The following is a 1,020,848-nucleotide window of genomic DNA, read 5'->3' on the forward strand; positions in this document are numbered from 1 at the left end:
CTCAAACTTGGATCCTCCTGTTTTAATCTCCAAAGTAGATGGGATTACAGGCCTGTGCCAGTGCATCTGGCTAATTATGTTTTTATTTTATATTAAAAAAAAGGTTGCATTATTCTATGCCACCAGTTGTATAGATTGAAATAAAAAGAATTTAACCTGGACATATTCCTAATAAATATAGAAAAGGCAAACTGGCATGAATGTACCAAGGATTTAAGAGATCCCCTTGGTATACCTGTAATCCCAGTTATTCCAGAGGCTGAGGTAGGAAGATCTCAATTTCAGGGCCAGTCTGGGTAATTTAGTGAGACCCTGATTCAGAATTTTAAAAAAGACTAGATATAGCTCAGTGGTATAGCATTTGCCTAGCATGCATAAAACTCTGGGTTCAATCCCCAGTACTACAAAAACAGTGATTCTCTGGTTATTAATATCTGAAACATGTATTTATGGACTTTTTTTTTTTTTTTTTTCTTGTGCTGTACTGGGGATTGAACCCAGGAGTGCTCTACCATTGAGCTATATCCTCAGCCATTTTTATTTTTATTTTTTAAAAATTTGAGACACTGTCTCTATGTTGCTCAGGCAGTCCTGGAATTTGTAGTAAGTACTCCTGCCTCAGCCTTAGAATAGCTGGAATTAGGGCCTTGCTCAACTATGCCCTATTTATAGATATTCATTAGAGCTGGGAGACAGACAGAAGGATGGTTAGAGGTAAACAGATTGAAATTAGGTAGTAAATGCAAGTAGACTGATAAATTAACAAAAAAATTGGTATAAATAGCATTTCAAACTGGGCACTGTGGCACATAACCTGTAATCCCAGCAGCTGGGAGATTGAGGCTGGAGGATAGCAAATTCAAGGCTAGGGTCAGCAGTTTAGTGAGGCCCTAAGCAATTTTGAAAGACTCTGTCTCAAAATAAAAAATGCTGGGGATGCGCTCAGTGGTTTAGCGCCCCTGGATTCAAAACCTGGTACCAAGGTGGGCGGGGAGTGGGGGGGCGACCCAGCATACCTTTAGGTTTAAATGAGCAACAATATGAGTTAAAAAAAATTATCTATCTGGGAGATGGATTTCTTGCTTCTTCAAGAAAGCTGTAAGCCTAAATAAAAAATCAGGCTCTGTAAAGAATCAAGTTTGAGGAAGTTTAATCCCCTTGCTCCACATCTTGTGCTGCAACGTAGTAGGCAAGTGCTCTACCACCTAACTAAGCCCTAGTCTCAGGCTTAGATTTCAAATAGGAATTTATCGTTTTGTTATCAGTCTTTTTTTTTAACTAGACTTTGGACTTTGTCATTTTATAAAACGGAATTTCCAGGGTCAGGTCTTAAAGCACTGCTCTGTTACCAAACATTGCTTAAATATTTCCACTTGCAAGGAGCAAGAGCCCAGGCAAAGGAGGAGATTAGTTTCTTTAGTTCAGACGTTTTGATCAAAGTTATAGAAAAATTTCAAACAAAACATTGATGAACCAATATTTATTAAGCCACCCCTATTTATGCATTAAGTGAACATAAGAAAAACATTCCAGTGACAGTAAATATAGTAGGACAAACATTGGGAATTGATTCAAGAGAAAATATCTCAATGATTCTTTTAAAGACGTTTGTTTTCTTTAATAGAACTTTAAACCTGACTAGTAGATGGCCAGAGAAAGTTCTAAAAGGACAGGAACAAGGGGTGGGGGTATACAGCGTTGTGTAAATTTGTTACAATGCTTTAGAAAGATCTCTACATAGCCAGGCGTGGAGGTGCACGCCTGTAATCCCAGCGGGTCAGGAAGCTGAGGCGAGAGGATCCCAAGTTCGAGGCCAGCCTGAGATGTAGCTCAATAACACGGCGCTCCTGGGTTCAATCCCGAGTACAAAAGAAAAAAAGACCACTTCCTAAAAATTACAATTAGGGTCATACCTAAGAAAAGGTACTGGGAGGCTGAGGTGTAAGGATTTACGAATGGTTTTCAGAGAGGCTCTTAGTAAAGAGAAACGGCTCTTGGACCTGAGGCTGAGGGCCCTCGCCCGCTTCTTAGACGTCTCGGGAGTGGGCGTGCCACGCTTTCGCCCGCAGGCAGACGTATCTTCCCCCGCACGCCTTGCGGGCTGCGGACTGCAGTTCCCGGCGTGCCCCTCGCCGCTGAGCTCCGGCGGGCGCAGGCGCGCTGCGCGCCGTGTCGCGGCTGCAGGGGCGGGGCTTCAGGAGCCCGTGGGACGGTGCCGCCCTCCTACTGTTCCCCTGGCTTCTCCGGACGGTTAACCTCGAATGAGGAACGAGCGGGGAAGGAAAAGGAGGGCTGCGGCGGCGCGGGCACAGCCCGCCGGGCCCGGGGCGGAAGGCGGCGAGGTCACGTAACGGCCGTGCTGGCGTCTGGCCGGGGAGGGGGCGCCCTATCAGCAGCCCGAGCTCTCCTGAGCTCCGCGGCTCCGAAACAGTTACCGGCTAGTAAACAACAGCTGCGCGCGCACTCGCATCAGCTGGCGCCGGATCCCGCACCTGCGACCTCCTGCTGCTCAGCCTCGCCGCCCCCTCCTGCCCAGTCAGGGCCACACTGCATGGCCGTCTCGTCTGCTAGAACCCAAGGAAGACCGGGCTGACGTGCGCCGGGGCCGGGGAGAAAGCGTTTCCCGGCAAAGGGTTGCGCGTCTTGTCACGCAGGAGAGACCCAGCGAGCTGACCGTGGGCTCAGCGGACTAGCAACCATCTGCCACGACCCCGAGCTGCTGTCCGAGGTGTCCTGATCCGTTTGCCTCCTCCTCCAGATCCCAGGGACCTCTTTGCAGGAGAAGAGCGGGCGCGCCACCCCCGCAACCTCTTGGAGGCAGGAATCTGCTCTGCCCTGCATCTTCTTCTCTCACCCTTCTCTCCTCATTCTCCTCCATACAATAGTGTGGGTTATTTTTCCCGTTATGCATGCGCACCTCTTTCACCAGACCCAAGTGGATTATCGACCTCAAAAACATCGGGTGGCTCTTCACACACCACCTCCCAGCCAGACCTGTGGGGTATTCACCTGATACACAACAGGTGGCCGGGTGCACACCTTTTCGCAATCTGATCCACGCTATATAGTCGCCTGATTAGGGTGGGCCTGCACGCACTTTGCTCAGCTAGAACTGTGGGACACTCACCAGATAAAAGACTAACTAGCTTGAGAGGAACCCAGGGTTGAGGGGTAGGGGAGGCCTCACTTGCTGCTGAAAGACCATGGCACAGAGCCCTCAGCTCTGAACCAGATGAAGTAGCTAGGTAGCTAGCTCTTCATTCTGAAGGAGCAAAGTTATACAAGATTGTTTTTATGTTTTTGTTTCTCAAAAATATTTTTCAGCAGTTGGTAGTGCACTTTCTAAGCTCGAATTCTGCGTTCGATTCTTATTTGGGGCTTTTGTAGGATGTGAATCAAGGTAATTTTTTTTTAAGTTTTCTTTTTTCTTTTTTTCTTTGCAATCAAAAGTAGCTAGCGTGGGAGGAAGATTTTTGCGAGGTTTTCCCTTATTCTTTGTTAAAAGGGAAAAGAAAAATGCATCCTCCAGAAACCACCACCAAGATGGCTTCAGTTCGGTTCATGGTGACACCAACAAAGATTGATGACATTCCAGGTTTGTCAGATACCAGTCCGGATCTCAGCTCTCGGTCTAGTTCCCGAGTAAGATTTAGCTCCCGGGAGAGTGTGCCCGAAACAAGCCGTAGTGAGCCCATGAGTGAGATGTCTGGGGCCACCACTTCACTGGCAACTGTTGCCCTGGATCCTGCCAGTGATCGGACTTCTAACCCCCAGGATGTTACTGAGGGTAAGTAGAAACTCAGAGAACAGGGTATTTTTATTATGGGGTTATCTATGCAGGATGACCATCTACTGGGAGGGCATTTTCCAATTTTACAGTAATCATTAGGACCCAGTGATGGCTTTTCTTTTTGTGATGCTTATGGCCCTTTGGTAATGGGTCAATGCGATAGTAATTTGTTAGGTGGGAAGGTGTGTGGCAAGAAAGTAAATGCATATTTTGATATCCTCATTTTTGTCTCCTTGGAATTGAAATGGTGAAAACGAATTGTTTTTAACAAAAGAATCCTAAGTGTAAAATTTAGTGAATTGGATGTATGCTTTCTTACCAGCATTGAGGCTTTAACTCTTAAAATTGCTTTTTTTAAAGGTTTTTTTGTTTTGTGTTTTTTTAGATGTTGACAGATGTTTATTTTATTCATTTATTTATATGTGGTGCTGAGAATCGAACCCTGTGCCTCACACATGCTAGACAAGTGCTCTACCACTGAGCCACAACTCCAGCCCTTAAAATTGCTTTTAAGGTCAATTACAAGGAGTAGTTATTGATCATATCTTAGTGGTTTTCCTTCAAAGACTTAATTTGTGCATCACAAAATTCCTTTTTTTAAATTTGTACAGTTGATCCAAGTAGCTAAGGTCACTCAGGGCAGTGGTGAGAATATCTAATGCCCTATCACTGTCAAATGAAGTTCTAATGAGGCTTTTAGATTCCCACTTAAAAAAGTCACTTTGTGCTTGAGATGAAATGTCCTGAGTGCTGTATTGAGTCTTCGTAGTCAGAAAGTAGCACACAATCTATTTCTAGCTCATATTGGCCATTGCAAAATTTTAACTTAAACCAGTCTATCAGCTAACTTAGAAATTTTCATTAGATTTAGTGGGAAGAGGTGATGGAATGCAGTGATCATAACATTTTTCAAATTTCAAAGTAAAAAAGTTGAAAACTGCTACTCTGTTATTATGTTCAGTTTTATGTTGTATTCTAACATAATCTTCCTAGTAATAAAATTTTCTCTTAAGAATCAAAGACTGGACAAGTGAGGTGTTCCACGTCGGTAATCCCAACAGCTCTGGAGGCAGAAGCAGGAGGATTCAAAGCTAGCCTCAGCAATTTAGCGAGGCCTTCAGCAAATTAGGGAGACCCTTTCTCAAAATGAAAAACAAAATGGGCTGGGGATGTGACTCAGTGGTTAAGTGTTGCTGAGTTCAATCTCTGGTACCCACCCCCACCCCCTTGAAAAAAAAGAAAAAGGATATTCTACTCAAATTTGGAAACCATGCCTTCGGCTACTAACTTATGAAAGTGAGGTGACATACCAATTTTCCGGCGTCAGAAAATATGATTCCTCCTAACCTAAAGAGTTCAGGAAACCAGAATGAGTTTAGTTCCTTAATTCTGTGTGTTTTTAATTTCTCAAAATAAGGTAAATTTGGTAAAGCTTATAGTTCTACAATTCACTCATTCTTGAATAATCATTTCTTCTTTTTGAAAATACTGCAGGTTGATTCCTAGACTTAACTGTCTTCAACTTACACTGTTTTATGTACACTGTGTTAAAATTGTATTATGGAATAAAAATTAAATTATCATTTTCTCTGTCTCTCCAAATAATTCTAAATTGTAGTTTTAGTTTTTGTCCATCATACCAGGATAAACAGACCAGGTAAAGAATATACCAGTGTTAACTTTTTATATCATAATTATCATTAGGTAATTTATGGTTGAATGTTGTTAGACTTGTAATTTACATGTTATAGAATTGTATTTTTACTATTTTCTAAAAAGTGGACTTTTTCAGTAATATGTTAGACATGCAGAACAGGATACTTGTCCAGGTTCCAGTTATCTTACCTTTAAGCATTCCTTACAGTCTGGAACAATTTAGTTTTACTCTCCAGGGGTAAAACTGGGGACATGTCTAAGTGAAATCTATGTTGTTTACATGAGCACAGAAGTTAAAGTTTAGCTCTTTATATAACACATTTCTTACTTAAATTTCAATGCTCTTTGGTATCCAGATGAAAGGGAAATTAGCAACCCTACTTTAGATAGCATTTTCCCCTATTCTTGGGAATCTAGCTTCCTAGTTCCTCAATGACCTGCTTTTTCATTTTATTCTTTCTATATTTTAAAAAATTACCAGGATAACTATCCTGTGATGTATTTTCCCTACCATTAGAGGTAACTGGTTGGAAATATAATTATTTCCACCTGTTTATGTTTATTTTTAGTTCAATATGGACCAATAACTATTTATTTTTATATGGTGGTGAGGATCAAACCCAGTACCTCACATGTGCTAGGCAAGCACTCTACCACTAAGCTACAATCTCAGCCCTGCCTGGTTAGATTTAGATGTAGATCTTCAGAGGATGCTGTGGTGGAGAGAATTGAGGACCTGATGTTAATCCCTATTTGTCTCTGGACTGGATTTGGTATAGGAAAACAGCTACTTCCTTTTGTACAATTTGCTCTGTCCTTAAGCTCAGTATTTTTTAAAGACGTGTTTGCTATTTTATTTATAATTTGTGATTTTTATGGCCCTTTCTGCATTCTTTGATGGTTGTGACATTGATATGATTCTCTTTTCACGTGGGTCCCATGCCTTCTGTCTTTCTTCCTGAAAAGGAACTTCATACCTGGAATTTCTTTTTCTTTGTCTTGTCTTTTTTTCTTTCCTCTTTTTTTGGATGGTGCTCAATTGAACTAAGGGCCTTGTGCATTCTAGGCAAGTGCTCTGCCACTATGCCAAGTTTGTTTTCTCATCATACTTATGCCTTTTACTTACATATACTCAAATACAGGGTGACACATAAAATTTTAAAAACTTATTTTACATTTTAATTTCTCTATTCTTGTCCTTCTGAGTAGATAATCAGAATATTTATAGTTTTTCTTTCATTTTGGCAAGTTTCCATTAGAGTTTATAGAACTATTCAATTGATATAATCAGGAATCTTGCTGCAGTACTGCATTAGCTTGTACATAAAGAATGCCTTAGAGATGCACAAAAAACTGTTGAGAGTGGATTCTTTTAGGAAAAGAGTTATGAAAATAGGGTAGAAAGTGGGAATTTTCCTTTACCTAAACAATTCAGAAAGGCATGTACAATTTGTGTGTGTGTGTGTGTGTGTGTGTGTGTGTGTGTGTGTGTGTGTGTAAACACCAGGGATTGAACCTTGGTGCACTTAACCACTGAATCATATCACCAGTCCTTTCTTTGTTTTTTTTTTTTTTTTTTTTTTTTTTTTCTTTTTAATTTTGAGACAGGGTCTCACTAAATTGCTTAGGGCTTCCCTAAGTTGCCGAAGCTGACTTTGAATTTAGCCTCCTGCCACAGCCTCCCAAGTTGTTGGGTTTACAGACCTGTGCCACCACACCCAGCTCAATTTTTTGTTTGTTTTGGTACCAGAGATTGAACCTGTGGGTGCTTAACCACTGAACCACATCTGTAGCCCTTTTTATTTTTTGTTTTTGAGACAGGGTCTCACTAAGTTACTAAAGCTGGCTTCAAATCTGTGATCCTCCTGCTTCAGCCTCCTAAGCCTTAGGAATTCCAGGTGTGCACCACTGTGCCCAGCCTGGCTCAATTTTTATAGCCTTATCACCTTTATAATAGGTGTTTTTTTGTTTTGTTTTGTTTTTACAAAAGATATAGCAAGGTGGAGATGATGATCTAGACTCTAATTCTAGTCAAACCCAATTTTAATAAAGGAGAAAATTAAGACTTCCTGAGATGGTTATTTGAAGATTACATGGTCAGTAGCAAAGTGAAAGTTGAAGTGCTGGCCTCCTGACTCTGTATGTGTGTGTTTTGCTGGGAATGGATCCCAGCACCTCATGCATGCTAGGCAAACACTCTACCACTAAGCTACACCTGCAGCCCCAAGGCCTCCTGACTTACATGCCGTGCCCATTCGTAAATTATTTTGCCTCTCTCGAGTGATAAACTTTTTACATTTGCTTAATAATCATTTGGTTAACTTAAATTATTGTTAAAGTAATAATACTAAAGAGCAGATAACATTTTATAATCTTACAAAGGCCCTAATTCAATAAATTCTCCCTGAGCTTCTGATATGTGTGAGGCACTCTGGTGTGAATTATAGGAAATATGCAGGTAATCACAGTTTCTGCCTTGGGGAGCTCATAACGTAGTGGCAAAAATGACTGGAACACTCTATTCCTTCCCTAAACATTTACTGAGTATCTGTGGGTCAGGCACTGTTATGGGTGTTAAGTGTGCAGGACTGAGAATCCATTATCTGTTCTAAGGAAAGTTACTATCTAATAGAAAAAGCAGACACATTTTTTTATAATTGCTAGATAAATACAACAATAGAAATATGCAAAAATACAACAAATGAAAATGAACTGAGATAAAGTAGAGGACTTGATGAGGTAAAGTTATGGTGAAAAATATAGAAAGATTAAATACTGTGGTCACAGGGTTGAATATTAGAGTGAACAGTGTGAGGTAGGGCATTTCCCATGTTAACATGATCTAATAAGCAGACTTGGGAGTAGGGTCCTGAAATAGAAAAAAAGTAAAAGCCACTTGAATCTGGAGATCTAAATCCACCACCTTTGCAGATGGCTCTTACCAAGTTTTTATTGAGGAGTGTTACAGATGCAGAAATACTTCTGTAAGTCCCTTCTTTAAGGAATCACCTTGTCTCTGAGACTTTTTCTGATTGAATACCATTCCCAAATAGAAGAGATTGGGTCTTAGTGTCCCCATATCCATTATCCACACTATTACTGTAGTACCTATATCACTTAACTTTGTTATTATTTACAGATTCTTTCTCAACCAAACTTTAAGGTTCTTGAGGACAGGGACACAGAGTTATTGGCACCTAATATAATGTGTAATACCCTACATGGTTTGTATTCAGTAAATGTTGAGTTTCCAAACAAAAAAGAGACAAATACACTGTGATAAAGGCAAATTAAAGATGTGTATGACACAGAGTAGATGTTTCATCAGACTATACAGAACTAATCTAGAGAGCTTTTTATTGGAATAATCTACTTTTATTTTTTTGATGCAGGATCTCACTAGTTGATGAGGCTGGCCTCAAATTTGTGATCTTCCTATCTCAGCCTCCTGAGTAGCTGGGATTATAGAAGTGCACCACTACACCTGCCTTCTAGAGAGCTTTTTTTTAAAAAAAAAAAAACCCTCTACCCTGGTGCCATCCCCAGAGATTCTGATTTACTTTCATCAGTGTTTTTAATCTCTTAGATGAATCAAATACGAAGTCAGTGCTGTCCACAGTTTAGAAGGGAAGAGGGATCAATGCTACATGCATAGGAAAAACTTTCCCAGCTGAGCTGGGCTTTGAAGGTGAACAAATATTCCCCATTTGGTTAGGTTAGAGCAGGCTTTTCCCTAAACGTCAGTAGGTCTTACAGAATATCTGCCCTCGGAGCTATGACATTACACATGGAAGTTTAGTCTGTTCCGTTGTTCTACCTATCTATAAGGTTATCATGCTAACGTAGAATGTTTGACTAAGAAACTTGGAAAACTATGTATTTTACTTTCCCTAACAATATGGTCTCAGCCGGGCACAATGCCCTACACCTATAATCCTAGCAGCTGGGGAGGCTGAGGCAGAAGGATCGAGAATTAAAGCCAGACTCGGCAGAAGCAAGGTGCTAAGCAACCTCTGAATAAAATACAGAATAGGGCTGGGGATGTGGCTCAGTGGTCAAGTGCCCCCAAGTTCAATCCCTGGTACCCCCACCCACCAAAAAAAAAAAAAAAAAAAAAAAAATCTCAAAGTATCAAGCACTTTTTTAAAATATACTTTTCAAATGAACTTCTAAGTTTTTGGGTTTTTTGCCCCAAACCTAAATAAGTGAATATTTTGTATTGCCAGTCACTGGTGACTACTACCCTTCTCTTAAACATACTTTATGCTATTCATGTTTTGTTTTGGCTTTCTAATAACATTGTGTAAGGTATGAAGTTTTATAAAAACACATTTATTTGGTACCATAGCTTACCCAATAGCATCCTCTGATTTAAAAATAAGGGGAGGGGGAACTTTTCAATATCACTTGTCTAAAACATTTTGGTTATATTCCACAACTTTTTTCTTACTCTTCTCCACACTTGACAGCCAGTGATTACACTTTTTTATTTTTACAAAGATTTTGCAATTGTAATTATTGGTACATATTAATTATACAAATCAAGAGATTTCCTTGTGACATGTCCATACTGCATATAACATGCATATGCCTCTTTTTGGCTTGAAGAATGTCTTTCCTTGCTGGGCACAGTGGTGCATGCCTGTAATCCTAAGATTTGTAAGTGTGAGAGGCAGGAGGATTCCAAGTCTGAAGCCAATCTCAACAACTTGGGGAGACCCTGTCTCAAAATAAGAAGGGCTAGGGATGTAGCTCAGTGATAAAGTGCCTCTGAGTTCAATCCCAGTACTACAAAAAAATAAAAATAAAAATGTCCTTTTTTTGGGGAGTGGATACCTGGGATTGAACCAAAGGGCACTTAACCACTGAGCCACATCTCCAGCCCTTTGTATTTTTTGGAGACAGGATCTCACTAAAATGCTTAGAGCCTCACTAAATTGCTGAATCTGGCCTCAAACTTGTGATCTTCCTGCCTCAGCCTCCTGAGCTGAGGATTATAGGTGCGTGCCACCACGTCTGGCAAGAATGTTCTTAATACGTTGATCCCATCCCAGGAAGCCAACAGAGTTCTCAAGACGGCCCACAGGGAGAGGATGGACAGATTGTAATAGATGAATTGACTGATTATGGAGTTAATTTGGGTACAGCTTCCCCTCCTAAAAAAAAAATTATAATATACTAATACTACTTTATACCTCAAGAAGCAATCAACCAAATGGGAAATTTTATTAAATAACTAGATTCTTCAACAAATAAATGGTGTGGGGTGTAAGATGTGATGAGAAGGGAGAGAATACTATTAGAGATAATAAGAGGTCTATCAACCAAATGCAATGTGTGGATTTGGTTTGGATCCTGGTGTGAATAGAACAACTTTAAATAGACATTTTTGAATTAGAGAAGTGTGAACATGTATGTGGTATTAAATAATAGTAAGGGATTATTCATTTTCTTAGGTTTATGACATTGTGGTAATGTAAAGCCCTCACCTGTAGAGATAAGTGTTTACATGTGAAATAAAATAGTCTCCAGCTGCCCCTCCTTTGGCTCCCTCACTCCCCACCATCTCAAAAAATTAAAAAAAAAAAAAATGTTGAGAGATAGACAAAATAAGATGAGCAAATGGTCATAATATGTTAAACTGAAATAAAAGCTTTTGTTTGAAAATGTCTGTAATAAAAAACTTTAAGGCCAGATATGGTAGTATACACCTGTAATCCCAGCCACACTAGAGGCTGAGGCTTGGAATTGCTAAATTGCTGAGACTGGCTTTGAATTTACCATCCTCTGGAACCACTAGGATTTCAGGCATGCACCACCATGCCTGGCTGCAAAGGGGAATGCTTCTAATGCTGAAGTTTAAGCCAACTTGTCCTGATCTATGAGGACAATATTATGCTGTAAACTTTTGCATCATGTCTGTTTCTCCTTTTGCCCTTTGTGCCTAATAAATAATCTCTGGACTGCCAAGAACCTCAAGCTCTGAGACTCAAAGCTCACTGCTTCACTGGAAAAGGGCAAGCTGAATTTGTCTTCCCTACCCTTGCCCTTTTGGCCCATTGCCTTTGTGCACAGCTGTATCTGGTGGGCTTGTTTGAGAAAAATGCAAATTATATGTGTTTTATGTCTTTGGTGATTTGTGTTTCTTACAGAAGGTGTGAAAGTTTGGAAAACTATATTGTAGGAATTGTGAAAGCATTTTGTGAATGTTAAAAATATTATTTTAATGACATTTTATAAATCATATGTAAATAGAAAAACAAGAACACATTCTCTATTAAAACTTTTATGATTAAGCCAGGCGCAGTGGTACATACTTGTAATCCCAGTAGCTCAGGAGGCTAAGGCAGGAGGATCACAGGTTCAAAGCCAGCCTCAGCAACACCCTAACCAACTCAGCAAAATGCTGTCTCTAAATAAAATCCAAAAAAACAGGCTGAGGATGTAGCTCAGTGATTAACCAACCCTAGGTTCAATCCTTGGCACCAAAAAGACATAACAAAAACAAAAAAACTGATTAGTACTTAGGTGTGTTTTGTGGAATCTCAGCAATTACATTTGAAGGTATGAGCACAAAACTGTAAAATGTACAGCATGTACAGGCACATAAACAGCACTAACTTAACTGCATAACTTCAGTGCATAACTGCAGAATTTCAGTGGTTGATTAAAAAATATTTTCATATTTGCTCAGCTCTAAGGTGTACATTTGTTATATTTTAACATTTCTCTTATTCAGGTGCATTTTACTTTTTTTTTTTTTTTTTTTTTTTAATGTGGCCAACATGCTAAGGAAGCACTGTACTACCACTGAGACATCCCCAGACCCACATTTTACTTTTGAAGAACTTATTTTTTATTTATTATGGAGGCAAGGTGGCACTAGGTTTGAGCCCAGGGACACTACCACTGAACTACCCAGCTTTTTTCTTTTTCTTTTTTTTTTTTTGAGACAGGATATTGCTAAATTGCCCAGGCTGGCTGAAATTTGTGATCATCCTGCTTCAGCCTCCTGAGTTGCTAGGCTTAAAAGAATGTGCCATCACACCCAGCTGAAAGATTTTAAGCTATTCTTGAATTAGTGGTAGAACCTACCACTAATAGGATTTCAGAATCAAGTCTATAATGTAAATAAATTAGTCTGAGGAGCTATGTAAAACCTGAAGTTTTTGTTATCTTAGATGTCTTAACTGAAAAAAATGTAAGAATAGAAGCCTTTTTCTTCTCAAATTTGCAACTTTTGTAATTAAAAAGTACAGAAAGAAAACAAAAGATATATTATGAAATGATAAGTATGTTTAGGTTTTAATCCTAATTTTAGCCCTTACTCCCTCCCCCCTTATTTAAATATTCTTGTCATTTTAGCCCAGAGGTAGCTGGGTTTCAGTCTTCAGTTTCCTTGTTAAATTAATCAGTGGCAGCTTTTGGGTTTGCATTTTTATTACGGCATTGATAATCCTGGTTACTGTGTTTTTTTGTCATTTTGGGTTTTTGTTTTGTTTTTTTCGTGTGGAGATTGAACCCAGAAGCACTCTACCACTGAGCTAAGTCTTCAGCCCTTTTTGTTTTTTATTTTGAGACAGGGTCTCACTGAGTTGCATAGGTCCTTGCTAAATTGCTGAGGCTGGCCTCAAACTTGCAATCCTCTTGCCTTACAGCCTCTAGAGTCCACAAAGTCCCTGGGATTACATGTGTGTACCACTGCCTTTAGCTCCTTGTTTTTAATGGCCTCGAGAAATTCAGCTGATAGCATTCATATCACTTGGTAAATTAATCAGTGGCAGTTTTTTTGGTAAGTTTTGGTAAATACCTTTAATTTTTGGCTAAGTGGTACTTTTGTTTCTCCCATTTTGACAGTCAGGTGTATTTTCACTTTGTGGTAAGGCTACTCATTATTTGTATTACTAGTTTATGAAAAAGAGAGAAAACACTAACAAGTAAAAACTTTTTTTTTTTTTTGGTACTGCAGACTGAACCCAGGGGCAATTAACCACTGTGCTACATCCCCAGCCCTTTTTAATTTTTTTTTTTGTGTGTGTGTGTGTGTGTGTGCTGGGGATCGAACCCAGGGCCTTGTGCTTGCAAGGCAAGCACTCTACCAACTGAACTATCTCCCCAGCCCTTACATTTTTTAAAATGTTGAGATAGGTCCTCACAAAGTTATTGAAGCTGGCCTTGGACATGAGGTCCTCCTGCATCAGCTGGACTGGCACTGGGATTATAGGTGTACACCGCCGTGCCCAACTAATAAGTAAAAACTCAAATGGGTCTGTACATTTTCACTTTGAGGGGCTATGAGAAATTGAATCCAATTAAAATTTACCTTTATTGTATTTTGAGATCATTTGCATTAACCATATTTAAACTCTTGCGGTGCTGGGGATTGAAGCTAGCGCTTCACACATGTTAGGCAAGCATTGCACCTCTGAGCTACACTCCGAGTTCCTGTGTGTGTGTTTTTTTTTTTTTTTTTCCTCAGCCAGAAATAATATTTTCACAACTGGCTATTTATACTGTAGGAAGCATTCAAAAGATTATGCTGGGTTGATTAATTTTTTTTCTAGTTTAGCAGTGTGCTACATTCCAAATAAAAATTTTAAGAATCAATAGGAAATTTTTTTTAAAAACCCTATTAGAGAAAGTTTTTTTCCAATCTTGAAAAATCATCAATTTTGATACTTGTCCATTTAAAGGCAAGTCAGTATGTTATTTTGTTTGTTTTTGCAGTGCTGTGTTACACCTGGGGCCTCACGTATACTAGGCAAGTGGTTTGCCACCAAGCTACAACCCCAGCCCTACAAGTCATTATTTTCCATGCAAAGTTGAAATTTTTCTGTCCAGAAGAAAACTGAGTCAACAGTTCAGTAACCTGTCTAAGGATTTGAGCCTAGGCAAGTGTGATTCTAATAGTATATTTTTGTCTTAGTGGTTAGTCCTATTGAACTCATTTACTCAACTGCAGTTGTATAGTAGAGAAGCAGCATTAAAATAAATGCAATTTTTATACTCTGTGGACATGGTTGCTATTATTTTGTCTGGCATTAGGGAAAATTTTTAAATAAAAGATAGTGACATGTTCCCTGGTTAACTTTGGTCCTTTGTTTCTCAAAAGAAATCTTGCTAAAGATGTATATTTCATTATCATTTACACAAATGATGTGCAAATACCTAGGGTGGAGTATTAGTGCTGAGTTACAAGAACAACTTGTAATTCGTGATTTAGTTACATTGGTCCTAAAGTTAATGAAGAGGGATGTTTTGGCCCAAATCTCAGAAAATCTTTTTTTTTTTCCTCTTTTTATTTCTTTGCTTATAAGATATTTTACTTATAGTCCTGATTTTATATACTTCTCCATTTAAAAAAATATTCTGGTACCTTTAAAATTTAATTCCATGTTTATTTTTAAAATGAATGCTATTACATTCTAAACATATTAACAAAAATTTGACATCAGATCCTTTTTTTTTTTTTTTTTTTTTTTTTTTCTTGGTACCAGGGACTGAACCCTGAGTTGTTAACCACTAAGCCACATCCCCAGAACTTTTTTTTATTTCGAGACAGGGTCTTAATAAGTTGCTAAGGCTGGCTTCAAACTTGCCATCCTCCTGCTTCAGCCTCCCAAGCCACTGGTATTACAGTCTTGCGCCACCATGCTTGGCTTTAACATCATACAGGATATTCTTAAGAATGAACAGAATGATATTTGCCACAATCATATTTTCTAAATACATGTAGCTTTTATTTTCAGGTGTTTTGTTTATGAAAGAAGTTTTCTTGCATCATGAGTTCATTTTTAGCATGAATGGTTCTCAGATAATTTTTAAAAATTGTTTTAGCTATAGATGGACACAATACCTTTATTTTATTTATTTATTTATTTTCATGTGGTGCTGAGGATCAAACCCAGTGCCTCACACATGCTAGGCAAGTGCTCTACCACTGAGCTACATTCACAGCCCCACTTACTGGGTAATTTTTAATAACCATTTCGGCAATAAGATTATATGGTTCTAGACAGGTACAGGTGTGCATGCCTATAATCCTAGTGAGTCAGAAGACTGAGGCAGGAGGATTCCAAGTTTGAGGCCAGGCTCAAGGCCCTAAGCAATTTAGTGAGACCATGTGCCAAAAAATAAAGAGACCTGGGGATATAGCTCAGTGGTAAAATGTCCCTGGGTTCAATGGACAGTACCAAAAAAATAAAAACAAGATTATATGGTTCTAGATTATTTTTTAACTTTCAGTTGTATGGTAATACTCAGTTTCCAAGAACTAAGAGAAAAAATTACATAGGATTTGGTCTGAACCTGAGTGATTTCTCAGGATAAAGAATAACAATGTATTAAAATTTAATAGAGTTGGGCATGGTGGCCCAGTGTCTCTAGAGACTGGAGCAGGAGGATCACAAGTTCAAAGCCAAATTTAACAATTTAGTGAGACCCTGAGAAATTTAGGGAGACCCTGTCTCAAAATAAAAACTAGAAAAGGCTGGGGACATGGTTTAGTGACTGTGTCCCTGTGTTCAATCCCTAGTACAAAAAAGAAAAATGTGAGAATTCTTATATTGAAAATAAATTTCCACTGACTGCCTTGTTTCAGTTTTTTTTCTTTACTCCATCTAACTTGTCTTTATTTTTAATTAAATGGGTTGAATAAAACAAAACACTGGTTATCATAAGTTTATTGAAACTAATTAGCAAAATAAATATGTATACTATTTCATCTAATATATTAAACACTGCGAGTAATAGCCCTTTTGCCCTGTTCTGGCCTTTATACCTTAGTATTTTAAAACACCATTTAACCAGGTGTGGTGGACCACTCCAGTAATCCCAGATACTCAGGAAAAGAGGATCACAGGTTCAAGACCAGCCTGGGCAACTTAGCAAGACCCTGTCTTAAGATAAAAAGAGTTGAGCATGTAGCTCGGTGATAGTGTCACTGGGACAATCCCCAGCACTGCTAAAATAATAATAATAATAATAATAATAACCATACATTTTTTAGTGGCAGCGTAAATATTTTAAACCTGTACAATGACTCATTTCACACAACGTTCAAGACTTTAAACTCAAAGTGCAAGAAAAGATTTGTGCAACTCCCTAACTTTTATGTGAAATGGAATTAGACCGTGAAGTGACTTTCTTTATACTGAGGCCTGAAGATCTTTAGGTTTCAAAGAATTTCATTTTTTAAAAATATTTATTTAATACCTTTTATTTTTATGTGGTGCTGAGGATCGAACCCAGAACCTCACACATGCTTGGTGAGCACTCTACTGCTGGGCCACAACCCCAGCCCCAAGAATTTCATTTTTATAGTATTTTTCCCAACATTTTATTATGGAAGTTTTCAAATGTGCAGAAAATTTGAAAGAATTGTTCTGTGAATTCATTAATCTTTAACTGCTATCTACTTAATTAACATCTTTTGTGTTTTGTCCTGTATTCCTTCATTAATCTATTTTTGAAGGATTTCAAAGTAAATTTGGAGACATTGGGATATTTTACTACTAACCACTGCATTATGCACAAGAATGTTAAGTGATTTATAATGCATAATGTGATTAAGATTCATTGATGTTGACTTTTTCTGTAGTTCTTGGTTTGTTAAGTAATATTAGTCCATTGTCTGAATATACTATAGTTGTTTATCCTATTGATAGAGACCTAGGCTGTTATCTTTTTGGGCTTTTTTTTTTTTTTTTTTTTTTTTTTTTGGGCTTTTATGAAGTTGCTATATAAATATTTGTTTGAATGTTTTTGGTAGACTTGCTTTTATTTCTCTTGATTAAAAATACCAAGAGGAAGAGCTGGGTCATAGGGGTAGGTATATTTTTTAGATTTATTTAAAAAAAGGACAGGGAGCTGGGGTTGAGGCTTGGTAGAAGAGTGCCCACCTAGCAGGCATGAGACCCTGGGTTTGATCCTTGGCACCACATAAAAATAAAATAAAGGTATTGTGTCCACCTACAACTAAATATATATATATATATATATAGAGAGAGAGAGAGAGAGAGAGAATTTTTTTAAAAAAGGATTTTTTCCAAATGGTTCTGCCATTTTATCCTCCACATAATGTTTGCACATCTTTGTCAGTAGTCTTTATAATGTAGGTTTTAATTTGTATTTCCTTGATGGTCAATGATGTTGAGCATTTTTTCAAGTGCTTATAAGCCATTTGTATCTCTTCCTTTACTAATGGTCAATTTAAAATCATTACCCATTTTATGTTACCTTTTTATAATTGTAGGGGATTTTTGTATGTATGGATTATGTGTATTTTACATGCAAGTCCTTTGTCAGATTTATGTTTTGTGAATATTTTCTCCCAGTCTATGACTTGCTCATTCATTTTCATAATGGTGTCAGTTTGTTGCATTCTTTTCAACATTTTATAGAACTTTAAACATAAAGTTTATAGTGAACACTCATACACCCACCACCCAGTTCTATCTTTATACTTATGTTTTGGTACTGGGGATTGAACCTAGGGATGCTCTATCATTTGGCTGCATCCCCAGCCCATTTTAAATTTTAAGACAGGGTCTGGCTAAGTTGCTGAGGCTGTCCTTGAACTTGAGGTACTCCCACCTAAGCCTCCTGAGTCACTGGGATTATAGGCCTGCACCACTGAGCCTGGCTGATCGTTAACATTTTATTGTATTTGTCCTTTCACATATCTGTCCATCTGTCCTATTAAATGTATTTCAATGTAAATTGTAGGTATCCATTCACTTCCTCCAGATACTTCTAAATGCATGTTATTAATTAGAACTCAATTTGCTTGCAGCTTGTTTTCTTTTGAGGTAAACTTATGCCATGGAATGCAAAAATTCTAAGTGAATAGTGACTGAGTTTGACAAATGCATGTACCTGTGAAACCCTAAAACCTCAAAATTTTGAATTTACTTACTATCACTCCAGAAGGTTCTCTCATGTCTGGTTCCAGTTAAACTCTATTTCCAAACCCCCAGAAGCAACCATTGTCCTGATTTTTTGCATCATAGGTTACTTTTGCTGGTTCTAAAACCTCATACCTGTGGATTCATATATGATTTACTTTTGGTTGAAGCTTTCATTTAGCATAATTTGTTTGAGATTCATCCCTGTGGTTACATGTGTCAATAGTTCATTCCTTTTTACTGCTCAGTAGTAATCCTTTGTTTGACTGTATCACTCTTTGTTTATTCTCTCATGGATGTACAACTGGGTTGTTTCTAGTTTTGGGGATGTGATATGAACTTTTTTCCTTGTTTTATCTGATATGAACATTTTTGTACAAGTCTTTTTGTGAGAATGTATTTTCATTTTTAGAAGTAAATAATTAGAAGTGGAATTGCTAAGTTGTAGGGAAAAGTGCCAGATTCTTTTCTATAATGGTTTTTCAGGTTCACACCCCCCAACAACATTAAATAGTTCATTTTGTTTCATATTCTTGCCACATTTGATAGTGTTAGCCTTATTAATTTTTAGTGGTCTTGGTTGTATAGTGGTATCTTATCATGACAGAGTATTGTACTTAAAATATCTATTTCTTACATCCTGCCTAGTTACTCCCCAATCATATTATACACACTTCAGCTTTTTCTGTACTACTCCCCACCCCCAGCTTTTTCTACGTTACTTTAACTTTGCTTTCAATTTTCTATGCCCTTGCTCTTTTATCTAATAGTTCACAGTAAGAGAGAACTATTATAAAATTGCTGACCATTGTGGTACCCAACCATCAAGTTGGTAAATAAATTATTAATATAATAAATTAACAGAAATTTGTCATATCCTAGTTGTTTAGCTTGAGAATTTTTTTTTTTAAGAAAGGAAGGGTGACAGGATAATATTTGTATATAGGCTTATATACATAAGCCATACACAGATTTATGAACACAGGTCTTTGTTTTCTTTCAAATATAGAAGATTAGTCACAGTTTGATCCTCCTTAATATAAAATAAATATGAAAGGCAAAATCAACTGGAAATATCTGTTGGTAGAAAGTATTAACAAACTGGAACCCAGAATGTACTATTGAAATCATCTACAGTTTGGTTGTTCTTTAAGTTCCTTCAAATAAATTAATAGGTTAGCTGAATTGTAAATATGGAAAAATCACCAAAGGGCACTACTCAATCCTCACTTAATTTCTTTCCAAGATAGAAATAGTTACCTCTTTACCATATAATAGTAATTCTACAGTGGTTGCATGTTAGAACCATCTGAAGGAGTTTTGAAAGTCTTTCATCTAGGCTGTCTCCAAAACAGTTAAGTTAGAAAATCTGAGAAGGCATTACCAGTTGTCTGCTTCTTGTTTGTGATAATGAGAAATGAACCCAGGGCTTCCTACGTGCTAAGCAATAATTTTACCACAAAGCTACATCCCAGCCCTTTTTTAAATTCTTATTTTGAGAAGGAGCTTACTAAATTGCACAGGCTGACCTCAAATTTAAGATCTTCCTGCCTCAGCCTCCTGAGTAGCTGAGCTTACAGGTATCAACATACCTAGCACTAGGCATCAGTTCTTCGTTTTTCCCTTTGGTACTAGGGATTGTACCTAGAGTCACTCTACTACTGTGCTACATCCCAGTTTTATTTTTGAGACAGGGTCTTGCTTGGTTTCGGAGGCTGGCCTCAAATTTGTGATCCTCCTGCCTCAGTCACTCAAGTCTCTGGGATCACAGGCATGCACCACCACACCCAGCTCAGCATTAGTATTTTTTTAAAAGCTCCCCAGGTGATTCCAGTGGTCAGCCAAGATTACAAATCAGTGCTATTAGGAATATAGGAAATAAAATTTAGGTGAGTGTATATGCATTCTATGTTGCCTACCACAAGGGCATTGGAGATTTTGAAGTTGGGCTTCACCATTTACAAGCTCTGTGACTTTGGGCAAGTTCCTTGACTAAATAAATGTTTTTGCCATGATTAAATGAAATCATGGTGTAAAGTTTCTACTGTAATACAGAACACAAAGTAGGTCTTTGACAACTGTTGGATTCTTTCTCTCTCAGAAGTGGTGTATCTTTGAGGATTACAAACCATCATTTCTTCTCTGTTAAATAAATTCAGTACAGCCTTACATGTCAGATGGAAGGCATTCCTAACAAAGCCTTTATGTTACATCATCAACATGGAAATTAACACAGGGCTCAATTTAATTGATCTCCCTGGCTGAGTAGAGAGGTTGGCCTCATAGTCTGTAATTAAAGTCATCAACTGAAAACTTGATACAGTTACCTAGTAAACTAGATCCAGGAGTTAAGTATGTTATTTTAGGTGTATGCTGAAGGAGCTGTATACCTCTTACTCAGAGGGATTTCCTTGAATTTTTTTTTTTAAACCTATTTAAGCTTCCAGTACATAACAAAAAGTTCTGAACTCTTCCCTTTAAATATAGTTTGCTCTTTTTAAAAAAATATAGTTTGCTCTTTTAAAAAAAATTTTTTTTAGTTGTCAGTGGACCTTTATTTATTTGTATGAAGTGCTGAGAATTGAACCCAATGCCTCACACATGCTAGGCAAGCACTCCACCACTGAGCCATAACTCCAGCACTAGTCTGCTCTTTTAAACAAATTTGTACTTTAGGAAAGTTAATTTCTCTCCTTGGATGTATACATTGCAGCATCTAGAACAATGTATTGTATAAAATATGTAGGTGTCATTAAATATTTACTAAATGAATGTTTCCCCTGAAGAAAAAAAATTATTTGTATGACTTTTTTCCATGTGCTTTGAAATGAAGCAACAACAAAAGCCTAACAAATAGTTCCATCTTTTGTTTTCTAAGTCGATATAGTTCCATTCTATCTTTAAAGAGGATTGTTTGTGAAATGAACTGTTCCCTAATCTTTCTCTTGTGAAATATGAGGGTAGAGGTTGAAATCCTTATGTGCACTTGTCCTTATGGCAGTGCTTTAAGTGAAGGAAGGAGTGCCGGTAGCACACAGTTGACAGCAGTTCATGAATTCTGCAGTCTCCAGCTTTTGGCGGCAACCTTAACAGTTCTTGGGGTTCTTCAGGTTAATAACAATACGCAAGGGGTGGAGTGCTTAATCCTTCTAAGTGAATGATAAACACTGAGGAAGGCGTGTCTTCCTGGAGCCCCACTCCCTTGCTGCTGCAGGTCACGTGAGCACAAAGTACTTCCTGATTCCCAGCCACTGTCTCCCGTAGGCGGTGATCAGAGTGAAAGGAGGAAAGCTCAGGCAGGCAGGGAGCGGACTGGAAGGAAGTTAAAGTACAGAAAGAACGAAGCATTTCTAACTGTAACGATGCCACACTTTACTGTGACTAAAGTAGAAGACCCAGAGGAGGGGGCAACGGCTTCAGTCTCCAAAGAGCCCAGTTTAACAGAAATAAAAGCCCGGATTCGGGATTCAGATGATCCAGGTGAGTCCTCATTGGGAGTTTTTGGAACCTCTGGAGATCTTGTTTGAAAAATTGTCACTAAGATATCAAAATTAAAATGCCCTCTTAACGGATGGAGAAAAAGTGTTGTGGTTGAAGTGTTTTTCACTCAATTGTTTCACTCCCTTGTATATCTGATAACTTCTTTTACTTTTTTCACACACTGGTTTGTTTTTACCCACAATGAGTTCTGTGTTCCTTACAAACAGGTGAAATTGAATCGTGAAGAGTTTTCAACCAAACGGGAGCAGTAAAAGTCAATGTATAATTCACTTTTTACTTACACAGTGTAGATTATATCCAGAAAAGACTCTAAACCAACTCATGAATGACAAATGTAACAGTTTATATGATATTACATAAAGAGGGAGCATGGTTCACTAATTTTGTACTGTGGACTTTGTGACTTCTCTGGTTAGAATTTTGCCTCAGTTTACCAGATAAACAGTAATTCAGTAGTGAATGCTCTTAAGAAATTTTTAATGAAAGAAAGTACAATAGATGGTCATTATGGTGACTAGCATAGCATCAGGTTTAATACAGTTATTTGATGAAGGTACTTACCCCTATTATTTTCTCTAAATGGTAACAGTTATACTTTGTAGGGGAATTTTGGTTTTGGATTTTTAAACATGCAATTAAAATTTCAAGTTAATATTATGGTATCAAATATAGCCATAGTTTGAAGCCTCTTATTTTTTAAATCAGTAAATTGTCAGCAACTTCTCTAGTATGTGAATAAAGCCTAAGGGAATCTGACAAACTTTCCTTTAATCCTGTGATTCCATGATTCTAACTTTTCAGTAGCAAGTAACACATTGCAGTTCCTTGCTGTAAACAGCTGTTCATTATATGTTTCTTACCAAGTTTTAGAGAATTTTAAAGAATCTTTAATTTACTCGAGATGGTGATTATTAAGAAAAATATTCCTTTTATATACATTTTTTTTCCTGCTAGTGAGAGAGTTTATTAGGAGAAGATAAAAATGTTTTATGTAAATTCTTTGTCCACTAGGTTATTTTCATTTTGCTGAATAGTCAGGGTGATAAGGAACTGAAAACAAGTTTAACCTACTTTGAACTCGAACCTGATTCTCTGCAACTTCAACTCAAAGAAGTTAGATTATTCTCTCTCCGGCCTACATATATTTGAAGCTGAACTTTCTTAATTGCTTAGATTTTAATCCCTTTAGAACTTTGTCTTTATTGTCATCTTCATTAATTTCACAAAATGCAAAATTCTATTTCCTTTCTTCACCCCTTCTACTCTTCTATTTTCGTTTTTACTAGTCCCATTGTTTGGAGAAAATTTTCTTTAGAACAGAGCTTTAATCTAACAACCACCTAGGAAAGCCATAAAAGTTTTGATAGTACCCAACTTTATAAGAAAGTGACATTATTAGGCTTAATTTATTTTCTTCCATAGTAATTGCTTTGAACAAGAAATAAGTCACAGATATAATCTAACTTGAATTTAATACGAATTTTCATATGTTGTTTTCCATAACAGCCCCAGAAAATCTCCACTTGAATAAAAACTATTGTTTGGCAAGTGAACAACTGCTAGGACTATATTGTCTAAATTATCTTAATTGTAGGGTTAAATTAGAAGGAAGGTGAGGGGGGAAAATCTAAAAGTTGTTTCTTCCTTTTTCAACCTAGGAATAAAGGGTCAGGGTTTTTTGTTTTGTTTTTTTGGCCCCTTGTTCTCCAGAGTTTTAAAAAAAAAAAAAAAAAATCCTACCTTCATTGTGGTTTTGTTGCAAATACTTCTAACACTGGCCAGTTATATAACCAGTAGTTTTATTTTGTTTTCCTTTGTTTTTCCTTCTCTGTGGAGAGAAAAATACATATAATAACATAAATGGAACATATTTAGAAAGCATATCATCCTTTTAAATGTTTTAAAATATATTTATTTGAACTAGAGTAGTGAATAATTTTAGATGAAATAGAAATACAAATATAGAGGTAATCTAATTTTTTAAACTATATAATTCTTGCCATGCAAACTACTATAGAATGTCAATATAGTAGAACTCTGCTTCATTGGGTTTTAAAAGAAAAAGGAGAAACTCGGATTTCCAAAACATTTCTTACTTTCTCTCCCCCCATTCTGTTTTCTCAGCAACCTATCCACAGACATAGTATTTACCACATACGTATTCTAGTGTCTCTTTACTTGTCTCTGTCCCCGCAGCAGACTGGTTATAAGCTCCTTGAGGACAGAGACCTTATAATATCAATTTTGTATCTCCAGGTCCTTAGCAACATAGTAAGCAATTCAGAGGTAGACATGCTCTTTGCCTTTTTTATTCACCATATGTGGTGTCAGCTGTTTGTACTCTTTTCCTAAGGCTACAAAGATGTAAGAAATTTCAAGTTCCCCATCAAAGGCAGCAGAATGGCATTGGAGTCAGGGACCTGGCTGTGAATCCCAGTCATACTAATTATTACTAATTAGTAGTAGTGATAATTTGTAATAATTAGTACTTGAGTGACTTTCAGCAAGCTATTTAACAACTTCTTTCCTCATTGATAAAACCAAGGTAATAACAGTACCTACTTTACAAAGTGGTCATAATGAGGATTGCATGGGATATTATGTATGTGTGTATCACATGTATGATCCAGCACTCAAAAAATAAGAACTACCTGTTATTTATACAATGTGATTAGTGGTTCATTAAGAAAAAGAAACAGGTTTGCAGATGATGGAGACGGGATCCTGGAACAGTTGTCTCAGAGGAGGGGACACCACTGATTTTGAAGATCTGGAAGAGAAGATGACAGATAATAGGAACAATTTGAAGATATTCAGGAAGGCTGAAGCACTGTGGGGAACAAATTTTTAGGGTGGTTAGCACATTGGTGGTTGTTTGTTGTTGTAATTGTTATTGTTTTGGGGTACTAGGGGTTGAACCCAGGGCCTTGTACATACTAGGCAGATACCACTGAGCTACATCCCAAGTCCTAGATAGTACATTGGGCATGTGGTAAAGAGGTGAGGGAAGGTAGATTGAGGCTATTTAGTGAAGGGTTCTCAATTTTATCTTCTCCAAACTCAGTAGAATTGCAGGTGGTTATTGCCTTTTTAGAGATTTAAAAACTGAGACTGCTGGCGGTAGTAAGTGACTTGCCTCAGACAAACTCCTAGCATTTTGTTGTTGTTTTGTTTTAGCATGAATCTTTTTTTTTAACTTTTTTTTTTTTAATTCATGTCTTTATTTTCAGTTATTACTTACCAGTAAGAGAAAGTTAGGGGCAGGGGCTATAGCTCAGTGGTAGATAACTTGCTTAGCATGTGTGAGGCACTAGGTTTGATCCTCAGCACCACAGAAATACAAACAAAATAAAGGTATTGTGTCCATCTACAATTAAAAAATTATTTTAAAAAAAGGTTCACAGTTTTAACCCACAAAGTGAACTAGGAGGCAAATTCACATCCATCAGATAAAACTAGTGGACCAATTTTTTCAAGTTTAGGCCATCTTAAAAGCTTGTTGCATACCAGATACTGCTGTGTGTTCTCTAGTAACATTGGACAACAAGAAGTTGAACTTGTGTTTTTTGATTGCTGGTGATTTCTATAGTATGTTGGAAATTAAGAAGTTTATAAACATGTTCAGAAATGAGTTAGATCCTTGAAAGTCTAAACACACCGATTTAAGAGTGTATAAGTTGCAATTTCAAAAGGGGTCCATAATCCATATGGACTACATTAATTCTTGCCAGGTATGTTTGTAAATATAAAATTGTATTAGATGTTAGCACCAGTGCAGAACATGCTCAGCATCATAAAATTCAAAACACCAACACAATTTTATTTATCATTAAAAAACAATTATTAGGAGACTGAAGCAGGTGGATCAGAAGTTGAAGGCCAGCCTTGGCAATTTAGCAAGATGCTGTCTCAAAAAATAAAAAGCACTGGGAATGTAGCTCAGCAGTAGAGCACCATTGGGTATTATCCCAGCACAAAAAAAGAGAGAGAGAGAAAATTTCTGTATATCTTAATGTGCAAGGGCCATAAAATTTGGTGTCATCAAAACTCATTTTTAATAGGACCAATAGAACAGTTTTATTGTTTATTGAATTACTTAATCAGGTATGAATGCTACACTCATTCTTTTATTAAATTACTAAGTTTGTTTAAGTATTTTTATGAAGTAATTGCTCCAGATCTTCTCCCTGTTCCTCAATCTTGTTGGCCTAGCATGGTGGCGCTTGCCTGTGATCCCAGCAGCTTGGGAGGCTGTGGTAGAAAGATCAAGTTCACAGCCAGCCTCAGCAATTTAGGGAGGCCCTAAGCAATTTAGCAAGACCCTGTCTCAAAATAAAACATAAAAAGGACAGGGATCTGAATCGGTGGGTAAACACTCCTGGGTTCAATCCCTGGTACCAAAAAGCAACAACAAAAAAATCTTTTAGTGTCTGTGGATTAGGCAGATTTGGACTGCTGGATTGCCTTCACTGGGCATAGATTGGAAGATTTCCCTTTTCCCTTTGCATAGGGTTCTTTTTAATTTTTTCTCTTTTCCTTTTCAGTACAAGGTATTGAACCCAAGGTAACCACTGAGCCATATCCCCAGCCCTTTTTATTTTGAGACAGCATTTCCCTAGGTTGCTGGCATCCTCACTAAATTGCCGAAGCCGGCTTCGAACCTATGATCCTCCTGCCTTAGCCTCCTGAGCTGCTGGGATTACAGGCACGCCCCACAAAACCCAGCCCAAAACTAGAGTTCTGAGGACATTTTCAGAAATGAACCTATAGCAACAAAAGGAGGAATCTATATTGGTATTGAATGGCAGCTACAAACATTGACTTACCAGCAATACAAACAGTATGAGTGCATATTGTGAGAGCAATTTGTCAAATGAAGTAATGAAGTTCAAATGTATTATTAACTCAGGATGTTAAACTGTTAGCTAAATGTTAGTTCTGCTCATTACCCATGAAATCTTACATTCTAAAAAGGGTATTTGACTACCTTCTTTTATTGACTAACATTAGAATAGGTTTAGATAGACAACTAAAGAGATAGTTCTCTGTGTGGATATAAATATTTTTTATAGTGAAGATTTAAAAACCTTTTATAGCCTGGCATGCTAGGAAATGCCTGTAGTCACAACTTCTCAGGAGGCTGAAGCAGGAGGATTACTTGGGCCCAGGTGTTCCAAAGCCAGCCTGGGCAATATAGAAGGACCCCATCTTAAAAAATTAAAAATAAAAACCTTTTTTGTTTGTTTGTTTTGGTGCCAGGTATTAAACCCAGGGGCACTCACTGAGCCACATCCCCAGCTTTTTTTTTTTTTTTTTAATTTAGATATGGGGTCCCACTGAGTTGCTTAGGGCCTGCTAGTTTCTGAGACTGACTTTGAACTCGTGATCCTCCTGTCTCAGTGTGCCACCCCACCCAGCTGTTTGTTCTTTTAATTATGCAGGCCTTCTCACAGTCCATCTAACAGAAGCGTATATCTTCGTGTTTTAAAATCTGAGTCAAAGTTTATTCTTAAACCTGGCTGAGTGAGGCATATTTTTCTGTCTCCCTTTCCACACCCAGTAGTCCAGCATTGCCAGAAAGACTTAACATCTCCCCAAATATCCCAGTTCCTTTCACCATGATTTTTACTGTATCTAAGACCTTAATACAGGAATGCAGAATTGAGTCTGTTTCCTTTCAGTTCTTTTTTGTTGGGGTGGGGGTGGGTTCTAAGGATTGAACCCAGGGGCAGTTTACTCCACTGAGTTACATCTTCGACCCTTTCTATTTTTTCTTTTGAGACAGGGTCTAAATTGCTTAGATCCTTGCTAAATTGCTGAGACTGGCCTTGCACTTGGGATCCTCCTATCTCAACCTCCTAGTCTCTGGAATTACAGGCGTGTGCATGCCCAGCTCCTTTCAGTTCTTTACATGTTAAAACTGTGTATATTGTAACCCTTATTTGTCATATATTCTGACAATCTTCAACATTTTCACTCTCTATTTCAACACTATCTTCACCAATTAGAATTTCTCCCAGAAATTTTCTCACTTAGCATACCAACGCTGTGTGTAGGAGATGCTACTTTTGCCCCACCAAGAGATTTGCCAGACTGAAATGGACTGAATTCTATAAAAACTTCTTTAAAAATATGCACACAAACTGGGTGTGGTGGTACATGCCTATAATCCCAGCAATTTGGGAGACTGAGTAGAAGGATCCAAAGTTCAAGGCCAGCCTCAGTAATTTAGCAAGGCCCTAAGCAATTTAGTGAGACCCTGTCTAAAAATAAAAAGGACTGGGGATGTAGCTCAATGGTAGAGGGACCCTGGTTCAATTCTCAGTACCAAAAACAAAACAAATCCCCTCATATACTATACATATTGCTTAATTGTTAGTTATTTTTATTTTCTATACTCTATTTAGGAGTATAAAATATATAAAGTATAATATTAGCATACTGTAAAATATTGGAAAGATTTTCAGATTTCAGTTTGGACATATGGCATGAGTTAAGAAATTGATTATTAACTGGTAAACTCTGAGGAATGTAGCATTTCTTGCTTTTGCCAGCTTGAAAAAGGAAGCAGTTTTACATGAACATGTAATCAACTTTATAGTAATAATACTAGCTATCATTGGTTTTTTTGTTTGTTTTTGTTTCTTTTTTTTTTGGGTTTTGTTTGTTTGTTTGTTTTGGTACCAGGATTGAGCCCAGGAGCACTTACCCACTGAGACACATCCCAGCCCTTTTTTTTTTTTTTATTTAGAGACAGGGTTTGCTGAATTGCTTAGACCTCACTAAGTTGCAAAGGCTATCTATGAATTTGTGATCTTCCTGCCTCACCCTCCCAAGCTGCTGCTGGGAGTACAGGCATGTGCCATCACACCCGGTTAGCTACCATGGTTGAGCATGGTAACCAGCAGAGCCAGTGTTCAAAGTAGACACTTACCAAATATTGGCTCACATAATCCTCACAATCACCAGGACAGGAAACCATTATCGCCATATTGGAGATTAAGAAAATAAATTGCCAGTAGCAGAGTTGGGATTCAAAGTAAGATCTAAAGCTTTTTTTCTTTTTACCATACCGTATGGCCCCTCTGCTTTAAATATACACATAATTTTTTTTATGTTTCCTGCAACTATGATGCTGTCTTACTAATTTTTATTCTATTTCTTTGTCATAGTAGATTTCTGTTTTTTATTTATTTGCGGTGCTGGGGATTGAACCCAAGGCCCTGTGCTTGTGAGGCAAGCACTCTACCAACTGAGCTATAGCCCCAGCCCTCATAATAGATTTCTTAAAGTTTACTTCTTTATTTTATTTTTTCAAGGGTTGGATTGTTTTTTAAATTTAGTATAGAATATTTCTAAATGTAGAATAATCTTTCAAATAATGCTAAAAATTGAGAAATTTGAGCAGGCAAGGAACTTGTCTTAATTTAGCTTAATCTGACAAATCAAACTTTAGAAGCCTTCCATTCCTCACATTTCCAGGAAAATGCCTATTTATCAGTGATATAGAAATAGGAGATTTACCTGAGCATGGTGGCACACGCCTATAATCCCAGTGACTCTGGAGACTGAGGTAGAAGAATCGCCAATTCAAAGCCAGCCTCAGCAACTTAGTCCCTAAGCAACTTAGTGAGACCTTGCCTAAAAAGAGAAAATTAAAAAAGGGCTAGGGATATGGCTCAGTGGCTAAGCACCCCTGAGTGCAATTCCTGGTACCAGCAGCGAGGGAGGCAGGGACACTTAACAGACTTAAAAATGGCGTTAGTGAAATAATTAAGTTTAATATAACTTAAGAATATATATTCTCCACTAAAGGTATGCAAGATGTATTTCTTTTAATGTATTAGAAAATTGTATTTCATGTGGATTTTATTACTTAGAATGAAGTTAGATAAAGAAGTCTTTTTAGAGAACATTATTAATACAGTTAGAACATGGACATGGCACATACTGAATATGGTACATAATAACATAATTTTTTTTTCTGTACTAAGGATTAAACCCAGAGTCTCATGCATGCTAGACAAGTGCTCTACCAATGAGGTACATCCCCAGCCCCATAAGTGATTTTAATCTATTCTAAAACACTATATGATAAAGTAGATCTCATTTCCTTTCTTGTGTTCTTCCCACCATAACATGTAACCTTTTGTGACAGAAGGATTCTGATGCTTGTGTTAGAAATGGTGAATCTGTAGTAAGAGTCCTTCTCAAAAGTTCTCTCAATTTTTTTTCACACCTCAGTGTCCTCATCCGAACTCTTGTGCTTTCATTCCCTGCCTAATGTGTGTAATGTGCCATTACACACATCCACACTTAACATCATGACCTGAAGACCAGGTTTGTATTTCTTCCAAGATGATTTGTCTAATATTCTTCTCCAGCTTTGATTTTATTCCATTCGTCAGTATATATTAACCCTCAAATATTCTTTGTAGTGTGCCCTAAATTTGTAATCATGTTTTAATTCTATTTTTATCTCTTCAACTATATTGTTAATTATATGAATGTGTGAGGCATGGTATTTCAGTATTTTTTAGAAAATTATTATGTTTGGACTTCACAGAGAATCTTTAAACTTTTTACTTAGCCAGGTGTGGTAATATGTGCCTATTAACCCACCTACTCAGGAGGTGAGGCAGGAGGATCACTTAAGCCCAGGATTTCAAGGCCATCCTGGGCAATATAGTGAGATCCTGTCTCACTGTTTGCCAAGATTTTTTTTTTTTTAAAGTGGATATTTATTTATTTATTTATATGCAGTGCTGAGAATCAAACCCAGTGTATCATGCATGCTAGGCAAGTGCAACCCCAGCTCTGTTTCACAAGATTTGAATGTTTTGGGGTTGTTTGTAAACTGGACTTAATTTTCAGAGAGAGAGTTCTAGAAAGGTGACTACTTGAATGTTTTGCTATTCCTCAATTCCTAATTCCAGTTTTTATCTTCCTCTTTTGAGCAAAAAGCCTCCTGTACCTAATGAAATGGGTAAAAGTGGTATCTTGGGCTCTGTCAGAGAGAGATAGCACAGGAATCATTCCTAAAGAGCTGGACAAGAACCTGGAGTGCCTCAGGGTGAGGCTAAGAATGGCAGATCTGGGAAGGAGCTTGGCTTGGTGAAGATCCATGAACTCCTGGAGAGAGAAAGGGAAATAGGCAGAGTATTGAGACCTTCTTATCCCTAAAGTTGGAAGAGATAAGGAAACCCAGGAGCAGGGAGGCTTCCAACTGACCCTCCACCTGGCTGGTGACTTACCTACTGCAACACTGCCTGCCCACAAAAAGGAGACTGCTTTGCCTTTGATTTCTTTTTTTGTTACTATTTTGAAACAGGGTCTCTCCATGTTGCCCAGGCTGGCCTCAAACTCATGATCCTTCTGTATCAGCTTTCTAAAAATCCAGGATTATATACATGTGCCAGTGTAACCAGCTTTTTGTTTTCTTGAGACAGCAATCACTTGCAGTCCTCCAGCAAACAAACCTAAGCTCTTATGAGATGACAAAGAAAAACCACCCAGCCAGGCAACAACCCAGTCGGGCAATCAAAAAGAGAAAAATTGCTTAGAATAAACACTTTGATGGACCAGTTAAATAGAAATGCAGCAGCACACAGTAACTTGAACATGAAAATAATAATGGGAGTATTTAAGGAGATTAAAGTGAAGTATAAAAGACTTTATAGAACAAAAACTTGATTTTCTAGCTACTTTTTACTACCTGACTTGATCCATGCACACACACTTAAGAAAAAAAATCTCAGTAAAGTTCATGCTTGTATAGTTTTATCAGAATGGATTCTACTGTCTTGTATAACTAAGAACAGATAAAAAATTTTTAAATTAAGATCTCCATTAGAATGTAAGCATCAATAGAGCAGGACTTATATACAGTGCTAATGTCTGTCAACACCTAATGCTCAGAATGCTGTCTTGCACATAGTAGGCACCTGATACAAAACTACTGAATAAAAGAATGAATGTAATCATTATTGGTCTGGAAGATCAAGTAGAAGAATTGTTCCAGTTCAGAACACTTAAAAGTGGAAAATATAAATCCCAAAAGAAGAGAAAAGAACAAATGAAGGAAAAATCAGTAATTAAAGAAATAGAAAAAAAAAATTCCTGGGTAAAAGACTCCACGATGCAGAATGAAATCCCAGGGAGGATAAGTGATGAAAAATACACATCTAGGGATATCCTAATAAAATTTTTGAGCTCCAAGGATTCATCACGGAGGCTTTAAGATAGCACAGGTTATGCCTATAAATTATCAGACTAGCATCAGAATTCTAATCCACAATACTAGAAAGTAGGAAACAGCAAAGTAGTATTTACAGACTGTTACATTAGTGGTAGATCTTTCTATACCTCCTACTGTTTCTTTCCACCTCTTCCTGCCTCAACTCCAGTATTTTTTCCCCTATGCCAACAGTTCCACCGCCTCCTGCACTACAGTGGAGCCCTGCTGCAGGAGATGGGCTTGAGTAAACTGAGTAAGAACCATGACTTGGTCCTCGTGCACTCCATCTACTTGGCTACTATTGTCTGGTCATCTTTTCCTTAAAATAAGTCAGATGGACAAGAGGAAAAATGGCTAAAAAAAATTCTCATAAACTTCTTCAGAACTTTTATGTCATATTTTTTATTCCCATAGGCTGGTTTGGCTCTGAATTATCACTATTCTACCCTGATTACTTTTTCTTCCTTTCAGTGTGTGGATTTGTTGGGGAAAATAGGAATAACATTGCATTCATAGTTCTTCCAGTGATATTTTCCTGTTTCCTTCAATGACTATTCTCTAGTATTTCCAGCCCGTGGTCTCAGCTTCTGTCTATATTTTAGGAAAATTCAGCCTCCTATCTTTAATTGTTTTAATGATGACTTTGCAGTCTTTATTTCCATCATTAACCTTTTACTGAACTAATCCTGAATTTCTATTTCTCTGGATATTTTTCTTCAAAATAATTTCACTGTGAATCAGTTTAAAAGCATGTTAAACATAAAATACATGAAGCTTTGCATTACAAAAAGTTATAATTGTCAGCAATATTAAGGCAAAGTCTTGCTTCAAAGCACATGTAATGAGCAGATATACCCTCTCTCCAGCATATTTTCAATTCCAAGTTTTCTCTCCATGACCTCTTATTCTTTTTAACTTTTTATTTTTTTGGTACCAAGGATTGAACACAGGGGCACTTAACCACTGAGCTACATCCCCATTCCTTTTGCTTCTTACCAGGATCAATTGCATGTTCATCATAAATTATTGATACCTCGGTTGGATATGTAGCTCAGTGGTAGAGTTCTTGCCTGGCATGCATGAGGCCCTGAGTTCAGCTCAGTATTGACCCAAAAAAAGGGAAATCAACTTAATGGCCAATGATTTCCAGGCATAAAATTTGGTTTTGTGTTTGCTTTGGAATCACTACTCAATGAGTTTCCATGCCTCCTGGCTCCTTGGCAATGAGGCTTGGTTGACTGCTGATATCTGTAACAATAAGGAAATAATCTTGAAAAGGGAGGAGCATCTTTGAAGAGGCATCATCACAAAAGGAGCTCCTGTTACATTTGGTACTGCAGGAAACCAGTTATCAGGGCTCTAGTAGTATGGGGAAATCTTCAATACAGAAGTAGTAATTGTAGTTATAGTTGTTTTTGAGGAAGAAAATGGTTTGTTTTGTGGTCCAGGGAAGCACATGAATTATGACTATAGTAGTAGCTGTCAGCACACTAGCTTTATTCCCTCCTAATTCATCTGCTTACAAGAAGCAACTGAAGAGTCACAGGGTGTTGAATCCCTTGAAATAACGTCTTACAGGAAATTCCGCCAACTGGCCAGAGAAGGAAGATCAACACTGGTCTCTATGACTTATTTGCATTTTCTTCTATAATTGAATAGCTCAGCTATTCTTGTGGAAAATCTTTGTCTAAACAGTGGAGGTGAATAAAAGGAACCTTAAATCCCAGTTTCCAAATGTGGTGCATTCAGGAGTTTCATCATTCATATTGATTTCTGAGGAGTCAGTCCATAATCAGCTGACTTCAAGGCAGAAGCATCATGGTGGAAGGGTTTAGGTGAAGAAAGCTGCTCAGCTCATGTCATCCAGGAACCAGAGAACTGTTTTTTACTTCTTTATTGACCTGCTCCCTTGATATATTACAATATTTGATTTTTTCTATCCCCTCTTTCTCTCATTTTTAATTGTCTCACTAATTGTTGCTCATTTAGTTTCCCATATAGTTATCAAAACTCCTTTCTAGTCTCCAAACTACTGTGCTAGTCTATTTTCACTTCTTGTCTGGCTTTTAAACCCATTCATTATAGTAATTACCAGAGGAATTTTTCTCAAATGTAAATCTCTTCCCTATCATTTCTTCCTCATTTAAAACTCTATAATATCTCCCCTTTGTCTACAAAGTTTGTACTTCATGATCTAGAGCATCCTAATTTAATAGCTTCCTTGTCTGTTATTTATTATTATTTATCTATTTTTGCAGTACTAGAGATCAAACCCAGGGCTTTGCACATACTGGGCAAGTGCTCAACCACTGAGTTGTATCCCAGCTTTTTTTTTTTTTTAAAACTGGTAATTGAACCCAGGGGTGCTTTACCACTGAACTATATCCCCAGTCCTTTTTATTTAGGACCTGTCTTAATTGCTAAGGCTGGCCTCAAACTTACAGTGCTCCTGTTTCAGTCTCCCAAGTCACCCCATGCATGCTTACCCTGCTGCAGTCTCACTTGGATGTCCAGGTTTAGCCTCAATCCTCTATCTCAGCCTCCCAAGTAGCTGGGATTACAGATATGTGTAACACCACACCTGGCTTCTATTATTCTTTTATACATATAGCATATCAGATTTAACAAATGTACTCAAATGTTTCTATGGTTCATCATACCTGTTTTATCTTTCTGAAATGTTCTTTCCTTTAGTTACCTAGTAAGTGCTTCCTCCTTTTAAGATGAGCTCAAAATCACTTCTTCCTTAATAATTTCTGTGATCGCTCCAAGGACTGTAACACAATGTAGGCACTCCCATACCTCTCTGCCTATACCTCTGATATAGTACTTTAATCACCCAGCTAATCACTTGTCATACCAATATGTGCTGGAAACCCCTTCAGGATAGCTACTCTGCTCTGTTCATCTTTGTGTATCCCCAACACCTTGCACATAAACTCACACCTATAGGTGCTTAGTAAATATTTATGGATTAATTAAAAAATAATACAAGGCAGCATGTATCTAGCTGTTCAGAGGAAGATTAAACTTGTTAGAAAGTTGAACCTTATAGAAAGAAGCACAGGTTGAGTCTTTGAAGAAAGTAGAACTCAGGTAAGTAGAAAGGAAGGAGAAGGAAAATTTTAGTAAAAGATATGTGGGTCTTACCATCAAGGCTCACAGAATATTCTAGGGAGTATGGGGCAGAGGTTTCATTACTGAGAACCTCAGATGATGTTAGAGCTGAGTAAACTGGTGCTAGATTGTAAAGGGACTTGAATACCAGGATAAGGTTTTGGAGTTCCTTCTATAAACCAAGGGATCCAAATAAGTAAGCCAGGATGTATTTACAGATGTCTAAGCCGTTAGCCTTTACTGTCACCACCACCACCATTTCTTTTCTGAGAATTCAAAGTGGGAATAGAGGTAGAGCCTGCCAAGGCAGTCCTCCTTTCCTTTATGCCCCACGTATGATCAGGTATGTAGATGTAAACAAGTCCAAATTATTTTATTTCCCCGAAATGGTTGGAAACTCTTGGCACTGTCATTTGGAAACCTTCGAAAGTATTTTGTTTTTTGAAGCTGTGAAGCAACCTGATAAAGGTAGAATTTGGGGATTATTAATATGGGTCATTAATTGAAGTACTTTAATGGTCCAAGTTGGAAAGAATGAGAGTCTAAATGATGGAAGTGTGGTGGGAAAGAAGAGATTGGTATAGAAGTATAGTAAAGTCACACTTGACTGGATTTGGTGACTAAATGTGGAGGATGAGGGAGAGGGAAGAATCAAGTCAGTATATATGCTGACTGTCTCATTTTGTCAGCAACTACTCTTTTCTTCTACTTTATTACCAATTAGGTTTATTAAATCCTATTATCTCTAGGACATTCTCATTACTTGTGTCCTAATTTTAGTCCATCTGACTAGATTGTTTTTCCTCCATTTCCCCAATCCATTCTTCTGTTTTTTGGTGAACTAATCATCCTTCAGAATTTAGCTCAGTTATCCACTTGATGCCATTCCATCTGACTACTGTTTTGTTTTTCTTTCATGAAAAGTATTTTTACTTACACTCTAATAATCATTTTATCGTTTCATAATTTGTGTATTCGGGGGACAGTGCCTAAAATTGAACCCAGGGCACATTACCATTGAGCTATAACCCCAACTCTTTTATTTTTTTTTCTTTTTTTGAGACAGAGTCTCACTAAGTTATCCAGGGTGGCCTCAAATTTGCAATCCTCCTGCCTCAGTTTACTGAGTCACTGGGATTACAGGAATGTACCTGGAAGTTTGTGTATTGTTTTGCTCTCCAAACTTCTTGAGAACAAGGGACTGCTTTTTTGTTATCCATACTACCTAGCATGTATTTGACATATATACACATTCAGAGAAGTGGTTGAATTAATAGTAACAGTTAACAGGCACCTATAGTCCTAGTTACTTGGGAGGCCACGGCAGGAGAAGAACCACTTGCACTCAGTTCAAGACCAGACTGGGCAACATAGGGAATCCCATCTAAAAATAATAACATCTATTACTATTATTACTAGCCTAGAGACTAGAGACCATTTTAGAAATGCTGTTAACATGTGAGCAAATTATAGTGATCTGAACATGAGTATGCCTGCGTAATCTACAGTTCATTTCATTTTGCATAATGCATTCATATTTCTTTTCCTGAAACACTGCTTCCATTTTTAGACTTCTGCTTAGAGAATTTCACTTGTTTTCCAGCTTCTTTAGTTTTCTGTTTGGTGTCCTAGATGTGTCATGTTTATTCCTTCTTTCTGGTTTTGAGTACTCCATGCTTATTAAAGTTTTTAAAAGCCCTACTTAAAGTTCACATTTCTCAGTCCATGTCATTCTCCTTTGGACCTTTGCTCCTCCTCCTGCAAAGGAAGTGGTCAAAGACCATGGATGATACCTGGCTCTGCCTCTGTTCCCTTATCCTCATCAGCTGCACTACCTTAACCATATTATTTCTGCTTTCTCTGAACTTGTTTTTTCAAGAATACAGGAATAAATTCTTCCTCACAGGGTTGCTGTGCAGATTTGATATGATGATAGTAGGAATTTTTTTTCTAAATTCATCCATTTTAGAGACTACCTTTATAATCTTCCATTTTTATAGATGATTTTTGCATTTTATTTAATATTTTCTGTAATTAAGTCACTTCCATGGTTTTCTTTTTTTTAATTTATTTTTATTGTAAACAAATGGGATACATGTTGTTTCTGTTTGTACATGGAGTAACAGCATACCATTTGCATATTCATAAATTTACATAGAGTAATGATGTTTGATTCATTCCATTATTTTTCCTACCCCCACCCCTCCCACCTCTCTTTTCCCTCTATACAGTCCCTCCTTCCTCCATTCTTGTCCCACTCGCACCCCCCATTAAGTGTCATCATCTGCTTATCAGTGAGATCATTCCTCTTTTGGATTTTTGAGATTGGTTTATCTCACTTAACATGATATTCTCCAATTTCATCCATTTGCCTGCAAATGCCATAATTTTATTATTCTTTATAGCTGAGTAATATTCCATTGTATATACATACCACAGTTTCTTTATCCATTCATCAATTGAAGGGCATCTAGGTTGGTTCCATGGTCTGGCTATTGTGAATTGAGCCGCTATGAACATTGATGTGGCTGTGTCTCTGTAGTGTGCTGATTTTAAGTCCTTTGGGTATAGGCCGAGGAGTGGGATAGCTGGGTCAAATGGTACGTCCATTCCAAGTTTTCTAAGGAATCTCCACACTGCTTTCCAGAGTGGCTGTACTAATTTGCAGTCCCACCAGCAATGTATGAGTGTACCTTTTTCCACACATCCTCGCCAACACCTATTGTTGCTTGTGTTCTTGATAATCGCCATTCTAATTGGGGTGAGATGGAATCTTAGGGTAGTTTTGATTTGCATTTCTCTTATTACTAGAGATGTTGAACATTTTTCCATATATCTGTTGATTGCTTGTACATCTTCTGTGAAGCGTCTGTTCACATCCTTAGCCAATTTGTTGATTGGGTTATTTGTATTCTTGGTGTAGAGTTTTTTGAGTTCTTTATATATTCTGGAAATTAGGGCTCTATCTGAAGTATGAGTGGCAAAGATATTCTCCCACTCTGTAGGCTCTCTCTTCACATTGCTGATAGTTTCCTTTGCTGAGAGAAAGCTATTTAGTTTGAATCTATCCCAGTTATTGATTCTTGCTTTTATTTCTTGTGCTATGGGAGTCCTGTTAAGGAAGTCTGATCCTAAGCCAACACGTAAAGATTTGGACCTACTTCTATAAGATGCAGGGTCTCTGGTCTGATTTCAAGGTTCTTGATCCATTGTGAATTGAGTTTTGTGCAGGGTGAGAGATAGGGGTTTAGTTTCATTCTGTTGCATATGGATTTCCAGTTTTCCCAGCACCATTTGTTGAAGAGGCTATCTTTTCTCCATTGCATATTTTTGGCGCCTTTGTCTAGTATTAGAAAATTGTATTTATTTGGGTTTGTGTCCGTGTCCTCTATTCTGTACCATTGATCTACCTGTCTATTTTGGTGCCAATACCATGCCGTTTTTGTTACTATTGTTTTGTAGTATAGTTGAAGTTCTGGTATTGCAATACCCCCAGTTTCATTCTTCCTGCTAAGGATTGCTTTCGCTATTCTGGGTTTCTTATTCTTCCAGATGAATTTCAAGATTGCTTGCTCTATTTCTGTGAGGTACGTCATTGGGATTTTAATTGGGATTGCATTGAATCTGTAGAGCACTTTTGGTAGTATGGCCATTTTGACAATATTAATTCTGCCTATCCAAGAACATGGGAGATCTTTCCATCTTCTAAGGTCTTCCCCAATTTCTTTCTTCACTGTTTTGTAGTTTCATTGTAGAGATCTTTTACCTCTTTGGTTAGATTGATACCCAAGTATTTTATCTTTTTGGAGGCTATTGCAAATGGAGTTGTTTTCCTCATTTCCCTTTCAGCTGTTTCATCGCTTGCATATAAAAATGATGTAGATTTATGCGTGTTGATTTTATAGCCTGCTATTTTGCTGAATTCATTGATGAGGTCTAGAAGTTTTCTGGAGGAGTTTTTTGGATCCTCTAAATATAGAATCATGTCATCCGCAAATAGTGACAGCTTAAGTTCCTCTTTTCCTATTCGTATCCCTTTAATTTCTTTAGTCTGCCTAATTGCTCTGGCTAGAGTTTTGAGGACAATGTTGAAAAGAAGTGGTGAAAGAGGACATCCCTGTCTTGTTCACGTTTTTAAAGGGAATGGTTTCAGTTTTTCTCCATTAAGAATGATGTTGGCCATGGGCTTAGCATAAATAGCTTTTACAATGTTGAGGTATGTTCCTACTATCCCTATTTTTTCTAGTGTTTTCAGCATGCAGGGGTGTTGTATATTGACAAATGCTTTTTCTGAGTCAATTGAAATAACCATATGATTCTTATCCTTAAGCCTATTGACATGATGGATTACGTTGATTGATTTACGGATGTTAAACCATCCTTGCATTCCAAGAATGAACCACACTTGATCGTGGTGCACAATTTTCTTAATATGTTTTTGGATACTGTTTGCCAATATTTTGTTAAGGATCTTAGCATCTATATTCCTCAAGGATATTGGTCTAAATTTTTCTTTCCTTGATGTGTCTTTTCCTGGTTTGGGTATGAGGGTGATATTAGCTTCATAGAATGAGTTCGGTAGGGTACCCTCTTTTTCTATTTCCTGGAATACTTTGAGAAGTATTGGAATGAGATCTTCCTTGAAGGTCTTCTAGAACTCGACTGAATATCTGTCTGGTCCTGGGCTTTTCTTGGATGGTAGATTTTTAATGGCTTCTTCTATTTCATTGCTTGATATTGATCTGTTTTAAATCATATATGTCCTCCTGGTTCAGTTTGGGAGGAGCATATGTCTCTAGAAATTTGCCAATGTCTTCGGTACTTTCTATTTTGTTGGAATACAGATTTTCAAAGTAGCTTCTCATTATGTTATGTATCTCAGTGGTGTCTGTTGTGATATTTCCTTTTGCATCATGCATTTTAGTAATTTGAGTCTTCTCTCTCCTTCTCTTTGTTAGTGTGGCTAAGTGTTTATCTTATTTACTTTCTCAACCAATTTTTTGTTATGTCAATTTTTTGAATAGTTTCTTTTGTTTCAATTTCATTGATTTCAGCTCTGATTTTAATTATTTCCTGTCTTATACTACTTTTGCTGTTATTCTGTTCTTCTTTTTCTAGGGATTTGAGCTGTAATGTTAGGTCATTTAATTGTTGACTTTTCATTCTGTTCTGGAATGCGCTCCATGCAATGAATTTTCCTCTTAGTACCACTTTCATAGTGTCCCAGAGATTTTGATATGTTGTATCATCATTCTCATTGACCTCTAAGAATTTTTTAATCTCCTCCCTGATGTTTTTTGTTATCCATGTTTCATTCAATAGCATATTATTTAGTCTCCAAGTGTTGGAGTAATTTCCTTTTTTTACTTTGTCATTGATTTCTACTCTCAGTCCATTATGATCTGATAGAACACAAGGCAGTATCTCTATCTCTTTGCATTTCCTAAGGGCTGATTTGTGGCATAACATATGGTCTATTTTTGAGAAGGTTCCATGTGCTGCTGAGAAGAAAGTGTATCCGCTTGTTGATGGATGGAATATTCTATATATGTCTATTGAGTCTAGGTTATTGATTGTGTTATTGAGTTGTATGGTTTCTTTGGTTGGATTTTGTTTGGAAGATCTATCTAGTGGTGACAGCAGTGCGTTAAAGTCGCCCAGAATTATTGTGTTGTGGTCTATGTGATTCTTGAAATTGAGAAGGATTTGTTTGATGTACAGGGATGCACCATTGTTTGGGGCATAAATATTTACTGTCATTATGTCTTCCTGATTTATGATTCCCTTAAGCAGTATGAAATGTCCTTCTTTATCCCTTCTGACTAACTTTGGCTTGAAGTCCACTTTATCTGATATAAGGATGGAAACCCCCGCTTTTTTACTGGGTCCATGTGCGTGGTAGGTTTTTTCCCATCCTTTCACCTTTAGTGAAAGGATGTCTTTTTCTATGAGATGAGTCTCTTGCAGGCAGCATATTGTTGGGTCTTTCTTTTTAATCCATTCTGCCAGTCTATATCTTTTGATCGATGAGTTTAGGCCATTAACGTTCAGGGTTATTATGGAGAAATGATTTGTATTCCCAGTCATTTGGCTTATTTTTGGTTTTTAAGTTGGCTTGGTTTCTCCTTTGAGTGCTTTGTCTCTAAGGTAGTTCCTCCCTTTGCTGACTTCCATTGTTGTTTTTCATTTCCTCCATATGGAATATTTTGTTGAGAACATTCTGTAGTGCAGGCTTTCTATTTGTAAATTCTTTTAACTTTTGTTTATCATGGAAGGATTTTATTTCATCTTCAAATCTGAAGGTTAGTTTTGCTGGGTATAGGATTCTTGGTTGGCAACCATGTTCTTTCAGAGCTTGAAATATGTTGGTCTAGGCCCTTCTAGCTTTTAGAGTCTGGGTTGAGAAGTCGGCTGCTATCCGAATTGGTCTCCCCCTATATGTAATCTGATGCTTTTCTCTCGCGGCCTTCAAAATCCTATCTTTATTTTGAATGTTAGGCATTTTCATCATAATATGCCTTGGTGTGGATCTGTTGTGATTCTGTGCATTTGGTGTTCTGTAAGCCTCTTGTATTTGATTTTCCATTTCATTCTTCAGGTTTGGGAAATTTTCTGTTATTATTTCATTGAATAGGCTGTTCATTCCTTTGGTTTGTATCTCTGTGCCTTCCTCAATCCCAATAATTCTTAAATTTGGTCTTTTCATGATGTCCCATAGTTCTTGGAGATTCTGTTCATGATTTCTTAGCATCTTCTCTGTTTGGGCGACTTTATTTTCAAGATTAAATATCTTGTCTTCTTTGTCTGAGGTTCTGTCTTCCAAGTGGTCTAGTCTGTTGGTGATGCTTTCCATTGAGTTTTTTATTTGGTTTATTTTTTCCTTCATTTCAAGGATTTCCGTTTTTTTTTTTTTTTTTTTTTTTTTTTTTTGAGAATCTCTAGCTCTTTTTTGAAATGATCTTTTACTTCCTGCAGGTGCTCTTTCAGCTTATTGGTATTATCATTCATTGCCTGCATTTGCTCTCTTATCTCATCCTTTGCTTCGCGAATCATCTTAATCATGTATAATCTGAAGTCCTTTTCTGACATTTCTTCTAACATACTATCATTGGATTCTATTACTATAGAATCTAGATTTGTTTGGATCATTTTCTTCCCTTGTTTTTTCATGTTGTTCATGTATCTTCCCCTCTAGCGCTGCAGATCTGGGGTATTGCAGATTTTCCCCTATAGGCTTATAGTGGCCCTATAGGTTTCCAAAACCCTTTCTTTAAGGGGAGATCAATATTAGCAGTGCCCAAACCAGACACTATGCAATCCTAGACCAAATAGCCCCTATGGGGACAATACCATCATGTAAATAAGGGAGAAAGCGACTCTGAGGGAACAGGTAAACAGAAGGAAAAGAAAGCAAGAAGCGTAAAGAAATAAAAACTTAAATATTTTTTTAAAAAAGGAGAAAAAAGAAAATCTACTGTATAATAGTCATATTGTAATGAAACCTCCCAGTGTTCAGTAGCCTGATGCATGAGAGGTACCTGAGAATGAGCTTCAAGCCTCCAGCAGGCGTCGCAGGATGGGATTTGCCCCACCCGAAGATCGGAGCTATGGCTTCCAGGATTATCCAAGATGGCTGCTCTGGCTTCCAAATGTGTTGGCAAATGGGGAGCTGCAGCTCAGGGATTACGTGGTCAGCTGGAGGTCCCGGAGACAGGATGCAGTTGGTCCGGCAGGGGTCCTGGAGGTCCAGTGTGTTTGGTGTGGTTGTGGGATCCTGGAGGCCGGGTGCAATCAGTCGGTCTTGGGTCCCAGTGATAGGGCACAGTCAGTTGGTCTGGGGGTCCTGGTGGCAGGGAGCAGTCAGTTGATGTGAGGACCCCAGAGGCAGGGAGTGATCGGTGGGGCTGAGGGATCCTGGAGACGTGGTTCAGTCAGTCCGGCCAGGGGTTCAACAGGACCTGGCTGTTGTCTCAAAATGGCGGCAGCCACGTGTAATCAAACCTGCAGGTACTGTGACAGTGAACTTCCAGGCAGCAGCAGGCAGCTGGTTCTCCACTGGCAGTCTGCGGTCAACCTGCTGGCAGCTGTTGGACGATTGGGAGGTGAACCTCGAGTGTTGGGTGATGGATAGCGGTAACGCAGGCGATCAACAGGCGAGAGGCAGGCAAATGGCGGATGATAGACGCCTGACGGTGAGCTATCTGCTCTCAAAAAAGGCGTCAATATGCTGGCAGACGGCAGGTGATCACAGCAGACAAATGGGGTAAAGAGCAGGAGATCAATAAGCAGCAAAAACTGCCTCACCGAGAAACAGATATCCTCTGCTCGAATCCGGCGTTGGGGAGCAACAAGGAACGCAGCCTCCCTCTAGACTGCCATCCAGGATTTCCTTATTTATTCTCATGGTTTTCTTTAAAAAGGAAACTTTGTCACAAAGTAAAATATTCCCTACAACTGCCAAAAAATGAAATTCAAATTAAAGAGGTTACAAATAATTTTTGTAAAGAGCTTCAACTTTCTGATAACTGGATTAATGTCAGGATAGGGGTGCAAAGGTGGAATCACATCCTGAAACCTGAAGTCACAGTTAAAACTTATTGAGATATTTAGTATAAAATGAATTTAACAAGCACTATTTATGAAGTTAAGCTTATAATATTTATGAATCTTTGTATTCTTATAGATATAACCAACATGTTAAGATAACACAAGTAGTTGAGTTGCTAAAGTTTTTTTTTTTTTTCCAAACACTGAAACAGACGCGCATACTTACTGTTATAGATGGATGTTCTTTGTGTCTTCCTAATTTTCTCTATCCTTTCATCCTGACTCCTTGTTGGATTTCATAACCACAGAAATTGCCCTTTATTTACCATGTCCTGTGTTGGGGGCTGTCTTACCTGAGTAGGTGACGTTTCTGAACTAGAACAGGCAGTTTCAATGGAAATTAAGAAAAGTGGTATAATATCTTACATTTAATAACATTCTACAATTCTAAAAATGTTTTCACACATCATTTGATTCTCATGATAACCCTGGGACTGTGTAGACTATAGTCACTGTATCTCTAGATAGCTACTTTGATAGCTACTTTTATTTTAACAATTTCTTAACTGCCTTGTGGTGATGTGCTTCACCTGTTTTTTCATCTTTGAATAATTAAGTTACCTACATTCCTAATATTTATCATTGTACCCAAATTTTATGAACAGCCAGCATAATGTAATAGATGAGTTAGAATCCAGTTTCAAACCAGTCTTTGAAATTTACATTCAGTACATCTTGGCCAAACCATTGAGCCTAACTTCACTTTGGCTTCTTTATACATTTCCTGTCTGCACAGTCCCAGGGTTATCATGAGAATCAAATGATGTGTGAAAACATTTTTAAAACTGTAGAACATTATTAAATGTAAGATATTATTACCACTTTTCTTAGTTTCCATTGAATTTGACTCTTCATCTAGATTAACATCATTTTTTGTTTTCTTTTTTTTTGAGACGGGGCCTCTCTATGTTGCCCAGGCTGTTCTGGAACCCCAGCGCTCAAGTGATCCTCCTGCCTCAGGTTCCCATGTAACTGGCACTATGGGCAAGCTATCGCCATACCTGGCCAGGAAATACCTTCTTCCCCCGCCTTTTCACATTTTTTTATTAGTGCATTTTAGTTGTATCTAATGATGGAATTTGTTGTTACTTATTCATACATGCACACAATATAACAAAATAATTGACCAATATCACTCCCCACCTCCCACCTCATTTCCTTTTCTCTGTTGATCTCCTTTTGATTTTCATGAGATCCCCATGCCCACCCCCAGACTTTTGAGAATCAAACTGTTATCACATGGCTGTATAATTTTAAGTCAGTGTGCCAAGGATTCAACCACATTACTTTAATATATTCTTTTGTATTTTTATAGTATAAAACATTAAGAGTTCCAGAAAATATGGCATTACCTGAATGCTAATTTTATCATGATTACTTGCAGCACTGCAATTTTTATTTCTAATGAGGATGATTCTATGGCTTACTTCAGTTTTTTTTTTTTTTTTTAATACTTACCATTTAATGAGTATCTACCATCTCATTCTGTGGCATAGTATTATTGTGCCACAATAAATAGTAAAGCCTGACTCTTTTCAGGGGCTAATGCTTCTAATGAAGTCAAGGTTCATTACCATTACAAAATTCTCAGGGCCCCTAAGAATTATACTAAATCTATCCTACCTGTGCTATCTAGATGTAACAACAAAGCCTGAATGACAGCATATCTATTTCCAGCTTGGTTTACTGAGTATTTTAAGCCCATTATTGAGAATTGCTCAGAAAAAGTTTCTTTTCAAAATATTACTGCTCATTGACAATATGCCTGATATTGTCAGAACCTAAGGGTTCTGATGGACAATGAAAGAAAGTTGTTTTCATGCCTGCTTAACACTACGTCCATTCTGAAATCCATAGATGGAGTAACTTTGACTTTGAAATCTTTCTAAGAAATATATTTCCTGAGTCTTTCTAAGAAATATATTTTGCTGTAGATAGAGCTTCTTCTGATAGGTCTGGCAAAGTAAATTGAAAACCTTCTGGAAAGGATTCACCGTTCTAGGTGTCATTAAGAAATTCTGATTCATATGAGGCCAAAATATCAGCAGTAGCAGGAGTTTGGAAGTAGTTGATTCTTGTGTTTGATTTTGGGCGATTTAAGACTTCAGTAAGGAATTAATTGCAGATGTGGTGAATGGAAATAGCAGGAGACAAGAATTAGAATTAGAATCAGAGAAAGTGACTGAATTGCTACAACCTCATGATAAAATGTTAATGGATGAGAAGTCGCTTTTTATGGATGAGCAAAGAATGGTTTCTTGAAATGATATCTACTTGTGATGCTGTGAACATTGTTGAATTAACAACAAAGAACTTAGAATATTACAAAAGCCTAGTTGATAAAGCAGTGGCAGTGTTTAAGAGGATTGACTACAACTTGAAAAGAATTTCTGCGGATCAAATGCTATCAAACAGCATCTCATGCTATAGAGAGATCTTTCATAAAAGGAAGAATCCATTGTGGCCAACATCATCGTCTTATTTTAAGAAAATCGTGCTAGGTATAGTGACACATACCTATTCTCCCACCTACTCCAGAGACTGAGGTAGAAGGATTGCTAAATTGAGGCCAGCCTTGGCAACTTAGCAAGACCCTGTTTCAAAATAAAAGGTTTGGTGAATGTATCTTAGTGGTAGAGTGCTTACTTAACATGCACAAGGGCCTGGATTAATACCCAGTACTGCCACCAAAAAAGAAAAGAAAAAAATTGCCATAGTCAGCTCCACTTTAAAAAACCACCACCCTGATCTATCAGCAGCCATGAACACTGAGACAAGATCCTCTACCAGCAAAAAGAAGACAACTCCAAAAACCATTAGCATTGTTTTAGTAGTAAACCAATTTTTATTAAGGTATGTATGTTGTTTTTTGGACATAATGCTGTTATACACTTAATAGACTATACTACAGCATAATTTTCATATGTACTGGAAAACCAAAAAATTTGTTTGAGTCACTTTGTTATATTCACTTTATTACTGTTATCTAGAACCAGACCCACACTATCTCTGAGGTGCTGTAGTTATCGGAGTCTCTTGGTAAAACTATAGAATCTGAGGGTCCTCCCATGAAATTAAGTAATTAGCATTAGTTTTATAATCCAGGAATTTGTAGTATAACAAATACTGTATGATTGTTTTGACTTAGACAAATTTGGAAAAAACTGCTTTAATGGAAATAGTACTGAGTGAGGAAATGGAAACGGTGATTTAGGGAGTTAACTTTTAACTCTAGTATCTTGATATTAATTAGTTTGATGTCTCCCAAAATGTGTACCATAAGACTAGTTACACAAGGTATCTGATGCAAAATGAGTTATCTCTTCTGATACATTTAGGAATATGCTTAATGTTATATTCTTTGGGGGGATTAATTAGGCAGCTATTAGCATATTGAAGGGTATGAGAAATTATATGTCACAGAAACCTACTTAACTGTTAAATTGATTGGCCAAGTTTACTTATTGTTTTAGTCCATTTTTTCACTACTGTGATTAAAAGACCTGATAAGAACAATTTTAAGGAGGAAAAGTTTATTTAGGGGGCTCACAGTTTCAGAGTCTTCACTCCACAGACAGATGGTTCCATTCCATGGGGCTCGAGGTGAAGCACATCATCATGGTAGAAGGGTGTGGCAGAGGGAAGTGGCTCACACACAGAAAGCAGAGACACTAAGCTCAGCTCATCAAATATATACTCCAAAGGCACACCCCTAAAGACCCACCTTCTCCAGCCACACCCTACCAGCCTACAGTTACCACCAACTTAATCCCTATGAGGGGATTAATTCACTGTTTGGGTTAAGGCTCTCATAACCCAATCATTTCACCTCTGAAGGTGAACACACTAATATGCAAACCAAAGCACTTAACATACCTATCCCATTTCTCACTAAATCCCTATTAGTATACTAAGGAATATGCACTTATGTGTTAAGCATTATGTACCATACAATATATATAGTTCATGGTTCTGTGCCTACTACAGCATTTATTCTGTCTGTGGTTAACACAAATCATTTATATGGCAGATGGTTTGGACTACACTATAAACACCAGCTAAATATTTTTCTCTTTTTTTTTTTTTTTTTTTTTTTTGCATAGTAGTTAAGTAGTTTGTTTTTGTTTTTTCTAATTGCAGTGCTAGGGATTCAACCCAGGGCCTTGCACTTGTTAGGCAAGTACTCTTCCACTGAGCTACATCCTGAATCCTCTGTATATCCTTTAAAAACCATATTCTTCTTATATTAAAATTTCAGGTAAGGATCTTTTGACTCTGTGGGGTAAGCTAGAAACTTAAAAAACTAATGATTTATAAAAATTTTTCTTTTTATTTGCGTGCTGGGGATCGAACCCAGGGCCTTATGCTTACAAGGCAAGCACTCTACCGACTGAGCCATCTCCCCAGCCCCTATAAAATTTTTTATTCACTGGTTTACATTTCCATCTTATCACTTAATTACTTTGCCTAAAATTACTATTTTTCTATATTTATTTAAACCTAATTAATATTATGTAACTTTTTTGGGTCTATTTGGTTTCACTGCAGTAAGTTCAGAATCTGTTATATGAAGAATATAGGTTTGTTTGTTTTTTTTAAGATTTTACCATATTTCAACTTATTTTCCCACTTAGAAAACCTACAGTGTAGGCAGGCAGAATCTAGTAAATTGGACAGTAGTGTACTGTCAGTTGTTTTTGGTTTCATCTTTAATCATCTTTGCCTAATTGAGTCAAAATGATTTCTTAGGATGATGATGCTTTAGTTTTTTAAAAAGTTGGTCTCTGGAAAATTATAAAAGTACATTAGGATTAGTGATTTCAGGTGTTTGGTACCTTGAAATGACTTGTAGTATGTCTAGATAATATAGCCGGTAGCATAATATTGTAAATGTATTGATGTTTATACACTCGGTCAGTTTCTTACTTGACAGTGACAGTGTTATTTAAATGAAGTTACTGTGTTTAATCAAGACTTCTGTGCTGAATTTGATCTGCGAGATATAGGCTGACCTTTAATTTGCTTCAAATTCTCTATTGTGAATGGTAGGTGAAGAGATTCTCAGAGGAAATTTGGCAAAACTATTCCTGTGGGCAATCTGAGAAAAATAATAAAGGCCTTCAGAAAAACTTCACAAATGTAGTTTTGTAATTGAGTATCACCCACAATCATTTTTCTCTTTATCTGTTCTCCAAGATGCATGACAAGAAACTAAATTAAATCTTTATTCCTTACCATTTATCCAGGATAAATGTATTAAGAAAGTGCCTGTTTATAAAACTACTACTATAAATCCTTATTGTTATAGGAAATATTTTAAGTTTTTTTTTTTTCTGATTGCATCTGTCTACCTGATGTTAATAAAAGGTATATGTTTTTTTCTGTTTATTTTTTATTTTTGGAATTACCATTTTGATTTGTAGGGTATCTGGGGCTTCTGTTTATAACTTGGTTATATTATAGCCTAAATGTAGCTTAGTTTGGGAAGGCTGTCAAAGGGTAAAAATAGATTATCAGCACATGGCTCCTATTACAGGAAATAATTTCATTAAAATAAATGTAATGTCAAGTAATATTTAGGACCACTCCCAGTCTTAAACAAACTTGGGTGTCTTCTTACCAGTGACATAGACAGGAAAAATGCTAAATGGGAGAGTTTGGATAAAGGAATAGAAAGATGGTGCACCATGAACAAGTGGGTTTCATCTCAGGGATGCATAGTTGGTTCAACATAAGGAAATCAATAAACATAATACATCACTAGACTTAAAGACAAGAACCACATAATTTTCTCAAAAGATGCCAAAAAAGCATTTGACAAAATACAGCATCCATTCATATGTAGAACACTGGAAAAACTAGGGACAGAAGGAACATACATTGTAAAAGCTATATATGACAAACCCAAGGCCAACATCATTCTAAATGGACAAAAACTGAAAACATTCCCTCTAAAAACCAGGAACAAGACAGGGATGCCTACTTTCACCACTTGTATTCAACATAGTCCTTGAAACTAGCCAGAGCAATTAGGCAAAAGAAAGAAATGAAAGGGATACAATTAGGAAAATAACTCAAATTATCTGTTTGCCTGACAACATGATTCTGTAGTTAGAAGACCCAAAAAACTCCACCAATAAACTTCTAGAATTCATAAATGAATTCAGCAAAGTAGCAGGATACAGAATCAACACCCATAAATTTAGTTGCATTCCTTTACTTTACAGTGAATCAGCTGAAAGAGAACTAGAAAAACCATCCCATTCTCAGTAGCCCCAATTGTGTTAAGTCATGGCTAGTTATAGTCTAGTGGGTTCTTGAGCTTGTTTACTCCCAGATTTGCCATTTCCACTTTTTAAAAGAATATATATTGAATGATTTTCAGGGTTGTAGAGATTAGTTTTCAAATTACCAAGTAAATATCAAGTAAAGATTGCCCAGAAAGCCTTTAATTATAATAAATGAAAACCAAAACTCAAGTCGAACTTGTAGGGAACTACACAAAGGACTAGTTTCTTCCTAGATGCAGGAGGGTGTTCAAAGGAAGAGCCCTATCTTGACTGGAGAATGTGCATGCATCATGCATGCATAGCTCAGAAGGCAAGCATATTGTATAGAAGGAGTTAATTCTTTCTAATAAAGTCATTTCTTTTTCCTCCCTAAAACCATTCTGTTCTGCCTGAGTTCTGTGTTCACATAATACATTCCACAAATTCCGTATAACTTGTTTTAGGCTGTTGTACTTTAAGAACAACAATAAAAAACTGAATACACTGTCAAGAACCATGAACCACATAGTATCTTAGGCTAGGTTGTAGCTCAGTGTTAGCGCATTTTCCTGTCATGTACATGACCCTACATTCAATCCACAGCACTGCCAAGCGGGGGGTTGGGTACTATGAATGTGTCTGTCAACTCATTAACCCAAGCAATAATTTTATCAATTAAAAATATAAAAATATTAGAGAAAGTTTTCAACATTTTCTGTCCCAGCACATGTAAGAGATACAAAATATTCCCATTAACTGATAACTGGGAATCAAAATCTTGAGAAGGGGGTGTTGGTAGAATTTTAACAGGAAAAATAAATGATACCCCACTCCAGCTTTTCCTCTGGAGTCACTAAGTAAATCTAGGTGATGACCAAAGTTCTTTCATTTCTAAAATTCTGTGATTCTTTTCTCTGCTTTTCTTTGCATCCACCTATACACCTGCCTAGTTTTTACCCCTACCAGAGGATGGGAAGGGAGAGAATCTAATACATCAGCTCACTATAGAATTGTTTTTACTACATAGTCTTATGTGAAAAAACAGCCAATACTTTTTATTGAGATAAGAAGATGAGTTTAAAATAAAAACTGGAAAGTCATGTGTGTTTGGGGAAGTGTCCTATAGTAGAAAATTTGGAATTCCTCTTTTTCAAAACCAAATTAAGGAAGAAAATCCTCTGAGATTATATTTTTAAATGTTCACATAGCATATAAAACTTTAGTTTTAGAAATCTGCCTATCTTATTTCTTGATGAAAGTTTGTAAGGTATACTGTAGTGGACATCAGAACACAGAATTTATTAATTATTCTGATTATTTCTTTTTGTATGCAATGCAAATTTTAATTACGTAATACTTTGCAGTGCTGGGGATCAAGCCCGGGGCCTCACGTGTTAGGCAAGTGCTCTATCACTGAGCTATATCCTCAGCCTTGGGATGCATATTTTAAAGTATTAGATTTAATTAAATTATATATAAAACATATACATGAACCATGGAAAATATTATTTGAATTTTTTGATGTAAAAATATTTACTGTTGATGAAATCACAGGTACTTTAATATAATTTGTTGTTTACATAATTGTAGAAAATATTAAACAATTAGAAGGTAATAAAGATTTAATTTTTCCCTATTGTTCATAGACCCCTAAAGTTTAAAATTATTTGTATTCCTTCAGATACATTCAAGGAAGCCAGATGTAATCCTCAGTTTCTCAAGAGATTTCAGCTTTGAGGAAGGTGGAGCTCAGGGTCTTTTCCATGTTTAGCCCTTATTGCTTTTCAAGTCTTCTAAATAAGCAGGTGGTTGGTTGGTAAGTGGTGATTGTCAATAGCTCTTGCATTAGGAACTCAAGTTTATTGCCACTGGCTTTGTTTCAGATTACTGAAATATTTTTAAAACTAGTTTAAAATTGGAACATACCTTCTAGCAATAATGAATGCTTTATTCATGCCTTGACTTTGAGCTATTATCATAATATATTCTTTAGTCATTAAAGAGAAAATGTAACTCCTTCATAGGCCCTGAATCATCCTTCTATTTTGTGTAAATTTGCAGGGTAAAGTTTATGTGATGATTTTTTAAATTTACTTTTTGATTGTGATAAAATTAAGAAACACAAAATTTACTATTTTGACCACTTTTAAATTTACAGTTTAGTGGCATTAATTACATCAACAGTGTTGTACAGGCATTACTATTTTACTTCCTAAATTTCTCATCATCCCAAACAGCAGCAATAACACTCATTGCATTCTATCCTACTTCTATTAAATACTAATCTTCCTCTGTCTCTATAAATTTGTCTTTCATCAACATTTCATATACATGAAATCATGCAATATTTGTCTTTTTGTGTCTGGCTTACTTCCCTCAGCAAGTTTCATGTGTTAGCATATATCAGAATTCTATTCCTTTTTTTATAGCTGAGTAATATTCCACTCTGTGTTTATGCCACATTTTGTTTATTCATCATCTGTTGGAGGACACTTGGGTTTTTTCTGCCTTTTGATTTATAAAGAATGCTCCTATAAACTTTGTCATACAAGTATCAGAGTTCCTGTTTTCACTTTTTTGCGGGCAACAGGGGCATGTATACATAAAAGTGGAATTACCAGGTCATTTAGTAATGCAGTGTTTAACTTTTTGAGCAACATGATCACTTTTTATAATAGCTCATTCTATTTTTATTATCTTTTCATTAATGTTTAAGTTTTCTATTTTTGTTTCCCTGGTTTCTTCTGTTGCTGAATTTTAAAAAATTATTTCTTTTGATCATTCATTTTTTTCTTTTCTTTTCAATTGTTTGTTTTTCAGACCCGAATCAGAACTCCATCACAGGGGAACACAGCCAGCTGTTAGGTATAGTATTACTATGGGAATTGACTCTCTAAAGTCACCTTTTTACCCATTTGTACTAACAGACATTACTCCCTTCTCAAATTGTTTTTGGTTCCCTCCTTTTCACTTTGCACTCTAGCTTTTTCCCTGCTATTTCTCTTTCCAACTTGGTAAGCTTTAGGAAATGACTTCTGTAATTGATTACTAAAACCAATTTAGTTATATTAAAAAGTAATTTTACACAGTCTATGGTTAAAAAATACTCTAAGCTTAGAACTTCTTTTTTTCCAAGAAATTTTGAAAAGAAAATATAATATTTTGTGATATCTTAGACTTCACAGATATTTTACCCTTTTTATTTTTTTTGGTCTTTTGACCACTTTCATTTTTATTTCTGAAAGTACTTCATAAATAGCATGACCTTAAGTAACCCATAGAAATTAATGTTCCAGTTTCCTATCTGTGAAACAAGTTATGGAAGTTCAAGGATTTGCTTTGTATATTGCTTATTTAAATTTCAGCAAACTTATACTTTGACAAGAATATCACAAAATCTCAAAACTGATAATTTTTTTTATTATTTACACAAGTGGGACACATGTTGTTTCTCTATTTGTACATGGAGTCAAGGCATATTATTTGTGTAATCATAAATTTACATAGGGCAATGTTGTTTGATTCATTGTTATTATTTTTTCCCTTCCCCCAACCCCTCCCACCCCTCTTTTCCCTCTATACAGTCCTTCCTTCCTCCATTCTTACCACCCTCCTTATCCCTAACCCTAACCCTAACGCTAAACCCTCCTACCCCCCATTATATGTCCTCATCCACTTATCAGCGAGATCATTCGTCCTTTATTTCTTTGAGATTGGCTTATCTCACTTAGCATGATATCCTCCAATTTCATCCATTTGCCTGCAAATGCCATAATTTTATCATTCTTCATGGCGGAGTAATATTCCATTGTATATACATGCCACAGTTTCTTTATCCATTCATCAACTGAAGGGCATCTAGGTTGGTTCCACAATCTGCCTATGGTGAATAGAGCAGCTGTGAACATTGATGTGGCTGTATCTCTGTAGTATGCTGATTTTAAGTCCTTTGGGTATAGGCCAAGGAGTGGGATAGCTGGGTCAAATGGTGGTTCCATTCCAAGCTTTCTGAGGAATTTCCATACTGCTTTCCAGAGTGGCTGCACCAATTTGCAACCCCACCAGCAAAGTATGAGTGTACCTTTTTCCACACATCCTCGCCAACACCTATTGTTGCTTGTGTTCTTGATAATCGCCATTCTAATTGGGGTGAGATGAAATCTTAGGGTAGTTTTGATTTGCATTTCTCTTATTACTAGAGATGTTGAACATTCTTCATATATCTGTTGATTGCTTGTACATCTTCTTCTGTGAAGTGTCTGTTCATTTCCTTAGCCCATTTGTTGATTGGATTATTTGTATTCTTGGTGTAGAGCTTTTTGAGTTCTTTATAGATTCTGGAGATTAGTGCTCTATCTGAAGTATGAGTGGCAAAGATTTTCTCCCACTCTGTAGGCTCTCTCTCCACATTACTGATGATTTCCTTTGCTGAGAGAAAGCTTTTTAGTTTGAATCTATCCCAGTTGTTGATTCTTGCTTTTATATCTTGTGCTATGGGAGTCCTGTTAAGGAAGTCTGATCCTAAGCCAACAAGTTGAAGGTTTGGACCTACATTTTCTTCTATAAGATGCAGGGTCTCTGGTCTGATTCCGAGGTCCTTGATCCATTTTGAGTTGAGTTTTGTGCAGGGTGAGAGATAGGGGTTTAATTTCATTCTGTTGCATATGGTTTTCCAATTTTCCCAGCACCATTTGTTGAAGAGGCTATCATTTCTCCATTGCATATTTTTGGCCCCTTTGTCTAGTATGAGAAAATTGTATTTATTTGGGTTTGTGTCCATGTCCTCTATTCTGTACCATTGATCTACCTGTCTATTTTGGTACCAATACCATGCCGTTTTTGTTACTGTTGTTTTGTAGTAGAGTTGAAGATCTGGTATTGCAATACCCCCTGCTTCGTTCTTTCTACTGAGGATTGCTTTAGCTATTCTGGGTTTTTTATTCTTCCAGATGAATTTCATAATTGCTTACTCTATTTCTGTAAGGTACGTCATTGGGATTTTAATTGGAATTGCATTGAATCTGTATAAAACTTTAGGTAGTATGGCCTTTTTGACAATATTAATTCTGCCTATCCAAGAACATGGGAAATCTTTCCATCTTCTAAGGTTTTCTTTAATTTCTTTCTTTAGTGTTCTGTAGTTCTCATTGTAGAGGTCTTTCACCTCTTTTGTGAGATTGATTCCCAAGTATTTTATTTTTTCGATGCTATTGTGAATGGGGTAGTTTTCCCAATTTCTCTTTCTGAAGATTCATCACTTATGTATAAAAATGCATTGGATTTATGAGCATTGATCTTGTAACCTGCTACTTTACTAAATTCACTTATGAGTTCTAAGAGTTTTCTGGTGGAATTTCCAGGTTCCTCTAAGTATATAATCATGTCATCAGCAAACAGGGATAGTTTGAGTTCTTCTTTTCCACTTCGTATCCCTTTAATTTCTTTGGTTTGTCTAATTGCTCTGGCTAGAGTCTCAAGGACGATGTTGAATAGAAGTGGTGAAAGAGGACATCCCTGCCTTGTTCCAGTTTTTAGGGGGAATGCTTTCAGTTTTTCACCATTTAGAATGATATTGGCCATGGGCTTAGCGTAGATGGCCTTTACAATATTAAGGAATGTTCCCACTATCCCTATTTTTTCTAATGTTTTGAACATGAAGGGATGCTGTATTTTATTGAATGCTTTTTCTTCATCTATTGAAATAATCATGTGATTCTTAACTTTTAGTCTGTTGATATGGTGAATGATATTTATTGATTTCCAGATGTTGAACCAACCTTGCATCCCTGGAATAAAACCCACTTGATCGTGGTGCACTATCTTTTTAATATATTTTTGTATGCGATTTGCTAAAATTTTGTTGAGAATTTTTGTGTTGATGTTCAGTAAGGATCTTGGTCTGAAATTTTCTTTCCTCGATGTGTCTCTGTCTGGTTTAGGTATCAGGGTGATATTGGCTTCATAGAATGAGTTTGGGAGGGTTCCCTCCTCTTCTATTTCATGGAATACTTTGAGGAGTATTGGAATGAGCTCTTCTTTAAAGGTTTTGTAGAACTCGGCTGAGAACCCATCTGGTCTCGGACTTTTCTTTGTTGGTAGGCTTTTGATGACCTCTTCTATTTCTTGAATAGAATTGCTTGAAATTGATTTATTTAAGTTGTGTATGTCCTCCTCGTTCAGTTTAGGTAATTCATATGTCTCTAGAAACTTGTTGATGTCTTCAAGGTTTTCTGTTTTGTTGGAGTATAGATTTTCAAAAATAGCTTCTAATTATGTTTTGTATTTCACTCATGTCTGTTGTGATATTTCCTTGTTCATTCTGAATTTTAGTAATTTAAGTTTCTCCCTCTTTCTCTTTGTTAGTGTGGCTAAGGGTCTATCAATTTTGTTTATTTTTTCAAAGAACCAACTATTTATTTTGTAAATTTTTCTGATTGTTTCTTTTGTTTCAATTTCGTTGATTTCGGCTCTGATGTTAACCATTTCCTGTCTTCTACTACTTTTGGTGTTTGTCTGCTCTTCTTTTTCTAGGGCTTTGAGTTGTAGTATTAAGTCATTTATTTGTTGATTTCTACTTCTTTTGTTGAATGCGCCCCAGGAAAAAAATCTTCCTCTAAGTACTGCTTTCATAGTGTCCCAGAGATTTTGATATGATGTGTCTTTGTTCTCGTTTACTTCTAAAATTTTTCTTATTTCCCTCCTGATGTCTTCTGTTATCCATTCATCATATAATAGTGTATTATTTAATCTCCAAGTATTGGAGAAGTTTGTTTTTTATTCTGTCATTTATTTCTAAGTTCAATCCATTATGATCTGATAGAGTACAAGGTAGTATCTCTATCTTCTTGTATTTGCTAACAGTAGCTTTGTGTCATAAAACATGGTCTATTTTAGAGAAGGATCCATGTGCTGCTGAGAAGAAAGCGTGTTCATTCTTTGTTGAATGGTATATTCTATATAAGTCGGTTAAGTCTAAATTGTTGATTGTGTTATTAAGAGCTATGGTTTCTTTATTCAAGTTTTGTTTGGACGATCTATCCAGCAGTGAGAGAGGTGTGTTAAAATCACCTAGTATTATTGTGTTGTGGTCTATTTGATTTCTGGAATTGAGAAGGATTTGTTTGATGTACATGGATGAGCCAATGTTCGGGGCATAGATGTTTATGATTGTTATGTCTTGCTGATATATACTTCCCTTAAGCAGCATGTAATGTCCTTCTTTATCCCTTCTGACTAGTTTTGGCTTGAAGTCCACATCATCTGAAATGAGGATGGATACTCCAGCTTTTTTGCTGTGTCCGTGTGCATGATATGTTTTTCCCCATCCTTTCATCTTTAGTCTATGGGAATCTTTTTCTATGAGATGAGTCTCTTGCAGGCAGCATATTGTTGGATTTTTCTTTTTAATCCAATCTGCCAGTCTATGTCTTTTGATTGATGAGTTGAGGCCATTAACATTCAGGGTTATTATTGTGATATGATTTGTATTCCCAGTCATTTGACTCATTTTTGTTTTTTGACATGATTTGTTTTCCCCTTTATTTGGCTATTCCTTTAGGCTAGTTCCTCCCGTTGCTGATTTGCATCGTTGCTTTTCATCTCTTCCTCATGGAATATTTTGCTGAGAATGTTCTGTAATGCCAGCTTTCTTTTTGTAAATTCCTTTAGCTTTTGTTTATCATGGAAGGATCTTATTTCATCATCAAATCTGAAAGTAAGTTTTGCTGGGTTTAAAATTCTTGGTTGGCATCCGTTTTCTTTCAGGGTTTGGTACATGTTGTTCCAGACCCTTCTAGCTTTTAGGGTCTGGATTGAAAAATCTGCTGATATTCTTATTTGTTTCTCCCTGAATGTAATTTGATTCTTTTCTCTCACGGCCTTTAAAATTCTGTCTTTATTTTGTATGTTAGGTATTTTCATAATAATGTGCCTTGGTGTGGGTCTGTTGTAATTTTGTATATTTGGGGTCCTATAAACCTCTTGTACTTGGTTTTCCATTTCATTCTTCAGATTTGGGAAATTTTCTGATATTATTTCATTGAATAGATTGTTCATTCCTTTGGTTTGTTTCTCTAAGCCTTCCTCAATCCCAATAATTTTTAAATTTGGCCTTTTCATGATATCCCATAATTCTTGTAGATTCTGCTCATGATTTCTTACCATTTTCACTGCTTGGTCAACTTTGTTTTCAAGATTAAATATTTTGTCTTCAGTATTTGAAGTTCTGTCTTCCAGGTGTTCTATCCTATTGGTTATGCTTTCTATGGAGTTTTTAACTTGGTTTATTGTTTCCTTCATTTCAAGGATTTCTGTTTGTTTGTTTTTTCAGTATCTCTAACTCTTTAGTGAAATGACCTCTTGCTTCCCGTATTTGCTCTTTTAACTGTTGATTGGTGCGATCATTTAATGCCTGCATTTGCTCTTTCATCTCCTCCTTCAATGCCTGCATTTACTCTTTCATCTCCTCGTTTGCTTCCCTGATTGTTTTAATTATGTACATTCTGAACTCCCTTTCTGACATTTCTTCTGCTGTGCTGTCATTGGGTTTTATTGATATAGTATATAGGTTTTTTTGGGACATTTTCTTCCCTTGTTTTCTCATATTGGTCAGATGTCAGTGGCACTCTGTGATATTGCAGATTTCCTCTATTGGCTTATAGTGTCCCTCTACATTTCCAGTGTATCACCTCCCAGCCTTTAGTAGCCTGAAGTCTTGGAGGAACTTGATAATGCAGTGCTTCTGAAGAAAGCTGCCCCTAGCCCACTACTGGTTCCAGGGTTTGGAGCTGGCTCTGTGTGGAAAGGCTATCACTGGGGGGCCTGCTCCGAGAAGCTGGCCGTGTGGGAGGAGCCCACCGCCAGAGTGCGCAGGGCTGCCTGGGGAAGATTCTAGCTGCCCTGCCCTACTCTAATAAGCCCCCCATATCCGAGCCTGCCGCCCTGGCTGAGCTTCACCAGGTGGAGGAGACTCGCCCCGTGGCTCTATTTTAGTCCGAGTCTCTCACTGCCTCCCCTTCTTGAATCCTTGGTTCTGGAGCGACTGGAGATGCAGTCACCCTCTAGTCCGCCATCTTGGATCACCCCTGATAAATTTTTAAAATATAAAAACAAGGGCTGGGATTGTGGCTCAGTGGAGTACTCGCCTGGCATGTGTGAGGCACTGGGTTCGATCCTCTGCACCACATAAAAATAAGTAAAATAAAGGTATCATTCCCAGCTACAACTAAAAAAATATTTTAAAAAACACAAGACATTCTAGTTGAGGAATTCAGGCAATAAAAATGTATAAAGAATGCAAAGATCTTTTGAATTCTCTTCTCCCTCTCACCTCACCTCCACTCCCCCAAAGTATGTATTGTTGACAGTTTCTTGGGAATTCTAGAAATTGTTGTAAATTTTGTATGGTATATTTTTTCCTTTTTATATCAGTGGGGTTATATTATTACAGATGGTTCTGTTCTATCATACAGACTGTTTTTCGCTTAATAGTTTTTCTTGGACCTCTTATGTCAGTACCTGAAGATCTGCCTCATTCCTTTGTTTGCAGTGTAATGGTATTCTACTGTGCTCCTTTCCTGTAATTTTACTCAGCCAGTTCAGTCTTCTTGAGTTTTTAGGTCACTTCTAGGTGTGTTATGTTATAAATTATACTGCAGTAAGAATATGATACTTGTATCCTTGTAATCTCATTGCCAGTGTGTTTTTAAGATAAATTCCTAACAATAGAATTACTTAGACAAAGGGTATATATATCCTCAAAAAGATAAGTCACCATAAACTTCCACCAGTAAGGCATATGGAGGAATGCTTGGCTCTCTACTATCTAAAGTTGGTTTTACCAGTCTTAAATTTTTATTTTTACTAATAGGTGAAGCTGACATTTCTAGTTTTTATTTATACTTTAATTATAGGTGAGGTTAAGTACTTTTAATATAGTAACAGTCATTTGTGTATTTGTGTGTGAGTTTTTTGATTTATACATTGCTAAACTTTTAGATGGTTGAATATGTGCAAAGCAGCTGTGGAAAATGTTACCAGAAAGTTCAAAGTAGGGAAAGTACTTGATTTGACTTGTTTGCTTATAGAAGTCTCAGAGTATTAGTTGAAGAAATCAGATACTCCTTTTTGTTGTTTTTATGTTAAGGGCTTAGAAGAGACCTTGAGTTAATAAGAAGAGGTAAAGAGAACTTAACTCCCATTCTTTTGAGTGAGTGTATGTGTTAGAACTGCACCTAACACTCTAGGCACCCAATATATATTTATTAAGTAAATGAAGTAAATACTTTAACATGAACATGGAAATCTGATTACTAGGGTTCTAGCCTTGGGGTATTGGGGATATGAATATTCTCTTTTTGTTTTTGTTTGTAGTTCTGTGAACCAGACTCAGGGCACATGCTAGGCATGTACTCTACCCTGAGCTAGAATTTTAGTCCTTTTATGCTCCTCAAAATTAGTTTTCTCTATGTAAAAATTTCAGTTAAATCAGGAATGTTTAAGATTTTGTTGATTTTGCCAGACCATGAAAAGCACATCTTTTCCCCTAAGCTATTAAATGGCCTCTGTTCCTGATACATACCTGATAAGCAGAAAAGTTAAGAGTCATTTTATCTGACAGAAGGCGGTAGAGACGGAGAAGGTCTTTACTAATGAAATGGACAGGGAGGAATAAATGCAGGAATAGATGCAGCTCCACCATTTCTAAGCTGATCAAAATAATGAAAGATTATTTTTTTGCCTTTTTTAAAAATCATCCAATTGTTTCTCAGAAAAGACATAGGTAGCTTGAATGAAAACCTCCCTGTTCTCAGGGCTGGGTGTGTAGCTCATTGGTAGAGCACTTCCTTAGCATGCACAAGGCCCTGGGTTTGATCCCCAGCACCACAACAAACAAACAAAATCTCAGCTCTCTAAAAACCTTTTCTAGAATAAGTTAGTTTAGTAGGTAGAATATGCTTTGCCTGCTAACTTGAATTTATAATAGAGTTTTTGAGACTTTTCTGCTGAATTGGATTTATATCTTCCAGACCTGCCAAATGCTTTTCTGTCAACAGACTGCAAATATTTTAATGTATTTACTGTTCCCACTGACTCATCAGGTCTCTTGCAAAACTTAGGGTCAGTCTGAGGAAATGTATTGGAGGGTGAAACTGCTATTGTGATGGTGAATCAAACTCTATACTTATAATTTCTGAACTTTGTGTGTGTGTGTGCATATACTTTTCAATTTAAAAAACTTTAGAAAACAAATAAATAGTCCTGGCAGTTTTACAGGAAGTTTTGCCAAACGTTCAAAGAAAAAGAATTCCAGTCTTCTACAGTCTCTGTCAAGGCAAAGAAAACCAAATAAACAGTGTCTGAATCTGTCTGACGCTTTCATAACCTTGATACTCAAACTTAAGATGAGTATGAGTCTTACTTATGAATACATGTAAAATCCTAAGCAAAATATTTGCAGGCTGAATCAAGCGATGTTTTTTTTTTTAATTGCTCCCAAAGCCAAATTGAGGTTTCTGTTGAAAATACATGGTTGACTTAATTTTGAAAATCAGTTGATATACTTTGTTATATTAACAGATTAAAGGAGATATAGAAAAAAATTATTTTTTTTTCACAGTAGTAGGGATCAAACCCAGGGCCTTGTATGTTAGTCAAGCACTGTACCACTGAACCATATCCACAACCCAAAGAAAAAGCTTTTTATTTGAAACAAACCCAATATTAACATTCATTAATTCATAATGATATTTTTAAAATGAAATGGTTGCCATGGGAGTATTGTAGTGAACCAATTCATTATTCTGAGGACTGGTCAGTAAAGTAAATGACGGATCTGTCTGTATCTGTACCACCGGGTAACCAAGTAGTAGATTAAAGGGAATGTCTGTTTGATAATGTTTCAGCTAATAAATGAGGAAAGAATAATAGAATAACACCCTCTTTTATCCCTAATAAATTAATGCATCTATAGATTAATGAACAATTGTTAATATTGCATAAGGAAAGACAACCAGGTGGCATGTACTTCCTGACAGAAGATCATAATGGTATGATTATGTAGTTTTCCTTTTTCCTCCTTAAAAATAATGAATATGATGTGATTAAGCCTGTATACCCAGCTAATGGGTTCTGTTGTAATTAAAATGGGTAATTCCCACAATCAAAGAACCCATTGAACAATATCACATAAGTGCTATCATCAAATCCAACCCATCAGAAACTCTCCAGGATAGTTGGGCACTGTGGTGCATGCCTGGGATCCCAGCTTTGTGGGAGACTAAGATGGGGAAAATTCCAAGTCGAAGACCAGCCTGGGCAACTTAGCAAGACCTTATAAAAAATAAAAATGTTTGGGGATGTGGCTCAGTGGTCGAGTGCCCCTGGGTCCAGTATCCAGTACCATTAAAAAACAAACAAACAAACAAACTCTTCAGGGGCTGGGGTTGTAGCTCAGTGGTAGAGCACTGAGCATGTGTGATGCACTGGGTTTGATTCTCAGCACCACATAAAATGAGTAAAATAAAGGTTCATTGATAACTAAAAAATATTTAAAAAAGAAAAAAACTTCAGTACAAATGACATGATTCTTCAGCAAACTGCAAGGGGCGGGGAGAGACAAAACTATACATATAAGAGATATAACAGCTAACCATAATGTATTCCTTTTACTTGGCAACTGATCCAAACAAACAATAAAATCAAAAATATACAGCATTTGAGAAAGACTTTCATGTTTGTGGAGATGCTTAGTTCAAACCCAAACCTACACCAAGGAAGATCTAGATGTTCTTACTGCTTGCTTCCGGCCAGCAAAGATCATTTGACAAAATCAGGAGACTTAGGGGAGATTTATCGTGGGCCCCAAATATAGAATGTTAATTGACAAAAACAACATTGTAGAAATAACAGTACCACAAAATAAAGTTTTTTAAATGAGCATTTGCTATAATTTTTTTCTGTTTGCAAAAAAATTTAAAATGACTGAGGTATAACTAAGTAATATAATGTATGCTTGGATCAATCCCTAAGCACCAAAAGAAAAGAGAAAAAGAGATAGATAGACAGACAGACAGACATGAAATCTTCAGTAGAACCAGTGGTTCTCTTATCAGTTTTCATTTGAATTCTGCAACAAAACACTAATTCCCCAATAATATCAACATTATTTAGATAGTAAAATGAGAAAAAGAGAAACATAACACTGATCTAATGAGATGTTAAAGTATCATCAAGGCCAGTCTCAGTAGGTAGCCTCCAAAGGATTCTTCTTAGTATCCTGGATGATCCTCTAAGAGCCCTAGGATATGGATTCAGTTCTTGGTTCATGCAGAGTAAAGATTCTTTGTTATTCAGAAACCCTAAAAGTTCCACACCATCTGGTATTCCCTGGGGTGACCAAGACTAAAGAAGGCTATATACTAGGGCTGGGGTGTAGCTCAGTGATAGAGCACTTACTTAACTGTGAGACCCTGGGTTCAATTCGGAGCACCATGTATAAATAAATAAAGGTCCATTGACAACTAAAAAAATGTTTTTAAAAAGCCGCCAGAGGAGAAGAGACAGATATCAGAGGAACGAAAGACAGAATGAATTCTGAGCAGCAATGCAGAAACTACAAAAACCTAAGAGCGCACAGTATTTCTATTGATCTAGAATTGTGATTAGCAAAATAGAATAAGAACAAAATAAAAATAATTGTAGATGTATATCACATTTTCCTTAGCCATCTGTTGATACGCACCTAGGTTGAATCCATAGCTTGGCTGTTGTGAATTGTGCTGCTATAAACATTGATATGGCTATATCCCTATAGTATGCCGATTTTTGATCTTTTGAATATATAATGAGTGGGATTGCTGTAACATATGGTGGGTCCATATGTTTTTTAAGGAATCTCCATTCTGCTTTCCAGGGCAGTTGTACTAATCTCTAATAAAGTCTCTCTCTCTTGAAGACAGATTTATCTGATATTAACAAAACTATACCATTTGGTATTTGTGTGGTGTATCTCAACTTTCAACTTTTACATGTCCTTATATTATGAAACTCCATTATGTATATATACATTTTCTTTATCCATTCATCCACCGACAGACACCTAGGCTGGTTCCATAATTTGTCTGTTGTGAATTGTACTGCTAAATTTGGGTGTACATGTATTGCTATAGTATGCTGCCTAGAATATTTTAAAGAAATTCCTAGACATCATAGGATTTTTACTTACCCCCTTAAAAAAAATACCTGGTGTATATTCAAATTTTTCCATTTCAAAAGTATCTTTTAGCCAGGCATGGTGGTGCATTCCTGTAATCCCAGTGGCTCTGGAGACTGAGACAGGAGAATTGAAAGTTCAAAGCCAGCTTCAGCAAAAGAGAGTTGCTAAACAACTCAGTGAGACCCTGTCTATAAATAAAATACAGAAAAGGGCTGGGGATGTGGCTCAGTAGTTGAGTGTCCCAGGGTTCCATCACCAGTACCAAAAATAAATAAATAAATATATATGTGTGTGTGTGTGTGTGTGTGTGTATTTACATTTGAATTGTTTGAGTCAGGATTCTAAGGTCCACATCTTATAATTGATTGTTAATATCTCAAAATATATGAGAGTTCACTCTTTTGAGTTCATGACATTTATTTGCTGAAGAAATAATATTATTTGCCATGAATTTGCTGATTATATCCTTGTGGTATTTAACATGTTCATCCTGTGTGTGTGTGTGTGTGTGTGTGTGTGTGTGTGTGTGTACACATGCATGCGCGAGAGAACTGGTAGCTAGATGTACAGGCTTAATTAAATTCAATTTCCATCTTTTTCATAAGAATATAGCATAGGTTGTGCAGTGTACCTTTTCATTGTATTACAATAAGACATGTCTTGTCCCACTTTCAGTGGACTCTGGACCACTGTGGTCCACCAGTTATAAGGTTCTGCCTCAGCTCTTTACCAATGATTTTAGCAACCTTTGATGATCCCTGCCTAGATATATTGTTTTCAAAGGGGTTGTAAATTATTCTTTTTTTCTAAGTCTTTTTATTCCATCTATCATAAATTAGCTACAATGTTCCTAAAATGAAAAACTTTTCTTTTAGTTATTTAGTTATCCTGAAACACAGTTGACAAAAGAAAAAGAGAGTAATTACTTGATTCTTTCCTTTTATTGTTTTTCAGAGTTGTGTTGTTTCCTTGACAAATCTGAAAAGGTGATTGATTTTTTTGAAGTATCATTTTGAATATTTCTTGTGTCGCATTTCAGATCATCACATTATTTTATAGTACTCATATTATCTCACTTTTGGCCACTAGGAACTCTTTACTTTTCCATTCTTTCCTGCTAGATTATGTAATTATATAATTTGTACACAATAAAAATAATAAATATTTAATACAAACTTTGCTGTCATGGGCATTCAGTCTTTTTTTTTTCTTCACAGCTGGTCATCAAATTTCTATTGAAAGCCTCTTTTAATATAAAAAAAATGTGGAAGAAGCCCTATACATGATGGCACATGCCTATAATCCCAGCTACAGGAGGCTGAGGCAGGAGGATGACAAGTTTGAGGCCAGCCTAACTAACTTAGCAAGACCCTGTTCTAAATTAAAATTTAGAGAGGGCTGAGGGTGTAGCTCACTTGTAGAGTGATTGCCCATCATGTATAAGGCCCTGAATTCAATACATAGTACCAAAAATAAGCAAATAAAGTAGAAGAGTTTGAACAGAAATAATTCTTGGTTAAATGATCTAATGTAATTGACAAAATGTCAGTCAGTATTGGAGCAGAGAGCTTTTTCTTTGATTACTGACAGCAACAGTGTTATCATAGTCAGCTTTTTTTACTGCTGTGACTAAAAGACCTGACCAGAACAATTGAAGAGGAGGAAAAGTTTATTCTGGGGCTCACAATTTCAAAGATCTCAGTTCATAGATAGCAGGCTCCATTCCTTGGGACTCCAGGTGAGGCTGAACATCATGGTGGGAGAGTGTAACAGAGGGAAGCAGCTCACATGATGATCAGCAAGCAGAGCAAGAGACTTCACTTACCAGATACCAAATATACACCTAAAGGCATGTCCCCAATGACCCACCTTCTCCAGCCAACTTTACCAGCCTCAGTTACCACTCAGCTAATCCCATCAGGGATTACTTCACTGATTGGGTTAAGGTTCTCATAACCCCATCATTTCTTCTCTAAACCTTGCTTTGTCTCACACATGAGCTTTTGGGGGACATATCACATCCAAACCTAAGAAGTGTGTAAAGTATCCCTGTACAGTATTATACACTGAGTAGGTATTAATAAATATGCTTTATTTTTTTTCCCCATCCTGGATATGGGTAACTAGGAATAGATTTATTACAGGCTGGAATCCTAAAAGAATAGTGTCTCCAGAGGTTCTTCGTATTAAGAAAGGGAATGACCCACATTTATTTCTTGAAGATGTGCTTTTAACTCCTTTTGGAAAGAGCCACATTTTCCAAGCAGTACTAGTTTAAATCTGTTACTCTTAGATTAAGTCTGAATATGAAAATGAGTTATATTAATATTCATATTAAATCTGAATATGAAAATGAGTTATATTAATTAACTCAATATAATGAGTTATATTAATAAAGGCAACACACAGTTATTTGGTGCTGATACATCTTCAATACTAATGAGAAACTAACTTGGTTTACCCTTTGTTCTAGATGATGGGCATAAGAAAGCTCGAAATGCTTACCTCAATAATTCCAATTATGAAGAAGGAGATGAATATTTTGATAAAAATTTGGCACTCTTTGAGGTAATACTTTGAAGAAAACTATGGATAGTGACTTAAGAAACAGAAATTTCAAGATAGCCATTTTCTATTCCATTTGGTTTTAAAATAGTACAAATTGGATAATTTAAAAAATGTTAAAATACAGTAGTTATTGTTATAACTTGTCACTGTTAACTTTGTATAATCTAATTATAGTAAGTACCCATTAAATCACATTTCTGTGAAGTAAGGGAGAGGAATGTTAATTTCTCAGTCATATGAAGATGTTGCAATCTAATTTATCAATGATTTAAATGTTTACATTGGAATAATTTTATAAGTATAAAGCAGTGTATTTCTTAACACTATATTTGGGAAAATTGTCATTTATCTTAAAATCAAACAAAAACCACTGTAGGAAGCAGGCTGAAAGATTAAGAGGACCTATATGTGTTTTTTTAAATAACAAATAATTGTGTATTTGGGGGGGTAAAACGTGATATTTTGATTTATTGTGAAGTGTTTTAATTAAGCTAATTAACATGTCCACCTTATATACTTATTTTTTGTAGTACAAACATGGAAATTTTTTAGTAATTTTGAAATATATATTATTATTAACTGCAGTCACCATGCTGTGCAATAGATCTAAAAACATATTCCTTCTGTCTAACTGAAACTTTATACCTTACCCTGTGACTACTTAATCTCCCTCTTCTGCCCTCTGGTAGCCACCATTCTACTTTCTATGAGTTCAGCTTTTTTAGATTCTGCATATAAGTAAGGTCATGTGGTCTTATTTCACTTAACATAATGAAAAGGAACTGTGTGTCTTATCTAAGACAAAATATAACCTAATTATATTTTGACTATATGTCTCATAGGTTAAGGGAAAATGTTTGTGATTGATAGGTTAAGGGAAAATGTTTGTGATTGAACAAAATATTCACCACAGACCTTTGAAGGAAACTGAAAGGAAATACCATTTTTAAAAAAATATTGAGAGATATGATACTTGAATTACTGTCCAATGCCAGACATAGGTGGTGCTAGAATAATTGCCATAGGGCTGGGGATGTAGGTCAGTGGTAGAGCACTAGCCTGGCATGCCCGAGACCCTGGGTTCCATCCCTAGTACTGCAAATAAAGAAATAATAATTGCTATAAATGTTGGTAGCCCCTCCACAAAAGCAGATATTACGGTTAAGGATCATATTACCCATTCTCTTTTCTAGGCTACTCTAGGGGCCACTAATTTTGTTTTCACTATAGTTAAATTACATAGCTACTATAAAGAATAATGAGTTTTCATTTAAGAATGTTATAAACAGGGATAGGTGCAGGCATAGCTCAGTGGTGGAGCTCTTGCCTAGCAAGCATGAGGTCCTGGATTTGATCCCCCAAACCACAAAATAAAATAAAAATTTATAAGCAGAAAACAGCATGGAATTTCTTAAAAAATTAAAAAGAGAACTCCTACATGATCTAGCAATTCCATTTCTGATTATATATCCAAAGGAAATGAAATCATTATCATTATCAAGAGATAGCTACAGGGGCTGGGGATATAGCTCAGTTTGCAGAGTGTTTGCCTGTCAAGCAGAAGGCCCTGGGTTCAATCCTCAGCACCGCAAAAAAAAAAAAAAAAAAAAAAAAAAAAAAAAATCTGCACTCCCTGTTCATTACAGCATTATTCACAGTATTCAAGATATGTAATCAACTTAAGTATTCATAAGTGGACGAATGTATAAAGAAAATGATAAGCACATACAATGGAATACTTACTTTTCAGCCTTAAAAAAAGAAGAAAATCCTGTCATTGGTCACATGGATGAACCTGGAGAACATTATGTTAAATTAAATGAGCCAGGCACAGAAAGACAAATACTACATAATGTCTACTTACATGTCTACATAATGTCTACTTATTCAAATACTACTTATATGTGGAATCTGAAAAAGTCAAACTCCTGGAAGTACAAAACAGAATGGTAGTTACCTCGGGCAGAGATAGGACTGACAGGGAAATGTTAGTTATAGAGTACAAAGTTTCAGTTAGACAGGAGCACTAAGTTTTTCAGATTGGTAATATGACATGACTACAGTAAATATATCTTCAAAAATTGTTCAGAGAATAGATTTTAAATGGTCTTACCACAAGAAAATAATTAATGTTTGAGGCAATGTGTATGTTAAGTAGCTTGATTTAATCATTTTACAGTGTATACACATATTAAAACATAATGTTGCACATAGGTACATAAAATTTTAATTTATCCTTTTAAAAAACAGAATTTTATAAAGATTTAGTGACCTGATTAAGCATTGTTTTTTGTTTTGTTTTATTTTTTGTGGTGCTGGGAACAAAACTCTAGGCCTTGAACATGCAAGGCAAGTACTCCACCTCTGAGCTACATTTTCCAGCTCCTCTGTGATCTTTTAAATATGAGGGGCAAATAGACTCATAAAAAATTTTTCTTAAAATATTTACATGTGAATACTTTCTCATTTACTTTGTAGTTTGCTGGTAGAAAGTTTATTTTGATCCTTATTTTCAGTGTTCTTCACAACTCATTTCTTCAATATTTCTGGCTTTATAGGAAGAAATGGACACCAGACCAAAAGTGTCTTCTCTCCTTAACCGCATGGCCAATTATACTAATCTAACACAAGGAGCAAAGGAACATGAAGAAGCAGAAAACATCACTGAGGGGAAAAAGAAGCCCACCAAGGTGAGGCCTTAGAATAACAAGGATAAATAAAAAGAGCCCTATACATAAGAAAGGGGGATACTCCATGTACAAACAGAAACAACATATATCCCATTTGTTTACAATAAAAAAAAAATTTAAAAAAAGAAAGGGGGAAACATACAGGGCATCACTCTGTGTTCAGTAATTATTTATTAAATGCTTGATATATGACCCAAACTATTCTAGGCACTAGTGTCAGAGCACAGACAACATGTGTGGTGTCCCAGCTGTCATGTAGAGACAATTTTAACTGTTAGCTGTTTTAACCCTGTTTAAAGATGGTATGTTTAAAGTACATTACATATTGTGTTCATAAATGCTTTTAAAAATTCAGTCAAGATTAGAGAGACTAAGACTGGCAAAGGAGCCAGACTGATGGGTTTGCTACTTCAGATAGGCTAGACAGAGAAAGTCCTTCTGACAAGATGATATTTGAACAGAGACTTACTCCACACCCATCTGCCAAAGCCATCTGTCTATAGTGAAGTTGTTGGGGTTTGTAAGTACTAAATATCAGTTTTTCTTAAAATAAGAGACAATATGTATAATTTAGCATTCTAGGCGTTCAGCTCTTTGAAAGGGGTGAAATGATCTTCATTTTCCTATCTATTTCATTTTCTAACTAGTATAATGAATTTATGCCAAGGGCGATGGTGCATGCCTATAATTTCAGCAACTTGGGAGGGTAAGACAGGAGGATTGGGAGTACAAAGCCAGCCTCAACAAAATGAGGCACCAAGCAATTCAGTGAGACTCTGTCTCTAAGTAAAATACACAAAAGGGCTGGGGATGTTTTTCAGTGGTTGGGTGCCCCTGGGTTGAAGCCCCAGTACCCCCCACCAAAAAAAAAAAAAAAAAAAGAATTTATTCCTAATTCTAAAGGATTTCCATGAAGTCTTCATTCTGTTTTTAAATTAAAAAAGAGAAATCTAACAGCACTAAAGAAGAGAAATTTTTAAATTGGTGGGGGCAAAATTCTTGTGTATAATAAACACATGAGAACCTGTGCAAAGTAAAAATGTGTATCTCTAGAAATAATAGAAATATAATGACAGACTTTTCTAGAGATTTATATGTGCCTTTTGAGGATATTACTTAAAAATTTATTATCTCTGCTTTGAAATAAACATGGTCATTAGGAAGTAAGTATTTAATAGAAAAGATTAAAATGTGGCAAATGGCAAAAAAAAAAGAATAAAAACATCTCTTATGGATGACTATATAATATTTTTTCTGTCTTCATCTTCCTTTCCAGACCCCCCAAATGGGTACTTTCATGGGTGTCTACCTCCCATGTCTACAAAACATTTTTGGAGTGATTCTCTTTCTACGCCTTACATGGGTGGTGGGCACAGCCGGAGTTCTTCAGGCATTTGCAATTGTCCTTATCTGCTGCTGCTGTGTAAGTCCCAGACTGGCTCCTGGAGGTCACCTGGAGCACTGCAAGTTCTCAGGAGTATATGCACTTGACCTCTTTGGGAATAAAATAAAGAATACTTGGAAAGACTCCCGAGATCAACAGTGGAGATTATTCTGATATTAAAATTAAAGGATTTTCATTTATTTAGTGACTGTTATTCACTGATGTACTAGAAATTACAAGTCAAGACCTCAAATGGAAGTAGAAGATAAAAGTTCCTATCTTCAAAGAATTCAGAATCCAAATCATTTGAGCTTAATAGCATGAAAGTTTTGACAGAAAATGTTTTAGAAAATTTTATGCACTATTCCAATATGTCTTGGGAAAAATATTGACAGTTATTTGGGGGGTGAGGCATATCTGGGTTTGTTTTGGTTTAGTTTTGAAGTCTCTTCCCTTACTACTTTCCTAGAAATTCAGTTGTTTTTTTCAGGTCTTTTTTTTTTTTTTTTTTTCTTATACTGAGAACATCCTGATCTTCCACTAACTTAAACTCCTGTTTTTATGTATCCCAGCCATACCTGTCAATTTTATTATAGATTTCTACTGTTTTCTTTTATTCCTGTCACCATTCCCTCCCTGTGCATCATGCTCAGCTGAGTGCTATACAAAGCAGGTTAAGTGGGCATAGCCTGTATCATTAATAACTTAATGGTACTACCTTTTTTTTTTTCTTTTCCAATTTCTCAGACTTGAAACTTCAAAACCATATTTTTGACTCCTTGGTTGCCTCTCATGTCTTAATCAGCTACAAAGGTCAATCCACTCTCTTAAATTTCTTACATGCAACCCTTCCTTTTCATTTGCACTACCATCATACTAGTTTTACCTCTCAGCTCGTACAGTAGCCTACAAACCAGTTCCTCTGGCTCCAGGTGCTCCCTCTTTGCAGCCCATTCTACATTTTGCTCCTAGGTAATGTTTTCAAACAGTTGTTAGATGTTCAAAAATTCTTATTAGTTCTCTTTCTTTATTGAATGTCAGTTTTTATCAGTTCTCTTTCTTACTGAATATTGTTCTTGGTATCATAGCTTCAACATAGCTTGGTTACCATAGCTGTAGTCAGGTTCTAAGCTATTTTCCAAGATTTTTTTTCATAGTAAATTTGAATTTACAACGTAGGCTTTGTTTTCTGTTTAACTAGGAGATCCAAGGTGAGATCAGCTGTTCTTAATAGCACCTTATCTGCTGATTACAATGTTAAGAACATTTTAACTGTAGACATCAGAAAATAGTAGTGTGATTAGTGCAATGAGTTGAACTATACCATCTCATTTCCAAACCATTAGGTGTATAGCAACTTCCTCTGTAAAAGTAAAAATAGTTAAATGTTTAATAAGTGCCCTGAGGTCTATAGATAGGAAGATATTATAGAAATTTCAGCGTTTTCCCATAACAATATTCTCCTTTCTCTTTCTCTGCAGACACTGTTGACTGCCATCTCCATGAGTGCCATTGCCACTAATGGAGTGGTGCCAGGTCAGTAAGCCAAGCTCCGATTTCAGAGAGTATTGGTGATTACTGTGTGTTTATGCCATAAAGCCAGAGATGCAAACTTCCAGGGAACAGAATACTGTTTAGACTGCTGTTCTATACTACAACAGAGTTAACAGTCTACATGTTATGGAAAATAATACTGTGTGACTTGAGGATACCTTCTTTAAAATCTTATTTTCTAGACTGCTGCTTTAATTTCAGTCACATTCTTAGCTTCTTCTAGTTAGAATATATTAAGCTATCTCATGCTTGAAGTAAATATTCCCTGATTTCTTCCTAATACTGGCAAAATGTACTTCTTTATGTGGATCATTAGATATGCAATATATCCCACAATAAAGGCTTCATCTTTTACTTCCCAATAGTAAATCTATTTTTTTGTCACATCTAGGATTTTCAAAAGGCTGAGACATTTGAAGCATCATGCATATGTTTACTGTTGTTATTTATAACTTTTTATATTTCTTTTACTAATATTTTCTCTTTCTGTTCACCTTCTATTTTGTCTTTTAGCTGGGGGCTCATACTTTATGATTTCCCGGGCATTGGGTCCCGAGTTCGGCGGGGCTGTTGGCCTCTGCTTTTATCTTGGTACCACATTTGCAGCAGCCATGTATATACTTGGTGCCATTGAAATTTTTCTGGTGAGTAATACCTTAATTGTGATCTACAATGTAGAAAAGATATAGACTTGGACTTATTTTGTTATTCAGTATCAGTGCCTCAAGAGATCAGCTATAGAAAGCCATGAAGTGATTATTAACTCACTTCTTGGTTCTTACCGTGAATAGGAGGCAAAAAAGTTGAGGTATCCTTTGCCTGCCTATTCCTTCCCCTCTACTTGATCACGGCCACTCTGCTGCCTCAATCAAGGAGTTAATGTCTAATTAATTAATTGGCACAGGAGGCAAGACCTATGCCAATGGAGAAATAGTAAAATGAAATGTTTCCATTTCTCTATTCACTGAGACATATTATTTTCTATTTAAAATAATGATAGAAGAAGCAGGGCTCAAAATAATCATTATAATTCTTTTATATATATATATTTTTTTAGGGTTTTAAAAATGTATTTTAATTGCATGAATCACTTGTTGTTTTTTTCCCTTTCATGCTCCAATCAGAGAACTGAATTTGGTGTGATCCTAGAGGGGTGCAAGGCAATAAAAATTGTGTGAGATTGAATTTCCTGCTGTCCTGGTTATAAGGGGTTAGAATTCAAATTTAATTGTGTTAAGTAAAAAGACAGAAATGAATATTTTTGAATATTTGAGCTGGTGGTCTAAAATTTATACTTAGCAAAAACAAAAAAATTTAATCCCCTAATTGATGATACCTTTAACGAATACCTACTGTGCATTGGACATATTTTATGAAATGCAGTTAGTTACCCTCAAAAAGTTATGGACTTATGCCTGGCCGAGGTGGTGCATGCCTGTAATTCCAGCAATTTAGGGGACTGAGGCAGGAGGATCATAAATTCGAGGCCAGCCTCAGCAACTTAGTGAGGCCCTAAGCAACTTAGTGAGACCCTGTATCAAAATAAAAACATAAAAATGACTGGGGATGTGGCTCAGTGGTTAAGCACCCCTCCGTTCAATCCCTGGTACAAAACAGCAACAACAATAAGAAGAATAAAACAAACAAAAATTATGGACTTATCCAATATCACACAGTACATAAATGATAGGGTTGAGATTTTAAACTCAAGTCTCAGAATTTATAAAGCCAGTGTGCTTTCTCACATGACCTTTAACACTCACTGGGCCTGGGGTTTCTTTTATATATTTCTTTGAATAAAAAATTATTAACTTGCTCATTTTTCCCATTTGAAATTGTAATTATTCAAAATAGCAAAGAGGAAAAAAAAAATCAATGATGTCCCATTTCTGTAGGCATTCTAGATCCAAATAAGAATTAGGCTAATTCTCCTGTCATTTTTTTCTTTTTTAGCTTTGCTTTTCCTTTGGGTCTTTTATGTGATTATTTTGAAATGACCTCATTTTCTTTTTTTTTTTTTTTTGCCTACCAGGTATATATTGTCCCCCGGGCTGCTATCTTCCGCAGTGATGATGCACTCAAGGAATCGGCAGCCATGCTAAATAATATGCGTGTCTATGGCACAGCCTTTTTGGTCCTCATGGTATTGGTGGTTTTCATCGGCGTACGCTATGTGAACAAGTTTGCCTCACTTTTCCTGGCCTGTGTCATCGTGTCCATTTTGGCCATCTACGCTGGAGCCATCAAGTCTTCTTTTGCCCCACCACACTTCCCGTATGTCTGTCTTTTGGCCTGCTCATCACTCGGTAGTCATTGACAGTATCTGATGATATGATAATTTAAGCCAGAATTTCATGGAGCCACCCTGAGAGTTCTCTCTGGGCCCAATTATCTACCAGGAAGCCTTCCCAAAGATTATTGACCCTCTTCCTTATGTTCAAGCATAAAACTAGCAGCTGTGATCATCATTCAAATAAATATATTAGGTTTCCTCCCCAATGGCAATGATTGCACATATTTGAACTCTTCATGAAGGACTTTAAAAACAGTGAACCTTAAGGAATTGTTGAAAAATCAACAAAGTCAAAAGAACCCGAAACTCTTACCTAAATTACTAATTAATTGAATTTTTTATCCTTAGAATAAATTCCTGCTAAGAATTTCTAGTCATAAAAGGAGCCAGGCATAGTGGCACTCTCCTGTAATCCCAGCAGCTTGAGATGCTGAGGCAGGAGGATCACAAGTTTGAAGCTGTTTGTAATCTTGTTACAGAGATTGTGTTTGAAAAGTTGTCTGAATGCTCTAGGAATCAAACTCATTAGTTCTATGTTTTTAACCAGATTACAGAAAAACTGCTTTTTTATGTTGGGAATTAAAAAAAAAAAAAAAAACAAAAAAAAACACAGGTCCAGTGAAGTTTATGACTTTTCCCCAGAATAATTAATGGCAGAGCAAGAACATGAACTCTGATCTCCTGACTTTTGTCCAGTATTCCTTCTTTGTCATGCTATATGATGTTAGTAATAAATCCCATCATAAAATTTTGTTCTGTTTATTCAGGGATTATAAAATAGCTAAGTTCTAAAGGCAATATTATTCTGCATCTTACCTTGGGAAATTTCATTTTGCCTCAGGTTATCCTTTGGGGTTTCCCAACCCATCTTTTTTGGTTAATAAGAGCCATAATGCATTGTATTTTCTTTAAAATCCAGCAAAACAAAACAAAAACCTAAATACATAAAACTGAGAAATACATAAAACTGGGAACTGTTGATAGTTGTTGAAGCTGAGTAACAGGTATATGGAAGTGTGTGTGTGTGTGTGTGTGTGTAATCTGCAGATTTTAAAAGTTGCTTTGTTCTACCTAAAAGGTAGTTTAATTATGGGTGTATTATTCCTTTGTTCGCATTTGTTTTTCTGGGTAGAAGGAAAAAAGAAGGAAAGAAAAAATATTTATATTATCTTTAAATATCCTCACTCCCACTGGGCCTCGGATTATGTTCAAAAGCAGTATTCTCTTGGGCCATAGAGGGATGTGCTTTTTAATATTAGCCAAGCTGTCTTCCTCACAACAGTAGCCAGAAGGTTTAATGTTTCCAAGGGGGTGTAAGAACTTAAGACTTTGCTAGGCCAAAAAGGAAAGAAAAAAAAAAAAAATAGGAGCATTTTAAAAATAAGAATGAAAGGACTCCAGGATTCTTTCTGATTTAACAAATGATTTGTAGCATTTTTTGGAAGATGAGTCAGCAGAGTGTCTTCGGCGAGTTCTTGTGTTTGAGTTGTATCACTGTCACTGACCACTTATATGACCTTGGGCAAAATATTGTATCACCCTAAACTTCAGTCCCTCCATCCACAGAACAGAAATACTAATACATTGTGAGATCCCTTTAAGGATTATTTGGCAGCAAATATGAGTCATCATTCACAGTGGTGCTACTGAAGAAATATCAGTTCCTCTCCTACCTATGACAGAAACTTACAGATGAGATTCCCCCCTCCCCTTACTGACCTGTTCCCTTTTTAAAAAATATGTGTGTGTGTGTTTTTCTTGTTGATCTTCTCCCTATTTGTTTTCACATAGGGTCTGCATGCTGGGTAACCGTACCCTTTCATCAAGACATATTGACGTTTGCTCTAAAACCAAGGAGATTAACAATATGACAGTACCATCAAGGTTATGGGGCTTCTTCTGTAACTCAAGTCAGTTTTTCAATGCCACCTGTGATGAATACTTTGTTCACAATAATGTCACTTCAATCCAGGGCATTCCTGGGTTGGCTAGTGGTATAATTACAGGTAAGTTAGTGGGTCGTTAGACACGTTTTTAATTCCTCTCTTAGGAAAATGGACTTTTTCATTTTAAATTCTTTCCTTGTCCATGAAGACACATGGCCATGGTGCCAGTTCCTTCCTTAAGCTCAGCACACAGCTCTTAATTCAATATATTTCTATTTTTCTATTAGAAAAATTATCCAAGCCTCCCTTGCAGAGTGTTTTCTGTTAAAATATACCTCCTTCTGAGAACAGAGCTGAGTAAATTTGTCATAGGGTAAGATTAAACTATTCTGTCTACATTCTCTGTAGTCCGTCTGTGTCTGTCTGTCTCTCTTTGTCTGTCTGTCTGTCTGTGTGTGTCTCTCTCTCTCTCTGTCTCTGTCTATCTCTCCTTGAGACAGAATCTTGCTATGTTGCCCAGGCTGGCTCCAACTTCTAGGCTCAAGTGGTCCTCCTGAATCGGTCTGAGTAGCTGGGGCTATAGGCATATGCCACCATACCCAGCTTTGTGTATTCTTGAAAAATTGCCAGTGTTCCCCTGCAGTGACAGTTAAAATAGAACTACTTTAATGTCATCACATCCACACATGTGTTCTCCTAACTCAGCTAGTCTCAAAACTCTTTTCTTAAGTGACATCTACTTTAAATGTTTGGTTCATAAATTTCTTTTCACATTAAACAAGTTCACTCTAAAGTGTTAGAAATAGTATTGATGACCAAAAAAAAAAAAGAATGGGCTTTGAGAGATGTTCGATTTGTCTGCTTAACTTTTAATTTACTTTAGAAAAATTGCTATATTTGAATTATTGTTATATTTGAATTAAGTGAGAAAGGGCAATATATTTTTATATGTATATTTTATTCTGCAGTTTATTTATATGCTCAAATTGAAGAAACAATCAACCCTTTTAAAAATTTGATAAGATTCTGGGGATATGCAGCTCAGTAATAGAAGTTGCCTAGCATATATAAGATTCTGGGTTCAATTTGTGGCACTACTAAATAAATAAATAAATACTATATGAAAGCCAGGTCTGATTTTAAATATTGTTTGTATAGGAAATTACCTAATTGTATTTGTATTGCTGTTGTTTATATTCTCTTTTTTTCCACACTGCAGAGAATCTTTGGAGTAATTATTTACCCAAGGGAGAGATCATTGAAAAACCCTCAGCCAAATCATCTGATGTCTTGGGAAGTTTAAATCATGAATATGTTCTTGTTGACATCACTACCTCCTTCACACTCCTGGTGGGAATCTTCTTTCCCTCTGTCACAGGTAAGCGGATAGGCTATTTTCTATTTTAAAAGCTGTCAGGCCTACAGAGTAATTTTTTCAAAGGAAACAGAATTATATTTTCAGGATTCCTCAGTTTTGCCTCTAGTCTTTGGTATTAATTAGTATGAATATCAAAGTTTTTAGGAACTCAAGAAATTAACTTGGGTTTTACGTCCCCCTCCCCCAAGGTATCATGGCTGGTTCTAATAGATCTGGAGATTTGAAAGATGCTCAGAAGTCTATTCCCATTGGAACCATCCTTGCCATCCTGACCACGTCCTTTGTCTGTATCCTTTTCATGAGTCTTAGAGGAGCATCCAGTAGAACTAGGGTGTGATCAGTGCTTTTATACTGGTAATAAAATTATCTCCTACCACCTCACTAATTATTAGGTAATATACTTATATGAAAAATTCAAGAATTTTGTAGGGTTAGTATATTTAGCAACTCATTTTATTGATAGGAGAAATAATGCTGAGTGCCTACTTCTTATCTGATGTTAGAGGATAAACAGCAGTTTCCTTGACTCAGTGTGGTAGATTTAAGCAACGTTATCCTTTTTGGTGCATGTATTGAAGGTGTTGTTCTCAGAGACAAGTGAGTAATTTCTTTGTAATAACCATGTGTCTCTTCCATGACATCTGATCATCCAACAGAACTCCAAGACAGTTAGAATCTCAAAAATACAACCAAAGGTATAAATCATGACTAACAATAAGAAACTGTATGTATTGAACTGTGAGTTAAGACCAGTAATAGCACACTTGCCTAACATGTACAAGAACCCTGATTTCTAATCCCCAGTACTAAAAAAAAGAAGAAGGGGCTGGGGTTTGGGCTCAGTGGTAGACGGCTCATTGTAGCATACATGAGGCCCTGGGTTTGATCCTCAGCACCACATAAAAAATAATAATAAAATAAAGGTATTGTGTCTGCCTACAACTAAAACAATTTTTTTTTTTTTTTTTTTTTGCGGTGCTGGGGATTGAACCCAGGGCCCTGTGCTTGTAAGGCAAGCACTTTACCAACTGAGCTATCTCCCCATTCCCAAAACAAAATATTTTTTAAAAAGAATAAGAATACAAAGAAGAAAGAAAAGAAAACATATGTTTACAGTTTCTCAAAAGATTAGTGAATAATAAGGACCAGTATGCTGTTACAAATATGTGTGATATAATGAATATTGCTTTTAAAAAAAAGCATTGAAATTGCTAAAATAAGTACTTCCTTATACACTTTAAAAACTGTTGGGAAATTAGTCCAGAAAAGTAAAGGAGGGTGAGTAAAACAAGACAAAACAACTCTGAAGTATCTCTAGCACCTCCTTTATGAGAGACAAGTATCTGTTTTTGTCATTCTAAATTTTTTTTTAAAAAGCCTTTAACTTTCTCTTTCCTTTTGTGAACACTGCTGTTTGGGTTTTTTTCTCTCTTTCTTCTCTTAAAACAGTGTTTTTGCAAGATAATTCTAGACAAATTTCTTTCCTGAAACTGCTTTTCATGTTTCCCATCTTGGTTATAAAGCCTTGCCTTTCACCCTTCTCTCAAGACAGAAATCTAGGTATCATCCTAGACTTTGCCATTAAGTCCCTCATTCAAGTGATTTCTAAGCCCTGTAAATTTCACCCTTCCACTTTCACGGGTCTCATTATTTCCCCTATTCTCTATTCCCATCACTTTGTATTGGCCTTCAGGATTTTTGGCCTATGTTATTTTAATAATCTCCCTTTTAGTTATACTGCCTTCTAATTAATCTTTCACACTGCTATCAGGATGATTTTTCTAAAGCACAAAATTTGTTCATGTAAACTTCCTTCCTTCAGAGCTTGCCAAGTCCCCTTAAAAGCTACCACTTTGACGGACTAGACTCACTCCTGTAATTCCAGCTGCTTGGGAGGCTGAGGCAGAAGGATCACAAGTTCTAAGCCAGCCTGATCAATTTAGTGAAACCCTGTGTCAAAAAAACTTGACTGGAGATATAGCTGAGGGGTAGAGTGTTTGCTTTGTATGTGTGAGGTCCTGGGTTCAATTCCCAATACTGCCAAAATATTTTAAAAAACAAAACACCACTTCAGTCTGTACCTCTGTACCTCTTTCTGTTCTTACCTCTCACCATTCCTTCATAAGCTCCCTATGCTCCACTCATAAAATGTAGAGTTAAATGTGCCTTATTGTTTCAGATCTCTATCTACACCTTTGTCTAATCTGTTTCCTTTGATTAGAATCAACTATCCAATGATTCTGTAGCGTCTTGACAGCAAAGGAAAAAAGTGTGAAGAGAGAGCCTACAGAAGAGAGAAAATCTTTGTCACCTACAGAATAATTCATCACTCTTATTCAACATAGTACTTGAAACTCTAGCCAGACAAATTAGGCAAGAGAATGAAAATGTAGGGATACAAATAGGAAAAGAAGGGATCAAATTATCACTGTTTGTCAATGGCATGATCCTATACTTAGAAGACCCAAAAACTCCACCAGAAGACTTATAGAATTCATAAATAAATTCAGCAAAGTAGGAGGATACAAGATCAACACCAGTAAATCAGTCACATTCTTTTTTTTTTTTTTTTTTTTTATTGTAAACAAATGGGATACATGTTGCCTCTCTGTTTGTACATGGCGCAAAGGCATACCATTTGTGTAATCATAAATCCACGTGCAGTAATGTTGTTTGATTCATTCTGTTATTTTTTCCCCTTCCCCCCACCCCTCCCACCCCTCTTTACCCTCTATACAGTACTTTCTTCCTCCATACTTGCCCCCCTCCCTAACCCTAACTCTAACCCTAACACTGACCCTTCCCTCCCCCCCATTATGTGTCATCCTCCACTTATTAGCGATATCATTCGTCCCTTGTCTTTTTGAGATTGGCTTATCTCACTTAGCATGATATTCTCCAATTTCATCCATTTGCCTGCAAATGCCATAATTTTGTCATTCTTTATGGCTGAGTAATATTCCATTGTGTATATATACCACAGTTTCTTTATCCACTCGTCAATTGAAGGGCATCTAGGTTGGTTCCATAGTCTGGCTATTGTGAATTGAGCAGCTATGAACATTGATGTGGCTGTATCTCTGTAGTATGCTGATTTTAGATCCTTTGGGTATAGGCCAAGGAGTGGGATAGCTGGGTCAAATGGAGGGTCCATTCCAAGTTTTCTAAGGAATCTCCACACTGCTTTCCAGAGTGGCTGCACTAATTTGCAGCCCCACCAGCAATGTATGAGTGTACCTTTCTCCCCACATCCTCGCCAACACCTGTTGCTTGTATTTTTGATAATCGCCATTCTAATTGGGGTGAGATGGAATCTTAGGGTGGTTTTGATTTGCATTTCTCTTATTACTAGAGATGTTGAACATTTTTTCATATGTTTATTGATTGCTTGTACATCTTCTTCTGTGAAGTGTCTGTTCATTTCCTTAGCCCATTTGTCGATTGGATTATTTGTATTGTTGGTGTAGAGTTTTTTGAGTTCTTTATAGATTCTGGAGATTAGTGCTCTATCTGAAGTATGATTGGCAAAGATATTCTCCCACTCTGTAGGCTCTTTCTTCACATTACTGATAGTTTCCTTTGCTGAGAGAAAGCTTTTTAGTTTGAATCTATCCCAGTTATTGATTCTTGCTTTTATTTCTTGTGCTATGGGAGTCCTGTTGAGGAAGTCTGGTCCTAGGCCGACATGTTGAAGATCGGGACCTACTTTTTCTTCTATAATCTGCAGAGTCTCTGGTCTGATTCCAAGGTCCTTAATCCATTTTGAGTTGAGTTTTGTGCAGGGTGAGAGATATGGGTTTAGTTTCATTCTGTTGCATATGGATTTCCAATTCTCCCAGCACCATTTGTTGAAGAGGCTATCTTTTCTCCATTGCATATTTTTGGCGCCTTTGTCTAGTATTAGAAAGTTGTATTTATTTGGGTTTGTGTCCGTGTCCTCTGTTCTGTACCATTGATCTACCTGTCTATTTTGGTACCAGTACCATGCCGTCTTTGTTACTATTGCTTTGTAATAAAGTTGAAGTTCAGGTATTGCGATACCCCCTGCTTCATTTTTCCTGCGAAGGATTGCTTTAGCTCTTTGGGTTTCTTATTCTTCCAGATGAATTTCATGATTGCTTGCTCTATTTCTGTAAGGTACGTCATTGGGATTTTAATTGGGATTGCATTGAATCTGTATAGCACTTTTGGTAGTATGGCCATTTTGACAATATTAATTCGGCCTATCCAAGAACATGGGAGATCTTTCCATCTTCTAAGGTTTTCTTCGATTTCTTTCTTTAGTGTTCTGTAGTTCTCATTGTAGAGGTCTTTTACCTCTTCTGTGAGATTGATTCCCAAGTATTTTATTTTTTTCGATGCTATGGTGAATGGGGTAGTTTTCATAATTTCTCTTTCTGAAGATTCATCACTTATGTATAAAAATGCATTGGATTTATGAGCATTGATCTTGTAACCTGCCACTTTACTGAATTCACTTATGAGTTCTAACAGTTTTCTGGTGGAATTTCCTGGTTCCTCTAAGTATATAATCATATCATCCGCAAATAGGGATAGTTTGAGTTCTTCTTTTCCTATTCGTATTCCTTTAATTTCCTTGGTCTGTCTAATTGCTCTGGCTAGAGTCTCAAGAACGATATTGAATAGGAATGGTGAAAGAGGGCATCCCTGTCTTGTTCCAGTTTTTAGGGGGAATGCTTTCAGTTTTTCACCGTTTAGAATGATATTAGCCATGGGCTTAGCATAGATGGCCTTTACAATGTTAAGGAATGTTCCCACTATCCCTATTTTTTCTAGTGTTTTGAGCATGAAGGGGTGTTGTATTTTATCAAATGCTTTTTCTGCATCTATTGAAATAATCATGTGATTCTTGACTTTAAGTCTATTGATATGGTGAATTACATTTATTGATTTCCGGATGTTGAACCAACCAGTCACATTCTTATACTCCAATTTCAGCAGATGAATCTGCTGAAAGAGAAATTAAGAAAATGATCCCATTCACAATAACCTAAAAAAAAAAAAAAACCCAAAAACTTGGTAATCAGTCAAACAAAAGATATGAAAGACTTCTACAACGAAAGTTACAGAATACTAAAGAAAGAAATTGAAAAAGACTTTAGAAGATGGAAAGATCTCCCTTGTTCTTGGATAGGCAGAATTAATATTGTCATAATGGCCATACTACCAAAATCACTATATAGATTTAATGCAATATCTACTAAAATTCCAGTGACATTCTTCATAGAAAAAGCTGTCATGAAATTCATTGGTAAAAATAAGAGACCCAGAATAGCCACAAGCATCCTTAGCAAGAAAAGTGAAGTAGCAGGCATCACAATACTAGACCTTAAATTATACAATAGAGCAATAGTATCACAAAGAGTATGGTTTTGGCACCAAAACAGACATGAAAACCAATAGGAAAGAATAGAAGACAGAGCCAAACCCACATAAATACAGTTATCTCATACTAGACAAATGTGCCATAAACATAAGTTAGAGAAAAGATAACCTCTTCAACAAATGGTGCTGGGAAAACTGGAAATCTTTGCCACCTACATCTCAGAGCATTAATCTCCATAATATATAAAGAACTCAAAAAACACCAAAAAAATAATAGTAACTGTTAATGGTAATGGTTTGGATGTGAGGTGTCCCCCAAAAGCTCACGTGACACAATGCAGGAAGGTTCATAGGAGAAATTATTGGTTATAAGAGTCTTAACCCACTCAGCAAATTAATTCCTGATGGGATTAATTGATGTAGGGTATGGCTTGAGGAGATTGGAATTGGGGCATGGCTTTGGGATTTGTATTTTGTATCTGGAGAGTGGAGACACTCTCTCTGCTTCCTGATGATGTGAGCTGCTTCCCTCTGCCACACTCTTCTGCCATGATATTCTGCCTTGCCTAGAGCCCCAAGGAATGGAGCCTGCCTTCTATGGACTAAGACCTCTGAAACTGTAAGCCCTCAAACTTTTCCTCCTTTAAAATTGTTCTGGTCAGATCATTTAGTCACAGCAGCAAAAATACTGACTAAAACAATAAATCAATAAATGGGCAAAAGAACTGAACAGGCACTTCACAGAAAAAGAAATTCAGTCAATCAACAAATATATGAAAAAATGTTCAATATCTGTAGCAATTAGAGAAATGCAAATTAAAACTACACTCAGATTCATCTCACTGTAGTCAAAAGGGCAGTTATCAAGAATAAAAGTAACAATGTAGGCAAGGATGGGGGGGAAGGTAACATTCATTCAGTGTTAGTGGGACTGCAAATTGGTGCAACCACTCTATAAAGTAGTATGGAGATTCCTCAGAAAACTGGGAATGGAATAACCATTCAACCTAGTTATCCCACTCCTGGGTATATACCCAAAGAACTTAAAATCAGCATACTGTAGTGACAAGACCAAATCAATGTAGCAACTCAATTCACAATAGCTAAGCTATCGAACCAACCTAGATGCCCTTCAATAAATGAATGGATAAAGAAAATATGATATGTATACACAATGGAATATTACTTAGCCATAAGAAGAATGAAATTATGGCATTAACTGGTGAATGGATGGAACTGAAGACTATGATGCTAAGTGAAATAAGCCAATCCTAAAAAACCAAAGGCCAAATGTTCTCTCCAATATGCAAATGCTAACACACATTGTGGGGGAGGAGAATAGAAGTTCATTGAATTAGACTAAGGGGAATGAAGAGGGGATGGGACTAGGAAAGACAATAGAATTAATTGGACATAACTTTCCTATGTTCATATGTGACTCCTTGACCAGTGTAACATCACATCATGTACAACCACAAGAATGGAAAGTTACACACCATATATGTATAATATATCAAAATATATCTTCATGTGTATCTAATTTTTTAAAAATCTCTTTAAAAAAATAACAAAAACCCCAGCATGGTAGTGACACCAGAACAGGAAGAACACCAATGGAATAGAATAGAAGACAAACCCCCACATCAATACAATTATACTTGATAAAGCTGCCAAAAACATACATTGGAGAAAAGATAGCCTTTTTCAAAAACAGTTGATGCTGGGAAAACTGGAAAGTCATGTGGAAAAGAATAAAATTTAACCCCTCTCACCCTGCACAAAACTCAAAGTGGATCTAACACCTGGGAATTAAACAGAAACCCTACACCTGCTAGAAGAAAATGTAGGCCCAGAACTCCAACATGTCAGCTCACGAACTGACTTCCTTACCAAGACTCCTAAAACCCAAGAAGTGAAATCAAAAATCAATAAATGGGATGGCATCAAATTAAAAAGATTCAAAGCAAAGAAGACAAGAGTGTGAAGAGTAAGTCAAGAGAATGGGAGAAAATCTTGCCACCTGCTCCCCAGATAGGGCATTAATATCCATGATATATACAAAGAACTCAAACACCAAAAAAGTCCCCAGATAACCCAATCAATAAATGGGCAAAGGAACTAAACAGACATTTCTCAAAAGTCTAGATAAAGGTGCCACAAATATATGGAAAAGTGTTCAACATCTCTGGAAATTAGAACAAGGCAAATAGATTTCATCTCTAGTCAGAATGGCAATCAATTATCAAGTAGACAAAGGGAAATGAAGGGAAAGAATAAGGGACAGGATGGGGGAAAGCAGTGAGATGAATCTGACCTAACTTTCCTATGTGCATATATGAATATTCCACAGTGAATTTTACCATCATGTACATCCACAAAATATTAATTTTTTAAAAAAGCTAAAAGTAAATAACAGAAAGATCAGTAGAGGAAAGGGAAGGGAACAGGGGAAAGGAAAGAAGTATAAGGGACTGAATTAGAACAAATTATATTCCATACTTTTTGTGTGTGGTGTGTGTGTGCGGTGCTGGGGATTGAACCCAGGGCCTTGTGCTTGCGTGGCAAGCACTCTACCAACTGAGCTATCTCCCCAGCCCTCCATGCTTCTATAATGATGTCAAAATGAATGTTATCATCATGTATAACTTAAAAGTATCAAAAAATCAGTTATCCCACCTGGCAGAGTCATACTCATTCCTAAGACAGAGCTAAGTGTCTTCTCTCCTATAAAGTTTTCCATATTCACCCAGACAGAGAACCATGCCTGCCTTTGACCACTATATTTGAACTTAATACATTGTTTTACGTACCATACTATATTGCAGCTACTCATTTCCATATCACTTTCCCTGACAAGATTGAGTTATTTGAGGACAGGAAGTCTAATAGATGCCATATAAATATTGTTGAGAAAAATAAATTATTAGCACTGTATGTGTGTGTAAAATATGTATTATATATTATTATATATGTTATACTATTGTAATAGAAGATGTATGGAGCTTTGTTAAACTATAAAAATTATTGAGAGTGTAAATTTGAATGCCATTTTAAAAAACTGTTGGTCATTATCTCATTAGTTGATTATGTGCATACCTATGACTCAGCATTTCCACTTCTAGGAATACCCAACAAATATCTACACATATGCATCAAGAATCATGCACAAGCTGGGCATGGTGGTGCATGCTTGTAATCCCAGTGACTCAGGAGGCTGAAGCAGGAGGATTGCAAGTTTGAGGGTAGCCTCAGAAATTTAGCAAGATCCTGTCTCAAAACAGAAAACAAAAAGGGCCGAGGATATAACTAATTGATAAAGCACCCTTGGGTTCAATTCCCTAGTACCAAACAAAAAGAATAAAAAAGAAAAACAAAAACAAAAATCATGCGAAGAATTCTTATAGTAATGGTATTTTTAAATACCAAAATCTGGAAATAATCCAGATATCTATAATGAGTAAATTATATATTCAGGCAATAGAAAATAACTGGACTGGGACTGTAGCTCAGTGGTAGAGCACTTGCCTAACATGTGTGAGGCACTGGGTTAGATTCTTAGCACCACATGAAAATAAATAAATAAAGGTATGTGTCCATCTACAACTAAAAATATTTTTAAAAGTAAAATAACCACAAGGATAGGGGGGTAAAAAAGAATTTCCACAATGCTTAGTAAAAAAAAAAAAAAAAAAAAAAAAAGTATATACTGTATTTCATATATAAAATTTAAAAACACATAAAACTACATAACATTAGAAAATGGAATAATGGAGAGGTATTATGTCCCAACTACAACTAAAATATTTTTTCAAAAAACAGAATAATGGGGCAGGGGATATAGCTCAGTTGGTAGAGTGCTTGCCTTGCAAGCACAATGCACTGGGTTCTAATCCCCAGCACCGCAAAAAAAAAAAAAAAAAAAAAAACAGAATAATGGAAAGTGGGGAGGAAGGAAGGACTTGTGATTGGGAATAGAAAGACTTTTGGATGCTGGAAGTGTTCTCTTATTTTACCTATATGGTAGTTTGTGGGTATTTGCTTTGTGGAAATTTATTGAGATATACATTTGGGTTTTATACATTATTTCAAGTGTGTGGTACTTAGTTTTAAAATGTAAATAATTAGAGATTACCATGTCCCACCCATCAAATTTGCAAATTTCAAGTCTTGTGTAGAGTTTGTATGTAAGATTCAAAACATCACATGCATGCAATAAGTATAACCTTTCTGGAAAGCAGTTTGTGATTTTGAAATGATTACATATATTGGTCCCTCCCCTATCTCCACCCACAGTTTTTCCCTCAGGAATCTGCTATAGGGAAAAAGTCTGATACATCAATGTAGTATATTCATTAAAGATGTTAATTAATGTGTATTTTGTATAATAGAAAATCAACACTAGAAGAATGGATTATGTAAACTATGATGCAATATTATTCAAACCACTAAATTTTTATTCATTTTTTTTCATAACACAGTAAAATGCATATGCTTAAAAAGAATACAGAATTAGCTGGGCATGGTGGCTTATGCCTGTAATCCAGGGATTTGGGAAGCTGAAGCAGGAGAATTACAAGTATGAGGACAGCCTCAGCAGCTTAGTGAGGCCTTTAGCAACCTAGTGAGACCCTGTCTCAAGATAAAAAAAAGAACAGGATATACAGCTCAGTGGTAAAAAAGACCCTGGATTTAGTCTCCAGTAAAAAAAAAAAAAAAAAAAAACAGAATTATAGGTGATGTAATATCTCATTGGTGTTTTAAAAACAGTACATAGATTAAAATATACAGAGTATGCACAGTGTTAAGATTATGGATTTCCCGTTTTTTGTTTTGCTATGTAACAATCTCCCCTCAAAAGCAAATATTTTAATAATCCAAAGCTACAACCAAAGCTTATCTTATTTTCTGGCCCTACTAGTATGTGTGTGTGTGATTATATATATGTGTGTGTGTGTGTGTGTGTTTGTGTTTTAATATAGGTCATCAGTGCCTTTGTGGAGCAGGTGGGTAATGTCATATACCCAGGGCCTTGTACATGCTAGGCAAATGCTCTACTTCTGAGCAACCTCCATCAATGTCTTTGGGGTTTGTTTGTTTTGTTTTGTTTTGGGGGGGGGGTTGAACCAGGGCCTCTAGCATGGTAGGTTACCACTCGACCTCTTGAGCTACATCCCCAACCCCTCTTCCCCATCAGTGCCTTTCAATCAAAGCTTTCTACCTTTACATTTCTTGGTATTCATATCTGCCTCAATTTTGATTTTCTAAAACTTAGAAATTGAAAAATATTTGGTGACTATCTTTCTCTGAAAATCTAAAGTTATTTCCAGATTAAATTTCCCTACTGTTTATTTCTTATCTAGGTTTGGGGATGCTGTGAAAGGTAATTTGGTGGTGGGCACATTATCTTGGCCATCCCCGTGGGTGATTGTTATTGGCTCCTTCTTTTCAACATGTGGGGCTGGACTTCAAAGCCTCACAGGTGCCCCAAGGCTGCTTCAGGCTATTGCTAAGGATAACATCATACCATTTCTGAGGGTGAGTGACACTTTCCTATGTCCTCTTATTTTTTCCACATTTTATGAAAAACAGTGTGATATTTGTGGGCTTAGGAATTACTAGATCATCAATATAGAAATATGGGGTTTTAGTACAAGACCCTTTAAATTCTAGTATGAGTTTATATATGATTGCTATAAGGGTGTTTAAAAGATCTTTCAGATGTCAAACTGTCGGTTTAAAAGATAACACTTACCTTTCATATGTCAAATGGTAGGTTACAAGAATCAGGGCACATTGACTGACTATACCTATGACTCATATTTTCCCTGCTATACACAGGTTTTTGGTCACAGCAAAGCCAATGGAGAACCTACCTGGGCTTTACTCCTAACTGCTGCCATTGCAGAGCTGGGGATTCTTATCGCCTCCCTGGATCTTGTGGCCCCAATTCTTTCCATGTAAGAACTAGTTGTTCTCTTCAGTTGTTCTTGCTTAAATGATATATAACACATGATTTCCACTGATCATTTAACAGTAGTGATAGTGACATAGTGGGCTAAATACAAGTTTAACTTCACTTAAATAATAGTATTCCTGAGACCTTTCATGTAAGGCTAACATAAATTACTATGGGTTTTTCTCTACCTATGCAACTTCAGTTTTTTCTTGCTCTTTTTTTTTTTTTTAAAGAGTACCAGGTTCCAGAGAATGTTAGAGAAAAGCACTCTACCACTGAGCTACAATCCCAGCACTTATTATTTTTGTTCTTCCAGGTTTTTTCTTATGTGTTACCTCTTTGTGAACTTGGCATGTGCCTTGCAAACATTACTTCGAACACCCAACTGGCGACCCCGATTCCGCTACTACCACTGGTAAGTCTACTCATTTTCTTCTTCTTCACATTTTGGAGAGGAAACATTTCTAAGCTAGTAGGAGATTCTTTTTTTATTTGTTTATTTTTATGTGGTGCTAAGGATCGGATCCAGTGCCTCACATATGCTAAGCAAGTGCTCTGCCACTGAGCTCCAGCCCTAGCTTGAGATTCTGTGTTCTTGATGCATTTGTTTATCTTGGCCAACCATTCTATAAGTCTATTTTTAACATTCAGTTCTCATGTGAACTCTCACATTTGTATTCAATTTTTTTCCTAAATCACTTTGTAATAATTTGATCACTTTATAATAACCCACTAAGAATAAATATGATAACTAAAATATACATCATTTCCAGACTTTTTCATTCTTCAGGTTAAAACAACCTTTCCGTTGCAATTCTGTTTTCTCATTTCTCTCTTAGCTAAGCACTTAACTTGATCCCTTTTTATTTTGATCTCATGTGTTCTCATCAGTTGTCACTCTCACACTTTCTTCCTTAGGAGAATTTCATTTTGTAGTTAAGAGTGTGGACTGTGGATTCAGGTGATCCAAGTTCATAGCTCAATTATTTCTTCCCTGTATTGGTCAGGGTTCTCTAGAGGAACAGAATCAACAGGAAGTACAATTGTAAAAGGGGATTTATTGGATTGGCTTACACGATCAGAAGCTGGATAGTCCACAATGGCTGTCTGCAGCTGGAGAGCTGGAAGAACCAGCAGCTGCATAGTCCAAGATGCAGAAGCCCCAGAACAAAAAAGATGAATAAAAGTGCTACCCTAGGCCGAGACCAAGGCTTCTGGAAACTCCCTGGAGAATCACTGGCAGAGACTGCTTTGGAAGAGTGAAGAAGCAAGAGTCCAATATCCTCAGATGGGTGAAGCAGAAATCAAGAACCCGTTCAACAAGAGCTGAGCTTGCATCTGCTTCCTTGTTCTTCCAGCTTTTATTCCATCCTGTTGGGCGGTGCTGCCCACACTTACAGAGGATCTCCACTTCAGTTCCTATCCCACATTCCAATCATTTTTAGACATGCTCTCATTGAGACAGCTAGTATCCTCTTAATCATCAGCATCTCTTAATCCAATCAAATTGACAATTCAAATTAACCATTACACTCCTGTTTAACCTTCAGCAGAGCACATAACCATGTAAAATCTCATTTTACTCATTTGTAAAGGGACTGATAAATCTGAAGTGCTTAGTACAGCACTTCAGTGCTATACTTATGTACTGGTACGTAGTAAAGCTCTTAATGAAATGATGCTGCCATTATTGTGGTTAAGCCTCCCCAGTCCTGAAGGAGCCATCCAAGTTTTCTGGCTGGCATCTCATCTTTTTTTTCATAAGCTGAGAGTTATTTGTTTTTTCTTTTAATTTATTTTATTGTAAACAAATGGGATACATGTTGTTTCTGTTTGTACATGAAGTAAAGGCATACCATTTGCGTAATCATACATTTACATAGGGTAATGGTGTTTGATTCATTCTGTTATTTTTTCCTTCCCCCCACCCCTCCCACCCCTCTTTTCCCCCTATACAGTCCCTCCTTCCTCCATTCTTGCCCCCCCTCCCATCCCCCATTATGTGTCATCATCCGCTTATCAGCAATGTTTTTTGTTAACATCTTTAAAATCTTTTTATTTTTAGTTGTAGATGCACACAGTACCTTTATTTTTATTTATTTATGTGGTGCTGAGGATTGAACCCAGTGCTCCACACAAACAAGACAAGCGCTCTACCACTGAGCCACAACTCCAACCCTCACTAAAAGTTTTTAAGTTATGTTCTATATATACCTGTTACTTCATTTCTCTTTACTAGGTTTCCTAATCTGGCTTCACTTACCAATGGTGGGCAGTGATATAATGGACAGAAATTTATATCTTCAACTAACTGTAACAATTCTGATCCTCTTTCTAGCCTTAATTTTAGTTAAAACTTCATTATGAACTATTTTGTGTTGCTATTTTGCTTCTATTTTTTCATCTTTTTTATTAGATCTTAATCTTCTCTAAATAACTCTCCTACTCACGCTTTAAAATTCATCACACGGCTAATATTCATTCTGCACACAGAAGAACTTCAGTAAATATAGTTGTCTATCTAATTTTATTTGATCAAAACAAATATATTACGTAGGGGCTTTGATTCTGTGATAGAACACTTGTCTATCATGCTTGACTCCTCAAGTTTAAAGCTCACCCAGTACTACATACATAATAGATAAATAGATAAATCTTTATGTCAAAGAGGCATAAAAAGCAAGCATTTCATTACTCCCTATCAAATTTCTCTTATGTATTGTAAGGAAACTAATAGCAGATTTTTCTCAGTGGATTTTGAGTTATGTTAATTAAATGTTCATAATATTTTTAGAAATATTCAAATGAAAAAAATCTTTAAAGATTATAGAGTTATTAACATTTCTGACTGTATGTTCAATATCTGCTTTGCCAAATTAGTATTAATTGTCCTCATTATTATAGATGATTATTGTAGGGTTGCTGTAAACTCATGTTTTTACAGCAGTGGGAAGAAATACTCTATTACAACGGTGCTTTGGAGGCTCAGTGTATATCTACCAGCTGTTTGCTGCCAGTTAATGATAGGACAACTATAGAAATTGAGAATAAGGATTTAGAAATTTTATTGCAACTCAACATTGCCGCATGGGCTGGGGGTGTGGCTTAGTAGTAGAGCACTCGCCTAGTATGCTCAAGGGCTTGGGTTCAGTCCCCAGCACCACAACGAAACAAAACAGATCTGCCACAGCATTCCAGGCTTGTGATAAATTTTCTAACAATACATTTTTATTTCATTTTACAAAAGTTCTGTCTATAATGGATTGAAAATTAAAAAATAATAAACCCATACCACAAATAGTTTGAGAAGCATCTTTAGCACAGGCTTCTTTTTTGCTGCTTTGAAAGATACTTGTTTATGTTTTAACTTTCTAGGGCCCTCTCTTTCATGGGAATGAGTATCTGTCTGGCTCTGATGTTCATTTCTTCTTGGTATTATGCCATCGTAGCTATGGTAATAGCTGGTATGATCTACAAGTACATTGAGTACCAAGGGTGAGTGTGGATTTCACCTTGATTACTTCTAAAAGTATCAAGACTGGCTATTGTGATTAGAGTCAACTCAGTGAAAATTAATTAAGGATCCAGGTAACTTCATTTGTCCCTAAATAAATTTTGCGTCCCTGATTCTTTTAACCATTTTACAGATAATAAACTTTTCACTGCAAGAAAGTGTGAATAGATCAATGAAAAGTAACTTAAAGAACATATCCAAATAATAATAGGTACAAAGCACATTATAACACAAATATAAATATTTTTGTTAATCTCTGAAGTCAAGGAATTGTCTGTGAAATGAAAATGTAGTTAGTCCTGAATAATTTTGTAACAACAGACTTCATAACAACTTCCAAAATGATCAATAAACAACATTTTGATTCAGAAGATTACATTGAAGTTTGCTTTCCCACATATTTTCAGAATAATTTAAGGTCTTGGTCTTAATCCAAGACTAATTTCCTAATCCACATTTCTATTTTACATTGTTGCTTTTGAATACACACAGGGACTAAGTGGGTGGTGTTCATTTGCTCCCAGTGGATTCATTATTTTAGTGAAGAAAAATATACAAATCATTAATATAATTTAATCTTCAACGTTTTAATCTTCTACCTTGTGCATTTATTACTTTTAGAATCAGAAAAAAAGAACTTTATTTTTTGAAATTATACTTACTTGGTTTACATCTGTCTCTGCTCTTTTCTCCTTTTTCTTCCAGAGCTGAGAAGGAATGGGGTGATGGTATCCGTGGGCTGTCCCTCAGTGCAGCCCGGTTTGCTTTGCTTCGGCTGGAGGAAGGACCTCCACATACTAAAAACTGGAGGTAAAGAAATCAACAGAGCTTAGTGGTATTTGACACATAGTTAATGCACCCACACAAAAATGTGCTTTATTGATTACAGGATTAGAAAATCATACAGCTCAAGGAATTGATGTAATGAACCTTTTTTTGAACTATCCCAAATCTTTATTGCCTTTTCTTCATGTGATTTGTTATCTAGATTTCTGTCATTTGTTATCTTCTCTTGAAGACCAGTGAATTTGAGATAAGACCAAGAGCATTCAAAATAACTCAGTACCCTCATCCTGTTCCTCTGACTTCTTCCTATTATCAAATTGCATGTTTTATACAGATCTCCTGAATTAAAGGGGTAAATTGTCATTCTTTTTCCCAAATCCAAAATATTTTCTCTCCTTCACCCCCTCACCCAACCTCTTCACAGGCCTCAGTTGCTTGTATTACTGAAACTAGATGAAGACTTACATGTCAAGCATCCTCGTCTCCTCACCTTTGCCTCACAGCTCAAAGCAGGAAAGGGGCTCACTATTGTGGGTTCTGTCATTGTGGGAAACTTCCTGGAGAACTATGGTGAAGCTTTAGCTGCTGAGCAGGTAAGAGTCAAGATTTATTGACTAATAATACTTAGTGTACAGCTTTGTGATGTTTAGTAGTAAAATGTCAGACAAATAAATCAGTTCCTTTCCTGTATGATTCAGGTTTCCCACTTAGTGCTGATTCTTTTTCTTTTCTTTGCAGTACTGGATATTGAACCCAGGGTCTTGCAAAAGTTAGGCAAACACTCTACCCCTGAGCTAAATTCCCATACCTTCTTATTCATTTATTTAGACAGGGTTTCACTAAATTGCCCAGGCTGTCCTCAGCGTTTGCCAGTCCCCTTGCCTCAGACTTCCACATAATTCCAAACTGGGATTACAGGCATGTATCACCATGCTCAGCTAGCACTGGCTTTTGAACAGTCATTGTTTTAGTAGCTTTTCCACTGCTGTGACCAAAATACCTGCCAACAACAATTTTAAGGAAGAAAAATTTATTTGGGGGCTCACAGTTTCAGAGGTCTAAGTCCACAGCAAACCCATTTCTTGGAGCCTGAGTTAGGCAGAATACCATGGCAGAAGAGCGTGGTGGAGGAAAGCAGCTCAGGTCATGGCACCAGGAAACACAGAGAGCTCTGCTTAGCAAGGACAAAATATAAATCCCAAAGGCACGCTCCCAGGTACCCACCTTTTCCAGCTACCCTACCTGCCTACAGTTACCACCAAGATAATCCCTATCAGGGGATTAATGCACTGATTAGGTTAAACCTCTTATAATTCAATTATTTCTAAACTTTCTTGCATTGTCTCACACATGAGCTGTTGGAGGACATCTGATATTGAAACTTAAAACAGATAATAGGTTGAACCAGAAGACAACTATTTATTCTTTCTCCCCATTTAAATCATGAGTAAACTATAGATTATTAACACTAAAAATTATTCCCAAATAGACTCCAAACATTGATCTGATCACCGAGAGAGAAATCATATAATTAAATTCTTTGAATTATAGGAAAGGTTCCTAAATCTTAAGACAAGGGGCAAGTAGCAACTCTTCTTCTACTTTTCCAACTTACGTGCTGTCATGAGCAAGATTCTTTTACTGAACATCAGAGTTCTCCTGAAGAAGGAATTACTTTCCTCTCCAATGCTTATATTTTTCAGTCTTTTTTTTCCCTTTCAGTGCTGGGGATTGAACCCAGGTCTTCACACACGCCAGGCGAGCACCATTGAGCTACATCACTAGCTCTAATATTTATCGTAAATGATAGAACTAATCCTGTTGTTGGCAAAATTTCAATTGCATTTCAGAATTTTTTTCTGGATTTCATTTTAGAATGCTTTGAAACCCTAAAAACTAAAAACTGAGAAACATTGGAATGATGGTCAGAATTCACAAAGAGAGCACAGGTGCAAGTCAAGGTTCTTATCCTACCTACACCACTGACTTAATCTTTGCCTTTGGAAAAATCAGATCCATTTTCTATACCATTATTCCCTTCCCTTTTCCACCAAGGGGGTAAATCAAAGAAACTGTCATCAATAATCACCATTAAAATGTCAAAAAGGATACAAGAATGGGAGAAGCAAAAAGAAAAACTTACCCCAGAAAATCCTAAAGTGAAACTGAATCATCAGATTGAATTTCTGAAAGTGAAGCCCCAGGGCATTACTAGGGCTGAAGAAGGAAAGAGATCTTGTTCACACTAGTGAACTCTTCTTGGTCATTAAGAAAGCAGTTTGAATATTTGCTTTGTGGGGATCCCTATTCTCCAGTTTTTTATGTGTTACAAAGGAAGAAAAGCAGAATACAGGGGGAAAGAATGCTGAAACATGTAGATTACCAGCACTTAAAAAGTGAAAAAGACAAAGGATGATATTTCATTGGAATAACTTTAATTTGGGGGGGACTTTTCTATAGGAGATATAGTCTTATGCAGAGTTTAGAAAGAAATGAGAAGTGTAATATAGAGAAGGAATAATGATTTTAAAGGTCTGAGGAAAAGCAAGTCATTATTAGGGTTTTGTATTTCTTTCAGACCATTAAGCACCTAATGGAGGCAGAGAAGGTAAAAGGATTCTGCCAGCTAGTGGTGGCTGCCAAGCTGAGAGAAGGCATTTCCCACCTTATCCAATCATGTGGCCTCGGGGGCATGAAGCACAACACAGTGGTGATGGGCTGGCCCAATGGTTGGCGCCAAAGTGAAGATGCTCGTGCTTGGAAGACTTTTATTGGTATACAAAACATTTTCCATGCTAACTTAAAGACCCAAATGGGGGATAGATTTAAATCCCTTTTACACCAGCCTTACCCCATAGCCTTCTAAAGTAAGCATCATGAAGCATGGTCTTACAAGCCCACCTAAAACACTACTAATATTAATGACCGGATTTTACCTACCCTCTCCAGCTTTACATTTATGTTCATGAGTTGTTTAGCTCTGTCAAGTCTTAGGCTAGGAATTATGTCCAAAGCTGACATGTTTTCATTCATTCATGATGATGATGATGATGATGATTTGGTGCTGGAGATTGAACCCACGGCCTTGTGCTTGCAAGGCAAGCACTCTACCAACTGAGCTACATCCCCAGCCCCTCTTTCATGATTCTTCGTACTGATATCCTCACAGGAATTGGAAGGATAGTCCTTCGGCATCAAAATTTCCCAACTTCACCTATCCCTCCTCAGAAGTGTAGTAATAAGAATATATCTAGTCAAATAAACCATGATCCTCAATCCAGGTCAATTAGCTTTTCAGATTGTTCTCAGTGAGTTTTGTTACTTAATGGGGTATAACCTCCTACGCATTTGGGCATCTTTTGCTCAAAGAAATGTAATCCTTATTTTCCTGACACAGTGGGAAGCAAAGCAAATCAAGGATTCTTCTGTACTTACCCTGATTCTCTCCTTTTTTCTCCCTAGGAACAGTTAGAGTGACAACTGCTGCCCATCTTGCCCTGCTGGTAGCTAAAAATGTCTCCTTCTTTCCCAGCAATGTGGAACAATTTTCTGAGGGAAACATTGATGTGTGGTGGATTGTGCATGATGGGGGAATGCTCATGCTTTTACCATTTCTACTGAAACAGCACAAGGTATCTTAGGCAAATTTTAAAGTCTTTCTCCCTTCTATCTTAGTTCACTGTACAAATTCTCCTCTGATTATATAATGTTGGGGCTTAAAATCGAAACGTCAGGGATTATTCTTGATTCTTCCATCACCCAGTTTCAAACTTTATGAGAAATAGTTTTCTTTATATTTGATAACAACCTAACTTCAAATATGTCAGAAAATACAGTTTGCCTTGGAAAAAACAGTAATGTGTGAACACATATTAAAAAGAAAAGTCTCTAAAGGAAGTATAAGGGGTGTATGTGTGTCTCATATACATATATGTTCATTCTTTGCTAAGACTAGGTAAACTGAAATTTAAATTAGTCTGGTATCATTAATGTACTATCTGAATAAAGCATCCTCTTAATGTATCACAAGTGAGGATACACTGATATGTGTTTTTTTCCTCACACATCTATCATTTCTGTAGTGCACCCATCATAGCTGGGTGTCCTCTAATCAGTTCTGACACCATATATCAATCAGGAGGTAGCATCATATCCCACATATTGAGGTCTCAGTCCCACACGATGACCCTCCCACTTCTGTTACTAATTATAGGCCCCAGGTTTGGTTTACCTAATGCTTGTGACCAACCTGCTATAAATGGGGGGTTCCCATGACCCCCTCCTTGTGCTAGAGTGGCTTACAGAACTGAAACACTTTTATTATTATACTAACTGAATTACTATAAAGGATATTGTAATCAAAGAATGTAAATGAAGAGATGCATAGGATGACACATGAGGCGAGAGGCTTAAGTTTTCATGCCCTGTCTGGCTTATGCCACTCTCCTAGCTGAATATACCATCATATGTTCAGCTATCCAGAGGGATTTCATAGAGCCTTTATTACATAGGAATGATTGATCAAATCATTGGCTATCGGTGATTGATTTAACCTTTAGCCCCTCTGTCCTCCTCAGTAGTTGGAGTTTGGGGCTGAAAGTTTCAATCCCCTAATCTGTCTTATTCTTTCTGGTAACCTGCCCTTCTTCTGAAGCTACGCAGAGACTGCTAGCTATGAGCCAACTCACTGGCATACAAAAACATACTTAGCACTATGAAGATGCAAAGGATGTTAGAAGTTATATTCTAAGAAATGGGGACAAAGGTCAATTATTTCACAATATCATAAGAGACATATTTTTTGTCAGTTTTTTATTATTAAATGAAGAAGTCCTTAAAACTTTATTTAATGCATTTCTTAATCTTTTGCCCTGATACAATAACATACCAAGCAAGGAATAAATATCCTCATGCTGTAGCAGGGTTGTTCTAAGTCAAAATGCCTCATGTTTTAGAAATAACTTTATTTTGCCTTGCATCTATTTTCCATATACATATGGCATTCTGTCAGGTGTGGCGAAAATGCAGTATACGGATCTTCACAGTAGCTCAACTAGAAGACAACAGTATCCAGATGAAGAAAGACCTGGCCACCTTCCTGTATCACCTGCGCATTGAAGCAGAGGTGGAAGTGGTGGAGATGGTAAGAAAGTAGAATTTGAGAGAGAGGAGACCACCATTTCCCCAACCCCAACTCTATCTTCCTAGAACCTTTTCTGGTTTGGTAAAGTCTTCAGCTGTACATGTGAATTAATCCCCTACTTCAGTAAAATTCTAATTTGTTCACCTAGAGAAGTAGAATACATAAATAATGTATGTTTGGTAGTACTTTTTGTTTTTGCTTTCCTATTTATTTATCATGCAGCCCCTTGTATTTCTGCCAGATTCTTGTCTGCTTAATATATTTAAATTTTTTAATTCATTCTTATATTCACACACTATTAGACTTATGTTTGAAAAATGTAGTCTAGAGTTTGTGTTTTGTGTTTCACGGAAACACATGTAATAGATTCCAGAAAATATTCAAAGCCTTGATTTTATTTAAAACCCCAAAATAATGTGTCTTTGTAGATCACAAACTGAACAGAATAGGGGTGAAAGGTTGATATTGTGATAGCTTTTCTGATTCAAGATATTGAATGGAAATAAAAATGGTCTATCCTTTCTTCTTTGTGCATTTTGCCCGCTGTGTGTGATGTCTCTGACAGCATGACAGTGATATATCAGCTTATACTTATGAGCGCACACTGATGATGGAGCAACGGTCCCAGATGCTCCGGCACATGAGGCTATCCAAAACAGAACGGGACAGGGAGGTGAGACCTTATTACATTGATCTAATCCTGGCTCTGTGAAGTCTCGAAAGAGATGATACTGTGTTCTTTCCATAGGATGACAAATTCTTTCCTTCTCACTGTATCAGTTATCCAGTAAAACCCCATTTTGTTTCAAAATAGTTGAAGCATGAGAGAATATTAGGTAGAATAACTTTGTTGGACCTTCCCAGGCACAGTTGGTAAAAGACCGGAACTCGATGCTACGACTGACCAGCATTGGCTCTGATGAGGATGAAGAGACAGAAACCTATCAGGAGAAAGTGCACATGACTTGGACAAAAGACAAATACATGGCATCCCGGGGACAAAAAGCCAAGTCAATGGAAGGATTCCAGGACCTACTTAACATGCGACCGTAAGTTTCCCTCTCAGAAGCTTATCATGTAAAATAGTGTCCTGGTCAATGGCACAGATGTGACAGCCTGATACATAGGATGGATTCTGTTCTTTTCACCCACATCCAGCCATCTCTGTATTTTTTGCCTATGCATATTAGCCCCCAATTAAACACTGTACACAAGCTAACCATCTTCTTTCCACATAGTTCATTTCCATACTGTTAGCTTACTGACTATGAGAAAACTTGGGATATTAATATAAGGAAATTATTTTATTTTGTCACATTATCCATTGTTAAGCAAAAAACAATTTGGGTCTCAAGTTTTTAAGTTCAGTTGTAACTATTTTCTTTTTGCCTTTTACTGTTTATTTCTCACCCAGGGACCAGTCCAATGTAAGAAGAATGCATACAGCAGTGAAGCTGAATGAGGTTATAGTTAACAAGTCCCATGAAGCAAAGCTAGTTTTGTTGAATATGCCAGGGCCACCCCGAAACCCTGAGGGTGATGAAAACTGTATCCTTTCCAAGATTGGAGCTACCATTTGGGAAAATTTTATTAGCCCATTTCTTAGATAACTAGGAAACCATAAAAATCATTGTCTATGCCCCACTTTTCCCTCTTTGAGGAAGACCTTTGAAGTCTTAGGCAAGGTTTCTTACAAAGTGGTAAAATTGATTAATCTCTTTTCGGGAAGTTGGGAGTACAATACATTCTCTCTCAATCCTAAAGATTTTTTGGTTGAATGCAGTATGATGTCTTATATTAAGTGACCATCCTAGAGACAGAATACCCACCATCTTTTTCCTTTTCAGACTCTAACCATTTTGCAGTCTTTTTCTTTTGGATGGAGTTAGGGGAGAAGCAGTTGAGATGAAGACTCCTTTTAGAAATTAAAAAAAGGGATTTTCCCTAATATTCTCATTCCAGAATTGTTTTAATGGGAACCTTTCAGAATTACAACATAGACTGGCCCATTCCTGCCATTTTGGAAAAGAGGTTTAAAATGGAAAAAAGAACTGGCAGGAAAATCTGACTTAAACAGCTTCACTTAGAAATTACTTGGGTGCTATCTGGATTGTTGGGGTTTTTTTGCATTTTATTTTACCATTTAGAATAACATATTACTATGGACTCCCCAACTTCTTAATAACATTAGAAAATATCTAACAGATTACTTCACAGGGTTAAATTGAATCAAAAGTTCAGACTTAGGAAATATAGAAATTCAAGATCAATTTAGTATGAAGTAAGTAATAAGTGTTTTTAAAATATTCCAGTGAAAAATAGTTGAGCTGGGCTCAGTGGCACACACCTGTAATCCCAGCAGCTTGGGTGGCTGAGGGAGGAGGATTGCAAGTTCAAAGCCAGCCTCAGCAAAAGAGATGTGCTAAGCAACTCAGTGAGACCCTGTCTCTAAATAAAATACAAAATAGGGCTGGGGATGTGGCTCAGTGGTCCACTGCCCCTGAGTTCAATCCCCAGTACCCAAGAAAGAAAAAGTTCAGATATTTCCAATTCTGAGTATATAATTATTAAGAAGCATGCTGTTATCAGATAACAGCAGATAAGAGATACCAGGTTATAAAGTGAATTTTTCTGCCTGTTTGTCTCCTTGACAAGTTCTGAAGACATGGAGTTTCTAGAAGTACTCACCGAGGGACTAGAGCGAGTCCTCCTTGTCCGGGGTGGTGGCAGTGAAGTGATCACCATTTATTCATGATCTGCTCCTGAATGACTCTGCTTGGTCTCTCCTTTTCTAAAAGGCTTCCATCCTCCATGGAAGTGATGGCTTTTTATTACCATACTCACTCAACTAGAGTCCTGTATTCTGTACACATAACACTGAATTTTTGATGAGCTGAGCAAGAATACATATAGATCTGCTCTTGGCTCCCTTATAATGACAGAAGCAGCAGATATTCCCTCAACATCAGAAAAATGGTCAAGTCCCAAAACCATTTCAGTACTAAGACATGATTAACAAGCAAAGCCAATAAATGGTAACCTTTTAGTACTGCTGAAGATAGCAAATTGGTAAAAGGAATGCTAGAAATGCAACTAAAGACAAAAAGCAAGTACATAGCCAACATTAAAAACAAGTCTCAGAAGTCATGGTTCAATGATGACACCACAGGGGTAAGTGCCAGAGACAGCCTCACCTTACTAAAGAATTTGTGGCCAAGTGTATGGGGCCTATTAGCCTTGTGAAAATAACCAGTGGCAAGCCAAGATGGAAACCTTTTTTAGCTAATTTTTTTCAGTGTACCTCCTGTGCTCTAGGACTCTGTTATATTAGGGTACTAATCTACAAAACCTGAAACATGGCAGCAAGCCTCTCCTTCCTCAAAAACAAGATTGTCCCAGAATGTCAGGTTTAAGTATCTGTACTGTGTCAGTGTATATTTCAGCTGTGTGTTTCTCTTAGCTCAAAACCAATTCTGTGGTTGTAACACAGGCAATGTTACCACAGAAAAAAAATTTTAAAGGTAAGAAATTTCTCTTTCAGATTCTCTTTAAATGGCTAAACTAAGGAAATTCTAAGGAGTAGTACTAAGATTTATCAGAATAGTCTCTGGTTATTGTGTGACAAGGGCAAAACACACAAGCTGTTATCTAAGAAATAGTTCATGATGCACGCTGACCAGGTTCTCCTTTCCTTCTTTTTATGTCCCAAGTTACTAGGCCTGGATCAAAAAACCTTAAGGAACAAATACTAGGAAGAGTGGCTAAAGTCATTCTCTGAAAGTTCTGGACTGTCTTTTAAAGAGGGAATTCAGCAATGGAACTGGAAATTCTAGAGCCATACTATTTCCATAGTGCCAAAGTTATCAAGCTGCTGCTCTCTTTACCTACTTAAAATAGCATACAAATTGGCAGTGGTGTGTTTCAAGAAAATTTGCTTTCACTAAGTAACCTATGGCCTCCTCTCTAAAGCCATAGTTAAGACTTGAGACACTTGACTAAATGCCCCCAGTATGAGCATTTCCCCCCTTCTCCTTTTATTCTTCATTCTGACTGTAGAAATTTAGCTCTGAACTATTTTCCAAGCCAACAGTCTTCTGCTCTGTTTTCAGAAAGTTCTAAATGTGCCAAGGAAATACTTTTGCAAATTAGTAAATAAAATATTTTATTTACTAATTTAATGATCATAAAATACCTGGCTTACCAGCATAGGGAAAATTACCTGTGTGACTGAGCAGTAATTTCAAATATGTGAAATCTTCATTTCTTGTACAAGATGGGTATTTAGGAAGCTGCCTTCTTGCCTGTATTCACAGCTGCGTTTAAATTTCACTTTATTAATGATAAATAGTGCCACTGTTCTTTGATTACCCAGTAAGATATAGAATAAGCTCCCAGTCACAGATAATTTTTTTGACCCACAGGGACAGAGAAGAAAATCATTCAGTATGACTTAAGAAATTAAGTCATTTTGATTTGTTCCCTTTGCTCTTCTTTCATACTTCAGGCCCATTCAGGGGTAGCAAAGCAGACAGGATCTTAAGTCTTTTTTTCTGCTCCTTTCTGGGGAAAATAGAAATTGGTTTACAATTCCCCTTGCAACACTCCACTGCTTAATTGAGTATAGTACTAATGGATCAAGTACCCTAGGACATAAGATCTTCAAGACTCAGGACTGTGAAGGTCAGCCTGCCCTGGAATTTCCCAACATTTACATATACTCCTGGCCAAAGTGATATGTGACTTTTTTCCTATATAGGATAAATATGGGCAAAAAATAAGGTAATTTTAGAACTGCTATTTGTGGTTAGAACTCTAAGAATCTTTAAAGGGATGAGGGAATTAGTGACTTGTTAACATTGCCACTACCTAAATCCCTAAAACATAAAATCACTGTTACATGGAAAAATGGTTATTAGGCCAGATTTATACTCATCTGTCTAAAGCATTTCACATCAATGTGTTGCTTATGTTGTCTGTCTACAAAGTGTCTTGTGTCTCTTAATCACTGCAAATAAAGCAATACTGAAAACTTGATGAGAGAATGCACCTTAGGGGAAGGGGCTTTGTGTTTCAAGAGGGAAGACAAAGACGACCTGCTTTTTGAGTTAGATCCAGCTTTTAAGTCTTACTATGACTACCAGGGCAGGTTATAATATACATTCTCCTACTGCTGGCCCTCTGCCTTCCATAGCTATCTTAAAAGCTGAAGTCTGAACTGCAGCGTCTGTTTGACAGGTGCCAGTTTCCTCTTGGCAGGAGGAAGACCACTGCTCTTTATCTTCCATTGCCTCTGATTGTTGTGGCCCCAGGGATTCCACCAATCCTCATTCCCCCTAAACATGTTAAAAATTCTTTATTGTGGGTATTAAAATAACAACTACACTGTAAACATACGTGTTCTTTTTTCTGGTTTATTTTCCTTTTCATCATGTATAATTTGAATCCACTATTTTCTCACATCTTCCACAAGTGTCTCCAACAGAATTTTTATGTTCCAGCTTGTGTTAAATAGAAGTAAAATATTAAGGAAAATAGATTTAAGGGGAATTTGTGAAACTTTTAAAAGTATTGTTCTCAACCATTTAATTTATTGAAAAGAGATGCTGCTATTGCTTTTGATTTAGCAGCAACCATTCTTTTGTTTACACAGAGTTCTGGTTTTATTTGTTTTGCTCTGTACTGCAAACATAAATAAAGTTTTCTACATTATTTTCAGTCAGGGGTTGTGGTTTAGTTTCTTTATAGTAATATGCACACTGTCCTTCTAGGATCTGTCTCCTCACCATGGAGAAGAGAACTTTTTTGGTTCTTTTCAACATGAGTGATTTACAGTGAGTATACTTAATATATATATATATATATATATACACACTTAGGGAGCCACAGGGCTTAAAGAAGGATGTAAATGAAGCCCAAATATATAGGCACCAGGTGCCTCTTCCTCAGGTTCACAAAAGCAATCCTCCACCACTGAACTCCATTCTCTGGAAGAAGACACAATAAACAGGTGAGTGGTAAGTATCAAAATAACTTTCTGAATCAAAATTTTAATCACAAATTCTATTTTACCTTATCACTAAAAAATCTTTTAAAACTCCTAAGCTTTTATTACTTAAGAAATGAACTGTAATACCAATACTCTTAATTCCCTACCATAAAATGAGTCAGCTATTCACTATACAAATGCCCGAAATCTGATTTTTCGTTTGCCTTACCTCAGGGGGCTCAATGAAAGCTAACCAGTCCGATGCATGTGTAGGCAACAGTCCCATAGACTGGCACTTGTAAACAGCCAATGCCAAACCCATTAGGTTCCCAATGAGATAGACCAAACCCTGAAGAAACTTCTGGCTTGAACTCTCTAGCATCTTGAAAGCTGTTGGGGTAACAGAAGCTGTCAAAACCAAAACGAGCCAGGCATGGTGGCACACACGTTAAGAGGATGGCCAGTTCAAAGCCAGCCTCAGCAAAAGCAAGGCGCTAAACAACTCAGTAAGACCCTGTCTAAATAAAATACAAAATAGGGCTGAGGATGTGGCTCAGTGGTCCAGTGTCCCTGAGTTCAATCCCTGGTACCCAAAAAACCCGAATCAAATCAATCATATATGTTAATATAGATAAGTCCAAAATAAGACAACAAATAGGACCACTAAAGGTGAACAGAATATCATGAGCAGCACTGTTTTCCCCTCCATATCACCACTACTACCACCACTACCCTGCATACTTTTTAGTAAAAGAACTATGCCTAAGACTTTTCTTTTTTGGTACCGGGGATTGAACCCAGGAGTGCTTAACCACTGAGCCACATCCCCAGGCTTTTTTAATATTTTATTTAGAAATAGGGTCTTGCTGAGTTGCTAAATGCCTTGCTAATCTGCTGAGGCTGGCTTTACACTCACAATCCTCCTGCCTCAGCCTCCCAAATTAAGACTTCCAACTTTTTTTTTGGCGGTGCTGGGGATCGAACCCAGGGCCTTGTGCTTGCAAGGCAAGCACTCTACCGACTGATCTATCTCCCCAGCCCAAGACTTTCAATTCTTAAAACATAGGGAAGGGTTCATTATTTCAAAAATACTTACTGGCTGAAATGGCCATAAGTGCTTGAATGGGTCGCCAGGCCATCATACACACCATCATAGTAGGAAAGATGGAGATAGTATTTCCTGCCATGTACATGATGAAGAGGTTCATGGGAATCTGTTTGAGGGGACCCAAGGCGATGTCCCAGCAGCGCTAAAACAAACACACACTTATAACCTCTCAATATTCTCAATCCCACACTTACATCACTGACTTTTAAATGAACAGAATTCCTAATTCCCTGCTTCTGACATGGTTGACTCCTCAATTCTACTACCCTTTTCCTTTCTCCATGTTGCCACAGGAAGCTCCCTTCTATTAAAGATATAAAATAGCCTGACCATCTGTTATAGTTTTCCCCATAGAATTTTCAGTCATTTTTTTCTTGCGATTTTGGCTAAAGAAAAGATTTTCCTGCTTTTGTCCTTTAACTTCTGTGTATATGTCACTTTTCCTTTTACAACTAAAGAGATCGACAACTCCACGTGCTGGGAGATTAGCACACCTTAATAACAGGCAGGAGCTGGGTTCATAGCTCAGTGGTACAGCTCTTGCCTAGCACGTGTGAGGCACTGGGTTAAAGCCTCAGCCCCACATAAAAAATAAAGGTATTATGAAAAAAAAATTTTGTTAAAAAAAAAACAGGCAAATCAAGACATAGATGATTTGAATGATGTTAACAAACAATCCAAGTAACCCATATATAACAACATACCCAACTACAGAATTCATATTTTCAAACACATCAGGTAGAAAAACTGGCCACTTGCTGAGCCATGTAAGAAAATCTCAATGTCACAGCACTCAAAGCATACAATGTTCTTTGCCTATAATGCAACTAAGCTAGAAATCAAAAGGTAACTAGAAAATCCCTTATATTTAGACGTTAAAAGTGTACTGTAATCCCTGAATCCAATCAAAATGGAAAATAGAAATGTTAATTGGCAACAAAATGCTGCATTAAAATTTGTATACACGGCTGGGTTTGTGGTTCAGTGGTAGAGCACTTGCCTAGCATGTGTGAGGCACTGGGGTTCAATTCTCAGCACCACATAATAAATGAATAGAATAAAGGTCCATCAACAACTTAAAAAAAAAAAAAAAAAACTTGTACACAGCTAGAGTTGTAATACATTTTTAATCTTAAAATGTATTAGAAGATTTAAGTATCCATTTCAAGAAGCTAGAAAAAGCCAGGTGTGGTGGTGAATATCTGTAATCTCGGGTAACTTGGGAGGCTGGAGGAGGATTACAAGTTCAAAGCCAGCCTCAGGATAGTGAGGCTCTGTCTCAAAAAAATAAGAAGGGCTGGGAATGTAGCTCAGTGGAAAAGCACCCCTGGGTTCAATCCAGTATTTAAAATAAATAAACAAATTAATTAAATAAATAAATAAATAGTTTAAAAAAAAAAAAAAAACACCTATAACCCCAGAGACTCAGAAAGTTGAATCAAGAGGATCACAGGTTCAAAGCCAGCCTCAGCAACTTAGTCTCTAAGCAACATATTGACAACCTATCTCAAAATTTAAAAAAGGGTGGGGGGCAGGTGCTGGGAATGTGGCTCAGTGATTAAGCACCCTTTGGGTTCAAACCCTGGTACCAAAAGAAAGAAAAAGAACAAAGAAACTTAGAAAAAAGACTAAAAAAATGACTTTTTTTTTTTTTTTTTTTTTTTTTTTAAATACTGGGGACTGAATTTGGGTGCTTTACCACTTATCTCCATCCCCAGACCTTTTTATTATTTTGAGACAGGGTTCCACTAAGTTGCTGAGACTGGACTCAAAACTGTGAAGCTCCTATCCCAACCTCTAAAGTCACTGGGATTACATGCACCACTGCACTTGACTAAAGTTACACCAAAAATAACATATTCATATATTTTGGTGTACCAAGATGAAAAATTACAGGATAATGGACTAGAGATGTGACTTGGTGGCAGTGTTTGCTTAGCATGCACAAGGCCCTGGGTTTGATCTCCATTACTGTGTGAAAAAAATAAATAAATACTTATTAAGAAAAAGACTAATAATAGCTCTGTCATTTTCATGTTGTGAAGATCATATCTATATCATGAATGCATGTACAAAGATTGTGTAATAACGAGCAATATTAAGGCTGAGAGAAATGAGAAAAGGAAAAGTGTAAAGCACTGCTCTAGGCACTTAGGATATATCAAAATCTCATACTCATGGAGCTTACAAGATAAGGCTGATGGACAGTAACTATCATATGATATATTCATATCATATATTAATGATATGGAGAAATAGGAAAACAGGATAAGGAGTGCCATAAAGGGTAATCTTCACAAAGACCAAAACATTTGAGAGATGTAAAGGTGATGGGCAAGCAAGTCAGGAAAGGATCTAAAGGAAGACCATTCCAAGAACAGGGAAGAGCAAATACAAAATGGTTACCCTTGTCTTGCCATCTTCAGAGAGCACAAAGGAAACCATTATGACTAAAGTAAAATCAACAATCAATAAAGGGCAAAATGGTAGAAGATGAGGTCAAAGATGTTACAGGGCTTTGATCAATGCAGTTATGTAGAACATAAAGACTTTGTTTTTATGTTAAAAGAATGGGGAGTTATAGGAGGGTTCTGTGTAGAAATGATCTGACTTATATTTTCAAATGATTTTGACTGCTGTGATGAGAATAAACTACTGAGGGCTAGGTAAAAGTAACAAGACCACTTAGAATTCTGCAAAAAGGAATACAAGGAATCTTTTGGAGATGAAAAATACATTCTCTTTTAAGATGGTGATTTCATGGGGGCACACCATTGTTAAAGTTCATCAGATTTTACCCTTTAGAGGTTCCCAGCTGAGCCAATTTCTCTCCTGGGAGACATTTAGTAATGTTGGAAATGTGTAGGGAAGGACACAACTGGCATCTAATGAGTAGAGCAGGGATATTGAACATCTCACAGTGCACAGTACAATCCCCACACAACAAGATGTATTAACCCCCACTTGTCAACAATGCTGAGGTTGATAAACCATGCTTTAGTTGAATGCAGTTCACTCTACATAAACTATACTCTGGAATAATTTATATGCACATACATAGTTTATCATATATCTGATTTTTAAAAAAAGTCTCTTGCAAAAATCTGGGTGAGAGATGGTGGCTAGGACCAGGATGATAAAGGCAAGAAGTAGTAGTAGGCCTGTGATGGTGGTTGAAAGCCTGTTAATCCCAGTGACTAGGCTGGCTGAGGCCAGCTTCAGCAATTTAGGGAGACCATGTCTCAAATTTTTTAAAAAAGGGGGAGAGGGGTGCTGGAGATGTGGCTCAGTGGTTAAGCACCCCTAGATTCAATCCCTGGTGTCAGAAGAAAAAAAAATAGTAGGATTTGGGATCTGTTTTGAAGGTAATATTCTGACAGTTTGGATGTGTGATGTCAGGGAACTAGCATAAAAAAGGATGAATTCAGCTGGAAAGTGTTGCCACCAGCAGATCATTTTGGAACTATTTCCTAATTCCTTACCTTATTGAAAGTCTTTAACTTTTCCAATTATTAAGCACTGTTGGAGCTGTAAACTACTGTAATACTAACTGCATGCAGTTTAGTTCCCATTCATTATAAAGGCTATCTACAGTAAAGTTACTTGGAAGAGGAGGGTGGGTCCTGAATGGCTCAAGGACTAGGGTAACATCTACACCTCTGTACCTTCTCCACCAGGATCCGGTCTGTCTCCTGCACGCTGGTATCAGGTACTTGCTTGTCCAAGTAACCGACAGGGTATAGTGAGTCTCCCTGGCTACTGCCGCGGTCACTTCGGCCCCTAAGGAACCAAACCAAGAGAAAGAAGCTGCAACTTCCCAAACTGTATATCCTACAGTTCTTGTTCTACCAATCATAGTAACAAAGAGCCTCAGATGCACTACCCACATTAAGCCAAGCGCTCGGATGGGCTCGTCAGTCACTTTGCCTATTGGGAAGACTGAAATAAGTATCCTTAGGGAAAAGTAACCTCCACGGTAGAGAAGCTGCTACCTCTCCAGGGGACGTCTGTCTGCCACCCAACCTTTTCAGAGAATGCGCCTCAGGCTGAGGTCCCATTACTCTGGGGCTGTTCTGGGGTGAAGGCTCTAAGGTCAAGCTTGATCCAGGCGCTCACCTGCTGCCTCCTCCAGGCGCGCTCAGCTCAATGGCCCACTTGAACCGCCGACCTCGGTTGGCCACCAAGCCTCCCTGGGCCGTCATGGCAACGACCGCTTCCTAAGGCCGCGAAAGTGGTCACACAGAACCTGACTCCTGTCTCAGGCCCCACTAGCGGCGTAGTCCACCGGCTTCTGACCTCGGCGTCTCACTCGGTAAGCTTACTTCCGGCGCGTGAATGTAGACGTCATTTCCGCCCCAGAAAAAGCTCCCTGGTTGACTGAAGATTAAGTACTTGGATGTAGAAAGTCAGAGGAGAGAAAAGTAGACAAGGTGTACAGCTTCCGGAAGTTTCTCTCCCTTTCTCGATAGACCTGTATGTGTTCTCTGATCTCTGGGGTGCGCTTTATAGGGCAGAAGGAAAGTCCATACCTGCCGCGTTAGGAATTGAAGCCACGAAAAGCTCTTGACCTAAGTTCCTACGTGCTTCTGGGAACACGATATTCAAATCCTGCGCTTAATTCCTCACTCCACCACTAATTGTGTGACCTTGAGCGAGTTGTTTAGCAGATTACAAGTACTGCATGTCCACTGTGTAAGTAACGTTACGAAGTAGATCTGCCTCCGTTTTGCACAAAAGCAAGGTAGTTGGAAAAGTACCTGGGGTACATGGTCTCGGGATTCACGTGGCTTCTTTCTTCCTTTTCCTTTTCCTTTCCATTTCCTTTCCTTTTTTTTTTTTTTTTTTTTTTTTAAACTGGGGATTGAGCTCAGGAGCGCCGTGCCGCTGAGCTACATCCCCAGCCTTTTTTTATTTTGAGAACAAAATCCGAGCCCTTTTTATTTTTTAGAACATGTTTTTATACCAGAATCTCGCTGAGTTTCCCAGGCTGGCCTGGAACTTGTGGTCCTCTTGCCTCAGTCTCCCGAGTAACAGGAATTACAGGCATGGGTCACCATACCGACATTGACATACCAAACACTTATCTCTAATCCCCATGCCCTACACTAAATTACTTGAGAGCAGAAGTTGTATGTTAATTATCTTGAATCCTGGCTTCACCACTTGTCACCTTTGGCAAGTTAGATCCATTGTTTCAACTTCCTCATATGTAAAAATTAAACAATTACATATTTTCAAGGTTTATTGTAAGATCAAATTGTACCTTTCTCATATGCCTGATTTTTTTTCAAGTGTCATTAAATAATATACATCATTATTCCTGGCGAATGGGTTTGTATTCAATTGTGTACCCATGTCATAATTTAACATCTAATTTTTTTTCCTATTTCCCCACCCCTTTTATGACCAGTGTTATGGAACATCCTTATAGTACGTCTTTTCTTCGTTCCTCAGGTTATATTCCAGAGAGTGTGGTTTGCTAGATCAAAGAGTGTACGCATTTTTAAAGAATTTTCATTTAAAATGCCCACTAGTAAAATCGGCATCATTGGCATTCTACCTTCTTTATAGTTTCTTTAATTACCTATTCAAAAATGGTACTATATTTTTTAAAATTTTTATTTCTTTGTAAGTTATTTGATATGACTAGAGTTAGGTGGAAGAGGGTGCAGTGAGAGTGTGATTGGAGGTAAGATTGAAAAGGGTGTTTTTGGCCAACTAAAGAATTTGGACCCTCGAAGATGATGGTGAGATGCAGACACTGAAGATTTTCATCTCTGCTTTGTTTTCCAATTTTACAAATGTAAGTTAAGAGCAGACTGTTTAAAACAGAAATAGAAAAGTCTTTCCCTCTCCAAACCATTCTAAAATGTGTATCCATCTGATCATAGGAAGACCCAGCATGTAGATGTTTTCCCTGTTTCCCTTCTTTTCTGCCTTACCACAGTGTCTCTAATGGACCTTTTAGATTCATCTCAAGCTTCATCAGGGCATTCCTCTCTGTCACTGTCTCTGTCACTGGACATTCCTCTCTGTCCCAGTATATACTGCATAACAGCACTTAACCACTTGGCATTGTTGTTTGTTGACATACCCCACCAAACACTTATCTCTAATCCCCATGCCCTACACTAAATTATTGAGAGCAGAAGTTATATGTTAATTATCTTTGGTTCTGCAGCCTATTGCCTCCAACTTATGAAGACAGTAGTGGCGCCACCCCCACCCCCAGAGGTATACATTCCAAAGCCACCAGTGGCTGCCTGAAATTGCAAATAGTAACAAATTCTATATATACTGTTTTTCCTGTATGTACATACCTAGAACAAATTTGTAAACTAGGCACATTAAATATTAAGAGATTAACAGCAGTAACCAATGATGAAAATAAAAATACAGCACTATACTGTAACAAAATGTGGATGTGGTATCTTCCTCTCTCAAAGTAGCCTTTTAGACCATACTGACCCTTTTATCATGATGTAAGATACCTACCTGATGAGACAGGTAAATGACTAAGCACTTATTATACACTTTTGTCATTTGAAGTGTGACAGCAAAACTAACAAATTCCCTTTTTCCTTCTTCACAATTTTACAGAATATTATTGTAAATCTTTGCAAACTCATAATGTGATTTTTTACTCTTATTAAGCTGAAATTTTTACCTTTTCACCTAAGAAAGCACTTCATGGCTTCTCTTTGGTATATCTAAACTGCCAGCATCACAACTCTTGTACTTTGGGCCATTATTAAGTAAAATAAGGGCTATTTGAACACAAGCACTGTGATAGGAAACAATCAATCTGATAACCAAGAAGGCTACTAAATGACCAATGGCAGGTGGCATTATCAGCATGGATATGTTGGGAGAGGATGATTCAAATCCATCGTAAGATAGAATAGGATGGTGTGAGATTTTATTATGCTTCCCAGAACAGCACACATTCTGGACTTTTCCAGGGCTGAGAATGTAGCTCAGTGTTAGAGCACTTGCCCAGCCTGCTTGAGGCCTTGGATTTGATTCCTAGCAGCACAAAAGAAAAAAAAAAAAAAATAGAATTTTCCATTTAATATTTTCCAGCCATGGTTGAAACAGGTAAGTAGTTGAGTGTGGATAACTCAAAGGAAAACAAAGCTGTGCATAAGGGGGGGACTGCTGAATTGAATAAATATTTAATGATTGTGGGTAAATTAAATTGAAAATAAATTCAGTGGTATAAATATAATGGTATCATAGCATATTCGTATATGCTATAATTACACTTATAAAATAAAACAAAATTAGGCTATACATTAAAAATATTAATACCAAATTAAGTAATGGTTTTCATCCAATGGAATCTTCCTCAGAACACAGTAGGGATAGTTCCTCTATACATACTCAAATTCCTTGAGAGAAAGATGAAAACCTCCCTATAAAGACCTGCTTGTTCTTTTAGAAAGATTATTAGAGGGCTGGGGCTGTACCTCAGTGATGGAGCACTTGCCTCCCATGTATGAGCCACTGGGTTCCATCCTCAGCACCACATAAAAAATAAAGGTACTGTGTCCATCTACAACTAAAAAAATATTTTTTAGAAGATTATTAGATGGGCTGGGGATATAGCTCAGTTGGTAGAGTGCTTGCCTTGTAAGCACAAGGCCCTGGGTTCAATCCCCAGCACTGAAAAAAAAAAAAATAGATTATTAGATAAGTCATTAGAAACAAAGATCTTTGTGAAAATGGAGTTTCGAGTTGAAATTAAACATTTGAGAATTCAATTTTCGTACAGTGTCCTTTGGGAAGAAAAGGAAACTAGTATGAATTACCATAAGCCTGGGAAACCTGGATTCTAAAACTGACTCCAAATGAACTACCAGAATCATTTTGAATTAGGGACTCTTGACCTTAATTTCTTTGTTTATAAAATAAGGAATTTATACTAGATGGTGTCTAAAGGTATATTCCAGTTCTAGAATGTATCATACTTGCTTTTCAAAGCTAACATGTTTTGTCTACTATCCTTTCCATGCATATGTTCTCTTAGAAGAAAAGAGTCAAATGATAGATACAGAGAAGTAATGGGTGTTTAGATCATCTTTTTAAATTGTTCATTCCAGTACTTTTCCTAGTTCTCTACATTATTCAGGTAACACTTTTGGATTTAGAAAGATAAATGTTATTAATTATAACATGCCATAATTCTAAACCTAGAAGCATAGTGGTTCTCTGTTGAGTTTACACATGAGAATCAACTCAAGAGCTTTTTAGAAATATTGGTGCCTGGGCCATACTTCAAAATTCTGATTCTTTTGCTTAGGGCCGGTCCCGGGCATTAGGTGTTTTGTTTTTTCACTGAGGATTGAACCCAGGGGAGTTTTACAACTGAGTTACATTCGTAATCCTTTCTATTTCTTATTTTGAGACAGGGTCTTGCTAAGTTGCTGAGACTAGCCTTAAACTTTTGATCCTCCTGTCTCAGCTTCCCAAGTGGCTGGGATTACAAGTATGTACCACCATGCCTGACTGGGCATCAGTATTTTTTAAAGCTCTCCAGGTGATATTGCTATGCATCAAGGATCTAAAACAGCTCACCTAAAGCATTTTGTTGCTCTAAAATAACCAGGTGCGAATAGTTACAAAAAATAATTCAAGCAAATGGTCAGTTTTTGAGAGCCTCCTTGTGTGTCTCTAACTGAATTAATCATGAATTGGAAGATAATGGGAATATGAAATTAAAATAAATACTAAATTTACTTTATGCCTTTAAGCAAATATGATGTTAATTAAAGGATAAAGCATGATTCCATTGCTCTTATGGATTGCCTTGACTTCCATATTTTGTGCTATTCACACATTTTGTGTTTAGTTTTGTATCCCATCCTGTATGTCTTCCTAGGAATCAAAGAAGCTATTTAATGCCATGTTCCTCTGACAAACTACATTTGGGCTGAAATTTGAACAGTGAAATTTTTTATTCAAAGCACCAGATTTGCAAAAACAGATCCCTTTTGGTTGTGGAGAGAAGACTTTCTTGGTCTATACGGTTTGACATTATCTCTATAAAAATTCTATTTCATTCTTCTTCCTGGTCCGAGTTTGACCATTTGGCTCTAAAATCTCCTGGGCCTATTTGCCCCTTCAATTAAAATGGACTTCCATGGCAAATCCTAAATAGTTAAACTCTGCTATCATTATTGCCTTCTTAAAAAAGACCACCTTAAGTTATTTTATTCGTGATAATTTTTTCTGGCAGTTTAGTAGTGGAATTTTAACAAGAGGAAATTTCCCTCCCATTTATTCTCTTTGTATTTTCAAACTCCTTTAGTGAAAAAAATTGTTAGGTCCTACCTTGTTAGTTACTATTGGGTTGCCATAAAATTTCTATTCATATTACAATTTTTTCTTCAATTTTTGATTTATGAATCTGCAATGTCATAAAATGCCCCTGTCAGTAACAACATGAACTAGTAGTATGGTGCTTGGAGAAGTTGTTGGTTTAGTAATTCCATTCTTCCTTAGCAATTACCTTTTCTTTATTTCAGAAGGGCTGTTGTGCAATTCACATTTTAGCAGGTTCCCATTATAGTATGCTTCCCTCCAGCACTTGCTTAGGAAGCTGGGAAGGTTGCCATTCCCACAGATCCCATTAAAGGATAAGAATGACAACCATAGCGTGAGTCATAATGATATAGTACCCGTGGCCTAACAGGTCTCTCCAAGTTTGGTTACTCTGGATTCATCCATTCATTCTGGGATTAATTTCAGCTATCTTGAAAGTGGGCTAAACTGTCTCTAAATCAAGCATCTGAATGAGCAATCCAGAGTCTTTGGAACAAATTTTTCCTGTGTGCCAGATTAAAAAAAAAAAAACTTCAGTCAGTTCACATATAAAGCATTGCTTTGTAATATTTGTGCCCCCCAAGAGCTCTCATGTTGAAACCCTGATCCCTGGTGTGATGGTGTTTGCAGAGATGGGACCTCTGGGAAGTAAATAGGTTTGGATGAAGTCATAAAGTCAGAGTCCCCACGATAACATTAGTGCCCTTACAAGAGACATCAAAGAACTTTATACCCCACCCACCTCACCCAAAAACCCACCATGTGAGCACACAGTGAGAAAGCAACAATCTGCAAGATATGAAGAGTGCCCTAACTAGGGAACTCAACTAGACAGCACCTTGATCTTAAACCTGCCAGCCTCCAGAACTGTGACAAAATAAGTTTCGGTGGTTTATGCCACTCAGTATTTTGCTGTGCCAGCTCAGGCAGACTAATACAAAGATGAAGTTGAATTCAGAAGAGTTGGAAGAGAACAATAGGTACTTTTTAGTACTTTTTAAAAAGATAGTCACCCCTTTACAAATGTACATAAAAGTAGGGTTATTTAATTTCCTCATTGCATAGACAGGAACACTAAACACTGTCCATTAACTTGTTTTTATCATTTAATCTGTCTTGGATATCTTCCATGTCTATCATGCAGATCTAACTTATTCTTTTTCAAGGCTGCAGTGATAATTTAGTTAATCAGTCCCCAACTGATGAGCCCTTAGGTTGTTCCCATTTTTCACTATTACAAAAAAAAAAAATATTGCTGTGAACATCCTTGAGTACTTGTCAAAAGATTTTGTAGGAGAGTAATACAATTAGAATTGCTTACCACAGAGTTTATACAGTTTAAAATGTTGATAGGTTCAAATGGGCCCTCTAAAATGTACTTATGTATACTTCCAAGGATTGACTAAATGTTTTTGGCTCACCTTCCCAGGTATAGACATGTTAACAGAGCTGCAGATTTATCAGAAACAAACTTTTGAAAAGAATCTTCAACCACTCAACACCCCCTTTCCACTCTCACCATCCCCCCCAAGAAAAATCCCAAACAAAAAATTGCTATTGCCCCCAAACAGGGCATCAGTATTTTGGTAGTGTTTGGAAACAGTCACAGATCTTCTAAACCAGGAGTGAGATATACTCATTTCCACTGCTACCACTTTATCTGATACTGCCATTACTTCCTTCCACAGCCTGCACAGGAAGGTGGGGATTGACTTTGCCAAAGTCAATTATGTGGAATTTTTCAAAGGCTCTGATGCTGAGCAGTAGATATTGTTACTTATGGAACAGATGAACTATTTCTGTCAAGTAGGTCTCTTCTAACATCATCATCTATTAGGCCCAGCATGGATCTAAGCGGATGAGAGTGACATAAATGCAGCACATACTGTGGTTCCTTGAACCTCCAGTCCGAACTTACATATCTAAAGTTCTTGCCACCAACCCTGCCTTCCTCCCCCTAATTTTCCTGAATCCTTTTAAAGTACTGACTTTGTCACTTCCCTGCTCACGGTCTCTGTTGTCTCCCTGCTGCCTCCAAATATTGTTCCTTGATAATTCCAGGTCTTCACAACTTGCCATATACCCACATACATTTTCAGTCTTTGTACCTGCTACTCTCCAAGGCTTCCTGCACACCACTCAGATCGAGTGGGCAGTGGTCCTAGAACTTACTTTACACTTCCCCCTCTCTGTCTGGAACACCAGACCTACCAAAATCCTGTCCAGCTTGTCAGGCCCAGCTCAGAAACCCTCCCTCACCATCCCTTTCCTGATTACTACATAGGACTTTACATTAGAGTTCTTTTTGGTGTTTATGGGTCTGGGATACCTATACATAGCCCCTGAATGATTCTGCATCCCCTTAGAGAGCAGGTGAGAAGTGGGAAAGCTAACTCAGCAGCCTATTCACTCTGAAGGAAGGGATGAGACAGTTCCCCTGGAGACTACCCGATGGGAAGGCCTGTGGTGAACCACCTTTTTGAACACAAGTACTCATATAGGAATTAAAAATATATGTATGGACTGCACTTATTGATTTTTAAATAAAAACTTAAAGTTCATTGAGCCCCAAGGGAAAAAATTTCAACTTTATTGATAGCAAAAGTATCTATGCATTTTCATCACCAAAATGGTAATATTTGTGTATATTTCAAAAGTAGCAATACAAAGGCAGATTTATGCTAAATTATGAGATCTTGAGGCATGGTGGCTGGTGACTAGTAAAACTCAGAACGTGGGTCCGGAAAAGAATCTGCTTGAGATTCTGTTCTAACAAGCTTGGAAATGAAAATATTGAGGTTCTTTTCTAAACTTTAGTCAAGCAGAAACCCTTTTTTAACTGAGTTTCTTCTATATTAACACAGGAGATTCTCTGAGTCATAGGTCTCCGTTATTGTCTTACTATATCTGTGAGTTAAGGATCATGTCTTGCACTCTTCTCATTCTCTTCTAGCGAAGGCCCAGCAATGATATTTTTTTGCATAGTGGGCCATCAAGAAATTCCTGTTTATGATGATGAAGAAAGAGCTTGAGAGAAAGTGACTTCATGTGTTGAATTTTAATTTTCTTTAAAATAACACACCTACTTAGTAGAAGTCATACTCAGGAAATATTCTTTGTAATACACCCCTGGAACTTAGGGCTCTAGCTCCCTTCACCACTCACCCAGCTGGAACTATTAACAGGTGTGGCCCAATACACAGGCATGTGCCTGCTTGTGCTTGGTACAATCTGAAACGCTTTCAAAGGAATTGCTCATGCAAATATTCTAAAAATATGTTCCCACTGCCCTAAAGTACAGCTTCAAATTTTCATCATGACTTAATTTTTTGATTAAATAAGGATCCTGTTACTAGGGAAGAAAAATACATTGTTATAATCACCTAATGACATCTTAACTCTGAATAGTTTATCTGACAGGTTACCCCACCCATTGCTCTGAACTCCCACAGCATTTAGAATATATATTTTTTATGATCGCACTCACTGTAGTGTATGGGAAGATCTCTTTTCCTAATTCTCCAAACCATTGTGATCTGCTTCTGACTATCTCTAGCACCTGGAGATACGTCTGACTGGCACACAGTCAGTGGGCCCTCAAAGTATTGTTGAAACAAATTCACAGTCTTTTCCTTAAGCAAGTCCTGGAGAACTCTAAAAAGAGTGCTTAAAAAAGTGATCCAGAGGATGTACAGTCTGAGAATAAGGAAGAGTTTCTTCAAATGTCCTGCTTGATTGGCTTCACTAGTGGGGAAGAGTACTACCAAGGGAAACTTTTTTTGCCACACTTTGGTTAACCTTGACCATAGGCTTACCTTGAAGCTGGGTAGACTCCAGCTTCAGTAAAATGAAGAGAATTACCCTCATTAATTAAAAGTAGATCAGGGACGGAACCAATCTTAATCTCATATTCTATCATTCCCAACCCAGAGGGACTGAATCTGCTTTCTGAGGCTAGGTCCTGCATCAATATGCATTTTTTGTGTTCTTAAGAGTCTAACAAAGTCTGGCACATAATGGAAACTAAAACATGATGGCTAACAATTATATAGTGCTTACTGTGTGCCAGATACTCCCCTAAGCATTTTATACATGGTAATTCATTTAATACCACAACGACACTAATAATCAGATATGTTATCATTCCAACCTTACAGATGCAGAAACAAAAGCACACAGGAGTTGCTCAAAATCACATAGCTTAAGAGTTCTGTGCAATTTATCCATCCAACCATTCATTCATTCTGCGGCATTGGGATTGGCGCTTTACCACTGAACTACATCCTCAACCCCTTCTTAAATTTTTTTATTTTGAGACAGTATCTCGTTGTTGCTGAGGCTGGCCTCGTATTTGCAACTGTTTCAACCTCCCCAGTCTCTGGGATTGTGGGTGTGCTCCTCTGCGCCTGGCTCAGAGTGCTTTTAAATACCGCCCTAGTGCATTTAAATAGGAGTGAATGACTGTATTTCTCCCTGCACCATATTTTTACAGCATATTGTTTAATCTTGCCTTAGCAGATTGTTGAGGCAAGTCCTCCCCCACTACACAGTCCCTAGACGACAGGATCATTTGTTGACACCCTCGTTCCCATCGCTGTATTACTTGCCGAGCCACAGAGAGGCTTCGATGCACAGCTGTGGCCACCAGGGGGCATCGCGGTCACACGCCCTCCCCCTCCCTCTACTCCTCCGCAACCGGAGAGGGGAGGAGACAGAGATGGGCGGAGCCTGTGTTGGGCGGAGCCCTTGAGACGCCCAAGGGGGGCGCTATCCCGGCGGGCTGCGCGCGCGGCGGCGTTTGAATGGCTTTGAGTGGGGCTCGGCCCTGCAGCTGAGGGACGCTCTAGACTGTCCAGCGGCAGTTTGCCAGCGCCGGCGCTGGGGTGAGGCGCCGCGGTACCATGAGGCGCCGGTAAGTGACGGCTAAGCTGGTGCGGGCCCTCGCGTGCCGCGCTTCTCCAGCTGGCTTGGCTCTGCCGGGGCCCACCTGCAGGCCCCGCGGCGGCCTCGCTCGGCCCGGCCGGACTGGCTGCAGGGTCGCGGGGCGGGGCGGAGCACGGGTCCGGGTGTGGCCGCCGGTTCTCGGTGGAGCACCCCCGGCCGGCGGGGGGTGGAGGAGACTCGGGGCCGCCGGCGCTGAGGCACTCCGGGCTAGGCCCGAGGGGTCCGGTCGGGGAGAGGCGTGGACGGAACCTGCTGTCACTTATTTATCTTCGGGTGGAGTCGACATCTATACCCCGGGGAGCGGGGAGGACAGCACGGGTGTGAGGCGAGCTGATTGAGGACAGGTTTTCTCGACAGTCGCCTAGGCCCGGCCAAGGCATTTCCTTATTTTCTGATGGGTCCTTGGTTCCCAGACAGATGAGCTTTTGTTTCATGGGACAAAATCTTGACATAACCGCATAAGAATTGCTGATTGCAACTCTAAAAACCTCATTGTATTTTCTGAAAAATACTTCTGTAACATTACCTGGGCTTTACTCTATTAAATGAGCTTACTTATGGAGATAACGAATAGTTGATCTGTTTTCTTTTATAAGGTTAATTGAAAATAGAAGTATCTATGCCAGTTTTTTGGAGATTTGGGAAAAAATGAGAAATTCTGTATTAATCACAAGTTTAGCACTTGTAAAAACATGAGAAACTATCTAATAGCTTAAACTTGTGTATAAAATAAGCATACTGGGATATGTGTGTTTGTGTGTGTGAGCGCATGTGTATGTGTTAAACCAGTTTCAGACTGAATCAGCACTTTATACATTGAGGCTTTTACTTGGCTAATAACTGGCAGTGAAATAATGAGTAATATTTATTTTGCATTTTCTATGTACTAAGCATTGTTTTAAGAACTTTGCTTTTGGACTGATAGTGGTATTATCCCCATTTTGACACGAGAAGTAACTTGTACAAAGTTACCCAGGGAATGCAGCTGGAACCCACGCAGGCTAGTCCCAGGCTTTTAACTGTGCTGCTATGCTACCTCCTTTATATGTGACTCTTCATTTATGTCAGCCTTGGAGACGTTTGTGAGAGTTTGTCTTTGTGTACACATGAATTAATTCATATACCATTTAATTGAGTTCTCTGTGTTGACCATACCTGTTTTGTGCCTGAACAAAATATTCATTAAATCACTTAAGGTAAATGAAATTTATAAGGTTCATATGTGTATTGTTGTTTATAGTTTTAATATTTTTGTATCATTTCTCAAGTGTAGAGAAAAGTTAGAAACCTATGTATTCCTGCTTGACCCCATGGTGTGACCCTCTAATCCCAGCTACCTCAGAGGCTGAGGCAGGAGGATTGCAAGTTTTAGGCCAGCCTTGACAATTTAGTGGGTCAGGGATGTGGCTCAGTGACAAAGTGCTTGCTTAGCATGCCCAAGGCCCTGAGTTCAATTCTTAGCCCCATCAAGGGGAAAATTTTAAAAAAACACAATCACTTCATAGGAAATTAGCAGTTTCCTGGGTGTGGTGGTACACACCTGTAATCCCAGCAACTTGGGAGGCTGTGCAGGATGACTGCAAATTTGAGGCCAGCCTCAGCAATTTAGCAAGACCCTGTCTCAAAATAAATTGGGAGGTGTGGTCAGTAATAGGACCATCTGGATTCAATCTCCAGTACTTGAAGAAAAAAAAAAAAAAACAACACTAGTAGTTTATACTTATTTATAACAAAACTTAGTTACCAAATTTTTGATTGCTTCTATGCCCAGCTCTATCAAAGAAATGTTCCAGGCAACAAACCTTTAGAATATGAGATTAAAAGCAAAAATGTACATGATACTATTCATTAGTAAATTGGCTATATGCTGAACTGAACTGAGTAAAGCTCAGCAAAGAGCCAACAATTGAAGGATTTATATAGGATATCGAATGGAAAGGTAGATGGAGTTTAGTGAGATAGCAGGGTATTCAGAGACTTGAAATTGGGAATGAAAATGATTTTTTTCTTGGGAACAGTAAGTAAACAGTGGTGAATTCCTGTTCAGTAAGATTGTGTGAGGAAGATTGAGGAATATTGTATAAGACACACATTTGATGTATATGTGTGTAAGCAAAGAGCAAGGTGTGATTTTTGAAAGTTTTAAAACTTTTGTCTGTTGTTCTCAACTGGTGCATTTTTTCCCTCCAGGGGACATTTGGCACTGTCCCAGTGTGGGAGAGAGAGGATGCTACTGGCAATCTGGCTAGAGGCCAGGAATACTGATAAACATCTTACAATAGGACAGCCCCTCTGTGAGAAATAATTACTCCAAATGTCAGTGGTGCTGAGGTTGAGGAACCCCATTTTGATTGTTTATATGGTCAGCCTCTGCTTGCATGTGCCATAGATAAGCATTAATGATAAATTTCAGGAGCATGAATATGAGTGATAATGTCTCTTTTCATTTGAAATAGACATTTTAAATGAAGAAGTATTAGAACACAATAATTGATTAACTATTAAAAACAATGGAAGGTAAATGTCATTATGGCACCTCCAAGGTTAATTTGTATCTGGGAAGCTAAAAGGAAAATAGAGACACTGAAATAAATTAGAATACTTGTGTTAATTTTTATTTTAGAAATGTAAACTGCAATTCATAGAAACATATAAAGAGATTTTAATGAAGATCCTTGGTGTCTGTCAACTTACATTTTACCTAAACCTCCTAAAATTAGTCTTCTTTTTAACTTTTTTTTAAAATACAAAACTTAGATTTCAGTTCTCTCTTAGCAAGCTTCCCCTTTTCCCCCTTTTTGGAAAGATTTTACAACACTTTTTCCTGTTAAAATACTAAATAAGGCTTTGTTGGTCATGAATCTTCACTTTGAGAGCTTAGAAGACTAATTTGAGTTTTTTAAAAATGTACAGGTTGATACAGTTTTACAAACAAGAGGTGAGTATAACTTATTCCTTTTTCAAGGGAGTAGGAGTTATCTTTAAAAATGCTTGACCAGGGCTAGGGTTGTGGCTCAGTGACACATGTAAGGCACTGGGTTCGATTCTCAGCACCACATAAAAATAAATAAAAATAAAACAAAGGTACTGTATCCATCTACAACTTAAAAAAAAAAATGCTTGACTAGTAACAGAATGTGTCATAACATATGCCAATCAATTACAATGATGTTTTATCAATCATTATACTTGATTGCTATTGTTTGAACGACCCCCCCAACTCATTTAATTGCCATTGTAAGAGTATTAAGATCATGAGTGCTCCACTCTCATGAATTGGTTAATGCTATTATTATGGGAATAGGTTAGTGATTAAATTCTGATGAGTTCTATCCCCCTTTCTGCTGTCTTGCTCACTTTTTCCCTCACATACTCTGTTTTAACCTTGTGTTGCCTTCCACCATGTTATGTTGTAGCAAGAAAGCCCTCACTCCATGGGTCCCTTTGATCTTGGATTTCTTGGCCTCCAAAACAAAAAAAAGTTTCTATACAAATTACCTAATCTTTGGTATTCTGTAATTGCAGCAGAAAATAGACTAAGATATTAATAATATCAGTTAATTTGGTGCTTTCTGGAAAATATACCTTAAGCATAATACAAAAAGTATTTACTAGAAGTGTATACTTTTCAAATTAGATGGGGTATAATTTGACTTTTCTTTACCAGGTCAAATACTGTTCTTATTCTTTCTTGCTCACCTGTACGTATTTTCTCACTAAATGCTTTATATCCTTTTACTTTGGAGAAGTTCATATTAAACTTATCATTCTTATTCTTGAGGCCTGATAAGAGTAGAGATCAAGGGTGTTCTGAAAAATCCCCCTATTTGACTGCTTTCTTGTGTAACCACCTCTCTTTTATTCAGTTTTACACACTGCCTGAAATTCTTTTTGCCATGAACAAGTCACCCAGAAAGTACCATGTATGTATGAGTCATGAGTCCATTCTAGCATCTTCCCTTTTCACCAGCTTTAGGACTTGTGGTTTGATGTTATGGTGGGAAAGGCACTGGTACTTGAAGTCACAGCTCAAAGCCTGGCTCTTCTATTAGTAACTGTGTGTTCTTAAGCAAGTCATTTAATCTCATTCTAAATTGAAATTATCTTCAAGGTCCAGCTGTGAGAATCTATGAAATGGTTACTTTTCAAGGGGAGACCTCTGGAGAATGGGGCAATTGTTAGTCTTTCATGTCTTTCTGTGCATTAATTATAGGTGATTTCTTCTAGAGGCATTTGTACAAGTTCCTCCCATATGATAGGCTCCAAAAGGAATCTTAGAATGGAATTTAAATTCTTTTAGAATATAAGCATCAGGAGGGAAGGGATCTTTGTTTTGTCTACTGATATTTTCCCAGTTCCTAGAATGGTAATTAGCCCATGACATACATTAATATTTATTAAATGAGTGAAGATATGAAGGAATGAGTTGTTGGGGAAAGACAAACTTGCTAGAGTAGCACACAAATGCGCCAAGTACCTTGAAAGAACTTAGATCACAGACCAGCTGGAGTACAACTGAGTCACCCTTAAACAGTATAAAAATGCTGCTTGGTAATAGTAAAGCATCCATCATTCACTTGGTAGCCTTTCAGAACTATTAAGCAATTACTCCCTTGAGTGCTCCTCCTAATCACAAAGTACAGCATTGTCCATCACCAGATCTTACTTCAGAACACACTTGACATTTCAGTTTGCCTTTTACTCTTGTTTGCAAAAGCCTGTGCCCATCTCATTCCTTATACTAGTAATATCATTATCATTAACAGTTTGCCACAAATAAATCTTATATATTGATAAACTGTTGGTCTTTTATCCATGGAGGATTCATGGCTCAACAGTTAAAAACTTGCACTCTTGACTTTTTTGGGGGGCAGGGGGTGGTGTTGCTTGGGTTTAAACCTGGACACCTGACCAGTGAGATACAGTCCCAGTCTTTCGTATTTTTTGTTTTGAGGCAGGATCTTATTAAGTTGCTGAGGCTGACCTCAAACTTGAGATCCTTCTGCCTCAACCTTCTGAGTCTTTGAGATTATAAACGTGCATCACAGTGCCCAGCAACTCTTGGTCATCTTGTTTCAGTCATTCTAATTCCACAATGGAATATAAATAATTTTCAAGAATAGCTTTTCATCATAACTTTTACATTGTATTTAATTGGTGTAGTTCTTAAGTCTCTTATAATACATAGGTTCTTATTTTTTTTCTTGCAGGTGTCTATTAATGAAACTAAATCATGTGTTCAAGGAATTTCCATTTTCACATTTGTCTAGTTACATTCCCATGGTAGTGTTTAACAGGTTCCTTTCTCTTCTGTATTTTAAGATGGTAACTGGTACCAGCTAATTATGTTCAGGTTAGATTTTTTTTTTTTTTTGCAAAAATATTTATTACTAATGCATATTTCCTGTTGTATCATGTCAGGGGGCATATAATGTCTGGCTGTGATGCTAAGATAGATAAGTGGTTTGGTTGTTGTCAACCTGCTGTGTGCATTGAATCCCCTCTGCTTTTGCTTTCCATTCAGGCCCAGATTAGACAACTGTTTCTGGAGAAGAACTATAGATATTGAAATAGGGAAAGCTCTAGATTCCGATTTTTGAGTATACAAGAATTTTACTGTGGTTGCTTAATTAGAGAGTTTTACTTCATTTCTTTTTTTGGCAGGGGTGGGGGGTACCAAGGAATTGAATTCAGGGGCACTCGACAACTGAGCCACATCCTCTGCTCATTTTGTATTTTATTTAGAGACAGGGTCTCACCAAGTTGCTTAGCACCTCGCCATTGCCGAGGCTGGCTTTGAACTCAAGATCCTCCTGCCTCAACCTCCCAAACCACTGGGATTACAGGTGTGCGCCACAGCGCCTGGCAGACATGTTGTTCTTATTCATCTCTTGACAAATAGTAGGTGCTGAATTAATACACTGAAATGAATACATAGCTTTCTTTCTTTTAATAACTTAAAAATGAACCTTAAAATACTAGTACTTTGTGATGATATTCATTTGCTCACTGAAGGGTGTATGTATGTGTTTTTACATTAATAGTTGAATTACTTTTTATGTTGTTTATGTTAAGCCATAGAAATGCAATCCCTGCCCATGAGAAGTTTTTCAGTCTAGTTTGGCAAGAAGAGATACACCTTGGATCCATTAGTACCCAGTCATATCTTAAATTTAGGTCCTCAGTCATTTTGTTGTTTAAGAACTAAATTGTGCCATATTAACTACATACAAAAAGAGGTGGGTAAAGTGAAGAGAACATGAAGACAATAATTAAGAACTGTTTCAGAGCCAGGCAAAATGGCATACACCTATAATTCCAGGGACTTAGGAGGGAGAGACAGGAAGATCACAAATTCAAGGCCAAGCTTAGTAATTTAGTGAGATCCTGTCTCAAAAAGTAAAGAGAAAAGGGCTGGGAATGTAGCTCAATGGTAGAGTCCTGGGGTTCAATTTGTAGTGCTGTTAAAAAAAATAAAAGAGATAGAAATGCTTCAGAGAGGGAGATTTGAAGTAAAAAATGATAAGAGAAGCTTTTATGAATGGGAAAGGCAGGAAAGGAGTATTTCAGGGAGTAGAAACATGTTGTTTCAAGAAAAATGAAACATTAGGAGAGACAGGAAGTTTTAATTGCAAAAGTATAGAAAATGAGATCTAAAGTTAGGAAATTAAGTTTTATGTTCAGGTATACTTATAACAGTTCACAATTTTCCTCCCATTTCCTTTTGTAAAAGGTCTAATGTGTCATTTTCATAGATTTTTGCCATCTTTTTCCTTGATCTCTATGTGATATTCCAGTATTAGTCTTCTGCCAAACTTCGCCTACTGCTTTGAAATCTCTTTGACACTCAAAATATCCTTTCCTCAAGTTTCAACAATTTGGTTGATTTATTTACTCCCATTTCTCTTTACCCTGGTTTCCTCCTCTATTTAGAAAACAAATTCTACTTCAGTATTTGCAGATTTTTTTCGCTGTTTTTGAAGTAAGTCTGGGTAGATATATAAACATTTTTGCTTTCATCAATGAAGAAAGTGAGACTCAGCCATTTCCAAGATTATATAGCATGTATGTGGGAAAGCTGGGAATTCGAACCTGGGTCTCTTTGACCTAAACTTCAAGTTACACCAGACTTTAAGTTTGAATGAGTCTTAATTTTTTTAACCAATTAGTAAGTTGTGATACCTATTAAATAGCACAAATCTTTCCAGAGAGCTGAGAGAGGCAGCAGGAACACCAAGGCCTCTGAGATTAAACTTTTAACTCCCACAATCCTCCAAGTGAGAATACTCACTTCAAGCCCTTGCATACACAGGGCATCCAGTGTATCTCCAGCCTAGTCTGCAGGGCTGACCCAGCCCACACAGCTGAGTAGAGTGCACAAAACCAGTAGGGCTGGTCTTGGTGATTGCCATTAAAAACAAGTATATATTCCAAATATTTTAAGGAATGTTTTGAAACCTCCAGGACTGAGAGGAGAGGAGTGGATGTGGCCCAGGGGAACCATAATCTTTCAGCTCTTGTCAAGCAAGTCCCTAGTGCCCAAGGACCCCAGTAAAAAGCCATGGATACATGCTCTGGACCCAGTTTCTTTAAGTCAGGTTACTGAAGTATCGTTTCTGTGAGTTTTGACATGCACACAGTTGTGAAATCACTACCAGTCAAGATTTAAAATATGTCCCTCTACCTGAAAGCCTCCTCTTATCCCTTTGTAGTCAACTTTTCCCTCCCCCAGGCTATACTTTTGCTATTTCCAGACTATCATACAAATAAAATTGTATAGCATGTATCCCTCTGAGTTGGGCTTCTTTCACTTAGTATGATGCCTTTGAGATCCATTCCTGCATGTGGATCTGTAGTTCCTTTTATTGCTGAGTAGCTGGTTATTTTTATAGAGAAAAATTGATCTTGAAAATTAAACATTTGAACTGTGATGGGATGTCCATGCATTCTAATTTTGCTTGAGATGAACTTGGTTTATGCCTATTGTCCCAGCATAATTTTTAATTTTTAAATTTTTTTTGGTACCAGGGATTGAACACTTAACCACTGAGTACATCCCCAACCCTTTTTAATTTTTATTTTGAGAAGGGGTTTCATTAAGTTGTTTAGGGATTCACTAAGTTGCTGAGGCTGGCTTTGAACTTTGCATTCCTCCTGCCTCAGCTCCTCCTAAACTGCTGGGATTACAGGTATGTGCTACTGCACCCTGCTCCAGCATAATTTTTAATAGTACCTCCTTTCACTCCCAAAAGACTCCTGGTTTGGATGATAAATTATAATTCCAGTCTAAGAATGTAGCAAAATGTGGCTATATTTCACTTACTTTCCATTGTTGTCCAAATTACCTTCCAAAACACTATAATATGTATATTTACATTTTATATAAACATTGTAGCAATACTAACATGTAATCTTTACAACAATATTCTCATTTTTCATTTGAGGAAACAGATTCAGAATAGAATAAATGATCTGCCAAAAATCATGCGCTAGAAACTTTGTGTATTCTAAGATCTATGCAATATCTGTTTATACATTTGGCCCTTAATCTCTCATATTTGTTGGGAGAGAGTATAGTATATTGATTAATAATATAGGTAATGGAGCTTGGGTGCAGTGGTACACACTGTGGCTGGCATATGATATTTTTTTTTTGGTATGTGATGCTGGAGTTTGAACCCAGGGCCTCATGCATGCTAAGGCAGGCACTCTACCACTGAGCGATATCTGCAGCCCTTCATATGGTGTCCAATAGTATGATATTATTATTTAACACTATTGCAGTGAAACTCTCCTTTTCCCCCAAAATAAAACCTTTCACACATTGAAAAAATAGGACTACTTTGTGTTTTCACCTCTAATTAAAAATTAATCATTTTAACCTTCAGTATTTCGTACCCAGTTATAAAAGTCTTTTTAATATATTTAATTTTGAAGAAAGAGTTTACATGCAGCATATCCACAATTATTTGAACAGAGTAAAGCATCCATTAAAATTTGTATAGATGCTTTAAACATACCTTGGAAAAATCTTCAGTAACATTTTTCTACAATTACTAAAGGCAGATGCTGTATATGATGATTTGTAGGAAACAGGAGATGACTGATGGCAGGAAATCAAATAATACAATAATTTGGGCTTGAATCGAGGGGCTATAGTTCTGACAGTGGAAGAGTTTTAGTTAGAATGAATGTATCCATGATATATTTTGAAGGAGGATTTAAGAAGACTTAGTGACTATTAGAAGGCTAGAAAGAGGAACAAAAATAATTCCCAGGATTCTGGTCTAAGAGAATTTTAATGTCATTAATTTCAAATGTGGTAGTCCACATGGACATTGAGGAGACTGAAGCAGTTTTAGACACATTGACTAGAACCTAGCAGTGGCAGGCAGACCAGAAAACCGAGGACAAAGTTAAGGGAGAGACTGGGTTTAGGAGAAATAGCTGAAACCGTGAAATCATACTTCCTCTGTTTTAGTATAAAAAGAGGAATTACTGAAGGAAAAGGAACCCAGAAAATGGTAAATTAGCTTGAAGAGTCAGCTTAGCTGTAGTGTGTGAACTGTCAGGGCAGAGTCATGAAGTGATAAAAGAGCTAACTGATGAGCAGTTATGAGCATCAGAATGAGCAGTCTGTAGAGTTGGCTTGGCTGACCTTGATGAGCATCATCACTGCTATAAAGGCTCCCATATGGCTTTCAGTGATGTTGAAGATGCAACTTTTTCAAATGAGAGGGCAAAATAAAAAGCAAGATTGTAAAGGGTTAAAGACAAATTGGAAGCTAAAACGCACTCATTGTAGAATTTGGCAGGAAAGGAAAACAGATAAAGGGTATAGGAGTTGATAGGGGAAACCTGAGCATGTTTGAAAGCAGATGGGGGGGAATCAGTTCAAAGGGAAAAACTGAAGATTTTTTTTCTTAAAGTGGGAGTAAAGTCTAAGTTGAGGTAAGAAGTCAAGAATTGAGAAAATTAGATGAAGTTGCCCTAATTTTGGAATAGTTAAAATAGATTCTTAGTGTGTTGGTATTTCCACCTTATTTTGATTACTTTCAGAGTTAACACAATTTAGCCACTTTTTTAAAGACAGTGATCTCATTAAAATGTTTATTTTTTCAGATTATAGAAATCATAAGATAATTCATGTTCATTTGTAGAAAGTAGAGAAACTTGTAAATGAATGAAAATCACCTGTAGTCCCACCCACAATAAAGAATAAAGAGTTAACTTGTGTTTGGGAGAGGGACATTAGAGATTGAACCCAGTGCCTCATATATGGTAGGCATGCATTCTACTTCTGAGCTACAGCCTCAGCCCGTGGTTAATGTTTGGATTGAGCTTTCTCCCAATTTTAAGTTAATTAAATGTATTTTAACTGACATAAAAAATACAAAAAATTTAGATGTTAATGAGGTATCATGATGTTGTGATACATGTATCATTGTACAGTGTTGAAATCAGGCTAAGCATACCGGTCTACAAACTCAAACATTTTTTAAAGATTTTTTTTAGTTGTAGATGGACACAATACTTCTATTTATTTATTTTTATGTAGTTCTGAGGATCGAACCCAGTGCCTCACACATGCTAGGCAAGCACTCTACCACTGAGCCATAACCCCAGCCCCATTTATCCTTTTTTTTTTTTTTTTTTTAAACACTGCTGGAGATTGAACCCAGAGCCTTGTGCTTGTGAGACAAGCACTCTGCCAACTGAGCTATATCCACAGCCCTTATTTATCATTTCTTTGCAGTGAAAACATTAAAAATCCTTTCTTCTAGCCTTTTGAGAAGTATAGTATCTTACTGTTATCTATAGTCATCCTCTATGAAAGAGCACACCAGAACTTCTTAACTCTTGTTTAACTGTAACTTAGTACCTATTGGTCACCTTTTTCTCTGTTCTTCCTGCCACCTACTCTTCGCAGCCTCAGATTACCACCATTCTACTATCAACTCCTATGAGATAACTCTTTTATATTTCACATATGAATGAGATCTTGTATTACTTGTCTTTCTGTAATGATCTCCATTTCTATCCATGTTGTGACAAATTATACATTTTCATCCTTTTTATTTATGGTTATATAGTATTCCATTGTGTATATGTACATGTTTTCTTTATCCAGTTACCAACTAATGGACACAGGTTGTTTCCATCTCTTGGTGATTGTGAATAGTGCCACAGTGAATACAGGAATATTTTTGTCATTCATTTGCTTTAGATCTATATACCCAGTAGTGGGATTGCTGGTTTATATGATTGTACTATTTTTTTTTTAATTTTTTTATGGTACTAGGGATAGAACCCAGGACCCTGTACGTGCTAGGCAAGCACTCTACCAATGAGCTACATCCCCAGCCCTTTTTATTTTTATATTCTTGGGGGTACTGGAGATTGAACTCAGGAACATTCTATACTAAGCTATATCTCCAGCCCCCCCCCCCCCCATTTTGAAACAGGTTCTTTCTAAATTGTCCAGACTGGCCTCAACTTTGTGATTATCTTGTCTCAGCCTACAGGTAGCTGGGATTACAGGTATATGCCACCATGCCTGGCCATTCTGTATTGTTGTCTTTTCTCTCTGATGATTATTTCCTTTGCAGAAGCTTTTTAGTTTTATATAATCACATTTATCTATTTTTGCTTTTGTTTCCTTTGCTTTAGAGCTTTTTGAATGGATAGATGTTATCTATATCTTGTTTGAAAAACCTGGATCATACGGTGCATTCAGTATTCTATACTATTTTTATTTATTTATGTTTGTTTATATTCACATGCTGGGGATCAAATCCAAGGCCTACACATGCTAGGCAAGCACCCTACCCCTTAGCTTCATATCCTTTATTTTTATGTTTTGACCCTTCCTCCACTTTTCAAAACATCTTTGAAAATGGTGTTTTTAATGTTCTATTATAGGCACTGATCCCATGTGGATCAGCCTTGGCTTTCTTAAGTCTGTTTTCATCACCTTGTTTTTTAACCTAATCCAGATTTCATTGTTAAATATTACAGCTACCATAGCATTTAGCAAGATTCTGATAGCTGAATTTAAGAGGTAGGAATCTATACCCCAAACCCTAAATATTGTCCCAGAATATCTCATTTTTACCTTCTCTCTCCTCTCCCCTGCACTGAAATTCTTGAGAAAAATGTATGTTCATCTTTCCCTGTCATTTTTTTGTTGGCAGCTGCCTCATGGGGAAATCTCTTGTTGGTCTTTAAGCCCTATAAATCTCCTCATAGGAGATTTGGCTTACCCAAATGAAGTGAGGAAAGGGTGGGAGAAAGCTTATAGCTTGTTTATCTGTCGATTTGTTGTCATTTTCTTAAAAGGTAGTACTCATTTAGCTTGAATAAAGCATTAAAGTTTGATTATTCAGATTAAAAATGCTGATTATACTCTAGTTGAAAATAAATTGTTTCAATTAGCAAAAACAGGTGTGATGGAATGGCATTCCATGCTTTATGCTCTGCCACTAACTGGCTAATATCTTTGGATGAGTTACTTGATATCCTGGGGTTAAATTAAAAAGTTGGTTGAAATGTTAAATTCTTTTTTTTTTTAATTTGAATAATTTATTATTCTAACAAAAGTATAAAGTATGGAAAATTAGTGTATGTGGATCATTTCAGAGAGTAAAGAGTTTTCTGCTAGCAGATTGTAGTTTTTAGCACCTTTGAAAAGAAAGAGAGTTAAGACAAGTGGCAATACAAACTCGTCTACCTATAGAGAACCATTCATCTGACTTCAGGGGTGCAGCTCATGGAACAGTGCAGTCATTTGGTTTATTTGTCTACGTTTTGAGAGTGCTACAAAACATAAGAGAAAGGTGTCCACTGAATTCATGGTTGGTGGGTTAGACGATGGAATAGAAATATTGAGACAAAAAGAAGTCATAGACTGGACAAAGAGGTCAGATAGACAGTCCAAAGGCGCTGATAATGCAGCACATGGTCGTGTTCTCCCAGTGCAGCTCCCATCAGTAGAGCTGTCCCAGAAGCAGGAACTTGCTGTGTGTAACCCAGCTCTGTTCTTTTGCATAATTACACAGGTCACAATATATTTAAATGGTTTTCCCAGCTTGGTGAGTTGGCTTAAAGTTTGTTCTACAATATTTGTGGTCCACTGATTGACTTTACTGTGCTGGTAAGCATTACTACCGATGGCACTCTCTATAGCCTCTTTCACGATGTTGCTCACTTCATTAATAACAAGAGCAGTCTCCTCAGCAGCCTGGTAGTCTTCCATCTTTCCTTCAGCTCGTCACCTCCACTGCCTTGAGTAGAGGGAACTGCCCAAAACTTTAAATTCTGAAACCCCTTTATTTCTTATCTATTTTATTTTATTTTATATTTTATTTTAATTTGTTGGACACAGTGCCTTTATTTTATTTATTTATTTTTACGTGGTACTGAAGATAGAACCCAGTGCCTCACAAGCACTAGGCAAGTGCTCTACCCCTAAGCCACAATCCCAGCCCTCTTATCTATATTTTTTATTATAAGATAATGGTTATAAACTGTCTTCATCCTTAAGGAAGTAACCAGAAATACCTTTGTGATAATAGGAGTGACTGTGATGGTGACTTGAGGAAAATCAGTCTTTAGAGACATAATCATGTTTTACTTTTCAAGAAGAAATCACCTAGTGAAATTACAAAGTTAAATACAGTATAAATAGTATACTGTAGTATATTAATGTTAAAAAGTTAAATTAGCTTGATCCTGAGTTGTAACTTAAGACATTACAGACAAAAATCCAGACGTATTTCATCCTATGTGATGAGTTTTTCTAATTGTGAATATCTAAACATTTAGAGCTGTTTAACCTCTTGATTTGTCTGCCATCAGAACAGATTATATGAATAAATCCCTTTTTATCTTGTAGGCAATAGCTACTATATAAAGAAAATTCCTCCTTTCAGTTCCTTCTGTATGCCACCATTTTTTTTTTCCAAGAGAAATACTGTAATCTTTAAGAAAATACTTAATGTCCAGAATAGCTTTAAGTAAAGTCAGTATGTTGGTCCCTTCACAGTCTCTTAGTCTTTGTTTTTATTTTCTTAGGACCTTATTTCTTTTGTTCTTTTTTCATTAAAAGACCATTCTTTATATTTTCTATAATCACTGTCTCCAACCTTTTTATGCCATTTCAGATTCTTTTTGCTGTATTACCAAATAGAATTTCAGTGGCACACAGAGAACTTTAAACTAGTTTCACCACTAGTAGCACCACAAATATTCTTGGGGAAAAAGGATAATCCCGTATTATTGCCCTTGAAAGGTGCTATGAGATTTCATGAGATATGAATTTACAATGAGGTTTTACCATTAAAATTTTGACAATTTTCTTCCACTTAAAAAAACTTCATTGAAGTATAACATATATTCCATAAAATTAATGTTTTAAATATTAAATTCATTGTGTATTGAACAAATTTTACAGTCATCCCCAATATAGTTTTAGCACATTTCCATCACACCAAAAATAAACCTTTTGCCCTTATGCAGTTATACCTACTCCCCTCCAGCCTAAAAAAACTACTAATCTATTTTTTGTTTATAAACTTTTAATTTTATGGACATTTCATATAAATGGAATCATGTAGTATAAGATGTGCTCTTTTAAAAGTGGCTTCTTTCACTTACCATAACATTCACACATATTACAAAAAGATTAGTTGAGTCAGTTAGTGCCTTTCATTTATTTTCTTCTAATCCCTCTAGTTTCAAAGACTTGTAATATTAAACATATTTATCTTCATTCTTTTGATTTATGTACCTAGATATCTGGCTCATTTTTACTTCATTGAGAGAGCAGAGTTTTGACTCTTAGTTTCATTCCTCAGGAGATCTAGTTTGAATTGAGGACATTTTGGGGGAGGGTGCTAAAATAAGTGATCAAGATTCTTAATTTTAAATTCCCTTTGTCCATCACTGATAGATAGGAAAACCATCAAGTTCATATATTAACCTTGTATCTTGGTAACTTGCTGTTAATCCCTTATAAGTTTCAGGAGTTTTTTTGGTTGATTCTTTGAGGTTTTCTCTGTAGATAATCATATTATCTGTGAACAGAGATAGTCATATTTCTTCCTTCCCAGTCTGTATGCCTTTCTTTCTTTATTGCATTAGCTAGGCCTTCTAATGCACTGTTGAAAAGCTGTGTTGAGAGGGGCATTGTTGCCTTATTCCTAATCCTGGTGGGAAAGCTTCATATATTTTACCATTAAGGATGATGTTCCGATCCCCAGTATTGAAAAAAAAAAAAAAAAAAAAAGGATGATGTTAGTTGTAGGTTTTTTAGGTGTTCTTTATCATGTTGAGGAAGTAACCCTGTTCCTGGCTTTGCCAAGAATTTTTGTTCTAAATGGTTATTGAATTTTGTCAGATAATTTTTTCTACATCTCTTGATGTGATCATGTAATTTTTCTTCTTTAGCCTGTTGAAGCATGATGGATTGCATTAGTTTAGTCGATTTTCTAATGCTGACCAAATCTTCTGTGCCTAGGATAAATCCTACTTGGTAATGATGTACTAAGTCTTTTATACATGGTTGGATTTGATTTGCTAGTACTTTGTTGAGTATTTTTATATCAGTATTCATGAGAAATTAGTAGTTTTCTTACAGTGTCTTTGGTTTTGGTATGGGGGAATTCAGAATGTTTTTAAGTCAGTACATTCATTCTAAGTTTTTCATAATATACATTCAACTAGTAGATTTTATCAGCTGATGTTGATTACAGTTTGCATTACTTTTTTATTTTGTATTTTTTTGATGTACTGGAGCTTGAACTAGAGCTTTGTGCTTAATAGGTAAGTGCTCTATCCCCGAGCCAGGTCCCTAGTGCACCACCCACAACAATACACACAATTTTAAGAAAACTTTTGAGACAGTTCTAAGTTATCCAGGCAGGCCTCAAACTGCAATCCTCCTGCCTTAGCCTCCTGTTGCTGGAATGATAAGTGTGTACCACATGCCCAGCTCACTTTTTTAATTAAACATTTTATTTTGAGATAATTGTAAATTTTCCCTTAATACCTAGCAACCACTGATTCATTTTTTTAACGTTTTTTACTTGTTGACGTACCTTTATTTATTTATTTATTTATTTATTTATTTATTTATTTATATGTGCTGCTGAGATTCATACCCAGTGCCTCACACATGCCAGGCAAACACTCTACCACTCAACCATAACCCTAGTCCTCATTTCTATAATTTCATTGTTTCACAAATGCTGTATGAATGGATTCATGTATTATGTTCTGGGTGAATTCATGTGATATGAATCCATTCTGGGCCAACTTTTTCCATTCAGCATAATTCTCTAGTCATCCAGGTTATTATATGTATCAGTAGTTCATTCTACTTTATTGCTGAGTTATAATTCGTGGTAAATATCTCCCACAATTTGTTTAGCCATTTACTCATCAGAGGAAATCTAGGTTGTTTGAAGTTTTAAACTATTATGAATAAAAGTGCTATAAACATTCATGATGGTATGTATATTTTTTTGTACCAGGGATTGCATCCAAGGACTCTTAACTAAAGAGTCTGCACTAAACCACATCCCTAGCCCTTTTTATGTTTTTATTTAGAGGCAGCATCTCGCTGAGTTGCATAGGATCTTGCTAAATTACTGAGGCTGTCTTTGAACTTGCAATCCTCCTGCCTCAGCCTTCGGAGTTGCTAGATTATAGGCATGTGCCACCATGCCCAGCCATGATGACTTTTTATGTGAAATAAATTTTTATTTCTCTAGGGTAGATTTTCAGAAGTGTGATCGCTGGATCATATAGTAGTTACATTTTTAGTTGGGTTTTTTTGTTTGTTTCATTTTGTTTTGGTTTTGTCAGTTCAGGGGATTGAATCTGTGGATACTCTACTGGAATTATAGGCAAGCACCATATTACCTAGCTACATCTTTAATTTTTTTAAAGAAATAGCCAAAACTGTTTTTACAGACTAGCTATGCCATTTCGTATTTCAACTAGCAACATATGAGCAATCCATTCTCTTTGTATCCTTGTAAGTATTTTGTACTGTCATTATTTTTATTTTATTCTGTTCATCTGATAGTTGTGTAGTATTGTCCGTTTTTTGCATTTATCTAACGGGCTAATGATGTTGAATATGTTTAACTGCCATGCATATATCCTCTTTAGTGAAATATCTTTTTTTCTCCTCCCTCTTTTTAGTAGAAAAAAGTGTGTATTTAGAATTAGCATGCTCTTTTGCCATTTACTAATAGGATGTTTGAAGATTTTATTTTGAGAGTTCTTTATTTATTCAAGATACTAGTCCACTTTTGAATAAGTGGTTTGCAGATGTTTTCTGCGAGTCTGTAGCTTGTCTTTTCACGTATCTTCCTATCATTTTCTCATTTGCCAAGCAAGTTTTTAATTTTTTATGAAATTGAGTTTATCATATTTTTCTTGGATCATGCTTTTGAATTTTTTTAAAGAACAGTTTGCCCCGTCCAAGATTTCAAATACTTTCTTCTGTTTTTTTTTTCCCAAAAGATAGTTTCATCATTTTAAAAAATACTTTTTTTAACTGCATTATTAAGATGTAATTCACTTGCCAAGTGTGGTGGCACATGCCTTTAATCCCAGTGGCTCAGGAAACTGAAGCAGGAGGATTGCAAGTTCAAGGCCAGCCTCAGCAATTTAGTGAGGCCTGTCTCTAAATTAAATATGAAAAAGGACTGGGCATGTGGCTCAGTGGTTAAGCACCCTGGGTTCAATCCCTGGTACCAAAAAAATAAACAGATATAATTTATTTATCATATAGTTTAAACATTTAAATTGCATAGAAAAGCAATTGTATTTTCTGTCTATAGATTTCTCTGTTTAAACCTGTTTTTGCTTCATGCATATTTTACCTGTATTATTTGGTGCATGTAACATTGCTTATGCTTGCTTGATGGATAAGCCCTTTTATCATTCTGTAATGTTTTTCTATGTCTCTGGTAATTCTGTTTTCTCTAATATATTTATTTGCTATTAATATAGTCATTTCTGCTTTTGGAAGTTCACATTTACATATTTTTTCTCCTCCCTTTTACTTTGTTTTTATCACATTTGAAGTGAATTTGTTATAGACATCATACAGTTAAGTTGTTTCTTAATCTTCTTTGACAATCTCTGACTTAACTGGTTTGCTTAGACCATTTACATACATTGTAATTATTGCTATATTAGGGCTTAAAGTCCACCTTTTTTTTTTTTTTTTTTCGTTTTCTGTTGTTTTTTGACTTCTGTTTTCTTTTTCTTCTTTTCCTATGGGTTACTTGAACATCTTATCATTCCATTTTTATTTATCTGTAGGGTTTTTTAGTATACTTCTTGATACAGTTTTCTTTTCTTTCCTTTTCCTTTTTTTTTTTTTTTTTGGATACCTTGAATTGAACCTAGAGTCGCTTAACCACTATGCCCCATCCCTAGTTCTTTTTATTTTTTCTTTCAAGACAGGTCTTCTAAGTAGGTTAGGGCTTCTCTAAGTTGCTGAAACTGGTCTCAAACTTGCAATTCTGTCTCAGCCTGCCAAGTTTTTCTTTTAGTGGAGGCTTTAGATAATACCTTATATGTACATATCTTAATACAATTTACTGGTATTTGTCATTTTACTAGTTTGAGCAAAGTATCCCGTTTTCCTTTCACCACATTGTCTTAAATACTTTCTCTGCATATATTGTGAACCGTATCGTATAATGTTATAAATTCTCCTTCAACCATCAAAAATAATTTGGAAAATGAGGACAAAAGTCTGTTGCATTTATCTGTATTTTCTTTTTTTTTTTTTTTTTGCCATCCCTTCAAGTTTCTTTATTTTTTTTATTTTTTTATTTTTTTTATTTATTGTAAACAAATGGGATACATGTTGTTTCTCTGTACATGGCATAAAGGCATACCATTTGTGTAATCATAAATTTACATAGAGTAATGTTGTTTGATTCATTCTGTTATTTTTTTCCCTTCCCCCCACCCCTCCCACCCCTTTATCTGTATTTTCAATTGCCATTTTCTTTCCATCTCCTTGATGTTCTAAGATTTATTATTTTATCATTTCCTTTGTTTGTTTGTTTGGCTAAAGAGAACTTCTTTAGCCATTCTTTTAAGGTCAATCTGCTGGTGACAAATCATCTTAATTTTCTTTCATCTGAGAGCGTTTGGTTTCTCCTTCATTCCTGAAGAATATTTTCTCTGCCTACAGAATTCTGGATTTTTTCTTTTTTTTTTTTTTTTTTTTTTTCTTTCAGCACTTGAAAAATGTGTACTGCTTTCGTTTGACACTTTCCCAGTTATCTCCATCTTCTCTCTAATGAACATCAGATGGTTATTATAAATCAGTTTCATTTTTGTGAAGACTTCTCTCCCAATCCTAACCTGCTCTGATGTAGACTGGTTGTCCTCTGCTCCTGGTGCACCTCCTTTTTATCTTGGGATCTTCCTTTATGACTGTTCGGGGACGTCAATCCCATCTCTCCTGTTGGATATCCATTTCTTGCCCCCCTCCCCATATTGCTTACTGGGAAGAATTTTTTTTTGAGTGGGGGGTGCTGGGGATCGAACCCAGGGCCTTGTGCTTGCAAGGCAAGCACTCTACCAACTGAGCTATCTCCCCAGCCCCAAGAATTTTTTTTAAACTTTGAATATCTACAGATATCTTCCTTCTGCCCCCAGATTTGATTTGATAATTTAGCTAGATGTAAAATTTTAAGTCGCCTGAGAATTCCAGTCATTGCTCCTTGTCTTTATCATTAATATATGAACAGGTTCGGATTTGAGGGCATATTTTTCGTTCTCTTTATAGATTTTCACTTTCTGTACCTTTTTCTGGTGCTCTGAAATTTGACAAAGATATGCCTTTTTATCCATTATGAGACTTGAAATGTGCCCTTTTTAATCCGGAAATTCATGTCATTCAACCTTGTACAGTTTCCTTTTAAAATTTCTCCCTTGTTTTTTCTCTAGTCTTTATCATATTCCCTTTATCGGGTACCTATAAACCAAACTTCTTATTTCATATTTTTTAGTCTTTTTGCCCTTTGTTCTAGGAGAGCTCCTTAGCTTTCTCTCCAACCTCTATTGAGTTTTTTTCTACTATATTATTCTGTTTTTAATTTCCGCCAATCTTTTTTGTTGTTTTGTTTTTTTCTCATTTCTATTTCATGGATGTTTGTTCATCTTCTCTCTTGAAGATGATTTTAAAGTCAGGTTTATTGGAGTATAATTTATGCAAAATGAAAATTCATCCTTGAATTCACTGTTACAGGGAATGGCACAGACCTGTAATTCCAGCAACTCAGGAGGCTAAAGCAGGAGGATCTTATGTATGAGACCAGCTGAGACAACTTCATGTGACCCTGTCTCAAAATAAAATTTTGAAAAGGGCCTAATTTTCAAAATTTTAAAAAATTTTGAAGTGGTAGAGCAACCCTGGGTTCAATCCCCAGGGCAACCAAAAAAAAAAAAAAAAAAATCAACTTTTTTAGTGTATGGTTCTATTTCTTTTCACAGGTAACCACCACCATAATCAAGATGTAAAACAGTTCTTTGGGAGCTCTAATCACCATAATGCCAATTTTTTAGATGTGGGGTCTGTGTGTGTTCATTGTTCGTTCTTTCATTTCTGTAGGGCTGGTCAGAATTCCAAAAGCCCACTTGCCATGACTGATAGAAAGAAAGTAAAAAGATTCATCATTTAGCATGTAAACTTTTACTTGATTTCTCTGATTCAGAATATGTTCCTTTTGACCATATTTATGCCTGGTGTTTCCCATCCCAAGGACTCTATTTTACATTTCTTTCTTTCTTTTTTTTAAATTTATTTATTTTGATTCATTGTACACAAATGGGGTACAACTATTGTTTCTCTGGTTGTACATGAAGTAGAGGCATACCATTTGTGTAATCATACATTTACATAGGGTAATGGTGTTTGTCTCAATCTGTTATTTTTCCCTCCCCCTACCTCTTTCCTTTATACAATCCATCCTTCCTCCATTCTTGCCTCCCTCCCAACCCCCATTATGTATCATCATCCGCTTATCAGAGAGATCATTCGGCCTTTGTTTTTTGGGGGGATTGGCTTATCTCCCTTAGCATGATAGTCTCCAATTTCATCCATTTGCCTGCAAATGCCATAATTTTATCATTCTTCATGGCGGAATAATATTCCATTGTATATATATGCCACAGTTTCCTTATCCATTCATCAACTGAAGGGCATCTAGGTTGGTTCCACAATCTGGCTATGGTGAATTGAGCAGCTGTGAACATTGATGTGGCTGCATCACTGTAGTATGCTGATTTTAAGTCCTTTGGGTATAGGCCAAGGAGTGGGATAGCTGGGTCAAATGGTGGTTCCATTCCAAGTTTTCTAAGGAATCTCCATACCGCTTTCCAGAGTGGCTGCACTAATTTTTAATCCCACCAGCAATGTATGAGTGTACCTTTTCCCCCACATCCTCGCCAACACCTATTGTTGTTGCTTGTATTCTTGATAATAGCCATTGTAATTGGGGTGAGATGGAATCTCAGGGTAGTTTGATTTGCATTCTCATTACTAGAGATGTTGAACCTTTTTTTATATATCTGTTGATTGCTTGTAAATCTTCTTCTGTGAAGTTTGCTCATTTCCTCAGCCCATTTACTGATTATAGAATAAAATTCCAGTCTCTTACTGAAATGGGGAAAGGAACTAGCTATGAATTAAATATTCATTTGATCTACTTGTTTTAGGTTACCTTTATCCCCACTTCTTGAATAGATATTGCCAGTTCCTAAACCTTTAAGAGATTCTGCTTTCACCTTTTCTCATTGCAGATTTAGAATTTGGATTTCCCAGATCTGTTAAGTCAAGGACCACTTTTGCTTTGCAGTTTATAAAGTGTTGCCTTCATCTCTTCTTCTTTCCTTTGTCCTCAATGGTTTTATGCCTTTAAAAAACCCCTAGTACCATTTTAATGGAGATTTTGGAAAGTATGGAAGTAATCATATGTGTTCAATCCATTATACTTAACAAACATATCCTTGTTTTATTAAAAAAAAAAAAAAAGAGGGGGTGCTGTTATTGTGGACAAAACCCTTTATGGTCTGTCTGCTGCCTATTTCTCTAGCCTCATTTCTCTACCACAACGGGCCCCCAGCCTAAGCCCCAACCACACGTGTCTACTTAAGAGATTGCCAAATAAACCATTTTCCTTTATACCTTTCAGTTCTATGAATGCTATTTTCTCAGTGTGTTGTTTGTCCTCTGTGACTCATTTAAGCTTTGCTAATTGTCCAGGTGCCTTTCTGTCAGAATGCTTAGGCTATTATTGGAATTATTTATTTACTTTAAAAAAAAAAAAAAAAAAACTCAAGGTTTCTTAACCTAGGGATACAGGTGGGAAGGCTGTCCATTATTTAGCTGCAGGATTCCATCTTACAGTACCCTAAAATTATTTGCAAAATTTGATGTGTGTGCATATTTTTAGAAAATATGGAATGTGCATCAGAACCACCCATGGAGTTTTTTGAAAATGCAGTTGCGTTAGACTCTGCTCCAGAGAGACATGCTGAGTAGAGTCTCTAATATTAGGGCTCAATAAGATGTATTTTCAAAAAAACTTCCTAAATGATTCTTTAGAACAGGATCTCAGTATCATCCTGTTAACTCTAGGATCTAGCATATAGTGAATGCTTTTTATTGTATAAAGAAAGAATGAGGGAGGAGTTTATGTTCAGGATATGACCTAAAATAAATTTCCTATGTGAAACCAATGTACAAGTAGGGAAATCACTAATTTTCTTATTTCATAAATGAAGTGATAAAATCTATTTCTACTACCACCTCCACTCTTGGATATTATTAAATAAATAGAAGAGGATTGATTTTTTTTTCCCCCAAAAGAATTGGACAACTTTGGAGAACTGGCTACAAGAATAAAAGAAAAAATTTAAAGATTAGGCATAGGGCAAGTCAGATATATGTTTAGATATACGCAATCTGATTTTGGTTCCTCTGGTTGCATAGGGTTTTTCTTTTTTTATTTTACAGTCATGTTCTAAAATTTTAGGCTTCTATATATTGTGATATCATGAATACCATTGAAATGTATGGACCTGAATTCTGATTTCATTAAAATGCCTAGTGATATGGGAAATGGGAGATTGAATTGTTGCTTTGGCAGAAGCATGCAATACTGTTGCAACTAGTTGTGACTAAAGAATGAGAACGGAGAGTTTAATTTCCTGGCATACCCTGCCTTGTGCTTCCTTTGTGTTTAAGGTTTTAAAAATGTATAAGATAGTCTTCTGTTTCACTCATATCCCTCTTTTACACAGTGTGAAGCTATTGAGGTTTATGTGTTAACAAGAAATGATCAGATTCTTTGTTTTTTTGTATTTTCTGTTGTTTTTCTTTAGGTATTTAAGAGATTATGGCATCTGAAACTCACAATGTTAAAAAACGGAACTTTTATAATATTATTGAGGATCATTCTATTGATCTTCCTAGAAAAAAGATCTCTAATTTCACTAATAAGAACATGAAGGAGGTAAGTCCATGGTTTCTAAGAAATAAGTAGGTCAGTTTAAATTGTCAGGTCTATAGATAGTTCTGGTTAAATTGTTTATATAATGGAAGGGTAATAATTTTGCTTAATGTCCTAGATTTAAGTAGAATTATAGAAGTATAGCCATTACATTCCTAAAGCTCCGAAAAATTTTTGGTTAAGTATACTGTTTTGATATGGCTATAATTCTAATATTTTGATACAAGAGGAAGCTCAGAATCAGACATAATTTTCACTTATGAATACATGACCAGTGTAACTCCATATCATGTACAACCACAAGAATGGGAAGTTATGCTCCATATATGTATAATATGTCCAAATACATTCTACTGTCATGTATAACTATAAAGAACAAATAAAAGGGTGTGGTTGTAGCTCAGTGGCAGAGCACTTGCATGTGTAAGGCACTGAGTTCTATTCTCAACACTGTATATAAATAAATAAATAAATAAAACAAAGGTCCATCAACAACTAAAATATATTTTTTAAGAAAGAACAAACGAAAAAAGAGGAAGCTCAGAATTATTGTTGTTCACCATTACAAAGTTTATTAGAATTGATACAATTTCTTTTAAATCATATTAAACCTCAACTCACATATTAAGCACCCTGTAAGCATCATATGTAACTAGAGATGTGAAAAATAGGCAGATGCTCTGCCACAAATACCTAACTACAATGTTGTGCCTAATTTTTTTTTTTTTTTTTTTTTTTTTGGTGCTGAGGATTGAAACCAGAGGTAGTTTACTACTGAGCCACATCCTGGCCCTTTTTATATTTTCAGACAGGGTCTCTCTAAGTTCCTTATGGCCTTGTTAGGTTGCTGAGGTTGGCTTTGAACTTATGATCCTTCTGCCTCAGCCTCCCAAGTCGCTGGGAATACAGGTGTGCACCACCATACCCAGCTTATGCCTAATGATTGAACTTTAGGACAGAAAAAGCTTTAACCTCAAAATATATCTGTTGAATGCTGGGATTATGGCTCAGTGGTAGAACACTCGCCTAGCACATGGGAAGCACTAGGTTCAATCCTCAGCACTACATAAAAATAAATGAAATACAGGTATTGTGTCCATCTACAACTAAAAACATTTTTAAAAATATATCTGTTGAATTTTAATTTAGTTCACATCAGTCATAAAGTTGACATATAACCCTATTAAAGAATTGAATATGCCACTGTTTACTTTCTTTTTTTCAGGTTAAGAAATCTCCAAAACAGTTGGCTGCTTATATAAATAGGTAAGAACTTTTTTAGTTTGTGTGCAACAGCAATATCAAAAGCTGAGTAAAGATGAAAATATGGGGAAAATAAACACTGTGTTATAATAGTTAACTTCTTATTAACAGCTCCTTTGATCCAGACTCTGCACTAATACATATATCAATATTATCTCTTTTCCTTCTAACAGTCCTATTCAATAAGTACCATTACCCCTAATAGTGAGAAAACTTAAGATCAGACAAGAAAACTGCTTTGTTCAGGGTCAGTCAAAAAGTGGTAAACATGGCATGCTTTCTCAGATCTGCCTAACTCTAAAATCACCTTTCTTACAAAAGCACTGGTTTTTAAAGTGTGATCCAAGAACCTAGGAATTCCTGAAGCCATTTCAGAGAGTTTGTGAGGTCAAAACTCTTTTCATAACAATACTAAAATGTATTTAAATTTATATTTGCTCTCTTGCAAATGCATGGTATTTTTCCAGGGGTGACACGACATTAAAAGATTTGCAAAAACAAAACGTTGCTATTCTGCTTGTTTTTGTTTGTATTGTTGTTTGATCTATAAAATAGTTTTTTTTTTTCTTTCTTAGTTTTTTGGGGCTGGTAAAATATTCTGTTAGTCTGTATGTTGGTCAGCAAAAATACCTGAGATAAAAAAACTTACAAGGTGGAAAGATTTATTTTGGCTTACAGTCTTAGAGGTCATGGTCATTTGGCCCTGTTGCCTTTGGGTTTGTGGCAAAGCAATACATCATGGTAGGGAACATGTGGCAAAAGAAACTGTTTGTCTTATTGTAGCTGGGAAGAGAAAAAGAGACAACTGAAGAGTCCAGGATCACTTTCAAGGGCATTCTCCCAGTGACCTTTCTTCCTTCTATTTGAAAAGATTCTATCTTTTCCCATTAACACCACAGCCTATTGACCAGACCTTTAGCATATGGGCCTCTGGGGCACTTTTAAGATTCATACCATAACAATATGTAATAAGTCTATTAAGTATTTTTAAATGAATTAACAAATATTTTTAAATTTTCCCAGTTTTAGTTGCTAATACAGTAAATATCATATAAAAAAATTTTTAAGCCCTGAAAAATTTTAAGAATGCAAAGCCAACCTATCACCAAAACATTTGAGAACCACAGTATTCCATGAGGTTTGCTCTTTTGTGTTCTATCATACTCAAATTAAATATACTCCTCCTTAATCAAAATAATGTTAAAAATATTCTGACACAGTTTATCACTTTGTTAGAGAAAGAGCAGATATCTCAAAAGAGTTGTGATTTTCTTTTTCCCAAATGGCCTTTTAATATTTCATTTTGAAAGTATCTAGTAATCTTTATTTTCACTTGGTCTTTATTTTTATTATTTTTATTGTCTTCCAGGTAATTTGTAACTTTTTATTTTCCTCTTCAACTAAAAGTTAACAGTTTTTTTTTTAATTCTAACTTCTAATTTTAGTGAATTACAGTCACACATATGGCCTATTAAATCTCTGTTTAAACATTTAAAAGTTTTCATATTTTTTTCACTTAAGAAAATAAATTCTTATTACAGAACAGTTGGACAAGCTGTGAAAAGCCCAGATAAACTACGAAAGGTGATCTATCGCAGAAAGAAAGTTCAACATCCTTTTCCAAATCCTTGTTACAGAAAAAGACAGTCCCCTATAAGTGGGGGCTGTGACATGGCAAATAAAGAAAATGAACTGGCTTGTGCAGGCCACCTGCCTGAAAAATTACGCCATGATAGTCGAACATATTTGGTTAATTCCAGTGACTCTGGTTCTTCACAGACAGAAAGCCCATCATCTAAATACAGTGGGTTTTTTTCTGAGGTAGGTAATTTTTCTAAATCGTTTTTAGCTTTATTCCTGTGACATTATTGGCTATTTTCTTTGCCTTACACTTCTATCAGAATAATTTAGCACCCACTGAATACAGACTTATTTGAGTGAGCATAACTCCCTGAGACAGTTTTATAGATTGAACAAATTTGAATCAATAATTTATTTCATTTCTCTAAATTAGCAATATGTAAGATTCAGTGAAATGCTTGACAGGCTGCTGTAAATATTCAGAATAACAAGTTGGCCAATAGAGATGTAAAGGAAGGGAAACAGACAAATCTTGCCTTAAGAGTGGATCACCAAAGACCATTTACTCTAGGCATATTTTGCTGGTCTCTCAGAATTGCCTAGAGGAAGCTTTATTCAGGCAAACCAGCTAGCTATTCTAATCATAAAATTAATCATAATAAAAGTGCACATACTTACATACTTCAGGATGTTCACTGATACATGGCATTAATAGATGAAAACCAGAATCAATCTAAATAAGCCATGATATATTAAGACTGGAGAATATACTGTTGATTTTTTAAAATGAGGTCAACCTTTGTTTTGATGTTGAAATATGTTCATACAGTATAGGTGAAAAGGCAAGATTAAAAAGTATAGATAAGTTTTTCTTTTAATTTTTTAGAGTATAACCATATGTACCTATTTGTCTAGAATATGGTTTGGAAAGATACATATCAGTCTATTAGCTGTGACTATTTTTGGGGAATGAAACTGGATGTTTTTGTAGGCCAATAGAGAGTATCCAGTTTTTATCTTATTTAGTTCTGTGTTAAACTTTTCACAACAGAATTGTATTGCCTTATTATATAGAAGTAGACACATTTAAATGATACTATATCACTTATCACAGAACCAAGTTTTTGTGGTTTCTTTCTTATACCATTCAGTTTGTAATGTCTAGCCCATGTCTACCTTTTCCTTTTATCCACACTTACAAATTAAGTCCCTAGGTTTGTGAGTCAGCTAAAAATAATTTGTCATATAAATTATTGGATTTTAAAAGAAAAATGGTAGCAAGAAAAAAAAAATGATTTTATATTTGTTCACATCATTTGTTTACTATGTTCAACTGCAGTATTCCTTTTTGAGCTCAGTATAAGGAGTCATCTTTGCATAATTTAAAACTATGTCAGTAGACTGTTTCCATTGAAGAAAATAGTTTAATATCCTGTTTCACTGTGCTTTTAACAAATTAGATTATTGTCTTTCAGGTTTCTCAGGATCATGAAACAATGGCCCAAGTTTTGTTTAGCAGGAATTTAAGATTGAATGTAGCTTTAACTTTCTGGAGAAAGAGAAGTATAAGTGAACTTGTAGCTTATTTGGTGAGGTAAGTATGCTCTTAGTACAAGTAATTTTCAGTGTGATATTAGAAATGCCTGGGGGTTCTTTTGTTTTGTTTTATAAGCTAAAAACTTAAACTTCTATGTTTAGTTTACATAGATACTGTATGGCTTAAATTATATTCATCACCAGTCTAACAGCAACCAGAACACTGAAAACCTTCTGTATATTACCTTCATTTTATTCAAGTCTCTTAAATATTACCTTATTGAGGACTTCCTCAATTGTCTTATTTAAAAATAGTTATTTTGTCACTCCCTATCTTCCTTTCTTGTTTTATTTTTCTCCATAGCATTTATCATCATCAAAATTTTGTATATTCTACTTGTTTGTTTATTGTATACCTCTGGCCCACCCTTACCACCTACACACACTCAGAAACTGGACTGCAAGTCCTATCTTGTTTTCTGCTATATCCCAGTATTTGACTCACCTTAGACACTGGGATTATTTGTTAATGAACTTCTAAAAACCAGTATGAAGATTATAATATGAAATAATATAAGGAAATTGGCTAAGTAATGAACACTATACTTTTTGTACCCCCAGGATAGAAGATCTTGGAGTTGTGGTAGATTGCCTGCCTGTACTCACTAACAGGTAAAATTAGTATTTTTCAGGGAAAAAAAAGTAAAGTAAGCTTAAAGAAGGGTGATTTGTGGCCTGTTTGTATTTTCATAACTTAAGGATTTCTTTTAGTTTACAGGAAGAAAAACAATATATCTCACTTGGCTGCTGTGTAGACTTGTTGCCTCTTGTAAAGTCGTTACTTAAAAGCAAATTTGAAGAGTAAGTTCTGATCTAAATTTCAATTCAGTTTTCTCTTTCAGCATGCTTGATTTTGTTTGTTGTGAGTGCATAAGTAGTGGATTTGGCTCCATGGGCTATACATGGTTTCTATTTTCAAGGAGCTTATAGTAAATTAGGAAAAGAATATGAAATGACTAATGAACAATTATAAAACCATCTATAAACAAGTTACATAAAATACAGTTTGGTGATATACATCATAAAAATAGTGAAATATTTTTAAAAGCAGAAAGGTCAGTGTGTATGTGTGTTGGGGGGATAGTATCTCTTATAAAGACTTCTTGGATGAAAACACTTGAATTTTGTAATACAATGTCATTTCAGATATGTGATAGTTGGTTTAAACTGGCTTCAAGCTGTAATAAAAAGGTGGTGGTCAGAACTATCATCCAAAACAGAAATTATAAGTGATGGGTGAGTATAACTTTAAGAATAAATTTATCCTGGATTCAATCTCCAATACCATAAATAAAAAATAATAATAATTTTTTGCTGAAATTTTCTTCAGAAAAGCAATTTAACTAAACAGGGTGGTAATTTTATCCTATGATCATCAGTATATAATATTCATTCTCTTCATTTTCGAAGGCATATTAAGACACTGTTCATTTCTGAAAATAACACATGGAAATTAAATTCCAGAGCCCAGTAATTCCCTGTGTCCTTCCAGACAGAACCCTTACCCTTCATTTTAGAAAAAACGTAACAGTGGTTTAATCCCTATATCCATTCTATGAATAGGGGAAGAGAATAAGGAATGGAGGAATTCTGCAGGGTTCTTTGGCTATCTAGATATTAACCTGAGAGTCTGATGTTGATTACAATTCTAAAAACTATGTTATAATCATATTTGAGAATTACCTTAGTGTGAAAATGTGTGGGTATATTGACTAAATGAGCCAGACTGTCATGAAGCCACAAAAATCTCCTAACAATCTCCTTAACACCCACAATTTTCTCTATAAGCTCTCAAAATTTCCCATTTCATACCCAAGAACAGGTTCTCCAAATGCTGCAAATGCTTAGTTGTTTTCTTATCTATTTAGACAGCTAAATAACCTTGAATTTCTGTGATTGACATGTCCTATTTTAAATAGTTAACCTGACTTCAAATAATATAGTTTTTCCTGGTAAAAATTGGACATTAAAAATTATGTTCATTGGATTGTGTTCACTATCAAAGTTCATATCCTACTGTTTGTCTCTTCTTTTTTTCCTCCTAGAAATATTCAGATTTTAAAACAACAATTAAGTGGCTTGTGGAAACAAGAAAACCATCTTACTTTGGTTCCAGGATATACTGGTAATATAGCTAAGGTAATTCATATTAAAGCTTAATGTTAAACATTAGAAATAATACTCTTGTACATTTATAAACAAACTCTTCCAATCTTTAGGTAATATAATTTGGTACTATTCTAAGAAGGTCTAAAATCAATCTCATATTTGCAGGTGGCTTAAAGTCCTCTGGATGTGTGAGTGACCTGGGCAGTAAGAATAGGAATTAACCATTGAATATGTTTCAAATATATAACCATAGAAATGCTGTGCCAGACAGCATTTAATAATCTAGTTCCAATCAGAGAGCAATATTTGAAAAGAAGTTAAAAATTCAGATAAAGACAATATCAAACTAGTAATAATGACACTTAGGAAATAAAAGATGAAGAGCACAATTAAATGGTCTTGGAGTATTAATTTTTACTTTGCTTTTTTATCATTCTTTTTGAAAAAGGGAACTGTTTAATTCTCAGTATAAATTTAATACTGATCTTTATTGATTGATTTGTCTCTTAAAGGAAAAGGTACGTTACTATTTTGGATTTCAGTATTTTAACCCCATAAACTGTTGGTAATTTTATTACAGAAGAATTTATTATTAAGAAAGCATTTCCACCCTATTTTTGGACATACTGCTATCATAAGTAAGCATTAACCAAAATTATAAGTGCCACCTTTGGTTTAAGAAAATAGTCTACATAAGAGAATTTATGTCATGGATTCTTCTTGGATACCTTCAAAAACAGAAACAAAATGACATCAAGCAAGTGTGTTATCACAGTGTATGATTTTACTCTAGAATTCTTAACAATGATACTCAAAAAGAAATAAATTTAGTTTTTGTTGTTGTTTTAGATTTTTAGAATATACTTATCTACTTACTCTAGAGAAATCTTGCATTCTAGACCGTATAAGAAATTTGCTTTAAATTTTAATTTTTTACAATAGGAAAAGCTTTATAGTGAACATGGTCTTAAGGTATTATGCTTATTACTGAAGACTATTGAGTGATATATGACCAATGTATTAAAGGCCAATAACAGGCCTTAGGTTAAACCCTCAATTAATTTGTAATTTTTGGGAGGTAGTAAACAGAGAGGCTATCATTAAGCTCTAGCCCTTGAGTTTACATAGCACTGACCAAATTCCTGTCAATGTTAATCATGAAAGCAGAGTGGTCTGAGCATAAGAACCAAAACATTGACTCAGTACTTAGCTGGCATTTCTTGAACACTTGCTGTGTGTCAGTGCCTGTGTTAAACAAGTGCATAGACCAGTCTAGTAAGACTGGTCTTGTACCTTCCACAGGCCACAAACAGAAACTAAGGCAAATCAATCAACAAAAGTGAAGAGAAAATGGGTTGTATATATTTGTATTTACCATGCTGGCTAATGAAATATTTTTGTTTTATCCTCTAAGGACGTAGATGCTTATTTATTACAGTTGCATTGAGAGATTTCATCTACTAAAGAGCAATTGGTTATTCAAAACATCCTGGACTGATTTCCAAAAATAGGTCTCTTCTGAGAACTGTGAACTGTGGAAGAAATTGAAACCATTTTTTTCTTTTAAAAATCCACATAATGAAACCACTAATGAAAACGTAACAATCTGCTTCACATTGAAGTGGAAAAATATCCAAAAGGAGCAGCTTCAACTTCAATGAGGTGAAAGTGCACTACAAAGATTGTTCGCCTTTGCTGCATTCAGGATTTATGTGGTTATCTGGTAATATTGTTTAAGAACTACTGGATCTTAATGCAGTCCTGCATAAGAATATAATTTATACTATGTGAAAAAATAAGGACTTACTACTAGGAACCACAAAGACCAATCATCATTAATTTTTTATTGTGTTTTATAAAAAAACACTTGAATGTGTGCAGCTATTTTCTTATGTTGAATAGACTTTGAAAGTTTAAAACATCGTAGTAAATAATCAATATTAAAAATCTTTTGTCCACACTGAGATACTGTGTATACAAATGCCTTAATTATTAATAAGCCAATGTGTTATGATACCATATCTGTTTTAAAAAAATAAAAAACCTGCCAGGCTTGGTGGTGCATGCCTGTAATCCCCAGCCACTCAGAAGACTGAGGCAGGAGGATCACAAGTTCAAGGCTAGCCTCAGCAATTTAGGGAGACCTTGTCTCAAAATATATAGTAAAAAGGGCTGGAGATAGCTCAAAGATAAAGTACCCTGGGTTAAATACCCAGTACCAAAAAAAGAAATTAAAAAAAAAAATTAAAACAACCATGGTTCTGGCATGATGAAATCATGAAAATAATTAAGTCAGGGGGTTACATTCATGTAGAATGTTATCGTTGAAACATTTTCCATACTATTTTTAAAACTTGAGAATGTTTTTAGAAGCTCTGATTTTTTTTTTGGGGGGGGGGGCAGAATGTTCATGTCATGTATGTATGTGTTATATCTATAAAGAAAAAGGTGAATATGTATTTGTATGAATGTTTAACTGGAAATGTCCATGGAGTTGGCTAATTTATATTCGCTTTTTATTGTATATAGATTTCTAATATTTTTCATTTCTGTATCATGTAAACTTCCTTCATTTGAGTAAATTCACTAAATATTTCTATTTTTTTTTGCTTTTTTAATTCTAATTTTATATGAATTCTAACTATTTACTACATGTTTTGTAGAGTTACTTATACTTTCAAATTGTTTACAATTAATGCTTACCTTGTACTTTAAATTCCAACACTTTACATTACTACCTCCTCTAATGGTTAGTATGACATGCCAGCACACTGTATGCAGTCTTTCTTTTTTAATTCCATTTTTAGTGTCAATGAACCAAATTCTGGAATCTCTTGATATTTCTAAATCTAACCTGTCTTGAAAGTGATTGGGTTTAATACCACTACTGGTGGTTCATACATTTATCTTATCTTTAATAGGCCTAACAGACATCTGAGCAAAGATAAAATTGAATTTCTTTGTAGTAATCTTAAGAATGCAGATCTTTAGCATTTACCTGTTAGTAACTACTGATAAGAATCTCTAGCATCTTCCTTACTGTAAAAAATGTTTGAAAGTTTACCTTACTGAATTCTATTTGTGTGTATAGTTACGCTTCTTATAGCTATGAATCCCTCACAATGAACATCAGTTGTAGTAATTGGCTATTAAGCCTTTAGTTTATAATAATCCCAGATTACTGAATTTTTATGATTTGAGAGATGAGGTTTTTTTTAAGATATGGGAATTGAATCATAAGCCAGCATCATCATCCCTCTGAACCTTAAGATGGTGAAGTACAACCTTTTTGTTCTTTTTCCTTCAGTTATCATCTCATGTAAGAATTTGAACAAGTTAGTGTACTTGGACTATGGTGATAATGAGACTAAGGATATGTCTGATCTTCTTGTAAATTTGTTAACTTCACTCATGCACAAAATGTTTTCATGGCTACAGATTGCACCTTCCTTCAGTGTCCCATCTCACAGGCTCTACTGTTGGTCACAAGGAAGATGGTGTATATAGTTTATCATAAACTCTTGCCCTCAAATGGTAAGATAAATAAAATGATTGGTGTGTGATACTGTAAACTATGAATATTAAGATGAAATATTCAATTTTTTTTTTTTTTTTTTTTTTTTTTTTTGGGGTGCTGGGGATTGAACCCAGGGCCTTGGGCTTACAAGGCAAGCACTCTACTGACTGAGCTATCTCCCCAGCCCCAAGATGAAATATTCAGAATAAGGTATCTTGTAAATTTGAATTGCACAGTGTTAAACAATATTTTTTAAAATCAAATTTCAACAAATCAAACATGAGTAAAAAATAAATAATTCAAACAAATGAGATATAGTAAGAAGTAGTATTATACTTTTAATACTGTATTCTTATGCCTAAATTTAAGATTATTGAAGGCAAATAATACTCCATTACCCAGAACTAGATAACTGCAGAATCTTTAGCTCACAAAGATTATTTAGAAACACACATTCCTAATTTCTCTTCTTAGCCTTGCAGTTTATGTTAGTATTTCTCTCTCCCAATTATTGAGTTTGATAAGCATTAGGTGATTCCTAAGATTCTTGGATAAAAGATGTTAGATAAATAACTATTGTTGACCACTTTTGTTGCTCTTAAGATCTTCTGTGCTACAGCATTTAATTAGAACAGTGTTGATCTCCAGAAAGAGCCAAAGAAAGTGTTCACAAAGTGTTTGGGCTGTTGTATTGACCTAGTTTAGGACAATTGCTATCTGTAGTTGCTCATTTGTTGTTCTGCTGCTAAGCAGTATACAGAACTGAGGAACTACCCAAGGTCTCTATGCTTTTTAGCTTTTCTACTTTAAGTTTTCTATACCTTACTTTGCTAATTTTGCAGGTATAGGGACATATAGTTTATTGAGGTGATAGAGAATTATAATCAAGTAATTTACTTCTTCTAGAGATAAAATGAATGGATTTTGTATTGAGTGATCATGACCAGAATAAGGGATAAAAATTAGGAAAACAGTATTATCTAATGATTTTTTAAATTAACTTTTGTCAATAATTTCAAAGATAATTGGCACTGACTATTTACATGAATCCTGAGATGTGAGTATTTTGATATAAGGATCTAAATCCACTGGGAAGTCATATAAGTATCAGCAATAAACATTAAGGGCTACTGAGGAATTAAATCCTAACACCTCTAAACATATTTAGTACATGTCATGTCCTAATAGTAAACATGGTTGTGTATGTTCAGTGCTCTGTTGCTAACCTTTAAAACAGTATTCCTAAACAGATAATTTCTATATTTTGCAAGTTGATAACATTAATGGATAATTAATCACAGTGATGACTATTAACTATTGAATGCTGATAATAGAAATCATATTTAAGTGCTTAATTACATTAGTCAAGGAGCTTGAGAAAGCAAGATTTGAGTTAATATTTTATCAGTCATTTCCAGTTATCTTTCTTCATATTTAAGAATAAGATGGTAATGCCAAATGACTTTGTTGATTTGATGAAAAAAATCAAAATTATAAGCAACTGACTCAGTTCACCTGGAGTAACCCCATTGGATACATAACTTCTTATTTTTCGAGATTACTTCAGATGGAAATAGTATCATATGTTGGTATTTACTCCTGTAATACTTTCTCTAATTTCTTAATTTCTTTTCTTTTTCTTTTGGTACTAAGGCTTGAACTCAGAATGCTTAACCACTGCGCCACGTCTTCAGCCCCTTTTATATTTTATTTTGAGACAGAATTTCGCTAAGTTGCTTGGGACGTTGCTAACTTGCTGGGGCTAACTTTAAACTTGGCAATCCTCCTGCCTCAGCCTCTTGAGTGACTGGGAATACAGGTGTTCACCACCATGCCAGGCTCTCCCTTAATTTCTAATTCTTCTAGTCACAGAGATTGTCAAATCTGTGACATAACTAATCTTCCCCCTTTTTTATTATGGAATAGGAGTATAAAATAAATAGCTTATCCCTACACACTGCATACTTCTAACTTGTTTGATGAATAGCACCAACTCTAATAATGAAAATAAATGATGCATATTGTATGCCCAGTATTCTGATAACATTTTCCAATGCTGTATTTTAAATAATATTCTATTTAAAATTTTCATCATAAATTTCTCTGAACTGAGTCCTTAACAATATCTTTTAAAACCAAATTTCAATAAAAATTAAGTACAAGTAAAACATACTATATACTATGGTATTTTCCTTTGCATATTAGAATTAGTTATAAAACAAAAAGAGTTGCTGTTTACCAGGTTAACCCACAGATGTCAGTGTGGTTTTCTTCACAAAAATTGCTATTTATTATTGCTTTGATATACAGAGTTATTACTCTTTGAACTAAGAAGTTTTCAGATGGAAGATGCCAAGAGTCCAAGTAAGGATTCAGCCTCCATGTACTTTTGTTTTGATTATTAAGCCTTAAAATATTCTGTATTCTTTAAAAATTTTTTTTAGTTCTAGATGGATCCAATACCTTTATCTTATTTATTTACTTATTTTATGTGGTGCTGAGGATCAAACCCAGTGCCTCACAGGTGCTAGGCAAGCACTCTACCACTGAGCTACCACCACAGCCCCGTAATCTATATTCTTATTAATATTTAAACTGGATTTTTAAAAAATGTTCTGGGCCCGCCCAAGACTGTTATGACACTAGATTTACACCAAAGTTCTAGAAAGAGTTGATCCAAAGTATCTTTTAGGATATTATGTGAGTCCTTGGAATACAGTGAATCACCAGAATTACTTGCTTCCAGAATTATTCTGTTGCATTTATAAACCAAATCAAAGCAACATGGAGCTTGGATTAGAATTAGACCTCACCTTCCAGAAATCATGAGTAAAGTTTACATCCACTTACTTTCTACTTCCATTCAAGAAAGAAAAACTTCATTAGATCTTTGAAACAAACAAGTGAATGAAGACCTACCTCTTCCCCCTCCTTCCCTGTAATACACTTGCCAGTTCCTTTCTGTATAGCTGCAGCTTAGCTTCAACAACAGCAGGAGATGTGAAGGTTGACATCTCTTGTGTGCAAGTTCTAGAACTCATAAGAACTTTCAGAAAGCTTATCTTTTTCCCTTAGCAATCCAAATTATTTTCTCTCTACTTAGGATAAGTAATAGGAAATCAGTAAAGGGGAGAAACAAAATCACTAAAATATTCTCCATTTATTTTCAGTTGAAAATCTCAAGTCTCCTTATGAGTTATTTCAAGTAAAGAAGTTTTAAATGAACCAACAATTTGTATAGTTTGTCAGCATATTGGTGTTTTCTCTTTATGAGAAATGCCTTCCATTTCTAGACTCAGTTCTGTGGTGTAGACCCCTGGTTTTGTGGCCACCTGTCTTGTCTTTTTCCTTTTGAAGGCTTCTTGGCTTATATCTTAGACATTGATGTTCTTCAAATTTCTGTCATAAGGTTCTTTTCTCTTCTCACCATTCTTTCCCTGAAAAACATCATTCATTGCTTTGGCGGCTTTTACCACCTGCATTTATCATTCTCATTTTAGAGGTTGACCAAATAGACATGGATTTTTAAAAATTAAGAAAATATTAAACTGTATGTTTATCATTAAATATGTATGTTGCGCTGAACCTAACTCCTGACTCTAAAATGTTGCTTATTGAAAGCATCCATTGGGATATCTTGTAGACATCCTAAATTCAATACATCCAGAATTAATGTCATTTAACACCTTCATACTCCTTCATCCCGTCTGCTGTCCAGACATAAAAAGTCCTCCTGGGTCCTGGATTTCCATTCTCATTGAATAGCCCTCCTATCCAGTGTCAAGCTGCAAGCCTCTGAATGATCTTTGAAACATTTCTGAATCACTCACCAAATCCAAAAGGATTGGTGCAGCCCCTAATTTTCTCTCATCTTTCTACCTCTTTTTCCCTCCTGTCACTAACCCATCTGTTTTCCTACATTATTGCAGCAGACTTCCTGGTCTCTCTGGTTTGGTCCTGCATCCCTACAGTGTACTCTCCATACATACTGCTCCAGAGTAATTTGTAAAGCATAAATCCTACCATGTCATTCCTTAAGACCTTTTAGGAGAGTCTAAAAAAGCATAGTGTGTTAGTTCATTTTCTGTTTTAACAAAATACCTGAGACCAAGTGTGTGTGTGTGTGTATTCTTATAAATTACACACACACACACACGCATTTTTTGTTTGTTTATTTTATAGTTGCAAAGGTGAGGAATTTCAAGAGCATGGGACAAGCATCTGCTCCACATCTGCTTGGGCCTTCTTGCTCTATTGTAACATAGCAGACTTGATCACATGGTAAGACAGCAAGTATGCTGCCTCCAGTCTTTATTCCTTTGAATAAAACCACTAATGCCATCAGGAGGGACCAGCCCTCATGGGTTTTTTGTTTTGTTTTGTTTTGTTTTTTTGCGGTACTGGGGATCGAACTCAGGGCCTTGTGCTTGCGAGGCGAGCACTCTACCAGCTGAGCGGTCTCCCCAGCCCTGGGGGTTATTTTTAACACATGAAATTTTTGTGTACACATTCAAACCATAGTGTGTGGTTTACATCTTTCCACCAGCCTGAATGAACTTGCTTGAATTTGTGGGAAACATCACACTTCCTCTACAAATGCTTTGTTCATCTGAACAGTATTCCCTTAATCACTTTCTCAATCTTCAGGTCTGTTTCCCTGGAAAGTCTCTGTAGCCTCTGCCATATACTCTCATCAGCCCTCTTTTATTACCACTATGTGCTACTGTTTTGTAATTTCTTAATTGTCTTACCCACTAGACTGATAGCTCCATGAGGACAAAAACCATGTTCTTTGTCACATTCCCAGTACCTAACACAAATAGTTGGCATTTATTCTTTTTGAGTAAAGCAAGGATGTGGGATCTTTGGATATAAATTGTATAATGAAGTAATTTAGAAATTCAGAGGCATTTGTGATAGCATAGGAACTAAAAATGAGTAGATCTAGATCACAGATCCCAAATTTTCTTCTCACTTTGTTCATGCTGCCACAAAATAAAACTTTAGCTAAAGTGTGCTTGTCTAACAGTTGTATATGTTTTTCTGTTGTATGATTTGTTTCTTTTGGTTACTGTGCTGGAAACTGAATTTGTGGCCTTATGCATATTGCACAAATGCTGTACCACTGAGCTACCATCTTCTGTGCCTATTGTATGGTTTCTACAATTTACATGAGATCCATGCAAGTAAGGACAACCTATAAAGTACAAAATTAAGGCATTTTCATGTAATGTGTGAAATGCATAATTTCCTTGCAATTGAGAATACCCTTGGGTATTTTCTACTATTATCAAAAAAATGAGAATCATATGGGAGCACAGCAGTTATTTTTCTTATGTTTCTTTTTAAAGTTAACAAAAGTACTGCATACTTGGGGAAAACACTAGCAAAAAGAAAATGAAACACCTATAATCTACCGAAAGGGAATCACTGTGTCTTGTCTTTTCCAGATTTTCTTCTATGTGTTACGTATATTTGTAATCCAAATGATTTTATAGTCTACATATTGATATTTGGTACATTGTATCCTACTTTTCAAACACTGGAAGAGCTTGAGGGTAACTGGAAAACTTTTTTGCCTGTTAAAACTGTATGTTCTGCCAGGTGTGGTGCTGCATGCATGTAATCCCAACTGCTTGAGAGGCTGAGGCAGGAGAATCACAAGTTCAAAGACAGCCTCAGCAACTTAGCAAGGTACTAAGCAACTTAGTGAGATCTCTCTCTAAATAAAATATTTAAAAGGGTTGGGGGTGTAGCTCAGTGGGTAAGTGCCCCTGGGTTCAATTCCCAGTACCAAAACAAACAAAAAAAGCCATATGTTCTGAGCAGTTACCATTAATTTCTTGGAGAAACTAGAAGAGACCAAAAGTTTCTGAGAATTACTTTTAAAGCAGTCTTAGTATAGGATTCTGTTATCTTTCTTGCTAATTTTTATCTATTTTTTTTTAATATCAGGGAGAGAACTTATAAGGGAAAATAATGCGATTTTTATATTTTGAGAAGTAACATGTAAGGTGATCCTAAGTATTTGGGAGCAGAGTTTCAACTTATATCATGGTCTGTTTCTCAAGCCATCAACAGTTTTCTCAATGAATATCATCAGCTCAGTCTTTATGTATAAAGCTAACAGCATTAAGCAGTACTATGAATATTGAGTCAATATTTAGGATTCAGTCTTGTCTAAAAAAAATCAATTCCCAGTAATCTTGCTCTCTCTTAAAATATTTTCTACAAAGTGTTTATTTAACAAGGTTCTTCTAATTGAACAGTTTTATCCCCTGCCTAAATGGTGTTCATTAGATTCTGTCCTTAATTTTAAAATAATTCTTACATTCTGTCCTGGAGGAAAGTCACTTTATAATAGGAATGAATAAAAATTAGTTAATGATGATTAGTAAGAATTGAGGTAAGTATAGGTAGTAATTATGTATAAATATGTCCACACGTGTGAAGTCTGAATATTATCCTGGATCTGCATAGGTGCTAGTAATTTTTAAGAATCAAAATTGTTTACAATTTTGTTATTTATGAGCTTTTAAAAGAAAAGATAAAATTAATTTGTTAAAAGTAACTTAACTACATAAAAGCATAGCCATTGAAACAAACTAACCTAACATGTTAAGACTTAATCTGCTACTAAAGATTTAGGTTATTGTTTGCTTAGTCTAATAATTTAACTGTTTCTGCTTTGTCAGACTCCATGTAGTGAGTATAGTAAATTCATTCTGAAAATCTTCAAAATATGAAATAGCCCAAGTTTGCTTTAAAAGTTCCTGATAACTTTTAAATGATTTTTAAATTATAAATTATATTTTTATAAAATTCTCTAAATTACAATTGATTTCATCAGTTATTTGAAGACATAAATTTGGAATTAAAGTAAAAGCTCCAGTGATTATAGTAATTGACATGTGCTCCATGTACTCTTCAAGAGAGTAGCTAATGTTTTGGAATAGTGTTACCCCATATATTTTTTCAGATAAGCTGATACAGGAGTTACAGCTTTTGTGTTTAAATGACATTCAAATGTTAATGCAGCTGTTGACTAACGTGATATTTGAGAAACTACATTATATCTTTGAAATCAAATACTTTAATTAAACAATATTTATAAAATATACACAGCTTCCATGAGCTACTTTGTAGCAGCTGGCACCCCCATTTGTCATATCATATGTGATTTGAGTTTCTGCTCTGCTACTTTTATCTCTTAATCAGTCTTTTGTTCCATCTTTTAAGAAAAAAAGCAACAGCTGACTGAACAGTAAAAAAACTTCCTCAAGTATATTCCAGTAATGATCATTAGTAGTGATCTCAGTAGCTTGTAACATTGAGAGTTTTGAAATATGTATGGAACCATTATAAGCCAACTGCTAAAGATAACAAAGAAACTTTAGTTTAGCATTCAACAATTAAGTAGTGACAAGTACAATTGAGTTGCATTTGTTACAACTTATTTATTGAATGTTGAACCAAATATTTCTTTGGTATCTGTTCACTTAATTGTATAATAATTAAGTTGTATGTAAAGAATGGAGACTAAAAATTCAAATAGACTCTGTGGAGTACATTTTTTAAACTAGACTAATTCTAATCTCCTTTTTCCTGTCATTCTGGTTACATAATTCTCTAGTGTTGTAAATTTCTGAAACTTTCTTGGAAAATTAAGAATGTGGTTTTATATCCAAAGGAATGTTTATAGGTATGATTAAAGGTATTCTAAGGTTCTCTATTTCATGCCATTGTTTCTGAAATGCTAGATGTGCCATAGTTCTAAAGCCATAGTTTTGGAAAAGTGTTCAGAAGCCTTATTTCTTACCTATACTTTTAAGAAGATACAGATCTAGGGCTGGGGAGATAGCTCAGTTGGTAGAGTGCTTGCCTTGCAAGCACAAGGCCCTGGGTTCAGTCCCCAGCACCACAAAAAAAAAAAAAAAAGATACAGATCTAAGCAATTGCACACTCAAATGTAAACTGTATTGCACATTTTAAAATCAGTTTTTCTTTATGTAGTGCATTTGCTTTTTATTAAGTGAAAGCTGCAGGAAAGGAAAAAATTATTTGCCCTGGTATTGATAGACCTTTATATCAAAATTCAAGTGATAATTAGATTTAATAGGAATTTTATAAATTGTGGTCATCCCTATTTATTTCTAAGTTACAGATATAAATGGGCTGGTAGTGTGGTAGAGTGCTTGCCAAGCATGTGCAAGGTCCTAGGTTCTATCCTCAGTACAACAAAATATTAGTAAAAATTACAGAATTAATTAGATATGTGATATTCATACTTAACATATTGCATGTTGTCTACATTGTGATGTCTTTTGAGGATAGTGGCATCCAGTGGATCAAGGTATAACTTTCAAGGACATTTCATCTTAAATTCTTTACTTCTACCCTACATATTATGACTTGTAGAACTGATAGCTGCGAGGAAGGTTTCCTCGTGAGAACATGACCAGAAAAATTCTGATTACATCATTTCCAGGTCATGTTTCCTTCTTTTGGCTAAGAATTTCAAAAATTACTAAACACCACTTAGTGTTCTTTGGTATCACACCGAAATAATGACTATCTTGTTTAGCCATTAATTCCTGTATTTCTTTTTTTCTTTTATTTTTTATTTTGTGTGAAGATTAAACCCAGGAGCACTTTACTACTAAGCTACATCCCCAGCAGTATATTTTGTTTGCTTTGATTTTTTTGTTTTTGAAACAGTCTAGCTAAGTTGCTTAGGGCCTTGCCAAATTGCTGAGGCTAGCTTTGAACTTTCAATCCTCCTGCTTCAGCCTCCCGGGTCATTGGGATTACAGGCATGCACCACCACTCCTTGGAAACCAGAGGTGAATGCTCCTTTAAATAAAATAATATAATTGAAATTCAGCTTTTTGCTTAAAATAAACTTGCTTTATTTTTCCTTTTTGATATTTGCATTTTTATTTTCATCCACATACCATATAAAATCTTTGTCCCTATGTAATTTAGATTGTAAATCTGCTAGACTACTTACTATTCAATGTATCTTGAATTATACTGAGTATATGGCTGCTTGGTAAATTTTAGATGTCAGTTTTCCACTTTTTCTTTCCTAAATTTTTGCAGCAACATTTCTTCTAAATTGCTAACTCTTTCTAATAACCAGGAAAAATTCACATTTTAATTATAAATGATATGCAAAAGCATAGTGCATCTTTGAGTTTGTGATATCATTTTTATAGAAAAATACATAAGTTATGTAAAACCATAGTCTTTAAATGTTCCTACTCTTCTCTTCAATACCATTTTAACTGAAATTACCTTACACAGTGAAATTGGCAGGGTACAGTGGTTATGCAATTACTGCAGATTGCATTTCTAACACAAAATGAAGGCCTGAGAAATGCTCCTTTTGTAGGGGTGTGGTCAGCCTAGAAGAAATTAATTCCCTGAATTGACTCTAATGAAATTATTGAACTTTTTTAACTTCAAAAGTCACCTATGTCCTAGGTAATTTGAGTTTTTCCTTTTCTTTTTTGGTGTTGGTGATTGAACCTAGGGCCTCATGCATGATAAACAGATTCTAGAAACCACTGAGTTACACCCTCAGCCTCAAATTTTTCTTTTAAGGATTCAGAAGGAAGTGTTCTTTAATATAAGCAGAGTCACTAATGTTGTGCTAGAAGGAGACAGAGCACTGGTCTAGGCAGGATCAGGGGACCTAAGTTTTAAGCACTTAAAATTGAGGCTCAGAGTGATTATCAGGTGAAATCAGTTTTATTTACCTGGATTATGAGAAATGTGTCTGACTTCACCTCAACATTCCAAAATAATTAGCTCTGTCTATGATAATAAGTCCCCAGTGTACTGTACAACTTCTGCTTTGATAGCACTGTGGAGAATTATCTTGATAAATCTACACCAAATTTGTCTTGACATATTTAGTCAACATTTTATATCAACTGAAACCTTTTTTATATTCCTGGAGACTGGACCAGAAGCAAATCTAAATCCTTAATCCTTAATGGGCTTAAATGCTTTTACTATGGCCTGACCTGCCCCCTTTTTTGTATACTTAAGATATTAAAGATCTCAAATATATAATATTGCTTGATTATAAGCTTTGAATTTCTGTGTTGACAGAAACATTACAACACTTTCTTTGGGTGAGCATTCAATAAATGCATTGCCTTCTAACAAGATTTGCTGAGTCACTTGGTTGAGTTTGTGATCTATTCAACACTTCGGGATTATTTAAACATTATTTGTGTGAAGAACCAAGAAAGCTGTAATTGTGTCCCCATATCACATTTTTGACCCCTGCATTCAAATCTTGATTTTCACTCACAAGCTCTTCCAGAATTTTATACCTGTACCCAAGATGACTTGCTTAAGTCAGCATTGCAATATGAGGTGATTTTCCCTCTCTCCTTTATTTTTCTCCAAAGTTGTTGGCATTTCATTAATGAATATTTTTCTAATTATTAAACATTTGAACATGTTTGTGTAATCATTGCAAATATAAGAGAAAGAAGGTAAGTAAAGAATAAAAGTAGGGTAGTCTTGACAGAATTTCACCTTAGAATACGGTATTCATGCAAGTTTTGTTTTTTCAAAGAGCCTATTTTATTCTCTTGTGTCTAATATTTGTTTAATTTGTGTGAAGCATTAAATCATACTAATGTTTTAATCAGTTTCTACGAAGTGCCAGGTGTTTTGATAACAATCTAAAGTACATCTCACATGTTCATGCCTGTTACATTCTTTTAACCATGGTGCCATATCTTTCCATTTATAGGTGGAGCAGGAAAATTAAAAAATTCCATTTAAAATTGATTTTGCTAAAAATTTAGCAGGAAATCAAAAGTATTCCCTCATGTTTTTTTCCTCAACTGCAGAAGTGATTTAAATCTAAAGCTGTTTTTTACTAGTATTTATTAGATATTTCTTGTTGCACATTCTTTGTATATTTGGAAGGTATAGATTATTTAAATGTAAACATAAAGCAGAGCATCTATAAGCAAAGTATATAGAAAGCCTTTTTCTCATATTTATAAATATGGCACACCATATTAAGAATCACAAAATGAAAATGAGACTGCTAATCTGAAAGTAAAATTAGGATACCAGCTTTCTTCCTAACCTTAATTCCCTAATTTAGAGACTTGCATCTCTCCGCACCCCCAGTAATACTCTTAAAATAAACACAAGTCTAATTTTCCTGTGAAATCTGTTGCCAGAGATAACACATTTCATGAGAGGAAGTCCGAGTTTTGCTAAAGGCTGCCTCCTTTAATTACAGGAAACTTCAGGAAGGGGAATCAATTACATGTTCCATTTTCTAGATCATCCCCTAAAACTGAGTCAGGAGACAACTCTGCAGTTAAATCACCTTCAGATCTCATTATCTTACCCTCGTTTATTTGCACGCAATTTTAGGCCTCATTTTCTTTCTTTTATTTGAAATTTTACTGGAAGCTAAGTATTAGAAATAGAAAAATCAGTCAGGCTTATTCTCTGCCTTCACACAATTTCCAACTTCAGCCTAGTATGTTCAGCTCAATAGTGGAAGGAAATATAGGGCTTTGTGAACTCACAAAGTAGAAAATCCAAACTGTGGGGGGAAAGACCAACGGGAATACATCCACAAGTTGAAAGATGAGTAGGAGCTGAGGAAAGGTAACCCCAGCAAAGTATATACTGTTTGAAGTTTTGTGGTAGAAAGCAAAAGTTACCCCAAAAGGTGACAAGTAATATTTGAGGGTCCATATAATAAAGATTTTTGTGAACTTTATAGTGTTTTGAGTCAGATTGGAGTTGATATGAACTATTTAAGGCTGGCCAATAGCATGCAAGTTTGTATTTCAGACAACTGATTATGAAAGTAATGTGGAAGAAGAATTACAGGATACTCAATGGCAGCAGGAAGGTCTACTAAAGACTTTGAATGGGGCGCCTGAGCATGTAGCTCAGTGGTAGAGCCCCCCTGAGTTAAATCTGCAATACCACAAAAATAAGACTATTGTGGGGTGGGGAACCTGGAAGGTTTAACTCAGTAACAGCACATATGAGACACAGGGTTCAATCCCTAGCACAAAAAAGTGGGGAGAGGGATGACCCAAGCCGCTAGGGGTGAGGCCTTGAGCTACAGCAGTGCCAACATAAGAGGTTAAGGTGGACATTGTAGGAATAAGTGAATGATTAGTGTTCCAGTTACTTATTGCCCTAAAACTTAACTAGCATATCAGCAAGGTTGCAGGATACAAGATGAGCATAGAAAAATTTGTTGCATTTCTCTACAATGGTAATGAGCAAACCAGAAATTAATTTAAGAAAATTATTCCATTTATAATAGCATCAAGAATAAAATATTTAGAAATAAATAAAATATTACTGTGAAAACAACTTGAAAAAAATGAAGACCTATAAAAATGGTCATGTTAAATACCTTGGAGCACTCAAGATGGTAATACTCCCAGAATTGATCTACAGATTCAACATAATCCTTATCAGAATCCCAGGTGACTGCAGAAAATTGAAAAGCTGATCCTAAAATTTGTGCTATAATTTGGATCTTACCACATACCCCTCCCCAAGTTCCCAGGGTGATGCTTTTGGGAGGAGGTGGGACTTCTTAGGGATGGGATCTAGAGGGAAATCTTTAGGTTGTTGGAGACATACCCTTGAGGGGAGTTGTGGAATCCTAACTCTTTTGCTTCCTGTCCTGTGATAGGGTGTGCAGTTTTGCTTCAGCGTGTACTTCTCTGGTGTGCTGCTTTACAACAGGCCCAAAGCAAGAGAAACTGCTTTGGGCCTGGAACCTCCCAAAATGAGCTAAAGTAAACTCTTTAGAGTTGATTATCTCAAGAATTTCTGGTTAACACAACATGGAAATGCAGGGGAACCAAAACAATCTTGCAAAAGGACAAAGTCAGAGGGCTTACACTTCCTGACTTCAAAACTACTCTAAGCCAGGTGTGGCACATGCCTGGAATCCCATCTACTTGGGAGACTGACATAGGATTGAAACTTTGAGGCCAGCTCAGCAATTTAGCAGAGCCTATCTCAAAAAAAAAAAAGTTGGGGGGAGCCAAGGGGTACTGGAGATGTAGAGCTCAATGGTAAAATGTCCCTGGATTCAATCCCCAATAAAAACAATGAAAAAAGGCACTGCAAAACTACAGTCAGGATAATGTGGCCAGAGGCAGTAGTTAGACCTATAATCCCAGCTACTCAGGATGTTGAGGCAGAAGGATCACAAATTTGAGTCCAGCCTGGGAAATTTAGTGAGCAAGACCCTGCCTCAAAAAGGCTGAGGATATAACTTGGTGGTAAAGCACTTGTCTTATAGACTACATGAGGCCCTGGGTTGATCCTCAGTACTACAGTGGGAAGGAGAGGGAGGAAGTTCAGTAGTAGCATAAGAACAGACATATATCAAATAGAATTGGAATTCCTGGGAAGGAGGGAACCCCCACATTTATGATAAGTTGATTTTTTACAATGGTTTAAAAACAACTGGGGTAAGAATAGGCTTTAGAATTGTCTCTGAGACCATAACGTAATCCACATGCAAAAGAATGAATTTGGACTCCACAACCTATACCCCTAAATTAAGTCAGATATGAATTTAAAAGCAAAACCTATAGAACTCTTAGGGGAAAACGTATACATCTCTGTGACCTCGGACTAGTCTGGTTTCTCACATGTGACAACAAAAGAAAAAGATAAATTGGACTTGATTAAAATTAAAAACTTTAGTGCTTCAGAGTTTGTGCTATTAAAAGTGAAAAAACAATAGGGGAAATTGTTCCAAATCATATGTGTAATAAAGGCCTTTAAAAAGTTGTTGCAACTTGATAATACAATGATAACCCAATTAAAATAAGAGCAAAGACTCTTAAATAGTTCTCCAAAGAAGATACACATGACCATTAAGCACATGAAAAGGTACTGAACATTATTAGCAACCAGGGAAATGCAAGTCAAAAGCACAGCGAAGTACCACTTGACATACACCAGAATTGATATCTAAAAAGGCAGATTGTTACAAGTGTTGACAAGGATGTGGAGAAATAGGAATTCTCATACATTGCTGGTAGGAATATAAAATACTGCGGCCACTTTAGAACAGAGTCTAGTAGTTTCTTAAATGGTTGATCTGAGAAATATGAATTAGCAATTCCATTCTCAGGTATACACCCAAGAGAATACCAAGAAAAATTAAAACCTCTCTATACAAAACTTGAACAGGAATGTCCATAACAAGATTATTTACGATAGTCAAAATGTGAAAAACACCCAAATGCCCATCAAGTAATGGATGAGTAAAATGTGAGATATTCATACAATGGAATATTTACCAGAAAAAAAAGACTGAAACATTAATACATGCTACAACATGAATGAAACTTTAAAACATTGTGACAGGTAAAAGAAGCAAGTCACAAAGGACCACAATTGTATGATTTCAGTTATATGAAATGCTCAGAATAGGCAAATCAATAAAGAGATTATTGGTTGCCTGAAGAGTGGAGGGGGATGTGAGAATCTGGGGTAACAGTTAAGGGAGATGGGATTAGGAGGGGTAATGAAAATGTTCCAAAGTTGTGGTGATGGATATGTAACTGAACATAATGAAAACTGTGGAACAGTACACTTTAAATGGGTGAATTGTATTTTATGTGAATTATATCTAAAGCTGTTTTTGTTTTGTTTTTTAAAAACTTGGCATAAAACAATGCCTATTTTCTTATTCTCACAATTTGGGAGACAGAAGTTTGGGTAGAGCAGGGCAAAGAAAGCTCCTCTTCTCGATGACTGGATCCTAAGTGGAAGTAACAGCTGGTTAGAGTTGGACTTAGCTTTGGTCATTTGCAGGAATGTACTAGAACCAGCTTTTACCACCTCTGGGGACAGACAGTTATGTACATCCCACTTTCAGAGTCCTCACTTTGGTAGTTATACTTAGCAGTGGGAGTAATTTACATCACAGATGTGGGAAAATGCTACAAATCAGGCTTTCCTGAGTTGAGTTTTAGAGAGAGGTACAAGGAAAAAAATAGCATCAGAATTATCTCTTAAAGAGAATTTTGTACTTGGTTTTGTTTTACTTTTTTACAGAGGTTTTAAAATAAAGAATGAGCTATTAGCATGCATCTTTTCATGAGAGGTAGCAGGAAAATGAAGACTAGAACATTCTTTTGCTTCAGGAAGGCAACCCTCTACCAACCAGTTTCGTTAGGTTTCCCATGTGACCATAACCTTGTGACCTGCTCTAACAGAAAAGAAATGTAGTTTAGACCAAGATATGCCACAGCATCATGAGAAGCCCAGGATTCTGTCATGTGCTTATCAAGGACACTAATGATAATTTCAGATATTTTAAATGATATTATTTTTGGAAGGAGAGGAGGACAAGAGCATAATTAGGGGCTCTCTAGCAACTCTCTTTTGTTCATTTTGAGGATGAAATTCTTTGAGTTGATCTAATTAGAATTTATTAATACTTGATTTTTTCTCTGTTTCAACACATAAGTGGAAAGATGCATTCTGAATTAATCAAATATTTAAACGTATTGCTGCTAATAGATCGTTATGCACATAAACAAAGAGTTTAAAACTATGTATTTGGGGCTGGGATTGTAGCTCGGTGATAGAGCACTTGCCTGGCATTTGTGGGGCACTGGGTTTGATTCTCAGCACCACATATAAATAAATAAATAATAAAGGTCCATTGACAACTAAAAAAAAATTTTTTTTAAATCTATTGAAAAAGGACCTGGTTACATGTTACATATCCCTGCTGTATCCAAAATTTGTAGACTTTATAAAGAGATACACACATTTTTAAAAAAGTGAAAACAGGTGCCATAAAGCCCATGAGGAGGTATGATTGTATAAGTGTTGTTTCTTTTTTTAATTAGTGCATTATATTTAAACATAATGGTAGGTTTAATTATTATATATTCCTACATGCACATGATATAATTTGGTCAGTACTGTTCCCTAGTCTTTCCTCTTCTATTCCCCTTGTCCTTCCTCCTCCCCCTCCTCTCGTCCTTCCCTCTTATCTCCCTTCAGTTTTCATGAGATCATCTTTGCTGTTTCTGTTTTTCTTTTTGATGGGTGCACTGGATAGGGATTGATGACTTCAGTCTGGAGAAATCTGGGAAAACCTGGTGTCTGCACTGGGACTAGCAATTTCAGACAGTACATATCAAATATCAGATCCATTCAGAAAAAGTCTTTATAAGCTTCCTGTGGAAAGAATCCCTTCATTGTTGTCTTCTAACTGGTATAGTTTTATTACCAATGTACACAAAACTGCTGTGTGCTTCATATTTTATAGTTACTCGGGGATAGGCCTTGAGAGAAAGAAATGAAAGCACCAATGTCTATAGTAGAAACACAATTGCCTAACTCCCTTCAATTTGGTCCAGAAATTGCTCAGATTTAATGACCTGGACTCACTGTTGCTAGTGACCTAATTAGAACTTCCTATCTCCTTAATCTGACCTCAGTAAATTTAGAAAATAACATATAGGCTACATTTTGATGAAACTATTTCACAAGTTGTCTTTGAGGCAGGAGTTTAAAAGAATTACTGTTGTCTCTTATCCTTTGTAACAGACAAACGGAGGAGTCTGTCCAGTGTGGAAGATGATGGTGTCATCTGAACATAATGGTTAAATAACCTACTCACTAGTCCCTTCATGTTCTTGGTTTTGCTTTCCTCTCCAGCTTCATCTCATCTCGACATCACACACACACACACACACACACACACACACACACACACACACACACACACACTAGGTGCCAGCATGCTTTCCAACCAATTAGTCTGACCCACTCTACAACTTCATTGCCAACCTTCACTCTTGATGTTCCCTCTTTTAAGAATACTTCTTCCCTCTGCTTTTTTCCGTTGAACTATCCCTCCACTTCCTCTCAAAATAACTCTTCCAAGCTGGGCACGATGGCACATGCCTGTAATCCCAGCAGCTTTGGTGACTGAGGCAGAAGAATCTCAAGTTCAAAACCAGCCTCAGCAACAGCAAGGCACTAAGCAACTCAGTGAGACCCTGTCTCTAAATAAAATACAAACTAGGGCTGGGGATGTGGCTCAGTGGTCCAGTGCCCCTGAGTTCAATCCCTGATACCCTTCCCCACAAAAGAAAACCTCTTCCTTGGGGCTTCAAATCTTAGTTTATCTTTTATTTCCAATTTTGATTTAAGTCCATCCTTTTCTCCTCCTTTGTGCTCTGAGGGTACCCTGTATACCCTTCATCATGGTACAATGTAATTGATTATATTTTACATATTGTTAGTCTCTTAGCCAAGACTGGTGTCTGTCAAACTCACCTTTGTGTCTCCAGGTCCCAGCTCTGTACAGCCTAAATAAATGTTCATTATAAATTTGTTAAATAAATGATTAAACAAAGAATCAAAGAGCTACTGAATTTTTGTACTAAACCAGAATGTTCAGACAAAAACCACGTGCCTATTCCTATCAGTTATCCATCCTTGCCTGTTTTTATACCAAGAGAAGATTGATTCAGTAATAGAAGTGAAACAAGACCCTGCCGTGGTGTCACTTAACACATTTGAAAACACTGTTACTGCCAACGGGATTTGTTGACTTACATGGATCATTAATTATAAGACTGAATATTTTGTTGCAGAATTAATGTAGCATATTGCTCAATCTGAGAACCAGCACAATATCCTTTACATTTTCATTGCTTGAGAGATATGGACTGATAATTATAATTTCATCCACAGGACCTCCAGCAGCTCATCAGGATCTTTACCAGTAGATCTGGCATGGAAGTCATTGCTGAATAATGTGATAGAACAGCCTGAACAGACTAATGCTGATTGCTGAATACTGTTACCACTCTTCTGTGTGATGTTATGATATATGCCTTCACCACTGGAGAACTATTTTCTCTGATTCTAGAAGGGTGTTCTGGCCTTGGATATAAAATCAATCTCCCAAATCTTGGATTTCCATATCTTGTGACGGCTATATGGCCTAGAATGTGACACAGGTGGCCATTTCAGGCCTTTTCTTTTTTCCTCTCTTTCTGTAAAATGATCTCGCTATATGATTATAGGAGAGTTTATTTCTGAGTAGGCAATGTAAACAAATGAAGAATGGGAGAGTCTGGAGAAAATTAAAATAGATAAAACATTTGATTATAGCATACATAATGGAAACACTTGTGTGTTCCACCCACCCCTGGAGTAAAATATTAGTTGCATACAGCTCATCAAATTGATCCTATTTCTAATCCCACATTAATCATAGCAAGATCACACTGAAATAATCTAGTGACTAGTCACCGTAATAATAATAGAACATCCATTTATGGATTGTTTTGCACTTGCCTATAGCTTATGCCAACTGCTTCATTTACACTATCTCATTTAATTCTTTTAACAACACTATGATATGAATAAGCAATTCTTTTTTCCACATGAGGAAACTGAGGGTTAGCAAGGTGAAGCCACTCAGCCAAGCTGTCATGGTTAATAACTGTCATAGCCAGGATTCAAACTCTGGTTTGTCTCCTGTACTGTTTTTAAGTGTTCAGTAGCAGCAGGATACAAATTTATTAGTGTGAACTTTTAATTTCTGCTCCTGGAAAGTTGCTAATGACTGAGCCATGTAGGAAGCATTGTGCTCAGCTTTCATACTTCATTTTCTTTTTTTTTTTTTTTCACATCAGGGAGTTTATTAAGCAAACAAAGTATCTCCCTGCAGGGTAAGAGATAAAATGAGAGGAAAAGAAAGGGAAAGAGAAAGGGCATGCACAAGAAAGTGTGTGAAAAGCGAGGAGGAGAAAGTAAGCAAGTGTGTAGGAGAGAAAAGCAAGAGAAGCTCATACTTCATTTTCTAAGCGATGTTTTGTTTTGTTTGTTTGTTTGTGTGTGTGTGTGTGTGTGTGTGTGTTGTTTTGTTTTACTGGGGAGTGATCCCAGGGTTCCTTTACCACTGAACTACATCCCCATCCCTTTTTATTTTTATTTTTAATTTGAGAGAGTCTCAACAAATTGACCAGGCTGGCTTCAAATTTGCCATCCTCCTGCCTCTGCATCCCGAGTCTCTGGTATTACAGGCAAGTGCCACCGTGCCTGGCTTCTAAGAATTTTAATAGACTACTTGTTACTTAATGCAAATGCTACTCTCCTAGGTCAACAGCTCTCAAGTTGGTACACATCAGAATGACCTAAGGAGCTTGTAAATATGCACATGCCCAAGGCTCTCACCCAGACCCACTGAGTCAGAATCTCTGTGGGTGGGGACCAGGCATGTGATGTTTAATAAGCTCCCCAGGTGATTCTGATGCACATTCGGAAGTTTGAAAATCACCGAAATCTATCTGTGAATGGTAGGGTTTTATTTTTGTTCTTTTTTTTTTTCTTTATGAGAATGATATTTCTGAGGTCTCCAGATTTACTTATGACCTCACAGAAAGTTTATGAACAGCTAAATCTAATTCCGAACCATCATCCTGTCTAAATTTATAGTACAGTTGTCAAATGGCAAATCTGTGATATGACCTATATTTATTTATTTTGGCAGTACTGGGAATTGAACCCAGGGTGCCAGGGTACTCCATTGATGAGCTACATCCCCAGGCCACTGCCTTTTTTTTTTTTTTTTTTTTAGCTCAGTTGCACAGGCTGCCTTCAAACTTAAAATCCTTCTGCCTCAATCTCCCCAAATAGCTGGGATTGCAGGCATTGCCTTATGGCAGCTGGGCTGTTACAACCTATTTTAATGGAATGATTGTTGCTTCATTTTCTTTTTTTCTGTTAAAGATTGTGTATTGATGATAGCTGGCCCTCTATTTAATACATGTTTAGTCTTTTTTTACTCGGTATGTGAGAAATGATGGTTGTTTTCCTGTAACCACTATTAATAAAATCTCAAGCAGTTGAAAACAACAGCTGTTCAGACTCCAAATAAAGAATCACAAAATCCCAAGATTAAAGTCATAATGCACAACCATGTGTTACTTGAATTCTCTTTACAGCATCTCCACCAAGTGGCTAATTGTCCTCATCCTGTTAGTTACCCCTGCCCAAGCCAGGAACCTTATCTAACCAAAAAGGTTCTTCCTTACAAGATGGTGAAATTTATTTTTCTAGAGCTTCCGTACATTACTCCTATTTCTAACCTCCTTGTCAGAAAGTCTTACTCAAATCAGCCAAAACCTTTGCTCAAGAAAATGACTCCCTGATTGCTTGCTATTTTCTGGAGGTTGGTGGCATGCCGCACTATTTGACAATTGCCTATTCTTGTCCCATGACCATGTGCACATATAATTGATAAAACTAAATTCATGATTCACATCTTTGTATAAATTTCAGTAATTCTATATAATGAGTTTTGTTATGGGATATTTATAGAGAGATGCCCTAATGACAGAAAAAGCAATGTGACTTTACATTCTTTCGAAGTATTCTAAGTGTTCCATTCATATCATTAGAATGATACAATGTTAGCAACCAGATTTAAACTTTAAGAAATTTCTTGATTTCTCTGAGTTGTTCAGAACCTTCTAAAAAGTTCGTAGCTGTTAATAGGCCTCTTCTAAATAAGAAATATATTCTACATCAGATCCTAGTGATTCATGAGCTCCTTTGAAGCTAAAAAGAACATTTGTGTCATCACTACCTAAAAACTTCTGGTACTAACACTCGTTTCTAGGGATATACACTTCCTTTTAACCCGGTTTTCTAATACACCAGAACTTGACCTGGAACCCAAGTTAATGGCAAATGCATCACTAACCAGTATTCTGTCTGAATGTGAACTTTCAAAGCTCTGGATCCAATTAGAGTCAAATGCAGCAACTAAGATAACAAATCAGGTTAATCCCAGGATTAACAAATCAGGAAAATGCCTGTAAGTACTCTGCTTTTTGTACCTTTGGGTGTAAAGTCAACATTAGAAGAAAAGCTGGACAAGTATAGTTACTACTGTGACCATTCAGATAGACCAGTCAGAGCGAGGCTATAATATGCTAGTCACAGGAGGAAACAATATTGTTTATTAGCATAAAAGCATATGCAGTTTCATTATAAGTTATGTCAAGTCAGTGTTTATGAACCCAGGAGAGAGTCCCTTCTGCAATATCCTTTTTCCTGTGGTAGGATGAGAAGTCAGCATACTCCTCTTTATTTCTGCTTATGCTTCCAGAATTTTGTTCCACCATGGATCTTCTTTTCTGAAGTCATGGTAATCTCTTTTTCATCACTTTCAATGTGTCCAAGGTATTTTACTACCATCTCTCTGGCCTCTGGTTCTACCTACTGTTCTACTATCATTGTTTACTTCTTCAGCATTCAAGTTAATTCTGCAGATGTAAAACAAAGTACAGAAAAGGAAACATGTGACTTATTTGTATTTATTTTATAAGAGAAGACTATGAACTTGATAAACATGCTCTGACAACTAAAAACCTTGTGGGAAATTTCATATATAAAATATGTAACATATATAATGTCCCTGCTTTAGCAATAAGTGACTAAATTATTGACATTTGAACTGCAATAGCACATGAATTAAAATCTGTTGTTTGGAAAATATATGGGGAATGCTCTCATGAAACTTTGTAGGCTAACCCCATACAAACTAAAGATAAAGTACATCAACAGAATTTTATATAATTAAGAAAGCAAGAAGAGCAGCAATTAAAAGTCATAACCAACTCACAACAATGTTGCTGATGCAGTGCTTCAGACAGCATCCTGCCTGAAAATTGTAGGAATCTGAACTATCTGCCTCTGCCCATTAACTGTGGGAGCTCGGCAACCTGCCAACTATTGTATGGCTTCCAGCCTTACTTGTGGAATTCTGAATTACTCTTCCATAAACCAAGGACAACTTATCTATGAAGCATAGTAAATGCAGTTCAAAAGACCCAGTATACTTTTAGGGACCCACAAGAATTCTTATTTTAAAATAAGAAGGAAATAACTAAAACTAATGAATATACATATAGTCATTAATCGGTCTATATTGTATTTATCCTTATAACAAGGCAGTCATAAAATATAATTTTGTGTGTGTGTGTGTGTGTGTGTGTGTGTGTAATAAGGGATCTGCAAAGACAAAAATTCCTAGGGCCCCCCACAAAATCATAATGTGACCCTATTGTAAACTCTAATCATCTGCAAATATAGTTCACAGACACCAAATTTTAATGGTCCTTAATAACACAAAATATGGCATTTAGTGCTGCATGAAATTCTATGGAACTGCTTGTCATGTGATCACAAAAACTAAAGAAAAAACTTGTATTTTAGCATGTGGATTAGAGAATCCTCACATTCTGCCTAGAAATAAAGAACCATTCTCTGATGATCACAGGTCTCCTCCCCTCTTACTCAAAGTGTGGCCCAAGAACTAGTAGCCTGAAGGAGCTTATGAGATGTAGAACCTCAGACTCAACCCAAATCTTCCTAATCAGAATGTGTATTTTTACAAAATCCTCATGTGATTCGTACGCATGCAAAAAATGGAAAGGTACTGTCAATTTTAGAAGAATCTATCACTAGGAAAATATTTAAAACTGCTTCAAAAGTGATATGATTGCATTTTTAAAAATCCTTGACCAACAACTCTACCCACAAAGGGACAAATAGTTCCGACTCCACAAGAAGCAGAGAAATCTTATAAGAATTTGGAAAAGACAGACATAAAAAGATAGTAAAAAGGCTATAAAATTCTTAGTAAAAAAGCACAGGGGAAAAGTCTCATGGGTCTAGGATTTAGCAATGATTTCTTGAACATGAAATCAAGAACACAGACAATAAAAATTAAAATAGATAAATTGAACTACATAAAAGTGAAATATTTCTGTGCATAAAAGAACAAGATCAACAAAATAAACAGGCAACCTGCAGAGTGGAAGTAAATAACTTCAAATGATATAACCAATAAGGGGTTAATATCCAAAGTCTATAAAACACTTCTACAACTAAACAACAACAAAAATCTGATTAAAAAATAGGAAAAGGCTGCTACGGTGGTGCACACCTGTAATCCCAGCGGCCTAGGAGGTTGAGGCAGGAGAATCTTGAGTTCAAGGCCAGCCTTAGCCAAAAAAAAAAAAAAAAAAAAAAAAAAAAAGCAAGGTGCTAAGCAACTCAGTGAGACCCTGTCTCTAACTAAAATACAAAATAGGGCTGGGGATGTGGCTTACTGATTGAGTGCCCCTGAGTTTAACCCTGGTACAAAAAAAAAAAAAAAAGGTAAAGGGTTTGAAGAGACATTTCTCCAAAGAAGATAAACAAATGGCCAAGAAGCATATGAAAAGAGGTTCACCAACATAATCATTAAGGAAATGCAAATCAAAATCAAAACCATAATGAGATACTATCTCACACCTTTTTGGATGGCTACTATTAAAAAAATTAAAAGCAAATCAGTAAATAGCAGGTGTTGGTAAGATGTAGAGAAACTGGAACATATGCCCATCAACAGATGAATGTATAAACAGAATGCAGTATACACATTCAATAGAATATTATTCAGCTTTAAAAAGGAAGAAAACTGACATGTGCTACAACACAAATAAACCTTGGGGACATTGTGTTGAGTGAGATAAGCCAGTCACAAAAAGCCACATACTGTACAAATTCACTTATATGAGTCATCTACAGTAGTCAAATTCACAGATACAGAAAGATGGTGTTGTCAGAGGCTGGGGGAGAGGAAATGAGAATTTGTTTAATGAATATAGGATCAGTTTTGCAAGATGAAGTTCTAGAGATTTGTACAACAGTGGGAATATACATAATACTACTGAAATGTACACTGAAAATAGGATAAATCTTATTTTATGTGTATTTTACAGTATTTTTTAAGTGAGTGATTTTGTATTTAGAAACAGATGTGAATATAGGGCTAATGCCTTGTAAGGGCTGGCATGCGAGACAGACAACACAGGGTCTTCCCAGGAAGGGCGTGGGGCTGTCAGTTTGAAGCTGGAGCTCAACCTCTGCACTGTATTTCTCAGGTTCTGTGATCATCCTTTTGCCTAACTCTCTGTGGTATGTCAAACATTCTTATATGCAGCCATAGGTCATTGAAAAGTGTAAGAAGTGTTTAAAATGAATCCCTTCACTTCTTTTTCTTGTAGACCCTAAAAGCACAAAAGATTTTAACATAACTCCTTCCTCTTAGGACTGTGGCTTCTTGGTCCCTATTATTCAAATACAGTAACTAATCATTGCATTTTAGCATTTTACAAACTACTTTAGCTAGAATATCCCAGGATATTTAGAATTTTGGATCATTTACTAGTATCAAAGATGTTTATAGGTTACTTAGCATATTTTCATACTTCCCTCACTTATTTTATTTTTCACCATAAAAAGGGATGAGAATTTAGAATCAAATGAAGAAAATGAAGTATCTACAATGTAATTTATTTCTGCAAGATATTGAGGCAAGTATTTCCAATGTAATTTATTTTTGCAAGATATTGAGGCAAGTTAGAATTTCTCTTGAAACTCTCATGACCCATCCCACTTCAGATGATTTTATGGAGACCCAAACCCAGGGCCCTAGTGAATGACAGACATTTTAAAACATTAAGGAACTGGTTACAGTTTACTTAAGTGAAAAAGATTAGCTAAGCTACTTGAAGTCAATGAGATTTGAAAACCCAAAGGCTAAAAATCACTTAAAATAAATAGCAGGGAAGTTGGTCATGGTGGTGCACATTTTATAATCTCAGCAGCTCTGGAGGCTGAGACAGAAAGATTGAGAGTTCAAAGCCAGCCTCAGCAAAAGCAAGGCACTAAGCAACTATTTCAAAGAATACAAAATAGGGCTGGGGATGTGGCTCAAAAGTCGAGTGTTCCTAAATTCAATCCCCTGTACCAAAAACAAATAAATAGCAGGGAATTTAGGGATTAGCACAGCTGCAGTTTCCTAAGCACCCTGCTAGTGTTACTCCAATTAAAAATAAACAAAACAAAACAAAATTGACTTAAATATAAAAGAGAAGTAACTGAAGGTATGATTGTCATTACTTTGTAGTCATACCTTATCCCCTACTATCTCTTCTGTTTAATGTGTGAAATTTAGTTGGGGAGGCACTGTGTGACACCAGGAGATGCTGACAAGCAGAATCCTGAGACAGAGGCGAAAGACCAAAACCATTCCCACAGCTGCCACTTTAGTGATCATGAAAACTCCAGATAGGAAGGAGAACAAAAAACAAACAAACAAACAAACAAATTATATATTGATAGACCTTATTTTACTCATTTATTTATATGTGGTGCAGAGAATCAAACCCAGTGTCTCACACATGCTAGGCAAGTGCTCTACCACTGAGCAGCAACCCCAGCTCATAGAACTTTAGTTTTTGACTGATTCAAATTTTAAGAGTTCCAAGTAAATTCTATTGTATGTTGTATTTTAGCCATCTTAGCTTCTTCCTTTATTTTTAAAAATAGCTTTATATTTTCCTGACTATAAAAATGTTGCAAAAAATCAGAAATATAAAGAACACTCCTTTTTCCTTCCTTCCCTCCCTCCCTCCCTCCCTCCCTCCCTCCCTCCCTCCCTCCTTCCTTCCTTCCTTCCTTCCTTATTTTTCAGCACTAGAAATTGAACCCCAGGGCCTTGTGCTTGCTAGGCAGGCACTCTACCACTGAACTACACCCCCCCCCCCCCCCATCAAGAACACATTTTAAAGGAGAAGAAATATTACCTGTAAATCCTAGAGTTAAACTCTATTGGCATAATCCAACATTTATAAAAATTCCTAAAGTCAGGGTTTTGAGATTTGCTTCTGTCCTTATCCTTGTTCACCCCCTTGTGGCCATGATGTAAAGTAGCCAAGGGCCAGGCACCAATAAGAGAAAGAAGTGAAGGGACTCATTTTAAACACTATTTACAATAATCAAGGTAAATAGGTCCTCTTGAAATCTATATGGGTCAGGGTTTTGGCAGGAAATATGTGGAATACTTGAAAAGTGTGATTATAAATTATCCCCTCATTAAACTTTCTTTGAAGTAGGGGTGATATTAAGGGGAATTCAAAGAGAAGTCCTGTTGATACTGACTGCCCCTTGGTTAAAAACAACTGGACGCGAGAAGGGAGAGGAAGTGAGTTTTTGCAGTCCTCCAAGAGCCAATCTCCCAGGCTACAAAGCAGGGTTGATATGTAGAGGATGGATCAGGTAGGCAAACAGAGCAAATCTAGCACAAGATCTTTCTAAAATATTTCATTAAAATTAGCTTATTTTATAAAACCTGAGTCCCAGGGCATTATAGAATACCTCCTGTATAATTTGGAATTGAACATCTGTGCAATTTCTGTGGCCTACCTAGAAAACAGCAGAGATAACAGAATTCTACACTATCTAAAAACATTCTTTTTCATCTAATACCTGAAGAAGTATACACATGGCATTTGAAGAGTAAAGCACTAAGTACTTGGGTGTGATTGACACAGATAAGGGAAAAAAGGAAGACATGGGGACACAAACACAGTTGGGTTTGCAACTGGTCCTCTTCTACCTTTTGTCCCACAGAAAAAGTTCACTTCCTGGCTCCTGCCTGGGTTATTAAGACCAACACTGATTACCTATTACAAACTTAATAGGTGTCTAAGACAACAACAAAGAAGGGTTGCCAAGAAGTATATGAAAGAAAAATTAGAAAATTTGGGGTGAAGTCATTTTCATTTCAACATAATTGCAAATTCTTCAATCACATTAGAAAGACTAAATTTTATTTCATACTTTAGATAGTGGTAATGCAGGGAGAGGGTTGTAGCACAGTATGATCTTTCTACTATGGTTCCAAGAACACTTACTCCTGCCCTGGCTGGGTCTGAAACAAGACTGAAGCTGTCTTCAGTCTTAACTCAACATATATCCTGGGGAATGAACACAATGTGCAGAGCCTTGTATTTTTAAAACTGGCATTTGAGACATTACTTTTTGTTGAAAAACGTCCTCATCTGAACACATGACTTTATTCCTTTTTAGTCACTTCCTACTAATCCTACAATACAACTTGGATTTAATTCACTATGTTGCTGAGGATGGATAAAAACCAGGAGGAAGAACTTCTCTAGTGGGTCAGTCATTAATATCAATAAATGTGGGGGAGAGGTCAAAGATGCTATATTAGTTGCAAGGGTTGCCATAACAAAATACCACAGATTGGGTTGCTCAAACAATAGATTTATTTTCTCATACTTCTGAAGGCTAGAAGTCCTAGATGAAGGTATTGGCAAGATTTTTTTTTTCCTCGGGGCCTCCTACTTGGTTTGCAGATGGCTTTTTCTCTGTACATGCACATCTTTTAAGGAAACCAGTTCTATTTGATAAGATTCTCATCTTTATAATTACTTTAAAGACCCCATATCCAAACAGAGGAGGAAGGATTATGGCTTTAACATGAATTTTGGAGGAATACAATTCAGTTCATAACAGATGCATTATCTCAATGGGTACTTAAAGCTGTCTGAGATTAAAAAAAAATATCTTCAATTGCTTGCTTTTCATTCTGGACCATTCTGGACCAGCCCCCCTTTTCCCAAGCTTATGTTTATTTTATGACTTTATTAGAAAATGGGGGATGTAAAATGGACAGCAGAACTCAAAATGCAAAGAACAAGGAAAAACATATTTACACCTTATATTACAAAGACATCATTTCTCTAATGTTCAAGAGTTCCTCCAAATTGTGAAATTGTTTTAATCAGCTTTCTGTTGCTGTGACAAAAAACCAAAACAAAACAAAACAAAAACAAACAAAACACTTGAGAAAAAAACTTAGAGGAGAAAAGATTTATTGTGGCCCACAGCTTCAGAAGTTTCTGTCCATAGTCATTTGACTCCATTGTTTCTGGGCATGTGATGTGACAGAGCATCATGGAGGGAAGGGTAATGGACAAAGCTGTGCACCTCATGGGAGGCAGGAAAAAAGAAAGATTGAGAGAGAGGGAGGGTTGAGGAGGGGGAAAGATATACCCTTCAAGGGTATGGTTTCAGTGACCTACCCCCAATTAGGCCTCACTGCCTAAAGCTTCCACAACCTCCCAATAGCCTATTCAATCATGAATTCATCAATGGATTAATTCCTTGATGTGTTTAGAGCCTTGGGAACCAAGTATTTAACACGTGAGCCATAGGGAGACATTTCAGATCCAAATCTTAACACAAATCAGTAAGAGAAAAAAAAAACAACAATCCAATACAAAATGAACAACAAAAAAATCAAGCAAGTTCTAGAAAAGTAACTAAAATGGCTCTTAAATACTTGATATAACATTCTGCCTCATTTAAAAGAAAAGTACACATTAAAACAGACCTTTTTTTTTTTCATTCCTGGAGATTGAACCCAGAGGCATTTTTTTTTAATCACTGAGCTAAATCCTCAGCCCTTTTTCTTTTTCGAGACAGGATCTTGTTAAATTGTTGAAGGTCTTGTTAAGTAACTGAATTACTCAAACTTGTAATTCTCCTACCTCAGCCTCTCAAGTTACTGGGATTACAGGCATGTGCTACTGTACACAGCTGAGATATTATTTTTAACCCATCCACTTTGCAAAGATAACATTTTATTGCACACTGTCATTCATTAGAATATAAAGGAAAAAGGCATCCTATATATTGCTGGTGAGAATGAGAATTGAAACAATTTCTTGGAGGCAGATTGACAATGTGCATCAAAATTACAAGGCACTAACTTTTGTTTTTTGGGGGATGGGATTGAACCCAGGGGGCACTTAACCACATCCTCTACCCCTTATATATTTTATTTTGAGACAGGTTCTCGCTAAGTTGCTTAGGGCCTCACTAAATTGCTGAGGCTAGCTTTGAACTTGCGATCCTCCTAAGCCACTAGGATTACAGGTGTGTGCCACTGTGCCTGGTCAAGGCGATAACTTTTTGATCTAGTAATTCTAATAGTTATTCTACTAGTACTAATTATAGTGTATATAGTAGTCCTTGTTATGGTCTGGTTCTGGAATGTCCCCCAAAGTCTCATATGCTCAGAGGTGGAGCTTTGGGAAGTGATTAGATCACCAGGGTTCTGACCTCATCAGTGGATTAATCCACTGATGGCTGGATGGACTACTGAGAGTTAGGACCTACTTGGAGGAGATAGGTCACTAAGAGTATTCCCTGGAAAGGTGTATCTTCTCCCTGGACCCTCCCCCCACAACTCTGCTTCCCTGCTACCACGAACTGAGCTGCTTTCCTCCACCATAGCCCCTGCCATGATGTTCTGCTTCATGTCAAGCCCAAAGAAATGGAGCCAGATGACCATGGCTGAATCTTTTGAGGTAGATAGAAGAAATAAAAACAATTAGAAAGGAGACATAAGGGATGAGGAAATAAAAACCTAATTCAGAAATTCCAGGCCTGTTGCTCCTTGTCAGTCTCTTTCCCAGGCCCATTACTCCAGAATTCTTGGGAAATGTGTAAATCTACCTGTGCACTATTAATTAACCCCTCAATAAGTAGATTAAGCAAAGAGAGATACAATCTCTTGATGAATCTATAATTTAGGGAACTTTACAGCACCATCTATTGGTCAGATACTGAAGAACACATCAGCCTAGGTATCCTGAGAATCCCTACATAACTTCCCAAACCCACCACTTACCAAGATTCCTTTAAAAGAAGAGCTGTCATTCTCCCTTGGATGCGTATCCTTGCTTTATCACAAAAGACATCTCTTGCTTGAGATTGTCCACATTCTCCCTGAATGTGTATCTACATTCCTAAATAAACCTCTGTATATGTCTCTGACTGATGTGTGCTGAAATTCTTTTCTATGACATAAGCCAAATAAGTTCTCCCTTTTCTGCAGGAACACATCAAACCCTTCTCCGGAGATATGCCTCCTCCATGACACTCTGAAACTGAGCCCACACAAATCTTCCCTCTTCTAAGTTGTTCTTGTCAGGTATTTTGGTCATAGTGATGAAAAGCTGACTAACATGCCACCTCTTATCTACAGTTGCACTTACCACAGTTTTGGTTGCCTGTGATCAACTGTGTTCTGAAAATATTAATGAGAAAATTCCAGAAATAAACAATTCATAATTTTAAATTGTGTGCCATTCTGAATAGCATGATGAAATTTTTTGCTGTGCTGATCCATCCTACTTGGGACATGAATCATCCCTTTGTCTAGCATATCCACCCTATATATGCTGCCCACCCATCAGTCACTTAGTAACCACTTGGGTTATCAGATCAACTATCACAGTATTGCAGTGTTGGTATTCAAGCAATTCTTATTTTATGTACTAATGGCCCCAAAGCACATAGCGAAATCAGATATATCAAAGATAAGCTGTAGCTGAATGTGGTGATGCATGCCTGTAATACCAGAAACTCAGGAGGCTGAGGCAAGAGGATGGCAAGTTTGAAGTCAGCCTCAGCAACTTAGTGAGGCCCTACGCAACTTAGGGAGACCCTGTCTCAAAGTAAAAAAAATAGAAAGGATTGGGGATGTAACTCAGTGGTAAAGTGACCCTGGGTTCAATCCCTGGTTCCGAAAAAAGAAAAACTGTAAAGTGTTTCTTTTGAATTTCATCTCTGATCTTTATAAGAAGGAAGGTGAGAATAGTTTAATAAAATATTTACAAAGGGAAAGTGGGAGAAAGAGAAAGAAGCCATATTCACATAACTTTTATTATAGTGTATTGTTATTATTGTTCTATTTTATTAGTTATTAATCTCTTATCGTACTTGATTTAAAAATCAAACTTTTTATAGGTGTGTATGTACTGGAAAAAAACATAATCTATACGGGTTCAGTACTATTTGTTGTTTTAGGCATCCATTAGAGGAAGTTTTAGGCACCTGGCAAAAACGTTTATTGCCCTTAATAATCTTCAGCAGAGATTTATGGTAGAGACAGCAATATTTACAGCTAACAAAAACCTTGGTCGAGTTACTGCCTCAAGAAAAAGATAATGGGCTGGGGACGTAGCTCAGTTGGTAAAGTGCTTGCCTCACAAGCACAAGGCCATGGGTTCAAATCCCCAGCACCGCAAAAAAAAAAAAAAAAAAAAGATTGGGGCCGATGAAATCGGAAATGTTGCGATAGCCCCACCAATCAACACTGGCAGCAGCGCCCTCCCCCGCCTCCCATTGTGAACTTGCCCTCCCCCGCCTCCCATTGTGAACTTGGTTAGGCTCCCAGCAAATTGTTCACAATAGAAAGATTGCTGTGAAAATGAAAGGGAAAATTATGATGAAAACCTCATTGAAAGAGCTTTTCAAAAAGGAGCTGATTGCAGGGATCTAGAGCAGATAATTGCATTGTTTCCAGAGACTCAAGATACATATGGAGAAGCTAGATGATCCTGGTTTTATGGACATTTCTAATGTAAATTATATATATTATTTTCTGTTGGCTAGCTCCTGTCATACCACACCTGTGTTTTTTGTTGTTATTTTTTGTCAATATCAACAGAGATTCCCTACAAAGGAATCTTCACTGCTTTGTATGTGCTTGTCCATTTAAGTTCCCAGAGCCTTCTCTGGAACAGTGATTCAGGGTTATCTGAACCCATGCTTCCCAAATTGTAATTCCTAAGACCCCAAATAAAATCCTTTTACTTTTTCAGTTTCTGAGTTTGGAATGACAACAGTGTAATATTGCCAGTTGCTTGTATCTTTTCCTAGTTACTTTCTTTTTTAAATTTTTTTTGACAGTGATAAATATTTTTAAAATTCTTTTCATACATGTATATAGGGTAATAATGTCTGTCTCAATCTATTGTCTTTCCCATCCCCACCACCCCACCTCTCCCTTCACTCCCTTCTGTACAATCCAAAGGTCCTTCATTCTTACTTACCCACTGCCACTAGGATCACCATTCGATTACCAGAGAAAACATTTGGCCTTTGGTTTTGGGGGACTGGCTTATTTCATGTAGCATGATCTTCTCCAGTTCCATTCAATTACCTGCAAATGCCATAGTTTCATTCTTCTTTAAGGCTGAGCAATATTCCATTGTGTATATGCACCACAGTTTCTTTATCCATTCATCTGTTGAAGGGCTTATAGGTTGGTTCCATAGTTTTGCTATTGTGATTGAACTGCTATAAACATTCATGTGGCTGTGTCACTGTAATAAGCTGATTTTAAGTCCTCTGGGTATAAACAAGGAGTGGGATAGCTGGGTCAAATGGTGGGTCCATTCCAAGTTTTCTGAGGAATCTCCATACTGCTTTCCAAAGTGATTGAACCAATCTGTAGTCCCACCAACAATGTATGAGTGTACCTTTTCCCCCACATAATTGACAACACTTATTAATGCTTATATTCTTGATAATTGCCATTCTCACTGGGGTGAGATGAATTCGTACAGTTTTGATTTGCATTTCTGTATTTGCAAGAGATGATGTACATTTTTTCATGTTTGTTCATTGATTGTATTTCTTCTTCTGTGAAGTAGCTGTTCAGTTCCCTAACCCATTTATTGATTGTGTTATTTGTTTTTTTTGTTTTTGTTTTGGTGTTAGGTTTTTTGAGTTCTTTATACAGCTTGGAGATTAGTGCTCTAACTGAGGTGCATGTGGTAAAGATTTTTTTCCCATTCCGTAGGCTGTCTCTTCAAATTATTGTTTCCTTTGCTGAGAAGAAGCTTTTTAGTTTGACTTCATCCCATTTATTGATACTTAATTTTACTTCTTGTGCTTTAGGAGTCTAGTTAAGGAAGTCAGGTCCTAGGACAACATGATGAAGATTTGGACCTACTTTTTCTTCTATTAGGCACATGGTCTCTCTTTTATTGCTTAAATCTTTGATCCACTTTGAGTTGGTTTTCCTGTAGGGTGAGAGGGTTTACTTTCATTTTGTTATATATGACTTTCCAGTTTTTCCAGCACCATTTGTTGAATAGGCTATCTTTTCTCCAATGTATATTTTTGGCACCTTTGTCTAGTGCCAAAACCATAACCATATTTATGTCGGTTTGTCTCTGTGTTTTCCATTTTATACCATTGGTCTACATGTCTATTTTGGTGCCAATACCATGCCCTTTTTGATACTATTGCTCTGTAGTACAATTTAAGGTCTGGTTTTTGTGATGCCTCCTGCTTCACCTTTCTTGCTAAGGATTGCCTTGGCTATTCTGAGTCTTCTATTTTTCCAAATGAATTTCATGATTGCTTTTTCAATTTCTATGAAGAATGTCACTGGGATTTTAATAGGAATTGCATTGAATCTGTATAACACTTTTGGTAGTATGGCCATTTTGACAATATTAATTTTGCCTATTCAAGAGCATTTTCCAGTTACTTTCTATGCGGAGATAGTATCTTCTTTCCTCACAAACCCACGAATGAGCACCTTTTCATCTCATGTATCTTGGGGAGTCCCTTGAATTTTTTTTTAAAACCCTCTCTTTGGACCCGTTTTGCATGACACCGGAGTCTCATTTGTAGACACTGCTTCCGATCGCTGCCCCTCTGGGTCTCATCATCCTTTATTCCTATGGGGCTTCTGTGTCTGCCAGTGCTACACAGACTTCACTACCTTCGCCGCTGTGGGCGGCCTCCTCCAAGGGTGCTAGATACACACCCCTCACAGCGGCTCCCAGCCCGGGCCAGCACTGCTGCCCCGCTGACCGACTGGCGACCCTCTCCCGGCTTGGAGCCCTCAGCCGGGCCGCGTGGGGCGCGCAGTGATGACGACACAGGCCGCCGGCCGCGGCGATGGGGCCGGGAGGCGGGGAGGGCTTCCGGGCTGCCGGGCTGCCGTCCTGACTGCCTAGAGCTGCTGTCATGGCGGTCGCTCTGTGGGGCTTCTTTTTCCTCCTGCTGCTGCTGCTCTCAGGGGATACCCGGAGCTCGGAGGTGCCCGGGACTGCGGCCGAGGGATCGGGAGGGAGTGGGGTCGGCCTCGGAGATCGTTTCAAGATCGAGGGGCGTGCCGTTGTTCCAGGGGTGAAGCCTCAGGACTGGATCTCGGCGGCCCGAGTGCTTGTAGACGGAGAAGAGCACGTCGGCTTCCTTAAGTGAGCATCCTTAGGGTCGCAGGAAAGCCGTTGGGAGGGACGCTGGAGGGGTTCCCGCTAGGAGAGCTCAGTGTCAGAACGGGACGGCGTCGCTGTCGCAGAGTGAAGGGGCAGGTGCCACTAACGCTGAATGCTGGGAGACCGGGGAGGCAGGCGGACGCTGTCCCTCCCCTGCCCGCTACCTCAGCAACGAGGTTGGCAGGCACTCGCACCAAGGCCAGAGCAGGGGGGCCACCTATTTTCAGTCCCATTTTGGCCCTGTTTGGGTTCGATCTCTCTTGGGTCCTGGGGACAGGTGAACCTTTATTTTTCTCTTGCTGGATTCTTTCATTTGCATCTTATTTGGCTTCCCTAAAACCTGGTCGCTCTTTTGCATCCGTTTCAGTCTTCTGTTTGCTTGGTTTTGTGTGGAAAGATGCTGAACAAGTGGGAATTTCCAAAGCCCAAAGGGCTTCCAGGAATGACAGAGACTAGGAGAGTAATGGTACTGCTTCTAAAATTAATAGGCCCTGAAGTCCCTAATCAAAGCATACTTTTTTGGTTGGCCTGGGTTTGGGATTATTGTTCTTTTTACACTTGAATTCGTCGAGGGATTTGCAGTATCACGACTGTTATTTATGTGACAATAGGTTTCTCTAAATTCCTTACACATTTTGTCCCTTCTATTAATAGAAATGTGATTTCTGTTATATTAAAAGAAGGGATGAGTTTGTTAGTACTCTCCTTTGGCAGCTGCCTGCTTTTCGGATGTCTAGGCACAAGTATGCCTTTTTTGTTTGTTTGTTGTAATTGGGAATCAAACCTAGGGCATCAGGCATGGTAGGAAAGTGCTCTACCACCAAGCTACATCCCTAGCCCAAATATGACTTCTTAAATCTTTCCACCATTACTTGTTCATTTGTTTGGAAAATGAAATTGTGAACTGAGAGAAAATATTTAGGAAAGGAAGTGATTCTCTTCTGGGTTTGTAGACTATGGGTGGTATCTGAAGAGCACACAACTTAAATGTGAAGGTCTAAATTTGGTTTGCAGATTTGTTTAGATCAGCCAGGTGCCCTTTTGAGAAATTCAACCTCAGTTTAGTAAATGACAACAAATTTATAACCACTATGTTAATGCTATCTGATGTTAATAATCTGGCACTCGGGCATTCTTTAGATATTTATGGTTTAATGATAAAAATCTTACTAAGATTCAGAAAATTAGCCTTAATTGACAATTTGACTTTTCTTCTGCAGCACAGTTCCTTTGAAAAGCATTTATTTTTATTTTAAAAATAATATTAGTAACATGTTTGTTGAAGAACATGTAAACAAGAAAGTTTCTTTTTGCAAGTTTCAACCAGGGCTAGGGCTGTGGCTCAGTGGTAGAGCGTTTGCCTAGCATGTATGAGGCACTGGGTTGGATCCTGAGCACCACATAAAAATAAATGAAATAAAGGTATAATAAAAAAAAGAAAGTTTCAACCAGACAACAACTCTTTTTTTTTTTTCTTTTTAACGTTTTTGTAGTTGGAGATTCTGTCCAGAATGCCTTTATGTCATTAGTTTGTTTTTATGTGGTGCTAAGGATAGAACTCAGTGCCTCACACATGGTAGGCAAGCACTCTGCCACTGAGCTACAGTCCCAGTACAATGACTTATTTATTTATTTATTTATTTTTTCTTTTTGCAGTGCTGGGGATTGAACCCAGGGCCCGTGCTTTCGAGGCAGGCATTCTATCAACTGAGCTGTCTCCCCAGCTCCAACAACTCTTAATGTCGTATCTTTTAGTTGTTTATAATACTAAAACAATATTTTGTAACGTGCCCTTTTCCCTTACTTTTTTTTTTTTTGGTGGGGGGTACCAGGGATTGAACTCAGGAGCACTCAATTACTGAGCCCATCCTCAGCCCTATTTTATATTTTATTTAGGGACAGGGTCTCACTGAATTGCTTAGTGCCTGGCTGTTGCTGACACTGGCTTTGAACTATCTTCCTGCCTCAGCCTCCCCAGGCTTGTGCCACTGTGCCCAGCTTCACTTAATATTTGTGAAGTTTTTTTTTTTTTTAATATTGTTTTTAGTTGTACATGGACACGATGCCTTTATTTGTTTATTTTTATGTGGTGCTGAGGATTGAACCCAGTGCCCCAGACATGGTAGATAAATGCTCCACCACTGAACTACATCCCCAGCCTTGTGAAGTTTTGGTACCATTTCACTTTTTAACATTTGAATGTAGAAAGGGTGATTGAGAATTAAAAGGAAGAACTTATGGTGAAAAACTTGTTGGCAAAAGGGTAGGTAATTTGTCTTGTCACTGTTATGAAAAACTAGCACACAATTTTGGCTTATATGTATGCTTTTTTGGGAAGTGGTTTGTGACTTAGCTAATGGAGATGAGCTTGGAAAGTTGGAGCTTAACACTGCTCATACCATTTCTTACTATCATCAGTAAGTATATAAGCCATAATTTATTTAACCAGTCCTCTGATTTTGGACATTTAGGCATTTTTCAGGTGTTTGTTTGTTTTGACATAGTGAGATTATGTGCTACACTTTTTTGAACTTTTTATTATAGAAATTTTCAGACATTTACAAAAACAAATAGGATCGCTTTGTGAATTCTTAGATACTCATCAAAGTCTACTGTTTTGTTTCATATCTTCTCTATACCTCATTCTTGAGTATTTTTGTATGGTTCTAAGCATAATATAATTTTACTTGTAAATGCATTACAAGTAAAATTTTACTTGTAAATGCCTCATTTAAAATGAGGCATTATTTTAATATATTATGATAGTGGGGATTTTCTGATAACAGTTGATCCTTTTTGAACCATTTGTGTTCCTGAAACAAATTTCTTTTTTCCTTGGAGTAGTTTTTCATTTTCCAAACAGATTAATTTTGACCTGTAATGAGAAGCTACTAACTTTTGATAGGAGGTTTTCTAAATCAAGTAAGTTTGTAAAAACAAACAAACAAACCAACAAAAAATCAGTAAGGAAAAGATAGGATGTTTTAACTACATAAACATTTTAAATATTTACATATGCAAAAAAGAACTAAAGTAACCAGACAGTAATAAGTGAAACGAATAATACCTAAATACTTTTTATCACTTATAATAAAAAGAAAATTGGCAAAATACAAATTAAAACTGAAGCAGAATGCCATTTTTATCACTAAGAGTTCGTGGGGGGGATTGGCAAATTGGGACCCTATTGTAATAATAATGTATATTTGTAGTTTCCCTTAAGGAAAGACATGACTTTAGAACTCTGCTCCTGTCAACTATCATCTTTACCCACAGAAAGAAAAGAAGTACTTTCTATGTCGGGGTTCTCCACTGTTCTGGAGTGGTTTCAGGTATTTTCAGAATCTGCTCAGTGTTAATTATGGAAGATAAAGTGGAGGACAATTCTTGCCACTCTTGTTTTTTTTCCCAGCTTTTTGTTTAATGTCATGGGGGGGGGGCATTATTTTTGGAATTAACACGATTTGAAACATAAAAAAAAAAAAAACCCCAGTGATCAGAAGTGACTAAATATGATTTTCATTTCTTTCAGGACAGATGGGAGTTTTGTGGTTCATGATATACCTTCTGGATCTTATGTAGTGGAAGTTATTTCTCCAGCTTACAAGTTTGACCCTGTCCGAGTTGATATCACTTCAAAAGGAAAAATGAGGTGAGGATACCTGATTTAATATTTTCCAAAGGTTAGGCTATTGTATATCTTATTGTATATTCCCTTCAGAATTTAAGGGTGAAAATTTCCTTATTTAAGCTACAATAATTCCTTAAAACACTTAAAATATCCATATGTTGTTTTCACCTGAACATTGATAAAATTATGAAGTTAAAATTCTTCCTTTTTTGGCTTAAAATTTATTTTAAAGCTCCTAATATGATTATAGAGAGAAAAGGTAATATTACTTCCTATAGGAGCAAAAAGCACTGTGTTAGTTTTTGAAATGTGATTTTAAAAGATTTAAGTTTTCTAAATTAGAAATAATATTTTCAACTTTTTTTTTTTTTTTTTTTTTTTGCAGGGCAGTGGACTGGGGATTGAACTCAGGGGCACTCGACCACTGAGCCACATCCCCAGCCCTATTTTGTGTTTTTTTTTTTAGAGACAGGGTTTCACTGAGTTGCTTAGTGTCACGTTGTTACTGAGGCTTCTACCCCAGCCTCCCAAGCTGTTGGGATTACAGGCGTGCACCACTGCGCCTCGCTCAACTATTTTTTATTGGAATATTTTGAAAACATTTCTTATTACCTACTTGATACTAAATTGATCTTGAATTTCTACATCTCCTCTTTAGTGTGCCTTGGAAATTTAGTACTTCTAGGGAAAACACTAGGTTACATGATAGAGTTTATCTCAAAGTAAGAATCATGATAAAAGATGAAAGCACAATATTTGAAGCTGGCAGAGTAGGAAAGAATTTCAGAATTCTAAGTAAACAAATATGTGCTTTGAAAGTGAGGTGAAATTAAAAAAAAAACTTTTGTCTACTTGAGGCTGTGAGTATGGAATAGCAAAACCCATTTGAAGTTGGGAATAGTTGTACACATGTCCACAGTCTTCAGATTTAGCCTTCCATAATAAAACGTCTATGTAATTAATTTATTTTTTACTGTCTTATGGCAAAACATCCTTTTGGGTTTAATATAACCAGGCAATAGATGAAGCAGTTTAAAGTGAAAATGTCTCCTGTTTGTGTTCTCACAACATTACTCTATGTTGCCATAATAAAGCACAAGTCATGCAAAAACAAAAAACGTTTTGGGGAAAAAAAAACATTTTTACAACTATAAGTTATACAGTTTACAACTGTAAGTTATAGCTTATTGTTGATCCTTTTTTGTGTGCCAAGCATATTTTAGCCTGATTTGTAGAGACTGAAAATTGAGCTGACATAATAGAAATATGTTCATTTAGTGCCATATTATTTTTGAATTAGTGTTTACTTCGAAAATTTTATCTTCTTTCTTTGCTCTTCTATTTGATATTGCTAGATTTTAGGATATAATATGTAAATCTGTAATAATTAAAATAGAATGAGGCATACATGGAACTATTTATCCTTTATATTACCTGTATTTGTCCATTGATGGATTTGCCATAATTTTTATAACAGCTCCTCTGGAGAGATAAGTAATGTTTTTTTCCCTACTCCTCTGGCATATATAAGTAAACAGATAATTACCAAGAAAATAAATTCTTGTTAACATAAAGCCAATCCTGTGGTGCTACTAATAAGTACATTCTTTAGAAACAAATTACTTTTTTCCTCCTATTTTTGAAGGTTAAGTTTTGGCTAAAGATAAGCTTAAGTTCTGAACATAGTTCTTGCTTTTGACTATTTAGAGCAGAGGCAAAGCTTCAATGGAAGGCATTACCTTGTAAGTATACTTATAAATTCTTTTTTCTTTTTTTGGTACCAGGAATTTAACCCAGGAGTGCTTAACTACCGAGCCATAACTTCAAGCTTCTTTATATTTTATTTTGAGGTAGAATCTTGCTAAGTTGCTTAGGAACTCATTAAATTACTGAGTTTGGATTTGAACTTAAGAACCTCCTACCTCAGCCTCTCGAGATTTTGGGTTTACAGGTGTGCACTACTGCACTTGGCTATAAATATTTTTTTGATGGAATACATGGATTATTTCAAAGTATATTGATTAATATACCTTGGGTATTGACTTTCTCATATATCTTTTTAAAAACATAAGGATTTTTAAATATATATATATATAGGTAAAGTCCTATTATGTTAAATCTCAATTTTTTTTTTGGTAGTGGGGATTAAACCCAAGACACTTTACCACTGAGTTACATCCTCAGCTTTTCTTATTTTTTATTTTGAGATAGGGTCTCATTAAATTGCTGAGGCTGGCCTTGAACTTGCTATCCTCCTGCCTAAGCCTCCCTAGTTGCTGGAATTACAGGCATGGGACACTGTGCCTGGCTTAAATCTCAATCTTAAGGGATTTATGACTTTTTAATATATTTTAGAATTGCATGCTTGAAGATGAGAAGTATGTAGATTACAGTATACTTTATGCTTATTCAAATTTTTTTTTTTTTTTTTGGGGGTGGTAGGATTGAACCCACAGCTTTGTGCTTACAAGGCAAGCACTCTACCAACTGAGCTATCTCCCCAGCCCTTAAATTTTTTAATATCAAAAACACAGTATTGGAGGGAATGAGAATTGTTAAACAAGGGGAGATACTTGCTTACTAAGAACTTCAACATTTAATTTTATTTGTCCTTTTGCTGTCTTAAAAATTTGAATAAAATATTTCTAGTAAATAGCTATATTGTTCTAAATATAAAGTTTTAATTAGCTTTTTTTGCAGTGCTAGGGATTGAACTGGGGCTAATGCTTGTTTTCCCTTTAGCAAAGGATAAAGAGTACTTCCTTTTTGAGCATTTAAGAACTGGTTTTAGGATTCATAATCTCAGATACATTCCCGAGCATTGGATTTCTGAAGAAGAAAAAAAGAAATGAGGCCCTTATCCTTTTAATAATTAGGGGTGAGACAGAGTAGAGAACAAAGTAGGATTCGCATTCATATAAGGGCCTAATATTTTGAGCAGTGTTTTGTAAACATGCACAGTAAATTAGCATCAAATATATATGAAACTTCCTTTCGTGATATTTTAGCTGAATGAAAAACATCTTAGAAATGTTGGACAAAATATGACAAACATTTCCTACACCCCTGGCCCTTTCAAAAATGTTCTATTTTAAGACAGGGTCTTGCTAAATTGCCTAGGCTGGCCTGAAATTTGCAGTCCTTCTGCCTCAGCCCCTGAATTGCTGGGATTATAGGCATGTGCCACTGTGCCCAGCAGACTTTTCCTTTTATTTAAATGTATAGCTGTCTCCAAAGTAAGGAAAATTCCTAGGGGATAAACTATACACCACGTCCCCATCTGAGATTTTTGATGAGGTTCTCTAACCAAAAAGCTTAGCTTTTATTAGCAATGTATAAGTAGGAGGCAAGCCTTGGGCTTACTTGGGTTAGAATTAGATCTAAGTTTTGGTTTCCCTTTAATCTTTATATTAAAACCCAAAAGGCCAGATTCCCATTCTGACCTTGGTATTTGGGTAAAAGTCTCCCATGAAAACTGATAGTAGCAATTCTATCCTCATTAAAATTTGAAGTATGAACTTACTACTTCTCACAAAATCTAGGCACTTCCAAGATGAGAAGCTAACAAAATGGTCCCTGCTTATAATCCCTGGACTACTAGCACAGACAAATGTGTAATCTCTCTGAAAGAAGATGCCCTAATATCTATTTACTTAAGTCTACTTACATTACAGAGTACCCAAGAAAACAGTCTACATTAAATCAGCAAATGAATCACACCTCCAAAAGTTTAAGATGGTAGAATTATTGGGTATATACTATACAATAATTTGAAGTGTATTTGAACTGCTTAAAGAAATAAAAATTTATTGCTGTAAAAAAATGATATACCCAGCTATCTGGCTAGGCATGGTGGTGCACACCTGTAATCTCAGCTGCTCGGGAGGCTAAGGTAGGAGGATCACAAGTTCAAAGCCAGCCTCAGCAATTTAGTGAGGCCTGTTTTTTTGTTTGTTTGTTTGTTTGTTTTTTTTTACATGTTTTTAGATGTTGATAGACCTTTATTTTATTCATTTATTTATATGTGGTGCTGAGAATTGAATCCAGGGCCTCACACATGCTAGACATGCACTCTACCACTGAGCCACAACCCCAGTCCCGAGGCCTGGGTTTTGATTTTATTAGTGCATCTTAGGTGAAAATAAGATGTTTATCAGGGTACTGTTATAGGGCTTTCTTTTTTTTTTTTTTTTTTTTTTTGGTACTGGGGATTGAATCCAGGGACACTTTACCACTGAGCCACATCCCCAGCCCTTTTTATTTTTTATTTTGAGACATTGTCTGGATAAGTTATTGAGACTGGTCTCAAACTTTACATCCTCCTGCCTCAGCCTCTCAGGTCACTGCGATTATAGGCATATGCCACCACACCCAGCTTGTTGTAGGGCGGGTGGGTGGACTTTCTTTCTTTTTTTCTTTTTTTTTTTAAAATAGTTTAATAGTTTTTTAGTTGTAGATGGACATAATACCTCTATTTTATGTACGTATGTCTGTATGTATTTTTGTGGTGCTGGGAATCGAACCCAGTGCCTTACATGTGCTAGGCAGGCATTCTACCGCTGAGCTACAACCCCAGCTCCAGTAGGACTCTCTTGAATCAAGTTTTTGTTGCAAAAGTTGCCTTAGAATTTGGGTGTATCCAGTAATGCACATGTTAGATCATCTAATAAATAAATAAAATCCAGTATTTTTAAATGTGTATAGTAAAATAAATTCATTACTAAATATAATCAAAGGACTTTAGAAGGATTCTAAAAGAAGTCTTGATATAAACAGAAGTTAAGGAACTTACCTAACCACATAGATAGGTAGTGTGACAGCTGCAGCTAGACGATTTGAAGTATAGTGTTTTTCTGTTGACTTTATCCAGTATTTTAGATATGCAGATAAAACTATTTTGTTCAGATTTTCAGAATCAAAAGTTTAGATGCCAGGATGTTTTGGAAGAGTCATTGCTAATATATTTTAAGCAGATCTTTTAACTAGCCATGTTTTTCGTAGAATCACTGCTACTTTTCTCATGTTTCTTTATCAGAGCAAGATATGTGAATTATATCAAAACATCAGAAGTGGTCAGACTGCCCTATCCTCTCCAAATGAAATCTTCAGGTCCACCTTCTTACTTTATTAAAAGGGAGTCATGGGGCTGGACAGACTTTCTTATGAATCCAATGGTATGTATCAAGCTGAAATAAAACATTTTGCTAATCCCTAATTTACTTGTAGGTTTGAAAACTTCAAACCCCTGTGAGGTGGAAAATTGAGGTTAGGTTGTTGGATGAAAGGATTATTGTGAGTAATTTTTGGATTTCAGGAAAACAGTGGCTTTAGGAATAGATAATGAAAAGAATATAGTGAAAATGGCTCCATAGAGTTGACATTGAAATGTACAACAGAAATTGAATAAATACTTATTTATGATGAAATGTAAAATTCAAATAGAGGGTATGCAGCCATATATGGAGATATCCCATCCATCCTACTACTTGCATATTAGTTCACTGATAAACATGCCATCATTTATTAACAGTCCCTGTTGGCACAAATAAGGTTTTCTTTCTCCTTTTTTAACAAGTGTGGTGAACAAATAAGTTATTATCTGGTAATTTAAGTAGTTGGTATTGTCATGAAAATTATGTTATGATGCTAATAGTAAAACACTAAAAGAATATATTCTTTTTGTGGTTGTGGTATTGGGAGTAGTAACCCAGGGGCGCTCTACTTTTGAAATAAATACCCAGCCCTTTTTGTTGTTTTATTTTGAGATAGGGTCTTTGCCAAGACTGGCCTTGAACTTGTGATCCTCCCATTTCAGCCTCCCAAGAAGTTGGAATTATAGACATGTGCCACATCAGACAGTTCAGAATACATTCTTTTAAAACAAATTTTACCTTCTTTTAAAACTGTTTTTGAAAGTTGAATAATTATGTGAGAATTATGTATGTTTTAATCATATTCCTTGCTGATAGCTTTTTAGATCACAAAGGGGGGGACTACTTGGGGATTATACCTCCTTGGAGAGGAATAAATCAGTACCTAGATTCTGTTATCAAAGAAAAAGAGGCAAGAGTGTAGTTTGAATGGGAGGAATCAACAGCAAGTCTCCAAAGCTTACTCATTTTATGTATTCTCATTACTGAAATTCTATAGACGTGTATGCAGTGCTAGAGAATTCTAGGATATTTTTCAAAACTGATCTGCGAAAGTAGTTGTCTAGTACTAGATTGCAGGCTCTAGAGGACGTACATTAATGAAAGAGATGAGGGTTTTCTCCAAGAACCACAGAGTTATCTGGAAAGAGCAATCTGACAGGCCATGGAGATCACCAAACTTAATGCCAGATTGCAGGTTGAAGAAAATCAATAGATAGTTCCATTTGCAAACTACTTTTATTAAGTAATACTGTAAGCCCTGCACAAACATAGGCAAGTGGCACAAGAAAGAAGTGTGATGTCAATAAAGTCCAAATACATAGATAAAATTCTCAATCTTATCAAACTCTACAACATTCAGACAGGTAGCACCTTGCTATCATCAGAATTAGTTCACTAGAATTGATGTGATTGCTGCAAGTTCTGTATACACATTTGAATCTTTAAATTTTACATTATTAAATGCAGTTTTTGTTTCACAAACTGTAAAGTGGGGGAAAGGGAATTTCTAATTTTTTTTTTTCTGTCTTCAGGTTATGATGATGGTTCTTCCATTATTGATATTTGTGCTTCTGCCCAAAGTGGTCAACACAAGTGATCCTGACATGAGACGGGTAAGATGACTGCCCAGCTATGAATTTTTGTTGTATATTCTCATGTTTGGTCTGTTCCATTGTGGCTAGATGGCTTGAGGTTTTTTTCTTTCCTTTATCCTAGTTCCCATGGCAAATTGATCTGAGTTTGTGTAAACATGTATTATGTTCTTGGCATTTAATTAGTTGTTTTCATTGGACGGCATAAATTCCATTGGTTTTGCCTGATGAAGCCTACATCTTTTAGCATAGCTAAAATATGTACTTAGTCTTAGCTGCTTTATATGCCTCACTTGTTAAGTAGTTGAAATGCACAAAAGCCTGGTATACCTAATCCAAATATTTTGTAAAATTATTACTCCTTTAATCTATCTTTACTTAATAAAACTCTCTTCAGAGCACATAGTCAGTTTATGAGTTCAGACAAAAGTCAGGTAGACCAAGGGGGATAAGTAGAATAGTGACTTTTAAATTCTGTAACACAAAACCATACTGGTTTTGCAAAGAGGAAAGGAGTTGCTAAGTAGGATGCTTCAAATTTAGTGTACCATTTTATTTCTTCAAATAATTGGCTTCCATATATAAAATCTTCATTTTTTCTTTAAATAGTTATCCATTTTTGCATCTAAGAAACTCAAATATCTTCTGAGTGCCAAGGTTCTCTATTGTTTTTGGTATACTAATGTATTCATAACCTTATTCATTGTTGAACTAGCTTCTGGATATGGGGTACAAAAATGAATTAAAGTGCATCTCTGTTGTCAACAAATTCAGTTAAATGTAAGAAATAGAATGAATTCATAAAATATTCTCTAGCCATCAGGGGGTTTTGTGGTTTTTCTTTCCTTTTTTAAATGGGAAAATAAAATAGACATAAAACAAAACTATTTCCTCAGGTAGTAGTGATTAAGTTCTATAAAAGGTAAGGTATTCCAGCTGGAATGGCACAAAAAACTTTATGGAAAAAAGAAAGGTTTATATTTCAAAATGTTTTATTGTTGAATTTTGGCATCTTTTCCAAAGATAATATATCCTCTTGGGCAAAAGAGAATATATTCTATCAAATCCTTGTATCTGTTGAGCTTATTAGCTCTCTGTGACATCGGTAGAAGGAAATATCAGTAGTCACATTTCGTTATAAATTCACTCCTTGTTGGGCTGGGGTTGTAGCAAAGTGGTAGAGTGCTAGTCTGTTATGTGTGAGGCACTGGGTTTGATCATTAGCATCATATAATATAAACAAACAAATAAATAAATAAATGTACTATGTCCATCTACAACTAAAAAAAATTTTTTTTAAAAAGTTCACTTTTTGTAAAGTGCTTTGTACATAGTAAATACTATAAAAAGTTGTTGCTCCAAGAGCTTCAGAATCAAATAGATTCAAAAATAGAATGGATGATGTATAGGAGCTCAAGACCTAGTACCATATATATTTAATTTTTTATTATAAGGCTTTTTGATATACTTCACTTAGGTTTACAATTTTTCTTTTTTTTTTTGACCTTAATTGTAAAAGCACCTTTTTCTTTAAAAACTATGAATAAATTCTTTCAAGCTAATATTCTAACATTTCCCCTTTGAAATGGTATATAATGTAGCATTGCTTTTCTTGACTGAACTAAAATAAATTTTAAGTTTACTTTTGGCAAGTTACATGAAATACAGATAAAACAGACATTACATTAATATTACATTAATATCAAGTAGGAATTTGTAATTGTTAGCTCAATAAGGCAGAGGACAAAACCCAAGATAAAAGTGCCAAATTCTTCCCAGTGACTCAGGAGGCTGAGGCAGGAAGATCACAGATTGGAAGCCAGCCTCAGCAAGTTAGTGAGACCCTAAGCAACTTAGCAAGACTCTGCTCAAAATAAAAAATAAAACAGGCTGGGGATGTGGCTCAGTGGTTGAGTGCCCCTGGGTTCCATCCCCAGTACCAAAAAAAAGAAAATTGCCAAGTTTTTAGCTTGTTGTAGCCAATAAATTGTAACACTTGTGTAGCCTGCTTTAGAGTTGTAATTGAGGTCATCAAAACCATGTAAGTATTTATATAATTACAACTAAAACTTAGGAATCAAATCTTGGAAATGCTGCAGTTTATCTTCCAAACTTCCCGTTACCTTGATATGTAGTTGAAGATTGATATTTTGGATGTATGCATCCGGAGAACACGTCAGCTTAAAATATGCATTAAAATAATATGAAGCTGGGGACAGTGGCACATGCCTGTAATACCAGTGACTCAGGAAGCTTAGGCAGGAGAATCACAAGTTTGAAGTCAGCCTCAGAAACTTAATGAGACTCAAGCAACATAGTGAGACCCTGTCTTCAAAATAAAAAATATAAAGGACTGGGGATGTAGCTCAGTGGTAAAGTGCCTTTAGGTTCAACCCCCAGTACCTCAAAACAAAACAAAACAAATAAAAATAAAAATATGAAAACATATTAATCAGAAAACAAAATAAGAAAGGAATATGATCAAATATATCCACTGTCAGAAATAAAGTCCTTTATTAAAACATACACTTAAACCTTAGGCAGGTATTTATTAGACATTTGCCAAGGATCATCATGTTTACTGAAGTAAAGGATATATGGAACATGGTTACTAATAATATTTAGGTAAAGGACTTTTGATTTAAAAAAAAATATTTTTAGCTGTAGATGGACATAATATCTTTATTTTATTTATTTTTTAATGTGTTGCTGAGAATCTAACTCAGTGCCTTGTACATGCTAGGCAAGCGCTCTACCACTGAGCTACAACCCCAGCCCTTTTTTTTTTTTAAACTGGGAATCAAACCTAGGGCTCCACCACAGTGTGGTTAAATACATTGAGTGTAACATTGCATTGTTGCTCAAAAATATTACCTTTTACTTGTTCTACTCCTTTCCTTCTTTCTTAATAGGAAGTGTTAGGAGTTCAATGACTAGAAAGATCCCAGTACCCGCCCCCACCTCCCTCCCTACTAGGGATTGAACCCAGGACTCTCAACTACTGAGCTATATCCCCAATATACCTTTTTATTTTTTATTTCAAGACAGGGTCTCACTAAATTGCCAAAGCTGACTTCAAACTAGAGATCTACCTGCCTCAGCCTCCCCAGTAGCTGGGATTACAGATGCACACCACCACATCCAGCTCCCAGTGCCCTTTTCATACCTTGTGCTTTTGTTCCTTGCAGGAGATGGAGCAGTCAATGAATATGCTGAATTCCAACCATGAGTTGCCTGATGTATCTGAGTTCATGACAAGACTCTTCTCTTCAAAATCATCTGGCAAATCTAGCAGTGGCAGCAGTAAAACAGGCAAAAGTGGGGCTGGCAAAAGGAGGTAGTCAGGTAGTTCACAGCAGGCATTTGCACAAATATAGCAACACTGGGTGGCATCCAAGTCTTGAGGGAAAACCATGTGAAGCAACTACTGTAAACTTGAGTCATCCTGAAAGTTGATCTCTTACAACTGTTGTATTTGTTAACTTTTTAACAGATGTTTTGTACTTGGTACATAAGAAAACCCAACTTTCATCCTTTGTCTGTATGAGGTCAATATTGATGTCACTGAATTAATTGCAGTGTCCTATAGAAAATGACATTAATAAATTATATGAAGTACTATACTTTATGTATATTAAAATAAGTCTTAATCCAGAGATCAAATTATCTTCTGTCATTTTTTTCACTTATTTCTTTTTCCTAACATTTTTATGTGTCTTTTATTATCTGAGACTTGAAATGAACTTGTCTATTTAAAAAGAAGTGGTTGTTATCCTTAGAGTAGCATGCACTATGGTTTTTTTTTTGTGTAGCCATACCTTTCAAAATTCTCAGCTTCCATGTCTTGCCATTTAATATTTCCTTGTATGTGAGGTGGATTCTGTTTCTTATGTAGTTGTAATTTTTATTATCACAATTAGTTCCAGAGTATAGATATATGAATCAGAATCAGAATAGAGTTTAATCATTTTTAAAATTCTGGTTACCATGTGTTGTATTCATTTTACAATTATTTTTGAACCAACTGTGTGCTGTGATCCACAATGGAATACAGAGATGGGTATTATCCAAGCACCTGTCTCAATAGAGCTTATTATGCAGGGAGGGAGGACAAATAATAGAGAATGAATACCTATGGGAAAGAAGTGCAGCAGTAGGAAAGCCTTCCAGTCTAAGAACAGAAAAATCAACCTTATTATAATATTGGTGGCATAGCACTTCATTGACTCTTAGAATTTTTGCAATATAAATTGACTTTCTGATTAGCAATATCTTTTTTTTTCTTTTTATTTTTACAGACTGCAGTTTGATTCATTGTACACAAATGCGGTTAAACTTTTCATTTCTATGGTTGTACACAATGTAGATTCACACCATTCATATAATCATACATGTACATAGAGTAATAATGTCTGTCTCAGTCCACTATCTTTCCTTCCCCCACCCCCTCCCACCCCATTTTCCTCTACACCATCCAAAGTTCCTCCATTCTTCTCTTGCCACCCCCGCCACCCCCTCTCCTTTTGTATCATCATCCACTTATCAGAGAAAACATTAGGCCTTTGGTTTTTTTGGGCTTGGCTTATTTCACTTAGCATGATATTCTCCAACTCCATCCATTTATCAGCAAATTTAGCAGTATCTTTTTATTTCAATAGGTTGTAAAATTTTTACACCTTTTTCTTTTGGGTTATTTTAGTTAAGGAGAAGTGTTGCTTCTAGTAAAGGGCTTCTTTTTCTCCTTTTATCTCCTCTATTGCTTTCTTAAGGTTATTAAATCAAAAAACAGAACAAAAAAGTAGTTTCTTAAAAACTCTATTTTCTCTTTTGTATTAGGTGTCATTGGTCATTTTGAAATGAGGTACATAAGTTTTCTTTTAAAGAAATAGGTTTTGGAAGCTGGGAGTATAATTCAGTGGTCAAGCACATGCTTAGCATGTTGGAGGCCCTGAGTTCAATTCCCTTTTTTTTTTTTTGCCGTGCTGGGGATTGAACCCAGGGCCTTGTGCTTGCAAGGCAAGCACTCTACCAAATGAGTAATCCCCCCAGCCCTAATTCCCAGTTTTTTTAAAGTGCTGATTCAGGACACTTTATTAAATATCTTTATTTGCATTATTTAATGTTACCAAACTGACTGAACTCTGAATGATTGAGTGGGTTAGCTGGTTAATGGTAGAACTAGATCTTTTAAAATAGAATAATTTATTGAAAATAAATGTAAGAATACCAGCCAAATGTCATTCATTTAGCTGGGCTTTCTAATTTTCACTTAAACAGTAAATAAATGAATGTGACATTCTCCTTTGTGATTCAAAGGAAACAGAACATAGTAAGTCTTAGTTGTATGACCAGAAATCCTGTTTTAAACTTTCATAATTTGGATTGTCAAAATTTGCATATGGAATGCCTAAAGACTAAGAACTTTAAAAACACTCCTAAGGAAATTACCATTCACATACCAGCCAAGAAACTATGTAGTTATTTTATATAGATTTTAACAGCTTCTGAATATATGTGCCTCTTATCATATTATAAAAATGGTATTATGTCAATTGTATATGGAGATCTGATCTTTTCATAGAAGCTTCTTCAAATGCTTAGGGTATTTACAGGTATAGAAATGATTGCATATTATTAGGCAGTTGGAGAGAATTCAGTGCAAAGAGCTACTCTTTAGCTACTGACTTGTTTTGTGACTTTGAGCAAGTCACTTGGATCATGTTTTGTTCTTTTTGTATCTCCAACATTAAGTATATAGGTGCAACAATAAATATTTGTTGAATGGGTAAATAAAAGGGGATTCAAGTTTCCTCATGTACAAATTGGAACAAAGTGTTTGGTTTTGTTTGTTTTCCTCTTTAGGGCTTTTGTTGTATTCAGTTTATGTGTATCTCCTTTTAAAAGTGAGTTATGATTTTTTTTATAATTTTTCACATTTACTAAATGATATCTGAATAGTGCAAAACAAATTCTTGCTGCCCACTCTTCCCAGGGTGTTCTGAGTGCCCAGGATGACTTCTCAAAGCCTATTTTTGCAAGTTTCAAATAGTTTTTTAGGGAATGAAACCGAAGGATTCATCCTGGATGTGGTTAGCATTTTGAAAAGATTCGGGATTTTAGCTGGGTGTGGTGGTACACACTTGTAATCCCAGCAACTCGGGAGGCCGAGGTAGCAGGATCACTAGTTCAAAGCCACCTCAGCAACTTAGCAAGGCCCTATCTCAAAAATTTAAAGGACTTTGGATGTGACTCAAGTGGTTAAACGCCCCTGTGTTCAATCCCCAGTACCAAAAAAAGGAAAAGAGAAAAGAAAATTCAGGATTTTACCTGACCTGCTCAGAGTAGTATCTTATGATTTTTCCCTTACGTTTCCTCTGATAGGAGGTAAGAAGCCAACCATATAGCAGTTGCTATACTTTTCAGTAGCTGGAGGGTTTCAAGGACCTGGTGAGGAGTGTCAATAAAGATAAAGGAGAACTTTTAAATTACATAGTCACTATTGGCTAAACAAATGAGTAACCAAACATAGGAGCAATTGGATTACCTGAATGGTGGATCTTGGATCTAAAGAGATGGTGAAAGAAAAAAAAAAATGGAAAGGTTTGAGGTTTTGTGATTCCAGTGACAAGTAGAGGAAAGAAAAAAACATTAATTGTCCATAAAAATGAAACAAAGGTTAATGATTTTGAATAAAACCTATTTACTGTAAGGAGAAAAACCTTAGTGCTTTTATTTAAAAATATTAAGAAATTGGTCAGGATCATGGTCCACTTGTCCCATTATAGAAATTAAAAGCCTAAGATCTCGATTTGATCCTATTTTGATATTTAAACCTATAGAGATTCAGAAAGGCAATTCTGGGAATTTAGGAAGGAAAATTTCCCTTGAAGAATTTCTAGGGTAGGGCTGGGGTATGTTTCAGTTGTAGAGTGCTTGTAGCATGCTCAAGGTTCTGAGTTTGATCCCCAGTAGAAAGAGAGAGAGAGAGAGATTCCAGATTTTCAGGTTAGACACTTAGAGAACATACCCTCATGGGGGGGTGGGGAGAGAGAGATTCCAGATTTTTAGGTTAGATACTTAGAGAACATACTTCTTCCATACCTGAAGGAGCTTGGAATATCATGTCCCCTGTCTTTAGGTTCCTGTATTATTTTCAGGCCAGGAGATAAGTGCCAACATGTACTTGAAGAATACATGGTAACTGTCGTAGCTGAAAAAGCCTTGTCCTGCCAGGTCTCTGTGATGGAGTTAAGGACACTGCATATCTTCTCCGTAGCAGTTCTAAAAGCCTACGAAGTCCTACCCAGAATTGGGTCTATAGTTTGTTCATCTATAAAACAGGAAATTGTTTTTCTTGTTTGGTTATCATTATATGTTAGAGTCTTTTCCCCCAGTACCTCAGAATGTGGCCTCATTTGGAAATAGTGTCCTTAAAGAGGTAATAAAGCTAAAGGGAAGTCTTTATGGTAGACTCTCACCCAAGTGACAGTGTCCTTTTGAAAGGGGGAAATTTGGACAGAGAAAGACGTGCCCAGAGGGAAGATGATGTGAGGAAACACAGGCAGGAGATGGTCATCTAAAATCCAGAGAACACCAGCCAGGGGAGAGGCCTAGGACAAATCCTTCCCGTGTGCCTTCAGAAGGAACAGGGCCTGATGGCACCTTGAGTTCAGATTTCTGACCTCCAGAACTGTGAAAAAGTGTGTTTTATAAGCCACTCAGTTCAAGGAAGCAAATAGCTGTTTTAAAAATAAGATTTTATAAATATCTAAAAAATATATCTGTGGATAGTAATTGGTTCTTCTCAAGAATTCCCCAGGTCAGTAATCCTTGTACAATAAGATGTACGGGGTGCATCTGACAGAGATGGAAAAGGATGATGAGGTAACTTTTTCCTAATCATCTTTTAGTTATGGACAGGAGTTTTCCATGTTACTTGAAGCCTTATGACTTCCGGCTTTCAACAGTTTGAGTGGGTAGATATTTTCTGTGTGAGAATTGCCAATTACTAATAGCCTTAGTAGCTCTGAGAGTTTTTGGAAGTCTGTGTTTGTAAATAGAAAAAAAAAAAAACACAAGGATATCTAGATGCTAAGGTGTTTGGCAGACATATCTCTGGCTGGTAGAATCACTGGTACTTTTTTGTTGTGTGCTTAGTTTTCCAAGCAAATATGTATTATTACATTATAAAATATAGCAAGTATAAAAAAAGGTAGTATCAGGTAGGTTTGTCTATTTATTTATATATTTAGTATTGGGGATTAAGCCCAGGGCCTTGCACATGTTAGGCAAATGCTCTACCTCTGAGCCACACCCCAGCCCTTTTAAAATTTTATTTTGAGAAGGGTCGCACTAAGTTGCTAACCCTGGCCTTGATCTTGTGATCCTTTGCCTGGGATTAGAGGTATGAGCCACGGTGCCTGGCTGGTATTATTTTTTGAGTTAAACACTTTATTTTTTATGACTTTCCTGAATAGGCTGTACCTTCTGTGTACCAACAGACCTGTCAAAGGACTTTCCATCCATGGCAGTCTACTGTATGCTTCTGTAGGGGGACTAGGCTAAGTTTGTATAGCATGATCAATAGCTTCTTGGATTTTGATCAAGAGTGACTGGACTGTGTCTGTCTTTGGATACATGGAGAACTACTAAGAATAAGCACCTGTTCCCTAGCTTGTGATACTGTGGTTAACAGAGTTGAATGTGGACCAGTCTTTGTTGAAGGTGAGGGGCCATTCCTTTACGAGGACCCCAGTACAGATGCATTCATACAAGTAACCTTCTCCAAAAAAATCACCACCAAAGACTGGAAAAAAATGACACTCTTTGGACAACTACTCTTGGGGGAGCATAAGGGCATCCTTTGGGGAATCTAGTAGTAGGAGATTTGTTTCAAGAGTCATGTAAAATAAGAAATTAGGACTTTGGGCAGATAGATTGCCATGCTGACATAGATAAGTGAGGGTGATGGTCAAGTGCAATGAGCAAAACCAGGCTTGGCTTTCTTTGTCCAAGTATAGGTTACAGACACATTTAAGGTTGTACCCCCTCCCCCACAAACATCAACATGTATATTAATTAATGAATTATGAGGGGAAATGAGGGAACGTGCAATTTGGGGAGGATAATGCTGTGTCCTTTTTGAATTTAATGTGAAAGTATAACTGAATCAGTCTCTTTCCTGTTATACCTCGTTGTCTCCAGGGTTGTTCAACTTGTTCTACTTCTTGTTCTCATAGCTCTGAGTAACAGCAGATGCTCCAACAAGCTGCAAACTATGTCTCTTTCTCTAGGACCCACATCTTTAGCTTGATGGAGAGCATGTGGTACCCAACAAAGGGTCTCTTCATAGAAGTACCCATGCCCATGTATGCACAGCTTTTTAAGTTGAGAGATGGGTGTTTTGGAAGTAGCTGTCACCATGTAGGAGTCAACTTTTTGTTTTTCATAGTTGAAAATCAGTAAATATTTTCTTGAACTTTGGAAACCGAAATAAAAGTATATGCAGAATATTTTTATCATGGATGCAATGCCTAAAAATGGCTAAAAGTTTGTTAAAGTAAAAAAGAAACAAAAATTGGAAAAATCAGAGACTGAAAAAAATTGTTACCTATAGGGAAGATAAAAATGGGATGGAAGAAGTAGAAGATGCAGTGACACTTCTTTGAGTGTATCTTTTTGTATACTTTGTAAACATACAAATATTTTACTTATAAAACAAAATTAAATCAAAAAGTATGGGGGGAAACTGTAAAGTTTGATACTACAAAAATTGAATTTAGGTACTCTTAAAAAACAACCATGTTATGAAAGACAAAGCTGAGGACCTCTTCCAGATCTAAACCTGACCTAACTACTAAATGCAATCTGTGGTCTTGAATTAGATCCTTAACTGGAAAAGACATTCTTAAAGTAAAAATTATTTGGGTAACTGGTAAACTTTGAGTATGGACTATAAATTACGTAATAGCAAAGTCAAAGTTCCTGATTTTCATATTTGTATTGTGGAATAACTTTTCTTTCTTTTTCCTCCCCTTCTTCTTTTTCTTTTTCTTTTTTTCTTCTGTAGTACTGGCAATTAAACCCAGGGCCTTACTCAGGCTTGGCAAGCACTCTACGGCAGAGCTACATCATCAGCCCTTTAAAAATTTTATTTTGAGACAGGGTTTTCTTAGTTGTCCAGGCTAGCCTCAGATTTGTGATCCTCCTGCCTCAGCCTTCTGAATAGTTGGGATTACAGGTGTGTGCCACTGCACCTGGTCTGTAAAATAATCTTGTTCTTAAGAAATTTAGAGGTAAAATGGACACGATGTCTGCAACTTACTCTCAAATGGTTGAGAAAAAAAAAAGTGTGTAAATATGTACACACACAGAGAAATACACACACAAATGTGGAAAAATGTTAAGTGCATAATGTAGGTGAGGGATGTAGGAATTATTTGTACTATTTTTGCAGCTTTTTTGCAAGTTCAAAATTATTTCAAAAAAGTTTTTTTTTTTAAAAATGTGTTTCTGTTGTCTTCACTGACACTTCTATTTTTCTTCTCCCTCCCACTCTCAACCTGGGCTTTTGAAAAAGCCCAGAGTTCATATAATCTTGAACTTTATTGGTAAAGTGACATGAGGGAGGTGGAAATTAGTATTATTTATAATGGGAATGAAATGACTGAACAGGAAACATGGCTGTTCCGTTTGGTATAGTCTCTACCTGATAAAGGGCTGTGCTGCAAGGTCTGCCTCACTTCCCTTGTGGAGGGACAGGAAGCGTTTTAGTTACAGACCTCTTGTCATCACTATTTAATCCTAATTTGGTCATTGGTAACTTGGAGGAAAGAACTGGGAATCACAACAGGTAGCAAGAGAGGCACACATCCATATTGTACTTTCATACACCTTCCTTTCTATAAAGTCCACGCCATATGAAGGTGTCGACCCTAACATGGATGAATCTAATGTGCTAACCTGAGACTATTCTCTTAAACACTTTGCATTGAATCACTGTGTGGTTACATGTCTTTAATATCCAGAAGAGTACTAGTACAATACAAATGTTTTGCTGTAATTGCAGTATTTACAGAAGACAACTGGATATTCCAATTCAGAGGTTTAGGTACAGATTTCACAATTACAAAGAGCCAATATCATCTCAAAGGACACTCACCAAAGGAGCAAAGCAGAGGCCAGGAATATTGACAACATGCTTTGTTTAACCAAAAGTTGTACAGAAAACAAAGATTCCATGACAAGCCATCAAATTCATAGCCAAAGAGAAACAAATCACATTGTTAGCAACAAAACAGCATCCAATGGATGGTCAGAGCTATAGGCATAGCTTGGGAGACCATAGGCAGAGCTTGGGAGACCAAGGGCATAGAAGGCCTAAGATTGAAATCAGCTCAAACCCCATTCAAATACCCACTCAGTCCCTTTTGTTTACAGTTGGATCTGTTCATTCTGGGGGACTCCACAAGTGCCTACTTGAGAGAAATCTAGTTTTCCTTAGTAGTTTGGGGCATTTTTTGTCTATGTCAAGGGGCATGGATATTCTGCAAAACTGGTGACCTTCCAAAGTCAGGGTAAAGAATACTGCACCCCTTCCCTGACCCTGTTCTGCATTTTTTTGTTTGTTTGTTTGAATTGGCTTATCTATTATGAACAATGAGTGCCCAATATGAGCTTAAACTGCTATTCCCATGGGGTGATTTTCATTTTTGTCAGGAGCCAAATCTTAAATGGAAAGAATCAACTGTTTATCTAGAGCTGGTGGAGCAGGATTGCTTATGAAGTCTCACCCTGTTGGTATCATGTAGGCCTGGGAGCCTCTGTTCTGAAGAACTGAGCCAATTAGTTAACATTCTCTACTGAATTCTTGGCAGGTGTTAACCTGCCCTTCACAAAGGATCAGCAGCTGTAGTGCTTCCAAGATGTTTCATCCCAGTGTCAAGTCCCTGCAGGGCTGAAAGAGAGGCCTGGGTGGACCAGCCTTGTCCTGCATGAGAGTCTCCCACCCTGAAGCCGCCTTGGCACGTCACCTAGAGGATTACTCTTCAGGGGTAGATGAAAGCTCTCCTTGTACTCAGATATATAACTAACTCCCAGGACAAGTAAGGGAGCTCTTTCTCCCATTTCCTTCGCAAATAAAGCTGAAAAAAAGCTGTCCTATGTTAAGTCAAATGAAGTCTGGAGATTCTCACAGCAGCAGATACAGTCAGCCAGTTAAAGATTGGGCTTCTGACAGGAGTGTCTCATCTCTGAACTCTTCGTGTACTGTCATACTGATTTCTTTGTGGATTTTTCATTAATTTTATGATCTATTTTGTAATTTCAATTTTTTGTACATTGGTTTATTTTCAGAAGCATCAAAGAAGCATCTTGGATTCAGTTTTTTTTTATAGACACTTAGAGATTTCAGTTAAATTGGTTTTTAATGATCCCAATCTTCTAATGTGTGAAACTTCTGTTTTTATGCATTACTATGACCTGTTTTTAAAGAGGAAGCTTTCACTTTTTTGTTTTGTTTTGCTGCTGGGACTCAACCCGAGGCAAGTGCTCTACCACAGAGCAACACCCTTTAGCTGAAAATTTTGTTTTTAAGTTGGCTCCACTGGACCTAAACTGGGCTTTTCTGGGCTTCTCATTTTTGACTGAATTTGTCAAGGAATGAATAAATAAATAATTTCTACATCCCTGTTTGAAGGACCTATGGAAAAAGAAAGCTTGTTTCTTCTGTTTGCCCTAAATAGCACTTGTGCCTGGGGGCAGCATACTGACCTGCCTGTGCCTGGGTGTGAATTGGGAGTCTGGATCAGAGAAATTGGGGACTTTCCAAAGGGCTCTTAGAGAAATTCAAAAGCCCAGAGTGAAAGCAAATGTTTTTCCATTTTACCTCAGTTTTGCTTTGTGAACAAATTAGAAAACAAGCTCTCTGAAAACAGTATAAAAGAACCATGATTAAATATCATGGAGAAGATCTTTACCAGTGAAGGGCTGTCACACTACTAGTCCTCCTACGAACATAGTACAAGTAAATGGCTTCAAATGGGTACAAAATAGAATATACGATATATATTTTCGGTTTTATCTAAAAAAAATCTCACTAGTAAAAATAAAAATAATGACTGTAGAGGCTAAATTATCTTCATTAACAGAATAGGTGCCCCTCTAAAGCACTGGGTATTCCCAGGTCTCAATATCTATCTGGACCTGGATCCCAAGAGATGGATGGTTCTGTGGAGATCAGCATGGTTTCCATGAGTACAGGAATGGGCATGGTCAAGACAGGGAAGAGCAAGACCTTCATTCAGATGTAGGGGCAGGAAAACATACCACAGTACAGATCACATAATAGCTGCATAATAAATACTGATCGGTTTATAACGAAGACATTCTTAGAAGTCAGTTGAATATCACTCTTGTTAATAGAGAATATTGGCATTCTCCTGATCCTCACTGGTACAAGACAACTTCATAGACACATACTGCACAAAACTCTATGACAGGTTTCACAGGGGAGGGCTTCCATCTGGTCCCTGTTGTTTCCCACAGAAAGTGAGACAAATGTTTCGTAGGTCATTGTTTCTTGTGACCTGGGTGTGCTTCCAGTGAAAGGTCACGGGTCTGTCTATATCATTGGTAAACTCCAGTGGTGACAGGCAAGAATCTTTTAGTGTGGCAGCAATTACCTCCTGTAAACCCTTTCTTTTGACAATTTAGAAAAGTATTCAGGGACTCAAAAATGACAGATGACATTTTTAAAATATGCAAACAAGATATGGTCATTATTCTTTTGAGGGAGCTGTGAACTCTTCAGGGTAGTTTGCTGTTCCCCTGCCAGTACAATTTCTCTTCCAGTTTTTTCTTTTTCCATCGGCAGAAGAGCAGTGTCTTAAAGGTCTTCCTGAAGGTTCTGTTGCAGAGGGCGTAGCAGATGGGGTTGATGGTGCTATTGACATAGCACAACCAATAGCCCAAGTGCCACAGAGTGACAGGGACACACTTGTCACAGAAGGTGGACACGAGGACCATGATGTTATATGGGGTCCATGTGATAATGAAGGCCAGGAGAATGGCACTCAAGGTCTGGGCTGCTTTCCTCTCTTTGACCAGGACCATTCTCTTTCGTTTGGTCATTTGATGACTTAGGTTGGAATCAAGGCCTTTTGTTGAAGGGTCCTTGGACATTGGGAAGGAACAGGGCATGATTTTCACCTTGCGACAGCCATTGTTGGCCTCTTGGGTCCCATCAGCTTTTACCACCAATCGGAACTTATAGGCCACACATTTTTGACTCTTGAGTTTATTAGCAGTTGCTGGAGACAGGAAGTATTTTGGGGTGTCATAGTTATTTTTTTCAGTTTGAGCTTTCACAAAAGTTTCCTTGGTTTCTCCAGCACTGAATTCTTCCTTTGGACTTTCCTTCTCCTGACTCTTGTAGCCCACTTGGAAGACAGGGTCAGTGGTGGGCTTCTCCTCATCCTCTGAGGAGGGATAGCTGCTGCAGGTAGTAAGCTGCTCAGCTTTGGTCCAGTCAGTGCTGGGGTCATTGGCTTGGGATGGCTTTCCAGTGGTGGAGGTGCTCCTGCGGGAGGACGACCAGGAGGCCTGGTTCCTTTCCCTCTGTGCCAGAGTAGGTTGAGGGCAGGTAAAGCAGGATCTGAGCAGAGCCCTGTGAGCTGGCTTTCTCTTGGCAGCTTCAGCCACAGAGTCAGAGCCCTGGAGGTCAGCCAGGTCCTTGGTTCGTTTCTCTGTTTCCCGGTAGATTCGGCAGTAGAGGATAGTCATGACAGAAACAGGGATGTAGAAGGCAGCAATGGCAGTGCCAAAAGTGATGGTAGGCTCCGAGAGGAACTGAATCTGGCACTCATCTGGTGGTACTGTCCGCTTCCCAACCAAGTACTGCCAGCAGAGAATGGCTGGGGCCCAGAGGATGAAAGAGATCAGCCAGGCCAAGCCAATCATGATGCCAGCCCTCTTTGGGGTACGCTTGGCCCGATATGTTAGGGGTCTTGTAATGGAAAAGTACCGGTCAAAACTGATCACCAGAAGGTTCATGACAGAAGCATTACTGGCCACGTAGTCCAGTGCAAGCCACAGGTCACAAGCCAGACTCCCAAGAGCCCAGCGTCCCATGAGGATGTAGGTGGTATAGAGGTTCATGGAGAAGACCCCAATGATGAGATCTGCACAGGCTAGACTTAGCAGGTAGTAATTGTTAACTGTCTTGAGCTGACTGTTAATTTTGAAGGAGATGATGACCAAGACGTTGCCCACGATGGTCACTAGGCTGACCACAGCAGTCACAGCTGCAATGGTAACAACTTCCCACAGTCTATGGCGTTCCAAAGGCTGGTGATTTACCAGGGTGCTGTTAACTGTGCTCACATTGTAGTATGATTCACCTTCCATCCTGGTACAAGAATTTGCATTGGGATTAAGTCTTAGGTTCTACCTAGATTTCTTTCTGTTCTATCTCACCTCTTCTTGGCCAGTATCTGGAAGAGAGAGAAACAAATTAGCTCCACTCACTAGCATGACTCTTTGCCAACCATTGTTTATCTTTTCTAAGAGAATATCAAATGTGGTTGCACACACCTTCAGAGAAAGATGATGAAATCTCTAAACTTTTGGTATCATTATTATAAAGGCATTACCATCTTGCATTTTATGATCACAATGCCTAAGTGGTCTCCTTGTGTGCGGACCTGCTGCCCTCTTGTGGCAATTTTTTGATAAAGGACTGAGAAGACTTTGGAGAAGGAAAAGGAGAGAACTGATTATTTGGGATCAAAAAGGAATGTTAAATGACCTTAGATTGCAATGACCTCATACTACAAAACTGCTTTTTTGAGCTCTTAGTGATAAGTTCCTAGATGGTGATGAACTGGAGAAAAAGACAAACTATCTATTCTATAGTTCCAATCTTAATTATTGGAGGTTACTGAGGCACTGTTGTGAGTCAAAAATGGAACTGCAACATTTCTCCCTGCCTGAATGCACAGATTCCACATATAGACCTGATTTACAGCCTAAGGTCTTTGAAATTTGCCCACTCCTGAAGATAATGACCCTTCTTCTATTCTTGACTATTTCTAATGTCGAAAATTGTTTTATCTTTTTTTTTTCCTGATTACATAGTAATACACTCCTCATAAAAGAGTTCAGCCTATGTAAAAATGTAAATGTACAAAAGAAGTCTCCTCTAATTTCACCTTGCTGTTGGGTAATCAGTGCAATCAGTTTACTGTATATTTTGGCAGCTTCCCCCCTATGCATATACCAATACATATTTAGAGGTGCATTTTTAATGTTTACACCCTAAATTTTGTTTGTCATCACAGAGAGTGTCTGAATCCATACATCTAGAGTTATCTTTTTTCATTTCAACAACTGCACATTATTCTATTTAATGGGTGTATTGAATCAATTCCCTATTGACAATTTAAAATTTAAAATTAAAGGAAAAATTTCCCTTTGTGGATCAAAAGTCTATGTACATAGCTGAGCATATTGGCATGTGCCTGAAACCTCAGCAACTCAGGAGACTGAAGCAGGAGGATCCCAAGTTCAAGGGTAGCCTCAGTAACAGCGAGATGGGTCTCAAAATGAAAATAAATCTATGCACATGATAAAGATTTTGATGAGTTCTAAAGGGTAAAAGGTAGAGGATATGTCTGTCCCCAATCCTGATCTCCAACCTCCCAGCTTCCCTTTCCCAGAGTTGACTACTATTTATCTTTCCTTTTAGAGATGTTCCGTGATATATAACAAGTGCTGCTTTAATTACAGAATTCCAAGCCCTTTGGCATGATGATGGTGATGGGAGGAATATCCTTCAGATGACCCTCAGTGCATGCCTTGTGAGTAGCACCTGCTCTGCCAACTGGCCAGTCTAGCTGTAACAGACATAAAGATGACAAATTTGTGAAGGGCTATAGATTTTCTTGGCTTTAAAAAAGTGTGTTCAACTGTAATTTTGAATGTTTCCCTAATATCTCAAATTTGATAAGGAATTGAATTGATACTATCTTGTAATATCAAGAACCAGATTCTCCCAATCATCTGATCTTGTACCTTTTACCATGACCCAAACACACATGCACACAGTCCAGTTTACCTATGAATGTTCCTTTTACCAGTTCCTTTACATTCCTGCTGTTACCACCCTGGTCCAGCCTCCTGCTGCCTTACACCTATAACTGCTTGGTTTTATCAACATCACAAGCAAGTCCCAAGAATGCTGGGTCACTAGGTAGAGACTTCCTAGCACCTGAAAGGGCTAAATAAAGTTACTATACACACTAAAATTTTGTAGGTAAATGCCATTGCAGGCTGTTTTCCAGTTGCAAGAGCTAAGTTGGCTAGTGAGAGAAAGAGCTTATAGAAGTTCCTTTCTTCTTCATTCTTTTCTTCTGTTCTTCCTTTCTCCAATAAATACCTAATGAATGTCTACTACGTGACAGATTCAAATGCTGGTGATGTCATGGAATAAGACAAGACCCTGCATTGAGACACAATTTGGGAATATAAACAGGTAAATAACAGGGGACAGCATGCCACTGGGCACATGTGACCCAGGTGTGTGTGTTGGGGGGTAGAGGCAGGAACTCCCTGAGTGAGAGATCTAAGAGTCTAGGTTGAGACTCAGAAGAATGAAGGGCCATTAGCTAGGCCAAAGGTGAATAAGGGGTGAGGGTGGGAGAAAGAAGGCCTCAGCCCCAATGAGAAGAGCTTGTTCATAAGCCTGAATGTGAAAGAGGAGGAATGGAAAAAAACAGCATAACCAGAGCTTGCAAAGTGAGGATTGAAACTGGAGAGGTAGCAGGGACAGGACAGTCAGGCCTGGCTTGAGAGAAAAGCTCAGTGTCTACCAGCTGTTTCCAGACCTCACCTCTATTTAGATCTATCGCATGTTGGGGAACATGAGTCTGCAGAGAAGTGGTAAAATGATCTGACTGCTTGCTGAATTTTTCTTATCAATTCTTCAAAATAGAAATAAATAATTTTGGGGGAGGATTTATTTTTTCTAATTAAATTTATTAGAAGGTAGTGAGCAATTTATGGAAGAGTCTGGGAATTCTGAATATGCACATACTCCTGTGAATGTGTATGTGTAACTTCTTCTAATTAATTTTATTAGAAGGTAATGGGTATGCCTTCTTTCTCTGTTTTCCCATAAAAAAAAAAAAAAAAAAGAAGAAGAAAACTTGACTATGGAATGCATCTAAGAGAACTATAGTTCTGTAAATTTGAATCTATCTAATGTGATGGTTCATTTTATATGTCAATTTGTCTAGCTGCCGGACCCAGTTGTTTGATTAGATCAATCTAGATGTTATGAAAGCACTTTTCAGATATGATTAACACTGAAATCAGTAGAATTTGAGTAAAGCAGAAGTGGATCCACAATGTGGATGGAATTCACCCAATCACTTCAAGGCCTTAAGGGAAAAGACTGAGGCTTCCAGAAGAGGAAGGATTTCTGCTTCCAGACTGAGAACTCAAGAGGACAACATCAATGCCTGCTGGGTTTCTAGCCTGCTTACTGGCTTCAGAAATGCCAGGCCCTGCTAACGTGAGCATGTGAACTAGTCCCTGCCCCTCCCCATCCTCCACTGGTCAGTTTGGGGATGAGGTTTAATTCCTATAAAATGCAGGGTTGATCTAGTAAGCAGATCTCATCATAGGCTGCTCAGTAAAACCACTCAGGAGCTTTTGAAAAGTATTAATGTCTGGGCCTTATTCCAGGCCTGTTTACTCAGGATCTATTGGGAGAGACTTGGGTATCATTTCACTTTGAATTTCCTTAGGTAATTCTCATGTGCAGTCAAAGGGGAAAACCAGTGATGCCCCAGGTGAAGTTATTAGAGGGCAACACTGGCATCACCTGGGAGCTCTTTAATCCTTACAGCTATAATCAGTGCTTCTCAAAATGTAATGTGTGTATAAATTACCTGGTGGAACTTGTTAAGTTGCAGAAGGATGGGGCTTGCAATTCAGTTTTGAAAAGCCCCGAGTACTCTTGATGCTGTGATCCCCTGAATTACAAGGCTAATAATAATTTCTCAACTTCCTAGAAAAGGGGAACCATAGCTCACAAAGGTGCTGTTAAACTGGAATTTTCTAAAGGAAATGCACAATATCCCCTTCTGAATCCCCTTCTGTCTTCCAAAGTCATTTTTTTCTTTCTATTTGATATTAATAAACCTTTCCAACTTTGCTTACCTGTATTCTTTTCATTTTTGGGAGGAGAATGATTTTTTTTTTTCTGGTTCCTCGATTTCTGGGCCTAAACAGAAAGTGAAATGCCTTTCACAAAGGCATTTGGGACTGAGGTGGGCTCTGATTTCTGAATCAGAAGGACTGATTTCATTACTTGGATCATTTGGTTGAGTGTGAAAACTAAGTTTCAAGCACAAGAGTTTTCCACGAGGTATTTTTCTTTCTTTCTTTCTTCCTTCCTTCCTCCCTGCCTCTCTCCCTCCTTCCTCCCTTCCTTCCCCTCCCTTCCCTTTTCTTCCCCCACCCCCAGACTTTTTTTTTTGTATGGGGACTGAACCCAGGGGCGGTTATCCCCAGCCCCTTTTATATTTTATTTTGAGGCAGGGTCTCACTAAGTTACTTGGGGACTTCCTAAATTGCTGAGGCTGGTCTTGAACTTGCAATCCTCCTGCCTCAGCGCCTCGAGTTGCTGGGATTACAGGTGTACATTCCCATCCTGACTTTCATCATACATTTCTTGAATCATTAAAAAAATTTACTTTTTGAGTAAAAGACTGTGTTTATGGAGAGGTAACTTTTACTTTTGTGATGGGGAAGTTTCAGAAGCAAATGAAATGCAAGTGGGTATCTAGGTGTGGGATCCTGACTCTGACTTGGTTACTCTAGCAGTGAAAGTTCTTACTTTTCACCCACTGTCCAGGGAATGTTTATTTCTAGGGTGACAGCATTAGCAGAGAGAGATAATCATCCCAGGTTTATTTTCCACCACAGAACAGAAGAATCTCAGGACAATAAAAACCTCTGAGTTCCCAATCTTAGCAGTTTGTGTCTTTGTTCTTTGTTGTCAATAAATTACAATAGAAGCAAAACAACATAAAAACCAAAAGGGAAACACTGTGTCCTAAATGAACTCCTTTCCTTGGGGAGTGGCCTTGACTTCTAAGGCTTTGCATAAAGTGAACTTAGGCCTTGATTTTCTGAAATCCCTTTTCTCTGAGAAGCTTTATGCCTCAACCTGTCCTCGCTGTGTTTGTTTCTAGTGACCTGCAGTGAAAAACTTTGTGTGTATAGTCCATTGATATTGGGCCATCAACACAACCAGTTCATGGTGTTATCACGAAGAGTATTGATGAGCTGCTCTTCCTTTACAAGAACAAATCCAGAGCATGTAGATTTAAAACATATGGTTACAATGGGTTAGATATCAGAAAGGATTTCCAATGAGGAAAGTATAAGAAAGGGATGTTCTGGACTTGCTGTTTTTGTTAACTATTTTATTTACTTTTAAATTTATTCTATTGTTTTGATACTAGGGATGGAACTCAGGGGCACTTTACCACTGAGCTATATCCCCAGCCATTTTTATTTCTGATTTTGAGATAGCTGCTGAAGGCCTTGCTAAATTGCTGAGGCTGGCCTCAAACTTGCGATCCTCCTATCTCAACCTCTGAAATTGCTAGGGTTAGAGATGTGTGCTACCACACCAGGCTTGGTGACTATTTTTTTTTTGGAGGGTGCATGGTACCAGGGATTGAATTTAGGAGCACTCTGTTACTGAGCCACATTCTCAGCCCTACTTTGTATTTTATTTAGAGACACAGTCTCACTGAGTGGCTTAGCGTCTCCCTTTTTGCCGAGGCTGGCTTTGAACTTAAGATCCTCCTGACTCGGCCTCCCCAGCATCTGGGATTACAGATGTGTGCCATGGTACTGGGCTGCTTGGTGACTATTTTACAGTAAGATATTTCTAACTCCTTTTGGTTGGTAGAGTAGAAGTGCTGTCCATAGATATGGCAATCAGGAGAAAATAGATATTAGAAATTAGACAATTAGGCAATTAGGAGAAATTAGATATTTCTCAATATCTCTGAAGAGATAGTATCTGGAGCAAGATTATGACATTCTTTTAAAAAGAATTCTCTGCCTTCACCACTGTACTAGATGCTGTAGAGCATATGAAAGAGATACATGATAGACCTCAAACAGAAGGAGTTAGTATTTTTCAGTTCTAAGGAGGAGAATCTAGGAATAATGTTGACCTTGTAGATCAATTGATATGACAAAGAGGTCTGTTACTAAGGACATTAAATGATTGCATTGTTAGTGTAGGACAGGAAAACAGATGAGATTGTTTTACACAAAGGCAAACTAGAGCCATTTAATGCATATCCTGTGTCCCCAGGCCTTAGGCTGACTGCAGAGGTGGGAGGTAGGGAGGTCTGGGAGGGTGGGGGGTGTACCCCTCTGTTGGAAGCAGTCTTGTTATCCAAGATTATAATATTCATTTTAAATATTATCATTTTCTTTATGTGTCTTGTCATGAAGTCTGGAAGTAGAGCCACAACAGATTTATAGGTGAATCCAAATGTCCAGAAGCCTTTTGCTATTCCCCAAGTCTTCCTGACAGAGTGAAGGATAAGGACTATTTATCTTTGAATTCCAAGAATGGCATGTTGCTCTACAAGTAACAAGAAGAAAATGTTTCAAGGAGGATGGAATATCAAGTGTATCATATGAGGCTGATAAATCAAGTTAAGATCAGGACTGGAAACCTGAGGTTGGATTTAGTTACATGAGATCATCATGAATCTTGATACACTGTTTTGGTGAAATGGCAAAGCCTCCTGGAGACTAAAGAGTAGATGGGAGAACTGATAACTCTTTTGATGAGTTTTGTTACAATGGGAGTAGAGAAATGGAGTGAAAACCGGATTAGGATGCAGAGCTGAGTTATTTTACAAAGAAAAAGGTGGAAATAACACATGCTAAAGGGAATTGTCCTTCAGAAGGTTAAAAACTGGCATGTTGGAGAGAGTAGGGAGAGTTGCTGGAGAGATTTCCCTGAGTTGGAGAGCAGGGACAGGACCTGGTGGGGGTAATAAAGGCATTGTTTGTTTTCTAGTGATATTACGAAGATTAAATGAATTTGTGTATGTAGAATAGTGTCAGGTGCAAAATAAATGTTAAATTAATAAATGTTAGCTACCACTCTCCACAAGTCTGTTAAACAGGCATAGTAATACCTTTTCATAGTGTTACTGAATCTTCAACTGACTGCTAAATAAAAGTATCAAGCACATTCACTGTGCTTTAATGGAATTGGCTTAATATGAAAGCCAATGGTCTTTTAATCTCATAATTTTGGGAACTTCTTGAAGTTTATTGTATAGCCATAATTTTTGCTTCTCAGGGGACATCTGGCAATGTCTGGAGGCATTTTTGGTTATTGTAACTGAGAGCAGAAGGGTTGACACTGGTATCTAGTGGGGAGAGACCAGGGATGCTGCTAATCATTCCCACACAGAATAAGCCACCACAAAAATTGTATGCAGCTCTAAATGTGCCAAGGTCATGATTTGCACAAATATTTGATGAGATTAATATGTAGATCTTTGTTTTGGTGGAAGTTTCAGCCAGTGGTATGCTGATAAATTTCACTTTCTTCCATGTCCATTTTGGTATGTTTATCTCCCTCAAGTCATGTAAAAATCAATTACCAATGTGATGTTATTACGTGATGGGCCTTTGAGAGGCTGTTAGGTCATGAGGGTGGGACCTTCATGAATGGGATTAGTGTCCTTACAAAAGAAATCCCAGAGAGCTAGCTGTCAAGTCCAAGATGAAGGCACTCACAGACTTTTGGTGAAGGCCTGCCTTCTTGTCCATAAGCAGTTGCATCCTCACATGGTGGAAGAGAGAAGGTAGGTAGCGCTTGTCTGCTTGTGAAATTAAGACAGCCAATGGCACTCAGGATCAAGATAGTCATCACTATTCTGAGCTCTCAAATTCAATAGTTCCTCCCCTTGAGCACAGAAAATGGGAAAATTGTTTTGGTTTTGGGGTGTGAAGGATGAAGGATTGAACCCAGGGCCTCACACATACTAAGCAAGTGCTTTGCCATTGACCTCACAGCTACTAGCAGTGTGATCTTTAGTTACTTAACATCTGTGTTTTAGATCCCTATCTATAAAATGAGAATAACAACAGTTTACTCATAGGGCTGCTGTGAGGTTCAAACAAAGGAACATACGGAGAGTACTTAGAACAGTGGTGCATATTAAGTGTTTAAATGTTACTTTTTCTTCTTCTGCAGCACAAGGGATCAAACCTAGGCTCTGTGCCTGCTAGATAGTGCTCTTCTACTCAGCTACACCACCCTTTTTATTGTATTTTTGAAACAGGCTCTTCCTAAGTTGCCTGGGCTGGCCGCAACCCCCTGAATATTACAGGTGTGTGCTATTGCCCACTGCCAAGAGTTCACTGTTTTTAAGTCGTTTCTCTCAAATTTACAGTCGTTCAGGAGTTCCCTCAGCCAGGAAAGCTCCCCTGCTCCCACCCACTTATCAAAAAGTCCAAGTCCTTTATCCAACAGACTTTAGCCTAGTTCCCATGAAGGCTTGGGCATACTTCTTTGGCCCTTGACCTTGAATCTCTCATGGCACTCAGCACACTGCAGTGCAATAATCGGTTCATAGGATTATTTTCCTTGTGGGAATGAGCTACTCAGGATAGGGTCTATGGCTTTTTTAAGAATTTGGGACAAAGCATGATGTCTGTGCAGAGCAGATGATTAGAAGCAAAGAACACTGTTAACTGTGTGTGGATTTAAGAAAGGGCCATAAAAGACTGGCAGGAGAAAAAACACTTCTTTTGTTAGGCTGACGTTTTAGCCCTTGTTTTCATTATTTTTCACGTGGTTTCCATAGTACAAAGTTAAAAATGGCTCCCGTGAATCTGTGTAACCAGCTGTTCTCTTTTTCTCTTTGCTGGGCACTGCTCAGTTAGAATGCCAGTTCTATCACTATCTAGCTGTTATCACTATAGGCAAATGTTTACCTTCTCTTTGTTAAGGCATCTGAAAAATAAGGGCTAGGTAGTACCTGCCTCCCAGTATAGCTCACACTGAGCACAAGGGCACTCATAATCATGAGAATTGAGTGTTCATGTGCTCAGTTAGTGTGAGCTCTACGTGGTCATTTCTATAAAAATTCTCTTGACAACCTCCCGGCCCCTTCTATCCTCTACCATATCGCACTGCACTGCTTCCTGCTCCCAGTTGCTGCAGTCCACACTTTCACCTGGGTCACCCACCCGTTTGCTACCGGGTTCAGAAGGGTTTCTGAACCGACTTCGGTATAATTTTAAAATAACATTCATCCTTGAAAATTAGATTAAATAGAGGTAACTCAATGGAAATCCAACACAGTTAACCAACACTTTGGTATATACTTGGTTAGAGTTTCTTATGCAAACACGTTAATTTTTGAATTTTTTTTCTTTTACAAAAATGGGGTCTATTATACAAACGCTTTACGGCGTCTTTTCACTTACTACGTCCCCCAACCCCGAGTCTCTGTGGCCTTGAGGTGGCCCCTGTCCCCCAGGGCAGCTCCCACTGACTCCTCAGCTTCCGCGCGGCGGTGCTCCCGCCCCACCTGCCGGGACCCCGGGCCGCCCCGCCCCCCCGGCCCCGCACCCCGCGTCTCGCCACCGCCGCCGGGGGCCTGTCGCTCGCGGCTGCTCCGTGCGGCCCGTTTCCGGTAGGGCCAGGGCGTCTCCGCAGCGGCCCAGCTCCGGTGCGCTCAGGTCGGCCGGCGGCGGCCAGATGCAGGCGGAGCGAGGAGCTCGGGGCGGCCGCGGGCGGCGGCCCGGGCGTGATCGGCCTGGCGGGGATCGTGACCGCGAACGGGCCGGAGCCGCATCCTCGGTGGCGAGAGGCGGCGGTGGGGACGGAGGCGGCCGCCGGGGTCGCGGCCGGGGTTTCCGCGGAGGCCGCGGCAGCCGAGGAGGAGGCGCCCCGCGAGGCGGCCGCCGGGAGCCGGGAGGCCGCGGCGCCGGGCTCAGCGTGCCGGTAAGAGGCGACGGCTGGTGGGATTCGGCAGCACGCCACCTGGGTTGGTGGGGCCCGGGCCGAGTCGGGAGCGCGGGCGAGCGTGCGGGTGCGCGAGCCGGCAGCGGGGCGCCTGCGCGGGACGCAAGGGAGGCCGTGGCGCGCGGGCGTGCACGTGGCGGCCCTCGGTTCCCCTCTCCGCGGAGCGCGGCGTGGTGGGCTTCCACCCTGGCCCCGGGCCTGGGCCCTGGAGTTCGAGACCCAGGGCGGAGGCTGTGCGTCGGGGCTGCTGGTCTACGGGCGCGTCGAGTCCCTTGCTGTCACTTGCTTAATCCCCGCAGGCGGGGCGTGGCCAGGACTTGGTCTGTAGGCGCCGGGACCCCGGCTGCCTTGTCACCAGGGCACTCCTGGGTTGGGCAGGCGAGGAGTGTGTGGTTTGTTCCCTCCCTGTCCAGTGCCTGGCACTCAGCGGGCGCATGATTAAAAAAAAAAAAAAAAAAAGTCGAATGAAAGAATGCCCCCAATAGACATTTGGGGGTGAGGTCAGATGTCCCTTTTTAAAAATAAGCATAGTCCTGTTAAACACCTATCTGTAATCAGGGGTCACTTGCCTTGTTTTTTTGAATTTTCAGTGTGTGAATGTTCCAGCAGTCAGGTCTGAGTTTTGATATGATCAATGTTAAATTCATAGAGGGAAATTTCTCAGATTGGAGGAGGGAATGATATATACATGAGCAAATTATATCTCAGCTACCGTAGTTAGAATACTGTCTTTTTATGAGCTGTTCTGTTACTTTAATATTTGTAGTGCAAAATTGTGTTTGTATTTTTGAATTCTTATGCACATAGATTAAAAAATTCTTTTTTTGTTTTTGGGTGCTGGGGATCGAACCCAGGGCCTTATGCTTACAAGGCAAGCACTCTACCGACTGAGCTATCTCCCCAGCCCCTAAAAATTCTTTAAAAAAAAATTTATTCAGGCTAAATTTCCTATTACTGAAATTTGCACTTTCTCCCCAATACCCCCACTCCCAGGGACACAACCCAGGGCCCTGCCACATGCTGTACACTGAGCTCTCCCCCTCACCTCAGCTCTATATTTGCAATATCTTAAGGGCAAAGTAGGTAAGATATTTCTAAAGATAGTAGTTGTATACAGACATATAGAGTTGGAAAATTATAAAACTTAAATTTAAGTGTAAAAACTTTAACCTCTTAGGATTAAAGCAGGTAACAAACAAAACCTGTGAGGTAATGAAAAAAAATTTAGGGTCAGCTTACCTGCCAGTTTGAGGAAGGAAATGACAGAAACTAACACCAGCCTAATGCCCACTATTAATCACATTTTGTCCTTATAACAACTATTTTATACCGTACATGTGTATATATAATACAAACATAATATATACATGTAATCTGCATTTTTATGGGTTAACTGATTTGCCTCAGCTTTCATAGGCAATGGGAGAGCTGGGATTTAATCAAGCCCTTGAATCTACTCTTCTCTTTTACATTGTTGTGAACCCCTTGCACATTTACTGAGGACAAAGTACTGTAGATGCATCTGGGCTGTAAGGATCAGGCTTTGGTAGTAATTGTACCTTTGATACTAACTACAGTGTCTGGAACAAGGCATTTATTGATAAATGTGTTTTATTTATTGGGTTCAGTGAGTGAAGGTTCTGCCTTACTCATCGCTGTTGAACTGTATTAAGTAAAACGATGATAAATCATTTAGAAAAGCAATGATAGGACTATTTTTATGTTAATATTGTAACCCATTCTGTTAAAATTTTAGGCTCTTTTCCCTTGTCAGAGTGGTCTTAAAAATTCCATCTTATGCTTCCTTTTAGAATTTTCTCATGTTGTGGTGTGTTGATTAGATGCATCAGTGTATATCTATGCTCAGTACAGTGCCTGGGACATAAAGATAGCTGCAGTTGCCACCATTGTTGCCACATCATCCTGTTTTCAGCTACACTGGATGAAGGGATGTGGGAAAGGTTATTCCTTCATATTGTTTTGGATTGGTGACCTCTAGGTCCCTTACACTTTTCAGATTGATATTTAATCTTTCTAAGAGTACCGTTCTTGGAGCTTAAAGATTAAAGGGCATAAGATTGATCTTCCTGATGCCTCTTTATTCTTGTGTCCCATAGTGTATTTGTAGCTAAAGAGGGATTAGTCAAAATGATCTGAAAAAAAGCAAATCAGATAGAGGTCTAGCCAGCTGCAGAACTCAATACTGTTTATATCCTTTGTTTTCTATGTTGGTTAACTACATGGAATAGAAAACAAAACAGAACAAAACAAAACAACTTTTAGATATGTAATGCTCCAAGGTAACTTAGTTGAGAACTAAGTTGAGTATTGTTAGTCGCTTGCTCTTGAATCATTCCCTCTGTAGATGATATGAGTCTTAAGCTTACTGATTTTGGGTGAGCTTGTCAAAAGATTACTATCTATCTTCATAGAATACTCCCTAGAAACATGATATTGTATTTGATGCAATCATTACCTTAAAAAAGAACCAAGGATTTGTTTAGTATTACATTTATATTTTAAAATGTATTTATTTTTAATTGACACAGATTTATGGGCTACAGGGTGACATTTCAATAACATGTATGCAGTGTGTAATGATCAAATCAGTAATTGACAAATCAGTCACCTTCAGACATACATCATCTCTTTGTTTTGGGAACTGTTAAAAGACTCATCTGGCTATTTGGAAATATTCAATTAATAGATGACAACCATAGTTATCCTACTGTGTTATAGAACATTAGAAGTTATTCCTCAACTGGCTATTTGGAAATATTCAATTAATTCTTTCCATTTTTTTTTTTTGTGTCTTCTTCAATTTATTTTATCGGTGTTGTAAAATTTTCAGTGTAAAGATCATTCACTTTTTTGGTTCAATTTTTTTCCTCTGTATTTTATTTTTGTTTTTGTTGCTACTGTAATTAGGTTTGCTTTTTTTGTCTTCTTTCTTAGTAGTTTTATTATTGGTGTATAAAAATGCTACTGATTTTTGTAGGTTAATTTTGCATTTTGCAGCCTTACTGAATTTATCAGTTCTAACAGGTTTTTTTTTTTTTTGTTTGTTTTTGTTTTTTTTTTTTTGGTGGTATAAAAGATATAATCTACAAACAGGGATAATTTAACTTTCTCCTTTTCTTTTTGGATGTTCTTTATTTTTCTTGTGATCTTGCTCTGGATGAGACTTTCAGTACTGTAAGTGAATACGAGTGGTAAAAGAGGACATTCTTGTCTTGTTCCTAATATTTACCGTTTTGTTGAGCTGTGAGCAGAGAAGAAATCAAGGGATATTAACAGTTTTTGTTTGTCTTTCTCCCTCTCTCCCTCTCTCTCTCTCTCTCTTTCTTTTTTGCTTACTTGCAGTGGGGATTGGACCCAGTATTTCACATTGCTAGGCAAGTGCTCTACCACTCAGTTACAACCTCAACCCTTATTTATTTATTTGTGGTGCTGGGGAATTGAACCCAGGGATTCATGCATGCTAGGCAAGCACTTTACTGCTGATCTATATCCCCAGCCCTATCCAGCTGCACCATCCTGCCATTTTGCTTGAAGACAAGGTTTTGCTAAGTCACCTAAGCTGACCTTCAACTTGTGATCCTCCTGCCTCAGCCTCCTGAGAGCTGGGATTACAGTTGTATGCTTCTCTACCCAGTTTTGAATTTTTATTTTCTTTTTTCCTCTCAGTAGTATAATAGGTATTCACAGTTACCAAGCCATTGGTATGAGATGAGAAAACTGGAGCACAATTAAATAATTCAAAGTTTAGGAGAGGTTGAATAACTCATCTACTGTCATTCAACCAGCAATTTGCTGAGTCTGGATTCAACCCAGGATTTTTGACTCTAGGTCCTGTTCTTTCAATTTCTACTCTAAGATGCTTCTGGCATGACTTTGGGATTTGATTTTTTTTTTTTTTTTTTCCAGTACTGGGGATTGAACCCAGGGACTCTTTACCACTGAGCCATATCCTTAACCCTTTTTTATTTTTCATTTTGAGACAGGGTCTTGCCAAATTGCTTGGGGCCTTGCTAATTTGCTGAGGCTGGTCTTTAACTTGTAACCCTCCTGTCTCAGCCTCCTGAGCCTCTGGGATTACAGATATGTGCCACCACATAGGGCTATGGCTTTAAGATTTGACAAAGTGGCTTAGGGAGGACTTTTGAGTGATTTTTTTTTTTTCATACACCTTTTATTTTTCTTTCTTATGATTCTATATGGTTATAAGGTTTTAAGTTAATACTGCTACCACATTAAGTTTTTTGGTACCACATTATGTAATTGGATGTTCTTAGCAGATCTTTCCTTTCTTGCACCATGTTTAGATGGTAGCTGTTTGTATTCACTTTTTTTCTCTCTGAGACATGATCTCACTATGTTACCCAGGCTGGACTTGAACTCCTGGACTCAAGTGATCTTCCTGCTTCAGTCTATTGAGTAGCTAGAGCTACATGGTCGCATGTATCACCACACATGGTTATATTGAACCCAGAATGTTTTACCACATCCCCAGTTCTTTTATTTTTTATTTTGATTCAGGGTTTCACTAAGTTGCCTAGGCTGGCCTTGAACTTTCAATCCTCCCGCCTCAGTCTCTTGAGTCCCTAGGATTTTAGGTGTGCACCTCTGTGCTTGGCTTATATTCACTTTTTAGTTACTTACAGCCAATAAAAGAAAAAAAAAAAAAAAACAGCTGTTTACAGTGCCTGAGAACAGTAGAAGTTTGGAGGCATTTCTTTTTCTTGCCAAACTTTTTTGCTTTATGAATTATAATATAAACCTCTTGCCTGAGTAGAATCAATTCAAGATGCCTTTGACATTTCCATGTCACTCAGTAAAAGGGAGTTCTTTGAGCCTTGAAGAATAAACGATGTCAAATCAGATACTGGCAGTTTTCTGAAGCACTTGTACCTTCACTGTTGCTAAAAGGAGTGACCTGCATCATGTTGGCCAGCTGGAGATTGAGAGCTTATGAACTCAAGTGACAGCCTTTAGACTGTATTTCCCACTTTTCCAGAAAGCCTGAAGCAGATTTGGTTTGAAACTGAACGTGCTTTAACTGTCCCAACAGAAAACTGCTGTAGACTTGCTCTTGGTAACCCATGGACTTGGCTTTATCCCTGTGGCTGCAAGCCGTTGCTGAGATACTGTTGGAGCATCCTTATTTTTGTTAACTTGTCCTATTGTGAGGTGTGCTTTTCTCACTAATATTTGACTTACATATTAACATTGTATACACAGACAACTGATTCTTGAACTATTTTGCTTGTATTCTGCTGAAACAGTTTTAAAGAAACCATGTATGATGTATTTTTAAGTTTATATGTAACATTTTAAGAAAATCAATGGTTCAGATAGTGTCAAAACAAAATTTCCAGCATATTGTATATATTGACATTTTAAAATTTATAATTTTGGGGAGTGCCAGGGATTGAACTCAGGGGCACTTGATCACTGAGCCACATCCCCAGCCGTATTTTGTATTTTATTTAGACACAGGGACTCACTGAGTTGCTTAGTGCCTTCCTTTTTGCTGAGGCTGGCTTTGAACTCTTGATCTTCCTTTCTCTGTCTCCTGAGCTGCTGGGATTACAGGTGTGTGCCACTGTTACTGGCATATTGACATTTTAAATAGAACTATTTTTATAAGTGGATGGATTCTAAATACCATGGTAATTTGATATTTGCCTTTATCCATTTAAGAATCATAATTGGGCTAGGCATGGTGACGCATGTATGTAATCTCAGTGCTTTGGGAGGCTGAGGCAGGAGGATTGTGAGTTAAGCCAGCTTCAGCAATTTAGTGAGGCCCTAATCAACTTAGTGAGACCCTGTTTCTAAATAAAATATAAAAAGGGGGCTGGGGATGTGGTTCAGTGGTTAAGTGCCACTGTTACCAAAAAAAAAAAAAACATAATTGGGATTACAGAAATGTTACCAAAAATTCATCTCTATTTGAATGATCATGGCTGTGATTCCTCCATTTTTGCATTTAGCTATACCAAGTTACTGTTGCTGAGAGTCTTTGTTAATGGGTGTGTCTTCTGTGATTCATACAGTTACCATATCTAGATATGTATGATCTCTGGTGTGAAATAGTTGCAATTTGGGGAAATTAAACATATTAAGCTTGTTCATTCTTGAAGTCTGATGCAGTGTGAATTTCATTTACATGGTGGATTTGGAATCCAGTGTTCTTTTGTCAATTAAGAATTCATATCCTAGTGAGCAGAACTCATGATATTGAGGACAAGGATATTTTACCACCATTTTTTCCATTTACTGCAAGACTGGTAATAAAATTATATGTCTTTGTTTAATTGTCGGTCTGCTTAAGAATAGTTTTGTACTATTAGAAGGCTTAATTCCTGTTATAGTTTACAAACTTCAAGTCTTTCCAAGGAAGTTAGGATTTTTCCGGAAGCAAAGCTTGATGAAAAAAAATGAGGAGTATTCTAAAGACGAAGCTTGGCTTCCCATTTTCTCTTACTCTTTTTAACCTCCTTCCCATGTATTATGTTTTATTGCGCTTTTCTTTTTTTAAGGTGGCAGTACTGTGATTATGTACAGTTCCCAAATTTTAATGCACTTATTCCCCCGTCTTCTTATGGTCAGTCGAGGGAATCATTGAATTATCAGATGGTCAGAAGATGTTATTTTACAAGCACATACTTTACATACATTGAAAGGAAAAATTAGACAGATGAGTTGGTTTGCTTTTCATTTTTACAATATTCAAGTAGAAAAAGTGGAGGATTATTTGATAGAGTTGGTGGTATTGGAGGTGAGAATTAAGGTTTAGCCTCAGCTGTTTTCTGTTTGGTGTCTTGGGTGATGGGGGTGTGTGGGAGGTGCTTTTGAAGCCTGAGGACCAGTGTGCAGAAGGAGCTCTCTGAAAGCTTAGGAATTGGAGTTTATTATAGACAAACAGCAATTATTATTTCAAAGTAGTAGATAACAAATTTATAGACAAATGAGTATCGAGGTGTAACCGCTTAATGACATACTAAGTATTAAGCTTTTTGTCCATCTCCCTTTCTTTCTCTTCCTTTTTTTTCCCAACCTGTCTTTCCTTCAGAGGAAAGTAATTTTTGTTTTAATGTCTGATAGGTTAGAATCCTACCTTCCAGCTAAGGTAGTTGCTAATTTTAGAATCTTAGAAGAGTTACTAAAGCTTTTGGAATCCCAGTTTACTCACCAGCAAAAGGTGATGAAGGGTGTCTTATACAGTTGTAAAGACTGAATTAGATGAATGCAGTAAAAGTAGTTATTATATTTGTAGTCACTTACATTCTGCTGTCTTTCCTCATGTAGGGTTTTCTCTTACACTGTGTAGGTAAGATGCAAAAGTACACACTAATACATACACATGAGTGAACATGTATGGAATATTTAGACTTTTATTACTTATTGAATCAGATATATCATTTTTCATTTAAAGTTTCCTTAAGTGCCTCAAAACATTATGTCTTCCAGCCTTTGCTGAAGGGATTTCTCTGTGGGTTGGGTATACTTTCAGTGCTCCCATAGGAAATTTACAACTCTACCTTACCTTCACTTCCTGCTTGTGTAGAGCCTTGAGGGTAGCCAGAGGAGAGATAGGGTCTTCTCACATTTTTCCTCACCATGACTACAGTCTTGTACATGTGCATGGCCTTCTAGATTCATTGGAATATGTCAAAGCTCTCCAAAGCCCCGTTGAATATCTTCTTCCCCAACTTCTTCCTCTAAGTTTTTTTTTTTTTTTTTTTTTTTTTTTTTTTTTTTTTTTTTTTAAATCTCATTAGAGTCCCTCTTGATATCACAGCCTTAGGCCACTGTGATTTTAAAACTTTGCTGCTGATTGTTTTTGAAAAAATTCCTGGTGATAGGACTGTTTAAATCAGTGTGCTCAGAGGCTGGGGGAATAAAGACCTGAGAGTTTTTCTCAGAGCTGCCAAAGAGTACAAATAGTGACAGCTTTCTGGGGATGAGCTTTTAGCAAGCTCTTCTGCTCTCTCCAGTGGGTTCAAAGTTGCTGATGTTCATGCTCACCATAGTTGTGAGATTGCTGGTTTTCATAGCTACTGCAGAACTGGTTAGAGTGGGATGGGGATGAAACAAGTTGCTGTTCTTACTGATATTAATCTATTTTTCTTGAAGAAGTGCTCTTTGGCTTGTTATAAGTCTGTGCTTGCTTTCCAGAGTTTGAAAAAGTTGATTTTGAAGAAGTTGATTTTGATGAGCATTGTCAGTGTTCTTTGTGGGAGAGTGAATTTCCAGAGATTTTTATTCTATTGTTTTGGAAGTGCTTCTGTTCTATATTTTGAATTAGCCATCACCACTCTTGGACATTTCTAATTATTAGAAACTTATCCCTTTTTGTTTGGGACGAATTGTATCATCCCTTAGTTCTATTATGTAGACCAGAATTCTAGTCTTGGGAACAACAGAGATTTTTTTTTTTTTTTTAAATATTATTGCACCAAAACACATAATTTAAGATTAACAAAAGGTCCCAGGGTACTTTTCAGTGTATAATATAAAGACTTTTCCCTCTCAAATTGTTGATAAGATTGTATCAAATGCAAAAACTAGTGATGTAGTTATTTAATCAACTGTGATTGTCATTTCATGAACTCTTCATTCCTTTGCAGATTCTGGCACCTGTTTATAAAATATATATACATATTATATATATATAATATGTATATAAACACACACATTTATATGTATATATTTTTTAAAACTGCATCCTGGGTGATATCTACTTGTATGTTATTGTCCTGATCTCTGGTTTCTTCAATTCCAAATTTGTCTCAAGTCTGACCTCTCTTAGAGTGTCACCCTTTGCTATGAAAATTAAGGGTTTATGCTTGTGATTCCAGTGATTCAGGAGAATGAGGCAGGAGGATCACAAGTTCAAGGCCACCCTGGGTGACTTAGTGCAGCCCTGTATCACAATAAAATTTAAAAAGGGCTGGAGATGTAGCATAGTGGTAGTGTATCCTTGTGTTCAATTCCCAGTACTGGGTGAAAAAATCTGTTTCCTTTCCTTCCCTTTATATCAGAGTTTGGAAGTCATAGCCTAAGATTAAAAGTTATATCTGAGCTAAAAGTTTCATCTTTTCTGCTGTTAAATAACAGAAAAATATCAAGAAGAAAATAGAAATTACTATTAATATCATCACCCAGAAATAATCACTGTTCACATTTTTTTTTTTTGCCGTACTGGGGATTGAACTCAGGGCCTTGTGATTGCGAGGCAAGCACTCTACCAGCTGAGCTATCTCCCCAGCCCACTGTTACATTTTGATGTACATTTTTGCCTTATAAAACTGGAAAGATGTCATGAGAATGAAACTAAAAAAAGACAGTACTGTATTGATGTGACAATTATGACATATATATATATGTATGCATTTAAAACTTTGAAAGGATATAGGGATACTTAACAATATATGTTTGGAGTGAGAAAAATAGATTATTTCCCTTTATTCAGATTTTTTTTTTTTTTTTTTTTTTTGTGGTTGTGTATTGCCAGAAACATGGTCTTTCTTGAAAAAAGATTCTACAAATATACTGTGATTTTAAAATAGGGAAGACAGGCAAGACAATGCACACAAAGACTGTAGGGATTATCCCTGGGTGGTGGGTTTCTGTGGTGTCCAACTTTGTAGAGGTACAGAGGGGAGGATGGTCACTTGAGCTTGGCCTCTCCCCCTTCTCTCCTCTCTCTCTCTCCCTCCCCCCCCCTCTCCCCCCCCTCCCCCCCCTCCCTCCCTTCCTTCATGCTCACACCCCCCTGAACTTTAAAGATTAAGTGGTAGGCATGATAATGTCCCTTTGCCCCTAAACAGGTGGGTGTGTATTCCTGAAAGCAAGGAAATCTCATAACCATAGCACAGTGATCAAAACCAGGAAATTAACATTGTTACAATACGGTCATCTAACCTCATAGAGCTTTCACTAGTTGATACGATAATGTCCTTTATTAGGTTCTGAATCTTGAGGCAATGATACAGAAGCAGGGATATTAGAGTACCTTCGCTGTGGCAGTTAGCACACATCTAACTCATCTGTTAGGTTACTTTTAAGTTTGCAGCTGCCTTCTTCTTGCCTGTTTCTAATTCAGCCTGGTTCTCTAGACTTCTTGTCAATCTTATGAGCCACCAGAAATTCTTTTAATAAATTCCTTTTCTGGAGAATCACAAGTGCTGGGACAGGAGTTCCCTGTGTTTCTCCTTTGCTTGCAAAGCAATAAAACATTTTCCTTTTTCTAAAACAAACAAACAAAAAAAAACACAAAAAAAACAGAAAACAAAAAACGAACAACAACAACAAAACCCTTTTCTGCCTCAATTAGTCAGAATTGGTTTCTATAATTTGCAATCTAGTGTATTCCTTTTTCCCCATAATTTTCATACTTCAAAAATCTTGTCTTCACAAGCTTAGCTCAGATGCCACCTTTCTTTGTGAAGCTTCTAGTTTTCCTCAGTAATTTTGTACTTTGTAAATAAAGCACTTATTTTCATTCTGCATTTTATTACAGTTTATCATTTACTTGTATGTCTCCTCCATTAAATATTAGCTACTTGAAAGCCTGTACATGATATAGCATTGCTAGTTTTTGGAAAGAGTTTGGTAAATGTTTGTTGAATGAGAGAGCATTTGGAAGGTACTTTACAAGGTGAGTGGTGAAGCTAGCTTAGTGTCATTTTTGGAGTTCAGGGAGGGAAGTCCTTATGTTTCATTTGCATTTGTTATATTATTTAAAATACACTTTTGGTGATTGAAGTCTCAGTAACTAAAATAACTCTTACTCTCCCAAGGGCCAGATATATACAAGAGCTTTAAATTGCATTGGATTTTATATTTAGATTTAATATTCATAATTTATATGTAAAAAGCCTAAGTCTTAATAGTCTTAATAGTTTCTTAACAATGCAAATAACAGTTCTTTAAAACACCTGAGAATAAAACAAATGATAGTATCTAGAGGTTTTATAGGTATAGAATCCCATCTAATTATTTTGTTCTCTTATTGGTTTTAAACAAATTTGTTTTATTTATCATGCAAGTTTAATTCTTATTTTGACTATATTTTGGATTCCTTACTTTTTTGGGGGGGGGTCAATCAGTAAATACAAAGTTTTTTTGGGGTTGTTATTTGATTATAAAATTCAAATGATATTTGAAATATGGATTCCAATAGAAATTTTAGAACTTACTTTTTCAGTCTTTTCCTTAGGTTTTTCTTATTTAGGAAATTAGTTTGTTAAATTTTGACTAAAATTTATTTATAAATACATGCTGTGTTTTATGTATGGAGTAATGGGGTTAGGTAAATCTTTTCTTTTTAACCTCACAGAGAAGAATGAAATTACACTCTCATTTTAGTAGTGTTCCTTTATGGCTATAAAGCTAGGTCAGGCCTAACCCAGGAGATAGCATAGCATTTCTTGTGTCTCAGTGTTGTTGTTATTAATATTTCAGTTTCTTTTGCCAAATAGAAATTGTAGGTTCTTATTTTTCTTCAAAGAGATGGTGGAAACATAAATTGTGTTTTTTAAAACATTTAAAAATCTATGTTAATTTCCTTAGAGGTAGACTTTCTCATTAAAGTACATGCAGAAGAAACCTTTAAGCTTTGTTTTTCAACAAAGCGTTGATCATTTCCAGTGTGTATTGAGTTTACTTTTCTGTTCTCTTGGTGAGAGATGACAAAATCTGTGAGACAACTGACATCATAATTTAGTTTAGTAATTCTAATTTAGTCCAGTAATTCTAAATCTAACAAATTATGTTACAGATGAAGGTGAACAAATTACCAAGTAAGTAGTCCGCTGTTCTTTGCAACATTGTTTAATACAAGGATTACCTGGAAAGGGAGGAATACTGAGCAGCTCTTAAAGAATGGGGTAGATATGGGAAAATGTCCAACACAGAGGAAAAGAGTTACCTTAGAAAAGTTGTGTAGTATTATTCCAATTTTATATATATGCTTAGAACATTTCTGGAAGACTAGGTAGGAAACAGCGATTACCTTTGTGAAATAAGGCAGGAGGATCATGAGTTGTTCAGAGTAGGCCTTAAAAGAAGTCCTCACATTTAAAATATTGCCAGAACCTACTTGTGAGGGAGGCAGGTTGTGTTAAATGTAGTTTTGCAGATGAAAAAATAATTGTTGGGTGGATTTAGGCCTTTTTAAGGATATAGCCTATTAGTAGGTGGTGGAATTAATACTTGAATTTGAGGTTTCTGATTTCCAGAATGCCATTTAGTTTTTCATTAACAAATGACTGAAACAATTTTTAATTTTTTCCCTCCTGCAACTGTTACTTATGTATGAACTGCTGTTCATGCTTTCCCTTCAAGCATGTGTATCTTTTCTAATATACAGCAAATGGTCAGGCTGTTGGATTGTAGTTCATCCTTTAGGTCTGTTGACTTAAGCTTTTCTGGTGTATTCAGTATGTACCTTAGGTGTAAAACGTGGAGATGCAAATTATTTAAAGTTTCCATCAAATAACTTAGAAATTGAAGTCTGTCCAGTTTTCTAAAATCTAGGGATGTGACTTTACTTTTTTTTTTTTTTTTTTTTTTTTTTCTGTGCTGGGGTTTGAACCCAGGTTCTCATCCCCTATGCAAGTTCCCTACCACTGAGCTACACTCCCAGCCCCAGGGATATGACTTCCCCATATTGTACTACCAAAGCTATACAAGCATTCCTCTCATTCTCAAAGCTTAAATATCAGGGCTTCTAAGCTTTTGCAATATGTGATGTTAAAAAAGCCTGGGAAACTTCCATTTCCTTTTTGCCTTCCTTTCTCAATTTCTGTTTGAGAACAGAAAAGTCTGTAAGTGACTAATTAATTTTAGGATTATGGAATGACATCATTGTGGTTTATTATCAATTAAATCAAAGTTATAGGTTATTTTTGTTTTTTTTTTTACTTGTTAGATTTAGTGTGCTCTATAGGTACACATTTTGGATGTGCAGATTGCTTTAAACTGACTGTGACAAGATCATGCTTCATTTCTCTTCACAAAAGTTCAGAGTAAGGATTTTTTTTTTTTTTTTTTTTTTTTTTTTTTTTTTTTTTTTTTTAGTACTAGGAATTGAATCTGTGGGCACTTAACTACTGAGTCACATTTCCAGACCTTTTAAAAATATTTAGAGATGGGTCTCGCTGAGTTGCTAGGGCCTTGCTAAGTTGCTGAGGCTAGGTTTGAACTCACCATCCTCCTTCCTCCCAAGCCATTGAGATTACAGGTATATGGCAGTGTGCCTGGCCTGATTAAGGATTTTTCTTTCAAAAAATGAATACTAGAGTTGAAAGTGAATGTGTTACGATGGGGTGTGCTCAGAGCAGGGGCCTGAAGAGTGGTTTCTCTGTTTATAACACACCCAATAGGAATCTGGGGCCATTGTGAGGAGGGGCACAAGATGCGTGGCCTTCTTATGAACAAATGCCCTACATGTAGGGGAACAAAAAGGAAAGAAAAAAAAAAAATTCTAAGTGCCTTTTGGCTTACTCAAATAAAGGACAATTGAGATTTTAATTGGAATTGCATTGAATTTGTATAGCACTTTAGGTAGTATGGCCATTTTGACAATATTAATTCTGCCTATCCAAGAACATGGAAGATCTTTCCATCTTCTAAGGTGTTCTTTAATTTCTTTCTTTAGTGTTGTATAGTTCTCATTGTAGAGGTCTTTCACCTCTTTTGTGAGATTGATTCCCAAGTATTTTATTTTTTTCGAGGCTATTGTGAATGGGGTAGTTTTCCTAATTTCTCTTTCTGAAGATTCATCACTAATGTATAAAAATGTGTTGGATTTATGAGCATTGATCTTGTAACCTGCTACTTTACTAAATTCACTTATGAGTTCTAAGAGTTTTCTGGTGGAATTTCTAGGTTCCTCTAAATATATAATCATGTCATCAGCAAACAGGGATAGTTTGAGTTCTTCTTTTCCAGTTCGTATCCCTTTAATTTCTTTGGTTTGTCTAATTGCTCTGGCCAGAGTCTCAAGAATGATGTTAAATAGAAGTGGTGAAAGAGGGCATCCCTGCCTTGTTCCAGTTTTTAGGGGGAATGCTTTCAGTTTTTCACCATTTAGAATGATATTAGAATTTTTGCGTCAATGTTCATTAAGGATATTGGTCTGAAATTTTCTTTCCTTGATGAGTCTCTGTCTGGTTTAGGTATCAGTGTGATATTGGCTTCATAGAATGAGTTTGGGAGGGTTCCCTCCTCTTCTGTTTTATGGAATATTTGAGAAGTATTGGAATGATTACACAAATGGTATGCCTTTACGCCATGTACAAACAGAGAAGCAACATGTATCCCATTTGTTTACAATAAAATAAATTAAAAAAAAAAAAAAGGACAATTGACCTATCTGTCAAATGAAGGTTCAACTCTTAACTCCAAAGCCCTTTCCTAGCTCCAAAATAATCAGCAGAACATATCAGGCAGGGGGCATAGCTGAGTGACAGAGTGCTAGTTTTGCATGCATGAGGCCCCTGGTACCATCTCTAGCGCAGGGCAGCAGGAGAAAAAGAAAATAATGCATATGCTCACAGCTGAGAGGAAACTAGCAACCAAAGCTCAGTTTTATCTGTGAACAGCAGGTGGGGTAAGCAGTCCAATATTTTTCCAAATGGCAGTAACGTTAGTTAATTTCCTGCTTCAGTCATTGATGGATCATGCTCCTGCAAAGCTGAGCATGGGGTGTGTCCTGTGAATGTTTCTCAACCTTTCTAAACACATACCTTCTTTTAAAAAAATGTAGAAATCTTGTTTTTTCTATGGCCAGTAGTGAACATATAAACTTCTCCCCCTAAAATATTCACATAACCAAGCCTCCTTAGCTTCTTAGTTGAGTACATTAATTACACCTATATTTAGCCTATATATAGCCATGACTATGTGTAGTCATGGTCTTAGGTTTAGGGATTATTTTAGGGTTTATAGTGTTTACACTTCTTTCTGACTTAGAAATCTTTGTAATATTTGTGTTATTTTTGTCATCACACCCATTTCACCATAATAGTAGTTAATTGTATTGCTATGGTGAGTTTATTTGAGGAGGTAACCCTAGCTAACAAATATTTTCTAGTTGTGTCCATATCCTTAAGAGATAGGTAGAGTACAGATAGAGTTTGTTCAGAAAAAGTAAAAGACCTAGAGTCTCAATTGCAATGTTGTTTGGAAGTTAATTTTTAGTCTCATTGTTTTATAACTGAAACATTTCATAGTAGTGGGATAAGGGGATTGCTTCTGTAAGGTATGTGGTCTCAGCACATGCATCCTCTAGGGCTGGCACTTTCTCTATCTCTCTGTGTATATATATGTGTGTGTACCCATATATTTATATGCTTTATATATAGTGTGTGTATACATATGTATATATAAACTTTATAGATTTTTAGAATAGTTCTATTTAATGAAAAATTGAGAGACTAGAATAAAGAAATTCCCACATACTCTGCAGCCGGTTTCTCTTAGTATTAGGATCTAACATTAGTGTGCCACAGTTATCACAGTTAATAAACCAACATTGGTACATTATTATTAACAAAAACCTTTTCAGGTTTCTTTAGATTTTGCCTAGTGTCAAGTCTGTTTCAGGATCCCATTCAGGATACCACACCATGGTTACTCATCACATCTCCTTAGGACCCTCCTGGCTGTGACAATTTCTCAGACTTTTAAAATTTTCGATGCCCTTGACAGTTTGAGGAATTCTGGTCAGACCTGGTGTAGGATGCCCCTCTGTCTACATCCTGTCAACATGTTGTTAACTTTGATCACTGACTGAAGTAGTACTTGCCAGGTTTCTCCACCACCAAAGTTCCTTGCTACCTGCCCACTTCCCCACTGCACTCTCTGGAAGGTCACACTGAAGAGCACCCTCCTAGAGGGTGGAGTGCCTGTGTCAATTGTTTAGAATTCTGCATGGGTGATTTTTCTACTCCACTGGCTTACTTACTCAGTTACTTACATTAGTATGGACCCATGGGTGTTTATTTTATACCATGGGCTATACATAATCCAATACTGTATTTTGTTGAGCTGATTATTCCAGTTTTGACCACTGGGAGGAGCTTTTTCATTTGGTTCCTGTATTTCTTTACACTTTCATCACTGTGTATGCCTTTGGGGAAATCAGAGAGGGATAGAGCAAAATAAGATTGTCAAATTCTTTGTAATTGTTGAAGGGGGTTATTGGTACCTGGGGATTCATTGTAATGTGTTTGATTTTTGTAATAAAAATACAAATTAAAAGACTAAATTCTTTCATTTTTTTTTCTCTAACAGAAAAAGAATAATTTAGCATTTGAGAGTATTACTTATGAAATATAGTGTTATTTTAGAAATGGATGAGTTATGCATATTCATCTTTAAATTTGTGATTTGACTTTGTATTGAACCTCAGTCTCTTAGGACTGAGGATGACGTGGATTTAAACATTAGGTTTTGCTGTGAATTTGAAGGTAATACTTTCTTTTTTTTAAAATTGAATGAAGTTCTTTTGGTTGGACTTGAGGGTGAGAAAGATGGTCAGATAAAACCTTGCATTTTTCATGTCTCTAGGTCTGTCTTCCTATTATAGTTAGAATAAAATCCAGAGCAGACACAGTGACTGACCTGTAGTCCCAGCTACTCTGGAGGCTGAGGCAGGGGGTTCACTTGATCTCAGGAGTTTGAGGCCAGTGCAATATAGCAAGACCTTGTCTCTAAAATCAAATCAAATACAATACCACATCCTGAAAGGCTTTTCACTATCTGGTTCCTTCTGGACCTTCATTTCTTTACTCTCTCCTAGTTTAATCCTGTCTATCCATGAGACTGACTGACTTTCTAGTCCTTAAATGTGTCAGGGTTGTTTTTTCCTGAAGATTTGGGCCCTTGCTGCCTGGAGCTTTCTCTGCCTTTCTGTCTCCAGATCTTCCCCTGGCCTGCTTCTGGGTTCACCTGGTTCTTCACTTAGACATTTCCACAGAGGTTGGCCCCTCATTCTCCATCTCTTTACCTATTTTATTTTGATGGCATTGATCACTACTACCTGACATTGTTGTTTTATGTATTTATATCAACATCATATATTTACTTGCTTATTGTTTGACTCCTCCAGCAGCTCATGAGCTCCCTGAGGGCAGGAGTCTACCTTGCTGGCTGCTGTATTTTGTGGCATAGCATAGCCTCTCAGTTATTTGTTTCATGCTTGAGTAGTGGATTTTGTGTTTAAGCAAAGGATTACTTCCAATATTGTAGAAATATTCAAATTGATTTTATAAGGGCAGGCTTTGTACTTTTCTTAATTACAACTAAAAGTAGTGAAGAAGGAGAGGTTTAGCCATGCATCGGAACCCAAATCTAATCTCTGGGCTCCTTTCTCTTTGTAGTTTCCTACTTTGTCAATCGTGAAAAGAGCTAGAATGAGTATCAATGCCAAAGAAAGAGATACCTGTCAGAATTTTGAACACAAGCTTTCTTTGATGCCCTCGACAGCCTGCAGGTGTGTGGATTAGGTCTTCTTAATGGAAATGGGGTGCACCCGGGAAGCACAGGCTGTTGACAGGGAGTGGTTAATACCACCTGGCCTCTATGTCTGGTGTATTTGAAGGACTGACAAGCAATAGAGGTTTACAGAGTGGGTCTAGAATAGGACATTGTTGCAGAAGTTAGTTAGTTTTTTCTTTCTTTCCTTCCATTCTTTCTGTAGGGCCTAAAATAGTGACACCTAGGAGGGGGATAAAAAGAGTATGCTGAATCTCGTGAGTTTATAAGAAACAGTGACCAGGTTTTCTCCACCCAGACATCATGGAGAAGGGCAGGGCTCAGCTCAGATGTATGTGGGCACTTATTATCTGAAGATTTAAGAGAGACGATGCTGCCTCAGTGTCTAAAATTGAGGTCATGGCCAAGATGAAGTTTAGTCTACTGTGGCTCATGTCTGTTGCTGACTGTCCAAAATCCATGGACAAGTTACCCGAGGACTCAAGAAGTAAAGAAAATCTGGCAGATTGGGAAGACGTGGAAGCCTGGAGAAGTGACCTGTATTGGGGAACGGCAGGGTGAGTTTCTTGTAGCTTTTCTTTTCTCTCTGGCCTTGAGCTAAAGGACTTTCTGCAGAGCTGCAGTGGGGATTCAGAGGTAGCTAAAACCCAAGAGAAATTCCAGCTTTCTGGCACAAGACCAGGGATTTGTAGGCAGGAGAGAGTGGAGGGAATGGCATCCTTTGTTGAATCACAGTGCGCAGATACCTTGGAGGGCCAGAGCGACTGGGCCTGTAGGAATCATTTCCTCTTGGCAGGAGAACTGGGAAGGAACCAAAGGTCAGAGTGCAGGAGCATGCCTGTTTTGATTTTTCTTTTTTCTTTCTTGCTTTGCCCCCTGAGTGTGGCTCTCTGAGGGGAACATGGGTAGCTAGAACCCGCAAAGAAGCCCCATCTTTGGGACAGAGAAGTGGAGGAATCCTGGAGAGGAAAGAGCTGGGGAAAGGGCACCTCCTGTGCTGTGTATGAGCTGGCTCAGGCTCCTTTTGGGCTGTGCATATGCAGACCCAGAGCAGCATAGCAAAAGCCTTGAGGACTAGAGTGACATTGGAACTGTCACCTGCTTTGCTGTTTGAGCCTAACAAAATTGATGACCTGACACACAATGGAACAAACAAAACCACAGTGCTCTTTGGACAAAGTGGGCCTGTGTGAGGTCTTTGTAGTCGAAATGGACATACTCCAGAACAGCTGTTTATGAGCAGTTTACAATTCCTGGTAAACTATCTTTATCAGTTCAAAACTGTCTTTAATGGGATCCAGAGACCAAATAACTTAACATTCAGAATATTATTCAAAAGTCTCACTATATACCTAAGAAATGTAACCAACTCTTGAGGCAAGAGGCGATCAATGCCAGCCTCAAGACGACCCAGATATTGGAATTATCAGACAGATATTAAAGCAATTATTATTACATGCTACATGAGTTAAATTGTTTTGAAATGAATGGAGGGATAGTTGCTCTTTTAGAAGAGAAAGTAGGAGAGAACATTTGTGATCTAGGTTAGACAAAGGTTTCTTAAGGAACCAGAAACAAAAGCCAGAAAAGAAAAAAATGGATAAATTTGACTGCATGAAAATTAAAAACTTGTGCTCTGGGAAAGACATTCAGGAGAAAATAAAAGATAAGCCACAGCCTGGGAGAAAATATTTTTAAATCACATATCCAACAAAAGATTGAACCGAGCATCAGCATATTTTTGTACTTAATAATATAAACACCCATTAAAAAATGGAGAATGGGGAGGCTGAGGCAGGAGGATCACAAGTTCAAAGCCAGCTTCAGCAACTTAGCAACTTGGTGAGACCCTGTATAAAAATAAAGGGCTGGGGATGACCAGTGGTAAAGTGCTTCTGAGTTCAATCCCTAATACAATAAATAAATAAATAAATAAATAAATAAATAAATAAATAAATAAATAAATAAATAAATAAAAAAAGTCACCAGAGATATTGGAGGTAAATAAGCACAAGATGCTCATCATCATTTGTTATTAGAGAAAGACAAATTAAGATCACAGGGAGAAACCATTACGGGTCTATTAGAATGGCATAAAACTGATAACACCAAAACCTCAGTTTTTCATCAGGTTAAAGACATATAATGAGGAATCCCACTGTTAGGTATGCATGTGTATACCCAAGAAATGAAAACTTAGATGAGTGTAAATAGTGGCTTTTAAAATAAATGCTCAAAACCAGAAAGAACTAAAAGTGCCTTTAACCAACAGATACATGAACTATGGTACAGCTATACAGTAGAATCATAGTTGGCAATAAAAGGAATGATCTGTTATTCCCATCAGCATAGGTGGATCTGGAATATACTCTGCTATGTAAAAAAAGCGCCAAAAGCTATGTGCTGTGTGATTTCATTTATATGACATTCTGAAAGGGAGAAATGATAGGAATGGTATCCAGTGGTTGTGGCTGGAGGTGGAGGCAGGTTAGTCACAAAGGGTGGCGTGATGGAAATCTGTGGGGAAGGATTTGCGGTGTATCTTGCTCGTGGTGGTTACTTGACTGAATTCATTTGTCTGAATTTGTAGAGCTTTGTTTCTCTATGTGTAAGTTGAACAAAGGAAATGATTACTGAGGTGCCATTTAGTTTTAATTTTTATTCTAAAAGGGTAAGTATTTTAGACCAAGAAGACTGTTTTCGTGTGAAATACCTTGGCATCTCAGTGGTAGGTCTTCAGCCCTCTTCAGGAACAAGAGAGAAGAATGAATATGTTCAGCAGACTTGAAACCTATAACTCTTTTTTAAAAAGCAGTGCTGGTTATCGCAGCATTTGGAAATTGCCAGTCTGAAACAGGACTCTGTTCTTATAGAATATCACTCTTCCTGTGTTTTGAGTGACTTCAGAATCGTTAAATACAAGAGAAGGAAGAGTTTCTCTCTTTTTAAAAAACCTTTAATGCATCAAATTGCTGTAAATAAGGACTGAGAAAGAGTCTCGGGGATTGTGTAGGAGGAAGCAAAGCTTGCTTTACTGGTGATTGTGACATTTTCATTGGGACAGACGCTATCTTTCAGCCTTTTCCCACCCTTTTTATTTGTGAGGGCTAACTTCATGATAACCCATTTAGAACTATCTTGATGATATATCATACTTCAGACGTTTCCTTTTGTTCTCTTGTCAAAATTGTGTAACAGTGTGTTACTCACCAGGAAGGGCTTTTGAATTTCTGGTCAAGTCATTATTGCCCCTCTAGAAAACCCATTGGTGGGGGTCCTATTTTAAGGCAGATGATCTTTTTTGTGCTAATTACATTATAACAAGATACCATGTTTTCTGTCAAATCCACAGTTTGTGTCCTGTTAGGATTTAACTTTGTCAGGTTTGTTACTCTTAAGAGTTCGGATTATGATTTTAAATTCACCGAATTCCTTGTTAGAGGTAAACAGTACAAACAATACTAGAATTCAATTCATATTCTTCCCCAAAGAATATTTGGAGACTTTTTTGTGGGAATCTAGAGAAGATATTAAATGTTTTAAATTTCTATGAAACAGGGAAGAATAATCTCATACTTGGACTAAAGGCAAGGCACATGTAATGTTAGCATTGCTAACTCCAAGGGAGCCTCATCAATACCCGGATATTTGGGCTTACACGGCCCAGTCCTTGGCTTTTGTGTGTACCACATAATCTTGATCCTGGGATTTACATTTTGTCCTTATGGATCAGGAGCTTTGAGAAAATCCACCTTTCTCTAATGCAAGGTAAAAGCTTTCTCCTTCCTTAGGTGTCTCTGCTGCCCTTTCTTTTAATTAAAAATTTCCTTTCCTAATGTTGGAGGAGCTTCCTAAAGGTCACACTTGAAAAGAGCTGCAGAAGGGAAATGCAGATTACAGTATTCTGTCCTGTCATGGGGAAATGGTCTCTTGAATTGCTCTGTCTCTGAAAAGTGCACTTTCTTTTTTCTTATTTCTCTATTTTGGTTAAAGTAAGGGGAGGGAAGGGAGGAGTTTTTGTTGACAGCGACCATGATGTCATTCAGCTGATGGCTGGCGAGCAAGAGAAAGTTCTGTCAGCAGAGTGCCAGCCTAGTGCCTTTCAAAGGTCGTCCACTATGTGGCAAAAGTGGCAAAAGGTTTCAAATATAATGCATGCACTTGTCTTTGTTGCAAACAGCACAATCTTATTACATTTATAAGACATTGGTATTTGAAATCTCTACAGTTTTTGCAGTAGTTGTCTTTGGATTTCTGTAGACTTTAAGGTAAGCACTTACAAGTATTGTAATCACTCAGCTTTCTTCTAGTGTTGATGTTGTAAGTGCTCTAGACAATGAAGGAAATATTCTAATGTAAAATTAGCCAGCCTATGAAAGAAAAAAGATACACATTTTATAGCCTTTATCCATTTCGGAAAAACTGAGAAGGAGAATGAATTCAAAAGAGGAGCTTCAGGTACTGGGTAGCTACAGAAGGTGAAGCATACACAAAATTTTATGATTCAGATAGAATCCATGCACAAGAAAAGACTTCTCAGATGATTGATCTAAAGTTATTCATCCTCACATGGGTCAGTGTGTATACAGATTGTCACCACATAAGGTGACACTTGGAAGAAAGAATTCTGGTAGGTCCATTTTTCTCTAATGTGAAATGGCAAATCAAACATCTTTTCTTGGTTGGGGTTTGAGTTTGGCCCTTGTGACTTGAATCTTGTGAAATTTGACCTCATAGTTAAACTTGCATCCTCTGGTCACAGGAAGGAGGGTAAGACAGTACTTTATTCAGGGGACTGAATGGTATGCTGTGAGGAGCTCTTATAAAGGCACACAAAATGTTTAGCTGCACAACTCTGACTTGGACTGGATGCAATGAAAGCTTAGTGAGAATTGCAGTTCCCTTGGAGTTGTGGTGTGAGGAGGGTGGGTGCCCGGCAAGATGATGGCATTAAGCCTTGATTAACAAGAATAGGTGGAGTGAGGTTTAGATCACACCTGGGTTGTATAGATTCCTTTCTTCATATTTTGCATTTGTCAGCATCTGATTTCTGTTTTAGTTTGCTTTGAGGTATTTTTGCTGTGTCTTCCTACCATTAAGCCATTTCTTTTTTCCTTCTTTTTTTTTTTTTTTTTTTTTTTTTTTTTTTTTTTTTTGCCGTGCTGGGGATCGAACCCAGGGCCTCATGCTTGCAAGGCAAGCACTCTACCAACTGAGCTATCTCCCCAGCCCTAAGCCATTTCTTTATTCTGTGAACCTTGCTATTTTCAGTGATCAAGTTTTGGTTCAGGTTTGTTCACTTGTGTGGTTTGTAAGTTTATGGGGTGGGCACATGACCTGTTTCAGATAGATTTCATCTGTATACATACAATCAGGTATAAGTAAGGTCCTGCCTATCATCCAGGTCATTACTGAAGTTAGACAGGCTACTTAAATGAGGATGAGTTTTGAAGAGAGATGATGTCACTGATGTAAGACAGGTAGTTTCACATTTCAGAATGATTCTTGGCTGGGGATATAGCTTAGTGGTACAGCACTTGCCTAACATGCCTGAGTCCCTAGATGTGATCCCCAGCAGCAAGGGGAAACAGATGATTCTTGGATGGCCAGTCTGTCTTGTAGCATCTCTCCTGACAATTAAAATCTCATTTTTCTCCCTTGATAGTTATGAGGGTTTTTAAAAATAATTTTTTTAGATGTTGATAGACCTCTATTTTTATTCATTCATTTGTATGTGGTGCTGAGAATCAAACCCAGTGCCTCACACATGCAAGTGCTCTATCACTGAGCAGCAACCCCAGCCTAATAGTCATGAGTTTTAAGCAGAACTTTCACAAAAGCTTTAGGTGCTAAGATGTTTTACACAGAGAATTAACTTTTACCAATATTTTGCTCAGTGAATATTCATTTACAAAAGCACTGAATTACATTTTAAGAGATTTTCATTCTGTCTCTACTGATAAGACTTTGGGCAAGTCCTTCTCTGAACCTCATCTCATCTCTGTAGCCTAGGGAGTTAAGCCAGAACAAGGAATGCTCTAAGGAAAGTACTATTGTTTCAATCTAATTTCCGTTTTGCTTCCTTGGGTTTATATGGTGGAACAAACTTGTAAGACCTCAGTAAGAAGAACTATTCTTTAATTATTTATTATTTTGGGTGCTGGGGATTGAACCCAGAGGCCCTTTACCTCTGAGCCACATCCCCAGCCCTTTTTTGTTTTGAGACAGAGCCTCATTAAGTTGCTGAGGGTGGCCTCAAACTTGTGATGCTCCTGCCTCAGCCTCCTGAGTCTCTGGGATTACAGGCATGCACTACTGTGCCTGGCAAGAAGGTCTATTCTAAAAGTAGAGTAGAATATTAGCTAATAGTATAACTTCTATTTTGAGCCATGGAAGAGGCATTTAAAAAAATCAAGAATTCATAGAACCTGTTGTGTGCTTTGGATAAAGTGCAATAGCATACAAATGAACTGTAATAAGACACTGTAATTCTTATTTTGTAAGTTTTTCTAGAATAAATTGTAGCCAAGTAAGAGTTTTCAATGATTTTGGAAATTTAAGTGATTTCAGTAAGCCTGTCATGGTAATTGGCGTCTTACTAGAATTGATAGCTACATGGCAATGTGAATGTTCTGTGAAAAATCCTTCCAAATCTCTAAGAAGAAATGTTTTTTGGAAGCTCCTTAACTATAGTAGATGAGGGTTCCATGCTGTTTAAAATGGCAGGTGATGGTGGTTGTTTTGCTTTGTTCTTTTTGTAGGAGAGGTCTGAGCTTTCAGTTCTAGGTTTTTTGATGAATTGTTAACAGATAAGCTGAGGGGGTGGATTCAGTATAGGGGAGAAGATGCTGGCAAATATTCTCTTGATAAGAGCAGGAGATGATTTAGAAGGCAGTGGGGTTTAGGACTCTGAATGTAAAAGAACGAACCCCCACTTTTTTTTTTTTTTTTTTAAAGAAGGGTGTCTTGCCATGTCGCCCAAGCTGTCCTCAACTCTTGGGCTTAAGTGATCCTCCCTCCTCAGCCTCCTGCGTTGCTGGAACTGTAGGTGTGCACCACAGTGACCGGTTTAGAAACAAACCCTTTGTCTTTCACAAAACAAATACGCTGTTTCAAATTGGAGCCAGTCACCAAAGGAGGTGATTCTGAATATTTACATGGTCTCTTTCCTGTTGCTCCTGTGCTCCAAGTGTCACATCTGTACAAGGACAGACATCTGGGTTTAACAGTAGTGTCATGGGTTTGATGGAGTTTGTTGATTGGGTCAAAAACTCCAGTTAGAAATATTTTAAAAGATTCAGATAGCATTTTGTACCCTGGAAATAAATATCATTGAGATACTTCTGATTGAAGTGTGGTATGAAAGGAAAAGGGGGAAACTTGTAAAAGTAAAGGGACTGCCACATGCCAGGAGTCAAGTAGGATGAAGGAGACAGTTGATTGTACCAGATAGATGGACACCTATCAGAGACTGCCTTAGTGGCTTTTCAGTATATTTTTGGTACTGGGGATTGAACCCAGGAGTGCTTAACTACTGAGCCACATCCATAGCCCTTTGTTTATATTTAGAGACAGGGTTTCTCTAAGTTGCTTAGGGCCGCCTCAAGTTGCTGAGAGGCTGCCTTTGAACTCATGATCCTCCTGCCTCAGCCTCCCAAGTCACTGGGATTACAGGCATGCACCACCACCCCCAATGGCTTGTCAGTATTATCAGAAGTTTATTATAGAATACATTTTTGGAAGTCTGTTGATGTGATTGAAGTGTGCACTTCATTCTGATAAAGAACACAGGAAATCAAAATTTCTGCTGTTTTAGAGTTTTATTCATCTTGTTTTGTGGAGTCGTATAGCACAATAGTTAGTTTTCCATGTGGCCAAATCTGGAAGAAAAGGAGCACAAGTAGGTTTTTTTTTTTTTTTTTGAGGGAGGATAACAAGGATTGATCTCCGGGGCACTCCACCACTGAGCCACATCCCCAGACCTATTTTGTATTTTATTTGGAGACAGGGATTCACTGAGTTGCTTAGTGACTCACTTTTGCTGAGGGTGACTTTGAACTCACCATCTCCTGTCTCAACTTCCTGAGTCGCTGGGATTACAGGAGTGTGCCATTGTGACTGGCATTTCGTTAAGAAGGTGTGTTGGACCCTGTAGTATGACCTGCCCTCAACTTTGGACATAGAGGAGTAGAGGAAAATAAATGAGAAGTTCTATGTAACTCATTTTTTTTCCTAAGAAAAAGAAATAAAAAATCTTATGTACCATCATTTACTTTTTTTTTTTTTTTTGAATTTTACATTACATAGTTCCATTTTTTTAAATAAAGTAACTCTTCCTTCAACCCAGAGGGGTACTTGGATTTATTTTTCTAGGTGGTAGGTATAATGTTAATCTGAAAAGACTGGGCACTCAGGTAAATTTCCCCAGTTGAAATTGGACTTTCATCAGCAAATGGATCTGTCTCAGAACCAGTGTTCCCAATCCTATGGTTGTTTCATTGTAGATTTAGAAGAAATTCAGGATCTGAATAAAATGTCAAATAAGAAAAATAGTTCCAATAAGAAGTGTGGATCTTGTGTTTCATTCATTATAGAGAAGAAATTCAGGGTTTGAAAAAAACTCAAACATGGATCTTCCTTTTTTTCCCTTTAACGGTTATATTATATGATGAAGATTATAGTGGAAAACTGTCCTTAATTCCAAAAAAAAAAACAAAAAACAGTACCATTGTATGGTGTCAAGCATTTCATAAGAAGCATGAAAACTTTATTAATGATTCTTAGTAGAGATAGAATTTTAAACTTATTAGATGAAATTAAGAACAGGTAATATTAGATTAAAAAATTCTTCCTAGTTTTATGTCCTAGTTTTATTTTAGTAACATAATGATTACTGTTCAGATCTGAGGGAATACTGTTGAAGGAAAGTCAGTGTCCAAGGAGCTGGGGATGGAGAGAACTATCTCAGATTCTTGATTCTGCTAACAGATAGTAGTTACTTTTTTATGTCTCATTTTTATCAACCACTTTCAGTCAAAATAACACCTATAAGAAAATAAAAGAATGAGGAGAAGGAAAGGAACAGTGTGCAGTGTGACAACCCTGTGAAGTGTCAGGGAACAACAGTTTTGTGAGCCAGTTACCTTTCCCTCTGCTCAGTTACCTTTCTGAGCAGTACTGAGACTTGACAACTGTTCTTTTTTTTTTTTTTTTTTTTTCCTTAGTCCTTTAAGACTGTGTGTGAGGATTTTAGATAGATAAACAGTGGAATTGTATTAGAAAAAACATTTTGGATGCTTTGTGGAATCTATTATAAAAATGCTGTTATCTTTTTTCCTTATAATCTTTGCATGAGATTTGACTACAGTCTTCTGTTTCTTATCTTCATCTGAAATCAGTTTTCCTAGCTCTTAGAAGGGCGACCTTGTTAGGGCAGCTTTATAGATGTCATGCTCTGGAGCACCTTCTGAAATATATAAAAATAAGGGCCATATCCAACTGAACACTTGTCCCACCTGTATTTGACCCTTCCTTTTCCTTTGTCTGTGTTTTGTTCAATGTGAATTCTCTTGAGGGTGGGGTTTGGCCAGTTAGTTTTCAGGATTCAGAGGGTCCAGGCCTAGCCCCACCTTATATTATGGCTCTTGGAGGTAGACCTGACTTCCTCAGCTGTTGCTCTGGGATGGGCCCACTGAGCTTCAGTGAGTGCCTGCTGTTTACCTTGGGATGCTCATTTCGCTGCCCTTCTGCCCTGCTTGGCTTCCTGTTATGTATATTGCCACTTCCCTTTCAGGGCCTGTGACTTTTGGTGATTTGTTTCTACCCACTCATATTTGGGACTTTGTGGAGAAATTTGTCACCTAGCTTTCTGTGGGTTTTCCCTAGATTTTAAAATTTTGCTATCCTCTTTTCTCTGTATGTTTTTAAGGGGGGACTTTGGGCAGACTAAAGAAATCATGTCACTATTGCTATCATCTTCCCCAAATCCTCAAATATGTTTTTCTATTTTCATATTTTCCCTAGGTTTTGTTTTGAACAACTTTCATTCCTAGGTCAGAAGCCTGGGCTGGGAAAATGAGGATTCCCTGTACTCTGCCTTCCTGTAGGAACTGTAGCTGTTTTCTTTAGCTGGAGCTCAATCCTTTCTTGGCCATGGGCACACACATTCATGGGTCCCTCACCCTGAGATGCCTTCCTCCTCCTGCTTCTACTGGCTCTCCTGAAGACACTCCCATCCACCCCACCTTTACTGATGGGGCTTTTTCATGCACATATAACCTGAATGTCATATAGGAAGCAGCACAGATCACACTATTTATGTTCACCTCTCCACTTTTCCCACAGTACGTGAGTTCTTAAGCCTGGGGATCATGTCTTATTTGTCTTTGTCTCCCCAGGGCCTGAATCTGCCCAGCACTCAGTAACTACTTAGGAAACGCTTGTTGAAGAGTGTTGGCCATAATAGTGCCAGGAACAAAAGCAACCCTTTGGATAGACAAATGGTAAGATAAATGCCACTTAATTCCTTTTCAAGATGCATTTCTTTCTTCAAAAGGAATTATCAAGGTGACCGGTTTTTAGTTTTGAAATTTTTGGTAGGGAGGTAACACTGGTCAAATCCTTAGTTGGCTGAATTTTTGTTAATAGTTACTTAAAAAAAAAAAAAAAAAAAGTTTGCAGGGAATTTAAGAAACTTAAATCAGCAATGATAATGATGAAAAAAAACCTGGAAATAGTTTGGGTGAAGAATAAGACAGACATGGAACCCAAGCATAGCGTAAACTTCTCCTCTGTGATTTCTGTATGTTCTTGCTTGAGGGCAGAGGCTGGACCTGGATCACCTAGACTCATCCCAGATCAATAATTCTCTTATTAATTTTTTTTCCCTCTGACTTGAGGGCTTTGGGAATGTCTTAAAGTTGTCCAGATAAACAACAGCTGTTTAATATCTGTGTCTTTTCTGCAAAGTGGAAGGTGATGACATTAAAACCTGAGTTTCCAAGGAAACCAGACTTGTGCTGGTGGATAAGAAGGAAACCTAACTGAGACAGCCAGGAAATCCAGCATTTCCAGCATTAAACGCATGCAGTGAAATTCCAGGAAGTGTGGAAAAAGGGGTGGGTGCACCTGAAACAGCGCTTACACAGAGGGAAAAGCCAGCACCTTTGACTCTGTTGGGGTGAGGATGTTTTGTGCTGTAATCAAATCAACAAAGCACAACGTTATCATTTCTCTTGGGTTACAGCCACACCAGGAAGCAAATTGTCTTCATATAGGTCTGTTCAGTGCCATTTTACAAGAAAGGTTGTTGGTATTAATCTGCTTTTTGGAATTTTACCTGGGAGTTGGGACTTGTGAGATGGCTTAATTTTGTAGTTTTCAACCCTTTTAAACAAGGATAGCTGCTTTGATGGTGGAATTCCCATTTTCTCTGCTCTCCCATTCTTTTCCATATATTGATGGCAAGGAAGGGCAGCTGCATGTAATTGTCTTGCTAGAGAAACAGTTGAGTTTGAATAATCAAATGTGAACTTCTGCCTTTGTTTCCCTCGTACCTGGAATTAAAGTCATGCACTGTGCCCAGTGATAATTTTTTTGCTATTTAAAAAAGTTAAACATCATAAGTTTCTGCTTAAGGTCCAAATGATAAAAATCATCTTAGATTGGTTGTGGTGGTACAGGCCAGTAATCTCAGCTACTTTGGAGCCTGAGATAGGAGGATATCAAGCTTGAGGCCAGCCTGGGAAATTTAGTGAGACCCTATCTCAAAAGTAAAATGAAAGGGCTGGGAGTGTAGATCATTGGCAGAGTGCTTTCTGGTGAGGCCTAACTTACTGAGCCCTGGGTTCAGGGCCCAGTACCTGGGGTGGGGACTGGGGAATGTCCTTAGCAGAATTATAAAGGGTTGTCAGTGAGGGTATATTTTAAAGCTTAGTAATAAAAATTTGAAGTAGAATAAATAAAAATTTCCAATTCACATTGTAGCATTTTTGGTTTCATGTGTTTGACATCAGTATTTAATTACTGATACTAGGTTTTGGTGACTCCGATGGAGGGTTTCCTTAAATGGGTTCTTTTGCATTTCTTTCCTATCCATTCCCTTCCATGATAATTTACAGTTTGTAAGGAACTCAGAAGGTTGAATGTTGAAGCCTTATTGGTCTTGAAGCAGGCCCTGTGCTCCAGAAGAGCTAACCAGGGACGTCCAAAGATGAGATTCTTGAGTAGAAAAAACCTTCCATGGGATCTGTTGTCTGGTTGTTATGTCTCAGTGATTTTCCACATTCTGTTGTCTTATCTGAGGACTCTTGGTGATAAAGATCATCTTTAAATATTCTCTTGGTGGACTTGCCTTTTTGAAAGAAAAGGTAAGAAGATATTTAATGCATCATGCTGACCCGTTGATGTAAGCAGATTGTAAATTAATGGAAGATATTTTGTAAGTTAAACAGGAAACAGCTTCCGTGAGTGAATCTTTTTACTGGTTCTCTGGTACCTGTGGTTCTTTTGTCTACTTGTTCTATCCATTATTGAAAGGAGGGGGTATTGCAGTTCCCAACTGTGACTGTTGAACTATCCATTTTCCCTTCAACTCTTGTCAGATTGCCTCACATATTGCAGGGGTCTGTTAAGAATATATATTAATATGTTCATAATTGTTAAATTGTTCTGTCCATCTTATTTTTACATAACAGCTTCCTTTGTCTTTTATAACAATGTATGTCTTCAAGTCTATGTTTGATGTTTTTATAGTCACTCTAGCTCTTTTGGTTACTGTTTGCATGGAATAACTTTCATCCTTTCATTTTACTGATATTTTTATCTTTGACTCTTTTTCCTATAGATAGCATATCATCAGATATTGTTTTTTAATCCATCCTACCAATTTTGCCCTCTCAGTTTGAATTCTTTATTCACATTTAATGTTATTGATATAGTTGAAAATTCCATTTTTTTGTTTTCTGTAATTCTCATGTATGTTCTTAATTCATCCTTTACTGCCTTTTTGTACTTAGTGAATTTTTTTTTTTTTTTTTTTTTTTTTTTTTTTTGTAGTGCTGGGGATTGAACCCAGGGCCTTTAAGCACTCTACCAACTGAGCTGTATCACCAGCCCCATAGTGACTATTTTTAATGTAACATTTTAATTAAAGATTTTTTCCCTTTTTTTGAATTTTTTTAGTGATTTCTGTAAGCTTTCCATATATATTTCAAATTATCAAAATCTGTTCATAATTCTACTAACTTAATTCCAGTGATATATAGGAATATTATTGCTATGTAGCTGTTAGCCTGTTCCCTTTCACCCTTTCTATTATATTTGTTACACTGATGTTACAAAACCAGTGTTTTTATATCTATATAAATTTATTTTTATTTTTAGAGACAAGGTCTCACTGAATTGCTTAGGGTCTTGCTAGGTTGCTGAGGCTGGCTTTGATTTTTGATCCTCCTGCCTCAGCCTCCTGAGCCGCTGGGATTATAGGCATGTGGCACTGTGCCTTGCTCACCTGTGTTGTTTTAATTACTACTTTATGGTTTTTCTTTTAAAGAATGAGAGAAGCATATATTATACCTTTTGTTATTTTAGCTATTTGTTTTATTAGCCTATTTATATCCTATTTCTAGTCCTCACATTTCTATTTGAGCTCCCTTATGGAGTCATTTCCTTAGTCTAATATGAATTTGTGCTGTTATTGGCAAAGGGATTTCTGTTTGATGTTGGCCCAGCAATATAGTTACACACTTATTGTTTTATACAATTGCTTTTAAAATCTGTTAAGGGAAGAGAGGGGAAGAAATATGCATTTGTGATCTTTCATGGTTATCTACTACCTTTATTAGCACTTTTTTCCCCCCTCCACATGGATCAGAGTTGCTGTTTGGAATCGATTGTTTTCAGCCTGGCAAATTTAGGTTAGTATATATCATAAAGTAGGTCTGTTACAACTAATTCTTTTTAGTTTAGTTTTTATCTGGAAATCCCTTTGTTTTGCCTTCATTTTTGCAAGATAGCTTTTCTGGATTTAGGTGTCTTGGTTAACAACTGTTTTCTGTCAGCACTTTGAATATGTTACACCATTGCCTGCTGGCCTCTGTTTCTGATGAGAAGTCAGTCATCAGTCTTTTTTGGGGTTGCTTTGTAATGATCAGTCATTTTCTCCTAATAGGTTTTCTTCTTGGTTTGCAGCATTTTAATTCTGTACTTGTGGATCTCGTTGTATTTATCCTACTTGGGTGTTTGTTGAGTTTGGTTATATAGATTAAGATTTTTTCATCAACTTTGGGAAATTTTTAGCCATTACGTTTCAAACTGTTTTTCTGTGTGTTGAATTGTTTCTGTGAAAACTTGTGATACAGTGAATTCCTAATCCCCAGGTTCTGTGAATGTAGCTTTATTTGGAAGTGAGTTCCTACTGGTTTAAGATGGACCCTAGTTCATTATGACTGGTGTCCTTGTTAAGAAGAGTACAAAGTGTGCACACGCACATGGAAGAGCAAATTCCATGTGAAAATAGGTGGAGATTGCAGTGATGGGACTCCAAACCAAGGTAGGCTGGGGATTGCAGGCAGCCTCCAGAAGCTAGCAGTGTCATGGAGCAGGTTCTCCCTTGGACCTTCTAGAAGGAACCAACCTGCCAACATCTGGATTTCAGACTTCAAACCTTCAAAACCATGAAAAAAATTTGTTTTAGACCACCTAGTTTGTGATATTCTGTTATGGAAGCTCTAGGAAATGAATAAAGATTGTGGTACTGGGAGGTGAGGTGCTAATGTAACCAATACCTTTAAAATGTGGAAGTGACTTTGGAATTGTGTAATGGGTAGTGGCCGGAAGAATTTTGAGGTACATGCTATAAGAAGCCTAGATTGCCTTGAAGAGATTGTTGGCAGAAATATGGACATCAAAGGTGATTCGGGGTAGGTCTCAGATAGAAATGAACATATCACTGGACAATGGGGGAAAAAACAAGCCTTGTTAGAAAGTGACAGAGACCTTGGCTGAGTTATGTTCTGCTGTACAGTATTTGTGTGTAGAGGGTTGTTGACTCTCCTGAGAATGAAATAGTTATGTGATTCACTGTTATTGGAAAATTGATAATCTAGTCTTATCTTTTTTTCTTGACTATTGATTTTTAATGCCATTACTTAAGATGACTTAGGAAGTGATAAGACTTTATTTTTTTTGGTACTTGGGATTAAACCTAGGGGCACTTTACCACTAAGCTACTTTCCCCAGTCTTTTTTTTTTTTTTTTAATTTGAGACAGGGTCTCACTAAATTGCTTAGGGTCTTGCTAAATCTCTTAGGCTGGCCTTGAACTTGTGATCCTCCTGATAACCTCCAAAGTCACTGGGATTACAGGCGTACCTCACCATATGTTGCTAAAGGAAGTGGTAAGACAAATTTGTACTCAACTTGCTATGCTGGTAAATAGTTTGATAAAGGAGGTTATAATTATTGATTATAGTGACATTTTATGATTTTTGTGAGTTTAATGGGTTTGAAACTCATTGACTAGATGATTGAATGTAGGCCATAGTTCTTTATGGTGATAGAGTGCTTTCTTCAGTAGGGTTTTAGAGTAGCCTTTTGTTATCTGAAATATATATGGGTAAAAACATTACCTTTTTCACTTCTGAGAAGCAAATTTATAGTTTGGGTTTGGATTGCAGTCTCACAGACTGATCTCCTGTATACATGAGTACACACAGATGCCAGAGTCTGTGTTCTTGTCCTGGCTTTCCTTCCTTGAGTTTTAGTTTGCTGTCAGCTCTGTATAGTCATCCATGGAATGATTTTTCCCATCTCTATTCTGTAGGGTAGTTGAAGTCAAATTGATCCTTGCCTATTAGAAGAACTATGAAACATTAAATTATTCTTTCTGGTTGAGAATATCAATTTGTTCTAAAATGGATTTTTTTTTTTTTGGGTGCCATTGGCTAAGATAATAGCTCAACAGTAATTTGATCATATAATAGATCTCTCCTTTGTTAACCTAATTGAGTTCCTGTTACTTGATGAACACTGCAACCAATGACCTGTGTCCAGCTATGAAATGTTACAGTGAAAATTACCATACTCATTTCAAAATGATGTTAACAAAAAAGCAGTGCCTTTTATATTTAGTTTTCACATTACTTTCTTATTTGCTCTGTCCTTTCTCTCCATTTTGAGGTTTGACATATTTTAATTTTGGACCATAATTTTGCATAATTAGCCAAATATGAAATCTCTAGGAAATTTAATGGTGCACCTTTCTCTAAGTTACATGTATCTTCTAAATTCTATTTTATTACTTATTGCTAATCTCTTATGATGGAGACCTAATGACAACTCTGTGTTTGCATTTGGGTGGGGGTAATGAGATCCTTTAGTGATTCTTCTAATTTGGGGATTAGTGAGTCATTCATCTGCATGAGGTCCAGGCTATTATAAACACTTAGTAAGTATTAAATTATGGTAATGGCAGGGCCATTAATCCTATCTGGGTCTCCTGCCTTCCATTTCATTGCTTATTTCACTGCAGCAGTGGTTCCTAGGGTGTTTCAGATCATAATCTGCTTTCAGATCAAGATAATTATTTTGCCCAGGTGTCCATTTTTGCCATATGTTATAGCTCTGCTTAGAGGTTTTTGAACTAACTGGAGAAACCTCCCTGAGCTTTATTTATCCAGTGGGACAACAAAAGAATATTGGATTTTCCCAGATTAAGTCCTGCCAGTATTTTCGGCTTTAGTTTTATCCCCTAAATTCTCATCAATTATAAAGCCTTTTTTTTTTTTTTTTTTTTTTTTTTTTTAAAGAATGTTCCTGGTACTTGTAATTTATATAGCAGATGTCATTTAATCACATACTTATAATCCACCAGCATCTCTGGTATCAGAATTTTCAGAAATGACAGAAAACTTCTAGGATTCATGCAGTCTTTGCAGATGATGATATAGATTACCATTTTCTTGTTTTGACAGGAGGCTGATAATACTTGAGGGCTGAAAGTGATCTTGAAAAGCCAATTAGTCTATGGTTTCATGAAAGCTTATGAAATTTGAATCAGGGGAGGACAATTGATTAATGTTAAATTTGCTGGGTGAATGGTTAATGGGTAACTAGAAATTTAGAGGGCCAAAATGACACCATACAGTATTTTTTTTCCTTTTCTTTTTTTTTCTGTAATATAATGATTTTTTTAAATTTTAATTAAAAATCATAAATTTACATAGGGCAATGTCGTTTGATTCATTGTTATTTTTTTCCCTTCCCCCCCTCCCCTCCCACCCCTCTTTTCCCTGAATACATTCCTTTCTTCCTCCATTCTTACCACCCTCCTTATCCCTAACCCTAAACCTAACCCTAACCCTAACACTAACCCCTCCTACCCCCCCCCCTTATATGTCCTTATCCGCTTATCAGCGAGATCATTCGTCCTTTAGTTTTTTGAGATTGGCTTATCTCACTTAGCATGATATCCTCCAATTTCATCCATTTGCCTGCAAATGCCATAATTTTGTCATTCCTCATGGTGGAGTAATATTCCATTGTATCCCAATGATGTACCTTACAGAAATAGAGCAAGCAATTATGAAATTCATCTGGAAGAATAAGAAACCCAGAATAGCTAAAGCAATCCTCAGTAGAAAGAGCGAAGCAGGGGGTATTGCAATACCAGATCTTCAACTCTATTACAAAGCAATAGTAACAAAGACGGCATGGTATTGGTACCAAAATAGACAGGTAGATCAATGGTACAGAATAGAGGACACGGACACAAACCCAAATAAATGCAATTTTCTCATACTAGAGAAAGGGGCCAAAATATGCAATGGAGAAAAGATAGCCTCTTCAACAAATGGTGCTGGGAAAACTGGAAAACCATATGCAACAGAATGAAATTAAACCCCTATCTCTCACCCTGCACAAAACTCAACTCAAAATGGATCAAGGACCTTGGAATCAGACCAGAGACCCTGCATCTTATAGAAGAAAAAGTAGGTCCAAACCTTCAACTTGTTGGCTTAGGATCAGACTTCCTTAACAGGACTCCCATAGCACAAGAAATAAAAGCAAGAATCACCACTGGGATAGATTCAAACTAAAAAGCTTTCTCTCAGCAAAGGAAACTATCAGTAATGTGAAGAGAGAGCCTACAGAGTGGGAGAATATCTTTGCCACTCATACTTCAGATAGAGCGCTAATATCCCGAATCTATAAAGAACTCAAAAAACTCTACACCAAGAATACAAATAATCCAATCAATAAATGGGCTAAGGAAATGAACAGGCACTTCACAGAAGAAGATGTACAAGCAATCAACAGATATATGAAAAAATGTTCAACATCTCTAGTAATAAGAGAAATGCAAATCAAAACTACCCTAAGATTTCATCTCACCCCAATTAGAATGACGATTATCAAGAACATAAGCAACAATAGGTGTTGGCGAGGATGTGGGAAAAAGGTACACTCATACATTGCTGGTGAGGTTGCAAACTAGTGCAGCCACTCTGGAAAGCAGTATGGAGATTCATCAGAAAGCTTGGAATGGAACCACCATTTGACCCAGCTATCCCACTCCTTGGGCTATACCCAAAGGACTTAAAATCAGCATACTACAGAGATACAGCCACATCAATGTTCATAGCTGCTCAATTCACTATAGCCAGATTGTGGAACCAACCTAGATGCCCTTCAGTTGATGAATGGATAAAGAAACTGTGGCATGTATGTACAATGGAATATTACTCCGCCATGAGGAATGACAAAATTATGGCATACAGTATTTTCTAGATGGAAGGAAGAAGATATATCTTGTGATGAGTGTGCCAGACTTCATTACCCAAACACTTTGGCCAATCAGTGTTACTTAGGTTGGTGTAGCCATTGTCTGTCATCTGATGTGATGTGGCATAAAGTTCAGAACATCATCTATGATGTGTTTTAGCCTAAAATTATTTAACTAGATTCCATTGAACTTTAGATTTTTAAAAATATATATATATATATTTAGTTGTGAATGGATCTTTTATTTTATTTATTTATATGTGGTACTGAGTATTGAACCCAGGGCCTCACACATGCCAGGCAAGCGCTCTACTACTGAACCACAACTCCAGCCCCTGAGCTTTAGGTTTTTAAAGAGTAGTTTGTAGGTAATATTGGAGATTTTTAAGTCTATTAATAACCACAAAGAAATAGATGGATGGATTTTTCTACACTCTACCTGGCCTTGTGCGTGAATCAATGTCATAAAAATGAGGATTGTACTAGGTCCAGAGACATGGGGACAAGCAATCAGATATAATGTGTAATCGTGAATTGAATACTTGACTGGAAAATAAGCTGTAAAGAATTTTGGGGCATTTGGAAAGTCTGGATGTTATATGAAATTAAATTTATTGACATGGAGGTAAATCATATTGATTTCTAATGAAATCTTGTAACCAAAAAATATATGTAACAGAAAAAGATCTAGAAATGTGCTGTAAGATGTTTTGGTACTCTGGGTGATGGAAATGTGGAGCTTTTTAGTTTTTGCTTCTTTTTTCCTCAAAATTTTCTGTAATGCACTTGTCATGTTTGTGTTTAAAAACAAAACCAAACCTCAAACTTATACTAACCTGTCCTGTACAGATGGTTTGCTTTAATATTTCTCTAGAGGTTTTTACTTAATAAGGATTTCATAATCTTTGGGAAACTTCTTTGAACTGTGCTTTTAGGTTGTATATGCATTTCTCTTTAAAAAATTTAATATTACAGAAAATTTCAAACATGCAAAAGTAGGTAAAAAAATATAGTATAATGTATTTCCATGTGCCCATCATCCTGGTTTGGCAATGATCAACATGTATAGTTTATTTCCTTTGTACCCACCATTCCTCCCACCCACTATTTTGATGCATATTCCAAGTGCTGTATCTTTTCATCCATGGTTTAACACTAAACAAATAATAAAATTAACAGTATATACTTAATGAAATTGAATATCGAGTTCACATCGCCCAAGTTGTCTCAGTGATTATTTTCTGTGGTTAGAGTGCTTGAATCAGAGTATGGATAAGTTCCTGATATCACAACTGCTGTGTCCATTGTCTTCCCTGCCCCGCCTTTGTTTGCTGTGCTGGGATGCAACCCAGAGCCTTGTGTATGCTAGCAAACCTCTACCACTGAGCTGCATCCCCAGCCCATGAAACTCTTTTGATCTGTAGATTTCTGTCCTTTCCCCTACCATTTTTTCCCTTGCAATTTATTTGTCAATGAAACTGGGCCATTTATCTTCAAGGATTTCTCATAATCTGTGTTTTTTTTTTTTTTTTTTTTTTTTTTTTTTTTTTTTTTTTTAACATGTTCTTAACCTTCTGATGCCCAAGACTGGAAACTCCTCTAGAATGTATCTGAACAGGGTTTCCATTTAAAGTTTATAAAACATATTTATGACAAATGTTTGTAAAATCTGTAAATTGAAAGGAAGAGTTACTTTCCATCCTAAGGTCCTTTGAGTTGAAGACTCTTACAGCCTTGATTATTTCAACTAGATGAAACAGCTGTTGAGATAGGACATAGGGATGGGTTTTAGAGGGATCAGTTATACAAATGTTCAGGCCATAACTTGCCATATTTCCTTTTCAGTGCTTACTAAAAAGTTTACCCTGGTATAATGGGGTTTGTTGAAAATGTTATTTAATATCCTCTGACAGTTTGGTTTGTACATTTATTCTTTATTGTGATACCTGTGTATTTTTTTAAAATTATTTTTCTATGAAGGCTACTGAGGTCAAGCTTTCCCGTACCTATTTGTTAATTTGTCTCTAATGATTACAGGTTGAAGATGACAGTGATACAGAAACCTCTAGAGAAGAGAATGACGAACAGGGAAATTATTCTAGAAGAAAGATCATCTCTAACTGGGATCGATATAAAGAGACTGAAAAAGAAGTCAATAATGAAAATGGAGAATCACAGAGGGGAACAGATTTCAGTGTCCTCCTGAGCTCTGCAGGTATGAATTCCCTTTGACTAGTTCTGTGGAAGTTGCATAGGCATTTTTTATTGTTGCTTTTAAAATTGCACTTTTATAACCAGTAATTCATCCTTAGTTCTTTGGATTTTAAGGTAAAGGAGTGTTTCTAATGGTTTGCAAGAGGGAAAAATGATGTGTAAGTGGTTGTCAGGGTTTACATATACTGATGTAGAATGACTAAAATCTCTGAGATGGATAAAATACTTTAAGTGGAAAATGCTGCCCCTTGCCATGGTTAAATTTGGTAGTATCAGGAAAAATAAGTTTTCTCTTTGATTTTAAAGGAATCAGTACTGATATTTATATGAAGCTTTACAGTTTCTAGGATATGTTCTTTTTTCCCTCTTTTGTAGCCTGGAGTATGTGTATTAAGTAGATATGCAAATAATAGATCCCCTGAACATCAGAACGTTCTTTTTTGCTCTGGATCATCTTCTCTATCAATACCATCAATCCATCCCTTTCATGACCAGCTGTTATCAAAGATTCACTCCTATCTGTGAGGCTGAAGAGTAGTAATAGGAAATAGTGGAGGAGGGCTGGGAGCACAGTGGTCACTCACTACTAGGATGTGGCATGACAATTTCAAGGATAAATTGAGGATAAATTAGTGGTTGCCAGGGACTGAGGGTGGAGGTGAATTGGCTATAAAAGGGCAACGTGAAGGACCCTTGTGATGGTGTATAGTTTAGTATCTTAACTGGGTTGGCAGATGCCAAACCTACAAAAGTGATGAAATTGTGTAGAACTTGCATACAAATGAGTATGAGTAATACGTGGGCAATCTGAATAAGATTGGCAGATCATATATCAGTGTGTCTTTATTTTGGTTGTGATATTATACTGTAGTTGTGCAAAATATTAGCATAGGGAGAATTGGGCAAAGGGTACAAGACATCTCTGTATTATTTCATTCCATCAACATGAATAACTGCAATAGAAATACTATTTCCAGGTTAAAATTATTTAAAGGTTGAAAATGTGGGAGAGAAATAAAATGGAAATATTTCATTTTCTTTTGAATTCTTTCTTCCCCACAACTTTGCTGCTTTTGAGTTCTTCCCTTTTTTCCCATATGTTTTCGAATGTCTATACCAGACTAAGAATAATAATTTGCATTCTCTTCCAAGATTAATGGAATAAGTTTCTGAGTAGGAAAGAAGTGGTAGAATATTAAATTGTGAGTCAAAACCATAAGATTGATTCTGGTGTCATTGATAGATGATGCACATAGCAAAGCCCCTTCTGGAGTAGATTTGCAGATGGCATTCAACTCAGTGACCATTCAAGTACTGATAACCTTAAGAAATTTCACCAAATGAGTACTTTGCTTTTGTTACCTGAATTTTGGTCAATTATGGGTTTATAATCTCTTTTATTCAAAGTGGGGAAAGGGGATAGAGGTAAAATGTGGCTGGTTAGTTTCAATTCTTATCAACCATTTGGCTAAAACATCCAGGAGGAGAAAATTGAAGTAATGCAATGAAATCATGCACTATATGTGGATTTAATGCAATCAATCGTATTGTCAGTAGGTGGAGAGTATCTGGCAACAAGATATACTGTGTAAATGTTTGAATGCAATTGAACATTCTAGTATAGCCCAGCAGGCATGTCCTTTGGCTTATGATTTTGGTTGGTTGTTTTAGCATTTTATTTATGTAATTTAAAACTTGGCACATGGTTTGAGTCTATTTTTACTTGTCTAATTTCTTCTCAAATGGCTTGTTTATCTGTGATTATTTTCTTGGGAGATTGAAGTTGCCATATTTTTTGCTGTGTGTTTATTTCTTCTCTCTGCTGCTGATTTATCAACTCTTCACCATAGCATAATCCTAAGAACTGCCATGCTCTTTGTATGTGTAGCAGTACAACTATATTGATTCTCTTTTGAGAAGTAGAGTTCATTCTGTGATCATAAAATATTGGGTATCCTCTAGATAGGTTAACCACAGTCCTTTGAATGCTTGAGACCAGTTGTGTTTCAGATTTTGGAATATTTGCATATACATAATGAGATATCTTGGGTATGAGACCCAAGTCTAAACATGAAATTGATTTGTTTCATATACATCTTACACGAGTAGCTTGATGATGATAATTTTATATAAAATTTATAGTGCACCTGTATTTTGGCTGAAACCTGTCACATGAGGCCAGGTGTGGAATGTTACACTGTGACATTGTGTTGGTATTCCAGAAGTTTTGGATTTTTGGGTTAAGAATGTTCAACTTGTATCTAGAAGAGTGGTGAGGCCAGGGCACCTTGATGTGCTAAGGTTAAAGAAATGAGAAGAAACCAACAAGGGAGACTAAGCATGCGTAATAGAAGGAAAAGTCAGAGTGTAGCATCCTCAGGTGTTTTTGGGAAGAAAGGGATGTGTCAAATACAGCTGATGACAACCAAAAATTGACCATTGAGTTTGTCATAGGTTGCTGCTGATCCTCACAAGTGCAGTTTTGTTGGGCTGGTAGGATGTGTTTTTATTTGAATTTAATAAGGGAATGAGGAAGCTGGGCTGTAGCTCAGTGGCAGAGTGCTTGCCTAGCACATGTGAGGCACTGAGTTCAATCCTTAGCACTACATAAAAATGTAAACAAATAAAGGCATGATGTCCATCTACAACTACAAAAAAAAAAAAAAAAAAAAGGAATGGAAGGAGAGACATTCAAGGAAGGGGGAGTAATGGGTTGATGGGAGAAGCACCTTTTTTTAAAGGTAGAAGAAATAATTACATTTACACATTGATCCAGAAAAAAGAATAGAATAATGTGGGGAGGGAGGGAATTACTGGATCTAGTCTTTACTAGATAGGAGGTTGCACACTGCTAGCATCAGCTGTAGCAGGAAAGGCAGGGTGTATGAACATGGAGGCTGGCAGGTGGATAAAGGTGATGGTGGCTTGAGGATGTTCTCTCCTAATTGCTTTCAGTTTCTTAGTGAAATAGAAAGTGGTGGGAGTGGGGAGGAGATACTAGAAGTGTGAGGAGAGAATAGAAGGAAAGAAATAGCTGCCCATTCAGCAGGGGAGTGAATGAAATAGGAAACTATGGTTTGGTTTCCGAGTAGTAATAGGTTCCGGTATTGATGTAGAACAGGTGTATTTCTCTCCCATTCACATTCTGCTGTGTGCGGTGCAAACAGAGGGATGAGAGTAGGATTTAATCAGGTGATAATTTAACCAAGCAAATGCAGGTAAATGAGAGCTGGAAAAGGGGGTGATTAGAATGAGTGACATTGAATTTAGACTGGGTAAGGAGGGAAGTGAAGGCATGAGAGCAGGTGAGGGCAGTGAAGAGAGATGAATGGACTATGGATTCTTCTGGGTGGAAGGATTATTGCCCTCCAGGGAGTGTGAATTGCAAAAGTGGAAAGTGGTGGTTGTAGAGTAGAGTGTTTGTAGTGATACAGTCTAGCATGGGTGTAACTGGCTCTGAGGGAGTGTGGGGGACCTGGTCATTGCAGGCTTTAATTTGCAATTCCTTAAATGCTGCTATGGTTGAATATTTTTGTGTTTACTATTCTCACTTTTTTTCTTCTCTGAACTGCCTGCTCACATTCTGGGATCATTTGTCTAATTTTTTGACTCATAGATTTAAATTATTCTCAATACTTACCTTTTGATGTTTGTTTGTATTTACAAATATCTTCTGCCACAAATTTTATGTGGATTTTTTTGTGGATAGTTTTAATTTTCATGTAATTGAATCTATCAGTTTTCTCATTGTTTATACTGTTTCATGCCTTGAGAAATCCATCTTTTCACAAAATAGTTGTATTTTCTCCTTAAAGCTTGACTTTTGCTTTGTTTTCTGAAGTGTTAAATTTTATCAGTTAGTACATTCTTTTATAACAATTTTAGATTGGTGGAATGAAGTAGCATAATTTCTATGTATTTTAGCCTTCTAAAGAGTGTGTAACCTTTTGGATGCCCCCCCCCTTTTTTTTCTTAGTATATAATTTATTTACTGAGTACCAAAGTAGCTGAAATTAGAAACAATGTATCATCCTTGAAAATGATGGGTTTTAATAGTGGACATTTGAGTTTGTCTTTGATCTTTCCTTTGACAGTATGGTTTAGTATAAGGAGCCCAGGCCTGTAAGTGAAACGGATCTGGATTTGAATTCTAATCTTGCATGTTTTTGGTCTAACCTTAAGCAGTACTGTGCAGGAAAGCAAGAACAGGAGGCAGTGACAGTGCTTGTTTCGGTGATGCCAACACCGTCCCTCAAATTACCATTGGTTTTAGTTTGACTTAATATGTAAACATGTCGCCTAGATTTAGTGTTGATATGAATTTTTGGTTTATAGAAACTTAATTATGTATATTCAGTAAAGCCAAAGTTTAATTTCTTTTATTCTTAAATTCTAGGTATATACAGCAATGGTATCCAACAGAATTCATATACCTTCATTTTTCTGAGAATTGAAAATCCTTGATATACGACCACTGACTGTTTAGTCTCTATTGAGTATCGGTGTTGCTCTGAGTCCACATGTCTTAAAAGGTTGTTCTTAGGTTACAACATTTACTCCTCCCCCACTGTGGTTGTCTCTACCTGGATTGTTCATCTGTTTTCTCCCTCGTCTCAATGTCTGCCATGTGCCCTGAAGGAAGACCATTGCTGTCACTGTGATGTATAATCCAGATTTGGTTTCTCAGACAAGGGCTCTGTTTTGGACTCTTCTTATTTTTAATTTTGAGATAAGGTCTCACTAAGTTGCCAGGGCTGGTCTTGGATTTGCCATCCTCCCACCTCAGCCTCTTGAGTAGCTCGGATTACGGGTGTGTACCACCATGCCCAGCTCTGGACTATTTTTTATATATTTTCTGCCAAAATTACTGGGCTGTGTATACCCCTTTTGTCCACTTCTCAAATGCCATTTCTAAGACAGACCTTTTGTCAAGAGTACACCTAACAATGTGTGGTTTCCAAATAGGATTTCCATGTAACTACAAGATTTTGAAGACTGGTAATTAAGGAATGAGTTTCTTACACAAACGCAGTTTGTGTTTGCCTATGTTAGCATGTTCACTTTGGAGATAGTTTGCCGTTTTTCAGTAAAGTCAAGGATCTACTACTCTTTACTTCCATACAACATTGGAATACAGCCTGACATTATTGCAAAAATATGGAATACAACCTGCTCCAATTCGGTCCCCAGCACTTCCCCCCTCCTCTCATTCTCCTCCCTCCACACCACTGATTGTTCTTCAATCATTTAAGGTTTATTTTTTATATTAGAGTCCTATGGGTCCACTTGCTGCCAGGACCCACTGTACCACATCCACGCATGGACACACACAAGTTTGGTCAGATTTGTTTCACTGTTCTTCCTTTTTTCTGTCTATTCTTTCTTCTCCTCAATCCCCTTCATCTTCTCTACTGATCTTTCCCCTATTTTGATGAAATTCCCTCTCCCCTTTTTCTTTATTTTTTTTAATTAAAAAATTAACCCCCCCCCCCCCCCCCCCCCCCCCCCCCCCCGTTTGGGGTTAGCTTCTGCATATGAGAAAAAACATTCTATCTTTGACTTTTTGGGACTGACTTATTTCACTTAGCATGATAATCTCTATTTCTATCCGTTTATTGACAAATGTCATAATGTTATTCTTTTTTTTATGGCTAATACTCCATTTGAGTGTTTGTATATAAGTATCACATTTTCTTTATTCATTCATCTATTGAAGGGCACCTGGGTTGGCTCCACAGCTTGGCTAGTATGAATTATGCTGCTATAAACATTGATGTGGCTGCATCACTGCAGTATGCTGATTTTGAATCCTTTGGATATATACCAAGGAGTGGAATAGCTGGGTCATAGGGTGGTTCCATTCCTAGTTTTTTTGAGGAATCTCCATAATGCTTTCCAGAGTGGTTACACTAATTTACAGCCCCACCAATAATGTGAGTGTTCCTTTTTCTCCCCACATCTTCCCCAGTATTTGTTAATTTATATTTTTGATTGCCATTCTAATTGGAGTGAGATGGAATCTGAATATAGGTTTTTTTTGTTTTGTTTTTTTTTCTTTTTCCCTGTGGTGCTGGGGATTGAACCCAGGGCCTTGTGCATGTGAGATAAGCACTCTACCAGCTGAGCTACATCCTCAACCCTGAATGTAGTTTCTTTTTTTAATTTTTTTTAATTTTTTTTTTTAGATGGAGATGGATATAACTTTTTTTTTTTTTTTAAATGTGGTGCTGAGTGCTTACCACTGAGCCACAACCTCAGCCCTGAATGTAGTTCTTATTTCCTTTTCCCTATTTGCTAGAGATGTTGAACATTTTTTCATATATTTGTTGACCATTTGTATTTCTTTTGAGAAGTGTCTTTTCTTTTGCCTATTTATTGATTGGGTTTTTTATTTTTTTGGTGTTAAGTTTTTTGAGTTCTTTGTATATTCTGGGTATTAATAGCCTGTACAAATTAGGAGGATCTAGCACTTCTAACCTTGGAAGATTGCTAGAGAAATTTTAGCACACATATGTGAATGTTTGTGTTGTATTGCTCATGAAAGCCTCAAATGGCAGCAACTCAAATATCCATTAATACTAGAATGAATATACAGATAAGTGGACGAATCTCATGCATAAAATGGAGTAAAAAAATCACTACCCACAGAATCCTCAGTATGATTTTACCTATAGAAAGTCAAAACATGGGGAAAAAGTAAAATGTTATTTAGGGATGCCTTAATGATAAAATGAAAATTGGGGAAATGATTATTGCAAAAATCAGGATTTTTGGCATCTATGGGGAGATTAAGGGTAATAACTGGGGAGGGCCATTTAGCGTGTAGCAGAAGGCAGGTGCTTTTTTTTTTTTTTTTTTTTTTTTTTAAAGTGTTTTTTTAAAAATATTTTTTAGTTGTCAATGGACCTTTATTTTATTTATATGTGGTGCTGAAAATTGAACCTGTCCCTCACACATGCTAGGTAAGCACTCTACTGCTGAGCTATAATCTCATCCTGAGGGCAGGTACTTCTGTGATGTTGGCAGTATTCCATTTCTTGGCCCTGATAATGGTTACTTATGTTTGTTTAACAATTACTTTAAAACTAGTTCATAGGTATTATCCATTAAAATATATTTTTAAGATTCTTCTATAATAAGCTTTCCTTTCTAGTATTCTTCAACTGGTACCATGTACGTGCTGGCTGCTTCAAGTTTCCAGCCATGGGTGGTGGCATATTTGTTTTTAATTTATGGATCTTATGGAGAAGGGAATGGTTTGTTCAAAGCCCTTAGCTGTCTACTCTTTCTGTAAGACTTTCAAACAGATAATCATGCCTCAGCTTTTCTGTTTTGGACAGTGTTCTTACAATTCCCTAATCTCACTTGCCTTCAGGCATAAATAGCAGGTCTTTAAACAATTTTTTCTGCCTAAATGGTGAATTGCTAATTCATGTCATAAGCAGTGTCTGTTCAAGATGCCACGGTTAACCTTAGTTAGGACGATGTTTACTGTGTGAGCAGAATGCACTGGAGCAAGCATAGGGGATACTTGTGCAAGTAAGCTGTTTATTTTTAAGTGGAACAAATAAAAATGATTAGTGTTTGGTTAGTACAGTTACCTATATATTTTCATTTAAAGCAATTAATATAATCCTCAATGTAACTTTATGAAAAGTTAATGTAGATTTAAATTGTAGTGCTATTTAATTTTTACCTCCTATCTGTAGCCTTATGCCAACAGTAAAAGTGGAGGGAAGACAAAGGATGTCACTCTTTTAGCCTGTACCCTTAAACCTTGAACTGTTGCTTCCCATGAAGCAGGAAGACAGTTTTATTTACCTTCATTGATTGGGTTCATTTTTTTCTTTTTAAATCTGACATTTATAAGATGAGACTATATATTAGTACCAACTATATAAATCTTTTTACATCACAAAGGTAATTTAGTGAGGGACTCTTCCCCTTGGTGTATGAATCTTCTGAAATAACATCTATCCATTAAATTTAGTTTGGATAATCTCCCCAAATTTCAATAACAAAACAGTCCTTTCTTTCTTGCAGTTGAATATTGAAGTGGGTCAAATATTTAAAATGTTTTTAGTTGTAGGTGGACATAACACCTTTATTTTGATGTGCTGAGGATGGAACTCAGTACCTCACACGTGCTAGGCAACCGCTCTACCACTGAGCTATCCAGTCCTGAAGTGAGCCAAATTTGATTTTCTTTTAAAAGCTTAAAAGGATAAGGGCAGCTGAACAGGTAGAATTTGTTTGCTTAGCCACAGTCTTAGCACCTTTGTGTTTTCTGTTGTTTGGCTGCCACTGCTTTGTCTGTTTTTACTGTCCAGCTGCTCCATTCCCATCCTGTTCCTCTCTGTCAAATATCATTTTCTTGCCCGGAAACGGTACCTGCCCCTTAGCAGACTCAGTCTGGGCAGTGTTATTTCCTTTTTTCCTTTAAATCTGTGACCTTTTGGTTCCTATTTGTTTAGGGATTCTTGTTGATTTTTCCATGAGTTTTTGCTGCTTTTCCTACCTCTCCTCCTAGTATTTTCACGTTTTCTTTGCTCTTTACTTTGTAAGTTACCATTACCAGCTTCTTTAGCTTTACTTAGTGCTTCTTTAGCCTTTTCTCTTAAATAGAATTATTCCTTCTTTTCTCCTCTAATAGTCTGTCCACTTTATTTCCTTATGCTATAAGTATATATGGATCTTTTCTACAGGTCTGATGATCCAAGTCACCCAACAATTTCAGCAAATACCCAGTTTAGAGATTTCATTTTGGCTCCTTAACACTCCTGTTTTTCTTCTTGCTTAGCTATTAATTTAGCTTTCACTTTTTTTTTTTTTCCTAAAGTAAACTTCCTTGAGAAGTATTAGAAGGGCTGTAGCTACATCAGGGCCTGAGGTTCCTAGAATCTTTTAGCAGATTTAGTACTATCAAACACTGTGAATTCCTTAAATGCTTTGTGTAATGTCTTTCTCAAAATCAAATAATTAACATAGGACTCTCATTAAAATATCCAAGGATGGTATTGTATATAACTAGAATACAAAAATAATGATCATTAACTCTTATTTAGCTTTTTTTGTGGGGTTTGTTGACCTTTTAAAATTTTTCCATCTACAGAGGTGATACAGGAACTTTGAAAGAGGAGTGAAAATCAGAAAAACAGGATCTGTAATGAAAGGTTTATGATGCCAAGTAGAAGTCTGAGAAGTGATTTACTATATCGCTTGTATTCCATGCTATAAAAACAAAGGGGAAAAAATATGATGCAGGGGATTTAGATGAACTGTTCCTGGGCATTTCACACATAGCAGCTAAGGTAGAGTTGGGGAAATCTTTCAAAATGGATTTGGTTTCTTTAACTGAAATCGGTTCAACAATGGTCCTTCCTGATGCCTAGGCACAAGAAAGGTGATTTATGAAGTAGTTTTCTCAGCCCAACTATTCTATTCTCCTGATTTCTTTAAATTTTGCATTTGTAATACCCAGATGCATTAAGTGAGCATAGCTAATATCCTTAGAATTAGACTTAAAATAAGGGATGTGTTTGTAGGTGAAGTCCTGTGGTCATCAGTGACCTATGACACTAAGTAACCTTAGGCTAATAATATGATAGCATTAACAAGAGGACTGGGTCATAGCTCAGTGATAGAGCGCTTCCTTAGCATGTGTGAGGTACTGGGTTCGATCGTTAGCACCACATAAAAATAAAGGCATTGTGTCTGTCTACAACTTAAAAAAATCAAAAAAATATGATAGCAATAACAAATGCTCTATTACCTGATCACCATTCAAGTGCAGGCTCTTTGAGGTGTTTTATAGAGCTGCTTTTTCTATTTTCATTACACTCGAACTTTAACCCAGTAGGGTAGATTTCATTATCTCTATTCTGTACATGTTAAAACTAAGCCTTAGCTATAGTACAACCAGAAAACAATATACAAAGACAGGCAAAGATGTCCTATCAGTAATTACTTTGAATGTTAATGTATTAAATTCTCCAATCAAAAAGCATAGAGTGCCTCAATGGATTTTTTTTTTTTTTTTTAAAGACTCAACTATGCTGCCTGCAAGAAACTCATTTTATCTTAAAGGACACTGAAACAAAAAGTGAAGAAATGGAAAGGGATATTTTATGCAAATGGAAACAAAAAGAGAGCAGAGGTAGCCATACTTATGTCAAACAAAGTAGACTAAGTCAGAAACTATACAGATGGACAAAGCCATTATATGGTGGTAAAGGGGTAAATTCATTAAGAAGACATAATAGTTACAAATATACATGTACCTGACATTGGCGTACCAGAGTATATAAAGCAATTTAAGAGACTGGAAAGATGACATAGGTTTTAACAAGCTAACAGTAGGGGATTTCAATATAGTAGTTTCATATTTTTGTTCTCTCTAGTTGTGGTCAACTGCAGTCTAAAAATATTAAATGGAAATTTGCAGAAATAACCCACAAGTTTTAAATTGTATGCTGTCTGAGTATCTTAATGATATTTTGCACTGTCCTTCTGCCTGGGACATGAGTCATCCTATTGTTCAATGAATCCATGCTGTGTATGCAACCAGCCCATTTGTCACTTAGCCCTCTTGGTTGTGAGATTGTCTATCATGATGTTGTAATGCTTGTATTTGAGTAACCCTTACATAGTAACTTAATGCCACATCACAATGCTTACGTCAATCATCTCTATCTCATTATATGCATTGTATCATCTGACTATCACAAGAATGTATCTATAGTATAAGATATTTTGAGACAGACTGTATTCACCTATTTAATATAATAGGTTATAATTCAATTTTATTACTTTTACACTATGCCTAATTTACAAACTAAATTATATGTATGTATAGGGAAAAAAAGAATATATGGAATATGGTACTGTATGCTGTTTCAGGCATCTACTGGGGACCTTGGTATGTATCCCCATATATAAGAGGGGGATTTCTCTACCTGATTTTCAACATTGGACAGATCATCCATTTTGTTATTGAAAATTAATAACAAAACACTGGGCTTAAACTATACTGTACATTAAATGGACCTAACAGACTGTATAGAACATTGGACCCAACAGCAATAGAATATACACTTTTCTCAAAGTATATGTGGAACGTTTTCCAGGATAGATCATGTTAGGCCATAAAATAAGTCTTAACAAATTTAAAAAGATTGAAGTTTTTTTCTTCTCCAGTGCAATGATATGAAACAAGATCAGTAATGAGGGATCGTGAAACGTTAACAAATGTGTACAAATTAAACAGTATACTTCTGAACAAATATTGGGTCAAAGAAGAAATTCAAGGGGAATTTAAATATCTTGAGACAAATGAAAATACAACATACCAAAACTTACGTGATGCAGCAAAAGCAATTTTAAGAGGGAAGTTTATAGCAATAAACACCTCTATCAAAAAAGAATTCAAACAAGTTAATGTTACCTCTCAAGGAACCAGGAAAAAACCAAATTAAGCTCAAAGGAAACAAAGATCAGAGCAGAAATGAATGAAATGAACTAGGAAAGCAATAGAAAAGATCTACAAAATTTATAGTTTAAGAAATTTCAGCAAATTGACAATCATAGGTAGACTAGAAAAAAGACAAAATAAGAAATGAAAGAGACATTATAACTGTTAATAGAGATGCAAAGAATCATAAGACCATGATTCTATGAGTAATTATATGCTAATAAGTTGAACAAACTAGAAGAAATGTATAAGATGTATAACTTACCAAGACTGAATGATAAAGAAATTGGAAATCTGAATAGACCAATAATGAGAAAGGAGATCAAATTAGTAATTAAGTCTTTCATCAAAAACCCAGGAAGATAGTATTATAGCTAAATTTTACCAATCATTTGAATTCTTCCAGAAAATTCAAGAGGAAGGAATATTTCCAAACTGATTTTACAAGGTCAGTATTACCTGATACCAAAACCAGATGAATAACTACAAGAAAATAGTATTACAAGCCAATATTCCTGATGAATCTGCAGAAATCCTTAATAAAATGCTTGTAATTGTATTCAACAATATAGTTGTTCCTTGTTCCCCGTGGGGAATTAGTTCTACAATCCCTCTTGAATACCAAAATCTGCTCTAATCCCTTATATAATAAAATGGTATAGAATTTGCATATAACCTAAGCATACCTTCCCATATACTTTGTTTTTTTTGCAGTGCTGGAGATTGAACCCAGGGTCTTGCATATGCTAGCCAAGTGCTCTACCCCTGAGTCACATTTCTCTCCCTTTTCCATATACTTTAAATCATTTCTAAATTCCTAGTAAAACCTAGTACAACCTAAGTACTATGTAAACACTTATAATACTGTATTGTTTAGGGAATAATGTGGGAAAAATTTTCTGTTCAGTACAGATACAACTACAGATATTTTTGATTCTGGATGTAGAACTCAGAGCCAACTGTACATTAAAAAGATCTTTCATCAAGATCAAGTGGAATTTATCCCTGGGATGTAAGGTTGGTTCAATGTATGCAAATCAATAAATGTGGTTTGTCATAGTCACAGAATGAAGGACAAAAACCATATGATCATCCAAAGGATGCAGAAAAATCACTTGACAAAATTTGTATTTCATGATTAAAAACTTTCAACAAGTTAGATATAGGAGTTTTTCTCAATACAATTAAGGCTGTATATGGTAATTTCACAGCTAACATGCTCAGTGATTAAATATTAAAGGCTTTTTGTTTAAGATCAGGAAAAAAAAAAAAAAGGATACCCCCTCTTGGCACTTTTCGTTCAACATTTTACTAGAAGTCCTAGTCAGAGCAGTCAGATAAGAAAAAGAAAGGCATCCAAACAGGAAAGGATGAAGTCAAATTGTCTATTTCCTGAGGAAATTCTAAAGATGCCACCAAAAAATCATTAGAACTGATTTTTAAAAATTCACACAAGATAAACTATAAAAATGTTTCTATACCTTGGCAATTTTTAGAAAAATAAATTAAACCCATTTTCAGTAACATTAAAAAATATTGCTGGGTGCAGTGGTGCATGACTATAATCCCAGAAGCTTGAGAGGCAGAGGCAGGAGAATTGTGAGTTCAAAGCCAGCCTCAGCAATTTAGCAAGACCCTGTCTTTAAATAAAAAATAAAAATGAGGATGTTGCCGAGTGGTTAAGCACCTATGTTCAATGCCTGGTACCAACAAAACAACAAAAAGAAACTTGGGTGTAGGTGTAAGCTTAACCACAGCAGTGAAGACTCTGTAGGCAGAAAGCTATAAAATAGAAATATATACCATGTTCATGGATGGTGGAATATTGTTAAGATGTCCATAATACCCAAAGTGATCTGTAGACTCAGTGCAATCCCTATCAGAATTCCAACATCATTTTTCACAGAAAGAGGAAACAATCCTAAAATTCATATGAAACTATGAAAGATTCCAAAACACCAAAGCAATTTTGACCAAAATGCAAAACTGGAGGCATTACCCTACCAGATTTCAAAATATATTTCAAAGTTATAGTAATCAAAACAGCATGTTACTAGCATAAAAACAGACATATCTACCAATGGGTTAGGATAGAAAGCCAGAAATTAAAATATGCACATACAGTGAATTGAATTAAAATATTTTTTGGTGCTGGGGATCAAACTCAGGGCCTCATGTGTGCTAGGCAAGTACTGTACTACTGAGCTATATCCCTATCCCCAGTCAACAGATTTTTTTTTTTTAATTTTAAATTTTTTTGGTTGTAGATGGACACTATACCTTTAGTTTATTTATTTTTATGTAGTGCTGAGAATCAAACTCAGTGCCTCACACATGCTAGGAAAGTGCTCTATCATTGAGCTACAACCCCAGCCCTAGTCGACTGATTTTTGACTAAGGTGCCAAAGACACACAATGAGGAAAGGACAGTCTCTTCGATAAATGGTATTGTGAAAACAGGATATCCACACTTAAAAGAATGAAAATAGACTTATTACACATACAATAATAAAATGAATTAAAAAGTTAAAAGTAAGACTTGAAACTGTAAAACTACTAGAAGAAAACACAGGAGAAAAACTGACTTGATCTAGGTAGAGATTTCTTGCATATGATTCCAAAACATAGGCAGTGAAAACAAAAGTAGACAAATGGAATTGCATCAAAATAAAACTCTTTGCACAGCAGAGAAACTAATTAATAGATTGAAGAGAATCACAGATTGGAGAACACATTTATAAATCGTACATCAATATATATCCAAAATATACATGGAACTCAAACTACTCAGTCACAAGAAAATCCTATTAAAAAGTGTTCAAAGGAATTGAACAAACATTTCTCAAAAGATGACATACAGATGGCCAACAGATATGTGAAAAAATGCTCAAGTACCGTAATCATCAGAGAAATGTGAAATAAAACCACAATGAGATATTCCCTTATTATCTGTTAGACTGTTTTCAAAAAGATAAAAGATACATGTTGGTGGTAATGTGGAGAAGAGGGAACACTGCTGGTGGTGTTGTGAGTTAGTGTAGCTACTGGAAAACAGGGAGACTCTTCAAAAAACAAGACAGAATTACCACATGATCTTGCAGTCCCACTCACTTCTGTGTATATTTGAAATCAATTTGCTGAAGACATGTCTGTACTCCTATGTTCATTGCAGTGTAATTCACCATAGCCAAGTTATGGAAATGACCTGTGTCCCTCATTGGATAAATGATTTAAAAAATATTGTATGTATGCACAATGAAATGCTATTTAGCCTTAACAAAACCAGGAAATTCTATCATTTGAAACAACTTGATGAACCTAGAAGACACATGTTAAGTGAAATAAGTTAGGCACAGAGAGATGAATGCCATATTATCCCACTTATATGTGGAATCTAAGATGCTGAACTCAGTAGAGTGTGGCTACAGGCAGGGAAAGAGATGTTGGCTGATAGGTATAGTTAGTTACATAGGAGGAATGAGTTCTGTGTTGTGTTGCACAGCATGGTTACTATAGTTAATAATGCTTATTTCAAAAGAGGCAAAAGATTTAAAATATTCTCTGCACAAAGAAATGATGAATATTTGAGGTGGTAGATATTCTGATTTGATCATTTCACAGTATATATCAACCTCACATTGTGCCCTACAAATGTATAATAGTTGTTGTCAGTTGAAAGTAGAACTTAAAAAAAGAAACTTTACCTGAGAAATGAAATCAATTTGTTCAAAATTCACATATCTAATAGGTAGCAGAGTGAGGATTCAAATTTAATGTGCCTGGCTTCAAAGTTGCTATTTTTTTTCTACTCGATATTATTCATTAAGATCTACTTATAGGCTGCATCACTGAGACATACATTTTTGGTTTGTTTCTGCAAAAAGTTTTATTGTTTACACCTGGTCCACAGCTTGGGCAAGGATTTGCAGTTGGTTAAGAAGCTGCCTTTGGACAAAAGGCAGAAATTGCGCCAGAAGTCCCGAGGCTTTTGAGTGCAGCTGGGCCTCGGAGATCATGGCACTGGGAGGCCCCTCCTAGTGTATAAGGGTGCCTTTTGAGGAGGCCTTGCCTCGTTCTCTCTGGGCTGGCCTGCAGGAGTTGGTCAGGAGTTCTCCTGGATGTGTTTCACCTCCTTGTCTAGGAAGTGTTTGTTTAGGAAGTCATAAGGATGGTGCTGTGTGTGTGGTCAGAACTCAGGGTGTGCAGATCCAGCAGGACCTGGTTTAAGGGTTTTCTCTGGGGCTAGGACAGCTTTTAGGCACCTGGGATGTGTTCCCACTCATCTTAGGGCAGCTTCTGCATACAGAGCTGGTTTTGAATTTTCAGGCTTGTTGACACTCCTGTTCACCAACTTGTGAAAGAAGCAGGGTGCCTTCTGGGGCCACCCTGTTGCAGTTGAAATAGAAGTCTGGAGAGAGGTGGGAGAAGGCTCACAGACACATTGACTGGACAGGCGACGGCAGCCTCAACCTATGTGGAACAATTGTGGTGCATCTCTGCGTTCATGGTTGGTTGGCGACAAGGTGGTAAACACTCATGTACACGCACATGTTAGCAAATCTGAGAAGAAAAAAGGGTGGGTGAGGAGATGGTCCCAGTGGCTGAGCTAGAGAGGAGGTTAGAGGGTAATTGCATGTTGGGGTTGAGGACATTCCTGGGTCTGCAGGTCTGCTCCACCGGAACACTGCTCAAGCAAGAGACTGTTTGCCTGTTGGCTCTGCGTTTTTTTTTTTTTGTTTTGTTTTTTGTTGTTGTCATTTGCTTAAAAGAAAAAGCATCAATACCATGACCTAATATGTTTATCAGATGAAAAGACTTCAGTTGTGCCCTTTCAAATTGAAAGGTGACATGCTCAAAAAAAGAAACATAAGGAATATGATCTTGTATATTTTTATTACCATTGTCATACTTGAACTGGTATGAAAGGAGTACCCTCACATGATTTGTTGTGAGAATACATTGTTCCCAAAATTTTCAATGACCTACGAATGTAATTGATGCTAATTAAATGTCAATATATACTGCTTAATTTAGTGATGTAGAATATATGTGCATATCCCCAAAAGAGGGAGGATGCCTGGGTCAAAATGTGGGTCTGTTCCAGGTTTCTGAGGAATCTCCACACTGCTTTCCAGAGTGGCTGCACTGATTTGCAACTCCACCAGCGATTTAAAGTTGTGCCTTTTCCCCACATCCACGCCATCATCTGTTGTTGTTTGTGTTCTTGATAATAGCCATTCTAATTGGAGTAAGATGAAATCTTAGAGTTGTTTTAATTTGCATTTCTCTAATTACGAGAGATGTTGAACACTTTTTCATATATTTATTAATTGACTGTATATCTTCTGTATATATACAATGGAATATTATTCAGCCATAGAGAATAATAATATTATGGAATTTGCAGTTAAATGGATGGAGAATTGTTGGGGGCTGTGCCATGTTGGCGGTGCCGGGATGGCGCCTGATCGCATCGGCAGCGAGGAGGTTAATTGACATAAGCACACTCAGGTGATTTTCTTGTCCATGCACACAATGTATGCACATGTGTTCTCGAGCACTAATTGCCTGCTCGGAGCGTCATGCCTAATCTTTGCGTAAGAGGCTTGGCCCTGCTCTCTGCCTCCTGGAGGTGATATAAGCGTAGGCAGAGCGAGACAGACGTAGCAGCCATTAGCAGAAAAACAGCAGAAGAAGACACGCCACAGCAGCCATTAGCAGAAAAATAGCAGCCAGAGGGAAAAACCCGCGGCAGTAGCTAGTAGGGACATACGGAACAGCAGCCATAAGAAAGGAAAAACGCGCGGCAGCGGCGGAAGGCAGATCGCAGAATGGAGAACTGAGAGGCATCACTAGGGCACCTTGGGTGGACGTACCCTTAGTTCACAGGATGCAGGACTTTAAGGTGCAGCACTCCTCTTCCTCTAAGCTCTAAGCAAAGCTTGTCTTTCTCTCAAAGTTTCTCTCTTAAGCAAAGTCTCTTTCTCTCTGATAAGCGGGCTCTCTCTCTCCCCCCTCTCAAAGCAAGTAAACCGCATTTCCTCTATCCTCTATGAACAAGCAAGAAAACAGTGCACTAAAGAGAAAGATAGAAGTGCCTCAGTTTCCACTCCACCACCCATAAGACCTGTGCAAGTTGTTGCTGCAGGCGGTGACAAATATCCACGGATTTTGGAACCACAAAGAGCCAGCGACAGAGAATATCATGCTAAGTGAAATAAACCAATCCCAAAGGGTGACAAGTGGATGATGATATATAATGGAGGTGGAGGTGTGGGGGTGAAAGAAGAATGGAGGAACTTTAGATTACGTAGAGGGAAATGAGAGGGGGAGAGGATGGGAGTATGAAAAATGGTGGAATGAAACAGGCATCATTACCTATTACCCTATGTACATGTATGATTACACAAATGGTATGAATCTACATCATGTACAACCATAGAAATGAAATGATGTACCCCATTTCTATATAATGAATCAAAATGCAGTCTGTAAAAATAAAAAAATTAAAAAAAAAAAAAGGAGGATGCCAGCATCCTGCTATTCATAATCTGGTGAGGTTTTTTTTTTTTTTTTTTTTTTTTTCTGGGCACAGGGATTGAATCCATCGGTGCTTAACTTTCCCCACATTCCCAGCCCTTTTTGAGGCAGAGTCTTGCTAAGTTGCTTAGGGACTTGCTAAGTTTCTGAGGCTGACTTTGAACTTGTGATCCCCCTCAACCTCCCAAGTTGCTGGAATTACAAGTGTGTGCCACTGCACCAGCCAGGTGAGAATTCTTATAAAAATTAAATATATATCTTATCAGTTTACTTGGTACTTGTGAAAGGAACCTGACAGCCTTGTGGTCTTTTTATCCTTAATGAATTGCATCTTATGAATTGCCTTTGAATGGAAATATCTAATCTTTAATAATGGTAGTCCTGGTATTTTAAAATCATGAAGTTTAAAGTAGACAATGTGGTTTTAGTATTTGCCTTAAAATTTTGTAGTTCTAGAGTCTTCTATCTTGTGTTTACATAAAGAGTTTAATTTTTTAATAAAAATTTACAGTTGCATGAGATTATTGTGAATAATACTTTCTTTTTTTGTACTGGAGATTGAACTCAGGGACACTTAGCCACTGAGCCTCATCCCCAGCCCTTTTTAAAATATAAGTTTTATTTAGAGATAGGGTCTTGATTAGTTGCTTAGAACCTGGCTAAGTTGCTGAGGCTAGCTTTGAACTTGTGATCCTCTTGCCTCAGCCTCCCAAGCCACTGAGATTACAGGCATGTGCCACCATTCCTGGCATATGAATAATATTTTTTTATGTATATATTTTTAGTTGGTAATGGACCTTTATTTTATTTGTATGCAGTGCTGAGGATATACCTAGTGCCTTGCATGTGCTAGGCAAACACTCTGCTACTGAGCCACAACCCCAGCCCTTGAATAATCTTGAATAACAGAAATTAACTTAATAGAATTCTAAATTTATTATGATGAATTTCTATCTCTGTGGTGGGAATATTATGATATGAATCATATCTGTCAGAGAGATGGTCAGGCACTGGACTTTGTGGCATGTGGCCATTCAGAGAATTATAGAAACTTTCAGTTGTAGAGATATGAATCCTTAGAGATGATTCTTTTATTGAACATTTCTTCAACTTCTATTATTGGACATTTCCTAGAGATTAAGGGAATGAAGTTTAAAGAGATTAAAGATATTAAATGACTCAGGGTACATGATCACAAAATTAGGAGTCATAGCCTTTGACTTGAAACTTAGAATTTCTAGCTTTAGTCACTTAGCAAATGCTAAGGAGCTAGGTGTATCATACTGGGTGCTGGGGGTGCTGTGTTTACAGCACACTTCCTCCCTGCCTTTGAGAATTTTGTTGGGAGAGTGAGTCTGTCCACCATGAGCTTGAGCTTCCCAGGTGATCTTGCTTGGGTATGTCAAGAAAACAAGTTCTTGACTGCTCTTCGTGGGGTCGTTTTTCACCATCCTGTTTTCAGCAAGCAATTCCAAGAAGTGAGAGATGAGATAACTCTCCCCAAAGCAAACAGCAGGTTTGCGTTCACTTATTGTGAGGGTATGAAGTTCCTTAAGTGCAGTGTTCCCTTTTCTATAACATAATACACAACATTTGCAGATATTCACAATGAATTCTTTGAATTACCCCTCTGGGACTGAGGGGGCATGAGGAACCAGTGAAAATGAACATGGAGTTTGACAACTGCTTTTGCTATGAGTTTTGAAATTCTTTGTCTCTGACCCAGGTGAATCCTGTCTTCTACCAGCATCCAGGAAACAATAACAGGCTAACTTATTAGGTTAAAAATGAAGCAGAATCCAGACCCTGCACAGTCATTGGCAAATATGACTTGTGAGGTGATACTGATGAGGAAAATGACAATAGAGTTCAATGTGACAGGCACAGGGCTATGGGACTACTGAAGAGGATACCCTGTTCAGCTTGGTGTGACAGGGAGGTTTTTCCTCAGTCCATTGCTTGTGAACTAATAATATCAGATCATACATCTATTCAGTGTAGAGCTTTGTATCCTAAGTGTATGGCCCAGTATGTGGTTCATGATTGTAAAGCTTGCTGAATGAATAAACTATTATTTGTGACTGTTGGTATGACTTACTGCATCAAAGCCCCTATGAAATGGGTGCAGTGGCGCGCACCTGTAGTCCTGGCTAATTTGGAAGGCTGAGGCAGGCAAATCACTTGAGGCTAGGAGTTCAAGGCAAGTCTGGACAACATGGTGAAATTCCCATTAAAAAAAAAAAAGTCCATATGTTTGTTATTAATGTTCATTTACTTTTTTAAATCTGAAATTGTGGGAAGATAAGTCTTTAGTGAAAAAACTGACCTAGCAGCCTAGTATAAATCTATTCCAACAGATGAGGAAAGTGATAAGTCTGTAAAGCATCTTGTATGTAGATTAATTTAATACTAAATGACATTAAGGCGCAATTCCTTTTTTTTTTTTTTTGTGGTGCTGAGGATTGAACTCGGTGCCTCATGCTTGCTAGGCAACTGCTCTACCACTGAGCCATAACCCCAGCCCCTCAGTTAACTTTATTTTAAAAACTTTTTACTAATAGTTTTAGATGTTTCAGAGTTGCAAAACTAGTACAGAAAGTTCCTCTAACGTTAATGTTTCATATAATCATGCTACCTTCATCATAACTAAGAAATCAATATTGCTATACAGCTCGTTTGGATTTCTCCAGTTTTTTCCACTGATATGGAAAACTTTTTCCTTTCCAGCTTGGGTTTCCATGTTCCATGTATTCTTCATCCTTAATCTCCTTTAATTTATGCCAGGTCTCAATCTTTTCTGAACTGGACATTTTTGAATAGTGTAAAGGTGTATTATAGAATACCTCTCAATTTGACTTTTTACAATATTCTCATGATCACACTGTGATTCTGGGCAGCAAAATCACCAAGATGATGTGCCTTCTTTCTGGATCATGCCCATAAACACATGATATCTACCTGACTTATCAGTGATGATGTTAACTTTGCTCACTTGATTAACAAGGTATCTGTTAAGTACTGCCACTGTAAGTTTTCTGTTTTTCTTTTTCCATTTTTTTTTTTTTTTTTGTTCACCGTAAGTGAGTCACTAAGTCCCATTCATACTCAAGGGATGGGAATTAAGATTCACTTAATAAAGGATGGGTGTAAAGGAGTTTATGGAAACATTAAAATAATGGTAGTAAATAATATTTGGTGTAAAATACTTTGAGGCTATGCAGATATTTTGTTTCTCCTTAAGGTGCAGGGAACCAGTTCTCTTGGGATGAGGCCAAAAAAATTACCTTGGAGATCAAGCTATAATAACTAAATACTTGACCTTTTGTTTATGCTTTATTGTAGAACTGTGTCATAAATGGTGTTAATGTGGTATGATAGCACACACCTGTAATCCCATCTACTTGGGAGACTGAGGCAGGAGGATTGCAAGTTTGAGGTCAGCCTCACAACTTAGCAAGATCTTGTCTCAAATTATAAAAAGAGACTGGGACTGGGTGTGGTGGTGCTTGCCTGTAATCCTAGTGACTCAGAAGGTTGGGGCAGAAGGATCTTGAGTTTGAAGCCAGCCTCAGTAACTCAGCAAGACCCTAAGCAACTCAGTGAGGCCCTATCTCTAAATAAAATACAAAAAAGGGCTGAGGAGGGCTGAGGATGTGGCTCAGTGGTTGAACACCCTGGGTTCAATCCTCAGTGGAATCCTACCCCGGGGGGGTGGGAACGACTGGGGATGTAGCTTTAGTAAGTGGTCCCAGTACCAAAAAAAAAAAAAAAAAAAAAAGTGCAATTTTCTTTCTTTGACCCTCCTACCATCAATTTCTTCAAAAGGCGGAAGCATTTATATTAACTGAATCAGATTAATGATAATACATTTGTGAATCAAAGTAAAACTTCAATAATTGATTTTTAATTTCTTGTTATCCGTTTCTAGAAGCTTATTTTATCTTTTAGCATTTGTTGACTACTAGTCATATGTATATGTGTGTGTGATTAACTGTATTCCAAGTGAGAGACAGATTGATATATTTATAGGTGTATGATTGATGTGATATATATCAACATATATAGATATATATTGAGAGATAGATTGATATGTGAGAGATACATTGATATGTGATAGAGATCTCTCACTTGGAATGTAGTTATATTTTTGTGTATATATAAATATGTCTAAAATCTATTATTCAGAAAAGCCTGCCTAATATTGCTTCTTAGGCAAGAGATAGTCATGGTGTCCATGCAATTAGGAAGTGCACTAAAGTTTCCAAAAGTTTCTCTGTAGGAGTTGATGGGTGAGAAATAGGCATGTTTCAGGTGACTTTTGGCTGGTCTTCCTTGGAAGTTGGCATAATGCTAAATGTAGTCATTGTTGTCTTGGGATATTGTCCAATTGGGGCTGGTCCAGAGAGATAATGTGGTTAATGTGTTTTTAGATGGACACTGTGAAAAGCTTCATGACAGTTTGATGTATGTCATTAATCATTTGGTCCTTATTGCCATTTTTAGCAATTTCATAATCTAAAATAGATTTTTCTTTAGATTTTTTGGGCTTTGTAATTGAAAGTCAGGAGTAATAGTATTTGATGCAGTGGTAGATATGGGTAAAGATTTAGGCCAGGCATGGTGGGTGGCTCACACCTGTAATCCCAGTGGCTCAGGAGACTGAGGCAGGAGGATCGAGAGTTCAAAGCTGGCCTCAGTAACTCAGAGAAACCGTGTCTCTAAATAAAATATAACAATGGTCTAAGGATGTGGCTCAATGATTAAACGACTTTGGATTCAATCCCTGGTACCAAAGGTGGCGGCGGTGGGGGGAGATTTATAGTAGTTTCTAAATTTTGTGAAATCTTTTTTTTTTTTTTTTTTTTTTAAAAAAAGATTTGAAAGTGGCAGGTTGATAGGAATTCAATCAAATTGAATTTGACCATTGGGATTGAGTTTGGCCTCTTCACCACACACTACTGCTTTGCTCCTGAATAGATTTCAGTAATGAATTATTTTCAGGAACACTTTCACTTATTTTCTCCTTTTCTGCAGAACACTGCATTTCCAATTTTTAGGGTCATTATAGTGCCCTCTGCGGTATGTGCATAGTCGGTAGTGCAGTAATAGGTCCTCTTGGTGTGTTGTATGGAAAACAAATCATTTCAGTGTTTGAAATTTTTTCCTCTCCCCTTTTTTTAGTATCTGCTAAAAACACAAAAATAATGTTGTTTAGTTTTGGTGACTTTTGATCTGATCATGACAGTGGAAACATTACTCTTATTACTGACTACCTGTTTCATTAACATGGGAAAATCTGGATTTATTTAAACTCTGACTTATAGTATTATGACAGAGGTATTCAGGAGCTCTAATATGGAAATGAAGTTTTCTTGACTGCTGATAATTATGAACTCAAGCAAAAAGATAATTATGTGTTACAAGCTGTGTGTGATGAAAGTTAAATAAATTCATCTGCTTCATAATTTTTAGGAAAATGATAAGGCACCTGTATTCTTAATATCTTTCACATTACCTTTGGCTTTCTTGCTTAGATATCTTCCCCTTAGTGATTTTGAGAGAAAATCAAGAGGAGTTTAGGCCAAGATTTGGAGGAGTCTTGGAAAAAGTTGCAATTGTATAACTAGTAGAACATAGCATTTAAAAAACTTGATGATCCCTATTTTAAAATGAGGTATTCATTTGTGAAGTGTTTCTGAATCCAGGGTTGGAATCCTTTTCATAGGAAGCTCTCGTGATACCGTGTTTAGGGTAGACTAGATTTAGCTATATGAGAGCTGTTTTTCCCCGTATGTATTGAAGTCAGAATTGTATTGCAAGTTAGTAATTTTCATACTAAAGAAATGGAATAGGACTCAGGAACTACTTAAGATACTTGTCTGTACTTCTACTTGGGGCAGGAAGTAAGTTTGGGTTCCCTTTGGGTACAAATAATGATCAGAGCATCAAATGAGGGGCAAGTTTGTCTGTAGATCTTGCCTCTTCCTTTTCTGTTGCTCCATTTTCTTTCCTATTTAGACACTTGGTTACCTACTGTAATGCCCAGGGTTTTATGTACCTATCTTTACTTTGCCTACTTTCAGGGCACCTCTCCCAGGAAACCCATATGTGTACGTTTAACATCCCCAGTTTGTGATCATGATGCATGTGGCCATCAGCCCCAAACTGGAGAAATCAGAGGGAGTAATTATTTCCTGGGAAGCAGTACATTTGGAGTGTTGTGTTTGGGACTATACTAGAATGTCCTTATAAATGTAAAGCAACAGGTTCACTGCAGTCACTTTAAAGAAGGCCATCTCAGTGAGATCTTATCAAGCTAAGACAGTCCCAGGGCAATGATTCTTGAAAGGTGTGCTGCTAACAAAAATATATTAAATCTAGTCTGGGAGTGTGCATGTCTGTCAGCTATATAGTGTAATTTCTAAATAAGAATTTGCTGTTCCTAATATTACTTTAAAATAATGTATCTTCAGCTGTACATATTTGATTTCCTTGTACATCTCCGCTGTGCCTGGTTGCTATGAGCCATACTAGTTTACCAAGGGATCATTTTGAAAAATAACATGTATCCATTCTATTTAAGAAAATATCTTAAATCTTTTTATTATTCTTATGCTTTTTTCCCTTTAAATCCAAAATAACTGAAAAAATGAGTTGACTTTTGTTTTGAAACCCATAGAATAGAGAATTAAAAACTTTCAGTACATATTGAAATCATAGCTAGAAAAAGTTAGTGTTCACCTGAACAGTTTCCTTTACTATCAATCTTAGATCTCTTGCATTGCTCCTGCTATTCCAATGACCAACAGTTGACATAAGAAAAATGTACAGCCATATATAGTTGCTTTTTCCTTGATCACTGGAGGTACCTATTGCTTCTCTGCATATGCTCTTTAAGACTCCTGAGGGTGTCAGTTAGGCTGAGAGAGGTTGGTATGCTATAAACCACTGGTATCTTTCCCCTCATTCTTCAGGTATCATACAATATTCATCTCAAAAATAATCTTAGATATCATTTGGTCCAAATCATTTCCCCAGTTTCTGGGGAAACTGCAGCTCATGAAGGTTGTGGTTTAACCTAAGACCTCGTTGTAGATGAACTGTTCAAAGAAGGTTTTCTGTAGGTTCATGGATAGTGCAGTCTCTAAAATGAATGCAGTATACACCCATTTGAATTTTGGTTTTTTCCGCCCCAGAGTTAAGATCTGGAATATTCTCGAGTACGTAGACCTTCCTAAACAGATTCACTCTGGATAAAAAGGAAACCTGGAGTTCTGTATGAGCCCATTGGTTCCAACTATTATCTTTTTTGGTTCATCTTACTCTGCTGCCTCTACTCCTTACTCTTGCCTGGCATGGTCATATATCTGCTTCCTGTGTCCATTTCTTTGTTCTTGTTAGGTTTGTATCTTCAGGGTTCAAATGAGTATTGCTCTCTGGTTTCTGTTTATGATTTACATCCTTATGATGATTCTTAAGTATAGAAACCATGGGAAAGGGAAAAACCCAAGACTGATTTCTGCTTTTTCTCAGACCCCTCAGGGACCAATTTGTACAATGTAATTTTCATTTCTACTTTTTAAGTGTACTTCTTTTCCTTTTCAAACAAATCCCTTGAGAGTCCTCGCATGTCTACAGTGGGTTTGCAAGAGAAAAAATTTTCTTCTTTCTACTTGAATCTCTAAGCTTTTCTGGATTAGTTCATTTGTACTTTTAAGCAGGGATAGTGAATTTTGCAATAGGCCTTTTTAATTTAAATCCAGCTGCTTTAACAGGAAGGACTAACTTGCCCCCAAGATCATATTAGAAACTTAAGTATAATAGAGATTCTGTGATTCTCCATTTGTAGAAGTAGTCAAAGAATTTAAAGTCTCAAAATTCCACAGACATGTGCATGGGGCTGTAATGATAAGAAAAGTATGCTTGGACCATTCTTTCTTTCAAAGCATTCTTGATGGAGGGATAATATATGAGCTGTGCTTAGTAAGGCCGCTGAACTTGGAAGCAACAGCCTGAATCTGAGTAGGTAGTCATAGCCCCTTCATGAGCGAGAATGTGAATGTACAAAATTAGAATTTGTGGTGATGTGCATACTTTATGTGCTTGTGAATGGAGGTAAGGGAGAGTAGGAGGAGGTGATGAGAAGAGGATTTGTTTGAATCTGTCTTTGTCTCATCTTCCACATTTTTGAAATGTTAATCAGATGATCTTCTGTGGTAGCACTATATGAGAAATAATGCCTCTCAAGATGACAGGATGGTAATTCATTCTCAATAGCTATTCTGATATCATCTTTCCTGTCTCAAATTAGAAGCCCAGCCTTTTGTGTTCCCTTTATATGTAGTAGTTATTGTGGGGTTCTGCTTAATTTTTTCCTGAAAAAGATAGTGGGTGAATTTTCTGACTGTCATGAAGACAGTGAAGAGACAGGTACTTTAAAGTTTCCTAAGCTCCTTGGTACCAATCAAAGAACCCAAATTCTTTTTTCTGTATAAGGTATTCATCGTGCCCAAAACTAGTTTGTGCTGTTGTGACCATGAGTTTACGTATCTCTTTTCTGATTAAGAAATCACAGTTGAAAGTTACCCTTTTTCCCCAAGAAATCCTGTAATATTGATTAATTTACTTCTATCCAGAATACATGGCACCACAGGAGGCCAGCTCAGAGGCTGCAGGACAGAGTACAGGGAAAGGGTGGGGGGGGAAGGATAGCCTATGGCTTTGTCTAGGATATTTGTTTCAAAAGTTCAGCTGGGCATCTGAGACAGGCAAGCTATAATGAGTTTAAGAAATTCTTTGTCTTGGTATTTTATTTGCATTTATTGAAAATATTTGTAATGAAGACAGTTGAATAATTATGGCTACAAAAGTTCATTCTGATTTTTTTTTTTGGGGGGGGGGTACCAAAGATTGAACCCAGGGGCGTTTAACCACTGAGCCACATCCCCAACCTTTTTTTAATTTTTAATTTTGGGACAGGGTCTTGCTAAGTTGCTCAGGGCCTTGCTAAGTTGCTGAGTCTAGCTTTGAATTTGGAATCTTCCTGCCTTAGCCCTCCTGAGTTGCTGGGATTACAGGCATGTGTCAGTACCCAGCTCATTCTGACCCTTAAAAACCATAATAAAGAATATAAAGTATAACCAGCACCTCAGATACTTAGAGAATAAAGGTATGTTGCCTAGCTGAATTTTAATTCTTGAATCTATTTTCATTGTCCACTTAGGAGATTGGCTTCAAAATAGGAATCATTTGAGATTTTGGAGTAATAGTTATAAGAATTCCTTGGTGAGTAGAACAGTGCTGGTGAGGATCACTGAATGGAAATGAATAAATTATCTCATAACCAACAGAGGGCTAGGGATGTAGCTCAGAGGTAGAGTGCTTGTGCATGGCCCTGTGTTCAATCCCCAGCCCTGTGCTCACCCCCACAACAACAAACAAAGCAACAATAATTTAAAAAACTGAACCAGCCAAATAAACAGCCCCCCCCCCCAAAAAAAATCCTAAAATCCAAAAAGAAAAACCAGTATGTTACAATATAGTAATTGGAACATTTTTTTGGATGGAAGATTATATTTCCTCTTTTATAGCTCTCTTTACTATATCTTGCTATAATATTAAGTTAAACATGGAAACTCAAGTTTAAATACTTGAGCTCTGGCTCACTTTTAAAGTCAAGTAAATTGTAGAGTTTACAGACCTGGAATCTGTTAAAGACAACTAAAATGTTTGGTGCAATATTATTACATAAAAGAATATTTAAAGGTCTTGCCTATTGCATTTCCAACAATTGAGTTCTCTTGATTTCTCACAATGAATTCTGAGTTCTGTTATGACAAATTTTGTTTCATTTCTGTACCTTACCTCTTGATGGCAAATGATGTAATTTTCTGAGAGTTAGTTTCAGATTTCAACCCAAATTATGGATGTTTAGTCCTTTTTGAAAATCAACTTGTAATTTATTTAAATTCTAGGTCTTGATTGCTTGATCATTGTCGAGGCAACAGAATAATGCGTAACATTACACATGTCTAGGCAACTTTGTTTTGCAACCTGAGTCCTCTTGGGCTAGAAAATATTTTTGCTTTATTGCTTGACATAATTCATACCAGGAATTTTAGTTTGGAGTGTCTGTAGAATCAGAAGCGTGTATTAAAATGGAGAAGTATACTTTTGTGAATCCTCTAGATGGCAGAACAGTTACAACAAATATACCTTAGGTGGTGTGTAGAAAGTGTGGGAGAAAAGTGTAGGAGATGTTCAGAAACAGTGTAGGGCAGATGGGTGAGATGGGGCCTCTGGGCTCTGAGCTTTTTCAGTCCAACCAGGACAAGTCTGCTTTTATGTGCTTCATACCTTGATATTTTGCACAAGATCGTGTTTGAAAGGAAGTAGCATTGCTAAAATATGATTTGATGTCAAAGCTCTAGATCTTGAGTTGTGCACACCAATTAAACCACAGGTTTCTTGGACTCCTGGGCACATTTATCCACAAGCCCCGAGCACCCCTAGAATACAGCTAACTCTACCCTGAGCAACACATGCTTTGGTGTCTCCTCCATGCTGGCCTATTGCAACACTGCTTTTCTCATTTTCTATCAGGGAATGGGCACAGCCTAGACTTTGGCCTTCATTCTTACTTTTTTTTTTTTTTGTGTGTGGTACTGGGGATTGAACCCAGGGCCTTGTGCTTCCAAGGCAAACACTCTACCAACTGAGCTATATCCCCAGCCTCCTTCTTACTTTTAAAGAGATCACTATTGTTGGCATAGGTTTAACTAATAGGGAAACTTGAAGGTCTTCTATTGTGACTCAAACTTAGGAGTTTTTTTTTTTTTTTTCCTTGCTGGGGACTGAACCCAGGGCCTCATGCTAGCAAGGCAAGCGCTCTACCAACTGAACTATATCTCTAGCCCTCCCAGGAGATTTTTTTTTTTTTTTTTTAATTAGAACTTCATAGTTACACATATTGGGTTCATCACCACAAACTCATACATGCGTGGAATCCTGATACCCCCATCCCTCACACTGTTCCTCCCTGTCTTCCTTTACCCTCCCACATTCCTTCCTCTGCTAGACTTCCTTTCACTTGTCTATTTATTTTTGATTGGTTGTTTCTATCTGTGTATAAAGGTGAAGTTCCCTGTGGTGTGCTTATATATGTTTATAACATGAATTTTTAAGAATTCATTCTGCATTGCCTCCCCTTACCCATCCCTCCACTCTGCCTTTTGATCCCCTTTTACCTTACTGATTTTCCCCTTGTTATCCTGTCCCTCCCTCCTCCTTTTCTGTATTTTACTCTAGCTTCTGCACATGAGAGAAAACATTACACCTTTGAGTTTCTGCAGACTTGGGAGATTTAACTTGATACTTAAATAGGTTTCTGGGGTGGAGGGGGCAAAGGAGAATAAATGTAAAGAATCACTTTCCCCACTCATCTTTCAGGAGAAAGCTGAGTATGATATCTTTTCAATTTCTTTTGAAAAATGTTTATCCAAATTCTTATAATCACTTTTTAAAATATCAAGACCAATTTTGATCCTTTTGAACTATTGGTGAGGTTCTCGATTACAACATGCTCCTGTACATGTGATTTCTACATGTCAAGTATAGGAAAAGTGTAAAGAGTAAATTTGCTATCCTGTATTTTCATACCTTATAATATTGTTATCTTTAACATATATGATCTCCATATGTTATTATTTCAGTATGACTGCTTCAAAAGCGCCCCTCCATATTAAGACTTTCTGTGATTGACTTACTTGCCCACTACCATTGAAGTGAAACTGAGGTGTATTTTAGGATCAGTGTTCTGCCTGTTTGAGATTATACTTCAGACTGTGTTAGGATAGATTTTCACAGTCATTCAGCACACCTCTATTAACTATTTCTGAGCTTACTTGAAAATAGACAAATGAAATGTCCATTATTCTTGAGTTCTTTATATAAGGAATGCACAGTTTCACAAACCAGTATGTGAATAGATTTTTAATGCAATCAAAGTATTATAAAAGATTTTTCAAAGCACTAAGGAAGTTTCTAGGCATGAAAGATTGTTCTATAGATATTACCACACGTTATCCCAAAGTTACATGTAGAGGACTGTCCTTGCAACACACATGAAGGAAAAAAACAATTGATGAAACATTAAGTATTAGAGTAGTACCTTGCTACATACTAAACCTGATAGATTTCAGTTGTGCATCAACCAGCCCATGCAGGTTATTGTACCAAGAAAGTTATGTGAACAATGAGATTTTTATTGGGATAACTGAACTGGACATTGTGGCTTTTGCTATTCAAAGAGCATATTATTTAGTGCTACATTTCTAACAGTGATAATAAACAAATGGGAAAGCCCATCTCTTCTGATGACAACTGTGAGACTAAATGACAGATCTCTAAAAGTGATTTCTGATTGGTCTGGATTCTTGAGTTATTTCACTAATATTTCCAGCACCGTGTGAAAAATGGAGGATGTCAGGATCTTCCAACAACTGTTGAATAATGGTGGTTTTAATTACCCAGTACATAGGAGTAGATGAGCAGATAAATGCTCCAAGAATTCTCTAACAAACCATCTTCTTAAGTACACTGTGACTATAGTTAATAAGATCCCAGCTTGTCTTGTAATTGTGTATGTGGTTGTTATAGTTTTATGCACATAATATTAATGTACATTCTGAGTCTAGGAGGCTACTGCAGATACTGGTAGTTTGAATCGGGCTGTTGGATGGTCTGCTTTGTTCTTTGACACTAGCTATGGCTGTGAACAAAGATGATGAAAAGAGGAAAGGTGGTTTCTATAACTGTGTTGCAAGAGGAGCTCTTATTTTTGTTTGCATTGTTGAACTCTACTTCTGACTTTTCCAAATTTTTGTTGAAGAGTTTCATAGAACACAGTAGTTTTGCTAATTAGAGATTCCTCTTTTTTATGAATTCTTGTTTTCTTGGAAGCATGTCAACCAGCCCCCTCCCTGCCCTAGTGTTACATCACTAGTTTATAAGTCACATACTAATTAATATGTTATGGGATCACTTTATAATTGATATTTAGGGATTTCTTTCTCATTATCCCTCCCATTTTGAGTATATTGATAATTTTTTCGATTTCCTGAGTAGCATCAGTGTTTGAACCCAGGGGAGTTCTGCACCTCTTCCTTGGTTCTCTGACATATTCTTTCACTATTGTCTGCTTGCTAACTCGTATTTTCCTCACTCCCATTTTATCCTCATCTGTGAATTTAACATGATGTTTACTCTCTTTTAAATTATTAATGAAATAAACTGTGAAATCGTACTTTTATCTTTAAATAGTTGATACTGAGAAAGTGACAAATGCAATAAAAGCTTCATTCTCTAATTTAGTTCCTGTCATGATCTCTTTGGTGTCTTGGAGACAGGGCTTGAAATGATAGTGCTCACATCTCTTCCCAGCCTGTTCATATTGAAAGGATATAATCATCTGTTTGATATCAGAGCCACTTCACCAGTCAGACTGTGATGTCACAAACCAAAGATTATTCTCTCCCAGCAGGAAAACGCGAGAGAGGAGGTGAATCTTCTTGCTGCACTACTTCCTTATTCAAATTAAGCCACTTCATGAAGAAAATTAGCCATAAGAAGGAACAAGTATAGTGGCTAGTTGAAATGTCTTATTGAATTAAACTTTAAACACTTTTACCACTGGAATGAAATTCTTTCTAAACTTTAAAAATTTGAAAGTCAAAAGAAATATACAAATAAACATAGTATATTTAAAAATATGTAGGGTCAGTCTATTTAATTGTTAATAAAAAATGAATATTAGGTATATTTTCAATTTTATACATGAAATTATGCTGCTTGCATTTTAGACAAAATGCCAAAGTTTTGGTATGTCAACAAAGACACTAAATGAATGTGCTCTGTTTTGACCCATATACCTATTTTCTCATGTGGCAGATAAAAAGCTTTTAACTTTTAGATGATTGTTAATGACCAACATCTAAGGATAAATTGTAATAGATATTACTATAAGGATATAGTGATCAAACATTTACTCTATTTCTATGAAAGAAACCGGTAATACTCAATTGTTACTTTCATATAATATGTAAATACGATGCATTCTAAATTATAGAAACAATTAGCAGTCATTGAATATTTTCCAAGAATGTTCAAAATCTGTTAAATCTACTAATACCAGGGGAAAACCCCCATAAATAAGCCAAATTTTCAGATAGTAGAATGAAATTCTATACCATTTGTACCAATGAGATGCTAAAATTGAAGGATTTTTCAACTTCTTAACACATTATTTATCAGTGGTTAAATATCCAGTTTTTCACCAAAATGAAGAAAATTACTTTAGAATATTTTTTGAAAGCTGTTGCTGAAATTGCAAATATTCATTTTCAGAATGGATTATTATATAGAGAAAAGCCTTCATTTAGGCAGGAGAAAGTGGAGATTCATTGGGACCAATGCTGACAAGAATTAAAGTGGGGTGCTATTGTATCCATTGTTATTGGAGGATGAGCTATGAAGCAGAGTCCCCAACCAGTGGGCATGAGTCTTTGTTTACATCACAATGAGTAAATAAAATCCAGAAAATTCTGGAATATTATTTTATGTTCCCTTTCATTCTATTTATTAGAAACAAATTGAGTACGTGTTCTTTTTGTCCAGGTTTAATAAACTGCCTTTAATTATGATTAGAAATATTGATTGGTTTTTTATTTAAAATGTTGAAGCATGTTAATTTATAAAATATTATTTTATAGATGGAGGAAATAGATTAAAAAAAAAACCCTAAGGGTTCTTGCTCAGGTTTAAAAAATCAATAATTTACTTTTGAAAGTGGTATTGGTACACAAATGAAGTTTCTAAATATCTTTGAAGTAAATTGGTATAGTGTACAATCATTGCTTGTGGGTAGATTGCTGCTTTCCTTTAGTGCTGGAAAATGGCAGGTGAATTCTGTAGTGATTTCAGAAGCAAAGGATTTATGAGATTAAGTCTCCTGTAGACTGTCTTGAAAAGAGTGAAGGGATTATGTATTTCACTGTCTTAATGAAAATTTGAAAAAAGGAATCTAGTGAAATGTAAGAAAAGAATTTCATATTTGATTTTATAAAGTATCACTTCTGATAATTCCCTTACTTTAGAAGATCTCCACAATTAGGTGGAATTTGCTTTTATTGCTTTCTTCATCTATTTTTCTTAAATATATTTTTTATTTTAGATGTTGACATACCTTTATTTTATTCATTTATTTATATGTGGTGCTGAGAATTGAACCCAGTGCCTTACACATGTTAGGCAAGCACTCTACCACTGAGCCACAACCCCAGCCCCCTCCTCATCTCTTCTAAAGAGGTAACAGAAGTATGATTTGTTGTAGGGCTTTTTAATAAGATTACATTATGAATTTCTTTCTTTTGAACTTAAATGAAAATGGTTACATGTGGTTGATTTTTATGTAGGGAATAAAAATATCAGGTGAAGAAGTCTGACATTCCTTTGTTTTTGCCAAGAGTCTGTAGAAGTCTCATCATGGAGTAATTTCTAGGGAATTTTAAAAAGGTATTGTATCCTTTAAAGTTCTTTGATGGCTTCCCTAGTTCTTTGCGTTTTACAGTTTGGACCATTGAACTGAGTTAAAACTTTGAGATTTTAATGTACCAGACATCTTTTTGTTCTGTTGTTAAATCAGAAAATTGTCCTCATTCAGTCTTTTAAGAACACATCCTACTATTTTTAGGGTAAATGAGCCCCATTCTAGTAGTGTGCATTTACTAGACCCTGGTTTTCTTTAGTGTGAATGAATGACATCACGGCTGTTTTTTGTTTTTTTTTTTGTTTTTTTTTTTCCCTAAAAATAAAAATCAATCATTGAGCTTTGTTCTTTTACATTAACAAATACTAAAATGCTTATTAAATTTTTTTGTTTTGTTTTACCAAGTGCCCTGGAAAATAAAGTTCTTTTGATTGTTAAAAAGCATCTGTGAATGATTCTTATGCACCATTCTGGGCTCATCTCAAGCATTTTTTTTCAAGCTTCTAAATACAACAAAATTGGGATTAAAAAAATGAAGACAAAGATGGGATGGATCCAGTGAAAATGGGATTTGGGGGATGTTTTATTATTAGTTATAAGTGACACATTTATACAACGTAAGTAGAAACAAGTATTTACCTTCGAAGACTTAAATCTACATAAAGCTTCAGAGAGAACTGCATGAAATTCAAATCTACTGGCTCATTCATAGCAACAGCAGATATAATTGTAGTAGTCAAGCTATAAATTAATGTCATAAAATCAAACCTTACCTGGCAGTGGTTGGTTTGAAGCTCAGTAATTTGAAATCCAGCTGGAAATAGCAGTTTTTGTACCCGAAATGCCTTCTTCACTCCCTTTGGTGTATTCGTATACCAGTGTGTCTTATTTCTTGCAGTGTCTCTGCCTGTATTCCTGATAATCCTGTAGCATTAGTCAGGACAGCACACGGCAGATGAAGACTTCATTTGAATAGGATTATAGAATTCGAAGGGTGAATTTTGCCTTTATCAGATAATAGCAGTTGATCTGACCACAGTGTTCAGAACTTATTAAAAATTCATTGACTGTTTCAGCAGTGAGAAATCCTGGTTGTTTTTACAGACGTTTTACCCTCTGGAAAAGTTCTGCCGGTCCATATTTCAGAACCACTCGCACTCTCAAATCACATTGCTTTAAAATTAATATCTGTAGAAGCATGGACGTTCTCTTGCACCCTCTTACTTCCCTTGGTTTTCTTCTTACCAACTTTTTTTTTAGTCCATTAGCTGCCTTTCTGCTGAGGGTGAAGGGGTTTCTTCTGTCCTCCTTGTGCTTCTGTAACACATAGTTGTGGTGCACTTGTTTTGAATAGCGAGGGAAAAATCCAAAAGGAAGTACAGCTTTATCATATCTTCGGACAGTGAGCACACTTGGCATGAATGAAGAGCTGATATGAGCTATTGAAACCAGACAGCAAACTGATTCGATGACGCTTTCATACATAACAAACCCATTAATTACTTCTGATGGACAGCAGTATGCCTTGAAAGGAAGGAAGAAAGGAACAGATGATCACATTCGTGTTGATAGGTGCTCTCCGAGCAGCTTGTCACTGAGAAGAGAATCCAGGAAAAGCTGCAGCTTTGAGTGTGATCAGGTAGAATGGGCAAGAGTTATTTTGACAGACAGTTAAATGACGTATTTGGGAGGAAAAAGAGAGCTTGGTGTAGAGAGGTAGCTGTAATAAGCTTCCAAAATGCTTTTGAAAATGTTCATTTCTCCCTGTGAGCCCTTTTGGCTGGGGTTCCCCCCGACCCCCCGCTTCTTTGCTATGCATTATTTGCAGAAATTTTGCTCACTTGTTTACTCATCATATAACTTTCTTCTTAAGGAAAATAAATTTTAAGAAGTACGAGATGGAAAGAGTATATTGAGTTTTAAAGGTTTGTGATTGGGAAAGGCTGTTTTTAAAATGAGAGACACACCTGTTTTTAATTTATCTTTTGGACATGTGCATTTTGTTGCTTTGGAATAAAGTATTATGAGTCATCATTTGGTATAAAATTTTAACAGGGTCTTTACTGCAATTTTTTCTTAGATGAAATTCTGATTAGCTGTATAAAACACAGCTCTAAAATGTCAATTACAGAGTTATACTTCAGTTTTCAAAACTAGCAAGAGTGTCTTTTTCTGCTTGTTCATAGAGTCTTTAGGAGTGTCTCTAGAGACAACAGAATGTTTAAATGCTTGAATTATTATACAATTTTTAATTTACATACAATTCTGAAAGCCAATACATGAATACCTATAAACCCATTACCCAAACTTGATAATTAAGATTTTTTAAAGCAAATATAATTTCACTTCTTCATACTTTAGTATGTTTATATAAAAAAATATGGACACTTTTCCACATGACCACTGTATCATTTTCACACCTAATGGAATGCATAATTCTTGGGGTGACATACTTTCCAGTCCATTTTAAATTCCTTGTATCTCAAATTGTCTTTTTATGTAGGTTTTTTTTTTTTTTTTTAAGAATCTAAAGCATACCTTTTTTATTTGTTAGGCATTAGAAATTTAAACACTGACTTCCATGATCATGTGAAAAATAGATTTTAGTTGTCTTCTGTATACATTTGTAATATGAATACACAACATATCTCATTTGAGTATTTTATGGATCTTTTCCCACTTAATATTGCATGATACCACAAAGTAATGTCAATTTATATGGTAATGATGAGTCACTGATTTGGTTTGTTGCTTTCTATAGGTTTTTTGTGATTTGGTCTGGGGGATGTAGTTTAAGATTCTACTCAAGCTCTTGAGGCTATCTTTTGGGCTGGGCAACTTAATTAAATGCATTCCACAATCAGTTCTCCTTCATGGTTGAAAAAACTACCTTACTTGTTACTTTATCAAATATAGTGGAACACTCCTACAATAAATTTTCCAAGTTTTAAGCCACTTCATTGTTTGAATGTGACATCTGTGAAAATATAAAATAAGAAAAGTAAAAACTCTACCCAATGGGGCCGTTGTGTTCATGTTAACCAATGACTATAACATACTTTTTCTGCTGATATCAAGTTCCATCCCCCATGAATTTCATTTTCCTTATAAGGGTGAACTGCTAGCTCCTGATAATATTTGATTGTGTATCTAACTTTTCCAGCGTGTAAGAACATGAGGTCCTGAAATAACATGTGAGCCATATCTTCCTCTAGTTAAATTCATTCTCATTGAAATTCGTTCTCCTTTCATCTTCTTAACTGGCTAGATGAATAATTGGGAAGGTGAAATATGGGGAGCCATTCAAAGAACATGAATGGAAATTATGTCTTTGTGTGCCCATGTAGGTGCAAAGCCATTACTGAGGACTGTGGTCCCATTTCTATGAAGAGCTATAGAATGTCCTCTCCCAGCATGCCCATAGGTCACAGGTGCTGTCTCTTGGCTATGATTTCTGTCATATGTCATGTTATTGCACAAATGCTTAGTAACTGTGTCACTTTTAAATGTTCTCAAATTATGCCTTGTCTCTTAAATCTTGCTAAACAAGGATGAGTGTGTGTGTAACTTACATACATGCTTATCACTTATTGAAAAAACTTAGTAAATGGTTAGACTATGACCATTATATACAGGTAAGTGGGAAAAGGTGAACCTAAATGCTTCAACTCTAAGTCGTCTCTGTCATTTTTCTCCTTAAGCATTTATAAAGTAATGTCAGTATCAAAAATGTATTTGCAAACATGCAGGTTCTGCTGGAGAACTTCATATGGTTGGAGAAATTGTGGTTATGTAAGGAGCTAGAATAATCAGTGGTAAGTGCACTTGGGCTGTAAGTTCCCACTCTGTTTTGAATCATTATCTCCAGTGACCTGGTTATACACTGAATTAATAGAAAAACATTACTTCAGTTGATGACTTAGAGAATTCTAAAATCAGAAGAGGTGCACCTCAGCCATTGTGACTTTGCTCTTGGTGTCCTGATGATCTTTTTTTTTTTTTTTTTGGGTGCTGGGGATCGAACCCAGGGCCTGTGCTTACAAGGCAAGCACTCCACTGACTGAGCTATCTCCCCAGCCCCCTGATGATCTTTTTTATAGAAACCTACATTTATTTTTTACTTTCTATTGGTCAAACCTTGTGATTTGAAGCAAGGAATTGCCTCTGTGAATAGTATTGTTCTTTGATGCATATGCTAAAGAATGGTTTTCTTTTTATTTATTAATTGTAGTTTTCTTTTTTTGATGTCTCAATTTTCATCTTCTATTTTTGTACCTCCTTTTATTCTCATATTTAGTTTGAATTCTCCCATTTCCACTCTAAAGTTGACTAAACAACTTCAGAAGTTTTCATAGGCTTCATACATTTTTAAATAACTTTATATATAAGAAAAATTATCCCCCACAAAGCTTTTTTCTTGCTATAACATTTGTTCCATACCTAGAAGTATGCTCACAACTGTTTGAGCCTTTGTAAAACTATAACAGCTTTTACAGTAGGAGAAAAAAGTCTCTTCTGTGACAGTTACTTCTTTTTAGGACATTTCAAATATTCATTATCTCACTTGAATGTATTTTTTAGTTACTAAACTAAGGAGAAAAGTTAAATTTTTTAAGAGTGCTGTAAAATCATGTATGCTTTTTCTAAAATATGTTCTTTTGTTCTTGTTAAAGACTTCAAATCTTCGTTGGCTTACGTGGGTCACGCTAGGTAATTTTTTAGTGGCCAATTGAGTCTTTTTTAGTGGCCGATTGGTATAAGACACTGCTCTCAGTTCTTTGGATGTACTGTATACTGCATTTTACTTTTAACAGCTCTGAGGCACAGACTAGAGACTGTTATTTCTATTTTATAAAAGAGAAAACTGAGGAACAGAGAGGTTGTCACTTAAGTTTACTCAGCCAGGAAGATGTTGAACTATAGTATAAATCCAGGCCTGGTGGTTCCAGGGTCCAGTATGATTCCTTACTGGGAATACAGATCACTGAAGTGTGGAACTCCACACTGTGACCTAGAACATAGGTCTAGGCTCCTCTTCAGTATTACCAACATTCTATCAAAATGAGATCTGCAGTTTCTTTAGGATCTCAGATGTCCTATAGGTGACCCTGAGAGTTGGTTGTCTTTGAGAACAGTGAAATGTTTTATTCTTATTTTATTAGAAGGAATGTTTTATTCTCATCTTTCATACTTTGTATTTAGCAAGGAATGTCTTTTTTTTAAACTTCCCCAAATTGTACATTCTATTCTTTTATGGTCTCTCAAACATAAATACGTTTTAAGATGCTAGTCATTTATGTTCAATTCAGTTTTAAAAAAATTCTGTTTTAAAAGATTTATTTTATATATGTTGTACTTGACAACAAAATTATTAGAAAACAATTCTTTTTTTATTTGTTTCAAATTCATGTACTATATTACATTTTTATCTTCTAATTCAAGATTTAAGAAAAACTTCATTTTAAACTTTGTGTATTTCTTCATCATAGAATCTATTTGTTTTCAAGGTCTGGGCCTTCTAACCCATGTTCTGATGTTGGGCCCTTTCCTGTCACCCTTCAGATTTTGACTTCTGGTAAACTGCAGACAACCACTAGAGGTCTCCAAACCACACCTTGAAAAATTGGTTTTCAAACCTTGCCCTGTAAGTGGAATTGATATATTCCAGGGAAGATTGGTTACTAATATTTCTCATTAAAGACTTATTAAATTCTGCTTATGTTCTAGGTTACAGAACTATGCTATGTCCTGGGGTTAAGTTAAAACAAACAAACAAACAAACAAACAAGGTCTGTGTCCTTGATGTCTAGTGGTGCACAGATATTTGAACATGTGGTTTTAGGACAGCGTGTTAGGTTCACCCACATTATATACTTTTAGGGTCCTTGAGATTTCCAGGTTTATTGACGCTATGTTGATGCTCCCTGTAGCTCTTCATCTCCAGAAGGATCACTCCTGCTTTCTTGACAAGCCCTGGTACTGCATCTTCATCAGTCTAGCAAGGTGCCTTTCTCTCTTGTATGTAGGATTATTTGAATGGGCTCTGATTATTTTCTTCTTCTTTTTAATTCCTTCTCAGCAGCTTGAGGCATTTACTCTTTGGGGAAGCACCTTATACAAAATCAAAACAAAGTAAAACCCATTCTTTCCTGTGCCGGTAAACGAGGCAGGCCCCACTGAGGTCTGGGAGCCTCCATTTTGCTTTCTTTTAGAGAAATCTTTAATAAGAAGTACAGGTTCCAGGTGATCTCTTGCCTGATAAGGGTGTTTAAAGAGGGAAACATCTCATGGTAGCACACTTACAGATGTGTTCTGAGTGACCCGTGGAGAGCACAGAGCACAGTGCCTGGCATGCAGGGGACAAATGCTCAATAAATAGCAGCGTTGTTACTATTATTATGGGAACTTAACTTAATATTATTTGTGGAAGGGACTGTAGAGACAGTGTAGTCCAGCCACCCATTTTAAACAAATTTTAGTGCTCTTTTCTTAAATAGGCTGCATAACTGTTGGAGTGTTTTAGGGCTTCCATTTTAGGCTAAAATTTGGGTGTAGTCATTACCAGCTTTACAATACTATTTCACAGCAGTGTTTTATATAGGTAAATATTTTGAACTAATGGTAATTTTCAGTTTTCAAAGAAATTGAGGGTGACATTCAGAAAGCAATGAGCAAAAATATTTCAAGGTAAACATTTAGTAACAATGTAGAAAGCTTGTTCATTGTCAGTCTCTTATCCAAACAGGCTCTGTAGGAAATTCTGAAAACTATACATTAGTGACTTTCTGGATGGTGGATCTAGTTTTGAAAGTATAGAATCCTTGTACGTATACCCAATGGAATACTATTCAGCTATAAAAACAATGAAATCCTGTCATTTGTGGCATTATGAATGGAACTGGAGATCATTATGTTAAGTGAAATAAGCCAGGCACAGAAAGACAAGTGCTGTGTGATTTCACTCATGTGGGGGGTATGAAGAAGTTGGTCTCAGAAGTAGAGAGTAGAATGGTGGTCACCAGAGTCTGGAGGGATGGGGAAAGTTGAATTAATGGGTAACTTAGTTATGGTTAGGTAAGAGCAAGAAACTCTGGTGAACTATTGTATACTGGGGTATCCATAAGTAACAACAATGTGCTGTATATTTCCAAAAACTAGAAGAAAGGATTTTGAAAGTTTTTACTATAAAGAAATGGTAAATGTTTGTAGGGATATATATAGGTTTATTTTAATTTGACCATTATGAATTGTGTACATGTATCAAACATTACATGGTGCCCCAGTGACATATAATTTTAATGTTTTTTATGTATCATTAAAAGTTCTTAAAAAATAGAGTCTTGAAGGTACATGGAAGTTAAAGTCATTAGTCCAGGCTTTGTAGAGCTTGTAAATGACAGAGCTAGGATCCAAACCTCAGTGTTCTGTGCTCTTAATTCCTGTGCCATGATACTGATGAAAAGATGTTAATTATAGCATTAATTATATTTGTGAGCAAGTGCAAATAATCCGTACAACCAACCAATAAGGACTCAGATAAATAAATCAAATGGAATACTACAGACTCAGAATGTGGAATCCTTGAATGCTTATGTGAATAGACAGTCAAGAAAAGGTAGTATGGTATCAGAAATAACCATGGATCAATAGAAATAAGAGGGTTACATTTCAGATTCAAAAAACATTTCAACAAAGTTAATACCTTAGTCTATTTTTAAAAGCCTCAATAAATGGCTAACTATGTAAATAGCCCTAGAAATCATTAAGTGAATAGCCAGCAAGACAACTATAAGAGCAGACATTAGTTCTCAGAATAAGGAGCGTTGGGGATTCTGTGAGTTGGGTTAGATTTCATTTAACACTTTCATATGTTGTTTGAAAGACAAAGGTATGAGAAAAGTTCCAAGAATAGGTAGATAATACATAGAGCTATTAAGAGATAATTTCTAGGGTAGAACTCTCTTAAGTGAGAAATGGAAGATGCATCTTAGTATAGTAATGAATAAATAAGAATAATCTGGATCACATGATATGACATGCAGTAAGATGAGGGGACTTATAGAAAGTTTTTCAAGCAGGGGAATCTCATGATTTCATGTTTTTAAAGGATTGCTTTGAGTGCTTCCTGTTAAGTTAAGCGATTGACAGACCAGTAAGGAAAACAAAATTGACCAAACAGAGAAGATGGTAAGAAATCATGAACAGAATCTACAAGAATTATGAGATATCATGAAAGGGCCAAATTTAAGAATTATTGGGATTGAGGAAGGCTTAGAGAAACAAGCCAAAGGAATGAACAGTCTATTCAATGAAATAATATCAGAAAATTTCTCAAATCTGAAGAATGAAACGGAAAACCAGATATAAGAGGCTTATAGGACTCCAAGTATACAAAATTACAAGAGACCCACACCAAGGCACATTATTATGAAAATACCTAACATACAAAATTAAGACAGAATTTTAAAGGCCGCAAGAGAAAAGAATCAAATTACATTCAGGGAGAAACCAATAAGAATATGAGCAGATTTTTCAATCCAGACCCTAAAAGCTAGAAGGGCCTGGAACAACATTTACCAAGCCCTGAAAGAAAACGGATGCCAACCAAGAATCTTACACCCAGCAAAACTTACTTTCAGATTTGACGATGAAATAAGATCCTTCCATGATAAACAAAAGCTAAAGGAATTTACAAAAAGAAAGCCAGCATTGCAGAACATTCTCAGCAAAATATTCCATGAGGAAGAGATGAAAAACAACGATGCAAATCAGCAACGGGAGGAACTAGCCTAAAGGAATAGCCAAATAAAGGAGAAACCAAATCATGATGGCTTTTTTTAAAAAAATTTTTTTTAGTTGTCAATGGATGTTTATTTTATTTATTTAAATGTGGTACTGAGGATGGAACCCAAGGCCTCACAGTGCCAGGCAAGCGTTCTTCCTCCGAGCCACAACCCCAGCCCTCAATGACGGCTTTTAACCTTGCGTTTTTTCATGTCTCCACCACTTATGTGTAACATGTACCAGTCATGACTTCTCTCCTGGCAAGTATTCCAGGAAAGTAGGAAAGAATTGATAAATCAATCTTCCTGTACGGGGTGCAGTTTGAAAAGCCACTCTAAGGATAAATATGCAGTACTCTGCTTCTTGCCCAAACCTGGTTGAGAATCATTTTAAAATCGTTTGAGTGTTTTTAATTTTTTTCAAATTCTAATTACTTGCACACGACAGTAGAATGCATTTATACATTTTTGATAAATCATGTATAAATGGAGTGTAATTTCTCGTTTTTCTGATTGTACATATTGTAGGATCACATTGGTCATGCAGTCATATGTACATGAGGTAATGTTTGTTTCACTCTACTATCTTTCCTACCTCCATACCCGCTCCCCTCCCTTCACTCTCCTCTACATAATATAAAGTAACTCTATTCTTCCTTATCCACCCCCTTTATTGTGAATTAGCATTCTTATATCAGAGAAAACGTTTGACCTTTGGTTTTTTGGGGTTTGGCTTATTTAACTTAACATGATAGTTTCCAACTCCTTCCATTTAGGAGCAAATGCAATAATTTCATTCTTTAAAGTTGAGTAATATTCCATGTTTTATATATATATATACATATATATATACATATATATATATATATATATGGTGTGTGTGTGTGTGTGTGTATATATATAATATTTTCTTCATCTGTTGAAGGGCACTTAGTTGTGGTTCCATAGTTTAGCTATTGTGAGTTGGGCTGCTATAAACATTGATGTTGCTGTGTCACTGTAGAATGCTGATTTTAAGTCCTTTGGGTATAGACCAAGGAGTGGGATAACTGGGTCAAATGGTAGTTCCATTTCAAGTTTTCTGAGGAATCTCTATACCATTTTCCATAATGGTTGCACCATTTTGCATTCCCACTAGTGTACCTTTTTCCCACATACTTATGACTGGTTTTTGACATGTCATATCTCCTTAATTAAGAATATTTTTTTTCTTGGTGATACTGGTTCATAGGCAGGAAGGTGATGATCAGACATCCCATTTTCTAGATGCAACTATAACAGGAACTTAGGCTACTTTTGCTTAAAGCAGTGACCTTTACTTAGGCCTGCAGATGTCCAGTGAGAAAATAAAAGCAGTATAAACCTTGTCATCTCTGCCTTCATTTTGTATGTGTTTCCTTTATTACTTAAAACTTTGTGAACTTTTCAACCCTGCACATAGGCACGTGTTATGGTTTGGATGTAGAATTTCCCCCCAAAAGCATGAGCTCTATCCTCATCAGTAGATTAACCCATGTTCAGTAATTAGCTGCATGGTGAATGTAAGAGGTGGTGTGTGGCTGGAGGAAGTTGGTCATTGTGGGTGTGACCTTGAACTATATCTGTCCCTGGTCCCTTTCTCCCTTATTGCTCCCTGGCTGCCATGAACTGAGCAACTTTTCCTCTGTAACCCCCTTCACCTCAGCCACAGAGCAATGGAGTCAGTCAGTCATGGACTGAGACCTCTGAAACTATGCACCAAAGTAAAAGTTTCCTCTTCTAAATTGTTCTTGTCAGGTACTTTGGTCACAACAATGAAAAGCTGACTAACACAGTATGTTAATAATTTAAGACATATTCATCTAAAAATGGGTAGTGCAAGGTTTCTTAGCTCTAAATTTACCTAACCTATCTCATGTCTCTTTAAGACTGAGACAGAATTGACAGGGACTTTTGCAGTATCTTGCTCAGACCCCTGGAGTGTCGGCTGAGTCTTTGGTCTTCCTTCTACACCTCTCTGGAAGAGCAAAGCCTTGCAGGCACATCAGCCCTTGGTGAGATGACCCCTCTAAATAGGACAGTCATCCTATGGGAACCAGATGGCCTCCTTCCATGATTACAGGTCTGCTGGATAAACATCCTGAGCATCAAATGGAAATTGCCTCCTCAGGTGATGAGGACTTCTGGAGGCTGCCTCACAGAAGACCACAATCGACCACGCGTGCTTAACTATGCATGCCTCATGTTGCTGCCCCAGCTCTTCCTCTTCTTCAGCTAAAGCTCATGGCAATTCCCTGAAGACAGGCTGAGATGCTGGATCTCACTTTGTCTTCCCAGTGTGAACATTTTGGTTAAGGCTCCTTTCTTGCTTTTCAGCATTATCTTTTCTGTTCGCGTTTTTGCAAGTGACCAGATCTGATTCATTGGAACCCAAGAGCCAGGCCTCTGCCCTGCATCTCTAGTAACAAGAATTCTGAGCATCTGAGGGGTTGGCATTTACCCAAGGATGCAGATCTTGCAACTGGTTAACAGAGGGTGTGTTAGAACACTAGCCCAGGAATTGGAATCATAGCTTATAGTTCCTTCCATGAGATGTACTGTTTACTTCTCAATTTTTTTTAACGGAGATTCTTAAGCATAATAAGAAAGATGATATGTGTTATAAGAAGTATGTTTGACAAGGTAAAATGTTACATTATTTATATATAGATATTTATAATTTGATAAGATTTATGCTTTAGTCTTCAGTTGAGTGAACAGTTTGGCACTGAAAATGCCTGCATTGTTGTAGGCACTGATTTATGAAGGCGACTAAGTGCTGGACTCTGCCCTCCAGCAGCTGAGGTGGAGTAGGGGAGACATGCATATGAGGAACAATATCATTGTCACTGTGATAGCCACTCAAGTGTCTACAGAGTAGCAGGTGAAATGACTCATGCAAAGGAGGAATAGCTAGTATAATGTGGAAAGATCAGGGGTGTGTGCCAAGCCTAAGTTGGTGGCAAGCATTGATTAGGGCTCCCTGAGGAAGAGTGCATTTTATTTTAATGTTTTAAAACCCATTTTAATTTTTTTGTTCCAAAAGGTTAATAAGAGACTTGTTTATTCCTGTGATGAATGTAGTTCTGAGATTATATATAAACATTTTTTTAGTATTTCTAATGGAAGTGGCAACAAAATCAGACATGCAAAGATCCTCTCTCTCTCTCTTAACCCGAGTGTTCTAGTTGCCATAACAACCTGGTTCTGGTTTGCTAGTGTGGTTGAGGTTGTGTCAGCAGTTCCGTTATAAGCTGCAATTTTCAGGGTTTTAAAATTCAACGTCACATTCACAGAATGTGACATATGAAGTCCATGTATCTGTTGATTGTTTTTCCTCCTGATTAGATTTCCAAAATTCTCCCTCTACTCCTATGTTAAAGGACCATACATCTGTTATCTAGGATTGTGCTTTCATTAATTATGAATATTGCTAAAGAAACTTCCATTTCCTATCAAGGTCCCTCGTTTCATAATAAACACATTAAGACTCTGAAGGGTTAAACACCTGGCCTAAGGGCAAATCATTCAACAGGAATTTAGTAGGAGTTACTCTGCAGCATAGATGTTGTTAGAATTCAAGAACATCTTCTGCTTAACTGTCTTTGATCTTGGGTTCTGTCCTATATGGTGTGCCTTTAATTTATTTGGACGTGTTTCTTTGTGTATTTGTGTATATGAGTGTGTCTGTCTGTATATAGCATGATATATATGCTAGCACTCTGTTGTCGAACACTGCATCGTAGAATTTTTTTTCTGTCTGTCCAGCCTCCACTAAATGAGCTTTCCCAGGGCAGACATGATGCTTTTCTTTTGGTAGTTTCTCCAGCATTTGCTGAGAAGTTTTGCTACTGCTTGCTCTCATTCCTCTTCGCCTGGTTTCTGACCTTTGTGGCCTATTCCTAGTCCTTGGACCTAGTGATCTGTTATTACTGTGTTCTAGTTTGACTCAAATCAGAACCTGAGGTGGGGAAAGGGGAGTAGTGGGGATAGGGAAAGGAGGGAGTTCAGGCAGGGGGAGAAACAAATGGAAACACCTGGGGACTTGGTGCCTTGAGGGTAGGGATATGACTGAGGCTCAGGGAGTGCTGAGAGAGGTTCAAGAGGCTTTAAAGGGCCTGAACATAGACTTGTGTTGGACTTCCCGCTAAGGAACTTGAACTTTATCTGGTAGGTAATAAGTACCTATTGAAAGATTATAAACAAAGATGTGATATTCAGAGATTACTTGAAACTACTAGTTCAGGTTCTTGAAGACTGAAATTTGCTTGAAAAAGTACAGTTTAGGTCAATATACATTTTATCTAGTTGAAAAATGTAAGCACAGGGAAGGGAGCAATTCATTCTGCCAAGAGTATGGTGATAGGAACTTTTATTAAAGAAGTGATGTTTCCACTGGATTTTAAAAGGTACCTGTTAAGGAACCCAAGTCCATCTGCTTGCCACACAATAGGCCAATTAAGTCGAGAGACAGGTGAGGCAAGGAAGATAACTTTTATTTGAAAAGTCAACTGACAGAGAAGATGAAGATTTGTCCACCTTGCTCATTGGGGTCAGCAAGGGATTTTTAAAAGGAAGTTTAAGGAACTAGGAACAAAGGGGTGCAAATAAAATCAAGAAGTGTTTTTCTTGGACTGGAACTATGATTTGATCCAGTTATCCCATTCCTCAGCATATACCCAAAGGACTTTAAATCAGCATCCTATAGTGACACTGATACATCAATGTTTGGAGCAGCTCAATTTACAGTCGCTAAACTATGGAGCCAACCTAGGTGCCCTTCAACTGATGAATGGATAAAGAAAATATGGTACTAAATATACACAATGGAATATTACTCAGTCATAAAGAAGAATGAAATTATGGCATTTTCCAGTAAATGGATGGAACTGGAGTCTATTATACTAAGTGAAATAAGCCAATTCCCAAAATCCAAAGGTCAAATATTCTGTGTGGATACTGACTCACCGTAACGGGAAGGGCAGGGCAGGGAGTGGTGGCTCACCAGATTGGACAGGGGGAAATAGGAGGAAGGGATGGGGGGGAATAGGAACAGGAAAGACAGTAGTAGAATGAATGAGGCATGACTTTCCTATGTTCATATATGAATACACAACCAGTATAACACCATGTAGAATCACAAGAATGGGAAGTTATACTCCATGTGTGTATTGATATGTCAAAACACATTCTGTCATGTATAAGTAAAAAAAAAAAAGAATAAAAGTTAAATAAAATGGCACTGTATTTGCATGTAACCTATGCATATCCTCCTGTATATTTTAAATAATCTTTAGATTATTTGTATTAACTAATAAAATTTAAGTGTTGTTTACAAAAATGATTTGCAGTTACCTCTTTCTTGAGAGCTTATTTGGAGGTTCTAGAAGGGGACTGCGGCTACTCGTATACTCTTGACCAAAGAACAGTCCTCCTCTATAGGGGAAGGTCGTCCTCTTTGACCAAGCACACGGCTTTGAGAGGGATGCACGTGGAACAGTGAGGGTGGCAGGGAACACCCACCTAGCCAACCAGATCAACTGAATCAACCGTGGCGATCAATGGGGTGACAGATGTCACAGCCAGATCGCCCTCACATCTGCAATTACTTCTTTCTTATAATGAAGATTTTATAACCCTTTAGCACTGACTACATATTAAAACAGTATATTATTGTAGTTTGTGAATCTTTACATATTTATGAAATTCTCAGTGTCTTAAATGTATAATTTGCATCATATATTTTAATTATCTTGAAATTTTGCACTTATAATTTTTCTTATGTTTTTTTTTATTGTGGAGCTAACAGGAAGCATAATGTAAAGAAATAAAATCTAAATATGAAAATTGTTTTTTAATCACAGGCCACAGGTATATACCATCCAGACTTCCTGAGGGTTCTATAATTCAGTTTGTTATCAGTATAGATGGCCATCTTAACTGTGCATTAGCAGATCATATGCTTCTGCCACCTATGTGCAACAATGCAGGTTGCTTAAAGGCTGTGTTTGTGTCCACTCTGTGTTCTGGATATTACTGGTAAGCCATTAAGTTTTAGCAAGCCTCTATCTTTTATGGCTAACCAACTTTTTCAATATGGAGTGAAGCCTGCTCCATATCTAGGATTATAGTGGACAGGGAAGTGCAACGGATGACATTTTAACCATGAAAAGAGCTTGAGTGGAGAATTGGAGACGAGGACATGCTTGGCATATTAGCAAAATCTTGACTTGGTATAAGGTCTGAGGCGACTGGATATGATGGGCCAAGACCAGGTTGCCAAAGGTTTTTAGTGCCCCACTAAGTCGGGATGGAGAATTTCATGCTCTGGATAGGAGTCATGAACCATGAGCTTTAAAGAAGCAACAAAAAGAGATTGAGAAGACCCATGCATGGAGAAATAGCTTTGTTGATGCAGAGAATGCATTGGGGAAGGAGATATGGATACTGTTTCACTAGATGTGATGAGGAACAGAAGGTGTCGGAACTAGGAAAGTGGACTAGAACGATCAGACATGGAGGGTAGGGATGAAGAGGAGAGGGATGCTTCAGAGGTGAATATACTGAGTGGTGATTGAAGTGTAGAGCAAAGGAGGGGAAGGAGTTTCCTTATTCTTGTTTACCTTGCCATTTATCAAGTTAACTAAAACAAGTGGAAAAGAGAGATTTGAGTTAATGATAGTATTTTAAAAATTGTATCCAAATTTTAAAAATTGAGGTATAACTTACATATAAAATACTCAGATCTTAAGTGAACAGTTCGATAAGCTTTGACAATTTGTACACACCTGTATGCTGACTTCTACAAACAAGTTATAGAATAATGGTTCTTAGTATGTATCAAATTCCTGGATGGCTTGACAAGCCATAGATTGCTACATTCACCTCCAGAGTTTGATTCAGTAGATCTGGGGCAGAGATGGAAAAATTTATATTTCTAACAGTTCACAGGTGCTGCTGGTTTGGGGAATCATATTTTGAAAATTATTGATATAAAAGATCACTATCACTCTGGAAAGGCCCTCTTCTTCCCTTCTGGACCTCTCCTCGGCAACTGTGGTTCAGATTTCTGTCATTATGATTATTTTACCTATATTAATAGGAAACTGCATTCAAGTGGAATTCTATAGTATTCTTTTATGACTGACATTTCTCATATACTATAGTGATTCTGAAATCCACTGATGATGTTGAATGTAGCTTATTCCTTTTTATTCCTGACCGGTATTATATCATGTGACTATAGCACAGTTTATTTATATCAGTTCTTGTATTGACAGACATTTGTTGTAGTTTGTTATGGGTTATTTTAAATAAAACTCCTGAGCACAAGTCTTTATATGCAATGTTTTCATTTTTCTTGAGTAAAAACCTAGGAGTAGACTTGCTGGGTTGTAGTGTAGATTTATACTTAATTTTACAAACAGCCAAATCATTTTTCACAGTGGTTATAATGTAAGTGTCAAATTGTGATTAAATTTTCATTGGCACTAGTGAGATTCCTAGATAATGACTAGACTGAAGGACTTGTCGAATAAGAAAAGTCTGTGGTGGTTGGGGAAGCTTGGCACAATTACCTCTTGGGACATCAGCACGACTTACCAGTGATGCAGCTCTTAGAAATCATAAGAGAATCAAAATCTGTGCCAGCAATAGCTGGCATTAAATAATGTAGTTCACTGTCATTCAGAGAACATTTATTAAGTACTAATTGTGAGCTAGTCACATAAGGGTACATAGTTCTTAATACCATTCCTGAAGAACTCATAAGCAAGATAAATTCTTATAATTTAAGAAGCTATAGTACCTTAAATATAAAATACTGTTAATCCTAGTTTTGTGAATCTCATCTCCCCAGAAATTCTAAGCATCAGGGGATCAAGATATATACAAAAAATAAATGAAATATTCTAGAGCATTTCAAATCATTGGAAAGAAATGATATTGGTCCAAGTGGAATCACCATCTGGGGGGAAAAAGTGGAATTCAAACCTCATACTGTATAACAGGGTGAAGTCTGTGTGTGTATTAAAAGTTTAATGTAAAACAGATGAACCCATGAAAGTATAGAACAAATCACGGACAAACTCTTTTGTAATGTCAGATGGGAAAGGTATTTTAAAATATGGTACGCAATCCAGAAACAAGACTGTTCAACTTTACTCACCAGAACCAAGCTGAAAGACAAATGACTGTGGGCTGGGGGAGGGAGGTATAGGATTGTAATTCGTATCACAGAGAATTAATTTCTAATGTATATCATGAGTTTTAACAACCTTATTAAAAATAGGCAAAGGCTGGGAGTAGACTGTTCATAGAAAATGAAATACAAATGACTCAGAATTGTTGGAAAAATCGCTCAACCTACTCATAAGAAAAATGCAAATTAATTAAACATAAATACATATTTTCAGCTACTGAACTGACAAAGTTTGAGACACCGTGTTGGCAAGGGTAGATCGGGGAAGGAGGGCATTTCAGGTTGCGGGAACACGAGGAACAGAGTGATAGAAGCTGAAACATAAGGCCAGCCATTAGAACAGGGAAGGCAAGGGAAAGTAGGGGCTCTGGAGTTGGCAGTAGCAAGAAGTAACAGCTGGCAAAACAGTGTCAAGGGAGAAGCGGGGAACTAGGCACGTCAGAAGCAATAACTGGAGATGCTAGTCAGGGTGGAGGCAGACAGCCTGACTGGTATCATTAGGTCAAGAAGGTCATTTTATAATGCTTGATCAGGGTCTCCATGAAAGAGTATATCATTCCCAGAAACCATTAGAATAGAATTTTAAATTAAATGAAAATTTAGCCCTTGTAATAAATTGTAAAGTTTTTAGTTATCTCAAATTTAATTTTGGGAGGATATATTTGTAGATGTTGAACAAATGAAATGCATCTCTATTGGTTTTGTTGTTTATTGCTCTTATTAACAACTTTGACGGAGTGTTTGACCTGAATGCTGAGGACAAAAGGGACCAGGCACCCCTATGTCTCCATTTGCTTCTAGGAAATAGGTAGCATAAGTGATGGATTAAGAGAGAGATGAAATACTCAAGTTCAGTTTTGGAAAAGCAACTCTTATGATTAACAGAATGGTGCTTTTATTTTTAATTCCCATTTCTTCTTCACTCTGTTTTTTATCCTTAAAAGAAGGATATTCCTACTTAATTGCTCATTATACTCTCAGAATTGTAAAACTCACAACATTCTTTAAAATGAAGTCATTATCACTTTCTAATTAGGTTAGGGTTGGAGGCAAAGTTTAGATTGGATAACTGCTAGAGAAGCCCTTGGCTCTAGGACATTACCATTCTCTGCTATGCCATAGTTGTAAATGCTGTAAGCCATGGGTTGTGCTTCCGATTTGTACATATTGGGGGCATACAGGGCAGCAAATATTTAATGAGATTCTTATCCACCAACATTCCTAATAAAGAATGTAATGATGTGCTTAAACCAAAAAATATACTTGATTTATATTTTCTTTCTCATTTACAATGTAGTTGCTATATAGATTTTTTTTTTAATGTCTAAGTATATTTCAGTAGTCCAGTTGAGTCACTAAGTCAAAAGCTTAAGCACAAAAGGTAAACCTAACAGAGTATTTGAATACTGACCAGCATAGATCCCTGGTATTTTCTGATAAGTAAGGCTGTAGATTCTGTTAAGTTTTTTTTTTTTTTTTTTTTAAAGTCACTACTGTGAGGCTGAGTAAATAGTGTCCTCTGTGGTGTGTGAGAGGCAGCTTGCTGTTTTGTGTTGAATTCTTGTACAGGCAGAGTTGGGATACCTTGTGCTCATCCAGGGCAAAGCTGTGGAATGAAAACTGTGTGGTACTTTTCAGGGGCTACTTCAGGGACTTTTCTATGTAGAAAATCTCATGTTGGAGAGGTTGACACTGATAACTGTTGGGTATCGTTTATTCTAATTAAGGAGTTGAGTTTGTGGAACTAGAAGCAGATGGAAAAATCTTATTTCTAATACCAGTACTGGGACATTTAAAGATCAGTATGTGCCCTGGAAGTATATGTTTTTGTTTTTTTTTCTTTGTCCTTTTATGGATACGTCATTACCAAGCTTGCTGTTGAGGTATGTGTATGTGTCTTCCTGGTGTCCTATTGTGGGTTCAAATGTGATTTGTTGTGGGTTCAAACAATTTGGCCATTGTTTTCTTGGATTACAAAGTTTCATTTCAGCTCTCTCAGAAAATAGTGTTAAACAAAAGACTGATATATGTTTAATCTATATTTTCCCCTTTATGGTGTTTAGGGAACCAATTTAAAAAGAATTAATACTCTTTCATCATTTCTGAAATTTCATATCTTTTCAGAGATCATTGTAATTTTTGCCATTGAACGTGTACATGTCTGACTCAGAAAGGGGAGAAATACTGAAATGGCAGTAAATGAGCCTTAATTTCACATTTTCCTCTAAGCTCATAAATACTACAGGTGTTACCAATTAGGGACAAGCATCTTTCTAGATGGGCAAATGAGGGCAAATTTAGGAGTTGTCTCCTGGTAGTTCAGGGAAAGGGCTGTGCTCTGCTTATTCTAGCTCCCCCCATCTGTAACCCTGAAGTCTAGAGTGAATTTTTTTCTTTCTAAATATAATAATTAAAAGATTTTTTCTTTTTTTAATTTTAAGAGATGGGATCTCACTATGTTGCCCAGACTGGCCCCAAGCAATCCTCCTGCTTCAGCCTCCCAAGCAGCTGTTGTTACAGGGTATGTCACTTGGACCTGGTATTATCTTCTTTTTTCAATGTGGAAAACAGATCAACTGATTTTGCTAATTGCAAATATCACCTCCACCCCCATTTGTGTGTTGCTGTTTTCTATATGGCCACATTTGTACAGATCTTTTTCTAAAGCCAAGACCAATTTTGATTCTAAAATATCTTTTTTTTGCTGCAGCAGTGTAACCCCTTAATAATCTAGAGATCTTGCTATAGAAATTGAATGGATTTCCGAACTCCAGAGCTTAGTGGGGATGGTGAATTGTGTGTGATATTTAGGAAATTAATGTTCGGCCTGGGTCTTATCGAGCTTTATAGATGGAGTTGAGTGATTTCTCTGAGGAATAGATGCATCTTTTTCAGTCAAGATGTATGTTTTTCTTAACTTCATGTTTATCAAATTTTCCTCCTATGCTGTTAGTCTTTCTTAAACGATTTCTTATAATTATTTTGTGTTCATTAGATGTGTCTCACTGTACTGATAGACATGGTTCTACAACATAGGAAGTAGTCCTTCCCACCATCTTCTGCCTTATTTGTTAGGCTTGTTCTAGGGTGACCCTAGTTGGGTAGGTATTCCCCCACCCCCGTTGGGAGTAGCCAAATAATAAAATTTTCCATATTCCTATTAAGGAGTCTAGAGATACATGTCATGTGGCATGAGGTAGATTTTGCTTGGCAGGTCACCTCGTCTCGTTTGGTAAAAGGAGTACCTTTGAGATCTGATAAACTGTGTACTGTAGAGGTAACTGATGGACTGCAAACACTAATATTTATTTCATTGTTTAAAATTTTCAATTTTAGGAAGTATAGCAAAATTATTTTAATGTTATTTGTATACACATTTAAAAATACAATTTGTATTAACTTTTGGTTACTGATTTCTCACTCATTCTACAAACTTCTGTTGAGCAGCACTGTATGTTTGGGTCCTGTGCTAGAAACTTGGGGGTGTCAGTGGTGGTACAAAGAGGAATGAGAACCAGTTCCTGCCTTTGAGGAACTTCCAGGATAAGCAGATCGCAGCATCTGATAGAGGCACACAGAACGTGTATGAGAACAAAAGGAAGTATACATTCTCCTCAGGGAAACTTGTACGAAGAGGTATTCCTAGAGAGTGTTAATGTTTGATGTGCACAGGAGGAGGCCTGGGAAGAAGTGAGAGTGGAGAAGGGGAAACACTTCTGAAAAGACCAGTGTGGTAGTAGAGGGAAAGGCAATTTCAAGGAGAAAGTGAGCAACAATTTAAAATGCTGCAGAGAAGTGAACTAGGATAAAGATTTTTCTTTTCTTTCTTTATTTTATTTTATATATATTTTTTAAATCTGGGTGTGTGGAACACAGGGTCTTTTGCATGCCAGGCAAGTGCTGTATCACTGAGCACATCACAGCCCAGATAAATATTTTTAAATTAATCAGTTGTTCTGGCATAGGAGCCGCCCTGGTGGAGGCATTTCTAGTGGAGCCATAGGTGCAGAGGCCAGAGTGTAGGGGTTTGAAAGATGAATGAAGAAAATGGGGTGAGTAGATGTAGCTTATTGCTTTAGAAGTTTGCTGGGGAAGATGCAGAGACTTTGTGGGAGACACAAATCCAAAGAAAGAGTGCACATGAATGTTTGAAAGATTTAAAATATCTTAAAGTGCCTCGTGTTTGTTGGTGGTTTTAGAAGCAGCAGCCATAAAAGGTGAGATTGAAGACTAAAGAAAAAGGGATAGCAATCTGTAGATCTAAGTCTGAAAAGGAGAGGATATATAGTAGGAAGAATTAATGCTTCAGGTCATTCTGTTTTGCTTGTATCTCCTTTATTCTGATGGCACCCTGAAGAACAGTTTATGCTCACCCCAAACTGGAAACACAGTAGGCAAAATCAGAGTAATTCCTGATTACCCAAAGGTCTGTTGCTCTATTCAGTGTAAGAAAGGTGAACTCAGGAGTTAGAAACTGTGCATAGAGGTTATAGAATTGTTGGGGTTATGTAGAGAACATATGCTGAAGGAGTTGGATGCAAACCTGCTGTTTGAGAATTTAAAGTTAGGTAGATTGGGAGGAAAACTTTTTTTCTTAAATATGAGGAACCATTTGGGTTCAATGTCTCCCGCCTTCCAGGAGGCAGGAGTGGTGAGTAGTGAGAGCCTGTCAGGATGAAAAGTAGAATTAGTGAAGGGATTCGAAGGCTTATTTAGACTTTCTAGGTCAGGGTATAATGACTTGAAGTCTTAAATTGGCATGTTCCAAGTATTCATTGGTTAGATATTAGAAATACTGTGCAGACTGTTGGGAAGCAAGGGGAGCCTGGGAGACCAAGAAATATTTACCTCCCTCTCACAGGACGCTCCAGAAAGGGCTGGTGAGGGAGAAAGGAAGGTGGTGTAGGCTTTTCAGGGTCTGGCTTTAACTTGGGTCTCCTGCATCTCTCACAAGCTCACCCATCTTAATGTATAGCAAATGACTTGGACTTTCCTGCACCTTTTTCAGGGATTTCTGTGCTTTGACCAGCTGTTTCATCTGCTTTTCCCCTAAATTCTTATCAACCTTCATTTCCTACCCAAGCTTCCGTGAGGCCCCAGGGCAGTTAGTTTTGCCTTTCTTCTGGGTGAAACCTCTCTACCTTGGTTGGACCTGTGTCCTTAAGGACTGATGCTCATTTAGATGCCAGTCTCCCTTACAGCTCTTGGACTCTGGGGGAAGAGGGAGTGCCTTTCATCTTTGAAGTCTGAGCACCTGGCAGAATATTGATAAATGTTTGTTGAAATGAGCCGAACTGGATTATCATGTTTAAAGAGCCTTCAAAAGCTGTGCATTCTTGGGTTCTCGAACTCTTGCTGTGGTGTCCATGAGTGATAGAGTGATGGTTTTTTCCTTTAGATTTTTTGTATCTTTATTTAGATACCTGAATATTTAGATCTTTATTAAAATACTGAACATATTATTAAAAGAAATAGTAGATTGTCATGCCTCCTAGCATCAATGCTAGCTTTAAAATATTGATGCTCTTTTGATATTTAGATATTTAAATTTTTAGGGTCTGGGCATGTAGCTCAGTGGTAGAGAGCATGTGCAAGGTACTGAGTTTCATCTCCAGTCACACCACAAATAAATATGTAAAATTTACTTTAGCAATATACAAAATAAATGGTTTTGATTCTTTATATCAGCTTATTCAGCAACTAGAACAGCTTATATAGGCAATTAAGAAACATCTGAGGGGCTGGGGCTGTAGCTCAGTGGAGCACTTGCCTAGCATGTGTGAGGCACTGGATTCAATCCTTAGCACTGCACAAAAATAAACAAATAAAATAAAGGCATGCTGTCCATCTACAACTACAAAAATATTTTTTACAAAAAGAAACATCTGATATTCTTATGAATGTACTGAATGTTTTTGGAGAGAAATTGTGACCTTTTACATTAACATCTAAATATGTACCCACGCATGTGCACACACACTTCAGTGTGTTTATCCTTGGTTTCAATAGAATTTTTGTCATTCTTGAAAAAGAGAAACTTTAAAATAGAATTGTTCATGTATCTTCTGCTTGAGGAATCCCATTCTGCAGTGTTCTCCATCCATCTAAGCAGAGCTATTATTTTTGTTCTAAACAATTGTTTCCAAGGGAGCCTAAGTGATTAACTCCTCGGTTAAATTGCTTATTTAATTACAAAGCCCTTAAATGCATCTATGTATTACAGATATTTCTATTTTTCTTATCCTTTTCTCAGTCTCTCAAGGATGACTTTCACTTTTCCCCTTCTGCTTTCTGGTTAACCCCTTACTCTTCACTGAATTCAGCCAGCAGGAGTGCCACAGCTGTTTGGCTCTTTCTGTCCTTAGTCCTCAGGCCAGGAGCACTTGTTGTTTTTGCCAATACCATTCTCCACCTGAGGCATATGAGCCAGGATGCTAGTGGCTTCTGTCTGGTTTCTGGGAGCTAGATGGGAAAAGAGGTGGGAGGGGACAGTTTGTCGCCCTGTCTCTTTCTGTTTACAGTGGAGCCCTTTCCACTTCATTCCTCAGCTGTGCCTAGGGTTCCTGAGTCCTGAGTTCGTCTAATTCCATGGTTATAACTTGTCTATACTTTGGGAAATCCTGAAAATCCTGATAAGCAGCCATATCCCATAGCAATCAAAGTTCAGATCAGAAACTCTGGATTTTTAAAGCTCTCTGGATGATTCCAGTGTGTACCTGAGAAGGGGAATCATTGCTCAGACATCCCTGTTGCCCCTACCCCCTCTTTCTGCCCTGTTCCCCATTGAGGACGTGTCTACCTCCAGGTCTGTGGACCTCTGCCCTCTGGTGGAGTACTCTTTCCTGTGAGATGTGCAAGTCTCCCTTCTTTTTTATTTATTTTAATTTTTTTAAGTCTCCCTTCTTCGTTTCATTGCTCTGGGGCAAGAACTGCACCACTCCTATCCCGGCCTGCTCCCCCTTGCTTCACGGCAGTCACCACATTGGAGCCACTTCCACCCACTTGCTTGTGGGAAGGCAGGATCTCGAATTGTTCCCTGGAGATATCTGGGTATCCAGGACTTAACTGGGCACCTAGAATTGCTCAGATTCTCAGCTAAATGAATCTTTCTAGAGAATATTTTCTGCTGGTATTGGACGGACCCTCAGTTGTATTGTGTTGGCAGGAGATCAGGAAGTGGGGTTGTCTAGCTGCTCTAAGATTTTCAACTGGCCTTTTACTTTTCAGCTCTACCTCTATCCACACATTCAGAGACACCTGTGTTCCTGCTCCTAATCTGCTTTTCTGAACTGTCTGAGATCACATGACTAAGCCTGCCAGGTCACTTTCCTTCCTGACTTTGGGTGCTGTCATTGCTTCTATTTGTCCTTACAGATTATACTCTAGAAAACGTGTCTTTGACAGTTATTTGAGAGTTCAGGAAGGAATACAGATAAAGTTTGTATTCCATCTACTCTGTTTTACCAGAAGTTTGAACCTTAATCCCTCCTTCATTCTCCTATAGGTAATTTTTTTTTAAATGTATTCTGAATACCAAGACTGGGCCAGACACTATGAATAAAATATACAATTCCTGATTTCATTGAAGTTAGTAAATGGTGACTTTGGATTATTCTCGTAGTATTTTTGTAAGCATGACATTATTTTAAGATAAAATTTTTCTAATAATGTTTCATGCAGGGGCTACATCATAGAGTCCCCTATGTCATGCCTGAGATCCTGCAGGCTTTGTGAGTCATCAAAGATTTTAAGCAGAGGAATTCCACAATAATTCTTAGAATTTAGAAAGATTAAGTCTGAGTATAAACTAGGATGGATCTGAGGCATATAGGACTAGAGGAAGGGCGACCAGATAGGAGGCTTGTGCAATAATCCAGAAATGATGAAGGCCTAAGAGGAGACACTGAGGGAGGAAAGCAGCTTTCCCCATAATGCCCATTTTATCAGATTCCCGGAAAGTAAAGCTGTTTCTGTGGTAACGTGACTAGCTGATACACCATTGTTCAGGAGGTTGAGCTTGTTCTTGTAGACTAAGTGTCTCTTGTGGTTGCACCCAGAGACAGAATCCTAGGATTTATAGGAAAATTGACATTGCAATATACAAAAAGACTCACCAGAAAGCAGCGTGGGTCATCATTGTTGTTCAAGGATTAGTTCTGTGTGCTGTGATTACAGCCATTGCTCAGAACTGAGTTCATCTGGTCTGATGGATAAAATGTTAGAATTTGCAATAGCAAATTTCTTTATAGTTATCTCACCCATGAATTTTCTGTTTCACTGGGTTGCATATTTCTATTTCACTGGACAGCTTGTTCTCACTCCTGTTGCTATGGAGTCTCTCCCTACTGTTTCAGGCTAATATGTACCTTAAGGATTCTTTATTTATCTGCTTTAATGGAAAGGTATTTCTATAATTTTTATTTAGTTTTTTCTCACACAAGAACTTTTGGTTGAGTGTGTGTGTTTTTGTGTGTTTGTATAAAATTGAATTCCATCTGACATGCAGGTATTATTCTTTGTGCTTACCATTATGCAGACTTTGTCTAGAGAAACTTCAGTCCAAAGAAATCCCACTTTCCCCTACAATTTAGCAGGTAATTGACAAGAACATCAGAATTGTTAGCTTACTGCACACATCAAAGGCTGTTGGCACTGAGCTAGGTGCTGTAGGTTTCTGGTCTGCTCAGGTGCTGCAGGGATCATGTCCTAATTAATCTTAGTGCTTCTCTTCAGTTAGTACAGTGGAGTTGCTTGCTTTATTTAAGTGTTGGTTGAATTGAGTAGGAGAAGTGAGGAAAGTTGAAGACTTTGTTCTTTCAGCCACATTCAGATCTGTGTGGGGTTTTTAGTCAAGTTTCTTGAGTAGGTTTCTACTGTGGGTGGATATATTCAGTAACATCAGTGTTACCTGAAGATTTGGGGCAAATGAAGTAATTAACATTTTTTTTTTTTTTTTCTCCAGTTACTTTTTTATTTTCATATCATTTGACTCTGTTGCATATACCTGATTTTTTGAAAAGGTATTCACTTTTTTTTTTGTTTTTTTTTTTTTTTTTCTTTTTTATTTTATTTGTTTATTTTTTATTGTAAACAAATGGGATACATGTTGTTTCTCTGTTTGTACATGGCACAAAGGCATACCATTTGTGTAATCATAAATTTACATATGGTAATGTTGTTTGATTCATTCTATTATTTTTCCCTTCCCCCCACCCCTCCCACCCTTCTTTTCATTCTAAACAGTCCTTTCTTCCTCCATTCTTGCCCCCCTCCCTAACCCTAACCCTAACCCTAACACTAACTCCTCCCTCCCTCCCCCTTATGTGTCATCATCCACTTATCAGCGAGATCATTTGTCCTTTAGTTTCTTGAGATTGGCTTATCTCACGTAGCATGATGGTCTCCAATTTCATCCATTTGCCTGCAAATGCCATAATTTTATCATTCTTTATGGCTGAGTAAGATTCCATTGTATATATATACCACAGCTTCTTTATCCACTCATCAATTGAAGGGCATCTAGGTTGGTTCCACAGTCTGGCTATTGTGAATTGAGCAGCTATGAACATTGATGTGGCTGTATCTCTGTAGTATGCTGATTTTAAGTCCTTTGGGTATAGGCCAAGGAGTGGGATAGCTGGGTCAAATGGAGGGTCCATTCCGAGTTTTCTAAGGAATCTCCACACTGCTTTCCAGAGTGGCTGCACTAATTTGCAGCCCCACCAGCAATGTAAGAGTGTACCTTTCTCCCCACATCCTCGCCAACACCTGTTGTTGCTTGTATTCTTGATAATCGCCATTCTAATTGGGGTGAGATGGAATCTTAGGGTAGTTTTGATTTGCATTTCTCTTATTACTAGAGATGTTGAACATTTTTCCATATGTTCGTTGATTGCCTGTAGATCTTCTTCTGTGAAGTGTCTATTCATTTCCTTAGCCCATTTGTTGATTGGGTTATTTGTATTCTTCGTGTAGAGGTTTTTGAGTTCTTTATAGATTCTGGAGATTAGCGCTCTATCTGAAGTATGATTGGCAAAGATATTCTCCCACTCTGTAGGCTCTTTCTTCGCATTGCTGATAGTTTCCTTTGCTGAGAGAAAGCTTTTTAGTTTGAATCTATCCCAGTGGTTGATTCTAGCTTTTATTTCTTGTGCTATGGGAGTCCTGTTAAGGAAGTCTGATCCTAGACCAATAAGGTGAAGATTTGGACCTACTTTTTCTTCTATAAGATGCAGGGTCTCTGGTCTGATTCCGAGGTCCTTAATCCATTTTGAGTTTAGTTTCGTGCATGGTGAGAGATATGGGTTTAGTTTCATTCTGTTGCATATGGATTTCCAATTCTCCCAGCACCATTTGTTGAAGAGGCTATCTTTTCTCCATTGCATATTTTTGGCCCCTTTGTCTAGTATGAGAAAATTGTATTTATTTGGGTTTGTGTCCGTGTCCTCTATTCTGTACCATTGATCTACCTTTCTATTTTGGTACCAATACCATGCCGTTTTTGTTACTATTGCTTTGTAGTAGAGTTGAAGATCTGGTATTGCAATACCCCCTGTTTCACTCTTCCTGCTAAGGATTGCTTTAGCTATTCTGGGTTTCTTATTCTTCCAGATGAATTTCATGATTGCTTGCTCTATTTCTGTAAGGTACGTCATTGGGATTTTAATTGGAATTGCATTGAATTTGTATAGCACTTTAGGTAGTATGGCCATTTTGACAATATTAATTCTTCCTATCCAAGAACATGGAAGATCTTTCCATCTTCTAAGGTGTTCTTTAATTTCTTTCTTTAGTGTTCTATAGTTCTCATTGTAGAGGTCTTTCACCTCTTTTGTGAGATTGATTCCCAAGTATTTTATTTTTTTCGAGGCTATAGTGAATGGGGTAGTTTTCCTAATTTCTCTTTCTGAAGATTCATCACTTATGTATAAAAATGCGTTGGATTTATGGGCATTGATCTTGTAACCTGCTACTTTACTGAATTCACTTATGAGTTCTAAGAGTTTTCTGGTGGAATTTCCAGGTTCCTCTAAATATATAATCATGTCATCAGCGAACAGGGATAGTTTGAGTTCTTCTTTTCCAATTCGTATCCCTTTAATTTCTTTGGTTTGTCTAATTGCTCTGGCCAGAGTCTCAAGAACGATGTTGAATAGAAGTGGTGAAAGAGGGCATCCCTGCCTTGTTCCAGTTTTTAGGGGGAATGCTTTCAGTTTTTCACCATTTAGAATGATATTAGCCATGGGCTTAGCATAAATGGCCTTTACAATGTTAAGGAATGTTCCCACTATCCCTATTTTTTCTAGTGTTTTGAGCATGAAGGGGTGCTGTATTTTATCAAATGCTTTTTCTGCATCTATTGAAATAATCATGTGATTCTTGACTTTAAGTCTATTAATATGGTGAATTACGTTTATTGATTTCCTGATGTTGAACCAACCTTGCATACCTGGGATGAAGCCCACTTGATCATGGTGCACTATCTTTTTAATATGTTTTTGTATGCGATTTGCTAAAATTTTGTTGAGAATTTTTGCGTCGATGTTCATTAAGGATATGGGTCTGAAATTTTCTTTCCTTGATGAGTCTCTGTCTGGTTTAGGTATCAGTGTGATATTGGCTTCATAGAATGAGTTTGGGAGGGTTCCCTCCTCTTCTATTTTATGGAATACTTTGAGAAGTATTGGAATGAGCTCTTCTTTAAAGGTTTTGTAGAACTCGGCTGAGAACCCATCTGGTCCCGGACTTTTCTTTGTTGGTAGGCTTTTGATGACTTCTTCTATTTCAGTACTTGAAATTGGTCTATTTAAATTGTTTATGTCCTCCTCGTTCAGTTTAGGCAATTCATATGTCTCTAGAAACCTGTTGATGTCTTCGAAATTTTCTATTTTGTTGGAGTATAGATTTTCAAAATAGCTTCTAATTATGTTTTGTATTTCAATCCTGTCTGTTGTGATATTTCCTTGTTCATTCCGAATTTTAGTGATTTGGGTTTTCTCTCGTCTTCTCTTTGTTAGTGTGGCTAAAGGTTTATCAATTTTGTTTATTTTTTCGAAGAACCAACTATTTATTTTGTCAATTTTTTGTATTGTTTCTTTTGTTTCAATTTGGTTGATTTCAGCTCTGAGTTTAACTATTTCCTGTCTTCTACTACTTTTGGTGCTGTTCTGTTCTTCTTTTTCTAGGGCTTTGAGCTGTAGTTTTAGGTCGTTTATTTGTTGAGTTTTGCTTCTTTTATTAAATGCGCTCCATGAAATAAATTTCCCTCTAAGTACTGCTTTCATAGTGTCCCAGAGATTTTGATATGATGTTTCTTTGTTCTCATTTACCTCTAAGAATTTTTTAATTTCCTTCCTAATATCTTCTGTTATCCATTCATCATATAATAGCATATTGTTTAATCTCCAGATGTTGGAATAGTTTCTGTGTTTTACTCTTTCATTTATTTCTAACTTCAATCCATTATGATCTGATAGAATACATGCTAGTGTCTCTATCTTCTTGTATTTGCTAACATTAGCTTTGTGACATAATATATGGTCTATTTTAGAGAAGGATCCATGTGCTGCTGAGAAGAAAGTGTATTCGCTCTTGGTTGGATGGTATATTCTATAAATGTCCGTTAAGTCTAAATTATTGATTGTGTTATTGAGATCTATGGTTTCTTTGTTCAATTTTTGTCTGGAAGATCTGTCCAGTGGTGAGAGAGGCGTGTTAAAATCACCTAGTATTATTGTGTTATGGTCTATTTGGTTTCTGAAATTGAGAAGGATTTGTTTGACATACATGGATGAGCCACTGTTTGGGGCATAGATGTTTATGATTGTTATATCTTGCTGATTTATGCTTCCCTTAAGCAGTATGAAATGACCTTCTTTATCCCTTCTGACTAACTTTGGCTTGAAGTCCACACTATCGGAAATGAGGATGGATACTCCAGCTTTTTTGCTGAGTCCATGCGCATGATATGTTTTTCCCCATCCTTTCACCTTTAGTCTATGGGTATCTTTTTCTATGAGGTGAGTCTCTTGCAGGCAACATATTGTTGGATCTTTCTTTTTAATCCAATCTGCCAGTCTATGTCTTTTGATTGATGAATTCAGGCCATTAACATTCAGGGTTATTATAGAGATATGATTTGGTTTCCCGGTCATTTGGTTCATTTTTTAAATTCTATTTATTTATTTCTTTGACACAACTTGTTTCCTCCTTTATTTGACAATTCCTTTAGGATAATTCCTCCCTTTGCTGATTTGCTTCTTTGTTTTTCATCTCTTCCTCATGGAATATTTTGCTGAGAATGTTTTGTAATGCTGGCTTTCTTTTTGTAAATTCTTTTAGCTTTTGTTTATCATGGAAGGATTTTATTTCATCGTCAAATTTGAAGGTAAGTTTTGCTGGGTATAAGATTCTTGGTTGGCATCCATTTTCTTTCAGGGCTTGAAAAATGTTGTTCCAGGCCCTTCTAGCTTTTAGGGTCTGGATTGAAAAGTCTGCTGATATCCGTATTGGTTTCCCCCTGAATGTAATTTGGTTCTTTTCTCTCACAGCTTTTAAAATTCTGTCTTTATTTTGTATGTTAGGTATTTTCATTATAATGTGCCTTGGTGTGGGTCTGTTGTAATTTTGTGTATTTGGAGTCCTATAAGCCTCTTGAACTTGATTTTCCATTTCATTCTTCAGATTTGGGAAATTTTCTGATATTATTTCATTGAATAAATTGTTCATTCCTTTGGCTTGTTTCTCTAGGCCTTCCTCAATCCCAATAATTCTTAAATTTGGCCTTTTCATGATATCCCATAGTTCTTGTAGATTCTGTTCATGATTTCTTACCATCTTCTCTGTTTGTTCAACTTTGTTTTCAAGGTTAAATATTTTGTCTTCAATGTCTGAGGTTCTGTCTTCCAGGTGTTCTATCCTATTGGATATGCTTTCTATGGAGTTCTTAATTTGGTTTATTGTTTCTTTCATGTCAAGGATTTCTGTTTGGTTTTTTTTCAATATCTCTAACTCTTTATTGAAATGATCTTTTGCTTCCTGTATTTGCTCTTTTAACTGTCGATTGGTGCGATCATTCAATGCTTGCATTTGCTCTTTCATCTCATCGTTTGCTTCTCTGATCATTTTAATTATGTACATTCTGAACTCCTTTTCTGTCATTTCTTCTGCCATGCTGTCATTGGGTTTTATTGATGTAACATCTAGATTTGTTTGCAGCATTTTCTTTCCTTGTTTTCTCATATTGTTCAGGTATCAGTTGACCGCTGAGATATTGCAGATTTCCTCTATTGACTTGCAATGTCCCTGAAGATTTCTATATATATCCCCCCTTAGCCTTCAGTAGGCTGAAGTCTTGGAGGAAGTTGATAATGCGGAGCTCCACAAGGAAGCTGCCTCTCTAGGAGTGGTGGCCTTCAGGAGGGGTATAATCCCTGCTAGTGGGCAGAGGTGCCTCCACTTGTTGACCAATGGTCATCCAAAGGGGACCTAGGCTGCGGGCTGAGGCAAGGCCTGTTTGGGCCTGAGTTTCTAGTTTTACCCTCCTTGTGGGGAAACCTCACCCGGCAGGGAAGACTCACCCGGTGGGGAGGTCTCGCTGGTCAGTACCCTCCTAGAGGTTCCCCTCAATTACAGCTACCGCCTGGGCTGGGCTGCCTTCCTCTGCAAAGTTCTCAGGGGCCCGGCCCTACCTCCTGGGCCTGGGAGCCTCACCCTTCGCAGATGAATCTCCTTAGGCTGCCCCTCCTCAGAGAATCTGCCCGCAGGCCTGGAACCTTCGCTCCGCCCTAAGCCTGTCTCTGTGCGGCTCTTCCACCCAGAAGCCTCCTAGATCCTGGGACCCTGCTCTGCCCCTAATTGCCTGGCTATGCGGCCCCTCCTCTGAGCAGCCACCTGGGGCCCCGTACAATCTCTCTGAGTCCCAGAGACCCGCCACACGCCTCTTCCTCCAGACAGCTGCCCAGTATTCCGGTGCGGTCACTAGGAGTCCAAGAAACTCACTGCGTGCCTCCACCTCCCACCAACCACCCGTAGCCCTGGGCAATCAATCACTCTGAGTCGAAGTGACCCTCCCCGTTCCTCCTCCTCCTCCAGATAACCCCCCGAGTGTTCAGGAGTGGTCGCTCTGGGTGGCTCTGAATCCACGTGACCCGCTGCACGGGTCCTATGGGCAACCGCCCGGAGCTCTTGGTGCGGCCACTCAAGACCAAGCGACCCACCACGCTTCCTCTCCAGGCAGCCCCCCTGTGTTCAGGCGCTGTCCCTTTAAGTCCAAACAACTCACCACTCGCCTTCTCTTCTGAGCAGCCACCTGGAGCGCCAATGCAGTCACTGCGAGTCCAAAGGACCCGCCGCGCTTCTCCTCCTCCTCCTCCGAGCAGGCCCCGGGGTTCAGAAGTGGTCCGAGTCCAAACAGCCCGCCACGCAGCCTCTCCTCTGGAAACCGCCTGAAGCTCTGGTGTAGTCACCCCGAATCCAAGCGGCCGCGTTCCTCTTCCTCCTCCTCGTCCTCAGGGCAGGCCCCGGGGTTCAGAAGCGTCGTTCTGAGTCCAAACAGCTCGCTGCGGAGTTTCTCTTCTGGCAACCGCCTGTAGCTCTGGTGCAGTCTCTCCGAGTCCAAGTGGCCACGCTCCTCCTCCTCCTCCTCAGGGCAGGCCCCGGTGTCCTGAGTCCACACAGCTCTCCTCGCCACTCCTCCCCTGGGCAGCCGCCGGATCCCCAGTGGTTGCTCCGAGTCCCAGCGCTGTGCCGAGCGGCCTCCTTTTCGGCGCTCCTAGTTGTCCGAGTTCACTGCTCCAGCGGGAGTAATTAACATTTTTAACAGTGGAGGTAAAGGAAAAGTCCTGGGAATTGAGAATGAACAAATGATATGCATTTATGATTATGTCAGAATGCACCCCACTATTATATGTAACTATAGTGCACTAATAATAACATTAAAAATTTCTATTAAAAATATACAACAACCAGGTGCACACACCTGTAATCCCAGTGACTTGGGAGGCTGAGGCAGGAGGATCACATGTTTTCAAAGCTACCCTCAGCAATTTAGTGAGGCCCTAAGCCATTTAGGTGAGTCCCTGTCTCAAAAAATGAAAAGTGCTAGGAATGTGACCCAGTGGTAAAGCTCCTCTGGGTTCAATCCCCAGCATTAAGAGAAGGGGGAAAACCCACAAAATTTACCATGATAACCACTTAAAATGTATAATTTGGCAGTGTTAAGTTCATAACTTTTTCATTTTGCAAATCTAAAACTGTAGTCCGTTGGTGTTACTTCTTTACTACAGGCTTCTTGTTTCTAGTCCATTTCTGGTCTTTTTAAAATCTGATTTGTCTGTTGCTGCAGCTGCTGCTGCTTTATCTACCTGGAGTTTGTGATTCTTGGCCTGGAGAAGAATGGTATTCCGGCACATAGTGTTTGCATATGGGTTTAGCTTTAATGTGATTCTCGAGTTTTTTCAATGGGTTCTTCTTCAGGACTCTGTGATGAGTCTTATGTGGTGCCCTGAGAACTCTTTGGATTTCTGGGCTTTTCAAGATTCTGCTAAGGTCTGTGTTGATCATCTGTGCATAGGGAGGTTAAAGTTACTCTTGAGGGAAGCAGCTTTACACCAAGTGCCATAAAGTTTATCTCACTTCCGAAAAGCACTTTCAGTCCAAATGTGGAAACGCCCCACATGCCCACCAGGAGCAAGTTGCAAAATGTTCAGTTTGCCTTCATTTAGTAGAGTAATTCCAGGAATGTTTCTGAAGGCCTTGATGATACCATTGTCTTCAAATACAGATGATACAGGGCCCCCTGTGCTGGATACAGCAATGGTTTCTCATTTTGCCTTGGACAACTCTCATTTGTTGTGAGGCATAGACCTTTTTGATATCATTCTAGGCTTTAAGTTTCTTAAGAAGCAAAAACAGCCTCCTTGATCTTCTTGTAACCTTCAACTTATCTTCCACCAGGACAGGGAGTTCAGGAACTTCCTCAATTCTATGACCTTTAGACATGACCAGTGCTGGTAAGGCTGAGGCAGCCAAGGCAGAGCAGATGACATATTGCTTTTGAGTTGTGTTCACTCTACAGTGCCAATGATACCATGTTTTGGTTTGTGCAAACTTGCTGCCTCCTGTACACATTTCCAAAGGCACCCTGGCCAAAATGTGGGTCCCACCAGCTTGAACTCTGAGAATTTGAGCCATAGCTTCTGCCAGTACCCCAAGACTCAGCACTGGTCTGATGGCCTGCTAATTCACTGACAGCGTAGGGCTGTCTGTTGTTTTTATACAAGTTGGTATTTTTGCAACTTGGTATGAACAATGATCACAATATCTGGTTGAATTGGAGTCTTGAACACAGCAGGCAGAGTGACATTTTTGCCAGATGATTCCCTCTTTCCAGAGTACACATATACCAGGGATCGAGCACACCCCATGGCTGGGCAAGAGAGGGCCACACTCCTTTGACTCAGCTGCTTTCTTAGGAAAAGGAAGCTATGGAAGGATTTAGATTAAAATCAGGGCCTTCTTGTTTCTGATTTGATATTATTTCCCCAACATTTTGCAACTTTCCATGTGATAACAATAGATATCAAATGGTATCTTTAGAGTTTACCACTTTGGGGGACTTTCTTTGGCATATTCAGCAGTACATTTTATACCACAAATAGCAATAGGTGTTGATTTCTAGTCTGTGCTCATAACTCCTAAAATGGTGCCATTATATACTTAGCCAATTTGTTAATTATAATTGATTATAAAAACTTGGCTAAAAGCTGTTGCCCACATTGAAAATTCAGTAATACTTTGTGTAGAAGTAGAAAAGGAAGATTGAAAGATTTCAAGGCTTTAGTGACTGGGAGAGTGACAGAGTCATTGAAAGAAATGGGTGTTGTGAATCCATATGTAGTAAAATGAACTAAACCCCTATCTCTCATCCTGCACAAAAATCAACTCAAAATGGATCAAGGACCTAGGAATTAGGCAAGAGACTCTATACCAAATAGAGAAAAAAAAAAAAAGTAGGCCCAAATCTTCATCATGTTGACTTAGGACCAGACTTCCTTAACATGACTCCCAGAGTGCAAGAAATGAAAGCAAGAATCAGTAAATGGGGTGGATTCAAACTAAAAAGCTTTTTCTCAGCAAACGAAGGAATCAATAATGTGAAAAGAGAACTTAGAGTGGGAGAAAATCTTTTCCACACTCACTTCAGATAGGGCACTCATCTCCAAAATTTATGAAGAACTTAAGAAATTTACACCAAAAATACAAAGAACCCTATCAATAAATGGCTAAGGAACTGGGCAGACACTTCACAGAAGATGATATATAAGGGATCAACAAATACATGAAAACGTGTTCAGCATCTCTAGTAATTAGAGAAGTGCAAGTCAAAACCACCCTAAGATTTCATCTCACTCCAATTAGAATGGCTATTATCAAGAACACAACACAAGCAATAATAGATGTTGGTGAGGATGTGGGAAAAAAGGCATACTTAAACATTGCTGGTAGAGTTGCAAATTGGTGCAGCCACTCTGGAAAACAGTATGGAGATTCCTCAGAAAACATGGAATGGAACCACCATTTGACCCAGCTATCCCACTCCTTGGTTTATACCCAAAGGACTTAAAATCAGCATACTCCAGTGACTTGGCCATGTCAATGTTTTATAGCTGCTCAATTCACAATAGCTAGATTGTGGAACCAACCTTGATGCCCTTCAATAGATGAATGGATAAAGAAAATGTGATATGTATACACAATGGAGTATTATTCAGTCATAAAGAATAAAGTTATGGCATTTGCAGATAAATGGGTGGAACTGGAGAATATCATGCTAAATGAAATAAGCCAATTGCTAAAAACCAAAGGCCAAATGTTTTCTGTCATAAGTGGATGCTGATACATAACTGGGGGTGGGTGGGTAAGGGGGTAAGGGAAGAATGGAGGAGTGTTAGAGTGTATAGAGAGAAAAGAGGGGAGGGAAGGGGACAGGGAAAGGAAAGATGGTGGAATGAGACAAATATCATTACCCTATGTACATGTATGATTACATGAATGATGTGAATCTCTAGTGTGTACAACCATAAAAATGAAGAGTTGTACCCCATTTGTGTGCAGTGAATCAAAATGCATTCTGTAAAAATTAAAAAAAAAAATTGGTGTTGTGTGTCCGAGGGATGGTTTGATAAGAAAAATGCATTTGTGTTTAGATATCTAGAGTGTAAATTATAATTTTTATTCTGATTATGTAATTGATGTTTGTTGGTTTGTTTTTTGGTACAGGGAATTGAATCCAGGGTGCTTTATCACTAAGCTATATTCCCTGTCCTTTTTATTTTTTATTTTGAGACAGGGTTTCACTGAGTTGCTGAGGTTGGTCTTGAACTTGTCATCTTTCTGCTTTCTTCCTAAATTTGGGGGAGGAAGACACAATTCAGTCAGTAGGAGGATTTAATTTAATTTTTAAGTGTCACTAACCAACTGGTCATAGTGGTACACATCTGTAATCCCTGCTACTAGGGAGGTTGAGGCAGGAAGAGGGCAAGTTCAAGGCCAGCCTGGGCTGCTTTCTGAGACCCTGTCTCAAAAAGGTCTGGAATGTAGCTCATTCCAGGTAGAGTGCTTGCCTAGCATGTACAAGGTCCTGGGTTTAATTCCCAGTACTAAAAATTATAAATGAAAAATAAAGAAAATGTGACTAACCAGTTATTTCAGCATCATTAGTTGAACTGGCCATCTCCCACTGATTAATAACAATAGAAGGTTTGCGTTTGGGTTCTTAATTTCCTTTCACTGCTTTGTGTTAGTTGCACCAATATGAAATTGTCATAATATTAAAATTATGTAATGTCTTAATATCTACAATGTTGACACTTCCAGTTTGTTATTCTTCAAAATTGTCTTGATTATTCTTAGCCCTTCCATGTGAATTTTAGGAGTAGTTTATCAAATAACACCAATACAATGATAAACAACAACAAAAAAATCCACTTATGGGTTTTTGTTTGGATTCACCTTACATTAATAGATTATTTGGGGAGAATTGACTTCTTTCTGGTGTTGAGTTTTCTCGTCCATAGTCATGGCGATTTTTCCATTTATTCAGGTCTTCTGTGTTCTAGAATAATATGTTGTGATTTTTTCTGTGAAGGTCTTCAACATTTTTTATTATGTTCTTAGGTACTTTATAGTTTTGTTGACATAGTGTCATACATAGTATTTTAAAAATCAATTATATTTTCCAGTTGTCAGTGGAACATGCTGATCCAGTCAGTAACTTTAGTGAACTCTCATTGTTGCAGTTTATCTTCAGATTCTTTTGCATATCTTCTGTAGTCAGCTGTGTTGTCTGTTTACAAGGCCAGTTTTGTTTCTCCTTTTCTGCTTATTATTTCCACTTCTGTCTTGGTTTCTTTTGCCTGTGGGATCATGCTGTGTATATTTTGCAACTTTTCTAAGGCAGCAATATTTAGTTGAAGTCTTCCTAGATTAAAACTTGGGAGTATTTATACAAATATACTGTGATGTAGACATTCTTCAGTTGTTATTTTTATTTTTTTTACTATTATAATGATGACTGTGAACACATGTCTTTACACATGTCTTTACATGTGTTCACAAATCTTTACCTACTGGCCAAGCATTTTTGTGTGAGAAAAGTCCTAGAAACTCTTAGTATGCTTCAGATTTGTCCATGCCCTGAAAATCATTTTTATGTCAACCCATGACAGAGTGTTCTTCAATTAAGTGTTTTAAGATTTCCAGTCACTTTGTGTTTTTGTGGTTCAAGATAGAAAACCGAGCCATCAAAATACATGAATGCTATCTACACATTATCATGGGGTCATAGCACTTTGGATCTACCACTTGTGGGAGGAGCCTGAGTGATCGCCTATTTTAGTTCCTTCCTTTCATAGATGAACAAACTAAATATCTTTTCTGAGATTTGAGGTGTACAGATTATTTTCAAAGTAAATAATACTAAAGGCCTCAAACATGCCAGGCAGTGTTGTATGTGCTTTATATATTCTGTTCATATAATTAGAATTTAGGTGGATAACTTCCTCAAGGCTGTATGACAGAAAGAGTCAGAACTTGAATTTGGAACCACTTCTGCCTGTTCTAGAGCCCATGTTGTTCTTCCTAAATTCCTTCCTCTCAGTAATCAGGACATCAGGTAAATACATTGTATTCGGATTGTTTCCATAGTGTGTGGATTTCACAATGTGAAGAGTGAAGCAGAGTTCTCATTGTCACTTAGTCACCCTCCTTAGTGAGGATGTTAGGGTAGGATGAGAGAGGCCACTTGTCTGAGGGACAGCAGTGCAGGGAACCAGCTAACGTTTGTGTTCCTGGGAATGTGGGTCCATAGTTACTAAAAGATGAGTATAAAACAAAACAAAGAAATAACCTGGGGATAAATAACACTGTGTAGTCCCCCATCCCTTACCAAGTCCTTTCTGTTCTTTTGGTTCCTAGATAAAAATTACTTGGACTGTAGTGTCTAAAGATCTTTCTAATCCATGGTGTCTTAATTTCATTAGGTATTTGTGCTAAGCAATAGACTGAGCTTTAACAATGAGAACAGAGGGAGTTCTTTCACCGATTTTTGTACCATGATGGGTTTGTTCCCTCTCATCCTTTTGCTGATGCTGATTTTAATTTAAAATATATTGGAAGGTGAAATCTAAATGTGTTGATCTTGTCTTAATAATTTGTGCCAAATCTTTACTGCAAGTGGAAGTCACCTATTAGCTGACTTGGTGATTTAAGTTCAAATAACAATTTGAGGCTTCATTACTTTCTCTTTGAAATAACTTTTAGAGCCTTTTCTGTCATTGTAAGGGGGTGTGTTTAACATTACAGCCATATAAATATGTTGGCCATACACAGCAGATTTGCACAGTTGTTATTGTGTTTGATCTGTTCTCTGATGAGGGAAGTCATACCTTATAGGTGTCTCAACACGTTTGCATCTTCAGGTTATTTTGGAGGCATAGACATTTGATTTCTCCAGAATAAAGACTTCCCTTTCTCAGCTGACTTTGCTCTGAAAGATGCCATGTTTTGAGTCTGTGTGATTTAGCTTTAGTGAACTTCTTTTTTTCTTTTTCCATTTTTAACTTGTAAGAAGGACAGATGATCTCTCACCGAGACCTTTATCACAACCAGTGTTCATATGTGAATTAGCGATGCTAGAAAGTAAATGAACCATAGGCAACATCTCATCACTTCTGTAAAGATAACTGGGAAGGGGGGAGGATTCTGCAGGGAAAAAAGTCATTTTAATAGACTGAACCCTGCAGTTGAAAAAAAATTCAATTTCCATTCTGTATTTTAGAGTTGCCAGATACACAGCCATTTATTAGAGATAAACGGGATGTTCTTTGTATCCTTGTGATAATAAACTAGCTTCCTCTGTTGCAGCACCCTATCTTTTAATGATTATTGAAATATTGAAGGTTTCTGTTATTGACAACTAAGTAGTTGTGATGTGTCCGGATCTAGGATGAGACAGTTTTTCTAACTCAGTTTATACAGGAACTAGCATAGTCCATCAGAATGAGGAGGGAAAAACAAAAAGAAACTCTACTGGAGAATGGGAAGGGTGTATGTGTGTTGTGGCATTGTTAGGGGCCCGGCCAGCTTCCTTCCTGAGCCTTAACTGGTATGCTCCACAGGGCGAGTGAGGGAGATTCCGTCTACTGCAGTGGAGACTCTCACATTCATTTCTCTGATCTGTACATGAAGCTGGGCAGGTCACTCAGTTCTAACCATCATCCCTCAGAGCTTCACAACCTTGTTCCTGGTTCCAGATGACCAGGAGACTCCACACTGTGCAGATTTAGAGAGCCTGGGTTGTCTTCTGAATGTCTTCCATTCCTTGGTAGTGGTATAGAGTGGCTGTGACTGATAGTGAGTAACCTTTGTGATTTTGGAGCTGCCATGTGTGAGAGGGAACACAGTTCTCTGAGGTTTCCCTTCATCTCAGGCTCTGATTAATCATTCTGTTTTATAGAGGCAATATTTGAGCCAGTGGCTTCCAAACTGTTTCTGAGTAGGATTCAAATAAGATATGGTTTAGCTGGGTGCAATGGTATATGCCTGTAATCCCAGCTGTTTGAGAGACTGAGGCAGAAGGATCACAAGTTCAAAACCAGCCTCAACTTGGCCAAGTCCTAAGCAGCTACGTGAGTCCCTTTCTCAAAAAAAAAAAAAAAAAAGAGGGTGGGGTGGGGCTGGGGATGTGGCTCAGAGGTAAAATACCCTGGGGTTCAATTTCTAGTACCCCCCCAAAAAAAGAAGAAATATAGTCTACATTGCTACCCCTTTCTCATATATATACCAGAAACAATTGATGAAACAAGTCTTGCATTTATTATTTATTGCATGCGTTGCTTTTTGTCGTGGTCTATTTCAAAATGCTGATACCCATTATGTTGATTTAACCAATCACTGCCCTGACAAAACCTATACGAGTCTGAGGCAAGAGGATTGCTAGTTCAAAGCCAGCCTCAGCAACTTGGTAAGGCCATAAGCAACTCAGCAAGACCCTGTCTCTAAATAAAATACAATTAAGAAAAAAGGGGTGGTGGTGGCTGAGGATGTGGCTCAGTAGTTAAGCACCCCTGAGTTCAATCCCTGGTACCCAAAAAATAAAAAACTCTCCGACCTCCAGAGAGCATTTATCATTTTATTTTGCAGTTGCATTTTATTCGTTACAGTTTAACTTCCACACAGGATCACTCTTCCAAAAAAATGTGTACATAGTAATATCAGCATGCATGAGTTGTCCTGGGTACTATGTCTTTTTCCTGACTTGGCACATAGAACTGACAGGATTGCTGTACAGCTTTCCAACGTGTGTGTCCACTGACAGAAGTGGAAGCTGCACATTATTTTGTTGACTTAAAAATGGTGGTTATGAACTTGTCAAATGGGGTATATGTTATTAAGTAGTACATATTAAAAGGGACCAGAGGTTCTTGGAATTTTTTATTCTTCAGATTTCTGTCATTTGTGCCAGCAGTTGTAGCTTGTTTATGGCATCTGATACTACTTTTAGTGGTATGCATCTTGAACTCCTAATACCTTCTAGAGTCTTCAATTTTTACATGCTGGGATCTGTTCAGACTAACTGTATGGGATGCTGGATACTACTTCTTGGTGTGATTTACTACCCTGGAGGTCAGTCTCATCTCTGAATTGAGCCTTTCCAAGTGAGTGTGAAGATGCTGGGTGCTTTATTATTTCTCTGATCCTGTCTCTTTTCTATCATGGGGATTATTTTATTGTGATGGACTGTTTTCTCTGTTACAAATTAGTTGAACTTTTAGCCATGAGAAAAGGATCTTTCTAATCCATTGGATCATGCCTGCTGCTTACTATATGAATTCTAAGGACCAAGCTCTTCATTAAGAAAAAAAAAATGAAATTATATAATTAAAAACTAGTTACTTGGTTTTAAATTTTTAGTTTTAGTTTTTTTTTTTTTTTAAGATGGATGAAACATCTTTATTTTGATGTAGTGCCGAGGATCCAACTCAGTGACTCACATGTGTCAGGCAAGCACTCTACCACTGAGCCACAACTCCAGCCCCTAGTAACTTGGTTTTGCTGTAACAATTTTCATTTTAATGAATTTAATTAAAATATTTAACAGTTTTTCTCTGGCAAATAGAGATTATTAGAGGTCATTTTATTTGGCAGTTAGGAAGTGACTGAAATAACTGCCATATATAAATATCCCTATACATGTACTTACATATTTAAATGTCAGGTTTTGAAAGCTACCTTCTTAAGATGGATAACGGTTTATGATTCAGACTCTAGGTGATTTCTTCTTTGTTTTTATCATGTCTGTCATCATAGTCATTCTGAAAGAAGAAAGAAAAGAACCTACAGGAAGTTGTCACTTCTATTTTTTTCTAAGTAGTGGGAGGATAATGTATGGAATCTAGCCAGAGAAAGAAAGGGAATGTTTAAAAATCATGAAATCATGGTTACCCAGCTATCAGCCCTCAATAATTCTTAAATTATAACATTCTGAATTTCATATTTAATATAATGATATTTTAGGGTTCACAGTGACTCTTCCCATACACTTACAGTTAGTAAGAAAGTTTGTGTAGACTGTTTCACATGGAAGGAAGAGAATACTTAGCCTCAAGCCTTGAAGAGAAGAGTTCTAGTTTTTTTTTTTTTATTGTAAACAAATGGGATACATGTTGTTTGTTTGTACATGGAGTAAAGGCATACCATTTGTGTAATCATAAATTTACATATGGTAATGTTGTTTGATTCATTCTATTATTTTTCCCTTCCCCCCACCCCTCCCACCCTTCTTTTCATTCTAAACAGTCCTTTCTTCCTCCATTCTTGCCCCCCTCCCTAACCCTAACCCTAACCCTAACACTAACTCCTCCCTCCCTCCCCCTTATGTGTCATCATCCACTTATCAGCGAGATCATTTGTCCTTTAGTTTCTTGAGATTGGCTTATCTCACGTAGCATGATGGTCTCCAATTTCATCCATTTGCCTGCAAATGCCATAATTTTATCGTTCTTTATGGCAGAGTAAGATTCCATTGTATATATATACCACAGTTTCTTTATCCACTCATTAATTGAAGGACATCTAGGTTGGTTCCACAATCTGGCTATGGTGAATTGAGCAGCTATGAACATTGATGTGGCTGTATCTCTGTAGTATGCTGATTTTAAGTCCTTTGGGTATAGGCCAAGGAGTGGGATAGCTGGGTCAAATGGTGGTTCCATTCCAAGTTTTCTAAGGAATCTCCACACTACTTTCCAGAGTGGCTGCACTAATTTGCAGCCCCACCAGCAATGTATGAGCGTACCTTTCTCCCCACATCCTCGCCAACACCTGTTGCTTGTATTCTTGATAATCGCCATTCTAATTGGGGTGAGATGGAATCTTAGGGTGGTTTTGATTTGCATTTCTCTTATTACTAGAGATGTTGAACATTTTTCCATATGTTTGTTGATTGCTTGTAGATCTTCTTCTGTGAAGTGCCTGTTCATTTCCTTAGCCCATTTGTTGATTGGATTATTTGCATTCTTGGTGTAGAGTTTTTTGAGTTCTTTATAGATTCTGGAGATTAGTGCTCTATCTGAAGTATGATTGGCAAAGATTTTCTCCCACTCTGTAGGCTCTTTCTTCGCATTGCTGATAGTTTCCTTTGCTGAGAGAAAGCTTTTTAGTTTGAATCTATCCCAGTTATTGATTCTTGCTTTTATTTCTTGTGCTATGGGAGTCCTGTTAAGGAAGTCTGATCCTAGACCAACAAGGTGAAGATTTGGACCTACTTTTTCTTCTATAATCTGCAGGGTCTCTGGTCTGATTCCGAGGTCCTTAATCCATTTTGAGTTTAGTTTCGTGCATGGTGAGAGATATGGGTTTAGTTTCATTCTGTTGCATATGGATTTCCAGTTCTCCCAGCACCATTTGTTGAAGAGGCTATCTTTTCTCCATTGCATATTTTTGGCACCTTTGTCTAGTATTAGAAAGTTGTATTTATTTGGGTTTGTGTCCGTGTCCTCTATTCTGTACCATTGAGCTACCTGTCTATTTTGGTACCAATACCATGCCGTCTTTGTTACTATTGCTTTGTAATAAAGTTGAAGTTCGGGTATTGCGATACCCCCTGCTTCATTTTTCCTGCGAAGGATTGCTTTAGCTATTCTGGGTTTCTTATTCTTCCAGATGAATTTCATGATTGCTTGCTCTATTTCTGTAAGGTATGTCATTGGGATTTTAATTGGAATTGCATTGAATCTGTATAGCACTTTTGGTAGTATGGCCATTTTGACAATATTAATTCTGCCTATCCAAGAACATGGGAGATCTTTCCATCTTCTAAGGTTTTCTTTAATTTCTTTCTTTAGTGTTCTGTAGTTCTCATTGTAGAGGTCTTTCACCTCTTTAGTGAGATTGATTCCCAAGTATTTTATTTTTTTCGATGCTATTGTGAATGGGGTAGTTTTCCTAATTTCTCTTTCTGAGGGTTCATCACTTATGTATAAAAATGCATTGGATTTATGAGCATTGATCTTGTAACCTGCTACTTTACTGAATTCACTTATGAGTTCTAACAGTTTTCTGGTGGAATTTACTGGTTCCTCTAAGTATATAATCATATCATCCGCAAATAGGGATAGTTTGAGTTCTTCTTTTCCTATTCGTATTCCTTTAAATTCTTTGGTCTGTCTAATTGCTCTGGCTAGCGTTTTAAGTACGATGTTGAATAGAAGTGGTGAAAGAGGGCATCCCTGCCTTGTTCCAGTTTTTAGGGGGAATGCTTTCAGTTTTTCACCATTTAGAATGATATTAGCCATGGGCTTAGCATAAATGGCCTTTACAATGTTAAGGAATGTTCCCACTATCCCTATTTTTTCTAGTGTTTTGAGCATGAAGGGGTGCTGTATTTTATCAAATGCTTTTTCTGCATCTATTGAAATAATCATGTGATTCTTGACTTTAAGTCTATTGATATGGTGAATTGCATTTATTGATTTCCGGATGTTGAACCAACCTTGCGTCCCTGGGATAAAACCCACTTGATCATGGTGCACTATCTTTTTAGTATATTTTTGTATGCGATTTGCTAAAATTTTGTTGAGAATTTTTGCGTCAATGTTCATTAATGATATTGGTCTGAAATTTTCTTTCCTCGATGTGTTTCTGTCTGGTTTGGGTATCAGGGTAATACTGGCTTAGAATGAGTTTGGGAGGGTTCCCTCCTCTTCCATTTCATGAAATACTTTGAGAAGTATTGGAATGAGCTCTTCTTTAAAGGTTTTGTAGAACTCGGCTGAGAACCCATCTGGTCCTGGACTTTCTTTTGTTGGTAGGCTTTTGATGACCTCTTCTACTTCATTGCTTGAAATTGGTCTATTTAAATTGTGTATGTCCTCCTCGTTCAATTTAGGCAATTCATATGTCTCTAGAAACCTGTTGATGTCTTTGAAATTTTCTATTTTGTTGGAATATAGATTTTCAAAATAGCTTCTAATTATGTTTTGTATTTCAATCGTGTCTGTTGTGATATTTCCTTGTTCATTCCGAATTTTAGTGATTTGGGTTTTCTCTCATCTTCTCTTTGTTAGAGTGGCTAAGGGTTTAGCAATTTTGTTTATTTTTTCAAAGAACCAAGTATTTATTTTGTCAATTTTTTGTATTGTTTCTTTTGTTTCAATTTCGTTGATTTCAGCTCTGACTTTAACTGTTTCCTGTCTTCTACTACTTTTGGTGCTGTTCTGTTCTTCTTTTTCTAGGGCTTTGAGCTGTAGTGTTAGGTTGTTTATTTGATTTTTACTTCTTTTATTGAATGCGCTCCATGAAATAAATTTTCCTCTAAGTACTGCTTTCATAGTGTCCCAAAGATTTTGATATGATGTTTCTTTGTCCTCATTTCCCTCTAAGAATTTTTTTAATATCCTTCCTAATATCTTCTGTTATCAATTCATCATGTAATAGCATATTGTTTAATCTCCAGGTGTTGGAGTAGCTTCTGTTTTTTACTCTTTCATTTATTTCTAATTTCAGTCCATTATGATCTGATAGAATACAAGGTAGTGTCTCTATCTTCTTGTATTTGCTTACATTACCTTTGTGGCATAATATATGGTCTGTTTTAGAGAAGGATCCATGTGCTGCTGAGAAGAAAATGTATTCGCTCTTGGTTGGATGGTATATTCTATAAATATGTGTTAAGTCTAAATTATTGATTGTGTTATTGAGGTCTATGGTTTCTTTGTTCAATTTTTGTCTGGAAGATCTGTCCAGTGGTGAGAGAGGTGTGTTAAAATCACCTAGTATTATTGTGTTATGGTCTATTTGGTTTCTGAAATTGAGAAGGATTTGTTTGACATACATGATGAGCCACTGTTTGGGGCATAGATGTTTATGATTGTTATGTCTTGCTGATTTATGGTTCCCTTAAGCAATATGTAATGTCGTTCTTTGTCCCTTCTGACTAACTTTGACGTGAAGTCCACAATATCTGAAATGAGGATGGATACCCCAGCTTTTTTGCTGAGTCCATGTGCATGGTATGTTTTTCCCCATCCTTTCACCTTTAGTCTATGGGTATCTCTTTCTATGAGGTGAGTCTCTTGCAGGCAACATATTGTTGGATCTTTCTTTTTGATCCAATTTGCCAGTCTATGTCTTTTGATTGAGTTCAGGCCATTAATATTCAGGGTTATTACTGAGATATGATTTGTATTCCCAGTCATTTGGCTCATTTTATTTATTTATTTATTTTGACACGACTTGGTTCTTTCTTTATTTGACAATTCCTTTAGGATAATTCCTCCCATTGCTGATTTGCTTCTTTGTTTTTCATCTCTTCCTCATGGAATATTTTGCTGAGAATGTTCTGTAGTGCTGGCTTTCTTTTTGTAAATTCTTTTAGCTTTTGTTTATCATGGAAGGATTTTATTTCATCATCAAATTTGAAGGTAAGTTTTGCTGGGTATAAGATTCTTGGTTGGCATCCATTTTCTTTAAGGTTTTGAAAAATGTTCCAGGCCTTTCTAGCTTTTAGGGTCTGGATTGAAAAATCTGCTGATATCCGTATTGGTTTTCCCCTGAATGTAATTTGATTCCTCTCTCTTGCAGCCTTTAAAATTGTGTCTTTATTTTGTATGTTAGGTATTTTCATTATAATGTGCCTTGGTGTCGGTCTGTTGTAATTTTGTATATTTGGAGTCCTATAAGCCTCTTGTACTTGATCTTCCATTTCATTCTTCAGATTTGGGAAATTTTCTGATATTATTTCATTGAATAGATTGTTCATTCCTTTGGTCTGTTTCTCTAAGCCTTCTTCAATCCCAATAATTCTTAAATTTGGCCTTTTCATGATATCCCATAGTTCTTGTAGATTCTGTTCATGATTTCTTACCATCTTCTCTGTTTGGTCCACTTTGTTTTCAAGGTTAAATATTTTGTCTTCAATATCTGAGGTTCTGTCTTCCAGGTGTTCTATCCTATTGGTTATGCTTTCTATGGAGTTCTTAATTTGGTTTATTGTTTCCTTCATTTCAAGGATTTCTGTTTGTTTTTTTTTCAATATCTCTAACTCTTTATTGAAATGATCTTTTGCTTCCTGTATTTGCTCTTTTAACTGTTGATTGGTGCGATCATTCAGTGCCTGCATTTGCTCTTGCATCTCGTCTTTTGCTTCCCTGATCATTTTAATTATATACATTCTGAACTCCCTTTTTGTGTCATTTCTTCTGCCATGCTGTCATTGGGTTTCATTGATGTAACATCTAGATTTGTTTGCAGCATTTTCTTTCCTTGTTTTCTCATATTGTTCAGGTATCAGTTGACCGTTGTGATATTGCAGATTTCCTTTATTGACTTACAATATCCCTGAAGATTTCTAGTATATCCCCTCCTAGCCTTCAGTAGCCTGAAGTCTTGGAGGAAGTTGATAATGCGGTGCTCCACAAGGAAGCTGACTCCCTAGGGGTGGTGGCCTTCCGGTGGGGTATATTCCCTGCTAGTGGGCAGAGGTACCTTCACTTGCTGATGAATGGTCATCCAAAGGGGAAATAGGATGTGGGGTGATGCAAGGCCAGTTTGGGCCTGTGTCTCTGGTTTTACAGTCCTTGTGGGATAACCTCACCCGGCAGGGAGGACTCACTTGGTGGGGAGGTCTCGCTGGTCACTTCCCCTCCTAGAGGTTCCGTTCAATTCACAACTACCACCTGGGCTGGGCAGCCTTCTTCTGCAATGTTCCCAGGGACCCGGATCTACCTCCTGGGCCTGGAAGTCTCGCCCTTCACAGACGAATCTCCTTAGGCTGCCTTTCCTCAGAGAAGCTGCCTGCAGTCCTGGAGCCTTCACTCCGCCCCTCAGTTTGTATGTGTGGCTCTTCCACCAAGAAGCCTCCTAGATCCTGGGACCCTGCTCTGCACCTAATCGCCTGGCTATGTGGCCCCTCCTCTGAGCAGCCACCTGGAGCCCCTTACAGTCGCTCCGAGTCCCAGTGACCCTCCACACGCCTCTTCCTCCGGCAGCCGCCTGGTGTTCCGTGCAGTCGCTGTAAGTCCAAGTGACCCACCGAGTACCTCCTCTTCCACCAGGCAGTCACCCAGAGGTCTGGTGCGTTCGTCATGAGTCCCAGGAACTCACTGTGCACCTCCTCGTCCCGACTGCCACCCGTAGCCCTGGTGGAGTCACTCCGAGCCCAAGCACTCCGCCACGCTCCTCCTCCTCCTCCAGACAACCCCCCTGTGTTTAGGAGCGGTTGCTCTGAGTCCAAACCACTCACCATGCTTCTCCTCCAGATAGCTGCCCGGAGCCCTGGTGTAGCTGCTCCAAGTCCAAGTGACGTGCCGAGCCCGTGCTTCTCCTTCTCCTCTGGGCAGCCCCCTGTGTTCAGGGGTGGTCGCTTTCCGTCCAAACAGCTCACCGCGCACCGCCTCCTTTGGGCAGCCTCCCAGAGCCCGGGTGGGTTGCGCCGAGTTCAAGCGCTGTGCTGAGCGGCCTCCTCTCCAATGCTCCCAGTTGTCCACGTTCACTGCTCCAGCAGGGGGAGGGGTGTCTTCGTCGGGCAAATCTGCTTCACAAAGTTCCCTGCGTTCAGGGACTACTGCCTCATCCGGGATGCCTCCCCAACGGGAGAGACTCACCCAGCTGCTTTGAGTTGGTCCCAAGTCTCTCTATATCTCCTCTTCTTGAGTCCTGAGTCCTGGAGCAACATGAAACGCAGCCACCCTGTAGTCCGCCATCTTGAATCCCTCTGAGTTCTAGGTTTTAATTCATGCCTATCTCTTCATGCTTACGTTCTTTTGTAGAATGCCTCTTTATGTGTACGACCTCATAATTTCTTGGCTTCAACTGAACTTGTAATTAGTATTTAGTTAACCCTCTTCAAGGAATACCAAAATGATTTGTTGTCACAGATGGACTCAGAGCTATGCTTTATTTCTTGTCTTGTGTGACTAAATGTCAAGATGCCTTCAGATCTTTATTCCCCTAATAAAAATTTCCCAAGTTAGGGACATAGTTCTGTGAACTACTAAAAGATTCAGAAACAGTAGATAGAGGGCTGAGAAAGATGGCAGAAGAGGATATATAAAATTATGTGAAGGAATTTGCTAATCAATTCTGTTTTGGAGAATTACCATGTGTTAGAACAATTTCTTAATGTGTTCAACATGCTGGTGCATTGATAAAGACACTGCCATTTCTCAGAAGACTGACTTGCCGTTCTTAAGAAGAAAGGACTGGATGGATTTTTTTTTAAAGCAGTGTTTATACCACATATAACTGAGCATTCTTATATTTCATCAGTCTGTTATCAAACTTTTTTCTTAGTGATTTAATACCTTATGTTTCTATTTGTAGTAAATTAATTTCCCTTCTTAGATATATGAAGATTAAGCTGATCTGCTACTTTATGTATTTAGGGATGCTGTATTTCCCATTTATCACCTGCTGCTAATCTTTAGCAGGAAAATTAAATTGACATTTGTTAAAGGATGTTTTGAATACCTTTGAAAAGGGTAGTAATTAGTCACAGTAATGGCTTTTTTTTTTCATTTTGTGTGTAAATTTAGATTGCTTGCTGAAACAAACTCTAATTTTGTAATGATGATAGAGAATCTTGTTTTAGTTCCATTGTTGGTTTAAACAGTTAAAAATCTGTTGAGTTCTTGAAGCCTGTGTGGATTTAGCAGCCTTAAAAACTTGCCTTCTTTGCCAACATCAGCTGCAGAGCATCTTTCTATTTTCCCTTATCCCAGAGGTTGGCCCAGTCCTATCAGTTGAAAGACTGTAAATATGAAGTGTGGAACCTTACTTAAAATCATCATTCAAAATATGAAGTCAGGATGTTGGCAGTTTGGCTGTAGGCTTCCTGGGTGACCAGGGTTAACATTCCTGTGACTAACAGTTCCCTTAGTTAGTCACCTTAGTGACTAACAGTTGACATGGAGACAAGGTGTGGAAAACAGAATGTGTTGGAGAGCAAACTAAGACTCAGGCGCTAAAGGGATATAATATGGGCACTTTACACGCTGACTGTGGTTCATTATTCTGTTCTCCAATTCCATGGTTCTAAAAGTGCAAATTTTCTATAAGCAGGAAACAATGGGTGTAACTATTGTGGAACTTTTAAAGAATTTTTATTCTACATGGCTGTCGCTTTGAGTTTCTTGAGGCCATTTTGGTTAGCTGAGTACCCTACTAAGAACATCTTAGGTAGTGTCCTGTGGTGGTCACTATCCTTTAATGCTGCATCAGTGAAGGAGAGGAAGGAATTCTTTTTTTTTTCTCCCCCTACTTTTAAAAAAAATTGATGCGTTATAGTTGTATATTTTAATGGGATTTGTTGCTACATATTTGTACAGGCACACAAAATAACATATAATTTGGCCAGTATCTCTCCCCAACACTTCCCCTTTTCCCCCCTCCTTGGTCCCTTTCCTCTACTATTCTCCCTTAAATTTTTAGAAGATCCACTGCTACCTTTTCTTTTTTTCCTCTCTACTTTCCACATATGAGAGAAAACATGTGACCCTTGACCTTCTGAGTTTGACTTATTTCCCTTAACATGATAGTCTCTAGTTCCATCCATTTTCCTGCAATTGCCATGATTTTATTTTTCTTTATGGCTGAAAAAAATTCCATTGTTTATATATACCACATTTTCTTTATCTGTTCATCCATCAGTGAACACCTAGACTGGTAGAAAGGAATAAATTCTGTTTTATTGATTATTATATTGATCTTCATCTGTAGGCAGTTGCCCTTTGAAGATCTGTCTGTACCTATTTTAGGTGCAGGGCCTGTATATTTAAGTCCTTTTGGCCTAGGCTCACTTCTCCAGCATGGTTTTTCTGACTGTTGACATCTATACAAAGTCTCTGGAAGGATGGCCAAGCTCTCCTCATGTATTAGATTCAGGCACAGGTAGCTATCAATATGGCATGCTGTTCACATTCTGGCCCATTCCTGGACACGGGCCCTATTTCCTTCTTTATCCCCCATTCAGTTGGTTCTGGGAAAGCACTCTTCCTGTTAATAGTTCTGTCATTCAACCTCAATCTCCTGTACAATTTATCAGTTCTCATCAGGCTTCTTTGGCTGGAGGTCTGCTCTCTATTATATTCTTAAATTCTTCTGGACCACCTTGCCTACCAACTCTCCAGCCCCATCTGCCTTAGATCTGTAGTTTCACCTTGCTGTCCTGATTTCTGTTGTCAAATTTAGAAATACCTTTCCATTTTCTTTTTTATTATGAACAGCAGATTTCAGAGTTATCGAGTTTTCTTGTTCAGGGACTAATATTTGAATCAACAGCACTCAGGAGCCAGTTTTTTTTTTTTTTTACTTTGTTATAGTGGTTTATCATGAGTTTTATGTGACATTCTGTAATCATAGTACTTTGCTGCATTAGTGAACAAAGGAACTTCATTTTCACAAGGTGTTTCAGAGAACTGAATTGATAGTTTAAAGAGTTTTTCATGGATTAGCTTCTGCTTTTATGTATCTCAGACATGGTTTCTTCTCTATTCCCCACATACTTGATCACTAGGCATGGTAGGACACATAGTAGGCTCTACTCTGTACTTTTGCCAAGTAGGCACAGTGAACAGTGGCAATATTCCTGAATGCTATTTCTATACCAAGATATCTAGCACAACAAAAGCCACGTAAATACATCCCCAGCTCAAACTCCCATTATCCAGCTCTTCCAAAGACCACACCACAGTCACACTATGGCTAGTATAAAGTTGGAGTGGAAAGAAAGAACACTCTTAACAGATTCCAATTAAAATATCATACTTTCGCAAACTCTACAAAAGCATATGATTATATGAATATATTGCTAAGGCCTGAACAAGCGAGGAGCCCTGAAGTTTGTTTTGTTAGTTTTGTATAAACTGCCACTGATCAGGCTTTGTCTTCTATGGTAGAAAACAGATTTGAGTGCCTTATCAAAGTATGGTTAGGAGCAGCACTTTTTAAAGTGTCTTATGTATATGGTTGGCATTAGAGAATTCATTGAAATGAATAACTACCATTATTATTGATGATAATGTCAAACATGTAGTTAGCACTTCCCATGTGCCAGGCACTGTTGGGAACACTTACCTCGTTACGTCATTTAAACCCAAGGACAGCCCTAAGGGTCTGGTACCATTATTTTAAAGAGGAGAAATCAGAGGCACCTTGAGTAGCCACCTCATCAAATAATTGGGGGGATTAAAGCACAGGCATCCATAGCTCCACTTTACCCCATCCAGTCCCTGGGGAAGCCACCAGAGTCCTCACCTGATGCTCATCGTTGGAGAGTGACCTTTGTAGTATATTTACTGTGGATGTCCTTTGCTTTTCCTATTTTGGGAAACCGACAAAGAAAAAAGATCCATTGAAGGGAAGCTAAAATGAAAGAAGTGATCATTAGGCTTCCTGAGAAAATAAGTGCAACAATGACTTAATTATACTGTTTTCTGGATTCTGAGAAATACTTCTGTTCTGCTTTTTAATATTTTTAGTCATTATGTGCTTTACAGATGTATAGACATGATGTAGTATATTTTGTTTCAACTGGTGCTACAAATGGAAATGGTGTCTTGGGAAAACGCATATGAAGGCTTACTGCAAGAACATGGTCTGATGCCTTCATTAACTGAGAAGGAATAATCAGAGAACATAGATTAACCATTACAGGGAGAGTCTGATAAAACTTAGGAAATGCTTTCTTCATGATGATATCAGAAGAGTGCTCTAAAAGGGGATATAGAATTTTAGTCTTTAAAGGTATAAAAATATGATTAAAGCTTTTCATCTCAAATAAGTTTGGGGTTGACTTCTAGCTATGATTCAGAGTTCCTTCTCACTACAAGAGACTTGGCATATAACTAACCTTACTTAATTTAGCTGATGGGATAAAACGTTCTTAAATTATGCATCTCATTCATTGCAGTTTTACTAATTAATGTTCAGTTGTCACCATACTTTTGGGCAGGAGTTACTTTTTTTCGTGTGTGTGTGTGTGTATAGGTTACTGATGAGAAAACCTACAGCCATACACATATTAAGCAAGTGATTTACCACTGAGATACAGCCCTAGCTCTTCTGATTTTATTTTGTGATAGGGCCTTTCTATTTTGCCCAGGTTAGCTTGAACTTGCAAACTTCCTGCCCCAGTCTCCAAAATAGCTGGCAGGCAATACTTTGCCTGCCCAGAATTACTTCTAAGTATCTTGGGCAGTTAACAGCCTTTAATCCATGTGCCTATCTTTTTAACAATTTTTAAAAATTATATTTTGATTCATTGTACACATGTGGGGTACAACTTTTCATTTCTCTGGTTTTACAAGAAGTAGAGTCACACCATTTGTGTAATCATACATGTGCACAGGGTAATATTTGTCTCATTCCATTGACTTTCCTTCCCCCCGCCCCCTCCCCACCCCTCATTTCCTTCTACACAATCCATCCTCCCTCCATTCTTCCCATATCCCCTGCCTCGTTATGTCTGTTATGTATCATCATCCACTTATCAGAGAAAACATTCAGCCTTTGGTTTTTTGGGATTGGCTTATCTCTCAGCATGATCTCCAACTCCATCCATTTACCTGCAAATGCCATAATTTTATTCTTCTTTGTGGCCGAATAATATTCCATCATGTATATATACCACAGTTTCTTTATCCATGTACCTGTCTTTAAAAGCACTGCCTTCAGACTCTCAGGGCTGATGTTAACACTCTGCTGTGCCACATCGCAATGACTTGAGCATGAGAGAAATGATTGGGAGTGAGCAGTTTAATAAAGAATGAATTTCAGTTCTAATTTTGATAGGAATAATTATTTTAAAGCAAAACTTTATAACATAGAGGTATTTATAAATAAGGCAAAATGAGTTCTAATAGTACATTTAGCCAGTTTTATAATATATGTTGCGAACATTATTTATAGTTATAAAATGTTTATGTTTAGTTACAATTCTATATTTAATTCAGACTAGAAACCATGTATTCTGAATTTTTGTTATCTATCTTCCTTCTCCAAATAATGTCAGTAATTATGGGTTCATGATAACAATGAAGTATTCTACCAGAGAAGCAGGAATGTGTTCTGAGGGCTTACACTTATATAACTTCAAAATACTTTGAAAAATTCCATGACCATATTTGATAAAATAGTAAAAGACAGTCACAGGGAAGCATTTAAAAAGGATGGGCTATGATGAGCATAATTAAGGTATGATTTCCTATCAACAGAAATATTGGAATACCCTCATTTGGATATTGAGAGAGTCCCAGAAATACACCAAACTGTGCAGACTGTGTCCTGGGCAATGTAAATGTAAAATATTTTCATCATTGTGGAAAGTTCTGGCCAGTGCTGCTCTAGAATTCTGTTACATCTAATGACCTTTTTAAAAAATTGATTCTTTTTAGTTCTATATGACAGTAGAATCCATTTTGATATAATTATACAAGAATGGAATGTCTTATTCGAATTAGAACCCCAGTCTTGTGTATGTACATGATGTAAGATTCACTGTACTATATTCATATATGTACATGGGAAAGATACATCAGATTCTTTTTACCATCTTTTTCTTTAATTTTCTTTTTAGTTGTAGAGGGACACAATACATTCATTTTATTTATTTTTTATATGGTGCTGAGGATTGAACCCAGTACCTCACATGTGCTAGGCAAGTGCTCTACCACTGAGCTACAATCCCAGCACTGTCTTTCCTTTTTCTATCCCCACTTCATCAGGAGACTTTGTCTAATCCACTGAACTTCTGTTGTCCTCCCACACCCTACCCCCATTTATTGTGGGTTACTTCCACATGTTGTAGAAAACATTTGACCTTTGGTTTTTTGGGATTGGCTTATTTGACTTAGCATGATATTCTTGAGTTCCATTCATTTACTGGCAAATGTCATAAAGTCATTCTTAATGGCTGAGTAATTCTTTTTTTGTGTATATGTATCACATTTTCTTTATCCATTTATCTGTTGAAGGGCTTCTAGGTTAGCTCCACAGCTTAGCTATTATGAATTGTGCTGCTATAAACACTGATGTGACTGGGTCACTGTTTATGCTGATTGGATATATGCCAAGGAGGAGGATAGCTGGGTCAAATGGTAGTTCGATTCCTAGTTTTTTGAGGAATCTCCATACTGCTTTCCAGAGTGGTTGCACCAATTTGGCATCCCACCAGCAATGCATGAGTGTACCCTTTTCCCCAAATCCTTACCAACATTTATTGTTACTTGTATTTTTCATAATTGCTATTCACTGCCTACTAATCATGTACAGGTCTAGAAAATGACCTCGCCTCTTCTTGATGTATATCTGGACATTTTACTGCATTTTCTCACCTATCCCGAGTCTTTTTAAGCCTTTGTCATACTTTCCTGATCATTTTAAAGTTTTTTCCCCTACTTTTTCACCCTGATTCTCTCCTTTTATGCCTTTTTCAGATCCCTTGTTTATCTTCAGTCTCTTCCTTGCTTGCTTTCTTCTGATAGTCTGAACTGTTTCTTTAGCATTAATGTATTAAGTGCTTACATTAGCTTTGATTTCTACTCTTACGAACTCGATATGTACACATGTGCCAGAAAAATTTACTGCATACATTTTTCCAGTTTTCAGTACATTCAGTTTGAATTATCTATAGTCTCCAGTAAAGGAGAACTTTGTAGAGTGAATATGGCTCTAAATATCTAAATATCTTCAGCATGAAACCTGTACTCAGACTTCTCCAACCTTTTCTCCCTTGCTCATTACAGGTATCTGCTACTCTTTCTCAAGTACACTGGGTGCATTCCTGACTCCTCAGTGTTGCATACATTGTCTTCCCTACTTATTAAGGCTCAGTAGGTACTGTCTATTGTTACTGTGCAGCTTTGTGTTGGATGGTTCCAAATTGTGCCCCTGGTCCTTTGAGTGCCCTGCATGCATTAGGCGTTCAGAAAGTAGTAAGTGGAGATAGATATTCTACTTCATGATGGGAAGCTACTCCTTGAAGGCCCATTGCCAGCTTTGAGAAATAGTTTTATTAGACATTGTGTATTATTATTATATGAGAATAAGTATGAGAAAGAAAGACTTATGGATAATGGAATCCATATTCATTTATATGAAGAGGATTGGAAAGGAGTGGGGCTGTCTCAGAGTTGATAAAATGTAGTTATAATTTTGAAGACTTTATTCAGTAATAAAGACTTTATAAAATTCAGAGCATATTAAAGGTGAGAGAAGAGAATGGGTACTATCAGATCATCTAACTCAATGAAATTCTTCTGATTAGTCTTTTCAGAGCCATGTTTCAAAACCACGACTGTTAGGAATAGAGATGTCTATCAACTAGTGATTGGGTGTTATTTTCATATTGACAGTATATGGATTGAAATGGTTAAAAGTAAAATACCATTCTCCCATGAAATCAATAAGTACCAATAAGAAGATAGCTTTCAGTGGTAACGTATTGTGTGAGAAATGCTCTCATTACATAGGTAATGGAAACATAAATTGATAAGAGTATTTAGGGAAAGCATTTTAGCAGTTTTTCCAGACAAAAAGTTTTTTAAAAGTTTGTCTTTTAATGGACACAGTGTGTGTGTGTGTGTGTGTGTGTGTGTGTGTGTGTGTGTATGTGGGGTAAAGCATAATGCCAGTCAATTCATGTGTGTAGTGTGTAACGATCTAATAACTTCTATTCTATCCTTTAGTAACTCTATTTGAAACCTATAATAAAGGCAGAGGATCAGATAAAGAGTTATGTATAGCAAAGTTATTTGCAACATTATTATTTTTTTTATTGTAAACAAATGGGATACATGTTGTTTCTCTGTTTGTACATGGCGTAAAGGCATACCATTTGTGTAATCATAAATTTACATAGAGTAATGTTGTTTGATTCATTCTGTTATTTTTTCCCTTCCCCCCACCCCTCCCACCCCTCCTTACCCTCTAAACAGTACTTCCTTCCTCCATACTTGCCCCCCTCCCTAACCCTAACTCTAACCCTAACACTAACCCTTCCCTCCCCCCCCCCATTATGTGTCACCCTCCACTTATTAGCGATATCATTCATCCTTTGGCTTTTTGAGATTGGCTAATCTCACTTAGCATGATATTCTCCAATTTCATCCATTTGCCTGCAAATGCCATAATTTTATCATTCTTTATGGCTGAGTAATATTCCATTGTATATATATACCACAGTTTCTTTATCCACTCATCAATTGAAGGGCATCTAGGTTGATTCCACAGTCTGGCTATTGTGAATTGAGCAGCTATGAACATTGATGTGGCTGTATCTCTGTAGTATGCTGATTTTAAGTCCTTTGGGTATAGGCCAAGGAGTGGGATAGCTGGGTCAAATGGAGGGTCCATTCCAAGTTTTCTAAGGAATCTCCACACTGCTTTCTAGAGTGGCTGCACTAATTTGCAGCCCCACCAGCAATGTATGAGTGTACCTTTCTCCCCACATCCTCGCCAACACCTGTTGTTGCTCGTATTCTTGATAATCGCCATTCTAATTGGGGTGAGATGGAATCTTAGGGTGGTTTTGATTTGCATTTCTCTTATTACTAGAGATGTTGAACATTTTTCCATATGTTTGTTGATTGCTTGTAGATCTTCTGTGAAGTGTGTATTCATTTCCTTAGCCCATTTGTCGACTGGATTATTTGAATTCTTGGAGTAGAGTTTTTTGAGTTCTTTATAGATTCTGGAGATTAGTGCTCTATCTGAAGTATGATTGGCAAAGATATTCTCCCACTCTGTAGGCTCTTTCTTCGCATTGCTGATAGTTTCCTTTGCTGAGAGAAAGCTTTTTAGTTTGAATCTATCCCAGTGGTTGATTCTAGCTTTTATTTCTTGTGCTATGGGAGTCCTGTTAAGGAAGTCTGATCCTAGACCAACAAGGTGAAGATTTGGACCTACTTTTTCTTCTATAATCTGCAGGGTCTCTGGTCTGATTCCGAGGTCCTTAATCCATTTTGAGTTTAGATTCGTGCCTGGTGAGAGAGATGGGTTTAGTTTCATTCTGTTGCATATGGATTTCCAGTTCTCCCAGCACCGTTTGTTGAAGAGGCTATCTTTTCTCCATTGCATATTTTTGGCACCTTTGTCTAGTATGAGAAAATTGTATTTCTTTGGGTTTGTGTCCGTGTCCTCTATTCTGTACCATTGATCTACCTTTCTATTTTGGTACCAATACCATGCCGTTTTTGTTACTATTGCTTTGTAGTAGAGTTGAAGATCTGGTATTGCAATACCCCCTGCTTCGCTCTTTCTACTGAGGATTGCTTTAGCTATTCTGGGTTTTTATTCAATGAATTTCATAATTGCTTGCTCTATTTCTGTAATGTACGTCATTGGGATTTTAATTGGAATTGAATTGAATCTGTATAGCACTTTAGGTAGTATGGCCATTTTGACAGTATTAATTCTGCCTATCCAAGAACATGGGAGATCTTTCCATCTTCTAAGGTTTTCTTTAATTTCTTTCTTTAGTGTTCTGTAGTTCTCATTGTAGAGGTCTTTCACCTCTTTTGTGAGATTGATTCCCAAGTATTTTATTTTTTTCGAGGCTATTGTGAATGGGGTAGTTTTCCTAATTTCTCTTTCTGAAGATTCATCACTTATGTATAAAAATGCGTTGGATTTATGGGCATTGATCTTGTAACCTGCTACTTTACTGAATTCACTTATGAGTTCTAAGAGTTTTCTGGTGGAATTTCCAGGTTCCTCTAAATATATAATCATGTCATCAGCGAACAGGGATAGTTTGAGTTCTTCTTTTCCAATTCGTTTCCCTTTAATTTCTTTGGTTTGTCTAATTGCTCTGGCCAGAGTCTCAAGAACAATGTTGAATAGAAGTGGTGAAAGAGGGCATCCCTGCCTTGTTCCAGTTTTTAGGGGGAATGCTTTCAGTTTTTCACCATTTAGAATGATATTAGCCATGGGCTTAGCATAAATGGCCTTTACAATGTTAAGGAATGTTCCCACTATCCCTATTTTTTCTAGTGTTTTGAGCATGAAGGGGTGCTGTATTTTATCAAATGCTTTTTCTGCATCTATTGAAATAATCATGTGATTCTTGACTTTAAGTCTATTGATATGGTGAATTGCATTTATTGATTTCCGGATGTTGAACCAACCTGGGATAAAACCCACTTGATCATGGTGCACTATCTTTTTGGTATATTTTTGTATGCGATTTGCTAAAATTTTGTTGAGAATTTTTGCGTCAATGTTCATTAATGATATTGGTCTGAAATTTTCTTTCCTCGATGTGTCTCTGTCTCGTTTGGGTATCAGGGTGATATTGGCTTCATAGAATGCGTTTGGGAGGGTTCCCTCCTCTTCTATTTTATGGAATACTTTGAGAAGTATTGGAATGAGCTCTTCTTTAAAGGTTTTGTAGAACTCGGCTGAGAACCCATCTGGTCCCGGACTTTTCTTTGTTGGTAGGCTTTTGATGACTTCTTCTATTTCAGTACTTGAAATTGGTCTATTTAAATTGTGTATGTCCTCCTCGTTCAGTTTAGGCAATTCATATGTCTCTAGAAACCTGTCGATGTCTTCGAAATTTTCTATTTTGTTGGAGTATAGATTTTCAAAATAGCTTCTAATTATGTTTTGTATTTCAATCGTGTCTGTTGTGGTATTTCCTTGTTCATTCCGAATTTTAGTGATTTGGGTTTTCTCTCGTCTTCTCTTTGTTAGAGTGGCTAAGGGTTTAGCAATTTTGTTTATTTTTTCAAAGAACCAAGTATTTATTTTGTCAATTTTTTGTATTGTTTCTTTTGTTTCAATTCGTTGATTTCAGCTCTGACTTTAACTATTTCCTGTCTTCTACTACTTTTGGTGCTGTTCTGTTCTTCTTTTTCTAGGGCTTTGAGCTGTAGTGTTAGGTCGTTTATTTGTTGAGTTTTACTTCTTTTATTAAATGCGCTCCATGAAATAAATTTCCCTCTAAGTACTGCTTTTATAGTGTCCCAGAGATTTTGATATGATGTTTCTTTGTTCTCATTTACCTCTAAGAATTTTTTAATTTCCTTCCTAATATCTTCTGTTATCCATTCATCATATAATAGCATATTGTTTAATCTCCAGATGTTGGAATAGTTTCTGTGTTTTACTCTTTCATTTATTTCTAACTTCAATCCATTATGATCTGATAGAATACATGCTAGTGTCTCTATTCTTGTATTTGCTAACATTAGCTTTGTGACATAATATATGGTCTATTTTAGAGAAGGATCCATGTGCTGCTGAGAAGAAAGTGTATTCGCTCTTGGTTGGATGGTATATTCTATAAATGTCCGTTAAGTCTAAATTATTGATTGTGTTATTGAGATCTATGGTTTCTTTGTTCAATTTTTGTCTGGAAGATCTGTCCAGTGGTGAGAGAGGTGTGTTAAAATCACCTAGTATTATTGTGTTATGGTCTATTTGTTTTCTGAAATTGAGAAGGATTTGTTTGACATACATGGATGAGCCACTGTTTGGGGCATAGATGTTTATGATTGTTATATCTTGCTGATTTATGCTTCCCTTAAGCAGTATGAAATGACCTTCTTTATCCCTTCTGACTAACTTTGGCTTGAAGTCCGCATTATCGGAAATGAGGATGGATACTCCAGCTTTTTTGCTGAGTCCATGTGCATGGTATGTTTTTCCCCATCCTTTCACCTTTAGTCTATGGGTATCTTTTTCTATGAGGTGAGTCTCTTGCAGGCAACATATTGTTGGATCTTTCTTTTTAATCCAGTCTGCCAGTCTATGTCTTTTGATTGATGAATTCAGGCCATTAACATTCAGGGTTATTATAGAGAAATGATTTGGTTTCCCGGTCATTTGGTTCATTTTTAAAATTTTGTTTATTTATTTGTTTGACACAACTTGTTTCCTCCTTTATTTGACAATTCCTTTAGGATAATTCTTCCCTTTGCTGATTTGCTTCTTTGTTTTTCATCTCTTCCTCATGGAATATTTTGCTGAGAATGTTCTGTAATGCTGGCTTTCTTTTTGTAAATTCTTTTAGCTTTTGTTTATCATGGAAGGATTTTATTTCATCGTCAAATTTGAAGGTAAGTTTTGCTGGGTATAAGATTCTTGGTTGGCATCCATTTTCTTTCAGGGCTTGAAAAATGTTGTTCCAGGCCCTTCTAGCTTTTAGGGTCTGGATTGAAAAATCTGCTGATATCCGTATTGGTTTCCCCCTGAATGTAATTTGGTCCTTTTCTCTCACAGCCTTTAAAATTCTGTCTTTATTTTGTATGTTAGGTATTTTCATTATAATGTGCCTTGGTGTGGGTCTGTTGTAATTTTGTGTATTTGGAGTCCTATAAGCCTCTTGAACTTGATTTTCCATTTCATTCTTCAGATTTGGGAAATTTTCTGATATTATTTCATTGAATAAATTGTTCATTCCTTTGGCTTGTTTCTCTAGGCCTTCCTCAATCCCAATAATTCTTAAATTTGGCCTTTTCATGATATCCCATAGTTCTTGTAGATTCTGTTCATGATTTCTTACCATCTTCTCTGTTTGTTCAACTTTGTTTTCAAGGTTAAATATTTTGTCTTCAATGTCTGAGGTTCTGTCTTCCAGGTGTTCTATCCTATTGGTTATGTTTTCTATGGAGTTCTTAATTTGGTTTATTGTTTCCTTCATGTCAAGGATTTCTGTTTGGTTTTTTTTCAATATCTCTAACTCTTTATTGAAATGATCTTTTGCTTCCTGTATTTGCTCTTTTAATTGTCGATTGGTGCGATCATTCAATGCTTGCATTTGCTCTTTCATCTCATCGTTTGCTTCTCTGATCATTTTAATTATGTACATTCTGAACTCCTTTTCTGTCATTTCTTCTGCCATGCTGTCATTGGGTTTTATTGATGTAACATCTAGATTTGTTTGCAGCATTTTCTTTCCTTGTTTTCTCATATTGTTCAGGTATCAGTGGACCGCTGAGATATTGCAGATTTCCTCTATTGACTTACAATGTCCCTGAAGATTTCTATATATATCCCCCCTTAGCCTTCAGTAGGCTGAAGTCTTGGAGGAAGTTGATAATGCGGTGGTCCACAAGGAAGCTGCCTCTTTAGGAGTGGTGGCCTTCAGGTGGGGTATAATCCCTGCTAGTGGGCAGAGGTGCCTCCACTTGTTGACCAATGGTCATCCAAAGGGGAACTAGGCTGCGGGCTGAGGCAAGGCCTGTTTGGGCCTGTGTCTCTGGTTTTACCGTCCTTGTTGGGAAACCTCACCCGGCAGGGAAGACTCACCCAGTGGGGAGGTCTCGCTGGTCAGTTCCCTTCTAGAGGTTCCCCTCAATTTATAGCTACTGCCTGGGTTGGGCTGCCTTCCTCTGCAAAGTTCCCAGGGGCCCGGCCCTACCTCCTGGGCCTGGGAGCCTCACCCTTCGCAGATGAATCTCCTTAGGCTGCCCCTACTCAGAGAATCTGCCCGCAGTCCTGGAACCTTCGCTCCGCCTCTAAGCCTGTCTCTGTGCGGCTCTTCCACCAAGAAGCCTCCTAGATCCTGGGACCCTGGTCTGCACCTAATTGCCTGGCTATGCGGCCCCTCCTCTGAGCAGCCACCTGGGGCCCCGTAAAATCGCTCTGAGTCCCAGAGACTCGCCACACGCCTCTTCCTCCAGACAGCCGCCCAGTATTCTGGTGCAGTCACTAGGAGTCCAAGGAACTCACTGCGTGCCTCCTCCTCCCACCAACCACCCGTAGCCCGGGGTAATCAATCACTCTGAGTCGAAATGACCCTCTCTGTTCCTCCTTCTCCTCCAGGTAACCCCCAGGGTATTCAGGAGTGGTCACTCTGAGTGGCTCTGAATCCACGTGACCCGCTGCACGCGTCCTCTGGGCAGCCGCCCGGAGTTCTGGCGCGGCCACTCGAGACCAAGCGACCCACCACGCTTCTCCTCCAGGCAACCCCCCTGTGTTCAGGAGCGGTCGCTTTAAGTCCAAACAACTCACCAATCGCCTCCTCCTCTGAGCAGCCGCCTGGAGCTCTAATGCAGTCACTGCGAGTCCACACGACCCTCTGCGCTCCTACTCCTCCTCCTCCTACTCCTCAGGGCAGGCCCCGGTGTTCAGAAGTGGTCTGAGTCCAAACAGCTCGCCGCGCCGCTTCTCCTCTGGCAACCGCCTGTAGCTCTGGTATAGCCACTCCGAATCCAAGTGGCCCCGCTCGTCCTCCTCTTTGTCCTCAGGGCAGGCCCTGGTGTTCAGAAGTGGTCGCTTTAAGTCCAAACAGCTCGCCGTGCGGCTTGTCCTCTGGCAACTGCCTGTAGCTCTGGTATAGTCACTCCAAATCCAAGCGGCCACACTCCTCCTCCTCCTCCTCAGGGCAGGCCCCGGTGTTCTGAGTCCACACAGCTGTCCTCGCCACTCCTCCCTTGGGCAGCCACCAGAGCCCCAGTGGTTGCTCCGAGTCCCAGCGCTGTGCTGAGCAGCCTCCTTTACGACGCTCCCAGTTGTCGGAGTTCACTGCTTCAGCGGGGGGAGGGGCGTCTCGCCGGCAACTCTATTTCACAAGTTCCCTGCGTTCCGGGACCACCGTCCCATCCAGGACGCCTCCCCAATGGGAGAGACTCACCCGGCTGCTTTGAGTTGGTCCCAAGTCTGTCAATTTCTCCTCTTTTGAATCCTGAGTCCTGGAGCAACATGAAATGCAGGCACTCTCTAGGCTGCCATCTTGAAACTCTGGTGTTAAGTTTTTTGAGTTCTTTGTATATCCTGGAGATTAACACTCTATTTGAGGTGCAGGTAGCAAAGATTTTCTCCCACTCTGTGGGCACTCTTTACATTCTTGATTGTTTCCTTTGCTGTGAAGAAGCTTTTTAGTTTGAATCCATCCCATTTGTTGATTCTTGATTTTACTTCTTTTGCTTTAGGAGTCTTGTTGAGAAAGTTGTCCCCTAAGCTGACATGTTGGAGATTTGGGCCTACTTTTCCTTCCAGTAGGTACAGGGTCTCTGATCTAATGCCCAAGTCCTTGATCCACTTTGAGTTGGGTTTTGTGCAGGGTGAGAGATAGGGGTTTAATTTCATTTTGCAACATAATAGATTTCCAGTTTTTCCAGCACCATTTGTTGAAGAAGCTATTTTTTCTCCAGTGTATGTTTATGGCACCTTTGTCTAGTATGAGATAACTGTACTTATGTGGGTGTGTCTCTCTGTCTTCTCTTTTGTATCATCGTCTTCATGTCTGTTTAAGTGCCAATACTATGCTGTTTTTGTTTCTAAAGTTCTTTAGCATAATATAAGGTCTGGTATTGTGATGCCTGCTGCTTCACTTAGGAAGAGAGGTGTTTGAAAATTTTCACTGTAAAGAAATGTTAAATGAGGAGATAGTGATGCTTACCCTGCTTTGAACAATGTATACAAGTATTTAAATATATGGTACCCTATGAACACAATTTATAGGTCACAAAGTTTTTGACATTGAAAATGCATAAGAAGTAGGTGAAGAATTGGGGGCACAGTTATTTCATAGATCAGGAACACCAAGAGTCAGGACAGGGAAGAGAGACACACCCCAGAGGAGAAGTACAGGGGAATAGGACCAGTAGCTGGAGTGTAAAGTGGGTGGGGTCAGATCTATAAGGAAGGCAGGGAGCAGAGAGGGTAGTGTTCTGTGGGGTTCTAAGAATCTTAGACTTTATTTTCTACATACTGTTTAGTGAGTGACAGTTGATTTACCAGTTAGGAAGACACTAATGGAATATATGCAGTATGGCTTAAGAGGTACAAGTTTAAAGGCAGAAAAGAGCAATTAATGTTTGTGGAATGAGAGTGTAAAACACAAGAGGCCCAGGATAGAGAAAAGACTACCCATCAGTAGTGTAATTGATAAAAGTAGGAAAGAAAAACCTATCATGTGTTTTGATACCAGTTTGTTAAAAAGTCCTTCCCCATCCATATGCATAGAAGCGGTGAAAACAATGATGGTAAGGACTTTGTTACGACTATAGCATCACTCATGGTGATTATCTCTAGATATAGGAATTCAGGAACTCGTGCCCTTTTTCTTTGTGTTTTTCAAGTATTTTGCTTTGAATATGAATTACTTTTATAATCAGAAAAGGAATGTGTTCTTTTACGACAAAGGTAAAAGAGAGTATTAGGTATAAGATGTGCATCAGATTTAGGAATGAGACTGCTGTGAAAAGGAATACCAAAAGGTTTTGACAAAAGTGATAGGAGCACGTGAAATAAGGTAGTCACAGACTGACAAATATGGTGTGATTCCACTTACGTGAGGTGTCTAGAGAAGTCAAATTCATAGAAACAGAATGTAGAATGGAGGTGCCAGTGATTGGGCAGACTGGAAATGGGGGACTTATTTAATGAGTGTACAGTTTGAGTTTTCCAAGATGAAAAGGCTCTGGAGATTGGTTGGTTGTACAACAATATGAATATACTTAATGCTGCTGAAATGTATATACTTAAAATACATGAATTAGCCATCTTAAATATTTTATCAGAGTTTTAAAAAATAGGATAGGAGGACCAATCTATATTGCATGGTTAATTACAGTACCCTGTTGCATATGGAAGCAGATACATCATGAATTTAGAGTTAAGGTTTTGCCGGGCCAGTATAGAATAAGGTAAGGGGTGCTAGTGAAGCTGGGCTCATGTGGTTGGCTAGTTCTGAGGTAGTGTGTAAGTAAGGAAGAAATAAGAGGTAGGAAGGGCTTTTACAGAGCATATGCAAGTGTTCCTCAATATCCACTGGGGACTGGTTCTAGAACCCTTCTTGGATACCAGAATCCACTGATGCTCAAATTCCTTATATAAAATAGTATTTACATATAACCTAAGTGCATTCTCCTACGTGCTTTAAACCATCTCTAGATTTCTTTTTACTACTTAATACATCATAAGTGCTCTGTAAATTATTCTCTAGTCATATTAATAGTTTAGGGAGTAATGACAAAGAAAAAATCTGCACATGTTCAAACTAGACAATTTTGTATTATGAATATTTTCAATTCAAGGTGAGTTGAATTTGTGGGCATAGAACTCATAGATATGGTGGGCTAACAGCATATGGGGAAAATGCTAGACATAGGAGATGGTGATCAGATAATAGGAAGTGGAAATCCACATATATACTGTGGAAGTGGTAGTTACCTGTTTTCATTGTGAATTGAATTCTAATGGAGAACACCTTAAAGTTGGTTAGAATTATTTTTATTTGTACTCTGTTACAATTTAGAGAATAAAGCTAGATACCTAGAATGTGCTCAATAAAATTCTTAATCAGTTAAAGAACATGTGCATATCAACTCTCACCTATTTGGAAGTGAGAGAAAATGCCTTTTTTTTGCCCCTTTTCTCCTTCTCTGGCCTTATTCTGAACCACTGATGTATGAGGTGTTTATATATCAATTAAAAATATTTCATTGATATTCCTCTGAGGTTTGGAGAAAAAAACTATTGATGTTGACACCACCCTATTGGATTCTGATTACTTTGGTGTAGGATTTGGGCATTTCTATTTTTAAAGATATTTTTTGTTTTTAATTGACATACAATAGTTGTGTGTATTTCTGGTGTACAGTGTGACATTTCAGTACATGTATACCATGTGTGATGATCAGATTAGGGTAATTGGCATATCTATCACTGCACACATTTACTTTTGTTTGTGTTGGGAACATTCAAAATTCTCTCTCCTAGCTATTTTAAAATATTCAATTGTTGTCAACTTTAGTTATTTTAGTATGCTACACAATTTTTTACTACTTCAATATTTTAGTATCTTATACAGCTGTACCTCTGCATCTGTTAATTATCCTTATCTTCCTGCACCCTCTTCCCAGACTCTGATGTACGCATTAGTATTTTTTATAAACTCCTCAGATGATTCTGATACACATCAAAGTTGCATGACTAAATTTTGTTTAAGGTTAGAATTACCTTATTATATTTGCCTTGGCTATATAACATTTCCATTATCTTTTTTTTTTTTTTTTTTTAAGACATTAAGTTTGAAGTAGCATCTGGTATTTCCTTTCGTTAGGAAAATTTATGTCCGCAAGATATTAGTATAGATCTCTTTCTTAAAAGTACAAACAAAAAGCAGGGTCATGGGCTCTTTATATGTTTAACAAGAAGTCAACAGCGTTAACCTCCATTTAAAAAGATAGATTAAAATTGTTTAGACATTCAAAACCATATAATTTAGAAGAAAATTTTAATTATAAAGTGGTGCTGTAATTTGAGACTGGGAAGACAAAACATGCTTCATTAAATTTTATAAAATGCTGTTTTCCTTGAACAAATTATAGTAATGTTCAACTTATGTTCTCTAAATTATTTAATAGACAAGGTTAAGAAAAGGATTGCTAGATTTATATTATGGGTTTGATTTTGAAAGTATAAAATGGAAGCTAAATGAGCTAAATTTCATGATAATTGTTGTGGTTTGGATATGAGATTCTGGTGTTAAGGCAGAAATATTCAGAGGTGACTTGGTTAGATTATCAGAGCTGTGACTTAATTAGTCCATCCTAGTTTGAATGGACTGACTAGGTGGTAAGTGTAGGAGGTGGGGCATGACTGGAAGAGGGGGGTCTGTTCATCTTTCCTGTGGCTCCTTCATTCCTCTTTCTGCTTCCTGGTCACTATGCAATACTGAACAGCACTCCTCTGCCATACTCTTCCTCTGCGATGTTCTGATTGACGGTGGACCCAGAGCAATGGAGTCAACTGATCATGGACTGAATATCTGAAACTGTGAGCCCAAAATAAACTGTACCTCCTCTGTTTTCTTGTCATGTATTTTGGTCATGATGAAACACTGACTAACACAGTCATCTAAAAGAATCTTCAAGCAGTTTTTAGAAGCTGGCTAATTTTTTCCAGGCCTGCCAATAACAGGGGTGATTTGCTTTTTTAAGATAGATATAAGAATCTACTTTTAAATCAGAGAGCTTAAAATAAAACTACTTATTTCTGCTTTTGTATAATTTTATCATAAAATGAAAGGAACAAAAACACCACACAAAACACATTTATCACCTAATGAATGCAAGTATCCTTAAGTACCACTTGAGTCAAGAAATGAAACTTTGTACCCCAGGACTTCTCTTTATGCCCATCCCAGTCCAGCCCCATCCCTGTCCTTCCTACCGATTATGGTTCTGTTTTCATGGTTCTTCCTGTGTTTTTTTAAAAAAAAGTTTTATCAAAAATGGCTCTTAATACTGTAGCTCATTAAAAAAGTTGATGTGTTTTTAATCTTTTAACTTGTAGCCACTTTGTTTAAAGTCATATATGTAATTTTCTAGTAGCCACATTATAAAAAGAAAAAAAGTAAAATGTTAATGTATTTTATTTAACTAAATATATCCAAAACATCATTTCAACATGTAATCAATGAAAAATTATTGAGGTGTTTCCCCTTCTCTTTTCTTTTGTACCAAAGTTTTGAAATCTGGTATGTATTTTTTCTCACGTTTTTTATTGGTGCATTATAGTTGTACATATTGATGGGATTTGTTGCATGTTCATACATGTACACAATATAACAAGATAGAAGATGGTGGTCAAAGCAGGGGAGGAGAGCAGCAGCGAGTTGCCCCGGCCGCCGCGCTGAGGCTGGCGCCGAAACTTTGCCTCGCCAGGGACGGGTGCGCCCACAGCCCGGCAGCTGCCACCTCCGTGGAGCCACCCTCTGGGCGCCGCCGCATCCCCAGGAAGCGGCCTTTAAAAACCCACACCGGCCTTTTTTGAGAGCAGATTGCTCACTGTCAGGCGTCTATCATTTGCCTGCCTCTCGCCTGTCCATCGCCTGCCTTACTCCTATCCGTCACCCAACGCGTGAGGTTCACCTCCTGATTGTCGGACAACAGTCAGCGAACCGCCAGGAGAGCACCAGCTGCCTGCTGCTGCCTGGAAGTTCACTGTTACAGTACCTGCAGGTTTGATTACACGTGGCTGCTGCCATTTTGAGACAACAGCCAGGCCCCGTAGGACCCCTGGCCAGACTGACTGAGCCCCGTCTCCAGGATCCCTCAGCCCGACTGATCACTCCCTGCCTCTGGGGCCCTCACATCGACTGACTGCTCCCTGCCGCCAGGACCCCCAGACCAACTGACTGCGCCCTATCACCGGGACCCCAGACGGGCTGATTGCAACCGGCCTCCAGGATCCCACAACCACACCAAACACACCGGACCTCCAGGACCCCTGTCTGACCAACCACATCCCGTCTCCAGGGCTTCCAGCTGACCAGGTCCACCCCTGACCTGCAGCTCCCCATTTGCCAACACATTTGGAAGCCAGAGCAGCCATCTTGGATAATCCTGGAAGCCATAGCTCCGATCTTTGGGTGGGGCAAATCTCATCCTGCATCGCCTGCTGGAGGCTTGAAGCTCATTGTCAGGTACCTCTCATGCATCAGGCTACTGAACACTGGGAGGTTACATTAGTATATGACTGTTATACAATAGATTTTCTTTTTTCTCCTTTAAAAAAAAAATTAAGTTTTTATTTCTTTACTTTTCTTGCTTTCTTTTCCTTTTGTTTATCTGTTCCCTCAGAGTCTTTCTCCCTTTTTTGCATACTAACATTCGATTTCTTTTGATTACACTCTCACCCTTTCTATTTTCTAGAACTTCTGTATATTCTTTTCTTATCCCATTAATAGCCACGTTCTACATCCCTCTGCATCCTCTTTGTCCTCCATTAGAAACTGCAGACCTTATTGCAAACCTGTTTGTTTTACTGAAGATAATATGTGAACTCGTTTATTATGACAGTTTTGTTATTGTCCCCATAGGGGCTATTTGGTCTAGGATTGCATAGTGTCTGATTTGGACACTGCTAATATTGATCTCCCCTTAAAGAAAGGGTTTTGGAAACCTATAAGGCCACTCTAAGCCTATAGGGGAGAAATCTACAATACCTCAGATCTGCACTGCTACAGGGGAAGATACATGAACAACATGAAAAAACAAGGGAAGAAAATGATCCAAACAAATCTAGATTCTATAGTAATAGAATCCAATGACAGTATGTTAGAAGAAATGTCAGAAAAGGACTTCAAATTATACATGATTAAGATGATTCGTGAAGCAAAGGATGAGATAAGAGAGCAAATGCAGGCAATGAATGATAATACCAATAAGCTGAAAGAGCACCTGCAGGAAGTAAAAGATCATTTCAACAAAGAGATAGAGATTCTCAAAAAAAAAAAAAAAAAAAACCAAAACCAAATGGAAATTCTTGAAATGAAGGAGACAATAAGCCAAATAAAAAACTCAATGGAAAGCATCACCAACAGACTAGACCACTTGGAGGACAGAACCTCAGACAATGAAGACAAAATATTTAATCTTGAAAATAAAGTCGCCCAAACAGAGAAGATGCTAAGAAATCATGAACAGAATCTCCAAGAACTATGGGACATCATGAAAAGACCAAATTCAAGAATTATTGGGATTGAGGAAGGCACAGAGATACAAACCAAAGGAATGAACAACCTATTCAATGAAATAATATCAGAAAATTTCCCAAACCTTAAGAATGAAATGGAAAATCAAATGGTTTTAAAGATGAAGATATAGGTACTGAATGTTGTTCTTGGGGTGCCCTTGATAGGTGGTCAGAGCTAAGGAATACATGCATGTGTGTCTGTGTGCATTTATGTGTACCGATATACATGCACACGTGTCTCTGAGTCACATCAGTGCTTTCATTTCCTATGCATCCACGCAGCGTTCTTTCTTGCCTTCTATTCCATGTCTGTGTGTGTCTTTTATAATGAGAACCCTGGCACTTGGCAATATCAGCACAGTCACTTATTTGCTCAGTCCTCTAATAACTCATCTAGAATAGTTCCAAAATACAGCCCATTTTCCATTACAAAAAATAAACTGTGCTAGAGTGAGTTTATAATTTATTTGCTATTCTCCCCACAATTCAGAATATATAATCAAACATGTTATTCATATGTTTTTGAATTGGTTCTTTCTCCACCACCCCCTTCAGTGTAGTTGTATATTCATTTGAAATACCCTGGAGTGCGTATGTTTTTAAATTATCACTTTTAGATGTTCTCTTCCTCACCCATCCTTATAGATTAAAAAATATATATATATGTGAATGAATATAACACATGCTTCCATGGTTTTGACTTTTCAAAACCCTATACAACACACCAAGAGAGGGGTTACTCCCTCCTGCAGTCCCACCCCCTTCTCTACTTCCCTCCATTCTTGTAGGTAGTTTCTGTGTTCTGGCTTATCCTTATGTTTTGCTTTATAAACATTAGCATACACATGCCCTTTTATTCCCCCTTTCTTTTGTTTTTGATACCATGTATTGAACCCAGGGACACTTAACCACCACTGAACCACATATCTGGCCCTTTTTAATATTTTATTCTGAGGCAAGGTCTTACTAAGTTACTTAGGTTCTTACTAAACTGCTGAGATTGACTTTGAATTTGTGATCCTCTTGCCTCAACCTCCTGAATCACTGCCCTTCCATCTTATATACTTTAGAAATGTCTAGAATAGGTAAATTGGTAGAGACAGGAAGTGGATTCATGATTGGCTAGGGCAGTTGGGCAAAAATGGAAAGTGACTGCTGATAAGTACAGATTCCTTTCTGGAGTGATGAAAATGTTCTGAAACGGGAATAGTGGTCACACAGTTCTAAGTATCCTAAAAGTCTTTGAATTGTGCACTTAAAAAGTGGATACCCTAAAAAAAAAGTGGGTTCCCTGTATGGTACAGGAATTATACCTCAGTAAAGCTATTTTTAAACACTGGTACATGTACGCTGTGCACTGTTGCGCGCTTAACTGTGTCTCCTAGGAATCAGTTCACAATAGTTCAGAGATAGTTCCTCTTCTTTATGGTGGCATTTTACTGTTGTGTGTGTGTGTGTGTGTGTGTGTGTGTGCAGCAGTTGACTGAGCTCCTTTTTGTGACATTTAGATACTCTTCAGTCTTCAACTACAAACAGTACTCCAATGAATGCAGTATGCATGCACAAATAGATTCATGTTGTTTCCTTCAGGATTAATTCCTAGAAGTGGGACTGCTGGATCCAATGAAAAATGCATATGCAGTTGTGTTAGGTATTATCAGTTTTCCTCCTCAGAGATGGTGGTTTCATTTTGTATTTCTGCCTGCAGTGAATGTGAGTGTCTGCCTCCCCAAAACCTTGCCAGCAAAGTTTATTATCTTGTTGGTCCTTCTTGCCTTGTTCCTGATTTATGGGGAAAGCATTCAGTATAATAAGGCTTTAAAATTTTTACCATTATGATTGCTAGAAAATAGTATTTATTATGACTCTAACTAGCATTTCTCTTTTTGTTAGTCAAGTTGAACATCTTTTCATATTTTCAGGGCGTGTATATATATATTTTTTGCAAATTGTCTTATTTTTTGCCAATTTTTCTAATTTTTGTATATTAGAAGTATTATTATCTGTTATATTTTGGAAGTAGTTTCACATTTGTCTTTTGACTTTGCTTATACAGGAATATTTTATATAGTCATTAAACTTGCCACCCACCAACACCTGGGATAGTTTTTTTTTAATCATAAAAAGCCTTTCTTTGTATTCATGTTAAAAAGAAATCTACATTTTCTTCTAGTATTTGTTGAGTTTCATATTTTACATTTAGATTTCAAACACAATAGTGCAGTGATGATGGGATATAATTTTTCCAACTTGCTATCCAATTGTACAAAACTTGTTAAAAAAATTTTGCCTCAGTGTTTAGAGATGTATTTGTACCATATGTTAAACATGGGACTATTTTCTGGACTTTCTATTCCATTGGCATTCTGTGTATGCATGTGCTGTATACTGTTTTAATCAGACACTTTTAAATGTGTCTTAATATTTTTTGTGGCTCTTCCTTTTCAGTTTATTCTTAGATATTCTTATGTGTTTATTTCTACATTTCAACTTTATAAAGAATGACTAAAAACTATTATAAAGAACTAATTATAATTTCGTGTGAATTTCTGTTCTATTTATACATTAACTTAAGAATATTCTACTCTTCCTATTCCTTAAATGTGAGCACCTGATGTTCCCATAATCCCATTCACTTGCCCCTCCCCAGGAACTCTTTTTGTTAACTTATACACCACGAACCCTACCGTAAGGTGCTGAGGTGGTCAGTTGTCTTTTGAGGAAATTAGAGGAGAACAATTGTCTTTCACATCTGTCCCCTTCCCTATTTACCACTTCCAGCCATGGTCATTGATTTCTATAGAACTGAGTTCTGTATGGGTCCTTTAGTGTTGAGATGTCCTTACCCCAGAGCAAGGGACATAAATCTTTTCATTGTCCACGTCTACTTTTGTGTCCAAGGATAATCTAGAGAGAGGAACTTCTTGCCTTATTCCTGACTTATTCAGTATACTAAGATGACTTATATTCTTGATCATTTGATCATGACTCAGTCAGCTAATTTTTGGTTTTACAATAGGTACATCAACTTTAATACCTGAAAGTGATTTGTGTGAGAGAGCTGCTGGTATTAGTTCTCATCCCAAGCTCACTGTGCTTGCCACTCAGCATGTTGCCAGTCACCCCTACCATGAGGTGTAGGAAATACTGCAAAGTGATTTTAATATTAGATGAAGCAGAACATAATTAGGATTATAAATCTGCTCAAAGTCCCTTATGTTCCATAATACTCTCCATAGTCCCAAATTAATGATGTTTTGGTTGTCTCTGTAATCTTCTTCATTAATAGAACAATTTTAGTGTTGACTACTTGGGAATTAGTACTGTTTGGGACCTATATGTTACCTTTATAAACAATCAGTTTAAAAGTCTCTCAGTGTTTGTTTGAACATAGTCATGGCTGTGGTGTTTCAGTTAGAGCCTCTTTATGTAAAGTAGTTCCTTTGCATTCTTTTTTTTTTTTTTTTCCTACCATGTATTTTACTCAATGATGTCCAAACAGTATTTCCAGTCTGTAACAGTGGGGTTAGTTTTTAGCAAGAAATGTTTATGAATTTCTTGTTAAATGTGGATTTTAGTCACTGGCCTGTAGAAGCTCAGTTTTGTTTTGTTTTGTTTGTTTTTTTCCCAACAGTGAGAATATAGTACACATGAATGTTATAGGATAGTCTCATCCTTAAAAAGAACATGCTAGAACCAAGATGAGAACAACTTACCTTTTCAAATGGGCAGAACTTCAACTCACCTGTCTTCTTTGAGAGGGATTCTTACATGTTGATGGATATCTGTACTTGGTGATGTTTGACCTTGTACTTTTTGCCTTTTTAACGATAACTGTCATTAACATTATAGAGCCTAACTTTGTGCAGACTCTTATTTAGAGGCTCATATTTAGTTTCTTTCTATTTATATTTTATATAATTGTGATTATTCATTTCATACTTTCTCATTATAACATTTCTCCATGTTTAAAGCAACTCTTTATAAACCCAATTTTAATGACCAACATTTCATAGTTGATAATTTTTAATATTAAGCAGACACTACTCTACAGAATAGAATGCCTTAGGATGCTTTCCATGGTGGTCTATTGTCTTTGAAAATGGTGAACAGGGAGAACCTGGAGGAAGCACTAATATTTATGCCTCTTTTAAAGGACCTACATGTGTGCTTTAACTTAAATTTAATAGAACTCTATGAGGCCGGTAGTATTAAATCTTACTTTACAGATGAGAAAGTTAAGAGACATTAATTAACTTTGCCAAGGTCACAAGCTAATGAATTACGAAGCTGAGTTTTAAACACATCTCTTTGACTTCCATTACCTTATTCATACTGCTTCCAAAGCTCCACAGATAATTTATACAATGCAGAGGTTATGTAGGTGATACAAATTTTCCATGAAGCCTGGGGTTCCCTACTTTCCCCTTTATCAAATATGGTTACTATGAGATCCAACATAAGAGTAGTAACTTTGATTTCAGCTCTGCTCTCTTCTCCCCCGCCCCCATCTCTCTCTGAAAAATCTTGTGCATGTTGATGAACACCTCTCTGAATATATAACTAAGAAGCAAAGGAACAGTATAAGTCACTAGCTAGTTGTCAGCCTCCAAGTAACAGGAAGTTTGCAAAGGTGATTCTTATTTGCTATTCCAATTTCCCGTGTAATTTGTAACAAACTAGATTTTTGTGTTTTTTATATTGCCAATTAGACAACTACACAATGACTTTCTAATGCTTAAATAATATATTCTTTTATATTCAGAGCTCTGTATTATTAGCCATTGTGTTTTGGCTTTTTAATGATCTCCAGTTCATGGCTTAGAAATTCTTATTTAACTACCCTTGCCCTGGGAGTGCCTCGCATTTCAAATGCAATTTATTCTATTAACAAAGAGTCCCCAAATTGTTCTTGCTGTAGTGAATAAGATGTATACCTCTTTTATCCAGGTATTGTATTAATTCAAAAAGTCACTTCGAGGAAAAGGTGTAGAGTGCCAAACAGATCTGATCTGATCATTTAAAATGTCTCTCTTCAAGAGGAAAAGGAAACAAAGTGGAACACGGATGAGAACAGCTGGTGGTGCTCTTGATTTTGTTGTGCAGAGTGTAGCTATCTCCCTTGTTTCTCAATGTGTCCAGCTGACCTTTGCTGCCTCAGTGGTACTGTCTGGTCAATGCAACAGGTTTTAACCATGTATTTTGCTTAAACCTTAATACTACTTAGGCACAGAGGTGGTTTTGATACTTGGAGTGAAGAGAAAAGGTAGAGTGCTAGAGTTTGTCCTCATAGAAATAAGGAATATTTATTTAACTTCCATGAATATTTTTGAGAGAACATTTGTGTATGTGTGTTGTGGGGTATTGGGATTTGAACTCAGAGGAGCTCTTCCACTGAGTTACATCCATAGCCCCTTTTTATTTTGAGACAGGGTCTTGCTAAGTTGCCCAGGCTGACCTTTAATTGGCAATCTTGCCTCAGTGTCCTTACTAGCTAGGATTATAGGGGTGCGCAACCACACCCAGCTCAAATGTTTTTAAGGCTTAAAAAATATTCCACATAAATGCAGAGTTGTGTTGTAATTGTATGTACCTGATAGATTACAGTGCTTTTGGTCATTCTAAGTTGTTTGAATTTTAAACATTTGAAAAATGAAATACTTTGAGTTTAACTGGTGGTGTGATGGTGGGGAGAAATGTAGCCGACACCTTCAGTGTCTGACCAACATTCTCTTATTTCTAACACTGAATTACTAATTCCAAGGGACAGTATGGTGAGAGTGCCTACAATTAGGAAGCCTCTGGAAGAAAAAAGACTCTTGCTTTCTTGTTCAGATCTTGAACTAGTAACATGAGTATTTATCCATGTTATGTGATAAATGCTATACATCATACAGTATAACATCACTTTATAATTGCAAATGGACAAATTATTCACATGAGAGTACTTGTGTTTTTTTCCCCCTGCACATTTTACTTTTTGTCTTTTTCTTTGACTTGCAAGTCTTTTACTTAATTTTATTCATCTCTTTAAGGTAGTAGGCAGAAAATGTCTGCTTTGTTCCCTGGTGTGGAAATAAAGTTGTTTTTGCTATGTCTCTTTCTGAGAGACCTAGAGTTCTATAAAATTGCCCACTAAAATAACAAGGCTTAAAAAAGAAACCAGAACTCGAGCCGCCACTCAGAACTCATGTGCAGCCTTGTCACCAACTCTCCATCAAACTCAGGTGCACACACCCCCCTCCCCAAACACAAACCAGACCCCAAAATAACATTTAGGCAGATGATTTGGGTGAGAACCCAGGCAGGAAACCGGGCTGTAATACTAGAGGGGCATCAGCAATGCACAGAACATTATGGTTAACCTCTGAAGCAGCTTCAGAATTCAGTCAAAATCACATATGGCAAGCTGGTCATGCTTCAGATCTCCAGCTTTACCATTCTGGACCCACTTGACTGTAGACCTCTTGCTGGTGTATCTTTTCCCTTGCAGTAGCCTTCTGCATGGATCAAGCCCCAAGCTTCCTGTGTTGTCCATTACCTGGATTATTTGTCTTTTTAAAACATGAATTTATACATAGTAGCAAAAAGGGAGAAATAACCTGGATATCCATTGACAGATAAATGGTTCAGTAAAATGAAACACACACACACACACACACACACACACACACACAGGCACACGCACGCGCATGCGGGAGCGGGGAGTGGGAGAGAGAGAAAGAGAGAAGGGATGTTATTTCACCTTAAAAAGGAGGAAAATTCTGACACATACTACATGCCTGAGGATATTATGCCAAGTGAAATAAGCCAGACACAAAGACAAGTATTATATGACTCCACTTATATAAAGTACTGAGAGGAATCAGATTTCCAGAGACAGAAAGTAGCATGGTGGTTCAGGACCTAGGGGGAGGGGAGATGTGGGTTATTGTTCAATGAATGTAGAATTTCAGTTTTAGAAAATGAAGAATGTTCTGGAAATGGTTGATGGTTGTACTATAGTGTGAATAAATCTAATACCATTGAACCGTACACTTAAGAATGATTAAAATGGTAAGTTGTTATATACATTTTACCACAATGAAAACAAATATGTTCACCTATTAGAAGGAGAGGCATATTCACTGACTTTCCAACATTTATTAGTGTTAGAACAGGAATTTAGGCTATGTTCTACTTGATGATCTACAAAATCATGAATGAAAAGAAACATAAATATGGATTTGGATTGCCTCTCCATATTGGCATCTGAACCAGCTCTGCTAAAGCAGGACAGTATTCCCAATATTGCCAAGGTATGTCCCTGCTCACATAATTCTAGTTCTTTGTTGATACCTTCTAGCCACTAATTTAACTGGGCAACTCTTTCTAGCTGAGGCTTCAAATGATAGAAATGTAGACTATTCTCTGTTCCTGTTCAGATTCTGCTGTTCCCAAGGGCAGCCACCCAAGGCCAGCTGCCATTATGTGCTGTGAGGACTTCAAGGGTATTTCAATGAAAAGTCTAGGATTCAAGGTCAGTTATTTTGCTCAAACTAGATTATACCTTTTAAATGAAACATTGTTTCTTAAAGGATGTTTCTCTCTGCTCCATGCTTTTCACTCACATGAGGAAAAAAAAAAAAAAAAAAAAAAAAAGTTAGGTTGGTTCATGGGGAAGGAAGGAAATGTAACCTTGCTTTTGGTCAGTCCCTTGCAAAATCTTCACAATTCTCATGTAGTTGCTAGTTGCCTCAGAAGCGTGTCTTTCATTCCCCTTCTACTCTCTATTCTGACCCTGTAAACAAGTTATAATTTAGCAGAACACAGGAATCAGAGTAAAGATTGGTTCCCAAAGTCATAATAATCTTTGAAACAATGAAACACTAGAAATGCCTCACTGCACTGTCTTAAACCACAAGCTTTCCAACACCAAGAATAACCTTCATGTGCAAAAAGATTTAAACATAGGAAACAAGGTTAAAAGTGCTAGAAGGAAATCAGAAAATTTTATTATTTCATAATCTTGGGGTAAAGAACTCTGCAAACATGATACAAAATGTGTATAACTATGTAAAAATGGAATGCATCTGTATAGCCAAAAACTACAAGAGTCAAAAGATAAATGATAGTACCAGAAAATTGTTTCACAACAGAAAGATCATTCTGTGTAACTCATAAATAGAATAATACAGTATTTATCTTTTTGTGACTTATTATTTCACTTAACATAATGTTTTTAAGGTTTGAAAATATTAGAAGTAGAATTACCATAGGATTTAGCATTTCTGCTTCTTGGCATATAGCTCAAATAATTGAAAGCAGGGATTTTGACATATTTGTACACCCAGCTTAATAACAGCATCATTCACAGGAGCCAAAAAGGTGAAAGTGACCCACGTGTCCATGGATGACTAAATGGACAATTACATGTAGCATGTATCTATAATGGAATGTTATTCAGTCTTAAAAAGGACGAGGCTCATTTTCTAAAAGACTCTGTAAAACAAGGTGGTTAAGCCAGATATTCTCTAAAGCTTCTCTAGTATCTATGATAATCTGTGATGCCTCAGTGCAGAGGGCTTCTGCCTTCTCCTGGTGCAGATTTCATTCTTTGATGTTCACCTCCCCTGATGTTCCCCACAAACATGGAAGCCAGGAGTTGGGAAACTTAGGCTTGTTAGGTAGCTGAGTAGGTTTAAGCTTGACCTTTTAGTTTGGGGAACAGTATTAACAAAATTAAAGTTGACAACTTAATACATACCTTCATGGATATATGGACAGCAATTCATGTATAGGAGGTGAGGAGAAAATCTGGAAATATAAGAAAGGCAGTCTACTCGAAGAATAGAAAACATGGTGTGTGATGATCTACCAGCCATAAGGAAGGTGCTGCCCTTTCACGGGTGTCTGTGTATTTGGTTGGATTGGGTGGGTGGGAGAAGTGAGTATTACTTACCTTTCCCTTACTGTAAAAGAAAAAAATTCCTGGAGGAGATGAGTTTGGATTTGGTCTTGAGGGATGGACTGTAAGGATAGCTCATAAAAAGTGCAGGGCTATAAAAATTTATACATGTCAGATAGTGGGCTAGGTGTTTATGTTTAGTATCTCTCATCCCAAATATAAAATTATAGAATGAGTGTTCTCTTCATTATTCCAATGAGAACATTTGAAAGCCCAGAGAATTTAAGTAACTTCCCCAAGTTTCACAGCAAGTAAGCAGTGAACAGAATTGACTTTTTTTGATGCCTAAATTATTTAGAAACAAATATAATTAACTAATTTTCAAATAAATTTAGCTGAACTTCATTCACTATAAACAGCAAAACAGCAACAGACACATATCCTCATGTGTATATATATAAAATATAGAATATATTCTCTGTATATATATGCAAGTGTTTGTGTATTATCCCATCTGTTTTTCAGTCTTTTAAAATCAGCGAAGCTCTGTACAATGTGAAGTGCTAATATCACATGTATTTTTCCTGAACATGTCTTCTTACCTGAGAAGGGAGAAATTCCTTTCTGAGAAGGAATTTATTAGAAGTGTATTAGAACTGGATGTGGTGACGCATACCTGTAAACAATTCTGGCTATTCAGGAAACTGAGGCAGGAGGATGACAAGTTCAAGATCAGCTTGGACAAATTAGTGAGACCCTGTCTCAAAATAAAAAGGACCAGGGAGGTATCTCAATGGTACAGTGCTTGCTTGGCATGTGCGAGGCCCTGGGTTCAATCCCCAGCACTGCAAAAAATAAGAATAATAGTGTGTTGGCAGATTACACCCTCTCTGGGAGGGCTTGAGAACCATGTGGGGAAACAGGGGGTCCAGGATGTGACCTCAATTTATATTGCAGAGCTGAAGAGTGAAGACTTCCTGCTGCTGTTGCACTTGTGGGTGCTACAACTTGTACCATCCTCACCAGAACGACTAACAGTGGACACTGCTACTGCTCTTACCCTTTTAGAAACTATAGCTGTTTTGATCTAACGCTAGGAGTATATTCTGCCTCTTATTTTCATCACTAGTTTTTGATTCTACTGGGCATGAGTATTCATGATCAGCATGGTCTCATTTATGTGCATGTCCTGGAGCAAGAGATGCCAAAAAGAAATATCTGTCATTTTCTGCTTTGATGGTACTAGGAGAGTTCTGCTCCATAAGGTGGAAGAACTCTTAAGAATTAGGAAGGGCATTTAGTTCCTAGTGGTCAAAAGAATGATAAATGGCTCAGTAGTTGCCAGTTGCATTAGTAGTTGTGGAGGGTGGGGACAAATTGATCAAATTCTAGCAGAGACTGCTAAAGATTAACACAATTCAAGCAGAAATTAGTTTAAGTAAACTATAAGTTTTATTTTTAAATTCTTTATTGTTTGGATGATATTGTAAATGGGATTGTTTTCTTGATTTCCTTTTCAGCTTTGTTATTGTTTATGTTTATAAATGCCATTTATTTTTGTTAGGTTTCATGTGTATCCTGAAACTTTACTGAATTCGCTTACTAGTTCTAATTGTGTGTGTGGGGGATATCTTTGGGGTTTTATGTCTAGGATCATGTAATTTACAATTAAGGATAATTTACTCCTTTCTGATTTGCTTTTGTTTTTCTTTTTCTTTTCTGCTCTTGCTAGTACTTCTATTTTTATGCTGAATAGAATTTGCGAGTGTGGGCATCCTTGCCTTGTGTTGGATCTTCGTGGGAATGCTTTGAATTGTTCTACTTTGATTATGATATTAGCTGTGGGTTTTTCATAAATGAACTTTATTACATGGGGGAACTTTTCTTCTGTACCTAAACTGTTAAGAGTTTTCATCAAGAAAGGATGCTATACTTCATTAAATGCTTTTTCTGCATCAATTGTGATTACTCTGTTACTGTGGCATAAAACATTGATTAATTTGCTTATATTAAACCAATTTGCATGCCAAATTGTAATTTGATCAAGAAGTAATATTCTTAGTAATATGATCAAGAAGAAAAAAATGAAATAAATTGAATCAAGGAGATGACCTCTACACTGAAAACTACAAAACATTGATGAAAGAAATTGAAGAAAACATGAGTAAATGGAAAGATCCATGTTCACGAATCAAAAGAATTAACATTGTTAAGATACTCATACTATTCAAAGCAATATACAAATTTAACAGCCCCTATCTAAATTGCAGTGGTATTATTCACGAAAATAGAAAAGTATGCTATGATTCAGAGAACCAGAAAAGCCACTGAATAGCCAAAGTAGTATTGAAAATAAAAACAAGTTGGCAGCATCACAATTCTTGATTTAAAACTATATTACAAAGTAGTAGTAATAACAGTATGTACTGATATAAAAACAGAAACATAGACCAGTGAAATAGAGAACCCAGAAATGAATCCAAACACACATGGTCAACTAATTTTCAACAAGGAGAATGTATCCTTGGGAAGGGATAGTCTCAAACAGTGCTGGGAGAACTGAATTTCCACATGCAAAAGCATGCACTTGGACCCTTGTTTTATACACAAAAATCAACTCAATATGGGTGTTAGACCTGGAATCACAAAGCTCTTTAAAGATATGGGAAAAACTCCTTGACACTGGTAATGTTTTAGGGTTTTGTTTGATGTCTCATGAAAAGCTCAGTCTACAACAGCAAGAATAAATGGATGGGACTACAACAAACTTAAAAACTTCTGGACAGCAAAGGAAAAAATCAACAAAATATAAAGGCAACCTATGGATTAGGAAAATATATTTGCAAATCACATATCTGATAGAGTCAATATCCAAAATTTATAATGAACTCTAACAACTCAGTAGAAAAACAATCTTATTTTAAGAAAATGGGCAAAGACCCTGAGGCAATACTTCTCAAAGACATAAAAATGGTCAACAAATATATGAAAGGGTGCTTATTAACATCGCTGATCATCGGGGAAGTGCAAATTCAAACCACAAATCACTTCACACCTATTAGAATGACTATTATCAAAAGGACAAGATAACAAATTGTTAGGGTATAGAGAAGAGGGAACCTTTATGCAGATACTTGTTGGAAAGCAAAATGGGTACATGGTGATGGAGAATAGTTTGGAGGCTCTTAAAGGAATTAGAGATAGGATTACTTTATGACCCAGGAATCATTCTTCTGGATATTTGCCCATATACACTTAAACATACACTTGCCTTTCAAAATCATGTTTTGAAGTGTAGAGTACATTATCTGTAGTTGCCCTACTATGTAGTAGCATAGAACTTCTAACTGTAACTTATCATTAATCAGCCTCTCCACACCTCAGTTACCCCATTTTACTCTCTAACTCCTATACAATTATATGAATGAGATCCCTTGTGAACAGTATATTGAGTGAAAAAGGCAGATTCTGAAGAGTATGTGTCATATACTGTAACTATGAAAACAGATGGAATTCACTCATGTTATTAACATGAGGATTCTATTTTACCCTGGGTGACATAGAAGACTTCTGGGGTGTCAGATGTTCAGTTTCTTGATTGAAGTACTAGATCTGTGAGTGTACCAACTGGATAAACTCAACCTGTGTAATTGTGACATGTTAATCTCAATGTGTATTTCAATAAAAATGGGAACATAGAGATCCTTTTATTTTCCATAGCATGGATGAACCTGGATAACCAGGTATAGAAAGAAAAATATTGTATGAAATCACATGTATATTCCAAAAAAATACAATTTTTAAAGGCTAAATATATGAGGATAGAGAATAAACAGTGGTCATTATGGGCAAGAGAGAAGGAAGAACTGTAGGTCAAAGGGTACCAAGTAGCAGACATACAGGATGAAGAAGTCCAGAGATCTGATTTACAATATGAGGACTGTAATAAACAAAATAGAATCACTTTAGTAATTTTTGTTAAATAAGTAGATTTTTAGCTGCTCTTTAATTACACATACACAAAAACTATGTGAGATGACAGATGTGGTCATATGCTTCACTATAGTAACTATTTTACTTTCCATGTCTGTCCCATAATATGTGGTAAACCCCAAATATATACAATAAAATTTTTTAAAATAATACCAAGCATAATTTGGGTTCAAAGAAAGTAAAGCTATATCAACTAATGAGTGGGAAAAATAATATATAGCATAATCATATGCTGTGGTCTGAATGTTTTTTCTACCCCCTTCCCATTCATATGTTGAAGTCCTAACCTACCAGGTGATGTTATCGGGAGGTAGGGGCTTTGGAGAGGTGATTAGATCACGAGACCAGATAACAGTATAGTGTCTTTATAACCGAGGCCCATAAGAGCTTGTTTGATCCTCCCAGCATGTGAGGATCAAACTATCTTCGAACCAGGAAATGGGCCTTCATCAGACACTGAATCTGTCAGTGCTTTGATTATAGACTTCTCAGCCATTTCTGAGAAAAATATCTGTTATTTATAAGTTACCCAATTTAAGTATTTTGTCATAGGATTGGAATGACTAGAACACCATCCAGTGTATAGCACATACAACATGGATGAACTTTGAAAACATTGTGCTAAGATAGAAGATCGTTTCATTGCTCCATTTGTGTGAAATCTACAGAGTAGGGACATCTAAGAGACTAAATAGATCAATGGTTGCCTAGGACTTGAGGGGTAGGGAGAAAATGGAGAATGACTGCTAATAGATATAGTTTTCCTTTAGGTATGATGAGAATGTTTTGAAACTGATGGTTTGCACAACTCTAATTAAACTAAAACCTATGTGGAATGGTACACGTGAGTTATATTTCAATATAGTTGTTACTAAAAACATAAAAAGGGTCGGAGTGTAGCTCAGTGGTACAGCACTTGCCTAGCATGTGTAGGGCACTGGATTCCATTCCCAGAACCACAGGAAAAACAAAAACAAAAACAAACAAAAAAACCCACCTCCACCTCCCACCTCCACCAAAACCAAACAAAGAACAATTAAGTTGTGATGAATGGATAAAGAAACTGTGGTATATATATATATATATATATATATATATATATATATATATATATATATATATATATAATGGAATATTACTCAGCCATAAAGAATGATAAAATTATGGCATTTGCAGGCAAATGGATGAAATTGGAGGATATCATGCTAAGTGAGATAAGCCAATCTCAAAAAACCAAAGGTCGAATGATCTCGCTGATAAGTGGATGATGACACATAATGGGGGGTGGGAGGGGTTAGTGTTAGGGTTAGGGTTAGGGTTAGGGAGGGGGACAAGAATGAATGGAAGGACTGTATAGAGGGAAAAAAGGGGTGGGAGGGATGGGGGAAGGGAAAAAATAACAGAATGCATCAAACAACATTACCCTATGTAAATTTATGATTACACAAATGGTATGCCTTTACGCCATGTACAAACAGTTGGAAAAAAATGTGAGAATAGGGTTCTCAATTGAGGATGGGAAAGGCACAAATCAGTTATTTTCCCTTAAATTATTTGTATTTGCTTTTGAAATTACAGAGCCATACTCAAGCTTGTACTACTTCCTTTTTTCTATCGCCAATTGAGAAAACCATGTAGAAAAGGTGGGAAAGATGTCTCATGGATACTACTGAGGGGAAAAATGATAAATTAGTTACTGGTAACTAAGTTGACCAAGTATTGCCATTTATGAAATGAACCAGTTAGGAAGAAACATAATTTGGTTTAAACTTGTTACCTGGAGCTAAATGTCAAATTTTAGACCTTAAGGTAATTATTGTGTTGTCAAAAAGAAATACAGCACCAAAATGATACTTTATATGACCTATGTGGCTATTCAATTAGACTTTTTGTATTTAGTTTTTTAAATTGATTGTTGAATCTTTATTCACTTTTCTACACCAAGTAGAAGTGGCTATAATCTCAAATAGTTGAGAACATTTCAGTGCAGTGTGGCTTCGTGGAAGGAGTGACCTTCTAGATACCAAAGGGTTTCAAGGACTCACTTCCAATAGAACAATCATAATTGCCTAGTCCTAGAAAAGAGCTTGGGGAGAAGGGTGGTTTAAATACAAATACCAATGTAGCTGCTAAGACAATACATGCAGTAACTGTGACCTTAGCATCCTCACTGTGAATTTCAGCAGAACTGCTGTCATGTAGATTCTTTGTTCTGTGTCCTTATTTGCAGATGACTTTCTACTTGTGTGTGAAAAATAACCAAACTGTGATCTGAGGTTTAGTTTTTAATCTAAAATCATGAATTGTTCTCTTGAAACACACTTTTTGGAGAGAGGCATTACCTAGGAGAATAGTTTCTCTGTGAGTCAAAAATCTTACTAAATTTTGTATGCCAGCTTGCAAGTTAGCGAGAGAAAAAGGCTTTAGTGAAAGCAATAACTATAAACACTTTTGAAGCAATGTCTCATTTTCAAGAGGGTGCTATCTCTGCGGATGAGTGAAATGGATTCAACACAGTTACAAAGTCTTTAGGGGCCCTCCAACTGTTTACAGTTTTAATATCAGCTGTATCAATTGAGAAAACTCAGCTTGGGCATCAGTAATTGCTATCTGGGTGATGTTACAGTCCCTTGTCACCTTTTATGAACCCTTTCACTATGATACAGAGACAGGGTGAGGAAAGGAGACTGTTTTTACCAATGTTACCCTCACAGTGGCCACCCAGAAGCTACTAAATTAAGAAGAGGCTGTTATTTAGGCATTTCGCTCACCACTTGGTCCTCACCTACCTTTCTAGTATATCATGCGTAGAGTTAATACTTTGATCAGATCAGGCCCATTCCTGGTTACTATTTACTCTTTCTTTCCTTTGTCCAATAACATCACAGCCCTCCCCCACTTTACTACTTGTCCTTCATGTCTCCTGGACCAAATTACACCTTCTTTTTAGGGAATTTTAAGTACAATTTTCAAGTACCATGTAAGACCGTTCTTGACTCTCTTCCGATGACTTTTAAGCCATAGAAAGAAATGTCTTTTTGTGATCTTTGTAATATTTGTGCCCTGTTTCACAGCTATTTGATATTTTTAAGTTCTAAGCCCCCATCCTTGTGAACGTAACATTATTTGGAAACATGGTCTTTGCACGTGGAATGAAGTTAGGATGTGGCATTCAGGATTAGGGAGGGCCCCAGTCCCATGACTGGTGTCCTTAGAAGAGGGAATTTTACACACAAAAATTGATATGGAAAGAGACCCAGAGGGAGGAAGACCATGTGACCATAGAGGCATTGGAGTAGTGCAGACGCCGACCCTAGAATGTCTAGGATTGCTGGCAACACCAGACACCAGAGAGCTGCAGGGAAGGGGTCTGTCTCCCTAGAGCCTTGGTTTCAGACCTCTAACCTTCAGAACCACAAGAATCAATTTCTGTTATTTTAAGCCACTCACTTATGGTACTTTTGAAAGGCAAATTTAGGAAACTAATACAGTGTTTATCTAATCTCCGTTCCTTCCTTGAAATTATGCTGTACACTGGTTAAGAGTTTGGATTGTCTTTTACTCATAATTATCTCCTCATCAATTGGTTCTTCAGCTGTCACTTAAAAAATAAGCTCATGGTTATTGAGGGATAATTGAGGTTAAGTAAAATTGACCCCTTTTAGGCATGTCGTTCCCCCATGTACCTTTGCAGTTCTTTACCAGCAACTATGGATTTTTGGGTTTTGTCACCTCTGAATGTCATGTAAGTGGAATCATATGGCACATAGCCTTCTATACCTGGCTGCTTTCTCATTGCCTAATGCATTAGAGAGTCATCTATATTGTTGCACCTCTCAGTGGTTTGTTCCTTCTTGCTGCTCATTCAGGTAATTTTTATTAAGTGTCATTGTGTGCTTGCTCTGCTGATAAATTACTGCAGAGGCACAATGTCTACCGTCTTAGGATTTATGGATTAAATAGGTTATAATAGAATATCTTTAAGTGCCGTATAGGCATAGGTATAGTGTATTATGGGAGTACAGAGGAACATTTGACTTAGATTTGAAGGATCATTTATGTTTTCCCAAAGAGACTAATGTTTAACTCGAGACTTAAGGATGATTAGGGTTCAAGTGGTGATAGGAGGGGTGGATACAGACTTGTACCAGCTCACGAAGTGATTTTTAAAAGTTAGTAACTTGACAAGCTGATGGTTAAGCCATTGGTGACTTGAAATTGACCATGTGGGCCGTGTGGTTATTGTTAAACACATCAAATGAGAACTTCCCCCTTCCCCTAAGGTTTCCATACATACCCCTGGTGGACAAGCATTATAGCCTGGGGAACTAGTAGAATACAAGACAGCATGGCATTTTAAAAATCTATTTATTTATTTATTTATTTATTTATTTATTTATTTATTTCTATTCTTTTTAAAAAATTTATTTATTTTGATTCATTGTACACAAATGGGGTACAACTGTTGTTTCTCTGGTTGTACACGAAGTAGCGTTGCACCATTTGTGTAATCATGCTGTACATAGGGTAATGATGTTTGTCTCCCCCCACCCCCTCCCCACCCCTCTTTTTCCTCTATACAATCCATCCTTCCTCCATTCTTGCCTCCCTCCCACCCCCCATCATGTATCACCATCCACTTATCAGAGAGATCATTCGGCCTTTAGTTTTGGGGGATTGGCACTGGTTCTGACCCAGTGTGGCATTTTTGAAGAACTAAAATTACGTAGAGTTGAAGTATAGTGTTAGGGAGAAAACTGAGTCCTGGAGGATTAGGTGGGGGCCAGATTGTTTGGGGAGGATGTAAGCCATGTTAACAAGCCTTAATGACTTTTTCTGCTAGTTTTCATTTGATTGATCATTCTCATTGGAGGTCATGTTTTCCTGCTGCTTTGCATGCCAGGTAATTTTTGCTTGCATGTCAGAAGTTGTTTCATGATGTTGGGTTACTTCATTATTTTGTGTTTATATAAATATAACATAGTTTTTGGTCTGAGGTACAGTTAAGTGACTTGTAAATAGTCTGATTTTTTTGGTCTTCATTTCAGTATTCACCCGGTGAGACCACAGAGTGTTCAGTGTAGAGTTAATTATTGCTACTTCAGCAAGACCCTTTTGAGTACTCTACTGGATGCCTCATGAATGATGAGGCTTTCCATTTTGACTGGTGGAGACGAGTGCTATTCCTAGCACTGTTTGAGGACCAGGGACCATTCCTGTTGTCCTTTGGGGTGTTTCCCTCCTGACCTTGGGTGTCTCCTCACGCTTGTACAGTGATTGGAAATCTGTTGGATTCTTGAGGGAAGCCTCTCTAGATCTCCAGAGGTCTGTCTCTGTGAGCTGTGTCTTCTCAGGTATTCTCTCCTGCAGACAATAAGCCTCCTCACCCACCCTGCATATCCAGTTCCATCTCTCACCTCAGGGAGTCTGCTGGACTCTGCCTAGTTCCCTGTATTAGCACAACAGCAGAAAACTTTGATCAAGAAACTGGGCTGACCTTAGTTATCTGGCGTGTGGTGTTTTGAAAGTCATTATTTCTTACATTTTGTTATATATATATATATATATATATATATATATATATATATATATATGTTTGGTAGTTTAATGGAGTAGAATAAACTGTGTCCTTGCTGCTCCATTTGGCCTGAAAATAAGAGTTGTTACACTACTTAAAATCAACATGGTATGATTGAAGAGAGGTTTAAATATGGCCTGGCAGGATCAGATATACAGTTTTAAAACCTCATTTTGATTATAACAGAATGAATTATTCTGCTTTTCTGATGTAATTGCTGGGGACCTAAGGACAGTACATCACAGGTAGGTAAACTAGTTGGGATAAATCTATAATCAGTTAAGAAAATTAGGTGACTGATACCAGGGAATCAATCAATATGGATTGAAAACAGTGTCTACCAGCCATTATCACATGCCCCTAAGAAAAATTGTTGTTTCAAGATCATTCCAAACCCTACCAGGTAACCTGGACTCTTCCTTGTCACTGGAACTATTGCCACACCCAGGCAACAAAAACATCAAGACCCTCACAAGGAGAGCTTGCTCAGGATCCTTTAAAAGGTAATAAAATAATTACAGGGGCAGGAAATTGAAGCAAAAACAGGGGGACTCAGTTTCCTTTAAAAAAGCAGTACACCGTTCTTTCTCAGAGGTGGTCCATGTAGTTCCTGTGCTGTCAGTCAGAAGTCAAAAGGTGGACCTGGGCAGGACTCTGGAAACTTCCCTGGAATCCCCATAAAACTGGAGGGCAAGAGGGACATACTGTCCTTTTCTGAGAGGACCCATTCTCTCCCTTGAAAGTATCCCCCTTTCCCCCTTCCTATTCTTTCAAATAAACTTATGCCTGTTACAAAAATATAACAAACCAATCTACATTTAAACAGTTGTCTGTAAGGTAGAAAATATGAACCGAAGGAAAACAACAATGAAAAACCAATAGGTTAAGCTTCAAAGATAGAAAATCTATTCGAATTCAGGCCTGCTTTTTAAAAAGTATGTAAAAGTACACAAGCTTTGAATTCACAGGGGATGCTCCCAGAGACAGGATCCAAAAACCTGAGTGGATGTGAGAGCTGTGAACAGGAGGGAAGTTCAAGAAGAAAAACCCTTTCAATGAAGGAACATTCTGGGAGTTTGCTATGTTATAGAATCAGAGGATCCAAAACTTGGCCCAACATTTTTACAGATGTCACCTTTTAGTCATACAGATCACACACAATGATAGTATCTGTAGAAAAGCAAATTAGGTAAGAATTATGTGGAAAATGGAGAGCTTCATAAGCAACTAAGTAGATGCATTTATAAAGCATATTGATATAAGTAAAAAGGCATATATTTTTTCATTATATTTGATATGAAAACTTAAAATTGTGACTATAAGTGAAGTTATCGATTTCGGGAAATAGGTGAATTTATTAAAACACCCTTCTCCCTTTAATAGACATTTAAGAAGTAGAATATTAATTCCTCAAGAGCAATAACTGTGTAACCTTCCTAATCTGTAGCTTCTAGTCTCTTAGATAGTAATTGCTTAATACATATTTGTGTAAAAGTAGATGAATGCATTGTAAGTGGAATTGAAAGCAAATGAATGTAGTAACATACAAAAATAGTATTGTGTATATTTTTTCCTTGCACTTAGTGATTCCATTTTGGGGACTATATGTTAAGAATGAAAAATACTCAATTCTTAGCTGAAGGTTGAAATGTGAATTTTACTTCAAAAAGCAGTTTATAGGGAAAGGATATGCATTTGACACATCTGTAGTGTTTTTTTTTGTTGTTGTTGTTTTTTGTTTGTTTTTTTTTAAAGAGGAAAAAAACTCTGTTACCCCAACTGCATGTGTTCTTCAGTTTATTGGCTATTAGTTAGGTTTTGGGTATTACTTGTCAATGCCTTCAGTTTTCTCTTATCAAAAGAGGAGCAAGATGCTGGTAAAGCCTTGGGGCCTCACTATTCTGTGATCCCACCATCCAGGGCGGTTCCTGTTAGAGGTTTGACAGGGCTCCATTTTTTAGGAACTGCTTAAGAGCTGTTTAAAAGGCCTGGTACCAGGGTTGTTCCTTCTTCTCATTCTTTTCTATGGGCGAAAACTTGGGAAGAAACTTGGTATCATCAATGGAACACTGTGACCATTCTCCTTTCTGCCTGATTCTTGGATGTGTTGCACATTTGTTCTGAGCCAGAAGCAGCTGATCGTGTGCAATTTGGGTAAGGAACTTAGTGAGGAACCCATGGAAAGCAAGCCCCTTCTGGCTGTTCCTATAAACGACTCCATGATGACTCAGGTAGATTGTATCTTCCTTGTAGTTCTGATAACAGTTATTATTTGGAAGAAGTACAAAAAGAATAAAACTGAGTTTCTAAAGAATTTATAGTGAGTCATTATGCTTTGCAAATAGTAGTTCAAAAACAGACAATCCTCAGGAAAATACTACTTTCTAATGTAAGCAAGACCAGTGTTTGTATAAATCTCTTCCTATATATTAAAATTTCCCCAGGATGAATTTCTAAAACTTCTTATTAGTGAGGGGAATCCTTTATAGCTGGGTTTTTGGTAACTGTTTAAGGACTCTCCTTTTTTGATGATCATGTTCATAGCTCACCAGCTTATAAATTGGTATTGTTCACTCATCTTGGATAGTGGTAATTATTAGAAATTGCATTTTGAGATCCATCTTTAGTTTCTTTTCCTCTTTCTCCACTTTTGATAGTGGTTCAAGAGAAATTCCAGTTGAAGACCTCTGCCCCTTCCATTCCTTCCTGCTTGTTCTTACTTGAGGTCCTTGATTTCCCAGGAAGTTCTGATTGCAAACATTCTGTGTTTTATATTTCTGCCCATATATTTGGCAAGATTCATGAAAATTACATGTTTCCCCCTTATTTCTCTGACCCCTACCCCTTCATGTCACTACTTACGTTGTGACTACTTACATTCGTGACTACTTACGTTCAAGGCTACTTACGTTGATTTGTTGGTTCATTCCTAGGTTTGCGCATTCATTCACTTGCTCATTCATTCTTCCATGCATAGGTTTGTGTATTATTACATTAAGGACACATTTGTTAACTGCCTGTTCCTTTGCCATGCATCACACTGACCCAGGAATATGTGATAAAGACTGAGGTGTGTGTATAAAGTGCAGAAGTTGACTTGGCTTTGAAGCAGGGTGGCATGAAGCCCCACATAGTTCAGATCACTGCAGGCCTCTGCAACTCCTACAAGCACTGCAAACTACTGAACAAGTAATGTGAGTCACGCCTTTTCCTCAAGGGTATTCCCTCAGTATTGAGAAACAAAAACCCAAATACTATCTGAGATGCACAGGTATCACCAAAGTAAGACCAGCGTGGCACACTGTGAGGGGAACATGGCTTTACATGAAGTTTGATGTTGCAGAACACTGGGTTTGCATCCTTTACTGTGTCCCCACCCCACCGGTGGACAGCACATTTGTTCACACATCATTTCCACAGCCAAGCTTTGTGGACCACCCCTTTCAATGTGAGGTTGTCTGTGTATCTTTGTACACTGAAACAAAGAGCCAGACCTGCTTCGTTGTCTCAAAGGACATGACCTGAGAAGATTAAAAACCAGTTTGCATGTTATTTGCACTGATTTTGACAGGAAGACTAAACAAAACCTTTTAAGATTAAAATTATTCTGCATATCATTTGCCCATTTTAATCAGCTCAGTAGAATAGTGCTTTTTAAAATCAATACTAAAAAATAAAAATCTGTATTGATACAAAAAAAATCTAATGGGATGAGAAAGCAAGTTGGATGCTGATTTTTCTTCTCATGCAGAAATATATTTCACACTCATTGGACTGGAAGGAGAGGGAACAGGCAGAGAAACAAATACTTTTTTACATTGGTATGTTATTGTTTGGATGTGAGGTGTGCCCCTAAAGCTCAAATGTGATACAATGCAAGAATGTTCAGAGAAGAAATGTTTGGGTTGTGAGAGTCTTAAACCCATCAGTGGTTAATCTCCTGATAGGGATTAACTGAGTGGTAACTGATGTGGTAGGGTGTGGCTGGAGGAGGTGGGAATTGGGGGTGTCGCTTTGGGATATATATTTGTTTCTGGCAAGTGGTGCCCTCTCTGCTTCCTTATCATGTGAGCTGCTTCCCTCTGCTACACTTTTCCACCATGATGTTCAGCCTCATCCAGAGCCCCTGGGGAATGGAGCTGGCTATATGTGGATTGAGCCCTGTGAAACCATGAGCCCTTAAATAAACCTTTCCTCCTCTACAATTGTTTTGGTCAGATCTTTTAGTCATAGCAGCAAAAAAGAAAGCTGACTAAAACAGTATGTGAGACTGGCAAACCTCAAGGAACAGTATGAACTTCTTAGTCTAATATTATTTTAGCATTTTCAGCTAAGCTCATAGCATGTCCAAAACAAAGCAGACTTCCCAAACCAACAGTGGGAAGAACTGTTAAAAGATGCAAAACTGCTGGATATTGACAGAAATGATCTTGACATTGGTGGGAAAAGGTCTAATTCTACTGACATAGATGAAAAAGCCATCATCATTTGGATAATGTGGTCTTAGATTTTAAAATTCATGTTATTTAAAGATCTTAACAATTTTTTAATTCATTTTAGTTATATATGAGAGTAGAATGTATTTTGACATATTATACATACATGGAGTATAACTTATTCTAATTAGGATCCGATTCTTGTGGTTTTTCATGATGTGGAGTTACAGTGACCATGTATTCATGTATGAACATAGAAAAGTTGTGTCAGATTCATTCCACTGTTTTTCCTATTCCCCACCCTATCCCTTCTCTTCATTCCCTTTTGTCTAATCCAATAAACTTCTATTCTTCCCTCTGCCCCCATCCCCCCTCCCCCGCCACCTTTATTGTGTGTTAGCATCCACATCTCATTCAGCCTTTGGTTTTTGGAAATTGGCTTATTTCACTTAACATGATAGTCTCCAGTTCTAGCCATTTACTGGCAAATGCCATAATCTCTTTATGGCTAAGTGAGTTTCCATTGTGTATACATACCATGTTTTCTTTATCCATTTATCTGTTGAATGGCACCTAGGTTGTTTCCATAGCTTTTTTATTGTGAATCGAGCCGCTATAAACATTGATGTGACTGTGTCACTGGAATGTGCTGATTTTTAAGTCCTTTGAGTATAAACTGGGGAGTGGGATAATTGGGTCAAATGGTGGTTCTATTCCTAGTTTTCTGAGGAATATCCATACTACTTTCCAGGGTGGTTCACCAATTTTCAATCCCACCAGCAATATATGAGTGAAACTCACTCCCTCCCCCGCCCACATCCTCGCCAGCATTTGTTATTTGTATTCTTGATAATTGCTATTTTGATTGGAGTGAAATGGTATCTGTTTTGTTTTTATTTGCATTTCTCTAATTGCTACAGATGTTGAACATTTTTGCATATATTTGTTGACTATTCGTATTTCTTCTGTGAAGTGCCTATTCATTTTTTTGCCCATTATTGATTGGGGTTTTGTTGTTATTTGTGTTTATATGGTGTTTTTTTGTTTGTTTTGTTTTCTGGTGTTAAGTTTTTTGAGTTCTTTTTTTTTTTTCTTCTTAATAGACCTTTATTTTATTCATTTATTTATATGTGGTGCTGAGAATCGAACCCACATGTGAGGCAAGCGGTCTGCCGCTGAGCCACAACTCCAGCCCCTTGAGTTCTTTATTTGTCCTGGAGATTAATGCTCTGAGTTGCAGGTGGCAAAGATTTTCTTGCATTCTGTAGGCTCTCTCTTCACATTCTTGAATGTTTCCTTGGTTGTGAAGAAACTTTTTAGCGTGATGCCATCCCATTTGTTGATTCTTGTGGTTCCTAAGCCAACATGATGGAAAGTTGGGCCCACATTTTCTTCCAGTAATCAAGGTGCAGGGTCTCTGGTCTAATGCCTAGGTCCTTATTCTATTTTGAGTTGAGTGTTATGCAGGGTGAGAGATAGGGTTTCAATTTCATTCAACATATGGATTTCCAGTTCTTCCAGCACCCCTTGTTGAAGACGCTATCTTTTCTCCAATGGATGTTTATGACTCCTTTGTCCAGTTTGAGAAAACTAATTATGTGGGTATGTCTGTCTTCTGTTCTGTACCATTGGTCAATGAATCTGTTTTGGTGCCAACACCATGCCATTTTTGTTACTGTATCTCTGTAGTATAATTTAAGGTCTGATATCATGATGCCTCCAGCTTTGCTTTTCATGCTAAGGATTGCTTTGGCTATTTTGTAAACTTCATGACTGCTTTTTCTATTTCTATGAACAAGGTCATTGGAATTTTAATAGAAATTGCATTAAAACTGTGTATAGTACTTTTGGTAATATAGGCATTTTGACAATATTAATTCTGCCTATCCAAGAACATGGGATGTCTTTCCATATTCTAAGATCTCCTTCAATTTCCTTCTTTAGTGTTCTCTAGTTTTCATTTTAGAGATCCTTCACCTCTTTTGTTAGATTCCCAAGTATTTTTTTTTTTTTAGGCGATTATGAATGGGATAGTTTTCCTAATTTCTCTTTCAGTTGATTCATCATTGGTGTATAGGAATGCAATTGATTTATAGGTGTTAATTTTATATCCCGCTACTTTGCTGAATTCATTCTTGAGTTTTAGAAGTTTCTGGAGGAGTTTTGGGTCTTCTAAATACAGAATCATGTTGTTGGCAAGTAGGGATAGTTTCAGTTCTTCTTTTGCTAATCATATCCTTTTAATTACTTCCTTTTGCCTGATTGCTCTGGCTAGAGTTTCAAGAACTGTGTTGAATAGAAGTGGTGAAAGTGAACATCCCTGTTTTGTTCCAGGTTTTAGAGGGAATGCTTTCAGTTTGTTGTTTTTTTTTTTTTTTTCATTTAGAATGATGTTGGCTTTGGGTTTGTCATATGTAGCTTTTACAATGTTGAGATATGTTCCTGCTATCCCTAGTTTTTCTGGTTTTCTAAACATGAGTGGATGGTGTATTTTGTCAAACGTTTTTTCTGCATCTGTTGGGATATCGTGTGATTCTTGTCTTTAATCTATTGATGTGATGAGTTACATGTATTGATTTCTGTATGTTGAACCAATCTGGCATCACTGATAGAACCCAACTTAATCATGGTGGACTATCTTTTTAATGTGTTTTTATATGTGATTTGCCAGTATTTTGTGAACAATTTTTGAATCTGTTTTTTAATTATTTTTTTATTTTTACAGACTGCATTTTGATTCATTGTACACAAATAGGGTACAACTTTTCATTTCTATGGTTGTGCACAATGTAGATTCATACCATTCATGTAATCATACATGTACATAGGGTAATGATGCCTGTCTCATTCTACCATTTTTCATACTATGTTGATCATGGATATTGGTCTGAAGTTTTTTTTTTTTCCTTGATGTGTCTTTGTCTGGTTTTGGTATCATGATGATAATTTAGAAGGGGTCCTTCCTTTTTTATTTCATGGAATAATTTGAGGAGGATTGGTGACAGTTCTTCTTTGAAGGTCTGGTAGAACTCAACTGTGAATCCATCTGGTCCTGTGCTTTTCTTTATTGGTAGGCTCTTGATGGTGTCTCCAGTTTCATTGCTTGAAATTGATCTGTTTAAATTTTCTATGTCCTCTTGATTCAATTTGGGTAGTCATATCTATAGAAATTTATCAGTGTCTTCAAGATTTTCTATTTTATTGGAGTATAAATTCTCAACATAGTTTCTGATTATCTTCTGTATTTCAGTAGTGTCCATTGTGATACTGCCTTTTTCATAACATATTTTAGTAATTTGAGTTTTCTCTCTCTTCTTTAGCATGGCTAGGGGTTTATCAATTTTATTTTTTAAAGATCCAACTTTTTGTCAGCTTTTTAAAGATAATATCTTTTCAGTTTCATTGATTTCAGCTCTGATTTTTATTATTTCCTGTCTTCTGATTTTGGTGTTGATTTGTTCTTTTTCTAGGGCTTTGAGATATTATATTATTTATTTGTTGACTTTCTGTTCTTTTAATGAATAAGCTCAATGCAGTGAACTTTCCTCTTAGTACTGCCTTCATAGGGTCCCAGAGATTTTGATATGTTGTATTGCTATTCTCATTTACTGCTGAGTATTTTTTTAATTTCATCTGATCTCTTTTGCTATCAATTGGTCATTCAGTAATGTATTACTTAGTCTCTAGATATTAGATTTTATTATTTATTTTATTTTTAATTTTATTATTTTATTTTTGATATTTTATTGATTTCTAACTTCATTCCATTATGATCTGATAGAAAGCAAGGTATTAGCTTTTTTTTTTTTTTTGTATTTGCTATGAGTTGATATGGCCTAAGATATGCTGTATTTTAGAGAAAGTTCCATGTGCTTCTGAGAAGGAAGTATATTTAGTCATTGATGGATGAAATATTCCATATATATCTGTTAAGTCTAAATTATTGTGTTTTTTATATTGTATAACTTCTTTATTTAATTTTGGTTTAGAGGATCTATCCAGTGTTGAGAGAGGTGTATTATTGTGTTACAGCCTATTTAATTCTTGAAATTGAGAAGGGTTTATTTGATGGACATAGATGCTCCATTGTTTGGGGCATACATGTTTACAGTTTTTGTGTCTTATTGACATATTATTCCCTTAAGTATTATGAAATGCCCTTCTTTGTTCCTTGTGATTAACTTTGGCTTGAAGTCTACTTTATCAGATATGAGGTTAGAAACTCCTCCTTGTTTATGATATCCCTGTGAATGATATGTTTTTTCCCATCCTTTCACCGTCAGTTCATGGATGTCTTTGTCTATGAGGTGAGTCTCTTGGAGAGAGCATATTATTGTATTATTGGGTCTTTTTTTTTTTTTTTTTAAATCCAGTCTGCAAGTCTGTCTTTTGATCGATGCATTTAGACCATTTACATTCAGTGTTATTATTGAGAAATGATTTGTATTCCCTGTCATTTTGATTTATTTCTGGTTTTTGAGTTAGTTTCTCCTTGGATTGACTATTCTTCTAGTGTAGTTTCTCCCTTTGCTGGTTTTCACTTTAATTTTCATTTCTTCTTCAAGAAATATTGAGTATGTTTTGTAGTGTAGTCTTCCTAGTTGTGAATTTTTTAAACTTTTGTTTATCATGAAATATTTTTATTTCATTATCAATTCTGAAGCTTAATTTTTCTGGGCATAGTATGCTTGATTGTCATCCATTTTCTTTCAGAGCTTGGTATATATTATTCCAAGATCTTTTAGCTTTGAGGGTCTAGGCTGAGAAATTAGCTGCGATCTGGATTGGTTTTCCTCAAAATGTGACCTTTTAGTTTTTCTCTGGCAGTCTTTAAAATTCTATCCTTATTCTGTAGGTTAGGCATTTTCATTATAATGTGCATTGGTATGAGTCTGTGGTAATTTTTATATTTGGGGTCCTGTTAGCCTTTATTTGATTTTCCATTTGGTTTGGGAAATTTTCAGATATTATTTCATTGAAAAGATGGTACATTCCTTTGATTTGTATCACTGAACCTTCATCTGTCCCATTAAATCTTTTTTTTTTTTTTTTAGTTGTAGATGAACACAATACCTTTTATTTATTTTTATGTGGTGCTGAGGATCAATCAAGCCCAGTACCTCACACATGCTAGGCAAGCACTCTACCAATGAGGCACAACCCCAGCCTCTATCCCATTAAATCTTAAATTTGGTCTTTTCATGTTATCCCATGTTTCTTAAAAGTACTGTTTCTGGTCTCTTAACATTTTCTCCCCATGGTCTACTTTTTCCCCAAGGATTATATATTTTATCTTCATTGCCTGAAACTGTCTTCCAGTGGTCTAGTCCTACTGGTGATTCTTTCCATTGAATTTTTAGTTTGGTTTATTGATTCCTTCTTTTCAAGAATTTCTGCTTGATTTTTTTTTTCAGAATCTTTATCAATCTTTCACTTCCTGCATTTTCTCTTTGATTTCACTCCTTACATCATCCTTTGCCTTGCAGATCAGTTTAACTACAAACATTCTAAACTCCTTCTCTGACGTTTCTTCCACTGCAGTGTTGGTGGATTCTGTTATTGAAGTATCTTTGTTTTGTTTGGGTCAATTTGTTTCCTTGCCTTTTCATGTTGCTTTTGTGTGTCTACCCATCTAACAGTGTGGGTTTTTACCCGGTAGACTTGGTGTCCCTGAATGTTTCCTGTGCCTCACCATTTAGGAGAGAGAAATAATAACAATAACCAATGCAAACAATATACAGCATTAAACCAAATAGTTCCTGCTATGACATTTACAGTGTTGTCATAATAAATGATGTGATCAGTTATTGCGAACAATAATATAGTAAGTTTGCAAAGGGTTTACAATTTCAAATGGTGAACATGGAGAGAAAAGAAGTGACGTAGAATGTGATTATGAGGGAGGAGAAGAGATAATAGAAGTAAAAAATTAAATGAAAAGTAAAAGAGAACAGTAGAGATTGCCTGTTAGCAGAAGGAGAGAGAGCATCAAGGGAAACAAGAAAAAATAAAGTAAAATTTTAAAAAATAATACAACTAAAAGAAGTCAAAATATTACAAAACATACTAATCAAATGTCCTAGTCCTCAAAATACTGATACATGAAAAATAACTGGCTTCAAAAATGCCAGAAATGAGAAAAATAAATAAATATGTATAAGTGCCCATGAACCATTCAGGTCACACAATTAAACAGAGAAAAGAAAAAGAAAATAAAAATTAAAAAGAAAAAGATCTTGATAAAAAGTTAAAGAATTGTTCCCATTGAAGTTCAGATGATTCTCAGCTTCCCTTCTCAGCAGTGTTAGGTGCTCTTGCCTTGAGTGTGATGCCTGTTCCACCCTCAGGGTAGGTTTTCTGAGGTGAGAGAGGTAATCCTGTTGGTGGAACTCCTGGAGGTGGGGTTTAGGTTTAGGTAGTTTCTAGATTCTTCCTTGAATAGCGATTGGTCTGAAGACTTTATATCAGTGCACCTCCAGGTCCTAGCAGTTGCCAGTCCACACTGGAAAACTGGACATCAGGGATCTCCCCTGCATTCCAGTCATGTGGTGGAGGAGCCAATTGTTCATTCCCCCATCACCTGCAGATCCCACATTTCTGGTCTCTTGGGTTCAGTCGCCAAATTCTATCTCCTGCCCTGCCCTTTTGAATTCCTGGCCAGGTTACTCTCTCCCAGCCAGTCTTGCAAGCCTTTGGATTGAAGGGCAGGGGAGAAGCCAGGTGGGTTTCTACCACCAGTACTCCCCTGTGTTAACCTCTCTCCACAATTGATTTTTCTTCTTGTTACTCCTTTATGCTTTGTCATGCAGTGTGGGTTTGCCAGACCTGTATTTCAGGCCAAACTCAGGTTTGCCAGGAATTGTCTTCCCCAGCTGCTGGCCTCTGTGCTGTGGCTGCAAAATGGTTCCTTCCTCTGTGCTCTGCAGGCAGCTGAGAGAGTTGAAGTTTCTTTTCCACACAAGGATATTGTGTAGCATGCCTTTCAGTTTAGTTGGGCACTGTGTTTGATCTCTGATCTCTCTGTACCCAGACATGTCTCAGCCCTCCTAAAAATGCGGGTTCCCTTAATTCCCTTATCCTTCCACTTTGCTCCCATAGGAACCACTCTGTCTGGTGCTTCTGGTTGTGGCATTGGCTGTGGTGCTGGGGATTTCTTTATTATTTTATTATATCAGACCTCCTGATTCCCTAATTGACTTTGAATATCCAGTATTAAATCCCGGTAATGCTCCCCCCCCTTTTTTTCCCACCCACCTTGCTGAAAAGCTGCCTATCTGCTTTCTTGCTTTCATGCATGGAGTAGCCAGCAAAGTGACCTTCTCTATTCTGCAATCTTGGAAAACCTCATTTAAAGTTTTAATAGTCCAATAGTCTGAGGATGTGCTTTTATCATTTTGTTCATGGAGTGGATTTTGATGTTTTTATCTAGAATTCTGGAAAATTTTCAAAATATAAAGTGATTTTTTTTCTGAAAATACATTTTCAAGTATATGTAAATTAAAAAATAATCTTTGAGTATCTGTAAGAAATACATCATACCCAAATTATGTCAAAAGGAAAAAAGAACTCCAAAAGTATTTTCTATAGATATAATAATTGTATTAAATAGAAATATTAATATGATTTGCATTGAATATAAATATTGTTTTAGATATGGAATATTAATTACTTTGATTATAATTACATCACATGTGCATATTAATACATATTTACAATTACAAACTTTTATTCAGGAGTGTTGTATTTTTCCACTTTTTTTGGTGGGCATCCTATAAGACATTTCTTATTTATAAGAAATTTGTGATTTGATTAAGTTGTATTTTACTACCATATGTGGAAGATAAAGAGAAGGCCCCATTTTATTTCCTCAGTATTTTCTTTTTATTGGTTCTTATACATAACAGTAGAATCCATTTTTGATAAAATTATACAACCATAGGATACACCTTATTCTAATTATGACCCAATTCTTGTGAGTGCATGGTGGTGCATTTCACTTAGGTAATTTCATATGTGTACATAGGAGAATTATATTGGATTTCTTTTACTGTCTTTTCTGTTCCTGTCACCCCACCCTTCTTTTCATTCCCTTTTGTCTAATTTACTGAACTTCTTTTCTTCCCCACCCCCCATTATTATGGTTTAGCTTGCACACATCAGCAAAAGCATTCAATCTCTGGTTTTGGGGATTGGTCTATTTCAGTTAGCATGATAGTCTCCAGATTGATCCATCTACTGGCAAATGTCATAAAGTCTATTCTTTATGGCTGAGTAGTATTACATTGTATACATATACCACATCTTCCTTATCCATTCATCTGTTCATGGGCATCAGGGTTGGTTCCATAGCTTAGCTATTGTGAATCGTGCTGCTGTAATCATAGATGTGACTATGTCACGGTGGTATGCTGATTTTTAACCTTTTGGCCATATGCTGGTTCCACCCTGGTTTTTTGATGAACCTCCATAATGCTCTCCAGAGTGGTTGCACCAATTTTCAGTCACAACAGCAACATATGAACCATCCCTTTTCCCTCACATCCTCTTCAATATTTGTTGTTACTTGTGTTCTTGATAATTACCATTCTTACTGGAGAGAGAGAGAATTTCAGTGTAGTTTTAATTTGCATTTCTCTAATTGCTAGAGCTTTTGAACATTTTTCTCATGTACTTCTTGACCATTCATATTTCTTCCTGTGAGAAGGGCTGCTCTGTTCCTTTGCCCATTTATTGATAAGGTTATTTGTTGTTTGTTGTTAAATTTGAGTTCTTTGTTTGTCTTGAATTTTAACACCTTATCTGAGGAGCAGATGGCAAAGATGTTCTCCCATTCTGCAAGTTCACATTCTTGATTGTTTCCTTTGCTCTGAAGAAGCTTTTTAGTTTGAGTTAGGACTTTCTTGTGCTTTACGAGTCTTGTTTAGGAAGTCAGTTCTTGTGCCAGTATATTGAAGTGTTGGGCCTATCTTTTCTAGTAGGTGCAGGGTTTCTAGTCTAATTCCTAGGTCCTGATCCACTTTGAGTTGAATTTTGTGCAGGGTGAGAGATAGGGGTTCAATTTCATTCTATTACATACGGATTTCCAATTTTCCCAGCACTGTTTGTTGAAGAGGCTGTCTTTTTCCAGTGTGTGTTTTTGGCACCTTTGTCCAGTATAACTGTATTTATGTAGGTTTGTCTGTTTCTTCTATTCTGTTCCGTTGGTGGTCTTGCCTTTTTTGGTGCCAATACCATGCTGTTTTTGTTACTGTAGCTTTGTAGTATAATTTAAAGTCTTGCTAAGGATTGCTTTAACTATTCTGGGTCTCTTATTTTCCAAATGAATTTCATGACTGCCTTTTCTATTTCTATGAAGAATGTCATTGGAGTTTTGATGGTAATTGCATTGAATCTTTGTAGCATTTTTGGTAATATGGTCATTTTGACAATATTAATTCTGCCTATCCAAGAACATGGGGTGTCTTTCCATCTTCTAAGGTCTTTCTCAATTTATTTCTTTAGCGTTATGTACTTTTCATTGTAGAGATCCTTTACCTCTTTCGTTAGATTGATTTCCTAAGTATGTTAGTTTTTTGGAGACTATTGTGAATGGAATGGACTTCCTAATTTCTTTTTCAGCTGATGTATCATTGGAGTATAGGAATGCTATTGATTTATAGGTGTTAATTTTATAACCTGTTACTTTGCTGAATTCGTTCATGAGTTATAGAGGTTTACTGGTGGAGTTTTGGGGGTCTTCTAAATATAGAATCATGTCATTGGCAAACATATAGGTTGAGTTCTTCTTTTCCTGTTTGTATCCCTTTAATTTCTTTCTTTTACCTAATTACCCCAGCTAGATTTTCAAGGACTATGTTGAATAGAAGTGGTGAAAGTGGGCATCCTTGTCTTATTCCTGTTTTTAGAGGGAATGCTTTCAATTTTTCTCCATTTAGAATGATGTTGGCTTTGGGTTTGTCATATGTAGCTTTTACAATGTTGAGCTATGTTCCTACTATCCCTAGTTTTTCTGGTATTCTGAACATGAAGGGATGGTGTATTTTGTCATGCTTTTCTGCATCTATTGGGATAATCATGTGATTCTTGTCTTTAAGTCTATTGATGTGATGAGTTACATGTATTGATTTCTGTATGTTGAACCAACATTGCATCCCTGAGATCAATCCCACTTGATCATGGTGCACTGGTTAGATAATACAATATTATATATTATTATATCTATATAATATATTCTATATTGTATAAATAATATAATTGTACTTAATGTACCATATAATATAATTTTATATATTTATATATTTAATATATACTTTATATATTTTATAATATTACATTATATAGTATATAGACATTTATACAAATGTATTATATATAAATTATATGCATATATAATTGCATATATTGTCTAACATACCTTATAATGCACATAATTTTTATATTATACATACATATATAACATATAATGGCATAATATCCTATATAATATGAAATATTGTATTAGATATGGAATATTAATATTACTTTGATTAAAATTACATCACATATGAATATTAATACACATTTGTAATTATGAAGTTTCTTTTGGGAGTGTTGTATTTTTCTACTTATAACCTTTGTCTTTTCATTACGCCCTCAAATTTTTTTTTTTTTTTTAACAATCACAGGGCATTTGTTTATTGAGGATTAATGTTAACACTTCTAAATCAAGTATTCACTCATAAATTTTCTTTGTCATTGTCTTGTCAATGGACATAATGGAAAATATTGCACAGAACTCAAGCAAGGAAATGATAATTAACAAAATATCTAAGCAACAAGTATATGCTTTACATTTTGAAAATTAATCCCCAAACAAAATAATCTGAAGTGCTTCTGATTCGGAAGTCTTAAAGTGTTATCTCATGTTTTATTTGAGATTTTTTCTTTTTTTTTTCTTTTCTTTTTTTTTTTTTACAAATTGACACTGTACAGAGAGTTCAAATGGCCAGTAAAACTACTGCCTTAAAAGTTGGCTTTAAGTAACAGAGGTATAATTGGAATTCACATCAGAGCTTTCTAAAATGGCAATAGTACAAGCCTATGACTTTTTCTGGTATCCAAAACCTCTTCTGGCTCTCCCTTGGCTAAGGAACAGAAATCTGGAAAGCCTTCTAAAGTTGCCACAATGTCCTAAAATGCTTTGATGAAAGTTGGCATACTGCATTTCCCTTGCTTACCTTGATAACACTGGGCTAAACAGAAAATGAAGAAAATTCAGTCAACAGTAACTTAAACAGTAGTTAGCTCTGGGCCTGGGAGGGAGGTTTGGTAAAGTTGACCATTCAGAATCAGGTTCTTAGAAGAAAAGCAGTTTTCCAAAATTAGACCAAAAAGCCTATATTAAAGAAAAAAATGTCAAGAATGAATTGAACATTGAAGTTTATATGGTTCCTAGAAGACTATAAACAACAGAATGGAAGATGAAACACTACATTTAATTAGAAAGCATTCTCACGGGGCAAGATTATAAGGTTTATAAAGTAATGGTCTGAATTTTTGATCTTCAGATTTTTGTAAGTGATTTATCATGTCATCGTATTAAGCCAATTTGATTAAGTAGGAATAACTTTAGAAATGCCTTGAAAAAGGACAATGAAAAAACCTAGAGACCTCAAAAGTAAACAGTATTTGCAAAGCTTGTCTCCAGACTTAGAATATATGTTATCTATCAATTCCCAATTCCTCTTAAAATAGACTACCTACAGGTTTAACTATCCCATCTTATTCAAGTTTAGCATTATGACAGAAATCTTAAAGGATTGCATTGTTGCTAAATTGTCAATATTTCTCATATGCACCATTTCAACTATACCTCACTTTTTTACTTTCATTATAATATTAAAATAATGAATAAATGTGGTCCTTTAGTTAAGGAAGGTCTACAACCTTATCTTAAGTGAAATATAAAATAAGGTAGTTTTATTAATTTCTTGCTAGAATTGGTTTAAGATTTACCAAATAAGAAAAACAGTAAACTTTACTTTTATCCAGAAATCAGATATATTCTGATTCACTTAGTCTACATAAAACATTTTATCATTTTAGTTTAGTTTATAACATTTTTCTTGGAATAGTACTGTTGTACGTCAGAAAAAACAAATTATGCTTATTGTTTATCTTTGGAAAGAGGCAAAAAATTATGTAGGAAAACTTAAAGTAATTTGATTAACAATTGCCAGTGCTGAAAAGATCATTAAAATTTGGTGAATAATAAATGTGGTTTTGTTATATTTCACCTATTACTGATGAAAAATGGGATGGTAAATTTTCAAGATGGAATATGTTAAAGAACCAGAACCAGAACACTGGTAAAATTTTGTTTGCTTTCTGACACCAACATTTTCTAGGATGAAAACAGTGACATGTAGTTTTACAGAATCTGAAAATTATAAAATAAGAATGGAATTAAAATTCAACTTAAGAAGATAAAAAGTAAAATACAGCTAGGGGGTCCAAATTTCAAATGAAACTTCAAACATAAGTATGGCTGCTGTTTTCTTCCAAACAGTCATTTTTCCATAAAATGTTGGCTGTGTCATAAGGAATCTCCTGTGCTTTCTATCATCTGAGGCCTGCTGAAGTACAACACACTTTCTTTGTAAATTCAAACTCAGCTGAAGTGTCAAGCAAGGCGAGCAGATCTATAGTCACCACGAAGTTGTACGAAGGAGTGAAGTATGTTCTTATCCAGATTAGCGAGTTGTTCTCCTGAGCAGACTTGCTTTAAATTATCTGGGGCAACTACCAGAAGATTGCAAAGTGCATGCAGAGTATCAAAAAGATGTAATACCATTGGAATCTTGAAGTCTTTGGCACACTTTCTATATTCAGCTACATCACAAATTGCTAACATGCCACCCATACAACTGTAGGAATATTGTTGAAGATGCTCATAAATAAGTCGATGAAAACGTACGCCGAGTTCCATTAAAACTGTATCCACATTCTTCCCATCCATGGAATTTTTAATCTTCTCCACTTGTTTTCTCACATATGCACAGACTTTTACACAGGCATTAGTATATTGTATCAAAACATTGTTTTCATCTTCTGGTTTAAAATCTGTTTTCTTTTGTTCTGCTGCCAAGATATGCTTCATTTGTCCAATCATACAATTTAATGTCCTTAGGACCATGGGTTTTAGAGTTAGAGTTCCAGCTCTACCATCATTATCTCTGTGGTCTTGAGCAAATTATTTAAGTCTCCATTTCCTCATCTGTAAAATGGAAATAGTAGTTCCTATCGATGCCAGTATCCAATTTCATCTCCATTTGCTCAATTATTTCTTTTTTCTTCTGAAGGCATTCAGATAACTTAGGAGAAGAGCTTATTAGTGGCATAAGGTGATCATTAAACTGTTTGTCAAAAAGATGAAAAATTGTATTGGCCTGTTGCACAACATCCAAAAAATAGAGATTTGCATTCCTAGAGTCTGAGGATGGAATTCCAGCAAGTCCTGTTTCCAAAGCATAATCAATATGCTAGATACATAAAAATTCCACCAGAATGGTAAAAATTCTAAAGGCATTCCTTGCTAAATCAGAAGGGTCAGAGAGCCTGTGACATCTTTCAAAGGCTTGTTTGGTTTCTTGTAATAGATTAACCACCACTTCTTGGGATAGGAAAGTTTCCCCATGAGTATCAATACTTGGCCCCAGTGGTAAGTTGGTACGTTGTCTAATTCTTTCTTTCAAATCTTGAATACCTCCTGTGCCAATAGATCTCTTTTGATGGTTTTTTGAATCATAATAGCGCTGTAGGATCATAGCACTTCTGCTTTTCAAATATCCAGTCTCCACTTCAATATAGTTCTCCAAATAGGAAATGAAAATGGATTTGATAAGCTTAGACAAGAAAGTCTGTTTATCAGTACCTAAGTTAAACTCCATCAACTTGCTGGAAAGATTGGTGGTTCTTGTATATAGATCATAAAGACTTTTGAGATATTGCTCTGCATCCGATTTCCTACATTCTTCTAGCTAATCTTTCACAAAACTCTGTAGTTTGATTTCAAATACATTTTGAATAAGTTTAGCCAGTACTGTTTCTGGATTACTAAAAATATCTCCAACTTGCTTGTTCACTCCTTGACAAAGTATCGCTGCATCTTCAAATATATCATTTCTCAAGCAGGCACCCTCCTGGCACTGCTTTATATAAACATCAACACAATGGGAATAGCCCTTAAAAGGAAGTAAAACTGCTGCTACTTCCCTCATTCTGGATATTTCACCTCTTCTTTGGGCACTGGTGAACTCCTGGATTAGTTGGCATTCTAAATCATGGTATTTACTTGCAATTTTTGATTTTACTTCTGAAAATCTTTTCAGAATTTGTAAAAACGTCAGATTTCAATTCTCCATCTAGAAACTCATTAAAATATTTCATCAATTTCTGAGCCTCCACTGCCCGTTGTCTAGGCGTGTTTACCCCCTCCAACTGGTCTCCAAGGTGACAGACTTTGGTTGCTACATAGTTAGTATGCTCATCAGTTCCTGGAAATGTTGGAAGGCAACCTGATTGCTTTTCTGGAGCTCTTGCACCTTCTTGGCAAACTCCTTGGCTTCCTTCTGACACTGTTGCTCTAATTTCTCTACTTTTCTTTGAATCCTTTCATCCATTATCTGGAGTTCTTGAATATGATTTACAAATTCTTCTAATAGTCTCTAGGATCAAAAGCTTCAGGTCCACCTCTAGAACCTCCACCCGGGGTTCTCCATACAAGACGTTCAATATACTCATCTGCCACGAAAGGCTCCTCGAACAGCTTGGCCGTCGTGGCCATCCCGGCCGGCTGAGAGGCTCGCCCTGTGCTGGATGCCGTCTCCTCTTCACATGCTGCGCCTCAGCGGCGCCGCGCACAGGTCCCCGCTCGGCTTGCCAGCTCCGGCTCCGAGCCGCCACGGGTTTCCCCAGTCCTCACATAGCCCAGCCGGGGCGAGAGAACGGCCATGAAGCAATGCCGCAGACGCCTGTGAGCTGCCTCCCGGCGCCGCCCGCGCCGCTCCCATTGTCACCGCCTCATACGCCGGAAGTGGAACTCTACGCCCTCAAATTTTATGTTCTAGGAACACCAGACTGTTTGCAGGTTCCCACGATAACTGCATGTTTTCCTTTCTGAATTTTGCTCTGTCCTTGGTTATAATTTCAGTGTTTTGCCTGGATAAATGTACCATCCTTCAAATCAGGCATCACCTCTTCTAGGAATCCTCATCTGCCTTGGCCCCAGCTTAATTTAATTATCTCCCCCACCACATACAGTGTGCCTGTAAATAAGCCTTTGTGCCTGTCATTATATGCTCTGCAATTGCTTACCTCTAATTGTGAACTCACTAAAAGGTGGCCACTAGCTATTCAGTTTTATACTTTTAGTACTTAGTAGAAGGTTCGTATTTTAGTCAACTTTTTCACTGCTGGTGACTGAAAATCTGACCATAACAAACATAGAGGAGGAAACGTTTATTTAAGGACTCATGGTTTCAGAAGTCTCAGTCCACAGACAGCCATTCTCAGGGCTCAAGGTGAGGCATAACAACCTAGCAGAAGAGCGTGCAGAGGGAAGCATCTCACGTGATCAGGAAGCAGAGATTCCACTCACCAGATACAAAATATATACCCCAAAAGCACACCTCCAATTCCCACCTGCTCCAGTAACTTGCCTTCAGTTACCCTTCAATCCCATCAGATGATTAATTCACTGATGGGGTTAAGGCTCTCAAAAGCCAATCATTTCTCCTCTGAGTCCCCTCACACTGTCTCACACATGAGCTTTTGGGGAATATCACTCTCCCAAACCACAACATTCCACCCCTGGCCCCCAAAAGTTCACAAATCACAATGCAAAATACATTTTGTTCATTCCCAAGAGTCCCCATAGTCTCAACAGTTCACGATTGCCCAAAGGTTCAAGTCCAAAGTCTTCCTTGAGACTCAAGGCAATCTTACATTGTGAGCTGATGTAAAATTAAAACCAGTTTCCATTCAGAAAAACAGGGGCATAGAAAGAGGGGACTGGACCAAAGCAAGGCCAAAATCCAACAGGGCAAACAAATAGTAGTTCCACGTTTGGTTTCTAGGGCACATGGCATGGTGATGTTCTGTTCAGCAGGCTTGTGTAGCTCCATTCCTGTGGCCTTGTTGGTTGCAGCCCAAGTGGCTCCTGTTGGCTTGTCTCTCTGCTCGATTCCTGTAGATTTCCTCAGCAAATGCTCCTTGGTACTGGTATTTCTTAATTTTGGCATCTCCACTGCAGCCTCGGCTTTCTTCTCAAATCTCTGCACATCTCCCTCCCAGGAGTGCCTGCAGGGCCTCTGACTCTGCTGCACTTTGCCTGGCCTCCGGAAGCCTCAAAAACCCCTAATTCCAACATCCTGCATTCCTGCAGAACCAGCATCATGTGGTTGATGCCAAGATCTGCTGCCATCTCAGGCAGTTAACATTCAGGGACCCTTTCTGTAATATAGCCTCTGAGTGTCCGGATGAGTGAGCAGGCTGAAAAAACTGCCTAAGCTCCACTGCAAGGATTCCCCAGTGGTCTCCTCTCAAGAGTTTTTCACCTTTACTCTCTTGAGCCTGAGATGGGCGTGGTCTTGCCTGAGATGCCCTCAGCCATGTTTCTTACTATCTCTTAGGAAAGTCTTTACCATTTCGTTAGTGGCAGTAATGTCTTTTACAATTGTAGCTTACTTAGCGTCAGTTTTACTCCTGCCTTTCTTGTCCAAGTTTTTCAAATATTTCTGTTCTGCTTTCTGCTCCTGAATGTCACAATATATTTGGTAAAAGCCACAAGTAATATCCATGCCACTACCTGATTGCTATGCTGCCTAGAAATTTCTTCCACCAGATTAAGAAGTCCCTTGCTTTTAAAATCAGCCTTGAGGCTTTTTCCTCAGGGCGATCCAAGATGGCAGACTAGAGGGTGACTGCATCTCTAGTCGCTCCAGAACCCAGGATTCAAGAAGGGGAGGCATTTAGAGACTCGGACTAAAATAGAGCCAAGGGGTGAGTCTCCCCCACCTGGGGAAGCTCAGCCCGGGCAGCAGGCCCAGATTTGGGCAGCTTATCAGAGTAGGGCAGGGCAGCTAGAGTCTTCCCCAGGCAGCCCTGCGCACTCCTGCGGTGGGATCCTCCCCCACGGCCGGCTTCTTGGATCAGGCCCCCCCAGTGAGAGCCTTTGCACACAGAGCCAGCTACAAGCCCTGGAACCAGTAGCGGGCTAGGGGCAGCTTTCTTCGGAAGCACTGCATTATCAAGTTTCTCCAAGACTTCAGGCTACTGAAGGCTGGGAGGTGAAACACTGGAAATCTACAGGGACACTATAAGCCAATAGAGGAAATCTGCAATATCACAGAGTCCCACTGACGTCTGACCAATATGAGAAAACGGGAAGAAAATGTCCCAAACAAACCTAGATACTATATCAATAAAACCCAATGACAGCACAACAGAAGAAATGTCAGAAAGGGAGTTCAGAATGTACATAATTAAAACAATCAGGGAAGCAAACGAGGAGATGAAAGAGCAAATTCAGGCATTGAAGGAGGAGATGAAAGAGCAAATGCAGGCATTAAATGATCGCACCAATCAACAGTTAAAGGAGCAAATACGGGAAGCAAGAGATCATTTCAATAAAGAATTAGAGATACTGAAAAAAAACAAACAAACAGAAATCCTTGAAATGAAGGAAACAATAAACCAAGTTAAAAACTCCATAGAAAGCATAACCAATAGGATAGAACACCTGGAAGACAGAACCTCAGACATTGAAGACAAAATATTTAACCTTGAAAACAAAGTTGAACAAACAGAGAAGATGGTAAGAAATCATGAACAGAATCAACAAGAATTATGGGATATCATGAAAAGGCCAAATTTAAGAATTATTGGGATTGAGGAAGGCTTAGAGAAACAAACCAAAGGAATGAACAATCTATTCAATGAAATAATATCAGAAAATTTCCCAAATCTGAAGAATGAAATGGAAAACCAAGTACAAGAGGCTTATAGGACTCCAAATATACAAAATTACAACAGACCCACACCAAGGCACATTATTATGAAAATACCTAACATACAAAATAAAGACAGAATTTTAAAGGCCACGAGAGAAAAGAATCAAATTACATTCAGGGGGAAACAAATAAGAATATCAGCAGATTTTTCAATCCAGACCCTAAAAGCTAGAAGGGCCTGGAACAACATTTACCAAGCCCTGAAAGAAAACGGATGCCAACCAAGAATCTTACACCCAGCAAAACTTACTTTCAGATTTGACGATGAAATAAGATCCTTCCATGATAAACAAAAGCTAAAGGAATTTACAAAAAGAAAGCCGGCATGACAGAACAATCTCACCAAAATATTCCATGAGGAAGAGATGAAAAACAACGATGCAAATCGGCAACGGGAGGAACTAGCCTAAAGGAATAGCCAAGTAAAGGAGAAACCAAATCATGACAAAAAACAAAAATGAGTCAAATGACAGGGAATACAAATCATATCACAGTAATAATCCTGAGTGTTAATGGCCTGAACTCATCAATCAAAAGACATAGACTGGCAGATTGGATTAAAAAGAAAAATCCAACAATATGCTGCTTGCAAGAGACTCATCACATAGAAAGAGCTACCCATAGACTAAAGGTAAAAGGATGGGAAAAAACATACCATGCACACGAACACAGCAAAAAAGCTGGAGTATCCATCCTCATTTCAGATAATGTGGACTTCAAGCCATAACTAGTCAGAAGGGATAAAGAAGGACATTACATACTGCTTAAGGGAAGCATAAATCAGCAAGACATAACAATCATAAATATCTATGCCCTGAACATTGGTTCATCCATGTACGTCAAACAAATCCTTCTCAATTCCAGAAATTAAATAGACCACAACACAACAATACTAGGCGATTTTAACACACCTCACTCACTGCTGGATAGATCTTCCAAACAAAAATTGAACAAAGAAACCATAGATCTCAATAACAATCAACAATTTAGACTTAACCGACTTATATAGAATATACCATCCAGCAAAGAACGAATACACTTTCTTCTCAGCAGCACATGGATCCTTCTCTAAAATAGACCATGTTTTATGCCACAAAGCTACTGTTAGCAAATACAAGAAAATAGAGGTACTACCTTATACTCTATCAGATCATAATGGATTGAAATTAGAAATAAATGACAGAATAAAAAACAGAAACTTCTCCAATACCTGGAGATTAAATAATACACTATTATATGATGAATGGATAACAGAAGACATCAGGAGGGAAATAAAAAAAATTTCTTAGAAGTAAACGAGAATAAAGACACATCATATCAAAATCTCTGGGACACTATGAAAGCAGTACTTAAAGGAAGATTTATTTCCTGGGGCGCATTCAACAAAAGAAGTAGAAATCAACAAATAAACAACTTAACACTACAGCTCAAAGCCCTAGAAAAAGAAGGGCAGACCAACACCAAAAGTAGTAGAAGACAGGAAATAAAGTCAGAGCCAAAATCAATGAAATTGAAACAAAAGAAACAATCGGAAAAATTAACAAAATAAATAGTTGGTTCTTTGAAAAAATAAACAAAATTGATAAACCCTTAGCCACACTAACAAAGAGAAAGAGGGAGAAAACTCAAATTACTAAAATTCGGAATGAACAAGGAAATATCACAACAGACACGAGTGAAATACAAAACATAATTAGAAGCTATTTTGAAAATCTGTACTCCAACAAAACAGAAAACCTTGAAGACATCAACAAGTTTCTAGAGACATATGAATTACCTAAACTGAACCAGGAGGACATACACAAATAAATCAATTTCAAGCAATGAAATAGAAGAGGTCATCAAAAGCCTACCAACAAAGAAAAGTCTGGGACCAGATGGGTTCTCAGCCGAGTTCTACAAAACCTTTAAAGAAGAGCTCATTCCAATACTCCTCAAAGTATTCCATGAAATAGAAGAGGAGGGAACCCTCCCAAACTCATTCTATGAAGCCAATATCACCCTGATACCTAAACCAGACAGAGACACATCAAGGAAAGAAAATTTCAGACCAATATCCTTAATGAACATTGACACAAAAATTCTCAACAAAATTTTAGCAAATCGCATACAAAAATATATTAAAAAGATAGTGCACCACGATCAAGTGGGTTTTATCCCAGGGATGCAAGGTTGGTTTAACATCCAGAAATCAATAAATGTCATTCACCCTATCAATAGACTAAAAGTTAAGAATCACATGATTATTTCAATAGATGCAGAAAAAGCGTTCGATAAAATACAGCATCCCTTCATGCTCAAAACATTAGAAAAAATAGGGATAGTGGGAACATTCCTTAACATTGTAAAGGCCATCTATGCTAAGCCCATGGCCAATATCATTCCTAAATGGTGAAAAACTGAAAGCAATTGCCCTAAAAACTGGAACAAGGCAGGGATGCCCTCTTTCACCACTTCTGTTCAACATCGTTCTTGAGACTCTAGCCAGAGCAATTAGACAAACCAAAGAAATTAAAGGGATACGAATTGGAAAAGAAGAATTCGAACTATCCCTGTTTGCTGATGACATGATTATGTATTTAGAGGAACCTGGAAATTCCACCAGAAAACTCTTAGAACTCATAAGTGAATTCAGTAAAGTAGCAGGTTACAAGATCAATGCTCATAAATCCAATGCATTTTTATACATAAGTGATGAATCTTCAGAAAGAGAAATTAGGAAAACTACCCCATTCACAATAGCATGGAAAAAAATAAAATACTTGGGAATCAATCTCACAAAAGAGGTGAAAGACCTCTACAATGAGAACTACAGAACACTAAAGAAAGAAATTAAAGAAAACCTTAGAAGATGGAAAGATCTCCCATGTTCTTGGATAGGCAGAATTAATACTGTCAAAATGGCCATACTACCTAAAGTGCTATACAGATTCAATTCAATTCCAATTAAAATCCCAATGACGTACATTACAGAAATAGAGCAAGCAATTATGAAATTCATTGAATAAAAACCCAGAATAGTTAAAGCAATCCTCAGTAGAAAGAGCGAAGCAGGGGGAATCGCAATACCAGATCTTCAACTCTATTACAAAGCATTAGTAACAAAAACGGCATGGTATTGGTACCAAAATAGACAGGTAGATCAATAGTACAGAATAGAGGACATGGACACAAACCCAAATAAATACAATTTTGTCATACTAGACAAAGGTGCCAAAAATATGCAATGGAGAAAAGATAGCCTCTTCAACAAATGGTGCTAGGAAAACTGGAAAACCATATACAACAGAATGAAATTAAACCCCTATCTCTCACCCTGCACAAAACTCAAAATGGATCAAGGACCTCGGAATCAGACCAGAGACCCTGCATCTTATAGAAGAAAATGTAGGTCCAATCCTTCAACTTGTTGGCTTAGGATCAGACTTCCTTAACAGGGCTCCCATAGCACAAGAAATAAAAGCAAGAATCAACAACTGGGATAGATTCAAACTAAAAAGCTTTCTCTCAGCAAAGGAAACTATCAGTAATGTGAAGAGAGAGCCTACAGAGTGGGAGAATATCTTTGCCACTCATACTTCAGATAGAGTGCTAATTTCCAGAATCTATAAAGAACTCAAAAAACTCTACACCAAGAAGGCAAATAATCCAATCGACAAATGGGCTAAGGAAATGAATAGACACTTCACAGAAGAAGATCTACAAGCAATCAACAGATATATGAAAAAATGTTCAACATCTCTAGTAATAAGAGAAATGCAAATCAAAACTACCCTAAGATTTCATCTCACCCCAATTAGAATGGCGATTATCAAGAACACAAGCAACAATAGGTGTTGGCGAGGATGTGGGGGAGAAGGTACACTCATACATTGCTGGTGGGGCTGCAAATTAGTGTAGCCACTGTGGAAACAGTATGGAGATTCCTCAGAAAGCTTGGAATGGAACTACCATTTGACCCAGCTATCCCACTCCTTGGCCTATACCCAAAGGACTTAAAATCACCATAGTACAGAGATACAGCCACATCAATGTTCACAGCTGCTCAATTCACCATAGCCAGATTGTGGAACCAACCTAGATGCCCTTCAGTTGATGAATGGATAAAGAAACTGTGGCATATATATACAATGGAATATTACTCTGCCATGAAGAATGATAAAATTAAGATATTTGCAGGCAAATGGATGAAATTGGAGAATATGCTAAGTGAGATAAGCTAATCTCAAAAACCTAAAGGACGAATGATCTCGCTGATAAGCGGATGAGGACCTATAATGGGGGGTAGTAGGGGTTAGAGTTAGTGTTAGGGTTAGGTTTAGGGTTAGGGATAAGGAGTGTGGTAAGAATGGAGGAAGGAAGGACTGTATACAGGGAAAAGAGGGGTGGGGGGAAGGGAAAAAATAACAGAATGAATCAAACAACATTGCCCTATGTAAATTTATGATTACACAAATGGTATGCTTTGACTCCATGTACAAGTAGAGAAACAACATGTATCCCACTTTTTTAAATAATAATAATTTTTAAAATACCATGAAAACTAAAAAAAAAAAATAATGAAATACTATCGGGATAAATAAGAATTCTGTTAGTTTGCTAAATTTTTGATCTATCAGTGCAGAGAAGTTACTTGACTATCCATAAAAGCATAAATTAATTAACATTGCAAGACTTAGAACTATTTGCTATTCTTAAAAATGTAAAGTTCTATAGAATAAGTCTACTACTTTATGAAAAAAATTAAAAATAAATAAATAAATAAATAAAATCAGCCTCACAACAAGTTGCAGGACATGGGCAAAATGCAGGTAACTTCTCAACCCCTAGTCCAGTTACCAGTAGTGTCCTCCTTTTCCTCTAAACCCTTTTGAGCCCTGTCTTCACTGTCCATGGTTCTACTGGCAGTCTGGTCTTCTGATCTCCCACATGCATAAGCCATTAAGCTCTGCTTACAACAGTCTAAAGCATTTCCAACTTGCCCTGCTAACCATCTCAAAATTTCTCCCACCAATTCCAAAATGCTTCAAAAACTTATGAACTACATGGTCATGTTAGTCACAGCAATGACCCCACTTCTCAGTACCAGTTTCTGTTTTGGTCACCTTTTTTGCTGCTGTGACTAAAAAACCTGACCAGAACAATTTTAAGGGAAGAAAAGTCTATTTAAGGGCCCACAGTTTCAGAGGTTTCAGTCCATAGATGGCAGGCTCCATTCCTTGGGATGCCAGGTGGGGCAGGATATCATGGCAGAAGATTGTGGCAGAGGGATGCAGCTCAAGTGATGATTAGGAAGCAGAGAGACTCCACTTACCAGATACAAATATGTACCCTCAAAGCATGTCCTCAATGCCTCATGTCCTCCAGCCACATCCTACCTGCCTTCAGTTACCACTCATTTAACCCCATCAGGCATTTAATCTGCGATTGGGTTAAGGCTCTCACAACCCAATCATTTTCCCTCTAAACCTTCTTGCATTTTCTCATTCATTAGCTTTGGGGGATGACTCACACTCAAACCATAACAGTTTGGTTCTTAGTAAATTTTTGTCAGATGAATAAACAAGAATCTTCTGTGTATTTTATATTTTTCTTCATATAGGCCTTGACATTTCACATGAATGGGATCATCTTCCTAATTTCTCTTTCAGCAGATTCATCATTGGAACATAGGAACACAATTGTATAGTTTCATGTTTTTCTTCATGTAGGCCTTGACAATTCTTTTGAAGTTTTTGTTGCTATTATGATGCATTATTTTCCCCCTCTTACAGCTAAGTGCTTATTTCTCATCTGCTCTCAGGAAATAAATTGTGCACAGTTGTGAGATCATTGATTGGTAGTTCTGGTGGGCAGTGTGCTATAGACATTGCACCTGAACTGTTTAATAATTTGTGGAATGGTTTTTACCAACTGAGATAACCAGCCAAATCAGCATGTTGAATGTCAGATAAGTTAGAAATGAAAGATGACTAAGATTTCAGGTAGATTAAAGTTTTTCTAAGTAAATCAGCATCATGAGCATGTCCTTGTGTATGTGTGTGTGTAAAATTAATAAAAGGAAAAGGGCTTTTAAAGCTTTAGGGAAAGAATTTAATGCCTCCCCCCATCTCACATAGTTCTTATCTTGTTCAACCTGGGTTTTAAGAGCAAGGAGAGCAGGAAATGTTATTCCCCTGGAATGGTAGTAAACAGTCTTGGATTTTGCTGAAAATTAGAATCTTGCTCCACACTTACCCAAATCAGAATTGGGGGGAAAAAAGTTTTTTGAAAGGCATGTTATATAAAATTTTAAAAGTTTAAATGTCACAGAATTTCATTAAAATGACCGGGAAGCAGCTCATGATTTAATGAGCACATTCCCCACCCTCAAAGTTTACCCTTATCTCACCAAATCCTGAACAGAACCTCCTCCTAACGAATCTGGGGAGTATTGCCCCCCCATCTCATATTCATTCTCCTTTTTCTCCTTGATAATAGAACCCCTGATTCTTAGCACATGGCCACCTGGAAAAAATTGTATCCTGCATACTTTATGGCTCAATAAAACTATGTGATATAGTTCTGGCCCAAACAGAAATAAGTGCAAATGATCTGTTGTGCCTTCTGGGAAACAACAGATGGTGTAGACTTTAGCCCCCTTTTTCTTCTCTCTTCTCTCTGAGTCTGGAATTTGATGGGATAGCAGGGGTTCTGGCTGTCATCTTGGACCATGGTGAGAAGGGCCTCCCCTGGCAGGACAGAGCATAGTGATACCTTTGACTGCCCAACTCTGAACATCATTTAACTGACAGAGATGCAACCTTGTATCTTGTCTGCAGTGGTTATCCAGTCTTTATTAAATGCAGCCAGACTCAGTCCTAACTGACATTCCCTACTACAGAAAGTTCTAAGATCTTATGACTTCATTGTGCATCTGAAGATGGATATATTCATTCTCTTGTTTGTTCAGCTTTGTCAAATTATTTTTTATTATAATGGAGTTCTGTGTCAGGGTTTGATGTTAGCCTCCTTCTGAAAATGATTGATCTGAGAAATTGTGCTGGATTGCATGTAGGACTGCAGGGTGAGCACAGAATATTCATCAACTGCTTGGGTGAGAATCGTTACATTCTAAATTCCAGAATGCCAGCATCATCCTGGTCTCATAAAGCCTAGAACCCTTTTTCTCCTACCTGAGTGTATCTGGCTTTTCCCTCCACATACTCCATGCACATGAGAAACAGCTTTTTTAGGGGCATTGGGAAGATAGGCACATCCTATCATGTAAAGCTCAATGTGGATATTTGATGCTTAGGGGCCTTTGGGACCCCACAGCTGGTGAGAAAGCTAGTTACGAATCACTGTTAAGTAGGCCAAGAGATTTTTATTACCTCTGTTGTTCTTTTAGCTCAACTAACTTCTAAAATAGCCACCATAGCAGCTTGTATAGTCTTCCTCACAAAGACAGTGTTGGGTGTGCTTTGTTTTAGGTTAAAATTCAAGTGAAGGACAATCCACATCTAACAGGGCTTATTCTTAGAAGTTAGAAATTGGGAGTGGTGAGGATTTTTGTGTCCTATAGGCTGAACTTGGATCTTCTCTGGATTGATCTGTGTCAGACTGTGGACTTAGGATCCACCTTGACCTTCCAAGTATTACTCTTTAGATGAGAACAGGGAACTTCAGGGAGGAGAAATGGAACGTCTCATTTTCTGTGGCAGTGTTGTGGTGACTGGGTGTATTTCTATGGACTTTGTCAGCCTCTGCAGTTCATTTGTGTTTTCTCAGACACTTGTAAGCTGGCTGAGGGCATATCCTAGGGACTGTGAGGTAAAGGGCGATCATGATACAGAGGAGCCTGGAAAACGGAGGTTAAAAGAAGTACTTACCCAGAACTAGTTTACATACTCTTGCTTCCTAGAGGTGGGAAGCTCCACAGGGCTCTGGTTCGATTCTCTATGGTTAAAAGATCTGAAGCCAAGAAGGATATGAATTATGGAACTTGCCAGTTCCAAATGATAGGAACTGGGTATGAGACTTGGGCAGATTTTCCACCTTTCACAGTCACTCTCCATGTACACTTGACCTAACTGTCCAAACACCAATCTTTTTTTGTGAGAGAAAGATTTTTCCTGATGGTCCCATCTGAATGCCCCAGAGGCTTTTCGGTTCAGTGCCTTTGTTTGATGTGAAGCTTTTATTTGCTGATGGTGCTGAAAGGGTAAGCTTAAAAGTGAAAGCAATGTTGTCTATCACAAGATGGTAGCTTTTGGAATTCTAGCAAGTTCTGTGTTCATAAGACACATGTTAAATGAGTTTGAGAAGTTAGAGTTCTCATTCTATCCCAGGATATTATAAATACAGGGATGGCGTTGGTATATCCCCTTGCTTCCACAAACATTGTCATTATTGGAATACTTGGAGTTCTCTTATAAAGATACTTGGAGCTCATGGTGGCATACACCTATAAACCCGTGACTAGGAAGGCTGGGGCAGGAGGATCTCAAGTTTAAGGCCACTCTTAGCAACTTAATGAGACCTGTCTCAAAATAAAGAGAAAGGACTTGGAATGTAGCTTGGTGGTAGAGCATCCTTGGGTTCAATCCCAGTACCTCATTCCCATTCATTCATCACCACGCCCCTCATTGTTATAAGTACTATAGGCATTATTTAAGAAACCCCTGAGATGGTTTCCTAAAATTAGGATTTCTTTTCTTAGTTTAGATTTTCCTGTCTTCACACATGTCAACATATCAAACATTAGGATACCAAATATAAAATAATCATTGAGCATTTGTTTTTGTTCCAGAACCTCAGAGAATCAGAGCAGGAGCAGTGGAGAGAACTTTATTAGTTAATAAGTTACTAACTTATTAGTACAATAATAAATGCTAAGAGCCAGAAGGTCTTGGTGTCCAGCCCCCAGCTGCCTATGTGGTGTTGAGCCCCTCTAGACTTGAGACTCTTCTTGGCATTGTGAGAATGAACAATGGGTTAGATTGAATAATGTTCTGGGTTCTTGTGATCTATGAATATTTTATCCTAAGTGCATTCTGAAAGTATCTCTGTCCTCAAGAAAATTCAGCTTTTTTCCTCCCTAGATTTCCTTACTTTTGGATCAGTTCCAAAAGTAACATGTGCTTGTTCAAGATAAAATTCAGTTGAAAAATATTTTATGCAAAAGGAAAAGTTTTCTTTAATCCACCCTCTGAGAGATAATCAACCTTAAAATTGATTGTCTTGATTCATTTAAATGCATAAACTATTTTTTTCAGGGTGGGGGGTTACCCAGGATTGAACTCAGGGACCCTTAAACACTGAGCCACATCCCCAGCCTTATTTTGTATTTTTATTTAGTGACAGGGTCTCTCTGAGTTGTTTAGCGCCTCACTGTTGCTGAGACTGGCTTTGAACTCACGATCCTCCTGCCTCAGCCTCTGGAGCTGCTGGAATTATGCCTGTGCCACCGTGCCCAGCAAATTAGTTGTGTGTGTGTGTGTGTGTGTGTGTACATACATACATTAGCTTATCTTATTCATATGGCCCTAAAACTTACTTTTTTCCTGCACACTTGTGATTAGGGGTGTCTTTGTCGGTACCTATAGATCTACCTGATATTTAAATGTTCTTATAGAATGTCACTTAATTTAATATTCGTTCACCAAAACACATGTTGGTCAAATGGTCAAGTGTTAAAACATACTTGGCTGAAGTTAAAGCCAATATCACAGTCATAGAAAGGACTTTTGGGATATAAGAAAAAAATCTGAAATTTCAAGAACTTTTTTGAAATTTTATTATAAAGTTTTTAGTAGCCAGGTTTAGTTTTGACAGTATACAGATCTTCTGATTTCTTACCTCTTCCAGCTATTAGATGGGCTCACATACATACCACACATTTGCAATATTCAGCATACTCAGTAGAGCCAATTTTCAATGGTGGTAGGTAGAGGAGCAATGTACTGTTTGATTATCTCTGCCAGAATAGAGTACTGGTGAGGCAATGCTGGCCTTCAGCAGTTAGGCTTGTCATCGTCTCAGTAACTGACCAGGTGAAGGCTCAGCAACCCCTAGACCTAGAGGTTTGTTCAGTGGTCAGGAGTGGTATTGTGAGAATTCCAGAAATTGGAGCACAGTATCAAGCTTGAAATGTTTTTGAATATTTCGGAAGTACACTTAGCATTGCTTCCAACTCTTACTTATTTTTTAAAAAATATTTTTTAGTTGTAGATGGATACATTAGCTTTATTTATTTATTTTTATGTGGTGCTGAGGATCAAACCCAGTGCCTTGGACATGCCAGACAAACACTGTACCACTGAGCCACAGCCACAGCCCTCTTACATATTTTTTTCTAATTTTTTGATATATATGTCGCTTCACACAATTACTGGATTTTTAAAAAATCTTTTATTTTGACTGTAGAAATGATCCAAGTTGTCTATAGAACAATGAGGTTAGCTTTCAGAATACAACAGCAGTGCCTCACCATCTTGGCCTTCCTGTGTGCACACCCAATTTGAACACCGCTCCTGGGACAGAATGATGGGAGGCCTTTGTCCTGTAAGGAAAATGTGAGCTCTCACTGTAAATCAGTTTTACTATCTCCCTTTTTAAAAGTGGGTTCTCCAAATTACCTTCTTAATAAGCAATCCCTGGATTTAGTAGACCTGGTATATTCTTATCTGCAAAGTCGAATATTATGGGATTTGATTGTCATGCAGGCTATTAACAGGCTTGATCTTTGCTTTCATCTTATTTGAGGATATTGTATTAAGTACACAAGGCCATTCTGCAATCTCTTCAAAGTCATGAAGTCAGTCACCGTCAGAAGCAAGAACAAAGTGGTATATTCCCCTTGTGCTTTCTGCTCAATTCATTGTGCTGTAATTACTTTCCGAACACAGAACTGATGAACACTTATGACTCTTAAGACAACTTCACCATGTTTGTTGTGTTGTCAACAGTTGACTGTCATTGTTCTTGACAGACTTTCTCTTCTAGGCCTCTTCAGTCAGATTTACCACATTAGTGTGAGAGATAGGAACTTTTCTGGCAAGTGAATTGAGCTGGAGCAGAATTGAAAGCACCGAGCTGTCTTATTTAAAGGTCTCTGATGGTTTATGCTCATCCACATGTCTGATATATAAGGTACAACAATAGCACATTTGGTAACACTATCATTCTTTTTCTGCACGTTACATATAATTTAGAAGGTATTTTGGTAATATGTTTCCCCAAGGGACTTCTGGTTCTAGGATTCATGTTTTGAAAAGTCAATACTCTTTCATCCTCAATGACAAAATTAGATAGGTTAATGTTCTACAGTAGTTATTTTTAAAAAGCATTCTTTAAATTGTATTGTTTTGAAGTTTGATTACTGAAAACAAAATGTACTTTAGATTATTTCATTTTTCTCTAGCCTTTTTTAAAAAATATGTATACTTTATTTTGTGTAGATCAAAGAGGACTTCATGACTTCCTGGATGTCTTTGTTTATGATTTTATAGTTTTTCTGTCTTCATACTTGGATGTGGTAAATTATAAGGTCTGTGTGTGATATCTGCAGTATCTTAACCTATCTGGATATTTTTCTACTGTCTCTTGTTTCTTTTTTTCCTTTCTTCCTTTCTCTTAGTGTTTGGTTATTTTAGTCTCATCTCTTGGTATGCATGATGGTTTTTAATGAATTTTGAATAGTGTGTGTAGAGATAACTTTGGGTCATTGATAGTGTCACTTTCCTCTGAAATGGCCTTAGTTTTGCTTTTTGTAGGCAGAATTGGTTTGAACTGATTCACAGCTGAATATCAGTTTGGTGAGGGCTGGTCAGTTTACTGCTACCTCTGAGTCCTACCACAACTCTTGTCCATCTAGGGGCCTCACCCAAGGTTCTGGTTCACTCGAGTGTAAAATGAACAGAAGCTCCTGGCAGCTTCACAGCTTCCTGGGTTGCTATTTTGTGCTAGTTGTTCAGCTTCTCAGTACCACTTTTTGAGAAGTGACAAATGCCTCAAGGGAAAGCAGTACTAAATGTTAGCCTGCCCTCCTTGTGTGCTGCTCCTCTCTGGGAATGTTGTCTGTCTTCACTGCCTTCATAACTCTCTGTTGTCTTAGGTTGATTTAAAAGCTAGTCATTGTTAGAATCTTACCTATATTTGAAATGTAATATTCAGATATTAAAAATAAATACAGCATGGCTTATTTGTGTTACTGAATCTTGTGCTTATTTATATATTATAATCCGTGAAATCACATGATAATTGGCTGTAATGATCTTTGCTATAATGCTTCAAGAATGACCAAAAAAAACATTGAATAAGGCATTTAGCCATTTGGCCAATTTTTAAAAATTCTCAAATTTTATTCCTTCATCTTATTTGTAGTCATTATTTTTTATATCTTATTTATATATATTGTGTGTGTGTGTGTGTGTGTGTATACACCTTCATTACTAAATAGAGAATGAGCAAAAATAAAGCAGTTGTTTTATAAAGTTGGGAAAAAGAAAAGATTGGAGAAGCTGGGGCATGTATGTGTTGTCTTAGCACTGATTTCTCACATTCTTTCCCTGTTTTTCTACAGGGTCGCTTTATTCTGATTGAAGCTTAAGTTTTGTTCATAATATGTGCTACAGATATTTTTTATTAGTTTGCTATCTTTTAAGTTTATTTTGTTGTAAAAATATTTTCATTTTTGTGTATTTTTTGTGATACTTAATTTTTATCCCCACCACTTCAAGATAATAAATTCAGGCCTGCTTTCTTATAATAGTGCTATTTTTTTTTTAATGTCAAAATCTTTAATCCATGTAGAATATTTTTGAGTATGCAAAATGACATATAGGGCTATAGCCTAATTTACTACATGACTAACCAATTGCTTAAACACTATTAAGTAATATATTTCTCCACAGATATCATATACTGCTCCTCTGATATCTGTATGTCCACATAAATTCATCTCTTTCTAGATTTTCTTCTTTCACTGACCACTTCTTTCACCAGTTGCTATTTTATTCATTGATGCTTTTGAATATATTTTGTAGTAAGACAATTTCTTCACCCTATTTTTTGAAAAAGCCTATCTTTCTTTTATATATTTTTAAGATGAATTTGAGTAATTTGGATGTTGAAAAAAACCCTTTTGGGATTTGAATTGAATATCGAATTTGTAGGTTAAATTAGATAATATTGGCATCGTTACACTGTTGAGTTTTTCACCTCTTTTGGTAAAAAATTTAAAACCTAGTTTCTTTCAGTAAATGTTTATTCCTGGTTTGTTCCTAGAGATTTTGTGTATATTATTGCTATTATGAATGAAATATTTTCTTCCACTTGGCTTTCCATCTGGATTTTGTTTGAGAGAACTGTTTTTTTTTTTTTTAAATGTATATATATTTTGAACTTGGCCACCTTTCTAAATACTTTTTTATCAATTCCTTTGAATTTTCCAGGCAAGAGTTTATTTTCTTCAAGTTATCATATTTTATCTCTTTTTTTCCCAGTATTGACACATATTAACTCTGTGTCTTCTTTAATTGCACTGGCTGCTCTTTCAAAAACAGACAGTGGTATTAGTTTATATCTTTAAGCATAAGCCCCCTGACTTTCAGTTAATTAGATGACTGGTATGTTTATTTATTCAATTCAAGAAAATGGGGTTTTTTGTTAGTTTGTTTTTTGTTTTTGCTTTTTTCCTAACTTGGTAAAATAATTGCTTTGTTTTTGTGCATTCTTTATCAGTATGAAGGTATTGAGACTTTAATTCTTTAGCTGAGTATGATTTTACTCACATCTTATTGGTAGATTTTTATTCATTTATTTTTCTTTTCTATATTTTAATTCTATAGTTTGATTTCTTCTGGGAGAGAATTTTAAAATTTCTAAATGGTTTTGGTTATTTTTACTTTTGATTAATTTACATTTATTTACTATCACCAGTGAATATGGTTTGTATGACTGCTATATTTTATAATTTGAGTTTTATGGTCTTTTTAAGGTACCTTTTAACAAATCATTGTTGCACAGATATTTTATAGTAAGCATGCACACAATACATAAATGCACATGTACATGTGCTCACATACATACATAGGACCTTACTAATAATGTTATTCAGAGTCTTCTATCATAATTTTTTTTTTATTTTTACAGACTTCATTTTGATTCTCTGTACACAAATGGGGTACAACTTTTCATTTCTGTGGTTGTACACAATGTAGATTCATACCATTCATGTAATCATATACATACATAAGGTAATGATGTCTGTCTCATTCCACCATCTTTCATACCCCCTTTATCATAATTTTTGAGAGATAAAATTGATTTACCAATGACTAAGAGTCGTGATTTTTCCTTTTTGTCTTAGTCCTTTGACCTTGCATTTGATCTTACCATGTTAATGGTGTGATCCATGTGTTTTGAACATTGTGGAGTTGGAGGTAGGTTCTAATTTTACCTTCATCCATCTCTTTGAGATATTCTTCACCCCACCCCACTCTGTTAATTTAGAAGAAAAGAACACATTCTGTGGTTAGATCACCTGGGAGGAATCACAGAGGGTGTAAATGGGCCAGTACTTGAGTCTTGAAATTAAAATAGGAGATGAATGGGTAGAAGCATGTAAAAGATAAGAAAAGGAAAGATGGGGTTTTGAGTTTGAAGTAAGTATGAAATATGAAACAAGTCTGACTTTGGAACAGAAAGTCCAAAAATAGATGATAACTGTGAGTTAATGGTAGGGACCAAATTTTGGAGAATTGTGAAAGTTAGGCAGAGAAATAATTCTTAATCTATAAATGAACTAGTCTTAATACAAATTATCAGATAAGTACACATTTATAAAGTAAGCCTTGTGACAGAGCTTCTCACACAGGATCATCTTTGATGCTTGTTTATTTTGATCTCACACGTACATATTCTCTAATTCCAAGAGCTCAGAGCAGTTGTGTCATGATTTACTTTATGATCTAATACATGTTCTTTGAGTTTTATCTTGCATTTTACATTTGCCCAGGTGATATTAGGAGTGATAGTTCAGGTTGGTAAGCTCTTCTGGAAGAGAGTTTTTTCTGTTATGCTGTGGATTGGTCTAGAATCGTAGTCCCATTCTTTCCTTCTCTTTTCTGCCTTGCCCAACCCCATTCACTTCCTTGCATACATGAAGCAGATGAAATGAAAATATGTTAAATATGGATAGCTGGCCGTGCCTGCAGGCCTGAACTATTTAATTGTCCCTCGGGAAGTATGTGTATGGTGGCTTGCTGAGAACTGAATGAAACGATGTGGAGCCCAACAGTATTTTTGAGTGCCCACCATGCACGGAGGTCTGTATAAAGGTGTGGGAGCCAGGACCTTGCAGGATGGTGTTGCCAAATTTGGGAAGGTTAATTCTTCAGAAATGGCACTTTTCCTCCAAAAAGGAAATGGAGAAACTAGGTGATTTCCTTTGGAGTTTGCATTAATTTTTGTTTCCTGTTCCTAGGGGACTCCTTCACACAGTTCCGGTTTGCTGAGGAGAAAGAATGGGATGGTGAAGCTTCCTGTCCAAAGCAGGTAGGATAAGTTGGTCTTGAATGTGGAGTGGCTCTTGTTAAGGCTGAAGGCCAACACCTTTTCTGTTGTTGAGGGGTTCACATGGGGGAGGAGTTGTCATTCATGTGCAGCTTATTCTTACTTCCCTCAAATATTCAGCAACATTTCAGAGGACTGAAATTACACAGATGCTTCAAGCTTGCATTCACCTTTACATCTGGCCATCTGTGTGAATTACTCACAGACTTAGCAAAGGATTCCATTGGTGCTGCCAAGGTTGCTTACCTAAGAGCTAGCCATCTTGGGACAATTTCAGAAGGACCATTGAAAATCCAGGTCATTTCTTTCCATCCTCCTGTGCTATTAATGTGAGGACTGGTGGCTAATGTGGGTCTGGATTTAGTGGAAGGGTTCTGCTTGAGCCTACCAACAATCTGTCTCTGTGTCTGGTCATTATAAACCCATTGATGTGAGGTATTCAGGCACCAGAGTGGAGATGGGTTTCTGTCCACTTGAAGTCGGTGGTTACGCAACAGGGCATGATCCTAGCTGGGCCTGTGACAGTCAGTGGCAGATTTAGGTGGTGGATGGCGTTTGCCTCTGTTTGGGAGGACCTTGGGATCACCTTTAAGTTTTGTTTCTCTTTGGTGCCTAGGACATCTATAAGTAGCTGTTAGGAACCATGAGGTTTTCTGGATTGTTTTTCAAATAGTGTTGTTAGTTTGCGAGGCTGGTGCATTGGTATTACTTTGTTTCTGAGTGAGCAAGGAGCCAAAGGAAGCTCTGAGTGACGGCTCCATGGAACACTGCTGACTGGAGAGGGATGTTTCTGGTTTCTTCACTTTGCAGTTCGAGAGAAGCAGACCATACTCCCCACAGTCCCATCTCCTTGCTTAATCAGCCTTTCACTCTCCTGCCTAGGGCAGCAGTGTGAAGTGAGGATGTCCAGTTAGGCTTCATTAAATGCTTATGTTTTTCTCCAACTTGACAGTAATTGTAAAAAAAAACCTCATAGTTTGCAGGTTACTACGCATCTTAAAGTGAGGAGAGCACTGTCCTGCTGCTGCTCTGACAGGGTGAGCTGTGACCCAAGAAGATAGTGCTGGTTTCTTGATCTTAATGTACAGACAGAGATTGTAGCCCCTCTAGTGTGACTTACAATCTTATTCCCAGTTAAAAGTAGCTCCAGTAAATTATTTACTTAGTGACTTTCTTTCATCTTTTGTTTCTAAAAGGTCATATTTAATCATCACCTGATATTTTCTTTCTTTAAAAAAATATACATATATATATATGTATGTATGTATGTATGTATGTAGAATTCAGCACTTTATGTGGACAGTGAATCACTGGTTCGAGCCCTTCAAGAACTGCCGCTCTCACTCCGACTCAACGTTGCTGCTGAGTTGATCCAGGTAAAAACCCTGAAGGGACCTATAAACTCATGATTCTATCAGGTAGGAGAAGAACCAAAGGAGGAATGGCCCTCTTCAGGATAGCTCAGATTTAGCTTTTCTTTTCATACAGTTTCGTGTTGAGGTTTTGTCTTGTGAAGTTTAGAGGACAAAATAATGGAAGTCCCTCTTTTACATTTTATGTTTGCACCATTTTATTTATTTATTTTTATTTTTTATTTTGCGGTGCTGGGGATTGAACCCAGGGCCTTGTGCTTGCGAGCAAACACTCTACCAACTGAACTATATCCCCAGCCCATATTTGCACCATTTTAAAGGATCAAATATAATGTAATCAAGTGAAAGATAGAATATAAAGTCTGACTGTTATTTTATTCAAATGATGTATGTGTCAGTTTCTGCAACAGGCACTAGGAACACTGGTGAGCAGACATGTAGTTCCTGCCTCCATGGAGCTAATCTGTTGGGAAGAGGGGTATCAAACACATCAAATAATCATACGAATTATAATAAGTCCTATGAAGTATACTATATACTATGAGAGTTTATACTAATAGATCTGAACTGTGATGTGGTTAGAAATGAGTTTTCTAAAGAAGCTACAGATAGGTTGAGGCCGATCATTTGAACCAGAATTTGAAGGAGAGTGGTCCAATCAGGTCTGAATTCACAAAAATGATCATGACAACAGTGAACATTCTGGCTACAGAATGGAGAGTAGGCTGTGGGATTGAAGCATATGTGTTCACGGGTGAGTCTGTGCACTCAGGTGAGGGCAGAGTGGAGAGGAAGGCACAGTAGGAAGCTGTCACATGGGACAGGTCAGAAAAACTGTAGCCTGGACTCAGTCATGGTACAGATGGTGAAGAAGAGTTCATCAAGAGACATTTCAAAGATGACATGAACAGGACTTGGGGGTGATACTGGAAATGGAGAGAGAACAGTCAATGAAGAACCCACCCCTGTTTCACCCGTGCTGTTAGAGCAGTTATTCTCAACCCTGTGTGCATAATGGAATTACCTGGGAAGTTAAAAACAAGCAAGGAAAAAAAGCCAGGTACCTATTTCCAGGTCAATCCTAGGATCAAAATCCCAGCTTTGCTCTGTGTAACTAACAGGGCTGGACATTTAGTCCAGTTTATGTTTATAATGCCATACTGTAAATATCTGTATTTATCAACATCCTTGCCCCAAGGAGTTATTAGCAAACTGGATCTGTCCACAAGGTTTTGAAGTGAGAACAAGGGGCCCATGCCTGTGGTAGAGGCTGAACGTTTCTGAACTTACCTACTGTGAGGCCCGCTTGCCCCGCAGCCTTCCCTCTGGAGAGGGATTCTCGTCCTTTCACTGTAACTTTACATTGTAATCACAAGGAGAGTTTTTTTTAACTTTCATTAAAGTGTAACATACAGAAAAGTATACACATATAACTATGAAGTCAGCGTCCAGATCAAGAATCAGAATATTGCCAGACCCATAGAAGGCACCACCCACATCTTCTCTGAGCCTCTGTCTGCTCAAAATTACCACTGTCTTGACTTTTAATACTTTAGTTATGCCTATTTTTGAATTTCCTACAAATATAACGAAATAGCATGTTTTCTTTCATGTCTGACATTTTTTACTCAAATAATGTTACCCGGAGTCATTCTTTTCTCCTTGGGGAATTTGTTCTGCACCTTTTATGTTAATTCATTTAAATACCATGAACAGTTCTGCTTTGCTAATTACTTCTTGGTGACTTTTACAGATATTCATGTCTCATTATAGATTTAAGTATAAATTCAAGTAGACTAATGGCTCTGTTAGTTTTTAGGCCAGTGATTGAAAGACATGGGCCTTTTAATTCTAGCCCTGAGGTAGTTAGCACTTGGCCGAAGTGGGCAGAACAGGAGGCACAGTCCTTGAGTATTTTTGTGAGATCTTCCACATTTACCCCAGATCAGTCAGGGAGGATGGTGAGACAGAGCCCCAAGAGAAGACACTACAACCAGGTGTCTGACTGGAGTTTCCTTCCCCACAAAGTTGGATAGCTTCCTTAGTTCTCCCATTTTTTTTTTCCCACTTAAATAAACATAACAAGACTCATTTTAACTCAGAAGACTCATTTTAACTGGGTTATTATGCTTCTCTTTCAGGCCACAGTTCCTTTAGAGCTTCCTCAGGTGAAACCAAAGAGAAGTGATGACAGCAAGGGACTAGGCATGCACTTGAAGGGGCCCTTGGGACTTGGAGGAAGGGGCCCCCTCTCCGAGCTGAGATCTTCTGCTGGCTGCCCTGGGTCCCTGACCAATGACAGCCCAGGACCAGACCCTTCAGGGGGTTCTCAGAAACCCACTTCCCTACCGCAGTCAGGAGCAGACCGTTTGGAAGAAGAACTAGATCTGTTGCTTAATTTAGATGCACCTGTAAAAGAGGGCGATAACATCTTACCAGATCAAACATCTCAGGACTTGAAATCTGAGAGAGATGGGCAGGTGGCCCAAGAGGAAGAAGGTATGGCTTCTATTTTATTCCCCATCCATCCTCTTGATTGTGGTGTTTTTGTCAGAATAGCCCCACCCGCATCACATCCGTACACAGCCCTCTCAGTGTCTGAGATTGATCCAGCGTTGTCCCTGACATCTATTCCCGTGCTCATGTCTCTGCTTCCCCCTGAGCTGACCTTTCTGACAACTTTCCTCTCACTTGATACACTGAGCTTCTAAAGCTGCCGCCTGCCTGACTGCAGCACTAAACCTGGGGCTGCAAATTGAACTTGTGCTGTGGAAAGGCATTAAGATACTTGTAGCCCTCAGCTTTTCAGCAGCAGACCTTTTAATCGACTGTCTGAACAGGCGTGTAAACCAACTCTTTCTACTTCTTTCTTGCTATTTTCAGTGAAGAACACTTAGTAATTTGTGCACATTTTGAGATGGCGTCCCATCTGATGTGGTGATGGCCACCTCCATATACTGCATTTGAGAACCATTAATGATTTTTCAGAATCTCTCTAACCATGGAAAGATTGAGCTGTTAGTCTAAAAAAACTAGTAAAAGATGAAATTCAACTAAAGCATAAAGAGGAAAGCAAATCTCTACCCCCATTTATTAATTTGTTTAGATATTATTATATCATCTTTGGGAGTAACAAATAATGAGAATGTTTCCCCTTGTTATAGGGAAAGTAATAATTAGGGCTGAATTATATCCTGGAACAAACCTTGGGGAAGCTTTAGCCCTCAATGCTGGAACTAATGTAAGGTTATTAATACTGCTTTTATTTCCCTAGTTCCTGCAAAACCATCTGTGACTGAAGAAAAGAACGTGGAATCTGAGCAACCAAGTACATCAAAAAATGTGACTGAGGAGGAGCTGGAAGACTGGTTGGACAGCATGATTTCTTAAAGAGAAAGAGGAAAAAAAAGTGCCTGAAGCAATTTTGGTTGCCTTCTACTTCAGGGTGGGCAGAAGGCTGTCCTTCAGGACCAGCTAGTTGACTAGCATGTCCCATGCTCGCGTGTTCCTGTATGCTTACAGCAGTCCATGCCTACCTCTTTAGTTGGCAGCATTTGAAACAATACATATCAGAGGCTAGTTGCGTTTGCGTTCTGGCTTAATAATCTAATAGATTTCCTTAGGGGCAGAGGATGTTATAGCCTCCTTCCTCCATGTTTACAGCATAGCAGGTGCTGCCCAAGCAATCAAAAAGGCATGCATTTGGCCAAAATAAACACCCTCCGGTCTATGGATTTTTTTTTTTCCTTTCTTACGTGAAGCTACTATTTTTTTGTCTTATGTCCCTTTCTCAGCCATCACAGTATGGTTATAGAATCATTCAGAAGTGGTACAAGAGGCCAAACCATGGATTGGTATGTATAACTTTATTGCAATGGGCACTTCATTTTATTGGAGATTCACCTAAACATCAGCAGCTCCACTACTTACAAGGGACCATAAAGCATTACTCAATTTTGGCATAAGATTGAGAGTTTTCTGAATTTTCTCAGTACAGTACTTTTCTTCTAATAACAGCAGGTGACAAGCTGTTACTGAAAAAAAATTATATGAATGACCTTCAAGTGCAGTTTCATAAAGTAAGACAGAAGACAGCACAACTGTTTAATGAAACTGTCCTTCTGGAACACAAACATAAAAAACTTGCATAGCTATATCTAAAGAGGTTTTAAGGCACTTAATCGATATTTCAGTGTCGATAAAGTGTTGGTTTGTTTTCTATTTCATTAACTGCTTAAAGCTTTTCAAGCTGATTCTGGATATCGTCACTAGCAAGTACCATGGGAAAAATTAGACTTCAGTTAATGTGAGTTTGTGTAGTTCAGACCATGAGTCACTATGGGATATTGTCATGTGACATTCAGATGTTCAAGAATTTATACTTCTCTGACCCTTTCCTCGGTGCTACCACCCCCCAAACTAATTGCTTTACAAGTAAAAAACCTTGAACATATTCAAGTTGAGATTCCTCACCATCCCTTCTTGTTAACATCTTGACAAGTTATCACATTGTCCATTAGGCACAAATCAATTTCCAAATGTCAGATTTTTAACAAATACTTTCTCCTAAGGGAGGCATTTGGAAAAATGTCACAAACATATTGTAGAACTATGGAAGGATTTCATTTCCCCAGAGGTTGACCATCCAGAATCGCTTCTTTCATTCACATTTATCCAAGCTGATCTTCATATTGCTTCCGAAAGCAGTCACCAGCAGGAAAGAAATCCCAACACCTTTCTTGATACATCTTCCACACATAAGATTCCTGAAATCATGTGAACAAAGGGTACTTCTTTTCACACCACAGTAAATAAAAACCCAGTCCTTGCTCTCCGTGGCTCCCTTTAAGGAAGATTCTGCAAATACACATGAAGCTAAACAGGCACTTGCTTCTGGCTCTACCCCAGCCCACCCTGCTTTGGGAGCAGGACATCATATCTTGCCTACAGTGCTGACAGGGAATTGGAAAATGCACCCCCTGCCTCTTCCCCCTAAAACAAAGATTTGGCAATAGGCTGCTCCCACGTTATTTAAGAATGCCTTGTTGGGGTGCATTCTGTGCTGGCTTTGCATAATGCCTGACAGCCCAGGCCCATCTGCCCTGTCTGAGTGAGCTGTAGTTTTCCTACAAATCCAGTAGTGTTTGGATATTGACTAACCGTTTTTGTCCCTTATTCTGTTTTTCTCATAGTCACAGAAACTCTCCTCACTCATCCTCTTTCATGCACATCTCCACATTCTCATTGCTGCCCCCACACAAGGTTATCTTATCCTGTCTCTCATACTGTCTTACTCTGACTCTGCTGCTCTTTGTTACAGCCACCCACTCCATTCCTCATTGTTCTGTAATGTTCTCCCCACCTCCAGCTATTCTGCTCTGAAGCAGTAACTGCAATGGTTTAGTAAATGTCAGTGTTCTCTGGGAGGGATCAGCAGGAGGACTCTGGGAATAGACAGGGTTGCCATAGAATTCTGGCTTCCTTAAGTCACAAATGAACGATGGAAAAATGCATGCAAGAGAGTGTTGGGGTCATCAGCTCAGATACTAAGTCTCAAACTTAGGGAAGATCTAACACAGGTCGGATTCTTAAAGCATTTTATTTCTCACCTGACCCGTGTGCTCTGTTTCATCTTTATTAATCAAATACATCAGAAAGAACCTGTAGGAAAAAAGGCATGAGAAAAAGGTTTCTTACCCAAAGTACCTAATACTAAGTTCACTTACTCAGATGCCTCCTTACCATCCCCAGTCCTTGAGCTAAAACCACTTAGCAGAGTTTTGTCCACCATTTAAGAAAATCCTAAACAGTAAAATGGCAGCCCTGCCTCTTACCATAAAATTTTAACCAGCTGATTTATCATCTAATGAAAATGAAGACTTGAAATCACATGTGAGCCTCAAGGATTTCAGTCAGGAAAAAAGCAGAAAGTTGTGCTCTCATGCTTCCAGAAATCTAGGGTTTTTTGTTTTTGTTTTTGTTTTTTAAATTCTAGGTAACTTAGAAATCCCGGTGTGGTTTTACTTGCTGCGCCCATGATCCATGTGGAAGATTTGCATCTGTCTCTGACACAGGAGGGTCTTGAGGGGCTGAACTCTTAGCTCACATTACATGAGTTCAGAGTCATTTTCCAAAGGAACCAATCTGTGCCCTTCAGAAAAAGTCTTGTGAGGCTGGTGGCAAGGAAGAAAGACTATCCTTCTGAGGGTGGCAGAACCTCCACCGCAAATCTTGAGCTCTCAGAGGGTAGTGCTGTATTTATAGGGGTGGCTCTAAATATGTTAGTTTCTCCCTCCCTAAAGCAGGCAGGGCCAGTGTCGTCTTCATTATTACTTCCCCAGCATGATTATTAAATTGGCAAAGCATCATCTTAAGTAGGAAGATCAAACCATAAGTAATTGGGTTCTATCTCACAAGCTCACTGCCAGGGGGGACAACACCAAAACTAGACGATTAAAACAGAGTGCTATGGGAAGTCACAGAAGGGAGGCCCAGGCCAGAGCACCAACATCCTTTCACTCATTTCAGGATGATGATGCCTGAAAATCGGTCACAGAACTTGGGACTGTGCAGATCACTGGCCCCTTTGATTGAGGAGGAAGGAGGTTCACAGGAGAATATGAAGGGAAACAGCACAGAGAGCCTGGGAAGTTCTGCTAAAAGGGAAAGAATACTGCACAAGAGCTAGAAGTAAAAATGGTCATTCTTCAAGATTGAAGAAAGCATGTTTGTATGCTAACAGGGAAACTCCAGTGGAAAAACAAATTGCTGGAGACATGTGTCCCTGAGAAGGGATGGAAGGTTGGGGCTGCCTGTGCTGGTAGCCCGGATAGTCCACAAGATACATGATTGCAGCACATGAGAGGCAGAGTATATGGACAAACAGTCTCATAGGGAAACACGGGCATTCTTTTCTGATCTTTTTCCAGACAGGAAGTAGTAGCCTTGGGAGAGACTGAACTGTTTTTTTTTTTTTTTTTTTTTTTTTTAGCCTAATGATTCCCTTTCCCTGACCCCATCACTTCTACTAGAATACTCACAAGTAGTTGGCTAAGTTGTGTTCTTGTAATGTGTGTGTTTCAAAACCATGAGGGGTTGTGTCAAAGTAGTCATTGCCAATGCCGCAGATGAAACATTTAGTCTGTGAAAAGTAACAGAAAAGGCAGTTGCAGGCGTGACGGTACAGGCGGGAGGAAGGAGGATGGAGTCTATTGAACAATGCTGTTTAGTGCTTTTGGCTATTAGTCCTTTACTCCACAGTGCCATCTACCTAGCACCTGGTTAGCTAAGGATGCTGCTCCTTCCAACCAGGGGACAGTGGAGGAAGCTGCAGTGTGGCATGCCAGGGAGGGCACAGGGCAGAAATGCCCAGAGCTGGCAGATGGGCACAGAGCAGGCAGCGGACAAGAATGTAAAACCATTTATTGTTTTTCCCAGGGCCTAATTAATAACCATACCTGTTTAAAAAAAATAATTGCTGTGAGAATATAAAAATAGGGTTGGAATAGTTAGAGCATTACCTCCATATCTTCTCGCACTTGTTCCTGCTGGTCTCTGAGCTCTCCAAAAGCATCGATAATAAGACCTGGAATTTTAAAACAAAGACCTAGCATCTTAATCTGCATAGTGATCTCCTGGAGGGCAGCCATGGAGGGAGTGGCAGAGCCTACTTGTTTTGTTATCAAGCAAAATGGCAGCACGGATCCTTGTTTTTCAAAGTGCTGCCTCCTTGCTGACCATTTCTCACAGAACTCTCCTCTCCACCACCCCCTCCTATTTTGCTCAGCCATTTGTTCCAGTATTTGGGATGGGCTTTGACCCCTCCAGACATGGATGTGTACCGGGGTCCTCCTCAGAGTCTTTGCTTCTGGGCCCTCAACACTTGCGTATTGCACAGGTACTTCAACTGAGCGTGACTCAAACTAAATTCATCTTCTTTCTCCAATTCCTGAAAAGCTATTGACCAAAATAGCAACACCCCTTATTCTCCCCCCAAAAGATAATAAAAATCCTTTACATTCCTATAGCTCCTCTCCCTATCTTCCTCCCCCATCTTGGGAGGACAAAGACCCAGGTAAGACTAGTCACATCTCCAGGAAGCAGAAGTGATGAGGCTATAATTCAGAGTACAGAGTCTTCACAGGATTTTCAAGTTTCTTGTAACAGTGTCTGGGTGAAATTTGACTTTATATAGTCAAGGCCTCAAAAGAGTAGATGTTCCGTAAATAATTACTAAATTAACAGGTAAATGAATTCACAAACTTCTTTATAAAACAATTAGGTCTTAGATGCACAAAAGCCAAAAAACTCGATTCATGAAATTCTGTTTATACTTAATGTAATGGGCAACCATACCTTGAATGATGGCCAGCAAGATGACAATGACAAAGAAGAAGAAGGTAATGTCAAAGACAATGCGGTACATTTCGTAAGGATCACCGGCAGGGTCTTCTATTTCATCGCCAATGCCACCCCCTGCTCTCACTCCCACATACATGTGGAAAAGGTAGCACTAGGGAAGAAAAATAGTGGCGATTAGGGTAAAAGCTCTAGAGCGTCCTGCAAGAGTGTGATTGGATCAGAGTGGCAGCCCTGACCAGGAGATGGGGACTCTGCAGCAAGAGCAGTGCCCACTCTGCTAACTGCTGTCCCCTATACCATCTGGTCAGTTAGGTGTCTACAATTATGGAAAGACTGATGCTACATTTAAATATATTTGTTTTTGTTTTTGTTTGTTTCCTGCACTACTGGGGATTGAACTCAAAGCCTGTGTGTACTGGGCAAGCACTCTACCACTGAGCTATATCCCCAACCCTTTTTGGTTAAGAAACAGTTTTGAACTACTTGATACATGCAACAGAATTCATTAAAAGTACTCATAAAACATCTTTAAGCCTTAATTAGTATGGCATATGCCATATACTAGTTTTCCCTCAATGAATGTCAAGAATGTGATCCTGGTGTTCAGGCTCTGCTGTGGACTCTGGGAAAAGCTGCCTCCTGCTTCTCCTATGTTCCCAGTATGCCTGTCAGGGATTTCTGCAGTATCTTAGATACAGGTTGAACATCCCTAATCCGAAATCCAAAATCAAAGTTTTTTGAGTGCTGACGTGACATCACAAATGGAAAATTCCACCCTTGATCTCATGTGACAGGTCAAAATGTAGACACACTAAAAGTGTTGTATAAAATCACCTTTAGACTGTGTACAATGTGTGTATGAAACACAAAAGCACTTCTTGTTGGGACTTGGGTCCTAGACCTAAGATATCTCATTCCTCATTAGGTATACATAAATATTTCACAAACAAAAAATCGGTTCTTGTCCCAGGCCTTTTGGATAAGGGATGCTCAACCTGTAAGACTTTCTTCTTCTGCACATTTGATCCGGTGTAGGCCTTTGGGCACTGGCTCACCACCATCTTTCCTCCTGACTGGGTGGGTTAGACTCACACGGGACACTCCCTGTGCTCTGGTGACTAGTATTGCCATCTCATGAGGGTACTTGTCTCAGAGCATAAGGAAAGTAGCCAAAAAGTGTTACCTAGTATATAGAGAATTGCACACAGACTGGGGCAGTTCACTGTCACCTGTCCCCAACACATGTTCTTTTGCTTAAATCGGGTCATGGTGTATGTTAGAGATGCTACTACATCAAGGGTGGGTCACCCTAAGCTGTGCCTTTCTTCGCCTCCAGGGCCTGGCCTTACGGGACCCCCGACTTGATCCTGTGGGTGTCAGGCTCTTCAGCCTTTGGGTGGCTATTCAGAAAGAACCCCACTGGTTGAAATCGATCGTATGCCTACCTATGGGACTTTGCTCCTGATCCTCAGGCACCAGAGTCAAAGCTTGACTTCCATGAAATTTAGCTGCAGGTCCAAGGTTGTCTCATCTTTATCTCGGATAAGCTGAAATGAACCATGACCCCCACTGTTCCAAGACACTTATTCCCTGGGAATGAAACCTGTCTGCCTCCTCTCTTCCCAGGACCCTTCTCCCTTTGGACAGGGCGTCTGTGTAGTCCCTACTCCCACACAGCTCTGGGTTCTCCAGGCCCCACATGGCCGCACAGCAAGGCTCTTACCGTCATCATGTCATCACACTTCATGTCGGGCTCATCATCATCCTCACTTTTGTTGTAGAACTTGCGGAAGAAGTTGAAAGCCACCACCGTGTAGAGATAAACCACCACGGCCAGGAGACCGACGGTCAGAACCAGCTGGAGAGGAGAGGACAGATGAGGGGAAGGTGGGGGGCGCTACCTCCAGAACTTCATGAGAGACTGGGCACAGAGGAAGTGTGAGGCAGCAGGAAGAGGAGGAGAGCGAGGTGAAGGGGCCATGCCGCATGCACGGAAGGAAAGAGCCACCCAGGGGAAGAGGCCTAGCAGGAGAACAGTCATGAGGTGTTACATGTGAATTCTCTTCCCCCAGTTCAAATGCCGAGGCCTTAACTGCCAATACCTCAGGGTGCAACTGACTTTGGAGATAGAGCCTTTGAAAAGGTTTAGTAATAAAGAGTCCATGAGGGTGGGACCTGATCCAGTCTCACTGGTGGCCTTATGAGAGGAGATTGGGACACAGAGATACCAGGCGTGTGCACACAGGGACAAGTGTGAAAAGGCAGCCAGAGGACAGCTGTCCACAAGCCAAGGAGGGAGGCCTTAAGGGAAACCAACCCTGTCAGCTCCTTGATATTAGACTTCCAGCCTCCAGAACGTGGAGACAAAAAGTTCTGTTGTTGACCTGTTGTATTTTGTTATGGCAGTCCTGAGAGGCAAGGGTTTGGCCACTTGAATGAGGAGGGCAGAGGCCCTACAAGTCAGGCCTCTACCAGGGCCTGGGACTGAGCTGGCCTTCAAGGACCTACGCGAAAGGGAGTGAGCACAAGCACTTGATAAAGACCAGAACAGATGTATTCAGCAGCCTCTTGAGGGGTGAAGAGGCACACTTTGTATAGCAGACCTCACAGAAAGAAGTTGGTTTAGAAAAAAAAAAGAACTTGGACTTTCTGCAGTAGAAAAGCAAAGGTCTTGAATCTAAGCTCAGCCACTTAGTGGTGACTATGTGATCTTGGGTCAGATAACCTCTGAGCTTTAGTTCTATTATCTGTAAGTGACTATAAAATCTACTTTACAAGATAGTTGTGAGACTGTCACAGTGCCTGAGACTTGGCACAAGCATGGCACATTTTAACTTCCTCTCCTACTCCAGGGTTTATAGATGTGAGAAGGTATGTCTCATGCATAATTAATTATTCTTAATGAAGTGTTATACAATTTGTATTTGTAGACAAGAAGCCCTTGTATGAGTTTAATATGACCATAGCTATTACTGTATTGAGTCTTCCTGTGGTCAGCCAGTTTGATTCCTGGATTAACCATATATACACACAGTAAACAATTTATATATATATATATATATACACACACACACATGTACATTTAAAATGTATATGTATACATATGTATACTACATAACTCTAGAAAGAGATATCTTTATACCTGTATATGTCTTAACTTATCGGTTCTTAATTAGGGACACTTCAAAAGCAGCTGGGGGTTTTCTATCTCTACATGCCTGCTTGCTAACAACCAGGGAACCTATCAGAGCCTAAAAGAGGCCTTCAAACCAATTCTGATATTTCCATCCATCACCTTGCTCTAAATGTTAAGGGTCTCTTAAGTCAGGGTCTTGTGCCTCTTGCAGTTTTGCAAAGGTAGTTCAGGTGTTTGGCAGGAAAGGTACATTATGTGCTATCACACATTCTTTCCTGTCACACACTTGTGTACTACCTATTATTATTTTTTCCTATCCATTCTGCTCCAAAGTGGTATGAGTCCAGTACCTGTTTGCCATTGTGAGTTACAGATGACAGAATAGTCCTCAAGGTCTTGAAGCCCATTGCAATATCCAGTAGATGAGCAGCAAAGAAGAAGTTGTTGTAGTGGCCCAGGACTGACATGGTGGTGTACCAGGCAAGGTAGAGAAAGGACTGTGAAAATGGAAGAACATTAGCAACTTTTCAGGCATTCATACTGCTTGGTGTGCTCTTTAAGCAGTTTTTTTCTCATTTTAGGGGACAGTGAGGATAGGAGGGATCCAAGTGCTGTAGTACTATAAGCTGGCCCAATGACTAGCAGGCAAGCCTCAGCTGCCTTCACTGTTGGATAATGAAGCAGGGTTCCCTGGCACCTCTGAGGCTGTCAGTCCCTGATCCTTTCTGGACAGGATCCCCCATGGCTTTTCTCTTGTGGCATCCAATGACATCTCTGAACCTGGGGCAAAGAATCTTGTTTTTCCTGGCGCAATACTTACATTGTCAGTAAAAACAACCCCCAGTTTCCAGATATGGTACTTCATATCGATGGAACTCAGCCTAAAGAGGAGCAAATAGTTTCATTACTTAAAAATGTCAAGATTCTGTTAGGTGTTTTATAACCTAAATATAGATCTGAACTTTATCAAGTAATATGGGTTCCCTAGAGACAGAATGGTTGAATTGCATATCCTGAAATCTTAATTAGTCTCTTGCAGCTCTATGGGGCATAAAAACTAGTTGGTCTCAAATTTTCTAAAGCAGTGCTTTCCCAGCACATTAGAACCTAGATGAAGCACCTGCACCAAGCCAGAGCCTGGGAGAATAAAGAATGGTTGCAGTTTTCCCTCCAGCACACTGGAATGCAAACACAAAGGCTCTATTGAACCACTTTGGATTTTAACACCTAAGCTCTTTACCAGGATGCCAGAGAAGCTGCCTCAGCTTTGGTCTCTTCCACTGGGCTAAAGTCAAGAGCATTTTTGTCCAAACCCAGGAGTTCAGCGATGCGCTCTGCTCCGTAGAGATCTCCATACTTGTTGATCACCTAGAGCAGAGTAGACAGGGTGAGCTGGGGCTGCAGGCCACCATCCATGTTATCTCTAGCTCCAACATCTTCTGAGCTTTGCTACACTCTGGGTTCTTCCAAGGGTTAAGACATGACTCAAAAATGCAATGGGGGTGGGGTGGAGTAAAACCCGAGAAAATGAAAATGGAAGTGATAATGGTACTTAAGAAAAACTGCTTTTTGTGCTGGAATTTTTTGTCGTTTTGTTTTTGATACTGATCATTTAGCACAGGGACACTTTACCACTAAGCTGTACCTACAGCTCCTTTGATTATTTCTAAAACTTTGAGACAGGGTCTCACTAAGTTGCTTAGGGCCTTGCTAAATTGCTGAGGGTGGCTCAAACTTGAGATCCTCCTGTCTCAGCCTCCAAGCCACTGGGATTACAGGTTTGTGCCATTGCACCTGACTATCCTGGTTTGTTTCTTTCTTTTTTTAATTAAACTATTTTTATTTTTATAGACTACATTTTGATTCATTGTATACAAATGGGGTACAACTTTGGTATTTTTTGAGAGGGGGGAGAAAAGGCCTAATTTGGAGGGATGGGGGAAAACACAGATTGTGTTAAACTGTCAAAGGCAGCCAAACACCACAGACATGCATATACAATCCCTCCTATGTCTTATTCTTGAGAAGGTAAGTATCTTAAAACTAACGCATTTTCATGCATGTGTATGCAGAACTTAAAAACAGATAATATATTACATGTCATTGTAATAATCATGGACCTTATCCTCACTGAAGAGGCATACCTTTCTCTTAACAAACTTGTCCCAGTAGTTATTAGGAAAAGATCTGAAAAATAAAATGAAAAAGGCAGATTCTTAACATCAAGGCAGGTACATCAAGAAACTTGCCAGCCTGAGTGTCTGGACCTGTGATCTTTTTTTATTTCCGTCCTGCTCACTGAAGAATTCAAGGTGATTGAAGTTGAGAGTCATCATAGATCTCCTGATTTATGATTTCACTACTTTGTATTGACTTTTGAAGCACTTGGAAAGCTACTCTGCATTTTCCATCTCAAAATTATAATAACCAGGCATCGTGATGACAGACTAACCAAAGAATTTTTTTAAAAACTCACCCAGCACACACCTGGCCCTGCTGCTCCCAGGCTCCTGTATCCCTTGTGCCCTCTGAGCCCCGGTAGGTCTCCTGTACCACCACTGCTCTTCCCTGCAGGCAGAAGTCTAGGTACCTATATTCCTTCCCCCTCCTTGGTGTACCGAAGAAATTTAAGTTTCTGAGGCTGGCCATGAACTTGTGATCCTCCTTCCCCAGCCTCCTGATTCACTGGAATTACAGGCATGCACCACTGGAGCTGGCCAGATGTTTCTTGATCTGCTCCCCGATCCCAGTATAAACCAGAACCAAAGCCTAGTAGGAAACATATTCCATCCAATGAATGGCTGTGTCAGTAACAGGTAGGTGCTAGGATGCAGGATGTGATGGGATATATAGACAAAGTCCCTAGCTTTATGGTTTCCAGGTTGGGACTCACCTTTAGTTATTTATATACAGTTTTTCTTAACAGGTGTGTGCTTCTCTATTTTCTATTGCCACACAAGTCTGGTGGCCCCTGCTTTCTTAGGTGCCTGTCTCCTTCAAAAGTGGTTCCTTGTTCCATACCAGCCCCAGCCTTCCCAGAGAGATGATCTATCTTCTTCCTGTAGCTTATACCAGCTCTGCTGCAAATAGTTTCTAATGGTTAGTGTCAAGAAAGAACTGCCACCTTCAGGTATGTTGACCAAAACTTTAAAATATCCAGAATGATGGAATTGTTCCTGGAATTGTGGCAGACCTCTGGCCTGCGATGCCTGCTTTGTGTTTCTTTGAATCATTTTCAGAATGATGCTGAAGCACAGCATTTCCCTGTTATACAGAGACCACCCAATTGGTGATGGAGAAGTGGGACTTCCCTCTATCCATGAACTTCACAGAAGGATATGACCCTGAGCAAAGTTCACCTCTTCTAACAGGGTGGCAGTCTTTGTTCGTTTTGTTTTGTTAAAGCAGTTTCTTTTTCTAAATCATCTAAATGTCACTTAAAACATATACTGGTGTTAAAGAATAACAAACTTTGGGTGATTAATTATTTAGTTTCTTCACATTTCTGTTCGAATTTTCCCCCATGCATTGCACTTAGACTCTAAAATAAATAGAAATTAAGCCATACTTCCTCTGCCACACCAATACCTCCTTTCTCTTACATCCCTTATACAAAAGGACTGTAACATACAATTCTTCCTTGGTCATATTTGTCCTAATTAGAAGATTCCACAAGTGATGCCAAAGGGTTGCTGACCACAGTGTCTGGACAAGAGCCTTCCATAGACATATCTCACCTTGGTCTGAGCATTTTGAATTTCTTGTTCCCTGACTAGGGACAGGAGGCTCCTTGAAGGTAAATCATATTTTTACTTGATAATATTCATTAAAATATGGTATGGAAAATGGACTTTCAGAAGGGAAATGCCTGAATAATTATTTATATATGAATGGAAAAAATATAAGATGTTCAACTTCTTAAGAGAAATGTACACTCCTACCAGATCAGCAAAAATTATGTTACAACAACAAGGACTGGAAAAGAGGTAGAGAAGTAGAAACTCTGATACAGCAGCCAGTCACTGTAGCACACACCTGTAATCTCAGTGACTCAGAAGGCTGAGGCAAGAGGATCAAAAGTTCAAAGCCAGCCTCATCAATTCAGTGAGGCTCTCGGCACTGAGAGAGACCCTGTCTCAATATAGAAAATAAAAAGAGCTGGGGATGTGGCTCAGTGGTTACCCTGGGTTCAATCCTTGCTTAAAATAAATCCTGATATAGTATAGTATCCTGGTACAGTACCATTTAGAATGTACATTAGAACAAACATTTCACATATCCTACTATTCAGCAAATTCCTCAGCTGGCCTACACTACAGGGAAACTCTTTGACTTGTTCATCAGATATAGGAATTGTCATTGTAGCACTGTTTCTAAGATCCCCAAACTGGAAACAATTGAAACATCCACACTCAGGAAAATAGATACACAGGTCATAGACTTACATGTTGGAAATGAACAGTAGCTACACACATTAAGGTAGTGAGCTCCTAAACATAATGCTGAACAGAAGATTCAATAATTTATATAGAATTCCATTTATAGAAAGTTCAAAAATGAAGCAGTACATTTAAAGACAAATAACTAAGTGATAAAACAAAAGAGGAGAGTGAATATAACTAAGAATTAACATCACTAACCAGTATCAGATATTAGGACAGAAGTTAGCTGGGGGCTAGGAGTTTATGATTGGGGAGGATAGCCGACTTTCAGCCATGTTCTATTTTTTTCACCTTTGGGGCTCATTTTAATGCACATTTACATTTTACATGTTCTTTTTTAATTTTTAAATTTTTTTACAGACTGCATTTTGATTCATTGCACACAAATGGGGTACAACTTTTCATTTCTATGGGTGTGCATGATGGAGATTCATACCATTCACGTAATCATACGTGTACCTAGGGTAATGATGTCTGTCTCATTCCACCATCTTTCATACCTCTACCCCTTCTCCCTCTCATTTCCCTCTATGTAATCTAAATTTCTTCCATTCTTCTTTCACCCCCAACCCCCATTATGTATCACCGTACACTTATGATAGAGAACATTTGACCTTTGTTTTTTTGGGATTGGCTTATTTCACTTAGCATGATATTCTCCAATCCATCCATTTATGTGCAAATACCATAATATTCTTTATAGCTGAATAATACTCCATTGTGTATATATACCACAGTTTCTTTATTCATTTATCTGTTGAAGGGCATCTAGGTTGGTTCCACAATCTAGCTATTGTGAATTGAACTGCATTGATATACCTGTGTTACTATAGTATGCTGATTTTAAGTCCTTTGGGTATAAACCGAGGAGTGGGATAACTGGGTCAAAAGGTGGGTCCATTCCAAGTTTTCTGAGGAATCTCCACACTGCTTTCCAGAGTGGCTGCACCAATTTGCAACTCCACCAGCAATGTACAAGTGTGCCTTTTCCCCACATCCATGCCAACATCTTATTTTTCTGTTCTTGATAATAATAGCCATTCTAATTGGAGTAAGATGAAATCTTAGAATTGTTTTAATTTGCATTTCTGTAATTACTAGAGATGTTGAACACTTTTTCATGTATTTATTAATTGCCTGTATATCTTCTTCCATAAAGTGTCTGTCCAGTTCCTTGGCCCATCTATTGATTGGATTCTTTGTATTTTTGGTGTAAAGTTTTGTAAGTTCTTTATAAAATTTGGAGATAAGGTGCTGTACAGAATGCGATTCCAATTAAAATCCCAATGACATTCCTCATAGAAATAGAGAAACAATTGAACTTCATCTGGAAGAATAAGAAACCTTGAATAGCCAAAACAATCCTGAGCAGAAAGATTGAAGCAGGAGGTATCACAATACCAGACCTTAAACTATACTACAGAACAACAGTAACAAAAATGGCATGGTATTGGCACCAAAATAGATAGGCAGATCAAGGGTACAGAATAGAAGACAGAGATAAACCCACAAAAATAGTTACCTCATTCATACTAGACAAAGGAGCCAAAAACATACAATAGAGAAAAGATAGCCTGTTCAACAAATAGTGCTGGGAAAACTGGAAATCCATGAAATAAAGTGAAATGAAACCCCTATCTCTCACCCTGCACAAAACTAAACTCAAAATAGATCAAGGACTTAGGAATTAGACCAGAGACCTGCACCAAATAGAAGAAAAAGTAGACCCTAATCTTCATCATGTTGGCTTAGAATCAGACTTCCTTAAGAAGACTCCCAAAGCACAAGAAATTAAAGCAAGGATCAATAAGTGGGATGAATTCAAACTAAAACACTTTTTCTCAGCAAAGGATACAATCAACAATGTGAAAGAGAGCCTATAAAGTGGGAGAAAAAATCTTCTCTACATGTTCTTATATATGGGTTTAATATAAAAAATAAAGCAAGCAAGCCCAGGGTGGATAATGTATAACAAAATGCAGCTGGGGTGTAGGGCAATGGTACTGATGTTATATAGCACAATAGGGTAAACTTAGTAAACAACTACACATTTCAAAAGAACTAGGGAAGAGTTTGAAGGAATGCTAATTCTTTATACATTGTATACATGTATCAAATTATAACACTGTACCCCACAAATGAGTATATAAAAATTATTTGAAAAAACGTTCTCCGTGAAATATAATTTTAAAACAAATTAAAAAGTGTCATGTACTATGACATTTTTGTAGAAAAATGAGAGGTCACTCTAAAAATTTTAAAGCATTATGCATTATTCTGGGTACTTAAGCCCCTCGAAATTTAAAAAAAAAAAGTTTTTGGGATATTTTGGTATACTTGTCTCATTAAAATTTCAAAAACTGGACTGCCATTTTACTGAGACATTCAGGTCATATCACCTTGTACCACAGACTTACACATTACTAAGAATTACAGCAAGCTTACTAAAAAATTGAGTAATAATATCCAACACTTCTGAAATGCAATGACAAAGGATCAGAAATAACAGTGGTTTTTCTTAGGAGACTGGAAAGGAACTGCAGGCAGGAACAGACTTCAGATTTGCATTACTCACTTTTTAAATTTTTCTAAAAAAAAAAAAAGCCTTCCCTTCGTAGAGACTGTTCAGTGAAACAAACACACAGTTTTACCCTTAGAGACCTGCCTCTAAGTTTGCTTGATTGTTTTTAGATATGCAGTTTCCTTCCCCTGGAGTCAGGGTTATTGTTTCCAAATAAGCATATCTTAAATCTCTTATTTGGCTGGGCTGAGATCCAACAGTCACCTCTGTTTACAACAATAATTTATCTTGCAACTCTGAAGTGAATGTATTGGCATTAGAGAGATGCCATTTGCTAATTGTGATGGCTTTTTGTTTTTTTGTACTTGGGGGCACTCAACCACTGAGCCACATCCCTAGCCCTATTTAGTGTTTATTTAGAGACAGGGTCTCACTGAGTTGCTTAGCACCTTGCGGTTGCTGGGCTGGCTTTGAACTCAAGATCCTCCTGCCTCCCGAGTCACTGGGATTACAGGCGTGCACCACTGCGCCTGGCTTTGATGGCTATTTTTTGAACAGCTTGGAGGAAAGGGAATGAGTAACAGCTTGATGCCTGTACCAAGCTTTGACATGCATTCTTTAATCCTTCCAGGACTATAGGAGCTGGTTTACTCAGCCCTCTATTACTGAAGAGGAAACTGAGGTTTAGAAGGTTGATTACTTTGCCCAAGCTCACAGTCCTCTAAGTTGCAGGGCTCATGTGGTGCCTCACCTGTCTGCTCACCTCCACAAGCCTTAACATCCCTCCCCAGATGGCCCTGTTTGAACCGCCCATGTAACTGCCTCTCAACACTATGTTGGGAGAAAGTTTATTACCAAACGGCTGTCAGTTTAAAGAGAGGATTTGAGAGATGATACATCACAGGACAGCTGTGCCATAGGGGGCTCTGGAGAAGCCAATCAGCTGGATCTCCAGATCCCTTTTCAAGTCCTGGAAGTATATGACTCAACTATGGAAACCTAGTTTAATATACTGGATTATCTGGTATTAATCAAACCAGCTCAGTACCTCCTGATAATATCTTCTATCATCCATTAAATTTACAGAGATATATATATAAGTGTTTGAGGGGCACCAGGCTACTTTTTTGAACAGGCAAGGGAGAAAAGTCCCAGATACCAAAGGAAGGCTTATATTAATCAGTCTCCAAGGTTGGTGCAGTGTTAGATTTACAAGAGATTCATGTTGCTTTGGGGCTGAAAGTGGAAGGACACTTACGGTGTGTTGATTACCAAGCGGTCCCACTGCCCCTTGATGTCATCTTCAGATGGTTGTTCAGTGATATACAAACCATCAAACTCCAGCTTCCTGGCGATTTCTTTTTCCCTTTTGAATACCACCAAAGGGACCTAGGAGTGGGTAGACAGTCAGTAGAGAAGGTTTTGTGATTAAAGCACCTGCTCCCAGACGTTCATCACAAATGAACCTTCCAACTTCAGAGCACTAATCTCCTTATATTGGGATTCTTAGGGTACCTTGACAAAAGTCACATCTCCTCACTCCTTTCACTACTATACCTGCCTCTCCAAAAGCTGACCTAATTTGGGCCACTCTGTAAGGTGGTTTCAGTTAAATAACTGATATTAATACAAACTGGGCACCTCTGCCCATCCTAGGGAGGAGGCCATTTTTAGATGAGTCCCACAGCTAAGACTCCTAGACTTGGAATCAAACCACAACTTAGAAAGGACAGCAGACTATTCTAGAATAGATTGGTCAGCCACAGATATATTTTGATGCATTCCAACCCTCTTCAATGACTAGGGTCATATTCATCTCATGGCTTTGAAGTTCACAAAACAGTTTGGTAGTTAGAAGAGAGTATTAAGAGGCCTCTATGTGGTCTTTGGTATTGAAGTTTTCTTTCCATAAAGAGCTCCTGCCAGGTAGTAGCACTCTTGTTTCTTCCTATCGCTCCCCACAGACCTCTTTGTCTGCAAGGGATACATTCTAAGACCCCCAGGGAATGCATGAAACCACAGATAGAACCAAACTCTATATATACTATGTCTATTCCTATATGTACAAACACAAATTTAATACCTTTCTATTTTAACTAAAGTACTTATCACACTGTGGCTATAATTTTTGCAGTTTGATATACAATAAAAACATTTCTTTTACCTTCTTCACGATTTAATGAATAGAGGATTTGATCTTACTTTAGATCTTAGCAACCTCAGCATTTTATTTTTCTTTTCCTATTGAGAACTGTCGCCTTTTTACTTAAAATAAAAACTTCATGACTTCCTTTTGCTATAACTGAATTGCCAGCATCTTTACTCTTGCATTACAGGGTCAATATTAAGTAAAACAAGGGTTATTTGAACATATGCACTGTGATGCCTTGAGAGTCAATCTGATCATTGAGAGAGTTACTGGTGACACACACAGGACAAAGGGATGATTCATATTTCAGATGGGACACAGAGGGATTATGTGAGATTTCATCATACTACTCAGAATGGTATGCAGTTTGAAACTTATGAGTTGGTTACTTCTGGAATTTTCCATTTGATATTTTTGGATCACAGTTGACTGGGGATAACTGAAACCATGGATAAGGGGTAATACCATATTTATAACTTTAATTTTAGACTAGATATTGTAGCATGGCTATAAAGTCCTACCACCAAGGGGAAACTAAAAGAGATAGGAGAGTAATTCACTGGCCTTAACAGAGCACACATCAAATAGCTTCAAATGTGGGACAGAGTTAGAGAGGTCAGAGAATACTGCGGAAAAGAAACGAGAAGTCAAAATAATCAGAGATGCTCTAGCAGGAAAAAATTCATACAGAGCCAGGACTTCTCAAGCATTTGGGGACACCACTGGTTACCTAGTGACAACCCTGAGAACTTAGTCTCAGAACTTACTTTCAAGAATTCTCTAAACTCCTGCAGGTGCCCCACATTGCTCCTTTATTTTCAAAACAAAAGGACAAAATTTACATAACAATTTATAGAGAGTTAACTCTTGCTTTGTGCCTTTTTAAAAATGACAGAGGACACTGAGGAATGAAGACTAACGATAGGGAGGTGGCAAAGGCTAGTGATAGGACATTCTGAGGATGCTAGTGGTATCCGTGGGGAGCCAATGAGGACTGTTAGTTAATGGTTGTATAGGACAGGAGAAAAGTGACCCCTATTCTAACATCTGCTTTGAAATAACTGCACGTATTTCCTTCCAGTCTTCTAGGAGTGTGTGTACCCTTGCAAAGTAGACCTTCTGTTAGTCACCAGTGTATCTGCACACCATCCAACAAGCTGAGCTCTAGATTTCAAACCACCGAACAGGAGCTAACACATCTAGTGTTGTGATCACTCTTTCACATATCAGTTCGCTTAATCCCTCAGAACTTTAGTGGTCTTATAATACTCATTGTTCAGAGGAGGAAACAGAGGACTGGGGTCGTTAACTGGCAGAGCTGTGAGTCCCAGCCAGGCAACCTGACTTCAGAGCCCCTGCTTCCACAGATACGGTGGCATCCTTAGTGTGGTCCTGGGCATTGACTTTGCAGCAGGGTAGCTGGATTTCCAACATGATACTATAGTTTACCAGGGGAAGAAAGGGCCTCGAGGACAGGAATAAATTTTCTGAACTCTTCCGAGGAAGAAGATGGCTTGGTGTATAACCAAGGAGACTTACTACTTAAGAAAAATGTAATGAGACTAAAGTCATGAGAAATGTAAGCAGAAAAAAAGTCATGCTGTGGTGGAATAGCAGTGAATTCAGAACACCAAAAACTGGATGACTGAAGGTTGGTGTAACTGTAGGAGTGTCTAAGGATGGCCCCAGAACTCTGGCTCCTGGTGTTCATGCCCTAGTGTACCCACCCCATGCAACAGTGAATCTGGGATGGCCACGTGACTTGCTTTATCCAAGAGAATATGATGGAAACGACACTAGCACTGAGCTACATCTGGGCCTAAACCCAAATAATGGCTAACGCTTCCACTTTTATGCTCTCTTTGGAAACCCTAAGCTATACACTCAAGAAGTCTAGCTATCCTTCTGGAGAGATCACGTGAAGAAACCACATGGAGGGGGATACCCTGAGTCTCCCAGGGTGGGAGAGAGGCTCTGGCTACATTAGCAGAGCCCAGCCTTGCAGTTGTTCCCCTGCCAAGGTACCAGGCAGCAGCGTGCCATCTTAGCCATTCTCACACAGATGAGCTTCCAGATGGCTGCAGATTCAACCCCTTCATATGGAGCAGAGGAATGGCCCCAATGTGCCCAGTCAGTCCACAAGTCAGGAGAGAGAAAATGGTTGTTCTTTAAACCACCAAGTTTTGGGGTGGTTTGTTATGTAGCAATAGATGATAACTAAAACAGTAGCACATCAATGAGGTTTCTTCTCATATCTTGAATTAGGTTGTAACCTAATGAGAAGATATTTTTATTTTTAATTAATTAGTGTATTGTTGTACTAGGGATGGAAACTAAGATCTCGCGCAAGCTTTTCAAACTTGGGTGTGCATGCAAAACACTGGTAAATTCTGATTGATTCTGATTTAAAAGGCCTAGGGTGGGGCCTATGATTCTGTGGTTCTTTGTAGCTACCCAGTGATGCCAAAGCTGAAGCTGCATGAGCTGAAGCTCCATTAGCAAAGTCTTAGAGGACAAAAGGCCAGCTGGACTCAGAAATGACACTTCTTCCTCAGCGAGTCGTATTAGACTCAGAGTAGCGGGCAGCTCACCTTCAGGCAGTAATAACCCACTACGCAGACGAGAGAGATGATGGTATGGACAACGGCCAGGGCCCGCAGTGTTGGTGCCATATACCCAGTGCTCTCCTGCAGGACAAAGAATACCATGGCTTCTTCCTCTTCCTCATCATTAAAGGAATTCCACAGGTTTGCCACATCCTCGGTTTCTTCCTCTAATGGTTCTTCAGTGACCTGGCCCAAGACACATGCTCACTTATAAACATCAGAAGACGCCTCAGCCACCAGTCTCTCCCCACAATATATCATTAGTATATATTGTACCAATAGTGCTGACTCAATATTACTTGCTGAATAAATGAGGCTTTTAGATAACTTATTGTTAGGAATCTCCCAGTATCCCAAAACTGCAAATAAAAATTAAAAAGAGACAAAAACTATTTCTTAAAAAAGAAAGCAAATATATAAATAAATAAAATTAGGAACCTTTTTCCTATATCCACTATACTCCTGTGCCATCTTTGAAATGCTGTGGCCTGAGAAGTCAACACATGTGAGCACAAGCATGCATGTGCACATGCTTATGTGTACGTACACATTTTCTGCAATTCTGTTTACATCCATGGCTTCAGTGGACACTCTTTTTTTTTTTTTTTTTTTTTAATTTATATGTGGGGCTGAGTATCGAACCCAGGGCCTCACACATGCCAGGCAAATGCTCTACCACTGAGCCACAGCTCCAGCCCCTTCAGTAGACACTCTTACAGAGCTGACTCTCATATTTACACCTCTGAGGTTTCTGCCCTGTTGGCTCTGACTGCTGGGCTATTTCTACCTGTATGGCCACCAGGAGTCACCTCAACCTCAGTATGCTAAAACGAAGCTACACAGCCTGAAATAGACTCCTGTTTTCCTTCTATGGGCAACAGAAAGCCATTAACTTGTCAAGTAGAAGGTTCATGTGGATAAAACAGTGTTTCATGAAAATTAGATTGGTGGTTTTAAATAGGAAAGGAGATAGGCAAGAGATAGAAAAACCAGTTGTGGACTATACCAAGAATCTGGGATCATGAATTCATTTCCTTAATAATTATCACATGCCTACAATATGCAAGACCTACTCAACAATGTTCAAAATCTTCATTTATCTTGACTGGTACCTTTCTTTCCAACTCCTACTAATTCTTTCATAATGGTTCTAAGATATGGGTCAACTCTAATGGCTTTATTATCTTATTTATCAAGGAAAGAACTGTACTTGTTATTAAATTTTTAAATACCCCATAGTTCCTAATATAGGGTCTAGCACATAGTTGTGCTCAATGAACATTTGAAGATTGAAGTTAAACAGTGACTAAAACAAGCCTGAACTATGGAAATAGTCCCGACTTGCCCCCCCTTGACAGCAGTCTATTCTTCCCACTGCTAGAGTGTGCACTTCTTAGAAGTCAGTGTCTTGGAAATTCCCTCAGATATTAGAATCTTTGTTATACTCAAGAGCATGAGTTCTGTTATAGTCCCCCCATACACAGTACATTTAGTTTGTAACATATTTAGCAAGTAATCCCTGAATGAAGTATCACCTTATAAAAAAGCAGGATGAAGTTGATAGCGAAGGCTACAAACAGAGCAAGGAACCTCAGGTTGTAGAAATTCCTGGCCAGGTAGTGCTGCAAAGAGAAGGACAGGCAGAAGTAGAAGAGCTCTGGGGTCAAAGAGAACTTCTCTGTCTCACACAAGAGATCTGCTCTGGTTTGTTTATATGGGTAAGACCTCTGTGGTTACCACTCTTTTAGGGTAATCTTGTTACTACTCTTTTAGAGCAATCCCGAGCTTCTTATTAGTGGCATGAATTATTTGGGAAACTGAAATATCGGTTGAAAAAAATTCCTTAGAATAATGTTCAAAAGAACCCTGCCCTGGCTCATCCCTCAAGGGACCAAATGCCTAACAAGCCACAGCAGAGGATTACCAGCTATGCAAGTGCTGAATGTGTTTTCACGATCACTCCATGAAGGAAGAAGTTGATTTGGAAATTATGAATGATCCAGGTCCACAGAAGACCCCTGCAACTCCCTCCACCCACTGAGTGCAGTCAGACTGTGGTCCAGAGTCCTTGTGCCTTTGTAAGCGACAGCCCCAGGAACCTCCTTCACAGGCATTATTCCAATCTCACTGCCACCTTTCCCCAGAAAAGTTAACACTTGAGGCCTGGAGTGGCAGCTGCTAGGGAGGGGAAGGTTCTAGTCTCTCTGTGAGGGGACCTCACTAACAGTGTAGTCCTGGCCACCAGCAACTGTACCTCAGTGGACAACTTATCAGAGAAAGAACATTACAAGCTGCATTGAGGTTTGACTGCATGTAGAAGAGTAAAGATTTGGGGACCAGTGTGGGAACTTCACCCAACATAGGAAACTTCTTTCTGAATTCCAAATGATCAAACTACTTCTGAACTTTTAGACCAGGATGAGCTAGCTGGACATAGAAGACCAGCTATAAAGAGTTGTTCACACTTTCCTGGGGGGAAAATAGGTCAGGGGACATCCCATGGCTGGACAGAGGTGTGGAAGGCTGTGGCTTTTTCCAGATAACTCTTTTTTTTCTTTTCCTGCAACTCAAAAGGAACAGGTAGATAAGCGAGAAGAGGAAAAGAACAGGAATGAGAAAGGAGAGGAGGCGTAACCATCTAAATGGTGGAATATTAGCAGCTCTCAGGTCTGCCTGGGGCTGACCCCTCCACCAGGAAGGGGCCTGGGGCTGGAGCTTACCAGTAACTTGGTCTGGTAGATTTCCAGCCCTTTAAAGAAGTTGGCCATGAGGGCTTCGGGTTTCTCAACCTTCTGACCACGTCGTCGCTTCTTCTTCTTTGTCACTTCTGCCCACAGGTCCTCAGCTTGTGTCTCCTCTTTGGCTTTGTCCTCCTTTTCTCCATCTTCCACGCTGCAGGGATGAGAAACCCACTCAGTTGGGGAGGAGGGAAGTAGGTCTAGTCCAGAAAGAGACTAGAGAGAAATTGGGTTGAGAGGTGGGAGACAGAATTGCTCCTCGGGGCTGGAGACCTCAGGTCTTTATCAGCTCACCGTGGCTGCCATCGGATTTATATTTAATGAGTGTGGCCATTTGGATGATCCGTGGTCACATCAGTGATAAACTCTTCTTCTGAAAATAGGTTTAACAATTTTTTCCCCTTCAGAAAAATTTCCCTTTCTTTTTAAATCCATCTTGAGAGTTAGCCATAGTGCCTACTACTCTAAGATTGTGGTAGGAATTAAATGAAATATTGCATAAAAAAGCTTGGCATAAGCCTGACATATAGGTATTCAAATAAATATTAAATATTATCATTCTCTATATTATATGAAGTTACTAAGTATTCGGGTTTGTTAATATGTTTGGTAAAACAGTGAAACCCCAGTGTTAGAACTATAAAGTTAATAAGATAGACAGAATGTGTGTACTTATTGTAGAGCTGAGGTGAAAAGAAATAAGCCAGAGCTTAGAGACTATCTATTGCTTGTATTAATAGAAATCAGGTTTTCTATTTACCACAGCAATACAACAGTAGATGCTAGCAAGAACTGTCTGTCACAAGGAAAAGAAAGGTGGAGAAAGGTGGGAAGTGATAGTGTGGAAAGCAAAGGGAGATCAGTAAAACAGAGGAAAGGGAACGGAGGAGGGAAAGGCGAGGGACGGGGAAATGCTGGGAGTGATATTGGCCAAATTATATTGTTATATGGTGTGCATGTACTAATATGTGACAACAAATCCCACCATTATGTACAAGTGTAATGCACCAATAAAAACATGTAGAGGAAAAAAATAGAAAAAGGGAACTATCTGCCATAGCAATAAGAGCAGTCCATGCTACTGAGAACTTACTCTGCCTTCTCAGATTCTACTTTTCCTTCAGCTTCATGTGCTGCTTTCATCTCTGCTGCCTAGATAAAAATAACAATCAATCAAGGGCTCCTCAAGAAGTAAGTTCATGATGATCCATGTCATTGGCCATTTTCTTCTTTGTTACAAGTCCCAGAGTCTTTTTCTCTTTATGTTTCAGCTTCTCTCAGGATCACAGAATATAATATATATTGAGCTATATATCAAACTACTCTGGAGAGATGCCAAAAATAAAAAATAAAAAAAGATTTCAAACTTTAAACCTCAAGTGTCCTTGTATTATTTAATAAACTCAAGCAGGAAGTTTGTGCTCAGACCTTGTGAGGGTCTCTTGGCAGCAGTCCTGCTGCCCCATGGGGTAAGACATATGGGAATCAATCAAGCCAAGTCTAATTCAGAGCCTGCTTCCATCTGACAGACTTCCAGTCTTGTGCTCAGTCCTCTCATCACTACCCCAGTCCCTCTGACTGATGACCACTGTACTTAGAATAAAGTCAAGCAGGCCTGGTCTTTCTTCCTATCCTGATCTTGGACCAATTGATCTGTTTCCTAAATCCAAATCTTGACTTCCTTCCTTTCCTGGAACATTCCAGATACTTCTGTGCACTTGAGCCTTGGCACCAGTCATATACTCTGCTTGGAGTATGGCTGCCCTGGCTTCCCATGTGCCTGCCATCCTTCAGGACTTGACTCAGACGACCCCCTTTCAGAAGCTTCCTTGGCTACCCCTTTTATAGTGGGCTCAGTCACTCTATAACATGCTAGCTTGTTCATTTATGCATTAAAAATGGTAATTCTTGTTTATCTATTTTCTTCTTCCACTAGAAGCTTAAGCTCCATGAAGGCAAAAATGCTTCTCAATGTATCCCCATATCCTAGAACACAGCCTGGCACATAGGGTCCCTGAATGAGTTCCTATTATGTTTCAAACCGTTTTATATTATAAGCTTCATAAGGGAGCAAAGCAGAGTGAGTGAATTCCTATGATTCTGATGCCTCCATCCCAACTGTCCACACCAGGTCAGTGCTTTTTCCTACACATCTCCATCTCCTGACATTTCTCCTTCCTAGCAGGCTTCATGCTTACAATGACTTGTCCAATGTTCGTCTTTTCCACTACATCACAGAGACAATGCACTTTTCATTTACCAATATGTTGTTGGAGCCTGAAAGAGTGATAAGTGCATATTAAATTTTCAATAAATAATAATGAAACGAATGAATAAAAGTAGTCTTTGGGCTCTGATCTCTTCACACTTTCTACTCTCTTTGATGCTGAAATAACACTATGTGTTGGATGATGCAAAAGAGGGGGACACCCAGAATCTCCCACGGTCAGTGGTCTCTGCCATCTTATCCACGTCTGGCCGAATGGCTTGGGTGACTGGACAGTGCTGCATCACACGGATAGATGGGTTCTCAGTGCTGCCAACTTCACTGGGAGGCTATGCTAAGTCATATGATATCATATAGACTTTTGAAGACACTGCAGAAGTATTGTCACAGAAGACAAGTCTTCTCCTACACTGTACTTGGTTTTCTATGCTTTCCATTCACTGAATGAAACTGTGCACCTTTGAACAACAGTCTGAAGCCAGGTGAAGGCTCAGACCATCATGTTGGAACTCTACCATATAAATCTCAAGTCCATCCAGCCACTAAACACTGAAACCACAGCTAAGTCTTGATATCCCCAGATGCTGAAGAATTAGAATTATAAGCTCAGGGTAATTGTAGCAGAGCCCGTGTCTAATGCAATGTTGGTTCCTGGGCAAACAGTGTCAGTACTGACTGCAAGATGAGGTCATGAGTCTTTCTGGGGATAAAGAGGATAGAAACAGATTATGCTCACCTGTGCTTTTCTTTTCTTCCGTACGGTACTCTCTAATGTTGGGGGTTCATCCTTGCCAATAATTTCAGAGAGGTCCCCCAAACCCACTTCAGGCCCATGCTTTAAGCCACCTTCTTTCTTTGGGTGCAATCCAAAGAGGTCTGACATGATGTCTGCATTTCCCTTCTCGCCCTTGACAAAGTGTACTAGTTCAATCGGGATACCCGGCTCAGTCACTTCTGCCCTCTCAGCTTCCACAGCATCATCATGGATACCAAATTGAGTTGGGTCTGGCATGTCACCCAGGATCTTGGTCACTCTGATGTTCTTTGCCCCTTCTACTAGGCCCCCTCCAAATACTGTGTTCCAGAGTATCTGAAAGATTCCTCCCAATATGGTGAAGAACAGCTGGAAGAATCCCACGAACAACATCCAGAAAAAAGAGAAGAACACCTTCACTAGCTCCTTTGCAGACATCTTTTTCACGTTTCTGTACTGCTTCCTGAGGTTCTTCAGGGTTGCTCTCTTCAGAAAGTTGGCAACATTTCTCTTGGCTGAGGAACAGGCCATGGCAAATGCAGAGGCAGACTCAAAAGACTTGTCTTCCTCCTCCTCACCCTCGATTTCTAACACATAAGGAGAATCTTCATCTTCCTCCGCCTCCTCTTCTGGCCTGTCAGCTGAATCAGATTCAGAGATCTGAGATGCTAACTGCATTTCAAAGATTGTATCCTCACAGAAGTTCACAAATAACTCCATCTTTTCTTGCTCCCCGCCTTCATTGACAACGTCAAAAATGAACTGTCGCTTAGATTCTTTCACCTGAGGCTTCTCCCACTGAGTTCGACTAGATTCGCTGATCTCGAAATAAACACGCTCAATTTTCTTGGCCCCACCCATGATCTCGATCCGTCCTAGGTATGGCTCAAAGTAATTTAGCACACTTTCTGCTGGGTCCAACAGACACTTCAGGCGAGAATCATTTGGCATGTGTTCAGAAAGATTTGTCAATAACACTGCCACATTAAACCCAATGTCCTTGGCCGGCTCATGGAACCGGTCTACAAAATCAATGTAGTTAAACATGTCATTCTCGTCAGCTTCTGCACATGAAAGGAGAAAGTCAATCTCTGACTGGGTATATTGCTTTTGCCCTTCCATGGCCTTCTGGAATTCTTTTTTGGAGATAATCCCTTTACCATCTGGGTCATATTCTTTGAAGGTGTCTGAGCTGGTTAAGTCTTTAAGTTTCAAGAACATGTCAAAGAATTTCAAGATCATTTCTACATTAGTAGATGACTCTACCAGTGTGTCAACCATCTGCTTGCCAATAGTTCCATTTACCACATTCCCTGTGAGGTGGGTTCAAAAAGACATACAAATATATAAATAAACCGGCACCATTATATAACTGGTCAGGTAGCTACTTTTAGAGGACTTATGTGCCAAATTAGGCAGCTCTTCTCTGACCGTGATGATTTGGAAATGGGTAGGAGGGAGCAGCAAGCCATAAAGACTATGCCACTAGGAGCCGAGGGAGAAGAAATAGAGGGCCATGACCTTTTTTGTGACCTAGGGCCCAGAGAGTGGTTTCATTATCAGAATACTGGGGATACACAGGGCTATGTGGTATCCCTCCTATCCCCTTAGGCCTTTGAGGGTGCCCCCCTGGATGGCTGGCATACACACTGGCAGCCAGATGTACTGAAAAGCAATGGGGAAAGGGAGAGGATAGGGAAGAGCAAAGCTTGGAGGTTTTCCCCAGTTCATTCTGGCTTTCCTATTGATGTAAAATGAGTCGGCTTCAGGCTTTGTCCATCAGACCATGTGCCCCTCACTCATTTTTTTCTCTCTGAAAATCTAGCATTCTAATCAATGTCATACAGCATCAGTGACCTGCCAGAAGGATCATCTGAGTGATTAGTCAGGTTAGTGCTCAGGCAATTACAGTTGTGTGAATGCCTAGTTATACCAAACAGCCCAACCTTCCAGGAGGGACAGAAGCATCACCACCATGTCCTGAAGGAGATCCAAGAGTTCCTTCAGCAGCTCGATCTGACTGGAATCCTAGAACAGAAACAGGAGATACCCCTGAGCTATCTGATCCCTCAGCAAAGTACCAGGCAGTGAGCAAGAAGAGCCTGCTCTGGAAAGGTCAGGTAAAGACAGCATCAGGTCAGGAGTGAGTTCCCTTCTCACTGCGAACGAGGATGCCTTATCCTCCACGGTCGGAGGCGACAGGAGACTCACTGTAGCAGGACTCGTCCATCAGCGTCCTTTACATTCCTCCTTTTATTAGTACAATGTGGCAGATACGCAAAGTGTTGTCCAAAACTACTGAACAACTCAATCCACCAGAGAGCCTTGAGGTTTCTCTAGTAGCTCACATTGTCATTTTCAATGCTGGAAAATTACTATCGGTTTTATGGAAATACTATTGTAATCAAATGATGGTATCAAGGTTATAGCCACCCAATGGGTTTTTCTTTCCTTCTGGTTTAATTTAGATTATCCTGATGCTGGTTGGTGGTGATCTGGGTGTCACTGGTTCCTTGAAATGATATATGATTGAGGTTATTCCTCCAGATGGTTTTGATACCAGCCTGTTTGGTCTTAATTTCAGCAATGCAGAAATTAAGTGAGCTCTGTACTTTATATCCTATGTTATAGAAGAAAATGATCCTTAGATCTAATCTGAGAATGAAATTAAAATTAGGAAATGATCCTTGGAAGAGTGATCTGAGGGTGAAATTAAAATATGTTTTCTGGGTCATATTTATTTAAGAGCCTACCTCTGAAAGACACAGCAATTTGCCTAGCCCTTCAAACTTCTGAGGAAATTTCCCTTATCTACAGTGTGTGTCATAGTTACATAGAAAATACCATATGAGATATGTTAGATCTGAGAAGAGACCACAGAGATCATTCATTCTAACTAAATATTTTATAGATTATGAAACAAAAACGAAAAAGGAAGTGACTTTCCAAAAGGAGGTGGTGACTAGGCCAGGACTCCTGTCTCTGGAGTCTCTACACCACACTGCCCCAGTTAAAAAGAAGTGGATGGAGTACTGCCAAATTTGTAGCCCTCCCAAGAACTCTCTCCTCCCATAAGGCCAGAGTCAAAAGGGGAAAAATGAAAGGGTTAAATAGCACATTCCAGAAGAGAGGAGGCAGATGTGACAGCCTTGAGAATTTTAGATACATGTTATTTAAATTAATGCTGCAAATGTTACTCTAATCAGCTTGAAACACATCCTGAGGTTCTTCCTCATGTGTTGCCATGGAGAGAAGTGATCAACTACTATATATGCTACATTTATTTGGCCATAATAAATGCTCTGAGTGATTCTGATTCGTCTTGCCAGAGAGATGGGGAGTGAGAAGGAGAGGCAGAGATGGGAGGGGGGAAGCACGGGTGAGAGAGAAGGGCTATGTGGATTACAGAGACATGCAACATCTGACAGATCAGACAAGGCTGATAGTGTTTATAAACTGACAAAACAGTGACAAGGAAGCAAAACGGATTAGCACCACAGAAAGCAAGTGTTGAGGCAATTACAAAAAGATCAGGTTGGTGGGACACAGGGAAGGAAGCTGCATTCATGCACAAGCTCATATGAGATCCCCCTACAGCCCCTCCGAAGGCATTTATTCCTGTCTCCCAGTTTGGCTTTCAGTTTTAAAAATGAGACCTAATCTACATGGCTTTCCTAGCCTTTGATCAAGCAACTACATCCATAATGGAAAAACCAAGGGATGAGGATTTGTTTAGAATTTCACACCAATGAAATGTGCGGGGAACAGGCCACAGTACCTGAGAGAGTTTCATCTGCATGTTAGCAAACACATGGAGGAAGCCAACCACTGCATCCCACAGCCGGCTGTGAGCCAGGCTCTGCTGGTTCCCGATGCAGGGGCCCTGTGGAGAGGAGGACACCCATATTTCACTTTAGCATCACAAGTTGCTCTGAAACTTGCCCTAGTAGGGTATTTGACACCTACTGTTATGAGCAGATAGCATTGTCCCAAAGACTCATATTTTATAGCTCAATATTTTCCCCAAGATGTCACTTTTCCCTCCCTTCCCAATTGTAGGGTATTATATTTAGGGAAAAAAAAAATCAAGGATTTCACAGTCCAGTGACTATTTTGCTGTGGTTGAAGTAGAGCAAAGGGCACTCCTGGTCATACCCACCCCTTCTCCTGAGAGGCCTTCTGAGGAACTCAGGGGGTGTTGTGGAGCACAGTTTGAAAACCAGTTCCTTGCCCACCCACTGTTATCAGACAAAGTTACACATAAATGCTATGACATCAGGACTATCTGTTGAATTAAAAAATTCTGTAATAATCGACCACCTCCAGGATTTTATCATTAACCTAAACTTCAGGTTATAATACCATCTTTAAAATATCTTTTCTGAAAGACAAATGGAGAGGGATGACTTAATTACCAGTTTGCACTTTCTGTGTTAATCACTTTCCTATTTTTGGAGATCAATATTGAACCAACTCTGTTTCTTCTTGACTCTTCCTTATAGTCTATTTTTTCTACCCTTTTTAACCAATTGCCAAATCATTCTTCAAAAAGAAAGTTCTAAAAATGACACAAGTGCTGTCTCAAGTTCTGGAAAAATCTTGGCAGGATTCTCAAAGAGATGAGCAGGAGAAATATTGTCTGCATCCTCAAATCACATAAGTTTATTTAAACATCCAGTTTGTGTACGACCAGGTTCTAATCCCTAGAAGCCACTACACTCCTTTTGGAACAAAACTGGTTGTTGATGGAAATTCACATTCACAAAAATGAGCTGCTTCTTTTCAGTTAAATGCTTCAGGGGAAATGCTGAAGATTAGGATGGGTTCTGCTCAGATCATATCAAATCCTCGTCAAATATGCTCAATGATCTCCTTCAGTATTACATGTTCTGTGGAACATGAAATCAGAAATGAAGGCACAAGAAAAGGGATGGAATATTCCCATTTCCTTCTTTTTCTCTTTCTGAAAGATTGATGTGATTATTGACATTATTCCTAATGAAGCCATGCACAATCCTATCTCTGTAGCTTTTCTGAAAGACCAACTTAGAATATACCTCCTTCCCTGTGTCCATCCTCAGTCCCTATGTGCCTGTGAAGACTCTCAGCCCTGGAGCTCACAAGTACTTTCCCTTCCTCTCAACTCACACATATGTGTTTTCTAAGCATGGTGTATATAACGGTTTCACTCACAAATTATCATCTTGAGTCAAATAGTTTTCCTCATGTACATGCATTTTCTCAATTACACTGTAAGCTCTTTAATGGTAGAGGCAATTCACCTCTTTTCGTAAGTTACTCTAGAGTATAAGCTAAATGTTTTGTTCAATGAATAAATGAATGAAGATCTTATGAGTCTCTTGGTTATGATAATACAAAGTGTAATGTTAATTCTGCTTTTAAAAATCTCATCTCACAGAGGGCTGAGATGACTACTGATTTTGTAGCAAATTATGCCTGAATACATTCCCTGTTCTTTTTCACAGCAGATGGACCACTGTAGGCAACGAATGGAGAATGTTATGAACAGAGACAACAGAAAGAGCTAGATGTAGATGACACGTGTCGAGATCACGTGTAGATGAGACTGCCTTTGTACATAGTTTATGTGCTTCTGACAAATGAGCAGAGTTCACATGAATTGTTTCTAATCTCTACCTAAGATAATATCATGTATGTCTTTTATTCACTCACTCTATCAATAATCTCTCCACTTCACTCTCCTTGCTTCCTGAACATCAGATACTGATGTGTCAAACATCGTTCTGGACAGGAACAATTTTAAATTGAATAAGAAATATTCTACCCATGAAAAGTTTTTAGTCTAATAGAGAAAGTAAAATGTAACTAGATAAATGCAAATATGGTGACAATACCACCAACAGGTCCCAGTGTATGTGTTGGGGGGCACAAAGCACAAGCTCTCATAGAGTACAGGTCCCACGGGTTCCTCCTTCTAGATAAGAAATCTGTTAGTGTGAAGGCTGGGTGCACAGTGCACTGTCTACTTGCAGATATTCTATAGAAAATGGTTATGATAAAAATATTCTCTTTGTCTTCAAGTCTGCACTCCTGAGCACATACCTGAATATACTCTGTAAGAGAATTGAAAATTTGCTTGGTGACTGCCAGAGCTTTGGAAAAATTGTGCTGTCCAGATTCATCAATGATATCCTTCCCTGAATAGTACCAGTAGAAATCACTGATTGATTCCTAAAATCAAACAAATAGAGTTTAGTATTTCTCAGACTTCAGTCAGTGAAGCTGAATTCAATGTGTGGAAGTATGAGAGAATCCTACATCTCTATGACCTCTTTGCTATGACAGAAGTCAAGGACTCTGTGAAGAAGGACAGAGATACCTGGTCTCTAGTGTCTTTTAAGCATAAATATTTCCCCCAGAGAGAAAGAGTTAGGAGACAGGTTAGCCTTTAGCACCTGGGAGACCATGATATGGGACCATCTAATCAAAGTGAGAAATGTACACCAAAGAGAATATTGACTATAATTCAAATAATCAAAGTAACAGAAACAATATAATAGTTAATATTTTTAATGCAAGATATGGTTCTGAGCACTCTATGAGGCAGGTCCTACACATTTTATAGATGAGAAAACTGGAACATAGAGAAGTTAAATCTATTGTTACAGGTCCCCAAAAGGTGGCAAAATCAGGATGAGGAATCTACAAAGAAAATCTTCTTCACATTTGTGCAGATTTTCTCAATATAATTTGGATTTTTATTCAAAACAATTAAGCCAAGTGACTTTTCAACACTAACAACTTGACAACTTGGAAACTCATCCCATCACCTTGTTCAATTCTTCTTCCTAGTATAATCTGTTCTCCTCATTCACAGGTTGCTTTATAGCTATTGGGCATTGTGCCTACATTTTCACTGGTAAAACTAAAGTAAACCAGCATTTTATAATAGATAATTTGATATTTGACCCCTCCCATTGCTTCAGTCATTAAACACACTTTTTAAGCATCTGACTTCCCACAAGTGTGTGAACACAGATTACAAAGCCTTCCTTATTAGGGCTTGACTATCCAGAAAAATCTCCAACTTACGAGGATCTGACATAATTTTTCAACTTTATAAAGATGTGCAAGAAATAAGAATTCAGTAGAAACTATATTTTGAATTTTGTTCTTTTCTTGGGCTAGCAGTATATGGTATTATATTCTCTTGTGATGCTGGGTTATAGCAGTGAACTTCAGCTCCCAGCCACTTATGATGGGTTTATCAGGACATAATCCCACCGTAAGTTGAAGAGCATCTGAATCCTGGGCCACTCTAACCTTTTGGAAGTATAGGTGAGAGGTGCCATTGCCCAAGGCCCTCCCACTCACCTGCAGACGCAGAAGGTAATCCACAGTGCTGATGATGATATTCACAGTGGTGGTGTTGCCCATCTGAGTCCGCAGGAAGTTCTGAAAGTCTGAGAGCACCAGTGCTGGGTCAGAGCCTGGCCCCATCATGTGAAGGGAGCCAGGCAAGCCCTGGGCTGAGATCAGAAGAGGCACACCATGGGAAAAGTCTCAAAAAGAGACTACATTCGAGGTTAGCAGGTCCTGCAGGTCGGGGCTCTGCTTTGAGTCCTCCCAACCTGGCGACACTGAAATGAGACTTAATGAGGCCTAAGGGGACAAATGAAAAGGGCTAGAGATTCTGGAAGCAGTTTAGCCTTGGTGGCACTAAATAGCATCAGCCATGAAGTTGAAATGGTTTTATGTAGAGCTTCTTGTGGAAGAATGGATTGACAGATGTCCTTGGGCTAATGACTGGTTGATTCAAATGGCATACACCAAACTGAATCATAACTGTGACCTGAATGTTTTCCCTTGACAAAGCAATGTGTTCTACTTACCACTGTTATGTCCTTCACACAGTAACTGCAGGAATCTGAAGAGATCTCTTGTGAATTCATCATTCTGGAGTACCTTTTCACCTTGAAAACAGAATATTCTGGTGAGCATTTGTTTGGCTTCTCAACATGGAACACCTTCTAATGCAAATGACTGTAAAAATGTCAAAGGGCTGTGTTGGAATGGTTTGGGGAAGGAATGCTGGGTGAATGGGGAGAAACCCAGTTAATCTGGAGCTGAGGCTGCAGAGCACAGAGTCCAACAAAGGTAAATTATTTAGCCCCAAGACTCAGTTGTAATGAGAACAAGTAGAACAATGGCAGTAAATAGTTCACAGTCCATAACCCATGCTTTACAGAAAGAAGAGACTTCTTTAATTAAGCCTTAAACTGCTGAGTTAAACTCGACATGCAACCAGTAACTCTAAGATGTGTCTGTGCTGAGGCAATTAAATTAAATCTCTTAGGATTCACACACTTGGCAGGAACCCAGGCCAGAAACTCAAACTTACCACGCTCACGAACAATGACTGGCGGTAAGAAAAAGAGAACACACAGTAAGAAACTCATCAACACCACAATTAATTGTCTTTACTTAAAACGGGCTCTATGAACACATCCAGCCTGGATGCTGGATTTATCAAAGGACTGATGTTTTGCTCCAACATATCAAGTCTTTGCAGATTCAGAAACCATGAGAATGGACTCTAACCAGAAAGAGTTAAAGTTTTAATCAGGAAGAGAAAGACCTTGACATTCTTTAGTTACTTACGTGTTCCCTCTTCAGTAACCATCCCCAGACCTTCAGCTTTATTCTGCCTCTCAAATGCATTCAAATCAAGGACACTTTTAACAGACAAAAGAAAACAAGGTTCAGGGCTGTGCATGCTGGGGAAATGGATTTCTAATGCCAGAGTCTCTATTGACTAAGAATATTCTGTCCCTCTATTGTCATAAATGGACTAACATTTTATGGTGTGGCTCAAAATCCAGCCGTCTCTCGGCTTTATGCCAAGCAGTGTTTACAGATGCTGTGGCTCAGATCTTGTCACGTGCATGCAGAATGGTCATACACACTCAGGGCAACTCTCATGGTCCAGTCTGTGTCCTTTCTAATAGATGAAGGTTCAGAAAGGCTTCCCAAAGAAGGAAGGACTAATCTGTTTCTGAGATCTCTTCAGGGAAAGGTTAAGCTGTTCTAATGTTCATCTTCCTCCTTTTCCTTCTTTCTCTGAGGATCGCACGGACTTGTGATTTCCAGAGATCAGGATGAGTACTGATGGAGAGCACTATACATGTCCAGATTTTGATGGTTACATTCTTTGATGATCCCTACATACCTCAGGAGCCAAGAGCAGCTGAGATTAAGCTTTACCAGGCAATGGTGTCCCAAGGTGTTCCTGAACTCTTGACAAGCTGGCCTTTCTTTGTGTTCCCACTTTCTCCAACCTCCCAGTTACCACCACAGCCAAATTTTATGTAGCCATGAACAAATGTAAAGCTTGATAATAAGAGCAGTGCATGATCAGATTACTTCCAAGTAGGGCTCCTATTTTACCAAGCGAGTCTAACCTTTCCCAGCCTGAAAGGTTTTGGAAAACACGAGGTCTTAAAAGATTTTAACTCTTGGGAAGTTTATGACTGAGTCCATTAAGACTCTGCAAAACCTAGCCTTCCTCCTCCTCCTGGGCAAAGGAAATGATTGTGGACTGGAAAGATACTGGCATTCTTTTTTTCTTTTTATAGAATCACATGTTCTGCAATACAGGTGCATTTTAAACAGAAAACAGTGAAATTTCTATTGCTATCTTTGTTATTTTCCCTCCAGATTCTACTATAAAAAGAACCTCCTCAATCACTAACAACTACCCTTCTATTTTGGTTTGTGTCAGGGGAGGATAACATGGAACGGGACATTTGGACCCAGTTGCTTTTGTGATGGGCTAACAGATCTGACTCCATGAGAACGTTATAGGCCAGACTATAAGGGAAATGACTAAACAGACTCCATTTTGCTCTGAGACTTCATGTTATGTAGGAAATAAGGTTCTCCCATGGGAACACCCCGCCTCTGTACTCATCAACAATTACTTAGTGTGACATGTTTAATAATACAGAATGATAATTCCTATGTAAAAAAACATTGCTCTCTTTTGATCCCTATTGCTCCTAAACAATGTACCATGTGAACAGAGATTGTGTGGATGTTAGTAACCATTCTTTAGTTTGTACCTAGGTAAGGATCATTTTGACCCACTTCCCCCTCTGTTGATGATCTCATGATGTTAATGTGTAATTTCGAATCATAGCAACAGACACTTATGATTAATGTGATTTTTGGTATAAGAACCCCTACAACCCTGTGGTCGGGACTGTTCTTCCAAAAGCCATTTTTTGGGGCATTGTTGAGACAGTCAGCCGGCCAGCTTAATAAAGACTCTCAAATTTGGACTTCTCAGTGGTGATCGGTCTGTTAAGTTGCACCCCATAACACTTTGAAGCAGTTGTTTTGATTTTGAATCTGTGCAATGCAGTTTCTGATCTTCACTCCATCCCTAAATACCAGTGCTGAATGTTTTAATGTATCTCCCACTTAAATATTTTAAAAATATGTATTATTTTTATAATCACCAAAATCCATTGAAATATGTTAAAACCTGTGTTAGAAGTCAATGGGCAACTGAGTTTACCTTGCCTGTCCCTCCCTCCCATCATTATGAAAAAATTACAAATTTAGCAATATTAAGTACTATGGAATACTGAGGGACCTCTAAGAAATTTAATGGGGGAATTTCATGAGCAATTGCCTTGATTTTTGCCATTTCTGAGTCCACATGTACTCTTTTCCTCCCAGTTAGCAGACTTGGCAATATTACATTTTCTTTTCCTGAGAGATAATAAACTAATAGTTGGTAGAAAAAATATAGAACTGAGAATAAGGGATCACATTGCAGCTCACATATGCCCCTTATTGCCTCAGGGTACAATATTTACCTAATCAAATAAGGTTAGCAAAATTATGAAGTCCACAAAAGATAGACTTTTCTTCCTCCAAATTTTCAAGTGGAAAACATAATGTTCCATTTTAAATCATATTGCTTGGAGGGAAATGAGCTAAATTATTATAACTTTGATTTCTTTTAGAATGAGCTCCAGATTATTTGAAATACATATGAATTTTAGAGAATAAACTGGTACTTTTCTTGGAAGGGCTGGTGGCTCATTTCTGAAATGAGCAAGAATGGTCACCTTATGACTTTGGGTTATTTATTATTTATTTGTCAGAGGGTTCAGCTAGGAGGGGCAGCTTACACAACTTGGCAATATAAACTGACATTTCAATGCTTTGTTTTTAGGTTATGTCGAAATGTTCCTACGCTAGGACGTACCTCATCAAAATGAATGTGTCAAAATATTCAAAGTATCCTTAAAGATTAACGGTGCCCAATGGGTCTAATGAAAACAGCCTTGAGTCATAGTGAGGCGTTCCGCCTCTCCCCTACTCTTTTTTGGTTCGACTTTTATGGGCACACATGTTTGAGGAGAAACTAAAGGTGCATACTGAGCCTCCTAGGAAAACAACCTGACAAAAGAGGCTATAAGAAAGGTGAGAAAAGATGTCAGCTGGGTGTGGTGGAGCATGCCTGTAATCCTAGTGACTCAGAGGCTGAGGCAGGAGAATCACAAGTTTGAGGCCAGCCTCAGAAATTTCACAAGATCCTGTCTCAAAACAAAAAGTAAAAAGGGCTGGGGATATAGCTCAGTGGTAGAGGGGCTTTGGGTTCAATCCCAGTTCATGGTGGTGATGGTGGGGACAACATCAGCAGTGGTGAAGTGTGTGTTTGTGGCTAAGAAAGATTACATTTCCCCTCTGAATGCTGTTTGAATGTAACCCTGGAGGCTAGAGAACAATACCCACCCTTTTAGCTTTCTACAGTAGGTGACTCCTGAGGCCTCTTTCAGTAATTCCATGACATGCCAGTTAATTTTATGCATCTGTCCCCCTTTCTCTCAAATAATGAACCATTTTAAGAAATGCTGAGTGATTTCCCCATAGTTACCTGCAAGATTGCATAAGACCAGAAAGGCTTTGGAAGAATCCAGCATCTTTTTTCTCCTTTAAGTAATCTAGCATTTTCTGCAAGGGAGACACATTTTAAAGGGAAAAGCAATGAAAGCTATGCCACAAGTATTAATTCTCCTAATCCCAACAGAAAGATGGCAGATCCCCAGATGCAGGGGTATTAGAATCACCAATGGAATTCAAAACAAAAGAAAAACATACGTGTCTGAGTCCCACTCTACTTACAGAATCAGAATCTCTTGGGTGGACTATGTTTATTTCATAAATGCTTACTAGTATTTCTACTAGAGCAGCAAGTAGACCTTTGACTTCATGAATTTATTTTTTGAAGTCACTCATATTTGGGAATAAGCACTAGATTGTGACATAGTAATGCTTAATGTTGCTGAAGTATCACCTGAATTGTTCATGCTATGAATATGGCAGACAAGAGAAAAGAGCTTAGTAATGAACTTAGTTGAACGCTCAGTATTTCTTTCACAAGAGACATTTCCTGTGTTCTCTGTTACTGGGAAGACAGGAACTTTGTCTTTTTATTTTTATTTTTTATTTTTTGATAAGCAAAATAAAATATTTTTCAAGAAAAATTTTGCTTATTAAAAAAAGTTTTATAGTCCATTATGCAATAGTTTTGAAACAAAGAGAATTAATTAGCATATATCCTCATCCTTGACATAAAAAATTGATCTATAATTACCTCCAACAAAATATCTTTCTTAGAGAATGCTTTTTTCCACATGTTGAAAACAGGGATTAAAATCAAAATAAAATACCTTCATAAAATACCAAAAAAAAAAAAAAAAAAAAAAAAAAGAGAGAGAGAACTTTTAAGATAGTGACTTTTAAGATAGTCACTTGGCAGGTGCTGGTGGACGAGAGTAGAAAGTAAGACACAACTAAGAAAATGACAGTTCCTACTGAAAAATTTGTTTGGGATAAAAAGACTGGGCAAACTATGTGCAATATAGTGGTTATGATTTGGAGATTCTCAGAGGCCCTGGGATATAATTTCATGAATGTCAAAGGTCTGTTGGACACTTTGCCTTCTTGTGCACACAGGTGCTCTTAGCCATATCTTGGAGTGCCCAGGGGATACCAATGTTCTCTGGTCTTCTGCATTCAGTTCCAATTCAGATAATAGTATGAATGCAAATGTGTATAATTTTGGGGGGCCAGTACCAGGGATTGAACTCAGGGGCACTCGACAACTGAGCCACATCCCCAGCCCTATTTAGTATTTTATTTAGTGACAGGATCTCACTGAGTTGCTTAGCACCTCATTTTTGCTGAGGATGGCTTTGAACTCTCGATCCTCCTGCCTCAGCCTCTCAAGCTGCTAGGATTATGGGCATGAGCCACTGCGCCTAGCACAAATGGGTTTAATTTTAATGTACTTATTAAACATTAAAAATAAATAAATACATAAACAAATTAAAAAATAGAATTAATGCCATGTGCCAGGCCCTGTGCTTCTGTGGGTTGTCCCATTTAACATCTACTAGAATGTCAGGGGGTTTATTTGTATCACTACACCCTCAGCCTTTACAGCATACTGGCATGGTCAGCAAACAGTGAATAATTGTTCAACCAATGAATGAAGGAATGAGTGAATGAATAACAGGTGTGTGGGGTTATCACCCCCCCCACTCCCCACTACAATGATAAGCAGCTCACTGTAAAGTTAATAAATGAAAGGACTCAAATAAAAACCCAAGGCTTGGGAAACTTCATCTAGAGTATAGATTTTTGCAGAAAATCATCTATGATAAAAAGCAAAGTTTCTTTTTTAACTCTGGGTAAAAGCTCTTTATTAAGTGCACAATCCCCTGTAAACTCCCAGCCCTGGTTTTATCTGTGTTTCCAGCAACTCTGATATAATTGGCCACTAAGGACAAACACCCATGAGGTGATTCTGGGTGGCCCCCCTCGGTAGCAGTCAACACCTCTTCCATGAAGAGGCTGACAGCTGTCACATGGAGTACCCCAGGAACTCTGCATGACCTCACGGAGTCCCCATTACCTGTTGCACACCAGCGTTGCCTCCGTTCAGAATGGCGATCCCTAGCTTCAGAGTCTCAACCACCATGGGGCTCATCTCACCTGCCACAGCGAACAGTTGATTGAATCACCAAGGAAACAGGCGGTAAATCACACCTAGTGGGCTTAGGAGGACTTGTTCATAATGACTATGTCACAGCGTGATCTCTCTGTGGTAGTTACACCGGCCCATCAGAAGTGGGGGGAATCACCTTTGCTGGCGCTTATCATCTGAAGCACCATCTCTGCAGCACCTCGCTCATGCAGTCGAGCTTGCTGATAGAGAGTTTTCTGCTTCTCCATCTCTTTCTCCTAGGGGGAAAAAAATTCTCAGGGAAATATCTGTCTCCCAACCCTCTGTTGTTCCTACCCTACCTCCACCCGCTGTCCCATCCACATTCTCCTCCAGGGAATTCACTGTGTTGAGGTGAGGTGAGAAAGTCTTTAGTTGTCTGAGAAAGGCAACACACATAATTCTGAATAAAGTAAACCTCTGAAGTTTATCTATGAATACTGCTCAGCTTTCCAAAATGGTCTGCCCATAATTCCCTCATGTTTTGATGATGAATTTTCCACTTATGGTTCTGATAGGTAAAACAGTCCCTTCCCCACTGATACTATAATTATAGGAAGCAATCTAAGATTAAAAAGTGTTTTCAGTGTTCTGTCATCTGGGGAATCTGCTGAGGGGTGAACTTGATATCTGTCTGAATATAGGAAATGCCCACTTATCTAGAACACTCAGTCCACAGTTAATAGACCAGATCTTTCCCCCAGATCTTGGTACCAGAATGTCAAAGCTCTCCCAAAATGTAGTTACATTCATTACTTCTGTTGTATTCTGTTTGGTACTTTGACTATCAAAGATTACAAACAACCTAAAATAGTTTAATCTTAACCGTTGCAGGGCCCCACAACTCTAAATTTGCATTTATAGAAGAGTAGTGCAAAAACCACCCAAGTGGTTCCATGGCTCAGATTTTTCACTTTAGATGCTTGAATTTGCTCCTATTAGGATAGTATTTGGGAAGAAGCAGAATATTTTCCATGAAAAAAACTCAGTGTGGTGGTATGCCGATGGGCGTGTCGCCTGCTCCCTTGCTAGGTGGGAGACAGATCCACAGGTGGTGGGTGTGCCTTATGCAGGAACATTAGATACACGTGGTGGGTAAGGTCCACGTGCTGAAGTCAGCACCTCTGAAGACCCATCCTGATGGTCTGCGAGGGTGGCCCTGTTTTTAATCTTTGTGGAAAATTACCTCAAATGTTTTTTCCTTGTCTTCCTCCTCTTCTTCATCCTCACCACTCTGACAGCTCTGGATTCCATGAAGCACAGAAAGGAAAGACAACCAAATTGAAGGTGAGTGTGTCTCACAAACAGTTAACTCTTCTATCTTGCAAGACAGGGGACAGGCGGGAATTCACAGGTACTGCAGGATCTGAACACTTTGTAAAACCAGGAACATCCTGATCATCCAGGGCAACATTATACTTTAAATGCCCTCTTTGCAGTTGTCCAGGAGGTTAGAGGTGAGAAATGGGAACACTGAGATCACATAATCAATGGGGACCTATCTGGTGTAACCATAGGCCTGAACTGTCCTCCCTGGTAAAGTTCTGGTGTAAATGGGAGACAGGAATGCAGGGAGTTATCCCTTTCTGAATACAGCACCAGGGCAATAGCAATAAAATTGGGATGTGAATCCCAAAGCATCCTTTCCCATTATGACCCTGTGATGCAGCTGAATAAGGGCAGAGGTGCTTCTGCATCCCACATACCCTGCTTCTTGCCTGATATGAAAGTTTTCCCTTTGAAAAGGAGCACTTTCCTATCCACTCCTCATTCTGGAATTTACCATCCTTCCAGGTGAAATCTCCCTGGATGCTCTCCCTCTTCCTGAACCCTGGAATTTCCCTCTTGTTTCTAGGCTTGTTTCCTTCACATACAGATGTATTTGAACTATTTGACATGTCCTGAACCCTATTGAACATGCAAAGATAGTCTATATTTCTGAGCCCCATTTAGCTGGCTACAGAACTGTCTGTCCTCTGAGCCTAGCCACCAGCAGCCATGGTTTCTGCAAGGCTTCAGGGTTTCCTTAGGAGCATGGAGAATGGTTTACTGATGTTACCCTTGTGACACATGACTTGTGCAATATCTGGAGCCCATGCCTAACCAAAACCCAGTCCTCCTGTTCACATGACAGTTTCCACATGCTGGAAGAGATCTAAAGGAAGACAGTATAAGATAAAGTGCAAAAAATCCTGGTGTACCTTGGCCATCATGCTGGAATAGGAGGTGTACAAAGGATCATCTTCCAATTTGCTGGAAAGAATGGAGGAAATATTTAGCGGGGGTTTTTTTTTTTTTTTTTTTAGAACTCTCATAAAACACTAAGTCATATAAATCTCAAATTATATATATAAGGGAATTATTTAGTTGCTGAGGCAGGCCTTCAACTTGTGATCCTCCTGCCTCAGCCTCTAGAGTCACTAGGATTACCGGCATGCACCACCACACTGGGCTAAATTATTTAGGAAATACATTTCCTCACTCTGATTCTTAAAAATCTGAATCAGCATGTGCTTGACATGGGATTCAGGGACAAGATTACAACATCAGGCTGTTCAATCTTCAGACTCAGGGTCTGGCATTATGATGAGGGCTGTGGCTTGATGTAGTTCCTCTAGAGATTTCTCGATGGTCAAAAATAGGGCAGCTCAAACTTGGCATCCCTGCCACCCTCTGCTGTCTGAAAGAGAAGGGCCCTGGAGTTGCTGACCTCCTCTCTGTGAGAGCATTGCGGCTAAAATGGAGAATGATCTGATGAAGTGGGTCTGGTTGCTTCTCCATTTCTTCCTCCTCCTCCTCTTCCACCTTGGGAGACTTCTACACAAACCAACATAGACCGGTTTTAGGCGTGAGTCAGCATGAGCCACATGACTGCATGCGAACAAAGAAAAGGTCAAGCGCAAGGCACAGAGGGCATCAGACTGAAAGCAGAAAAAGGAACCATACTACGTCACATATTTATTTCAGGAGAGAAGTCCTGAAGATGCAAAGTTGGGATATAGACATATATGTTTTTCAGCCAATCAAAGAAACATTCCAACTTTTAGGTTAAATAAAATAAAAGAAAAAGCAAAAAAGCTGACCATAGGGGAAGAACTATAGATCCCCATCAGCAGAACTCTCATGCAAGCTCTGGGCACCTGAGTTCAGGAGGGAAACCCTGCAGAGTTACCTATGAGACTGAGTCTCTCTGGTCATTCTTAAAATTTCAGTTGGTGAACTGGGCAAAGTTACAAAGCTCTGGGGCCATTTTGGGTCTATATTCTCCTTGATTCAACCCAGCAAAACATGTTGCTTTCTTAACCTCACATTCTACTCTAAAATTCTCCTTGTTCCCCAGAGCTGTTGTCCTGGAGCTGCGAGCCTGCCACTTCTCCTCTTATCAAATCTTTTCTCTATGTTCTTTTACAGAAAGGGGAATTGCAGCTGATGCCAGAGGTAAAAGTGAATTTTCTAGCAGTGCCAAGTCAGCAGGGAAGATTGCATTTGGTGAACAACAGAGGTTTTGTAAATGGCTAAGAAGGAGAGGATCAGAAGGACGCTCGTTTGTCAACTTCACACGAATTGAGAAGGTGGCAAACAAAGGAATTGTCTTTCTCACCAACAGGAATATATAGGAAATAAAGGACCTAGAAACAAATGGAAGGAAAATGGGGAGACAGCCTTAAGAGAAAAAAGAGGGAGAAGGAAAAGAAATAGTGTGACAGGGAAAGAAGAGAAATGTGGAAAGGGTAGAAACACAGTGAGAAACTAGGGACAGTAAGTGATAAGGAGAGAGAGAGAGAGAGAGAGAGAGGTAAAGGGGAGAAATAGGGAGAAGGAGAAAACAGAACCATGAGGTAGTTTATTTTCTTTCTGAACCAGAACGAGGCTCTGTGGTGCCTTTGCAATACGCTTTTCCCCCTCGTGTGTCCTTTTGAGTGGTTGCAGAGTGTGAAGTCTGTTAGAGACAGAGCATGCTAAATCTTCGAAGGGCCAGTACAGAAATGTGAAATGCAGGAAGGGTATTTAGATGCATCTTCCTAAAGCACAGCTATGGATTAGGAATGTCAGGCCTTGGGTGGGGTGGGGTGGCCTCCTGCAACCAATGGTGCTCAAAACTTAACTTAGCATGAATTCTCCATGACATGGCTGCATTCAAGAAATATTAGTTGCTAATGATGATGAAGATGAGAGTGAAAATAGTATTAGCACCTCCAAGTGAAAATTCATCCTCTGGCTCTGACGACCATTAGCAGGGCCTCCCCTGAGAATTTACAGTTAGTTCTTTTCCAATTTACACATTTGGTTCTTTGGGAATGTTGAACTGTTACCACACACATATGAACACCAAAATCAAATTCATTCACACCCATGTCTGCTCCAGTTGAGTCAGTACTTACAGCCAAATCCTGTACTAGTTTCTCTTCAAAGGAATACGCCTCTGTTTCTATCCAAAATCTCTGATAGCCATGGAGGAAGAGGTTAATAGAGCGGTGCCTGAGCGGAAGGGTGAGAGTGAGGTCAAGAGGGTCCAGGGGACTCGTCATTTTAGTTTGGGCGGTTCGTGGTTAGTAAGCAGGACAGGCTTTTGTACAATTCTGATCTTCTGATTGGTCAGGGCAACCAGCACCACACCATAAGCATTTATTGCAGAGAAAACTGAACTCTCTACGTGGTTCCCAAATACTGGAGTGCTTTCTGAAAACAATGGTTAAAGCAAGCCATGGCAGTAACTGTAACCCTAATCTCGTCTTACCTGGTCTTTATCGCACTTCCCTCTAGTGAGGACTAATTAGCCAAGTAACAGTCCTGAAGTATTTATTTATATGGCAGTTTAGTCACTCCTTGGGTTGGCCACTTGTTTGGATAAACCAATCTAAATCACGCTGTTGCTAAGCGGTTGGCTTCCAGAATGCTGAAAACATCAAGGGGTAGCTTCTTTTCCTTCTCTAAGGAAGCAGTCCAGCAGGGGTGCTCCAGCTTATACTTAGGAAGGTGAAACTTCCAGAGCACATCTTCATGTGCCTCAGGGATTCTACCTATGCCCCTGGCACCTGAAGAACTGGCCTGAGCCACTTCCTACAGGCCAGGGTTGACTTCTGAGAATATTAGCCCCCGAAGAGCAGCTAAACATTTACCAATTGTGAGGGGCATGTTGTGGAGAGGGAGAGAAAAGGAAGATCACAGTCTAGACCGGAATCATTAAGCCCAAGTCATGGTTTTGGCAGAATACAACCTTTGCCATCTTTCTTTAAAATCTGACCAATCAGAATTCTTTAAAAAAAATTGTACAAATTTGGGTTTTTATGGTAACGTTAAATCATGGTCAAGAAAAGAGGAGTGTGCAGAGAATGAGTAGGTCTCTCCACAGGTTACATTACCATTAAAATGGGTATAAGCCTGTCATACTGAGTTTTTTCATTAACCTTTTCCAGCCAAACCCGTTGAAAGGTGCTCAGGAAGAAATTGTTAATTTTGTGTCTGGAGAAAAGCATACAGGTTTTCTTTTAAAAACTAACACCACAGAAACAGTTACCACATAATAAAATAAATCCCTTTAGCTTTTTTAGTTTGGAAGATTCTATAGAGTTTAGATCATCACAAGGTGGGGAAGGAGTTGTCTCTACCACCAGCTTCTTAGTTAGTTTGCTGTTCTTATGAAATCTACTTACAATCTTCCATGCTAGAGAGAAAACCCAGGGCAACCCTTTTAAAGAGACTGGATTAGGGGTGGCCACACTACATTAAGGACATGGTGAATTCCTGGATTTTTCTGTCTAGGGGTAGAACTGCTGAAGGAGCAGCCTAAATATGAAAGGAGTGTACTAACATTTTCAGTGGACTTAGAAAAAAATGCTTGATTTTGAGATATGTGATTTCGGCTTAGCTGGCCTTTCTGGCCTGGAGACATGAGCTTGGGGCTGAACTCTTTTAGAGGCCACGTTAGCACAGTACCAGGTAGGGATCTCAAACGGAGAGGAAAGTGAATACATTTTGATGTTTTGTTACTTCTAGGAAACAAACCAAAATCCTATGCATATTTTTGCCTCTTTCACCATACTATGCATATTTTTGCCTTTTTCACCATACTATGAATTTCACTTTTCTGTCAGGACTTTCGGCACCCTTCATGCCCATGACTGTTTGGCTTGTTTTCTACTTTTTATTCATGAATTCTACTTGATTTGGTAATGCCTCAGTCCATTCCAAAAAGAGTATCTATTTTCTTGCGAGACCCCTGCTGGAGCAGATGTATGTCTCAGAGGTTCTAACTAGGCAAGTTCAGTTGGCTCAGCACAGGGCATTAGGACAGTCTGGGTAAATGATGGCCAGGGACCACGATTTGATGAAAGCAAAGGCTGAGCAGACGAATGGTCCCTTATCTCATATTCCAAAAAACACACTTGTGTATATGGGATTCAGAGTATGCTCGTTCAAGTCAATTTACTTTCCCTGACCAGGTGAGGATGTTCCCAGTGACTTGGAAGCTGATGAAGCAAAGATATGTAGTCAATCACCAGCTTTGTTTATTGATTACAGGCCTGACTTTACCCACTCTGCAATGAGTCTGAAGATGAGGATGTTTCCAGATCACCAAAGACAATGAGTCAGTCCCTGTGGTCAGTGCTGACCCAGTCTGTCACTGATATTGTTAAAGGTTTGGCTCTTACGTGTCCGCTAATGGCCATGTGTTGAAGAGTTAGTCACCAGCCTTTGGCACTGCTGGGAAGTGGTGGAACCTTCAGCAGGTCAGGTCATTGGGGGAATGGCCTTGAAGAGGATATTGAGACTCTGCCTCCTTCCCTTTCCTTTTGCTTTCCAGCTGCCATGAAGTGAGCAGCTTTGCTCTACTACTCCTTCCCTGCTATGGTGTTCTGCCTTGCCACAGGCACAGATCAACGGAGTCAAGTGACCATGTATTGCATCCATGAGCCAAAATAAATCTTTCCTCCTTTTAAGTTGATTTATCTCAGGTGTTTTGTCACAGTGATGGTAAGCTGACACAGATGCTTTGCCTTATGTGGATACAGAGTATGTCACAAAACTTTCAGAAAAACCTTCATGCCTTTTTTTTATTTTTCACTTCAAAGTATGGACTCAAACACCCAGATAAATGCACTGTGCCCTTAACTGTTCTCTTAGGGCATTCTAGCTTTTCTTCATCTTGATGGCAAATACGCTGTGCTAAATTAGGATTCCCAGGTTACATTTCTGTACCTGCTGAGGAAACAGTGATTTTGGTGTCAAAATGCCTGAGAAGTGAAACATTGCTTAACCTGTTGGTGAACTTTGGGTAAAGTGTTTTAGAAATCAGATCCCCTTTTCCAGAAGTCTTTACATCCTCATGAAGAATCCCACCTCAGCTAAAGTAGAGGGGCCCCACATGCTTACTTGGCTGACTTTACAGTGGGTACTGGTGCTGCACAGGCCTGTGACACTAGGGAATCTCACCACTCTTTATGCTTACCTTGATTGCTTAGCAGGCAATCATACTATGCAGACTCCAAAGGCTCCATGAGCCAAGGACTCCAATTTCTATTATTTGGATGAAGAGTATAAAGGCCACAACAGACCAGAGCTGTGGGAGGAAACTTAATTCCCATCACAGGCTCATGGGGCAGAAAAGGACAGAATACATACCTGGGCAGGTTGTAGAGAGGAGCCATTCTGAAACAGGCCACAACTGCCCGTTTCCGCTGCTTTGACAAGAGTTTGTGCCAGACAGCCTTCTTGGACCTTAAAGGCTGTTCCACCTATAAAGAGATCACAAAAGTAAGTACATGATAAGCTGATAAGAGTAGTAGAGGACAGTCACCTGTAGACCAGACTTCTTAACCCTGGAAGAATTTTGGCTTCTCAAGTGTAGTCAGCAAAATGAACACAGCAATAGATGGCTCCATCTGTGAAGGTGTGGGGTTTTCTTCTTTCTCCCAAATGCTGTTAGCCACTTATTGCTTACCAGCAGATTTACAAATGGTAAAGGACTTAAAAATAAGTCACTTGAGATAATAGCAAGGATTCGTAAAATAGTGGGAGGGAAAAGAACTGATACCATGAAACACCAAAAATGACACTTGAGGATGATGTGGGATGATCCTTGCTCCTTGTTTTCTCAGTCTTAAAAGAATATCTGTACCTGAGAAGTGACTGTGGAGAGGAGCTTTGCACTCCCCAGCGTCGTCTTGCTTTGTCCCTCCACAGCTCAAATACTCCTTACCTGCTCCAGGTGGAAGACAGCTGCTGAAATTCTCTGCACACGTTCCACTGTCTTCTCTGGATTTGAAGGTTCTTCACTCCTCAGAACATCCTTGTAGAGGTTCATTTGCCATTTTACAGCTGGGTCATCAGACTGAAAATTAAATCACATCCACAAAATAAGCAATTCCTGTACTTCTCGTACTGAAAACAGCTTTTGTTCCTACCAGGGTTTCCACAGGAATCAAGACTGCCTTTTGGGCAGGGGGTGGGCATCAGTGATGGAGTGCTTGTCTAGCATGCATGAAGCCCTAGGTTCAATCTCCAGCATCACTTAAAAAAAAAAAAAAGATACTCTTCCTCTTTTATTGTCTCTTATCTCCTCAATTATTATCTTCTATAGCATTGCAGATAATGCTTTGTTGGAAATTCTCATTCAAGCCTCCAAGTCTCTTAACTCTTCTGACATATTTTCATTATTTTATTTTTGTGTGCTTTAATTTTGATGCTGTTTCTTAAAGCAATCATCCAATTTATAAATCCTCTCTTCAGCTATGTCTAGCCTATCTTTTTAATCCATACATTGGATTTTAAATTTCACTGACTGATTTCATAATCACTAGGAAGTTTTTTCCCAAACCTATCTCCCCCTCTCCTTTCTCAAAAATAATGTCCAACTCTTACTTTATGAATCTATTGCTTCCTTTATCTGTCTAAAATTTTTAACTCTCTTTATATTTAAATTCTGTTCTATAGTTCCATATTGCTTGAATTAGTCTCTCTCTTGCATTTCTTGACTCTCTGATGGTGGTGAATTTCCTTACATGCTTTGAAATTTTTTGTTTGAATTTATTTTCAAGAGGAGTTTTATTTAATGACACCCTAGCCTGTATTTGAGGAAGTGAAAACTTTTCAAATGGTTTCGTGGTTGTATCTGCTGGAGATTTATGGATTTTACTGGTTCAAGGATAATTTCTTCCAAGTTTCTCACTCTGCATTTTTGCCCAGTGCAGTAATTAGTTCCCAGCTCCTCTTCCTTTAAAGTTATTAAAAAACCCAGCTTCTAAGATACATATCTGGCACTCTAAGGACTCCTATAGCACTGATTTATTAATAATATTTAGAGTATTTCCTTTTTTTTCTGGCTCTTGGGATTACTTGTTATTGCTTTTTTTCCTAGTATTTTATCTACCATTCTTGTATATTTGGGGTAGAAATGAGACATGCTTTTATATAGGTCTAGTTCTTCATCTGAGGGTATAATGTATTCGAGGAAAGAGTTGTTCAGACTCACAGGCCTGAAAAAATATCAAATAGCCTTTAAAACAAAAATTCTCTGTTTTGATGATGCCAACCTAGACACAAAATTATTTTGCTTCAAAATCTCACTAGAGTGGGAGGTGCTGAAACTTCCCCAGGTGTCCACTTCACTGTTTAACAAGTCACAGCCAGTGAGTTCTGAGAGCTCGTCCAGATCCCCTGTCTACGGCTGATGCCGGCAGGAGAGGCAGTGGGAAGGCACGCTCGTCGGATACCTCTTTCACCTCCACTTTGTATTAGCGAAGGAAAGGACAAGAACCAAAGGCACAGAGCTAATCCTACCAGTTCACCACTGCTTTTAGACACATTTTAAAAAGAGTTAAACTAAGTGGGAGGATGGGACCCAGCGACCAAGGCACAGCCTGTGGTGTTCCCTGTCTTCCCGCCAGTGTCACCTTTCCTGCAAGTGGCAAGTTATTCCGCAGGTGTTCCTTAACCTCTTCGTCCGTGTCCCTCTGCAGAAAGATATTAAATTTTATTACCAGAATTCACCATGGGGATGTAAAATAGGATATAGGGGTGTATGACAGTCAAAGAATGGTTTTCCTGGGATTTTTTTTTAAACAAAAGAAGAAAATTAGAAACTCATTCCAAATTGCTGACTCCCAAACTAGCTTTAAACAAAGGTGTGATGTCTCTGCACCTCAATTTCTGTTCATCTGCCTCACCCACCCACACAAGGGGGACTCGCCCTTCACCGAACACCACCACCACCGCTGCCCGGAGGGTGACTCAGCCCAATCAGACAGGCAGCTTACACAGCTGTATCGTGATTTTGCCAGAGAGATCAGCTCCTGGTCGCCTGGCGTGCACATATTCAAACCAATGGGCAGCATTTTCTTGAGCGCAGCCCACGATGAGGGACGTCTGGATAGAGTACAAGTCTCCCCCTCCGTTTTGTCTTCTTCCGTTCCTGGTCCTGTCCTCCAGACTAGGATACGATATTGAAATAAAGAGAGGGGATCAGCGACTGAAAGGAACCCTCTCAGCTCAGAGGTAGCCTGCTTTCTTGTGTCCCTGTCAGTACGGGCTGGACCTTACCACATTTCAAAGAGCACTAGTCAAAAGGGTGTGTTAAGCAAAGCCATAAAGTACCAGCCCTAGCCCTGAGCTTTCTCTTCTGCACATGCACACAGAACCACGAAACTGGACACAACACACCACAGACACCTACAGTCTTACTCACTCACATCTGGACCAAATGAACAAAAGCCTGGTGTTTTGCAAAAAGAATGATTTTATGACTAATAAAAGGACCCCAGGGAATAATGGAGAACCCTGATGCTGGGGAATCACAGAAACGTGAAAGAACATTCATCGTAGGAGCACTGGTCTGTTCCAGGGCTGAAGCTAGTGTTTTGGAGCAGTGGCATTCTCTGCAGCACTCCCTACCACAGGGCAAGGCAAATTCTTACAGGAAAAGGAAAATTCTAGAGCAGGGCTACTTTGAGATCTGGCTGGGAGATAGGAGAGAAACTGGACATGAAATAAAGGAGTCCTTTAGGTCCTTGGGAATATGTGCCTGTCTTTTATTCATACCTTTCAGAGAAAATTCATTCAGTGGAGCAGTAGGTTTGAAAGGAATCCAACCCCTAGGCTCTGGACAATGGCAGCCCCAGGCAACAAACAGAGGATCCTCAGCCTCCACAACTCAAGGTGGTGCAGATGGGGTCAAGGGTACTGCAGTGACCCAAATTTCATGATGCCAGAATTGGAAAAGCAATGTTGGTTATATGGTACTCTGCTTGCTGGACTGTACCTCTGCTGAGTGGGCACCTGCTGCATGTGGGGAGGGCTGAGTAGCTAGAGGCTCGTCAGGAATACGAGGGGGAGAGTCTTTATAGTGATGAGGTAGCAGCACTGTGGTTTACAATGACATACAGACAGATGGCTCTGGGAGCCAGGGAGGACAGTTGCCACCTCTGGAACTTAAGACCTGGGACTCCTGGGCTGAGCAGAATTCATTTTGTGAGAGATATGCTTTCAAAAGATAAGAAGATAGTCAGAATTAATACTACCATGGGGCTAATTGCTTTACTTACTTTCCAAAGTGTGAAAGGTTCATAATCATTAATGGCACTCTTATAAAAGATGCGATTTATTCCACCAACCTTGGGTCAGCAGCACCTTCAATGAAGTGTCTGACTAGCAAACCCCAGTTTGGCCACACACTGCCTGGTAATGCTGGCTACTACAGAGGCACATTGTGCCTAGTGCTCTAAAACACCAGGTCAGTCCCCAGGACAGCTGTGGGAGGGGCAGTAAAAATTATGCAGGAGGAAGAAATGCAGCTAAGGAAAGGAGGATTTTATGTTCCAGAACAGACTGAAAAATAGAAGTTGGTTCAACCAAACACTGTTAGGTTCCTCAAATATTCTACCATCAGGTGTGGAATCTAAAGGTTATATCTAAGGACAAAACTCATTAATGGTCTATTACTCTTGAAGATGCTTCAAATCATCCACCAAGGACAGAACCAATTAAGTGTATGTGTAAATGTAAAATGTAAATGATAATACATGGTATATAATTAAGTAAAATGCTAAAAACATAACTACATAGATTTGATTACATAAGTGAAATTATTTACTGCTCATTCTTTGTTTGATTTGGCCAGTGTCATATTCTACTGATAAATGCTACATATATAATATGATTTCAATGGGCCTGATACTTGAAATAAAACATTTCTAATTCTCCCTACAAACCCTGAAATATTAACAAGTCAGTTTTATGAATGAAAACATGATGCTCAGGGAAGTCAAATAATTTTTCCAAGGTCATACAGCAAGCAAGCATCTGAGCTATTCTTCAGACGCCAAGTCTATCTTGACAGGACTCCATTTCCCTTTTCTAAGAGATGCATGTGACCTATTCTCTACACATCTCCATTTCTGTTCCATATATCTTAGGGCAGAGGGCTTGGGACAATAGCAGCAGATATCCATTACAGAACAGAAAGGGCCGAATGTCCACATAATAACATTTAGGGGTCATTGGAAAACTGCCTCAGGGTTTACTCTACCATATGCACATTGTGAATAAAAAACTCAGGGTTATCTGATTTCAGACCTTGAGTTTTGTCCTTGGAAGACTTTTTGAATCACGGGAGCTTTGAACAAGAGGCAGAACATGTGTAGTAGGAAAGGGCAGAGGCTACTAACAGAAAATAGAACTGTGACCCTGGGTGGCACCACAGCAGAGCCAGTCTCCCAGGCTCTCATGCCCTGTCAGTCATCCCTATCTCTGTTAGTGTGGTGGCCACCAAGCTAACAGAGAGGGCAGCTGGGGAAGGGAGCAGAGATGGCAAGGAGACCTCGGTTAGGGCGAGGCTTGGCTGGCTTCCCCGGCTTCCCCTTTCCAAGGGTGGGTAGGCCTACATTCACTCTTTGACAGGCAGTTGTCTTCCCTGGAGCAGGCCTGGGGAACTCCAGGTGAGAAAATCCATTCTGTACCACCCCCATGGTGATCACAGTGCAGAGGGGGCCAGAGCCTGGCACCTCTAATACTAGGACAGAAAAGACACGTCATGCATTTGACCTGTACCTTTACTTGCATGGCCTGTGTGGAAAGACAAAAGAAAAGAAACAAGGAGAAGAGTCAGTCAGGGAAAGCAAGGGGTCAAGGCATAAAGCACCACATGTTATTCATAGCTTCTTAGTTAGTCCCAGTTCTCAGCCAACACAGCAGAAACTCAGCTTTTGTTGGAGCGAAGTGAACACAGCATGAGGACCCAGTGGGAGGTTAGGATGGAGGTTAATTTGATCAAAAAGACACCCCAACCAGCAAGTCACCCTGGGGCATGGGCAACTCAGAGAGCAGTCTTCTAGAGGGTGTGGCTTAGACCCAGTCCATGGGTCTCAGATCTGGTGCCCACACGAACTCTTTAGGCGTGAAGTCTTTCCCTCATCCACTTCCCTCCATTCACCAGGGTGGGCTAGAGAATCTGTTATGTAACCAAAAATCCCAATTTTTCTTCCTTCCACCCACCACTTTATCAACTCCAGCAGGTCGGAAGCTACAAAAAGAGAGAGGAGAACTGAACCTTGGGCTTGTGCTTCTGCTAAAAGGTTTGCTTTTTAAAAAGCACCCTAGGAATATCCAAAGTGCTTTGGGATCACCCCACAACCCAAAAAATGGAGTACCTTCCTTCTTACCCTGTGACCTTCAAATGCACCCACATCCTTCAGGATCTACTTTTATTCTTCACATATTGCTATATAAGTTACCTCACCACAATTCCCTAATTTCATTTCATAGACCTTCAACATAATTTCATTTCGCCACATTTAGATCATAAGCCCTCAGTGATAGTTATGATCAAATGGATTGATTTTATGTATAGACCTTTAGGTAAAACCAAACTTTTCCAGGATAGGGAGCTTCATGAAGCCATCACACCCAGTGGTGGTCTGCACCAAGGGAGCCGGGGAGTCCACGCCAGGCTCCTGCACAAAGGCAAACCTGTGCCACCGGAAGGTCTTACCCCTCAGGGAGGGCAAGTGAAGACGAGTCTACCAAACATCAAGCATTAGAGGAAAAGGAGATTTTTCTGGAAGTTGGACTAAGAATGAGAGGAGAGGGAGCACTTGAAGAAGGAGGGCCATGATAGAAGTGGGGTAGGGCTGGAGGGGAGGAGAATGGAGGAAAGGGGGGGGAGGGGAGGAGGGAGGCAGAGGGGAAGACCAAAAGGGAGAGGGAGAAAGCGGAGGGAGGGAGGTGGGGAGAGACAGACAGACAGACAGACACAGACTGTGAGCATAATGCACCAGTGTGGGAACAAAAGAAGAGAAAAAAATTAAAAAGGAAGCAGAGGGAGGAAATGAAAGAGAGAAAGAGGATAGTAAGAAGTTCTTCAGCTTGGAGCAAGAAAACTCACACATATGCTCTGAATGCCCTTGAAAAGTCAAAGAAACCTTCTTCTAAAATAATTGCTGTCCTTTAATCTGCTGAGATCGCTCCATGGGCAGAGGGCTTCAGACCCTGAGATGCCCTCATTCCCACACCCCAGCTCTGTGTTACGGTTTATAACCTTGGTCAAGAAACTGGCACCTCTTGATATAACCACATTCTAACTTACCATTCCCCTTCGAGGAAGCTGCTGCCATTTTTCCAGAAAACAAAACAAGTTTAAAAACAAAACAAAAGACACTTGCTCAGCTTAGTTACATTTAGCTTGACATATATTTGCAAACTGGTGTTCTATAAACAAAATATACAATGAGCTCTCAAAAAACAATCTACATTAGCTTGTCTGAAAAACAATGTATCTTTGAACTGACCTTCAGTTAATCAAGTCTGAGTGGCCTGCTGTGTATTTTCCCCACGTTGTTTGTGGTGGCGTACTCAGGGTGTGTGGCATGCAGCGCACACATCACATACACACACCTCCACAAAGGCTGCCACGTGCACTGAGGCCAATTTCATTTATACAACACCAGAATTCAGTTAAGAGAGGGCATAAAAGCAAGCAAAGGCAACAGGAACCCATTCCAACCAGGTAGTAGAGAGAACATCTAAATTGCAGGTGAGCAAAGGCAATAGGAATTCAACTGGTAAGGAAGAAGATTCCCCTCCTGGCTCTTCAGTATGTAGATTTACATCCAAGAAATACCAGGAATGGCTGTGGGTTGCTGTTTAGTGGAGGCATGGTAGCTCTCTGTCTTAATTATGCCCTGCATTTATGAAATATTATTCTGACCTAGAGATAAGGTTGAAAATTAACTCTTAACCAGAGCATCTTAGTAGAGCTGTGAAGTCAGACAAGAAGTTCAACCCCATTGTACAGACTGGCAAACTGGGGCCCAGAGGAATTAAATAAATGGTACAAGGTTATAGCTGTGACCAGCAGTGGGGCCAAAGGTAGGACCTGGTTTCCTTTAAGTTCCCAGTCTATTTACTACTATGCTCTGTGTCTGAGCTGAGGCATCAGGAACAGTATGAACACTTGTTACCCTGAGAAGCAGGGCAAATGTTATTCATCTATGAACAGAGGGCCTGCAGTTCAATTACACTATAACTTTGACCCCATCCCAATTGACTCAGAAATAACTGGCATACAACATAAAGTTAAATGAAATGAAACAGCTTGCTCCCGAGGCCCAACTTTACCAACAGATTCTGGACATGACTATCCTCTGGTGAAAAGAACATGCCCCTTCCCCACTCATGATGTGAATGAACAAAATGTCAGGTTAGTTTGTTAGCAGGTGAGGTGTGAAATGTCATTTTTCTGTCAATTCATTTCTTTCCAAATGTAAACCCAAGGACCCTGAGTATCTTTCATCACCAGAATGTTGAGATCTCTTTGCCATTTCTGCTCATCTGAGATCCAAATCCTGTTATCAGAGTGATTTCCATCGCTTTGCTGCCAACCCCTGCCAATCACAATGGATGCTAACTGGTTCAGCCCAGGAGTCCATGGAGCTCCCTAAGCTGAAGATGGCATGGGATCTGCCTGAGATCAACTGACTCTCTGTAGGAAGATAGGATTAAAGGAGAGGCTGTGATGGCTGTAAAAAGACCCTGTGGAGGTAACCTTAGATAAGCTAGATGTCTTGGGGAGCTAGAGCCTGAGAATTCCATTCTTATGCACCTCACAGGAGCTGATGTGTTTACCAAAAGGTGAGTGCAAAATGAATTTTGGAAAATAGAAATTATGTTAAGCACAAAAGGATCCACTCTAAGCCTTTGCAGTGAAGATTCCTCAGCTTTGTATGTGCATAATTTTGCTTATAAAACTTTATTTAGCAGTGTATATATTAAAAGTGTATTCTAGTGCATACTTGAGAGTTAGTCCTAAACTCCAATAGTCAATTTTTAGATGCTGAAGAAGTGTTAGTGCTAACATAGCTAAAAGTTGATGAGGCAGGAAGGTCAGAGTGGCTATATCTGACCGAGTTGGCTCTACCCTTGGTGAAGCTCCAGGGTCTGAGATTTTCAATTTCTAGTGTCATACCAGTCCCTTCTCTGCAACCCGGCAAACACAGATCCTCCATCTTGGAAAGACAGCCAAGGTCTCCCCTGTAAATCAATGACACTCATCTTTCCCGAACTGACTTTCACTTCAGAGGGGTCCCCATGCACAAACCACCTTCCTGAATCTCAAAGGCAGCACTCCACCACCAATGAGAGAGATGTGCATCTCAGATGTGATAGGTCACTTACACTTGGCATACACAGCCAGCCTTCATGGAAGCACATTTCTCAGGGAGACAGAGTCAGGGGTAAGCAGCTGGTAACAACACATCCCATTTAAGGAGGCTTTGCTCTTGTATGGACACCTGAAGGAGTGTGTGAGAATTCTCTACAATCGAAGTAACCAAGCCTCGAGCTGGCTCAGGAGGGCCTGGCAGATAATTTCCTCCTCCTGTACCCCAGTTATGCTCCTCTTTACAGCTTACTCGTTTTGATTTTTTTTTTTTTTAAAGACAGGTATCTCATTATGTCCTCTTTCAAACATTTCCTGCAGGGAGGTGAACAAATGTTTGGCTTTCTGAATGCAACTGTCATGGAAAATAAATAGAAGGCATTAAGGGGTCAATGTATCTGAAATAAAATAAGGTAGGATGTTCCAGAGAGGAGGAAAACAAGTACAGTGTAAGAGCACCTGCTATTGAAATCGTCCAAGCAAGGTAATTCACTCTTAGCTAATCAATAGGTGGCTCGAATCTTGTGTTTTTGTAGCTTCGCCACACAGGAAGTAGTTCTATTTTAAAACTGCTAACAGCAGGTTTGTTTTGGAGACCTCTCGAATGCCTTACGCAAGTCTGGAAACTTAAACTTTCTGACATACAAGCAGCTATTTATTCATAAAATGTGATGACCATGCTAACTGAAGAGCAGGTTCTTCCGTGGCTCATTCTCAAAGAACAACACCTGAGACTGCTGGTTGCCTAGTTTGACCTAAATGAAGTACAGCACTAAGACCCACAAAATACAAAATAGATCCAAGTCATGGCTGAAGTCAAGGTTGATGAGTCTTTGGAATTGACTTCTAAGGACTTACTTTTGACATCTTGCTTTTGCTGTCTCCAGTTAAAAATGCCAAATTATTAATTTCATTCTGAATCACAAAATTTTGCTCTTCCCTCTTGAAGTTCTAAATGGCAGGAAATAAAAAAGCAAACATTACAAGAAAGCCTTTCTAGCTTTCACAACCTTTCACAACCATCCTAAATCCAGGACCCAAAGGTGTCCTTACGTGAGATTTACACCACAGGATGAAGACCTCTGCCACCATGCGGAAGAGCTGGTCAGAATCAGCATCGGGGCTTTTGAGCCAGTTAGATCTGGGTTGAAAAGTAAATGAACAGGTTTATGAAATTCAGTAAGGATTACAGTAGTCACACTCTTAAAGTTGCACCAGCAGACACTTACCCAGAGATAACTGCATTCTCAAATAAAGATGATAATCAGGGAGAATAATGTCAATGTGTTCCTTACACACTTAGATGCAGGTTAAATGGGGTAGACGTTTTTGAAGGACCTACAATTATCATTTCTGTTTTCACCAAAGGATTCAAAAATTATCTTAGCAAACAGATGTCAGAAATCAACATTTCCCAAAATTGTCACATGTAGGTTTCATTTCTTTTGTAAATGAATGAAAGGATTAAGTTAAGCTCTAAGTTTGGGGACAGAACTCTTAATATATAAGGATGGCAAGCCCAGGAAAGTCTTGGTCACTATGATGTCTTATCTTGTCCTTGACATTTGTCATTGTCAAGATTCTGAAATTCTGAGCACTGTAAACAAGTCCTATCCCATTTCCTTTCAAATCAGTTTTAGGAAAGAAATATGTAACATAATGTTTTTCACCATCATTTGAAGTATCTGAGCAGAGACCAAATATCTCCCGTGACATCCAAAATGATTTGGAGATTCCCTATAGATAGTCACTTTTTTTTTTTTTAAACTAGGCTTATTAAGATATATCACAATTATTATTGTGATATTTTAGCAATTACAAGAAGGCTAAATTGAGTAGAATTCAGTTGTTTTCTAAAAGTTTCCTTACCCCTAAGTACCTTTTGTATTTGAATTAAATTATACTACTAAAGGGCTGGGTGAGTTGCCATTTCCAAATATCTGCAGAGAGTAGCTCAAAGGGAAAACAGTACTTCTCTCCATAACATTTCTCACACCAAGTATGTGTTTCCCCCACCATATTAAGCAATTTTCCAATGATCAGATGCCAACTAGGCATCTTACCATTCAATGATGACATTTACTACTTGGAGTTATCACAGACACCACAGGTTAAAGTCTCAGTCCGACAAAACTGCTCCAACTTCAAATGCTAGTCCCAAGGCTCAGGTTGATCAACTGGCTGTGAATCAGGGGTTCTGATGGCTTCCTCTTTAGGTTCAGTAATTTGCAAGAACAGCTCACAGAACTCAAGAAATCACTTTACTATTTCTAGTTCATTATAAAAGATGCAATTTAGGAATAGCCAAATGGAAGAGATGCATAGGGCAAGGTGTAGGGAAGGAGTAAGGAGTTTCCAAGCCCCCTCCAAATTCACCACCCTTCGGAATCTCCATGAATTCCACCACACAGAATGTTTCCAAGCCTCACAGATCCATTTTCATGGAGGCTCCATTACTGGTATGATAGGTCATATCACTTGTCTCTGTTAACTCAAACTCTAGCGCCTTTCTCCTCCCTGGAGGTCGGGGACACTGATGGAGCTAAAAGTTCCAGTCATCTAATCACATGGTTAATGTCTCTAGTAACCAGACCTCACCCTACTAGAGTCACATATTACCATAAACTCAGGTATGGTTGAAAGAGGCTTATTTTGAATGATGAAAGAAAATCTAATCACTCAGAAAAATCTAAGAGTTTTAGGTTTTAGGGATGAAGACCAAACACATTTATTATTATATCACCATATCACACTGTCACAGGGGTTAAATTGTTTATTGTTTTTCTTAGGTAAAATAAATGTTTGACTCTCACAAATGATATGAAGAACCTGATGCCTCTTGTCCCATTCAGGGTAACAGCTATCAAGAACCTCCTAGCTTCTTGGGAGGCTTAGACAGGAGGATTGCAAGTTTGAGGCAAGGCTGGGTAACTTAGGGAGACACTGTGTCAAACAAAATTTTTTAAAAAGTGGGGGGAGGGGCATAGGGATATAGGTTGGTGGTAGAGCACTTGCTGAGCATGCCCTGGGTTCAGTCCCCATTACCAAAAAGCAAAACACCATAAAACTCAGTTCCCTTCCTGAAACCCTGGGGACAAACTGAATTGCCTGGGGAGTTCACATCTCCTGCCCATTCACAGACAGCACCAGGTTAGGGAAGAAAGGAAAAGACTTACTTCTAAAGATCACTTACTCATCCTCCCTTGAGAGATAACCAGGTAAGTAAGCTTTGATCAATGAGATGAAAGTGGTAGTTGTCCAGTGACCCTCCTGGAAAATCTCTAAAAAGGGATCAGATAGTGGAAGGTGTCTCTGCCTCTTCCCTATTGCTTTCATACTTTGGGATGAAAATATGGGTGGAGCTCTAATTGGCATATTATATCATAACTTTGGAGATGGAAGCCCATGTTAAGGATGTAGAGACCATAGAGTGAGGCTCTCTGATGAGGAGTAACCCCATTGGCCTTCAAATGGCTATGTTTGGAATTTTTTTTATATGTGAGATTAAACTCATCTATTTAAGCCACTAGAGTCACACCTCCAGTACTAGCAGTCAAATTCAATTCAGACTTGAGGCTTGAGATTGATAATGCTCTTTGATTTCTTCCACACTGATTTTTCAGCAGTGCTCTTTCAGGGTCAAGTGTCTAGTTTTATCAGAAGTGCCAGCTGTTCATTCTTTGGTGTTTTGGTTTAAATGAGCTTTGTAGGTCTGTATTATGCCTAGTGAGAAGAGGTGAGGGTCATATCCTATCCTGCCAAGGAAAGGTACAGGAGGATCAGGAAGCAAGAAATCTCAGAATAAAAGTTTAGGTAATGTTTCCTGGTGGGAGAAAGAGGAGGATATTGTCTTCTTTGCCTCTGTGGGGAAATTCAGTTTCAACTGAAAACATTTTATTTTCACCCAGTCTTCTTCTTTTCTTTATTTCTAGTGAAGCATTCTTTCAAGTCCAGAGTGGTGAGTGTGAAGAGCATTTCATTAAATGTTCTCCACCAGGCACACAAATCCTCTGCACCTGGCTCTCAAGCCAGCCCAAGATGCTATTTACAGAACAGAAGATCCCGACCCCACCTCTCCTCTTGTTCAGGCCCAGTCTGCCCCAAAGGAAGCTCCTCTCTGCTCTGTTCCCAGTCTTCCAGAAGATTCACCATTTATGTCAAATCCAGGCACTTGATCCTTTTGGAGATACTCTATGGTTCTCTCTTACCATGTGTACTACTCGCAGCCTTGGAATATGCAAGGCTGTTGGTGGAGAAGAAATCTGGTTTTAGAGGTAATGACCTAGGAATCTGTGAAACAGGTGGTGGTAGAAACAACCAAAGTAGTTGAGAGAGAACTGAGCACTTTAACAGAACAAACAAGCATTAAGAATCAAATCTTGGGTGATGACAAGAGTAAAGGGACTCAGACTTGCATTTTCAAAAAGACAAGTTAACAACTGTTGAAAGAAAGCAAAGCAACGTTCCTGCAATCTTGGGTCAGGTTGACTGACTTGAAGCTCAGAGCTTTTCTCTGACTTGTTTCAAAACCTCTTCCTGCTTTGATTCCCTTTGACAGCTTGGGGGTAGGAGGGTGTTTCTTCAAAAAAAAAAAAAAATCACACTAGAGTTCATCTCTAGGTTTTGAATATTTCTGATTCCAGGAAAGGAGGGTAGAACGCTGCTGTTCTTACAAAGAGACTTGATTAATCTGCTTTGACTTGCATCTCTGGTAGAACAAGATGGAGAGCTGATTTCCCTGCTCTCCTTCCACCATGACTAGAGTTCCTGCTCATGTCTAGTCAGAGTCAGGCTGACCACTGACCAATGAAAGCTTCTCTTAAGAGGAGTGCTGCAGATACCAAAGAAACTTCAGACACTGTCAGACAGGGCTACGGAAGTACAAAGGTTTGGTATGGGAAGGAAAACCAGGGGTGGGGAGGAAAGGACCAGAAACTCTCTTCAGTATTTAAAGAGCTGCCACAGAAAGCTGAATTTTGTGTGGCTTTAACAAGCAAAGTTAGAGCCAAAGGGTAGAAGTTACAGATTTGAACTCGAGATGGCTTGGACTATTTAAACCTGGAATGGGACTGCATGCAGACCAAGGTTGTCTTCTGTCTTCTATTTCCCTCCATTAGCCATGGAAATCCTCTGCTAAGAAAAGGAAGGGATGCTATCCATCCAGCTAGAGGTAATACAAGGTAACTCTACTATTCCTGCCAACGTTACAATTCCATCATTCCAAGTCAACTAATTTTTTTGGACAAAGGACTTGAAGGAGGTAAAGGGATTTCTAAGCAGCACTCGTGTGGCTGTTATACTCAGAGATGAGCAGGGGATGAATGAATTAATGATGATCTCAAAGACTCTCTGACATTGCCATTTTTAGCAGCTGTCAAACACCCTGCAAGCAGAACATACTCTGTCTTGATTGTCAATAGCGACAAATCCAATTAAAGAGCTATTTCAGGAGCAAACTTACTCCACTTTTATTTCTGTTTTCACCTCAAATCTTATCCAATTTCTTCTTTAAACTGCTAACATAATTATGTTACCAGAAATGACCAAAACATTGACCCTCAAAGCAGTGTTTCTTTTGTGAAAGTGAGTGTGAATTCCTATAGATATGTAAGGGGGAGAATATATATATACATATAAATGCACACACATATATTTATGTATATATATGAATGAGGGGGAGAGAAAGTATGTGAGTATAAAGTGTTTATTTTGAATATACTAGATATAAATAACCTCAAATTATTTTAAGTAAGTACAATTTGTCTTATGAAATAAGTTTAACCAGACCTATCTCTTTCCCATGCAGAATGGGATACAACTCGAAAAGTCAATAAAGTTCTCCCAAACAGTCCTGCATCCTTTCAATGTCTATATAATGGATATCTTAAAATTAAGCATTCCCAAATTTATATTTTAGACCTTTAAACTTAAAGAGGGTGTGTGTGTGTGTGTGTGTGTATATATATATATATATTTTTTTTTTTTTTTTTTTTTTTTTTTTTTTGCCTGGTTCCTGGCACAGAGCTTCTAAAACTCTTGGAATGTCCTGAGTAATGACAGAATATGACAGAATAATAGCGTCTTATTTTTCCTAAGGAGCCCCTTTGATCAAACCTGGGCTTTATGCTAATGAGATGACCAATGACCTGTGGTTGAGGGGCTAGATAACTTCAGGCTGGGGATTGGTCACCACAAAAACTAGAACTTTCTAATGAGAGGGTTGGAACTTCCAGCTTTCTCTCTGGGAAGAGTTGGGAGGCTGGCTTGAGACTGAGTTCAATTGCATTCACCAATGGTCAATAATCATGCCTATATAAAGAAACTTATAAATGTTCTTCAGTAATGAGGGCTGGGGATGTAACACAGTGGTAAAGAGCTTGCTAGCATGTGTAAGACCCTAGGTTCAATTCCCTGCACTGCACTGCACTGCGCAAAACAAACCTAAACAACAACAACAATAACAAAAGTCATATGTGATGAGATTTAGGGAGCTTCGAAGTTGGAGAACAGGTTGATGTGCTGGGAGGTGATGCATGTGGGGAAGGCAGAGAAACTCTGTGCTCCCCCATATCCATACATTTCCCGGTGCGTCTCTTCCATTTGGATGGTCCCAAGTTGTATTCTTTCTAATAAACCAGTAATCATAGTAAAGTGCTTTCCTTAATTTTATGAGTCATTGTGAGAAGGGGGCCAGGGGAGACCTGAATTTATACTTAACCAAGAAATTTGGGTAGCCTCAGTACCCCATTTTTGGCTGGTACCTGAAGTGGGATGATGGTCTTATGGGGTTGAACCTTTGAACTGTAGGGTCTGCTCTAATTTGGGGGGATTAGTGTCAGATTTAATTTAGATTGATGGACATCCAGCTGGTAGTGAAGAAATGGAGAACCACCATGGAAAAACTGCTACACATTTGGTTTCAGGAAAACAGACAAACAAGCAAACATCAAAGGATAAGGGTTTTTAATTTCATATCCTAAGACTTGATAAAAATGTATGTGCTCATGCTATAAGTTTATAATTTTACAGTCTTGCAAGCCTTCATATATCTGAAATAATTATTCATAATAATTATTCAAAATGGCTCAATTAAATTTCATACACCAATCTTGAGGTTGTGGAAAAGAGTGAATTATACAGAAAATGTCTGGCAATACTTGAAATAACTTGCTTAATTATAACACTGGAGTCCTTCAATCTTTGAAGTTCTGTGGAACAGGAGTGATGCTGATGAGCTGGGACATGCAGCCCTGTCCAGATTGAGCATCTGACCATAATTCCAGGAAAGTGACCAATGGGAGAAAAGGAGGGGTACATGGAGCCAGTGTGAGCTGGAGGTGCAGGGAGAGAGGGCAGTTTTGGGTAACCATCTAGAAGCACTCAAGTTGGGGAATAGGTTTTAAGAGAAGGGAGAAGCGGGTTTTGGTAAGTTCATTATTTATATATATATATATATATATATTTAATATAAATTATATATGTGTGTGCATGTATGCATGTATGCACACACACATACATATTCCCCCCTCCTTTCTAAATGATACCCATGATGTTAGGACAGAGACATGCACCATAGTGTCTCCCAGTTTTGAATCTCATCAGGGCTATGCAAAGTTTTTCACTAATCCCAGTCATTCTTCGTCATTATCCCTGCTTTTAGCTCCAGGTTCATTGAAATTTCTTCCAATATGTCACCAGTCTTAATTCTCATTATATGAGAATTGTGTGTGTTCATGATCTCCCAGCACCATGGCTTTCAGGGTATTGTTTTCTTCTCTAAAGATGCTGTCCTTCACGTGCCTCATATCAACCACATGGTCATTATCAATAACTAACCTCCCACCCCCGTAACCACACTTTCATGCATTTCACTCTTTGATCACCACCTTCTGTCTGTGCCCACACTCCAACAATTCTTTGACACTACTGGCACCCACAATTTTTTGATCCTTTGCCTGTTCAAGGACATTAGCTTCTTATGTCCTCCTCATCCAGCTTAAACTCCATGGTTATTAATAGAGAATATTGATTAGCAGAGGTTGGAAAGGATGGGGAGGGGGAAAAGGATAAAGAGGTTGCATCTGATCAGTGCACACTGAATGCATATGTTGAGATACCATGCTGAATGTCATTAATATGTACAATTCATACATGTCAATAAGAAAAAAACAAGGTCAATCTTTATAATTACCCTCCTACGTACACCCTCAACTCCCTAACCCATTTTTGTCATATTCACTTTGCAAAATCCCTACTCTTGTTAAATACAACTCTCTTTCTACTCTGGGCCTTTATGCTGCCGCTGAACTTGGCTAGAGAAGATGACCACCTGCTGAAGGGTCTCACTTTAAATTCATGACGCAGATCTCAGCAGGGCCCTTCATGCTGCCTGATAATCACATTGCATTTCTCTGGTTCATCTACTCTTCCACTCTCCCTGGCAACTGCTTTCTCCTAACTTCACTCCCAGCTGATGATCTTGCTTCCTACTTCACTGAGAAAAATGGAAGCAGTCAGAAAAGGACCCCCACAGACCCTATCTAAAGCAAGCAAGCTATGTATGTACGTGCATATGTTTGTATGTATGTATGTGTGTCTATCTGTCTGTCTATCTATCTATCTATCTATCTATCTATCTATCTATCTATCTATCTATCTATCTATCTATCTATCTGGATAGGTGGATGTATACACATCTCCACCAGCAGCTTTTCTGCCTGTTGTTGTGGAGGGACCATGGAAGGCGGATGCCTTGCCTGCTTATTTCTCTTAAGTGATCCAATACTCTAGTCTCAGTTCTTATTACCAGCAACATTTGAAGTATGGGTTTATTCATTACTCCTAGAATCCCTTTCTGTAGCTGGTCCCTGGGATACTATATTCTATTGTTTGTCCTCCTGTCCTCTTGATTGCTCTCTCTTATAGTATTATTTGCTGGTTCCTCTTTTTCTGCCTGAACTCAGTGTTGTGGGGGTGGGGCAGGCACAAGGGCTCAGTCCTGGGAATGCTTCTCTCCCTCCTTCAATCCTTCACATTTATCTCAGCCAGTCTCATAGTCCTTAAAGACTGCATGATCAAAGGTGATGACTTCCAAAATACGTATCTACCCCAGATCTCTCCACCGAACTCTGGGCTCATATATTTAACTACTCAAAAAGAAAAGCTTGCTTGCTTTCTTCTTCTTTTTGTTTTGGTGGTACTGGGGATTGAACCCAGGGGCAGTTTGCCACCAAACTACACCCCCAGTCCTCTCTAAATTTTTATTTTCAGACAGTCTAAGTTGCTGAAACTAGCCTCAAACTTGTGGTTCTCTTGCCTCAGACTCTGGAGTTGCTGGAATTACAGCCAAATGCCACCATGGCTGGCATCACAACTCTCATTTTTATATTGAATTGTCAACTAAATGTAACATGTCTGAAAATGGTCTCCTGATCTTTCCCTCAAAAGCCAAATAAAACAAAACAAAACAAAAAAAACCAACCAAACAAACAAAAACTACACACCCACACACAGAAAAAAATCTTTTGTACTCACAATGTTCTTCAACTCAATTGCTGGAAACTTTATTTTCCTACTTGGTCAGGTTAACACTCTCTAGAACCATCTATGACTTTCCCTTTTTCCCAATCTGGAAATCCAAAGGTCTCTGCCTTCAAAATAGACTCAGAATCTGACAACTTTTGTCTGCCTTTACTGCTATCACCCTGGTTTTAACCACTATCAACTTAAAAAAAAAAAAAAAAAAACTGGTAAAGTACATACAACATAAAATCTGCCATTGGAAACATTTAGTACATTCACAATGTTGTGCAACTACTATCACTCTCTAGTTCTAGAACATGTTCATTATCCCCAAATGAAGCTCATTAAGCAGTCACTCCTCATTCCTCCCTTCTGCCTCAGCCCCTAGCACAGCTCATCTCTGCCTTGGGGTCACCAGAAGTTCTTGACTGGATCACTGTGAGCTCCCCCAGCTCACCTTCCACTTCTCCCTATTTGTCCCTGCCTTTGCTACAGTGCTCCAAGAGTCAGATCACATCATATTTGCTGGAAACCTTCACTGCCTTCTCTCTCTAGAATAAAAGCCAGAGTCCTCACAGTGGCTTCCAAGGCTCGTCACTCTTTGGCCACATGTTGCCTTCCCAGCATCCCCTACTGCTCTCCCACCCCTTGTTCCAGCTGCCCTGGACTCCCTGGCTTGCTTTGAGCCTCCCAAGCATGCTCCTTCCTTAGGACTTGCACCACTTGGTCCCTCTTCCTGTGACACCCTTGCTCCAGACACTTAGGGTTCCCACATTCACTTCTTTCAGATTTTCCCTCAAATGTTGCTTTCTCAGTGATACACTATTTAAAAAACAAAACAAAAAAAAAACTGGCACTGCACCCTCCCATGGCATTCCTAATTCCCCTTACCCTCCTCTCCATAATTCATTTATATATTTTGCTTGTTGTCTGTGCTCCTCTACTCTCAGAAGGAGAGCTCCCTAGGCCAGAGAGCTTACCTGATTTGTTCATTCCTACCCACCAATGCTTACCATAGTGTCTGACACACCATCAGGTAACACTGGACTATGAATTTGGGAGTGTCAGCAGAGGGGAAGAAGTGGGTCCCTGTGACCCTGATTTGACCAGCTGTGGCAGCCTGTGAGGATGTGTGCCTCAATCCATACAGAATCACTGTCAAGAAAAGCACTGCCCAGAGGTCCTGCAACAAAAACCACTGGTGGTGGCAGCTGTGACCTCCTCGCATCTCATCATTAACACAACCCAACACCATCTTCCACCCTATTCCCATTCTGTGGCCCAGATTTGCCCTGGAGAGAGGCAGGTGGGTTTCCAGAGGTCTCCCCCATACCTGTTGTTGTCCACATAGCGGATGAGCATGGGGTAGAAGGCATAGAGGTCCCTGCAGAGGACTGCAAACTCATCCAGGATGAGCAGCTCTGCCTCCTGCGTGTCCCCTTTGCCATCGGCTTTCAGCTGCTCCTCCTCCTGCACCGTCTTGACTGCCTTCTTCTTCAGCTTCTCCAGAGTTGGGATGAAGTGGCTTCTCAGCAGGTCAGGCCTGGCTTTGCTGATGATCGGCTGGGCGAACACTATTTACAAACCAAGAGCCACCCCCTCAGTTCAGGTATTACTATAATGGACAGTTGATGAGAATCAGAGAATCAGGGAAACCACTGCTGCAGGACATGCTTGCCTCATTCCCTCCCCCAGCCTTGCTCTCAGGACTTCCCTCTCATAAATCTACTGGGAGGGTGGAGAGACCAGGGCTGCTACAGAGGCAGGTCCTACCCTGCTCTGCTCCTCCTAGCTCTGGGGACCCTGCCACTCACAACTCACGTGTGCACAGTCTCTGCCACTCTGCCACTTCTCCCTGCTCATCCTAACCGACTCGCTTGCATCATTTCACAGTGGGTTCATGTTGGGGTGGGCCACTAGCTATACCTGAAGTCCCAGAAGGAAGCCTTTAGTTAATAAGAACCAGTACTGTGCTGAGCCAAGTCTAGGCACCAAATACATGTCTTCTATTGAGGTGATGGATGTGTCAATGACCTTGATGTAATCATCACACACTGTATACATGCACTGAAATGACATACTATACTCTATAATATGGACAATTATTATGTGCCAATTTAAAGTTAAAATATTTTAAAAATCAACATTAATGTGTATTAACATGCATGTATGTATATGTGTGTATGTATATATATGTATGTATAACACACACACACACACTTTTGAATATTTTATAGAAAATTCTGTTAAAAGCATAATAAACCAACCACAGTTCTCAGCCTTCCTACTGCCTGAAGACTTTTCTGGGTCTGGAGGGAGGCAATACTGCTGATTAGAGCTAAAAATGAATTTTTTTATTATATCCTATTGATTTGACACAGGTATAGAATATTTTGAAGATGAAAATAAGAGAAAGAAAAAAAGTTAAATAAAATGAATAAGCATCATGAGCCACTGTAATGTACATTCAAATGTATATTTTAAAGATAAGGGCATATCAGCTGATAGCCATCTATGTCCAGAAACTTTTCTGTTTAATCTTATTTTTCACTTTTATAAGAAAGACTGTTTTAGGAAGGTAAGGTTGAGGGATGTTGCCATAAGAGGCATTAACCAAGAAGTTTTGACTTCTTAGCCCTCCGGGAGCTGCAGCTATGATTTGGACCGGAAATGGCCAAATGGCCATACTGATGCAGGTAATTTGAGGTCACTATTTAAAATGCATTTTGTTGAATCCCTAGGAACTATGTGCTCTGAGAGCTGGATTTGCCTGTGGAATAAATAACAGGCTAAAGTTCAGTTTCCTTCAGTGTCCCTTAGGTAGTGCTACTTTTCTTGTATCTCTATGGAGGTCTGGGGGCATGTTCTTAAATTTCCTGCCTTCCCTTAGTTCAGATGTATGGATTAGAGCACATCAAAAAATTACCTTATGGCTAACACTACTTTAAAGCTAGTGGGTCATTAGGGAGTACCTGCTCTATTTGCTTATGTCCAAAGAGGCCTACATTATCTAGGAGCCATCAGTATCCAAAATGTTAATAATTTCAATCTCAGTGCACTTCTGGGATGGGAAGGCAGCAGGGGATTTTATTCCTTGGTCTTGCAGAAGTCTATCTACTCATTTGTCCAAGAAGGTCATTATCTCATGTTGAGCTAGCAGCCCCCTTCGGCCCAGCCATGTTATTTCTTTATTTCCCACAATTTTTTATGGGTGCAGTAGAATTGTACATAATGATGGGATTTGTTGCTACATATTCATACACGTACACAATATAACAGTATCATTTGGCCAATATCACTCCCTAGCACCCCCCTCCTTTCCCATAGCCATTCTATTTCATGGTGTGGGATATTACAGAGGGAATCTGGTCCTGGTGGATTGCACTATCCACGTAGGTCCATCAAACACGTCTTTTCCTTAATGTGCACCTCCTCATACTTCACTGTGACAGAGGACATTGATATTCATGGTTTCTGGACTGTAGAAAGCATATTCACCTTCCAAGCTTTTTCTTTTTGGAGGTTGCTTCAAGAACAGAAAATTGGCTAAAAGCCTGCACTAAGAACCTACTGCATGTAAGAAATTATACAGGGACCCAAATAAAAACAGGAAATACCAATAAAATAAAATAGTGCTGCTACTATAGCCTCAAGAGGGTCTTAGAAAGCATAAAGCGAAATGCAATCAGAGAGTGACATTAAGGACCTTCAGTGCAGTCCAGATGGGAGTTTTATGTGTGTGGAGAGCACACAAGATCACTTATCAAGAAAACCATGGACAATTACAACTGTTAGAGAAAATGGGGTTCTTAAGTACCAAAAGCAAATAAAGCTATGATTATTGGAGTGTAGTTTATCAAGAAGGGCTTCCTGGAGATTTGAAGGGCCTCGATTAGCAGGGGAGTCGGCCAGGAGCACTGGTTCCAGGAAGCTCTTCTGGGGCACATGTTGATTCTATTTACTGCTAAGCAGCCAGGAGGTGGGAGATTTAAAGATGGAATACAGCTTGCTCTAAGCCATCTTGGTATTAACAAAAGAGATAAAAAGAGCATCCAGCTACCTTGGTCCCTGGGCCAGGGACTGAGGAGAAAAGAGATGGGTACCTGCAATGCGCTTCATCCAGGAGGCCTCGTCGATCCCCAGGTTATTGTTGATGATTTTTAGGATGTTTCCCAGGATGAGACTGAGGTGTTCAGAGGTCACCTTGGTGCAGCAAGGCCCTGTGCTTGGGGGCAGGTTCTCAGGCCCCCGTTCCCACCAGTAGGACAAATAGTTGCAGAGCATGGGCAAGATCACCTCGATGACGTGGGGCATCTCTGTGTACCGGGCCCCTGACTCAGACAGGTCATTAATTTCCTTCATCAGGCCTTCCAGCTGAGGAATGTCAGGACACATTTCTTCCACAGTGTCTGGCATTCCCAGAACTGATGGAGAGGGCACAAGAAGAAAGGCACAGTAATTCAAAAGCACAATGGAAGAGCCTTCTCTCCTATTGCCCACCATTCTTTCCATCTTTAGATATACATTTCCACCCGAGAGCCTCAGAGGAGTGAGGTTGCATGAGGAACAGCTTTGGTCTTCCAGTTGTCTATGTACAGACTGCAGCTCCCAAAGGCTATTTTCCTAGATGCCATCTTGAGGTGACAATACCTAAATAGATGGCTAATGAAACACAACAGAGACTCAGCTAAGATAGTTCAGAAGACTTCTCTGTGATAAGGCTAGTTTCCTGGCTTCTCCCTCCTGGCCTTTCTGCCTAGGACTTAGAATATCCTAGTGCATTCACTGCAGGAAAGGGAGAATCAGATGAGAAGAGCAATTAATTGTCATTCAGTTATCAAATTCTCATTCTATAACCTGGATCACATTTGCATGACTTAGACACATCTCAATCAAATGCTCCTTCAACTGGACCAGAGACAATATTTACCACCCAGGTAAAATTGGGAAGGAAAAAAAAATCACACTTGCATTGATTTCTGGCTTTGCAACAGAAACTATCGGTGACCTCTGGAAATTTCACTGAATTCCTGTCAATTGCTTAAGTTGTTTTGCTTCGGAAGGCTTATTACAAGGAATAGTGAGTTGGTCTTATCTTTTCTTCACTCTCAATGGGTAAGGTCACTTCCCTGGACTAGGACAGATGGGATGAAATATATACAGACATAGTTCAGCATCAAACCAGGGAAAGTGGTCAGAGTGAAAAAGGAAACAGAAGAAGCCAGGAGTTATCTGTCTCACTCCCCTTAAGGTAAAAGAACCTCTTTCCTGAAGATAGAAGGAAGATTAGAAGTATTTTGAGGTTCCTGACAGGTGGGAAGATAATAAGGGCTCTAAGTGGAGAGACGAAGAATACTATGGGCAAGAACCACAAGTACTACAAAGCATGAAAAATGTGGAACATTCTCCTGTAACATTGATTTCACTGGAAGATTTCAGGAAATTATTTTTGTTTTTGTTTTGTGTGTGTGTGTTACACTAGGGATAGAACACAGGGCCATGTACATGCTAGGTAAGTGCTCTACCTCTAAGCTATAACCCCATTCATTTAAAATTTTTTAAATTTTGAGCCAGGGTCCCACTGAGTTGCCCAGGCTGTCCTCAAATCTGTGATCCTCTTGCCTCAGCCTCCTGTGCAGCTGAAATTATAGGTGCCTACTTTTTATTTCTGATATTAGAAGTAAAATACAAAGTTATTGTGAGTTTTTACAGAAAAAGCAGAAGACTTCACATAAAATTTTGTCTAGCTAACTAGATATGCCAAAGTCCCTAGGTCTACTATAGGCCTAAAGTCTCTTCTCTGGATTTTAGGTCCATGGGAATCAAAGGGTTAACAAATAGAAGAGGACACACAATATCCTGTGGCCTTTAGAAAACTGGCCAATTGAAAGGGACTATCTTGATTTCTCCTGCAGCAGCAACATAGAGTTATCTTGGCTATGTTGGAGAGCAAGACTGCAGCTGAGACATGCAGTCCTATTGGGATAGGACGTTTCACTGCAAAGTGAAGAACCAAGAGCAGAGCAGCCTCTGTGCTGTGGAGCAGGCCAGTGAAGTCCTATCACCTTTTCCCCAGGATGACTGTTCATTGCTATCACTGTAACCCTTCAGTGCATGGGGGGCTAAAGATCTCTCTGCCCTGGAACATAGGAGTGAACTGATATATTTTAAAATTCAGACACTTCAAAAGGACTAAAAGCAGGAGAGCCAAAGACCCCTGAACTCCTGTAATTTACAAAAGGGAATTAAGTGGGTAATTTGCAGAGGACAAGTCTATGCTGTGTCTTGCAGCAGAATGAAAACAGGGATGACTGACAACAGTGTGGGAGTTTGGGGAGACCCTCATACAGTAATTTTACACACAATATTCTCAGAGTAAATAGGTAAATAGAAGTCAAACTTTCTACCTCAAGGCTCTGCACACAAGACAATGCCAACAGCCACAGATGCAACTGAAGCTTACAATTATTTGCTGTAAGATCATAAATGAGAAGGCTTAGTATATATGTTTAAATGTCATACAGACAACATATCATCATAGACTCCTTTCCTGCCCAGGAAGAACACAGAGTTGCTTGGGGTTGGTACACTGGAGTCATTATAATGACCTTTAGAAGTTATTTATACCTACAGTAATTGGTCCTTGAGTGGAACAAACATTTGTGATTCAGAAGGTGTTTATACTTCAAATGCCACATAATAAGCCCACTGAGTGAACTCTGCTGAGTTACCACCTGAAGAACAACCTCAGTAGAGTCCTGTTAGAATCAGTTACAAGACTGTTGGGGGAATCATTAGGACACAATGTCCTTTCATCTAGATCAATGGTTCTCAAAGTGGGGCCCTTCTCCTGCAGCAGTCGTATCATCTGGAAACTCACTAGAAATGCAGCTGGTCAGGCCCCTCTCCAGGTCTACTGAATTGGAAACACAAGTGGTAGGGTTCAGGGGTCCTTAACAAGCCTTCCAAGTGGTTCTGATGCATGTTAGAGTTTAAGAACTCCTGGGTTAGCTTCTAAGTCCATTTTCTTCACCCAGTCGCTCTGCCCTCAAGAAGACAGCATCTGGGCATTATAAGCAGGTGATACACACTGGAACTGTGCCTCTTTTGTCTGTGGTTGATTATCCCAATAGAGTACAGAAGAAAAGTAAACTGACTCGTGACAGGATGTTTTTCTCAATCCAGTATTCTGGTTAATAGACCAGTTCCATACATAACAAAGAATCTATTCAGTGCTGAAAACCTGACATGTAACATTATTAAACCTTTTCTTGGTGTACTTTAATTTTTGGATGAATAAGAAAATGCTCCAGGTTTTTTACAGGATATCGGAGTTACCAACATGATTAACTCTGCTGGCAAACCACCAAGTGTCAATTAATAGAGATGTCCAAATGACAGAAGGCCTGATAAATCAGTTCGTACTATATTTCTAAAACAACATCAACTGTCACCCGAGACATCCCTCTCCCTCATTTATTCCTCAGGCCACCCACTTTGTAGTGAACAATATCTACCTTACAGCCTATTTGCCATGCCATCTTCCTGGTGAGCCTGGTTATCCCACAGTACATATTCATGCACATGCTACTTTTCAAGAACTCCGCACATAGTCACCATTCACTCTGCTAATTAAACCAATGATAAAAAACATGGGCTCAGGGGACTTAGGCATTGAGTCCCACAGTGTGTCATCTCTAATCAAAATCTTGTCTTCTTTCTTCCTTTGAAGGATGCAATGATTGATACTTTTTAAAAATTTATGAATGTCTTATTAAATCAGTGCAAAGGCATATGAAATGAGTAGGAATTTTTCCCCCCTGAATAGCCCTTGGAAAGGAGAGCAATGATAGAGAGGCATTCCCCCACCACACACACAAATCAAGCCTAGGTTTCCTCTTTTGCTCTACTACTATGCCTCTTTGAAGTGAAGAGCAGGGCAGATGTGTCTCCTTTTCCCAAGTTGTAGTGGTGACAGAGAGAGAGAGAGAGAGAGAGAGAAAGAGAGAGAGATCCACTATTTCTCAAGTCACAGTTGGAGCAGAATAGATGTATAAATATCCAGAATTGTAATGGCTGGGCCCAGCATCCTTTGGAGTTGAGAAGCAACACTTGGGCTGGCATTTGCCTGTAGATGTCACGGCCGTTTCTTAACTTTTCCAAAGCTTGCTTTGTTGCTCAGTTCCTGCTTTAGCATCAAGCTGTGATTCATTTGGAATCATGAGTGGGCAGAGGAAAAACAAGGTTGGAAATACATTTTTTGCTAGTGTCAAAGGGGAGAGAAGGTGAGATGAGGTGGGGGACTGGGGAAAGGCTAGCTTACGAATTTCATGTAGAACTTTGAACACTGAGGCATCTTGGCAATTTCTTCACCTGTTCTGAGAACACTAGTCTCCACTGTATTCTAGCTCAGTGCAGACTTTTATTAGCAGCCTTATCTAAATTGTCCTGTGATCACTTCTGGGGGCAATGTGCTTCTCTTCTGTGAGGTAACAAGAAGCAAGTGGAGATGGAGCTGCGTGGCTCAGCACTCTGCAGTCTTAAAGAAAAGAACAAAGGAAAGTGGGGCACAAAGCTGCTCTCTTAGAACTCTTCTCCCTTAGGATATCATCATCATGGTAGTTTAAGAAAAGGGACTTGAGATAAATGGGATCACTATCAAGTTCAGACATCGATTAGTACTATATATCAATGTTTTAACAAAATTCTGGTTCTGAGTAGGATGGATTTTTGACTTAAAATGGTTTACTACGGATTCCCCCCCCCCCCCGCCTTTTTCTTAATATTGATTAAGGCTGGTAGTTTTTGCTTCAGGTTTCATCATTGTAGTTCCTTCTAATTGGAGGCAAGACTGAAGTCTCCTACTGAAGATTTTCTTTTCTATTCCTTTTTCCTCAAGCAGGATCACAATTAATCCAGATATGAGAACCCTTCCTTTCACCCTCCAAAAGTAGATTTATAACCTGCCCAGGATTTTTGTTCTAGTATTTATTGATTGTGTTCCAATAAAACTTTATTTGCAAAGATAGCTGGGGACCAGATTTGCCCTGTGACCATAGTTTGCCAGTCCCTGTTATAGAACTTAGTGCTTCAGAGGTGCTGTTAAATTCTTTCTTGTATAATGTCAATTCCTCCTGATGCTTTCTTATTGTCCTGTCCTCCATGAAGATGGAGAATATGTGGTCAGTATGCTTAGAAACACAGCCTCTCCTTGAAGAAGAGAATTAATCAGGTTATTAGTGTGAATATGTCCCTTTTGATACCAATTGCAAGAACTGCAGAAAAGTAATCAGACCCTAGGTGCAGAGAAGAAATGAGACCCAAGGTAGACAAGAGACCTCAGGGTCTTAGGATGGAGGGATTTGGACATCATCTACAATGTCTCCTCATTTTACAGAAGAAACCAAAGCCTAGTGGTGAACGAAATGCTGCATATGCTCATTTCTTTCCCAAGATGGAGATGGGCGCTTTAGTTCCTGACTCCAACCTTTAGGCTTCTCTCAGATCATGTACAACAACAGTACTGCTGGGCTGCTGCCTCCTGTCTGTGCCACTTTCCTGGTCACTCTCCTCTCAGCACATGGAGTAGATTGAGATTTCTGTGAGAAGATACTTACTAGACCTCTCCCTGGGGGTTTTGGTGTTGAAGACTGAGAGAGGATTATATCGGTTGAGGGTGGGCTCCAGGAATGCCACTGGTATGGCAGCTGCCAGGGAAGCCAGACATTCTCCAAGGGCAGGACGTTGCCTGTAAACAAAGAAGTCCATTTATAAATGGTGCCACCCATATGCTGGCCCCAGGCATTGGTGTACCACCTCTCTACAGGTGAATTTGCTGGACATCCTGGGGTTGACCAGGTTGCATGTACTCTTCCTCTCCCCAGCCTTTATCTTTCTCCAGACACTAATAGTTTGCAATGATTACGCTACGTGGAACCTAGTTCTTAACTGGCTATGATGTAATAAATGCTATGTAGCTTTGCTACTCTCTTCCAGCACGTCTGAAGTAAGTTCTGCTGGTGTCCAAATAGAGATTTGTCCTCCCAGTTTTCAAAACGTTTTGAAATTTTCTGTAAAATTTATTTGTGCTAATTCTGTGCTATGGATGGAGACTGTGACTACTAGTGAGAACAATAGATAACAAACCTAAGCACCCAATAAAACACAAGAGAAACAATAGGTCCTGAGGTATATTGCTAGGTTTAGAGGAGAGACTTCTAACACCTGTTACTCCTCTTATTCCCTTCCACAAATTTTAGAGTGCAGACCATTTATAAGCTCCGGCTTTTAAGTCTTTCTGTGAAACAAGCAAGCAAACAAAAGCAAAATGGTTGGGATTCCTAGTTCTTCAAGTTCCAGATTTCAGATTCCAATTTCTCCAAGTGAGGGGACTTGCACTTTCTTGCAGAGTGACTGAGTCTGCAAGTGTAAGTGCAGGTAACCAGTCTCTGCTGGTGAAAGCAGAGTTAGGACTGAAAGGGCCCTTCTCTTTCCCAGATCTGGGCCTAGCTGCTAGTGAGACAATGCAGTGCCAGTGCCAGCTCAGAGGCTCCTGTACAGGGGCTGACATCTATTGCTTTTTGATGAATGAGAGACCATAGTCACCCATTTCCCACCTATCGACATCACCTCTCAAACACTCACTGGCATCCACAGCATCTATGACTGTCTTATAAGTGACATGTGATGTCAATTTCTAAATAAGGGGGACATTTATTTTCAAATAAACCATTCATGTGGGACGTCTGTTAGATCACAATAGAAAGATAATGACTGGAAATGTAGACAGCAGGTCTAAAACGAAGATTCAGCACTGAAGCCCATCATGCACCTCACTTTGCCTTTCTCTGTGACTGATCACCACACTTTGAGCACTTATGCCACCAGTCCAGTCCCTGCTCCTTAGAGGATGTTCTAGGACCACCATGGAAACATCTTTCAGCTGGAGGGGTGCACTTGGAGACAAGGGCCAGTGCTTACCCCACTACCACTGTTCTGTGGAAACAGGACTGCTTTCAACTCTCAGGGTTCCCTTCAGATCCCCAGTAAGATTGTACTCAAGGCTTTATGTTAATTACCCCTCACTGTGACAAGAGTTAACAACTCCAGCAGCACCAAGAGGCCAGAATGTCAAAAGCATAGATCCTCTGAGAGTGAATAACAAGCATTTCCTCTGGGGGTGTAGAGGGAGCCATATTTTTTTACTGAATAATAAGTCATGGTCTTAACCTTAACTTTGTCCTACAGGGATGGAAGTCCTTTTTCACTCTAAAGATACAATCTGTGTTTTGTATAGAACCCTGAAGAAATGTGATTTAAAAAAAAAAAAGTTTTATGAACTAATCCTAAGGATTAGATTCAACCTGAAACTTCATTACAACCGAGAAATAGACACATTGGAGTTGAATTAAAATGTGATCTTAACTGGTCTTGAACAAAATGAATGAACAAGACCATCTGGGGTAGAATCAGAATCTGTAAGCCTAAGGATATACTGCTCTGCTTCAGATGCAACACTAATCTAATGGACTAACAAACCAAAGGAGGGAGAAGGTAGCTGACTGCTGAAAGCTTGTGTATTCTTTGGAAAACCCAGCCTTTTGAAAAAAAAGTTTAAAATTTTTTTTATTTTACTCCACCCAGTCTTCAAGTTGCCAAATTTATTAAAAAAGTGATCTTTTTAATGAGAAGAAAATGAATATATAAGATTTTATTCTTTTTATTATTAGATTTGGCTTTTAGGGAACTAGCTGACAGTTTCTTTGGCCTTGAAGTGTTTGAGTATTTGATAACTTTCAAATCAGTCCCCAAGGAACAACAGTGGATTGACTGGTCTTCAGTCAGGCTGTCACCTCCTAGATAATGGCAACAGCCTTTACCTTTTTGGTGAATGCTGGATATTAAAATCCTACCTGTGTCTGCTCCAGAGGCAGAACAGCACCCTCGGGCAGGACAGATGCTACTACTGTGCCCTGTGTATCACTGCCATTCTGGGTACTTCTGGAGGCACGTCAGAGATGGGATATGTGTTGTCCCTGAAAAGCTCATGTGCAAGCCAATGCAAGAAAGTTCAGAGGTGAAATGATCAGCTAATGAGAGCTGTGACTTAATCAGTGGATTAACTGGGTGGTAATGATAGGCAGGGAGAGTGTGGTTGGAGGAAAGTCATCACTGGGGTCTGCCTTTGGGGTTTATGTTTTGTCCCTGGGAGGGGAGCTCATATTCTGCTTCCTGCTTGTCACGTCCTGAGCAGCTTTCCTACACCATGCCCTTTTGCCATGATGCTCTGCCTCCCCTTGGCCCCAGAGCTATGGATTCAGCTGACCATAGACTGAACCTTTGAAACCATGAGACAAAATAAATGCTTCCTTCTCTAAGTTGTTCTTGTTGGGTCTTCTGGTCACAGCAAGACAAAGCTGACTAACATAGAAAGGGAGGGAAGGAGACCGAGCAGAATGCTAAGATCTGGATTTACTTCTGGGTAGGTCCCAACCCAGGCTTGTTCTTACCACATTTCTTTCTCATTTTCCTTTTTTGCTGAGCTAAAGTTAGTGGACAGGCCTGAGAAGAGGGGCATCATTTTCACTTCAGACTGGAATGGCCAATACCTTCAATGACTACAAAGGCCAGAGAGGGCCTCCATACATCCAGTATGGGGATCCTCAGGGACCATGTTTTCAGGTAACAGTTTCACTGTTTTTACCAACCACAGTGGCCAAGGAGAAAGAGGGTGTTTCTTCTCTTTGGTTTTGCCTTTGAAGGGGAGGGGGAAATAAGGAGGTGGTTTGTGAAGGAAACTCTGTAGAGATCCTTGAAGAAATGTGTTAAAAAACCACTATGCTAGCCATTCTAGCCAGGTGCGGTGGTGCACATCTGTAATCCCAGTGGCTCAGGTGGCTGAGGCAGGAGGATCATGAGTTCAAAGCCAGCCTCAGCAACAGTGAGGTACTAAGGAACTCAGTGAGACCCTGTCTCTAAATAAAATACAAAAAAGGGCTGGGGATGTGGCTCAGTGGTTGAATGTCCCTGGGTTCAATCCCCAGTACCAATGACAACAAACAAACACACAAAAAACGAAACACAAAAACCTACTACCATTATGGACTAGCCAAAAGCGTTAGATTTAACTTCATTATGACAGAAATAGACACATTTGAGTTGTGTCACAGAGAGCACTGAGGAAAGAAAGTCCAGGGGGAATCAGGTGTGACAACAGTAAGATCTCCAATCTGATAGTAAATTTTAGTTGGCATTGGGAGACGGGCAAAGGAAACAGCCTGTCCTGAATTGCCTTGGTGCCAAGTTGATCCATTCTTCTCTTTCTTTCTCTCACCAAGATTAAAGTCACGATGTCATGAAAGTGGATTTTTGGAAAGTTAGTTAGCTATGAAAGCAAGTCTTGAGGGCAGAGGACAGTTGGTAAGTCTCAGTTCTCCAGTGCTACACTGACAGGTACATGGCCCTGTCCTCTCTGATATTAATTACTGACAAATCCGAGTCTCACCATGCTCCTCAAAAGGGCATTTTCTAGTCTGGAGCACAAAATGATGCTAATTAACTGCTCAGCCAAGAGAGATAAACAACAGCTCTCCGAGTAGCTGCTAACATAGTTCTGTAAAAGTAAAGCCCAGAAATCTGTCAATGAATGCTCCTGGCCAAGAAATACCAGAGTGCATAGCCTCAGCCCCCAGGCCTAAGGAGGTACTGAGCTAGGCAAAAGTCTGCTCTTACAATGCTTCTCTGGTTATTAGCGCCCCCCAGGGGGCAGTGTGGTTGTGGGCTGAGCTTCCAGACAGGGCAGGGGCTGCCAAGACAGCTCCATGGCAACCAAAAAATCCACTTGAAGTTTATCACTGGACAAAGCAACTCTCCTTTGTTTTTTCTTCAGTTCTTATCACCCAACATAGTATTTTTCACATACTAGGTACTCGGTCAATGGTGAAAGATTGAAAAGGGTTCAATTTGTATTTCAGTATTTATTACTTACTAATGTATCAAGTGGCAGGCATTCTTTCTCAAACTTTCAATTTTATTTCCATGGATCTTAATGGAAACGGATCTGTCAAATGTCTGTTGTTAGGGACACAGGCAAGGACAAGTCATCATCATAATAATGTCTTGCATACATGGTGCTTTGCAATTTTGAAAGTCATGTCATGTATATTACAGAGAATACTAACATGTAGCAGAGAAGTAGAAAACAGTGGTGGTGGTGGTGGTAGAAAAGATTGTCCAAGATAGGATTAGTAACCTTAGGGGTTTAGAAAACATAAATAATGTCCAATCAGAAATAATTGGTCAAAAGAGCTAGGCCCAAATAGAAGGAGCAAGTATCTTTAAAGTATGATGGAGAAAACAGTTTTAATTCAAAACAACACTGGGATTAATGATTAAATATAATCATGTTCTGAACTTAGTCTTTTCAGCAAACTGTCACCAAATACTCTTTAAACTAATTGAAGAACCTCCATATTAAAGAATATAAGTATCCTGCATGATTCAATGCACAAAAGCCTTTATCCTTCCCTGAAATTTTGTATCTGAAAATTTCAACAGTCAATGACATTCTCAGTATTGTCTCAACTGGAAGATGTTCTACTACTCTGTTTCAGTGACTTTTCCTCCCTGTAGTTGACCGTCACCATGGTGTCAGGAAGTTTTTCTAGCAACAGCACACTGCAGGTATAACTGGATCAAATATTTGGTGATTCCCTTACAACCCTAAAGATGTTCATTAGTCAAGAAAATTTAATGGTAGAGAAATGATGGCTTTCTTGCCTTTTCCTCCCTAAATTCCACAAGAAATGAGGGAAAAAATTGGGAAGAAATCTGGATCTACACTGAAATTAGAATATGTGTGATAACTTCAAACCACAAAGTATGGACCAAATCAAGTGAGGATACATAAGTGAAACCAACGTGGAGAAATCTCTGGAGGTAAATATGGAGATTTTGAGGTGCTAAAAGTTGAGTTTTTGCCTGACAATCAGCATTCAAGGCATCAGTGGGCACTGGAAGACCCGGTGAATGAGGTGTGTGCAGCCAACTTCCAATTTGCAGAGTGTCAGACAGAGCAGAGAAGGGAAGAGGAGACCTGCCACCTGCCATTCCTGTGATCTAAACTCCTACCCTGGAGAAGCCCTGAAGTGCAATGGCAGGGAAGAGCTGTAGCTGCTGACTTGAACTCCCTGGCTGAGGATAAACGGGCATTCAATCACTAAGCCACGGCCCTAAGACTATGGCATGTGCTGAGCTTTTCACCCACTTCTCACCTAGGCCAGCTGTTTACTTTTGCTGGGGGACGGCATCAGCGACTGAGCATAGGTGCATTACTAAGGCTAAAGACGGCTGATTTAGTGAGAAACAGTCAGTCCTAAGCCAGCTTCTCAGACTCAAAGCTACCTGCTGTTTCTCCCCTGTTCATTCTCCTCCACTTTAACTCTCACCCTGCACCTCTCCACTCTTGAGACCTAGCAATGTACCTACCAATGGAAAAATAAAGGAGACACATAGGTCAGAGGAAGAATAATCTGCAAACAAAAGTACAGAAAAAAATCTCTGTATACACTCATAGGAAATCAAGAAACAAACAAAAGGAATTAGTAACATGGAGGAAGTTTGAGTAAAATCATATGAATGCAAAAAGGTAAAGAACAATTAGCTCAAAAGTTAGTTGGCAGAAAATTAGAGCTGTGGAGGATTACAGAAAAATACACATACACATAACTGAATGACAGGTAAGAAAAAACCAAACCAAACCAACAACTATGCTATAGTTTGAGTCTGGAATGTCCTCCAAAGGCCAGTGTATTAAAGGTTTAGCTCCCAGCTATTGGAGGTAGTGGGATCCTTAAGAGGCAGGGCCTAGTGGAAGATTTAGGCCACTGGGGGGTGTGCCCTCTAAGAGGATAGTGGGATGCCTAATCTCCTCCTCTCTTTTTGCTTCCTGGTCATCATAAGGTCAGCAGTTTGCTTTACCATGTGTTTCCTGCCTCATCACAGACCTCAAAACAACGAGACAAAGCAACCATGAAGTGAAACCTCCAAAACTGTAAGCCAAAATAAACCTTTTGCCTTTTTAGGCTGATTATCTCAGGTATTTTGTTACTGTAATAGAAAGCTAACACAAGCTGTATAATAATATGAAAATTTCCTGAAATAAAGAAAGACATAATTCTGAAGAATAAAGGGGCACATGTATTCTGGAAGGAATACAAAGAGGAGATACCTATACACATTTCAAAGAAGAGAACAATGACTCAAGGATTTTATGCAATGGAAATTGTTCACACCTAAAAGTAAAGGAATGTTGTTCCAAAATATGCAAGAACTCAAGCGTGTCTAAGAGCTCTTGCAGAAGTAAATCCTTAATGATTTATCTAGCCAATCAAAAATAAATCAAAATAAAAAATTTAGTAATGGGAAAGTTGTGGTTCAAAAGCGTAAGTGATGTAACGAAATTTTAAAACAAATTAAGGTAAACATCTCAGGGAATATTGGTTCTAGAACAGAATGTAAATGTCATAACAAATTTTATAGCAAAAACGGAAGAGTAGAAAGGACAGGAGGTGGCTAGGAATATCCATGTTTGAAATTAGCTCATCTGAAGTAGGGAACTAATGGATATTGTATCGAAATGATAAACTTTTAAAAATGAATTGTATGATAAAGAAATTTAGCTTTTAGCTTTATCCAATAAGAGAAAATTGCAGTTATATGGATGTTATGATCTCATGTACAGAACTTTACTTAGGTAGAAAAGGCCTGGACTGATACACACCCAACAACTGCTAGTGGCTTCTTTTGGGAACTGGATCCAGGTGCAGGGAGTTCTGGGGTGAAGAAATGGTAGACTCTTAACTTTATATACTTTTGTACTGTTTTGTTTGCTTTTCTGAATTAACATGCCTTTCTTTCACAATAATACCAAATAAACAAATAAAAATCAATAGGGCCAGCAACACAACTCTCAGATTTTAAATTCCCAATTCTCCGTTTGCTTTAGTCGGCTATCAGAGTCAATAGGGGCAAGCCTGAACCTAGGAACTTCACCCACAGAGTTCAAAACACAAGCACCGATATTTACAGAGATGTAGACACATAATAAGCTTGCAATGAACACATGGCTCAAGTATAAAAAGTTAGATGAGGAGGAGTCTTTCTGGTTTGATGTTTTGGAGTGGACCTTTGTCTTGTTTTTCCCTCTCAGAGAAGCATGTATAAATTTTACAAAAACATGCACAAAGAAACACACACACACACACACACACACACACACACACACACGGATGAATGTACACATACACATGTAACCTGAGAGAATAAGAAAAGACACTAAGAAAATATTTGCAAATGATCAATGAGAGAAATGAATTCAAAACACCTTCTGTTAAGTTGAAATTCAGTATTAACTGGAAAAAAATTCATATTCATTCTCCTGTTACTCTGGAATAAAATATGGTTAAAACTTTTTTCTGCCCATGACAAATCTATCTATATGTTATATAAAACAGTAAGAAAAGCTAAGTACTTGTGAGAACTTAAAATAATAAAGCAAGTTTAGTTATTAGTTCCTCAACTAGTTTCCCCCCCTTTTTTTTCTATACTGGGGACTGAACCTAAAGACACTATACCACTGAGCTATATCTTCAGTTCCTTTTATCTTTATTTTGAAAGAGGGTCTCCCTAAATTGCTCAGGTTGGCATCTAACTTGCCAGGCCTCCTGTATCAGCCCCCTGAGTTGCTGGGATTATAGGTGTGCACCATAATTCGTTGAACTTTGGAAGCTGTGATAATGATGAAACTGACATTTCTTCCATAGTTTTTGCTTACTAGCACATGATTTTAATTTATTCATTTTTAAGTTCTTGAATTCATTTCAATTTTGTCATGAAATAAGGGCCTATTGTTAGTTTGATAAAAGCATCACACGCAGGTAGCAAATGAAGTAGATGTCCTTGGATGGGTATGTAGATGAAGTGATTTTAAGCACAGATTGAATTCCTTCAGGCTTGCTTGCTTGAGAGGGTAAAACTAAGTGCAAAGTTCTGTTAACACTGTGTTTCTGCTCCAGTCTTACCCCTGGGTTTAAACGGAACAGCACAACATCAGCATCTGATGCTGAAAAGCAAGGGGTCACCAAGGCCTCTGCTGTGGCAGGCAGATTAGAGGCTGAGCAGGGAACTCAGACTCCTCTGCAAAGAACCTGTTAAGATTTAAGATTTCTGAGCCACATTTCTGCTACCCAAGCGCACACTTGTTTAAGACTGGAGCTAATCTGACAGTTGAGAATGGCAAAGGTCCGGGGTTGGATCACACAGAAACTCATTAAACACTAAAGCAACTGCCGCCTATCCCTTGGGTGTCCCAGCAAGCTATGACCACAGGACTCTGGAAGCTGTTTGGGAGCTGTGATTATGAAGAAATAGACATAATCTCGGCAGGTTTTGGTTAGCTTGGCTTTATTGCTCCTCTGGTCACATACATTGACCAGCTCCCTCCCTAGAAGTCATCAGTATCAAGAGTTTCCTTAGGTCTCTTTATATTGCCATGGACATTTCATAACCCAGGCCCAATAATCCCCATTTCAGATTGGTAAACTTCTTAGTTTTGCTGGATTGAAAAGACAGTACTGATTAAAAAAAAAAAAAAAACCATAAGTGACATTTTTCTGAACCCAAATGTGTTACCCTCTTTTGTTCACTAATTACCTTTCAACATAGATGTTTTTTCCTGTCCCGAGGGAGTAGAGGCTGCACAGTATGTGGTAGCATGAAATCTGCACATCACTCACTAAAACAAAGAAGAGATGTCATTATCACACATCAATCCCAGCTCTACCTCCTGCACATGGAAAGCTCCGAAGAGAGGAAAAAGAAACGTATAGGCATCAGCCAAGAGCAAAAGAGCTCTCTTTCTCTCTCTTTCTCTTTAAACATAATGTACCTTTTTTGTTTTTTTAACCTACATGTTAATTTGCTAGTTGCTGATCTGGGAGAGAAAACACTGATAGGCAAATCCCCTCCACTGAGCTGTCCCAATTCCCTTGTGAGGCTTCTGATGAGGATCTCGATATCTCGCAGGGAAAGGAATCATGTGAGCAGTGGAACCTTCCACTATGAAACTTATTTTCAGTAGAGGGAGACGTTATAGTCAAATGTTATCAAGTGCAATATTTTCTTCCTTTGGAAGAAAAAAATGCAGAAAACTTGAAGCCTTTTGCTCATTTCCTAGGTAGGAGTAACTGCCTTACCTTCTTCAGAGATAGAACCAACTTCCTTAAATCAGCTCATCCCAAATTCTATGCTGGGTGCTTTTCAAAAGGAAATTCAATTGTGTCATGATTCTACCATGACATTCCTAAGCGATGGGTATGTTCTGTTTAGGAGGACAGTTTAATCTGCAGGCTACATGCCACTAACCATGTCTGGATCTCATACCGAGGCTAGGACTACTTTGACACAATCAGAGGTAACTCTCCCAATTTGATTTTCAGCTGTTCAGGGATTTGGGAGATACAGAAATTGAAAACAGATTAAATCAAATCATATGTCAATATTTAAAGTGCAAAATTGATGCTTGGTGACAGAAAATTGGCATGGCAGGTAGCAGGTAGGGCTGGACACATGCTAAATGCAAAGTGAAGTAAAACCTCCTGACTTTGGTCTCCTTCCAAAGACTCAGATAATGAAATGTTAGCATCTTTCCTTTGCTCCTGGTACCTTTGAATACATTAAGGCTTCTTAACAGGAAAAATGGTGTCTGAAAATCCCTGGGAGCAAATTTACATCTCATGCTGTATTACTCAGATAACCTTTCAAATTAAGTGGAATTACAATAGCTGAAAGTTAAGCTAGTAGGTGGGGAATTTTGGTCCAGAATAAAAATGGGAAAAAATTAAATATTATATACTCAAATGAAGTAAGTTACTCCCCTCCAAGAATTCGTTACCTCACTTTTTAAATCTAGGAACTAAAAAAGCATGGAATAATTATTGCTCGATTCTGCCCTTAAGCTCCACACAAGTGCCTGGGTTGCATACTTCCTGTCTGTGGCTGTGTGTAATGAAATCTATGACAAAAAGCAGTAGGACTCACAGAGCAGATCCACCCCAAACTGGTGCTGAGCAACATGCTCAAAGATGGATGTCAGGATGGGGAGCAGAGCCACAGTGGTGTAGTTGATGTTCTGAGAAACACCTTTGATCTGTGTTCTGGAATGGGTAAACTTCCCAAGCTTCAAGTTTTCTGAAGTCTTTTCTAAGTCTTCTGCAGCATTTTCAAAGAACGCTCGCAACCCAGCCTTCACCAGCTCTGAGCCTGACTTCATGACAGTCCTGCAAGCAAACAATATTCAAAAACAGAAGCATAATCTGAACTTTTTGGCCAACCCCCACTTTGCAAGAGTGGTGACTTGCAGTGCAACCTGGGCAGGCATTAGATAGTCCAGTCACTGAAGACACTGTGTCAGGAGAAATGGAAACAACAGTTAACATCCAGGAAGAAACCTGGCACACAGAAGCCATGGGCTAGTGACTGAATGGTCCACTTGTTTGAGGAAGCGTTGTTCAACTTGAGAATGACTTAGAATGAAAGTGATATATTACTCACCTGCCAGCTGCTGCTGACCATTGCACCTAATGAAATAGAGGGAAGGTAAACTTTTCTTGCAGCTCACTGTGGGATAAGCAACTTTTATAAGGACTATTTAGAAACATGACTCCTTCTGATGCAGAATCTCTGGGGGCGGGGAGGAAAGGAGGGAAGGAAGGGACAGAGAGCATGTACAGAAACCAAGGAAATAGGTCAACTGAAGCTTGGGCTTCTGTTTGCAGTGAAGTCCTAGGTTGGATAAGGGGAGAAAATAGGAATGCCTAGTCCTTTTGAAACAGACAGCTTAAAAAATAAACAACCTAATTAGACCCTGGGGAGGGGGATGTTGAAATGAGACCCGTGGGAATGAATATTGGCTATGGGCACCAGAGTCCTCTGCTCAAAACTGTTACAAAACTTGGAATTGGAACAAAATCTATGAGTCATCTATACTTCCTACTCAGAAGATTATGACAGCCTTGCTTCAAGGTCATAAAAGATGCTTTTTATCTACAGCATTTCCTGATAATCATTCAATCTGTCAGGATGATAAAAACAAGGAAATATAGTCAGTAGTGAGGCTTGCTCTGGTTCATTAAATATTCAAGTCTTATCTTCCTAACTTCTAGTCATAGGTTCTGTCAGGAATTATTATTATTTTTTCTCTCCTCCTCCTCCCCCTCCCCCTTCTTTCCTCCCCCCCTCCTCTCCCCTTCCTCTCCCCCTCCTCTTCCCCTCTTCCTTCTTCTTCTTTTTTGTAGTACTGGGGATTAAACCCAGGGGAACTCAACCAGTGAGTCATACTTCCAGCCCCCCCCCCCCCTTTTTTTTTAGAGACATAGTCTCCTTAAGTTGTTGAGGCTGGCCTCAAACTTGCAATTCTCCTGCTTTGGTCTCCCAAGTCTCTTGTATTACAGATGCGCATCACTGTGCTTGGTGGGGAATGATGTCTTAACACTGGCTTTAAAAATCTTTTTGTTTGGACTCTTGCCAAACCTTTATTTTGCATTTTTTTTTTAAACTGGGACTATCCCTAGCTTTTCTGTATGTTTTCTGTAGTAAAGTCTCCTTATCACAGTTTTAAGGGATTTTGGTCACCAGGGATGACTTGGTCTTTCCTAGTTCTTTAGTATCTCTACAACATGTTTGTTTCTCTCAAAACCCACAAAATCTGTTTTAATGATTCTTACCCTCCCTTTTTAAACACAGCCATCAGTCTGTCGTGGCTTTTCAGTTTGGGCCACTCTCCTAGGCTGGTGACTGTCTTCTGCACTGGGGTCTTGGGAGGTGCATTCTCCTTCTGACTTTGAGAAGCACCCTTCTTCATAAGCATGCTAAAGAAAGCACCGTGTCAGTTCTCACTACTTCTCTCTTTTCTAATTTCATCATTTACTCTTTCTGTAGTTTATACATATATGTGTGTGTATATATATATATAAATATATATATATATATATTTTTTGGTAATACTTCCTTCTGGGTTCTGCCACCTTTCCTTCCCCACTGGGTCCATAGACCATCTTTGTCTCTGATCTTTTTGAAAATAGATCTCCCTGGCCTTTAAAAAAATTTTTTTTTGGTAAGAAATATTTTATTTGCTATGTAACTTGTTATTTATCAAAATAGAAGACACCTTTAGTGACTATAAAGAAAGCCAGAGTAGCTACGATAAACATACCCCATGGAAATTCTCAATAACACCCTGGAGGCAGAAAAAGGACCCTGACATGTACAGGGAACAGTGTGTCTCTGGACAGAAGGCCAGAATACTTTTCCCCAGTTTGTTGCAGGGACTTGGTGTTATGTAATAAATATGGGCAGTTCTCATTTAACTGAAAGCATCTGGGAGCCCTTAATCCACGTATGGAACTGGCTTGCAAACCATGTTTGTAGTGTGTGTTACAAAAAAAAAAAAAAACAAAAAAAAAAAAACCAAAAAAAAACTCTTTGTGTCCTGATTGATTGCTGGAGTTGGAAGCCAAGATTGGTCATGAATTTCCCTTTTCTGAGGTCTTATCTGTCTTCAGGGTTTCCCTCTGAATGCCTGGGAAAGAATCTGGGACCATAACAGAAATATGCTGGATATGGTACTATGAAGCACCTGAGTGGCAGGTACAGTGACCAAGAACAGGAAATCTTTATATTCCCAAGGGTGAATTTGGCAGAACATAGGTAAATTGTAATAATCTTCCACTGACTAGACTAAGAGAAGATTCACTGGCCACAGCTAGGAAGGCAGGCATCTTAAATATGTTGCCTTAATGGATCAGCAATGCAAACCTGGGTATCCTGAGGACAATGCGTCACCAAGTAAAGTAGAGAAACTGGGGCACTCATAATGGTCCTTGGCCATTCTGAATGCAGAGTGATATAGTTCATTTCTCTCAGGATGCTTATGTTCTCACTACTCATCAGGCGACTCTGTTTTTTGTAGAAAATTTGGTACAAAGTGGCACTTTGGCACATTATATATTTCATCTTCTGAAAGAACGAACATCTCAGGAAAAGAAGACAAGAAGTGATCAAATGCTGAGCTGTCAGCATTGGGCATATGCCATGTAGTGGCTCTGCATCATGGGAATGAGAAACGGAGCACGCTAACTTCTAGGGTCAGATTCATCTTTGCCTTGAAGAGGAGTCAGACAGGGAGTCTTGAGAAACTATTGGAAAAACTGGCAAACTTACCTTGTGTCAAGTGTCTGAGCTAAGATGTGAAGACAGCTCACCATTGTAGTAGAATCACTCCCTAGAATAAAAAAAAAATCACCTGTGACTCCCCAAACCTCTCAGTCTGGCTTGTAAATGCAATCTTCTCAATATGCATAAGCTGTAGTGCAGTATAATTAACCAGCAGTACACATAGTGCCAGGCCTGTGCTCAGGGACAAGGCGTTTATCTGCAGCCTGACACAGCCTCCGCTTCATGATGGATGTCAGAGGCAGAGCTTAACACATCCACTGGTGTGGAAAATCTGAGCTGTTAAAGGGGTACAGAGGTCGTTTATCATGCTTCAGACCAATTTTCTATGGCAAATATAGATGGCACCTTAGTCCCAAGGCTCAGGTTGTCTCAGGGAGCCACCAATAAAGGCAAAATACAAGTTCAGGATCATGATAGGCAGGAATGCAGCCATTAGTGAAACTTCACTTACCAAAGAGGGAAATCCTGTGTCTAACAAGAGCAGCAAGTTTGCAGAACAGGCTGAAGCAGAAAAAAATGCAGTTCAGAAAGTCACAGAGATTCAAGGACTCTGTCCCCCGTCACCCACTCCTATACTGTAAAACAGCACAGATTGGCACTCTAGGAAGTTGGGCCATGTTCCTTTTGAAGAATCCTTTGGCTATGCTCAGGAAAATATGTGGCCCATACTGCCTTGTTGGAGAATCCTGTGTGGTGCTTGCAGGCAGCTCCATCCTCACTGAAAATGATCTCTTTGTCATAGTTAACAGTATTTTGCAGTGACCGTGTGCAAACTATCCTTTGCTATAGAGACCATGAGTTGAAATGTTCACTTGCAAGACATTCAGGAATGAGGATTCTGAAGGGAAGCACAGTTTTTCTGTTGTTGGAGTGAACTGTAAACATTTTATGATCTTCAGGTGAGCTGTGAGGCCTTTGTTGGGAGGTGGGAGGAAGTTAGGATTGGAAAAATGTTATTGGTTAGGGTAGAAGTGAGATGTTAAGAAATACATTTTTGTTGTCATCTCCCATTAGTCTCTGGGTCTCACCAGGTTGCTGTCCTTGGAAATCAGAAAAGCTCTATGGCAAATTATGTTTGTGACCCTTCTCCACATCTTTACCCATATTTTCAGTCATGGAACTCTTGTAAGGTTTGGGCCTCCTTGCTTGAATTTCCACAGTGCCTAAAAGAGGGCCTTGTGCAGACAAAAAGGATCCCTGTAAATGTTTCAGCAGGCTGCTGAGGGACCCATCTAGAAGCACTGTGGGCGTCATATGACCTGTGTTGCTGATGCTCTTGGGAGGAGAGTCCTCAGAGCTCTGGCATGGCTAGACAAGAACTTTGCAAATCCTTTAGAAAGCAGTGGAACAGAAAGAGGGAAAGCAGGGGGAAAAAAAAAAAAGAAATACCTATACAGATCAGAGGGGTTCCAGGGTGGGTGGGAGGGAACTTGTCTTGGGGCTCCTTGCCTCACACAGGCAGAGGCCTTTTACAAGACAACTCAAATGGAGGCTGTGCACTTCCTAAGTGTTGTGGGGCCGAAACTTGCTTACCTATAATGGTTCTCAATTAATGCTCTGGATTTTTCTGGGCTGTCTACTGAAAAATCACAACTAACATGTTCTGTGATTAATCATTCGTTTTTGCAGTGGAAATAAGTTGGAACCCCCTTGCCTAGAACTTAAGAGCACTCATAACACGTTTCAGAAATTGGGTATCCAGTCACTGTAAAATTAAATATGGGCTGCTGCTTATTATGCAAACTCATGGAGTTGGAGGAGAGGACAAACCCCACCCAGGCATGTGACCTGTGCTGCTGCTGCTTGTGGGTTCTGTGCTCTGCCCATGGTAACTGGGCTGTCTCAGTGAAGCTCTTTGCTGTCCCCAGCTCTGTGTCACCTTCTCATCTGTAATCGAATGAGTCTCCCAGTTTCAGAAATAGGGGCTGGATAAGCTCAGATATTTCGAGTGAAAATGCTGCAAAGTGGATGGACACATGTTCTGTATAAATACAAAAAACTGTTTCTCTCGCTGAAGCAGATGGTTGGATGATTTGATCCTAATACTGATGTGACTCTCCCCCGTCAGAAGTGCTGTCATGGGCAAGCTAAGGCCAGGACCTGACATTTCCAAAGGCTCCTGGCTGTCCCATGGAGCCCATGATACAAGTGGGGGCGCTGCCCCCAGCCCATAGTTAAGAGGGACAGGAATTCTTGGATACCTTTCATCCACCTTAGAGTTTCAAGACAATAGAGTAAAGAAATCCAGGGGATAGGGTCTGGGACCCCCAATGAATGGCATCACGTGCAGAAGAGGTGGGGCAAAGGCGAAGGGGACAAAGGCGAAGGACGCAAAGGAGAGGAGTCTGGCGACGTGAACATGTCCAGGACAAACAGAACTGCGTCTGTGGGAGGGTGGCAGGCTCATCTATGAATATGAAAGCTATTTGCTAGGCTGATCAGCTCTAAGGTTGTATTCCAGCCACGACAAATGGTGCCTGGTTGAACAAATGTTACATTTCCATGAATTAATAGTCCAAGAAAAATAGGTGAAGAAAACAGACACATCTGCCCTCTATTGGATTATCTGAATATCTCACCTTGATTTTCACTTCCCTAGCTTCTTAAAAATACACTGGTGCATTGTGAAAATGTTCAGGAGCTCTTTGGTCAGTACCTGATTCTAAGGTCATCACATTTTGATAGAATGGGAGCTTGTCTCTCATTTAAGAGTGAGAATAAGTAATTACAGTACAGAAGAAATGGCATGTGATGGGGACAGAAAACTGCATGTTCATTCTTGTCCTAACTACCTGAGCCTCAGTTTCTCCCATTTTCAAAGTGAAGATCATAAAACACAGGTATTATTTTGAATTTAAAATATTGTGAGGTTTCATAATGATACTTATACAAATGTGCAATAATTTGCTGAAGAAACATCAAACTAGACTTAAAGAGTCACATGACCATCTCAATAGATACAGAAAAAGTATTTGACAAAAGAGCATTCATTCATGTTCAAAATGCTAGAAACACCAGGTATAGTAGGAACATACTTCAATATTGTAAAAACTATATATGCTAAACTTGTCTTCATTCTATTTTTTTTAATTTTATTGTAAACAAATGGGATACATGTTGTTTCTCTGTACATGGCATAAAGGCATACCATTTATGTAATCATAAATTTACATAGAGTAATGTTGTTTGATTCATTCTGTTATTTTTTCCCTTCCCCCCACCCCTCCCACCCCTCTTTTCCCTCTATACAGAGCTTCCTTCCTCCATACTTGCCCCCCTCCCTAACCCTAACTCTAACCCTAACACTAACCCTTCCCTCCCCCCATTATGTGTCATCATCCACTTATCAGCGAGATCATTCTTCCTTTGGCTTTTTGAGATTGGCTTATCTCACTTAGCATGATATTCTCCAATTTCATCCATTTGCCTGCAAATGCCATAATTTTATCATTCTTTATGGCTGAGTAATATTCCATTGTATATATATATACCACAGCTTCTTTATCCACTCATCAATTGAAGGGCATCTAGGTTGGTTCCACAGTCTGGCTATTGTGAATTGAGCAGCTATGAACATTGATGTGGCTGTATCTCTGTAGTATGCTGATTTTAAGTCCTTTGGGTATATTGAAAGCATTCCCTCTAAAAACTGGAACAAGACAGGGATGCCCTCTTTCACCACTTCTATTCAACACAGTCCTGGAAACTCTAGGCAGAGTAACTAGAAGAAAGAAATTAAAGGGATACAAATAGGAAAAGAAGAATTCAAAAGTATCCCTGTTTGCTGATAACATGATTCTATATTTAGAAGACCCAAGAAACTCCACCAAAAAATTTCTAGAACTCACACATGAATCCAGCAAAGAAGCAGGTTATAAAACTAATACCCATAAATCAATTGAATTTTTATATATTGTGACGAATCAACTGAAAGAGAAATTAAGAAACTATCCCATTCACCCTAGTCTCAAAGGAAATAAAATATTTGGAAATCAATCTGTGGAAGACCTCTACAATGAAAACTACAGAACACTAAAGAAAGAAATTGAGGAAGACCTTAGAAGATGGAAAGATCTCCCATGCTCTTAGATAGGCAGAAGTAATATTGTCAAAATGGTCACACTACCAAAAGCACTATACAGATTTAATGCAATGCTGATTATGGTTCCAATATATTCTTCATAGAAATAGAAAAAGCAGTCATGAAATTCATTTGGAAAAACAAGAGGCCCAGAATAGCCAAAGCAATCCTCAGCAAGAAAAGTGAAGTAGGAGGCATCACAACACCAGATCTTAAATTACACTATGAAGGTATAGTAACAAAAACAGCATGGTATTGGCACCAAACCAGACATGAAGACCAATGGTACAGAACAGAAGACACAGAGGCAAGCCCACATAAATACAGTTATCTCATAGTAGACAAAAGGTGCCATAAATATACATTGGAGAAAAGATAGCTTCTTCAACAGATGGTGCTGGGAAAACTAGAAATCCATATGTAACAAAATGCAATTAGACTCCTTTCTCTTACCCTGCACAAAACTCAACTCTCAGTGGATCAAGGTCCTAGGCAATAGACCAGAGACCCTGTGCCTACTAGAAGAAAAAGTAGGCCAAACTGCTATCATGTTGGCTTAGTAACCAGATTCCTCAATAAGACTCCTTAAGCACAAGAAGTAAAATCGAGAATTAATAAATGGGTTTGTATTAGAGTAAAAAGCTTCTTCATAGCAAAGAAAATAATGAAGAATATGAAAAGAGAACCTATGGAATAGGAGAAAATCTTTACCACCTGCACCTCAGAGCATTAATCTCCAGAATATATAAAGAACTCAAAAAACTTAACACACACAAAAAACAAATAACCCAATCAATAAGTGGGCTGAACTGAACAGACACTTTTCATAAGAAGAAACTGAATGGACCCTTCTTAAAAGAAGAAATACAAATGATCAACAAATATATGAAAAAAATATTCAACATCACTAACAATTAGGGAAAGACAAATTAAAACTACACTAAGATTTCATCTAATTCCAGTCAGATTGGCAATTATCAAGAATATAAGCAACAATAAATGTGGTCAAGGATGTGGGGAAAAAGGTGCACTCATACATTGCCTTGTGACTGCAAATTGGTGTAACCACTCTGGAAAGGAGTTTGGAGATTCCTCAGAAAACGGAACCACCATTTGACCCAGCTATCCCATTCCTTAGTTTATACCCAAAGGACTTAAAATCAGCATACTACAGTGACACAGTCACATCAATGTTTATAGTAGCTTAATTCACAATAAATAAGTTGTGCAACCAACCTAGGTGCCCCTCAACTGTTGAATGGATAAATTGTGGTATAGACAGATAATGGAATATTATTCAGCCTAAAGAAGAATGAAATTATGGCATTTGCTGGTAAATGGATGAAACTGGAGGCCATGATATCAAGTGAAATAAGCCAATCCCCCAAAACCAAAGGCTGAATGTTCTAATAAGTGATGCTGACTCACAATAGGCAGAGGGGAAGGAGGAGTGGAGCTTTACCAGATTGGACATTGAGGAGTGGGGGAAGTGAGGGAGGATGGGAATAGGAAAGACAGAATGGATCAGACATACCTTTCCTATGTTCATATATAAATACACGACCAGTGTAACTCCACATCATGTACAACCACAAGAATGGGAAGTTATATTCTGTGTATGTATGATATGTCAAAATACATTCTACTGTCATGTATAACTAAAAAGAATAAAAAAAAAAGAAACATCAAACTCAGTGATTAGTCATGTGGGGTATTTAATAAATGTTAGCTAAGTCCTAAAGTTGCATATCCTCCCAAAGATGGTGAGATTTAGTGACTGAGCTCTTATTAAGTACACCGGGCACTGTTCACTATCAAGGGATGCTAGGAAGAGAGTTCACAGACTATCAGTAGAGTCTTAACTCTTTGCTGTTTAGAAGTCTAGCCCTTAAAATTGCCTTCACTTTTCAAACACATGGAGACTCTGAGGAGTGTTGGACCGTGTTTTCTAGCCTGATCATGAGCTTCCCCTCTGTTCTCATCTCTATTAAAGTACCCACATGTTATGCAGAGTAGAATGAGTAGGGAGGCTGAGGCTTTGAAGAAAACATTTTTTTTCCTGTTAGAAATTTAAATTGTTATGTTGCTCTAGAAGTCAAATCTCAGACTGTCTACATCAGGACTTGTAAAGCCCTATTTTTTTTTTGTAATCTTGTAAACTTGATAGGAATGATATTGAAAGCAGTGTCCTCCTGTTTCTTCTCAACGTTGTATGTTTGCTTTTCTGAAGCTTCAGAATGATCTTCACCTTCTTCTGAATGTCAATTCAGGATGGAAGTTGACCTGAATATGGGAATCTGTCCCAAGTCCTTCTGATAACCTCAACAGTTCACTTAGTTGCTGAAATTATGTGGACAGGTGGGAATATACTCTCTTTCAAAATCAAGATGTCAACCAAACCTCTGGCTGTGCACATCAGGCTTCATTTCTCCAAAAGTCACCTGGTATCTTAAATAAACTGCCTGGGCACCATGACTGCTATAGTTTGGATAAGTGCCCCCTAAAGGTCCATATGTGAAAGGCTTTGTTTCCAGGGTGGCACTACTGGGAAGTGGTGGAATCTTCAGGAAATGGGGCCTAGAGGAGGCTGTTAGGTTGGTAGGGGTGTGCCCTTCAAGGGGATGGTGGAACTCTGGCTCCTCCTTCTTCCTCTTTTGCTTCTTCATCATGAGGTGAGCAGTTTGTTCAACCACAGGCTTTTGCCACTGCCATCCAGCACTTCCACAGAGGCCCAAAGCATTGGATCCACTGATCTTACACTAGGACTCCAGAACCGGGAGCTACACAGATCCTTCCTTATTCGTTAATTATCTCTTTATAGTTATAGTAACTTGAACAATGTAACTATAGGAACTAGCACAATGACCTTCTCTATTTCGTACTCACCTGGCCACCATTTCTTTCTCTTTATGGGAGGCATACCCACTGCTGCTAAGGGGCTTCAGAGGAGAGGACAGGAAGTAGAGGCGGTGATTCGTGAAGTACTGGTCAACCAGTGGAAGAAGAACCTAGAAAATCCACCACACATCAGATCTTAAGAATCTATCCAAAGTCCTTCTGTTAGTTTCCTTTAAAGAGGTCATTTTCAGTCAGCAAGCTTCTCAACACTGGTCCTGAAATTTCTAGCAATGTCTATTTTTTGGATCCCAATTTCCATCACATTTTCCTCTTCTGTGCCCCAAACCAGAGGCCTTGGGGATACATGAAAGGAGAGGGCCACTGACTAAGAGCCAAATAAATGTGCATGAGGTCCAGAGTCAGCATTTGCAGGAAGGCCTATGGGACCCTGCTCCCAGATGTGGCTTCTTGGGCTCAGCATCAACAGGTACACTTGAGGCATGGCCTACCACTTCTGGCCTCAAGTTGTCTGTCTCTGCTTCTCAGTGTAAAGCTACTTTGTGCCTTTAGCCCTTTGAGCATGGGTATATGGAAGAAAATGCTCACTGGTACTTCAATAGAACCCTTCCCCCCCATATTTTAGCTAGGCAGGGGGCCACCTAGCTAGAAGAATGCATACTCAGTCTCCCTTGCAGCAAGATGAAACTAAAAATGTCTAAGTTCCAGCCACAGGATTGAATTTTAGAAATGCAGCAGCCTGCCCTACCCTCCACTCTTCCTTTTTCCTGCAGATGTGGTGCAGATTTGGACCATGAGGACATGAAGCACAAGTTGGGATAGTGGAGAAACATAAAGATCCTGATCCCTGGGTAATGGTGTGGAGCCAGCCGGCTACCCTCTCCTCAGACCTCCACCCACCTCAGCCTTTTTGTGCAACAGAGAAATCCACATCTGTCTCACTGCAGCCACTGGCATTTTGATGGATCACTTTAACTCATACCCTAAATAGCAGAGATCCCAAGAAGAGGTAATTTGGTTAAATATAGTGAATCACTTACTTTGGCAAAGAATTTGATCTCCTGGTCATGGGGAGACTTTTCAGTTTTCCCGCTGCTGACAATGGCTTCTAAAATTGATACAGGAACACAAGGTTGGTTGGCCAGATTAAAACAGAGGATCACAACATTTTGGAGACAACAGCTTTTCTAAAGGCCATAAATATGTCTATTTGATTTCACGAAATACATTTTACAGAGTACTTTACAACTGTGCTGGCTGGTTGTTGCTTGTGTTGGTTCTCTTGGCCATTTCACTACACTTCTATCAGTGAGGGAGCAGCTTCAGAGAGGCTGAGCCACATGTCCATGGCCATAAAGCACAACAGGAAAGTGAATAGGATGAGTTGTATGAAATAGTGACAGAAGGGTCACTCATATCCAGGAGGAAAGCCACGGACCAAATTGATACTTTTTTTTTTTAAGTGAGGAAAACAAGTCTCAGCCACTGCCCCCCGTACCCCCACAATCATACTTCTAAATGAATCATGAATAGCTCCTTCCTTGACAAAGGAAGATCAAATTTTTGTGTTGTATTTCACAGTGACACTTACCTAAGTGGGCAATAAACTCTTGAGCAGAATCAACATACTTCAGGATCTTCTTTAGAAACTTGTAGGCAAACCTCTTTTCCATGGAGGAGGCATCCAGCTCCAAATCCTTCATACCTCTAGGGTGGAAATACGTGAACCCCAGGAAGTAACGGATAGCCACGTGACTCCGGGGCCTCAGCCATCCTCCCCATGCTGAATGTAATTTCCAGTGTTAATGGTCATTCTGGCTTAGTGACATGGTTCGCCATCTGACCGACTTCCCCTTGTGCTGGGAATCTGACTGTGAGCACACACTACATGTATTACAACATTTTCCTTCTTTTAAAAAAAATCCCAAAAAAATTCAAAGAAAAAGAGCAATTTATTTTGACTTTTTAACACATCAAACTGCAAAACCAAAAAAAATTAAATGAAACTTTTAGTACAATGATTTCTGAACAAAATTTTCAGAGCGATCTTTATCATTCATGTAACAAATATTGAGCTGGGGGTACTTTAGGGAAGAAAGCAAAAATCCTGCTTTTGTGGAACTTACTTTAGGTGCTGGCTGTGAAAGGACATAAACAAGTATAAATTATGTGGAATGACAGATGTGAATAAATTATGTGAACAAAAGGGAAAAGAAAAGTAGGATGAAAGGGCCCAGGGGTGAGGGTGAGTTTGCAAACGGTGGAGTTAAACAGGGGAGTAAGGGCAGCATTACTGGGAAGTTGATACCAGAATAAAGGCTTAAGGAGGTGAGGCATATGCACATCTGGAGAAAAAGCTTTCTAGTCGTAGGGAGAAGGTGGTGCTAAGGTCCTGAGGCAGGAGCATGCATGCTAGGTTGAAGGCCTATGGTGGAGAGGCCAGTGTGTGTGGAATAGAAGTGAGCAGACAGAGAGAGGTCAGGTGGACAGTAGAGCAAATCATTTAAGGCCTTGCAGGTCATCCTTAGACTTTGCTTCTGCGTGGAGTTAAATGGGAAGCTATTGGGAGTTCTGAATAGAGGAGTGACGTGAGATGATTGACATTATGGCAGACTTATTCTGGCTGCTATGTTTAAAATTGACCATGGGCATGGGAACCCCAGTAGGGAGCTATCACCCCAAGGATGCTGATAGCATGAAGCGGGTAAGCAGCAGCAGGAGTTTGGGTATATTTAAAAGGTAGAACCATCAGGATTTCCTGAAGGATTCAATGTGGTTTAGGGAAAAGAAGAGAGGCAAGGTTTTTGGTCTGAGCAAGTGAAGAATGGGTTGTCATCAAGCGATGGTGAGGCTGAAGACAGGAGGCTGAGGCTGGGTCAGGGGAGCCTGGGAATTCTTGTTGCCTTGATCATCATACATCCCAGTGCCTCCCACGGGGTCTGACATGTGTACATAATTACTCAGGATACCTTTGCTGAATTCAGTCATCTTTCTCCTTGATTCTCCTATTTGCTTGACTTCTTTTTTAGTTACATTAAAGGAGGACTTTTCATTTCTGTGGGCAAATTGTTTCTCAGCAAATCACGCTATGCATCTTGGTGTTAATAATGGGACTAAAATGAGATGGGAGTCTTTCTCCAATACTCTCCAGGAGGCAGTCTCCTGCTGTCTGACCTTTGCTGCTCCACGATATGGAAAATGAGTTCTAGGATTTTTTCATATGTGATACAATAGAAATATTTGTACAGATTTTCATTGTTTGACATTCGGTTTCAAAAATTCTGTAGGAAATTAAAAAAGAAATAGCTTGCTCAGCAAACATGTCTTCTGGGAGGAATGGCTATTTCAGAGGAGTACTCCAGCTTGCTTTCTATTCTTCAGGGACTCAGCAAGCATTGTACTAAAGAGCACAGCACACCACTGATGTGTGTGCAGTGAGAAAACAGGTTCTACCTTCAAGTCGTAAGCAGCCAAGACCATCCTCATGTAAACCGCTCATCCAGATGATTTTGATTTACAAATGATGGATATAAAGTCAGAGGGAATCAGGAGGCACTCAGTCTCCCCAGTGAAGGTGTACCTTCATGACAAACAGTTACTCTTGTTCAGAGACTCTCTCGAATATATTTGCTATTGTGATATAATTTAACAAAATATCACATAGAAGATATTGATTAAAGAGGACTGTTGATTCTATGAAAATGAACTTACATATTTTGCAAAGATCTCAACTTTTTCATATACATAATTTTTGAATTAAGTAGAATTGAGACATCTGTGAAGGGAAAGACATTTCAAAAATATCTGGCATACTGCACTCTATTGTTTTGAATGTGCCTTGAATTCACTTAACTCTCTAAACAAGCCCAAATTTGAAAGCTGTGAACATGTGGTATGGCTGTGGTTTATAACTCTGATTATTAGAACATTATACACATGTCCTTGGCCTATAGCACAATATTTGTGAATGCATGCATTCATTCATTATAACACTTTTCAGAACAGTCAACTACTCTACTTATTCTGATATGTAGGCAGGAGATTAAACACCTGAGGAGAGGAGACCACCTCTGCCATCACTCCCACCCCCATCCCACTAATATCACCTGAGAGGAGACTTACCTAGAAACTATAATACCATTCACTTGGAGGAATTTAAACAGGTCCTGTGCCTTCTCTCGGTCCCTGTACTTTTCCTTGGCAGTCAAAGTATCATATGGTACCAAAAGAGGGTGACTGCCGCCACCTGGAGTCACAAGGCAAGAGATGACCACACATTTGTCTTTTCCTTTGCACTTCTGGGAGAACATGCTGACCCCCGCCCGCCTGCCACCAGACCATCTTCTTCAAGGGTTGCTGGGAAATCAGCTCACCTTTGCTCTCCAGCTCCAGCTTCTTCTTCTTGGCCCAGATATTGTGATAGTTTTCAGCTACCACTTCCACCATTCCCTGTGTCCCAGCAAGGGCATGTACATCAAAGAGAAAGCAAGCGAGAAAAGCAGCTTCATTTCTGCCAGTTTATTTTTGGCAGCCTTGAGATGGGAGCACCCCTAAGATTAGAGCACCCCCAAAAGCTAACAGTGCACTGCTGAAGGGCTCCCACCATTAGTCAGTCTGTGCTTATGCACCTCATTAGTTTTATGTCTTCCCATACACAGAGAAAACAAGTTCTAATTCTGTCCCTCCCTGGCAACTTATTATCCTGGCATTCATGAGCATTTTTAATGCATTAATGAGAAAGACACATTTCTAGTTGAAACCATGCTGGTAGCTTTTCAATTATCACAGGAGCCTAGTGTCATATTTCTGATCTAAGAGGGGGGATTGGAAGTGGGGTTCAAGCAAAAGTTTAGATCCCTGAAAATCTTTAGCTTAGCAAACTAAAAATAATCACATCATGGTAGAAATTGCTGCAAATAAGATTTCTCAAATGAAATTATTCTTTCTAGGTCACTCATAGCAGTGACCCAGAGTGAAAGATGTACTTTGGAAAGAAGTCTTCTCTAAGGTCGGAGAGATTGGTCTCATAGCCTGGCTGCCAATCTCTGCTGGGGGTTGGGGTAGGGCTATGGGAGCAAGCGCCTCAGGGCTTTTGGTTTCATCTTCTTGATTTTTTATTTCTGGGTCCTGCAACAACTGCTTGTCTGTACGATTATGGGGAAATTGAACATATCTGCTGTGGGATATGAAGGATACTCTTATGATTTCGGGTGACTTATAAGGACCAGGCAAGCACCTCTACCCAAGGGTCAAGTTTTGCAGATTTTCTCCTGTTTTGTTTATTTTTGGGTTTTGATACAGTAATCTGCTGGTTGTTCTTCCTTTTATAGAGTCCGCACCCGTTACAATGTTCTTGGAAGAAACACACAGCCTCCCTTTCTTGGATGATTGGTTAATTCTGTTGAGCCTCTCCCCACAGATTCTGCACAATGTGGCCCTCTTCTGGGCATTCTTACCCCTTGTCCTCTATTTTTCTGCTTTAAACCCCATGGGATTTGGAAAGCGCATTATGTTGTTCTGCAAGAGTCAGCACTGACCTGGAGCTCTCTGGAAAGCACAACGTTTGAGAGGTCGAGAGGAGCAGGGCTATAGCTGTTGCCCTAGGAAAACAGAGAAAGTCACTGAGTTTGCCACTGTTTTCCTCATTCCTATCAGCATCCCCTGACGAGCACTGCAGCTGTCAAGGATGTGTTTTCCCAGCCCCCACTGTTTATCTGAGGTGGTCCTACCATGATGGCCCAGGGAGAGCTTGCCCAGATTCTCTGTGGGTCCCATTGGCCCAAAATTGGCTTCTGGGAGTTCTTGTCATACCTGGCTGGTCTGGGACACACTTCGAAGTTTCTCATTTTCCCGTTGTTGAACCAAAGCTTCCCCTTCTTTGGTCCTCTCCACAGTCCAGCCCACAGCCAGCATGGTTTTCAGGGACTCTCTGGCTGGCCAGCGATAAATTTCCTTCTCCTGGAAGAAATTTGCACAGAAGAGCTTTGCAGAATACACCACGGCATTCTGGCTGGCCCATCGCCCTGTGGAAATTGGATCTCACATTAGACAGGTTAGCTCTAGCCTTCCTTCACAAGGTCCAAATGCCATTTGCACATTTCACTTGTGATACAGAATCAGTCTTCCTGATGTTTATGAGTATGAGACCCTGGGGGCACAGTGTTTCGCACTGGGAGGAAATGTACCAACAATATTGATGACAGTGTTCACATTTTGTAGATAAAGAACAGGAGAGTGACACCCTGTGTTTTAGTAACTGTTGAAGATGGGATATTGTCAAAATGCATCTGTGTAAAACTCTCTTTTGAACTTGAGAAATAAAATTTCTTAGATATAATAATAATAATAATAATAATAATTATTATTTTGGTACCAGGGATTGAACTCGGGATTGCTTAACCACTGAGTCATCCTCAGCCCTTTTTGTATTTTATTTAGAGACAGAGTCTCACTAAGTTTCTTAGGGCCTCACTAAGTTGCTGAGGCTGGTTTTGAACTTGTGATCCTCGTGCCTCAGCCTCTCGAGCCGCTGGGATTACAGGTATGCACTACTATGCCCAGCTAAAACTTCTTAGAATTCTCTTTTGATCTCTGAACTCTTTCATCAATGGTCAGTATTCAAAGACACACATGCCATCCTTTACATATGACACTAAAGCTTACAAAGGACTCCTACTCATTCCAAGACAGGAATTTAGAGTTGAGATGAATCAAAGTTCTTAATTTAAAAAAAGAAAGCAAGAGACATGTTCATGTTTCCTCAGAGACTTTCTACTCTCTGTATCTTCCCTGTAGTGGACATCATTCCTGTTTGAATTTCCTTTGACAATTCATTGCTCTTTTCCCACATCCCAACAGTCAAGCACAGTTGCAGGAGAACTGCAGGTGCATTTTGTCCCAGGCTGTTAGGGCTGGACAGTGCTTCTTTCACCAGTGGGTTCTCAGTGCCAAAGAACAGAAGAAAGGGCTGGACTTTTGGAAACTGGTTGTGGGGCTGCTGCCCACTGGTAAAATGGCGAGGAGTGGTTTATAGAATCCCTGGAAGTCTCTAAAGGGCTTGAGAATGACTGAGCCCTGAGCTCTTCTGGGGAAGGACGGAGCACAGTCAGTGTTACCAGAGGCCTGTGTCTTACCTTCTCTGTTAATGTCTTGAAAGGCCTTATCAGTGGGTGGGTCTTCACATTTTCATCCAGGGAAATTCCATATTTCCATCCACTCTGACTCTGTAGAAATGTTCTCAGTTCAAATCTCCTTGTCATTCACATCCTTGGCATTCAAAGAGCCCTGCTCTGTGACCCAAATCCCTCCTTAGATTTTCATAACTAGAATAATAGATCATGACAGAGCTTGGAAATTTCCCTCAAAAATGCCTAATTGATCCTTTAAAGTCATCAGGCTCTCTGACTCCTGAATCTTGCACTCTGTCCCTTTATCCTTTCTCATTTCAGTTGCTGTTCTCTCCACTTTCCTGCTTATGTTTCAGGCCCACTTAAAAGAGAAGGATGTTTCAAAAGACCCAGCAAATAACATGCCCCAGGTCAGTGTGCCACCCTTCCAGTAAGGACAGAGGCAGAGCTGAGAGCATGTGAACACTGTACCAACTGCCCACTGTGCAGAGGGGCGGTTGGGTGTTACCTCTTGCCTGCCACTCCCAGAACAAAATCATAGCAGTGCAAGTTTCTGAGAGTCACAGAAGTTCAAGAACTCTGAAAGTCAGTGGACAAATACTGGTTAGATTTTTTTCAACAGCACATGCCAGAATGGGTCCTAGGCACCGTGGAAGCAGAGATAAGTAAGATTTCCTGATCCCCAAAACCTCTCATGCCAAGACTTCCAACTGCTCCTTCTCAATCTCTGCCTTATCCATTTGTGAAACGTATATACTTCCCAAGTTTTTGTCCCTTCTCAAGAGACAAAACCCCCACTGGTGGGTTACTCTACACCTGTGCTCATAAGTTGCCACTGCTGGCTAACATCATATCAGTATTGCCAGATCAGAGCTCTCACCTAATTTCCAAATCAACTTAAGCTCTCCTTGGATATTGTACAGGTAGCTCTCAACATGCTGAAAAAGAACCTGGCAGTTACTTCTCTAAACACCCACTCTTGGGTTTCCTGTACCTCAGGGAACAGCCCCAGCTTACACTGACTTTCTGTGCCAGCAACACAGCAGTCTTTGTTGATGCCACCTCTCTGCATTCAAGACATCTCCACCTCCTCAACCTACTCTTTCGTCTGCCTCTCTCTAGCTTCCTTGTCAGTACTTCAGCTCAGGCCACCATGAACTCACACCTGATGACATGACAGCTTCCTGAGCAGCCTCCCTGCCTCCAGTCTTGCTACCCCTCCATGGACTCATTTTCTAACTTCTCTCAGGGGATCAGGGCACTCTACTGCTTTGTGATTTTCTGATTGCCACACTCTAATCCTGTAAAGATAATCTTGTTTACCTCTCCAGACTGACATCTCACCTTCTTCCCCTGCCCTATTCCATGTTTTAGCTTTGTGGTTTCCTAAAGCCACCAAACTCTCTCTTCCTTCCCCATGTCTGCACCTGCTGACCCTGCAAAGCCTGCAATGTACTCATTGTCCTGTGAGGAACAACTTCCATTCACCCTTTCACACATGCTATGTCACCAGCTCTAGGAAGTGTCACTGGACCCTTCTCCCCCGTGTTGAATTGGGATCTGTGTGTGTTCTAATCCTGTGTTCATGGCCATCATAGCACTGAACAACCTGTCCCACTATGACTGGTTTATTTTGTTTCTCCCACATGAAGAGGGCTCTAGAAGACAGAGAAAAGAATCTTTTCTTTGTTATACAATCAACACCCTCCTGGTAATGGGGATAAAGCCTGGATTCTTGCTCTCATGGAACCTGTAGTACCATGTCAGAGAGATTAATCAAGCAACTACACTAGTAAATGTATAAATGATTACTGGGATAAATGCATAAATGTGTAACTGCTTTAAATGTAACACACACACACACACACACACACAGAGCTATTAAATACTATGAAGGAAGAGAGTAAGGAGTTAAGAGGGCCTATATCTGAGAAATCTGGGACAGTATCATCCTAGGAATTCATGGTTGGATTGATCCTTGAAGGATGAGCTGGGGAAGAGTGTGTGCATGTGTGTATCTGGTTGAGATAGAGGAGGATTTCAGGCACATGTAGTGTGTGTGTGACACAGAGAGAGGGAGAGGAGAGGGGAGAGGGAGAGGGAGAGATGTATGTGTGCACATACACACACAAACACAGAGGAAGAGACAGACACTGAAAGAAGAGGATGTGGCTGAGACAAAACAAGAGATGATCAGATGGGCCAGTGCCTACCAGGCCATATGAAGAATTTTGACATTTATGTTAATAAGGATTAGAAGTTACTAAAGGATTTTAATAGGGAAAAAAGGTTGACCAGGAGGAGTGGTGGAAGCCTGTGACCAAATGCACATATTGAAGCTATCACTTGCTTTCAGTGTGAAGAACAGACTGGAGAGAAAACACATGTAGGGAGACTAGTCTGAAAGTTATCACAGTGGGCTGGGCATAAGATTATGGTGGCTCAGACTAAGTCATGGCACAGGGCCAGAGGGAGATACACAAATTCCAGAGAGATTCAGGAGGTAAAATCCACACAATTTAGTGATGGACAAGCTATTGCTATGGAAGCATAAACTGGCTAAATTGCTATATGTAAAAGATCCTTAGAAAATTCAGATGCTCTAGATCCAGGGTCAGCAAACTATGGCTCTTGGGCCTAATCCAACTGACCACCTGCTTTTCTTTTTTAAATAAAGTTTTATTGTTTTGTTTATGTTTTGCTTACAGCTACTTTTTGCTTCAATAGCAGAAATCAGAAGTTGCCATAAAGACTGGCCCACAAAGCCTGAAATGTTTATTATTTATCCCTTTGCAGAAAAGGTTTGGCAACCGTTGCTCTAGAATCATAGGGTACCAGCCCATTCTATAGTTCAGTCATTATCATCAGCCCCAAAGAGGAACTCATAACAGAATAAGAGCTGAGCCCAGATTCACATAGAGGCTGAGCTGATGGTTTAAGGTGTCCCCTACCTGTGGGCCTATTATGTGAAGATGATTTCTGTGGACTTGCTGTGGAAGAGTTCACTGTTCCAAGCTGTAAGCTGCAGCTGAGCAATGGCCCCAATCCTTCACTGGCTACCCACAGAAATCCTGGATGTCTTTGGCATAGTCTTCCTACTTTGTCTGCCAGCATTAAAGGGCTGACATAGCAATTAAACTTATTAAGCAGCCTGACCTCATGTGGTGAAGAATTTTAAACACCAGATGGACAGGCTTATTAAGGGAGTGTCTGGAAGTTCTTGTGCATCTACCATAGGAAGATGCTTGTGTGTTCTTCCTGGAATAAAATACAGCTTCCTAGCAAAATGCAAGGGTATGGCTTTCAATTCCGTTTTCCCCTTTCCAGTGCTTCATTCAAAGAAAACATTAAATAAAATCCTCTCCACCTCTATTAAGCATTTATGTCAAACACACACAAGCACATGCTTGAGCACAAACTCTAGGGAATGCAATGCTAAGAGAGAAGTTAACACTTTTAGAATTGATCATTTTCTTGAGAAATACAAAAGCAGCAAAGCAGCTGCCACTGCCTATTTCTCTAACCTCCACCCACCCTGGGAATTGCTGCTCAGAAATAATGAATGCTCTTGGCATGGAGAGTCTGTCACTTAGACAAATTAGGCAGATTTCCAGGAATGGGCCCTTTAATGTTTTTTGGGCTGTTTTTTCTCACTGACAATTGTCAATTGGATGATAATCCCTACCTTGTCACAGGCCCATTTATCATGTGAATGCTCAGCATACTTGGTGACGATGTATTCCAATTTCTCAGGCAAGGAAAAACTGTGAAATGAGAGGAAAAAAATTTACAACCTCCCCAAGCACTTTATGGTAGAAGATAGGCAGAATTAGCAATCATCTGGTAGAACTTGGATGTGATCAACCAGATAGTCTCAAAGCTGAAGTGACTCTATACTCTGAGCTACATCACTGAGCAGAAGGAGAGGCGTGCCAGGATTAGGCCAAATACACACCCTTGTTTAATCACAAGATTTCTCTGTAGAAGTCTCTGGCTGCACAGGTGGCCACCTCCAGCTGCTCTGGGTTCTCCTGGCTCCCAAAGAACCATTGGGTGTCCAGGTTAGACAGTGAGAATCTGGGAATGGCAGAAATGCATAGCTAGAGGACCATACATTACAAAGAAAGTGGTTATCTACCTTTCTGGGTTCAGTGACTCATCACCCTTAGACTTTTGGAAGTATAGTAGACGCCTATCATTTCTGTTTCCCAAGCAGCTCTTGTCCCTTCTGTTGGTGACATCACCTCAGTGTCCCTTTGCTTTGTGTAGTTTTCTGGCACTACATGCAGTGTTATGAGAACTGCCATCCAGGACAGGCACATGACTAGGCAAATCACACTCACTCTCCCCAGAATTTGAATCTTGAGTTGAATGAGACAAGGGCAGCAAACTCTTCAAGGTGATTCATGCAATGGGGATAGTCAAAGGTTGTCCATTTGGTCTCTGTGACCTGATGGTAGACCTTGCTAGGGCCTTAGTCAGCCTTCCACTAGGTTTTGATAATAACCCAGTATCTTGGTAATAAGGTCTTTTATTTTAGCCAGAGTCAGTCTCCATTCTTCACATTGAAGAATCATGGATGTCCGAGGTATATGTGAATGAATCAAAATATTATGGATCCGCTCGTTATTAGCACACAATTGCTAGAGTATGATGCTATTTTATAAAGTTTATGAAAACATGCAAGTTATTATACCACTTGCTTTATCATCCTTTGGCAGCTTACATTTTCAAAGGGCAAAGTTCTCTAAAACCAACACCTATCTCTTTTCACGCTGGCCTGAAGTTTTACCATATCCTTTACCTCTTCCTTGCAGTGACCAATGCTTTTCCCCATCATCCCCTCAGCTCAAGGTTCTGTCTGATGGAATGTGTACTTAATTTTCCCAAAGATGTATTTTATGTTATCAAAGATGACAGTCCTCTGGGAAGGGTTCAGGTTCTCATTTGAAAACTACTGCCACAAACACAAATCCCAAGGGCTCATTTAGGACAAATCTTATTTTCCCTGCTCATGTTGAAGCTGTTTTGGAGTTCTCCATTTTCAATACACCTGCAGATGAAGACAGTATGCCCCACAACACATATCTTAACTAGGGAGGAAGTGTAACAAACCAAAATTGAGAATATTTTGCCCAAAAGATAAACACATCTCCTTAGCCTAATGCACATTAGTGAATAATTCTGAAACAAATTAAATGCTGCTTTTGCAGGGTCACCCCAAAGTTCTAGCATCCCTTGATGTGGAAAAGAACAAGTTCAACCTCTCAAATGAGGACCCCAACTGTTCTGCCATCACACCTGAGGCCTTATCAGAGCTCAGCTGAGTTTTATTTATGTTGTTTTGACGTGTAAAGCTATTAAAACTTTAGAGGCCTAATTCACAGAGAGTAAAGATTTTGTCAAAAAACTCATTAATAAATTAATTGCATCATTTGTCAGGGTGCTTTTCTCCATGCCTCGGGTGACATTTATTTATGGGTGCATCTATCTCTTCTAATAAACCAACTCTGCCCCCCCACAAAAACGCCCAGGATATAAGTAATATGGTATTTAATCAGATATGGATGGATTAAATCTTGTGCCTGATGTGACTGGCAGCATCAAGGGAAATGATAAGCAGTGTTGGCAGGAGGGAAAGAGGGGACACTGAAATCTCTTGCTATATTCTAAAAGAAAAACACTGGCTATTGGACAAAATATAGGACCAGTGTAGAGAGGACTCTGGACTTACTTCATTGTGTTGATAGGTTTGGGGTCAAAGTTGCCATCTGCATCCACCGAAACTTGTTTCTCCAATGTGGCTGTGATTCTGGTATCTAGATAATCTGGTGGCAAGGCCCCAGCAATAGCACTGAGACAAGGCAGGGCCATTCGGAAAAGATCTGGGTCATATTTCTGTAAGGAAAAACAGACACCACCTTAGCAGAGAAACTAGCAGGCAGAACCATTCACTTACCAAGGAAAATGAAAACAAATTGCATGCATTTGTCCAGGTGAACCAAAATACAGAACCCCTGCAGTGCTTTCTGGTGGAAAGTGAAGTATATTTGGAAGACTTGATGGCCATCTCTAAAGTCCTGAAGCTACAATTTGCTTTAAATTGAAAAATCAAAGGTTTAAATTAGTATCTCCCAAATAGTAAATTTGAGAATATTTAAGCTGGGTGTGGTGGTGTACACCTGTACTCTCAGATACTTGAGAGGCCAAGGCAGTAGGAGGATCTCAGTTCCAGGCCAGTCTTGCCAAAAAAAAAAAAAAAAAAAAAAAAAGTCTTGGGGTGTATCTTGGTAGTAGAACACCCCTGGGTTTAACTTCTTGTCCAAAAAACAAAATAAAATAGAACAAATCCCAAGAATATCTAAAGGTTAACACAGCTCTCAGTAGGACAGAAAAGGCTATAAACTTGTTCAAGAATGGTTATAGAAACTGTCCCAATATAAGACAGGAGAGGGCACAGTCAGCTTTGCCAGGCTCTGTAGCAGCTGATATGGGTCATATGTGAATATCTTCAGCAGTCCACTCAATACCAAATCCATTCTCTCCTGAACCCAGTCATGAATGAATTCCTATGAAATAACATGGAGTTAGAAGTGGATTTTGATTTGTTCATACATGACCAAAGGAATCCAGGAGTAAATAAAATTAATTTACATGCAGGTGGACAAGCTATTTATGAGATCTAGACTTCTCTAAGAAAACCAGACCTACTCATTTTCTACCTTTAAAGTGGGTGACCTCACAAATTTAAGTACACTGGGAAATGGAGCAAGGTCTGAGAATCCTCTGTATTTTAATCAGACTGACCCAGAGTCTGAGTTCTCACACGACTTCCTCTTCTCATGAGGAGGAATACCTTCAGATCTCCTGAATATCCCATGGCCCAAGACAAGGACTATATCAGGACTTTTCCTTTTTGACTTGCTCTTGGTGAAGACTGTCTGTCAGGAGCCATAGCAGGTCAGGAGGGAAAGACTGGGAGGTAAGTCATCAAGATGGGAACTAATATATATGCATGTATTTTTTTTTTTGTTGTTGTTGTTGTTTGTTTCTTTTTTGGTGATTTACTCTAGTGGTTGCTCTCCCTTCTGTTAGCTTTGTGAGACTGGCCAGTATTTTGACCTCTTAGACTTTTTTCCACCCTGTAAAATGAGAATTGTGGTAGTTCCTGTTTCAGAAAGTTGGGGTAAGGATGAACATGGAATATTTGTGAAGTACTTAGCACAATTCTGAGCCTAAGGTAAAGTTAAATAGGTAGTAGTTATTATTATTCCTATGTGCCTGGGTCAATGAGGTCTTCTCTTTTGTTCAGGAAGCACTGCCATTACCTTGTGGGAGAGGGAGTCAAAAATCCCCCAGAAGAGCTTCTCTGTGAGGTGCAGTTCTTCCTCCACAGCCAGCCCGTAGCTCCCCCATCCTGAAGGCAGACAGTAATACTTCCAGCACTGCTCATAGTGATTCGTCAGAAGCTGGGAGGTTGAGAACAGGATTGCACCAGTAGGGTGGGGTAGAGCAAATCCACAGGCATCAAAAACATGCAGGGGAGAATAAAATGGTATGCAGAGATCACGAGAATGAAACCAACATTGGAAACAGCGTGGCTGTCTACAAAGAAGCCCCTGAAATCCCACTGGGAAGAGTCTGCTCTCGTGCCTAATGAGCTCTAGCCTGAGCCAATCTGCCTGATTCATTCTCTTGCCTCCTAATGTGCTCCTAGCGGTTACTAGTAAAGGGAAAGGAACTGTTTCCACTTCAAATGAGAAAACACTGCCTTCTGAAAACAGTTACTGTGCTTTTCCAGCCAGTCAGGTTTGGTAAGAGATTCTCAAGACCTTTGCTTATAATTCTGGAAGAACCTGGGGGATGCTGGTATGGGGAGAGGATGGTAGGCAGAAATTTGTAGGTCTAAAAATTTCCTCTGCATTCATTCCTACTGGTGGTTTCCTTGCCTTTCTCCAGCCCCCCAGTGGCCCAGTGATGCTATTGCACTTTCACATCTGGCCAGTAGTGGGCAGAACACTGGTACTGGCTCCTTCCCAGCAGATGGGAACCACGTCCCCTAAGAATCCCCCTCCCCACACCTCTTAGAAGCTAACATCCAGCTGCTAACAGAGGCCTGGAGAGGGAACAATGCCCAGTAAAGCTGTGCCAACCATGGTTTTCAGTTAAAATACTTTTTGAGATTAAAACAGGTACTGTTAGGGTTAAAGAATTAGCTTCAGAGGACTGTGGAATCTCTGTGGTCATACAAACTGTAAGCCTGGCATGGATTCAGGATTGAAATAAAAAATTCTGGGAATTCTGGTTATCCCAATAAAATGCTTCCTGAAATTCTTGCTTAGACTATTTCTGAAAAGAAGGAAAAGTTCCATTAAGGTCATTATGCAGGGTTTTCAGGTGTGGCTGGTCACTGCTGACACTTTGGACATACAAGTATGGCAGAGTCTCAGAATGAAAGACAAAAACATTGCTCTCCTGCGTGATGGCTGATTCTGGTACCACTCAGGCCCAGATGCTCCCAGTGCTGTGATAAAATACTTACAGAAAATCAAGAATGGGCCAACGAATAAGAAGAGGGCTCTGGGTTTTTTCATTAATAAATAAATAGAAAAAAAAAGTAAATAAAAAGAGCATTTGTTACTAAAGAAAAAAGGCACAAAACAAATATGCAAAAGGGACATTTCAGTTCCTTCAAATTGAAAAGACACAGGACCGTTAAGCTTTTTGAGAATGAAAATATTCTGAAAACCTAACTAGGGTAGGAAAGCCCAAAATCCAAGTCCCCTTACCAACCATGCTAAAAAATAAGTAGCCAGCAATTAAAGAAAATTGGAGCAGTTAATGAACATAACAAACTTACTCTCTTGATCCTGGACATTCAAGAAAGGCGTTTGATTTTGTGGATTGCATCCTATTAGCTAACCAGAAACTTGAAGAAGTAAAACCCAATTTTTTAAACTCCCCCAATTGTGAAGACATCACGTCACATGAGAAAAACTTCCTGAGCCATGGACTGCACTTAGAGATGTTTACCTTAAGAGGCATTTTGCAGTATTCATTGAGCTGAGGCACATCAAACACCAGCCGCCGCAGGAGCTGCTGCAGCATGGAAGGCCTCAGGTGACTACAGCAAGGAGTAAGAAAACAGAAAGACAGCACAAAGGAAATAAATCAGGGAGGAGGGAATGGAAGCAGCATCAGGGCTAAGACTCAAAATAATCAGCCCCTAAACACAAGATCTTGGGTAAAGAACAGTGGATGACAATGCACTTTAAAAACTGGGTATGGTTAACATTCAGAAAGAGGGACTTGTGCTAATGAATTGGGATACCCAAGGTTAAATTTCAGCCTCCATGTGACAGGTGTTCTAGATCTATTCAGTGACCATGAGCAAAGAACCTAACAGAAGGAAGGCACAGCTGATCTCACAGCCCTTTGAATTCTGCAAGGGGAGAAGCCAGGGCTGACCAGCTGCACAGGTGGAATCTGAGGCCATCTACTGGCGTGACTTGAAAGGGACTTAAGGCCTCCAGGTTACAAATTGATCCAGGCAATTTGAGGCTTTGTTCTCAAAACAACTCCTTAAAAGGCAAATGGCAATTAATTAAAGAATAATATATCAAATTATAGAATTCCTGGCTGTGGTCCTCGGGACCAGTAAATTCTGAGATAGGGAAAGGAGAAATGAGCGGAACTGATTAGCTTTTACTTTTAGGTTGCTGATACTTCTTAAAATGGAGTGAAATCTATGGATTTTTCCAGAAAAGGTGCATGTGTGCATGTGCACATACACAAATAAATTTGCTTATGTGAGTTCAATTCATGAGTCCCTGAATTCCTTCCTGTGATACCTAAGGAGCTATGGAGACAGGGCTAATAACTAATGTTAAGGGAATATCATGAGGGAAGGAATCTTTGAAGTACCTATAACAAGGAGGATAGAGGTAGGTGGAAAACAAATTGCCTTTGGTTCCCCACCTCTCCTAGAGCTAGCCCTGCCATCAATGCCCTGGGATGAGAATACTCTCCTCTAACTAGGTAGCCCATCTCTAGTGATTATAAGGTAAAATTACTCTGTTTCACATTATTATTCAAATAATGAGCAATTAGCATCTAGGACTGACTAATTTGAATAAAATATATCTGTAGCCCTACTGATTCCCAACTTACTAAAAATAAACAATAAAATCCGGTCAAGTATCAATCTGTCTGCTCCATCTAGAGCTCAGGTGGGAATAAGAGCAGTGTGCCAGACCCTAAGAGTAAGTAAGAATAGGGTGGTTAGCTGGATTTTTTTGTTTGATGCAAACAAAAATTTTTCCCCAAATCTGGTTTCTTTGAAAATATTTGCATGTCAGAGGAGCCACAGAAACATTGCGCTGTAACTAAGAACCAGCAGTGCTTGGAAGCAGGGCTCCTTGGTTGATGAGGATCCTAAGGCACCTGCTGAGCTCACATCTAGCAAAAAGTAGAAGCTCCCCATGCAGTTGCCAGCTGATGACAGAATTGATGCTGACAGGAGTATTTCTTCTTGTGAAAACTCATTATTTAGTCCCTTTGCCACCATAAATGAGGAATGGGCCATTATTCTTCCTTTTGAAAAGGCAAAGTGAAACACCTAGTATCCTATGATTCCTAGAAGTATATCAGTGTGTCTACCAAGCTTTGTGTCTCTTGCAAGACCAAAAATGTTGCAATTAACTCAATTCTATATCAGTTACTATGGTAATCTTGGAATGGATGAGATAATCAGAGTAGAGGATCTGATTTTAGAAGGGGATCTCAGGGAGAAACCCCCTTTTGAAGCTTGGTCCTCCTTCCCATCCTCTGCTCCACACCCAAGAAAATAGTACTGTGCAGCAATCTAGTTCATCCCCAGAGATAGCTAAAGACTGTGGGCTTTAGAAGATACAAAGTCAATAGATATAGGTTAATCTTAACAAAGCATCTTAAATGTAGGGACCATTGTTATATTTGAAACATGTGAGACTACCCTTCTGAAAAAAAATTTAACTTTATTTTTAGGGCAGTTTAAGATTTGCAGAAACATTGAGAGGAAGATACAGAGAGTGCCTACATCCCCCCTCCCCCACAAGCATAGCCTCCTCCATTATTAGCACCCCACAAGCATGGGACATTTGTTACAGTTGATGAACCTATGTTGACAGGTCACCATTGTCCAAGCCTGTAGTTTGTTTTGGGATGAATGTTTGGTATTGAAAATTCTGTAGGTTTGGACAAAAGTAAAATGACGTATCTCTATCACCTTAGTATTGCACAGAGTATTTTCCCTATCCTAAAACTCCTCTGTGCTCAGTCTACTCATCCCTCTTTCCTACAACTCCTGGAAACTACTGATATCTTCAGTATCTCCATAGTTTTTTTTTTTTTTCCCCTTCCAGAATGTCATCATATAGTTGGAATCCTATGGTATGTAGCCTTTTCAGATTGACTTCTTTCACTTAAGTAATATGCAATAAGACTTGATCCTTCATTTCTAGTAATTATAGGGTAAAATTTACTCAATATTTTACATTATCATTCAGATAATGAGCAATTATCACCTAAGATCAAATAATTTCCAATTATATGCATTATTACAGTTTATTTATCCATTCACCTATTCAAGGACTTCTTGGTTGCTTCCCAGTTCTGACAATTGTGAATAAAACTGCTATGAATATCCATGTACAGGTTTTTGTATGACAGAAATTTTCATCTTTGAGTAAATACCAAGAAGCGTGATGACTGAATTATATTCTAAGAAACTGCTAAAATACCTTCCAAGAAGCTGCACCATTTTGTACTCCCATCAGTAATGGATGAGAGTCCCACTTGCTCCATCATCTCCCCAGCAAATATGTTGCCCATGTTTGGAATTTGGGCCATTCTAACAGGTGTATTATGGTATTTCATTGAGATTGTCTTAGTTGATGTCCTAAAAGAACTGAGGAGTTGTTTTTCCTAGGTAGCCCCAGACTCTAATGGACAGTCGTCTCTCCTGTGATTAGGAAACAACTCATTCAACAAGAATCAGGACTATGCTGTGCTGATCCCTAAGGGGAAAGCCAGTTGATCTTCTCTTCAGGGAAATAGATTCTCAACCTTGGCTGAATACTGGAATCACTTGGGGAGTTTAGGAAACTAGAATCCCAGATTCCATCCCTAAAGATTTTGATTTTGGGGGGCTGGATATGGCTTGGGCACTAGGATATTTATTTGGCAACTATTATGGCTTGGATATGAGGGGGGGGGCAAAAGCTCACATGTGAGACAACTCAAGAAAGTTCAGAAGAGAAATGACTGGGTTGTGAGAGCCATAACCTAATCAGTGAATTATCCCTGATGGGATTAACTGGGCGGTAACTGGAGGCAGGTGGGGTGTGGCTAATTGGGGGCTTGGCAATGGGGTATATATTTTGTATCTGGAGAGTGGAGTCTCTGTTTCCTGATCATCATGATGTGAGTGGCTTCCTTCCACCACCCTCTCCCGCCATGATGTTCAGCCTCACCTCGAGCCCTGAAGAATGGAGCTGGCCTTCTATGAACTAAGACCTCTGAAATCACAAGCCCTCAAATAAACTAATTCCTCTACAGTTGTTCTGGTCGGATCTTTTAGTCACAACAGTGAAATAGCTGACTAAAACAGTAACCCACCAGGTGACTGTGATATGCAGCTGAGGAGGAAAAAACAGATGGTGGCCCTAGGCCATGATGCTGAGACCTACTGTTGAAAGGGCTCCTTTTTCTTTACTCCTACCAGACTCAGTGTAGATTCCTGAAAGCCCAAGACTCTTGGGGTAACCACCCTTTGTTTCTGTTTGGCTCTGATGCCCTTCTATAGTGGTAAAAACTATTGCCCTTAATTCCCCAATGTGACTTGAGATTTTTTGCTTGAGGTCTTAGGAGGTCTGGAGGTAGCTCACTTTGATTCACACTTAGTCTGGCCTTTGTGTCAAGTCTTCTCTTTTAGAGGGTGGAAAAATCTGCTCTACTTGAGAACTAAACAATTAGTTCATAATCTGAACACTTCAGGCTGAAAAGATAGTCTCCTCTCCTGGTCCACTGCACTATGAGCTAAAGCCTGAGCTGTGTCCCCTACTTCCCCATAGTAAGAGATGAGCTTCAAGGGAAAGTCTGTGGCAAGTAGAGGTACCAAGACATCATAAGAGGAGCTGTCTGAGGACTGCGAAGGCCTGGCAACTTCCTCAGACTGTGTCACCAATTTTTAGATCACACAATTAAATGCAGTTGGCATGGATACATAAACAGAAGTGAAAAACATGGGAGGGGGTACTTACTTGCAAATGGCAAGCAAACATTCTTCTATGGTGTCCCTCTGTGCTTTGGTGAGGGACCGACCCTTGGAAAGCCTGTATATTGTCTGCAGTGTGGAATCAATCAGAGAGGTGTAGTGCTCTGTCCCGGCAAAGAGAGGGGCGCATCTCGTAAGGAGTGGGAGCACAGCAGAGCATATGTACCTGTTCAGTGCCAGTGCAGACTCTGTGGTGCTGAGGGACACCTAGGGAAGGGGATTGAATGCTTGTTAATCTCTGGAGAACTGCAGAGCTTACTCTGTACACTGCTCTCCTGTGCTGCAGGTGGGGAAAGCATATTTCCCACCTGCAGAGTGAACAGCTTTCTACCTGGTCAGCACATGTATTTTTCTTTTACATTTTAAATGAAATAAAAAAGAAAAAAAGCAAAGACAAAAATCTGATTGGATCTCAATAATGCTATAAACATCTGCTTTGATCAAAGAAGAATTATTAACCCTTCTTTAAATTAACAGATGACCATTTTAAACCAACATCCTTGAGGCTTGCAGGCCCAGCCGCTGGGCTACTACATTATTATTCTAATTTCAGATCTCTTTTCTCAATTTATGGGGATTTGCATTGTCTTCTTGTGATCTGAAGGTTAGTAAATGGTTAGAAGTTGGGCAGCCTCCCAAATTTACCAGTTTGGTGACAACTTTACAAAGAGAAGGTGGAACTCCAACCCACATCCATTAACTTGTAAGCACTGTGAGCTGTTCACCACCTGATAAATGATATGAGGGAAGACCTCTCTAAAGAGACTAACTCTGCACAGGACAAAGTATAAAAAAGGAATAGAAATCTAAGGCTTTCTCTAAAATTCTAGCATAATTCTTGCTCACAATGTTCTCTTTTGTTCATTTAGACGGACAGGCTGAATTCAAGGAAAATCCATTTAGTGACACTAAAAATAGCCAAACCATGATTAACTACCATCTTTGAAAACTGCAGAACTTCAAAAGAGATCTTGAGATTTACAGAGATAAAATATTATCATTATTCCCTTGTGATTATCACAGCCATTATATCTGTAACACATTTTCTGTAACTTATGATTTGAAAAGCTGTTTTCTTTGAACTGTACACACTTCTGGGTGTTCCTATTAATTATCAAAAGTTTGTCTTCTGGATGCTTTGGCAATCATGCTGGAAGACAGTGCTCATCTTTTGTATTTATCACTTTCATAGAGTTGTTAGAATGAGGAAGTCAGAGCTTTGATTCCAATGGCTTAAAAGCTTTCAAATGAGAATACACAAATTGTGTGTTGGGGAGTTGAATATAAAACCTTTTTGTTGCAGATGGTGCTTGAACAAGCATGTGATCAAATACCAGATGCTAGAATAGCATTTGCTGTATATTTGGTCTATAAAAAATTAAATGCTTTGATCAGGAAACTTGGGGGAGGCTCCACAAGTTTAAAAAAGTATTTTTTAAATCAAGAAACTTAAAAATTCAAAACACAAACAGTAGTGGCTTTGGATATTTTAACTATCCAAATAGTGCATATGCTCCCAACACCTTATGGAGACATCATTTCTCATCTCCATGCCACAGAGAGATCTCCATGCCTGAATGGGGCTCCTGTCTGGGCTGGGGCTCCTGTTGCTTTCCATTACATTTATGAGTAGTCCACTTTGGGTAAGGTGCTGCTGACCACCCACTACAGAACTCACACTTCTATTTCTCTTGGACACCAGGTGAAGCCTTTGAGAAAACTTAAAATTGACAAAAAACAACCCTAAATTAGCAAGATGTTTTTCAGAATTAAGCTGCCCCTGGTTGCTTTTTCTCCTTGGACCCAGGACTTTTTTTTCTAGAAGGTCCTGATGTGTGGCAGGTGGCATTTATGTCCTTTTAATCCTGGGGCTTCCTGTCCTGATGCCTGTCGATGCTGAGTTGCTTTCCTCTGCCTTGGTTTCCAACTGTGCATTTGCCCTGGGCCTCTTGTACTGACCTTTGCCATAGCTTTGGCTTTCAATCTACCCTACCTGATGGTCAGTATGCAAAACCATGAGTGAGAGTGGGAAGGATATTTCCAGCCTGGAAGGAAAAGTCAGCCTTTTCCATAAGCAAAAGAACCATGCTCTCAACCAAGGTGATTTTGTCCCCCAGACATTTGATGATGTATGAAATGGTTTTTTGCAGGGGTGGGAGAAGGGGTTGGGGTGCTACTGGTATCTAATGGGTAGAGACCAGGGTTACTGCTGAACATTCTACAATGAGCAGGACAGCCCCATACAACAAGTGATGCCAAGGTTGAGGAACTGTAATTGAAGTTTTTCTCACCCTTTAAAGCAGAGCACAATGTAAGGAGTAGGTAGAAAATATTTGCTTGTAAGTCTAATTTACAACGAGGGGGAAATAATTAATTTTTTTCTTATTGCAGCAACTTACTGTATCTAGAGAGGCAGAGGCTCTTAAGTCGGGTAAAAATCCAACCTCCAGCAAGTGGAGCAGAAAAGTTTGATCCTTAATGCCATAAACACGATCCAGGAACAGCACCATGGGTGCCTTGTGGTCAGGGCAGAAGTTGGCTGCCATATCGGGCTCAATGACTGACCCATCTGAAAGACAGAAAATGTCATTTTTATTATTCTATCTTCACAGCCTCAAAAGGCAACACAGGACTTGTCTATGGCTTGTTCTTACAAATAACAGGATTTTTGGAAAGAACCACAATGCTGTGCTAGAGCCAGCTTACACAGGATTGGGACAGCCAATAGTTAAGGTTCCAGGAATTCCCTGATCCAGTTCCTAAACATATCCATTACTAGGTAGGTGGTGTATATGCACTATGTAGTTTTACACAGCTACGTGAAAAAGAACACAACCAGGCATTTATAGGAAAATGGATAGAACTGGAGAACATCATATTAAGTGAAATAAGCCAGGCTCAGAAAGTCACAGGTGGAATATTTTCTCTTATACCTGGAAGATAGAGATAAAAAAGGAGTAGAAAGGAGATTTTCATGAGGAAAAACATGAAAGAAGGGAGACTAGTAGAAGATGGGGATCAGGGGAGGAGGAGGAAAAGGGAAAGTACTGAGCAATGAAACTGACCTAATTTTGTAATGTGCATTATGAATATGTCACAATGAACCCCACTATTTCATATAATTATAATGTACCAATAAAAATTATTCTAAAAAATAAAAATTAAGTCAATTATATTAAAAAAGGTAAAAAATACACATAACTCTTTACTTCTCAATTTTTTTTCTACAAACTATCCTCTTGAGGTTGTTTAGTATCAATTCAGTCTGTTTGTTGGGAATATAGTATTGGGCTGTATGCATCTTCTTTCCTGGGTGGGCAGGAGGGAAGGGTGTAGTTGCCAGCCCTCCTTCCCTGAGCACTGAGCATGGCCAGCTCAAGCCTGAGTGGCTGCTGAGGCTGGTGTGATGCCTTGCATATACTTGGTGTTTTAAGGAACATTAGTTTTTGGGATATTAAAAAGTGTTTTGTGCTCAAAAAACACTGTTGGGGGAATATTGAATTTAACACCTATTTTCTTTACCATATGTTTTCTCAGAGGCTTTATAATCTTACCATGCTTCATGAGATTATAAAAGTGTGACATATTCTACATAACTTTCCAAATTTATTTGGCCCCCAAATCCCTTATTAATATTTACATCTATTAATATCTCCAACAAGAGTGTTCCATGGAACATTGGTTTGGGAAACACTATAATGGTCAGAGTCATGCTATCTTTTCAGTTTCTCCATCTGCCAGGAAAGCAGATGGAGGGACTCAGAAACAAAATGCTTTTGTGAGAGTTGTGCAAAGATGACTGATGTCAAATGTTCCATGTAGCACGTTCCATGTTCCCAGCTATGAGGCATTCAGGACTGTGGCAGAAGATAGCCTGTCTGTTGCCCATTGCCATTTCTCCCCACCTCCCAACCATTTGTCAATCTGTGCTCCACCCGCCTCTTACATTACAGGAATTTCCGGCCTACCCTACAGCCATTTCCTGCTTCCATGTTATGTCCTAACATGCTTGCTAGCTACTGGTTCATCAGCCAGCTTGCAAGTATTCTCCTCTGCTATTGGTTCCTTCCAGCCCGGGAGATTCCAATATCTGGGAGAAGCGTCCACGCCATCTTTCTCTTATCCTTTCTTTTTACCCCGGAGCAGATGCGCTAGTTGTCCATATAATAAAGTCTCTCGCGTGAGGCCCTGTGTCCACAGTGGATTTTTCTGGGAGCTATTGTCGAGCCGCAACTGAGACGGGCAAGTGGCAGTTCCATGGGAGGGGCTGGAAATGCTGGGTCCCGAGCTGCATTTTTCCTTACAGCCTTGACCATTTGGGGCACAGGGCCAAGGGAGAAGGAAGGCCATGGTGTAAGCTTTCACTTGCCCCATTCCTTCAACCTTCTTCAGAGGGTCAGTGTGTTAGGAGGATGGTGAGGTTTGTCTATGTCCGTGGGACATAGATTCAGTGGTCTTTACACAGAAAGGAACCAACTGGTGTTGAGGAGAAAGTTCTTCATCATTGGAAAAAGAGCAAGGCATCTTCCTTGGGCAGCCTGGAAGACCCTGTACTTGGAATGAAGTCCTGCCCCTTCTAGACTGGCAGGGTCAGCCTGCCTATATCCCTACCTTTGTTCAGGGAGGGCAGTTTCAGAGGGATGCTGATGATCCCAACCAGGTCCTCTGTGGGGACCAGGGAGCGCAGAATGGACCGGATCCGGATGGCTTCCCCTTTTCCTGTCTGGATGAGCTGTAATATAGGTTTGGAAAAAGAGATCAGATAGATGGAGTTCCCACACCCCCACTCCACCCCACCTCCAAACTTTTGACAATAATGTGGTTCTTTTTACGAGCACAGGTACATTTCTATGTTTCCCTAATTGCCATAGACACTCATGGCTACAAGAAAAGAGAGGAAGCTGCTCCTGATTTTCTAGAAGAGGGGTTATTGAGGGAATAACTGATGAAGGAGGCCACTTGAGTCCTTTTTTGTGGTTGAAATGGTCATGTGGTTGAAGTATGAATCAAGTCTCAGCAGTAAATATATAGCCTGCAGGTGTCTTCTCAGTGTGACAGCACCACAGGGGCCTCTCATGGGCATGACAGAGTGGTGTCAATGTGACCGCAATGCCAGACTCCATCATTCTAGTAAATGTAGAAATGTCTTATGAATCTCAATTTCCTAAGAGCCTGATTAATGCTTGGGTGGGAAGTGGGCAAGAAGGGTATAGAGAATGTCAAAGAACTTGAGCGACTTGGTGAATTTATCCCAGGCTGGATAATCTAATCCATAAAGACACAAATGCACCAGGCAGCATGCATACAGGGGACACACACAGCCTCCTGCAGGGTGGTCTCTGAAGTGGGGGCAGCGGGCTTTCTGCCACTGTGAAGAGCTCAGAGTCAGATCTGGCATGCTGGGCTCTGGGCTCAGAGGTCCCAGGGAAGGGACTTCCCTTTCCTGTGGGTAGCAAGGCTCTTAGTAATGATAGCATCTTCCTCCTTTCCTCCCTCTGACAGAGCAGGGGTCACTGAGGGGTTCTGAGAAGGTGTGTGTAAGGTACTGGGGGCAGAGACAGGCAGGTAGGAACTCCTTCAGGACTGGCTTTAATGAGTTAGTTTTCCTCTGCTGCCTTCCTGAGAATAAGCCAACTATGTAACTTACTTTTGGAAGGGAAGAGAGGTGATCAGGAAAACTAGAGTTTAGACACTCAGGGTCTTTGGCACTACCCTTCCAAGACTGCAGAACACCCTGCTGCTTCTCTGGCTCCCTTCAAGGTTTCTTTATTTGTTTAAAGGCACAAAAAGGGAAAGACAGCTCTATGTGGGTAAAGCTGACTTATCAATCATTACAGGAACTGAATTCCAAGAATTCCATTCAGTCTTCTTTACGAAGATTTAGATTTTGTTTTCATATGAAAAGCAATTATTTCCTCTCTCACTTATGATGTGATGCTTTATATGAAAAAAGGCCAACCCTCTCAGGCCTGAGCAGGGGTACAAATGGAAAAGGACACAGCTTTTAGATCAAAACTGGAAGTCTAAGAAAATATTCCATATAAGGACCATCCTTGTGTGTATGTGCACAGCTCTAACTTGTATAAACAATCAGACAGGCACCCTGGGCAGGGACTGCTTTCTTTGGATCAAATGACCTAGTCATCAAGGAAAGAGGATTTTATACATGGAGTGTCCTTATGACACTTGTGAGGTCATCCATAATAATCATGGTCAGGAATCAAGCTGGTCACATTTTGACCAAACTGAGGCACATGGGGAACATAATTTTGGGAGGCTTTTGAAATAAAGTCCGTAGTGGATGTGCCCAACTAGTGCCACACACTTGGAGATCTGCCCAGGAGTCCTTCATTAGAAAGCTGCACAATCAGGTATTTGAGATAGAAATGACTTTGATGTTGCTAAAAGGAACAGAGAGGAAGGCATGAAAGCAAATGCCAAACACAGAAGAGGGAACTAAGTTCAGGAAACCTCTAATGTTCTTGGCTGAAGCTTCTCAGAGTTGCTTTCTAGCGACTCTGTCACTTACATGCATTTCAGGAGCACAGCGGCCCAGTAGATCTATAAGAGCGGAATAAAATGACATAATTGCATTGCCCATATGCACGATCTCTTCTTCCTCCTCCTCCTCCTCCATGCTGCAGAGAAAATCGATATGGGGAGGTGTGAGGTTGCCTGGCAGGTGCTGCCATGTATTAGACTGAGCTACTTGATATGGAGACACACATTCTGTCAACTTTCCCTTGGAACCTCTCCCTTCACAAGGTGATATTGTTTTATTCATTAAGCTCAAAGGACCTAAATATTTGCCCATGACATTTGTAAGCCCATGATCTTTAAGGCACAAGTTTAGATGTTGCCCACCATTCATGCCTTCTTCTTCCTTGAATATATGCAATGTCACTTTGGACAGGGAGTCAGGAGGGCTAAGTCTATGTTCTGCTGTGCTAACAAGCAACATGACTGTGGGGCTCAGGTTTTCCTCATGTTACATGAGGAAGTGGGAGAGGCATATTTTTTGGCTTCTTTCTAGTCTAGCAGGTCACCCACCAGAACTGATGACAAAGAAAAAAGATGGTTACCTCTGCTGGGTTATACCTATTCTGTACATTCTGGGGTCTAATCTAGAGGCTGTGACAAAGAAAGGGAAGTGATCATAAGATCTGACAAGGAGAAAAGTGACAAGGTGATCAGATAATCTACCAAGTGCATCCTTCAACTTTCAATGCCAATGTTGTTGATTCTGTGACAATCTGTGCTGCCTCACATCAAGGATCAAATAGAAACACTTTTTTGAGTAGTCCTCATCCTTCCAGAAGTGGGAGAATAGGGCACTCTTTTTAAAAGTGAGGTTTGGGGTGAGACACTGCAGTTCAAAGTACTGAAGGAAGCGTGCTGGATTAGACAATGGTTGTCACCTTGGTCCAGGCCTTTCAGCCTCCACACAGCTTCCTCCAGTGGTGAGGATGGAGGGAGGGGCAGTGGAAACCAGAAGGGGCTGCTACCCAGGGGATTTGCTGGTTGGGGCAAGTGGAGTAGGCAGATAGATGGTGAAGACACTCCACTAGGCTTGCAGGAAGAGTCAAGATGATTATGTGCTTGACAAAGGGATTTAAAATGTTTTAACAATGACTGTAAGAAAAAAAAAAAAAGAACAAAAACAAAAACTATGCTTTTTCAATGGGGTGAAGTTATTTATACTGCTTTAATCATCTCTGTGTTAACAATGTTTGGGAGCTCACCAACCACATCCTGAAGAAGGCAACTGGTTTCACTTACACGTCTCTCTTGTATCCCTGAGAGGGAAGGTCAAGGGCTGGGTTCTCCGAGATTTTGATGGCACCCTGCATGGCTGCCAACAGGCCATTTCCTCCTTCTCCACGCAGGGCTGGGCCGAAGCACTCCGGGCGTCTGATGAGCAGCTTGACCACAACACTGGCGTTTTCTTCCACACTCTCACCTAAGGAAAAGAGGCCTTGTTTCCTTCTTACTGGAAAGGGTACCCAGAAGCTATTAACAGTTGTTAAGCTTGGGGAGCAGTACATTTCATTCAGTTTGTTTCCTACTCTTCAGACTATGAGGAAATACTGATGAGGTCAACATCTACTTGACGATCAAAAAGATCTGTTTATTATAGGGTAGAATTTTACTTTTCAGGTCAGGATTTCAAACCATTGAGGGCTGTAATGGTTAATTTGAATGTCAGCTTGATTGGATTAAGAGATAACCAATGATTAAGAGGTCTCTGGGTATGTTGATGAGGGTGTGTCTAGGAATGACTGGAATGTGGGATAGTGAACTGAAGTGGAGACCCTCCCTAAGTGTGGGCAGCACTTTCCAATAGGATGGTGGCTTGGATGGAATAAATGTTGGAAGAACAAGGAAGCAGCAGCAGATGCAAGCTCGACTCTTCTTGAACGGGTTCTTGATTGCTGCTTTGTCTGAGGATATCAGACTCTCACTTCTTCACTCTTCCAAAGTGAACTCTGCCAGTGATTCTCCAGGGAGTTTCCAGAAGCCTGTGGTCTAGGACTAGAATAGCAACATCGAACCCTCTTGTTCTGAGGCTTTGGCCTCTTGGACTGCACAGCTACTTGTTCCTCTAGATCTCCAGCCAACAGATGGTCATTGTGGACTATCCAGCTTCTGGTTGTGTAAGCCAATCTAACAAAACCTCTTTTTATCATTAAACTTCCTGTTGATTCTGTTCCTTTAGAGAACCCTGATTAATACAAGATCATTTCACTACATTTAGGTCTCAGAGGGCTAGTAATATATTACTGAGTCTATTAATGATTCAATCATAGGAGACTTAGTGAATAAAATAACTTTACATCTTTATTAACTCCATGAGGAGATACCAGTTTGTTTCCTTCCTTGAAAGGAGGTAAGATGATAACTCAAGTCGGTATGACTCAATTAAACTCCAGGGAAGTGACATGTTAGCCTGTGACTCTATTACTGTCATAGAGTCTCATGTATTAGAAGCTAGAACAGATAGGTTTGTATGGATGGGATTGAGGGCATTTCTGAAATCATTTATCTAGATGAAGAATCTACTTTGTGAAGTTTCCTTGGTTATTCTTATAAAACATCTAAGGGAAGGTAAAAGTTTGGAGAACTATGTACTGTTGCCATTTCTCTTTGAATGAGTCATAGAAAACAGGGTCTCATTTCCTGAACAGGTGATTAAGCAGTAGACCTGGAACATTTAGGAAGGGATAACCATTGCTTCTCAGACTCAATACTTGCATTTAAAGTGTATTACAGTGGGGTTTTCAAGATGGCGGAATAGTGTAGGTTGCTTTCCTGGTCCTCCATGGTGTGAAACCAAGAAAGTAGACAGGCAGCTTCTCAGCAAAGTGGATGAATGAAAAAATTTAAGGGGTGGGGATTTACTGGAATTTAATACTGGATACTCAAAGCAGATTGGAGACTCAAGAGGTTGGATAGAATATAATAAGGAAGAAAGTTCCAACACCACAACTGCTGCCATGGCTGAAGGCCCCATCCAGAGTGGTCCTTCCATGAGCAAAGGGAAGGGGTAAGGGGATTAAAGGAATTAACATTTTAGGAGGACTGTGGTGTGTCAGGGTATGAAGAGTTTAGAAATCAAACACACTGACTAAACTGAAAGGCACACTGCACAATAGCCTTATATGGGAAGGAAGTTGCATCTCTCCTGGTGGTGTGCAGAGGACAGAGGAAGGAACCATTTTGTAGCTGCAGTCTGGGGCTGGCAGCTGAGGGAGCCATGTCTGAGTACGGCCCAAAATACAGGCCTGGCAAACCCACACTGCAAACATAGAGTGTGCCTAAGTGAGCAGGAGAAAATCAAACATGGAGAGGTTTACACAGGGGACAGAGAGTCAAGGAGACCCACCCAGCTCTCTCTGTGTCCTTCCAGTCTAGTTCTTAGAGAACCATATGGAGAGACTTACCTGGCCGAGAACTAGAAAGGGTAGAGGTAGTGGGCAGAAGATATTGAGTTTGGAGACTAAACCCAAGACCAGGAAATGTGGGGTCCTCAGTAGACATCGTGGCCTAAGAATTGGCTCCTACAAAAAATGAGTGGGACCCAGGGAAAATACCTGGGGTACAGTTTTCCAGCGTGGACCAGCAATTGCTGGACCCTGGAGGTGCACTGATTTAAAATCTCCATACCAACTGGGATCCAGACAAGAGCATGAAGCCTATCTAAGCCTAAACCCTGCTTCCAGAAATTCTATCTACAGAATTACCTTCTCACCCTAGCAATATTACTTTTGGGGGGAACCAAGCATCATACTCCAGACAACCCCACCTAATGCTGAGCAGAAAAGCTGAGAATCTTTTGAATTTCAACAGAAAAATTCTTTAGTATTCATTGATTTATTTTTTTTTCTTTTCAATTTTTCTTTTCTCTGCTTAATTGTGACCTTAATGGTTCATAGACATTTATACATATTCGTATTTTTTTTCTTTTCTCATTTCTAGCATTTTTGAAACAAATTATTTTTGATGAATCAATTTTTTGAGGACTAGGAAAACTGATTAGTGTTTTTCAGTTTTGTATTCTTTATTAATTTTTAAAATTTTTACTTCATATGTTTTTTCTCTCACTTCTGTTTCCCTATAATCTTTCTTTTCTTTTGCTAACACCTAATCTCTATTGTTATTTCACTTTTCCTTTTAATTTTATACTTCTATCCTCTCTCCTCCTCCCTCATAACCATTACATCCTACATCACTTCTCTTCTCTCCCTGTCCACCATTTGAAATTGTAAACCATTTTGCAAACTTAACATTTTTATTGTAGGCAATAATTAATCATAACATTTCAGTTAATTGTGACAACACTGTAGATGTCATAACAGGAAAAATTTGGTTTAATGCTGGATATTGTTTGCATTTGTTGTTGTTATTATTTGCCTCCCTCTAAACAGTGAGGAGTGGAAACCTTCAGGGACACTATAAATCTACAGTATAGAAACTCTACTGCTTCACATCCATGCTGTTAGATGGACAGACACACAAACAATATGAAAAAGCAAGGGAACAAATTGCTCCAAACAAACCTACATACTTCAGTAACAGAATCCATTGCCACCACAGTAGAAGAAACATTAGAGAAGGAGTTTAGTGGTGTTCATCCTAGGGATACAGATTTGGTTCAACATACAGAATAAATGTAATTCATCTCATTAATAGACTTATAGACAAGAATCACATCATTATCTCAACAGATACAGAAAAAGCATTTGACAAAATACTGCATCCTGTTCAAAATGCTAGAAAAACTAGGGATGATAGGAACATACCTCAACATTGCAAAAGCTGTATACCCAAGGCTGACATCATTCTAAACCCAAGGCTGACATAATCCTAAATGGAGAAAAATTGAAAGCATTCCCTTTCAAAATTGGAACAAGACAGGGATACCCTATTTTACTACTTCTGTTCAACACAGTCCTGGAAACTCTAGCCAGAGCAATTAGAAGAAAGAAATTATGGTATACAAATAGGGAAAGCAGATCTAAAATTATCCGTAATTGCCAATGATATGATTCTATATTTAGAAGATCCAAAAACTCTACCAGAAAATTTCTAGAACTCATAAATGAATTCAGCAAAGTAGCAAGATATAAAATTAACCCATAAATCAATTGCATTGCTATACATCAGAGATGAATCAACTGAAAGAGAAATTAGGAAAACTATTCCATTCACAATAGCCTCAAAAATATTTAGGAATCAATTTAACCAAAGAGGTGAAAGACCTCTACAATGAAAACTACAGAATACTAAGGAAAGAAACTGAAGATGACCTTAGAAGATAGACAATCTCCTATGTTCTTGGATAGGAAAAATTAATATTGTAGAAATGGCCATACTACCAAAAGCACTATACAGATTTAATGCAATGCCGATTATGGTTCCAATACATTCTTCATAGAAATAGAAAAAGCAATCCTAAAATTTGGAAAAACAAGAGGCCCAGAATAGCCAAAGCAATCCTCAGTAAAAAGAGAGAAGCAGGAGGCATCATAACACCAGACCTTAAATTATACTACAGAGCTATAGTAACAAAAACAGCATGGTATTTGCACCAAAACAGACATGAAGACCAATGGTACAGAACAGAAGACACAGAGGCAAGCCCACATAAATACAGTTTTTTCATAGTAGACAAAGGTGCTATAACATACATTGGAGAAAAGAGAGCTTCTTCAACAGATGGTGCTGGGAAAACTGGAAATCCACATGTGACAAAATGAAATTAGACTCCTATCTCTCACCCTGCACAAAACTCTAAGTGGATCAAGGTCCTAGGTGTTAGACCTGAGACCCTGTAACTATTTAAAAAAAGCAGGCCCAAATTTCCATCATGTTAGTTTAGGAACTGAATTTCTCAAAAAGATTCCTAAAGCATAAGAAGTAAAATCAAGAATCAATAAATGGGATGGTATCGAACTAAAAAGCTTGTTCATACAAAGAAAACAATGAAGAACATGAAAAGAGAGCCTACAGAATGGGAGAAAATCTTTGCCACTTGCATCTCAGATAGAGCATTAATCTCCAGGATGTATAAAATACTCAAAAACTTAACACCAAACAAATAACCCAATCATAAATGGGCAAAGGAACTGAATAGACCCTTCAAAGAAGAAATACAGTCAACAAATATGAAAAAATGTTCAACTTCACTAGCAATTGGAGAAATGCAAATTAAAACTACACTGAGATTTCACTTCACTCTAGTCAGAATGGCAATTATCAAGAACACAAGTAACAAAAGATGTTGGTGAGGATGTGGGTGAAAAGGTACACTCACTCATACATTGATGTTGGGACTGCAAATTGGTGCAACCACTGTGGAAAGCAGGATGCAGATTCTTCAGAAAACTTGGAATGGAACCACCATTTGACCCAGTTATCTCACTCCTCATCACTCCAAAGGACTTAAAATCAGCACACAATAGTGATGCAGCAGCATTCATGTTAATAATAGCTCAATTCACAATAGCTAAACTATGGAACCAACCTTGGTGCCCTTGAATAGATGAATGGATAAAGAGAATGTACATATATACACAATGGAACATTACTCATCCATAAAAGAATGAAATTATGGCATTTGCTGGTAAATGGATGGAACTGGAGACTATCAAGCTAAGTGAAATAAGCCAAATCCAAAGAATGGAAGGTTGAATGTTCTCTTTGATATACGGATGCTGACCCACAATAGGTGGGCCGGGGTGGGGGGATGTGGAGGAAAAGGGAGGAATGGAGGTTCTTCCGATTGGACAAGGGGGAGTCAGGGGAAGGGAGAGGGAATAGGAATGGGAAAGACAGTAGAATAAATAGGACATAACTTTTCTATGTTCATATACGAATACACAACTATTGTAATTCCACATCATGTACAACCACAAAAATGGGAAGTTACACTCCATGTATGTAGGTCAAAATACATTCTACTGTCATGTATAATTAAGAAGAACAAAAAAAAATTAGAAAGAAACATGGGGCAGATGAGGAAATTGCTTTTGGTTTTGTTTTCCAATAGGTTAGGTATACAGATAGAAAAAAAAAAAGAGTTTTAGAGCTTGTTCAAACAACATAAAACATAACTTCTATCTCAGGAGAAATTCTAACTTTGAGAATTTGATCCCTGAGTCAAGACTCAAAGGCAAATCTTTCTTGCTGTTGTATATTAGATGAACCTAAGGAAAAAATTTTCTTCTAAATCATGTTATTTCTTATCAGATTGATATTGCTATCTATTGATTTATATTTATATGCTACAAATATATATATGAAAATTTATCTATACACTGACATCTGTAAATTAGTATATATATGAAAATTCATTTTAATATATGTGAAAACATTGATATATAAAATCTATCAAAATTTATATACATGTTTACATATATATCAACTAGTGTTTCTATTGTCATAGGCTATTGTATTGTACATTCTTGTGTAACAAATACCTCAAACAACAATCAGTATTTGTTGTCTCAGTTTCTGCAGGTCAGGACTTTGGGAGTGGGGCTAGCTGGGTGGTCCTAGCCTGGGCCCTTGAAACTACAGTCACAGGGTTGGCCTGTGGCTACAGTCTTCTGCAGGCTGGTCTGGGACTGGAGTATCAGCTTCCAAGCTCACTCACATGGCTGTTGGAAGGAGGCCTCCGTTACTTGCTGGATAATAGGTACAGGCCTCAGTTCCTTACTATATTGGCCTGTTCCTAGGGTTTCTGGAATGTCATCATGACATGGAACCTGGCTTCCCACAGAGCAAATGATCCAAAAAGAGTAAGGCAGATGTGGCAGTGCTTTTAGCAGCCTGTAATCTATCATCATTTTGCCATATTCTATTCACTAGAAGTGATTCAATAAGTTGTTCAGCTCACACTTCAGGGCAGAAGAATTAGGCTCCATTTTTTGGAGGGAGGATCAGATAATTTACAGACATATATTAAAAGCATCACCTCAATTTAAATTATGATTAAAGAAAATATTTATGAATCAATTTAGAAATGTTGTGCTTAGAACATTAGAATGGGAACCTCCAAACACCTGGCTCCTCATTCTAGCTTTGTAGCTAGTCACTGTGTAAGTACGCACATTGCATGATCTCACTGGGTCTCATCTGTCCTGTTGGGTTACTCGTGCCCTCTCTAGTTTCAGAAAGTTTGTTAGTCAAATCCATAGGAAGAGATTGTTCCCACCATGTCCAGAAGCATGGAGGGTCTGAGCTTCCTGTCCACATGCTTGAAGTTAATTTGGGCTCATCTGTCATGTGCATTCCTGCATGAGCACACCTAATGTGTCTCCAGCCCTGCAGCTCCCACCTTATACCACAGCTGCAGCCCTCTCCTAGAGCTTGGCTTACTGACATCCTCTTTCACCACTCAACCTTCTGCACTGCAGGTAAAATTCAAGATTGTAATCACATACCAGGAGAAGTTTCATTAACCTGAATTTAAACAGCTCACCAATTTCCATTTACTTTTCATAGCTCAGTACTTCAAAAAGAGTCTAAAAGTTTTGTAAAGAATTTTGCCTTCTGATATCATCCAATGTACAACATCAAAAAGAATTCATTTTTATTAAACTAGAATCCATATGAGAAAAATTAGGAGATGCTAAAAGGGTAAAATAATCACAATAATATCATGGTAGAAAGAGTAAACATATTCTTGTAAGAGAGAAACCAAGGAAATGTTGAGTGATATTGTGTAGATTGTAAGATGCTGTGTTATGCCCTTGTTATTAGGCAGTTTGTAAGATGCTGTCATGCCCTTGTTTTGATGTCCATTGAACCTAGCATTTATGCCTGATACAGTTTACTGACAGAAGGGACACTTCAATAAAAGTACCAGGAGAATCAACATATTTAAAAATACTCTTAGTCATATATGGAACTCATGGTTCACCACTTTCAAATGTTTCTGGCTCCCAACACTTACTAGGTTGCACGTCCATCCATCCTCCTGGTTGTCATTTTTCATTAAAAGAATAATGAAGCTAAAACTGAAATTATTGGAGTAAAAAATGGAGGCAAAAACAACCCTATTAATCAAACTTATTTAAGTGCTGTGATTCTTTCAGTCACCCAGTGGAAATGCTGGTGGGCCAGCCGCAGTTTTTGCCAGTATGATGAATTGAACTTAGCTCTCCCCGCTGATCAGCACTATGGAGTATGATGGGGATATGGAACCACAATGTGCAGCAGAAGTTGAAAAATCAGACAAGGAATTCTATATTGAGTTTGCTATAGAAATCCATTTGCCCAATTAGGCTTCTTTTATCTGTGTTTCATGTCTTCAGAACTAAGCTAATTAGGCTGGTTCCCACAACCAACCAGGAAGCCATCCCTTGATTATGTGAATTTGGACATCTGTGGGGGGATGCAGAGTGTACCCTGCAAGAGAAAGAAACTGAAATCTAACCATTGTTGCTAATTAGAGAGGGAAACAAGGAAAAAAATTTTTCCAAAAGCTTCATAAGGTAGGAAGGACAGCATGTTCCAAGAGAGAGAACATTCTCCTCCTAATTACCTGTGGCTCAGAAAGCTTGATGCCGACCAAATCAACTCTGGAAAAGCTGAATATTGACCTTGAGGGCATTTTTCAAGGGAGAGAGAGAGATTTGAGGTAAACTAGTTTTGCCCAAGAGCTTACGATAATGTTTTTGCTTGAGCTCCAAAATAAATAATGAATTTAATAACAGCATGAATGTTCACAATGCCTTTCTTCAAAGGCTCTCATTGCTGTGTTCATATTACTACCTTTCCCCTGACATTCTGGAGCAGCTGGATGGAAATGGAAATGATTTTCCCACTTTACATTGTTAAAACAGTCACACTCACCACAGGGACAATGAATAGAAATGCAATGATTTTATCTTCAGCTCATCACCTTTTCTTTCTCTGTCTTCTAACTATTGTTTCTGTTTCAAAGTTCCATTTAACTCTTTCTTCCCATTCCCTTGGCACAAACTCTCCACTCAGGTAAATCCATTTCATCCTTCAGGAACAGCTTGAACATGGGATCCCCATGGTCTTCTCAAATACCCTGGACTCATTCTTTGTGTCTGCTCTTCTCACTAGGCTTTGTATTTCATAAAAACAGGCTCATACATTTGAATTATTTAACCCTGTATGTTTAAAGGTCTTGCTAACCTCTGGTATATAATAGGCATTTGAAAAATATTTCTAAAATAAATGCATAAACTTTATTGAGACTCAAGACAGAGGCTTAGAATGATTGCAGGGAAAAACTAGGGTCACAAGCCATCACTGCATTACCAGACCACTGTCAGCCTCTGCTTCTGAGAGCCTGGGTTGTTCATTTCCTCAGACTGGAGTTAGTCCCAAGGAAAGGAAGAGCTTCCCCAATCAAGTCCTGCCCAGTAAAAGAGAACAATGAAGGGCCCAGCAAGAATGAGTCTAGAGATATTCTTGTTCACTTAGAGATTCACAAGGCAGGGATGGTGATGAGGACCCCAAACCTATTTTCTGATAAAGACAAACTTTGATATGGTACCAGGAGATGTGTACAAACCATTCATTACAAGCAGTGAGGACATGTGATCTTCTCCTTAGAGTCTTCCAGTCTGAGAAGAGAGAGGTTTATAAACAATTGAGTCTATAAACAACTATCATAGCATAGAGAGCAAACCAGGACTGTTTGCCCATTTGCATGTTAATTCAACAATTTATTGAGCGTACTACACTCTAGTCACTGGTCTAGGAACACAGCACAACTAATGAACAAGACAGGAAGCCTGGATCTCAGAATGAGACAAGTGGAACAGTGACCCGATCAGACCCCAGACCTGTCACAGTGCCTCTCTACTCTCTTGCAGATATATAAGAAATAAGTGCTTATGATTTCATGCCAGTGAGGTTATAAATTTTTTTGGTAGGAAACAGAGGCAGCTTGGAATAGGGGTGAGAATAGAAGCAGGGAATTCAGTTCCTATGCAAATGCGGTGGTTCAGGTGAAAGGTAACAAAAGGTAACCTCTGACACGAGTGGAAACACCAAGCAGGCAACAGGATATACACGTCTGGGGCTCAGTGAAGAGGACAAAGCTGGGAACGTACATTTGGGGATCATCAGCATGTCTGTAGAATTCAAAGGAACAGACCTAAAAAAATACACGGTGGACTGGCATATAAGTGTCCTAGGAATTTTGGGGATGGGAATTTAATCACAGACCCATGTTAAAATTTTGTCCATCGTCTAAAATTTGGGCCATGTGGCATCTTAAAAAAAATGTATAATAAAACTTGAATGGAAACCTAGAGTCAGAATTGATGTGTGCTTGCTCTGATAGAGTAGATAAATATGGGTATTTTCACTGAGTTGATGAAGATTAACTGGTGATGAGCACCAGGCTCATAATATTTCCATTTTGCATAAATAATGTTGATACAGCAGGTTTTTTTTCCCATTTCAGCTTTAGCTTAAATCCATAATTATATTTAGGTATCAGGCTTCATGCTCTTGTTATCAGTGAAGTGACTGATGAAGACCACATGTATATGGATTCTGGACATTTGGGTCTACTGTCAAGTCACTTGGTTAGTAGCACCACTGAGCCCCATAGGAGCCTTGGAGAACATACACTCAGTGTGAAAGTATTAGAACCAGACATTCTTTCACCCAGACCAGATTTTCTGATTTTGTTGCTCTGGATATTGTTTTCCCATTAGCTTCTTGATTTGAGGCATTTGTTTTCTATTATGTAGATTATTTTTACTATCTACTAAATTTACTAAATTCCTTTTTTTTTTTTTTTTTTTTTTGGTGGTAGTACCAGGGATTAAACTTAGGGATGCTTTATCATTGAGCTACACCCCCAACCCTTTCAATCTTTTATTTTGGGACAGGATCTTGCTAAGTTGCCCAGGCTGACCTTGAACTTGTGATCCTCACCCATCAATCTTCTGAGCCTCTCAATAATATCATATTCTATCTTCTCTTACCACATTTGCCTCAAGTGTCTCCTGAATACCACACTGCAATGATGTTCACGCATATCTTGAACTCTTTTTAAAATTCTTTACTTTGGCTATCTTTTCCAGAATTTGCTGTCTTTCTGACTGTACTGTAAAGTTGAGGAAAAAAATGTTTTATACATTTCAGTCCTATCCAACATCAGTCTTTACTATCAACCACAAGAATAGTTAGCACATCCCTTTCTGACCCTAAAAATATGAATACATGGCCAGAAATGAATCAAATGATTCTTATCACATGACTTCAAAGTTAAGATGACATTGGAACTCTTGACCCAAATGGATGTATGTCTGCTATCTCAAGGGCCCATCACTATGATCTCCCTACACTCCGTTAAAATCTATACTCATTTCTTTCTTTGAGATGTTATTCAACACATGCTTTCTTCCCTAGGTGTTCCTATACCACCTTTACCAGATTCCAATAAACAGCATTTTCTTGTCATGCCAACAGTCACATGTGTCACTACATAGGTAGGTGTGGTTGAGAGATTTTAGTATATTCCAGGCATGTTTCTGATAATTCTACTTGTGTCTGCTCAGTTTCCTGCTTCAGGGAAGAACTTCTAGGGTTGTGCTATCACTTCTCACAGTTCCTCATGGATTCTTTGCCTGTCGTTGACAGATGCCAAAATTATGGCCACTGGTAATAAATCTGTGCGGGTATGCAGATTCAAAGCTGCAGAACAGTATGTTCCTCCCACATGAGTTTATGGTCTGAGGGAGATATCACTAAAACACTCCAAGGAATCCAAGAAAGCACAGAATAACTTTCCCTTTGTGCAGACTAGGAGGAAACCTGTCCCTTCTGAGAAGCTACATTAGACAGGGATTTGTCACAGACACTCAGACACATCTGTGTGTAGCCTGGCTACCCAGTCTGCTGCTGCTGGGTAACTACGAGCTTCATTACTCCCAGAGTTAAACACAGCTCAAGGCTTCTCAGTGGGTTAATAAAAATAAAATGGAGAAACGACTTGCTTTAGGAAGTTCTTTTAAAGATAAATCTTGTTTGGGAAGATTTACCAAAAACATTAAGAGATACGAGTAAAATTATCTTGGAAGGAAATTGCAATTTTATTATTTTGATATAGCAAAAGCTTTGGATATTTCTCTTAGAATTTTTTTTTTTTTAAACATTGGCACTGAAAAGTAATTACATAATGCCACAATTTATTTTCCTTTGTTTGTCAGGGAGAAGGCCTCTGGTGTCAGACTATTTGGGATCAAATCCTGATTTTTGTTTCTTCCCCCTGTTTGACTCTGAACAAAGGATTTAACCCCTCTGAGTTTCAGGACTTTCATCTACAAAAAGATTAAGACAATTTTACCTATCTGTTATGGTCTGTGCCCCACCCCCCAATTCACATGTTGAACTGCTAACCTCCAAGGTGATGGTGTTTAGAGGTGGGAGGAGGTTAGGTCATGAGAGGGGAGCCCTCATGTGTGGGATTAGTGGCCTTATGAAAGAGGCCCAGACAGCTGTCTTGCTCCTTTGACCATGAGAAGGCACTGATAGTGCCACATATGAACCAGGAAACCTCACCAGACACCACATCTGCCAGTGTCTTGATCTTGGGCTTTTCCAACCTCTAAAGACTTTAAAAAATAAGTTTCTGTTGTTTTTTAAGCTACCCAGTCAATGGTGTTTTGTTATAGGAGCCCAAACAGACTAACATACTATACCATTGGATTGTTATATGATTTAAGTAAGTTCATACATGTAAAAGTGCTTCGAACTGTGCCGAGCACATGGTAAATGCTCAGTGTGTTAGCTGTTCTCTTCCTCACCACGAACTGTAACCATGCCCCCATCATTCATTACCACCCATCACCCATTATCACATCTGCCATTGCTAACCATCACCTACCTTGATCTCCTCCACAACCTGCTATCACCACACAACCCTCATATTCAACCATCACTACCATTACCATTCACCGCCCATTATGAGAATACCCACTATCACTCACCATTACCCACCATCATTTAACACCACCTACCGTGAACACTCTCGTCTTCTACGTGATCCCCTATACCAACTTTATCTTTCACTGAAGAGCAGAGGATCTGTTTTGCTGAGCAGAGTCCATAAAATTATCTTTTAGTTATAAGAACTTACACAGGGCTTGGAGATCCCCCAAAATCTATTCATTAGAATCTTCCTGTTTCAAATACCTTAACATTTGTAAGGGTTATGAACAACAAAAATAACTAACACAATTTCAGGATTACTATGTTTCTGGCATGGTGTTAATTTTAGTTTTTCATGGATTATTTCATTTAAGTTTCATAATAACTTTGTAATGTATATGCTACTATTGTTTTAAGTACAAAAAAGAACTGAGGCAAGGAAAAATTTACTAACTTGCTTAAATTCACACAGTTAGTGAGTGACAGAGCCAGTTTTGATACTCCATTCTCCTGCCCGAACTCTCTCATGTTATTGTGAATGAGCTACTCTTTCTCCTCCTGTAGTTTTCAAAAATATACTTTTTAAATACTCTGCATATCTATCTTTTTCATGCTCTCTCCTCTGATGACCTACTCTCAACCATTTCAGCTATAAATGGTCTATTATAAATCTATTCAGTATCTGTCTGTTGACTGATTGATTTCTATCCTAACCAAATTAGGGGCATCTCTATTTGAGTATTGTCACTGTAAAATCAATACGATCTGACTGAAATTCAGTTTACTGTGCTTCATCCCAAACCATTTTCTCCTTATTTATTTTCTTCCTATCTCAAATCTCTAAGCTAGAATGTGAACTTTGCTTTCTTTTTCTCTCAATTCACTGAGGTTGGCATCTCATCATTACCACCATTCCCTGTGAATTCTGTCTGGAATTTCTTTTGAATATTATCTCCTCCAATCCATTCCTACCATCACTGTTATAATTCATTCCAACCTGAGTACAGAGCCGCCAGTGGTACCCATAAGGCTCTTCTCTGTTAAAAAGGTTTCCCAGTTCTCCACACACCAGAACAAAACTAAACTTTTCAGCTTTGTATTTATGTTCTCCCCATTACAGCCATCAATCTACCTTTTACACCCCATCTTTGACCACTGCCATCCATGTGGCTACCCTCTGGACTGACAAAGCACTGCTTCCTGAGAACAGTAGGCTTTAGCCATTAGTCTTTAGGTCACCGAACATGCTGCTGCCTGATTAGATAACCTCTTTTGCATCTCTGTATCTGGAAACCTGACCTTTCAAAACTCTTCTCTAACATCAGCTCCTCCATGAAGACTTGTCCAGTCTTCTCAACAGGATATGGGTTTCCCCTCTTGAAGCTTTTCAGTTCTCCCTGATTTACTCCACTTTTTAAAAACAGTGTTTTCTGTCAATGTATACTTCCCTCGAAAGACTATAAATTCTTTGAAAGCAGAAGCTAACTTCCTTTGCCAAAACCAAATATGGTCTTTGTGTTTTAGAGGTATAATAAACATTAAATTAAAATGCATATATCTGCCCACTGATGGGCCAATTTGCAAGAGCTTATTGTATTATAAAACTGTACCATAGAGACTATGCTAAAAAGACATAAAACAACCTAAAAGGAAAGGGGGCAGACAAAACATTTGGTATAGAGTTGAATTCCATATGATTGTACCCAATTAGCAAAAGGAAGTGCTGGAATTTGGGCAACACAGATGGGGTATAGCCAGTGGTTTCCTTTTCCTTCGAACTCATATTCACATTTCCATTAAATGACTCATAAAACTCTTGACATGACTGTGAAGGTGGCCTAGATGAATAAATTGGTCTTGCCTTGCTCTGGTTTGTCCATTTACATAATTTAGTGAGATGTATGAATTCTTAATAGTCACTCCACATATCCCAAAAATCCTCTTTATACTGTTATGATAACTCTGTGTCAATTCTGAAATATGATTATATGGATAGGAAGTGGAACAGATTATTAGAGGGTACTCTAAAACTGCCCCGAAGAGAAGCAAACAATTTAGCAAAGATGTGATCAATATATGAGGCTGCAGTGAAGAAAATATAGAGAGAAGCAGAAGAGAGTTGATAAGGAACCTGGCTGGGTGAGTCCAGGGAACAAAACAAAGGCATCTCAAAGTATGTAATCCAGTCAGGACTGGGGAAGCCCCAAGAGAGTAGAAATTATCCAAATATTAAGAAGCAGTATGGTGGTAGAGAGGTATATGCAATATAGGAGAGGAGACAGGTGGGATGGGAGTACAGGGAGACAAGTAAAGCACATGCGGATACAATTATCACATCATGCCAACATATTTTGAGATAAATTCTTAGAACAATTGGCATGATTTTCTATTAGCTGCAACCCTGCCTTTGGGAGCACTTAGCCAGACCAGTTGGATTCATTAGCCTGGAACCCCAAATAGAGAAGGGACAAGAACCATAACTAAGGCAAATATGAGTGAATTAGTACTATAACAATATTCTGGTGGATAAGGTACTTGTTTCAAGAAAGTACTCCGCTTATTTTGCACAATATTCAGCACATTATTATGGTTCAACTAAAGAATTCTGGTAGTGCTGGAATTCACTGCAAATGGAAAGTGATTTCTATTGAGAAGAATACTATTTAGGGTTGTGAAAAATTTTGTTTCGTTACCTTTTATAGTTATTCAGTTATTCTTGATTTTTTTAATTCACTTGCCCACCCACCCATCCATCCATTCGTCTATCCATTCATCCAATATTCTATAAGATCTGGAAAATAATGTGCATTTAGCTCTCTGAAATAGTTGAGAGGATTTATTAATAAAATTCCCTCATTTGCTAATAGTATAAGAGGTACAAAGAAGTGACAAGTCCAAGCCCATGCAATGAATTTCTTGCTGGACCTGGGACTAGAGTTTAGGGCTCTGTCTCTGGATTCTACTCTTGATCCTTATCTGGCTTGATTCTCCCAGAGAATCTTGGAAACTTGACCTTCAAAGCTCATCTCTAACATCAGCTCCTCATTTCAACAGGATGAGTTTCTCCTCTTGAAGATTTTCAGATCTTCCTGACATACTCCACGTTTTAAAAACAGTGATCTCTGTCCATGTTGCCAAGCACCTGTACAAACCCTATCATATTTATTGATAGGAAGCAATGAAAATTACCCCTTTTTCCCTTATATGTATCCATGATTTTACCATCCTGGGTATAAAAGGGACAGAAAACACCGGACTCACTGTTTACGAAGACGGCAAACCTCAGGAAGGACAGATAGCGCTCCCCTTCAATGGGGTTCCAGCCAACGTCAGGGTATCCTTTGGCCACAAGCATGGGGCAGCTCTGTAGGCCACAACCTGCCAAGTAGGTCACCACCTGGAGAGAATAGTACAAAAGTAAATGTCTGTGAACACCCATTACGCTACTATATTAAAAAAAACAAAAAACAAACAAACAAAAAAACAACCAGCCGCAAAGAAAAAGTGTTGGTGAGGAAATAGAGATATTAGAGCCTTTGGGCCCAGTTAGAGGGAAGGTAAATGGTGCAGCCACTGTGGAAAACAGTATGGTGGTTCCTCAAAAAATTGAAAATAGAATTATCATGTGATCCAGTAATTCCATTTCAGGGTAAATACCCCAAAGAATTAAGAGACCCATATTCAAAACAGCATATTTATTGTAGCTAAAATGTAGACACAATCTTATCTGGCTTGATTCTCCCAGAGATGGATGAATGGATAAGCAAAATGTGATATATACATGCAATGTAGTATTATTCAGCCCTAAAATGAAAGGAAATGCTGACATAGGCTATGAGGGGGTGAAACGTGAGGATATATGCTAAGTGAAATAAGCCAGTCATAAAAAAGACAAAGACTGCATAAGTCTGCTTATATGAGTTAGTTAGAGTAGTCAAAACCATAAAGACAGAAAGTAGAATGGTCATTGCCAGGGGCTATGGGAAGGAGGAATAGGGAGTTAGTACTAAATGGGTACAGTTTCAATTTCACAATGTGCAAAAATCATGGAGATGAATGGTGGCTATGGCTGCATATAAAAGTGCTTAATGCCACTGAACCAGTCACTTAAAAATGGTTATGACAGTAAAATTTGTATTATGTGTATTTTCACTACAATAAAAAATTGGGAAAAACTCCATGCATATCTATTTAAGGCAAAAAAAGTGCCCAAGTTTTTTATGAGATAGTTATGAGACCTGTACTTCTGGGAACGGAAGGGCTTTCATTTCCTAGAAGCTAGAGAGAGCCCGAGACTTTTGAAGTAAATAATTCAGTAGATTTGTAAGCAGAACCTTCAATCCACTTTTGTTTCCAAATAATCAATAAGATTGATCATAATTGTTATGGCAGTTCCTAGGGTTATTATTATTTTTGGTTCAGGCACAGGGAATTGCCATTTAAAAAGAAGCCTAAATAAAGTGCATGCTGAGAGAGAATGGTAGAAGAGAAGAGCCCTTTGTAGGACCTAGGCTGGCCACATTCATATGGCTGTGGTATTCTAAGGCCAGAATGTTCAACCACTGAATGATGGTGGGCCCTGCAGTAGTCAGGGGTTCTGACTGAAGCTCTGATCAACATTAGCTCTCCAGAGTCCAGAGTCAAGAGGACAGAAAAGAGACCCCATAAACACCAGAACTGGTGGCATTTTCTTTGCTTCTAGGTTACCCAACAATTATCACAAGATCTCAGTCTAGGATCTTTAAAAAATTTTTTTAAAAATTTGTTCTATTTCGTTGTACATGACAGTAGAAAGCTTTTATACATTTTGATACAGCATACATAAATGGAGTGTAATTTCTGATTTCATTTCACTCCAATCAGAATGGCAATTATCTAGAGTGAATCAGCCTAGGATCTTATAGAGATTTTAGATTCTGCTTTCTTTTCAGCAGGTGTCAGGCAAGAAGCTTGGCAAATTAGCTTTGTTGAAGATGCAGTTGTTATTCTAATTTTGTCTTTGATATTTTATATATATGGAGAAAAAAGAAGAATTCACCCTCAAATCAGAGATGGTGTCTTTTTCTTTTTTCTTTTCTTTGTTTTTGTGGTGCTGGAGATAGAAACCAGGGGCTCATGCATGCTAGGCAAGTGCTCTGCCACTGAGCTGCACCCCCAGACTAGTCATTCTCAGTTTTTAATACCGAAGGTTTAGCACACAGGAAGTGCTCAATAAATGTTTGTTAAATTAACTATGTCTGTTGATGTTTTATTTGCTATATTTGCATTATTTTGTGAGATTAACTTCTCTAAGTCAAAACTCTCTAAGAATCTCTCATTACATTTCTTTCTTCTTAAAATGGTGAAGATACTATTCTGTTTGGAGCTCATATTTGATTTTGTTTTAAAAAATGTCAAGGAAATGTCAATAGGAGCCAGTCCTGAACTTTTAGGACTAGAGGTGCAGAGCATTTTACTGGCAGGAAAATAAGAAAGCATGTGTGTGTTTGTTCATATGTCAGAGTAGGGTTGGTGTTCAATCCTAACAGACCTAATTTCTCTTATGATCAATGGAAGGAGAAACTCCGGGGTTTACCAGTCCTTTGCTGCATGCCAACTTGGATAATTTTCCAACATTAGAACAAAAAGAAGTCGGTGGGGCTGTGCTGAGCCAACCTAACCACTTACACAGGGAGCAGCAGAGTTCATGCCCCTTTACAGATGTCCCATGTGCTCATCTTCCCTACCTTACCATCTTCTGACTTCCTTGACTCTGCTCATCACATCTTACATCCTCCAAGGGAGGCTCAGCATCTTTGTTGAGCAGCATCATTTCAAAAGATGAACTGAGGTTGAGTTATGAACTGTGTTATGGCATTGTTACAAGAGACTACTAGCTGCTTTTCACAAAACGCTAAGTTTTTAAAAAATTGCCATTTAAATGTATGAACACTAGAGTTTGACTCTAGAAATAGAGACCATGAGTAGACACAGCATCGATGGAACAGCTACCAACCACAAAAACAATGGCATAGTGTTTAAGTCTTGGGGTGTGTGTATGGGGGTAGGCAGTGTCCCTTTGGCATAAGCTCTGGAACCTAGAGGAGTAACTTTTAAAAACTTACTCTGATGATTTTCACTTATTCCTCTTGCAGCTGGGAGAGTGGATTAAAATTAACCCTAAGTGATATTGGACTGGGACTGTTCTTAACAGAATTTTCAAAAGCAGCATTATTCCATTATGCCGTCAGTTATTGATAAAATCATATTTGACAAGCTCAGTAAATCTGTTCTTTCTCTGACTTTGCCTTTTGACTTAGTGGTTTATTAGGGACTCAATTAGATCCAATAGCGATGTTCCTGAATCTGACAAAACAATAAAAATGCTTTTGCTTACTTTTTTGTGCCCCAAACTATTATCATTTCATTATGGTTTGGATGTGAGGTATCCCCCAAAAACTCATGTGAGAGACAATTCAAGAATGTTTACAGGAGAAATGATTGGGTTATAAGATGCTAAACTCAATCAGTGAATTAATTTCCTTAACGGGAGTAACGGAGTAGTGACTGAAGGTGAGTAGGGTGTGGCTGGAGGAGGTGGGTCATTGGGGACGTGCCTTCGGGGTATATATTTCATGAGCTGAGCTTAATTTATCTCTGCTTTCTGATCATCATGTGAGCTGCTTCCCTACACCACATTCTTCTGCCATGATGTTCAGACTCACCTTGAGCCCTGAGGAATGGAACCGGGTATTTATGTACTTAGACTTCTATAACTGTGAGCCCTCAAATAAACTTTTCCTCCCCTAAAATTGTTCTGGTCAGATCTTTTAGTCACAGCAGTGAACAAGCAGTCTAAAACACATTTAAACAGCTCTTTGATATTGCCAAGACCCTAAAGAACAAAACTCAAAGACAAACCCCTCTCTTACAGGCTAAACTATGCCTCCAGCCCAATTTATATGCTGAATGCTGAAGCCTAGTCCCCCGTACTTCAGAAAGTTACTGCATTTGGAGATGAGGTCTTTGAAGAGGTGATTATGTTAGGGTGTTATCCTTACACGGAGGGGAAACTTGGACATACAAAACCACGTCAGGAATGCTTACATGCAGAGCAAAGGCTTTGTGAGGGCACAGGAAGAGGCTGAGCATCTGTAAACCAGGGAAAGAAGCCTCAGAAGAAACAATCTGCTAACACCTTGTTCTTGGATTTCTAGCCTCCAGAAATATGAGACACTAAATTTCTGATGTTGAAGCCACTCAGTCTGTGGAACTTTATTATGGCAACCCTGGAAAACTAATAGAGCCTCATACCACAACAGAAGCTTCCCCTGGGAGAAGCAAGATGCAGAAATACAGGCATTCTGTCTGTCTGGTTCAGAATGGGCCCTCATAATTATTAGTTAAATGCATTTGAAAAGATATTTTCTAAGGCAAGCACTTCAGGAAATTACTGGTGGGTAATTATCATTTCATCTTAATAGATGGGACACGGTTCTGCAGCCTAGCCAGGGATTCCCTGCCAAGGCTGAACCAGTAGGATCTTCAGAGTGGCAATGATGTTATCTACATCACCTGTGTGGCTTCCTTAGCCAGGTGAAGGCCATCTGCTATGGTAATCATTTAATCAAGCACACCTACTTCCTCTTATTCAACGTGTCTTCTCTGAGCCTCTTCACATTCACTATTTAGAAGGAAAAAAATATATATGTTTCCTGCTCAGCTTCTCAGACACATTTCCTGGGCTCTCCTCATCCTCTTTACCTGCTCCTCATGTGTTTCCGTCAGTGTCTTTCCCTGGGCCTCCCTAACAAGCTAGTGGTCCTTAGGGCTCAGGTCTACCTGTGTTTCTCTTCTTGCTCTAGGCTGGCCCCTGAAGGGATCTCCTCTACTCGCAGGGCCCCGGTTGCCACCATGTGCTCTATCTGCAGCTCAGAGAGTCCTCCTGAGCTTTGGTAGTACGTCATCAACTCCTCACTGGACAATGCCATTTGGGGGGCCTCAGGGCACTTCACATATGACCCAACCAAAAGCCAAGTCATCCCTGCCTCTTCAAATCTGCACCACCTCCTATTTTCCTTAGAGGAACAAGAGGCTGGCTCAGTATCTGATCAATGGCTGCTGTTTGTCCTCTTAAAGGACCCATGGACTCAAGCCTTTCTCATGTCCACTGTGTCAATATTAGCTGAAGCCAGCACCATCTTGTGCTTAGATGACTGCAGATGTCTTTTAATGCTTCTCCTTGCCTGAAATCTTGTTTCTGTTGTAATCAGTTCTTACTCAAAGCAGATGTGTCTTCCATAGCACACATTGTGCTGCCTTGCTGCTCTGCCTGAAACCCTCCAGTGGATTCCATGACTTTTGGTTCTCTAGTGAGGTCCTATAATACCATGAGGACCACTTTCCCCAAAGACACACAGGACATTACCTCATCTCTTTGTTCCACTTCCTTTTCCATAACTGGAGTGGTAATAAAAAGGTTTGTTCTGAGGGTCACGTGAATTAACTGAGGGGAGGACTGAGTGTGTGGCCCAGCACAGAGTGGCTCTGCAAGGGCGGGAACTCCTATCTGCCTATTTCCTTGCCATGCTCTCAGGCACTCTGCTTCAGTCATACTCTACTGTGTCCAGTGCACGATGCTCTCCTTGCAGAGCCCAACACACCTGGACACTTTCCCAAAAATGTGGCTGACAGGCCTGTCCTTATCTCTGGATCATAGCCTTTTCAGAGTGGCCTTTGTGACCTCCTCATCAGGGTTAGGTGCTCTTCTCCCTCTTGCTCCCAAACTCACTACACAGTGGATGATGACTTTTCACTTGTCTAGCCCCCTTATTGCCCCCACTAGGTTGCCCTTTTTCACACTTAGAAAGTACAGTGTCAAACAATAATAAATGCTGGAGAGAATATGGAGAAGAAAGAACACTTCCATACGTTTGGTGGGATTGTAAATTAGTACAACCCACTATGGAAAAAAGTATAGAGGTTCTTCAAAAGATTAGGCATGGAATCACCATATGACCCAGCTATACAACTCCTCAGTATTTATCCTACTGATAATTTAAGTCATCATACTACAGTGAAACATACATACCCATGTTTATAGCAGCACCATTCACAATTGTCAAACTTTGGAACTGACTAGGTGTCCATCAATGGAAGAATGGATAAAGAAAGTGTAGAACATACACAGAATGGAGTATATATTCAGCCATAAAGAAAAACAAAATCATTTTGTTTGCAGGAAAGTAGATGGAACTTGAGACCATTATGTTAAGTAAAATAAGCCAAACTCAATGTCAAGGGTCATGTGTTTCTTCTCATATGTGGCAGCTAGAGAGGAAAAAGGAAAAGAAAGATAGGGGAAAGAGCTCTCATGAAAATCAAAGAGAGATCAGTAGAAGAAAGGGACCAGAGGATGTGAGGAGGGGAGGGATGGGGGAAATGCTAGGAGTGATAATTGTGTGCCTGTATGAATATGTAACAATAAATCATTATGTACAACTACAATGCACCAATAAAAAAAAAGTGCAAAGAAAAATAAAGTTCAGTGTCATTCTTGCCAGCCATCTAGTGAAGGACAGCCCATGAGAGGGATGGAAAGAGATGTAGGGGTCAGTCCCCAGTCACCACCATGAGGCGCTCCATTCACAATCTCAATAGAGGGCAATGCAGTTTTTCTCTTTTGCATTTGTAAAGAACATTGATTATGCAACTTTTTGTTAGGTCTTTCTTGCACACACGAACTTATGAACTTGATGACAAAGAACTTTGTGAGGAACCGTAGGGATCTGGTGATACTCCATATAGGCCCATGAGGCTGGGCTGCCACATGCAAACAACACAAACGTCCACATTTGTGTCTATGAAGCTGGTCTCCCTGCCCACAGGAGGCCCTCTGGTCCTAATTACTGTGCTGTTGCCACTGACTCATATTCTACCACACGTTTTCTGCAAGCACACTAAAATAGAGGCTCTGATGGAAACTCTGACTTTGGCCTGTTTTTTCTCCACTTGGCTTCACTATAGGTAGAAGAGAATGACACACTGCCTCCCCAAGGGCTAGTTACCTTCTCGAGGTCTGGTTCCTCTAAGCCCAGGGCTAACTCGTTGTTGTCCATCACGGAGGAGGCTGCTACATCCAGTGGGGTGGACCCCCTCATCGATGGGGAAGCTGAGGAAAGAGAGAAGGAGCAGAAATGGACAGACAAAAAAGGGCTGCCCAGATCGGAGCTGTGATTGCAGTGCACACAAGTGGACAGCAGAGGGCAGCAAATACACTGAAACCTGGTCCACATTCCCATTTCAGTGGGGCAGTCTGCCCAATTTAGGAATAGCTGTTTGCTATCCTCTCTCCCCACTCTCATTACAGACAGTGAATAAGGATTAGTGGAAAAATCAGTCCACAGGATCAGCAGGGGAAACATATTCTCAAGAAACTTTCTAACACATTTTGTGGGATCCCCTATTTGGTGATCACTCAAAAGACTCAGAGATAATCACTTGACCAACCAACTAATCCCAAATGACTTGGACATCCTGGGGCCACCACTTAAGAGTTTAAAAATAGCCTCAAACAGCATTATTTCATATAGTTACATTAGGTTAGCAATGCTGTCCTTGAGTTTTCTTAAGTTTGCTTGGCTCCTAGGCTAAAATTCAGAAAAAAACTCCTATTAGGTGGCATTTTACAAAAAGGTTGGTAGCTGAGGTTGCATTTGGTAAATAAATAGATTTCAGATTTCCAGTACATGTATTTGTGTATTACATAGATCCATTTGGTTTCCATCCAGAACAGTGAGCAAGGCGTATGTATTGAGCTGCTTTTCTGATGGTGGTGATGGATTCATACTGTTTATCTACAGTGGCTCTTGGCTGGTCTGCCTTGTAGCTAAGAGATGTGCTTGTTGGTTGGCTGATGGGATAGGCATGAACCTTATAGTCAACCTGCCAAGGAGGGACTGAATCCATGACCTTGGTCTTATTAGCTCTGCTTCCTGGTCAGCTGAGTGGGCTGGGAGGAGTGTACCTAGAATATATCCTCAATCCCAGGCAGCATTTCAAAATCCATGGGCTGCTGGTCCCAAGAGAGGAGTGTGACTATGCAAACCCAACTCTGTCACCCATGCTGACATCTCTACTAAGGTAGGAGAGCACAGACATCTTTTTACACACTTCTTTTCAGAACAGGCAGGGTCTCCTTTGTATTTAAAAATACCATAGCATGCATGTGGCTTCTTTCTCTTTTCCCCGAAGTGGTCAGTAGGGGGAGTGCAACCTCCAGCTCCAGATGGGAAGTTAGAACATGACTTACATACCTAGGCCCACACTGCTGTTCTCCAGCAGGTAACTTAGATGCTCAAACATGGCCTTCTGATTTTGCCGGCTAATTCGACAGAAGTAGCAAAGGAAGCGGCAGCAGCTAGCAACCATCTTTGGGAAAGCAATCTGTAGGGAAGAGTAGGAAATATCAGAGAAAAGGATCTATTACTGGGCCTTTCTGAAAAGTTTGACCTCGAAAGGTCTGGGGATGAAGGCTTGCAAGCTGTGCAGAGTGTGGAAAATTAAATTTCTTATTCCTCTACCCCCACCCCAAGACTTCTTCATAGAAGGGGCAGAGTATGGAGGACTCCTAAGAAGAGGCTTCTAAAAATACTGAGAGCTAACTATAGTTCCTGAACTTTCTTCTCAAGGACTATAGACTTTAAACAAGAGTCCCAGTTTCCCTGAGTGTCATATGAGATTGTGTGACCCTGCACAAGACTACTGACTGCTGTTTTCAGCAAGGGAGGGAGTGGAAAAGACTGTGATGGAAAATATCAGAAAAGCAGATGTATGATCAGAGAAACATAAAGCCCTAAAGCCCACCAGTATATTAAAACCTAAGTCTCCTGGGTCAAAGCTGGCCCTATAGTTCTGGAAGCCCGAAGAGCATTGCTCTGTCTGTAAGCTTTCCCTCAATTACTTTTGTCCTTGATAATTGCTCTCCTGTGGGCTCCTACAGTGCTCATAATCGGATTCATACAATTTAGCACGGAGATGCCATCTTCTATTACTGTTGATTGTGCTTGGCTTCCCTGCTTAACAAAGTAATTAGCATCTCTATGCCAGGCCACATCTTATTTTTGATCCTACAATGCTCAATACATGATGTCAGTGTTAACTTTGCTCAGGATCCGAGAAAGACCTTGATTTCCCCTTTAGAATCATGGAGAATATTTTAAGAAACTACAGTCACTGCTCCTGAGGCAGTCAGACGTGTGCCCAGGGATCTCCTGGATAGACTGAACTTGTCCAAGAGATCAGAAGGAGACCAGTGAGAAGGAACGTGAGCTTGGTTCTGCTCTTCCTTCACATCCCCCCTGCCTCTGTTGGTGAAACTGCCTTGGAAATCTTTCCAGCCCAGGACTCTGGCACTTGGTAATCTTCAACTTTGAAACCGTATCCCATTTGCTGCCTTCAGAAGCTGTCTAGCTCTAAGGGGGACCCCAGGCATGCTGGAATAAGTGCCCAGTTATGCCTTCCCCTTGCCAACAGGAGCTCCCCCAACCTTACTGGGGAGCTGGCAAGGAGCCTGGCTGACAGGAAACGTGAACACTCCTGAAGGAACAGTGCCAGGGTCATGATGGAGTTCTGTTCTTCTTTACAGAAGCCTACTCCTGACTCAGAGCAAAGCACATGGGCTTTCTGAATGGTATTCCACCTCGGAGGGGCTACGGAATACAGAAAGCAAATTTAGCAGCTGAATGGCTCAGTGGGATGAGTGAGAAGAGCACCCAAGCTTCAAGAGCTGGAGCTCTGGCACAGCTGGACTCCATCCCACAGGGCTGTCCCATCTCTTCATTCCTTTGGAAAGGAAGAGTAATTGAGGCCATGGACTCAAGCCTTGTGCCCCTGCCCCCAGAGTCAAGTTCTGGCTAAGCCCTCTGTATACCATACCTGCGATTTCTCTGTGCCCAGCACGTTCACCATCACCTCCATCACTGTCTCGTGCATACCCAGGACTCTCATGAGGTTGGGATGCTGGTAAAACACCTTGTTGTTCATTATGTCCCTAGGAGAGCAATAAGAGAGAGACTTCTTATTAGAATCTCAATAAGAGAGAGACTGCAGGTTTCTATGTTCTAAAAACTCAGGGATGAGAACACACACATCAGGGTGAAGTAATGTAAAAGTGGCAGGTTGAAAAAATAAGAGTGCACCAGGTCAGCTGGGGTGTATATGGAATACCTTTCTAAGTGGATAGGAATGTTTTTATGTCCCTTACTTCTCCGTGCTTGCTTTTTCTTTTGGAAATGCTTCTTTCTAAAGATGTTTAAACAGTTGTCCCTTGGTCCTTTTGTTTGTAATAGTTTTGGAGACAGTCCAAATTGCTGGCTTTCTTTTCCTCCATGAACTCAGGGCTTTCTCATTTTTCTTCTTTTGTCCTTATATCTATGTCTCTCTGTACTTCAGTCTCTTAATGATAGGGCTGTACTTTCTTAAAAGCTATCTAATATGAGGTACCATGAAGTTTGTGAACGGCAATTTTTAAAAACCGATGACATTAACATAGAAGAACAATTATGTCTTTAAGTCATTTAATATAAATTCACATAATGAAGCTGCTGGAAAATAAAGTTTTTGAAATGTAGCAATGGCCTGTTGACTGGCCATGTTCCCCTTGCTGGGTGGTTATTTTATGCCCACCCTGCTCACTCGTCTTCCTCTGAGGGTTGCGTGAGACACGAACTACAACCACCTATTTTTATTGTTGCTGCATTTGCTACAAAGATTAAGAAGAGATTAATTCTGCAGCTTTTTTCTTTCCCATAAAAATCTCTTTATTTCTATTCTTAAATTCCAGGTTGAAAGTACATGCATGAATCCAGCTCTTCCCACCAAGGACCCTCAAAATCCCTTTCCTGAACCTCTGTGAAGCTCCGGTGGTGGGATATAATGTTGCTTTTGATTTTAATCAAGTAAAATTGTGGGCTTTTCAGTGACCCTTTTTGAGCCTTGGTTTTCTCATCTGCAAAATGGAAGTGCTACACTACACAATTAAAGGAAATCCTCCCTTCCGGTGCCTAAAATACTATGAATGATTTTAAGTACGTGGTTTCTAAGATGGAGCCATAAGTTTTTGTTATCAATAAAGGTGTCTCACAGAACTAACCAAAATGATTCTGTGGGTGAGAACTGAGAAAATATGAGGGGTCGAGTGGTAACTGTTCAGAGGTGAGCCTCAGAAGATGCCTAGTTAAAAGTTTGAACACTCATGTTGTTTGTGTCTTGTGTCGAATACACTGTTCCTTTCCCTAGATTTTTTCATGGCCTCCTTGGCACTATTTTCACCAGATTAAAGCTATGAAACTGCTTTTCTCCTAGATTCCTCTACATTCCATTCATCCATGCCCATTTGCCGTGAGTAGCTGGTAGTCTGGTCTCTCAGGTTATCAAGTGATCATTTAGGAAGGACACAATCCCATGAGGACAGGGGAAACTCGAGGCTCAGTCCTACCACTTGAAGCTCCGCTGAGAGAATTGCATGCGACTGTGAATGACCTACCCCAGCCCATTGATCATGAGCAGCTCCTCCTCCTTGCCCATCCTGACACTGAGGAGGGACCGAATCTGGCCCAGGGCAGCCAGCAGGTTGATGGTGTCGCTCACAGAGGCCTGGCTGATGGTGTAGGTCTTCCGCAGGGCCTGCAGCAGCTCCCCGATGCTGTCGTACTGCCTCCGGAGGAGGTTGAACATCATCCGGACCAGCTCCGCATCCTGAATCTGGTTCTCCTGGGCCCAGCGGATCATTGTTTGTGAGACTAGCTCCTTCAGCGTTGCTGGAAGGAGAATAGGAGGGACCTCTGTTGTGGCTGCCATGGCTTAGACAGAGCTGGGTGTCACAGCCACTTCAACTATCAGACACAACACCTGTTGGTTAAGGTTAAAAATATTCTTATTTTAAGGGTGGGGAATGACATGCACAGAAGTAGGGTATATCATCAAAGGATAAATATGCCAGCCGTACTTCAAGAAAAGAATATCATGATTATAAACGGAAGGTACTAAATATTCTATTTTGATGAAACAGTGTTTGAATTGATGCTGGAAAGAGAATAGTAAATAAGACTCTGTCCTGCCTTCTGGGAGCTCACAAGCCAGTTCTTTACATTTTTATTCTGTAGTAAAATTTTATCTTTATTTTGTAATATGAGACAGTGAGCACTACAATGGAGGTACTTCTAAGTGCCACAGGACAGAGCAGTGAGTGACTGACTCCAAGTGGGTGAAAAAGAAACCAGGGCCAGTGTTTTTACTTCCTTAGAGTGAAACACACTCAGCACTGGAATTTCTCCCCACTGGAGTGTAGATCTCCAAGTAGTGTAGAGATAACCACGTTCCATGAAATGACTAAGCAAAGCCACTCATTCAAGAATTGTAAAGGATATTGGAGATGATATAAACAATGATACGTGAGGAGATGGTGAGGAGTGGTCTGGCAACACTGTCAGGCCTGAAAGTTTGGCCTGGAACAGACCCACTTGCTCCAGCTCAGTCAGCTGCTGCCCCATCACGAACTACTTACACAAGCTTTGAGCTAGAGAAAGCTCGATGACTTTGAATTCAGAATTCATCAAAGTTCATGCTACCAACCATGAGTAAAGGAAGGGTCACTGAATGACAACCATCCTGGACCTTTGGAGGTTGGACTAAGAGACCCCTGAGAATGGCTGACTGGCATCGCATGGGAAGGTGAGCAGAGGGAAGAGGAAGAGCTGCACAGGACACAGGAAGGGGTTCCTGTTGGAGCCCCTAGTGAGGCAGGGCTCACCCTTCCCATGCCATATGTACTTCCAGAGCAATGCCATGACAGAGGTGAGAAACGCTGCTCCTAAATCAAATCACAACCAAATCTGGCACTGTCTATCATGTTCCTCCAAGGTATGGATGACACTCGGGTCCTGGACTTAAAAACCTGATGAGGTGATAAAACCCGAGCTGAGGCGATAACGAAGGTCACCAAGTCCATCAGTGAAGGAACGAGGACTAAAGGTGGAGGGTGCCTTCTGCAGCCGGTGCCGTCTCTAACAGCCGTGCTTTCCACCCAGGATCACTCCATACGGCAGATGTCTGCTGTACATACAGTCTTGGCTCATCATAGGGGTATAAAAATAGAACTCAGTTACCAAAGCTCTAAAAGACATCTAGATGTAAAGGATTAATTTAACTTACTGCTGAGTCTATCAACCCTGTGGGTGTTTTAGGTTCAGACAGGAGACACAAGCTGTAAAACTTGAAAAAGGACACCCAAGTCAGAGAGAAGCACAGCCAACAGATATTCTTAAGAGATCTTGCTAGGCGGGGACTGCTGACAATATCTGTCAGCTTAGATAATATCTGTACCCTCTGGGGAAGTTATTTATGGGCTAGACCTTGCTCCTCTCAGGAAACTCGTTCCCACAGCTGTAAAAGTTCCGGTTTCTCCTTGTTAATATGCACGCACAGTAAGAATAAAAGCAAGACAAAAACAGAGAGTCATGTGCCCAAGGTAAATTTCTCTAGCACTGTTAAGTATGATGCCCTTTGAAGCCCATACCTTAGCATGAAAGAAACTTGGTTCTCATCACAAACGACCAACCAAATCCTCCCCAGAGAGAGCACACGTCATCACAATCTGCCACTCAGGAGAGGCAAGGATGGGATCAGACAGAATTGTTAATCAGCTCGAGGGCCATCTTCTTTTCAACAGGGAGTTTTACAGAGTTATAATTGAACTGAGTAAATATTAGCTTTCCCTTGACTCAGCTTTCAGATTAATTCAGGATTTGGGTGAGCTCTTAGCCTCACACCAACTCAAATCCAAATCAGCATTTATGGCCTAGAGAACAGAATCTAATCTCCTGCCTGTTCTTAGTCCAGGCTTGCCTTGGTGGTAAGTCTAAGAGAATGGGATTAAAAAAAAAAAAAAAAAGTATCTGTGCAACCAAGTTAACACAGTTTTTTTAACACAGAGTTTAAAATATACGGTCCCCAGGTCCTATCAGAAAAGAAGACAGTAAAACTCATCATTGTGTGTGACTTACAGGTAGATGTAATTCAGTGGAATGCAAGACATTTAAGGCCATTCATGCTGGACAAATTTTCAAGGTCCAGTAAGTGAGGGAAACAATAACGAGAAGAAAGAAAACTGCAGAGGAGGGAGGGAACATCCTTAGGAGTCCTGAAAAGCACAGTATATTTTGTGGTCTGACACATGCTAGAGACACAGTACCCACTAGGAAGCCTGGGAAAAATCAATGAATTCTAAAGGTCTAAGCACCTTTGGGACTGAGGAAACAGAGCTTTTAAATTTCTTTTTGCAGGGTGGGGATGAGACCTAAAGTCTTATGTAGGCCAGGCAGGTGTTTGACCACTGAATTACACCTCTAGCCCCAGATAGAGTTTCATACCCCTACTAGCAATGCTGTTGAAGATTTCTCAGATTTTAATTAGCTCCCATGTACCAGTCGCACAGCAACCAAAATGTACCAGAGTTAAGAGGTTAAAAAGGAAACATTTTCTAGAATGTGTTAAGCTCCCCATGTATCTGTACACCTGATGATTAAAATAATTAATGCATATAACTATGTTTGGCACATACTGTGGGCTTAATAAAGGTTAACTATTACTATCATCAATACCAGTAGTTATGGAGTACAATCTGCAGACTCAGGGGATCCAGGACCCGTTAGGCAGTTTGCAAGGTCAAATGTATTTTCATAATAATTCAAGTTTGCTATTTGCCTTTTTCATTGTGTTGACATTTGCACTGATGGTACAAAAGCAATGGTGGGTAACACTGTTGAGGCCTTAGTGTGAATCAAGTCAGTAAGACTCAACTGTATTTTTTATTGCCACTCCTGGGAAGATGCCCTGCTTCACACAAGGATGTCCTGAATAAAGCAGTAAAAATATTAATTTTATTAATAACACTTTGAGTTTCCATCTTTTTACCATCCTGTGTGACAGAATGCTAAGTGTGCATAAAGAACTTATGCTGCATATCAATGTTCAGTGGTATTTCTTGAAGGAAAGTGCTTGTGTGATCCAGTTGCAAACTAACCCAGGCTTGGGTTTCATGGAGTGCCATTTTTAATTCAAAGAACGACAGATTGTGGTTGATCAGACTCAGGTAACTGATGTTTTCTAAAAATGAAAAAAGTAAGCTTTTCACTTTAAATGATAGTATTTGTCACCAACAGTCTTTGTTACCAATAATGAAATTTGAGCTTTTAGATGGAAACTAAAATTTTGGAAAATGTTTATCCGCCACTGTGAGCTTTGACAGCTTCTCAATACTTAGACTTTCCTGATTAAATTGTTGATACTAATAAGTATGATTTTCAAATATTTTATAATAAAGCACGTCAACATCTTGAAGCTCTGCATTATGCACTGAAGCAATAATTTCCATTATCCATGGCCAATGCATGATGTTACAAAAATATTCATTGGTAAGAAGTGTTGGGACTAATGAGACGTTAACTAACTCAGGCTGACTCCTTACTCCCTGGCGAGTGAGCAAAATCAAGGCTCAAAGGCGGTTTCAAAGGTTCATGATGATAAACCAGACCACTGTCAGGGATTGGTTAACAACAGTTCCGCTAACGTGATCAGCTCGTGCTTGCCATATAGTCCAATGGGACTCTCGCCTGCGTGAACTCCCCTGCCTTGCTGACCCTTAAGCTGATTGGTTCCCACCTAGCCCCCACCCTACATAAAAGCTGTGTGATTTCCTCAGTAAACGAGTTCCTGCTGTGATGGGTCTCCCTGACGTGTCTGATTGTCCTCCACCCAGAGGGCTGGGAGCGGGTGGTTAGTCAGCCCTACCTATCCCGGTCTAACCTTGTTGGGCTTGTTGGGGAGTGTCCCCTTCCCTTGTCGCTGGTCGAGAAGAGCAAGGGGGCTTAAGACCCCAACAAAGAAGAGCCAGTCAATGTGCAAGAAAAGTCAAGGGATTTTTAACCATTGTTCAAAAATTAATATAGCTTCACATTTCACATGCTAAATTTTGAGAATCTACTACTTGATTTTGATATAGTGCCAGAAAAAATATCCACAACTGCATGATGAGATGAGGATATGAAAAGGCTCCTCTTCTAATTATTTGAGATCAATTTTCTTCCCATTCTTTGACCAACTATAAAATCCACTTGCCTTCTGATAAGTCAGACTTTAAAAAGACATTAAAACCATGTTGCTTCTATTTTTTTTTTTTTTTTTTTTTGGTATTGAAATATTTGTCACGTTATTTATGTAACACATAATGGGGTTTAAAAGTTATGTTTACATGAACAAATATTAAAAAAAATTTCCCAGTTTTGATAGCTAATTCAGTGAACATTGATAGGTATAATCCAAAGCTTTAGAGGATCCTCACATTTTTAGTGTCAAAAGCTCCCAAGACCAAGCAATTTGAGAACCACTGCTGGATGCATAAGGTCTGTGCTGAGATGAGGAAGGTCAAGCTATCCAGTTCCATTAGGCTGTGTGGTTCTCATCAACAGCTGAGACCTGAACCTGGAAAGTGGCAGCTTGGGCAACTTTCCTTCCCTGTTTGTTTCTGGATGGGAGGTGGATTAAAGGTGAGTACAAGAAGAGCAAGACTCCTCACATTGAGAAATAAAGCAGGGATTTAAGAATCATTATTTTAAAAATTGAATCCTTGCAGTCAAGGGCTCTGGCTATTATTAATTCATCAGCAAAGTGCTCCCTGCTAGCCTGAAGGACTCCCAATGCTTTCCTCTTCTTTAATTTGGCCTAAGATCACCATCTTCAGAGCCGGGAGGGAACCAGGTGTGTGTGATGCCAAGGCTGCATGGCTTTCTCCCCTGCTCTGCAGCCAGTAAGGGACACATGGAGAAAAAGTGGGCTGCAGAGGAGAGGGAGGCCTTAATTCTCTGTCTCCAACATCAGCTACCTTTTGGCAATGAGTCTGCCCTCTTTAACACTGGAAACTAGGGCTGTCAACTACAGAGGCTTTGCCTTGGAGTCATTGTATATCTAGGATTTGGCACATACTTCAAGTTTCTGCCTGCCCTCACCTGAACAGCTCAATTACCTCCAGGTGTGTCACTTCCAGATGCGCTTTTTCACCACATGGTATTTTCTGTGTATCTGTTAAGTGCCCAAGGTTGTCAAGTACCCTCTGTGAAACTACTCCAAGACATGACTATGACCCATAGCAGCCTAGTTAGGGAAATGAAATCATACCTGTGAGGCACAAAATAAAGTGTCAAATATGGGTAAAACCATGTTGCTCATGACATTTAGAAAATAATACAATTTATAAGAAGGTATAACACTTCTATAACAACACATACATTGAAATGAAATTTGAGAAGATAAACAATAAGATCTTCCTTCCTTGTCTTCCAAGGGGTCTTTTATTTACAGTTCTTCAATATTTCTATGCAGGTCCCCATTTTGTGGAGATAAAGAAGCTGGGACCCAGAAGTCCTAACATGAAGCCAATGGGGCCTTCCAAGCGGTATGTGAAATAATCTGATGGAAACGTATTACTCTTTGCAGTCGTTATTTTGGAATAATTCTTTCCTTCAAGAGAGGATTCACACACATAGCTCCTGTTTTGAGAGTTTTTATTTTTTTCTTGTATCATTAAGGGATGAATGCTGGTGTTTTTGGTAGACTTTTTAAATGGCAAGAAGGGTCAATTCTTGGGGTACCTTTGAACTTCTCTCCTAATCAAAGGGAGAGAGATATATTAAGAACAGCTACAACTAAATACTCATTTCTTTTGCTTTTACAAGTTCATCTTTGAAAATCCTCCCTTTTAATGATGAAAAAAAATCACTTTAATATTCATAAGAAGAAGGATGCGTGAAGGTGGATAGCCTTGTCAGAAGCAAGATAAGGGTGAGGTAGACAGGGCAAAATCTACTGCTGCGTACATGTATGGCCCTGCCTTTCCCTGTGACCCCACCTGGAACCTTCACCACATGTCCTGAGGACACTTGACAGAACTCTGGCAATGCCAGGATTTTCATCCTCATTGAGTAGCATTGCAGGAAGGCCCTGCCAAGGGGCAATTTGTTGTGGAAATCCACCCAGCTCTCTCCCGCCCCCTCTAATCCAGCTGTTTACAGGACCAACTGGCCAAAATTCAAAGCCCAGGATGGGACAGGCTGAGTTTGGAGACTGAACCTGAGACCAGGCAACCTGGGGTCTGCTGATGACCTAATGGATTAAGAATTGGCTCCTCCAACACATGAATGAACCTAGGGGAGACCCTGGGGTGCTGTCTTCCAGCATGAACCAGCAATTGTTGGGTCTTGGAGGTGCATTGATTTTAAATCTCCAGACCAACTGGCATCCAGAAAAGAGCCTGGAGCTCACCTAAGCCTGAACCCTGCCTCCAGAAGTTCGACCTACTTCATTAACTCTCTCACTCTAGCAACCCTACCTTGAGGGTGAACCAAGCATCATACTCCAGACAACACCACCTAACTGCTGAGAAGGGAAGCTGAGAATATTTTGAACTACAATGGAAATGATTCTTTAACTTTTGATAGAGATTGTTTTTCCTATTTTTCTTTTCTCTGCTTAATTGTGACCTTAATAGTTCATGAACACATACACATGTTCATATTTTTTTTTCTCATTTCTACCATTTTGAAATCATGGATCAGATTTTTAAGGACTAGAAAGGTTGAGTAGTATATTGCAGTTTTGTTTTGTGTTCTTTTTTATTTTTAATTTTTTAAAATGTTTACTTTATATATTTTTTTCTCTCACTTATCTGTTTCCCTTGAATCTCTTTTTATTTTCTTCTGCTAACAGCCAATCTCTATTGTTCTTTCACTATTCCTTTAATATTTTACTTCTATCCTCTTTCCTCTTCCCTCATAATCATCACATCCTACATCACTTCTATTCTTTCCCTGTTCATCATTCAAAATTGTTAGCCGTTTGCAAATTTACTGTTTTTATTGTAGGCAATAACTTACCATATACTTTCTGTTTATTGTGACAATGTTGTAGACATCATAGCAGGAACTCTTTGGTTTAATACTGTATATTGTTTGCATTGGATGTTATTACTTGTTTCCACCCTAAATGGTAAGGTACAGAAATCTCCAGGGACACTATGAGTCTACAGTGAAAAAGCAAGGGAACAAAGCACTCCCCTCAAACCAAGATACTTCAATAACAGATCCATTGCCATTACAGTGGAAGAAATGTCAGAGAAGGAGTTCAGAAATATAGAGTTAAACTAATCTATGAGGTAAAGGATGATGTAAAGAGTGATACCAGAGGAAAAATATAGGATGCAAAAGATCACTTCAATACAGGGAAGAGATAGAGATTATGGAAAAAAAAAAACAAAAACAAAAACAAAAAACAAAACTCAAACAGAAATCCTTGAAATGAAGGAATCAATAAAGCAAAAATTTGATGGAAAACAGACTGGACCACTTGGAAGACAGTTTCAGACAAGGAAGACAAAATATATAATCTTGAAAATAAAGTTGACCATGGAGAAAAGACAGAAATACGGGATAACCTGAAAAGACCAAATTTAAGATTTATTGGAATAGATGAAGGAGCAGAGATCCAAACTAAAGGAATGCACATCTTTTCAATAAAATTATATCTGAAAATTTCCTAAACCTAAAGATAGAGATGGAAAACCAGATACAGTAGGTTTACAGGACCCAAATATACAAAATTACAACAGACCCACACCAAGGCACATTACTATGAAAATGCCTAACTTAAAGAACAAGGATAGAGTTTTAAAGGCTGCCATAGAAAAGCAAGTCACATTTAGAGGGAAACCTATCTTGATTTTCGCTGATTTCTCAGCTCAGACCCTCAAAGGTAAGAGGTCTTGGAATAATATATACCAAGTTCTGAAAGGAAATGGATGCCAGTCAAGAATACTATATCCAGTAAAATTAAGCTTCAGAACTGATGAAATAAAAACCTTCCATGATAAAAAAAATTTAAAATAATTTACAATTTAGCAAGTCTGCTCTGCAAAACAGAACATGAAGAACATGAAGAACAAATGAAAAGTAAAAGTGGAAACTAGTAAATAGAGGAACTAAACTAGAAGAATAGTCAATAAAAGGGGAAACTACATAAAATAAAAAGAAGACATAGATCAAAATGACAGGGAACAAAAATCATATCTCAATATAAATGACCTAAACTCAATTAAAAGATAGAATGGCAGATTGGATTAAAAAAAGACCCAACAATATGCTCTCTCCAAGAGACTCACCTCATAGGCAAAGACATCCACAGACTGAAGGTGAAAGAATGGGAAAAAGCATATCATTCACATGGATCTTGTAAACAAGAAGGGTTTCTAACCTCATGTCTGGTAAAGTGGACTTCAAGCCAGAGTAATTCAGAAGGAATAAAGATGAACATTTCATACTGCTTAAGGGAATTACACATCAACAAGACATAACAATTGTAAATATTTATGCCCCAAACAATGGAGCATCTATATACATCAAACAAACCCTTCTCAACTTCAAGAATCAAATAGACAACACCATAATACTAGGTGACCTTAATACATCTCTCTCACCACTGAATAGATCCTCCAAACCAAAACTAAATACAGAAGCTATCGAACTAAAAATACAATTAAAAATTTTGTCTTATTAGACATATATAGAATAATTCATCTACAATGACTGAATACACTTTCTTCTCAGCAGCTCATGGATCCTTTTCTAAAATAGTTCATATCTTAGCCCACAAAGCGACTCTTATCAAATACAAAAGAAAAAAATAGAGATAATACCTTGCATTCTATCAGACCATAATGGAATGAAACTAGAAATGAATGATAAAATAAAAAAAATAGAAGTTACTCTAACACCTGAAGAATAAATAATATGCTGTTGAATGACCAATGGATTGTAGAAGAAATCAGGGATGAAATAAAAATACTTAGAAGTAATGAGACTGGCAATACAACATATCAAAATCTCTGGGATGAAGAAAGCCGGGCTAAGGGGAAATTTCATTGCATTGAGTTTGCTCATTAAAAGAATGTAAAGTCAACAAATAACCTAACATTACATTCCATAGCCCTAGAAAAAGGATAACAAATCAATACCAAAAGCAGAAGAGAGGAAATAATTAAAATCAGAACTGAAATCAATAAAATTGAAACAAAAATCCAAAAAATTGATAAAACAAAATGTTGGTTTTTTGGATAAATAAATAAAATCAATAAACCCTTAGCCAACCCAATGAAAAGAGAGAGAAAACTCAAATAACTAAAGTTGGTGATGAAAAAGGAAATATCACAATAGATATTACTGAAATATAGGTGATAATTAAGCAATTTTGAAATTTTATACTTCAATAAAATAGAAAATCTTGAAGACATCAACAAATTTCTATAGACATATGATCTACTCAAATTGAATCATGAGGACATAGAAAATTTAAACAGATTAATTTTAAGCAATGAAATTGAAGACACCATCAAAATCTACCAAGAAAGAAAAGGGCAGGATCAGATGGATTCTCAGTCAAGTTCTACCAGACCTTCAAAGATAAATACCAGTCCTCAAATTATTTCATGAAATAGAAAAGGAGGGAACCCTTCCAAACTCATTATATGAAGTTATTTATCACCCTGATACCCAAACCAGACAAAGACACATCAAGGAAATAAAATTTTACCAATATCTCTGATGATGAACATAGAGGTAAAAATTCTTAATAAAATAGTGGTAAATTGCATACAAAAACATACTAAGAAGATATGCATCATGATCGAGTGGGGTACATTCCAGGGATATAAAATTGGTTCAACATATGGAAATCAATAAATGTAATTCAGCACATCAATAGACTTCAAGACAAGAATCACATGATTATCTCAAAAAATGCCAAAAAAGCATTTAACAAAATACAGCACCCCTTCCTGTTCAAAACACCAGAAAAACTAGGAATAGTAGGAATACACCTCAACATTGTTAAAGATGTATATGCTAAACCCAAGATCAACATCATTCTTTTTGGACAAAAATTGAAAGCATTCCCTCTGAAATTAGAACAAGACAGGGATACCTTCTTCTACCACTTCCATTTAACACAGTCCTGGAAACTCTAGCCAGAGCAAGTAGAAGAAATTAAAGGAATATGAATAGGAAAAGAAGAAATCAAATTATCCCTATATTCTGACATGATTCTATATTTAGAAGACCCAAAAAACTCATTAGAAAACTTCTAGAACACATATATGAATTCAGCAAAGTAGCAGGATACAAAATCAAAACCCATAAATCAATTGCATTGCTATACATCAATGATGAATCAATTGAAAGAGAAATTAGGAAAACTATCCCATTCACAATAGCCTCACAGAAAATAAAATATTTGGCAATCAATCTAACAAAAGAGGTGGAAGACTTCTACAATGAAAACCACAGACTACTAAGGAAAGAAATTGAAGAAGATCTTAGAGGATGGAAAGATCTCCCATGTTCTTAGGTAGGCAGAATTAATATTGCCAAAATGGCTATACTACCAAGAGCAGTATACATATTTAATGCAATGCCTATTAAGTTTCCAATATATTCTTCATAGAAATAGAAAAAATAGTCATGAAATTCATTTGGAAAAATAGGAGGCCCAGAATAGCCAAAGCAATCCTCAGCAAGAAAAGTGAAGCAGGAAGCATCACAACACCAGATCTTAAATTATACTACAGAGCTATAGTAACAAAAACAGCATGGTATTGGCACCAAAACAGACATGAAGACCAATGGTACAAAATAGAAAACACAGAGACAAACCCACATAAATACAGTTATCTGATAGTAGACAAAGGTGCCATAAAAATACACTGGAGAAAAGATAGCTTCTTCAACAGATGGTGCTGGGAAAACCAGAAATCCATATGTAACAAAATGAAATTAGACTCCTATTTCTTACCCTGCACAAAACTCAACTCTAGGTGGATCAAAGAACTAAGCATTAGACCAGAGACCCTGCATCTACTACAAGAAAAAGTAGATCCAAATCTACATTATGTTGACTTAGGAACTGACTTCAATACTCCTTAAGCACAAGAAGTAAAATCAAGGATCAATAAATGGTATGGTATCAAACTAAAAAGCTACTTCATAGCGAAAGAAACAATCAAGAACATGGAGAGGAAGCCTACAGAATGGGAGAAAATCTTTGCCACCTGCACCTCAGATAGAGCATTATTCTTCAGGATATATAAAGAACTTGAAAAACCACCAGGAAAACAATGATCCAATCAATAAATGGGCAAAGGAACAGAACAGTTCCTTCTCAAAAGAAAAAAAAATACGACTGGTCCACAAATTAATAAAAAATGTTCAACATCACTATCAATTATAGAAAGGCAAGTTACAACTACACTGATATTCCATCTCACTCCAGTGAGAATGGCAATAATCAATAATACAACTAACAAGAAATTTTGGTGAGGATGTGGAGGAAAAGGTACACTCATACATTGCTGGTAGGAATGCAAATTGGTGCAACTAGTATGGAAAACAGTATTTAGATTCCTCAGAAAACTTTGAATGGAACCACCATTTGACCAGATATCCCACACCTTGGCATATACCCAAAGGACTTAAAATTAGCATTCTATAGTGACATGGCCACATCAATATTTATAGCAGCTCAATTAACAATATTTATAGCAGCTCAATTCACAATGGAATCAACCTAGGTGCACTTCAAAAATGAATGAATAAAGAAATTATAAATATACACAATGGAATATTACTCAGCCATAAAGAAAAATGAAATTATGGCATTTGCTGGTAAATGGATGGAACTGGAAACTATCATGCTAAGTGAAATAAGCCATTCCCCCAAAACCAAAGGTCAAATGTTCTTTCTGATATGTGGATGCTGACTTACAAAAGGCAGGGGGAGAGGAGGGATGTGGAGAAGTTCACTGCATTGGTCACTGAGAATGAGGGTTCAGGAATGGGAAAGATAGTAGAATGAATTGGACTTAACTTTCCTATGTCCATATATGAATATACAACTGGTATAACTCCACATCATGTGCAACCACAAAAATGGAAAGTTATGATCCATGTATGTATGATATGTCAAAATTCATTCTACTGTCATGGATAACTAAAAAGAACGAATATAAGATTAAAACAAAGGCCCTGTTGAATGCATCAGATGGGAACTTTAGAAAGCTATAATGTTCATTTCAAAATGGAAAAAAAAAAAAAGATGCAACCAAACACTTGTTTTCTGATGAAAAATGAAGCAAATCCTCAAACAGAATGACTTAGGGAAGCTAGTCATGTACATGTGGATTCCTTGATAATTACAAATGACTTCATTTATGGGGTTATTATTAACATTCTATCTCACTCCATTGTTGCAATTACTGTTATTAGGGACAGTCGCATTTAGGCAATTATATCAAATATACAATCTAAAAGCAGTATTTTAAATGATGATTCAAGTTAAACTCGGAATGGAAATATTTCTAAGGCACTATATTTGTTTAGGAGTACTTGGAGCCTGAGGGATACTTTACCACCTGATTTCTGGACTAGTCAGATACTCTGTATAATAATAAAGGACTAGAGTATCTTCATATTAGAGCTAGCCTAAGTGGTCAGTTTGGGGGCCCGGAATTGTCTGTTGTTTAACTGTTTACTCCTTCCACTGGTCATTTTATATCTCCTCTGACTTCAGAAATTCAGGCTGCCATGTGTGGCCCTTACAAGGAAAACACTGTAGAGTCACCTGCTATAGTTGTTATAACTCTCTTTTAAATGGTAAATTTACCAGCTTTCCATTGCCAAGTATCAAGAAGGGTCATTTATTTTCATGGTGCAGGTTTACAGTTTTAGACTCTAGGGGTCTGGAAAGAAACTTTTCTTCTCCTCCAAATTTAGATCACAAGTTAAGTGGCCATCAAGTACTTACTTCCTATCAAAAAGTAGCCGTTGGCCACTGGCAAAGCAGATCCTTGCAGTTCAGAGATCCCACACCTATACTGGTGATAAATCTCTAAGTGTCCTTAAATCTGGGTCAGTTTGGAAGAAAAGTCTTCCAATTACATTGAAAAGAGACAGCAAACAAAATTGCACTGTACTTTCAGGTTAAACTTAGAAAGCAATTTATAATGTTCACATTACAATGAGAAAATAAAAATAATTATGTGCATCTAAATTATGCACATTTATTTTTAAATTCTAGGTGATTAAAGAGCTGGTAAGACACTATAACTGCTCTGGAGGCATGAACAGGTGGTTGTAGATAATTTCTAAGTGCAAAGAACAAGTATATTTTGACCTTTGCTTTCTTCCTCCCTGTAGCAGGCTGAATAATAGCACTCCCAAAGATGTCCATGTCCTAAATTCCAGTATCTATGAACGTGTTGCCTTACATGGCAAAAGGGACTTTGCAGATGTAATCGAGTTAAGGATCTTGAGAGAAGGAAGTTACTGTGGATCACTTGAGGCTCAATTAATCACGTGTCCTTATAGAAGGAGGCAAGGAGAGTCAGAGAAGGACTTGCCACCACAGAGGCAGAAATCAAAGAAATACCATCTCAGGAGGAGGCTGCTGGCTAGCCAAAGAGTACGGGAGTCCTCTAGAAGCTGGGAAAGTGAGCTGGGTTTTCCTTCGGAGGATCCAAAGGATTACAGTCCTACTGACTCAGTTTAGACTTGTGACCTCCAGAACTGTAAGACAATAAATTTGTGTTGTTTGCAGCGCCACTCTGCCTGCCGTCATTTATTAGATCAGCAAATAGGAAACTCATGTCTCCTATCTGATAGGAAGTCCTGAATGGAAGTATCTGACTTTCCTGAAGCAAAAAATTTGACAAGGGTGTGGACACAACTGAGGTCTGCCGACATCTGGCCCAGAGCTTAGACAGAACCAACATTAACCACAGAGAGCTGCTGTGGGCCAAGTGGCCACAGCATAGATCCAGACAGCGTGGTCTTTAGTTCCCCGAACACACTTTGCCTCTATTCTTCCTCTGGACACGAAGGAATATAATTGACTACATCTCAACATAAACTACTGAGTAATTTAAGATCTTGAAGATGATAACCATCATATATAGAGAATCACACTGAGCACATACCTGGGCCCGTTTTCTGCCCTCCTTCTTAATAGGACCTTTATTTTGTGCAGGTTACCTGTCTACCTTATGGCCCATGTTCCTCAGGGACCCAGCTCTATGCTGAAGGTGGGCTCTATGGCCTTAGGTCCTCCAGCACATTGTCTTCTGGGTGACACTCATTGGTGCGCAGGTTGGCCTGTGACTAAGTTCTCCAGTCAAACATGATCTTAGGATCTTTGCTTGGAATACCAGAGCAGGAGAAACTTGGGTCTCCCTCATGTAATGGATGGAGATGAGGCCCAGAAATGCAACCTCTGTATTACTGCCAATCTGGGGACAAAGTCGGAATGTGGGACAATAAGACCACGGGGAGAATGAACACAGCCACTGGATCAACTCATCTTAGTGGCTGGCTCCATTTCAAAACCCACAGGCTTGTAGTTAATGAAGTCCTTTATTGGCTACTTTATGTGAGATGGGTTTTCTGCTGCTTGTTTTGCTAAAAGCACCTGAAATGATAAATGAGGTTCTATGACTTACACTTTGTAAACTTAGTTCAGAAGCTGAGATGTACATAAACTTCCAAGCATCAGAACATGAAACTGAGCAATATTTTATTGAATCCTTAGATTACCTCAGCCCACCCCATGAGGTAGGTACTATTATTATTCTTGTTTTATATTCAAGGAAACTGAAATATACAGAGGCTAAGAAACTTGCCTAATAGCACGTTAGTAAAGAGCAGAGCTAGGTTTCAAACCTATTCTGCCAGATCTACATTATCATTGTAGAGCTGCTTACCTTCATAAAACTCAGAAAAAATGGTTATCTTTATTAATGCTTTAAATTTATATTACACATGCTGTCTAGATTCTCTCTTAATAAACTATGAAACAGATTCAGAAATAAAGTCCTGAAATCATATAGCTTTAGTTTCTTTTTCTGATGCTCAGTTAGTCAGATTACTCACTTTCTCAGAGCCTCAATTTCTTTACCGATAAAATAAAATTAGCCTATAAAATTCCTCTTGAAGAAAATGAATATAAGTGTGGTATAGTAACAGGAGTACCAGGAAGGGCATTAGAGTACTTTGTCCTAGCTCTGGCTGTGTGACCTTGGGGAAGTAACTCCTCTCTCTGTCTACTTCTATGAAGTCACATTGCTTTTGATCTAATATTCTAAGATTCTATGTCTGTCTGAGCTGCTGAGCTCTTGCGAGAATTGTACTAAATTATTAAAATGGTAAATGAAAGCCTATGTCTTCACTGAGTTAAATGGATAAGCACCAAGAATTTTACCACCATGTTTTAATGCCCTATTTCAACATTACTCTGTTTGCTTTCCTTAAGAATAAAACCTGAAACTGAAGAAATAAAACAAAATCTCAAAATTCTAGTGGTTCCTGACTGCCATATGTGGCCATTATCAAAGCATCACTGCACACCACTAATCATTGACCTGGAGGAGATGAGCTGTGGCAACTTGATGGCCTTTGTGATGACTGTCCTGATTGCTGGGGGAGAAAGGAAACTTCTGATGTCAGGGGTCACATGGTGCAATGACACCCTCAGATTTAGGTGGGGATATTTCTGAGGAAGGCCTCGTGCTTTCTGCACTTTGTGTCCCAGAGCTTCCTTGAGGCCAACATTACAAAGTGGCCAGATTTCTACTACTTATTAGCAGTGGAGTCAGGGAGAAAGTTAAATTCATTGACTCCAAGGAGACTTTTGGAAAATTTATCATGCTAATTTCCCTGTGGCTCCCCAAGGCCTCTGTGGGCCAGGCTCTGCAGTAGGAACACATCTACCCCATTTCCCTAGGAGGATGCAGAAGGGATAACTGAGAACCAAGTGACAAGGTTCTCTGAGATGTAATGCCTGTGAAGACAACCTGGAACATTGTGCCTGGTGACACTTACTGTAATTAGGGCACAGTGAACAGCCACTGTCAGGTAGACACCAGGCTGCACAATGAGCAACAGAACATGCCTGGGTTCTGTATTTAATTTTGGGATTTGTGTGCTTGTTTCCTTCTATACTGGCTTCCTAACTGAGGAATAAGGCAAAAGTTCAAACTCCTGGCAGGATTATTCACTCCTTAGTATAATCAGGGTAACCAGTGCTCATTAGGCGTCCCCCCATGTATCAGATTCTGTATTTTATTTAATACTGTCTATGAATATCATTCAATCCTCTCACCCACACCTAAGAACAGAAAAGACAGACATAGTAGAGACCAAATTTCCCCAACAAGGTTGGCCCTTATTAGCATAATCTCCACTCTATTATTTGGGTAAAGAAACACTTCAACTGAACACACAAAAAGGTTCTTGGAAACAGGTGGTCTACTGAGGTGGTCACAGGAGAAGGTTCATAGGATTTAGAGATTCCTGACTCTGTCCATAATGGGTCACGGGCCCTATGATCCCATCCCAGCCACACTGGCCTGGCTGCCCTTGATCCTAGTTTTTAGGACAGTCTCAGTGGTATGGCTGTTGGATATTTCTGATGAATATGTTCCTAAATTTCCCTCCCTAAATGGTTCTTTCTTGGACAGAGACTCCTACCTGTAATGGTGGGGACCAGCGTACAATAAATGCTTTGTTGCAGGAGAGTAGCCTAGCCAGCAGGACATTCCCTGTCAGAGCAGCCCTATGAGCCACTGGCAAAACTGCACTCTGGTTTCCCAGCCGGATCCTCCTCTCTACGGCTCCCTGGGGGCTCATCTATCATAAGGAGATAATTAGCCTGTTGTTTTTGAAACCAGTCAACCAGCCTCACAATCACTTTCTCAAAACACACAGGGGATTAAATGACCGAAGATGATGGGCAAAAGAGCAGAGAGGATGGATGCTGTTGCTGATGTGTTAGGAGAGAAAATCCTGCAGTGAAGTTGGTACAGAGAGGGACCCACCAAGGACGCAGGGGCCTGAGGCAGAGGTCTCCACCCCGCTGGGGAAGTAATCAGAAGGCTTTTAGTTTCTATGTCCATTGAGTGTGGAGAAAAAAACTGATTATGAGGCCACGCTACCAGCCAGGTACCCTGGATATCTGTGCTCCCAATCTCTTCCCTCCACCCCCCGCCCCTTCCTGGGCATCCCTGTGCACAGTTTCTGGAAAGTGCACAGGCTCTGGATATGGAATACAATTCACATCTTGGCCTATTTTTAATTTGTTTAAAGACCTGTCCAAATTCCTTTGCATCTCTAAGGCTTATTTGCCTAGTGTATGAAATGGGAACTTAGAGGTCACCGTACTTGTTGGCTTGTTAAGAGGATAAAATCACATGAGGTCATGTGATGTGTCTAGGACAGCACTTGGCATAGAGTAGGCACTCAATAAGTCTGAATTTTTCTCTCCTGAGAATCAAACCCGCTTCTCCATCCCTAAAACACAGGCTGCCAAAAGAGAGGGCCTGGCGTTGATTAACCGATAGCAGGATAGCTGGTATGCTTCTATCGCTGTGAGATGCCAGACTGGGAGCCAAACACAAGAAGTCCTGATCTCTGTTTTGTCCTCTGTGAGCTGGGAAAGTTGCTTGTACCTCAGTTCTCCATTTCTTCACCACTAAGCTAGGGCAAATGAGGCCTGTTTTGTCTGCCATGTGGGGCTTTTAGGGCAAATGAGATGGAGCATGGAAAATCTTCCTGTGACCTCCATAGAGCTAGACAAAATTAAGGCTTTCTCTCCCCACTCCACTCTGTCTCCATGTCTGTTAATGCAATTGCTCACCTCTCAGGAATCATAATTAGCCTGCTGTTTTTGAAATTAATCAGCCATAAAGGCTCTCTGCAACACCTCCCTCTTCCTCACATTTCTAATTGATTGTCAAGATATGCCAACCCCATCTTTACTGTGTCTGGCACCTAGAATCCCCTGCCCCCACTTTTTGCCACCACCTGTGTTAATTTTCTATTGCTACTATGACAAATTACTGCAGAACTAGTGGCCTAAATACCACAAATTTACTATCTTATAATTCTGTAAACAGAATTGTCACTGAGAGCTGAGCTGAAGTCAAAGTGTGGCAGGGATATCCTTCTGAAAGGCTCTGGGGGAGAATTCTCTCCTTGACCTTCCTGCCTTTCAGAGGATGCCTTCATTCCTTGACTGATGGCCCCTTCCTCTAGTAAATTTGAGCCACGTCCTTCTCACATTACATCTCTTTGACTATTTTGTCACCTTCTTTTACTTTTAAGGATTCATGTGATTACTTTGGGTTCACTCCAATAATACAGGAAACTTCCTGATTTTAAGTTCAGCTGATGAGCAACCTTAATTCCACCTGCAACCTAAATCTCCCCTTGCCATTTAACATAACATTCAAAGGTCCAGAGATCAGGACATATAATCTTTGGGAGTCATTATCCTACCTACCACACCTTCCTCATAAATCCTCATACCTGTTGCCCAGATCACTGCTGACATCATATGCCTGCCTCCATGCCTCTCTGTGGCAGACAAGGGCTCTAAAATGTGCTTTAGGACTAAATCCTTAATGGAGAGATTATTTTGCTAAAACAAACTGTATTGTGCCTGCCAGAGTGCCGAAATGTGGCAGGTTATCAACCAATATTTAAACAGCCCAAAATAGTTAAAATGAAGGACTCACTATGAGCCAGGCACATTTTGCACATATTAATTTACTGCTTACGTCAACCCAAAGAGGAAAGTATGTATGATATGTCCATTTTACAGGTGAGAAAACTGAGGCACAGAGACATTGTCACATGTTCATTGTCACAAATAGGTGGCAGAGCAAGCATTTAAGACTGGGCAGCCTCACTTCAAAGTCCTGTGCTCATAATTACCTCACTGCTGTTGAGCAAATTAATGGTTTAGTCTTCAAGAATCTTCCATAGTCATTGTTTACAAGCGGACAAAATGCTATTGTATAAATGATGTGCATGAAGTTGACAAGGCTCAGATTAACAAGAATTTGACTTCTTATTCCACTACTTTGTGATTTTAGAAAGTTACTTTGTCTTTACTTCAGTTTATTTTAAAATGAGAGTCTACTGTGTGTTGTTCTGGTAAGAATAATTTACAGAAGTGCCTAAGACAATGCACAGGACAAAGTGGATTCCATGCAGATATGAACCCCTCCCTCCAACTGCAATGCTGAGTATTATAATATCATGGGTATCACAACTATGGAACACAAATTAGGAAACAGTCCAAGACATAAGGCAGTTTAATCAGTCGATTTTCCAAGACACCATGTATTCTAACCATTGGTTATGCTTTGAATCTAAAGTATCCCCCACAAGTACCCATTTAATGCAGGAATAGTCAGAGATGAAATGATCAGGTTATGAGAGCTGTAACCTATTTTGAATGGATTAGCTGGGTGGTAACTGCAGGTAGGCAGGTCATGGCTGGAGGAAGTGGGTCCCTGGGAGGTGTATCCTGGAAGGTTTCATCTTCTCTGTGGTTCCTTCCCCCTCCCCTCTCTGCTTCCTGCCTGCTAGTTCCTGAGCTGCTTTCCTCTGCAATGCCCTTCTGTCATACTATTCTGCCTTACTTTGGGCCCAGAGCCAGAATAGAAACTATAGACTAAATCTCTGAACCCTGAGCCTGAATAAACTTTTCCTCCTTCAAGTTGTTCACTGGGTATTTTGGTCATAGCAATGACATAAAGTTGACTAAAACATCACCTTACTTTGTTCCATTCCATTTCCTTTTGGAATTCAGTCAATCTCAACTTGTTGCTATTTCTGGAATATGATCAGAACTTTTCTGCCTCTTGGTCTTTGTCAATCAATTATTTCAACCAAAATGTCTTCTTTTCTTATTTTGTCTATCTGGTTAGATTCTTCATGGACAGTTTCCCAGTCCCTTTCCTGACCACCTATAATATTTTGTCTCTACTATACCATTAGTGTATCCTGCCCCATGATTATATTGAATTACTGATCCACATCCATTTCTTTCTTTATCTATAAGATCCCCATTTTTTCATTTTTATGAGCCTCGAGTGACTAACATGAAGCTGGAGGTCAAAAAGATTTGTGACACCAAGCTGAATGTAGAAACAAATAAGATGTGGTCCCTGTAGTAAGACCCATTAAGGAAAACAACAGGTACACAAAATTCCCACCTAAGGAGAAAAGTTACATATGTCCTACTAGAAATTACATTAGATGCCTGATACAGGAGGTGGGAGAATGAAATTGAAAGGCTTCATTAAGGTTGTGTCAGTGTATCTTCGGGAGGGCCTATCTGGAAAGAATGTAGAGAAGAGGCTTAGAAATATTGCCTGAGCCCCTCAGATGTACCCACACCACTAAGTGATCTTACTTTGAACATATTTATATCAGAGACCCAGGACTTATTTTGGTGGTAAACAATAGACCTTTTCTCTTCCTCAGAACTAAACAAGTTATTGCAATCAGCTAGAGGAGATTTTTGGTCTATCCGTTGAGTGACAGAGCAGAGCTGCCACAAGTGCAGCTTTTGGGCTTGATGAGCCTCTGGACTGACCTCTGGTCCTGGTCTTCATCAGAAGAGTGACAGGGGAGAGGTAGTGTCCTATGTCACACAGCACAGGACTAAGGATGGAAGAGGAATGCTCACCTCCTTCAGACATGCTCAACCATGCTCACCTACAACCCAGCTCTTGACCAGTGGTACCCAAAGCTGAACTACAATGGCTTATCACAGGCCTCTGAGCATGGAGACCAGATGACAGCAGGAGCATCCCTCTCCTCTCTTGCACTATTTGAGAGGATAATTTCTTTGGGACATCTCTTCAAAGAGAACACCTCCAATAGGAAAAGCATTCAGTGCCCCAAATCTTACCTGTAAAATCTGATTGACAATTTTCATTTGTTAATTTTATGGTTTAGGAGAAACAGTTGATTTCTTATAACTCAATTGCTATGTGCTGTATTTAAGGAAAGCCTGCTTAAACTGCAGTGTGCAAGAAGTACTGGCCTAGATTTAACAGGCAAAAGATTTTCTAGGAAATTTGCTGGAGTGAGGTATTAAAAAAAAAGATTTAGTATGGTGCTATAAAATTTTTACTTCTTCATTCTTACAATCCTTTGACAATATTGCAAGAATTTTCATTGACAACATGATTTGGAGTTAATTTAGGCAAATTCGTGCTACATCAAGCCAATGAACAGAACCCTGATGGTTTTGAGAACATTCTTTCTCTCTCCCTCCTGGAAAAGTCGAGTTTCTTCCTACAGGTCATGTAGCCAATACCAGCTGCTCACAGAGGAGAAACTGCAGGAGGGTGCACCACTACCTTTCCTGAAAACTCCAAGTCCAAGTCTCTGGCATTGTTAATTTTGAATTCTGTTGGGTTCTGATTATCTTCATAGACAATGCATCACAGTAGAGATTAACCTCACAGTTGTAATGGGCAAGATAAAGACATTATGTTTAAAAACCATTCTACATGAGAGTCTTTGTACTGGAGGCTCATAAACATATGTTGATAAGTTCTTTGGTGAACTTCCTGATATAAAGGGCAGGCCTGGTACAAGGTGAAGAGTCAGAAAACCCAAGGTGAAGTCACCACTTTGCTCACTGTTGTTTCCTTGGGCTAGTGATAATCAGTCATGAGGGATTTTTTTCTGGAACCAGGGAAGGACAGAAATAACCAATGAATGAGCCAGTATCCCTCCATTCTTATGAGTCCTTTTGCCCTGAACTACAGTGAAGGAAAGAGGAACACTATCATGTGTTAGTTAACTAATCTGTGTGGACATAGGTCAATTGTCAGTTCACTACAGAATGTCATTACTATCTACACTTGTTGTTTTATCAAATGCAAGAGTAAGAGAAATCAGATAAACAGTAATATGGATAAAGTTATCAAGAACTTATAGGACTTTCATGCTTTATTCCAACACTGTCCTTTTTTTTTTGGTCAAATTAAAAGCATTTTGGGGGTGCTGGGGCTGTAGCTCAGTGGCAGAATACTTGCCTAGCATGTGTGAAGCACTGGGTTTGATCCTTAGCACCGCATAAAAACAAACAAATACAATAAAGGCATTCTGTCAACAACAACAACAACAAAAATTAAAAAAAATTTGGAGGGTGGGTAAACCCCCCAAACTTATTTATCTTACAATGCGAGCTGAGTGAGGGGATCCATGAATCTGGAATATTTGACAGAGCACCCATATACTGACAACCATACATGCTTTGCCACCCTGATCATTTTCACTATTTCTGAGACCCTAGGATAGAACATTTAGGACACAAAGCTTGAGCCTTTCGTGGTTCTACCTGTGGAAGGGAGGCCGCATGGGTTGAAGACACAAGATCTCACTTTGGGACGGGCTCCCTGGTGTGTGTGTTCTACTAAAACAGACATTGTGGTCTGTTCGCTTCAGGCCCCAGGGTCAGTGAAGATTGTACTCCTCAGTGCTGCACCCCATTTTGAAAGTTAGAGGGACCTCCCAGAGGCAGATGATATGGATTTCATCTGATTGATTCCATTTGCCAGACAAAAAATGGTTACTCTGTGGGCTCCCAGTCACGACATACTCTTTGTTAGAAAGAAGGTCAGAAAGAAGCATCCACTTTCAAAAACAGACTCCCAGCAGGTGACATAGGAGACATGTGGGTCAGCTCTATTTTCAGTTCTGCTTTGGCAGTAGCCACAAAGGGAGTCTAAGTTCACTTTCTTGTGGTTTTAGAATCCTGCCAGCATGTCCCTCTCCATGGTGACAGGAAGGACTGATCAAGGGGCCAGAGCCAAGGTCCTAGACACACGTTGTTCCAGATGCTTCAACACTTCTGCTGATAAATGGTGAGGGATCGTTGCCTTCAGAAATATTCTGACAAAGATGAAAGGGTAATATAAAGGGCAGTAAGATGTATGAACCCCAAAGTAGTGTTTTCAGACAAGCTGATCATATCCTGACAGTCTATTGCTCTAGTATATGATTCGAAAGTGGTTCCAAGATGGATAGGAACAGGGAACAAGATAAGAGGCAATTGCAATAAACTTAGGATATTCCTTCTTCCTTAGACAAATGATAAATTTGCAGAATATGTAGCAAGAAGATTAATTATATATACTACTCAGACAATCTTCCTCTTGAAATGTTAATAGTGTAGAGATAGTCGACTGCCCTGTAGGGCAAATTATGATCCTATTTCAACACAGGTCAAAACCATAGGCACTATCGACAGTGTAAAGATTAGAGAAATGAATCTGGACAAGATTCAGCATTGCCGAAAAACAGAAGGCCAAAGTCCTCCAGGGTGTTTCATTATCAATATCATAGTCCCCAAAACCCAACCATCCCCTATTTCTTTTACAAACCCTCTTTCTGCTATTATTTTATTTACTCACTGGAGCGATTTTCCATGCTAAGGAACCACAGAGAGAAGTGACAGAAAATTACAATGGTTAAAAGAGGAAATCTGTGGGAACATACAAGAAAAATGAATAGATATCTGTTTCCAGGCATTTCTAAGCAGACAGAAAAGAGCAGGCACCAAGCAATCCATCTTTTAGGTTTCAGAAGAGTCTGGAACTTAGTACCTTCAATCAGAGGAAAGGCAGAGCCCAATATACAGAACAATAATGACCAGCAGTGGTAGCACAATGCCCAGATGGCTCCTTTGAGTTTAGGCAGTCCACATATATATCACAATATTTGTTAAAGAGTCAATTACCCCAAGTCCCAGAAGAGAGAGTTGAGAGGACTGTGATGAAAAGGCATGTCACTTACTAGGGTATCTTTCTTCCTCCTCTGTTGGTGGCTCCTTCTCTGGCTTGGGTGGACCTTTGATTTTGTGTACCAAGGCACACAGTTTTCCTGTCCAGGTGGTGTCTTCATCTTCCTCCTCCTCTTCTTCCCAGGGAACCCCTAGCAAGCCAAAGACAAAGTGAAAATACAAACAGTACTGGAAACTCCCAAGTGTTAGCACATAAAGATGCTGCTTCTTATCCTTCTGGACCTCTCTATAAAAGGACCACAGGCAGCCACCCATGAATATTTACCTATATTATGCCTTTTGGGAAGTTTTAAAAAAGATGTATGTTCCTATGTACCAGAACGTCAGGTAATTTTAATCCAAGGATTTTACTTTTCTTTACCTGGACTTCTAGAATCTCTAGAGAGAGTTTATCATTGCGTTATTTCAAGTGAAAAGCTCAGCTATTTCCCACATATTAATCTACCCAATGTACACACAGCACAAATGTTCAGAGCCATTTGAAACCAGCAGATGAGTGGTAAGATAGGGATCACTGGCTTAGAATCCTGAAGGACATAAGTTCCTGCCTCCCTGACCACATACATTGTAATAGTTAAATAACTAAGGGATCAGAATCTGGGCTTATGCAGAGCAGAATCTTAATTATATCACTGTCAGTAAATTGGGTGAGGTATATGTAATGATCTGTTATTTTCCTCTTTCTCTAGAGACCCCGCTCCCTCTGAATTTCCAGAAAGTCTTCTCTAGGTAGAAAGAATGTCAGTCATACATTCTGCCAGGGCTACCTCCTGTACCTTCTCTGAACCACTCAGTCTGGATAGAGTCACTTCCTGAACAACTGGTACTGCAATTCAAAATCAAGAGTAACTCCTGCTGCCACCTGCCTCACCCTGAATTTTCAAAGGAAGGAATAAGGAGCAAGCAGCTTCTTTTGGCTCCAGTCTCTCAGAAACTCACCACAGTGAGCAAGAAGGTCCTCATGGAAGTCATACAGCTCCTCCCGGATCTCCTCTGGGCAGGGGCAGTTCTCTCCCAGTTGAAAGTTAAGAAGCATGTTGATCTTTGAGGGTGAGAAAGAATGGCTAATTGGTTCTCAATATTGGTCAAGGGAATTCAGATCCTGTCTTAGACACCTAATATTCTGTGCAAGTGGTCCACATGCAAAAGTAGCTTCCATTTTTGCTTATTGTTAAAGTAATTTATTAATTGCACAAAATTCCGAGAACAAAGAAAAAACATTACTGTGACTGATTTCACCACCCAAAGACAACCACTGCTAATATTTTAGTTAACATCTTCAGACTTAAGGTTCATCCACACAGATTAGGACTACACTCTAGATATACATTTTTAAGACCATATTTTCTACTTACGATAAATTACATTTATTTACTTGAATATTTTTAACCTTATTTTTTAATAGATGCATTACATTTCATTCTATTGATGAATAATAATTTGTGTAAAATTTATTCTCCATTATGCTATATGTTAAATTTCTATTTTTTGTTCTCATTATTAAAAGTTGCTTTGAACTTTTTACATATTTTTTGCTCACATATCTGATCATTTTCTTAGGATAAACTCCTAGAAGCAAAATGATTAGAGCAACAAGTTTGTACATTTTAATGGTCTTTGATATGAGTTGCCAAATTGCTCTCCACAAAGCTCCAACAATTTGCATTATTACCAAATTTTTATAAGAGTATTCCTTTGCCATCTCCATTTTCAAACCTTTACCAAATTAATGGTTAAAAAACGTCACATCCCTGTTGCCTTAATTTGCATTTAATTGGTGAGGCAAACTTTGTTCTGCCATACACAAAGACTGATTTATTTCATATTTTATAAATTTTCTGTGTTTGTCCTCCATTTTTCTATTAGGTAATTATCCTTTTAAAAATTAATTGGTAATGCTTTGCATACTCTCAGATTCTTAGCTCTTTGCAATATGTATTCCAAATATATTTCTCATTTTTAGTGAGCTCAATTTTGTTCATAGGGTTTTATTTTATTTTATTTTTGACACATAGGCTTATGTTTGCAATCACCTTAGCATTCTTTTCCTTTACAGTACCCACCCCCCAACTCCTCAGGGATTCCTAAATACTTTTGTGTCCTTTTGACAATCTGGTGAAGTCCATGGATTGCTTCTCAAATTAATGTTTTGCATAAATAGAATAAGACATTCAAGATTACAGAGAAATAATAATATTGAAATTCACTTATCAAAAACACAGGAAACATATCTGTGATATAGTAATACATGTCATTCTTAATTAACTCAGATGGCCACTTAGTGGCCACTCTCATAACCACTGTGATCTTGAAGCAGTGGTGAATGTAAATATTTCTCAATATTGTAATCACTGTAATATCACATGCAAAGATGTTCCATTCCTATTGGTGACAAAGTTAGATACTTATTTTGCTGCCCTACATTAATAATTAAAAGCAATGCTATCTGAGATTAGTGACAAACTGCTATTCACTTCCTGCCCAGGTTCCTGGACTTGGGATTTCTTCCCACAGGCTCACATCTGGAGGAACTGCAGAAATAACTAGAGGTAATACTGTCCATTTTACTGCTTGGTCACTATAACCCAAACACCAGACAAAGGGGTATATTCTCTGGTATGAATTTCTAGGTTGGAAAAAATTTACAACCTCTTATTAAACCATAAGCTTTACTGAACATTAGGAGGAATGTTATTTAAACCTTCTACTATAAGCATTTCTTTAAAGTAGGTCTGTAATAAAATAACATCCAGTAAATAATAAGCCTATCCCCCAAAACCAAAGGCCAAATGTTTTCTCTGATAAGTGAATGCTGACACCTAATGGCGGGGGTGGTGGTGGGTAAGGGAAGAATGGAGGATCATTGGATTGTGTAGAGGGAAATGAGGGGAGGGGGGGATGGGGGAAGGAAAGATGGTAGAATGAAACAAACACCATTATCCTATATAAATGTATGATTCCACTAATGGTGTGGCTCTACATCATACACAACAAGAGAAAGTTGTATTCCATTTGTGTATAATGAATAAAAAAAAATGGAAAAAAGAATAAAGAACATATGAAGCACATAGGAAAATAGCAATATGGTATGTTTATATTGAACTTTACCAACAATTACATAAAAGGTAAATGATCTAAATATGATAAAATACAAAGACTGCAGACTCTATAAGAACAACAGGACTCATTTATATTCTGCCTATAAGAAACACATCTTAAACATAAAATAATGAATATATTTGAAATTTTGGTGGTTCATAATTTCCTGTGAAATCATTAACTTAATCCAGATTAAAATTTATTTTACTCAGAAAAAAATAAGTTGGAAAAGTCATTTTTGTGGTTCTTTCTGGGATGTAATTGAAATATACAGATAAAATGAAATATACAGATAAATCATTTATTAAATAAATATAAGATCTGAAGGTGTAGTTTTAGAGTCAGAAAACTCTTTTTCTTGAAAGATCTTTCCTTTGGTGAAACACTTAGGACACTGGGATGCACCTGTGTAGGGCATAAAACTGAAAGCTGGAAAGTTTGATAGAACTTTCTGCTACAGGTCATGCCCTCTGATGAAGTCCTTTTGAGAGTGAAAGGGTGGCTGGCTATGCCCGGTTCATTTGCCAACAACCATGGGACTAATCTTAGTCTTATCTTCTTTTGCACTTAGCTACATCCCTCAAAGATGTTTTTCTTCTTCACTATGAAAACTCTCTGGATATAGGGATTAAAACCTTCATTTTCTGAATGAAATCATGTCATTTTCTGATAAATGGATGAAAATGGAGAACATTTTAAGTTAAATAAGACTCAGAAAATCAAGGGTTGAATGTTTTTGCTCACTTGCAGAAGATAGAAAAAAGGAATAAAAATGGGGATCTTGCAAAAATAGAAGGGAGATCAGTAGGGTAGAAATGGGGAACTCAGGGGAGGAAGAGGGAGTGAAATTGACCAAATTCTGCTATATGCATATATGAATACATCACAGTGTATTCCATTTTTATATATGACTATAATGTACCCATTAAAAATAAATGAATAGAAGGAAGACCAATGGAGGAGAGGAAGGGAATCAGGGGAAGGGAGGAGGGGAGGAAAAAGGGAAGTACCGGGGACTGAAATGGAGCAAACATGTTACACGCATTTATGAACTTGTTACAAGGAACCCCGGTATTATGTCTAACTGTAATGCCCTAATACAAACATTTTTAAAACCCTGTTTTCTCCTCAAAGGTTGTGAAAGGATATTACCATTTAAAAATTCTAATTCCATGCATCCTATTTTCCAAGTGATTCTGCACTGCTAACCTCTGAAATTGATCTCAATCCTCCATAACCTTCAATGGCATTAAATGCATCCTATGCTGAGAACTCCATGGGCAGGTGCCCTCTAGACACACTCAAGGCAGGCTGGAGATGGGACAGCTGAGGTTCGTAGCAGTTGCTTCTTTTATTCTATTCTTAAACCAGCAGCATCAGCATTACCTAAAAGCTAGCTGAAAATGCAAAGTCCTGAGCCTCACTCTATACTTACCAAATTAGAGATCCTAGGGGCAGGACCAGGAAATCTGTTTTATTAAGCTCTTTAGGTGATTTTACTCAAGAACTGCTGGTCTAATACATTAACACATTATGTCCCGTTAGTTCCATAAAAACTTAAATTGAGCAACAAATGTATTATCTATGGTAATTTTGAAATAAACATGTGTTTTAGAGTTCTATCCTTTTAAAGAAAAGTAATCAGTGAATGACTAGTGATAATTATTGATATTTTTAATGATCCCATTGACACATTTTATAACACATTCTTCATTTATGATTTCCAACCTATTTTAATGTACCTGTGTTTATTTCATTGAAATATTTGCAGAATTGCAAACTTGGGCCCATGATGGGTTAAGGAAGATTTTGATTTACAGAATCTGAAATGATTTCTCTGAGGACTGTTTAGAAAAAAGTGAGGGAGGAGGTTACAGAGCACCTGGGGAGGGCAGACAAGTTCTGGAGGAAGAATGGGGAAAGGAAGGGTGGGGGCCAACACTGTCCTTCCAGGAACCAGGACCACAAGGAGTACTGGATGGATGGTCCTGATGCTGGCTGGGTCAAAGAGATGCCAGAAAAATGTGAACTCCATCCACAGGGCCTCTCACCAGGCAAGAGGGAAATGCAAACACCTCTGACCCTAAAACCAATGGCAGCTCAATTATTACTAAGTAATCCAAAAATATGATCTCATGGTCTTCTCACAGGAACCCTGGGAGATATGAACATTATCCACACACTGCAGCTGAAGAAACTGAGACAGAGATCATGTGGCCAAGATCACACAGAGTGCCCTAGGAGCCAGAATGGGAGCCCTGCAGCCTCAAGTCAATACCAGAGCTGTAACCACCAAATCATTCTGTCTTGCCATTATTCACAGAAACATGAAAGCACCAGCATTTGCCCAGTGACGTGAGGAAGGTCCACACGGCTGCCAGTCTAAAAGCAGCCTGTCACGTTCATCAAGTCTTCAAAAATGGTTCTTGGGAGGTGATGGGGAATACTGCACATTATGCATTTCACAGCACAATAATCTATCTCAATCAACCCCAAGAGCGTCTTCCTTTTGTGTTCAGCATAGGGATGGTAGACTGTGCCTTCTCTACAGCATGGCCAGTATCATTCGAATGAATTTTTAAAAAGTCAATATATGTGGTTAATTTTTAATCAATATAAATATCTATGTTCTGCAAAGCAGATTAGGTAAGTAATTGGATGAGGTTGTAGTTGTGCCATTAATATACAACAGTGGTAATTACACCGACAACAACTTATGAATAGGTTGCTTATTAAATATATATAATATCCTAAGATCTGTCGGAGACAGTAAACTAATTTCTTCACTGAAAGATCTATCTTCTCTTTTGGACACTTAGGGAGCAATGGCCAACCAACCTGCAGGTATCAGCTCTGCTGAGTAGGAGGATAAATGGAAATGATTATTCTACAAGATGTCTCTCCCTCACTTAGAAGCTTCTCACTGGGATTTTGATTCTTCTCAAAGCAGCCTTCCCATCTGGGTAAGGCTGAACACAGGTGGGGTACTGCAAAGAACAAACATGACACATGGCAAATGATTGTTCACATTCTGAGCCTGGTTTTCCAGGCTTCGTGGGGCTGAGGAGGTTCTTAGCAAGGCACAGCCACTGGGCAAGGATGGTCAGACAGGTTAGCTGAGGAAGTCTGCAACTGCTCTCATAAGTTGGGGCCCATTAGCCATGTTCTGGTGGTTTCTGATAGAGGGGTAGTGACTTTTGGAAGGCTGGTAGAGATTCTTCTGAGTGGTGGTTCACTGCTGAGGAAGCAGCTGAATCCCAAAAGTGGTCTGGTTTTGACTTACTAGTAATGGAACAGGGTGGAGAGGGTAGGGAGGAGGAAGTCCTGCCCCAAGTACATGTAGAAAGGGTTATTTTCCCCACCCCAGATTACTGGCACAGACTGCTTGGTCACAATCTGCAGAGGACCAGACCTGTCTCCTGCTGCCATGGGAGCTCCTTTAACCTCCACAGCCGTTGAGCCTACCCCAGACACCTTAAAGGATTTGTGGGCCCTGCTCTGTGGGTTCCAAGTTCTTCCACAGGACTTGGACAGTGACTCAGGAGGGGTTCCTCACCTGCTCCTGTGGGGGTGAGCGGAACTCCCTGGTCTTCCGGGCAGTCAGGGCAGCAGACATGTTCAGGGCCTGCATGAGTTCATCGTAGCGGAACTTCTGATTGGCCTGCAGCTTGGAGACATAAATGTCACCAAATGCCACAATGGCCTCTACTCGGTGCTGCAGCTCACAGTCACAGAGATAGCTGAGCAGCTCACACATCTGCAACAAAGCACACATGTGCAAACATTTGTGTAATAGCACAAAGTACACCCCTGAACCCACCAGTGTGTCCATCTCACAGATGGTAACACTGAGAACTAGATAATTAAAATGATCTATTCAGTGGCACATAGAGCTATAAAGTCATTGCTTGAATCTAAGCCAGTCTGCATTCAGAGATCAGCTGTTCCCCACTAAGGCCAGGGAACAAGAGGAAAATGAGCTCACTGGAGACAGTAAATCTGCCTGTGGAGAGAAAGAACAACATTTCTAAGAAAATGTTTTCCCAGGAAGCTCAGTACAGGAGCCAGTGCTGAACTGCCTTCGTTTCTGCTGACTTCCTGAAGGAAGGAAAATTGAGATGTTCTACTTCTCACCATTCTTTCACTGTTGTCATATACACTGTCTTGTTGTGATTGCCCTGGATTGTTATTATGATAAAATTATCTCTCTGTAAAATATTTTTTAGATAAAAAAAGATAAAACTGGGTGTGAGACAACTACAAAGAATTGGGGGAAATCATTAAACTATCTGCTGGTCATGGTGGCACATGCCTGTAGTATCAGCAACTTGGGAGGCTGAGGCAGGAGGATCACAAGTTCGAGGTCAGACTCAGTAACTTAGTAAGACTCTGTCTCAAAAATTAAAAGGACTGGGGATGTGGTTTAGTGGTTAAGTGTCCCTGGGTTCAATCTCTAGTGAAAAAAACAAAACAAAACTAGAAACATTTTGCACTTGGGGTACTTTCCAATTAAGGTCATGCATCATGAGGATACATTCTGAGAAATTCAGCATTAGGTGATTTTGTCATTGTACAGACACAATAGGGCATGTTTACACAAGCCAAGATGGGTATGACATAGCTCAGGGATATAATACTATAGGACCACATTCATATGTGTGGTCCATCACCAACTGAAGTGTCATTAAGAAACACATGACTGTACCTCTAAATTGAACTTTACTTTAAAAACTCCTATACTGGCAACCATAAGATGTATTCCAGGAGTCATCTATGAAAAAAGGACTCCATGTGCCAGTCAGAGGACACACATTAAAAAAAAAAAAAAACTTGGTCTTATATCAGAATAGCACATTTATGTTTTAAAAAATGCTTATATGTATATGTATAATTATATATATATATAATTTATTATACTCAATGTTTTGATTAACCAGCTACCCACCAAACCCATTGAACTAGAGCTTCTATAGATTATTATAATACAGTTTATGGTAAAACATTATTACATATTGTGTTTTATAAAAATGTACTTAAATATTATATTTGGTAATATTATCTTCCACATTTTGCAGGGGCGTACCAGGGATTGAACCCAGGGGCACTTAACCACTGAGCCACATCCCCAGCCCTATTTTATATTTTATTTAGAGATAGGGTCTCACTGAGTTGCTTAGTGCCTCGCCTTTTGCTGAGGCTGGCTTTGAACTCATGATCCTCCTGTCTCAGCCTCCTGAGCTGCTGAGATTACAGGCCTGTGCCACTGCGCCCAGCTTCATCCTCCACATTTTATGAATGATAAAGCTGAGGGTGTTTCTGGCCACTGACTTGGCAAGTGCTCATAACCAGTAAGCAGCTGTGGAGCAGGAACTGAATCTTAGCAAAGGTTGACTCAGGCTCCTCTGTGGTGGCACAGGTTTTGCCTACTTGATTCATCTCCCCTTCTCTCTTCTCTGTGTTCATAATACAAAAGTTATCATCCTTGGTACACAACTGATGCTAGCTCATGCTGGGAAAAACTGTCTTAGGTAGTGTCAAAGGCTCCCAGGCAGTGCTGGGAGTGGCTCTAAGATCATGACTGCCCTTTAGCTTGGATGGCAGTTCTGTGAAGGCTGCAATCATCGGACCACACCAGTTTGCATGAGCATGGCACCTACTGAGAGCAGTTGATGGGTGCAGTCTCCCTATGAGTGGGTTCCTTGAGGTTAATCCAAGCCAAAGGCTCATCCCCCATCTCCAGGCAGCCATCTCACAAATGAGCACTTGGATCCTAAAGTTAGAAGGTAAGGGCAAACCTGCTCTGTTACCAGAAAACATTTCTAAAACATCTGTCTGGAGATTAGTATTTTCATTAGTCATGGGGAGAATCGGGGAATACATTCCAAGTCAGAAACAAGCATCCCCCAAAAGCTATTGCTGAGTGTGGATGCAGGACACTTTTAGCAGTGGGTTGATGCTCATGCCCACCATCTCTCCTAAAAACCCAGCTGTGCTCTCTCCCACGGAGCCCTTTCCAACACACGGAGTTTTGCTGCCCCGAGTTACCTGCAGCTTGACGGACTCTGGCAATCGGGTCTGCAACAAGCCTTTGATGGGAGGCTCCTTGCTGGTCTTCTCCCCAGCTTCTACTGCCTTCTCTTCTACCTGGGTCACTTCCTCCTTTTCTGCTCCTTCTTCTGTCTCCCCGCTATGCTCCCCAAACACAGAGGGATCAATCAGGAGGAGGATCTGGCGAACGTCGTCGTCATCAAACACACCCATGACCAACAGGGTTCCAATGAGCTTCAGCACAGGCACAAACTGGAACTCCACAGAACCCCCCACGGGGTCCCGGATGTGGGCTCCGCTACAGTGCACCGCCTCGGTTAGCATACTCAGTGCCTTTGTCTTGAGAATCTCCAGGGGAATCTCAGGGCTCTGCTTCTGGTGCTCCTCACTGGTCACCACAAAACAAGGGGTGGAGAACCTGAAGCCTGGCTTGAGGCACGTCCGCAGGCCCACCCCTGGCAACCCGTGCCTCTTGGACTCATCTGGGTATAGGCGGATGTTCCTGGTGGTGCTGGTGATGGGGATGATGTACTCATTCTTCATCATCAGCTTCCTCTCCTTAGCATTGGCCAGGTGGATGCTAATGAGCAGGTCATAGAAACCGGATCGAAGGAGGCCAGGGAGGTACTTGTTGTCGATGGTGTAGAAGAGCTGCGAGAGGTCCACATGGCTGCACAGGGCATAGGCCACCCGGCTGTTTCCCAGGGCGCACACGGCGCTGTACAGTCTCAGCGTGTGGTAATGGAATTGCATCAGGTCCTCCTGCTCACAGAGCTCCAGGATGTCCACACACCTGAGGATATACAAGCAATCAGTCCTCCATGGTAAGAAGAATGCACCAGAATCTAGTAGTCTCACTCTCTGAATGCCCAGGGCTTTAACCAGTCCAACAAAGGCAGAAGGGGTGGAGGATGAGGGAGCCTCTGTCATATTTCCTCTAATTGGTTATTACTGCTCTCTTGGCTTCAGTCCACATCCTAATTCCCATTAATCCACCATGTCTAACTACAAGGCTCTCAAAAACCTACAAAACTTAAGACACTGACTTGCCAAATACAAAAGTTCCCTTCATTAGGGAAACCCCCAAACCCCAAACAGAAAAACATTTAGGTACATGACAAGCTGACTTGCTCCTCTTACATGATGGTTCAAGTGGATCCTGTTTCCTGATGTAAAAGCCCCTCAGATGATATAACTGGAGCCCTTTGTTAATCTATCTACATCATCTGTATAACTTCCACTCTATCCTCCCCTAAAACCAAACCCACCTGTGCTCTTGTCCAGAGAGGAAACACTTTCTAAACAGAGGCACGTTGTCATAAGCCAGTTTAAATTTCCCTTCCTTATCTTAGAGGTCTATTTGCTGGTGTGTTTGTGAGATCAGGGCTTGGACTCTGATACCTGCTTAGAGCTTCATTTTGTCTTGCTCTTCATCACTGCATGGGGGATACTTGAAATTGACTTGCTTGGCTGGGCCTCTTTTCTGCTTCCCTGCACTTGCCTACTTTGCTACTGCCCGTGATCCAAGAACACACCTAACTGTGTAGGCAGCAATGCCTCCACTCTTTCGATATTACTCTGCATTTTAGCCAGAAATCAAGGGATAGCAACATTCACAATAATAAGACCTATTTAATTCTCACTACATCCAGAAATTGTACTAGATTTTATCTACACAATCTTATTTTTTTTTCCTCTAGCAGTACTTTGTGTGGGTTATTCTCTCACAGAATGGCTGAGGAGACTGAGGCCAGTAGAGCATGAGGTAACTCACCCAAGGCCACACAGAGAGTTGACAGTGTGGGAATTGAACCCAGGCCACAATCTAAGAGAACTTTTCAACAAGGGGACACCTGCAGCCTGATTTATGGTTCACTAAGTCAAGCTAGGCATGTCTCATTCTTTTTTCAGGGTCATTTGGTTTTAATGACAGGCACAGAAATGTTCCCTGATCCCAGGCACTAGAAGCTACACTGAAGGCCCAGTAGCAGGCACATCAGTACATTTCCTGCTGTTTCTAAATGAATAATGAAGGTGGGCAAGTAAAGAATAGACAATGAGGCACTGGGGAAATCAAAGATCATCTTGGAGCTGAGCAGGTTCCAATGAGGATGCTGGGTGTTTCCTTCTGGGCTGACCCGGCTCTGTCTCAGCGGCCTCCTACCCTTCCTTTGTGGGCCCCTCTAGTACCTGTTCTCCTCAGGGATGTGGAGTGCCATCATCTGCAGGGGCTCCAGGCACTGCACCACCCAGCCATGGCGCTCGCTCACCCGCTCTGTCTCTACTTTCAGGAAGCTGTTTGGCATGCGGCTCCAGAGCACAGGCTGGATGGTTTGGACATCGAGCCGAGGTGGACACTGTGGGACTGGGTTCTTCTCTTCACTCTTAAATATGGCCGCAGACAAGGGCATTGCATTCTGGGACAAGGTGAAAAGGCATCAGAGAAGAAAACGCATGTGCAATATGGAGAGTCTCAGTTGCTGGATCATGCACCTGGCCCATGATAACCAATATGGTGAGTGTGAATTAGACATGCGTGTCCAGTAGACCTCTCAGGGCTTCACCAGCATTAATTAGGACCTTGCACAGTGGGTTATATAAGCATTAATTAATCCTTTCAACACCCAAAAGAGGTGGGAGAAGGAGAAAATGAGAATGCATGTTCTGTCATCTGAATTTCACAGGCAAACATAGGGGCTTGGGGGAGGGTCCAGAAAGAGGGGAGAGGGAGGTAAATGAGAAGTGAGAGATTTCCCTGTCTGGGATTTCCCTCTTAATGGTCGATGCTGCTTTCTCTAACATGGCCATTAGACAAGGGGATAGATAAATACCTTCAGCTTCCCAAGTTCAAACTGAAACAAAGAAGTGCTTGTAGGCTGCAGGAAGACGGCTGGAAATACTTTGGTATTGGGCTCCACCTGGAAACCAGAGCAAATTGAGAGGTTTGCCCAGCGCTGGGTCAGTCAATGCTCTCATTTTAATTTGGATAAAAGAGGACAGTGAGCAGGCTGTCATTGCCCCTACCCAGGAATTCTCAGGGACCTGGTGTCTCTTAGTGGAGACTGTCACTGTTCACCATAGTAAACACTCTCTCTGCTCTGGGCTAAACAAACTCACAATCGTTTCTTCATCTCTCGGGGACCTGCACCCAGCAGCTTTTTCTAGTGCTCAGGGACAGTCAGGGGAGGAACCACTACCTCACCACTAAAAGTGCTACCTTCTGCTGGCTGCTGAGTGACAAGGTGTACTGTTCTTCGCAGGGAATAGTCACCTGATAGTCACTGTCAATCATTACACCCATCTACAGATGACCACTGAGGGCGAGTAATGATTCAGGATTATCTCTGAAGGCAAATCCACATGGGTAAAGCAAGGCTGGGGAAAGTGTTATACTGTTCTGACTTTGGCCAGGAGGTAGGGATTGTCTTTATGGAGTAGACCTCATATTTCTCAAATACTCAATGTGTGATATCTAAAGCCATTTGCCACTGTAGCCTTCAGCAAGTAGAGCACTGGTGGCTGAGAAGACTTCATGTGGACCAATAAGATACCCATGAGTCTGTGCTAATTGGGAGAGATAGTGCATTCATTCGAAGGCTTCCTATGCAGAAGGAAAGCATACCAGTTTAGAGGCTACAGCCTGAGCGAGGTGGGATGTTTTCAGGTCCCTCAGGATTAGTTTCTGAAACTTCATAAAACAGCTCAGTCGACCTCCAGACCCCTCTTCCATTCTCCTTCAGGGCCAAGGTGGTGCATTTAGGATGTCCTGGGATAGTTTTATTTCTAACATGAGAGTTGGCCTCTGCCCCAAAGGGCTCCTCCCCTGGGCAAGGAGATTCCATTCCTATGGAGTGAGTGGGAAACTGAACTCCCAGCTGCCATGACACATCATGGACATTTTCTCTTTTGTAGTCAAGGTTCCTTTTTATCACTGGCTGATCTATTTTGTACTTATAGTAATAGACATTCTGTTTCTAATCATGTGTGAAGGTCAGGGCATGGGAGCTGGCCAGAATCAAAAACTAAGTCCTTTGGTAATTCTGAATCTTATGGCTGGCTCTGTCCTTGGAGGTGTGTGGCTGGCGTGGCAATCCTGAGGGGTGTTTCTTGGAGGTACGTTTCGGTTCTCATTTCTCTGCTGATTGCATTAAGTGCAACAGAAAAAGGTTTTCAAATTGCACAGCACTATTTTAATAGGGAGGTCTAGAAACATTGTTTGAAGGAATCTTTCTGTCATTATTTTGGTTACTGGTCCTTTCTGAATTGAATGCCAGTGTACCAATATTGCTGGCCTGTTCCTCTTGAGATAATTGAAAAATGAAAATGGCTACAGCTGCAGAATAACAATGATCCCGCTGCCAGGGACCAGATGCATGGCTGGACACGTTACTGTCTCACCAGGAATGAGAAGGGGCTGGCTCGGCATGAGCCTCCCCAGGGTCCCTGGGCAGAGCCCCAACACTTTTCCACCTCCAGCAGCATTTCTTGAGGCAGGACTGGGACGACTAAGCAGAATGAACAAGATTTATATGTATAGAGTAGAGCAAGGTGGGGTGCCAAGACCCAGCTCAAAGAGGACAACTGTCCAGCCTAACAACCCAATAACCATTGTGAAAGATGGGATGAAGCTGCCATAGGTCCTCCTCTTGGTTTTAACATTTCCTCAACATCATAGGCTCTTCCCCGAGGCAGGCAGATTGTTGCTGCTGCGAAAACCACATTTAAAAAAATCATTAATATTTGTGGATCTCCAAAGCCCAGCCAGGTTTAAAAGTTATTAGATGCTCTATAATTCTCTGCAGCTCAGGGAGGACCCTTCAGTTCAACTCGTTTCAGAAGTTAATGGGAAAAAGCTAATGGATTCTGAAGGACGGTAGTAATGTATATAAGACATTTTCTCAGGGGACTTGGGACCAGGGGAAGTGGAATTGTAAGACAGTACTAGAATACTTTACTTTCTGCTGCACAGTCTGGCTTCACAGATGGCTCTTTCTGGAAATGGCCTGGTGGGCCCCAGCTGCTGGACCAAGCTTGCCAAGAGTGGGTGATTCTACTCTTCAGCAGGAGGAGGTGCAGGGGTGCTGGAGGAGCCAGCAGGCTGCCCCAGCCCCCAGCCAAGGTCTGTCAATCCTTTCAGTGAATGGACCCTTCAGATTTGGGGCAGATACTTTGCTGCCCTAATGGCTCCATCTCTCCAATCATAGGCCAGATGGCTGGCTGTTGAGGTTATAACCTGGGTCTGATTGAAAAATCAGGATTTCTATTCATTATATAACTGGGTAGTTTGATCTGCTATTGTCAGTTAAACTGGAAGAATGTTGGCTTCCTTAAACACTGCATGTAACTCTCCTGCTCAGAAACCTTCAATAGCTCCCCAATTCCTATCTATATCAACCTATTTCCAAATGGATTTCTCACCACTAATTAGAAAAGCCCCCAGCTATTCTGCCCATTGATCCCCAAACACACTTTATGCTTCCCTATTGCCATAATGCTTCTTGGACCATTTCTTCAATCTAAAACATTTCTTTCTCTTAAAAATTAAGATTTCTCCTTAATGAATGTTTTTCTGACTGTTCTCAATAGGAGAAGGCTCTTCCATCTCAACTTGGAGTGTCTGTTATAAGTGTTTAACACAGAAATTCAACTCAACTCAGCATTTTGCATGGGAGGCTCTGCAGAACTCTAGGTTCATAGAATTTTACTAATTGTCAAAGTTAACACAATGGTTTTCTTGGTCAAATAATTTGAGAAATGTTTGGTTTGACAGTTTTTTTTTTCTTTGATGTCTCTCAAATCTTTTGCTGTGCTAGCATTCGTGGCAAAACTTCAAGAGGAGGATATGATATGTGGCCTTTCCACAAGCTCACCTGGCCATCAAGGATGAAGAGAGGAGGCATTTTGTAGTTAATAATAGGTAAACCTACATATGCATCACTGAAGCTTTTCCTGCAGTTGTACGAAGGTTCATAGCCCATGAAACAGGAAAACACATTATTTACATAAATACATTTTTAAAGGATCATGTGAAGTATTGGTAGGGAATGTGAATAAGCTTTTGCAAAGGGAACATGTAGCAAATTAATGTCTGTAGGCTTCTATTTTTAGCACAGAAGTTTCTGTTTGCTTTTTAAATCTTGTGTCTTGAGTGGCAAAGGTAACACAGGTGGTAGAGATAAATCTGTGTAATAAGTTAATAACCTTTTAGAGCTCATCACTAAAGAAAACTTTCTCCCTCTTATTGATCAGATATGTCCATCATAATATGATTGTATGATATGATAACAAATACTGTTTTCCCTCAGTACAAAGTAGAGGTACTTTGTGTTTATCTTCAGTCTTAAATGGATCGTGGACCACATAGGCTTATCCACTGGATGCAATGGGGTGGAGATAATAAATATAGTAAAGAATGAGGAACACAGTCATAATGATCAGACCTGGGACAACCCTGTCTCAGCCCCAGAAGCTATCCCTACCTGATAGCAGGTGCCGAGTTCTTTCCCATTGGCTGAGAAGGACAACATGCCCATTGCCAGATCCACAAGGCAGCCAATCTCCAGGTCCACATTGCTCCGACTTGATCTTTGGGAACTGGCCACAATGTCTCCGCCCCAGACCATGTAGCAGTTGCTCCGTTTCACACTGGGAGCCATAGAGAGAGGGGGAGGAAGGCACAGAATTTGAACTGGGTGATTTGCAATCAATACTCAGGAGTTATGCCTTACAAACCTCCCTATGAAGTTTTCTGTTCAGCCCAAGGAGCTTTTTCTTAAATGAATTAATTCAACTTCAATATAATATATGTATGAGCCACTCTATTTAGGGAAATGGCAGTGTAGAAGGCTACCTCTTTCCAAAGAGCATTCCTAACTCAGTATCAATTCACCTTTGTGAAATGGATAATGAGGACGATAGTGTTCCTACTTCAGTGTTGATGGGAAATTAAGGTATAGAGAAGGTGACCACATTGGGCAAATTTATACAGGGATTGGGTATAAGAGGCAGAAATAAAAATCTGTGTTCAGATTCTCAATATGGAAAATAGGAAAAAATCTATAAAATGTATGAAACTCAGGCCTGTATTCTTTAGGATGGCAGGACTGGATCTGAGAAGACTTACAAAGTAAGTCTAGTTTATCTCTGATGCCTTTCTACCTCCCACATCTATACTACCTTGACCTTCCCAGCTCCCAGGTACACCATTGCCCTCCTACACCATTGGATATCCACCAACTTGCTGTCTACAATAGCTATCTACACTTAAAACAAAATAACATGGACTTTAAGGCTCCAAAGCCTGACTCCTTAATTGTAGGACTTCATACTCTGGGTGAGCTTTGGAGAAGATGCGCAGTGGCTGAGGTGACTCCCAGAGCCACTTGTGATGGGTTATGTGGCAAGAGGCAGTCAATTCTCTTTAAGTTCATCCTGGGATACCATATCTGAGAGACCCAGGCCCGTGAAGTAGCACGATATGCCCTTTCTCGGGTTAAATGAGAGATGAACTCTATACTTGATGCTTGAGCAGCTCCTTCAGACATCCTGAGGTCCACCTGATGTGAAGAAGCATGGCTTCCTTTTGTGGCCCTCAGCAGTGCTAGGGAGGGAGCCTGCCTTCAGCATGCTTGGTGGACAGGCCTTGGAACACAGCACCCTCTGAACGCTGCTTTGGACTAATTCTCATTTGGCAAGCCAAGGGTTGGATTATCCAAGGATTTTACTGGCTCAAGGATCTCCTGGGAATGGAGATTCCCCTCTGTAGGCCTGCATTCCTTTCCTCTCCTCTAGGGTAACAACAATGGGGCTGTTTCCTCAATATGAATGCCCTAAGGCTGGGGCCAGTACCAATTGCCTTTTTCAAAGAGTAACAGCCATCATTAGCTTTCTATAAAAGCCAAACTGTTGTCATGTTGTTGGTGTTTTTTAGTGACTGAATTTCTAAATACATTGATGGCTAATACAGAATTCAATTAATAATGTATTAAATCTGTGAGATTGTGAAGTGGCAGGATTTGGACATATTTTAAGTGGACCCAAAGTAAAAATGCCCCATAACATCTGAAAATCGATCCTGTGTCTATTGCTTACTATGTAGGACAAAGAACTAAGAATTATACTACTATATACTAGCTCTTGCTCTAGGAGCTAACATGTCAGTTAACTGTCACAATAAATGTGGTCAGTGCAGTCCAGATAAATCAAGTGGTGTATCTGGTGTAGTAGAGCCAGCAAACAGGAGCAAGACACTCAAATGAGATGGGCATTTCTGCCTGAAGAACAAAAATCTAAATTGGTCAATTGTTTTCATATACTTTCCAACTTAAGCCACATGTTGCTTTTAATATCTATTCTGGCTCTCTCGACATAGATGTTCAAAAATGGAAATAATAATAATAGTATTTATTGAGTACTTGAGGTGAGGCACTGTATTAAGCATTTTTCTATGAATTACTCATTTAACCCTCATAAAATTTTATGACTCATATTCTTATTTTAGAGATGAGGAAATATAGCCCCAGGGAAGTCAAGTGACTGATTCAAGGTGGCACTGCTAATACGTACTGGGATCTAGTTTTAAACCTAGTAAGCATGTAAGTTTGCTTTCAGAGTCAGTACTCTTAACTATCTGCCTACATGGGTCCCTCAGGACAGTGACTGTGGCCACAACTGCCCACTAGTATTATTTAAAGGGTATTGACTGCAAAATGCTCTTGACTTTGCAGGGAGGAAAGGCCAGTTGGAGAAACAACTTATCACATCTGGTATGTGGCTGTGCAGGGAAAGATGCTCTCATACCTCATGAAGGTGGGAACATGATGGCCATAAGGTACAGTCTTCTAGGTGACCCGTGGGGCACATCTAGCCAAGGATACTGACAACAGTAGGAACGGACAGTGGAAAGATGCAAGTGTGCCCAAAACACATTCTCCCTTAAGAACCCTAAGGTCTCTTCAGTGGTTATCTCTCATGAATTTGTTATGTTTATTTTATATTCTTTATGTATTTAGCGATTAAAAACTTTTGGGGTGAGCAGTTCTGAGTTTATCAATGGCTATGCCATGTGGTACTTTTGAACTGACTTCTCTCAAGCACCCAGGGATCTTCTGTCTCATTCTGATGTTGTAGAAACTGGGGCCTACCTTAAAATCATGAAGAAAAATCTGAGAGGGTCCTCAGACCACATCTGTCTATCTCCATGGTCATGGTTTATATATACGATAAAATTACCCCTGATCTTCACTAAGATTCCTTCTCAGTTTCAGAGAAAATCACCCCCTCCCCAGTTTCCTTAAGGATCGAAATGTGACTTCTTGCTCCCCTTTTAAGACAGGCTAGGATGCCTACTTCCTTTGGGCTGTGGTGTGGAGTGGAAGGAAGAAGACTGCTGGGAGGAGGGAGTGAGTAACCCAATGGTCAACTCGGCCTCTTGGGGAACCCCCTTACCTTTCATGGACCCGGCCTCTTTCATCCCCCAGAGTGACAGTCACTGTGCAGTTTTTATTCAGGTCAAACTTTTCACTGTACAAGTGATAGTCTGGAGTCACCCATCCAACCCAGACGCAGGATGGGTCCTGTCCAGCAAAGATGCGAATGGCATAGTAGCACTGCTGTGGAGGGACAACAGAGGGGTAAGTGGCCCCCGGGGGGGCACATGGCCCTCTTTTATGAAGATTCATATACTACAGTCTGGACTTGGACTGAGAGCTGAATAGAGACTCCAGTTCCTAATTTCTCCCTTTTCTGCTTTGCCTTAGCACCTGGAGCAGTGAGCACTTACTCTGTCACCTGTTGCCCAGAAGATGCCAGGGATGAGATCAAGAGATGCTGTTGGTAGAGTCCGTGGCATCTTCTCAGAATGGCCAGCATAGACTCCTAACCTCTCCCGAGCACCCTGCAGCCCTGGGCTGCTGGGCAGGCAGGCACAGTCCCTACCCTCAAAGAGAACAGCCAAGGGTCAGAGAACACCTGTCCCTTTCTACTTCCACAGGGAAGTCCAAGGTATTTTTGTTTTGTTTTTGGAAAGTCTTGAAAAAGAAACCATAAAAGAAAAAGCCCCTGTCCCAGTCAATGTGCTTTGTGTGGCCATCATGCCCAACCACAGATAGTGCTGAAAAGGACAGCGGCTCTTGATGAGGGTCATGCAATCTGTGAGGTATGACGCCGTGACACCATCATAGCTGTAGCAGAGAGGAAGGGGATGACTTCTTCATGTTCTTTGGAAAACTGAGCAGATTTATGATTAATCCAGTAGCTCTCACTTTTATAGTCTTTTGAATTTTCTTGATCAGGAGGTAAAAGGGTCAGTCAGACCAACCTAGGCTTGAATTTTGGCAATCAGTTATTCTGACTCTCGTGCTCTCTGTGTATGATACTGGGCACAGTAGCACCTGTCTCATGGGGTTGCCAAGTAAATTAACTTTAAATAATCAAATGGAGATTAAATGAAATAGTGACACAATGTACCTAACACAGTGTCTGCCCACAGTAAGTATGTAAATTGCACAGGGGGAATCTTACCCTGGTGTTTAACCTACAAACTCAGGACTGCAGGTTAACTCTGTAGAAGGGGCAACATATGCATTTCCTCCATAGTCTTTTTTTTTTTTTCCTGAGGGGTAGATGCTAAAAAAAATTAGGAAATATTGCTTTCTGACTACTGTCTAGCTACGGAGAAGGAACTGAAAGTAGCTTCCGGCTCTGGACTGGCTTCCACTCCTTCTCATTTGATTGCTTTCAACATTAGTGCTGGCATTGTACAGAGACATAGGGGAGCCGATTCATGTTTACACAGAAGAACAAATAGAAGCATTCAATTAAGACCCTGCTAACTGATGCTTATTTCAATCAGAAAGGCAGTGTAAGGTCTCTGATGACAAATGGGCACCAAGTACACAGTGAAGCTCAATTAGGAGCGCCAGGTAAGTTTCTGCTTTGGACTGAATGACTATCTTTCTTTCCCTCATTTGAGAAATGCCACAGACATGTTCTGGAAGCATCAAGATGGATATTAAAAGACAGAGTAATTGGCAATTAAAGAAGATCTCTAGATGGATCTTTGCTGTAAGGGGCATATTACCAGGCATAGCAAAGAATCCAATAATTAAAACCATAATTGAGCACATTTACTTACTGTTGTTGTATGAGAGAGTATTTCTTGCATCTGTTTCCTGGGGGAAAGATAATCCATGTTTTAGTAATTCTGTTGTATAGAGAATCCCACAGTTCTGACAGGCAATTGATCTACCTTTAATGATCAAGGCAAGTTTAGGAAACTGGCTGTTTTCTATACACAAGTGATTGCAATTGGCCTTGGGACTTGTTCATTTGTAAGTTGCTACCACAAGGGAGGGCTGTGACTTCCAGTGCTTGTCCCTCAGCCCAGATGGTGAGTTAGAGCTGAGGGGGATGGGGAGATTGCAGTTACATAGTCAGGGACACCTCAGATGGATTATCCTGTTCCCTCAAGCAGCTGTTCTTGTTTAAAAGCTTGGGGGATAGTGAAATGCTCCAGGAGACCTGAACAGGACAAGTCCAGACGGCAGGCATACATCAATGGTTAAAAATAGACATGAATGGGGTGGGGAGACAGCAAAAAATCTATTCCTTACCAGGAAGGAAGAAGTCATATTACTCACAAATGAGTCACACACCTGGAGTGCTGGACAATGCCCACAGGCAAGCAAAGGCAGCAGCATGTGCCTCCAGAAACTTCTAACTTTACACCGCTGCAGCGCCACTGCAGTCTCTCATGCACTCACCTTCCTTTGACCCCCAAACAGGAATTGTGGGTAGCAGGGAGGCTTGGCTCAGAGAGCTCCAAAAAAGCAGAAACTTCTGAATAAAGCCCAACTGTTTAGCTCTATAGGTCCCTAAATTACGTGCACCAACACACATTCATCCTTATATGCACATGTGTGCACACACAGCCTCATTTCTTTGCCTGGCAGAGCAGGAGAACCTATGTGTGGAGTTTTTGAGTTGAGGTGGAGAGCAATCAGAATGCCAGCTCTAGAGCAGGCATATGAGCACCATTGAGGGTCACAGGCTTCACACTCACCTTTTCTGGAAAGCATCACTGTCCAGGCAGGGGCTGTGACTGAAGGAGGAGTGGCACTCAACGGGCATGCTCAGCCGGCAGTAGATCATGTTGGCATTACTATTCTGTGTGCCAAATGTCTTGTGGGTCACCTTGAGACAGGGAGGGCTATCCATGGTGCCGTCAATCCTCACGACCTGGACACACCACAAGTCCTTACTCTGACATATTGGAGCACCTGACCCTGACCCTGTCCCTCCTTCTCTTGTTGACATATGTAGCATACAGCAAGGCATTCTGCAAACTATGAGTGAATGCAGTCACCAATGCTACTCAAACCATGATTCTTGTTATTACTGGGGCCCTGGCTGTAGAAATTAGAGATTTAAAAACATGACCACTGGGTTCGCCTCAAGGCCAGTGGTGGAGAATGAATTTCAGAAAAGGGGGCAATAACTGGATAATGTAGAGTGATATCCACAAAGACGGGGGTGAGTGGATAAAATGAAAATTTCCCCAAGATTTCCCTTGTTACTGGGCATGAGAGCACCTAAGGGAGAGGATGCAGGAAGCCCGAAGCTCAAGAAGAGACATTCAGCTCCCATGGAGGATACTCCCCTCCCTAGTTGGGCTCCTGTTTCTGCCAGTTGCTGCCACCTGAGAGCTGGGGCTCCCATAGCCTACTTGGAATTTTGAGGCATTTCCTGGTTCTGGGGCATAAGCATTGCAGGCAGTGAGATGGAGAGGAAAGATGAAAACTGAATTTTTGAAGTGTGTGTGTGTGTGTGTGTGTGTGTGTGTGTGTGTGTGTGTAAAGAAGGGGGTTGGTCAGAGGAAGTAAACGCAGAGTAATAAAGAACTTTCTTGTAATATGATCTCTCCTGATTGCTAGAGAACAGTTCTTATTCTGGGGGCCATGAGTATCCTTACTTGTGTGTACTTTGTGTTTTTTTTTCTAAGTGGAGGGTGTCTAGATTCTATCAGTGTGTCAAAGGGGTTCATGACCTCCCAAAGTTTAAGAGCCACCTTTCTAAAGTTTTGGCCAGGGAGGAAGCAGAGAAAAATCCCTACTATTTAAGACTGGGAGTGGCAGTGGGGAATTAAGAGATGATGCTTGTTGAATTCAGACTGGAGGGTGAGTTAACGGCACTCAGAGTCAGGCTGAAGCAAGCCACTGAATGTGACCCAAGGGATGCTGCCACAAAGTGATCATTCAGCTTTCCATCAGTACTTTTCTTCCCGTACCCAACGCAAGAAAAATAGGGAGTGGGGCATGGGCAAAATAGAGGTCACTAAAGGGGCAGGGGCAAAATAGAGGTCACTAAATATAGAACCAGGATTCAACTTAAGCTCCTTACAATATTTGGATTCCCTGAGCTCCCCCTTTTTAGGTTGGGGGTGTCATCATCAACATCACAACTCAGCTTAAAATCTTGGAAATGACAACAGAAATTAAACAGTGTCTAAGAGATATAGTGCTATGATCATATAGGAACACACACATTCAGGATAAATCCTGAGAGCAAGTATTGCACTTCAGAAGTAAACAGTATGAAAGGTCTGTGGACTCTGTATTACTATGACAATAACAGTATAGGAATATCTAGAGAAAACTCAATGGCCCCAAGACTTGGGGAACAATCTGTATGGACGGGTTGTTCCTTTCAGATGCCATTAAGCTGTCCCAATTAAGATGCCTGCAGCTGTGGCCTTAAGAGCCAGGTAGGAGGTGGCTGGTAGGCAGCCTGGGCATGGACTTAGGTAAGCAGCTGCCTTTGACAGGAGCATTAGGGGAGCTTAGTGCCTGGCCCACCTGCCCTGCCAGGGCCACCCACTATATGTAATGATACCTCTATGTGTGGATGATCCTTCGGTACGTTGACAAACGTTGGGAGGCGCTTGCTGAACCACATTGCAACATCTCGGTTCATGTTGACAGCAAAAGGCTCAAAGCCCTCTTGGAGGCCACACATGGTATAAAACTTGAAGGTACTGGCATCCATCCCAAGATTCATGCGGCCGATCTGAGACAGCCCCAGAGAGCAGATGGGCACGAAGCCTGCAGAAGGGAGAGAGTCCTGCTCCAGCTCTCAGGCCCATCCCAGGAAGCCTGAGGACACCCGACCTTCGAGATCCAGTAGGAAAGATGGGACACTAGCCTTTGCCATTCTTCCTGGCACATACTGTCAACAACAAGAGGCCACCTGGAGATGACCTCTGCCCTTGGTGTGTGAGAAAGTATAGTGAATTTGTTTCAAACTGATTTGGGAAAAACAATAACTTAGCTACAATTATTCTTAAAATGCAAATCAAAATTAACTGGAAAAGGAAAACTAATAGAAAGAACAAGTGAAAATATTTCTGTATGCCTTATTTAAAATTGACCATAGGCCCTTGGAAATTTTAAATGCTCTCAACAATAAAACAACAAACCTAAAGAAGATGTACTGAGCAGAAAACAAAAAAAACAAAAGACACGAGCAACTAAGTGAGATAATGCATGCTCTTTTTTTAAAGTACAGAACATTTTACCTGTCTCAGGACATTATGTTGTATACCCTAAATGCATATAATAAAATTTATGTTTCATAAAAAAATGAGTTGGACCAAATCCCCTAACTCTTCTGGGCTTCAGTGTCCTCCTCAGTGAGATGAGAGGTCCAGTGGTTCCTTATGTTTTGAAAGCGTGGTGCTGAGAAGTTTTAAACGACAGCACTAACATTCTGCTGTTCTATGTACTCCCCACCTCACCTAAGCAGGAGAGCCAGAGTTTCATGCAGGAACCAGAGAAAACTCTTGTCCTTCTGACATCTACATTCATCCCTTCAACTTCACTTCTACATCCTGATCATATTTAAAATTACCATTCAGAATAGACCAAAGCAGAAGTTCAAGTTGTTTGGCATTCTTCTTTGTGGGTTATTTATAAATCATAATTGTGGACCAACAAATCAGCAAAGCAGGGAAAGCTCTAATTATCTTGGATTTGGGAGGATGTGGGAGGCGGGCAGCTGGCGGGCAGCTGAGGCAGCAGCAAGTGTTTGGAAGGGAGGGGACAGCTTTGAGGCTGATGGCTAAAGCAGGAGTTGGCTGGAGCCCACTCCCCAAAAATAACAGGCACTGCTCCTAGGGTAGTGTGCTCCTTTCAGGGGAAATTTAAAGTTCAATGTAGGGGACATCTACAATCAACAGAACTTTCCTTCAGAGAAAAAAATGCCAAAATGCACTCCTCCTTGAGTGAGTACTTACATACTATTCCCTATGCCATGAAGTTTCTGTGTAAATAAGAAGTCATGCAAGTGAAAAGTAAATCTCTCACAAGTTAGCAGGTTGGTTTTAGAAGCTATGAACTCATTTAGGACCCAGATATGCTTAAAACCATTTGTAAGTGAGAGACAACTTTAATCCCAGTAGAATGACAGTGATGAAGAGCTTCCTCTCAGGGTCACCAAGGGCTGAAAGCAGATCGTGAGACCAGCCTCTCAGGAAAGTAGGTGGCCTGGGAAGTTGGATAGGCTTCCACTCATGACACCCTGAGCACTGGTGTGCTTCTGGAAGTTTTGTGCTAGGGGCTATGGCTGATGAACTTAAGTCCTTCCTACAGACAGATATATATCTTTTAAATAAATAAGTAACCCTTGGAAATCTGATACTAGTATGGAATAAAGATGGTTTGTCAGCTAACTTTCTTGGGTCTCCATTGGGACAGAGGGCTCTGCTATGTGCTACGACACATGTAAAGGAAGAGAAGAAAATAACTCTTCCAATCCTAAGGAGCTTTCAGAAATTGGAACAAGGAACAGATCATAAAAGTGTGAATATTTTTGCTATAAACCATCCCTTCTTCCATGATAGTATTTTGGCTGTTCTGCTAAGGAGGGTAAAACGAACCCTTGTGGAAGTTTTATCTTGGAGCCATTGATATGATCAGAGGATAGGATGTCTTAAGAAAATCTGTTCTTCTTCATGAGCATGAATAGCAGGACTAGTGTGCAGCAGGTGTAAGGCCTGGATGTGAAGCAGCAGCAAGGGTTTCCCCTTGGGACATACAAATAACTTCCCAGTCTCAGACCTCCTGACAATGTAAGGGGAAAAGTTAATATTGCCAGAAGACTTTTTTCTAAGGAACTTGAACTCTTCCTTACTATTAAGCATCAGCAGAGGGGGTAACACTTTACTGAGGATAAAACTGAAGACTTGAGGAGGCAACTGACATGATCAAGGTCATGAGAAGGATGAGTGACAAAATGGAATGTGATCTCACACCCTCTGAGTCACAGGCCAGTGGCCAGTAGTGTGCAGGAGAGGACGTGAATGTTGTAAGGGACAAATGCCCTAGATTTAAACAGCAGTTGTGTCCCAGGGCAGAAGGCTGCACTCTTTACAAAGTGAACTGCTCTCCCTGTGGGCAGAAGTTCTCTCTTCTGGGGGAGCAGACACTGCAGGAGGGAAGGCAGGGACAACAGAGGCCAAGGATGGGAAAGCAGTAGGCGGCAAGTGTTAGGGACCTCCTGGGGACTAAGTGCGCACAGCTGGGGAGGTTCTGAGAAACCAAAGATAAGCTAAACCCGAGGTCTGAGTCAGAAAAGAGAAACCCAGAAAGGCAGAGAGTCGAGATGAATCCTCATAAAGTGCCACAATTTCTCCTGAGGAAGATTTGACAACTGGATACTTGCAACGGCTCCCTTCACCTGGCAGAGGTTCCATTTCTAGAACTTCTTTACTTGTGGCATTAATGCTTCATGTAACTTCATAACTCTGCATGGTAGGTAGATGGGGGTGGGCAGCAGTGATATACTAAACCACAGCAAATAGTCACCACTTTATCAATGTCAGCACTCATTATTATTATGCCATTTAACACAAAGACTTACAAAGTTGAATAATTCCCTCACCTCTTTGTTACCTGGTAAACTACAGAACCAGTGTGTGAACAAAGCTGCTTTAGCAGGAGTCCAGAAACAACAGAGATTGAAACTGGGATGCCTGTTTTTGAATTCTTACCTACTCTAACTTGCTTTGTGACTAACTCCTACTTCCCTTTGCAAATCATTTTCCTGTGTCATGTAGCTTACCAGTTTGTTTCTAGATTAGGCAGCTGAAGACCTGCGATCACAAAGCACCCCAGGCACACAGGTGGCCACCTGACTCTGGATAAAAGAACCTATTTGACAAGGACACTGTCATAAACAAGGATTTGCATTTTGCATACAACTAAAGTGACCCACAGCCTAAAATGAGACTGGAGAAGTAAAAGAAATATAAAGGGGTAAAGAAATCCCCTTTCCTCCATGCAGGCTAATAGACAAGATTATGCTGACATCTTTGAGGAGGTTTGAGGAGAATTTTCCAAATGGCATCATCTTGAGTCAAGAAGAATACAGAATCATTGCGGTAAAAGAACAGTAAGAACACATGCATTTATGTTTCATAGAGGATGTCAGGTTCTGATAAACTTGGTATTACAAGGCCTCATCCTGGTTTTGTGAATAGGAAGAGGCACAGCAGTTTGGTTATCTTTTTATAATTTGGGAGCTTGGGAAGAAACCACTTCTCCAGAAAACCCAAATGTTGGATCCGTTTTCAATCCTCTTTGCACTGAAAAAAGACATGGAGAAGAACCACTACCAGCAGGGGAGAGCTGAGATCCTGGAGAGTGGTGGTTAGGTGGCCTCAGACCTTTCATGGGTGTTTCTGAGAGTCCCATCTCAGCATCACATGTTTTGTTCATCTCTTTGCATTTCCTCCTAAGACTGGAGAAGATGGAGCTCAGGGGTAACCCAGTGATGGTCACAGTCCTTGCACAAAACACAGAAGCACCATGCTCCCCTGCCACAGTTGCTTTCTGAAGTACAGCTCCCATCTGGAGAGAGCATGGCAGGGTCCCTTGCCACCAGCATGTGTGCATGCAGATGGCAGTGACACTTCCTGCAAACACGTCTTATTTTCTGCTTCCCAAAGAGCTGCCAACAGAGCTGGGGGATCCGTTCAGCTCAGACAGGCCAATGGACAGGAAGAGCCCGGGAGGCTGCCCCTGCAGACATGGAAGCTGCGGCAGGATGAGGATGGCCCTCAGGGGACCACACTGAAGCTTCTTCCAGATGTCAACATCCTGAGGTCTGGCAGAATGCTAAGGACTGTATCTTCCTCTCCTTTAAATGGAGAAGAAAAGGTTGACACCTTGGAGGCTTCTGAGCTTCCATATGGCTTTATGTGACAGTATAGAAGGGTGATGGTCCTGGGCAAGGACTGGGTCAGAGCAATGATTAGAAAAATTCTAATGAGGCATGTACGAGCATGATGCAGAGGAGAATGGAGATGACAACTTATAAATAATGCCATAAATTGTAATGTCGGCCCCTATTCCTTCCCCCAAAAGGGCTCCTTACCCTCATGGGGGTAATGGCTTGAATCAAGGCTGATGTGCTGGTGACTAGAACACAGGCACAGGCAAGCGTATATGGGGGCCACAATGCATGACAAGTTTATTCCAACAGATGGTTTTCCTAACAACTCAAGGCAAGAATTGTTGCCTCTTTCCATATTTGGCAGAGAACAGAGATGCTACATGGTTATTCCAGGCCTCTGGGCTATTGTTATCAAAGAATGGCATGTCATCTTCCTTTCAACTGCCCCCTCTGCCAATTCCTGAGCTATCATACAACTGAAAGAGCCTTCCAATTACCTTGTCGCTTTGTTATTAAATTGTGATACAATGCTACAGTATAATGTATGAACATATTACAGTACAATTCTATTATAAAATAGTTTCCTAATAATAGACTTTATTATTTTGAAGGTCAAATCATGTCCCTGTACACAATAGGCCTATGAGGCATCTCTTTTTCATTATAACACAGATGATCTTAGAAAGCAAAGTTACCCTGCAACATCTCTCTCTTTAAAACACTTCTCTGCTCAAACCCTGTATCAGTTCCCTGTTTCCCAGAGGGTGAATCCAAGAGTGTGTAGCCCAGATGAGACAATAGTTTCTGGAAGGGGAGGTCTGAGTCTAGGTGTTTAGGCTGTAACCTGCACTTCATCTACCTGTCCATCTCCACTGTCTGTGAAGCACATATACAAACCTTCCATTCTCCTACTGTCCCAACCTTTCCTAAAGTTCCCCAATCATTACTCTCATGACTAATGACTGCATCATTAGCCTCATGATATCCTCTGATGGGAATACACTTCTACAAGAGGGCACATTCTTTATTCCACATTCAATTAAAAGAGCATTCATACAGAATTCCCATTACATAGTAGTCACTTGCTATTTATAATTTGATGCTTTGCATTATTAGTTACCTTTTCATATTTTCATTTTATTTAGTCTATAATCAGAAAACAAGTCCTTTAACACTGCTTCTACTTACATTTTCATTTGTTTTAGACCATACAAATCCCAGTTTCTTTTGAGCATGCATTTTTTTGATTCTGTTCTGACATGGGCCACACTTGGAACATAGAGGCTTTGGACTTTATAAAGTTCTCATCACTTGGCATTAAAGTGATAAACTTGGAGATAAATTCTTATCTCTGCCTTATGGTGGACCCAAAGACTAATAGATAAGTTATGTCTTCCAGTTCATTCAATGGTAAAGCCAGGGAAAGGTCCTCAGTCTCTGGATCCATTCTGACCTAGGGAGCCTCTTCTGTTGGGGATGAGCTCCAACCCCCCAGTTTTTCATTTCCTCCAGGAGGCAGCACTGCTTGGGTGTGATGGCTCTTCTACACTGTTCTCATGGCCACCTAAGGCTCTCCCTCTCCTTTGCCTCTGAACCAGCACACAAGACACTTCTGCTGGCAACGCTTTTTTCCTGTCTCCCAAAATAGGATGCTTTCTTTAAAACTTTTGATTTTTAAATCCCTCCAGAAGGCATTAAATCATGACCCATCAGGCGTTAGTCATCCTGTTTCTCTAGGAAAATATATTGAGTTGCCACCTTTCTATTCCCCCAAGTATCTTTAGAGCTCTTAAAAGGTACAATTGGATATGCACGTTGCAATGATGGGTCTCTGTAAAAAGCGTGAAAGTCACTTACAAAACTTAAAGCATTCTGCAAATAAAGGACATTTACATTACACATACATGGTCTCCTATATTTGTGTTTTCTTGCTTTCGAAATGGGAACTGTTTCTTTTGGAATGTCTTAGATATTTAGAGTTACAAGAAGCCCTAATCATTTACAGAGGGGAAAATGAGGCTCAAAGAGGTTAAAAAAAGTCAACTAGGATGTTGGGGGTTGGGAAGAGGGTATAGGAGATGGGGGCAGAGACAGGGTATGAGCCAAGATTGCCGCCCTTTTCAGAGCAGCCTCCTCCTCATCTGTAAGCAAGAGGCAGAGGGTGGCACAGCACTGAGCCCCGGGGCCTGCACACAGCAGGCATTAAGTCACTGTCACAGAATTTCATATCTGGGAAGAACACTGGAATTTATTTCATCTATCCTTTTACTCCCTGGTAGAGATGAAGAAAGTAAAACCCAGGCCTCAAGCCAAGACTTCCTGAGAGCCACACAGCCTGGTAGGAGCAAGTCCACTGACTTGCAGTCCAATGCTTCTTTCCGGGTGTGCCAGCAATCTTGCATACAGAACACAGTGATGTAGACAGGAAATAACAAGCTCTAACTGTTCCTTTGTCTAGCTGGAAGCTCTGTGCTGATTGCAGTCTATTCATGGCCATTAATAGTACAACTCTGCTTTGGCTTCACAGCATGTTTGAATTTCAAAATAAATTCTATTTCATTCAAGGGAACAACTAAGTCTAACTTTTGTGTTTCAATGGTTCTCATCAAAGCATCAAGTTCAATTACACAAACATGCAGACTGACAATTCAAATCAGAATAAAAGGATAATTCTTTAATTCCCTGATTCTTCTCTCCTGCCAAGGACATTAGTCTATATACAAGGAGCATTTCCTTTGTAATATTGGAAAACCTGGGGTACCTTGAATACCAAGGTGCAAGGAAGTAGAGGGAGAGCTCAATCGATATGGAAATTCAGAATTTATATCAATGCTGTATAAACTGTCATTATCATTTGTCATGGTGCTTTTAAAATGATGGCATAAGGAATAGTCTTCATCATTAAAGTTGGAAATATACAAAGGCAATGTACTCCAAATAAGGAAGTGGAAGGGCCCACTCAGACCTGGGTTTTCCTTCAACCCCATGGAGTTGGGATGGGGAGGAGGTAGACTTACCATTCTCAATCTCGTAATCAGCAAAGGCAAGCTCAGAGCCTTTGTTGGTGATCAGCAGTTCCCCATTTAGTGTGAAGATCATGGAGGCATCATCCAGGTTAATCATACAACCAACCACATCACCTGGCTGCCAGGTTCGCCCAAAGTACCCACTCCCTTGATGCCAACGCTGTCCCTGCAAAACAAGACCCCAGGGCTTAGAGAAAGAGGTCCTAGAAACCCATGCCACTGGAGAAGTGACCACAGCAGTAGTGTCTCCTAACTGTTCATGGTACACGATTCTATGAGGACTCACCTCTCTACCATGGATAACTCAGGGAGAAGTGGTCTGTCTTACAATCGAATGAAACTGAGACACACAGGCTCATCAGAAAAGGTGACCTGAGCCTCCTGATTCCTAGTTAGCTATGAGAGCAGCCAGGACAAATTGGTAAGATTTCCAACACAACCACCGCATAGTATTCAACAAATGGAGCAGAGTTGATGGCTTGGGCGAAAGAACAGATATGGAAATGATTATAGAAAGGACCTGGGGCACAGTCCTCACCTTTGCCAGAAGAGAACAAAGAAACAATTACTAGGCAGTGTTCATTCAGGGCTCGTTAGCCACTGGTGCGGGCCTCTCAAACCTAAGATCCAGACACTCAATATTTCCAGCCTCCAGGGGAATGTTTGGAGAAGCAAAACTTGGACTGAGGATGTGTGGATACTATACCGACTCACCCTGCTGCCTTCAAACACGAAGGCTTGGTCGTCAGCCCCCAGCTCAATGTCAGGCCGGCAGCCTGGCCTTGCCCAGCCGACCCGCATGTCTCCTCCGGTCACCACTTCAAACTCAAAATACCACTTTCCAGACCTCACTGCGTATGATCGCTCCACCCGGAAAAATCGGATCTTGTCTATGCTGACTTTCTCCACAGCTGGATCAGCTATTGTGAGAACATGAGTAGAAGGCGTGAGAGGAAAAGAGAGTACAGAGTCTTTTAATAAATAGGTAGCATTCCTCAAAAGAACTGGATGACAACCAAGATGGCCATAGAGCTCCCACTGTGCACTGTAACATCCTGTTTATAGCATAACAATCATCACCATTCTCTTAACAAGACCCCGTTTGCTGAGTGATAACTCTGTAGTAGATCTATTAGAGGCCATCTCTTTCTGTCCTTACAATAGTCCTGAACTGTGACACTATCACAGTGACACTGCCTTTATGTTAAAGACAAAAAATAAATAAATAGAAATTGAGACTCAAGAGCTGTTTAATCACTCATTCAAGTAAGTGAAAGTTTTGAATCCAGGTCTGAGTCCAAAGCCATCCCGCAAATCACTTATAATTCTGTCCCTGTGGCCTGTGATACCTCTTGGAGTAAAGGACAATAATAACATCATGTTCACCGATTATAAGCTGGTGATTTTAATCAGCACTAGGATTTGACTCTTGGAGATGTGATTATTTGGTCTAAAAGTAAGCTGATACATCTTTGGAGAATAAAAGAAATGAAAGTGACTTGGTTTTTGTGAGCAGGTGTTCTGAAGAGCTTAGCTTCCCTCAAAGATAAGAAGAGATAATATATTTCCTATGAGCCCGGGTCACAGAATTGCTTATCATGGAAACATCACTGGATGATGCATTACACCAAACATGATCTCCACCCCCTTAAGAAAATATGCCATTTTAAACAATGCCATTTCTAATAGTACAAGTTAGACCTATTTAAAATTAGCACTTTCCCAGAAGAGGGCCTATTTAGCAAATTTGGCCCAGAATATTAATCTGAGCTCAATACCTAGCTCTTGGTCTGATGGCTCAATGTTATACCCATAACCAATGAACGTCCGAATGGCTTCCCGTAGGCTGTCCCTGTTGGACTTCTTGGTGCGTTCATCCAGCAATGCATATGGCACCAGACGGGGATTTCTTTTGTTCTTCAAATCCTGTGTGAAGCCAGAGGAAAGAGGTGCCAAGAAAACACATGTCAGCTTTACAAATAGCTCATCCCACTCACACATTCCTGGCTGCCTGGCTGGTTTGTACTAGTCTATTAGCTCTTTCCCAAGTGCCTTGATATTTAGCAATGTACATATTTGCCACTTCTCTTCAGGATTAAATGAGTATAAATGGAAAAATTTTACTAATGCTCAAAGCTAGTATTAAAAAAACACGTTAGTAGTGCCAGCCTGCACATAAAATGAAGTGTCATGAAATTGGTTAGAAACCTCCAGTCCCAAGGCGAGGCAGAAAGGATTTGAAGAACTAGTCCCCTACAGAAGTTTATGTCACCACAGACTGTGGTAGCCTCCTCACAAGAGCCTTTTAACAAGACCTCATAGCGAAACATCAGGAGAGGTGGGAGAGCCAGAGTGGATCCATTTCATTGTAAAAGTAAACATCTGATGTAGAGTCCTTAGTTCCTCAGGAGGTACTAAGAAGACAGTAGGTATGACTGCAGAACAAGTCACCTGCACTAATCCACATGGCATGCTGTTTGAACTCACTAACCAAGCCTTTATGGTATTCATGGTTATATTTTTCTTGGCTTTCAGTTATGTGTGAGTTTGGAGGCTCAGGTACCAAGGAACTCATGTGCACACGGCCACCCCTAAACTTCCCTGATATAACCCTACCACTGGTAGTTAGAAAGCATGTTAAGGAAAAAGGTGTGTAGATGGCTTGGGACCAAACCCTGGCTTTAAACTGCCTGATTCTTTGCTGTGACCTGGCTATTAAGGTCCTACTCAAGACAGAAACTCTGCCCAGGAATCCTATGTTCAAAGGACTGAGATAACGGGGCACAGGTTTCTGATCAGGCTGATTTGTCCCTTTTTTGGTCTAGGTTCTCCTTTTCACCCTCACTGTCATTTATTTGGAACCATCCCAGAAATTCTGCTCACTTATGATGTTGGTTTTTTCCTAGCTTTGGTTCTGGGGAGTGGCATGAAAGCTCAACTTTCTACAATGCAAGAAGCATGGAAAAGAGATAGTACAGCAGGTGGGTGTATGTGCAGGGCAATACAGATGAGTGAATCTCAAAAAATAATAATAATAATGGTGAAAGGTAAACCTCTCCATTTCTGCAAAATTGGAATTATGCCTGGAGTCAATGGCAATGTGACCATCACAAATTCCATCCAGTACTCTGGATATGAAAGAGAGAGTGCAAGGATAATCTCCATCTTCCAATCTAACACTCTCCAGAGCAAAATGGCACTTTGATGTATGATCATATTTCCTAACTATTCCAGCATGGCTAGCCCAGTAATTTCTCACCTGTTGAATGCCATAGGTCCATCCTTGTTTTATTCTGTCTTTTGCCCAAACATTGTGTGCATTTTCTGCAAGTTTATCCACTAAAATTTCTTGAGGCGGCAACAGTTTCACATCAGACAAATCCAAAGGGGCTGGCTTATAGCCATTGGACATCACGTAGCTACAAGTGGGTGCAAAAGTAGATATATTTTGAACAGATCTTTATGATTCTCCCATTACAGAGTTTAGATCAAGAGGTAAATGAAGCTACAGTCAGAAGTTCCCTTCTGTGGCTGATGGACAGCTCAGCTCTACTTCAAGTTCACAGATAAAGCCCTTTGTCCACTGTCATTATACCCAAAGAAGACTGTCAGAGAAGTAGAAGATTGGTACAATACCCTTATTTTTAATCTAATTCCCTATATGCTGTACAAATGATAGGCACATTCAGCATGCTGCAATATTACAGCAGCTCTTTCATCCTACTTTGAAAACATACAAAGTTAAAACCAGATTTGCAAGGACAAGACCTTGAGCCCAATGTTTTCTCATAAATCAGCATAAAATGGTCACTCGCTCATGGAAAGCTAAATCTTTACTTTGGGAAATTAAAAAAAAAAAAAAAAATCATGACAGCAGAGAATGTATGAGCTTGAAGTGACCTTAGCAGTTAGCTGTCCAGATCTGGAGTCGCAGCCTCAGATGTCTGTGATCTCATAGCTAAGGTGAAGATGTGAGAGAGTTCAGTGGTTGAGGTAGATACTGTGTGTGAGTGGAGAACACCAGGGCACTCTAGAGTGAATCTCAAGAGAGCAGTTAATTATAGCCATGTGGGAATGCAAGTCCAGAGATGCCCGTGGCCTCAGGCCTCAGGATCATTGACTGCCCAGACCAGGCCAGAAGCCAAATGTGAGACACCTGGGCCATTTAATCCAGAAAACAGAGCAGCATGAGATCCAGGGTCTCCTGTTGGCACAAAACACTGCTCTGAGTCCACCTTCTCAGCATACCTGCTCTTGGGCAGAGTCAGCATGCAAGGATAAGCACCAACCCTATCAACCCTAACTAGCAGCCTGCCTCTCCAGCTGCCATCTCTCAGATGTGCTTTCCTTGGCCACAGGATTTGTGTGTGTGAGCAGAGCCTGGCAGCTTGGGAGGTTAGGAGGAAAGATGAGGAAGATAAGCGATTGCCTAAAGCTGGCACTGCTTTGGCACCAAGTAACAAGGACACCTGTGTGTGAGTACATGTGTACCCAGGGCTGGCACACATGGGAGCAGGTGAGTGAGGCAGCCAAAGGTTATACCAGTGAGCAAGTATTTGAATGTGTGAGAGTGTGACTCTGAATGTCGGGGGTGGGAGGGAGAGTAGGACACATACAGATCTAGGGGGCCAAAGAAATCTTGGCAGAGCCTTATATTTCCACAAAAGACTTATAAGGCTGGCCCAGTGCCAGAGGAGTGACTCTCTGCTGTGACTACCAAGAATTTTCAAGCTCCTTTGCCAAATGCTACTCTTGTAGACCAAACACAGTATCACCATCTGAGGTCTTCAAACTTCCTAGCTCAAAACTAACAGTGTTAGGTCTGGGCAGAAAGAGCAAGAGGGGAGGCCCTGAAATACTTCTTGCTTAGCAGGTTTTTGCCTGAGGGCCTCAGTGTCTTCTAAGTAACCAGTAATAGGGAACATCTTGAGCTAGTAAGTACCTGGGCTGTCGTCTGCCTTTAGACACAGGTACCCACTCCCCAGCTTAAAAATTCAGTCCAAAGCATTAAGGCTTGAACCACTGAAAAATCACCTACTTTTTGGGCAGTTTGACCTTCTTCAGTTCATCCTCAGCAGCTGGGTTAACATGAGCAATGTGGCACCCCAGGGCCAGCAGCGTTCTGAAGTAACGGAAGGAGAAGATAAGGGTGAATTGCAAGATAAAGCTAACCTGTATCTTAGCTGATAAAAATGTATATTAGTTATTCATTTAGATCAGGGGTTGGCAAACATTTCCTGGAAGGAACAGATAGTAACTGTTTCAGGCTTTGGGGACACACTCATCTCTGTTGTAACTACTGAACTCTGCCATTACAGAGCAAAAGCAGCTCTAGGTGATATGTAAACCACTGAGCTTGGCTTTGTTACAATAAAATTTTATTTACAGAAAGAGAGGTAGCTGATCTGACTGTCTCATGGGTCACCATTGGACAACTTTTGATGCAGATGATAAAAAAGAAGAACAAAAGAGAAGCTTAGTAATTGCCTCTCTGTGAGGCATTTTCCCATTTATAATTTCACTTTGAATTATGGTTGGCTTCTAATTCCATGGAACAGAGAATTCTCATATCAAACCCACAGGTCAGCAAATATTTGCTGTGTCGGATGTTTGTGTAGAGCCACGAGCTGTGCCGGACACCATGGTGTACACAGATCCTCCCTCGAGAAGCATCAATGCAATTGAAGGTATCACATGTGTGAGGTTGTAAGAAAAAGCACCTCACAGAACACTCTTCTATCAACAAAATGATGTCTGAATGTTCTGCATGGACAGCTAGGGAATAGGGAAATTTAAAAAAACCAGAATAGGCAACAAGCATAAACTTGGGCTACAAAAGTGACAGTCTTATTTAGGACCCTGACTGGGATCATGAGTGAAGCTGAGAGTTGTTTTAAAATTGAATTTCAATGAATCAAGTCATGTTTCCCATTTGTTTTTAGATATCCTTTATCTTATTATTATGAACTTCAAGAGGCACTTTGTCCTTCACTCTGTTTCTCATCTTTTTCTCTGCCTCCTACACATTTTCCCCATTCCTAGCAAAGAGAAAACAGTCTCTAAAGAAATATACACACTAAGTAACAATGGTGGATTGGCTATTCACTATGCTAAATCCTCTTGTCACATGAATACTCACCATGCCCACTAATTTATCAGAATGTCATGTTTTCAGGCAAGAGAGACAAAGCTTTGCAGTTTAGTTTTAATGTATTAAATCATCCACTCACTCTTTAGTCCAACTTCAATTCAATTAAACACTCACTTTAAGGTTTCAGTTGACATCTGCAGGTTATAATTCTTCTCAGTTTCGGGGAGCTTTGAAAACTCCACAAGGCAGGGGTGTTGTCTTTTATTGTCATCCCGTATCTAGGTGACAACATAAGAAAGAACATAATTTAAGTTTTGACAGCTGGAACTGCATGAAAAACAGAAATGAACACACTTTGATACACAGCCCAGGCAGCCCATATCAAGCAAGACAAAGATAGCCACGTGGTGATGGGTGACCTGGTGCTCTTCTCTCTAGTAAATGGTACACGCAGTCCGCAGGTTACAAATGGCTTGGGCTCTCTGAATCTATTTCTACACAGGTGTCTGCATTTAGAACATACTTTCTGAGAGAAGGGATTTTACATGTGGCAGCCATGTTTCCTTCATCCAAAATTCATGTGACCCTAATGTTACTGAAGAGCAGCACTCCTCAGTACAGAAAGGATTGCAGAATCCTGATCAGTGTCCACCAAAATATTTAACACCAGTCATAAATGTGCACTGTGTTTGCAATTTCAAAATTTCTAGTGGTCACATTAAAAAAGAAATAGGTGAAATATTGACAATATATTTTATTTATTGCAAATGTGAAATATTACCATCTTAACAAGTAACATAAGAGATTGTTAGGAGATATATTATTATTTTTTTCTTACTAGGTGTTCAAAATTTAGTATGTAATTTACATTTAGAGCACATCTCAATCCAGCCTAGCTATCTTTCAGGTTTTTGGTAGCCACGTGGCTCATGGATACTCTATTGAACAGTGGATTGAAACATTAAGTCATTCATTCATTCATTCATTCATTCATTCCTTAACAAGTATTTTTTGAGTGCATGAACTACATGCCAGACACTGAGTTGGATGTTAAGAGTTCAATGGTGAATGCAGATAGCTCCAGGCATATAAAGTAAATGGGTATAGGAAGCAGTAACAAAATATTCACAGGAATAAAAGCAAAATTGCAATTGCTAAGTTCTCTAAAGGAGAGGTGTGTGGTATTACAAGAACATACAGGAGAGAAGTGGTCATACTTAAGGAAAACCTTTTATGGGAGCTCTATAAATACAGAAGTGTTAGAGTGGAAGGACCTTTTAGTAACTAAGCTGCAATATTCATCACAGGAGAGTGCCAGGGTCACAGGAAGCTTTGGAACTCACCTGTCTTTCTACCTCCAAACAGGACCTCATACAAATCATAGGACAAAGTTAATTTGCATTTGCTGTGAAAAATGATTTCTAGTCAAAGAGATTCCCTAACCTCCCCTGTGTGGCCATTAATCTTAGCACTACATCTGAAAGCCTGTTAAACAATTTCTGATTCAAAAACAATGAATCAGGCAGGTTTCTCCACCCATGAAGAGGACAACTCTTTCCAAGGGGAAGAAGAGATGTGACTATTCTAAGTGAGGTGTTGAGCACCTGATAAACCTTGAATAAAGACACCAGGATTTGAAAGGAAGTCAGGAGGTGGACTCCTGATGGACAAACAATAGGCTGCTGGACTGGTGGTAGGGAGAAATGGTTGAGTTTTGGTTCATGAGGTCTCCACACTTATTTGACTCTTTGAAGAACCCTTCCAGGTATCAAGACAATGCAAGACTCTACCTCTCTGGCCACTGAAACACATACTTTGCCAAAAGTCCAGCCGAGCTCTATTTTATTCATTCCCCAAAGCTCATGGATGTTTTCAGCCAATCTGTCTCGAATCTTCTCTAAGTGAGGTGGCAAAACAACCTAAAGGAAAAGGAGCAAGTGAAAATCCAGAACTGTAAGAATCAATCCTATTGAAATCTATCATATAGTTCTCTGGTGCCCATCTGAATTCACTGGCATCACCATTCTGACCTCACCCTGCATGACATACATGCCTGCCTCTCTTTTGGCTTCTTCTCTGCTCCTTGAGGCCTCTCTGACCATTCCTTCTAGGTCTTCTCTATGGATATTTGTGCTGCAGGTTCATCTGTGAATGTTCCCCTCATTTCCTTACTCCATGCTCCCTCCTTGGGAGATACCACATACTTCCACCCATAGATGGTCACTCCCAAGTCAGTGCCCCTCTAGTCATGGTCTCTTTTGAAGTTCAGATACACCATTTAAATGCCTGTAGGATTTTTCATCAAAGTGACTTTCATACGCTAGGTTAATTACCTTTCCTTCAAAATCTTTTTTTCTTCCTGTTTTTATTTTCTCTTTTTGTTAAATGGTCTCATTGCTGCCCCATGCTTTGAAGTCATCCTAGTTTCTTCCCACTCCCTTAACATTACCTGCTCTCTGAATCAGACATGAAATCTATCATGTTAATTTCCCAAGTGCCTTCTGAAGGACCCCCTCCTGTCACTCAACCTCATTATTTCCTCCATGGACCCCTGCAAGAGCCTCATAATTGTCTCCCTAAGTCCTCACCAATGTATGCTGCTGCGGGTGCAGAGATGAGTCTACAATGACAAAAATCCTATTAAAACACTATGCTCCCAAGTTTTCTTCAAGAGCTCCTTGACACTCCTAAGACTAGACTGAACTTACCAGCCAAGGGTACAGAGCTCTTCTGTCATCACAGTCTCCACAAACACTTCCTTTCCAGACTTCTTCAAATTCTCCCCAAAGACCAGATCATCTCACCACTGCACAGCTTCACATGTGCAACCTTAATCTCACCACACACGATTCCACACCTGACAAGAGCCCTTGCATTCATCCTTCTGAATGTTGCTCTGATATCACTGCCTTTGGGAAGCCTCCCCTGACCACCTCCAAGGAAAACTTCTGTCTTCCTGCTTTGTTCTTTCTCCTCGGAGGGCCAATTTTCTTTTCTCCTATTTTAATAAGTTATTATTTCCAAATTTATTGGTTGATAGACCCTAAGAAATGAGAGATTTCACACAAAAATCCAGATTTCTAATTTCTTTTGTCCTCTTGGAAGATGGTCAATGCTGGGCCTACACGTGCCCAGCAACCGTCAGCTGTAGCTAGGCCCCACCATCCACTTTAGGAGGGGCTACCTGCCTGGCCTTGAAGTCCCAGCTCTACTCCATTTATTATTAGTGTGTCCATTGTGAAAATCCCACTATTAAGAAGAATCCTGATTTTTTTTGGGGGGGAGGGCAGTTATTCTTGGAAAAAATTTCCTTTTTTTTTTTTTTTTTTAAGAAAAAGTATATCAAATTGGTGATATATCAAAAGATTACAGAAACATATTACCTCATTGTACCAGTTAAAAAATAAATTAAAAATTTAAAACAAAGTAAAATAAAAAGATCATAGAGAAAGGTAGCAATAACACATTCAAAATATGTGTTATAATCACAATTTTTCAACTAAAAACATTTAAGAAATTGACAATTATGGCAATGTCAAAGTAAGTGAGTGGCATGATGTTTTGATAGGAAGCAAATGGAGAAGTTATTAGCAAACGATAATCACAGACTTATTTAATTAATTAATTAATTAAGGTAACCTGTAAAATAAGTGCTCTGTAGTTGATCACAGCCTGAAAGTGGATTTATAGGAACTAGAATGCTTCAGTGAAAAGGGAAAATGCAGTTGGTCACGTAGGAAAGGGGCCTCCACAAACAATGCCAAGTCATAATTTCAATGACCTAACTTGTTGACTACTCAGGACAAAGTAACACTGGCTTGACAGCCACTACCAGGAGTCTAGAGTCCCCAGGGAAGGTGCTGGGAATTGGGCTTCCTCTGCTTGTGCTCTGCAAGAGTCTGGGCTGCACCTATGCAGTTCTGCCTAGGCCAGGCATTAAGTGCTCTCATTAACAATGCTTCACTGCCATGGGTTAACATGCCCCAGGGAGGCTGGAGTGTCGAACGCCTGAGTAGCTTATATTTAACTTCTCCTTTGACAGAAATTTCACAGAATGATAGTTTCTAAAAAATTACGAGGTCTCATTCAAGGCAATAAATTGCACCTTTCCAATGAGAACTTCCCTATTATTTGATTGCCCAGCAACCTAGTTACCAGGTAATTCAGCTTTGTGTCTAGATGACAGTTAATCTGGCTTGTGGCTGTGTCTCTACTCTGTGATTTCTAAATCTTCAATTCTGCATGTTTTGAGAACTCTTCTCGTTCTTGGGTCAAACCCTCCTCTTGTCCCTCATCAAAATGTTCCCTTATGCTTTGGTGCTCTGAGACAGCTTTTTCCAGGAAGCCCATGTTTTTGCTTACTAGCAGGAGAGGCAACCAGGAGTGGAGTAACTCATGCTCCTCCTTCTCCCTATGAAGGCATGACCACTCTGTGTCCACAAAGTTCTTTTGAACTTTGGCCCTTAAACTTCTTGCCTGCAAGGAGTCCAGAATATGCCACAGAGGCAGCAGGTTTATTTTGAACTGAAGACATTTGGGAAACCGATGATGCAGAAGGGACTTTTTCCCCAATTCCCATCATCTGCCCAAATAATCCACTATTCTTTCCCAGGGAAGACTGATTTTCAGCACCAGAGAAATGTCAGCACCACACCCAAAGAGACACTGTCACAAAACTAATCATCATTTCTCTCTCCTGAGGACCCATCCATCTGGAGAGCCCCAGAGTCATCTATTTTCCAGGGAGTGCCCTTATCTTCTTCCTCCCCCTAAAAAATGATATTTATAAGATCCAAATGCTAACCTCCTCCCTGAGTCCCATTTCTTTGTGAACTCTGTACTAAGAGATTAAAATTTATCCTTTTCTCTTGCTAATCTGTTAGCCTCGGTTTAATTTGCAGGTATCAGTTACAGAAGGCAGGAGGGTGAAGTAAAGGTTTTCCTTCACAACATATGTAAAGCACAGAAACCAGGCTTTCCAAATCCTAGGATCATCTCTAGCTCACAAACTCATCTGAGTTTCCTATCAATTACTCTCTATATTTGAGGTCCATATTATCTGTTAGCAGGCAGAGAAATGCTGTTTTTCCATTTTATGGGAATTCATAATCACTAGCTACAGGAGGTAAGAAACAAACACGTGCACTCAGAGATACAGATGAAGGTGACAGGGTCATATGAATGTCATGGTAAATGCATCCTAGAGATGTTATTCGGGCCGAAAGAGCTATTCTTCATACACACTATTAGCCCCAAGTGCCTTAGTGGCAAGGTCCCTTTTCATTCATTTTCTATAAGATCTAGGATAATGTTCCTACAATAGTTGTGTGTGTAGGAAATGCTGAAAACTGTTGAATGCTTCTTGTCAGACCCTGTAAATGTGTCTCTCTCAAAATACAAGCCTTAGGAAACTGAGGCAGGAAGATGGCAAGTTCAAAGCCAGCCTCAGCAACTTAGCAAGGCTCTAAGCAACTTAGTGAGACTCTATCTCAAAATAAAAAATAAAAAGGGCTGGGGATGTGGCTTAGTGGTTAAGAGCCCCTGGGTTCAACCCCTGGTACAAATAAATAAATAAAAATTCAAAAAAACAAATACAGGTCCCTGGAAGGGAAAGAAAATGTCCATTTATCAGCTCTCCTACTCCCTCCATACTATCCCATTCTTTTCAGTTTTAATTTCCAGCTTGCCTCCTGCATGTTCCTCTCCTCCACTGTCCAGTCTTATGTGAATCTCCATTGGAACCTGATCCTATTTTGTGTTTCTACTTCTAGACCCTTTATTCACCCCATTCCTGTTACATTGCCCCTGGGCACTTCATCCCAGTTAATCCTACTAAAGTCCTGGACTTAATTTCATCTGTTCTGTAGACACCCAGAAATATTCTAGCCTAAAGGATATCTCTAGCACTTATATATGCATACTGTTCATTCTGCATTTACTACCTTTGACCTTTTTAAAAATAACATATTTACTTCTTACATCTTCAACTTGATTGTGACTTCTCAGAGAACACTGGAACATTTCTGCCTATCCTTGGTGGAGTACAGTCCCTTGCATGTGGCAAGTGCTTAATATGCTCATTGATTAAGAAGTCCTTAAACTCAATCTATGCATGCAGTAGAAACAAGAGTAGTTGTTTAGATGGCACAATTCTACAGAATGTATAGTAAGAATGGTTCAAAGACAACATAGAAGAAATAAGAATTTAATCTCACTTTATCTAAGTGAGTTGCCTCTCACTGGCAACTTGAACCTACCTGACTGGTATCTATGGGGCATGGGATGAAAGAGGCTTGAGAGAGGAACTGGGTGGTACCCAGCAGATCTCTAACACCATCAGTATCACGTTTATATTCTTTGACAGGCTCCAACCTCATCTTCTCTTTGGGAAGTAAGGCTTCATAGCAAGGGGCATATCCAGAGGGAGGCAGGAACTTAAATTCTCCGTGACGTCCACCCATCAGGAAACGTACTCTGTGTCATTTGAGGAGACCAAGAGTTGAAACATCAAAAAATATCCCAGGTCAAAGGAATGAAAATTAAAGATTAGTTCCCAATCCCTGCTTCCCAAATCATTTTGTTGTGAAGTGACTGAACTCAGGTTCAGCACAGCAAATATCCTAATGTAGGTAAGAAGCAGCAGAGGGATGACTGTAAAGGCAGGGTCACAGCTGACCCACATTAGCTATGTTCTTCTTTTTGGTACTGGAGATTAAACCCAGAGGTACTTTACCACTGAGCAATATCCCCAGTCCTTTTTATTTATGTATTTTGAGACAGGCTTAGGGCCTCACTGAATTTCTGAGGTTGGCCTTGAACTTGTGATCTTCCTGCCTCAGCCTCCAGAGTTGTTAGAATTACAGGCATACACCACAGCACCCACGTATCAGCTATGTTCTTTAAAGTTTATTTATAGATGAAAGTGCTAGCTTTTAAAAGCCAACTTTATCCTTACTCTAGTAGGTAATTACTATAGATATTACTACAACATTGAAAATGATAACAGTGATAATGATGATGAGATTATTCTCTGTAAAGATCATATTAAAATTACACTCTGACAACTTCACATTTCCTTGAGGGAAATTACCCACACATCAATTAAAGAAAACATGGTGTAACTATCTAGAGAAAGTAGGAAATTCTTATCTTAATATCCAGGACAAAATATTAAGTAACACCAGAGTATTAACCACAAATTGCATTCTGACAGATGTTATTGCATAGAAAGGATGTACTGCAGAGGCTGAGGTTCCCCAAAGCAGCCACACAAGGGTGACCCTGAAGTGGTGGCTGTAGGGGGCAAGTGTTTGCTCACTAGGATGCCAGTGCCTTTCTCAGGGGCACCATACCCCTGCTGGCATCCAGGCCTGACACCCTGATCCACCCCAGTAGTCCCTTCTAGACCTTCCAAGGAAGGAAGGGAAAAGAACATTTAGGGCTCACAGTAATGATAGGAAGGCACCAATAACTGGCACACAGAAGTATTCCAACAGTTCAGTATTCCAGCCAAATTTCAGCTCCATATATATAGGTTAGGTTAGGGTTAGACCCCAAAGTTTTCCCTATGAGCAGGAGAGGGTAAAAGTGAACGATCTCAAAATAATACATTGCATGATCCTAGATTTGTAACTACCAATGAAGCTTTCACAAATCAAATGCACCCATGCTAAATTGATGAGCACGTATGACCACTGATGAAAATAATTAAGAAGTGGCAAGATGTTTAGCCCTGCAGGTTCAATGATAATTTCACATAACAAAAATCAATATACATATAGTGTTTGCATACTGCATTCATTCACTCCTTCCCTCTCTCCATCAAATCTGTACTGAGCCCATACATACAATTGGTTTCTGCCCTGGGGATTCAGCAATGAACACGGTACTCAGTGTCCCTGGTGTCGCAGGTTTTCTAGCAGACCAATGGGTACAGTTTCTGATTGGGAGGCATGTGAGGAAGGAATAAAGAGAGAAATTTGAAATAACTCAGGAAGGAAGGCCTCTCTGAGGAGGAACCACGTGATTAATCCTGAGGGATAAGGTGGACCCAGTGAATTCAGGAAGTAGAAGAACAAGGGCAGAGGCCCCAATGTGGCAAAGAGCTTAGGTGGATCAGACAAGAGAAAGGAGGATGGTATGAGTGAAGACACCATGGGTCTGACGGCAGGAAAACAATGCCTGAGGAGTAGGGCCGTATCAGGCAGGGTCTGCATCAGGCAGGGTCTGTGAGCCCTGCAAAGAAACTGAGATTTTTTTATTCCAGGTGGGAAGCAGTACATGCATTTCAAGGAGGGCAAATACAAGGTTCTTCTAGTAGCCCTAGATAGATCTGGGGACCACACAGGAGGCGCTTAAAGTAGTCACAGGGAGATGAGGGTGAGGTGGACCAAGATGATTCAAGCAGCCAGACCCCAGTTTTGATCTGGAATTAGGATTGGTAGGAACTGTAGACAGACTGGGTGTGTGTGCAGGGGGATGTTGTATTAGAGGAAGACTATAGTTTAGCAAAGCTCTCACAGCAGGACACCTTCCATTAAGCCTCACTTCGGCTTCCTTTAACTGGAACCTTCTGGTAGGACAGCCTTGTAAGAGTCTCAGTGTTGGCTGAATAATTGTGAATGTAGAAATATATAATTATGAAAATGGAAAACAAAAATACCCATGTGAGAAATATCAAGAATTTTTTTCTCTTCCCAATAAGAACAGATATTTTATACAAATTTTGTAAAATGCTGTTTTAAAATTAATTATAGAAATCACACTCAACCTCCCACTATCCCATTTTAAAATACTAAACAATGATATAGAATTAAAACCCTTTGAGTGTGCCCACATTAAGTGTTATGTAATAGGGCATGATCTATGTGTATTACGAATATGAACAATGACATTAAAAGGAAACTGAGTCATTAGCCTGCAGTGTTGCTAATTTAGTGAACCTTCAGGAAATAATGACTAAGCCTTGAAATTATTTGTTGAGGACTTTCCAATTCAATTGCAACATAACAGATTGTGTTACTGACATGCTGAAACTATAGGATAAAATTGGATCTTTTCAAGCAAAGAATTAGTGTGGGACGTTTTCTGCTTTCTTCTCATTGAGCATCATTCCTCTGAGAAGCCGAATGCCTGGGACCATATATAGCAAGTGTGTTCTGCTACTCACTAGTGTATGGATTCCAAGAACATAAATGGTATCTCACAAGGACTTCTAGATGGCCTTAATTATTCATGAGCCTTTTTGCCAGTTCTGTTTGGTTTTGAAATGTCTCTTATGCTTTAAACTCTGCTAGATAGATAACAAATCAAGACAGGTGGAGTTTTATGAATTATTTAAGAAGAACAATGCTTTGTTTTAATATTCAGTTATTTAAAAGAGAGCAATTATTTGGTTCTAAATCTTAATTCCTCTAACATCCATGAAAAACTGTAAAATGAAAATTTAACATAGGCAAAAATCAGTGTTTACTGCTTACTGAAGCATTCATCTTCAAACATCATTATGCTGTGCTTCACTGGGTGGAAGACAAGGTCCTGAATTGCTTTGAAAGTCCTGCCAGACAAAAGCTTTGCTCCCCAGCAGGTATGACTGCACAGGAGCTGTTCCCAGACACACCCTCCATCTGGGGCTCATTTCTCAGCTGCCAGGAATAACTTGCCCAGAGTCTATGGGAAGGGATCCAACACACAACCACCAATACTGGGGGTCCCCCGGTAGGTGTTTTGGGAGACACAGAGTTAAAAGGTCAAAGGGAATGACTAGGAATAGAATGTAAGTTTGAAGAGAAAAATCAAAAGAGGAAATAAATGCACGAAGCCCACTTTAATTATTGGAACACATATTAAAGTGGCTCTCTGAGTTTGGGCAGAGGTCCAAAGGCAAACCTATGAATCCATAATTTAGTGGATGCCAAATATTTGCACATCCGAAAGAGATGCTGGTTCAGCTACACAGGACACACCAAAAATGGTGTGTCACAGCCTCAGTCTTCCATCCACCTCAGAGTGATGTGGGAAAGAGTTTGTTTGGGTATCTGAGAAGAGGAGGAGTTACTTTTCTCCATCTGAAACCACCTGATGAGGGCATCAGGGAAGGACTTAGACTGTAGATAAGTGTCTCCTGGAGTTTAGTGAAGGACACATATGCCTGGTGACAGAGTAGAGAGAGAGAGAGCTAGGGAGGGCTATGTGGCTAACTGTCCTCTGTGCCTGGTGTCCCTGAGAGAGTCTGCTGTCTGCCATCTTGGAAGGGCCTCTGCCCAGAAAGACAAATGACTGAGCAGAGCTCAGAAACCTGGGGCTGGGGAAGGTGGGGAAGGTGGGCAAGGGGATGTGGAGGGAGGTTCAGGGTCAGCTAAAGGAAGCAAGCAGCCAGCAGGAGTGGTAAGGCCTGTGCCAAAAGAACAGTGATAGGAGCTCACAGCTTGATGCTAAGTGAACTACACAAAGGCTCCAGAAGGAAAAGAGACAGATATTGTAATGACTGCCACCCGAAGGGCCCACATGATAACTGCACTCCATAGGATGTGCCTACCTGCTTGTCAGGTCTCCCCTGGCTGGATTCCAGAGGAGTCTGAAAGAGTTGGCTAGCCCAGGAGGTGGAGGATTAGTGTGGGACAAGCTGGCCTCAAGCAGCAGGCAGAGCTGGGTGAGGACTCAAAGGTTAACCATATACAACCCTGGGCTTTATAACCAAATAGATGGAATTTTGAAATGATTGACAAAATTATTCTTATTCCTAGTAAGTGCCAGACAAAGGATTTCTTGAGAGAAGTAGACTGGGTAGGTTAACTTTACTGTTTCTCCTTCTGGCTCTATAAATTCAAGCCCTAGACTTCTGACCCTGGATTGGGTTTTTAGGTAGTTCCTGTCTGTTTTACTGTTACTATTTATCCCAGAAACCCTTTGCTTCATTCACAAACGAGATTGTAGAGTTGGAATGTAAATTTTTCTTCTCAGGCTGTTTTCTTCTGTTTCTTGGATTCCCTCAAATCTCTAAACTTCTACCAAATTTTAAATTCAAAATAAGAAAGAGAATTTAAGAACTGAGTTAATCAAAATTAGTTGCTCTCTCTCCTCAGATTTTTTCCAATATAGGAAAAAGTAGATTTTAAAAATGAATTTCATTTTATCAATTTAATCTCTTCTATGAAGCACCTGTGCTAGCTTCTTGAGTTCTTCCTATAATGCAGATATTATAGGAAGAAGAATTTTTTCTTCCTAGAATGCTAACAGTAAGTGACAGTGTCCTTAGATTCCTTCATCTGAGAGATAAACAATTGCTTTAGTAATAGCCTGCTGGGAGTAGCAAAAGTTTTGGGATGTGTAGAGGAAATCTATATGTATATATATTTTACTAATTCTGAAACACAGGCAAAATAAATTGAGTATTTCCCACTAGCATTTTCAACTTTCAAGATTTGTGCATTTTTGCTCTCTAATTTGCAAAATGATGAGAATACCTATTGCAAATACCCAGATCTCAAAAATGGACCCATGAATAAAAGATACAGTAAAAATCGAGACAAAATTTTGCTGTGCTCAAAAGAGGTGACTGGTTTTCCTTTCTTTGGTCTACAATATTATTATTCATAACTTAAGAGAGTTACCTTAGTCTTACTAGATGTCTTATCACTCTTATCTGCTATGGAATCCTTCCCAGAGGGTTAGGATAGGGTTACAAAGAAGAAAAGGACACAGGCTGTGGTTAAGAGGAGAAGGAATGAGCAAGTTTTTGCTGACCTGAATTTAACTTGTAAGTCATGATTCATAATTGCATCTTTAGTCCAAATCACTAAGACTGGAGAACAATCTGAGTTATGGATATCCTCACATTCACATTTCTTTTTGGTTAATGTCTGATGAAAGCCCAGGGCAGTCCAGCCAGTGCTCATCATGTTCTCCGCAGAAGTATATTTATCTCAGCAATAATTTCCACAGCATTGGCCACAGCAAGCTGGAAATAGCCAAGCTGCTGGTTACTTGAAATTTAGCCAAGTCCAGTGGATGGATACCAATGGAAAACAAACGCAACCACAAATACCAACCATTTATTAATATTGTTGTTTCTGTAAATTAGAAAGGGCTGGATACAGAGTTATATAAGATGATTACATGGATCTATGGGGAGTTTATAGCTATAAAATATAGGATGTTACAGTAAATCAATTATCAATTTTTTTGTAAAGTAAAAAACACCCAGATTACACTATATACTGTAGTTTTTTCATAATGCTCTGTGATTCATGCCCTCCTGCCATTTGTGGTGCTGGGTGAGACCACCTTTTAATAAGAGCTTCCTGGCATCTAATTACCTGACCCTTTTGGATTGACTCCAAGGCACATATGACTCTTCTCAAGTTCTGTTCTATATGGAATATGGTGGTTATACTGAAGGCCTACTTCACCACTACCCACAAATTAACCACGTTGAGAAGAAAACTAGAGGCCCATTCATAATAGTTAGGAAAGAGAACACATATTGATTTGTGGATTTTTGTCAGTAATTACTCATGCTGCCTTTGACTGCACTGTAGGTAAATCTAATTGAAAACGATTTTTGCTCTTCGTGTGCCTTTGCTCTTTGATGGTTGCTGGCAGGGACATCCTAATCAGGTATTATTAACAGCACAGTTTGTAATGATAAAAATAATTACAAAAAATTCAAGACTATGACCTCATTAATGACCATTACATAGAAGGAAATGGGACTATGAGCGATATATCTGATTTAGAAGCCATCTAGAAGTTAAAAACTTCTGAATGCCTGTATGATGTGTGAATAAGACTAACTCTCTAGTTTGGCATAAAAATTTACATCTCACTGGGACAGATGCTATAAAGCTGACAAGTGTCCTACAGCACTGGGAAAAGCAATTTTTAAAGATTTTGTCATTAAACACATGTCTTTTCAATAAGATTTTAAAAATTATTTAACCAGGATAAATTAATATCCTGGTTTCTGTTTCTAGTTTTTGGAAAACTGGACTAAAGTAGTATGAAGAGTTGCTGAGTTTCTGCAGCAAAATATACTTAACTAGTTGATATAAGAACAAGTATGGGTTTATTTACCCAGTTGGTAAAAATAAATCAGTTGGCTACCCTCAACACAGGAGCAGCATTGACCCAACCAAGGACATCAAGGGATGGACTAGATGTATTTCAGTCACGTGAATTTTCCCAACTACCTAGGCATTGTGATTCCACCTCTCTTTGAATTATCATGTTGTGAGACCAAGAGACAGGAATGTGTCAGAGTTGATGGTTTCCTCAGGGACAGGAGGCTTGAGTGTCATCAAGCCCCCAGTACTGCTCTTCAGCATACCACCTATTCTGGCAACTCAGACCTAAACTGTTGATTCTTCAAGTCAACATCAGACCCTTCGGTTTCTTAAGTTCTCTCAGAACTCATGCCTTTACATGGTTGGACCTTCTCATTTTTCTCATCCTACAACTTTGCCTTTGTGATACCTGGACAGTCAGAAGACTACATCGCCTGCTGACCTAGACACAAGATGCTAGAAATGTCTTCTATATGAGGAATTCAGTCACCTATACCTTTATGTACTAGGGGCAATTCTTTGTCAAGGTAGGGTTTCAAAAAAGCCCTACACACCCTAAAAATTACAGACACAGAAATCCCACATCATTTTTCTAAGGGGACTAGAAGGATGAGCCAATCATTAAGCCAATCATTAACAATTAATATGTAAACTGTAAGAGCAGATGTAGTGTTCTCTACACATAAGATATGCAGAAAAGTCCATTAACCAACAGTAAAGACCAAGACTCATTCTCCAAAGATCTGAATTCACTCAAGTAATTTTCTCAGGTGACACACTTGGGTAGTAGGTGTACTATCTTTGAAATAAGTTAAAACCATTGAGTAGAATGTGGTCAAAACAAAAACCGGAAGGGTGCTAATGATGGGTGACAGGTCATTAACTAACCAAGCAAAGTGGTCCTGGGCACTGATGGCTCAGGGTGATCTTGTTTTTCCAGAGAAGGCAGGTCAAGGGTGGTGACTGAGATGTTGCTGTGCTGTTCTACTCATTCTCTCTATTCCTGGGGAATGGAGTGGGTAGATGCACAGTGGGGCTCACCCTGGGTTCCTCCCGACTGCCACAGGCCTTTGCTCCAGTCCATCTTCTATGTGCTCACTATCCCTATCTTTCAGTAGCACTCTTTGCTTTCTACATGCTCCTATGGATATCAAAGAGGATGTCGCTATGTTCAATCACATTAAAAAAGCGAGTTGGGAAGAAATATTTTCAACAGAACACAGACCAAGAATGGCAATTCTTGAGGACATAGTGACTGGGGCTGATTTAAAATTCCTGGGCTCGGAGCTATTTCATTCCTAGTAAAGCCCTTACTATGGTGGTTCTCCATTTGTTATAAGAATCTCAAACAATATTAACACTTAATTTCAAAATACATCCATTTACATGAGTATGTTTATAAATATGCCCATATATAAACATACACATATCTGTCTCAAATTCTGAAGGTTGAGTATCATTTACAAAGGATAATTCTTCATTCCTAGATCATTTATTTAATGAAACAGAGTAAAATTTTCATCCCCTTTAGAAAATATATGAAAATGTCTTGTTTTATCAATCCACATGAGGATCATAACATTATTATAGTAGTTTTACTCTGTAAATTCCATCACTTGGACATCTGGAGCTCTAGAATGGTTCTTTGTGGTCCCAACTCTCAGCTCCTGTCTCTATAACTCCCCTCCTTCCATAGCCCTGTCCACCAACTCCAAAGACACTAGTGTAATTCTGTGTTGATTCCAGCCTCCTACTCAATTGACTATAGATCTCTTTAAAATCCAGGAACAGAGAATGACTATGACAATTTTGGGAAAGAAGGGTTATTGTGGAGCCTTGCCTTATAGATATTAAAATGTATAATAAAGATAAAATAATTAAAATGGCATCCAACTGGTGCAAGGAGAGCAGGACAGCAATGAACACACACCCAGTGAGAAGATAAAGAGAAATAGCATACATAGTACAAGCCCAATTTACTGTAAAATATTTAAATGTGTCTATAAAAAGGTAATATTATCATCTTTGGGTAGCACAGTTATGGGTTCTTGCCATTTCCTCTGGTTCAGATTACTACTGTGAAGGGTAAAAATAAAAATGAACTAAATATTAAAATGTAATCACAAATTGGAATAGCTAAAGCCAACAGAAAATAGCTTAATAGTCTTAATACACGAAGAATTGTCCAAAAATTAATATCAGAAAGGCCGCTAACCCAAATTTACCAAAAACACTGGTTTGAAAAAATACTTCAGAACAATGAACATTAACCATGCTTTGCTATGTTAGTAATTAAAGAAATAGATAATTCAAGCTCTAAGATACAATTGTTCCCTAATTGGGAAGATTAAAAATAACCAGTAACAGTAAAAGTTAATGAGGATTCAATCAGTTGGGCATTCCTGTATTTTGCTTTAAATGACACCGTGGGCCCAAAGTATCTGAAATCTTTGGAGATGCATTTCAGACTTGGTATTGAAAACAGAAATAAGGTGCATGTAGTATAGATATAAATTAAGCAAAGTCTCAGTCAGATGAGGGGCACTAGTATTTCTTCAGTTAAACATATAAATATTCACAAGCAGTAGGAGAAATAAGAGACTGAAAAGAGCTTCATTTATGTAAATAGCTTGCCTTAAATGAGTTTAGATCTGCTGCAAAATGACGTTATGAACAAATTTATAGTTTTAGAACTTAGATTTTGAAGTTATTGATAAGATATCTGTGTTCATGCAAGTTTCCTAAAAATCAATTTGGCCACATAATTATAAATTTAGACTTTATAAAGTTCACACATTTTTTGACCTTCTAGGAGGAATAAAATAGAAACACAAAAAAATGAGTTACGTGCAAAGATGTTCATAGTAATTTCATTTACAACAATACCAATAGAATTGGCATGAAAGTACCACAAAGCAACAGTGGTATTATGGGACAGCCTAATAAAGAAATATTATGTGACCATAAAAATCATTCTGAGGATACCCAATGACTTAGGAAAAGGATCATTATGTATTGTTGAATGACGAGACACAAAACTTTATATTCCATGTGATTGCAATTTGAAAAGTATACATGTATTTATAGATAAAAAGCACTTGAAGAAAATACACTAAGTGTTAAGAGATTATAGCCAAGCACAGGAATCACAGGTGATTTTTACCGTATTACTTATAATTGTGTCTTTCAAGGTTTTTATGGTGAATATGTAATTATTAACTTCCATACAGGATTTATCTATTTATCTGAGTATATAATATAAACCCTGCAGTGCAAATGTGTTCAACAAGGGTATGGAGGGAAAGACTAGTTGCCTCTTGCTCTATAACATTGCTTTCTTGGGGCAATTTGGCTGGTGGAACTGAAGCCCTAAAGGAGATCACTGGCTCCTCAGTTCCTGAGAGTGATGTGGGAGGTGGGGATCATAGCTACTTTCCAAGAAACCACAGTCAGAGCTTACTTGACGCCTGCTGAAAAGCTCATCACTGGGAAGAAGAGCCCGTCAGTGTTGAAGTTCTCAAACATCCCCTGCACAGGCTGCCCGTTAATGCGGAAAGAGATGCTGGGCACTCCAAGGTCAAGGCAGCAGCTCACCACATCATCCGACTTCAGCAGATGCTGGTTGATGGAGGCCACAGCTCTGGGTATCCGACCTAGTGAGCAAAGAACAGAAAGAAAGCTGCAGGACTTTGGAGGCACTTACCAGGCTGGTGGAGAAGCTCAGAGGCCACCACAGGGAGGTGGGGATGTGTGAGGGGCACACAGAGCGTCTGGAGATGCTACTGTATTGGAGATGCAACTTTGTTTTCTCTGTGTGAGAAACATAATGAGAAATGGTTTTCTAAGCTGGCCTATGGACAGACACATGAGTGAGACAAGTCTCAGGGGAAGCCCTTAGGCTGCTAAGAATGAGAACTAATAAGAACTCTGCCTGTTTGATGTTTACTTAAACTCCTGTGCTGGAAGTAATGGACAGCTGCTTTTGCTGGGTGTAGTAGCTCCTCAGAGGTAGGGGTGTCTGAATCTGTTTACCTGTGTGTGCCCTAAGACCTTGCTTTCTTTTGTTTCCTCCAAGAGAAATGGCCACTCTGGCATAGATACAGAAGCCAGCCAAGGGAAGAACTGCAAGATCATCTATCCAGAAAACTGCGGCATAGCTTGATTTTTTTTGTTTTAAAGAACTTTATTATCTTGGATAAACAGGGATACACATTGTCAATTATATTTGGTAGTGGTGACTAATTTTTTCATATCTTTCATGAGATGATTTATCATTTCCTTAAGTAGTGACCTAAAGTGGTGAGAAAATGACCTCTCTGCTTTTTTTTTTTTTTAACCTCACACTATCCTATTCTGGAAATTCTAAGAGCAAATTATCATAACCATCCCATCCATCCTCCTACCAGGTTTACATTCCTACTGTGAAGTAGCAATAGTGGGGCAAAAGCTAAGTATCAACACAGGATTTCAGGTAAGATATAAGATACCTTGTTTCTTGATTACAGAAGTAATAATGTTCATTATAAGCTTGTCATTTACATAGAAAGTATAAAAAAGAAAAAATACAACTCTGTAAAATGTTTATAATAAAATACATATGCACTCACATACACCTTTTATCCTAATTGAGATATGGTGGATTTTGTACCTTGTTTTATCTACTAGTCTGCCTTCCCCAGGTAGAAGCAGCTGCTAAATCTGCCTGGCAGCATGGGGCAAATACAGATTTGGAGAATGAAAAGGGCACTAGATAAATGGGAGAGGAAAGAGGAAAAGGAGCATTTGCCGTCTTTGCAGAACGGCTAGTTTGCTAAGGCTGGAATGTGTTGATTAGGGGTGGAGAGGCAGATGGGTGCAGCAGTAAAGCTCGATGGGGAACACAAAACTTGTACTACCTGCCGGGCAGGAGAGACACCACACAGTACACACAGTGCATATTGGCCTGTTAGTCTGGGCGTGGCCTACCCTCTGCTTTTATGACCTCAAAACCTTACTTTACTACTGTGAGGAACAAGTTTCTCACTGTGGGACCCATGGTAAAATTTATTTAAAAACAAAACTGATCCAAACTCACAGTTTGGCATCTTTCCAATTTCTCCATTTGTTTCCTTCTAGCTCATTGTGTGCAATATAGGCATGCTGAGTCTCAGAATCTTTTATTCCTTCTATTGAAGTCTATTTCAAAAGCAATGTATGACATTTAAACTCAGAAAAACTTACTATGTTTGTCTTGCTCCTAGGAGTTGATTTTCCCATTTAAAAATGTTCTTTACTGCATAAAATGCTCTTTCCATTAATTTAACTTCTAGAATATATCATTATAATCATTTTAACAAATCTTCACAGATCTGTGATTTTGGAAACCCCAGGGAATAACTGAAATGCTACCTTGGACAATTACCCTTAAAAGTATCCAGATTCTTGATGGATTAAAAATGCTAATTATAAGGTTCTTTACCTTTCTGAGAATCATGCAAACCAGGACAAAACTTCCAGTGTGTATTACCAATCTCCTTTGTTGTCTCTCCCTATCCTTTCAGAGTTCTCTGTTAGTTTATGAGCCTTATCCCTGAAAGATAAATATCCCTAATTTCTTGGAGGATGCCCTTCATCTACCAGCAGTGATTTGATGCCATTGGAGGCTGAATTCTGTGCTTTATTTAGCTTAGCACGCCAAGCTGCCAGGTGCCTTCCAGAGGAAGGATGGTGAATGATGTTGCCTCTTACCTCCCTTGTTCTAAGAGTCTGGGCTCCAAGTAGAAGTTTCCTCTGGAACATTTGCTCAGATCACCTATAGGCTAACTGAAGCCACAGACAGACACTACTTTTAAGGTGCCAATTGCAGAGAATACAGAGTTGGGACTGAACTTACTTAGAAATTAAAGACTGTTGATAATTACTGGATATAAAGCATATACTCAGCAAGTGCTTACAAAGCACTTACAAAGTACAAAGGCTACCTATTTGAATAAAAGAGCCCATTTCATGTAATATTTATGTTGTGAAAGGTCATCGATGAAGTGTATCTAATTTTTAAATGTAAGTAGCACAAAGAGTTTGAAACTGGGAAATGAGGCAAACGTGGGATTGCTTTTGCACTCTCTATTCTGGAATTCTGCCCCCATTCAAAAGTACAATCTCTACCCTTGCGAGAATGTTCATAACTCCAAATTATTTGGAAGGGTTATGAAGTCCACATTTACATAAAATGCAGTGCTGGGCATGGTGGTGCACACCTGTTATCCCAGGGACTTGGGAGGCCAAGGCAGGAGAACAGCAAGGTCAAGGTTAGTCTCAGCAATTTAGTGAGGTCCTAAGCAACTCAGAAAGACCCTGTCCTGTCTAAAACAAAAATAAAAAAGGGCTTTGGATGTGGCTCAGTGATAAAGCACCCCTGGGTTCAATTTTGAGTACCTAAATAAATAAGCAAATAAATAAATGAGTAAGATGCATATCCTTTGAGTGGTCTATAATGTGGTGGCACAGGGGTAGGAGGACCCTTTGAGCCAGATAGGGTTGAGTTAAATCCCAACTCTATATCTGCTACCTGAAACAGGGCCTGTGATTTTATGAGAGGCCCATCTGCAAAATAGGCACAGAGATGCAGGGAGAGAACATGTGAAGAGAATTGTTTGTAGAGATCATTGTTATTCCTATGGTTTTAATAAAATGAATAATTGAGGTCCCATATACCACTCAGAAGGCAGGATAGTGTGGCTTTACTAACTGAAGTTTCTAGAACCAGACTGCCTAGGCTTGAGTCCTTGCTCTGTGACCCATCATGTAAATTTGCACAATTAACTTAACTTTGTGCCTTTAGTTTCCTTTTTTGTCCACTGGGAATAATAATGTTACCTCATTATTATGGAGTTTCCAATCAATTGCTTCTTATAGAATGATTAGAAGAGCACCTTCCACATTGTCACCTACAAGAATGCTATTGTATTTATTAACCACAGAAATCTTAATTTCTAGGGTAACAGTAGAAAAACTTGCCAGAACATTACAGAAATATACTTTTTTACAATACTTGGAAAAAAATAACAATAAGAAAATGTTAGCATTAAAGGCTCAGTCTAAAAGTTGACTTAAAATCTACTCCCTTCATCAAAATGTAATGGTAAAAAACACACACTTTCAAATGTGCTTAATACATTTGATACTTCGAGAACAACCAGCAGAAATGTGATGCTGTAAGAGAAAAAGCAAATGTATTTCAGAGTTTTTCGAAGAGCAGTCTCAACTGCTTTTTAACATATTAAGAACTCTGAATGATCCTAGAGAACATCCGCTGAGAGCCCACGGAGTTTTGCCAATGTGAAGAAGTATGCCCTGATTTAAAGGCTCAGGCCCATATGAAGGGCCCAGAGCTTGGAACGGTCAAACCAAGTCCAGTGCTGTCATCTGGATCTTACGTGTTCCCTAGAAGTCTGTGTGTTAAAGGCTTGGTCCCCAGTGTGGTGCTGGGGGAGGTGGTGAAACCTTTGAGATTGTTATGGTTTGGATCAGGATACCCCTCAAAGGGTCATGGGTTGAAGGTTTGCTCCCACTACGATAATGTCCAGAGTTGGGGATTTTGGAAAATGATTGAATTATGAGGGCTTTTGACCTCATCAGTGAATTAATCCATCCACAGATTAATAATTGGATGACATTCATGGAAAGTGGTGAAACTATAAGAGGTATAAATAATCTAGTTAGTTGGAGTGGGGCCTGAGCAGTGTGCCCTTGGGGATTGTATCTTATTCCAGTTCCTTCTCACTCCCTCTCTGCTTACTGGCTTCCAGGAGCTGAGCAGCTTTCCTCTGCTATGCTCTTCTGCCATCATGTTCTGCCTTACCTCAGGCTCAAAGCAACAGAGCCAGCTGACTGTGGACAGAAACCTGTGAAACTGTGAGTCAACATAAATCCCTCCTCCTCTAAGTTGTTTTCCTCAAGTATTTTTCCCAGCAACAAAAAGCTTTTTAAGACAGAGATGGGACTTAGTGGGAGGTCTGTAGGGACATACTCTTTGGGAGACTGTGGAGTCCTGGTCTTCCCTTTTCTTTTGCTTCCTGGAGATGAGGTGACCAGTTTTATTACCCCACCTGCTCCTGTCATGATATACTGTTTTGCCACAGGCTCAAAGCAACAGAGTCATTTGATCATACACTGAAACCTCCAAAACTGAACCAAAACAAGCTTCTCTTTATGAGTTTAATATCTCAGGTATTTTGTTATAGTTACAGAAAGCTAACAAACCTTTTAGGATAAAGGCAAAGGCCACTTAATCAAATGTTGCATGTCATCAAATTAACCCAAGGATGTGTGACTGCAAGATTCAATCCTTTCTGATGAGTAATGTAGGCAACTGTGGTACTCAGCATTTCCATAGCTCTAGGCACTTCAGAGTATGGCATTATAATATAAACACAAATATTTAAGCATTTAAAATGAGAGAGGCGTCAAAGACATAAAAAAGCTGCCATTCTAGTGATATTCCTTAGATCTCTACATAGCACTGGGGTGGGAAAGGTCTGACCCATACTGGACTACGTTTAGATAGACAAACCAACACCCTGGGGCTCATCTTGGTAGGGAGATAGGTAATATCCCATTGTGCAAATTTGACTATAGCGATAAATTTTCTTGATGAGTCAGTAGTCTTAATAATCAGGAAACCCAAGTTCACTCCATCCATTCACTTCTGAATCAGTCATCCCTTGGAAAGATAAATGCTTCTGCTTACTCCAGTTCTGCAGGGGAAAAAGGGTTAACAGGAGGATGATTTTCTTCTGTGAAACTGCTCTCCCCAGCCAGTAACATACTGCAGGCTGCTCTGAGCTGAATTCACTCCCAACTGCTATCCCCAAGGTCACACAGAGGCTATTCTCAGGAGAGAAAAGTGATGCTATCACAAAACAATGATTCCTCCAAAAGGAGATCACAGGGCTGCGCTGGCCCAGGATTTCATAGACTCGGGATGTGGTTGATGAAGGGCTGTTTCCGCAGAAGAAGCTTGGAGGTAACTTCATAGGCTTCCATGGCTAAAATAAACTATTAAGTCTGCTCTCCCCCTATTCAGGAAAAAAGTTCATGTGTGCTCCCAGGATTCTACTTGAAACTTCTCCCATTCAGCGTGGGACTTGGGTTCTACATTCCCTTAGGTATTACTGAATTGGTCTTGAAGTAACTGGGACTCTGGAGTTGGTCTTTACAACTACAATGGACTTTGTAGAAAATGAGGGAGAGAAACTGTGTTCATTGGGTATCTACTGTGTGTCAGAGACTTCATATTCTTTATTTAACTAAAATTTTATAAAGCCATGTTATCTTTCCAGTTTTTTTTTTTTTTTTTTTTTTTTTTTTAAATATTCTTCTTCTTCAAGACAAGGTCTGTGTTGCCCAGGCTAGTCTTGAACTCTTGGGCTTAGGTGATCCATCTCAGCTTCTTAAATAGCTGGGATTATAGGTGTGTACCACCCTGTCAAGTTCTATCTTCATTTTATCTGAAGAAACTAAGTCTCTGAGAGATTAAGTAATTTACTTAGTGTTAAAAAATCTGTATGTGGAAAGCTAGGATTCAAACCCAGGCCTGGCCCAAAGTCACACTGTTTTTCTTGACTCTTTCCATTGACAAAGTGTTAGAAGAATTGCAATTATTTCTAACTACTGCAACATCTGTCGTACTTTAAGAAGTATGTTAAAGACTAGTTCAAGGCAGTGGCTTAATTTATGCGCAGAGATAACTTTAAAGTTAATGGACCTGGACATTTAAATCTTGAGAAAAAGAAGAAAAATCGTTGCAACCAACTTCCAATCTCTCTCCCTAATCACCTTCCATTCCTTCCTATAGCAAGTTGTGGTGCCATTTCCATTCCATTTCTTTATCAGACAATTACTCTTTCATCAGAGAGTCTGAAATTCACTGCTATCCTGGTGGGAGTCATTAACAGAAGCCTTATTTCTTCATCTGGAGCACATGCTGACATATTTACCTGCAGTGCCTTTTGCAAGATATATGTTTCCTGTATGCTGATTGGAACAGTCAGAATGAAGCCCAGACTCAAGGAAGCTTTGTTTTTTAGTGACAATGAAAAGTATAAATCTTATAGACACTGGTTTCCTCACATCTCATTAGATACTAGAAACTAAGGAATGAAGTCCCTTGAATACGCCTCTATGACATGGTATTATCAGTATGTGTCATGTTCGGAGTCACAGTGAGAAGCTGTTAACAGCCCTCTTCCCTCTTCTCCAAACAAACAGAGCCACTGATGATGAGGAGAAGCATGGGCCCAGAGCACCTGATTTGCTTGCTTTCAGAGGCCACAGGATAGGAGGTGGAGTAGGGCAATTGTATACTTTAGGAATGATAAACAATCGGACAGGATATTCAGGTCCTTAAATGCACAGATAGCAGCCTTTAATTGACACATCACTGGTGGGTTCTCTGCCTTCCTACTGATGTATCCATTCCTCAAATGTCTACAAATGGACATAGGGATTCAGTAATCACCCTATGTAGTGATGTGAAGTCTGGAAAAGGCTAAGTAAATTTTTTTTCCTTTGAGGATGATTAGCTTCTTTTTGCAACAGGGTCCAATTTGTTTCACTCAAAGGCCTAGGAATGCCTCATATTCCCTAATCTAGGTCCAGACAGAGTCCTTCTCAGGTGTTGTATGGCTCCAGAGAACACTGAGTTATGGTGACAAGGTGGCAGCATCTGAGTAGCAATTGGCAGGCAGGGTAGAAATTATTTCACTAGTCAAAACCATTAGTTCCCTCCCAGACAATCCTACCATATTTTTATAGTGGGGATTGCACCCAGGTGCGCTCAGGGGTACTCAACCACTGATTCACATTCTCCACCTTTTAAAATATTATTTTGAGACAAAGTTGGCCTCACTAAGTTGGTTAGGGCCTCCCTAAGTTGCTGAGGTTGACTTTGAGCTCGTGATCCTCCTGCCTCAGCCTCCCGAGTTGCTGGGATTATAGGCATGCACCACAGCACCTGGTCCCAGAAAGCTTTTTGAGAACCTTATGACATCTAATGAACACAGGCAAATGGTTCCTTCTGTACAGTCACAGGTTCAGTGACTCCACAAGAGACTATGGAAGCCAAGAAGGGAAGATGCAGCTTCCATGGAGACCAGGCAAAGGAGTTGGGAAGATGAGAGAACAAGATTTTCCCTTTATCCAACACCCCATTTTGCCTTTACTTTCTTCTGAATCACATTGTTCCTTCTGACATGCAGAACAATCAGACTTTCTCATTCTTTCCCCTAAATGATCCAGAATAGATGTACCTACCAGTTTATGACATTCCAAAAAGTTTTAAAATGTTTAAACTGAATGTAAAACAGCACAAAAAATAACAAAATCCCATAACTGAAAACTGTTCCACTACAATAAGTGTGGATCAGAGGTGCCAACACTGACATCAGGCAACTAGGTTTTAGGCTAAAAACCAAGGGAAAAGGGAAAATAGGGTTGGCTACATGGTTCTGAATACAAAAGAGCACACAGTACATAGGCTTATCTTGTAGAGACCAACTTTTCCTTCATACTGGATTTAAGGAAGAATGTGTGTCAGGCTTCCTTATATAAAAGGAACACAGTACAATGTTTACATAAGGGATTCCAATAAGGGACACAATGCCTCCAACTGTAGTTTTGCAAAAGAGACAGAAAAGACCTGCTTTAGACAAAGAACAGGAGAGGGTGGCTTTTGCTCTGGGCAGAAGCCTGAGAGTATTCTATTTTCACCCAGACAGAACCAACCTGTTCCTCCACAAGTAGGGGCCATGGACCCACTTGGGAAAAAGCATCAACACTAATCTCAATAAGGGAAGCCTTGAGTTCTTAAGATTAACACCTAAGTGTGCAGAACTGACCCAGACATATCAGCAACTGTGATAGGAAGCATCAGGCAGTACTGATAAGACTCTGGACTTGTGAGCAGATCAAGGTCTTTTCTAGTGTAACTGAATGAATTTCTTAGGTATCTTTGTGTCTGTTTGTGCATCTGTAACACGAGATCAATACTTTCTACGTTATAGGGTCATTGTGAGGATAAAATGAGAAAAAATATACAAAAAGTATGCAAAGTTCATTGCCCAGTAAATAAAGTTGTCTTTATTTTTATCCTAAAAATCTTGTGCAATAAGGACTACATACAGGTTCTGATCTTGAGAAAAGTTAAGTGATTGGTACTGGACCATGTAGCTAGGAAGTTGTCAAATAATGGTTCAAATAAGTCTCATTTAAACTCAATGCTCTTTTCACTTAGCCATCTGAGACCCATGAGTCTGTATGATTTCAAATTAAAGTAGAAATTTCAGTATGAACAGTTTGAGGATCAATTATTTGCAGTAAGAGATCAAGGGCTGATACCTTTGCAAGGAACTCACCTGACCAAAGATGAAGTCCATCAAAACCATAGGAATACAGATCATCACCAACACCATTGCCTCCCCATCCTTCTCCACCTCCTGGGTATGGGGCATAGCCTGAGGAGGAGGCCCAGCCAACACGCAGATGAGTGGGCTCTGCTGTTAGGAAGGGGTCCACCTGGTCAATAATTAGCTCAAAGTACCACTTCTTGTATTGGGCTGAGCCCTCAGCAACTCCCAGGAAGATGTTTGGCCGGATACTGAAATTAAACACAGAACACAAGGCATTCACAGAAGCTAAACAAATGAAAAAGCAAGTTGAACAGATCCAACAGGAAACATTGGTCAATTAAACCCAGGACAAGAGCAGTTTTATGTTTTTTGTTATTGTTTGAAAGCAGAAAAAGCTTGCAGCCTTCAACACTAGGTCAAATTCTTAGGTTTTAGGGCAACATTAATTCCACTGTAAAATATAAAGGATGTTTCTTTAAATATTCCATTCAAGGCAACACATTTATCCTGTACCAACTGTGGGCAATGATGCCGAAAATATTATACAGGGTTGCATGATTACAAACCTTTGTGTCTTTCTGTAAGTGAAAGAAATTACTTACTTCAGTTCTATCTTCTGGTAAATTGGTTTAAGCACCCTCATTTTCAAAAAAGCAGTTTTGTACCCCAAGCATTATTAATAACAACGACCTCTTAAAAGTCACTATTAACACAACCTTGTTAAGGGCAAGAGGTTTTTAATGTGTTCAGAAAAGTGGTTAAAAACTTGCAACGGACTAGAGCTTTTATGTTTGGAATCATATCCTTAGAGATGGACTGTTCTGGGGCTGGGACCATGTCCTGCTCTGAGTGGGCAAGGAAAAACTGGGCTGTACCAGGAGGAAAGAAGTCTGTGACCATTCTAGACCTCAGAAGGAAGGCTTTCCCCTCACTATTGCGAATTAGTGGCAGGTTTAGGAGGAAACTGGATGAAGAACCTGAGGCCTGCCTAGTCCAGGCCCAGAGAGTTCACAGGACTCATGTGTGGCCACATGGATGGACCAGCAGATGAGGGGTCCTGCTGGGCTCATACTCTTCCTCTGTGCCTTCATGGATAGCAGCCAGGCAACTGGCCATGTGCCAGAGGATGTAAGAAATCATGGTATCAACCTGAGACATCCATTCTATTAAAATATTTTAGAATGAAGATTGGTATATCAAAATAAATGTTGCATCTACTATAATAGGAGTTATAAGGTGTGCATTCATGGCTAACAAAAAAGTTGCAGGCTACTTCAGGCCAACTTCTTTAGCCCCTACACAGGAAAATATCCTCTATCCGCAGCCATTTCAAGGGAAAAGTTTGAGCAACTAAAGGGTTGGAGTGCAAACTGCATATGTTCCCCCCTCCCCCAAGTAATGGCATGGATTTATTAGAAGGGATCGGAAAAGGGAAAAGAGCACACTTCCAAGGGAGAGAGTGGGCCCTCTCAGAGGGGAGAAGGGTGATGTACCCCTCCAGCTTTTGGGGTCCCAGAGGAGCTTCCACAGAGTTCTGTCCAGGTCCACCTTTTGACTTTTGACTTATAACACAGAAACCACACAGACTGCCTCAAAGAGAGGGCACTGCCTGGAAGAGAGGATGGTGTGGTGCTCACGGAACTGGAGTTTAAGGAAACTGAGTCCCCCAGTTTTTGCCTCAATTTCTGTCCCCTGAATTGGTTTATTACCCTCTGAATAGCCCACAGCAAGTTTTCTTTGTGAAGGTCTTGATGTTTTGGTTGCCAGGGTGATTGGGGGTTGTGACAGTTTTGGTGATAGAGAGGATCCAGGCCATCTGGTAGGTGTGACCCGAGCTTATCACAAGTGTTTGCTCAGTCTTATACGTTCGCATTGCTGTGAACACTATGGGTGAGCAACTGGAGTTCAGAGCAGCCCTATCCTTCCTGATGGTACACAAGATGGGAAGAAGCTTGCTCGGCATCTGGAATGATGGTGGCAGCCTTACCTGGTCACATCATTAATTAGCCGTGTCTGCAGGAGCAGGTTTCTCCGAGGCAGCAAGTTGTCACAGATGAGATTCTGATTGGCTCTTACTGCAACCCCATTGCAGAGACAGAGGGAGCATAGGACATCCAGAACCTGCAGCGGGACACACCCACCAAACCTCAGGACCACTAGGAGAGCATAGTGAGTAGGACCTAATCGCCACACAGGAAGGCAGCCCGAGTGAAGAGGATGGGGATGGGTAATGGGTGGAGAACCAACTCAGTACTGGAGGAGCCTTACCTCTGTGCCAAGTAGGAGTGAGTGATGTCCCAGACTGCTGCCTCTTGAGGTATTATGGTTTGAATATGAGTGTCCCCCTCAAAAGCTCATGTGTTCACATAGGAGGTGAAATGATTAGATTATGAGATCTATAACTGAGTCAGTAGATTAGTCTATTTGATGGGTAATTATTCAAATGGATTTTTGTAGGAACTATATCCAGGTGAAGTGTGGCTGGAGGAAGGTCACTGGAGACATGCTCTGGGGGTTTTATATATATTGTCCCTGGCTCTTTGCTTTGTCTGCTGCTTATCTGTCAAGAGCTGAGCAGCTTTCCTCCACCATGCTCTTCCTCCATGATGCTCTGCCTCACTCAGGTTCAGAGCAATGAAGTTGGCCAACCATGAAGTGAACCTCTGAAACTGTGAGCCAAAATACACTTTTTCTACTCAAGTTGTTCTTATTATGTATTTTGATCACAGTGATGAAAAGCTGACTAACACATGGGGAAATGGAACATGGTTTCCTTCTGGACCCTCTGCCCTAGTCTTGTGCCCCATACCTCCATGTCACCTGAGGTCACTGTTCCACTACAGTGGGTAAAAGCCTGAACTCTGAAGACACACCATCCAGTCAGGGCTAGGGCTAGGACTCGGGTATGGTGAGGCAGTTAAGATACAAAATCTAGGCACCACTTACGCCCAGAATCATATAAATGCTGGGCAGAAGAATAAAAGGCTTTCCATAGTTTCTCAAACCAAGTTCAAACTTCCACTCAGCTCTGCTGATACTTTGCACTAACAATTAGGTGCAGACATAGTCTTAATGAAAAAGTACTTAAATCCCATTTGGTTATAAGGTCCTTACTTGCAGCAGGCTTGGAAATCTTAGCTGGTAGGGCAGATTCCCATTTCTGGGTCTCATGCTGTGATTTCATTAAAACTCACTGAGGTACCCTTAAATTCCTGGAAATTAGCATTCAAAATATTTCACCTGCTCTCCTCCTCCCATCTGGAAGGAGAGCAAACCTGCAAGAGCCCAGGTGGCCCATGAATCTAAAAGATCCGTCACCAAGCTGCTTCTGTTCCTGTTTGCCAGCTGCCTGGGAATTGGGATCAGTCTCTGGCCTAATCCTGCAGACTGCCATCTCATCTGCCCTGTCTCATTGTGCCACATCTTCTTTCATTCAGATTTTGTGTCTGTATCATGGCAGAGAACACTGTGTAGGGCCAGGCACTGTTCCACTCTCTTTGCCCCAGAGGGGAGAATGTGCAAAGAGCGGCTGATAAATAACAGCCACAGTGTGGAAGGCTGCACTGATGGGGAGTGGGGGAGCTGCAATTCAGTCTTTCAAAGTGGCCACCAAAGATTCAAGGCTTAGTGGGGTTGGATAGCTTCAGGTTGCTGATGGTATTTGTGTCCTTAATTCTCACAAACCAATTTTCCACCTGACTCCCTGAATGTCAATTTTCTTCCAGATAAATACCAGGCACATTTATGGGACAAGCAGAAAAGAATCCCAAAGGCAGTTTTCTGGGGGACTCTTAGCATTACCACTCTACGAAAGAGAACAACTGTGGCAACTTGAAATCCAGAGGATAATTTCTCACTCTAAGAAAAGAGCCATAGACGACCAGGGAATGAGCTGCTTTTCATCTGGCCTATCAACATGTTTTCATCTGTTCCGCCTTGAAGCGACGGCTGCAGGAGCTGTGCTGTCACAGCCAGAGGAAAAGTGGAGCTTAATCCACATACAATAGGGACAACAGAGGGAGAAAGGCTCTGCAGAAAGCACCCAGCCTAATGGAGCAATGCCTCACCTATTAATAAAAGGTGCCATAAAGCATCGGTTTGACAGCGTTTAGGCTTTTAGCAGGCATTTCTTTGTGTTCAACTGGGGAATGGGGGCAAATTCTCTTTTCTAAATAATTTCATGTAGGCAGGGCTAGCCCACCATAGGGAACACACACATGGTACCTAGAGGTCATCTGTATTTTCAGATCGACAGGGAGCATCTCAGTGACTTCTGAAAAGCTTCACAGGTTCTGATGAGTGTTTATCTGATATCATTTCCTTCTTCTCTTGAGCCCCCAAGGACACTGCATTTCCCAGCCTCCCTTGCAGGTTTGTGGGGTCATATGACTGAGTTTGGGCCCTTGGGGAGTAGGTAGATGTGATGTACATCACCTTCAGGCTAGGTCTGGAAAACTCTCCTATAGAGCCCTGTGTGTGTGGCATCTCTCCCTAGATGTAGGAACTCAACAAAAGACTTGGCAGCTCAAGGGTGTCCTTACTCCAATCCCTGGACTGATTTGCCCAGGAGCTTGCTAGAAACACAGATGCTCAGAACCCCCATTCTTACTGAAGTGGGGATTTTGTGTTAACATAATGCCCAGGGGTCTCCAGGAGCTTCATGAGCACATTAGTCTGAGAAGCCCTGCCCTTAGAGAACATCCATCTCTCAATGTACACAGAGCAGTCTGCCCCTTGACTGGGCTTGGACTATGATGTTAGTCCAACTAAATCTCTGTGCTAAGCCACTGAGAACATGGGGTTGTCTGTCTTAGGGCTAGGCTTCCCTAGTCAATGGTCCTTTTTGTGGAGTTCATTTGCTTATGGTTGTGATTATTTCCATCAGTGACCCCACTTTTCATTTAAGAGCCTCTCATTTTGGGATGGCATCAAACTAAAAACTTCACAGCAAATGAATCAATCAAAAGCTTGAAGAGAGAACCTACAGAATGGGAGAAGAAGTTTGCCCCCTTGCCTTGGATAGGGTGTTAATTTCCAGGATATACAAAGAACTTATATTTAACACCAAAAAAAAAAAAAAAAACCACCAAGTAACCCAATCAATAAATGGGCAAAGGAATTAAACAGACATTTTTCAAAAGAAGAAATATGAATGATCAACAAAAACATGAAAAAAATGTTCAACATCCCTAGCAATTCGAGAAATGCAAATTAAAACTACACTGAGATTCCATCTCACTCCAGTCAGAATGGCAATTATCAAGAACACAACAATAAATGTTGGTGAGGATGTGGCGAAAAGAGTACACTCCAGTAATGTTTTTGGGACTGCAAATTGATGTAATTTCTTTAGAAAGCAGTATGGAGATTTCTCAAAAAGATAGAAATGGAACCACAATTTGACCCAGTTATACAACTCCTGGGTATATATCCAAAGGATTTAAAATTAGCATACTACATTGACCCAGCCACATCAATGTTTATAGCAGTACAATTCATAGTAGCTAAGTTATGGAGCCAATGTAGGTGCCCGTCAACAGATGAATGCATAAAGAAATTTTATATATATATATATATATATATATATGTAAAATGGAACATTAATCAGTCATAAAGAGTGACTTTATGACATTTGCTGGTAAATGGATGGATCTGAAGACTATTATGCTAAGTGAAATAAGCCAATCCCAAAAAACCAAAGGTCAAATGTTTTCTGATATGTGGAAACTAATCCCCAATAAGCAGGGGTAGATAGAAGTTCCACAGATTAGATAAGGCGAGTGAAGGGAAGGGAATGGGGATAAGACTAGGAAAGATAGTGGAGTGAATCTGACATAACTTTCCTACGTACTTGAGGGGTGGGAGGGGTGGGGGGAAGGGAAAAAATAACAGAATGAATCAAACAACATTACTCTATGTAAATTTATGATTACACAAATGGTATGCCTTTACGCCATGTACAAACAGAGAAACAACATGTATCCCATTTGTTTACAATAAAATAAAATTAAAAAAAAATAAAGATAAGAAAGGGCATTTTCAAAAAAATAAATAAATAAATACACCACAGTGAACCTCACTATTGGATATATCCAAAAGACTGGGGTCCTAATTGGAATAAAATATATTACATGCTTGTATAATTATATCAAATGAACTCTACTGTCATGTATAACTAAAAAGAACCAATATAAAATTTGAAAGATACTACTCATCTCATTAAACATAAACTATTTGAAAACAAAAATGAAACATAAGCAAAGTCTCTCATTTTGCTTTTATCTCCATTATTCTTTAAATGATGGGAATTCTATTTTGAAGGTAAATATATATTGTGTCACATACCAATGGAAATATTGTGTGAAAAGAGTCTTATTTAAAAAAAATGCTAACTGTACTTCTGTGATTATTGTTTCAAGTGCTCTGAGTCCCTGAAAAATTCTGGCTTCCCTGTTGATAAGAGATGAGTGGGTGGGAATGTTCCCATATTGCCATGGCTGCCTGGAAACTCAACTGATTTTATGGAGCTACTGGAGCAAAGGTGTGGAAGTTAACAGTTTGCTTTCTTGCATTCTTTCTGGGTTGCCCCAACCCAGGCTAAACTTTTGATTCTCATCTATACTTTCTTCAGACCAAAGATATTATGATTTTATCATATATTTTTCTCTCAGTTGGCTTTCAATTCCTTGAGAAACAAAGAAGATAATAAAAAATATCTGTTGTGACTCATCTGCTTTGAGCAGATTTGGCATAAGGTGACTGGGGGATATACTTGGTTTTTACTAATAAGAGCTTACTCCATGTAAAACTATAGGACAATTGCTAAAATCTTCAACCATGATTCTTTTTCATCAAACAATAAGATCAGTGCTACTCAGAAAGTGTTAACTGATAAGCCATGTGTTTGGCATGGTGAGTGCTGTACATATATGAGTTTCCATCAATTCAAGGAGAGACAGCAGTGAATTCTGGTTCTCCTCATTCACACCTTTTATTAGTTTATGAAACCTCTGACAAACATGTCTGAATGCCTGAATTTAATATCTGAGCTTGGCACCACAGAGATTACAAAGGTGGTGCCCACCATGAAGGAACTCACAGCGGGCGAGAGAAATATATGTGTGAAATCAACTCTCATGAAAGGCAGATTGGAACAACCATGGTGCAGGGCATCAACTCTAATAGAAAATACCAATTCTAACTAGGATCAGAAAAAACTTCATGGACAGAATGGCACCTAAATTTTTATCTGCCCTTCAAAACTTAGTTTATGTTTTAATTATCCAGAGAAAAATTTGAGGGGTCCTGGAAAAGCAGTAAGCAGGTACTGAAGGATCCACAAAAAGAAAGTCCCTGAAAGGTTGAAGGGCAGCGTGTATTCATATAAAAGGGGGGTTCTGCCAACCACTCTTGACTTTTCATTCCAAAGACTGTTACTTCCCTATAACTTTCTGACCCCAGATTTGATCATGCTTTAGATGAGTGGTAATGCTTTCTATGGAAGCAACATAACTATTTTAGAATGAAAGTGGTATGAAATTTAAATTTTTAGTATAAAAATTGCTGCCCTTCTATATAGTCTTGATTCTAAGTACTACTGGAGGTGGCGTGAGATTGTCAAATTGATGAGATAAACAAACCTTTTCTAAAGGAAATATGTCAACCCTGAAGACCACTGTCATGGATAACAGGGGCCCTCAAATTTCAGTCTGAGAACTTATTCTTCTAGTTGTGAATTTTCTACTGTGAAGAGTTTCATATTTAAATAAATATAAAAATAAAAACAAAAATTAAACACATTCAGGATAGTTGGGCTCTGAAAAGTTTGAAAACTTTAGCTTGAGAAGCACTGGGAACAAAATTAAACTTCTGATCCTAGCCAGTCATTGGTGAGGTATGAGGACCCAGAAAGGACCTAGAAAGCAGATTAACATCTCAGAACCATGTCCCGGCCTCCTTATGCCGTCATTGAGTTGAAGTAATGATGCTACTTCAGAGGGCATGATGAGGACTAAAGAGGAGGCACAGGAACGTGGTCATTGGTGAAGTGCAAACTAAATATTAGTTGTCATCATTATTGTTGTTATAAGAAGACTTCTGGGGTTCCCATGGCTCCAGAATTCTCCATAGTTTGAATTATTGTCTTTATGGAAAACTACATAAATGAATCAGAGACTCCTGGAAAAGCATCACTAGAGAAAATGGCAGCCTGGATAAGAAAACATTTTGTGGGCATCTTCCAAGCGAAGATGAAATGTATGGAAGTCTAGCCTACACTCAGCAGAGTATGTTCTTTCCAAAATGATCACAAAGACACTGGTGATGATTTGAGTCTGGGCTTCTCTGAAAATAAAAGGTATCCAATCAAATAGTCATTACTGGAGGATCTGAAGTCATGGCAAAACAGCCTTGGCTCAAAAGTCCATCAAAAGATAAAAAGGGGGATTCTTGATGAGAATCTTAGGTACCAAGACCGCACTGTCTCAACATTTGCCACCTTGTCAAAATTTCTCAAACAGTCCTGTGGCTCCAGAAGATGGGAGACTGCTTTCCTAGTACACTCAGTAACTCAGCAGATCAGGTATTGATTTGTAGCCAAGTACATCGACATTCTGGGCCTCAGTTTTATCAGTTGCGGAATGGGCAGAATAGTGGTCAACTTGCTGTGAGCTACATCCACTCAATGTTTTGTGGGTTTTGGTTGAATGAGGCCATAGAAAACAGACTGTTTATGAAGTGCATTATGTAATATCGTAGAGAAGCCCCTGGGGCAGTGAGATGGGAGCAGCTTTCCTGGCACAGGCTGCCCTGACATCTGTATGTAGATCATGGATCATACCTCCTATTACTTGTGGTTTATCACTTATTCTTATTACACTGTGCTGACAGGAAGGAACATGTTGGAATGTAGAAAAGCTGGACAGAGGCTGGAGCCTCATGCCTGCTTTTGATTTACTACATTTGAGAAAGCAATTATAGACCCCACATATTTCTTTCTGTTTTGCCAAGCAATTTCACAGAGGCTGAGGTCCAGGGCTTTTCTGTTTCCTAAGGATATTGCATATCATATAGTCAATGCTGCAGGAGCTTGATCTCCTGGACTCGTTGAGATGCGTCTCAAATATGCAGCCCTCTGAACAATGGTGAGAAGAGAAGGCCAGTGACTGAGCTGATTTTTCTCTACTCTGTAGAAGCACAGCTGCTGTTCCACATACCCAATCATGCCACCTGCCTTTAGAATGCACCTCTTATCCTATGAATTACTTGCCTACCTACTAATAAGTCAGTGTAGTCCCAATACATAGTCTATATGTGAGAAGTCAGGATAAAACTCATATTTTTATAGAGTTTCTTAATATGTCATTGTATCTTAGAGATACAATTTCATAAAAACAGATATGTTAGAGTTCTATGAGACCTCAGAAAATTGACTTGGCATTCCACCTTAGTTAGGGGTATTGTCCCTACTTTACCCATGACTGTGGCCCAAAGTCACATGGCTATTTTGTATCAAAGAGAGGGATTAATTAGCAGCTTGGGTCTTCCTCTTTGCTCATGCAGAGTTTCTTTCACTTGCCTTGGTTTGACTTATTAAATCTGATTTCATTAAATAACAAGTCAAGTTTACCAAGACTTTCTACATTACTTTAAATCCAATTTCCATATATCTTCTCTTTATTGCTTGGTATTACAGGTTTCCTGCTAAGTTCCTAGAACCTAGGTGGGAGCCAGCCTTGAACAAGGCCCAGTCCAGTGCCCATCAGTGAGCTGTGTGTTTAGGGCCAATGATGATGAACAGGGCTTAGGGAAGTTGGAGGGAACCCAGGGAGACCATAGGAGATTCAGTGTGGCTGCCTGGCTTGCAGTGTGCTTATAGGCAAGGAAGGTCTTCCAGAACCTGTTTCCCAAGGTTCTTTTTTTTATCAAAGTCAAGAAAGAAATGAGTCAACATACTCTTAGTTATACATGATGGCTCCTGAGTGGTAGAGACAGAAAAGCTGGTAAAGTCAATCACTGTTTGGGTCCTTCTTTCCATACCTACCTTGTGATTCCGCCCATGCTTATCCAGCAGGGAGATGATGGACTTGATGTGGCCCTCGGCTATCAGATTTAAGGCTTCTGGGCTTTCAATCAAAATGCAGTGCAAAACTTCCAAGATACCTACATGAATGTGATAAAAAATACTTGGATGTTAAATAACTGGCAGAACTGACCATAATTTAGAAACCTGAGAGTGGAAAAAAAATCATTCTGAGGGGACAGAATATCATCAATCTTTGAATCTATTAAACATTCCCAGCCAGAGGACATGCAATCATCTCTGGTAGACTTGAGGAGCCACACAGTGTGTAATATGGAGTTGAGTTTAATCAGCACTAACCCCATCTCTCTCTTCCTGGACAAAGACATGATCTTTATATGCTAAAAAATATATAGAAGCAGCTATAAAATGGAATTCTTAATTTGATCAAACCAAATACTTCATTTAAATATAAATATAAAAACTGTTTCTTACATTTCACTATAAGTTCTAAAGGTCATTCAAGTAATTTAGAAAACATTTTGAACTTGTCCTCAGAATAAAAGGAAATTATTGGTATTTTAGGTGCACTATAAGCTTACAAAATAAAAAATGATTTGGCGTTTCCCCTTTTCTTGACATAATGGATGGTTCTCTCTATCAAGTGAAGGCTTGAGAGAAATGACCAGGTGCCCCTGCCGCCCAAGACACACAAAGGTAACATCATCATGAAAATTCAAAGGAAGCAGATGGCCAACAGTTTCATTCCTTTTTTAAAGAAAAGTCCTTTTGATGCTGTTTTTATCTAGGTTTTCATAACTTATCCTACAATGAAATCTACCCGAAGAGAGAAGGCACAGAAAAGATAAGCATGGAAAGACCTCTGTGCAGATGGGCAGTCCTTGCGGGGACCTTGCCTTGGCTGGTCTGTTAAAGCATCTGCTACCTCTGGACTATGACGAAAGTATCAAAACCTTTTTCTTCCCAGAGAGGGGACTATATCTGCCATCGGCACTCATTTTGGAGGAAGGAAACTGCTGCATCTGGTGGCATGGTCATTCACCAACAACAGATGGCTTGGGTTCTGAGTCACCAAGATGGACACGGATGTGATGTGAAGGGGAGTGGTCGGTGAGGATTCTTATTCTACAGTCATCCTTCAGCTCTACTTGTAACCAAAATGGTTAGGGCAAAGTCCAGCAAATAGGCCTACAGCAGGAGTTAGAAGGAGACCAGGATCTCTGGATGGGGTTGTTTAAAGGACCCAGAGAGTGAAGATGAACACACAAAGTGAGAAATTAAAGGAAGGAAGGATCGTAGAAGGCTGGGTCGCAGCTACTGAACCAAGCTGTATAAGTATCAGGAAGCTTTGGGACTTTATCCTTGTTGTTGGAGTAATTTTGTGAGGGTGTTTATAATGTTGGTTTGGTTCTGAAGTGACCACCCCCCAACCAAAAGTTAGTGTGTTAGGCAATGCAGGAATGTTCAGAGGTGACATGACTAGATTATGAGAGCTGGAATATCATCGGTTCAGGGGATTAATTCATCTGATGGATTAATAATTTGAATGGACTACTGGATGGTAACTATAGGTAGGTGGGGTGTGGCCGGAGGGAACAGGTCACTGTGGGAATGGCTTTGGGGACTATATATTGTCACTGGCTCTTTGCTCTTTCTGTCTCTACTTCCTTGCTTCCATGACCTCAGCAGCTTTCCTTTACCATGCTCTCATGCCATGATATTCTGTTTTACCTCAGGCCAGATGGAGCCAGATGACCATGAACTGAACCTCTGAAACTATGAGCCCAAAATAAATGTTTCCTCCTCTAAGCTGTCCTTGTTAGGTGTTTTGATAACCATGATCATAGGTTGACTAACATAGAGGATTATTGGTAATGTAGAGGAAAAGATTAAGCTTTGCTATCTTTTTTTTCAAGAAGAAAATATTTCATCTTCTCCAGTTGTAGTTTTCTGTCAATTCTTACCTGAGGAAGATTCTAGTCTGTCCAATTTACTGATCAGCCAGTCAAGGTTATTGGAGAATTGAGCACAGTTGTTCCTGTTGCCACGAATGAGAGCAGCTGCAAACCAGGAAAGTTCTGATCACACAGGTTACAGGGCATAAACACATGAAAAGCTGCTTTACCTCATCTGCTCGGCAACTAAGCACTGAATGGCAATCTGACATGCTTAGCCCATTTGATACAATTCTCTCTATATATGTAGAAGAGTGAAAATCTAGCATTCACTCACTCATTTGACATGTATTTACAAAGAATCTGCTTGGTATCAAACACCTGGTACAGTGAGTTGTTGGGAACAGAGCAATTGGGCAAAAGAAGCAAATTCCCTGCCTTTATCAAGTAGTGGGGAGAGATATTAAGCAGATTAATTACTTCAGATTGTGATAAGCAAGAATTGAGTATCTGCTCACTTACTGACTTTAGAACTCAACCTTCTGCAATGTTTTCTTGAATCTAGCAAGGAATTTTGCTATTCTTCAGGGCTAAAGGAAGATGTCCCAGTGAACACAGCTGGAAAGGTTGTTTAAACTAACAAATAAATAATAACAAGTAACAATAACATATCTGAAACATACCGCTATGTGACGGTGGTTCTCAAAGGGTGGTCTCTGGATCAGGAATGCCAGCATCACCTGAGCACCTGTTCTAAATGCACATTCTCAGGCTGGAAGTGGAAACATGGGCAAGGGCCTCGGACCTGGGTTTTAATCAACCTTCCAGCCAATTCCAATACCTGTTCATACTTGAAAGCCATTGGAAGGTGATATTGCAAAGAGAGGGAGAACATGTGCTGTCTTTAGAGTTTTGCCAGTCAAGACCATGTAACCTTCCATCCTTGAGGCAAATACAGGCAAATCTGAACAAGTACATGTAAATGAATTAGCCCCCAAACAACTTTCTTCATGTGGCTGGTCCATAGGGTTTGTGATTTTACTGAGGTTAGTAAATTGCAAATTAGGAGATAGAAAGATCTCCTCTGGGGCCTCTATTTTGCTTCTCCAGAGTCAGTGAGGGCAGAATTTCTGAGCTGCTATTGGGGTCAGCTTCAGTGAGCACAGTAAGTACAAGAATTCTGGAATCAGACTGCTCAGTCTCAAGTTACAGCTTTGTCCCTAAGTGGGTGTGTGACCTTGGGCTATAAGCATCTCTTTGACCAGCTTCTTTATCAGTAAAACAAAAATAGTAATAGAAACTATCCTTCAAAGTGTTGCTCTGAGGATCAAAAAGAGATTCCATTCCTTGGTACACAGAGCCCAATAAATGTTAGCCAGTTCTGCTACAATAACTGGCAAGTTTGAGCAGTATCATTACAAAGCATTAGAGCTTGAGGAGCCCTTACAAGGTTACACAGTATGGTAAGAGTTCTGTCAGCCTGATTCCCAACATGGAGGACAAGTCCAGACTGATGTCTCTGGATTGTCCTTGGGCCCACAGGACTTTCTCGGAACTTCCTCTCAGTGGGACACACACCTCAGAACAAAGTGTCTGAGTGACTACTGGTGGCCACCTTCTTACACAGGCTGATGCTGTCTTCCTGCTGCTGCCCTCTGATTGGCTGCTGGTCTGAGCCCATGGAATGAACACTGTTAACAGCAGGGACTAGAACATAACCTCACACCCAGGGTGTGAGATGAAAGGGGGTGCTGGAATATTCTTCCTTCTTGCCTTTTTCATTCCATCAAAGTGAAACAACAGATATAACATTGGGAACCATGACTAACAAGTAGACAAGTGAAAGGATATAGAATTTAAGAGAATAACAATCCTCAAAGTGTTATATCTGCAAAAGTTTTAAAACTGTGTTCTAGTCCTGTTTCCTCATGTTAAACATGAGGAACAGAGGTTCAGAGAACATGATGGTCAAGGGTTCCATAGGTAGTTCTGGCAAAATTGATCACCTTCTATTTCCATTTGCTGCTGACTTCTAGCTCTGATTTTGGAAAGCACAATAAGCAACTATTTAATAATGAACAGCTCAGTTAAAATCAAATGGTTAACCAAAGATTCCCAAGGAAAAGGCTGGATGACAGGTTGAGCGTTCCTGCGGAGGTCCTGTATGCCCCCAGTCTCCGCAGGATGGGGTACCATGTGTACTCACCCAGCAACTTGTATAGGAGGTTCAGAATTTCCTTCCAGGCCATACCGCTCTCTTCCCTTGCAATCCCAGCAAAGTGTGCTACGCTATTGTAGATATTTAAGCGATCAATGCAATTTAACACAAGGGCCAACATTCCCTGAGAAGGAGAGTTGAGGAAAAAGAAAACATTCCTGATAAGGAGAACAGGATCCCTTTCTCTTTTCCCTCCTATACCATCCACCTTTTAAAGCACAGAGTGCTAATATGCAAGGAGACTTTCATGGTAGCAGTTTTGTTTTTTCTCCTTAAAACAAATATGCATTTTTATGTCTCAGAGAAATAAATAGCATCCATTTTGGGAATGAGTCATCACCTCTGGTGGGTTTGCCCCCACGTGCTGTGTTTAGCTCAATCCAGGGACATATTGAGAAAGAGGGAGTGGAGAATGAGTCTCACAAAAGCTTGCTTTCCGTCTGGTTTGAAGTGATTCTGACTCACCCCAAGATAGTTCTGGATATAGTACCTATTTTTCTCTTAAATGAGTTCCAGAAATTCCATTCAGATGTACAAGACAACTATGCTTGCTTCCTCTTCCCACCTCCACCCCTCAAAAAGGTGGGATTTAGAAACAATAAAACCAAAAGAAATTTTCAACTATTTTTTTCATCCAATTTGCAATATTATGCCACCAAGTAAAACCATCTGTGCCTATCTGTTCTTAAAGAGTAGGAGGGAGATGTTAGGTGCAGTCTCAATAGCTTATAAAGCATACAGAATCTGCATCCTCCTCAGCCCAAGTCTGCTTTGGCCAGAAGATCTAATAGGGATGGCTCCACATGCTATACTACTAATTTTGGCAATGCCCAAGGGATAATCCCTGCCCCTGTGGCATGGAAAGCTGAAGTCAACCATGGCCTATTAGCATCAGATCATGATGTCCAAATTTGGAGAAAGTGTGTGAATTGACTGAGGTCACATACGGCCAGCAATGGAACACAAATGAGGATCTAGGTCTTATAAACTCTCAGCTGGTGATTTCCCTAAGTCCAGGAGCCACCCCAGTGACTCAGATGCTCAAGTTCCAACATCAAACCTTGCATCGTCTTTATCTTTCAAACCAGTTTTTTAAAGTCACTCCTGATGCGCTAGAATCTAGGCATTTGCATTTTTCAAAGAGGTTTCCTAGGTAATTCTGATGTCTCTCAAAATTTGGGAATCACAGCCAAAGCCATGCTATAAACTGAGATTTACTGAGAATGGTTTTTGGATACACATGTGGCACTGAAGCTTTAAAATCTAACTAGTTTGGAGGTGCCAGTTACTGCTAATGTAAGCAGGGGTAGCTGATAGGGAAGGTCAGCTCCCAGTAAATCCTTTTCTTCCCAGCTTCTGCATCTCCTGGTTTCCAGCTTGTTCGTAAACTCATTAATGCACAAGTTAGATTGTAGTCATAGGGATATTTTAGCTCTGGATGCAAAGAGAATCTCACTTTTTCATTTTTTAAAAACTTACCTCTTCCTTAAAAAGATTCTGTCTGTTTTTGAGGGAGCGAAGTTTGTTCTGCTTATCTTCGTGCCGCATCTCCTCCTCTGGGGGCTGGAAGTAGGCTATCAAGTCCTGTAGGGTCTGCAGGACCTCTTCTATTGGCAGGGTGACTGGGGCAGCTGTGCGATTGTTTCCACTAAAAATCATAAGATGACAGACTCAGGCACCAGCCTCCAGTGGGGCTCTGACAAGCATCCACCAGATCCTGGCTCCGAATGGCTTCACACTGGGCTCAGCTAACTGCTTCCAGGGGGCAAGTTCTGTGCCAACAGCTACAAAATGAAGTTGGTCAACCCATGGAACAATAGAAGAGAATATCTGGATTTACTTTTAAAGCTATTTCATAACAAAGGGAAATGATTCCTTTTCACATATATTTTTTCAGCAACTTATAATTTAGCCTGTTAAAATTGCTACAATGTTTCAGTATTTAGCTTCCAACAGGCCTTCCTAAGATGTCTGATAATGATTTCATGTAATCTAAATGAGGACTTTTAACCATGATTATTAAGGCAGTGACTTCTATGTGTAGCAGATGTTTCCCTTCCAGTGATCCTGGGTGTCTATCACACTTTTTCCTTTTAAATAAAAACACTTACAAAATAAGCTTAGTAACCCAGAGTTCTTTTAAACCATGACATCTTTTTCTTGGAATAGGTTAAATAGGCTTCACTGGGTCTCTCCGTCCATCTACATCCTTGTCTTCTATCTCTCCCCTCCTATCTCTTTCTGTGTTTCATGTGTCTCCTGAAATGTCTGCATGAGTTTTGGTCTTTACATTTCTATGTGTGAGCATGCACATGCCTTCTGTCCTCATCTCATTTGTGGGTCCCTCCCTCTTCAGATCTTCACTTTTTCTCAGTGTCCCCCATCTCTCTGGATCTTTCCTCTCTTGTGTTAATGTCTGCTCTTCTATGTCCTACCACCTCATGTTACCTGCTCTACCAACTCTCTCTTGTATTGCTCCTGTCTTCCATGGGTCTAAAATGCGCTTCTGCTGCCCCATCTTCTTGAGTGGGTACTCCCATGGACCTCTCCGAAGCAAAGACTAAGAAAAGAGGAAGGAAAAATGGACCCATCCCCTGTGGAATTGCATCATTAGGTCCCAAGTGACTGAGAGTTGGTTGAACATGTAAATTACATTGGGGCTCCTCCTTGGTCCATTTCTAAGGAGTTCTACTTTGCATTCATAGTGCATTTGGTCACTCAACTGTGGTTACATATTAACCTGAACACATAATAAGAAAAGATTGTCTCTAGGCCTAAAGTCAAGATTCAACAAACTAAAAATGCACAGAAGGTAAGGTGATAATCATTCCAATTTAGTATAAAAAATGCCAAGTACCTTACATGAGTATGGAGCACCAGTGGACTACAAGCTTATTAGAGTCAAGAAGGTACTTTTTCCCCATCACTGTGTACCCAAATCCTCATAGGACCTGACATGTGGTAAGTTCTTAGTTAAGTGCTTGCAGATAGCTGCCTGGGATATTAGTGAACACAGAATTAATGCAGAAGAGAGTGCAACAAGGACCAGGACTCAGGTTTGGAAACACAAAACTCAATTCAGTATGACTTTTCACTTCTAGATCCAGTGAAAGAATGGATATGTTTTCCTGAAAAGTTTAGGAAAATCTTATGGGCTAGACTTTTTCTTTCCCTTTCTTTTTCTTCTCACTTCTCCCTTCCTTCTTAACATTTTGGATTATATAGGTACATATAAAAAAGCAGTTTAAATATATATTTTTCTCTTTAATTCTTCTAATTGATTTAAAAACCAGTTGGACATGTTAGCACACACCTGTAAACCAGACTGAGGCAGGAGGATCTCAGCCTGGGCAACTGAGTAAGACTCTGTCTCAAAATAAATAATAAGTAAGTAAGTAAGTAAGTAAGTAAATATATAAGTCAGTTGGGAATAAAACTCAGTATAGCACCCCTCAAAGTAGAATAAAAAGGGCTGGGGAGTAGCTCAGAGGAAGAATACTCCTGGGTACACTCCCTAGAACCACCAAAACAAAATAAAACAATTATAAATTATACTACTGGGCATGAAGATGTAATACATATGACAATATTATCATAAAGAAGGAGGGGGGATAGAATAATCTTGTAGCAAAATTATTTTATTTACTTAATATTAATTTAAAGTAGATTATTTTACATAATACAATTCCTAGAGCAAACACTAAGAAAAAAAGAATAAATAGGAAACTCAACCAAATAATTAAAATAGTTTACTAGAACATATCTATTTGGCTCAAAAAGAAGGCAGTAAATGGGGAACAGAAGAGCAAAAAGGACCTGAAACATTCAAAGAAAGTGAAATGTAGATATAAATCCAAATATCTGAATAATTAGATAATATAAATGGATTAAAATATCAATAAAAGAGAAAGATTATCAGACTACATTTGAAAAAAATGCAATCTCTGTTGTCTACAAGAAATGCAATTGAGGTTCAGACACAAGCTGAAAGTAGAAGAATTGGAGATGATCTGTCATACCTTCAGTTGCCAGTGTTGTAAGACACCTGAAATGGTTCTACAAAAACAGGCAAGAATGTTCACAGAATAAAAGACAGTTTTTGGTAGTCAATTTACCAGGAGAATATACCTATTATAAACATAAGCACCTAACAACAGAAAACAAACAAAACAAAATACAGGAAGCAAAAACTGACAGGATTGAGGGAGAAGACAAAACATAAAAATAATAGGTATAAAGGTACACACCCCATTGTCAATCAGGTAAGGTGATAAACCATATCAACAGGGGACAAAAACATACTATCATCTCGAAATATCAGCAAAGAGAGCATTTGATGAAATCTAACACCCATTCAAGGCAAAGAAACTTCCAACCAACTACCAACAGAAGGGAACTTCCTCAACCTGATAAAGGACATCTACCAAAAAAACCCCTACTGACAACATCATCCTTCATGGTGAAAAACTGCATGTTTCCCCGCTAAGATCAGAAACAAGACAAGGATATTTGCTCACAATATTTTTATTCCAAATGACATTTTTGTCAGTGTAAACATGTAAATACTAAAAGGTATCCTTGTTGGAAAGGAAAAGATAAGACTTTTATTCACCGATGACACAATACTGTATGTAGAAAATTCTAAAGAAACTACATAACCTCCCCACCAAATCCAAAACAACTGAACAATGAAGAATTCCATCAGAACTAAAAAAAGAATTTCAATGAGGTAACCGGGAATACGAGTAGTATTTTAAAAACTCAGTTTCTATATAGCAGTTTCTATATAGTATTCTATACACTAGCAATGTATAATCCAAAATTATTAAAAAATAACTTTTACTTGTAGCATAGCACCAACAAAAACCAAATACATAGGAATAAATTTCACAAAATAAATTTAAGAGGTATACACTGAAAACTACTATCTCTGAGAGGAATTTAAGAATAAACAAATAGACATTCCATATTTGTGGATCATAAGACTAAATATTACTAAAACAAGTCTTCTGAAACTATTCTGTTGATTGAATGCAATATCTGTCAATATCTCAGAAGGCCATTTTTCTCTCTTCAGAAATTGGCAAATTTGCCCTAAAACATACACAGAAAAGCAAAAGGCTGGGAAGAGCAAAAACAGTGTTGAAAAGAACGAAATTAGAGGGCTCACTTTGTGTGATTTTAATACTTAGTATAAAGTTGCATTAATCAAGAGTATTGTTTAAGAATATTAATAGGAATACAGATAAATGGTCATTCGACTTTTAGCAAAGGTACTGATGCAATTCAGTCAGGAAAGGTAGTCTTTTCAGTAAATGATGCAGAGATTATCTGATATCCATATAACCCCCCGTGCAAAAAGATTAATCTAAACCCTTACCTCACAACATATACAAATATTGGTTGAAAATAAATCACAGACCTAAATGTAAGAGCTAAAATCATAAAACTTTTAGAAGAATACCAAGGAGAAGATTCTGGTAACTTTGGGTTAGGCAAAATTCTTAGATATGGCACTAGTAGCAAAATCCATGAACAAACATGATGTTAGACTTAATAGTCAAAACTTAAAACACTTTCAACAAAGCTTCAAATGACACCATCAAGAAAATGAGAAGGAAAACCACACACTAGGAGAAAATACTTGCAAATCATAAATTTGGTAAAGATTGTGTAACTGGAGGATACAAAGAATTTACAAATCTCAATTAGCAGACAAAAGATCTGATTTTAAGGAGACGAAACAAGCACACTTTATCAAAGAAGAATCCTGAATGGTCAATAAGCACATGGAAAGAAAGTCAGTATTATTGTTCATTCTGGAAATGCAAATCAAAACCAGGACACACTACTTCCTATATGCTCTAATGGCTACAATTAGAAAATTAGGTAACAATACATGTAGGCAAGGATGTGGAGAAACAGGAACTTCACACATTTCTGAGGGGACTGTAAAATGGTACTTCTACTCTGGAAAAGTTCTTTTAGTTTCTTAAAACGTTAGATACACTGAATGTTCATTGAGGGATAAATGAATAGACATGGTAATTACACACAATGGAATATCCTTTGACCTTAAAAAGGGATAAAATTTTGATACATGATACAACATGGGTGAACCTTCCTGAAGTCATTTTACTGAATGAAATAGACCAGACACAACAAGGACAAATATTGTCCTTGAGGTACTTAGAATGGTAAAATTCGTAGAGTTGGAAAGTAGAACAGAAGTTTCCATAGTCAGGCACGGTGACACATGCCTGTAACCTCAGCGGATCAGGAGGTTGAGGCAGAGGATTGCAAGTTCAAAGCCAGCCTCAGCAACTTAATAAGACCGTAAGTTATTTAGCAAGACCCTGTTTCAAAATAAAAAATAAGAAAGGGCAGGGGATGTAGCGCAGTGGTAGAGTACTCCTGGATTCAACCCCTGGTACAAAAACAAAAACAAAACCAAAAAAAGTTTTCATGGGCAGTGGGAGAGGACAATGGGGGGTCATTGCTAAATAGACAGACTTTCAGTTGAGGAAGGTAAAAAATTCTGGAGATGGATAATGGTGATGGTTACACAGTGAAGAATGTACTTAATGCCAGTAAACTGTACACTTAAAAAGCGATTTAAAATCGTAAATTTTAGGTTCTTCATATTCTGCTACAATAAAAAAAATACAAAAAATTTAAACAAATTTGCTTATCACTTAGCAATTCCATTCTCGGGTATTTACTCAAGAGAAATTAAAGCATATATCCAAAAACTTTTAGACTAACATCTCTAGAAACATTCCTCATAACAACCAAAAATGGAAACAACCAACTGTGCATCAACTGATGAATTAATAAAATGTGATATGTATAGATCCATCTCTCTGCATACTAACAGTTGTTCACGCATGTACACACACACACACAAATACTCTTCAGAAATAAAGGGACAAAACAACATGGATAAACTCTAAAAATATAATGCTAAGTGAAAAATAAAGATTCAAAGATACTTTTAAAAAATTATTTATCAATTAAATGCTTTGAGACAAAAAAAGTAGATTAATGGTTTTCCAGGGCTGGGGATAGTGACTAAAAATGTGCAATGGTCCTAAGAGATGTTTTTTAGGGTAATAGAAATGTTCTAAAACTGAATTGTGATGATGGTTGTAAACTCTGTAAACATTAAATCTCACTGAATTAAATGCTTCAAATAATAAATTTTATAAAATATAAATTAACCTCAATAAAGTTGTTTAAAAATGATTTTTTCCATTGTCAGATATGTAATTCCCACTGAATTAAATAAGAGTTTTATTAAAATATAATCCACATCCTCGCCAACACCTATTGTTGCTTGTATTTTTGATAATAGACATTCTAATTGGGGTGAGATGAAATCTTAGGGTAGTTGTGATTTGCAGTACTCTTATAACTAGAGATGTTGAACATTTTTTCATATATCTGTTGATTGCTTGTAAATCTTCTTCTGTGAAGTGTCTGTTCATTTCCTTAGCCCATTTATTGATTGGGTTATTTGTATTCTTGGTGTAAATTTTTTTCAGTTCTTTATAGATTCTTTAGATGAATGCTCTAGGTGTTGGTGAGGAAAAAGGTACACTCATAAATTGCTGGTGGGGTTACAAATTAGTGCAGCCACTCTGGAAAGCAGTGCAGAGATTCCTTAGAAAACTTAGAATGGAACCACCATTTGACCCAGCTATCCCACTCCTTGGCCTATACCTAAAGGACTTAAAATCAGCATACTACATGATGCAGCCACATTAATGTTCATAGCTGCTCAATTCACAATAGCTAGATTGTGGAACCAGTCTAGATGTCCTTCAATTGATGAATGGATAAAGAAACTGTGGTATATATACACAATGGAATATTACTCAGCCATAAAGAAGAATAAAATCATGACATTTGCAGGTAAATGGAAGCAGTTGGAGAATATCATGCTAAGTGAGATAAGCCAATCCCAAAAAATCAAAGGCCAAATGATCTCTCTGATAAGCGGATGATGATACATAATGAGGGGTGGGAGGGAGGCAAGAATGGAGGAAGGATAAATTGGATAGAGGAAAAAGAGGGGTGGGAGGAAGGAAGAATAAAAGAATGAGACAAACATCCTTACCCTATGTATATGTATGATTACACAAATGGTGCAACTCTAATTTGTGTACAACCAGAGAAAGAAGTTGTACCACACTTGCGTACAATGAAAGAAAATAAATCAAATATATATATATAAATCAAATATATATATACAAATATATATATATACATATATACACATAAATCCACATATGATACAGTCTACCTATTGAAAGGCTACAAGACCTAATGATTTTTAGTATATTCACAGTAATGCTATCCTTACCAGTTTTCCCATTTTTTTCATTAGCCCTCCAAAATATCCCCCATGTATCAGCCATCATTCTCTCTCCCCCTAAGACTCCAGCCCCAATTAACAATTCCTGCCTTTATAGGAAGCCTACACTGGATGTTCTATATAAGTGACATTACACACTATGTGGTTCTTTGTGACTGGCTCCTTTCAGCATAGTGTTTTCAAGGTTCATTCACGCTGCAGTAAATATCCGTAGTTCAGAAATTTGGCCATAAAAAAAGAATTTTTATGGCCAAAATATATTTCATGTTACAGATACAGTATATTTCATTTATCCATTCATTAGCTGATGAGCATGTGGGTTATTTCTACTTTGGGGCTATTATGAAAAGGGTTGCTATGAACATTTGTGTACAGGTTTATGAGTGGACATATGCTTTCGTTTCTCTCGTGCATAGACCTAGGAGTTGAATTGATGGGTCACATGGTAACTCTCACAGTCAAGCTTTTGAGGAGCCTCCAGACTGTATACCAGAGAACTACAACATCTTACAATTCCCACTGTCAGTGCATGAGGGTTCCAGTGTCTCCACATCCCCTCCCATACTTTATTCATGACTTTCCTGATTATAGCCATCCTAGTGGGTGCAAAGGGGTCTCTCACTGTGGTTTTGGTTGGCATTTTCCCGCTAGCTAATGATGTTGAGCATATTTTAATGTGCTTGTTGACCATTTATGTATTTTCTTTGGAGAAATGTTTATTCAGGCCTTTTTCCTAGTTTTAATTGGTTGTTTTGCCCTTTGTATCACTGAATTTAAGAATTCTTTATTCTGTACACAATTCCCTTATCAGATATATGATTTGCAAATATTTTCTTACATTATGAAATTGTCTTCATTTACTTGACAGGGCCCTTTGAAGCAAAAACATTTATAAATCTTGATAAAGTCCAATTTATTTTTTCTTTTGTTGTTTTTGCTCTTGGTATATTTAAGAAACCACTGTCTACTCTATGAAAGCTTACGTTTATATCTTCATCTACCTAAATTATGTAGTTTTCAATCTCACATTAAACCTTTGATCCACTTTGAATTAATTTTTGAATGTATGTGGGATAGGGGCCGCTAGAATTTATGAAATATTTAAGGGAAGTGGTTGAACTGATTTGATTCCAGATAAATTAAACCAACCTATCTTAGAGGGTGATGATTTTGGTGGTAGTTGGGCTACATGAATGACTCATGTTTGTATGGAGCTATCTTTTTCTGGCTGCATCAAACCACTTATTTTTATATCCTTTTTTGAAGGAGGTGTATAGTTTCTGGAAGTGATGAGACATAGAAATGAGAATGTATTTTGCTCATGGGTCATAGTAAACTTTCAGCCAGAGCTCAGAGTAAACAAAAGATTGACTTTTGGGTCTCAGTTCCATCATTTAGTAGAAACTTCTATTATCACTCTCCTTTCTTCAATTTATAGCAACAGAACCTCTGAGTTTTACTTGGGTACACAGCCAGCCAGCCAGACATATATTTCCCAGCCTCCCTGAAACTAGGCATGGCTATGTGACTAAGATTTAGCCAATGGAATCCTAGATAAATGATCTACTTCTGAATCATATCCTTTAAAAAAGTATGTCATTCACTTGTCTTTCTTCTCCCTTTTGCAGGGAAGAAAATCTTCCCAGGCAAGGTGGTGTTCACTATTTTTGACTGTGTGAGTGAAGAAAATATGCAAAGACTGTTTCTTACTGTGGCTGAATGTTAGAATCACCTAGGGAGCTTTAATAAACTAGTGGGAGAGATTCTGATGAAACTAGATTGAAACAACAACCTAGTCATCAGGGTGTTAAAGGGCTGTGTAGAAGAATCTAACATACAGCTGAAATTAAGATCTCTACTCCAGGGCAGTATTTTCTTAAATTTTAGCATGCATCAGCATCTCCTGGAGGACCTGTAAAAATACAATTTGCTGGATCTTATTTCCAGGGTATCTGATTCAACAGGTTCTGAGGTGAAACCTGAGAATTCACATTTTTAACAAGCTTGCAGGGTTGTTGTGCTGGTCCAGGCACACACTTTTAAGAACCTGTAGGAAATACCAAAGCAACAAGATAGAAGGAACCTGAGCTCCAGTAGCTGGGCTGCCTATTTTTCCTAAACCACCTCTACTCTATAATTATTTAAAAGAGAAGCTGGGCATGGTGGTGCACACATGTAATCCCAGTTGCTTGGGAGGCTAAGGCAGGAGGATGGCAAGTTCAAAGCCAGCCTCGGCAACTTAGAGAGACCCTGTCTCAAGGTTAAAAAAATAAATTGAGAATGTGGCTTCATGGTTAAGTGCCTCGAGGTTCATTCCTAGTACTAAAAAAAGAAAAAAAAAAAAAAAAAAAGGAATTTATTCTACACTACAACAGCAGCTTAGCCTATACCCTTACTAATAAGCAAACTTGGACTACTGCTAGAGAAAATATTTAAGAAGTTCTTATTTCATGCCAGTTCACACACATAATTTATACCTTCTTGGCTTTAGAGATATTTTCCTACAACATAAGGGTGGTTGGGAACACAGCACTGTTTCCAGCACAATGGTTTCCTTACAGAAGTTGGTGAGAATCAAGTTCCCTTTGGCAGCACCATTTAGGCTGGAGACATTGCCATCCATGCAGCTAGTTCAGATATTTTCTCATTTAAGTTCCAACCATATTTGGGTAACCAAGACTTTCATTGCAAATCTACTGTGACCCAAACCATAGTGACAATTTGAGTGATATAGAGACCCTTTCTATACAGCACAAGGGAGCAGACTGATTTCTACTCTCTCCTTCCCTCTGTACACACAAACACAAAAGGGATGCAAAGCGCTCCAGCTCTTTTCCCTTAACGTTCCTTCAAAGACCTTCACAATTCATTCTAACAATCTGACTAACTAATGATTGGGCATTTGTTAGGCAAAGAGTAAAGCTGGTTGAAAGTCCCCTACCTATGTAGAAAATAAAATTTCAGTCCCAGGCTCTCTGGTAAAACTCTTTGTTGGTGTTCAGCTACTTCCTGGAAACACTCCTAGTAGGTGGGTGGGGTGGGAAGAGAAAGGACAGGAGCTGACATACCTGACGAACTGGCTGAATAAGGCTGTCGTGTTCCGGATGATCCGAGCTGCCTGGGACTCCTCACGCTGGCATCTCTGCAGTGTTAGCCCGTCATCCATGTGGCCTTCCTGATGGAGGATGACCTACTCACAGGGCAAGGGAAGCAAGCCTAGGTTACACATTACTCCAAGCTGGGCTGTCAACACTTTCTACCGTGTTTCTTTCTTATTCCTTTCCCCAACCAAGTTCCCCTGGGTTCATTTTGAAAATAGGACATTAACAAAGTTATTTCACCCACATGCCCTATTACTGGCATGTGAATCATTTCTGAGACATGGTGCTTTGATGAAAATGAAATTTCATGTGCCACCAAGGTATAAGTTACAATAAATTCCTTGGGCCTACATGGCCAATTTGAAAGGGTGAAAACATACTTTATAATAGATTTTTTTCTCTTAAAATGAACAGAGATCTTTACTCTTGAAGACGGGAAAACACACTCTGTTCAGGGCTTTTTCCTCCAGAGATAAATTGGGGAAGAACAAAGAAGATTTAAACAAAACTCTCTCCTGGGGTCAGATTTGGATTTCTCTACTGATGGACAGCTACACTGAATTAGTTAACTATAAAATTAGGGAAATCAGTTCAAGATGGTAGCCTGATTTTTGTGGAAATGAGGGAATTGCAAAGCATGGGCTCTGATATCAGTCAACCTTCCTTCTAGTCCTGCTATGCCTCTTGCCAGCTGTTTAACTTTAAGCAAGTTACTTGAGCTGCAAATGGATTTGTCCTAGAGGGTTGTTTGGAGACTTAGATGACTTTTATATAAATCATTTGTCATGGTTCCTAGAATATGATAGATGCCAAGAAATGCTTGTTGTGAGAGGTAATAGATTATGGATATCTGGTCAGTTATCTAAAGCTAAGTCTACTTACTGATCATTGAGGACATAATACAGTTTTTGGGTGGGAATAGCAGCTTTTTGGTGTGGGGGTCAGTAGCTCTTTCCCTGAAAATGATCCAGCATGTGTTGATGTTAAGTAGGATGGTTTTATCCTGATTCAATTCCTGGACATGGTTTCCTCTTGATGGAAGTGAAGAGAGACCATTTGTGGGTCTTGAAAGTCAGTCTTTGTGTCATTATGATTTAAACATGAGGCTCCCCAAAATATATTTAGGAGTTTTGATCTCAACTTGTTTTTCTTTCCATGGGGAAAATATTATTTTTATTATTTTGAAGGTACATCCTGATATAATCAAGTTACATAAAAAATGGAATACAGACACATACGAGTCTTTGTTCATTTTTTAAAAAAAGGGCTTTCCATTCCATCTATATACTACAGCTTCAGTTTTAGCAGAGGATGCCCTTAGCACTGGATAACCATTAGGAAATATTGTCAGAGCTTCCCAGCAACTGGTTACCAATGTCACACTTAGATTTAACAATATAAAGCCACTATGTTTACTTCAGTCTCAGTCCCAGATTTCTGGTCCCAAAAGACCAAAATTCTTAGGTTTTGCTTGGTCAAATAACACATTTTAACTGGCCAGCCAAACAAGAAAGTAATGAGAACTGGGGGAAATTTAGTGATTAGAATGATGGTATTTTGTTCCCTATTCATTTCAGCAGCCTGCCCAGGCGAAGATTCCTTTTCCTCATGGAGGAATCCTGCACCCTGGGGTAGAGAGAAGTCCAAGGTAGGAATGGGAAAAGCCTATTTCCCTTAAAGTTAGCTATCACTCATTTGCTCTTTCACATTGTTCATTCTGTTTAGTTTTTCTAGGTTCCTGTTTTATAAACTTTAAGACAGATTTGGACATCCTCTACATTTTTAGAGGGGAAACTTAACCTGCTCCTTATGAAAAGAAGCAGTGTATTCCTGTCAAAGGCCAAGTAATAGGACATCATGTAGAGGTTCTCCCAAATTCACATGCATGTTCTGCAGAAAAACAAATCTGTGGTCAGGGACAAGCACAATGAACCAATAATGCAACCCGGGATCTCTCCATTTGGGCAGAGTCCTGGAAGTTTTCCCTCCCACCCAGAGCCATAGTCAAGACCCAAACATTCCACTCTCTTTAAATGCTGTCATTGCCTTAGTAGGTTGAAAAACTGTAAAGGCTGTAAATAACATTGTATCCTATAGAGGATTCTGATAGGCTGGTAAAGAATGGGGTGGGATCTAACATCTATTTTCAATTTGCCCTTATTCCCAGGGTTTAGTTCTCACTCCTGGGGTGTGGCCCCTCTGTGACTCAACTAAAAGCCTACTCTGTTTTCCAGAGCCTCCCAATTTGGAAGACCCAGAGCCTCAACTTCCATCTCCCTAGTACTACCATATTGTCAATATCTCTGCTTTGCTGTTCTCCATGACATCTACAGCCTTCTGTTTGCTCTCTTGGCTTCATCCTCCATCCATGGTCAACTTAGGATAATTTCAGACTCATGTTTCTCTAGTGCCTGCTATTCTGGCTCTGCAGTTACAGGACATTGGTTAACCATACATCTAATCTGTCCCTCCAGTGCAGTAGAGCTAACACAAGACCCCTACTCCCTATTCTGTGAATCAGCAAATATGCAAAGGAGAAAATATGAAGGTAGATTTGCCTTGGTGCATTCTGTGTATGATCATTAGTTCTCATGTCTTGGGTATAGAAACAAATTGTTTTGTATTTTATCTAGGCTTTGTAGTTGTTTTCAAAAGGTTGAAATCATATATTCTGTCTCTTTTTCTTAATTTTATTTTCCCTTTTTTGGATATTTACCTGGTATGTTTTGCTTTACCTTATGAATTATTAACAACATCTTGTCATATAATAACCAGTATTCTGGAAACTTCTGTCATTACTATATTAGGCTGATATACCCAAACTACAGTATACAGTGCCTACTATAACCTTGGAACTCCTTGATTACCCAAACTCATTTTGGAAGGGTTTTCCACACAACAAACATCTCTCCTTTGGCACCCATTCTCTGGCTTCTCACAACAAAAAACACTACTAATAGCAATTGACTTTCTAGTAAAAGATGCTGCATGTATTTTAGCTAGTTTCTCACTGTGGCATGTTGATGGGTCACTCAAATCTTGATACACCTCTAGACACAATATCATTCCATAATAACTCTGCCTTCTTCACATAGGTTCCTATGGGCTTGTCATTATGCAATCTGCACTTGTTCTGTAGACAATTTAATCTCCATTTTAGGGAAATTTCACAATAACTCCATTATCCACTTAAATGAAGGAAGCAATGATGTGGATAATCCCCAAAGAGCAAAATGACTAAAATGTCATTTAGATGAGGTTTTAGAGTAAGTTAAACAAATCCTACACCCTCCTCACAGATTTTTCCTTGTAATCAACTTATTTTTTAGTTGAATATGAGGTTAAAGTAACCAAGACTGATGTACTAGAGAAACTGTCAGAACAGTCAGAAGTGAAACGCAATTGTGTCCTGATCCTCAGACAAACTTCTAGTGCCCAGTTGCTCCCAATTCAGTGCCAAATGATTGTAGACTGGATTTCTGACCCTTTACCTTTCTTTTCAGAGGTCCCAGGCGGGATGTTTTGGCATCTTGTGCTTTGTAGGTGACCCACAGGCCGCTGGCTACGTGCTGAACAAAGCAGACAGAATCCCCATATTTGATTTCTGGAACTCCCATGCCTTCCATATCTCGCTTGTGACTGGAATCCAATTTCTCCTTGATTTCCTATTTTATACCAAGAAAGAAACATAAACTCAGGCAGGCTCGATTAAATAGAAACTCAATATATAAAATTATGCAGAATTTGTAAGCCAAAAAAAAAATTAAAAAATATTACCCAAATAATCATAATATGCCTGTCCAAACCAGGATCTCAGAAAGGTTTGCTTCCCTTACCTGCTGTTAATTGCCTATCAATGGATTTTGTGTTTTGACCACTTCAGTGATTGTTTAAATTCATGGAAAAGGAGACTGTTGGTAGGTTCTCTCTTCTGATTTTATATATTCCATTATATTTTCCACTTTCCTCATCCTGACTTAGATACCTTAATGAATAACCCTTTCCTGGGCAATTAACATAGTTTTAGCAATTGATATCTTCTACAAATTTAAATGGTTATCTTACAAAACTACCTTGCTCAGGGACTTTAAAATTATCTGTTAATATTATATATTTTCCTAAAGAAAAAAAAAGCAACAGAGGAAAAAGACTCATTGAGCAGGAAGGGGGTACTAGTGTGACTTAACCTAACGGTAATTTGCATATTAGAGTCCTGAGGGCCCATGGGCCATGTCATGGTTTGGGTCTTAAATGTGCCCCAACGGTCAAATGTTGAAGGCTTGGTTACCAGCCCGTGTCTCTATTGGGAGATGGAGTGACCTTTAGGAGGTGGGGCCTAGTGGAAGGAAGTTCGGTCATTGGGGTCGTGCCCCTGCCTTGCTCTCTTTTTGTTTCCTGACTGCCATGAGGTCATCATTCCCTGCCATGATGTTCTGCCTCACCACAGGCCCAAAAGCAGCAGAGCCAGCTGACCACAAACTGAATCCTTTGAAACTGTGAATCAAACTAAATCTTTTCTCCTTTAAGTTGTTTTTTTCTCAGATATTCACTTACAGCCATGGAAAGTTAATACAGGGCTGCCTCCATTGTGCATGTGTAGTCAATGTGTTCTATTCTTCAATTGTTGCTAGTTCACTACCTATTCTGCAGTATGGAAAAGGTAACCCTTTGGTGGCCACCTGAAGTGCCTATCACAAGAGCATGTCATGAAGTAGCTCCCTGGTGCATGATAACATTTCCCTTCTTCATCAGTCAGGGTCTTTGTGGCTCTATTCTGAATGGCTCTATTCTATTTTCCTTTCTTTTCTACGTCTTGCGTTAAATTGCTCATTTGTAAAAGCTATTAACTAGGCAGCATTTTGAATTTTTTATAGAAAAAAAATGTAGCCTGCTGTTCCCTCTGCAACAACATTCCACTCTTTCTTAATGATGGAACAATAGCAGCACATACGTTAAGCTCTTCCCATGCTCAGCACAGTCTTCTAAGCTCTAGACACGTGCAGGCATTAACTTTTCATAACAAAGACTCTGATGTGGCTACAAATATGATCCCAATTCTACAGTTGAGAAGTTACCCTAAATCTCTCCAGGACTAATGCTGGGATTTAGAGCAAGAGTCAAGTGCCAGAGTCTGTACTTTCCCCCACTGCTCTCAACTCCTACTCACTCTTCAAAACCCTGCTCAGATGTCACCTTCGCTATGAAAGCAGTTACTCAGAATAGCCTCATTCCTCTACGTAGCACATCAGAATGTAAATGTGTTTGTTTATATAACACTTTCTTTTTCTTAGGCTATGAAAGAATCAGGACAATTAATTTTGGTTTCTTAATACAGAGAACTCAATAGCTATCAGTACCTAACAAACAAATAGAAGATAAATATATGTAATTTTTTTCTTTTGCATGTGTTTATTTTGCACTTTAGTTAATTTCTTTTCCTTCAGGCCTCATGAAAGAGAAATTAGTTATTTCATACACATTTACAGTACCATTCTGAGCAGTATTAATATTTTATAACAGAATTCTTTATTTTAAATATGTGTGCTGAAACATTGGCTGGATTGCTAAATATGATTTCTTATTTCTCAAAATGAACCCTAACAGAGGCAGAGCTCCAATTTTATAACATAAACTTATCAGTGGGAAAACAGAAGTTGATAAGTTAGGACTTTCTTTGTAGGAAATTGTTTAAGAATGCATTTAAGAGAAATGCAAATCAAAACTACACTAAGATTGCACCTCACCCCAATTAGAATGGCCATTATCAAGAATACAAGCAACAGTAGGTGTTGGAGAGTATGTGGGGAAAAAGGCACACTCATACATTGCTGGTGGGGCTGCAAATTAATGCAGCCACTCTGGAAAGCAGTGTGGAGATTCCTCAGAAAACTTGGAATGGAACCACCATTTGACCCAGCTATCCCACTCCTTGGCCTATACCCAAAGGACTTAAAATCAGCATACTACAGAGATACAGCCACATCAATGTTCATAGCTGCTCAATTCACAATAGCTAGACTGTGGAACCAACCTAGATGTCCTTCAATTGATGAATGGATAAAGAAACTGTGATATATATATATATATATATATATATAAATATAAAAAATATATATATATAAAATGGAATATTACTCAGCTATAAAGAATGATAAAATTATGGCATTTGCAGGCAAATGGATGAAACTGGAGAATATCATGCTAAGTGAGATAAGCCAATCTCAAAAAACCAAACGACAAATGATCTTGCTGATAAGCAGATGATGACACATAATGGGGGTTGGGGGGCTAAGAATGGAGGAAGGAGGGACTGTATGGAGGGAAAAGAGGGGTGGGAGGGATGGGAGGGAAAGGAAAAAATAACAGAATGAATAATAAAAAAAAAAGAATGCATTTATTCTACCAAACAATGGACACCTGATTTTCATCTCAGAAATATCCACAGCCCTATAGACATCCAAGCCAGTGATAGGACTTAAAAGATACCAACATTATCATTTCTATCCTGTTTTCCAATCAAAGCCAATGCAGTGAAGTAAAAATAATACACAATATGCTTAAAAATAAATAATTACATTGCTATCACTCTCTGATACTTCTTGGTTAAAACAATGCATATTCCCAAACTATCAATGAATATGATTACTTCACTTCTCTTCTTACTTTTCTTACTTAAATAAATAAGGTTTTGTCAAAAGAAAATAAGTACCAAGATCTGTTTTTCCAGGGTAAGTGAAATAGAGGAGTCATTATTCTCTATAGAATACAGAGTGCCTCTGTGTCTTTGTTTTTACAAAACATCATCTTCCAAAGTTTGGAGCAGCTGCTGCAGTGGTCACTTCTAACTTTAAAAGAATAGCAGTAATGACAAAAACTAAGACGTAAGACAAAATCAACACTAAGCACAGCACAGTCTACCCTACATAACAACAATGATAAATCAGCAAGGGAATGTAAAAGGTCAGAGATCAAGAAGCTTGATCTGGTTGACAGCAAGCTGGTGATTTCCTTCTAACTAGAGCATAAGCCAGTGTTTCTCTCAGATTTTACTTCAATATGGCTCCAAGTGCAGTTGCACTACTGCTAGAAATGGGACCTTCCTAAAGAATAGAGCCCAACCCATCACCTCAACAACTTCCACCGTGATTCTCATTTCTAAAGCTCTTACATATCATAGGCTTTAACCAATTGGACTACAGTGATGATAATGATGATGTGGATGATACTATTTTGCAGAGCTGGGGATCACACCCATGGCCTCATGCATTCTAGGTAGGCACTATACCACTGAGCTACATCCCCAATCTTGAGCACTTACTTTCCTTGATGTTCTTGATGCTCCCTTTTTTTGCACTTTTACTGACATTGCTGATTGACCCCAATCTCATTTCTGCATCTTTACATCTGTGAATTTTTCTGTGTATTATGTTTTGACATTTTAAAAAGTTTTCTAGCTAGGAACAGCCAGCCCTTCCTGGTGAGACCAACAAAGACTTGAATAGAAATGGGGACTAGAAACTCCATTCCACAGGCTGCTTCTCAAACTCAAAAAGTTCACAGACTTTCTGTGGAAAAAGAATACTTTAGACAAATACCACATCTTCTTCTAAGAGTCAAGGAGACTCTTACAACAGCAAAAGCTCTTCTAGTCCTATAGCAAAAAAGCAAGTGACAACCCAATTCTTAGAGACAGCAAAGGGCTTAGATGCGTATCTTTGATACGTGAACTAAATAAGCCAGAGCCAGACCTCTACCTGGCTCACGTACCTGAGGAAGCCCTATTCCTCTGCCTTCATCATCCTAAGGTTAGGTACCAAGTAGCTAGAGACCACCTTAGGGTCATCTGCAATTATTCCAACCGGCATATCCTAAACTGTTGACCCTTGCTCATAGGAATCCAAACAAAAACAACAACCTAGGCTCTTCCCTCGAACTTCCTGATCAGTGTGGGTAGCTTCCCACATCACATCGCATGGGGTACCCTCCTATTGCTAGGGCCTATGAGAACAATAAGGTATGTTTTCCTGAGCCTCTCCTGACTTTTGTGCTAGCATGTGATTGACAATTGAATAAAAGATCAGGAAAGGCTTCCCTACCTCCAAAACTGAAGGACACCTTGGTATCTCCTGATGCCATGGCCTTGTAGACCCTGAGGGGACCACCTTCCCTGGAGTCAGCCAACTCCTAAAGAGAGTGACAGACTCACCTGACACCACACACGTCACAGTAAAATCAACTGGGCTTGTCCCCTCCAGGCCACCATTCCCAGGCCTAACCACCCCATGTAGGTCCCAGACAACTGTTCTCCCCTATGCTCTAGGGCTTGCTGAAATTATTCAAACCCACCAACCCTGCCTAGACTGCTTCTTTCCAGGGGAACCACATAAAGTTTATTTCTCACAATTTCCCTTTGCTCCCTCTGCCTCCTGACTTATCTCAGTGCTTTCCCATGTGGCCCTGGGTAGCATGGCATGTCCTTTTCTCTTGGGAACTGAAAGTGGCAAACTATTTCTTTAATGCAAACCACCTCCTAAAATGTGGGCTTTGTCATATCTGAGTCTTTATAAAGTCACATATTAAAACAAGCATGAAAACTTTCCTGGCACGTCAGCTGCCCTCTCCCAGATTGAAAACTCAGAGTGCAGAACTGGAATTTGTCTTTGCATTTCACTCAGTGCTCTGTTTGAATTTAGGTTACAAATCACATTTTTTTTTTGTTCTTTTGTTCTGCAGGCATTTGATTTGTGTATCTGTTTATTTGCATAGGCTTTGCCTATGTTAGGAGATGAGCTGACTCTGGGAAGGAATAGGCTACTTGGCCTAATATGTGTTGAAGGGCAATGATCATTATCCTCTGCCTCCATTGACAGCTCATTAAGGAAATGCTCATGAGTACATCGTAACTGTCATGTTAGCATTTAGCTTAGATGATCAAGTTGCTACTCTTCAGACTGGCTTAAGATTGCTTGAAGGACAGAGAGGGGAGCCAGGCCTAGCATTCACCCAATGCCTCATTTGAGCCAGGTATTGTGCCAAGTCCTTTATGATGACACAGCCTCACATGCATTTACCAAGGTCCTACAGAGCAACATGTACTGTATACAATACTCTACATTTTCTCTAAACCTTTCAATGGCCCTACTGTTTTAATTACCCTACTTTATATATGACAAAACAGGTGTGCAAAGTTTCAGGTGTGCAGAGTTTCAGCAACTTGCTCAAAATCATATGGTTAGCAAATAAAGAACAGAATTCAAAACCAGGTATAATTCCAAAGTCCATTTGTTATTTTAATAGATTTGAATAGTGGCTACTACCATCAACATGGTTAAATAATTAATTGTATCAACATTGTAGTTATTTAAAGCTATTATAAAGAAAAAGTTGAAGCTATACAGTACTACCTTGTGGAAAAAAATGACTTTGGGTTAATTTAAACTTCAAGAGTTAGACATCTGAGTCAATAATTAGAACAAAGTGATAAGGTTTGTATTCAAAGAACAAAATGAATTAAGAGAAAGGAGGGGTATAAGAATAGTAAAGACAGTAGAATGAATCAGATATAACTTTCCTATGTTCATACATGAATACATGACCAGTGTAACTCCACATCATGTATAAGCACAAGAATGGGAAGTTATACTCCATGTATGTACAACACGTCAAAATACACTCTACTGTCATGTATATCTAAAAGGAACAAATAAAAAATTAAAAAGACAGTACAATGGATATTATAAGAACAATTTTTTTAGGGAATATATGAGATTTGCTAAGGTTTGCTATATGAGATCATTATATGTCTAATGTGAGCTCAGATAAGAGAGAGGAGATAAGGTTTATTATTTTGCTTTGCATTATTATAACAAAGAACCTGAAGCTGGGTAATTTTATAAAGAAAAGATATTTACTTAGCTCACATTTCTGGGAGTTCTAGGGCCCACATCTGCTGATGGCCTTCTTGTTGGTAGAATTCTAAGGTGGTGCAGGGTATCATGTGGCGAGAGACAGGAACCTGTGTGTGTGTGTTGTCATTTCTCCTTCTTATGATACCATCAGGATTTAATCATGGGGGATCCACCTTGAGAGTCTGATCTAATCCCAAAGGCCCATCTTTGAACACCATAGTAAAAATAAATTTTCACCCTTTTAATACCTCACAATGGGGATTAAATTTCAACCCATGTACCCTTGGGGAACACACTCAAACCACAGCCAAGACATAGTGGAAGGGAAATATGGAGGGGGACAGCAGCCAAGTTAGAAGAGCACAGTGTGGCAGGAAGAACAGTGAGACCGAGAAGGACTTGAATAGAAATGGGGACTAGAGGCTCCATTCCACAGGCTGCTTCTCAAACTCAGAAAGTTCACAGACTTTCTGTGGGAAAAAAATGCTTTAGACAAATACCGCATCTTCTTCTAAGAGTCAAGAAGAACCTTACAACAGCAAAAGCTCTTACTAGTCCTATAGTAAAAAGTGACAACATCATCACAGCCGCAGCAAAGCACCTGCTGAGCACTGTTTAAGGCAGCATTTTGCTCCTTTCTCCCCCCAAATCATTGTTGAAAATACCTTGTGGGAAAAACTTAGGTAGTCATGGAAAATCATTGAAACACCAGGGTTGCAGCTTGCAATAGCCATTTCAACATCAATGTGAATGATGGACTGGCAGCAAACATGACCAGAGACAGTTGAGTTTGAAGTTATGGCAACACTACATAGTATGATGCCTGGAAGGGAGTAGGTCCTAATTCATGCGTATTCATTAGAGTGAAATGCATTATTTCGCACAATTAAACCACCTAGGTCCATAGAAGTCAAGAAACTATTTTTCCAGCATGCAATATAAGCACCCAAAAATGTTTCAAGAGGAAAAGAAGGGAAAAGGGGGCCCATTCATGAATGGGTTGAACCTTCAACAAAGTCCGAATTAGCCCACTCTTTCCTAGGAATCTCTGGAGAAACCTTGAGGAATCACCTGTGAGCCTCTTTCTATACCAATGTAGATCCCTTCTGCATTTCTCATTGAGAATGTGAAATCTTATGTTTGCCTTACACACACACACACACACACACACACACACACACACACACACACACACACTGCAGGCCACTGTTAGGAGCCTGGTGGCCCTGGGGCTGCAGCAAAGATTCCTCTGTTGGGGGAAGACGAGTGAGGCCTTCTGCTATTGACAACCTGCTGCAGATTCACCTGCCTCATTAGGCAAGGCACATTTCCCAAGCAGAGACCACGCCATCAGGCTGGGCTCTTCTGTTCATATTCCTCACTTAATCCCTGTGCCCTACCTTACCTCCAAGTGGGCAACACAACTCCCATCTAATGGATAAACAAAGAGCTTCACAAGTCATTTTCCTCATCTCACTTAATCTTCACCAGAATCCTTCAAGACACACTGCTTTATCCTTATTTTTACAAAAAGGGACATTAGGTTGAAAAACAAATTGCAGCGCCCTAGTTCAAATCCAGGTTTCTTCCACTTCACAGCCCTTGGTTTTCCTTGACTGCCTCTCCATTTGGTCCACTTTGAACAACAGAGACCAGAGAAAGCACATCAATTTGAATTTTAAAGATCCTTCCTGGGTTTGATTTAAAGTGAAAGGGCAGTAAGTGGTGCTGTGCTTAGATGTTTAGAATTCAGGTCCCTGTTTTCTCCTCTCCCCTTCCTTCACACCTTTTCCCTTCCCAGTTGAAGATCCCCATGAGAAAATAGACGGAAAAACAAGCAAGGACAGCCACAAACACAGTTTAACTCCAGCAGCATTGTGTTCACATGCTGATGCGCCAGGAGCCAGCTGCCTCCTCTGGGGTTGCTACAGGCGGCTGAGGTTAGAGGGCACAAGAAAGGCAGATAGAGCAGTCAAGCCTGGCCAAGAACACAGGGTTTATCACACAGCAGATGTATGATAAATGCTTCCCAAATTGAGTTGAATGTTTTTGCCATCAAGGAAAAATTTCTGCTAAGTGAGAACAGTGACAGCTCTATGCTCTTATGCAATGAAATGGGTAAAATTCGAGATCCATCTCAGTCATTTCAAGACTTACGGTCTGGTCATTAGAAGTGGCTTTTTAAAGCATTTTTAGAGTGGCTATAAAATAAATGGCTACATGTAATCAGGCCTGCTTTAACATTATTAATTCACCCTTCCATGAAAGGAATTCACTGTTGTAAACTGACAATGAAACATGACATCTAAATAGCATTGCCATGCCAGAGTAAATATTAAATCACATTACCTGACAATCCTCAGGGAATGGTCTTGTAATGTCAAGAGCATGGAAAAATGATGTGAAATCAAATTCACAGAAATTTGACTTGGATGTTCAAAACAAAGTGAATCTCTCTCGCTGAATGTGTATAGCGATAGGATTACGATAGCCAAATGATTACCCAATGATGACAGAACATTTCCACAAAGATAATGGAGGTGAAGAGGGAATGCATTCTACTCTCTGTTGCAATGTGTGGTCACATTTAGGCATTCCTTCAGCTAGCAATTTTAAATTTGAACAGGTGTACATTATGTAAGGTTTCTCTCTCTCTCTCTCTCTCTCTCTCTCTCTCTCTCTCTCATACACACACACACACACACACACACACACACCACACACACACACACACACACACACACACGGGAGTGGGCAAGTCTGTGTGGTCCTTGTCAGGCAGAGATCCAGGTTCAGTGACAATGGCTGTAACAGAAGCAAGGAATGCATGTGACACTCAGCCTGGAAGCATGAGAAGGACAGAAGGAACACTTTAGTGGTGGTGTGTGGAGCATTCGAGAATAAGTTGGTGGTAGGCAGAAATAACATGTCCAAAGACTGATACATATTTAGTATGCTGGATCCAAACACTGATATATATTTAGTATGCTGGAACTCAAAACAACCTCCACCAAGTGGGAAGAGACAGGGGCAGGGCAGGCAGAGGTTGGATATGAATGGATTTTTTAAGAAGGACCATTGACGAGGTACAATTAGATTAAGAACTGTGTTCCAGGTCTCACAGAGGCACATGGAAGTCAAGGTCCGAGTTAGGCAACTCAGAAGTCATGCCATGTCTCATTCAGTATCACTTTCAGAGTAAGGTTGTGGTGCTGCACTGCAGATCATCCCAGACCTCCCTCTGACCAGCATCATCCTGCTGAAGGGAGGGTAGGGGGACCTCAACCTAGATCACTTTCTGCTTATTATAGCAGAATATATATATCCACACACATGAAAGTATGTATAGGTATGAAAATATGTATGTGTGATATATATGTTTATATATGTGATGATGTGTATATATACATATACACTTATATGTATACTCTACACACACACACACACATCCATACATCAAGCCAGGGTGGTGCCTGGATGTGGTTACCTTGCAGCAAGGCCCAATTACATCCCCATCTTATCTGGCACACAAGATCCCCAGGGGCGCCTACCACCTTCCTTGTAAGGGCCACTAGCTAAGGATGTAATTGTGCACCTGCAGCTGTTCCATGGCCCCTGATTTAGTAGTCAAAGCTTCATAGGCTAATGCAACCCATCAGAAAATGCAGGGTGGGAAGCTCACTGTTACCAAAAGACTCATGGCTCAGCTAACCCAGTGTCTTTTCAAAACATATGACTGAGCCCAAATGGTGCTCTTCCCAGGAGTCTCTTTTTCTGTATACCATACCCTCCTGCCTACAGAGAGAATCAGATCAATACCCTACTTCCTTCCCAATTCCACCCACATAGGACACAGCTCACTGTCTTCTCTACCTCTCACTCCCACTGTGTCCTGATTCCTGCACCACCATCCAGATCCTGCTATGTGATCTCAGACTGCTTTCTGCTATTTTGTCATCTAACACCTGTAACAGTCAGAAGATGGCAAGATGACTCAATGCCTTTGCGTTACGGAAAAACAGTCCCCAACTCCTGTCCTCTGTTAGCTGGGATCCTCACTACTATGTGTGGGGTCATAGCAGCGTTCACTTAAGAAAGATCACCTGGAACTAGTGAGGTAAGAATTTCCTTACTAAGGGACCATGTGGAGGCCTGGAGAAATCAGGCACCTCCCCCACAGCTATGTGGATAGTGTATGGCAGAGTTGTGTGCACCCCACATTTTTCTTTTTTTGAGTAGCTTCACAGTCTAAGATGCCAAATGCTCCTTCCGTATGACATCCCAAGGAAGCCCCAATTGCCTGTGGGAACACAGCCATATGTGCCCTGTTTGGAGCCTAGGTAATTTTACTTTCAATTCCTTTCAAACGGAAATAAGGGTAACTGAGCTGTGCACTACTGCACTGACAGTTATTGAGAATTCTAACATAGTAACTCCAGTGAAATGTGAGCACATTGCCAAGTGCACAGGACAATGTGACCCATGGGTGACTTTTATCTACAGCTCTGCTATGCTGTTGGCCTCCATGATACTGGAGGACTTTCCAGCTATCAGCTGCTTGCACTCAGATGTATGGAAATGGAGGGATTTGGGAGATACCAAATGGGCCCTTGGATGATCAGTACATTCAGAGGCCAGAAGTGGAGCCAGGTGGAAGGACTGTTATAAGGATCCTATGGGTCTCTGAACTTTTCTGGCTTCCCCCAGAGACCATGGCACAGTTCTGAGCCATGCTCCATAAGGCTAAGCCAAGAAGTGAATGAGACAGAAGAGTTCCCTTGGAACAGGATCCTGCCAGCTGCTTGGGAGGCTGCCTGACTCCTTGGCTATAAGCGCAATGGTAAAGAACCTGGGGTCACCTTTCTATCCCAGTACCTCTAGAGTAGGGAGGGGAACAAGGGATAGATGCTCAGGTGAAGAAAGGCTAAGCTGGTGTTCTCATATATGCACTTCTTTGGTCATCAGCCATAAAGAGTCATCTGGTTTTCCACCTCATCCCGGCTGCTCTCACCTCCACTCCACACCCCAGTTGCCTCTCAGGGGAGAATGTGATTCTGCCTACCTCTGGACTTAAACTTTCCTGTGACTTTTTTTCTTTGATTTTTTTAAAGTAAGCTATACTACCTTAAACTACTTCTTGGAACCCAATATGTTGACTAAATAGATATAAATTTGAATTTAAAATTTCACTTGTGCTGGGAATAAAATAAAAGTATTGATCATAACATGAAGGAGATATACTTAAAAAACCATAATGAATTTAGCCAATAGGCCACTGGAAGAAGAGTAGACAGAAGGTAACATCAGAGGGGAGTTTAGGAAAATAGGGGCAAGAGGCTCACATTCTTTAATGTTTCAAAAATAGGCGTTGGAAGAGTCTTATTCTAATGTAGGGCAATTTGGAGGGGAAAAAACATGCCAAAGAATTTCTCTGCCTAAAAGAACCAGAGAACAATAAAAGGGGGGAAAGGACTCAGTGCTCCTGCTTCAAAGAAGGGCAGTTCTGAAAGACTGGCCTCTTCCAACACATCAGGAAGCAGCAGTGCCCTATAGAACACTCAGCTGTCAGCTTCATCCCAAGCCTGCATGAACAGAATCAGCAATAACCCTTCCCTGAAATCATGCTGAGAACGGAAATCAAATCTATTCTGGAAAAGAGCAAAGAAGAATGAAACTACAGATAAAGTTCCCAAAGGAGACACTGAGAGTTCCTCTCAGAAGCACAGACTTTCTGATAACTGTGCACTTGTCTACGGAGCCCTTCTTATGCTTGGATGATCTTTCCAGAACAATCATAAAGTGGCAGAGCATCCAACTGTCCATCAGAAGTTAGTGCAGCATGCAGTTCTGACTACCCAACTATATCCAGCTCTGAGTTATACAGAATTAAACCCTGGCCGAGTTTTAAAGTGAGAGGTGTTTATATATACATCAAATGGCAAAACTTTTCACTTGGGGTTGGCCTCACTAGCATAGGATCCATTCTTATTGGAGGTTAGGGATGGGTAAGACAAAGTTAAGAGATCTGGGGAGTGGAGGTTGCCATGAAAAAGGATAGAGAAGGTACTAGTAACTTTGTGCAACACAAATAACCACAGATCACGTCATATCCAGAATCATGTCTTCTCTGAATCTCTCCGATCTCTCTGAAATAACTTGCATGACTTAAGTAAATGTAGTTCTTTATTTCTTGATTTTTTTTTTTTTTTTTTTTGGTACTGGAGATTAAAACTGGGGTTGGGGGACTTAATCATGGAGCCACATCCCCAGCCTTTTATATTTTTTATATTGAGACAGGGTCTCACTAAGTTGCTTAGGGTCTCATTAAATTGCCGAGGCTCATGTTCTTCACTATTTTAAAAATAGGGGTAGGAAAAGTCTAATTCTAATGTAGGGCAATTTAGGGGAGAAAAACATATGCCAAAGAATTTCTCTGCCTAAAGGTACCAGAGAATAATAAAAAAAAGAGAGGAAAAGACTCAGTGTTTCTGCTTCAAAGAAGGGCAATGTTCTTCCCGAGACCTTGCAATCCTCCTGCCTCGGCCTTCTGAGTTACAGGCATGAGTCACCATACTTGGCAAGTAAATGTAGTTCTGACAATCATGCCTCCATTGTTTTAGAGGATCGAGGCCTATAACTTAGAAGTTATTAAAGACAATGCAGACTGCACTATACACCAATGGTATTTCCCATTAAGCCTCCGAGCAACAATGTCCATTCCTGTAATCATTATGTTCTCTGGTGCTCTTATTCAAGACTTTATCCCTCATCCAAAGCACACATTCTTCTAAAAACTCAGTTCAAAATAGAAGAAAGTGATCATCATAGGTCTGAATTCCAATCTTACTTTGCTTCAGTATACTTCCTTATCAGGCAGAGCTCTACCTGGAGGTTTCTGATCTTTCATTTTAGAACAGGGTCAAAGTTCACTTCACACCTTACCTTTGATGCTCGGAAGGAAAAGGCTGTAGACTTGGTGTCTGACTTTTCCCGGTCTTGTAGCAGAAGGCCTTGGTCCTCCGTCAAGGCCAGGTAGTGCCCTGTGGTGAGATGCCGGAGTCGGAAAGCCTGGCCCCATCGGATATTACTGCCACTCCAGCTGGGAAGAGGAAGCACACATGAAATTGTATTAATACAAAAATAAGTCCTTGTCAGTATTTGCCTTGTGCTTTCTGACACATGCCAATGAACTTCTGCTCCCACTGGGGTTCATCATTATAGGACATTGTACCATACCCCTGCTTGGCCTAGGGTCTTACATGTGTCTTTGACTCAGCACAGAGCTCTCTTCCCTCTTAAAAACCCAACAAGGAACACTATCCTGAGGGCAGGTCAGTGGCTTAACATAACTGGAAGTCCCAAGTTGCCAATTTTCTCTTCATTCTAGTGAAGAATCAATGCAAAAATAGATGGAAAGCTTGCCTTTTCAGGAAAATGTGTATCTAGGTAAATAAAGCCTTTCCAAATGTGTTATCTGAACTAAACATTTTACTATCACCAACAGTTCTATCTTCAAGAGAAATAGTCAAAACAGAAAAAGTCTGCAGGGCTTACCCTTCCCAGGGAGAGATATGTAATAAACAAGCATAATAGGTAAGCAAATACTGTGTTATGCTAGATGGAAATAAATTCCATAGAGAAAAGTAAAGTCAAATAAAGGGTTTGAGATCAGGAAGATCCTGTGCTGAATATGAATCTTTTCATGGTCCTTCACCAAAAGAGTAGCTTTCAACCAAAGTTATGGCAGCTTATAGTATAGAAAGTATCTGCCAAATAATTAGGAATTCAAAATTCATCTTCTGTTAGAATAAGGTGTTTTGAATTTGAATAAGATGCTTAAGAGAAATGTTTGTAAATATTTTTAAATCACTCTGTTCTTTGTCCAACCCTTGGAGAATCAATGGATCCAAATCATATTGAGAAAAGGCAATTATTCATGTTTATGTCTCTGGGGCAATGAATTCACAACCATAACAATAACTATACGTACTTCCCTATTTTGACTCTTTAAAAAGTCAGTTAAGCAAGAAGGTATACTATCCTAAGAAAAAGGGCATGCTACCATTTGATTTTTTTTATTGTGGAAAATTATTTATTTTTGAATCATGTATTTGTATTTCAATTTAAGGTCTAGAAAATGGTAATTTATAATTTTTAAAATTTTTAAAATTTTATTTGTTCTAATTAGTTGTACATACAGTAGAATGCATTTATACATTTTGACAGATCATACATAAATGGAGTGTAATCTCTCATTTTTCTGATTATACATATTGAAGGATGATATTGGTCATGCAGTTACACATGCATATGAGGTAATAATGTCTGTTTTTAACAGGACAAGAATGTGAATGCCCTAAGCTAGTTAACAAGTGGATGCTTCTTAAAAAAACAGTATTTCTTTTACACTAAATATATGCCATTTATATTTGTCAATTATACCAAATATCCTTTAAATCAGCAATTCCTAACCAGTTTCTCAGTAAAAAATTTGAATGAGTATGTGTGTGTGCACATATTCTAATATTTTCTTCTCATCTCCTATGGATTATCTTGAAGACCTCTGTGGGGTATACATTCCTCATGACAAAGACTTTTAATTTGAACATGTACTCAGGGAGATGCTGAACTGAGTGCTATAGAAAAAGGCAGAGGAAGGAAATCAGATGGTGCAGCTTAACTGTCTCCCCAGCAGTTTAGTTCTAGCCCAAATTCCCACCTGCTCAGCAAAATAAAGGTCCTGCTCTCCATTGGATTGCCCTTCAGTAATATGGAGTTTAGTAGACAAGTTACTATGTTTTAATGAGCAGTTACTCAAGCTCAAAGTTGGAAAGTCAGCTTCCTGCTCCTTTCACTTGGGCACATTACCATCTCTGAAAAGTTCTGGTAAGTAATTTTCCTCACAGCTACATTTCCAGTGAAGTTTTAATTTCTCTTACCCCATGCCATCTGTCTGTCTCTGTCATTTCAATCTAACTTTCAACTGGAGTCCCTAAATCTGGAAGGAGGAAACAATGTGAGAACTTTGATGGCTTTCAGCGACCACGTCTGAGCTTGCCTTTCATTACGTGACCACCACAAGAGCAGCTGAGCCACCTAGCCTCTGACAAAACAGTGGTCTTGGAAATTGAGTGTGTGCATTGTTCCTGAAAAACAAAGTCACAAAAATTTCAGAACTCAGTTCTGTACCAAGGACTTTTGAGAGTTTGCCAGGTGACATGGGGCAAATGAGATATTTATGAGAATGGACTACATTGGAAAAGCAGGCATCTTGAAAACAACACTACCTGGATGCCTCCATTACCTTATTCGAAGGGGTTCCACTCTCCACAGAGACCTGGCTCGTGTCCCTGCTCCCCCGGCTTCATAGAATACTCTCCTGTGAGCAGAGTTGGAGATCAGCACCAGATGAGGAACAGCTCCCTGCAGAGGCTGCTCAGACCAGCTGCTGTCTAGGCTTTCTCACAGTCAGCAAAATGCAAAGTAAGATTTAAAGGGAGGCATGCACACTTTCTAGTATCTTAGGAGGCATAAAAACTACTTAAGGGGAGAGGACTGCTCACCAGTTCATGGATCACTAGGGTAAAGTAAAAAAGGGACAAGAACATCTCCATTTCTGCAACAGGATCAAATTATCCAGTCATACACCATGACACTAACATAAAATGCTCTGAATATTTAGGGCTCAGCTCCTTGATATAGTTTTGCGTCTTTTATAAATGGATTTGAACTTTTAAAACACAGTGAGGACTGGAAAGATCTCTCAGGTGGAGGTGAAGTGCCTCACCCTAGGTCACGGGTGAGACAGCACAGGGGCTGGCCCTAGAGGATCCCCTACCCCTGACATCTGAGGGGTTCTTCAAAATTCATTCTTCCTACCTGGGACATTCTGGCAGCTTGATCTGTTTGATCTCACAAGGTTACTGAGGTTAAAACAACTTGTTCCTGTCTCTAAAACAATTCCAAGGAGAGGAAAGGAGTGGGTGGTGAGTTGAGGTGCTTTTGAAAGCTTGGCTGACAGCTCAGCCTTAGCTTCAATAGGTTAAATGACTTGTCCCAGGGTGTTTGACAAGCCAGAGGCAGCGCTAGAGATCAGAGCTCAGAATGTGATATTGTTGATCTTGGGTTGCCATTCTGGGAGTCTCTCTCTATTGAGCCCGACTGCTCCCAGAGTTTAAGTGGGGAAAAAAAATGATTTCCTCTGGAGAGCCAGCACCACTGCATGCCTTCATGGCTGCTGGAATTTCAGCATGTACTCCATTTCTTATTCCTTTATACTCCCCAAGATTTTAGTGTTTCTGACAATCCTGGCCAGTTCTGAAAAAATTTCTGACAACAGAAGATAAGGAAAAGGCCATTCATGTCGCCCGGACATCAAATAACACCAAGGCATCCACTTTGATTGGCATATCAACTCATCAAAACTTCAGGGTACCCAATATCTGCTTACTTGCCTTAATCTCCACCCTTTCCTGCTTCCCTATAAAAGAAGGGGATAAACCCTGTTATTTTTAACTGGTGTTTCTTTTTATAAAACAAATTAGAGTACACAGAGTTCTGAACCAAATGTAGGCCACCTCCACTCTTATCTCGGTCATGGAATGCATGTTGCTCCTGAAGCCCATTTTGGGGGCTGGTCTCTATCTAACTCAATCTCCTCACCCCTCCTTTCAAACACCTGCCTTGCCTCTCCTTTTTTTTTTTTTTTTTTTTTTTTTTAAGCAGGAATGCTCACCAAATGACAATCTCTCCAAGCAGCCTAGTTTCTACCCAGGCTGTGGTGTGGTTCTATGTGGTAGGGCTGGTTTTTGGAAGCAGAGGTGAGTACTTTACTTTTTTCATATTCCTACCCTTAGAAGTAGAACAGGAATGGGAAGAAGAATTAATAAAGTTCTAGTGTATTCCATCTTAGATAGAGATAACTGTAAATATCTTAGTTATAGATATCTTATATCTTAGATATAGATAAATGTTTTGCTCAACCACAAAACTTTAGTTTTTTAGCTCCCAGCAAAACTCCCCTTGATATAGCAGACAGTAAATAATCTATTGCATAGTCTCACTACTTAACAAAAAAAGGGAAAAAATCCTGTAACTGAATAGGCTTTTGGACATTTTTTAGGGTAGGAGATTCTTAATTCTAAGGGAAACCAGGTCAACCAAACTTCCCTACTCAGAGATAACTCTCAACCACTGGACCAATGTCAGTGAGGCAGGGAGTGAATTAATCATGACTCTTGACATAGATCTGTGCTTTACTTGCTCTAGACACTGTTCTAGGTCACATTTGGTTCTCATGAAGTGCTATTCAGAGGACACAGCATGTTGGAAGATATTCAGAGGTATAAGGGATTCATATTGCTAATGGATAGCTTCTAAGATACACAAATATTACGTTCAAGTTCAGTGTTTCTGGGCTCCTTTAGTACAAATAAGGAATGAGCCCTGAGGTACAGCCAACAGCTCTGGCTTTTAGGCTCCCATCTAAAATCAGTCAGCATGGAATCTTTGGCAGGAACCTGACCTAGACAATTTTCAACTTGTGAAGATTTGTGAGCCCACGTCTCCAACGAAATAAAAGAAATGTGGCCAAGTTTTCTGTAGGCACTACACAAAAGGAAAAGAAAGCATTACCACCAGATCACACTCACTGTTGTCCCAAATTCAGTCTAATGTAGATCATAACTTTGATTTTAAAAAGTACCAGTTTAGTATTAAGATGTGAATTAGTATCTTCCATTGCATAGGAATTTTGGATACACATCTGTCAAGGTTCAAATGGAGGACCAGAGAGAACATCAGCTCAGTGGCATTCTCTAGCCACTGCTCTGGCACCACCCCCATGCTGAATCCAGTTCTGTTGGATATTGACTTTGGGTTTCTCCAATGCTCGTTGGGAATATGCAAAACTAAATCAACTAGCTCCACCTTAATTACTTAGCATGTGGAAGGGGAAAAATAGAGATGATTTGCCTTTGAAGAACCCAGTGAATAATTTGTGTAAGCACACAGATTCACTAGGATAATTATCCCAATTTCCATCTCCAAAATGGGTGCTTCAGTCTCCAGTCAATGTAAATGGAAACTCCTTAGACTTGGGAGCACCTGAAGAAAATGAAGGGATTGGGAAGCACGATAGAATTGCTTGCCTAAGAAGAGCACAGATAGCTCTTTCTGTGAGCAAATGCTACTGTCCTGCCACTCCTATTTTGCAAACTGGAACTCATGGCTGTAGGAAGGCTTGTCAATTGAACCATACCTGCAGAATTCATCTGTGGCCAAATACAAATGCAGACTCTTTAGTCTGTGTCATCTGGGGCCGGCAGCAGCTAGGAGGAGGAGGAAGCTATTGGCTTACCTGTGCTGGGAATCATTCTGGTCTGTAGATGGTATCGTCAGACACTCGTCATGACCATGGAAAAGACGTACTACATGCCCACCAAGTAGGTAACCTAAAAAATGATCACATTCTACCATGAACTAATGAGAAGTTAAAAGGGAACACCATGGTTAAAAAGGGCAAAATCATGCAGGTCTGTACTAGTTACAAGAACACACCAAGAGATGCACTTGGGAAATTATAAATTCCACAAATTCAGGCCTCAGGCAGAAATGACAAGAAAGTCAAAACAATTCTAACACTGAAAGTTAAATAGGGTTTCTGAAATGAGCAAGTCCAACATCAAAAGGAAAGGTGAAAATAGTGTGTCAATTGATGTCATTAAAAAACAAAAGGAAATTTAAGTTGCTATTGTTAGGAAGATAAGAATTTTCCATTTACTTAGGATATCCATACATACAAAACCAAATTCCCAGATAAATTCCTACAATCTCACTACATATGCTTTGTGGCAAAATCCAAATCACAGTCCTTAGAAAGAAGGTGCTGGGAATGGGGATAGCAAACTGCTGTTAAGAACTGTCTTGGGAAATACATTAAACAAATGCAAATCAAAACTGGATGGTACTTCCAAAGCACAAAGGCAGAAGCAGAAGTACTCTCCAGCATCTCTGGTGCGCAAGTGTGGATGGAGCTATCAGCGAGCACTAAGCTTTCAGAATAAAGGAATCGCAAGAATTATAGAGTTCAGAGACTGAAAGGAAACAATGGACTTTAAAGACATGATCCCCATTAGTCTTCAAATAAATTCTCAGCCTTAATTGAAAGAATATAGAAGCAAGAGAAAGTCCCCAGTCTGAGCTTGCTGTGCAAAACAAAACAAACAACAACAACAAAAACAAAACCAAAAAAAGAATGTTATTCCTCTGAATTATTAAAAAAAAAAAAACAACAACAACAATAGTTCTCGGGCTGGGGAGATAGCTCAGTCGGTAGAGTGCTTGCCTCGCAAGCACAAGGCCCTGAGTTCAATCCTCAGCACCGCAAAAAAAAAAAAAAAAAAAAAAAAAAAAAAGAAACAATAGTTCTCAGGGCTACTCTGTTCTCAGGAGACATATGTACTTAATATGCTCAATGTCTGTATCAGAATTTTAAGTCATATAATTAGATCACTTGGGGGACTGTCTTAAACTATTTTGGGTGCTGGATTACAGTAATAGTAATGAGAAATCATGCCAGGGGTAAAAAAGGGTGCATCTGCTACAGTGACGGTGTGATACTCATTAACTCAGGGTTTTTGTTTTGTTTTCTTTTGTTTTGTTTTTCCATCTAGGCAAGAATTGATTTGAACTTTTAAAAATATTCAGAAGTCTTATTCCAATTTTCATATATCTTATTGTACTAATATTTCCAGTTGTATGTATTTGCACTAAAAATAATTCACGATAAGGGACTTCTTAGCTAATTTATTTAGAAAAGTAGGTCTCTCAGGGATCAAGTTCTTCATTAAACTGTCCCTCATCTCCTGATGGGTAAGGCTGCTCCCCCTTAGGAGTTCATCATTAACAGTTTGTGGGCTCCTTCAATCAATACCCTCCTCACCAAAGAAAACTGCAAAGTGCTGGTTTAGGTTTTCTTAACTGACACATGGGGCCACGGTCAGGAAAGACATATAATGAGCCGGATCGCTAATGCTCATGAGGGCTAAAGGGCATTTCTCAGCAGTGGATGCGCCAAGGGCATTTTCCACAGAGCTGGATGGCACAAGTGATGAGCTGCTCGGGTTACCTCACCACAAAAGCACTCAACACTTCTATGAGGACCCTTTTGACATGATTTGCAAATACCCCTTAATTAATCTCTATAAGCCCTTTGTTGAGACTGAGAGAATTTTATTCCTACAGTGATAATGAAAAACTTAACATAGGATTGAGTAAAAACTTTGCAGGGGAAGATTGAAACATGGAGCTTCTTGATTCCTGACAGGAAGAGAAAGGCTGAGAATAGACTTAGGTTGGCGGGTTAATCCCAGCATCGAGGAAGAGGGCTGAATGCATCTTGCCTTTTCAAAGCTTTCCACACATTGCCCGAAGAGTTAAGAACTTGTCATTTCCCAGTTATGCAGCTTAGCTATGATGCCTTCTAAAACTGGGGTATCACCTTGACAATTCTTATTTTTCTATTTTCAAACAGCACTAATGGGCACTCCCAGTTTGAAACTTAGTAGGCTAAAGAAGAAAAATAGAGTTAAAGTCTGTGATATGACTATTTTTTAAAAATTCTGATCTTGCTATAAAGTGCCAGAATGAAATGCAATAACCCACAGGTCATTCACATTTTATTATTCTGCTCAGCTGTGATATTACCTACAAGTGAGCCAAGGCCAGTATGTTTATTATGTAACCTGCAAGGTGCATTGACTGCCTGGCTCCAGCAAGGAAGGTGAAGGCAAAGCTGGATGATCTTATTTCCAAGGGAGAAATAACATACTGAGAAATTTTCACTGATTTTTAAGTGGTCTTCCGTAAATAAAAACAAATGACTACAGTTTTACTGTAGGGGAAGTTGTGAAGTGTCACCTTCTTGGCAAAAGATCACTTCTAAAATAGAAGTTGCTGAGGTCTGTCTACCTGTAACTAGTAACCATAAATAAAAATGAAGATGCGGTGATTCAAGTCCTGAATGCATATAGTGCTAAACTAACAGTGGATGAAAAATAAAGTCAGGGATGCTCGTGTAATCAAAGGGACAGAAAAAAATCCATACGGACATTAGAGAAATAAATATATGTGAACTAAAATCATGCTACCTGTGTATCAAGACATTCAGGTGGCAGCTGGGAAATAAAAAAATGCCAATATATGCACACAAGAGAGACTGGCAGGCTCAGGGCTGACTGAATACAAAAAGCACACCTTCTTCGATGCTACTTCCTGAGCATGTAGGATGTACATTCCAGAGTGTTTGCATAAAGGAGGCATCCACTTGTATGTTACCATTTGATATGGAGAGATGCTGCAGCAGAAACAGAAGTGAAACATTCTTTAAATCACGAGTCCAGTCCTGACAGAGCAGTTCACCTACAATTTCAAGGATTAAATTAAACAGCCTTACTGTTATCTGGCCTTTTCTACATAGCCTGTAGGAGATTTCTCCACCCAATCTAGGAGCAGCTTCAAAGGGGAACACTTTATTCGGGGAAGAGGAAGTATTCAGCCACAGAGGTGGCAGACAAGTTGACTTCATCCCCTCAGCTGGATCCCTGATTCAACATGAAGTCACAAAATATCTATTCTTCATAGGATTAGGAAACTCACAGATGGGAAAAAGAACTCCGACATGTGGACAAGGCAAAGTAAAATCTGCTGACCGGGTTGAGAATGAGCAACTGTTGAGAAGCTTAAAAACTTCTCTTCAGGCATCCCCACCCTCCACCACGGGACTGGTGTCAGCGATGTCTGCCTGGTTCTCATCCCCAGCTGTGCGATCTCACCTGCATCTTCCACTTCTGCAACGCCCCAGGCACTAACACATTTTAAATTTTCATTCTTTCTCCAACGAATGCTTATTTTCCTATATTATATTCTTTTTGGTTTGTTCTCTACTGGGCAAGAGCTAAAGGGTGTGGTAAAATCACAGTCACATTAACCAATGTGTAAATAATGCCTGGGACATGTTAGCAGAGTTTGCTAGACATAACACCATAAACTCAAAAGATGACTAAGAGCTGAGTTCCAGGCCCCATGAGCCTGTGGGCCTGGTGTGGGAGAGAAGTTTCCATTTCCCAAGTGTACTGTGAAGAGGCATCTTATCCTGCTCAATCTGCTGAGGCCGTTATCCTTGGTCATCTACTCCTAAAGGGAAAAATTCTGGAACCGAAAAGCAGCTGTTGAATACCGTACTTACAAGGTATCTTTCAGAGGACACACTGACGAGGATCAGGTCATCGCCAATCCGAACCTTTTCTCCCTCGGACCTCTGTTTGGAAGCAGGATGTATGGTCCACCAACAGGCTTCTCCTACATGAAGACTCCTGAGTTAGTCATTGATTCCTGGAGGGCGGGGTCTCTCATTCTGTCCCTCACTCTCCCAGTGACAACCTTAAAACTCTCCTCCCTGCTCCAGATTTAAGTTTCCATTTACTTATAACCATTCCAGCTGGCCTCACATATGTCCTTGATTACACCTATCTTTCATATCCAGAAAGATAGGGTGTGGCAGAGTATCTGAGATCGGACACCACAGAAGTTTGAATATTTTCAAAGCATATAGAAAAATGCTTTCCTTATAGTCCGTTTTAAATCTAAGAATTTATTTCACCGGTCCACTACACTTGGACACTTTTATCTTTGCCTCCTACCACTCTTCATGAAATACTATTAAATACTATATTATACTATAGTATAAAATACTATTAGAAAAGGGATTTTTTTTTTTTTTTTTTTTTTTTTTTGGTACAGGGTATTGAGCCCGGGATGCTTAAGGGCTACTGAGCCACATTCCCAGCTCTTTAAAAATTAAAAAAAAAAATTTTATTTTTAGATAGGGTCTCACTAAGTTACTTATGGCTTCATAAGTAGCTGGGGTTTGAATTTGAGATTCTCTTGTCTCAGCCTCCCTGAGATGCTGGGATTATAGGCATACTCCACCATGATCAGCAGAAAAGGGATTTCATAAGGGCCTAAACCTATAAGGACTAAGACAACAAATAACAAGGTCAAAGCAAGGAAAAGTAATTGAGTTTTGGAAAAAGGAAAGCAGACAGATGATTTTATCCAAGAAAAAGCTAAAGCCCAAGTCTCTGAGTAAGAAATAGAGAAGAAACCGTCAATAAATAAATATATAGCCTATATTCTTCAGAAAAATCTCTGGCGTTGGAGATAAGGTACTTGTGAAGGAAGCAGTTAAAAAACAGGAGGGCTGGCTGAAAGCTTCAAAGGACATCCAATCCCCAGGTCCTTTTCTGTCCTACACAGTAGACTTTTCTTCCTCCCTGCTATAAGAGATTTCTAGTCAATCAAATGGCAAACTAACAAGGATCTGGCCTTGGAAATCCAGGCACTGTCAAAGGAGGAAGTGGAGTCTTGCTGAGACCAAGTAATTAAAACTTCACACTTGATTAGTAAAACCCCATCTCCTCCCCTCTGCTTCCACCTCTTAGCTTCCAGAGTGCCCACTGCAAAGCTGAACCACCTCAGCTCTGCTGCCCAAATCTGAAGATTAATTTTTAGGAAGTCAAACTCTTTAAGATAAAAGACACTATTGGCTGAGGGTCTCCCATGAAAGGCCCAGGTCTCTACCATATTGTCCAAGAGCGAGACTTAGCAGATGCAGGTCAGAGTTAGCTTCCAGGCAACATCTGCTGCCTTTACCTAGACAGGAGTGAAGATCAAGGATTATCAGAAACCTGAGGCAAGTCCCCAACACAAATGACAGGAACAAAGCATAAAGGGGTCAATGCTGGAGGAGATAAAGAACAAAAGAACTTAACAAAATCTTACAATTAATAATCTCAGAGAGATAACAAGAAAGTTCTGTTTTTCTCTGAAGAACCCCTTCAGAGAAAAATAAAATACTCTTTGATTCTGAAAAGAGAGAGAAAAAAAAAAAAAAAGATTATAAGATGAAGTGGAAAAATTCTTTCAGAAAGAAAAACTCATTAGAAATAGGAGTGAAAAGAGAATTAGAAAATTGATCTAGAGGAATTTCATAAAGCAAGAAAAGAGGAAATTAACAAAAAATATTATTATTAAAAAATTTCCACTGCAAGACAAGCATTTTCAACCAAATTGAAAGGACCCATAGAGTCCCTGTGTAGTGAAGAATAGAGATCTACACCAAGGTCTATTCCTGTGAAGCTTCAGAACAGAAAGGATCCACTCCAAGATTTACTGTGGAATTTTCAACACCAGGGCGAAAAGAAGATCTTAGTAGTGTTCGGAAAAGAAAAACAGTCACGCACCAAGCGTCAGGAATCAGAATGTAGACTTCTCAACAACCACACCACAAACTAGAAGAAAGCCTTCAGAAAGACGAGGAAAAAATATTTTCTGATGCACAATTAAACTAAAGTATGAAGTACTTGTGAAATTATAATTAAGAAATGTTCAGACAACAGTTATCTCCCAATTACACCTCTGCTGAAAAAGCTACTGGGTAGCATGCTCCACCACTGGTGGATGAAGTGATAAACAAAGAAAGGAAAATTCCACAAGATCCAGAAAACATGGAATTGAGGAAAGAGGCAAAGGGAAGAGTTCCTGAATGATGGTGGATATTTTATTTATTTATTCATTTATTTATTTATTTATTTATTTATTTATTTATTTTTGCGGTGCCGGGGATTTGAACCCAGGGCCTTGTGCTTGTGAGGCAAGCACTCTACCACTGAGCTATATCCCCAGTCCGTGGATATTTCTAAGAAGTTGAAACTGACAGAAGGGATAATGTAATCGAGTCTAATGAGGGGAGAGTTTCAGTTCTGTGAGAACATTTGGAAATGAACAAATGATTGGGTCATCAGAAACTAAACAAATAAGGCGACAACTCCTGGTGAACCCCAAATTAGCAAAATAAAATAAACATAACTATAGTATGTTACATGACTTATTTTCAAATAAAAGCGATAGATATAGTGATGTAATGAGTTAATATGGATTTGCTAATTACATAAAAATAGAAGGAAATATATTAGGAGTGTGGAGAGAGAAAACAGAAGAGTGAAATGAATATGAGTTAATTTTTATCAGAACACCAATAGATAATACTTAATCTGGAAAGAATAATAAAATGGCAGTGCGTGCGCATCCATCAAAAATGGGAAATGATACTGAAAGAGCTGAAAGTGGGCACCCTGGATATGCACAGTTCAGAGCAGGGAGCTCGGGAGGGCAGGAAACTGATGTTTTAATAAGCTTCAGTTTATCTCTTTAAACTATGCCTACCTGAAACTCATGGGACATCTGAAGGGGAAAATGATGTGTATCTTTTATGCACTGTGCGACCCACTGGAGGGCATTAGACATGAGCTGAGTCCTGAACAGGCATGCCTGGGAAGGGAAGAGTGCTCTGGAACCCTGAATCAAGAGGATAAGCCAATAGAAGACCCTAAAATACATACAGGCACTTTTATTGTGTGTGATTTTTTTTTAACACATTTCTTTCCAAGTCTAAGTTCTAAGACTCTGTTTAAATCCTAAAAAGAGCAAAACAATAATAACAAAAACCTTTAATAGGAGAACAGAAGGAATTAAGTAACCAAAATTAAGGGTGAAGTTATCATCAGTTCTGTTTAGAATTTATTTTCCAGGGTGTACAGGGAAGAGAGGTCCAGAATTGTTCAAACCCTCACCCCTCAAACTTTCTCCTCTCACATCTTCTTGGAGATTCCACTCAACCAATAAGTAATCTACTTGTTCACAAGTCTGACAAACTTTCTCTGCCAAAAGTGCTTTCATAGGATCATCCAGTCAGGAACCAGGATCCTACCCTGTTGGGTTGCACATGAATCTCCTCTTATGATGATCATGGCTGTATGTGCTTCTCTTTCCCCTTCGCAAATACCAGGTCTTACTTAAAGAAAATATGAAATCATGGCTGTATGTGCTTCTCTTTCTCCTTCGCAAATACCAGGTCTTATTTAAAGAATATATGAAATGGGTTTTGGGGAGGCAGATGAAGTAAAAGTAAATTATTTTAGGCCTGAAGTTTTCATGAAGACCCAGCTTGTCAGCCCTTCCCAGTCTCCTGCCACATCTCATCAGCTGACTTGATCTTGACATGATCTTGATCACATGTTTGCCTAGTCTTTCACACAATTTACACCAACTCTGATTTCAGGAACTTAGAAAAAAGTGTCCAAAAGAGTAACATGCTCTCGTGCTATTTTTTTTCCTGCATTTTTATTGAAGACTGTAATAGTTAAATAAAATAGAGTCCCTGAACACTTGAGTAGAAAGTGTTATTTCTCAATTTCTTCCCAACTTTCAAGAAGTATAAAGTCATTTTACTGATATAAATAGAATGACCATATATGACTTTTCTGATTACAAGCTCCAAGATTGACAGCTGGTTTATATATAGAGGCCAACTCACATTCAGAGAGTGTGGCACTTCACTCATTTGGTAATTTTCAGCAAAGGTTGACAACACCTTAGAGGAAATTATATTTTAAGAAAAACACTTTAGGTGAAAATAAAGAAATGTCAAATAAAAATTCAAATATAATCTTATTTTCAGGGAAGAAAACTCATTATGGGCAGAGGTAGGCCCGTCTTCTGCTTTGTACAAAAACGAGAAGAGGGAACAGGGAGAAAGGTGCTGTCCTTGGGCAGGCTTAGAAACCCACTGTGCGAGACACAGAAATAACAGCTAAAGATGGTTTAGACATGATTTTTTTTTTTTTCTTGGGCAACCTATAAAGTCACATAATGTGTATCCTTTATAAGCTGGCCCAATGTTAGAGTAACAACATAGACATTTTCCTTCTTCAGCTATCCAACATCGGGAGTCCCTTCCTATTTGGGGAAAATGCAATGATATTCAACACTGTATTCAAATTAGACTTACTTCCAGTGTACCCTATGCTGTTGCTCTTCCCTAACCTGTCCTTTCCTGGTCTGCCCAATTTCCAAGCCAGGGGTTCCAGCTTTAGTGTTGGTTCTACCAAGTATTCCAAATGTATGAATAAATTCTTATTTGGTTTGAGTTAACTTGAATCAGTTTCTGTTTGCAACCAAGAATCCTAATTAACAAATAACCTAACCTCTAAATGGAGCAGAAATTCCAAATTACCTTGACAGACAGTCACATTTTCTTAGTCCCAGCCATAGAGAGCATATTATATCCCTAGGCTAGCCATTCCTCTGCAGTATCATCCTAGTTACCACCTTACATTGAACCTACCTTTTGACTATCAATAGTTTTCATTGCACATAGGAAAAAGCCAGTGAATCACCAAGTACATGATATATACTATTAGTTAAAAACAAAAAAAGGAATTGAACTGAATCATATAATAATTTTCTTTTTGTTACTCTTTTACGCTAAATAATAAAAAAAATTAAGTTTAGAACTAGTGAAACTAACACTTTTCTAATATTTGCTAACACCTCAATTATTTACCATGTTTTTATTTTCACTGTATTTACTTTTATGGTGAGCAACACTGGTTTTCTACTTAAAGAAATGATAAAATTTGGTCTATAAAATTTTGTGTGAAAGTAAATTTAAAGAAAAATATATTAAAGGGAATCACTGGAATTGGAGAAATGGCTAATAATTGGGAAACTGCTTTAGAAATAGCTTGTTCACTGCAGAATAAAAGGGGTCTGCCCCTTTAACCTGGATACTATATTTTATTACTTAAGCTGTTGTTAAGCTACCTTTATTTTTTCTTAGCAGTTATGTAGTTACATTTTTTTTCTTTTAAATCAGGAATGATTTGTCTACTTAAAGTGTCAAACCCTAATAATTTTTCTCTGAGACTCAAAGCACTTGTGGTTAAAGCATTACTTTCTCCTTCACTCTTAGTTTGTATGTTTCCATACACTCTGCATATTCTTTTTAATTATTTATTAATTTTTTACAGATTGCATTTGATTCATTGTACACAAAAGGGGTACATCAATTCATTTCTATGGTTGTACATGATATAGATTCACACCAGTCGTGTAATCATACATGTACATGGGGTAATGATATCAGTTTCATGCCACCATTTTTCATACCTCTCTCTCTCATTTACTTCTGCATAATCTAAAGTTCCTCCATTCTTCTCTAACTCCCCCTTCCCATTATATATAATCCTCCATTTATCAGGGAAAACATTCAGCCTTTGGTTTTTTGGGATTGGCTTATTTCACTTAGCATGATATCCTCCAATTCCATTCATTTATTTGCAAATGCCATAATATTATTCTTCTTTATGGCTGAATAATATTCCATTGTGTATATATACCATGGTTTCTTTATTCATTCATCTGTTGAAGGGCATCTAGGTTGGTTTCACAAGTCTAGCTATTGTGAATTGAGCTGCTATAAACATTGATGTGGCTGTGTTACTCTAATATGCTAATTTTAAGTCCTTTGAGTATAAACTGAGGAGTGGGATAACTGGGTCAAAAGGTGGGTCCACTCCAAGTTTTCTGAGGAGTCTTCACACTGCTTTCCAAAGTGGCTGCACCAATTTGCAACTCCACGAGCAATGTAAAAGTGTGCCTTTTCTCCACATCCACACCAACATCTATTATTGTTTGTGTTCTTGATAATAGCCATTCTAATTGGAGTTAGATGAAATCTTAGAGTTGTCTTAATTTGCATTTCTCTAATTACTAGAGATGTTGAACACTTTTTCATATATTTATTAATTGCTTGTATATCTTCTTCTGTAAAGTATCTGTCCAGTTCCTTGGCCCATTTATTGATTGGAGTCTTTGTATTTTTGGTGTAAAGTTTTGTAAGTTCTTCATAAATTTTGGAGATAAAGTGCTATACAGATTCAATGTAATTCCAATTAAAATCTCAATGACATTCCTCATAGAAATAGAGAAAGCAATCATGAACTTCATCTGGAAGAATAAGAGACCTTGAATAGCCAAAATGATCCTAAGCAGAAAGAGTGAAGCAAGAAGTATCACAATATCAGACCTTAAACTATACCACAGAGCAATAGTAACAAAAACAGCATGGTATTGGCACCAAAAATAGACAGGCAGACCAATGGTACAGAATAGAAGGCACAGAGACGAACCCACATAAATACAGTCACCTCATACTAGACAAAGGAGCCAAAAACGTACATTGGAGAAAAGATAGACTGTTCAACAAATGGTGCTGGGAAAACTAGAAATCCATATGCAGTAAAATGAAGTTAAACCTCTATCTCTCACCCTGCACAAAACTCAACTCAAAATGAATCAAGGACTTAGGAATTAGACCAGAGACTCTGCACTAAACAGAAGACAAAATAGGCCCAAACCTTCATCATGTTGACTTAGGATCAGACTTCCTTAACAAGACTCCCAAAGCACAAGAAATCAAAGCAAGAATCAATAAATGGGATGGACTCAAACTAAAAAGCCTTTTCTCATCAAAGAATACAATCAGTAATGTGAAAAGAGAGCCTACAGAGTAGGAGAAAATCTTTTCCACACATACTTCAGATACAGCACCTATCTCCAAAATTTATAAATAACTTACAAAACTTTACACCAAAAACACAAAGAACCCAATCAATAAATGGACCAAGGAACTGGACAGACAATTTACGGAAGAAGACATACAGGTGATTAATAAATATATGAAAAGTACATATTTTTTCTTTAGTGCTTCATTTTCCAAAATTTTTCCAGACCTGTTTCTTGACCTGATTGGTTTGGAATCCAAGTGAATAAGTGAAAGCCCTTAGTACAAAACCCCACAGGCAGAAGACCAGGGAGGTTGACTTACCTGTGGCTTGCTCCCGTAGACCTACATCAAAGGCGAGTTTATCTGTCTGGGATCTTGATGTAGTCAAACAAGTTAGATACTGTGAAACAAGAGCAGATGCTAGTGAAGTCAGACTCTTCCATGGGGTCTTTGTACCCCACCATTAGCTAGTCTCAACAGTGAGCTGCTGAGAAATGGGCTCATCCATCTTGCCTGTTAGAAGGATAACTGGTATAATGCTTTTGGAAGATACTTCTATAATCAATTTAAAACCTTAAAGATGCTCTTATGTGATGCTCTCTTGATTTAATATACAGGACTATATGTCATAGGAATAAATTTGAAATATTAAATATGTTTCAGTTCAATGAAATGCTGGAAGTCTTAAATTGGGAACAACATAAATGAAACATAAATGACCAAGAATAATGGAAAGCTAGATAAACTTTGGTACTTCTATTTTAGGGAGTATTATGTTGTTAACAGTATTTATCAAGAATGTATAATAGCATGGAACTTAGTTTATAATACCCTGAGCTGCCAAGTCTTATACAAAATTTTACATTTATATAGTTATGTGCATAAAATTTAAATGCTTAGCAACTAGACTAGAAGGAAATTACACCAGGTTAATGGAAGTTGTGTTTGGATAGTGGGGGTTGGGGAGTGGGAACCACGTATGATTCCCCTATTCATTTTTTAGTTTATTAAATTTTCTACGAGCTTTAAAATGTTTCAAAAGAACATTTACACTTTTTTTCTGATTATGAACATATGTAAAGGAAAGGACTCTTTGACCCATTTCCTGCCTTCCTCATGGTGGTACAGCACTGCACCTTGGAAATGGTGCAGGAGGTAGCTGCTCACTAGGGACATGTTTCCTGTGCTATACTTCTCATTTTCTACAAAAAGGTGGAAAATTATTGCATTGTACATTGTTATATTTCACAAGCTTTATTCCCAGAACTGATCTTCAAAGCAACTACCACTGCAGAGTTTGTGTTAACTGAGAGTGGAATGTATTTTTTAAAGGAGTAAACTTAATGATAAATAGTGTTAAGTCTTTCTTTCCCTACCAGCCTATTTGTCTGAGTTTTCGAAGTCATGGATAAATGTGTAGTTTGAAGTTTTGCTAAACCTATTTAGGTAGGAAAAAGAGAAGTATTAAGGTTTTATTTAACTCTATGGATAAGAAGAGATTCTAAAAGAACATCACCTCTCAATGCTAGAAACCGCCAGGGTAAGTGTCCCCAGGTGCACTGACCATTTTTTGTTCTGGCTTTGCCATGAAGGACAGATGGATGCTCAGGTCACATGGTCAACTTCTTACCAGTGCTCAGAAAAAAAGAATGTGGCAATAAATTATTTAAGAGGCAGCTGCTGATCCTGTGACAACTTCATAGTTCAAGCTTTGAGTTGAGTTTTGCATCATGCTGCAGGTGTAAATGTGTGAAATAAAGTCTTGAATTAATGTGTCAGCTTTCCACTAGGGCTAGAGAAAGAAGACAAATCTCCCTTATCTTGCTAGCAAGTGAGCTTAATACACTCAGGAACTGAGAGTAAATGTTATTGGAGTTGGTGCATATTATACCTGATTGAGATCATAATATTCTTAATATTTCCCGTAAGAGATCTGTAATAGTCATAATTTAAAAGTTATATTTATTAAAAATTTGCAAGATTTTTTCAAGCTACATTGAGTTATCACCATTTTGGGTATTTTGGTTCTAAATCCCTGATTAGTTATATCCCGACCAGCTTTCTGTGAGGGACTGCTTTTCCCCTTATCTTCCTCCTACCTCTGGATTAACATAATACCTTCAATTTCTTCCAGGATTGAAGGCCATGAACATTATTGCATTTCTTTTAGCTAAGTAAAAGAGGAAAAATGTGACAAAAATCCCATTCAATTAGTTTTTCCTTCTAGGCTGGTTATCCTTATATACTTAAGAACTCAGTTACTCCATGATTCACTTGATCAGCCATTAATTCAACAAATATTTATTGAACATCTGGTATGACCAAGCACTGTACTTGGTTGTATTGGACTCAGTGAAGTAAGGAAAAAAAGACATGGCTATTTTCCTTATGCAGTGGGTATGTATCAGATATTAAGCAAACACGAAACATAATTGAAAATTGAGGAAGACAATAATGTACTGTAGTTGTTCATATTCCAAATTGTTCCAAAGGGTAACTTGGAGTGACCGGTTTCTTCCCTTCATCTTTTTCCTCTTCCTTGACTGGTGAAAGTCGACAAACAGGAGTGCTTACCATTCCGCTGAAAGAGTGCCTCAGGAGAATTGCGTGGCCATAGAGCAGGGTCCTGTGGCCACCCCCTTGTGCTGCCTGCGGGAATGAGGAGGGAAAAGGTCAGCATGTGCCAGATGTGGCTTCTCTGACAGCAAAGCAACACAAAAATTCTGAGAGATAGACTCCAAGGAAAAGACTTATTGCAAGGCTCCCAAGGAGTTCATTCCAGAAGCGAGCATCGGGCTGATGGGTGGAAGAAGGCTTGTGACCACGGCCATGCAACACCCTAGGGAGAGAGTATGGGGACCACGCCTCTTCTCAGAAATGGCCCCTGCCCAGGATGAGCAGAAACCCAGAGCTGTTCTACCAGAAAAGCACAGGAATGAGAGAGGTGCTGCTTACCTTCCTTTGAAACTTCTCAGAAGCCTTCAGAGTGAGAAAGTGAAACAAATATGATGTGACCTCAGCCTAGTGACAGGAGGATGGCTGGCTGGCAGGCGTGCGCGCATGCACGTTCTGCGTCATAGAGTCCTTTTTCCCTTTCCAGACCCATGACTTCTACCCACTCACTTAAATGGGTCCTTTTAAACAGATCTCACCAATGAGGGACGGCTCTGAAATTCTGGATTTTAAAGGGGAACTAGTTAAGCAGAAAGAGATGCTCTGCTTGAGAGACCATCTGGGTGTCCTGTCCACCTTACCATGCAGCTCCACTGTGGCCATGTGCTCAGGGGCTCCCAAAGAGTGTAGAGAGGGAAGAGAAGAAGATGGCCCAACAAAAAAGCTGTTGGTGTCTGTTTATTTTTTCCTTTAATCTGACTCACATGTAATTATCCTGAACTGAGTAGTATATGAGACAAAACTATAATTTATTCTAGTTAGAGCTAAGTAGGCAGCATGGAAAGCTGAAACCTGCAGGAAAATCTAGAATATTTTAGCATCAACACTTCTCATCTCTTACCTCTCTGGCCAACCTGACCCAGTCAAAAGTTTTTGATTGAACAACCCTTATAGGAGGGCTCTGCTCTCCCCAAACTTGCACAGAGAATCCAAAGCCTGAGACAAAAATTATCAAGAGAAATTCCAACACTATCTTTTTATAGGCCAAATCCATCTTTTATGCAGTCCCTTAATTCAATTGTGCAGCCCAGCAGCCCAGCAGCTTGAGGTTCTGTCCCATCTGGAGGGTCCCCTCCAGTCACAGTACTGAGCATCGTGGAGGAGGGGAATCAGGCAGCAGGGAGATGTGACGGATGTCTGGCTAAGTCCTTGAGTAACTCTATTTCAACTCTACTTGGATTAACAGAATCATTCTGTCAAAGAGATGGTTTTTCATGTCATACAATGAGCCTAAAGAGGAGAAAAAAGATAAACGTGGTATCATGTTCCAAAAAAGCTGATAACTAAATATAAAAGCGGCTGTGCTTTTTTTCCCCCCACAGCAATGGAGATATTTAAAATGTTCTCCAGATTTTAATACTTTGTAGGAATTTCAATGCTCTTCACAATATTTCCAAGTTTCTTGAAATAATTTGCGGTAACTTCAGCTTCTGTATTTACAAATGTGTCAACACCTTACATTAAAATTAGACATACTAAATAATTTTCACATCTTGTCAGTCTAAACGAAATTGTCCCTACATGCTTGTATTCTTACAAGTTAACCGATGTATCCTCAGAGGTTCCTGAAGTCTTATGTTGGGGGTGCATACTCTCAAACCAGACCTATGTTTTAAACTGAACCAACTAAATTACATTTTCTGCTATTAACCCTGGGTCACACCATCCTCCAATTCTTCTGTGTTCCTATTAACTCTCTAATCATAAAAAGTCAAGAGTTGGTGACCCCAAAAAGTAGCTCTGAGGAATGTGAGTGCCTCTCTTTCTCTGGTACTACTGGAAACATCTCTGGGCCCTCAGGTCTCTCCTTATGGTGTCACCAGACAAGCAGAGGAACTTCAGTGCCCCCACTGGGATTGAATGAGAAGTCACTGTGCAGAATCCTGGAGCCTTCACACTTCAGGTCCTCCCTCCTGTAAGGCAGTAGTCTGTAAATGCTGTTGGACTTCAGAATCAATTGGACTCCACAGTGTTTGCTCCATTTCTAACAGGGTCCAGCTGATGCTGATGCTGCTGGAACAAGAAGATTTGAGAACCACTGCCTTTAAGGGAGCAATCATTCTTCAATGCTATAATAGGGAATTTTCTCTGCAGAGACTTTGATAATCATCATGGTATTGCTACCATAGGGCACATGATACAGATCAGGTGCTTTACAGACCACCACAGCTCATCCTCACAACTTCTCAAAGTAGGAGTGATTTCTCCCACCTTATGTGTCAGGAATATGATGCTGAAAGAGGGTAAGTAGCTTGTCTTATGTATCAACATGATGTGGCAGTGGGAAAGGAACATGGGGTTAATGACAGATCCTGAACTTGTCTGGCTCTTGCTCTTTATGAAACACACTCATTTGCCTACTGTGTGCAAAATCAATGTACACAGCACAGTAAGAACAGGACAGGAGCCACTTTCTTAGCTCCTTCACAGAGTGGGTACAACTGACAGAGCTTGGACTTAATGAGCTCTAAACAGACACAGAACTGTGCTAAGTGGTATCCACAAATCACCTCATTTTATCTTCTTAATTAGTGCTGCAAAATGACTATGGTAATCATTCCCATTTTACATCTATACAAACTGTGTCTTCAAGAGATAAAAGTAACTTGCTCAAAATCATATGGGTTCCAAGTGCAGAGTTGGGACTCAACAAAGCAAGGGAAATTAATCATATGCTACACTGTCTTCTTTTCTGTAGTTTGGTAGGGATAGATATAAGAATGATGTTAAAAAAATCGTAGTACAGAGCTGAGATTGTGGCTCAGTGGTAGAGCATTTGCCAAGCATGTGTGAGGCACTGGGATCAAGTCTCAGCACCACATATAAATAACTGAATAAAATAAAGGTCCATCAACATCTAAAAAAATTTTTTTAAAGAAATTGTAGTACAAATATAAACAGTATGTCTATTAAAAGAGGTGAAACACAGAGGACTGGAATAGCCTAGGAAGGTAAAAAGAGTGCACTGAGGGAAAACGTTATTGAAAGGGTAGACCACCACAAACTACTGACGTAAACTGAAGGGAAGAAAGGAACCCACCCAAGTGAGGGCCTGGAAGTGGAAGCTATGGCTCACACGTGGGAACACGCAGATCACTCTTTGGTTAGCACTGGGGTTGGTGAATGGGAGCAGCTGGAGAGAGCCGTTGTAGGGTGGCAAGGTTATGTTGAGCTAAGACCAACTGGCTCAGTGGGGAGGGTGTGTGTGTGTCCCTGTTCAATGACTAAGGGACACAAGTAGATTTTTGAAAAGATGGTATCAAGATCAAAAGAACTCAGTCTGAAAAATGGTGGATTAATGGAGGGGTCAAGCCTGGGGGCAGAAAGGATGATTTTCTCCTTAGGTTTCTATGGCAACATTAGGAGGGGTGAATAGACCTAAAATTTTGAGTTTTCCCTTATACTTCCTCCTTTCCCTCATGTCACACACTCAATCCAAAGCAACTTTTAATGCCTCCTTCAAGATATATTCTGCATCTAACCACCCGGTACCCTGCTGCTACCAGTGTAGTCATCCCATGCCTGGGTCTCACCTGAACAATGATAGTGGCCTCCTTACTGTGCTCCCTGCCCTGGCTTTCCTCCTGGTATGGTGCAAGCTAATAGGGCAGCTAGAGTCACTTTTAAATCTGTCAATCACATCATATTACTTTCGTGCTCACCCCCCCACCCAGGGGCTTTCAATGCCACTTAGAAGTCATAAAGTCCTCCCTATGGGACGCTAAGACCCTGCATCAGGAGTTGGCAAACTCTTTAAGAAGCCAGGTAGCAAGTATTTTAGACTTTGTGGGCCACATAAATCACTGTAATGTAGTTCTCTCCCACTCCCCCTTCTAGAAATTCAAAGCCATTCTTAAACCTGAGAGTGTATGTAAACAGGGAGTAAGCTGGATTTGACTGGCTGGTTGTAACTTGCTGAACGCTACCCTCCATGATCTGGTGGCCTCACACCTCTCTGACTTCACCTACCAGTAGCATGCTCCTCATAACTCCTGCTCCAGTCACACTGGTCTTCCACTATATTTTAGACAAACATGCTTCTTCCACAGTGCCTTTGCACATATGTTTCCCTCTGCCTAGGATGCTCTTCCCTGAATAATCTCACAGCTAGTTTCCATCCTTTATTCACTTCTGTGCTCAGATATCCCATTAGAGAAGTCTTCTCTGACCACTGTTTCCAAAACAAAACAAAAATGTTATTCTTACTCTATCACAATTTTCTGCTTTATTATTTCTCATGACATCATTAGCTGATATGAATTCATAAGTTATTTTTGATGTATATGTACCCTCTCTTCCCTAGAATATCAGCTTCATGCTGTGTCTTCTGTCCTATCAATATAATTTTTATCAGTGGCTGGTACATAGGAGATACATATTAAATATTTCCTAAATGAATGAATAAATAATTAGAAGATATGGTCCTTCTGCCTCCATTTGGCAAATAGGAAAGAAAAGGTACAGAGAATTTAAGAAACTTTCCATGGTTGGCTTGTAAGTAGGGAGTTTGGATTCAAACTTGGGGCAAACAATAAATTCTACTACTTTTCACTACTGAAGACCAATTCTGGAATAATTTTTGAGGAAAGATGCATGGAAGATGATGTGCATCTGTTCACGTGAGGAGGTCCAGACCTCAAGATATGAAACTTTCCTGGGATGGTGATACTGTCCCTGCTCTTAGTGAGCTTGTCTGTCATCATTGGAAGAAGGAGAATATTTGATATAACTTTATAGGATGGGGATTGGTCAGGGAAAAACTGGTAAAAGGACCTGATGCCATGTACAGAAGAAAAATGTTCTACTAGATCATTAATTCAATCATCTCACCTGTAATTTCAAGATTAATTTCCATCACTGACATTTCTTTTTAATGTTCCCAGAGGATACTGCCTCCCAGTAAGGTCAACCAGATATAGCAACTGAGGAGGGGGAGACTCACCTTCTAGCCAGCCACACATAAATGCTTCAAGAGTTGTTAGATCTCTAAACCATCTTATTTTATGATCTAGAAACTAAATTCCATTTTGGGAGTCTAGGCTCTAAGAAGCACTCTGGGGTCCCAGGAAGGTTTCTTACTATATTTAATAATCCACCAAACTTCAGGGGCTGTGTTTCTGGGAGGTCTTACAGGCAGGCTATGCTATTGTTTTCTGGACATTCGTCTGTGTCCTATAATTCTCTTTTTTATCCCACTTCTGTTCCATTCTTTGGCCATCAAAGAACGAAGTTCTAGGTCACATAACATTGCCAGAATATGGCAACCCTTTACATTGCCCAGGTTTCCATGTCCTTTCATAATAATGAATTCATGAAAGGTTCTACTCATGGTTACTACAAAACATTAGGTTTTTAGGTATTTACTTACATGAGTGGAGTCTTTAAAAGGAAACTAAAATCTTTACTGTATAAAATTTGAGTTGATGACATGAAAAGGTATATTTTGTTACAGAAAGAGGATATTACTATTTGTGAATGTCTATCCTCTTAAACTTCACTTATAGTTTTACTGTAGTTTTAATTAAAATTCAAATAAGGTACTTTGGAATTCAACTGTGATTAATCTGGAAATATAAACAGTAATAAATTTTTATTCTAAGAAGAAACCGAGTTTTAAGAAATGACATGAAGCAAAATTAATTCATTCTTGTATGGATTCAGCTGATAAACAGATTTGACCATATGAAAATGTAGCATTTGATAAACCAGATTTTCAGCACAACAATGGAAAGCTAGGATTATTAAGCGCACGTCTCTGATGTATGGATAGCAAATCAGAAAAGCATTCAGTAAGAGCCACAGGAAACATAAGAAGATAAGAACATAAGATTCTGCATGGATAAGAGAATTAAATATTTCATTTTAAAATTGAATTCTAGAACAACCAGCATGTAATAGAATAGTCTATATTCCTTATAGACTTAATACTTATCCACGCTTCAAAATAACAAGCGCATTCACAGGAAATAAAAGAAATATGATTGTGCCTAAATTATTGAACTTTGGAACAATGGAAATGCCAACATTTGATAGGCTACAGAAAGACTATCGCTATGACAGAGTTAATATCTCATTGAAATGTAGTAAAACACCAAGCCTCGAATAAACAAGTAGGCAAAGATATGAATAAATGATTCATATCAGAATAAAATTAAAACATATGGAAAAGATTTTAATCTCTTTCCATAACGAAAGGAATGACAATTAAGGAACTTGGATACATCATTTCACATCTATGAAATTTGCACAAATGGAGGGAAAATGCTGTTGGAGTTGCAGTTTAGCTGATGTGGTCCTGTGCAAGGTGGCACTGAGTACATCGCTTCTGCAAGGCAATATAGCAATATATAAAAAGAGCCATAAAGAAGTCTATAACCTCTGCAGGAGTCATTCTACTTCTGGGAATAATTCAAGAGAAGCAAAAATATATGCACACAGTTGCAATAAGAGCATTATAATGAGTGCAACAAAACAAAAAACCCTGAAAAGAACCTAGAATCCAAAAGAGAATACTGCCTAGTAAATCATGGGGCTTCTTTAGGATGCTCTATCCTGCAACCATTAAAGTTGCAATTACAGAGGCTATGTGGAAACAGAAAGATGCTAAGACATGCCATTAAAAAAAAATACAAAATAATACAAAATACCTTCAATTATTCCATGTATATACACAAAGATGAAAAGGAAACCCATAAAAATAAAATAGTTACTTGGCTGGTTACAGAACTATTGGGCTTTACCCTTCTCTAAATTTTTCTTTAACACTAGTACCACGTCATAATATCAGTAAAAAGTGTACTGTTGGGGATGGGGAGAATATGTTGCATGTGATTAAAAAATGAAGCTAGAGAAGTATTTTGTCTGTTCATTAAATCTTCAGTTGTTCAAGGGTGCAGTTAATTTTCTAGGACCCTTAGGTGCTTGGCTCACCTCAGGCAGACCAAGATGCATTTTTACCATGGTTGTTTTAGACACTGACTCCTAGAGTCTAGTCCTACCTTGATGTGATGTGGAAACCCCAGAGAGTTGGCCTTTATTCTGGACACTTCCAAGTCCCTACTTTTAGCTTCCTGAGGCTCAGTTCAAGACTCCATAGGAAAAATATTTTGCCACAGAGATTCATACTTACATTCCAAACCCAGTGGCATCTCTGACTGCCTCTATAGACTCCTAATTTTGGATCCCAATCTTCTTGCTGGGAACTTGGTTCTCCACCCTTCCATGTTTCCAAGGCAGCCTCACCCAGCCAGTGGATGCCTGTACCTGTTACAGGCTGGACAACCACCCACTCTGGTCAAACTTCTAAGACTCCACTCAAGCAACCTTACTTTTTAGGAGAGGTGGACAGATAGGGCTGGACAGTAGTTCTCCCACTCAGATGACACCAGGGGAACTGATGGACATGTTTCAAACAGGTCTTGGATTACAACTACCTAGTAACAAAGATAATATTTCCTCCTCAATGACAGTAATGAAGGAACTTTGTTGTAGTACAGAGGAACTCAGAAACTCTTGTTTAAGGATAAGAGGGGAACAGGCACAGATTAGTATGGCTCGTGACTAGAGAGAGGGCAGAGCCAGAAAATAAAACAACAGGATTTCAACAGGTCCATCACAGTCACTTGAATTCCCTATAATTTGGTGTGAAACCCAAAAAAGACACTTAACTCACTTCTTCACTCCTTTTTCCTTCTTTTTTTTTTTTGATCAGACACTACACTCTTTAGGTAGCTGCCAAAGCCTACTTTTCCTGGGCGGGACAGAGATATCTCTGACTCCCTGAGGCTCCCCACCATGGGGTATAAAAACACTGCACAAGCAGAAAGTATTATTCTTTTGACACCTTGATTTTCTACTGGTAACATTTGGATAATATAAGCCTAAAAATCAACAGTCAGAGGTACTGAGCCACTGGCTAGAGAAAGCTGCTTGATGGAACTCCCCAAAGGCTTCCCCTGTCTTAAGAAAGTCTTCAAGTGAGTGTGGGGCACTCAACCAAGGCAGCACAGGTCCTTCAGACAGGGCTGACATTCCCAGCATCTTTTACAGGCCTTTGGGATACTATTAAAAACCAAAATCAGGAGACAGATTTTACCAAACTTCAGAAAAGAGGAAGGGGTAGCATCTGAGAACCCCAGGGCCCCAAATTCAATGGTTGTGATGGTTGTTGGCTTCCTGAAAAGCTAGACCCAAATGTCAGTGGCTAAGAGGCCTAACAGGCTACCCCTCACCCCTCAAGAAAGAGTGACAGCATCTTATGGCAGAAGAACCTGGAGCAGTCACTGCCCTATAGCATGGTGACCTTGACTGCCAGAAGGCCCACCTCCCATACCCACCGTGCTGCCCCATCTCCTCACATCACAGCACGGAAGGAAAGATGCTCTAAAAGCCATGCACAGACAGCTCATTCTCCTGTCCTTTCTTTTACTTTTTAAGTACACATACTGCCACTAAAAAGGGGACACAGAAGCAAAAACTAGACCATCTCCCTGACACCAAATGCCAAATTTATCATTCCTGCAGTTTATAATGTATTGAATTCAGCCAACCCTCCCTCTTGGGAGTTCTTAGAATTATTTCTCCTGAATGAGAAGGCTGTGCAATCTCCTTTTTGTTCATGTCACTGATTTCACAGCCACATGGAAAGTATTTCAGGACAACAAGTTGAAAGGCCAGAGCCTAATTTAAGAAACTACAAATTCTGGGTCATGAGCATCATTTGTGGCATAAACCCGCCTGGCAACAAGGTATTCTATTCCAGGAGAACACCTACCTGTCTTCCATTTTGCAAAGATCTGGTCCCTTGGGTAAGTCAAGTCTGAAATGGCTCAGGTGAGCTGGGGACCAGAGAGTAGCGGTGATTGTGACCCAGAGTTAGAACTTTCTTCTGATACTTAAAGCCATGAGAAGGAGGAGCCCCTGGACGTTGCACACTTAAATTATGATTGTTTGGCTGAAAACAACAGGAATCTCCTGCTTTTTAAGTCTTTGAAAATAAGAATTTTGGTCTGGGGTAGCTCAGTGGTAGAAGTTGTGTTTAGCACATGTGAAATCCCAGGTTCAATCTTCCACATATGTACACTCACACACAAAATGCAGTTTCTGACCCATGAGAATCTAATAGACTTGTGCAGCCATCTTCCCATCCTCTGTCCCATTCTACTATAGTTGTGGAACAAATTAAATGACTGAGGTCCCTATTAGACATGGGGTTTTTCAGATGCTGCCTATGCAGCAGGAGGATGAGCACTCTCCACTGGGCACCAACAGTGACTGTTAGATGCCTCCAAATTGGGCCTGGGGTCATCCAGGATGCATCTGTGATTTCCTTTGGGCATAGATGCTACTGGAAAGCTAGGCAGACAAAGAAGCAGCTTTGACACATGTTTCTTATTATGGTGCCTTTTAAAAATCAACAGGAGAGATTTGCCCAAGTGCTAATTGCTAATGACATTTAGACCGATGACAAGTATACTTTGGAAAAAAATAAGGTATTTTTTTCCCTCTGAATTTTTTCTCCTCTCCCATAGCTAACAGATGGATTTCTAAGAGTTGGATATTTCTGAGTTCATTCTTTACATAAAAGGGCTCTGTTAGCAAAGTTTGTTTTTCAGTCACTGCTCTGGTTTTTATATGAAGCACCAATTCTCCTTATAATTTATCGGATCTCTGATGAAATGATGGACCAATGGTCCTACAGAGTCAAGACCAAGGACTTAGTCTTATTACTTGTTTTCACCAAATGTAATGTACAATGAAAATTTCCTACAGAGAGCCTAACATTTGAAAGGTCAGATTACTTTGACATGATAAAATAAACAGTATCACTACTATTTCTTTGTTAAAAAAATCACTGTTCATTCTGGGGATTTAAATTAAAGTAGGAGTAAGTTTTTAATCATACAACCCATGCTGAGTCCTACTGTGTGCAAACACCTCTACCTGTGTGAGCTATAAAGGAGGTAATGGAATCGATTATAGTCTGTTTCTCTCTTTTCTGTATTCCCTGAACCTACAGATTTCCCCCCTCCACCTGGATGTTCTGTATCACTCTCTCCATTGCCATCCTTCTATCTTTGTTGTCCTGGTCCCAACTATGATTATGTAGACTGATTCATCCTGCTCTCTCTACATCCACATAATAAGCCTGAGGCCAAGTTTCTCTTCCTAAGCTTGATTTCCTCTGTGAAGTGTATGCAATGGCCTTGGGTAGAGAAGCTGATTCTCAGGGGCTCCATGTACATGTGGGTCTGTGGGTGGAAAGGAAAACAGGTCCTCCTGACACTTTGTACCTGTCCATGGACCAGTTGTTCCCCGGGCTACACCTCACGCTCCTGAATTTCACTTGGACTCGTTCTAGAGAAGTGGCCCTTGGTCCCAGTTACAAACCAGGATCACTAGTAGAGTTTTTAAAATGAACACAAACTAAGAAAAATGCAACACAGAATTCTGGGCCACTTTCCTAAGATTGATTTGTTGGTCTGTGGTGGGACCTGGGCTCTCTGGAAATTCTGATGCACAGCCAGGCTTGACAGTGTTCCCTCTGGGGACTTTCACAGCCACATTGGACCCTGCACCTCAGGAATCAGTATGATGTTATGGTCAGCAAGTACTTCTCTGCTCTCAGAAGCATCTTCTGGTCCCACATTAACTTTCCTTTTAGTATTTCTCCAGAATCCTCACAGAAGCAAAGAACAAATGACCACTTCCCCTTAACTTCAACAGCTTTAGGGATGTTCACTCTTTCAGCTCTGCTATCATACGTGTGACAGATGGAAAGACATAAATCCCTACCTCAAAACCTGTGTGTGGTTAGGACTCTAGACAACTCCAGCTTGACACAGAAAGAGGTCCAGACCCTCCTGATAATCATGATTCACCTATCCTCACAATACTGATGGTCACCTAGACCCTTCCTGAACTGCCTCACAGGCAGTGTGGACCTTCTTCCTCACCTACCTGGACTCTACAGGACCTGGGAAGAGATGGAGTTAATTTCAAAAACAGAGCAGTTTCGGGGACAAGGATAAGCCCTGTGTCTACACACTGCTTGGTCATGTCCCCCCCAGGATCGGTCACCTCAGATCTTCTGTCCTCACTCTGGTTTCTATGTCCTTCAGGTCCCTTCAGGGTGCACCTCAGTAGTCTTCGTTCTTATTTACCCTGTCTCACCTTTCTCTGCATCTGCAGGTCTAGCGTCACTCAGAGTTGTGAACATCTAACACTGGTGCAGTTAGACACAGCTGCTTTCAAAAGCCCACCTTTCCGAGGCCTGGCATAGGTCCAACTGTTTGCCCACTGCTAGTTCTTTTAGATTAAAAAAAAAAAAAAAATACTTTTTTTTAAGTGTCATCTGCTGATTGGTGAATGGAAGCTGGGACTTAAACAGAGCAAGCCTCATCTGATCTATTTTCTTCCCTTTGTGCAGGAAGCAAATTTATCACACTGACATTGGGAGGGTAACCTACTGGTCTGACAGCAAAACCTGACTTCCCCCGAGTCACAAGACACCGTGGTGAGGAAGGAAAGCATATTAAAAGGAGCACCCACGGAGCACCTGCGAGAGCAAGAGGAAGGCTAACTCAAAAACACCCACTATGGTTCACAATGTGGGGGAAAAAATTCCTACAAGATTAATAAAACTCAAACTAGTTGTGTTCATGTTTGTCTTCTCCAATAGATGGGGAAAATAAGCCAATCATTTTCCAGGGGACATGGTGGGCATCACTGATGTAATGCAAGAACATGGTACAGAAAAGAACATGGCAGTATCTCTGCTCTTTCCACCTGGAGGAATCACTGCTGACTGGGTGTGATCTTCAGAAACCTAAAGAAGCAAGCATGTTATCTAAGAGAAGCTGTTTGTGATGGTCCTCCAGGGACAGACTGACTGATCTGAGCCAGAGTAGCTTGTACAAATCACTGGAAACCCATCACTGTCAATATCCACATATGCAGATATCATGGGAATCAAGGAAGAAAATCCTCCTTGAGACCCTAGAAAACCGTGCCCTGAAATAAGAGATTGGAAAGGACACACTGTAGGCATAGTGTGCTTTTAAAATGAGTGAGTGGAGAAAAAGCAGCACAGTACAATACAGCTGTGGACCCTAGGAAGACTGTTACCTCAGAGAGCAAAATGGCTGAGTAAGTTTTCATATTTAAGTAAGGCAGGGGAAAAGAGAGAGGCTAGAAACACATTGGGATCACCATTGTGAAGGTTAAATTTATGTTCTTCATAAAAATAAAGTCTCGTTCTCTCACGAGGGTGATTTATATTGCTTCTCTTTTGGTATCGTACTGGTATCTCCTCCAATCTCATGTCACTCATGTCAGGTCAGACTGACTGGTTATGGCAGGAGCAATGACACAGGCATCCCTAATGCCAGAATTTGTTCTCTAATATTATTCTGTGAAATGGAACCAGGGATATTAAAGAGTTATCCAATTTCACGTCTTGTGACTGAAAAATTCAGATAGGCCTGGGTTGCCCTTATTGCTCAGAGACATCAGTGATAAGTTAATAAAGCTCCCTTGGCTCAAACAGGGAAGGTCTGAGCACCCAGGAGAGAATGATGCCTGTATTTTGGAACATATTTTAAGAGAGAAGTGATTCTAAGATGATACTGAAGCAGGGGTGTGGTGACACATGGTATGAAATGGCTACTCTACTACATGTGTGCGTTTCCAATATAATCTTACAGCGAATTCTTGGTTCAAATTATGATAGTACAGAATTTGTAAATCATTCTAAGACTATAAAATAAGGTGGTAAATTAGAAAGGCTATTCAGAATGTGGGATATTGTGTTTGGTTTTTGACATCAATTTCATTAGTATAGTGATCCTGGTTTTCTCTTGTTGGTGGTCACTTTAAGTTTTTAAGTCAGTCTGTAAAATTGCAGATCTATCTGGGAGAGAATGCTGTGCAAGGCCTCTTGGGTTACTAACTGGATGGTCTAAAGCCAGCTGGAACTAGCTTCAGGAGCTCTGGGAACAGTAGGGATGGCATATTATCTGACTCGGCATCCTCCTTCTTGGGAACCCACTGGGATTTGTCACAAAAAATTGGACTTGGCCAGAGATACTTTTCCTGATCAAGTTTGTGATTATAAAACAGATCTTCTAGCTATGTAAATCTTTTGCTTTGGAGGGCTACACATATGTATGCATGTTAAAAAACAGGATCCTCTGAAGGTAGATTACCTCTGTTTTGTGATAGAACTTGAGGGTAAACTGAAGTAGACCCTATTGGACAAAACATGGGGTAATGTGAAATATGGAGATAGCTTGACCATTTTGGCATGTTTTGTAAGATATAGCACTTGGAACATTCTTTGGAAGAAAGGATTGAAGAAACTGACTTTTAAAATAGTTTGGTGTAACAAATCAAAATAATAGAAGTTGTTTTTCTTCTGTTAGAATTACATTTCAGTGACAGAATACCATAAGTAAAATAAAAAGGGTAGACATAAGTTGGTTCCTCTTATACACAGGGATACCTTTGGAAATACTTGTCTTTCCAAATGTTGAGTGATATAAACTATGCATAAGAAAAAAAATACCAAAGGATGTAAAGATCATTAAAATCTAGTTAATATGTCCATAAAAACATATGCGTCAATGTATCCAGAAATTTGGATTGACAGACAAATGGGAGAAACTGACTGGCAGAACTGAAGAATGTTCTAAATTCCTGTAAACACAAAAATTTAGATAAGATAAGAAACTAGTTGGAATTGGATCTGTTAGGACCAGAGATTTAACACCATGAACTTAACATGCCCCTTTGCCCTGGGAACAGGTCAATCTAATAAAGAATTGCAATTGAAATTAGTAGAGTTAGAGGTGAGGTGATCATGACCTAGGTAGCTTTACGTGGGGAGAGAGACGACAAGGAGTTCAGAAGGGATCTGTGCCACAGGAAAAGACTGAGGCAATGAGAGGAGGAGTTGGAGCTTCATATAATGGGTTAACATCTTGAGAGTGTCGGGAAATTCTGTTTCTTGCACACTGATTTGGACTGAAATGAGCAAATAAATCATGGGTTGTATCCCTGTTTCTTCACCTACCCTATGCTTCCAAGAGGTTGCCTGGAAGGAACAATGAACTGGGAGACAGTAGTTGCTCATTCTTCTGGCAACCAGGGTCATCTGTGTAGGGTCAGAGAAATGTGGCTTCTTTCCGCTGCTTAGACTGCTCCCAGGCCCTTAGCATCTGTTCAGGAAGTTAGGCCTTCCTGGGTAGGATGCTGAAGATGAACATGGAGTCAAGACCCCCACAAAATTGAAACCCTGAGCAGAGCAAGAGGTTCTGAAATGCTGTCTTGTTAAATGTTCAACTTCCACCCTTCTCTAATGTTGGAAATCCATAGATTATACTGGTGTAGAAACAGGTTCTGACCCATTTCAAAGCAGAAAGGTTATGAATTTGAGATATTATGCTGTCTCAGATCATTATTTCCAACATGTGTGTAATTCTAAAGTTGTACCAGGCTTTGCAAACAGTCCCTTTACCAAGATGGCATGGGAAATTCCCCAGGGAAGACAGAAGGTTAAGTTGCCAGGGTACTGAAGTATGTGGACACAACACTACAGATCACTGGGGTAAAATGACTTCTCTATGGCTGTGTTCTCAACCCAAAATGCTGAGTACTGATGTTCAGTTTCAGAGGTTTGGCACCATTGCTGTCTGCGTGATTGACTGAAGGTGTCTCAGTAATTACTAGTTGGTTACCTATACCCACTGGAAATATGAAGGCTTTTGCATCCTAGCATTTAATTCTGCAAATTCCTAAAACCAAGTCGTAATTTTAGAAAATGAACAACTATAAAGATACAAAAAAGTAATGCATCCAACTTTCCTTTCTCCTATCTCAAAGACTTGAAAACAAGAAATTTTAGCGAAAGTTTTACTATAAATTTCCATCTCTGATCCCGCCCCCAACCAGAGAGCCTGACTCAGGGGAGTCAGCCAAGGTGAAGCGCCCTCTAAAGCACAGGCTGCTTTGTGGAGGAAAACTCCAGGGTGCCGACCTCATTCACATGGGAACAGCTCTTGGTTTCTTCTCTGGAACATCATCCTAGTTCTGGCTGCCGCACTTCACCTTCTCAAAGCACCTGAGCGGCACAATAGGGTGAGGGGCACCTGGTCCCCAGCTGCATTTCGTTAATGAGATGGCAGCAGGTGACTACTGATAACATGCTAGTGCCAATGCAAATTTCTATCCATAAAAAGAAAAGGGGCACAATTAGAACCCCTAGAACTTAGCTCACCTCTCTCCTTCCATCATAGAGATAAGATCTGTTGTTATCCACAAAAAAAGATATGAATAACTACAACCAACCAGGGCATTAACTCTCTGGCTTTTACAAAGAAAAAAAAATAAACCAACATTTTTAAAATAAAAACATATGTCTAATATTTGGGGCAAACCACTTAGCCTATGGAATTCACATGCTATACACTACAGATTTATAAGTTTCATGAGTTTAAAAAACCAGTACAATTTCAATTGCATGAGAAAAACTAATAATTAGCATAGTAAGGGCATCCAAAAAAGCAAACTGTCACCTACACAATTGCCATAATTTCTGAAAACTTTATAACCATGACAATGTTTATAACTTAGGTACTAAAAAGGACAGTCCACCACCATTCAACTTCTTTTGTAGAAAAGCAGACCTGTTTATAAAGTTAGCTTCATAAATTGATTTTCCTCATTTTCCTGGTGTTTGGAGACCCCTTCATCACAGGTAGACATGGGATCTGGGACAGGTGTTTAATAGCCACTAAGTTCAGAGCCCACATTTTGCAGGCGGAGACAACAAGATCCAGCGAATGGTGGTAGGGAGGCCAGAATGGCCAACCCCACCTGGTGAGGCACTTTCCTCCTTCACCCCAGAGCAACATCTCAGGGCCATCCACAAGCAAAGGACCTTCCATATCTCTTCCCTCAGCAGGAGCCCCAGCTCAGCCAGAGGAGGAGACACCAGATAAAAACAAGAGCATGTTGCCTCCAGTTTTCCCCTTACTTTGTGGGCGGCCATTCCAGCCCTCTGTAGAGCAGGGGTCATTTTGACCCCATGGGTCTCCTCAATCTTCTTGTCTTTATTACTGCTTTCTTTTCGTTGATTCGAATTCATCCTCTGAGATCCTTGCGTTCTAAGATCAAACAGTGGGAATCGGGGATTCTCTGGTGCCAAGTTAATTTTTGTTTCCTAGAATATCTAAATTGGTGTGTTTATTAATCATCACAAAATGGAAATAAGTTGAAGTTTTCTCTACTTCTTTTACTTCTCTCTATGAATACATAATTTAAATTCTGGTAACTATTAAAAGTGAATGATATGATCAAAGAAAATATTTAATAAATAAGCTGAAGGACTTCAATTCTCTCAGGGGTTCTTGAATTCCAAAATTCTGAATGTGCATTACTTTTATGTTTGTTTTTTTTTTGTACCAGGGACTGAATCCAGGACACTTACCCACTGAACCACATCTCCAGCCACCTTTTTTGTTTTTGCTTTAATTAGTTATACATGACAGTAAACACATTTGATATATCATATGTAATGGAGTATAATTTCTCATTCTTCTGGTTGTATGTGATGTAGAATCCCACTGGTCATATAGTTATGTATGTACACAGGGTAATAATGCCTGATTCATTCTACTATCCTTCCTACCCCTATACCCTCCTTGCCCAAGTGTATATTTCTTTTAAAAAGGCAAGCAAGTGTGTTAAAACAAAAGATTTTCCTTAAATGCAGATATCTTACAATGTAGGATGAAACATACTCCTAAAATTGCAGCTGAAGTACATTTTTACACCCCATCTCAGACCCCTGCCCTCCAATCAGTCATTTCTCAAAAAAATTTCAAAACATCTCATTAAAACAACCCTTTGAAAAACACAGGTATTTGTTCACATATTATGTCCCAGAGAAAGCTTAGACATTCAGATCTCTCCTCGCCCCTTTAAGGAACTTTAATGAAGATGTTTCAATTTTTTGCAATTAAAATGTAATAAACACACCTTTAGTCCACCTTCGGGAAGAAGTTCAAGCTTTCTAAGATGTCTGAAGTCACAATGACAAGACAAAGCATTTCAATGCACACAGTAAGGATGAAAAGAACTCCAGAGTGTGTGTAACATTAGCAAAGCTAAGTGTTATCACACTTGCAAAACCACATCAGGGTCACACAGGCACACTGCTCTTCAGCATGAGGTGCCAGCTTCAGAACAAGCCAACTTCACCAAAGAAAAGTCAATTATACTAAAGTTGCAGCATGATATGCAGGAAATGGAGGATTCAAGAGTGTATGGAGCTGTAAAATTTCATTCTGTGGGCTCTCTCCTTTAAAAATGCTTCTAGGGGGACATGAAGAAATGTAAAAAGCTAGTTAACCTTCATGCTTGCTCTTAATTGTGGACATTAACGTTCGATTGTTCTGCTGGTTCACTCTGGGGATACTGCATGAGAAACGAAAACTATCAAACTAGCTTTTTCCATTTTTATTATGAATTCCAGCCCTGCGGAAGAGCAGGGCTGGAGTTGCATAATAGTACTGGTTGGGGTCTGAAGCATCAAGAAGCTTGGAGCAAGGCAAGGCTGCACACTTCTGTCCTCTTACCAAGTGGAAACCTACAACCACAGGTCATCTAGACCACACCAGAAGTAAAACAGACTTTGAAAATAACTTTCAAAGTCTTAAAGGAAAATAGAATGAGTCCTCAGGCAAGCTATTCTCCTAATTGCTGAACGGTGGCAAAACAAGCTGCCTGGCAAGGAATTTCTAAGTGTGCAGCCACCTCTAATTCCACAAGATCCAATGTGGGGTGCAGTAGTGTCTTTTCAAAAATTGCAGAGGCACAAAGAATGGAAATGCCCTGAACACTCACAAGTGAAAGGCATGGCTCACTACAAAAACAGCTGGAGTCAGTTTTCCATGCAAAAGTACAGGTATATTAAATGAGTGAAAGACATACCCATTCCGAGAGGTCACTGAGCTAGCGAAATCAAAAACAAAACAGTAAGTGGATATTTTAGTGTGCACAGGTCTTGCTGAAAGTTTTCAACTTATTTGAGGTATCTACGGATGTTTACTATAGAGAAAGAACACATTGCCAGTCAAGGAAGTGGATTTCCTACCTGGCAAATCTTTTACATAGCTAGAAGTTAGCAGTGGCATTAGAGGTAGAAGTTGGTCTTTACTTCTTTTTTCTTAGTACAATGCTGAGGTCATCAAGAAACTATAAGCAAGCAATGCGCTTTAGCCTAAATTTGACTACAGTTTATTTTCAGAATTATATTAGAAAATCAGAGCAAAATAAGACAATTTGGAACATCCTTTTCTTAGAAATACTCTAATCAATCAATTGGGTTTTCTTTCTTTATTTTTATTATTATTTTTTTTAATGTCAAAGAAGGTGTTTTTTTTTTACCACCGAGATAGATCTCCAAGATGACATATTTTAACTAAAAATCGTGTCATCAAAAGGCAAGTCCAAAAAATGAAATATGAGTTATTTGCACACATATTCCTAAATATTAGCTTATCAAGGAAATATTAAAATCCATTTTATCAGCATAAAATCCTAAAATCATAGCAAAACTTGGTATAAAACAATAAGGAGAAGAAAGGAAAGGGCAGAGAGAAAAGATATGTTTAATAACAATTTGTTCTGTGGGGAGAAAAACATTGAAATCTTAGTTTTTAGGAAGACTTTCATTTATAATATTTGATTTCTCCAAAATAGTGGCTGGCTCTTTGAGAAAAGAAATGCTATTGAGACTACAGAATACCTTTTCTTCCATAAGAAAAGAGGAATCAGGCCTCAAAAAAAAATTAAAATTATATAACCAACACCTTGTGCTGTAGGTCTGCTGTCCCAGATGACTATGGAATATTCTTTTTGTCCACAGAAAAACAGAAAATAACAAACACATTGACTCATTCTACCTAAATAGGTGGGAACTGAGGTCTCAAGCACCATGGCTAAAACGAACAGGTCAACATTTTCACTGCCATTGAGTGATGGAGTACACCCTGTGAGCACCAGAGAAAGTGAGGTAGAGACACATTCCCATTCTAACTCGGTGTGCTACAATCATCACAGCCCAGGACAAAGAACTTGTGCACTTAAGTGATGTTCTTTTTTAGAGATGGTGAAACCAAAGTCCACAGTCTGTATGAGATGTGCTTGGGGTTACATTTCCAGTCGGTGGCAATATTAGGATCAAACCGAAACCTATTTCCCCGATTTGTCACCAAAACAGGGTACTCCCATGAGTAAATCTAAAGGTGAATACCAACAGAGCAAGTTTTAAAGAGAAAGTTTGGATGAGTTTTTACTCGTAAGAGCATTCTCACCAAGAATTTGTTTGTAGTTGGCGTAGACTACAAGCCATAGATTAAACAACAAACATGCAGCATACAATGTCTGAATGTTATTTTTATCCCACCAGAAAGAAAGAGGCAAAGATTCTGTTGCCTTCCTCTTTCCAGGGACGTTTGCGCAAGATATCTAAGTCTGGACAGAGTTCAGACTTCAAGCAAGAGGGTTTGTAATTCCTCTCATCAACATCTGTTTTAATTTGTTGTTCATCATTGAGCATCATCAGAATAGAAGCACCTTTGGCAGATTCTTTTTTAAAATGATGTTCCCACCTGTCACTCAATTTTCTGTGACTTCACAAGATGGATAAATGTCCTGAACTTGGTTGTGAGGTAAGAATTTATTGCAGTTTATCTCATGACATGTACCTTAAGTACCTTTATTAAAATATGAATGTATGTTTATGCTTCATTGGCTATTTTGAGTTCACATGATAGCAGGTGTCAACCCCAGCCTCTTGACAGGCACCAGTATGTCATCCTCAGGAAGCAGGAATACACGACAAATGTGCCACATCATATCTGAGCATTTCTCTGGCAACTGCACTGTGTGTAGCATTTCCCACTCCAAAGACAAGGACAAATGAATCTGAAACTCGCTTTAGAGATAATGGCTATTATACAACTAATACAGGGATATAAAGAAGAATCTCTCAGTGAGGACATTTATGATAAAGGTTCTTATAGAAATAATATCTTTCCAGGTCACATTTTTCAATCAAGGTTAGAAGACTGAGTGTATATTAGCATACCAGATATTTTAGCCCCTAAAGTCAAGTATGGATATAGATAAAATATAACATTCACATTGCAACCACAGCACTAGTTCATTTTATATGTATATTTTATCTCTTATGTCAGTTTTAAAGGTCTGACATTGATGAAGTCAACTTTTAGAACCACAGTCCTCATCAGAAGGAGTATAATCAGAAATGGTGTTAATCAGGCCTTTCATTTCTGGAAGTATTATGCTAGCTCACGTCAAAATCCATTGGGAGTTATGTAGCCCTAGGTTTAATATGCACCTGGTCATGCAGACCAGGACCCTCTCTCCTTGAAGGCAGTTTGAATATTCCTGAAGGATCTTGTGACAGGATGAAGTAGACCAGAGAGAAAGAGAGAAACCCATATTCACAGGCAGTTGTAGGCAATGATATCATTTAATTCTCACCCAATTCTATGAAGTAGCTTGCATTTTGAAGATGTGGGAGGTGAGGTAAGATAGGGGAAATAACTTGCACCACAGGTCACCTGGTCTTCCATAGGCTAGACTGAAAATATCTGCCTGACTCCAAGGAGAGCTTTTCCCACCATGAATGCTGTTTACTCTAACTTTAGAGTTATTTCCACAAGAACAGTGAATGAGGGTTTAGAGGGAAAAGGTAACTTAATAGACATTTTCATACATGTACCATAGAGCCAGTCAACTGAAAATGTGACAATACTTTAATATTCATATGCAGGGATTCTCCTGTCAACACCAGTCATGAAATTGGCCACAGTGCCAAGCATCTATCCCCTGGTAATCAACCCTAGGAGAAAATAAGACAGGCTTAGAGCAGAGGTAAAGTGATCCAAGGATGAGCTTAGGTAGGCAGGCTCTGAGAAGCACCAAATCCTCTTTGTTCCTAGGTCCTCCTTCTCATTTATTCTCCTTTCAACATAAAGCCAGCTCCCATGTGTTCCTGACTGGAGTTAAGGACATTTCAATAATAAAATAAAACACAAAACTCTGCTGTTAAATTTGGTTGAGCACCTTTGTTTTCTTTGTTAGCAAGGGAAATTGCTGCAGAATCATAAATCCTTGAAAAGACTTCCGTGAATGAATAAACAACTGAAGTCATTTTTAAAAACATTCCGTTGCTACACAGCAGTGAACAGACGCACCACACAAGGGCTAATTTATGACCAGAAGTAAAAAATATTGCACTCCTCAAAGCTTCCCATTTGGTGGCAGTCATGATCATTAGTGAAAGTAATACTTATTTAAAAGCAGTAAATGGCTATTTCCAAACAGAACAGAATGGTATGCAAAGGAGGCATCATTCCGCTCACACATCCTCCGGCTCTCCAGAGAATCATTATGGTCTTTCCTGTTAACTCACTTCCCTCTCTATCTTCCCTCTTTTTCACTTTTTCTTCCCTGCTGAATATTATTTTTTTAAAACCCAGTTAAGTACTAATAGTAAATATGCACAGTAGTCACTCCAGATAGCAAACTGATCAGACACAAGAGATTATATAAAAATAGCACTTCTCATACTAAAGACGGAGAATCCAGATGGAATTCTGAGAGGAGTCCAAGACGTTCTAGTACCTGAAGCTTTTGTCTGGTAACTACTTTGTGGAACTTCTAATGGAATGTAAAATAATAATTTTGAGAGTATCATTCCCCTCTCAGTGAATAATGGTAATAAACATGTCAGAATAAGAAATAACTAGCAGATATCTCCTCTCTTTGGTAAATCGCACAAAGAGGCAGTAACATGGATAATTTCAGAGTTTGACATACTATAGTGATTATTACCCAGTGGATATTTAATAAAATTTTTATTGAACATTTATTTTGGATATGAGTTTTCAATAATATTTAGTGTACTGGAATCTAAGCCTTGTAAATTATCTAATTCCTTGAAATACAAAGTTATATTGAATAAACTTCCACTATAATGTGGCTGGAGATTAAGGTAGGTCTTATTCATATGTTCTAAAGTTAAGAGTTCAATTTCCATTAAGTTGCTCTTTCTATATATGGGAAATGAGTTATTGCTTACTTCTGTGTAAGGGAAGCCAAGTTAAGACTATTATTTAAATTTTTGGCAACAAAGGAGAACAAGAACTTTTGTTTGCTTTCTCATCTATAGAACTCTCTGAAACACTCAAACTACAGGATAGAGAAAAGGAATCCTTTGAAATACAATTTTTGAACCAAATAGGATAAGGCAATATCCACGGGATAATTTTCCAGTTAGCATAGCATCTATCTTCACAATTTCTAGGCTAAGGTCATAAGTAGGTTGGGTCTACCAGACCTTATTTGATACCAAAAGTGATAATATTTAAACATCAATCAGATCTTCCTTATCAAAGATTCTCATATGTGATGTCTTGAATAAAGGATAAACAACAAAAAACTGTTGTCTCACTAAACTGAAAATATTTGAGGGTGTGTGAAAACATGAAGTGCTAAGGTCAATGCCAGGAAGGGTGAAGTAAACTCAATAGTAAATGAACAAAAATCTCACAGTATTAATGCTCCAGGTAAAAAAGAAAAGCTATTCTCAGGAGACTGACTAAAGCACATTGTTGTAAATCAAAAGAGTGAAGAACCACAAACCCTTGGTGTTTAGGATCCCAGAGATCTAATTAAACATTTTAATTTTATAGGTGAGAACACTGTGGTCCAAAAAGATTAGAAGACTTGCCTAAGATCACATTAAGAACTGGAAAATGACCAAAATATAAACATTGCTTTAATTGATTCTGTGGTCACTGTCTCTTGTACTACAAAGGAGACATTTCTATTATGAGTTCATGCGAGGCAAGTAATGATAAACTGTGTTACTTGGTAGCTGAAAATGGTTCCTACCCACAGGCAGGGTCCTCTCCAGAAGAGGAGAAAGAAAATAAGATTTGCAATTACTGAGCAGTGTTAAGAACTGACAGAGGATGTACTTAGTGTTGCCCACACAACAGACTTACCGGGTCAGTGGAGGTTTCTCAGCTGATCTAGTACCTTAACTGGTTCCTTGAAGGATACAGAAGGATTACATAAGGGGAAAGAGAGAGGAGGAGGAAAGCTGTTCCATGTGAAGGAAACAGCTGATGAGCAGGATCAGAGGCCAAAAAAGATCTGCATGTTTGAGGCAGTGAAAGGAACTCTACTGGTTGGAAGTGCTTGGTGGGATGTGGTAAGAGATTGGGCAGACAGGTGAATAGGACTCATCAAACCATAAAGGACAGTAAGTAGTCTTAAGGAATTTGGACTTTATCTCAAGGTAATGGGCAAAGAATTTTTAACAGGGGAAGTGTAATGATTGGTTTTGCATTTTAGAACTGCAAACCTGACTGCTGAGTGAAAATCTGAGGTGGGGTCAGTACAGAAGGAATCAAAGCAATTAGTGGGCTATTGCAATATTGTAGAATATAGAGGATGGAGTGTGGAAAAGTGGGGAGGGTGGAGCATAGTTGGAAGAAGGAGATTTGAGATATCCAGGCTGTAGAATTAAAGTATTTGATGAGTAGATACAAATAAATGTGAGTCATTAGGGAATAGAGGAATCAAAACTTATTCTGAAATATCTGGCCAAAGTCTTGCCAGTAGATCTTCTGAAATGATAGATATGGAGCACTGTCTCTCAGTCAAACACTTAAGGACCATTTTCTGACTGTTAGGAAGCAGTGAAGCCACTGAGTCCTGGGCACACATCAAAGACTGGATTCTATAGAAAATCCTCTTTGAACTTCTTGTAGCCTAGTTTTGCTCCATCAGAACAGTAATATATCTCCAGGGATATTTTCCCATTAAAAAACCCTTCCTCATAGGCACCCTCAATCAAGTCTCCCTCAGCTTCTCCACATTCCTTGGTGGATTCTGGGGAGGAGAGGGAGTAGGTTCAGAGTCTTGTGTTCTGCTCAGGCAGCATTATTGCTGGCTCTTCTATCTTCTGAGGGAAGTCAGGTAATCTTAAGGAAGTAGGATTAGGATTACTGAATATGAGGAACTTAAACTCAGGGATTTAAACTCAGGGACAAAGATTTACTATCTCCATATGAATCATCTCAAAGTTTCCTAAGGTTTCCTAGCTCCAAACTGGAGGAATGAAATGTTTAACCTATATTTAGACTGCAGTGAGTCCCAATCCCAACCAAGGGTATAATTCAGGTACTCACCCCTTCACCGCCATTTTCACCTGTGTTGGCAAGCATTTCCTGCAGGGCTCTGACAGAGAGGGACTGTTCCAGCACAAAATTGCAGACGCAGAGATCTGGAGGAATATACTGTGGAAATAAAACCAGAGTGAGGATACCTATTTGTATCAGTCAGGGATCACTTAATCATATCTCAAAAGCATAGAGCCTACAAATCAAAATGACAATTGAATGGATATAAAATGATAGCTTTCCAAAGCAATCCTTAGCAAGAAGACTGAAGCAAGAGGTATCACAATACCAGACCTTAAACTATACTACAGAGCCATAGAAACAAAATGGCATGGTATTGGCACCAAAACAGACTTGTAGACCAATGGCAGAGAATAGAAGACACAGAGACAAACCCACATGAATACAATGATCTCAAACTAGAAAAAGGCACCAAAAACATTAATTGGAGAAAAGATAGCCTCTTCAACAAAAAGTGAAAATTGGAAATCCATATATAGCAAAAAGAATCAAACCTCTCTCTCTCTGTCTCTCACCCTGCATAAAACTCAAAGTGAATCAAAGACTTAGGCATTAGATCAGCGACCCTGTGCTTAATAGAAGAAAAAGTAGACCCAAATCTTCCCCATGTCAGCTTAGGAACTGACTTCCTTAACAAGACTCTTAAAGCATAAGAAGTAAAATAAAGAATCAATAAATGGGATGGATTCAAACTAAAAAGCTTCTTCTTGGCAAAGCAAACAATTAATAATGTAAAGAAAGGGCCTACAGAATGGGAGAAATCTTTATCACATGCACCTCAGAGCACTATTCTCCAACTATATTCTATAACTAAAAAGAAAACTTCAAAAAAACCTATAACCCAATCAATAAATGGGCTAAGGAACCAAACAGAAACTTCACAGAAGAAATACAATCAACAAATATATGAAAAAAAGTTCAAACACTCTAGCAATTAGAGAAATGCAAATCAAAACTACTCTAAGATTTCATTTCACTCTAGTCAGAATGGCAATTATCAAGAATACAACAATAATAAATGTAGGCAAGGATGTGGCGAAAAAGGTTCACTCATACATTACTAATGGGAATGCAAATTGGTGCAACCAGTCTGGAAAGCAGTATGGAGATTCCTCAGAAAACTTGGAATGGAACCACAATTTGATCCAGTAATCCCACTTCTTGGTTTATACCCAAAGGACTTAAAATCAGTATATTACAGTGTGCAGCCACATCAATGTTTATAGTAGTTCAACTCACAATAGCTAAACTATAGAACCAACCTAGATGTCCTTCAGCAGATGAATGGATAAATAAAATGTGGTATATATACACAATGAAATATTACTCAGCCTTAAATAAAAATGAAATGATGGCATTTGTAGGTAAATGAATGGAGCTGGAGAATATCATGCTAAGTGAAATAAGGCAATACCCCAAAACCAGTCCATATGTTTTCTCTGACATGTAGATGCTATCACACACTCAATGGGGTGAGGGGTTAGGGAAGAATGGAGGAACTTTGGATTAGGCAGAGGGGAGTGAAGGGAGGGGAGGAGGCATGGTGGAATGAATTGGACATTATTACTGTATGTACACATATGATTACACCAGCTGTGTAATTCTGCATCATGTACAACCAGAAGAATGAGAAATTATACTCCTAAATATATGTGTCAAAATGCATTCTACTGTCATGTATAACTAATTGGAACAAATTAATTTTTTTGAAAAAAAAAAAAAAAAGATGGCTTTCCCTTATTCAGGTTAAGACGGGTTTTAAGCTAGATTCCATAGGATGAGAAGAAAAGCCCCAAGTTTCAAGGAGACAGTGGCCAAGCGGTCAGCACCAGCTTGAGCGAAGGCTGGTGGTGTGTTTGGGAGAATACCCACATGGCCCTGAAGAAGGGTCATGAGGCTAGGCTCCTCTACAAGCATGTCTGAGTGGGACCAAAGGAAGAAAGTCCCTGCAATCTCATCCACAGTAGTTTGTAAGAGGGCAGTATAATGGATCAGAATGTGACTCTAGATCACAGTTGCCAAAATGGGGAATCTACCTGGATGGCACAGCATAAAAAGTGGTAGTAGAGGGGGTCACGAGCTGTATAAATAGAGCTCTGAACAAGTAAATGTCCAGATAAGCACGGGTGACTCTACAGCAACCACGCTAACGTACTAGGATCAGTTGACGGTGATCAGTTACTGGCATGACAGCTGTGCCTGCTCTGGAACATTTCTCGACGATGGTTAAAGACACCTTCTCTGAACACTGAACAGTTAACTCTGAGTGAGCACTTCCTCCGTGCCAGGCACTGCTGTAAATGTTCTGCAAAAATTAACTCCTTTGATCCTTATAACCACCCATCAAGATAGGGACTCTTCATATTCCAGTTTATGACAAGGAAACAAAGGCATAGAGAATTTATGTCCAGATAGTGTACCTGGCCGAGTCAGATTGACATCCAGGCAGCCTATCTCCAAAGTTCATGTACTTAACACTGCTCCTGCTAATAAAAATGTTATAAACTTTTTTCATGACTAGAACACTGTATATCAGTAAATATTTAAGCATTATACTTAAGTAAAATGCCATGCTTGATAATGAGAAAGATACAAACAACAACAACAAAAAACCAAACAAACAAACAAACAAAAAACCCCAAATCATTGTTCCTTGGGAATTCACTGTTCACAATATACCACCTTTCCTGAGAACACAACATACGATCATCTGGCACACTATATCATGGGCAGAAATGTTGGCACTAGAGAATAGCAGGAATAAGGAATGTGGCCAGAAGTCACTGACAGCCATTCCTAACACTTCAAGACAGGTAGAGCTGTTTCCATGGAGCTCCAATTTAAAAGCTAAAGCTAGCCTGCTACTGAGACTCAGATAACTTTTCTGACTAGGCTTTTCATTTTTAAAATAAAGATTATGGAATTTTCCATCTTTAAGTTCCCTTTAACTTTCAAGTGTTTGTACATTCTTCATACCTTCCCAACCTCAATGTTCTTAAAAATAACATGGTGTACCCCTGCTGAACCTGCCTGCAATACTCCTTCATTAAAGTTTTAAGACCCCTTTATTAAAGTATGAAGCCAAAAAGGTAATCCTATTGTAAAGGCTACTGTTAACTTACATTTTCTAGTACTTACCTACTAAGGACTAATGTGAGTACTTTTCTACTTAAGTACTATTTTACTCATGGTCTCTTTGGTTAGGAGCCCTAAAAATAGTCTCCCTAGAATTTTGACATTAAGGAAATTCCCCCAATTCGCTTTATCCAAATAATTCAATCAACAAGAGACTGTAACACAAGGAGGAGCACAGTTTTGTTTTGTGTGTATTCTGCTTTGTTTGCAAAGTCTGTTCTTGCAGCAGGTAATTAACTCATTTGTATGGGACTTGAGTGAGCAAGCAGCTGGTGATACGGACACAGCCTCCCACCCAGGAAGTGTTTTTGCGTACATACAACATCATTAGGAGTAGTATACAATTATATGATGGAGCATATCCCTAAACCTTATGCTGCAAATAAGCATTATCCAACCTAAGTCTCCCAAAATATGAGGCCAACTCAAGAGATTTTACACAGGATTTTCTACTACTCTTAGCCTGCCTGGATTTCATGTCCCCAGAATAGGAAGCATACAAGCCAGAGTCTGATTCTTTCTTCCTCCTTCACTTTATAATAACATGTGATTTGGAGATTCATCCATTTAGGAATAACTGCAGTTAAGATAGTACTATAAAGGTGCTTTTGGGCTAATCAATGGGATGATCTTAACATCTGTGTCTTCATTTACCATAAACCAATTCAGTCAATTCTCTTTAAGTCAGAAAACTTCAGCGCTAAGCATTGGAGATCCTTTCTCTGAGACTATTTGGTTGTCAGTAGTCTTTTCTCCCTATGTCTAGTTGCTTGGACAAGGGACAGGTGGTCTCTTTTTTGCCACCTCCCATTCTGATAAAGAACCACTGAAAGATAACACAGGCACATGGCAGGCTATAATTGCATCTGCTCTTTCCCTCCAGGTAGTCATGACTCCATTACTGAACAGAATAGGTACATTTAAACAGGGGGATGGTGTGCATGGGGAGGAAACACCTCAAATGGGAGCACTGTTTTCCAGTTTCCTAACAGTTTAGTTTTTACACCTCTAGCACATGGACCCTGACTGGACTTTCTATACTTGGGAATATGGCCATGACACTCTAATAGCACAGAGAACAATGTGTAGGCAGTGACAAGGAAGGGAACAGGGCAACAGGAATATCTGGAGAAAAACAATATCCAACTAGCAACTTGCGACATGAATGGAGTCCAAAGCCACTGGACCTACTATGCCAGGTGCCATTCTTAATTAAACTCCAAAGCAGCCTGAGCTCCTACCTCTGCACTCCCTAAGAATGAGCAAAGGCCACTCTTCCATCAAAGCCCATTTGCTGGCATCTGGGAGAGTCCCCCAGGAGGCCAACTCACTGTCCCTGTGCTCTGGAGCCAGTGCCTCAGTGACTCTGCCTGGAAGGGGGGGCCTCATATTTAATGATTCTCTGCACAAAGAAAAGGGCTCTGTTGACATCTGTTCCGAAACAGCTCCTCATCACTCTCCCCAGCTCTATCCTCAGCCTAGAGATGCATTTCATTTTCAAGTGTCCTACAGGAGACCTTGGGATGCCAGGGCTCTGGGTAAGCCAGGAACTAGTATTAATTTATCCCCACTATGTAAAAAATAGTGCGAGGGAAGGTTTATATGTACACTGTGCTCCATAGCCTACATGAAAGCATATTTTTCTAAGATGTGCTGCATCCAAGATCATGGGAACTCAATGCCTCATTCCTAGAGTTAACATTCTTTTATTTAGCACCCACAATAGGTACTCAGCATGGCCCTAGCCTTCAGAGAAACCAAGTGCAGAGTTGGTTACAAGGAGGAGAACTGTTACCTCTATTATACTGCAAACCATAGTCTTAGTTTGCATAATTTTTGATGCACCAAACTGTCCATTTCATGAGATTGTGGGTTCTTTGGAAAATCAGTGCTCTATTCTGCTTTTTGTATCTCTGGTACATAAAACAGTAAGTGTTCCAACCCAAGCCTTTATTTCCTTTCTCATGTCCATCATGCAGCCAGTAATTACTTAGCTAATATATACATTCAATACAGTACTAGCTGCTATAGGAACATAGAAAAAGTAAGATGTGATTTCTATCCTCACGGAATATTTTTTACTGATTGGAAGAGATATCTCCTCTACCTAAGGTTTTATAGACACCAATAAGGATATTGAATGCTAAATGGAGGGGTTTAGTATGTAAAGTTCCATAGGAACCCTTTCAGGGAAATCATGATTAAGAAAGTCACCCAGGCAGGAGGTTGGTCTGAAAGGATGAACAGTATATACTCTTACTAGGGCAAGAAGTTGTTCCTGTACTTGGTAAGAATTCAAAATTTTGTTTAATGAGTGATTAAAATGGGAGAGTCATTTTTTTTCCATTTTCTGTCTTGTATAAATTCTTCCTTTCCATTTAAAATTCCATTTATTGAGAAGTATTTTTAAGTTATGGGCCTTATCTATCCTTGCCTTCCTTTGCTTTTTTACCCAACTTTCCAAAGAAAAGATCACTTGTACAAAGGTATTGTGAATGAGGGAAAGAGTAAGCAAAGGAAGGAGAAAGTACTGGATAACTCCCCTTACTGATCTTTCTGCCTGTATCTCCCACTCTATTCCCAGGGCTGAGCCACGAGACAGATGCTGTCACTGTGCTATTATGCTATGAGAGTAGTGCCCCCTTCTCTGCGGTTTCACTTTACTCAATTTTCATTGCCTGTGGTAACAGTGGTCTCAAAATATTAAATGAAAAATTCTAGAAATAAACAATTCATAAGTTTTAAATACCTTTTGTTTTAGCATGTTTATATAATTAGTTATTGTTGTTAATCCTCCCTGAGCCTAATTTATAAATTAAGTTTTATCATAGGTAGGTATGTATAAGAAAAACATAAGAAAGTTCTATACTAGCCTTCCTGAAAGTGACTGGAAGTTCTGGAACATATTCCCAGAAGATAAGGGGAGACTACTGTATCTGATGGTGATATCTATGGATTAGCCTTACTGCAAGGGGTTCATGCTTGCAAACTGAAATAATGTCCAATGCCAATGACCTGGGAACAAGGAGTGATTGTGTGAAAGAAACTAGAACTAAGCAAGGAGAGCTGGGTCTGGGAGAAGTGACTCTCACATTCATGGACCCAGTTATGGAGAGTCAAGATAGTTACTGGGATGTTCTTAGGCAACAGATGTTATGGACACATCCAATCAGAGACAGGTCTGAAGCTATGTCACACACTGGAGCAGGCCTCGTGCTCTCCTCTGGGGTTCCATGCAAATAGGGACAGGAACAGTGAGCATATTGATTGTGTAGCAATCAAACTTTAAACTGGAATGTTGGAATATTTTGGATCTTCCATCTTTATTTTATTACTCTTCAGTGTTCAATAGACTTTAAAAAAAAAAATCTGCCACGGTTCATTATATTACTTTAAAGACAAAATTTTGATAAGCAAACAAGACAGAACACTAAAAGTAACATGCTTCTGCATGGCTAACAGGATGGTAAAAATAATCAGACAGCAGAACAGGGAGGGGGACAAAGTCAGGGTTCCTTTAACAACCATCAAAAAGATGGCTCTACTCAGGGGCAATCCTTAAAACTTATGCATTGTATTAAAAAGAAAAGTGTCTCAAATATCTCCTGCCATGGTTTGGCTGTGGTTTGTCCCCCAGGGGTTCATATGTTGGAAACTTGGTCCCCAGGGTGGGAATTTGAGAGGTGACGGACCCTCCCAGAGCTGAAACCTAGTGGGAAGGGGTTTAGGTCACTGAGGACCCTGCCCTAGGAAGGGATTAACATAGTTCTCTTGGAACCTCAGTTCACACACAAACAAGTTGTTATAAAAGATCAAGACAGGTCCCTCCCCACTCTGGTTTCCTATCTCACCACATGATCTCCCCTCTCTTCCTGCTATGAAGTCCTCCACCATTAGGACCTCCCCAGAGGCTGAATTGAAGTGGCTGCCAAATTTTGGACTTCTAACCTCTGAAACTGTGAGCAATAAAACTTCTTTATAAAGTGCTTAGTCTCAGGGATTTTGTTATGATGGAAAATTGACCAATCCATCCCCTTTATTCATGCTTGGGACCATCTGGTCCAGGAACAAATATGTGTGGTGTTCACTTTCATGGCTCTAGTTTCAAAATGTAGACAAAAGAAATCTTTCTCTCCAGGGGCACTATGTGAACTGTAGCAGACAGAGCTGGACTCAGTCCCCAGTGGTCTGGCATCTACATGTGCTGTATTTGTACCATTTTATCACATGGCTACAAACAGGACTAATAACCATTTCCCTAAGATAGCTCCATGTAGTCCCCCTCAAAGACATGGATGAGGAGACTTCCCAAACTCTTCTAGGCAGAAGCCCCTTTTTTGTTCTAGAAAATGTTCCAGGCCAAACAGGTCTGATGTAGTTCAGTGTGGAATTCAATGAGACCAACATTTCTTGGGATAGCATCAGAATATTCAGAAATGGATGTGTAGCTCTTATTTCAAGAACTTCAAGTACTTTACAGACATTATCTCATCCACCTACAGCAGACATGAGCTCATTATGAGCTCCCAATCAATTATTGATCATACATAATTATTTGCATTGTGTTTATACTTCAAAGGCAGAACCAGTCATTAACCAAACTAACCTGCATACCCCATACCAACCCAACTTCATTTAAGTTTTTATGTAGTACTTTTTAAAGATTTGTCACCTCTGGAAAGTTGATAATTTATAATGAAAGTTACATAGCAAAAGTCTTAATCTGAAGCTGCCACCTAGTCACTGTATTTCTACAAAAGAGTTAATGGTTTTACAACCACATTAGAAAGAGGTCAACTGAGATGCAAGGAATTCTATAAAACATACATGACAGTACAGAAATTAGAATGTATGCATGTATATATTCACACACATACATTTCAAATACATCTATGTACCAATCTATGTAACTATGCCAGGCACTGCAGTAAATGCTTTGTAAATATAATTCACATTTAACCCTTGCCCAAACACTTTCATAGAAGAGATTAGTTATACATAAGGAAACAGACTCAAAAAGGTTGAAATACCTCCCCACCAATCATAATTTTTGGAAAAACATTTCATCTTTTTTTTTAAGATTATTTCTTATTTTAAATTGTACACATTTGTGGAATACAGTGTAATAATTTGGGACATGTTTATAGTATGCAGTGATGGAGTCAGAGGAGTTAACAGTTTCATCTCCAACTTTTAAAAATAAATTTACCATGTGATAATAGTACTTATTTCAATATATGTATACAACATATCCTGTGATATATTCAATATATGTATATAATATATACTGATCACATCAGGATAATTAATGTTTTCATCTCATTATTTTGTTTTTGGAGTCTCTGAGCTCCTCTCTTCTGGTTATTCATGAAATATGTAACGCTTTATTGTGAATTATAATCCTGCCCCTGTTTTGTTAGAATACTTAAACCTTGAATTTCAAATCCAATTTTCAGATCTATTCTGCATCAATATTCCTGAATGGAGAGTTCCCATTCCTATTCCAAGTTTGCAGAATTCTAATCTTATTAGGCTGCCTCTTTCCCACCTTTTGTACTTGAATCTGAAGTTAAGGAAGGACTTCATGTTAGATTCTTGACTATCTCAGAAGACTTCTCTACATTGGAACAGCCATTGGGAATGTAAAGACCATGAAATGAAGTTTTTGGGACTTGAGGGATCAAGAGCTTTATAAGATCTAGATTCCTAGTGGGTGAGATCATTCCATTTACATACAGTTCTAAAATCAATTTTCAGACATTCTCTTCTAAAATGCAATTCAGCTCCAAGCCTAATGCGATAAGTTCCAACCATAGACATGCATTTGTAGATTTTCAAGGTGTATATCCAGATTTTAAACATTCTGAGGAAAGAAACTTTGCAAGTAGTGATAAGAGCTATTATTGTGGAATAAAATTAAAATCAATAAAACCTTACTTATTTTTTAAAAAAATATTTTGCTATGGTAAAGGATAGAAGATCTTTCTTTAAAAAACAACATAGAAACTTTACAAAATGGTTGAGCTTTAAGTTTTCTTTTGACCATCAGAAACAGTTATATGCAAACTGTAAGGTGCACAAAATTTAAATTTAAAGCTGAAAGAAATCTTTTTGGGGAGAGAAACCAGAAGATGTCAAAATGAGGTAAAGAAGACCCCTTCTGATGGCTGAGGAGTCAACCACAAAAATGCGGTGCTGTCAGCATGAAGCCATTCCAATCCAGATGCCTCATTCTAGGGCTGAGTGAGCTGCTATGGGAGAACTGGCTCCTGTGGAAAACATCACAGCAGCACCAGGTGAGTTAGGAAGCAGAAGTGCTCCCGGCCATGGGCAGAGAATTACAGCGTACAGATGCCATGCTGGCACCATGTTTATGTCAACACAAGAGGGAGTAATCAGAAGGAAACAGTTGGAATAAGTTGATCATGTGCAAGGAAAAGGGGGAAGGTTATCGAATTCCAGAAGAGTACTGATTCTTTAAAAAATAAAAAGCTGTACTAGGGAGCATTACCTAAGACAAGCACTTGCTGAAATGCTTCTTATATAAGGGAGATGCCACTGCCACCTAGAAGCAGGAAATCCAAATTACAGGGCAAATATCCTTTGACAAAAGTCTATGCTGAGAAACACAACTCCGACATGATAAAGAGGTCAAAACAAACAAAACCACCTGTGATAACTGTTTCTTTGCCATTCCTCAAATGCCCAGTTATACTGGCTGTTTAACTGACGAACCATACATTTATTCTGTCCTGGGGAAATGCTTATCAGTTCAAGTGAGAGTGATATTAGCCACATCAATTACTCTTTTGTGAATACTCTGATTTCTTACAAAAGCTAACATAAATATATGGTTGTTCTGGAAGTATTAATGCATATACATGGTGGGTCCAAGAATCTTTTGAATGAGTGTTAAAATTTCAGATTCCTGGTGCCCTTCTCCAGGCGGGGACTTTGAAAGAACAAATCAGGTGATTCTGAAGCAGGAGATATCTGATATCTGTTTGAAAGATATGACAGAATAACTGGATCAAACAAAATTGGGCCTCTCAGAGCAGTGATTCTCACTCTAGATCCTTCTTTAAATAATTCATCAAAACAAACATTCTTTGAAGTGAATAATCCAATTATTTGGTATCCATATGATTGCTGTGTTTATGATCTTACCTGATAGGGCCACGACAAAAAGTAACACTGAGGTGCCCTGGATACCTATATTCTGCCAAACAGTGGTTGTGTCTGGCACAGTCAAGAATGTTACCAAAGAACCTGGTGAAAATTAGAGCTGTAAAGCCTGTGTTCTTTGAAAAAAGGAAGAGAAGGCAGCCAAAGAATCAGAGAGAAAACACTGGGCAGCTGGCTTGCAAAATGCCTGCTGGGAGAAAGCGTAAATGACAGTTTGATGGTTGATTTGGTTCTCAGCTGAGCCAAGTTTTTCTCCCTGACTGGCAGTACATGGTCAGCATGTTAAATAACAAAGGTGCCAATAGGTGGAAACTTGGAACACTTGCACCTGGAAAAACAAGCAATGTTGATGACTAGCACTAATACCCACACTGATTTATAAGGCTCTAAAAATATAGGGCCATAAATAAAACTATAACTTAGTGAGAAGCACAGATATTAGAAGCAATTCTATGGATGCTTGACAGGGACCTGGAATCCCATACATTCTAGCTTTCAATGGGCACTATGATGAGAAACTGGGAAGACGTATTATGAGAAGCTTGCATATTAGAAAGGGAGCAGAGACCAGGAGACAGTAAAGGCAGAATGCCAGATAAAAATCATGATCAGTGTCCCATGAAAAAGTTAGAGCTCTTAGCATCCACCAAGGGAGGAAGGTGGAGTGCAGGATGATGGAATTAAAGCAAGGTGGAGTAGACACAGGGAGAGATGGAGTAAAAGCTAAGTGGAAAGGGGAAGGAGTTCAGCTCTAGGCTTCAGTCTCATGCTTCAGAGTTCTGGGTTGCTCTGCTGTGCAGGTGCTGAAGATTCCTAGGGATCAGACCTGGCTCCTGAGTACCAGGAAATGGTGAGGTACTGGAAGTCTTCAGAGACACACCAAGACTACAGGGTAGAAACTGTACTGACTCAGATCCATACTGCCAGATGGGAAGACATGCAAACAGCATGAAAAAACAAGGGAATAAAGTGCCCCAAAGAAAACAAGGTGTTCCAACAATAGAATCCATAGACAACTCAGTAGAAGAAATGTCAGAGGAGTTTAGAAGGTACATAGTTAAACTGATCTTCAAAATAAAGGATGGTATCAGAGAGAAAATACAGGAAGTGAAAGATCTCTTAAATAAAGAGGTAGAGATTATAAAAAGGAATCAAGCAGAAATCCTCAAAATGAAGGAAACAATAAACCAAATTAAAAATTTAATGGAAAGTATCACCAATAGACTAGACCACATAGAAGACAGAACCTCAGACAATGAAGACAAAATATATACTCTTGAATATAAAGTTGAGCACACAGATAAGATGGTAAGAAACCATGAGCAGAACTTATAAGAATTATGAGATAACATGAAAAGACCAAATTTAAGATTTATTGGAATAGATGAAGAACAGAGACATAAACCAAAGGACTGTACAATCTTTTCAATGATGTAATATCAGAAAAATTCCCAAATTTAAAGAACAAAATGAAAAATCAACTACAAGAGGCTTACAGGACCCCAAATGTACAAAATTACAGCAGACCCACACCAAGGCACATTGTCATGAGAATGACTAACATACAGAACAAGGGTAGAATTTGAAAGACTTGGAGAGAAAAATATGAAATTATGTATAGAGGGACACAAATTAGGATCTCAGCTAATTTTTCAACCCAGACCCTCAACACTAGGAGGTCCTGGAATAATAAATATGAAGCTCTGAAAGAAAATGGATGCCAACTGAGAATTTCATATCCAACAAAACTAAACTTCAAATTTGAAGAAGAAATAAAAACATTCCATGATAAATAAAAGTTAAAAGAATTCACAGCTAGAAAACCTGCACTATAGAATATTCTCAGCAAAATATTTCATGAGGAAGAAGTGAAAAAGAAATTAAAACCAGCAAAGGGAGAAACTAAGTCAAGATAAAAAAAGCAAAAATACACTAAAATGACCAGAAATACAAATCATATCTAAATAATAATCCTGAATGTTAATGGTCTAAACTTATCAACCAAAAGACACAGACTGGCAGATTGGATTAAAAAAAATATTCTGTCTTCAAGAGACTCACCTCCTAGGAAAAGACATCCATAGACTGAAGGTGAACCATTGGGGAAAAAAACATATCACTCACATGGACTGCATAAACAAGCAGGAGTTTCCATCCTTATATCAGATAAAGTGAACTTCAAGCCAGAGTTAGTCAGAAGGGATAAAGAAGGACATTTCATACAACTTAAGGGAATCATAAATCAACAAGACATATCATAAATATTTATGCCCCAAGCAATGGCACATCCATGTATGTCAAACAAACCCTTCTCAATTTCAAGAATCCAATAGATCATAACACAATAATACTACTTGACTTTAACACACCTCTCTCACCACTGGATAGATCTTCCAAACAAAAACTAAGCAAAGACACTATAGAACTAAATAACACAATCAATAATTTAGATTTAATGGACATATATAAAGCATTTCATCCATCAATGAGAGAATAACACTTTCTTCTCATCAGCACATGGATCCTTCTCTAAAATAAACCATATATTATGCCACAAAGCAACTCCTAGCAAATACAAAAAAATAGAAATACTACCCTGCATTCTATCAGATCATAATGGAATGAACCCAGAAATCAATGATAAAATAAAAAATAGGAGCTACCCCAACACCTGGACATGAAATAACACACTATTGAATGATGCATGTATAGCAGAAGAAATCAGGGAGGAAATAAAAAAATACTTAGAGGTAAGTAAAAAGACTGTTATATCAAAGTTTCTGGGACCCTATGAAGGCAGTGCTAAGAGAAAAGTTCATTGCATTGAGCTTATTCATTAAAATAACAGAAAATCAATGAATAAATGACCTAACATTACATCTCAAATCCCTAGAAAAAGAAAAACAGATCAACACCAAAATTTGTAGAGGACAGGAAATAATTAAAATCAGAACTGAAATCAAAACAAAAGAAACAATTCAAAAAACTGACAAAATGAAAAGTTCGTTCTTTGAAAAAGCAAATAAAATTGATAAACCATTAGCCAAGCTAACAAAGAGAAAAAACTCAAATTACTAAAATTTGTGAAAAAGGAAATATGACAATGGACATTAGACAATTAGAAACTATTTTAAAAATTCATACTCCAATAAAATAGAAAATCTTGAAGACATTGACAAATTTCTAGAGACATGTGATCTACCCAAATGGATTCAGGAAGACACAGAAAATTTAAACAGATCAATTTCAAGTAAGGAAATAGGAGATGCCATCAAAAGCCTACCAACCAAGAAAAGCCCAGGACCAGATTGATTCTCAGACAACTTCTATTAGATCTTCAAAGAAGAATTAACACCAATACTGCTCAAATTATTCCATGAAATAGGAAAGGAGGGAACCCTTCGAAATTCATTCTATGAGGCCAGTATCACCCTGAAACCAAAACCAGACAAAGACACATCAAAGAAAGAAAACTGCAGACCAACATCCCTTATGAACATAGACACAAACATTCTCAATAAAATTCTGGCAAAATGCATACAAAACATATTTAAAAGATAGTACAACATGCTCAAGTGGGGTTCATCCTAGGGATACAAGGTAGGTTCAACTTACAGAAATCAATAAACTTAATATATCACATCAAAAGACTTAAAGACAAGAATCATATGATTATCTTGTAGATGCAGAAAAAGCATTTGACAAAATACAGCACCGATTCATGATCAAAATACTAGATTAGGGATAGTAGGAACATACCTCAACATTGTAAAAACTATCTATGCTAAGCCCAAGGCACATGTAATTCTAAATAGACAAAAATTAAAGGTCTTCCCTCTAAAAACTGTAATAAGACAGGGATGCCCTCTATCCCCACTTGTATTCAACATAGTCCTGGAAACTGTAGCCAGAGCAATTAGACAGATGAACGGAATTAAAGGGATATGAATAGGAAAAGAAGAATTCAAACTATTCACTATTTGCTGACAACATGATTCTATATTTAGAGGATTCAAAAAATCCCACCAGAATACTTCTAGAATAAATAAATTCAGCAAAGTAGCAGGACATAAAATCAATACCTATAAATCAAATGCATTTCTATACATCAGTGATGAATCCACTGAAAGAGAAATTAGGAAAATTACCCCATTCACAAGACCCCCCCCCCCCCCCCACAAAAAAAATACTTGGGAATCAATCTAACAAAAGAGATAAAAGACCTCTACATTGAAAACTACAGAACTCTAAAGAAATAAATTAAAGAATACCTTAGAAGATGGAAAGATTTTCCATGTTCTTGAATGGGCAGAATTAATATTGTCAAAATGACCATACTACCAAAAGTACTATACAGATTTAATGCAATTCCTATTAAAATATCAATGATATTCTTCATAGAACTAGAAAAAGCAATCATGAAATTCATTTGGAAAAATAAGAAACCCAGAATAGCCAAAGCAATCCTTAGCAAGAAGACTAAAGCAGGAGGCATCACAATACTAGACCTCAAACTATACTACAGAGTCATAGTAACAAAAAAATCATGATATTGGCACCAAAAGCAGACATGTAGACCAATGGTACAGAATAGGGGACACAGAGACAAACCCACATAAATAGTTATCTCATGAACTAGACAAAGGAGGCAAAAACATTCACTGGAGAAAAGATAGCCTCGTCAACAAATGGTGGTGGGAAAACTGGAAATCCATATGCAGCACAATGAAATTAAACCTTTATCTCTCACCCTGCACAAAACTCAAAGTGGACCAAAGACTTAGGCACTAGAACAGACACCCTGTGCCCAATAGAAGAAAAAGTAAGCTCAAATCTTTATCATGTCAGCTTAGTGTCTGACATCCTTAACAAGATGTAAAGCAGAAGAAGTAAAATCAAGAATCAATAAATGGGATGGATTCAAACTAAAAAGCTTCTAAGCAAAGGAGACAATAAATAACATGGAGAGTGAACCTATAGAATGGGAGAAAATCTTTACCACATGTACCTCAGAGCACTATTCTCTAGAATATATAAAGAATTCAAAAAACTTAACACCAAAAACCAAATAACCCAATCAATAAATGGGCTAAAGAACTGAAAAGAGACTTCACAGAAGAAATTCCATCGATCAATGAATATATAAAAAAAAATGTTCAACATCTCTAGTATTAGAGAAAGGCAAATCAAAACTACTCTAAGATTTCATCTCACTCCACTCAGACTGGCAATTAGCAAGGATACAAGTAACAATAAATGTTGGCAAGGATGTGGGGGAAAAGGTACACTCATATGTTGCTGGTGGAACTGCAAATTGGTGCAATCACTCTGGTGCAATATGGAGATTCCTCAGAAAACTTGAAATGGAACTGCCATTTGACCCAGTTATCCCACTCCTTGGTTACCCAAGAAACTTAAAATCAGCAAATTACAGTGACAGAGTCACATCAATATTTATAGCAACTCAATTTCCAATAGCTAAACTATGCAACCAACCTAGGTATCCTTCAACAGATGAATGGATAAAGAAAATGTGGTATATATACACATGGAATATTACTCAGCCTTAAAGAAAAATGAAATGATGACATTTGCTGGTAAATGGATGGAGCTGGAGAATAAGTCAAACCCCAAAAACCAAAGGCTGAATGTTTTCTCTGATAAGCAGATGCTGATCCATAATGGAGGCTGGGTGGGTAGGGAAGAATGGAGGAACTTTGTATTAGGCAGAGGGAAGTGAAGGGAGGGGAGCGGATGTGGCGATGTGAAGAATGGTGGAATGAGACAAGCCCTATTACCTATATACATGTATGATTATACTAACGGTGTCACTCTGTACCATGTGCAGCCAGAGGAATGAGAAGTAGTGCTCCATTTGTGTACATGTATCATAATGCATCCTATTGTCATGTATAACTAATTCAAACAAATTTAAAAATAAAAAAGGAAGTCTAGTTTCAAGCTAACGTTCACAGTTTATTTTGGAACTTGGTTTACTTTAGCAGGAGGCACGCAGAACAGCATCACACCTCCCGTGTGCTCCTTAGCCTCCACAGCTCTTTCACTTAGTCTCTCTTCCCTGTTGGGTGGTGATGTGGTTGCTGTCACAGAATTGAGAAACCCCAGTGAGGCTTTTATTACCAAGGCAGTGGTATCCAGCAGCAGAGGGATGGAAGCATGTGTCTCTCTTGGCCTTTGAATTATACATATTGGAAGCAGAAGCTTCAGGAAAGAGTGATGAGGCACCCATAATGGCAGAGGAAATGCCAACGTGGGATTGAAGGCTGACAGAGAACAGAGATGGTGAATGCTAACAGGAAGAACTGTCTCCACAGAACACCGTCATCTGCATCACTTTACCTTCTTAGGACCTCTAGTATGCCAGGTCCTGGCCTTGACCACACTATTCTAGAGGCTTATGACTTGAGATTGGAGGTGGACATAAAACTCATGACAACTAATGGCAAGGACAAAGCTGAGCTTCCCAATGTTTTGAATTTTTTTTCCTATGTCTTGTCCCAGTCTGAAGCTGAATCCAAATTCCAATGTGGACATGCAGTTTTTATTTTATGTCTCCTACATAGCATTTTTCTTTGAGAAAAATTTGTCTATTGTTATAAACTAAGTTCTAGATTTTAAAAATTTGGTGGGACTACATGGGCAGATATTCATAATATTTTCAGCTGTAGAAAACCTTGGTGAAAATAAATGGTGCAAACATTTTTTTCTCCAAGATGGAGAAAGTCCTCTTATCTCTCCAAAGAGAACTAGATTCAGTCCCCCAACTGCCTCACACTATGTATGTACATCCACCAGATATTGAAATTTGCAAGGGGCCATGTGGTACTCATCACACACAGTAAAAAAAATACATTCATTAGACAGGAATTTAGCACTACTAGTCAGTGGCCACAGGAATTAAAGATGCTCACTTAGGAATAAGCACCACTTGAGTATGGTCACAGAAAGACATATCACCTCCTCAGGCTCTATCTTCTTCAACAGTGCCAACCTTATCAGGAAGGATTTTAAATATGGGAGAAGAATAAAATCAAAAGACTCACTGAACTGTGGAAGTTTATTGAATCCCCAAACCTTCTTCAGTTGAAGTCACTTAGACTTCACCCAAGGCATGAGTTAGCTCTAATAGACTCAGGGACACCTTTAGGACACCTTGGGTTCCTACTTGAACCCAATCCATCACTCAGAATATGGTGAGATTGACCGGAAAACAGGTCGAATACTGCCTCTGTTCAACCATCCAAATTCACGTCACTGAGTTTCATTTTGGGTTTCCTTCCTCTGCAGTGCTAAAGTATTCAGCCCAGACTACTGAGGTTCTTCAACCATGGGGGCAGGGAAGAGATGCTATATGATAGGCCTTTCTTTGCAATCTCTTGGAGAACCAGGGGTTCTGGCCAACATATGGTTGGGTTAATTCAGCAGCACCAGAGAGAATGAACACATTGATAGAAACTGACGGAGCTGTGCCACACCTCACAAAGGAAAGTCCTTGCTCATGGTGGCCAAGGAAAGTCTGTCCGACCCTACGAAGATAAATGTTTTGAATTAGTGAGTTGTTCTCCACTGGCACTCTTTTGTATATTCTCCCTGAGCATGATGGAGATGAAAGCCATGTTTGGCTTCTTATTAAGCTCGTACATTTTGGGAAGGAAGTGAGTTCTTTCATTACTACAGCAACTGGAAGCTTTCTATGGCAGGCCACAGGTAAGCTTGAATGTGATACTAATGAGTCAAGGTCATAACTTTCATTTTATAATGTCACCAGCACCCCTAAGATGACCGGCTACTCTGTCATAGAGGATATTAGTCAAATGAGGAAATAGGTGTTTAGAGCCAATGACAGAAATGTAGCCCTGACACAATTTCTCAAAGTATGGACCATGGACCACCAGTATACAAGTCACTCCAGAGTTTAAAAATATAAAAGCAGACATAAGGACCCAGTGGAGACACAAATGAGAACCGATGGGTATGCTGGCTCAAGTTTGAGGACCAGCAGCTTTCTGAATGGGCTGTGCCAGACCCCATGGATACTGGCCAGGCTTTTCTTCTTTAGAGATAAAGATGCTTGACATGACTTATCTGGGCAATGGAGTAGTAAGCAAAAGCACAGCATCCATTTTTCAACTTGAAAAATGATGAGAGGAGGTTGTGAAAATTTTCTCATGAACATCAAAACGTCAACTTTATTGACTTTTTTTTAATATACAAAGGAAAAATACTCTTTAACTGTTTATGAGAGGTTTTGCTTGAAGGGTAATATTAAGCCTTCTTGGGTTCACTCACTCTCATAGCTTGCATTAAATCCCCCAAACTCTCTTCATCTTTAAGAAGTGAATTTTTTTGAACCAAGAGGCCTCAGCTTATTAGGGTAATAATTCAAATTTCAAGTCAGAAGTGACTGCTCTTTCAATGGAGGAGGTGGGGGGAGCAATTATTCCACCCCCTGAGCTCTTAGGCAGCAGCACAGCTGCACCACCCCCAAAGCAATGAGATTCCCTTCTATGTTGAAGTAGAAATATCTTAGGATGTGTAGCGAAGTGCAAAAGTAGACCTTGAGGCAAAAATCTCTGACGAAAGTGCTCCAATAAGAAATGGATCATTAGGTCAAGGATTTCTTAATTTTGCCAACCACTCTTGAGGTGAAAAGCAGCTATTCCACAGAGGCTGACAACAACTTCCCGTACCAACTGTTCTCACCTGCTAAAGGCTTTGGACAAAGCTTAGTTGAGGTCAAGAGAAATGGAAGAAAAAAATGATGTGATATATCTTCACAGAGAAAGCAGCAACAGACCCTGGAATGACAGTCAGGAATCCTCTGAAATTATTCCTTGAAATGATTCAGATGAAGAAAAGCTAATGAATTCAGTGTTCCAAATTATTTAAAATTGGCTATTTTCTGTACTTTAGAAAACTGAGAAAAGATAGTATTTTCAAATGATTAAAAGACATATTAGTTCATATAGTTTGTTCAGGTCATTATTTAAAAAGATGAGGACTTTCTTTTTCTTTTTTTTTAATGTCCATGAAACATTAAATAAAGGACAGGTACACCATTGAAAGGAGAAATAAAGTTGTCAACTTTCATGTCTAAAAATCTGAACTTTTGAAACCATTTTAAACATTTCCTTTGCAAAAGGCTCTTTAGATGACAGATGGCCTCTCAGGCCTCTGAGAGACTATTTTGCATAACATTTTAAGAAAGGAGGAGAGAAAAGAAAGCAAAGCCAGAACTCTTGAATCACTATCCAGTGTTCTTTGTAAACAGAAGTGTGATTTGTGAATTATGAATACACACCTAACTTAAAAAGATCACACTCTATTACTTAGGTTTGATTCCCCAGGTTTTGAAATACCCAGGAAGAATAAAGACGATAGATACAATGTGGATTGGTTTCTTAGGAATTAAATTCTAACTCATCCGCAACACATTGTTTTTCTATGTAAAAGCAACAATTTGAGATTTTCTTCTAATCACATTTTTAAAAAGACAAGCCTCTGTGATCTCATTAGTAAGTTTAGAAATTGGTGGAGGAAAAAAATACTGCTAATCGAGACGAAAATAGTAGCTATTAGGTCTGAAGAGCTGGGTATGAATAATACCTGCTCATAATTCACCTGGGGCCATTTGCCTGCTGTGAACAAGTAAATGACAAATGAACAGCAGAGCTCTGGTGCTACTTCACACACTGAATAAATTCTTTGTGAAGATTCCCACCACTGAGGTACAGATTGCCTTTAAATAAAAGGAGGGGGCAGGTGTTGCCTCCAGCAGATAAGTTATCATGACAGTGTTCATAACTCAGGTAGGAAGGAGGGCAAGATAAATGAGGAGAGATCTCAGAGTTAAGAGGTTGGACTTTTATTTTTTCCCTTTTTAAACTATGGATCCAGCAAATGACAAATGCATTAATAAACTTGACATGTGTTGTGAGTGGCTTCCAAGCTATTTCGTGGATATCTGTTTACCTCTCCATTTCATCACTGTTAGAAATAGCAGAGTGTGAGACTCAGCATGGATGTAGAAATGGGAGGAAAACTGCTGAAAGAAGACAGGTTGGCTGCCAGTTGGGGAGAACCAGAATGTGGAGCTCTGTTTCCAGAATGTGAGCAAAGTTAGGATTGTATCCCAATCCTTTGGCGAATTCATATGTGGAGCAATATGAAATAAGCCACTTTGTCCTGCCTACACATGACAATAATTGTTCCTGGTCCAGATGAATAGTAACCCAATGTAGAGTAACTAACTGTTCAATGCAAAGCCCTACCCTGGACCCCAAGATTCCTGTGATAGGGCTAGCCCACTTATTTTAGTCAGCTTTTTCGCTGCTGTAACTCAATGATCTAGAGCAGGAAAGGTTTATTTGAGGGCTCACAGTTTTGGAGGTCTTAGTCCACAGAAGGCTGGTTCCTTTCCTCAGGGCTCAAGGTGAGGCAGAACATCATGGCAGAAGAGTGTAGCAGAGGAAAGCAGTTCATATCACCAGGAAGCAGAGAGAGAGTCTCCACTCTCCAGATACAAAATATATACCCCATAACTTTGCCCCAATTCCCACCTCCTCCAGTCACACTCTACTAAAGTGTGGTGGCTAAAAGAAAAGAATGTGGGGATCTGATGGAACAACCATAGCACGCCTACGATCCTGAAGACTGCAGAACCGAACCCACAGAGGTTTGGACCTTTGTATTCCTTGGGCAACTGCCATTCTCTTAATCCTCTGTTGTATCGCTTTTCCTCTTCTATATTCTCATTTCCTTAAGGTTTCCACCCTTCAATCCTGACCCAGTTTTTTGTTCCTTCTAAACCTGCAAAGAGACTTATTCCATTATCCACTCCATCTTCTCCCTGAGCACCCCATGCTCTTAGCTCTTAGCCTGAACAAAACCTGGCTCCTGTCATAGTCTTGGAAAGTCAAGGGTTGTATTTTTTCTTTTATATGTGAAGTCTACAGAGGAAAAAGTGGAAAACAGTGATCTCAAAAATGGAAGGGAGACCAGAAGAGGAAGGCAATAAGGGGGAGGGAGGAGGGTAATAAGTAGAGAGTGAGGGGGATGGGGGAGGTACTGGGAAATGAAATTTACCAAACGCTATATGTTGGTACACATGAATCCCACTGTATGTATAATTATAATGTACCAAAATTTTTTTAAAAGTTAAATATGTTTAATGAATCAACTGGACCTCTCCTATACCACTGAGGGAGGAAAAGACTCAGCAATAACACCCCTTGGTATACACCCAAGAGATTAGCATATTTGTCCACCAAAAGATACACACAAGAATATTTATAGTGGTTCTATTCTGAATACCAAATATTGGAAATACCTGAATATTCATCAACAGTAGAATGGATAAACTATGGTATATTCATGAAATAGAATACCATAAAAATGTGAACTCCTGCTACATTCAATCAGAAGGATGAATCTCACAGACATTATATCGAGAGAAGATATCTAAATCCCAAAGAGAAGACTTGCAATTTCATATATATGAAATTCAGGATTAGAAAGAAAAAATCCAGAACCTACAGTTATTGAATGAGATCAGTGGTTACTTGAGCTGGGTAGAAGGAAGGGACCTGGTAGCTGTGAACTTATAGGTTCATCAGAGAGCTTCTGATATGATGGAAATGCCCTCTGTCTGTACTGTTCAAAGTGGTAACCACCTCCTCATTATGTAAGTGCCTCAGCTCACCAGTCACATTTTGTTCTCCATAACCACAGGGGTTTGTCATTGCTGAAACGGATGGCACAGGAATGGAACATTTTCACCCATGGAAAGCTTGAGTGGGGTGATGGTTACCTGGGCATATACGCATATAAAAAATCAGCAAGCTGCATGCTCAAAATTTGTACTTTGCTGTACATATGCTCCAAGAATTATATACACTTCAAAACTTAAAAAAAAAAAAAAATTCTGGTTCCTCCCAAGGGACCACTGGGTTGCAGGATGCTCATTCTCTCATACCTTCCATAATGCAGGCTTATGAGGAAGGCCTGTGCCTTCTCCCTCCCAGTGATATCTCCAGAACATTTACTTCCCATGACCTGTCCACTTCTCCTTTAAGCTTCACACACCTGGCAATCATCCCCTCCTCTTGCTAGTGGTGAACTTCCTTGACCTTTTCTTCCTTCACTGAAATCTCTGGCCTCTCTTCATTCCTGTTCCTGATAATTTGAGTATTCACATTGCTATGGATTTAATTATAGCCCCTAAACAGATATGTTGGAGTCCTAACACCCACCCACTCATGATATGACCTTATTTGGAAATAGTGTCTTTGTAGATATAACCATCTCTGCAGTATTTCTCTTCCTCTGTCATTTTTTAAATATCATTTTCTGGGCCATTGTCTCTTTTTACTCCATTTTTTTCTACTCTGACCTTGATTTACTATCTGTAAACCAATAACTTTTAAATATTACCTCTATCAGGACACTTTTGAACTCCTGATCTGTGTATCCAGATGCCTATCAAAACTTCCTCTTGGATGTCTTATAGGCCTTCTGAATGTAACATGTCTAAAATTCAGTTCATAAGCTCCATCACCACCCTCTGTCCTACTTTATTACTTTTTCAGTATTTTACCACACAGTAAGTCATCTAGAGGCAGCTGCAGCCTGTAACTCTAATGTCACACTGGACTTTTCCCTGCTTGGTTCCTTTGCCACCTGTAAATTCCAGAAACCATACCTGAATGTAATCTAATGCCATTCTGTTCATCTCAATTTCAAATGGGATTTCTCTTGCCCTCCAATGAAAAGTCCCTGTTGACATTCAGCTTCCATTCCTGTTACTTTGGAGTCTGTGCCCTTACCTCCTCTTTCTTATGCATGCCAAGAAAGCTGCACTCGATTTAATCCCCTCACTAACAGTTCAACTGTCAGTTCTCTTGAAATCTCTCTTCTTTTCTAGAGCTCTTTCCTCACTGCCTAGAAACATCCTTCTCATCATGGAAATTCCTTCTCAATAACCTAGACTTTGCTTCAGCAACCATTTTCTTCCTTTTAACACTCAATTTCTTCAAAGACCTGTGCGTATTCATTGATGAGGACTGTGTTTCAAGTCAGGGAAGAGGCACAGAAGAATAATTCTGCTGCCAATAACAATGACACATTCTGGATGAGTATTAAAAATTAAACTGTTTGAAGGTTCTGGGAGTAACCTAAAACTGGGGGAAATAGGACTCTTAAAAGCTGGAAATTCAGCAAGTGATATCCATATTTAATTAAGTTTTCCCCTGAGGGTGCAGCCCTTCATAGGATCCATGGTGAGTAGACATTAAAAAAAGGCTGCTATGGAGTCAGAGGCCTGAGTCTGGTGCTGGTGGACTGTCCGGAAATGGAAGAGGCTAAAGTTAGAAAGGAGGGAGCCACCACAGATTATGAAAACCCACGACTGATATACAAACTACTCTCACGAGCTCATGAGCTGTTGGGGGGCAACATCCCAGTACCCAGAGAAAAGCAATATCTGAATGCTTAAAAAAAATCATAAAAAGCTTTATCAGTTACCAAGATCTGGAGTTCTAAAATTGGGTGTTCAATTCTTGCTCTATCAGATGGATTTAAGAAACACTGTAGGCTTTTTGTTAAAACCCAAAAGGTTCACATCCCTAGACCAAGCACTAGGCCCTAAAACCAAGGGCAAAACTAAAATAGACCAAGCCACACAAGATCAAGGTGGTGCACCAGCAATTTAACTGCCTACTAAAGCAAGATACAACACTCTTCAGGGGGAGATGACAGATGTGGGAATAACTATAAATGCCATCTGCAAGGCTCAATTTACAATAAAAAATTCGACAAAAGAAAGAAAAATGTGACAAAATTGAGAGCAAAATCAATCATTAGAGTAAGACCTACAAACAGACCTGATGTTGGAATTGTAGTTAGGGATTTAAATGAATTATTATTAATGTGATCTTTTTTTTTTTTTTTCATACTGAGGGTTGAACACAGAGTCACTTAACTACTGAGCCACATTCAGCCCATTTTTATATTTTATTTAGAGACAGGGTCTCACTAAGTTGCTTAAGGCCTCACTAAGTTGCTGAGGACTGGCTTTGAACCCACAATCCTCCTGCCTCAGCCACCAGAGCCACTGGGATTATAGGCATGCACCACCACACACAAATGTAAATTTTACACGAGTGGATTTTAAGGAAAAAATGGGAATAATAGGAGAAGAGATAATTTCAAGAGAATATTAAATACCTTAAAAATAAATTTTTGAATTTAAAAATAAAATATCTGAAATAAAATATTTGCTAGAAGTGGTTAATAACACATTTATATTCCAGAACAGAAGCAGTAATAAAAATAAGTCAATAGAACATATGCAGATTAAAGTATAAATAAAAAATTAGCTGAAGAAAAAGAGAAGAACAGTCATAGTGGTCTGTGGAACAATATAAAACAATATAACATAAGCAACTGAGTTCCAGGAGAGCACAAAGGTAGCAGATAAAGTATTTTAGGAGATCATGGTCCCTAATTCCAAACTTGATGAAATTAAACTAAGAAATCTATGAAGCTCAGCAAAACCCAGGCAGGGTAAATTAAAACAAAAGTACCCTCAAACACATCATTCAAACTGCTAAAAATCGAAGATAAAGGAAAATATTAAAACCTTCCCAAGAAAAAAGACTTATAACTTACAGAGGAATGGTGATAAAAATGAGAGCTAACTTTCCATTAGAAACAAGGACTCCAAAGGACAATTAGCCATCATCTTTAAAGTGATGAAAGAAAGAAGAAAAAAGAAAGGCCAGGCAGGATTTTATATCCTGAGAAAACATCCCTCAAAAATAGGGACAAAAGAGACATTTCCAGTAGAACAAGCAAAAGCTGGAGGGGTTGTCTCTAGCAAACCTGCTCCCAAGAACCACTAACGCACAATTCTTCCAACTGAAGGAAAATTCTGCCAAGTGGAAAGCTGGATCTGACGGAAAGAGTGGAAAGTACTTAAAATGATAAATACGTCGATATTATGAAAGACTCTTTTCCTCTCTTACAAGTTTCTTTAAGACAATTGACTCTCTCTCTCTCGCTCTTTTTTTTTTTTTTTGTACCAGGGGTACTTACTCACTGAGCCACATTCACAGCCATTTTTATTTTTTTTTATTTGAGACGGGGGTCTCCCTAAGTTGCTTAGAGCCTCACTAAGATGTTGAGGCTGGCTTTGAATTTTTGATCTTCCTGCCCCTGCCTCTCAAGCTACCAAGATTACAGGCATGTACCACTGAGTTCTGTGACAATTGACTTTTTAAAATAAAGACAAGAATGTATTGCACAATTTACAACATGCAGAAATAAAATACATAACAATAATAGCACAAAAATGCTTTAGAAAGTGGTATAATATTTATTCAAGGTAGGTTGTGATGAATTAAGAATTTATGCTATAAATTCTAAAGGAACTACTCAAAAATTATACAAAGAGATAGGGCTAAAAAGCCAACTCAGGAGATAAAAGGGAATACTAAAAAACAAAACAAACCAACCAGACAAAAAAACCTCTTGATTTCTCCTAAAGAAAGCAGAAAAGGAACAAAGTCCAGAAGGAACAAAAGCAAGATGCAAGACTAAAACTCGACAGTATAGATTGTTAATTGCAATAAAAGCAAATGGACTGAACATTTCAATTAAACAACAGGGACTATAAAATGGGGTGGCGGATAGAACCTAACTCCATGCTGTTTAAAAGTGGCACATTTTAGACAGAATGATATAAGTAGATAAACATGGTGAAAACAAAACCATACAAGCAGTAAACCTTTATTAATATCAAAGTATTCTATAAGACCAAAGATGAGCAAATCATTTAATAAGAATCAATTCATCAAGGAAAAAAAAAAAGGCAAAATACACATGTACCTAACAAGAGAGCTTTAAGATACATGACACAAAATGGATAGAACTAAAAGGAGACAGACAAACCTCCATAGTTCTAACACCTTCCTCTCAGTAATTGATAGAACAAGTAGATACAATTCAATCATGGTACAGAATGTTTGAACACTACCATGAATATTCTTAGCATTCATAAAATAATACATCCAATGACTGCAGAATATACAATTTTTTCAAGTACACATGGGACATTCACCACATGGACCATATGCTGGGCCATAAAATAAGTACCAGCAAATTGCTAAAGACTGAAATCATACAGTTTGTTCCCTGAGCACAACAGAATTAAATGGGAAATCAGGAATAATTAAAACCTATGTCCCACTCATTCATTTTACTTTTTAAAACTATCCACTCATTGCTTAATACTTTTCACCTAATTTTCTGATTCCTTACTGTTTTACAAGTTATAAAATGTTCTCCAGATCCTCTAATCCATGCCTGCAAAATATTTAATTAGTTTCATTTAAAGAAAAAAACAGGCAATATAACTGAGCCAATGAACATTTCATGAGAACTTGGTATGTATCTGACTCTATGATAGGAATCATAAGTAGCGATTGTGATGTGTCAATGTCGTAAAGCACTTCATAAAGCATGTCACTGAATCCTCATAATAATCCTGTGAGATGGATACGGTTTTAAAGAAGAAACTGAGGCAAAGAGAAACAGTCATTTTCCCAGGGTCACACAGCTATTAAGGGGATCAGAAACACCAGCCCCGGCCATCTGACTCCAAGGTCATATTTACTGACTACACTACAGCACCCACAGATGGGCACACTAGCATAACTCAGTGCAGTAGAAGTCTGCTCCCCACTCCCTGAATTTCTCCATATCTTTCTGTGCCTTGTATCTCAGATACAGAGACACTTGGTCATCTGCCTTATTCCCTTTATAAACTTACTTTGAAGAAAATACACAATAATCTCATTTGTGCTGTAAAAAAATCAGTTATAAAAAATTAAGGCTGTTTCATGTGCTTGCTCACAACATTTGCAATTTCATAGTTCCTCTATGATCTAAGCTAAATGCATAGTTCTAACTTTGGAATATTAGGAATTCGTGGACCAATGTAGAAAAGTTGTAGAGGGGCATGGAGATGCACCCAGGTATTCTTGAAGCCTAACTGCAAAGAAAATATGGCTTCTTCACCCTTAAATATAATGCCTTTTATTTCTGAGCACTATAGAAATTAGTGATTTAAGTTTAGAGAGAAGGATCTTCAGGAAGTCACTCAACTATTACAACTTGTATGTTTCTTCTCTGTGAAAACAGTGTTTGCTTCATGGGGATGTAAATGTTGAACAGGAGGCACCGTTACAGTATCTGGAATATAGCACAGGATGCCTGATTAAATGTAAAAACTAGACAACCACAATCTCAACTTATTCACCATTTCATATTACATGAAAGTTTGGTAGGGGTGTTTTTCTGTTTGTTTTTTAGATATCAAGGACTGAACCTAGGGTTGCTCTATCACTGAGCCACATTCCCAGCCCTTTTTATTTTGAGACAGAGTCTAAGTTGCTTAAGGCCTTGCTAAGTTGTGGAGGTTGGCCTCAAATTTGCCATCCTTCTACCTCAGCCTCCGGAGTTGCTGGGATTACAGATATGTGCCACCATGCCCAGGTATGTGAGTTTTTTAAAATAAGTTTTATAGAAGTTTACTCTTTCATATCTCAGGTCCATGGAGAATACAATTTACTAAAATATAAATCAAAAAAGTTCAAAGAAGAGTATACAACCTCAGGCCTAGCCTCTGTCTCTGAAAACTTGCAGACTATTTTTCAGGAGTAAACATCAAATTTTTTCTAATCTCAAGATTACAAAAATAATGGAAAGGTATTTTTAGCTGAAAACTGTATGTGATTTATGTCATCTATATAATCATGTTTGTACAACAGCTAATGTGTAATCCTGGATCTTGAGAACCTGTACAGCTTTCAGAAATGATGAGACCATTCTTCGTTTTAAAAACAGGAAGTGAAAACAACAGGAAAATTTCAGTTTGAAAACTGGATTTTAAATCACATTTTCCAGTTTCAGTTGGCCATTATCAGTAAGACAAAGTGTTTTCTCAAAAGGGAGGTAACTTGGAAGGCTGAAGCAGGAGGATTCTAGTTCAAAGTCAGCCTTAGCAATTTAGGGAGGCCCTAAGAAACTTAGCAAGACCGTGTCTCAAAATTTAAAAAAAATATAAAAAGGGCTGGGGAAGTGACTCTGTGGTTAAGTACCCCTGGGTTCAACCCCCGCTACCCAAAACAAAACAGAACAGAACAAAACAAAACAAGAAAACAAAAGGAGGTAGAACTTGGTGCTGACACCCAGGGCCCAATGACTTGAGAAGACTTGCTCCGGATTTTTAGAGGAACTAGGCTACATTGTTTCACTCCACCTATTTCAGTTTCCTCATCTTTAAAAATAAATGAAACAAAACACTCCCACATGCTTTTCACTTTTTGATGATGATCTATTAATTAAGGAGAGCAAATGCTGGAATTTGAAAGGTATGGTGATCCTACACACCTCTGACAAGACCACAGAAGTTGAAAAATTGTCATTAATGAAGATTACTGTAGGATAAGGGTTGTGAAACTGTTTTCTCCTTCTACATGAGAATTTTATCCCTCTAATGAACTTTCCAGTTGTGTTCCTGGGGCAATCAGATAAAACTGGTATATTGATTGTTACCAGGGAACATTGCTGGTGATGCACCTGATCCCTGATTGACAGCCTGCATCTAGCCTGGGCACACCATTCATACCTTATGGGAAGCCGTATCTTTGGGATTACTTGAGTGTGGTGACTCTTGTAGCTAGGGATATCCTTTGCAGGGTCTCCAAATGCCATGCCTGTGAAGTTGGTGTAAGATATATTGGCTCCTGTGGTGCCTGAAGCATTAAGCCATGGTGACTCTCATGCCAGCCTGCAATGACCTGAGCAGGCATCTGGGGGTGGGAAAGGCAGAGTCAGTCCCTGAACAGCTGCAAGGATTACTGCACAAGAGCACTGCTAGACACTTCCAGCTAGCAAGCCAGTGTACCTATCTTTTGAGAAGACAAATACCAACACTTTTTCTATTTAAAAAACAATTGTAAATGACATTTATTGCTATTAAGAAAAGAAAGAACCATTTCCTCTTTATGTGTCCTGGTCTGTTGTTATAACTGAGTCTTTCCTACAAAGCAAGGTCCCTTTTAATTCCTTGACCTGTGCTTACTTGATAGGGAAGCTGAAGAGTTGTGCTTCCATCATATAATACCAGCAGATTTAGAGGACCTTCAAGGAAGAATGGGTCACATCAAACAGGGTCCAAGTCACAAGAGCTCTCCCCAGTGCTAGACAGTCATGATGATTTTATACCTTTGCTATTTCCTACCATCTCACTCTTTGGTGCCATAAGACCTTCTTTTTTTCAGACCTATACGTGAAGAATATCTTTTGACCACTTTATCTCAACTCTTCTTTCTCAAAGGCTTTCCTTCCCCCTAGAGTTCATCTCAATTTAACTAGCTTGAAATGTCCTTGGCTGGGAATGTCCAAGGTCATTAGTTGCTTCCATAAGTAGCTGGTAAGAATGGTGTTTGATGTCTGTGCCTGGTGCTCAGCACCAAGTTCAGGAATAAACCTTTTCACCTCACTACATGATCCATCTTAGGTTCCAAGAACTTAAGAGTGGCACTGCTGGTTGTGAAATTTGATGGAAGAGAATTAGAACGACTATTTAATGAAAAGGGAGGGGAAAGGCAGCCAGAGAGAGGCATGCATAGTTGTAGCTGATCTCAGGAGAGAATGAAACTCCCAGAAAGTGGGTTCATTCAAGCAAGGCTGTTCCAGGGATGATGATAGGAAGTCTGAATACCTACTTTATCCTTTCCATGATCTTGCCCTTATTTCTCTGTGACAACCCTCATGGTACAGTTGCTTAAAGACACATACTCACCCAATGATTGTGGGAATGTTAACTGTAACAATGGATATATTCTCTTGGGAAAGCATGCTCCTGACCCTATGGATTCTATTCCTGGGTATTTGTTCCAGGAAGCTAAAATAAACCAACAAAACCACAAGCACATTTTTTTTTAAACATCCATGAAGATTACATAGCAATGAGGAACTGGCTGAAACTCTGAAGACAGCATAATGTCCAAATAGCCACTGTGAGTTCAACTTGGACCATATACACATGCACAAGGACAAAGGAGAATGAAAACAGCTGTGACCAGGTGGTTAGATTAGGTATAATTTACTATATCTCTTTTAAAGATGCTTCAGTCTGTTATCTTATTTAAATATAGAATGAAAAAAATAATATTAGAATCATGTAGTCAAGTGGGATTTAGGATATTTTCTTATCCCTAAGGCACATATAAGTGATATGGACTGTCATTTTTATATCTGGTAGATACACGCATTGTTAGGTCACGATATATAGTTTTATTTTCTAACCTGGTTTAAGTCGGACCACTTTAAATAGAGTCATGCTTATAGAATTATGCAACTTTACAACTAAATGAATCTTTAATCCAAGACTTTAATTTTAAAGCTTGAAATTTTATAAGTTAGAAGTTGATCCACAAATTTTCTGCCTTTCACATAAAATAAGGTTTTGTGAGTCAAAAAGGATAACAATATTATACTTAGTATTGTCATCAACTCTAGCTATTATTGAATGTGTTGTTAGGTTCAGTGCCACAACCTTCATATATATCATTTCTCTTTATTTTCACAGTCACCTGAAACCAGTTCAGTTTAAGTGTCTTGCCCAATATTAAATCACACTAAACAATTATTATGTAGAGTTTATCATGTGCTAGGCAATTTACATTTACTAACGAATTCACCCCTTTAATCCTGAGAACAAGTTTGTCAGGTAGATAAAAATTTAATTCCCACTAATCAGATGAGGAAATTAAACTCAGGTGAGATACTCTGCCCAAGGTTTGGGCTTACCTATTGAGTGGTGGAGACAGGATTCCAATCCTGCCAATATGACTTTAAAACTTGTTCCTTAAATCATTGCCTCATGCCCTACAAAATAGTTTCTAATTCAGGTCAGTACTCCTTCAACTGCACTGTGTTATGTCCAATTTGGCAGATGAGAAAACAGTTGAGTGCATTGTCTGTGGTCATATGACTAGTTAATGGTTGAGGATCAACTTCTGGACTTTGAATCCAATGCTCTTCCTATTATCTCAGACTGCTGGGAATGAAAAAGAAAAATACCTAGCTCAGAACAAAAGCAAATGAGAAAAGGGTTCAGGAAAATCAAGTCTAAGACCTCTAAAAAGACAAAAATCTTCCTTGCCTCACCACCATTCATTTTAAGGGGACTCAGTCCTATAGGTACAAGTCAATGCCTGTTCTCAGGAATTCATGTCCTACGTAGGATAGGGAAGCAGTCATGTGAAGGAAGGGTCTTCTGGGAGATATGCCCATCACCCTTGACCAGATTTCATGTGTCTGTGTTGTACATGTTTATGTGGGAAGTGACATCCCAGTGGGTGTGCAAATCATTCTCTGATTTTAAAAATGTGCTCTGTAAGAAAAACTGCTTAGAGGATATGATGGTTGGTTGTATGTTACTGTGACTAGTTCATACTGTAGTTGTTTAATCAAGGTTTTGACGTGACAGTATTGTGTAGATTGTAGAATTAACATCTACAATAAGTTGACTTTCAATAAAGGCAGTTATCTTTGATAGCTTGGCTGTGCCTCATCCAATCAATTGAAGGCCTTAAGAATAACTACTCAGGTTTCCTGGAGAAGAAATTCTGCCTCTAACCTGCAGAATTAACTCTGGCCTGAGTTTCCAGCTGATCTGAGCTTTAGATTTCAAACTCACCAGGCACCACAATTACATGAACTAATTTTTTATAATAAATCTTTCTCTACCCACCCACCCACCCACCCACATAGTTCTATTTCTTTAGAGAATCCTAAGTGATACACAGGTCTTGTCAGGACTGCAATATGCTCCAAAACTGCTGAGCACACAGATCCACTTGACACATAGATCATGAAAAAGCAGACACTGGCTGAAAATGGAGGAAGAAAAGTTTGGCCACAAGGCAGGCAGGGACCAGAGCAAATGGTCCTCTGTGTTTTCAGGTCACAGCGGGCAAACTGTTAGAACAATCTCCATCCACACAGTCAGAACTCAAGAGGGGTGTGCTTGTTACAAAAGCAATGGAGAATCCCCGTAGCCACAAAATGACTGCTGGGAGGCAAGAACATGCACTCAGATTTCTAGGAATTAACAACAAAGGCTGCATCCTGGGAGCATCAAGGGAGCTCCCTCAGGGCAAGCTCAGGGAATCCTGGCATCCTGAAGAAGGCTCACAAAGAGCGCCTCTACTCCTTCGCTATTTTGGGATCCTATTTCACCCAATTTCCTGGGCTGAGAGAATTTGATTTGCTTCCCATTTAACAAATAAATCTGTTCTTTCTTCTAGTTTTCTTCTTCCTCGCCTTCTCCTGAATGACTAGAGAGAGGCCAACGGGGGAAGGTACAGGGCAGGCAATCCATCTCACCTTGGCTTCTGAGGTGGGTTCCAGGAAGCACAGGCGATTTCCCAGTCCCTCAGCGGCCAGGCAGAACTTCCTTTGCTCCTTGTGAACGTTGGCGATGCACTGGAGTACCACTTCATCTTCCTGCCAGGAAAAGAGACACGTGGTGAGTGGAAAGAGGCTGCCCCCCTCTGCTGGACCAGACCCTGCGTCAGGACACCCTATCACATCTAATCAGGAAGGTTGCCCATCCCCAATGACAGGCATGTCCTTTTTTTGTTTTTCCCAAAGGAGAGTTTTTATCCACATGCATGTTTTTATTCGCATCGCATTACTGAGCATCTACTGTGAATCAGAATGCTACTCAATTCTGGAGTGAGGTCAGTCAAAGCAAATACAGGTTCAGTATCTTTCATCTAAAAATCCTAAATTCAAAATGATCCAAAATCAAAAACTCTCGAGTTCTGAATGAGGCTTCAAGTGGCAAATTCCACAGCTCATGTCCTATAATGGGCCATTGTCAAAAACGCAGGTATGCTAAAAGTACCTATGTAGATAACATGTATACGAAATAATTTCAGTGTTTAGATTTGATTCTCAGCCTGAAGAGACATCATTATGTACATGTACATATTCCAAGAGCTGAAAAAAGTCTGAAATTCAAAATAGTTCTGGTCGTGAGCATTTTGGTCAGATGAGGAATACTCAACCAGACTGGGGAAAGAATGGACTACATATGGCCTGGGCCTTGCTTCTGAGATGTACAAAAAGGCATACAGCCTATATTGCGGAGCAAAACACTTCAGCACTTAGATGAATATGAAAGTAATCTAAGCACTCTTTCCAAATATGGAATAAAGCAATAAAATTGGGATTGAGGGGAACAGACACAGAAGAGATTGGAGTGAGGTGACATTGATGGAGGGAAAGTTTACTTCAGGTTGTGGGAGAAGAGTTTTGCTGGGGAGAGGGAGCCCAGGCAGTAGGCAGTACCTGTGCTGGGGATGATGGATTAAAGTTCTGGAGTGTCATAGAAGGAGAGTGGCAAAAGAAGCCTTGAAGATCCAGATTGCAAGGAAGAATTAAAGGTCAAGCAGAAGAGCCACTCTGAATTCTCAAGGAAGAGACCTCCTTCCCATAAAGGATTCGCAAAAGCAAACCTAAAATATCAGAAAGTTTGCTTTAATAAGCAAACTTGCTGACAGTCCTGGAAAGGAGTATGGACTCCATTTTCACTAATGTGTGTACTTCTTGCCTGAGGTGGAAAGGAAAACATTTTTCTTGCCAGTGCTTTCATCCCTGCTCCTGTCAGTCCAAGCTATCTGTCACATTAAACATCAGAAAGACTTACAGTGTGGTGAAATTTAAAAAGTGACCAAAGAGGAGAGTCAGTTGGAGCTTCCTCTCTAGCATAATTTCATCCATTGCTTTGTCTTGTCCTCATGTCCCCCAAGTATTAGGGTTTGTTCTTGAGTGTCTGTTATGGTTTGAATGTGAGGTGTCCCTCAAAAGCTCACTTGTGAGGTAATGCAAGAAGGTTTAGAGGAGAAATGATCGGGTTATGACAGCCTTAATCCAATCAGTAAATTAATCCTTAATGGGGATTAACTGAGTGGGAACTGAAGGCAGGTAGGGTGTGACTGGAGGAGGTGGGCATTGGGGGTATGTCTTTAGGGTATACATTTTTTTTTAATCTGGCAAGGGAGACTCTCTGCTTCCTGATCATCATGCAAGCTGCTTCCCTCTACCATACCCTTCCACCATGAGGAATGGAGCCAGTTATCAATGGACTGAGACCTCTGAAACCATAAGCCCTAAATAATCTCTTCCTCCTCTAAAATTGTTCTTGTCAGACCTTTTAGTCACAGCGGTAAAAAAGGTGACTAAAATAGTGTAGGAAAGGTACACTAAGTCAAAATGGTTTCTTAAAGTTTTGTGATGTGTCTTTCAAATCACTTAATAAAATGATTCCACCAGGTGGAAGTGTGAACATGTTCACTAGTAACAGTGTCCACAAAGATGTCTGCTGGCGCCCAAAATAAGTGAGGGGTATGGTGAAATTTGGGAAGCCGTGAATTGCAGATATATGAAAAGTTTCGAGGAAAAAAGAGTGCCAAACTTTTACTATAGCACCGAAATGTCATTGCCCACTATCAAATTGAGTCCGTAATAAATTCGAGAGCCTCTGCTTATGTGAAGTCAGAATTCAAGGTCTTCATTTTAATTGAGACAGAAGGAAACTCCAGAATATCACTGTTCCTAAAATGGGGGTTCAATGAAACGTCTGAATTGAATGAAATGTTTTCCACATTGAGTTTCCATCTAGATCCTGTATCCACCAGAACTGATGTGACTCTCCCGAAGGGCGCGGGCAGTAAGGGAATACTCTCAGTCGTCGAAAAGACTGGGAGCTGCTAATTGCATTGGGAAGCAGGGGTCATGGAAGTTAAATGGTCTATAATGTAAGAGGCAGTCCTCCAAGTACGATATATATTTTTTTCTTCTAAAATGACAAGAATACCCTACATTGAGAAATAAAAAAATTCACTGGTTAAAAACAAGCAAATGACAACGAGAACCCCAAAACAGGGATTTGAAAGAAACAGGCATGTGATTATGGACTACGTTTCTCACAAACCAGTGAAATCAAAGTTTGCCCTTCAGTGTTTGCTTTCAAGGTCCCTTTCCATGACTGCTTTTTCCATTCTTTTCATTCCGAGGTGCCCAAATCACCTTGATTTGACCTTGCATTAGCTTCCTTGGGGTCTATTTGTATTCTGAGATTTTCCACATCCTTAAGACACAGGATTCCAAGAAAGTAATGGAAGAAACAAGCCTGTTCTGATTCAATACAATTTGCTGAGTAGCAAATGTCCCTGTGTTCCTATTTGGGCAGTCTTGGTGACACACAGGTGAGTGTGGAATTCTGGACCAAACTGATGCTTCTCCCAATACTTCTTACTTTTTTTCCAGATTCTGTCTGGAACCTATGCTCAATGCTGACTAGCTGCTGACACCACCTGGAGTGGCAGTCTGTGCCTGCCTTTGTTCCATACAACACTGATTATATCCATAAACCTCAGACAGGTATCCGGAGCCTTCAAGTACTTGATACTGAATTCTTTGCAGTGAACTCCGCTTGAAGTCACAAGGTGAGTAAATTCAACCTTTCTCATTACTTCTTTCATTTCCTAGTAATATACTGAACACAAGCCCCTTCAGTTGCGGGCCTTTCCTAATTTACTCAAGTCTGTAGTGACCTGCACTTTCTCCCTGCTAAGCAATTATTTCTCATCCTTTATCACTTTGCTCTAAATCAAATTTGGGTATTGCCCACAGATATCATGCCCAAGCAGTCGCAAAGGCTTCTGCATCTTGCCTCTAGCTCCTTAGAGGTTTGCATTCCTCTCACATGCACCCGGACTAAATTCAGACTATTCCTCTCCATCCATGTGCAAAACCTCTTCCATTATTGATATGCAAAAGCTACCCTCCACATCTTCTTTGGCTCCTTCTCTTATCATTTGCTGACTTTTAATGACAATCAGAAAATCTGATTCAACATAAGTTTATTGGCTCCCTACCAATGACAAAGCATACCAATAGGATACCATGGCTATACGCTGTTTTCACTGTTTTATAAGGAAGGCAAGGTTTTTTTTTTTTTTTTTTTTTTTTTTTTTTTTTTTGTGGTGCTGGGGATTAAACCCAGGCCCTTGTGCTTGCAAGGCAAGCACTCTACCAACTGAGCTATCTCCCCAGCCCGGCAAGGCTCATTAATAATGTAATAATGAACTTGTGGGTGCAAAGACCAGCTTACAGCTTTTCTCTACTCCATGTCAGCTATCATCCCAAGTAACTTTATGGTTCATGAGGACCATATTTCCAAAATGAACTTCTGTATCCATCTGTTCCTACTCTACTTCAGTAACATGCCATGAACCTTCTTTGCCATCACCTAGAATGATTCCATTTCTAAATTCAAACTTGACTATCCCACTCTGTGAAACTCATCTCTCTCTCTCTTGCCTTTTCATTCTCTTACTTCCATTAGACAAGTTAAACTTCACCAGATTTTCCAGTTCCAAGAAGGTACCTCCATCACCATCATTTCCTCTGCTTCAGTAAAAATGGTTGATCTTTTGATAGAAAAAAATAAAGACTGTGAGGTTGTATGCCATTATAAATTTATGGCCTTCTGGTTACTTATTTTCAGCTTGATCTAATTTTGGTTTCACTGGAATAAAACCACAGATTTTCTTCTGTGTAGGAATCATAGCACATATAATTCAGTCAATATCAAATAACTACACATAGTATCTTTAAAAGAAAGAGAAACAGAAGAAAGTGCTAAGTTGGAGGGTAGTCAGTAATGGTAGGGGTGAATAATAAGACCTTTCAGATTCAGCCTCTTGTCCTTGTGGGTGAGGGGTATGAATCTTTTAAGTCCCCAGGAAATAATATCTTCAAGATCACATAAAGATGTCCTGCTTTTAATCCAATAGGTCAAAATGTCTCTGCAGGATCTGCCTCCATAGTGAGCTCTATGGAACACATCTGGCTTTGTCTCTCCTTCATTCTCACGCCTCACTGCCTCCCCAGTCAGTCATGCCTAGGATTTCAAAGTGCTTCCTCTTCAAACCTTCCATTCCCATATTCAGTTCTGTTCTCCTGGCTCTTCTATTTTTTTAAGAAATATTTTTTATTTGTCAATGAACCTTTATTTTATTTATTTAAATGTGGTGCTGAGAATTGAACCCAGTGCCTCATACAGGCTAGGCAAGCACTCTACCACTGAGCCAAAATCCCAGCCCTCTACTTTTTAAAAAAAATATCTATTTTTTTCTATTTTTTACAGACTGCATTTTGATTCATTGTACACAAATGGGGTACATTATTTCGTTTCTATGGTTGTACACTATGTAGATTTATACCATTTATGTAACCATACATGTACATAGGGTAATGATATCTGTCTCATTCCACCATTTTCCATACCCATCCTCCCTCTAATTTCCCACTACATAATCTAAAGTTCATCCATTCTTCTCTCACCCTCCACCCCCACACCCATTATATATCATCATCCACTTATCAGGGAAAACATTAGGCCTTTGGTTTTTGGGGATTGGCTTATTTCACTTAGCATGACATTCTCTAATTCCATTCATTTATCTGCAAATGTCATAATATCATTCTTCTTTATGGCTGAATAATATTCCATTGTGTATATATATATATATATATATATATACCATGGTTTCTTTATCCATTCATCTGTTGAAGGGCATCTAGGTTGGTTCCACAAGTCTAGCTATTGTGAATTGAGCTGCTATAAACATTGATGTGGCTGTGTTACTCTAATATGCTAATTTAAAATCCTTTGAGTATAAACTGAGGAGTGGGATAACTGGGTTAAAAGGTGGGTCCACTCCAAGTTTTCTGAGGAGTCTCCACACTGCTTTCCAAAGTGGCTGCACACCAATTTGCAACTCCACGAGCAATGTAAAAGTGTGTCTTTTCTCCACATCCACACCAACATCTATTATTGTTTGTGTTCTTGATAAAAGCCATTCTAATTGGAGTAAGATGAAATCTTAGAGTTGTTTTAATTTGCATTTCTCTAATTACTAGAGATGTTGAACACTTCATCATATATTTATTAATTGCCTGTATATCTTCTTCTGTAAAGTGTCTATTCAGTTCCTTGGCCCATTTATTGATTGGGTTCTATCTTTTTTATGAATCCTTCCCATCTCATTTTCTCCTGCCACCCATGAAGTTAGGGATTTCCCAAGAACTGGTCTTTGTCACCTTCCCTTGGCAATCTACCCATTCTTCAGACTTCCAACTGTTCCTGAGGAGTTGCCATGAGACTGGTGACTCCAGCCACCTGGGCCTCTAGGGTTCCAAACCTCCACCTATTCCTAAATGAATTCCTGGATTTGTAGACACTGATATGTCCCAATGCACAAAAAAGACTTCTTTTCAGTCTAGCTGTCGTGTTTATTTTCCCCATGTGTGCTAATAGCATTTTCAACTGTGAAAATCAGGTTTGGATGCCATTATCTCCTTTCTCAGTCCCACTCCTTTCCTGTTGTGTAGAAAATTGGGGGGTGGGGAAGGAGACTGAAGGTCTCTAGGGTGAGACAGGCTATTCTGACATTCTTAGTCTGGTATATTTCCAGAGGCATAGCTCTAATATGCTTTTCCAGCTGAAAATTCCCAATGGCTTTTTCTGCAATGTTCATAAAACAAATACAAACTTCCTGAACTAGCATCTGAGGACTTCCAAATTCTCAGTCCCATGTTACTTACATATCTGAATCTGGGAAACTGACAATCTCCAATGGATAGACACGAGTTTTTTTATTTTAAAATCTGACCAGGAGAGGTTCCTCCCTCCCACCACATGCCTATATTCTCATGGCATTGCTGAGCATTATCTTCTCAGCAGAATTCCATGGACTTCTCCATCTCCATGTCTTTCCTCACACCATCCCTAATACAAAGGCTGCTCTGATTTGCCCTTTTTTTTTTTTAATGTTCTTATATCACCTAGCCTCCTGAGCATCTCAAACTTTCTTTTATGAAACCCAAGTAATCTTTAGTGTCCACAGATATCTACATACTCCTTGATTATTATTTACATGCATGCCTTATCTCCAACTATGTGTCTAAAAACGGATGACATTTACTGACTATATTATGGGCATCAAGCTTTATGTGCAATAACATATTTCAGCCTCACAGTAACACTAGGATGTGGGCACTATTGTTTTCATTTCATAAATGGGGAAACCGGTAAGAGAGAACTGAAGTTACCTGCCTGAGGTCTCATGGTAACAAGGGGTAGAGCCTGGTACCCATCCAGGCTGTCTGTATTCATGCTTTCTCTACCACCACTCCCTGCTGACTTTGTATCCTTTGAAGTAAGGACCCATGCCTGACTCATGTTTATATCTATCATGATACCCATTAGCATAGTGACAGATGTATTTTATGTACCAAATTATAATTCATTGCACAGGTATATTTTTACTTTTTAACCTTGGTTTATTACAAAGTTTAATTCTTAGGACACCCTAAAAAGTGGGTACTAATATGCTCCCTACTTGATAAAGGAGTGAGGCACAGAAAGGCCAAGTGAATTGCCCAGTGCCACACAGCTTCTAAGTGAGACACCCAGACCTGGAACCTAAGGCATCTGAATCAGGAGTCTGTCTTCTTTACCATGATGCCAAACTGGATCTCTTACTCCAAGAGACTGACCTTACCAATAGATCTGAATTCATGCCTGCTGTCTCTAAGGCTCATAGTGATGAAGTTGATAAAAATAGATAGCTTGCAGTCCTTTCACATGGTCAAACAACATTGAAAAGTAACCAAATCATACAGCACAATGCCAGGAAGAATAGCCAGAGTGCTGAATTCAATAAAATCAACGTTCCTCTGTGTCCAATGACTGCAAGACTGGAAGAAGCAATCATCAGCCCAAAACGTGAAATAAAAGGGGGAAAGTGGTTAAAATCCAAGGTATATCATATGTCAGCATCCCTCCAAGCTATGTGGTCTGCATGTGCCAGATCCTCCTGTCATAGACTCAGCCTGTGATGGTGTTGAGTGATTGTCCCTGAACAAGGACATGCAGCCTTCAGCTTAGATCTCACACTGTCACAGGTCATCTCTGACAAAGCAAGTACTCTTAGCCAAAGAACTTTGAACTTGAAAATGGAGTTTGCTTATTCCCTCCTATGGCTGCCTTGTCCCTCCTTGGCTCACAGCCCAAGGGCTGGAACAACAGAGTGCCACATTGCCATTTCTGAGTTGATGGAGGGGCACCTTGGCTCACCCTCTTCTCTCTGAGTTGTTAGCAAAGAACATTCTGGGACAAAACAAAATGGCTGAAAGCCCTATTTAAGGTAGATCATCAGGCAGCTGATGACAGCCCTATAGTTAGATCTGCGCATCACCAGTGCCGAGAAGCTCGTGAGCGTGAACACGTGGGATGGCATGCAGGCCAGCAGAGCTCACAGTTCACATTGAAGTGCAGAGGAAAATCCATAACCATTTGCTGCTTTACAAGGGAAAATATATGTCCTACCCACTTGTCTTGAACATCAAGCATTATTTTAGGGAAGTGATAAAGTTAGAGAGCTACTTGCTAAATATATGTAAAGACATGGGTGTAAACTCATTCTTAAGCTTTACCCAAAATCATCTCTTCAATGAAAAGTGGGGGCCAAGGACAGTGGTGCATGCCTGAAATTCCAGCAACTCAGAAGGCTGAGAAAGGGGGATCACGGGTTCCAGTCAGGCTCTACCACTTAGCGGTTTAGTCTCAAAAAATAAAACAGGGGTAGGGGATAGGATGTGACTCATCCTTAAGAAACCCCTGGGGTCAATCCCTAGCCCCAAGGGTGGAGGGGGAAGGAGGGGATGGATGAGCTTTGTGGACTGACAAGACAATCTTCAAATTGTTTCACAATTTGGCACTGGTCATCAAATTTGTACGTTCTAAATCTAAATAGTTCTTACAATATGCATCTTTCAGTTCTAAGAGTCTCCCCTTTCCCTGTAAATCCTCAGTGCCTAACATAATACCTGAGCACTGCACAGAGAAACAAACTTTTGTGAATTGAATGAAAGAATCATATATTCTGAAAACTAATCATATTAACAAAAATGTTTATGCATAAAAATTACACAATAAAGATTCCTTTTAAAGGACGGACTGATGATACTGTTTGCTTCCATAGTGACCCTCTGAGACATTCAAATACTCTTAATCCTACTTTATAATTATAAACTGAAGGTTTTAGAATAAGCTTTGGGGGAAAGTTTTAGAATGAGGCTACATCCACACATATTTAGCAAGTAGCCCAACTTCATCAACTAAACATGCACAACCAATCCAAAGCCCAACTCTCCAAGGATGAGAGTCAGCTTTCTGACAATTTCATTGTTGCTATTGTCTGTTTGGTTTTAATTTAATTACCCCTTTTGTATTTCTTTGTCTTAGCATCTGTCAAATGTTTGGAATGGCTACCCACCTATCTCTGGATCCTTACTATATGTTGATTATTGCAAAGTGTGGTAAGATGGAAATTTCAAGAACCAAAGTTGATGAAGCTTCCCTTTCCTTTAATACTTTCATCATTTGACTTGTAAAATACACAGTCATGAAGCACATTACTTTACTTTCTTCTATGCTCTGGAAGCTCCTTCTTAGTCTCATTTCCCCCTCTCTAATGCTAAAGTAATGCTTCAGAATAAATCCTTAGGTGCTCTTCTTTCCTGCATCCTTCTCTATGGTGGTTTCATGACTTTAAAAACTTTGTATAGCTTATGACACATTTGTCCCACCAGATCAAACCTCTCCTATGAATTCCAGACTTTTTCTCCACCTGCATATTCAATATCGCCTCTCGGATGTCCAATAGGCATATCAAGTTTAGTATATCCAACTGATCATCTCCCCCAGGGGTGTTCCTTCTATCTCTTCATCTTTCTCAGGACATGGAAACGCCTTTCTTTAGGTTGCTCAAGCAAAAGAAAAATTTTAAAAAGTCTTAAAGTTATACTGACTCTGTTCTTTCTCTCACTTCACATCCATGCCATCAAGTAATCCTGTCCATTCTACCTTCAACATAATATCCAGTTGTACCAACTTACGTCCTCACCACCATCAACCAGCTCGTGCCACCATCTCTTGTCACGAATACTGTAATCACCTCTGACCTTGTTTCATGCTCATTTTTCTACATAGTACCAGAGTCTTTTAAACCCAAGATCAATTCTTTCCACTACTCAAAACCCTCCAATAGCTTCCCATCTCACTTAGGGGAAAGGCAGAATTCTTACCATGGCCTACAAGGTCCTGAGACCAGGCCAACCTCAAAATGCAAAGCACAACCACCACAAAATACCACCTCATACCTGTTAACATGACTATTACCTAAAAGAAAATGAATTGTCAAGGATGAGGAACAAAGGGAGCTCTTGTACACTGGGCACATACCAGTCATCATTCCCTAGGTGGGAATGTAACTTATTACAGCCATTCTAGAAAACAGTACAGAGGTTTTTTGAAAATTTAAAAAAGTCTAATACCATATGATTCAGCAACCCTGCTTCTGAGTATGTATTAAGAGGAAATGAAACCAGTATGCTAAGGGGATATCTATACCCCCATGTTCACTGCAGTATTATTTATAATAGCCAAGATACAAATTAACCTAAATGTTGACAAATGTCTGGATAAAAAAAAAATCTCTCATAGACACAGGAATATCACGTGATCTTAAAAAAGGAAAGATTGCCTTTTGCAGCAACATGGACAAACTGGGAGGACATTATGCTAAGTAAAATCGGCCAGATGTAGAAAGACATATACTGCATGATCTCACTTTTATGTAGCTCTAAAGTGGTCAAGATCATAGAAACAGAGCCATGGTGGCTGCCAGGGTTGGAGTGGGCAGAGATGTCAGTCAAAGAGTCGAATAGCTTCAGTTACACAAGGATGAATAAGTTCTAGGGTATAGTGACTACAGTTAACAATACTGCACTGCATACTTGAAAATCGCTGAGAAGAGATCTTAAATGTCCTCACCACATCAAAGGTAACTACATGAGATGGAAATATCAGTCAGCTTGGTCATAGTGATCATTTCATAATGTACCTATATCTCAAAGCTTGCAGTCGTATCTCTTAAACACCTCCCTACAATTCTCCTGTAGCTCTCTTCTGCTTGCTTAGTTTCAACTACACTGGCCTTTCCCTTGGAACTCAAACTTTTGAAAAGCGATCCTCCTCTAACTCTTTGCTCTTTGCTTTATCCACATGCTTTTCTCCCAGATACTTGCAACACTTCCTTCCTCACTTCCTTTAGGTGTCTTCCCAAATGTCACCTTGCCAGAAAGCCTTCTTTCATTGTCCAATATAAAAGTAAAACCCCATTCTCATGATGCAATTCCCACTTTGTCCTGCCTTCTTTTCTAACTAGTGCTTACCCTCTAATAGTATGTATATCTTATCTCCCTCCTTCCCATTAAAATGCAATCTTTGTGGTGACTGCTTTATTCCCTGCTATGTATCCACTACCCAGAATAGTGTCTGAAACAAGGTGGACACAAATATAGTCACTGGATGAAGAATTAGTCATTTTACTTTTCTATTAAACACAATGTCACAAGAAGTTGGAAATATATTTACTTTTTTATTCCTTTACTAGAGGTGTCCAAACAGTCCTTGTTCCCAGCTACAATTATATGCTTATGTTTGAGACCATGAAACAAAAGAGGCACTCTCAGTCTCAGGGCCCCTTCTGTTCCAGTTGCAAAAACTTGATAGCCTTTCACATTGAAAAAGTAGGTAGAGACTGGAGTTTGATTGCGAAATCTACTCAGCCTCCCATAGCTATTCCCTTTGGAACTTGCAGGGGAGTGAGCAAAGGGGAAAGTTTTCTTTAAATTGATCAAGGAGGCATATAGCATTAGGGTTTACATGTGCAATTAATTCTCCCTCAGGCAGAACATGCTGCTATGGAACATGAACAAATGCAGTGACCTATGACAAAGTTCCCTAGAAATAGTGGTCAACTTAGTAAAATTTCTCTCTCCCATAAAAAGGGAAAAAAATGATCTAGTTGGTGCTAGGGAATTTCAGGCTCTATCTGAGGCTTTCAAACTGTAACATTGTAACTTTGAATTCTTCTCTCCCATTCAATCAGAAAACACCAGGTGAGTGACCACACCCAGGTAAATGCACACACTTCTTTGGTTTCTTTCTGCTTTAGATACATCAGCCCGGAAGAAGAATGAGTGGGATATATCTGGAATACTACCGTAAACCCTGATGTTCACTGTCTAACCTCAGAGGTAGCAAGGGTTGGTGGTAAAGTTATAGCAGAAAAATGTTGGTACCTGGATATAATGTTTCTCCGAACCTTATTTTTAAACAATTATTCCCAGGACACTAAATTCCCAGGTTCATACCATAAATGCACATTTGTGACTTTGTCTCATCTCGTTCTCTAAGCACTGTGGCCCCAGAAGCAGAAAAGCATCCAGGGCACTACTGAGGAACCTCGAAGAACTGTACAATGATACTTATACATGTCCTTAGGTCTACCACTTATTAAATCATTTTTTTCAGCTTTAATCATTGGTTCTGGGATCCTTGATTCCCAAGGTGAGGCATAATGCCTTTCCTGGGCCATACAACTCACGCAAGACAACATACCACTTTTCACCAGATCTTCTAATAATACTTATACTCCAGGGAATGGGTCTAAGTATGTCCACCATTTTTTTCTGGGAAATAACTAAGCTATTGAGATTCTTTCCACTTGCAGTACTTTCAAATAGGTTACTTAAGGGAATTTTCTCCTTTATTATATAAAAAAAGTAAAGGAAACTAAAATAACCAACACATAGAGGACTCTGAATATTCTGTGTATACCATCACTCCAAGATAGAGACAGATGTAAATCTGAAAGCAAGAACAAAGCATCCAGCAATCTCCATACCAAATCTAATAGCTAAGGAACACTGTGCCTTTTTCAAAAAGAATGCCTGATGAGGTTAGTAGATTTTAATGAAATTTATGGGCTGACATTCAGACGAGTAAATCTTTGGAAACAAGGTCAGATACAAGCAACAGGAAGGTTTTCATAATTTAACGGTACATAAAGCCCTATGAATTACCTGTCTAAGACTAAGTTCTTTAAAAAGAATTGCCCATTTCTTCCAGTTTCATTCAGATTTAAGCCATACATTCATTCAGTAAATAATTGTCCCCTCACTCAGGTGCCAGACTGTCTTGTCTGGAGTGGTGGTTAACAAGACAGGCGAGGTGCCCACTCTCCTGGGGCTCACATTCTAGGAGGGTAACTAGCTCATACATTGGTTCCAACAGGCTTTGCACAGTAGTGTCCTGCAAAGACAGTGATATAATTCAGGACACCGATGAGGATGATGACAGAACACAGGGATTTGAACTAGTTCCCTTTCCTTCCTGAAAAGTTTTCTGGCCCAGGCTGAGCCACTTTGTGTTTCTATTGCAGAACTTACACTTCTACATTGTAACTCTTGGATTTCTTGTTTAAATCCCTGCTTCCAGATGTTTTATGCATAGAAGCCAAGGATTACATCCCTATTCATCTCCAGTTTGGTTATTTTGTACCTCCAACAGCCACCCTATGGAAAACATGCCACAGATGTTCAATGAATGAAAATAATGGTTAAGAGAAAGAGTGGATCAGAATGGCATGTCAAATCAGAGTAGAAAGCAATTGACTAACATATCCAAATTTTGTTGGGAATTAAAAGCAGGTTCTCTTCAGAGATATTCCTCATGAGGAGAAAAAGGACCCCCAAAACCAAGACAAAGCCTGTTTCTAATGCCAGGAATTCTTGACTCATTCTCTTGAGGCGGGGCTCAGTATTTAGTTTCAAGGCTAGTCTGGGGTTACGAATTGGATATCATGTGGGGAAACTTCCTGTCTTAAAGGTTGTAGTACAGAGAGTCTCCTCTCAGTGAATAAACAGCACTTAAGGGGTGCGCCCCAGGAAACGCAGACTTATTCAGATTCCTCCAGGCACAGGTTTAACCACTTTATGTTTAAGAGACTCCTAAAAATTCTCTCCTGATAGTTCTCTTCATATCCATTGTATAGGTGCAGATACTTAGGCTTGGGCTCATATATGTTAAGTGATTGCCTAAAGTGAGATGGCCATTTCTTTTGTTCACTCATTATTAATTTATTAATCTTTTATTGAATGCCCATTACATGCCATACACTGCTTGTTCCTGAGAACACAAAAATGCTTCAAAGCAAGTAAAGGGTGATTTAAATTCAGTCCTGTGTGGCTCTATAATCCAAATTCTTCCCACTGCACCAAGGATCCTCTGAGAAGAAAGCATCTCGGTTGTGTGTATAAGGACACTCATTATTCACACTTAATGATGCTGCCTTTTCAGTTTATCCCCTTATTGTGGGGGTATAGCAGAAGGTTTTTGATGAAGGGGCTGCTTGTCCTTCTTAAACATATGGACAACCAATTGTTTCTCATCCTATGTCAAATAAAAATATAATTTCAAGTCCCAGACCAATTCTCAGTACCTGGCCAATCACACTGCTGACCATAAATCCTGCCCCCAGCTTAAACAAAACAAGTCAGACACAGAAAGGCAAGTACTGACTGTTTTATTGCAAATGTGAAAACTTAAAAAACAAACAAACAACCAAAAACCCAGATGACCTGAAAGTGGGGGGGGGGGGGGGGGACTACTAGAGACTGGGAAAGGGCCTGGGAGTAGGGACAGAGGGGAGGGGAGGAGAGGATAGAAGAAAGGTGGTTGAACAGGATCAATTCATGATATTTGTATGTGTAGAAATATCAGTGAGCCCATTGATTTGTATAATTAAAATGTATTATTAATTATAACTTACAAATTCTAGAGCATGTCCTCTCAGGAGACCGACAAAATGTACTTGTCCTGCATCAGAAGTCCTGGTCAACCCAAATCTAATAAACCCAATAAAATTAAAAGAATATCAGTATGACTGTTTAGTTCCTTTTGTAATAGACACTAGAATTGTTTCATACCCTTCATATGAAGCAGTATCACAGGTTTGTTTTTTTTTTTTTTTCCTTAAGTGTAATCATGTCTGACTCTGAATCCTTACTTACTAGCATTTCAATATTAACCACCTTTGGGGAAATTTTTCCTTCCCAGAAACTTGTAATAATCCCAGGAGGCTCAGAGAGTACACAGATTTAGAGCAAGGCAGCTGGTCTTTAGTCCATAAAGACTGCTACCTAGATGCCCATTGTCCAAGTGATGCCAGGTGTCCACTAGTTCATTTCTCTTCTTGTCACAGATACTGTAACCCCCAAGGTCCTGGTAGCTTCAGGGTCAGTGCCTAGGTCTCTAACACCTTGGCCCCTACAAACCTACCATCTCCTAGGAGAGTACATGGGCAGGGTTTCAGGTTCCTGCCACCTAGGAAGCCCCACCAAGCCCTCACTCCAGGCTTCAGGGAAGGTGGCTTTCCAGAGTTGGCTACTTGGCCTCACCTGTCCAAGCCTCAGGGCTATTCCTACTAGAATCATCCAAAACTTATCTCTAAGTGACTTTGGGTAGTAATCTCAGCTTCACACAGGGGAAAAGGATGTCCCAGATCTTTAGGATAATCCCTCCACATATTGATGAAGAGGGACAGAGGTATTTCACTTTATTCTATTTTTTTCCTGATTTTTTTTTTCTCTTATTTCAATGAGTCTATAGGAAAAAGAACAAACTTTGATTTTCTGTAAAGCAGTGGGACTCAGCCCCATGTGGACATAAAAATCACAGAAGCACTTTTAAGAATATGCTGATGCCTGAGTCCTAGGCCCGTCCAAGTGAATGGAAATCTCTGGGGACAGGTGCTGGGTCCAGGTACTTAAGAGCTCCCTAGATGACTGACACAGTGGAGAGAGGACTCCCTAATAGACTCAGGTCAGTAGTGACAGCTGGGGGAGTTAGAGAAGGCTGACAGAAACTCTGATATGAGTTTGGAATCACGGGAAAACAAGTGAGCTCTGGGTGTAAGGAGAAAATAGTAGGGGAAGGATCATGTATTAGGTTTTCATTTTCCTTTCATCAAGGCTCCAAAGCCTCGGCCACCACTGATCCCAGACCGGCCAATCACCAAAGGCTGTCAGTTGCAGATCCCTTATTAGATAAGTCCATCTAAAACAGAATGCAATTCCTTTTTCTCTTCTTCTCAAGGCCTTGATAAACTGCCTCATGGAATACATGAGGGTACAGGGACGAGATAGAGAGATGATCTACCAGTTTTAAGTGAATCAGCAGGAATTAATACCTCACAGATGTTTCCAGAACTAGGGAATCATAAAACTACAATGGGCTGAAGTTTAAAACAGAAGACTTGCTGTATTAGTCAGCGTTCTCTAGAACACAACAACCACGCGCACGCACACACACACACACACACACACACAGAGCATTGTCATACGCAGTTATGGAGGCCAAGAAGTCCCACAATATGCCATCTGCAAACTACAGAACAGGAAGGTTGGTGATGTAACTCCTGGAATCAGAAGTCCCAAGAACCAGAAGCTCTAATACCCAAGGTCAAGAGAATATAGATGACCCAGTTCAGGAACAGAGGGAGGGAGAATGTGCCCTTCCTCTGCCTTTTTGTTCTATCTGTGCCCTTAGCAGATTGGATGATGGCCTCACACATGAGTGAGGGTGGATCATCTTTCTCAGTCTACTGATTCAAGTGCTAATTTCTTCTAGAAGCACCCTCACAAAAATAATGTTTTCTCAGCTATCTGGGCATCCCTAAACCCATACAAATTACACACAAATCAACCATCACGAAAGCCAACCAACCACCAAATATTTATCGAGTATTTTCAAAGTACCTAGCTCTACCTATGTCAAGAAACATGCTGATTATTCTTTCCCCAATCTATTCCCAAATTGCTCTATGACAAGTGTGATTGACTTTCAGATAAAACTATTTTGAATGAATAATATCCTATATAATCCCTAAAAACAAAATGGAAGAGCTGTATAACTGGGAATACATGCATCTTCAAATGATGTCTGTTGTACAGTGGTAGATATTGGAGACTCTGGATCTGTCCATTCCTCCACAAATTAAATTTTCTTCCAGGTGGCAGGAGTTAAAACATATAAACAATATTACAAAGCAAATCTATGTTCACCTTACTTTATCATTGGCACATTTTTTCCTCTACTGTGAAATAGGGCATGAACTTTTAGTCTTTCTTCCAAACTGTGGGAAAGTGGATGGATAGTACTACACCATGTTAAATAACGTGTGACTAAGTAAATATGTTCCAAGAAAATTTATGAAATAATAGTTATCTATAGGTAGCTATCCATATGTTTAACACAAACAAAATGCTAGTCATCATGCATTATTTAAAGGTCCATAGAATTGTGAAACTTTGTCTTTATAATTTTAGATTATAAATCCCTGAGTCAGTTTGGAACTAAGCATCAACATCCACTCTTTTTATATAAAGGAGATCAAAGATAAAGAATGGTCCTTAATTTATCATAGCTGCAACTAATTGGCACTCTGATGAGTTCTGATTTAGCATTGATCCACTGAAAAAATATACAGTCAAACCCCACCAGAGATAGATAAAAGCAATATTCACCTCTACCAGCAAAACCCTAAGAAGGTCTTATGACCTTGTTCTCATGCTCTGTCCCTATCATGTTCTTTTGTGCAAAAATGCCGCCAAGTCAAGTCAGGGGACAGAAAAAAATGGACTATGAGGAACCAGTGTTTAGAGGTGAAATGCCTCAGCAGTAGTTGAATCCAAATCTCCCAGGAGTTCAAAAGAAAAGTTTAAAATGTTCTCTCTGTGAGAGGAGAAATTCATATGTAAAGCAACAAAAGATATCATGTAAAAGTCAACAGAAAGATACACTATCTTGCACACTTCCTTTCTGATAAAAAAAAAAAACAAAAAAAAACAAACTTCTGTCATATGCTTTCCTGCTCTGCCTACAAACAATCTGTGTCCATTAACTAGTTAATCCTCTTGGCATTCTGCAAGATCAATTCTTTAGGCTTTATTATAGTTATTTGGCTTGAAAAATTCCAAGCAGAAAGGAAATTCATTATTCATCTGCTGGTATGTAGAGGATTGATATATGGAAGATGGTAGCAACGTGTTATCCACCGAGGTCAGAAAGAGACAGAATAGTCCTAAAAATAGAGCTAAAGAGATTGAAATGAGATATGAGAAAGGATTTACTGAAAGTGAGGGTTAAACACTTCTATAAATTATCAAGATTGTATCACAGTTATTTACACACAGAATACAGAACTCTCTTCTCTGGATATTTAAAGTGCGTGTGATTGGTATTCTGTAAAAATACACTGTATGGAAACAGCCATTAAAAAGGGGTCTGTTTGGTCGATTTACCCAATTTTAGTGTTATTACTCATGCACTAAAATATTTGAGGTCCATGAATGCAAAAATTATGTATAAACTTCCCTCCACTGTTTTTAGCATGGAGTTATGTACAAATAAATAGGTGATAAAGTACTTATGCTGTTCTTTGTTTATAAAAGTAGACATTTTTGCCTAATACTTTTCTTTATTTTTGGACCAACATCAAGAGACCTGGACTCCTGAGCTCTATCCCTTGTGACAATGTTACAAAGTCTCATTCATATGAAATATTATCTCCGTTCTCTGTTCCTATAGACAACTGCTTTAACTTTAGGTTATGAGTAACCTCCCGTTTGCCTTACCCATGGGACATTTTCTGATTTTGCCTTACGTGACTTTTGTATGTGGCAACAAACACTGAACCTCTTCCTTCTTTTGGAAACCATCATTTTTTTGGCTAAGGCATAGCACTATGCTCCAGTTGGCTTCCCTTCTTCTCCCCTGTCCCACAGCCTCTTGCACTTCCACAGTGGGGGCTCCTCTGTCCTGGCTCTGTCCTCAGCCTCTCTTCTTCTCAAACTCTTGACCAAGTGATTCCATCTACACCACTGGTTTTAATATGGACTTCTTTATAACTCCTAAATCTTTCTCATCTGGGCTCTAGATCCCTATTGTAGATTAAAAGCTATTGGTCCATTTGGATACCCCTGACTCACTGCAAGTAAATTCATTCGGAATTCATGTTTTTTTTTGTTTTCTTTTCTAGAATGACTCCATATGCACTTCCTATATTGTGACAGTCATTATCATTCTCCACATATTAGTGGAGAAACTGGAATTGTCCACAGCTCCTCTCTTTTACATATTTAATTAGAATTTCCTTAACTTCTCCTCTTCTCTCTGTTCCCACCACTGATGCCTTAGAATTACTTTACTACCTTCCTTAGAGAGCCCAGCCTCATGTTTCTCTCTTCTCCATTAAGCCTCCATGTTTTTGATAGAGAAGACAAATATCTGAGAAGACAAATCTGAGCATGTAACTCCATTGTTTAAGACTTTCCTATGGTTTCTCTATAACTTTGAGATTTTGTGGATGAAGTTCAAGTTCTTCCTCCTCTGGTTCTTGCCCTCTTTTCCATAGCCTCAGTTCCTACCCATTCCCTACCAACCCTCACCCAAATGCTAAATTTCAGCCCTATGGAGGTACTTGCAGATGTGCCCTGCTATCTCTCATCTCTTAGCCTTTGCACATGAAATTCTTCTGGCCTACAATGCCTGTCTCTATCACACTTGTTATCTAACACTTGTCCTATACACCATCTAACCCAAGAAGGTCCACCGTTGTGCTTCTTCAGTACTCTAATGCATACCTCTGTGTGTAAGTCAGCTTTCCATTACTGAACAAAATACCCAATGCTCAACTTAAAGAGGAAAGATTTATTTGGGTTCATGGTTTCAGAGGTTTCAGTCCATGCTCAGTGGGCCTCACTGTTTTGGGGTCCGTGGTGAGGCAGTATATTACAGTAAGAGTGTCTATCAGAAGAAACCACCTGCCTCATGGCAGCAATAAGAGAAATGGGAAGGTGCCAGTGTCCTAATATTCCCTTCAAGGGCAAATCCCTCACAACCTGACTTCCTTTCAACTGGCTCCCATCTCTTAAAAGTTCTACAAACTCCCAGTACCACTATGGGCTGAAGACCAAGTCTTTAATATGTGGGCTTCAGAGGCAACTCACAGAAACCAGAGCACTCAGTCCCTGAATTTGTTACCTTGTACATTAATTACCATTTTACCTGTCTGCCTCCCTCTCTTGATTATAAAATCCTTGAAGGTATAAAATATGCCTGATTCATCTTTGTATGTAGGACAAGGCTGGGCATACAGGATATGCCCAGTAAGTGCTTAACAACTACATGATTGTTAACAACTTAACATTGCTTAACAACTACAGGGTCTCAGGTTTAAACTGTGTGTTACAGCAAAGTAGTCATAGGCTAATTCATAGGCTAATTTCCTTTTTTTTTAAATTTTGTTTTTTGTTTTCTTTTAGTCAAAGTCACTGGAGAGAAAAGGTAGAAAGAAAGAAAAGGCCAATGTTACATGCAATGGAATAATAGGCTGGCTTAAACAGTCTTACAAGCAAAGTTCTTAATGAACTTTTCAGGCCAATTACTTTGGTTTGAGTACACTCTGCAAGAGAAAACAAACCAACACAGCAACTCCTTTTTTAGTCTTCAGGTCATCTCTTTACTGGATGCTCCTCAACATCAGGAGCCATGGTTTTCAGTACTCCACACATGTTTACAATACTTAGTTAAGTGGGCCCCTCACCTTGTAAGACTGAAGGAGCAGGCTGGGGGATGTCCCTCTGCCTCAAGCAGAATTCTATGCCTGTTTAGAATTTTGAGTTACTGTAAATTTTGAGGGACAATTCCACTCCCCAAGTTTTAGTCCAGCAAAAACTTAGCAAGTCCTAACTCTAGTCAATCCTGGCAAAGGATCCAGTGAAAAGAAAAATGTGTTTGATTAACTGTTCTTCCCCAAACGAGTCAAAGGCTAATCATTTTGTGTGTGTGTGTGCGTGTGTGTGCGCGCAATCTGAGTTCCTTTGTTTGTAAATTAACCAAATGTTTTTCCCCCTGAAGCTTAATACTTCTTTTAGAAAGAATATCTTCATTTTTCTTCCCTTTGGACAGAAAAAATCATAAACTAAAGCCTGTGTGTTGACCTTGTACAACCACAAAGACAATGCAGTGCTACCTGCTCATTTTCCAAGTACAGTGGGGTTTGTAGTATAACAAAGGGGATAGTCGACATCTATACTGAGATACACATTTTTTTAAGGGCGTTAAATTGCCACTATTTATACTACACCAGTTGGCCCTTTTTGCATTAAATCTACAGAATTGTCACAGCTATACTTTATATTTCAGCTTTTTTTATAAGCAATACATAGGACTGTCTTACCCAGGCAGTCATTCAAACAGATGTCTCTTTCCATCATGTGAAATGATAGACGTTTTATGAACAGACTGCTCCAGAATAGGACTACAGTCATGTATTGCTTAACAACAAGGATACTTTCTGAGAAATGCATTGTTAGACAATTTCATTGTGCAAACACCATAGAGTATATTTAAAGAAAACTAGAGTGTACTACATAACCTAGGCTATCTGGTATAGCCTATTGCCTACAGGCTACAAACTTAAATAGTATGTGACTGTACTAAATATTGTATGCACTTGTAACACTGGCATTTGTGTGTCTAAACATACAAAAGTGCAGGAAAAAAAGTGGTATAACATCTGCTTCAATGATTGCCTGGGAAGCCCTATAGATTGATTGTCCCATAAAAATGTAGAAATAAAAAATAAGGCAATTCAGTAATCTCAATGCAAATAAGACCAACTAGTGCAGTATAAAAATCCTACAGCTCTACACTTTGAGGTATATCTTCCAAGACTAGAAGTTGCTGTGGGTGAGTGAGTGGTGAGTGGATGTGGGAAATTTCTGTATTCTAGACTATAAACACTTCACTCAGACTACACTAAATTTATAAAAATGTTTCTTCAATAAATTTGGTCTACTATAACTTTTTAAATTTATACACTTAAACATTTTAAGTGTTTTTACTCTTTTGTAAAACACGAGTTAAAGAACACTTTATACAGCTATACAAAAATTTTCTTTCTTCATATTCTTACTGTACAAGTTTCTCTTTTTGTCCCCGCCAAGTACTGGAGCTTGAATCCAGGGCCTTGTGCATGCTAGGCAAATGTTCAACCACTGAGCTACAATCCCAGACCACTTTTTATTGTCAATTTTTAATTATTTTTTACTTTTTAAACTTTTTTGTTAAAAACTGAGATACATGCACATTAGTCTAGCCTATGGGGGTCAGGATCATCAATATCACCTCTTTCAACCAAATTATATTCAGGGGGAAACCAATACGGATATTAGCAGATTTTCCAATCCAGACCCTAAAAGCTACAAGGGCCTGGAACAACATTTTTAAAGCCCTGAAAGAAAATGGATGCCAACCAAGAATCTTATACCCAGCAAAACTTACCTTCAAATTTGACGATGAAATAAAATCCTTCCATGATAAAAAAAAAGCTAAAAGAATTTACAAAAAGAAAGCCAGCACTACAGAATATTCTCAGCAAAATATTCCATGAGGAAGAGATGAAAAACAAAGAAGGAAATCAGCAAAGGAAGGAATTATCCTAAAGGAATTGTCAAATAAAGGAGGAACCAAGTCGTGTCAAATAAATAAATAAATAAAATTTAAAAAATGAACCAAATGATCGGGAAACCAAATCATATCTCTATAATAACCCTGAATGTTAATGGCCTGAATTCATCAATCAAAAGACATAGACTGGCAGATTGGATTAAAAAGAAAGATCCAACAATATGTTGCCTACAAGAGACTCACCTCATAGAAAAAGATACCCAAGACTAAAAGTGAAAGGATGGGGAAAAACATACCATGCACATGGACTCAGCAAAAAAGCTGGAGTATCCATCCTCATTTCGATAATGTGGACTTCAAGCCAAAGTTAGTCAGAAGGGATAAAGAATGACATTTCATACTGCTTAAGGGAAGCATAAATCAGCAAGATATAACAATCATAAACATCTATGCCCCAAACAGTGGCTCATCCATGTATGTCAAACAAATCCTTCTCAATTTCAGAAACCAAATAGACCATAACACAATAATACTAGGTGATTTTAACACACCTCTCTCACCACTGGACAGATCTTCCAAACAAAAATTGAACAAAGAAACCATAGATCTCAATAACACAATCAATAATTTAGACTTAACGGACATTTATAGAATATACCATCCAACCAAGAGCGAACATACTTTCTTCTCAGCAGCACATGGATCCTTCTCTAAAATAGACCATATATTATGTCACAAAGCTAATGTTAGCAAATACAAGAAGATAGAGACACTACCTTGTATTCTATCAGATCATAATGGATTGAAGTTAGAAATAAATGAAAGAGTAAAAAACAAACTATTCCAACATCTGGAGATTAAACAATATGCTATTATATGATGAATGGATAACAGAAGATATTAGGAAGGAAATTAAAAAATTCTTAGAGGTAAATGAGAACAAAGAAACATCAGATCAAAATCTCTGGAACACTATGAAAGCAGTACTTAGAGGGAAATTTATTTCATGGAGCGCATTTAATAAGAGAAGTAAAACTCAACAAATAAACGACCTAACACTACAGCTCAAAGCCCTAAAAAAAGAAGAACAGACAAGCACCAAAAGTAGTAGAAGACAGGAAATAGTTAAACTCAGAGCTGAAATCAATGAAATTGAAACAAAAGAAACAATACAAAAAATTGACAAAATAAATAGTTGGTTCTTCGAAAAAATAAACAAAATTGATAAACCTTTAGCCACACTAACAAAGAGAAGACGAGAGAAAACCCAAATCACTAAAATTCGGAATGAACAAGGAAATATCACAACAGACAGGATTGAAATACAAACATAATTAGAAGCTATTTTGAAAATCTATACTCCAACAAAATAGAAAATTTTGAAGACATCAACAGGTTTCTAGAGACATATGAATTGCCTAAACTGAACGAGGAGGACATAAACAATTTAAATAGACCAATTTCAAGTACTGAAATAGAAGAAGTCATCAAAAGCCTACCGACAAAGAAAAGTCCAGGACAGATGGGTTCTCAGCCGAGTTCTACAAAACCTTTAAAGAAGAGCTCATTCCAATACTTCTCAAAGTATTCCATAAAATAGAAGAGGCGGGAACCCTCCCAAACTCATTCTATGAAGCCAATATCACACTGATATCTAAACCAGACAGAGACTCATCAAGGAAAGAAAATTTCAGACCAATATCCTTAATGAACATCGACGCAAAAATTCTCAACAAAATTTTAGCAAATCGCATACAAAAACATATTAAAAAGATAATGCACCATGATCAAGTGGGTTTCATCCCAGGGATGCAAGGTTGGTTCAACATCAGGAAATCAATAAATGTCATTCACCATATCAATAGACTTAAAGTCAAGAATCACATGAGTATTTCAATAGATGCAGAAAAAGCATTTGATAAAATACAGCACCCCTTCATGCTCAAAACACTACAAAAAATAGAGATAGTGGGAACATTTCTCTCAGCAAAGGAAACTATCAGCAATGTGAAGAAAGAGCCTACAGAGTGGGAGAAAATCTTTGCCAATCATAGTTCAGATAGAGCACTAATCTCCAGAATCTATAAAGAACTCAAAAAACTCTACACCAAGAATACAATTAATCCAATCGACAAATGGGCTAAGGAAATGAACAGACACTTCACAGAGAAGATCTACAAGCAATCAACAAACATATGGAAAAATGTTCAACATCTCTAGTAATAAGAGAAATGCAAATCAAAACCACCCTAAGATTCCATCTCACCCCAATTAGAATGGCGATTATCAAGAATACAAGCAACAACAGGTGTTGGCGAGGATGTGGGGAGAAAGTACACTCATACATTGCTGGTGGGGCTGCAAATTAGTGCAGCCACTCTGGAAAGCAGTGTGGAGATTCCTTAGAAAACTTGGAATGGAACCACCATTTGACCCAGCTATCCCACTCCTTGGCCTATACCCAAAGGACTTAAAATCAGCATACTACAGAGATACCGCCACATCAATGTTCATAGCTGCTCAATTCACAATAGCCAGACTGTGGAACCAACCTAGATGTCCTTCAATTGATGAATGGATAAAGAAACTGTGGTATATATATACAATGGAATATTACTCCGCCGTGAAGAATGATAAAATTATGGCATTTGCAGGTAAATGGATGAAATTGGAGAATATCATGCTGAGATAAGCCAATCTCAAAAAGCCAAAGGACGAATGATATCACTAATAAGTGGATGATGACACATAATGGGGGGAGGGAAGGGTTAGTCTTAGGGTTAGAGTTAGGGTTAGGGAGGATGGCAAGAATGGAGGAAGGAAGGACTGTATAGAGGGAAAAGTGGGGTGGGTGGGGTGGGGGAAGGGAAAAAATAACAGAATGAATCAAACAACACTACTCTATGTAAATTTATGATTACACAAATGGTGTGCCTTTATGCCAGGTACAAACAGAGAAACAACATGTATCCCATTTGTTTACATTAAAAAAAGAAAAAGAAAAAGAAATCACCACATATAAAAAAAATATCACTTCTTTCTACTCCCATCTTGTCAATATCTACAGGGGCAATAAGATGTATGGAGTTGCCATCTGTAGAATGCCTTCTTCTTGAATCCCCCTGAAGGACGTGCCTGAGGCTGTTAACTTATGATATTATATAATATTATATGCATATATACTCTAAAATGACAAAAATCATAATAAATAGGCAAACCAGCAAAGTTATTTATTCTCAAGTATTATGCACTATACATGAGTGCACACGCTGTACTTCCCTATGACTGGCCACATAGTAGGTGTACACCAGCATCAGAAGTACATGACTATTATGTGACAACATAAAGATGGCTATCATATCACTAGGCATTAGGAAATTTTAAGTTCCATTATCATCTTATGGTTTCAACGGTAGATTCCCTTGTAGTCTTCAACAGGAGGAAGGATATTAGAGCCAAGATGCTACTGGCCTTGTTTTAAATCTGAACAACCTATTGACCCAAAGCAACAGCCTGCTTTAGGAAGTTGGATTTTAAAGGAAAAATGTCTCATTTCTGTCTCTCAACGAGCTTCCAGCTCTCTGGGTGACCACCAGACTGAACCCCAATATAGGAAATATTCCCATTCAGTTCCGACTCATACCATAACCAAGTTCACTAAAAGAAAAAAGAAAAAAATATATATATATACACACACATACATACATACATATATGAAATAAAGTGGGATCTTTTCCATTCTTTGATACCAGTTCTAATTCTAAGCAAGGCAAGTAAGCACATCCTGGCCAGGGAAGTCTTGCTCCAATCAAATTCTGTTTAGTTACTGGAGCACAGAGATCCCTTCCTGTCCTTCAGTCAGACTTACAGTGCCTCAGTTTCATTAAGTCAGCAATTGTGATTTAATAGAAAAAGTATATTATGGAATTCCAGAGACACAGTTTGAATACCAATTGGATTACTCTGGTTGCTTGGCTTTGGGCAAGGCCCTTACTTCAATGAGCCCTATTTACAAACTAAAGTTAACAATGTCCAAGTCAAAAACTCTTTTGAGAAGTAACAATCATGCAGGCAGATACATTCTCTAAACTATAAAGTGTAATGTGATCATTAACAAATATTAACCTAATTTTTAATTAATTTTTTATTTGTTCTAATTAGTCGTACATGATGACAGAATGCATTTATATATTTTGACAAATCATATATAAATGAAGAGTAATTTCTTATTTTTCTGATTGTACATATTATAGGATCACATCATTCATGCAGTCATATATGTTCTTATCCTTTATTTTTCAGTCTCACAATGTGCCTTGGGGACCCCTCTTGGACTTGACCTCTGATCTCTCTTCCATTCTGCCAAATCATGGCAGGCTGCTGCACGTCCATAGATGTATTCCTAACCCTGGGTTAACACGGCCTGCTCCTCTGCCTCACTAACATGATTGTGGAGCCCATCTTTTTCATTTTTTTTTAATTTGACCTCTTCTTTCCTGACAATCCTGATGATTTCTGACAGAACTGCATAGCTTCTCCTCCATACAGTTTATTGTTGAGCATCAACTAGGGAAATGGGAACTGTTACTAATCGGAAAGGTGGGAGGAGTACAGTAGGGTGCCAATTTGAATAGAGGTCATGACAGTCACTGCTCTCTTCTGGGGGGAGGGGAAGGAGGCCACCATTTATGGAGTGCCTGTTATTCATTATTTCTGTTATGCACTATTTCCATTGTGTGCAAACATCTGTCATCACCTCTGCATAAAACTGATCAGACTCAGTATATGTCATTTGCTCAGTGCCACAAAGTGGTGGTGATGAAGGCAGAATCAAGGTCTGCAGGAGAGGATTAACCTCTGCCACCACCAAGATGTTTGAAGCACCCTAAAGTGTGCCCAGTAAGAACCACAGGACATCCTATTTCTGCTTCTTTCAGTGATCAGCAAACCTCAGAGGATGGGAGAGGGCACAGAAACTTGTAAGCTGGAAAGTCATTAAACATGCCTCCTACCTTGGGATTGGGAGAAACAACTGGAGTTAGATACCACATACTCTGCCATTCTCTGTGGTTCACAGCATGTGTTCTCTAAGTCTTTTCTTTCTTGCTTTCTTTCATGGTTTGCACATGTGGACTAAGTATGACCAAAATACACTTCCTTTCCACGAAATTTATGAATCCAGGACTCTTTCTGCAAACCTAAGGATGGTACAGAGACTGCCATCGAAATAGAGGCTACCTATGTAAGTCCACAAACTCACATTGTATTTAAAAGGAAACCTGCAAAACTTAAGTTCTTCTAAATCACATCTAAAGAGCAGAGAGTGCTGGGACTCTACCAGGAATAGACAGTACAACTGTGCCCCAGTTTCACCGTAACACTCCAGACTTTGTGAACTGTTGTGTACACACATCTGACTTAGGGCAGCCTGAGAGGAGGGCAAGAGGCAGGAGTGCCTTGCTGCATGCAGAGTTATAGAGCATGTGACTTGGGGCTCTGTGGCATCCAGTCCCTGTCCCTCCCTTCTCTGCCTCCTGGTTTTTAGGAATCAATTATATGCTATAATCTCTTGGTTGCATGCTAGTTTTCCCAAATCAAGTGTAGCCAATAAAGAATCATTAAGCAGGATGTTTTCTTTGTCTAGAAGAGCATTGGGGAATCTCAGATTCATGGTCAGATGCCTAAGCCACTCAGCTCCCTGTAAGTCTCTGCAGGGTGAGAGATGCCCCTGGAATTCCTCCATGTGAACAGCACTCCTGCTATGGCATCCAGAGAGTCAGCGCATACCTACCAACTCATCTTTCTCTAGGTCTCAAGATTTCAAAGATAAAAGCAGATTGAGATAACATATAGATACTTTGCTCTCTGGCATGACAGGAAAGGGTAGGACTGCCACAAAGCAAAACTTCAAAATAAGTCTTTTGTATTCTGCCTCATCTCAACCCAATTCTGTGTCCTCAATTGTCTTTGTCCCCCTTCTTCCCATCTTTCCCAGGATTTCAGTTCTTTAGGCTTCCCCCTGGCTGAGTACATTGCTTTCATGCCAGCATGAGCATCCTATCTTTGAAATGAAGAGATCCATGCTCCAAAACATCTGACCTACTCCTCCACACCTTATCAAAAATTCTATTCTTTTGATGTTACCGCAAAAATCAATCTGATTAAACTTAAGGGAAATGTCAGAAACTCTTCCAGTTTTCATTATGGCATTTGGGTTATTTTTATATTCAGTATGGGACTACATGTGGCACTTCTACATTTTAAAATACAATACTGAGAAAACAAATGTATTTCTGTAATGAATTCACATCCTGCCCCCAGTCCCACTGTGTGTGTAGACAGCCTGTCAGATCGCCTACAGTGATTCCTGCCTCCTGGGGCTCACATCCCTCTGCAATCCCCACTTCTTGAGTAGGGGCTGCATCTTGGGGCTTGCTTCTGATGAAAAGAATGCAGCAAAAATGATGTGATGTTACTTTCAAGATTAGGTCACAAGGAGACTGAGGGTTCCTTGCTTCATGTCCCTTCTTGCTGTCTCACTTGCTCGCCCTGGTGGAAGGCAGCTGCCCTCTGGTGGGGCCCATGTGGTCAGGAATGGACCTCTCTGGCTAATAGCCAATGAAGGCCAGAGGTCTGCCAATAACTAGGTGAATGGGCTTAGGAGTGATCCACAAGGAGACTATAGCCCATGTTGACACCTTGATTCAGTCACAGGAGGGAATGTGAGCAGGAGGACCCACCTAAGTCAACCCCAATCCCTGATCCATAGAAACAGGGGCAGGGAGATAGTTTGTTGTTTGAAATCACTAAACTTTGGGGTAATGCACAATGCAGCCACAGACCATTACTCTGTATCAGAAGCTTTGAGCATTGAAATTCTCCCCAGGATGGTCTTTTTGGGTCCTTGAGTCACAGATATGTAACATCTGAACCTGTGGAAGGTCAAGAAAAGAGTTTATCATATTCTCTCCCCACACTCCAGATAGCCAAAGGCAAACCAATTTGTCCTTGGAGCTGTGAGAGAAAGAACTTATCATCTGCCACCATCCTCACCTAAAGGGGTGGCAGTCAGCTTCCCTGGTTTTCACTCCCCGGCTCTGATTTTCTTCAGGAGCCCCACTATACTGAAACAAGGCAAACACAAAAGAAGTTGATTTCTGGATAAAGAGCAGCAAAAAGCCCCTCATTATTTTGTTACCATGTGTGGAAACTCCTGCTCATGCTTTTTATTTTATGCACATCATTTCATTAATGCTCAGCAGTACTGATGTCCTGTTTTAATGCTTTTCCTTTATTCCCTTCCTCAGAAATCATTCATTTCTTTAGGAAATCTACAATAGTTTCCCCAAAACAGGTGCAATAACTCCTAAGAAGTCTTGAATAAGGCCTTTTAGGGTTCTGTTCTTGTTTAATAAGTGTATCTTTCAGCAGTAGCCTGGGTTGCCTCGGGGTAAAAGGTACAGGTTAAGTAACCTAAATTCAGAAATCCAAAATCTGAAGTACTCTAAAGTCCAACCTTTTGAACACTGATATAACAGAACAAATGAAAAAATTCCACACCTAACTCATGTGACAGGTCACAGTCAAAACACAGACACATAGCACACATTGTGAATCCAGCATGTCCGGGGGGAGAAACCCTTCCCACCCCTTCACTGCAGGTGTATCTCCTCCCTACACACCATAGATAGTCCACATGGGTGACACAGACAGTGACATGTTCACCTTCTGAGGAGTCAATGTGTACAACTTTGTTTTATGCACAAAGTTATTAAAACATTACATAAAATTACTTTTGGGTTATGTGTATGGGGCATACAGGAAACAAATGAACTTTGGGTTTAAACTTGGGTCTCATTTCCAAGATATCTCATTATATTTGTAAATACTCCAAAATTTGAAGAAATTTGAAGTGCTTCAGGTCTCAATTGTCTTAGAAAATGGATAGTCAACCTGTTCTTACTGCAAGTAGGCATGATTCATATCTAGAAAAGGAAGAAAAGCAAAAAGTTGTCATGGAACTCAAGTCTCACTTGTAGAAAAGGATGGGAAAATCTCTCCAAATTCTCTTGGAGTTAGCAGCTGGGCACACTTGTGCTTCCCTAAGAGCAACTGCCCAAGGTGAGCCCCTCAATAGAGGACTCTGCTACCTCTAGACACAGGAACCTGGACAAAGCGAGCAGCAGGAACCTGAAGCCAGGTGGGTGTGATGCAAACCTCCCTGAAGAATGAGGTTTGCTCATTTAATTTCACTCTAAAAGACATGCAAGTTGAGAGTATAGTGGAAGACCATTTATATCTATTAAATTAGCAATATAAAAATATACCTTTATTATCATTCTGGCTTTTCTACTAATTTGGGAATCTTGAGCAAATTACTTAGCTCACTGAATATTTCTATATCCTCGAAATGAGGTATTATAGAATCTAAAACATGGTAAGTGTACACGAAATGGTACTGGTTATCATCATCTACTGAAAATATACGATTGACTAAATTTGGGACCTAAGCTGTTGGACAATATGGAACAGATGGTGAAAATGGTCTGTAATATGTGCTGCTCAACATGGTAGCCACTAGTCACGTAGGGCTATTGAACACGTGAAATGTGGCTAGAATAACTGAAGAACTGAATTTTTACTTTTATGTCAGTTCATTTACATTTACGAAGCTACATGTAGTTAGTGGCTTCCATATTGGACAGTGCAGCTTCAGAGGAATACATCATCCAAGAGGACGCCTGGCAATCTCATGTCTGTCACAGGGAGCACAAGGGAACACCTGTCCTGACCAGAGAGCACCACAAAGTACAACCTCCAGCTCTTGAGTAGTCCAGGAGCCCAATATTGCTCAGAGGATAGCACTCTGTAAATATGCCTGGGATGTGGGTGGAGGGAGTCCTTTCTGACCTACAATTAATAGGATGCTCAGTTCAGTTGTTCTAAAAAATACTGGTTCCTTTGAACCCAGTTACCCTCATTCTCTTCTTGTCATCCTAAGAGCTACTGGCAGAATGAAGTCAGGGCATTGACTATGTAAAGGTAATAAGAATATAGGAATTTAAAACGATTAATAGCAAGTTCTAAGCAATGAACGACAGATTTCCTTTATTGACATGCTACGAGTTGAAAGACATTCTCATCTGTATATATTTCACGTTCTCATTTACTAGGCACTTATATCTAGCAGGCTACACACTAAAGTGTCAAGTTAAAATACAGTCTTTGACCTCTTTTATAGTTTAGATATGAGACATCCTGCAAAAGCTCATTTGTGAGACAATGCAAGAATTTTCAAAGATGAGATGATTAGATTAGGAGAGTTGTGATCTAGTCAGTGAATTAATCCATGAATGTGGATTAACTGGGTGATTATTGTAGGCAGGTAGGTTGTGGCCGGAGGAGGTGGGTTACTGGGGGTGTGCTTTGAGGTTTATATTTCATCCCTGGTGAGTGGAGCTCTGTGCTTCCTTGTTGCCATGTTCTGAGCTGCTTTCCTCCACAGTGCCCGTCCACCATGATGTTCTGCCTCATCTTGGGCTCAGAGCCATGGAGTCAGCTGACCATGGATCAAATCTCTGAAACCATGAGCTAAAATAAACTTTTCCTCCTCTAATTTTTCTTGTCAGATCTTTTGGTCACAGAGAGGGGGAAAAACTGACTAAAACAACTTCATTTCTCCATTGTAATCTGGATTAGGGATGCAAGTAAAGAATCATGGTGCAGGGTAGCAACACAAGGTAGCAAAGTCTGAAATCAACTGCAATTTTTGGAGTCAGAGCAAAAATGTTTTCTCACAGCCAGAGGCAGTATAAAGTTCTGAGGACACTGTTGCACTTGTCTTCTACAAGGTAGTGAAGGAAAGAAGGATAACATCTGTTAACAGTATTGAAATACTAAATGGAAAGCGGTAGGTTGTAAGTTTCTACACTAGAATGAGTTTTCTGGGGAAATAAAATAAGCTAGACATACTGTTAGGAGTCCAACTGTCGTCTCCAAAACTTGTCCTGTTGAAGTCCTACCACCAGCACCTCAGGATTGAATGCATTTGGAGATAGGGCTTTTATAAAAGTAATTAAGGCAAAATGAGATCCTATGAATAAGCCCTAATACAGTATGACTGGTGTCCTTATGAGAAGGGATAAGGACAAAACATACACAGGGAGAAGATGGCCATCTACAAGCCGAGTGGGGAGGTCTCAGAAGAAATCAAACCTACTGACACCTTGCTTGGCACTCCAGCCTCCACAACTATGAGCAAATAAATTTGTTGTTTAGGTCCCTGGTCTGTAGTTCAGTCCTTTATTGTGGCAGCCTACAAATGAAGTCTATTTTCATACCACTCTTCACCCATATAAAGACAGGCTGATGTTTATTCTCAAGCTTCCAAATCTGGAAAATCAGTCAAACTTAAGTCATCTTAAGTTTTCCATTCAAAAAAGAAAATCTTTTACCTCAATCTCTTACCTGGTACTTATAAAGAGAACACTAAATTGAGAAAGAGAATCAAGGAAACCAGAAGTTGCTGAGACTAGTGGTAATTAAAAGAATTTTCTCCAGGCTGTGGAAGTTCCTTGTTCTAATTCAACAACTTTACAAAACACATAATAAACATTAAGGCTGGGAACATTCTTCAGAGATTACCTTGGCTACCCTCAGGATCTAATCTAGCCTGGTCAATCACACAGAAGGTACTCCTGAGGTTTAAGGCAAGTAAGACTACAGCATTTCCTAATGAGGGAATGCAGAGTCCCGGAATCTGTGGGATCTTAGGGTTCATCTTTTTTTATAATGTGAAGTGACTTTTGTTCTTTATAACAATGCAAACATCACATCAGTTTTCCTCTTTGGCTGCAAATTGTACAAATCTAGCATCCCAATACCAAACAAGGAAAAAAGTGACTTTGAACTTTATCAGAACACTACTCACTGAATTCTTTCCTTGATTTTTAGAATCCCTAAGGACTTTCCAATATGTGTGTGTGGGGGTGTGGTGTGCACACATTTGTGGAATGTGTTTATACTTGTAGCAAATTAAGATGAAAGGGAAAGGCAGGTTCCCTGAAATTTGATGATGAAAGGCCCACCACATCTCAACTACATTCCCTAGAGGGATCGTAGATACAGAAAAATCAGATCTATTTCTCCATTAGGATGGCTAAGAGGCATTTCAGCAAGAGTGTCTGAAAAACAAACACTGTCATTTCCTCTGTCTTCCCCATCTCTGGAAATACTACCATTTATTCAATTGTTTAAGCTACAACACTTAGATTTATTCTTGATTCCTCTTTCACCTTATCCCCCAAAACTCAGTCCACCAAGAGTTCCCATCATGGTCACTTCCAAAACACATCCCATCGGTCTACTTCGTTCACCCTCACTGCTCACCTTGAGCCCAAGCTCTCAGCTCTCCAACAGCTTCTTTAACTCATCTCCCTGCTTCTATTCTTGTTCCTACCATCCTGCTGTCTAATAGCCAAATGGAACCTTTTCAAAACATAAGTGAGACCATACCACACCTCTGCTAAAAACGACTTGATTTTTCTTAGGATAAATCCAAACACCTGTGAAATCCTATGAGGTTCCACATGGGTTACCAGCTGCCTTCATCTCACCCTCGACTCCCAGCATTCTACCTCCAGCACACCAGTCTGCTCCCTCAGGCCTCATTCAGCTCTTTGAACACATCAATCCCTTCCCCTTCTAGGGCTGCTGCACTGACCATTCCCTCCAATGCAGTGCTCTTCTGCTGGGTTTGAGGGTGGCTGGTTCCCTCACCACTCAGCTCTAAGCTTTGAAAGCCTGTCCCAGTTGAAAGACGCTTACTCTCTCCAGTTATCTTTCCCCCCACCCCCAGTACTGAGGATTAAACCCAGGGCTTCACACATGCTAGGCAAGTACTCTACCACTGAGCTATGTCTCCAGCCCACCCCTACTCTCTGATACCACCATAAACATGTACATTGGAGCACGGGCCCGATCCTTGCTTATTCTTGTTGGTCTTTTCCCCAGTAGGATGCAAGCTGGGAGATCCTGTCTCCTTCACCCCTGTATCTCTAATATCAGCAGTGTGCTAACACTGCACTAGAGCTTAAGAAATAGCCATTAAGCAAACTTGACCAGGTACAGACTGACTATATCACATGGTGAGATATTTAAATTTTTCTATTGCTCTCAAAGTAGTAAGTGAAATTAGCAAAATAAATACTTCTAAACCTTTAATTTTTCGGAAGGCAAATTAAAATGTAAATCAGCTCAACTTGAAGAGCTAAGAAAACTTCCTGTTCTAACAAGCTTCCTGCTCCCAGAGTAGAATAATTAGTGTCACTTACCTGTCTACACTGAGTCTGATAGCTTCCCAGTTCTAGCAGTTGGACAAGGACCCCCCCCCCCCCCCGCCCACCACACACAAACACAACCATTAGCATCCCATAGAATAAAAACAAAAACCCACCAAAGTTTCACTACTGTGGGTCTCAACTTAGTTTTACTGGTTACAGATTTAATTCCAAAGGATGCTAGTCACAAGTCTTTACTTTAGGCAAAATGGGTATCCTGCAATTATCACTCCAATACAACCTACAGGGTGAGATAACTCAATTTCATGCAATGGCTGTCTCCTGCAGTAACTGTACATTGGAATGGAACAGATTTTCAAGCTGTCTTACAGAGAACCCCAGATGGATTGTCAAGGTAGAGGTTGAAATTTTCAAAGATGACAGGAGCCAGGATGAAGGCTGAAAACAAGAGGGAATTATACAATAAATGTAATAAAGAGCATCCTACTTCTTTGTGTGCGTAGCCTGTGAATTCCTTAGAATGAGCAAGGTGGCCACTTTTATTGTGTCTAACTCCATTTCCCAATTCTGGGGGCTGGTCCCACGTGTTGTAAAACAAAGAACTTGACAACCTGACAATATTCCAACCAATGTCACAGCAGCACCTTATTTATCATCTTAGGTAACACTTTTAATATGGGATTGTCCCATTATTAGGCATTGGTTTAAAATTTCTCAAGAGAAAAATGGGTTAATCTCTTTTTAAATGAATTGTTAAACATTTGTTTTATTAAATGGTCTATATGGGACACAGTTTCACCATTGTTTATAAATTAGGTTCATTGCAATCAAAGTAAATAATTATGCTGTACCATTAAGGTGGCTGATGGCCTGTCTCACAGCTCCAAGGCACATTGCCCTTTTAATTTTTCAGACTTGCAGAGTTTGGTTCATTTTTCAGCTGTCCTCTAGAAATGTTCTGCTTTTGTTTATGCAATTTGTAACTCCTGGCCTCCTCATACCTTCTTTTGTTTTGCGTTTTGGAAATTTTCATTATAAAAACAATTAGAACTACTCTAACATAAGACCAAATACACTTTTATTGTGGCCATTCCTGGTGAAGAAATACATGAATTACGTATTTTGGCTTTGCAACATCTGTTTTGGCTGTCCTGAGGCCATTGCTTATTATTAGATTACCAATTACTTTCTTAAATGTTCAGATACTGGATAAGTGACCTCCAGATAAATGAAGTGCCAGTATAGTTAGAATTTCTAAAACCTATTTGGCTTGCAGAAGAGATATAAATAAATAAACAAATGTGGCATTTCCAGGCCACGTGCAATTTGCTGATAGTCAGGTGGTCATAACCTGTGGCATTAATTGTCTTTGCTATCAGCATCACCATTATTAAATGTCAGTTTTGAAAAAACTCATTCCCCTATTTAGTTCTGCCAGAAACATTGTGGAAAACCATTTCATGCTGAAATTCTCCAACCTAATGCTTCTTTGAAACTTTTTTAATTTTAGAAGCACAGCAAAGAGGCAAATACATTTAAAATTTTAAACTAGCTAATATTAAGCAAAGTAAACAATGAACACAAATGCTTAAAGGGAAGTTGTGTGAAAATTGCTAATGCAGTTCCCAGAGAATATTAAAATGAGATATCATGAAACACTGTCATTAATTTACAGTGGAAATTTCAACTGCTTGGGTGAATATTGCTCTCACAACCATCTTTCAGCTATATTTCCTCTCGGACAGCAAAATAAAAAGAACAGGTAATTTTCACATTGATTATCATCATAGACAACTTTCAAATGCAGATGTACAGAACAGATAAGGCCGACTTGAGAAATCAAATATTGCTTCTATTTGATTGGTACACCCTCAGAAGTCACTCACTGACAGCAAAGCTCTGGCTTCATCCTTCAGGTGAAACTTCCTGTGACCCAGCTGAGTATCAGAGACAATGAAATTTGGAAATTTCTATGAATAATCCCCCAATTGAAAATTCAGTTGCAGAATGATATTCCAATAATAAGTCCCCAAATGACTTCCTTTCTGTACAGTTAACCTGTTTTCTTTCTCTTGTCTTGTCTCTTCCCTCAAGAAAATGATATTTTAGCTGCCAGCAAGGGGTACTCTTTGGAACCCAAAGTGGGGACTATGAAGGGTAGAGGACTGGTAATTCATATCCAAAACAGTAAGGTCCTTAGGACATTTGCAGATCAAATAGAAGAAAATATCCAAGTGCATAAATTGGGCATTCACTTAAAAATAGAGGTTTTTCAACAATGAACTTCTAGGACATGAATATTTTATAAACTTGATTTTATGATCACAGTGTTTTTAGAAAACAGAGAATTGGTTTGGTTAATTGGCTGAGAACATGGGCTCCAGTCTGCTGGGGTTTGAGTCTCTACTTATACTAGCTGTGTGACCATGGGAAAATTATTTATCCCAACTCCTCTCCCCTAGCTTAAAAAAACCAAAACAAACCAAACAAAAAACAGGCAAGCAGCACTTTTAATATAATATTATAACATTAGGTACTGTTTTCTAATTTTTCGAATGTGTTCATTTCTTTTTCTAATTTTTCAAATGTGTTAGTCTCTTTTTAAAATAAATTATAAACATTTGGTTTATTAAATGACCTCTATCAAACAAAACTTAGTCATTATTTGTAACTTAATCTCATTGTAATCAAGTTCAATTATTACACTGTGCCCTTAATGGAGCCAGTATCCTACCACCGGCCCCCTCTAAGGGTACAAAATAATTACTGTTAAAATACCTTATCTTTAAAAAATAGTACCCACTTCATCTGGTTGTTGTAAAAAAAAAAATGTAATATATTTAATATACTCAGAATAATTCTTGGAAAAATAAGTACTACACAAGCATTGGCTAAAAACTCTAAAGAAAGTTGATTCCTAAAATGACCTTTTGGTCAAAGTAACATTAGTTGATGCTGCAGTTGAAATGAATGATCAGAAAATCAGATTAAATGATTTGGCGATTTTGGTTCTAGGCTTCACTCTCCTGCTTAGGAGCCCCAGGTTGCTTTGCTCTGCAGGGGCCGAAGAACTCTAGGAAGGACTGGCTCCTGAATACCCAGAAATGGTTAAAAAAAAACTGGAGAGACACTGCCCTGAATGAAAGCAGGGAGCTTTAAGCAGAAAGCTTCCAGAGCCATTCATGTAATGAATCTGATTTTATTAAGCACACCAAGAACAGGCATGCATTGAAATTATAGAGTTCCTTGAATTACCACAAAGGGAAAACACCATGGACCATTGCTTACATCAAGAAATAGAACATTAATGATGCCCTAAGAACAACTTCATGCCCTCTTCCTCTTATTACCCCTCCATAATGTCTGATGCTCCCAGTCTTCAGAAGCATGATGCATGAGAGGTACATGACAATGAGCTTCCAGTTTCCAGTAGGCATCTCAGGATGGGATTTGCCCCACCTAAAGATGGGAGCTTCTGCTTCCTGGATAATCCAAGATGGCCACACTGGCTTACAAGAACTGTTGACATTTAGGGATATGGCCATTGATTTCACTGAAGAGGAGTGGAAATGCCTTCAGCCAGCTCAACAAAACTTATATAGAGATGTGATGTTAGAGAATTACAGAAACTTGGTCTTCCTGGGTATGCATAACTTCCCTTTACAATTTTTAATTAATTATGATTATTTAATTTTCTTCCCTTGATGAATATGTTCTGGAAACTTCTCTATGTGTTTCAGATTTGCACTTTCAAGAAAAACAGGGCATTTTTGGTATAAATAAAATGTTAATGATATTCCATTTAGTCATTAATCTCTCCCTTTCTTGGTATGTTATATATCCTTCACTTTAGAAAAGTGATACTGAGGGTAATTCAGTGATATAAAGTATTGTGGCCTACACCTATAAGAAGACACAGTTGAGAGGCCCAAAGTTCAAGGAAGAAGCCAAACTTCAAAATGTTGATGGAGAAGTTACCTAGCAGAAAAGATTTTTCAGAAGCTCAGGTTTATTTCTCCTGTTATCATTGAATGTGTACTGCCCTATGTTTATCATGTTTTAAAATTCTTTAAAATCTGTGTGTCTACATTGATGTCCCAGTTCATTTAAATTAACCACCCAAACCCTCCTTTGCTAGTGAGTGTCAGCATGATCTAAAAGGTTTTCTGTTATTTGTGGGTCTTCAGATGATAATGTGCACATTTTTGGAGAATTTCAGGTCAAGCTATTTTAATAAATTAATATTCTAAAGCAGTTTAATATTATTCATGTTTATTCATTAAAAGTCACTTACATGTGCTCTTTATAAATAAATATTTGTTATGTACTTTCTGTGAAATGAAAGTCAAGATTCACAATAAATGCTCTTTTGTGGTATGTAATGATAGTGTCAAATTGTAGTTATATGAAAGTGTTTGTAAATAATATCTATGGTTGGGTAAATTTTCCTTTTCTTTATTCTTTCATTTTATAGAGTACATTTCATGTTTTAGAAGAGGTTTCCTCACTTCACATAACACTGTTTTATTTCTGTCTATATTTTATGAATATATGACAATTTCTTTTACTTCATAAATTAGGATATTGTTGAAATTAAGATATGCATGATTCCTGTTTCTATTGCCAGTAAAATTTTATATGCTTTTACTTGTTTGTATAAATAGTATACCTTTTTTAAATGAATTTTTTATTTTATCCAGATTGGTTACTTATCCTGTATATGTACAAAGTAATGTATATTTTTTATATGTTAATGTAATCGGGATAGAATCTAGGGGTACTCTAATAATGGTTATACCCCCAGTCCCTTTATATTTATATTTGGAGAGAGCTTCTAACAAAGTTATTGAGGATGGCATTGAAATTATTACCTCCCTCCCTCAAAATTACAACAGTAATTGTAGATTATATGCATGCTCTCTCTATATACATTCATGAATTTGTTCTTATTTATAGGATAAAGACCATAGCATTTTAAAAGTACCTTTTAAACATTTTACAATCTTTTTAGTTTTATGTGTTGTTTGTAATTTTAATTGTGATCAAAACCACAAAACAGTACTTGCTTTTCACCATATCACGCATACTGTTCAGCAATATTAATTCAAATTGTCACGTAATATATCTGTAGACTTTTTTTTTCCTTTTTAATGTTTTTTTATTGTAAACAAATGGGATACATGTTGTTTCTCTGTACATGGAGTAAAGGCATACCATTTGTGTAATCATAAATTTACATAGGATAAGAAAAAAACAATTTGGCAACAGAGGATAAAACTCCATTTGCAATTTCCTCTATTTATTCCTAACCCTACCTAAAACCAGGATTGTAATAAATAAATTTCCATGAATAGTATTATAAATTTAATCCACAGCACTCAACTGTTTTCAGCCTGCCTAGAACAATGGCAGATTCTCACACTAAAGTGACCTTGAAGATGTGGCTACCTGAGCACAAAATGCCTGACAAGGACAAAGCATTCAACTGGGTTATGCGTAGAAGCAGTATGAGAAACCACAAAGCCACACAAAGGGAACCACTTGAGAAATCACTGTTCTATCCAAGAGCAAGCCTGTGAGGGTCTGGCTGCTCCTGAATCCAGAACTCCAAGCACTAAAATTCTTCCTGTTGCCTTGCCACTCTTTCTTTTATTGCCCTCTATTACTTGCTCAACTAATGTATTGATATGCTTTCACTACTTTGTCTATGCAGTATTTCTTATGGAAAACCTCTTATGGAAAGACTGCCTACATGAGGCCGATATGTATGTATAGATCCAGGTTTGCAACTCCACCCAGCTCAAACAGAACCTCTGTGAATAGGGCCTGGAATTGTGGGGATTTTGAACAAGAAGCCCAAAAGACCCAAAGAGACCCTGCTAGAGAATCATTTTGACATGTGCAGACTTCATCATAGTCACCCCTGTTGACATTTTAGAATGGACAATTCTCTACTACTGGGACTGCTCCATGTAGTCCGTGAGTCCAGCAGGCACAATGGCTGACCTCTAAACACCAGATACCGAGAACACTACCAACAGTCCTGTTGTAACAACCCAAATTATCTCTAGACATTGCCAAGTGTCAAATGGGGCATGATTGTTCCTAGCCAAAAACCACAGAGCTAGTCTTCCTTGAACCTACACAGGATGGAGTCTGTGATAACCACCTTGGTGAAGTTGAGAGGCTCCAGCGCCTACTCATGTGCTGCCTTGGTTAGGCAGGTTCAAGTAACAGTCCATAAGCCATGTCTCTTACTTGTTCCAACAACACTTTACATGAGGCTGAACTCAACTTGTTAAATGAAAAATTATAATTTGAGAATTTAAAGGGAATGTGTTTTGATCTACTCGTTGCTAGTTGATCTAACAGCAAATGGGAACAAATGAGTTTTAAGCCAAGGAGCCGCTCCCATTCCCAAAGACCTGATTACTGATGCTTGGAGAGTCTAACTGTGCTCTAGAAGAGTTGATCGGATTGTATTTAGTGGTTTTAAAAATTCATGCTTAGATAACTATAAGAAAAGGCAACTTGTTTTTCATAAGGAAAGAACAGATTCACATATTTACTATAGCTATTATTTTTATGTTTAATATGTCACCTAGCTAAGTGCTTCTATGGATTATTTCAATTCATTCTCTTAACAATCTCATGGAATTCGTGCTATTATTATTCCTATTTTGCTTGTAAGGAAAATGAAGCTTTACTGAGACTGAGTAACTTGTCTGATCATACAAATATATTATGGCTATATTTGAGTTACTCTTAAAACATTTTGAATAAAGATTAGAAATAGGGAATACTTCCTTACACATTTTAAGCTATTAATACACATAGGAAAATATGGGAAAAGACAAGATTACTAATTTGTGAGTATAAATTTTAAAAGATAATGGTAAGCAATCCTAGAGTATGAAGAGATTATATTATAATTAAGTATATTCCAAGAATTTTAAGACTGAGTACATGAATATATTATCTAACATTACACCAATCATATTAATGAAATAAAGTAGAAAAATCATACACCAATCCAAATATATACAGAAAATCATTTGATTTACCCACTCACCAAAACAAAACAAAAACAAAAACAAGAAGCTTAAGGAAATTTGAATCATAGTCATAAAAGCCACTTTAAAAATTAAAACAAGTCAAAGTATATCTACTATCCTTAGTTCTATTGAATGTTATTGTGCAAGATGGCAAAAGAAATAAAACTATCATTATCTGCAGACTATATAATTACTGGTACAGAAAGTCCAAATTAGCCCAAAAACAAATAAAATATTTAAGAATTTTATGAGATGGCTGGTGCCAAGATCAACATGAAAAAAATGAAAAGTATTTTATATCAGAGCAGTGAAAAATTACAAACATAATTTTTAAAATAACAAGACTTAAGTAGCCAAAACAACAAAAAGGAAACCCAGAGATATGTTAACAAAAGATTATAGGACATTTTATCATATATGTTAGCATCTTGAATTTTGAGTTAACAATCCTCAACTCTTGGTTCATTGATCAACACTGGCCCATTCTGTCACTCCTGTTTCAACCCCACAGCATCCATAGGAGAACATTCCTAAAGTGTTCAGTGTGTATTGTTTTGTTCATACAAGTTCTTGAGAAGTATATATTACTGTTTTAGGTGCAGGTATATTTATCTGATATAAATGGCAAAATGCCATCTATTCCATTCTTTTAGTTATTATGTTTTTAAATAGATCAATTTCAGGTAAAAATCATGACCCTTAAAGACATTATAGAAGACCTGACTAAATGTACCATGTTCAAAGATAAAAAAACTATATCAACTTTCCTCATATTAATCTATAAATTCAGTACAATACAATGAAACTACCTACTATGTGTGTATGTAATTTCATAAGTTAATTCTAAGAATTATAGAAGATAAAGGGGCACGAGTAACTGTCCCACTTGAAGGAGGAAGAAGAATAGTGGATGGTGGGGCGAGGGGGGGTGCTTACATATCACCCAAAATGACATTTTTAAAGTTATGTTTGGTGAAAGAGGCCAAGCAAAGAAAGAAAAATAACTCCCATTAGCTCATTTATGTGTAGAAAATAAATAAATAAATAAATAAATAAATAAATAAATAAATAAATAAAACCTATGCAAGTGGAAAATAGAAAGGCAGTTACCAGGGCCTGGGCATAGATGGCAGCAGGGAAGGGGGTTGGTTATAGGTGGGAATATGAACTTATAGAAACTTGGGAATACAATTTTCTGTTTCAGTATATTGATAAAGATGGGCCATCTGACCCATGGATTTCACTTCTATGCATAAACCCTGAAGAAATTCTCACAAGTACAAGAATGTTCATGACACTATAGTATGAACAACACACACAAAACTCCAAACTGTCCACTGAAGGTTCCAGAAGACTATAAAGTATTACACATCTGTGTAAGTTTTTTTTTTTTTTTAATGAAGAAACCAAATCTATATTGTACATTACTGTTTAGAGAAATCTCTCCAGCCATCAGACCCTAAAGAGAACAGAATGGTAAATTTTGGTCAGATGTTACCTCTGCAGAGTGGGGAGAAAAACACAATCAGTTATTAGTAATGCCTTTTAGTGTAGGTTGGAAGGTAAGTATGTAAGTGTTCATTTCATCTTTATTCTTTGTACTTTCATATAAGCTCTGGGTATTTCTATATATAGGAAATCTTTTGTGACATTTCCAATATTCCACAAACTATTTTCCAAAATGTTGCCATGAAATTGATCAATGTTGTTCTCTATTACAGATCTTTTTAGAGATGGGTTCAACTGAGTTTTAACACCTTCTGGAATAGAAACATGTTGAAACCTTTAAATGTGCAAATGACAAAAGCTCTGTCAACGAATAGTACTAGAACCACCAAGACACTGGAGGTAATTAGTAGAACAAATATCTAAAGCTGTGACCAGCAAACTATGAACAAACAACTGGTGACTTTCATGCAAGCAAATGCTGTGAGACAATTTTGCTGAAGAAATAATCCACTTTCTACTGGCTGCTTGATGGGCTTTCTCTCAGGAACAATCAAGAAAAGCAGCCCTAGAGACACCACTATTTTTTAAGATACTGACTCAGGGAGCTATTATGTAGAAACATGTCCAATAAAATGTCAGTTATCATCAGAAAAGGTACACAATCTCATCCTAGGATTTTGGAGAATGAGCTGCTTTTGTACTAGGAACACTGTGTGCAGTTCAATTTGTTGCATTTGAAGAAAAATGTAAGGGAGCTGGAAAAGACCAACAAGGTCACACTAAAGTATGAGAGCTTGCCTACTTGAAAGATCAGATTGAAAAGGAAATGTAATTGAAATATATCATCTTATCCAAAGGTATGGATGCGTTAACCATCTTTTTGTGGAATAAGGATCTCAAAGCTTGAGAGATGGAAGGAGAAACTAACATGTTGAAAGACTGAAACAGTTACTGAGTAAGGTGCTTTCTCATATAGCACTTTAGTTTTAAAATACTAGAAGTAATTTTTATGGAGAGTACTCATGTAAAACTGATTATTCCAAAAGCTACTACAAAAATCAATGCTTAAATTGGCAGCTTCTTATTTTACTGTTTCTTGCCCTTGTTCATACTCCTATAACTATATTTACTCACTTACACATCTCTCTTTTCTAATGCCCTTTAACCTCATTGAGAATATTGTTACTTCTTTTTCATTTTACCTGTCAAGTTTGGAATACTTTATTTATATTTACTAAAGGATATGATGAAAGATCAAAATAGTTTTAGATGCAAATTCAAAGATGCATTATTCCATTAATGGAATAAAGACTTTTAGGAGACATGCCTAACATTTTATACTAATGTCAAAAAAAAAATCATGAAGAATGACAGCATCCATTGATTTCCTGAGGGAGACAGCAAGTGAAGCAGCATGTGGTTCTCTGGGTCCAACACTAGGCAGCAATTTTATGCTCAGTACATGTTAACAGAAAGGATATAGCTGAGTTTATAATATAAATACATCTCCATATAGCAGATATCAATGATCTAGAGAGTCTCTATCTTCCTACAGAATATTTGCACACATCAAAGACTAATGGAGGAAAGGGTCAAGATAGATTTCAGGCAATGGACATGCCAATTAAAGGGTTGATCAATACACTAATTTGATGCAGCCAGCACAATGGGCATTATTTCCAGCATTCTGAGACTAGATTAATTTAGAACAAGGAGTTATAGTCTATTGACTTTTTTCTATCCTCATTTCATATAAGTCAGACATTGAAAACCTAATTAATTTGATGTGAAATTACTGGGACTAGAAGGAGTACCACATCTAATGGAATATGAGTGGTTTCCATGGTCAAAACTTGTTGCAAAGGACAGCTGACTTAATCTCAAAACTACTCTGTGGTCACCAGGAAATGTGGCTTCGTGCAGCACTGCTGCAAATCTCAGAACTGGGCATCATCTTAAGGGAAGCAAGAGCCTTGGAACAGCCATTTCCTCAAACAGATGACAAGGCTGCAGGATGAGGGCTGGCAGGTTAATCGTAGGTGTGCTGCTTTGGAAACTACATTTATGTAGTTCAATAATATCCTTGAGCTCCCAAGATACCAAGCTGTTCTTCCTTTTGACTAAACGCAGACACTTGGCTCTTTTCCTGTTGTACTAGTCACCTTTTCACATTAGCACCTATGACTTTTATGATCCTCACGAGTTCCTGCCTGACACTCATCTTGGCTTTCTCAATAGAACTATTCAACCATGAAAGGAACATGAACTTATTCTCACCAGAAACTGCATAATTAATATTTGTGAGGCACCTACAACTTAAACAAGAGCCAGTGTTTTACAAGTAGCCAAATAAGAAGGAAGGCTCTTGCAAGTAATGAATAAGGGGAACTGGTGACTTGGAAATAAAAATAAGCCCTATCTCCTGTCGATCGAGTTGATTGTTATCTGAAATATGTGATTATTTTTGTTTCATATTTTATTCAATCCCATAACTTGACAAGAATTCCCTTTTGCAAGTTTTTTATTGGTGCATTACAATTATATATAATACGCTGGATGTATTATGCCACAATTCTACATGCATAGAATAATTTGATCCAGTCTCATTCCCTAGTACCTTTCTATCCTTTCCTCCCTCTCTCTGATCAATATATTATTTGATGATATAAAAACCTCCCCTGGCTCTACAAACTACCTAGTCCCACCATAAAATGGGCAAGCTCTCTTTGTTTTAAGCTTTACGTTAGATCAGTAATATATGAACATGTACTTATTTTGGGGGGCATTTCAGAGAAGCCTACATTTTCAAAAAGCATTTTTCTTCATCCCTGTCTACTTTCCCCCCCCAAAGGTAAAATTGTGTCTTCTTCCAGATGTACTTATATGCACTCAATGTGCAACCAGACATTAAAGTAGACACAGAAACTGTGTGGCCTCTCACAGAGGAGCACATACATACGCACACTCATTCAAACATTTCTACGTACCTTTTTTATATTCAATGCACATCGGAGGTCCCTTAGTATTGGGACTGAGCTGGGGATACATCTAGCTTATTCTCTTCAACTGCTTCATAATTTAATTCCCATTGATATGGTAATACCTCTGTTTGGCAATGAATCCAATACGCTTGAGCTTACCTCTTGCTAAATATAATGAAATAGAAATGCTGGGTTTTAACTCACTTCAAGTGATGGTACCAATTTATAATGCTACCAGCAGTGTGTGTGAGTCTCAATAACCCCACACTCTTAGTATCATCACATAGCTACTTAAGGAAGTTCTCTCTGACCCATTCTTTTGACCCAGGTGTGGTCACTCCTTTAGATCCAACTTCACTATAGTAGGGAAAAAGATGGTAGGCCTAAAAATAGTAGGTTAGAAAGCAATTCAGACTCTCTTCTGAGACTTCCAACAGTTAAATTGCTCACTAGTAGTGACATTTCTCAAAACAGGTAGTATGCACCTTGTTTTTGCTGATGTTTGTGGGAATCTCCTTCACTTGCCCATTCCCCTCTTTTCTTAGATTATCCACCAGCACACCGGTCTGCCAGCCCTGTGTGCCCTGGAGAAGCTCCATCTAAATAGCCAGACTATGGAACCAACCTAGATGCCCTTCAATTGATGAGTGGATAAAGAAACTGTGGTATATATACACAATGGAATATTACTCAGCCATAAAGAATGACAAAATTATGGCACTTGCAGGCAAATGGATGAAATTGGAGAATATCATGCTAAGTGAGATAAGCCAATCTCAAAAAGCCAAAGGACGAATGATATCGCTAATAAGTGGAGGATGACACATAAAGGGGGGAGGGAAGGGTTAATGTTAGGGTTAGAGTTAGGGTTAGGGAGGGGGGCATGTATGGAGGAAGAAAGTACTGTATAGAGGGTAAAGAGGGGTGGGAGGGGTGGGGGGAAGGGAAAAATAACAGAATGAATCAAACAACATTACTCTATGTAAATTTATGAATACACAAATGGTATGCCTTTACGCCATGTACAAACAGAGAAACATGTATCCCATTTGTTTACAATAAAAAAAAAGAAAAGAAAAAATAAATAAAGGTAGACTAGAGAACAAAAGGAATCCTCCCATCTCCACCCAACCCCCTCTGCTGCTATTCTTTTTTCTCAAAGAAATACTAATGAACTGTCCTCTGAAAAAAATCATGTTCGTGCCATACAATATCTAACAGAGCTCTGCCTTTCCAAAAGCCAAAAGTAAGAACTAGAAAGTCACTTAACAGTAGCAGCCTAAATTTTTCATTGAATTTGTGATTTTCCTAGACATTCAAGTAGTTCATAATCCTTTTTATGTAAAATATGCAAAGAAAGAAGTCCCTTTAATATAGTGTTTTCAGATAGGGGATATGGAATTATGCTGTCCTGGAAGCATTTTCTTCTTCAAAGCGATTCATTAAAACACAATGAAAACGTTAAGACATCGATAGCATGTTTTAACTAGTAAATAAGAACACCATTAAATGTACAAATCTGATAATCAGAGTTCTCCTTCAAGAAGCTCATAGGAAGAAAGAGCAGCCCTGCAGAACTGTTCCTGCAATTTATTATCTTAGATTTTTAAACCTTTCTTATTATTAGGAAGGTAGTTTAGAAGAAAAAAATTAAATCTCTTTGAACTAACAACAATCCTTAGTGATTCCCATACTTTGCTAATGTAGGATACTGGAAATTGTTTCCTTGTTCCCTCCCAAATCTCCAAGTCAGCACATAATAACTGAGGAGAAAGGAAACTAAGTGCTCTGGGGACCCTGGTGGCTTAACTCTTCAAGGTGGCTGGACACACTGCAAGGCCAGTGTTAGAAAACAGGAAGGAGCAGAGGAGCTGCAAAGCAGAAACAGACTCCCTTTGTGCTCTTCTCTAAAGGAAGTTCAAACTGCTGGTCTATTTGAGGTTGGAGGACCAGGTACCTGGGTGGCTGATGCTCTTGGAATCCTCAGACTTCCACAGTGAACAATCTCAGCAGCTGAAGGGAACAGAGGTCTCAGGATGCGCAAACCCCAGGGGGCACCTGGCAGGTCATGTTTCTCAGGTATTTGAAAAACTTTGGTGAAAAACTTAATGTTGTACCCTATAAAATTATGTCACTAACTTTGACTTTTCATTGAAATATTTCCCCTAAACTACACCAATTATTTACGTTTCCTTTTTTCAAAATGAAGTCACAGAAAAGCTCCTGACTGAATGGGTCTTAAGTGAATGTTAGAAAACAAGGAATCAAGTAATAAAATTGAATAACATCAGAGAACATTTCCTGCTTATTTTCCTCTTCAAGGGTGAGGAAAAACAGAGGAAAAACAAAACAAAACAATAAATTTAGATGAAGGTTTTGCTCCCATGTGGTGCCCTAAATGGCTATTGGAAGATCTAGAAACATGAGTCTGAGGTATTTTGATTTTGTTTGCTCAACAAGAATGTTTCTACAAGATATTTGGGTGAGCATTATTAAAAATTTCCAAGTACAAATCTTAATATCTGTATACAAGGACAACTTTCACAAAGAAAATTGAGAAAATACTCAATCCTTTGAACAGAGCTTTTGAAACTTGAGACAGCACCTATTGTTATTAATAGTGGAGAACTCACATAGTAAATATCTTTGCGGTCATGGATATGGAATCAGCTCATTAATACAAAGGCAACCTAAGAGCAGCAGATAAAGAGGGAAATGTGACACAGTACTAACAAAATGATGAACAATAGACTTCTCTGGAAATTCAAATCATCCAGCAATGTCAGGGTGGGCCGACATCACAAGCCAAAGACAACCTAATCCTTACCATTCGAAGACAATTGACCATTTGTAGCAGCACATTATGTTTGATGGCTGGTATAGTCCAGGAGGTGGAGGAAAGGTCAGAGGTCTGACTGGGGGGTTGTAGAAAAGCCTCACCAAAATAGTGTTTACTACATGAGCATTTCTAGTCTACTCAAGACCTGCCCTCCACTGTTCTTTTTGTATTAGAGTTCCTCTTCAGAATAAGACTGCTCAGCAGGAAAGGGGTAAGATATGCAGCCATCAACTCCTTCAAAGTCAGGCTTCAGTTCCATGTTTTAGTCAGTCAATCTCAGTCTACTCCCCTTCCACCTCTGGCTTTCACTGACACCATCGATCAGTGGCTGGTCCTGTTTGGAAATGTGAGGGGAGCTTCTTAACAGGCTCATAAATATTCATTTCAGAGAGAGCTGTGTATAAACTTTCAGTGATGCAATGCGATACAATATTCAATTCCAGAAAATAAAATCATGGTTCCAGAAAATCATGGTTTAAGGAAAGTATTTTTCAAGGAAGAAAGGATACTAGATATAAATCTGCAGTGAAGAGCATACAAATTACACACACAAAAAATTGTTTATCTGTGAGCAGAGTTCTCTATTACTAACTACCAATTATCACAGTTTGCATCTTTTTTTGACCTTTAATCAGAAACATTTTAAAAACATCTACTCTTTAAAATGAGATTGGGGTCAAATCCAAAGAAGAGCAGAACATCATGTTTTGATATACTGTACTTTTGTAATGCACACCCACTGGCTCAGGGACCCACACAGTCATACCTCCAGTTCAGTGCCTTGCTGTGTACTATTCCTGGATTTTTATATCCATCAAAGAAAGGTACACCTAGCTGCTAACTATGGAATTCAGCTGTCATAGACTAAATGTTTGAAACCCCACCCCAAATTCATATGTTGAAGCCTAAATCCCCAATGTGATAATGGGTATGTGACCAATGAGATGTTGGGAAGTCATGCAGTTATAAGGGTGGATCCCTCACAAAAGAGATTAGTGCCTTTACAAGTGGGTAAAGAAATTAGACTCTCTTTCTGCCACATGAGGATACAATTAGAGGTAAGCCATCTGCAAACAAGAGGAGGACCAGAACCTGAGCATGCTGGTACCTTGATCTTAGACTTCCAGCCTCAAGAATTTTAAGAAATAAACTTCTGTGGTTTATAAGCAACCCAATGTATGGTATCTCGTTATAGCAGCCTGAATTAAGACACCAGAAAATAATTGTTGGGGCACGGTACAATGGAAAAAATGAAGCCCATGATCCCAGAACTTAGTTTCCAATCCTGGTCCTTCCATTAACTAGTTGATAATGTACTTAACTCTTTGAACCTGTTATATCCCCATTAAATGCAGATGATGATAATACCTTAGAAAGTCATATGTATATAACATATTTGATAAACCATGTAACTCTTATGTAGTTTTTGTGCTTATAATGTTGGCTTTAGTACAAAAGGAAAAATTAGTCTTACCATCAAAAGGATAGCAAGGTGCCACTTCCAGGAACAATATTTTTATTTAACAACTAGATTAGAAACATGAAATGGTACCTGCATCTATCAATCTCAGAAACAAAGGCCCATTCTCACTTCCAAGGGTAGATTCAACATCTAAACTCTAAAGCACACCATGGATACTCAACTCTGCCGCATTTTCTTTAACCCACTAAGCTCTAAGTTTTTGGTTCTGAAAATATTGCATTAAAATTCATGCAGGTGTATTAAAAAAAGTTGGAAATCATAATCTAGATATTATATAATTTATTACCATTAATGTTAGTTATATCATTAATGAAGATTATCACTAATCCTTCACCTATTACTTTTCTCAAAAGAAATCTAAAAACATTTATTTCAAAGCTACAAGGGGTCTATTTGTTGCTCAATTTAAGTTTTTTTTTTTTTTTTAGGTGTTTCATAAATGGTACAATAGAACTTAATAGGCTAAAAAACAAAAAAAAAATTCAGTTCAGTGATTTCAAAGCATTGAAACTCAAGTATTTCAAGGTATTACTTTAATTCTATTTTGACCTTTTATTTTTTTCTATTTTGCCTTAACTGTAGTGAAGCTCAGAAGTAAGTTTTGGGTCTATTTAAACAAGAATGTTTAGTGTATGCTTCTTTTGGAGGTGTGGATACTGGCTATTGAACTCAGGGGTATTTTACCTCTGAGTTACATACCCAGTCCTTTCTATTTTTGAGAGTCTAGCTAATTTTCTGAGGCTGGCCTCAAACCTGTAATCCTCCTCCCTCAACCTCTGGTTGCTGGGATTCCAGGACTACATTACCATGCTCAGCTGGCTTGTACTTTGTTGCTGTAACTTTTCTCTGGACTCATACCTCTTCCTCCATACATATCTTTTCAAAATAATGCCATTAAATTTGTACCTCTAATTAAGATCCTTGATCTTTAAATAAGACTAGAGTTAGGAAGGCAGGTTACAAACAAGAAGAAACATATCAAAATATTTTCTTTGAGAATTAAAAATGACAAAATTGTGAGTCTCAACCTAGAAAAAAGGGTGGTGTCAGAAACTAGGCTGAGGATGGGAACTACTCTGAAGAGTCTTTGCTTCTGAATTGCTGCCTATTGTTATCTCCCTTTTGACTTCTTCACACACAGATTTCTCTTGTTTCTATAGTTTCACATTCCATCAGAAATTCAGGAGACAAGTCAGGACTACAAGTGGTTGTATATCTGCCAAGCAAGAAGGCTCAACTCTTTTGGAAATGCAATGACAGAATTTCCATAGACCTCTCCAGAAAAATGCATAGAAACTAGAGTAGAAACTAAATTTTATATTCCTCAAAACCAACCACAGGATAAGCAAGAGCATTTATCTTGAGAAGCCTCATTAACAGAAACATTCTATACAATTCTCTATCTTCCTTAGGGGACAATTAAGTGACTTAATACAAACTGGGTATTCAATAGAGTTGCTGAAAAAGAAAATACTGTTAGGATTAACACAAGCAGATAGGACTTATACATACTCACTCATGAACTTACTAACCATATCAAGCTAGAGAACAAGGAAATGGGGCTAGTTTCTACAATTAACTTGTACAGGCAAAACAATTCCCTTATTTACATTTTAATAGAGCCCCTATAATGTGCATCATATAAATATGATAAGTAGGATATGTAAGACAGAGGAGTCCACCTAACACTTGTGACATCAGGTGATCACCCCACGAGGCAAGACCCAGTCTAGTATGCCAATTGGGACATAAGAGAGCAAAGTACTGGTTTCTTCCATGAAGCTCCATCAGTAGTGGGGAGAGATGCACTGAGCCATGGTCCCATGCTTCGCTGGTCTATACCGGTTGGTGATTCTGGAGGGCTCAGGCAGCTGACAAGGCTGGCAACCGAGGCTGGGAGGACCTCCTATGAATTACTAGTTTGGATCTTGTTTTGAGACAGCAGAAATTTGAAGTGGTTCAAAGAATGTGCACACAGGTTTTTAGAAAGAAAAGACCACAATGTAATAGGATCCTAGCTACTAATTACTGAGCAGGCTCTATGTGCTGAGCAACAGAAGAGTCTGAAAAGTCCTGTCTTCCCAATTGCTCTACCAGGTAGGCATTGCTTTCCAATTTTATAGGTAAGGAAACAGGAATGCAGTGAGATGAAATGATTGTCAAAGATGTCAATAGTAGCAGTGGGCTGGGACCCAGACTTGGATGTGATTCTGATGTCTATGCCTTCAGCATTTAGAAGGAACAAGCAGGAGAGGAAATCAGGCACAGAAATACACTTAGCAGTCTACTGCACTAGTCCATCCCAGAGACAAGAGACATCTGAGTCAGGGCAAACAGATTGGGACTTACATAGCTAGGTATCTTGAAAGGACCAAGAGCTGAAATTTAGCAAATCAATCCTGAATGCATTCGAAGAGCAAAACTTTCTTACTTAAATTTCTTTAAAAAAAGAATGCTTCAGCTTTAGAACCTACCTCAACATCAAAAAGATTCTATATGAAAATCTCAAAGGCAACATCATAGTGAGTGGGGAAAAACTGAAAACATTTCCTTTAAAATCTGGAACAAGACAAGGAGGTTCACTTTTACCACTTCCATTTAATCTGGGACTAGAAATTCTAGCTACAGCATTTAGGCAAGAGAAGGAAATAAAAGGGACAAAAATAGGAAGTCTGCCAGGTGTGCTGGCACACACCTGTAATCCCAGTGGTTCAGGAGTCTGAGTCAGGAGGATTGCAAGTTCAAAGCCAGCCTCAGCAAAAAGCAAGGTACTAAGCAACTCAGTGAGATCCTTTCTCTAAATAAAATACAAAATAGGGTTGGGAATTTGGCTCAGTGGTTGAATGCCCCTGAGTTCAATCCCTGATTCCTTAAAAAAAAAAAAAAAAAAAAAAAAAAAAAAAACAAGGAAATCTAACTATCACTGTTTGCAGATGATATTACCCTGTACTTAAAAGGTCCAAAACACTCCACCAAAAGACTATTAAAGCTAACAAATTCAGCAAAGTAGCAGATTACAAAATCAATATACAAAAACCAATGGTTTTCCTACACATTAATAATGAATCTGCTGTGAAGGAAATCAGGAAAATAATCCCATTCGCAATAGCCTCAAACAAATGAACAAACAAAAACCCTAGAAATAAACACATCCAAGGAGGTGAAAGATCTCTATAATGAAAACTACAGAACATTGGAAAAAGAAATTGAAGACACAAAATGGAAAGACCTCCTATGTTCATGGATAGACAGAATTAATATTGTTAAAATGGCCATACTGCCAAAAGTAATAGGCAGATTCAAAGCAAACCCCACCAAAATGTCAATGACACTATTCTCAAAAGTAAAAAAAACAGTCCTAAAATTTGTTTGGAAGAATAAAAGACTCAAAAATACCCAAAGCAATTCAAAGTTAAAACAGCAATGCTGGAGGTATCAAAATACCTAACTTCAAGTTATATTATAGAGCTATAATGACAAAAACTTCATGATGCAGACATAAAGATGGACAAACCAATGGTACAGAATAGACAGACATTGCATACAAAAATATATTAAAAAGATAGTACACCACGATCAAGTGGGTTTTATCCCAGGGATGCAAGGTTGGTTCAACATCAGGAAATCAATAAATGTCATTCACCATATCAACAGACTAAAAGTTAAGAATCACATGATTATTTCAATAGATGCACAAAAGCATTCAATAAAATACAGCATCCCTTCATGCTCAAAACACTAGAAAAAATTGGGGTAGGGGGAACATTCCATAACATTGTAAAGGCCATCTACGCTAAGCCCATGGCTAATATCATTCTAAATGGTGAAAAACTGAAAGCATTCCCCCTAAAAACTGGAACAAGGCAGGGATGCCCTCTTTCACCACTTCTATTCAACATCATTCTTGAGACTCTAGCCAGAGCAATTAGACAAACCAAAGAAATTAAAGGGATACAAACTGGAAAAGAGGAACTCACACTATCCTTGTTCGCTGATGACATGATTATATATTTAGAGGAACCTGGAAATTCCACCAGAAAACTCTTAGAACTCATAAGTGAATTCAGTAAAGTAGCAGGTTACAAGATCAATGCTCATAAATCCAATGCATTTTTATACATAAGTGATGAATCTTCAGAAAGAGAAATTAGGACAACTACCCCATTCACAATAGCATCGAAAAAAATAAAATACTTTGGAATCAATCTCACAAAAGAGGTGAAAGACCTCTACAATGAGAACTACAGAACACTAAAGAAAGAAATTAAAGAAAACCTTAGAAGATGGAAAGATCTCCCATGTTCTTGGATAGGAAGAATTAATATTGTCAAAATGGACATACTACCTAAAGTGCTATACAGAGTCAATGCAATTCCAATTAAAATCCCAAATGATGTACCTTACAGAAATAGAGAAAGCAGTCATGAAATTCATCTGGAAGAATAAGAAACCCAGAATAGCTAAAGCAATCCTTAGCAGGAAGAATGAAACAGGGGGTATTGCAATACCAGAACTTCAACTATACTACAAAACAATAGTAACAAAAAAGGAATGGTACTGGCATCAAAATAGACAGGTAGATCAATGGTACAGAATAGAGGACACGGACACAAACCCAAATAAATACAATTTTCTAATACTAGACAAAGTTGCCAAAAATATGCAATGGAGAAAAGATAGCCTCTTCAACAAATGGTGCTGGGAAAACTGGAAATCCATATGCAACAGAATGAAATTAAACCCCTCTCTCTCACCCCACACAAAACTCAACTCAAAATCGATCAAGGACCTTGGAATCAGACCCAAGACCCTTCATCTTATAGAAGAAAAAGTAGGTCCAGATCTTCAACATGTCGGCTTAGGATCAGACTTCCTTAACAGGACTCCCATAGCACAAGAAATAAAAGCAAGAATCAACAACTGGGATCGATTCAAACTAAAAAGCTTTCTCTCAGCAATGGAAACTATCAGTAATGTGAAGAAAGAGCCTACAGAGTGGGAGAAAATCTTTGCCACTCATACTTCAGATATAGCACTAATTTCCAGAATCTATAAAGAACTCAAAAAACTCTACACCAAGAATACAAATAATCCAATCAACAAATGGGCTAAGGAAATGAACAGACACTTCACAGAAGAAGATGTACAAGCAATCAACAAACATATGAAAAAATGTTCAGCATCTCTAGTAATAAGAGAAATGCAAATCAGAACTACCCTAAGATTCCATCTCACCCCAATTAGAATGGCGATTATCAAGAACACAAGCAACAATAGGTGTTGGCGAGGATGTGGGGAAAAAGGTACACTCATACATTGCTGGTGGGGCTGCAAATTAGTGCAGCCACTCTGGAAAGCAGTGTGGAGATTCCTCAGAAAACTTGGAATGGAACCACCATTTGACCCAGCTATCCCACTCCTTGGTCTATACCCAAAGGACTTAAAATCAGCTTACTACAGAGATACAGCCACATCAATGTTCATAGCTGCTCAATTCACCATAGCCAGATTGTGGAACCAACCGAGATGCCCTTCAGTTGATGAATGGATAAAGAAACTGTGGCATATATATACAATGGAATATTACTCTGCCGTGAAGAATGATGAAATTATGGCATTTGCAGGCAAATGGATGAAATTGGAGAATATCATGCTAAGTGAGATAAGCCAATCTTAAAAAACTAAAGGATGAATGATCTCGCTGATAAGCAGATGAGGACATATAATGGGGGGTAGGAGGGGTTAGCGTCAGGGCTAGGGTTAGGTTTAGGGTTAGGGATAAGGAGGATGGTAAGAATGGAGGAAGGAAGGACTGCATAGAGGGAAAAGAGGGGTGGGGGGGAAGGAAAAAAAACAATGAATCAAACAACATTGCCCTATGTAAATTTATGATTACATAAATGGTATGCCTTGACTCCATGTACAAATAGAGAAACAACATGTATTCCATTTGTTTAAATAAAAAAATATATATATATATATTAAAAAAAAACTTAACACCAAAATATCAGTGGTTCAAAGAATGTCCACAGTCATACATGACTGTAATCCTAGCAGCTTGGGAGGCTGAGGCAGAAGGATCACAAATTCAAAGTCAGCATAAGCAATTTAGGAAGCCCTTAGTGAGATCCTGTCTCAAAATAAAATTAAAAAAGGGCTGGGGATGTGGCTCAGCGATTAAGAGTTCCTGGGTTCAATTCCAGTTACAAAAAGAAAAAGAGAAAGAAAAAGAAAAACCTAATAAATAGGCAAATGAACAGACACTTCTCAATATAAATGACAAATGGCCATCAAGTATATGGAAAAAATGTTCATCATCATTATTAGCAACTAAATGCAAATCAAAACTGAGATTTCATCTCACTCCAGTCAGAAAGGCAGCCATCAAGAATATCAACAATAGAGTTTTTCAAAATGGCAGAATAGAGGTAGTCACTTTCCTGGCTGCTCCATGGAGAGAAACCAAGAAAGCAGGCAGGCAGCTTCTTTGCAAGGAGGGTGAACCAAAAAAAAAAAAAAAAAAAAAAAAAAGAAGATGTTGGGGAGGCACTTTGCTGGAATTTAAACTGAACATTCAAAGCAGATCAGGGTCTCAGGAGGTTGGATATAATAAGGACGAAATTCCCAGAACTACCACTACTGCAGCTGGGTGGGAAGCACTAGCCAGAGCAGTCCCTACACGTGCAAAGTGAAGGGATAAGGAAATTAAAGAAAACTACATTTTTAGGAGACCTGATGTATGTCTGGATATAGATTGTTTAGAGATCAAGGATATTGCCCAACTAAACTAAAAGGTGCACTGCACAATATCCTTGTGTGGGAAAGAAGCTACCATCTCTCCAGGTGGGTGCAGAGGACAAAAGAAGGAATCATTTTTCAACCACAGTGCAGGGACAAGCAGGTAAGGGAGCAGATTCCTGTCAACCCAAGTTTGGTCTGAAATACAGGCCCAGTAAACACACACTGCATGGCATTCTGTGTGCTTAAGTGACCGGGAGAAAAATCAAATCTGGAGAGAGGATTACACAAGGGACAACTGGTTGTGGAAACCCATCCAGCTCTATCCTTCCCTCTCCAATCCAGCTGCTTGCTGGACTGGCTGGGGATTTGGAAGGGCAGGGATGGGAGAGATTGTTCAGAGACTGAATCTGAGACCAGGAAACGTGAGGTCCACAGGTGATGTAGGGGACTAAGAACTGGCTCGCCCATCACATGAGTGGAACCCAGGGGAGATATCTGGATTATAGTCTTCCAGAGTGGACCAGCAATTACTGGGCCCTGGAAATATGCAGATTTAAAATCCCCAGACCAATTGGCATTCAGTGAAGAGTTCCCAGACTTTTGGGACTTCTTTACAAATGATCCATTACCTTGACTTATTCCTCTGCAATAGTAATTATAATATTCAAATTGTTAATCTGCAGGTCTGTCATCTACTAGACTATTACTGAGAATAGGAAATGTGACATTTCATTTTTCTCTGCTAGAACTATTCCAATTTTTTTTTTTTTTGGCGGGGGGAGAGCACCAATGATTGATTTCGGGCACTTAGCCCCTGAGCCACATCCCTAGCCCTTTTTATTTTGAGACAGTCTCACTAAATTGCTGAGGCTAATCTTGAACTTATGATCCTTCTGCCACAGCCTCCCAAATTGCTGGGATTACAGGTGAATGCCACTGTACCCGGCTCCATAAATAGTTTATAAATAGGCTAGAGAGTAAGACCAACACTTAGCTGGGGAATGAAGACTCTGATCAGCCAAATTCTAAAAAGTTGTCACTCATTGATGCTTTTGTGATACCATTCAATAGACACTGAATTTCAGTATGAATACCAGGCATTAAATAAAACAAAGTCAGAAAAGCTAGAAAGAATTGTCTATACCTGGGGGATCATCCACACTATTTGAAAGCTGAGGAAATTTTGCTGAAAAGGCAAGTGGGAAATAGTTTATTGAAAATGTGCTCCATGTGAAATAGAATTGTTCAAAACAAAGGCAAACTGAAGTTGCACTGCAGTGTAAAGAAAAATCTTAAGGTGAAGATAAAGATGTGAGTAATTATTCAATACTAACAACCTCAAATCTTTGATTTTACATTTTCTAAATATGTATGATTCTAAGCAAAAAGTCCCCCATATTCTTCATGACTAAGTTAAAATTACTTTAAAAATATACCCAGTCTGTAAAAATAAAAAAAATAAAAAAATAAAATGGACAAAAAGTTTTAACAGACATTTCAAAAAAAGGTATTTGAATGGTCTAATCAAAAGATACATCTTAATCATCAGGGAGATACATATTAGTACTAAGGTACTGCTACCTAAAATCAGAAAGACTAATAATACAAAGTTTTTTAGAGGATGTAGTATAACTGTAATGCTTATCTAAGACTGATGATAATGAAAATTATTAAAAAGATTTCAGAAAACAAAAAAAAAATCTACCCATTTTTTTCTTTGTTGTTTCTAAATACATTTTATAAGAGTTTCTCTGAGGTTCTACCTATGAGGTGGAACAGATAAACAGGATTTTTTCCAGTCACAAGATAGATGTTTAAATAAAAATTAAACTTACTAGTGAATGAATTCATAGAATTCAGTGTAACTTAGGTCCAAATCAGCCCCACACAAGCACGTGTACATCAAGCATTCAATCCTCTGAGACTGAGAAGTGCCCTGAGTGGTGCTTCTCAGGGCCTCCAGCCCTTCTTCATGGCTAGCACAGGAGCTATATGAAGCAAGGCCTCTTCCCAGTCACCTCTTCTCTTCCTTCTCTTACAGCAACTACCTGGTTGTTTATACTCCCTAATTTCCTCTTTCATCATTTAACCAATTCTAGTTCTGCTCACTTAAAAAAAAAAAAAAAAAAAAAAAAAAAAACTCTACAACTCCCATTTTTACCATTATTTCCTTTGAAAAACTCATTCACATCTCTAACAGTCAGCTTGAAAGTAAACCTCTGGTCACTTATAACTTGGAGTCCAGTCAGAACCCTTGCCCTGGCTAGACAAGAATCAGATGAGGATGTGTTCACTGAATTTCCACTTCCCCTGTGCTAGGTGACCAAACCCGACTTTAACCAGCACACTGAATTCTCTATAGCACAGAGAAATAGACATGGATATCAAAATTCCATTCCTCTGCTTCTTCAAAGCTTCTTATCAAGTTTAGGGGAAGCCTGAATCATTGCTCCATTATGGCAATACTTGGAGAGGATGGAGATCTGGGTCTGGACTCATAGAGTCACCATCAGACACCATAGCAGGTGTCTTGCTGACTTTCAAGCATTCCACAGAGGAACCAGATGGACTGTGCTATCTTCAGTCCCCAGTAGCCTTGCTGGGAAGCTTAAAGGCCACAGTACATCTCACCAGGACCTTCCAGAGACTTTTAGAGGTTCATTTCAGAAGGACATGGTTTGGCCTCCTCCTAAACATGCAGGGACAGAGATAGCTCACATATGTTCTCAGCAAATCCAATTTCTAAGTCCTCATTCATGCTCCCCACCCAGGACCAGACCTGAATCTCAGCTGAGGCCACAGCAAGGTGGTGGAAAGGTGGTGAGCTATACACAGGACCCAGCTCCTGAGTCAAGCCCTGTGTAAGCCTTGGATTGCTATTCACTCATGAGAGCCTCTGGGTTTTAATACTCACCTACAAACCCTGCATATTTGAAAAGCTGACTAATAAACAGTACTGCTAAGAATGGGTCATTACAAATATGAGGGCCAGAAACTCACACTTTTTAAAGACTGATTCATGAGCTCAGATCTCTCAAATATGCTCCCCATATACATGTTCTCCTAGTGACTAGACTGGGTTCCCTTCACTGCATTTCCAATTTAACTTATCCATTTTAACTCCCTGGGGGAGCTGTGCTGAACTGAAGCCTTAAGGAGACAGCAGCCCAGCAGGGTCTGAGAGAGAGAGTGAAGGCCGAGGTCGAGTCCACAGAAGCTGTAATGGAAAACAATTTTAGCTTAAGCTAAAGATTTTAAATGCCCATTTTTGCAAGAATAGGTTCCTGTTATTTTGTGGTTAAATACAAAATAAAAACAGGTAATATTGTTCACTCAGCAGTGATGTGAAAAATGATAGTAATTCCAAGCACTGGGTGACTGAGTCCTTTCACACTGGGGCTTTTTCACAGTCCCTGTACCAAAGAAAACACTTTTCGCAGCCGTGTGGCTTTGAAATGAGATGTCCTTTTCATGTGGGCCTGTTGTTCTTAATTTATTGAATTGTAAGCATAAACCTTTAGGCACTAGCAACCCTATGAAAAAGAGGGCTTAGCCTGATTCCAGAAGGACTGAAGAAAGCAGGCCAAAGTGAACCCTGCTGCCCTTTCACCCCAGGCACACTAACCTTCCCCTCCCTTAATGAGGTCATCTGACTATTGAAGTTTTGATATTTTAATAGGACAGACGGAGTGAAATATAATTCAGGCACCATATTTACCTTTCCAAAGTGCACAATTTATTGGTTTTAGGTAACTTTATCAAGTTGTGCATATTATACTACCATCCACATTTCTTCACCCACAAAAGTGACTCCATACTAATTAATAGCCACTCTCCAATTCACCTTACCTCCAGCCCCCCAAAACCCCTGATCTACTTTCTGTCTCTTTGGATTTGCCTATTCTGGCCATTCCATGGATGTGAATTACACAGTGTGTCTCTCAGTGATCAACTATTGAGGTTCCTTTCAATATCCTCCACATGCTTTTCTTCCTGAGGCTCTCTCCTGGGTTCTCTACTCATTCCACTCTACAGTACTTATTTTTTGCCTGGGTAATCTCAACCTCTCCAAAGGCTTTGATTTCTCTGCTGATGACTCGGATCTTTTTCTCCATCCTGGGTCTCTCCTTTGGGCCTCTGATTTGCACATCTGTCACCTCCTGGGCATCTTTCCTTGAATTCCTATCCCAAAGCAAGTTCACTTGTGTCTTGCCTCCAAGCTTCCCTCTCCCAATCTCTCCACCTCTTCCCTCTGGTCCAGATACCCTGTTACCATCCTTGAAACCTCCCTTCTTTACCTTCTTCTCTATGGCCAAAGACCATGAAGCCATCCAACTCCTTCCCAAATCATCTTGTTTACATCCATCCTCAGTGCCATAATCTAGTCCATGACTTGGTTGTCCATTCACTGAATTGGTCCCTGTGTCCTTAGTCATCTTCCTCCAACCTATTGCTAGGCCAGACTGGTTAATTGCAAGTAGAGCTGTGATTGTTGAGGCTAACAACTTGTCTCATGGGATCTGGCCTCTGCCTCTTTCTCCAGTCTCCTAGTCATCACTTTTAGCTTAAACATTCAGCTCTTAGTTTCTCCTTCCATTCACTAGGATCATTCTTAGCCTCAGGCCTTTGCTGCAAATGGAATGAATAGCAAGTGGAATCCATCTTCTCCACCTTCCCAAATTATGTGACCAACTAAAAAAGGCAGGTCTGATCCAGAATATTTCTGCTTTTTCAATTCTTCTATCTGGACATATTCCATCATAGGACCTTATCAGAAGCAAACAAGTTCCTTACTTATAAGGTAGACAAAGGACCAGACAAATTACTTAAACATCAGCTCAATTATCTTTTTCATCTGTTCAATTTTTAAAAGTGAATTTTTTCTTTGTAAAGGGGAAGGGAAAAAAACATGCTATAAATTTAGAGACCCAATTCTAATGTCCCACCTGCCCCTGACCTGCTTTGCTGAAACTGTCTTCTCTGTGCCTTAACTTTTGTCATCTGCAAATTGATAATAAGTCCTGCCTTATCAGGATGTTATGAAAATAAGAGGACATGGAGGTAACTGCTCTGAACAGAATGGCCTACAAGAAATCCAACAGATTCACCTTCTTTTTCTCTATCAATATAAATATAATAGCCAAACTTAAACACCAATACCAGCACCATTACAACTAATGGTGGGGACTAACAAATGGTGTTGAAGCTTTGTGGGGACCAACCAACAGGGCCCTGTGCTGGAGCCCCTGAGGTCACCTGCTACACATCCATCCCCCTGCCACTCTGATGATTTGCTGCAGATAAGCAGGGAATCAATTAGAGTTTCATCTTCCTAGGATAAGCAACAAATCCATTTCCCCTATTTCCAGCCCCCATGTAATTCAAATTCTTAAAAACAAGGCTCCATTCTCCAAAGGAGAAAGTGTGATTACGTTAACACGTTAAGGACTGCTGTGGAAAGTCACTTATTGTCTGATAAATTCATAATTATAGGTTGCATCTCCTTCTCTCAGAGGCACCATAACAGTCTCTTCCTTTCTAATTCTGCTGGTGGAGAGGAAGACTTTAAATCATTTAGGAGACCAGCTGTGTTGTACTTCGGCTGCAAAATACGCAAGTTCTGAAGTGTGCTTGGCATGTATTCTGAGCTGAAGCATACGCTGCTTATGCAGGCATAAAGTCCTGGTCCTGCTGATGCCTGGGATGTTACGTGGGGATTTCGTGCATATGGAGTGCATCAACACTAGCACCCTCGCCCATGAGCGCACACTGTGTCACTCTTCCCTTCTGTCTCGCGTTTTGTAAATGGGCACCAATTCAACTTAGAACCATGCAACCCGAGAATTTTAGAATTAAAGGAGCCTTAGCGATAATCTACACTAATGCCTACATTTTAGAGATAAAGAAAAAGAAGCCCAGATGAAGGTACTGTTTGTGACTAAAGTTCAATACAGCCCTTCACCAGAAAGATAGTCCTTACATCTTTTAAAAATAAAGTCCAAAATAGCACATAAAAGTATAATGAATGAGGAAGGGAAGGAGGAAAGGACAGGAGACAAACCTTAGAGACCATGTCTGGAGGGACATTGAGGCACAGAGGCACAGAGACCTCCAGTAGCCAAAACCAACTTTCTTGAAATGCTTTCCCCACCCCTTCCAGGAAAGTCAACACGGCAGAAACAGGACTGACACCTTTGAGATGCTTGCTTTAAGTTGAGCAGTTTAAAGTTATGTTTCTATTATTAAGAGAGGCCAGGTATGGTGGTACATATCTTTAATCCCAGCAACTAGGAGGCTGAGACAGGAGGACCACAGATTCAAAGCCAACCTCAGCAACTTAGTGAGGCACCATCTGAAAATTAATTAAAAGGGCTGGGGATGTGACTCAGTGGTAAAGTACCCCTGGGTTCAATCCCTGGTACGAAAGCCAACCAACCAACCATTGAGGGTTTCAGCAACCTGCTTTTCACAGTGCCATCTTCAAACTTATCAAATTCTCCTGTACCTAGTTCTCGATCCCAATCCTGCCCCTGCTTCCTCAGGAAGCTTTCCCCATCCACCATTCCCTTGCTCTCCTACTTCTAATCTTGCTCTTTCTACTTGGCTCTGCCCTTCTGCCCACCAAAAGCTTAAGCCTCCCTTATTAAGCACAGACAGCAGGAAGGCTGTGAACCACCACATGTCCTTCCAAGAGCTGCTGCCTTTATGCCTTTTCCTGCACCTTCAAGCTTCTGGAAATAAACTCATATATTCCATGGATGTCCCTTCCTTTTCTCCATTCATTCCTCAACTCCTGCCCCCACCTCAGTGCTAGCAATTCAATTCCTGAATCTCGTTTTCTATACCACCTAAATATTTTGTCAATTGCCACATCCCTACTTCCAGTGTCTGGAATTCGGGCTTTTTGGCAGGGAGGGGGATTTTAATATTTGCCTTCCTCAGTTCCTCAATTACACTGGATTCCAGAAGTGGCCGTCTTAAAACATAAATCAGATATTGCTTCCCATTCAAAAATCTTCAATGACCTATCCCTATAGGTTAGCCTTTTTCTGTAGGATAAGATTGTATAGGAGAAAGTCCAGTTTTCCCAGCTGCCCTTCCAGGATTACCTTCCTCCACTTGCTACTTTTATGACTGGAACCCACTTTGTCAGGCTCTTCCATGTCTTGCAGTCCCCTTTTACACTTTCTCTGCCTGGAATATGCTCTTCCCGTTTTCTGGTCAATTTCTACTCTTTCAATCCTACTTCAAGTGTTTGCTCCTCTGAAGCCTTTGCCCACACCCGGGCTCACAGTGGTAGGTCATTGGTCCCTCTCTCTCTCCCATCTCCTACAGTGCTGCTATAATTCTCTATCACAGCCCTTGTATACTGCACTGTAATTATTATTTTTAAAAGAAACCTATCTCATCCACCATATGTAAAACTTCTAAGTATGGGAATCATGCTGAATCTTTATTCAGCTTTGTAATACATGGCTCTTCAGTTCCACAAATAGTAAAGAGGAAAAAGAAACTATGGGAATATTTGAAAGACTTTATTTACAGATGTATACATAGAAATACACACATAAATCAGTGCCGTTCTATTGAAATACACTTCCAGACACAATAATTTTAATATTTCTAGTAGCCACAATAAAAATAAAATGTAAGCCAGGTGTGGTGCTGGATGCCTGTAATCTCAGCTGCTCAGGAGACTGAAGCAGGAGGATCATGAGTTCAAAGCCAGACTCAGCAAAAGCCAGGCTCTAAGCAACTCAATAAGACCCTGTCTCTAAATAAAATACAAAATAGGGCTGAGGATGTGGCTCAGTGGTTGAATGCCCCTAAGTTCAATCCCCAGTAGTTCCCTCTACAAAAAAGGGAATATTAATAAAATATTTACTTAATCCAATATATCCAAATATTATCATTTCAACTTAAAATCAATGAATTTATTCTTGAGGTATTTTATACTCTTTTTCATTTTAAGTTTCTGAAATCCAGTGTGCTTTTTGTATTTACCACATATCTGAATTTGGAATGGCCATATTCCAGAGTGCTCAGTAGCCACATATATTGGCAGATGGACTCTTATACCAAATGCAAGCATATATGAGGTGCCTGTACATTACCCAGAAGTTATCAGGATACAGAAAATTGGTACATTATTGGTAAACCACTAATATTCATTATTAAAACTTGGAGGTGTTTCTGAAGCCATGACACATCCTAGCACGATTTCTTTTTTTTTTTTTTTAAATTGGTGCATTATAGTTGCACATAGGAGTGGGATTTGTTGTTACTTATTTGTATACGCACAATATATAAATATAATTTGGCCAATATCACTCCCAGCATTTCCCCCTCCTGACCTCCCACCCCTCTGGCTCTTTGCTCTACTGATTTCCCTTTGATTTTCATGAGATCCAGCCCAACCTGTGTTTTCACTTTTCCTTCCCAGCACTTCTTTGAAGTCAGGATTTAAACATCACCTAGTTTCTGCCATTACCAAAATGTTGAGGAAGTCATTTTCCTTGGTCTGGGAGCCAGGCTTTTTTTCCCCATGATTTTAAGCAAGATACCCATGAGACTGCCAGGTCCTAAATACAGCGTAACTTACTCCCTCTAGCTTACCACATCACTGTCCATACTGTTGAAAAATCCCAGCTCAAAGTCAGTATTTTCTAGGAAGTCTTCAGTTATTTAGTGTTTTTCATAACACACATTTTCTCTTTAATATATGATTTTTACAATTTTGTCAGGTATTATTTTTACATCAAAAGTACATGGAAATTTTTATAATTTTAGAGTGTGATTAAATTACTGTTTTTAGTGGAGGGGTGGAGAGGAATCTCAGATTCCTGAAGGTATCAATAATGTAATAATTAGATAGAGATTAATTAGACAATTTGATATGCATTTTAATTCTATATTAATATATTAGCATCCATGTTATATATATATATATGAGAGATGTTTAAATGAAAGGAACTCCAAAAACCCTTTCAAATGGCCTGCCACGAACTTGGAATTCCTTTTCCCTATTTTGCAGGTGCAAAGCACCCTTTCAAATAAGACAACACCCTATGTTACTAAGACTACCAATAATTGTATAAAGTTAAGAGAAGAAGATATACAGGGAACCAGAGAGGTAAGCTTCTGTGGCACAGAATCCTTGGGAGCCCAGTACAGGCAGACTGAGCTGAAGCAGGACAGTAGGCTGCTGCACAGCACAGGGGCTCTGGCCATCAAGGGAAAGAGACTCAGCTCAGAACACTTTAAACCCATTGGACCTACTTCACAATTTTGCCTGGGGCTGGCTCTGCAAGTGACTGGCAGAGGGTCTCTGGCCTGTTCCGGGTCGGATGCCTGCAGACCACACACATCTTTCCATTAACAGGACCACCCCTGCCAGCTGCACTCCCCATCCCTACAAGAAGATAGACTGTTCTGGACTGGCTGAGAAGACTCTGGGGAGGCACAGGGGCTCTGTGGCAGTGAAAGGATCATCTTGTCCTCTCTCCCCACCTTTTCTCACATGAGTCTTCCACTGTAAATTAGACTGTTGTCTGTGCTTTGGTTTGTGCCCCTTCTATAAACACAAATGCCAGAATTCAGAAGTTGCAAGAATTCTTCATTTTTCCCTTTAAAATAGGAATACCAGGCTCAGTGGTAAAGCATACTAGGGTTCAATCCCCGGTACCAAAAAAATTTTAAAGAGAAATCTGTATGCCACTTTATCTATGAAATAATATCCTTAATATCACAAAATCATAATGATCTGAATGGTACACTTATTTTGGTCCAGAGATGGGTAGACTCACCCTTTAAAAAGAGCACAAAAATGGAGAAAAAGGGCTACGTTCTTGAACAGAATCTTTTTTTCATCATCAGCACTCAACCCCAGCTGCCTTTCTCCAAGAAGACTAGCTTTCCTCCTCCTTTCCTGACAAAAATGCATACAAACGTGGTTTTCTCCATTTAAAAAGCAAATCTGTTTGCAAACAGGAAGCTGCAGAGGTGGGAGGCTGTGAAACACGCAACAGGGAGGACAGTTCTCAGATGCGACAGTGCAGCAGGAGCTTGATTTAGTCACACTCCTCAGCTTCAGAGAGTTATACCCAGACTAGTCCATCTTTGGTGGAGCAGGATAAAGCTTGAATCTTGTCCTTTGGAGTCCTGGTGACAAACTAGGTCCTAAAGGGAACCATGGGACTTTCCTTTCTTCTACCCAGAAGTCAGGGAGACCTCTGCTGAGAAGCATGACCAGGGTGGCTGCAAAGTGAGCCTACTAGTGACAGCTAGATTATTTGATGAGAATCCACACATCACCCACCTGTTGTCCCTGCAAAGGCCTTAAATAGAGCCGGGGGTTCCGCTGTCAGCTTGCTTCCCCACAGGGAGGGGCATCAAAGCCCAAATCCAGCTTGGGAACATACCTCTGGCACTTGGGAAGGGTCACTTGCAAGTCAGCGCCCAGAACCACCCATGGCCCTTCCAGAGTCATGCCAAAGGGGTCATTAAACCGAAATGCGGCATTCCTTCAACACAAACCATGGAATCTATAAGTTCTAACTCAGAGGGAAATTGATCTGTTCATTTCAATGATCATATTTATAACCTGATTTGCCTAAGTCATTATTCCAAGTCACTAAGAAACTGTTCACCAAGCAGCCTAGTGACCGGCAACAACAGCTGTAGTTGACACACAAGAAACCCGAATTGGATATTATACTCACAGTAATATGAGATTTCTTGAGAGACAACTGTGACAAATTTTTTCCTGGGGGTTAATTTGGCCCTAAAATGTCTTCATGGATCTAATTACTACAGAAAACATCCAAAAGATAGGGAAAGACAGGACAGACATCTGTGCAGTGCCTAATGTCAGTTTTGTCCCATGTTGAGGCTTATTGACCCAAGAAGACACCTCTCTGCAACCAAACAGAAGAGTCCTGGACAGAAACATCTTTCTCTAATGAAAACAGCCTCTCAGAAATCTCAAAACCTTCAACACACTTACGATTTGATGTGTGGATCAGTAAGGAAAATTAACTCTTAAATTGATGTGGGAAGTTTATGATTCACATTTTGGCAGCTCTGCCAAACTATTAAATAATTCATAATAACAATCCTCAGAGTAAACAACTAAGAAATAATAATCTTCAGAGGAATCACAGGGTTGATTCTGAGAACAAAGCATGGGCCAGGCATGGTGGTTCATGCCTATAATCCCAGTGACGTGAAAGAGTAGGGTAGGAGGAGTACAAGTTTGAAGCCAGCCTCAGTAGCTTAGTGAGACCCTATCTCTAAATGTTTAAGAAAAATTTAAAAGGCCTAGGAATATAGCTCAGTGGTAGAGTGTCTCTGAGTACAATCCCCATACTGGAAACACGTAAGAGCATGCCCAGGAAACAGGTAGTTTTTTTAACTCTGCTAACTCAATCATCTTATCTCCCCTTCCTTTCTCATGACCGCGTCTAGCCATGCAAATTCCTCTATGTAAATTTGAATAGAATGGAAGATTTGCTTACTTCAATACTTGTGATTACATGTATCTGCCAAACTTCAAGGCTGGAAGCACATTTGCCTGTGTCACTTAAAACCTTAAAGATGGCAAAGTGATGACCAAGCATTGTGTACACAAAAGACAATGTATTTTTAAATGTATTATTTAAATGTAGTGTGAATATCTCATAACTTCTCAGGGGCATAGCCAGACAATTTCAGCACAAGGCAAGCATATTTTCAAATTGCCAAAGCAAGACAAATTCAGGTACAAGGGCTGAAGTGGGATGCCAGCAGGAAGTCCACTTCTAAGCCAGGGATGGAGGTGACAATAGCATCCTGCTGGCCACTCTGCCAACTGCTGTGCCTTGTGGGGCCCACACCACCCACAGCACTGAGACTGAAAGAAGTCACAGTGGGGAACAAACTTCGGAGCTATGTTTTTGCTTCAATTCTAACTCCAACAATTAGATTAAAATGAGAATGAAGTACACAGACTGACATTGCTTTCTGAGAAGTTGGTTTTCTTCATTTGACAAACTTTTCTTCTTGAATTCATTATGGATGGATTCATCTAAACCTGCAACAAATCATTTTCTACATCTTGACATGCAGTGAATTAGTTTCCACTGTGGAGACTACCTTCCCCTTTCAGTCCAATTCTTCTCAGATGATTTCAAACTGGGAGTCTTGGGCCTGTCAAGTGGTCTGAAGAAACAAAGCATCAGTTCTTTAAAAATACATGAGAAGCTATAATGCCTCAGAGTCTGATGAGCTAGCAGATCAGGCCCAAATATCTGTGTAATCAGTACTGCTGGTGCATTCCCTAGGCGGCTGCATCTCATAGGCCAAGAATATGGCTCCTCCTGCTGCCATTTATCACAACACACAGAGCCACAGATCATGCACAAGCAGCAGGATGTGCAGTTTATGTTCAAAATCAAACATTGAAAGAAAGGAAACAATCTCTTTCCAATTGACTTCTACATTTTTCGGGAGTGCATACCTCTAAGTATGAGTGCTGCTCTAAGCTGGGGAAACAAATCCCAGGATTCCTGGTTGGTGAACCCTGTTTCCTTCAGGCATCTCTCAGGTTTTGATCCTCTTCCTAGGCCCGAGGGATAAAGGGGATGGGAACAGCAGTTCCAGATCCCTTTGACTTCTTTATGCCCTTTTCATCTATGAGTCAAGTTTGTGACTTCAAGTGCTCCTAAATTAAGTTATTTTTCAGACAGAACTCCATGAACAAGTAATTCCTAAGATACATGAATATGAACTGTTGACCAAGACGAAATCAAAGGATCAGATCTACCCTCCCACCTCAAACATGTGGCTGGGGAGCAGGATTACGTATATGAAACAAAGGTTTCAAGACACTGGACACCAGGCAATGGAGGACAGTGAGCTCAACACCAGCTCCAGCTTTCCACCTGTGAGAATATCAGGCTGTGGTATAAAGAAGGGACACCCAGGTGAGGCATGAATTGAAGAGACAGAGCTGAGAATCTGGGGAGACTTATGCAGCTTTGTAGGACATAGAGGAGAGAGGAGATAGCTGTATATAGGGAGGAACCTAGATAGCATCTCTGGTGCTAGAGAGCATGGCCTGTACTCCTATGATTATAGTTACTTATGCCATTGACCAAGCCAACTAGGTAACCAAACCTCAAGGAAACGGTCCACCTGTCGGTGCTTTCTGACATAAAAGACACTGATGAGAAATCAAAAGGTGAATACATCCCACATTATGAAAAGTTTTATTTAGAATTTGGGTGTATTTTTTTCATCTGAATACATATGCATAGGGACTGAATTCTGTGGATCCTTACCTTTCACAGATTTGAGTACTTTTCTATTTATAGAACACTACAAGTAGATGACCTTAAATCTTAAAGAACAATTTTTTAAAATTCTATAGGAGCAGCATTTGAGGTTAAGAGCAAAAATATTATGAGTTCATATTCTCTACTGCCTAGTAGGTTGCCAAAAGCATGCAATATTTTGGACTTTTTACACTTAAAAATTATTTATCTAAAATTCATGCTTATCTGGGTAATTTTTTTTCTTTTACAGATTGAGTGAACTTACTCCCAAGCAATGTTGTACAGCAGAAAGCTACTAGATTTATCCCTTTTGAGTGAAAGAAAAGGGGAAGAAATATACATAATCAGACATGCTCAGTTGATAACTACTCATGGTTCACCTGGAACCCAGAGGCCATTCCAAGAATAAGCCTTTTTCCAGATTTCCCATTCCTGTTTTCCATGGACTCCTATCACCATGGGCCAACATCTCCATTAAGCCACTGTGAATCTATGTGAATTCCATCCAACTCCATCTAATGACAGAAAGATCAAAGCTACCCAATGCTTAGGTTTTGGTGCCTGGATGAATGTCATACCAAGGCCTTTTCATCTTTCTTAGATTACCATCCAATATCCTCACAATGACCTCCAAGGCCCCCAGTGATTTGGCTCCCACTACCTCATCTGCTGTTCCTCTACCATGCCAAGCATGACCCACCTCAGAATCATGCTTGCCTCATTCCTGCTGCCTGGAATTCTCTCCGCAGATAGCTCTATGGCTTGCTCTCTTCCTCTATCAGGTCTCTGTGTAGTGAAGCTACTTTACTCCCTCAGTATGTCCATTCCTTTTTATCCTTTTTTGCTTCTCTTCTGACATATATTCACTCATTTATTGTTACCCTCTTCCATGGTTTGAATTTTTATGTCTTTTCAAAATTCATGTTGAATCCTAATCTCCAGTGTACTAATAGTAAGAGGTAGGACTTAGGAGGAGGTGATTAAGTTATCAGGGCAGGATTAGTGCCCCGTAAGAGGGCTGAGAGAACCCACTTAAGTTCACCTGGCCTTTCCATTCTTTTACTACATGAAGACAGTTTCCTCCTCTCTGGGGGACACAGCAGCAAGACTCCATCTTGAAAGCAGAGGGAGGCCCTCACCATATGTGAACCCTGATGGTAACTTGGCTTTGGAGTTCCCAGCCTCCAGAACCATGAGAAATAAACTATGGTTATGAATTGCCCAGTTTAATGGCATTTTGTTACAGCAGCACAAATGAACAATACATTCACTTTCCTATACTAAAATGAACAATTAGGGCAGGAACTTTGTTTTGTTTATCTGTGTATCCTCAGAACCTAGACTAGAACTGGCTTACATTTGAAACTCAACAACTACTTATTAAAGGAATCAGTGAGCTACTCTGAGGCAGTTCTTCACATTTCATCTGACATGTTGTCTGACTGCTAACTTTCAGATGCATCCAAACTGATTACTCAGAACACAAGTCCAGAGACTGTAGCCCACAGCCTACACTGTGGCTACCTACACTGTATGACTTGAAGATTTTTTGAGCAGAACCACTTGACATTCAAGTAGAGATATTCTGCCTATTACTTAATTGTAATTCTTTATTCCTTAGCTCTTAATACCTTTGAAAAAATCTCCAATATAAATTTCTTATAAAGGCATTGATATCTTCATACAACTACACTTTCATAATCAGAATGACTGGGGTATCTTGTAGATGGAGTTTTGTGGAAGTGGGTTGAGGCAAAGGTACAGGAAAGAGGATTCCTGATGAGGGAGCTGGAATGCCAAGAGGGTCAGCTATTTGACCAAAGGAAGCTAAATCTGTAAGTCCATCTACTTCCTGGACTCTTTCTTTCCCAGTCACCTATCTAGTCAGAGAAGGTGGTAATGAGTAGAAAGAAAGCATTTCCTTGGCATCCAGCAGGACTATTTCCATGTGTCCATGACAAAGCACAAAAAGTGCTCTACTATACCAAAGTGATATTGTTTCTGTTCCCTCTCCCTAGTAGCACAGGACACCCTTTTTTAGCCACAGCCATGAACAGGTGACTCAGGATGGACCATCAAAAGAACACATCCTCCTTTGAATACTGTCTGGCTCAAGGTAGACATGTAGACTAGGAAGCCCTGAGAGTCCTTCCCAGGAACTAATATGGATCCTAGAGGAGAGACAGACATGTGCTTTTCTCTATGATATGTACCTGGGAGGATGCTATGGGCTCGGAGCCACTGTGGGTCTTTTGGCCTCTACAGAGAGCTTCCCGACAACTGAGGTGGAGGACAGCAGAGCTAAGCAAGGGAAGCAGAGCAGAATCCTGATGACAGCACCTCAATCCTCAGATTAACTGGGTCTGAAGCCAGCACTACTGCTTGGACTATCCAGTTATGTTAGCAATAAGATTTCTTCTTTGCAGGCTCATTTGAGTTGGGTTTCTGATTCTTGCCAGTGAACGAGCCCTTGTTAACAGACATCGTTACTGGCAGGCTTCACTGATACAGGCAGGCAAGGCATTAGTATATCAAGTGAGCTAATTATGTTGTTTTCTACTAGATAAAGTATTTATGGAACACGTGCTATCTGTAGAATAAATGAATTTGAAACACAATGATTCTCTACAATTGCTCAACTCTATTTCTTTCTACTATGAACACCAAGAGCCACAAAGCCAGAATTTTATGTAGCAGCCTCATGTCTTGGCCAAGTAACTCAGCCAGAAGGCCTAAGGAAGATCCCCGGAGAGTGGACATAAGATAGTTTATAAGGTCACATCTTAGTTAAAACTCCAAGCCACATACTTAATGAAGTGTCTTAGAAGAATGCACTGGAGCCTGAGACTCCAATGCCAGGACTGTGGCCTTCAAGAATGAAAACCAGCCATAGCTGCTAGCTCAGATCACTAAACTACCTCCTGCACCAAAAATACCCACCTAAGAAGACCAAATTATATGTTTGGGGAAAAAATCACTTCTGATTTACAGAACACTTTATGTATTTCCAATATTTCCATAAATATTATCCCATCAGAGTTTTAATAATATTATTTGTTTTCCAAAGGGACACTATGACTTTCCAAGGTTGTCATTTGCCCAAGGTCATACCAAGCGAGTCAGTGGCAGAACCAGAATTCAACTTCAAGTCTTTGACTTGAGGATTCATCCTCTTTTCATTATACTTCTAAATTTCCTCAGCAGATAGCCCCCTAACATAACACACACACACACACACACACACAGTCCCTTGATTTTTAAAATAAAAATTATGTGTATAAAGGCATATAAAGGTAAATGTTCTATTTAGAAAGAATAATTAGTCTAAGTATATAGCCTTCAGATAGCAAATTAATTCATTTCAGTCCTGTTCATAATTTTATCATGATGCTCATCCAATTCCATTTGCACCAAGATTGTTATAGTGGTTAATATTTCTCAGTTTTGAGAATTTGCTTGACTTATACTTTTAATTATTTAAGCCTAATGTTTTCCAACTTTGATAGTGAAAAGTGACACACACAGTTGCAGATAGTCATTCTTTGATTTAATAGTATAAATGGGTGCCTATTTTGCTAATGTGCCAATTGGATTAGCTATTTTAATGATAGGCCTTGTGTTATGAACAACCAGCTGGCAAGAGGGAACAACAGGGAGAGTCTAAAGAAACTGAGTTTTGAGAGCAGGTTTTTGAGACCTGAACCTGGTTTCAGGGCACAACTGCCCTGGTCTGTGTGACCTTGGCTAATATTGAGGCCCACTTTTTAATAGCCAAAGAAGTGATGAATATTTACCAGTTAGGACTGTTGTAAAGATTTGGTGAGCACATGAATACATAAATGTTCAATAAGAGTAAATTTCCTTCCCTCTGAAGATCACCAATGTGTCACATCATTTATAGTCACCAGCATTAAACTGAAACAAAATACGGCACAAGCAATATTTTGACTTTCACATCCTGTCATCATTTCTACCAATAAAAGGCACCACTCCAGATGCAAACTAACCATTGTTTTACAACCACATCCACCGGAGAAAGGGAGAAAGAGGAACACTTCTGAGAGAACATTAACATGTGGCTTGCTATTATAAGCAAGAAATAGCCATACAAAACAACTGTTTATCTCTGAGTTGACAAGATATTCCATATGCTTTTTGGCAATTGCATTTATATTATTACAACTCCTCTAGAGCAATGGCTGACTAGGAATCCCTTCATTGACTTTAATTTGGAAACCAGCCAAGATTTAAAGGCCAAACTCAGTCAAACCCAAGTAAGAGTTAAAAATATTTTGAAGGAATTGGAGGAATCAACATGCTAGATGATACACAGATTCTTCTTACTAACCATTTAGATCAGCAATTATCCAGGACACACAGATACTTGAATTATTAGCTAAGAAGCTAATGGGAAATAAAAAATTATGGCTGTTTACTGAAAAGAGAAACACGATACATTTTATGTTTTCTAAATTACATTAATCTAGAAAAATGCATCATGCATCTTTATTGAAAGTTGTGTCACAGTATTATTCTGTGATGAAATTTATAATTTGACCTAGAAGAATCTTTAGAGATTTTGATATATCTTATACTGTCAATATATTATGTCAGGACTGTATAAAGGGGAGAGAAGGGTGGGAGGGGTGGGGGGAAGGGAAAAAAATAACAGAATGAATCAAACAACATTACCCTATGTAAATTTATGATTACACAAATGGTATGCCTTTACTCCATGTACAAACAGAGATACAACATGTATCCCATTTGTTTACAATAAAAAAAATTATGTCAGATATATACATTACTTGAAAATATAGCATTAACACTTTAAAAGAATCTTAATTCATCTTTGATAACTAAAAAAAGACACAAAACTAAAATGCTAAATATTGGCATTTCTCTGTATAGAAGAAAGTTAGTTTCATGACTATAATCATTTATCTTATAGAGTAGATGTACTGATCTTCATAAAACCCAAATATTTTATTTAATAACTAAAGCCCACAGTTTGAAAAGAAAAGCATAATCATACACTGGTTTTAATAATGCACCTACACATTTAGAAAGCAAAATACCAACACAGTTAAGACATGCTAAAGATCTTTCATTAGTTGCCGCATTTCAAACCTCTCTATAGAGTCCTGGCTCAGAAACGAAGTCTTTAACATTCTTCATGTCCGAATCAGTTGTCCTAGACACTCACTCATTTTTACACTGCCTCATAACAAAGATGCAAACTAAAACAAAATAAAGTGAAATGCCATTAACTGCTCATTTAAGTCATCATGTTTCTAGTCATTTGATGGTGGTCTTGGTGGTTCATGGCTGAGGCAGAGAGGCCAGCTCTACCCATTCTTGTCCATCTGTGGTGAGATCATGGCCTGCCCGCATCCCTGCAGCTGACACTGTGGTCAACCTAATTAGTCGCAGCCCTATCAGGCATATGATTTCATAACAACAAATAGCACTAAGTCCCACTGAGACGTAACAAAACACAAATTTGATATCCTAGTAGCAGTCTTCAAGTCCTTGAAGTAGGAGTCCCTGGGGCCCCTCTGCCTAGGGCGTTGCTTACTGGCTTCTGAGTCTGCAGGATTTAGGCTGAATGGATCATCTTCAAAGCTTGTGGCTTAGTCTAGCAAAGCTGTTCAATATGTGAAGTTCAAACTAGTATTAACAAAAACAGCAACAGCCTGTCTATATTTCCACTGTAAATCAGCTCTTAAGTAGAGGACTAGGTTAAGCTGATAAAGAATGCTCATCCCAGGCAAATTATGAATCTACACAAGTAACAGAAACACCAAACACCTGGTCCTTGCTTTTCACATATTTGACACAATTAGTTTATGAAAACTACCTCTGCATTTTAAACATTTGATAATTGAAAATCAAATTGGAAGACTCAAGTTCCATTGTGGTTTCTAATCATGCCATTTCAGCTTGTTATCTGCTGCCCTTCTTAATCTATAAACTGGAAATTGTTAGTCTCCTTATTCTATTAGGAATTTGCTAATGAATCAACTAGACTCATGTATGAATTTATAATATAATTTCTTTCCTATATGATTTTGAAAAGGTATAGAAATATCTATGACCAAGAAAATGTTCTTAGTTGATTTTAGCTGATTTCTATTTCATTTCCTCTAAATCAACCTCTTCAATACTCTTTGACTATCCCTGCAGAAGAGTTTTGTAGATGCTTTGCTTTTCTATGCACTACTGTATAATACTCATGAGGAGAATCTCATCTTTCTGTTAGAGTATTCTGCCCTGATGGAGGGCCTTGCATATTACCTTTTTAAAAAGTCATTACTAAGATTAATATGCATTCACTTAGAAAATTTGGGAAACACAAAGGAGAAAAAGAAAATTACATCAACCATAGTCTGTGCAGAGAGAATCACTCTGAGCATTCTGGTCGATATCCTTGAAATTATTTATATAGATACAGATTTAGGAGGGAGAAGGAAGAGATGACATCAATTGATTCTTAGATGTTGTCAAATAGAAGATTTTTCACCCACTCAGTAGGAACATTTGCAGGGGTGGGGCATGCACTTTATGAGAAGTAGCCTTATTTCAAAAAGTTTAGGTGGGGAAAAGTTGTCTTAAAGAAATATGACTTCTCTTTTTCCAGCATGGCCTCACAATAAATTTACTTTTGTAATCCATTTCCAAGTAAAATATTTGAACATTTTTCCCTGTGAAATATATTCTATAGATATCAAATCCTAGAATTTCTACAGCTTGTTTTAATGGCTATAAGTATTCAGCTGGGACAGAGCTGAATATAACCTTTGGAAGACCTGTTGCAGGATTTTACCAGGTGGCTTAAATTCAGGGAACATATGGTATACCAGATACCAGACACCTGAGACAACAAAAAAGTTACTGCCTATGCTGACTGGGGCTACTGCAGGAAAAAGATACTTAAATGAGTGTTGTGAGGTTAAAAGTGCCCTGTGAGTGTAATAGAATGTTCCCATCACATGAAGAAGGTATCCAAGGATCTCTTGACTCTGTTTCCCTTCACGATGCTTGCCCCCACAGGGCAGTACTATTTTTAAGACCTCATAATAGCTGAGAAGACACTGCTAAATGAGACTCTCCAGAGGCACATCTCACATGGTACAGATAAGAAGGCCATTAGCTCATTTTTGGCCCAGGGTTTCTAATGCCTTTAACATGTACTAGTAATCAGAAAATATCTGTCACAGAAACAACAGTTGTTTCAGGGTGACCAGATCACAGTGGATGGGCATGCTGCTGGCTTTGCAAATCATATACTTCAAATTCACTTGTGTAGACTTTAATCTCACTGTCTCATCCAAACAATAGCTCAAAGATCAGAGGTGAGAAAATATGAAGCACGTATAAAAGAAGGTTTGCAGAACATTCTTCTTATTCAGGGCATAACTTTAATGTGTGGGATTATGAATTGTGGAAGGAGAAAGGTGATAAACCTGGTGTGGTGGCACATGCCTGTAATCCCAGCTCCTCAAAAGACTGAGGCAGGAGGATTACAAGTTCCAGGCTAGCCTCAGCAACTTAGCAAGACCTTGTCTCAAAATTTTAAAAATCTATAAATAAATAAAGCTGGGTATGTAGCTCAGTGGTAAGGCACCCCTGGGTTCAATCCTCAGTATTGGAAGAGAAAACTTTTTAAAAGAGCAAGGGGGCATACTTTGAGCAACCCCATGCCCTCATGGAATGATACCAGGCACCTTGCTATGGAAGTCCTTTTTTAAAAAATTACTAAGAGTAAGCATCCTTAACCCCATTAGCACATGAAATTGCCCTTTTCCCTTACCTTGCCCCGCATAGCTCACCACAAAGGAAAAAGAACCCCACGAAGGAAGCTCAGGTTAGTGAGAGAACACAGTTCTCTGCAGCTGTAATAGGCCTGGCTCCTCCCCTTCTCGCCTCCACCACCTCAGCACATGAGTGTAGAGAGTCAGGTGGAAGCAATTACTTTCCACAGGAGTGGGCTCCAAAGGAGAAGAAATCCTGAAATGGCAGCCTATAGGGCATGTGGATGAGCAGATTCAATCAATTCACCTTAGTGGTAGGTAAGGTGGATCATTCCATTTATTTTCCAAATCAGGTTTGCGAGTGAAAAGGTGTATTATCAGTAACTACACCAAGGCAGCAGCATAAATCTGGATGGTCCTAGTTTACCTTAGTTTTAGAACCACTCAATAACAAGGCACAGGGTGCTTGACTCTCACGAATAGAGGGCAAGCAAAAGAAACCAGATACAGAAGAATATCCATGTGATTCCACTTAAATACATTGAAAACACGCACAACTTATCCTGGGGGCTAGGAAGTCAGTGTAGATTTTTTCCTGGAGGAAGGGAGTGAGGGGAGGAGCAGCAGAGGGGCTGTGGTACAAGGAACTATGCCATTATGGGATGTACACTTTTCTGTTTTTCTTACTTCAATTTAAAAAGAAGAGTTATGATTTGATTGTACATTTACACATGTATATATATATACATACATATATCCATATCTTTATTTATAGAAACAGTTATTACTAGAACGATAGAGATGTATTTCTTTCAGGTTTATTTTGGAATCAGTTACTATGGCACTGTTCTCCTTGCTTGTGGGGTTGGAGGTTCAGGTAAAGTAGCTATGTATGGCTCATGAACAATTCCAGGTTCACTTTTAATTTAGGGAAGAGAGATTGGATCTGGATGAACTCACTTATTAAACTGTAACAATGCAGAACCTAAGAGCACTGTAAATGCTATCTTTAAATTGGCTAGCAAGCACATACAAATTGTCATGTAAGTCTCATCTCCTTTTGGTTCCATTTCAAAAGTGAAGAGAGAGATCCAGAAGAAAATAAGCACTTGTTAAAGGTGAGCACCATGATTTAGACCCTGGTGTGATGGAATTTGTTTTCTTTATCACAGCATCTCTGTTTTCAGGGTTCTTGATCCTCTTAAATTGCAGCCCATGTGCAAGTCCATGATGTGTAATGCAACTAAAACTAAAGAATCAGGAAGTGTCAGCACAATCTGGTAGGGCCACCCTCAGCACACCATGTGAGGTGACAGCTTGCACTTCCCATCTGCACACCCAGGTGCCAGTTCACAGGAGACACCCTCACCCTCCTGTGTGAGTGAAGCCCTCCTGGTGGGGCCTCACTCCTTCATCACCAGGCATGGCTCAGCTTTGTCCCGTGACTCCCACCACCCCATCAGCTCCTGGTCCTGCCCATCTCTGCTGCCTCACAGAGTTCTAACCACAGTACCTCACTCCACAGTGGGCTGCCAAAGTGCCATGCACCTGGGAAAGAAGAGCTTGGGAGAAAGCTCTCTCTGAAAATCAACTCCTGGAAAACCTATGCATACAAAATTTCTTGTTTTTACATACAGCAAAACTTATAGATCTATTTGCCCTCTGAAGAAGTTCTATCAGGATAGTACATTTTAACACTACCCAAATGTTCAGTGACCTCATTGTTAACCCCTTTGACTCAGAACCCCAAATTTCTATGAGGTTGCTGAACAACATTCACTTTGCCCTCTCAGAGTTCACTATTTGTCTCTGGGGGGTAAAGACAATACTAAGTCATCACCTTGGCTACTGACTATGCCAAGGGACAGAATGGGCTCACATGCACTGTGGGCCAACAGTCACCTTGACTGCTTCATAACAAACACCTATCAACTTTGCTTTGCCCACTGACATTACATGACCTACATAATTCCAAAAAAATAAAAGTAATCCCTCAATAGTCTCTATATGTGTGTTCAGCACACATCTTATTTAAAGCTCCTTTAAATTTATATGGAATCATTTTTTCTAAGGAACGCCAAGTGGAGAATTTTATCTTGATGGGACTGTAGGAAAAGAGTTGAAATATTAATTTATTATTCTGTATAGACCTTATATTTTGCATACAAAGCCTTTAATATATAACAAAAATCAAATATGTTCCCTTCTCATATATTAGCTGGAATTTTTCTGCAGATATTATTCCTTGACTTATTATAGTAATAATAAAAAAATATATCTGGTTCAGTTTCTTCACTAAGGAAATGAAAAGTGTTATTTGATCACATAAGCATTATTCTTCTGGGTTTCAAAATCTCTTATGGGGACTGGAAGAAGATGCCTCTCTCTACATCTTGGCTATAGCATAGGATTTCTGTGGATAAGAGGTAAACATCTCCCTGGGTCTCTAGGCCTAGATCACTTATTACCTCCCTGACCTGAACTAGAAATAGATCCCTCACACATATTAATATAGAGTCCTGAGGTCAGGGAGAGGTGGCAGGGTGGGGGTGGGGAACTGAGGAGATCCAGAGGCATAGAAAGAATTTACTTATGAGAGGTCAGAAGTGGCATCCCAAGATCCTATCTGAAGTTTTTGTCTGTCTCAAATAGCTTGTTAACATTATGAAATGTCATTTTATTTAAAATCAGGAGACTTCTCAGAATATTCTGTATTGCAGTTTCTCTTGAAACTCCTTGGTTTCAAGTTCCTTCTTGGCAACAACTGGTGGCAGTTGAGTAGCAGGTGTTCTCCATAGATGGGTCACCTGCTCTCCAGTGTGCCATGGTCCCGGGTATTCCCACTGCCTCTTACAATTATGTTTCAATCATGTGCTGTCTTGTGATGCCCTGGGCTTGAGATGTTTGATCTAAAGAGAGAGGAGGTCAAAAGATTAGGAGAATTTGTGATAAAGTCACTGCAGAGCAGATGAAGTGGCTCTCAGGTATGGGACCAGAGGCCAGAAGACCATTCAGGTGACACTCAGGACTCTTAACTGTTGGGCACAGGCAGACAACACTCAGGGTGTCAGTCACAAAACATCAAAGGGGTTAGGGGTCTCCACCCCGCCAGGCAGGCTGAATATATTTCTTCAAGGAGACCTGCATAGGACTTTCTCAGTGGGGATGCTGCTCTGGGCCAAAGCAAGTTCAATTTACATAATTACACAAGTGGGCCATCAAGTGAATATGGGACCATTTCAGATGGCACCTGCATCTCTTAAGGCACTATGGAAAAGCTACCAATGTAAATCCGAAATGTCTGTGTCCCTGAATAACAGCATAGCAGACAGTCTCTTACCCACTCACTTGAACCAGAAGTCAAAGCAGGGCAGGCGTACGGCACAGATAATAATAGCTCACTTTTCCAGGCAAAATGGTACCCAGGATAAATCACTCAGCTAATCTGAAAAGACTTAACAGGCAGGATCCTCAGAGTGACCCAGGTCCATTTTTGTCACTTCACAAAGCAGCCAAATATGATTTCTAGGATGTCTGACAAACATAGGACTCCAGCTACAGGGGAAGGACGCAGCAGTCTCTGCCTATGTTACTAAAGGGCTGTCAGTCACTGAGTCTGGCTCAGATTCTATAACCTCAGATTCTATAACCAGCTCAAATTTTATGATCTGCCTATCTTTCTCATTTGCCCGTCAGTCATCTGAAAGCCCAGTCTGATATTCAGAAATGCCCAGTGTCAAACTACTTCTGTGCACTGCTTTATGTAGCAAATGGTGGAGATAAAAGGTCCTGAGCAGTTCCATTTTTAAGTTTTGGTTTTTAAGAAACTATTGTAAACATAGCAGTACTCCCGGGGTTACCGGTAAGGAAGAACAAAACATAAAACATCTCTGCATTAGAATTGCCTTCCCAGAATCAGTCCACTGCTGGAGATAAAGGGCTCCAACCAGATCCCCATGATTGTGACTAGGATGAAAGGTCATAGTTTGATGTTTAAGACAGTGGGCACAAGTTAAAACTGCCCACCATCTTTGTGTGGCGGAATACAATGTCTTGTTCTTCTTTTAAAAAAAATAACTTTATTACAACAACTTGTATTATTTTCAGTAAAAGCTGCAACCCATACTGTACCATACCAATTAACCAGAACCCCTAGGCCTGAGAGTCAGACTTTGGTATTTTTTAAAAAATCTTGATGACTGGCATTATACTACATATCTATCTGGTTCTCCCTACCTTTCAAATCCCAATTTTTTCCCCATTCATCTCTCAGAATTGGCTTTCAAAATCAGTTTCCCTCCCTACTGTTATTGTCCTAACTGGTTGCTGCATTATTTGGAAATTAGCTTGACTCGTGAAAAACAGAATGGTGTATGTTTGGTTGGTAAAAGCCCTAGAGATTCAAAAATGAGCTTTCTATACAGTATCATTTCAGCATCAAATTAGTTTGCAGCTTCCGCCAAGAATCTCATAGAATGGAGGAAAGAATCCTTCCCCTAAAATTACAGTTCTTTTCACAGGATAACACCTCAAAGAGATACTAAGGAAAAAAATCAGTTTAGCAGCCAAAGTGACAACTTGTGACTAAACATGATGGAACAACAGGGTGTCTCTTACCCGCCCCCAGACTTAAGGAAACAAAAGCTACATAATAATCTGGGTCAATATAAATGACATGGAAAGTTCAAATGTAAAATGTAAATTATTTCTCTCAGATCGATCGCTGGACCCAGATGACTACCCACTCTGATTGTCTAATTCTGCAGAAAATATTTTTTAAAAATGTTGAACTCTATTAAAAAAAAAAAAAAAAAAAAAAAAACAAAAAAAAAAAAAAACAACAACAACAAGAAAAAACACCCTGTAGTTATTTCCTTTCTTCCCCACCATCTCAGGCTGTCCCTGTTGCTTTGTTTTCTGCTTCTGCTACTGAGGTTATCTGTTATAGGTAGCCATTAGGTGTTGCAAGCCTCTCTGGTTAAGTGTCAGTATACAGAGCTGCTGTGTGTCAGCATGCGAAACTGCAGCCTATCAACTCTAAAACCGCTAAAGTTCCTGTTTTTCTCTGCCACAGGACACCTCACATTGTGTGTGGCATATGGTCCACCTCAGCAACTGGGGTAGACTGGGAAAAACAACAGGAAATGCCATGTGGTGATCCAAGGATCAAAACAGTAAGTTTGCCTGCCTTAGTGTTCATGCTTAGCATCCTGCACCAGTATCCAACAGGAACTCTGAAATCTTACCACACTGGCAACACACCAAACTTAAAATCTGTAAGGGCCCTACTCCTGAGTCCCACCATTCACTCAATGTGGCTGAATTTTCCTCTCCTTGTTCTCCGACAATAACAGGCTCTTCCCTACCTACATGCAGTAAACATTTCCTATTTACACCCCTTATTTTTCATTTTATTTATTTTTTATTGGTGCATTGTAATTATACATAATAGTGGGATTCATCATACCATGTTTGTACATGCACATAGCAATTTGATCCCATCTCATTCTTATTTTTTAATATGTGATTCTTTCTCCCCTTCTTTCCCAAAGTGGCATAAAGACTTTCACTTTCACACATGCTATGTAGGTCCTCTGCCTGGCTCCTGTGACTTTCATAACAATCCTGCCATAGAAATATAGTCGTGAAACTGAGGGAGGGTCAGCAGGAATAGAGAAAGTACACTCGGTTTTTTTACACTAATGTTCTGAAAACAGGAAATAAATATAATACTCCACAGGTTTCTTTCTGTTCTGGGATGTTTCATTTCTCATTTAAGGTGAACATACTCTGATATAAATTCTACCTACTCATATTCACCAAGCAGAACTATTTCCTGAAAAATATTCAAGCAATCACAAGATAACACAAAGACAAATGCTATTGACAATAACTGTTTTGACAGAGATGACTCCATGTGACAAGAGCTGAGGTGATACCAGCCACTCATTCCAGGCCTTTAGAAGAGCAAGTTTTCAAAGTTTCTAACTCTATAACGAATATATTTATTGCCACAGTCATTTATCTGTAGTATGTGAGCTTCTCATGGAATTCAATACTTTTGTACACTTCCTAAAATATACTAACAATCACAGCGGTACCTATACATATGAAGTTTTATTTTCTTTCTTCCTTTCAATATATGACATAACTATAAATTCTCCTTGCTTTGGTTTCATCCAGTTGGGTTTCTGACCAGGGCTGACACTGTGGGCCCTGCACTCGCACCCCCGCATGCCATCTCAGTAGAGGCCCATGCTTTGTGATTGCAATCATTTTCTAGTTTTTGCCTAAGGGGCTTTTCTAGCCACCTGCTAAGTCCTCAAGTAGAACAGGCTGGAAGCGTCAGAGTTAATGGCCACAGGAGTAGCCTTCAAACAAAATAGAAGAGAATCAGGGAGTAAGTACCCAATTCTTCGCCCCTCAGTTAGAACAACTCTGAGGCATATTCTACAGTCTCAGAAACCCTGAGCATGATGGTGTCCCATTTGCCCACAAAGGTGATTTCCTTTTCCTTCTCCCAAGGTTGGCTTCATTGTCTTCCCTACCTCAGTTCTCCACTGCCCTGCTAGTGCTTTCTAGATCACCTTCCAAATTAACTACTTGTACTCCAACATTATGTGAAGGTGTGCGTACAGGTTGGTCCAAACCAGGACCCTTACATGCACCATGAGACTAAAAAGGTTTATCATTACACTTTTACCACTACATTTTCTTCATTCCTTGATTCAAAAAAAGGTGTCTTTTGTTTGTTTGATTTTTTTTTAAATTATCTTTTTTTTTATTGTAAACAAATGGGATACATGTTGTTTGTCTGTTTGTACATGGGTTAAAGGCATACCAATTGTATAATCATAAATTTACATATGGTAGTGTTGTTTGATTCATTCTATTATTCTTTCCCTTCCCCCCCACCCCTCCCACCCTTCTTTTCCCTCTAAACAGTCCTTTCTTCCTCCATTCGTGCCCCCCTCCCTAACCCTAACCCTAACCCTAATCCTAACCCTAACCCTAACACTAACTCCTCCCACCCTCCCTCTTATGTGTCATCATCCACTTATCAGCGAGATCATTCGTCCTTTAGTTTTTTGAGATTGGCTTATCTCACTTAGCATGATGGTCTCCAATTTCACCCATTTGCCTGCAAATGCCATAATTTTATCGTTCTTTATGGCAGAGTAATATTCCATTGTATATATATACCGCAGTTTCTTTATCCACTCATCAATTGAAGGGCATCTAGGTTGGTTCCACAATCTGGCTATTGTGAATTGAGAACTACAGAACACTAAAGAAAGAAATTAAAGAAAACCTTAGAAGATGGAAAGATCTCCCATGTTCTTGGATAGGCAGAATTAATATTGTCAAAATGGCCATACTACCAAAAGTGCTATACAGATTCAATGCAATTCCAATTAAAATCCCAATGATGTACCTTACGGAAATAGAGCAAGCAATCATGAAATTCATCTGGAAGAATAAGAAACCCAGAATAGCTAAAGCAATCCTTCACAGGAAAAATGAAGCAGGGGGTATTGCAATACCCGAACTTCAACTTTATTACAAAGCAATAGTAACAAAGACGGCATGGTATTGGTACCAAAATAGACAGGTAGATCAATGGTACAGAATAGAGGACACGGACACAAACCCAAATAAATACAATTTTCTAATACTAGACAAAGGTGCCAAAAATATGCAATGGAGAAAAGATAGCCTCTTCAACAAATGGTGCTGGGAGAATTGGAAATCCATATGCAACAGAATGAAACTAAACCCATATCTCTCACCCTGCACAAAACTCAACTCAAAATGGATTAAGGACCTTGGAATCAGACCAGAGACCCTGCAGATTATAGAAGAAAAAGTAGGTCCAGATCTTTACCATGTCGGCTTAGGACCAGATTTCCTCAACAGGACTCCCATAGCACAAGAAATAAAAGCAAGAATCAACAACTGGAATAGATTCAAACTAAAAAGCTTTCTCTCAGCAAAGGAAACTATCAGCAATGCGAAGAAAGAGCCTTCAGAGTGGGAGAATATCTTTGCCAATCATACTTCAGATAGAGCACTAATCTCCAGAATCTATAAAGAACTCAAAAAACTCTACACCAAGAATACAAATAATCCAATCAACAAATGGGCTAAGGAAATGAACAGACACTTCACAGAAGAAGATCTACAAGCAATCAACAAACATATGAAAAAATGTTCAACATCTCTAGTAATAAGAGAAATGCAAATCAAAACCACCCTAAGATTCCATCTCACCCCAATTAGAATGGCGATTATCAAAAATACAAGCAACAGGTGTTGGCGAGGATGTGGGGAAAAAGGTTCACTCATACATTGCTGGTGGGGCTGCAAATTAGTGCAGCCACTCTGGAAAGCAGTGTGGAGATTCCTTAGAAAACTTGGAATGGAACCACCATTTGACCCAGCTATCCCACTCCTTGGTCTATACTCAAAGGACTTAAAATCAGCATACTACAGAGATACAGCCACATCAATGTTCACATTTGTTTGATTTTTGATGACTCACCATCTATCTGGTTCTGTACTAGTTTCTAGGACTGCGACACTTAATAAGACACACACCATCCTTTCATTAAATTCATAGTCTAGCAGGAGAAACATTAAATGAGCATCTAATTGATGATGCTATAAAGATGAAATGCAGAATACAACCAGAGTATAAAATAAGGACACTACCTACATTTGCAGAAAAGATTTTCCTTAGGAAGCAGCTTTTGGCCATAGGCTAAAGGATGGGTAGGAGTAAGCAGTAAAGAGTAGGTGGAATACTGTCCCAGGCAGAGGAATCAGCATGTAGAAAAGTCCAGAGGCTTAAGGAGACAGACTTGCAGACAGAAGACAAATGTGGCTGAAGCATTATAGAGGAGTCCTATGCCTCCTCTGATCCCTTAAAGGACCAAATTGGGCAAAGGACCCTAAAGAAACTGAAAGGGGATATACAATTTCCTTAGGGAGTTAAAAGTAAAAACTCAGCATTATTATTTAGCTTATAAGTCATTATTATTTTACTTATCTAATTAATTCTATTATTTCCAGCCCTTAAAAATACTTTTAAACAGGAAATCTTGAAGTTGTTCAAAAGAAATATTAACTGGCCAAGTGGGGAGTGAAACCTCAATGGCAGCACACCTGTTTGGAATGGCAGAACTTCTAGAACTTTCTTAGAAAAAGATATCCATGTTTGAGAATTACTCTCAAAACTTTGATCTAGTGGAGAAGTGGAAGTGGAGGCAGAAAAGAGAAGCAGCATGATAAATCTATTTCCTACTGTTTCAAGGGCCCTAAAGATCATCTCCACCTTCTCAGATTTGCTAAAATGATCCATGAGATTCAGCACATAGTTGTACTTGGGGCTAGGACTTATAATGACATGTAGTAAGGACACACAGGCTGAGCAATTAATGCCAGCTTCCTTATTCTTGCTCCCTGTTGTGAAGTACACACCTGAGCAGGCTCCTTGTTCCAGCAAGCAGAAATGCAGTATTGTATACAATGTTTCTGCCTAGGCATCCTATCAGAAACTTGGTAACCAGGTGTTTTATTGGCATATGGTCACATATGAACCCTCCTCCCTAGACAGTTTCATTTTCTAGATTCCCAGATATTAAGAAGAAGATCAGCATGAGTCACACTGTACCATCTAGGCACAGTGGACTACCCTTATCTCTCAGAATGGGTCAATTACCAAGTTCCCAGATGCCAGCCAGTGGCATGTCTTACAAACAAACCCTTCTAAAAACAGCCTCAGCCCTAAGCTGACTCTTTTCTGTACACCTACCAGTCCATGAATAATAAGTTGTGAAGACAAATGAGTCAGATTTTCCCGTTTTCAACATCATAAGATCAACAGATTAAGATAAGCAACTTATGAAATCTTACAGAAATTCTCTTTTGCAGTGGCCTGGACCTGAGCAGTTTGGAAATATCAGTGTTAAGTAGATCAGATGAAGTTTAGACACCCAAAGGTGTGTGGGTATTGAGACCTATCTAGGTCTAGCTGAAAGAACAGACCAACCCAAAGGCTTATTTTATCACTCTGAAATGGATAATACAAATGGGCTGTTATTGATGATAGTTTTCATTTGAGAAGCATATTAAAAACTGAGAATTCATCTCTTTTCGCTCAACAGTGAGATTCTGCTTGGAATGAAAGTACAGATTTCCAGCAATGAAGCCAAGTCATCCAGTGACATAAAATCCATTTGCCACAAGCATAAACTATGTTTTCAGCAAAATTTTACATATCAGAAATGAAAGAACTTGGAAATTGATCAGCATAGCCTAAATAAATGGTGTTCTTCATTGCAACTCTTTTATAACCAAAGTGACCTTTCTTAGTGCCAAGGTAGCATATTTATAGGATGCCATTTTCTCATGTAATTCACTGTCACTTTTTATTTTCATAAATATTCCTGAAAGATAAAACAGCTGCATATAATAACAACCCACAAATACTAAACTATATCCTTGAAAAAGCAATGTAAAAAATATTAAACAAAATTTAGCAGAGAATATAACTCACAATTTCACATAAAACACCTATATTATCTGCCTGTTACATTTCAGTCTGTAACCACACTTATGCATATTTTATAGTTATGACCATACTGTGCATCATTGATCAGATTTACATATAACAAATGTTTTCCACATTTCTTCACGAACATCATAATCATTATTCCATCACATCATTTGCTGTACCAGCAAATGCTGTATTACTTTTACTATATGTATACTAAATTCTTATTTCTTAATTAAATTAACCTAACCCCATAGTTAAAAAGTAGTCAGAAAAATGACATAGTGAAAAGTTATATTCTTCTGCCTTACCACAGCCCAGTTGCTGTCTTCCCCAATAGCAAATACTTTTATTTACTTTTTTCTTTATTTTATTTTGTTTAAGATGGGGTCTTGCTGTGCTGCCTGGACTGACCTTGAGCTTGAAATCCTGCTGCCTAAGCCCCCTGAGTAGCTGAGACTACAGGTATGTGCCACAGTACCCAGTGAATGCTCTTGTTTATAATTTCTCTACAGATTACCTCCATTTCACTAAATAATATACTACAATTTCTTAATTTGTTGATTTTAGAAGGGAAACATTTTCAGTTGATTGGTTTTCTTTGTAATTAGATATCATGTTTACCCCTTCATTTCTTCTTCTATCGACTATGGCTAGGATTTTAATTCTCTACTCTGTAAGATGGAGAGTTTTGAGTGCCCTCATCCTCCTCTTCATTTCCCCTTCCCAACTTGAATTCTTTTGTCATATTTACACCTTTATAACACAAAGGTGGATATCATTTACATGCTGTAACCATGTCTGTAGCCATGTCTGTCGTTCATGCTTTGTTGATAGATTAATTCTAAAATTTGGAATCAACAGTGTCTACAGAATGATGTCTCCATAACTACTGTTCATTCTTAGAGTGAAGTGGTATTAGTGCAGTAATATTTCCTTTCTACTTTTAGCTTTTCCTGGAATTTCTAATTGACCTATTTTCTTTTTTTTAAAAAACAAAATTCACATTTTATTTAGATTGAAATAAACTAAACAAAATTGATTTTCTTCACCAAAAATAACAGGAATATTTTCTATATTATTTCTAGATAAACCACAAAACATTCATTTTGTAGGTCTTCCAGGTTTTGCTCATAAATCAGTATGGTCATAGAAAAAGAAAGCCGACAAGTTGCCCATATCAACGGCCTCTGATTCTGTCTTGACCATGAAGCAGAAGGGTTCACCATTTACCAGCTAAAATGAAGGTGTAGGCTTATGAAGATTTAGGCTCAACAAAGGAATGTAAACAGCAACAACAAGCCGTGGAACACCAATGGCAGGCTCTCCACTCAAACTGCAACTTGTTCTTTAAGTTCATTTGATAAAGACAAAATCTGTACTGAAATTTGTTCGGTGAGCTCACAGCTCTCTGGTTAATTCCCTTAACTATCCATTACAGACTTTAACACACTTAAAACTAATAGTCAAAGATCAACAGCAGGCTTCATTGTAACAGTTCATAAGATGCATTCTTTTCTTATATCTCCTCAAAATTTATTTCTTCAAAATTGATAACAATACCTGACTGCTGGATCTGTGGTAATAATACATTTTAGATCTAGTTAAGTCTTTTAGACTTATTATCCTTCTTGTAGTATTTGTCTTATTGCTTCCTCATATTATCTAAAGAATCAAGGGTAGAGATATAGCTGTAGAACCTCTTTCCCCACCTATTCGTAACCTCTGACCCCTCCTCCCAAAGAGGTCTTTTCTCCTGATTCAGTCATGAGGGTGAGTACAATCCAGCTATCATCCCGGGATTTTCCTTCATTGCTCTCTTGAGTTGAAAGTATTATTTCCAGGATTCCATCATCCCTTTTTCTTTTTTCCATTGTTCTTAAGATATATCTGTACTTGACCCTTACACGTTCCTGATAGTTTTGTTGAGTAGAGAAATCTAAATTGAAAATAGTACATGATTCTTTCTCCCTTGTGGGTGGCCTGTTTTTATGTTTTGTTGTTTTCTTCCTCAGCAAACTCATAAAACTTTCCATTTATTCCCAGTGCTCAGAACTTTCAGAAATACATGTTTTTTGTTTTTTTCCCATGTAGGTAAGGGTTTTTAAACATAAATAAATTTAATTGACTCATAGTAATTGTACATATTTGTGGAGTATAGTGTGACATTTGAGTACAAGTCTATGGAGTATAATGTGTAGATCAGGCTTTATCCGTTTGTACTGGACAGTAAATGTGTTTTCCATCTTATCCTTCGATTTTAGAGTCATTTAAAAATATTTCCTTAATTTTCTTCTCTCTCTTTTCTTTGTATTTTTCCTTTCTGGTCCTCCTAGATTTGTCCTCTGTGACTTCTTTTCTCTCATGTTTCCCATTACTGTATCTGTCTATTCTACTTTGTAAGAAATTTCCTTAGCATTATCTTCTACCTTTTTTAAAAATTTCAACCATCATGTTTTAAATATTTTGTTCCTTGCTACTTTTTTTTAGAACATTTTGTTTTATTGATAAAATAAACTACTCACAAGTTTTCCTGGAAATCATATGAAGAAAAAAAAGAAAAACACTCTAATTTCCTATTCCCTGACTTATTTCTGCTTTGTGTGAGATCATCTGTGTGTCTTTTTGTTTTGTGTTCTTTTTTCTTTTCTCTTTCATTTTTCAGATTTCTTTTCCCAAATATGTGGTGGTCATTACTTGTTTATATTTAAGAACCAAGCAACAAAAAGCTGAGATGTTTCTCAGCTGATCAGATGACTGTTCTCAAATATCAGATATACATAACAAGTGTTGGTGAGGATGTGAAGAAACTAACCCCTGTGCACAGTTGGTGGGAACATAAATGGTGTAGCTGCTATGGAAAAGAGTATGACAATTCCTCAAAAAAGTTAAACATAGGATTACCATATTATCCAGCAATTCCACCTCTGGTATATGCCCAAGGTAATTAAAAGCGGAGTCTCAAAAAATATTTATGCATCTATGTTCGCAGAAGCATTATTCACAACAGCCAAGAGGCTGAAAACACTCAAGCGTCTATGGGTAGATTAATGGATAGATAATACATGATATATACATACAATAAAATATTTTTCAACCTTAAACAGGAAGGAAATTCTGGCACATGCTACAACATGAATGAATCTTGAGACGTTATACTAAGTGAAATAAATAACAAAAAGACAAATGCTGTAATGACTCCATTTATATGAAGTATTTTGAGTAATTAAACAAGGTTCACTGATGGTTGCCAGGGAAAGAGGGGAAAAGAAATGGGGACTGTTGTTGAATGGATGTAGAGTTTCAAATTTGCAAGGTGAAAAAGTCCTGGACATCAAAATACACTGATGTGAATGTACTTACAAATACTGACCTGTACACTTAAAAATGATTAAGATGGTTTATTTAGGGGGCAAAAAAAAAGGAACCTAAAGCAGAAGCTCTGGGGTTCCCACCTTTCACCTCAGCAGTTACCATTTCAGCCCCTGCTGGCATGAACCTATTTTATTTGACTATTTCGGTTCATGGCAATGTTTTGAATTTTGGATGTGATAATAATCAATATTAGTACTGTACATTTATATAAACACTTTTCTCTGAAATATGGCCTTGCTGACACCTTACAAGTTGTTCTATATTTTGGAAATGATCTTAATTTAATTATGATAAAACTGATGCATCAAATAATGAAAGGTCAGCATGTTAGAAAAACTGCTCAAAAAGGATGAGTTGTGATTATTAATTCAAATCTTGTAGGAAAATAAAAAGCAAGCATTGGACAGGAAGGTGGCATTGGACAGGAAGAATTTCAGGATATATGAATAAAATAAAGTGCTACCAACTTAAGACAAATTGACATAGGTGAAAAGAGACTTTCCCAAATATGTCAGTCTTTTAAATCCATAAATCCTATTTTCTTGAAGCATTGTTTCTACTTAACAATAGCAGACATTTTTAGAGAAAAGAGGGCATTCCATGCAAATTCCTGATGTAGGAATAAAGTATTCCTGCCACAGTCAGTAATCACATGGAAGGTAAGTATTTGACTTTGACACTCAGATTTTAAACTCACATTAAGGTTTGCTTTTGTTTCATTTTATTTATTTATTTTTAGTGTAGAGAGATAGGCGTATGCTTATTAACTTACGAGTCACCTAACTCTACATATAAAAGTAGTACTAGAGGCAGCTACAGGAAAAAAAAAATATATATATATATATATATATATATACAGCTTGAATCATACTGCTCATCACCCAGCTAAAAATAATCAGTCAAGCTTAAGTATCCTGGCATTTGGGATAAAAAAAGAACATTTCCATTGTCACTGTTGTTAGCTAGGAGAATGTATTTCTCCACCTTCTACAGGAAACAACAAATAAAAATTACCATCGAGCACAAAGGGATAGCACCTGGCTCTAATTCGATTCTGCCAAGAGGCCCAGAAATAATCAATAAACACTTATTAACTAATGATGCAGCATCTCGCTTCTGTGAGTGAAATGGTGAGTACTGTACAAACCCAGAAAATAACCAGGCCTTAATACAGATGAAAAAGTAAAGGAATAAAGAAAAAGTTGTGGTGAGCAACTAGTCATCCGTCAGATTTCCAAGGAAACTGTTGAGCTTTCTTCTTTCTACATCTTATTGGGACCACCTATCGTGGAATGGAAAATACCCAGCCAAGGTATCACAGTCACATTTACTACTCCTTCCAGAGCGACCCTTGACTCTGCTGCTTATGATACAGCCTTGAAATTCCACACCACTTCCCATTAGCCATTACAAAACCGTTAGTCAGAGTGGGTGCAGTCAAGTTGGGGCAGGCAGGCGGACTGAGAAGACGACAGTCAAAGGATGCAAAATTTTAGTTAGGAGGAATCAGTTCAGGGGGTCTATTGCCCAACATAGAGATTATATGCCAAAAGAGTAGATTTTAAATGTTTCTCTCACAAGGAAATGATAAATAGGGAAAGTAAGAGCGACATTAAGTAGTTGAATTAGTCATTCTACAACATATACATATATCAAAACACCATGCCCTATACATAAATATATACAATTTTTATTTGTCAACTAAAAGGCATGAAATATTCCATTTGTGTTCACAAAACTAAATTACAATCCGGGGAGTTAAATAATTATCTAGATAATTCAGGCAAAATCCTGATGTATTTAGTGAACTTCACTGAACTCTTTCACATGCTCAGAGGAATGCAGAGGATCTAGGCTGCTAGTCTTAATAAGATGAGCAGTTCAGGCATCTTTCATGATTACTACGGCAAGAGTCCCTAGAGGAGACCTAGATTTAAGACCTAGAGAACAAAACTTACCTTCCTATCAAATGGGGACAGAGTACACAGGACAAAAGTCATTGCTTTGGTCTTCCTGTCTCCATGGTCATAGTCATACTAACTAAGGACTAAAGTAGACCTATGTAATTTGAAAGGCAAGATGTTGACAGTGGATTTCATGAAAATGCTGGATATTAACTGATGTTATTGGGTGTGAAATCCAGAAAGCAATTCTTGGAAAATATCAACCAGAATCACCAGTCACCTTAGCCAATTAATATTAATACCCCCAAACTGTGACTTGTCCCAAAACCGCATTCCATTTTTTTTTGGTGATGGTGGTTGTTCCTATTTTTCTTCTCTGTGACAGCAACACCAGATAGCCAGTTGCACAGAGATGAAAACCTGGCAGTTGTGCAAACAGCTGTCCACCATGCCCGTATGCATGTCCTGGACCTTGGACATGCTCATAGTTCACTTTTCCTTCCCCACTTGATGTTGATTCCCCATCACCTCTCCTTGAGATTTCTGTGATAGTCTCCAAAAACCACCAGGTCTCCCTGCCTCTATTAGGCACTTATTCCATCTCTTTTTTCCTCACTATTGCCCAGTGATGTTTTTTAAGTGTGATTATATTAGTTCCTTATTTAAAATATTTCAGAGGTGCAGGTGGCTCCAAGTATAAAGATTTGTTTATTTCTTTTTAACCTCAGTTTTTTTTCTTTTAGTCAAGGTAATATAGACACAAGTTTAAATTTTTGAATATTACCAAAGGGAATATAATGACCTTCGTCATTGAAATGGAAGGGTAATTTTCATGAAATGTAAATTTTTCACTCAACCCAGACCCCAGGGATTCCACTATTAATGGTATCAAAATTTTTTTCAATGAACAAATCTATTCTATGTAACATATATAATTCATATGTAATACATTCTATATATCCATACATAGATATGGATAAAATTTTACTTAATTTATGTTGAGGGGTATGTCATATAAACATATATAGGTCTACTTCGTTTTTTGCATGGTATTCAAGTAGAAGTATAGAACATTATTTAATTCACATCTTTTTGGGTAGATTGATGTTGTTTTCTTGTCCTTTACTTTTGTAAACAAAATTACAGTGTATCCAGAATCAAATTTAAATACCTAAATTCAGCAGGTAAGCCCCTTACAATCTGACTGCTGTCCACATAGTTTGCTTTACCTCCTCCTCATCTCCATATGCAGCTTTCCTCCAGCTACACAAAGCTACTTGCAAGTCCCCCAAACACTGTCTTGATAGATTACATCTGCCTGTGATATCCTCTCCTCTTCTTTGACAACTCTCACTAATCTTTTAAAAGTACTCAAATTCTATCTAATTGTGATGCCCCTCTATTGATTTCTGTGCCATACTGAGCTCCATGGACTCAGGAAGTCATTGTTTTATCTGCCACTAAACCCAGCGTTCAAGACAGGAGATGGATGGAAGCAAGCACATAATAGAGAGGAACAGGACTGAAAAAAAGACAGGGTGAGGCTCACCACCAGTGAACAGCACCCTCAAGACAGAGGGTGCGGAAGTAGGTGAGCATTAAAACGTGCATATGGAGGAAAAACTCAATTTAAAGTAGCATGGGTAGCAACAGAGATTGCAGATACCACAGGAGCTCATTGGAGGAGACTGAGCCTTGAAGGAAGAGTTGAACTGAAAGGAATGGTCAAGAGAGGAAGGAGGCTATTAATGAACCCATGGAGAACAAAATTGCTGGCCCAACAGATCTGGGTAACAGAGGCTTGTGGAGGAGAGCCAAGGTTTGCAGAAGAGGTGGAAAGAGGGTTGAACTGAGATTTTGAATAAGATGAGTGTTCTCTCAGGAACTAATTCAATAAATGTTTATTGAGTACTCACTGTTCTGGGCACCGCATACACGAAATAAAATTCCCGACCTCATGGTGCCATTTGGGGGTTCTGATGCTAATTCCTAATGTAACCTTGAGTAAATCACTGCTCTGGATCTACTTCCTTATCTATAATAGATGGGTCGTGGTTCCTTCTAAGATCGCTTTTCTCTCCAATATTCTAATATCAATAGGAAGAGGTTGAAAATGTCGGGGGAACCAAAGACAGAAACTGAGGAACCTGGACTCCTTCATCCAGGCAACAGGAAATCTCTGTCAATCCATAACCTGGGACCACTTTCATGGGGGAGCTTTAGAAAGACTGATCTGTAGACCATAGACAGAAGACAGAAATTGGAAGTTGGAAACAATTTAGTTGATTATTGATTGTTTTAAGATGATAAGAGCTCAGATTTGCATCCTAAGAATCAAAACCATGGGTAAATATTACAAATTTAATAAAACCACAAATGGGCTGCTTCTTCTGTAAAATACTGTCTTTACTAAATAACTGGTTAAGGCTTCATCATCATGACCAAGACTCACAGAACTGGGCACAACTTTGTAAACTAAAGATGTTTTTGGATCTCAGTATAGTGCTGGGCTTGAGTGTACTAGTGTTGCTTCGTGACCTCCCACATGTCAGAGGAATATCCCCATACCAGCTGTAAAGCATTACCCAGGGTATGGTTTGCAATGTGCATAAGTATGACTGGCTATACTTTGGAAAACGAATGAAGCCCAAAAAACATGAGCCGTATCCCCTGGCATTCTGGTAAGTACAGCTTGTGGAATTTGCTATCTTTAGCCTTCTCGTTTGAAAATTCTGGTGTGCTTATCACCCTAGTAGCTAATCACTCCGCCATCTCTAGTCAGGCCTTCCCATGGCTGAAAGAACTTTAGAAGTCACTCAGAGATAAATGTTCCCTGCCAGAAAATGCCTTAAAATAGAAGGCTATAAGGGTTCCCATGGAGTGGGTAATAAGCATTTACTTAACTAGCCCCATCCCCAGTCCCACCTCCTGCCTTCAAGAATGGATCTCTTGTCAGTCCCCTTCACTAAGCCTGGGACACAGGGAACCCATTTATAGCAGGTCCTCAGGGGGGAGAACTCACCAATTTAGAAATCAGAGCAAAGTTCAATGACTCCATCTCAGTTCCGTTTCTCTTGACTTATGAATCCCATTATTTGCTTCCAGTTGGATAAAAAACAAACAAAACTGAACAGTTTGGAAACCCCGGGTGACAGGACAGTTCAAGTCAAAGTCAGGTGGACGTTTCTAACAGAACAATGACAAAAGATCTTTTTTCAGCTATTAAACTATAACTAGTCACAATGCCCAGCTACAAGGTCTATTTTGTCCCATTCCCCCAGCATGGCCCTTCACTCTATCTTTTCCTGAGAGCAGTGAGGAGCCACCATATGATTAGTCAACAATAAACAAATGTCACTTCTATCCTCCTATCTGAATATTATTACATCAGCAACTTCTCAAATTCTTGAAAACACTGGCATCTTACAACGTCAGAAGAAACCAATTTCATGTGATTACTAAGTAGAAGTCAGACCTGCTTTGCTCTTTATTTTTCCTGACCAGAAAAATGAGAATTTTGTTTTTCACCCATTTTATGAGTATGGAGAGGCAGAAATCCAGAGGGGTGAAATAGTTTGTCCAAGTCACTTAGAAGGAAGAAAAGAGAATCTTTTTTTTTTTTGTAACCTAGACAAGGTTTGTACTTTGTTAAATGTAATATTAGAACATATTTTTAGTCTGCTTTCTGTCTGAATGTTAATGAGTAAAACAAGCACTCAGGCACAAACACCTTTCTGGTTTCTCCATAAAGAAACATGAGATTCTTTCCTCATTTGCTTCTTGTTTAAACAATTTGGGTTTTGTTGGCCATTACTGCAGTCAAGCTCATCACCAACCACATTAGCCTCTGTCACAGATGAAAAGCCTCAAAATACCTCCAGTCAAGCCCAGATGCTTGGGACTAGAAGCTGTGTAAAGTTTCTGCTGTGATGGACTCTGACTAATTGTTCAACTTCTCCCAGGAAGCAACTCTGTGAAGTTTGAAATGGTGTGAGGCTCAGAGACAGGCACAGGGGACAATGACTGTTTAGTTCTGAGGCACTGGTCTCTACAAAAGTTCCCAGGAGCTGTAGAAGATACTGACTGGAGTGGGAAAAAATTGGGCTAAACTGGCTTCCCCAGATTTGAACTCTTTCAATAAATGGCTACAGGCTTCTAGATGCAATAATAATTACTATTTGTTAGGTGTTTATTTATGACAAGCATTATGCTAAGGAATATATGCATACTAGTTCTTTAAATTCTCACAACAACCCATAAGTATCCCTTGCCATTGCATTTTACAGGTAAAGAATCTGAGGTATCAGGAAAGCTACATAACACACTCAAGGTCACCCATGTGGTCAGTGGCAGGAATAGGGTCTGGAGTTCACACATTTCACGAATCTGCTATGAAGTCTCCCACATGAAAGTTATGGCAGTCTAATTGGCTCCAGTACTGCTTCTTACCAGCTTCACTTCTGGCATGGACAATGCTTATGTTTACCAAGGACTACATTTTCCAGCCTTCCTTACTATTAGGTTAGGTCATGTGTCTGGGAACTGGGCAGTTAGGTATGAGTAGAAATAATGTGAGCATATATAGGCCAGACACCTAAAAGTGTTCTCAGGTTTCCTCTTCCTTGTCCACTGGGCCTTAGAAGGCACAAATCATAGGTGACACAGATACAAGACGAAGCAGCCAATGTGTCTGAGGCACTGCTTAGAGAAGAGCTGCCCAGGAGAGCCACCTAAGTCATGTTAGGGTGATGTAAGCAAGAAACAAACTTCTACTGGGTTAAGCTGCTGAGATTTTGGGGCTGAGTTGTTACTATGGCATGGATTAACCGATTCTGAGGAAATGCCAGTAAATATACCCTAGGAATTAACTCTCGGCTCCCATTATTATCTACATTTGCCTAAATGAAGCTACATGCTGTTTTCCTTGATTCTTTAGGCCAGCAAATTACCTTCCTGACAACAAAGGGTTACAGTGTGCCTACCAGGTTTTGTTCAAAACTGCCTCATGTAGGGATAAATAGATCAATGAAGCAGAATAGAGAGTCCAAAAATAGGTTCACACATATGTGGTCAATTGATTTTCAACAAAGGCTCCAAGGAATTCAGTAGGGAAAGGAAAGGTTTTTCAACAACTGGTGCTGCAACAATTGAATATATGTATGTTAAAAAAGAAAAGAAGGAAGAGGAAGAAAATGAATGTCAACCACTAACTCGCTTTACAAAAGTAAGTTTGAGATGGAACACAGTCATAAATGTGGACATCAGAATGATAAAACTTCTAGAAGAAAACATAGGCAAAAACATGATCTTGGAAGAGAACACTTCTTAGCTGCGGTGGATGCTGTGGTTCACCTCCAGGTCCCCTTCAGGCCGCAACCCTCATTCGCCCATCTGCAGGTGTTGGCCACTGTGGCTCACAGTAGAGATTCTCTCCAGGTGTTTCTCTCCACAAAAGGGATCTGCCTCACTAGAAGCAGCATTCATTCAGTGACTGGTCAAATTGGATATAGAGACCTGCTCCTTTGTCTCAATTTGGGACAATTTTGAAGGTTATCCCATGAGAAATGGAACACAACCACAAAGACTTATTAATGAATGCCTAGAATATCCTTATTTATGAAAGCCATAAGTCAGAAATGTTCATCAGAGGAGAATGAATAAACATACAAAGGAATGTTACTTGGCAATAAGAAGGAACTAGTTACTGACACACCTAATGTCATGGAGGATCTTAAAAGCATTAGGTTGGATGAAAGAACCAGATGAAAGTTTCCAGATGACCAGACGCACTATTTTCTCGTTTGCCAGCTAACAAACCACTCTCCCCGCTACCCCAGACTAGTAAAGACTTCATAAAAACAACAATAACAATATAATAATTGACATTTCTTGGGTGTTTACCTTGTATCCATGTCCCAAGTGCTCTGTATACATTATATAACTTAAAACTTTAGGGCAAACCATTCAGGTAGCTATTATTATTAGCTCTATTTTGCAGGGAAAAAACCAAGACTCAGAGAAGTTTTGCAACTTATTCATAGTTATAAAACTATCAGCAAAAATATAAAAAGATAACTCTGATCCTGAAGGCTGGTTCCTTTCCACTAAACAGTATTAGGTTTGAATATATGTTTATGAAAATATTTTTGCTTGAGTAAGAAAAATAGCTACAAAACTAATAGTGCAATGATTTCAATAAATATTCAAGATAGTTCTTTTAAATAAATAGTAGCACTTTTTTTTTTTTTTTAGAAATAAGAGGCATTGAGCTGGGGTTGTAACTCAGTGGTAGAGCACTTGCCTAGCATGTGTAAGGCACTGGGTTCCATCTTCAGCATCACATAAAAATAAACTCAAAAAAACAAAGGTATTGTGTCCATTTACTACTAAAGAAAATTAAATTAAAAAAAAAGAAATAAGAAGCATCAATTTATTAGTTCTGATTCACTCTGGGTAAAGCCCAGCCAGAGTCAAGTTCAGGGAGCAGCTGAACACAGCTGTTGAGTATTCTAGAGGGCTCCAGAATATTTCCAAAATGTCCCAAACACATGTTACCACAATTATATTTCTGTTCAATGCAATATATTTCATCTGTTCTTAAATAAAACATTACTATTTCATTATCATTCATAGCACAAATTTTCTGTAAAAACTTTAACCCTGATGAGCTTGAGTTTGGGCCACCAGGTATATCTTCAAACTGTCCCAAAGGGACATGTGTCATCTGATATGTTGGGAAATCTTTCTGGATGTCATTAAGCCAGGGATATTTTCCACTTCCCTTTTCCAGGGACTATTGAGAGCAAGACAGACAGGTATGGCACTGATATTGTGCATGTGTGGAAAGAGAGCCAGAGACATGGAAAGCAATGTGACTAGGATGCTGCAGAGGTTGCTGGCTCAACCAGGGATGAGCTTGGAATGTTATGCATCAGTCCAGCTGGGGAGGAGCCCCAGAAGTACTCCATTTTTCAAATGCTAAGGATTCAGGCTCTGAGATTGGCTTTTTTTTTTTTTTTTTCTTTTAAATTTGCTATTGTTGTTACCATCTTCTTTCCTCTTAGCTGCCTATCTTTTTAACATTTCACTACTGTTTAGCTGCTTCATTGGATATTTCACAGGGAAATAAAAAGATACCAAATTCAACTCAGTCCATTTTGTTTTCTGACAGCATTCCTGAATCAGGTCATTGGGAGGGAAGTAGTCTTAACCATTTGGTAAAAAAGATTCCTTCTCTTAATTATCTGTACATTTCAATTACTCATTATAATTCCTGGTCTTATTCTCTATTCCTACCAGAATGTATTTAAAATACTTTTACCTTCCATTTTATTCATCTTGTACTTTAACAAAATACTGTGAATATTGGCAGTTCCTGGGGAAAGGCATGAGTCAGATCTTACACATTTGGCTTCTGGAGTCAGAAAAAGACACTGTGTAGGGCCAAATCTCTTGCCATAAAATAGCTGTTTGCTCAATCCCCCTGAGATGTGTATTGCATTTTGAAGGCTGTAATGTCAGAACTCTTAGCTATTTTGTAAGAAAACGACATGTTTTCAGCCTCACATACCATTAATGCTGTGTATAAATTAAGCTATTAAGACCCTTCAGGACATACTCTGCTCTAAAAGTGATGGAGCCCACCATGGTTGATATATTATTGCCCAGAGCCCACAGAAGTGGGCCACTCTGTCCTAGAGAACACAGTGCCCAGCTCTGCCTGCCTTACACACCATGGAATCAACTGTGTTTGCACACTGCTACAGTGACTGTGAGACAAATTAGACAGGGTGCTATTTTTTTCTCATTCATGTTAGTTATTTCTAATAGCTCTCAATTTAATCATTTTGGAACTATTTGGGGAAATCCAATTTAATTGTAGATCTGCAACAGAACTAGCACTGTGATGCCTTTTGCTAAGATTATGTGCAATTTAATACACATCAGAACATAAAAATCAAGTCACCTCCTGGAAATTTGTCCTGGACAAATAAACAATTACAAAAACTTGGATGGCTGTTGTGTCAATAACCAAAAAATTTCTAGAAATACATAATACTAAGATTCCATTCATGGTGTATTACCAACTGCTATTTTTCCTAAACATGGGTTGATTGTCTTCTATGTCAATTCCTCTGCATACATTATTTCATTTGGACCTTGCAATAACTTTATGAAGGAAGGTTCAGTCCATTTTGCAGACATAGAAATCTGGTTCAAAACAGTCATGTAACTTGTTGGAAGTATACTATCTGGTATCTGAATTAGGAATAAATACAGCACATCATTTGGATCTTTTCAGGCATTTATATAGAGAGGGTAGAAAAGAAAAGTGGAAGTAAGCAGGCCCTATGAGAATCCCATGTGGAGATATGTTCCAAAAACAAAAGTTGATGCTACTGTTCGTTGGTCAGGTCACAGCTATTTGTAGACATATATTGGTTAATTCAAGAGAGAAGAGAAGAATATCTGCTCAGCATGAACAACCATAACTAACTCAAGGTAAACTGATCACTGAGTACATTTGCTGACTGGAGAAATGGGAGCAAGAAACCCAGATAGTATGAGATGTTGTCCCTGCCTGCAAAGGATGCATAATCCATATAGGGCACCAACAAAAACAGGGAGACAACAAACAACATAAGGGGTCTTCTGTTATGCACTAAATCAAAACATGGCTTTGGAGGAAGCAAAGCTTGATGTAAATTGGAGTAGTCAGGAAGGTGGACAGGGAGCTGAAACTTGAGTGGAACTGTAAGGAGCTAGAGCTTCATGAGCCAGACAGTGACACTATCAAGGTAAAGTTTCTCCATCTTTAAATCAGTACCCATCTAATGACACTGATGTGAAGCCTGAATGGAATAACTTGTGTAGAGCAGTCAGCACAGTCCCTGAACTTGGTGAGCATCAGCAAGTGTGAGCTATTGTTTTCAAAGCAATTTCATGAAGGCAAATGCCTAGTTGGCTAATGTAAGTAAGCTTTGATTGAAGTCCCTCAGGTCTTAGCATCTTGGCTGCAGTGATAAATAAGCAAACTAGCTGATGCTCAGCAGAGTCAGCCATCACTACTGCCTCAAATAACTCTCCTTCTGCAAACTTTGCACCTGACAAGGCTTTGGGCTCCTGCGTAGCAGTCTAGAACCCAGGCTGTGCTTGTCCTAGCCACGAAGGCATCAGGAATGACTACCTTTCCATCCTTGTGCTGAACTAGTTGGATCAAAGTAAAAGGATTGGAGTTTTTCTGCTATGTGTTGGTCTATCCCCAGTTCCAAGCTCTCCTTTTCCCTGATGACTTGTTTGCTGAGAGACAAATACAGGTAGCAGAAGGAACTCCAGACTTGGGGCCCAAGTGCTGTAATATGCCACTTTCCAGCTGAGTGACCTTTCATCCTGCAGCTCTTTTACCTCTCTGCCAGTTCTCACATTCAAGAAGCAAAGTTATACATTTCCTCAAAGAGTTTTACATGAGGTTTACATGAGAGTATATGTATGAATGCTTGTGCCTAATATGTTACCAAATGAATATTAAATAAAGATTATTTCTTTCCTGGATCCATTTATGCATTCACCAAATATTGGCTGAGTGCATTCTGTGTGCCAAGAACTGTTCTTGCAGCTGAGGATCAAGTAGAGGGGAAACAGACCAAAATCCCTGCCTCATGATGCTTACATAGTAGGATGGAGGCAGAAGACATTATGGCAAAACACCCATCTCTAACAGCCACTGCTCTAGCTATGAGTTATCTTCACTTCCAGCGAATCAAGACTGTCTGCTTGCCTAATGTTGCTTTGATCCCGAGTCTGCCTTGATTTCTGTCTTGGTTCCAATTTTCCTAGGTTCATCCATATGCTTTGCTTGACTTTCTCCACACTGGCTCACAGCCTTGCTTGTCTTGCACCCAAGCTGCCAATGTCCTGGCATGACACTTCCCATAAAATGCCTAGCTATAAAATGAAAATCTGGATACATACAACACATCCATAAGTTTATTTTTCATCTGGGTCATGACAGTGATTACCTATGTAAAGAATGGAGAGCCAGAATTCTTATGGCCAGTTGTGCTCAGCCTATAAGCAGAACATCAGGCCCTAGAGTATAGGACTTTAGAATTCTCAGCCAATGGGAGCACCAAGGGAGTGATTGCTGCCGATTTTCTGACATTGTGATTACAGACCTCAAAATAACTCATCAGGAATAAGGTGAGATGGAGGTGGACAGCCCAGGGGGAAACTATGTCAGAGGGTGCCTGGTGAAGGACTCTACCTACTTAAATATGCTCAGATATAAACAGTAGCCTTTTTTGGAAAGTCTCCACTCATGGTTGTTATAGCAGCAGGTAGAAGGAAAAGTCTTCAGCTCTAAGACATGCTTCCAAATCAAACCAATGTGGTTGCCATGGTACCAAGGTTGTGGGGGGGGTGCATTTTTAAACACTTGTTAGTAGCACAGAAACATTCAAATAAGTGATAGTGCAATGGCTAAAAATGTCATGAGGCCCCTTTGATCCAAGTGAACAAGCCTATGTCGTTGAGCATTTTCTAGGTGTCAGGCACATTAGATTAGGCTGAAAATGACTGCTAGGATGAGTAAGATACAGTCCATCCTCTAAACCTTAGAGTCAAAGGGGTTTCTAATCAAATCTGGCAGAGAAACATTTTGTAAGGAGAACTAAAATGTAAGGCAGAATGCAACAGCTACCAAAGGAAAGGTACAATAATCTATTCATTCATTCAAAATATAATATAGTCCAAGCCCTGTTAGAGGTGCTGTGGATCCAGTGCTAACAAAAATGAACAGGGTGTCTTGTTCTAAAGTCTAGGGCAGGGAGATACCTGAGCAAAAGTTGATGGATTACACAGGAAAGTTATAATGAAAGGTAGATACAAACGACAGAGGAACTGCACTCAATTTCTATGAAAGTAACAGGATTCTATAAGTACAATGCTCCTGAGCACAGGGATGGAGGAGGCAGCATGTGAGCTCGGCCATGGGTGGAGAGTAGGATTTTAAAAAATAGATAGGAAACCATAGACATCCAGGGATCAGAAATGAAAACAGGCACACTAGTGGAAGCATGACAGGGTTCCTTGTGGACAATGGCATGGTTGGGTTTGGCTAACATCTAAGGCTTGATGGAGGAAGGGAAACCCTGACAAGGTCTGGTCTGGGACACTTAAGATCAGTGACTGGGACTTGGTCCTGAAACCAGCCTACCAGATTCTGTTACCTCCTAGTTATGTGACTTTTAGCAAATGACTTTTTGGTGACTCAGTTTCCTTCTCTGCAAACTGGGGGAGTACAGAGTTGTAAAAGTTAAATTACTTCTACAATTCAAATGTGTTAAGTAGTCTGTGGCACACGAAAGTCTTACCTGAGCAGAGAGTGATCAATCCAGGTGGAGCAGGTGCAAAGCAAGAGCTCACAGAGCTTCTCCTCAAATCTTTGGAAGTGTCTCTGATGACTAAAAACCACGATTCTGAAGTGACTTGGGTAGTTTAGGCTTTTAGGACACTGCTTTCTCTTTTGGAGCTTACTATAAGTTTGAGCCTCCAGGCTTGTTTTGCCGAACTCAGGGCACTAGAACTCACATGAAGGAAGACTGCTCTCCTTGCAGACAGAGGGTGGGATGCTGCATAGAGGGCTGGCCAGGAGGTTCCCTGGGTGTCCCCAACAGGAGAATCAGAAGTAGATAGCCCACTGCAGTTCTCCTTGGAGGAACAGGTCTTGCCTGGAATGGTGTAATCACTTTATGTTGGACACAGTGGATAGGATCTGACTAGGCTGACATCAGGAGGCTCATCCCGTCATTTCACCAACTTCCCTCAGATTCAGTGTAAAGGGCCTCAGAAGAGCCCAAAGGCACAGCCACACTAGATGTGGGCCACACAGACCAGTGTGGGACTGTTGGAAGTCAAACCCTTCCACCCACCTAAGCCACAAAACTCTGCTGGTTCTAAAAGGAGAGAAGCAAACTAGTGAGCTAGGCCTTGGGATAGGGAAGACTCCATCAGGAAGACAAAACTCCCCTTCCCAAGTGGCAAAACCAAGCTATGACCCAGATTTGAGTCCAGTGCTCTATATTTGGATGAGCTGAGGCAATTCAAACTTGGAAGGCTTGTTTATTCTTTAAGTCCTTACATCTTTTGGTGATTTACATTTGTGAATTGATAGTGAGGCTGGTTTTTCTAAAGGGAACAATTAGATTATATGAGGAAAGTTAAAGGGTTTTGCAATTTATTGGCAGATAATAACAAAAATAAACAAAATGAGAATTCACCGTAATCCTCTTCTCCTCCATCCTACCTACACTTTTAGTAATACCTCATCAGATATGGAAAACATATGTTCCATAAGAAAGACAAAGCAGAACTTTTGATGTAAAATATCATTCACTGAAGAGAAGCCACCCCACTTTATATGTCAGCTCTCTCTGTTGTCCTCAATTTTCTTATCTGCAAAATGGTGAGGCTGAACTGGGAATCTCCAGGAAGTGTGTTGTCATCAGATCAACCAACACCTCTGCTTTGATTAGTTCAAGTATCAGAAGCAGATCAGAACTTTGCCATATTGTACTGTTACATGAAAAAGGGCTTTGCTGTTTCATAGAAATGAAAAGTTGTGCCCCATTTGTGTACAGAGAATCAAAATGCAGACTGTAAAAATTAAAAAAAAAAAAACATAATGTAACTTAAGAATAAACTCATTTGCCAACAAACCTGGTACCCAACCAATAATTGTGATCATTAGAAATGTTTCCGCCAGCCAGAGCTTGGGTCCTATGGTCTCCTTCTCTTCACCACAGCCTCCTCTGACTATGTGTTCTTATGACTGGAAAAGCTGTGTGTAGTATAGGATAGTCCCTTGCTCATATGTTCTCATTAGTTCAGTCTGAATTCCTCACCACTTAAACCAAACTAAATGTATAAAAACTCTAAAGACATAACAGAATCAAGAAACGATTACCTAGGGCAACAGGCAAGGAGAGGAAGGTAAAGATGAAAAAACAGGTGACAAAAGGGAGAATTCAGAGGAAATATTTTTCTCTTTATATTTTTTCTGCGTGGTTTATTTTCTTTATACTTTCTAAATTTTGTTCAGAAATGCAATGCAACAGAATTCAACATCCGGTAATAAACTGAATGTTTTCTGACTTGATGACACCCACTAGGGGGTATTATAGCCTCTGGCACTGAAAATAATTTACTTACAGAAATAAAAATAAAATTGTGTTATTCATTTTTTTATAGTTCTTAAATCATCAGCCATGCCTTTAGTAGCATTTAAATAAATGAATAAAATGTTAGACTCTCAGTGTTAGATGAGTCATGCTGATATTGCATATACCAACATCACCGACATTCTTGTATCCCTCTAGAGAGGGTAGCTTGTTTCCTCCTGTGACATTCCATTCCATTTTAGAAAATGTTTCCTTTTCTTGGGCTCAAACCCAGCTTTTTCATTTTTCTAATGATTGGTCTTATTACTCCCTACTTGGGGCATGTCTAGCAAACCTCTTACATGTAGCAAAAACTCATGTATTTTGAGTAATTAAGACCATATACTATGTTTCCAGCTCCATACTCTCATGGGTACAGTGGTTCTTCCCAGCACTTGGTACTCAGGCTCCTCCCGATTCCAAGCGTCCTCCTCCTCCAATGTATCTCTGTGCTTCTCAGTGTAGTCCAGTTCGCATTAATTCTGCAGCAGGCACACCACCCTGTTTACTCATATTGAGTTTTCTGTCAATTTAAAACCCCTCAGTCTTATTCATAGGTAGCACTGCCTCTGGTTAGTTCTTTGAAAATAAGCATAATTTCCTGCATTTAATCCCATTAAAATTCATCTTCTTAGATGGGGTCCATCATTCCTGTCAAGAACCATTTTTTAAATTCTGCCACTCAATGTGTTAGGTACTTCTGAGAGCTTTATGTCATCTGCAAATTGATGGGTACATCTTCTTTAGCTTGGCTTAATTAATTGATAAAAGTGTTGAAAGGACAAGAATAAGAAAAGAGCAAATGACACGGGACCAGAAAATGAATCATCTGTGATCACAAATAGTAGAAAATCAACCTAAATTTTCAAATTAATTAATTCAGAAAAAGAATTGTCAATAGCCTATTATGTATGAAGCATACAGGTGCTGCAGAGACAGTAGGAAGCAAAATAAAAACTCTGCTCACATGGAATTTGCATTCCATTCAAGCAATACATGTCCTTTAATTATGGTCACTAGTTACTGAGCACAGTTTTGGTGTCAATCAGTTTACATTTCTTAATTTGGTTCACAACACTTTCAAGAAAGACATTGTTATGTTCCTTATGAACTGCAGATAAACACCTAAAGCACTATCCAGACTTCCAGTCCAATAATGGTGACACAGTAAGAGAACTCAAGTATTCGAGATACTGACATTCTTATATACCTCCAGAGATAGGGTAATTTTTTTCTTCCTCCTAGGGTGGAAAGTTTCTCTTTGCCTCCATTATTATTATTATTATTATTATTATTATTATTATTATTATTAATTTTGTATTAAGAACATTTAACATAAAACCTATATTCTTAGGAATTTTTAAGTACAGAATACAGTACTGTCAGCTATAGGCACTATGCTGCATGATAAATGAGATGACTCATTTTTGCTGAACTTAAACTGGTTCCTAGCTTTCTCAATGTTTTTCTAATGTTCAAACTACTCTCTTCTTAATCTATACCAGAATCTTGCCTAGAATTGGTGTAGAACTCACTATCTGGGAGTTTTTATAATCTACTCTGTTTTTAAATCTGGAAACTCAGGTTGACTGGTACGTATGGCACCCACGTACATTATGTTTTTATTTGTTCGTCAATATGCATGGAGATGCCACCATAGGCAGGTCACTGTGTTGGGGGAGGAGTTAGGACAAGGTGAGGATACGAAGAAGTATGTAATTCATAGCCATGTATTAAAGTCACTGTCCCTCATCTCTGATTTGAGAGAAAAGGCTCAAGCCCCAGTGATTCTATCACAGAGAGAACACGGTAGATGCTGCAAGGAAAGGGCAGGTGGACACACAGGTAGCCCCTTAGTGTCATAGGAGGAAAATACTAATGCTGTCTGGAAGGGTCCGAGAAACTTTAGGAGGGGGATGACTTTTGTGTCTGGTCCTTAGCCCTGAAGGATGGTCACAGTGCATGATATTTCAGGGAAGCACTCTCTAAGCATGAAGTCAAGTATAAGAAGAGACATGGAAAATCCTGGGAGGGAATGGTGATCAGTTTGGCTCAATTCAGAACATCACATGTGTGAAAAAGAAAGCTGAGATTGACGAGGTAGCCAAGGACAGCTGTGGCTGCCAGGCTATTAGTTGGATCCTGTGATAGAACATTGGGTCACTAAAGGCGTTTGAACAGAGGGTTTAAACATATGTGCATATTTATACAAGTGTGCAGGTTTTTCCTCATGAGATGATGATGGTGGTGGTAATAACAATAATAGCAATGATGATAATCAACATATATTGCGTGATTACTGTGGGCCGGGCCCTCTTCTAAATGCCATACATACATTAGCCCATTTAATTCTCCCAACAAACCTATGTTGTAGCAGAAAGAGAAAAACATCTGGCTGTTCAGTCCGGAACTGAGTAAGGCAAAAGAGAATGAAAGACAAAAATACCAAACAATAAAGGCAATAACACAATCCAACGGGGAGTTTTTATTTACAAGAGCTACAGAGCATTCAGCACAAGAAAAAACAAAAAACAAAAACAAAAGATGCGACATAACTGCAGGAGGCAAGAAAGATGTGTTATAAATAACACATTAACCTGTCAGACTGGCTTCCCATGGGATATTGTGAAGAGGGTTCCAAAGAGTCTCAGGTCTGGCTGTGGAGGGCCGGATGCTGGTCAGGAGGCTCAGCCCCAGAAATCCAGGCACCCCTGTTGGCCTCTAGTCAGCTAGCTTCCTGGCTCCATGGAGTCCTGCTCCCTGGAGAGCAGGATGCTGAGCTTAGAACACTCTTGCTTTAAGTATGGTTTCCTGACAAGTATCAGAAGGATCTAGGGATTTCTAAAATGCATATTCCTAGGCCCTGTCTCAGATCAATTACCTCCATGTCACTGGGGGTAGGTTCTAGGAATCTGCTTTGAATATGTTACCAGGTTATGCCTCCTACAGTATGAATTGGGTACCAGTGGCTCATACACAAGTCAAGATGCTCATACTCCTGAAGAGAACACCACTAAATAAAGGGGTTGGACAAGGTCAGGGAGCTATTCACATCACTATGAAGAAAGTACCTTCTAGTGCTTTTTGGCCCGCATCTTACATTTATGATGCTGCCAGAGGCCAGAGCACCCACCATCTTTGCAGTCTCCTCGACCTTTCTCTGCTCAAAAGACACAGAGCTAAGCATCCCTGAAATTCCCTCTTCTTCACTGTCTTCTGTGAGGTCTACCTTAATGATCAAAACATGTGCCACCACCCTGTAATCCCTATACTGGTAGAAGAGAGGAAGTCACACATGGGTAGGTGACTTTATTTCTATAATTTTTAAAAAAGAAAAACTGTGTTAGTGTATTTGTTCATCATCCTTCCAATTAGGCTACAGTTTGCTGGGGGATTTGACCCTCTGTAACAATTCTGTATTGTATGTTTAGCAAGCACTCATTCCCAGGTGAGGAAGAAAATTTTCTCTACCATACAGAACTGATATCTTGTGATCCTTTCTCATTATATCCGTGGAAGGTACAGTAGCTAAGCTACTGTGTCTAATTGCCTGTGTCTATGAGTAATATGGGCACCTCTGAGTGTAGATTGAGAAGCCCCCAGCTAGAGGGAAACATGCCATGTGCTCCAAAGAATAGGAGCTACAGCAGCATCATGTCCCTCAGTGTAGCCATCTTGCTCGGTGCACAGAGGGGAAAGCAGGGAAGAGGAGCCAGTGGGGAGCAGAAGGAGAAGGGCATCAAGGGGCTAGTGAGCATGTGACCTCTGCTCAGAACCCAGGCTGCTCTCCTGTCTCCAAGAGCAGTGGCTGGCCACTCTAAAGTAGGTGTCAGACTCCTTTGCTACCTTGGGCTAGAAAAATAAGATTATCTAATAAACTTAGGCACTTGGGAGTTAAACTACCCAGGTACAAACCCCAGCTCCACCACTTACTGGCTGTCTGTTTTGGGTAATTCCTCACTGGTATTTAAATATGTATACATATACACACACACATAGATACATACATACATACATATAAACATACATGTACATACATATACACACACATACATACATATCTCCACTAAATATTTACTAAAAATATTGACTAAAAAGACATTAAAACATATGTCCCCAGGAACATTCATACATAATGCTCCTAACAGCTTTATTCATCATATATAAAGACTAGAAACAGCCAAAGTATCCATAAGCAGATGAAGTGGTATCCCATACCATGAAATGCTACTCAGCAGTAAAATAGAATCAACTATTGGTACATGCAATAACATAGATAAATCTTAAAAACATTATTCTGAGCAAAAGAAGCTAGGCACAAAAAAGTACATAGTATAGGATTCCGCTTACATGCAATTCTAGAAAAGAATTCTAGTCCAAAGTAATGGAAAGCAGATCAGTGGCTGCCTGGAGTTAGAGCAGGTGGTACACAGAGATTGACTGTAAAGGGGCAGATGGGAAACTTTTATCTTATGATTACAAATAGTGATCACAGAGCATTATATCTGTCAAAGCTCATCAAACTGCATATTTAAGTGGATATGGTTTATTTTATTTAAAATTTATCCCAGTAAAATGTACTTATATGTAGCCCTACCATGTGCCAGACACAGTTCTAGGTCCTGGGCTGACTCATGGCTGACTCATGGATATAATAATGAGCAAAGTCTTTTTCATGAAGAAGTTTATATTCTAAAGAGGAAGGGCAGGTAATCATGCAGAAGAATAGATTTGACTCATGGCTACTGTGTTAAGTCAGCTTTTCATTGTTGTAACCAAAATATCTGACATAAACAACTTTAAAGGAGGAAGTCTTTATTTTGGTTTGTGGTTTCAGAGGCTTCAGCCAATGGTCGGCTGGCTCTGTTGCTTTGGACCTGAGGTGAGGCAGAATATCATGGCAGTTTGCACCACCTCCCAAAATTCCATTTAGTTAAGAATCCAACAATGAATTAATCCATTAGTGAGGGTTAGGTCATGATCCAGTCATATTAAGTCTTCAACACATGAGCCTGTGGTGGACACTCTAGATCCAGATTATAACAGGGAGTAGACAGTACCTATCCTCTGGCTCTTGGGTGACTGAGAGAAAACTGAAAAGTATTTTGCGCACTTCAAGCACCTAAAATGGTGCTTAGAATAGTACTTGGAATATTCTAAAGAAAATAGTATAGAAATGTGCTTATGATATTGCCTGGCACAGTGATAAGTATAAACCCTATGAGCCAGGATTATCATTCCTTTCTGATGAAAGAGCACTCAGCATTCCTCAGGACAAAAACGTTCTCTTTTTGCACTTAAAAGTGGGCTTGAGTGGGCCTTATTTTCACAAATGTAACTACTGCTAAGTGCTAGGAGCTGTGAGAGAAGCAAAATTTAACAAAGAATAAACTTAAAACAATTCCTGTTTTTTCCACAATAACATCATCCTTATTTCAACATGTATCAGAGAGAAGCCAAGTTGAATCTTTTGTGAACACTAGACCCTGGGGCAGGCATTAAGGACCTCAGCTCCATCATGGCAGTTCACTATGTCTCTGCAGACTTTTACATAGCAGCACGACAAAGTATTTATTTGTGGACACAGGAATGAATTTGTTGCATTTCAACCTTGTCTCAATCCTTGTCTTTATGGGTCAGCTAAAATCACACAAATTCCAAGTAAACCTGAGGTGAGAGATTTTGTCAGTGGAAAAAGACCTGTTTCCCTGCTGCTGGAGTCTGAGATTACAGGTAGGTAGCAAGTGCCTCAACAGGTAGAGCAATAAGCACAAGGACCAAGCCTATGCCCCACCACACTCTTTCTGGGGGCTTGGCAGCTTATTGCTAACATGAACAAGTCCATGAAATTGGCATATTTTTCTTCATTTTTCCATAGAGGAAAGCAAGACCCAGGGCAGATATGTGAGCTGCCAGTGATCACTCAGCCAGGATTTGAACCAACCTGACTGAGACTGACTGAAGCTAAATGCTACCTTGGTTCTCAGAAAACAAGTCTTCATCTTATCCTGCTGAACAACTTCCTCTGGACTTTGAACTTCTTTTCTTTCCAAAGGTCAGAGCTTGTGTGGAGTCCTGCAAGGACCACCTAAGATGTACCTCAGACTCCTCAGTGACTCAGAGAACCACCTACCCTTTCATTCCCAGCTAGGTTTGCGCATTCTCTGAACTCATGCCTCAGGGTACCATCCCGCCTCTCTCAGGAGCCCCTTGGAAGGGATTGCCTGACTGGCCATTTCCTCTCATAAGATCTTGCTACCTCTGTCCTCTCAATCCGTGTCTTGTGGTCATCCCTACCTGATTGCCACCCTCAACCCAAGCCCCCACACCCACTGACATGACTCACCTAGGAGGATAGCTCTACCAGTGTTGAGGGCATAAACATAGATGTCAGCATTTGGCATTACAAAGAAAGCATGTGTTGCTATTATTAATTTCACTTTTAAAGTGAATCTCCTTTCAGTCAAGGCTGAACAAGATAAACTAGTCCAAGATGACATCTCTTAAACACAGATTAGGTTTACAGAGTGCTGATATTTTTATCATTTATCCAGTTCAATTCAGTAGATTATTTCATACATTTAAATTTAAATTTCAGAAATCACCCAGTTACCAGATTTTAAGAAAAAGACTTCAAAACTGCTAATAGGAAGACCTCCCCTCCCAAAAATAAATTAGTATACATTACATAATGAATACAATTAAAGAGTCCTTATATAAACTTATAACAACAGCTTTTGTAAATTATTTTTGATGAACTGTGACTTACCGTAACCATCCATCATTCTAATTATTGTTTTGGAGTTAATGGTGTTTGCTAGTTTACAGCGTAACTATGATGCTTACTGAAGTTAATGAATCCATAAGACCATAAATTTTATTTGGTTGTATTCTTTCAAGTGAGTGGAATTAACTGATCTCTTCACTACATGGTTTTGGGTAATAAATTCAGAAGATTTTTGCTTTTACTTGTGTGTCATCTTTATCCTTAAGTAGCTCTCCTGTGGCAATTCCAGGTTCACCTGTCTTTTTTATGGCTTCTGCCTCTAGTGCTATGGAACACCCTACCAGTCTAGACAATGGAGTCTGACTAATGGAAAAACAGATGGAAAATTCCCATTTGGTTCCATCTATCTAAATATTTAGCTTCCATGGATTTCCTCTCCACCCATAAATTACATAAATTTATTATTAATAATACCTACCATTTATTGGATTTTACTATTTGTCAAGCATGGTAACAATAAATCACTTACAGATGAAGGACTATAGGATAGAAAACTTGAGTAACTGGTTAAAACAAGTGGCAGGTCTTAGGAACCATAATATTAGGCTGCTTCTCAACAACAATTGAGCAACTTCTTGAATGGTTAATTCATGCCAGGAACTATTCTAGGAGCTTTGTCTCATTTAATCCTAAAAATATCTCATTTAATCCTCAAAACAAACATATGATGTGTATGTAAGCATTCCCATTTTACTGAGGAAGAAACCAAGATTCAGAGAGATAAAGTTACTTAATCTTTTTCTATGCATAGTTTTATTTATTTTGATAAACTCTTAATTACCATTATAGCTTCCACCTGTGATACTGCAACTTCCCACATGGATAGGCTCACAAACTCAGATCTGGACATCTAAGCCTACCTCAATATTGGTAGATTGTAACTAGGGGTTTGGTGTAGGTGGGTTTACCTCATCTACTTTTGCTGAAATTTTGACAGCACTTTATAAAGCATGCAGCACACTTTCTTGCCATTCTGTGATAATGCTATAAAGTAGTAATGATAATTATTATATTTTAAGAGATGGGATTATGGGTTTAGTTGAGGTTATATAGTTTGCCATAGGTATGTAGTAAGAGGTAGAAATGAAACTAATACAGACATTCTCATTCCAAATTCTGGGCTCTTTCCAATAAATCATGCTGTTTCACTTAGATTTATTGAACCTCATTACATACAGGACTTACAAATCTACATTCATACTCCTTTTCTATCTTTCAAATTCAAGTGTACTCCTGATATCCATCTGCTGGGAATCTCCATCTGAATATCTGAACTTATTATCATTATTCTTTTGTTTCTCTCACAGTATGGACTATAGGATCCTGTATGAACAAGGCATTTAATTTTTTAATGAATCAATGAAGGAAATATCTGAGTTGAATGTTATGTCAGGCATCTGGTCCATGTGGGCTCAGGGATACCAAGATCTCCTCATCTCCAGCCACAATGAACATCAGTGGCATCAGTTATACTCAACCTCAAGGATTAAGGATGAGAGGTAGCCATTTCCCTCTGCTATTCCAAGTGACAAAGGGCCTCTGTGGAGCCAGCTGCAGTGGGAAGAATTCCTTCCTGAGAGGTTTAGACACTGTGGGTATCCCATGACTGAATGAAAGTCTAAAATTACATGAGAAAATATGGCAGAAGAGCAGTCTGAAAATAAACACCATGGCTTTGATGGTCCACAGTATTTTCAAACCTATCTCTATAATGTTTCTGAGCAATGTACACTTGCTCAGACCAGATTTCAAGAGAGAAATACAACCTGTAGAACTTCTGCGTCATCATCTGTCCAGTAGGGACACCTCACAGGGCAGGTAGGCAAGCTGCTAAATGAGGCATTGCATGATGCTAAGTAAATACTGGTTATGATTATAAGCACAAGTCTATTCTCTTTGCCATTAAACAATGACTATGGATTAGAAAACTTCACATTTAAATAATGAAAAATTAGCTTTCCTAATCCCATGCTTCATTTGGAAAATAGTAGAAGACAAGCCTGTCAAAGCAGCTAATGACATGATTTTGGTGGTCAGAACACACAAGGAACTCTGCTGAAAGGATTTCAAACTGGTCCTGTCAGAGGCAGGCCAATAATGTTCAATTACTTTACTTACGAATTGCTAAAGAAATTGGTAAAGCTTAAAATGGTAAGCTTCCATACCAGCCTTGATAAGCCATTCCCTGAAAGAAAGACCTACTGATTTTCTAAAAAGGGCATATAAGAGTCATGAAAAGCTGGTCCCTACCTCTATCCCAACACCACAGATTTCTCACCATGCACAGGAAAACTGATTAAATCAATCCTGAGCAGGTTTGCAAAGCAGATGAAAGGTCTGGCATTCTTGAATAATAAGAAGTCGAGAGCTGCGCTATGAAGTGATACTTGACACTTAGCAGTTTTTCTTCTTTGTGAAGATGCTTTCATTCTGAAAAGCCTCCTAGTATTTCCCCATGGATAGGTTCAAGGCTTCATACATGGAAGTAGTAAAATGTTTGCCCTTGTGCGTGCAGTTTACAGAAAGAAAAGCAAACAGGAGGCAATGTTGTATCAGACCAGATTCCAAGAGAGAGATACAATTGAGTGGATAGGAACACTAACAAATGAGCGTCTTGTTTCAGGGTTCCTTTACAAGTGGTTTCCTGGCAGATGCTTCAGGGAGGCCAAATTTAATAGCTGTGAGGCTGAATGCATCTCTAAGGAGTTCTCATCAATGCCGCCTATAGCTGAGAAAATGGGATGTCAAACATTTATGTTGGTTAGTGACAAATATTCATTAAATTTTGCATTTGCCAACTTGTTTTGCTGTAGAACTCAAACCATTTTGCCAAAGAGTCTCAGAAGTGAAGTCAGAAAGTCATGTTCAATTTTCTTTTGATTCTGGGCAGCCTGCAGATGCATGAAATGTCCAATATGCTTTTTGGGGACCTTTCCAAAGGGAGGAGGCACAACTTCCACTTCTTGGGCTAAAGAGTTAGTTTCTTTTATAGAGCCTAAATTTCCCCTACCATTAAAGAACTTTCTTTTTCGTAGGTATTATCAGAAGGGTGTGTTCCTCTTATAGAGGATGGCGTCTTCTGAAATACGTCCTGGATCTATCAGAAAGAAATGCCAAGATCACATTAGCTCTTCTGCTAATTGGGGAAAATTTTTCTGCAGGAAAGTTTCACAGAAAACCAGGGGGAAAAAAGGGCTTTAGAGCTAGGAATGGTGTGCATGATTGGGGATTCTAGCTCCTGATTTTAAAGAGTAGGTATTCTGCCACAATGGAGATTGTCCATTCCAGGTGGGGTTTCTGGGATGTGGGACTTTCAGTGGAAAAACTAGGACAGTCTTGGGCAAACCAGGATGGGTGAATTGTCCTATCCTCCACTCAGGTTTAATCCATCATCAAGTCTAGTTAGCTCTACCTCCCCCCAAAACTTCAAATCTGATACTTCTCACCAACTCCAGTGCCACCAGCTGGTCCAAGCTATTTGGTAACCCAAGACTGTTGCAATCACTTCCTAATGTGTTTCCTCCCTTGTCCCCCTAAAATCCCTTCTGTATACACCATCAAGGATAATCTCTTTAAAAAAAAAAAAAATCAAATCACATTGACATTTTCCTTAAAATCCTTCCATTGCTTCCCTTGGCAGACAGAATCACATAGAAATATCTCACCAAGGCAAAAATCAGACTTGGCGTAGATTACTATTTTCCCCACAGCTGAATTAGGCTGTTCTCATTGAAATTCAAGCTAAACACATATTTGTAGAAAAGGATTCATATATCTTAGAGAAGCAGAATGAAGATGAAATAGTCCCTGAATTTGCTGCTGTAAGCCTTTTGACTTGATCTAATAAATATCAGAAGACCTCAAAGTTGGTTCCCCACTTGTAGAAGCACGTTCAAAAGGAGAGTTCACGTTAGGTCCTGGATAAATTTCAAAGCCGATAGTAAGGGAAGAGCAAACAGGTTCAAAAAGTCCTGTGTCAAGTGAAGCATTTGGATTTGCTTGAACCTATTTTCTAGACACCGTCCAGGAATAGCCTCAACAATGGCTTTCTAGGTGACCATTGTGAGTGGAAGAGAAGTGGGATTAGGTTTTTGCTTTAAAAACTCCTTGCAGTAGCCAACTTTGAAGCTCAGTGAGAGTAATCAAATACTTAGACACTAAAGCTTTTACTTGTGAACATCCAATACATTATTAATATAAAGAGTATCAGATCCAAAATAATGGGGGCACAGAGAAATGCTACTGTCATCAAAAAGCTACACTGATAGTAATGAAGACACAGAACCAAGGTGTCACATATCCCAGGTCTGAACAAACCTGCCTCCCCTGTGCTTCCACCTACTTAAGCCAACAAAGGGAAGCTCCACATTGAGGCAGGCTGAGCCCAGCACTGAGAGTCCAGATCAGGGGTTATCAAGATAGGAAGGGAGGGAGAAGGTATGACCTGAATCCCAATGACTGATCTTGCCTACCACCAGAGGCTTCAACCCTATCACTACTTTTGAGAGTAAAGAAAATGGCAATAAAATTGAACAAACATGAAAGATACTATTGAGGGGATGAAAAGATAAGTCAATGTAAAGGAGAAAAATTTGCAAAATACATATCTGATAAAGGACCTTTATCAAACAACCTATATATAAGAATATGCTAAAGGTCCAACATATTAAAAAAAAAAAAAACACTTAAAACTCAACAATAAGAAATCAATTGATATTAAAAAAAAGACATCCTAGCCTAATACCTGGCCTACATTTCACACATAATAAATGTCACTTCTTGAAAAAGACAAAATATGAATTGTCAACTAGCTAAAGAAGATATGCAAATGGGCAAACCAAATAAAAAGGCATTCAGTATTATTTGTCACTAAGGAATCTCAAATTCAAAAAATAATGAGATACCACTACACACCTATAAGAATGTTTAAATCCAGAAAATGGACATTTCAAGTGCTGACAAGGATGCAGAGCAACAAGCACTCTCGCATTCATGGCTGGTAGAAATGCAAATGGCATAGCCACTTTGGAAGATAGTTTGGCACTTTCTTATACAACTTAATATTTTCATACATACAACCTAGCATTCATGCTTCTAGATATGTACCACTGAGTTGAAACCTTAGTTCTATACAAAAAACCTTCACATGAATATCATTTATAATTGCTTACTCAAAATTGTCAAATCAGGAAGCAACCAAAATATATTTCATAGGTAAGTGTGTAAATGAACAGTGGTACAACCATCCAGTAGAATATTATCTAGCAAAATAAGACATGATACATCAAGTCACTGAAAAATATGAAGAAAGCCTTAGTGCATATTGCTAAGCAAAGAAGCCAGTCTGGAAAGGCCACCTACTACATGATTCTAACTAATTCCTTCTGGTAAAGGCAGAACTATAGAGACAGTGAAAATATCAGCAGTTCCAGGTGTTCAGGAGGAGAAAAAAAGGAAGGAACAGATTCTTTTTTTGCGGGGGAGGGGGGTGTGATGAAATTTTTAAAATAACTTAAGAGGTCAACTTTTTAAATCACTTAAGAGGTCAACAGACCTCAGGAAAGAATGAAGGCAATGACAAGTGAATCTAATAGCATTGAAAAGGTTGTATGAAGCAACCTCACTCAAGAAAGTGGAGAAAAGATGCTAGTCTAAGAAATGCTGGAAATGAATGAAGTCTGTAAGACTAAAGGCAAAGGGAACTGCACACTGATACTGTGCTCCAGTTGATTAAATGGTCTCCCACAGGGCCATGATTTAACAACTCTGATACTCCTGTCTATGTATACTGGAATTAAACAGTTAAGTAAATGGATGGTGAATGGTGGGAAGCAGGTTTTCACTGTGGGAGAATTTACAGATAAGTAAGGAAGAGGAGAGAATGATTCATGTGATAAGATTGATGATATCAATAAGCACTCATATTTAACTTTAGAGATAGGTTGGTATAGACAAAAGTATTTATGTGTGTGTGTGTGTGTGTGTGTGTGTGTGTGTGTGTGTGTGTTTGTGTGTACCAGGGTTATTAAAAGTACACAACTTGCTTTGCTCTAACAATAAAAGGGCCTAAAAAGAACAAAATGCCAGTAGCAATCAGCCTACCTAGAGCCTAGAACTTAATTTCTAATACAATGCTCCAATAAAAGGATTCATGGTTCCTGGGGAAAATGAGTGATTCTAGGACTGAAGTAGAACATATACAAGACAAACTTGTAGTATGTTCTAGTGCCAGAAAGTTAGGAAGTGACTGAAAGAAAGTTTTTTAATTGATGGGGTTATGGCAACAGGTGTAAGAACCAGGTGAAAAAGTTCTCAGTGTCCCCAAACTGGAATATGAGCAACACAATAAAGTGAAATTGGATTTTAACTCAAAGTATACAATAAATTTTCACAATTCTATACAGATATAAATAAGAGAGACAAACCTTCCACGCAGGAGATTCACAAATAATTTACATAGGTACCCTTAAGTAGGTGCTGCGTAACTTCCTGTTCTGGAAGTATATTCTGTGCATGGTGACTTCCCTCCAAAGAGGACACTATGGAAGGTGGAGAAGTAAGATTTTTGTGGATGAATGTGAAAAACAGTGTTCAGCCAGGTGGTCAAAGTCCACATCAACAGTCATTAACATATTGGTAGCATGCACCCTTGATATGATGCTATGAGAGGGACACTTTGCCTCTGTGATCTTCCTCTCAAAACCCATAACCCCAGCCTAGCCATAAGAAGAGCACCTGACATGGTCCAGGAGAGGGACATTCTTAGAACACCTGGACAATACTCTTCAAACTGTGGAGGTTATCAAAAATAAGGGAAGTCTGAGAAACTGTCACAGTCTATAGGATCTTAAGGAGACATGAGAACTAAATGAAATACGGTATTCTGGATGGGATCCTAGAATGAAAAGAAGACATTAGTTAAAAACTAAGGAAATGTGAATAAGCTTCAGTTATTTGTTCATGATCATTAATTCATATTTGTTATTATCATAACAAATTGTAATACTAATGTAAAGTTATTAACAATACGGGAAACTATGGGGTAGGAAGGAAGTGATACGAAAACTCTACTATCCGCTCATTTTCTTTTTGTAAATTGAAAATTATTCTAAAATGCAGTGTATTCATTAATTTTAAAAAACACAATTTGTGTTTGTAGTTTTAGGACCTGTGCAAATAAAACAAATATGATTGTGCTGATTGCCTCTTTTTCTGATGTACTTTCAAAAGAAGGGCAGGGGAAAAACTTGTCAACCATTTTCTTCTGATGTCAGCAGAATTTCAGTTGCAAGATGCCCCAAAATGAGGTGAAGCCATGGGTAAATTACTGTGCTTTCTTCCCAAATGGTCCTCAGAGGTCCCTGAGTTACTGCCACATTTTTGGGGAAAGTTTCATTGGGAGTCTAGGTAAGTAATTAGGAAAAAAGGATTTTTCTTAATAGTTGCAGTACATTGCCTTGAAACCAGCAAAGTGGGCATGTAGGAACAGTAGATGGTCACAAGGTTCTCCCAGAGAAGTTGTAGTCTCACTTAACACCTTTTATGACCAACTCCCTCTCACTGCATCTCTCTTACCCCGCCAAAAAATAGAAAAAGTTGTAAATAATTGTTTAAAATTACACTACATGCATTTGATAGAATGGTATACAGCCTTTTAAAATACAAATTCTAACATAAAAAAATACAGCTGACTCTTGAACATCGCAGGGGTTAGGAATGCTGACTGCTGCAGAGTCGAAATCCACATGTAACCTTCTGTTTTTTGGATACTTAGGATTAAACCCAGGGGTGCTCTACTGCCAAGTCACATCCCCAGCTCTTTTTATTTTTTATTTTGAGGCAAGGCCTTGCTAAATTGCCCAGGCTGGACGGGAACTGATAATCCTCCTGCCTCAGCCTCCCAACTAGTCAGATTACAGGTGTACACCACCACACCTGGCCAGCTATAACTTTTTTTTAAATTCATGTATCGTTTATTCAATATATTTGAGTATTTTAAGTATTAACACATGTTAATTTCACAAATTGAACTCATTGTGACATTTTAATATATGAATATAAGATGCTTTGATCAAGTCTTTACTCCTTATGACCACCTTTCCCTACACTGTCTCCCTCCAGTCTCCTGTTCCTTCCTTAATAGTCCCTCATTTACTTCCATGTCTTTAAAAAAAATTTGTTTTTACATGTGTGAGAGAAAACATGTTGCAGTTTTTTTCTGTGTCTGACTTATTTCATTTAACATGTTGTTCTCTAGTTTCATCCATTTTTCTGCAAATGATATGGTTTCATTCTTTATAGTTGAGTAATATACCACCGAGTGTATATAGCATATTTTCTTTTATCCACTCATCTGTTGGCTATCCCAGACAGAATGGCTCTTATCAAATAAATAAGAAAATAAACTAACAAGCACCAGTAAGGCTGTGGGAACAAAAGAAAGAATGTTTATATGCTGTTGGTGAGAATGTAAATTATTATAGCCATTATGAAGAACAGTATGGAGATTCATCAAAAACTAAAAATGAAACTATCAAATGATCCAGCATACCACTCTTTGGTGTTTATCCAAAGAAAATGAGATCACCATATAAAATAGATACCTACATACCTATGTTTATTGTGGTACTAAACACAATTGTCAAGATACAGAATTAGCCTAGTTGTTGGTCAACAGATATAACTTTTGACATCACCAAAATTTTTCTACCAATAGCTGTCTGTTGACCAGAAGTCTTACTGACAACATAGCCAATGAACACACATTAATATGTATTATGTATTATATATGGTAAAAAAAAAATACTCAAGAACCACAATAGATCATTTTTTACTCCAACTTGTAACTTGGGATTCAAAGACAACCAGGGACATAGGCCTTTTTAAGTGGATACTACCAATACCTGAGCTCACCGCAACAGCAAAGGAGGGGAATGCAGAATTATTATAGTAGTACAGGATGTACTACAGTTATTTTATGCAGTTATGATTTAATGCTGCATTTTTACTTTTGTTTACATTTCTCTAAGCTTAAGATAACACCATCTATGTTAAGTGTTTATGTACAAAAGTTTTGACAAATTTTAACTTATTAGCTACTGTTTACATATATTTTATGTATTCATGACATACTTTTCCTTGTGTTTTTTGTTTTCCATTTCCATTTATTTTATATTTGCATTTCTTTTGCAAGTTGTTTTTCAAGTGATTGCAAATCTACAAAACAAAATTCTGCATGTAAGTTCAAACCCAAATGGTTCAAGAGTCAACTGTATGTAAGATCACTGATCTTTTGAAAAAGTTGAGAAGTACAACCTAATTTGATTTTTGTTAAGAAGTGGCAATATGTTACATATTCAGGGGAACATATCTGGAGAAATGCAATCCAAACCGCTTTACAAGGGGGTTGTCAGATAATAGACTTCCACTTTCACAGAGGGACTTCTGTAATGTTTGAAGCTTTATAGATAGAACATGTTAATTTTGTATTAACATAGTTTCAATGTTAAAAAAAAAAAAAAAAACTCTGAATTTCTTCTTGAATGCCATGTGGTCTGATGTAGTGCAGAGCTGACAAATTGATGGGGAGCTATGTCCCTTCCCTTTCCAGCTCTGCCAGACCCAGGCTGCACACACGTATGACAAAGTCTAAGAACCTCTCCTGAGTCCTGTGCTTACCAAGGACGCATACTACCTCTTTTGGGTAGAAACTGTCATGAAAACATCTATAGAAGCTTTTTAAGAGGACTTTGGCACTATAAAGAATTTCAGAGGCAATTTCACTCAGTCCCTTCATTCACTGAAGAAAATGGTCTGCTCTGTACTGAATCCCTGGTTGGTGCTTATTCAACAAATGGTTGGAGGCAGGCACCATATGACCTCACAAGATAGCCCTTATAGTCTTAGGAATTTTTTCATATTAAAAAACTTCAAATGGCTGCTTAAAATTATAGAACAGCTATTCAATGACATCCTCTATACTATTTTTAATGTTATGCCAAGCTCCATGCCTGACACATAGTAACTCTTCAATAAATATTCATTGAATGCATAAAATAATTTTTGAGAGTTAGTAGACTTATACTCAGTTCTATTTTTTTTATCCAAGTTTGCAATATAGATTTTGGCAATGACATCACAGGGTTACCTCATATTTAATTTGTGTGTGTGGGGAAGCAATGGATTAAGAACCAGGAAGCCTGTACCCTTGTTCTGGTTGTACTATTTATCAGCTGTGTGAACTTGAGGAAGTCACTTCATTTCTGTGAATTCCTATTTCCTACCTGTAAAATATGGGAGGAGGGGGAAGGCATGTTTCAGTAATAAAATTCTGAAAATAAGCTTTAGCATTCTCTTTCCATCATCCTATATGAGCAGTTATCTAAGCCGAGGATTTTTCAATTACATACATTAAATATCATCTTGCTAGTTTTTGTCTCTTATTTTTTTTTTTTCACAAAATCACCTCCCTGACCCTACCTTGAGCTTTGTAGTGGCTAGAGAGGCAATAACCTATCCTTCAATGTATAGAAAATAGATCTTGGTTGTCCAAAGAAACTATCCTCAAAATATTTGTATCACTATACTCATCTAGAGTCTTTGGCCCAGAATCAATCTTTGAAGTACAGTCAAGTAATTTGAGAAACCTTTTGACTGTGTGTTAGAACAAACACTCTTCCTCAGAAAATAAACACATTTTTTTTTTCTGTATGAATGGATGATTTTATAACTTCTGGAAAAATACTTTGTCTGCTAAGAATTAGGAATATAAAAACAAGCAAAGGGAAAACTAAAAACTTTATTAGGAAACACTTATCAGTGTGGATAGGCCCATGAGGGGGTGTAATGTTCCTAATTTTAGTCTTAAATTGCTAAGTGGTCTACACTAGGAAATATTTTTTAGGAAGAAATTACTCTGCATCTTTCAACTCAATGTTACCAAACCACATTTGTTCAATCATTAAATGAATTTCAGCATTGGATTCAAGCTCTTTAACAAAGGCAACAGGTGAGTTCCCATCTTCAAGTTCATATGAATAAACTGAACTTTCTGTTCCACACAAGCAGTGAGTTTTCAATTCCTGAGAATGGTGCAGACAGGTAGCCTGCAGTAATCCCACTATAGAATAGAATTTTCTCAGCCTTAAAATAAGATTGCTAGAAGCATCTTCCAAAACCTTCCAAACCTTTCTCCATTCCACTAATCACTGCTCCAAAGTCAGATTTCAAGAATTACTACCATACAGGGAAAAATGCAAATGCCCAAGACATTTTTCTGAATCCCTAAGTAGTCAAGCTGTCTGTAACTGGGCCAGATAATCAGACACCCAAGCAACAGTCTGCTTCCATTCCTGGGATGGGACATCTCCCACTTTGCTCTTTCCTCATCTGAAAAATGAAATCCAAACAATGGGACCTGAGGATAATAAATAAATGGCAAACCATTTTGAAAATACCAAGATGTGTAGACAAGAAAGAATGCTCAAGGAAAATAAACCGTATTTTTCCACTGATCACAACAATCTCTTTTCCTAAGACAGTGAAAAATAGGCAAGGATGATCACAAATCACTTCGAAGATGGAAAGGGTAAGAAATTCAAAAGGCAGGGAAGTGAGAGCATCTGAGAAGTCAAACTGCAGGTGGGGGAGGCACAAAATAGTGACAAAATAGCCCAAAATAAATTCTCTTGTGTGATTCAGCAGGAGGTGCCACAAAGAAGACAGTTCAAAGACAAACACAAAGGGAGGTGTTTGTTCCACTGTAAAAGAGACAGGAATAAAAGTGGGAGGATTTTTAACTTTGCATTTGACAAGGAAGCGCAGGTCAGGGGAAAAGGGAGCTCAACAGGGAGCAAAGAGCTTTTAAAGTACTGGGAACTTTTATAGGACCTGTGGAGACAGAGTCTCTCATATTTCAATCCAGGGGCAAAATACTGTACTCCTAGCCATCAGCTCAATGGCTGTTTGTTTTCTGTGTTTGTTTTTTGGTTTTGTTTTGTTTTTTTAATGGTGGGAAGGTGTGAAAATTGTGCTCCCAGATGCCAATTTTTCATTCCCATGATCAAAAATTGCATCATTGTGGATGTTCATTTCTGTTTTAGTTAACTGCAAAGAGACAGAACATAATAAACAACAAGCTCTGTGATTTTTTTCAAATCCTCCTGTGTCTGTCCCATGGAACCCAAAGCATCTAGGGACGTTGGTATCAAGGAATTTAGGGATCACCTAAGTGGTCTATCCTCCAACAAGTGGGTAGAGTTTGAACTAAACTAAGCAATGAGTTCAAATAAACAAAAGATATTTTTGTCATTTGGAAATGATTCTAAGATTGAGTTTCAGTCTATGGTGGGAGAATTTATAGTCTGCTTTCAAGAGCAATGCAAAATTTTAAAAAATGAAAATCGTCCCAGCATAGTTACTTACACCTGTAATCCTAGCAATTCTCGAAGCTGAGGCAGGAAGATCTGAAGTTCAAGGCCAGTTTCAGCAACTTAGTGAGACCCTGACTCTAAATAAAACAATAAAAAGGACTGAGGATGTGGCTCGGTGGTTAAGGGCCCCTGGCTTAATCTCCAGTACCATCAATCAATCAATCAAGGCATTTTATTTCTGTTTTTGAATTTGAAGGAAAGGGAAAGGATTCCAAAAGAGAAAATTGACTGGTACAAATTGGGTTTTACTACACTAAACAAGTTCATTGGGTTCTACTGTGTACACGAAACTAGAGACCTGCTTTCCTTGAAAATTATTTTTTAAACTACTGCAGGTTATAAAAATTCTACTTATTAATATGTTTCGAATACTTAGTGGATGAACATCTAGTTGTCAGGCAGATATGTAAGGAAAAACTGGTATCAAGGGCTCTGATCTCCATCCAAGACACCAACACTACATCTCAATTCAGTGGAGAAGGATGATCATGCTTCCACCTTCAACGGTCATCAATTTCATTTATGAGTGTAATTTCTGTCATCTTGTATTTTATTCCTAATGCATAAAAATTGAGTTTTAAGGCAATGCAACAAATGTCATTTTTTCCAAACCCCACACTATGGAAATTTGCAGATGGCAGAGGCCAGAAGTCAGTGCAGACTCCCTGCAGGAGGGCCTTATGTAGCATATGCCACCTTCCTAAATGCTGAAGCAGGCACCCCACCACAGCTGCGGGGGCAGGGCCTGCTGTTTCCGCTGGAAAGCAGAACTCTTGCCCACCCACTCCCACATGCATGCTCTTACTTCCCCTACTGAATCATGCATTTATCACACTAAGTAGGTATGGAGCACCTGTAATGACCAAGTGAACATGAAGTCCAAATTCCAGTGGCTCTCAAAGTGTAGTTTCCAGGGTAGCAGCAGAGACATCTGGAAACTTGTTCAAATACAATGTCTCACACATTTCAGTTCACAGAATCAGAAACTCTGGGGATGGGGCTCAGCAATGTGTGGCCTAAAATCCCAACAGGTGATTCTGATGCATACAAAACTTTGAGAACATCTTTCTAGTTCCTTGACACTTGTATATAGATGAAGAATAGGAGAGTGCAAAGTGACTTGCCCAAGACCACGCTCCAAGGTAGCTGAGTCATGATTAGCATCCAGGCGTTATGGAATAAATTTTGTCCCTACCTACCCCGAGACTGATGAAGCACTAAGTCACAATATCACTATAAAATTATAATTAAGATTAAGTGAAATCATAAGGGTGGGGCTCGAATCCAGTAGGACTGGTGTCCTAATAAAAAGAGGGAGAGACACCAAGAATCTGAGTGCCCCAAGAGAATGCCTTGTGAAGAAACAATGACAAATAACCATGGGCAGGCCAACGAGAGAGGCCCTGGGAGAAACCAGACCTGCTGACACCCTTGCCTTGGACATCTAGTCTCTAGAACTGTGAGAAATACGTTTCTACTGTTGAAGTCAGACAGTCTGTGGTATTTTATTATTGGCATCCCTGGCAGACTAATATGCCAGGTCTTCTGATTCTCTTTACAGGAAGATTTGATTTTAATTAAGTGACTCTGGAATTCTGGACCAAGCCCCCAACACCTAAAGAAACAAAAGAATCTCCTGAAAGGCTGTTCTGTCAGTGACAGTAAAAGGAAGATTCCTGTCACCCTTGGCCATAAGCATAGGTCAGGCCCTGCCCAGAAGGTGTGTTCTCCTAGCCCACGACTTGTGTGATGGTTCTGCCACTGGTGAAATGAGAGCTCTGATCCTGGATCAAAGCGTCCACTGAGTCTGGAGAAACTGAGGGAGAATGAATGGCAGAAGGGACACTGCCTTTGTCTTCAGAAAAGTGGACAGTAACATGGGTTTGGGTTTCTAGGAAGGGCAGTGGTCAAATACCACTTGTGGCTAATCCAACCCTGGAGAAAAGTGCCCCAGAAACTCCTGAAATCCAGTTTGTCACCTTCGGAGTCACAAAATCGTTCCTCCAATGGCATTTCATAGCTCAGGCAACAGTATTTCACAAAGCCTCTATTCTGCCCTCTGAAATCCCTCAGTTAAGGTCACCACTGAATTTTCAACTCCCTCATTCCCCATAGCCACCCATCCAACCAGGCAGCACCCAATCTTGTTCCTTCTTTCTCTGAAACATCTTCCACATTCTTCCACTCACCTTTGTCCTGGTTGCTACCATCTTTGATGATATTTTGTCACCTCTTGCCTGGACTACACACAAAGTCTTCTAACCAGTGACCTTTATTTTTTAATATCCTCTCCATAATCCAGGCAGAAATTTTACCTCCAAAATATTAGTCTCAGCTCTTCCTGATCCTATCTGCTCTTCCCATCTGATCTTGGGCGGCATCTCTATTCCCTCTCCAGGCTGCAGCAGCCTTATCCCTCCATGCCTGAACCCAGCACACTCCTTCCTTCGCTCCTCTGGGTCTGTGAGTTGTGATCTTAACTGCTGGGAAATGCCAATTTTTTTTCTTTGTGTGTGTGTGTGTGTGTGTGTGTGTGTATCATACATGGCATAACAACAATGCCTGTATTCCCACTGCCAATATAAGAAACATACATTACCAGTCTTAGGAAGCCCTCTCTCCGCTTCCCTTCCATTTGCAAGAGGTAACAGTTATGCTTAATTTGCAGTTTCCCAGTCTCTTGTTCTTCTTGATAGTTTCATTCCACGTATTTATATCCATAAATGATATATTATTTGGCTTTGCTTGTTTTTAACAGGAAATAAATGCTTGTATTTTTCAAGGACCTCTTTTTCACCATCATGTACCTGAGATTTGCCCACGTTGTCGTGGGTAACTAGCTAATTCATTGCACTGCTGTCTCTATGAACATACATGCATATATGCACACTTTCTCCATTCTCTTGGTGATGGGCATGTGTGTTATTCCCAGTTGTTCGATATCGTGAACATGCATGAACGCATATATGATGCAAAAATGTGTGAATTTTATAGGCTCTGTCTGCAAAAATTTGGGGGTCACAGGATAATGTGTATATTCAACTTCACCTGTGATCAGTTAATGTCAGGTTGTTTTCTAACATGGCTATCACAATTGGCAATCATGATATATTAATTTTTCCATTTATGGATAAATTTAGTCTGATGATACTTTGTTTAGGATCTTTGCACATACATTCAAAAGTGAAACTGGCCTCTAATTTTCCTTTTTTTAAGTAATCTTTGCCTAAGGCTATACTGACCTTAAACATTAATTTAGAAATATTTCTTCTTTTTCTACTCTTTTAAAAGGTTTGCAAGATTGGAATTATAAGTTACTCAATTTTTTTGTTGTAGAATTTGCCTATATAATTACCTAAGCCCTGTGGTTTGGGAGGAAACTCTTTTTCCCCTAATAATGATATAATTATATTATACTGTTCATTTTATTTAATAATTATAGGAACATTTAGATTTTTTTAGTAAATTTTATCATTTATATTCATTTACATTCTTCTAGGAATTTGATCTAACCCTGGCCTTGAGCCACATTTCAAAATTAAAGGTACAAAGTCATTTGTAATCTCTTACCTCTTAAACCTGATACATCAATTACTTAATATTTATTCCTCATACTGTTTACTTGTGGATTCTTTGTATAACAGTCTTTTTCAGAGTTCCAGAAGCTTTATTAGTCTTTTGTTTTGCAAGAAAAACCTTACTGGCATTCTTATGCTCCAGGGACACCTTCTTCCTTCAGTCTCTTGGTGGGCGGCCTGTGTGGGATCATGCTCTGCTTTCAGAAATGGATGAAGACCCTGAAGAGTGTGAAAGTGCATGCGCACCATATGCTGTGCCTGGCCAGTTCCTGCTGCTTTCTGCTCCTCTTTTTATGCACTGTCTTTGTAAATAAAGTTTTATTGGAACACAGTCGCACCCATTCTTTGTCCTGTTGTCTATGGCTGCTTTTGTGCTGCAATTGCAAAGCTGAGTAGTTGAAACAGAGTAGTCATGGCAGTGAAATTTGCTATCTGTTCCTTCACAAAAACACTTTGCCAACTATTGCTGTAAGGGACTTGCTTGAAGATTTTCCTCTATTACTTCAGTGAGGTCTTACAAATTTTGCTGCACAGTATTTTCATAATTCTGAGCTTGGTGTTTTTGAATATCTAGTATGATTTCTTTGACTCTTGAAAATTATTTAAGGTCACTTCAAAGTGTGGTGTTTTTCAAATTTCCAAACATGAAACTTTGTTAAGCTATCTTTTTTATAACTGACTTCTAACCTAAATTGTTCTTTGATTAGTTTAATTTGTATAATATACTAATTGTCTACAACATTCAGAATTTTTACTTCTGGCCTATCATGTGACCACAATTTTTTAAATATGTTCTTGAAAACACTATGTATTTTGTAATTGTTGAATGTAGTCTCTTATTAATTGTATCTTTAAACTCCTTTACATTCTTATTGATTTTCTGTTGGACCAAGGAATTATTGAGAAAAGTGTTAGAATCTCCCACTGAAGGGAAGATTCATCAACTCCTCTAGCACTGACCATTTCTTCTTTATGTCTTCAAATACACACCAATTAAACCTTTTATAACTTCTTGGCAAACTGACTCTCTCAGGAAGATAAACATTGTCCCAATTCATTTCTAATAATTTTTTTTGTTTAAAGTTTTTGCTGTTTATTTATGAATCCACTCTGATAACCTTTGGCTCTCATTGGAGGGCAAGTCCATTAAGTTCACTGGTCATTATGCTGTTTGCATGTTTGACAATTTGATTTTGAATTTTCCACTTCTTTTTTTTTTTTTTTTTTTTTTTGCTTCTTTTACACTGAAATTTCCCCCATTGTATTTTTTCTCCTTTACTTACTTTAAAATTATACACTCTTTCTTCCTTTCTTTCTTCCCTTCCTGTTCCTCCCTCCCTTCTTTGAGGTTACTCTAGAAGTTTTAATTTGCATATTTATCTTAAAGCATAAATGTATTATCTTTACTTTTCTGCAATAATAAAAGAGCTTAAGAATTCTTTATCATGGAGGCTAGGGTTGTGGCTCAGTGGTAGAGTACTTGCTTGGCATGTGTGAAGCACTGGGTTTGATCTTCAGCACCACATATATATAAATAAATAAATAAAATAAAGGTCCATCAACAACTAAAAAAAAAAATTAAAAAAAAGAATTCCTTATCATCAAACACCTCCTTCCTCTCATGTTATTTACATGTGATTATTATCCAAAACTTTGAATACATATTGATTATGTATTTAATTTCCCAATTTGTCAATATATTTTTATTATTGTTTATCATTGTGTTTTAATTTAATTTAAGCTTTTTAAAACACTTCTTCTTTATTAGAACATCTTTCTGGGATCATTTTATTTCTGAAAAATTGTTTTTTGTTATTATTGGGGATGGAACCCAGGGGTGCTTTACCACTGAGCTACATCCCCAACCCTTTTTATTTTTAGACAGGCTCTCACTAAATTGCTTAGGGCCTCACTAAGTTGAAGAGGCTGGCCTTAAACTTGGGATCCTCCTAACTCAGCCTCCATTCTCTCCTGGGAAGTCTCTAGGATTGCATGTGTATACCACCATGCTCAATCTGAGATATATTATTTAGTTAAGATCTGTTGGTGGCACCTTTCTCAGGTTTGTTTTGTCTGAAAATATTCTATATAGTCTCTCCTTCTTCAGAGATTTTTTTCACTGAATATCTTGTTTTCTCTCAGCATTTAACGTATAAGTGTATGTGTGTGTATGTGTGTGTGTCACAACAGAATGGCTTGGAGCATTTTTATTACTAAGTGAAACAAGGAAACTGGGAGTCTATTTCTAGTTAAACAACTAATTTGCTACCCAAAATTACTTAATTAAATCTGAGTATGCTTCAGTACATCCCCTTAGAAAGGGGAATTAGCTAGCGATCTACCTTATAAGAAAATCAGCAAATTTAAGTAGCTATAATAGGTGAAATTAATTTAAAGGCAGGTTATGTTGCCTTCTTAACCATGTGGATATATCCTAAAGTGCTGAGGCATCAAGAACATTTTTAAATTAGTATATGAAGAAAATGAATAAATTTTAAGAAATTATTCTTCTGAAAGGTCCAAAGTACATTTATCTAAAAAGAAGTTAACTTGAATTATTAAAACATATTCAGTAGGATGAGGAGGCTCTATTCTGAAAACCGGCCTTTAAAATAGATTCTCTCAATTCTGCTCATGGGACTGTGAAGAAGACCGTCGTTTACGCACACTGCTCCTGCAGAAAGCAGTACCTGGAAATGAGACGAGGGCCTCCGTATCTATAAAGCATTCATTTTAGAGATGAATGAACAACAGACCAAGTTTGCAGAACTAATGGCCAAGTTGAGATTACAACTCACAGTTAAATGAGTATTTTTTTTAAAAAGAGAAAATCCTGTGAAAATTAATATTTCATTACTTTTAAATTCATTCTACCATTTTGGGGTTTTGAAATCTTTTTTATTTGTTTGCTTTTGTGGTGCGGGGGGCTGAACACCAGGGACTCATGCACGCTAGGCAAGTGCTCTACCACAGAGCCACATCCCTAGTCCTTACTGATTTTAAGTTCAAAGTTTAAGTCTGTACAACCATATCTATAAGACTGATTAAGACAGTGGTGACCGTGGGGGTAGGGCAGCTCCAAGTAATTATACTTCACTCTCCTGCAGCTATCACCTATGACATTCTTGTACTGCCATGCTTGCAATTCCGTTGTGTGGATTAAAACATGGAAGACTGATTTTAAAATTAAACTATCTTGGGAACACAGTACCTGTCAGTCTACAATATTCTAATTCACATTAATTCATAAAAGTACTAACAAGAAACCAAACAGAACTGTGATGTGAGGGAACACTGGAGAGGTAAACTTTAGAGGAGAAAAAGAGTAGAAAAGGTTAGAACATCAGATAAAGATCTCTGTGGATGAGCTGGTTATGAGCAGTATGTTCCAGTTTGTGGGTTAGAAGGTACATTTTATGGGAGAGAAGGTGTGGGGGGAAAAAGAGCATTATGGCAACTACAGCCAGGAGACCACTTCACAAAGTGTGGGCCAGGTAACAAGGACAGAGAACCAAAACAGAGAAACTCCTCTTTTGGCTTAGTGTAAGTTCTAGTAATAAAATAGAAGGAATAAGGAAGGAGAACGGGTAAATTCACTTGATGAACAGGAGAAAATGGGACCCACAAAAGGGAGTACTACAATTATTTAGGACAAAAAATGGACCCCAGTTGGAATATAATAAAGTTAAAAAAATTGTAATTATGATACTTTTAAAAACATAGAAAAGAAGCCAGGTATTGTAGTGCATGCCTCTAATCCCAAACACTTGAGAGGTTAAGGCAGGAGGATTGCAAGTTCAAAGCTAGCCTTAGCAAATTAGAGAGGTCCTAAGCAACTTAGCAAGTCCCTGTCTCAAAATAAAAAAAATAAAAAGGGCTGAGGATGTGGGGATGTGGCTCAGTGGTTGAGTGCTCCTGGGTTCAATCCCCTGTACCAATTAAAAAAAAAAAAAAGGAAAGGAGAGGAAAGGAAAGGAAAGAAAATGTAAATGTACCCTGAAATTGAAGCCATCAAGAATCACCATCTGAGTTCAGTCACTCATGAGATTATTGGTCAGGATGGTGCCTCCATACAAGGACAAACTGATCAACTTGACTTGTGACTGCTGTAGGCCCAAAATGTCCCAATCCGGTGTAGGAAGACTGCCCTTGAGGACCTTTCAGGATTTGTGCTTTCTTCCTGGATTACTCCCCTTTGCAGATCTGCACTGCCCTCCTGACCTACCAACCACTGCCTTCCAAACTCCCAAATTTGGGCTTCATGTCCTGGAGACTGATGATTATCTCTTTCTTGGCATTACATTACCATAGGTAAATGCAATGATAGCTATCTCTTCAAGCAACACAGACTGGAGTCTCTTACAAGTACATACTATCTTGTGGGCTGTTTATATGGAGCATAGGCCAGTCCTATGGACTGGTGTTGAATAAAAAATAGATTATCATTTGTCAAACTATTAGCACAGATAATGTTATGATGGCAAAAAGATTTCATTGTTACAGAATATTGAGAATATTGAGAACCGGGTAGAATTCCCTGGTGTAGCTGGAGCTCCTAGCATGTATTTCATCCTGTATTTCTAATGAAAATGCTCCAAAGTGAAACACATCATAAACAAACCAAATGAATGTCATGCACAGATCCTATGAGAATATCAATTTCCTTTTGTCCCCATCAATTCATCACTCACTGAACAACATAAGGAACTTTAAGACCCTACATAGATTGTTAGAGACATGTGTATTCTCCTGATACATCTGAAGCCTGACTTTCTAGTTTTTAGATATATTCTTCTAAATTTTCATTAGCAACCCTCATATTTCTCAGTAAGTGACTTCTCTAGGGACATGGACACTTTTTGTTTTTAGGAGACAAAGATGAATATTTGATGCTGACCCACACACAGAGATTTAACTTAGAATTACATACTAGTTCATAATGTATATAAAATGGATAAGGAGTTTGTAAGCTCATGTTCCCAAGTCATTCTCCAGAAGTCTGTTCTAAGTCAGGGGGTGAATGACAGGAAAAGAAAGAAGAGGAGTCAGGAGACAGTGCCCAGACTTGCAGATGAGTTGATGGACAACTACAGAAAGCCAATAAACAGGGAGCAACTGCTGCTATTTGGTCTTTGGTTTCCTTTAGTTGGAACCCTTCTGACATACCTGCTTATTCTAGAGCTAAGTTTTATTTGTATGTACATACTGATCGTTCCAGAGAAAGTAAGAAAGAAAGTGAGAAGTAGCCAAAAGTGAAGAAGAGAAAGAGAAAAAAATAAGGGAAGAAAAGCAAGCAAGAAAGGAAGGAAGAGAGAATGAACAGGCATGAGAAGTTAGAAGAGAAAGAAAGTACTTGAACAGGTTGAGACATGTCCATGAATGCCTAGTCTGGGTTTATTAAAAGGCTGCAAAGAGATTCGGGCATTCTGAATGACAACACCAGATCCACAAACCAAAGTCCAAGATCATAGACGCACCTCTGTAACAGTTGGAATGGAAGTTTGCAGATCAATCTTAGCTGAAATATAGGAAATATGTGCACTTTAATTGTGTATGTCTGGTATTTCCAGAAGTATAATAAAGTTCTTAACAAAAGCAAAGGCACTCACTTCAATGACCCCATGTAGATTAGTGACAGAGAAGGGGCTCAACTAGAAGACAGCATGGGACCTCAGACCTGAGAAAAATAATCTGAGAAGGGACAAATGAAGCTTAGGTGAAAGAAGGTATGATGAGTGGTCCTCTCAATTGAGCACAAGGCAACAATAAGTTTGGAAAAGGATAGATAAAGCATTTCAGAAAGATAAGTATGTTTGTGGGCAGAGTTGTGGTCACACCTACACAGGGGAATTGATGAAATTACATAGGTTGACACCAGATGTAGAATTTAGTTGAAACATAAGGCACCAGATTTCAAATAAACTTATGCTCCTCTCATTTTCTCCATTTATTTTTATTAGGTTGCTCAACATATGTTTATCTGACAAATGCTATAGCATAAGTGCTGTGTTGCCACTGGGGACAAATCAGAAAAAAAAAAACAACAATAATAAAAATCCAGAGTCCCTGACCAAACCTCAGACATACATACGCATGCGCACACATGCACCTTCTAAAATTTTTGATTGTAGAAGTTCATATTGTCTATTCAGAATGGAGCCTATAATTTCCAAATGTGGAGTCCCTTTTTTGTGTCAATAATTAGGTAAGTCTTACCCTTGGGGAAAGAGGGTCTGAAGTTATAATTGCTGAATAGCTAGCCTAAGCAATGTGATCTGGCAGAAATGAAGCATGAGAAATTAAGTAATCATTGGGTCACTGTGTCCCTAAATATTAGTATTGATGGAACTGTAAGAAATAAAACTAAAGAAAGAAAGAAGACCTTGTCTCCAACCCAGTGGAGACAACCTGCTGGGGGAAAAGGAGACCTTGAAATAAAATCTGCACACCATGATAAAGTACCAGGTTATTGAGATCATAAAACATCAGTTAACAATTACTTTCCAGACATATTCTCCACTAAAGGTTTAACAATCTGAACTATATGTTAATTTGAATTCTGACCTACTATTTTTCCTACTACTAGATGTGACCAAATGGTAGGTTCAAAAAGCAAGAGCCAGGTAGTGAGTTCTGTATTGTGTATTCGAGAAGGAGTCACACTGCATTAGTACTAGTGACCTTAAGAGGAGTTGTGCCCCATCTGTGGTGACTTCTGTCTCTCTGGCAGGGGTGCAGGAGTCATATAAGTCCAATAGTCTGAGGCACAAGGGATGCTGCTGGAACTTTCAACAGACAGAGTTCTTGGCAAGGCCTTTAGTAGAGCTACGGCCCGTCAGTGCTAATTAGTTTCTGTTTTCTGCATGTTCTTGAAGTGCCTACTTCTTCTTCTGTCACCTTAAACTCCTTGGTCTGAGCCAAGGTGAATCATCGTCTAGAGCTACAGAGCGGTTCTGATTCCATGACAAAAAGTTTCAGTGCAACACAAGACTCTCATTTCCACCATGGGACAAGGCCAGTTCTCCATCAGTGGAGGTTCTTTTTCACTAAGAGCCTAAGACCTCTCAAATTCAGTTTTTACAGTTGCAATTGCTCAGATGATCTGCATTTTGCCTTAAAGATCAGCCTAGATTTTTAAAACATCAGATGCAAGACTGACTTGAAGAAATTATTACAAAATACATTCTTACATAATCTATAGTCTACTTTATCAAAACTATGCGGTCGTGTATGTTGGGGATTTTTAGATTAAATTCAATTTAGAATTGTTAACTACATCAGCTAAAACACTGGGGACAAATAATCTTGATTTGCTCTCAAAATAGTTTTTTAGTCTTATCTCTCAATACATTCCTCCCCAGAAGTCTGCATACTTCCTGGAACATGACACAAACTTTACCTCTTCTAGGTTTTTCTTTGTAATGATCCTTTTGTCTCAAATGCCCTTTCAACCCTATGTGCAATCTACCAACACCTTATAAAGTTCACCTCTTTTTAAATGTTCCCTTTCTTTTTGAATCTTTCCTGATTCTCTAGTGACCTAACTATTTCTTCTAGAGTACAATGATCAGGAGGTTGAGGCAGAAGGATTGCAAGCTTGAAGTCAGCTGCAGCAACATAGCAAGGCCCTGAGCAACTTAGTGAGACCCTGTCTCAAAATAAAAAATAAAAAGGTTGAGACTGTGACTTAGTGGTAGAGCACCCCTGGGTTAAATTCCCAGTAGGAAAAAAACAAAACAAAACAAAACAAAACAAAAACTTTCACATTTATTTAACACATTTTGTGCTGTTGTATTATTAGTTCTTTAGATGTCTAATTCTTTGACCACACTTTAGATCCTTGAGAATAGGATTATGTGTTTTGCTCAACTTTAAATCTTCCTCAATCCCTAAACATGCCTTTTAAATAGTAAGTGCTCAATAAATGTTTGTTGAATGGATGGATGGATGGATGGATGAGGAATAGCATCTCAGTTTCCCAACACAAAGAGTAACAAATGATTGTCAGGAGTCTTTACCTAACTGTAAATGCCTTGAGGCTCTTTAGAAAGGTCTTAATTTTGTCTTAGCTCAGTAGACGTTGAAAAAATATCTCATCATACTCAATAACATATTATACCTCACCTATGGGTTATAAAGGGGTTAGCACTAAATCTCCTTTACTCTAAAACCACAATAAACCTGCTTTTAAATTTTCATTTAATGGAGGCAGTTTATAGATAAGATATAGGAGCCTCTTTGGCCTTGTGATCTATTTGACCTCTTCTGTGCATTCTGGAGACCTCACCAAGATGTGAACAAGCAGGGCCTTCGCTCAGTCAGAGATCCAAGCAGGGTCTGGGGACCAGTCCAAATATTTGTCATCACCTACCAAACAGCTGAAAGTCAAGCATAGGTTTCTATTGTTTATTAAAAGTGTGCCTTGGGACCACAATCTTCATACATTCATAAAATCAAGCAGAAATGTATTCACACACACAGGTTTTTATTTGGCTAAGCCTTCCAGGGTGCAGGTGGGAGAGTTATTTAGATTTTGTTCCCAATTAATTGAGTTAAAAATCATAGTAAACAGTCTAAGTACATCTTCTGCCCCTCAAACAATTCCCATACCATTGAAGAGCAGCTGCTTCAGGATCCCAGGTGATTCATAGAAACCTGGGTGGAGTATGGGTTCTTCACCGTGGCAAAGGGAATCTCCAGGCACTGGGTGTAAAATCGACCACTAAAGTGTGTATTATGTATCACGTCATATATGGTAGCACAGAAGGGAATGTAACCATAGAATGAGCCAGGTCCTGTGCTGCTCATTACAGCTCTGTAAGCATGAAAAAACTTCTTAATGTCCTCATTTTAGAGATGAGGAATTTGTCAAGTTCTCGTGGATAGTAAGTAACAAATCCAGAATTCATACTTGGGTCTGTCTTACCTTATGCTCTTTACCACTTTCTTATTAGCGACTGCATATGATAGTGTACTGATACTGATACAATGATGATCTGAAAATGGTATGTGGTAACAGAGAAACCATCAACTACTTTAAAATTTGTAATAGGAAAGAAGTAGGACAGTCAATGAAAAAAAAATCAATGTTCTCGCTAGGCAAAACTTATACTAATTACAGTCATTCATGGGAATTGTGTACAATCATGTCTAGTTATGAGCCAGTACAATATTTATGTACAAAAATAAATGTCAGAATAACTTTGATCTAAAACCCATTTAATTAGAATACTGAGTTCTATACATATGTAATCAGATATCAATTTCTCCAAGTGCTAAAATGCATCTTAGTCTATTTTCTGCTACTTTAATAGTATACCATACACTGGCTAAATTATCAACAATAGACACCTTCTTGGCTCACAGTTCTGGAGGATGGAAATTCCCAGAGCCAGATGCTAGCATCTAGAGAGAGTCTTTGTGCCATTTTATGAGATAGCAGAGGAGCAAGTGAGCACTCACAAGTCAGAGAGGAAGCATGTAAACTCTATCTTTCTTCCTCTTCTTAGTAAGTCACTAATCTAATCATGAGGACTCCAACCTCATGACCTCATCAAACCATAATTACCTCCAAAGGTCCCCACCAAAAACCATCAACATATGAATTTGGGGATTAAGTTTCCAACAAATGAATTTGGGGGCAGTAACGAATGCTTGACACCATAGCAGTGAATGTGTGGCCTCTTTATAGTATTTTATACTTTATACAGTATCTCTGAAAATATACTCAAATTCCATTTATTCCGAGATGTTGGGAGGAAGCAGGCAGCAAACTCATAAAATAGGGCCCTGTCCATATAATCTTAGGATTCATTCATTTTACTGTGACACCTTGCTGTGAATTATGATTGTTACCACTCTGTAGATTAGTAAACTGAGACTGGAATAGGTAAAATATCTCATCCATGTAGTTTACTTTTCTCTTCACAACTCGAGTGAAAGTTATTGATACTTAATGAAACACCAAGATTTAGTACCATTAGAAATCTCCTTTCATTAAGGAAATCAGAACTCCACCCACTCTCTGTTATTTGAAGAAATCTTGCTATAATTTTTAAAATTAAATTTCCCTTCTATTTAGTCTAATCTTCTAATTTTTAGGGTCAGTTTTATGAGTGAAATTAAGAGCCAATTAAGGGACTCTAACCCAATAAAGACAAGGCACCATCAGCCTGTCCACATACTTAGACTTCTTGTACACCTGTTTGTCCTAAAGGAATGCAGTAAACATCTCCTCTATCCAGGGAAGGAGGGATTCTTAACAGGATTAAATAACCAACATTATCCAGTTTAGTTCTATGGAAAGCAGAGAGAACAAAGATGGGGATAATGTTTGATGTAGAGGAGGGAACATGAATCAGAGGTTCAGACCACTGCCCCCAGCAGGGCCACTCATGGGAGAGGGCAGAAGAGGATATAAGAATCAAGCTTAACTTTAGGTTCATTCTTTACATTCTTAGACAAGAGAAGGGATGGGAGAAGGTGAATGACCAGATCCTTATGGTGGGATGATCTTGTGTTGTTGGAAATCCAGTGAATTCCCACAGAGGCAAAGTTTGGACAAACAAAAATAAATAAAACAAACCTCCCCAAACAAGACAATGAGATTTTTGTGGTTGAGGATTCTCCAAATCATGTCACCCATCCTTTGACATGGGTAATTACAAACTGCTAGCAGGGAGGTCATTTGGCTTTTGCATCAAGAGGCTTTGCAAAGTAAACCCTCTGAGAACTGCTCTGTACTCCTAAGGCCCCAAACACTACAGGCTCATTTCCATTTATAAGGTCTGCTCATATTTATAGTTAAGCAGAATATCAGGAATCAAGACTATGGAATAACCACAGGGGATCGTTACTTCATACTTTCTAAGTGTAAAATGAATGTGCATTGACATTTGGAATAGCTAGTATGACTAATGTCAATGTTTAACACTATTTGTTGAGACAATATTAATAGCTAATATTTATTGAGGACTTACTATCTGCTGGGCACTGTTCCAAGCACCTTACATGGATTAGCTCATTTAATCCTCACAGCAACCTTTTGCAACAGGCACTGTTATTACCCTCATTTAACACATGAGGAAACAGGTACAGAGTTAAAGAAACTTCCCCAAGGTCATACATTTTAACAAGAAACTTTTTTTTTATCATAGAAGCATGAAAAATTAATTATTATAAATTCCTCTCAAGTGACTGATGTCAATATGATTTCAAAATAAGACTGAGCTCCCTCTCAACCCTGAGCTACCAGAATTATCTAACATTAAGATGTCCTGTTCATCTATATAACTCTAAGAACTTGTTTGGGGCCAGGTGAAGACTAGCAGTTGGTCAATAAATGTTAAATGGATCCCCTGCTTACTTAAAATTTCATGATGTCTTTATCTACAGGACAATTCTAAAGAGTGTTTAAAGGCTAGAAAAATCTGCATTCATTTTGATGATAATGTCTATCATTTCTTAAGCCTATTAATTTGTCTGCCAATCTCTCTCTTATGTACTGTGATATATGATACATTGTCTTTTATGTTGACATTTTCATCCAAGGACCTTAATGGGTATTATAAAGCAGATCCTAATCATAAAAATATTCATGCATTCATTCAAACAGATTATGAGGGCTCATCCACAGCTGCAAAATGCCAGGCAGCTCAGAACCCTGCTACAGATATGTTCGGCTAGACTGGTAGTGCTGAGAATTTTTTATTTGAATGTGTAGAGCAGGCTTGCCCTTCTTTGCACATAAACCCTTAAATCTACTCAGAGTAAACCAAATTTAAGACCCCTATATTCCTAGAATTTATGATGTATGACTCATGCTTTAGGGTATTAGAAACCTGTGTTTTTGTGTCATTGTGGCCAAAGACCTGACAAGAACAATTAGAGGAGAAAAAGTTTATTTTGGTTTATGGTTTCAGAGGTTCAGTCCACGGTTGGCTGACTCCATAGCTCTGGACCCAAGGTGAGGGAGAACATCATGGCAGAAGGGCACTGTGGAGGAAAGCATCTCAGGACATTGCAACCAGGTAGCAGAGAGAGAGAGTCCTGCTTATCAGGGACAAAATATAAATCCCAAAGACAAGCCCCCAGTGACCTACCTCCTACATGCACATCCTACCTGCCTACAGTAACCACTCAGTTAATTCATATCAGTGGAGTAATACACCAATTACATTACAAGCTCTCATAATTTAATCGTTTCATTTCTGAACATTCTTGCATTGTCTCACATGTGGCTTTTGGGGGATAGCTAATATCTAAACCATAACAGAACCTTTTTAGGCAATCAGGCAACTATTAGTCCAAGACACTTCTTCCAAGTGTGTGTGTGTGTGTGTGTGTGTGTGTGTGTGTGTGTGTGTGTGTAATGTATTTCCCTCCTGGGAGGATACTTGGAGCCTTCAAGGCATCCCTGAGATTAAATCATCATTACCATGTCTTTATAAATGGGCACACTAAAGTTGAGAAAAAGGAAGACAGTCCAATAGGTATCTGGCACTAGAAATACTGCAGTATATAGCAAATGCTTAGCTCTGACTTTATCCATTTGACTGGTATGTTCTATTTTTCCTCCTAAATTGCCTCTTGCAGAGATGAAATTTGCTTATCCTTACTTCTGGACTCCTCTCATCTTCTAGCCAGCTTGGACAGAAGAGGATGACCTGGATGTGAAGCACAAGAATTCTCAGAACCACAGCCATGTGTCCTGGTGACTGAGATGAGGGACTTATAGGGGGCTCAACCTCATCCGGGTCTAGCTACTCTAATTCCACCTGACCCCTTGGATTCAGCTCTTGGATCAATGTGGTATTGTGGCCAACTAGATATTTCCTATTGTCCTAGTGTTATTTACAGTCTGGATCTGGTCCACAGCATAGAGTGCAGCAGTTCTAGCCAATACTTCTTACACTGTGGACATTTATGTGCCATTGATGGAGAAGTTTCCATTTCATTCTGTAGTCCCACTGACTAGCTCTCTCTGCTTAGGCCCATTAGAGAACTCAACTGTGAAATTGTCAGAGAGGTGGTGCCAAGTCTTGTCACTGGTGGGGTGCAAGGACTTTTACCTTCCAGGAAGAGCGTTTCCTGTTTGCTCTATTGGGAAACAGAAGCTCCCCTCAGCATTCTCCTTCTTTCCTTAGGAACTGTTGTGAGTTGGTTCCAGGGACTCTGGAACATTTACTTGGAGCATTATATTAACAGATAGGATAACTGATAATGGGGTTTTGTCAATTGAACACTTTTCTACCTCAGGAAAGAGACATCTTAGTTCTTGCTTTGATATAGAGCCACTTCATCTTATAAAAAGCAGAGATACTGTATTTCTTCATGGTGTCTCTGCTTCTGAATTGTCTGAAACAAAGTACATATTAGCATCAGTCCCAGCTGCAAAGAATGCTTCCAGGTAGTTCAAGCGTTCTTTCCTCTACTCAAAAACCTAAATAAAGATGGAGTCTCTGTTCCCTCCACCCGCAGCCAGACTCCTGGTCCCTAATGCTTCTGCTCCTACTCAGAGTTCTCCAAGAACTAGCATAGTGCCCCTTCAAGTTTGTCCCTTTCAGCAATGCTCCAAAGTACTTCCATCTTTGGTTCTATTCCTGTTCCTTTAGGAACTGGCTCTACTCAGCTGTTAATGATGCTAATCATTAATGGTTCCTGCTGAGTTAACAATTTTACAGTTCAGTTTTTCAGTAGAGGGGATTTCTTGAAGCAATGCCTTCTTCCAAAGGCAGACCAAGGAAAATGATATCCTTCTTGCCCACGGGTCCTGTTGACACTAACACCAAACCAGACTTCCGTTCCTACATTTTCTGCACAACTGTCCCATCTGCTCCTCAGTGACTGGTTCCCGCAGCATAAAACCACCTATACACTGACCTCAGTACAAAAACTGTTGGTGACCTGCAAGATTCCGCACCAGCGGCAATAGCGCTGTCTCCAGAGCTCTCTTCTGCCTCCTTTGCACTCTAAAGCAAGCAGCAGCGAGCAGCTGTCACCCCAGAGGGAAGGGCTCATGTTTTTTCAACTTCTGAATCTCATTGTATTCTGATTTTAGGACAGAGGGTTGGTTTTCTTCTTCTTGGGCATGGAGTGCAGTGACAACCAGACTTCCCCCAAGAAGACAAGCCTGTGAAGGGCCTGGGAGACTTGGAATCAATGAGGACTTCACTGCCAGGGAAGATGGAAAATGAAAAAAGAGGGGCTGGTGTCTCATGCCTCCTATTGGTAAGCTGTGTCCCTCTGTTAAAGGACATTAGCCCTGTATATGACTGTGGAGTCAGCAACACACTCTGAGCTAGAGAAGGACAAAAATGCATGGGAGGAGAGGAGGTGCAGCTCCTTTGCTTTGGAATACTGTATTGTCAGTCTCGGAACTGGCCTAAACTTTGTTTTCTAACAACCTGGAATCAGATATGACATATGGAGGGAAAAAAAATCATCCTGGCACCTCAGGAGACTCATCCCTGTAGCAGGATCAGGGCTGAGGTGCCAGCACTTTTTCTTCCCTGGCTCTGCACTGAAGAGGTGCTATGATGGCAAAACTCACTGAACCAAGGGAAACTGCAGCGGCTGGAAATGTCTTTGTCCCTAAAATACCCGAACAAGAGAATGACCAAGAGAACACCAGCCAGAGGCATGGAAGACCCAACCTGGCTCCCTGGGGACCACCTCCAGCAGCCTCAGTGTGGGCTGAATTCCCCATAATAGAAGCATCTGCTTCATCCAGGTGCAGCCAAAAGAGCTTTCAAAGGCTCCACTCCCCAAGCAGATGCAAGTGAAGCAGTGAAACCCCTGGGAGGAAAAACTGGTTGGTTTTATAAGGAAGCTGGTTGCCAATGCTCTACGGAAAAGGAAGAATGGGCTCATAAAGAGAGTGGAGGGGGAACAGGAGGAACAGCTTTGAAAGGAAGAGCTACGGGATTCAATAAGAAAAGGTGATCCTTTGGGAAACAGTAGCTTTAGTAATGTTCTGAGAAGACAGAAAATAACTGAATATTCTGCTGGTGGCTGGAATCCTGGGAGCCCACCTGGCTGCTAGAAGACCATCACACTGGCCTTCTTGCATTCTCACATCCTCTAAACAAATCACTTGAGAAAAATGGGGTTCATTTCAGTCAAGTGATGGCAATGAGGTACTGGGGTGAGAACAACACTGGTGGAGAAGATGTTAGGGACCGGAGCAACTGTGGTGCTTTTGCAACAAGATCCAATCACAAGCAGGGTTAGTTTCCTATGCAGGCACAGACACAATGACGGACGCAATGACAATACCCTATGAAACACACCTCTCCTCTCATTTGGGGCATTTTTGGAATTACTGTTATCTCTCATAATATTTCACTTAAGGTAGGGTCTCTCTGTATATAAAAGGAGAAACAAAAGTCTGGATTTTCTTAAGCAACTTGTTCAAGGTCACAGTGAGCTAGTGCTAGAAATAAGAATTTCTCTAAGTTCAATTTTTTATTACAGTGTTCTACTCCTACTGGATAATCTGTATTAAGAGTAGCTTAAGGATGGAGCTAATTTAGAAGGGTTTATATTGATGTGGAATTGAGGGAAATGAGCTACACACAGTATTGCATTCTTCAGACACAGGACCTCCTGGCCTTACACAAGAGATTAATAAGAATCATTCAGAAGGACAACAAGTCAATCAGAAAATGATAGAATCAGTGGCTTCTAAATTCCTTAAGTATTAATATAAAGAAAAAAAGCAAAGTATGAAATAAAAAGTCTTTCTTGAGGAGAGAAAATAAATGATAACAAAACAAGCAAAGAGGCAAATAAACAGATATTTTAAAAAAAACGGTTAAAATACAAATCCTTTAAAAATCAGTTTCTTTTGTTCTCCATATAAATTCCTCCTACTCTTTTTCAACATTTCCCCTCTCAGATCAGTCCTGAGGATCTAGAGAAATGTTTTTCCTTTAAACCAACATTAGGAAAGAAATTAAAAATTGTTTAAAAATCATTTCACTTAAGTGTCCTCTTCCTTACTTAATAATCATGTTGGCATAAGAAAAAATACGCAGGGGCATCAGCCGCACATCTTTCAATTGCAGACTTGAGTCTGGTCTCACTCCTTTTGGAGTGGACCACATCACATTCCAAATATTTCCAAGCTTGAAGCCATCATCACTTCCTTTCCCAGGAGCTCAGCAACTTCACTCCTTAGGACAGTCCTGGTCCTGGCAATGAGACCTTAGCAAGCATGAGCCACCATTCCCAGTGCTGATGCAGCCTTTCCCACTGGACTTCACTCCTTTGGAAAAAGGACCCAGCTTCTATCATGTACTAGTGCATTTCCCTGGTAAGGAATCCAGCACCACTGATATGGGTTTTGAACTAGATCAGCTCTGAGAAGCCAAGAGAGAAGAGACAGCTAAGGTGGGAAGCCCTGAAGTGACTTTGGGAGGACCAGACAGTGGTAATATTCTCAGTTTAGTCATTTTAACCATTAAAAGTAATTCAGCAGGAAAGCCCCTCCTCAGTTCTGCAACACCCATGCCTAAGTGTCTGGGTCAGCATTCCATCACTTCCTCCATTACGACTTACCATCACCCTGAAACCCTGTGCCTAGGGGAACGAGTCACTCTTGCCCACCCCTCCCCCTTAGCTCCCTATGGAAAAAGTACAAAGCATAGGCACCACACAGCTGTTACATAAATGGACTCCGTGGAGAGGAGATGCAAGCAGGCATCTATAAAACACCAGGTAAAAGTTCATTGCCACTCCAACCTGGGATGTGTGCTCCAGAGGGACATGAGCTCACAGCAGTGCTCCTGAGCAGTGCTCAAATTCAGAAATTTGTCTGAGGTGCCCTGAAGGCAGGAACCCCAGATGAAGGGAGTAGTCCTTGACTTTCAGCCCAAGCACCTTCTCTTGTTCCACAAGAGCTGCAAATGTAGGTGAAGGAGAACAACTTTCTACAGGGAGGGCTAAATTAGATCATCTAAGACATATCTTTAATTGAAACTAATGGACACAAATGTCTATCTCACTCTGAGTTGTTGTAATTACCTTTGTGGAAAAGGGGTTGGCAAGGAGAAGACTGGGGTGTTTCAGAAAAATCAGCAAAGGCTTGGAGTTTTGTTTTGTAAGTGGATACTGTAATGGCTACTGCAAGAGCAGGGAGTGGTGCCAGGCTCTCCACCGCCTGTCTGAAGATAGGATAGTTGTCGCTCTTCTCACCATAACTTCTTGCTTTCGGATCAGCGGCTGGCAGGTTTATCTGCTTCTGAGCAGCTTCAGAGTCACGTCAGTGACACTGGCTACGTCAGCAAGAGCAATTGGAAGGCAGGCTGATGCCACTGCCAACAGCAGCGGGAGGGACAATTCTTCCTTAAAGATGATCCTTCCATCTATCCTTCTGTTTGACTCTCTCCTTGGCAATCACGACTTTCAGTGATTTCAGAAGGCCAGAAGAGGGTTGCAGTTTTCTCCCACCTTCCTAAGATTTGGGGTACAGATATGCTTATGCTTTCAAGTCACATGTTTGGGGCCTGCCCCCTGCTTTGGAGATAGTGGGCTTTCAACCTATCAGAGAATATAACCAAGATGAACACCACCACCTAGGTAATGTCTCCAGCCATACCACACACACCTACAGTGATTACTGCAGTATTTTTGGCTCACTGCATCCCATCAATAATTCCAGCTGCTTTCATTTGGGGCACTATCATAATACACATGATACCAGAGTCACTAAAATTTTGAATAGGATCCATGACACAATGATGTTCTGTGGTCCATTTTTTTAAAGTAGGACTGCTTTCTGGGATAGCAATCCTCTAAAGTTCACTGCTGCAAAGATATAATTCTATTCCATTGTCAAATAGCCAGTTTCTGATCCAGGACAATGCTAGGGTGAGGAAGCATTATATGACTCATAGATGGCCAAAATGCTTTAGAAGATGTTGTTTGGGGAAAAGAAAGAAACTCTAAAGTAAAGGTAAGTAAATTCAAAAGGAAACACCTTCTCTAACCCAGGCATAGTCACAGGTGAGAAAATCCCACTGCCAGCATAACTTAGTGATTCCTGGCTCCCTTAAAAGCAGCAAGATAGCATCAACATTCTTAGCAGTTTGAAAGTTTACGATAATAAAATTTCCAGTAAATCATTCTGTCTAATTAATAGTTGAAGAGGGAGAGGGTCAAGTTCAGAAAGCTGCAGTTCTCATCTCAATATATCCTTAAGACTATAACCTCTGGATTTGTGCTCACTGCCAGGCTCCAGTGGGGGGTTTAATTTAACATTATATAAGGACAATTACCAGAAACTTTCTTGGCAACCTGGCCAAGTCATTTGATCTCCTGTGCTTTAGTTTCTCCCTTGTTTTCTCCCCCACGACACCAAAGATGAGGAAGTTAAGCTACTTCATAGGGCAAAGAACTGAGAAATACATTCATGCACACACACACACCCACACACACACACAAGCAAAATCTTCAAGCAATTACAAGCAAGAAAAGAATCAATAATGTCACATTTGGAGTCATTGACCCCATGGTTACTTTAGATATCCCTCTAAATCATACTTATATACAGAACTCCGCAGTAGAGTTCTTAACCTGGGTCCTTGAATCCCACAGGGGGTCCTGGATGGGCTTTAAAAGAGGTCCACCTGCTTGAATCTTTGGGGTCAGAAGCCCCTGACACAAAGTTTAAGAACCCCAGCTACAAAAAGCCATGGCTACAGGTATACTGAAAAACATTTACATTCCCAATGGAGAGGGAAGATGGCCACAGAAGCCAAGAGAAACAGGTAAGAGGCAGATCTCAAGAAAACCACCAGGTTTCTGTCTAAACTCCCTGGGTTATCTATTCAAAGATGCCCCCCCCACCCCCGCGAATTTCTCTAAATTTCTGCATCACTGGTGCCTGGAAGATGGTTAATAAGTAGAAGAAATCACTGATTGAGGAGGGCACAAAGTAGGAAGGGAGCAGCCACCCATTCAATACTGAGGACACCTGTTGGAGGGGAAAGCCAAAGGATTCCACAGGGCTTTGGGAGGTACAGGCTGCTTTACAAAAGGTTGTAATGAGTTGTGAGTGTAGGACCATTTTGTGTGCAGTGTAAGAGATGAGGATGGAGACTACATTTGCATATCAGACCTAGGGGGAAGTGTTAAATTCTCTGGTCTTTAAGTAGTATTAGGAGGGTGAAGGGTCCTTCAGAATTTCCCCCCATATTACCCAAATCTCAGCCTTGACAAAGGAACCATATTTAAAAGAAAAACTGAAAGGAACTGGAAGGAAGCACTTCAATAAGGGCATGTTCCAAAAGATACACAAGAGCTAAGTTGTGATCTTGAATGACCAGGTCAGAAGAGAGAGGGGTGAACTTGAGAGAGGGAGAGGATTTCATTCTAATTCCTGAGAGCTAGACAGCTCATATAAAATTACGTAGCACTTATAGAGCAAGTTACAGTTTATGAAACATAATGTTCACTATTTTATTTAACTCTTATCAACCCTGAAATGCTGGTTATATTTTCTCTGTTATACACATGAGGAAACTGAGGCTAGGTAGGTTAGATTATGTGACAAACTCAAGGTCACGTGGCTGAAATCAGCTCCAAGAAGTATCCCATTGCTCCCCCATCTCTCTGGGTGGTCGTCCACCTTGAAAGGTTTTATATTAATTCCTAAGGGGCAAGGTTGATCAGCTGCAACAGACTTCGCCCCCCGCCCCCGATCCTGGGGCGGAGCATTGCCCTCCGGTGCCAGGGAAAGGACCTGAGTGACGCGGAGCTATAGACCGGGGTTTCCCATCCTGCGGGGCTCGCTGAGGGGGAACAGAGACCATGGCTCTTGCACACCGGGCGGTCGGTCAAGTAAGGTTCTAGCAGCACTTGCCGGTTTGAGACATAACAAGAGAGGGGCAGCGATGGATGAATTGATAAATTTCTTTCGGAGAGATCCTAGGACTGGGACCAAGCACCTGCGCCCGCTTCGCGACCCGACTCCCCACTCTAGCCCCTGCCCCTCTGGCTCCTTCCTGGCAGTTCCCCAGTGCATGCGAATGCCTCGGAGGAAGGGGGGTGGGATGAAGTGTGGAGGTGACAGAGGGCCAACTCTGGGGTACCTCTGATCGTGTAGGTCAGGGCAACCACGAGTCAATCCCAGCTTGAAGTTTGGGCATCAAAGGTTTCAGACCAAGTAGCGAGTTGCCCGAAAAGCGAGCAGTCCAGGGTGGGGGTCTGGGGTGGGAGTGACGGTAGAGAATGAAGGAAAAGGCAGGAAAAGCTGCCCCTTCCCATGCAGCCCCTCGCTGCTCCGAGGGTAGGTGACTGGTACGCCTCTGCAGCCCCCGAGTGCGGAGAGCGCGCCGGGCACCCGGCCTCGCGGCGCAGCGCAGCCCCTCCTCGCCGGGCTCCGCGCTCCTCCCCACCTGCCCGCCGCCTCGCCCCCGCCGCGGAGACTTACAGTCCGCAGGAACTGGATCTCATCCTCTCCTCCTTCTCCGCCTTCGGCCATGACTCCCGAGGCGTCGGCGGTGCTCCAGCCTCCGGCGCCTCTGCTTTCCCCGGCAGCAGCTCGGCGTGCGCTGACTGCTGCTGCGCTCTTTCTCCTCCTCCCCCTCCTCCTTCTTTTCCTCCTCCTCCTCCTCCGGCTCCTGGCTCAGCCTCAGCAGCGCCGAGCTAATCCCCGACCATATAGGGAGCTGGGCTAACACTCCACTGCACTGCAGAGCGCCAACGCCAACCAAGCAGCCCGCCCACCCCTCTCTCCTCGCCCCAGCCAAGTGCGCTGCAGCCGCCGACTCAGCGGAGAGTGCAGCGCGGCGCGCGTCTGGTGGGCTGAGGGCAGCGCGAGGGACCGGGGTTGGCGCGATGGGGCCTCCCCCTCGCCGCACCCTCGACTGAGGCGCGCGCCCCGCGGCGACAGGAGGATGTCCCCTACACTGCTCTGATTCACAAACAAAGGCCAGTTGCTTAGCTCCAGTGTGCCCGGACTGGCACCAACCTTCTCATTTTATCCACTTTGTGTGTGTGTGTGTGTGTGTGTGTGTGTGTGAGAGAGAGAGAGAGAGTGAGGAGAGAGAGAGAGTGAGGAGAGAGAGAGAGAGAGGAGAGAGAGAGAGAGAGGAGAGAGAGAGAGAGAGGAGAGAGAGAGAGAGAGAGGAGAGAGAGAGAGAGAGAGAGAGAGAGAGAGAGAGAGAGAGAGAGAGAGAGAGAGAGAGAGAGAGAAAGCAAGCGCGCGCGCGCAAGAAATTGATTTGGGCTCAATTGATTGCCTTGTTCAGACCTCCAGCCATGGAAGGCTGAACTGGGTGTGCCAGGGTTTTTAGGACACAGCGGTGATGCGAGTGTGAATGTTCATTCATAACAAAGTTTGTAACTCCCTGGATAGCCCTTTCTGCACCTTGAAGAACTCTTTTCCTTCTTCAAAATCCAATAAGTACACTCTACGAAACCCCTCGATTGTGCGGGATTGCAGTAACTTCTCTTTGTACCCCAGGGAATTTCTAGGGGCTCCCAGTCCATCTTCATTTGGAAGTCAGGTGGCATCGCAATCTTTTCCCTGCCCACCCAAATCTTACTCTACATTTTAGAGTGCCATCCCTGTGAACTCTAAAGAGAGGAAGAGGGCAGCACACAGAGGTCCTCTTCCAGGTCCTTGGAAGGTTGCTGACATCCCACCCTGCCTAGGTTTTCCAGCATGTGGGTCCTTGTGAGGCTAAGAGTGCAGGGTGCCCCCTTCTGTCTGCTGGTGAAAAGTTCTCCTGCAAGGGAAGTGTTCAAAGGGGGCACTGGGAAGAGATGTGAACAGGATGGAGAGCATCCCAGAAGGTGGCACTTCTAGGTTAATGGTGCCAGAAGAAACTGGAAACCCCAAACATTTTCACAATGTTAGCCTCCTTGTGGATGACCTCCATCTCTTGGTTCTGTCCTAAGACCTTTTTTCTTGAGCTGCAGTTTCTCATTTTCTGCTAGACATCAGAAGTACTAAGAAAAATGTGTATTTATCCGCCCAAACTTCTTACTTGTAGAGTCTGCCTCTTGAACCTAGTGCCTCTTCTAAAGCTGGACACATCAAACCATCTGTACTTTGTGGCACTTCACATATTGGAAGGCCAGTCATGCTGGCCTGTGTGACCCACCATCCATTTTTCTTTCCTTTTTACTAAAGATTTTCCTTGTACCCACCAGTGAAGACAAGACAGTATTTTGAAAAGGGGGGGCGGAGGGGAAGCTTCCTAGATTTCTAAGCCCCCAGAGAAAACTATCAACCTTTATTAGGACTTCAATGAAGAACAATAAAATACCCTTGGGATGCTTACATTGTTCAAAGTCAGCTATGAAATTCAGAGCATTTGAATCTTGGGACACAAATGCAGCCAATATCAACAGTAGCTGAAAAGTTTCTAGTAACAACTCTAAGTCTGTGGGGACAAACTAGAAATTATTCATTGTTATCTTTTTGATGCTTTATGTGGTTTTGAAATACCTGATAAAATCTGAAGCCTGATTATTGAAATAAAATTCATGTATTTATTTTTTACCTCTGGCAGTTTCTTGGAGTATTGGTCCTAAGGATCATAAAAGGGCTTTTTAGATGTATTTTACCAATAAGATTGATATTCAAAATACTAATGAAAAGTGTCCCCAGTTATATAATTATCAAATTGGCTATGCTTTATTATTCATGGTGGCCAGTTGCCCAGATGGTGTTAATGAGGCCAGGGTTGTGGATTCAATTCCCAGAGGACCAGTTAGCTTCACTCTATTTGCCAGCCAAAGACCCTGGCCCTTTCACTCTGGCTAAGAGCCTCATAAATCTTTGTTCGTTTAGGCCTCAGAGGGAGGAGAAGCAGTCTTAAGTTTGGTAACTAGAGAGCACCCACCTCACTTGGGGACACAGAAGCTAGGAGGCCATATTTGATACTGACAGCCTTCACCCATGTTTTTGGAGATACATTAAACTCTACACAATACTGAATCTACTATGTTCATTTCAGGCTCCCTCCTAACTATAGGAGTCATCCATTTGCTGAAAATGCATTTCTCTAGTTAATTGCTCTCATGGCTTTGGTCTGCATTGACTCAAGTTCCACCTGGGGAAAGTATAAAAAGCAATGACAGAAAGAACTATAGGGATGAAGGAGCTGACTCTGCTAGCTAGCATCATTTTCAATATCTTGCAATACACAAAAATACTGTCTATATATTGACTGAAGATTTATTTATTTTTCCATTAGCAAAAAAACAAAAAAGCAAGAACAAAAAAATACCCTTTCTGTGTTTTCTGTTCAAGTGCTTAAATCATGAAGCTCTTTTACAGGTAATTGGGCAAGAAGGTATTGTCACCAATAAACCCATGAACAGAAATAAGTTTGAAAAGTTTACCTGTTTTTGATTTGGCGCCAATAGGAAAAATGACATACATATTCTATAGAAGTCTCTTTAGTGTTTAGAAAAGATTATCATTAGTTTTCATGACCTTTACAATAAGCAACTAAGTTGTTATGCATCTTTGCTCCAAAGACTTGGAAGCCACACCAAAAAGTTTTGACTCTAATTCCTTTCTTGGTTAGAGGGGGGACAAGTACATGGAAAATACTCTTCTGAGGATGATGATACTTGATATCTCTGTCATAAAAAACAACATCACAACTGCTTAGTACAGGCAAGGGCCCAAAGTTATCATAACTCTCTGAAGTTGAACACATGGAAATGTCTTCTTTCTCCTTTTCTTCCACCTCCTCTGCCTCCTCCTTCGTTTCTGATATCTTAATATAGGAGGATTGCATTATAAGGTCAAAATTAACATGAACTAAATCTAAACCACTCAAAGAGGGGGACTGTCCTCCCGGGCTTCACAGCCCATGTGTCATGGTGGAGATGGAGGCAAGATAAGCGCACCTGCGGAAGCCTGGGAGGAGCATGCTTTCTCCATGTGGCATCCATTGAGCTGATTCATCTTCAAAAGCCTCCAGCTGGAACAGTGTGTTAAAGCAACAGACTAAGCTACCAGCAGCATCACATCTCATTTGCATTTACCTCCAGGTCAGCCTCTGATTAACCACGAACTTATGCTCTGGCCATTGTGTAGAGCACCAGCTTTAACATCAGCAGAAGGAGGTTTGAAGTCCCAGATAAGACTATATACCATTTAAGGATTGTATGACCATGAGCAAGTGATTTAAATTCTCAGAGCCTGTTTCATCTTCTGGAAAATGGGGATGAAAATACCTACTTCTCGGGGTTATTTTAAGGATTAAATGACTTAGTGATTATAAACTGCTTAGCAGAATATCTTATAAAAGTCCTCAGTATAAAATCCTGAGATAGCTCTTCCAGATCGAGTCTGTTTATGTTCCTGCCTCCCCTTAAGTTCCATTCTCTTTTGACTTTTCATGAGGCCTTACTCTGACACACACACACAAACACAAAAAGATACAATACCTCTGAGTTCAGTAAACATTTTCCTGCCCCAATAAGCAAAACATCCTGGGCACATCTTGTGTTGCAAGTTAATGGTGTGCACCAATACCGTTTTTTGTTTTTCATATTTGTTTCTAGGGAGTTTTATTCCAAGCTGTATTATGTCCGCATGTTTAATGAGAACTGTACTCTGTTGCTATGGCATATTGAAATTTATGGCTTCCTCTGGAAGGTGGAGATGTCAGTACCCATCCCCCTCAGGTTTTCCCTTGGGCTTTACGAGATTGGGATCTAGTGGTTTATGAAACTATACTTAATCAGATAAGTCTCACTTACACTAAACCCGATGCCTTTGATTTCTAATTCCTGCATTTTAATTCTTCCTGCAGCTCAGTGGCACAGATTTATTGAAGCTGCTGCCAGCAACAATTTGCTCTGACTGGCTGCAATTTTAATAGTTCCTGCTGAAATACGTGGATGCACAGTAGGAAAGGAGATGAATGTAGCTTTGTGTCACTTATTTCAGGTGCCAGGGCAAGACCCACATTTCAGTAGGTAAAAATGTAGGTGAATGACCTTTATTGTGATCCCTGGGTAATGATTCTATAGTGGACCCCTGAGTTCAACTTGTCTCTGCAGCCTGATCTGAGAGATCTCATTTCCAATGTCTTTCAGTTGGTGAAATTTCCTTTAAAATAACTTAAGAAATTTAACAAAGCAAATCTTACTTCTCTTCAGCACGACAAGGATGTGTAATTTTCTGTTGGTATTCAGAGCTCCTGTGTCTTGAGATGCAAGCTCTGCTTTGAAATTTCCCTCTCAGTATGTCACTGCTTCTGTCAACATGCATGGCAGAATGCTTCTGGACGCTCAGTGGTTGAGACTTGCAAAGCTTCTGGGCTCCTGTTGCTCTCATCTGAGATCCAAACAAAAGTCAGAGATTTTTAAACTGTACAGTCACATACATAAATCTAGAATATAGGAGGAAATCAGCATTCTAGTCCAGTAGATCTATAGACTAGCAAAAAATTTAGAAAAAAAAAAAAAATTCAGCAGGGGTCCTGAGGTTGCCAACTATTTATGTTACTATTAAGCACACTGAAAATCCAATTGCTGATGGCTATTGTCATTGTATAAAAGACAGGCTATTTTAATATAAAACAGTAGAACAAATCTTAGAATTAAAAATAAACAAAGTGACTTAGAATAATTTATGCATAATTTATCTCTATCCTCTCCCCCCTCCCCTTTGCTTCTTTGTTCAGAACCAAAAAGCATTATCAGAAACCAGCACTGATTTTGGAATCACTGATAAAATCCAACCCCCTCATTCTAAAATAAAGAAATTAAGGCTCCCTGAAGTCAACTGTAAACTCAACTGATGAAAGCTGGGACCAGAGCACTTCTCTCTGGGTTGCTATGTTAGTATTTATTTCCTCTGCTTTCTTGTGAGTTCAGAGTAATGGCACAAATTCACAGCAAGATCCTGGAGTGTATTCTTAATCACCAAGTAAAATTATTCTATCCTCTCTAAAGTAACAATGTTAAGTGAATTTACTGTTCTAATTCTTTAAATATGGATAATAAATGTGCAGAAACTCTCCAGTGACTAGGGTACCTGTTCCCTAAGGGATTATTTAGCACTCTTTAAGCTTATAAGAACAGCCAACCACAAAGAAAAAGAGAAAAAAGGAAGGAAAGAAGGAAGGAAGGGAAAAAATCAAGGTTGAAGTTATTCTTAATGATTCTTTACTTAAAGACTTATGACACATTAAAACAGAATATTAAGAAGGTTTTTAGAATATTGGAGTGTTACTAACACAGTCCTTCACAAAAGCAAAAGATGAATTTGCTAAATTACATGACTTGCCATTTTTCACATCTTCTACATCTTTCTTCTTCGTTTTTACCTTGACACTATAGTCTATGGTCTCATACATTGAGATATCTTAAGCATGACATTTTACTGTCCAGTCCTTGTTCTTCTTGACCCTTGTTATGTTTGGCTCTGTTTATTAGCATTTCTTGAACCTACTCCCTGTCTTTGGGGACCATGTCCTGATAGTCTCCCGGTTCTCTTTCCACTTCTCTACCCTTTCTATGTCTCCTATGATGACATCTCTTCCTCATCCTGACTTCAGAAATGGGCATTCACCAGGACTCCATCCTTGAACCTCCTTCATTCTCTGCACACTCAAAACTTTTTCTCAAGACTTTTGCTGCCACTACTTCTATGCGCAGATCTTTATCAGCTCTCCCAATTCCAAAATTCACCTTCCTAAGTGTATGCTGGATGTTTCCGAATGTGATTTGCCAGTTCTTCAAACAAAGTATGACTGAAACACTTAATTCTATGAACTCTCCTTTTCTATACCAACTGGCTTCTCCTTCCCAATATTTTTATTACTGTACCAGCATCTTTGCATGACAATGACTGGAACCAAGACCATATCTCCTCCATGACAGTGCTGAAACCAGCAGAAATAACAGTGTCATTCATTCAAGATACCAGGACACACTCTATTCCCTGTTGTGCTGCACCTGCTCTGGCCTCCACAACTGAGATGAGTGTGTAAGAAAAAAAAAACTAGCTCCTTCAATAAAGAGTTGTCCTCGACTCTCCTGCTTAGGACCCCCAGGTTGCTATGCTGTACAGGGGTTGAAGATCCCTAGGGAGAAGGACTGGCTCCTGAATACCCGGAAATGAATGGAATGGACCATGGCCAGTATTTGGAAGGAGAAAACCTGTCTCAAAACTTAAACCTTTATATAATATGTCAATAAAATCCTAAAATTTCAGCCCACCCAGTGAGAGCTTTTCCACACAGAGCCAACCCCAAGCCCTGAACCCAGCAGCGGGCCCAGCCAGCAGGCGGCTTCTGGGATCAAAGCAGGACAGGGAGATGCTTTCCCCTAGCAGCCTGGCTCACTCAGGCGGGGGCAGGCCCTGTCTGTAGCCAGCTTCTAGAAGCAGGATCAGCTCTCCCAATTCCAAAATTCACCTTTCTAAGTGTATGCTGGATGTTTCCAACTGTGATTTGCCAGTTCTTCAAACAAACTGAAGCATTTAATTCTATGAACTCTCCTTTTCCATATCAACTGGAAAGGATTTCCACGCAGAACCAGCCCCCAGCCCTGGACCCAGTAGGGGGCTAGGGGCAGCTTTCTTCGGAAGCACTGCGTTATCAAGTTCCTCCAAGACTTCAGGCTACTGAAGGCTGGGAGGTGATACACTGGAAATCTACAGGGACACTATAAGCCAATAGAGGAAATCTGCAATATCTCAGAGTCCCACTGATATCTGACCAATACGAGAAAACAAGGGAAGAAAATGTCCCAAACAAACCCAGATACTGTATCAATAAAACCCAATGACAGCACAGCAGAAGAAGTGTCAGAAAGGGAGTTCAGAATGTACATAATTAAAACAATCAGGGAAGCAAACGAGGAGATGAAAGAGCAAATGCAGGCATTGAAGGAAGAAATGAAAGAGCAAATGCAGGCATTAAATGATTGCACCAATCAACACTTAAAAGAGCAAATATGGGAAGCAAAAGATCATTTCAATAAAGAGTTAGAGATACTGAAAAAAACCAAACAAACAGAAATCCTTGAAATGAAGGAAACAATAAATCAACTTAAAAACTCCATAGAAAGCATAACCAATAGGATAGACACCTGGAAGACAGAACCTCAGAAATTGAAGACAAAATATTTAATCTTGAAAACAAAATTGACCAAACAGAGAAGATGGTAAGAAATCATGAACAGAATCTACAAGAATTATGGGATATCATGAAAAGGCCAAATTTAAGAATTATTGGGATTGAGGAAGGCTTAGAGAAACAAACCAAAAAAATGAACAACCTATTCAATGAAATAATATCAGAAAATTTCCCAAATCTGAAGAATGAAATGGAAAACCAGGTACAAGAGGCTTATAGGACTCCAAACATACAAAATTACAAAAGACCCACACCAAGGCACATTATTATGAAAATACCTAACATACAAAATAAAGACAGAATTTTAAAGGCTGCGAGAGAAAATAATCAAATTACATTCAGGGGAAAACCAATAAGAATATCAGCAGATTTTTCAATCCAGACCCTAAAAGCTAGAAGGGCCTGGAACAACATTTACCAAGCCCTGAAAGAAAACGGATGCCAACCAAGAATCTTATACCCAGCAAAACTTACATTCAGATTTGAGGACGAAATAAAATCCTTCCATGATAAACAAAAGCTAAAAGAATTTTCAAAAAGAAAGCTGGCATTACAGAACATTCTCAGCAAAATATTCCATGAGGAAGAGATGAAGAACAACAATGCAAATCAGCAACAGGAGGAACTAGCCTAAAGGAATAGTCAAATAAAGGAGAAACCGTATCAAAAAACAAAAATGAGTCAAATGACTGGGAATACAAATCATATCACAATAATAATCCTGAATGTAAATGGCCTGAACTCATCAATCAAAAGACATAGACTGGCAGATTGGATTAAAAAGAAAAATCCAACAATATGCTGCCTGCAAGAGACTCATCTCATACAAAGAGATACACACAGAGTAAAGGTGAAAGGATGGGAAAAAAACATACCATGCACACGGACACAGCGAAAAAGCTGGAGTATTCATCCTCATTTCAAATAATGTGGACTTCAAGCCAAAACTAGTCAGAAGGGATAAAGAAGGACATTACATTTATGCTTAAGGGAAGCATAAATCAGCAAGACATAACAATCATAAATATCTATGCCCCGAATATTGGCTCATCCATGTACATCAAACAAATCCTTCTCAATTCCAGAAATCAAATAGACCACAACACAATAATACTAGGAGATTTTAACACACCTCTCTCACCATGGATAGATCTTCCAAACAAAAATTGAATAAAGAAACCATAGATCTCAATAACACAATCAACACTTTAGACTTAACGGACATATATAGAATATACCATCCAACAAAGAACGAATACATTTTCCTCTCAGCAGCACATGAATCCTTCTCTAAAATAGACCAAATATTATGCCACAAAGCTACTGTTAGCAAATACAAGACGATAGAGATACTACCTTGTATTCTATCAGATCATAATGGATTGAAATTAGAAATAAATGACAATAAAAAACACAAACTTCTCCAATACCTGGAGATTAAATAATACACTATCATATGATGAATGGATAACAGAAGACATCAGGAGGAAAATAAAAAAATTCTTAGAAGTAAACGAGAACAAAGACACATCATATCAAAATCTCTGGGACACTATGAAAGCAGTACTTAGAGGAAGATTTATCTCATGGAGACAATTCAACAAAGGAAGTAAAAATCAACAAATAAACGACTTAACACTACAGCTCAAAGCCCTAGAAAAAAGAAGAGCAGACCAACACCAAAAGTAGTAGAAGACAGGAAATAGTTAAAATCAGAGCTGAAATCAACGAAGTTGAAACAAAAGAAACAATCGAAAAAATTAACAAAATAAATAGTTAGTTCTTTGAAAAAATAAACAAAATTAATAAACCCTTAGCCAAACTAACAAAGGGAAAGAGAGAGAAGACTCAGATTACTAAAATTCAGAATGAACATGGAAATATCACAATAGACACGAGTGAAATACAAAACATAATTAGAAGCTATTTTGAAAATCTATACTCCAACAAAACAGAAAACCTCAAAGACATCAACAAGTTTCTAGAGACATATGAATTACCTAAACTGAACGAGGAGGACATACACAACTTAAATAAATCAATTTCAAGCAATGAAATAGAAGAGGTCATCAAAAGCCTACCAACAAAGAAAAGTCCGGGACCAGATGGGTTCTCAGCCGAGTTCTACAAAACCTTTAAAGAAGAGCTCATTCTAATACTCCTCAAAGTATTCCATGAAATAGAAGACGAAGGAACCCTCCCAAACTCATTCTATAAAGCCAATATCACCCTGATACCTAAACCAGACAGAGACACATCGAGGAAAGAAAATTTCAGACCAATATCCTCAATGAACATCGACGCAAAAATTCTCAACAAAATTTTAGCAAATTGCATGCAAAAATATATTAAAAAGATAGTGTACCATGATCAAGTGGGTTTTATCCCAGGGATGCAAGGTTGGTGCAACATCCAGAAGTCAATAAATGTCCTCCACCATATCAACAGACTTAAAATTAAGAATCACATGATTATTTCGATAGATGCAGAAAAAGCATTTGATAAAATACAGCATCCCTTCATGCTCAAAACACTAGAAAAAATTGGGGTAGTGGGAACATTCCTTAACATTGTAAAGGCCATCTACGCTAAGCCCATGGCCAATATCATTCTAAATGGTGAAAAACTGAAAGCATCCCCCCTAAAAACTGGAACAAGGCAGGGATGCCCTCTTTCACCACTTCTATTCAACATTGTCCTTGAAACTCTAGCCAGAGCAATTAGACAAACCAAAGAAATTAAAAAGATACGAATAGGAAAAGAAGAACTCAAACTATCCCTGTTCGCTGATGACATGATTATATATTTAGAGGAACACGGAAATTCCACCAGAAAACTTTTAGAACTCATAAGTGAATTCAGTAAAGTAGCAGGTTACAAGATCAATGCTCATAAATCCAATGCATTTTTATACATAAGTGATGAATCTTCAGAAAGAGAAGTTAGGACAACTACCCCATTCACAATAGCCTCGAAAAAAATAAAATACTTGGGAATCAATCTCACAAAAGAGATGAGAGACCTCTACAATGAGAACTACAGAACACTAAAGAAAGAAATTAAAATCTTAGAAGATGGAAAGATCTCCCATGTTCTTGGATAGGAAGAATTAATATTGTCAAAATGGCCATACTACCAAAAGATTCAATGCAATTCCAATTAAAATCCCAATGATGTACCTTACAGAAATAGAGCAAGCAGTCATGAAATTCATCTGGAAGAATAAGAAACCCAGAATAGCTAAAGCAATCCTTAGCGGGAAGAATGAAACAGGGGGTATCCGCAATACCAGAACTTCAACTATACTACAAAACAATAGTAACAAAAAAGGAATGGTATTGGCATCAAAATAGACAGGTAGATCAATGGTACAGAATAGAGGACATGGACACAAACCCAAATAAATACAATTTTCTAATACTAGACAAAGGTGTCAAAAATATGCAATGGAGAAAAGATAGCCTCTTCAACAATGGTGCTGGGAAAACTGGAAATCCATATGCAACAGAATGAAATTAAACCCCTATCTCTCACCCCACACAAAACTCAACTCAAAATGGATCAAGGACCTCGGAATCAGACCAGAGACCCTTCATCTTAAAGAAGAAAAAGTAGGTCCAGATCTTCAACATGTCGGCTTAGGATCAGACTTCCTTAACAGGACTTCCATAGCACAAGAAATAAAAGCAAGAATCAACAACTGGGATAGATGCAAACTAAAAAGCTTTCTCTTAGCAATGGAAACTATCAGTAATGTGAAGAAAGAGCCTACAGAGTGGGAAAAAATCTTTGCCAATCATACTTCAGATAGAGCACTAATCTCCAGAATCTATAAAGAACTCAAAAAACTCTACACCAAGAATACAAATAATCCAATCAACAAATGGGCTAAGGAAATGAACAGACACTTCACAGAAGAAGATCTACAAGCAATCAACAAACATATGGAAAAATGTTCAACATCTCTAGTAATAAGAGAAATGCAAATCAAAACCACCCTAAGATTCCATCTCACCCCAATTAGAATGGTGATTATCAAGAATACAAGCAACAACAGGTGTTGGCGAGGATGTGGGGAGAAAGGTACACTCATACATTGCTGGTGGGGCTGCAAATTAGTGCAGCCACCTTGAAAAGCAGTGTGGAGATTCCTTAGAAAACTTGGAATGGAACCACCATTTGACCCAGCTAGCCCACTCCTTGGTCTATACCCAAAGGACTTACAATCAGCTTACTAGAGAGATACATCAATATTCATAGCTGCTCAATTCACAATAGCCAGATTGTGGAACCAACCTAGATGCCCTTCAGTTGATGAATGGATGAAGAAACTGTGGTATATATACACAATGGAATATTACTCTGCCATAAAGGATAATAAAATTATGGCATTTGCAGGCAAATGGATGAAATTGGAGAATATCATGCTAAGTAAGATAAGCCAATCTCAAAAAACCAGAGGACGAATGATCTCGCTGATAAGCAGATGATGATACATAATGGGGGGTGGGAAGGGTTAGTGTTAGGGTTAGGGTTAGGTTTAGGTTTAGGGTTAGGGAGGGTGGGAAGAATGAAGGAAGGAAGGACTGTATAGAGGGGAAAGAGGGGTGGGAGGGGTGGGGGTAGGGAAAAAATAACAGAATGCATCAAACAACATTACCCTATATAAATTTATGATTACACAAATGGTATGCCTTTACTCCATGCACAGAGAAACAACATGTATCCCATTTGTTTACAATAAAAAAAAAAGATTTGTCCTCAGATAATAGACCAAGGTTATCTAGACTTAAAAAATTTTAAAGCAAAGACAAGATTCAGGAGGTAGTGAGAGAAAATGAGCTTTGCTAAGGGCTCCTGGAGGAAGCTATGATTCTTAACCAGTGGGCAGAGTATGTACCTGGATCAGCAGATTTCAAAGTTGCTGCAATAGAGTGCTGCACCCTTAGATTCTGGCTACATGAACTTCAGTTAGATATCTAACATTTTCTTGTCTCAATTTTTCTCATTTGAAAAATGAACATAAAATATCCAAGAATGTGAAAAAGATGGTTGAACAATTGAAAAAGTCAATGTCTATCAAACTTCTAGAACAATGACTGGTAATGAGCAGATGTTGACTTAATGTCTGGCCTCAGCGGACCCTGAGATGGGGATTTGGGAGATAAGCCTAGAAGGTACCAGTAAGAGTGAGGAAGTGAGGCAGAGAAGGAAGCCACTAAGGAGTAAGTTTGTAGCCAACTACCAGGGTGAGTAGTGGAGCCTAATCTTTCTGAGGAACGCAGGAAACTAGTGAGAAATATGCAACTCAGAATCACACCCTAGAAGGTCGAGGAAGCTGGGCTGTTTATGTGCTAACTCTGGTCAGTCTGTGAGTGAAAGCCACTCCCAAGGGTGTTAATTCTCTGGCACTTCCAGCTGTGCCAGCTGCTAGAGAAAGTCCTTGGGCAGCTGGAAATAGGGCTGGCAAGTATCCTAGGATGGTAAGGCTCTCGGAGACACCGTCCTCAATAAAGATGCTATTGTTGTCATCACTGCCAAAGTCCAAGGGCAAAGCAGGTGAAAGGCTATCCTGGCTGTACCTGGGGGGAGTGATGGGGGTGGAGTTGGGTCCAGGATGTTGTACTGTGAGCCCAGTCATGTCATCCCAGGTGATATGCCTGAGTTACCTCGACAAAAACTGAGAGATCTGCAGAGCAATTTGTGGAGCACAGTTCATGACATTCACTACTAGGAGTGATTTGAAGAAGTTAAAACTCTACTTTCTGTCCTCAAGAAACTGAAACTCAGTTCCTAACCCAAAATATAAGTGTAGTACACTAAGGTAGGCATCCTTGGAAATGAGAGCTTTCTAAATGTCCAATGTGTCAGTGGACATTGTTGGAAGGGCAAAATTGCCACTGGCTAGGGCAGTCAGAATGGCTTCCATTGAGTAAATAAGATTAAATTTGGTCCTGTAGGATTATTTGTTTTCAGATTGGTAGAACAGAGCCAGCAGAGAATTTTCAGGAGGAAACTATTGTTGGGGCCACAGAGCTCCCCTAATCCAGATGCTGGTTGTTGATGTCCAAAGTCTGGGGATTGGGATTGGAGCTTAATACAATCCAGGGGTGATGCCATTCATCCAAAATGGTTCCCAGAGGGAGATCTGGCCTTCAGAATTGCTCTCCACACCTATTCCATATTAAACATCATCTGTCATGTCATTAACTAGCTATCAACAACCCTGTGATGTAGGCATATTGGCCCTATTTCACAGATGAGGAGACTGAGTCTGAGGTAGCTAAGAAAACTCCCTGTTTCTCAGCTAAGCTGGAATTTGAACACTTGCTTATTTGACTTAGAAATCAGACCAAATAACTATGCTTTGATGTCAGACCAAATAACTATGTTCTGATGCTTTCCAGTTCAGACAAAAAGAAGAAACAATATTCTTGTAATTATTTTAAATTTGAGCTAGTCAAATTAGATCCTGCAGATTGATCAAAAAACACTTATATTTATAGGTTGTTTAGTCTCCCTCATTATTGACATGGCTATGGGGACTACTTCTAAGCCTGCATTTATCCTAGCAGCTGCTACAAAGCTTATGGAAAACAAATGGGAAGGGACAAGAGAGAATAGATTGAACTCTGCTTGAGTGACAGCTCCCTTGCCTTGGTCAACAGATGGTGTGTTTATGTCATTCTTGGATCTCTAGGAGTAGAAGAATTCCTTGAGATCTGGATTCAGCCCCATTTCTGCAAAACTGCAAGTCTTATTCAGTTAGGACTTAACATTCCATCTGTTATCTTTTGGCAGTTTTGGGTTTTTTTTATTTTTAATCAAAGAGATGTGTTACCTGAAACCTTCCTTTCACTATAACAGATGTGTTAAAGATACCATTATTCATGCACTCATTCATTCATTCATTCCTAATAAAACAGCTTGGAAAAGCAGAAAGAGTAAAATATTAGCCTTGATTTATAACTACAGAGAGATGATCAATAATGACCCTTTCATTTGGTCTTTCCATTTTGTAGAACCCCTGCCCCCACCCGCAGCCCAGTAAGAATCTCTAGAGGAAAAGGTTCTGTAAGATTCTGGAGCTGATCATGGGCAAGGCAGATGCAGACTCTGCCCAGAGTTCTACTTAAGCTGTGCCTTGTCAACCCCTGAGCCAGAGATTCCAATTTTATTTTTTAGCAGTCAACTCCGTGATTAGAAAATCCCTGGGTAAAATCATCATATGATAAAAAAACAAAAAAAGAACCCAACAGGAAAAGATGTCTGTGGAGGATATTTACAAAATATTTTAGAAATCTTTTTAATTATTCTGGGTTCAGGAAGGCACTGGGCTCTCCAGGTTCACCTGTGTGTGAGGACTTGCTGTTCTAAAACTAGAATTACATGAAGCTAACATTGAAAATGTCAGGCTAGGTATCTTAGGGACAGCACTTATTCTTAATTGTCCAGCAATAACATTGTTTTATCTCTAGAAAGATTTCAGTGATCTTTTTCTGAACTTTCAGAGATAATGGTGATGATGATGATGACAGTAGTAGTACTAGTAGTGGTGGTGGTGGTAGTTATAAGCTAACATTTACTACATGTATACTGTGTGCCATCTACTGTTCTGGCTTTTTACATGAATTAAGCCATTAGTCCTATAGTAGTTCTGTGCCAACAGTATCATTATTATTATTATTGTCCACATTTTACAAATGAGTTAAGTGATATATAGAATTCAAGTCACTTGCCACCCTCAATTCTATGCCCATGGAACTCTCCATTGAGCAGATTACAACATTGGCAATTTGCTTTATTAGAATGAGTTAGAAGATTCAGAGAGACAAAGACAGAGAGTGCTAGCAAGATAGGAGTAACAGTCTTTAGTAATCAAATCTCAGAAGTGATATCCTGGCACTCTGACACAATCTACTCATTAGAAGCAAATCACTAGGCTCAGCCAACACGGAAGGGGAGGCCATAACACAAAGGGCATTAATGGCAGCAGGTGGAGACCCTGGGGACTGTCTGAAAGGCTCCCTCCAACACAGTCTGACTACAGAATCTGAGACTTGACCAGGAGGAGAAGGGCACACATTTTCCCTAGAGCAAATTTTAAAGAAATAAATCTACCTTAACAAAGAGTGCAGGGATGGGAAGTTCTAGTCTGTAGATCAGCAAAGACTTAAAGTAAATAAATTTCAGGTTGCTTAAACTTAAAGTGCTATGTTTCCTGACCCAACAAACTCAGATGCCATCTCCACCAGCATTTAGCATAAGGAAGATGAAGACTTGAGAACAATTATTATTTCTCTAATTTCTATTTTAAAGTCAGTGGTGAGAGCAGTTTTCCTCAGGAAGTCACCTTCCCTCTTCCTCTCCCTATCCCAGTCTTCATTCCTCTATAATTTTTTCACATCTCTCTGTGGCACTTTGCTTTTATTTTGTGACTATCCTCCATTCCCCTTTCACTTGGTCAGCATTTTCTTCCTGTCTTCCCCTTACTCCGTATTTCCCTTTTTCATTTCTAGTTTTTTAAATATTTAATTTATTAAAGTTCTTAGGAAGGAAACAGATTCACAATACAGTGTTGTGAGGTCAACTTGGCTAGACTATATTTCCTAGTTATTCGATCAAATGCTAATGTGAGTATTGTGAGAGTGATTTTATTAAGATCTAGGATCAGTTGACTTTACAGAAAGGAGAGTACCATGGATAATCTGGGTGGGCATACACCAATCAGTTAAAACACATTTTCCTACAGAGAACATTTTGCTTGGGGACTGCAACATTATTTCCTGCCCAAGAATTTCAGTTTGCTCTTCCTGAAAATCTGCCTTGCAGATTTAGGACTTGTCTAGTTTTACAACCATGTAAGTCAATTCCTTACAACAAACCTGTGTGTGTGTGTGTGTGCACGCACATGTGCATGTGTGTATATGCACACTCATAGAGAACTTGCTGATTCTCTGTCTCTGCCAGAATTCTGAATGGCACAGCTGGCAGAATGTCCAGTGGTTCTGATACTGGTCTATAGTGGTTGGGAGAGGGAAGCACATCTTCATTTTACAAGAACAGAATACCTTGGAAAAATGAGTTCAGAGTTTCAGAGGTACTATTTTTCCAGATGATAACTCCAGATATTCTCCAAGTTATGCCACGCTGGCTGCCTCCACTTTGGCCTGAATTGGTCCTCAGTAACATCCTCTCTGAGTTTTCCCTGCTGGTCTATACCATCAACATTTATTTACCCCATTTTTCTATTCTCTCTGGGAACTCCTGGCTAATACATTTTTCTATTATTCTGTTTTGTTCACATTTACACTCCTGATTCTAAGACTTACACATTCATGTCACTTAATACAGCTTTATTTAAAGGATGGTTAATAAATTTGCATTTAAATAGGAGCATTCAATGTCTTAATCCAAAGATAAAACTAATGATCAGTTTCACACACCCACAGGGCCAGTAAAAGGAAGGTACTTCCATGCTTCTCAAATCCTACCACTCAGGGAGCTGCCTGCCCGGCCACAGGCGGATCACATTTCTGTACCTATATTATATGTGGTCATAGCCTGTACACACACAGCAGCCTGTACCCAAACCCCACATAAATATCCAGTTTCCAAGAGTGAGGACCTCAAGGGTTTTCCACAGCACTTTCGGGACATCTCTTCATCTTCCTTTACCAGATGGACATTTGTGTGAAGTGTATTTTCTTTACATACTTTAATTAAAATAACATATCACAATGCATGACTAATGAAGGAGCAGATATGAGAACCATGCTGCATTTCAAGTCATCCATTAAAGAGAGTTTTTTTTAAATGTGGATATGATGTCACTTTTTCCACTCATTGGGAGGGAATAATACAATCATTTTACAATTAAATATGTTATATGCAATGAGTTTGCTACTGTTATTTTAAAGTTAATTAGCAAATATTTTTAAAATTATGTTAATTTTTAATGTGGCAAATATCATTAAATATAATTCATGTAAACAAAAGCTCTTTGTGTTCTCAACAATGTTTAAAGGTCTAAGGACTCCTAAGACAGGAAGTGTGTAGAAAAAAAGCAGCTAGAGATCATTGATTGTTTTAGCTGGAACAGGAAGCAAAGTGTACCCGTAGGGTTAACTGGTTGGCCCCAGGAATTGGGAACAATTTAGAATGGGCACAAAACCTTGCATCCTGTCCTTTTTGCTAATGGCCAAATCCACATAGAAGCCACCTTTCGGTTCCTTCTTTATCTTCCACAGAACCCAGAAGGGACTTGAGCACATGATATACACTCTACAAATACTTATTGATTGATAGCCATTGATCTTCAGTTGTACAAAATGTATTAACTTAGAATCTGTCATACAGCTCAAGCAGCTTAATGTTGACCTCAGGCTAAATCCTGAGCAGTTTGGGAGGCCTGCCCTCCCTCAGATCATTGCTGCTGTGTTCAATGGGGAGGGCACAGAGACAGGAGGAAGGTCTGTTCTACGCTCAAGAAGCCAGAACCTAGTCTCTGAAGCCTGGAACCTTTCCTTGGTCCATGTAGTCACCAAGTCCAACAGACACTGGTGTTCTCCTTTGCAATTGTCTGCTGGATCCCTTGTTTCTGGGCCCCAGTGAAGCAGAACATCCCCAGTGGGTTGGGGAGCAAGGCTGCTCACTCATGGTAGCCAGGAATTGAAAAAAAGAGAGGAAGGGGAAAGGGCTAGGAACAGAATATCCCCTTCAGGGGCATCCCCCAGTGACCTATTCCTTCAATGAGACTCTACTGAAAGTTTCTACTATCTACCAATAGCCCATTAAACCGTGAATCTGTCAGTGGATTCATATGTTAGAAGACCTTACTGAGGAAGTTCGATCCCATGATCCAATCACCTCCCAAAGGCCCCAAATCTGAACACTGCTGCTTTGGACTCCAAGTCTTCAACTCAAACTTTTGGGGTACATTTCAGATGCAAAACATAATAGTGTGGTTGCAAATGCTGACTGAAAGCATCCCTCATAGTCAACTGTGAGAACTGAAACAAATTTCTTCACTTTATTAGCCTCACTTTCCCTATGTGTAAAATGGAAATAATAATAATACATGAAAATTAAATGATAACAAAGTATGTCAGATACTTAGCTCAAGTGCCTGTACAGTGAAAACTTGAAAAAAATATAATTACTACTACTATTATATATCTAATAATTTTCTGTGTCAGGCAGAATAGAGGAGCTGGGAAATGGACTTTCTGTTCTTATTTGTTAGTTAATATTTAATATGCTAAGCACTAGAGAGACTAATTGTTTACCACAGCCCTTTCTGAGAATGAGAAAAGGAAAACCAGATCTTTTCTTGCTTCTGTTTCAGTCTCATCAAAAGACTGAGGAAAAGAGGAGGGGAGGGGTGGAAGAACCCCTCATTTACTAAAGAAAATATGCTCCCACTTTGACCTTGTGCTACATGTGCATGTGGGACAGTTGCCTTCAATCTAGCAGGATCTCATTTGTGTTTGAATAGGAGCGTCTCTCATTACAGCAGAAAGGACACAGTGTTGACTGGGCAGCTTGTGTGTTTGCCATGGGACCTGGGGCTCCTGGAAAAGTCTTGGGGCAGAGTTGGTTTTCAAATCTGCAGCCAGGGAAACATACTCATTAATGCCCACATACTTGCAGTGTGACACATAGCTTGGAAGCATGTCACACAGATTGCAGCGGCTCCCTGATTTGTTTCCCAGGGAAGATTGTCTTCATGAGATATTCTTAGGGATGAGCATTGTGAGTGATGTGCATGCTTCTGAGGACAACAGCCACCTCACTTCAAAGGCTCCTCCCCTTGCCAGCTCCTCCAAGTTGCTTTGTGTCCGTGGCCTGCCCAGGAAATTGCCTTCAGTAGGGAAGGGACTATGTTTTGCCCAGGAGCTGAATTTGAGAATCAAAGGGCTGATTTCAGGCAATGATACGTTGTTTGTCTGGAAGCAGGCTTGGAGACTACTTTCATGTTCTCCTGCAAAAGAAATAAAAAGCAGCATAGATTCAGACTGAATGACTGGCTCTGGCAGATGTTTGAGTTAAAACCAAAGTAAACAAAGAAACACCACCATCTCACCAATGACACATAGGTGGACCTGACTGGCCACCAAAAAGAAGAAAAATAATGCAGAGGATTGAGGCAAAAGGGCATTAAAAATGAAGTCAACTAGAATAACTGAATTTTGTTTTTCTTCTTGTTTTAGAAGAGGGTATGAAAATAACAGGAAGATTGGAAAGTAACAACATTGTGTAATGTCTGGAAAAAAGATAAAGAAAATGTACACTGCTATGCATGGTGGCACACAACTATAATCTCAGCAACTCAGGGGGCTGAAGTAGGAGGATTGTAAATTTGAAGCCAGTCTCAGGAATTTGGCAAAACCCTGTCTCAAAATAAAAAGTAAAAAGGGTTGGGGATGTAGCTCAGTGGTAAAGCACCCCTGGATTCAATCCCCAGTATTCCCCCCGGCCCCCGCGCCCCACCATAATGAACAATTTCACTAGAAGGGAAAAAGACCAAAGAAAGGACATAAAGGAGCTTTTTGCATGTGTGACCAGCTGCTTCCTTCACTACCTAAGACAGAAGAGCAGGAACTGGGGCTCTAGTGAGGAAATTGGGTTAAACCACGAGAACACTGTTGCTGTAACAGTAGCAAGGGAGCAGGGGCTGGCTGTCCCAGGACCAATGCCTCAGGAGGGTCCCTCAGCTTGAGGAGTGGTGCAATTACCTTTCAATTTTAGGTAGCGAGTTGCAAATATTGTAGTGAATTTCTAGCTATAAAAATATTTTAACCTAGATACACACTCTATTTATGACCTCAAGCAGCAAAAAGCAATAAGAGGGATTTAAAATAAACAGGGCAAGTCACAGAAATATCAAGGAGTGAACAGTAAATATGTCTTTCATGAACAAAACAGGCTTTTTAAGAGCAAGAAATTTTGGCTAGATGATTGCAGATATGTATATGCTTATTTTAATTTTTCAAGTATACGTTCTTGTTTGTAATATTTTTCCCTGAACCATTTAAGGCTCATTCCAGATTCTAATTCATCCTTCCCGATTCACACATCCACATAATTAAGTTAGGCTGCCCTCTGGTGGCAAAAGGTTTAATTGAATTTCTGATAGACATCTGTGCAATCCCTCAGTTTTGTGTTAAATATTCTAAGAGAGTTTTCACATGTAACAAATATAAACTCACAATTTTCACAGAATGAAGAAACAATTAACACCTAATTACAGTTACTTTTCCATTTCTTATAAAGAATTCAGAAAGCAGTTTGGGCTCTTGAAGAACCTCAATAATATTCATTATATTTTATTGAAAAAGATGTCAACAGGGACTCTGTCACTGAGATTGACAGCATGTTTGATGAATAAGCTTTCGCTGTTGATGGTTTATGAAGAGATGACCTCAACCAGAATAATCTTCCTAACCCTACCGTAAATGGACCCGAAGAGGAAAAAAAAAAAAAAAAAAAAAAAGTCAAGGATCATTGAAAATATCCAGGAAGTAAGAAAAAAAATTAATAATTGAATTTCAATAATTATCTAAGCAACAGCCTTAGTCAACAGACAGGATTCTAGTCTGGATACTGTCACTATCTAGCTCTGTGCTCTTGGCTTCATTAGGCACCCCAATGGCCTTAAAATGAGTTTCCTATTTTTTCTTTTAGTACCACCAATGTTAATTATAACCTGAAGAGTCTCAATTAATATAGACTCCAGGAGACTGCAGTCAACACAGACTCAATAATATATGCACACACATTATAAAGACAATTAAAAATGATGACTGCATAGGAAGACTTCCTCTGATTATTTGAAAGACATTGGGGAATATGAGAAATATGAATGAATGTCAAAGCTGACACGTTATAGACACACTACCAGGAAAGAGCCTGACATTCAATTATCTCAAACTCAAATTTTGGAGGAAAGGTTTGTGATGGATCTGGCTTTGGTCAGGGGCCGCCCAGGCCTGTATAACTGTTGCTGTGAATAGGGTGAACAGGGGCACTAGGGCAAATAATCAAATACATGTGATCTGAAAGGGAAAACTCAGATCAAAAAGGGGGCTTTGATCCTTGATAAACATGTTTGGATACCGCTGTAGCTGCTATTGATAAATTAATAGGGAGGTACTTCTTCTTTTTTACCTATCACATTAATTTAGGTAGTATAACTAAAGTGATATTTTTAGTTAATGTATTCTCATCCATGCCACAAAAATGTTTAATGGCTCTGTAAAGATTTCTTACAAGGAATATAGCATAATAAAATAAATTAATCTTAGATAAAAATATATCTGAGCCTTAAATGTGTGCTATAAAACTCCATAATTCGAAAAATTTTGAATTTTGAATAAAAGGATTAAGGTGGGAGCAAAGATCATTGACGAAACATTCTCAAAGTGTGATTTGCCTGATGTTTTTACATTTCCGGTATTTTTATATTCATACATTAATTATTTCCTCTGATATTCTAGGTAATAGAATCATGAGTTAATGTTCATGCTTTTAATCAGGACAAAAATTAGGGATTTCTCAAAAATCACAAAAAAACTCCCAGAAGAGTAATAACCTACATGATTTTGGTTTGGTCTATCAATCCATCAATCAATTCATCTATTCATTTGTGCATCAGATAGTTATTGGGCAAGTCTTTGTATTGCATATGTGCTCTTTTTTAATGTATAGATTTTCATGTGGTGCTGAGGATCAAACCCAGTGCCTCATATGTGCTAGGCAAGTGCTCTACACTGAGCCACAACCCTAGCCCCTGTATATATATGTACTCTTATAAGGGGAGTAAAGATGAATTAAATCATATATCCTTGTATTCAAGTTGCTTGCAACATAGTGGGACCAATGAGATAGCTACATGTGTAAATACAGAAAACAGACTGAAATGAATGCTTTAGGATTGGAAATTTGGAAGCTAAGATCTTAGAAATTATGCAGTTTGGCTTCTCCTATAGTGTAAGAGAATGGCATAGTAGTACCCTATAGAAAATCTGCTATCCAGGGACTAGCATTCTTAAAATATATATGCAGATTAAATATTTATAATATAAATATGCAAATTATATTTAAGTATATAAATTTTATATAAAATTATATGATAATTTTGTATAATATATAATGCATTAGGTCTAAGGCTATGAAAACAGCCCATTTTGCATATACACAGTTCTTAGAGAAAATTCTCACAATACTACATAAAAATTTCTACTTAGAAAATTATGCTATTTCTAAAAAACTTTATCCATGACAGGCTTTCTGTTATTGCACTCATGTACCCTAACTTTACTTTCTGAGATAGAGCCTGAAAATCTTTCTGCATTTTGGTTTACCTCCTTTGAAAGAACTAAATTTGTACTGTCCTCAAATGTGTCACCTTGACTGAATCTGTTTATTCTGAATGTAAAGGGGCCGTTTCATCTCATGATGCTTGTTTTACTTCTACTAATTAATCACACAAATGCATGTGTAGCCTCTATGTCAAAATGACAGTTTGTGTAGCCTCTATGTCAAAATGACAGTTGGCTTTTCTTTTTTTTCTTTTTTTGTCCCACGGATGGAACCCAGGGGCACTGAGCCACATTATCAGCTCTTTTTATTTTTTATTTTGAGACGGAGTCTCTCTAAGTTGCTTAGGGCCTCCCTAAATTGCTCAGGCTCTTGCCTCTACCTCCCAAGTTGCTGGGATTACAGACATGTGCCACAGTGCCTAGCTGACAGTTTGTCTTATACTTAAAGTCAACTACAGACCAGATCTTGTCACTCCAGCCCTCACCCTGGCCAGGGTAAGGGTGTCGTGAGGTGGGAAAGAGAGGGGCAGGGAGCACTGACTAAGAAAATCTCTTGACCTGCTGGGTATCAAGAACAGAATCTGAGCTTGTGGTTGGAGGCATGAATAAGGCCCAGCCTTGTCCAGGTTTAGGGCTCAGGCTAAGCAGAAAATTAAACAGCAAGTCCAAGCTGAGGGCAGGCCCAAACGTTTTTAAGGGAAACTTAAAATCTTCATACCTAAGGTACCTAAGAAGCAAGTCAAGATAAGAAATAAGTTACAGAAGTAAGATGGCTTCAATAAGGGACAGGCAAGGATAAAAAGCAAATTTCAGAGGTAGGATATGAAAGGTAACTTGAAGAAATTTTAGGTCTCCTAAGGATGAGCCCACAGAACAAGAGGAAGCTGTTTAGGGGAACAAATTTGTTAAAGTATTTTCAAACACTTAACATTTACTATGCCATGGCTTGGCTAAGCCCTCGATATAAAGGATGGAGAACCTGCTCCAGGTTTCAGTGTTCTTACAGCCTCCTCGGAGCAATGGAAGCAGGCCATCTATCTGCTATATACTGTGTTCAGTACGAAGAGGGGGACACATGGGGGCCAAGAAGAGAAGCAAGTAGCACAGAGGCTGGTTCTCCACTAGGTTCTGGGGAGGTGACTGTCTTGACTATTACAGGATGAATGAAGTTAGGCAGATGAGAAAAGCAGGAGGGAATTCCTAGATGGAAGAGAAAAGTCAAACCCAGAGAATGAGAATAGCATGGTGTAAAAGGGTGCTCTTCCGATTGGCTATTGCTGGATGGTCTAATGTAAAAAGCTATACGCCAGATTTTTTTCCCGTTCTTATACTTGGGAAGTTAAGTTTAGAACCAATGCATGTGTTGTTTTATTATGTGTATTATTTGTTTTGCCCTTTCATTGTAGTCTTAGAATATAGTCAAAGTATTAAAGGACTACATTCACTATTTCTCTGACCTCTGATCTTCTGAAACTTTGGAAAAACATTCTTTAACTTTCTTCTAGTTCTCGATGAAAAAAAAAAAAGAGAGAGAGAGAGATTGAACAGTGCGGTACCAAGTCCAAAGTCTTTCAGTATTCTTTAGAGATCTCCTGACAAATTGACATTGATCCAGCAATCCACAACCCACACATATGGTTGTTTAATTAGCTAACACTTTGCAGTAATGAGAGGTAGTTTGGTTACTTATGGCCAGGAATAGCAGGTTAGGACAATTTGGAAGGGATCCAGATATAAAAGTGCCTCTGCCAGGGAAGGGGGAAATGCCGGGGAGTGATATTGGCCAAATTATACTGTTAAATTGCATGCATGTATGAATATGTAACAACAATGCCCAACTATAATGCACCAATAAAAATGTGTGGGGAAAAAGTGCATCTGCCAAAGGTGGTCTGGGCATAAGAAGATAAATACAGGTGTCAATTCTCTTTTTTACATATATAGATATGAAAGTGTTTATTTAAAAAGCAGTAGGATTCCTCAGGTTTCTGTCATGTTTGAAAGAGGATTCTAGATATTAAAGCAAAGCATACACCTTAAAGTTTAAAATTGGTATTTAAATTTATTGTCAATGTTTATAAAATCTTACAATATGTTAAAGGATGGAAAAAAATATTTAAGACATTAGGTGGTCGCAAGAAACTATTTGAGTTCAATTTTTTTTTTGCTTTCGCTAATAAAATTTTAATTTGATTTAACCTTAATATAGCTTTACTTCAATCATATTATCTGGATTTTTAAAAATTATTTATTTATTTTGATTCACTGTAAACAAATGGGGTACAACTTGTTTCTCTGGTTGTACATGTAGTGGAGTCAAACCATTTGTGTAGTCATACATGTACATAGGGTAATGATGTTTCTCTCATTCTGTTTACATGTGTCAATTCTGAGGGGAACCCAGTCCAACAGGTAGTAGCCAGTATCTAGATATTATGGTAATAGATAACAAGCAAGTATTCAACTGGGGAATGCAGATAAGAAAGATTACATACCATATGGGTTTATTTTAAAAGACAAATGGGAGAGAGAAGTATCTGTGGCAGATATCTGGGGGCTCATTCAGCATCAAGAAAAGAATCAATAACCTGGTAAAACTCCAGTCAAGCTCATGGGCAAGGCTGCACTTCCCTGGGGAAGGTATAGTAAAATCAAAGCATGGACTTGGAGGTAAAAAGAGAACCAAGAATGTAACAGAGAAGGGTACATTTCCTCGTACCTTTCCTGTGGGCCTTGGCCTGGCTAGGCACCAGATATGAAAACATAGGAGATAAGCAAGAACCGAATCTATATTGGAACTTGAGCACAGTGGGCACTGGGTTTCATGAGCAATGAAGCAGATTAGACATATCATAAAGTCAGGGACTGTCCACAAGTGTGATCTGGGTCAGACCACCCAAATAACCTCTTGTCTGAAAACACGGTAAAACCAAGCCCGCAGGTGAGGCATCCATGACCCCGGTGTTGGGAGAGGAGGGTTCCAGAGACTAGAGGTCTATCTGTCAGAAATAACAAGCAGCTCACATTCTAGCTGGGTTCATCCTGCAGGACTTGGTCACATGTTTTGCTCAGTTGAAGATGCTTCTGTAATTCCCTTGAAACTTCAGCCCCACAATCTAATTACAAAAGGGAAGGAGGGTATGCTAATGTAGCTTGCCCTGACTGTGGGAAGGCTGTGGTTGTTACTGATTATTGCTCTCTGTTTTCAAGTACTCACAGGCTTGTGTTTCATAATTGATCCTAATTTTGATCAAACATAAACTCTAAGCAAAACTAAGGAGTTTAGTGAAGGGAAAGCATGATTCCATGTCTGGGGGAAAATATGAGTAATTGCAGGTGGTTTTGCAAGGACGAAGAGTAAGTGTTTTAGTCAGCTTTTTTGCTGCTGTTACTAAAAGATCTGACACAAAAAATTCTGGAGGAGGAAAAGTTTATTTGGGGGTTCACAGTTTCAGAGTCTCAATCCATAACAGCAGGCTCCATTCCTTGGGGCTTCAGGTGGGGCAGAACATCACGGCACTGTGGTGAAGAGAAGCAAATCACATGGTGATGAGGCAGCAGAGAGACAGACTCCACTTGCCAGATGCAAAAATATACCCGAAGACTTGCCCCCAATGCCCTGCCTCATCCAGACACACCCCACCTGCCTTCGGATACCACTCAGTTAATCCCAGTGGGGGATTAATTCACTCTTTGGGTTAGACTCTCATAACTTTCTCCTCTAAACCTTCTTGCATTTTCTCACACCTGAGCTTTTGGGGGACACCTCACATCCAAACCATAGCAGTGTCAAGTGGTGAAATAAGAGTGGATGAATCAAAATGTAGAACAAAAAAGAATCATGGAGGAGGTGTCATAATTCAATGTGAAAATAAAATTAAAAATATGAAAGAGTCATTTAGGAAAATGGGAGAGTAAATGGACTAAATAACAGTAGGAATACTAGGCAGAATTACAGAGACCCGTTTGAAATAATTGTCATTAAAATAGTATGTGATGTGAGGCTGAGGAATTGAGCTTTCCCTTCTTCCTTTCTCAGTAGCCTACTAGAATCTGGCTTCTTCCATTACTCTGTTGAAAACAACTTGAAAGGACAATAACAGATCCTTGGAAAATGGTATTGGTTGCAATAAAAAAGAAGTATAATTAAAAAAAAAAAGAAAAAAAAAAAAAGAGTGGAGACAATGATCCAGGTGAAAGAACATCTTAAGAACAGTCAAAAGGGCTGAGTGGCAGCTCAGGAGTAGGGCACTTGTCTAGCTTACGCAAGGCCCAGGGTTCAAATCCTCAGTACTGTGAAGAAACAAGAACAATAAAACTAAAATATTCTAAAACAAAGTAGGGATGACTGTAGACTGTTTAGTTCAATTTGACTGGGTCATAGAAAGTTCAGCTGGAGAGAGGGGCAGGTAGGGTCAGATGCTCAATCGTAGGACTTTGCTGGGGATCTAATAGGTGGTAACGAAGGCAGCTGTGTTTTCCAAGCCAGATAAAGAGTGATGTTATTCATAAAAAAAAGATGGTATCAGACAAATCAAAAGTAAATGACCTGTACTCTTTAAAGTATCAATGCCATGAAAGATTTAAAAAGACCAAGAAATTATTACTAAGTGAACTAAATATACATGACAGCTGAAAGCAACATATGATCTGGGATTTTTTTTTTCTGTAGGAATAATTCTTTTTGCTATTAGAATAACTGGCAAAATCTGAATAAGAGAATAGATGTACAGAATGGAAAATAGTACTGTGTCAAGGTAATTCCCAGTTCTCATAACTGCACTGTGGTTGTGGATGATAATGATTTTATTTAGGGGAAATGTATAATGAAACATTTAGGAGTAAAGAGATATTATGTCTGCAACTGTTTAATGGTTCAGAAATATACACACACATATAAGTGTGGAGGGATGGGTGGTTGTGAGAGAGAGAGAATGTAAAAAGTGAATGTGATTTGTTAACACTTAGGAATTTGGGAATGGAGATTCTGCAATTCATTGTATTCTTTTCAGATATTTTCAGTAGATGTAAAATAATGTCAAAATCAAAGTTGAATTAAAAAATATAACACATAATATAGTAATAAAGCACAGAGTAGTAACTGATTAGGAGTCTCCTGAGAGGCCAGTGCAATTATCCAAGTGAGAGCTAAGAAGGCCAGGTGGTTGCAGGAATAGATAGGAGAAGGAAGCAGGAGGCATTCTGTAGGTAAAGCCACCCAAACTTGACAACTCGAGAAATGTGATACATGGGCTCAGGTGACTTGGAGTTTCAAGTCAGGGTGTCCAAGAGAAGGGCACCACTTTCACAGATGGGAACATGTATTTTATAGTCATGGTAAAGAATTACTTATGAGATTTCAAAATAAAAACTATAATTTTAGGAAAGAGGTGTGATGGAATAACATAGACTAAGACTAGAATCATTGAACACTTAATAGGTAACTTGAACAATATTTGTTGTTAGAGTATCCAATTAAATTTAATTGTGTTCCAGCTGGTAAAATTTTACTTGTGCAACCAGCCAGAAAGGAATTATATCAATCCCCAATTAAGCTAAAAAGGGTGCAGAATACCAAAAGGTAAAAAAGCAAGCCCCATGGTTGCATGATAAGCTCTCTGAAGAGTGCGAGTGCTTTGCTGCGCTGACCATGGTTCTCAGATGCACCCGTCTTTTCCTTAAAGCCTGGTGTCCAGTCCAGCTCTGAGTCTTTATCAGACCCTTTGTGCGACCAACCTCCACCCTCACCCACAAGAGGCTTCTGTCAGTCAGAATTTGCTGGTGCCCTTTTGTCTACACTCCGATATCCTGAAAGGTTAAGTGTCCACTCTCTTTCTTTTCCCAGAAAATTTCTTCTCATATCAACTATTATGGTAGAATGTATCATTTGTTCACAACTGTTGCTTCCTGCTCTTGCTCCTCAGTTATACTTCCCCATCCCATGGACTCCCATTCCTCCATGTGGGGAAGTGACAGGTGAAAGCTCAGAGCAGAGGTCTCACCTGTTTCTGCAGCCTCTCTTGTCTTCCTGTCCTGTCCTGTGTCCTAGCTGGATGGCTGCACCTTCAGTTCAGTCCATATTGCTCTGAGCACCAAACCCAAGTCTAGACAAGCCCAGCACAGCTCAGCTGACCCAAGCAGAGCCAAAACTGACCTAATAGTCAAATGATGAAGAAGTAAATGTATATTGTTGTAACCACTGAGTTTTGGAGCTGTTTGTTACACAGAATTACTCCAACAAAGTGACGGATAACTACTAATCTCTTGTCTTTTGGTTTGCAGCTTGCAAGACTCCTGTTTTGTGTCTGATGCTTTAAAAAGGCTTCTTTGAAATAAATTATGGCTCTTCTGGTCTCTGTGATCTCCTCCATAAGCCATCCTTACTTCACAGATGGTATGGTTTCTGGTCACTCCACCACCACCAGCACTTCTAACACATCATGGCTGTAGCTTTCTTCTTACATCATATGATTTTGCTGTAATTTGGTGCTCCCATCCCTTCTGAGGTTGACAAGCCTGCAGAACAGGAAAATGTAGGAGATTTTACATGTGGTATTCAGAACACAAAGGTCCTTACCTTTGTGAAATTCAGTTATTTAAAAAGCTTTCTTCTTTAGAACACAGTTGAACAGGAGGACAAAAGATTGAGAGTAAAGAAAAAATACTCTCAAAGTTCATGCCCACAAGCAGAAATGTATTATTCAAAGGATGTTTCTCACTCAAAAGCAATATGGTTTTATATTACATTACTTTCAACAAAATACATATTACATGGTTTTTAAAGTCCACATATGATTGGAGGAGAAAAGAAGGATTGCTGTGGTCAGGGACACTAATAGGACTCCTGACATTCTGATGGCAAAAAGGAGACAAAATCCATTAAAATGGAACATTAGACAAAACAAAAAGCCCACTGGCATGAGGTATCTCTGTAGCCTACACATCAAAGTACTTGCTGTGATTTCTTTTAAATCAGCATTTAGCTATCTGAATATAATTATTTTATGAAAAATAAACTCTCAAGTTAGTGGTATCTACATGTTGATCTGCAACTGGACTTATTAGGAATGCTGATACTGAAGCATTTCAGAAAAGAAACTGTATTCAGTTGCATGACTACCAAGCAGAAAACACTTCATGTTTTATTTCTGAGTTTAAAAAGGTGGAGATGGGGCAGGTTGTTGTGTACGATGGTAGTACTCCATGCTTTCATTAAGCAGAAGGAACTGGGTTGTGATTCACTTTCATGAGTGCATGTGCCATTCCTTTTGTTGTGGTGAATCCTCCCAGGCCTCCAACCCTTGCTAGTTCCTCTGGACAAGTCCTTTTCGTCCTTTCATTCTCATTCTCTGGGAAGTTTTCCCTGACTGCACCTGTTAATAGCATGGGGGTTCAGTATTCTCCCAGGTGCTGCCTAGATGTCTTTATCTCTAGATTATTTATAATACCTAATACAATGTAAATGCTATGTAAAGAGTTGTTACACTGAATAATTTAGGAAATACTAACCAGAAAAAAGTCTGCACATGGTTAGCAATTATTTTCTAAATACCTTTGATCTGAGGTTGGCTACATCTGTGGGTGTGGAAACTGTATGTAGGGAAGGCCAACTGCATATTCTAACAGGACTAATATTCTATACCTATTCATTGAAATTGAAATGATAGTTGACCATTAATGACCATATTTGAACTTTGTAGTTGTAAAGTGAGCTATACTCTGCGTAAATAAAATGCAAGTTATTTCCTTGGGAAATTATTAGAATTCTACTCCCAATGAGAATTTGAGGCCAGCCCTACCCAGGGTGGCTTTTAGGATCTGGACAAACTGCCGACAGGGAATGCTCTACACTTTGCTCCTGTGAGCTTATCTCTGTGGTCCTCGCTTAAACATAGCTCCCACCTCTTCCCAGCCTTTGTATCTGCAGCTCCTGTAAAAACTTATCAAGTAGAGTGACAGCTTGATCCTATTACAACCAGCTTTAGTCAAGCTGGTAGATAAAAATTAAGGACCAACACTAAATTGTCCAAGGGTAATTGAAGTCCATAGGAGACAGCTTTATAATGCAAATCTAGAGAAGGAGACAGACATTCTTCTGGCACAATAAGCTTCAAAAGTCAGGTTGGTGGAAGAGGAGCTTTCACATGAACAGATTTTTTTTTTTTTTTCTCCTAAAAAGTAAAGAAGAAGGAGGCATTGAGAGGAAAAGAGAAATACGGTGAGATGGTGAGCTACTGTTGGTCAGACTCCTCCACCTTCAGACCTACAGCTCCTCCTCCCGTACTCAGTACTAGACACTTGAATGCAGTAAAGAATTATGACACTACCTACCCGAAAGTTGCAGAAGAGGCTGGGAAGACCCTTCCCTTCAAGAATACACCCAAGACTTCAAGGGATAAGAAGAAATCAATCATCCATTGCCTGAGAGGGAAAAGTTGAGAAGGGGTACTTGATGTTTTTTTGTTGATTCCATAATACCAATTTTATTGAAGAGAAATACCAATACCCTTGCTGACCGTTGACTAGGCATACATTGGTGACAAAACTTTGCTAATGAGAGTAGGGAGAAGTCTACTGAGGGCTTTTGGGGAAAATAGGAAGAAATGGTCTCACTTTCTCAGGAAATTACTTCTGCCTGTGACTCTTGAACTGTTGTAGCTATCTTCTACCGCCTGAGACTTGAGACAACAGGGATGATAACAGAGCAGAGAGATGAAATAAAATCATGGCCTTAGTAGATTGGTGAGCTCCTGATCAACATGCTTGAAGCCTCTGGACTTCTAGTGATGGAAGATAATGCATTACCTTATTGTTTAGCTACTATCAGTTGGGGAAGAGGAAGTGGTCCAAAGGAACCATTTACTATAGGTGAGGAAAGTGTTCCCAGTGCACAATAACCTGGAAAGGGGCACAGCCATCCTTGAGCCCACGAATGGACCCTGGGTTGAGTTAGATGGACCGGATCCACCCAGCCCTTTACCTTTCTAAATACAGTTTACTATCAAAGCCAAAGTGAAAGAAAGAATTGTCCTTTGGGTTTCATGTATGTTTACTCAGCCAACATAGCAGGGTTACAAATAACTCAGACTATATACTCAAACATATAAAAACAATGTAGGTAATTTTCTATGTCTCCATCCTCTCTAAGTACCAGAGAAGCTTGCTAATTAGCTTGCTAATTAAAGTTTCCATCTCTTAGGGTTTAAACAATCTCCTTTTGGTTAAGTAATCAGATTATTCAAAGTTTAATTTCTTTTCAGGGCTGGTATAAATTGTACATTTTGGATGACTCAATCTCTCTGGGTAAATCCTCAGCCTTTCTGTGTGCTGATTTATCCTCTCTTCCTGCCTAAGGGCATCTTACAGTGCTCTTGTGGTGGGTGTCCTCTGGGGCTTGCTGTTCTCTGCTATAATATGACTTGTCTGATCTGAACCCTTAACTGGTAATCACTGTGGTGTGGTTGAACCCATATGGCTCTCTCCTGTCAAGTTCTGATACCCAACCCTGGAGTCCAGGTCCCAGCCACCTCGCCCTTTATTAAGACATTCTCATAGGAACCTCTTCATTGTGCTGGTGTCCTGGCTGTCCCTTGACTTCCCACCACTTCAGCAGGACACGTGGGCATCTCTTCAGACAAGATTAGGCCAGCAGTGATCTGGGAGCACTTAAGTTCACCTGTCCAATCAGCTTCTTCTGCTCCATCACTCCGATACCATGCTGGGCATGGAGCCAAGAGAGTGTCAGAGCTCCCTAGGATGACTGCAGTCTCCTCCATGCCTCTTCTAGGGAAGCAACCTGAGGCCCAAGATTGTGGGTGCCTCAACATATACCTTGATGGTTCCCATTTACTCAAGTCTTAGGCTCTAGAAGGGGAGAAAATGAAGGCACTAATCTTGGAAACTTGCCTTTGATTTCCTCTCCTTTACACAAACCTGAAGCATTCATGCTTATCACTTGTCTATCATCTCTCACAGGTCTACCCAACCTAAGACCAAAGATCAAGACCACACAGCACTGATTTGTTAAAGAAGGGAGCTTTGAAATTTAGAAATACCATTTCTAGCCCCATGAAGCTTGCCTTTTAAGACTTTTGAATTTACTGAACTGGTTAAGGGAGGAGAACCCCTCAGAATAGAAATGGTCTTTTCTATCCAGGATTTCCTTTTCTTTGTGTGGTACAATGAACCTCAGGTTGCTTAGGAGACCACTGGGCATTAGACTATGAGAAAAAATGAAAAATCAATTTTATGTATCTACTATGTGTAATTATACATTTAATATAATTATATAGTACACAATCATACACACACATACACACACACTTTTTATTAAAAAATTAACCACACTGTAAAAAAGGGGTACAGCAATAATCCTAATGATGATAGGCAATGAAGGGAAAGACATGTGGTCATCCCAGCTGCCCTATAAAACAGGGCACACTGCTCATTCTCTGCACTACCCTGCTGCTCCATTGCCAAGATAAGAAGAGCAACTCATTGTTTTTTTTTTTAATCAGCTATGAATTCATTTGAATGTTTTAATGAACATCCATAATTGGTGTTGCAGGTTTCTATTTCATTCCATTTTTGCTCTAAGGAATTAAATTTAAAATGCTGCAAGATGATCTTTGAGTAAATAGTATTTAAGTGAAAGGGGTCTGAAACCTTCTTTAATTAAACCTTTCTATTCTCTGACATGCTTTCAATACAATTTTTGATCTTCTGCAATAACTACAGTAATTAGTTATGGTTGCAAACTAAGATTCAGATCTACTGTCACCAGCAGACAAGAAGCAGAGCCTACATCCACCCCAGGACACATGAGGACAAACACATTAGCCAGACTTATATAGGATTTTTGAATGAGATAGCTTTGAGAGTAGATTTTTCTCAGCCGGAATCTGAAAAAAAAATTCCATTATCATAACAATAACCAAAAAAAAAATCCAGAAAGTTAACATATTAACTTCTAATGAAGAAAATGTGATTATCAGGAGGATGGATGCTCATGTTCAGTGAATGCACCTGTCCCCATAGATAATTTTCCTGGGATGCTGAGGTACGGTCAGAATGTCTGGATGAGAATGGTGTTACAGCAAAAGAAGCTAGTTGGGTGTCCTAAAGCACATCTATGTTTGAATGGATACATTTTGGCTGCTCTCTAGGTTCACAGTTGTTCCCCTGGTCAGTAGCTTCCATGGTCTTCACATTCTACTGAAGTGATCTACAGAGTTAATGGGATCCCTATCAAAATTTCAATGACTTTTTCACAGACTTAGGAAAACTATCCTAAAATTTATATGGAACCCCAAAAGAACTGAATTGCCAAAGCAATCTTGAGCAAGAAGAACAAAGCTGGAAGCACCATACTTCCTGATTTCAAAATGTTTCAAAATGTTCCAGTAATCAAAATAGTATGGTATCGGCATAAAAGTAAATTTATTGATCAATGAAACACAACAGGAATCCCGGAAATAAACTCAAGAGCATACAATCTTATGATCTTTGACAAAATACCAAGAATATGGATTTCCAATTCTCCCAGCACCATTTGTTGAAGAGGCTATCTTTTCTCCATTGCATATTTTTGGCCCCTTTGTCTAGTATGAGAAAATTGTATTTATTTGGGTTTGTGTCCGTGTCCTCTATTCTGTACCATTGATCTACCTTTCTATTTTGGTACCAATACCATGCCGTTTTTGTTACTATTGCTTTGTAGTAGAGTCGAAGATCTGGTATTGCAATACCCCCTGTTTCACTCTTCCTGCTAAGGATTGCTTTAGCTATTCTGGGTTTCTTATTCTTCCAGATGAATTTCATAATTGCTTGCTCTATTTCTGTAAGGTACACAATTGGGAGAATTGGAAATCCATATGCAACAGAATGAAACTAAACCCATATCTCTCACCATGCACGAAACTAAACTCAAAATGGATTAAGGACCTCGGAATCAGACCAGAGACCTTGCAGATTATAGAAGAAAAAGTAGGTCCAAATCTTCACCTTGTTGGTCTAGGATCAGACTTCCTTAACAGGACTCCCATAGCACAAGAAATAAAAGCTAGAATCAACCACTGGGATAGATTCAAACTAAAAAGCTTTCTCTCAGCAAAGGAAACTATCAGCAATGCGAAGAAAGAGCCTACAGAGTGGGAGAATATCTTTGCCAATCATACTTCAGATAGAGCACTAATCTCCAGAATCTATAAAGAACTCAAAAAACTCTACTCCAAGAATTCAAATAGTCCAGTCAACAAATGGGCTAAGGAAATGAATAGACACTTCACAGAAGAAGATCTACAAGCAATCAACAAACATATGGAAAAATGTTCAACATCTCTAGTAATAAGAGAAATGCAAATCAAAACCACCCTAAGATTCCATCTCACCCCAATTAGAATGGCGATTATCAAGAATACGAGCAACAACAGGTGTTGGCGAGGATGTGGAGAGAAAGGTACACTCATACACTGCTGGTGGGGCTGCAAATTAGTGCAGCCACTCTGGAAAGCAGTGTGGAGATTCCTTAGAAAACTTGGAATGGAACCACCATTTGACCCAGCTATCCCACTCCTTGGCCTATACCCAAAGGACTTAAAATCAGCATACTACAGAGATACAGCCACATCAATGTTCATAGCTGCTCAATTCACAATAGCCAGACTGTGGAACCAACCTAGATGCCCTTCAATTGATGAGTGGATAAAGAAACTGTGGTATATATATACAATGGAATATTACTCATCCATAAAGAATGATAAAATTATGGCATTTGCAGGCAAATGGATGAAATTGGAGAATATCATGCTAAGTGAGATAGGCCGATCTCAAAAAGCCAAAGGACGAATGATATCGCTGATAAGTGGAGGATGACACATAATGGGGGGGAGGGAAGGGTTAGAGTTAGGGTTAGGGAGGGGAGCAAGTATGGAGGAAGGAACTACTGTATAGAGGGTAAAGAGGGGTGGGAGGGGTGGGGGAAAGGGAAAAAATAACAGAATGAATCAAACAACATTGCTCTATGTAAATTTATGATTACACAAATGGTATGCCTTTACGCCATGTACAAACAGAGAAACAACATGTATCCCATTTGTTTACAATAAAAAAAAAAAAATACCAAGAATACATGATGGAAAAAGGATAGTTTTTCCAAAAAATTATGCTAAGAAAACTGGATATCCAAATGCAAAAGAATAAAATTTGACCCTTACACTATCAACTCAAAATGAATAAACAACTTAAACATTAGAACTGAGACAGTAAAACCCCTAGATGAAAACAAAGGGGAAGATCTCTATAACATTGGTGTACCAATGATTTTTTGTATATGACAAAAAAAAAAAAAAAAAAGCACAGGTAACAAAAACAAAAATAGACATCAAACTAAAAAAGCTTCTGCACAGCAAAGGAAATAATCAACAAAATGAAAAGTCAGTGAACATAGTTGGATAAAAATATTTCTAAACCATGTGTCTGACAAAGGGTTAATATACAAAATACATAAGGAATTCTCATAGCTCAAGAGCATATAAACAATAACCCAACCTAATCATACCTCAATTAAGTGGCTTTTTAAAAAAGAGAAATTTTCATACCAATTGTGCCCTGCTCAGGAAAACAGAAATGATCAGAAGAGAGTAAGACGATAATTATTACTTATACTTCCTGAGCATTTAGGCTATGTCAATCACTGTTGGAATATTTCTTGAGTGTCTATTTTATTCCAAGTAGTTCTCCACACACTGGAGACATAGAAGTAAAGAAAATGTCTACAACAATTTATTCTTTTATGAAACTTCCATTCTTATTTGAGGGCAATAGTCTTTTTTCAAAAAGTGAAATAAATAGCACGTTCAATTGTAGGATAAGTAGGATAGGAACGGGAAAGGACTAGAGGAGTGTATGATTTTAAATATGGTGATCAGAAGGCCTCGTGGAGAAGGTGACATTTGAATAGTCATCATAAGTGAGCCATGTATAAATCAGGAAAAAGCATTCTAGACAGAGGAAACATCAAGTGCCAAGTCCCCAATGGCAGGAATGGCTGGGTGGAGGCGGAGTTACATGTAAGGAGGAATGGAGAGAATAGAGGACATGAGGATGGAGGCTCGTGGGGGAAGGGATGGCATTTGCGTCAGGCAGTGTGACAATAAATGACTTCAACTTTTATTCTAAAGTGAAATGGAAAGCCCTGGGCGTGGGAACTAGAAGAGCGACACATTCCTGTTTCTTTCCCTGGGCTGCGGTGTTAAGTGCAGATCACTGGGGCCTGAAAAGGCAGATGGGAACCTAGGGCAACACTCTGGGTGAGAGGCGTTGGTGGCTTGGAACAGGCAGTAGTAAGGAAGACGGGAGAAGTGATTGGCAAGGTTTGGATCATTTTAAAGGGAAAATTAGCAGGACTTTTAACAGATTGGAAGTGATATTCAGAGAAAGAGAAGTCAAAGCTGGTGGCACAAGTAGAGATAAATTTACCACTTCCTAGGATAATGAAAACCATCAGAGCAGCAGATTATTGGAGGAGAAGCAGGTGTTCAGATTGGACATATTTCATGTGAGGTGCCTATTAGACATAAAAGAAATACTTTTTCTAGAATATATATTTATGAATTTCCAGTGTGTGAGATGGAAGGAGACCATCTAGGGAGCAGAAGAAAATAGGCCTTAAGACCATCCCTGGGTCTCTCCACTATGTATAGACCCAGGAGATGAGGAAAAACCAGGAAATGAAACCGAGCCTGAGAACACAGTGAGGTGAGGGCAAATGAGGTGTGGGATGTTAAAGCAAAGTGGGCAGAAATAGTCAGTTGTAAAAAAATCCTGCAGATGAACCAAAGGAGACCAGCTAGGTTTGGCATTGTGGAAATTATTAATGGCCTCAACAATAGCAATTTTGATGGAGTGATGGGATGAACACTTGATGGGAATGATTTTAAGATAGTAGGGAAAGAGGAATTGGAAATAGCGTAGAAAATTCTTTTTGCAAGTTTTGTTCTTAAAGGGAAAGGGATACATGGAGGGTAGCCAGAGGGTCTGTGAGTCAAGAGAGGGCCTTTTGATTTTTATTTTTTCAAGATAAGAGAAATTACAATTTGCATGCTGTTGGGAATCACACTGGCAAAGGGAACATGATGGAACAGGAGAAAGGAACACTCCTGATAGTGGGATCGTTATGTGAGAGTGAAGAAGGCCTTATGCATTGGTGGCGGTGGGGTCGGTCCTCGGCAGGAACATAGACATCCATGATCCCCAGAGGATGGGCATGAGCACTGGTCACTGAGATGAGGTGGGAGTGGGGGTTTATGGAATTCCTCTTCTAATGGCTATTGTATTCTCAGTAAATCTGAAGCAAATCATCTGCTGCAAGTGAGGATGGGGCAGGAAGTAGGGGAAGTTTAAAGAAAGAGAAGTGCTTGGAGAAGAGACAGAGAGATGACTGAGTTGAAATGCAGCCTTGCTCTAAGTTGTTTGCATTAATTAATTAATCAATCAATCAATTCTTACAATAACTCTATGCAGTCAAAACCAGTCTTTCCATCTATAAATAATGAAACAGGCTGATATGCTCAGTAAAGCAAGAATCCATGGGATGTGGGCTGTACCAGCCAAGAGTGAGAGCTGGGAGCACGCTTTCCAGAGGCCTGCTCAGATTCCCAAGACCTTTGGGGGTGGGTTCTTGTGATCCTTATGATTCACCTTATTTTTCTTAATTTACCAACTGAAACTCCATTTCTTATAATAACAAATAGTGTAACTAACATAGTATTATAATCTAAATTTGGAAGTTGACCCAGCCCTCTCTCTGCTGATCAGAGGGGGTGGCAGGAGGCAGGAGTTGCACTTACATCCAACAATCATCTGACACCTTCTGCCCCCTGATCTGGATCCAGCTAGATTTCCAACAAGCTTGCACACTCTGGTTCTAGCTCAAGTACTGCTTTATTCCTTGGAATCGCTGCGCAAAAACATTGCATGAAAATGACAAATATGGTCTCTTAAAAACTGGAAACATTCTTAAAGAATGAAAGTGACAGTTACAGTCAAAGAATATTGAGATATTTAACATTTTGGTCCTTCAAGTTGACCAATTTTGCATGAACCACTTTTCTGACTCTAATTTGGGAAGAGATGTCTTTGTGTAACTCAAATTACCAATTAAAGTATTTTCTTTATTGTCACCATTCATTGCTTTTCTTTGGTCTTGCTGTTATAATTTTACTCTGATGTATTAATCCAAAAGGTGACAACTGCTGATTGTGTTGATATTCGGTTTGGTTCCAAATACTTTAATCAAATGAATCTGACATAACTTTCCTATATTGAAATATGAATACACACAGTGAAACTCCACATTAGGTACATACCACAAGAATGGGATCCTAATTACAATAAGTTATACACCATGTATGTGTAATATGTCAAAATACACTTTACTGATATATAGATCTAAAAAGAACAAATAAAAAAAATGTATAACCATTCACATCTGCCAAGTGGTAATTAAAACACTTTTTCCATTTCAAGTAGCAATAATGACTCTGGCATTTGTCTTTATTAGAAAAGGAAGCATTTAGTTTTCTGGTTTTGGAAGAATACACAAAGAAAAGCAGTGCTTCATGGCTTATAGTATTCCAACTAAAATCTGACATTAAAAGACCCTCCCAGATTCTAGTTTTTTTGTCTTTGTTTTTTAGTTCTGGGGTTAAACCGAGAGACACTCTACCACTGAGCTACACACATCCCTGGCCCTTTTAATTTTATATTTTTGAGACAGGATTTTGTTAAATTGCTGAGACTGGCTTCAAACTGCCTAGCCTCCAGAATCATTGGGATTATCAGTGTGCACAACTGTGCCTGGTTCAGAGTCTAGTCTTAAGAGGTTGACCCAAATCAATCTGAGTTTGGTTTGGAAAAGCTTTTTTTCTGGCTCATTCTTAGTTTAGAGATATAAAACCAGAAGTTTAATAAATAAGGCATACAAATGAACCTGATATGCCCTTGGAGAATAATGCTCTTTTGCATGAACTGAAAACCCACATACTTTCTATTTATTACCATTTGTTTTCTGGGTTCCAAACTAGACTGAAAGTAAGGGAAGAATAGTTTAGGGTTCTAATTGAACCCATTATCATACACCTGCTCTGTGAGAACACATTTTTTTTCACTTCTAGAAATCCCAGTCACTATTTTAAAAAGGAAATAAAAGCACTCATATCAGTTGTTCTGTGTAATGATGTGAAGACCCAAGTAAAAACTAATTTTACTTAATGGATGTCATCATTGCACAAATCATTTTATGATATATTTATCATAAACAACTGAATGGATTACGTACCCAGCATTGAAATACTCAACTACCTTAATTTTGGGATTTCACTGAAAGGATCTGTGTCCATCCTTTTTTCACTTATTCATCCAATATATACTTATTGGATGCCTAGTATGTGTCAGTCAGTGTACTAGTAAGTGAGACACAACAGTAAGGAGAATGCATGTTTGGGGAGTAAACAGCACACACAGAAATATGCTCATTAGGGAGATTCCATGGGGAAACACACGTACCTGGTAAACTCATTCTGAGCATCTGAAGTTTGATTGCATTTGTGACTTTTGGACAGATTGAATTGATTCAGATAACTATCTATGATAAGAATTGAGAGATTATTTCTAATTTTTGTGAAGCTAATCTAAGGACCAAGAATGCTTAACTCACATCCATGAACAAGAATGATAGTTTACTATTTAGTTAACCTAAGTACAGTTAAGTGATAGATTGATAGAATTAGAGTGAGTAAATAAACCATATACTGGTGTTTGTTGGTGCATTTTTTCTTTCCTACTCTGGACTTTAATTCCCACTCAGATTCTACTGACCCTTTTCATAGACTCCCATGTTATTCCTGCTGATACTTGCTAGTTTGGTATTAAATAGCTGCTTCCTTGTATCTAGGCACTTGTTGCTAATTTCAGAGAAGTCTGTTTATCAGCTTACAAATGTACAAGTTCAGACATTATGTTAGAGGGTTTCCATCAGTTTTATTTATTAGGAGATTTGCTTTGTTAAGTAAGCTTGGCAACATGCTTGCCAATATGCACTCATTACTGGAAACAGTTTCTGGATTGTTGATGCTTTCTGCCTGTCTATTCTGAATGTTCCTGAAACCTCTGTAGGAAGAATAATTTGTGGGTTGCATCTGAACTGGAAAAGAATTGTCCTTCTACATACATAGTACAGGTGCCACAATTCTTCTTTGACCTGTAAACCTTTAGACATCCTTTCATTATTTCAGCACCATCAAAATTCTAGAAGCCTCTGTTCTAGGAAGTGGTTACATATTAATAATGGAGACAGATCTAAAATGCTGTAAGATTAAAGAAGGTGGGGTAATTAGTTGATCCAGAGATTGGACAATTCATGGAAGACTCCAAGAGGAGGTGAGATGTAAGCTAAACCTTGAAAAAAGACTAGGTGTTTACCACGGAAGGAAGGAGGGTAGAAGGGCATTCAGATAAACAGGAAGACATGGAGAAGGTAAGATTTCATTAATTATTTTTAAGTAATTATAATCTCATTTGCCCTGAGTTCTACTACCAAAGTTGAGGACCAAGGTGAAGAGAATGAACTTAAATCTATTTCACCCCTCAAAGCCCAGATCTCCTAAAAAGCCATTAAATCCCTTCTCATTTCAAAATATGTCCATCCTGCATCTTAATTCACACAGGTCATTTAAATTTGCTTTCCAAGATAATAATTCTTTTTTCAAAAGGTATAAGAACAGAACTTAATAGCTGGTAATAACTGACTGTTCTTTTTCTAGGAATTTCCAACATTTCATAGGTTGATCCTAACCACACAAAAAAAGTTTATTATTAATTAATGAATCATTATTTGGGGAATTTTAGTCATTTTGATAGGTTGATGGGGATATATTTTAGAACAGTAATTTTAATGCAATTTATCACAGATTAGAGAGAACTATATAAAATATTATCAATATTTTCCCTTTTTTTTTTTTGACTTGTCAAACATTACTGTAATTATTTTTCAAGTTGTCCCTTACCCAAAATAATCTTGGTTCAATTTACCCTTCTAACCAAGATTATATTTTTCCAAGTCCATGACAAACTGATTGCACTGAAAGTTGGAATGTTCTTTTGAGTATTAATTTATTTTAAAAATAGGAATAGCAATCTAGGGAGTACAAAGAAATGTCTTTACTCATTTAGCTGAACAAGGTTGCATTAAAAAAGTATTTTTCTTTTATAATGAAGCTTAAAAATGGCAATTTACCTAACTTTTTTCATTTCTATGAAAAGTCTTTTATCACTGTTCTGGTTTCCCCCCTAGTAAGTGAAAATGTAAATGGAAATACATTAATTAAATTCTCTAATAAGATTCTGTAGCTATTGGCTGTAAACTCTAGGGAAACCATAAGTCCCTAATTACAGCTTATCAATTGCAATTAACTCTTCAAACTATTCCCTAGATGTACTTGAGAAAGGGAAAAATAGTTGCTATTCAATTTTAGAAAAGATTGAGAGCTCTTTCTATGACTGTCAGGGGGCCACTATCGACCAATGAGAAAAACCTACCCTTCATTGGGGAAATCTATCATATGGTAGCTTTGTTTTCCGCGGACAGTCTCAGGATGTGGGTGTTTGGGTCACAGGCTCTTGTGCAGTTGGGCTGGTATTGGGTGTGACGACTGTCTAGATCTACACTCTAGGGATTCCTGCTGAGCATTATACATTTCAAGCAGCAGTTTCAATGGCCTGGAGTTAAAAGCTCAGGGTGACAAAGAAGGTGAAAGGAGGACTGTCACTATAAACAGAGGTAGAATGGAGATAAGACACCATGTTCAGGAGAAGGACTAGCACGTGTTCAGGGGAAGTGTAACCCAGTAAAGCTTCTGGGGCTAGTGTTTGAGCTGGGATGACAGTCTGGCTTTTTAAGCTGGAGCCTTTCAAGTGTGACTTCCATTTCTTCCAGATGAGGTCCAGAGGTATGAAGAGCCTTGGTTTTTTTTGTTTGTTTGTTTGTTTTTTTGTTTTTTTAAGAGCAAAGTGACAATTTATTTTTGAAACAGGAAGGGGAGCTCCCACAAGGGAGGAAGTAGATTACCCTCTACTGTCTAGGGGTTTATATGGTGTTACTGGAGGTGACCTCTTTTTTTGTTTGTTTGTTTTGTTTTGTTTTGTTTTATTGTAAACAAATGGGATACATATTGTTTCTCTGTACATGGAGTAAAGGTGTACCATTTGTGTAATCATAAATTTACATAGGGTAATGTTGTTTGATTCATTCTGTTTTTTTTTCCCTTTCCCCCACTCCTCCCACCCCTCTTTTCCCTCTATACAGTCCTTCCTTCCTGCATTCTTGCCCCCCTCCCTAACCCTAACTCTAACCCCAACACTAACCCCTCCCACCCCCCATTATGTGTCATCATCCACTTATCAGCGAGATCATTCGTCCTTTGGTTTTTTGAGATTGGCTTATCTCACTTAGCATGATATTTTCCAATTTCATCCATTTGCCTGCAAATGCCATAATTTTATCATTTTTTATGGCGGAGTAATATTCCATTGTATATATATACCACAGTTTCTTTATCCATTCATCAACTGAAGGGCATCTAGGTTGGTTCCACAATCTGGCTATTGTGAATTGAGCAGCTATGAACATTGATGTGGCTGTATCTCTGTAGTATGCTGATTTTAAGTCCTTTGGGTATAGGCCAAGGAGTGGGATAGCTGGGTCAAATGGTGGTTCCATTCCAAGTTTTCTAAGGAATCTCCACACTGCTTTCCAGAGTGGCTGCACTAATTTGCAGCCCCACCTGCAATGTATGAGTGTACCTTTCTCCCCACATCCTCGCCAACACCTATTGTTGCTTGTATTCTTGATAATCGCCATTCTGATTGGGGTGAGATGGAATCTTAGGGTGGTTTTGATTTGCATTTCTCTTATTACTAGAGATGTTGAACATTTTTCCATATGTTTGTTGATTGCTTGTAGATCTTCTGTGAAGTGTCTGTTCATTTCCTTAGCCCATTTGTCGATGGGGTTATTTGCATTCTTGGTGTAGAGTTTTTTGAGTTCTTTATAGATTCTGGAGATTAGTGCTCTATCTGAAGTATGATTGGCAAAGATTTTCTCCCACTCTGTAGGCTCTTTCTTCGCATTGCTGATAGTTTCCTTTGCTGAGAGAAAGCTTTTTAGTTTGAATCTATTCCAGTTGTTGATTCTTGCTTTTATTTCTTGTGCTATGGGAGTCCTGTTGAGGAAGTCTGGTCCTAAGCCGACATGTTGAAGATCTGGACCTACTTTTTCTTCTATAATCTGCAGAGTCTCTGGTCTGATTCCGGGGTCCTTAATCCATTTTGAGTTTAGTTTCGTGCACTGTGAGAGATAGGGGTGTAGTTTCATTCTGTTGCATATGGATTTCTAATTCTCCCAGCACCATTTGTTGAAGAGGCTATCTTTTTTCCATTGCATATTTTTGGCACCTTTGTCTAGTATGAGAAAATTGTATTTATTTGGGTTTGTGTCCGTGTCCTCTATTCTGTACCATTGATCTACCTTTCTATTTTGGTACTAAGACCATGCCGTTTTTGTTACTATTGCTTTGCAGAATAGTTGAAGTTCTGTTATTGTGATACCCCCCACTTCACTCTTCCTGCTAAGGATTGCTTTAGTTATTCTGGGTTTCTTATTCTTCCAGATGAATTTCATAATTGCTTGCTCTATTTCTGTAAGGTACGTCATTGAGATTTTAATTGGAATTGCATTGAATCTGTATAGCACTTTTGGTAGTATGGCCATTTTGACAATATTAATTCTTCCTATCCAAGAACATGGGAGATCTTTCCATCTTCCAAGGTTTTCTTTAATTTCTTTCTTTAGTGTTCTGTAATTCTCATTGTAGAGGTCTTTCACCTCTTTTGTGAGATTGATTCCCAAGTATTTTATTTTTTTCGAGGCTATTGTGAATGGGGTAGTTTTCCTAATTTCTCTTTCTGAAGATTCATCACTTATGTATAAAAATGCATTAGATTTATGTGCATTGATCTTATATCCCGCTACTGAATTCACTTATAAGTGAAGAGCCTTGTTTAACTTATACTCAGTTCCCCTCAGTTGTGGCATCCTTGAGCTGGGTGCTTTTTGATGTCATCTTTGTTATCTAAAAGGATTTGAATCCTTTTTCCTGATTTCTTTCCTTTTCCTCACATGACACTTGCACATTAGACAGCATTCTCATTATCTATATCTATGAAGCAACAAAGTCACACCCAAAACTTACAAGATGAGAACGAATTGCAATTTTTTTTTCCCTCCTTCACAGGTCTATTACTTGGGTAGGGCTCTGTGGAAGACTGCACTCTTCTCCATAAAGTATTAGCTGGTGCTGTTTAACTTGGGGCAAGAAGAGCTATTGTCAAGATTTCTCATGTGGCTGGAATGGTGGCGCTGGCATTTGACAAGGCGCTCATCCTGGGCTCTGGAAGGACATCATGATTCCTTTCCATGGGCTGCCTGGGCTTCCTCAAAGCATGAACTCTAAGAGGACTCAGGAGAAGCTGATGTCCCTTTCTAACATAGTCTCAGAAGCCACTCAATATCATTTCCATTGTATTCTATTTAATAGTCCCGAGTTTTGCCCAATTCAAGGGGGAAGGGATTTGGACTCCTTCACTTGATAATGGAGGGGTAGGTTCTTGAAGGAGCTGCTTTTTGACCATTTTTTGGAAAATGTAACCTGCCGAAGAGAGGGACCCTGCTCATAAGGTGCTTGATACTCTATGCTCTGAATCCTACCTAGCTTGCAGACTCCTAATTACTCCTTCATGGGGCACTTTGAATATACTACAGTCTTTGCCAAAACTTCATATGTCAACTTACTATTGAAAACTTAAAGCCTGAATTACTGTTTTTGAATTAATTTTAAATTAACTTGCAGATTGGTTTTCTCATATGAAAAATTAAGCCAACTGGGATAATTTCACAGATCCCTTAAGCATTCAGTCTTTCTTATTTTTAAGAGGATTATATGTAGGTTATTTATTATATACTATGAGGAATATTCTATGCAACAATTGGCTTCTATTTTTCAAAAGTATCAGTGTCATGAAAGACAAAAGAAGGCAGAACTACTCCATGTAAAAAGGGATCAAAAATGCATTACAACTGAATGCAGTCTGTGATATAGAAAAATTCCTATAAAGAACACCATTGCTCAACACAAGAAAAAAGAAAGAAAAGGGAAAAAATAACACCATTGGTACAATTGGCAAAATTCAAATACTGTACAAACAATAGGCATTATGTAAATATGTGTGAAACTCAAATGAGTTAATTTGAATAAGTTTGAATTCCAGTACTTGGAGTGGCATGACTGACAGCTTGACAATCATAAAAATCAAACACTCTTGTATATTCCAAATAAATAAGCCCCCACTAATCAGCAGTGGGGCATGGTCAGGTGTGATGAATGCAAAACATTTAACCAAATGTTCTCCCCAAACTATTGAAAGCCATTTTGTGCCTTCAGCAGAAACCAAGATCAGGGTTTATGGGTCTGCATCTGACCTACTTCCCTAACCCACTGTAGGCAGTATAGAAACCAGGGAAAGCCCTGGGCCTCTGCTTTGGCACTGATGGCTCACATCACTGTTACCATCCTTGCCCACTCCCAGTGAATTCAAGATTTTCCTCAACTATCCACCCTGCCCAAGTTGTATCTGCTCCATCAGTACTTGCTCCACTGTATGCCCAACATTGGGTGGGTACATTGGGTGGGTACATTGGGTGGGTACATTGGGTGGGTCCCTCCCTCTTCACTGAAACTCCCTTCTTTACTCTAGAGAGTCTGGATCTGTTGGATTCCACATTATAGGGTAATCCTATGAGTCCCAGATCCTCATTGTCCTGTGTCTTCATCAGCATCAGTTTCAAAGAGGTATTGTTCAATCTCTCTGCCCTATAGCCTACCACAGAGCAAATCCAACCCAGAAATTTTATTACACCACTATCTAGGAAAACTGGGAGAGAAGAGGTTGTCATTCATCCTGGACTCTACCAACATTCTACCTGTTCAGACTGCTGTGAACTCAAGGGGCAGTCTACTAACCCAGGACTTCCATGCCCCATCCATACCAGGCTGGGCATGTGTACCCTCTCTGTGACTTTGGAGACAAGGTCATTTAGCATCCTGCCTCCGTGGGCATTCCCTTGGCCTCCTCCCATTCCCTGTCTTATGTCTGGAGCACTGGCCTCATTCACATGCCAATCACAGATCCTGCTCACCAGGAGTTGCATGATCCTTCCGTAGTCAGGCTGTTGATGCAAATGAGTAACTTGGGTATGAACCAACAGGGAATGGTGGGGCCTGTGCTGAAATAAAGAGTGAATATTTCATCTAAATATGGGTCCAATGTTACCCGATTTGATTTTTCAAGAAAAAGTGAAATTCAAGCTTTTCATATGACATCCCCTTTTTAAGTTGCTGCCAACTAACTAGAAAATTATGAATATTTGTGATTCAAGTCTAACATGCCTATGGCCAAATTGTGCTGCATGCCTCACTGGCAGTATGCAAACTGTACCTCAGAACCAAGTCCCAATTTTGGAAAGGGGCCCTTTCCTAATTTTTTTCTTTTAGCTTCCTCCCATCTACCACACTCTGGGGGCAGAGGGAACCCAGGTATTAGGAACTCAAACCTCAATGCCTTTCTTTTGAGGTAGAAGAGAACAATGCCATCTTAATCTTTTTTAGGTTATTTATTTAATACAAAGTAGAATATAAATGTAGCATAGACACACGTGCAGTGTTTAAGGAATGGTTGTTAGTCAATACTCATGTACCTAGTCAGAAATCAAAATATGTTCCACAAGTTTCCTCGATGCTATTCTGATCTCATCCTTTTCTCCTTGAGAATATTAAGCATTAAGAATTTTATGGTAATTATTCCCTTACTTCTCTTTACAAGTTTATCACCTACATCTGTACCCTGAAATTCATTGGTTAGCTTTGTCTATTTTGTATCTTTCATATTTTGAACCAGAATGCATACATACTTCTGTGATCTGCCTCCTTTGATCAACATTGTGACTAGGAGACTCAGTATGTTATTGGGTATAATTTTAAGTTGTTTGTTCCACTATATATTACAAATTACTTCTTCATTCTACTGATTATAGATATTTGGGTTGCTTTCTGTGTTTTGCTATTACTAACAATACTGTGTAAAAAGTATGGTTAATTTTCTTCTGGGATACAAGTACAAGAATTTTTTTAGGGTATGTTATATAGTGAGATTGTTTGACTTATAGGACAGATACATGCACTATTTTGCCATTTTCAATTTTCCTAAAGTGCTTTTGCCAAAATGGTTGTTTTTTTCTGAATTGTTTTGCACTGTCATTATTCCAATTCATATCACAGAGTGTATATGACTTAGATCTTCACATGATTTATTAGTTCATACCTAACACTTTCCAACTGAAAATTTCTTTTTTTTCCCATGATTCTAACCAATATAGAAAGCAGGATACTAGTTAAATTTTTATTAACACAGTCTGCTGTAGGCTGCATTACAGAGGAGAAATCAGGTTTTAGAGTTCTCAAGAATCCAGTGTTATCCTTATTTGATCTTGAATGATCCTGGTCTCCTAATAAATAATTCTGGAATTCTTAAAATATAGCTCTCTCCCATATATTAAGAATACCATGAGGAAAGCTTTTGATCATGAAGCATATTTTGCTTTTTAGGTAAGAAGCCATTCATTATATTCCTATCCTGGCAGTATAAATTTTGATAATGAATTGTACAATTCAACTATTACCTTGCTAAAAAAACTCTCTTAATAATATAGAACATTTTAATTTTATTCTATTAGTTTTGATTGACAACTTAGTCTAAATGTTATGAAAAGTTATATAAAATGCAAAATAATGATCTCTTCTAAACCTCAAAAGATTTAATTTTTCATATCCTTGCATGTGAAGCCAAGAATGCAAGGTCTTTTGAAATAGATATTTTAAATCTACATTTTTGATCTTCTTCCAGTTATACAATCCAGAAAGCTGAAAGCTAATTCTCCTTGGTCAGAAGATAGAGTTAATTCATGACCCTGCAACAATTTGCTTTGTCATGATGTGATATTTGTAGAGAACTAAAATAGCAGAACAGCACAAACCCTTCTGACTTGTGGGATTTCAAATAAAAAGGTTAAAACGCATTATGCAGTCACATGAATTAGCATAGACCACCACTGTAGCCTGAGGTACTAGAACAACACAGGAGCAGTTCTCAGTAATGTAAGCTGTTCAGAAGAAAAAGTCTGAACTTGAAACAATAACTAGGAACCTTCAGTTCTGTTTCTTCAAGCTGCAAAAGTTTAGAAATCCTTGATGCACTATTGCAAATGTACTGCTAGAAAGAAGAGCTATGGAAGTTTCGAAGGACTGGTTATTTCAGACTTATCTTAAGAACCTAGGTGTCAAGAAGTCTTTGTCATCTTGGTACAGATGATACTATTCTTTGTTTGCTGGGATGCATGAATAGCGTGATGTTAATGAGGTGGGGGAGCTTTTGAGTATGTAGTCAGAGCAAGAGGTTCATATTCATGGATTATCCATTGTGTTAGGATAAACCAAGGAGAAAGAATTCATCATGGTCCTTACTCCTATAAGTTTCTATCTATGGGACCTAAGACTTTAAAATATGTGCCATGTCATAGAAAGATCCAGAAAGTCTACTAATTAGTTATGCATATGTACTAAGGACTACTAGAGTCACCTGAGAATCCAAGAAAAGCATATTTAATTATATATGCATTTGCTACCTATGCCATGGAAGAAAAATTCCATTTACAATAGCATTTGTGAGATATGGAAACTAAATGCTACATCACTATAAAACCTAACCAGCTGAAATTCTCTAAAGACCATGCTCTGGCCAACAGGTTTTTGGTTGAAGTGCAAAAATGATTCAATGGAAGTAGGATAGTTTTTGCAACAAATGGTGCTGGAGCAGTTAGACATCCAAAGACAGAAGGGCGGGAGGGAGGAAGGAAGGAAGAAAGAAAGAAAACCTTGACATAAACCTTACACCTTAGAGAAAAATTGACCAAAATAAAAAAAATGATAAGTTGGATAGAAAAATTTTTAGAAATTTGCTTTGTGAAGCTCAGTGAAGAAGATTAAAGGACAAGCTACAAACTGAGAGCAAATATGTGAAAACCACATACCTGATGAAGGATTCATATCTATAATATACAAAGATTTCAATGAACTCAATAGTGTAAAATAAAACAGAACACTATTATTTGAAAAATGGCAAAGGACATGAAAGACTTTCACCAAAGAGAATACACAGATGGCAAATAAGCACGTGAAAAAACATTTATTTAACATCCTTAGCCATTAGGCAAATTCAAATTAAGATCATGATGTGCCTGTTACTGCAAAACTGTTAAAATAATGGAAACAAAACAAATGGCAATACCAAGCACTAGAAAGGATGCAGAACAACCAGATCTTTCATTAATTCACTAATGGGAATGTAACATAGTGCAAGACACTCTGGGAAGAAGTTTGACACTGTCTTAAAAACCAAACATATATTTATGATACAACCCAGATATCGCATTTCTAGGCAGTTATCCCAGAGAAAGAAAATTTATATCCATACAGAAACTTTTAAACACATGATCATAGTAGTTTTATTTGTAATAGCCAAGCCTGGAAATAATGAAAATGCACTTCACTAGGTGAACAGTTAAACAAATTATGAAACATCCTCAACATGGAACACTGCTCAGCAATAAAAAAGAACAATGGATTGTTTCACAAAATAATTTGGATGGGTCTCAACAGTAAAATAATTAAAAAGAAAATCTCAAAAGATCGTATACCATGTGACTCGATTTACATAACATTCTTGAAGAGCTATAATTATAGATATGGAAAATGAACTAGTGGTTACCAGGGGTTAGGGATGAAGGAGGAGAGGGAAGTGGGTGAACCGTAAGGGAGTAGCATGAGGAAGATGTTTGTGGAGCTAACGTTCTGATTCTGCACTGCAGTGATGGTAACACACATCTACACTTCTGACAAACTGTCATGAAAATATGTGTACACATTGAACCAAAGTCAATTTCCTGCTTTCAATATTGCACTGTAGTTATGTAAGGCATTTGGGAAAAACTGTGATGGGTATGTGCTACCCTGCAACACTACTTTTACAACTTATTGTTTCAGAATAAAAAGTTAAATAAAGGAGGTTATCATCGTGGAGCAATCTACCAGATGAAGATGATAAAGGACTAAGAACACTGAGAGATTCCCGTATTCCAGACACTGGATTAAACTGAAAACGCTCAACCCACCTGGTATGAATATCCAGCACAAACATCTCTGTATTCAGAGTGCTTTCAATTTTTAATTAGCATAACCCACCCCAATTTCTGCATCTAGCAATAAAATCCCCCCACTTTTCTCCCTTAGTTAACTACTGAGTGGATTTGTTCACTGAACTATGTCACATTCTTCATTGGATGACTGTAGCCCCTGTCATATATCCTATATATTCACAAGAGATGTGAAGCATCTGATGGGTCTCAGATGCTTTAGGTAGGCCTAAAGAAATTGGGTCTTTTAGTTCCATGTAGTATGCTGATACAGGGTTGGAGGAGGGTGATCTATGGCTGACAGGGAGTGAATGTAAGGAAAAGCCCAAGGGCAGTGTCCAGGGGACAAGTGAAGGTCAAGTGCAGCTAGAGGCTAGACAAAACCAGAAACCAAGGAAGAGTGTGGCAAATGATTGCTGGCGGAGACACTGACTGGAGGAATTCCCCCAAGTGCTGAATGAAGATGGAACTGTTAGTAGATGCTTTTAATGATGATGAAAATTTTAGTTATTATTGTAGTGAGCATTTATTTTGTGTCAGGCATTATGATACATCCTTTTTCAACCTCACGATGATTTTATGAATTAGGTGTACATTATGTTCATTTAGTAAATTAGAAACCCAAGACTCAGAAGGCTTACGTCACTTGTCCAAGTCCTCATATCTGGGAAGTGCTGGAGCAGTTGCTCAAAGTACTTCAGTTTGATTCCCAAGCCAATGTTTTTAACTACTATACTCAGCCCACTTCCCCGCTCATACCCATATCTATTAGCTATTTCTATATGAATATCTACATCTGTACCTATGCCATGTCTATTTACATCTGTATAATCCATTTCTGTATCTATATTTAATACAAAATAATAGGAAAATATGATAAAAATCAGGACCATGTGAAATAGGAATAGCATTGGAGACTAAAACGAATGGAAAGATATGCACTGTACAATGTTCAGCACAGTGATAAGATGGGGGCTTCAAAGAAGAAAGGAAAATATGGTCACTCTCAAAGTACATCTTGTCTATTTGTAGCAATAACCTAAATAGGACTCATTCTGGAAGATTTCACAGACAGAATAAATTTGTGCGGGGTCTTCAAGGGAAAGAAGGTACAATTTGGTGGGCAGAATATGTTCTTCATCAGAGCTTCTCACAGAGGCGGCTCCTTCCCCGGATGTTTAACAGAGGCTTTCCAATTACATCCCCGCTGATTGTGGATCAGCCTGCGGGGGGATGTGGCCTTCTGTTGAGAATTTTGCCATGGTGCATAGTGTTACTAATGACAGCATACTAATTCGAGTGTACAAGTGGGAGTCTCTCAGGTGTGTTGGGAGGAGAAAAGGGCAACACCTGTTCTAGACAAAGGCAGTGGAATGAATTGTTTATTCTAAAATCGTTCGGCATGTGTCATGTGCAGATGTCACATGAGATGGACAATGAAGTGCATACCGTGTCGGGAAGATGGGTGAGAGGGAGGTGCCACTGCAGACCTGGCTGTGTGTTGGCTTGGTGTGTATTGTTTCACGTCATTCCCACCAAAACTTTGTCAAGTAGGAGTGATGCTCATTTCACAGGTCAGGAGACAGGCTCCTGGAGATTAAAGAACTTGCTCAAGGAAACACAACCACAAATTGCCAGGAGAGAATGAAAGGGGAGTGCATTCTTTCTCTAACCCAGTTTACTCCCACATTGAATTCCATGCAACAGTGTCCCTGGAGCATAACTAGGGAGGAGTATCAAGATCACTACAATTAAAACACACTCACCTAAGGAGTTTACAGTCCAATTGTAGGATGGAGACCAGATCGAAAATAATACAAACTGCCAAAAGATAAGAGCTGCAGTTGGAAACATTTAGTTTTAGTTTGCAGGGACCAGGGCTTGGTATTTCAGAAGGTGCAGAAACAGCAGCATTTGAACTGAATTGAGAAGTCTGGATAAGTTCATGACAGATATTAGTGCATGGAAGAGACATTCCTATAGGTTGTGTGTTCTAGAAGGCCTTTTAGAGACTTGAGATTGCTACAGTTTATGTGGAAAAGGTTGGACTTCAATCATGAAAGAATGAATTAGCTGTAAAGGACAGAATTGCAGATTTGAAATCTAAGCACATATCTTTTTGGATGTCTCTCCATTCTGTATCCTGTCTCATATTCTTAGGCAACACACAGTTAGCTTTCCATTGCTGTGACAAAACACCAAGATTAATTATTTTAAAGGAGAAAAGTTTTATCTAGGCTCATGGGTAGAGGTTTCAGTACATGGTCTGCGGTTACATTGTTTCTGGGTCTGTTGTGAGGCAGAACATCATGGAAGAAGGACGTGGTGGAGCAAAGCTGCTTACCTCATAGTGGCCAGGATGCAGACAGAGATAGAGAATGAGCAAAGACCAGGGATAAGGTGCATCCTTCAAGGGTACACCCCCAAGAACCTACTTCTCTAATTAGGCCCCACCTTCTAAGTTTCCACACCTCCCTATACCCCCATTAAGTTATGAATCCATAAATGAATTAATCCATTGATGAAGTCAAAACCCTCATGACTCAATCACCTCCCCAGGGTTCCATCTTTGAACACAGCTGCCTGGAGGACTAAGCCTACACATGAGATTTGGAGGAACATTTCAGATCCAAACTATAACAAGGAGAAATCCAGGAAAGCTTCATGGAGTGAGTAACACTAATATGTAAAAACCCTTTGCTATTCCAGTAATTTAGACCTTAAAAAATGAAAGGGGAATTGTGAAGGAGTAGGCAGTAGAGTCAGGAATGTGGACATAGCACTCCTCCCCCTCCATATACTCCACTTTTGAAACATGAGGTCTTTCCTTTCCAATGACTTGGCAGTGCCAGTTTGGGGAAAACAAAGGAGTTTGTTTTGTAGCTCCGAGAATCCAATTTGTTGAGAATTGAGGACTTACTTAGCCCACAAATAAGACTTCACTCAGAACCTTCCTGGCGTTCCTACTTTGGAGTACTTAGATGCATTGAATAGACGTGCATGGCTTGGATTTGGGGGCAGAAATTCACGAATATGTCATATAGAGATCATGGAAGAGAAGTGAGAGTGGCCACGATTACTGCCAGGCCGAGAGATTTGGGAGAATGAAATGCATTCCACAGAGCAGACTACTGCTTCAGAAGAGATTTACACCAGGCCTGGAAAGTTGTTCCATAGAACTTATTGTTGTTTTAGAAGACCTCTAAACTATCCAAAAGTTCTGCGCTCTGCTCCCAATCTGCTACAGAAATGACTAGGTCCTGTTGCCACCCCACCCAGTCTCTACCCACTATGACATGCTGCCCCACCCAGCCAGAGATGACATTCCCTCCTATATTTTAAAAACTCAGTCAGCCAGGAAATGTCTTTTCTGGAAGTTCTGATGTTCAACTGGAAATCTCTGTTGGGAGCAGAGAAAATCTCAGTTGGGAAAAGAAAGGTGAGTTCAGAGGGCATCGCCACAGCCTGAGGGGCCTGTGTAGAAAGAGAGCAGAAAAAAGAAATGCAGGGAAAGGGGTCAAAGGAAAAGAAGGTAAGTGAAGGAATTGAAAAGGGAATTAAAACTAGAAAAGGCTCAAAATTCAAAGAAAAGAAGGGAAGATGGAAGGTGAAAGGAGAAAGGGTTTGACAGTCTGCCTTTTTAAGATTGAATTTGGTTCTGCACTTCGTCATTGGTGCAGAGGTTAGGAGACACCCCTTCAGGCCTTGATGTTTGTCTCTTCCTTCCAGCAATTATATCTTGTGTGTGTGCTGCTGTTTCTGGATCAACCTAGCCTGTGATAGTCAGAGCTTGCCTGAAAGTAGGAGGGCAATAGAAATCAGGCAGTCAAGTTTATGGTGCCCTTTGACTCCTCCATTATTTTTTCCCTGTTTCCCTGAAGGTTTTGGTTAGAAATAAATTGTCAATGAATTTTACCCTTAATATTTTACCCTATGGGAAAAATATAAACAAGAAAGGGAAAAGGTAGAGTGAATTTTTTTTGAAAAATGAAAAAGATTTTGTCCTTCAATGGCATTCATTTATGAGAACTTAAATTATGATCAAGTTTGCTGAAATATTATCAATTGATGGTAGAAAGTGAAAGAATAGAGGCTTTGGTCGCTTCTTAGCTGTCTTGCCTGACCACAGGGTCTGATTTGTACATGTTCCTTCCTGGACCAGTCACTGTGTTGAACAATAGGGCCTTCATTTCCACAGCAAATGTGTGTCTTAACATTTTAGGAAAACTACAATGGAAGAAGTCGGACAGAACCAATTGGATGATGCGTAAGTAACAAGAACAATATCCAAGTTCAGGAGAAGAACCACTGTGCTGAAAGAATCAGCCTCATCTGTGCCAGACATAATTCCCCTCAGGCCTGGGGAGGTCTCTTAGGAAGAAGTAACTTTGGTTTTCCTCCTTTGTACTTCATGAGACTATATTCATGGGGTTCAAAGTGATAGCAAATTGCTATATTCACACAGCAAATTTGTCTTGTTTGAGGAAAAAAATCCATTTCCCTCCTTGCTTTCTACCTAGCCGAGGCTCCTGCCTGATTGGGTTAGAAGAGTTTCAAGTTTATAATAGGAGACTGGAAAAACTCCTCTCCCTTGCATATCTTTAAATGCTTTCAAGATATTTCTTGGATTCCACATACTCCACCTAAAATTTTTAAGGGCAAGTAAGTTAGAGTACATTCATATGAAAAATCTTTTATTCTGCTTCATAAAATATGTGTGTTAGTGGCTTTCACTTACAGTGTTTAAAACTGAAATGTAATTTGACTCCAGGAATTTACTTTATGCAAAACACTGTAGGAAATTGATTTATTATGAAATATAAAAAACTGGTTAGGCTCATTGACAACAGGAGATGGAAACAGATGAGATTAGCGGGGAAAGTCTTCTTGGGTTTTTATGTTTCCTGTCCTGAGTTTAATAATGAAGAGAATTTTCCTCTAGGCATGAGATGATGGAAATACCAAACTTAGAAGTCATAAAACAGAATCTTGACTACCTGAACTCAGACCTTGAAAGGGACCTGCAGAGACTGGATGAGGCAAATCAGGTTCTTCTTAGAAAAATTCAAGAGAAAGAAGAAACTATTCAAAGGTCAGACTTTGTGGTTGCTGGAAAGAAGGACTGATTCACAGATGCCACTTGGGATAGAGAGAAGGTGGAAGGAGGGTTTGCTTTCTTGGTGGCCAGTCTTGCCCCTTATTTAAATTCTAAAACATGAACTGTGGTACCCTTAAAGGGTTTTATCTATGGCCTTTAGTGTTAATTTTCCACATTCGATTGCCTTTGCAATATATAGCTACTCCTGCTCTATCAGTCTGGGAGTGGCTTCTCAAGCTGGGGCCTCTGCAGCTTCCTTAGGACTGAGCCATACCTGGGTGACTTTGTATTTTTCAGTCTGGAAAGAGATATCACCCTGTCAATAGGACAAGCCAAAGAGAGGGAGGAGTTTAACCAGATCATATCTGAGAGGGAGGACACCCTGAGGGACCTGGAACTAGAGACAGCAAAGCTGGTAAGGAGCCCTCTGGAAAAAAGACCATCAGGTGTCCTTTGCTCCCATTCCTTCACTCTCTTTCCCAGGGGGTCACCATGTGCTCATCACTTCTGCCTCTGTAGAAGCTGCGGTGGTTTAAGAGTGAAGTGCTCAGCAGGGAGTTGAGGCCTGGGCTCTGTCTCAGATCTGCCACACGAGGCCCAGAGTGTAATTTTCCCACATGACCACTCATCCCTTGATATTAGTTCAGTGGTCTAGTGAGGAAAAAGGTAGGAAATTAGGGCATATTTGTCCCCTTGACTTTCTTCTTCCCACAGGAAAAAAATAATAAGATACTCAGCAGAAATGTGATGGAGCTTCAGAAGAAGGTAAGGCGGGTCCTGGGTTTGAGTATCCTAAGATCCATAGCACCCAACCTGCTCAAGAGAAAGGTGGGCACACACCTGTAATCCCAGTGACTCAGGAAAATGAGACAGGGGATCGTGGGTTCAAAGCTATCCTCTGCAACTTAGCAAAACCCTAAGCAACTCAGCCAGACCTTGTCTCTAAATAAAATATATGGAAAAAAGGGCTGGGGGATATAGCTCAAGGGGTTTTCAATTGCCAGTACCAAAGGGTGGGGTGTGTGGGGCGGGGGAGAGAAAGAGACAGAAAGAGAGAGAGAGACGGGAGAGAGAGAGAGAGAGAGAGAGAGAGAGAGAGAGAGAGAGAGAGAGAGAGAGAGAGAAAGGTGGGGTGGAAGCATGAGAGATGGGTCCTGTGCCCAACTCAGAATCTAACAGAGGGACTGTTTTCCACATCACGGAGTCCACCCTTGAAATCAGGCTCTTTTCTTAGGAATCCCAGTAGAATTATCATCTTTCTGAACTCTAGTCCCAAAGACAAGAAGGAGTAATGAGCAAAATCTATGTCCCAAATCCCCATCCCCTGTCAAATCTTAGAACAGACTCAGACCAAGGCCAGTTTGTCCTCTGGGTGATGAGATGGTGAGAGGGCTAGAGGCTGGTAAAGCTAGAAAAGATTTTTCCCTCCTTCCCCAACACTCTGTCTTCTCTTGTCCTCTTATTGTGCTGTGGCCTCCATGGACTATGGGCACAGAAAGGGTTATCAGCTAGCATGGGGCCAAGAAGCTCCCACAAGGATAAGGATGTACTTTCCCATCAGGCTTGTATGAGGACCTGAATTAGAACCACCATCATGCAGCCTGGGACCCCAATTCTGCCACTAGACCAGGTTTTCATGTTTGTGTATCTTACTAAGTTCACAGTTTTTGGAATACATTTCAGATTTCAAAATTTAAGGATGTTGACCTTGAAAACAGTACTCAAAAACAGATTTTAGCAGAATTGAAGGTGAGTAGAACAGCAAACCTAGAGATTTTCTGGGAGATGTATCACTGCCAGATTCTTGGAGAAATTGTTTCAAGGACTCTCCTAGACAAGGTGCTGAGGATGCCTGTGTTCTTATGAGAGGTGGCCTTTATTCCCTCTACTTAATCCCATGTCTTGTGGGGACATGACTAGTCACATTAGTAGCAGACAGGACTGTAATGCCATCTGGTGGAGGGAATTGTACCAGAGGGCTCATCACCTCACAGTAAAATGCACGTCCTGAACTTTCATTTGGACACGCCCTCAAGAAGTTTATGATCTAAATGGGGAGACACAAATATGGGTATTCAAGTAGGAAGAAATACTAACTTCCACAATTATATAAGGGTATGCTAATCATCTCATCTGACTTTCCAAGCAATGGCTCACAGGTCAAATAAGTTTTATTTTGAATTTATTTTATTATTTCTTCCCTCTAGTAGAAGGCAAACCAGTTGTGAACACAAATTTTTGAAACTATGTTGTTTATAACCCAGTGTCTAGAATAGAGCCTGGCACATAATAAATGCCCAATAAATGCTTGTTGAATGGAAGAATGAATTGCACTCCCCATAGGGGCAAAATTCCTATGGGAAACTGCAGATTTTTGTGATGAACACGGCAACTTGGTCGAACTCACTAGGCCAGAATCCCACTGTCCTTAGCTTTTCTCTGAAAAGGAGAAGTGAGGTTTCTGTTTTGCTCCTCTTGTATGCAGACAGCATGGTGTGCACCCTGCAGAATATGACTGGAGGAGGGAGGATGTGTAGGCTCCCTGAGGAGTCAGCCTCCTGAGGTTTCAACGTCGGCTCTGCCACTGAGAGACTTAAACGAGTTATGTGCTTAACTTCTCTGTGCCTTTGTAATAATCATACCTACCTATATTAGTATCCCATGTCCACAACACAGGATAGCTATTATTATTATGCATCCTACTGGTCTGGAGAGGGTGATTTTTACACACTTGTCTTACACAAAGGAATGCTATTGACTTTCTGTTGTCACTTTTTGTCTTCCATAGGTGAAACTGCAAAAGTCAGCAGAGTCCTGTGCACAGCAGGAGAAGGAAATGGTTAAGGTAGAGCAGTGTCACTGCACTGAGGGTCTACCCAGGACAAGAAGAGGCGGGAACCCTCAGGGTCTTAAAAACAGAAGCACTTGGAAGCACGGGAGGGGGTGGTGCAAGAACAGCTGGCAAGTGAATTTCCAGCTCACAAGCAAATGGCAAGAAAGATTGCTTCCATTAAAAGTACTGCTCTTCCTATTTCTTAAACACTCCTCACCCCAGATACCACTGTTGAATTCCAGTCCTAATTGCCCTATAACACCCCCTGGTGCTTCAGGCATTTTCCTTCTCTCAAAATTAGACCCTGTGTGTGAATGATGAGATCACCTCTTTGTGAGGTGGTTGTTTCCTTTTCAAGTCAGGAGTTGCTAGGTAACCAGCCAAATGTCCAGTGCAACTGGTAGGTTCCAGGGAGCAGCTTAGTTCTGATTTAACTCATAATTTCCTTTGCTTTCTAGATAGAGAGTGACTACCAATCTGTGTATCAGCTCTGCAAGGACCAGGCCCACTACATAAAGGTACACCACCTCTGGAAGAAGTCAGAGTAGAGGCAGTTTCCCCAAGACCATGGGATGCTTGGTTTCTCCTTAGGCTTGGACCTGCCAATGGGGAAAATGCCTTCTATGCAATGGCAGCAACAACAAACAGATGTATGTTAAAGATTTAGTCTTTATTTTGAAAACTGCAGTATTTTTCTTAATCAATTTGTCTAGTAACGCATCAAAGCTGAGGAGGAGAACACTGAGGTCTCAAGGCGTTAGGAAACACGCTCTGGGGAGCACTCCACGTGTATGTCAGCATTGGGATTTGAGTTTAAGCAGGGTCCAGAGTGAGAGCTCCTATCATTCATGTAGATCCATCCCGGTTACTACGGTCTCCTTAGTCTTTATTAGAATGCTTTCCTACTTTGTGCATACTCGGGCGTGTTTGGAATACTGTGAGTTAGTCTTAGCAGAATAATTAATTTTATCAATGACATTGAAATAAAATATCAAAATTCTCATTTATGATACCCACCCCCCGCACCATGGGAAGAAATACCAGGAAATTCTAAAGAAGATGGAAAAAGAAGAAGAAATGCTGCTGCTTGAAAAAGAAATGTAAGTTTGGAAAAGTGACCGCCCTGATGGGCCAAGGCAACAGTCCTGAGAGATCCCTGAGGGGAAGAGTAGTTGTTGGAATCGTTCTCAGAATTGTTGGTGTCACTGTGTTAGTAAGCCCCAACAACTCTTTCCCGGCAGCCTCTACTCCGAGTTCTAGACTGGAAAATCATCAATATTCGGGTTTCTCGTTTCCCCTCCTCAGTAATTGGAGTTTAAAAAGTCTCTTTTTTATGTTCCTTTCACATATCTTCAGTTGACTTAAGCAACAATTAGAGAGGAAGAATACTAGTTAAAAAGAGGCCCAGAGGCCCAGAACTGTTTCTCCATCTGGGTGTTCTATCCCCTTTCCCAGGACATAGTGGACCCCTGGACTGACCAGAGGCCCCCAGTCATGCCCTTTTAAACTCCACGTCTGTACTTGTATGTCTCAGGACTTGTCACACTTTCTGTTTATACCTTTTAAATGTATTATGTATTATATAAAAGTCATAGACTGCACAAATCTTAAGTAGCTTGATGAATTTTTATGCATGGATGTACACTTACTCAAGAAGTAGAATGTTTTGAGCACCCCAGATTTCTCCCTTAGGTCCTCCTCCTAGTCAATACTCCTTTCAAGGGTAACCCCTACTCTTTTATCATTTTTTAGCTCTGTTCTTGAACTTTGTATCAATTCAGTAGATATTTTCTTTTGTGCCTCTCTCTGAGATTCCTCCATGATGCTGTGTGTGGGGCTTTTGTGTGGCTGTATATATATCCCATTGTATGAGTATGGCACAATTGGTCTACTTTTGATGAATATGTTCATTGTTTCAAGTTTGGGGACATTAAAAATAAACCTGTTATAAATATTCTTTTTTTAGAAACTAAGATTCCTGTGCTTGTCTTTTTGGTGCACATACTCATTTCTTTCAAGTCATTGGCTATGCATCTCTTTGGTTTACTAGATAAGCCCAACATTTTTCACAGAGGCTGCATTGATATCCCTCCCACAAAACTGCACAAACATTCTAGTTGCTCTACATCTTAACTTTCAATTAGTATTGACAGTCTATTTAATTTCAGCCATTCTGGCAGGGGGTGTAGTGATATATAATTTTATTTTAATGATGTATTTAATTAATGATTACTAATGATGTTATTTGACTTTCCAAATGCTTCTTGGAAATTTGAATATCCATTTACATGATATGTCTTTTGCCTGTGTTTGACATATTGCAGTCTTTTATCATTAATTTGGAGGAGTTTCTTATATTTTTTCCTTAAGCTTTTTGTCAAATAAATCTATTACACTCTATTCTCTGGCTTTTCTTTTTTAATTTCTTAATGGCATTTTTGGATAAATAGTAGCTCTTCATTCAAAGGGCATCTAAGCCATGAAATTTATCAGTCCTTTCTTTGTTGTTTAGTGCTTTTTATAGGCCATAAGACTACTCTCCTGTGATTTCTCCCCAGATTTATTTCATTGTTTTATCTTTTATATTCACATTTACTTCCATCTGGAATTTATTTTTTTTGTGTGTGTCCAAATGGTCCAGCACCATTTATTGAACAAAACGTGTATTTATAGAGGAGCCTTATTTCATACATTAGGTGACTGTATTTGTGTGAGTCTGTTTTTTGGATACCTTATTCCATATATTAGTCTCCTTCTCTATCCTTGGGTCAGCACTACACTGTTTTAGTTATTGTAGTTTTATACTTAGCCTTGATATATGGTAACTTAAGTTCTGCAAATTTTTCACTCTTCAAGATTATCTTGGCTATTCTTGGCCCCTTAAATTTCAATATAAATTATAAAATTGATTTTTCAATTTCAAACAGAAAAAAACATTACTGAAATTTTGAATGGAAATTAATGGAATATCTAAATGAATTTGGAAGGCAATTGGTATCTAAATAACAGTTTTCTAAGCCATGAATGTTTTTAACTATTTATTTAGATCTTTTTAAATTTCTCACAATGATATATTGTTTTCTCTATAGTGTTCTTATGAATCTGTCATTAGATTCATTTCTAGGTATTTGATTTTTTATGCTATTGTAAATGGTATGGTTGTTAATTTGGTTTTCTGATTACTGCCAGTGTATAGAAATACAGTTGACTTCTTTACAATTTCAACATTGCTAAAGCCACTTATTATAACATTTTGTAGGTTGATTTAGATTTTCATTTATGAAGAATGACAATTATATTTTTTTCCTCTTTAATTTTTATATCTTTTTTTTTTTACTTTTTCTTGCTTGAATGCATTTGTAATACAGGATGCGGGGGACACACTTTATACTGGACTTAGGGGTGAAATATTAACTTAATAAACAGTATGCACATGAGCCATGTGACATTCTTGCACATATTTTTTAAATCAAATTAAGATTCTTCTCTCTGCCAGGCGTAGTGGCACATGCCTGTAATCGCAGTCGCTCAGGAGGCTGAGGCAGGATCATGAGTTCAAAGCCAGCCTCAGCAAAAGCGAGGCACTAAGCAACTCAGTGAGACCCTGTCTCTAAATTAAAAACAAAATAGGGTTGGGATGTGGCTCAGTGTTCGAGTGTCCCTGAGTTCAATCCCCAGGACCAAAAAAAAAAAAAAGATTCTTGTCTTTTATTTAGGGTGTCTTTTGTGTTTTCAGCATGGCAGATATTCAGTTTAGTTCAGTGCTCTTGTGGTATCTGTTGAAAGAATCATGTGTTTCCCCTGCAAAGCATGCAAGTTTGAGAGGCCTTGAGCACCAACTTTTGCTCCCAGCACTACATTACTACTCCAATCTTTGATCAACTTTAAGCACCTCCTGCTTTCTGAGCTCTTTTGAGATCTTGAGCCACCTGTGTACAGCTTAGGAGCCAGCTACCACATCAAGAAGACTTCTCTTGAATTTCCCCCCTCAATTGTAGTCACTTTGTCTTGAACTCTACCTGCCTCATCTTTGCAGGGGTGAAGGGGCTTGGATTAATGAGAAGCTCTTCTCTGTGGGCTTTACTTCTGACTGGATTCTCTGATGTATTCAGACAGCTGTTGTGTATCTTGTCCAGTTGCCTTTGGAAGTAGGCTAGTTGAACACAAGCTACCTCACTGTGGCAAGAATCAGGAGCCTGTGCTATTTCTCCCTTTTCTGCTGTAGTTAATGATCATAAAAAGAAATTCCCATTAAAAAAGGCTGGGTCAGCTTTGACTGGGATTGATTCTCCAGCAGAAAATAACTATAGACTCTGAACAAGAACAAAAAGCAACAAATAAACAAATAATGATCAAAAGACATCGGGGAATGAATAAATGAATAAGGATGACAGATTCTAGAGAGGAGCTGACATTTGGAAGAGGAGAATGGCAGGAGGTTTCCCCCCATTTTTATAGCTTCTATTCTGAGGATACATTGCCACACTTGGTATATAAGGGACAGTTAAAATACCAACGAAAACCTGCAGTCTTTCTGGGTTAAAAAAAAAAAAAAAAAAAAAAAAAAAAAAAAAAAAAAAAAAAAAAAAACAGAGGATAGAGTTCCAGGGAGCCACAGATGTTGGACAGAAACTAGAGAGTCAAACGAGGGAGTTCTAAATTCTGCACCTAAACTGCCCAGATCTCTGGTTAACCTCCATACCATGCATGCTCAGTGCAGTCTGTAGCAGCATAGCTGAGGGCATAAGATGTGAACTGACACTTGAGCTGCCACTGAGAGACAGACTTTGCAGTTTGAATGCAACATCAGGCTAATGTCAGGCTTTGTCTTCAAAGATGGTCTTTCTCTTGTAAATGGATCACACTTTACTAGTTTTTTGTATGCTAAATGATTATGGATTTTAACTGTTGGGCTTAGGTTTGTTTGCTTTGTTTTTGCAATACTGGGAGCCAAATGCAGGGGTGCTCTATCACTGACCTACATGCCTAGCCCTTGGTATTTTAATTTGAAACTGGGTCTCACTAAGTTGCTGAGGCTGGCCTTGAACTTGTGATCCTCCTGCCTCAGCCTCCTGAATTGTTGAGATTATAGGAGTGTGCTACTGTGCCTGACTAGAATATTGAGCATTGTGAATGTTACCAAGCATCTAGGAAACAAAAATCAGACATATTAATTGTCTTAGAAAAGCATGTTTTCTCAGTCCCTCAGATTATGTTACATGATTTTTTATTCTTTATCTTTTTTATACCTTTTGACTCTGATCTTTTTTTACCCAGATTCAAAGCCCAGAATAACTCTTCCCAAATAGTGAAGCCTGGGTCCATTCTAGTAGAGACCATCCAAAGCAACATGGTAAGACTGACCTCTCTAAAACTGGGGTTTCCTCTATTCCTCTGCTCTCCTCTGCTTACTCACCTCTTCTTTTTAATAACTTAAGAAATAAGATTCAATGCCTTGATCCCCCATGGCATCTAGGAAGTGGCAGAGTCAGGATTTGAAACCAGGCAGCCTGGCCCAGGATCTCTGCTCTCAGCCACCCTGCTATATTGTCTTTCTCTGAGCACTGGACATCTATAGCTTTGGTTTTTATTGCTTCCCACAGGAGAAGGCCATCACAAAGAAACAGAAAAGGATCTTTTGGTACAGGTAAGTGGCGGAATCTTGGTTTTGACCTCATTAGGCTACATTCACTCTACAGGTGACCTGATAAGGGACAAAGGCATAAGTATAAACACATTCATCAAACAGAAAACATTGGACAGCCCCAGATTTTTTCCAACCTTTTCTTTTTCAACACAGTTTTAACACCAAAGTTACAGAGCTATAAATAGCTGGAGGAGTTAGTGGCTATTTCCCAGAAGCCTGGATGGAGGCTGTATGTTGCATTTCACTTTTCATTTCCACATGATCTTCAGTATGACCCCTTTTTATTTTCTAGGTTTAGAACCTGGTAACCTCTGCTATACTCTACTGGAAGGAAATCAGGGTGCTTTATTCTCTTGCTTCTTTTTCTGCACTTTGAGAAATTTTAGGAGAGAAAAAAAAACCACTTGAGTTCTGTGCCTTTTCATTTTTAAGTTTTGAAATCAGGAGACTGATCCTGAAGTGCTTCATATGGTACTTTCGTGAAAAACTTCAGTTTATGTCATTTCAACACAATTGAGGACTTAAGGCCTAAAACCAGTAAAGGAGGTAGAATTTTCTTGGATGTGCACAAGAAAATACACACACACTTTATTATTTGAGTTGGTTTCTTTTGCTACTTTATGTGTAGAAAAAGCCAATCCTCATCGTCAACATTGGAGATGGCTAAATCTTCCTTCACACTCTAGGGCTGCTTACTATTGAAAATCCAAAGAGGGCTAACGGCAATGAAGCTCACAAATATGACTGCTTTCAACTTTTTCTGATAACCCAAAAATGTCTGCCCCACATACGGTACCCAGAGAGTCATCTTCTTTTGCACCTCCAACTTTCCTATATGGTCATCTATTCTATTGGGGAACTTAAATGTCCGGGGAGCTGTGTTCAATTCCAGTCTGCTGCGTCACTCTTTTTTCTGCATTTTCCTGTCTCCTACTTCCCCTTATTCCCCACTTTTCCCCATTAGTTTTGCCTGAAGAGATCAATTCTCCAGTCATTTATGAGCATGAGGTTCACCTCCCACTACTTGACCTTGGACTGTCCTTTCCTCCACGCTAATGATGACTATCTCCTTGCAGGCATTTCCGTGGGCTTGTCTTCATGGTCATGATCTTCATTAGGCTGCTGGGTTATGTGTTTTTCCACCTGCAGTACATAAACCCAGACCTTCTTGTGGATGCCCTTCCCCTGATGATGAGCAGGAGCAGCTTGAAGAGGCTGAGGGATATCTTATTTCCCTTCCTTACTCTAGAGGTGGATGAAGTTCTACCGCACTAACCTGAGGTGATCTGGGGGGCCTCACACTGTACCCGAGAGGAGGGGCCGTGAAGGAGGCCTTGCATTACAAGTGTGGGCCAGGAAGGAAGTAGAAGTCTTCACCCCAGAGCTGCTACTTGAGATCTGATCTTTTCATTTCATTTCTTTCTTGCTTTCCCTCAGGAGTGTCTCTCTTTCAAATAAAAAAATATGTTTGACCAGAGTCCACTGTGTTGGTTTTGTGAGTCCTTGGGCCTTACCATGTACTTACGGGTTCTTTTGAGAAGTTGAATTTAAGACAATAAAAATTCCCCCAGGGTTCTTTTTTTTTTTTTTTTTTTTTTGAGTGAACACAGCAGGTTAATTCATTAGATTCTTCAGTCTCTTTCCTGTGGCATGTGCTAGGGGCACTAGAAGTGAAAACAACTAATGTGGATATAAGGTCTTGCTCCCTTCTGCTATTTAATACCACATTATCTTCCTACAGTCCTTCTTATTTTGCATTACACTATATCTTACAGGAGTGTGAAGTACTAAAAAAGTACTAAAATGTGCTAAAAAAACTGATTTCTCTAATGCACATAACTCGTTTACCCATTCTAAGATGAAAATCACTCTAAAATTCAAGTGTGAATAAAAGTGTGTGAAATCAGAAAGGGCTTTTGATAAAGCCAAACAAAGATGTGCACTTATCTGTTATTCAAATCTCAACTCAAAAGTCATCACTCTCATGAGGCCTTCTCTGATGCCTCCCAATCAGAGATAGCCTCTCTGGCCTTCTTCCAAATGCTGCTAGCTCTTTCTCTGAACGTATTGTCCTATTTATTTTTGCCTTATGGTATCAAAACCTGGGTGCTTTGACCTTGAGACTTATATCCCCTTTATTTCTGTGTTATCCCACACAGCCCCTTAGCACAATGTCTTAACAAAAGAGGACTTAGTAAAAGAGTGAAGGAGTCCTTAGATGGAGGATCTGGAGGGTGACATTTGGGATCCTGAGGCTAGACCCTGTTTTGTGAGAGCCCACACTTTTTCAGAACAACAAAGAGGGTGTTAATGGTGCCAAAGGAAGGGATATAGAGGGGCATGCATAAAACACAAGGTCGTCTGGCCAGTTGTTGATGACTGGAATTTAAGTGGTGCTACGGCAGTTCGTTCCTTCTACACGTTCTTCATGTTTTAGCTTTGTAGAGACATTTCTCTTGAAACCATTCTTGATACAAATTTGAACTGAATTTCACTTGTGCAACATCAGGGTAGGTGAGACACATTGCATGTTTGCATTGACTGCAGACATGACCCTGGTTCAATTATCTTTCAGGGGTCTAGTAAGGAAGAGAGGGAATGATCTCAGAACAAGACGCTTATAAAATGAAAAACTGATCAACAGCACCCTCTTGTGGCCAAATGACAGCTCTTTGCATTGCAGCCAGCTTCACATGAAAGAGTGATTATCAAACGGAAGTGGGAAAGATGGACTAGACGTGACTACTGGGCAATTCTCTCTATGTGTTCTAATAATTCCAATTAGTCTTCATCCATTCTTTCAACTAATATTTATTGAGCATCCTCTTTGGGCTACGTAATGTTTTAGGTGCTGGAATTTTAGCAATGAACAAAACAGACATGACTCCGTCCACAATCTAGTGGGTAGAGGCAGACAATAAGCACAATTGAATATATAAATTCAATTCATTCGTGCTGATATTCTTTGACTCAGATGCTATTAAGTGATACAAGGTAGTTATCCCTGTGTGTGTGTGTCGCGGGGAAGAGTGCTGGGAAGAAGAGGGTGACAGCAAGCACCATAGCTTGAGGTTGGATGGCACCTGCTACCTTGTGATTCCTTTGCTGATTCCTGTTCACATCTTTGTAATGGTCTTTTCAGTAAATTCCTTCGTGGGAATCCTGAGTTTAATTCAGGTTTCTGCTAGGACAGGACACTGTCTGATACACTGTTCACTGGCCAGAGAATTTCTTATGGTGAAGGGGCTCAGCATTTCAGTGTCTCTACGGCTACAGGTGTGCGTGAAAGGAAAGGGTGCAACAGACCAAGAAATGTATTAAGCCTCCCCAATTCACTCCCCTCCCCTGCCACACAGTTGTTCATAGATTCAAGGAACTCCTCAGCTCCCCACCTCATCTATTCCTGCCCACAGACACATCCCTCCATCCCAACATTTAAGACCGACTGGGAAATAATGGCTTGGAAAAATATGGATTAAATAGCACTCATTCACAGTCAGCCATCCAGAAGGAATGTACACACTGCTGGAAATCCATGTTGCAAAAGCTCAATGGCCTTTACTGCCCCAGAAAGCCTGACTCCAGGTAGCAAGCAGACTCCAAGAGGGTCTGGACAGCATTCCCAAGTCCTGGATTCAGAAAAGGGATCACACTGCTCTAAATGAATTGAGCTGGAGGTCTGACTTCCAGTGTCTGGTTGCTCACCACCCCCTAAATATCCGTCTGCTTCTGAAAGATTTTAATAAAATAATAAAAAGCAACTAATACCGCAAAGGGGCATGCAATAGGTGTTATACCAATGCAAATTCTCTTTCACTTATGTTGATAAAAGTTTGCTTTCATCTAGTTAATCTTATAAAGTGACAAAGAAAAATGACTGCCTCCTCCACAGTTTAGTTACTGAAGTTGAACAGCCTTTGGTTCTCCAAACTGAACATCCCCAAGTCCTTTAAGCCCACGTGACATGGCTTCCCAGTCACATATTATCTTTTATTTGTTCTTCCCTGGACACCTATAGAGTAGGCCAGAACTCTACAGATGATGTCTACCTGACAGTCCAGTAGCCTCTGCTCCTTTCATTCTGCCTATACTGATGCTTCCAAGATTTTTTTTAACCATTTTGGCAGTATCATACAAAGAAGTGAGCTTGTGGCCTACCAAGATTCCTAAACCTTCTGAATATGAATTAGTCCACATAACTTCTGTTATATGTTTGTACAGATTTGAAAAACAATGTTAAATGCAGGACTTCCCACTTGCCCTGTTAAATTTGACTTTGTTGTTTTGGAAGCTTCTTATTTGTTGTAATTTTTAAACCCTTATTCTATTAAGGAATAAGCTAGGCCACTTAGTGACCAGGACACTGGGTAGAATGGAAACTGTGGAGTGTTGGATGCGGAGAGCTTAGGTGAAAAGGCTTTGTAGAAATTGGTGACCTCAGGTAGCCAGCTAACCCTTCCCTTATAGTAGTTTACAAAGCTTGCCCCCAGGGAGCATGTTACACTGGTACAAGGTCTTTCAGTAGTGTGAAGTGGACTGAATTCAACTAAATTGATTAGGCACTCTCTATCTTGTCATCTATCTTAAAACTTAATTATCTGCTAACTTTAGACTATCCTTTTACTCTGCTAAAGATCAATTTCCTTGATAGAGAAGGATGATGTGAAATGGAACTCTTATCTATCAACCTTAGTCCCTATGCACCAAGTTGTGACCTATCCCTTTCATCACTCCTTGTTCTAAACATGTTAAAAGCACATTTTAAAAAAAAATTGTACTCATAATACCTTTTTGCAAGTCTTGAAAAAAGTACTAAATGAATAATTAAGACTTGAACCCTGGTCCTGGCTTTGTTATTTTTAATCTGATTTTATATAAGACATATATCTTCTCTGGGCCTGAAACTGATTTCTGAGTTTCTAAATCATTCATGCTGATATTCTTTGAATCAGTGAACTGCTCCATTCAGGTCCTTGGGTGAGCCAGAAACAACCCTCTTTGCAATGCAAGCCCACCAGGCCTCAGCCTTCCCAGCAGCCTCAGCTCTTTCCTGGCCTCCGCTCTTTTCCAGAGGCCTTAGGAAGCCTGGAAGGGCTTCCTCATATTTTCTTGTCAAGAGTCTCAGTGGGCAATGTTCCCACAGTTCCTATCTTCTTCACAACAGCGGCATTTCTTAAGAATGAGTTAAGAAGTTTGGGTTATAGGCTTCATTCAGCAAACATTTATTGAGTGCCTGCTAGGCACCAGAGGTTGCACAATGAATGTGGTGGAATGAAGGAGAAGGAGCAGAGGAGCAGTTAGAGAATTAGCAATTAATCATGTTCTCAAAAACTCTCAAGTTGGCAGCAGATCTCAGCACTCAACATCAAGGTTAGCAGTAACTCTAAAGCTTCTCTCAAGTATAAATTCTGGCTTAATGGAAGCCCAGAACTTTTCCTATCCTCATTTATCGATCACCCACTATATTGCAGACATCATTAGATAATTCCCACATGGCCACCATTTCGTAGTTCGGTGAATTGCCTGAGATTATCCAGTAGGGAACAGCAGAGCCAGAGATCACAGGCCACCTCACAGACACTGAATCTGCTGGTACCTTGATTTAGATTTCTCTGTGCCCAGAAATATGAGTAAATTTCTGTTTGATGTTACTCAGTCTTTGGTAATTCATTACAGCAGTCCAAACAGACCACCCCATCTTGAGATACAATGAGTTTGAGTCGTGAAGGTGTCTGTTCTGACGGTGGAAGGCTGCCGGCCCTGGGGCAGAGGCCACCAGTAGGCGGCACTGCTCCCTCCACTTGCTTGAGCTGCTAGTGGCTTCCCTTGCAGGCTGCTGTCCTCAGGGTTCTCAGGTAGCAAACTTGCCCCAGGGTAGGGCCATCCACTCTTACCAGCTGGGTGTGATTTCCTATAGATTTCAGGAGTCTGACTCCTGGCTTGAAGGCTGGAGTTGTTTTTTGTGGAGTCTTGTTGGCAGGTTAGAGAAGCCTGAATATAGGACTTGGAAGTCCTGTATTTCTCAGCCCCCTCTGAGCTAAAGCACAGAAGAACGGCGGCGGGAGAAACATCAGTGACTTTCAGCAGTTCTTGGGAGAACTGTGAAACAAAGGCTGAGATGGGGTGGGGGTGAGAGGTAGGGTGGCACGGAGGATGGAGAAAGTCCAAGAAAGTCTGAGGAGAGAGGGAATAGCTTTCCTGGATTCAAACCCTCCCCCTTTCCCTGCTGTCGATAGAGGTGGTTAGGAGATTCCCTTACCTTCCAGGCCAGTTAAATCTGGAACTGCCTTTGCAGTCAACTTAAAATAAGATACACTAATTTAAAATGTTTACAGTCCACAGTCAGTACTTCAGTCTGGAAATAAAAGGTAAATCTGAGATTAGATGCTGAAAGATCTGCCCACCTCTCCAGGAATAGTCCATTTCGAAACCATTCTATTGAAGAGGTCTATTGAGGCATCAACACAGGCTTGCGACCCTGTCTGCTAGTGACTTCCTGTGTCATCTTCTTCTCCCCATCTTCTCCCTAAGGTTTCCACCTACCAGGAAGATCACCACTGACCAATCTAATAAGGGAAAATGTGAAACAAAATTTAATGTTCCTCCTACCTGAATTACTATGCTAGGGAAAACGAGAAGTATGTATTTTATTATTGTATAATTCCTACCTTGAAGGAGTTTATTACCTATTAGCAAGAAAGGAGGAAAAGTACAGCATAACTAAAGCAAAGGAGAGAGGAATTGTCACTAAGAGTGCCAAGGAAGCTCCTAGGAAAAAACTAACATCTGGAATAGGAAGGAAGCTAATGGAGAAGTGTCATTCGGTACAGGTGATGCCAGAGAAAGTGGGTTTCCACCACTGGAGGTGGAAGAACCTTTGACTGAGAGAAAGTGAGGGATAGAGGCCTAAATATTCCCCAGTTTTTAAATAAATGGCCTAGGAGATGTTAGTGGCTGTTGAGAATCAATGCTTTGAACATTAAGAGTGAGTTCTCTCTGTAGGAAAAAAAAAAACCCAACTTACAGCAGTTACTTGATCACTAATTGTTCAAGGTGCATTATTAATTATTCACTTATACTTGGGATGCAAGAAATAGTTTAAAATGGAATCAATAATCTTTTGTCTCCAATGGATTAGGTATTGCCAAGAGGTGAGGGAGGATAAGTACCAGATAATCATGGGAACTCTCCCGGGTAGAACTTTCTAAATTATTAAACCTTCAAGGTCACTGATTTCCAGAGATACTCAGATCAAAGTAAGACACTGTTCAGGGAGGGGGAAAAGACAGCAAAGAAGGGAGGGAAGTGTGCAAAGGAGAGGAGATAGATAGAGAAGAGAAAGGGCAGTTTGTGGTCCTGTAGGAAAGGAATCCAGTTAATTCCTATATACCAGAGATTCTTAACCCTAGTAATACTTTAGAATCACTGGAATATTTAAAATACTGTGCATGATCCCGACACTAGATACCTTGATTTTATTTAGGGGCATTGCTAGTGATTCCAAGTGATTCCAAGGTACAACCCAGGCTGTGAACTACTGCTTCAAAAACACGTTTGATATTCTCCAGACCCTTTGAACAAACAAGAGGGAAGAAGGGAAGAAGAACAATTTCCAAACTGGGAAAACAGATGAGAAGAGGCAGGGACATTTTATGTAGTAAGAGACCACCCTTCCTGATTATCCTCTTTCATATTTATAACTGCTTTGGCCTCTTTGGTCTTGATCTTGGGCCTATGCTTCCTCCTATTTACCTCACGTTGATAAAGAACCACTTCTTCAACATGCTGGGCTCTTTACACTATGTGGAGAGAGTGTAGAAAGCAGGGTAAAGCAACAACTTGCCCTTTCCTGGTGTGGTATGCTGAATAGTGACCCCCAACTAAGATGTTGCCTTAGCTCAGACTTCTATAACACCTACCATAAACAGAGACTGCTTCAACAACAAATGTTAACTTCTCACAGTTCTAGAGGCTGAGGTAGCTGCTGAGTTCTGGTTGAGTCCTCTTCTGACTTGCAGACTGCTGACTTGCATCGTCACTTGGATCTTCCTGTGAAGATCCCCTGGTCTCTTTTTATAAGGATGCTAATCCTTCTGGATCCACATGACCTAATTGCTCCCAGAGGCCAGACTTCCAAATACTGTCACTCTGGGATTAGGATTTCAATGTGAATTTTGGGGAAACACTAACAGATCATCCATCCTAAACCCCAGAATCTGGGACTATATTGTCTCACATGGTACTTTGTAGAAGTGATTGGGGATTTGGGGATGAAGATTCTTCTGGATTTCCCTGTGCGGGCTCAATGTTACCACAAGGGTAATCCTGAGAGGGGAAATGAAAGGCAGAGAGGGAGGAAATATGATGAGAGAAGCAGAGGTGAAAGTGATGTGAGTGATGTAAGGCTTTGAAGACAAAAGGAGTGCAGGCAACCTGGAGAAGCCCTGTGACATTTTACACACACTGTCTTAACCTTTGCCAAAACTCTGCTCCACAGGTCCTTTCACTGCCCCTGTTTTATTAAAGAAGAACCTGAGATCCTGAAGGTCGGTGGTTGTAATTCTTAGACTCTAAGATGCCACTGAATATAAGATGTACCATTATGTCATGTGCCATTAAGAAGCAAAGACACTGCTAATTACATCATGTCATCAGCACTCACAAAATACACCATTTTGAATTCTAATTTGAAGATCACAAAGTATATGAAATCCAATATTCCACATGATGACTCTGCAGTGCGGGAAAAATAAAAAGTCAAATTATTTAAAAATGTCTAATCTATCACCCTTAAAGCTATTCTGTCCTGTACAGTAGCCACTGACTAGCCCCATGTGACTAGCACCAAATGAGATGTGCAGTAGGTATAAACTAAGAGATTTCAAAGATGGTTTTATTTTAAAAAAATATTAAATATTTCATTAGTAATTTTTTTATTGATCGCACACTGAAGTGATAATATTTTGAATAGAGTAGTTTCAATAAGATGCAATATTAAAGTTAGTTTTACTTTTCTTTTTAACCTTTTTTTTTTTTACTTTTGAAATGTGGTTTTTGGAGAATTCTTATATTTCTGCACTGCCTTAAAGCATGTGAGTAATTTACCTGTTGGGTAAAATAGCACTATTCTGGAGTTGTGAACTGTTTTGTGCCTTTTTCTCCCAGAGGTGAAAGAATACAAAATTCTGGCAAGATGGAGTGAGTGAGTGGGTGGGTGTATGCATGTATGTGTGTGTTGTTGAAATTGTAAGAGAGAGGTCAAGGTAGAAGGTCCATTTATGTTTTCCTTTTGGAACATGTCACCTTTCCTACTTTTTATTGTGGTAAAATATGCACAACATTAAATTTACTATTTTAACTGTTCTTTAAGTGTGCAAGCCAGTGGTTTAAAGTGCATTTACTGTGTTGCACAACCAGAACCCTGGTTCATTTCCAAGGATTTTTCGTTTACCCAAACTGAAACTCTGTACCTATTGAACAATAGTACACTAGTCCACTCTGTTTCTGTTAATTTAGCTATTCTAGTTACCTCACATAAGTGGAATCACACACACACACACACACACACACACACACACACACACACAGTGTGTTTGATTCATTTGACTTGGCATAAGGTTTCAAAGTTGGTCCGTGATGTAACATGCATAATAATTGTATTCTTTTTTGAAGCTGAACTGTGTTCCACTGTGTGCATGTACCTGTGCTGAAGGGATCTAGTTCTAGTTTATCTCACATTCTTTTGTAATTTCTGCTGAAAAGCTTATGGCATAGGGATTCTCCATAGATTCCTTTTAGTGAACTGTGCTTCTCAGAGCTATTTATAAGTTGCACCATTTTTAGGAGATCCAGGAACACAAATTCTCTGTTGCAACTTCAAGAGATTTTTACAAGTTAGAAGAAACTTTGTTAACAAATGATTTGGTACCAGGTCAAGGATATAAGACAGTTCTGAGATGTTGAATTCTGAGGATAGAATTTAAGACCAGGAATCTATTGTTATTTCTTTATAATATTTTTAAAGTGCCTCCTGCTTACCCCTTGGGATAAATAGACACTCTGTGTTGTTACTAGGCTTTGATCCATGAATAACAAACTAGGAACCAGGGAGCAAAACCCTTTCCTGGCAATGTGTCTCCAAGGCCTTGAATGGGCAAAACCTAAAACTCGAACAAATAACAAACAAAATTAAACCAAACCAAATCAAAACGAGAACATTAGGTGATTTTATTATTATGTAACTATCATAGAGTGTAGTTATGCAAACCTAGATGGTATATCCTACTACACATTTATGCCATATGATATGAGTTATTGCTACTAGGCTACAAACTTATACAGCAGTGAATACTGAAGGCAATTGTAACATAATAGTAAGTTTGTATACCTAAACAGGTCTAAATTTTGGAAAGATATAGTAAAAGTATTACTAGGTGATAGGAATCTTGCAGCTCCATTGTAATCTACTGGAGACCACCACCACACAGGTGGTCCATCATTGACTGAAAAGGTATTATGCCGTGCGTGGCTACATGTTGTATTTAAAGGGTTGAGATCCATTTTCACAGAGCAGACAAAAGTAAATTTGGAGTGTAGATTCAATAAATCTGCAACTGGCATAGTAATTTCAATGGCAGGAAAAGACCCTCCATAAAGCAATAGGCTAAACAATCCTATTTTCACAAACTGAGTGACTGGAACTTATTATGGGATGAAGGATGGAAAATTTGGTGATGTATACAGGAATATTTACTATTTGAAGACCTCAATGACTTTGTGACCTGAAATGAATAAATAGGGAAACCCTGGCTGCTGTAAATAAGAGGGTTTAGTAGTGTTACCCGAGAAGGATAATGGAGTCCAGGTTTCCTGCCACGGGGTTAGACCACGTATGTTCTTTTAGCAAACGTTTAATGAGTTCACACCAGACATAAGGAATATTCTAATTTCTGAGGAGGCAGTAAATAAAGCAGATGATACCTGTGTTACTCAGCTTTCTGTCGCTGTGACCAAAATACCACACAAGAACAATGTAGAGGAAGAAAAGTTTATTTGGGGATCACAGTTTGAGAGTTCTCGCTCAGTCCCTGGTCAGCCAATTGTGTTTCTCTGGGCCTGAGGTGACGCAGACGCCATGGCAGGAGGGCGTGGCAGAGGAAAGCTGCTCCTCTCAGCAGCTGGGGACGGAGAGAGCAAAGGAGGAGCCAGGGACAAAATATAATTCCCAAGGGTACACCCCCAGTGACCTACTTCCTCTAGCCACACCCCAATGGCCTACAGTATCCACCCAATAATCCATTGAAATGATTCACTCTTCAAATGGTTTACTCCACCGGTGAGGTTACAGTGCTCATAAACTAATCTTCCACCTCTGAAACTTCCTGCATTTTCTAACACATAAGCATTCTTGGGAACACCTCATATTCAAACCATAACAATATTGATCTGGCTTTTAAAATAGAAATAATTTTCAAAAAACAAACTATTTCCAGGTTGTGAAAAATGTGAGGTGGTAAACAATCTGAGGGAAGTCCTAAGTAACTGAGGAGAAGGTGAGCTGAATTAGGTGGGGTGGACTAGGAAGGTTATTCTGATAAGGTGACGGACTTTTGAGTTAGAGACTAAAGGATAAGAAATGGGTAAGTCGGTGAGAAGCCAGGGAAAAAACACTCCAAAAAGAGGGAAGGGCCAGACAAAAGCCTTCAGGCAGGAGGAACAGGCTGTATCGGAAGAGCTTGGGGACTGGGAGGAGAGGTGGAGGTCCTAAGAGGCCAAGAAGCAGGGACTTCTTGTCCACAGCAGGAGAGCATTAAGACCAGCCCATCCCTGCAGCGGACAAGTGCTGAAAGAATGAAAAAAGAGCTCTTTATTCCATAAAAGAGAAAGAGAAATCATTTGATTACGATGCCTGTAAATATCATGGAGATAGATACAGATGGCGAGACCTGGTGGTGATGTGCGTCTGTATTAGATCAGGCGCGCTGCAACCCAGCTTCAGCTGGCAGCTGGCTGAGACAGTCGGCCAGCATCCTAATCAGGAAGCTGGGACTCTGAAGGCAACTGCCATGCATTTCTCTTACCCTAAAATCAGTGTGAACACCAGAAGCTTGACCAATAAAATGAACAGCAAGTTATGGAGCCAGCCCAGGTGCCCGTCAACAGACAAATGGATAAAGAAAATGTGTTATATATGCACAATGGAGTTTTACTCAGCCATAAAGGATTAAATTATGACATTTGCTGATAAATGGATAGAACTGGAGAACATCATGCTAATGAAATAAGCCAGACTCAGAAAGTGAAGGGTTGACTGTTTTCTCTCAGTGCAGAAGCTACAGAGAAATAAGGAAATTAAAAAAAAAAAAAAGAATTAAAATAGAAAGGAGATCAATGGAACAGAGGAAGAGGAGAGAAGCAAAGGGAGAAGGGATGAAGAAAGGGAGGAACTATGGAATGAAACTGACCAAATTATGCTATGTGCATAACACAGTGAATTCTGTGTGTGTGCGTGCGTGCGTGTGTGTGTGTGTGTGTGTATCTCATATCACTAATTTAGATAAAAATAAATAAAAGAAGAAAGATCTAGAGTAGAGGGAGGAGAACAAGGAAGGGGGAAGTAAAGAGGAAGCAGAAGTACTGGGGACTGAAATGGAACAAATTATATCCCATGCATGTGTGATTAAGTCAAAATGAATCCCAATATTATGTATAAGTATAAAGCACTGATAAAAACATTAAAAGTGAAGTTTTAAATAGCAACTTCCAGTTTGAATGTTAGGAATTTGGTTTTTATTGGTGAAAAGTACAAAGTCAAAATATTTTAAATTCCTCCCTATTCAGGGAGTGTAAAAATCCATTGTAGCATACTGAACATATTTATGAATGGAATTAGAGGCTTGATTATAAATTGGTCCTCTTTCCAACTACTGTGGAGTGCTCTCTCTTTCTCTGGTGCTGACTGTAGGGGTAATACCATCTTGCTATGGAGTACTGTCACTCAAGCTCAGAGTACCTATAACTGCTGGAGTCTGAGGTCATGGCCCAGCACAGGTGCCTAGCCACTCAGCATGGTGCAGCATGCACCTCTGTGGTCAGCTCCATCTGATGAAGCCCTTTGGCATTGGGATTGCATATAGCAGAAGGTTAGATCCACATTTTAGTGGCTTCTTACAAATTCAAGGGAAGCAGATGTTGTTAAGTATCATGTAAATCCAAATTCTTATTTTATCTCTCCTAATAATTGCCGGTTGGCCATGGGTAACTTCAGTAGCATCTCTGGACTAGCTTAGCCTGTAAAATTTTGGTGTGAAAATCAGTTCCAGGTCCTTTCTACTCTCATATTTGATGTCTGCTCATGTCATATAAAGTAAAGGGCTTCTCAAATGATTACATACAAAGTACAGTCAAGGGAAGTCATGAGGTCAAGGAATATATGACTCTTCCATATTAAGATAAATATCTATTTCTCCAAAGATTAAATTTCCTTTTCTCATGAATATGCCATATACTGCCTCAAGATACATAAGCACATGATGAAAATATTATCCCAAAATGGATCAGATAAGTTACCCCCAAACTAAAATATGAATTTTGTTTTTCTCTTCCTTATGTAGGAAGTTACCCAATAGATTCGTTTTGAAGGTTGTTTACTATAAGTAATCTATTAGTACTCTAGTCTCTTCAAACTCCTTACACAGTAGCTCTTAACATCTTATGATCATTTAATAGTAATAATTGCAGTTACATAGCTTGAAGTTGTCTTAGAGTTTAAGTGGTGCTTTTGCCTGTTAATTGAGAAAACTTAAAGTCATTTGTTTCACAGTAATTTTAGATTTTATGCTGTATTTTGATTGCCATATATGCTACCCTCTCTTTTTTTGTCTTTAGAGATAAGGATTTAGGTTGTTTAAAGTTTTGAAAAAAATAATATGACTAAGACCTCCTCATAGAACATTTTGTGCTGGAGGTTTCAGGGGATTATAAAATACAGGAAAAAAGACCCAGGTTGTGCTGTATACCCTCCATCTTACCCTTCCAGTCCACTCTCACCCTTTCCAGCCTGCTCTCTCTAGCCTAGGAGGTTGGACATGAGTGACTGAGCAAACACAGCTCCCCTGCTTTCATCTGGGTGTAGCCAAGATGGAGGACCGACACCAGGTGAGAGGGAAGGAAGAGAGGGAGATCAGGTATTTACTCTCTTTGCTGCTCACTGCAAGGTTATCTCCAGCAGGCTGTGTCCTTCATCCAGGATAGAATGACCCAGCCCTACTCCTCCCCACTTCTGCTATTTCCTCCTTTGTGCTCACGCTTTAGATGTACTGAGAAGAAAGAGATTCACTAGAATGGGCATTCAGGAGATCTCAGTTGAACTGTGGCAGAGTGCTTCTGTGGTACAATGGTTGGGAGACTCGGTGGAGGAGAGTAGGCAGCAAGGAGGGGCAGGACTCTTCTTGGCTGGGAAAAGGAGAGAAATAGGGGAAGAGATCCCAGGGGAAGAGTCTTGGGAATACATTTTTGGTTTCAGGCTGGGAAACTTAAGGAGGCATGCAGGCTGGGGGAATCTGAGCACAATTTAACTGCTGGTGGATGGGCAAAGAGTCTATCCAAAAACTTGGGAGGAATGGAGGAAGCATTTGACTTGAACAGCTTAGGTTTTTAGAGCAAGGGTGTCCTGGCAGGGGTGGGAGATGCTTATAGATCCACCTGTAAGGGTCTGTGTGCAGGGGAATTTAAGGAGTTATTTCCTGAAAATTTCTGTGATTTTTATGAAATGGAACCCTGGAGGCAAAGAGTTAGAGAAGGGGCTTTGAGGAAAGAGTGAGGTTTTAGCATGTGAAGTAAGTGAAGTAAATGGGAGGAAGAACTGCCCAAAGACAAGCAAAAGGAAGTTGTAAATGCTATTGGAGGTTCAGCTGGGGCTGAATGTTGTGACTCTCAGCTGCTAAATACAGAGGGAGTATTGCCAACAGAATAGGAGTAAGAGTTTAACTGGGATTGGTCCATCTTTGTGAGTTTGACCTGGTGGCTGCCAGGGAAGCACATGGAGTTGAGGGTGCTGACAGGAGAGCTGACGATGGAATCCAGACTTGGTAATGAGGGAAAGTGTGATCAGTACTGTTGGCAACTTCGGAAGAGTGGAAGGTAAGAGTCACATGGGAGCTTTGTGGGACCTGAATATGGCAATCAACGTAAAAAACTTTGTAGGCAGGGTCTGTAATGCTACCATACTTAGAAGCTAACAAATTGCCTTGCCAAGGATGTTGGAAGAAGACCCAAGACTACTGGGAAAGAAACAAAATGCTTTATTCTCAGAGCAAAAAGAGTAGCCAAAGCTTCATGCTCATTCACCGTGACTCTGTCACCTGAGTCCTGAGACAACATAAGGCCTATGATCAATGCTTGCAACACACAGTGGCTTGAATTACAGAAAGGGAACAGTAAGCTTGGAGAGTCGCCATTTCATAGTAAGCATAGTAAGGACATAAGTCTGGTATTTGTTCAAGAGGAGATATTATATTACCTCGATCCTCAAGGTTACATGATGCAAACGCCAAACACCACCCTGAGAAATGGCCTGACTAAAAGGCAGTCAGAGCTCTGCATTCTTGGCTATGAAACAAGAACATGCAAGGATGCTCAGGGCCCATGGCCAATTGCCTCATCCAGTGACCACGGTGTCTGGCAGACATTGGTTCTCAATGAATGCTAGCCATAACTGATGATCACGTTGATATTCATCATTAAGTAGAATTCTTGTTAAAATTCAGGGGAGATAATGAAGGAGTCAAAGATCCACAGTCAGGAGCATACATATTTTATTAGGGACAATAGATATATTACAAAGCTCCAGCAAAATGAAAACTCTGTAGTGGCTGACTTATTTGGAGATGAAATGCAAAGAAAATAACAACAAGAAGTCTTTGAATAAATTCATTACAGGAAATGACTCTTTTAAACATTGTGTATATATGAAACATTAATATCTAACACATGACAAAATGATTAAAATAAATCATAATCACAAATCTGCAAATATAACAAGTGTGAAGTGCAAAGAAAGAAATATACCTGTGGCTGAGAAGGTTACTCTTAGATCATACACTGTTTACCTAATTATGGAAATTGAGACAAGCAGATATGGAAAACTGGAAAAGAATTTCTAGAATGATTCCAGAGTAAAGGGAACAGACTACATTTTCTCCCCAGACAACTAAAATAAAATCTTCCATTATCCAATTTAAAGGTTAAAACTCTCTCTCTCTCTCTCTCTCTCTCTCTCTCTCTCTCTCTCTCTCTCTCTCTCTCTCTCTCTCTCTCTCTCTCTCTTAAACCCAGTCTCCAGCTGTTTTCCTTGAAATTTTCTCTCAACCTCACAAAGATGACAAGGCCCCTCTATACCCTTCTCTTATAAACTTGTCTCATCTGTACTTTTATTTGCCTCTTATTCTCTAATATCAAAATCTTTATGAGGTTGAGAAGGCATTTCTAACCAGAGAGGAGGAGTTTGGCTTATAATTGAATATTCAATAAAACTATTATCCTTTATGTGGTCTGATAATTAATCTTAATTGAGGGGCTATTTTCTCAGGGTCTCTGGATGAGAACATCAGTTCTAAAGGGTACTAGGAAATGCTTTGTTAATACAAGAAGATTATTCCTCCTCCAGTTCTCCCCCACCTCAGACAAATATTCAGTGTCTAAGCTATAGTGTGGCTCCTAACTAACTGATATACAGTTATTCAAATTATCCTATTTAGCTAAAGTTGAAAACAATTTTTTAAAAAACAAAGTTGAACACAAAAATTTTAAAAAAGATTGAAACTAGCTCCACCCAATGATATTGCCATGATGTTGCCCATGATATCCCTGTTGGTTATAATTCTGGTCAGTGGGTTTTTACCCAAGTGACTTTATTCTGAACTAACCATGTAAGTCCATCTTCAGAATCTGGTTTTGGAGGCCTTCGGAAAGCTGGCTTAAACTGACTTTGCTAGCTCAGCAAGGCATGTTTATTGGTATGGTTAAGTCCTCTGGGTCTCAAAGCCAAAAAAGCTGTTTTAACCCAGCTGTATTTCCAGGCAGACCCCAGGTTCTCAAAAGCCAAATGTTCCCAAGAGACCAGATGTAGCATCATGCCTTGTGTGTTATGATCAGGAAGAAGCGATTAGAAGAGAGAGGAATTTGAGATCACATGGGTATAAAAATTTTGTGGTAGAAGTTCAATGGTGGTATTCTCTAATCTTCCACAATTATGTTATTAAGAGATTTATTTTAAGAAGCTTCAATTTACTGTTAATTTCATGTATATGTCATTTGTTTATATGGGGCCTTTAAAAACTTAAAATTCCCACTCCTACCCATTTCCACCTAGAGCTCACTTAAGTGGCAAGAACTTCCATTGATTACCTTAATCTCTTTAGTTTTCTAAAGATAAGCCAATTGGCTTATTGAGGAAAATTATTAAAATACAAAACAAAATAAAATAAAATGGTTTCTCTCTACTTCTCCTGTTTTCCTGAATATTAATATGTTTCAAATCAGCAAGATAAAATATCTGAAGTCTCTATCCTTTTCTTATAAATAATCAGTATGAGCTAATTGTAAAATACTATTCTAAAAGCAACGATATTAAAATCTCAAAATAAAACTTAAAAGCCATAAAACGATTTAAGGGTTAAAAACCATCTTCCTATCATTTCATCTCCTCTTCCTCTCTCATATCTGGACTTGTGTAAGATATGGGTGTTCAAGTCATGTGCCCTCTGGTAAGGAGCCAATGAGTCTCTGCTCCAGCATGGGAGCCAGATGTCTGGACTAGGAAAGACAAAAATTCAGATGACTGGTAAGGTCATCTGGTCACCTTAGTCCTGGCTCCACTCCAAGTGTGAATTTGACTTTTCTTTGACTCTTTAATCCATTGAGACATACTTATTTGTGAGTCAATGGTACACGATGAATTGCATTTTTGTTAATGATCACATTTAGTAAACAGCTGTCCTGTCAGTATTGTAGGAACAAATGGCCTGTCCTTTCACTGCAGCAGAAAGCTAAGTCACCAGCTGGCTTCAAGGTAGCAGCACCCTGTAACATGTCTATGAAGAAAGAACAGATTCTTTTGAGTGTCCCTTGCTCTTGCTCCTGCTTTCTCATATCCACAGGGAGTCGTAATTTCCAGCTCAGTAGTCATTGTCTTCTTTCTGACTAGAAGCATCATTATACCTCACACAACTCTAGTATCTCATTCTGTGTAAATGAGAAAAACTGAGCTAAAGCAGTAAGTACAATCAAGGAGACAGCAACCTAGAAGGACTTGATGTGTATTCTGGTCCCTAAAAAGAAGAATTAACACTGAAGAGAAAAACCCAAAGAATTTTGGCTCAATAGCATTTAAATACTTGTTTTGGAGCTGCTATGGTGAGGTGGACATAACTCTGGTTTTGGAAATGAAAGAGTTTTGCTCCATATCTTTATTCTGTGACTTATCTTGAAGTTTCCCTCTGGGCTTGAAAAAATTGGTATAAGATTAAATGATTCAGTTAATATTAAAACACTCTTGGTTTTGTCCCTGAAGGATGTTTGACAATGTCTGGAGACATTTTTGGTTTTCACCTCTGGGTGGTGAGCAGTTCTCCTGGCATCTAGTAGGTAGAGGCTGGGGGATGCTATTAAACATCCTACAATGCTTAGAACAGGCACCCCTAGGACTTAGCTGGCCTCCAATGTAATAGTGCTGAGACTGAGAATTCTTTCTAGATTCATTTTCTTGCCTCTGTTTGACTTCAGTAGGCAAACTGATAAATGCCAATTTTACTAAGAGTGTGTTTCCTTGATGGGTAGTTGATTTGAGGAGGGACAGGTAGGGAAGGTTGGAGAGGATAGATTTAGGTAATAATTGGGGTCCCTTGTGATTATGTACAGGACTGGTCATCAATTTTCCCTAACCTCAGCTTCCAAGTTAGTGTAAGAATAGGATGGGAGAGTGTGCCACCATAACCAAAATATCTGACATAAGCAACTTTGAGGAGGAGAGTGTTCTGGCTCATGGTTTCAGAGGTTTCATCAGTCCATGGTTGTCTGGGTCCTTTGCTTTGGGTCTCAGGTAAGGCAGAATGTCATGGTAGAAAAACATGACAAAGGAAAACTGCTCACCTCGTGGCAGCCAGGAAGCAGAGAGAGAGGGAGAAAATGTTCAAGACAAGATACACCCTTCCAGTGCGTGGCCCACGTGCCCACTTCCTCCAATGAGGCTCCACCTCCTGCAGTTTCTGCCACTTCTCAATAATGCCATTGAATTATTAGTCCATCAATGAATTAATACACTGATAAGTGCAAAACCCCTCTCCAATAAATTCCCAAGAGTCTCCATGTCTGAACACTGCTGTACTGGGGACCAAGCTTTCAACACACGAGTCTTTGGGGATCGTTCCAGATCCAAATCATAACAGAGGGTATTGTGGAATTTGCAGAAATATTTGATGCCTATGAGCCTTCTCAGTGTTGGAGTTATAACTGTAAAACTTATATGGGGTAGTATATTAGAGTACTATCCATTGGTTGGATTTACACAGACTCTTTCAGCTCATTTAAGTGTAGTCGTTTCTTAAAAGTTATGTTTAATTTTGACTTAGATCAGCATACTACAGTGACATAGCCACACCAATGTGTAAAACAGTTCAATTCACAATAGGTAAGCTATGGAACCAACCAGATGCCCTTCAACAGATGAATGGATAAAGAAACTGTGGTATATATACACAATGGAATATTACTCAGTTTTAAAGGAGGATAAAATTATGGCATTTGCAGGTAAATGGATGGAGTTTGAGAATATCATACTAAGTGAAATAAGCCAATCCCCCAAATCCAAAGGTCAAATGTTTTCTCTGATATGTGGATGCTGATCAATAATGAGGGGGAGGCAAGGGAAGAATGAAGGAACTTTGGATTGGGCAAAGAAGAATGGCAGGGGAGGAGAGTGGGAAAGATGGTGAAATGTAATTGACATCATTACACTAGTTACTTGTATGATCACAAGAAAGGCATGACTCTATATCATGTACAACCAGAGAAATGAAAAGTTGTGCTCCATTCATGTACAATGAATTGAAATGCATTCTGATGTCATGTATAACTAATTAGAAAAACATTTTTTCAAAAGTTATGTTTAATTTTAAGGTACAAGATTTTGTCTTAGTTATGCTACTGGAAGAACTTTGGAAAATCCCAGTAGCCTTTTTTTTTTTTCCTTCCCCTACGTGTGATTGAAGACTCTAACTTTTATAGATGTACTTAAATGCAATAAAGCTAGAATCAATAAAATGGAATTATTCAGAGAATTGCCAGTGACAGAATTAAAGAGCATAATTTGGCAAGGAAAGTGGAAATGAAGAGATTGCCAGCTTTATGTATGTGCATGAAAATATCAAATTCTGGGATCACAGAGTGCTTGGGGATTATACTGCGCTGATCATTCACCTTCAATGAATCTCACCTTCTAGATACATACAGTCACTCACACTCACACATATAGATTCTGACCTGTTCTGGTCCGGAAAAGATAAACAGATGTCTTGTTATCCGTGATAACAGTGCCCCTGGTTGGTTGTGTGTAGATGACATTTTAAAATTTGAATCATTTAAAATATTTTATTATTGCACTTCCTTAACTTGTGGGAGTACTTAATTATTGTTGAATCATCAATCTCTTTGAGAATATAATAAAAAGTTATGGCCTAGATTCCCAGAAATATGAACATAAAGACACAAGCACAATATTTTGAATATGATTTTAGGATATTTATAGGTATTTCTAAGGGAAGGCCTTAAAGGTTGTATGTTAAAAATTCCTGGAAAATGAATTGTGAAGTGAATTCATTTATGAAGTGAGCTATCATTCCATAAACAAACTATCAGCCTATAACTGGGGTTGTACATTTACAATAGGTGTTGGAATTCAAATGTCTGTTAAGGTTAAAATGAGTGACCCAGGAAGGACATAAGGCAATAAACCAGGAAGTTGTAGGGACTGTGGAGACTTGGTGAGCTCATGCCCCTTGCAAAGGCAGCCACTATCTAGTTCCAACCATATAGTCTCAGTATTGCCAGACTTTTGATTTACAGAAGTTAAGAATCTTGATTTTATTATACTTTCTGATTATGATCAGACTGCAAGCAAACAATACTTGACTGGCTACCCTTTCCTCTACAACATCTTATTATTAAAATGTTTGAATGTACAGAGAAGAAGAAAGAACTACACAATGAACGCCACGTCCTTCCCACTTATTTTCTGTAGGAAACATTTACCTGTATTTGCTTTATCAGATCTATCCATCCAACCACATCCATCAGTCCATCTTAATTCTTGTGCACACCAATCTGAGACAGATATTAGAACACTTCTTCTGAAACATTTCTGTTGCCCATTTTGGTTCTCTATTTTATTTTATTTTTATTTTTTTAGTTGTAGATATATACAATATACCTTTGCTTTATTTATTTATTTATATGTGGTGTTGAGAAGTGAACCCAGTGCTTCACATGTGCTAGGCAAAGGTTATACCACTGAGCCACAACCCCAACTTGGTTCTCTCTTTTGACACCAATTTTTATGTGTTTTGTGTGGACAGGTACATACCCATGTGTATATTATTAATGAAGCTTCTTTACCTGAATTTACACATTTTGGATTATGAAGTAGTTCATCAGTGTTTTAATCAGCTTCTGATTGCTGTGATGAAACGACCCAACAAGCACAATTTAGAAGAGGAAAAGTATTTGGAGTTCACAGTTTCAGAGGTCTTAGTCCATAGACAGCCAACTCCATTGCTCTGGGTCAGAGGCGAGAAAGAACATAATGGCAGAAGTGTGTGGCAGGAGGAAAACAGCTTGGGACACCACAGCAGAAAGCAGAGAGAGACTTCTTTCACCAAGGACAAACTACATAACCCAAGGCATGCCCTCAGTGACCCACCTCCTCCAGCCACACCCTACCTACCTGCCTACAGTTATCAACCAG

At 38.8% G+C, this 1,020,848-nt stretch overlaps 8 protein-coding genes and 3 pseudogenes across 20 annotated transcripts; 5 read left to right on the top strand and 6 right to left on the bottom strand.

The window, feature by feature from the left end:
• The first annotated feature begins 3,381 nt into the window (after positions 1-3,381).
• On the top strand, positions 3,382-104,510 carry SLC12A6 (solute carrier family 12 member 6). Of its 4 annotated transcripts, XM_079126352.1 has the most exons (26): positions 3,382-3,400; positions 3,506-3,787; positions 52,903-52,947; positions 66,771-66,865; positions 69,424-69,555; positions 70,832-70,978; positions 72,421-72,475; positions 73,007-73,137; positions 74,526-74,767; positions 76,578-76,792; positions 77,892-78,050; positions 78,239-78,337; positions 78,590-78,647; positions 88,757-88,931; positions 89,235-89,353; positions 89,669-89,767; positions 92,728-92,847; positions 93,572-93,676; positions 94,077-94,245; positions 96,231-96,426; positions 97,115-97,284; positions 98,664-98,795; positions 99,361-99,468; positions 99,660-99,844; positions 100,210-100,343; positions 101,459-104,510. In XM_079126352.1, the coding sequence occupies exons 2-26, from the start codon at positions 3,517-3,519 to the stop codon at positions 101,548-101,550; spliced, it is 3,453 nt and encodes a 1,150-aa protein (XP_078982478.1). In that variant the 5' UTR covers positions 3,382-3,400; positions 3,506-3,516; the 3' UTR covers positions 101,551-104,510. The 4 variants fall into 4 exon arrangements, with proteins under 4 accessions (XP_078982478.1, XP_078982479.1, XP_078982481.1 ...); XM_079126354.1 differs by lacking the exons at positions 3,382-3,400; positions 3,506-3,787 and adding an exon at positions 21,147-21,831; XM_079126353.1 differs by lacking the exons at positions 3,382-3,400; positions 52,903-52,947 and having other exon boundaries at positions 3,406-3,787.
• EMC4 (ER membrane protein complex subunit 4) lies at positions 104,187-110,211 on the bottom strand. Of its 3 annotated transcripts, none has more exons than XM_079126421.1 (5): positions 110,006-110,211; positions 109,555-109,669; positions 105,878-106,031; positions 105,011-105,171; positions 104,187-104,779 (listed from the first exon to the last, which is right to left on the bottom strand). In XM_079126421.1, the coding sequence occupies exons 1-5, from the start codon at positions 110,089-110,091 to the stop codon at positions 104,744-104,746; spliced, it is 552 nt and encodes a 183-aa protein (XP_078982547.1). In that variant the 5' UTR covers positions 110,092-110,211; the 3' UTR covers positions 104,187-104,743. The 3 variants fall into 3 exon arrangements, with proteins under 3 accessions (XP_078982547.1, XP_078982546.1, XP_078982548.1); XM_079126420.1 differs by having other exon boundaries at positions 105,011-105,189; XM_079126422.1 differs by lacking the exon at positions 105,011-105,171.
• Positions 110,212-110,235: 24 nt separating this feature from the next.
• On the top strand, positions 110,236-175,797 carry KATNBL1 (katanin regulatory subunit B1 like 1). Of its 4 annotated transcripts, none has more exons than XM_079126382.1 (10): positions 110,236-110,319; positions 143,582-143,712; positions 144,935-144,975; positions 146,514-146,793; positions 148,029-148,147; positions 148,711-148,761; positions 148,861-148,950; positions 149,296-149,385; positions 150,195-150,288; positions 171,539-175,797. In XM_079126382.1, the coding sequence occupies exons 2-10, from the start codon at positions 143,596-143,598 to the stop codon at positions 171,599-171,601; spliced, it is 945 nt and encodes a 314-aa protein (XP_078982508.1). In that variant the 5' UTR covers positions 110,236-110,319; positions 143,582-143,595; the 3' UTR covers positions 171,602-175,797. The 4 variants fall into 4 exon arrangements, with proteins under 4 accessions (XP_078982508.1, XP_078982506.1, XP_078982509.1 ...); XM_079126380.1 differs by lacking the exon at positions 110,236-110,319 and adding an exon at positions 119,986-120,125; XM_079126383.1 differs by lacking the exons at positions 110,236-110,319; positions 171,539-175,797 and adding exons at positions 119,986-120,125; positions 151,673-152,857.
• Positions 132,935-133,502, bottom strand: LOC306653427 (dynein light chain Tctex-type 1-like; annotated as a pseudogene). The gene has a single exon. The product of its transcript is annotated as a dynein light chain Tctex-type 1-like (transcript).
• Positions 175,798-187,523: 11,726 nt separating the features above from the next.
• Positions 187,524-201,848, top strand: EMC7 (ER membrane protein complex subunit 7). The gene is made up of 5 exons (XM_079126419.1): positions 187,524-187,791; positions 191,342-191,461; positions 196,476-196,614; positions 198,126-198,206; positions 201,374-201,848. Exons 1-5 carry the CDS (start codon positions 187,559-187,561, stop codon positions 201,524-201,526), a joined length of 726 nt encoding a protein of 241 aa, XP_078982545.1. The 5' UTR covers positions 187,524-187,558; the 3' UTR covers positions 201,527-201,848.
• Positions 201,849-209,180: 7,332 nt separating this feature from the next.
• CHRM5 (cholinergic receptor muscarinic 5) lies at positions 209,181-299,314 on the bottom strand. Of its 2 annotated transcripts, none has more exons than XM_079126360.1 (2): positions 296,113-299,314; positions 209,181-213,676 (listed from the first exon to the last, which is right to left on the bottom strand). In XM_079126360.1, the coding sequence occupies exon 2, from the start codon at positions 213,588-213,590 to the stop codon at positions 211,992-211,994; it is 1,599 nt and encodes a 532-aa protein (XP_078982486.1). In that variant the 5' UTR covers positions 213,591-213,676; positions 296,113-299,314; the 3' UTR covers positions 209,181-211,991. The 2 variants fall into 2 exon arrangements, with proteins under 2 accessions (XP_078982486.1, XP_078982487.1); XM_079126361.1 differs by lacking the exon at positions 296,113-299,314 and adding an exon at positions 251,933-253,518.
• Positions 222,862-427,439, top strand: AVEN (apoptosis and caspase activation inhibitor). The gene is made up of 6 exons (XM_079126365.1): positions 222,862-223,254; positions 261,609-261,786; positions 422,244-422,314; positions 423,613-423,708; positions 425,847-426,204; positions 426,980-427,439. The coding sequence occupies exons 1-6, from the start codon at positions 223,009-223,011 to the stop codon at positions 427,093-427,095; spliced, it is 1,065 nt and encodes a 354-aa protein (XP_078982491.1). The 5' UTR covers positions 222,862-223,008; the 3' UTR covers positions 427,096-427,439.
• Positions 328,149-331,228, bottom strand: LOC306653362 (large ribosomal subunit protein uL4-like; annotated as a pseudogene). Its single transcript has one exon. The product of its transcript is annotated as a large ribosomal subunit protein uL4-like (transcript).
• LOC306655083 (exocyst complex component 5-like) lies at positions 400,884-403,777 on the bottom strand (annotated as a pseudogene). Its single transcript has 2 exons — positions 402,003-403,777; positions 400,884-401,887 (listed from the first exon to the last, which is right to left on the bottom strand). The product of its transcript is annotated as an exocyst complex component 5-like (transcript).
• A 152-nt stretch (positions 427,440-427,591) lies between the features above and the next one.
• On the bottom strand, positions 427,592-933,951 carry RYR3 (ryanodine receptor 3). Its single transcript, XM_079126345.1, is given in 105 exon segments — positions 427,592-428,471; positions 429,315-429,366; positions 430,746-430,846; positions 431,226-431,290; positions 432,061-432,217; positions 433,790-433,924; positions 435,553-435,699; positions 436,023-436,083; positions 436,443-436,570; positions 437,347-437,389; positions 443,424-443,554; positions 446,906-447,106; positions 448,456-448,542; positions 449,641-449,812; positions 450,752-450,810; positions 452,622-453,952; positions 454,586-454,667; positions 456,418-456,522; positions 458,724-458,852; positions 459,996-460,084; positions 460,514-460,594; positions 461,023-461,040; positions 461,283-461,356; positions 464,572-464,648; positions 466,615-466,694; positions 466,844-466,943; positions 467,891-467,947; positions 468,906-468,957; positions 469,415-469,521; positions 471,087-471,183; positions 474,328-474,440; positions 474,905-475,036; positions 476,598-476,657; positions 476,961-477,053; positions 477,055-477,090; positions 477,092-477,133; positions 484,211-484,303; positions 484,406-484,493; positions 494,208-494,448; positions 496,978-497,298; positions 502,492-502,622; positions 511,586-511,667; positions 512,972-513,210; positions 516,152-516,212; positions 516,618-516,667; positions 523,134-523,255; positions 524,144-524,211; positions 524,695-524,810; positions 527,226-527,349; positions 527,477-527,552; positions 528,641-528,703; positions 528,915-529,061; positions 530,237-530,326; positions 533,916-533,994; positions 535,965-536,128; positions 537,559-537,699; positions 539,264-539,354; positions 543,532-543,752; positions 545,945-546,114; positions 548,157-548,277; positions 550,075-550,183; positions 551,325-551,505; positions 567,237-567,372; positions 574,022-574,125; positions 575,270-575,399; positions 576,891-577,005; positions 578,500-578,773; positions 602,762-602,899; positions 603,708-603,810; positions 609,424-609,624; positions 611,913-612,708; positions 614,106-614,332; positions 614,747-614,833; positions 618,395-618,560; positions 621,363-621,526; positions 623,050-623,086; positions 623,977-624,152; positions 625,806-626,014; positions 633,161-633,335; positions 633,884-634,089; positions 634,948-635,095; positions 636,429-636,588; positions 638,208-638,291; positions 639,435-639,538; positions 641,075-641,179; positions 645,518-645,734; positions 655,785-655,977; positions 664,717-664,958; positions 666,698-666,831; positions 674,753-674,871; positions 676,717-676,812; positions 678,854-678,989; positions 680,345-680,513; positions 690,311-690,432; positions 693,835-694,008; positions 707,194-707,350; positions 709,556-709,630; positions 712,610-712,703; positions 715,507-715,606; positions 716,498-716,610; positions 724,040-724,118; positions 726,293-726,367; positions 750,685-750,792; positions 783,496-783,615; positions 933,826-933,951. Coding segments are annotated over 105 exon segments (14,598 nt in total). The 5' UTR covers positions 933,877-933,951; the 3' UTR covers positions 427,592-428,375.
• A 56,250-nt stretch (positions 933,952-990,201) lies between these two features.
• Positions 990,202-1,000,105, top strand: LOC306655310 (transmembrane and coiled-coil domain-containing protein 5B-like; the record flags this gene model as incomplete). The annotated part of the gene is made up of 10 exons (XM_079129688.1): positions 990,202-990,344; positions 990,648-990,765; positions 991,065-991,115; positions 992,034-992,099; positions 993,139-993,195; positions 993,642-993,701; positions 994,219-994,283; positions 998,461-998,536; positions 998,787-998,830; positions 999,907-1,000,105. The coding sequence occupies 10 exons, from the start codon at positions 990,202-990,204 to the stop codon at positions 1,000,103-1,000,105; spliced, it is 879 nt and encodes a 292-aa protein (XP_078985814.1).
• Positions 1,000,106-1,020,848: the final 20,743 nt, after the last annotated feature.

This window comes from Sciurus vulgaris (assembly GCF_902686455.1).
Source record: "Sciurus vulgaris genome assembly, chromosome: 2".
NCBI classification, from domain to species: Eukaryota; Metazoa; Chordata; class Mammalia; order Rodentia; family Sciuridae; genus Sciurus; species Sciurus vulgaris.

Coding starts and splice junctions, on each gene's coding strand:
- AVEN (XM_079126365.1), top strand. CDS start 223,009: ATGCAGGCGGAGCGAGGAGCTCGGGGCGGCCGCGGGCGGCGGCCCGGG. Junction 261,787..422,243: donor TGTCCTCCTGAGCTCTGCAG/GTATGAATTCCC, acceptor TCCTGTTCCTAG/GGGACTCCTTCACACAGTTC. Junction 422,315..423,612: donor AAGCTTCCTGTCCAAAGCAG/GTAGGATAAGTT, acceptor GTATGTATGTAG/AATTCAGCACTTTATGTGGA.
- EMC7 (XM_079126419.1), top strand. CDS start 187,559: ATGGCGGTCGCTCTGTGGGGCTTCTTTTTCCTCCTGCTGCTGCTGCTC. Junction 187,792..191,341: donor GAGCACGTCGGCTTCCTTAA/GTGAGCATCCTT, acceptor CATTTCTTTCAG/GACAGATGGGAGTTTTGTGG. Junction 198,207..201,373: donor GTGATCCTGACATGAGACGG/GTAAGATGACTG, acceptor TGTTCCTTGCAG/GAGATGGAGCAGTCAATGAA.
- CHRM5 (XM_079126360.1), bottom strand. CDS start 213,590: ATGGAAGGTGAATCATACTACAATGTGAGCACAGTTAACAGCACCCTG.
- SLC12A6 (XM_079126352.1), top strand. CDS start 3,517: ATGCATCCTCCAGAAACCACCACCAAGATGGCTTCAGTTCGGTTCATG. Junction 73,138..74,525: donor GTGCCATTGAAATTTTTCTG/GTGAGTAATACC, acceptor TTTGCCTACCAG/GTATATATTGTCCCCCGGGC. Junction 76,793..77,891: donor GGCTAGTGGTATAATTACAG/GTAAGTTAGTGG, acceptor TCCACACTGCAG/AGAATCTTTGGAGTAATTAT.
- EMC4 (XM_079126420.1), bottom strand. CDS start 110,091: ATGACGGCCCAGGGAGGCTTGGTGGCCAACCGAGGTCGGCGGTTCAAG. Junction 105,190..105,877: donor ACTTATGGCCATTTCAGCCA/GTAAGTATTTTT, acceptor TGGTTTTGACAG/CTTCTGTTACCCCAACAGCT. Junction 104,780..105,010: donor CTTTCATTGAGCCCCCTGAG/GTAAGGCAAACG, acceptor GTCTTCTTCCAG/AGAATGGAGTTCAGTGGTGG.
- KATNBL1 (XM_079126382.1), top strand. CDS start 143,596: ATGGCATCTGAAACTCACAATGTTAAAAAACGGAACTTTTATAATATT. Junction 148,951..149,295: donor CTTAAAAGCAAATTTGAAGA/GTAAGTTCTGAT, acceptor ATGTCATTTCAG/ATATGTGATAGTTGGTTTAA. Junction 149,386..150,194: donor ACAGAAATTATAAGTGATGG/GTGAGTATAACT, acceptor TTTTCCTCCTAG/AAATATTCAGATTTTAAAAC.